This window comes from Macaca thibetana, chromosome X, assembly GCF_024542745.1.
Source record: "Macaca thibetana thibetana isolate TM-01 chromosome X, ASM2454274v1, whole genome shotgun sequence".
Taxonomy (NCBI): domain Eukaryota; kingdom Metazoa; phylum Chordata; class Mammalia; order Primates; family Cercopithecidae; genus Macaca; species Macaca thibetana.
Window position 1 is genome coordinate 147531306 of NC_065598.1, and position 1128866 is coordinate 148660171.

At 50.7% G+C, this 1128866-nt stretch overlaps 33 protein-coding genes, 1 long non-coding RNA gene, 1 other non-coding gene and 6 pseudogenes across 73 annotated transcripts; 22 read left to right on the forward strand and 19 right to left on the reverse strand.

Annotated features, from left to right (window-relative positions):
• Positions 1-447: 447 nt before the first annotated feature.
• LOC126945436 (chondrosarcoma-associated gene 2/3 protein) lies at positions 448-6968 on the reverse strand. Of its 3 annotated transcripts, XM_050775401.1 has the most exons (4): positions 6947-6968; positions 5714-5773; positions 1034-1184; positions 448-827 (listed from the first exon to the last, which is right to left on the reverse strand). In XM_050775401.1, exons 2-4 carry the CDS (start codon positions 5727-5729, stop codon positions 758-760), a joined length of 237 nt encoding a protein of 78 aa, XP_050631358.1. In that variant the 5' UTR covers positions 5730-5773; positions 6947-6968; the 3' UTR covers positions 448-757. The 3 variants fall into 3 exon arrangements, with proteins under 3 accessions (XP_050631358.1, XP_050631357.1, XP_050631356.1); XM_050775400.1 differs by lacking the exons at positions 5714-5773; positions 6947-6968 and having other exon boundaries at positions 1034-1451; XM_050775399.1 differs by lacking the exons at positions 5714-5773; positions 6947-6968 and having other exon boundaries at positions 983-1451.
• Positions 6969-9501: 2533 nt separating this feature from the next.
• On the forward strand, positions 9502-10802 carry LOC126945435 (melanoma-associated antigen 12-like; annotated as a pseudogene).
• Positions 10803-14476: 3674 nt separating this feature from the next.
• On the forward strand, positions 14477-15321 carry LOC126945439 (chondrosarcoma-associated gene 2/3 protein). Of its 2 annotated transcripts, none has more exons than XM_050775402.1 (2): positions 14477-14790; positions 14945-15321. In XM_050775402.1, the coding sequence occupies exons 1-2, from the start codon at positions 14477-14479 to the stop codon at positions 15012-15014; spliced, it is 384 nt and encodes a 127-aa protein (XP_050631359.1). In that variant the 3' UTR covers positions 15015-15321. The 2 variants fall into 2 exon arrangements, with proteins under 2 accessions (XP_050631359.1, XP_050631360.1); XM_050775403.1 differs by having other exon boundaries at positions 14477-14739.
• Positions 15322-21142: 5821 nt separating this feature from the next.
• On the reverse strand, positions 21143-22731 carry LOC126945433 (melanoma-associated antigen 3-like). The gene has a single exon (XM_050775398.1). It carries the CDS (start codon positions 22657-22659, stop codon positions 21715-21717), a length of 945 nt encoding a protein of 314 aa, XP_050631355.1. The 5' UTR covers positions 22660-22731; the 3' UTR covers positions 21143-21714.
• Positions 22732-30403: 7672 nt separating this feature from the next.
• On the forward strand, positions 30404-63517 carry LOC126945438 (chondrosarcoma-associated gene 2/3 protein-like; annotated as a pseudogene).
• Positions 63518-94503: 30986 nt separating this feature from the next.
• On the reverse strand, positions 94504-722931 carry CETN2 (centrin 2). 4 transcript variants are annotated; one of them, XM_050775392.1, is made up of 6 exons: positions 722920-722931; positions 97867-97911; positions 96760-96918; positions 96309-96437; positions 95701-95838; positions 94504-95111 (listed from the first exon to the last, which is right to left on the reverse strand). In XM_050775392.1, the coding sequence occupies exons 2-6, from the start codon at positions 97867-97869 to the stop codon at positions 95022-95024; spliced, it is 519 nt and encodes a 172-aa protein (XP_050631349.1). In that variant the 5' UTR covers positions 97870-97911; positions 722920-722931; the 3' UTR covers positions 94504-95021. The 4 variants fall into 4 exon arrangements, with proteins under 4 accessions (XP_050631349.1, XP_050631352.1, XP_050631351.1 ...); XM_050775395.1 differs by lacking the exon at positions 722920-722931 and adding an exon at positions 649859-649868 and having other exon boundaries at positions 97867-97904; XM_050775394.1 differs by lacking the exon at positions 722920-722931 and adding an exon at positions 649859-649868 and having other exon boundaries at positions 97867-97913.
• On the forward strand, positions 98174-133376 carry NSDHL (NAD(P) dependent steroid dehydrogenase-like). 2 transcript variants are annotated; one of them, XM_050775355.1, is made up of 9 exons: positions 98174-98276; positions 98788-98859; positions 110049-110199; positions 114072-114230; positions 122763-122909; positions 126592-126720; positions 129816-129958; positions 131570-131672; positions 132797-133376. In XM_050775355.1, the coding sequence occupies exons 3-9, from the start codon at positions 110092-110094 to the stop codon at positions 133127-133129; spliced, it is 1122 nt and encodes a 373-aa protein (XP_050631312.1). In that variant the 5' UTR covers positions 98174-98276; positions 98788-98859; positions 110049-110091; the 3' UTR covers positions 133130-133376. The 2 variants fall into 2 exon arrangements, with proteins under 2 accessions (XP_050631312.1, XP_050631313.1); XM_050775356.1 differs by lacking the exon at positions 98788-98859 and adding an exon at positions 102233-102271.
• On the forward strand, positions 162609-235100 carry ZNF185 (zinc finger protein 185 with LIM domain). Of its 4 annotated transcripts, none has more exons than XM_050775325.1 (22): positions 162609-162714; positions 178993-179071; positions 179258-179381; positions 179686-179751; positions 181639-181677; positions 181793-181870; positions 182573-182662; positions 183491-183580; positions 184831-184914; positions 185211-185252; positions 186662-186745; positions 193023-193109; positions 196332-196436; positions 197504-197602; positions 201737-201826; positions 209063-209260; positions 221335-221532; positions 225487-225597; positions 227091-227171; positions 228820-228891; positions 231030-231132; positions 232060-235100. In XM_050775325.1, exons 2-22 carry the CDS (start codon positions 179038-179040, stop codon positions 232156-232158), a joined length of 1974 nt encoding a protein of 657 aa, XP_050631282.1. In that variant the 5' UTR covers positions 162609-162714; positions 178993-179037; the 3' UTR covers positions 232159-235100. The 4 variants fall into 4 exon arrangements, with proteins under 4 accessions (XP_050631282.1, XP_050631284.1, XP_050631285.1 ...); XM_050775327.1 differs by lacking the exon at positions 162609-162714 and adding an exon at positions 187209-187298 and having other exon boundaries at positions 178725-179071; XM_050775328.1 differs by lacking the exon at positions 162609-162714 and adding an exon at positions 187209-187298 and having other exon boundaries at positions 178725-179071; positions 185214-185252.
• On the reverse strand, positions 253831-259142 carry PNMA5 (PNMA family member 5). Of its 2 annotated transcripts, none has more exons than XM_050775345.1 (4): positions 259054-259142; positions 257650-257779; positions 256895-256970; positions 253831-256714 (listed from the first exon to the last, which is right to left on the reverse strand). In XM_050775345.1, exon 4 carries the CDS (start codon positions 256590-256592, stop codon positions 255246-255248), a length of 1347 nt encoding a protein of 448 aa, XP_050631302.1. In that variant the 5' UTR covers positions 256593-256714; positions 256895-256970; positions 257650-257779; positions 259054-259142; the 3' UTR covers positions 253831-255245. The 2 variants fall into 2 exon arrangements, with proteins under 2 accessions (XP_050631302.1, XP_050631301.1); XM_050775344.1 differs by having other exon boundaries at positions 253837-256714; positions 256909-256970.
• On the forward strand, positions 262094-263764 carry LOC126945393 (paraneoplastic antigen Ma6E-like; annotated as a pseudogene).
• Positions 289322-293271, forward strand: PNMA3 (PNMA family member 3). Of its 3 annotated transcripts, none has more exons than XR_007722437.1 (3): positions 289322-289490; positions 289779-291600; positions 292115-293271. XR_007722437.1 is itself a non-coding variant. In XM_050775343.1 (2 exons), the coding sequence occupies exon 2, from the start codon at positions 289885-289887 to the stop codon at positions 291274-291276; it is 1392 nt and encodes a 463-aa protein (XP_050631300.1). In that variant the 5' UTR covers positions 289322-289490; positions 289779-289884; the 3' UTR covers positions 291277-293271. The 3 variants fall into 3 exon arrangements, 1 of the variants encoding a protein (XP_050631300.1); XR_007722438.1 differs by having other exon boundaries at positions 292124-293271; XM_050775343.1 differs by having other exon boundaries at positions 289779-293271.
• LOC126945446 (uncharacterized) lies at positions 304852-735321 on the forward strand. 2 transcript variants are annotated; one of them, XR_007722448.1, is made up of 2 exons: positions 304852-304861; positions 734379-735321. It is a non-coding gene; the product is annotated as an uncharacterized LOC126945446 (long non-coding RNA). The 2 variants fall into 2 exon arrangements; XR_007722449.1 differs by lacking the exon at positions 304852-304861 and adding an exon at positions 457449-457458.
• Positions 305084-306361, forward strand: PNMA6A (PNMA family member 6A). The gene is given in 2 exon segments (XM_050775352.1): positions 305084-305258; positions 305261-306361. Coding segments are annotated over 2 exon segments (1191 nt in total). The 3' UTR covers positions 306277-306361.
• On the reverse strand, positions 349099-354016 carry LOC126945375 (PWWP domain-containing DNA repair factor 3B-like). The gene is made up of 2 exons (XM_050775311.1): positions 353506-354016; positions 349099-351878 (listed from the first exon to the last, which is right to left on the reverse strand). Exons 1-2 carry the CDS (start codon positions 353990-353992, stop codon positions 349207-349209), a joined length of 3159 nt encoding a protein of 1052 aa, XP_050631268.1. The 5' UTR covers positions 353993-354016; the 3' UTR covers positions 349099-349206.
• ZFP92 (ZFP92 zinc finger protein) lies at positions 359254-653860 on the forward strand. 2 transcript variants are annotated; one of them, XM_050775349.1, is made up of 6 exons: positions 359254-359257; positions 638923-639144; positions 645700-645750; positions 646066-646192; positions 647615-647719; positions 648033-653860. In XM_050775349.1, the coding sequence occupies exons 3-6, from the start codon at positions 645718-645720 to the stop codon at positions 649016-649018; spliced, it is 1251 nt and encodes a 416-aa protein (XP_050631306.1). In that variant the 5' UTR covers positions 359254-359257; positions 638923-639144; positions 645700-645717; the 3' UTR covers positions 649019-653860. The 2 variants fall into 2 exon arrangements, with proteins under 2 accessions (XP_050631306.1, XP_050631305.1); XM_050775348.1 differs by lacking the exons at positions 359254-359257; positions 638923-639144 and adding an exon at positions 639344-639455.
• On the reverse strand, positions 401070-405578 carry LOC126945415 (melanoma-associated antigen 4-like; annotated as a pseudogene).
• Positions 448919-450648, reverse strand: LOC126945414 (melanoma-associated antigen 1). The gene is made up of 2 exons (XM_050775370.1): positions 450576-450648; positions 448919-450500 (listed from the first exon to the last, which is right to left on the reverse strand). Exon 2 carries the CDS (start codon positions 450435-450437, stop codon positions 449487-449489), a length of 951 nt encoding a protein of 316 aa, XP_050631327.1. The 5' UTR covers positions 450438-450500; positions 450576-450648; the 3' UTR covers positions 448919-449486.
• On the forward strand, positions 486065-491367 carry LOC126945376 (PWWP domain-containing DNA repair factor 3B-like). Its single transcript, XM_050775312.1, is given in 3 exon segments — positions 486065-486410; positions 486413-486574; positions 488201-491367. Coding segments are annotated over 3 exon segments (3156 nt in total). The 5' UTR covers positions 486065-486088; the 3' UTR covers positions 490873-491367.
• Positions 541370-545473, reverse strand: PNMA6F (PNMA family member 6F). The gene is made up of 2 exons (XM_050775339.1): positions 545181-545473; positions 541370-544410 (listed from the first exon to the last, which is right to left on the reverse strand). Exon 2 carries the CDS (start codon positions 544337-544339, stop codon positions 542624-542626), a length of 1716 nt encoding a protein of 571 aa, XP_050631296.1. The 5' UTR covers positions 544340-544410; positions 545181-545473; the 3' UTR covers positions 541370-542623.
• ZNF275 (zinc finger protein 275) lies at positions 558177-582981 on the forward strand. The gene is made up of 4 exons (XM_050775346.1): positions 558177-558309; positions 560661-560737; positions 575533-575634; positions 576830-582981. Exons 2-4 carry the CDS (start codon positions 560707-560709, stop codon positions 577984-577986), a joined length of 1290 nt encoding a protein of 429 aa, XP_050631303.1. The 5' UTR covers positions 558177-558309; positions 560661-560706; the 3' UTR covers positions 577987-582981.
• LOC126947049 (small nucleolar RNA U13) lies at positions 581571-581674 on the forward strand. The gene has a single exon (XR_007722898.1). It is a non-coding gene; the product is annotated as a small nucleolar RNA U13 (small nucleolar RNA).
• On the reverse strand, positions 624055-628752 carry PNMA6E (PNMA family member 6E). Of its 2 annotated transcripts, XM_050775330.1 has the most exons (3): positions 628624-628752; positions 626110-626330; positions 624055-625251 (listed from the first exon to the last, which is right to left on the reverse strand). In XM_050775330.1, the coding sequence occupies exons 2-3, from the start codon at positions 626257-626259 to the stop codon at positions 624292-624294; spliced, it is 1110 nt and encodes a 369-aa protein (XP_050631287.1). In that variant the 5' UTR covers positions 626260-626330; positions 628624-628752; the 3' UTR covers positions 624055-624291. The 2 variants fall into 2 exon arrangements, with proteins under 2 accessions (XP_050631287.1, XP_050631286.1); XM_050775329.1 differs by having other exon boundaries at positions 624055-626330.
• TREX2 (three prime repair exonuclease 2) lies at positions 672965-676148 on the reverse strand. 2 transcript variants are annotated; one of them, XM_050775384.1, is made up of 2 exons: positions 674183-674537; positions 672965-674001 (listed from the first exon to the last, which is right to left on the reverse strand). In XM_050775384.1, the coding sequence occupies exon 2, from the start codon at positions 673965-673967 to the stop codon at positions 673257-673259; it is 711 nt and encodes a 236-aa protein (XP_050631341.1). In that variant the 5' UTR covers positions 673968-674001; positions 674183-674537; the 3' UTR covers positions 672965-673256. The 2 variants fall into 2 exon arrangements, with proteins under 2 accessions (XP_050631341.1, XP_050631342.1); XM_050775385.1 differs by lacking the exon at positions 674183-674537 and adding an exon at positions 674546-676148 and having other exon boundaries at positions 672993-674001.
• Positions 676243-819322, reverse strand: HAUS7 (HAUS augmin like complex subunit 7). The gene is made up of 11 exons (XM_050775357.1): positions 819317-819322; positions 696675-696822; positions 695384-695499; positions 693017-693084; positions 690665-690726; positions 685240-685331; positions 684600-684758; positions 684371-684470; positions 683649-683873; positions 682677-682791; positions 676243-676485 (listed from the first exon to the last, which is right to left on the reverse strand). Exons 2-11 carry the CDS (start codon positions 696780-696782, stop codon positions 676415-676417), a joined length of 1116 nt encoding a protein of 371 aa, XP_050631314.1. The 5' UTR covers positions 696783-696822; positions 819317-819322; the 3' UTR covers positions 676243-676414.
• On the forward strand, positions 720838-735321 carry BGN (biglycan). The gene is made up of 8 exons (XM_050775359.1): positions 720838-721140; positions 730445-730693; positions 730982-731094; positions 731604-731817; positions 732272-732382; positions 732573-732666; positions 732790-732928; positions 733994-735321. Exons 2-8 carry the CDS (start codon positions 730456-730458, stop codon positions 734189-734191), a joined length of 1107 nt encoding a protein of 368 aa, XP_050631316.1. The 5' UTR covers positions 720838-721140; positions 730445-730455; the 3' UTR covers positions 734192-735321.
• ATP2B3 (ATPase plasma membrane Ca2+ transporting 3) lies at positions 742751-806455 on the forward strand. Of its 3 annotated transcripts, none has more exons than XM_050775302.1 (22): positions 742751-742988; positions 761190-761523; positions 766437-766634; positions 766747-767004; positions 767394-767519; positions 768121-768246; positions 771299-771340; positions 773019-773183; positions 773777-773991; positions 774622-774864; positions 775212-775453; positions 778217-778451; positions 781990-782169; positions 782271-782358; positions 782846-782952; positions 784000-784191; positions 785672-785885; positions 786597-786808; positions 788052-788159; positions 790646-790828; positions 795298-795451; positions 805845-806455. In XM_050775302.1, the coding sequence occupies exons 2-22, from the start codon at positions 761316-761318 to the stop codon at positions 805868-805870; spliced, it is 3522 nt and encodes a 1173-aa protein (XP_050631259.1). In that variant the 5' UTR covers positions 742751-742988; positions 761190-761315; the 3' UTR covers positions 805871-806455. The 3 variants fall into 3 exon arrangements, with proteins under 3 accessions (XP_050631259.1, XP_050631258.1, XP_050631257.1); XM_050775300.1 differs by having other exon boundaries at positions 742757-742988; positions 795298-795384; XM_050775301.1 differs by lacking the exon at positions 795298-795451.
• On the reverse strand, positions 813528-825300 carry CCNQ (cyclin Q). 4 transcript variants are annotated; one of them, XM_050775383.1, is made up of 6 exons: positions 825062-825122; positions 824441-824463; positions 822156-822339; positions 820381-820513; positions 818385-818612; positions 813541-814053 (listed from the first exon to the last, which is right to left on the reverse strand). In XM_050775383.1, the coding sequence occupies exons 3-6, from the start codon at positions 822323-822325 to the stop codon at positions 813964-813966; spliced, it is 621 nt and encodes a 206-aa protein (XP_050631340.1). In that variant the 5' UTR covers positions 822326-822339; positions 824441-824463; positions 825062-825122; the 3' UTR covers positions 813541-813963. The 4 variants fall into 4 exon arrangements, with proteins under 4 accessions (XP_050631338.1, XP_050631337.1, XP_050631340.1 ...); XM_050775381.1 differs by lacking the exon at positions 824441-824463 and having other exon boundaries at positions 813528-813993; positions 825062-825300; XM_050775380.1 differs by lacking the exon at positions 824441-824463 and having other exon boundaries at positions 813528-814053; positions 825062-825300.
• A 5208-nt stretch (positions 825301-830508) lies between these two features.
• On the reverse strand, positions 830509-831156 carry LOC126945935 (keratin, type I cytoskeletal 18-like; annotated as a pseudogene).
• Positions 831157-874592: 43436 nt separating this feature from the next.
• On the forward strand, positions 874593-878217 carry DUSP9 (dual specificity phosphatase 9). Its single transcript, XM_050775379.1, has 3 exons — positions 874593-875183; positions 876143-876598; positions 876867-878217. The coding sequence occupies exons 1-3, from the start codon at positions 874811-874813 to the stop codon at positions 877190-877192; spliced, it is 1155 nt and encodes a 384-aa protein (XP_050631336.1). The 5' UTR covers positions 874593-874810; the 3' UTR covers positions 877193-878217.
• An 8996-nt stretch (positions 878218-887213) lies between these two features.
• LOC126945936 (60S ribosomal protein L18a-like) lies at positions 887214-892527 on the forward strand (annotated as a pseudogene). The gene is made up of 2 exons (XR_007722556.1): positions 887214-887746; positions 892327-892527. The product of XR_007722556.1 is annotated as a 60S ribosomal protein L18a-like (transcript).
• Positions 892528-894840: 2313 nt separating this feature from the next.
• PNCK (pregnancy up-regulated nonubiquitous CaM kinase) lies at positions 894841-899232 on the reverse strand. Its single transcript, XM_050775347.1, is given in 13 exon segments — positions 894841-895237; positions 895522-895666; positions 895813-895900; positions 895988-896066; positions 896148-896260; positions 896355-896430; positions 896619-896742; positions 896951-897089; positions 897197-897271; positions 897640-897771; positions 898060-898129; positions 898984-899128; positions 899131-899232. Coding segments are annotated over 12 exon segments (1281 nt in total). The 3' UTR covers positions 894841-895237; positions 895522-895528.
• Positions 899233-911677: 12445 nt separating this feature from the next.
• On the forward strand, positions 911678-920259 carry SLC6A8 (solute carrier family 6 member 8). The gene is made up of 13 exons (XM_050775331.1): positions 911678-912580; positions 914090-914221; positions 915007-915256; positions 915694-915826; positions 916726-916860; positions 916948-917051; positions 917142-917266; positions 917587-917699; positions 917813-917950; positions 918029-918131; positions 918217-918317; positions 918398-918568; positions 918737-920259. The coding sequence occupies exons 1-13, from the start codon at positions 912319-912321 to the stop codon at positions 918875-918877; spliced, it is 1908 nt and encodes a 635-aa protein (XP_050631288.1). The 5' UTR covers positions 911678-912318; the 3' UTR covers positions 918878-920259.
• Positions 920260-923415: 3156 nt separating this feature from the next.
• Positions 923416-928040, reverse strand: LOC126945937 (basic proline-rich protein-like; the record flags this gene model as incomplete). The annotated part of the gene is made up of 4 exons (XM_050775887.1): positions 923416-923541; positions 923743-924007; positions 924268-924386; positions 926376-928040. Coding segments are annotated over 4 exons (2175 nt in total), but the record flags the coding sequence as incomplete, so codon positions are not given.
• A 1251-nt stretch (positions 928041-929291) lies between these two features.
• On the reverse strand, positions 929292-957324 carry BCAP31 (B cell receptor associated protein 31). Of its 5 annotated transcripts, none has more exons than XM_050775365.1 (8): positions 957231-957324; positions 956029-956164; positions 953271-953371; positions 947019-947166; positions 932585-932720; positions 931562-931685; positions 930642-930742; positions 929292-929601 (listed from the first exon to the last, which is right to left on the reverse strand). In XM_050775365.1, exons 2-8 carry the CDS (start codon positions 956118-956120, stop codon positions 929563-929565), a joined length of 741 nt encoding a protein of 246 aa, XP_050631322.1. In that variant the 5' UTR covers positions 956121-956164; positions 957231-957324; the 3' UTR covers positions 929292-929562. The 5 variants fall into 5 exon arrangements, with proteins under 5 accessions (XP_050631322.1, XP_050631323.1, XP_050631326.1 ...); XM_050775366.1 differs by lacking the exon at positions 957231-957324 and adding an exon at positions 957100-957189; XM_050775369.1 differs by lacking the exon at positions 957231-957324 and adding an exon at positions 956387-956991 and having other exon boundaries at positions 956029-956167.
• Positions 957325-957640: 316 nt separating this feature from the next.
• Positions 957641-977388, forward strand: ABCD1 (ATP binding cassette subfamily D member 1). Its single transcript, XM_050775319.1, has 10 exons — positions 957641-959057; positions 962071-962251; positions 969186-969328; positions 969419-969587; positions 970069-970163; positions 972733-972878; positions 973215-973360; positions 975646-975730; positions 975872-975997; positions 976140-977388. The coding sequence occupies exons 1-10, from the start codon at positions 958158-958160 to the stop codon at positions 976384-976386; spliced, it is 2238 nt and encodes a 745-aa protein (XP_050631276.1). The 5' UTR covers positions 957641-958157; the 3' UTR covers positions 976387-977388.
• A 20857-nt stretch (positions 977389-998245) lies between these two features.
• On the forward strand, positions 998246-1013172 carry PLXNB3 (plexin B3). Of its 4 annotated transcripts, none has more exons than XM_050775292.1 (36): positions 998246-998369; positions 999549-999657; positions 1000940-1001980; positions 1002323-1002502; positions 1002983-1003111; positions 1003197-1003297; positions 1003820-1003952; positions 1004117-1004273; positions 1004363-1004471; positions 1004553-1004667; positions 1004783-1004908; positions 1004990-1005106; positions 1005335-1005428; positions 1005511-1005680; positions 1005916-1006067; positions 1006261-1006366; positions 1006974-1007104; positions 1007359-1007535; positions 1007647-1007842; positions 1007979-1008218; positions 1008305-1008463; positions 1008536-1008687; positions 1008803-1008903; positions 1008977-1009200; positions 1009322-1009500; positions 1009691-1009757; positions 1009983-1010310; positions 1010452-1010555; positions 1010722-1010815; positions 1011051-1011223; positions 1011372-1011532; positions 1011792-1011939; positions 1012102-1012166; positions 1012238-1012313; positions 1012433-1012507; positions 1012768-1013172. In XM_050775292.1, the coding sequence occupies exons 2-36, from the start codon at positions 999613-999615 to the stop codon at positions 1012870-1012872; spliced, it is 5730 nt and encodes a 1909-aa protein (XP_050631249.1). In that variant the 5' UTR covers positions 998246-998369; positions 999549-999612; the 3' UTR covers positions 1012873-1013172. The 4 variants fall into 4 exon arrangements, with proteins under 4 accessions (XP_050631249.1, XP_050631251.1, XP_050631250.1 ...); XM_050775294.1 differs by having other exon boundaries at positions 1012433-1012494; XM_050775293.1 differs by having other exon boundaries at positions 1008542-1008687.
• Positions 1013173-1014726: 1554 nt separating this feature from the next.
• On the forward strand, positions 1014727-1019592 carry SRPK3 (SRSF protein kinase 3). 2 transcript variants are annotated; one of them, XM_050775337.1, is made up of 15 exons: positions 1014727-1015012; positions 1015085-1015215; positions 1015376-1015484; positions 1015614-1015701; positions 1015991-1016078; positions 1016637-1016743; positions 1016818-1016983; positions 1017085-1017110; positions 1017610-1017742; positions 1017832-1018071; positions 1018152-1018252; positions 1018610-1018717; positions 1018794-1018863; positions 1018941-1019033; positions 1019197-1019592. In XM_050775337.1, the coding sequence occupies exons 1-15, from the start codon at positions 1014867-1014869 to the stop codon at positions 1019379-1019381; spliced, it is 1791 nt and encodes a 596-aa protein (XP_050631294.1). In that variant the 5' UTR covers positions 1014727-1014866; the 3' UTR covers positions 1019382-1019592. The 2 variants fall into 2 exon arrangements, with proteins under 2 accessions (XP_050631294.1, XP_050631295.1); XM_050775338.1 differs by having other exon boundaries at positions 1017613-1017742.
• Positions 1019593-1019629: 37 nt separating this feature from the next.
• Positions 1019630-1028892, reverse strand: IDH3G (isocitrate dehydrogenase (NAD(+)) 3 non-catalytic subunit gamma). 2 transcript variants are annotated; one of them, XM_050775351.1, is made up of 13 exons: positions 1028639-1028892; positions 1024936-1024977; positions 1024690-1024701; positions 1024321-1024418; positions 1023837-1023949; positions 1021948-1022008; positions 1021696-1021828; positions 1021338-1021471; positions 1020921-1021023; positions 1020670-1020816; positions 1020231-1020325; positions 1020088-1020148; positions 1019630-1019823 (listed from the first exon to the last, which is right to left on the reverse strand). In XM_050775351.1, exons 1-13 carry the CDS (start codon positions 1028717-1028719, stop codon positions 1019722-1019724), a joined length of 1182 nt encoding a protein of 393 aa, XP_050631308.1. In that variant the 5' UTR covers positions 1028720-1028892; the 3' UTR covers positions 1019630-1019721. The 2 variants fall into 2 exon arrangements, with proteins under 2 accessions (XP_050631308.1, XP_050631307.1); XM_050775350.1 differs by lacking the exons at positions 1020088-1020148; positions 1024690-1024701; positions 1024936-1024977; positions 1028639-1028892 and having other exon boundaries at positions 1024321-1024437.
• A 67-nt stretch (positions 1028893-1028959) lies between these two features.
• On the forward strand, positions 1028960-1032926 carry SSR4 (signal sequence receptor subunit 4). Its single transcript, XM_050775391.1, has 6 exons — positions 1028960-1029148; positions 1030811-1030929; positions 1031894-1031968; positions 1032163-1032252; positions 1032502-1032567; positions 1032763-1032926. The coding sequence occupies exons 1-6, from the start codon at positions 1029082-1029084 to the stop codon at positions 1032865-1032867; spliced, it is 522 nt and encodes a 173-aa protein (XP_050631348.1). The 5' UTR covers positions 1028960-1029081; the 3' UTR covers positions 1032868-1032926.
• A 3675-nt stretch (positions 1032927-1036601) lies between these two features.
• On the reverse strand, positions 1036602-1062019 carry PDZD4 (PDZ domain containing 4). Of its 4 annotated transcripts, none has more exons than XM_050775316.1 (8): positions 1061696-1062019; positions 1042728-1042963; positions 1041650-1041740; positions 1041127-1041225; positions 1040480-1040542; positions 1039913-1040014; positions 1039504-1039614; positions 1036602-1039307 (listed from the first exon to the last, which is right to left on the reverse strand). In XM_050775316.1, exons 1-8 carry the CDS (start codon positions 1061753-1061755, stop codon positions 1037760-1037762), a joined length of 2310 nt encoding a protein of 769 aa, XP_050631273.1. In that variant the 5' UTR covers positions 1061756-1062019; the 3' UTR covers positions 1036602-1037759. The 4 variants fall into 4 exon arrangements, with proteins under 4 accessions (XP_050631273.1, XP_050631272.1, XP_050631274.1 ...); XM_050775315.1 differs by having other exon boundaries at positions 1042710-1042963; XM_050775317.1 differs by lacking the exons at positions 1042728-1042963; positions 1061696-1062019 and adding an exon at positions 1042265-1042649.
• A 32468-nt stretch (positions 1062020-1094487) lies between these two features.
• Positions 1094488-1120150, reverse strand: L1CAM (L1 cell adhesion molecule). Of its 4 annotated transcripts, none has more exons than XM_050775297.1 (28): positions 1120042-1120150; positions 1108732-1108915; positions 1106215-1106229; positions 1105536-1105641; positions 1105096-1105298; positions 1104041-1104163; positions 1103774-1103944; positions 1103372-1103483; positions 1103045-1103229; positions 1102792-1102923; positions 1102510-1102653; positions 1101829-1101940; positions 1101549-1101715; positions 1101290-1101446; positions 1100986-1101110; positions 1100788-1100898; positions 1100344-1100541; positions 1100042-1100112; positions 1099637-1099859; positions 1098706-1098821; positions 1098303-1098504; positions 1098092-1098214; positions 1097825-1097998; positions 1097590-1097709; positions 1097327-1097482; positions 1096881-1097015; positions 1096475-1096547; positions 1094488-1095894 (listed from the first exon to the last, which is right to left on the reverse strand). In XM_050775297.1, exons 2-28 carry the CDS (start codon positions 1108805-1108807, stop codon positions 1095663-1095665), a joined length of 3762 nt encoding a protein of 1253 aa, XP_050631254.1. In that variant the 5' UTR covers positions 1108808-1108915; positions 1120042-1120150; the 3' UTR covers positions 1094488-1095662. The 4 variants fall into 4 exon arrangements, with proteins under 4 accessions (XP_050631254.1, XP_050631255.1, XP_050631256.1 ...); XM_050775298.1 differs by lacking the exon at positions 1120042-1120150 and adding an exon at positions 1113972-1114052; XM_050775299.1 differs by lacking the exon at positions 1106215-1106229 and having other exon boundaries at positions 1120042-1120144.
• Between the last annotated feature and the right edge of the window lie 8716 nt (positions 1120151-1128866).

The window sequence follows — 1128866 nt, forward strand, 5'->3', positions numbered from 1 at the left end:
TTACAAATTGAAAAGAATAGAAATAATAGAAAGCCTCTTCTTAGACCATAATATAATTAAACTCAAAACCAAACACCAAGATATCTGAAAAATGCCCAAACATTGGAAATTTTAAAATATGCTCCCAAATAACCTATGGGTCAAAAAGGGAGTCTCAGGAGAATTCTACAAATGCATTAAGTTGAATGAAAATAAAAATATACATACAAAAAGTGGGATTCAGCTAGAGTGTTTCTTTGAGGGAAATATATAGCATATTTTAAATGTTTATATTAGAAAATAAAATCTAAAATCAATAACCAAAACTATCACCCTAGGAAACTAAAGAAAGAAGAGCAAGTTGAATTGAAAGAAATTGTAGAGGATCCCCCCTCCCTCCCTTCCCACATTCCCACCTCTTCCCCCTTACTCCCTACCCCCACCATTTGAGACACACAGACACACACATCATTTTACAACATGTTCATTTTATTTCCATCACCATGGGGCATACCCTGTGGGGTGTAAAATGTACTCTACACCCTGTTGGCTACTTATTTGGGGTTAGACCTCTGGAGACTTTACAGATAGACTTGAGGTCTCTGGCCTTGCCCAGGAATTACTGGTTGCCCAAGGAGTTGCTGGAGACGGTGGAAGTCTCCATGTCCTTGTGGTCCTGCTGTGGCTCATTTTGATTGAGTTCCTCATTTGGCTGGTCAGAGTGGCTGGATAGTGTTGGCCCACTCCATTCCTCAGGGTTTTTTGAAATGGTGGTCTTTCAGGGAGAGACTTTTGTTCCTGGAACTTCCTTGGCGGGTCCCTTTTCCCTTCCGCGTTGTCTTGGGAACCTGGAAGGACAACAGGGAGATCAAAGAAGGGCACTGGTTTGGGGAAGAGGATGGAGGAGGGGGGAGAACAGAGGCTTCATAGAGAAATGATACAGACTGGGGGTGGGCGTTTTGCCAGGGGAGCACAGGAGTCAGAGCTTGGGTGGGCCGTTCACTTTGATAGGGCTTCTGGGCCGGGGTTGAGAGGATGCTTTCCCCTTCCTCGCCTCTTTGGTGTTGGCGGGTGGTTTTTGGACAATGGGCTGGAGGCTCGTGGTTTCCTGGACATCTTCACCACACCAGCATCTCTCAACAATCTACTCCAGTCCACCTGGTCTCCCCATGCCTCCTCCAGGACAGCGAAGGCAGGCCAGCAGGCTAGAAACTCACACAGCATTTTTATGTTAGTCTTGTGGTAGAATTCCTTTTCCCGGAAAGCTTGATATTTTCTCTTAACACCTTCAACTAATTGGATGAGGCCCATCCACATTATGGAAGTTATACTGCTTTACTTAAAGTCAACTGATTGTAAATGTTGATCACATCTACAAAATACCTTCACAGCAACATGTAGACTGCTGATTGACCACACAGCTGAGCACTATAGCCTAGACAGGTTGACACATAATTCTAGCCATCTTGCACCATACAAAAATATAACTCAAAGTGAACCACAGACTTTAAATGCCAAAATTACATTTTTTTTTTCTAGGACAAAACAAAAAAAAAATTGTGTTACCTGAGGTTATATCTTAGCTCAGGCTGCCATAACATAATGCCATAGACTGAGTAGCTGAAACAGTAGAAATTTTTTTTTTTTTTCACACTTTTGAAGTTTGGAAGTCCCAGATCATAGACTTGCAGGGTTGGCTTCTGGTGATGGCATTATTCCTGGCTTGTAGATGGCCCTTTATCAGTATGTCCGTTCTTGGCCTTTCCTCTGTGCATGTGCAGAGAGAGAGAGAGAGAGAGAGAGAGAGAAAAGTCATGCAGGCACAAAAGTACTTTCTTCTGTCTCTTCTCCCTTCTTATAACCACACCAACTCTATGGGATCAAGGCCCCACCCTTATGACCTTTTTTAATATCAGTTTCTTCCTTAGAAGTGTCATCTCCAAATACAGACACCCTGGGGCTGAAGGCTTCAAAACATGAATTTGGTGGAGGACATAGCATTAGCAAAGAATAGACACGTAGATTAATAAAACAGAATAAAGCTTAGAAACAGACCTGCACACATACAGTCAGGTGATTCACAACAAAGGCAATAATGGTGAACGTACAGGTTTTCCAATAAAAGATGCCTGAACAATTAGACATCTATACACAAATTATAATAACCTGGACATATCCTTACATATTCCACGAAAATTTGCTCAAGATACATCATAGACCTAATGAAAAATCCAAAAACTATACAACCTCTATAAGAAAACATAAGAGAATATCCACATAACTTTGAGTTTGGTGATGAGTTTTTAAATTCAACACCAAAAGCATGATCAGTGAAAGAAAAAATTGCCAAGTTGATTTTATTAAAATAAAAATCTTATGCTCTTCAAAGGACTATGTTAAGAGAATGAAAACAGAAGCCACAGACTAGCAGAAAACATCTGCGGTACACATATGTGGTAAAGAACTTGTCTCTACAGTATGTATGAACTCTTAAAGCTCAACGATGGAAAAAAATGAAAACAGTCAAAGATCTGAACACACATTACACCAAAGAAGATACACACATGGCAAATAAGCATACTAAAAGTACTGAGAGTCCTTTGTCATTAGATAATTGTGTACTAAAATGATATACCACTACACACCTATTAGAATGTCCAAAATCCATAAAAAGCAAAACAAAGAAAACAAAACCAAGACCAATTGCCAGTGAAGATGTGGAGCAACAGAAACTCTCATTCATTGCGGGTGGAGATGCAACATGGTACAGCCACTTTGGAAGACAATTTGGCATTTTCTTAAAAAACTGAACATAGGCTTAGCATAAGATTCAGCAGCCGTACTCAATCAACTTAGCCAATTGATTTGAAAACATGCCTCCATACAAAATTGTATATGAATGTGTACAGTAGCTTATTTCATAATCGCCAAAAATAGAAGCATCCAAAATGTATGTCATTTGGTGAATCGATATATACATATATATGTATATATAAATATAAATATCTAAATATTTATTTAAATATACATACATTTAAATATACACATATAAATTTACATATTTAAATATACACATATAAATTTTAAATTTAAATATACACATATAAATATATTTAAATATACATATATGCAATATATTTAACATATGTACAACAATATATACTATATATGTATATTTAAATATACTATATATGTATATGTAAATATATATGTATATTGCTTTCCTGAGGTGACGATTTTGATTTTGCTGTAGTAATCTGTTGCACACCTCGTTCTGAAAGCTGATGCACTTGAATATTCCACATACCTTTTCCTTTGAATTTTCAAGATCATATATATATATCTATGATACAACCAGACATTGATACTACCACTCCTCAATGAAAAGGAATAAGTTACAAGCCACACAAAGTTATACATGACTCTTCAGTTCATTATGCTACGTGAAAGAAGCCAGTCTAAAAAGGCTACATAGTATAAGATTCTATTTATATGACATTCTGGAAAACGCAAAATTATAAAGATGAAAAAGCTGTCAGTGGTAGCCACGGGGTTTATCTGACAAGCACAAGGGATTTATCAGGGCAGTCAAACTAGTATCCATCATACTGTAAAGGTGGTTGCATGCTTGCTTTGGTCTGAATATTTTTGTTGCCACAAAATTCATGTGCTGAAATACCAAGGTGACGGTAGTAGGTGGAAGGTGGGATATTTGGAGAATGACTAGAGCATGAGAGCAGAGTCCTCATGAATGGGATTAGTGTTTTTATAAAATAGACCCTACAGAGATCCTTTACCCTTTCTTGCATGTGAGGACATAGGGAAAAGGCTGCTGTCTATGAATTAGGGAGCAGGCCTCCACCAGACATGAAATCTGCCAGCACCTTGATCTTGGACTTCCCAACCTGCAGAATGTGAGGAATAATGTTGTGTTGTTTATAAGCCACCCAGTCGACACTATTTTTGTTATGGAAGCCCAAAAGGACTAAGACAATGGCTGTATGCATTTGTCAAAACCCATATATCTTTGCAGCACAAAGAGTGAAGCTTAATGTATGTAAAGTTTAAAAGTAACTTAAGAGGTTGGAGAATCACGTAACAGAGTGTAAAATGTTACATACACACAGAAACCTACCTGTATTATAGATGTATGAAGCAACCAGAGAGAAGCAAGTTGGGGGAAAAGTTATGATATTTGTGTACTCCATCAAAGAAATATATTTTTTATAAAGTTTAAGTCATCCAGATAAGTATGTAAAATAGATGAACATTTCATAATCATTTATTTAACTTTTTAGAGATGAATACTATTGGGTTTTTGTTTCATAAAAAGTCCTTTTATTTTAAAATGCATATTAAGTTATTTAGAGATAAAATGGTATAATGCCTTAGATTTGCTCCATGTTATTCCAGAAGCTGATATGCAGGTAGGTGAGTGTCTAACTGGAACCAGATTTGCTGTGTAGTTAAAGTTGTTCATGCTGGGTATCAAGTATACTGGGTTCATTATATTGGTTTCTGTTATTCTGTATGTGTGAAGGCTTTCCCTAATGAGACATTTTTATCATAAATATGCCATTAAAAGTGAAATCCTCAATGAAACCGACCACTTTGTAGAAATAAAATAAATCAGTAACCAAACTGATCCAAAGAGAAATATAAAACTTTAATTAAGCTATATAAACTGAAACTGTACAATATTCAAAGCTCAAGTCACCCTCAAACATTCCAGGTTAGGCAGTTTTGGATTCCAGTTCTACCAAATGATGAGGGAAAACTAACCACCATCTTACATCAACTCTTCCAGAACATACAAAAGATCGACAATTGTTCAATTCATTCTCCCAGACTAGCCCTCCTGGATTCAAAACCAGATGAAGATCACATCCCTCCCCTGATGGAAAAAGAACACATCAAGTAACCTCCCTCACATAGCAATAAATATCCTATGTAAATTAGTAGCATATTAAAGAAATAAACAGGCTCTGACCAAGGAAATAAAATATGATTTAACATTAGAAAAAACTGTTTCATTGTAATTCCTTACATACAAAATGGAGGAGAAAAAATTTGATTGTGTCAACGGGTACAGAAAAAGCTTTTAAAAGAAATTTAATATGAGTTCATGAAAGAAAAGAAAATATTTAGTTAACCTATACTCAAAGAGAACTTCCGTTTCATAAAATCAACAAAAACATACTTAAATGTGAAATGTTCGAAGAATTATCATTCAAGTCAGGAATGAGAAGTAGATGTAGGCTATTATCTCTACGTTTGAAATCAGGATTGAGACACAAAGAGCTGTAAGTATCAAAATGAGTAAGTGGTATGAATATTGGAAAAACATGTAATGTTTAGTGATAATACCATTATTGATCTTGAAAATTCAAAGGAAAAGGTATGTGGAATATTCAAGTGCATCGGCCGTCAGAACGAGGTGTGCAACAGATTACTACAGCAAAATCAAAATCTTCACCTCACGAAAGCAATAACTAACTATGACAATTAATAGACAATATGCCATTTGCAATAGCAAGAAAGTCCAATAATTACCTGAATAGAAGTCTAATAAAAATGTATAAGATGTTTATACAAGCAGCTATCGAAGTATACTGACATATTCAGGAAAAAAGAGCTCGAAATATATAGAGGAGTATAACATATTCATTCATGGGGAACACAGCAGTGTAAAACTGTAAACTCAGCTTAAATTATTTACAATCTAGTGCCTTACCTGTAGCCACCAACATTACAAGCAAATTTGGGCTGCTGTGCTCTGCTTCCCAAATCAACTCTAGAAATTTATAGAATGGAAACAGAAAGTAAAAAACCAGCATCAGCAACAAAATCTATGCAACAAAACAGGGACAGCCCAGGGTGAGACTGAAGACCTTGTTGAGTTGGTACTTGTGTTTGACACTTGCAGTGCCAGTTGGAGGGGGTTAGTGGCAGGGATGTTGGGGAGGTTTGTAGCCTGCTTAGACGGCAGATGAAAGAATGGGTAGAATAAAAGTTTTAAAATTTCCACTTCACTTCATTGCACAATCTGAGGCAGCCCCTGAAAACACGATGCCAAAAGGCCTAGTGTAATAGCAGGACATCAGGAAAATTGGGTTGGTTAAGGCACTATGGCTCCAGAGTTCTGCTAATAACAACCTGAAATCAACATAGTGGGAGAGGAATTATGTTTAAAAAAAATTCTTTCAACAGGACACAAAGACTGGAATAGAAGTAGAATAGGATATCAGAGTGAATCATGCATACTAAGGGTGGCTATTACTTCATAGAAATAAATACATATATTGCTACCTACATATATACTTGGAAGATATGTAAACCCTATTTCTTCGATTCAGAGAATAAACCATTTAGGACCGAAGGTTTGCCAAGTGTAGCTCTGGCTGGGGAGGAGCCCTCCTGGGAAGGTGTGTGTCTTCTCCCAGAGCTCACTGCAACCGCGGGGGCTGCCGCCCTGCAGGCAGCACCTGGCCTGGGACCCATAGCCATTCTCTACAAGGGGTACAGATGCACAAACGCTCAGAGGTGACAGAAACAGAGCGTCTCCCACCCATCACTTCATCCAACAGCCAGGGGTGAGGAAGAGGACCCTCCTGAGTGAGGACTGAGGATCCACCCTCACCCACATAGTGGGACCACAGAGTCCTTCAGCTCCTCTTGTCAGCCCTGGTAAACACTGGCAATGATGTCACCCCGACCACACCCCTTCCCCCAATGCTACTTTGGGGGGACTCAGAGTCAGAGACTTGGTCTGAGGGGAGCAGATACAATCAGCAGAGGATGGCGGTCTAGGCTCAGCCAGGCATCCAAGTCAGGACCCTGAGGGATGACCAAAGGTCCCTCCCACCCCCAACTCTCCGGAATCCACCAGGATCTACAGCCTCAGGATCCCCATCCCAATCCCTATCCCTACCCCTACCCCTACCCCCAACACCATCTTCATGCTTACCCCCACCCCCATCCAGATCCCCCCCCAGCAAGCCGAATCTGGTTCCACCCCTGCCGTGGACCCAGGGAAGTACCGTTGCCCGGATGTGACGCCACTGACTTGCACATTGGGGGTCAGAGGACAGCGAGATTCTCGCCCTGAGCAACGGCCTGCTATCGGCGGAGGGAAGTAGGCCCAGGCTCGGTGGGGAGGCAAGGTGAGATGCTGAGGGAGGACTGAGGCGGGTCTCACCCCAGACAGAGGGCCCCAAATAGTCCAGCACTGCCTCTGCTGCCAGCCTTGGACCACCCCACATGGGAAGACGTCAAAGGGTGGATCGCCACCACATCACTCCGCCAACCCCCGCCGCTTTAGCGGCAGGGAACTCTGTGGTCAGAGCGTTGTGTGATCAGGGCAGGGCTGGTTAGAAGAGGGCAGGGCTGGTTAGAAGAGGGCAGGGCCCAGGCTCTGCCAGAAATCAAGGTCAGGGCCCCGAGAAGGGACTGAGGGTAACTGCTCCACACCCCCACTACCATTCTGATCCCCCAACACCACCCTCACCCCCATCCCGCATTCCCCATTCCCATCCTCACCCCCACCCCCATCTTGGCAGAATCCGGGCTTTGCCTCTGCTATCAACCCACAGAAGCTCCGGGAATGGCGGCCAGGCACACGGATCCTGAGGTTCACATTTACGGCTAAGGGAGGGAAGGGGCTCGGTATCGTGAGCAAGGCCTTTGGGAAGCAGAGGAAAGGCCCAGGCCCTCCTGGAAGTCAATGGAGTCCTCAGGGGACCCAGCATGCCAGGACAGGGGGCCTACGGTACCCCTGTCTCAAACTGAGGCACCTTTTCATTCAGCCACGGGAATCCTAGTGATGCAGACCCACTTCAGCAGGGGGTTGGGGCCCAGCCCTGCCAAGAGTCAAGGGGAGGAAGAAGAGGGAGGACTGAGGGGAGGTCGCAGTCCAGATCAGTGGGAACCTTGGGCTGGGGGATGCTGGGCACAGTGGCCGAATGTACCCCGTGCTCATTGCACCTTCAGGTGACAGAGTTGAGGGCTGTGGTCTGAGGAGTGGTACTTCAGGTCAGCAGAGGGAGGAATCCCAGGACCTGCCGGCCCCAAGGTGTGCCCCCTTCGTGAGGACTGGGGATACCCCTGGCCCAGAAAGAAGGGACGCCACAGAGTCTGGCTGTCCCTTATTCTTAACTCTAGGGGAGCCCTATCATGCATGACTCTAATTGGCAATCTCATTTGTACCACAGGCAGGAGGTTGGGGAACACTCGGGGACATAAGGTGTTGGTGTAAAGAGGAGCTGTCTGCTCATTTCAGGGGCTTGGGGGTTGAGGAAGGGCAGGGCTCGGCAGGAGTAAAGCTGAGTAACCCATAGGAGGCCATGAGAAGCCTCACCCTAAAACCAAAGAGGTCTGCCCTGGACAACCCACTTGGGGGTGACAGGATGTGGCCCCTCCTCACTTCTGTTTCCAGATCTCAGGGAGGTGAGGACCTTTTCTTCAGAGGATGAGTCAGGTCAACACAGGGGCCCCCATGTAGTCGACAGAAGCGGTGGTCCTGAGATCTGCCAAGCATCCAGGTGAGAAGCCTGCGGGAGGATTGAGGGTACTCCTGGGCCAGAACGCAAACAGGGGCCCCATAGAAATCTGCCCTGCCCCTGCTGTTCCCTCAGAGAGCCTGGGCAGTGGTGTCGGCTGAGGTCTATCCATTATTCTGGGATCTCTGATGTCAGGGAAGGGGAGGCCTTGGTCTGAAGGGGCTGCACTCAGGTCAGTAGAGGGAGGCTCTCAGGCCCTGTGAGGAGTGGAGGTGAAGACCAAGCAGGCTCATCACCCAGGACACATGGACTCCAATGAATTTGGACATCTCTCATTGTGCTTTGCGGGAGGACCTGGTCATGTATGGCCAGATGTTGGTCCCTCATGTCCTTCTGTACCACATCAGGAATGTGAGTTCTTGACATGAGAGTTTCTCAGGCCAGCAAAAGGGCGGGATTAGGCCCTACAAGGAGAAAGGTGAGGGCCCTGAGTGAGCACAGAGGGGACCCTCCACCCTAGTAGAGTGGAGACCTCACAGAGTCTGGCCAACCATCCTGACAATTCTGGAATTCGTGGCTGTACTTGCAGTCTGCACCCTGAAGGCCCATGGATTCCTCTCCCAGGAATCAGGAGCTCCAGGAACAAGGCAGTGAGGACTTGGTCTGAGGCAGTGTCCTGAAGTCACAGAGCAGAGCGGGTGCAGACAGTGCCAACACTGAAGCTTTGCCTAGAATGCACACCAACAGCACCACCCGCCCCAGATCACATGGGGCTCCAGAGCGCCTGGCCTCACCCTCCCTACTCTCAGTGATGCAGCCTCATCATGCACTGGCCAGCTGTACCCTGAGGTGCCCTCTCACTTTCTCCTTCAGGTTCTCAGGTGACAGGCCGACAAGGAGGACTGGAGGTTCTGGGGCAGCACTAAAGGAGAAGATATGTAAGTAAGCCTGTTAGAGCCTCCAAGGTTCAGTTCAGTTCTCAGCTGAGGCCTCTCACACGCTCCATCTCTCCCCAGGCCTGTGGGTCTCCATTGTCCAGCTCCTGCCCACACTCCTGCCTGCTGCCCTGACCAGAGTCATCATGCCTCTGGAGCAGAGGAGTCAGCACTGCAAGCCTGAGGAAGGCCTTGAGGCCCGAGGAGAGGCCCTCGGCTTGGTGGGTGCCCAGGTTCCTGTTACTGAGGAGCAGGAGAGTGCCTCCTCCTCCTCTACTCTAGTGGAAGTCACCCTGGGGGAAGTGTCTGCTGCCGAGTCACCGAGTCCTCCCCCAGAGTCCTCAGGGAGCCTCCACCCTCCCCACTATCATCAACTGTACTCTCTGGAGCCAATCTGATGAGGGCTCCAGCAACCAAGAAGAGGAGGGGCCCAGCACCTTTCCTGACCTGGAGACTGGCTTCCAAGCAGCACTCAGTAGGAAGGTGGCTGAGTTGGTACATTTTCTGCTCCTAAAGTATCGAGCCAGAGAGCAGTTCACAATGGCAGAAATACTGGAGAGTGTCATGAGAAATTGCCAGTACTGACCGGGCACGGTGGCTCATGCCTCTAATCCCAGCACTTTGGGAGGCGGAGGCGGGTGGATCACGAGGTCAGGAGATGAAGACTGTGAAACCCCGTCTCTACTAAAAATACAACACATTAGCCGGGCATGGTGGCGGGAGCCTATAGTCCCAGCTACTCAGGAGACTGAGGCAGGAGAATGGCGTGAACGTGGGAGGCGGGGCTTGCAGTGAGCAGAGATTGCACCACTGCACTCCAGCCTGGGTGACAGAGCAAGACTCCGTCTCAAAAAAAAAAAAAAAAAAAAATTGCCAGTACTTCTTTCCTGTGATCTTCAGCAAAGCCTCCGAGTACTTGCAGCTGGTCTTTGGCATCGAGGTGATGGAAGTGGTCCCCATCAGCCACTTGTACATCCTTGTCACCTGCCTGGGCCTCTCCTACAATGGCCTGCTGGGCGAAAATCAAATCATGCCCACAACAGACCTCCTGATAATCATCCTGGCCACAGTAGCAATAGAGGGAGACGGTGCCCCTGAGGAGAAAGTCTGGGAGGAGCTGAGTGTGTTGGAGCTGTCTGGCAGGAGGGAGGACAGTGTCTTAGCAAATCCCAGTAAGCTGCTCACCCAAGTATTGGTGCAGGAAAATTACCTAGAGTACCGGCAGGTGCCCTTCAGTGATCATGCATGCTACGAGTTCCTGTGGGGTCCAAGGGCCCTCGTTGAAACCAACTATGTGAAAGTCCTGTACCATATGCTAAAGATCACTGGAGAGCCTCGAATTTCCTACCCATCCCTGCATGAATGGGCTTGGAGAGAGGGGGAAGAGTGAGTCTGAACAGGCGTTGCAGCCAGGGCCAGTGGGAGGGGTCTGGGCCAGTGCACCTTCCAGGGCCCCATCCATTAGCTTCCACTGCCTTGTGTGACATGAGGCCCATTCTTCACTCTTTGAAGAGAGCAGTCAGCATTCTCAGTAGTGGGTTTCTGTTCTATTGGTTGACTCGGAGATTTATCTTTGTTTCCTGTTGGAATTGTTCAAATGTTCCTTTTAACGGATGGTTGAATGAACTTCAGCATCCAAGTTTAAGAATGACAGTAGTGGCCAGGCGTGGTGGCTCAAGCCTGTAATCCCAGCACTTTGGGAGGCCGAGACGGGCAGATCATGAGGTCAGGAGATCGAGACCTTCCTGGCTAACACGGTGAAACCCTGTCTCTACTAAAAAAATACAAAAAACTAGCTGGGCGAGGTGGCAGGCACCTGTAGTCCCAGCTACTAGGGAGGCTGAGGCAGGAGAATGGTGTAAACCCGGGAGGCAGAGCTTGCAGTGAGCTGAGATCCGGCCACTGCACTCCAGCCTGGGCGACAGAGCGAGATTCCATCTCAAAAAAAAAAAAAAAAAAAAAAAAAAAAAAAGAATGACAGTAGTCACACATAGTGCTGTTTATATAGTTTAGGAGTAAGAGTCTTGTTTTTTATTCAGATTAGGAAATCCATTCCATTTTGTGAATTGTGACATAATAACAGCGGTGAAATAAGTATTTACTTAGAATTGTGAAAGAATTAGCAATAACATACATTATACAGAGAACTCAAGACATTAAAAGATAGTTAATTCTTGCCTTATACCTCACTCTATTCTGCAAAATTGAAAAAAAAAAACCATGGATACCTGGATTTCCTTGGTTTCTTTGAGAATGTAAGAAAAATTAAATTGGAATAAATAATTCTTCCTGTTCACTGGCTCATTTCTCTCCCATTCACTCAGCATCTGCTCAATGGAAGGCCCCAGGTTAGTAGTGGGGATGCTAAGGTAAGCTAGACTCATGCCTACACATAGGGTCATAGAGTCTAGCAGCTGCAGTCATATAATTAAGGTGGCAAGAAGTCCTGTAAGATGTAGAGGAAATGTAAGAGAGGGGTGAGGGTGTGGGGCTCCAGGTGAGAGTGGTGGAGTGTAAATGCCCTGAGTTGGGGCATCTTTGGCTTTGATAAACTGCAGTTCCTTCTGAAGGAGCTGACTCTAATGAAGCTGGGTGGGTCCAGGGCCAGATTCTCAGAGAGTGAGAGAAAAGCCTGGAATGGAAAGCAACTCTGAGTGGTTTATTTCGGATCGGGGATGAAGAGAGAGGAGTCTCCACCTGGGGCAGGAATGGAAGGTGTCCTGTGCTTTTGTCCCACTGCTATTGAACACAACCCAAGATCTAGGTGAAGGGCATCCATCATCTGCAACGGTTTCCTGAGCAATAAGGCTGAATTTCCGAGCAGGGTGACCCAGAAGCCACTGGCCAGGTGCTTTTCTGCCGAGCAGGGAGAGCCAGAGCTGACTCCATTAAAAAGGCATTCTAACTAGGTTATCTCAAGTGCAATTTGACCAATTGTAAGCATGAGCCAGATTTTAGATGGTAACAAAATGGATATAAATAGTGGTTTGGGTGGGAAAGCAACTGGGAGAGAGGGAAGGAGTTGGTCTTTGACACAGATTCTAGGAGCTTTGAGCTGCACCTGGCTGGGCAAAACTCCTGCACACCCAAATTTTGAAGTACATTCTCTAATAAGAAATACTTAACTGAATTTTATGGGTGAAGCTTCCTTTTTGGGCTAAGTATTCTATGTCCTATTGAGATGTATATTCTCTGATGACTCCTGGAGAACAACGACAACAACAACAAAATCCCAGAGTGTTAGGGCCTGGGGTTTAAAATTATTAGAAATAACAGCCATCCCCATTTGATAAAATACTAATTTACACCAGGCCCGGAGTTTCTGTTGCTCCACATCTTCACTGGCAATTGGTCTTGGTTTGTTTTCTTTGTTTTGCTTTTTATGGATTTTGGATATTCTTTTTTTTTTTTTTTTTTTTTTTTTTTTTTGGAGACAGAGTTTCACTCTTTTTGCCCAGGTTGGAGTGCAATGGCACAATCTCGGCTCATCGCAACCTCCGCCTCCCAGGTTCAAGCAATTCTTCTGCCTCAGCACCCCTAGTAGCTGGGATTATAGGCATGTGCCACCACGCCCAGCTAATTTTTTTGTATTTTTAGTAGAGATGGGGTTTCTCCATATTGGTCAGGCTTGTCTCAAACTCCCAACCTCAGGTGATCCACCCGCCTTGGCCTCCCAAAGTGCTGGGATTACAGGCATGAGCCACCGCGCCCAGTCCGTTTGGACATTCTAATAGGTGTGTAGTGGTATCTTATTTTAGTACACAATTATCTAATGACAAAGGACTCTCAGTACTTTTAGTATGCTTATTTGCCATGTGTGTATCTTCTTTGGTGTAATGTGTGTTCAGATCTTTGACTGTTTTCATTTTTTTCCATCGTTGAGCTTTAAGAGTTCATACATACTGTAGAGACAAGTTCTTTACCACATATGTGTACCGCAGATGTTTTCTGCTAGTCTGTGGCTTCTGTTTTCATTCTCTTAACATAGTCCTTTGAAGAGCATAAGATTTTTATTTTAATAAAATCAACTTGGCAATTTTTTCTTTCACTGATCATGCTTTTGGTGTTGAATTTAAAAACTCATCACCAAACTCAAAGTTATGTGGATATTCTCTTATGTTTTCTTATAGAGGTTGTATAGTTTTTGGATTTTTCATTAGGTCTATGATGTATCTTGAGCAAATTTTCGTGGAATATGTAAGGATATGTCCAGGTTATTATAATTTGTGTATAGATGTCTAATTGTTCAGGCATCTTTTATTGGAAAACCTGTACGTTCACCATTATTGCCTTTGTTGTGAATCACCTGACTGTATGTGTGCAGGTCTGTTTCTAAGCTTTATTCTGTTTTATTAATCTACGTGTCTATTCTTTGCTAATGCTATGTCCTCCACCAAATTCATGTTTTGAAGCCTTCAGCCCCAGGGTGTCTGTATTTGGAGATGACACTTCTAAGGAAGAAACTGATATTAAAAAAGGTCATAAGGGTGGGGCCTTGATCCCATAGAGTTGGTGTGGTTATAAGAAGGGAGAAGAGACAGAAGAAAGTACTTTTGTGCCTGCATGACTTTTCTCTCTCTCTCTCTCTCTCTCTCTCTCTCTGCACATGCACAGAGGAAAGGCCAAGAACGGACATACTGATAAAGGGCCATCTACAAGCCAGGAATAATGCCATCACCAGAAGCCAACCCTGCAAGTCTATGATCTGGGACTTCCAAACTTCAAAAGTGTGAAAAAAAAAAAAATTTCTACTGTTTCAGCTACTCAGTCTATGGCATTATGTTATGGCAGCCTGAGCTAAGATATAACCTCAGGTAACACAATTTTTTTTTTGTTTTGTCCTAGAAAAAAAAAAATGTAATTTTGGCATTTAAAGTCTGTGGTTCACTTTGAGTTATATTTTTGTATGGTGCAAGATGGCTAGAATTATGTGTCAACCTGTCTAGGCTATAGTGCTCAGCTGTGTGGTCAATCAGCAGTCTACATGTTGCTGTGAAGGTATTTTGTAGATGTGATCAACATTTACAATCAGTTGACTTTAAGTAAAGCAGTATAACTTCCATAATGTGGATGGGCCTCATCCAATTAGTTGAAGGTGTTAAGAGAAAATATCAAGCTTTCCGGGAAAAGGAATTCTACCACAAGACTAACATAAAAATGCTGTGTGAGTTTCTAGCCTGCTGGCCTGCCTTCGCTGTCCTGGAGGAGGCATGGGGAGACCAGGTGGACTGGAGTAGATTGTTGAGAGATGCTGGTGTGGTGAAGATGTCCAGGAAACCACGAGCCTCCAGCCCATTGTCCAAAAACCACCCGCCAACACCAAAGAGGCGAGGAAGGGGAAAGCATCCTCTCAACCCCGGCCCAGAAGCCCTATCAAAGTGAACGGCCCACCCAAGCTCTGACTCCTGTGCTCCCCTGGCAAAACGCCCACCCCAGTCTGTATCATTTCTCTATGAAGCCTCTGTTCTCCCCCCTCCTCCATCCTCTTCCCCAAACCAGTGCCCTTCTTTGATCTCCCTGTTGTCCTTCCAGGTTCCCAAGACAACGCGGAAGGGAAAAGGGACCCGCCAAGGAAGTTCCAGGAACAAAAGTCTCTCCCTGAAAGACCACCATTTCAAAAAACCCTGAGGAATGGAGTGGGCCAACACTATCCAGCCACTCTGACCAGCCAAATGAGGAACTCAATCAAAATGAGCCACAGCAGGACCACAAGGACATGGAGACTTCCACCGTCTCCAGCAACTCCTTGGGCAACCAGTAATTCCTGGGCAAGGCCAGAGACCTCAAGTCTATCTGTAAAGTCTCCAGAGGTCTAACCCCAAATAAGTAGCCAACAGGGTGTAGAGTACATTTTACACCCCACAGGGTATGCCCCATGGTGATGGAAATAAAATGAACATGTTGTAAAATGATGTGTGTGTCTGTGTGTCTCAAATGGTGGGGGTAGGGAGTAAGGGGGAAGAGGTGGGAATGTGGGAAGGGAGGGAGGGGGGATCCTCTACAATTTCTTTCAATTCAACTTGCTCTTCTTTCTTTAGTTTCCTAGGGTGATAGTTTTGGTTATTGATTTTAGATTTTATTTTCTAATATAAACATTTAAAATATGCTATATATTTCCCTCAAAGAAACACTCTAGCTGAATCCCACTTTTTGTATGTATATTTTTATTTTCATTCAACTTAATGCATTTGTAGAATTCTCCTGAGACTCCCTTTTTGACCCATAGGTTATTTGGGAGCATATTTTAAAATTTCCAATGTTTGGGCATTTTTCAGATATCTTGGTGTTTGGTTTTGAGTTTAATTATATTATGGTCTAAGAAGAGGCTTTCTATTATTTCTATTCTTTTCAATTTGTAAGCTTTGTTTGATGGCCCAGAGTACCATCTATCTTGGGAAATATTTCATGCACACTTGAGAGGATTGTTTATTCTGCCAATCTTGAATGCAGTGCTTTTCTTACTCTTTTATTTGGTCAGAGTAGTTAATGGTGCTTTTCAGGTCATCTGTATACTTCCTGGTTTTCTGCTTCCTTTTTCTCCTAAATACTGAGAAACAAATCAAACAGTTTTGACAAATATTTAGTCCCATGAAACCACAACCACAGTGAAGGTGCAAAATATATTCATCATCCCCAAAAGTTTCTTCCTGTCTTCTTGCTGTCAAACCACCCCTTCAGTAGAAGTGATCCAAGGTGAGCAGAAGTGAGCATCCACCAACCATGAGCATTTTCCCTATTAACAAAGGCAGGTAGGCACAGAGAGCAGCAGTTGCTTTCACACACAGGCAGCATCCAGGAGGAAAACCAGATCGACAGTGTCAGAAGGAGAGCTTTCTGGCCGGGACACAGGCTATCGCTCCCTTTCTTGCACACTGCCAGTCCCCAAGTCTGGCTCTGCCTTCCTGGCCTCCCTGGCTCAGGTGGGCAATTCACACCACCTCTGCATCTCCCCCACACTCCCTACAGACTGAATTAAGGGACTTGCCACTTTCTTTTGTTTTGTTGACTTGGTGTTTCCTCAGCATATATTCAATAAAAGTTTCTGTAGGAATTAATAAGTGCATGGAATGAATGAAATTACCAGGCATGGGAATTCTTTTATTCAAATTATGGAGTCTGCCTATCCCGGGCCTCCTGCCTGCATGAAGAAACCCACAGTTCCTTCACCTGTGCTCCTTTGGGTTCAGAAATTCCGTGGCAACTACCACAGAGCGGGTCACTGCAGATGCCTTCTCCCTAGGCCCAAACACTGTCATGGAGGTGAGGATGCTCCCAACAGGATGGTGCATGATGCTTCCTCTATTGGACCCCACACATCCCCATCAGTTCCACAAGGAAGGGTGCCAACTCCACTGCCTTGCCATCCAACCCGCTTACGTACACAGCATGGGCCAGCCCACTACAGTAGACACTGTCTGGTGGCAACATAGACCAGTGATCAGAGCCCCAGGACACCTGTTTCCTCGTGTGCCAAGAGATCAGAAGTCTCACGAGTCCATCGGAGACATAGTCACCACCTGCATCTTTTTCATTGCATGTCCACAGTCAGTCCTTCATCTGCAGAGTTGGAGCTGACTAGTCCCAGGGCACTCTTCCTCCAACTTCCTCTCCAGGCAGCCATGCTGCCACCTTACACTCCTCATAAATATTCCTGGCCTGTCTTGGCTGTTGCTCAGTCCAGGCTCTATGGAGGGTCCACAGGGGATAAAACAGCAGCCCGCAGCAGGCATGAAGACAACTCCCTGCCCTGGGACACTGGCAAAAGTGCACACAACCACTGGAGTGGTCGAGAGGGAACTCACCCAGAATGATGCAGGGAGCCAGCCATACTCTTCGTGAGAGAGGGAAGGGGATTCTGAGGGAGGGTTGGGTGTTCAGCACACCGCTGGTGCATTCAGTCAACAGGCCTGTCCATTCAGATCACACGGACCCCTCCAGCTGGTGATTATGATACTAGAATTTTCGAAGCCTATTCCTGTTCATTGTCCTGCCCTCCATCTTCCCTTACCCCTTCTGTCCCTCAGGTTCCTGCCCCCACCGGACTGAACTCTGGATTCAGAGCTCTGAATGACAGCCTGCCTGGGACTCTGTGGACTTCGTTTCATATATGGTCTCTCTCATGGACTCTGGCCTTTGCTCTCCCCTTGTATTCGTTCATTTTCATACTGCTGTAAAGAAATACCTGAGACTGGGTAATTTATAATAAAAAAAAAAAAGAACTTTAATGGACTGACAGTTCTACGTGGCTGGGGAGGCCTCACAATCATGGCAGAAGGCAAAGGAGCAAAGATATGTCTCACATGGCAGCAGGCAAGAGAGCATGTGCAGGGGAATTGCCCTTTGTGAAAACATCAGATTTCCTAAGACTTATTCACTATGGCGAGAACAGCATGGGGGAAACTTACCCCTGTGATTCAGTTACCTCCCACCTTATCCCTCCCATGACACCTGGAGATTATGGGAGCTACAATTCAAGATGAGATTTGGGTGGGGACACAACCAAACCATAACACCGCTGGATCCTCCCTATTACCCTCATGGGCCGAGGGTGTCCTGTCTGCTCTCTTTCCCTGGCTCCTGTTCATTCTGATCAAATCCTTCTCAAAGGATTTGAGAAATGTCGTGTCTCCATTTCAGAATTTTAAATCATGCCTAGAGAAATGTTACTCAGCATGTCACTGTATAAATCCAGCTTCATATGGCTAAGGGATTAAGTTAGTGTGTACTTAACCGAATTAGAGAAAGGAAAGACACAATTTAAAATAACAGCAAGGCAATATTTCTTCACCAAATTTTATTCATAATTTTCACCAACAATTAGAAGATTGATAACACAAAATCTTTCTGTGAGTGTAGGATATTCACGTCTATTCATTTGTGAGAAAATTCATTGGTACAGTATTTTTGGAATACATTTTGACAGTATTTCTAAAGAGTTAAACTATTCACACCATTTCTACATTAACCCAATGCCCATGTTAATATATCTTTCTTATTGGAAAGTATGCATATGTATCCAAAAACGTATGCTTATTTCAGTTCTATTAATCATAGCAACAAACGGGAAAGAATGTATGTGTTTATCAGGAAAAGAAAAGTTTAGTTAACTATGGCACCCACCCACTTTAGAATTCTAGGGGATATTTACAAAAGTGATGTCAGTGGTAGGTACAGTTGGGGGAAGACGTTGCATTCATCTTATTACGTGGGAAAGGCATGTGACATGTCAATATGTACATCACTACTTGTGGGTGTTAGAAACACTATTTATAATTTTCATAAAACATCCATGTCCAAAAAATCCTTGACTGAGCTTTAAAATGCTGTGCATGGAGCTCATCCTCCACACTCTTCTTCATCAAATCACCACCAACTCACCCTTCTCCCTCCCTCTCAACTAACGGAACAACATCACTAACCTCAGAAGTCAGGTCAACAGAGACTGTCTCCATCAGTTCACAGTCCCTCACTTCCTAAAACTCTTACATGTCTTTCCACCTCACCATCTCCCTCACGCCCCCCAGAGACTGAGTTAAGGGCACTGCTGCTTTCTTGTGTTTTGTTGACTTGGTGTTTCCTCAGCATATATTCAATGAAAGTTTTCTGTAGGAATGCGTAAGTGCATGGGATGAATGAAGTTATCAGGCATGGGAATACTTTGATTCAAATTATGGAGTCTGCCCGTCCTGGGCCTCCTGCCTACATGACAAAACCCACAGTTCCTTCACCTGTGCTCATTTGAGTTCACAAATCCCGTGGAAACTACCACGGAGAGGGTCACTGCAGACGTCTTCTCCCCTGGACCAAACACTGTCATGGAAGTGAGGATGCTGCCAACAGGATGCTTCCTGTATTGGACCCCGCATGTCCCCATCAGCTTAACAAGGAAAGCTGCCACCTCCACTGCCTTGCCATACAACTTGCTCACGTTCAGACCTTGGTCCAGCCCTCTCCCCTGACAATGTCTGCTGGCAACATAGGCCAGTGATCACTGCCCTAGGACACCTGTCCCCTTGTGTGTCAAGAGTTCAGAAGCCACAGATGGCTATCTGAGACACAGTCACCACCTGGATCATTTTCAAGGCACGTCCACAGCCAATCCTTCATCTGCAGAGTCTGAGCTGACTAGTCCCTGGGCACTCTTCCTCCCATTTCTCCTCCATGCAGTCCCACTGCCCCTTTCAACTGCATTCCTGACCTGTCTTGGCATTTGGTCATCAGTCAGCAACCCACTCACATAGCCCAGACTCTGTGGAGGGTCCCCAGGGGATAAAACACCAGCCCCGAGCAGGCATGAAGACAGCTCCCACATCTGGGACGCTGGTGAAGGTGCAAAGGACCACTGGAGTGTTCAAGAGAGGCAGCTGGCCCAGAATGATGCAGAGAGTCAGCCAAGCTCTTCCTGAGAGAGGGAAGGGGATTCTGAGGGCAGGAAGGTTGACCAGCACAGCCCTGGTGCATTCAGCCAACAGGCCCGCCCACTCAGATCACAGGGCCCCCTCCAGCTGGTGACGATGGTGCTGGGATTTCCCAAGCCTATTCCTATTCATTGTCCTGTCCTCCCTCCTCCTTCCCCCTTCTCTCCCTCAGGCCCGACTCCACCGTCCTGAACTCTGGATTTAGAGCTCGGAGTGCCAGCCTGCCTGGGGTTCTGTGGACTTGGTTTCTCATGTGGTCTCTCTCATGGACGCCAGCAACGGCTCTCCCCTGGATCCTCCCGGGATCCTCCCTCACGGGCTGAGGGTCTCCTGTCTGCTCTCATTACCTGGCTCCCCTTCAGTCTGACCAAATCCTTCTCAAAGCAGAGAAGAAATGTCCTGTCCACATTTCAGAATTTTAAATCGATTGTGATTTTTATGAGAATTTGAATTGGTACAGCATTTTTGTAATACAATTTTAGAAATATTTTAGATGTTAAACTATGTTCACCCTTTCACTTTAACCCAATGTACGTGTTAATATATCCTTCTTCTCAAAACTTCTAGAATCTGAGTCAAAGACCAACTCCTTCCCTCTCTCCCAGCTGCCTTCCACCCAATCCACTATTTTCATGTATTTTGTTACCATCCAAAATCTAGCCCGTGCTTACAGTTAGTCAATTCGCACTTGAGATTAGCTAGTCAGAATGCCTTTTTAATGGAGTCAGCTCTGGTTCTCCCTGCCTGGCAGAAAAGCACCTGGCCAGTGGCTTCTGGGCCACCCTTCCCGGGAAATTCAGCCTTATTGCTCAGGAAACCCATGCAGATGATGGGTGTCCATCACCTAGATCTTGGGTTGTGTTCAATAGCAGTGGGACAAAAGCACAGGACACCTTCCATTCCTGCCCCAGGTGGAGACTCCTCTCTCTTCATCCCCGATCCGAAATAAACCACTCAGAGTTGCTTTCCATTCCAGGCTTTTCTCTCACTCTCTGAGAATCTGGCCCTGGACCCACCCAGCTTCATTAGAGTCAGCTCCTTCAGAAGGAACTGCAGTTTATCAAAGCCAAAGATGCCCCAGCTCAGGGCATTTACACTCCACCACTCTCACCTGGAGCCCCACACCCTCACCCCTCTCTTACATTTCCTCTACATCTTACAGGACTTCTCGCCACCTTAATTATATGACTGCAGCTCCCAGATTCTACAACCCTATGGGTAGACGTGAGTGTGGCTTACCTTAGCATCTCCACTACTAACCCAGGGCCTTCCACAGAGCAGATGCTGCATGAATGGAAAAGAAATGAGCCAGTGAACAGAAAGAATTATTTATTCAGATTTAATTTCCCTTGCATTCTCAAAGAAGCCAAGGAAATCCAGGTATGCATATTTGTTTGATTTTACAGAATAGACTGAGGTATAAGGCAAGAATTAACTATCTTTTAATGTCTTGAGTTCTTTATCTCTTGTATGTTATTGCTAATTCGCTCACAATTTTAAGCGAATACTTTTTCACTGCTGTAATTATGTCACAATTCACAAAATGGAATGGATTTCCCAATCTGAATAAAAAACAAGACTCTTACTCCTAAACTATATAAACAGCACTATGTGTGACTACTGTCATTCACAAACGTGGATGCTGAAGTTCATTCAACCACCTGTTAAAAGGAACATTTGAGCAATTCCATCAGGAAACAAAGATAAATCTCCAAGTCATCCAATAGAACAGAAACCCAAAACTGAGAATGCTGACTGCTCTCTTCAAAGAGTGAAGAATGGGCCTCATGTCACACAAGGCAGTGGAAACTAACGGATGGGGCCCTGGAACGCGCACTGGCCCAGACCCCTCCCACTGGCCCTGGCTGCAACGTGTGCTCGGACTCACTCTTCCCCCTCTCTCAAAGCCCATTCATGCAGGGGTGGGTAGGAAAAGTGAGGTCCTCCACTGATCTTTAGCATATGGTACAGGACTTTCACATAGCTGGTTTCAAGGAGGGCCCTTGGACCCCACAGGAACTCGTAGCATGCAGGATCACCGCCAGGCACCTGCCGGTACTCCAGGTAGTTTTCCTGCACGAAATCTTGGGTGAGCAGCTTCCTGGGATCCGCGAAGATACTGTGCTCCCTCCCCTCAAACACCTCCAACACACTCAGCTCCTCCCAGATTTTCTCCTCAGGGGCGCAGTCGCCCTCTTTTGCGATTATGGCCAGGACGATTATCAGGAGGCCTGTCTTGGGCATGATCTGATTGTCGCCCAGCAGGCCATCGTAGGAGAGGCCCAGGCAGGTGACAAAGATGTACAAGTGGCCGACTGGGTCCACTTCCATCAGCTCGATGCCAAAGACCAGCTGCAAGGAATCAGATGCTTTGCTGAAGATCACAGGAAAGAAGTACTGGCAATTTCTCATGACACTCTCCAGCATTTCCGCCTTTGTGACTGGCTCCCTGGCTCGATACTTGAGGAGCAGAAAATGAACCAACTCAGCCACCTTCCTACTGAGTGCTGCCTGGAAGCCGGACTCCAGGTCAGGAAAGGTGTTTGGCCCCTCCTCTTCTTGGCTGCTGGAGTCCTCATCAGATTGGCTCCAGAGTGTGTAGTTGTTGGTAGTGGGGAGGGTGGAGGCTCCCTGAGGACTCTGGGGAGGACCCGGTGACTCAGCAGCAAGCACCTCCCCCTGGGTGACTTCCACTACAGTAGAAGAGGAGGAGGCAGTCTCCTGCTCCTCAGTAGCAGGAGCCTGTGCACCCACCAAGCCCAGGGCCTCTCCTCGGGCCTCAAGGCCTTCTTCAGGCTTGTAGTGTTGACTCCTCTGCTCAAGAGGCATGCTGACTCTGGTCAGGGCAGCAGGCGGGAATGTGGGCAGGAGCTGTGCAATGGAAACCCACAGGCCTGGGGAGAGAGGAAATGTGTGAGAGCCCTGAGCCAAGAACTGAACTAACCTTGGAGGCTCCAACAAAGGCTTACTTACAGATCTTCTCCTTCCGTGCTCCTCCAGGGGCCTCTGGTCCTCGTCAGCCTGTCCCCTCAGAACCTTAAGGAGGAAGTGAGAGAGCACCTCAGGTTACAGCTGGCCAGCACATGCTGAGGCTGCAGGACTCAAAGTATTGAGGGTGAGGCCAGACGCTCTGGAGTCCCACGCGTTCTGGGGCTGGTGTGGCCCTTGGTGTGAATTCAAGTCAAACCTTCACTGTTGGCTCTATCTCAGCTCCCTCTATTCTGTGACCTGAGGATACTGCCTCAGACATGTCCTCACTGCTTTGTTCCTGGAGCTCCCGATTCCTGGGAGAAGAATCCACGGGCCCTCAATGTGCAGACAGTAAACCCAGCCATGGATTCCCAGAACTGTCAGGAGGGTTGGCGAGACTCTGTGAGGTCCCCACTCTACTGGGGTGGAGGGTACCCTCTGTGCTCACTCAGGGCCCCCACCTTTCTCCTTATAGGGCCTGATCCCTCCCTTTTGCTGGCCTGAGAATCCCTCATGTCAAGAACTCACATCCCTGATATGGTAGAGATAAACATGAGGGGACCCACATCTGGTCATACATTCCCAGATCCTCCCAGGAAGGACAACGAGAGATGTCCAAATTTATTGAAGTCCATGTGCCCTGGGTGAGGAGACTGCTTGGTCCTCACCTCCACTCGTGGCAGGGTCTGAGAGCCTCCCTCTACTTACCTGAGTGCAGTCCCCTCAGACCAAGGCCTCCCCTTCCCTGACATCAATGATCCTAGGATAACGGAGGGACCTCGGCTGACAGCCCTGCCCGGGTTCTCTGAGGTAACAGCAGGGGCAGGGTAGATTTTTTGGGGCCCACAGTCCACATTCTGTCCCAGGCCCAGGGGTACCCTCAGTCCTCCCTCAGGCTCCCCACCTGGATGCTTGGCAGAGCCTAGTACCACTGCATCTGTCAACCAGATGGGGGCCCCATGGAGGTACACCTCGGGTCCTGCAGATCCTGGGATTCCTCCCTCTGCTGACCTGAAGTCCCACTCTTCAGGCCACAGCCCTCAACCCTCTGTCACTCTGAAGGCGCAATGAGCATGGGGCACATTCGGTCACTGTGCCCAGCATCCCCTAGTCCAAGGTTTCCACTGATCTGGACTCCAAGGTCCCCTCAGTCCTCCCTCTTCTTCCTCCCCTTGACTCCTCACAGGGCTGGGCCCCAACCCCCTGCTGAAGTGGCTCTGCATGCCTAGGATTCCCGTGGCCTAATGAAAAGGTGCCTCAGTTTGAGACAGTGGTACAGAGGGCCTCTTGTCCTGGCATGCTGGGTCCCCTCAGGACTCCACTGTCTTTCAGGAGGGCCTGGGCCCTTTTGCTGCTTCCCAAAGGTCATACTGACAATACCGAACCCCTTCCCTCCCTTAGCCGTAGATGTGAACCTCAGGATTCACGTGCCTGGCCGCCATTCCCGGAGCTTCTGCGAGTTGATACCAGGCGCAAAGCCTGGATTCTGCCAGGATGGGGGTGGAGGTGGGGATGGAAATTGGAAGTGGGGAATAGGGGTGGGGTTGGTGTTGGTGGATGGCGGTGGGGTTGGTGTTGGGGGATGGGAATGGCGGTGGGGGTGGTGGTTAGGTTGCCCTCAGTCGCCTCTTGGGGTCCTGACCTTGATTCCTGGAACAGCCTGGGTCCTGACCTCTTCTAACCAGCCCTGCCCTGGCCACATTAAGCTCTGTCCCCAGAGTTCTCTGTGGTTAAAGCAGTGGGGGTTGGCGGGGTGAGGTGGTGGCGACCCAGCCTTCAGGACGTCTTCCCTTGCGAGTGTTCCAGGCCTGGCAGCAGAGGCAGCGCTGGATTATTTGGGGCCCTCTATCTGGGGTAAGGCGTGCCCCAGTCCTCCCTCAGCGTCTCACCTTGCCTCCTCACCAAGCCTGGGCGTGCTTCCCTCCGCCGACATCAGGCCGTTGCTCAGGGCGAGAATCTCGCGGCCGTCTGACCGCCAATGCGCAGTCAGTGATGTCACATCCGGGCAACCGTACTTCCCTGGGTTCACAGCAGGGGTGGAACTGGATTCGGCCTGGATGGGGATCTGGATGGGGATGGGGGTGAGCACGAAGATGGTGATGGGGGAAGGGGTAGAGATTGGGATGGGGATCCTGAGGCTGTATGTCCTAGTGGGATCAGGGGAGTTGGGGGTGGGAGGAGGCTTCGGCCATCCCTCAGGGGCCTGAAGTTGATGCCTGGCTGAGTCAGGACCGCCATCATCTGCCAATGGTTTCTGCTCCACTCAGACCAAGTCTCTGAGTCCCCCCGAAGTGGCATTGGGGGAAGGGCTGTGTTCGGGGTGACATCATTGCCTGCGTTTACCAGGGCTGACAAGAGGGGCTGAGCTGGATTCTGTGGTCCCTCTATGTGTGTGTGGGGGGGGGGGGGGGGGCGGGGAAGGACCCTCAGTCCTCACTCAGTAGGGTCCTCTTCCTCACCCCTGGCTGTTGGATGAAGTGATGGGCAGGAGATGCTCTGTTTCTGTCACCTCTGAGCATTTGCACAGCTGCACCCCTTGTAAAGAATGGCTGCGGGTCCCAGGTCAGGTGCTCCCTGCAGGGCGGCAGCCCCCGCGGTTGTAGTGACCTCTGGGAGAAGACGCACACCTTCCCACGGGGGCTCCTCCCCAGCCAGAGCTACACTTGGCAAACTTTTGGTACCAAATGATTTATTCCCTGAATCAAAGAAATAGGGTTTACATATCTTACAAGTATATATGTAGGTAGCAATATATATATATACACATATATATATTTATTTATTTCTATGAACTAACACCTACCCTTAGTATGCATAATTCACTCTGATATCCTATTCTATTTCAGTCTTTGTGTTCTGTTGAAATAATTTTTTTTAAAACGTAATTCCTCTCCCACAGTGTTGGTTTCAGGTTGTTGTTAGCAGAACTCTGGAGCCATACTGCCTTAACCAACCCAATTTTCCTGGTGTCCTGCTGTTTCCCGGGGCTCTTGGCATCGTGCTTTCAGGGCTGCCTCAGACTGTGCAATGAAGTGAAGTGGAAATTTAAAAACTTATTCCACCCATTCTGTCATCTGCCGTCTAGGCAGGCTACAAACTTCCCCAACATCCCTACTGCTAACCCCCTCCAACCGACACTGCAAGTGTCAAACACAAGTACCAGCTCAACACAGTCTTCAGTCTCACCGTGGGCTTTCTCTGTTTTGTTACGTAGATTTTGTTGCTGATACTGTTTTTTAACTTTCTGTTTCCATTCTGTAATTTTCCAGGTTTGATTTGGGAAGCAAAACACAGCAGCCCAAATTTGTTGTAATGTTGGCGGCTACAGGTAAGGCACTAAATTGTAAATAATTTAAGCTGAGTTTACATTTTTACACTGTTGTGTTCCCCATTAATGAGTATGTTATATTCCTCTATGTATTCCAGTCTCTTTTTACCTGAATATGTCCGTATACTTTGATAGTTGTCTCTATAAAGACTTATACATTTTCATTAGACTTCTTTTCAGGTAATTCTTGGATTTTGTTGCTATTGCAAGTGGCAAATTGTCTATTAATTGTAGTTAGTTATTGCTTTTGTGAGATGAAGATTTTGATTTTGCAATAGTAATCTGTTGTGCATCTCATTCTGAAGGCCGATGCACTTGAATTTTCCACACACCTTTTCCTTTGAATTTTCAAGTTCAACAATGGTATCACTAAATATTACGTGTTTTTCCAATATTCATACCAGTTACTCATTTTGATACTTATAGCTCTTTGTGTCTCAATCCTGATTTCAAACGTAGAGATAATAGTCTACATCTACTTCTCGTTCCTGACTTGATTGATAATTCTTCGAACGTTTCACATTTAAGTATGTTTGCTGTTGATTTTAGGAAATGGAAGTTCTCTTTGAATATAGGTTAAATACTTTTTTTTTGTTATGATGAACTCATATTAAATTTCTTTTAAAAACTTTTTCTGTACCCGTTGACATAATCAAATTTTTTTCTCCTCCATTTTGTATGTAAGGAATTACAATGAAAGAGGTTTTTTTTTCCTAATGTTAAACCATATGGTATTTCCTTGGGCAGAGCCTGTTTACTCATTTAATATGCTAGTAATTTACGTAGGATATATACTGCTATGTAAGGGAGCTTACTTAATGTGGTTTTTTTTTCCCATAAGGGGTGGGATGTGGTCCTCGTCTGGTTTTTGAATCCAGGAGCGCTAGTCTGGGAGAATGAATTGAACAATTGTCAATATTTTGTGTGTTCTAGAAGAGATGAGATAAGATGTTGGTTAGTTATCCCTGATCATTTGGTAGAATTGGACTTCAATACTGCCTAACTTGGAATGTTTGAGGGTGGCTTGGGCTTTGAATATTGTACAGTTTCAGTTTTTATAGTTTAATTAATGTTTTCTTTTTCTTTTTGGATCAGTTTAGTTACTGATTTATTTTATTTCTACAAAGTGGTCAGTTTCATTTAGGATTTCACTTTCAATGGCTTTTTTTTCTTTTTTTTTTTTTTTGAGACGGAGTCTTGCTCTGTCGCCCAGGCTGGTGTGCAGTGGCGCGATCTTGGCTCACTGCAAGCTCCGTCTCCCAGTTTCACGCCATTCTCCTGCCTCAGCATCCGGAGTATCTGGGACTATAGGCACCGGCCACCATGCCCGGCTAATTTTTTGTATTTTTAGTAGAGATGGGGTTTCACCATGTTAGCCAGGATGGTCTCGATCTCCCTGACCTCATGATACGCCCACCTCAGCCTCGCAAAGTGCTGGGATTACAGACTTGAGCCACTGCGCATGAACAGCTTTAAATACACAGCAAATCTGGTTCCAGTTAGACACTCCCCTACCTGCATATCAGCTTGTGGAATAACATGGAGCAAATCTAAGGCATTAAACCATTTCATCTCTAAATAATTCTATATGCATGTTTAAAAGATAAGGACGTTCTATTAAACAAAATCCCAATAGTTTACATAACTGAAAAATTATATAAATGATTATCAAATGTTCAACTATTTTACACGCTTATCTGGCGGACTTATACTTTATAAAAAATATATTTCTTTGATGGAGTGCCCAAATATGGTAACTTTCCCCCTACTTGCTTCACTGTGGTGGTTTCATACATCTGTAATACAGCTAGGTAGGTTTGTGTGTGTGTGGAACATTCTACATTCTGTCCCATGGTTCTCCAACTTCTTAAGTTACTTTTAAAATTCATGTACATTAAGCTTCACTCTTTGTGCTTTAAAGATCTATAGGTTTTGACAAATGCCTCGTGCCATTGTCTTAGTCCATTTGGGCTTCCATAACAGAAATAGTGTCGACTGGGTGGCTTATAAACAACACAACTTTATTTCTCACATTCTGGAGGTTGGGAAGTCCAAGATCAAGGTGCTGGCAGATTTCATGTCTGGTGGAGACCTGCTCCCTAGTTCATAGACAGCAGCCTTTTCCCTATGTCCTCACATGGAAGAAGGGGCAAGGGATCTCTGTGGGGTGTATTTTATAAAAACATTAATCCCGTTCATGAGGACTCTGCTCTAATGATCGAGTCATTCTCCAAATATCCCACCTTCTACCTACTACCATCACCTTGGTATTTCAGCACATGAATTTTGTGGGAACACAAATACTCAGATGAAAGCAAGCATGCATCCGCCATTACAGTATTACCATACTAGTTTGACTGCCCTGATAAATCCCTTGTGCTTGTCAGACAACCCCTTGGCTACCACTGACAGGTTTTTCATCTTTATAATTTTGCCTTTTCCAGAATGTCATATGAATAGAATCTTATACTATGTAGCCTTTTTAGACTGGTTTCTTTCACCTAACATAATGAACTGAAGAGTCATGTATAACTTTGTGTGGCTTGTAACTTATTCCTTTTCATTGAGGAGTAGTAGTATCATTGTCTGGTTGTGTGTATATATATATATATATCCACCAAACGAAATACATTTTGGATGCTTCTATTTTTGGTGATTATGAAATGAGCTTTTGTATACATTCATATACAACTTTTTATGTAGACTAATTTTTCAAATCAATTGGGTAAATTGATTATGACTGCTGAATCTTATGCTAAGTCTATGTTCAGCTTTTTAAGAAAACGCCAAATTATCTTTCAAAATGACTGTATCGTGTTGCGTTTCGACCAGCAATGAATGAGAGTTTCTGTTGCTCCACACCTTCACTGGCAATTGGTCTTGGTTTTGTTTTCTTTGTTTTGCTTTTTTATGGATTTTGGACATTCTAATAGGTGTGTAGTGGTATCTCATTTTAGTACACAATTATCTAATGAGAAAGGATGCTCAGTACTTTTATTATGCTTATTTGCCATGTGTGTATCTTCTTTTGTGTAGCGTGTGTTCAGATCTTTGACTATTTTCATTTTTTTCTATCATTGCGCTTTAAGAATTTGTGTATGTCGTAGAGACATGTTCTTTACCACATATATGTACCACAGATGTTTTCTGCTAGTCTGTGGCTTCTGCTTTCATTTTCTTAACATTGTCTTTTGAAGAGCACATGATGTTTATTTTAATAAAGTCAACTTGGCAAATTTTTCTTTCATTGATCATGCTTTTGGTGTTGAATTTAAAAACTCACCACTGAACTCAAAGTTATGTGAATTTTCTCCTATGCTTTCTTATAGAGGGTTGTATAGTTTTTGCATTTTGCATTAGGTGTATGATGTATTTTGAGTTAATTTTCGTGGAATATGTAAGGATGTGTCTAGGTTATTATAATTTGTGTATAGATGTCTAATTTTTCAGGCACCTTTTGTTGGAAAAACTGTACTTTCACCATTATTGCCTTTGTTGTGAATCATCTGACTATATGTGGCAGGTCTATTTCTGAGCTCTATTCTGTTTTATTAATCTACATGTCCATTCTTTGCTAATGCTTATGTCCTCCACTAAATTCATATTGTGAAGCCCTCAGTCCCAGGGTGTCTATATTTGGAGATGAGGCCTCTAAGGAAGTAATTAATGTTAAAAGAGGTCATAAGAGAGGGGCGTGGATCCCATAGGATTAGTGTGGTTACTAAGAAGTTAGAAGAGAGAGAAGAAATTACTTTTGTGCCTGCACTAGCTCTCTCTCTCTCTGTTTCTCTTTCTCTCTGCACATGCACAGAGGAAAGGCCAAGAACGGACATATTGAGAAAGGGCCATCTACAAGCCAGGAATAAGGCCATCACCAGAAACTAACCCCACCACTTCTTGATCTGGGACTTCCATACTTTAAAACTGTGGAAAAAATAAATAAATTTCTATTGTTTCAGCTACTCAGTCTATGGCATTTTGTTATGGCAGCCTGAGCTGACTAACACTTAACCTCAGGTAACACAATTTTTTTTTTTGTTTTGTCCTAGAAAAAAAAGTGTAAATTTGATATTTAAAGTCTGTGGTACATTTTGAGTTACATTTTTGTATGGTGTAAGATATGTGCAATGATTAGTATTATGCGTCAACTTGTCTAGGCTATAGTGCTCAGCTGTGTGGTCAAACAGTAGTTTAGATATTGTTGTGAAGGTATTTTGTAGTTGTGATTAACATTTACAATCAGTTGATTTTAAGTAAATCAGTTTAACCTCCATAATGTGGATGGGCCTCATCCAGTTAGTTGAGGGTGTTAGGAGAAAAGACCAAGGTTTCCTGGAAAAGAATTCTACCACAAGACTAACATTAAAATGTTGTGTGAGTTTCTAGCCTGCTGGCCTGCCTCACTGATTTGGGATATACCGGACCTCATAATCGCATGAGATAATTCTTTATGATATCTTTATCTTTCGTTCTTTCTCTCCCTTTTCACATAGATAGATAGGTAGGTAGGTAGATAGATAGACAGACAGATAGATAGAAAGCAATTATGGATTGAAATTCAGGTTTGCATATGGATATCCAATTGATCTCGAGCCAGTTGAATACACTATCATTTCTCTCCTCTAATCTTCATTTGTATCTTTATCAATACTTGGCTTTTATGTATATGCATATACATGTGGATCCATTCCTGGACTTTATTCTCTTCTTTTGTGTGTTTCTAATCTTATGACAATTCCACACTATACTGATTATTGTTACTTTATAAACCTTGAAATGAAGTAGGGAACCCCTCTGTATTTATTGCTTCTCACACAGCTGATAAAGCATGCCTGAGACTGGGAATGTTACAAAGGAAAGATGTTTATTGGACTTGCAGTTCCACGTGGCTGGGTAGGCCTCACAATCATGGCGGAAGGCAAGGAGGCGCAAGTCACATCTTACATGGATGGCGGCAGACAAAGAGAGAGAGAGCTTGTGCAGGGAAACTCCTGTTTTTAAAACCATCAGATCTTTTGAGACTTATTCACTATCACCAGAACAGTATGGGAAAGACCCAACCCCAGGATTCAATTATCTCCCACTGGGTCCCTCCCACAACATGTGGGAATATTGGGAGTTACAAGATGAGATTTGTGTGGGGACACAGAGCCAAACAATATCATTCCACCTGTGGTTCCTCCCAAATTTCACATCTTCACCTTTCAAAACCACTCCTGCCTTCCCAACAGTCCCCCAAAGTCTTAACTCATTTCAGCATTAACACAAAAGCCCACAGTCCAAATCTTGAGAAGTTTTCAAAGGACACTCAGTTGTCTTCAGTTAACAATGTGAAAGGACTGCATTGATATGGTTAAATTCCCAGGACTCTCAGTTCTTTAGGAATGGACTAAATATCTGGTATCATCACTTACAGAATGTCTTGAACTTGGTATAGTTTATGATCAGAAATTAGTTCATATTTTTTATTTTTATCTTTTAATTCAATTTTTTTCATGAGCTTTTTGAAGGCCCTCTGGATATGCACCCTGTATAAAGGGGAAAAATTCTTGTGACTACTAATTTTGACTGAAATTATTGTTGAATTAATTTATACAAAGACAAAAGGTGATACAAGCATTTTTATAACACTTAGTGAACAGATTTGTGAAATAAATGCATTCAAAATCAAACTAAAGCAGAAAAATGAAACATAAAATAAAATAAAATAGTACACAGCAGATTGCTAATTGTGGCGACCTCTGAGGTGCAGGCTGAATTGTGGAGGAACTTTATACAGAGAAGAATTGTGAATTCTCTGTATTTTAGATTTTTTTTTTTTTTTTTGCAACAAGAATATAGGCACTATTTTCTTTTTAATTAAAATATCTAAATAAGCCTAACAGCAAAAATAGTAGCTGTGTACTTGTCAGTTAAAGTAACTGAAGTAACTGTTAGCTGATGCAATAGGCAAACCATGGAATTTGAGTGACTTGACAAAACACAAGTTTATTTTATGTGCACATGAGTCCTGATGTGGTTTGACAGGGCCTCTCCACTCTCCTGTGACCCAGGTATCCAGGCAGCAACTTCCACCTTGGGATTCCACCATCTCAACATGAGGCTGCCATGTTTATTGTCAGATGGAGGGAGAAAGCATGGAAATGGCACACTGGTTCTCAGATGTCTGGATGTGACAAACAATGCTTCTACTCATGTTTCAGTGGTAAGGGGTTGTCACATGACCCTTCCTAACTACAAGTGGACTGTACTGTTCCCATGTATCCAGGAAGGAGAGGAAGATGAGATGTGGATGAGCACTATAGTCTCTCCCATAAACTGTTACATAGTAAGTGCTCAGCAAAAAGGAACTGTTATCATTTGCTATGACAAAAGCCCTCTTCATTGCTGGGAGCAGTTTCTGAGAAAGCCAGATTTTCTTTAAGTTCTCCAACCTTTTTTAAGTGTGTACCGTATGACAGATGCTTTCAAATACAGGATCACATGTAGTTTTCTAAGGATCCTGTAAACCTCAGCCCTTCGTGTGATATAGTAACTTCTTCACTTACTAGTATAGTTAGATATACTAACTATCTTCACTTACTAACACTTTTCTGCACTATCATTTGCGATAATATCTGAAACCTTAGTGGGCTGAGAATTTCTCATTCTTTTAATTCATGGTTGAAGCCTTAACCTGTGGGTCTCTGCTACCCTCCTGTTACCTGAACATCTGTTCAGATGCCATTAGACATATAGAAAGCTGTGTCTTTCCTGTGGGGCAGATCCGCGGACCTGAAGTAGTGCCAAGAAAGTTTTCTTTTTCATTTTTTAATGTTTTGATTTTTTTCATTTTTAATCAGCTAACATGCCTACCAAGGCACCACTTTTTATCTCCTAGGAAAACGTTAGGGTTTTAGGAATTCAGCTTCATTGGATATTTGCCCCACAGTGATTTAGAAAGTCCTTCCTCATCTGTCACTTATGAAGGAGATGTTATGAACTGAACTGTGTCCCTGCTCCCACCAAAATTCATATGTTGAAATCCCAAGACTCAATGTGATGTATCTGTAGATGAGGTATTTGAAAGTAATTAGAGTTAGATTATGTCATTAAGGTGGGACCTTCATGCTGGGATTACTGTTCTTATAAGAGACATCAGAGAGCTTACTTGCATTCTCTCTTTCTGCCATTTGCAGACACACAGAGAAGGTAGTTGTCTACAAGCCAGGAAGAGACCCTCGCCAGGCATCAAACCTGCTAGTATCTTGATCTCAAACTTCCTAGCCTCCAGAAATGTGAGAAACATCGATCTATTCTTTAAGCCACCCAGTGGTACTTTGTTATGGGACTTTGTTATGGCAGCCTGAGCTAATACAAGAGGCCTTGGCTTTTGACCATCTGTGTATGTGCTCTGTGGCCAGTTTCCAATGAGACAGCTTGTTAAAGTCCTACTGTAAATATAGGATGGTTTCAAACACTTTCTCACTTCAGGGTTGTATCCCAGGAACTGATACGTTACAAGCCAAAATCAGACGCTACTCGCCAGCTCATTTGGAAAACATTTTAAGAATGTATTGAAGACATGCAGCAGGATGATCAGATGTCTAAAGGTCGCTATTCAAAGTCAAATGTATTTTTGCTATTAGAGGGGCCCCAGTGTGAGGAACAGGGACAGTCAGGGACTTCTGCAGAAAGTAGAACTGTTCTATGTCAGGAGAAGGGCAGGTGACTCTTGGCTGTTCCACTTAAGTAGGGCACAGCCTTTAAAGGATGCAACCATGAAGAGCTTAGCAGCAAGCTAGATTCCAGAATTGGACAGGCAGGCATATGGGGCAAGACCATTGTGGAAGGGTGCTATAATTCGGGAAATTGCTGGGAATGCACTGAAACGCTGGCACCTGGACAGAGTTGGCTCTCACGGAACCACAGACAATCCCTGAATTCTGTTGGTTCTCCTCGTCATCTTCCTTCTTGTCTTAGTTATTTCATGCTGCTGTAAGAAAATGCTATAGACTGAGGGTCTTACATAACAGACGTTTATTTTCTCCGAGTTCTGGAGGCTGGGAAGCCAAAACTCAGAATGCCAGTATGGTGGGTGTCTGGTGAGGGTTCTCTTCCTGGCTTATAGATGCCTACCTTCTCTGTGAGTCTTCACATGGCAAAGAGAGAAAGGGAGAAAAGTGCAAGCATTTCTTCCTATAAGCAAGATACGGTGTGGATCAGTGTCCCCACCAAATCTCATGCCGAATTGTAATCTGCAGTGTTGGAGGTGGGGCCTGCTGGGAGGTGACTGGATCATGGGGACAGATTTCTCATTAATAGTTTAGTGCCATCACCTTGGTACTGTGCTCATGATAGTGAGTGATTTCTCACGACATATGGTCATATAATAGTGTGTGGCAATGCCCCCCGTCTCTCTTGCTCCTGCTTTCACCAAGTGAAGTGCCTGCTCCTTCTTTGCCTATTGCCATAAGTAAAAGCTCCCTAAGGCCTCTCGAGAAGCAGATACTTCCATGGTTCCTGTACATCCTGCAAACCACAAGCCAATTAAACCTATTTTTTAAAAATAAATTACCCAGTCTCAGGTATTTCTTTATGGCAGTGCAAGAATGATCTAATACAGACATTAATCCAATCGTGAGGGCCTACGCTCTCAGGACCTCATCTAACCCTAATTACCTCCCAAAGGCCCCATCTCCAGGCCATCACACTGGGACTCAGAGCTTCAACATATATATATATATATATATACTTTTTTTTTTTTTTTTGGAGGGGAACACATTTCAGTCCATAGCACTTCTTTAGGTGTACTTTTTGTAGCTTGACCACAGGGTCCTTCATTTGGTTGCCTGAGAGACATGGATTCCTGAGAAGTAAATAGCAAGACAAAAGTCAGCTTCAGTTTGGGACGAGAAGGAATGACATACACTCAGATGAATTCAGACCATGTGTATTTGTTTGCTTTGGCTGTCATAACAAGGTACCACAGACTGGGGGAGCTTAAGCATCAGAAATGTGTTTTCTGAGTCCCAGAGGCTACAAGTTCAATCTCAAGGTGTGGGCAGAGTTGAGTTGTCCTGAGGCCTCTCTCCTTGACTTGTAGATGGCCATTCTCTTCCTGTGTCTTCACATGGTCTTTCCTCTGTGTGTGTCTGTGTCCTAATGTCCTCTTCTTGTAAGGACACCAGTCGTATTGGATTGGAGCCCACCCTCATCTAGCAGGGATACAGTCCCAACCCTGTTGCTTATTAGCCATGTAATTATGGGGAAATTATCAAGCTGCATGAGCATCAGGTTCTTCATCTGTGAAGCAGGTTTGATAAAGTCTTATACGACTGTCGGAGTGTGTGCAATGAAAGTAAAGCACTTGGCTCAGGGCCTGGCGTGTATTAGATCATTAATGTTTGGCAGTTATTTGTGTTAGTATTTGGAACTCAGATCCTACCGCAGTTTCCTCTGGAAATTTTGTTGTTGCTGTTGTTATTGTTATCTAGGAAACCTCAGAGTACCTAGCACAATAGTACAGGGAATACCAACTCAGCCCAAAGTGTTGCTTCATAGACAAAACACAGTAGAATTTCCCTCCTAGATGATCTATTATTATTATTATTATTATTATTATTATTATTTTTTTTTTTTGAGACGGAGTCTAGCTCTGTCGCCCAGACTGGAGTGCAGTGGCGCGATCTCGGCTCACTGCAAGCTCCGCCTCCTGGGTTCACGCCATTCTCCTGCCTCAGCCTCCGGAGTAGCTGGGACTACAGGCGCCCGCCACCACGCCCGGCTAATTTCTTTTTGTATTTTTAGTAGAGACTGGGTTTCACCGTGTTAGCCAGGATGGTCTCGATCTCCTGACCTCGTGATCCGCCCGCCTCGGCCTCCCAAAGTGCTGGGATTACAGGCTTGAGCCACCGCGCCCGGCCCTAGATGATCTATTATTTAATTTGTGTGCGGAGGAGTCTTCTTCAGCTGGATGCAGCTCAATGTTTCCTGACTTTGAGGACAGGACCAACTCTTTTCCTCGCTCTCAGCTGCTTTTCCACCTCAACCACTATTTTCATTCATATAATCACCACCCAAAATCTAGCCCATGCTTAGGAATGGCCAAATGACACTTGAGACAACCTAATTAGAATGCCATTTGAATAGAGTCAGCTCCGGCTCTCCCACTAAGGCAGAAGAAGAGTACCTTGCCAGTGGCTTCTGGGCCTCCCTTCCTGAGAGATTCACCCTTACCTCCCAGGAAACCCTTGCAGATGATGAATATCCATCACCTAGCTCTCGGGCTGTATTCAACCGCGCTGGCATAAGAGCACAGGATGCCTTCCACTCCTGCCCCAGGTGGAAACTCGTCTATGTTCATTCACCGACCATAATGAACTGCCCAGAGCAGTTTTCCATTCCAGGCTTTTCTCTCACTGTTTGAGAATCTGGCCCTGGGCCCACCCAGCTTCATTAGAATCAGCGTCCTCAGAAGGAACTGCAGTTTCCCAAAGCCTGAAAGGCCCTCGCCCAGGGCATTTACACTCCACCACTCTCACCAGGGCACCACACATTCTGCCCTCTCTTACTTTTCCTCTAGGTCTTAGAGGACATCTCACCAACTTAATTTTATGACTATAGCTCCTAGATTCTACCACCCTTCGGGTAGGGGTGGGTCTGACTTATTCCAGTATCTCCACTAACATAGGGCCTTCCAAAGAGCAGATGTTCAGTGAATGTTTGAGAAAGAATGAGCCAGTGACCAGGACTTCCATTTAAGATATAATTTCTCCTACATCCTTGAATAAGCCAAGAAAATCCAGGTACACATATATGGTTTAATTTTATAGAACAACACATGAATAAAAAGCTGAGAATTAACTGTCTTTTCCTTTTATTTTTATTTTTTAGAGTAAAGTGAGAGCAAGTTTATTAAGAAAGTAAAGAAATAAAAGAATGGCTGCTGCTGGTTGTCCTTTTTTTTTTTTTTTTTTTTTTTTGAGACTGAGTCTCACTCTGTCGCCCAGGCTGGATTGCAGTGGCGTGATCTCGGCTCACTGAAAGCTCTGCCTCCCTGGTTCACACCATTCTCCTGCCCCATTCTCCCAAGTCGCTGGACTACAGGTGCTTGCCACCCCGCCCGGCAAATTTTTTGTATTTTTAGTAGAGACGGGGTTTCACTGTGTTAGCCAGGATGGTCTCAATCTCCTGACCTTTGGCCTCCCAAAGTGCTGGGATTACAGGCTGAGCCATGGTGTCCGGCTGGTTGCCCATTTTTATGGTTATTTCTTGATTATTTGCTAAACAAGGGGTGGATTATTCATAAGTTTTTCAGGAAAAAAGTGGGCAATTCTTGGAACTGAGGGCTCCTCCTTTTTTTCAGCCATATAGGGTAACTTCCACACGTTGCCATGGCATCTGTAAACTGTCATGGTGCCGGTGGGAGTGTCTTTTAGCATGCTAATGCATATAATGAGCAGTGAGGATGACCAGAGGTCACTCTCATTACCATCTTGGCTTTGGTGGGTTTGGGCTGGCTTCTTTACTGCAACCCGTTTTATCAGCAAGGTCTGTATGACTTATATCTTGTGCTGACATACTGTCTCATCCTGTGACTAAGAATGCCTTACCTCCTGGGAATGTAGCCCAGTAGGTCTCAGCCCTATTTTACCCAGACCCTATTCAAGATGGAGTTGCTCTGGTTCAGACACCTCTGACATTTCCCTCCTCTCTTTTATCTGAGAACCTTTATTCCTAAAGGTGGTAGAGGGATGAAGATCCATCCTCTGTAACTTCTTCAGGCTGAATATGGGTGATGATATTACCGCCTAATTATGAGAGTCTTTTGAATTCAGGGCAGAGAGGAACTCAGTCAGAAAGCGTCAGTGTGGTGAGGGTCATACACAACTCTGAGTTCTGACAAAAGGCGGTATCTGGAAGATTAATAAGTGTTCAGTTTAAGAAAACATTGAGTAAGCTTATCCTGCACTCCTACACCAAGAGTACAACACCAATGTATTCCACAACAGTAAAGCAAAATAGGTAAAATTATCCCAAGTAAACTAAATAAGAAGGCTTTCCTTGAACTGGGCAACTGTTAGAACCAGGCAGATATGGGGTCATTATCTGATTTCAGTATGTGCCCAGAACTAGAATATTGATCCAGATTTTTACATTACCTATCCCTCTTGTTTCTTCTAAATAGCAGTCAGAGATCACTGATTAGTTCACAGGAATAAGAAAAGTGAGTCTAAATTGCAGGAAAAAACTTGAAAACAACTAATGAAACTAGAATCTAATAACAGGGGTACCATAGTTTTTGCACCATAATGTTTTTTCTCTCTCCAGTCTCCCACTTTTACTAAAGACAAATCGTGGTAAGACTGATTTGTTTTATCATACTTGGCCTGATCATTTGTATAAAGTGCAGCAAGAATAATTATTTTTCACATACGCTCTTTATATTTTTATTTATATTTTGTTTTTTAATAGAGTCAGTCTCCCAATGTTGCCCAGGCTGATCTCGAACTCCTGGCCTCAAGCAATCCTCCTGCCTCGGCCTCCCAAAGTGCTGGGACTGCAGGCATGAGCCACCATGCCCAGTCTCACATAAGCTCTTTTAAAATTGACTTTGATGGTCCTGGCATAGTGGCTCACACCTGTAATCTCAGCACTTTGGGAGGCTGAGGCAGGCGGATCACCTGAGGTCAGGAGTTCAAGACCAGCCAGGCCAACATGTCGAAACTCCATCTCTACTAAATATATATATGTATATATAATTAGCCAGGTGTGGTGGTGGGTGCCTGTAATCCAAGCTACTCGGGAGGCTGAGGCAAGAGAATCGCTTGAACCCAAGTGGTGGAGGTTGCAGTGAGCCAAGATTGACCCCCGTCCCTGCACTCCAGCCTCGGCAACAAGAGCGAAACTCCATCTCAATAAATAAATAAATAAATAAATAAATAAATAAATACAAAATTTAAAAATAAATGGCTTTGATGGAGCTCTCTTCCATAGAAGGAATCTCATAGAAGGAATCTCAGATAAGACCTTTTAAAAGGTATATACCCCTCACCCTTCACTGACCCTGGCTGCATCTCCTGCTGAAACTCTCTCTTCCTCCTCTCTCAAATCCTCTTCATACAGGAATGGGTATGAAGTGAGTTCTCTTCCACTGATCTTGGTCACGTACTCCAAGACTTTCTTCTTGCTGGTTTCAGCATGGGCCCTTGGACCCCACAGGAACTCATAGCATGCAGGATCACTTCTGGGCACCTGCCAGTACTCCAGGTAATTTTCCTGCACCCAATCCTGGGTGAGCAGCTTCCTGGGCTCCCCATAGATGAAGTGCTCCCACCCAGCATACACCTCTATCACATTCAGGGCTTCCCACATAACCTCCTCTGGGGCACAGTTGCCCTCCATGTAGATCACACACAGGACAATTATTAGGAGGTCCGTCTTGGGCTTGCTCAGGTCATCAACCAGCATGCCATCATAGGAGAGGCCCAGGGAGGTGACAAGGACATAGGAATGACCGGGGAGGACCACTCCCTTCACGTCATTGCCAAAGATCAGCTGCATGTACTCGGAGGATTCCTTGAAAATGAAAGGAAAGTAGTCTTTGTAATTTTTGATGACACTACCCACCATTTCTGGCGTTGTGATTGACTCCTTAATTTGAAACTTGTGGAGCAGGACACTAACTAAATCAGACACCTTGTCAGAGTGCTTCTCGGAGCAAGGACTCCATGACACTTGGGTTGGGCAAGGTGATTGGCTCCTTCTTTTCTTGGTTGCTGGAGCCCTCATCAGATTGGTTCCATAGAGTGTTATCGATGGTAGTGGGGGAGGAGGAGGCTCCCTGCATACTCTGGGGAGGACTCAGTGCCCCAGGAGCACACAACTCCAGGGTGCCCATGGTCAGACTAGAGGAAGAAGAAGCAGCCTCCTCCTCCTCAGGCACAGGATCCTGCCCACCCACCAGGCCAGGGGTCTCTCCTTGGGCCTCACGGCCTTCCTCAGGCATGTAGTGCTGACTCCTCTGCCCAAGAGGCATGATGACTCTGGTCAGGGCAGCAGACGGGAGTGTGGGCAGGAGCTGGGTAATGGGGATCCACAGGTCTGGGAAGAGAGGGAGCGTGTGAGAGACCTCAGCTAAGAACCAAACCTTGGAGGCTCTAACAAACGCCTATTTATGGATTTTCTCCTTCAGTGCTCCTCTAGGGCCTCCTTGGGTTCCTGTCCTCCTGGTCAGCCTGTCCCCTGAGAATCTGAAGAGAAGTGAGACAGCTCCTGAGGTTACAGCCAGCCAGCAGAGGCCAAGGCTCCAACACTGATGGTAGGGCCGGTGGGGCTGGGCGCTCTGGAGTCCCATCCATTATGGGTGGGTGGGACCCTTGGTATACATTCAGGGTAAACACCTCAACTTGACTGCTGACACTGCCTGGGTCTCCTCTGCTCTGTGACTTGAGGACACTGACTCAGACTAAAGCCTCACCTCCAAGTTCCTGGAGCTCCTAGAAGAGGAATCAAGGGGTCCTCAGGGTGCAGGCTGCAAGCACTGCCTCAGTCCCCCAGCACTGTCAGGAGGGTGGGCTGGACTCTGTCAGTTCCCCCACTCATTTGCATAGATGGTCCCTTCTATGCTCACCCAGGGCCTTCACATTTCTCCTAGCAGGGCCTGAATCCTGCCCCTTTGCTGGCCTGAGAAAATCTCAGATCAAGAGCTCATATCCCTGATATGGAACAGAAGGGCATGAGGGGACCCACATCTGGCCACACCTGCTCAAGGCTTCACAGCAAGGACAGTAAGAGGTGGCCATATTCAGGTGGGTCCGTATGTCCTGAGATGAGGAACCTGCTTGGTCCACATCTTGATGCCTGCAGATCCCGGGACTCTTCCTGTTGACCTGAGGCCACCACCTTAAGTCAAAGCCCTATCTCCAAGATACACCAGTAAAGGAAGTGAGGGGATTCCATCCACCCACTGTTCCCTGCAGTTTCCCATGCCTGACAGAAAAGGCAGGGCAGGGCTGGGTCATTTGCATTCTCTGTGTGGGGTCCACTTAGTCCTCAGCTTGACTGCTGGCTGAGCCTGGGACCCTCCCTCTGACCTAAATGCAGCCCCTCCAACCAAGGCCTCCCCCTCCCTGAGACCACTGATCCTGGTATAAGAGAGGAGGCCTCAACTGACAGGTCTGACCATGCTCTCTGGGGGAACAACAGGGGCAAGGCAGATTTCTGTGGGGCCTCCATCTGCCTTCTGGTCCAGGGGTACCCTTCATCCTCCCTCAGGTTCCTCACCTAGGGTCTTAGCAGATCCTGGGTCCACTCTGTCTGTCAATCAGATGGGGGTCCCTGTGTTGGCCTGAGTAACCCACTGAGACCAAGGTCCTCACTTCCCTGAGATCCCAAAGCCGAAGTGAGGAGGACTCACATCCCATCAACCTTCCATGGGGTGTTCAGGGCTGACACCAGGGGCTGCCCCCTTTTGTTCTATAGGGTGGAAGTTCCAAAGTCCTCCTGTGGGTTATTCATCTTTACTCCTGCCGGGACCTGCCGGTCCTCAACCCTCAGCCCCGTGAGGTGAGCAGACATCTCCCCTTTACACATCTCCCTGAGGGTTCTCTAACTTCCTGCCCATGGCACAAGTGAGATTGCCACTTAGGGCTACCGTGGATCAGGTCCCCCCAGAGCCAAGAACAAGGACAGCAGACTCTGCGGGGTCTCTTCTTTCTGGGATGGGGGGGTACCTCCAGTCCTCATGAAAGGTGCACACCTTGGGTCCTGCAGATCCTTGGACTCCTCCCTCTGCTGACCTGGTGTGGCTCCCTCTACTGGCCTGTCAGTGTCACTGGGACCAAGGTCCTCACCTCCCTGAGACCTCCCGCCTCCAACCACATGGCAGAAATAAAGGCATGCCACATGCCATCCCTGCCTGGGGCCTCCCAGGGCTGAGAACAGGGGAAGCTGGGCGGCTCTGCAAGTTCCCTTCTTCTTTATGATGTGGAGGTAACTTTCTTATCTTCAGTCCTTACCAAACTTCCTCCCAATCACTCCTGGAAGACCCTGGACTCTACCCTGTGCTGACCAGGTGTGGCTACCTCTGCTGAGCTGAGGACGCCCCTCAGACCAAGGCCCCCACCTCACTGAGACCTGGGAGGTAGAGGTGAGAGGGCACCACACCGTCACCCCTGCGTGGGATTCCCAAAGCTGACAGAAGGTGCAGGTTTCGGGGGGCCTCCACTGTCTGGGTGTCTTCCAGGTATTCAGATTGAATCCCGACAGGGCCCCGCTCTTTCCCTTCTGCTGAACTGTATGCCAAGGCCACCATGTTCCTGATACCCTCAGGGAGAAAGTGGTGGGACAGCATCCCTTCCCCACAGTCCTGCCGAGGCCTCCCAGGACTGACAGTAGGGGCAGGTTTCCTAAGTCTGGGAAGAAAGGTCTTCTGAGTCATCCTTCAGAGCTCTGGAACTCCTCTCTCTGCTGACCTGAGGCCCCACTCTCCAAACCACAGCCCTCTCCTCCCTGACACCCCAAAGGCACAGCGAGTTCAGGCCACATGTGGCCACTGTGCCTGGGACCTCCCAGGGTCGAGGTCCCCACTGATTTGGACTGCAAGTTCCCGTCAGTCCTCCCTCTTCTTCCTGCCCTTGACTCCTGGCAGGCTTGGGCCCCACCCCAGCCTGCTGAGCTGAGTCTTCATCCCTCAGATTCCCAAGGCCAAATGAGGAGGCACCTCAGTCTCAAACAGGGGGAGGGTGGGCCCCCTGTCCTGAGGTCCTGGGTGCCCTCAGGCCTCTCTCAGGTCTCCCTTGTCTCCCAGCAGGGCCCGGGCCCTCCCTCTGCTCCCCACGAGCCGTGCTCATGACATGAAGCCCCTTCCCTCCGTCAGCCCTGGATTCAGATGCCAGGATCCACATGCCTGGCCACCATGCCCGGAAATTCCCAGGGGTGACAGCAAGGACAGAGCCCCGCTCTGTGGAGCCCTCAACCCTCTCTGAGGGTCCTGAATGTGATGGCTGGCAGAGCCTGGCTGCTGCCCTCTCCTAGGCAGCCCTGCCCTGGTCACACCAACCTCTGACTCCAGAGTCCCCTGAGGTTTAAGTGGCAGAGAGCTGGGGGAGGCCCAGCCTGAGAAGTCCGCCCCCGGGGTGGTCCTGGGTTGGCAGCAGTGCTGGTGCTGGATTATTTAGGATCCTCTATCTTGGCTTGCAACGTGGCGTCCCGAGTTCTCCCTCAGCGCCTCACCTTTCCTTCACACAAAGCCTGGGCCCGCTTTCCTCCGCCGCTCTTAGGCCGCCCCTCAAAACCAGGCCCTTGCTTCCCTCTGATCCCTGAGGCGCAAATCAGTGGCGTCACATCCGGGCATCTGGGGCTTTCCTGCGTTGACAGCAGGGGCAAAACCTGATTCTGTCGGGGTGGGAATGGGAATGGGAATGGGAATGGAGGAGGGGTGGGGGCGAGGATGGGGGTGATGATGGGGATAGGGGTGGGGATCCTGAGGCTGTAGGTCCTGGCGGTGACGGTGGGCCTGGCGATGAGGAGGGCCCTCAGTCGTTCCTCAGGGTCCTCACCTTGAAGCCTGGCAGAACCTGGGCCCTACCCTCTCCTAACCACCCCTGCTTTGGTCACACCAAGCTCTGACTCCAGAGTCCCCTGTGGCATAAGCGGCAGGGGTTGGCAGGGTGCCGGGGGGTGACCCAGACTGAGAAGCACGCCCCCAGGTGGTGCAGGGCTGGCAGCAGGGGCGACGCTGAATGATTTGGGGCCCTCTATCTGAGGTGGAGGCGTCCTCAGTCCTCCCTCAGCCTCTCACCTTGCCTCCTCACAGAGCCTGGGTCCACTTCCCTCTGCCGATCTCAAGCCGCCCCTCAGACCGAGACCCTCGCTTCTCTGACCCCTAGGCGTCGCAGCCGGCCACCAAGCCTGGGGCTTCCTCGGGTTGACTGCAGGTGTACCGGATTCTGCTATGAGTGGGGGTGGAAATGGGGGGTGGGGGTCGTGAGGGTGGAGGTGGGGGTCGAGGTCAAGGGGGTGCGGACTCTCAGTCATCCTCAGGGTCCTGACCTTGATGCCTGGCAGAGCCTGGATCCCATCCTGTGCGGATGGTGTCTGCTCCCCTCAGACCAAAGCACTGACTCCAAGTCCCCTGAGGTGGCAGTGGAGGGAGGGATATGGTCGGGGCGACAACATTGCCAGGGTCTTCCAAGGCTGACAGGAGGGGCTGAACTGGATTCTGTGGCCCCTCTATGTGGGGTGAGTGGACCCCCAATCCTCACTCAGGAGGGCCCTCCTCCTGGCTCCTGACTCTTTGATGAAGTGATGGGTGGAGGATGCTCAGTTTCTGTCACCTCTGAGTATTTGCCCAGCTGTACCCCTTGCAGAGAATGGCTGCGGGTCCCAGGCCAGGTGCTCCCTGGGGAGCTGCAGCACCTGTGATTGTAGTGACCTCTGAGAGAAGATAGACACCTTCCCACGGGGGCTCCTCCCCAGCCAGAAGTTGACTTGTCAAACCTTTTGTCCTAAAGGGTTTATTTTTACACTGAAGAGGCTGAGCAGCAGCAAGAGAATTGAGGAGTCCTGCATTTTGAATTTATCTGACATTTCATTATACAGTTTAGTGACTTGCATATTTTAATCCGCATTCATACAGTGAGAAATAAATTTTACATTTCTGCTAATTGTATGTGTACACTATATGTCATATATGTAGACTACGCTTATGTTTAGATACATAAACTCCTATGTATGTATATATGTCTATTATATATGAATTTTATGTATTCACATGTATATATCTTTACAGATAAATGTGTAAATATGTATTACATATACTTATTAAACAATATCTACTCATACTATGTATGATTCACTCACGCTATTCCATTTCTAGTTCATTCTTTATATTCTATTTAAATTATATTTTTGGAAGGCCAGGCCTCACCTACTAAGATGGTTTCAAGTGGGTATTAACAGAACTCTGGAGCCATCGTGTCTCAATCACACCAAGATTCCTGGTGTCCTGATATTACCCCAGGGCTACTGGCATCACATTGTGAGATGCTGCCTCATATTAGGCAATAATAATGGGGGGGGTGGGAGTTTAAAATTTTTTTTCTACCCATTCCGTAGTGTGCTGTCAGCACAGGCTACAGACCTCCCCAACTTCTCTGCCACTACCGCATGCCCCAAACACAAGTACCAGTTCAAGAAAGTCTTAGTCTCCCCAGGGATTTCTCTGTTTTGTTGTTTAGATTTTATTGCTAATACTTTTTTTTTTTTTCTTTTTCCATTGTATAGTTTTTCAGAATTGATTTTGGGAACAGAACACAGCAGCCTGAACTTGATTGTTATTTTGACAGCTACAGGTAAGGCACTAGATCTGTACATAATTTAAGCAGAATTGACATCCTTGCAATATTCTGTTTTCCATCAACGAATATGGGATACTCCTCCATTTACTTGGAAATTTTTTTCCAGAATCTATCAGTAAACTTATACAGTTGCCTCCGTTAATATCTCATATATTTTTGTTAGGCTTCTGTTTAATTTTGGATTTTATTGCTTTTTTGAATGCTATATTTTCTGTTTTATATGTTCTAAGTTGCTTTTGTGTGGCAATCCTCTTGATTTTGCTATAGTGATCTACCATTTGCTGTTTTCTGAATCCTCTTAATTATTTGAATATTCCATGTGTCTTTTCCTTTGAATTTTCTTGATCGATAATCATATTCTCAACAAATACTGTGTTTCTTTTCAATCTTCATACCTCTTTTTCATTTTGATATCCATAGCTCTGACTCTTTTGCATTTTTGTTACCCACTGCAGCTATGGACGGTAGCCATGACAGCATATGTCAGTGACTTGTGCCTGACATGAATGTGAATGCTTCTTCTAACAGTTCGTATTTAAATATGGTTGCTGCCAATTTTAGGAAATGGAAGTTCCTCTTCATCTTAGTTTGCTAAAAGTTGTTAATTTGAAATCGCATAGTATTTCTTTCAGAGGCTTTTTCTGTACTCATCGAAATGACCAAATGTTTTTCCACTGTATCTTGTATGTACATAATTACAATTGAATTTCTTTCTAATGTTAAAAATACTTTTGGCTTGCAGGCAGAACAAGATGGCCAAACAGAAGCCTCCACCAATTGTCCTCCCTGCAGGAAGATCAAATTGAACAACTGTCCACACAAAGAACATTTTAATGAGAATGAAAAATCAGGTGAGTGATCATAGTACCTGGTTTTAACTTCATACCAATGAAAGGGGCACTGAAGAGGGTAGCAAAGACAGTCTTGAATTGCTAACACCACCCCTACCCCATGTCCCAGCAGTGGCTGTGTGGCACAGAAAGAGAATCTCTGTGTTTAAGGGAGAGAGAGGGCAGTGATTGTGGGACTTTGTGTTGGAACTGACTACTGCCCTGTCACAGCAGAAAGCAACACCAGGCATAAATCAGCCAGTACCCACAGAGGGAGCATTTGGACAAGCCCTAACCAGCGGTCAGAACCTGAGTTCCTCAAGCCTCGTCACTGTGGGCTAAAATGGTCCTTGGTGCTAAATGAAAGGCAGTCTAGGCCACAAGGATTACAATTCTTGAGCAAGTCCTGGTGCTGGGCTAAGCTCAGAGCCAGTGGACTTGGGGGGCATGTAACCTAGTGAGACAACAACCGGGGTGGCCAAGCGGGTGCTCGCACCACCTCTCCCCCAGCCGCAGGCAGTACAGCTTGCAGGTACAGGAAACTCAAGAGAGGAGAGGGAAGAGTAAAGAGGACTTTCCCTTGCAACTTGGATACTAGTTCAGCCACAGCAGGATAGGGCACCAGGCAGAGTCCTGAGGACCCCATTCCAGACCCTAGCTAACAGATGACATTTCTAGACACCTCTTGAGCTAGAAGGGAACCCACTGCCTTGAAGCAAAGGAACCAGTCCTGACAGGATTCATCACCCGCTGACTAAATATCCCTTGGGCCTTGAATGGTCAGCAGGGGTACCCAGACAGTATTTGCTATGGACCTTGGGTGACACTCAGAGATGTGCTGGCTTCAGGTGTGACCCAGCAATTTCCCAGCTGTGGTGGCTACAGGGGAGAGACTCTTTCTGCTTGAGAAAAGCAGAGAGAAGAGTAAAGGGGATTTTATATTGCAGCTTAGGTACCATGACCAAGTGGGATTTATCGCAGGGATGCCAGTATGATTCAACATACACAAATCAATCAATGTGATACATCATGTCAACAGAATGAAGGACAAAAACCATATGATCATTTCAATTGATACTGAAAAAGCATTCAATAAAATGTAACATCTTTCATGATAAAATCCCTCAAAAAACTGAGTATAGAAGGAACGTACCTCAATACAATAAAAGCCATATATGACAGATGCACAGCTAGTATCAGACTGAATGGGGAAAAACTGAAAGTTTTTCCTCTAAGCTCTGGAATATGACAAGGATGCCCACTTTCATAATTTTTATTTAACATAGTACTGGAATTCCTAGCTATTGCAGTCAGACAAGAGAAAGAAAGAAAGGGCATCCAAACTGGAAAGGAAGAATTCAAATTATCCTTGTTTGCAGATGATATGTTCTTGTATTTGGAAAAACCTAAAGACTTCTCCAAAAAACTTATTAGAACTGAAAAATATTCAGTAAAGTTGCAGGATGCAAAATCAGCATACAAAAATTAGCATTTTTATATGCCAATGGTGAACAATCTGTAAAACAAATCAAGAAAGCAATCCCATTTACAATCGCTACAAAGAAAATTAAATACCTAGGAATTGCCTTACCTGAAGAAGTGAAAGATCTCTACAATGAAAACTATAAAATATTAGTGGAAGAAACTGAAGAGGACACAAAAATATGGAAAGATATTCCGTGTTCATGGATTGGAAGAATCAATATTATCAAAATATACATACTACCTAAAGCAATCTACAGATTCAACACAGTCCCTATCAAAATACCCATGATATTCTCTGCCAAAATAGAAAAAAAATCCTGAAATTTACATGGCACTGCAAAAGACCCAGAATAGGCAAAGCTATCCTGAGCAAAGACAACAAAACTGGAGGAATCACATTACCTGACTTCAAATTATACTACAGAGCAATAGTAACAAAAACAGCTTGGTACTGCCATAAACACAGACACATAGACCAATGGAAGAGAATAGAGAATCCAGGAACAAATCCATACATCTACAGTGAACTCGTTTTTGACAAAGGTGTCAAGCATATACACTGGGGAAAGGATAATCTCTTCTATAAATGGTGCTGGGATAACTGGATATCCATATGCAGAAGAATGAAACTAGACCCTTATCTCTCACCGCATATAAAAGTCAAATCAAAATGGATTAAAGACTTAAATCTAAGACCTCAAACTTTGAAACTACTAAAAGAAAACATTTGGAAAACTCCCCAGGACATTGGTGTGGGCAATGATTTCTTGAGTAATACCCCACCAGTACAGGCAACCAAAGTAAAAACGGGCAAATGGAATCACATCAAGTTAAAAAGCTTCTGCACATCAAAGGAAACAATCACCAAAGTCAAGGGACAACCCACAGAATGGGAGAAACTATTTGCAAAGTACTCATCTGAGAAGGGATTCGTAACCAGAATATATAAGGAGCTCAAACAACTCTATAAGAAAAAAATCTAACAATTCAATTTAAAAATGGGCTAAAGATCTGAATAGACGTTTCTCCAAAGAAGACATACAAATGTCAAATAAGATATGAAAAGGTGTCCAACATCATTGATCATCGGAGAAATGCAAGTCAAAACTACAGTGACATATTCATCTTACTCCAGTTAAAATGGCTTTTATCCAAAAGACAGGCAGTAACAAATACTGGTGAGGATGTGGAGAAAATGGAACACTTCCACACTGTTGGTGGCCCCACTTCTGGGTATATATACTCAAAAGACAGGAAATCAGTATATCAAAGAGATATCTGCACTCCCATGTTTATTGCTGCACTATTCACAATAGCCAAGATTTGGAAGCAACCTAAATGTCTATCAACAAAAAAATGGATAAAGAAAATGTGGTACATATACACAGTGGAGTACTATTCAACTATAAAAAAGAATGAGATTCTGTCATTTGCATCAATATGGATGGAACTGGAGGTGATTATGTTAAGTGAAATAAGCCAGGCACAGAGTGACAAACACTGCATGTTCTCACTTGTGGGAGCTAAAAATTAACAATTGAATTCATGGAGATAAAGAGTAGAACAATGGTTATCAGAACCTAGGAAGGGTAGTTGTGGGAGGAGAGGGGATGGTTAAAAGGTACAAAAATATAGTTAGACAGAATTAATAAGATCTAGTATTTGATAGCACGACACAGTTTGACTACAGTCGACAATAATTTATTGTACATTTTAAAATAACTAAGAGTATAATTGGATTGTTTGTAACACAAAGAAAAGATAAATGCTTAAGGTGATGGATACCCTATTTATACTGATGTGATTATTACACATTGTACGCCTGTATCAAAATCTCATGTACCCCATAAATATATACACCTACTATGTATCCACAAACATTAAAAATTTGAAAATAATAATATTTCTATTCCTTGGATATAGGCTTCTTGTTTATTTAATCCACTGCTGTGTTGAATATGCAATTATCTATTTGGGGTATTTGCTGCAATATGAGTGAACTTGGCTCAAGTGTTGCATGGGGATTCAGGTGTCATCATCTGGTTTTTTGAATCCAGAAGAGGGAGCCCGGGAGAATGTGTTGAAAAACTGCCTATCCTTTTGGATTCTTTGGAATAGTTGAGATAAGATGGTGATTCGTTTTGCCTGACTATTTGGTAGACCTGGCCTCCAAAACTGCATGTCCTGGAACATTTGAGGGTAGCTTGAGCTTCTAATTGGCTTTCAGTTTATGGATAAACCACAGTTTATCCATTCACCTCTTGAAGGAAATCTTGGTTGGTGATTATGTATAAGCTGCTATATCCATTTGGGTACATGATTTTGTGTATGTGAAGCGAAGTTTTCAATTCACATAGGTAAAACCTGGAAGTATGATTGCAGGGTCTAATGGTAAGTCGACGTTTAACTATATAAGAATTGTCCCAATGGCCTTGTAGAATGACTGTAACATTTTGCTTCCCTACCAGCAATGAATGAGAATTCCACATCCTCCTCCAGAATTTGGTATTTTCAGGTTTTTGGATTTTAGCAATTCTAATAGGTGTGTAGTGGAATCTTGCTGTTGTCTATATCTGCATTTTTATTGAATAATTACGGTAAGCATCTTTTCATATGCTCTTTTTGTGATCTGTGTATCTTCATTGGTGAATTATCTTCAAATCATTAACATATTTTTATTGGATTGCTTGTTTTCATGTTGTTGAGTGTTAAAACTTCCTTATTCAGGATATGAGTCGTTCATCAGAGACAGGATTTACAAGTATTTTCTCCCAATCTGAAGCTGTATTAGTTCATTTTCACACTGCTATAAATAACTACCTAAGACTGGGTAATTTATGAAGAAAGGAGGTTTAATTGACTCACAGTTCCACATGGCTGGGGAAGGCTCAGGAAACTTATAATCATGGTAGAAGGCAAAAGAGAAGTAAGCACCTTCTTAACAAGGCGGCAGGAGAGAGCAAGAGAGAGGGGAAATGTCACACTTTTAAACCATCAGATCTCATGAGAACTCACTATCACAAGAACAGCATGTGGGAAACCGTCAGCAGTTGCAAAGATGATTCAGCGAGGATCCATATACATCACACCCAGTTTCTTGTATTATTAACATCATACATGAATATGATGCATTTGTCACAACTTACAAGCCAATAGTCATCCTCAGTGACTTTTTACTGTTCCGGGATCCCATATAGGATACATTATTTTAGTCATCATGTCTCCTTAGAATTCTCTTGACTGTGATAGTTTCTCAGGCTTTCCTTATTTTTGATGACTTTAACAGTTTTGATGAGTATTGGTCAGGCAATTTGTGGAATGACCCTCAATTGGGATTTGAGTTTTTTTCTCATAATTAAACTGGGGTAATGGTTTGGGGCAGGAAGACCAGAAAGATGAATTGCCATTCTCACCACACTTTATTCTACCACCATGATTTATCACTGTTGATGTTGACTTTGACCACCTGGCTGAGACAGTGTTTGTCAGGCTTTCCCTCTGTAAGGTTATTACTTCCCGCCTTTCCATATTATACTTTTAAAAAGGAAATCATTAGGCGCACGCCACATAACTAGGGAAGGGGTGGCATTGACACGAATGATTTGGAATTTTTCTCAGTGGGAGATTTGTTTATTCTCCCCTATTTATGTATTTATTCACGCATGGATTTACCTCAGATGAACTCATGGTTATTTATTATATGTTTTGGGTTATAATCCAATACCACTTTATTTTGTTGTTCAAATTGTTCCACTTTTGTCCATTGGAAGCTCTTTCAGTTGGCTCTGGTGTTCCTTTCACATACCTCCATCATTATACATGTTTTTTGCTTTGCCTTACTTTCTGTCATGACGAAGTGTTTCAGGCTCATTTGTATATTTCCCGTTCCAGTCATAGAAGAATTCATTTTTCCATGGATTTCCGCTTCCTTTTTATTGGAGAAGAATACTAGAATCCTAGATGTGGGTGCTAAGTATGCTCATTGTTCCTGGGGAGTTGTTGCTCCTAGCTGTCTCATCTGACAGAGTAAGGAAATGTATGTGTGTTTATAAACCTGTACATATACACTTATCTATAAGTGTGTGTGTGTGCAATCCTCTGTATGTATATTAAACTATACAGGAGTTCTTACTGATGTCTCCAACACTACTCCTTTACCACAAGGAGCTTCTAGCCTACTTCCTTTGTTTCTCTGTAAGTATCCACTCCAACAATGAGAGATCTGGCTCCTACCATTCTTCATCTATAAAAGTAGTTGCTCCAGCTGGGCGTGGTAGCTCACACCTGTAATCCCAGCACTTTGGGAGGCCGAGGCGGGCGGATCGCGAGGTCAGGAGATTGAGACCATCCTGGCTAACATGGTAAAACCCTGTCTCCACTGAAAATACAAAAAATTAGCCAGGCATGGTGGCAGGTGCCTGTAGTCCCAGTTACTCGGGAGGCTGAGGCAGGAGAATAGTGTGAACTTCGGAGGCGGAGTTTGCAGTGAGCCGACATCGTGCCGCTGCACTCCAGCCTGAGAGGCAGAGCAAGACTCCATCTCAAAAAAATAAAATAAAATAAAAAATAAAACTAAATAAATAAAGTAGTTGGTCATGGGTAGATATATATACATACGTACGTGTGTGTGTGTGTGTGTGTGTGTGTGTGTGTGTATACAGTAGAACCAGAATTGTTAACCCCCATCCTTATGGGAAACAGACTTATCAACTAGACTGTAGTGCTTTTCATTATAGTGCTTTTTTCATTTTAACACCAAGCATTTAAGATTTGTCCATGTTTTTCTGTTGCTTGATAACTCATTTCTTTTTTTCACAAATAATGTTCTATTATTGTTGGACCACAGTTTGTTTGTCCGTTCACCTATTGAAGAACATCCTGGTTGTTTCCAGTTTTTAGTAATTATGAAATAAGTTGCCATATACACTTGTATGCAAGTTTTTTGTGTGGACGCAAGTATGCAAGCTAGTTGGATGTATACCTAGGAATAGCAAGACTGTGCTCAGCTTTGTTAAAAACAAACAAACAAGCAAACAAAAACCTGACAAACCATCTTTGAAAGTGGCTGTACTAGTTTGCATTCCCAGAAGCAATGAATGACAGTGTCTGTTGCTCCTTAGTGTTGCCAGCAAGTGGTATTGTTAGACATACTAGTAGCTGTGTATCTCATTGTTATTTAATTCACAATTCACTAATGAAGAATGATGTTGACGGTCTTATCTTATGCTTATTTCCCATCTGTATATCTTCTTTGGCGATGTGTCTGTTCAGAGTTTCTGCCCGTTGATTGAGTTTTTATAAATTTGTTTTCTTATTGTTCAGTTTTAAGCCTCCTTTGTAGATTTTGGATACACATCCTCTATCAGATACATGTTTTGCAAACACTTTGTCATAGTCTGTGACTTCTCTTTTCTTTTTCCTAACAATGTCTTTCAAAGAGCATTTGAGGTTTCTTTTTTATTTTTAGAAAGTCTAACTTATCAATTTTGCCTTTCATAGACCATCCTTTTGATGTTGTATCTAAAAAACTTATCACCAAAACCAAAGTCATGTAGATCTTCTCCTGTTTTCTTCAAGAATTTTTATAATATTGCATTTTAAATTTGAGTCTATAGTATACTTTGAGTTTATTTTTTGTGAAAGATATAAAATTTTATCTAGGTTCATTTCTTTGCATATTAAGATCCATTTGTTCAGGTGCCCTTTGTTGAAAAGACTATCATTTCTCTATAGGATTATCTTTGCACCTTTGTCAAAAGATCAGTAAACTATATTTGTATGGATCTATTTCTATTTTGTTTCATTGATGTGTGTCCATTCTTTTGGCAATATCATACTTTGTAGATTGCTGTACCTTTACAGAACAAGTGGTGTACCAAAGCTGACATCAACCATGAGAAATCATATTTCTAGTAGGTTGCTTTTACATGATGTGAAGAGAATGGCATTTTACCTCTGAGATCTTCCCCCTGGAAGTTCATACTCTCATTCTAATTATGACAGAAATATAAGACAAATCCCAGTAGAGGGGCTTTATGCAAAATAGCTGACCAATGCGCCTCAAAACTGTTAAGATCAAAGTCATCAAACACAGGGAAAGTCTAAGATCTGCCACAGCTAAGAGGAGCCTATGGAGGTATGAGTAAATGTGAAACGGTGGTCCTAGATGAAACTCTGGAACAGAAACAAAAATGCATTAGGTAAAAACAAAGGAAATCTGAATAAAGTATGTACTTTGGTTAATAGTAATGTGTTAATATAGGTTCAATAGTTGTAACAGATGTGCCATACCAATGGAAAATGTTAATAAAAGAGGACACTGGATGTGGAGCATAGGGCACTCAATGCTAGGTTTTCTATTTTTCTCTAAATCTAAAGCTACAAGTTTATTAACAATGAAAAAAATGTTAGCAAACTACTTAAAGAATATTTACCAAAAAACTACAGCGAACATCAAAAAGTTGAAAGTACTTTTACTTTGAAATTGTGAAAGACAATGATTCCTGCTATCACCATTTCTATTCAATACTGTAATAGAGGTACTAGCCAGTGCAGTAACACTAAGCAGATGAAATAAAAGGGCTAGAGATAAAAATAAGAAACAAAATTTGCCGAATTAACAGATGATTTTTAGATTGTGTATAAAGAAAATTCAAAATAAGGGTAAATTATTCATTTAATAAAATGTATATAAAAGTTGCAGGACAAATATGATCAATTTACCAAAAAAAGTTTCTGCAGTAACAGTATGAAAATAAGAATAAACAAAATATATCTTGTAAAATGAATCTAAGCAAAGAAAGCTTAAGAACTTCATGGAAATTAAATGAATTAACTAATTAAGGCTTAATATGTAAAATAAATGGATGTGAGTATTCAATATTGTAGACGTGTTAATTACTTCCAGAAGTAATCTACAGATGATTACAATCCCAACTGAAACATTCAAGTCTTTATGTGTGAATGTGTGTGCTTACATACATGTGTGTGTAAAATATTGCAAGATGATTCTGAAATTTAAATTGACATGTGATATAGTTTCTATATGTGTCCCCACCCAAATGTCATTTTGAATTGTAATCTCCATTGTTGGAGGTGGGGCCTGGTGGGAAGTGATTGGATCATGGGGCTGGATTTCTCATGAATGGTTTAGCACCACCCCCTTGGTGCTGTTATCGTGATAGTTAGTGAGTGAGTTCTCACGAGATCTGGTTGTTTAAAAGTGTGTGGCACCTCTCCTGCCTCTCTGTTATTCCTGCTCTGGCCATGTGACGTACCTGCTTCCACTTCACCTTCTGCCATAAGTTTCCTGAGGCCTCCCCAGAAGTTGAGCAGATGCCGGCATCATGTTTCCTGTACAGCCTGCAGAACCGTGAGCCAATTAAGCTTCTTTTCTTTATAAATTATCCAGTCTCAAATATTTCTTTATAGCAGTGTGAGAAAAGATTAACACAACTTGCAATAGGCCAAGCATAGCCAAGATATTCTTGAGATAAAAGAAGATAAGAGGAGTTCCTCCACCAGATAATAAGAACGGCTAGAAAGCTATAGTGATAAAGAATTTGTGGTATGGATACAAGGTGTAACAAATAGAACAATGGAGCAATAGGAATAGAGATTCCTGAAACACACCCACTTAGTACATGGACTTTTGATTTATATATTTAAAAAGAGCAGGAGAGATAGGGCAATAATAAAGCTATAACTTTTAATAAATGACAGTGAAACAACTAAACACCCATGTAGAAAACAAAATGTAACAGGAACCCTCCTTGGAATTACACACAAAAATTAATTCCAGGAGGATTAAAGAACCACTTTTTAAAGGTTTCCTGTGACTTTTTAAAAATACACATAAAATACATGGAATGGTAAAAATGAGCCTTCATATGTTTCTGTCATCTAGAGAGCAAGCTGTATGGGTCAAGGAGGGCATTGATAAGGCTGGAGGGGAAAGGACTGAAAGAGGCTAGGGACATTGGTCAGTACCAGAAGGGATGGAGGTGATACAAGTCAGGGAGGAAGAGGGGAAATGGCAGCTCCTTCTGCCCCTTATCTCTGACATAGATGACCTTCCTACCCTCAGGGGTCTTCATTTTCAAAGAGCTAGACCTGGTGGCTAGACAGGAGAAGGGTTAGGAGAAGGCTACCTGGACCAGTGACTTGTTCATTCCATCTCTCACCACAGCCCCTGCTGATCCCTAGAGTCCTGGAGCTCAGAGAAGTGTGACCTGACAGTGATTCCTGAGACTTCTGACAAGGCTTGTTGGGCTAACACCCTGATCAGGCCCAGGAAGCCTCTATCAACTTAGAGAGGCAGTGCCAGGTTGTCCACATGTGATGGGAGTAAAGTGCTACCTCCCTCCTCATCTGGGTGAGAGCCACTGGTTGGAAGAGGCGTTTGGGGGCTTTGGCCTCTCTCCTTTTTTACTCATTGCAAGATGTCCCCCAGATCCTGTTCCTTGACAGAAAACCCTCGCTGTAGACCTCCACTAGTGGGACTTGGAGTACTTAATGGAGCAAGGCAGGGGAGTCTCTCTCCTTCCTGAGATCAGAGATCAGTGTGAAGAAGACAGGTATCATGGGATAAGCCTGAACTAATTCCACAGTGGGCAGAGGGCCTCCAGGAATGAAGGACTTTCTCCATCAGCACATGAACTACCACGGGTATGGGCAGGATTTTCCTAACAGTGTTTTTTAGCGAGTAGTTATTAATTTTAATAATGTCTAACTTATTCATTTTTTCTTTCATGAGTCATGCTTTCGGTGTTGTGTCTAAGAAGTCATAGCTAAACCCAAGTTCACCTTGATTTTCTTCCACGGATGGGGAGTCACCAGTGATGCTGGTTGGAGGGCCTTTCCTCCAGCATATGAACTACCACTAGTCTGGGGAGTTGGGTCACGGAAGTGTCTTAATGAAGACTCTCCACCATCAAAATGGGATTTGGAGCTTCTGGTTGGAAATGCTTCAGGCTGACAGCCTCTGAATGAGAATGGGGTCACCCAAAATTAGGCCCAGGGTGATGGACTAAGAGGGCCTTATAGGAGGAAGAGCATTATCTTGATCATCTCATCTACCCGTGATCAACACCCACCCAGATCAATGCCTGCACCACCTCTGCTCCATGTACTTTCTTTTAGCTGCCCTCACACTTGACAGAGCCCTCAGCAATATTCAGGAACCTTGAGATTCTAAAAGAGGTAGATTTGTGTTTTGTGAACGAGTTCACTGAAGGTATGAGTCATCTCCAGATTTACTGTGCCCAGGCCCAACTCAGCTGTTGCGGAGTTTACTTTCTTCCTCAGTTTTGGCTTCAGCATCTCAGGTGCAGTTAGCCTATCTTGTAGCCAGAATAGGGTATACAACCTCAAAGGTGAAGGTGGAAAATCTTGGGCATTTCTTTTACAATGATTTCATTTTGCCTCCCCGTGTCAGATCCACAAGGCCAACTTTTCTCAGATCTTTACTGAGAATATTGTGGGGTTCCTGAAGATAAAGCCCATGATGTTTGCCCCTTAAGATTGCAGCCCCAGGTAGTTTATCACTTACATTACCCCACACTCAGCTTTCAGAAATTCATCGAAATCACCATTTAGATGTTCTTACCAGTTTATGGCTCCAGCAGCTTCTGCTACAGGTAAGCAGATCTTACCTGTTCCTCTTTGTATGCACCAGTCGCTCCACATTTTCAGTCAGTGGTTTGCCCTGCAATCTCAGTTCTCTGATGGGCGTAAGAAAAAGTTTTCAGTTTGTCAAGCATTTTCTTGTAAGAATGGGAGTGCCAACTTACAACTGTATATCCTTTTTAGTGGTTGCTTTAGTTATTATATATACCTAGCTTATCTCACTCTACTGTTGTCAACATTTCGCCAGTTCGAGTGAAGTGTAGAAACCTCACCTCCCTTCATATCCTTTTACCCTTCTCCATTTATGATGTGGTTGTCTTAAGTATTTCTTATACATACATTTAAAGACACATTAGACCGTTCTATAATTTTTACTTCAACTGTCAAACATAACTTAGAAAACTCAAAGGAGAGTCTATTGTATTTATCCACATTTTGTTTACCATGTTCTTTCTTCCTTCTCCATGTTCCAATTCCCCATTATCCCTTTTATCATTTCCTTTCTGTTTAGGGAATTTCCTCTAGCCATTCTTCTAGGGTAGATCTCCTGGTGACACAGTCTATTAGTTTTCCTTAATTTGGGAATATCTTGATTTTCCCTTCATTCCTGAAATATATTTTTGCCATATGTAGGGTTGTGTTAACTGTTCTTTTCTTTCAGCTCTTGAGAGATGTTGTGCTTCTTTCTTCTGGGCTTCATGGTTTCTGTTGCAAACCTCACTGCAATTTGAATTATTTTCCCTCTAAAGTGAGATGTCATTTCTCTCTCGCTGCTTTCAAGAATATTTTTTTGTCTTTAATTTTCAGAAGTTTGACTATGACGTATCTTGACTTGGATTTATTCTCCTTGGATTCACTCATCTTCTTGAATTTATAAGTTTATGAGTGTTGCTAAACTTGGACAGCGTTAAGCCATTATTTCTTTGAGTACCTCTTCAGCCCTATTCTCTTTCTCTTCTCTTTCTGGTATTCTAGTGACATGAATGTTCAATCTTTTGTTATGGTCCCTCAGGTCTCTGAGGCTCTGCTCATTTTTATATTGATGTATTTTTTCCCTGTTGTTCAGACTGAGAAATTTCTATTGTTCTATCTTTCAGTTTACTGATTCTTTCCTCCGTCATCTCCATTCTGCTTTTTAGCCCATCCATTAAGTTTTTCATTTCAGTTACTGCTTTTTTCAGTTCTAAAAATGTCAATTGATTTTTCTTTATATATGCTACTTCTTTGCTGAGATATTCTATTTTTTCCAATTGTTTCAGGTGTGTTTATAATTGCATGCTGAAGCATTTTTATAATGGCTGATTTAAAATCTTTGTCAGATAATTCTCAATGTCCATCGTCTTGGTGTTGACATGTATTGACTGTGTGTTTTTATTCAGTTCAAGATCTTCCTGTTTCTGTTATGTGAATGGTTTTTGATTGAGCTGTTGATATTTTGGTTGTTATGTCATATTATTCTGGATCTTATTAAAACCTTGTGCTTTAGCTGGCTTTCTCAGACATCACTCTAGCAAAAAAGATAGGGCACCACTTCATTACTGACATGTGGGAATAGAAGACCAAGTTCCTCACTTGGCCTCCATTAACACCCAAGTGGCAGCCCACTCATTACTACTGGGTTTAGGTGGGAGTTCTGGCCCCATACTAGGGCTCTACTGATACCTCCTTGTCTGAGAGGGGTGGGTGTTTCTCATTACTGTTCCCCATGTGGCCTCCACTGACAACACATGTTGTAGGGATGGTCTCATTGTTCCTGGACACTGGTGAAAGTCCTTACTTTTTACGAGGCCTCCTCTGATGACACCCGAGTCAAGAGAGGAAGGGGCAACTTGTTATCTTTGAGTGGAAGTGTAGGTTCCCTACATGAGCTGTGTAAACAACATGCTGTGGGGAGGGAAATGCTTCATTACTACATGCTGGGAATAAAAGCCCAAGGTCTCTACTCAGTCACCTCTGACACCACTCTAGTGCTGGTGAGGGAGTACTTGGAGCCCTTGGTATAACCTAGTGAGGGTGGCAGTCTAGGCTCCCCTCTTAGCCTTTGCTGGTGTGCATGTGAGTGGGGCCATAGATTTTTTGTATGTGTTGATATTTGGTGAGAGTAGAGCAGTTAGTGTCTAAAAGTTTTCTGTCTAGCTAGGTTACCCTTTGCCTGATTTTATTTTTTGGTTAGAGAGAGGAGGCTTTTGTTGAGGCTACTCCCCTCAACTCCCTGTACCTGTTGGCTTATTTAGCTCCATTTCTGGGATATATAAGGCATAAAGAAAACACAGGGAATCCCAGCATTTTGGGAGGCCGAGGTGGGCAGATCACGAGGTCAGGAGTTTGAGACCAGCCTGGCCAACATGGTGAAACCCCATCCCTACTAAAAATACAAAAATTAGCTGGGCGTAGTAGCGTGCACCTGTAATCTCAGCTACTGGGGAGGCTGAGGCAGAAGAATTGCTTGAACCCGGGAAGGGGAGGTTGCAGTCAGCCAAGACCATGCCACTGCACTCCAACCTGGGTGACAGAGCGAGACTCCGTCTCAAAAAAAAAAAGAAAAGAAAAAGGAAAACACAGGGAACTCACCACTATGTTGTTCCTTGGATTCCAAGGTCCCTAGCCGGTCTCCCTCTTTTCTCTACCATTCAGACCCGTCTTGCTGCTTGTTTTATGTATAACATTCTGGGCATTTAGTTGTGCTTAGCAGGAGAAATAGGAGAAAGGGTGTGTACTCCATCTTCTCAGAAGTGGAAGTTGAATCCCTACAGATAATTTTAAAACAATGAAATTGATAAAAGCCAATCTTGATTTTTATCACCACCATATTCCAGTATGTCCATATAATTTCTGTGATAAAATGCTCTCCCCCCAATCTTTTATCCTTATTTTTTCACAAGTTATTTTTCTTTTCAGGGAATTGTCAACCTAAATATACAGAGAGAGGATCTCTAAAAGAAAATTTGGGAATAGAGCGTTTCATTGGGATTACACGTGCCATAGTAAATGTTGTGTATTCAGAGAGGCAAAGGAAGACAAAGGTTTTAAAAGGAAAAAATAAGGAGACTTACATAAATCCTTTGAAATAATTATCCTTAGGCCAGTCGCGGCAATTCACGCCTGTAATCCCAGCACTTTGGGAGGCCGAGGCGGGCAGATGGCCTGAGCTCAGGAGTTTGAGAACAGCTTTGCCAGCATGGCAAAATCCCATCTCTACAAAAAATACAAAATATTAGCCAGACGTGGTGGTGCACACCTGTGGTCCCAGCTACTTGGGGGCTGAGGTGGGAGGATGGCTTGAGCCCAGGAGGCAGAGGTTGTAGTGAGCTGAGATCGAGCCACTGCACTTCAACCTGGATGACAGAGTGAGAATCCGTCTCAAAAAAAAAAAAAAAAAAAAAAAAAAGGAAATAATTATCATTGACTACAAAGATCAATAACAAAGGTGATGCCAGGCCGAGGTTGGATAAGCAGTTGCTGGGCAGATGCCCTCACAGAAGTATTTTTAGCAGGTTGTAATGGCTTTTGTGTAAGGTTGTAGTTTTTGCAGACTCTTGTTATCAGGTGTTCTTACATGAGAACCCTTCCTTCGTAACTTTTTGCAGCTATATTTGTCAGTGGTTTTTTAACATTAGTGACTCCATTTTGATTCTGACAACTTTCACAGAATGTAATTTCTAAAAATGGTTTTATTGAGATATAGTTGATATACAATAAACTTCCCAAAGTATACAATTTAATACATTTTTTCATATATATACATCAGCAAAACCTCACCACACTACAGATAGTGAACATATCCATCATTCCCAAAAGGTTTTTCCCGTTGTAATTCCTCCCTCTTGCCACTTCTGAATCCCCATTCCCAGGCAACCACTGATCTGTCATGATAGACTATTTTAAATTTTTTAAAAGATTTACATAACTACTTAGAAGTGGGATAGCTCCATCATATGATAGGGGTATTATTAACTTTTTAAGAAACTACCAAACTGTTTTGAAGATGGTTGTATAATTTTACATTCTCACCAGGTATATATGAAAGCTCCAGTGTTTTATATTCTTGCCAACATTTATAAGGACTAAATCTTTTCAATTTTAACCATTCTGATATTTGTGTCATTATCTCATTGTGATTTTGATTATCAGTTTCCTAATGAATAATAATGTTGAGTTTTTATTCATGTGATTATTTTCCAGATTTATCTCTATGTATTTCTTATTTTCTAAAGTTATTTTAAATTGCACTGTTGTGTATTTCAACTTCAAATTGTGCATTGTTAGTTTATACAAACACAATTGATTTTTGTATACTGATCTTTTATTCTGCAACTTGCTAAATTCAGTTATTAATTCTAGAAGCATTTTTTTTAGATTGATAGAACTTTCTACATATATTATCTTGTGGTCTGTGAAAAAGACAATTTTACTTCTCCTTTTCCAATCCGGAGGCCTCTTCCAGTCCAGATGATCCATTGTACTGGCAAGAACCTCAAGTACAATGTTGAACAATTTCTCTCTCTTTACCACAAACTCATCAGTCTTAGGTTATAGTTTCTACATGCAAATCCCCAGCACAACTTCCAACACAGGAATATCTACCTCTTCCTCCCTGTACTGTTAAAACCCAAGCCTTCTTTGGGAGGCTGAGGCAGGCGGATCACGAGGTCAGGAGATTGAGACCATCCTGGCTAACACGGTGAAACCCCGTCTCTACTAAAAATACAAAAAAAAATTAGCCAGGCGTGGTGGCGGGCCCCTGTAGTCCCAGCTACTTGGGAGGACGATGCAGGAGAATGGCGTGAACTTGGGAGGTGGAGCTTGCAGTGAGTCAAGATCGCGCCACTGCACTCTAGTCTGGGCAACAGAGCAAGACTCCATCTCAAAAAAAAAAAAAAAGAAGAAGAAGAAACCCAAGCCTGGGTGCTATACTTAAAGAGATTAACATGACCCCCATATTTGAAACAAGACTAGAATACGTCTGACAGCCTGAAGGCAGTGATTTCAGACTGAAAAACAGAAAATTGAAAAGAGATATGAGTATACTGGGAAAAGGAGGGGAATGGCAAAGTCCACTGGTGGTAACAAAGAAGTAGATGGTCTTCAAGATGCATGAAAGCAATTTGTAGGCAGGAAATGGAATGATTCGCATTTCCACAAAAGACTTAATATAGCTACACTACCATGGAGGGATTTTTAGGTAAGACATAAAAACACTAGGTAATGGTGAAGGGTGGCAGAGGACAGAATGTATTAATACCACTGAATGGGGTGGGCCATGGGAGAAGACTTGGAGGAGACACCCTCTCTCTGCTACGTGACCCACCAGAATTGAAGATGGGGAAATGAACAGGGTGACAGATCAGTTTGGAAGGCTCTTTATGGGTGCTAAAGAAATGCCCCTTAATTCAACCAGAGTATCTAGGCCCTCCAGTATCCTCCTCTGAATAATCAAAGCTCAGGAATGTGTCTTGCCGTTATCCTGGGAGGGGTATATATAGTGAGGCTAGGACGTCTGGAATAGACTGTTGAGAGACGCTGGCATGGTAAAGATGGCCAGGAAACCATGAGTCTCCAGCCCAGTTGCCCAACGACTACCTACCAACACCAAAGAAGAGGAAAAGAGGACGGCCACCTCTCAATCCAGGCCCAGAAGCCCTATCAAGTTGGTCAGCCCACTCAAGCTCCGACTCCTACCCTGTCCTGTCCTGGCATAACCCCCACCCCAGCCTGCACCCCTTCTCATGAAGCTTCTGTTCCCACCCTCTTCCTTCCTCCTCCCCAAAACCATTCCCTTCTGTGATCTCCCTGCTGTCCTTCCAGGTTCCCAAGACAACCTGAAAGGGAAAAGGAACCCTTGGAGGGAGTTCCAGGAAAAAAAAAGCTTCTCCCTAAAAGACCACCGCTTCCAGCAAAGCTGAGGAAGGGAGTGGGCCAACACTATCTAGCCACTGCGACCAACTGAATAAGGAACTCGATAAAATCAGCCACAGCAGGACCAAGTAAGCCAGGAGACCTCCACCATCTCCAGCATTTCCCTGCACAGCCTGTAATTTCAGGGCAAGGCCAGAGACCTCAAATCTATCTGAGAAGTCCCCAAAGGTCTGACCCACTCCCCCCTACCCCCACCGGAGAAATAGGCAACAAGGTCTAGAGTATATTTTGCACCCAACAGGGTGATGAAAATAAAATGAACCTGTTGTAAAATGATGTGTGGGTCTGCATATTCTCAGATGGTGGGGAGGGAGGAAGGAAGGAAGAGGCAGTGGTGTGGAAAGGGAGAGAGGTGGGTATTCTGGGGTTGGGGCCAGACGTACAGTCCACAGTTAGCCAGACATGCAAGATAAGGGTTGCATCAAGGTTGGACACTGAAGACAAATCTCCTTAAGTTTTTTGTTTGTTTGTTTTGTTTTTATTATTATTATTATTATACTTTAAGTTCTAGGGTACATGTGCATAAGGTGCAGGTTTGTTACATATGTATACTTGTTCCATGTTGGTGTGCTGCACCCATCAACTCGTCAGCACCCATCAACTCGTCATTTACATCAGGTATAACTCCCAATGCAATCCCTCCCCCCTCCCCCCCCCGTGATAGGCCCCAGTGTGTGATATTCCCCTTCCCGAGTCCAAGTGATCTCATTGTTCAGTTCCCACCTATGAGTGAGAACATGTGGTGTTTGGTTTTCTGTTCTTGTGATAGTTTGCTACGAATGATGGTTTCCAGCTGCATCCATGTCCCTACAAAGGACACAAACTCATCCTTTTTTATGGCTGCATAGTATTCCGTGGTGTATATGTGCCACATTTTCTTAATCCAGTCTGTCACTGATGGACATTTGGGTTGATTCCAAGTATTTGCTATTGTGAATAGTGCCGCAATAAACATACGTGTGCATGTGTCTTTATAGCAGCATGATTTATAATCCTTTGGGTATATACCCAGTAATGGGATGGCTGGGTCATATGGTACATCTAGTTCTAGATCCTTGAGGAATCGCCATACTGTTTTCCATAATGGTTGAACTAGTTTACAATCCCACCAACAGTGTAAAAGTGTTCCTATTTCTCCACATCCTCTCCAGCACCTGTTGTTTCCTGACTTTTTAATGATCGCCATTCTAACTGGTGTGAGATGGTATCTCATTGTGGTTTTGATTTGCATTTCTCTGATGGCCAGTGATGATGAGCATTTTTTCATGTGTCTGTTGGCTGTATGAATGTCCTCTTTTCAGAAATGTCTGTTCATATCCTTTGCCCACTTTTTGATGGCGTTGTTTGTTTTCTTCTTGTAAATTTGTTTGAGTTCTTTGTAGGTTCTGGATATTAGCCCTTTGTCAGATGAGTAGATTGCAAAAATTTTCTCCCATTCTGTAGGTTGCCTGTTCACTCTGATGGTAGTTTCTTTTGCTGTGCAGAAGCTCTTTAGTTTAATGAGATCCCATTTGTCAATTTTGGCTTTTGCTGCCGTTGCTTTTGGTGTTTTAGACATGAAGTCTTTGCCCATGCCTATGTCCTGAATGGTACTATCTAGGTTTTCTTCTAGGGTTTTTATGTTATTAGGTCTAACATTTAAGTCTCTAATCCATCTTGAATTAATTTTCATATAAGGAGTAAGGAAAGGATCCAGTTTCAGTTTTCTACTTCTGGCTAGCCAATTTTTCCCAGCACCATTTATTAAATAGGGAATCCTTTCCCTATTTCTTGTTTCTCTCAGGATTGTCAAAGATCAGATGGCTGTAGATGTGTGGTATTATTTCTGAGGACTCTGTTCTGTTCCATTGGTCTATATCTCTGTTTTGGTACCAGTATCATGCTGTTCTGGTTACTGTAGCCTTGTAGTATAGTTTGAAGTCAGGTAGCGTGATGCCTCCAGCTTTGTTCTTTTGACTTAGGATTGTCTTGGCAATGCGGGCTCTTTTTTGGTTCCATATGAACTTTAAAGCAGTTTTTTCCAATTCTGTGAAGAAACTCATTGGTAGCTTGATGGGGATGGCATTGAATCTATAAATAACCTTGGGCAGTATGGCCATTTTCACTATATTGATTCTTCCTATCCATGAGCATGGTATGTTCTTCCATTTGTTTGTGTCCTCTTTTATTTCACTGAGCAGTTGTTTGTAGTTCTCCTTGAAGAGGTCCTTTACATCCCTTGTAAGTTGAATTCCTAGGTATTTTATTCTCTTTGAAGAAATTGTGAATGGAAGTTCATTCATGATTTGGTTCTCTGTTTGTCTGTTACTGGTGTATAAGAATGCTTGTGATTTTTGCACATTAATTTTGTATCCTAAGACTTTGCTGAAGTTGCTTATCAGCTTAAGGAGATTTTGGGCTGAGACAATGGGGTTTTCTAAATATACAATCATGTCATCTGCAAACAGGGACAATTTGACATCTTCTTTTCCTAACTGAATACCCTTTATTTCTTTCTCTTGCCTGATTGCCCTAGCCAGAACTTCCAACACTATGCTGAATAGGAGTGGTGAGAGAGGGCATCCCTGTCTTGTGCCAGTTTTCAAAGGGAATTTTTCCAGTTTTTGCCCATTCAGTATGATATTGGCTGTGGGTTTGTCATAAATAGCTCTTATTATTTTGAGGTACGTTCCATCAATACCGAATTTATTGAGCGTTTTTAGCATGAAGGGCTGTTGAATTTTGTCAAAAGCCTTTTCTGCATCTATTGAGATAATCATGTGGTTCTTGTCTTTGGTTCTGTTTATATGCTGGATTATGTTTATTGATTTGCAAATGTTGAACCAGCCTTGCATCCCAGGGATGAAGCCCACTTGATCATGGTGGATAAGCTTTTTGATGTGCTGCTGAATCCGGTTTGCTAGTATTTTATTGAGGATTTTTGCATCGATGTTCATCAGAGATATTGGTCTAAAATTCTCTTTTTTTGTTGTGTCTCTGCCAGGCTTTGGTATCAGGATGATGTTGGCCTCATAGAATGAGTTAGGGAGGATTCCCTCTTTTTCTATTGATTAGAATAGTTTCAGAAGGAATGGTACCAGCTCCTCCTTGTACCTCTGGTAGAATTCAGCTGTGAATCCATCTGGTCCTGGACTTTTTTTGGTTGGTAGGCTATTAATTATTGCCTCAATTTCAGAGCCTGCTATTGGTCTATTCAGGGATTCAACTTCTTCCTGATTTAGTCTTGGAAGAGTGTACGCATCCAGGAAATTATCCATTTCTTCTAGATTTTCTAGTTTATTTGCGTAGAGGTGTTTATAGTATTCCCTGATGGTAGTTTGTATTTCTGTGGGGTCGGTGGTGATATCCCCTTTATCATTTTTTATTGCATCTATTTGATTCTTCTCTCTTTTCTTCTTTATTAATCTTGCTAGTGGTCTGTCAATTTTGTTGATCTTTTCAAAAAACCAACTCCTGGATTCATTGATTTTTTGGAGAGTTTTTTGTGTCTCTATCTCCTTCAGTTCTGCTCTGATCTTAGTTATTTCTTGCCTTCTGCTAGCTTTTGAATCCGTTTGCTCTTGCTTCTCTAGTTCTTTTAATTGTGATGTTAGAATGTCAATTTTAGATCTTTCCAGCTTTCTCTTGTGGGCATTTAGTGCTATAAATTTCCCTCTACACACTGCTTTAAATGTGTCCCAGAGATTCTGGTATGTTGTATCTTTGTTCTCATTGGTTTCAAAGAACATCTTTATTTCTGCCTTCATTTCATTATGTACCCAGTAGTCATTCCGGAGCAGGTTGTTCAGTTTCCATGTAGTTGAGCGGTTTGGATTGAGTTTCTTAGTCCTGAGTTCTAGTTTGATTGCACTGTGGTCTGAGAGACAGTTTGTTATAATTTCTGTTCTTGTACATTTGCTGAGGAGTGCTTTACTTCCAATTATGTGGTCAATTTTGGAATAAGTGCGATGTGGTGCTGAGAAGAATGTATATTCTATTGATTTGGGGTGGAGAGTTCTATAGATGTCTATTAGGTCTGCTTGCTGCAGAGATGAGTTCAATCCTAGATATCCTTGTTAACTTTCTGTCTCGTTGATCTGTCTAATGTTGACAGTGGAGTGTTGAAGTCTCCCATTATTATTGTATGGGAGTCTAAGTCTCTTTGTAAGTCTCTAAGGACTTGCTTTATGAATCTGGGTGCTCCTGTATTGGGTGCATATATATTTAGGATAGTTAGCTCTTCCTGTTGAATTGATCCCTTTACCATTATGTAATGGCCTTCTTTGTCTCTTTTGATCTTTGATGGTTTAAAGTCTGTTTTATCAGAGACTAGCATTGCAACCCCTGCTTTGTTTTTTTTGTTCTCCATTTGCTTGGTAGATCTTCCTCCATCCCTTTATTTTGAGCCTATGTATGTCTCTGCATGTGAGATGGGTCTCCTGAATACAGCAGACTGATGGGTCTTGACTCTTTATCCAGTTTGCCACTCTGTGTCTTTTAATTGGAGCATTTAGTCCATTTACATTTAAGGTTAATATTGTTATGTGTGAACTTGATCCTGCCATTATGATATTAACTGGTTATTTTGCTTGTTAGTTGATGCAGTTTCTTCCTAGCCTCGATGGTCTTTACATTTTGGCATGTTTTTGCAATGGCTGGTACCGGTTGTTCCTTTCCATGTTTAGTGCTTCCTTCAGGGTCTCTTGTAAGGCAGGTCTGGTGGTGACAAAATCTCTAAGCATTTGCTTATCTGTAAAGGATTTTCTTTCCCCTTCACTTATGAAACTTAGTTTGGCTGGATATGAAATTCTGGGTTGAAAATTCTTTTCTTTAAGAATGTTGAATATTGGTCCCCACTCTCTTCTGGCTTGTAGAGTTTCTGCCGAGAGATCTGCTGTTAGTCTGATGGGCTTCCCTTTGTGGGTAACTCGACCTTTCTCTCTGGCTGCCCTTAAGATTTTTTCCTTCATTTCAACTTTGGTGAATCTGGCAATTATGTGTCTTGGAGTTGCTCTTCTCGAGGAGTATCTTTGTGGCGTTCTCTGTATTTCCTGAATTTGAATGTTGGCCTGCCCTACTAGGTTGGGGAAGTTCTCCTGGATGATATCCTGAAGAGTGTTTTCCAACTTGGTTCCATTTTCCCCCTCACTTTCAGGCACCCCAATCAGACGTAGATTTGGTCTTTTTACATAATCCCATACTTCTTGCAGGCTTTGTTCATTTCTTTTTCTTCTTTTTTCTTTTGGTTTCTCTTCTTGCTTCATTTCATTCATTTGATCCTCAATCGCTGATACTCTTTCTTCCAGTTGATCGAGTTGGTTACTGAAGCTTGTGCATTTGTCACGTATTTCTCGTGTCATGGTTTTCATCTCTGTCATTTTGTTTATGACCTTCTCTGCATTAATTACTCTAGCTATCAATTCTTCCACTCTTTTTTCAAGATTTTTAGTTTCTTTGCGCTGGGTACGTAATTCCTCCTTTAGCTCTGAGAAGTTTGATGGACTGAAGCCTTCTTCTCTCAGCTCCTCAAAGTCATTCTCCGTCAAGCTTGGATCTGTTGCTGGCGATGAGCTGCGCTCCTTTGCCGGGGGAGATGTGCTCTTATTTTTTGAATTTCCAGCATTTCTGCCCTGCTTTTTCTCCATCTTTGTGGTTTTATCTGCCTCTGGTCTTTGATGATGGTGACCTGCTGATGGGGTTTTGGTGTAGGTGTCCTTCCTGTTTGATAGTTTTCCTTCTAACAGTCAGGACCCTTGGCTGTAGGTCTGTTGGAGATTGCCTGAGGTCCACTCCAGACCCTGTTTTCCTGGGTATCAGCAGCAGAAGCTGCAGAAGATAGAATATTGCTGAACAGCAAGTGTACCTGTCTGATTCTTACTTTGGAAGCTTCCTCTCAGGGGTGTACTCCACCCTGTGAGGTGTGGGGTGTCAGACTGCCCCTAGTGGGGGATGTCTTCCAGTTAGGCTACTCAGGGGTCAGGGACCCACTTGAGCAGGCAGTCTGTCCGTTCTCAGATCTCAACCTCCGTGTTGGGAGATCCACTGCTCTCTTCAAAGCTGTCAGACAGAGTCGTTTGTGTCTGCAGAGGTTTCTGCTGCTTTTTTTGTTGTTGTTGTTGTTTAGCTGTGCCCTGTCCCCAGAGGTGGAGTCTACAGAGACAGGCAGGTTTCCTTGAGCTGCTGTGAGCTCCACCCAGTTAGAGCTTCCCAGCGGCTTTGTTTACCTACTTAAGCCTCAGCAATGGCGGGCGCCCCTCCCCCAGCCTCGCTGCTGCCTTGCGTTTAGATCGCAGACTGCTGTGCTAGCAATGAGGGAGGCTCCGTGGGCGTGGGACCCTCCCGGCCAGGTGTGGGGTATAATCTCCTGGTGTGCCTGTTTGCTTAAAGTGCAGTATTGAGGTGGGAGTTACCCGATTTTCCAGGTGTTGTGTGTCTCAGTTCCCCTGGCTAGGAAAAGGGATTCCCTTCCCCCTTGCACTTCCCACGTGAGGCGATGCCTCACCCTGCTTCAGCTCTCGCTGGTCGGGCTGCAGCAGCTGACCAGCACCGATTGTCTGGCACTCCCTAGTGAGATGACCCCAGTACCTCAGTTGAAAATGCAGAAATCACCGGTCTTCTGTGTCGCTGGCGCTGGGAGTTGGAGACTGGAGCTGTCCCTATTCGGCCATCTTGCTCCGCCCTCCTTAAGTTTTTATTTATCCGTAATAAATGGCCAATAGCCTAATTTTAGGGTCATATGCTAATTGCATATTTAGTTTTATTGGAAACTCTTAAACTCCTTTTCAGAGTGACTGTATCATTTTACATTCGCTATCAATATATGAGTGATTCAATTTATCCACATCCTTGCCAACATTTGGTATTGTGACTATTTTTTATTGTAGCTGTTATGAGAGATTATAATGATATTTCATTAAGGATTTGCATTTCCCAATGGGCAATGATGTTGAACATCTTTTCATGTGCTTTTCTGCCATCTGTGGATTCTCTGCCTTTTTACAGTGTCTAGAGCTTCTAGTACTATGTTGAATAAGAGTGAAAAGAGCTGAGAGCAATCATCCTTGCCTAATTTTATGGGGGAAGCATTCAGTCTTTCATCTTTAAGTAATGATGTTATCTGTAGGGGTTTTTTTGTACATGCTGCTTACCAACTTGCAGTAATTTCTGACTATTACTAATTTGCTGAGAGTTTTTAAATCATAAATGGATGTTGAATTTTGTCCAATGATTGTTTCTGTCTCAAATTTATATTTTTCAAATTTATTTTTTAATTAAATTTCTATGATTTTTGTTGAGAATTTTTTTGTTTAAGTTCATGGGAGATATTGGTCGTGTGTATTTTTTTGTGTGTGTAGTCTTTGTGTCGGGTATCAGAGTAATAAAGGCTGCATAAAATGATTTAGAAAGTTTTCACTCCTCAGTTTTCTGGGAAGTTTTGTGTGGAATTGTATCATTCATTCGTTAAGCAGGTAGGATTCACCTGTAGAGTCATCGGAGACTGGAGTTTTATCAGTAGAGAGACTTTACGTACTAATTCAACTACTTTAACAGATATGGGGCAGTTCAGACTACCTTCTTGGTACTTTGTGTCTTATAAGGAATTTGCCTATTTATGGTAAGTTGTTGAAATTTTTGGCACAAGCTTGTTCATAATATTCTTTTTTTATTTTTTAAATTAATTTATTTTATTATTATTATTTGTTTGTTTGTTTGTTTTAGAGACAGTCTTGCTCCATCGCCCAGGCTGGAATGCAGTGGCACGAACTTGGCTCACTGCAACCTCCACCTCCCTGGTTCAAGCAGTTCCCCTGCCTCAGCCTCCCGAGTGGGATTACAGGCACACGCCACCATGCCCAGCTAATTTTTTTGTTATTTTGAGTAGAGATGGGGTTTCACCAAATTGACCAGACTGGTCCCAAACCCCTGACCTCAGGCAATCCGCCCACCTTGGCTTCCCAAAGTGTTGGGATTACAGGCATGAGCCACTGCTCCCAGCCAATATTCTCATTATTTTTTAATGGCTCTAGGAACTGTGGTTATGTTGCCTATCTCATTGCTGATGTTGGTAATGTGTGTCTTCTCTCATTTTGTTCTGAGCTGTCTGTTTAGAAATTTGCTGGTTTTATTTATCTTTTCAAGGACCAAGTTTTTAGTATAATTGCTTTCTTCACAGTTTTTCTGTTTGTTTATTACCCTATATTGACTTTAATTTGCTCTTCTTTTTCTAGTTTCATAAGGTTTTCTAAATAAGCACTTAGATGTCCTTCTAAGTACTGCTTTAATGGCATGCCACAGTTTTTGAGATGTTGTATTTTCTTTTTTTAACTTTTAAGTTTGAGGTACATGTGCAGGTTTTTTACGTAGGTAAACTTGTGTCATGGGGGTTTGTTGAACAGATTATTTCATCACTCAGGTATTAAGCCTAGTACCCAATAGTTGTTTTTTCTGCTCCTCTCCGCCCTCCCACTCTCCAGCCTCCAATAGGCCCCAGGGTGTGGTGTTCCTCTCTAGTGCTCATGTATTCTCATCATATAGCTCCCACTTATAAATGAGAACGTGCAGTATTTGGTTTTCTGTTCCTGTGTTAGTTTGCTAAGGATAATGGCTTTCAGCTCCATACATGTCCCTTCAAAGGACATGATCTCCTTCGTTTTATGGCTGCATAATATTCCATGGTGTATATTACCACATTTTCTTTATCCAGTTTCATTTTAATTCAGTTCCAAACGTTTTTAAATTTCCCTTGGGATAAATTATCTTTGATGTATGGATTATTTCGAAGTGTAATTTTAAATATCCAAATAGTTTTGAATTTCCCAAATATCATTATGTTGTTGACATCTAACTTAATTCTGCTACTGAGCAGGAATATGCCTTTATTACCTCAATCCTTTTTATTTACTCAGACTTATTTTATGGCCCAGGACATAGGCTATCTTGGTAAATGTTCTATGTGCACCTTTAAAAAATGTGACATGACCGTGTACATTGATGTTGTTGGATGGAATGTTGTGTAGATGTCGATTATGTTACGAACACAGATAATGCTGTTAAAATCTTCCATATTTTTATTGATGTTTGTGCACTAGTTCTATCGATTATTGAAAGAAAGGTATTGACAGTTCCAAATACAGTTGTGGATTTGTCTATTTCTCCTAAAAATTTTTTGTTTCATTTATTTTGAAGCTCTGTTATTAGGTGCATACACATTTAGAATTAGTATGTCTTCTGGGTAGATTGACTTTTTTGTCATTATGAAATATCTATTTTTAATCCCTGATAATATTCCTTGCTCTGAAATCTATTTTGTCTGATGTTAGTATAGTTAATTCATGTTCCATCATTTAGCATTCTTTTATTTCTAATTTATCTGTTTCTTCATATTTAAAGTAGGGTTTTATAGAAAAATATAATTGAATCATTCTTTTTGTCAAATATGACAATCTTTGCTTTTTAATTGGAGGGTTTAACCTAACCAAAGATTATGTAGTCTCCCTAGGAAAAATCTGCATCCAGTGACTTGTAAGTGGGGGAGTATAAAGACTGGGCCCCTTTGACTCAATTTAAGACAACTCTGAAGGGACATGTCAGCTACAAGGATCCCCATGGGATAGGATGAAGTCTCCATCATGACCGAGTCACAGCTGAATGCTTTCTCTGCCAGTTTTTCCTCCCTACTTCCTTCACTTCCTCACAGATGTTGTTCCTGAAAGCACTTTCCAATAATAGGTTCCTTCATACAAACTTCTTGGGAATCTGACCAAACACAGGCAGTTCTAAAATGGTTAAGCACACACCGGTTAAGCACACACCAGCCCTTTCCCAGAAATTCTACTTCTAAGTATTTTTCTCAAAATAAATGAAGCCATGGGTCTGCAGAAATGTTTGTATAAGATTCTCATAGCAGGGTAATAACAGTCAAACATGAAAACAACCCAAATGTCTGTTAACAGGTAAATGGTTTTAAAAAATTGTGATATATCCATACAATGGAATCCAATAATAAGAATGAATAAAATACTGATTCATGCAACACAATGAATGAATCTCAAAAACATTATGTTGAGGGAAAGAATCCTGACACAACAGAGTGCATACTATATGATTCTAATTATATGCAAAATTAATTTATAATGATGGCAAACAGAATCGAAGGTGCCTTGGATGAGGAAAGATTGAGTATAAAATGAAATGGAGAACTTTCTGGTCATGGAAAAGTTCTACATCTTAATTTTGGTGATGGATACATAAGTATTCACATTTGTCAAATGTGAATATATTGAGCTTATATAACAATGGGCTCAAAATCTGTCAGTAACTATTGAAAATTAAACCTGAATAAAAAGCTTAAAACTCAAGTGACACTAAACAATATTGTTAATAAATGTATTGAAAAGTAGGACAACAAAAGGAAAAAATAAGATGATTATTACAAAATTCCCCCTTTACTGTGGAGAAAGTTGTCCATAATTTACATAGGTAAGCTTCTGCATTGCTGATAATGTTTTATATCTAGACTTGTGTAGTGAATATATGGGTGTTGACTTCATAATCACTGCTAAACTGTATGTATTTGCAGGGTTTTTGTATGTTATACTTCACACTTACAAAAATATTTAAACAAATATATTTAACAAAGGATTAGTACACGAAATATGTAATAAACTCCTATAACTAACAAGAAGATGACAAATAACCTGATAGAAAAAAAAATGGGCAAAGTAAATAAACAGGAGTTTAACAGAAAAAAAAGCACAAATTTATCATAGACATTTTTATTTTACTTATCTTTTGTGTAGGGATGGGGTCTCGCTGTGCTGCCCAGATGGGACCTCAAATTCCTGGGCTCAAGCAGTCCTCCTGTCTCAGCCTCCCAAAGTGCTGGGATTACAGGCATAAACTACCACACCCAGCCAGTAAAGTAATAGGCACTTTTAAACAGCTATATTGAGATATAATTTATGTCTCATATAGGCCATCCATTTAAAATGTATGAGTCAATGGTTTTAGTCATGCATTTAATTACCTCTTACTGTTAGTTGTCCATCACTGCTCATTCTTACTCTCTTTCTCTCTCTCTCTTTCTCTCTCTCTCTCTCACACACACACACATTACACACACCCCACCATACCCCCAGAATGTAGAATACTTGAGGGAAGGGACTTTATCTTCTTCACTTGCTATGTCCTAATATCTAGAATGGTGCTTCAGAATTGTAGGTCCTTAATAAATGTTTGTTAGTTGACTGGAATGAAGGCAGTGGAGATGGAGAAAACTGAATCGATGTGAGGAATACTTAGGACCTGGAAATGGATAGAATGTGGGGACTGATGGACAGAGATGTGTCATGACTTCCAGATTTCCGGTTTGGGCCATTCAGCAGTTGTTGTCAATAACAGAGCCATAGAACGTTGGAGGCAGAACAGATTGGGAGATACAAAATGACTGGAAGTAGAATGACATCTTGTAGTGAAAAGAACATGTATATAGAAAGTAGAAAAACTGAGTCTTAGTCCTGAATTTCCTGTGTAACTTTGATCCGGCTACTGCCTCCTTCTGGACCTGTTTTTCTTTTGTGAGTTGATTGGTTTGGACTAAAAAAACATCCTATGTTTTTGCATCCAGATCTTGGTAAATATTTTAGGACATGTAGAATCTGTCCACAGAGGTATGTTTCACTGAGTCCATACCCCTCAACTGGCTTACAGCTATTATCACAAATCTGTCCGTGGCATCAAATCTTTGCCCAGAGATCTCTGAAATATCTAGAGAGTGATGCACCTGGGCTGACAAACAAGTCGCTCATCTACACTTAGCCCGAAACACAAAGTGTCCTTTCTCGTTTCTGCTCCCACCATTCATTTCTGGGTCCAGGGAAGTCAGGTGAGGGCAGTTCCTCACCACTGCCACTGCCAGCAGTTCCCTGCACAGCAGTGATGATGAGTTCACCAAAGACGTTTTTCTGTGGAAGCTCCTAAAACAACTGGCCCGATCAGAAGCCAGACCTTAAGATGCCAAAGGATTGCTCAGGGGCCTCATGTTATAGCATTATGAGATAGTGACTATAAAATGAATGTGTTAAACATATTTGAAGACATAAAACACAGAATTTTTTTAAAACACAATAAAATAGGCCGGGCACGGTGGCTCACACCTGTAATCCCAGCACTTTGGGAGGTCGAGGAGGGCGGATCACCTGAGGTCGGGAGTTCGAGACCAGCCTGACCAACATGGAGAAACCCTGTCTCCATTAAAAATACAAAAATTCGCTAGGCATCGTGGTACATGCCTGTAATCCCAGCTACTTGGGAGGCTGAGGCAGGAGAATCACTTGAACCTGGGAGGCGGAGGTTGCGGTGAGCCAAGATCACGCCATTGCACTTCAGCCTGGGCAACAAGAGCAAAACTCCGTCTAACAAAAATAAATAAATAAATAAAATAAAATAAGAACCTTCTAGGGACTCCCCACTTTCCTTGGAATAAAGTCCAGACCCCTTTCCATGGCCCATGGGTCCTGCATGGTGGGGACATTGGCCTCCTGTCCAGCCTGGGCTCCTGCCACTCTCCCTGCTTAGCTAAAATCTGAAGCCCAGGGTTCCCTGACCCCCTCAGGCAAAACTTCTTTTTGCTGTACTGGAGTCCCTGTGAATACTGCCTCTCTGCCCTTGAACTTCTGTGGCCTGTGAGGCTCACCCTGTCCAGAGGCCTTGAGCCTGTACAGTTCGATGGTACATTAAGCACATTCACAGTGTTGTGCAACCATCACCACCATCCATCCACAGACTTGTCAAACTAAAACTCTGTCCCCATTAAACACTAACTCCCCATTCTCCCTCCCCCTACCCCCAGGCACTGACCATTCTACTGTCTGTCACTATGGAAATGAGATTGCTAGATCATATGGTAATTCTGTGTTTAATATTTCAAGGACATCCATTCTATATTCCACCATTTTACATTCCCACATATGGTGTATAAGGGTGCACAAGGGTTCCAATTTCTCCACATCCTCACCAACATTTGTTTTCTGTTTTTGTGATACTAGCCATCCCACTGGATGTGAGGTGGTGTCTCACAATAGTTTTGATTTGCATTTCCCTAATTGGTGATATTGAACATCTTTTCATATGCTCATTGGTCATTTGTATATCTTCTTAGAAGAATCATCTATTCAAGTCTTTTGCCCATTTTTAAATCTCGCTTGTTTCTTGTTGTTGTTTGGTTGTAAAACTTCTTTGTGTGTTCTTGATAATAACCCCTTATAAGATGTGCGAATTGCAAGTATTTTCTCCCATTCCATTGATTGCCTTTTAATATTGTTGATTGTTCCTTTGGTGTGCAGAAGTTTTTGATTTTGATGTAGGCCAGCGTGGTGGGTCATGCCTGTAATCCCAGCACTTTGGGAGGCCAAGGAAAGGGAATTACTTCAGCCCAGGAATTCAAGACCAGCCTTGGCAACATAGGGTGACCCTGTTTTTATTTTTAAAAGAATTTTTTAAAATTTTTAGCCAGGAGTGTTGGCACGTGCCAGTAGTCCCAACTACCCAGGAGGCTGAGGCAGGAGGACCACTTGAGCCTAGGAGTTTGAGGCTGCAGTAAGCCATGATTGCACCACTGCACTCCAGCCTACGCAACATAGTGAGACCCCGTTTCCAAAAAAAAAAAAAATTCATGTAGTCTCATTTGTCTATTTGTTCTTTTGTTGCCTGTATTTTTGTCATTGTATCCAAGAAAGCATTGCCACATCCAATGTCATGAAGCTTCTCCCCTCTGTTTTCTTCAGTTTACAGTTTTGGCACTTGTGTTTAGGTCTTTCATCCATTTGAGGTAATTTTAGTATATGGTGTAAAGTGAGGGTCCAATTTCATTCTTTTGCATATGGATAACAAGTTGTCCCAACATCATTTGTTGAGATTCTCCTCAGCTCTTAAAGGAAGAAAGGACAAGGAGCATGGTGACTGAGGGTGACAAGACCTCCTTTTCTCTTGCTGAGTCACTCACTCGACTGAGGACCCTGGGCATGAATTTATTTATTCGTTCATGCATTGGGCAATGTCCAAACCCAGAGTTCACAACCTCCATAAAATTTAGGGAGTCAATGCAATTAGATCGTGGAAGAATACTTTTATTTTTTTATTTTTTTTTTACTAACCTCTAGTTGAAATTACCATCATGGATAACAAATGCAGGCAATCAACCACAGGAAGATTAGCAGTACTTATAACAGTCACTGAGTGAAATCCCTGATATTTTTGTATTACATTAACTGTGGAAGCAGCTCTCTATGCTTTATACTTGTCACTACTTCCAAATTATAGCAGTTATTAGACCTTTCCTCAATTTTATTATTTAACACATTAATGAAGATGCACATATATTTCATGGCATCACAATTGTGGTTTAAAAAAATATTTTGATAACTGTCTTTCAATAAAATTGCTTTCTTTGTATTTCTACCAATTTTATTTCATGAATTCAAAAACATTATTCTGAGAAGGAACACACAAATTTCCCCAGACAACCAAAGAGAAGGTTCCCTGTGCTGGGCACTGAGGACACCGCAGCCCATGATACAGACCTTGGTCACTGGCTTTGGAAAGATCCCAGCCACTGAAGGTGGGAGGGCCCGCAGATATACAGATACAACACAGTCTGGGGATTTCTGTCCCACAGGGCAGTGGGTACTGTGGGACCCCAGCAGACTACACAGTTCCAAATTGACTAGCCATTTCTTGGAGGTTTTTGCGTGAGGAAGGACTGTCCACTCATCAGCCTGGAGGAGTGATCCTGTCCCTGGTGACCTGTTTACCCCTCTTTGTGCAGGTATTGAGATTCAGAGAAACCAGTTCTGCCCCGCTGGCAGCAGAAGATCATCTCCCTTCCCCCGTCTTCTGCTAGCACCAGATATATTCAGCTGTGGGAGCAGAGATGCTTGGTGTGCTCTCGGTAGCTATGGAAATCCCAGGGTTTCCCTAGCAACAGCTCCAGATGGGTCTTGTTGCTAGGGAACGCTGGGATTTCCCAGGCTGCCAGATATGCAAGACAGCTCTAGCCCCAGGGCAGAGGTGCTGGCAGAGATGTGGGTCTGACCCCCAGGAGATGGATGGTCCCCTTTGACTCTGATCCTTTGGGGCACCCAGCCCCATAGCCAAGTGAAAGGATGCTGCACACTGAATGAGGAGATCTTGAGAGGCGGATGAAGAGGGAGTGCTCTGGGTAAGCAAACTGATTAGAAACGTCCAAATGATGCCAGGAAAAGGAAGACAGTAGACTTTGGGAAGCTTGCAACCTTCAAGTCCAGCACTTGGCTGTTTCTAAAGCACTTTTCCTGAGATAGTCACATAGTATACACCTGCTTGGTTTCAAGAGAAGGTCCAAAATTAGAACCAAGGCCAGTCTCAGGAGTGTGCAGTGTAAGCAGTCACACAGATACCCACACTTAGAAGGGCTCTGCATGCTTAAATTAATGCTCTACTGCCACTGACTTGAAATGCTTAATAATGTTTAAACAACCGGGCCCTGAATTTTTATTTTGCACTAGGCCCGACAAATTATATAGCCAGTCCTAGCTAAAACCTTTATTTTATAAGAGAGACAACTGACCCATAGGGAGCAGATGGACTTAGTCTAAGTTCACGTGACTGAAAGTGCACCTCAGGGGCTAAAGCGTTTGCGCTTAGCTGCTTTCAGGCACCAGCGACTAGACTGAAACAGGCCTTCAGTGTGGGAAGGCATTCCTGGGATTCCCATGGCAGAAAGGTAGGGGTAGCCGGAATCACAGCTCCCTCACTTGTTCTAAGAATCCAACTCGGAACTGAAGAAATGAAGGCTTTGGGGAGCTCTCAGGCTCATAGGGAAGCAGACAGCATTAAGAAAATACAATTGGAATAGGAGCTGAGGAGGTGACAGCAGGACAACACCTGTTAGGGGCTAACTGGTGTCCCCCAAAATTCATATGTTGAAGTCCTAACCCCTAGTACCTCAGAATGTGACTGTTTAGACATAGGGCCTTTAAATAGGTAATTAAGATAGAACGAGGCTGTTAGGGTGGTCCCTGATCCAATATGACTGGTGTCCATATAAGAAAAGGAGATTCAAACACAGACTTGTGCAGAGGGAGAACCACGTGAGGACACAGGGAGAAGTGGGCCATCTACAAGCCAAGAACAAAGGCCTCAGAATGAACCAACCCTGCCCATACCTTAGTCTCCAACTTCCAGCCTCCAGATCTGGGAGACAATGCATTTCTATGGTTTAAACCTCCCAGTCTGTGATGCTTTGTCATGGCAGCTGGAGTAGACTAGTGTAATATCCTTCATTCCTCCCACTCCTGTGAAATAAAGCCTATGACTATTTCACAGAGAAGGGGCCCAAGACTTTAAGAGGTTAACTGTCTTGCTCAGGGTCACACAAACTAGTAGGCAGCCATGCCAGGACTTGAACGCAGCTTGATCTGTCCCCAAGCCTGTGTTTTCCACTCCGCCAGCCTAGGGGGAATTGCACCCCAGTTCGCCCAATTCAGAACATCTGAATCCTTTTCCTAGTCATGCCCATCCCTCATGCCCTGTGGGCTCAGGGACTTCCTGGCACAGGTCTCCCAACCCCAGACTCAAAGCTTCCCTGTGGTTTGCATTCTTGTCCTAGGCTAAGAGGACTGCCGTAGCTAGATCCTTTGACAGAAGGACTCTGGAACCATATTAGCATTTACTCTAACTCTAAGGACCAAACAAAAGAGTGAATATGACAAGCCTTTAAAAGTGTCACACACCAGAGTTCCAGGTGCATGGGGTTCATGAACACTTCAGCACTAAGGGAATATTCTTCCTTTACTATTAAAGTGACTACATCAGGACATCACAGATTCTGTTGCCTTTATGTGGAGGAGCAATTCAGCTCTCTCTGTGACTCTCTAATTTCAACCCAGAGGCAGCCAGGTATCTTCCTAAACAAAGAGTTGTCTACCCAGGGACAACCATGTCACTCACCTAAAAAGCAAAAGCAACCGCAGATAGTTAAGGAGATTTTTCTTCTTTCTTCTTTTGTTAAAACAATTTTAGGTTAATGGTGCTTTATTGGGGTATAACGTATATACAATAAATTACCCAGATATTAAGTGTCCAACTTAATGAAAAATTTAACAAATGTACACTCCCGTGGAACCATCATCCTGGTTGCTATGGTAGTTGTATTTTTAAATAGAAATCGCACCTTCTTTAGCCAGGCATGGTGACATGTGACTGTAGTTTGAGCTACTCAGGAGGCTGAGGTGGGAGGATTGCTTGAGCCCAGGAGTTTGAGGCTGCAGTGAGCTAAGGTCACGCCACTGCACTCCAGGCTGGGTGACAGAGCAAGATTCCCATCTTTATTTACAACAAGAAAAAGAAAATCCCATCTCTCTGCTGTGAGGCTTCCGTGCCGTGATGAAGAGAACAAGGGCTGGGGAAGCACAGAGAAGAGTACAAATCCAGCATGGAGGAATCCTGAAAGCATCCCCTCGAGCGTGTGACGGACAGGTAAGTTAGATCTTGCAGAGTAAGGAGTCTGCTGAGAGGAGACAGGGAATAAAGGGACATTGTAGACAAAGGCTTAGGGGTTTCCAACAGCTTAGGAGAAAGTTCAGAGTAAATACAGCAGAAGATGGCTCACGGGGTGCCATCTGGGGTCAGTAATAGATATGATTATATAAAAATGAAACCAAGCTTGCTGTCTGATTTAGAAGCTATTTCTGCTACCAGAACAGTCAGTGCCCGTCTAATGTTCATGTCAGGTTTTATTGCTTGTGGTCAAAGGCTGTTGCACAGTAGACAGAGCAAAGAGCAGAAACAGCATGATTTTTCAGAACAACGTCCATAATAAATATGAATCTCTGCCTTAAATGGGACATTGCAGAGCAAGTTACATAAAGGATTATCTATCTAATAGATCACAGCACTAATTGATCAAAGTACTTAACATCAGCTTAGCACCAACGTTTAAAGTAGTCAGAATCAAAGAGATACTTAAAGTTGAAAAATCTAAATACATGTTTCCCCTCGTTGTCCCCACATGTCATTTTCTCCCTCTTTAAACGCTTGTCTTACTCTATTGCATAGAATTCATCTTTTTAAACTGTTTTAAATCCTTTCTGGAAAAAGGAAAGTAAACAATATACACAGATTACCACATACATAAGTGCATACCTGTCTGTCTCAGAAACGGTCTATCATTTCATGTCAATTTTTAGTACCACCCCTGCCATAAACCAGATTGCCATATGCACTGGAACCTGTTTGAAGGCTATTTCTTCCGTTCCAGTAGTCCATTTATTCATTCCTGGTAGTATACCACACTCTGTACTTACTGTATTTTCTTCCATTTAAACAATCAAACATTCTCAAGTCTTTCCCATTAAAGAAAGAAAATTCTCCCACTGCCACCCCCACATGGCCACTAGCTACCATGCTCACTCTCTTTCCATCCTTTTACAGTCACATTTTTCAAAAAGTCTTTGCATGTGGCCCTCGGTTTCCTCAGCCACTTTTCAATCCTAAGCCACTGCAATCTTATTTCTACTCCCATCACACCACACAAACTGCTCTTGCTAAGGTCACCAATGAGCTTATGTTGCTAAATCCAGAGGGCAAACTCCAGCCTTCACTAGCTTGACCCAGGTGACCACTTCCTCTCCCTTTGCTCCTGTGCCCTTCCATCCTCTTGGGTTTCCTGCAGTCGCTTTCCTTATTTTCCATCCCCGTTCTTTGCCTCTCCTCCTCTTCCCACTTCTTAAAGACGGAAGTTCCTAGGATTTTGCGGCCAGGTTACATTCTCTTAACAGGCTCACCACAGTTTACCTAGGAGCACTCCCCCTCATCTATGGCTTCCAACATTACCTGCAACATGGACCATGCTACATGTTCACCAAACACCATTTCCTCTTCCTGCTTTGCATGCAGCTAGACCATATTTCCTAGAATCCCTTTTGATTACAGGTCACTAGCTTCTGACCAGTGGGATGTGGGAAGAAGAGATGTTTAACACTTGCAGGGCTGGCCACTCAAACCTCACATGTGATCTTCCATGTTCTCGTTTCATTCATTTGGCCCTGTGCCAAAAAAAAAAAAAAAAATGCCAGTAGAGATCTCTGAGTGCCTAGGGGCCCCTGGAAGTACGGGACAAGAGGAAGCTTGGTGTCTAATATCCTGAATAAAACAGAGCCCAACCTCCACCCCAACCCACTCCCACTGACTTTGAACATGAGTGAAAAATAATCCTTTATTGAGTCAGCTCACTGAAATACAGAAATTATTTGATGAGGCAATTAACCTGGCCCAACTAATACACTATCTCTATGCTAATGACAACCAAATATTTGCATTCTGGGCTTGTTCTTCTAATTATGCATCAAATGATTGACAATGCAGCCCAAACTGATGGGATAGATGGGGTTTTTTTTAATAGATTACTAGGAAGTCACAGAGATTCATGCATGCATTCTTTCATTCATCAAATGTTTATCGAGTGCCTACAGGCACTAGACACCGTGCTAGAAACTAAGGTTGCAATGATGAGCAAAGATAAAACCAGTCCATTCACTCACAAAGTTTACTGTGAGCTGGATGACAGCTGATCCTCATGTCTTCTTATATTCCAGCTGTGAGAAACTTCTGTAGCATTTGCTGCTTCATGCAAGCCCGCTACCCATAAAACCGAGGCTTCCCCTCTCTAGATCCTGGAATCCACTGTTCTTCCCTCTGTGGAAGGGTGCAACTGGATGTAATAGTATAACATCCCTTTCTCTTAAGTAAAAAATATATAACACAATCATCATCGATTTAACAATTTGTTGCTAATTCCGTGGCATTAAATACATTTACAATGTTGTGTAACTTTTACCACTATCTATACCCCAGAATTGTCACTATCAATAAAAACTCTATGCCCATTAAACAGTAACTCCTCTTTCCCCTTCACCCCAGCTTCCAGTAACCTCTATTCTACTTTCTGTCTCTAGAATTTGCCTATTCTAGGTACCTCATATAAGTGGAATCACATAATATTTGTCCTCTGTGTCTGGTTTTTATCAGGAAACATAGTTTTTAATAGTACATCCATGTTATAGCATGTATGAGAGCTCCATCCCTTTTCATGGCTGAATAATATTCCATTGTATGGCTAGACCATATCTTGTTTATCCACTCATCTGTTGATGCACTTGGGTTTCTACTTTTGGCTATAATGAATAATGTTGCTATGAACATTGGTGTACAAATATCTTTTCAAGTCCCTGTTTTCAATTCTTTTGAATCTATATCTTGAAGTGTGATTGCTAGATCATAATTCTATGCTTAAACTTCTGAGGAACTGCCACCCTGTTTCCCAAGGTGACTGCACCATTTTACATTCCCATCAGCAATGAATCCGGGTTCCAATTATTCCACATACTTGCCAACACTTGTTATTTTCCTTATTTTTTATTATAGCCATCCTAGTGTGTCCTAGCATGTGTGAAGCTGTATCTAAGAACATTTTTAAGTACAAATGTTATATATGAATACAATTTTGTTCTGACAAATTCAAACCCAGAACAGAATTTAAAAATCTACTTCACTGTAGCCATGTCCAAGCTCCTTCCCCTCTCCAGAGAAAATCACTGTTAAAAATTTGGTATGCATCTTTCCTGACCTTGTTCTTTGCATTTCTGTTCTTTTTTTTTTTTTTTTTTTTTGCATATATGGATTTTTATCTATGGCAGAATTTTTAGATATTTATAAATCAGTTGGAAAAAGGTAAACTATTCAATAAGTGATACTGGAACAAATGAGTCTCCATATGGGGTGAGAAGGAAATTTTGCCACCCACCAAAAAATTAAGATGAAATAGACACTAAACATGGAAAACAAAACTATAAAACTTACAGAGGAAAATATCTTCATTATACCTGGACAAGCACAGATTTCTTTTTTTATTTTATTTTATTTTATTTTTCCATAAGTTATCGGGGTACAGGAGGTATTTGGTTACATGAGTAAGTTCTTTAGTGAAGATTTGTGAGAACCTGGTGCACCCATCACCCAAGCAGTATACACTGCACCATATTTGTTGTCTTTTATCCCTTGACCCTCTCCCACTCATCCCCCCAAGTCCCCAAAGTCCGTTGTATCATTCTGGTTTTTTTGTTTTGTTTTGTTTTGTTTTGCATTTGTATTCTTATGGGTGTGTGAATGCAAGATTATGCATAATGGAAACAGCCATTCTGTCACTGTCAGTTTTCCTCCTTTCCAACTGTTCCACTATTTCTTTTTTTTCTGTTAGAGAAGTTCCACTTCTAAAATTTTGCCCTTAGCTTATACTGCTGGCTATAACGTGGTCTTTGATTTCCAGGAAGAGTATGCTGTTTTGGGTGAAGTCACTACCAGAAGAACTTTAGTGTCTGCCTCATGTAGAATGCATTGCCTAGGTCGTCTCAGGCCTGATCTGAGCTGAACTTCTCCTATCACATATACCAACAACTCCTTATGCTTCTCTCTTTCTCCGAAATTACCTTCTTTTGTCTGGAAAAAAAAAAAAAAAGGAATGAGAAAAATTTTTCACCCCTTCGGAGCAAACAACCATCCAATAGGACGAACGTGGGAAACAGCCAGTGTTTGGTGAGAGATCGCCCTCTGCTGCCTGTGTTAGTCAGGGTTCTCCAGAGCAGCAGCCGATAGGAAAGATAGATACATTTGTAAGGAGTAACATAATACATATAAATATACATATTTAAACATATATATTTAGATTATAAATATAAATCTATGTCTATATTATATATAAATATATACAGGTTGGTTATAAGGAACTAACACTGTTATGGAGACTGGCAAATTTCAAGATCTGCAGGGTGAGTTGGCAGCTGGAGATCCAGGAGAGATGATAATGTAGTTCCAGTCTGAGTTCGAAGGCCTGAGACCCAGGAGAGCTGATGACGTAGTTCCAGTCCAAAGCCCAGCAGGCTCAAGACTCCAGAAAAGCCGATGCTGCAGTTTGAGTCCAAAGGCAGGAAAAAGCCAATGTCCTAGTTTGAAGGCCTTCAGACAGGAGGGATTCTCTCTTACTTGGGGGAGAGTAGGCCTTTTTTTTCTATTCAGGCCTTTAACTACCTGGATGAGGCCCACCCACATAATGGGGGGCAATCTTTACCCAGTCTCCTAACTCAAATGCTAATCTCATCCAAAAACACCCTCACAGACACACTGGGAATGATGTTTGACCAAATGTCTGGGCACTCCGTGGCCCAGTCCAGTTGACACATAAAATTAACCATCACACTAGCCATATGGGCCTTTTAGGGAGCCTGAACCCATAGCAGGAAGCTCTGGTGCATTGAGCAATTATCCTGATGGGCATTATAGGCAGTTAAAATTCTAAGCAAGAAAGATTAAGAAAAAAAAAAAAAAAAGGTGTGTAGGCCAAACTGGAGAGAAAGAGAATGCAGTGGCAATGCTATTCGGGTTTCTTTCCTGCTCAGAACCTTGTGATGACTCCTCATCCCCCAGAGAACATACCCTTACCTTATGGGGTTTATGAGGCCTGACTCACCGCCTGCCTCCTGCTGCCACCACACATGCTTCTTCACTGTTCCTCACTTCTGCCAAGCCTTTTGCTGTTTCATGGCCTTTGCACTTGCTGTTCCATCTGCTTGGGCACTCTTTCCCAGATCCTTACAGGACTTCATGGCAAAGCCTTCCCTGACCACTCTCCCCAAAATAGCACCCCCTCCATCCCTTTCCACCTCCTTACCTCCCTTTATTTGTTTGAGCTTGTTTCCTGTCTTCTTCACTAGAATGTAAATTCCACGAGGCCAGGGACTTTATTTTTTCTCTGCAAGGCCTGGATCAGAATAGGTGCTAAGTATTTGCTGAGTGAGTGGATAAATGAATAAATGCAAAAGATAGAAGGAGGGGACAGATCCAGTGATGGATAAAAAGCACATATGAAATGGTGTGGATCCTAACGAATACTTAATTTGGGAAAAGCTAAAGCTGAAAATGAATTGAGGCTTTAAGAAAATGCTGAAGACAGATAAGTAAAATGCCTTTTAGTGAGTGTAAGGAAGTGTGAGAGCAATTTCTTGGAAGAAAATAAATCCTCTTTTGTTGGCATTTTTCCTTCCAGAAGATTGATCTTCAAGCTAAAGAAAAGTTGGAGGAGAGACAGGAGAGAGACCGGGAAATCCAGACAGCTGGTGAAGTTGCTAGATCCCAGAGGCTCCAAGGAGCGATTGATTGCGGGGGATGTCTAGATAGTGACAGAGAAAGCGTCATAGAGATCTCCAGGCCCCAGAGCAGCAAGGAAGCAGCAGCCTCATGCCCTCAGGCATGGCATAAAAATAACGCTAGAGCTGCCTCACTGAAAAAAATCCAGAAGGGCCAGGAAGCAGGCTGATCTCAGGCAATGTCTGTATGGACAGAGGATCTCTAAACCAGTCCCCACCCCCAAACACGCGCGCGCGCGCACACACACACACACACACACACACACACACACTGCTAGGGCACAATACTATGGGTTTGCATATTTTTCTCCATGCCCCCCAAATGATGTCCAAATCTAGAGCAGTGGGTCTGAATCTTTTTGGGCTCGTGAACTCTTTGAACAAATCCGATGAAAATTGCCACATGTGCATTATTTCCGGGAATTTAAGGAAATTTCAGGAATCCTCCTCCAGGCAATTCATGGACACCTGAAATCCAAGTGCCCCAGGTTAGAAACCCCTGTTCTAAGGGTATACCCCTCAATTGCAGCACTTGGATTAATGATGTAACTCTTTAACCCTAGAGTTGAGGATTGCAGCCAAATTCTGAGTGTATTCATTCAACAAATATGTATTGCATGACTGCCATGTAGCTTATTTAATCTTCACAACTGCCCTTGAAGTAGATTATATTAATACCACCTTCACTCTTGACAGATGAGACAAACGAGGTACTGGGGCTTTGGGTAACTTGCTAGAGATCACTCATTTTGTACTAGTCACTAGTAGGGGCGGAGCCAGTGATGGAACCCCAGAAGTTCAGCTTTAGAGACATTTTACTGCTACCCCACGATGCCTCTTATGAGATTGGCGTCTGTCTTTCGGATAACCCCGTTCACCCTGAAAACATTTCTCTTAGACTACATATAGTAGGTTAGAAGTGAAAATCCCACCACCAACGACACCCGGAGGCTCTGTCACCCTGCCTCTGCTTATTCATCGTTCCCATGGTTTGCTGACTCAGTTTTAATCATTGGTTTACCTTCTGGATCTATTTGTAAGAGGGATTGCACAAATATTTCCCCGCATCCAGCATCTCACAAGGAGATGGCTTTACATGCATGTTCAAGTTCAGTCTCCAAGTTGAGAAGAAAGCTTTCTGATAGCAATGCTGCACACACCCAGGGGCTCATGGATCTCTCAGGAGAGGCCACATCCAGTGTCCATGAAGTCATGAGTTCTGCAGCATAGATTCCAAGTTCAGGTTTTGTTTCATCAACATTACTGTGTGCACTTCTGGTTGAGACACTTAGGGGAACAGAGAAAATTCTTCAGTAAGAGAGAGGATGTATGAGCTTCCTGTGGCTTCAGTTACAAAGTACCCACGGACTGAGGAGTTAAACAACACAAGTGCATGGTCTTGCAGTTCTGGAGGCTAGAAGTCAAAGATCAAAATGTCAGCAGGGTGGGTTCCTTCTGAGGGCTGTGAAGAAAGGATGTGTTCCAGGCCTCTCTCCTTGGCATGAAGATGACTGTCTTTGCCCTGTGTCCCTTCACATCATCTTCCCTCTGCAAGTGTCTGTGTCTGTGTCCAAATTTCTCCTTTTATAGGGAAATAAATACTGGAAATATTTCTATATTTTGCACTATAATACTGGAAATATTTATATATTCCTAGTGTTTATTTGTATATTTATATATTCCCAGTATTTATTCATATATATATATTTCCAGTATTTATTTGTATATTTATTCAATATAAGGAAATACTGGTTGTATTGGATTAAGGCCTACTGTTGTAAACTCACTCTAACTTGATTACCTCCACAAGGACCATACCCCCAGATAAGTTCACCTTCTGACATCCTAGCAGTTAAGACACCAACATATGAATTTTAGGGGTCACAATTCAACTCATAACAAGGGATAATGGTCAGGAAGTAAAAGAGCCACAGAATACTAGACATTTTTAATGAGCTAATAAATCCTTGCTATAGGATCAACAAACTTAGTAAATGAATAAGCCTGATGATGGATGGATGGAGCATTGTACCAGGCACAAAGCCCAGCTATGATGACATCAAAGGCACCCTGCGCTCTTCCATTGAGAAGTGTTCAATGTAGTTAGGGAGTCTCAATGAGCCCACGTAGCAGGTAAGCAATCTTGATCGCTCACACTCAAAAATGCAAATGTATCATTTTGTTCACTTATAACTAGACTTAATAGGGCATCCATTCAAATGACCTGTCATTCCATCAGTGTCCACACCTGGTGGCCTTTTCCAAGGGGTCCACAGCCCCACCAGGATTCTTCCCACTGTGGCATTCTCTCCATCACACTCCAAGGCTAGATGAGACCACAGCCCTCTTGGGGCACTAGGAAGATCCAGTTTAAACCACTGCTGAACTCAAGGTGATTTAGTGGCACTGCCTCAGAACCTCTCTGTCCTGGCACCCCACCTAGTGGCAAGGGACATATCTGCAAGACTGCTGTCTTCCAGAATTCCAGCTGGGAAGCAGTCCTCTATTTGAAAACAAGTTTTCTGGAAGGAGGGAGCTCTGAGGAGGAGTTTCACAAGGAGAAGAACACAGATTTGGGATAAGATGGGGGGACAATATTTCAGTAGGGACAATGAGAGAGACATGAGTATAACATATATATAGCAACTAACTTTATATGAAGGGAAACACACATAGACACTTATTAAGGACACGGTGTCCAAGTCAGGGGAAAAAAGAAAAACAGGCTAATTAATGAACAGCCATCATCAGTGGCAAAGAGGCATCAGGCTCTACGCTAGCTTTTGTTCGCTGTCTTTGTCCTTACTGCACCCTTGTTTTCTAGATGAGCAAACTGAGGCTTGAGAAGGTTGAATCCTTTCCCCCAAAACCACAGCTGCTGGGTTGAAGAGTTGGGATTTGCACCAGGGGTGACTGAATCGAAAGGCTAGGTCTCTTCCCTGAGCAAAATAATGGCATGACAAAGACAGTACTGCAGAATGTCTTGGGAAAAGACAGGACAGGGAAATCAACTAGGAGGACATTTCAGCAATCTGAATTTGAGTTGAGGTGGTGGCTTCAGAAATGAAAAAGGAAGGGGTGGATGGGTGTGAATACTGTAGGGAAAGTCTGGGTGACATAGGAGGCAAAGACAAAAAAGAAAATGAAAATGACATCAATCCTGTAAACCGACACCATCAGAAAGATAAAGGCAAAAGGTGGTGGTTAAGGAGAGGCTTGGAAGACCGGAGGACTGGGAGGCCGCAGGGAAAAGCTGGAAATGAGGGTAACTTTAGCTCCAGATACAGCAAGTGCTGATGGCGATGTTCTTCGAAATGAGTCCAGAAACCCACATAAGAATTTGGGGGGCTGCTGACAGAGATTTGGGTCAGGAAATGGGTCCGACATGTCCCAGCATGGCACAGCTGCAGTTGATGCAGATGCACTACTTTTGCTACAACTGAAGATGTGGCCATTCCAGCAGCTTCCAGCATGTAGGACAATGAACTAAGCAGGTCATGAGACATGGAGTGGAGAAAGGAGCAACCTGCTGTAAGATACTTCTCACTAATGGTGATGGGGGAGCTCAAAAAAGGGTAGCTCCTGCACTGTATTCAAAGGTGTGACAAAAACATAAAATAAAGTTGAGCAGCCCTGGAATACAGTCATCCTTGAAAGCAGGAGTCCCTCGAGGGAAGAGCTGCTCTAAGATCGAGTTTTGAGGTTGGCCCAATGACAGTCAGACATCCTGGCACTTGAGGTTGCATTTGAAAGATCAGCATTCTCAAAAGCCAGATTGAACTTTAAGGAAATTTCTCCCAGTGTATGGTGGGGAGCCACGTGGTCCCTGAGATAACTGGGTCTAACCTAACGGTCTAACTCCTAGACTTCCTAAAGAGGTGGTTAAACAAGAAAAATGGTTAAACGTGTTCTTTCTTCTCTTCCCGGTCATCATAGAACTTAAAAAAATCTGTCCCAGCAGCTGTTCCATGTCTTACAGAGACAGAAACTGAACCACATCCTTTCTTAAATCATTTCGTTATATCAAGCTTGAGCAACAAATTCTACTGTTCACAGTAGTTCAAGAGTAAAGAGTTTCAAACACTTCCTTTCTTAAATCATTTCGTTATATCAAGCTTGAGCAACAAATTCTACTGTTCACAGTAGTTCTAACACTTGGGAGTAAAGAAAAGACGAATCTACTGGACAGTTTTTTTCAAGGCAATTTAGCACAACCCTAAGTTATTAAGGAGGCCCACAAGACCAAACAGTAACTGAGTATTCTCCCTCCCCCTACCCTTCCTCCCCTCCGGCTCTCTGGTCCATCCTTAGGAAACTGGCCTGCATTCCCTCAGACATCCCTCTGGTCCAGCCCCACATGAAGGAACCCCTGCTCCCTCTTCCTCCCCTTTTTCTCCAACTCTGACTGAATTTTTTAGTTCAGCCTCACATGAAGCAATCTCTGGCCTCTCTAGTTCAAAATTCCACCTCCACCCTCGTGCAGCTCTCCAGTCCAACCCCACATGAACTGCTCTCTGCTCTCTCCCGTGCCCTGCCTCCCCCCATTGCACTACTGCTCTCTGCCGCAGTTGCACATGAATGAACTTTTGCCCTCTCTCCAGCCCAATCCCCACATACAACCGACATTTCTCTGGTCCAGCCCCACCTGAACTGCCCTCTGCTTTCACTCCTGCCCCTTCCCCACCACCTCCCTATATTGCTTCATCCTGCGCTGCATGAACTGACCTCAGCCCCTTTACTTCTGATCTTCTCCCCAGTGTCCTTCTGCTCCAGTCCCACATGAACTGACCTCTGTTACCTCTCCATTCCAAACCCACTCCACTCCTCCTACGTCTCTCTGGTCCACCCACAGGGGCTGACCCCTGCTACCTCTGTCTCCCTGCCTGTCCCCTGCAGCTCTGTACGCGACTGGCATTTGAACTCACTTACCCTGCCTCTCCCTCCCTAACAACAAAATGGGAGGCAGGGCCCAGTCTTTTCACTCCTCTCCAATAGTATATGTCTTTATCCAATCATATGCCACCTCCACACCCCTTAAAACTTACCCAGTCACTCTTCCTACGTCTCTCTGGTCCAGCCCTCCATGACATGAACTCAGCTCCATCTCCTTTCCTTCCCCTTCCCCACCATACATCTCTGGTCCAGCCACACATGAACTAAGCTCCATTCCCTCTCCTTTCCCTTGCCCCATACTCCGGCTACCTCTGCAGATACGGCCACACATAAGCTGTCCTCAGTGGCTTTTCCTTTCCCTCTCTGACTCTCTACATCTCTCCAGTGCAGCTGCACAGGAGCTGGCCTCGAATGCCTCTCCCATGCCATCCCATTCAACCTTCTGCATCTCTTGGTACACCCTACATGAACTGACCTCTGCTCCCTCTAAGTGTCCATCGCCACTCCATCCCCCTCCAGTTCCCTGGGCCAGCCCCACATGAACTGTCAACATTTCCCCTCCCTCCCCCACAACTCTATTGTCCACATGAATAAGCCACTAACTCTACAAACCCACCCACCGATACTCCCACGAAAACTCAGTTACATCCTCACATGAACTGATCCCTGCTCTCTCTCACTCCCTTCCCCCTACCCCCTCTCCCCTGCACCTCTCCAGGACACCCCATGGGAAGATCTCTTTTACTTCTCTGTCCCTATCTTCTGCAATTTCCCACCACCTCTTGGTCCAGCCCCACGTGAACTGACCTCAGTTACTTCTCCATCCACATCCTCTCCCGCCTTCAGGACTCTTTTCTGCCTCCAGATGAACTGAGCCCAGCTCCCTCTCCTTCCCCATCTTCCTGATCCCCTTGCAGCTCTCTGGTTCAGCCCCACTGACTCATGCTGCCTCTCTGTCCCCATACCTTCCACTGAACAACTGCACACCTATCTTAGAATGGCTGCCAGGCATAGCTATGGTGAACACCTTATGTTTGTTTTTATCCTCAGGGATAACCTATTACTTGCCACTCTCTGTCCTCTCTCAAGAGATTCCTGAGAGATTTCATTTGTGGGAATATTAAGCAGGAGGAGATAAGAATGTGTCCAGGATAGTCCATTAGCTTAATTTAGCCATTCGACAATGTATACACGTTTCAAATCATATTGTATACCATAAATATATACAATGTCAATTTTAAAACTTTTTGATTAACTTTTTTTTTCCTTATCCCTAAAACTGTTCTTTTTTTTTTTTTTTTTTCCCTAAGTTCCGGGATACATGTGCAGAATGTGCTGGTTGCATAGGTAAATGTGTGCCATGGTGGTTTGCTGCACCTATCAACCCATCACCTAGGTATTAAGCCCCACATGTATTAGCTATTTATCCTGATGCTCTCCCTCCCCCCACCAACCCCTGCTGCCACCGGCAGGCCCCTGTGTGTGTTGTTCCCTTCCCTGTATCTATGTGTTCTCTTTGTTCAGCTCCCACTCATGAGTGAGAACATGCAGTGTTTGGTTTTCTGTTCCTGAGTTTGTTTGCTGAGAATAATGGCTTCCAGCTCCATCCATGTCCCTGCAAAGGACATGATCTCATTTAATTAACTTTTTTTCAAATGAGTGTTTCCAGGGTTACAGTTAACAGTAAAATCGGAGGCAGGGCCCAGTCTTTTCACTCCTTTCTAATATTATGTCTTTTATCCAATCATATGCCTCTTATTAGAAAATCACAATACGACAAAGGTCAAATCCTCTTAGGAAATGCTATCAACAGACTTTGGGGACAGTAATGATAAAAGCTTCATGGACCCACATTTAACAACAAAGCTTATGTGATAACTATAGCAAAGGAATGGGAGTGAGACTGAACACTTCTGAATCCTCTTGTTCTTGAACACCTTCAAGCCAGGTCCTTTCTGTAAGTTTGTATTTCACCTCCAGTGATTCTGAGTAGGCACAACTCTTCTCCCCATCACACAGACATGAAACTCCAGGCACCTAGAGAAGTAGCTTGACCCAAATTGCCCGGCGCGGAAGTGGGTGAGTATGTGTGTGAGAACCCAGTGATGGGGCTAGTCTGGGCTCTTCCCCCAAGTGTTTCTTAAGGAGCAGTCCCTCTGCATGAGACTCCTCTGCGGGATATGGTAAAGTTCATATTCCTGGGCCCCCAAGTCCTACAGGATGTCAGGGTCCAGGCATGAGACCCAGGGCCAGGCTTCTGGCCTCTGTAGCATGCTCCCCAGGTAGGGTTACCAGTGGCAATACAGGATGCTCAGGTAAATTTGCATTTAAGATCAACAATGAATAAACAAAAAATCCAAATGGGATATATTCATACAAAAAAAAAAAAAATACATTGTTGATCTGAAATACAAATTTACCTAGGCTTTCTTTTTATTAGCTAAATCAGTGCAACCCTATCCCCAGGGGACTAGCCTACCCCCAGAAGTTTGAAAATCTGTTTTCTCTGTCTCCACGTGAACAAATGAGCATTCCATCATTGTTCATTTTCTATTCTCCCTTACCCCTTCTGTCTCCCCACTCTCAACCTGGGGCAGAGACTTTCATGTCATCTACCAGGATTTCTCTCACAGGTAATCCCGTGCAAGGCCAGGAAGATGGCTGGACAGGGTCCCTCAGCCCAACCCACCTCCAAGAGTCGATGAGACACCATAAGCAAATAAATTCATGAGAGGTTGGCTGAATCCATCCTAGTGTTGGATTAGCCTGGCTCTCCCCATTTTATTCAAGCACAAATTACTAACAAGACTCTTTTCCAGTCTTACACTTTGCCAAAACTATTTTTAGAGCATCATTTAGGCTTAGCTAATATAAAATTTCTGGTAGTTTTACAAACCAGCAGGTTCCCAAGGCAAAAAACAATTCACGCCAGGAAAGTAGCAAAGGATTATTCATTTCTGTCCATAGGCTGGTAAGGAGTTTTGTATCTAACAGGCTGCCTTCAACACAATAGTTGAGAAGAGGAACTCATAAGCAAAGCTAAAGAACTCATCCTTAGAGAACACAAGTTCAAACTGAGAAAGGTTTTATTTTTAAGACAAAACAAATAGCATTAACACACATCCAAATGCCAGTGCAAGACTTCACTGGGTTTTATTAAAGAGAAAACTAAACTCAAGTGTCAAATAAAAACTGGAGCCACTCAAGAATGACTGCTTGTGGTGACACAAGTGTAACATGTGCTTGTCTAAAGTCGTCCTGTGTTTGTGGATATGTGGAAATGCATGATAAGAGGGAAACAATGCAAGGCAAAATGGCAGGTGCTCAAAGCTTTAAGATCTTTTTCTTCATGCTAATGTGCTCTTGTTTTGCTTTTGAGAATTAGGGTAATTCGCAGGTCATTTTACAAAGAACTGTAATATCAAAGAACACTTCCAAACAGCTAAAATAGACTCAAGGTCACTATTAAAGTGATAAAGGGAGGTCAGTGGGGGAAAAGTTTGTATTCTCAAAAGCCAGATTTCACACAATGGCAGGCACTAAATCTAGTTACATGTGCTTGCAGTAGAAAAAGAAGACACTGATCTTAATAGAGGCTGGTCTTTTTCATGATGCGCAGGAACTCTTGCTCACTGACCTCTCCATCTCCATCTCGATCAGCTTCATCAATCATTTCCTATATGACAGTAAAGATTCAGGTTAGATTAATTTATAAACTAATGCCAAAAGGTGACTAAGTAATATGACTTTTTTTAGAGACGGGGTCTCTATGCTGCCCACACTACTCTCAAATTATTGGCCCCAAGCGATCCTCCTGCCTCAGCCTCCTAAAGTACTGGGATTACATGCATGAGCCACTGTGCCTGGCAAGCAATAGACTTTTAATAACACTATGTGAATAGATAATTGTAGTCCACCCAATGCCAGTATGCCACTCCTGATAATAGCTTGGTTCCTGAAAACTTATTTGAAAACCAACTCATACTTTGTCAAACATTATCACCTGGGAGGGAGCTTGAAGATTACCTTGACTAGAGGGATTCCTGGAATGTAAAATAGTAGGCAAAACTGTGCCTATGTGCATTTTTCTGGAAGCAGCGTTCATAGGTTTGTCTGACTATTAAAGGAGAATTAAGTTGTCCACAGAGGGACAAAGTACACTGGCTTTCCTTCAAAGAAGTGCTCACACTAGGGAAAATGTAACAGAAAAGTCACAGAGGGCCCAAAGGTGGGAATCTTAAGTTCCAGTGTGATGCATTACAAACCTGCAGCTCCTCATCAGTCAGGTTCTCACCCAACTCCTTGGCCACGCGTTTCAGATTTTTGAACGAAATCTTTCCAGTTTCATCATCATCAAAGAGCTTGAAAGCTTTCAGGATTTCTTCTTTGGTATCTTTTTCAGACTTACCAAATAGAACATAAAACACATGAGTAGGGGGACACCATGGTTACTCATGTCCTGTAGCCCTGCCACTGCCCGGTCAGGTCACCCTTTCCTTTTTAACAATGTAACTCGAGTCTAGACTTGCAGCAAGTGTCAGGAAGCCCATTTTGGCCTCAGAGAAACACCAGTCAAGCCAGGCACTCCATCCAAGGTGACGTTTGCTCCCTATCCCTATATCTCTCCCTATCCCATATCTATTTCCTAACTGGTTTAGAATTCTGTGGGAAGAGGTATCTGCTTGGAAGTCTTGAGAAAGAAGTACAAGGGCTTGTTTTGGGAGCCCAAGGTAACATGATGGGAGGGCAGGCCTCCTGATGCAGCTGCTACCTGGACTGCTCTGTGGTCACATGACTGTTTTAACAGGCAGATGCCTTGGGCCTCTGCAGATGACTGGGGCGCCATACCATGCAAATTGTCTTAGCTACTCACCATTTTCTGGGTCATCACAGTTAAAAAGTCACCAAAGTTCATTTTTCCTGTCCCTTCTTTGTCAATTTCACTTATCATTTTCTTAATTTCTTCTTTCTTAGGTTCAAAGCCCAGGGCCCTCATTGCCACCTATAATGAAAACAGGATTGTCTCAATAAGCACATCTGAACTAGCAGCAGCAAAAACAACAGTGTTGAGAGCATTAAGCCAGCATCCGATGTGGTCATGTTAATATGATTGGGGAACACTATAACATTGATCTAATTGACATTTGCAATCAATTTTATTTAATAATACTCTAAGTAAAGACAGGAAAACAGAGCACAGTACAACCTCCCCTGTTACTTATTGCAGGGAGAAGAGGGCAAAAGGGGTAGAGAGGTGATAGGGAGATGACAAGGAAGAGGCAGAGGAAAGGAAGGGCAGTACGGCGGGAATGCATAGAGCTTGCCTTAAGTTCTTTAACATCTATGGTGCCAGTTCCATCCGCATCGAAAAGATCAAAAGCTTCCCGGATCTCCTGCTTCTGCTCTTCAGTAAGCTCAGGCTTAGGACTCATTCTTTTTCTCTGGGAACTTGATGCCATGTTTGTCTTCTTAAAGTTGGAGGCCTTCATACGTTATGCAATACACAAGCACAATAATATATCGTACAGTCCATATTTACATAACATAGTTACAGACACCCATATGTAGTTTTAAATAATTTTATAGCAACCAATTCCAAAGCTTTGCTTAACAAGAAAGATAACAGGGTTTACTGGCAAGAACAATGAATCTTTCCATGAACTTCTATCCCTCCCTTTTCTTTACTGTCGTTTCTAGAAGCAGGGAGATCACTTGTTCAGTAAGGATACCTCTTACTGAAAATCATCCCAAAAGAGAGCTAGTCAAGAAAATGACTGCGAATAAGTAGAGATAATCAGCTCTTCCCGAATGTGGGGATCCTGGTTCTGGAAACTGCCTTACAATGCCCACTCCCAGTACTCCGCTTCCCAGTAAGCACTCTGACTTCCCAATTACTTCTAGATTTGGCCAAATATTAGCAAGTTGTTAAGATGTATATTGTGTCAGTATCGAGTAATAAAACTCAATCCATCTGACACCTTCGTGCCTTCTCCAAGAAGCTACAGCATCCCCTGAATGCCCCTATATTTAAATTGTAAAAAACACTTTAATAGAACACAATACACCTTCTCCCAGCTCTGTGTGGAAATTTTGGCAGAATGAGGCGGCCAGGGGGCCAAGGTCTGAGAAAGTCAGGGGCCTGTGAGGGATTCGAGTCTTTTTTGCCCAGGGAGGTTCACCGAGGTGATCAGGGAAGGCCAGGGGAGCCCGAGGGGCGGGTGTGGGCCTGTTGTGGGTGAAGGGGAGGCAGCAGCAAAGCGCAGGCCCAGTAGGTTGGTTAGCGTCTGTACCCTACTCTTCCGGGAAAGAGCTCAAAGAAAGGACTGGTGCGTCAAAGCCGAGAAAGGCGCAGGAGAGGCGGCGTGGCCGAGCTGGGACCTGGGAAGGGCTCAGCCTCTGGGCGTGGGGCGCGACAGAGCGGCAGCACTCACCATAGCCAAAGGAGTTCACGGCCGGTTGTTAGGCAACCGACGTGTACACTGATTCGGCGCCGCTCCCACCGCCCCGCGCGCACAGCCCCGCTCCCCATTGGGCGTCCGCTCGCCGCCGCCGCTCCCTACTGGTGCAGGGCCGAAGAGGGTGGGACTAACCTGGCAAAGCCCAGGCCCAGCGCGGGGAGGGGCACGCTGGGGACAGAGACCTGTCTTTATTGGGCAAGATCAAGCCGTGGGCGCCAATTGGCTGAGCCGACGCCGAGCTGGGCCAATCCTCTTGGTAGAAGAAGCTCGGCTGATTCTCGGCTCACGCGGGAGGGGAGTAAAGGGTGGCGTTCCGGGGCTGGAGTTCGGTGGGTGCAGCCTGCTTGCGAGCTGAGGCCAGCCAGTGGGGCACCTGCGGACGGGTAAGAGTCGTGGCCTTGCCCTTGGAGGCCACCCTGTGTCAGCGACTGGGCGGGGCGGGAGGGTGAGGAGCTGCGGGGCCGCCCGGGTCGGGTGCTTTCTGGGCTGACCTAAGGCTGAGTTAGGGACCGAGTGCATCAGAGCAGCCAGAGACGATTGACCTTGCGTGTTGGAGCAGGGACTGTACTCACGGGGCAACTGAGACCCGGAGAGGGGAAGGGGTCTGCTGAGCGTTGTGGCAGAGGTCGGACGGCTGGGACCTAGGAACTGAATCCAGCCGAGGCTCGCTCTTTGAGGGTGGCCCTTCGAGAGCACCCCCAGACTGACCCAGATGTGTAGGCCCCAGACCAGGTTCCAAGAGAGGATCACTTCAGGTCTTACCTGGCTAAAAACAGCCCAGGACGGTGAACTGGGGGCTTTGGGAACGGACTTTGAAAGGAGTGAAGGGGATGTGAGCAAGCAAGAGGGGCGGGGAGAGGTCATCAAAATATACTCTTTTTGACACCCACACAGTGCAGATAAGGAGGAGCATTCCAGGCCGAGACGCCCTCATCAGCAGAGTCACAGGAGTTTTGGAAGTGAGAGGTATGCTTGGAGAATTAAAAGGGAGCGTGTGCAAGGGCTGTGTGGACTGAGACAGACCTGCAGAAGTGGAGCTGGAGGTCCAGTTTGCCCTCTTTAGCTGTCTACGTGGCTTTTAGCCTTCACCTGATTTTCCTCCAGGCACTGGGGCAGTAATCTAGGGAAGTAGAGGGCAGAAAGTAAGTTTTTCAGGCAGAGAAAGGCCCGAGGCTTATTAGAACCTTTTAAATGGAGCTTCTGCCCTTTGCCCTCTTCAGCAGTGAACAGACTCCTAATTTTTGGGTCATCATCATCCCCCCAAGTAGTACGAGCCAGAGTTCTCATCATGGTCTCCAAAGCTTGGCACGACGTGTCCCCTCCCATCACTCCACAACTCTTCTCTCAGCCCCAGAACACTGGCTTTGTGGTTGAACCTCATGTGCCAGCCACACTACTGCCTCTCATCTTTGTCCCAGTTGTCCTCTCTGTCTGCCTCCTCTTAAGCACCCTATTTAAGTACTGCAGCCCCCAATACAAACAGGCCACTCACCTTGCTCTGCTTTTTTTTCCAATAGTCCTTATCACCTTCTGACCTACTGTATATTTTGCTTGTTTATTTTGCTCTTTGTTGTCCCTCCGCTAGAAGGCAGGCTATCTGAGGGCGGGCATCTTGGTTGTATTCACTACTGGTACTCCAGGACCTGGAACAGAGAGGGGCACATATTAGGTGCTCAGTAAATCTTGGTCAGACAACTGATGAGTAGTTCCCCTGTTTCCCACCTCTCACCTAGCTAGTCCTCCCTGCTCTGCCAGGTTAATCTTCATAGTGAACAGCTCTGGTCACGGCATCTCCCTGCTCTTAAACCTTCAGAGCCTGGACTGTAAAGGGCTCCTTAGCCTGGCCTGTGATCCCTCTGCCCAGTTTTGCCCCTGCTAACCCTTCTAACTTAATGTCCCTCCACATTTTGCTTCCCTGTCCATCAGCCTGCAGATCGGAAGCCTGACAGAGTACAAGGGACAAACACAAGTTCTGTGCAGGCTGTGTGACCTTGGGCAAGTCGCTTAACCTCTCTGAGCCTGTTTCTTATTTGTCGAGTGAGGCCAGTACTGTCTACCTGATGGGATACTTTTGCATCTCAATGGGATGAGGTACTTATATGTAAAGTGGCCTGATGTTGAGCAGGTCTTCAGGCAGTATTACAGTTGACCCCTGAACAACATGGGTTTGAACCTTGTGAGTTCACTTACAGGCAGGTTTTTTCTCATCTCTGCTACCCCTGAGCTGCTAGATCAACTCCTCCTCATCTTCCTTCTCAGCCTACTCAGTGTGAAGACCATGAGGACGGAGACCATGATGACCCGCTTTCACTCAATGAATAGTAAATATATTTTCTCTTCCTTACAATTTCATAGTAACATTTTCTTTTCTCTAGCTTAATTTATTGCTGGAACACAATATGTAATGGAAGTAACGCAGAAAATACTTGTTAATCAGCTATTTACATTATTGGTGAGGCTTCCAGCCAACAGCAAGTTATATTGGTAAAGTTTTAGGTGAGTCAAAAGTTATATGTGGATTTTTTACTTTGGGGCTCAGTGCCCCAACTCCCACATTGTTCAAGGGTCAAATGTAGTTCTCGTCTCTGATTTGCTCTTGTCATTCCCCCTATCCGCCGTGCCTGGAGCCTTAGACTTGTCCAAAATCTCTTCCCCACACTGCAGCCAAGGTGATCTTTCCAATCGCAACACTCACTCCTGCTTCCAACTTCTGGGGGCTCCACCATCTTTCCCCCCTTGTAACTCCCTAGCTTGGCACACAGGCCCCACATGTTCTCAACTTTGCTCCCGATCTTGCTTCACACTTGCTGTGACACAACTTGTCACAGTTATAAAAACATGCTGGCTCTGTGGCTCTGTGCCATTGCTTTGTCCTTCCTACCCCTGGCCATGGAATGTCTTTCAGGACACCATGCCCTCTGTTTTACTCACTCTTCTGGGGCCTTTTGAAGTCAGCTTAGGGATCTCCTAGTTGGGGCAGGCTTCCCTGAGCCAGCAGCCTGCATTGGTGCTCTGGGCTTGCCCTCATCAGAGTGGAAACGCATTTCTGTGACTTTTTGCTTGCTCCTGTCTCCCACCCTAGATGGTGGGCTCCTTGAAGGTCAGCACTGTGTCTTTGTCAGCTTCTGCCTGGTAGTGACTGGCATTTGGTGCCTTGTGAATGAGGAAATCAATGAATGAGGTGACACCTGGGGGTTCTTTTACAAGTTACCGCTCCCACTTTAACCCTGGGGGTTTGTTTGAGCCTCACAGTGGCTCTGAGGTAGGCGAGAAGAATGCTGTTTTACAGATAAGGCCTCAGGGCCAGTGGCAGCATGATAAATCACTCAAACCCATCTTCCATTCCAGACTGCCTGCTGGGCCTCCAGGGGCTCGTGGGGTCCTACAGGGTGCTGAGTGTGAGGATGAGAGCAGAAACAGGTGCTGTGGAAGTGACTCACCTTTCCTGGAGAGGGGGAGGAGGTTTCACAGAGGGTGCAGTTCAACTAGGCCTTGAAGGAAGAGGAGGCAGTCACCGTGGAGAGGAGAGAGAAGGTATTCCATGCAGAGGAGCAGCATAAGCTAAGCTCACAGGCATGCTGATGGGTTTCTGAGAGGTCTACCACAAAATAAAAGCTGGGGACTTTTTTTGTCCTAAAAGTAAATAGAGAAACAAACAACTGGTGGAAACATGGACACCGCAGGTCCATGGAAGGACAAGGTCGAGCTGGGTTGCCCCAGCATAATCAAGGCTAAACTGACACCTGTGAAGAGAAATGACCTCTGAGCTCTTGGCCTCACTAATCCTAATCTGGGTATTTTCTTTCCCATATCACATCTTTGAATTCTGAAAGGGAGGCTTTATTTTTGTTCCTACAGAACTCCTGCTTTGCTGTATTTTCTCTAAGAAATATATCCATAACGAAGGTGTGTGCTGCCTCAGGTGAATCCTTCTCTTTCCATCTGATCTTCTGGCCCAGTCCTGCAGAGGAAGCCAAGCATGAGGCATGAGGTGATGAGAAATAGGGGAATCCTCTTTTATAATCCAAGGCTCAGGCCACCATTTCAGGATTCCAAAGAAAGTTCTAAGAAACATTACTTGGCATTCCTTGGATAGCCAGACTCTACTGAGGTGTTTGGGAGAAGGGCACTTTGCCTGACATTGTCTGTCCGTGGACTGAAGTGATGAGCTCTCAGTGGCCACATTCTAGCTTCCTGCACTGGACCTTGTACAAGTGAGGGGCTCTGACAGCCTTTCCCCTTTATGAAGATGTCACACTTCTTTTTAGAAGGAGGGGACACTCATCTCTGTCTCTAGTTTGAAACAGAATGTTGTCTTGTTCTCTCCTTTTCCCTCCAGGAATCAGTGGTTGGAATGTTCCCCAGCAGGAAGGAGGAGGTTGGGCTAACTTGCTTCTCTCTTCTCGCTTCACCTGAGGTGGCACACACCTTCATTATGGATGTGTTTCTTAGAGAAGATACAGCAAAGCAGTAGTCCTGTAGGAGCAAAAGTAAGGCCTCCCTTTTAAGATGTGATATGGGAAAGAAAATACTCCGATTAGGATTAATGAGGCCAGTGGCTGCAAGGTGACATTTTTTTTTTTTTTTTAATTATTATACTTTAAGTTCTAGGGTACACGTGCACAACGTGCAGATTTGTTACATATGTATACATGTGCCATGTTGGATTGCTGCACCCATCAACTCATCATTTACATTAGGTATTTCTCCTAATGCTATCCTTCCCCCAACCCCCTACCCCCTGACAGGCCCCATGTGTGATGTTCCCTGCCCTGTGTCCAAGTAGTCTTATTGTTCAGTTCCTACCTATGAGTGAGAACATGCGGTGCTTGGTTTTCTGTCCTTGTGATAGTTTGCTGAGAATGATGGTTTCCAGCTTCATCCATATCCCAGCAAAGGACATGAACTCATCCTTTTTTATGGCTGCATAGTATTCCATGGTGTATATGTGCCACATTTTCTTAATCCAGTCTATCATTGATAGACATTTGGGTTGGTTCCAAGTCATTGCTGTTGTGAGTAGTGCCACAATAAACATACGTGTGCATGTGTCTTTATAGTAGCATTATTTATAATCATTTGGTATATATACCCATAATGGGATCACTGGGTCAAATGGTATTTCTAGTTCTGGATCCTTGAGGAAACACCACACTGTCTTCCACAATGGTTGAACTAATTTGCACTGCCACCAACAGTGTAAAAGCATTCCTATTTCTCCACATCCTCTCCAGTATCTGTTGTTTCCTGACTTTTTAATGATCACCATTCTAACTGGTGTGAGATGGTATCTCATTGTGGTTTTGGTTTGCATTTCTCTGATGACCAGTGATGATGAGCATGTTTCATGTGTCTTTTGGCTGTATAAATGTCTTCTTTTGTGACGTGTCTGTTCATATCCTTTGCCCACTTCTTGATGGGGTTGTTTGTGTTTTTCTTGTAAATTTAAGCTCTTTGTAGATTCTGGATATTAGCCCTTTGTCAGATGGGTAGATTGCAAAAATTTTCTCCCATCCTGTAGGTTGCCTGTTCACTCTGATGGTAGTTTGTTTTGATGTGCAGAAGCTCTTTAATTACATCCCATTTGTCTGTTTTGGCTTTTGTTGCCATTGCTTTTGGTGTTTTAGTCATGAAGTCTTTGCCCATGCCTATGTCCTAAATGGTATTGCCTAGGTTTTCTTCTATGGTTTTTATGATTTTAGGTCTAACATTTAAGTATTTAATCCATCTTGAATTAATTTTTGTCTAGGTGTAAGGAAGGGATCCAGTTTCAGCTTTCTACATATGGCTAGCCAGTTTTCCCAGCACTATTTATTAAATAGGGAATCCTTGCCGGGAATCCTTTCCCTATTTCTTGTTTTTGTCAGGTTTGTCAAATATCAGATGGTTGTAGATGTGTGGTGTTATTTCTGAGGCCTCTGTTCTGTTCCATTGGTCTATATATCTGTTTTGGTACCAGTACCAAGCTGTTTTGGTTACTGTAGCCTTTTAGTATAGTTTGAAGTCAAGTAGCATGATGCCTCCAGGTTTGTTCTTTTTGCATAGGATTGTCTTGGCTATGTGGGCTCTTTTTTTGTTCCATATGAACTTTAAAGTAGTTTTTTCCAATTCTGTGAGGAAAGTCATTGGCAGCTTGATGGCGATGGCATTGAATCTATAAATTACCTTGAGCAGTATGGCCATTTTCACGATATTGATTCTTCCTATTCATGAGCATGGAATGTTCTTCCATTTGTTTGTGTCCTCTTTTATTTCATTGAGCAGTGGTTTGTAGTTCTCCTTGAAGAGGTCCTTCACATCCCTTGTAAGTTGGATTCCCAGGTATTTTATTCCCTTTGTAGCAGTTGTGAATGGGAGTTCACTCATAATTTGGTCTCTGTTTGTCTGTTATTGGTGTGTAAGAATGCTTGTGATTTTTGCTCATTGATTTTGTATCCTGAGACTTTGCTGAAGTTGCTGAAGGAGATTTTGGGCTGAAACGATGGGGTTTTCTAAATATACAATCATGTCATCTGCAAACAGTGACAATTTGACTTCCTCTTTTCTTAATTGAATACCCTTTATTTCTTTCTCTTGCCTGATTGCCCTGGCCAGAACTTCCAACACTATGTTGAATAGGAGTGGTGAGAGAGGGCATCCTTGTCTTGTGCCAGTTTTCAAAGGGAATGCTTCCAGTTTTTGCCCATTCAGTATGATATTGGCTGTGGGTTTGTCATAAATAGTTCTTATTATTTTGAGATACGTTCCATCAGTACCTAGTGTATTGAGAGTTTTTAGCATGAAGGGCTGTTGAATTTTGTCAAAGGCCTTTTCTGCATCTATTGAGATAATCATGTGGTTTTTGTTGTTGGTTCTGTTTATGTGATGGATTACATTTATTGATTTGTGTATGTTGAACCAGCCTTGCATGCCAGGGATGAAGCTGACTTGATCATGGTGGATAAGCTTTTTGATGTGCTACTGAATTGGGTTTACCCGTATTTTATTGAGATTTTTTTTTTTTTTTTTTTTTTTTGAGACAGAGTCTCGCTCTGTTGCCCAGGCTGGAGTGCAGTGGCATGATCTCGGCTCACTGCAACCTCCGCCTTCCAGGTTCACGCCATTCTCCTGCCTCAGCCACCCGAGTAGCTGGGACTACAGGCGCCCGCCACCCCGGCTCATTGTTTGTATTTTTTAGTAGAGAGGGGGTTTCACCATGTTAGCCAGAATGGTCTCCATCTCCTGACCTCGTGATCCGCCCGTCTAGGCCTCCCAGAGTGCTCGGATTACAGGCGTGAGCCACTGCGCCCGGCCTTTATTGAGGATTTTCGCATTAGTGTTCATCAGGGATATTGGTCTAAAAATCTCTTTTTTTGTTGTGTCTCTGCCAGGCTTTGGTATCAGGATGATGTTGGCCTCATAAAATGAGTTAGGGAGGATTCCCTCTTTTTCTATTTATTGGAATAGTTTCAGAAGGAATAGTACCAGCTCCTCTTTGTACCTCTGGTAGAATTCGGCTGTGAATCCGTCTGGTCCTGGACTTTTTTTGGTTGGTAGGCTATTAATTATTGCCTCAATTTCAGAGCCTGTTAATGGTCTATTCAGAGATTCAACTTCTTCCTGGTTTAGTCTTGGGAGGATGTATGTGTCTAGGAATTTATCCATTTCTTTTAGATTTTCTAGTTTATTTGCATAGAGGTGTTTATGGTATTCTCTGATGGTAGTTTGTATTTCTGTGAGATCGGTGGTGATATCCCCTTTATCATTTTTTATTGCATCTATTTGATTCTTCTCTCTTTTCTTCTTTATTAGTCTTGCTAGCAGTCTATCAATTTTGTTGATCTTTTCAAAAAACAGCTCCTGGATTCATTGATTTTTTTGAAGGGTTTTTTGTGTCTCTATCTCCTTCAGTTCTGCTCTGATGTTAGTTATTTCTTACCTTCTGCTAGCTTTTGAATTTGTTTGCTTTTGCTTCTCTAGTTCTTTTAATCGTGATGTTAGGGTGTCAATTTTATATCTTTCCTGCTTTCTCTTGTGGGCATTTAGTGCTATAAATTTCCCTCTACACACTGTTTTAAATGTGTCCCAGAGATTCTGGTATGTTGTATCTTTGTTCTCATTGGTTTCAAAGAACATCTTTATTTCTGCCTTCATTTCAATATTTACCCAGTAGTCATTCAGGAGCAGGTTGTTCAGTTCCCATGTAGTTGTGCGATTTTGAGTGAGTTTCTTAATCCTGAGTTCTAATTTGATTGCACTGTGGTCTGAGAGATAGTTTGTTGCGATTTCTATTCTTTTACATTTGCTGAGGAGTGCTTTACTTCCAACTATGTGGTCAATTTTGGAATAAGTGCGATGTGGTGCTGAGAGGAATGTATATTCTGTTGATTTGGGGTGAAGAGTTCTGTAGATGTCTATTAGGTCTGCTTGGTGCAGAGCTGAGTTCAATTCCTGGATATCCTTGTTAACTTTCTGTCTCATTGATCTGTCTAATGTTGACAGTGGGGTGTTAAAGTCTCCCATTATTATTGTGTGGAGTGTAAGTCTCTTTGTAGGTCTCTAAGGACTTGCTTAAGGATCTGGGTGCTCCTGTATTGGGGTTTTACCATGTTGGCCAGGCTGGTCTCGAACTCCTGACCTCAAGTGTTCCACCTGCCTCAGCCTCCCAAAGTGCTGGGATTACATGCGTGATCCACCACACCCAGCCTGTTGAACATCTTTTCATGTGCTTTTTGGCCATCTTTAAAGTAGATCTTCTTTGGAGAAATGTCTATTCAGTCAGAGGTATTCTCAATGTACATTGTAACCTGAGCGTATATCACATGGTGAATTTAGGTGAGTAGGCAGCAGGCGGGGGTTGCCTATGAGATCTGACTCATTTGTAAGGCTAGCTCTGGGTACTCCAACCCATAAAGACAGCTAAACTGTCACCAAAATTCTTATCTGACTCATAGTATTTACAAACTTTAAAATAATTGGTATATAATTTGAGACAAAGGAGATTTTGTTTTGACAAGAGGCTGGTTTGCAAAGAATTGTGTGATTGTTTCAGCAGTACAGCTCCGTTGGGGCGAGACATGTTTCTTCTTTCACCTCCTACATCCTCCTCTAGCAAATGAGGAGAGGAATAGGCTCTAAGGCTTCTTGCTTTTGTTAGTCGTACAAGGGGACCTGTGGAATTGGCAGCTCTGCTGTTTGGATTTCGGGACTGCAAAGGATACTTCTATGGTTTGCTGGGGCTGCTGTAACAGATGACCACAAACTGTGTGACTTAGAAGAACAGAAATGTGTCTCTCACAGTTCTGGGGGCCAGAAGTCCAAAATCAAGGTGTTGACAAGGTCATGTTCCCTCCGAAGGATCAATGGGAGACTCGTTCTTCATTTTTTCCAGCTTCTGGTGGCTCCAGGTGTTCCTTGGCTTGTAGCCACATCCCTCTAACCTCTGCCTGCATCTTCACATGGCCTCCTCCTCTTCTCCCTGCCTTTCCCCTCTGTATGTCTCTTGTAAAAACACTTGTCATTGGATTTAGGGCCCACCAGGCCTCCAAGGACCTCTGTTGGCCCATTCTTTTCCTACTTTTCATACAAAACTTAAGGCTACAGGAGCAGTTAAACTTACTCTTTGGTTCAAGAAGAACTGAATGAAGTGTTTGGTGTTAGTCATCGTGCTATTCATTGAATGAGGCCAAAGAGGAAATAATTCTTTCCACCCAAGTTTGCTTGCAAGTCCCAATCTGTCTTATTCTTTCTTTACACCCCTGCCCCATGCTGCCGCTGTACACATACTTTACAAAACAAGTCCTTGGTTGTTGATTTGTTAGCCAGCATCTAGTTGTTGCAGCAACCCCAGGAGTTAGCCTTTAGGCAGGACCTGGGAGCCATTTCCAGGGCAGACAGGACAGCCCCTGCCTGCCCAAACTTATACCACATGGCAGCAGATTAGATAGAGGAGGACTAAAGTGGTGGAGAGAGTCCAAAGGCAGCCCAAGAGGAGGCATGGGCAGGGAGACTCCTGCACAGGAAGCCGTGTTACAATGATGATAAAATAAGCTGCCTTGAATGGTGCGTTGACAGGTATTTGACACAATCCTCATAATGACCTTAGAGGCCATTTACTTTACAGATGAGGAAAGGCAGACTCAGTTCTTTTAAATAACTCCCCCGAGGGCTACCTGCTGGTAAGGAATAGTAGCTGGGATTTGAACCCAGGCAGCAAGCCGACTCTGGGTTCATTCATTTATTGCCAGCTGCACTGAGGAGTGGCATGATTTGTGATTTTCTCAGGCGTAGAGGGTGAGCAGAGGCTTACAAAAGCAGAACTCCACAGGGGTGGGCTTATTTAGCCTGGCTGGCCTAGTTAGCCTGTCATGCGCTGCTGTCATTGCCCCAGGCACACACCCCTCAGACCCTCTGCCAGCAGAGGTCAATAAGGCCTTGGTGGGGTCCAGGCCAGATGTGGGCAGTCTCCTTGCCCCTGTAGATGCCATGTGCCTTTTCATTTGCTCACATTTCCCTGAATATCTGGGGAATCTGGATAAGAAGCCAGCAGTGGGCATTCGTGATTGTATCATCACAAAATAATAGTCATTTGCCCCACTGAAGCCCCTGCACCTTAGATGGGATATGCGTGTATGCAGTAGAGAGCAGTATGGGAGCTCTGGTGGGTGTGCCCACACACGGTAGTCTCATGACCCCCGGCCGACATGTGAGTGCCCACTTTGTGCTGGGCACTATGCTTCATGCGCAAGTTACAGCAGTGGGCAAGGCTTTGGTGCAAGGTGCCAAAATCCTCGTTCTCTAGCTGCTTTGGTCCAGATACACATTGAGTCCCAGTGAGTTGAATATCAGCCACATGTCTTTCAAATGAACAGTTGACAGGGCCCCTACCAATGTGAAGGGGATCACGGGATAAAGGGAGGGACAAGGCAGGCACAGAGCTACAGATTGACTTCAGTGCATTCTAAAACTGGCCATGACGAGTCAAGTTTTGAAATACAGTTTCTTGATAACTTTCATTATGAGTTCAGAAAAATGTTCCCCCAAAATGGCCCCTCCAGACATTGAGGGTCCTGCATCCATTTCAAGGCCATTTTGGCCTTCTACATGCCCGTAAAATCAGTCCCCACTGGGACACATGATCATGCCCATTCATTAAAAGTGGCGAGGAGTGTAAAATTCGAGGTGTGGGGTTGGATTGGAGCAATCACAGCAGGTGGAACCCCAGCGCTGCCTGCCTGCCACCTCCTCACTGAAGTGTTCTGTGAATCTAGCTTTTCATGAGCAAAGTTAGACTCTTGTCTTGTCGTGGGTTCTGCCATCTCCAGATGTTAGGGGATCCATGACTAAGTAAATTGGCAACTACCAAGAAAACATAGACACAAGACCAAATACATCGTAGTCAAGTGGCATCTTTGTGTTTGCAGTTCAGTATCATGGGTGACTAAGGAGAGGAGCACCTTAAGGGCTGTCACTAAAGCCATACTCCTCTGTTTGGTAACATTGTTGGACTTTGTTGCTACCGTCTCCCTGCTGTGAACTGCTGGGTGCCCACCATACTCTGAGCATTTCCCAAGGGTTTCTGATGGCCCTAGATACTCTTAAGTTCCTCCACACATCGTCGGGGTAGCTTTAACTTAGCCAAGCAGGAGAACTCCGTCTCCTATTGCACTCCACTCATCCCCTGTCCCAGCATCCCATATCCTGAGCTCCTAGACATAAGCCCTTGCGCCCATTTCATTGATGGGAAAACTGAGCTGCAGCAAAGGGAAGTGACTGGAGCACATCCATACAGTTCACGATAGGCCCAGACCAGGACTCCCTAGGTGTGGGCACTGCCACACCCTAACGAGCACCACAGGAGAAATTGAGGCTGACTGAAGCATGGGAGAGCCATGGAAAAAGCTACAATGCCCAAGACATTTTTTATGTTGTAACTGATAAGTGAGCTGATTTAACTGGCCTCCTGTGCTGCCTCTAATCCAACAGTATGGTGAGTCGTGGGCCCAGTCATGCCTACATCCCAGAAACATTAGCCTGGTGTCTCATCGAACAGCTGTAGCTATGGTTCAGCTATTTGTAAAAACATTAACGGGGGATGGCATCTGCCCAAAACACTAACAGCTAAAGATGTTTTGACTTAGGCAACATTAATGTCTATCTCTAACTATGTCTTTAAGAAAAGAAAGGTTGATTACAAACAGGACCATATTTTGCTTCGAAATGGAACCAGCAGTTAGCGAGCCAATGAGAGACCAAGTCGCACGGACTCATTTGACAGAGGACACTCCCAAAGCGAGTGCTGACATAGAAAAGGTTAACCAGAATCAGGTAAGGAGAAAGTGGACTTGTACATGCCAACAGGCTGATACTGTTTACCTGTGGGTGAAAAATTGTATTTGTACATGTATTAATCAATGTTGGGTATTTTTTAATATAAGATATATAGCTTTATTTAAGATGTGTCAGTTACTTATTGCTGTGTAACAATATCAGAGCACAATGGTTTAAAAGAACAACCATTTCTTTGCTTATGACTGTGGTTTGGGCTGAGGCCCCCTGGAGTGTTCTTGCGTGGTCTCCCATGGGCTCTTGCATGTAGTTGCAGTCACATGGGGACCCCTTGAAGCATATGTTGTTCCCAGGCAGCCTTGCTCACACCTCTGGTAGTAACTGGTGGCTGTCAACTGGGCACCTTACTGGCCTCCAGTAGACCAGGCTGGGCTTCCTAGTGGAATGGCAGCAGCTCTCCTGGGGGGCGACAGCAGTATTTCTTAGGCCTAAGATTTAGTGTCCCAAGTCTCAGAGAGGACTTGAAGGAATTGTTGAGCCTGGTCGTTGTCAGGCTTCCTGGAGATTCTTCCCATAAGTCTGCAAAGGTTTGCTTTGATTGATTCTTAATCAGTGTTGCACTTCAAAAATGTGGCTGGGCACGGTGTCTCACACCTGTAATCCCAGCACTTTGGGAGGCCGAGACAGGTGGATCACCGGAGGTCAGGAATTTGAGACCAGCCAGGCCAACATGGTGAAACCCCATCTCTACTAAAAATACAAAAAATTAGCCAGATATGGTTTCAGACACCTGTAATCCCAGCTACTTAGGAGACAGACAGGAGAATCGCTTGAACCGGGAGGTGGAGGTTGCAGTGAGCCAAGATCACACCATTGCACTCCAGCCTGGGTGACAGAGTGAGACTGTCTCAAAAAAAAAAAAAAAAAAAAAAAAAAAAAAAAAACAACGTAATTACACCAAGACAAAATGTGTTTATATCGAATGTTAATAGGTTCAAGATCCCTAAGAGGTTATCATTGGCCATCAAATCACCTGTTTTTGGTGTAGAACTCAGAGTGAAGCCTCCTCTGGGCCTCTGTGGTTGAAGCCACTTGCCATCTGCAGTTCCTCATTTATGTGGGTTTTATTACTACTTGGCAGCCAGCAAGCAAATGTGGATTCCAATGGTTATAGCAAACTGCCATTTTCAGCTAGTTTCAAATTTTTGTGTCCTTCGAAATAACATTTTTTTTTCTCTCATTGGTGGACTGATTTTATAAGAAGTAAAAGTTCTAAATTTAAACTACTAAAATAAAAAGAACACATTTGTCTTAACTTACATATACATTCTGCATAAGACCTCTCTGAGAAAACGGTCCCACTGCTGACAACAAAGCAAAACAAGAAGAGTTGGAAAAACCCAATGCCCTAGACTATTCTGTTATCTCAAGATTCTATTGCAATTAGATTAGTTTGCCTAAATGGTTTTGTTTCTTTTTTTTTCTTTTTCTTTTTTTTTTTTTTTTTTTTTGAGATGGAGTCTGGCTCTGTTGCCCAGGCTGGAGTGCAGTAGCGTGATCTCAGCTCACTGCAGCCTCTGCCTCCCGGGTTCAAGCAATTCTCCCTCCTCAGCGTCCTGAGTATCTGGGACTATAGGCGCCTACCACCACACCTGGCTAATTTTTTGTATTTTCAGTAGAGACGGGGTTTCACCATGTTGGCCAGGCTGGTCTCAAACCCCTGACCTCAGGTGATCCACCTACCTCGGCCTCCCAAAGTATTGGGATTACAGGCATGAGCCACTGTGCTCAGCCCCTATTCTTAGCACTGTCTCCAAGAGGTTGATCTTATAACTCACCTCAGTAACCCATTATGGAGTCTTGCTGTTTCCAGTCTTGAGTCTTACACTTAATTGTTAGTACATGTTCATTCTTGTCCACTGTGGCAGTGAGAAGTAAAAACTGGTCATGAAAAGTTTCATGTGATCTCCTCTAATCACATAGCATTACAGGTGTGATTAAAGACATCAGCCCATCACACATTTGACTTCCCTGGGGTAAAGGCCGGTTTGATTCCCATCACTACAAGGGTCTCCACAGAACAGCCATTAGCCCACTCATCCCAAACGTTATTGATAGAACATTTCAATATCATAAAATAATCCATGTCACATTGTCCAAGAGTAGCATAGTGATTAGTCACAATTAAAATCGTGAAATGAAATCGCACTAGACATAACAGCAAGGTTATTTGTTTTTGAAAAGATTAGCAACCTTTTGAAACACCTGTAACTAGAGATGCCAAATGAAATAAACAAGGCAGTCTGAAATCCTTCAGGATGCTTCCGACTGTCTTTGGGCTCAGCCAGACTTTTAGTAAACTGCAGAAACCCAGGTTGGGAAACAGGCAGCTCAGAATTATTCTAAATAGCTACAGTTTGCCTGTACAGCTGACTTGCAAGGAGGGAAGAAGAAAGGGATTGTTAGAAAAGGGATTGATGTGAGTTTTGTATTTAATTTGCCTATGACTTGAGGAAATATACATCTCAGTCAAGGTGCAACTCATGTAACCTGGTATGATTACATGTGTTTAGGAATAATCAGAATAAAACCTAGAAAAAAACAGGTTGGGAAGTTAGTTTTGGGTGGTAGAAGAATGGTGAGGCCGATTTTGTTAGTAGATTGCACATGGACAAATGGAGGTAAAGTACAGTGCCAGCTCCAGGTGGGCCTGGTGGAATCCGGTATGAGTGCCATTTCAGATGAGACACCCCAACTGGGAGAGAGGTGGATCTGGAGAGGATGTCTGGCCCTGGCATCCCTTGAGTCTCTGTCATAGCTCAGTTGTGTTGATGTTTAAGAAATAAGTAAGGAGATTTGTTTGTTTTTTAAATCTAGAACATAATTTCTTTAAGATCTTTCATTTCTACAAACCCAAGTTGGATTTACTGTATATGAGCTAAGGAAATCAGAGGTTGTCATCTTAAAGAGGCCCAGATACAGTTTTAGAAAGACCCTAGGGAGGAGGGATATCACAGGTCCTCCTTACAGACACCCGTAGCCAGCTTGTCTGGTGTGCAGCAGCCATAGTTTGGCATTGACATCCTGGAGTGAGGGTATTTAAGTGCCTGCATGTGCTACTCTGTCCTTTCATTATGCCCAGTCACCAGAGTTGGAATTACCCAAGGAATCGTGCATGTTGTGGAGGCTGAGACATAAACACCACGGCTCTCCCCATTTCTTCAACTTCCTTGCAGTTCGGAGGAGGGAAAGCAGAGTCCTGGGCTCATCCATCCTCACTGCAGCCCCACCAGGAGATCCCATCAAGGCGGTCTTAGATTTCTAGGCTGAGGCAAGAAGGGGTTGGGCAATGAGCCCAGAGCCACACAGCCCAGCCCTGTTGTGGCCAAAGAGGAAAAGGGACTGACTTTGTCCTGTGAGAATGGAGACTGCTTTCTTCTTTCTGATGTTTTCAGTGCAAGCTATCTGCTGCCAAATGGCTGCCTTTTTGTTTTGTTTTGTTTTTGTCCTTAGAGAAGCGCCCAGGCATCAGCTATCGGGAACAAGAAGGTATCACTGTTTTTTGGGGGGGTTTCTTTTTTCTTTGGTATTTTTTAGATTGTCCAGTTTTGGTCATAGGTGGTTTGATTTCCTTTCACTAAATACAAAGCATGGATCTTGTCATCAAACCCAACCAAAGTCAATCTCAGTGTCATTTGCTGTCTCTCTTCCCTCCTTACTGATCCCAGGAGAGAAGGTTGCACTAGTGATGGAACACCAGGATGATATAAAGCTTCCATGTTGGCTCAGGAAGAGTCCAAACAAACAAGTATATCTGCCATTGCAGTGGCTCATGATATGTAAGTCTGGACTCTGTATAGCTTCCAGTTCTCACTACGCTGGTCTTCCCCACCTTTCCTCTCTTTCAACAGGCCAAGAAATGCACAGTGATCGGGGGCTCTGGATTCCTGGGGCAGCACATGGTGGAGCAGTTGCTGGCGAGAGGATATGCTGTCAATGTATTTGATATCCAGCAAGGGTTTGATAATCCCCAGGTGCAATTCTTTCTGGGTGACCTCTGCAGCCGGCAGGTACTGGACCATGCAGCCTTGCTGATTTCCCACAAGCCCACGAAGGGAAACCACGATACTTCCCTTGCTCAGAGGCCAGCCAATTTGTTTGAAAAACAGTTGTTTCATTGTGAACATTTTCAAAGTTATAGGAAAGTACACCACATTCTTACTACTTAGAATGAATAACCATCGTCTCTATCACAGCTACTCAGCTCTCTCCTGGTAGCACAAAAGCAGCTATGGTCAGCACTTAAGTGAACAAATAGATGTGGCTCTGTGCCACGGAAACTTGACTTCAGAAGCCATCCATGGGCTGTATTGTTCCAACTGCAAAACAAGTGTGAGTGCTGGGCCACAGGGTCTTGATTCTTTTAATTGAGATATAATTCATGTACCACAAATTTCACATTTTAAAAGTGTGCAATTCAGTGATTTTTAGTACATCCACAAAGCTGTGCAACCGTCTCCCACGATCTAACTCCAGAATATTTTTATTACCCCAAAATGAAATCTTGTAGCCATTCCCTCTCTTACCCTCCCAACCCCTGGCAGCCACTCATCTGCTTCCCATCTCTATGGATTGGCCTCTTCTGGACATTTCATATAAACGGAATCATGTAATATTTGTACTTTTGTGCGTAACTTTTTTCACTTTGCATAATGTTTTCAAGCTTCATCCATGTTGTACAGGTATGAATATCTTGAATTTTATTAGATGGTGCCAAATGGCTCAACAAAGCTGCTATGTCAATTTTACCTCCACATCCACAGGGTGGCAGAAGCCCCATTGCTCCACATCCTTGCCAACACTGGGCATAACTGACTTTTTGGTGTTGCCATTCTGAGAAGTATGAAGTGGTGCTTCACTGATGTTCAGAGTCACATGTCCTCCCTGACCAAGTAACCAGCCACTCTGCCACTGGGTGATCGGCTTTCAGGCTTCCTCCTGTGTGAAATGTTTGTCTGTGTCATTTGCCCCTTTGTCTTTGGGGTTACCTTTTCATCCCTGTTGATCTAGTGGGGATGCCAATCCTGTGCCCATTGTACTTATTATGGATGGCTTCCCTCAGCCTGTCACCGGGTCCTTATTCTTGGATTTGGTGTCATTCGCCATATGGTTTTTGATGATGAAATATTAAGGCCATTGCTTCCACTGCAAAGTTATGGTTGTTTTCTCTCCCATGCTGCTCATACCTCCAGGCCTGGAGATGGGGTAGATATCTTCCATGCTCATCATTGCTGCCTCCGAACCATTCTCCCTCATGCTGCTCTAAGCCTCTCCAGCTTTGAAGAGGATACCCTCAGACTATGCAAACCCCGACACCCTTCCTTCCTTATGGTGGCCACCCACAGCCACCTGCTCCCCTTCCCGTGACTCCACTTCATTTCTCAGTGGTTTCAGTTCCTTTTTGGCATTATTATTGGTGAATTCAGTGTTCGTGTAGATGACCCTACCAGTGCCCTCGCCTCCCCCATCCTTGGCCTCCTCTCACCCAGTGATGTTGCCCTCCACTCCCCTGTAATCACCAGTAAGCATGTCCTCTCCTTCATCTCAGTTGCAGGCATTCTACTCTGTCGTTCTACTCCAGCTCCTCTCTGTCAAGCTCATGCCCTCTAGTGCCTCAGCTGTCCCGATTCCTTAACCCCACGCAGACATCCAGCCATGCCTACTATGGCTCAGCCTATTCGTGCCTCACTGCCTTTAGTTCCCTGGTCCACTTGTTCACTTGCATAGTCTTCACCCTCTTCCCCTTTCTCTTTTGGTTGTATGTATCCATAAAGTTTCTCCAGAGAAACAACCAGCAGGGGGGTGTGTGGAGAAGGGCAGGGAGAGAGATGGGTGGGTGAGGGAGAAAGCGAGATTGAGATTTAATTCACGGAATTGGTTTACATGATTGTGGGGGCTGACTGGGCAAGTCTGAAATTTGTAGGGCAGACCCGAAAGTCAGGCAGGAATTAACGCTGTGGTCCCACACTAGAGTTTCTTCTTACAGAAACCTCAGTTTCACTTTTAAGGTCTTTGAACTGAGTGTATACTGCCTGTCCAGAGTATCAAGGGTAATCTCCTTAATTAAAGTCAGCTGGTTGTAGATGTCAACCACAGCTACAAAATACCTCTATAGAAACACCTACACTCGTGTTTAATGGAGTCACCGGGGACTAGAGCCTGGCCCAGGTGGCAAATAAATGCGGCCACCACAGTGTACTTCACATTGTAACCCCCACCCTGGTTAAATCTTGCCTTGTGCATGGCCATGGGCCTCAAGCAGACCCTTGGTACCACCGAGCACCACCATCTCCACAAACCTGCCCACATCCATGTCTCCACTCAGCCTCCCCTGCTGTTCCCGAAGATGCCTCATCCCCACCAAAACACCCATCCTGGTGCCAGCCAGAAGCCACCTCCTCTTCCCTACCCAGTCACTGCCTCCAGGGACCTTGAGGCAGCTGTATCCGGTAGTTGAATCTCAGACCTCCTCTGACTTGACCCTTTAGCAGCATCTGATGCTTTCTTTGCTTGCCTTCTAAGACGCCACCTCACTCATTTCTCCTCCTGCCTCACTGGTTGTCTGCTGATCACTGTCATTTCTAAACTTTGCAGGCTCCAGGACTTACTCTCTTTTCTTCTCCAAGTTTAGACGGTGTCCCAGTGACTCCATCCCATCTCATGGATTAATTACTGTCTAGAAGCTGATGGGCTCCCTGCTTGTTATCTCCAACCCCTAGCTCTCTCAGGTGTGTGTGTATGTGTGTATGTATATGTGTGTGTATATATGTGTATATATGTATATATGTATGTGTATATATGTGTATATGTGTGTGTATGTGTGTGTGTATATGTATACATATGTGTGTATATATGTATGTGTATATATGTGTATATATGTGTGTGTATATATGTGTGTATATGTGTGTGTATATATGTATATATATGTATGTATGTATGTGTATATATGTATATATGTGTGTGTATATGTGTGTGTGTGTGTGTGTGTATTTCTCTAGCTGCCTGCTGGACATCCCTGCTTGGATACCTCATGGACACTTCAAGCTTGCTACATCCAAAATTAAGCTCCTGGTTGCCTGATGCAAGCCTCTCCCCTACCACAGCAAAACTACTTCTGCTAAGTCTTCTCCATCTCCATAAATGGCCTACTCTGCTTTTCTAGTTCCATCAACCAAAAAGCTTAGATTCATCCCTGCCTGATTCCTTTCTCTCTCATGCCCTTCATCCCATCCATCAGGAAATCTTGTTGACTCCACTCAGCATAGATCCCCAATCCAGCAACTTCTCACCCCTTCCGTTGCTGCCACCCTGGTGCAAGCCACCATCACTCTCTCACCTAGATGTTAGAGGGACTCTTAATGGATAAATCAGATCACACCACCCTCTGTACAAAAGCCTCCAGTGGCGTCCAGTCCTGTGTCTAGCAAACAAAGGCCTCTGTAATCACCCATGAGGCCCTGCACCACACGTCCCTACTACCTGTCCGGCCCACTTTCTCCCACACCCGCCTCATGCTCTGCCCCAGGCACACTGGCCACCAGCCAAGTTTCTGCCTCAGGACCTTTGCACTTGGTGTCCTTTCTGTCAGGAATGCGCTTCCTGAACCACAGAACTTGCTCCCTAACTTCCTGTAAATCTCCAACCACCCTGTGCTAAGGAACAAGCCCCCGCTGGTCTCCCTTACTGTACTCTAGTTTCTGCATAACACCTGCCAGTACGGACATCCTCTAGATTTACTTGTTTATTTGCTTATTTGTCCTGATGAAAACATGATTGACCATGAGCGGATACAGAGCAGAGGAGATCTCTGAAATGTGTCCTCTCTACCATAGAATGTAAGCTCCATGAAAGCAGGAATTTTGTTTTTTGATCACTGCTTTGTCCCCTCAAAGGAGATGAGAATCCTTAGCAAGCTTTAACTTCTCTCCAAAAGGCTCCCCAGCTGCCATGCTGTTGTTGCTAGTATATTATTTCCAGCTTTCCTTGCGTACACATTTCAAGGGAGACCCTCCAGCATGCCATGTTGTTCTACACTCAGCTGCTCAACTGCCAGCATGGAGAAGGGGCAAGTTGCATTTAACCAGGGTTGGAGCTTGCTAGACAAATTTAATAAAGGGAGAGGGGAACGAGGCAAAGGTGGTACAGGTGGAGCATGAAATCTAAGCTAAGTCGAAGGTGGATGTGATGTGGGTGAAAGACATGGGAGGAAAGGACTTATTTTATTTTATTTTTATTTTTTTAGACAGAGTCTTGCTCTGTTACCCAGACTGCGGCACAATTTAAGCTCACTGTAACCTCCGCCTCCCAGGTTCAAGCGATTCTCCTGCCTCAGCCTCCTTAATAGCTGGGATTACAGGTGCCCAACACTACGCCCAGCTAATTTTTGTATTTTTAGTAAAGACCCCTTTTTTTTTTTTTTTTTTTTTTTTTTTTTTGAGACGGAGTCTCGCTCTGTCGCCCAGGCTAGAGTGCAGTGGCTCAATCTTGGCTCACTGCAAACTCTGCCTCCTGGGTTCAAGAAATTCTGCCTCAGCCTCCCAAATAGCTGAGATTACAGGCCCCCGCCACCACTCACGGCTAATTTTTATATTCTTAGTAGAGACAGGGTTTCACCATGTTGGCCAGGCTGGTCTTGAACTCCTCATATCAGGTGATCTGCCCGCCTTGGCCTCCCAAAGTGCTGGGATTACAGGCGTGAGCCACCATTGCCACCATGCCCGGCTCGTAACACTTTTTAAAGTCACCCCAGTCTTGTGCATCTTCTGTTGCTGACAGGAAGTCTACTCTCAAGCTGGTCGTTGTTCCTTTGTAGGTTGTCTGGCTTTCCCTCTCATGGCTTTTAGGATTTTATTTTTTATCATTTATTGTCTATAGAGAATATATCAGGGCCTGAGTTTTAGTTTTGATTTCAAATCTTACTCAACACCTGGTAGGCCTTTGCAGTCTGAAGATGAATGTCTTTCCTCATTTCTGGAAAATTCTTCAAAGATTAACTGTACCCCTCTTCTCTCTTTTCTCTCTTTCTGGAAGCCGTGCTGGACATATGGTGGTCTTTCATTGTATTATCTGTCTCTTATCCTCTCTTTCTTGCATTCCTTCTCTTTCTCTTTTTGTATTATTTCATTGGAGATTTCCTCCTCTCCTCATCTGCTCATGGCCAATCATGTTTCACCTGTATTCCCCCTCAGATTATGTTGAAGTCAATCCTAGACATCATATCATTTTATCTGTAAATATTTCAGTATTTGTCCCTAAAAGATAAGGATTATTTTTTAAAACATTGACAGTAGTTCCTTAGTATCTAGCCAGTATTCAGATATCCCTGAATGTCTTATAAATGTTTTTATATTATTGTTTTTCCAAATAAGGAACCAAGCAAGGTCAGTACTATGGATTTGATTGAAATATATAGCTCTCTTTTAATTTACAATTCCCTTCATCTTTTTAAACTTCAGTCTATTTATTGAATAACTGATGTTTAGTAGAAACCATGTTTATGGTGCTGTAGTATTTCCCACAGTCTGGGTTTTGCTGATTACATCCCCATTGCATTTAACATGCCCTTCTGTCCTCCAGTATTTTCTGTATACTGGTAGATCTGGGATGGCGCTGTCCATTAAGGCAGCCATTAGCCACATGCAACTGCTGGGCACTTAAAATGTGGCGAGTCAGAATTGAGAGGCACTGTAAGTGTAAAGTCCACACCAGATTTCAAAAACCATGTACAGAAAAAAGGAATGTAACTATCTCATTAAAGTTAATTTCACCTTTTTCTTTTTACTTACTCCAAACTTTAAAGTCACTGTGACTTTTATTATGTTTCTACTGGGCTAAAGATTTGATCGGACTCTGGTTCAGTTTTTCCCTCTGGGGTATTATTACTTCTGATACTCCAATAGTAATAAGCATGCCTGGTGCTCAGATTTGGGTTTCTGTATACCATTTCCCATAAAAGGAACTAGGGCTTCTTGGGAAAATTTCTCATTCTAGGACCCTAGGGCAAGGGCAGTACAAAATGAGTCTGGGACATTTTCTTAGCACAAAATGAATGAGGACATGTCAAGAAGATATAAGTGCCAACTTGAAGGGCTTCCACTGGCCAAATTTGGGACATTTTGAGCGTTTGAGCCTCACAAAACATAACAGTAGTGGATGACAATGCATTTTGATTTCAAAAAGAATCCATGGGCCGGGTGCAGGGCTCACGCCTGCAGTCCCAGCACTTTGGGAGGCCGAGGCGGGCAGATCACCTGAGGTCAGAAGTTCGAGACCAGCCTGGCCAACACGGTGAAACCCCATCTCTACTAAAATACAAAAAAACCGGGCGTGGTGGCATACGCCTGTAATCCCACCTACTTGTGAGACTGAGGCAGGAGAATTGCTTGAGCCTGGGAGGCGGAGGTTGCAGTGAGCCTAGGTCGTGCCAGTGCACTCCAGTCTTGCCGACAGAGCAAGACAATGTCTCAAAAAAAATAAAATAAAAAAGAATCCATGGGTCTATAGAAATACTGAAAAGAACAATTGGGATCAGGGAGAAGGGGAAGCTCTACAGAGGAATGCCAACTAATAACTATAAAGGCCATGAATTAAAAGGCTGGACGGCTAGACTTAGAATGTCACCTTTTTTTTTTTTTTTTTTGAGACTGAGTCTCACTCTGTCACCCAGGCTGGAGTGCAGTGGCAAGATCTCAGCTCACTGCAAGCTCCGCCTCCCGGGTTTACGCCATTCTCCTGCCTCAGCCTCCTGAGTAGCTGGGACTACAGGCACCCACCACCATGCCCGGCTAGTTTTTTTTGTTTTTTTGTTTTTTTGGGTTTTTTTGTATTTTTTTTAGTAGAGACGGGGTTTCACCGTGTTAGCCAGGATGGTCTCGATCTCCTGACCTCGTGATCCGCCCGTCTCGGCCTCCCAAAGTGCTGGGATTACAGGCTTGAGCCACCGCGCCCGGCCAGAATGTCACCATTTTATACTCAGTATATTGATTATTGTTCCAGGCAGAGACTATCAATAAATAATGAGGTTAATTGGTAGAATTAACATGCTGCAGATTACTTATCAATGCAAGGGAAAAGGTACCTTTTCGATGGCTGGAATCTGTCAGCCATCGTCATCACCACATGCTCCAACTTAATATCACCAAGAGTGGGACAAACTTCCACCTCCTGAGGTAATTCCCTGAGAAGGACACACCACCTCTGATGTGGTATTCTTACCAAAACCATTAAACCTGAATCTAATCTTGAGGAAACAGACTAATCCAAACTGAAGGACAGTCTATAAAATAACCAACCCGAACCCTTGAAAAATGGCAGCATTAAAATAAGACAGAAAAGATGGGAATTTGTTTCAGATTAAAAGAGATGGAAGAGACATGAGGACTAAATACTACATGTCATGCACAATTGGATCCTGGACCCCAAAAGGCTATAAAAGAGATTGTTGGGACAATTGGGGGAATTTGAATACAGACTAATTATTGGATAAGAATATCATATCATGTTAAGTTTCTTGAGTGTGATCATTGTTTTATGGTTATTTAGGAGAATGCTTTTGTTCTTAGGAGACACCTGGTGAAGCGTTTAGAGGCAGCATGATGCCTGCAACTTACTTGACTCATTTCAAGAAAAATACATGATTGTGTGTATGTAGAGAGAGGGAATTGTGGCAAAATATTAATTGGCACATGTCATAATTGTCTTTTGGTGACAGGCATGAATCATACTTAGATCCTATTAATTAAGGTTTGACAAAATGGTGACATGCTATTAGTCTTCATTTAGTAGCTCTAATCTTTATACCTTATGCAGAATAAATATTTGGTTCTTTCCCTTTATTTACCAGTTTCAGAAAGAATTTTTATTCTTACTTGTGGTCAAGCTGTCCATTTTTTGCCCAGTGGGAACCTCTTCAGGTTGGCACTTGAGTGCTTTGAACATGACCCCAGTAGTATTAGCTAGCTGGCATCCTCACTCTCTGGCACAAGGTGTGCCTGGTTCATCTTGTGTATTTCCTGTCCCAGATCTGCAATCAGCCATTTCTCTCAGGAGCTCTTGTTCCTTTTAGCAGTAAATCAAACAGACCTGTTTTAAAAATCCCTTTCAGGTTGCCGTATCGTGTCTAGTTTCACAGGAAGGAATATGCCTGTTTGTTGGCTATTTACTGTCTTTAATGGTGTGGAACTTTTTCATATGATTCATAATTTCTATCTGAGTTCACCTTCCTGGGGAGTTTTACCCACTAGGTGCCTGCCCTGAACCACCCAAAAGGGTGTTGCCTCTGTGTGGATCCCACAGGCTTCTCATGCCCCAAACCCCTTTTGATTGGGGTCTAGTTAGTAGGGAGAAGGTGATTAAAGGGACAACTTGGTTTCCATCCCATGTACTTCAGTATCATTGATTCTTTTATGAGAATGTATTTCCATATTGATTATAGAATTATGAGACAAGGAACCTACAAGCCACAGGTTGGAGAGTGAAAACGTGGGAATGCCATTGATCTGTCCAAGCAGGAATGATTATTTTGTCTTTGTTTGCTTTTCCAGGATCTGTACCCAGCTCTGAAAGGTGTAAACACAGTTTTCCACTGTGCATCACCCCCAGCATCCAGTAACAACAAGGAACTCTTTTATAGAGTGAATTACTTTGGCACCAAGAATGTCATTGAAACTTGCAAAGAGGCTGGGGTTCAGGTAAGGGGAAAACGAGTGAGTGCTGTCAGGAGCGTGTGATAGCCCTTTCTAAGGGTGTAAGGTCGTAGTTATTGCAGTCTCCCTGGGCCTAGGCTGGGTTGCTTCTTCAAGTGTTGGGAAGATCTTAGAAATTACCTTGGAGTCACTGGGGATCATGAAGGTCTGCTTGCCAAGGCCGATTTGAGATGTAATATTCTAACTGCACACAAATAGAACATCTGAGGACCTCAAGGCTATTAGCCTTCAGTTAAAGAGCTGCAGAACTTAGACATTGCTTATATTTTTATTGTGATAAAATATATATCACATACAATTTACCATCCTAACCATTTTTAAGTGCAGAGTTCAATGGCATTAAGCATACTCAAAATGTTGTACAGCCATTACCACCATCCATCTCTAAACCTTTTTGTTCTTCCCTAATAAAAACTCTATACCCATTAAACAGCAACTCCCCAATCTCCCTTCCCCACCCAGCCCCTGGCAACCACCCTTCTACTTTCTGTCTCTGTGGGTTTGACAACTATAGGGACCTCACAGAAGTGGACTCATAGTATTTGTCCTTTTGTGTCTGGCTTATTTCACCGAGCATGATGTCCTCAGGGGTCATCCATGTTGTAGCATGTGTTGGAATGTCCTTCCTTTTTAAGGCAGAATAATATTTCATTGTATGGATGGACCACATTTTGTTTATTCATTCAGCCATCAATGGACGTCTGTGTTGTCTTCACCTTTTGGCAATTGTAAACATTAGTGCTGTGATCACAAGTGTACAAATATCTGTTCAAGTCCCTGTTTTCAATTCTTTTGAGCATATACCCAGAAGTAGGGTTGCTAGATCATATACTAGTTCTATGTTTAACCTTTTGAGGAACCACCACATTGTTTTCCAGACCTTACTTATATTTTAAAAGAAAAGCAAACTGTGTTTACCCTTAGCCAATGAAATCTGTTATAACTCAGGCCTGAGGGGATACAAATTTCTACCCATTGAAGCTTGCTGCATTGTTACCAATCCTGGTTCTTAGAATTGTCTTTATAGGACTCCAGCCACTGGCTAAAAGAGTTCCCTGTCAGCTCAGCATCCTGTCCCTCACAGGGACGCATGCCACAGGTACTGCATAAATTAAGAGAAAAGATTGAAGCAAGCCAGGGGGTTCCTCTCCCAGCAACCTCTCCTGGCACTGTTGGCTGGTCCCCAGCATCCCCAGCATCCTCAACCAGCCCAGCAGGGTTGGAGCTCTTCTGGGCTTGAACCCTGGAAAAGATCAGTTATAACTGACCCCTAGCAGTTGACAAGATGCTTTGCCCTGCTGCAGTTATCACCTAATTAGCTCCTCCGTAGGTAACCAGGGGCTAAAGGATGTCTCTTTGCCAGTAAATGGGAGAGGTGGGGTCAAAGCGGGTTCTCCAAGTCCCAGACTCTGTACTCTGTCATGCTGATGTAACTGGAGCCCTGGGAGGGGCCCTGCTGCTCTTTGTTAAATGGAAGGTTCCTGGCATACAAAAAGATTTGCGCCCCAGGTGTGGCAGCTCACACATGTAATCTCAGCGCTTTGGGAGGCCAAGGCAGGAAGATCACTTGAGCGCAGGAGTTCAAGACCAGCCTGAGCAACATAGCAATGCCCCACCTCTCCAAAAAATTTTAAAAGCCAGGTGTGGTGGTATGCACCTGTAGCCTCAACTGTTTCGGGACGCTGAGGCAGGAGGATCACTTGAGCCCAGGATTTTCAGGCTGCAGTGAGCTATGATCCCAACACTACACCCCAGCCTAGGCAACAGAGCAAGACCTTGTCTCTTAAAAATAAATAAATAAAATAAACAGGATTTGAGAATAAAACAGCACCTCTCCACTCACCACAGTATTTAAGTAACAACATTACTGGTGTGTGTAATGTGTGCCCATCCTCGTTGCCATTGCTCTCCTCTTTTAGCCATGGGTAGCAATTCTGAATTTGGATTTATTTCCATTTGCTCCATGTGTAACCAATATAAGGTATTGGATTGCATGTTATAAGATTTTATAAAATGATATCTTATTGAACAGATCCTCCTGCAACTTGCTTTTTTCTCCAATGTTATGTTTTTCTTTATTCATCTTGGCATATGTAACTGGTTCATTTACTGAAGGGGCAGAGTGGCTTAGTATGTAAGAGTGCAGAAAGCGATTGCTGTGTTGTACTGAAGGAACATTTTCCAACACTGAGATCAAAAGATTATTTAATGTACTTTTTTCTCAAAGGTTTTAAGTGTTGCTTTCCACATTTAAGTCTTTAATCCACCAGGAATTTATGTTTGCATATGGTGTGAGATAGAGATCTAACTTTTTTCCATGTGTATAACCAGTTCAGTGCCATTTATTGCATAATCCGTCTTTCTGCATTGCTGCACACCATCTGCAGCATGTCTTAGGTGTTTGTGTCTTACATGGGCCTGTTCCCAGGCTCTCCCCTCTGCCCCATTGATCTCCCTGTCTGCCCATGCAGAGAGGCTCTGCCTTTTTAGGATAAGTCTCAGTGTACGGTAGATAAATCACCCCCCAACCAATTTCTTCAAACTTTACTTGGCTATTCTGAGCCCTTTGTTCTTCTACATATATTTGGCTTAACCAGTTCCTTGCTAAAGCCAGCTGAGACTGCTATTGTAATTGCATTGAACTTGTAGGTAATTTTGGAGAGAATTGACATCTTTCCCATATCGAGTGTTGCTGTCCATAAATATGGGATATTTTTCTGTTTATCTTGCTCTTTAATGTCTTCAATAGAGTTTTATACTTTACTTTGTAAAGATTTTGCATATCTCGTTAAATTTATTTGTATGTACTTCATTTTTTGTTATTTAATAACTTTATATTACATTTCCAATTACTGCTAATATATAAGACTAGTTAATTTTTGTATATTGATTTTTAATTCAGCAACTTTGCCGAACTCTAATATTTTCTACATATTTGCCTGTTTTCTGTGTAGATTTTTCTCTCATCTGCAAGTGATGGAAGTTCAGTTTCTTTTCAAATCATTATAAATTCTTGTTTATCTTACTCTACCACTCTGGCTAGAGCTTCCCATACAATGTTGAATAAGAGTGGGAACGATATGATTCATGCTAATGGTGTCCGGTGTTGGATGAACTGTTCTTAACCAGCAGGCTGGATGCTGGGGACCCACATAAGAGAGCATCTTCCTTTAGAATAGCATTTCTTAAGAGGTCGTGTGGTGTGTGTATTCCTATGTGTGTTCACATGGCCAGGTCACTATCGGAATAGCCAGTGATCTTTTTCAAAGAGACATCTTCCTAGAAGTCTGCGGGCTGCCCTTCACTTACAGAGAATCACTGTCAGTCATAGTGAGGTACCATGAATGAAAGTCTGTTCTCTCTCTCAGGTGTGATGGGATAGAAAAAAAATGTGTTATCCCTTGTTTTGGAACCAAGATCTCTTGATTCTTGGTTAGAATGTAATACCATAGTGTGTCTGGAATCCACATAGCTGCAGAAGATGGTGATCTTTGGATTATTTTAAGAAGGCCTGAAAAGCAAAGGCATTGCAGCAAATAATTTCTGCAGTGCCTCGAATGCAAGGGCAGCGAAGGGATGCCCCTTGATTCTCTTTCATACAGGATCATCGCACTGTTTGAATCATGATAATTTGTGACTTTTATTTTTTCTAACCTTCCTCTGTCAGAAACTCATTTTAACCAGCAGTGCCAGTGTCATCTTTGAGGGCGTCGATATCAAGAATGGAACTGAAGACCTTCCCTATGCCATGAAACCCATTGACTACTACACAGAGACTAAGATCTTACAGGAGAAGGTATGTACCTTGGAACTGGTTGAGTGAGCAGACTGAAGGGTTTAGAATCCTAAGAAAAATGTTTATGAACTTATGAAGTTCATATTCTGAGGCCTACGTACCTGACTTGAGATGTAAAATTTATGGATGAAATTAAATTTAAAAATACTGTGAGAGGCCGGGCATCGTGGCTCAAGCCTATAATCCCAGCACTTTGAGAGGCTGAGGTGGGCGGATCACCTGAGGTCAGGAGTTCGAGACCAGCCTGGCCAACATGGCAAAACCCCATCTCTACTATAAATACAAAAATTAGCCCAGCATGGTGGCAGGCGCCTGTAATCCCAGCCACGTGGGAGGCTGAGGTATGAGAATCGCTTGAACCTGGGAGGCAGAGGTTGCAGTGAGCCGAAATTGTGCCATTGCACTCTAGCCTGGGGGATAGAGAGAGACTCTTGTCTCCAAAAAAAAAAAAAAAAAAAAAACTATGAGAACAGAAAACACTGTGTTCTGAGTGTTTTCCAGGAGTATTTTCCTTGTTTAAAGGTCACAGTTATCCCATCATCACCAGATTACAGATGAGGACTGTGGTGCACAGAGAGACTCAGAACCTTTCTAAAGCTGTGCAGCTAGGAGGTGGCTGACTCCAGGCAGTCTGTCTCCAGAGCCTGCACTCCACCCTCAATGCCATGGGAGCTTCCTCCCTTGCTATGGGAATGTACAGCAGTTGCAAGTGTGCAGACAGGAATCAGGCTGGAGGCACCTTCCTAGTGGCACTCTCGCCCCCTCCCTGACTTAGAAAAACAAACAACGGAAGGATCTTGCTTTATTTTAAGGAAAAGTACTTTTCCACTTGGCAAAACAGCTTCATCAAAGGGCACCTGATTTTAGTGTGGTTGGATTCAGCCGCAGTCGTTACCAAGCCTTCAGGCTGCCGGGGCTGTGGGGCCCCTGACAACTGCTAGCTACAGATGGGGATTGTCACCCTGAGGCCATCCTAAGCTGCAGATTACAGATGAGGACTGTGGTGCACAGAGAGACTGGGATAGCTCACCTTAACTGGGTAGCTGTGAGTATACCCCTCCCAGGTGTGTGTGCAGTGTATCACATCCACTGAGGATTTCTTTCAAAGCCAGTACATACGGAACTGGAGCTGAACACTGACCTGGCTACCTGAGAGCCAGCTGCCTCCCGGCTGTTTGCTGTATATATATATATATTTTTTTTTTGAGATGGAGTCTCACTCTGTCGCCCAGGCTGGGGTGCAGTGGCATGATCTTGGCTCACTGCAACCTCCACCTCCCAGGTTCAAGCAATTCTTCTGCCTCAGCCTCCCGAGGAGCCGGGATTACAGGCATGTGCCACCACGCTCAGCTAATTTTTGTATTTTTAGTAGAGACAGGGTTTCACCATGTTGGTCAAATGGTCTCGAACTCCTGACCTCATGATCTGCCCACCTTGGCCTCTCAAAGTGCTGGGATTACAGGCATGAGCCACTGTGCCCAGCCTGTTTGCTGTTGCTTCAGCTCAGAAAGTCCTGGCAGAACTGGTCCACAGGGAGACACAAGGGCCACCCAGACCAGGGGTGGAGGCTTGACCTTTGGCAAGCCACAGTCCTGGCTCCAGACTATGCTCTCTCGCTCCTTGGAGCACCCATGTGCTCGAACTTGGCCCGAGGAGTACTAAAGCCTCCCTGCGCCTTGCAGGCAGTTTCAGTCACCATGGAGACCCTGTGCATTCTCAACCCAACATGCCGGATACTGACTGCCACCAGAGCTGAGCCCACCTAGGCTCAAGAGCTTCAAATGATGGCCTTGGCCCAGACCTTCAGTGTCTCGCTTATATCAACTTTGGAGTTCTCAACTGGAAATAAGCAAAGCCTTCAGATGACTCTAGCAGTAACTCACCTGGAGCCTCCTTTCCGCCAAGGTTGACACGCACTGTTGGCTTTATAGCCTTCCTGCTGATCATAAACCCAATGTGATGGGGAGCTAGGACTCCTCCACCTCTCCTCCCTTTAGTAGTAGAGATGAGCCTTGGTGGAGGCCATTTGAGGGCTTATTTAGTCATTTCCTCCATCACTGTGGAGACCAGAGGCCTGGCGGGAAGAGGAGGGCCAGCTCTGGGAATCTGTTGAAACGAGGCAGCTTTTCCATTGTTGAGTAGCTTAAGATCACTGGGGCCAAAACATAGACCAGCACTTTGCTACCATAGAGTAGAAATTTGAGGTGACATGACAGCAGGAACCATACTTACCAAGCATACAGACATGCACTGAAACAACTGACGTAGGCCATCTTATGTAATTCGCATGCAGCCCCATCAGGGTAGGTACCTTTATGATCACCACTTTTACCCGCAATAAAACAAATCCTTCGGGAAGTTTTGTTACTTTTGAGGCAAAACCCATTTCTCTGTACTTTAGGCTCTTGAGTTCTAGTTTGTCCATGAAGTCACACAGAAGACACCCTTTCCTCACAGTGGCAACAGGAGCACTGGCTCCGGACCAGGCACTGCTCTGAGGACTTTACATGTCTCGGCCTCCTTTGCCCCCCAGCTGCTGGCCTGTTTCTCTCCAGGCATGGTCTTCAGACCCTTCACCTTCTCTGACCTTCTTCTGGGCCCACTTGGGTTTCTCAGAGCCCTCCCCTCGGAGGTGGTACTCAGAATTGCCCGGAACAGACCTGGCCTGGTGGAAACGTGGGCGGCACGTGCAGTTCAAGGCACTGGAGGCTCATGGCTAACTTGTTCGCCAGAACCTTCAGATCTTTTCCACAAACTGCTGCCGAGGCATGTCTTCTGGCAGTGTTGATGGATTTTAGCCTTTGAACCCAAACCGGGGCCTTCTGATTTGATCTTACCGGTTTTTGCCCGGCTGTCTGCCCTGCATTTTCAGATTTTGGTGTGAGGGTGGGTGGGGTGGAGAGGTAGCCCAGAATTATACCGGCCACTGATGTAGGGTGTCAGCTCAAGGCAGACCACTGCTCGGTGGCCACATGCCAGCAGAGTGTGTCATCTGTCTGTCCCTCACGAGTGGTGCTTCTCACCCGGTGAGGCACTCTCTTGGCTTGAGCCTAGGAATTTGCAGTGAATGTGCTCCTTCTCCCACTGTCCTTCAGGCAGTCCTGGGCGCCAACGACCCTGAGAAGAATTTCTTAACCACAGCCATCCGCCCTCATGGCATTTTCGGCCCAAGGGACCCACAGTTGGTACCCACCCTAATCGAGACAGCCAGAAACGGCAAGATGAAGTTCGTGATTGGGTGAGTCAGCCCACAGCGGCTCTTCCCTAGTCCTTCCTGGTCCGTGCTCGCGTTCAGAGAGCACTTGGCAGGAGCCAAGTGGCATTGTAGCTCTTTTCTTATGTGACTGTCTTGGTCCATGCAGGCTGCTGTAACAAAATACCTAATACTGGGTAACAAACAACAGACAGGTTGAAGGCTGGGAAGTCCAAGATCAAGGCGTTCCCAGATTGGGTGTCCGGTGAGGCCCTGTTCCTCATGAGTGGCACCTTTTCACCATGTCATCACATGGTGGGAGGGGAAACAGGCTCCCTTGGGCCTCTTTTATGGGAACACTAATCCCATTCCTGAGGGCAGAGCCCCCATGACCTAATCACCCCCTAAAGGTCCCTCTTCACAGTACCATTGCATTGGAGATGAAGTTTCAACATATGAATGAATATTGCGGGGATACAAAGATTCAGGCCATAGCAGTGACCTTGTCTTCTGTCCTCTGTATTCATTTCTTGTAGTTGCCATAACAACTTGCCACAAAGTGAGTGCTTAAAACAACAAATGGATTCTGTCACAGTTTGGGAGGCCAGAAGTCCACAGTTAAGATGTTGGCAGGGCTAGTGCCTTCTGGAGGTTCACAGGGAGCATCTGTTCCAGGCCTCTGCCCTAGCTTCTGCTGGCTTCTGGCCATCCTTAGAATTCTGTACTTGGAGAGGCATCACTCCTGCCTCTGCCTCCCTTTCACATGGCTGTCTTCCTTGCTTTCTGTGTCCAAATTTCCTTCTTATAAGGACATCATTCCCTGGATTTAAAGCCCACCCTACTCCAGTATGAGCTCAGCTTAACTAATTGCATCTGCCGAGCCCTTATTTCCAAATAAGGTCACATTCACAAGGTCCAAGTGGACAGAAGCTTTGAGAGGATACTGTTCAATCCAATGTACCCTCTCAGGTAGGCTGGGAAGGTATTTGTGACCCTGTCTGGAAATTGAAGAAACCGAGGCTCAGAGGGGAAACAATGGGCCCAGGGTCAAGGGCCAGGGCTTGACTCTCCTTGCATCTCGGAAGGCAGGTGGGGGGGCATTACATTTCTCCTTGGGGAAAGCGTAGGTGGAGGGGCCTCCACAGGGGACAACAGTGTGGCTCTCTCCCGAGTAGGCCTTCTCTTCCTTCATTTCCTCCTTCTCTCCTCTCTTTCCTCCTTTTTCCCTCTGCCTTGCCTTCCTGTTTCTCACTCAGCCTCACTGCTACCCTGACTTGTCACCTTGAAGGATTACAAGGAGACTGGTCAGTAAATGGGAGACCAGAGCAAGGCGTTGGCCCCATGTCTCCTGGGAAGGGGCTGAAAAACTGCGACCCAAATCGGGACAGGAGAGACAGCACCAGTGTTGGCCATGCTGGAATGGGTGGGCAGGTCCCCCAGCTTTCAGATTCCACTAACCCTGAAGACCCGGGAGTCCTGGCCCAGTGTACATCTTTAACCAGTACAGGCATCCATGAGTGCCTGGACTGGCCTTGCCAAGTGAGGTGGCAGCCATTCTGCAGGTCACAGTCTCTCAAATGCTGAGACTTGGGAGCAGCCCTGGCCTTCGTGCAGGGGCTCCCAGTACGTATTCCATCATCCCTTGTGCACCTGCAGAAATGGGAAGAACTTGGTGGACTTCACCTTTGTGGAGAACGTGGTCCATGGACACATCCTGGCTGCAGAGCAACTCTCCCGAGACTTGACACTGGGTGGGAAGGTAAGGCCTGCCACACCCATCTCTGCACGGGTGCCTTTCTGTGGGTTTCTTCTCCTTGCCACTGGATTTGCTGGCAAGTTGCTCCTGTGATCCTGTATTGTGGAGGATCTGTATTAGGACCCCCTGTGCCAAGGTCAAGCCCCTCTGATAGAGCATGTGGTGTCACTGCAGCATCACATCACTTGGGCAGCCAAAATTGGGGAGCTGATGAGCTGGGATTGTACAGACATTCAGGACACAGTCCTCTGTGGCTCCCTGACCTGGCTGCCCACCTGTTGGCATGGCTCCTCGTGGCAGGAGCCCATGTAGATTGGGCAGGGTGCTTGCTCCTCACCCTTTCTCCCACTCATTCCTCAGGTCTCTCCCTCCCTTGCTCTTTGGTCCTCTTTTATTCTCCTGAACCTCTACCGTTTTCCCACTGATAACTTTCAAAGAAGTTGGGAGTAGGGTGGGTGTGGCTTTTTTTTTTTTTTTTTTTTTTTTTTTTTTTTTGAGACAATCTCACTCTATCACCCAGGTTGGAGTGCAGTGGCGCGATCTCAGCTCACTGCAACCTTCGCCTTACTGATTCAAGCGATTCTCGTGCCTGAGCCTCCTGAGTAGCTGGGACTACAGGCCTGCGCCACCATGCTCAGCTAACTTTTTGTACTTTTAGTGGAGATGGGGTTTCACCATGTTGGCCAGGCTGGTCTCAAACTCCTGACCTCAGCTGATCTGCCCGCCTCTGCCTCCCAAAGTGCTGGGATTACAGGCGTGAGCCACCATGCCTGGCCCGGGTGTGGCTTTTGATTTAAAACAAGCACAACTCCGTCAAGAAATGTAATATGAGCAATTCATTGCATCCAAAGATATGTAGATGAGTTTTATGATGATTAACACTTATCGAATTAACAAATGTGCCTTTCCAAGTGCAATCTATGCTTCACTTAAAATCCTGGCTCATAGATAAAACTTTCATCATCTGCCCTTTCTACGCCTTAGCAGTTGTGCAGTTGAGGGCAGGCCACATGGAACGCTGCAGCAGTTAGGCAGTGAGGATGCAATCTGCATGGGCTTAATAGATGCCTCAACTTTGGGCAGGTGGGGGTGGTGTTTCTAACTTCTTGTTCTTGTTCTCCCGCCAGGCATTTCACATCACCAATGATGAGCCCATCCCTTTCTGGACATTCCTGTCTCGCATCCTGACAGGCCTCAATTATGAGGCCCCCAAGTATCACATCCCGTACTGGGTGGCCTACTACCTGGCCCTCCTGCTGTCCCTGCTGGTGATGGTGGTCAGTCCTGTCATCCAACTGCAGCCCACCTTCACACCCATGCGGGTCGCACTGGCTGGCACATTCCACTACTACAGCTGTGAGAGGGCCAAGAAGGCCATGGGCTACCAGCCACTAGTGACCATGGATGATGCTGTGGAGAGGACCGTGCAGAGCTTTCGCCACCTGCGGAGGGTCAAGTGAGGGACACTGGAGGCTGGGCTCTCTCGACACATTCCCCAGCCAGTCACTCCTTCCCCTGTGGAGTGAAGAAATAACATCCTTCGAATGAGTTTGCTCTGAGCCTGTGACTCCTCCTGCTAGGCAGAGAGCGCACCCTACTACTTCCATGACAACGAAGGCAGTAAAAACAGATATTTCTTCCTTCATGGAATTGGATTTGGATTTCTTGAAGCAGGCAGCTTCATATTATACTGATTTGCTCTCTGTCTTTTTGTGTCTCTCTATATACCCCTCCCTTGCCCCCTCTTCTGGGTTATACATTTCATTCCAGTGTCCTTATACATAATCAAGGAAGCTGTAGGAAGCTACAACGCATTTGTTAGTTGTGATGCAGACCAATACTAGAGTGAAGCCTCTAGACTTTGTGCAAGATACTGCATCTTCAAAATATCCTGGAAGAAAAGCAGAAGTTGTTAATACACAGGTGAGACTTTACATGTACATTTCATACTAACAGTAAGCTTAGAGCAAAAGCTGAAAGCTGAAATGACTAATTCAGTCTCTGTTGCTTGTTCAACTCCTTACATGCTTCCACATTCTCTTTCAGGTACATTGCTGTGCCTGCCTGCATTGTTTTTTGTTGTTGTCGTTGTAGAGACAGTCTGAGTGTGTCTCTGTTGCCCAGCCCAGAGTGCACTGGCTAATCACAGGCCCAGTCATAGAGCACTGCAGCCTTGAACTCTTGGGCTCAAGCAGTCCTCCCACCTCAGCCTCCTGAGAGCAAATGTGCGCCACCACACCAGGCTTGCACTGTTTTCACAAAACATTTATCAACAGAGTTCTGTTGTTTTTAGAGGCAAGGCAGTGATCCAGCCCAGTGGCACGCTGTTTGATCTGTTCAGCTCCTCTCCTAATGTGGGACACTGGGCTGGGTGATAGTAAGCCCGGGAAAAGGGGCTGCTTGCCTGCAGCTCACCCTCAGAGCCCTTCAGGCCTGTTTCCAAAGGGCGTAGCACAGAGGATAATTCCTCTGAATGAGGAGACACTGTGCTGCCCTCTGCTGATGGAACAGGGGGATAGAAACATAAATAAGACAGCCTTTGCCCCTAAGGCACTTAGAATCATGGACTTAATATATGTTCACAAGCCGCTATAATGCCAGGCAGGACATGATACACACACTTAAGACGCGGTGGTACACATTCAGCTTCTGTTGGGGAGATGATGCCTTGAGTCGGACCCTGAAGAATGGATAAGCAATCAAACTTACTGTTGGAGTTGGCATTTCAGGCTAAAGATGTCAGAGTGTCACAGTCAGTGGCATGTCATAGTTTAATTAGCAGCACGTTGTGTTTCTTAGTGGTCCATGAGATATAATGGTGTCTTAGATTCAGTGAAGGACAGACATGCCAGCCTGGTTTGGGGTGGGAAGCCAGCCAGACTGATGGTGCAAAGCTGAAGGGGATGTACTTTTATCTCCTAGGCAGTGGGGGCCAAGAATCCAGGAAACCATCATGGCTCTTACGTGGAGCCTTCAGACAAGAGGCAACAAAGGCCCATGCAATGATGGAGTTGGGCGGGGGCAGTAGCGTCGGGGGTAGAAATGAAGCCTTACAAGAAATGGCCTGGAAGGAGTCTGAGCTCAGCACCTGATTTCCTGTGGGGAGTGAGAGGGAGGGAGGAGGCCACTCAGGCTGGAATGAAGCTGCAGAGCAGCTCTAAGCTGGTAGGAGGATGGTGTCGGGCCCGGAGTGGGTGAGGCCAGCAGACCTTGCTGATGAGCACCAAGGGCCAAATTGCCCTCGGCTTCGACCTAACCACTTGCTCAGGAAAATGCTAGCTGCCATCTAGACCAAAGATGTCCCTCATGGAACCTCTTCTCTGCCCTCTCTGTTCACTCATTCAGACCACACATATTCGTTGGGCCCTGCCCTGCCCTGCCCTGCCCTGCCCTGCAGTGGTGAATAAAACACGCAGCCCACAGACCAATATATTACTCAAAACTGCTACAGGTTCCAAAAAAGAAAAGTGCAGGGTGCTATGAGAGCGACATAGGGCTGCAAGCAAGCCTAGCCGAGGTGGCGCTCACGGCAGAACAGTTGGAGAAGCAGTGTCTGCTCAGATCCGAACGATGAGGCTGTGCACAGAGACCCTGAGCCCCCCGCTGGCCAGGCTACCGCCCTCCCCACCGCTCCTTGTATTTCCCTGCATTCCTGACCCAGACCTATCTCGACCCACCCGTTTGGAGAAAGTCTAACCACCAGGAAACCACAATCTCAGTACCCCCTGAGAGCTTGTTAAAAACCATCAGGCCCCACCCCGGACCTACTGAACTGAGACCCTGGGCTTGGGCCAGCACTCTCTTCGTAAGCCCTGCAGATGGTTTCTGACCAGTGAAGGAGCCTTCCTACAGGTCACTGAGTCCAGCTAGAACCTCCCCTTGGCCGCAGCAAGACTAAACTTGCCCTACTCACAGGCCCAGGGCCTGGGGGCCACCCCCCCCCATTTCTTTCCTGAAAGCTGATGGCTTTGCAGCACACTGCCCTAAGATGGCATCCTGGAGTGTGGACCCAGGCCTGTGCCTGTCCCTCATGTCACATCCCATCTGGAGAATTGGGGCCAAGGGAAGGCAATTCTCTCCCAGACTGGAGACAGCTAAAAGCCCTATTGCCAAGTGCTGCGTGTCCTTTGGGATGATCTCATTCAGTCCCTCTTCCTTCCCTTCCCTATCAACACTGACCTAGTTCAGCACCTGACCCCATCTGCTCCTAGGTCAGGTGTCCTGGGACAACCGACCTGATCTGTCTGCTTACTCTCGCCCCTCCTCCCATCCAGCTGCTATGTGTACACCCAGGATGTCCTGTCTCTCCTCTGCTAAAAACACTAAAGCGGGGCCCGATTATCTCCCAGCCCACGTTTCCAGCTCCTTCCACTGGGCTTCACACCTGCTGTGTTGTAGCCAAATGGAATCATGGTTTCCTGTTCACACCCTGTCATGCATCCCCTGCTCAGGCTGTCATGACTGCATGCTGTGTCCTCCCCCCACTGTGTCCCAGGTCCAGAATGGCCCACTCCCTTCCCCTAAAAAGCCGAACCTAATCCTCCCAATTGGAAACCACCTATTTTCTCTGGATTCCCAGCCCTGGGGCTCCTGACCTGTGCCTAATTTTGTGTTTCCTATTTGTGCTTTTTCCCGCCCCCACCAGGCCAGGAGTTCTTAAGGACAGAGGCAACCACTGTCCCCACAGCATAGTGGGTGCTCAGGAAACCTCCCTGTCTTGTAATCCTGGAGTCACAGTGCAACAAAAGAAAATGGTCCCAGGAATGGGGAAAGGCACAGCCCATGAGACTGGGTTGAAGCAGAGAGAGGTTGCCAACCTGACGTTCGGATGGGGACTTGGGAAGTCTGTGAACTCCATAAATTCAATGCAGCCTTTGGATTGTGTGTGTGTGTGTGTGTGTGTGTAGGTGTGTGTGTGTTGGCATGAGAGGGCACATGGCTTTCATCAGCTTCTGAAAGAGGACCGTGGCCTAATAAAAACTAGTGAGTGGAGGGGGACCAGTAGCTGTCGGGGAAGGGGCCAGCAGAGACATGCCAAGGGCAGAGTGGGGCTCCCAGGCCTCATCATCACGCCGTCTGTGTGTGTGACTGACTGTTCCATCATGGGGTCCGTGGCTTCAAAACAGGGAAGCACTGGAATCCACGAGGAGGAGGGCTCGCCAGACAGGACGGCAATGGTTGAGGCCTCTGGCCCCAGCCCTCTGGGCTGTGGTGCCCATTGCCCCTGGAAGATTCCTAGCTTTCTGGATGAGACAGCCCTTGCTGGTAGAAAGCTCTACCTTCTGCTGAACTGAAACACTATTGGATGTGACTTCACTTGTCCTCCCTCATCTCCTCCCTCACCAAACCCCAGCAAATGCAGCTTACACAGGTGCTGTTCCCTCCAGTATCCCGCAGTTCCTCAGCGGCACCATCCTCTGCTTGGCTTACCTGCCTCAGGGCACCTGCTCCTGCCGGGCCAGCCACTCTTCAAACTCCATCTCCAACATCATTTATTCTTTGCAGTTGTCCCCCACAGGTCTTTCTGGCTTCATACAATGGCTGGCCTACATCTCCATCAAAGCACTTCCTCTGTCACAGGGCAACCATCTGCTTAGCTGCCCAGATAGAACTCTACAAACTGTTTTGCTCCTCAAGGACTTTTGATTCGTTACCTGTTCCAGGGAAGTAAGGGTGCCCAGTTCGTGTGCCAAGACTCCAAGGGCATTGACAGGAGAAAGCCACCAACTCATTGGCCAGCTGGGGGAGCCCCAGAGAAAAGAGGCCATGGCCAAGGGCACTCAAGGGCAGTTAGCAGAGCCAGGGCTGGACCACTAGCTCGTGATCCCCTAGGCCAGCACACCCCAGGTCACCCATTCAGATCCAGGGAGCCTAATGCCACATAGGTGCCCGTGCGGGAAGGAGGCAGTCAGGATATGGGCTCCAACCTGAGGTTCTCTTAACATGAAGGGCTGAAAAAGCACAAATGGATCATTAGGAACTGTAAGAAAGAAGATATGTTGGCAGACACTAGAACCTTCCATTCCAGTATGTACCTATTTTCACCAGCACTGCCTAGTCATTGATCGTGGAAGGCTCCAAAGGATGGTGGACCCAAAGTCAAGACTCTGCCAGCTCTGCCTCTTACCGGCCCTAGGAGGTTTGTTCATATTAACTCATTCGGCCCAGAGAATTTCCCAGAGAACTTTCTAGAGTGACTGGGGTAGGGGAGAAAAGGAGGGAAGAGGATGGAGGCCTCTCACCTTCTTTTGTCCTGTATCACAGCCTGGCTCCCAGCAACACTTTTGGGATGCCTCTTGGAGCAGGTACTGGGAGACATGCACACCACTGGCGTTGTTCTCCATGGTGGGCAGGGGGAACATCAATTCAAAAACTTTTAACTGGGCATCTGCTGTTTCCAAAGGGATGCAGAAGTGACCAAGATAGAGCCCTTGCCCTCAAAGAGCTCACAGTCCCATAGAAGAAATGAAATGCAGACATTAATAACCCAAGCGCTCCTTCCTTTAAGAGCGGAGGTCAGCAAACTATGAACTCAGGCTCCAATCTCACTTGCCACCTGCTTTTGTAAATACAGTTTCGCTGTCACACAATCACATCCATTTATTTATGTATTGTCTAAGACTGCCTTTTCACTACAATAGCAGAGTTGAGTAGTTATGACAGAGGCCATTTGACCTACAAAGCCAGTCAAAATATTGACTATCTTGCCCTTCATAGAAAAGGTTTTGTGATGGAAGAATGAGGTCAGAGAAAAAAAGAAGAAAAGGAAAGGTTTGTCAACCCCTGCTTAAGAGTGACTGAGAGGCCATGAGCACATGATGCTCAGCATCACTAATAATTAAGGACGTGCAAGTCAGTACCACAGTGCAACATCACCTCGCCCCATTAGGATGGCTACTATCAAAACAAAAAAACAGGCCGGGCACAGTGGCTCATGCCTATAATCCCAGCACTTTGGGAGGCTGAGATGGGCATATCACTTGAGATCAGAAGTTCGAGACCAGCCTGGCCAACGTGGTGAAACCCTGTCTCTACTAAAACTACAAAAAAATTAGCCGGGCATGGTGACAGGTGCTTGTAATCCCAGCTACTCGGGAGGCTGAGGCAGGAGAATTGCTTGAACCTGGGAGGCAGAGGTTGCAGTCAGCCAAGATCACACCACTGCATTACAGCCTGGGTGATAGAGCTTGGACTTGATCAATCCCTGGAGGGTGACAGGGTGATATTTGTGTTTGGATGGTGGGGAGAGTGCAGGGAGAGGGACCAGAGGTGGGGCACCAGTGGGGAACTACCTCTAGTCCAGGGGAGAGACGATAAGAGTGTGTCTGTCCTGAGGAACTGGCAGTGGGGCTATGGTGCAGACATAATGGAGAGATGCTTCTGTGCAAGAATGAACCATCCATGGTGATTGATTGGATGTGGGGCTAAGGGAGGGGAGGGGAAAAAGAGAATTAGGAGACTGAAGCTTAGAAGAATTGGTGGCCAACCATGCCTTCTGCTGAGCTAGGGACCCAGGAGAGGGCGAGATCTGGGCAGCAGCAAGGAAGAAGCCGAATTCCATTCTGGCCATAATGAGTTGAATGAACCTTGGCAGTTTCCAGGTAGAAAAGTCTAGAAAGCAAGAGATAGTTGCTTCAGACATCTTGGCTTATTGCTGCTACCGAAAGCCACAGGAAAAGCAGGAGGATGAAAAAATGGTACCCTGAGACTTAAGAAGTGAACCAAATAACCCAGGTGTCAAGGAAAGCTAGGGAGGAGGGATCAAGCTTGAAAGGATGGTCAGCAGCGTGGGTGGTGCTGGGAAGTTAAAAGAGGCTGAAGACTGAACAAGGAAATGTCTCTGAAATCTAACACTGAACACCCACTTTATAATTGGCCTTGTGCTGGGGATAAGAGCCACCGTGGTAGACAGTCTATCCAAGAGCCTTTCCAGAGCTCCTGATCTAGCTAAGGGAAAGAACCACAATTGATTCCAGCTGAGCTAAGTGGCCCCAGGGAAGCTGGAGCACAGACTATTTGGCAGTACACTTGTGCCCAGCATGGATTTTCATACCCTGCTCATGGACTTGTGTCCTTCATCCTCCCTTCCATATTCTTCCTTGATGGTGCTCTTCTCAACTGTAGATTTTCTTAGACCTTTCAGGGGCCCATCCAGCTTCTGACCCAGACAGTGCTAGCCAGGCTGTGGGCACTCTAGGTTTGTTGAGTGGTTTTGACGGGAGGAGATTAGAGGAAAAGCCAAAGATGAATGCTGAGCAAAATGACAGGAGCAGGGTTGTGGGAAGGAGAGTGCCTCCTCAGTCAGCCAACGCCTTCCCAGGTGGTCAAGCACTTTCTCCTTGGATCCTCAACAAGCCTGTTGAGTCCAGCAGGGTCTCCCATTATCCCCATTTTGTATAGGGAAGCCCAAAGCTTCAGACAGGGAAAGGGGCTTTCTGAAGATGCACAGTGAGTTAGGGACAGCATCCTTTTCCTCAATGGCCTTCTACTCTCTTGGGATAATGTTGAGTGGCCTGAACTCCTTGCCTATTCACTGGCTGGGAACACTGGATGTATTCCTTTCCTATGACTGCTGTGTCAGATTACCACCAGTTGAGTGGCTTAAAACAACGCAAATGTATTATCTTACAGTTCTGGGGGCCAGAAGCCCAAAATCAGCTTCACTGGGCTAAAGTCCAGGAGTTGGAAGCTCTGAGGCTTCTGGAGGCTCTGAGGGAGGAGTTCCATTTTCTTTCCTCTTTTGAGCTTCCAGTGGCTACTTGTTTTCCTTAGCTTGTGGCCCCTTCTTCCATCTTTGAAGCACATTACTCTAATCTCTGCTTCTATGGTCACATTTCCTGCTCTTCTGTAGTAAAATCTCCCTCTGACTTTCTCTTATGAGGACACTTGTGATTACACTTAGGGCCCACCCAGACAACCCGGGATAATCTCCCCATTTAAAGATCTTTAAATTGATTGCATTTGCAAAGTCGCATTTGCCATATAAGGTAAGAAGAGTAACAGGTCTCAGGGGACCTTCATGTGGCCATGAAGCTGGCTAAGAGAGGCAAAGCCCTTGGGTAAAGTGCCGCCTCACAAAAGACCTTGCTTGGCTTCAATAGGCTGAGGACCTTGAGCAAACTCTGCTAGATCCCTACAGCCCTGTCTGCCAGAACTATCCAGATCACTCACTGGGCTGGTTTGGCACCAGCCAATGATTGTGAAAACTGTACAGAAGTCACCAATAGGATGGTGCCAACTTAGTGCTAGAAAATGTGGGAGGATCGGCAGGGCAGGTTCAAAAAGGCCCAAGAATCCAGCGGCCCAGGTGAGCAAGTGCCTGTACCAGCACTGCCTCCAGGCTCGGGACTGGGGCTTCCGATCCTGGGTCTGGACTTCAGGTCCTGCAGGGGAGGGACTCAGACTTACACATCCTCTTTGTACCTTGTTTGCTGCTGGGATTAGAATTTAGGGGAGTGAAGTTCAGGGACTAATCTAAGGCCTCCCAGCCAAAGGTCATCTAGCCACAGCCCAAACAAAGGGGCTTCTGACATGGTCCTAGGTGGTACTGAGACCAAGCCTGCAGAGACTGGACCCTGTGAGAGAGGCAAGGCAAGGCCCCAGGGCACTGCAGGCTGTTCAGGTGAGGGCATCTCATGCCACCGTGGAACCAGGAGCTCCCAAGGTCCCCGTTCTGTTAGCAGTGTCTGATTGTTGAGTGTCTAATTGCTCACTTCTCCAAAGCCAGCTCTGGCTCAGAACCCTGGGTGCTGAGACACTGCCTTTGGTGAGCATGAGCTGCTCAGGAGCTTTAGAGGGACTCCTGCTGAACTAGGGGGCCTCTCTCTGCAATGCCTTCTGCCCTGTCTGCCTGCCTGACTCCCACATGTATCTCTATGGGCTAGTAGCCTGGTCGAGTGAGGCTCCCCTCTGTGCCTGTCCAGCTTGGCACCAGCTAATGATTGTGTCCAGGAGCTCTGGACCTACCTCTTTCTAGACCAAGGAGTCCTCAAAGGCAGGGCCTGCTGGGAGCCTCCCTGTGACCCCTGCAGTACCAGCACAGGCATTCGTGCCATGAGTTGACTAGAACTGAAGAGAAGGGAGAAGCTTCCTGGGGGTGAGCAAGAGGAGGCCTGAGAGCCCAGGAATAATGGGAAAATAGTAATGGCCCAGGGCTAAAGGAATCCTCCAGAATCCGAGTTCTGTGGATCCAGGTTGGCCTGGGACTGCCTGAGGATGGGGCAGGCCCTGCCCAGAGGTCTCTTGGAGCCAGCCTCCAGCACCTCCTCAGCCTGACCTTCCTCCTTCAGTGTTTAGACCTGAGAGAGCAGGCTACGGGTCACGTAGGTCAGCCCTGGATTGCTTACACAAGTGGGCCAAGACTCCAAGAGGGGTTGAGATTTGGCCAAGGTCTTTGAAGAAGGAATGCCCATTCTTGAAAGAAGAGCTATTACAACGTCTGTCTCCTTCTAGAGTCTTCTTTCCAGCTCTTCCTAGAAAAGCATGGCCCTCTTAGTCATTCTCAGGCTCCTGTGCTGAGAACAGGAGTGAGGAAGGGAAGCTCACAAGAATGAAGCACCCACTGGCCACTGGAGATCAGATGGGCACTATTATATATGTTGGATAGTATTCCTCCAAAAAATATGTTGAAGTCCCAACACCCAGTGCCTGTGAATGTGACCTTATTGGGAATGAGAATCTTTGTAGATATAATCAAGTTAATATGAGATCATTAGAGTGGGCACTAATCCAACATGATGGTGTCCTCATAAGGAGAGACAGAGACACAGACACATGTGGGAAGACAGTCACGTGGAGATGGAGGCAGAGACTGGAGTGATGCAGCCACAAGCCAAGAACACCTGGGGCTACCAGAAGCTGGAGGAGACAAGGATCCTCCTCTAGAGGCTCCTGAAGGAGCATGGCCCTAATGATACCTTATTCTTAGACTACCGGCCCCAGAACTGGGAGATAATTCATTTCTGTTGTTTCCAGCCCCCCAATTTGTGGTACTTTGTTCCAGCTACCCTAGCAAACTCATACAGACACTTTCACAAATGTCTCACAACAGCCTCGCAGCCAGGCAGAGGTGGCAGCATCAGCCCCGTCTTCTCATTCTAATGTCAGCTTCTTGCATTACCTCTCCAGGCTTGCCACCACCCCAACTGTGAATAAACAGTGCTCCTCATCTTCAAAGCCCTTTGGAAATACTAATTAACTCTCGGCTAATTAGATGAAAGAACGTGAAGCTCTAATGACATCATCTCCATTCTGTGCCCAGATCTAGCCACAGGCGAAATCTGGGACTGCTGGGCTATAAGCCTTGTCTTGTGGAAACATGTTGTGCCCACGAAACATGGCCGGGGATGGCTTTCCACTCACTTTAGCTCCATGGGCTTCAGAAAACAGCCAGCTGTGGGCATACTTGGCCAATCAAGCATGCATAACACAAACGGTTTCTGTGATTAAGAGTTTGTGTGGGTGTGTGTGCGCGTGTGTGTGAATCACATACCTTTGCACTCTGCACATCACCGAGATTGTCTTATTGGCCGTTCTAAACAGAAGCTTACAAAAACATGTGTACTTTCAAATATTCCTCAGAATGCCACCCTGTGATCCTGAGGGCCTGTGTACCCCCTGCCTTGTAGAACCAAGAAGAATCCCTCTGCGTCCAGGGCCCCAGGGGGTGAGCATCAGTTTTTCTGGGCAAGTAGCTGCGTGCGAGGCCTGGAGGCAGGAGTCTGCAAGTCAGAGGCCGTCTGAGCCAGGAGCCAGAGCTGAGAGAGATTCTGACCAAGGCCAGAGGGCATGAGGAGGAGGCGCAGGGCTGGGGCTGTCCCCACCACAGCAGGGTCTTTGGTGGACAGACAGTAGGCATGCTGCAGTGGACAGAGGCAGGAGACGAGGGTTAGAATCCTGCCTTTGACTGTGCCACTCATTCACCTGGACGACAGTGACAGGCCCATTCCAGGTCTCCCTGACTCCATGCGGTCTCTCCATCCTCTACCCTATGGCCAGAAGCACCATCCATGCACCAGGCAGATCTGCTCCTGGCACTGAACACTAAAATCCTCACCCGTGTGTCCCAGGGGATGGACTTGAACATGACGGGTACTACAATGACCGTCTTTGTTCAATAACAAAGAAAGAAAGAAAGGCCATTCCTGCTCAGTTATCTTTCAATCCTTCAGATCCTGAAAAAAAAATCAAAAAACTAGAAAAAAAAAAAAAAAACCAAAAACCTCAGAGTTCCATGCTCTTAAGGTTTTTGACTTTGTATTGAAGCATGATATACACTTTAAAAAGTGCATGTCATACGTAAGTGTACGGCTTGATGACTGCTCACAAGGAGAACATATCCATGTCAAAGAACCCAGACCGAGAAACAAGATGGCCACTACCCTGACATCTAGCAGCAGAAATTAGTTTCACCCGTTTTTCTGTTTTATTTAAATGAAATTGGCCGGGCGCAGTGGCTCATGCCTGTAATCCCAGCACTTTGGGAGGCCGAGGAGGGTGGATCACCTGAGGTCAGGAGTTCAAGACCAGCCTGGCCAACATGGCGAAACCCTGTCTCTACTAAAAATACAAAAATTAGCTGGGTGTGGTGGTGTGTGCCTGTAATCCCAGCTACTTGGGAGGTCAAGGCACAAGAATCACTTGAGCTTGGGAGGCGGAGGTTGCAGTGAGCAGAGATCACGCCACTGCACTCCAACCTGGGCGCGACAGAGCGAAACTCTGTCTCAAAAAATAAAAATAAAAAATAAAAACAAGAAATCACTCTATACGTGCTCTTAGGTGTTTGGCTTTCTTCTCTCAACATTATGTTTGTGAACTGCATCCATTTGTTTCTACACTCATTGTCATTGCTATAGAGCATTACATTGTGTGAAGATAGCACAAATTACTTGTTCCTTCTACCTTAATGGGCATTAGGGTTGCTTTTGGCTATAACAAATAGTTCTGCTCTGGGTATTTCTTGGGTATATGTCTTAAAAAACATCCGTAGGCTGTTGAGTGGGAACCTGAAAGTGGGATTACAAAGTCAGAAAGTATGTGTGTATTTGGCTTCAGTGGGTAAGCTGAGTTTCCCAAGTGGTTGTACCAATGTACCCTCCCCACCAGTAAAATATGAGTATTCTAGTTGCCAACAGTTAATATTTTCTGTCTTCTTAATTTTATTTCATTATTTATTTTTTTATTTGTTTTTAGAGACAGGGTCTCACTCTGTTGCTCATGCTGCAGTGCAGTGGTGTGATCTCAGGTCACTGCAGCCTCCCACTCTTGGGCTCAAGTGATTCTCCCACCTTAGCCTCCCGAGTAGCTGGGACAACAGGCGTGCATCACCGTGCCCGGCTACTTTTTTATTTTCTAGTTTTTTGTAGAGAAGAGGGTCTCACTCTGTTTCCCAGGCTGTTCTCAAACTCCTGAGCTCAAGCAATGCTCCCACCTCGGCCTCCCAAAATGCTGGGATTACAGGTGAGCACCACTGTGCTCAACCTGGAGTTGTTTATTTGTTTGATGTATTCTGGATGAGGGTTTTGTTGAAGATGTGTATTGTGAAGATCTGCCACATGCTGAGTATCCTTTCACTTTCTTAACAGTGTGTTTCGATGAACATAAGTTTCTCACTTTAATATGGTTCAATTTGTCACATATTTGGTCACACTCAGCACTTTTTGTGTCACACTTAAGAAATCTTCGGCTGTTGCAAGTTCACAAAGACACTCTCCTATGTTTTTCTTGTAAAAGCTTTATTGTTTTACCTTTCACATTTAGGTTTGCAGTTTGTCTGGAACTGATCTTTTTAAATGATGTGTAGTAAGGATTCATAGACATTTTTTTTTTCCCATATGGGTACCCAATTAACCCAGCACTTTTTGTTGAAAGGCCAATCCTATTCCCACTGCCCTGCCCTGTGGTGCTAGTGTATCTTTAGCTTCTCAAACACTTGCTAACTCCCTGATTTGGTGTTGGAAGTGTTAATGGGTTAAAACAGTTCAGACCCCAGTTATCAATCGAACACTTATCTAGGTGTTGTTGTGAAGGTGTTTTGCAGATGCGATTAAAGTCCTTCATAATTGACTCTAAGTATGGAGATTGTCCTAGATCATCTGTGCAAGCCTCAACCAATCAGTTGGAAGGATTTAAGAGCAGAGCTGAGACTGCCCTGAAGAAGAAGAAATTCTGTCTGTGGATTGCAGTTTGGGCCCACATCCAAGAGTTCCTGCATGCCCTTCCTGATGACCTGCCTTATGGATTTTGGACCTCCCCAGTCAGCCCCCACCACCACATAAGCCAATTCCTTGCATAGATATCTTAATATGTATCTCCTACTGGTTTTCTTTCTCTGGTGGAACCCTGACTGATACATGCCTCCATCTCCCAAACAAGACCCAAATGGTTTTAATAGTAAATTCACTAGCCATTCACCACAGACTAGGCAAAGAGGGAACCCTGATTAATGGGAATGGAATGGAAGAGGAAAATGAGTCTAATCTCAGTCATGAACATAGATTTAAAAAAAGAAAAACAAAAAACTCTACAAAATCTTAGCCAAGTGGCCGTATTCAAAAGATCTTATGCCATGACCAAGTTCATGTTGGTATACACTGCAATTGCAAACCAAGTCTTGCCAGGCCAACTCATCTTAATGGAAATGAAGAAATTCAGTTGAGAACGGTGGCAGACCAACAGTCAAACTTTTGAATGAAATGCACTTTAATTCAATGTCCTCATCCTTGAATGTCTTCATATCTTTACTATCCTTGGTACTTTCATGCCCCAGGACCCAAAGCTGAGAAACCAGCTTGAGGAAGTATCCTGGGCCCACAACTGATTTGGTTCCACCCCTACGTCTCTTTCCTAAAACTCCCTGTCTCGCTGTGTCCACCTCACTCAGAAGCAGTAGTCCTCAATCCTTGGAGCACACCTGAGTCTGCAGGGATACCTGTTAAAAATGTGAACTGTCTCCTGGGGCAGGTTAGTTGACCCAGTGGACTCACGTCTCTGAAAGGTTCCAGCTGACTTGCATTGGTGTCCAGGCTCACCCACTTTCCAGCTGTGTGGCTTTGGGCAAATGACCTCCCTGCTCTGAGGCTCAGCATCCTCCTGTGAACCACATAGCCTCCCTAGCCCAAAGGGGAGGGAAGAGTCACAGCTCCTTTGCCCACCAGGCAGGGTGCCGCATGGTGGTAAGGGCAGTAGCCAGTGGGGAGCAAGGGAAGATATCCTTTGGGCAGCCTGGGTCCAGGAAACACAGCTCTGCCTTGCTCAGCCCCAGGAGGAGCCGCACTTCTGTCAGGCTCTCAGCAGGGTCAACAGGAGCCGCCAGGCTAAGTTTACATCCTCCTGAAAGAAAGACAGCCATGGGGCATTTCCTGCTGGGGACTGGTGAATTCCTTGCTCTCCTTGCAAGCAGCCAAACATTCAAAGTGAGGCTGCCAAGTTCAAGTCATCCTCTGATCCTTCTAGAAATATCCTACTAAAAGCCAATCACATGTTTTCTTTCAAATGTGTCATTTTGCACAGATGTTTAAACTCTGGCATAAGCAGCAGGTTGCATCAGCCTCTCTTATATCTAAGGCCTGCAGGATCCCAATAATTTAATGTTGACCAAAGGAAGAAAGCCTCCTTACAAAGTGGCAGAAAGAAGAGGATCTCGAGAGGGTTTTCTCAGGACACCTACTAACAGAAGCACTGTGCATCATGCCCAGCATGTAGTAAGCCCTCAATAAATATTAGCTGTATTATTAGTATTGTTAGCACAGCTCCCATGAACAGTCCCTGATGCCGCATGTAAGTGGCTAATTGAGCAATTTGAACTCAGTGGGGTAATAATCTTGGAAGTTAAGAGTCCGGGCTCTAGAGTAAGACAGCCTAGGTCCAAATCCCAGCTCCACCACTCACTAGCCCTTCCATGCCTCAGTCTCCTCATCTGTAAAATGGGGATAATAATAGTATTTATGTCATAGGGCTGTAGCAAGGATGGAATGAGATGTTTTCAGTAGAGTGCTTGGGACAGCACCTGACATAAAAAGCATTAAGTCAACATGGACCCTCAAAACACCCCCTTCAGCTGAACTTTGTCAAATCAGCCTTGCCCATCTATTAACAGAATCTTGAGCAAGTTTCGGAAGTTACTGGTGTCTTGCAGTTGTTAAAACTCAGACCAGATTAAAATGCCAATCTCAGACTCAGTTTCATTCTTCCCTACCCAATGCAGTGCAGCTTCCCTGAGCCCCTGGCTGCTCTGAGACCCTCCTGCCACCCTACCCTGTTTGGGAAAATGAAAGGACACGCGCCGGGCGTGGTGGCTCACGCCTGTAATCCCGGCACTTTGGGAGGCTGAGGCGGGCGGATCACGAGGTCAGGAGTTCGAGACCAGACTGGCCAACATGGTAAAACCCCATCTCTACTAAAAATACAAAAATTAGCTGAGTGTGGTGGCACGTGCCTGTAATCCCAGCTACTCAGGAGGCTGAGGCAGGAGAACTGCTTGAACCGGGACCCGGGAGGCGGAGGTGGCAGTGAGCCGAAATCACGCCATTGCACTCCAGCCTGGGCAACAAGAGTGAAACTCTGTCTCAAAAAAAAAAAAAAAAAAAAAAAAAAGACACTGGCTGTCTCATGGGAAAGGGGGAGGAGTGGGGGAAATATGTGAGCGCTTTTGAAGGCTCTTTGAGACTCGAGTAGGTTTCTGCTCCTTGCCTCAGAGGCATCTTAACAAAGGTGACTCCTGACACCTTCCTGTAGGCTCCTTTCACGTGGGGGATCTCTTTGAGGGGAGCTAGTTGAAGCTCCTTCCTGGCCTTCTCTGATCATCCAACACACACTCAACCATTCCCATACTGTCTAGGTGATATCACGCTCTCCCGTGGCCTCAAGGGGCCATCACTAGCTGCCTCTGCCCCCACGAGCTTGGCCTCTACCCTGGACGGTTCCTCTGAGCCCCCGCCCTGTGATGTCCTAGTGTCAGCTCATCTTATCCACTTGGTTGCCACACAGGCCCCACAGCCTCACTGTCTCCCAAGTGAAAATCAGATCTCTACCCTATTCCCTTCCCCCAACTGTTGCCAGTGGAGTCTCTAATTCCTGAATAAAAGATTTGTGCAAGTAACTAAGACCAGCAGGCCCCTCTGTCTCTCCTTCCCAGCCCAGGCTCCCATTGGGCAAAGCTCATTCCTCGCTATTATGCATACCAAACACCTGTCCTTCAATTTGGGGCTGGGGCAAACAGTTTAACTCTCCAGTCTTAGGAGGAGAGGTCTCCCTTGTCGAAGATGGGAGTGGAGGCCAGGGAACAGGGAGATGAATGTATATCCCAGCTACGTAGGAACATTTCTGCTGGTGCAGGAAACCTACATCAAAGTGGCCACAAGATGAGCTAATAGAAGATGGATAAACATGAGTCCATATTTACTGCACTTTATGTAGAATCTTGACCGTGTAGGGAGGGAAGGGCCTGCCTGTGCCATTCTCCTGCTCCCACCCCTTTTTCCCAAGCTGAGCAGGAGCCCCCTTGGGTCTTGGGATTGACTTTATAGCATTTGAGATTCTTATCTCTTCCTTCTATTCTTTTGAAGTACATGATGACACTCTCTCCTTCCTCTGCCTTTTCCTCTGGGGAAATATAAGAAAGGAATAAAGACTTAAATTTGTCTGGAAAAAAACTGAGTCCAACTTTTACAAGTAGAGAATAAACTACAAACAACTTCAATCTGATGGTCGACTTTCACTGACAAGGCATTTCCTCCTTTCCTCTCCATCTCCATCTCTCCCTCCTTCCCTCTTTTTCTAAACATCTAGCAGCCTCCTTAACTGCCCTGTAGGCATAGCCCTGGCTAATACCTGTGACTGGAGGAGCTCTCAGCCACCTAAGGTAGACATCATTCCACCATGCCAGGATGCAAGCTGTAGGCGAGGCCTGAAGCTCAACAGATCTTGGAATCCCCCTCTAAATGGGTATGGTCTCTGCAGAATTCATGCTCCCCTTCTAGTCTATTCTTCTGAGGACCATCTCTTTCTATTTTTCCCTCAACACCCTCTGCCCCTCCACTGACTCCCTCTCCCATCACTGCTACTCCTCCATCCTCTGGCTACCAGTTTTTGCCTCAGTACTAGACGGCTTTTTACCAGACTGAACTCCTCAGGGTCCAGGCCTGGCTCAAAGCAGGTGCTCAAGACACAAGTATGGGCCACTGGAAGCCCTGTATCATGGAGAGGGAGCAGGGAGTAGGGCTTCAGGAAGCGTCTGCAGGAGTGACGTCATGCAATCCACTACGATTCTGATATTTTAAAACAAATAATATGTATGACTTTTTAAAATGTCATGTAAAAACATGATTTAACCTGTCTTTAAAATATACCAGGTATTTACCAGGTTCGTACTTGTGAACAAATATTGTCTTCATCCAAACGTTAAGAATGGCTAAATGCCATCATGTTCCTTCCTCCAAAGCTACCCTCTTGGAAAAGACAAACTTGTCCAAAGAGGCTGCCTTAGCCTAGAACCCAAAGGACTTTGTCACCTCCATAATTTAGAGACACAGCACGAACAAGCTTTGCCTGCCACCTCACACCCCCGCCACGAGCCTGGCATACTGGGCCATTGCAGATTGGATGGCAATACCGGGAGACATCTAGGTGTGACTGTCTACCTTGAGTTTAGAAATAGGGGCATTTGCAAAATGGCATCTCTTGCTTCTTTCTGTTCTGGAAATGATCATCTTCTGTTCCCTCCAATGCTGACTGAGCATTTGGTGCGTGCCAGCCCCTATATCTGTTACCTAAGACTCAGGGAGGAATATAAGCTGGTTTCTGCCTTCTAGAGCTCATGGGCTGTCAGGTAGACAGAGGAAAACCCAGTCACCACCACATGACGTGCTCATGAAGGGACTGAGTCATGTGTGTTGGCTTGGCAGTCCCTGGTAGCTCAGAAGGGCTACCATGAGGAGGAAGCATTTTCTTCTGGTGGTCTCTGAGAAACAACCTCTCTACACTGTCACCAAGTATAGCAACACCTGCCCGTGTCCCTTCACCTGAGTGAAGTCTTTGTTTGTTTTAGATAATATTAATTCTTTCTCAGTTCAGAGTGGCCCCTGATTCTGCCATACAAGTGTGCAGTAGATAAGTTCACGTTCAGGGTCGCTAAGCCTTTCTGATTTTGCAGTCTTTATTTCCTTCTATCTCTCACCTTTACAGACTTAAAAGTGCTCCACTGGAAACATAGGTTGTTTGTTATCGGAGTTTTTTGGCCTCTGACACCCCTTTGGCTCCTTAGTTGTGCTCCTCAATTTTCTCTGGGCCTTCTGGGGGGCTGGCTTCTCCTTCCCACATGCTTTACAGGAGTGACACATTGCTCTTGGCTCAAGGCACCACCCAGAAGCAGAAGGAACTCTCTCCTGGGCAGCACAGTAACTGGCACGGACTCAACAGCTTGGAAGCTCCCCAGCCAGAGGAGGTCTGGCACAGATTGAACGGGCTTGTTGGGAAGTACTTGGGGGCCTCAGAATGGCTGAGTGGGGTGGGCCCACAGCAGCAGGGGCTGGCAGGGCTGGCTTGAGTGTTAAGAATAACTCTTTTCTGTTGTTGTTTTTACTAGTGCTTTTTTATTACGAAAGTAATACACTGCCATAAAAATTCAAAGAGTACAGAAAGGAATAAAGAGAAAACTCAAAGCATCTTCCCACTCAGCCCACACAAACCCACTTCCTAGAGGCAGCAGCTATGACCAGTTTCATGTGAAACCTTTAAGATAATTTTATGCATATGCAAATGTAACAAATATAAGAATGCATTTTTTGCAAATTGCTTTTCTTTTCTTTTCTTTTTTTTTTTGAGACGGAGTCTCGCTTTGTCGCCCAGGCTGGAGTGCAGTGGCACCATCTCGGCTCACTGCAAGCTCCGCCTCCCGGGTTCACGCCATTCTCCTGCCTCAGCCTCCGAGTAGCTGGGACTACAGGTGAGCACCACCACACCCAGCTAATTTTTTGTATTTTTAGTAGAGACGGGGTTTCACCGTGCTAGCCAGGATGGTCTCGATCTCCTGACCTCGTGATCCGCCCGCCTCGGCCTCCCAAAGTGCTGGGATTACAGGCGTGAGCCACCATGCCCTGCACAAATTGCTTTTCTTTAAAGGAAAAAAAGATATGCCCATTTTTTAAAAAGTCAAACACTACAGAAAACACAAAATAAAACACAAAAAATAAAAACAAGGAAAAGACAACTCTCAAAATCCATGTCTTAGAAGATAGCAAGTGTTGACACTCTGGAAGTGTTTCTCAAAGCCTTTGGGCAATTTGACAGAAGTGAAATCACACTACGCTGCCTTGTAAATTGCTTTGATGCAAACTGCTATTTCCCTCTTTCATTCAACAATATATTATTGGCATTTTTCATGCCCCTAACTAGAGATCTAAAATCATCACCTTGATTGATCACATAGTATCCTGTTATTACTTTGGAATGGATCTTCTGATAGAAACTTACCTTGTAATGAGTTTTTAAAAATATCATGAATAATGTTGCAATGAGCATACATGTACTTAGTTATCTCCCCCTGATGCAGTTACTAGCTGAGGATAAATGCCTAGATGCTAGGGTACTGGCAATACAACCCCAAACCACAGTGAGCTGATACTTTCTATCCACTGCATTGAGAAAATAGAACACATCTGACAACACCAAGTGTTGGCAAGGATATGTAGCACTGGGAATTGTTTAGGCAGGAAAGTCAGTGTTCTGTTGTCAGATTGAACGTGAACATACCCTGTGACCCAGCAATTCTGCCCCAGGATATATTATGTAGATGGTTCATGACTTAACAATGGCCAGACTTACGATTTTTCCACTCTACTGTGATGTGAAAGCGATACACATTCAGTAGAAACCAAACTTGGAGTCACATACAACTATTCTGTTTTTCACTTTCAGTGTAGTATTCAATAAGTTACATGAGTTATTCAACACTTTATTATAACATAGGTTTCGTGTTAAATGATTTTGCCCAACTGTAGGCTAATGTAAGCATTCTGAGCACATTTAAGGTAGGCCGGACAAAGCTATGATGTTTGGTAGGTTAAGTGTATTAAATGCATTTTCTACTTAGGGTATTCTGAACTTATGATGGAGTTACATCCCTATAAACTCACTCCACATCTGGCAATGTTAAATGCTGCTAACATGTCCAGTAAAATTCAAAGTGAAAACTGCTCATTGGATTTAGTAACATAGAGGGTGTTGATGACCTTGACAAGAGCCATTTCTGTGTAGTGATGGGAGTGAAAGAGAAGGGAGGAAGGGGACTCTGAGAAAGTGTAGAGAATTCTCTGAAGCATTGTTGCTGTAAGGGGAAGAAGGGAAATGAATGGACAGTAGCTAGAAAGGAGTATGGGGTCAAGAGAAAGGTTTTTTAAAATGGTGGGAAGAATTCCAGCTTGTGTACATGCTGAGCAGAATGATCCGGTCAAGAGGGAATAATTGATGGTGCAGGAGAAAGGGAGAAATGTTAGCAAGATGTTCCTGAGTAGGCGGCAAATGGGATTTAGGGCACAAGCAGAAAACTTGACCTTTCATCTGCTTCAGGACACATCGTTCTCTTGTACCAGGATGGGGCAGAATGTATAGATAATGGTGCTGTGGAGGTAGGGGATAAAGATGTTTATATGCATCTCGTTTAATATAATATACATATATACTAATTTTCTATGTCAGATAATAAAAAGAATTTTTAAATGTTAGCATTGTTGAGTCCAAGGGATACCTCATCATTCATTTTGTGACATATTTTTAGATCACCACCCAGAAGGTTGCCCTGACTTATCCTCCCACTCTTAGAGCCCCTGGGGCACGAGAGTGCCCATTTTCCCACACCCCAGGTAACCCAAGGTTTTGCAGATTTGTTTTAAGTTTTACATACCTGAGGCAGGGGTGGAAACAGTTGACTTTCTTTGCATTTCCTTCATATGCTAATTGGTGACCCGCAAACCTTCTTTTGTGATTATCTGTTCCCTTTCTTGGTCCTTTGCTGATTTTCCTACTGGGTTGCTTTAAAAGGAGTCCTTTTTTATTTTCAGAAGATTAAGCCTTTCGCTGTCATATGCAGTTCAAATAACTCTTCCTCATTTGTCATTTGTCTAATGACAGTTATGGTGGGTTTTGCCATACAGAAGTTTTTAATTTCTCCATCTTTTATGGTTTCTGGTTTTCATGACATACTTAGAAAGGCCGTCCCCACCCCAGGATTCTTTCTCATACTTCTATGGTTTCATTTTTTTTACATTAAATTTCTGAGCCATCTGGAGTTTATTGTGGTGTGGAGAGCGAGGTAGGAAATCTAGCTTGTTTTTCCAAATGGCCAGTTATTCCAACATCATCTCTTGAAGGATACACTTTTAATCCACTGATTCAAAATGCCACCTTGATCACACACTACATTTGAAACTACCCTCTAGCCCTCCCTTTATTAATTTGGCAGCTGCTTCCTGTGTGCCTACTCAGGCATCATACCAGCATAAGGTGTGTTTCCTACATCCAGGAGGAAGGGAGAGGAGACATAGGAGACAGCGACCCTGCAGGGTAATAGGTGCTAGGGCGGAATGAGGTGGAAGTGACACTTAGCTGGGTCTTGGTGGTTAGGGATGACTTCTTGTAAAGGAATGACCTCTAAGCAGACATGAGTATAGTAGCAGTTAACCAGCGCGAGTGACCTCAGTCAGCACTAAGTTCTAGAGACAGAATGGAAGCCTATGTGGGGAATCAGCAGGAAGTCCAGTATGGCTTCTATATGACAGGAGCTTGGAGCGTGAAGAGGCTTGAGCCATAGCAGGTACCAGACTTGGATGGCAGAGGGAATGAGGAGTCTCAGATGGTGCCCCTGTTTCTAGCCTGCACCGCTGGACATACAGTCACCCAAGCAGGGCACAGGGGAAGATGGCTCTGGCTGCTTTGCAGAAAGTAGATGCAGGAGTCAAGAGAGGAAGCCAGGAGACTGGGGAGGAGGTGATCAGGGACACTAGTGTGTCCCAGGATAGTGGCAGTGGAAGTGGATGTGTTTTGGAGTGCAATCAGGACTTGCTGCTGGATTGGACATGGGAGATGAGGGAAAGAAGAATATCAGTTAAACACCTGGGCCTTGGGAGGTGCCTTTGATGATGAAGAAAACTGAGGGAGGAGAAGTTTGGTAGGTGAAGGATGGTGGAACAAGAGTTTGTTTTGAACATGTTTCATTCGGATTGACTCAGACATTCATGTGGTGATTTCAAGTAACAAAAGTAGCAATAGTAAACATTCATTGAGCACCACCATGTAACAAACTCTATTCCAAGCACTTTATGCGCGCCATCCCATGTCATCTCACAACAACTTATGAAGGCAGATGCTGGCACTCTCATCTCTATTGTACAGGTAAGAAATGGAAACTCAGAGAGGGCAAGTAACTTGCCCAAGGTCACACAGCTATTAATTGGCACAGCTGGGATTTTCACGCAGTCCAGTTCCAGAGTCTGTGCTCATAGCCTCCATGCCTCCAGATAAGTGGGGTGTCAGGGAAGCCAAGAGAAGCAAGTTTTCCCAGAAGGGGAAGGTGGAGTGATCAACTGTGACCACGGGGTAAGTGAAGGCAGAAATGTGAACACTGGGTTTAGCAACATGGAGATGAATGGTGACAAGAATGATGTGAAGGGAGTGGCAGGGTTGAAGTCCTGATCTGGGTGAGTTTATGAGCGAATGGGAGGAGAAGTAGAGACAGTGAGTCTAGACAACTCTTTTGAGGAGTTTTGCTCAATAGCAAAGTGGAGAGATGGGGCAGTAACTGGAGGCGGGTGTGTGGTCAGGTGAGATTCTTTTTCTTTCTTTTCTTTTATGTTGATGGGAAAGCTCCAAATGAAATGGACATTTTTATAATGTAGAAGAGAAAGGGATAATTATAAAGAGGGAAGAACCTATGAAGGGGAGAAAGAGTGGAATACATAAGTTTATATTGGCACCATTCTGCACAGTGTGTGACCTCTGCCAGCACGGTTCTTTGCCTTGGGATAGGCATGAAGAACATAGACATTTAGCTTTGTTCAGATTTGATGCCATTATCATCAGGTGGAGGTGATAAAGAGACAGTAGGGTGAGAAGATTAGGATGTTCATAAGACAGTGGTTGAGGTGAAGTGATGGGCCATTAACTGTAAGCTGGATAGGGAGAGAAATGAAGAGAGGAAAGGACTAATGGATGGAAAGAAAGTGGAGCAGCCAACAGTTGGGAGCTTGAAAGATAGTTGTCACAGAAGTGGTTGAACAAGCCTGCTGGAAAGAGAGGAGGTTGGGGCAAGAAGTTGGAAAACCTGCATTCTCGATTCTGGAGGTAGCAACAGTAGGCAGGCTGCACCTGTGGGAAGAGGTGGCTGTGGTAGAGCTGACAGGGTCTTTGGAGATGCCTGGGGAGCCTGAGGGTTGGGGATAGCTAAGCCACAAGCGTGGATGCTCAAGTCACACTCTTACTACCCCACCTCACTGCTCTCACCCTCACCCTCCTAGTCACTTTCTCACATCCAGGGCAAAGACCTGCCTGAATGTCAGGTGGGGGATGGTGTTGCCAGTTGGCCTGAGCCTCAAAGGAGGGGAGGATTTCGTCCAACAGCAAACCGGTCTATTCTGAGGTAGCTGGGGTGTGGGAGAAGGAAGAGCCTCCTCTGGATTGGGCTGCAGGGAGGGTGCCTCGCTTCAGTTAAGGAGGAAATGGATAGCTCCCTCCAAGAAGGGCAGCATACGGGGCGGTGCTATCCTAGAACTTTCTGTGGTGATGGACGTGTTCACTATCTGTGCTGTCCAACACAGTAGCCACTGGCCACATGGGGTTATTGAGTACTTGGAATGTGGCCAGTGTGACTGAGGAACAGAATTTCCTATTTTATTCCTTTATAATTCACTGAAATTTAAATAGCCACATGTGGCCAGTAGCACCTGTAGTAACCAGTGGATTTCTAGAGATATGTGCTAGTTACAGAGCTGCAGTCTCCAAGGCCTGGGATAGGACAGGTGGGGGAAGAAGGAGAGGAGGAACAGATGGCACAATGCCAGGAAGGCTAGAGTTATTTGGTAGAGTTCAAGGTCTCCAAGTACAGGTTACTTGGGCCAAGTGCAATCAACAGGAGCCAAATGCATCCCCCAGCCAGGCTGGTCCAATCCTTTTTGACGAGAGCCAGCCCTTTCCCCTATGCTGAAAAAATTAGAGTTTTCACCAAGTGAGGCTTTGGCCAGCAGCAATGTGGGCAGAAGAAGGAGAAAAGCAGCAACTCTGACTCCAAAGCTCAAAGGTCATGGACCACAGTCCTGCTCAGTTGAACAAAAGGGCACCCTCTCAACTGTTCTCCCCTCTAATCTCTCAAAGGCTGCTCTCCATGAGGAAATCAAGGCAGCAAAGCACCCAGGGAAGTTTCTGGGAAAAACTAATAAGAGGTGAAACCCAGTAACCTTCCCTCTCCTGTGTGAAGAGGACTTGGATTTGCAATGGCGTTTTAGGGATCCACTGCATTTCCCCTTCCCAGGAGGGCATTTCCCAAGCCAAGGGCAGTACCCAAACGAAAGGAACAAGGCTGGGCATGGTGGCTCATGCCTGTAATCCCAGCACTTTGGGGGACCAAGTCAGATGAATTGATTGAGACCAGGAGTTCAAGATCAGCCTTGGCAAGATGGTGAAACCCCATCTCTACAAAAAATTAGCCAGGCATGATGGTGCGTGCCTGTAGTCCCAGCTACTAGGCAGGCTGAGGTGGGAGGATTGCTTGAGCCCAGGATGTTGAGGCTGCAGTGTGCCTTAATTGTGCCACTGCACTCCAGCCCGGGTGACAGATTGAAAAAAAAAAAACAAAGAAAGACAGAAAGAAACAAATCCACAACTCTCGGAGCCAGACATTCCCTCTGGTTGCTGTGGTTTCCGCGCCCTCAACCACTGGTTTAGCCAGGCCAGGCTTAGCAGGGCCCCAGAGTTGGAGCTCCCTCCCTCGCAGGACAGATGCAGCTGCTCAAAAGTTTGCGTTCACCTGCAGCCTGCATCTCTCTGCCAGACCTCCCAGCCTGGGGCCCCAGAGAGGTCTGGGGGATGCTCACAGACCCCAACACTGACTCTGACCTTCCCATTTCTTGAGCATGTGGCAGCTTCCACACCTTTCCTCTTCCAGGCCCATACTCACAATTCCCACTGAGCATCAGCCCTGCCAGAGGATCCTAGGAGCCTGGGCTGCTTCTGGGGCAGCAGCAGGGCCTCTGGGGGGCGGGGTTGGGCCCAGCTGGGGGTGGGGAGTGGGGGGTGGGCAGGGAGCTCCCAGCTGAGGCCAGACAGCCTCCAGAGTCTCCAGGCTGAGGACCGCGGGGGCCCTCAGCACGGCCCCTTGCCGGCAGTGGCTGAGCTGAGCTTCCGGGGATGAGGGGGCGCTGGGCAGGGAGCCCACTGTCTCCTTCTCATGGCTTCCCTTCCTCCTTATCCCAGGAGCCTCCCTGCCGGCCAACTGTACTAAAACTCCGGAAAACCATGGCGGGGAGGTTTTCCAATTAGAACATTCTTTTTCCGATCTGTGGATGATTCTTAAAGCAGCAAAAAGCCATTCTTCAGGGCATGCGGGGATTATCTGCCAGCGAGGCCTTGGCTCCACTCGCGCACTCGTGCTCAGGAGGCCTGGCCTGGGGCTGCTTCAGAGCCAGAGACAAAAGGCAGAGCCTGTGTTGTGGGGCATCAGGTCACACAGACCAAGACTGATGGCTGAGTGTTTCTTGGGCTCATTCGAAGCAGTAGATTCAAATGGCAGTGGGGATCCAGGCTACAGGAGTGGCAGATGTCAGACCACCTCTCTCCTTCCTTTGTGACAAGGCCACTGCTCCCAATGAGGCCACTGTTCACACAGCAAACAATTCCCGGGCACGGCTGCCATCCCTTGGAGTAGAACTGGGCTGCCTCCTCTCCCAGAATGGAAGCCACAACAGGCCAGGGCAGGGTCTGACTGGTCTCTGGCCAGGGTTGGGGTGGCAGTACAGTAGGGCAAGTAAGAATGTGTGTGTATTCCAGAGAGGGGGACCACAACTCTTTAGCTTGGAGTGCAGTCTGAGAACTGGGGGAGAGGGGCAGCCACTCCATATGCTGAGAGGCTGGACCAGCAGGAGAGCTGATTACAAACACAAGGGGCCTGGCCTCACAGGTTCGGGACTCAAAGGACCCATCCTACCTGCAGCCACACCTGGAGACCCCTGCTTCCAGGGCATCCACCCTGCTTGGAGTCGGCAGAGTCACCTAGCAAGTGTAAACCGGTTGAAGAGCTTAGGAGGATGAGGTGGCAGGGCGGGCCCCGGGAAGGAGGGGATTAGGGCCCAAGCAGGAGCCCAGCCCTCCCCACGCATGAACCTGAGCACCCCAGCTTCTCTCCAGCTGGCCAGGGGCTCCTTCCAGAGCAACTGGAACCCCAGGTTCTAAGCCCAGCTCTGCCTCAGACTAGCTGTGTAATCCTGGCAACATCCTGTCTCTGTGGGCCTCTGTTTCCCCATTTGTACAACTGAAGGGTTGAGGTTGGTTGCCGGTCTTCAGTCCCCTCTAGTTGAGGACACTGCGTGGGTCAGCTTTGGGGCCTGACAGCTTTCAGGGCCCAACCCCTCTTTCCCCCGTCTAGCCAGGTAACTCTTTTTGTTTTCTGTGTTTTTTGTAGAGATGGGGTCTTGACATACTGCCCAGGCTGGTCCTGAACTCCTGAGTTCAAGTGGTCCTCTCTCCTTAGCCTCCCAAAATGCTGACATTACAGGCATGAACCACTGTGCCCAGCTCCTAGCCTGGGAACTCTGGGGCTAGATCACCTTGCTTGAGTTCTGTTCCCAGCCCTGGAGATCAGAATAGGGCCTTGCCTGGAGGTTAGGAGTGCTGCTGGCCAGTTCTTTCCCAGCAGACACCTGTCCTGCTACTCCTCTCATTGTTTAGATGCAGCCTCCCAGAGAAGCTGCCTCCACTGCCTGCTTGTGAGCTGTGGCTTCCCCAGTACAGGGCTCACCACCTGCCACTCCCTGCCTCTAACTTTCAGCCTCTTGCCTGCCCAGAGAGCCCAGCCTGGCCTCACCCTCAAGCCCCCCACCTCCCACTTAGTGCCTTGCTGAGGGCCTGCTTGTTGGTGGGAAGAGACTGTCCCATCCCCTGGAGGTGGCACTGCTGCCTAAGCTGGAGGGACTTCAGGAGAACTCTGCCAGAGCCAGGGAGTGGGAGCTGGCCTGTCTTGGAGCAGGAGATGGGTGGTAAGGTGCAAGAGGAGATGTGAATAGGAAAGGATAGGGCCAAGCTCAGGTCAGGTAGGGACAGAGCCCAGCCTGGAGGCAGCCAGCAGCCACCACAGCCTTGGCCTAGAACTTGAGGGAGGTCTAAGGGAAGGTTCATGAAGAAGGTAATGTTACAGCTGAGAGTAAGTGGAGGCCACCTGGTGTCCCTGGGGAGGAAATGTCATTCCAAACAAAGGGAGTATCTCGTGCAGAGTCCTGGTGGTATTTGAGCACTTGGTCTATCTGGGTACATGTCATTTGGGCATGTCTGGTGCTTGAGGAGGCTGAAGAAGCCAGCAGGCGCCTGAAGCCTGGCTGAGGTGACTAGAGGTGCCCTGGCAGGCGTGGAAGTGGAAGACTGTTGGGGCAGTGGACAGGTGGGCAGGGCAGGGCAGGGCAGTTACCATTCGAGTCAAACCCGTTTGCAGGCAAGATCAGCTGCAGGGCCTGGCAGCCTGGCAGGGAGGGAGGGGTTCAGGGAAGGCTGATCTTTTTGGCTGGAGCAGTCATGACAGATCTGGCCTGGGCAGAGACTGAGTCACCTGGGACATGGGAAGAGCTTGAGGCCCTGGGGCGGCCCAGCCTGGGGCAGTCCTCACTTGTTGGCCGTGCCCTTGGACACCACGTTTGCTCATGCTCTCCAGCTGGGCCCCCCACCCCTGACTCAGGGCTCTGGAGTGAGTTTGCCTTTTCCCTCTTCCTTGCCCTACATCTCACCCATCACGATGTCTTCTACCTTCTACCCTTTCAAGCGAGGGGCTCTTGAAGAGGACTGGGGCCCAGGCAAAGAGTATGACACGGCCTAAGTCATACAGTGAACATGTTTAGGAGGTAAGATGCCAAGCCAAATCCATGGCCACCAGTAGCCACAGTGGAGGAGGGGAGATGTTAGTTGCTGGTCACCAGACAGGGGCATACAATATTGGAAGCAGAAAAATGCTTGTTGGCAAGAGACAGACATGAACAGAAGTGACTTTATATACAACCCCCCAAGCACACACAGGGTCGCCTTCTCCCTATCTGATGAACCCCAAGAAGAAAAGGATGAGGACAGCTTCCACAGCCTCACTCACCCCTCCATCACTTCCTTCTGCAAATTCTTCAGATGCCCTGTGCTGGTCTCCGTGACCCAGTGATGAATCAGAAGGGGCCCTGCCCTCCCAGAGCTCAGGATCTAGAACAATAGAGGGAGACAGCCACTATGCTGGATTGATGTCATCTGAGGGAACTAAGGGGTGCACAGAAGGAAGTGATCAGCTTGACTGGGTGGCAGGCAGGGGAGGCTTTCCGGACACTGGGTGGAGGCTTGAAGAGTGACTAAGAGCTCACTAGCCCAACAGAGATGAAGAGCATTCTAGGGAGTCCAAGGAGCAGAAGCAAACACCCCAAGGTGAAGGCCATGTGATGTATTCAGAAGACAATGGACAAAGGCCAGCGTGGCTGTAATGTATCGAACAAAGGGAAGAGTGGCTGGACCCGCAGGGATAGGTCATCTCAGGCTTTTACCCTGAGAGCAGTGGGAAGCCATGGAGGAGTTGCAAGCAGCAGAGCACCTGATCATACAGACACATGTGAACTTTTAACCTGACCTCTGTGTAGAGACTGAGGGGAAGGAAGGCAAGACCAGAGGCAGGGGGACACCAGCAAGGAGGCTGGCCTTCAGGGCCAGGTCTGGACTAGGGTGGTGGCAGCAGACACAGGGAGAAGTGGGTGGACTGGAGGGCCATGGAAACATTACATTGGCAGGCCCTGATGAAGGAGAAGCAGCTGGTCCATTCTTTCGAACCTATCATCCTGGTAAGCCAACTCCTGGCCAAGTCCATGCCATTTCTTGGGCTGGCTTAATTATCTCCCTATCTAGGAGGCCGCAGGGTGAGGGGTCTTTCCTCCATGCTCTCTCCATCCCAGCCCCAGCCCAGGGCCTTGCACACAATAAGCACTCGGTGAGCAACAACGCGTGACGCAGGTACATCAAACCGCATTGGCTCTGGGAGTCTGGCTGTATCTCCAGCCAGATGTCGTCCAGTCTGGGAGATAGCCCCGTTTGCTGTGCCTTGTGAGCCCCGGGTCCCTTCCGCGGTGAGCGGCTCCCTCACTCTTCTCCTCCTTTCCTGCCTGCAGGACTTCCTGGATGATCTCAGCCGCCAGCCCCCCGCCCCCTCCTCGCCCCTGTCTGGGATCTCCATCTGTAAAATGGATCTAGGAACAGTAGTTCTCGACTGAATTAACCCGACAGCATCTGTGGAAGTCGTTGGCCCTGTGCCGGGGCCAGATCGCGCAACTAAGAGCGGGGGCCCTTCACGTGGCGGAGGCTTCCCGGCCTGGGGCCAAGGGCCGGGAGGAATTTGCCTGGAAGTTTTCCATCACGGCAGAGCCTTCTGGAGCTCGCCCCGTGCTCGGCGAGGGGAGCCCCAGACTTGATTTCTCCAGCAGCCCCGCGAGGCGGGGCCGAGAAGGGGCGGGCGGGCGGGCGGAGGACGCTGGCGGGAGAATGTGCGGAATGTGCCAGGCGTCTCTACCTACCCCAGGAGGGGCAGAGGAAGGGGCCGGCCGAGGGGAGGGGCGAGGGGCGAGGCTCCGGGCCGCCGGAGAAAACCTGTTTGTTCCCCTGCGGGCGGAGCCCAGTCCGCGCCTCCTCGCCTCCCCGCGCGCTCCCCGCTGTGCCCCGCGCCCCGCGCCCCGCGCCTGCCTCCCCGGCCCAGCCCGGCCGGGCGCTGTCCACCCGAGAGAGCCCGCGCCCCGCGACCGCCCGACCCTCCACCCACCCACGAACCGGGCACCTGTGCCAGGTAGGGCTGTCGAGTCGCCATCGGACGCGGCCCTGCGGGGAGGCAGTGGGGGGCACCCAGTCCGTGCGCAGCTAGGGACAAGTCAGGGCCTCAGTTTCCCCATCCATAACCCTTACCGGCTCCAAGCATCTCTCTTCGGGTTTCCCCCCGGGAGTCAGTGGATTTCTGGTTTTCGCTGTGAGTGAAAAGACTGACAGAGGAGGCCAGCGTCCCCTACTGAGGCAAGTGTCCTCCTCGCCGGCCTGATCCCTCTGTCTTGCCCTTTAGGAAAGACACGGTTTGATTGCTAGTAAATGGCGAGGGGCCAGGATGCTCTGAGAGTTGACTGCAGGTCTTTAAGAATCAGGGAATCTCATATCCCTCCGTCCCCCTGTGTCCATTTTATAGATGAGGAAACTGAGACCCAGAGGCTGGCTCGCCCAGAGGATCCCCTCGATCGCCCTGGGGCCTGTGATGGGCATGTGCTGGGTACAGGGCAATCTTGGGGAGGGCCATGCGGATGGTGGCTGCTCACACTCAGACAGAAGGCGCCGAATCAGGTGTCACTGGGTGTTATCGACTGGATCGGCAGTGCACCAGCTCTGTGACTGGATTGTTTTGATGGGGGCAGGGGGAGCCAAGAGTCTGTCCTCTTTGGAAAGGCGGAGGGATACCTCGCCTTACAAAAAGGCTGAAAGCTCAGGTGCTCCTGCCTGATCTGCCACTTCTGAGCTGGGGACACCTGGGTACTCTATCGGTTTAAGGGGGTGACACGTCAAGCTACCTCCCACCCAGGGCTGCTGGGGACTCAGATAAGGTAGGTGGTGGCTGTGTTTGGGCTTTGAGACAGCTGAGGCATGGCAGGAGTTGTGTTCTTGCTGAGCCACCCGCACGGAGCCTTGACATCGTGGAAGGCTGTGCAGCATCATCTCAGGACTCAAAGCTGTGAGCCCCGAGAGAGAACCTCTCACACCCTGTCCAGCAGTGCTTGAGGCCTCAGTACCTGGACTAAGTCCTGCCTTGGTCTCATGGCTCTTCAGACTTCTGGTTGTCGTATCCAGCTGGGGACGGGAGACAGGGGCGCACAGGTGGATAGGCCTGAACAGAGCTGCAGAGGTAGGCTGTGGGAGGTCCTGCTTTGCCAGGGCCTCCGCTCCTCATCTGAAAAACAAGGGGCAGTTCAGAGGCCAGCAAGTGGCCAGGACACAGATGCACAGACGAGGGGCCAACCTTCTGGCAGGTCTTGGTGCCTTCCCCTCATCACTCCCAGGCCACTTCAGGAAGGGAAGGAACAGATCCCTCTCACCTGCCCCTCCTTCCAGCAATTCCCAGCCCCTGGCTGGCCGCTGTACATTCAGCCGTGTGGAGCTGGCGGAAGGCACTCAGTGCAGGGCCAGGCACGTGGCAGGTGCTCAAGATCTGTTCATTTCCATCCTCTGGACACTCATGAGTCAAGCAACAGAGGTGGCCCAGGACCACTTAGGGTGTTGCAGCTCTGAGTAGCATGAAAATATTAGGGGCTCCTCAGTCCTGGAGCAACGAGGCACCCCTGGCTGGGAAGATCAGGGAAGGCTTCCTGGAGGAGAAGGGCTTGGAAGCAGGAGGAGGAGCTCAACTGCCACCAGGTCAAGGCCCGCACGTCCTTTGGAGCTGCTCAAGTCTAACCTCCCCCTTACTCCTGGAAGATCATAAACCACTTCTTGCTGAGCTCCTGCATATGGGGGCCCACAGAGAAATCAGCTCCATGCCTTGCCCAGAGGAGTGACAGAGAGGCCATCTGTCAGTAAGAAATTGCCATCTGAATGCAAATGGCAGCAGTGATTGTCCACCTCACTTCCCGCTCAGCTCGAGTCCAGACTCCAGAAAAAGCCTTTCCCACATAAGGGCAGTGATGCCAGGGGCAGCCAGCGCCTCAGCTCAACCTCCCTTAGCCTGACTTGTGCTCCTTGTCTTCCTGCCCAGTGTCCCCAAGGCCTCCTGAGATCTGGCAGAGCAGGGACTCTGGGTCCCCAGCACTGGGTCTGGGACCTGGCCATGATAGGCATCGGCACCTGTTCCCTGAACTGTCTTCCGTTGCATGCCAAGCAAACTCCCCTAATTCTGGCTCAGTGCATTCTGGAAGCCGGAAGCCTGCCTTCCTCCTTCCCCACTCGAGCCTCCACAGGTGACTGACCCTTTTGGTGTGGGTTTTGCTTCAAGCCACAACTCATAAGGTGCCAGGTCACATGTAACACAAGCTTTGCTTCGGTTGGTGAGCCCTGAGGCTGCCCCCACTGCCAGTCCCTAGCAGCATGGGACAGGACCAGTGCCAGAGAGGAGAGCTGCCTTCCAGTGCTCTGGAGCCCTGAGCGGCAACCCCTTGCAGTCCGGGCCTTTGGGCTCTCATGTTTAGGGTCAGTCCAGGGGCTTTGCCTTCGTTACCGCTGTGCCTATAGTGAACCGAATGATGCCAAGACAAGGGCAGTGCCATCAGGGACTGGTCCCTGAGAGATGCTCGGGAGAGGTTGCCATCATTGCTTCCAAAGACCCGGGCGGGGCGGGAGTTGAACTGTCCCACACCTGGTCAGGTGTGTGGTAGGGGAGGGTGGCATCTTTATAGCCTAGTGGTTAAGGGAATGGCTCAGAGGTCAGACTGGGTTCAAACCCCAGCTCAGCCACCGTCCAGTTGTGCAAAGTTGGGCCCTTCATGCAACCCCTTGAGGCCTCTGTTTTCTCACCAGTACAGAAGGGCGGCTAAAGCCAGGAGTACCTGCTGCACTGGGTGCCTGGCTCAGAGGTGGTGCTCTGTCACGGAAGGTAGCTGAGCCAGGACTATGGTGCCCTCCTTCAGGGCTGTGGTGGCAAGGAGTGAGGTGGGACTAGGTGGAGAGAGAGATGCTGCCTGGGATGTGGGCTCCTACCTGAGGAAAACAGTTTAGAAATTACTGCTGATGATGCAAACAGTATCTACCCACATTTCAAATGACTCACTAAAGAACACTTAATTCTTAGGGTGATTTCTCATGCTTACTAAAGTCTGACTCGCTTTCTTTTTTGTTTTCACTTTTTTTGTTGTTGTTAGAGCTGGGGTCTCGCCTTGTCACCCAGGCTGGTATACAGTGGCTAGTCACAGGCACGATCATAGCACACCGCAGCCTCCAACTCTTGGGCTCAAGCGATCCTCGTGCCTCAGCCTCCCGAGTAGCTGGCACTACAGGCGAGTGCCACCATGCCAGCACTGTTGTTACTTTTTATCTTTAAGTTTTTTATTTATTTTTTACCTTGAATTGATTTAAAACTCATAGAAAAGTTGTAAGAATCGTGCAGAGAACTCCTGAAGCCTTATCTGAATTCCCACTGTTAACATTTTGCCACATTTCTCATTAGTTTACTTCACTTGTAGCCTTTGGACGGGTCAGAGGGTGGGCAGGACTGATGTCAGTTCATTTTTCCAGTTCCCTTTTCCAAAGGGAAACTGAGGCACAGAGAGGGACTTGCTCAAGTGCCATTGATTAGAAACTGAGCCAGATTAACTTCTCTCAGGGACACACATTGATGCATTTGGCAGGTATTTTCTTGATCACTTTCTGTGTTGGGCGCTGGGGCACAGAAATGACTGAGAACTGACAGCAAAGTGGGAGGCACAGGCCTGGGTGGAGAAGAGATTGGAAAAGGAGAAGACAAGAGGCCCTGTGGGTATCATTCTCAATGTCGGAGGTGGAATGCAGGAAGGAATCTGCAGCTTGAGCGCGTGTCCCAGGGAATTTGACTGACTGCCGAAGGGTCTTAGAGGCCACTTTCAGAAACACTGTCTAGGCTTTTCCTGTTGGGAGTGTGCTCATTTCTCATCTCAAAAGGAAGCTGGGAACTGGGAGGTGCCTGCCTGGAGCGGGGAGGTGGGTCCCGGCCAGCCAAGAGAGCAATTCCTCACCCACTCATTAATGCCCGCTGAGCCATCCCTCTTCCCGCAGAGCTGCCCTTGCGGCTGCTGCTGCTGAGATGGCCACAGAGCTCTGAAGCCACCCCCTGGGTCAGAGAGGAGTCATAGCCTCTGGGGCCAGTGGGCAAGCTCTAGGCTGCTGGTGGTTGCTGACGGTGGTCCCTGGCCTTGGCCCCATCTGTGGGCCCAGCTCGGGCACCCAGTCCGGGCCCTTTGGTGTAGTCCCTGTGATCTTTGGCTCAGCACGCCACTTTCTGATGACTAGGTCAGTTTCCCAGAGAGCTTGATGTGGCAAAGAGTTGCTATGAAGAGAGCAAGCACAAGGATTTTAATCACAAGAACCGGCATCCCTGGTGAAAATGCTTACATCAGGCACTGCCTGCTTTAAACTGAAAAAAAAAAAAAAAAAAAAAAAAAAAAAAAAAAAAAAAACAACAACAACAACAAAAAAAACCCAAAACCCAAAACCAGGACTTGCTTTACCACTTGTGCCAGCGATCCCTTACTCATGCTTTCATTCCTCCGGGCCTGAGCCTAGGCACCTCCTTGGGAAATGCAGTGCTCTGGCTACACCCCGCTAGGCCGATTCCCCCCAGCACCCAGCCTGGTGGTTAGCGCTCTGAAAATGCTTGTTGCATACACGGCAATGTGATCTTGGGCAAGTGCGTCCTTCTCTCTGGACTTCCTTATTCTTATCCAAAAATAAGGGCAGTGTTAGAGGTAAGGGTGGAGTTGAGGGGACTCTGGGTCTAGAGTGGGCAGGAAGATGAGAAAGAGGGTTGTTGGAGGGGAGAAGGAGGATGGGGAGTCAGAGCTTCGGGGAAGGTAGGGAGGCAGCGGGCTCGTTCTGTTCCTTTTGCTCCTCACTAGTGATCACCTGCATCTAGGACAGAAGGAATTAGCTTTGGCTGATGTTAGTCAAGGGCAAGTAGGAGTGACTTCCTGTCACTGGCCCTGCTCTGGCAAAGACTGAATGGATGGCAGCAATGGTGTGTGTGTAAGGGGGATGTTCCTAGGGGAAAGCGAAAGAGGGTAAAAGAAAGTGACCAGGTGCAGTGGCTCATGCCTGTAATCCTAGCACTTTGGGAGGCTGAGGCGGGTGGATCACTTGAGGTCACGAGTTAGAGACCAGCCTGGCCAACATGGTGAAACCCTGTCTCTATCAAAAATACAAAAATTAGCCGGGTGTGGTAGCAGGCATCTGTAATCCCAGATACTAGGGAGGCTGAGGCAGGAGAATTGCTTGAACCTGGGAGGTGGAGGTTGCAGTGAGCCGAGACTATGCCACTGCACTCCAGCCTGGGTGACAGAGAGAGACTCCGTCTCAAAAAAAATAAAAAAAAAAAAAAAAAAAAAGAAAGAAAGGGAGTAGAGGGGAGAGAGGTGCTGTGGAGGTGGAAGTGTGGGCTCCATGACCTCTGAGCCTCCTCTGATCCCACTGGCTGCCTTGTCTGCAAATGGGACTAGCATCTCTGCATGACTGGGATTGGCTTAAGACCACACTGGTTCCCTGGCTGCAGAGACAACTGCAGGACGAGGGGTGCAGAAGCAGCCAGGGCCCTGCAAGAGGGTCCCTGCCTAGTCCTCTGTTCTCCGCAGAGACATCTCAGAGGGCCCTTGAAGCCAAGCCAGCCCTGAAATGGCCCAGTTCCCTGAACAGTCACTTGTATCTGGCTCACTGAGAACTAGAAAATGGGTGCATGGAAGCCAGGAGGAATCCCGAGGCCCCAAAGAGTGGTGGGTGGCCGGGGCTGCCTTCTCCCCTCCTCCTCACCCCCAGCTCCCCACCACCTTGGGAAGGAGCTGGCCTGACTTAGATGTCTGCCTCCCAGGGCCCCTCCAGCGCAGACGCCAAAAAGTCTAGCTGCTGGGGTGTTAGGGGTGGGATGGGGAGAGGTGAAATTCCAGACTTTCATGCAGAAGTCATTTACCTGTAAAGCACATTTACAAATACCACCCCCCATGCGTTCTTTTTCCATATTATATTTTTCCCTCTGCAACCCAAGTCTTTTTCAGCTCTTTTTTCTCCACTTGCTGCTCCTTTTTCCTGCCACCCTGTTGGCCTCCAGGCGAGAGCCCCTGGGACTGGAGCATCCCAGGCAGATCGTGCATTCTGGCTCTGGCAAGAGAGGCCCAGCCTAGGCCTCCCTGGAGCTGCACGCTGAGCAGCAGACTAGGAGGCTCAGACGGGATCCAGCTGCTCAGCCCTGCCCATGATCCCTAAATCACCTTTGAAGGGCCCCACCCCCCTGGATCTCAGCAACTCCTGGAACAGCAGCTACAGACGCTGCAGCGGTGCCTGTGGTGGTGCCTGCTTCATCCCCTTCCCAGAGGAAAGCAGGAAAGCAACCTGTCTGCTGACTGTTGCCTTGCCAGCTGCTGAGACTCCAGTGCAGGAGGCCGGGAATCAGAATGTCCTGATTCACCAGACCTGGCCACAGGAGGCTGCTTCATCAAATGTAACGTTTCATCATTCCAACCCTTTTGGTCCAGAAAATCAGCACCCGCACCAGCTTAAATCAGCCTGGGTCCAAACTGAGTCAGCCAAGTGCGTGCCTTGAGAAAGGACGGGGTGAGGGCATCTGAGCGGGGGTGGAGGTCGTGCTTCCTGACTTTATCATTCCTCAGCCCCCTCACACTCCTTGCCGTGACTGGCACTTGGAGCGTGCAGGCTTGTCCCTGCACTTCCCAAGGCAGCTTCCAGGAGGAGTCTGTGCCACAGCCAAGGCTCTCCCCACCGTGCTAGCCTTTGACCTCAGCCCCCTCCCCGGGAAGTATCATTGCTTGGGGGCCTGTGGCCTTGGTGATGACCCGAGGGGCTGCACTGAAGCCTACACCTTCCTCACACTACCAGGTGCAGGGGCCAGGGAGCATTTTGAGAATGGGGCTTCCTTAAGCCCATTCCACATCCCGTGGGCACAACAGAGTATTCTCTTTTACCTCAGAGTTTAGAAGTGAAGGTCAGGAAGGGTGAGTGATGTGTCCAGTGACTAAAACCCAGGCCCTTGGACTCCTTGTCAATACTCCTTCCTTCGCTCCAGAGTTGGAAGAGCCAGCATGGGTGTGTGGCTTTGTGGCCTTGACCAAGCCCTCCACAGCTCTGACGGCACCACTGTGCCCGTCTCATGACATGACAGATGATAAGGCATGGCTGGCTCTGCGCTGAGGCCTTCTGAATATGTTGTGCCCCGACTACCCTCTCAGCATCTGTTTCTTCTGCCCCATCTGGCTCAGGGCTGCAGTCTGGCCACAGAGAGGGAAGCTCTCTAAGGAAGGAGAATGGGCTAGGAGAAGCCATCTGCTGCCCCTTGTTTAGCAGGCTGCATTCTCCAGCAAGCCAGCTCTGACTATCTCAGTGGTGCCCTTCTCCTGGTCACCCAGACTGCTCTGTTCCTGGGGCAGCTCATGACACTGCGAGGGGTTTGTGAAGGGTCTTTCATGGGAGGGCCCTTACTCTGAGCTCACAGACATTTGCTTGAAAGACAGCAAAAGAGGACCTAAGACATGGGGACTTTTCTTTGAATCCTTTTCCTGACACTAGGGCCGCTGGAGGCTCTTTGCCCAAAGGGAACATTTACAGTGAGAAATGGACAGGAGCCTCGACACCCCCACCCTATGCAGAATTCGACCTCCACCCCTATTTTACCAAGGCATGTCCTCCAGCAAATGAAGCTGTCAGACAGGTTCAGGGAAGGGGGGCGGTCACAGCCTGGGAGGGAGCTGCCTCCTTCTCACCCTTGGTGCTGTGGTGGTGGTCCCCAGGTTGAGTTGGACCAGAATGGAGAGGTGGAGGGACTCTGGCCAGGGGAGCTACCTAGGCTGGCTGGGCTCTGGGACTTGGGCAGCTGGGAGCCTTGGGTTTGTAAAGCCCAACTCTGGCTCTTATAGGAGGACTGGGGGAAAGGTGTAAGAGCTGGGGTCACCCTTACACATGTGTTTCTCCATGGTTTGGTCATTGCCACCCTTTTCGAATGGTGGGGAGCCAAGACACCATAAGGGGAGGAAGGATTTGCCCAGGGTGGCAAAGCTGGGATGAGTCTCCTTCCCAGAGACCAGCCATCTTCTCTGAGGGTCCCAGCAGGGATCAGCCCTGGCAGGTATCTAAGCTAAGGGATCAGCACTGTCTGGGTCCACCCATCTCTAGGAACAAGTTCTTGGGAGACAAGGGACTTATCCCTCTACCACTTACCTCATGACCGGATAGGAGTACTTACATTTCTGCTATGGGGGCAAGCCTAAGTGCTGGTCCCCAGCTATATTCTGGGCCTCTGCCTCCATTAAAGCTCCTTGTCCCAGAGCCACATGAAAGTGCTTGCAGACAGAGCTTTCCTAAAACATAGCCGAGGTTTCCTAAAACACAGCAATCAGCCTCTGCAGTGGGCAGCCCAAGTCTTGATGGCTTCATCCACTTATACTTGACAGATCCATATTTGGTCCCTGTACTTGAGGGGCAGCACTCCGGGCTGTGCCCCCTTTCTTGTCCCGCCCAGGTGTTTCCTTATGCTGACTCCTGACCCACCCCAAAGGGGTCCACACAGATCTCAGCTGTGAGTGATCTCTGTGAGCCTAGCTGAGGTTGGCACGTGTGGGGTGGCAGAGCTGGATGTCTGCTCAGCTCCTGGGTGCAAAGCATCCCAATTTACCTTTGGGAACGAAGCCCTTCTGCTTGCACCTCTGCCTGTGGCACACTTGCTCCTGTTTGTGCACGGCACCCGGTGCCCAGCACACATGAACTGAGACAAGCCCTGACACCCGTGCCCTCTGGCTGCATCTCCTCCATGCGCCGCAGCAATATTCAATGCTCCGGGAAGGGAAGGCTGAAGGCGTTTTGCTCCTTTGCCCTCCCAGTTTGCTTAGGAGGCCCCTGCCTGGCATCCTACTTCCCTTCTGCACAATTTGGGAGCCATCCTAATCCCCTGCAAGCCAGATTCTCTGGGGAGCCAGGCAGCGGGGAAGTTCTACAAAACTTTCTCTGAGTTAGTCCTCTCATCTTGAAGGCTGAGCACGTCCTGTGGTGTGACAGGGAGCCTTTTCTCCTGCCGCTCCCGTCTGTGTCCATCTCCTCATGCTCCAGCACCTGCGTCATTGCCTGCTGCCGCCCCCACTCCTCCAGCGCACGGGAATCTGCATACATTAGCCCCCTGCGTCAGCTCCCCTCTCACTCCACTCACTGATGACACCAGGCTTGCTGTGGTTGGAATAACAGGCTCCCTTCAGCCACCTCATTGGCTCCTCGCTCCTATCCATCCAATCAGGGCCGGGGGCCCCTTCCTTTGAGGTTGCTGGGCAGCCTTCAGAGGCTGCAGTAGCAGGGAGAAAGGTGGGGCAGGAACATGCCCATGGGCATTTGGAGGCCATCTGAATTCAGGGAAGACCTGTCCCCATCTCCCCCACCCTACTCTGCCACGGACACTTCCCCTGATTGCCATCTCTCAGCCCACTTGGCCTGAGACAGGAAGAGGGAGAAAGAAGGGGATGAGAGGTGGGCTGGGACATCTGCCTGCTGTCTGAGGTGGCCCGGCTTGTGCAAGAGGAGTTGGACTTGGCCCTGAACTGCCCTAACAGTCTAGTGTTGTCTGAGTACAGGGCTTTGCTCAGAGTCAGCACAGAGAGGGGTACTGTGGAGTGTGGCCACATCTAGTGGGGCTCCAGGGGTGCACCACGAGGGACAGTCCATGCAGAAGGTATCAGATAAGCCAGCCATTCCTTTGGTGGCCCAGGCCAGGTCCTAAGCAGGATGATATGGAGATTTCCAAAAAAACCAGAAGTCTTCTCCCAATCAAGGTAGAAATGAGAGCCATGGTACTGAAAAGACCTAGAGTGGCTGTCCAGACCAGAAATGTGCCCACACAGGCCATCAAGACAGCCGCGTGATGGCATGAGAAATTCAGAGAGGCACATGCTTTAGCTTGGGGTGTCCCGTCAGGAAGAGACCCAGTGAGCAGGCCCACAGATGCCACCTTCCAGATGAGGAGACCTAGACTTGGAGAGTGGGATGTCACAGTCATGTGAGGCCACTTAGGGAAGAGGAGCAGAGATGTAAGCACAGGCCACAGCTCATGGGGACAGTGTTTGCTTTCGGGCTGTGTGGCCTCTCTGGGTGTCAGGGCTAATGGACTTTGAAAGAAGCCTGAGTTCCCAGAGGAAAAGAAATACTGGAAGACTTGGGCAGGTAGCAGGCCCCTGGTGCCACTTTCAAAGGTGGCTAAGGAAAGAACATTTGCTCTCCATCTTCATGGCAGGGTAAATGGGAAGGTGCAGGGACCCCAGTTACAGCGGTTTCTTTTTCTTCAGGAACTTTTTCTGAATGTTTCTCAGACACAAGCCCAGAGGCATGAGAAAGCTTGACATACTGAACTCAGATGGAGAGTGTAGGGCTGTGGGAGTGAGTGGGCTGCTCCATGGGGTCGTGGAGTCACATGTGGCAGGCCTCTGTGGCTACATCAGGCCGAGCAGCATAGGCAGGCACGGCGCGGCTGGCCTGAGTCTGAAGAGTCTCCTCCCTCCAGCAGGTGAGCATTGCTGCATGTGCCCAGTGGTTTGGAGGAAGCCATAGAGGCGACTGGTGGTGGGTGTGCCCCAGGAGCCCTCGAGGCCATCGTGCGTGGGCTTACCTGGGCCACTGCGTGGCTGGGGCTCAGAGCCCTGGGAGCGTGGCCAGGGCCAGACACGGGCCCACTCCTGGCTGACTGTGCTGAAGGTGAAGCAGGAGCATTGGCACAGTTCTTGTGCACGAGCTGCACATGGTGCTGCTGGCCTTCGAGGACCTGATCCCAGGAGTGTGTGTGCAGGGTGCCCGCCTGACACAGGTGTCGTGCTCCAGCAAGGGAAGCCAGTGCTGTTATTGCTTCCCAGAGGAAGGCATGGTTCTCATCCCAGAGCAGAGCCCAGGCCACCGTCCCAGTGGCCAGGTCTTCCGGCCGCTTTGCTGGTACCTGGGTGCAGCCCTGGGGAGGGCAGGAGTCTTGCACACAGGCTCTGGAGGCTTCACTGGCTCCCCAAATGGAGTTCACATCCACTAGTGACTGTCCCAAGAGAGTGGAGAGCTGAGGGTGGCCCTGGGGCAGCAGCCATGGTGGCCAGAGGGTTTATCTGCCAAGTCTCTCTGGTGGGCGCTCTCTCCCTGGGCAGACTGGGTCTGTCCCCCCACCCCCTGCTGCCACCCACATGAGAGCAGACATAGGCATCCCACGTCCACACCTGAGCCATAACCAGTTCCTGTGCCCAGCTCTTCAGACCTTCTGGACGTGAGCCTCATGAGCAGGGAGTTGTCCTTGCCCCCTGGAGTACTCTGCTGTCTGTGCAGGTCCCTCTGGCTGACTTGCCATGGGCTGGGGAGCCAGGGCAGGATTGCGTGGGGTGGGAGAGGAGCCATCAGCGGGCCTCATGCGCCCTCCTGTCCTGTCATCTCTCCCCTGGGCCCCATACATGTGTGAACGGAGAAGCTGGCCTCCTGCTTCCAGGGGTGCCACCGCCACTGCCACTGTCACTGCTGCAACCTCTGCCTGGCATCCGGCCCGAAACACCCCTGCCTGCTCTCTGCTTCCTTCTCCACCCCAGCTTGCGGGAAAAGAGGAGACCCCGGGAAGAGGCCGAGGCTGCAGCACCACATGGCCCAAAGCGGTGCACAGCACAGCTGGGCCCCAGAGACTGACGGCCTCTTGCTACTGTGGGGATTTCCTCCTCAGAGTGAACAGGCAAGAGAAGTCCCTGCATCCGTTCACTCTCCTCACCTCCCATCCTTCCTGGGCACTGCCCGCCTGGCATCAACTCTTTTTTTTTTTGAGATGGAGTCTCTGCTGCCCAGGCTGGAGCGTAGTGATGCGATCTCAGCTCACTGCAACCTCCGCCTCCCAGGTTCAAGTGATTCTCCTACCTCAGCCTCCTGAGTAGCTGGGATTATAGGCACGTGCCACCATGCCTGGTTAATTTTTGTATTTTTAGTAGAGATGAGGTTTCCCCATGTTGGCTGGGCTGGTCTTGAACTCCTGATCTCAGGTGATCCACCCACCTTGGCCTCCCACAATGCTGGGATTACAGGCGTGAGCCACCACGTCCAGCCCTGGCATCAACTCTTGAGACCAATCCCTTGGCTGCCCAAGCATACCCCACTCCCACTTCATTTGGGTAAACCACTGTTGGTCTCATCTTTAGTACACAGAAGATACATGTTCATGACAGGAAAATTAGAAATATACGAAAGAGCAAAATATTTTGGTGTATATCTTTGCAAATTTTTCCCCTGTACATTTTTATGTAAATATAATTTGAGTTAGATGACACCATCATACACATCCTGCTTTACAGGCTGCTTTTCACTGAGTGATGCATAGAAGCTGTACACAGTACAGGTTTACAAAGCATGTTAAATACTACATGTCTCAGTATGATTTGTAATAACTGCATAGTATTTACTTGAATGGATAGACTATAATATGTTTAACTATGACTGATGGGCATGTAGATTATTGCCACATTTTCACCATCATACTCAACACTGTGATGACACCTGTCTCATATACCTCTTTGTTGTACTCGTGCAATTTCTTCCTCAGGCTACTTGGCGGTGGGGGGAATTGCTGGACCAGCGGGCCTGCCCTTAAGCCTTTTTTTGATACATACAGAAACTCAACCTGTCGAAAGATTCCTGCTTTCCCTTCCCACAAGAGCCACCAGGAAGCCACTTCTGGAGGGGTCCACATTCCATCCTCCAAGGCTGCTTACATCTGTAGCAAGGGTCTTCCTGGCTGTCACTGAGTGCAGGGCCACTCTGCCCTGCTGTCTGTGAAGGGCTGGACAAGGGGAGGGGGCGGTGGGTCTGGGAGGAGACCTAGGTCCCAGCAGGGGTCGGTGGCTTCAGGCAGTCACTCCCTGGTGGGGTGTGCTGGGCTGTCACAGGGTGCCTGGGCCTGATCCTTGTTGAGGATGGGGGAGGAGCAGGGCTTGTCTGGGAAGACTTGGGTCTGCAGGTCTGTGCCTGGCTGTTGGAGTTAGGGGAGGGGAGCGCCCAGTAGGAGCAGGGCTGGCCTCGACATGCTGGGCCCTGAGGGAGAAGCAGGGCTTAGGCTGGCAGGAGTTGGAAGGGCATTTCAGCTGGGTGGACCAGCATGAGCCAAGGCACAGGCATTCACCTGGCAGGGCTACCTTCCAGGGACTCCAAGGCACATGGTCTGCTTGGAGCACAGTTTCGGCATTGGGGGGGAAAGAGGCTGACTCAGGGGACTGTTGATTTTGCTCCCAGTCTGAGAAACAGTGGGGAACCATCCGGTGCTGACTGGGAATTGAAGGCTGGTGTGGGCCAAGTGGGATTAGAGACCAATGAGTGTTGCCTGGAAGAGGCGCAGATAAAGGCAGCAGGCCAGGGACCAGGGAGGAGGTCACAAGGGATTGTGGCCTAGACCAGGGCAAATTGGAGGGAGAAGCCAGCTCAGCAGATGGGATGTATATTCCAAACTCATTTGGAGTATAACACATTTGGGGTGCCCACCCCACCCCACCCCATCCCATCCCATCCCATCCATCCCATTCCATCCATCCCATTCATCCCATCCCATCCATCCCATCCCATCCCATTCATCCCATCCCATCCATCCCATTCCATCCATCCCATCCCATCCCATTCATCCCATCCCGTCCATCCCATTCCATCCATCCCATTCATCCCATTCCATCCCATCCCATCCACCCCATCCATCGCATCCCATTCTACCCATCCCATCCCATCCATCCCATCCCATCCCATCCCATCCATCCCATTCCACCCCATCCCATCCATCCCATCCCATCCCTCCCATCCCATCCCATCCCACCACATCCCATCCCATCCCATCCATCCCATTCCATCCCATTCCATCCCATCCCTCCCATCCCATCCCACCACATCCCATCCCATCCCATCCCATCCATTCCATCCCATCCCATCCCCTCCCAACCATCCCATCCCATCCCATCCATCCCATCTATCCCATCCAACACATCCCATCCCATCCCACTGCCTGACACTCATCACTTTGAAGACTCCTTGTCCCAAAGAACTGCCTTACACTTCATCGTATGGAAAGACTCTACTTTGGCAGAGATTTTTCTAACTCTTTCATATTTATTGTCTCATCAAAAAGGAAATTTCACTTGTGAGACTCAGCCAGGTGTGAGGGAAAGGAGCCCATGAAGAAGCACCAGCCCAGGTCTTTGCCTGGCAATAAACCTGGAGTCTTCTGAATGGAGTCTCAGCTATAAAGACGGGACTGAAGGCAGCATGGCACCCTCTGCAGGGGACCGATGGTGTTCCCACCCAGCCCTGTCCTCGCTTGCCATGGGACCCTTTGCCTCTGTCATTCTGCATGTGCAATAGTGTCTGTCTTGACTTTGGAAGTGGCTTATTTGGTCCTGATTTGTCAGGAAACTTCTAGGCAATGTGGCCATCAGGTTTGACAAGGGGTAACTGATGAGTCCTTGTGCCTAGTACTGGGCCTGGGATGGAGTCCACTCCCCAAACTGTGGATGACTGTCACCTGCTTGCCACATTCATATGTGGAAGCTGGTGGCTGCAGTCCCTGAGGCCTTAGAAGGGAGTATGTCTTTGAGGTGCCCGGCGCAAAATAAGTCATACTAGCTGGTACAGCCTAGCAAGGTTAGAAGGAACCTAAAGACGAAAGACTAGGAGGTCCTCCTGCACGTGAAAAGCTGAGGCCCAGATGAAATGAGGAACTCTCCCAAGGTCTGTAGTCAGTCAGTGGCACCCAGAGACTCTGCCCATGTGCCCTGCCCATGGGGCCACTCCACAGATTGCTGGGATGGGGACAGTTGGGCCTGTATGGCCCTAGGATCACCTGTGGAGTGAGCTCCACTCAACAGAAGTCTAACGTGGCAGCTTTGGTTCGGGGCTGGGCACGTGGGGCTCCCATTTGCAGTGATGAGGTGCCATTCCTGGCACACAGCAGGCTCGGGCTGTCTGGGCTGCTCATTCAGTGCAGTTTATGGAAGAGCCGGCTCCTGCTGATGTGGCGAATTTGGTTTGCTCTCGTCCCCCTGCCCTGCCCATTCGACTGTTCCCCTGACCTCTACAGAAACACGTCCAGGCCCTGCCAGCTGGCAGCAATGCTGAGCTGGTCAGACCCTAGCCCTGGAGGGGCCCAGGGGATGGAAGACCCTGGAGAGAAAGGCTCTTCTGCTTTGTGACTATGCCAGCACAGCCAGGGCCCTACTTCCTGTCATGCCCACAAGCCTGAGTCCCCAGTCTCTCTTTTGAGGCTCAAGGGGTCAGCTGTGGCCACTCAGGGCTCCCAGCCTGGAGAGCCAGCTTCATCACCCTGGACCCTCCTCCGGAGCAAATGGCCCTTGAGACCACCACAGCTAACCCTTCATGGGCATGAGAGGGCAGCACTTGGCTCAAGGGCAGAGAGGCTGAAGGCAGTGTGGCACATTCTGGGCAGCATGAGCAGCATCGGGCTCAGGGGGCAGAGCAGGGCGAGAATACACAGAGGAAGAAGAAGCAGAGCTCGAGGCAGCTGTGGGCGAGGGGCGTAAGGAAGCCCTTACCACAATGCCACACTCGCCTGGTCCCTGAGGGCCACTAGGATTTGGCAGTGGGGCCCTGGGCTTCCCCACTGAAGGTGGAGCTAACCCCTGAAGGAAACAGGGCTGCACACCCCAGACCATTCTTGTGCTGTTTGAGGACCACCCCACCGCGCCTCTCCTAGCAGATGACTTGAGAGCTACTGTTGCTTGGCTCCTGTTCAGGTGGTGCCAGGTACTTATAGGAACGTTGGTGCATTCCATCCTCACAGCAGTCCTGAAAGGTAGAATTTTTTTTTAACTATCATTTTACAAATGATGAAACTGAGGCAGCTCAGAGAGGTTAGCTGAGCTGCCCAAGGTCTGTCAGAAAACTCCTAAGGGGTGAGAGGCAAGGTCCAACCCCAAAGCAGCTGGTCCCCTTGCCCCTCCCTCCCAACAGGCCATCTGCCTGCCCTGAAGCTGTTCGGCTTTAGATGCACTCTGTCCCACCCTCTTGAGTCCACCGGTGCCAGCTGTCTCCCCGACACTCCCCAGCCTGAGCCAGGCCGTTAGCACTCTGTAGGAGGGCTCATGTTCTCCTGTTATCAGTGATCGCTTTGAACAGACAGTCCCTGGCAGCCCCTGAGCTCCACATTCTCTACATGAGCAGCCCTGGGCAGGCAGGTGGGTGTGCTGCTGGGCAGCAGCAGGTACAGTGAGTGCTTGCCCCTGGCTTCTGCCCATCCTTAGCACTCCACCAATGCTTGCCACCCCCAATGTGCAGAGGGCAGTCTGGATGATCTTGGTGTACCAGGACACATATGGTCACCTGCAAGACACTACAAATGAATGAAGTGACAGCATTTGCTTGCCTTTATCCCCAGAAGCCCTGCTGAATCAACTGAGAAGAGACCTGCGGAGCAATCACCATGAGTATCTCAGCTCTTGGAGGCAGCACCAAAGGTGAGGCCTGGGCTCCCTGGTGTCCCGGGCTCTGCTTGGGGCTGTTTTCTTCCAAGCCTGCCCCTACAGGCCGCAAGCACTGTCCCAGCAGCAAAGGGAGAGCAGCATACTGGGAGGACTGGAACGGAGGCCGAGGGTCCTGGGGCTGCGTTCCTCTTTTGAGGCTGTTGGCTTTTCCTACCACAGGGAAGCCTCTGCCATCAGGTGAGGAGGAGCGCAATAACGTCCTCAAGCAGATGAAAGTGCGAACCACGCTGAAGGGGGACAAGAGCTGGATCACCAAGCAGGATGAATCGGAGGGTCGCACCATGTAAGGCAAGGAGGCCGGGAGGGACCGCAGCAACGTGGGGGCGTGCAATCCGTGGGGGCCTGACCATACCTGGGGATGCAAAGGGGCTTCCACCGTTCAGAGCTCCACCAGGCCATGTAGAGGGCAGAGCATGGGAAAGGCTATCCAGCAATGTCACAGGGTGGGAGGGCCCCTGGTTGCCTGGGAAGGAGAATATGAGGCACAAATGGCAAGACTAGCTGGGCAGCCTCTAGGATGGAGGCCACAGGGTGGCAGGTGGCAGGGAGTCTTGGAGCCACTCTTTCAGGATGCCTCTTTCCCCCAGAGAGCTGCCCTCAGGTCGGAGTCGTGCCACATCCTTTTCATCAGCTGGGGAAGTTCCGAAGCCCAGGTAAGAGGTGGTACTCAGGTGGCTGGTGGGTCAGCCCCAGGGACTCTCCTAAGGCTTGGGGTCAGCCCTCAACAGGGAGGGGTGGGCAGTCCACAGGGGACAGGGATGCAGCCCCAGCCAAGGGTCTGCAATGAGTAATTTGAAATCTGCAGGAAGGGGAGTGTAGGAGTCACTTGGTCCAGGCCCTTGGCCTTGCTGTGTGGCTGTGGGGCAGCTGACTTCCCTGCTGGGCCTCCAAGGCTCCAGCTGTTAACTGGGATTGAAGTCGTCTTTAAGAAGACGATTATTCTGACCTCCCACCCATTCCCTGCAGGGAGTGAGACTGCCTCTGAGATGCTTTGGGCAGCTTCCAGAGTCACAGTGACTCACTCCTGCAGGTCGCCCTGACTGCTTGAGTGTACTTGGGACTTGGCATGCCTGTAGAGAGGCATGAGTTTGCTCTGACTGTCTCCCAAGTTTATCGTGACATATTTTGTCAGCTGACCAAGGAGAACTGGCTTCTGCCTCTTTTGTCTCTTTTGGGGACTTTTCCATAACAGTGTTCAGAGGGGCTCTGAAGCGTAGGCACACCCTGCTGGCATCAGGAGGAACTGCTCCTGACAGAGAAAGGGAACTGAAATTCAGGCTTGCTTCTTGCTCCAAACAGCTGACAGGTGGCTTCTCAGGGGGTGGTGGAGGCAGTGGCAGCCTCTGGAAGGGAGGGCCTCAAGTTTACAGCCGGCACACAGGGCTGCCTTTAGTAACTACGGTCTCTCTGTCACCCCTCGATGACTCGGCTCCCACTACCTGCCAGGTCCCATGCTGGGCACAGAGGATGCAGTAGTGGCCAAGACAAAGGCCCTGTCTTCGGGAAACTGACATCCCAGCAGGGGGCTCAGGCAGGACCCTAATAAACAGTTGAATACAAGAGCGAGAACCCCCACGTGTGCCTGCAACATGGCCACCTCTGGGAGGCTGTCTCCTGTTAGGGATGGAGATTGTGGGGATGGAGACTACTGGGGCTCTGTTGCCCTTGACCCAAACCCTGATGCTCCAGCCCAAATCCCATCCATTGCAGGACAGAAGGGTCTACCCTGACCCCTTGACTCCTCCCCTAACTCTGAGGAGGACTCTTTGCAGGGACCCTTAACTCCTGCCCGAGGCCAGAACTTACAGGCCGACCACACCCGGCTGTCAGCTCCCTGCCTGCTCACCTTAGCTGCCCCCTGAGTTATCTGAGCCCCCTCAGTTGCTGCCAAGCAGAAGGTCTCAAACACCTGGAGCCTAATGTTTCCCAGCCACTGAACAAGCCCTGGCCATGCCCTCTCCTCTCAAACTTCCACCAAGACTTGGGGTGTGGGCATGCAAGGAGCTGGAGCAAAGAGGGCCCTGAGGGACAGGAAGGGAGACAACTGGCTTTGGTTGGCTGCTGCCTGGGCTCTCACCCTCAGGTCCTCATGCACCTTCCTGGTGGAGGCTGTTGAGGGAGATCAGGTCAGGCCCCGGGCTGAGGGGAAGCCTCTGGCTCTGACTGGGGAGCCTCCAGCCTGCACTGGTTCAGCCCCAAGCACAGAGGATGGGATGGCTGTTAGCTGAGAGGAGCGCTCCCTCAGCGCAGCACTGGGGCCCGGCTGGCCAAGGAGAAGCTGGACTTTGGAGAGGCCATCAACCTGCCATGAGGAGTCACCTTGGGCTGTTTTCCTGGGGGAGCATGAAGGAAACAGGCAGAGTGGAGCAGGCACCTGACTGGGGGCACAGGGGGCTGGCACCCCTCGTTTCTGCTGTACTGGGACACCTGGAGCACTTGCCAGCCAACCTTATTTGCTATAGTTAAGGGCAGGATAAAGTAGGATGACCTGAGCCCTCCAGCAAACCTCGCTTCACTCCACCCCTCTTTCCCTTTGGCAGGCCTCCGAGCACAAGGGCTCCGACTGGCTACATCATCCGGTAAGTGACCGCAGGACTCTGCCGGCTTTCCTGTGCCCACTCGTACCACCCCTTGACTTCTTACCCCTCCAGCCCCTCCAGGGAGCTCACCAGCATCTCCTGGGCTCTCTTTTAGGGGAGTGTTCACCAAGCCCATAGACAGCTCTTCCCAGCCCCAGCAGCAGTTCCCCAAGGCCAACGGGACTCCAAAAAGGTATGTCCATGGGGTGTTGGCCAGTCGGCCAGTGGGGAGGTGTGAGGGCCTGGTCTGGGCTCGTGGCAGAGAGAGCGCTCTGCCTGTCAGGAGTGTGGGGCCTTGGAGGTGCCAGTTCTCATCCTGTGTAGGGCAGGATCCTGGAGAGCAGGTGGGGTGGCCAGAGGAGATGGGTTGGGGTGGGACTGGCAGTCCCAACTGGATGTGTGGGTCTCTGGGAGGTCCTGGGCCACTAACAGTGTCCTTGTCCTGGGGTCAGTCCTGGCTACTGGGACAGAGAGGTGCAGGAGTTTGGGAGGGGCTGGGTGTAGAGTCCCCCTAGCCTGGCAGTGGGCACCCTTGACTTGACTTGCTGATGGCATTGAGAAGGCTGAAGTTGCATGTAATTCAAGCACCTTGGCATCAGACATTGCCTGGGGCTCCATCAGACTGGAAAGGCCAAAGGGATCAGGAAACAGGAAGCAAAGACATAGGCAAGAGCCCTCTGGGCTGTTCCCTGAAGCTCGGTGGGATTCGCCTATGCAGCAGGGGCTGCCCTGTTCTGAGCAGCACAGTTCTGGGTGTCTGTCAGGGCCAAAAGCAGAGAGGAAAGGCTCCCAGGCAGTTCCTGGCCCACCTATCACGTGTCCACTGGGCTGTATGGCCAAATCTGGAGGCAGGACGGAGCCTGCAGGTAGATACATGGAACATTCTCCTCTCTAGTGCTGCCAGTCTGGTGAGAACAGCTAACACTGGTCCTCCCCGCCCCTCCTCCTCTGGCTACAAGATGACCACTGAGGATTACAAGAAGCTGTGAGTATGCAACACCAGGCTCACCGTGGTTCCCTCCTCCAAGGAACAAGTCCAAACTCTGGGTCCGCTGAAGGCAGCTGGCTACTTGCCTCCGAGCGCAGCCCGGGAAGTCCCGCCTGCCTGACACTCCCTGCCAGTTGCAGCTGTGGCCTGGAGCCACCAGAGGGTAACAAGTCCCAGAAAACTGGATGGCAGTGCACATTGCACGTCTAATCTGAGGCAGAGGAGGGACTGCAGGAAGCTTGTAGGAGGGGCCCCACGGATCTGGGGAAAGGATCATGGGTCGTGAGGCTGCTGCTGGCTGGTTGTGCTTCCTGGGCTTGGCCCTGCACCCTGCCGAGCCTCAGGTGCTCTGCCTGGCTGCGCTGGGCTGGGGGCCTGGGGATCCTCAGGGTGCTGCTGTCAGTCTGAGCATCGTGTGCCTAAATCTGAGCTGCTTCTTGGATAGAAACCTTTGGGGTTCCCCTTCGTGCTCCCCTTGGGGTCCCTTTCAAAGCCCCCCACCCCCCACTGTATGCTCAGGGAGGGGGGTTCTCTGGACAGAGGTGTGAATTGTGCCTCTAGTTCCCAGGGGACCACATCTTTCTGTTGTTTGTCCCTTGCCTCCACCATCCAGGGATGGGGAGCATCTGGGTAACCTTTCTAGGGAAGGAGAGAGGCTCAAACAGGGAGGGAGGGGAGAGCTGGCTCTCAAGGAGGAACAAGTGGCGTGAACTAAGGCCCAAAGGCAGAGATGCTGACTTGCCTTGTCACTGTTGTTGAAAGCCAGGAAGCCAAGCTGCTGAGGGTGGCAGCCTATGACAGAAAAGTGCCTCTCCCCTCTCTTAGGGCACCCTACAATGTCAGGCGCAGCTCTACATCAGGGGACACCGAGGAGGAGGAGGAGGTGCCTTTCTCCTCAGATGAACAGAAGCGGAGGTAACGGAATGGTGCCTTTTGGGCATCCCAGGGGGCAGGGCAGGAGCCTGAGTCTTCGAAGACTGCTGGAATGAATTGAACTGGTTGGGGTGACAAAATGCACAACACGTAGGCCATCAGCGGTAGCCCATGGAGCATGAGAATAGGGGTCATTCTTTGAGTGCCAGAACCACCCACTCAGTGTTGGGCCAGCTGAGGGGCCCTTGAGAACCTTCTGTGGGGTAGAACCTACGTACTGTGCGTCCAGGGAAAAACCTCATTTGGAGGCTCTTCAGGGCTCTAAATCGGTTTGTTAGAAAGGGCCCTGAGACAGTTGGACAAAAATATTCAAGGAGAAGCCAGTACCCTCTATCTGCATGATCTGCATGCCTTGGGGGCAGGGGTTGACTCCACAGTTCTGAATGCCCCTGGACCCCAAACTGAGCCCCAAGCACGCGCAGCAGTGGGAGTGTGCCCCATGCTGCTGAAATTCTACCCCAGTCTCTGCACCAAGTTGCCCTCATCCACGCAGGCCAGCAAAGTTCCATGGACCCTTGCCCCTCCTCAGTCCTTTGTCCATGGGGACTGACCACACACCACCCAGTACTGGTGAACTGCGACAGGGTTTTTTAAGCACCTTTTGTATGCCTTCGGCTTGGGGCCTGTACAGCAGTTGGGCCCTGAGGAAATAAAGCCCTCCCCTCTCTGGGCTCAGCCAGCCACCAGTTCCGTATCTGCTGACCCATCTGTGGCACAGGAATCACAGCAAAGCCCCACTGCCAAAGGCCCTGGCAGACTGGCTATCCTCAGGGGATAGTTCACAGTGGCAGGGGCCCCCAGGCCTGGGTGGAGCAAGGAAAAGAGCCAGAAGCTAAGAGTGGCCTAGCATTGAATGCCAGCTCTGCCACCTGCTAGGTGAGTGCTCTTGGGCAAATAATGAAAGCTTCTTGGACTCAGTTTCCTCATCTGTAAATTGCAGAGGATACTAGCACCTACTTTCCTGGATTGAGAAGAGCAATAAACCAATGCGAGGACATTGGCATCTGGCGCAGAGCCGGGCACATGCCACACACTTGATAAACGTGGGCTGCCCTTCCTTCAGTTTCTACATTTCCTTTGAATAGTCCTTGGAGCAGGTGCAAATCTGGTTTCTCCCATACCTTGCCTCCCTGGGCTGGCCCTAAGTCATCCCGAGTCCATCCCAGGCTAGGCTGGCAGAGCATGTCCAGCTTGGCACCCATCAGATGCTCCCCCACCCCGTGTCACCCCAGGTCAGAGGCTGCAAGCAGTGTTCTGAGGAGAACAGCTCCCCGGGAGCACTCCTACGTCCTGTCGGCAGTCAAGAAGAGCACTGGGTGAGTTGCCACCAACTGGCTCCAGGCTCTAGGACAGCTCTCCTCTCCTCAGAGCTCCAGCCTTCTCTGGCTGATGAAAGGGTGGGTGGAGAGATCACTCCCAAGGGCCTTCCTAGCTGAGCCTTCTCAGATTCTCAGATGTACTTTCTAGAAAATGGAGAGGTCTGGCAGTTACCACCAGGGAAGGTGAAGTGCCGGGAATGGGAGAGGACCCAGGACCCCCTGGGGTAAAGCAGTCTTGATGTCACCTGCCCACGGGCTCTGCCCAAAGCTTTGCCTTTCTCTTTCGTTTCAAGCAGTCCTACCCAGGAGACACAGGCGCCGTTTATTGCGAAGAGGTAAGTGTCATCAAGGGACATCCTGGAAGCCTGTTACTGGCCACAGGAAGGCCTTCCGTCAGCTGGGGTGTAATGTGGGAGCTGTGTAGAGGGGATGTGGATGTGGGGGCTACTGTCCCTGAGCAGGGGAAGTTGTGAGGGGCTGGGGGCTTCTGTCTGGAGGCTGTGGTAGCATATGTGGTAGCATATGTGGTCAAGCTCTTCCATTTGCCAATGGCTAATGGGGCTGGGTCCCTGACCCAAGATGGAGCATTTCCAAGGCCCTCTGGGAGTTGTTCCCGTGCCCCTGTTGCTTGCCTCTTGCCTTGCCTTCTGCTGTCACGCAGGATCAAAACCTGGGCCATCAGGAGAACTTCCCCTGGGAGGTGACTGTGACATTGGAGATGGGCCCTAAAGGGTGAACAGGGCTTAATAGGGAATGATCAGAACGTCAGGACACTCCAGCTGACTGAGGGAGGGGTGTCACCATTAGTTGAGACAGGGCACCTTCTGGAGGAGGAAAATATTCAGGGGAAAGCAGGAAAGAAAATTCTGGAAAGTTGAATTTGAGGGACTTCCAGTTGAGTGGACAGGGAAGGCCTCTCTCCATGCTGAGGTGGCTAGCTGGGGACTGAAAACCCAAGAGAAGACAGCATGCCAATTGCCCCAGGCAGAGGGCCCCATGGTGCCCAGGCCCGGGGTGGGACTAGCTTGCTGTGTTGGAAGACCGGAAGGTTGGCAGGAATACAGAGAGCAGGGATGGGGTCAGCACAAAGGAAGTGACAGAGAATGGCGGGGGGTCTTCCTGGTTCCATTTGGTTCCTGTGGTTTCTGTAACGCAGTACCACAAACTGAGCAGCTTAAAAAACCAGAAAAGACTTATCTCCCGGTTCTGGAGACCAGAAGTCCAGATCAAGGTGTTAGCAGGGTGGGTTCCTTCTGGAGGCTCTGAGGGAGAAACCGTCCCAGGCCACTCTCCTGGCTTCTGGTGGTGGTTGGCGATCCTTGGCGTTCCTTGGCTTGTACCTGCATCACTCCAGTCTGTGCCTCTGTCTTCACATGGCCTTCTCTTCCCTGTGTGTCTGTGTCCAGATTTCCCTCTTCTTACAAGGACAGCGGTCATTGGATTTAGGACCCATCCTATTCCAGTATGACCTCATCTTACCTGATTACATCTGCAAACACCCTATTTCCAAATAAGGTTACAGTCACAGGTTCCAGGGGACACGAATTTTGGGGGGACACTATTCAAGCCAGTATGCTGTCCTTATCCTGAGCTGGAATCACTGAACCCCCAGCCTGGGCCACCTCTTGGCCGTGATCCTGAAGGGTTGGGCCAGTTAGACACCACTGGAAGCATGTCCTTCAAGGCCTGCAAGCTCCAGGGCAGCCAAGAAGACCACGAGCACCATTTCTCTTCTTGCTCAAAGGGTGGAGGTGGTGGAAGAGGACGGGCCTTCTGAGAAGAGCCAGGACCCATCTGCTCTGGCAAGATCCACTCCCGGCCCAAACAGGTAATCCATTGCGCTCATCTCTGCCTAGGGCTGGTGGCTGCTACACCTGCCACTCAGTCACTAAGGAACCTCAGTCAGGGCACCTCCATGCTGGGCTTAGAGATCAGTGTCTCTATGTGCCCAGTGACAAGATGGGACAAAGAAATCAGTAAGGGCCCATCTGGCTGGATGTCCCAGGGCTGAAAGGAGCAAAACAGTCCAGCCTCCCGGGAGAGAGCACCTGGCTCTGGTCTGTTGAGTATGTATCTGTGTCACCTTAACCCTTGCACCACTGAGCCTGGTGGCAACTTGAACACCCCAAGAAAAAGTACCATCCTTGGGGTTTGAGAGGGCCAGCCACCATGGCAGTAGCCTGCCATTGTCAGACTTGCTCCTTGCACTCCAATAAGTTAGCCATATTCAGCATGCCCAGGGAGGAGGCTCTGACATCTCCAGAGCCTATCACAGCCACCTTCTTTGCCAGTGCGGATGAAGGCAGGACCAAAGCGTCTCAGGCAATTTGGATCGGGTGCCTGCCGAGTATGCCTAGCCCCGGTGGGAGCCAGGAGCTCAGGTGGGTGCCGAGAGCTGACTCTGGCTTGTGAGTGGGTGTGATGGCTTCCCGCCAGCCTGGCTGGCTGGTTCTGCCAGCTGGAGAGGGTGTGGCAGTGGGATGACGGGGCAAGGACAGGCTGAGTGCTGGTGATCTCACTCCAGGAAGGGCCGTGATTTGTCCTGATTTCTGATCCCTGAGAATCTGGGCAGATAATGGTGCTCTCTTGTCTGTGGACAACTAATACCTTCCTGTACTTTGTGCAGAATGGTGCTACCAGTCCTGTAGGGAGAGCCACCACTGTTGTCGCTGCTGTTTAAAGTGCCTGCTGGATTGAGACCTTTGCTCAAATCTAGGTCTCCTAAGAGCTGCATCTCTGTAGCACCCTTGGAAGACCCCTGCATCCAGAAGGGGAGAGGGCCTGTCCCTACAGGTCACTTCCCAGGCCCCCAAGGGCTGTTCAGGCTCTCCTAATACCATAGCAATCCCCCAATTTGAGCTCCACAGCCATTTATAGACAGGTGACCAATGTCCTCAGGGTTACTTCCTCGGTGCTGCGAGGGAGACAGAAACACTGACAGAGGGAGCCAGGAGCACGAGGCCAGGTCTCTCCATGGCCCCAGGCAGCAGACTGCCAGGGTGCTCCTCCTTTTCACTCTCTCCGTCTCTTGATTTTCTCAGTTGTCTGACTCTCCCCATAAGAACTTTGGTCCATAAGAACCTTAGAAAATGTGGAAAAGAAGATTTGAGATTTCTTTACAAGGCAATATCTAGGGCAGAGGTCCCCAGTCTTTTTGGCACCAGGGATTGGTTTCGTGAAAGACAATTTTTCCACGGGACGGGGCAGGGGATGGTTTCAGGATGAAACTGTTCCACCTCAGAATCCACCTTCATCATCATCAGGCATTGGATTCTCATAAGGAGTGCACAATCTAGATCTCTCACATGTGTAGTTCACAATACGGTTCGTGCTCTTATGAGAATCTGCTGATCTGACAGCAGGCAGAGCTAAGGCAGTAATGATCGCTAGCTTACCTCCTACTGTGCAGCCTGGTTCCCAGCAGGCCACGGACTGGTACTGGTCCTCAGGCCGGGGTTGGGGACCCCTGATCTACAGAACTTGGCAATTGAGGGATATGGGGGCAAAGGCTGCCACAGCAAAGTATTATACCACACACTGGGGGGCTTAAACCACAGAAATTTATCATCTCCCACTTCTGGAGGCTAGAAGTCTGAGATCAAGGTGATGGCAAGATTGGTTCCTCTTGAGTCTCTCTCCTTGACTGGTAGACTCCATCTTCTCCCTGGGTCCTTATGTGCTCATCCCTGTCTGTGTATGCCTGCATCCTAATTACTTCTCGTTTTTTGAGACAGAGTCTCACTCTGTCGCCCAGGCTGGAGTGCAGTGGCACAGTCACCACTCACTGCAGCCTCGACCTCCCAGGCTCAAGAGATCCTCCAACCTTAGCCTCCTGAGTAGCTGGGGCTATAGGCACATGCCACCATAACCAGCTAGTTTTTTTTTTGTTGTTGTTTTTTTAAAATTTTTTTATTTTTTGTAGAGACAGGGTTTCACCATGTTGCCCAGACTGGTCTGGAACTCTAGGACTCAAATCATCCTGTCTTGGCCTCCCAAAGTGCTGGGATTGCAGGCATGAGCCACCGCGCCCAGACCCTAATCACTTCTTTTAAGGACATTGGTCCAATTGGATTAGGGCCCACCCACTTCTTTAAAGGCCCCGTCTCCAAATGCAGTAACATTCTGAGGTCCTGGGGGTTAAGACCTCAACATATGAATTTTGGGTGACACAAGTCAGCCCATAACAGTATACAGTTCTCGTTTCTCCTTATTTCTCTGTTAAAGAAAGGCAATAAATGGATTCAGGTGCCTTTTTGTTTGCTTGTTTTGTTTGTTTTTGAGATGGAGTCTCGCTCTGTCGCCCAGGCTCAAGTACAGTGGCGTGATCTCTGCTCACTGCAACCTCCGCCTCCCGGGTTCAAGCGATTCTTCTGCCTCAGCCTCCTGAGTAGCTGGGACTACAGGTGTATGCCACCATGCCTGGCTAATTTTTGCATTTTTAGTAGAGACGGGGTTTCACCATATTGGCCAGGCTAGTCTCAAACTCCTGACCTCGTGATCTGCCTGCCTTGGCCTCCCAAAGTGCTGGGATTACAGGTGTGAGCCACCACGCTCGGCCTCAGGTGCCTGTTAGAAGACAATATAGGAGGCTGGGCATGGTGGCTCATGCCTGTAATCCCAGCACTTTGGGAGGCCAAGGCAGGAGGATGGCTTGAAGCCAGGAGTTTGAGACTAGCCTAGGTAGCCTAGCAAGACCCCATCTCTACCAAAAAAAAAAAAAATTACAAATTAGTTGGGAGCATTGATGTATACCTGTAGTCCCAGCTACTTGGGAGGCTGAGGTGGGAGGACTGCCTGAGCCCAGGAGTTTGAGGCTGCAATGAGCTGTGACTGCACCCTTACATTCTAGCCTGGGTGACAGAGCAAGACCCTGTCTGTAAAACAAGAAGAAAAAAAGAGAGATAATGGAGGAGAATTAGACTGTGCTGTATTATAGATTTAAGAGGCACTTTGACATTTATTCCAAAAAATTCCTTTGGATGTTTAATACTCATTATATGGTTGTCATTGCAAGGTGGCTTTTTAAGTTTGCTCAGGCTGCCATAACAAATAAAGGCTAGAGATTCAGGGTCCGGAGCAAGCTCCCAACAGGAGGCTCAGCTTGATGCTTCTGATAGTTCTTTCCTCCAATTCTGGTCTCTCAATATTTGGAGCTCACCCAGGCAGCTTCCAGGAAAGCTGCTGGCTGATCCTGACCCTGGAGGGCCGTCTTCTCTGACCCTACCCCATTAGGTGCTGCACTGGACCAGGCAGCCATCATCAGTACTCCCAGGCCCAGCTCCTATCTGCCTGGTGTCTGAGAAGCCCAGCCCGTGAGGAGCAATGACTCAACCAAACTCAGGGTCCTGCAGCATCTCAGAAAAGGCTGGTTTGTGGCAGAGTGGAAGAGGAGAATGTCACAGCCTTGTCCCAGGCACAGACCCATCGAGGCTATCCTCTCCCCACTCCCTGCCCTGCCCTGCCCTGTCTCCCTTAACTACAGTGCAAAGGTCAGCTCCTCATAACTCTTGCCCCCCTTGCAACCTGCACCCAGTTTAGGGACCCTCTCTTGGAGCACCCCTTCTCGACACCCCCAGACCTGGCTGCTTTACCCGCAGCTCTGGTCAAGCTTGCCTCACCTGACCAGCGCAGGGCCTCCTGGGTCCTGGTCCTAGGCTCTGCCCAGCATGCTGCCTGGCAGAGCGTCTGGGGAGCAGGGAGTAGGAGCACAGCTTCTGGCACGGGACAAAACCCTGGCTTTGCATCGAACTGACTGTGTGACCTTGAACAAATCCCTTCATCTCTCCGTGCGTCAGTTTTCCCGTGGGTAAAATAGGGAGAGCAGTAATAGCTACTTCCCAAGGCTGTCTCAAATACTAAATGAGATAATGCACCTGAAGTACTTACCACAGTGCCTGGGTGCTGGTATCCTCTGGGGCGTGCTCTGGGGCGTGCTGAACTGCAGGACCCTTATTCAAATACAGGAAGAGATCAATATCTCCACCTGCCGGCATTTGAGGGAAATGCGGCCAAAGGCAGTGAAAACGTAGTATCCCTCCGCCCCACATCCCCGCCTCCTCACTCTTTGGCAGGATGAGTCACACACTGTTTGGCACAGGCCACAGTTGCTCACATTCCCACAGGTGGCTGTGATCCGTTTTGGGCCTCAGGCTTCAGCAGATGCCTGCCTCTCTTCCTTGAGTGCCTTCCAAGGGTGTGCAGCCTTCCAGCATGGTCCTGGACTTCAGATTGGACTAGAGGTGTCTGTGGTTGGGAGTCTGGGGAGGTGGTGGGGTAGCGAGTTGCAGGGGAGGAGAGACCCCTGTATTAGTTTACTGGAGCTGCTGTAACAAGGTACTAGAAACCGAGTGGCTTAAAACCACAGGCGTTTATCCTCTCACAATTCTGGAAAGGCCATGTTTCCTCCAAAGGCTCTGGGGCAAAATCTGTTCCATGCCTCTCTCTTACCTTTTGTTGCCCGCAATCCTTGGTGTTTCCTGGCTTGCGCCCACCTCACTCCCATCTCGGCCTCTGTCTTCGCACAGCCATCTTCCCTCTGTGTCTGTCCAAATTCCCCTAGTCTGACACCAGTCACTGGAGCAGGCTGGGGTGACACTTTGTTCCCATTTCCTCTCTGACAGAGCCAGAAACGCCAGTGAGAAAATATGTTGTGCTTACCTGTGACATCCCGGTTCCCTGGCACCACCTGCTTTAAATGAGGCAGCCAGGGGTTTTATACTGTCATCATAAATGACATCATCCTCAATAACGATCTCATCATCGTTATCACGAGAGGAGATGGGGAGAAGTCAGAGCTGTCTGTGTGTGTAGGGCCCCTCCTGGCTTTCCTGATGGGAGAGGCCTTGTCCTTGGTAGCCCTTCCATTTCCATCTGGTCACTTTGAGCGCTCCAGGCCCTGACCAGGGTGGAAGTGGAGGGACAGAGATGAGCAGCCCACTGACCCAGTCCTCCATGGCTCATTTCTCACTTTCACCGTGGCCACTCCAAACCCTACCCCTCCTGGGACCCCTGACTGGCTTCTTTAAAGTTCCAGTCTGATCCTATAAACCCCCCACTCCACTTCAAGCCCATCCTGCATCTTCCCTTTGCCATACCAGATCTAGTCTGTACATTCAGGACCTCTGCCAGCCTCTACCTCCTCCTCTTCCCCTGATCTCGCTTCAGCTGGCCTGGGTCAGGCTATGCCTCCATAAAGCTTGTCCACTGCTCCCATGGCGAAACCTGTTCTGGGCCCTACAGCATAGCAAGGTCAGTTTCCATGCCTCTCTGCCCCCGTCTGACTTTGCTGGGCCCAGAGCTTCACCAGGGCAGGCCTGGGACTCAAGCTTGTCTGCACTTCCAGTGCCCAGGGACAGTCAAAGGCAGGAGTGACTGCAATGTGGCTTGGAATTAGGCTTTGCTCCATGGACCTGAGGAGGTCTAGTTTGGGGTGAAGGGTCCACCCCCACAAAGCCTGAGAGCTCTATATTCTCTCTGGCCCTGGCCACACCATGGCCAAACCTGCTGGGCGTCATGCCTTGCAGTACAGCCAGAGAATGCATCAGATTTGGAGGGATGTGTGTCTGGGGTGGCCTGTGGTCACCTGGGGGAGGGCTCTGAGCATGGCTGGCAAGAGGAAAGCTCAAAGGGGCCCTTTGTCCTCACCCCTGAGTCTGCGACATCCCCTCCCACTGTTTTTCATTCCAAATTTGGTCTGTGGGTTTTCTCAGTCTCTCATACCCCTCAGTCCCTACCAGCCCATGAATGCGGAATTACCCCTGGCCTCACAAACGGCCACTTTGGATGCCCTGGTGGGGCCACAGGCTGGGGCTGCCCCTGCAAATGGTTGGTAGAAACACGGGTTGGGAGGTTTCATTTCTACGAAGAAGGGCCCTTCCTGTGCCTGAGGGAGGGTTGGGCTCACGTCAGGGGTGGGAGACTGGGGAAGTGGCCTAAGGTCAGTGGCCCGAGCTCAGCTGCAGCACCCACAAGGCTCAAGGCCAAGGAGGAGATGACAGCAAAACAAAAGGGGGCAGTGGGTCTGGGCGGCCCACCGCACTCACCAGCCCGAGAAGGGGGAGACTTTTCTCACCTGCAACCCACTGGGTCTCTCCTTTGGCCCGCAGCTCAAGAGGTGAGGAAATTGTCCGCCTGCAGATCCTGACACCCAGGGCAGGACTCCGCCTGGTGGCCCCAGACCTGGAAGGCATGAGGTATGGGGGTCCTGCTGCTGTCCTGGCTCCCTGCACATCATTCTAGAGATGGAGGTAGCCGCCTCAGGATGCAAATGATGAGGCCTAGGGTTGGCTCTGCCACTGTAGGGCCAACAGGTTGATGGGAGGCATGGTCGACCTGGGTTCTCTGCCCCATCTCATTCTTTCACTCACAAAACCCTTATGGAGCAAGCACTTGGTCTGTGTAAGGACACAGGCCCGACCCTGGGACACAGTAGTGAACAGGACACCCTGGCTGGAATTGTCATCTGCCTGACGGGGGAGGCAGATGCCGATGTGAGCATGAACGAGGTCAGCCAGAGATGCTGTGTGCCAGGAGCCCCTGGGAAGTGAGAGCTCAACCCTGCCAATCCCTGAAGATGGGACCAGTCAGCCGTGCTGGGGATGTTGGTGGGGGTGGGAGGAGGATTGGGTCTAAGGAGCTCGTAAAGGCCACTGAGGACATTGCCCTGCCTGTGTGAGAGGGCCACTGGGAATAGAGTGGGGTCATTCTATCCCCTCCCACTGGTTTTCATTCCAAATTTGGTCTGTGGGTTTTCTCAGTCTCTCATACCCCTCAGTCCCTACCAGCTCATGAATGCAGAATTACTCCTGGCCTCACAAATGGCCACTTTGGATGCCCTGGTGGGGCCACAGGCTGGGGCTGCCCCTGCAAATGGTTGGTAGAAACACGGGTTGGGAGGTTTCATTTCTACCCAGAAGGGCCCTTGCTGTGGTCAGAGTCCACAGCTCTCTAGGCCACTAGGCTCTGTGCTGGGGAGGGGTGGGTCAAGGAGGCCACAACCAGCAGGGAGCACGAGGGGCTCAGCCCCTGCCCTGGGGTGGAGGACAGACAGCCAGGTGACATGCAGGCAGGATTCAGGGGCTGGGGTGGAGGCTAGGAGAGATCCAAGCAGGGAGACTGGGCCCCTTACCTTGTGAAGGCCAGAGACTGGGGAGAGAAGCGGGAGTGTACACTGAAGGTCATCCCTTCATCCCTGGGGTGGCAGGAACTTTGAGCAGAGGCCTCTCAACAGTGTCGTGGGTGGGAGTGCTTGAGGAGAGCTTCCCGGAGGAAGTGACACCCAAGATGAGTCCTGAGCGATCTCTAAGTCCCTTTACTCTCCTCCTTGGCTCCTCCCACTTTTAATTCTGCCCCCAAGGCACCAAGTCCTGCCCATTTTATTTTAGAGATGTTTCCATCCCTATTGCTCTGCCCCTGGCTCAGGCCTCCACTGCCACTCACCCAGTTGTCTGCAGCCGTTTCCTACTATCCCATCCCTGGACTCCCTTCCACATCTACCTGGGTGATGTTTTCAAAGGGCAGAAGTAGTTATGCCAGCTCTCTGCACAAAGCCCTGCAAAGCCCCTCCCACTATGCTCTGCAGCCTGAACTCAGTACCTGGCCCCACCTGCAGGCTCCTCCCTCCCTGGGCCTTTCTCTCTGCAGGCTGGAGGCTCTGCCTGAGATGCCCTTTCCCCTCTTCATTTTTCTGTTCCACCTGAAATGTCCTCTTTTCTGGGTCACCTCGTTCTCCTGAGTTTCTTTCCCAGGCAGCATCTGAGGGGCTTGTTGATTCTGCATGGCAGCATCCATTCTGCATGGATGTAGATACAATCACTATGCTCATTTTACAGATTAAGAAACTGAGACCCTGAATGGTTAAGTAACTTGCTCAAGGTCACATGGTCCAGAGCACGCAGATCCGCCCAGCCTGCCCTACTCCCACCTTCCACCTTCTGCACCATAGCTCATTGTACTAGTCGGGGCAGGGAGCAGGGGGACGGAGAGGGGTGATTGAAAGAGTTGGCATTTGCTGAGTGAACTCATTTGATGAGTATATTCGTAGGCATTGAAGTCAAAATTTCCAGGAGGGAGGTATTTGAAGGTTTGTGATTGAGGTTTGAGAGAGTGATCAGGGCTCAAGAGCTTTCCACGTTATATGCAGACAGAATAGAGCTGAAATCATAAGCGTAAACTAGCTTCACATGGGGCTCGTGGCGAGCCAGCGAAAGCTGGGCACTGACCTCACTATGCAAGTGGCAGCCACCTGGCCAGCCCTCCTGGGGACAGCTGGGTGAGGGCAGTCACTTCTCACCATGTTGAGAGTGAGCCTCCTGAGGGCCAGTTGGGAGGTAGTGGGTGTGCAGGCCAGTACAGAGGAGAGGCGGGAACAAGTGGAGATCACTGCTTCAAGGGTGGCAGTTGACGCTTTGGGAGGGGAGGAGACAGCCCAGCAGGTGGTGGAGCACGTGAAGGGGAGGAGAAAAAGGCAGACACCCGGAAGGTGTGTGGCCAGGGAGGTAGGCAGGTCGTGTTGACAGGGTCAAGGGAGGAGGGGTGGCGAGAAGGCTGGAGTGGCCCACTGGGTCAGCAGTACTGAATGGTGGTTTGAAATAATGATGGGACTGTCTCTCCTGGAGTTGACAACATGGGGCTCCCTGATGACCTGAAGGAGAACAGAAGGGGGCTTAAATTAGGAGACTAGGATCAGTCTTACACCATAAAGGGATATAGTCCAGAACTCTGAAGTCAGACTGCCTGGATTCGAATCTGAGCTACTCCTCTTATTACCTGTGAAATTTGGGGCAAATCACATGGGCTTTGTGTGCCTCTGTTTGCTCATCTGAAAGATGGGCATGGGTGATAACAGTGCCCATATCCTGGGGTTGATTTGCAGAGTTAATGTATATAAAGTCATGAGAACAGGCTCAAATGCTCAATCAACAGTAGCTATTGCCAGGCGCAGTGGCTCACGCCTGTAATCCCAGCACGGTAGCTATAAGACAATAACAACGACAACAACAACAAAAACAAACCCAAAACACAGTAGCTATTACTAATGAAGTTTTGAGAATTGGCCAATCTGTCAATCAGCAGGGTTTGTTTGTTTGTGGTTTTGTTTTTTAACAAACGTTTCAGGTTCAACCTCCCAAGTAGCTGGGGCCACAGGCACACACCACCACTCCTGACTTTCAAAAATATCTTTGTGGAGATGGAGTCTAGCTATGTTTCTCAGGCTGGTCTTGAACTCCTTGGCTCAAGTGATCCTCTTGCCTCGGCCTCTGAAAATGCTGGGTTATAGGCGTGAGCCATTGCACCTAGCCCAGTAGCAGGTTTTAAGCTCCGTGGAGACAGCTGGCATTTGAGGATGAGGTAACAGCCCACACCTGAGTGTGAATGGCTGCTGCATCGTTAACTTCCATTTATTTCCTCCATAGGTCTTCCCCAGGCCACAAAGACAAGGAGGCCCCCTGCTCCAGAGAGCTCCAGAGGGACTTGGCTGGCGAGGAGGCTTTCAGGGGCCCCAACACAGACGCTGCAAGGTAGCTCAGTGCAGGAAGCAGACACTTCATTCCCAGAACATGGAGCCCACATACACCCAGCTGAAGGACTTCCATGGCCTCTGGTGCAATGTCAATGGATGCAGCTGGGGCCAGGATGGTCCTGTTCCCGCTGCTCCCCCGGTGCCTAGGGTAGTGCAGGTCTTTAATGAATATCTGTTGAAAGAAAGAATGAACAAATGAATGAGGCCTGGAGTGGGGTAGGCCCCTGCCATGATTCCTCAGGGAGCCAGTTGGAGAGCAGGACCAAACTCCAGGGCAGGCTATCCCCAGCTCCTGGCCTGTGCTGGGTTCCTTCCATTCCCCTGAAGATTCCACACTCACTATGCTTTTACTGCAGGACAAAGCAGCCCTGCCAATGGCCAGGGCAAAGCAAGGCCACCAAGCTGGCAGTCTGGGAGAGTCAGTGACCAAAGTATGTAGCTGAGACTTTCAGGATGACCTGTGGACTACGGGAGACATTGTGGCAAGGGGTCAGGGGTCCAGGATGGGAAGTTGGAGCCATAGTGGTGGATGATGAGTCCAGATGGGATGATTGTCCCCAGTCGCTCTACAGCCAGCCCACTGACCTGTCTTCCAAGCCAGACCAGTGCCAAATGTGTCTGGTGAGCAGTGGCTGCAGGCTGGGCATTTCCTCAGTGAGAACCTGGTAGCCAGTTACAGCTAAGAACCCACACACCCGTCTTCTCAGTGTGGATCCCTGGAGCCTCTAGCTGGGACCCTGAGCCCTGGGAATGAGGAAAGGAATCCCTCTATAGCTTATTACCAGCCCCACGTCTTGCCCCTTGCTCTGTTGGCAATAAGCCCCCACAATGAACTGACCTCCTCCTCACTTTCCACCTTGCTCCCAACCAACTCATCAGGTTTGGAAAAAATACAGAAATGCTTCCTGTTAGAGTTAACTTGGGCTTGGCTCAGCTCTGGTCAGAGCAGCACAGAGTAGCAGCTAAAGGCCTGTGCTTCTGGACTTGAGGCCCACTCTCATGGCATCTGGGTTGGATGAGATCAAAACACAACCAGAGTCAGCAAATACTCACTTCTCATAACAGGTCAAGTGAACAGTTGAGTGATGGCAACGTGGGATCCGGAGCCACGGGCTCCTGGCCTGAAGGCTTGGCTGCAGTAGACATTGGCTCTGAGAGAGGAAGGTAAGCTGCCCGGGGGAGGCAGGTTCTCTCATGCTCCTGGTGACAGAACAGGGTCAAGCTGCCAGGCTGCTTGGACTGCTGGGGGTGGGGCACTGGTCACTTCCTATGACTCCTGTCTATTGCTTCTCCCACACGCCCACCTTCCACCACATCCTGTGTCCTTGGGCTTTCCACTTCTTGGAATCTTGTTCATTTTTTCTGACCCCTGCCACTGGCCCTCAAGCTCCTCCAGAGTAGGCACTAGGCCCACTCACAGCTGGAGGCCCAGCCCCCACATGGTGCTGGTCCTGGGCTGGTCAAATGAACGTGTGGGGAATACATGAAGGGACAAACTAATGAGTGAATGACTGAATGATGGAAGAGTCGGCACCTTCTTACTTTTCGGTTAAGCTCTGAGGACCAGCTAGGAGGCCCTTTGCTCCTGCTTTCTCCCTTCTCTCCTTTTCCTGCCCCACCCCTACCCCGGTCAGCTCTGCTGTGAGGTTCAGGGAGAGGAAAAGCAGTAGCCTTGGAAAGACCAGTGTGTCCAGCTGGGCTCTGGCTTCTTGGACCTGGATCAAGTCAGGGGCCACTTTCTCAGGTGATTTGGGGAGTGGCAAGGTCCCACTTGTCCCTAAGTGGTTCCAAACCAAGCCTGAATCATCCTTGGGGCAAAGGCTAGGTATGCAGATGATGGCATAAATAGTTTAGCTCCAAATTATGCTGGAGCCCTTCTTCAGAGCAGATAGCTAGGGAAGAGTGGCAAAGCCAGTGTCTGCAAAGAGCTACAACCGCAAGATATCATCTGCCTCCTGCATCCTACTGTAGTCTGGCCAAGGAGGGAATCCTGTAGGGAAGGCCCTGCTGATGCTTTCCTACTTCCCTCAGCATACCCAGGGCCCCTTTCCCTCACTAACTTCAATAGTTTGCAATTCATGCCTGGAACCAGAGCCTGACTTCTAAATCCAGGCCCACAAGTCAACACAGGAAGGGGACAGCAGGTCCTGGCCTCTGAAACCACTGTCTCTGAGCAGGTCCAAGGAGAGGCCACCAGAGACTCTGTTCTTTGAGCTGCCACTAATGGGGAGGACTCCGCTAGAGCCCTGTCCACGCAGCCTGCATCTTTTTGCCATCTGCAGAGGTGTTGGAGGGATCTTTCTAAAAATAAGCTAGATCACATTTCTCCCCTGCTAAAACCTTCTAGTGGCTCTCCATTTTCCTTAGAATGAAGTCCCAACCCTTTCCCATGACCCACTGGATCCTGCATGGCAGAACCTTTGGCCTTCTATCTAGTTGGGGCTCCCGCTACTCTCCCCATGGTAGTGCAGCTTGACTGGCTCTGCTGATGGCTGTCGCGAAGAAACTTCTGGTCTACTGTGATTGGGTGGCTCTTGTCTCCTCCGTGTCGCCCCGCCTGCTTATACACCCTCATAACACGAAGGCTGTGCTGTCCTCTGTTTCTTTAAAGCGAAACCAGGCCTCAAAGTTACTTGTAAAGTCATCTGAAGAATCTTCTAGATTTTCACAAATTTTAACCCAGTCTTTTACAGTTGTCTTACCTATATAGTCGTCCCTAGGTATCTGTGGGGGATTGGTTCCAGAACCTCACTCATATACCAAAATCCATGCATGTTCAAGTCCCTGATATAAAATGGTGTAGCATTTGCATGTAACCTATGTACATCCTCCTGTACCCTTTAAAGCATCTCTAGATTATTGTAATACCTCATACAATGTAAGTGGTATATAAATAGTTGTTATACTGTATTGTTTAGGGAATGATGACAGAAAAAAGCCTGCACATGGTCAGTATGGATGCAACCATTCTATTTTAATTATTTTTTCCAAGTCCCTCCCCTCCCCTCCCCTCCCCCCTTCTCTCCCTCCCTCCCTCCCTCCCCTCCTCTCCTGTCTTCCTCTTTTAGACAGGGCCTTGCTCTGTCACCCAGGCTGGAGTGCAGTGGTGTGATCACAGTTCACAGCAGCCTCAACCTCTGGGGCTCAAGGGATCCTCTCACATCAGCCTCCCGGGTAGCTGGGACTATAGGTGTGTACCACCGCACCTGGCTAATTTTTGTATTTTTGGTAGATATAAGGTTTTACCATGTTGCCCAGGCTGGTTTGGAACTCCTGGGCTCAAGCAGTCCACCCACCTCAGCCCCACAAAGTGCTGGGATAACAGGCATGAGACACGGTACCTGGTCCCAAATATTTTCAATCTGAACTTGGTTGAATCCACAGATGTGGAACCCACAACATAGAGGGCTGACCACACACTTAGTTTGACCATGATTTTCAACAAACTCCTTTATTGTTTTTCCAAAGGCAAGGTTGTTTCTCATGGAAACAACCACTCTCCTTTTCCATTCATTTTCATGGATTTACTTAATCGTTGAACTTAGTGATTCTTCCCCATTAGAGGCAGCTCAAATAACTAAGTTACTGCCCCAGGGGCCTTTCCTTGGACCTGCTCAGAGACACTGGTTTCAGAGGCCAGGACCTGCTGTCCCCTTCTTGTGCAAATACAACTGGCATAAAGAGGTTTGGGACCAAACAAGAGCACCCCTTAGTGAGTGTGCTGGTTAGTGGAGAGCACAGACTTGTATAGGCAGTGATTGTTCAGCATGCCGTGAGCATCAGTCTGCCTGGCTTACGGAGACACAGAGAATGTGACTCAACCCTGTGAAGGGTGGGTAAGACATTCGCCACAAAATCCATATTGAGTGGGTGAATACAGGTGGACTGGGAAGGAGCACTGCTTCTACAAACAGCCACAGGGCCCAGTAGTAACAGGAACACATTAGCACATGTTATGGCCCAGGTATTATTCAAAGTACTTGGCATCTATGAACTCATTTACTTTTCTCAGAATACTTACGAGACAGACATGATTGGCATCCCTATTTCATTGATGGTAAAATTGAGGCCCAGAAAGAAAGGTCAGGTAACATGCCCAATGTCACACAGCTGGGTGACAGCAAAGCCATGATTTGCTTGCTAAACTTGGCTGTAGTCCCTACAGCAGAGGTTCTCTGAGCCCTCCTAGCAGGATCTCTTCCTAGGCTCTGCCTTCCAATGCCCTCCTCTCTGCCACCTCAGCTTGGGTCCATGTAGGTTGGTGCTGGGCTCTCTGGGTGGGCATGGTCACTTTGCTGTGGGTGTGAGGAGCATTTGGCAAGTGCTAGTAAGGAACAATCTTTCTTGACTCCCACAAACCCTAAGGAGGTGTAGGTCAGGTAAGGATACGTCATGCTCAGGGTCAGGTTCCAGCCGCAGCTCAGGGCTGAGGGGAATGGTTGGACATGGGGCAGGGAGCTGGAAGAACACTCGAGAGATAGCGGGTAAATGAGACATGACTTTACTCAGCAGCAGCTCTCTTACACAGCTTTCTCAAACTAGCTTTCAAATCATTAGCAGCTTACTCTCATACTGTCTGCCCTGTCTTGGCTGCTTAGTCCGATGGCCCCCACGCACAGCTGCGTGGCCAGCTCTCCCTTGCCTTCAGGGTCAGCCGCTTAATTCTTTCTCTCCCTGGGCATGGGCAAACCAAGCTGTGTCCTGGTTCCCCTCTGTCCATCTGCAAAGACAGACAGCTCTTGCGCTGTCTCTTTCTCTGGGTTCCCACGCACCCGCCATGTCAAGCCATGATGAGCTGAGCCAAGCCCCAAGAGACATGTTCCCTGTACACAGCGTCAACAGGGCAGTTATACCTTTTACAGACAATAGTGGTTTAGAGCCAAGTATGAACTTACACAAACAGGTTATATAAGAAGTGGAGGTGTGCACTTGTGCACCAGACTCACTGAGTCATGCAGGCCTGGATATCCCCCTCTGCCTATTCCTTGACCAAAGCACATCCATGTACCTTACAGGATACTAGAACCCAAAACCAGGAGGGGACTTCCCCAGGGAACCCAAATTGGTCAGGGGCAGTGCTTGCTCTTGAACTCAGGTGCTAAGGCCATGTCCAAAGCTGACACGAGGTTGTCACACACAGTGGCATCGGTGCCACACTAATGCCAAGACTGAGACACCAGCCTTTACTGGAAGATACAGTTTCCCCCTTTCTGGTGAGAAGGCAGCCTGGAGGGAGAAGACCTGGGACCCAGCCTTCTTTGGCCTGAGATCTCAGCGGGCCTGTGTTTCCTTCCTCAGCTCCAGTGCCACTTCAGTCTCTGATGTCCCTGCTGATAGGAAGAGCGACAGCACAGCAGCCCGGGAGGATGCAAAGGCAGACCCAAAGAGGTAAGGTATGAGGAGACAGTGCTGAACGAGAGACGCAGCTTGGGCTGTGTGTCCATTGGCCTTTGGCTAGGAAGGCCAGCAAGGTTTGTGAGCTGGCCTGAGGCACATAGCAAGGGCAGAAGCCCCAACGGGAACCCTCTGGCTTCTGGAGCCAGGGAGCTTTCTACTAAACTCTGTTGCCTTGGCCAGGAAGTACACCATACTCAGAAAGGGTCTTTCAGTCAACAACCACTCTGACAGCACCTGCCTTTTGCTGGAGGCTGGAGCACACAGACAAATCAGAAACACCGCTGCCTTCCAGGAGCTCCCAGGCCGGGGGTGGGCAAAGCCTGGTTCAGATTAGAGCAATACATCAGCGCTAGAGGAGGGGAAGGGGGCTTCATGGGAAGGTGGCCTTTGAATGGAATGTTGACAGGTGAGGAGGAGTCTTTCAAGCAGAGGGAACAGGATACGTAAAGGGCCCAAGAAAACCTGGTGTTTCCTGGGCACTGTATGTTGCTGGGTGTGGTCAGCGATGAGTGTCCTTGTCAGGGAGTGCTGGAAGAGGAGGCTCAGTGAACTAGGTAGGGCTTGATTGGCCTCTTGTACTGTTATATTGGAGCCTACTGTGTGCACAGCCCTCTACTCACAGCGTCTCATATGGTTCTCCTCACAGTCTCTCAAAGGTTTATGCCTAATTACAACAAAATCCAAAAGCCTGGAGCCTAGGTCTCTGTGCCTCCTGAGAAGGATAGTGCTCTAAATAAAACAGCCGCAGCTGAGATAGAGTGATGACGGTGAGGAGGGTACGACTTAGGTGGGTGGAAAAGGCAACTCAGGCGAGCTCCTCTAAAGATGAGAAGGAGCCAACTCTAGAAAGAATACGGTGAAGAGAGCTGTAGATAAGGAACCACAAACCAAATAACCCTGAGATGGGAACATGCTTAACATGTTCCAAAGGACAGAGTGGCTGGAGCTTGGCCAGTGAGGAGGGCCATAGATGGAGCAGGGCCTTGGTAAGCCATGATTAAGAGATTGGATCTTGTTTCAAGTTTTAAGCCAAAGGGGAGTCTGATGTGATTTAGGTGTTTAAAAGGTGAATGCATGTTTGCATTTTCATACCACATTGCTGTTGCTTTTTTACTTAAACCAAGATGCTGGGGGCTGGGGTGGGCAATGGATATCTAAGGTATGAGGCCTTAATATATTTCTTTTCTCATTCAAATTGCACTGACAATTAACAATCAGAGTGAAAACAATAGCTGACACCAATACTGTGCTGTGCCAGGTGCCTTACAGCCTTGCCAGCAACCCTGTGAGATGGGTAAGGTGGGAAACTGAAGCACAGAAAGATTACGTGACTTAGCCAAGGCCTTACAAGTGGCAGAGCTGAGTTCCAAGGGAAGAGGCTCTAAGAAAATCCTCAGGAGAAACTACGAAAAATTAGTTTATGAAATCTTGTCTTTGGAGCCTAGTCTCAAGACCCAGAATCAGTAACTTACAGCTGGTTAACATGGTTAACATGCTGTGTAATCTCACCTTAGTTCTCCCCAAACGTGGAAAAGGATAAGGCTTCTTATGCAACCTGACAGAGGAGAAAATTGAGGGACTCACTCCTGTGATGAACACACCTAGGAACAGAGCCCAGATCCAGCTAACTCTAGAGCCAGGCTCACACTACTTTCCTCTGATGTTTAAATGTCTGCAAAATCAGAGGTTTTTTTTTTTTTTTTTTTGAGACGGAGTTTCCGTGTGATCTCGGCTCACTGCAACCTCTGCCTCCCGGGTTCAAACGATTCTCCTGCCTCAGCCTCCTGAGTAGCTGGGATTACAGGCTCATGCCACCACGCCCAGCTAATTTTTATATTTTTACTAGGGATGGGGTTTCACTATGTTGGCCAGGCTGGTCTCAAACTCCTGACATCAAGCAATCCACCCATCTTGGCCTCCCAAATTGCTGGGATTACGGGCGTGAGCCACTATGCCTGGCCAGTACAGACTTTCTTGATTACAGTGTTTCACAACTCTGGCTGTATTTGAGAATCACCTAGGAAGTACTGAAACACACTGTTGATGAAAAAGGCCGTACTCTGTAACATATTTGAAGAAATTCTGAGCCAAATGTTAGGACTATGACCCGTGACACAGCCTCAGGAGATCCTGAGAGGATGTGCCCAGGATGGTTCAGTTACAGCTTGGTTTTATATGTTCTAGGGAGACATAAGACATCAATCAGTATATGTGAGGTATACATTAGTTAGGTCCAGAAAGGCCGGATACCTCAAAGCTGGGAGTGTGGTGGGGGTGGGGGTGAGGGTGGGGTTCCAGGTCATAGGTGGATTCAGAGATTTTCTGATTGGCAATTGGCTGAAAGACTTGTTATTCTCTAAAGACCTGCAATCAATAGAAAGGAGTGCCTGGGTTAAGATAAGGGGTTGTGGAGACCAAAGTTCTTATATAGATGAAGTCTCATAAGTGGCCGCCCTTAGAAGCAATAGATGACCAATGTTTTTATTCAGACCTTTAAAAGGTGCTAGACTCTCAGCTAAACTCTTCAGATCAGAAAAAGCCCTGGAAAGGGAAGAAGATTCTCTACAGAATGTAAATTTCCCCCAGGAGAGACAGCTTTGCAGGGTTATTTCAAAATATGTCAAAAAATATATTTTGGTGTAAAATACTTCAATTTCTTTCATTACCTGCTCTTTGTCATGTGATGCTATACTAGAGTCAGGTTGGAATTTGGCATATTATTGCTTCAAAGAGTCTGTTTTGTCAGTCTGAATATCTCTCTCAATGTTAATACTGGTCAGTTGGGTGTGAATTCCAAATGGAGAATATATTGAGGCATGTCCGACCTTCCCCTTTCTCATCATGACCTGAACTAGTTTTTCACGTTGTGTCCCCTTGGCCGAGAGAAGTGTCCATTCATTCGGCTGGGGAGCTTAGAATTTTATTTTTGGTTTACAACACAACAAAAACTTTCCGAAGTCCCAGGTAGAGATTTGTATTTTATTTTTCTGGGGCGGGTCTCCATCATCTGTGTCTTTTTCAAAGCTCCCCAGTTTATTCTCTTTCCAGGCTAGGTTGAGAACCATTGTTCTCAGGTAGTGGTTCTGAACCAGGGGCATCTCCCAAACCTTCCAGCCTGCTACGATACAATGTCTGGAGCCATTTTTGGTTGTAAAAACTGGGAGTGGGAGATACTACTGGCTTCTTAAATGCAGAGATCTGGGATGCTACTAAATACCCTACAGTGAACAGGATAGGACCCACCCCACACCCCCCAGCACACACCATAGAATTATGGGGTTCAAAATGGCAATAGTGCTAAGGTTGACAAATCCTGCTCTAGAGCTTTGACGAGCTATTTGGGAAGACAGAAGGGGCGGAAAAGAAAAACGGATGGAAGAGAACCGCAGCACTCGCCTTACCGGGAGTCTGGGTAGCAGGGATTGCGCCTGTGCGAATGCGCACTAGCCACCAGCGTACGCGACGCGTGCGCGCCTGTGCACCTCGGCTAGCACCCGCCCGTAGTGAGTACGCCTGCGCACGCCGCCATTTCTTGAAGCCCCGAACTCGGTCGCAGTGCCCGCCGGGAAAATGCGAGTGTCCACAAAGTGAAATGGCCGCCTGGGGCGAGCTCGACCTCGGCGGGGATTCTCCTGAGGCCATGCCCGCGCCGGCCGCCAGAGGTCGCCCGAGGATCACGAATGGGCCCGAGGCGCTGGCTGCCCCTTCCCCCGCATAAGGTCTGAAGCCGCGGCCAGAGTGGCCTTGGGGTGACCGCGCGTGGACCGTCCCCGGCGGGAGGAAGCGCGGTCCCGCGAGGGACCGAACGGGGCCGCTGCGACTTGAGCTTGTTCCGCGGGGAGCCCTGGCGGCCATGGCCTCCGGTACACCGGACATGGGTCGTCAGGGCTGCCCAGGGGGAGGGGATGTGGACCCTCCAACCACGCTGGGCCCTTGGGCTGACCGGGGCTGGTCTGTGGGGCTCAGTGAGGAGGGACTTTATTCCTAGGAGTTTGATGAGGGAGCGCCTTGGGGGTGGTGTCGTCCTGACATCCTGCAGGGCAGTGGAGCCTTACTTTCCCTAGGTTACAACACAATTTTAACTGTCCCAAACTGTGGGGACTCTGCCCTATTCCACCTTGGGCCGTTCCATCACACTACAGGGAGAGGCGGTATAGTATAGTGGTTGAGAGCCTGAACTCTGGTGCTTTGGGTTCCAATCCAAGCTCTGTCACTTACAAGCTCCGTGACCTTGGGCATGTTACTCATCTCCTCTGTGCCTCAGGTTCTTCACGTGTAGAATAGTAGTAATCATACCTCCTACCATATAGGGTTGTTGAAACGGCCAAATCGGTTTGTATATGCAAAGCGTGTAGGACATTTAAACCTGCAAGCTAAGTGAAGCAGCACCAGAGGAATATCTCCTGCTCTCAGAGGTGTTCAGGGATACTCGGAAGGCTGACTTTACCAGCTTTATTGGCTTGATTTCATTTGACATGACACGATATCTCATCTCCTTCCTACTAAACTTTTGTCATCAAATTTTACATATAGAACATGCTGTTTTCTTCATTATGTTGCAAGCATGGGCTTCTCAAGTTTATATTTTTTCTTCATGAGGATCAGGTGAAGTTTAGGCCCCACATTTCCTCACCACTGGCAACCGTTGTTGGCCAGTGGAGGAGTCTAGTGGAGGTAGTACAAGAGTGGAAGTGTCATCTGGGTGCAGTGGCTCACGCCCACCTGTAATCCTATACTTTGAGAGGCCGAGGCAGGAAGACCACTTGAGTTCTGGGGATTGAGACCAGCGTGGGCAACGTAGTGAGACCTCATCTCTACAAATTTTTTATATATATATATGTGTGTGTGTATATGATATCTATCCATATATGTATATCATATATGATATCTATATATGTATATGATATATATGATATATATCTTATATATGTATATCATATACATATGTTTTTGAAACAGTGTTTCTCTTCTGTCACCCCAGACTGGAGTGCAATGGGGTGATCTCGGCTTACTGCAACCTCTGCCTCCTGTGCTCCAGTGATTCTCCTGCCTTAACCTCCCAAGTAGCTGGTACTACAGGCACATACCACTGCACCTGGCTTATTTTTGTATTTTTTTGTAGAGATGGGTTTTTGCCATGTTGCCTAGGCTGGTCTCAAACTCTGACCTCAACTGATCCACCCACTTCTGCCTCCCAAAGTACTGAGATTATAGGCGTGAACCACTACGCCGGGACTACAATTTTTTTTTTTTTTTTTTTTTTTTAAAGAATGGAAGTGTGTAGAGTATGGTTGTGTCAGGAATTGACAATGGCTGTACTAGGCTACTGGATCTTTGGTCCAATTACATTCAGAAGGAAAGGCTTCAGAGAAATCAATCCCAAATCCAAAGTCCCATTGGTCACCATCCCCTGTGTTACCTTGCCTATCTCTAACCACTTGACTTCCAGGCAGTTCATGAGGGACTCAGACAGGATAGCTGGGAAGTAATTCCCCTGGATGCTACATTGTCCAGCAGAGCTTCCTGTGAGTGTTTGCCTAAGATTTCCTTTTTATGACCCACATAGGTCATACCTACTAAAATCACAGTGGCCCTGCCACAGGCCTAGGAACAAAGAAGCCTTGTTCATCCATTTGTCCCTGTGTCACAGTAGAGCCCAAGTTTCTCTTTGTGGAGAATTCTGGCTCTATCCACAAACTTGGTGAGGGCAACCTCTACTAGTGTATTTCTGCAGAGGACATGGGACAGGATGGGACTCTGATTGAATCCATAGTAAAGCTAAGTCAGGGCTACCACAGTAGGGATACAAGCTCTTCAGGCCTTGTATGTTTGTCTTTGACTCAAGCAAGCATGTCACTGACAGAGATTGAGCGGGTGTGTCAGGGCACCCTGCTGGCAACCCTGGGACTGGTGTTACCTGTGCAGACAGACCACTTTTGGATCTGCATAGCGGGCCCTAAGGGTGGAAGCAGCACAGAGAAGCACAGGCCCAGTGGGATGGTTTCCCACAGTTACTGTGTGGCGTCATACTCACTTGCCTGCAGTTCTGCCTGGTGCAGCTGGAGGTGGCAATTAGCTTGTTGTCCCTGCTGGAGAATTTTAGTCTCCCCCACCTCCACCTGAGGCTGAAGAATCATATTGCTTTCAGAGCATACTTTCCAAAAAGTGTGGCCTCTGTTGGCCTTGTTATTCCAGCTTGAAGGCAGGAAGCCTGCCTAGACAAAGTTAACTCCTATATACAAAGAGTCCCAGGGTAGTTTGTAGTGTGTTCTTGTCTCGGGGTAGCCCCCACTAGCTATTGAAGGCAGGCTGGTGATGTTGGGAAGGTTATATTCAGAGTGAGCTAGGATTGAGGTGATGGTGAAGTCGATTTTCATTCTGAAATGCTGGGCTCACTCTCTTAGTAGCCCAACTTGGTGTTTGCACCTGGCCTAGTAGACTCTGGAAGCAGTACCTTGCATCTCAAGGTGGGGCTGGTGATGGGAGGGGTGTGGAAATGGAGGATCAGCTAGCAGCCCCTTTCCCATGGTGCCCAGACTGGAGGGTACAGTGCAAGCATGGGGTGAGGCCAGAGAAGACCCCTGAAGAGCTTGATGCCTGAGACATCTGGGGGAAGCCCCATCCTTCTTGCTGGATTCAGGGGTGGCAAAAGCCAAAAATTGGAGGGCTGGGTGCAGTGGCACATGCCTGTAATCCCTACACTTTGGGAGGCCAAGGCAGGAAGATCGCTTGAGATCAGCCTGGGCAACATGGCGAAACCCCGTCTCTACAGAAAAAAAAATAGAAAAATTAGCCGGGCCTGGTAGTGTGGACCTGTAGTCTCTGCTACTTGGGAGGCTGAGACGGGAGGATGACTCGAGCCCAGGAGGCAGAGGTTGCAGTGAGCCGAGATGGCGCCGCTGCACTCCAGCCTGGGCAACAGAGTGAGATCCTGCCTCCAAACAACAATAACAAAAACATCGGAGGCTTCAGCTTTGGCTTTGGCTTCGGCTTCATCTATTACACAGGGACGCCTTTTCAGTGGGAAGGGAGCAGCGGTGCTGGGCTCCTACCAAGGAGACTGTCTGCTCCCTGGACTTGGGGCTGTGCCTGGCTCCTTTCTGCCCCCACTCTCAGGGATATGAGTGCCTCCAAGTCCACAGGAGGTGACAGCCAGCTTGCGTGCTGGGACTGAGGCAGGGTTAGTTTCAGAGCACTTTTTTCATAAGGGTGCTTATTCTTCCTCAGGGCCTTGGCGGATTATGAGGGGAAGAATGTGGCCACCAAGGTCAGAGAGGCCTGGCAGGAGAGGCCTGGAGCCCCAGGAGGTGGCCAAGGAGACCCAGCTGTACCCACTCAGCAACCTGCAGATCCCAGCACCCCAGAGCGGCAGAACAGCCCCAGCGGATCTGAGCAACTTGTCAGACGAGAGAGCTGTGGCAGCAGGTAAGGGCTGAGCTGCAGTGGACTCTGCCTCTAGAGCCCATGTTTTTGTTGGGGTCTGCGACCCAGGTAGGAACCACTTGCCCACACCCTGTGCCAATACCCAACACATTGCACACCCAGGTGCCTGTTCTGTGAGTGGGTCATGGTAGTGATTCCCTGGTCCTAGAGCAGTGTCATCAGGCTTCTTGTGGCTCAAGGGGCCGGGAGGGGACTGCGATAGGAGGATGTGTCTGTCCCCAGGTGTGAGAAGCCCTGGCTAATTCCCAATGCATGGGGCAGGAAGGAAGGCTGTGTCTCAGAGTACAGGTGCTCTACAGGTGGGGGTCCTGGGCAGAGTGAGGGCAATTTGTGTGGTGTGCATAAAATGCCATTGTCAGAGAAGGACAGAGTGTGAAAGAGCAAAAAAGAAAGAGGGTACAAGTGCAAAAGAGTGACGGAGTGAAGCAGAGAGAGAGAGAGGCCAGAGGGAGAGAAAGGGAGCATGGGTAAGCAGGCATGAGAGAGTGACACAGGATGTGACTGGCCATGTGTTGATGTGTGCCAGCGTGCATGAGCAAGAGGACAAGCATGCCTGTTACTGGAGCTGACCACGTGGCATTGGTATGAGAATTTCAAGTCAGGCTCTCTTGAAGGCATCTCGCCTGCCAGCACAAACACTGCATGTCCATGCAGCTCTGGACACGTCAATAGACCAGTGATTCCAGGGGTGCAAAGTGAACAGTTTCTTAAACAAGACAGAAATGTAGAAGGAGAGAGCTAAGACTCATATTGCCCCAAGAGAGGAGCTGGTGGAGTCCAGCAGGGTATTTGCTGTGGGGAGCAGGTGGGGCCTGGGGCTCCTTTTGCAGGGATGAAAGAAACACAGTTATCTGCCTTCTTTGTTCTGGGGCTTCGTGTACCACAGAGGTTCCATAATTATTAATAGTTAGATAGGGAGGTTATTTTTAGGGCCTGGCTCAACTGTTAGATAACAAGTTTTACCTTCTAAGAATATCTAGCCCATCTTTGACTCCTTGGCCCCAGGCCCTGGAAAGGCCCAGTCCAAAAACAGAGTGAACAACCTTGGACTTCCTGTCACATCGTGTGGCTTCTGGAACTAGTCAGTGTTCCATGCAGTGAAGGGATATAAAAAGTGAGGCTTGTGGATGAAGGAGGAGGTGAGTGGTTCTGGGCTTTGTTTTTGTTTTGCAGGGGGAGTGTCAGGAAGGGCTTTCTTTACAGGGAGACTGATGTTGGAGCTGGGTCTGGAAGGCTGAGGGAGATTTTGCCAGATGGATGTGCTTGGGAAGGCATTCCAAGTAGAGGCTCACAAAGTGTATAGGGAACATCCAGTCAGTAGCCATCACAAAGGAGGGTTAATCCAGCCTGGCTTGGCAGGAAGCACTGAGTAGGGGCTGGGCAGGCACCTGCTCCTAGGCTGAGGAGTGTGACCCACGTCCTGAGGGCCCTGGGAGCCACTGATGGTTTTCCTGCAGGAGAGTGCCACAGCCAGACTTGAGTCCAAAAAAGATCCCTCCATTGCCCTGTGGAGGACCAGGCCAGGGGAGTATATGACAAGACAAGGCAAGAGGCCTTATTGGAGACTGTTTGTTTACACCAGGGCTGAGGTGATAAGGCTGCAAGTATTTTTGACTTATTAAAGGTAAAAGTGGGCTTGGCGTGGTGGCTCATGCCTGTAATCCCAGCACTTTGGGAGGCCGAGGTGGCAGTATTGCTTGAGCCCAGGAGTTTGAGACTAGCCTGGGCAACATAGTGAGACCCCGTTTCTACAAAAAATTTAAGAACATTAGCCAGGTGTGGTGGCACATGCCTGTAGTATCAGCTACTTGGGAGGCTGAGGTGGGAGGATTGTTTGAGCCTGGGATGTCAAGGATACAGGGAGCCATGTTCCTGCCACTGCACTCCAGCCTGGGTAACAAAACAAGATCCTGTCTCCAAAATAAAAATTAAAAAAATAAAGTAACAGTGAGGGAAAAGCCAAGGTTGCTTCCCAGATTTCAGGGCTAGGCAACTAGATGGGTGGTGACAGGAACTAGCTGGGGGTAAGGAGTTTGGGGGCAGGCCTGCTGAGAGATGCAGAGAGATGATAAGGTCATTGGGCCATGCCGAATGAGAAGTGCCTGTAGGGGGCTCCAGCCAATGATGTCCAGTAGATTACTGAGTAAACAAATCTGGAGTTGAGCAAAGATCTGACCTGGGGCTAGAGAGCTGGGAGTTGTCAGCTCATAGGAAGTCGCTGAAGGGAATGGATGAGGTTGCCTGGAGAATGCCTTTGGAAGGCAGTGTGTACAAAGCATGTATTCTCGACTTTTCTCTGCAAGCTTCCAGGGCCACTTGTCCAGCTAGGCCCTTGGCTGGGTGGGTAAGTCCACGTGGTTCACGGGTGCTGAGGGAGCCTTCTTTTTGGGGTGTACATCTAAAGCCACCTGCTTCATCAGCTGACATTTATCTCCATTTTCTGCTCTTCTTTTGTCTCAAAAAGAAAAAGAGGGGATATTGATTATTGATCCCCTAAAACCCTAGCTGAATATATAAAATGAAAAGAAGTAACAATATGAGAGAAGCAAAGGCAGATGGACCATAATTTTGAAAAGTAATACCGAAAGGTCTTAAGGAGGAAGAGGAGCTACAGAGAGGTATTGAGAAGGACAATTTTGAATAAATGGAAGAATTAGGAAAGACGACCGTCATGGAAACCAAGCCATGCTGAGCTAACTTTCCAGTGCGCTGTATATCCTGAAGTAGGCCCATCAGATCTGGCTATGTAGAACTCATGACTACCTTGAGGGGAGTAGGTTGGGGCAGTGGGAAAGGCTGTAGTTGGATTATAATGGATTGAGGAGGGAGCGGAGGATAAGCAGGTGCAGTTGGTGGGGTACACATTCTGAAACTGGCCATGACGTGATGGATGTGGGAGGGGTGAGCAGATAACTACAGCTACAAGATAATGGGGAAGGTTTCCTATAGGTGAAAGCAACGTGTGCCTGTTAGGTAAAGGCTAGGCAGAGGGTGCCTACATGACCAGTACCCAGTAAAATCCTTGGACTCTGAGTCTCTAATGAATTGCCCTGGTTGACAGCATTTCACACTTGTTGTCACAACGCACTGCTGAGGGGAACTGAGTGAATCCTGTGTGACCCACTGGAAGAGGACTCTGGAAGCTTGTGCCCGGGTTTCCTCAGAAATTTGCCTTGTGTGCTTTTCCCTTTGCTGATTTTGCTTTGTATCTTTTCACTATAATAAACCATAGCCTTGAGTGTGATGATGTGCTGTGTCCTGTGAGTTCTTCTTGTGAATCACCAAACCCAGGGATGGTCTTGGGGACCCCTGACGCAGATGGGCAGGATCAGAACTTTATGCCATAACAAGGACTTTAGATTTTCTTTCAAGGGCAAAGAGGAGTCAGGAAGGTTTGAAGCAGGGGAATGATACGGCGAGAGTATTGCTTTGCAGTGGGCTCTCCAGTGGCAGTGAGAAGAGTGGACTGAAGTGGGCAGAGTGGAGCAGGGAGAAGAGGAAGTGCTTATAGAATCCTCCCTGTAAGAAATGATAGGGCCTGGACTAGGGGACTAGCTGTGGAGATGGAGACAGACAGAACTGTAAAACAAGTAGAATAGATCCCAAATTGGATGACAGGTAAGACTTGGGAGAGAGTGAAGGAGAGGGAGTGACAATTTAGAAAGCCGCATTTCTGGTCGAGTGACTGAGTGGAGTATGTGACCCCTCCTGGCTTAGGTGGTGGCCAAAGTATCTCTAACCTGCCACTATACTGCCTGCAGCTGACTGAGCAAATGCCTGGTCCATGGAGATCCCAAGCTGACAAGGGCACCTGAGGCAAGCCTCTGGCTTTCAGGTGGAGGCTCTGCCTAGGCTGGCCTGGCCGGATTGCCCTGGCACACTGTGCTGTTTTGCTGAGGCAGACAGCAGCACTCTGCAAGTGCTCTTCTCCTCTTCCTCTTAGTGGTCTAAATCCTGTAGCATGCTGGGGTGCGACTGTAGACAAATACCCTTTGCGGGCCACCTGGGTTCTCTATTTGCAGTCTTTGGGTCTGGTCACTGGCATGGCATCTCAGTAGGCTAGGTTCATCAGGAAGGGTCAACTATGTCATGGCACCTCATGGGAAGCATTTAGAGTCAGTGGGCCAGGGGCTTAAGGGCTGCTTACTGCTAATAGTTCTAAGTAGCAAGCATTCCCTCAGTCCTAGTCTGGGCACACGCCAGGAAGAAAGCCACTAGATGCACTCTCCTAGTGGATAACTAGCCTGGGGTTCCAAGAAGGGCAGAGACAGGCAGAGTGAGAGCCTTCAGAGATGTAGGCAACGATAGTAGTAGAACTTCCAGGGAGAGTAGATGGAAAAATGGAAAAAAATCCTTGTCATTATTTTTAAATGTCTGAATTGACCAGATTAGAATCTTTGAGAGTCTAGACACTAGGGAATTCTCATGGGTGGGCCAGTTATCTCCTCCCTCACATGGGGGGAGAGTAGATAGGACCCAGCATGAGAGGACCAGAGGGCAGTCAGTGCTAAGGGTAATACCTTAGGCCATGGGAGATTGAGTTTTTCTTCAGTTTGCAAGTTTTCACTTTAATATTCCACTGTTTCCATCATTTCAGATGACTGGGGATGATAAGGACAATGTAATTTGGGGGATAAAGGAAGAACTCATTTTATATCTTGGGTGCCTTTACTGGGGAAATGGATTCCTTAGTCATTTGAAAGAAGTGGTAGAATTCCACATGTGGGGAATACTTGTTCTAACAAAAGCTTAATAACATTAGTGGCAATGATCCTTTTATATAAGGGAAAGCTTCAAGCCAGTGAGAAAAACATAAATAAACTAGTAAGAACATATTTATAACCATGAGATTTGGATGTAGAATAAAATCAAATTGGCAGTTAAGGAAAGGTCCTAAACATCTGTATATTAACAATATTTCATCAGTGGGCAATGTGAATTTCCCATGGAAACCACTGGCCTAGAATACACTGGATACAAATCAGAGAAGCAAAATTGCAACCAAGTTAATATTTTAAAAAATAATTGAAATGATGACTGATAACCTTGTATTGTTCTTATCTAATATAAGGCAAAGCAGCACTGGGGCTTTGATAGAGAACAATATCTCATGTGCACTGAGGACACTGAAAACCTGCTAGGAATTCTATGGAATTTCTAAAATATTTATATTAAGGACATTTTACCCATTATAGACTAATTTAGGGAAGGTTCTGCATTTTTTTTTTGATTTGACAATGCTGCCAATGCAATTTATACAATATTAAATAAGACTAATTAATTTTTGCACCTTTCTTGTTACAAGGTGAAAGAGTTAATCCTTTGAGATTTTCCAGAAGGTCCCTGGCAAATCCCAAAGTCAGTTTTAGGTATGAAATATATTTAAGGTTTGATTGTGGGAAGGCAAATGTTAAGAGTTGTCAGGGGTTCTTAAACATTGGATTGAATAGCATTATGGGTTAGTGAGAAATACTACTTGGTTAGCTAGTGAATCAGAGTTATACAAATTTTAAAGTAAACATATGAGGTAACATGATTGTAAAGAATCTTCAGTTCCTTTAAAATTGAAAAGACTTTCAAAAAATAAGGACATAATAAAGTCAACATACAGATAGGGCATTACAGTATTTTGATAAGACATAAAATCTTTGCCCCTTAGGCAGATTACTCAGAAGAAAAACAGACCATTTATAACTTTTTATTAGGGACAGACCAATGATCAAGATTTTTTTTTTTTTTTTTTTGAGATGGAGTCTTGCTCTGTTGCCCAGGCGGGAGTGGCGCGATCACCATGTGGGCCAGGCTGGTCTTGAACTCCTGACCTCAGGTGAACTGACTCAGCCTCCCAAAGTGCTGGGATTACAGGCGTGAGCCACTGCACCTAGCCTAAGAAAATTTTGTTATTTTAACAGAGAAACCAATATTTTAATTTTATACAATTACAATATTTGATATTCTTTTTTGAAAATCTTATAAATACACTGAATAAATATTAGTTTTAGCCATGACAAATAAAATTCCTTTTCTGTGAACATTTTCTAATTTTAAAGATATGTGTTTACATTTTGTCTCATACATTTTTAAATTATTTGTCATTTTAATTTAGGACAAAGCTATTTTCTTTTTCCTTAGGAAAAGCATATTTGCATACCTTACATACAAAGTTGTTTCCCTTTGCCATTTCTGTCATTATTACTTTTAGTAGTCATATATATATATATATATATATATATATATATATATATATATACTTTATTTGCTTATTATAATTTTAACCATTAATAACTTCTCTTTTACAGAGCAAACAGGAGGTAGGTAATTTTGAAATATCATATACCAGCATTTTGTAGCAGACTAGTAAAGCTTATGAATATACATCTCATAACTTTTTATAGTTATATACTTTATACTACCATTTTGCAGTGTGGACAAATGAACACATTTAACAGATCCAAATATAGTCACACTGTACCATAAAAAAAAAAAAAGCAAAAAGTATATAAACCTAAAATTAGGTCTAGTGACTAAGTATTTTATCTTCTTTATAAATGATATTTAATGAATTTAGTTAACTTAATTCAGCATCAGTCTAAGGTTTTAAGTTGCCAAAAAGATTTTAGAAACTGTCTTTAAGCTTACATATTATAAAACATAATTACTGCTGAGATAAAGTTTGCCAGAATAATGACTCAGTTTGGTTAAAAGCAAATTTAAATTTTTATAATCTTAAACATGTAGTAGATATAATACTAGCTTATTCAACATGTAAACCTGTTTAAGTTTAGGAGGAATATACCCAAGTAGAGTAAAAATATATGCTTGTATTCTGTTGTATTATAGGTAATGCTCATGACTCAGACACACAGCTGTCTATTAAACTAACAATATCAAACTAGTCTTGTTTGCCAAAAGTTTACGTAAATTCTGTGAACTTGAATTTTAAAAGCATTTGGGTTAGTTTTTATAAGAATACTTTTTTTGTTGTTTACATTGAAAGTATTAGAAGTTGGTTCTTTAATTTATGAGAGTTTTATAATGATTTAATTTATATAAGTACTTATTTATCTCTAAGTCAATTAGAATAGAGGATAAGGGATTTTGTAAATTAACTTGGTAGTGCCATCTGGAGGTACTGAAATATTACACATATACAAGATACATGTATACTAAACATACAGACAGACACAAATAGAGATCTAATGGCGAGCCCTCAATGGGGGCAGGGGACCTGAAGCTCTACTGGCTCTAGGCAGTTGAGAGGCCTGAGTGGGAAGGGGAAAGCCTGTGGAAGGGTAGATAGGGGTATGTAGGAGGTAGAGGCGTGGAAGGGGACAGATGAAAAGATTCAGGGAGCTGAAGGGAAGGTCTAAAGTGGTGAAAAGAAGGGAGGAGGGATGTGGTAGGAAGATGGGAAGGGAGAATCTTAGATGAGCAGGTTTGGGGAGACCCCAGGTTCCCCAGTAAGGTCACTGAAGTTCCAAATTACCCTTCATGATTACCTTTTTTTTTTTTTTTTTTTGCCGGTTTTGGAAATACTGGACAGAATGAGTGCCATAGGGGCAGAGCATGTAGTCTGCAAGGGAGGAGGAGGAAGAGGAGGAAGGGCACCCAGTAGATTGAGAGTTACCTGTGGGAAGAGGCAGATCAAATAGAGAAAGGAGCCAGGCTGGACAGTCTCATTAGAAAGTTCTGCATACAGTCCTCATCTGGGAGCCAAAGTTTCTCTTCAGTCCTTACTGAGGAGCGGAAGGGCTTTCCTTATGCAATCTCTAGACAAGGTGTCAAGGGAAACAATGAGGCCTCACAAAAGAGCCAGGAATTTCCCACTCGAGAGTCAGGGAGTAAATCTCCACTCAAAAGGAACCAAGAAAACTTCTATCCAGGACAATTCTGGCTAAAATTGAAAAGAACCAGGAAGAGTCCTGCTCAACAGAATCAGGGGTTAAAGCCCCACTCAAAAAGAGCTAGGAAGACTTCTGTCTGGGAAGATTCTTGCTCAAACAGAAAAGAACTGGGAAGAGGTCATTTAACAGAATCAAAGTAACTGAATCACAGAACCGTAAAAAGTGTCCAATAAAAACAAATACTGACTCCGGGCAGGGTGCAATAGCTCACACCTGTAATCCCAGCACTCGAGAAGCTGAGGGAGGAAGATTGCTTGAGCCCAAGAGTTAGAGACCAGCCTGGGTAACATAGTGAGACCCCTGTATCTATAAAAATTTTAAAAATTAGCCAGGCATGGTGGTGTGTGCCTGTAGTCCCAGCTACCTGGGAGGCTGAAGTGGTGGAGGATTGCTTGAGCCCAGGAGTTTGAGGCTGCAGTGAACTATTCTTGCACCACTGCACTCCAGCCTGGGTGACAGAGTGAGACCCTGTGTCAAAAACAAAAAACAAATATGGATTTAGATAAAGAGAGGCTTTTATTTTATTTTATTTTTGAGACAAGTCTCGCTGTGTCACCCAGGCTGGAATGTAGGTGCCATCTCAGCTCACTGCAACCACCACCACCTGGGCTCAAGCAATTCTCCCACCTCAGCCTCCTGAATGGTTGGAATTACAGGCATGCGCCACCATGCCCAGCTAATTTTTGAATTTTTAATAGAGATAGAGTTTCACCATGTTGCCCAGGCTGGTCTTGAACTCCTGACCCCAAGTGATTCACCCATCTTGGCCTCCCAGAGTGCTGGGATTACACACGTGAGCCACTGTGCCCGGCCAATAATTTGTTTAAAAAGACCACTGCAATAGGGATGATGCTGCAATCTTAGGACTTGCAAACATCACAAAATAATACAGAAAAAGGAGGGAGGGAGTAGTAAGTAGAGCTAGAAGCTCAGCTACTTTCAAGGGCCAGTGGGCAAGCAAAGGGGAACCTATTTGGCATGATTTGACCAGAAATGTGTTTCCCTGCAGTCAGCCGATTCCCAGGAGAAGCTGCTAAGTGGGGCATGTTCTGCAGTTTAGCACTTACCTAGCCAGGAGCAAGCAAAGTTCAGACCCTGTGGGGAGGAGAGAAGACTGCCTAACATTCTGTCAAGGCAAAGGAGAGGGTAAAAAGCAGACAACTGTGAACACTTGATCATCCTTCAGGCAATAATCCATTCTGGGTTTCTGGCTTAAGACTCTTGAGAAACAAGGGGAAACAGCTGGTAGGAGCAGCAGGCTCACCTATATGTAGTTCCATGAGGTAGCCTTATGGACTTCTGCCACCTTCTAAAACTCAGCATGTCCCAAACCATCTTTATCAACACAGCGTCTCACCAAAAACAACCAAATAAAACAAATTAACTAATGTACTAATTCTGCATCTCCCCCTGTGTTCCTCATCTCAAAAAACTGTTATCACCTCCTTGACTCAGACTCTCAACCAGGGAGATAGAAGAAATGTTTGGGGGCATGTTAAATGTGATACCTATGAGACATGTAAGAGGTGAGGTGCAGGAGGCAGGTACATGGTGATAAAAGAAAAACTTCAGCCAAATTAAATTTAAAGGAGTTTCATTGAGCAATGAACTATTTGTGAATTGGGCAGCCCCCAGAACCACAGTAGATTCACGGAGACTCCAGCGCAGCTGCATGGTAGAAGAAGATTGATGATAGATTAAAAAAAAGGTGGCGGGGGGCGGGGGGCGGGGGGGAATGACGTACAGAAATTGGAAGTGAGGTACAGAATGGCTGGATTGGTTACAGCTTGGGCGTATGCTTTATTTGAACACAGTTTGAACACTCAGCAGTGTATGAATGGTTGAAGTATGGCCGCTGGGATTGGCCAAGACTTAGCTATTGTTACGCATGCATACTCCTAAATTACGTTTTCAATTTTATCTCCCTATTAAGCTAGGTTACTTTTCATCCACAAGGACTCAAATATGGAAGTACGGAGTCCTTCTCAGGTCATATTTAGTTTGCTTTAACAATGGACAAATGGGACTGGAACTTTGGGGTGAGGTCTGGACTGAAAATAGGTATTTGAGAGTCTTCCATACGTCAGTGCAACTGAAGCCAGGGGGATGGGTGATATTGTTGTAGGGGCATGCATAAAGTGAGAAGAGAAGACATATAGGAGCAGCACCCCATATTAAGAAGTAAGATAGAACAGGAGGAGCTTGTGAAAGAGATGAGTGAGCAGTGGCCAGTGAGGTAGGAAACCAACCAGTGTGCTGCTGTGGAAGAAAAATGTAAAAGGGAGAGTCACCAACTCTGCCAGTTAACTGGACTTAGCTGCAAGAATGTCTAGAGTAGTGTGATCTGCACAGTGATCCTGTGATTAAAGCATCCTAACCCCCCCCAACAATTTGTTACCACCTTAGACAAGTACAGAAATTGAGAATATTTATATTTTTGTAGCACTTTGACATTGCCAGGACATGTAAGCTTGTGATCAGTAGACTTTCTGGTTGAACAGGGTAGAGAGACCAGTTCAGGTGTTGTGGTGAGTCCCATGGTGTCGGGGGCTGCACCTTAAGACCGCATGTCAGTCCCAGACAGAGGGGAAAGGGAGGTCATTCAGTGCAGATAGTCTGAGAAGCAATTAATAGGTTCCATGGAATGTTGATGGTAAGAAGGGAAGGAAAAGGTGACAAGAGTGAGTGTAGACAGCTCTTTCTAAGGAGTTTGGCTGCTGGAAGGGGAAGAGAAGCAGCTGGGGTTAGGTGGGGGGAACTAAGTTTAGAGATGCTAAAAGTGTAGCAGGGGTCATGTGATCAGGTTGAGCTGCAGCACAATGAAATTCCATTTTGACTACCATTTATTAGTTGCAATTGGACTCTTACCTCAACTTTCTCATCTGTAAAAAAAGGGATGGCCGGGCGCGGTGGCTCATGCCTGTAATCCCAGCACTTTGGGAGGTCCAGGCAGGCGAATTGCCTGAGCTCAGGAGTTCACGACCAACCTAGCCAACAAGGTGAAGCCCTGTCTCTACTGAAATACAAAGAATTAGCGGGGCGTGGAAGCGGGTGCCTGTAGTCCTAGTCCCAACTACTCGGGAGGCTGAGGCAGGAGAATCGCCTGAACCCGGGAGGTGGAGGTTGCAGTGAGCCGAGATCACACCACTGCACTCCAGCCTGGGCGACAGGGGAAACTCCATCTCAAAAACAAAACAAAACAAAAAAAAGATGAAAATGCGATTGCTTTCTAATAATACTTATGACTACTTCACAATAAAGAAGACAAGAAGGTTCCAGCTGTGAAAACTACGCGGTCACAACAATAAGTGAGCGGGAGCACGCACGCGCGCTGAGATTGTACGTGCACAGGCTGGGGTGCGGTCGGCGTGAGTACGCCTGCGCGTGCCGCCATTTCCTGCAGCCGCAGACTCGGCCCGCGGTGCCCGCCGGGAAATGAGATGATCAACAAAGAAAATGGTAGTTTTGGGCAAGATCGACCTTGGAGAGGCTTTTTCTGCATCAGTCCCGGATCCTGCCGCCAGATGGCGCTAGAGGATCACAAATGGGTCTAGGGTCGTCATAACGGCCCCAACTGAGAAATTTTGGATTCTTCTGGCCCTTCCTCCTTTTGTGGGGTCAACAGCGGATTTGGGAATCTGGGGACCAACACGTGCCCACTCCCCTACTCTTGCCCCTACCGAGCCCTCCAGGGTAGCTTGGGGGACAAGCCCCTCCCTAGATTGCCGGGTTCTTGATGAGCCTGGCCAGCGCACAGGTCTTGAGCACCATAGTCAGGGAAGAAGGCTGAACGGCTTAGGTCTTCCTAGAGAGGCCAGAGGCAGGAAAGAACTGGAGAAAGGAGAGATGGCAGTGGGAGGACGGGGACAGGAATACCAGTGTGTTTCCAACCAGAAGACTGTGTCTTTTAATACCTCATTGAAGTCATCAGGTGACTTTGCCCTTGTCAGAAAGGAGCAGCACTGCTGGGGTCTTACTGAGGAGGAGACTGCCTGCTGCTTGGAGTGGCGGTTGTGCCTCCTTCCTGTCTGCCCTACCCTTGGGGAGATGAGTCCCTCCAAGTCCACGAGACATGACAGCCAGCCTACCTACCATTGGAGAACAATGTCTAGTCTCGGGCAATCACTTCATAAGGGTCTTATTCTTCCTCAGCGTGTTGGCTGATTCTGAGGGGAAGAATGTGGCCACCAAGGTCGGAGAGGCCTGGCAGGACAGGCCTAGAGCCCCAAGAGGTGACCAAGGAGACCCAGCTGTACCCACTCAGCAACCTGCAGATCCCAGCACCCCAGAGCAGCAGAACAGCACCAGCGGATCTGAGCAGTTTGTTGGACGAGAGAGCTGTGCCAGCAGGTAAGAGCCGAACTGCACTGGGACCTTACCTGCTAGAGCCAGTGTTTTTGTCCAGGGCAGCAACCCAGGACAAACCCCTACACACTAGGCATGCCTGTTACCCTCTGCAGGCGAGTGTGGTTAGGAGCCAGAGGGAAGCAGAGAAACCAGCATGTCAGGGGTAGATATTCATGGATTTCAGCTTGGAGCCATAGCATCGAATCTGTTAGACTAAGTCTGGCACAGAGAGGATGCACAGAGAACCATGTTGTCTGGCAGCCAGTTCAAACCTGGAAACCTGGGTCAGGGGAGGGATATAGGTTACTTTTTCCATTAACGGAGATAGAAGCTCTCTGAGCAAGGTGTGCCATGGTGTGGATGGGATTCACTGCCAGAAATAACAGCTGTACCAGTTGGATGAGCTCTTCCACTGCCATCAGCACTGGGATGGCCATGGATTTGGGCAGTAATGTAGCTCCACAGTGCTGACTCAGGGTTGCTCATTGGTTGCAAGAAGTTGGCAGCAGTAGCCTGAGGAAACAGGGGCTCTGAATTTTCTGAGAGAGATCAATAACCAAGGAACAGCCAGGTACTAGAGAACAGACAGACTAGACGCTTGTGCTTTTCTGTGAGCAGCTCAGGTCTCCCAAAGTGGTAGTTTCCTGGCTTCTGGCCTTCGTAGAGCAGTGTGGTCCACTCCAAATTATGACGTTTGTGGTAGCTGTAAGAACTTTCGCAATTTTGAAGTCCTAGGTGACTTGTAGCATATTTTTTCACATTTGAAAATAATTGAGTTTTGAAAATGTTTTTACAGGCGATCTAGTATCAGATTTTATACATCCTGAAACATTCTGTCAATTCCCATTTCCAAAAATCCGTGGAAAGCTGGAGTTGTTGGACTGGAAACAGTGTGGTCTCAGGAAGGGCTTCACAGCCATTGCAACATGGGCAGGGCCTAGAGGGCAGGAGAGAATGCCATGATTTGATGACATTTTACCCAATCCTGCCAGGTGAACTTCATCTTCTTCTCTATGACAGAATTTTCTGGCTCTCACATCCAGCTTTGGTCACTAGGAACCCACCTGTTGGCTCTTGCACTGGCAGGACATGTGGTAGAGGCTTCCAGTCTGAGGCAGGACTGGCTGCATTCTCAAGATGTCCTTATTTCTGGTGTTTTGTGGCTATTGTCCTGTCCACTTAACTGATTTTGACCAACTGCCTTGCTGTGACCTCTGTCCTCTCTCTGTCTCTCAGTTCCAGGTCATTCCCTTGACCAGCTTCCAGTCTTTCCTAATCTTATCCCTGCCAATGAAGTATTTTGGCTCTGCCTTCACTCTCCTGCCATGATCCGTCGCTTTGATAGGGTGGCTTCGGGAACAGGGTAAGGAGAGGGCTGTGCTAGCTTCATCTTGCCGAGGAACTCAGTAAAGAAAATGTTTGCTGACCTCGCATTCCTCAGCTTGGCTCTGGTCTCTCAAACCTAATACATGGGATGCATACCAGCAGTCAGCCCCAATTTCCCTCTGGTCCTTTTCTGTGTGAGTCCTTCCTTTATCACTGCCTGGAGCTGCAGTTGATGATGGTGAAAGAAGGTGTACATGTCTGTTGAGAGCTCCCTTTGTTCCCCAGATATTTTTTTCCCAAAGTGGCCATGAGTTCAGGAATAATCAGGAGCCATGGGCCGCCAGCTAGAGATGCTGCATACTAAGAGCCTCCCATGAGCAGCCATGTACACAGTGAACACGATGGCTAAGGCCCCATGCAGCCGCTCTCAGAGAGCACACGGTCTGCTAAGGAATAAGCACGATCGTAATAATCGTTAGCACCCGCTGTGTGCTGACAATGTGCAGGCACTGTTCTCCCTGCCTTATGTGGACTCACTCATTTAATTCTCACACCAACTCTAGGAAGGAGGTGCTTTTATTATGGAGAAACTGAGGCAGATGGAGGTTAAGTAATTTGCCGGCAGTTTTGCAGCCAGGAAGTGGCCTAACGGAGATTAGAATCCAGAGAGAGCTTAGAGCCTATACTGTTCATCGCTATGGCATCCATACTGCCCCTCCGTTTGTTATAAGCCCAGAAAGGAAAGAAACCAGGTGCTCTGATGAAGAGGGGTTAGGGCAGGGTGTGGTAGCAAGGATGGTTAGGGAAAGCTTTTCTATCGAGGAGGAGACAGTTCAGCTGAGACCTGAAACATCTGGAGGAGCCTGCCTTCCAAAGAACCTGGGGAGAGGCATCGTGTACAAAGAAGATAGAGAGGAGGGCCTGAACGATGAGCCCTGTGCTTGGAGGGTACAGGGTGAGGTGAGCGAGGGACAGGAGCTGGGCCCTGTAGTGTCTTGTAGGTGAGGGAGAGGAGGCTATTGGGAGGGCTCCTATTGCTCACGTTGCAGTCCTGGGGGGATGCCCAGGGGATTTTTTTTTTTTTTTAAAGAGGTGATGTTTCACTGTGTTACCCAGGTTGTTTTTGAACTCCTAGCCTCAAGTGATCTTCCTGCCTCAGCTTCCCTAGTAGCTCCAGGGAATTTCTGTTTTACCTTGCCCCTTCAGTTCTGCTGTCCCCTTCAGTATTCTGCTGACATGGATCACAGGATACCAGACACCTGGTAGTTGTTCAGTCAGTAGGAGGTCTTCCTTCCTTTCTCTTAGAATCGATCCTTTTCTCACTCTTCGGCTCTGCATTTTATCCCCCATGTGTCTTTTCAGATTTTTGTGGGGCATCCTCTCCTATCTGGTCCACCTCCTCCAGTCTCTATGGTATATTTCTTTGTCATAGGGTGAAGCAGGAACAGGCACAGGATGATTGGGTACACTGGGGTGAGGTAGGAGGGAAGGCCCTCAGGAAGGGCTTCCCAGAGGAGGAGGTGATGTTGTCTGCAAAGGCATATGAGAGCTTGGCAAGTCCCGGGGAACTGCAGGCTGGTCTGTATGGCTTGAGCTTGGGTGGCAAGTGATAGTTTGAGACTATGAGGCGAAAGAGCTAGGCAGATGCTAGATCATGATTGTTCTTCCCTTTGCCTACTCTTCAACTAGTTGTAATCTTGGGCATTACATTCTCTGGCAAGGGGACAATACCCCATAGCCTGGGCCAGATGCAGGCAGCCATATCTGGAGTATGATCTGAGCCGCAGCATGTTGGAGAAAACCAGAATCAGCCCAGGGCAGTGTGCACCCATAGTGCTGGCCTCAGGCCATTGGAGGGTGGGCAGACTTAAGTTGGAAGGTGCAAACAAGTGGTCAGTGGTGCTGCCCAACACCATGCCCTGAACTGCAGTAGACAGCTATGGCAGCTTTGGTAATGAGGCTCATAGCCTGGAGGCAGGCAGAGTGAGAGCCAGTATGGGCTTGGCCAGAGAAAAGCTCTTTTGGGCTGCTGAGGAGGTTGGATTCCAGGCCAAGGGCCGCATCTGGCAGCTGAAGTGTGGAGGTTCAGAAAAACTTCCACACCGGTCAGTCTCCCGCCTCTGCTGGGAATGAGGTGCATCTGACTTTCCTCCTCAATGATGCCTACTTTCATTTGGTCCTCTGCCCCTTGGCCTTGTGTTCTCTAGAGAGTTCCCTGCAGGGTGGCAAAAGGAGCTGATCCTAGTAAGGGACTGTCCCATCCAGTGAGGAGGTGAGCTGGGCTGTGTCTTCCCCTTCTGCGCCCTCCTGACTGTCACATCCCTGGGAGCCCCATGATTCTACTCTAACTGAGTGAGTCACAGAGGCCAAGGCCCTTGGCTGCAGTCAGGAGTTCTGCGTGGACACTGGAAGATTGGGGTCTTGCTACCAACTCACAATGTGACCTGGGACACGTCTCAACTTGCCTAGCCTGGGTTTGCTTGTCTGTAAAGTGAGGAGAAGTTCCATTTGTTGGTCTCGGAGGAACCTTCAAGAGCAGTGCTCAAGGGTTAGGCTCAGAAAAGTCTGTTTGACCCTGGAAGGTGTTAGCTCTCAGGTTGACATGCCCACCCCTCCCTTTATTTCTTTCAGGGTGAGGAGCCCCTCGAGCTGCATGGTCACCGTTACTGTCACTGCCACTTCTGAGCAGCCTCACATTTATATTCCAGCCCCCACAAGTGAATTGGACTCCAGCTCTGCCACGTAAGAAGGGCTATCTAGCAACCTGGGAGATGTTCCTCTGCCACTTCCTCCTTGGCAGTAAAGGACTTGGCTTTTGTTCCATGTTGCTTCCCCTTTAGTGCCTTCCCCAATTTCCAGCAGGCCGTTAGCCAAGGGGCCACACAGGACAGTGTTAGTCCCGTAATATAAACTCACATCTACAGGCCTAGACGTTCCCACACCTCCTTTTTCCTATCTCTGTAAGAGGCTGCAGTGGTACTTCCTAGTGTGCTAGTGGATGTGGCTCTGCCATCCATGATTCCTTGCTGATGTCCCTGTGGAACATGCCCGGGAAGCCAGCTCAAGTCTGTGAAGGCCAGGCGTGTGAGGAATACCTGAGGCTGGGTAATTTATAAAGAAAAGAGGTTTAATTGGCTCACAGGTTGGCAGGCTGCACAAGCGTGGCACCAACAACTGCTTGGCTTCTGGTGAAGGCCTCAGGAAGCTTATAATCATGGTGGAAGCTGAAGTGGGAGCAGGACCATCACATGGCACGAGCAGGAACAAGAGTGAGGAAGGGGAGGGCCCGGACTTTGAAACAACCAGATCTTGTGTCAACTAACTGAATGAGAACTCACTTTTCACTAAGGGGATGGTGCCAGCTGTTCATACGGGATCCCCCATGATCCCGTCACCTCCCTCCAAGCCCCATCTTCAACACTGGGAATCACATTTCAACATGAGGTTTGTCTGTCTCTCTCACATGCCCACTGCTTCACCGGCATTCCTGGCCACCTGTCAGGGTGCAGGAAGGGATGTCACTGCAGGAAGGCTGCTCAGTGAGGTGTGTGTGTTGGGGGTGGGAGGGGGGCATATCCAAGGGGGCCTCTGCAGACATCAGGTCAGCAAGCTGGAGTGTGCAGCATGGAAATGGGGGCAAATTTGGGGCCATGCTGAGCCCAGCATGATGCAGACCTTGTTTCCAGTCATGCAGACACCAGTCCAGGATGAGGCAACCTCTAGGCCTCTGGACCCTAGGAGTGAGAATGGAGAAGTTAGATGTGAGGTGGAAATTGCGCAGTAGCTGAGTACCTTCTGAGAGGTGCTGAGTGGTAAAGACTGACAGTGTAGGATTAAAGCTTGGAGGATATCTTGGTTGTGGGTAGAGGGGAAAGATGACACAGCCCTAAAGTAGGAGTGGAAAGCCCACAGGACTGAAGTGTAGAAGTATAGAAGCCTGGGGAGAAGATGGGGGCACCGAGGTCTGCATGGAGGAAGACAGCACATTGTTATTGGTTGCAGGAAGCCCCTTTCTGGGGCCCTCAGTCCAAACACAACAAGAGATGCTCATGGCCTGGGATTGTAACCCGAGTCCACAGCAGTGCCAGTGCCTTTATCCTGGGCCTTCCCATAAGCTGTTTCACTTCCTTCAAACCAGGCTGGGTCTCCCCAGCCCTGAACCACTCCTGTGGACCAGGCCTGGTTCCCTGGAATCTTCTGGTGTACCTCTGACTTCTGCTATGCTCCTTCTACAGCAAAGGGATTCTCTTCGTGAAGGAGTACGTGAATGCTAGTGAAGTGTCTTCTGGGAAGCCAGTATCTGCACGCTATAGCAGGTAAGAGCAGGTCCCAAACCCTTCCATGTCGGCCTTCCCCTGCCGGCTCCCATATTCTCATCCCTGCATTTCCGGTTCCTTGTCCAGGGCTTGGCTCAGAGTAGCTTCTGGGTAATTGTTGAGTGGATGAGTGATGTAGTAGCTCTGTGATGGGATTGATGCATTTTCAGGCGTTCTACTTAACTGGGCACCTTTGGGTTCTCCCTTCTGGTGAATTCATCCTGTACACCATTTTCACTGCCATTTTGTTCTGCTTGTCTTTGTTATTTTATTTTGTAGAATGCTGAGAGCACCCCTCTTGACAGAGCTGGCAGAGCCCTGGGGACAAACTAGCCCATCCTATTTCCTTTCAGATTGCAGAGCTCTTCTCTTCTGCCCCCATGTTCTTTTCTGTCATGCCAGGCTGCCTCACTTGAACACACATGTGACTGCAGTTCCTGATACATGTGTGACTTTGCTTTTTAATTTTAATTAATTAATTAATTAATTATAATTAATTTTTTTGAGATGGAGTCTTGCTCTGTTGCCCAGGCTGGAGTGCAGTGGCACCATCTCAGCTCACTGCAACCTCTGCCTCCTGGGTTCAAGTAATTCTCCTGTCTCAGCCTCCCTAGTAGCTGGGATTACAGGCACCCACCACAATGCCCAGCCAATTTTTGTATTTTAGTAGAGATGGGGTTTCACTGTGTTGGCCAGGCTGGTCTTGAATTCCTGACCTCAAGCAATCCATCTGCTGCGGCCTCCCCTTTTCATTGATCATCTTTTCATTTTCTTGCTTCGTGATGCCATGTGGAGGGGGTACTTCCATGTCACCTCAGTGTATTGCTGCCTACCACACTGAGATGAAGTCCCTTGGAATGTTTCTTATGACATGTCATCCCACTGGAGGATTTTAGTAACAGAGAGGAGCATCCTGGCCTTATTTCAGGATTGGGCCTCTGGGGCTTCTGGACTGGCTTTCATTGGTGCTATGGAATGATGAGCATGGCTGTGGGGGTCAAGTTCAAGCCCCAGCTCAGGCCCCCCTGTTAGGATCATTTTGGACAAGATGTTCAACCTCTCTGAGCTTTGGTTTCACCATCTGTAGGCCCTTAGGGTGGTTTTTCTCAACAGCTTATTGAGTTATAATTCACCTTTTAAAGTGTACAGTCCTGAGGTTTTGGTACATTCACAGAGTTATGCAAACATCACTATCCAATTCTAGAATACCTTTGTCACCCCGAAAAGAAACCCCAAACCCATCTGCACCCCCTAATTCTGCCCCATAACTCAAGTATAGGTATTATACCAGAATGATCCCTTCTTTTTTCTCATTCCCAGTATCTGATTTCTACTGAGTGGGCTCCTGGTGACTGTCACATTATATTATAGGCAGGGAGGAAAGCTCTGCTCTTTTCCCACTGGTCAGTGGGGTTCTCTTGGCGTATACAACCTCAGGAATCCTAGCCACCCAGCCCCGATCATCTCCCTCATTGTGAAAGGTCTCCTTTGCCCCCCCTATAGAAGGGCCCTATGGCACCAAGTGATAGATGACGACTGGCATCGTAGTTATGTCTCAGCTTGTGGCCAAAGGTTAATTAGAAAATGAACTATGATAGTGATTTGGCTCTCATCTCTGCCCTCCTCTCCCCCATCACACTCCCTGCAGTGTCAGCAGCATTGAGGACTCATTCGCCATGGAGAAGAAGCCTCCATGCGGCAGCACTCCATACTCTGAGAGGTACGTTGACTTTCTTAGCATGGAGCTTGCACTTCTACAGAGGAGAAACAGGGAAGGGAGAGTTCCTGCTGAGCCTGTTTGCTTTTATCTTCTGCTTTGCAGCCTCCAATCCATTTGCAGAAAGGCGAAGGACACTACCGAAGGGTGGTGCTTCCCTTTTTGGGATATCACACTTATGACAACTAAAGCCTTTGAATTGAGCTGAGACTAGAGGGTAGATACCAACGGTGACTGAGATGGGAAGTGGTGGTGTCTGACAGCCCAGAGGACTCATGTCAGCAGGAGGGGCCCTTCAGATTAGAACCTAATCAATCACTTAATTAACTTACAAATCTGGCCAGAAGTAAAAATAAAATAACTACAAAAGAGAGGAGTGGGCAGAGAAGGAGGAAAAATGGGCTGCTGGCATCAAGAAACCAGAAAGACACACAGAGCTAAGAATGCACAGTGCTATGGAGCCACGAAATTGAAAGCAGGGACAGAAAACACCTCGTTCAGCAGTTTTGAAAGCTGTCACTAGATGATGGCACAGTCACCAGACCACCTTAATGACAAAGAAATCTTGTGTTAAAATTCTTGGATTGAGGAGAAGAGAGTCTCAGAGATTGAGTTCACTCAGGCTGCTATGAAGAAAATAGATCTGGTAGAATAAGTAGCCTTCAGTCCACAGTGAGCGAATATGGCAGACCCAGGACTAAACTCCAGGGCCCTGACTCCTCCCAGGTTAGGGATGTTTCTACTCTGCCATCTGGCTTCTCATTGATAGGCAGATCTAAATTCCTGTGGATGACATTCAGAGGCGAAAGCTAAATTGGGGAGGAAAAGGAAGGAAGTAAGAGAGTTAAGATAAAAAGAATCCTACCGGGCCCCAAGGGCAAACATACAGGAGCAGGCAAGCATATGGGGCCAGGGAATCTCCTCCCCTATAACGGAAGAAGCAGCTGGTTCTGAGTAGCTACAGATTACTTGGTGAGACACATCAGCAGATGAAGTCTTAGCAGAGAAGGACGGGTTGGTCAGAAACCTGAGAGTTAACCACCTACATAGGGGCAAATGGAATGAGGCTTCCACTTCTAATGGAGTGACAAATCAGATACTCTAGGGACCCCCCCTTTCCATTGCACAACTACTAAATCCAGAATCAGACATTACTGATCCATCGCTAGGCTTGGAGGAAGGAAGGGGACTCTCTAGGGACAATCTCAGTCACTTGCACACATGCATATGCACAGACACACATGCACACACACAAAGAACAGCTGTGAGCTGGTGCTACTGGTGGTGAAAGAAGCAGGAGGAGCAGGGCTGCACTGAGGGCAAGGGTTGCCAGCAGCACTGCTGTCCAGAGTTAACCCTGGGCCAGCAGCAGGATGGTGGGCCACACTCAAGCTGCCCGTGGCACTTCTGGGTCCTCCGACAGAGCTAACGTGGATCTAGATTGGTAATGTCTCCCCGCCCCTGGGCTCCTGTCAGAAGCAGACCCAAATCTCTGGAAGAAAGTACCCTGAATTTTGGCCTGTGGCATCAGATCAAGCAGTCACTTTCAGAAAGTCCAGTCTGAGGAAGAAAAGCAGAGGTGACTCTCAGAAACAGGCATCCTGGAACTGGAAAGATGCTCAACCCTGGAGTCAGTGTCTAGAACTTGAGCACTGGATCTGAGTAGGCTGTATAGACAGAGCACGGAGAGTGGATCCAGGAGTATAGGCGGGGGCAGGGCTCAGCTGGCCCAGGCATGAAGAGAAGGGCCATCAAGACAGGGGGCCAGGCAGGGCACACAATGACATGTCTCCTGTAGCAGAAGGCATTGGTCTTCCTGCTCTAGAAGGTAGCAGGCCCCAGTGGATATTCTAAGCAGAAGGTCGGGGGAGGCAAACTGTCTGGAATAAGCGTCACGTCAGGACACCTACAGGAGACATTGTCATTGTGAGCTGGAAAAAGATGCCTGACTAGTTTTTAGAAATAATGCAGAGGTCTACAGCAGGCTGAGAACTGATCTGCACACCACAGAAAACGATGGCAGCCTGGAGATCCTGACAGCAAACCTGGGCCTGGCTGCACCAAACCAGAAGGTCTGGCTGTGTCACATCAGAGGTCTGTACACCAGCCTGACCACCGGGTTGTTGTTCTTCATCTCACAGGACAACTGGAGGGATCTGTACTTACTGCAACCATGAGATCCGAGACTGTCCAAAGATTACCCTAGAACATCTTGGCATCTGCTGCCATGAATATTGCTTTAAGGTAAGAAAGAGGTGGAAGACACCTTGAGCTAGGCAGTAACGTCCTGATCATGTGCTGCTAAGGACGTTTTGTAGAGTGCAAGAGTGTTACAGGTTCAGAGAATGCAGAGAAGGCTTGATCTCCATATACAATTGCAGATAGTCGCAGAGGCTTTGCACACCTGGGAGCTGAATGAGCTTCCAAGTCTAAGAGAGTAGATGAATGTTGGTGATTCCGCATACTTAGTACTGTAGGGGAGACAAAAGTGGTCTTTTCAGGAAAGACTATTCCTGGCAGAGGGCCAGCAAGTGCAAAGGCCCTGGGGCAGAAGCACTAGAGTGTTCTAGCTTTCATGGGAGAATGGCATGAGTGACAGGGTGGCTAGATCATGTAGGCCTTGGCGGGCACAGAGTTTGAATTTTATTCTGAATGCCATTGGGGTCCCCATTCTCTATGATGTATGGTACTTTGTAACCCCAGGTTGTTGGTTCCAGTCCATTTAGGGGGGTCACCTCTAGGTGCACTGAAAAAAACAACCCTCTCCTTTGCCTTGACAGAATGTTAGGCAGTCTTCTCTCCTCCCCACAGGGCCTGAACTTTGCTTGCTCCTGGCTAAGTAAGTGCTAAAATGCAGAACATGCCCCACTTCGCAGCTTCTCCTGGGAATCGGCTGACTGCAGGGAAACACATTTCTGGTCAAATCATGCCAAATAGGTTCCCCTTTGCTTGCCCACTGGCCCTTGAAAGTAGCTGAGCTTCTAGCTCTACTTACTACTCCCTCCCTCCTTTTTCTGTATTATTTTGTGATGTTTGCAAGTCCTGAGGTCCAGGATGTGCCATAGGCTCACAGCATCTGCTCACCCACCTTGTTCAGGCATCTCCTTCCCACTTCACTCATTCCTCTTGCTTTGCTTTGTGTGTTGACCTCCAGCTTGCTTTTTCTTTCAGTGTGGGATTTGCAGTAAACCGATGGGCGATCTCCTGGATCAGATCTTCATTCACCGTGACACCATTCACTGTGGGAAATGCTATGAGAAGCTCTTCTAGGTGGGTGCTGGCACTGCAAAGGACAAGTGGCCAAGAGACTCATTAAGGAGTAGAGATGTGCCCCAGTCTCTCCTGGAGTCAGCTTCAGACACAGCTATCTTTCTTGGCTCTCCCTTATGTTTGGGGGCCCTATGTCTTCATGTCCCTCTGCCTTGTGATATTTTGAGATCTTAGGTGGCATGGACAAAGGCCCTCTATGAGGACACTTCCAAATCACACCTTCCATCCAGCACCTGAGCCAAGCCCTCTAGCTGCCCTGGGATGCTCGCTGGGCCGCTGTTGTTAGCCCCATTTTGCAACAAGGAAATAAAGATGTAGAAAGGGAGGGGACCTGGAGAAACCAAGGTAGAATCAGGACCTCACCCCAGGTCTTTGGATTCTTGTCCAGGGCTCTCAGTTCACTGTTGCTTGCATAGCTTCAGATCAGTACTGCATAGCCACGGTGCTCAGTGAAGCAAGCCTCTGGGTCACATTATGAGAACTGCCTGAAGACGTGTGTTTGCATGCTCATAGCCAGTGGAATTTATCACAGTGTCTGAGCACAGAGCAGAATATATCCCTTGAAGGCAGTCGGGATCAATAGCAAACAGGCTTTCCACTAGCTCCATGCTGATGGTCTTCTCTCCAGAAGACACCTTGAGCTAGGTGGTAACTCCTGATCACTGGAGCAGTCACCCACCCTGAGGGCCTCTGGCTGATGTGTTTCTAGTCTCATGGCTACTTCTGTTTTCTTTTAGCCCCCCCCCCCGATCCCTGGGCTGATCAGAAGCTGATGACTCTGGACAAGTTTGGCTGTCCCCAGTTTTGCCCCAAGTTGCTGTCTCCCCTTCCCTCACCTCCTCCCACCCTGTTTGATTTCTTCATGCTTTTGCCCTTCTTAAGTTGAAGTTGCATACATCCAATATCGTATCTTAATGATGCTATGGTAATTGCTTGTGTGTATAGCTTCTCATAGCTTAGAAAGCACTTTACATCCATGATCTCATTTCAGGCTCAACCAAACAGGATCAAACAAGAATTCCATCTTGGCTTCCCTAAGACAGATTAGCTTTCTAATGAGTTTAGGGTGGGTGGAAGTGTAGGGTTCAGTGTGTCCTGACTCCCTTGAGGCTTATGATGGGCCAAGTTGAAGACTGTTGATGATCCCTGATGGGTAAATTGCAGACATTGAATGCTAGGGATTGGTATAGGCTAGTGTTTAGCCTGTCTATTTGCCATATCTATTTTTTTTAAAATTTCCATACACTTGTAAAAGTAGATAGTTGCTTTTGATTGACTTATATAGCAGTTTTTCATTTTGTCTTCCACCTACCTTTCACTATATTTGAGTGTTCCCTTACAGGTATGTTGGCATGTGTTGGAAAATTTACACAATTAGGTTTAAATTCAGTAGGATATGATTTTAGGATGCTACTGATCAAAGTGATATCTGTGTCTGTTGGAATCTTGATAGTTGATTAATTTGCCCTCAATTCTGCTCCCTGAACTTTACACATAAATCTTCCCAAGTGGGTGTTAGGGTGTGTAGATCCCAGCAGGATTAAGGAGGGGGAAAAGCAACTAACATTTCTTGAGCCTGTACCGCATACCAGGCACTGTCACAAAGTGATGGCATTAATCCCCATGATAATCCTGTGAAGGCGATATTCTCATCCCATCTTAGAGATGAGGATATTGGAACTCGGAGAGGTGGCCATTGCATTGTGCAGAACTCTACAGAGCCTGTGTCCTTCCCAGAGCAGCAGCCACAAAAGCAAGCATTGATTTTGTGCTCAGTGTGTGCCAAGCACTGTGCAGAGGGTACATCGTTCCTGCCAGGTTAACACCCTCCCTTCAGGCCTCCTGAAGACATAGGCTTGCAAAGAGCAGAAGGTGTGAAATCATACTCTTCCTCTGGGCATCCTGGATCCCTGAATTATCCCCACCTCTCAAGAAGTACTTCAAGGGTCAAGCTGCCCCTTTCCCTCCCCTCCATCCATGAAAATGCCTCCAAACTGAGATGCTTTCAGCTGAGAACAGATTTGACTCATAGACATTACCAAAGAGGAGCTTGTGAATCCAGGAAAAGCTCCAGGGGGCTAGCTTATCTGAGCAGAGAGCTTTCAGTGACCCATTTTCCTGTCTAGACTCTGCCTCAAGCTAGTGGCAACTGCTGGGGCCCCAGGTACTTGGGACATGGAAACTCGTTGGATGGCTGGGCAGATGCAAGCCTGTTCATGCAGTCAGCCAACCCTCTGCTCAGGTTCAGCTGGACTCTGCCATCTGTGGGCCCAGCATCACTCTGTAAGTTCCTTGAAAGGAAGAACAGCCTTAGAGTATTTCTGATATAAAATGAGGGCCTGTTCTCTTGATTTAATTATAAAATGTCTACGTCTTTCTCCAGTTTCTAAGCCTTATGCACATTGGCTTGTGGACTTGTTCTTCCTGCCAAATGATCAGAGAGGAACATTCCATTTATTTGTATCAGATTTCCTCTGGAGGGCGTGTACCCACACTAAATAGCAACTGCTCTTCCTCAACTGTAGTCCCCAACATCAGACTTGGCACGTGGTGGACACTAACACACAGTTACTAAATGAATGAGTGAAGGGAAGAAAAGTCACCCCGTTGGTGAGAGGTGCTATCCCTGAGTCTCAGTGCAGGCCCAGTGGATGAAAGGCAAGATAAAGAGGCCCAAGATAGGCTGGCTTCCCCCATTCAAGGTATAGTCTGCCTTTAAGGGAGTTTTAGAACCAACATGCAAGATATGCAAAGAAATCTTGCAAGAGCATTATTGACTTAGACCCAAAACAGCCTCTCTCATGTCTAAAAAGGCACAGCATTTTGCAAATCTGAGGAAGAGGGATGGTTGCATTACATTTTTGCTTCTTTTTAATTGCTTAGTGTTTCTAATCATACTTAATCCGTATTAATGTGCACAATTATAATAAATGGTAAGATATTACATGTGTCAAAGTTTTCTTTTTAAGTGTAATAACTTGGTGTATTCAGCTGTGTGATTTCTTTATTCCTATTTCCTGAAGCCATTCTCTGTACAAAAGTAAACAAGTACTTAATAGCAAGATCTGTACACTAGGCATGCGCAGGAACTGTGGAATTCTAGACTCATGAAATCTTAATGAAGAATATTGTATTGTGGCGGGGGCAGGGGGGCGTCTATCCTCCTCATCGTTACCACTGCAGACAGCCAGCCACCTAGTTGTTAGTGCCCACTTCCAGTGACCAGGAGCTCAGTTCCTTACAAACCCCTGCTGTCTGTGGACAGCCTTGGTTTTAGGAGATGCATTCTTCAGTTGAGTTAAAGTCCATTTCTGTATGTCACCCGCTGGTGGTCTTTAATCCCTCTGCTAGATGCCAGCCCTTAAAATAGATGAAAATGCTTCTCAGATTCTGTCTTGGTCAACTCTTCTCACATTTAAACACCCCTGGTCCCTCCAACTCTTCCTTGACAGTAATTCTGAATACACATCTCTCAAAGGTCCTCCTCAAAGGTGACCCCAACACACACTCCAACTCATTCCTCTAGATGTGTGCCAATATAATCTGCATGCGATCCAAGTCTTGATTCAACCCAGGGACAGGAAAGGGTGATCAGGAAGCCCAAAGATAGACATAATACCGAGAACTCCTACCACTGAGTAGGGGCCTTGGGGCCATTGGACTAGTGTTCCTCTAGCTATTTTCTCACCCCAACCTTCGCCTTTATCTTGTTACAATGGGAAGGAAGGAAGAGCTTTTACTAATTCAAAAGACAAGGACTGCAACAGTAGCTCCTAACTAGGTATTTGTAGGACTCTTAATTGGTGACAGTGTGTGACACAAAGACCTAAAGGAAAAATAGGGAGTGTCATTGTGAAACAGCAAGTCGATCCTAGTGTTGTGCCTCCTCTGTTACCACGACTCCTCCTTCCTGTCCCGAGTTTGTATCTGTGATGGTCCCCTGCCCATGCATCTCTATGTCCTCTAGGGACTGCTCCTTGCTTATGGTTGTGTTCAGCCTGTGAATTTTTCTCCCCAGAACGTATTCCTCTTGTGAAACTTCTGTGCACAGTATCCTCTGCCTGTGAAGGTCCCAAACCTGCCTCTGAATGCCTTCTTCCCACTGTCCTCTGCCTCCTAATGTCTTGTGCTCCTAGCTCCTTGCACAGTGCATTCTACCTGCAGATGCCTTCTGCTCTCTGATCTCTGCTGAGTTCGTTCGTCACCTAGGGCTCAGCCAGTGAGGCCTATCTGCACAAGGGCTTTTGCCTTTAACTGCCCTTGCCATAGTGTGCTTTGCTTCGTTAGTCTTACTTAAGGTCTGTTGATTTTGTTGTTTCTAAAGAACCACATTGACTTTTTAAAAAAATCATTTTATTGATACTTTTAGATTATTTTCTACTCTCTGTTTCATTAATGTTGCCTTTAATCTTTGTCATTTCTTCCCTTCTACTTGGTTTGGATTTACTTTGCTCTTCTTTTTCTAGTTCCTTTAAGGTATAAAGTTAGGTTGTTGATTTGAGATCCTTCTTTCTTTCATTTTTTTTTTTTGGAGACAGGGTAAGACCCTGTTCCCAGGCTGGTGTGCGGTGGCACAATCATGGCTCACTGCAGCCTTGACCTCCTGGGCACAGGCAATCCTGCCACTTAAGCCTCCTGAGTAGCTGGGACTACAGGCACGTGCCACCATGCCTGGCTAATTTTTTCCTTTGAATTTTTTTAGAGGTGGAGTTTGGCCATGTTGCCCAGGCCAGTCTACAACTCCAGGACTCAAGCAATCTTCCCATCTTGACCTCCCAAAGTGCTAGGATTACAGGTGTGAGCCACCATGCCCGGCCAAGATCTTTCTTCTTGAATGTATGCATTTATAGCTAGAAATTGTTCTCTGAGCACTTCTCTAGCTACATGTTGTGTTTTCCTTTTCATTCATCTCAAAGGTTTTCTAATTCCCCTTATCACTTCTTATTTGATCCACTGGTTATTTTGGAGTTTGTTGTTTAATGTGGGTTCCCCAGATTTCCTTCAGTTATCAGTTTCTAATTTCATTCCATTATGGTAGGTTAACACACTTTGCATAACTTCAACATTTTAAAATTTGTGGAGGCTTGTTTTATAGCCTAGTGTTTTGCTGTGAATGTGTTCTTCATGGGGTTCTTCCTGCACAGCTGTGGTCACTGCCTGTGACTACTCTGCACTCTGCCCTCTGCCTTCACAGCCTCTCTGAATCATGCACCCTGCTTGAGAATTGCCTCTCCCTCTCTCTGAAAGCCTGCTGCACATTGCTTTTCATTTCTGAGGCCCACCGTACACTGTGCTCCACATCGTGCAAGCTGTCCAGTTGTGAGCTTGGTGTGACGTGGCATGCATAATGCTTGGCTGCCAGATCACCTCCTTCTCATGTCCTCTGCCTGAAGTGCCCTTGGCAGATCCCTCTGCTTCAGTATCTCCTCCCACAAATGTCTTCTGCCCATTGATGCCTTCTTCTGTTCAGCACCTTGATGTGCCAGTTGGTCACTTAATCACGCAACAAGCATTGATTGGATATCTACCTGTGTGCCAGACGTGGGAGCCCCAGTAAAGTAGACTCAGTTTGTATTTCTGTGGAGCTCACAGTGTAAGAGGACAGAAGAGTAAACCAAACATCCCACAACAAAATACTGTTGTGATAAGTGCTCTGAGCAAAACATACAGGGTATATTTTGGAGACAGGGTCAAGGCCCTCACTGCAGCCTTGACCTATAAGCTATAATATAGTGACCTACTCTGGGCTGCTTGGTTATTGGGGGAACCCACCCCCAATATTTCAACATAGGTTCTTTCTATTTTCCGTAAGTGTCGGCCAGCTGAGAAATAAAGAGAAAGAGTACAAAGAGAGGAATTTTACAGCTGGGCTTCTGGGGGTGACATGAGGTGGGCACTGTGATGCCCACCTGAGCCACAAAACCAGCAAGTTTTTATTAAGAATTTCAAAAAAGGAGGGGGTGTATGAACAGGGAGTAGGTCACATGCTTTAAGGGGCAAAAAACAGAGCAAAGATCACATGCTTCTGAGCAAACAGGGCAAGGACAAAATCAGAATTCCTGATAAGGGTCTGTGTTCAGCAGTGCATGTATTGTCTTGATAAACATCTTAACAGAAAACAGGGTTCGAGAGCAGAGAACTGGTCTGACCTCAAATTTACCAGGGCTGGGGTTTCCCAATCCTAGTAAGCCTGAGGGTACTGCAGGAGACCAGGGTGTATTTCAGTCCTTATCTCAACTGCATAAGACAGACACTCCCAGAGCGGCAGTTTATAGACCTCCCCCCAGGAATGCATTCCTTTCCCAGGGTCTTAATTATTAATATTCCTTGCTAGGAAAAGAATTTAGCAATATCTTCCCTACTTGCACGTCCATTTATAGGCTCTCTGCAAGAAGAAAAATATGGCTCTATTCTGCCCGACCTCGCAGGCAGTCAGACCTTATGGTTGTCTTCCCGTGTTCCCTAAAAATCACTGTTGTTCTGTTCTTTTTCAAGATGCACTGATTTCATATTGTTCAAACACACATGTTTTACAATCAGTTTGTACAGTTAACACAATAGTGGTCCTGAGGTGATGTACATTCTCAGCTTACAAAGATAACAGGATTAAGAGATTAAAGTAAAGACAGGCATAAGAAATTATAAAAGTATTAATTTTGGGAGCTGATAAATGTCCATATTAAAATGAAATCTTCACAATTTATGTTCCTCTGCTGCGACTCCAGCCGGTCCCTCTGTTCAGGGTCCCTGACTTCCCATAACATCTCTCCCTTTCTTTTTGAAGATAACAAGATTAAGAGATTAAAGTAAAGACAGGATTAAGAAATTATAGAAATATTAATTTTGGGAACTGATAAATGTCCATATTAAAATGAAATCTTCACAATTTATGTTCCTCTGCTGTGGCTCCAGCCAGTCCCTCCATTCAGGGTCCCTGACTTCCTGCAACACTTGGTCAGGGAAGCTTTTTTGCATTTTTGGTTTTAGAGACAGACTCTTACTCTGTTACCCAGTCTGGAGAGCAGTGGCATGATCGTAGCTCACTACAACCTCAAACTCCTGGGCTCAAGGCTCAACCACCGGAGTTGCTGAGACTACAGATGCACATGCCACCACATCTAACAGAGAAGCTTTTCACAAGGACATGATATTTGGCTTTAGTATGAGTTTGCTATACAAAAGGAGGCTATCTTTCAGCCCCTCTTTAATGTTCCCCTACACTCAGCTCCACCCCTCAAGGCTACTCGCTCTCCTTGTATGGTGTGTCAAGCCTTCTGTGGGGCACTGGGGATACATCAGTGAGCAAGACAGACAATCTGTGAATTTGTGGAGTGACCATCTCATGGGGAGAAAGACAAAGCAACAATCCTATTTCAGTAGCAATAGCTAAAGGAGCACAGAGGTGTGTCACCTGGATTTCTGGGGCTAAAGATGGTATTCTGGGGGAGGTGACCTCTGAACTGAAACTTGAAGGATGAGGAAGAATCATTCGTTCATTCATTCATTCATTTAATAATTTAAATATTTCCTGAGCACCCACTGTGGGCCACACACTATAGTAGGCACTGAGGACACACCAGTGACAAATCAGACAAGGACCCTGTCCTTCTGGTCAATGATGGGAGGCAGGTGCTAAATAAACATGAAAGCCTTTACTCTCTTCATTTTCTTTTGAACCCATTTCTTTCAGGCTCTCACCTCCACCATGGTACTAAAAATGCTGGTGCTAAGGTCCCCAATGACCTCCACATTGCTAGACCCTATGCACACTTCTCAGGCCTCATCAACTGAGCAGCAGCATTTGGTCCAGTGGGCATGTATTAGTTTGTTCTCACACTGCTATAAAGAAATACCCGAGACTGGGTAATTTATAAAGGAAAGAGGTTTAATTGACTCACAGTTCCACGTGGCTGGGGAGGCCTCAGGAAACTTACAATCATGGCAGAAGGCAATGGGGATGCAGGCACCTTCTTCACAAGGCTGCAGGAGAGAGAAGTGCAAGCAGGGGAAATGCCAACGCTTATAAAGCCATCAGATCTCTGAGAGCTCACTATCACGAGAACAGCATGGAGGGAACTGCCCCCATTATCCAGTCACCTCCCTCCCTCAACATGTGGGGATTATGGGTCCTTCCCTTGACATGTGGGGATTATAATTCGAGATTAGAATTGGATGGGGACCATATCAGGTCTATTCCCTTTGCTAGGCCTCTCAGTCCATTCTGCCTTTCCTTCCACCTCACTGGTCACTCCTTTTCTATCTCCATTACTGGTTGTTTCTCATCACCCCATTCTCTCAACTTTGGAGTACTCCAAGACTTTGTTCTTGGACCCCTTCGCTTTTCTATCTGCACTCACTGCGTTGTACCACTGGGGTCCAGGCTTCAACATAGTATACACTGCCTCCTTCTGGAATTGCAGCTGCTCCAGCCCATGTCATCTTCCTGAACTTCAGACTTGTGTTTCAACTTTCCACAGCTCATTTCCACCTGGGGGGTCTAATCGTCATCTCATACTCAACCATGGAAGCCATGCTCTATGCATTGCCATCCACAGCTCCATAAATGACAGTCCCATTCTTCAGCTTGCATAGGCCAAAACCTACACATCACCTACTGCTCTCCCACTGCAGCCCATCAGCCTAGCCTGTTAACTCTCCCTGCCAAAGAGATCCAGAGGCAAACCATTTCTCCCCACCTTCACCATAAACACATTGCCCCCTAATCCTCCATGTGGATAATTGCAGTAACCTAAGCAATCATCTTTCCTTCCTTCCCACCCTGAAGTGTACTCCAGCACGACTGCAAGAGTGAAGAGTTTGAAACTTCAATCAGATCATCTCCCTCTTCTGCTCCATACCTTCCCCAGACCTTGTTTTACTTGGACTAAAAGCCTGAGTCCTCAAGGTGGCTGGCCAAGCAGGTGCTGCTTAATCCAGCCCCCACCACCTTTCCTCCTTACACCATTCCAGGCATTCTCTGGCCTTGAACTGTGTGCTGGTTGTCTCTTCTGCCCGGAATGCTCGTCTCCCAGATGCCCACGTGGCCATCTCCCTTGCGTCCTTCACATCTCTGCTCAGCTGCTACCTTCTCCCTGATACCTTCATGGATCATCCAATTTAAAATTCTGTGCACACCTCTAACACTCCTTATATCTGCTTCCTTGCTTTTTCTCTGTAGCACTTATCACAATCTAACATACTATATATTTTCTACTTATTTTATTGTTTGTATTTCCTTACTTAAATGAAATTTCCATGAGACATTTTTGTTCTTTTGCTCCACTGCTGAATTCCCAGTGCCTATAATAGTGCCCTGTACATAGTAAGTGCTCAGTAAATGTTGACTAAATGAATGCATAAAATAGATGATTTCAGACAAGTTCTGTAAAATTATAAAGCAGAACGAGCTAGAGCTCTGGTCTCCACATGCTAAATATGGTCTCCACATCCCACGTTAGGTTACTTGTGTTTAAATAGAAATCAACTAAAATACATTTTATAAATCCAGTTCCTCAGTCACAATAGATCCATTTCAAGTGCCTAGTAACCACACATGGCTAGAGACTACCCTATTGGGCAGCACAGTCCTAGAATATCCCATTCCCGCAAGTTTTCCAGATCGAGGGACCAATAAAGGCAGAGGCCCTGAGATGATTTAAGAGTCAGGTGTGTTTGAGGGACTAGCCAGTGGGGCTAGAGGGTGGTAAACACACAGAAGAGTGGAGGCCAGATCATGTAGGGTTTGTAGGCAGTGGTTAGGAGTTTGAGTTTTAGTCTAAGTGATATGGGAAGCCATCCATGGCTTCTGAGCAAATAAATGATGTCATTTGATTTCTGATTTTTAAAAATCACTATGAGTTATATTTGGAGAATGGACTATAGAGGAGCAAGAGGAGAGAGAGAGGAGGCTATTATACTGCAAGTATCAGTGACGGTGGCCTGGGCAATGATGGCAGTGGTAGAGATAGAGAGAAGTGGATGGAGTTTACATGTATTTGGAAGTAGAACTGCAGTACTTGCTGATAATGGAATATGAATCTATGAGGGAAAGAGAAGAAGACAAACTGAGTCTAGGTTTGGAATCAGAGCGTCTGGGTAGATGGTGATGCCAGTATCTTGGGTGAGCTTATGAGCAGTTTGGCACTGATTGAATGGTGCAGCTTGGGAGCCAGAGTTTTGTGTTAGGAAAGTTGGTATTGAGATGTTCTGTTGCCCAAGTGGAGATGTGGGTTAGGCACTTTGACATATAAGTCTAGAGCTTAAGAGGGAACTGGGCTTAGAAGCAGCCTGTCAATGAAAGCATGGACAGGCTGAGATCACCAAGGAAGTGATGTAGATAGCAAGAGAAGAGGACCCAGGGCACTGAGTCCTGGAGAGAATCCAGCAGAGAAGGAAGAACCAGAAAACTCAATTAGGAGAGGCCAGTGAAGTAGGAGGAAACCCAAAGCATGTGGTATCCCAGGAGCCAAGGGAAAAAGTGCTTCATGAAGGAAGAATAGTCACCTGGGTCAAATTCTACTGAGATGTTGGTGTAAGTAAGATGAGGACAGAGAATTGGATTCATCAAGATTCAGGTTGTTCGGTCACTTTGTTAAGAGTCCTTTCAGTAGCAGAATGGGTGAAACCAGTGTTACAGAGAATTAAGGAGAGCATGGGAGCTGAGAAAGTGTGCATGGTAGGCATAGACAAGTCTTCTGAGAAGCTTTCCCATGTAGTGGAACAGAAGAACAGAGTGAGAGGTAGAGGGATGTGCTAGTTAATTGCATGTGTCAACTTGACTGGGCTAAGGGATGCTCAGATAGCTGGTAAAAACATTATTTCTGGGTGTGTCTGTGAGGGTGTGTGCAGGAGAGATTAGCATTTCTATCAGTACAATGAATAAAGATCACCCTCACCAATGTAGGAAGGCATCATCCAATTGTTTGAGGGGCCAAATAGAACAAAAATATGGAGGAAGAGCAAATTCTCTCTCTCTCTCTCTCTCTCTCTCTCTCTCTAGCTCGCTCTCTCATTCTCTCTCTTTCTCTCTCTTCTTGAGCTGAAACATCTACCTTCTCTTGTCCTCAGACATCAGAGCTCCTGGATCTGAGGCTTTCAGACTCCAAGATGTACACCAATGGGCCCCACTCCCCACTCCTTCAGCTTTAGATTAGAAGTAACACCATCAACTTCCCTGGATCTCAGGCCTTTGAACTTGGACTGAATTATACCACCATCTTTCTCTATTCTACAGCTTGCAGATGGCATGTCATAGAATTTGTTGGCCTCCATAATCATGTGTGCCAATTCCCAAAATAATATATCTATCATCTCCTACTGGTTTTGCTTTTCTGGAGTACTCTGATTAATGCAAATGGGAATTTGGAGGATTTGTGTCTGTCCATGTCATAGGTAAACAAGGAGAGCATTCCTGAGCCCTAACTAAGTCTTACGGGGAAGGGGTATTGTGTTAGTTTCCCAGGCCTGTCATAACAAAGTACTACAAACCGAAAGGCTTAAACAACAGAAATTGATTCTCTCACAGTTTTCGATGCCGGGAGTCCAAGACCAAGGTGTCGGCAGGCTTGGTTCTTTCTGAGGGCTGTGAGGGAAGAATCTGTTCCAGGCCTCTCTTTTTTGCTTGTAGATGGCAATCTTCTTCCTGCTTCACTTCACATTATCTTCCTTGTTTGTCTGTGTGTCCAAATTTCTTCTTCTTGTAGGAACACCTGTCATATTGGATTGGGGCCCACCATAATGCCTTCATTTAACTTTAATTACCTTTTTAAAGACTCTATCTCTAAATAAGGCCACATTCTGAGGTGCTGGAGTTAGGACTTCAACATATGGATTTTGGGTAAAATAAAATTCAGCCCACCCATAACAGTGTTTTTGTTGTTTTGTTTGTTTGTTGGCAATAAGTCATTTTCTGGAACACTAAAGGATGGGGGGATTTTGTAACCATTGCTGTTTTCAAGGATTACAGGGCTTGAGTAAAGTTCAACATTGTCAGCAGGCATCTGGGGCCAGGAGCAGGGCAGCCAGAGGTGCTGGAGGCCAAAGTGCTCAGGGGACTGACTACTGTGTGCAGGGACTACAGGCCTGGGAGGCAGGCTCCACTCTGGGCTCCCTGAGGAGGGGATAGGGTCTGGAGGAATATGGTAGCCTTGAGAGTGGCTGCCTCCAAATGCCAGCTGTCTTTGGGTAGGGAAAAGCTCAAAGGGCAGAGTGTAATCCCAGGCCTAGAGCCAGCCAAGCCCCTGGGGCCCATGGCTCAGGGGACCACAGCAGCAAGGGACCAGGGTCTGCCCTGCAGGCCCAGGGAAGCAGCCAGCAGGTGCCTCTGCTTTGGCCTTTGCACAACCCACTGTGGGTGAAGGAGTCGGGGCCTGAGTGGTGGTCCCGTTTGAACAGGCAAAGAGAAAGGGGAGAGAGAAAAGGTCACATTCGGCTCTTTCCAAATTATCTTGACCAGTGGGAGAGGACTTGTTCCCTGACAAAACTGAGGGTCGGGCTGCTATTTCTTGCGGTCCAATAATGAGATGCAGATGAACTGGGGAGGAAGAGAGTTTTTATTTCTGTAACTGGTTACAGAGAGAAAGCCTGGAAAATATTGCCAGACCAACTCAAAATTACAAAGTTTTCCAGAGCTTCTATCCCTTCTAAGCTATATGTCTACATGTAAGTGTGCACTCATCTAAAAAGACATAAGTGATTCACTTCTTTTCATCTATAGGTAAGATTTGAGTCCTGAAGACCTCCCTCTGGAGCCTCAGTAAATTGACTTAATCTAAATGGGTCCAGGTGCTGGGGTGATGACCCTTATCTGATCTCCTGCTAAATCATGGAGGTTTGGGGAGTTCCTTTAATCTCCAATAAAGCTTGTTTGTGGAGGCCTGGTGAGTTTCTTCAGACCTTCAATAAAACGTGTTTAATCCTAAACGGGTCCTGTGAAGAATTCTTTCATCATTTTGTCATGTTTCAAGGCCCAGGAAAGGCCTAGGCAAAACTCTTGGTGGGCTTTTGTTACATTCAAGCCTTTATATAAGGGTGTTGGCTCTTTCAGCTTTTAATATTTAATTTCACCACTTGGTTAGTGCTGAAACAGTTGTTGTGGAGGCCTGTGTTAGTGATACCCGACCTGCCACAGACTGAGGGCTGGGAAAAAGGCAGCCCCCAGGGGTCTCACTCTTCTGTGCCAGGCCCCACTCCTGTGTCTGGCAGCCAGAGGGCCCATTCCCAGAGCCCACCTAGGGCCAGACTGCCCAGGGCATGGCCTTCTTCCTGGCATCCTGCCATGGGAGGGGCCAGGAAAGTGACTGCTCTGTGGCATCTTCATCTTCAGAAAAATGAAGATGCCACACGGCTCACTAAGAGGAGGTGATCCCAGGCCAGGAACAGGTGGAGGCCGGGAGTCCAGAAAGGCCACAGAGAGTGCTGCAGCCTGCAGGAGAAGCAGCAGGGGGTCCCAGCCGTGTTCCTAGGTTAGCCTTGTCATTCCCAATCAACTGCAATGGGACATAGACTTACGAGGCAGTGAATCGACAGGTTCTCAGATGAGCCTAAAATTAAATACAAAACATGCTGGCCCTCCACAGACCCCGGGTGCCTATCCACAGAAGGAGAGGGCACAGGCCTGAGGATGGCACCCCTGTCAGCCTTCTCTGCTCAGGGGCAGACCTGAGGATAGGACCCCTGTTAGTTCATTCCGCTCAGGTGAAAGGCCCGAGGATGGCACGTCTCTCAATCCACTGTGCTGAGGAAACAGACCTGAAGACAGGGCTTAACTCAGTCCCCACTGCTAAGGGAAAGAGCTAAGGCCACAACTCTCCCAGTCTTCTCTGATCAAAGCTGATGAGGGAGCAGGAGTTTTCTCAGTCCTCTCTGCTCGGGGGACAGACCTTAGGACATGACCTCACTCAGTACTCTCTACTCAGGAGCAATTCATAAAGGGACACCTCTCCACATACATGTCACTCAGCAAACAGGAGAACAGGAACTCTGGGTCCTCTCAGCTCAGGTGACAGGCCTGAGGATGGGACTCCTGTTGGGCCATCTTCTAAGGGGATAGATAAGAGAACAGGACCTCTCTCAGTCCCATCAACTCAGGGGACAGGCCTGAGGGTGGGACCCCCCCTCGGCCCATCTTCTAAGAGGATAGATATGAGGACAGGACCTCTCTAGGTCCCCTCAGCCCAGGGGACAAGCCTGAGCATGGGATTCCTGTCAGTCCATCTTCTAAGGGGATAGAGGGGTTGATATGAGGACAGGACCTCTCTCGGTCCAGTCAGATCAGGAGACAAGCCTGAGGATGGGACCCCTGTCGGTCCATCTTCTGACGGGATAAATATGAGGATAGGAACGCTCGCAGTCCCCTCAGCTCAGGGGACAGGCCTGAGGATGGGATCCCTGTTGGTTCACCTTTTAAGGGGATAGATATGAGGACAGGACCTCTCTCTGTCCTCTCTGCTCAAGGGAGAGATCTGAGGATGGGACCCCTTCCGTTCCATCTTCTAAGGGGATAGATATGAGGAGAGGAATCCTCTCAGTCCCCTCAGCTCAGGGGCCAGGCCTGAGGATGGGACCCCTGTCGGTCCATCTTCTAAGGGGATAGATATGAGGACAGGACGTCACTGAGTCCTCTCTGCTATAGGCAGAGACCTGAGGATGGGACCACTGTCGGTCCATCTCCTGAAGGGATAGATATGAGGACAGGACCTCTTTTGTGCCCCTCAGCTCAGGGGACAGGCCTGAGGATGGGACCCCTGACGGTCCATCTTCCAAGGTGATAGATATAAAGACAGGACCTCTCGATCCCGTCAGCTCAGGTGACAGGCCTGAGGGTGTGACCAATATCGCTCCATCTTGTAAGCGATTAGATATGAGGACAGGACCTCTCTTGGTCCCCCAGCTCAGGGTACGGGCCTGAGGATGGGACCCCTGTCGATTCATATTCTAAGGGGATAGATGTGAGGACAGAACTCTCTGTCCCCTCAGCTCAGGGGACAGGTCTGAGGATGGGACCCCTGTCGGTTCATATTCTAAGGGGATAGATATGAGGACAGGACCTCTCTCAATCCTCTCTGCTCCATACACAGACCTGAGTTTGGGACCCCAGTCAGTCCAACTTCTGAGGGGATAGATATGAGGACAGGAACTCTTGTCAGACCCTCAGCTCAGGGGACAGGTCTGAGGATAGGACCCCTGTCAGTCCATCTTCTAAGGTGATAGATATGAGAACAGGACCTCTCTCATCCCCTCAGCTCAGGGGACAGGTGTGAGGATGGGACCCCTGTCGGTCCATTTTCCTAGGGGATAGATATGAGGACAGGGTGTCTCTCAGTCCTCTCTGCTCCAGGCACAGACCTGAGGATGGGACCCCTATCGGTCCATCTCCTGAGGGGATAGCTATGAGGACAGGACCGAGTCTCTCCATCCCCTGAGCTCAGGGGACAGGGCTGAGGATGGGACCCCTGTCGGTCCATCTCCTAGGGGATAGATATGAGGACAGGATCTCTCTCCGTCTCCCCTCAGCTCAGGGGACAAATCTGAGGATGGAGTCCCAGTCCGTCCGTCTTCTAAGGGCATAGATATGAAAACAGTACCTCTCTGAGTCCCCTCAGCAGAGGGGATAGGCCTGAGGACAGGTCCCCTGTCCGTCCATCTTTTAAGGGGACTGATATGAGGACAGGACATCTCTCAGTTCTCTCTGCTCAGGGGACAGGTCTGAGGATGGAACCCCTGTCAGTCCATCTTCTAAGGGGATAGATATGAGGACAGGAACTCTCAGTCCCCTCACCTCAGGGGATTGCCCTAAGGATGGCACTCCTGTCGGTCCATCTTCTAAGCAGATAGATACGAGGTCAGGACCTCTTTCGGTCCTCTCAGCTCAGTGGACAGAACTGAGGATGGGACTTTTGCAGTTTATCTTCTAAGGGGATAGATATGAGGACAGGAACTGTCCCGGGCCCCTCAGCTCATGGGACAGGCCAGAGGATGGGACCCCTGACGGTCTATTTCCAAGGTGATACATATAAAGACAGGACCTCTGTGGGTCCCCTCAGCTCAGGGGACAGGGCTGAGGGTGGGACCCCTGTCGGTTCATATTCTAAGGGGATAGGTATGAGGACAGGAACTCTCTCAGTCCCCTCCGCTCAGGGGACAGGCCTGAGGGTGGGACCCCTGTCGGTCCATCTTCTAAGGGGATCGATGTGAGGACAAGACCTCTCTCAGTCCTCTCTGCTCAAGGGACAGGCCTGAGGATGCGACCCGAGTCGTTTTATCTTCTAAGAGGATTGATGTGAGGTCCAGACCCCTCTCTGTCCTCTCTGCTCAAGGGACCGACCTGAGGATGGGACCCCTGTGGTTCCATCTTCTAAAGGGATAGATATGAGGACAGGGCATCTCTGAGTCCCGTCTGCTCTAGGCACAGGCCTGAGGATGGGACCCCTGTCGGTCCATCTACTAGGGGGATAGATGTGAGGACAGGACGTCTCTCAGTCCTCTCAGCTCAGGGGACAGGACTGACGATGGAAGCCCTGTCGGTTTATCTTTTAAGGGGATATATATGAGGACCGAACCTCTCTCGGTCTCCTCAGCTCAGGGGACAGGCCTGAGGGTGGGACCCTTGTCGGTCCATCTTCTAAGGTTATAGATATGAGGATAAGACCTCTCTCGGTCCCCTCAGCTTAGAGGACAAGTCTGAGGATGGGACCTGTGTGCGCCCATCCTCCAAGAAGATAGATATGAGGAGAGGACCTTTCTCTGTCCCCTCAGCTCAGGGGACAGGCCTGAGGATGGGACCCTTGTCGGTCCATCTTCTAAGGGGATAGATATGAGGGCCGGACCTCTCCCAGTCCCCTCAGCTCAGGGGACAGGCCTGAGGATGGGACCCTTGTCGGTCCATCTTCTAAGGGGATAGATATGAGGGCCGGACCTCTCCCAGTCCCCTCAGCTCAGGGGACAGGCCTGAGTATGGGACCCCTGTCGGTCCATCTTCTAAGGGGATAGATATGAGGGCCGGACCTCTCCCAGTCCCCTCAGCTCAGGGGACAGGCCTGAGGATGGGACCCTTGTCGGTCCATCTTCTAAGGGGATAGATATGAGGGCCGGACCTCTCCCAGTCCCCTCAGCTCAGGGGACAGGCCTGAGGATGGGACCCCTGTTGGTCCATCTGCTGAGCTGATAGATGTGAGGACAGGACGTTTCTTCATCCCCTCAGCTCAGGGGACAGGCCTGAGGATGGGACCCCTGTCGGTCCATCTTTTAAGGGGATACATATGAGGACAGGACGTCTGTCAGTCCTCTCTGCTCTAGACACGGACCTGAGTTTGGGACCTCTGTCGGTCCATCTTCTGAGGGGATAGATATGAGGGGAGGAACTCTCTCAGCCCCCTCAGCTCAGGGGACAGGCCTGAGGATGGGACCCTTGTCGGTCCATCTTCTAAGGGGATAGATATGAGGGCCGGACCTCTCCCAGTCCCCTCAGCTCAGGGGACAGGCCTGAGGATGGGACCCCTGTTGGTCCATCTGCTGAGCTGATAGATGTGAGGACAGGACGTTTCTTCATCCCCTCAGCTCAGGGGACAGGCCTGAGGATGGGACCCCTGTCGGTCCATCTTTTAAGGGGATACATATGAGGACGGGACGTCTGTCAGTCCTCTCTGCTCTAGACACGGACCTGAGTTTGGGACCTCTGTCGGTCCATCTTCTGAGGGGATAGATATGAGGAGAGGAACTCTCTCAGCCCCCTCAGCTCAGGGGACAGGCCTGAGGATGGGACCCCTGTCGGTCCATCTTCTAAGGGGATCGATGTGAGGACAGGACCTCTCTCAGTCCTCTCAGCGTAGGGGGTAGGCCTTAGGATGGGTCCCCTGTCCCTCCATTTCCTAAGTAGATAGACTTGAGGACAGGATGTCTCTCAGTCCTCTCTGCTCAAGGGACGGATCTGAGGATGGGAACCCTGTCGGTCCATCTTCTGAGGGGATAGATATGAGGACAGGAACTCTCTCAGTCCCCTTAGCTCAGGGGACAGGCCTGAAGATACGACCCCTGTCGGTCCATCTTCTTAGGGGACAGATATGAGGACAGGACCTCTCTGAATCCTCTCTGCTCAAAGGACAGGCCTGAGGACAGGACCCCTCTAAGTCCTCTTTGCTCTGGGATAGACACGTGAATGGGATCTTTGTCAGTCGACTGTGCTCAGAAGACAGGCCGCAGCACAGGACCTCTCTCTGCCCACTAAGCCTCACATGCCTGAAGACAGCATCTCTCTCAGTCTTCTCTGCCCGGGGACACCGGAGGACGATACCTCTCCCACTGCTTTCTACTCAGGGTCAGGCCTGAGGACAGGACCACTCTCCGTCTTCTCTGCTAAGGGGACAGACCTTAGGATGGGATCCCTCTCTGACCTCTTACACAGAGGATGGGCCTGTGGACAGGACCTCTCTTACGACTCTCCGCCCAGGGATGGGTCTGAGGACAGGAGTCCTCTCAGTCGTCCTGCTCAGGGGCTGCCTGAGGATGAGACCTCTGTCAGTTCTGTTTGCTCAGGGGACAAAATAGAAGATGGGACCTCTCTCAGTCCTCTCTGCTCAGAAAGAAACCTGAGGATTGTACTCTGTCGGACATTTCTGCTCATGGACAGGGCTGATGATAGGATCTCTCTCAGTTGTTCTGCACAGGGGACACCTGAGTATGGGACCTCTTTCAGTCCTCTTTGCTCATGGAACAGGCCTGAAAATGAGACCTCTGTCATTTCTCTATGATCAGGGACAGAGTTGAGGACAGCACCTTTCACAGTTCCCCCTGCTCAGGTTTCAGAGAGAGGCCTCTCTGCTCAGGAGACCCAACTCAGTCCTCTCTTGTTAAGGAACAGGTCTTATGATGGCACCCATCTCAGTTAATTTTCTCAGAGGTATACCTGTAGACAGGACCGCTCTCACTCCTCTCTGCTCGGGGGACAGACCTGAGGACAAGACCTCTCTCAGACCACTTTGATCAGGGACAGGCCTGGTGACGGGACCTCTCTCAGTCCTCCCTGCTCAGGGGACAGGCCTTAGGATGGGACCCCACTCAGTCTTGTCTATTCTGGGACAGTCCTGAGGACGGGACTTCTCTGAGTCCTTTCTGCTCAGCCTCAACCCCCATGATTGGGCTCTGATCCCGCTCCCTCATCCACTGCTCAAGCCGTCTGTGAGCCCAGGAGGTTGCTGCTTATTGGATGGGCTTGGTCAGCCCCTGGGCACCCGGGAAGGCACCTCGATGGACCTTTCTGTCCCCAGGCCACACATGCCCCGTGCCCCCACCCCCCAGGGACACTTGGTGAGGACTGTGCAGTGAAGCACAATGCATGGTAGGAGCTCTGCAAGCCGGCACACACCAAGGGCCTGGCCAGGATGAAAGGGACAGGGGGCCCCGTGGTGGGGCCCGTCCTTCAGGCCCAACAAAGTCTCCTGGCTCCAGGCTGGTGGGGAAGCAACTGGTTCCTCCCGGTACCGCCTTCCAGACTCCCTGGCTAGATCCCTTCCAGGTTTCACAACCCAGCTATCCAGCATGTGTGCTCACACGCTCACTGACACAGTCGCGCACACGTTCAGTGACACGCTCACGTTCCAGACACACTCACATGCGTGCACACATTGAGTGACAAACACGCATTGAATGACACATACATGCCTGCTCATCGACACACCCACATTTGCAGTCAGCACACTCACGCACAATGACTCACAAACACACACACACTGACACGCATTGACACACTCACAGTGTCACACACATGCAGCGACATGCATGCTCACCTTCAATGGCACAGCCTCATTCCCCCACACACTCCCACTCACACATGCTTAGTGATGCAGTCACATGCTGTCACTTGGATTCACACACACACTCACTTTCTCAGAAACTCATGCACATGCTCACACTGACACACACACGCACATGCGCAAACACACCCGCTCAGACACTCACGGCACACACAGGTCCACTCTGAACAGGGAAAACCAAGGAGCCCTGACAGGCTCTGGCAAGGTCAGCCAAGCTCTTCGCCCTCTCTTCTTGTCCTGTCCCTGAAATCTGGAGGGGCCCTTGGAAAGTGAGCAGTTGACTTGGCCCTGCTGAGACACAAGGGACAGACATGCTGGGGTTGTGCCCAGCCTGAAGAAGGCAGGGACAGCAGAGCACAGTGGGGGCCACAGGCATGCCCGCAGGGCACCCCGATGCGACACACTACAAGGGTCCCTGAGACACTGGTTAGGCACCTTCAGGCCGAGGAGGCTGCAGACCCAGCCCCAGGGACCTGCTGCCCCTGCCCCTCCCCGACAGCCCCGCAAAACTACCCCCCGCCCACGCCTGCACTCGCCTGTGTATGCCTAGTGTCTCCCAGGGCCCCTGCCGCCCTGCAGCCCTGCTGACTGCAGCTCTGCTCAAGCAGGCAGGTCGCCTAGATCCAGGGTTCCTCAGCCCAGGCAGGCAGCCACCCATTCCCAGCACTGGCTCCCAGGCTGCTTTGGGGCACCCTGGCTATCATCTGAGCCAAGGGGATGGTCGGAGGCTCTGTGCTCCAGAACAGCTGGAGGAAGCGTGTGGGCACAGACTGAGTGAGCTCTGGGAGACCCTCGCCAGGTCCAAGTCACTGATCCCGTCCCCTCCCCGCACTTGTGCAGGGAGGGGCCTATCAGTTGTCCCAGTCCTGTTGCCCACAGACTCTGGGTTAGTTAAATGGCTGATCGAGGACTACCCTCAATTTGTGGCGAGCTCCCTGGCCTGTTGGGAGAGAGAGCCAGTCCCAGGAGGGCTCAGGAGGGCGGGTTCCAGGATCCTCAGGCCCCCACTGAGGACTGCCCCTCCGGCCAGTGCTCAAGGAGGGGTGTTCGGATTAGCAGCGCTGTCCACCCTGAGGGAGCCCTCCTCAGGCAGCATCCAGGGCTCAGAGGGCCTCGGGGACGCAGGACAGAAAGGGGTCACTCCCCAGGGCCATCTGGACTTGCAGCTCATGGCCCACTGCCTGCTCCCAGGACACAGGAGTAGAGGCCCCCCCAGCACACTGGGAAGAGAGCAGAACAGGACCCAGGATGAAGTGCAGCTCCCCCCGCCCTTCCTCTCCCCCTCCCCGACACATAAGCACTTGGGATCCCTGTCTGACCAACACTCTGTCCCTTGGCCATCACACACACACACTATCCCCAAACATCCCTCAGTGGTTAGGCCAAGGCTGGCCACCTGCGGGCTGATCTGGGAGGGTGGGCACACAGCAGCCCCTGCACCACCCCCTGAGTCCTGCACACAGCTCTTCACAGGGCCTCTGACTGCCTGTCCAGGCCCTCCTGGGGTTCTTCTCTGACCTTGGTTTCTGCCCTCGGTTGCACACATGGCCTCTCTGACCCTTCTGGAAGCCTTGAGCCACACCCCTACAGTGCTGCCAGGAATCAGGGGCCTGGAACCCACCTGCTGCCCCTTGCCCAGCCTTCAATGTCCAACCCACTTATTCCTGAGGGCACCTGGAGTGCCTTTAGTACCCAACCAGTCACTGCTCATGACCACCAGCATCCTGTCGCCAGGCTCCATGCAGCCCAAGGCACACCACAGGTCCTCATGGACACACACCCCAATGTCAGCCTGGCCACTGTGGCCTCGTCCCCAGCAGACCACCCCCCACCCCAGTTTCATACAGAAGAGGCAAGACACTGCTGGAACACTGAACAAAATTTATTGAAGAGAAACATGAACTGAAACCGCTGAAGAGAAGGGAATTGTAACACAGACAGACACTGCAAACAACCACTGCAAGTCACAAGTCCCAGGCCCCTCCCTCACCGTGGCTCCCCCTACCACATCCCTCCTTCCACAGGGCCCCAGGATCCACCTCTTGCCAGGATTGTGGGCTCTGGCAATGTGTACTCACTTCAGGTAACCCCCTCCTGAGCCCACCCGCTGGGGCAGGGCCCTGTCTTATAGACTGCACAGGACAGTCACAGGATGCTGGAAAACATAGCAGGGAACACCCCACCAAGTTGAGGAAACTGAGTCACGAGTAACAACAGGGGTGGAACGCCAAAGCACAAAGCTTCCTGGGGAGCCTCAGGCAGCCCTGCTCCGTCCTGTGTCTGGTTCGTCCTCCTGCAGTCAAGGTCACGGTCACAAGGTGAGCGTCTGCCATGCCTCCTTCCCACTGTCTCCTGGAACTGCGCTGGGGTACTCTGGAAAGGAGCTGCTCAGATACAAACACAAACATCCCCAAGAGAACAAGCAGCTGCTGGCCGAGATCTACACCGGCAAAGCAGAGGTGGAGTTCTTGACACGGAACAGCAGTGAGCAGAGCCTGGGCCTGGTGATGACGCAAACCAAAAACAACTACCCACCCCCAACAAGTCCTCTCTTCTCACACTTCTTCCTCCTCCTTCCCCTCTTCCTCCTTCTCCTCCCCCTCTTCCTCCTCCTTTTCCTCCTGCCCCTCCTTATTCTCCTATTCCTCCTCCTGATCATCCTCTTCTTAATTCTCCTCCTCTTTCTCTTCCTCACTGGTGCAGGGGGTCATGAATGCTGCCTTCCTGGGGCTCCCCTCATGCAGTGTAAATGATCCTAAAGACGGGCTGGACCCTGCAGCCTCCCCTGCCGGGCTTCACTTCTTCCCCACAGCTCTTCCTCAGCAGCCCTGGCTCCTTCTGGCAGAGGCAGGCCCCAGGCAGGCTCCTCCAGGTCCCACATGGCCTGGGTGCCAGTGGGCATTCTCAGCTCAAAGTTCACAGGGTGGATATTTGGGGGTGTCCAGATGACCAGGCCAGAGCCCCCAGCCACACCGTCTTCAGCCCCTGCTTTGTTGGGGTCCCCATCTGAAGCCCAGCCACCCCCTGTGCTAAGTGTAGCTGTTCCCTGCTTGTGTCTCCTATACCTGTTAGGGGCCATGGGCCTGGCCCCCACTGAACCAGATGCTATTTGGTCTAGGTTGGTGAAGTCCCTTCCAGCTGGTGGAAAGTAAAGGGGCTTGATCTTGACCTGGCTTCCCTGTCCCTCTGCCCCAATCAAGTTCCCTGTTAGTGTAAGCTGCCCTTTGTTCAAATGTCCCTGCTGCCTGCCAGGGGAAGGAGTGCTTGGGTCTTCTGAGCCTATGTTTCCCAGGGCTTGGGATGGCTCATGGCCCCAGCCCCTGCCTCGTTTCCCGACTCCTCTCCTGCAGCCTGTGGCCCCTCCCTGCCTGGAGTCTGGTTTTCAGCCTTGGGATACATGGCCTGGCCATAGTCTTCTTCCCTAGTGCTTTCACTGCACGACAGCCGCCTGCGTTTCACTGATGGGGGTAAGCCTCCCTGTACAGTCTGGGTGCTGCTGTCGCTCAAAGACCTTGCCTGCACGGTGGCCTGAGGTGCAGACACACTGGCTTCTGCTCTTGCCTGTCTACCAGAGGCCCCCCGGCCTCTCCCTGATGGCTTCTCCTTATTCTTCATCACTGCCTCAGTGTTCTCCCACTCTTCTTCATCTCGAATAAGCTTCATTAACTCCAGAAAATTGGGAGGACACCCTCGCTGATCCAAGAGCTCCAGCTTGCCTCTGAGGGCGGGGGTCATGGAGACCCGAGCTAAGAGATGTTTCAGACGAATCAGGTCTGCGCTGCGCACTGACAAGGGGCTCTTCTGCACTGCCTTCCGCAGCAGGGGCTCTAAGCGCAGCAGGAAAGTGGAGACTTTCTCTCCAATCTTCGGAAAGGTCTGCAGAAACTTAAACTGAGAGGCTCTGAAGTCCTCTTTATCCCCAAAGATCTGCTTTAAGGCGTCAAGGCACTGCTCCACAGTTATGGAGTCATTGTTGGCCTGGAGCACCCGCATGATTGACAGAGCAGGCCCTCGTAAGCTCTCCAGCAAACGCCGTCTCTTCTCCATCTCAGACACTTGCCATATGGGCATTATCTCAGTGACCTGCTCTAGCCAGTCTTCAAAGGTCTCTTCACCTGGGCTAGGGGAAGCAGTTCCCGAAAACACTTTCAGTTTCCGGTACCACATACTTTCTTTCAGAGGCTCTAAAGGTGGGGGTCTAACTTGGGGTACGACCTCTGCATCCAGGCTCTCGGCAGGGAGGCTGCAACATCCCAGGGCTCTGGCCACATCTGTCATACTTCGGCCCTCATCTTTCAGGAAGTAGTTCAGTCTAATGAGAAACTCGTCATCTGGGTTACGGGGTTTTACCACCACTTCCCAGGAGCCCCCCTTTCCTGGTATGTGACTAGGCAGAGTAGTGTAATCGACAGTGTCAGCCAATTCAATGAAGACTGCCTTGGCGTTGTCTTCCCTCCTGAACATTCTCCCTAGCACCCTGTATGCGCGCAGGGGCTGTAAGCCTGCCTGCACAGTGTCCTGAATTTCCACCTCACTACACTCCACAGGGATGCCTATGATCAGCAGGGCCTTTCTGGGGTCCATGTCCATCCCCTTGCACCAATCCTCTAGCAGTGTCAATGCCATTGCTCCCACTTTCTATGGACTGATCTAATACTAGGGCAGCAATCAGCTTAGTTTGACAGCACTCAAATAACTCTGAGCCACTGCCACGTAGGAAGGTAGAAGTGGTCCCAGGTTTCCACAGCCTGCAAAGCAAATGGGATGAGAGCATTGTTAATGCCTACCCCAACCTATACCCCCAAGCACCCCTCCTCTGCCCCCACCCCCGAGCAGGGATGGAGTCCCTTCTTCCCAGGGTTCCCCAAGTTATTTTGGGGAGGGTAGAGGGTGGAGGTTCTCCCCAGGCAAAGATCTCCTCATCTCACCACTCCCTGCTGACCTCCTCCTGCTGTGGGTTCCTCCTCGAAGTCCAGAGGACTCTGCTGTGTGTGCTTCGGGTATCTGTAGTGAAAAGGCCAAAGTCAGGAGGCAGGGCCTGACATCTGGGGACACTGACAAGCTCTCCAGGCAGAAGAGGGCAGGAGACGGCCTCACTGCTCACTCAGGGCTATGTGGGCTCAGGTCACCCAGCACCCTCCTTGCTGGAGTGAAGGCTGGCAGCAGGAGAGGTAGAATGGTCCTCTTTCTCAGGAATGCCTGACAGATGAGAAAGATGGCCGAGCTCTGCGCAATGCAATGAGAGTGGTGGGTGTGGAGATTGTGTGACAAGCTGCAGTGTTGCCATGGATACAGAGAATACCATGGACCATGGGTTGCTATTGCAGGGGAGTGTCATGTGGTAAGGCTAAGGTCCTTGAGAAGCAACAGGTGATGTCATTGGCCTCCAACCAATAAAGCTTCCCAGCAAAAAGGAGGGTGGGAGAGGGAAGGCGAGGCAGGCTTGAGGAGTGAGTGCTGAAAGGACAGGAGCTCATGGTTTCAATTGTGTGGAAGCTGAAATCAGGTAGAAAAGGGACCCTGATGAGGTCCCCACTGCCAGACTGCAGGAAACCAACAACTCTTGCCCTAGAGATGGCCCTACCCTGCAGAGTCTGTGAACGCTGGCAGGCAGTCCCCTCTCCACACTCTTTGCCGGGGTTCCAGAGACCCTCCCAACAGGGCCCACCTCACAGCTGCTCACCTTTCTGGGTTGGCCCTGCTGGCAGCGCAGATGCTGCAATAACACAGTCACTTCAGAGTCGCTCTGCTCTTCAACTCTATCCAATTAGGCAGTTCCTGACTCAGGCGTGATGGTTCCTGCTTCCCTGGATCTGTCCAAGGCAAAGCACAGGTATTTTGCTGTGATTCTGTCCCACACACATGTCCCTGCTCAGGCCATACCAATTCAGATTCTGCATAGGTGTCCACTAGGACCCTGGTGCAGGGGTAGAAGAAACTGCTCAACTGGCAGAGGGAAGAGGAGGGGGGAAAGGGGGGAGGGGTGGGGGGGGAAGGAGGAGTGGGGGGAAGAATGGCGAGAGGGGTGGGAGGTGAGGAGGGAGGTGGGGGGCGGGGGGGCTGCTGCTAGGGCAGAAGGGATCCTAAGGTAAGGTTGCGGCCCCACCCCCACTGCAAACTTCATTCCCTCCCAAGCCCCACCCCTGCAGCCATGTTGCACCCCTTCCTAAGCCCCACCTCAAAACTTGCACGCCTGCTGCCAAACTCCGCCTACAACTAAGTTGCACCTCTACCCCAAGCCTAGACCCCACCAAGTCCAACTCCTTCCACCACCCAAGTCTAACTCCCGCCTCAAGCCTTGCCCTCACCCACAGTCCAACTCCTACCCCAAGCCCTGCCCCCTCACCAAGTCCAACTCCTACCTCCATGCAAGTCTAACTGATGTCCCCAAACCCCCACCTCCATTTCCCTGTTCCCCCAATCCCCACCCTGTTATTTACATACACCCACACCACCGACACCAGTGGAAGCAGGCAGAATCTAGGAGGGGAAGGTTCGAAGCCACTTTCCCTCAAGGGCAAGGGCCAAGAGCTACTGTCCTGACTGCAGTGTCTCCGGGCAGGGTCGAGGGTGGAATACGTCTCCCTGAAGTTTTTTTTTCTTTTTTTTTTTTTTGAAACGGAGTCTCACTCTGTCACCCAGGCTGGAGTGCAGTAGGGTATGATCTCAGCTCACTGCAACCTCCGCCTCCTGGGTTCAAGCGATTCTCCGACCTCAGCCTCCTGAGTAGCCGGGATTACAGGCGTATGCCACCATGCCCGGCTACTTTTTGTATTTTTAGTAGAGACCGGGTTTCCCCATGTTGGCCAGGCTGGTCTCCAACTCCTGACCTCAGGTGATTCACCCGCCTTGGCCTCCCAAAGTGCTGGGATTACAGGTGTGAGCCACCGCGCCTGGCCAGGTCTCCCTGAAGTTCTGCCTGGAAATGGCAGGGATTCCTCGGGGTGCTGTGTGTGATCTAGTGGGATCCCGCCTCCATGGAAACCTATGGCCACAAGCCCCTAGACCCCGTTGAAAATAGCAAGGATTATTGGGGGGATCCCCCGTAATCTGAGTTGCTGTCTAAGCCCGGGGTCCAGCTCCGTACCTGCCGGAGGTGCCTCCAAGCCGGTGTTCCCGCGCAGCGCGACCACCACACGTCTATGGCGGCTGCCGCCTCCGTGCCGACTGCGCCACGAGGCTCTGGCGGGAAGAGGTTGTCTGGAGACGACACCACTCCCCCAGCGGAATTGCACACGGCCCGCTCACGGTTGCGCACTGGTGACATAAACTCTCCTACTTCCCACAAGGTGGTTCCTCACCCCGCCCCCCCGTGCCAGCCTGAGCCAGCCTGCACCTTTGAGGACAGAGAATGCAAGCCCAGCTGGGAGCCACTTACATTGCAGAATAGCTCCCAGTCCTGTTGTTTATTGGCTGGACGATGGTGGCAGCCAGGCTTGCCACGTGCCATTTGGCCCAGCAGCCATTGTGGCTGTTCCCCATTGGAGGGGAGCTGTGGCGTCCCAAGCCTGTGGTGAAGGGCCGGGTGCAAAACACCCCGTGCAACGTATAGGCCACGTGAGCGCACTTGCTACCTGAAAGTCATAGCCCCCGTTTTTTACTGGACTGTGTTCTAGGGGAGGAGGGCAAAAAATACAGCTAATGCCTGCATTTCACAAGGGCATTAGTTTTTTTCACTGCTCACTGAGAGCCAGTGACTGAAAATATTCCATTCTCCCATTATTCTCCTGATTTCACGACCAAATATTACGCACTAGTACCCAAGCTGCTTCCTGTCGTTTCCCAAAGCAGGTTTCTTCCACAGAGGGAAGATCCTGGGGCCTGCAGTGGCCCGAAAGTGCTGTTCCAGAAAAGGGTGTGGGTGCGGCACAGGTAGCATACTTCAAGGTGCACATAAATCCCCTGGTAATCTTAAAAAAATGCAGGTTCTGAGTAAGGAGATCTGAGGCAGGGCTGGTTCCGCTGAAAGCTGGGTTACTTGCTGCATATCCCTGCCCAGGCTATGTGGAGCAAGGGTCTGAAGCCTATGATTACATTTCAGGGCCAGAAGTTATGGACCTTTAATGACAGAATATATTTGTTTTTCTTTCTTTGTGATTAAAAAAAAAAACAAAACAAAAACAGGCTTTTCTGGTAATGTTTTAATAAATATGTTAAAAGCAGACAACATTTTAAATTGATGGTCACTAAGCAAGATATTTGCAGATGTCACCTTCTTCAGCCAGGTGTGGTGGCTCACACCTGTTATCCCAGCACTTTGGGAGGCCAAGGTGGGCAGATCACTTGAGATCAGTCTGGCCAACATGGTGAAACCCCGTCTCTACTAAAAATCCAAAAATTAGCTGGGTGTGGTGGTGCAGGCCTGTAATCCCAGCTACTCAGGAGGCTGAGGCACGAGAATCGCTTGTACCTGGGAGGCAGAGGTTGCAGTGAACCCAGATTGCACCACTGCACTCCAGCCTGGGCAACAAAGCGAGATCCTGTCTTTTTTTTTTTTTTTTTCTTCTGAGAAGGAGTCTTACTCCTTCTCCAGCCCAGGCTGAAGTGCAGTGGTGCAATCTTGGCTCACTGCAAGCTCCGCCTCCTGGGTTCACGCCATTCTCCTGCCTCAGCCTCCCGAGTAACTGGGACTACAGGCGCCTGCCACCACGCCCAGCTAATTTTTTGTATTTTTTAGTAGAGATGGGGTTTCACCGTGTTACCCAGGATGATCTCAATCTCCTGATCTTGTGATCCGCCCACCTCTGGCCTCCCAAAGTGCTGGGATTACAGGTGTGAGCCACTGCGCCCGGCCGATATCCTGTCTAAAAAAAAAAAAAAAAAAAAAAAAAACCATTGAGAGCCCATTAAATCAATCTCCTTCATGTGACAAGAAAATAGTGCTGGAAGCCATTGCTGCTTAGCTGCCTGGTATCACAACATCACAGAAGGTGATGCCTCGGAAAGAGGTTCTGCCTCAGTCACCTCTGAGCTACTGAGGCCTGTGAATGTAGTGATTTGGGGGACACAGTCTGGAGTCCTAGTACCTGGCTGTCCGCCAACTCCCAGCTTCCAGACCCTGCCCCTAAGCATGAGCTTTCTCTCTGCCAGTTTCCAACCCCCTTTTTCTCTCAACACTTCCACTAGGCCATTTTGACGGTAGAGGGTCAATGGTTGGGCCTGTTGCCCCCAGAGGCTCAAGCCTTGGCACATCAAGCCCTTACCATGCAGGTCCCGTTCCCAGGGCAACATGGATGCCTCCCCCTGTCTAGCTATTTGCCTCCCCCGGAGACTCTGAGATTTTTCTCCTTCATCTATCTGAGGCTTCTGGGAGAAGTTGGAAGCCCATGTGCCCTTAATACAGCCGACCTGAGATATCCCTGCCCTGTGCAGCCCCAGCTGCACTGCTGAGGCGTGATCTTCCACCTTCCCGTTCCAGGGCCTCGAGGTGGTCTCTGGAGTGGGCTCCACAGCCTGAAGGTGGCATTTGCCCATGGCTGGTTGCAGTGTCTGCAGACAGAGAGCAGGCACCAGCGGGACCCCAGAGTGGCCGAGGGCGCCCTGGGGAGGAGCAAGATTGCTGTGCCCCCAGGCAGTAGGTGCGAGAGGGGGTCCTGGTCTGGAACCTGAGGAGAGGGGAGGAGGGTCTCCTTGCTGCAGGAGTCTGGGTGGGGTGAGCTCCTGGCTGCAGGGTGCCTCTGGCTACAGAAGGGGACTATGGTAGAGACAGGGGCTCTGACTGTGGGGGAAGGGGACTCCTGGCTGCTGACACAGGAGGCGTGGGAGGGGGTTGTCAGGTTGCAGGGATGATGGGAGGGGGCTCCTGGTCAAGTGCTGGGAAAGAGGAGGTGGGCACATCCAGCTGCAGGGTTCCATATGATGGTTGGAGTGGCTCCAGCTGTAAGTTCTGCCATCAGGGGCTGTACACCAAGGGAAAGAGACGCTTCCTGCTGTGGAGGTGGGGGATGCAGTGAAGGGCTCTGAGCTGCAGCAGTAGGGGTGGGGGAGCATGGGCTGTGACACTGGGCAGGGAAGATGCTTCAGGCCCTGCATTTGGGAGTGGCTGGTCTCTGGCTGTGCGGTGGGGGTGGGCTGACTGGCAGCAACATCCCTCTCTCCCCTTTGCACTCACAGGCTGCGTCAGAGACTGCAACAGTCAGCACACATTCCTGTCTGATCAGGCTCCCTCCCTCAAGTCCTCTGCGATGGCTCTGGCGATGCTTCGGGACTGGTGCAGGAGGATGGGTGCGAACGCAGAGCGCTCCCTGCTCATCCTGGATATCCCTGACGACTGTGAGGAACATGAGTTCCAGGAGGCCATGCGGGCTGCCCTGTCGCCCCTGGGCAGGTATCGAGTGCTCACCAAGCACTTCAGAAAGGAGCTCGGGGCCAGGGCAGCCTTGGTGGAGTTCGCTGAGGGTTTAAACCGAAGCTTGATTCCCTGTTGAATACCAGGCAAAGAAGGACACTGGAACATGATCTCCCTGCCCCAGGCCCCTGATGCTGATTTCAGGATATATCCAGTTTCCCTGCACAGCCCCAGGGGCAAGCAGTGGCCAAAGGTGCAGGTGAAGCAGGAGGTGCAGGTGAGGAAGATGAGGCAGGTGATGGAGGAGCTGCAGGTACAGCAGGAGCCATAGGTGAGGCAGGAGCTGTGGGTAAGGGTGAGGTAGAAGCCACAGGTGAGGCAGGAGGTGCAAGTGAGGCCGGAGGTGCAGGTGAGGGAGGAGCTGGAGATGAGTTGAGAGTTGCAGAAGAGGCAAGAGAGTCAGATGAGGGAGCCGCAGGTGATACAGGAACTGCAGGTGAGGCAGGAGCTGTGGGTGAGGCAGGAGGGACAAATGTAACAAGAACCTGGGTCCAGCCTTGGCGCTGCACCCTGCAGGCTGTGCTGGAAAACAGGGCCTACCAGGAACTAAGACCCTTTTCCAAGAGGGAGCAGCCAGGCTGCGAGGAAGAGTCCTTTGAGAGCTGGGTGGAGCACGCCAAGGATATGCTGCAGCTGTGGTACCATGTGTCGGAAAGGGAGAGGAAGAGGTGGCTGCTGGAGAGCTTGAGTGGCCTGGTCCCGGACGTCGTGAGCGGCCTCCTGGAGGAAGATCCCAACGTGGCGGTGCTGGACTGCCTGGCGGTGGCGCTGGAGCAGGTATTTAGGAACCGGGTCACTCGAATGACTTCCAGGCTGAAGTTCCTGACCTGCCCGCAGGGGCCCTTTGCCTTCCTGGTACACCTGGAAGGCCTGCTGCAGATGGCCCTGGAGAAGGCGGCCGTCCGCCCGGCCCTGGCCAATCACCTGCGACTGCGGTAGGTGCTGCCTCAGGCCTGCCCTAGGGAGGCCCTCCAGAATACCCTGAGGGGGATGCAGCTGGAGAGGAGGCCACCCAGCTTCCTGGGGCTGCTCCAGCTCATCCAGGAGATGGAGGTGTGGGTGGCCTCCCCAGTGAGGAGCCAGCAGGGTGTGGCCTGGCCAGTGGCTGCAGCAGAGAGTGAAGACCCAGTTGCCGCCCAGGCAGCTCCTGCCCATGGAGATGCTGCCCAGGCCTCCTCAGCCCAGGGGGATGCCAGCCAGGCTGATCCTGGGGTAGAAGATGCTGCTGAGACTGCTCCTGCCACCAAAAAGGCTGTCAGGGGCACCCCTGCCACTGGGGAAGGTGAAAATGCCCCTGCAGAGCTCAAAGGAGCCAGAGGGCCTTGTCCAGGCAGGAGGCCAGGAGGCTGAGGAGCCCCCCAAAGGGAGGCTTATGTTCATCCTGGAGGAGTTGGAAAATGAGGACAGGGCCAGGGAGGTGGGCCAGCGCAAATCCTCCCCAGGCAAATAGGCTCAGAGGGCCCCAGGGCCTCCTCTCCTCTCAGGCTGCAGCATCCTGGAGGCAGAGGGGAGGCCAGGCCAGGGCTGGTCCCTCATCCCACATCAGGATTGGGGCCCCCCACCTCCCTCCAAAGGGCCCAGGCCACCACCATCAGCCCTTCCCGGTGACCCAGATGACCACGTTGATACCAAATGGGGTTGGGGGAGGTGCCCTTCCTTTGCACCCAGTGCTGCACCCAGCGCTGCACCCAGCCCCAGCCCCAAACTCTGCCGTCTCCAGGGTTCTGGCCTGGAGGGAGCCCTGAGTGGCCAGCTGCGGCCTGGGTGGGGGCACCTGAAGATGTCTGTCCCCCACCCCTTGTCCTGGGTTGGGAGAGACAGGGGCAAAGAGGTCCTCTCAAGGGTGCCAACTGCCTGGGTCTCCCAAGAGGGTCACCCCACTTGCCGTCCCCAGGGCAGGCTGCCCCCTGTTCTGGGAAGCCCACCCTCACCTGTGTAGGCCCCGCAGTGACCCAGCAGACGCCCACCCACTGCTAGCTGTCGTTCCTCTGCAAAGTTGTGTGTTGTGCACCCACCTGGGCAACCGCCTCTAGGTCCGGGGCATGTGCTGTGAGCTTCCTGCGAGCCCAGGTTCTGCTCACTGCTGCCTGTCCTGCATCTTAAACACCACCTCTGCTTTCCTGGTGTAGATTGAGGCCAGTGGCTGCTTGTTCTCATGGAGCTGTGTGTGTTCTTCTCTGAGCAGCTCCTCCCCAGAGGCCCTCAGCACAGACCCAGGAGATGGTGGGAAGGAGGCACCTGGGCACGGCGGATGCTCACCCTGTGACCACGATGGTGACCATGACTGTGGGAGGAAGAGCCGGACCCGGGATGGAGTGGGGCTGCCCTGCCTGAGACTTCCAGGAGAGCTTCATGCTTTGGTGTTCCACCCCTGTTACTCATGACTGTTTCCTCGACCTGGTGGGCTGTTCCCTGCTGTGTTTACTGGTGTCCTGTGACTGTCTGTGATGGCCATAGGGCAGGGCCCTGCCCCAGCAGATGGGCTCGGGAGGGGGTTCCCTGAAGCCAGTGGACACTGCCAGAGTCCACCGTCCTGGCAAGAGGTGGACCCTGGGGCCCTTGGGAAGGAGGGAGGTGGCAGCGGGGTCAGCAGCAGGAGGGAGGTAGACGAGGCACCTTGCCAGGAACCCCAGGAGGAGGGATCCCAGGACCTGTGTCCTGTGGTTGCTGTTTGCAGTTTCTCTCTGTGTTGTGGCTCCCTTCTCTTCAATGATTTCAGTACATGTTTCTCTTCAATAAATTTCATTTCATGTTCCAGCCCGCCTCGCCTCTGCTGTGGGTAACTAGTGGAAAAGGTCTCTTTGGGATAAAATCGGAGCTAGGGGACAACAGTGGCCTGGAATTCCGACCCTATTGTGGTCACTGGGATACGGTCAGGGCATAGTAGGCCAGCGACTGTAGAGAATGACCTAACTGTAGTTAGGTCATTTTTTAATTGTTCCTCAGTTTCTCATGTTTATCCTGTGTGTGGACTACAGTGCTAGAGCTTTCACCATCTCTTTGGAAAGACAGAAGAGATGGATAAGGAAAAGGAGCAGAGCAGAGCGGCACCCCTCGCCTTCCCCAGGGTCTGGGTAGCGGGCGCGGGACGTGTCGCCTGTCCAAATGTGCAACCGCCACCAGTGTACGCGACGTGTGTGCACCTGTGCACCTTGGCGAGCGCGCAGCCGTCATGAGTGCGCCTGGGCGCGCCGCCATTTCCTGCAGCCTCAACAGCACGGTCGTATGTTTCTGGTTGTCATTTTATTCTTTTTGAGAAACGGTCTCGCTCTGTTGCCCAGGGTGGAGTGTAGTGGCGCTATCATAGCTCACTGCAACATAGACCTTCTGGGCTCAAGCGATTCTCCCGCCTCAGCCTCCCGAGTAGCTGGGACCACAGGCGTGCACCACCATACCCGGAACCAAAGTCACAGTCAGTCGCAGTGCCCGCTGGGAAAATGCGACCGTCCACAAAGCGAAACGGCCCTTCAGGGCGAGTTCGGCCTCCGTAGATTCTCCTGAGGCCACGCCTGCGCCGGCCGCCAGAAGGCGCCCGAGGATCACGAATGGGTCCAAGGAGCGGGCGGCCCCTTCCCATGCTCAAGGTCTGCTGCCGCGGTCAGAGTGGCCTTGGGGTGACCGCACGTGGACCGTCGCCGGCAGAAGGGAGCGCGGTCCCGCGGGGGCTGAACGGGGCCCCTGCGGTCTGAGCTTGTTTCGCAAGGAGCCCTGGTGGCCATGGCCTCTGGGACACCAGACACGGGTCGTCAGGGCTGTCGCCGGGAAGGGGGTGTGGACGTGCAGACAGGGAAGGCAGCCGGACCCTCCAACCATGCTGGGCCCTCGGGCTGACTGTGGCTGGTCTGTGGGGCTCAGTGAGGAGGGACTTTGTTCCCTAGAAGTTTGATGAGGGAGCGCCATGGGGGTGGCGTCATCCTGACATCCTGCAGGGCAGTGGAGCCTTACTTTCCCTAGCCCCAGAGATCATGAAGCCTCTCTTTGTTTAAAGGTAGAAACCAAGGACAAGAGATTGGTGGGAATTGCTCTGGTTACAAAATTGCAGAACCAGACTTCTTAATTCTGGGACCTGTGCTGCTTTCATTACAGTCTACCGCTTCCAGTTTGTGATGTTCTCCTTCTGTCAACAGTTAGCAAACCTGCTGGCTGTGTCGCTCTGGCAGTGAGTCCAAAGGTGAAGGATTGAGGGGGAGCTGATGCATTTTGATACTCAAAATGTCTCCTAAACTGTCAGGTATGGTATACCATCTCCTGCCTCCTTGATGCTTGTGATAGCACCCCAAACACTCAGTATATTTGTACATCTAACATTCTTACTCCTGCCTGGACAGGCCCTCAGTATCATTCAACGAAAGCTCAATTATTGCACAGGGAGTGACAGCACAGTCGTGACTTTCTTGTTGTCATTTTTTTTTTTTTTTTTTTTTGACACAGTCTTGCTCTGTTGTCCAGTCTGGTCTATGTCCACAGTATCTTCCTGGTCTGCTTATACTAAGTCAAGCAATTTCTGTGCTGGCATGGGTTCCAAGCACCTGAGAAAGCCCAATGTCATCTCTCTTTTCACAGTGGTTCTCTTTTGGCTATACTTTATATTCCTTCTAGCATAACCTCTTCCTGACTGAAGGCCAGGCAGAGCACAGGCCACTTTAAGGTTTAACTTTCAAGTAACTAAGAGCCTCCCTTTCCCAGAGCAGCAGCAGTGCTTGGAGAAGCACCTGCCTCAGCTTTTATTCTCCCTAGAAACTGACCTTTCCTTTTCCCATTGTAACCTACCTCTGAGCAAGCTGGTAAAAAACCTGCATGCCCCCTTCTTTGCTGCATGAAGGAAATTCAAACCATGCAAGTTCCTGTCTCCATGTGGGAATTCTCATCTTGGCCCCCCACTTCTAACTTCAGTGAAAACCTAGGCCGTTCTCCTTCCTTTGCTTCCAGAAGCCATTTTGGAATTGCTGGAGATGACTGCTTCCCTCTCCTGAAAACTCTCAATTATATATGTAGTGAAACTTTTCTTGTCCTCTTGGCGTGTATGTGGTGTCATCAGTCTTAACATCCTAGCTGATTTTTGAGTGGGGATCTATCTGCCTCTGAAGGTGACCTTAAAAACAATTTTGCAGGAGGCATAATGGAGATTAGAGCCACTTTAAAGACCTCTAAGATGTATTAACAGGTATGGTGGTCCCCATCATATCTCCATTTAATCCACCAGTTCTGTCCCCTGTGGAAATTGGATGAATTCTGGAGAATGAGTGTACACTACCTCATGCTTCATCAAGTAGTAATCCCAGTTGCAGACGCTCTGTACCAGACACAGTATCATTGCTCAAATAGATTTATAAAGCCTTAGGTGCATAGTATGTGGCCATAGGTTTGATGAAGGCATTCCTTTCCATTTCAACCAATCAAGGAAAGAGGATAAGAAGCTGCTGTGGTTTGAATGGTTGTCCCCTCCTAAACCTATTGTTGGGTGAAATTGAGGACCGGAGAGACCAATATGGAGAACAGGAGGATTGTTTATTTTAGGTACACACCAGCTTAGTGGATTTGTATTCAAGAAGCTGAGCATTAAACAAAGACAGAGCGGGGTTTTTATAAGTGGATTTACAGAAGTAAAATAAAAGTAGCTAATTATATGATAGGTTATATAATTTACAGCATAGCTTAACTTGTGGCCTTGCATAGCCAGTGGCCTTATAGCTGCATTGAAAGAAAAATAAGAACTGGCTAAATACAGATATTTATAAAACATAGTTATGCTTAAGAAGCCAGGGAAAGGAATAACAGTAAAGGAATTTGTGTCTCTCTCTTTTTTTTTTTCCTTTAACCTTGTTTTGGAGGGGAGGGGTGTCTGGAACCCATTCCTTTGGCCTTGGCTTCTTAAATAGCATTATCTTATAACTGTCCTTGAAGTGAGCTTGCTAGGCAGAGCAAAAACTTGTTTTTTTTCTTTTTAACCCTTGCCTTGCCTGCTACTTTTTTTTGAGTGAATGAATACATATTTATTTTTAAATTTCTGCCTCACTATGTTGAAATTTAATCCCCAGTGTGACAGTATTGAGAGGTGTGGCTTTAAGCCGTGATTGGGTCATGAGGGCCTTGCCCTCATGAGTAGATTAATCCAATCATTGATTAATGGGTTAATGGACTAATGGGTTATCATGGGAGTGATACTAGTGGCTTTACAGGAAGAAGAAGAGAGAGAGACCTGAGCAAACGCAGCCGTATCACCATGTGATGTGTTGTGGCACCTCAGGACTCTTCAGAGAGTCCCCACCATCAAGAAGGCCCTCACCAGATGCTGCCCCTTTACCTTGGACTTCTCAGCCTCCATAACTGTAAGACCTGTTTTATTTCTTTCTAATTAATTACCCAGTTTCAGGTGTTCGATTATAAGCAATGGAAAATGGACTGACAGAAGCATTTCACGATCACGTAGACAAACAAAAATCTTTGTTTACAATTTGTCTCAAGACCATGTTAACTCTTCTGCCCTGTGTTACACTATCCTCTATCATAATATAGTCCAAAGAGATGTGGGTCATCTAGACAGTGCATAGAATGAAACATGGATCTGTTACACTGACATCATCATTCTGATTGGACAGGACAAGTAAGAGGCAGCCTACACACTGGGAGGCCTTGGTAAGACACGTGCACTCCAGAGGGTGGACAATAACCCCTATGGGGATTCAGAGATCTGCTACATCAGTGAAGTTTTTAGGGGTCCAGTGGTCGGAGGCATGCCAGGATGTCCCCTCCAAAGGAAAAGACAAATTACTGCCTCTTGAATCCCCCATCATAAAGAAAGTAGTACACCTGGTAGACCTCTTTGGGTTTGGGGGAGAAAACATTCCACCCATAAGATAACTTCTGAGGTAGACACACTGGAGGACACAGAAGGCTGGGAGATTTAAGAGAGGCAGGGAGCAGGAAAGTGATCTGCAGCAGGTCCCGGCTGCAGTGCAAGCAACTCTTGAACCATCTCATCTGACAGACCCTGCAGTGTCAGAGGTGTCAGTGGTAAGAAAGGAGGCAGGGTAGGGTTTAAGACCAGTCCCCATGGGAGGATCGCCACACAGGCCCCTAGGGTTCTGGAGCAGGGCCATGCCACCCGCATCAGAGAATCATACACCTTTTTAGAAAACAGCTTCTGGTGTGCTTCTGGGCCCTGGCAGAGACAATGCTTGACCGTGGGACACCAAGTGACTGTGTGTCACTTGTAAGCTGAAATTTCCCCTTACAAGCTGGGTCTGTCAGACCATCGGGCGAAAGTCAGATGACCCTCCAGCAATCCATTGCACGATGGAAATAGTTCATCTAGTCAGGAACAGAAGTGTGAGTGAGCTACGGAAGCAGCAGCCAAGACACTTGCGTGACCCATCACAGTTATATCAGTGCCCCTCCCTTAGCTCACACCTATGGCTGTGTGATCTCACGTGGCTAGATGAAGGAGGAGGAAAAGGCCTGAATATTGCTTATGAATGGCTTGGCTCAGTCTCTGGCCAATGGACAGCAGCTATATTCCAGCCACACCCACCTAGGGACGGCCCTGAAAGACAGTGGGGAGGGAAGATCTTCCTGGTGGGTGGAACTTTAAGGTGTGCACCTTGTCATCCACTTTGTGTGGGAGAAGTGGCCCACGGTAAATCTGTGCAGTGGCCAATGGGCTAGCCAAAGGACTAAAAAGGAAAGGACTGGAAAACTGGAGACAAGGAGGGCTAGGGTAGAGACATATGGATAAACATATGGGAGTGAGCATGAAGGAAAAGTTTACATCACATACGAGTACCCACCAGAAAGCATCAACAGTGGAAGAGGAGCTGAACAGTCAAGTGCACAAAATGATGCAGCAAGTTGGACATTAGCCACACTTCACCATCAGCCAGTCCAGAACTGACACAATGGGCACATAAACAAATGGGCCACAGTGTGAGAGATGGAGACTGCTCGCAGGCCCAGAAGCATGGAATCCTACTTAACAAGGCCTTTATTGCTGCTACTGGCTCTGAAGGTCCAGTCTTCCAGCGAAAGAGACCAATGTTGAGACCCCAATATGGCACCATTTCTCCATGTTGGGTCCATTATCTCTTAGAAGAGACATCCGTTCTTTCTTACAAGGACAGAAACCTATTCTGAGTATGGGTTTTCCTTTCCTCCTGGCAGAATTTCAGCCAACATCACTATCCAGGGGCTTTCAGAGTGCATGACCTGCAGACCTGGAATCCCACACAAGAGGGTATCCTACCAAGGGACACACTTCAGAATGAAGGAGGTATGTGTGTGAGCCCATGAGCATAGGATAGTCTGGTATCACACTGCCACCCAGAAGCTGCTAGCTTGATAGAGTGTTGGAATGGCCTTCTGGAGGTGTAGCTGAAGCACATGCTTAGAGGCAACACCCTACAACGATGAGGCGCCATCCTGCAGGATGCAGTATATGCACTGACTCAGAGATGTCCATGTGGCACTGTGTCCCCAGTAGGAAGAATACATGGGTCTGGAAGCCATAGGGTGGAGGCCAAAGTGGCCTCACTTTCCATCTTTCCCAATGACCTACTCAGGGGCCAACACTGTGCTTCCCGTCTCCTCAATTCTAGGCTCTGCAGGGTAGAGGTTCTGGTTCTTGGCACTCTTATCAGGAAATACAGCCTGGGTTCCAGTTGTACTTATAGCCACCACTGCTGCCTGGCATTTTAGGGTTCCTTGATTACAGACACCAGCAAGCAGGAAGAATCATCATGGTGGTGGGAGTAATAGATAATTATCAAGGAAGAGGCAAGACTACTGTTATTATATAATAGAAGCAGAGAGGAATATGCTCGGGACTCAGATATCTTCTCTAGTGACTTTTGGTACTCCCTTGCCTCATTGGCTGTAAGTGATTAAGTACAGTGTGAGTGGTCTAAGAAGGGTGTGGATACAAGGGACTCAGACCACTCAGGGATGAAAGAAGCTGCCAAAACTGCAAAGGTTATAGTTGAGGGTGAGGGAATCCTAGAATGGATAGTGGAAGAGGGTAATCATGAACACCTGTTGCAGTTGCAGGACCAACTGCACTGATGGGGCTTGTACTTTGTCCTGCCAACTTTTCTCTCCTTCTTCTTGTTCTTCTTTTTTTTTTTTTGAGACAGAGTCTCGCTCTGTCACCCAGGCTGGAGTGCAGTGGTGCGATCTCTGCTCACTGGAAGCTCTGCCTGTCGGGTTCACACCATTCTCCTGCCTCAGCCTCCCAAGTAGCTGGGACTGCAGGCCCGCCACCACACCCAGCTATTTTTTTTTTTTTTGTATTTTTAGTGGAGACGGGATTTCACCTGTTAGCCAGGATGGTCTCGATCTTCTGACCTCGTGATCCGCCTGCCTCGGCCTCCCAAAGTGCTGGGATTACAGGCTTGAGCCACCACGCTCGGCCCCCAACTTCTATCTTCTAAGTTTGCCTTCAGAAAGAGTGGCCCACAGGAGCCAAGAAGGAACTGCTTCCCAAGCAACTATGGAGTAGTGGATCTGTGTGGCACAAAGGATGGCCTGTGGCAGCTATGGAAGTGCACTGCTTGGATGTCACTTTAAGAGAGGGCCTGTTATAAGGAGTGCAGTTAGTCAACAGCATCCAGGTAGAATGTCTTCAGGTTCCAAGGCAGCATTTGAGGTGAGACCATGCTAGTTCCAGGCAGCTCCCTATCAGAGGCTTAGTACAGCAGAGTACTAGGATCATTTTTGCTCAGTGTGGGGCTTCTCTATGGGCCATCTTTGCATCAGAGCTCCCCGTTGGGCTGGCCATGACTTTTTGAAAGCTGCACCGCTGTCTGAGACTCTTCCTTCCAATCCTTCCTTCTCCCTCTCTTTCCACTTGTGTTAGACCTGCCCTGTGGTCTGAAGGTTCTTCCTGCCTCTTTCTGTGTCATCTCCCCTTTATCTTCTGTGATAATTTTTTTTTGCACTTCTAACTCCATCTTGACTTCCTGGAGGACCTGAACTGATGCATTTGATTTGGTTTTAGAGATAGCACCTCCTTATCCTCCCTCCTGGGGAGGGTAGGAGAAAAGCCAAAGCACTCTTTGCTCCTACAAATTTCGTTTAAAAATAACCTCTGACATGTTTAATCTCTTCAGTAGCCTTGATGGGATGGTGTTTGCTGAATGGGCTTTGCCATCATTTAATAAATTCAGGGAGTTTGTTGAAGGAATTTGAGGGCTGATCAAAGAAAAAGATATGACCACAAGGGACAGTAACACAACAAGCTTTATTGGGTGGCACTGGGACAGGGTTGCATAAGAGGGAAAGTCCTCATAGCACAGGACTATCCAGAGGTTTATGGATGGGCTAAGAGGCCACCACCTGGAAGGGAAGGAAGGCATAGGGACTCACAGGGCAGAGAAGGAACAAAGAGGGAGCTTATGTGTCTGGGTGAGGTCAGTCAGTACCACGTTGGAGAGTCTCTGCATATGCAAAGCAGGCAGGCTTTAAATGGCTAAAAAGCTGCTTATTTGGGATGTTTTAAAAATAATCAGGCTGGGTGTGGTGGCTCATGCCTGTAATTCCAGCATTCTGGGAGGCTGAGGCATGCGGATTGCCTGAGCTTGGGAGTTTGAGACCACCCCGGGCAACATGGTGAAACCCCATCTCTACTAAAATACAAAAAAATTAGCTGGTCACGGTGGTGTGTGCCTGTAATCCCAGCTACTTGGGAGACTGAGGCAGTAGAATCGCTTGAGCCCAGGAGGTGGAGGTTGAAGTGAGCCAAGACCGTGCCACTGCACTCCAGCTTGGGCAACATAGTGAGACTTCGTCTCAAATAATAATCATAATAATCAGACGTGTAAAAATATGAGTTGGGCACCAGTGAGCTTTTCAGGTAACAGGTCTCAGTCTACAGTGAAGAAATAAACAACATAGGGGCCAATACACAGAGGCCATCTTTAGTTCATTTATATAACAAACAATGTGTGATGTTTCCATTGAGAATGTAGATCGTACAGGGACTTAGCACCTCCTGTCCTCAGATTTGGGCTAAAGTTCTGTGAAAATAGGCCACATTTCATTTACCATCCTGTTATACATGCAATACCCAGCAACTATGCCCTGCTGTGTCTTGTGGCAGATGCTAGGGACACAATGGTCTAGGGTTCCTGCTGTCGCAGAGCTTCGAAGTGCTGAAAGAATTGCACAAATGCATATGTGATCACTGGGTTAAGTGCTAAGGAAGGCAAGCAGTACAAGAGTGCTATAAGAATGTGTTAAAGAGTGACCTCAGAAGAGGGTGCGGGTGCCAGAGGAAGCATCTTTGATGAAGGGACATGAATGCTGGGACATGGAGGATAAGTAGGATTTAGCCAAGCAAAGAGTAGAGGTAGGGGTGGAACCATGCTCAGGCAACAGAGACAGAATATGCAGTGGGCTTTGAAGCTTCCTCTACCTAAGCTACCTGCTCCCAGTCAGTCACACCCTAGGCTTTGTCATCTCCTAAAATTGTCCCATCTTGAGAATCAGTGACTCAAGTATGCTACTTTCTGACCACAGACTCCCTACTGTGATCCTTTTTCAACCTCTTTGGGGCCTTCAGATGTTGACTCCTCTGTTTCTTCCAACCTATCAGCCCTCTTCTTTCCCTCCTAGTTTCTTTTTGTTTAAAGAGCTTTACTCAGACATAATTCACACACATGTATTTAAAGTGTAAAATCTGATCAATGTTGGTATAAGCATACACCTGTGAACTCATCACCACAGTCAAGATTAGTGAGTGTATTCATCACTCCCAGAAAGTTCCTCATTCCCCTCTGTAATCTCTCCTTCCCTGTATCCTAAAACGTTGCTAAACTCTAAACTCCCTTACTAGTTCTAATAGATCTTTTGGGTAGATTCTATCAGATTTCCCACACAGAAAATGTTACCTGCAAACAAAGACAGTTGTACTTCTTCCTTTATGATATGAATACTTTTGTTTATTTTGCTTGCCCTATTTTCAAAAGGCTTTCTTCTTGGCTCCATAGCTTCTTACTACATACAACTTCATAATTCAATATTGGTCTTGCGTGGCAAGCCGGCAGTGTGACAGACACAGTCTTCCATCTCTCACTTCTCATTGGAATCTCAGCTCCTTAGGTCACCAAGTTTGTCTCTCCAGCCCTGTGAGACTGTGGAAATCTCTACTGGGTGTTTGACCCCCAGCTGTGGCCATCTAAGTAAAGCCTCAATTCTCAGCCTCCTTCCCTGCACCTGGAAGTGTCTGCAGCACCACCTCATCCTTTCATGGTTCTCTTCTTTCCTGCATGTTGGCCCCTCAATATTCATTTTAATAGGTCTCCAGTGCCTTTAAACTGATCCTTTTGTCATGTTTCATCGGACTTTTCTTCTTGTTCTCTATAGGAGCATTTGTCTGCCAAAAGCTACTCTTTTATACCCATAAGCAGAAGTCAAATCAATAAAATTGTTACTCCTTAAATGTTCTCAAACATTTCTACTTCTCTTTATCTCTTCCACCACCATCCTAGTCCAAATCACTCCTCTGTGTTAGTGCAACGACCTCCTTCATTGCTCTCCTTTCATCCACTCTTACCTCCCACCTAGGCATTCCCCATATAGCAGTCAGAATTCTTTTTTAAAAAACAGGTAAGATTATATCACTTCCCTGCTCAAAACCCTTAAATTGTTTTCGATAGTTTTCTTAGCACAAAATGAAAAATAAACATTATTAACAACAATAAATGGTACTTGCTGAACTGTGGTTATGCTCAATGTGCATCAGTAATGCAAATGGCCTTTCCTGTGACTCCTCTCGTTAATACAGAGAAATAAGCAGACATTCATCAAGTTCAACTTAATTGGTCAAGGACACAGATAGGGGCAGTAAAGGCAGAATTTCGAGCCAGGACTCTTCAGCTCAAGAGCATGTCTTTGAAGCAGAGTCCTGAATGGAAAAATGACTCCTTTTCTATGTTCTCATCTTGGTATCAGTTAGGGCTGTCCAGAGAAACAGAATCAATAGGAGAGATAGATGTATCTCCTGTTGAGGCAGAGAGAGGCAGAGAGAGACAGAGAGAGAGAGAGAGAGAGATTAAGGAACTGGCTCACATGATTGTGAGTTGGGGGCTGGCAAGTCTGAAATCTGTAGGGTAGGGCAGCAGGCTTGAGACCCAGGGAAGAGTTAATGTTGCAGCTTGAGTCCAAAGGCTGTCTGAACACAGAATTCCTTTCTCTTCAAGGGACCTCGGTCTTTTCTCTTAAGGCCTCCAACTGACCAGATGAGACCCATCCACATTGTGGAAGAGGACAATCTGCTTTACTCAAAGTCTGTTGATTTAAATGTTAATAATATCTTAAAAAATAGCATCACAGCCACATCTAGATACTTTGACCAAGCAACTGGGAACTGTAGCCTAGCCAAGTTGACACAAAACCAGCCATTATACTTCCTGACTGTATTTTCATGGTAAAGAATTCAAACAACAGGGAGATATATAGAAGAAATACTGAAAGTCACATTTCCACCCCATCCCTTTCGTTCCCCAGAGGTGAACACTGTGAATTCCTCAGTCAGCATCCTTCCAGAACTCTGCCTATTCCTTTAACACTCATACATGTAAATATATTCATATAATTTGGTTTTATTTTACTTAAATGAGATTGTCCTGTAAGTGCTGTCTAGTGTCTTGTTTTTTTGTCTCAAATGGTAACTCATGGAAATCATTCTGTGTTAGTTCATCCATATTTATCTTGTTTCTTCAGTTGGACAAACAAAACATTCATTCAATGTTTACAAAATTAAATCAAGTAAAAATAAAAAATTCTCTTTGATCACTTCCTAAACCTCACTGTCCTTCTCAGCAGTAAGTGGTTTAAAAAAATATATTACTTTTTTGAGACAGGGTCTCACTCTGTTGCCCAGGCGGGAGTGCAGTGATGTGGTCACAGCTTACTGCAGCCTCAAACTCCCAGGCGCAAGTGATCCTCCCACTTCAATTTCCCAAGTAACTGGGGGCACAGGCACATGCCACCACATCCAGCTAATTTTTCATTTCTTGTAGAGATGGGATCTTTCCATTTTGCCCAGGTTGGTCTTGAACTCCTGGGCTCAAGCCATCCTCCTATCTAAGGCTCCCAAATTGCTGAGATTACCAGCATGAGCCACCACACCTGGCCAGTGAGTACTTTGATAAGTTTGGTGTCAATCTATCTAATTAGACACAATATTACACAAAGAGGTGAAGATGGCAGGGTGGTCTCTGTATTTCCTTCATGTTCTCTTTTCCTCTCTGTTCTCACCCCTGTATAACTTGTATCAAGAATGTCATGCTATAACAGTGAACTTATGTGATATGATCTGTATTAATAAGAGAGAAGCTTGTTTGTCTTTCAAGTGTGCCACTATGAGGCATTTGAAAAATCTGAGCCTATTCCTATAGAGGGCTGTTAGCAACAGACAGCTGTAAAATTCAACCTTTTCATCCAGGCTGGAGCCAGGAACTATCAGTTCTTAGGTTGGGGAGACATATAAGGGTCAAAAAGAATTTTTCAACCAGAAAGCCAAGACTGACTGTGTTTTATTGTGAAAGTTTCTTAGATAAGTATCTGCAGGAACTTTCCAAAGGAAGCGATCAGGGGAAGGGAGGCTGTGGAGAGGACTCTGTAAACTGGTAGGATCCACTGCTACCCTAGGGGTGGGGGTGGGCATCATGGGTTGGACCAGAGCCAGGGCACAAATTGGGACCTGTGGTAGGTTGAATAATGGCCCCCCAAGGATAGCAGGTCCAAATTCCTGGAATCTGTATGTATTACCTTATTTGGGAAAAGGGTCTTTACAATGTGATTAAGCTAAAGATCTTGAGATGGGGAGATTATCCTGGATTATCTCGGTGGGCTCTAAATCCAATCACACTTGTCCTTATAAGGAGGTAAAGGCAGATTGTCTGCACACACACCCACATACAGGAGGAGGTGATATGATGAGGGAAGACAGACAGGTTTGAAAATGCTGGCCTTAAGACCAAGGAATACAGGCAGTCACTAGATATTGAAAGAGCTAGGAATGGATCCTCCCCTGGAGCCTCCAGAGAAAGTGGGGCCCTGATGACATCTTGTTTCAGCCCAGTGATACTGATTTTAGACTTCCAACCTCCAGAACTGTGAGAGAATAAAATTCTGTTGTTTTAAGCCACACAGTGTGTAATAATTTGTTAAAGCATCCACAGGAAACTCATATAGGACCTAATCGAATTCTTCAGGTGTTAGCTGCATACACGTAGTTCCCCCAGCTCCTTCCTCCCAGAGCCTGTGGATGGAAGCATGGAGATTTTGATATTCGGGGGTATTTCTGTTACTGAGGAATGGAAAGAGAACATGAGGAGGAAGCTGAGTGCCTGGATCAATGTTTACTCCCCCTGTGAGTGGTTTGTGAGCTAGGCAAAAGAGGGGCAACAGAGAATACAGTTTACATGGCCCTCACCTTTTAGGGAGCACTCTAGGGGGAAAGCTCAGCCAGAGGTCCATGATCCCAGGAACAATATTAAGAAACTCTTAATTAATGGCACTCTAGCTGAATCTTAGAGTTGGAGTGCATCTGCCTTCACAGTAGTGCAAGAGAAATCCAGGGGAGGTGGGGTGGCTGTGTATGGCAAGATGCTGGATAAATGGAGGCAGAGACTGGCTGGGGACCCAGACATCCTAGATCACCCTGAAGGCCACCTGGGGCTATGTATATAGCTCAGGGGAGGAGGAGAAGGCAGGCAGAGAAGTATTTGTTGCTATTTGTCCTTTGTTTAATTTTTGTTTATCATTAATCTCATAAATGTGAAAGCAGCCAATTAATAACAATAACAATAAAAGACAAATGGCCAAGATTCATCTGAATGCATATTCTATGCATTTAACAAAGTAATTTTGAGGTAGGAGATCAGCAGGACTTGTTTTCTGAGCACTGGTCATGACCCCACTGATAAAAACAAGATCTGGTCAAAATATGTTATAGTAAAGAAACCGGTCATAACAGATAAAACCAAAGTGGGGATGAAAGGGACCTCTGGTTGCCCCCACTGCTCATTACAGGCTAATTATCATACATTTGCATGCTAAAAGACACTCCCACCAGTGCCATGGCAGTTTACAAATGCCATGACAATGCCTGGAAGTTACCTTATATGGTTTAAAAGGGGAGGAACTCTTGGTTCCACCCCTTTTCTAGAAAATTCATGAATCACTTATGCCTTATTTAGAACATAATTAAGGAGTAGCTATAAATATAACTAGCCAGCAATCCACGAGGGCTACTGTGCTTATGGGGTAGCCCTGCTCTGTCTATGGAGCAACCATTTTCCTGTACTTTGTTGCTCTGATAAACTTGTTTTGCTTTCACTTTACTCTGTTGGCTTTCTTTTGAATTTGTTCATGCATGAAGCCAAGAACCCTCCTGGGCTGAGCCCCTATTTGGAGATTTGCCCACATCAACTTCCCACAAACCTTCAAACATTGGCCCTATCAGCCAAACACTTCCAAATATTTAATGAAAATTACCTGCCTATCATATGAGACACTCTTTAGTGTTTCAAACACCTTCAAAAGCAGACCAAGGTGGCATCTCAGGTGTGGTGGTGATCTCACAGGTGGCAGCAGAGGGGAGGTTTAACCTGTCAGGCTCACAGTGGCCTGGGCCTAGACCCCAGGGCATGTGCCCATGCTAGGATCTCCCACCAGCAGTGGATGGCCCTCAAGATAGCTTAGTGCCTAGATTTGCAGTTGGTGGAGTCGGGGTATGGGGAGGAGGGCTCAGAGTGTTGGGCATGCTGCTGTTCCTTTTGCAGCCCCCAAGCCTGGATGGTTCCGGAACCGCTCTCCCCAGAGAATGCTAAGAAACAGAAAGGGCTTCCCAGATTTATGCTAAGAGTATGTGTGCATGGAACATATATAGTCCAACTGTCGTCAGATCGCAGCCCGTCCTGATGTCCCAATCAGAGTTTAAGTGGGTTCAGCCAAGTTACAACGTTCTGCAATACGTTTTTACCTGCTGGAGAACACAGAAGGAAGACAAGGAAGTAGAAACGAGCATGTGTAGTCCACTAAAGCAGTGTGTGTCTGGGACTGTGTGGAGGAAGGGTGCTGTCCCCGGGGCCCCCTCATGGGAAGGGGAAAAAGTGGCTTCCTTTTTCCTCTGTAATCTCTTTTGGGAAATTCTGTTAGTGCTCTTTTCCTCATGTTCGTTTCCACTTCTTTGTCTTTTGGCATTTTCTGGGAGAGTTCCTCGATCCTTAACTTTCAGATCTGTAATTTAGTTAACTGTCATCAGCCCTCCTATTGAACTTTTTCTTATTTTGGGCAATGCAGTTTAAGAATTTCAAGAATTCCCATTACTTAATTTTGAAACCAGCTTCTAGTATTTTACAGGTTTACATAAGTAGATCTGACCCTAGTCTGTTGTTAGGGTTTAACAAAGATGCTGCTTCCAAAAGACTCTCTGATCTGAGCATTGGCTTGCTGTCCACCTAGAAGAGACTCCGTGATTTGACATTGGATCCCATGCAGGGATAAGGCACTGAAGCTGCCACTGCAGAGGATTGGCAGCTAATAGTGCTGGTGCATTTAATATTTCAGCTCTTTATTCCACCCAGGAACCAGAAGCTCTCTGGCTGGTTCCCTAGTGACTTCGTGGACCCAAGCGTATACAACCATGGAATCCTGGCACATAACTTGCAAAGTTACTATAAACAAACATGCTGAAAGTATAGCCTTTTGGAGGTCAACTAGATTCCTCACATTTCCAAACCCTGCATTTCAGGAAATATTGTAGTTTTGGCAAAGGCCACCCACACCCACACCCTGGTGAATTCCTGAACCACCATTTAGTCACCCAGGAAAATGCTCCTTATGCTTCCAATCACCCCTTAGCCCCACCCTCACGTCACTGGGACTGAAGTTTTACATATAATTATTGTAAACTATTAGGGGAAGGATGCTTTAGATTCCTGTTATGGACTATTGGTTACGAAAGATATTTTCATTTTCTTTAAGGGATATTGATTTAACCCATTTATGCCTGAGGTTGCAATTTTTTGAATTTTTACAATCAGACCTTGGTGATGACCTTGAGCAGTAGGATATAAATAACTCCCACATGCTTAGAGTTCCAATAATGGAACACTAGGCATAAATTGGTAATTTTAAGCTAGCACTGAAGTATGGAGTTTAGGTTTTGTGAATCATTCCTTTATAGGAGCAAGGAAACCTTGTATACTGAAAATGGTGCTGGTGCAATCAAGAGGTTGTATGCTGGGATGACTAAACTCCCTGGGTGTGTTTCTTTCTCCAGCCCCCTTAGTTGCTAACAACCACTGTTGATATTAGACGTGAAAGACAGGGCCAGGCATGATGGCTCATACCTGTAATCCCAGCACTTTGGGAGGCCAAGGTAGTTAGATTGCTTGAGCCCAGAATTTGAGACGAGCCTGGGCAAGATGGTGAAACCCCATCTCTATAAAAAATACAAAAAAATTAGCTGGGCTGGTGGCACACACCTATAGTCCTAGCTACTCAGGAGGCTGAGGTGGGAGGATTGCCTGAGCTCAGGAGGACAAGGCTACAGTGAGCCATGATCACACCACTGTACTCCAGCCTGGGCAACACAGCAAAACCATGTCTCAACAAAAAAAACAAAAAAACAAACAAACAAACAAAAAAAAACAAAGTGAAAGACAGGAAGGTTTAGAATGGAGATGCTAAGCTCCCAAAGGTCATTTGGTGAGAAAACTATACTGGGTCCATGAATTTGTACTCTCTGACACCTGACATCTATAAAGTGAGAAATGGAAGGCCTTCCCCAGTGACTGATAAGAAACCTGGTATTTCTGAAATTTCCAAAAGTACTACACCAGAGAACCAAAAACAAAAAGTCAGGTACCAGCTGCTAACACATCACCACCACCCTGCCCACCCTGCCCACATGCACACATACATAAGATCATTGCATAGGGCTGGGACTCATGACAATACCATGTGGCATGGACAGAACTTCATGTCTCCATGAGTTGACTGGGGTTTCCAATATAGCGATTACCTATATAAACTGATGGCCAATATGAAGATAACCTAGCTGGTCATAATCGAAGCCTAACTCTATTGATTTCAAGGGGGCAGCCTCTGACATTTTGCCTCCACAGACCAATCCTACTTTGCCATCCTAAAGGCAACACTCTGAAGCCTACACCATGTCTGTGTCTCCTGTGTCTTCCCCAGAAGTGTCAAATTCAACCACATTAATGGAGACCCTCCTGTTATCATGCAGTCTACAGTGGCATTATGGTGACCCCGACTGGCCAAGTCAAGTAAATGTGTCAGCCACAAATGAGGAAAAGCTCACCTTCCCCCAGGACAAAAACCAAGGGGGCTCCAATATCCAAAAGCTTACCATATAAAAAGGTAACCCTACAAATTGTATGAAATGCAATGGCACATGAGTATTATACAACATTTCTAGTTTGTGATTTTCAAGAGGGCCCAAATATCTAATAAATAAAGCCATGTCCTCTTCTGCCATGTTTCTCTTCCATGAAATTGCCCACTTTCTTCCTACTTAGAAGCAAGAAAGTTCCATTGCTCACTCTTATCTTCCACTTATTTCTCCTTGTGATTGTTTATAATTTTCAACAGTACTTCCACTTAAGGCACCATTCCATTCCAGGCTCCAGTTACCAGCACTGGAATATTACAGGTTATGTGCTCCTCCTCAATGTCTCCAGGAAATGTCAGAGGTCTTCATGGCAGCCTCTCCCATCACAGGCCCAGAGGCCTAGAAGGAAAAAAATGGTTTTGTGGGCCAGGCCCAGGGAACCATTGCTGTTTTGTGCAGTCTCAGGATTTGGTGCCCTGCGTCACAGCCATGGCTAAAAGGGGCCAATGTAGAGCTCAGGCCATTGCTTCAGAGGGTGCAAGCCTCAAGCCTTGAAGGCTTACACATGGTGTTGCACCTGCGGGTGAGAGAAGTCAATAACTGAGGTTTGCGACACTTCACCTAGATTTCAGGAGATGTTATGGAAACTCCTGGATGTCCAGGAAGAAGTTTTCTGCAGGGGTGGGGCCCTCATGGAGAATCTCTGCTCAGGCAGTGTGGAAAGGAAATGTGGGGTTGGGCAGGAAACCCAACACAGAGTTCCCACTGGGGCACAGCCTAGTGGAGCTGTGAGAAGAGGGCCACCATCCTCCAGACCCCAGAATGGTAGATCCAATGACAGCTTGCACCATGGCACCAGGAAAAGCCACAGATACTCAACACCAGCCTGTGAAAGCAGCTGGGAAGGGGGCTGTACCCTGCAAAGTCACAGGGGCAGAGCTGCCCAAGGCCATGGGAGCCCACTTCTTGCATCAGTGTGACCTGGATGTGAGACATGGAGGTAAAGGAGATCATATTGGAACTTTAAGGTTTAATGACTGCCCTATTAGATTTTTGGACTTGCGTGGGGCCTGTAGACCCTTTGTTTTGGCCAGTTTCTCCCATTTTGAGCAGGTGTGTTTTCCTAATGCCTATATCCCCATTGTATCTAGGAAGTAACTAAATTGCTTTTGATTTTATAGGCTCATAGGCGAAAGAGACTTGCCTTGTCTCAGATGAGACTTTGAACTTGGACTTTTGGGTTAATGCTGGAATGAGTTAAGACTTTGGGGGACTGTTGGAAGGGCATGATTGTGTTTTGAAATGTGAGGACATGACATTTGGGGTACTAGGGGTGGAATAATATGGTTTGGCTCTGTGTCCTCACTCACATCTCATATTGAATTGTAATAATCCCCACATGTCAAGGGTGGGACTAGGTGGCAATAACTGAATCATGGGGGCAGTTTCCCCCATACTGTTCTTGTGATAGTAAGTTCTCATGAGATCTGATGGTTTTGTAAGGGGCTTCCCCCTTCACTTGGCTCTCATTCTCTCTCCTGCCACTGTATGAAGAAGGATGTGTTTGCTTCCCCTTCCACCATGATTGTAACTTTCCTGAGGCCTCCCCAGCCATACAAAACTGTGAGTCAATTAAACTTCCTTTCTTTATAACTTCTCCAGTCTCGGGTATTTCTTCATAGAAGTGTGAGAACAGACTAATACAGAATCCTAATTAAACTATGGACTTTGAGTGACAATGCTATGTCCGTGTATTTTCATCAGTTGTAACAAATGTACCACTCTGGTGCAGGATGTCAGTAGTGGCAGGGGTTGTGTGTTGGGAATGTAGAGGAGGTACATGGGAACTCTCTACCTTCTGTTCAGTGTTGCTGGTAACCTAAAACAGCTCTAAGGCTTTTAAATTTAAAATGCTGCAAAATGATGACTCTGACTTTTTAATATTGGGATAATTTTCTAATTATCACTTGATTGTTCCCAGAAATTTAACTTTGACTGACTAAAAATTCATTTTAGTCCAAATGTTTTATAATTCTGTAAAGTAACAAAGGTGTGTTTTTTTTCCTGAATGGGAGAAAAGATAACACCAAAGTGCCATGGCCCTATTGTCTCATAAGGCATAAATCAGTTTTGAATTTAACTTAGCAATTTACCTCATCATTTCTTTCCCCCAAAACTATAAGTCCTTCAAATATTTTCAAACCAGCTCTTCATTCTGCTCCTCCATCACTAATGAGTTAAATAAAACTTTGACCCATAATCACTATCTGTTTGTGTGGGAATTTTATGATTAAAAAGAACTGGTAATTGTAACTTTACATCATCCTACGATCAAGGACGGCTTGTTCCTGTGGCGCCCTGGCCTTCTGTTGGTCAGGAAAAATGTAAAAGTTCTTATTTAGAGCACAATGAGGCAAATGAAAAGGGAACAGATAGTGACCAATTGTTACTTAAATTTAACCTGTAAAAGAAATATTCTTCTTTTTTTTTTCCCCAAGCCAAACTGTATCCAGCTTTATTAAAGATACTTTCCAGAAACAATCGTGGTATTTCAGGCAGGACATGGGCAGACAATCATGCACAGCATAAAACATTTCAAATTCCCTACTTCAATGGACTACCAAAAATCAGAAAGCCACTATAAAACCCAATGAAGACTTCATCTGATGCTCTGAACAGGGAAAGTTTAGAGTGAAGGTTGACATTTCCCATTTAGCATGTTGTTTAACAGCCTTTTATGAGTTGACCCTGACTTTCAGGAAGTGAAATGAAAATGGCAGAATTTATCTGATGATCCACAATCTAGAAACAGAACCACTGCTCTTTTGAGGGGCACTATCTCAGTGGCATCACTGGAAAGTCCAGATTGCCTGACACACTGGTAACCAATTATTTGGGTTCAGGTCCCAACAGGTGTCTGGGTTTAAGCGAGTTAAGTCTATGATGAAAGGTGGAAAGGGAGAAGAGGACATAAAAACAATTTGTTTTTCCATACCAAGGCTTTTGTGCCAAGGTGGCCATGTGTGTCAAAGTCAGGGAATCCCTCCTCTTGGGAACCAATAGGAAGTCTCTGAAACCTAGAAGGGAAAGGTGTTTTCCCCACATCAATCCAGCTTCATAGACATCCTATTAGTGACCTATGCCCCTTTCCTCCCAAAAAACAATGAAGTGCTCTGTGTAGTAACAACATAGCTTTAAAAAAGTAAAACAAAATTCTGAATTTTTATAAAACTCGATAAAAAATAGTATTTCAAACTCTTCAGTCACCAGAAGTACACAGTTATCAAAAATGCAGACACTTCACATGGCATCTCCAGGGCCTTCAGCTTTCTGTGCCTGGTCTGTTTTGTCATCTCCATTTTCTGCAGAGTTATTCCCCTCCTTGCCAGCACCAGCATTTACCCTTTTCCCTATGGGTACTTTCACTCACTTCTTTGCAGGGGCCTCTTTAGGCTTGGGCTCTGGCTTTGGAGAAGCAGGTTTAGCAGACAACCTCTCGGATCTTTTCTGTGGTTTGTCCTTCATGTTGGATTTATCTCCTTTAGCATCCCCTTCAGCCTTTCTCTTGGGGATGGTGGCAACAGCGGTGGGATATAGGCTCTCGGGGAGGGATGCAGTGGTGCACAGGCTTTTGCCACTGAGGGGAGTTGTTCTTGTCTCTTTACTTCCAGATTTTTTTTTTTTTTTAATCTTATAAGTCATTCCTTTGCTCTCTTCTGGCTCTCATGTATCCTCGTTATTATTAAATAGTTATGCCATCTATTCCAGATTCCATTTCAGAAACCTTTCAGCATTTTACCATTAGAAGATTTGCAGTTTAATCTTTTTATTAGTTTTCTAGAGTTACTGTACCAAGGTACCACACTAGGTACTAAAACAATTTAGTACCTAAATTTCTAAAGCAATAGAAATGGAATGTCTCACATTTCTGGAGGCCAGAAGACCATCAAAGTATTGTCAATATTGGCTCCTTCTGGGACTGGTGAGGGAGAATCTGCTCAGGGACCTTTCTCATAGCTTCTGGGGCTTTACTGCCAATCTTTGGCATGCATTTGTTTGTGGAAGCATCACCCCAGTCTCTGCCTTCATCTTCACATTGTGTTCTCCCTGAGCATCTTCATGTTTCTGTGTTCAAATTTCCTTGTTATAAGGACATTTGTCACATTGGATTAGGGGCTCACACTACTCCAGCATGATTTCATATTAACTATGTACACCTACAATGACGCTATTTTCAAATAAGGTCACATTCTGAGGTCCCAAGGATTAGGACTTCACCATACGAATTGAGGTGGGGGGGAGACATAATTCAACCCCTAACAGTCTTAAATTTGGAGGAGTAATTTCTGTCCATCTGTGTATTTTCCCAGAGAAATTTCTTAAAGTCCAAATAAAAAATTTAATTGATCCAATAATGACGATTCAGAGGAGCTATTGTTATCTGAGCTTTTATAAGAATTAGCATACTTTGGGCTGCAAGTACCAAAAGTGTGACTCAATGCCAGCCATATGAATGAACCATCTTGGGTGCCCAGCCTTGTTGAGTCTTTAGATTATTCGATTCTCAAACTCATCTCTCACTGCAACCACATGAGAGATCCCATGAGTGAACTGCCCAGCTAAACCTTCTCTCAATTTCTGACTTACAAAATTGTGAGCAGAATAAAATGGTTGTTTTAAGCCAGTATGTTTTGGGTAACTGGTTGTGCAGGAATAGTAACTTAACGGGAAGAAATGTCCAAAGTAAATAAATAACTCCTATGAAAGAATTAAGAGAAGCACCTCAATTGAGAATTGAGAAAAAATAGGAATTTCAAGAGGAATAAAAAATGCCCCCCCAACCAACGTATTAAATCTAATTTATAATCATAGAAATTCTACATAAAAGCATAACAACAATTGACATTCCTCAGGATTAACAACATTTAAGTCACACAAAATGAAATGTTAGTGATGATATAGAGCTTGATGGAAACATAAATTTGTACAGCAACCCAGAAGAAAATTTGGCAATGTCTCTGAATATTAAAGATAGTCTTTGATTCAGCAATGCCATGGCTAGGTACATAACGTAGAGGAACTCTCCAAGAATATTTAAAGCAGCATTGTTTCTGAGAGTAAAAATGGGAAACAACTTAAATATCTGTCAATAGGAAAACTGATAAATTTTGGTACACACACATAATGGAATACTATACAGAAGTGAAAATTGAGGAATAAAATTTGCTTATATCAAAATGGTGATACAAACAATAATTCGTTAATACAGTGATGAATATGAATAGTATGATATCATTTCTACCAAGTGTAAAAGAGACAAAAACAATTGTTTAGGGATATAGTCATTTGCAGAAAAAGCACAAAAAAATGCACGTGGAGGACAAGAGTGGGAGACAACAGGGAAGGAATCTGCAGGTGCTTACCTCACTGGCAGTGTTTTATGTCTTCATCCAATTACTACCTTCAGGAGTACTGGATGTACTTTTTAAGTAAGTTTTGTGTATGTTAAATATTGCAGAATGTATTTTATAAAGTATTTAATTGCCAGAAGCTCTTTTAAAAATTCCCAGGTCTGTTTCAGACTCAGCAGATCAGATTGCAGAGGTGGTGCCCATAAATCTGCCCCCTTTTGTGAGCCTGATAGTCACTACTGGTCTAAGCTGGGCAAGGTCACCCCAGTGGAGGTTGCTTCCTTCATGCTCTATTATATCTTTCACTTTACAAGTAATAATGTTTATCCATCAGTTCCCCAACTTTGGTGCTGCTGTGTTATCTACCATGCAAGGAGATGGGGAAGCAAAAGTAATTAAGACATTTCCACTGGTTTCAAGGGCAAAGGTTAACTCCAATATAAAGGAGTTCTAAAACTTTTCAAATTGGACATATTCACATTATCATCTTGATACCAGTGTTTCCAAATCCTTTTTTCCCAATGCCCAGAACATCCACAGATCACTGCATCTGTCTGGGAACTTCACAGGCTTCTTTCTGGAGACATTCCAGACACGCCCCTCCGCCTTGGCACTAATACTTGGCATCTCCCCTTGACATCTCAAGCTTTGTCATTTACTCACTGTGTGACCTTGGGCCAGTAGTGTCCCTTCTCTGAACCTCTGTTTCCACCCCTGCAAGTTGGGCAGACGAAGGTTCAGTTTGAAACTGGTTGAGCCCTTGGAGTGACAAAGCAAGGGACTGTGAATGGACAAAAATGAGAGAAATAAATTCTAACAGGCACAAAGCAACCAGGGGAGAAATAATCCCAACTCTACTCAAAGATTGATGGGCACCAATTTAGAATCCAGTCTCAATTTTACCTTCAATACGGTGTGTGACCTTGAAAATGTCTCTTAATCTCTCTGAGCCTCATGAGGCAAATCAGGATAATGTTAATACCTGTCTCAGAGTTCTGGTGAGGAGTAAATGAAATAACTCCTGTAAAGATATTTTAGGAATTCTGTCTGACCAGGGAAAAGCCCCTGGGGCCATTTCTTCTTGGTCCCTGACAAGTGCCAGGCTGACAAGCAGAACACTGACCAACTCAGGGTGGTACAGGAAGTCTGGACAGTTTTGTGCCCCACTCACTGCAAGGTGGCCTCCCAGACTTGGCTGGATGGGTGAACCTGGCCTGAAAACCAACCACAAGCCCCTCTGTGTGTTTGGAAAGGAGCTGAAGCTGTGTGAACAGGAGTTGAGCATGCGGCTGGCAGAGCAGGCAGGACCCACAGAACATCTGGGCCCACTGCCTGAGGGGCAGTCACTCCCTTCTTCATTTGGCTGCTGCCCTGGGATCAAACAGATACAATAGAACCCATGGCGCACGGCTGCCAAGGAAGGGCAGGCCCAAGGGATTGGGCTCCAAGCCCTGGAAGTGGTTTCCCAAGTCACTAGATTTGCAGCACGTAAAACCGGAAAGGCCCCGGTAAACCTGTCCACTAGCACCTGGGCAGCGAAGCGCTTTGGCTGGAGGGCTGCAGGTCCCAGCAGTGGGACGGACAGCAGGGAGATGGTAGACCCTCCTTGGGGTGGTGTGCGTGAGCTGCGTGAGTGCCTGGGGCATCTCCTGCACGGATGGCACCGGCACCAGGTGCCCCTGGCCTCGCCTGGCCTCTCCAGCCAGAGGACCAGTCCTGGACGGGGAGGGGGAGGACAAGAGCAGGTGAACAGACCCCAGAACCCGGCTCCCTGACCCTGGCCATAATGCAGAGCTGCCTGGCGCACCGCAAACCACTCCCTGGCCCTCTGGTGGGCATGCCGGGGGGCAGACCCCTCGCCCTGCTGGCACCTCCGTGGCACGTGCGGGAGGGGCAGGAGCCCGGACCAGGAACCGCTGTGGTGAGAGCCAAAGGCACTGGGACTGGCCGCCACAGACCTTTGGACACCGCAGTGGGGGTGGGGGTGGGCGGGCGCTTGTGTGCCCGGGGGCCCCCGTGGCGGGGGGGGCTAGGGGAGAGGAGCAGGTGACGTCACCCGGAGACCTGGGGCCCCTAGGGGCGGTGGCGAGAGCCCGGCCTCGTGACCCGTCCGCGCCAATGGCCCTGCGGTCTCCCGGACGACGCGGAGGGGTCCGCGCTGCATCGCCGCCGCGCCCCCGCCCCGAGTCCGCACTGCAGAGAGCCGCGGCGAGCAGGCGCCGGCGCACTGGCCCACGTGCTGCGCGAGCGAGGGAGAGCCACAGTCTGAGCGAACGCCCGCGCTGGGAGCCAGGGGCGCCCGACACCCCGCCCGGCCCAGCGCCTTCGCCGCCGCCGCTGCCGCGCATAGCCCCCGGAGAGCCCTGTGGGGACCCCGACCAGAAGGGACCTTGCCTCGGGAGAAGGTATCAGACCCACCTGGGGAGGGAGAAGCTGGGCCCCGGGAGACTCCGCCGCCCCTCGCCTGTCTGCCCGAACACAACTGAAGCAGCCTGCAGGAGAGGGGTCCAGGGTCCTGGGGCTGCGCGGGGACGGGGCTGAGGCCCGCAGAGACCCCACGGGTGGGGGGGTGGCTGGGCAGGGGCGGGGCCTGGCTGCAGAGGCGCCGCTAGGGGAGGAGGGCGGCTGGGGGTGGGGGTGGGCGTGCGGAGAGGTGGGCATTAACCTCGCTCTCGCCCTGCTCCTATTTACAGGCTGTGGAGACCTGGGCCTTCTGCGATCACCCTAGGAATTGATCCAGATATGTGCCTCCTGCCCTGATCACTCCCCCTAAATTAGTATCCGCAGAGATTCGAGGACATGCCATTGACCCTGTTACAGGATTGGTGTCGGGGGGAGCACCTGAACACCCAGAGGTGCATGCTCATCCTGGGGATCCCCGAGGACTGTGGAGAGGATGAGTTTGAGGAGACACTGCAGGAGGCTTGCAGGCACCTGGGCAGATACAGGGTGATTGGCAGGATGTTTAGGAGGGAGGAGAACGCCCAGGCGATTCTACTGGAGCTGGCACAAGATATCGACTATGCTTTGCTCCCAAGGGAAATACCAGGAAAGGGGGGGCCCTGGGAAGTGATTGTAAAACCCCGTAATTCAGATGGGGAATTTCTCGACAGATTGAACCGCTTCTTAGAGGAGGAGAGGCGGACCGTGGCAGATATGAACCGAGTCCTCGGGTCGGACACCAATTGTTCGGCTCCAAGAGTGACTATATCACCAGAGTTCTGGACCTGGGCCCAGACTCTGGGGGCAGCAGTGCAGCCTCTGCTAGAACAAATGTTGTACCGAGAACTAAGAGTGTTTTCTGGGAACACCATATCCATCCCAGGTGCACTGGCCTTTGATGCCTGGCTTGAGCACACCACTGAGATGCTACAGATGTGGCAGGTGCCCGAGGGGGAAAAGAGGCGGAGGCTGATGGAATGCTTACGCGGCCCTGCTCTCCAGGTGGTCAGTGGGCTCCGGGCCAGCAATGCTTCCATAACTGTGGAGGAGTGCCTGGCTGCCTTGCAGCAGGTGTTCGGACCTGTGGAGAGCCATAAAATTGCCCAGGTGAAGTTGTGTAAGGCCTATCAGGAGGCAGGAGAGAAAGTATCTAGCTTTGTGTTACGTTTGGAACCTCTGCTCCAAAGAGCTGTAGAAAACAATGTGGTATCACGTAGAAACGTGAATCAGACTCGCCTGAAACGAGTCTTAAGTGGGGCCACCCTTCCTGACAAACTCCGAGACAAGCTTAAGTTGATGAAACAGCGAAGGAAGCCTCCTGGTTTCCTGGCCCTGGTGAAGCTCCTGCGTGAGGAGGAGGAATGGGAGGCCACTTTAGGTCCAGATAGGGAGAGCCTGGAGGGGCTGGAAGTAGCCCCAAGGCCACCTGCCAGGATCACTGGGGTTGGGGCAGTACCTCTCCCTGCCTCTGGCAACAGTTTTGATGTGAGGCCTTCCCAGGGCTACCGGCGCCGGAGGGGCAGAGGCCAACACCGAAGGGGTGGTGTGGCAAGGGCTGGCTCTCGAGGTTCAAGGAAACGGAAACGCCACACATTCTGCTATAGCTGTGGGGAAGACGGCCACATCAGGGTACAGTGCATCAACCCTTCCAACCTGCTCTTGGTGAAGCAGAAGAAACAGGCTGCAATTGAGTCGGGAAACGGGAACTGGGCTTGGGACAAGAGCCATCCCAAGTCCAAGGCCAAGTAGGCTCGGGAGAACAGGTCCACATTTCCTACCACAGGCCAAGGAGACAAAAGAGATATTGGAAGGAGGGTAAAGAGAAGCCCAGACAAACAGCAGATGAGTTGAGTGGGGCAGAGGGACAGGGCAGCCAGACCAAGGCCAAGCCTTCTCACTCTCTGCCAGCTGGAAGGGACTTCAACAACCAAGACCAACTGGCAACAGGCTCAGTGGGGGTCAGGTCTGGGTCCCGGAAGAGGTGCTGGAGAGGAAAGCAGGCAGCCACTGCATCCAGCACATGGGATGCCTGGGCCTCAGATGGGGACCCCAACGAAGCAGAAGCTGAAGAAGGTATGGCTGGGGGTTCTGTCCTGCTCATCCAGCCACCCCTAAATACCCACCCTGTGGACTTTGAGCTGAACATGCCCACTGGCCCCAGGCCACGTGGGACCTGGAGGACCCTACTTGGGGCCTGCCCCTGCCAGAAGGTGCCAGGGCTGGAGAGGAAGAGCTGGGGGGCAGAAGTAAAGCCTTGTAGGGGAGGCCACAGGGTCCATCCTGTCTTCAGGATCATCTACACTGCACTAGGGGAGCCCCAGGAAGGCAGCACCCTGGAGGCCCTGTGCCAGTGAGGACAGGAGATCCTAAGGCCCTGGGAGCCCAGTGCCAGCCAGAGATCGTGCAGGCAAGGAGACCAAAGATTGATGAGAAGATCCCCAACAGGGGTACTGGGTACCCGGCAGGCCATTGCCCTCACAGCTGGCTTGGACCAGGGTGGCTGTGAAGGGAAGTCTTTGTTGCAAAGGAGGAGGAGGAAAAGGGAGGACTTGGTGGGGTTTTGCTTCTTCTGCTTGTTTCTGCACAGGGCCACCAGACTCCTGGAGAGATCAGGCAAGGAGAACCTGTGGCTGCCATGGCCAAAGCAACTCAACAGATGCCGATGCCAAGGCCAGTGCCAACCCTGCCACCTCGGGGAATCCAGCCTGGAGGCAGCCCCTAAGCAGCCAGCCGTGGCCTGGGTGGAGGCACCTGAAGACGTCTATCCCAAACTCCTCCGATCCTGAGCTGGGAGATGACGGGGGAAAGAGGCCCTCTCAAGGGTGCCAGCTGCCTGGGTCTCCCAAGAGGGATCCCCCAACTCGCTGTTCCCGGGACAGGCTGCCCCCATTCCAGGAAGCTCACCCTCACCTGTGTAGGCCCCGTAGTGACCCACACATCCAGCAGACGCCCACCCACCACTAGCCGTTGTTCCTGCGCAAAGTAGTGTGCTGTGCGCCCACCCAGGCGGCCGCCTCTGGGCCCAGGGCACATGCTGTGAGCTTCCTGTGAGCCCAGGCTCTGCTCGCTGCTGTCCCGCACCACCTCTGCTTTCCCTGTGTAGATCTAGGCCAGTGACTGCTTGTTCTCGTGGAGCTGTGTGTGTTCTTCTCTGAGCAGCTCCTCCCCGGAGGCCCCCAGCACAGTCCCAGGAGATGGCGGGAAGGAGGTGTCAGGGTACGGCGGACATTCACCCCGTGAGCACGATGGTGACTGTGACTGTGAGAGGAAGAACTGGACCCAGGACGGAGTGGGGCTGCCCTGCCTGAGGTTCCCGAGGAGCTTTGTGCTTTGGTATTCCACCCCTGTTGTTACTTGTGACTTAGTTTCCTCGACCTGCTGGGGTGTTCCCTGCTGTTTTCCAGTGTCCTGTGACTGTCCTGTGAGGGCCACAGGGCAGGGCCCTGCCCCAGCAGATGGGCTTGGGAGGGGCTCCCTAAAGCCAGTGGACACTGTCAGAGTCCACCGTCCAGGCAAGAGGCAGACCCTGGGGCCCTCAGGAAGGAGGGAGGTGGCAGCGGGGGCTGCAGTGGGAGTAGGGGCAGATGAGGCATCTTGCTGGGAACCCCAGGAGGAGGGGGCCCGGGACCTGTTTGGGACCTGTGTCCTGTGGTGACCGTTTGCAGTTTCTCTCTGTGTTGTGATTCCCTTCTCTTCAATGTTTCAGTACATGTTTCTCTTCAATAAATTTCATTCAGTGTTCCAGCCGGCCTCGCCTCTGCTGTGGGAAACTGGGGATGAGGTTGGCTGGGGATGGGGTTGGGGTGGAGTGAGGGCCACATGGCTTTGTTAACACTGGTGTATAATTGGGGCTCAGTCTACAAATCATTGTAGAATGGCCTATCTGCACATGTTGGTCATGAGCTAGGGTTTGCAGCCCACGGACCCAGGCAAAGAAACCCAGCTGAGCAGGCTGGATAGTCCCAGTAGACAGGACACTGGTAGGCCCAGGCAGTGGCTGGTTGGGTCCTCAGTGCACTGGTTGAGCTTCTCAGAAATGAATAACACATTTAAGGAAGGGTGAGGGACAGCAGGCTGAACCAGTGGCCCCAGGATCCCTTGTATCACTATTGGGGGCTCAGGGCTTCCACACCTGGAGCATCAAAACCAGGCCCATCTCTATGAGTGTGTGTGAGATGGTGAATATGTGTGAGTATGTGTACTAGTGATTGTGTGAGAGTGAGTGTAGAAGAGTGAGTTTGTGTGTGTCATGTGTCAGCGAATGTGTGAATATGTGAGTGAGTGTGTGAGATGGTGTGTGAATATGTTAATGTGTGTGTTTTTGAGTGTGAGTATGCATCAGTTTTTGTGTGTGAGTGAATGTGTGTCAGTGCTCAATGTATGTTTATGTGTTTAGTGTGTATGTGTGTTAGTAAAAGTATGTGAGAGTGAGATGGTGTGCGAATGTATGATAGTGAATGTGTGGGTGACTGCTGAGTGTGTATATCAATGAATATCTGTTTCAGAGTGTGTTAATGTTTATGAGTTTGTGTGTATGCGTGAACGCGTGGAATGGGTGAGTGTACATGTGAGGATGTGTGTTAGTGTGTATGAGAGTTTATGAGAGGGTGTGTGAATTTTTGTGTGAGTGCAAGTGTTGGGTGATTGATTTTTTTTTTATTTTATTTAAAGGCTCAAGAGAGTTGGAAAGAAGGCAGAGAGAGGTAGAAGTTGCTTTGCCACAAAACAGCAGTGAGACTTTTGTTGCCTCTAGGCTGACGGGCCCCAGAGCTGGGCCTACTATCTAATCATCCATTTCTGACCCCTGGTACATTCCTATTTTTAAGGTTCGCATGGCTTCCTGGCCTTTTGGCTAAGATCAAGTGCAGTATTTTTAAGGTCCCTAATCTTAAAATAGATATGTGTTACGGTTATTCCGTAATTAAAGCTGATAGAAACATCCTCGTATGAATCTCTGTGGACTTTTGTTTTCCTTTCTCCTGAGTAAAGACCTAGGAATGGAATGGCTGGGCCATAGTGTAGTGGTATATTTAACTTTATAAGAAACTTCACACAGATTTCCAAAGCTGTTGTGATAATTTATATTCTAATGAGCAGTGTTCGTTTCTTAGGGTACTCCAAAAAATCTTGTATTGCCAGCTTTAAACTTTTAGCCATTCTGTTGGGTGACTCATTGTGGTATCTCACTGAGGCATTAGTTTGCATTTCTGTGATGACTAATAAAATTGAGCACTTTTTTGTGTGCTTATTAGCTATCTGTCTTCCTTAGTGAAGTGCCTATTCAAGTCCCGTGCCTAGTTTTTACCTGGCTTTATTATTATTTTTTTATTAGAGTTGTGCAAGTTGTTAAAATACTCTGGATAGAAGTACTTTGATATATGTGCTGGGGGCACTTTTTTTTTTTTTTTTTTTTTTTTTTTTTTTTTTTTTTTTTTGAGACGGAGTCTCGCTCTGTCGCCCAGGCTGGAGTGCAGTGGCTGGATCTCAGCTCACTGCAAGCTCCGCCTCCCGGGTTCACGCCATTCTCCTGCCTCAGCCTCCCAAGTAGCTGGGACCACAGGCACCCGCCACCTCGCCCGGCTAGTTTTTTTTTTTTTTTTTTTGTAGTTTTAGTAGAGACGGGGTTTCACTGTGTTCGCCAGGATGGTCTCGATCTCCTGACCTCATGATCCACCCGTCTCGGCCTCCCAAAGTGCTGGGATTACAGGCTTGAGCCACCGCGCCTGGCCTCTTATGCATATTCTTAATGGTGTCTGTTCATAAGCAGATGGGTTTAATTATAATGAAGTCCATTGCATCATTTGTTTCTTTTTGCAATGACCACTTCCTGGGTCCTGCCTAGATATCTTTCATTGGCCCACATTTGCAAACATATTGATCTATGTTTTCCTCTAGAACCTCTGCAGTTGTAGCTTTTGCATTTAAGTCTTAGAATGTACCTATATTAGCTGGGTGCAGTGGCTCACACCTGTAATCCCATCACTTTGGGAGGCCAAGGCAGGAGGATTGCCTGAGCCTAGGAGTTTGAGACTGCTTTAGTCTCAAAAAACAAACACACAAAAACAAACAAACAAACAAAAAACCCCCCAAAATTAGCTGAGTGTGGTGGTGCATGCCTATTATCCCAGCTACTAGGGAGGCTGAGGTGGGAGGATCTCTTGAGCCCAGGAGATTGAGCCTGTGCTCTAGCCTGGGCGAAAGAGCCAGCTCCTGTCTCAAAAAAAAAAAGTACCCAAATTAGTTTTTGGTGTGGGGTCAAGATGCATTTGAAAAGACTTTCCTTTTGACATTGATTTTATTTATAGTGTTGGTCAAAATATGTTTGACTTTGTACCTGTGGGTCTATCACAGGGCTCCTCTCTTCTACATGTTTCACTTCTAAAGTTTCCATTTGATTCTCCATTATAGGTGTCATTTTTCTGTTGAGATCCTTCCTTAATCATTTCTTCATTATTTTCATGTTTCTCTTTCAATTCTGGAACAATACATTTACTTCTAATAGCTGTCTTTAAGTTCTCATCTGCTCATCCCATTGTCCTTGCCATTTCTGGGCCTACTGAAACATTTTCTACTTTGTGTGGATCACATTTTTCTCCTTCCCATGTCTAGAAGTTTTCGTGTAAAAGCTGGATATTTTAGGTTAGGATGTAAAATACCTTGGTCTTGTTGTTTCCATTAATTCTGTGTTGAGTTGTTCCAGGCAGTTTGTTTACTTACAGACAAGCATAAGCCTTTGAAGCCTTGTCTTTAAACTTTTTAAATGTGGGTTCTCATTCTACCATAGACTTGCTCCTGAGGTGTGGCATTTCTGGGCTCTGTACTGAATGCCCAGCTATTTCAGTGTGGTCTCTCCACTGTGGCTGATGGGAAATTGAACATCTCTGAATACTGTGTGAGCTTTGACAATTGTCCAGCTCACAGTTTTAGAGGTGTTCTGTGCTCAACCTTGTGGTGTCTCTATCTGAGCAGAGCTTAGTATGCAGCCAAAGACTCAGTGGGAACTTTGTGAGGTGCTCTGGAGCTCTTTCTTTGCTCATTTCCCTTCTCTTCTGTACAGTGACTGCAATTCTAGAAACCCCAGTAGCATTCAATTTCACAACTCAGTAAGAATGACACATGCTGTTTGGATTCTTCCTTTGCTTTGCCATAGACTGTAAAGTGCATCTAAGCCAATATCTGGGATGATCTTTGACCCTACATAATTTGTTTCCCTTCTCTCAAAACTTGCAGTCCCGGTGAGCTCCCCACAGCCAAGGCACTCACTCTTTGGTGAATGGGGTTGAATGATCAGTAGATATTAGGAGGCTGAAGTGAAAGTTACTGTGGCTGGGTCCCAGGGTGATGGATGGAGAGGCAAGGAGAAGACAATAGCTCCATAGGGAGGTCAGACAGGGCCACGAAGGGTCTGTAGTGCTAAGTACTTTGCTAACGACTGTGGACTTCTGCCCTAGGAGTGCAGAAAGGCACCTGGGTCTTCAGGGAATGACCACTGCCCTGAGATTTGTGAAGGATAGGAATGACCTGCTCCTGTCTGTGAACTAGAAAAGTCAGCAAGGAAGCAGTGTTAGGGATAGCTTGGAGGGGGCATTTGTATACACCAGAGGTGGCTACAGAGGTTGAGGTGTTGGCTAAATCCAGGGACTACTGAGTGCTCTCATGTGCTGAGGTTGGAGAGACACCAGAGTCAGGAGACAAGGAGATTTCTGTTGGACAGGGTCTCTTTCCAGTCTTGAGCCACACTTCCCCATGGGAAACTAGAGTTTTGACTGATCATCAAAAAGTCCCTAGAGGTAGCTCTTGTCAGCTAGCACTACTCACCTTCTTCCCGTCCCTCCATCCAAAACTCCAGGCCATTGGGTCACATTATGTCACAAGAGGGAGGGCTTGGGATCTTCCAGAGGCCACGTGCTGCTGGCTGCCTTCTCTCCTCTGAGCTGACACCCTTAAAAGCCTTATTTCTACCAGAAAGTGTGGTATGTCCTCAAGGAGGCACTCAGTTGCCAGCTCAGTGTGATGGTTAATACTGTCAACTTGATAGGATTGAAGGATACGAAGTATTGTTCCTGGGTGTGTCTGTGAAGGTGTTGCCAAAGGAGGTTAACATTTGAGTTAGTGGGCTGGGAAAGGCAGACCCACCCTTAAACTGGGTGGGCACAATCTAATCAGCTGCCATCGAGTTTAGAATATAAGCAGCCAGAAAAAAGTGAAAAGAGACACTGACCTAGCGCCCCAGGCTGCATCTTTCTCCCATGTTGGATGCTTCCTGCCCTCGAATATTGGACTCCAAGTTCTTCATTTTTGAGACTCAGACAGGCTCTCTTTGCTCCTCAAGCTTACAGACAGCCTATCGTGGGACCTTGTGATCGTGTAACTTAATATTTAATAAACTCCTATATGTGTGTGTATGTGTGTGTGTATACATATATCCCATTAGTTCTATCCCTTTAGAGAACATTGATATGCTCAGCTCTAACAGACCTTCACAGCGTAGGCCCATGTTTCAAGCAGGCAACTTGCTTGCTGTGAGCTATGACTGTTGCTCAAACAAGTATCCTATTGGATTGCTCCTAAAGTCTTACCTACAGGGAAAATTTATTGTGGCATCCCCCAGGGAACTTGATCACTGCCCAGTCCTCACAAACTCATGATTTGAGAAACTCATAGGCATCTTTTTCTGTGGCTAACTAGACCAAAGAGGAAACTACCTTCCACAGAACCAACCAAAGGACGCAGATGAATGGTCTAACCTTCACAGAGCAATTTGGAAGCAGGCAACAGAAAAATACAGCACAGAACACTTATGGGGCAAACTTCAGCCAAACCGTGATATTTCCTTGGCAACCATGGTTCCAAAATTCACTCTGATATGTGATATGAGACACCGTTCAACCCACAGAGCACCTGGGAAGCCAGGACCCCGGAGTCCCCCAGGAGAGGACAGGGACACGAGTCCCTGGAACCAGGGTGCAGCCATCTGCAGGCATCTCTCCTGGAAACCGTGGCCCTGCCCATGAATGGTGGTTCACTGCTGAGTCACCATCCAAACTCCAAAGTCAAAGTGAGGAGGCCTGGCAGGCTAAAGGGCAGAACGAGCAGGAGCAGGGGTCTCTGACAGAAATCCCTGGACTCCTGGCGGAAAGGGCCAGTCATGCCCAGATGACGCTGCCTCCTCGGGAGGAGAGTGAGTGTGCCCCATGGGTTGGGAGAGCCAGTGGCACACACGGGAAGGAAGGGAGCTGGAAGGCAGCTGTGGGAGGAAAGATGCTGATGGCATCTAGCTGCAGGCAAGCTCACTGGGAGCAAGCACAGGGCTGAACTTACTATGAAGGCCGTTTCAATCCCGAACCTAGGCAGAGAGGACTGACCACCAATGCAGTTGTGTCCCAAGCCCCATGGCACCACCCAGCCCACTGCCACCCGACTCCACCCCCAACACCCCACCCATACTCCTCCAGAGGGACTTCAACGAGTTGAAGACTGTGCCACAGGCAGACAGCTGTGTCAAGGACCAACGGAGAACAAGCTCACACTTATTCAGCCCAGCAGGACCCTGAGTCTGGGAAGCATGGCGTGCCACATCGGGCTGTCCCTCAGAAAACCCTGCTAGCTGGGAAGGAGCCACCTGCACCTGTGAGGCTGCAGAGGGCAGGCTAGGGGCAGGGCAGGTTGTGTGTGCGTGCGCGTGCGTGCGTGTGTGTGCATGCGTGTGTGTGTGTGTGTGTGTGTGTATGTGCTTCGGTGTGTGTGGGGTGGGGCACAGCCAGACAAAAGCTGAGGAAGTACTGCTCCTCCTGCCCCAGGTGGGGGCAGCCAGTCAGGGAACAGCAGGGTCATATGGCAGGAGGCAGGTGCTAGCCTGGCCGCCCAAGGGCCTGTTGTGGGCTCTGGGCAGGGCAGAGAGCCGTTGGGAGCAGAATCAAAGAGGGCATTGGGGAAAGGACGCTTCTGAGCAGTCAGAGCCCGCCGCGGCCGGTGGGAGAGCTGGCCCAAAGCCACAGATTGGGAAGCTTTGGCCCTGCCTGAGATAGGACAGTAGAGAGGAGCCCCAGGCTGTCCCTGGAGGACACAGGAGGGCTTCCGCTGGTTGTGCAGAGTCTGGGCTCTCGGACATTGTGGTGCACAGCAAAGAAGCCCTTTCTGGTTCGGGAGCAGACAATGCTCCCACTCAACCTGTGGAGGTTCTGAGGGACATGTCCGAGGTCAGCCAGCTGGGAGGCAGCCAGGTGGGGAGAAACACACAAGGAGACCTCCTCTGCATCCAGGTCTGTGTTGGAGGCACTCAGCAAGGCTGGCTGTCCTTGGGACTTGGTTCTCAAGAGCCAGTACTACAGCAGGTGCTCTATGGAGGCGTCTGGCCACCAAGCAACCCAGAGCCTTCTATGAATCTTGATTGCAGCATCTCCAATCAAGTGCCACCTCACAGTGCAGTGCTTGTGAGTGCAGTGCGTGTTTATCCCTTCAGGTGTCCAACATCTGCTGGGCATGCTGGCTCTGTGCAGTGCCTGCTGCTGGCAATCAGGGGGACCAAGCAAAAAAGATGGAAGACTCTGGGAGCCAAACCAAGCAGGGGCCACCTGTACAATTCCTTTACTTTTACCAGGGAGTCCGCCTGAGCCCCCACCAGACGCTGAACCTACTGGTGCCTTGATCATGGGCTTCCCAGCCTCTGGAATTGGGAACAAGAAATTTCTATTCTTTGTAAGTTTCCCAGTCTCCAGTGCCTTGACTTTGAGCTTCCCAGCCGCCAGAATTGGGAGCAATACATTTCTGTTCTTTGTAAGTTACCCAGTCTCAGGTATCTTGCTACAGCAGTACAAATGGGCTAGACACACCGGCAAGTCCACCTCACCTTCTGGGGCTCTAGCTTGCCATCTGGGGAGGGAGCCCCTGATGCCCAAAAGCAAAGACTCAGACCAGCATTTCTCACGTGCCGACACATACTGATGCTGCCAATAAGAATATGAGAATATAAATGGAGGGCATGTGATTTGTGTGTCCCAGCAGAGGGGGCCTATGGGAGGAGGGGACAGTTCAGCTGAGACATGGAGGAGGAGGAGGGGGGGAGGGAGAGGAGGAGGAGGGTGAGGAGGAAGAGGAAGAGCAGGAGGAAGCTGCTGCCACAGAAGGTTCTTGGGGCCGATGGCTCACACAGAGGAAGGAGGGATGGCAAAGGCCGAAGGTGGGAACAAGCCCTGTGCTGCGGGGTCAGCTGAACAGGCCAGATTGGCAGGAGTGTGGTGAGAGGAGCTGGGGGCATGGCGACACGGGGTGGATTTTGGGGAGGGAAGGAGAGCATCAGAGGAAGCCAGATCCCCAGGAGCAGCGTGGGGGTGCTCTTGACCAGGATGGGGGCTTTGAGATTACTCTAAGGAGATGGGGTGCCACAGGGAGGAGCAGGGTCTGGTGGTGTTGCAAAAAGATCACCCTGGCTGCTGAGGGGGTGTTGGTGGAGCAGGGAGGACGCAGAGTGGAGGCAGGAAGAACAGGAGACAGGGAGGACCAAGGACCACGGAGATGAGAAGGGTAGCAGTCTTGGACCACAGTCAACAAAATCCAATAATGGGTTAGATTTGGGAGTGAGGAACAAAGGAGAGGGGAGTGAATCCTGGCTGCTTTGTTTGAGTCACCAGGTAGAAGGCAGAGCCCTTTGCACAGAGGGGGAAGCCTGGGGACAGTGGAGGTGAAGGGGACGAAGCCCTCCGGTTTGAACATCTGAGCTCTGAAATGTCCTCGGGGCATCCACGTGGGCAGATGGATGAGTACGTGTGGAGCTTGGAAGACAGGTCACGTCCAGAGACAGAGCATTCATCGGAGGTTGAGGCTAGAAGCCCACCCCCACCACGCTTAGACCCAGCAAAGTAGGAGGAGGAGGAGGAAGGTCCAAAGGCAGAGAGGCAGGTAGAGAGGGAGGAGGTCAGCCCAAAAGTGGAGTGGGGGAGGGGAAGAAGTTGAGAAAGGAAATGGTTTTGAGAAGGAAGGAGAGTCAACTGTGTTGAGAGGTGGAGACAATGGGGACAGAGGACTGACAAAAGATAGTTGAGGTGTCACAGCCCAGCCTTGGCCGGGGTTAGCGGGGGGCAATGGGCGTCCTGGAGCGTCCTGGACTTGGAGTCAGCAGGTGCAGAAGGAAGGAGAGTGGGAAGAGACAAGGCCGAAAATAGAGGAAATTAGTTGAGAGCCGGCCTGTGGGCCAACTGGGCCAGCTGGAGACACCAGACCCACAGATGTTCCCAGGGCGGGGGCTCGCCGGGGGGGTTCAGTGCTCTCTCTGAAGAAGGACTCCAGAAAAGTCACAGCTGAAAACAAGAGAGAGGACAATGTCTGGTGTAAGCCGTGACAAGTCTAACACTGAAGGTTCAATAGACAGACACTCTCACAGCAGAGGTAAAGAGCAGCAGTTTGCCTGAATGAGAACAAGCAGTCTTGGCCCTCAAGGGGGAGAAGCGTTGGGGCGGGGGGACCGGCGGCGGGGGCCTGGGAGGACTGGACACACGAGGCCAACCGGGGAGGCTGGTTTGTGGCAGAAGACATGCGTTTCTTCGCTGACCTCACGTTTACTACCTGGGAGGTAGAAAAGCCTGGGGAGCAAGACCATGCCAACCTAAGTACCACACAGAGAGGGAGCCTCCCTATAAGAAAATGGTATCTATTCAGAAATAGGCGTTGCAGTGGGGACGCGTGCGCCCTAGTGAACTATGTGCATATTCAGGCAGGGAAAAGGAAGACAAAGGTTTTTCAGGAAAAGTGAAGAGGATTACATAATTGTTTTGAGATAATGATCTTTGGCTACAAGGATGAATAACAAGGGTAGCATTGGTCAGGGACTTGGACAGGAAGTTGCTGGGCAGGTGTCCTCGCAGAAGCATTATTTGTGTCAGGTTGCAACAGCCTTTGTGCCAATTTGTGGGTTTTGCAGTCTTCTGTGATGGCTTTTGTTATCAGGCATTCGTGCATGGGAACCCTGCCTCCATGGCCCTCCACAGCTCTATTTGTCAGGTTTTTGGATTTTTGTTTGCTTGAACAACAAGTGACTCCATCTTGATTCTGAAACGTTTCACAACCATACGGGCGAGCCAAAGTCTAATTGTGAGGCCCACTCCAATGCGACCTGCTTCTGGGCAACGTGATAGACTGGCCATGGCTTATATCACAAAAGGAGAAAGGCTTCGATCTTGACGCTGGGAACTTTCTCCTGGAAACGGGCTGATGACGCCTGTCACCTGTAAGATGAGGAGGAAAGGAGCAAAGGAGATTCACAGAAGAGGAACCGGGAACGGCCAGTGAGAGACCTCGTCACCGATCGGGGAAACGCAAGGCACACAGCGATGAGGTGGTGTCTCTCCCTGTGGGATGGGCAAGTGAGCGAGGCTGGACAAGACCAAAGGCTGCTCGGGCTGTGGGAACCCAGGACCGCTCCCACGCTGCCAGTGGGAGGAAACATGGGTTCGGCCACGCACCGGAGGTCACAGATGAGCCATGCTTGGTCGTGGCGTTGATGGGCACAGCCCAAGTCCCAGCAGAGCCACTGCCGGCTGTGCACCCCAGAGCCTTTCTCGCTGACGGTGGTGGCTCAGACAGGCATGCGGGATGCCACGGGCAGCAGTGTCTGCAACAGCCAAACAGTGGGAAGGACCCGAATGTCCATCCATAGGGTCACAGACAAACACTCTGGGCTGTGATTCAGCTTGGGTGAGCTGGAAGCTTGGGGGAAACCTTGGCCAGCAAGTTGCCAAACAGGAGGCCAGGCAAGGAAAGAGAAGGGGATGAGGGAATGACACCCAGAGGTGTGACCCCGTGGGAACCTGTTTGCCACCTGTCTGGTGGAGATGCTGTTCACATGGCCCCAGACTCCTGTGATGGGTCAGGTGCATGGTCGTCAGATCCACAGGCACAGAATCTCTGCTTTGAGCCAGGCTGCTCTGCCCTGGTGCAGCGTCTAGCCCCGGCAGCAGAGGACTGGTGAAAAACCTATGGAAGGCTGACTCAGGCCTGACAGACGGAGGTCTCCAGGGAGGTACCGCACCCATGCTGCCCTCAGGGCCAAGAGAGGCCATCAGGCTGGTGAGGGCACTGGGGGCAGGGGACAAATTGAGTAGTCCACTCCCCGCAGACTACCTTTCCAGACACACATTCGGGCAGAGACCCAGACTTGGGACTTGAGGCTGCAAAACGGACAAGGCCCGGGCATACTTGGGTGCTGGGTCACCCTCCCCGGTGCTGGCTCCTGGCACCAGGGCCGCAAAGTGCTTTGGCTGGAGGGCTGTGGGTCCCTGGAGCGGGATGGGCAGCGGGGAGATGGCAGACCCTCCGTGGGTGGTGTGCGTGAGCCGCGTGAGCGCCTGGGGCATCTCCTCACGGAATGGCACCCGCACCAGGTGCCCCTGGCGTCGCCTGGCTTCGCCAGCCAGAGGACCAGTCCTGGACGGGCAGGGGGAGGACAAGAGCCGGTGAACAGGCCCCAGAACCCAGATCCCTGACCCTGGCCAGAACGCAGGGCTGCCTGGCCCACCTCAGATAACTCCCTGGCCCTCTGGTGGGCACGCCGGGGTGCAGCCTCCTGGCCCCGCTGGCGCCTCTGGGGCACGCGCGGGAGGGGCAGAGGCCTGAACCAGGAACAGCTGTTGTGAGAGCCAAAGGCGCGGGGACCTGCGGCCCACCGACCTTTGGACACCCCGGTGGGGGTGGGGGGTGGGCTGGCGCCTGTGTTCCCGGGACCCGTGGCGCAAGGGGAGTGGGGGCGGGGCTAGGGGACAGGAGCAGGTGACGTCACCTGGGGTCCCGGGGCGCTCGAGACGGCGGCGAGAGCCAGGCCACGTGACCCGCCCGCGCCAACCGCCCTGCGCTCTCCCGGGCCGGCGACGCGGAAGGGTCCGCGCTGCACCGCCGCCGCGCCCCCTCCCGGTCACCGCACTGCAGAGAGCGGCTGCGAGCAGGCGCCGGCGCACTGGCCCACGTGCCGAGCGAGCGAGGAAGAGGCACAGTCAGAGCGAACGCCCGCGCGGGGAGCCAGGGGCGCCAGACCCCGCCGCCGAGGCAGCGGCGCGCAGCCCCCCGACGCGCCCTGTGGGGACCCCGACCAGGAGGGACCCTGCCCCGGGAAAAGGTATCAGACCCACCAGGGGAGGGGGACGCTGGGTCCCGGGAGAGACTCCACCGCCCCTCACCTGTCCGCCCTAACAGAACTGAAGCAGCCTGCCGGGAAGGGGTCTGGGGTCCGGGGTTCGGGGGCGGCGCGGGGATGAGGCCAAGACCTGCAGGGACCCGCCCCCCCCCGGGGTGGGCGGGGCCTGGCTGCAGAGGCGCGGCCAGGGGAGGAGGGTGGCTGGGGATGGGGGTGGGGGTGGACGTGGACGTGGGCGTCGGGAGGGGTGGGCATTAACCTCGCTCTCGGCCGCTCGCATTCACAGGCTGTGGAGACCCGGGCTGTTCTCCCTGAGTCCTAGGCTCCCACCTCAATTCATTCCCCCACACCCCCGCCGCCCCGTGCCTCCCTGGTCCGTGCTGGGAACCCTATCCTGCCCCTCGTATCAGCCCGGCACTGGCCAGAATTGCGGGCATGGCGGTGAAGATGCTGCAGGACTGGTGCAGGTGGATGGGGGTCAACGCTCGCAGTGGTCTGCTCATCCTGGGCATCCCGGAGGACTGTGATGATACCGAATTCCAAGAGTCCCTCGAGGCTGCCCTGTGGCCTATGGGACACTTTACGGTGCTAGGCAAAGTGTTTCGAGAGGAGCCACCGCGGCCCTGGTCGAGCTCAACTGGGAAGTCAACTATGCTTTGGTCCCCAGGGAAGTCCCCGGCACGGGAGGCCCGTGGAACGTGGTCTTTGTGCCCTGTTGCTCAGGCGAGAAGTTTCTCGGTCTCGGTCGTGTGTTCCACTTCCCAGAGCAACAGGGGCAGATGGTGGAGAGCCTGGCCGGCGCCCGGGGCGTGGGGCTGCGCAGGGTGTGCTGGCTCCGATCCATCGGTCAGGTGGTCCAGCCCTGGGTGGAGACCGTGAGGTACCAGAGCCTGGGCGTGTTTTCCGGGAGGGACCAGCCAGCCCCAGGGGAGGAGTGCTTTGAGGTCTAGCTAGACCACACCACCGATATGCTGCATGTGTGGCAGGGGTTCTCGGAAAGGGAGAGGAGGAGGAGGCTGCTGGAAGGCTTGCGTGGGACCGCCCTGCAGCTCGTGCACGCTCTCCTGGCGGAGAACCCCGCCAGGACGGCGCAGGACTGTCTGGCGGCCCTGGTCCAGGTGTTTGGAGACAGTGAGTCCCAGGTGACCATCCTGGTGAAGTGTCTGACCGCTCAGCAGCAGTCAGGCGAGCGTCTCTCGGCTTTCGTGTTGCGGCTGGAAGTCCTGCTGCAGAAGGCCATGGAGAAGGAGGCCCTGGCCAGAGCATCTGCCAACCGCGTGCACCTGAGGCAGATGCTCACCAGGGCCCACCTTACTGAGCCTCTGGATGAAGCATTGAGGAACCTGAGAATGGCCGGTAGGTCTCCAAGTTTCCTGGAGATGCTGGGGCTCGTTCGGGAGTCTGAGGCATGGGAGGCCAGTCTAGCCAGGAGCGTGAGAGCCCAGGCACAGGAAGCAGCCGGTGCCTGGGCTGATGCCCAGGCTATTGCCAGAGCCCACACTAAAGTAGAGGCGGTCCCAGGAGGTCCTGGCTGGGGGCCAGAGGGCCTCGTCCAGGCAGGGGGCCAGGAGGCTGAGGAGCTCCTCCCTGAGGGGCTCAAGCTGGTCCTGGAGGAATGTGATAACTAGGTTGGGGCAGGGAAGGCAGCCCAGCGTGAGTCCTCCCTGGGCAAATAGGCTCCGAGGACTCCTGGGCCTCCTCCTCTCAGGCAGCCTCGAGGGACTCTTGGAATTCGGCATCATCACAGTCCTCCGGGATGCCCAGGATGAGCAGACCACTGCGAGCGTTGACCCCCATCCACCTGCACCAGTCCTGCAGCATCTTCACCGCCATGCCCGCAATTCTGGCCAGTGCCGGGCTGATACGAGGGGCAGGATAGGGTTCCCAGCACGGACCAGGGAGGCACGGGGCGGCGGGGGGGTGTGGGGGAATGAATTGAGGTGGGAGCCTAGGACTCAGGGAGAACAGCCCGGGTCTCCACAGCCTGTGAATGCGAGCGGCCGAGAGCGAGGTTAATGCCCACCCCTCCCGACGCCCACGTCCACGTCCACCCCCACCCCCATCCCCAGCCACCCTCCTCCCCTGGCCGCGCCTCTGCAGCCAGGCCCCGCCCACCCCGGGGGGGGGGGCGGGTCCCTGCAGGTCTTGGCCTCATCCCCGCGCCGCCCCCGAACCCCGGACCCCAGACCCCTTCCCGGCAGGCTGCTTCAGTTCTGTTAGGGCGGACAGGTGAGGGGCGGTGGAGTCTCTCCCGGGACCCAGCGTCCCCCTCCCCTGGTGGGTCTGATACCTTTTCCCGGGGCAGGGTCCCTCCTGGTCGGGGTCCCCACAGGGCGCGTCGGGGGGCTGCGCGCCGCTGCCTCGGCGGCGGGGTCTGGCGCCCCTGGCTCCCCGCGCGGGCGTTCGCTCTGACTGTGCCTCTTCCTCGCTCGCTCGGCACGTGGGCCAGTGCGCCGGCGCCTGCTCGCAGCCGCTCTCTGCAGTGCGGTGACCGGGAGGGGGCGCGGCGGCGGTGCAGCGCGGACCCTTCCGCGTCGCCGGCCCGGGAGAGCGCAGGGCGGTTGGCGCGGGCGGGTCACGTGGCCTGGCTCTCGCCGCCGTCTCGAGCGCCCCGGGACCCCAGGTGACGTCACCTGCTCCTGTCCCCTAGCCCCGCCCCCACTCCCCTTGCGCCACGGGTCCCGGGAACACAGGCGCCAGCCCACCCCCCACCCCCACCGGGGTGTCCAAAGGTCGGTGGGCCGCAGGTCCCCGCGCCTTTGGCTCTCACAACAGCTGTTCCTGGTTCAGGCCTCTGCCCCTCCCGCGCGTGCCCCAGAGGCGCCAGCGGGGCCAGGAGGCTGCACCCCGGCGTGCCCACCAGAGGGCCAGGGAGTTATCTGAGGTGGGCCAGGCAGCCCTGCGTTCTGGCCAGGGTCAGGGATCTGGGTTCTGGGGCCTGTTCACCGGCTCTTGTCCTCCCCCTGCCCGTCCAGGACTGGTCCTCTGGCTGGCGAAGCCAGGCGACGCCAGGGGCACCTGGTGCGGGTGCCATTCCGTGAGGAGATGCCCCAGGCGCTCACGCGGCTCACGCACACCACCCACGGAGGGTCTGCCATCTCCCCGCTGCCCATCCCGCTCCAGGGACCCACAGCCCTCCAGCCAAAGCACTTTGCGGCCCTGGTGCCAGGAGCCAGCACCGGGGAGGGTGACCCAGCACCCAAGTATGCCCGGGCCTTGTCCGTTTTGCAGCCTCAAGTCCCAAGTCTGGGTCTCTGCCCGAATGTGTGTCTGGAAAGGTAGTCTGCGGGGAGTGGACTACTCAATTTGTCCCCTGCCCCCAGTGCCCTCACCAGCCTGATGGCCTCTCTTGGCCCTGAGGGCAGCATGGGTGCGGTACCTCCCTGGAGACCTCCGTCTGTCAGGCCTGAGTCAGCCTTCCATAGGTTTTTCACCAGTCCTCTGCTGCCGGGGGCTAGACGCTGCACCAGGGCAGAGCAGCCTGGCTCAAAGCAGAGATTCTGTGCCTGTGGATCTGACGACCATGCACCTGACCCATCACAGGAGTCTGGGGCCATGTGAACAGCATCTCCACCAGACAGGTGGCAAACAGGTTCCCACGGGGTCACACCTCTGGGTGTCATTCCCTCATCCCCTTCTCTTTCCTTGCCTGGCCTCCTGTTTGGCAACTTGCTGGCCAAGGTTTCCCCCAAGCTTCCAGCTCACCCAAGCTGAATCACAGCCCAGAGTGTTTGTCTGTGACCCTATGGATGGACATTCGGGTCCTTCCCACTGTTTGGCTGTTGCAGACACTGCTGCCCGTGGCATCCCGCATGCCTGTCTGAGCCACCACCGTCAGCGAGAAAGGCTCTGGGGTGCACAGCCGGCAGTGGCTCTGCTGGGACTTGGGCTGTGCCCATCAACGCCACGACCAAGCATGGCTCATCTGTGACCTCCGGTGCGTGGCCGAACCCATGTTTCCTCCCACTGGCAGCGTGGGAGCGGTCCTGGGTTCCCACAGCCCGAGCAGCCTTTGGTCTTGTCCAGCCTCGCTCACTTGCCCATCCCACAGGGAGAGACACCACCTCATCGCTGTGTGCCTTGCGTTTCCCCGATCGGTGACGAGGTCTCTCACTGGCCGTTCCCGGTTCCTCTTCTGTGAATCTCCTTTGCTCCTTTCCTCCTCATCTTACAGGTGACAGGCGTCATCAGCCCGTTTCCAGGAGAAAGTTCCCAGCGTCAAGATCGAAGCCTTTCTCCTTTTGTGATATAAGCCATGGCCAGTCTATCACGTTGCCCAGAAGCAGGTCGCATTGGAGTGGGCCTCACAATTAGACTTTGGCTCGCCCGTATGGTTGTGAAACGTTTCAGAATCAAGATGGAGTCACTTGTTGTTCAAGCAAACAAAAATCCAAAAACCTGACAAATAGAGCTGTGGAGGGCCATGGAGGCAGGGTTCCCATGCACGAATGCCTGATAACAAAAGCCATCACAGAAGACTGCAAAACCCACAAATTGGCACAAAGGCTGTTGCAACCTGACACAAATAATGCTTCTGCGAGGACACCTGCCCAGCAACTTCCTGTCCAAGTCCCTGACCAATGCTACCCTTGTTATTCATCCTTGTAGCCAAAGATCATTATCTCAAAACAATTATGTAATCCTCTTCACTTTTCCTGAAAAACCTTTGTCTTCCTTTTCCCTGCCTGAATATGCACATAGTTCACTAGGGCGCACGCGTCCCCACTGCAACGCCTATTTCTGAATAGATACCATTTTCTTATAGGGAGGCTCCCTCTCTGTGTGGTACTTAGGTTGGCATGGTCTTGCTCCCCAGGCTTTTCTACCTCCCAGGTAGTAAACGTGAGGTCAGCGAAGAAACGCATGTCTTCTGCCACAAACCAGCCTCCCCGGTTGGCCTCGTGTGTCCAGTCCTCCCAGGCCCCCGCCGCCGGTCCCCCCGCCCCAACGCTTCTCCCCCTTGAGGGCCAAGACTGCTTGTTCTCATTCAGGCAAACTGCTGCTCTTTACCTCTGCTGTGAGAGTGTCTGTCTATTGAACCTTCAGTGTTAGACTTGTCACGGCTTACACCAGACATTGTCCTCTCTCTTGTTTTCAGCTGTGACTTTTCTGGAGTCCTTCTTCAGAGAGAGCACTGAACCCCCCGGCGAGCCCCCGCCCTGGGAACATCTGTGGGTCTGGTGTCTCCAGCTGGCCCAGTTGGCCCACAGGCCGGCTCTCAACTAATTTCCTCTATTTTCGGCCTTGTCTCTTCCCACTCTCCTTCCTTCTGCACCTGCTGACTCCAAGTCCAGGACGCTCCAGGACGCCCATTGCCCCCCGCTAACCCCGGCCAAGGCTGGGCTGTGACACCTCAACTATCTTTTGTCAGTCCTCTGTCCCCATTGTCTCCACCTCTCAACACAGTTGACTCTCCTTCCTTCTCAAAACCATTTCCTTTCTCAACTTCTTCCCCTCCCCCACTCCACTTTTGGGCTGACCTCCTCCCTCTCTACCTGCCTCTCTGCCTTTGGACCTTCCTCCTCCTCCTCCTACTTTGCTGGGTCTAAGCGTGGTGGGGGTGGGCTTCTAGCCTCAACCTCCGATGAATGCTCTGTCTCTGGACGTGACCTGTCTTCCAAGCTCCACACGTACTCATCCATCTGCCCACGTGGATGCCCCGAGGACATTTCAGAGCTCAGATGTTCAAACCGGAGGGCTTCGTCCCCTTCACCTCCACTGTCCCCAGGCTTCCCCCTCTGTGCAAAGGGCTCTGCCTTCTACCTGGTGACTCAAACAAAGCAGCCAGGATTCACTCCCCTCTCCTTTGTTCCTCACTCCCAAATCTAACCCATTATTGGATTTTGTTGACTGTGGTCCAAGACTGCTACCCTTCTCATCTCCGTGGTCCTTGGTCCTCCCTGTCTCCTGTTCTTCCTGCCTCCACTCTGCGTCCTCCCTGCTCCACCAACACCCCCTCAGCAGCCAGGGTGATCTTTTTGCAACACCACCAGACCCTGCTCCTCCCTGTGGCACCCCATCTCCTTAGAGTAATCTCAAAGCCCCCATCCTGGTCAAGAGCACCCCCACGCTGCTCCTGGGGATCTGGCTTCCTCTGATGCTCTCCTTCCCTCCCCAAAATCCACCCCGTGTCGCCATGCCCCCAGCTCCTCTCACCACACTCCTGCCAATCTGGCCTGTTCAGCTGACCCCGCAGCACAGGGCTTGTTCCCACCTTCGGCCTTTGCCATCCCTCCTTCCTCTGTGTGAGCCATCGGCCCCAAGAACCTTCTGTGGCAGCAGCTTCCTCCTGCTCTTCCTCTTCCTCCTCACCCTCCTCCTCCTCTCCCTCCCCCTCCTCCTCCTCCATGTCTCAGCTGAACTGTCCCCTCCTCCCATAGGCCCCCTCTGCTGGGACACACAAATCACATGCCCTCCATTTATATTCTCATATTCTTATTGGCAGCATCAGTATGTGTCGGCACGTGAGAAATGCTGGTCTGAGTCTTTGCTTTTGGGCATCAGGGGCTCCCTCCCCAGATGGCAAGCTAGAGCCCCAGAAGGTGAGGTGGACTTGCCGGTGTGTCTAGCCCATTTGTACTGCTGTAGCAAGATACCTGAGACTGGGTAACTTACAAAGAACAGAAATGTATTGCTCCCAATTCTGGCGGCTGGGAAGCTCAAAGTCAAGGCACTGGAGACTGGGAAACTTACAAAGAATAGAAATTTCTTGTTCCCAATTCCAGAGGCTGGGAAGCCCATGATCAAGGCACCAGTAGGTTCAGCGTCTGGTGGGGGCTCAGGCGGACTCCCTGGTAAAAGTAAAGGAATTGTACAGGTGGCCCCTGCTTGGTTTGGCTCCCAGAGTCTTCCATCTTTTTTGCTTGGTCCCCCTGATTGCCAGCAGCAGGCACTGCACAGAGCCAGCATGCCCAGCAGATGTTGGACACCTGAAGGGATAAACACGCACTGCACTCACAAGCACTGCACTGTGAGGTGGCACTTGATTGGAGATGCTGCAATCAAGATTCATAGAAGGCTCTGGGTTGCTTGGTGGCCAGACGCCTCCATAGAGCACCTGCTGTAGTACTGGCTCTTGAGAACCAAGTCCCAAGGACAGCCAGCCTTGCTGAGTGCCTCCAACACAGACCTGGATGCAGAGGAGGTCTCCTTGTGTGTTTCTCCCCACCTGGCTGCCTCCCAGCTGGCTGACCTCGGACATGTCCCTCAGAACCTCCACAGGTTGAGTGGGAGCATTGTCTGCTCCCGAACCAGAAAGGGCTTCTTTGCTGTGCACCACAATGTCCGAGAGCCCAGACTCTGCACAACCAGCGGAAGCCCTCCTGTGTCCTCCAGGGACAGCCTGGGGCTCCTCTCTACTGTCCTATCTCAGGCAGGGCCAAAGCTTCCCAATCTGTGGCTTTGGGCCAGCTCCCCACCGGCCGCGGCGGGCTCTGACTGCTCAGAAGCGTCCTTTCCCCAATGCCCTCTTTGATTCTGCTCCCAACGGCTCTCTGCCCTGCCCAGAGCCCACAACAGGCCCTTGGGCGGCCAGGCTAGCACCTGCCTCCTGCCATATGACCCTGCTGTTCCCTGACTGGCTGCCCCCACCTGGGGCAGGAGGAGCAGTACTTCCTCAGCTTTTGTCTGGCTGTGCCCCACCCCACACACACCGAAGCACATACACACACACACACACACACACACGCATGCACACACACGCACGCACGCGCACGCACACACAACCTGCCCTGCCCCTAGCCTGCCCTCTGCAGCCTCACAGGTGCAGGTGGCTCCTTCCCAGCTAGCAGGGTTTTCTGAGGGACAGCCCGATGTGGCACGCCATGCTTCCCAGACTCAGGGTCCTGCTGGGCTGAATAAGTGTGAGCTTGTTCTCCGTTGGTCCTTGACACAGCTGTCTGCCTGTGGCACAGTCTTCAACTCGTTGAAGTCCCTCTGGAGGAGCGTGGGTTGGGGAGAAGAAGGTGTTGGTTGCTTTGGGGATGTCAGGCTGCCGCACTGTGTTGTACTGGGCAGCGTCCCTCTTGGGGGCTGCATTGTCCAATAGAAACATTATGCGAGACGTTTATGTGTTTTCAAAATCTTCTAGTAGCCTTATTTAGAAGAATTTTGCCTTATTTAAAAGAAACTAGTGAAATTAATTTTAACGATGTGTTCTATTTAGCTCAACATATCCAAAATGTTACCATTTCAATGACTGACTAGTATAATAAGTTACCGATTCGATAGCTTACCTTCTTTTTTTGCAATAACTCATCGCTCATGGTTTCTTTCTCCTCTCCCAGCACTGCCTTTCCAGTGTTCGCCATTCCATAAAAGGATGATCCAGAAGAAGAGGGAAGGCTGATGGACTGACAGTCTGTTCAGCGGTGAGCTGGGGTTTGTTTTTCCTCCTGAAGGACTCCGTCAACTCTTTTGGGAATGCACTGTCCTCCCCTGCCCTGGAGTGTCTGCTGAGCTATTATAGTTTCTCCCCAGGAGCTTAAGCCTCAAGTCTCTCACTTCTGTCAATTGCCCATCTCAGAGGAAGGTGGGCACAATAGAATGTCTGACTGAAATTTTCTCCTTTCCACCTGCCATTTGATCATTCATCACACCTTTGAGACCTGCTCTGTGCTTGAGAATTTTCTACTATGCTAAGTGTGAGACCCAGCCCAGGCCATCAGGGAGCTTAGGGTCTTTTCAGGCAGGGGGTGTGGGACAAGCCATGAGCATAAAATGATGAAATGACAATAAACTGCAAAATTAACTGCCCATATCAGAAGTTTAAACAGGAAGTGATATCAGGGACAAAAGAAGGAGAAATGCATGCTGCATTTGGACACTTGGAAGTGAGAGGCAGCGGCTTTCCAGGCTAGAGGAGAGCAAAGGCTTAGGGACAGAAATGAGCACAGCCTTTTCAGGGACTAGTGAGAGACAGGCTAGGGTCAAAGGTGTGTTGGGGCAAAGGTCCAGGTTTCATGCACACAGTGAACCTAGGTGTCATCTACACCCTTTGAAAAAAAATGTTTGTATTTTGGTAAAATACACATAACATAAAGTGTACCGTCTTAACTCTTTTTAAGTGTACAGTCCAATAGCATCAGCACATTCACAGTGTTGTGCAGCCATCATCACCATCCATCCATAGAACTTGTTCATCTCCCCAAACTGCAACACTGTCCTCATTCAATACCAACTCCCCAACTTCTTCCCCAGACCCTGGCACCCACAAGTCTACTCTCTGTCTCTATGGATTTGACCACTCTAGAGACCTCCTGTGAGTGGAATCCTATGCTATTTGTCCTTTTGTGTCTGGCTTCTTTCACTGAGTACAATGTCCTCAAAGTTGGTGTCCACATCCTTGGCTATCAATATCACTGGACAATAGTGTAGGCATTGGGAAGTGGGGAAAATTTGCAGGTGAAGGTTGCTCTGTCATAGTGGTAATTTAGGGTAAGACTATAGGGTGTGTGGAGGAGGGAAGATCCAAAGTGACCCTATGTTTCGTTTTTACTTGGAAGGCTAGCATAATAATGGTCCCCATGTGACTGAAGTGAGAAACCATTAGCTGGCCTTAGAAAGCCCATTATTATTGGAATAATCCATTATTTAGCACATTGGAAAGGTTTCAAAGACTGAATTAGCTGAACCATGCCAATATGTAAAAGCAAAAAGACAAAAAGCCCCCACTTTTTTCTGGCCAGTTAGCGCAGGTGGTTACTCCTGGATTCCTGGAGGGTTTTCCGTTGTCCAGTAATGGGCTGCAGCCTGCTCAGGCCTGTACAGAGACCCCAAGGAAACAGTTGGTTTTCTCTGTGGTGCCAGCTACTTGTTTTCAGCAGATATCAGGAAAACAGGCTGGAGAGAGTTTCATCTTTTACTGTTGTTTTAGTCACAATAAAGAAAGCATTTAGTTCCAGAGATTTTAGGTAAGTTTTCAAAATAAGAAATTCAGGCAAATTTTCAAAGTAGCAAACTTAAAAAAATTATATTGTATATAAGATCTACAAGCCTAATAATGTCACTGTAAGGAGGTCTTTTCAAAACCAGGCAAGTGGATTTAGAACAGAAAATAAATGAGTAGGTTTCAGGTTTCCTTCATCTTCATTGCTTGTGTTTGGAGGAATGAACTGGTGCAAGGACTTAAGAGGCCCTGACGTCTGAATAAGACAGATTACTAGTTTACATCATTGATGCTCATTTGTTAAGCATGGCTTACACACCTAAAACACAGAAATTGAGAGAGATGTAGTGTAAAGGAATCAGTTCTTTCACAGATATTAGAACAAATGGAGTTAAGTTGCATTTTATGGACTAGAGAGGATACACCTCCTTAGTTTTTAATATCCCTATGTATAAAATTGTGTTTTCAATTGCATTTGTAATACAACAAGAAAATTCAGCTGTGTAATGTAAACATGTTGGCCAGTATTAACCTCACAGCACTAGCCTTAGTCTTTTCTTCTTGGGGACTGGTTTGTTCACTTTTACTTATTGGCCTTTGGGGACACAGGGACTGAGAGCTCCTCTGTTTGCTTGTGGGGAACGGGGCTTGCTGAACCCGGGACTACTTGTCTGCTCCTGTAGAAATGACTGGAACTCCGGAGTGCAGCTCTGAAAAAGTGAGCTCCTCTAGAAGCTCCCAAGGCTCTAGCACCTGTGGTGTGTTCTCAGGTACCAACCACACAGGTGGCAATTCCAGATACCAAGTATGATCAGATCATCTCTTGTCTAGGAGATGTCTGACTTCCATGAATTTGCCTATACTCCTAGGGCCAGCCTGTTCTGGGCCTTGACTCCCTTTTTATAGGCAGCAATCTTGGTTGTCTGTCTGGAGCACAAGCCTGCCACTCATTCCATCCTTTGTGATGTGGTTCAGGCCATCTGCTAGCTCAGAGCCCCTGTCCCCTGCCTCTGAATCCCACTGCTTACTCAGGACTCTTCTCTTCTGTGAGGGTGTCTGTGGTCAATCCAGTCTACTTTGTTCTTTCACTTGAATACTTGTCCTGAAAATGGACTCTTAAGTCCTTGATATCATTTGGCATGTCATTGCTTGTTGTCCTTTTCCTTCTTTCCTTCCTTCCTTTCTTTCTTTCTTTCTTTCTTTCTTTCTTTCTTTCTTTCTTTCTTTCTTTCTTTCTTTCTTTCTTTCTTTCTTTCTTTCTTTCTTTCTTTCTTTCTTTCTTTCTTTCTTTCTTTTTTTTTGAGGTGGAGTTTCACTTGCCTGGGCTGGAGTGTAATGGCGCAATCTCAGCTCACTGCAACCTCTGCCTCCTGAGTTCAAGCAATGACTCCCTGCCTCAGCTTCCCAAGTAGCTGGGATTACAGGCACCCATCATCACGCCTGGCTAATCTTTGTATTTTTAATAGAGACAGGGTTTCACCATGTTGGCCAGGCTGGTCTTGAACTCTTGACTTCAGGTGATCCACCCGTCTCAGCCTCCCAAAGTGCTGGAATTACAGGCGTGAGGCACTGCGCCTGCCCTGTCCTTTTTAATTATTAAAAAATATGTTTCAACAACACTAACAACTCATAGAAGAAAAACAAATTGTTCATAACCCGATTACTTAACATGGGTGATTTCAACTTTGTGTATTTCCTTCTAGTTTTTGTCCATTTGGATATCTATTTTTGTCATCATAGTCTCTTTTTTTTCATGTATACGTATAATTTTGAGTTTCTAGATGTTTTAAATCCCTGAGAAGACAGTGGGGGCATTTTTAGGACTGGATGGTAATTGCCTTTGAACTTGCAGGGTTTTAAAGATGAGTGCAAACACATTGGAGACATAAAAGAGCATAATATATTCAGGGAACAGTGAAAAGGACAGTTTTCCTAGAGCATAGGGTCTACAGGATCAAGAGTGGGAGGCAATGAGGCCAGACAAGTAGACTGAGAAAGGTCTAGAATGCCACTTGAAGGAATTTGACTTCATCCTAGGTGTGCCTACAGAGATTGTTCGACAGAAACCTGCCGTGCCTAGGTTTGCATTTCAGAAGGGTCACCCTGGTAGTAATGTAGACAATGGAATGGTAGAATGTGAGACTGGAGGTTGCAGGAAGACCAGTCACAAGGCAGTGGCAGTAATCCAATAGAAAGCTAGATGAAACCCAGGGCAGTTGGGATAGTTCCCCTTGGAGCAGTGGAAGTGAAGGGTACTGAATCCCTTCTGCAAGGACTGCTGGTGCCATGGACCAAAGATATGAAGCATCCTATCCAAGTCTCACCCTCCTTAAGGGAAAACCTCTTCTATCAAGCCACTCTCATTCACCCAGAATCACCATCTCTCCACCCCACTTCTCTCCCTTCATTCTTGCTCCACCATATGGCCTATATCATAAAATTAGCCAGTTGACTTTGTACTCAGGGCTTTCCTGCTCAAATTGTTTTTATCGTTCACCGGACAAACATGTCTCAGGCAGGTGGAGAGCTGGGGTTGGAGAGGAATGGGGTTGGAGTACTCAGAATACACTTAGGGCTAGGGTTGGAGTATTCAGCATACACCTAGGACTGGGGCTGAAGCACTCATTGTACACCTAGGGCTGTGGCTGGAGTATACTCAGTGTACACCTAGGGCTGGGGTGGGAGCACTCAGTGTACACCCCAGGACTGTGGCTGGAGCACTCAGTGTACACCTAGGGCTGTGATTGGAACACTCATCGTGCACCTAGGGCTGCAGTTGGAGCACTCAGTATATACCTAAGGCTGGGGTTGGAGCATTCGGTATAGACCCAGGGCTGGGGTTGGAGCATTGAGTGTACACCCAGGACTGGGGTTATAGCACTAATTGTGCACCTAGGGCCGCGGTTGGAGCACTCAGTGTACACCCAAGGCTGGGATTGGTGCACTGAATGTAAACCTAGGGCTGGGGCTGGAGTACTCAGTGTACACCCAGGGCTTGGGTTAGAGCACTCATTGTGCACCTAGGGCTGTGGTTGGAACATTCAGTGTACACCTAAGGTTGTAGTTGGAGTACTCATTGTACACCTAGGTTTGGGTTTGGAGCACTCATGTATACAACTGGGGCTGGGGTGGAGTACTCATGTGCACCTAAGACTGTGGTTGGAGCACTCAGTGTACAACTAGGGATGGGGTTAGAGCACTCAGTATACATCCAGGGGCAAATCAAGCTAGGGTTTTTTTTGTTTTGTTTTGTTTTGGTTTTGTTTTTGTTTTTGCCTCTGAAAGAATTTACCATGTCCCTATGCTAGCACACAGGGGATCACTGGAATCTGCCTTAACTCTTTTCTTCCTAATGAAATGACTTTCTCCTCAGGAGCAGAGATGTGTCTACTCCTTTGTATGGCTCCCACAGAGTGAAGCACTCAGCCTGGCACACACTAGGTGCTCAGTTGGCATTGAACTGGTGCAGAGGGGCCCTTGAATACTTTTGGACCACCTCCTGTCTATCTTCACCTCTTCCTACAGCGCTGCCAACTCCAGCCCTCCCTGAAGAGGCTCAGAGTAAGTAGGAATGGTTTGGGTCTGTAAGGAGTCTGTGATATTTATAGCTGTACCCTTAGACTTCTGTCAGGAGAGGGTTGTACCTGGGCCCTGCTCAAAAGGCTATAGGGAGGAATGGGATGCTTGTGAGGTACAGGCCCCTGATCTTCCTGGTTAAGGACAGCATTCCTTCCCACAGACCCTCCGAGCTGGGGCTATAGAGCCAGGGGTCAGATTTCCATTTCCTTGGCAGCCAAAATCAGATTATTTATGTTTCTCTTTCTGGTCGAAAGCCCAGTGCCAAATGGAATTGTTGATAAACTTACTTAAGTTGCTGTGGAGGATTTGGTCTCCCAGTCCTCTGATCTTCTAGGCCAGGGGTGCTCCTATAAGGATCCATCCGAGATGACCCAAGATTCTGTTTCTTTCCAAGAGGGTAAATCCAGTTGTTCCTTGCAGCTGACATTTTCCCAGACCCTGCTGCCATGCTCATCCCTATCCCTTCTTCCAGCCTTTCTTGGAAATCACATTCAGCCCTGTGGAGATAGTCTTGGAACATTCTGGGCTCTCCTAGAATAACCTTTACCCTTGCATACCAAGTGACTGGAGTGGAACTCCAGGAAACCACTGTGTCCCAGCACAAAGAGCTAAATCTCCATTTCCCCCACCCCAAACCAGAGATCCCAATTTCCAAACCAGAGATGATACCCCAGTTAGAGTCAGCAGAAGAACCGTGAATGCTGGAAAGATAAGTGCTGTGAGGCTTCTGTCCAGGTGAGTGACTGAAGGCCCGGTAAATCAACACCTTTCTAGTCAGTGAAGGAGTGCATGGGCTTTTTCAAGTTCTGCTGGTGAGAGTGGTATTCTATTTACATTGTATTGCTCATACCTGACCCATTCATAAAAGAGTGAAAATTGTCCATTTGGGGACCCTAGATAGAATTAGAGTTTGAAATTCCAGTTCTTACAAGAAAAAAATGAACATTTTAAGGATTGTAAATGTTGCATGGGCTTTTTGTTGGCCTTTGGTACTTATCCACATTCACCATTTATCATGACGAGATGCTCTCCATTGCATTCTCCTTCAGAGGACGTTGACGTTTACATTCCAGTTCAAGTATAGCATGTTTAATGGTGGCACTCCAAAGAAAGGAGTGAGAAGAGGGTGACAAAGAAAACTATTTGTGTATCTAGTGTTTTTTAAGACATTCATTCACTGATTTAACAAACGGATTTTTTTTTACCCAATAAGATTCGCTTTATTACAAAGATAATATATGCTCATTTCAGAAATTAAAAAAAAAATTACAGAGACACAAAGAAAACACAAAAGTCCTGAAATCCCACCACCCAGGGACAATCACTATCAATGTTTGAATGAGCATTCTTCCAAGACTGGCTCCGCACCATCATGTGTGGAGATGTGGAAACACTATTGTGTGTGCTGTGGTCCTCTGCCTGTTATTTTGTCCTCAATCACGTGTCATGGACATCTTTTCCATGTCACTTAATAATATATAGGTATAGACAAATATCCATTTTCTTTAGTGATTGTGTAGTATTCTGCTGCATCAACATATCATAATCTATTTAACCTGTCCACTATTGATAGCTATTTAGATTGTTTCCAGATTTTCATTATTCTAAATAACCCTGCAATGAACGACCTTATACTACATATTTGTAAACTTGGAAATAATGTCTCTTGTTGATGGGATTTGTTTTAATCATAAAGTATCTAGTGTTCATTTTAGAAAAGAAGAAAGAAGCAAATAAAATCACCTGTTAGAGAAGAGTAACTGATATTTTGATGTATTCCCTTCCAGTACTTCTTTATGCACATATATAAGTATATATGTATGTATAGTTATATATATAACTATAAAGAAAAGATCATGCCATGTACTTGTATATAATTTTGTATATTAATTTTTATTTAATTTCATATCATAACTGTTTTCACATGTCATTAAAAATTCTTCAAAATCATGATCTACAGTGACTGTGGACTCATCTAGATGTATAATTTATTTAATCATTTTCTATTGTCAGACTTTTTAATTTCCCCCTTTCACAGTGACTATCCACACTGCTATGAACATCTTTCTACTTACATCTCTCTGCACAACTCTGTTTTATCGTTCTAGAATAAATCCCAGAATAGGAATTTTCAAGGTGCTTGATCCAATATCACAAATTGCTCACCAAAAAGTTTTTTCCAGTTCATACTTTTACAGCAGAGCATTAGAATATATATCTCACCATACCTTACCAGCATGTACTGTGTTTTTAATCTCTGCCAATTAGAAAGGGGGAAAACTGATTTTTTATTTCTAAAAAGTTGAAAAAAAAAAACCCTTTTTCCAAGTGTTTATTGTCTATTTATTTATTTATTTTTTTCCTTCCTAGACTCCCTTTTTAATGACATGAGACCTACAGGATCATTGGCCCTTAACTTGGACATCTAGACTCACCAACTCCCTATAGTTTCCTCTCTAAAGCATACCCTTCTATTTGCACTTGGAAGCTATCTTAGCTGAGGCAACTAGAACAAATTACCGTAGACTAAGTGGCTTAAAGAAAAAAAAAAAAAAGATTTATTTCTCATACTTCTGGAGGCTGGGAAGTCCAAGATAAGATGCCAGGAGATCCGGCGTCTGGTGAGGGCCCACTTTCTGGCTGTCTTCTTGCTAGGGCATTAATCACATTCATGAGGGCTCCACTTTCCTGCCCTGATAATCTCCCAGAGGCCACACCTCCTAATACTATCACATTGGGGGATAGCATTTTAACATATGAATTGGGAGGACACAAATATTCACTCCATAGCAGGAGCTTATCCTTACTTCCCCCTCAGACTCTTACCCCCCAAATTATTCTGCCTTCTCCTGTTTTTGTCACCTCTTCTTCTTGAAGTTATGCCTGCTTTGCCTCCCATCAGAATCAGGACTGTATGTTTGGTGCTCTTTCTTCTTCTGATTAATAGGACTATGTCTCCTTATTTTAAGGAATTCTCCAAATGTGTACTCAGCATCTGATCCACTCCCTGAAAGAGATCCCAAATGACCAGCCCTCAACTTTGTTCTCTTGTGCCTCTCCACCGAGTTGGATGAATGCAGGCTTTTTTTTTTTCTTTTTTTTAAAAAAAAGGGGAATGTGGGTGAATGATCAAGGCAGGTGTCCCTGCAGAGATCAGACACCAAGGGACGACTGTCTTCCCAAATCTGTGACTGACGTCGGGGTTTTTGAGTTCACAGGTAAAATGTGTCTCCTTTGTCTCTACTAGAGAGGAAAAAGAACTGGAATTGGAAGGACAGGGAGATTGAAGGGTAGCAAGAGAGGCTGGAGAAGAGAGTGAAGAGACCGCTTAGCCAATTTGAAATTGGTGAGATGTTCCTTGGGCTTGTCTGAGGCCCGGAGGTCGTAGGTGGATCTCCTCATGGAGTGAGGGCAAGGACAGGGGACCAGGCTCCTGAAGGAGTCCTGCTGTTCTGGGTTTTTCGGCACCAAATGTTACACATGTCCATGTGAAGAGACCACCAAACAGGCTTTGTGTGAACAATTAGGCTGTTTATTCATTTGGGTACAAGTGGGTTGAGTTCGAGAAAGGAGTCAGCAAAGGAAGATGGAAGAGGGGCAGTCTCATAGGACTTGGGTAGGCAGTGAAAAATTACAGTTAAAGGTGTTTATCTATTGTTAGCAGGGGAGGGGGTCACAAGGTGCTTGGTGGGGAGCTCCTGAGATTCATTGTCCAGGGGAGGAATGTCACAAGGTCGATTGATTAGTTAGGATGGGGCAGGAACAAATCACAATGGTGGACTGTCATCTATTAAGGCAGGAACTGGTTGTTTCACTTGTTTTGTTGTTCTTCAGTTGCTCCAGGCCATCAGGGTGTATACATGCAGGTCACAGGGGTTACGATGGCTTAGCTTGGGCTCAGAGGCCTGACAATATAGATGAGGCTTAAGGTATGCTTCATCCTTAGGTAAATTTCTCTCCAGGTATGAGCCTGTGAAATCAAGCAAATTATGTACTTCCAAAATACAATGGTAGGACTGGCATAGGATAAACATTCTCATCCCAAAAGGGAGAAATAGGAGAGAAGAAAGGAGTAATAGGCCACAAGCAAGTCCAAAACCCAACAGGAGAAACAACCATAAATCTTAAGGCTTGAAAATAATATTCTTTGATTCCATGTCCCACTTTCCAGACACACTGATGTAGGGGTGGGGTCTCCAAGGCCTTGAGCAGCCTTGTTCCCATGACTTTGCTGGGCGCAGAGCATGTTTCAGCTCTCATGTATTGAAGTTGCATGCCTATGGTTTTCCTCGGCCGGAGTTGCACTCTGGTGGCTCTACAGTTCTGAGATCTCAGGGGTGACCCCACTTCCACAACTCCACTAAGCTTTGCCTTAGTGGGGGCTCTCTATGGTGCTTCCATGCATTTGGCTGGCCCCTGCCTGAGCCCCAAGGCTGTTTGAGACATTCTATGGAATCTAGGTGGAGGATATCATGCCTCCACAGCTCTTACGCTGTGTGTGCCTGCGGAGTCATTTCCATGTCGACACTGTCAGGACTCACTCATTACTTGCCCCCTCTAGAGTGATGGCCTGAGTCATACATGGACATGCTTCAGCCACAGCAGGGGTGGCTTAGGTGAACCACACTGGAATTTGGGGAGCAGAGACCTGAGGCACCTCTGGACAGTGAGCCCTGAGGTTCCACAGGAGCCCAGGGCCCCTCGCTTTAAACCATTCTGCCCTCAATTGAGGCCCTGGTACTCTAGGCCTGTGATTGGAGGGGCAGCTTTGAAAATCTCCGAAATGCCTTTCCAGTCATTCTCCCATTGTCATGATGAATAGTACCTGGATTCCTTCCATCCATACTAATCTCCTTCTCAATGGTTGCTTGGCCACACCCTAGAGTATGTAGTGGAAAGTCAACACCTCATTGTAACACTATGTCTATGGCACTGCACACCGGGGACCTAAGAAGGAGTAGGCTAAAGCACACGACCTTAAGGACTATCCAGACCAGAGCTGTGTTCTTCAGACTTCTGTAGGACCTAGGGTTACATGGAGGTAACACAGTGCCACAGTTGTTTGACTCAAATTGTATATAGATGCTGCTGTTTACCAGCATCTCAGGAAGCAGAATTTCAGTGACAACCAGTGTAAAAAGGAAGGGCAAAGGGTAGATAAATAAGGTTTTTGTAAACCAAATTCCTGTGTGGGATGACAGCTAATGCTGTATTAGGGACGAAAGCTGTAGACCTAGCGAGAGGCATTGTGTGCCAGCATTAACACAGGTACAAAGAGAAAATGAACTTTTGAATGACCTGCATCTAATAATTGGTTGGAGTTATTGCTGAAGTGACAGAAGATGGTTACTTTCTTCTTTGTGTGCTTCTGTGGGGTTTGAACATGTTTTTAACAATCCTGCATTACTCTGGTAGTCAGGAAAATTTTATGAGATCGGGTGTAGGCTGAAGAGAGATTGGTCCAGGTAAGGACAGGGAAGGAGTCTTGTGGGAGGGATGTCAATGGGGAAGTAGAGGAGGAGCTTGGCTTAGGTTATCTTAACTTGACCCCATCTATGGACCTGACTTGTAGGGGTGTTCCTCTTCTTTCCTTTCTGGTGTTGAGGGTTGGTTGTTTGGTAACTGTGCAAGGGGCTTTTGGTTTCCCTGTCACCATTGCCATGTCAAACCCTCCCATTGGTCTATACCAGGCCCCATGGCCTCCTTTTCTGTACTCCTCGCCTGGACAATGAGTGGTCACACAGCCAGGGTCTGTTCTGTCAGCAAAACACACCCTAGGCCTACATTAGTCCTGGGGAGGGGACTTAGACATCACACAGGACCATCCTGACATCTTTCTGGGGTGGGAGGTGGGCCAACTTAGTTGCTGCAGTTTTAGAAGGTGTCGTTTCTTTAGTACCCTTAAAGAACCTTCCCAAGTGGACACGATTTCCCTCCTCATGTCCCCGTGTTCAATTCTGGTGTATCACATGCCAGGGACAGGGTGTTTCCTTCAAGCTTTTCTCCACATCCACCCCATTCAATGGTTGACTCTCTTCCTTCCCACACTTCACAATCACATAGTGTTTCTGCATCTTATCTACAATGCCTGGTAGGTCCCATGGATGTATTTATGTCTGTGGAGAAGTGAATCACCCACTTACAGCCTACAAATTTCTCTTATGTGTCTTGAAAAACTCACTCTTAGACACTACCTGGGATCTTTTTCATCCCACCTGCTTTTCCCAGGGTCCATATAGCTCTCCTGAGTTTCCTGTTTTCCCATCTCCAACCATTGCCTTCTTGTTCTGTGCCCCCCCTGGCATCTTGTCCTTTGTAGAGCACTACCTACATCAGAAGCTGGTCAACTCTTTAGGATGATACCTAGCACAGTGTCTGTCACATAGTAGGCACTCAGTAGAGTTTTGTGAAATAAATGGATAGGATGAAGGATAGCTTGCTTTCAGAGGTCTACAGGAGTGACAGAGCATGGGGGCTTCTGGGGACAGCTGTAGAAGAGTGTGGTTCCAAATCACAAAGAACTAAGGAGACTATATTCAAGATTTGGGACTTGTGTCCCATAGGCAGTATAGATTTTTGGAAGGCTTTGAAGCAGTTGTGTGTCAACAAGATTTGCTTTTCTGAAGGCTCAGTGGTCGGGTGGAAGATAGGATTGGCGTGGGAGAAGGTAAATTCTGGGAGGCTCCTTGGGGCAATTACAAGAATCTACACTGACTTGTCTGTGTTTCTTCCAGTTCACAAACATGGGATGCTGGTATGGTTTGGCTGTGTCCCCACCCAAATCTCATCTTAAATTGTAGCTTCCATTTAAGTGTTGTGTTCCATTTATGTGCTGTGGGAGGAATCTGGTTGGGAGATAATTGAATCATGGGGGCAGATTTCCCCATTGTGTTCTCGTGGTAGTGAATAAGTCTCATGAGATCTGATGGTTTTATGTGCATCTTTCATTCTCTCTTGCTTGCCACCATGTAAGATATGCCTTTCGCCTTCTGCTATGATTGTGAGGCCTCCCCACCTATGTGGAACTATGAGTCCATTAAATCTCTTCTTTATAAATTACCCAGTCTCAGGTATGTCTGTATCAACAGTGTGAAAATAGATGAAGACAGTAAATTGGTACCGGTAAAGTGGGGTGCTGCTGTAAAGATAACCAAAAATGTGAAAGTGACTTTGGAACTGGGTAACAGGCAGAGGCTGGAACAGTTTGGAGAGCTCAGAAGAAGACAGGGAAATGTGGGAAAGTTGGGAACTTCCTAGAGACTTGTTGAATGGTTTTGACCAAAATGCTGATAATGATATGGACAATGAAATACGGGCTGAGGTGGTCTCAGATGAAGATGAGGAACTTGTTGGGAACTGGAGTAAAGGTAACTCTTGCTATATCTTAGCAAAGAGACTGGTGGCATTTTGCCCTACCCAAGAGAGGTATAGAACTTTGGACTTGAGGTAGATGATTTAGGGTATCTGCTGAAAGAAATTTCTAAGCAGCAAAGCATTCAATGGGTGACTTGGGTGCTGTTAAAAGCATTCAGCTTTAAAAGGGAAACACAGCAAAGCATTCAATGGGTGACTTGGGTGCTGTTAAAAGCATTCAGCTTTAAAAGGGAAACACAGCATAGAAGTTTGGAAAATTTGCAGCCTGATGATGCAATAGGAAAGAAAAACACATTTTCTGAGGAGAAATTCAAGCTGGCTGCAGAAATTTGCATAAGTAACAAGAAGCCAAATGTTAACCCCCAAGACAAGGGGGAATATGCCTCCAGTGCATGTCAGAGGTCGTCATGGCAGCCCCTCACTTCACTAGAGACAGTGAGGATGACAGGATGTGGTTGGCAGTGCAAAGGAAAAAGTTACAGATGACTCTACTGTTTCTAGCTTGGCACTTGGGTTGGAAGGTGCCACAAACAGAGACAGGGAGTATGGGAGAAACCACACGGTGGGGGGATGAGTTGATTTTCATCCTGTTGGTGTTGAATTGTCCTGGGGCTACTCAGGGAGTCTTTGGAACCATGAAACTGGAGCCCTCTTCTATGATCTTCTGAGTATCAGTTTCTTGGCTATTCTATTTCTCTTTTTCCATGTTGCCACATGCCGCCTGCACCTGTCGTGATTCATGAAAGAGGGTCATCTCTCTCAAGATAGAACTACAGGCCAGGCACACTGGCTCATGCCTGTAATCCCAGCACTTTGGAAGGCCGAGGCAGGTGAATGATTTGAGGTCAGGGGTTAAGTGGCCCAGGGAGGCAAAGTACAATCTTGAAGAATCTCTCAGTAACTGGTTCCCTGGGCCACTTAACCTTTCTAAGTCTCTCTCTCTCTCTTTTGATTTGTAAAACAGGAACAATAATACTTACCTTATAGGTAAGTGACATGCAGGCAGGTACTTAAAGTGAAGCAGTATATGAAACCTTCTAAGATATGAGGAAGCAAGAAATGACACTCGTGGCTAACAGCTGTTCACTAGAATTGTGTCTGTATGTGTGTGTGCACATGGTTAAAACAGTAAATCATGTGTTATGCATATTTCACTACAATTAAAAAAAAAAAAAAGTCAAGGGAGTCAGTCACAAAGGTTCACATATTATAGGAAGCCATTTCTATGAAATGCCCAGAGAGGGAAATCCATAGAGACAGAAAGTGGATTCGTGGTTTCCAGGGGCTGGGTGGAGGAGTAAATGGGGCGTGACTGCTAATGGGAAGAGGAGTCTTTCTGAGGATGATGAAATTCTTTTTGGAACCGGGTAGAGATGGTGGTTGTACAACATTACAAATGTCCTTAATGACACCGAGCTGTACACTTTAGAGTGGTTAAAATAGTAAATTTAATGTTATGTCTATTTTACCACAGTGAAAGCAACCCCCACCCCTGCAGTGTGGTGCCGATGTGCATCTGCAGGCAGGTGGTGTTTTCGTTCCCCGTTGCTGCCGTAACAAATAATCACAAGCCCGCCTGCTTCAAGCAACACAGATCTATCGTCTTGTAGTTCTGGAGGTCAGAAGTCCAAAATGGGAAGTTCTAGGGTAAGAATCCTTTTCCTTGCCTTTCCTGTCATCTTGAGGCTGCCTGAATTCCTTGGCTCATGGCTCCTTCCGTCTTCAAAGCCAGCAATGTCCGGTTGAGTCCTTGTCTGGCGGCATCATTCTGACACTGACTCTTCTTCCTACCTCTCCCTCACTTAAGGACCCTTTTTCTTCAAGTGTAAGGACCTGGCCAATCCAGGATAATCTCCTCACCCATCTCACATCTGCCAGATCGCTATTGTCATGCAAGGTAACATATGTGTAGCTTCCAGGGGTTAGGCCACGAACATCTTTGGGGGCTGTTGCTGTGCCAGCACAGGCGGTAATGAGCTGAGTCTTGTACACCCTGCTCAAGGGCTGGGTCCTGCAGATGAGGTGAGGAGATACTTCTGGCATCCTTATGGCTCCCTGTTTGATTCTGGGGGCCCCTAGGCAAAGGCCAGGCTCTGCTAATCTGGGTCAAGAGCTCTTGTCTCTGCTCTCCCTGACTTCTGTGCTCACTGGCCCTGCAGGGGCAAGGAAAAGGATTCTTCCCCTAGAACTTCCCATTTTGGACTTCTGACCTCCAGAACTGTAAGGCAGGGCAGGGACATCAGAGACTTCAGAACCAGGAGGTGCCCACGAGGACACTAATCATGCAAAGACTTCCAGGCAGTCAGCTCTTCGTCCCCATCACATTCTTTCTAGCCGAGGGAAATCCTCCAGATGCAACAAGTGTGGCAAAGCCTCCTGCCGCCACTCGGGCTGGACTCCAAGGCAGAGGGCAACGCCCGAGAAGCACAGCCATGCACAAGCTGAGGCAGGACCAGTGTCATGGCTGAATGGTGCCCTCCATTCCCCTCCCCTAAAAAACAAACAAACCACACATGGCCTCATCCTCACCTTCCAATCTTGCAAATGTGACCTTATTTGGGAAAGGGGTCTTTGCAGAGATCATGAAGTTGAGCATTTTGAGAGGAGATGATCCTACATTACCCGCGTGGGCCTTAAATCCAATCACAAATGTCCTTATAGGAAACAAACAGAGGAGAAACGCAGACATGGAGACCCAGGGGAGAAAGCCACATGAAGAAGGAGGTGGAGATTAGGGCCGGGAGGCCACAGGCCAAGGGACACCTGGGGCCACTGGAAGCTGGGAGAGACGAGGAAGGATCACCCCCTGGAGCCTCCCCAGGGAGCATGGCCCTGCAGACAGCTTGGTTTCAGGCTTCTGGCCTCCAGAACTGGGAGAGAATAACTTTCTGTGGAGTGATTACAGTCGACTGGTTTGTGGTGCTTTCTTATGGCAGCCGTGGGAAGCACACAGAGGCAAATGTATTTAGAGGGGTATCCCCTGCTGCAAGCCTCCTGGGGGCAGGGGCCATGCCACTCTCCTTCTTGAACTCTGCTGGCCACATCGTGCTCACTCAGGAAACGGGCGCTGAGTCTACTGCTGCTTGAGGCAGAGCTTACGGATTTGTAATGGCTTCTGTGTGGTGGCAAGCCAAGTGACATCTGTCGATAGGCCCTTGCAGTTCCTCAGACGCCATCCTTCCTCCCCGCACTCCCACCCTCGCCCAATCTAACCGCAGGCCTGGTTAGTACTAAGTCTCTCTCACACTTGCATGATGGTTGCCCTTTCTTCCTCCCCGGGAGGAAGGAGATGGCCTAGCTCCTCCTTTCCGAGCTCATCATATCTCAATGATGCTGCCTGCCACAAAACATCCCCCCAACCCAGCCAAACTCCTCCTGTCTACCTGCACCTCTTACCTCTGCTCACCAGGGAGCCCCTCCAAGGGGCCGCCTTTGCTTCCATCTCCCGCTCTGGGCTGGCAGACACTGGCACTCCTAAGGCTCTTTTGGCATCCCCAGAGGACCCAACAGACACCTCCTCCCCCAAAGAAGTGCACACTTAGATATGTCTAAATCACACACGTCACTGCTGTAATATGGTACTTACTATCCTATGAAACATCCACAAAGTAGACACTCAGAAAGTGATATTGGAATAAGGGATGTTCTATGGCCCTTCTTCTCCTGCCCCCCACCCATGCATCGCCCAGCATTCCTTTCTGTGGACCACTGACCTTGGAGTTTGAACACAGAACGAGCAAGTGGCCTTTGGAGTTGAGGGTGGGATGTGGCCTGTTGAGAAGAGCAGGGCCAAGGAAGGACGGAAGCCCGAGAGACACTGGCAGGGGGTGGAGAAAGGGCTCCTCTCTGCCTGGCACCTCATTCACTCACTTATCTGTTCATTCATTCTCCGGGCCCAGCCCCGCCTGTGGGCCTATGGTGCCAACTCCAGAGCATGTATCCTGTCCTCTGAGCTGTTGTTAATGACCTAGATTTATCCTCCCCTGGGGAGCTCTCTTCCTCTGGTGTAAGCATTATTTTTTAGTATTTTTTCAGTGCCTGGCACTGTGCTAGGCACTAGGGATCCATATACGGCTAAAGCATCGCCCTTGCCCCCGGGGGAGGCTCTCGAGGGAAACAGGCACTGCACAGGCCATTGCCCTGGAGCACAGAGGTGCGGTACTCAGCGCCTTGTGGGATTTAAGAAAAGGATCCCTGTAGGATGCAGAACTCATTGTCTCCCTTGCACCCCAATTAAAGAAGGAAGGAAAGGAAGCTGTGCTCTTCCTTCTACATTCCATGGCTTACCATGGCCATCCATACAGTGACCCAGCTGGACAAGCCAAAAACCTGGCCTGCTCCTGGACCGCACCCTCTCCCCACCACATAGCTCCACTCAGAAATGCTTCTTGGCCCGCCCCAACTTCCACACCCTGGTCCTGGCCACAAGCTGGTCTCTTTGGGGCCATTTCAGTCCCTTTCCAGTCTCTCCACCACCCTGTAGCCAGAATGAGCTTCATAAATAACATGGACCTATGACCAGGTCACTTCCTTGCTGAAAACACCTCCGTGTCAGCCCTCCATTGCATTTAGGATCAAGTCCCTGTGTTATACAGGTGTAGTTAGCCACGAGTGGGCCAGGCGAGGGTTCTTCCCCCTACCCACTGGAAATGTCGGGTGATGGTGCAGCAGTTATCGCATCGCCTCTCTAAAAGTGGTGCCGGCGTCAGGGAGAGGCCAGTTCCCGACGGTCCGCACCTGTTAACATTAAAGTGTTGATTAAAGGCAGGCCCCAAGGGAGAAGCAACATTCTGGGCACGCACGTTAAGAGACAAAAATGCCGAAGTATTTTATGATCTTCCAGATACACTCCGCTGGAAAAAGGGAAAAAGCCTGAGGTAGGCATGCGCACAAATCCCTAAACACACTGGGTGGGCGCAGTTCTCAAGGGTAAGGAGGACACTGTGCATGCAGAAAGCCCACCCTAAGGGAAGAATCATGGGAAAGACATGAGCCTATAAAGTCCCAGGGTCACGGGGAAAGGTCCTTTTTTCTCTGTCTCTTTGACCTTCAGGTGCCCACTTGGATCTCTTCCAAGGGTTCTTTCCTCTCTTTCCTGTTCTAAAACCTTTTTAATAAACTTACACTCCTGCTCTGGAACTCACCTTGGTCCCCTTTTCTGCCTTATACCCCTCAGTTGAATGCTGTCTTCTGAGGAGGCAAGAATTGCAATTGCTGCAGACGCGTACAGATTCGCCACCAGTAACTCGGGGCAACTTGGATCTCTGCCACCGCTAACACCTGTTCCTTCAGAGATTTAGAAAGTCTCTTCTGTAACAGAAAGGTACAAAGCCAAGCCAAACCTTGTGAGTGGCAAAGCGAACCACCATCAGTGATGTCGTTTGGATCTGTGTCCCCTCCCAAATCTCATATTGAATTATCATCTGCAATACTGGAGGTGGGGCCTGGTGGGAGGTGATTGGATCCTGGGCGTGGATTTTCCATGAATGGTTTAACACCATCCCACCTGGTGCTGTCCTCGTGATAGCGAGGAGCTCTTGTGAGATCGGGCTGTTTTAAAGTGTGTGGCACCTCACACTCTCTCTCTTGCTCCCGCTCTGGCCAGGTGATGTGCCTGCTCCCCCTTTGCCTTCTGCCATGATTGCAAGTTTCCTGAGGCCTCCCCAGAAGCAGAGTAGATGCCAACACCACGCTTCCTGTACAGCCTGTGGAATGGTGAGCCAATCAAACCTCTTTTCTCTATAAATTACCCAGTCTCAGGTATTTCTTTATAGCAATGTGAGGACAGACTAATACAATCAGCAAAGTCAAAGGACAAATGCCACACTGGGGATATCTCCAACTCCTATCTCAATATGCAATGAACTCTTACAGAGAAAAGGATGAACCACCCAGTGGGAACAATGGGTAAAGGATGTGAACAGACCGTTAACAAGAAAGGAAATGAAAGAGGCTCTTGAACCCATGAACAGATGCACATCCCCAGACATGCACATCAAAAGACGCTGAGATAATCACTTTTTGTTTGTGGGTTTGTTTGTTTTTACTGATTTAATGGGCTAAATTCTAAATGTCAGATTACACAGTGTTGGTGAGCCCGATGGGACATAGATGCCCCCACTGGTTGTTGGCAGGAGTAGACATTGGCACAACTCCCACGGAGGGCAGTTTGGCAAGACCCATTAAAGATTCAGATGCACAGAACCTTTGATCCCTCCACTGTGTGGGAGGAATATCGAGCCGACAGATAAGCCCTCTCATAGACGAAAGAAATATGTTTAAGATCTTCTTCAGTGCAGCATAGCTAGTGATAGCATAAGACTGGGAAAGTTCCAAGTGTCCAGCCCGGGGAGACTAGTTAAATGACCAAAGGGAGAGTGATATTATCTCAGGACAGGCAACAGTGATGGGAAATGCAGACGCCACTGTCCAGGAATCAAGTTGCCATGATCCTTCATCTCTGCGTTGTGCCTGTGGGGCAGCTTTTGGGCCACAGCGGCCGAGTTGAGGTCGCAAAGCTGAAAATATTGACCCCCTGGCCCTTCCTGGAAAATGTTCGCCATCCCCCGCCTTCCACTGGCTCTGCTCCGTTCTGTCTGGAAGTGCTTGTCCCTGCCTGGTATTCCCTGCCCACCCCTGTCCTCGGCCTGGGTAACTCCTACTCGTAGTGCCTTTCTCGCTTAAATGGTTCCCACGGGACGCCGTCCCTGCCCACTCAGTAGGGGCAGGCGCCCTTGCTGTTGCCTCCCGTAGTCCCGTGGCTTCCCCCGTCTGGGATCTTAGCATGCATCCCACTGACTTCCAGTTGCTGCTTTCGGGACACCCTCTGGGGGGCTGTCGTCGTTTGTGGCACACATTGACTGGGGGTGTTTTGTAATCCTGGCTCCCAGCCCTCTTATTGGCATAGCGTGGGTGCTCCCAAAGTGCTTCTTGAATGAATGAATGTGTCTCTGTGCTCACATTACATAGGCTTTCAGCTAGATAAACACCAGAACTCCACGTTGTGGCCGATTAGAGTAACTCAGTTTACGTTCCTGCTTCATCATAGACTGGAAAAGAAATAGCAAATGCTCCTGCTTGTGTACACTCCAATTATTCTTCCCATCTAGCATGAGCCAATTCCTAGGACAAATATGGTTTTGGACTCCACGTGCGTGTGTGTATTTTCACTCAGCACCAAGCGCCGTGTTGGGGGAAGGGGGATTTATTAACGCTGCAGCCAGTGGGAGAGCAGAGAGGAGTCCCCACAGGCCCACGCAGCAGCGGTGATCCCTGCTGGGGAGACTAGACTGGGTGTGCGAGTTGGGGCTGCCAACAGAGCCAGTGTGCTTGCAGGTTTCAAATCCACACGCTGGGGCCGTGAGCCGGGCCAGGTCAGGTCAGATCGCTCAGCTGAGCATTCTGGGTACGCTGGAAGAAAATACTTGCTTTTCCGTGATTGCCGAGGAATGGATGTGCTCAAGTAACTTCTAGCGGGTCAGTGAGGTGACTATTTCCGGAGGCCTCTCTCGCCTCTCTCGGTTCCTCCCTGTGGTTGCAGGAGGCTGGCTGCGGGCCACTGGTGGAGCCGGCCCTGGATACCGAGAGTCTCGCCTCCGGGATGGGCTGTGGGCCACAGACATTGGCGTCTGGCGACTCTCTCTGGTGGCCAGCGTCTTCAGGTTCTCAAATCCCGGTGGTGGAAGTCCCTCGTTCTGACTGTGCCGTGGAGTGTCAGTGTGCCGAAACTAAAATGCTTGGCCAGCTTTTCTTTTCCTTTCTACAATTTTAATTGTGGTAAAATACACATCACACAAAATATTCCACTTTAAAATACCACTTTAACCGTTTTGAAGTGGATAGCTAGGAGGCATTCAGCACAGTCACGGTGTTGTGCAGCCATCACCACCGTCTGTCACCGGAGACCTTTGTCCTCCCAAACTAAAGCCCTGTCCCCGTTCAGCACCAACTGCCCGCACTCCTCAGCCCAAGGCAACCACCATTCTACTTCCTGTCTCTACGAATTTGACTACTCTAAGGGCCTCATGGAAGTGGAATCTCACAGTATTTGTCTTTTTGTATCTGGCCGACTTCACTTGGCATAATGTCCTCAAGGGTCATCCATCTTGTAGCTCGGCTCAGAATTTCCTCCCTTTCGAAGGCTGAATCGTATTCTGTGGCACGCGTGGACCGCGTCTGCATATCCATCCATGGATGGGCGCTTGGGCTGCTTTCACCTTTTGGCTGCTGTGGATAGTGCTGCTATCAGCCAGGTGCGGTGGCTCACGCCTCTCATCCCAGCACCTTGGGAGGCTGAGGTGGGAGGATCCCTTGAGCCCAGGAGTTCGAGACCAGCCTGGGCAACATACTGAGACGTCCTCTCTACAAAAAACAAAAAGGGTAGCTGGGTGTGGTGACGCATGCTTGTAGTCCCAGCTACTTGAGAGGCTGAGGCAGGAGGATCGCCTGAGCCCAGGAGGTGGAGGCTGCAGTGAGCCAGGACCACACCACTGCACTTGGGCCTGGGCAACAGAGTGAGAGCTTGTCTCAAATAATAATAATAAAAATAATTAATGCTGTCAGTATGGATGTTCAAATACCCCATTGACTCTGCTTTCAATTTTGGGGGGTATTACCCAGAAGTGGGGTTGCTGGGTAATTTTATGTTTCATTTTTTGAAGAACCATCACAATATTTGCTTGCTTCAAAAAAAAAAACAAAAAAAAAAACCAAAAACCAAAAAACAAACCAAATCTCTCCCCAACTTTGAAATAGAAAATAAAATTATTTTACTAGACAAAGTCATTGATTGTTTTGCTCCGATTCTTCCCCAGGTCCTAGTACAATGACGAAGTATCATCATGGAAATAACATAGAGCTTACCTTCGGAAGTCAGGCGCCAGCTGGGACCACAGATGGGGCCAGGGTGCCTGTGACTGCCCGGCCAGAGAAGGCACCCTTCTGGGGGTCTTGTGCATACATGTCTGTTTCCACGGAAGGGCCCTTGCCCCCTTCCGGTTCTCAAAGGGGTTCATGATCCCCAAGGCTGAGGACGTGCTGGGCTAAGGGACGCCTCCGTCAGGCCCGGGCTTGGGGTCCCTCTCATCTGCCCCAAGGCCTGGCCTTGTGTCAGAGCCACAGCTGCTCAACTCTCAGGGCCCGACATCCTGATAAGCTTCTCACATCTCAGCCCCTCAGTGACCCTGGGTGTGCAGTCACCACTGTTTGAACATGACAGACTTCATTCATTTATTTGCCAGCCACTCCTTGAGCCCCTGCACAATATGTGTATATGTGTGTGTGTGTGTGTGGGCGGGGGGTGGGATTTGGTGAGGATTCCCTTTTTCCCTCAACATGACCCATGTTCCAGGAAAAGGAAATGCATTGTTTGGGAATTAGACTGGATTTCTAATATGGGAGGCAATAATTATAGCCCTGCACGGCTGATGTAGTGACTGCAATCAACAACTGTTTGGAGGCTGTTGTGAGTGTAATTGTGCAACCCCCCTACACACACACACACACCCCCTCCCCTGCAAAAAATATGCTGAAGTCCTAATCCCCAGGATCTCAGAATGTGGCCTTATTTGGAAATAGGGTCACTGCCAGTGTAACTAATTAAGACGAAGCCGTTAGGATGGGCCCCGATCCAATATGACTGGTGTCCTGAGAAAAAGTGGACATTTGGACACAGACACAGAAAGAGGGACGATGATGCGAAGAGACACAGGGAGAAGATGGCCACCTACCAGCCAAGGAGAGAGGCCTGGGGCACATACCGCCCTCACATTCCCCCGGAAGGAATCCACCCTGCCATCATCTGGACCTCAGGCTTCCGGCGTCCACAACGGCGAGACCATCTGTTTCTGTGGGGTCCCCCAGTTTTTGGTACTTTGTTATGGCAGCCCCGGGAAGCCTGTATAGGAGCTTACGGAGCAAGATGTGTCTGTACTGCGAGGTGCTGAGAAGTCCAGCTAAGAATTCTTTCCCCACCCAGGGAGTAGCGAGCAATTCACTGGGGATGTAAGATGGACATAAAGGAAATTAAATCACATTATCAAAGGTAAGTTGTGATATGAGAGGTAAGTCCACAAGGCAGTATATAATAATAATCATCATAATGACAATACCACACATCTAGGGAAAATAGAGGAATGTTTCCCATTGATACCCAGCGCTTTATTCTAATGTAATCTCCACTTACCTTGATTAGAATACTCTCAGCACTTGATCCAGGCTGGTAATGTGGAAGACCCTGTGCCGGGTGCCAGGGAGAGGCCAGGACCATGGATTTGGTTCTGCCCTCAGAATCCCCTGATACATCTTGAGATAAGTAGAAGATCAATAATCACTTCTCTGAACAGACTCTGTATTAGTTTTCTGTCACTGCTGTCACAAATTGCCACAGATAGAGTGTCTTAAGATGACACCAACGTAAAATCTTAGAGTTCTTGAGGCCGGAGTCCCGCATGGGTCTCACTGGGCCACCATCAAGTTCTGGGCAGGGCTGCGTTCCTTCTGGAGGCCCTGGAGGAGACTCTGTTCCTTGCCTTTCCCAGTTTCTAGATTCCTGCTGTAGTCCTTGGCCCATGGCCTCGTCATTCCAACCTGTGCTTTTGTGGTCACATATCTGCCTCTGAGCTTTCTGCCTCCCTCTTCACCATTTGAGGACCCTCGTGATGACTCTGGGCCCACCTGGATGCTCCAGGAGAAGCACCATCTCGAGATCTTTAATTTAATCACACCTGCAAAGCCTCTTTTGCTACATCAGGTAACAGGCATCGGACATAGACACTTTTGAGGGTGGGTGGGGAACATTATTCTACCGACCACCCCTACGACACTTTCGGGACCCTGAATGATCTTTGTGTTTCTTGAAGGAAACGATGGGAAACTCGCCATACTCTCACGGATCACACGATTTCAGTCCACCTTTGGGCGGCAGCATCAAGGATGGCTTTTGGGCAAAGGTGGTGGTTTTCCAGTTGAAATGAAGTGAAACCCAGCATTCGACCTTTACATCAGTCATGTCAGGAAGTGGAGGATTGCCCTGGTCACGTACCAAACTCGACCCCATAGGCTAACGTTAAGGCTGAAGACAAGAAAAGGGCATGGAGCAGTGCTGAGGCGATCGGTTAGGCTGCTGCCTCGCTGGAAGGAAAGATGATTGTGGACCGATGCTTTGTGAAAAAAAAATAGTTTCAAGCTTGGGATCACTTTGCACCTACAAACAAGTGCAAACTTTTCATGTAACTTATTCTGACAGGTCCCGGAGGTGGGGTGGGTCCTGTCCATGCTCCTCATTGCAGGCTCCAGATGGTTCTCCCTTCCTCCTCCCCGAAATGAAAACACAAAGCCCAGTTTTGAAAGTCTTCCCACGGCATCGGCCACTCCCAGTGATGTTAATGTTGAGTAACGAAGCCTGGGTTACTCGCCATGGTTTCTTGATGATCTTAGCTCCTGCTTGCTATCTCTGTGCTACTCCTATTCTAATTCCTGGTGATTTCGACACACACACATGTACACACACACACACAGACACACATGCACACACACACACACACACATGCACACAGACACACACATGCACACAGACTCAGAGACAGACAGACACACACACATGCACACAGACACACGCATGCACACACACAGACACACACACAGTGTGTGGAATTTCAGGGACAATCTGGATGCCATGGAGGCTGACTGCTGCTGATTTGATCATTATTTCTAGACCTCTTCAGGGTTCAGTGCTGGGAATTATACACAGACACACACCCATGCACGCGTGCACATTAAAGATAAAATGTCTCCTAATCTACAGAGATGATAATTCCAACAATGTTCAAGACTACAGGGTGAGTTTATCTATTTTACATATGCTTATATATGCATCAGAATACAACATACTCATTTGTGGTACCCCACACTATACACAAAGCATTCTCAGAACAACAAAATGTAAGACCTGAAACTCTAAAACTCTTAGGAGAAAACATAGGGTAAATGCTTCAGGACTTTGCTCTGGGTAAAGATTTTATGAATGAAAACACAAAAGCACAGGCCACCAAAGCAAAAATAAACAATTGGGAGCGTATCAAACTAAAAAGCTTCTGCACAGCAAAGGAAATAATCAACAGAATGAAGAGACAACCCACAAAATGGGAGAAAATATTTGTAAACTACTCATCTGACAGGGGATTCATATCCAGACTATATGAATAACGCAAATATTTCAACAGCGAAAAACAACAACAAAACAACAAAACAATCTGATTTAACAACAGGCGAATGATCTGAACATACATTTCTCAAAAGAAGACACACAGATGGCCCACAAATATATGGAAAAATGCCCAGCGTCACTAATCATCAGGGAAATGTGAATCAAAACCACATGGTGATATCTCATCCCGGCTAAAATGGCTTGTATCAAAAAGACAGGCAATAACAGACGCTGGCGAGGATGTTGAGAAAGGGGAACCTTGGTACACTGTTGGTGGAATGTAAATTAGTATGGCTGCTATGGAGAACAGTACGGAGGTTCCTCAAAAAACCAAAAACTAAAAATAGAATGACCAGCAATCCCGCCACTGAGTATATATCCAAAGGAATGGAAATCAATATATTGAAGAGATATCTGCACTCCCATGTTGGTTGCAGCACCGTTCCCAATAGCCAAGGTCAGATGAAGGGCTGAAGAAAATGTGGTACTTACACACAATGGAGTACTATCCCACCATGAAAAGAAAGAGATCCTATCATCTGTGGCAACTTGTCAACAGACCTGGAGGACACTATGTTACGTGAAATAAGCCGGGAGCAGAAAGAATACACCCCACATGTGCTCACTCATTTGTGGAAGCTAAAAAAGTTGATGTCCTAGAAGTAAAGAGTAGAACAGAGAGTACTAGGGGCTGGGAAGGGTAGAGGGAAGTGGGAGATAGGGAGACATTCGTTAAAGAATACAAAATTATAGCCAGATAGGATGAAAAAGTTCTAGTGCTCTACAGGACTGTAGGATGACTGTAGTCAACAGTGATGGAGAGTTTCAAATAGTTAGAAGGAGGACATGGAATGTTCCCAACACAAAGAAATGATACATGCTTGAGATGACCGGTATGCTAATGACCCTGATCTAATCACTACTATAAGTTATATGTATTGAAACATCACTCTGTGCCCCATAATAATGTTCAATTATGATGCGTCAATTTAAAAAAGTAACAAAACCAGCCTTTCACGAATGTGATTACAGAGGAGAGATTGAAAAAAAAAAAATGAAAAAGGTGCATCTGTTCTTTCCCTATCCCCTTTCATTGTCCAGCTGCACTGTATGGAGCCTGGCTGAGGTATGGATCGCCGCTAAAGTTTCCCCTCGCCCCCTTGTGGCCTTCGGTCCTCTTTAATCCTGCGTGGAAACACGTATTTCATACTCACCGCCAGCTTTCACTGATGCCCCTCCAGTCATTTTGCTCTAGTAGATTCCTAAGAATGGAGTCATTGCAGCACTGTTCTTCAAGTTTTTGCATGTCGGTGAGAACTTGCGGAACTTACACTTTGAAGGTCAGCTTGGTTGGGTACAAAATCCTTTGCTCAGATTTTTTTCTTTATTATCTTACATTTTCTTCTAGCAGAAGGCTTTCTGATGACCACTTTGAGGATAATCTAACTTTCTTTCTATTATACACATATTCTCTGTGGCTGACTGTCCAGAGACATTTTTTTCTTTAAATTTCAATCATTGTGCGAGAACATGTTTTGGTTTTGCTTGTTCTGGGCTGGTTTCCCCACGTACATGGTGTGCTCCTTCAATTTGGGGTTTCATCCTTTTTTTTTCCCAGGAAGGTGTTTTTATTTATTCATTCATTTATTTTGAATTACACACTTTAGCCCTTCCTCTTTTCCGTTGCTTTGGTTTTTATCTTTGGGGACTCCTATCACATGCATGCTAGATTTACGTTGCCTGCCTTGTGTATTTGTCCTTTTCTCTCAAATCTTCTTCATCTCTTTATTCATTCATCTTTTTATTTAAACATATGACCTTCTTTTCTTTTTCTATTTATCTTAGGGCATTATATGCCATAGGTATTCATTCTTGGGGGCCTTTTATGAAAGGGTCTTAATGTGTGAACATTTAGAGAATCTTTTATTTATAATTCTTTCCCAGGCCTTTTCAAATTTACCATGCTTTCCCGAGCCTATCGCCTCATTTCTGAGTTGCTTTTTAACATTCTGATTTACGTTTCTCTTTCATGTGTTGAATCATTTTCTTAAGGTCCTTAGCTTGCTTTACAATAAAGGATTACAGTTTCACCTGTTCTGTGCACGTCTTTCTGGGATGCTTTTTTCACCTGGAGGGATGTTATTCCGCTCCTTATTCTCTTCTTTCTTTTAGTAACTTTGTACGGGATTTGTCTTTGATCCTCTTGTCAACTGGTTTTCCCATGAGATTCGTCCTTCTGCACTTGTGGAAGGGTGGGAGAGGCTAGGTTTTCTGATTTCACGTATGAAGGGCACTCTCTTCTGGTGACTGTGAGAACTGTGAGCATCTGTCTGCTTACTTTCTATTATACGTTCTCCGTTTGCTCTCCCTCTCCACTGTGATTTGGACTTTCTCTTTTCTTTGCCCCTATTGTGCCTGTCTTGCTTTACTCGTCTTCTATTCCCAGAACTTTCTGCTCAGTGGGGCCTTTGTTCTGGAGGGAAGATTTGAGAGTTAATTGGGTCCAGTCTGTTTCAGCCCCTTTAGACCTTCAGGGTGATGGTGAGCCCTCCCTTGCATCTCCTCTGGGAGACTGTGGGCTCCCGGATAGTGTGGGCATTGGCCCCTACCTCTCTGTGTGCCCAGTGGCTGGCACCGGGGCTGACCCCACCCTGAGATGTCTGTGAAGACACTGGCCCACCAGCCCCGCTCACCACGTGCCTGTCTCCTGGGGCAAGGGCTCGTTCAAGCCTGGGGCCCCTCCTTGGTAACAAAGGAGAGAAGCAGGCCTCCCCCACCTCTCCGAGGTCTCCTTGACCCCCCGCCCCCCGAACCCCTGAGCAGGTTTATCCAAGAGCCCTGGGAGGCCTTTTGTCACCAGGCCTGCTGGGGGCCCAAGTCACCATGGGGCCCACCTGCAGGCAGGGGAGTGTGGCACTTGCTTCTCCTTCCCGCCCTCTCTCTCCCTCTCTGCCCCCAGGCCCTTCTGACCTCTGCAGCTTCACGTTGCAGCCCCCACTGCCTCCCAGCATTCCCCTCCCCTTCAGAAGCCACTTCAGCCCCCACCCGCCTCCCAGCATTCCCCTCCCCTTCAGAAGCCACTTGGGCTGCTCTAGCCTTTAGCGGGCCTCTGTGCTGCAGCTGGGCCAGGGGATTGGCCTGCCTGCCTCCGTTGACAGACCGCCCCCCACCACCTCGGGAGGGAGGCAGAGGGTGGGGTGGAAGAGAGAAGCTCTCACCCCTCTCGCACAGCCACATGGCCAGGCTGCTTCCCTGTCCCTGTGCCTGAGGCCTTTCCCCCAGCATTGTAGCTCCTCCTCCCTGGGGCGGCCGGATGCTCACCTCTCATTGCAGCTGGGCTGCCTCTGCCTTGTGCGTGCAGCCCTAGGGCAGCTGACACCTGCTGAGGAGCGCCCTCCCGCCCTCCCGTGGTGGGATGGGCCCCCGGGCCTGTGGGGAGGCCCTCTGCCAGGGTTCTGCTGCTGGAGAAGGTGGGCACGGGGCCTCACAGTGTGAGACCCCCCCACCCTGGCCCTGGGGCCCCCACTCCGGCTGGTCTCCCTGTGAGTCAGACCCGGGGATGCAGAAACACGAAAGAACACGCCTGTTTCAGCCCACCGCCCCCAGGGCGGGAGCCTGCAGGCGGTGGAGGGAGCGCTTCAGGCCCAGCCTTCTTGTGTGCCCCGCCGTCTCAACCCCGGGGGCAGCTCCCGGTTTTGCAGGGCCTCACAGCAGTTCTGGACGTGGCTCTGGAGCACTGTGACTGCACCCCTGGAATTTCCCAGAACGTTTTCCCATGAGTCCTCAGGAAGGCTTCGAAGAGGGTGATGCACTTGAAAGACAGAAGAGGGATGCTCCATTGATTGACAGTCCCTCTGTCCCTCTTATTGGTCAGGGCTCAGCCCCCGCCCCTAATCTGTCTTAGCCTTGCTTCTTCCCCAAGGGCAGTTCTGGGCTTTGCCTGGGCAGGACTACAGTACTAGTCCTTCCTTCAGGGCGTGGTCCTCATTGCCGAGGGGTGACCTGCTTGGTGTCCCGCCAGATGTCTGTCTTTGATGTGGGGTCCAGGCACTGTCTGCACCCAGGCTGGCCTGGGCCTCCAGGCCCTCTGCCCGGCTCTTGCCTGGTGCATGTGCAGCCCTGCCTTGGGCCGGGGACTCATGGGCCCCCTGACCCTGCACAAGTCCCTCCTCAAGTGCCCCACCCCGGCCAGCAGAGTCCAGACACTGCAGCTGCTCTGGACTCTGCTCTGCTTCTCAGGCAGCGGGTCGCAGTGATCTTGGGACCCACGCGGCAGCTTCCCTTCTCTGACGGCTGCCGTTCTGGCTGCCAGTTCTCTAGTGGGGAAACTGTCTCTTTCTCTCTGGTCCTGGCTTCTGGTGCTAGTGCGGTGGGGGCAGAAGTCCAGTTCTCTTGTGAGTCACACCCAATTGGCCAAAGGCGTGTCCGTGTCTTCTCTTTCAAGAGAAGTGTTCCACAATACTTTGGCTTTTCTGGGGACACATTTGGATTTCCTTTTTCACTCCGGTTACTCTCGTGTAGGGACTGGCTTTTGTCCGTGTTCCCCTTTAAAGTGTTGTGGTGACCAGAGATGCAGCACTGTAGGTGTGGCCCGACTAGAGTCAAAGAGAGTGGAAAACAATACTGTCTTCCTCTTTGTTTATGGCTTGCACTTCTGGTCACACAGCCTCAGAAAATGTGATGTCCCAGAAGCCAGGTGGAGACAGCTTGAAAAAGCAGGCGTGCTCAATTACATCGAATGTTAATGAAGGGTTTGAGAGCAGAGGACGATGTTGGATTCAGCGAGAGAAAAGTCACTGGGGATTTTGGCCAGAGCCACGATAGTGCAAGGTACGTATAGAAGCTGTAATACAAGTGGTATGTGTAGAAGAAGCCGTAAGACAAGTGAGCTCAAGAGGAATCTGGAGGGGAGGAGGTGCAGACAGGGAGGGAGAGGGAAAAGCCCTCCCAAAGAGCAATTCTGTGCAAGGGGAGAGGGGAAAATGGCGGGAGTGGGACGTGGGAGCACGAGAGGCTCCTGCTCTTTGGAGGTGCGTGATATTAGTGCATACTGGGAAGATCAACTGAGGTGACGGGGAGAAGAAAGTGCTGGGCTAGAAGAGGGGACACCATGAGAATCGGTGGAGCAGGAGAGTGAACTGACCAGGAAAATGGAGTAGGATTACTGGGTGGCTCTAAGGAGCAACGTGAGAGGAGCGGTGACGCAGTTAAAAGGAAACCAGTTGGCAGGGTTGCGCTGGGGTCTGGCGGCGTGAGTGTGACGTGAGGAGAGTGGCGTGAGGAGTGATCATAATGCCTTCCGGGATGGAGACAAGGAGAAGGTGGGAGATGTAGTAGTAGGGCTAAGTGATTGCTGGGGAATCGAGTGAGTGTGTAGGACAGATAAAAGGGGTGGTCAGAGGGTGGGATCCTTGGCATCAGGTGTTGCTGGTAGGAAGCAGAGGATGTGACAGTGGCTGAGGTCGCATGGCTGAAAAGACTCTAGGAGTTGAGAAATGCAAAGGATGGAGAGAGCAGGGAGTTCAATGAGGATTCCAGAGGCCTGAGGAGCCAAGACAGAAAGGGTGGTGAAGACCAGGCATGGGAGATGACAGGGAGGTGTGCGGGTGACTGACTATAGTGGGGCAGGAGTCCTGTGTCTTCAGGTCCCGGCAGGTGTCGGCAGGTGCTCCGAGGCAGGTGTGGGGCTTGGAAGCTGGGAGGCACCCATTCCACAGGGTATGGGCAGGGCATGAGTCATGCGGGGAGAGGAATTGCCCTCTGCCCAAGAGGCTGTATTATAGCAACATTACATCTTCCAATCCATGGACACAGTACGGCTTTCCATTTGTTTAGGTCTTTTACTTCTTTCAATAGTGTTTTGTGGTTTTCAGTGTACACCTCCTTGGCTAAATTTATTCCTGAGTATTTTATTCTCTTTAAGGTTATGGTAAATAGAAGTGTTTTCTTAATTTCCTATTCAAATTGTTTATAATGTGTGGAAATGCAAATGGATCTTGCATGTTGATCTGGTATCCTATAACTTTGCTGACTTTGTCATTAGCTCTGATGACTTTTTTTGGTGGATTCTTTAGGAGTTTCTATATATAAGATCATGCCATCTATGAGTCTGGGTCACTCTATTTCTTCTTTTCCAAGTTGGATGTCGTTTGTTTCTTTTTCTTTTCTTTTTTTCTTTTTTTTTTCCTAATTGCTTTGGCTACAACTTCAAGTAAAATGTTGACTAGAAGTGGTGAAAGTGAACATCTTGTCTTGGTCATGATCTTAGGGAGAAAGCTTTTATTCTTTCACCATCAGGTGTGATGTTAGCTGTGGATTTTTCATGAATGACCCTTTTCATGTTTAGGAAATTCTCTTCTTAGTTTTCTGAGTGTCCTTATCATGAAACAGTGTTTGATTTTCTCAGATGCTTTTTCCGCATCATTTGAGATAATCACATGGTTTGTTTCCTTCATTTTATTAATGTGGTGTATTACATTGTCTAATTTTCATGTTGGACCACCCTCACACAAATCTCACTTGCAATAAATCTCACTTGGTCATGGTGCATAACCGTGTGACTATGCTGCCAAATTCTGTTTGCTACTAGTTTTGTTTTTGTTTTTTTTTTTCTCTTTAGAGATTGTGTTTAACTCTGTCACCCAGGCTGGACTGCACTGGTACCATCATAGCTTACTGCAGTCTTAAACTCCTGGGCTCAAGAGATCCCCCTGCCTCAGCCTCTTGTATTTGCTAGCGTTTTTTAATTTTTTTTGAGGATTTTTAAACTTTGTTTTCATAAGGATTATTGTTTGTAGTTTTCTTATGGTGTCTCTGTCTTCCTTTGGTGTCATGGTAATGCTGGCCTCATAGAATGAGTTGGGAAGACTCCCCTCTTCTTCTATTTTTTGGGAGAGTTTGAGAAGGAGTTATGTTAATTCTTCTTTAAAGGTGTGGTACAGTTTACTGGTGAAGCCATTTGGTGCTGGGCTTTTATTTGTTCCGAGATTTTTGGTAACAAAACCAATCTCTTTAGTTGTTGTAGGTCTATAGAGAATTTCTATTTCTTTACGAGCCAGTTTGCTAGTTATGTGCTTCTAATAATTTGCTTATTTCCTCTAGATTCATTCTTAATGTAAAATTGTTCATGATATACTCTTAGAGTCTTTTTGGTAATCCCTGTAAGGTAAGTAGTAATGTCCTTGCTTTCATTTCTGATTTAGAAATTTGGGTCTTCTCTTTGTTTTTACTATAGAAGCGGTATCCCGTCTATGTTCCTATATTGTAAAGAGGGAGCAGCTTAGTAGGCTCCCATAGGTACCTTTCTATGTAATGTTGCTTGAACCAACATGAAGATGATGCAACATGCAAAGTACATCATTGGCAACTAGGTCCTGAGGGAAACAAACTTGGGATGGATCCAAAGAACTATTGGATCCCCGGTTAGAAGAACTTTAGACAGAACTGCATTATTTACCTTGGTAAATAACTACAGGTTCTCTGGGAGAATGTGTGGCTGAGTGTTTCTGACCTCCACTTCCATCAGTGGGCTCTGGGCCCATGAACTGACAGATCTGGACCTTTGGTGGGGGACCACCGTTTTCCACTGCAGCTGCTAACATCAGCCTTCTGCTTGCCAGCTCATGTTTGTCTTTTAATAAAAATCAAGTCATAGGCCAGTCAGCTGTCCCTACATCCAGACCCTGAGATACTACAGTCTGTGACGTTGCCACAGGTCCCTGTCCGTCAAATGAGCCTGACCCCACCCTGATTGTGCTGCCCAGTACGGCAATGGTGCCCACCTGAGCCCTGATAATTTTGTGTCACCGTCTGGACCCCGCCATTTGAGAATCCTCTCATTGTCTGCCAGTTCCATGGCGGCGTCGCTTGCTTCCAACCATTGTTTTGAGAGGAGAGTCAAAGCAGAGCTTCTCAAAGATGCTGGGGCCACCCCACACTAGCAGATTCCTCAAAGGGAACAACGTTCACAGGTAGGGCCTCTGGTCTCAAATAATGAATCAGATCTAATACTGCTCTCCCCTCAACCCTCTCACCAATTGGTCAATAATCTGCCAAGGCAGTTCCCATAACTCCACATAATTTACCGCAGGCTGTTGTTGTCCAAACGTGAAGCAGCCAGCCCAGCAGGATCTGAGGCCAGCCCCAGGACGGGGAACCCCACCTTGTAGCTTCGTGCTCCCATGTAAATACACTCTCCCCTCTATTGAACTGTATTCTGTCCGCTGTCTTGCTGGTCCCGCATGCTCAAAATCCATTCCCAGCTATGCTGTCTCAGGTCATGCCAGGGCATCCTAGCCAGCTTCTGCAGGTTATCTGAATATGAGGTATTTCCCACCCAAACAGAAACCGCATTTCTCTTCTGTGCTGTGATCTTTCCTATTCATACTTTGCACTTGTCATAATGATGAAAGTTAGTGGGAGGAGTGTTAGGTAAGACAAGCAATTTTTTTTTTTTTTTCTTAGAGACTGGGTATTGCTCTGTCTCCCAGGCTGGAGTGCAAGGGTGCCATCATACCTCACTGCAGCCTCGACCTCCGGAACTCAAGCAATCCTCCCACCTCAGGCTCCCGAGTAGATGGGACTATAGGCATGTACCACCACACCCAGCTAGCTTTTAAATATTTATTACTGTAGAGACAGAGTCTCACTATGTTGCCCAGACTGGTCTCCAACTCCTAGACTCAAGCGATACTCCTGCTTCAGCCTCTCAATGCACTGGAATTACAGGCTTGAACAAGGCAACATCTTTTACGGCAGCTCCCTTGGACGAGGTCTTTACAGAGCCTCCATGGATAAGGGGATTGCTCCCTAATTAGAAAGGGTTAGGTGGTTGATAATGCCAGGGTGAGGGTTCAGGAGATTCTAGGTATTCAAAATTCTCATGGTCATCACACTTACAAATCTGAGGGTTCCCCTCTTTCCCCATCAGTTGCTTACTTGGATATAGAGACCTATGAATGTGGTGTGAGCCGTCTCTGTGTGTGCAGCTCTGCCAAGCAACAGTTAAGATCAGGGCCTGATGTGCAGCAGTCTGCCTTCTGACTGGAGAGGAGGAGGTCACCTTAACCTAGCGGGTCAGGGTGGGTGACAGGCTGGGCTCTGTCATCGGACACACAGGCACCTGTGATGGAGATCCAGCTCAGGGCAATCATGGAGGGGCCGCAGCATCTGCTCAGGCTGGAAAGGATCTCAGAGTCTACACATCCCTCAACCCACCCACAGGCCCCGGATGCCTTTTAGTGACCCTGATTCAAGGAGGAGGAGAATAGATGCATGTCCGAGGCGTGTCTGCCTCTCTTCAATAGATGCTCCAAGTGTCAGTGACATCCAAGAGAGACCTGGTCCCCTCCCATCACCCCAAGCCAACAGACACCTATGATCTCACATAGTTGGGTGAACCTGGGGCTCTGCTCTCAAAAACAGTCAGTTGGCCCATGACGTTGGTGAGTATTTCTCACTGACAGGAGGAAGCAGTGCATGCTTGTTACCTTAGAGATTAGGTTGTCACCTGAGTCACCACATTTCCATCTGTTTCTATGGCACCTGAAGTCCGTCTTCAGAGCAGAGCCTCCAACCACACCTCACTTGCTCTCCCGACCTAACATGAGGTCAGGAATGAATGAACGGGGTAGTAAAGCAATGTTAGAACCTACAGATAAACATGGCTCCACGAGAAAGCTGAACTCGGGTGATATGTAGGACTCGGAGACACAGTGTTGTGGAGTAACTAAAGTGTGTTGTCTCGGTGGGTGAGGTCCACACAGAGCACGGAGGTGGTCTGTTTCCAAATAATTGCCAGGGCCATGAGGATGTCACATGGACTGTCCAGGCAGTGTGTCCAGGAGTCTTGGTCACACTCAGGCAGAGTGTAGAGAGGGTTCCATTGGGCCTGATGTATACACCACTTGGAAGGCTCTCTTCTAAAATTTTGTCAGAATTTCCAAGCTATTATTGCTCTGGAAGTGTGTTTATATATTTCCTAGACACTCCACCTATGGAGTTGGACAATCTCAAGCATGACACAGCCGTAGCTCAAGGTGAGAGACACAATGGTTTTAAGGTGACTCCAAACAGCTCCTCTGCCAATGTTGCCCAAACACATGGCCATGTGAACACATAACATGGTCTCATGAGCACAGGTGACTTCCTCTAAGAACGAAAAGAGGACTCGGGTTCATGTTAAGGCCTTCACGTTTATTTTAACATCAAGTTTGAACAACAAACTGGCTTTTCCATAACATTTATCCTCAAAAACCATCTTGTTTCAAGTTAGCCTAGCAACCTGTGGCCTTCACAACTTAGGTCTGAACTGCATCTGTTTAATATTATTCTGCCAAGGGCCGGTCCCGCTTAGCAGAATGAAGGCTGCCTCTGAGACCCATTTTTCCAACTCCCAGCCCTGGCGCCTCTCCTTCTCTAGCAGCCCGGAATGGCTTACCGGCCCGCGTCTAGATTGTTGGGACCTGTTGGAGCTAGCCCGTGAATAAGTCAGAAGATGAAATTTGCTGGCTTTGAGACAAATGGCCAAGTCTTGGGGGATGCTGGATCCAGAACAAGGAGCTGGCTTTCCTCCAATTTATGGGCAGGTAGATGGGCTCCTAAGCAGTCGGGCCAGTCACATAGGTGGAGAGTAGCCAGCCTGAGAACGAGATGTCTGTAACTGCCCTCCACAGGGGACCGACAGCTAGAGGGAGAAGATCCATCACTGCCAGTTATGAAGACAGCTGGAAGCCTGTTCTAGGACACGGTTCAGCCGTTGAAAGAGGGTGTGGAATTTCAGGGAAATGCAGAGCGACAATCTTACATGAGGCTGACAAGACGCTCACTGCACACTGAGATTTCACTCATGCACATCTGGACTATGTGCAAGCCATTCGGTAACTTCATGTTTGGCCTGCAGCTTGATTTTTGAAGACATATCGGAAGGTCGTGTTAACATAGGAGAAAATGTCTCTCTCATGGGATTCAACTCTGGGGGCTACTTCTCAAAAAATAAACAAGCGTAGCAGGGAAAAGGCAGGAATTATCTGAAAAAGGAATCCGACAGTTTCTATCCACGTGTCGCCAAAAGAATGAAAAGTCTCACCGATGTTTCCATAAAAATACACGTTAGGCTTTAAAAATTATTGTTGTTTAAAAGCTGATACCAGTGGCTTTTTGTGTAAAAGAATATAGGTCCTGAATGAAAGTACCAAGTCCAGTCAAAAGACATGTTGTGGAAATCAATGTTCTTGTCCTTCAAACCTATCAGGACAACTACACATCCAAAGACGTTGAGGGAAATGCAAGGGTTTGCATCGTTTAAGAAAATAGCGCTTCACGAGTTTGCGATGAAGACATGGTGATGAATGTGCCACCACCAGACGCGAGAGATGGGCCCCAGATGAATTGTGCACATTCCCAAAGTCTCGAATATCCAGAACATACTTACACGCGTTGGGGAAGGGAGGAGGCTTTCTCATTAATTCTAGAAAGGAGGCGGCTCCCTGCAAAGGTATGGGTGCAGGGGGAGAGCTAATTAGCTTTACGGGTGGTTGCTGGTTCCCTTCTTGCCTTCTTTAAGATATTTCTGTCAAACAGCTCTTTCTCCCGGTAATGCACAGGTGGCCCTCGCAGGTACTTCTCCTCTGCTGCCTTGTAATCCAGCCCATCAAGTGCGGCGATGGCACAAATCATGGCTTCCGGGAGAAGAACTTCCAGAACAAAACTGACTTTGTCATCCCTTATCAGAGTCAGCATGGTCTTGTCAACTTGCTTGTAGATTTCTTGCAAATGCTTGGCCACGACTTCCAACTGATCGTCATCCTCCAGGTATGTTTCAACGCAGAGCACATCCCTGTGTGGGGTCAGAAACGCGGTCAGCCACCTGGACTGCTTCCTGCCTTGCAAGATGTCCAGAAGGTGGGGGTCGGCCCCCTTTCTCATCACGATGAAGTCCACCAGCTTCTGGTTGTCTCGGTCCCGAGCGGCCCTCATCCGGTCTGGGAGGATTTTCTTGCAAGGCCTCTTCCCGCCCAGGGAGGTCTCCTCCTCCCAGTCTTCCAGGTCTCCATAATTCACCTTTGGAAAGTCAACCTGCAGGTCTCCCTCTTGGATGGCTCTCCTGATTGGGTAGCTGACGTCTGCGGCGTAATAGTCCAGGAAAGAGCCCCGGAAAGAACCCCGGACCAGTCCTTCTCTGTAGTGGGAAATCAGTGAGAAGCACCAGTTGACACTTTGCTTGTAGGTCTTCTGGGCTCTCTTGAGCAGCGTCTCTTTCTCCTTACAATCCAGGTGCTTCAGCCTTCGAAGAGGAACTTGAATGCCCCGCTTTCCATGGTGCAGGTTGGCCTCAAGCAGGAGCACCCTTGCAGTCTTGTCTGTGTTGCTGACACTCTTGACCACTGCTGGCCAAAACGGATGATCTTGAAATTTGAACCAGACCATCGTTCCCCTTTCAATGGGACATGGCTCCTGTGGAAAAGCAAGGCTGGCGGGCTGCCCATCCTGTTTACCGCCAGCCCTTTGAACCATGGTGATGGGATTAGCAAGCTTAGCGTCAGCAGGGGTCTGAGGTCCTTGAGGTCGCCTCTGAAAATCTGTACCCGGAGGTTTCCTTTTTCTATTGGCAAGCCAGAGTGAAGAAGGCAGCCTGTGCTGATGGGACCCAGAGGATGTGGCCATGCCTGCCCAGCCTGGCTTCCAGGCACCCTCTCCTGGGTCCTGAACGTACCCCGAGAAGGGAGAACATTCTGGGGAAGCAATCAGGGTTTTCTTTGGGCGGCTATCCCTTGTCTCTTCCTTCAGAGCAGGGGGCGCAGGGCTGGTGAGACCTGGCGGCCGAGATGCACCCTCCTCCGTTACTGTGGGAGGCAGGGACATAAGAGTTGAGGCCTTTGCCCTTTTCTTGCCCTTTTTCTCACAACCATGCCACGAAAGTGTCAGGGAATCCTGGCAGGCTTGGGAGCTTTGCAACACCTGTGCTTGCATTCTACCTGGAGTAGGAGCAATGGCCATGAGCACCCGTGACCTGTCCCTGCCCAGGGCACCTGGAGTCAGATCAATGGCCATGCACGCTGGTGAGCTGTCACTGTGCAGGATGCCTGGAGTAGGATCGATGGCCATATGTGCCTGTGACCTGTCACCGTGCAGGGTGCCTGGAGTAGGAGCAATGGCCTTGCATTTCCGTGACCTGTCAGACCTGCCACCGCGCAGGGCAGCTGAAGTGGGAGCAATGGCCTTGCGTTTCCGTGACTTATCATCGCGCAGGACACCTGGAGGAGGACCAATAGCCGTTTGCACCTGGGAGCCGTCACCATGCAGGGCTCCTGGAGGAGAAGCAATGGCCGTGTGTACTGGTGACCCGTCACCATGCAGGGCGCCTGGAGAAGGAGCAGAGGCCCTGCATGCTGGCGACCTGTCAATGTACAGGGTGCCTGGAGTAGGAGCAATGGCCCTGCATGCTGGTGACCTGTCAACGCGCAGGGTGTCTGGAGTAGGAGCAATGGCCTTGCATTTCCGTGACCTGTCGGACCTGTGTCGGCGCAGGGCACCTGGAGTAGGAGCAGTGGCCTTGCATTTCCGTGATCTCTCAGACCCGCTACGGTGCAGGGCACCTGGAGTAGAAGCAATGGCCTTGTGTTTCCATGACCTGTCACCTCGCAGGGAACCTGCAGATGGGGCAATGGCCGTGCATGCTGTTGAGCTGTCACTGCGCATGGTGCCTGGAGTAGGAGCAATGGCCATGTGCGCCTGAGAGCCGTCCCCGTTCAGGGCACCTGGAGTAGAAGCAACGGCCGTGTGCACTGGTGACCTGTCACCATGCAGGGCGCCTGGAGAAGGAATAATGGACGTGCGCGCTGGTGAGCTCTTACCGTCCAGGGCGCCTGGAGTAGGAGCAATGGCTCTGCATGCTGGTGTCTTGTCAACGTGCAGGGTGTCGGGAGTAGGAGCAATGGCGTTGCGTTTCCTGTCATCTTGCAGGGCCCCTGGAGTAGGGGCAACGGCCGCGTGTGACGGCGGACTATCACTGCACATAGTGCCTGGAGTAGGAGTAATGGCCATGCGTGCTTGAGAGCCATCGTGGCCGTGCAGGGCGTCTGGAGTAGGGGCAATCCCTGTGCGTTCTCCCGAGCTGTCACCATGCAGGGTGCCTGAAGAAGGAGCAATGGTCGGGCATGCTGGTGAGCTGTCACCGTGCAGGGCACCTGGAGTAGGAGCAATGGCCATATAAGTCCGTGACCTGTCACCGTGCAGGGCCCCTGGAGTAGGAGCAATAGCCCTGCGTTTCCGTGACCTGCCACCACGCAGGGCCCCGGGAGTAATAGCGATGGCCCTGCGCTTCCTTGATTTGCCACCGAGCAGGGTGCCTGGAGTAGGTGCAAGGCCCATACCCACCCGTGACCTGTCCCTGCCCAGTGAACACGGAGTAGGGGCAATGCTCCTGCATGCCCGGGGCCTTTCACTGCACAAGGTGCCTGGAGCGGGGGCAGTGGCCCTGCTCACCCCTGACCTGTCACCGGGCAGGGCTCCTGGAGTAGGACCAGTGGCCGTGCGTTTTTGCGACCTGTCACCGCACAGCGTGCCTAGAGTAGGAGCAATGGCCCTGCACGCCGGTGACCTGTCACTGTGCAGGGCACCTGCAGGAGGGGCAACGCCTGTGCCCACCCGGGACCCAACCCCGAACAGTGTGGATGGACTAGGTGCAATGGCCCCGCCTGCCCGTGACCTGTCCCCGCGCAGGTCACCTGCAGTAGGGGCAATGCCCATGCCCACCTGTGACTCATCTCCACACAGTGCACATTGAGTAGGGCCAATGGCCCTGCGCGCCCGGGACCTTTCCCTGCACAAAGTGCCCGGAGTAGGGGCAATGGCCCTGCTCGCCCCTGACCTGTCAGTGCGTAGAGCTCCGGGAGTAGGACCAGCGGCTGTGAGTTCTTGTGACCTGTCACAGCACAGGGCGCCTGGAGTAGGAGCAACGGGCCTGCACGCCAGTGACCTGTCACCACGCAGGGCATCTGCAATAGGGGCAATGCCTGTGCCCACCCGTGACCCTATCTTGCACAATGCACATGTAGTAGGGGCAATGGCCCTGGCCCTGCGTGCTCGTGAACTGTCACCGCACAAAGCACCTGGGGTATGGGCAAGGCTGGTGTACGCCCGTGAATTTTCACCACGCAGGGTGCATGGAGTAGGAGCAATGGACGTGCGTGACCTTTCACCACGTAGGGCACCTGGAGTAGGGGCAACGCCCATGCCCACCCGTGACCTGTCCCAGCACAGTGTGCATGGAGTAGGGGCAATGGCCCTGCATGCCCATGACCTGTAACCTCACAGGGCACCTGGAGTAGGGACAATGGCCCTGCGCACCCATGACGTGTAACCTCGCAGGGCACATGGAGTAGGGGCAATGCTCTTTGGCATCCGTCACCTGACACCACGCAGGGCGCCTGGAGTAGGGGCAATGGCTCTGCGTTCCTGTGACCTGCCACCACGCCTGGCACCTAAAGTAGGGGCAATGGCCCTGCTCACCTGTGACCTGTCCCCGCACAGAGAGCCTGGTTTAGGGGCAGTGGCCCTGTGCACCCGTGACCTGTCACTGCACAGGCAGCCTGGGGTAGGGGCAATGGCCCTGTGCGCCCAAGACCCGTAACCTCGCAGGGCATTTGGAGTAGGGGCAATGGCCCTGTGTGTCCGTGACCTGCCACCCGCGCATGGCTCCTGGAGTAGGGACAATGGCCCTGGGAGCCCCTGACCTGTCCCCGCGCAGGGCGCCTGGAGTAGGGGCAATGGCTGTGGGCTCCTGTGACCTCTCATCCCGCAGAGCATGCTTACTCTCTGAAGGGATCGTCGGTGATCTTGGGTTTTCCCTCTTCCCAAGACTCCTCCTTAAGTCGCCTTTGCATCTCCAGTCATCTTCATGAGGGACGGAACTGGCTGGTTTTTCGGGCACCTTCTGAGAAAGCTGAGAGGGCGTGGTGTTCTCTAGTTCATGTGGTTTCCTTCCTCCACCCAGATTTGTTCTCTCGTTCAGAATCTCCAGGGCCACCTGAAGGGTTCCTCTGTACCCCATCTTCTCTCTGAGTGGGGCACTGAGCTTCGTCTGTGCCGCTGCAGAGGCGGCAATGTCTTCCATTTCAGACTTACTTGGGGTCTTCACGTCTGTGCTTTTCACCTTGATTTTTTCATCTACGGCGAGGATTTGAACTTCTAGAGAAATCGCCTTTTGGGGCTTCGTTTTTGGTGAAGTCCCACGTGTACACAAAACCTTTGCTGGCCATAGGCGGCCTTTCCAAGAGCATAGGACGTACTCAGAGTCCATGATGAGCTGAGTCGTGTGTGAACAGGTAGCTGAAGGAGGTCGAGGGGTCTGCTTGTCACACCCTCTGCTACTGCAGGTCACTCCTAAACCAAGCTGCTCTGCAGAGCATCCTTTGCCTTCGGACTGCAAAGGATGTGCAGTGTGGGTGGGCTGGGTTCCTCCTCCTGAATCTCCCTGAGGCACTTGAACTCGTGTTTCCAGTGGACAATACTGCAGTATGCTGCAACGTGGTAAAGGGAGAACGGAAATGTATCAGAAAAGCATCCTTTTGTGAAACGCGAAGCACCCTGCTCAGTGAGGTTGATAAAATAAGGAAGCATGACAAGCGAGTCTTAGACCGGAGGGATCGACAGATGGTAAGTATTTGGGATCATACAGAAGGTCCCCAGGAGCTTTATTACACACCAAACCCAAGGCCTTGTGCTAATTTTAACAATTCCATATTGAGGAACACCTGCATGGGGAGGTGGGTGTCCTGGCAGGGACCCCACGTTTCTTATTAAGTATTCTGAGCCTTTGGGCTCCTTGGGCAGAAACCTGGGGAAACGCTTCATGTTTTTATTTCTAGGGTGCTAGTATGGACCTGTGCTTCCCAGGAAGCCCGAGGAGGTCTCCCACATGCAGATGCTGGGTGTTGGCACCATATCATGTGCAAGAACACAAACATGTAACCCAGAGCTGCGTGGAGCTCATCCTGGTGATTACTGGCTACCATCGGTCGTGAAGATCACTGCAGGCAGCGGTCACTGGCTGCCATCTGCACCTCTCTACCATGGCTTTAAACTTTTGCCTCCCGACACCATCCGTGACTCTTATCCTGAAAACAAGTGTCTGTACAACTACGGGCAAGGAAAATTCCACCGTGAAATGTCGGCATGAAGTGAATGCAAGCGAATGTTTAGTAAATGGGGAAATCTTACCCAGTGTCACATGGATCGCGGCAGGTTTGGTTCTGTGAGCTGGATCTCTTGCTGCTCACACTGCAAGCACTGGTGTGCAGACCCTTCAACCCGACTCCGTGCCCCTGAAGTGCGCTGTTCTTCTGGCGACCCAGTGGCACCACGTGCAGATGCTCAGGACCTATGCACTCCTAATGTCAATCTGGAAACCCAAATACAGATAGGAAACTAAGCCAATCAAGTGATTTATCCTGTTCCCCTCCTCAACTCTCGAGTGCATGCCCTTTTCAGAAAGAACTGACATCTTCATCTCAGGCATCATGTGGATGTCATCTTTGTTTTCTTCCTTCATTTGCATCTCCAAAAATTTCCCTGTTACGCCACTTAGTGTATGCTAGTCTTTTTCTGTTTCAGAACCTTGGGAACTACTGCTTTCCTGACAGCATCCCCCTAAGACACATGGATTCCATATCAGCAGTCTTTCTCTCTCTCTCTCTCTCTCTCTCTCTCTCTCTCTCTCTGCCTCTCTCTGTCTCTCTCTCTGTCTCTGTGAAATGAAATGTACTCAATGAGATTGATAAAATGAGGAAACATGACAGGTGACTCTTGTCATTTTACTGTGTTTTTCTGATTCTCAAATAACATGAAATGGGTTAGCATGGAATATGAAATGTGTAGACAGACATATGAAAGGACACCACGTCACAGAAGCTCAGTCCACATGACAATGTGCCTGCTTCCAAGGCATGGCCGATGCATCCATGTGCACACACACAACTGGAGCTCCTAACTTAAGAGCATAACTGGACACATTGTCTTGTGAATGCTCATGTTCCTACCTCATTTGTGTGAACGTCTGTACCGTGAGGCTTCCCTGATAGTTCCAAACTTTATTTAATGAAATGTCCCATATTATAGAAATGTGCACTGAAGATGCAACTCTTTTGTCAGTCCTTCACTTCCCACCTTCCACATCGAAATACTCTGCTAGCCTGTTGTTGTTTTCTATAGCCATTGTACAATATTTGGTACCGTGCAATATTGGGTATCATGGCTCATTTACATATTTTAGCTCATGCATTGTGGACTTCAATTACAGGTTTCATGGGCCAAAAATTATTTCCTTAACAAATGCATGTGTGTGTGTCTTTGTTCACGGGCACTGGTAGATGTAATATGACATGTGTAATGATGATGAGATATACATGCTTTAGGGAAAAGTTGCACAAAACCTTTCTTAGATGAGGGTATGTGAACGTACGGGTTTAATGCCCTCTTCTTTAGATAACTCAGAGTACTGGGCTGTCAAGCACAGGTGTCACCTGTGGACCCAGAACAAAAGTGAGAAGGAATCACCAATGACCCTGGCACTTCAATCTCCCCTTAACTGAAACTGCCAGCCCATGTCACAAAACAGGTGTGACTGGGCACCCTCAAGCCCAAGTCAATGCCTACCACATCCCCAAATGCAGTCTCTCCTCTCTTCCTCTCTCTCTCTGTCTCCACACACACACATAAGCACACACACACACACACAAGCACACACACACACACACACGTTGGAAACTCAAGGAGCCTGGCATTGATGCATAGAATCCATGCTCACTGCCTCTACACATTCCTGTAAATGTTTCTGCTTCCAGTACAAATGCTGTTTTCTTCCTCGTTTAGTTCCTTATTTTAAACATAGACAGGAAAACATCTAAAGGGATGTCTAAAATTTCTAAATAGAAAATATTGTAAGCATCACCCATCCAATCACCCAGAAATGCTTATATGAGTCCACACACTCCAGAATTTTTGTCCTGTTGATATACGTATATTTCTTTTCTTTTCTTTTCTTTTTATTTATTTTTATTTATTATTATTATTATTTTTCTTTTGAGATGCAGTCTCATTCTGTCTCCCAGGCTGGAGTGCAGTAGCGCGAGCTTGGCTCACTGCAAGCTCCACCTCCCAGGTTCAAGCCATTCTCCTGCCTCAGCCTCCCGAGTACCTGGGACTACAGGCGCCCGCCACCATGCCTGGCTAATTTTTTGTATTTTTAGTAGAGGGGGGATTTCAACATGTTAGTTAGAAATAGAGCAAGATAGCTAGATAGGTCTACATCTATCTCTGTCTAGGTTTACCTTTATCTGTCTATATTGCAGATCCAGCTAGATCATGATATGCAAATATTGATCTACTTCCGCATACCAGGATCCACGAGATACAAATGGAACATTCACTAAGCCCAACTCATTTTTGTGAATGAACCCAAGTTCTCAGAGTATTGAATGAGTAGGACAATGTGTTTAATATTTTATTTCAAAATGAAATCAAACTCTGCCTGCACAATACGACTAAGCAGATGAAAATAAAAGGAAAATGGGATAAATAGTAAGTCTACAATCTATAGCATCATAGTCCATTTTAGGTCCCTAAATAAATTATCAGTAGAGTATTTTCCAGTTTTGGTGTATAACTTTTGTTCTATTCCATTTGCTCTTTAGTTGAGGGATGAAAGAATTGGAAGACCATGAGCTTTTATTTCTGCCATCGACAGCCATGATTTGGGGGACAATCGTTTTGGAAGCCCTCTGTTAATTCCTTTCTCAAGTGAGGGCTTCATTTACTTTTTAGGAACAAGTAAAAGAACACAGTTCCCAGCAGCTCTTCTCAAAGTGGGGTCCCTTTCCTGACGTGGTCCCCCTCCCACTGAGAAGCAGGCATCCTCCCTCCAGCACCCCTCCCTAGCATTACCAGAGCTTTGTGGAGCTCCTGTCGGCTGCTAGGTGTGTGACTTTAGACCCTCCCCAAAACGGGTATTTCCTTCAAACGATGAGCTGGCGGCATCCTTTATTACAATAAAGGCACCGTGTATTAAATGGTTTCTCTAAAGGAAGTGCATTCTTGTGTATTCCTACACCTTCCCTTTGCGCAGGTGAATTGCACATCAACTTTCAACCTATCTTTAGAGACAGGTCTCACGCTTCCCTAGGGTTTGCAGTGCACTTGTAGCACCATTGGGTGAGAATTGGTATCAGTCCAGTTTTCCTGTTATTCTGTTCACTAATTGCAAGCATGAATAGAGAATGCAGTTAGTGAACAATTGCACCGCTCTCCGACCTGGAGAGCAGAGCCTTTTGGTAGACAATAGGAACACAATGGTCCGCCCTGGTGAAGGAGCCTGTGTTTTTCGCTTCTGTCATGGAGAAGGGGCCCTCACTGATTTTCACTCAATTCACCTCCTTGTAGTTAGCAGAGCGAGACCAGGAACTTTGCCTTTTACAGAACATGGGTCTCAAGGGTCAGCCACCCAGAATGAGCATAGCATGAGTCCCGGCTTGCTCAAAGTGACGGGAGGCCTTCCAGTACTAGCCATCCTAGCTCGTCATTTGCCGGCATCAAATTTCCCTCTCCTAATGTATGCGTCCTAAGTTCTTACAACGAGGAGGCGAGTAAATTTCCATCCTGACGGGGACCTGCGACATTCCTTTAAGGTCAGAAATCCTTGGGGATCTCTGCTTTAAAGGACTGACTCTGGTGACAATGCTCTGGCTCAACACGTGTCACCTCAGGACAGTGAGTCAGGTCTAAGGATGACGCGCTACTCAATCCCCTCAGCCCCGGTTCCTCAGGAGTTGCCAACCTCCATTATGAACAGGAGGGATGAGAGCCCTGAGTAGTCAACTCAATGCCACACCCCACACACACCCTCACACACACACACACACACACATCCTCACACACACATCACACACACACACACCCTCACCCACACACACACATCCTCACACACACACATCCTCACACACAAACACGCGCACACACTTGCACACATACCCACACACATCCTCACACACACACATCCACACACACACACACATCCACACACACACACCCAAACACACACACGTCCTCACACACACACACACGCACACACATACACACGTATCCACACACATCCTCACAAACACACATCCACACACCCTCACACACTGTCACACACACACAGACATCCTCACACACACACCCTCCCCTCCCCCCCCGCCCTCCCCACTGTCACATCGATAGCAGACACCTACTAGTCTTGACGTTCCTACAGCTATTCCAGCTGTCCGCTCTGTAAATATCCTTGTGATATGTGTCTGCCGCCGGGAAAGAAACGTTTACCTTGGTTGTCATAGAAACCAGAGTGTCGTCCGGATGTTCTCCTGGATGACGACTTGCTACGGCGAGCAGGAAACGCCAATACACCCCCGAGGCTCAGGGTCGATCTGGAGCTCACTCAGTCACATCCCGCCTCATCTCACGCGGGAACCAAGAAAGGATTCGCAACATGGCTGGGAATTCTCCTTGGCCTAGGCGCTGGGGGCAGGGGGGGAGGTGTCACAGAACGGGTCGTGGAGGGAGGCAAGTGAAGGCGTCACAGGTTTTGTTCTCTCTTGAGGCACAGGGACGCAGGATCCAGGTCCGGCGAGGGGCCACCTTTCCCACCGCCAGAACACAGGAGGCCAGGTACTTTTGTGTGCCTGTAGCTTAGCTCACACCCAGAACATGCGGTATTCGGTTTTCCATTCCTGACTTAGCTCACTTAGGGTAATGGCCTGCAGTTGCATCCAAGTTGCCGCAAAAGACACGATTTTGTTCTCTCTTTTTTTTTAATGCCTGACTAGTATTTCACGGTGTATAAACACATTTTCTTCCTCCACTCATCGGTCGATGGGCACTTAGGTGGATGCCACATGTTGGCGATTGTGAATTGTGCTGCGATAAACATGCATGTGCAGCTGCCTTTTTCACATAATGACTTCATTTCCGTTGAGCAGATACCCAGTCGTGGGGATTGCTGGATCGTATGGTGTATCGACTATTAGTTCTGTTGTCCATAGGGGTCGGACTTATTTACATTCCCACCAGCAGCATAAAAGCATTCTTTTTCACCAACACTTGCACCAACATCTATTGTTTATTGACTTTTTAATCACGGCCATTCTGGCTGGGGTAAGGTGCTGTCTCACCCTGGTGTTCATTGGTGTTTCCTTGATGATGAGCAATGTTGAACATTTTTTCAAAAATGTCTTGGCCATTTGTATACCTTCTTTTGAGAAATGTCTGTTCACGTCATTTGCCCACGTTTTAATGGGATTGTTTGTTCTTTCTCCTTGCTGATTTTGTAGAGTTCCTTGTAGATTCTGCATATTAGTTCTTTGTAGCAAGCACATTTTGCAAATATTTTCTTCCATTCTTCAGGTTGCCTTGTTACTCTATTGATCATTTCTTGGCATATTTCTTTCGATACTTGTTTTGTTTTCAAAAGCCGACTTCTTTTCATGGACCACATTTGTATGTAAACATGAATGAACTGGAGATTATTTTTAAACGAAAATTTCTTTTTAATGGTCGCTTAGATTTTCTCGGAATACTTGAACATGTATTGCCTGGGTCTAAGAATTGTTATTTTTATTTATTTATTTTTTTTGAGACGGAGTCTCGCTCTGTCGCCCAGGCTGGAGTGCAGTGGCCTGATCTCAGCTCACTGCAAGCTCCGCCTCCCGGGTTTACGCCATTCTCCTGCCTCAGCCTCCCGAGTAGCTGGGACTACAGGCGCCCGCCACCTTGCCTGGCTAGTTTTTTGTATTTTTTAGTAGAGACGGGGTTTCACCGTGTTAGCCAGGATGGTCTCGATCTCCTGACCTCGTGATCCACCCGTCTCGGCCTCCCAAAGTGCTGGGATTACAGGCGTGAGCCACCGTGCCTGGCATGAATTGTTATTTTTAAAAGAAATATTTCTTGAAGTGAAACTCAGAAAACATAAAATTAGCTTTTTAAGCATACCATTTGGTGGCATAAAGTATATTCACAGTTTTGTAAAATCATCACCTCTGTCTATTTACACAACATTTGCATCAGTCCCAGGGGAAACCCTGTACCCATTAGGCAGTCACTACTGATTCCCACCTCCCTCCATTCCTGGCAGCCACTCATCCGCTTTGTTATCAGATGACATGATAACTGCCTGATTTCTAAGTATTGCTAATCCTTAACATTTGCCTCTTCTGGACATTCCGTATAAATGGAATCATAGGGTACGTGAACTTTTGTGTCTGGCTTATTTCACGTAACACGGTTTCCAAGTTCATCCATGTTGTACCATGTATCAGAGCGTCATTCTTTCTTCTAGCTATGGAATATCCCATTAGGTGGATCCATCATGTTGTGTTCATCCATTTATCTGTCGGTGGTAATGTGGGATGCTCCTGTTGGGCTGTCGTCAATGGTGCTGTTATGAACATTCAGACACGTGTATTTGCTTGAATGTCCGTTTTAAATTTTTCGGCATGTATCTAGGAGTGGAATGATGGTGTCATATGTTAATTACTTTCAACCTTTTGAGGAACCACCAAACTGTTTTTCATAGTAGCCACACCATTTTACATTCCCACCAGCAGTGTATAAGGCTTGCAGTTTCTCCACATCTTAACAACAACAATTTTTGTCTTCCTTTTAAAACTAAACATCCTGGGGGGTGGTTAGCTGGTAGGATGGTGGTTTGATTTGCATTTCCCTAAGAGTAATGATGTCGAGCCTATGTTCTCTGTCCCTATACCCTTGCACATGCCTGGATCCTATTTTGGGTATTGCATGGGCCATCTTTTCCATCCTCGTTCATCTGTTATACGCCTACCCATATCTCATCTCAGTATCCATCAGCAATATCTAATCTGCTGAGCACTTCTCTAAAACCAGACTCTCACCTTGATTTCTTTGAGACTATGAATGAAATAACAAAGCGTGATATTTAGGCTGTCAAATTGTCTTGACAAAGTTCTGCACCACGGGCTCCTAAAACAGTGAGAAAATGTTTTGTCGCGAGTCTAGGTAATTAGAAGGAGTAAATTGGCAGTGATCAAGGTGGAGAAGTATTAGCAATGTGCTGTTCTTAGAATTAGCACCCAGATGAGTTAGGAAACATTGATGTATCTATGGTATATAGACATCTATGGATTACTTCGTGGAGCACGTAGTGAAATCTCCAAATATTTTCAGACTAGTTTATGCCTTTTCCAGTAGTAACATGCCATTGTGACAGAGATCAAACTGAGTCAATGTTTAGCATGAATAAGTGAAATGAGAGATATTTTTTAGTAAAGTTACCATAGGAAACCACATTTTATTATATGATCTCACGAAGGGTCAGTAGTACAGCAAGGGCTCTGGTGGCCATTGCCCATTGTTCCTCACCGAACGCATTGGTGGCTTTCTGTGAGGCAGTGAAATGCTGATGGTCACAAGCAAGTGAATTCAAAGGGAATGGCACACGGTAGCCTTACCTTTAACCTGTTACTTGTACAGGCAGTGGGAAAGCACGATCAGAGTGAATACAATCTTGAAGACTTTGTTTGCTAAATGTAGATGAAAGAAAGAAAATGCGTGATTAAAAACAGAAAGAAACTTGCAGAGCTGGTAGCAAACAAAGACAGGTACCAAAGTTAAATACAACTTTAGAAGATGTAAAGACAATCTATAGCTATATCTATCTGAGTCTATAGTTATGTCTTTCTCTATACCTACACCTTTATCTACCTAGAGAGAGAAAAGGCTGAAAGGAAATAATACCCCGGATTTTGGATGGAATATTATATCTGATTGATGGAATTATGTGTCTCTTTTTAATTCAATGAGGCAGATAAAGCAGTAGCTAATTGAATCAAAAACGCAGGGATAGTGTGTCTATATACATAATAGGTACGCAGACAGCTAGATAGGTAGGCAGGAAAATAGATAACTGGATAGATAGGCATAGAGATAGATAGACGGATAGACAGAAAGATAGATGGATAGATAGATAGATACATAGATAGATACTCAGACATATTGCACAGGAGAAACAGAACTACTGGCATACTTTGTTTGACTGTGCTTTATTGCACTTTGCAGATACAGCTTGTTTTGGAAGGTTCCTAATACCCTGCTTTGAACAATCTGTGGGCACGATTTTTCACAGCATGTGCTCACCTCGTGTGTCTGTGTCACATTTTGGTAATTCTTACAGTATCTCAAATTTTCACTAGGATTATATCTGTTATGTTGATCTGTGATCAGTGATCTTTGATGTTGGTATTGTAATCACATTGCGAAGCACCCTAGAAGAAGCAAACTTAACCAACCAACATTGTGTGTGTTTTGACTGCTCCCCACTGACTGGCCTTTCCCCATCTCTCTCAGTCTGCTCTGGTCTCCCTACTCGCTGTGACACGACAGTATTGAAATTAGGCCAAATAATAATCCTGCGATGGCCTCTAATGGTCTGAGTGAAAGGAGGAGTTGCAGACCTCTCACTTTAAATCAAAAGTGAAAAATTATTAAGCTCAGTGAGGAAGGCATGTCGCGAGCTGAGATAGGCCCCAAACTAGGCCTCCTGCATCAAACACTTAGCCAGGTGGTGAAAGAAATGAAAAGTGCTACTCCAGCAAGCACATGAATGATAAGGAAGCAAAACAGCTTTTCTGCTGATATGCAGAGAGTTTTAGTGGCTAGACCGTCAAACCAACCACCACATGCCCTTACGCCAAGGCCTAATCCAGAGCACAGCCCTAACTTTCCTCAGTTCTCTGAGGCTGAGAGAGATGAGGAAGATGAAAAACAAACAAACAAACAAACAAAAAAAAAAACGTGAGTAGCTGGCAGATGTTGGTTCGTGGGGTGTAAGGAAAGAGGCCATCTCCATCACATAAAAGTGCAAGGTGGAGAATAAAATACTGATGGAGGCACTGCAGAAAGTTCTCCAGAAGATCTAGCTGAGATCATGGGTGAAGATGACTATGCTCACAACAGAATTTCCTTCTAGGATGAAACAGCCTTCTATTGGAAGAAGATACCATCTAGGACTTCATAGATAGAGAGAAGTCAATGCCTGGCTTCAAACTTTCAAAGGACAGGCTGACTCTTTTGTTAGGCCGCTAATGCAGCTGGTGACAGTAAGTTGAAGCCAATGCTCATTTACCAGTCCTGGCAACACCCACCTCCATCCCTTCCCAGGCTTTCCCTTCTTCCTCCTTCCCCACCATCTGAGAAGGCACAGACACACACATCATTTTACAACGGGTTCATTTTATTTTCATCACCATAAGGTGTGCCCTGTGCAGCGTAGAATGTACTCTAAACCCTGTCAGCTATATATATATTTGGTGTTAGACTTCTGGAGACCTCTCAGATAGATCTAGGTCTCTGAACTTGCCCTGAAATTACTGGCTGTCCAGGGAGGCTCTGGAAATGGTAGAGGTCTCCTTGCTTTCCTGGTCCTGCTGTGGCCTATTTTGATTGAGTTCCTCATTCAGCTGGTCAGAATGGCTGGAGAGTGTTGGCCCTCTCCCTTCCTCAGGTTTTCTTGAAGCGATGGTCTTTTGGGGGTGACTTTTTTCCTGGAACTCCTTCAAAGGGTCCCTTTTCCCTTCCGGGTTGTCTTGGGAATCTGCAAGTACAACAAGGAGATCACAGAAGGGCATTGGTTTTGGGGAAGAGGGTGGGGGAGGGCTGGGAACAGGGGTTTCATGAGAAGGGTGCAGGCTGGGGTGGGGGTTATGCCAGGAGAAGACAGGGTAGGTTTCTCAGGAGGGAAGAGTCAAGGGGAAAGGTCAAGGGGAAGAATCGAAAATAAGAGGAGCTTGGGTGGGCCGCTCACTTTGATAGGGCTTCTGGACCTCGGATGAGAGGGGGCTTTCCTCTTCCTCTCCTCTTTGGTGTTGGTGGGTGGTTGTTCTTCAACAATTGAGCAGGAGGCTCATGGTTTCCTGGCCATCTCCCCCCCTCCTTTTTTTTTTTTTTTTTTTTTTGAGATGAAGTCTCGCTCTGTCGTTCAGGCTGGTGCAGAGGCGTGATCACTCACTGCAACCTCCACCTCCCGGCTTCAAGCAATTCTCCTGCCTCAGCCTCCAGAGTAGCTGGGATTACAGGTGCATTCCATCATGTCTGGTTAATTTTTGCATTTTTAGTAGAGACAGGGTTTTACTGTGTTGGCCAGGCTGGTTTCAAACTCCTGACCTCATGATCCACCAGCCTCGGCCTCTCAAAGTGCTGGGATTACAGGCATGAGCCACCATGCCTGGACTTCCTGGCCATCTTCACCATACCAGCATCTCTCAAGGGTCTACTCCAGGCCACCTGGCCTCCCTATATATGTCCCTCCCAGGACAACGGTTGGCATGACTCCTGAGCTTTGATTGGTCAGCAAGCCACTGCCCAGCCAATGGTTTCCCTGGGGGAAGAGGCTTATACATCATATATCACCATGAGGACATTGTCAATGGGGGTGGGGCATCTGATGAGGAAGCCAGGATGCTCTGTTTGAGAAAGGAAGATCTTAGTTAGCACTTCAAAAGACAGTTCTGAAAATGACATGTCACCCCTCTTAATTTCCCCATCTTCTCTTCTGGCAGATCACAACGCGGGGGAAGATGTTACCTGCACTTTTCCCAGGGACACCCCATTCAGTGGTACTATTCTCTCCCACCTTCCACCATTACCCAGCTTTTGTATGTTCCACCTAAAATCCCTTCATGCTAACCTGGAAGTATTTAAGACTATATGAAGATGTCAATAATCCGTCTTTCCTACAAATTCCTCTGATGCACCTTGAAGAGCATTCACTTCTGGGTTGCTACCAGACAACCTTTCCATGTCACTTCCTTTTCTCAGTGTCCACATATTGTCCCTCAATTTTTAATTCTCATGCTTTAAAGCACTGGTTTCAGATCAGCAAATTTACTTGCTTAGCTGGTTATCTGTATCAGATTGAGTTCAGAGAAATCAAAAGTATAGTTTGTGTGTGTGTGAAATTATATATCATAAAGGTCTGTTTATCATCATATAGTATTTACTTATGAATAACAATGTGTATGGTATGGTTTTCTCTAAGGAATTGGCTCAAACATTGTGGGTGGTGGCAGAAAGCTAAAATATGTAAGTCAGGTGGGCAGGCTGGAAACTAAGGAAGGAGTTGATGTTGCAGTCTTGAATTTCAAATATATATATAGCAGGCCAGTAGGACAGAAATGGAAATGGCTGTTGAACATTGATTCTTGAGATAGAAATGTACAGATTAGTTTGGCATACAAGAAGATATATAGACCATATAGAACAGAATGGATACCCTAGAAATAAACACAGTCATATACCATTGACTAATTTCCAACAAGCTCCCAAAGAAGACACAACATGAAAGGGTTGTGTCTTCAATAAATGGTGTTGGCAAAACTGGATATCCACATACAACAGAATGAAACTGGACCCTGTCTTACACCATGTACAAAAACCCCTTCAAAATGAATAAAGGATCTAAATGTGAGCCCTGAAACCATAAAACCCCTTGAAGGAAACAGGGAAAATCTCCTTGATTTTGGCCTTGGCAATGATGTTCTTGGATATCACAACAAAAGCTCAGGCAACAAAAGCAAAATAAACAAATGAGAGTATGTTGAATAAAAGCTTCTGCACAGTCAAAGAAACAATCAACAAAATGAAAAGGCAGGCTATAGATTGTGGGAAACCATTTGCAAAACATATATCTAATAACAAGTGAATATCCAAAATACACGAGAAACTCACACAACGCAAGAGCAAAAACCCAAAACGTCGGATTAACAAATAGGCGAAGGACCTAGAATATTTCATAAACTTAGATGATAAAACAGCAGCAGGGTTTGAGTGGGTTGATGCTGATTTTGAAAGAAGTGCTACTCTGCATAAAACACTATCAAGAAGCATCACATGCTACAGAGACATCTTTCATGAAAGGATGAGTCAATTGATGTGGCCATCTCCATTGTTGTTTTATTATAAGAAATTGCCATAGCCAACCTAGCCTTCAGGACCACCACCTGATAAGTCAGCAGCCAACAACACAAAGGCAAAACCCTCCACCAGCAAAAAGATTATTATACACTGTAGGCTCAGATGGTTATCAGCATTTTTTAGCAATAATGTATTTTTAACATCCGTACATTTTAAAAAATGCTATTGCACACTTAATAGACTATATTATAATGTGAACATAACTTTTATATGCACAGGAAATCAAAAAAATTATTATGGTTTCCTTTGCTGAGATATTTATTTATGAGATATTTATTAAGTTGGTCTGGAACCAAATCCATAACATCTCCAAGGTATCTAGTAGGTAGATATGTAGACAGATAGACAGATAGATAGGGTTAACAGTATCAAATAAAAATTACTGATTCCAACTTGAGAAAATACTAGCATTTCTGTTTTTTAACTTCACCTAGTTATTCTAATTGTCTCCAGTTATGTCTAGGTAGTTACTTGTGTTTTCTATGACTCCCTCTCTATCTCCCTCCCTTTCTTTCCTTTCTGTTCTACAAGGTCTCACTTTGTTGTCCAGACTGGAGTTCAGTGGGGTGATCATAGCTCGCTGCAGCCTCAAACTCCTGGGCTCTGATCCCCCGATCTGGACCTCCCCAAATTCTGGGATTATAGGCGTGCACCATCGCACACAGCCAATATGTGTTTTCTATTTTCGTTTTGCTCCTATTTTTCCCGTTCGTGTCTACTTGTCTCTGGTTAACTAGGTTTCGAAGCAGTAACACTTATCCGTAGTACTACTTCAACAAAAAATCAGAATTAATGTTGAAAAGAACGTAATTTTCAGCTTTGTGGCTCCAACTAGTCATTTAGTTATATTCATTTATCTATATTAAATCTTAATTTAGTAAAAATAGATCTCAATTGCACTAAGTCAACATTGAAAAAAGATACAAGAATTAAGATTAGAGAAGAAAATCTGTTTCTTTCCACAGACTAAATATAACATGTTTTTAAATTATGTCTAGTAAATAGGTATCTAGGTACCACAGATTATGTTTGTCACTATCACATTACTTCATGCTAGTGTTGAAACCAATATGATTTTCACTACCTCCTTTGCAGTAGTTAACTCTGACTCACTAGGTACTGAGGTACCTTTAATTACATATTGTAATAACACAACATTTCTCCAAGAGATAAAAATTTAGAGTTAGGAAAAATAGTTTGAAACTCTTATTCATCATGTTGTCCTCATCATCTCTAGTTATGTCTAGCAAACGTGTTACCTTAGCAGCAGCTAATATTTGTAGTACTTATTTTCTAAAATACATAAAATGTTAGATTTTAGAAGATTATGTTTTTCAGACTCCTGACATAAAATATTCATTCTGGTTACTGCTACTTTTTCCACATAACTAGCAACTACCACTCTCTATCTAACTCATGCTTCACATACAAAAAGTAAACATATGCTGACTTAGAATTACTCATTTTTCACTTCCCAGTATCAATTATTTCTCTTTATGTTTCTAGTTATCTGAAGTAAAATTGTTACCTAGGCACCTATACTTACGTATACTTATCTCTCTTACTAATTCATTAATCCTACAAGAGATAAGAATTTTGAATTAAGAAGGATGACTTTTCATCATTCTAGCCTCAAATACTTATTATGGGTATCTCTTATTTCTAGTTATATAATTCGCTATGTACCATTACCCATCTATAAAACTACCTCATTCTTCATACAAGAAATGAGAAATTTGAGTTGTGAAGAAATTGATTTTCAGCTTCCTGACTCTGACTAGTTATTCTAATTTTATCTAGGTATTTTAATTTAAATCTTACCTAGGTAATGCTAGTTATCAATAGTACTAACTTAATATTTCTAGAAGATGTAAGAATATAGAGTGGACCAGGATATGTTTTATTTTTTACTTCCTTTGTTCCACCCATTTTCCAAGTAATCACAGTGGTGTCTATTCAAATAGTTACCTAGGACCCCTAAATATCCAGCATATTAGACTACTATTTCAGCAGGAAGTAAAAAGTAGTTTTGAAAAGAATGCGATTTTCCACTCACTGGCTTCACCTAGCTATCTCTAGTTAACTATTCACTAGGGCAAAGTGGATGTATACAGAGTAAGAAGTCATGTTTTTAACAGGACGTAGGAATTTTGAGTGAGGAAGAATGGTTATTGTTAACTATAATCACATGCTGTATGTTAGATCTCCGGAACTTACTCATCTTAAGTAACTGAAACTTTGTTTCCCTTGTGTGTAGTTCACAGTACTCTATTGTGTGCGTACATTAAATTTGCTAGGATGGTAGACCTTAAGTGTTCTCACCACAAAATAAAGCAGGAGAAAAGAAAATGGTAACTATGTGAGATGATGAATATGTTAATCAGCTTGATCGTGGTGATCATTTCACAACGCATATGTCCATCAAAACATCAAATTGTACAACTGAAATAAATATGATTATTCTCTGTCAATACACATACATCAATAAGGTCTTTGCCTCCTGTAGTTTTATGTTCTCTTGTGAGGCGCTTACATGTTAAGGCCTGCAAGTCTTCTTGGAGATTTGACCCCTTAATCATTACAAATGCCTTATTTATCTATAATAACTTTCCTTGCTTTGAAGTCTGCTCTGTCTGAAATTAAAAGAGCTACTCCTTTCTTTCTATTACTGTCTGCACGGAATATATTTCTCCATTCATTTACTTGTAATCTGTATGTGTCTTTAACGTTATTTCTTGTAGACAAAATATAGTTGGATTTTGTTTTTTGATCATGTCTGACAATCTGTATTTAATTGGTATATTTAGTCCATTGATATTCAAAGTGATTATTGATATAGCTGGATAAACCTGAACCATATTTGTGACTGTTTTCTATTAGTTGCCCTTGATCTTTGTTCCTAGTTTTGTGTCCCACTATTAATGTGTCTTTTGGGATTTTAAGTGAGCATTTTGTGTGATTCTATTTTCTCTCCTTTCTTAGCATATCGGTTATATTTATTTGTTAGATTTTTTAGTGATTTCCCAAGAGATTACACTCCACACTTACAATGAATTCAAGTTCACTTTCATATAACTGTATACCACTTCCTGGGTTGTGTGAGTACCTTATAATAAACAAATCCAATTTCCTCCTTCCTGTCTTTTGCATCATTGCTGTCATTCACTTCACTTATATACAAGCGTATATATACAAACATAAATGCATGTATAATTGATACATTATTATTTTGAACAAATTGTTTTCTCTTAGTTCAGTTAAGAAAAAGAAACATAAATATTTCTGCTTTACCATACTCTATTCGTTCTTTGATGGTATTCCTATCTTTATGTAGGTCTGAGCTTCAGACCTATGTATTTCTCCTCTCTAAAGAACTTCTTAGCCAAGTTCAGTGTTACATGCGTGTAGCCCTAGCTTCTTGGGAGGGTGAGGTGGGAAGAATCGCTTAAGCCCTAGAGTTCGAGGCCAGCCTGGGCAATGTAGTGAAACTCCATCTCTAAAAAATAGAAAAAGGAACTTCTTCTAACATGTTTCAAAGCTGGGGACCATCAGCAAATTCCCTTAATTTTTGTTTGTCTGAGAAAGTCTTTGGTTCTCCTTCCCATTTGAAGGATAATTGCACAGGGTATAGAAATCTATATTGGAGTATTAGTCTGTTCTCGCACTGCTATAAAGAAACACCCGAGACTGAGTAATTTATAAAGAAAAGAAGTTTAATTGGATCTTGGTTCTGCAGGCCATACTGGAAGCATGGTGGCATCTGCTTGGCTTCTGGGGAGGCCTTAGGAAACTTACAATCATGACAGAAGATGAAGAGAGACCCACTACTTCACATGGCCAAAGCAGGAGGAAGAGAGAGAGTAAGGCGGGGAGGGGTCGGTGCTATACATTATTAAACAAGGAGATCTCGCAAGGACTCACTCACTATCATGAGGACAGCACCCAGGAGATGATGCCAAACCATTTATGAGAACCACTCCTATGATTCAATCACCTCCTACTAGGCACCCCCTCCAACGCTGTATATTACAATTTGACATAAGATTTGGGAGGGGACATAGATCCAAACCATATCAGTTAGGGATTTTTTCTCTCAACACTTGAAATATTTCACCCCATTCTCTTCTCACTTATATGGCTTCTGAGAAGTAGTTGCAGGTAATTCTTGTCTTTCTTCCACCATATGTAAGGTGTTTTCCATGATCTTATTTTAGGATCCTTTCTTTATGTTTAATTCTCTGTAGTTTGACTATCATGGGCCTAGGTGTAGCTTTTGTCTTTTTTCAATTTTTAGCATTTATCCTGCTTGGTGTTTTCTAAGCATCCTGGATTTGTAGTTTGGTGACTGAGATTAATTTGGGACATTCTAAATTACTATATTTCGAAAATTTCTTCTAATTATTTCTCCGATTCTTCACCTCCTTGAATTTCCATTACGCATAGTTACACCTTTGTAGTTGTCCTATACTCTGTAGCTAGAGTGTTTTCATTTTTTTCGGTCTTTGTGTTCCATTTGTTTTTCAGTTTTTGAAGTTTATATTGATATATCTTCACGCTCAGAGATTCTTTCCTCAGCTACACCTATTCAACTAATAAACCCATGAAAGGCACTTCAATTTCTGCTACAGTGCTTATAATTTATAGCAATTCTTTTTTATTGTTTCTTAGAATTTGTGTAAGCAGACATCGAGGGTCTCCAGGGATTGCGTGAATTTGACCAACCTGAGCAATTAGCCTGCTTTAGAGTCCTGCCCTGCAGCTTGCTTCTTCCCAATCCCAGTGAGGAATGCAGTCACCTACATGGTTAAAACCAACTCCTGATAGATCCTAGGAATCTATAGATGATCCTGAGTAAACTTTCCTCATTACCATGCTAAAGTCGCTTCCCTGAGAGGAGCTATCATTTCAATACCGTGACATGCCACCTATGTGCAGGGAGGATGAATCACTGTGTCTGTGGAACGGGGACCCTACCTCTGCATGTGATGACACACTCTCTTAACTCTCCATTGCCCAATAAAACTCTCCTGTCACTTTCCCTCAGGGAGACACTGCTTTGAAGAATGCTCCCAGTGTTCTCCTTACTTGAGCCAAATGATAAAACTCCTATTGATCAAAACCTGCATTCTGTGGAGAGTTGTTTGTTAAATGTCAGGTAAAAGTACCCCAGTATTTTGGGGGTAACTTTCCCAGCTCTGGATGTACATGGTCCATCTGCTGTTGGATGCTTTCTATTTTAAAGCCCCTAGCATTTCTACTAGAGCCCTTAGCATTTTAATCATACTTGTTTTCAATTTCCAATCTGATGATTCCCTCATCCCTGCCATGTCTGGTTCTGCTGCTTGCTCCGTCTCTTCATACTGCCTCTGCCTTTCAGTATGCCTTGTAATGTTTTCCTGATAGCCCGACATGGTGTACCAGGTAAAAGTGATTAATGCACACAGGCCTTCAGTGATGTGATGGTGAAGTGTGGAGGGAAGGTACGTGTTGTATAGGGACATGAGTACGTCTCAGGCTTTTATTGAGTCTATGCCCTTTCACTATGAACTTCACAAATGTGTGCCAATTTTTTTTCATCCAGTGCAGGTGGAAAAGGATTGCTAGAGTGAGTGGAGGTGTTTATTTCCCTTCTTACCTGCAAGGCTAGAGTAGACTGGAGTTGGGTGCTTCCCTTCCCCCAGGTTGTGTCGGCTCTGTTTATACTACAGCAGGTTAGGGATAACTTAGTTTCTCCCGAGGGAGACTTTTTAAGAGAACCGAGCGCTCTGATATATTTCAAAATGGTTCCTTTCCTCCTCCCCATGATGGAAGTATGAGACTTTTCTCTGATGTTTGCTGTGGGTACCTGATTGAGCAGATAAAGGTAAATCTCAACATATTGTTTGGTCCCGTATGAGTTGTTCCCCTGGACTTTGTAATACTCAGAGTTGTCCACACTGAGGCCTCAGCTGTCAATTACAGGCCAGGTTTTCCCGGCCCTGCAAAGCTTTCAGTGGTGGTGTCCACTCCTGATCCCTGCTCAGGTAAGACAGGATTCCCTGTATTTGCCTGTCTATGTCTTCTAGAGGGCGGTAGATTGCACTATGTCCTTCCCTCTTTTTGGGATCAAAGACAAGTTGTTGATTTTTCTGTCTCTTCATCTTTTCCTTGTTGTTAGGACACAGTGGGGATTTCCAAGCTCCTTACGTGTGGAACTGGAAACAGTAAGCTTACAAATGCTTTTCCCTCACTTCAATGAGGAAGAGATATATACTAGCAAATATCTCCCACATTTTACTCCAGGACATTTTTACTTACGTGAAATGATAGATTGCCATTATTCGTTATAAAATGAGCAATCAAGTAAATTAAAATGTGACAACTTCTACACTAAATTAGTGTATCAATTTAGTTTTTAAGTATAAACTGAATCCTGATGATATTCTATTTTATTTCCCCTAAGGTAACAATGTCTGGCCTCATTTATCCTGTAAACATGCTTCAACAATAATAAACACCTAACTTCATAAACAGAAAGGATTCTGTATAATTCAATAAAGAGCTGTATGCTTTTTAACATTTGAGAATATGAATTGTGCTATCTCTCTTCTAAGTTGTTATATGAAAAAAATCCCTAATACATAGGTTTTACTGTAACATTTTCCTCTTGCATTAATTATATTTGTAAGTAGGGAAGGCCATCTTCATTTTAATTGTTCTTTTTTTCCAAAAGTAATGAATCGTTTTTGTTTATTTTGAGACAGAGTCTTGCTCTGTTACACAGGCTGTAGTGCAGTGGCGTGATCAGGGCTCATTGTAGCCTAGACCACCTGGGCTCAAGTAATTCTCCCAACTCAACTAGCCTAGTAACTGGGACCATAGCCATGCACCACCATGGCCGGCTAATTTTGTTCCTTTTAATTTGCAGAGAGGAAGTCTCGCTATGTTGCCCAGGCTGGTCTCAAACTCTTGGGCTCAAGCTAATCTCCTGCTTCCACATCCCAAATTGCAGGGATTACAAGTGTCAGCCCCCACACCCAGGCCATTTTATTAAACATTTTGTGTTAAGAGATTTTACTGGGTCTCTAGTGAGGAGAAATTATAAGGATAACAAAAACCTCACTTTACATCAATTATAGCTTTGTTGTATATAATTAAGCTTTAACGAACTGTGTAATACTATTTATGTTATTCTCATTTTAGTTTTTTCTTTAGCTCTTATTTTGGAGTCAGCCAGTACATGTACAGGTTTGTTACAAAGGTATATTGTGTGATGCTGAGGTTTGGGGTACAATTGAAATCATCACCCAGATAGTGAGACTAGCACCCAAAAGTAGATTTTCAACCCTTTCCCCAACTTCCCTCTCCTATCTTGTAGCCCCAGTGCCTATTGGTCCCATTTTTGTGTCCATGTGTACATAATGTTTAGCTTCCACTTTTAAGTGAGAACATGCAGTATGTGGTATTCTCTTTTGCAATTGCACTTATGATAATGTCTGCCAACTATATCCATGTTGTTGCAAAGGACATGATTTTATTTCTTTATGACTGGGAAGTAATCCATGGTGTATATATACACCACATTTTATTTATCCAATTCACTGTTGATGGGCACCTAAGTTGATTCCATGTCTTTGAACAGTGCCGTGATGCACATATTAGTACTGGTGTCTTTAGGGTAGAACGATTTATTTTCCTTTGGGTATATACCCATTAATGGGATTGTTGGGTCCAATAGTAGTTCTATTTTTAGTTCTTTGAGACATCTCCAACCTGCTTTTCACTGTGGCTTCCCTCATTGCCATTCCCACCATCAGTGTATAAGCATTCCCTTTTCTCTGATGCCCTGCCAATATCCGTTATTTTTTGACTCTTTAATAATAATCATTCTGACTTGTGTGAGATTTTATCTCATTGTGGTTTTGACTTGCATTTCTCTAATGCTTAGTGATGCTGAGCATTTTTTCATGTTTGTTGTCTGCAAGTATGTTTTCTTTTGAGAAGTGTCCATTCATGTCTTTGGCTCCGTTTTTTATGGTGTTACTTGTTTCATGCTCGTTGATTTGTTTGTTCTCCTTCTAGATCCTGGATATTAGATCTTTGTTGAATGCAAAGTTTGCAAATATTTTCACCTCTTCTGTAGGTTGTCTATTTACTCTCTTGATAGTTCCTTTGCTGTGCAGAGGCTCTTTAGTTTAATTAGATTCCACTTGATTATTCTTGTTTTTGTTGTAATTGATTTTTCTGACTTTATCCTGAAATCTTTGGCAATGCTCATGTCCATAGTGGTATTTCCTAGATTTTCCCTAAGTTTCCTAGATTTCCCTATAAAATCCTAGGGATTTTATAGTTTTAAGTTTTACATTTAAGTCTTTAACTCATCTTGAGTTGATTTTTTTATATAGTGAAAGAAAGGGGCCCAGTTTCAGTCTTCTGCATATGGCTAGCCAGTTATGCCAGCATGATTTATTGAATAGAAAGGCCTTTCCTCATTGCTTGTTTTTGTTGACTTTGCTGAAGATCAGATGGTTGTAGATGTGTGGCTTTATTTCTGGGTTCTCTGTCCTGTTCTACTGGTCTGTGTGTCTGTACCATAGTGTTTTGGTTAATGTAGCCTTGTAGTAGAATTTGAAGTCAGGCAGTGTGATGTCTCCAGTTTTATTCTTTTTGTTTCAGATTGCTTGGAATATTTGGGCTCTTTTTGAGGTCCGTATGAATTTCACAAATTTTTTTTTTGAATTCTATATAAAATGATGATTGTTTGTTGGGAAGGCATTGAATCTGTGTATTGCTTTGGGCAGTGTGGTCGTTTTGATGGCATTGATTCTTCTACTCTATGAGCATGAAATATTTTTCCATTTGTTTGTGTGATCTATGATTTCTTTCAGCAGTGTTTTGTAATTCTTCCTGTAGAGATCTTGCACTTCCTTGGTTAGATATATTGTTAAGTATCTTTTTGTGACTATTGTAAATGGGATTGCATTCTTCATTTGGTTTTCATCTTGAGTGTCATTGGTGTCTCGAAACGTTACTGATGTTTACACCTTGATTTTGTGTCCTGTAATTTTGCTGACATCATTTATCAGTTCTAGGAGCATTTTGATAGAGTCATTAGGGTTTTCTACATATAGAATCATATTGACAGCAATAAGAGATTGTTTGACTTCTTCTTTTCCTATCTGGATGCCGTTTCTTTCTTTCTCTTGCTTGATGGCTCTAACCAGGACTTCCAGTACTATGTTGACTAGGAGAGGTTAGAGTGACCATCCTTGTCTTGTTCTTGTTCTTAAGTAGAATGCTTCCAGCTTTTTCCCATTCGGTATTGATGCTGGCTGTGAGTTTGTCATATACATATCTTACTAGTTTAAGGTGTGCTTCCTTGAAACCTTGTTTGTTGAGGGTTTGTTATCATGAAGGGGTGCTGTATTTTATCAAAAGCTTTTTCTGTGTCCATTGGGATTATCATATAGTGTTTGCTTTTATGGTGGTAAATCACACTTAATGATTTGCATGTGTTAAACCAATCTTGCATCCCAAGAATAGAACCTAACTTGATGGTGAATTAACTTTTTCATGTACTATCGGGGGAGCTAGCCCCCAATATTTCAAAGTAAGTTCTTTCTATTTTCCCTAAGTGTCAGCCGGTCTGAGAAATAAAGAGAAAGAGTACAAAGAGAGGAATTTTACAGCTGGGCCTCTGGGGGTAACATCACATATTGGTAGGTCTGTGATGTCCCCTGGACCACAAACCCAGCAAGTTTTTATTAGGAATTTCTAAATGGGAGGGGGTGTATGAACAGAGAGTAGGTCACAAAGTTCACATGCTTCTGAGGCCAATAAAGATCACAAGGCAAAGGGCAAAGCAAGATCACAAGGCAAGGGCAAAATTAGAATTACTGATGAGGGTCTATGTTCGGCTGTGCATGTATTGTCTTGATAAACATCTTAAACAACAGAAAGCAGGGTTTGAGAGCAGAGAACCAATCTGACCTCAGTTTCACCAGGTGAGCCTGAGGGTACTGCAGGAGACCAGACGTACTTCAGTCCTTATCTCAACTGCATAAGACAGACACTCCCAGAGCGGCCATTTGTAGACCTCCCCCCAGGAATGCATTCCTTCCCCAGGGTATTCCTTGCTGGAAAAAGAATTCAGCAATATCTCTCTTACTTGCACGTCCATTTATAGGCTCTCTGCAAAAAGAAAAATATGGCTCTATTCCACCCGACCCCGCAGGCAGTCAGACCTTATGATTATCTTCCCTTGTTCCTTGAAAATCGCTGTTATTCTGTTCTTTTTCAAGTTGCACTGATTTCTTTTTGTTCAAACATACGTTTTAAAATCAGTTTGTACAACAGTGGTCCTGAGGTGACATACATTCTCAGCTTACGAAGATACCGGGATTAAGAGATTAAAGTAAAGACAGGTATAAGAAATTGTAAGAGTATTATTAGGGAAGTGACAAATGTCCGTGAAATCTTCACAATTTATGTTCAGAGATTGCAGCAAAGACAGGCATAAGAAAGTGTAAAAGTACTAATTTTGGGAACTGTAAAACTACTAATTTTGGGAACTGATAAATGTCTATGAAATCTTCACAATTTATATTCTTCTGCCATGGTTCCAGCTGGTCCCTCCGTTTGTGGTCCCTGACTTCCCGCAACATCTCTCCCTTTCTTTTTATATAAATGTGCCATGGAGATGAAGTCTTGTTCATTCTCTCGATTCTTTGACTGGTCTGGCATCAAAGTTAAGAACCAAAGTTTTACACCAAAGTTAAAAACAGGCCAATTAAACAGAGAAGCATAATTCCAAAATTTACTACAGTGGAGCCCCTAATAGAAAGTCATGGGGTTTAGTCCAGAAAGGAGCCCCTTAATCTAAGTCATAGGGTTTAGTCCAGAAAGACTTTCTGCCACCTGATCTAATGCCTCAGCTCCAGGCACAATGGATAAATGAGCTTGAGAGACTTCAAAAATGTGTTTCTTTAATTTAGTTATGTACCAGGATAAATTATCTTCCCTACCCAGAAGTTGTCCTTTGACCGTTTCCCATGAATGATCAGTCTCGTTATAGGAATATAGTGTGATATAGAAATCAGAAGTATTCCAGTTGCACTGCATTTGCATGCAATGTTTGAGACTTACTACCTGATCTCCAAACCAAATAACAGACTGTCTTAAATCATTAATTTGATTAGCCAATTTTTGATCAATGCCTTGTTGAGAATTCCACATTTGGGTGGAATTGGCTTGCCAATCATTAGCAAAATGAGCCATTTGAATAGATTGATGTAATGCCATTCCAGCAGTGGTGGCCAGTGCAGTGACTGTAATTAGGCCCATGATCATAGCAATTAAAGTGAAAACAAATCTCTTAGATCTTTTGAGAATTCGCTTGAACACTTCATCAATTAAATGTACTGAGGGGGAGGATTCCCAAGGTCTGGGCAATGTTACCAGTATCCAGATTCCTTCTTTAACTCAGACCAACATTACACTTTCTGGAGTCAAAATGGGAGTTAATACAAACGTATAAATGACAATTAATGCATTGAACAGTTTGATTATTTGTCCAAATTTTGATATTTCCCACTAACAGCATGTAAAGAGGCTTAACACAACTCTGTATGTGAATGGTCAGGTTGGAGGTAAACAAAGCAGAATGTCTGAATCAACGTTGATACTGAGGGAGGGGAGCGGTGGTGGCCATGCCTGATGTTCTCTGCCATAAAGAAGCAATCCGGGGTGCCCAGGGATGTCAAAGAGGTAAAGGGGCATACCAGGGTTGAGAAGAATTATTATAATGCCAATTGGAGTCCCATAAAGGAGGATTGTCATCAGAAAGAGGAAAAGGGTCGAAAGGGGATTTATCATGGGGTTCAGAATCACGGACACGATGGGCGGTAGCGGGGACAACAGACAGAAAAGTTTCCCCTTCCCATACTCGCATGGCAATAGCCAATTTCCAAAGTTCTGGGTGTTCTGGGCTCAGAATGGGGAGTATCATACGAGGCCTCGGGAGGAGGGTAATGCCCTTATCTTCCCATTTTAAGGGAAAGAATGAGCTGAACCTCCTACACAAAGTAGAACGATGATTCTCGTCTTTTATTTATTAAGAAATAAAATAAGTAGCCTCCAGGCATTCCCTTCCCCCAGAGGAGCAATTGTTTTTTTAAATAACCCTTTAATGTCCAGTCTATTACTAAACCATATGGGTCATTTTTTAATACTACTACATGTGAATTAACACAATCTTCCCAAATTAAAGTTTCAGATGGGCCCTCCATTTGGAGTCCCTGACTTCCCACAACAATGTGCTGCTGGATTCAGTTTGCCATATTTTGTTGAGGTTTTTTGTGTGTATGTTCATCCAGGATATTGGTCAGTAGGTTTCTTTTTTCTTTGTCTTTGCTGTATTTTGGTATCATGATGATGCTTGCTTCACAGAATATTAGGGCAGAGAACCCCCTTCTTAACTTTTTGGGATAATTTCGGTAGAATTCGCATCATTTCTTCTTTGTACATCTGGTCGAATTCAAGTGGAAGTCTATCTGGTCCAGGGCTTTTTTCTGGTGCGTAGATTTTTTAAATTACTACTTCAGTTTTGGAACTCATTGTAAGTCTGTTTGGTGTTTCAATTTCTTCCTTGTTCAATCTAGGGAGGTTGTGTTTGTTCAGGAATTTTATTATTTCCTTTAGATTTTCTACTGTTTGTGCACAGAAGTGTTCATAATAGTCTCTGAGAATCTTTTGTATTTCTGTGTGATTGGCTATAATGCCATCTTTGTTATTTCTCATGTGTTCATCTTGTCATTCCCCGTTTGATTCAGTTCTTCATTCAACCTGTGAGGAAGGCTGCAGAGTGCTGACCCTCTAGCTTTCTTAACATTTCTCATAGGGGCAGAAGATTTTCCAGACTGTTTTTTTCGTGAACTCCCATGAAATGTTCTTTTAACCCTCACGGTTGTCTTGATCACCTGATGAAGAACATTGGTTCAGAGGAGAGGGATGGAAGAATGGCTGGAAAAAGGGGCTTTATAAGAAGGGGTGTGGAGTGAGTGGTGGGGTTCCAAGTTAGGACATAGAAGTCTTGTGAAAAGGAAGTCAATGGGGAAGAAGAGGAGCAGCCCAGGTAGAGTGACTTTGACAGTGTCTCTGGATTGGAGTAGACATGGGGTCTTCATTTAATTCCTTTTTTTCTTTTTTGCAACATCTGGCCCCACAAATTCATGTCTTTCTCACGTTCATCATGTATTCATTACATCTCTTCTACCCCCAATGTCTTTACTCATTCCAGAATTGTTTCTAGAGTAAAAAATCTGATATTTCATCTAAATACCCTCTAAATCAGCTATTGAAGTGCCTCAAGGTGTGATTCATCCTGAGGGAATTTGCTGTCTTTTGTGAATTTGTGAAAACATGTTATTTGCTTCAAAATTACAATGGCATAATAGACATAGGACAGACATTGCCCATGTAAAAGAAAGATATAGACAAGAAGAAAGGGGTCACAGGTTTGGAGCAAGTTGAAATCCAATGGAGTAAATCACATTAGACATGAAGGCTCAGGAATAATCCTTTTTGGATCCATGCTTTACCTTCTAGGCCCACTGAGGCAGAGGTCCACCTTGATGTACACACTGGGGAGGCAGCCCAGCCTTCACAGCATTCCAGGACAGGGGTTGAGCCATCATGACTCCTGGCAGCCCCAGTGTCCCAATTTCACATGCTCTTACCCATGTAGTGGCTCTAAGTGTGAGCTCCATGGATCTCCAGGGCTGCGATACCAAATATGTGGCTCTTCTGGGACTCCCCACTTTTTAAAATCTTGGTCATGTTCCCAAGGCTCTGAAGGGTGCAGTCCAAGCCTCACAGGGCCCAATGGAGGTGCACCTGGGCCTTATAAGGAGCTAGACTCCAATGTAGGGGATTCACATCCTGTGATGTGAGACAGAGACGAGTGGGGTTTCTGAGATCCCACAGGCAAAAATGGCATCACCTTTGAATTCTTCCATGGTCCTGGCCTATGGCACTTAGCTTCTGATGAGATCACTGGTGGATATTCATCTCCTTATCAAGTAGTCCATGGCCACACCCTTAGTGCTCTCTTCAAAACAGGCCTTCTCATTCTTTTTTATGTGAAATGGTTGAGAATTTTCCAAGCCTTTAAGTGCTGATTCCATCTTGGTTAACAATTCTATCTTTAAATCATTTCTCTCTTATTGCATTTTGCTACTAGTAGTCAGAAAAACTGGGCCACATCTTCCGCACTTTGCTTAGAAATTTAGTCAGCCAAATATTCAATATCATCACTCAGAAATTCTACCTTCCACACAATACTGGGGCACGAACACATTTAGCCATGTCTTCAGCCACTTTATAACAAGAATGGACTTTTCTACAGTTTCTTTCTTTTTTATTATTATACTTCAAGTTCTAGGGTACATGTGCACAACGTGCAGGTTTGTTACATATGTATACATGTGCCATGTTGGTGTGCTGCACCCATTAACTCGTCATTTACATTAGGTATATCTCCTAATGCTATCCCTTCCCCTCCCCACAATAAGCCCCGATGTGTGATGTTCCCCATTTCTACAGTTTCTAATAACATGCTCCCATTTTCCATAGGAGACCTCATCAGATGGCCTTAATCATGCACATTTTTAACAAAAGGATGAGTTATTCTCTAAGTGGATTAAGGATTTCTCTACATCTTTCACATTTTATTTCTGACCCCTGACCAAAATCGCCTTTAGCATTTCCTTCATTACAACTTCCCTAGTAGTCTTTTCCTAGTATGCACCTCAGAACTCTTGCAGCCTGAACCAATGAATCAATTCCAAAGCAGCCTACACATTTTATACGCTTCTTAAATATGGAGGTACAACAGCACAGTACCTCCACTTCATGGTACCAATTTCTTGTCTTATTGTGTTTATGCTCCCCTAACGCAATACCATAGACTGTATATCGTATTTATATTTCCCATAGTTCTGGAAGTCAGGAGTCCAAGAACAAGAACCTTGTTGGTGTCTTGTCACGTACCACTCCCTGGTTGACAGACAGCTGTGTTTGTCATGTGGCCAAACTTGTTGGAAGTCCCAAGGCAGCACTCTACTATGTCTCTCATAAGGGCAGTAAGTGCATTAATGAGGGCTCTCCCTTCATGATCTAAGACAACCTAAAACAACTCCCTCCAAAATACTCTCACATTGGTTATGATGTCAATAAATGGATTTTGAGATGTAAGCATTTAGTCTATAGTAGATAGTCAACAGTGTTGTTAAATAGAACATAAAAGCACAATCTATTGATAAAAAGGATGCAGCTGGGCGTGTTGGAAGCACACAGGGCATGGGAGGGAGCCTGGGTCCCGCCTCCAGGGGGATAGCCATACCTCCCAAAGGGGCAGGGGTGGCTGCAAGGATCCCTGGGGCGAGGTTTTAGGCCATGGCACTTACTTGGCCTCCATCCCTCAGGGTAGGGTCCCTGGCTGCTTCCCACATCACTCCCAGGTCCTTGTGTACTACCCCAGAATAAGGAGCTGGAAGACTGTAGGGAAAAGGGTCTGGGAGAGCCACCCTCCAGCCCACAGCAGCCATGGGCTGTACCTTAGTTGGAGGGCGTGGCTGCAAGAGGCCTGGCGCCATACTGCCCCACCTCCCTCATGCCTGCTGAGCCGGCCAATCAAGGAGGTGCCTATGCAGCCAAGCCAGCTACTCTAGCAAGGATGAAGACACAGGTCCTCAGAGGAGCATGGCCGTGCAGGGGTTCTGGAGGTCCTGTGATGGAACAAGGTCAGGGATCCCTCAGGTGAGGTACCAGCAGGTGGGAAGGAGGGGAGCATGAGGTCTGAGGTCCTCTGGGGACAAGGGTGTGGAGCTCGGGGAAGGATGGGACACTTGTTCACAGGGAGTCCCCCGGGCATCCACGCTGGCAAGTGGGTGGTGCCCACAACTGACTGTCCAGGACAGGTTCACACTGGTTCATTCCCATGGACATGGCTGAGGAGGTCCTGTGTCACTCCAACCCCTCCAGACCAGCAGAGAGTTGCTTGGGGACCCAAGGCCAGGGCCAAACTTTGTACCAAGGTGGCAGTGAGAATTCAGCAGTGGGCCAGGAGTTTAGGTGTGCAAGCTCTGCAGTCAGACTCGGGGACAAGGTGTACAGGACATGACGGGACAGGTGGGGACGCTGACGTCTTCTGTCTTGTCCCCTCCTCCTGCTTCAACAGGAGGCTCAGGGGATGCCAGCCCCACTCTTCTTGAACCTCAAAACCTTCCCCAGTGGTTCACATTTCACGTGTCCCATTTCCTTAATGTGTCCCAGGATTTTTCTCTACTGTTCCAGGATAGCCAGCCATGGTGTCCATGAGCAGGAAGTCCATTGGGAGGGCTGGGAAGGCCCTGGTGGAAACTCAGCTAATGGCAGCGCAGGAAAAGGAGCATGAAGGTAAAAACAGTCGAATGGGACCCAGAAGCGGGTGCATGCCCAAAGGGTGGTCAGTCTCATCTCTTTGCACGGGGGTTACATGGGCAGCCGGTGGCTCCTGCCACCTGTTGTTTCTTTGGAGTCCACCTTGCGTGTACTACGGTGCCCTAGGTTTTTGAAGCAAGTTCAAGGGATTTAGGTTTCCCATGGGAGGCTCCCGCCCCATAGCAGAGTTACATATGCTCTTAAAGCAGCTTTTCTAGATGGGTGCATTCCTAAATTTCAAAGGGTCTGATCCGCAGTGCATGGTTTTCTGGGACTTGAACACAGAAAGACATGCAAAAATTTCTCTGTAAAATGGTCAGGGGGCAGGGGTTTTCATGTACATGTCTGCTTTAAAACTTTAATTGGCCAAGAGCCTAAAAAATTCCACAATAGAACACGTCTCTATGAAAAACATCCACTTTCTCTAAAACTGTTTGCCTTTTTTTTATTTTTCAAATAAGGGGATGTCGTAAATACAAATATAGAAAAGATGCTCATTTGTTCCAAATGGGCCAGTAGTTAGCTCTAGATTTTATGTGTGATTACGTTTAAATGGTAAGGTTGTTAAAACTGATGAAAGAACTTCAGATGAAATGGGGGAAATGTCTTAATCATCTTTTCATATACAAGTAATTCCTTTATGAGGAAATGGCAAAGAAATCATGCAACAAAATGGCTTAGAGTTTGGACTGGGACGAGAAAATAATGGGCTTCACTCCAGGACCTGATCGCTGGCCTGATGAGAAATTGTGAGCAAAGAGCCCGGGCTGTTTTCCAGGGATATTGAATGTCCTGAAATTATACCTCCATAATTTGAGGCTCTTTTAACAGTCTCATAAGGTTGATTATTTCTAAATGAACTTTGAGCAATTTGTTTGTGCTCAAAGCTTGCTTCCGTAGAAAGAAAATTTTTGTTTTTGTTTTTGTTTTTGTTTGGATAAAAGTGTTTCCAATTCATTTGCTTGCCCGAGTGAGACAACCTACCTGAAAGCAGCCGAATATAATGCTGATTTGGTCAAGGATCAGTGAATTCCTTGGTTGGGATCATGCTTAGGGAAATTAAAGCTTTTTTCTTTTAGGCAAGTAGTTGTTGGAAAGTCACTCCATGTTGCAGGTTTCAGTTGAAGGGAACATAACACTTCAATCCTAAAGCCTTAATCATCTAATCACAATATAAAGCTTTTAAAGAATCATCCACTCTTTGGAAGGTACCACTGGGACTACAATGAAGGCATAAGCTCATTTTTTAGCTATCATGTACCCTGTATCAATCTATTGAGGCATGATTAGAGGTCACTGGCGATTCAGCCAGATTCCCACATTAAACTCACTTCTGAATTTCATAACAAAATGAAAGAAAACGGACCCCTCTTCAGTTCACTGGATATTGTCTGAATTGATCATTGTGGACTGAACTCTGAACACAAAATGACAACTCTTTTGAGGAGGTTCTTTCCTGTGAAAGTCAATTATTTGTCACCGAGTTGTCCAGTGCTTTTCAGCTTCATGGAGAATAAATTCCATTTGCTGTAAGAGTTTTTTTTCTTTACTTGTAATTTTGCCATATTGAAGAATAAATGGAAGGACGCAGAAAAGGAGACCTGGCAAGCCATAGCATCTGTAATTCGGCTCAATTTCAAATTAGGCCAAAGCAGGGTTTAGATCATTATGTTTTTCTCAATGTTTTGCAGAGGAACATTAATAAGCATTTCAAAGCATGTTTTGTTTTCAGAATAACTGAGGAATTGTACTCATCTATTCTCTCTTTGTTCTTATTTTACAAGGGAGAAAACCTATCCCCGGAGAACCACCTCATGTCACCAGCTATTTGGGGTTCAGAAGCAAAAATTGGCCAATTACATGAGTACATGATCCATTATCCTTCTTTGACAAATTAGGGTCTGAGGATAGATGAATTTGAAGTTAATAATCCTGAACCCCAACTGAACTCCTCCAACTGCAACCCTATCCCTGAGGCTTTCTGATACACCACATTTTGCAGTAGAACAATTGAACACCCAGCATTGTCTCATACTTGTTTGTAATCATTTTCCACCCCCAAGTTTTTGGTATTTAGATCAGTGTTGATCTAGCCACACACAGCATTCTCTAGTATATTAGTTTTCAAGAGATTTTTGTTTAACAGAGGGCATACCTGGCTAGCTACAGAGCCAGGTAGTGGTTTGAAGGAGGAATTTCCCAACCAGAATGTGGACAGGTAGCATAGAGGAGAGGCCAAAGCATGAATTGTAAAGGCAAGACTAACTGGGTTTGAGTCACACCTCTTCTGTTTACTACTGGAGACTTTCCCTTGTAGGTAATGAAAGTACCCACTTTGTAAGTTTTTCATGGGGATCAAATGGGTTAATATCTATCAACCCTTTAGAACAGAACTTGATACAATCATTGTGTGTGTGCTTATAAAATTCAGTGACTCTTGGCCTGGCACAATGACTCATGCCTGTAATCTCTGCAATTTAGGAGTCTGATGCAGGAGGATGGCTTGAGGCCAGGATTTCAAGACCAACGTGGGCAACATAGTGAGACTCCTCTCTACAAAAAAAAAAAAAAAAAAAATTAATTAGCCAGGTGTGGTGGTGTAATGCCAGCTACACAGGAGGCTGAGCAGGGAGGATTGTTTGGGCTCAGGAGTTCAAGGCTGCGGTGAGCTATGATTGCCCCACTGCACCCAGCCTGGGAGACAGAGTGAGACCTCATCTCAAAAAAGTAAATAAAAATTCAGTGACTCCAAAAGCAGTCTGTAACTCCTTTATTCTGAAAGTTTTGGTGGGGAAGCTCATACTTGCCGTGTGTATATCTGTGCATGTGTGTGTTTCTGTGTGTATCTGTGCATGTGTGTGTTTCTGTGTGTATCTGTGCGCGCGTGTGTGTGTATGTGTGTTTGTTTTGTTTAGTGATGGCATTTTACTCTGTTTCTCAGGTTGGCTGCAATAAATAGTTGTCTTTAAATTGAGTAGATATCGGTATGGAATCAACACACTTTGGAAATGATCATTTTGTAAATCTAAAGATCTACAGAAATAGCTTGCCTGACTGCGGCTCCTACTCAAACTAAATATGCCTTTTAAGCTGTTCTTTCATTTGTTGCAACTGCAGGGGTCTGTTGTATTTCCTTCTGCTCTTTCACTTTGGAAAGTGCATTTGGGAAATCCCATCTAAAGGTGGTGACGTTGAGGTCCTGGAAGATGACAAGGTCCTCTTGTCAAAAGTCATCAGTTTTGTCCAGGGTTCTGAGAGGATTGGGCTGGGCAGGGGTGTAAGCGATTTTTAATTCCCTGAAGTGGATTAAAAATGTCCTCAGATTCTTTGCAGGTCTTTCACGCACAGGTAGAGTCTATTTCTCCATCCTTTCACTTCTGGGATCGTTTGCTTTGACACGTAGAATGGGTCTTTGCAAACTTTCTAATCAGCATCTCCAGAGCCTTTGCAACTTCCACCCTGGTACAATCACTGTATGTGTGTTTATTAAATTATGTGACTCTTTGCCATGCATGGTGGTGGCTTATGCTTGTAATGCCAGCACTTTAGTAGGATGAGGCAGTAGGATTGCTTGAGGCTGGGAGTTCAAGACAAGCCTGGGCAATATAGTGAGATCTGTCTCTACAACAAGTTTTATTTATTTATTTATTTATTTATTTATTTATTTATTTATTTTGAGACGGAGTCTCGCTCTGTCGCCCAGGCTGGAGTGCAGTGGCACCTTCTCGGCTTACTGCAAGCTCTGCCTCCCGGGTTCATGCCATTCTCCTGCCTCAACCTCCCGAGTAGCTGGGACTACAGGTGCCCGCCACCATGCCTGGCTAATTTTTTTTGTATTTTTAGTAGAGACGGGGTTTCACCATGTTAACCAGGATGGTCTTGATCTCCTGACCTCGTAATCTGCCCACCTTAGCCTCCCAAAGTGTTGGGATTACAGGCGTGAGCCATGGCGCCCAGCCCTACAAGTTTTAAAAACTAGCCAGGAGCGGTGGCACACACCTGTAATCCCACTACATGGGAGCCTGAAGAGGGAGGATTGCTTGAGCCCAGGATTTCAAGGGCACAGTGAGGTATGATGGCACCACTGCACCCAGCCTGGGAAGCAGAGTGAGACCCAATCTCAAAAAAAAAAAAAAAAAAAAAAAGTGACTCCAGAAGCAGGCTGTACTGCCTTTACTCCGAAAGTTTTGGTTGGGATAGCTCATACTGCGTGTGTGTGTGTGTGTGTGCGCGTGCGCTTGTATCTCTCTCTGTGTGTGTATCTGTGTGTGTGTGTCGTGTTTGTGTGCGTGTATGTGTGCATACCGGTGTGTATCTGTGTGAGTGTGTGTATATGTATATTATGTCCTACAGACATCAACTTTTGCTGTTATATCTTAAAGAAAAGCAAAGGGGAATTATTTTTCTGATTTCTGAAATTTAAAATAAAAGTCACTTCCATTGAAAATAAAAGCTCATCTGGTGATCATTATTTATTATACCAAATACTACAGATTATTTATTATGTTCTTGACACTATTTGGTAAAATTGGCAGATATTAACACATCTAATTATCAAGCTAATTCTATGAGGTAGGTGGTATTGATAGCATTTAATGATGGGAAAGTTTAATGTGCCATCGTTAACTCCTCTTTACATCGGTATAGAAATACATATATACATAGCAGTCTATATCCCATTGCTGGTTAATTGGGAATTAATGACATGATATGAGGGGAACCATTAAAGATATTAACTTCTGCAGTTATAAACAGTTGTGTTTTTAAATTTTTTTTTCAAACAGGATCTCGCTCTGTCACTCAGGCTGGAGTTCAGTGTCATGATCATAGCTCATTGCAGTCTTGACCTCCTGGGCTCAAGGGATCCTCCTGCCTCAGCCTCCTGAGTAGCTGGGACTACAGGCAGGGGCCACCGCACCTGGCTAATTTTTTAAAAAGTTTGTAGAGTTGGGGTTTTGCTACGTTGCCCAGGCTGGTCTTGATTTCCTGGGCTCAAGCGATCCTCCTGCTACAGCCTCCCCAAGTGCTGGGTTTACAGGCTTGAGCTACAGTGCCTGGTGGCAATTATCTATTTTTTAAGCGCACACTTCACTTTTGTAGTTTGGAGGAAAAAAAAGTCTAATAAACATTTTTTAGATTATGTGATTTGAGATCAAGAAAAGAAAACAAGTAATACTTAAATTCAAGTAATACTTAAATTCATGTAAGAGTTACAAAGAGACATTGGAAGCTCAGTTTTATGTATTCTTTTCATTATGATCATAATGTTCACCAGGCAGTCCACTTCTCTGCTGCCAGGAAATTGGTGAATCTATCCAGTCTCACAGATGCAAGGTGATCTTATAACCTGTCTTACTCTGAATCCTTAGAATGGTGAATTTTCAAACTGATAATTATACATATATCCTCCAACATCAGTAATCAAAGTGAAACATACTTTATGTTTGGAAAAGGAAACTAAAGACTATTTGCTCCAGTGAATACCCTCTAGCTAAGTTTATAGTTTGACATCAGCTGAGTTGACATTCACTAAATTATATAAATAAGATTTTGTGTTTTAAGAAAATGAAATGCTGCTGTCATGTAGCTTGACCTGTATTTAGTAGCATAGGAGCCCATATTGGGTGACATGCCATCAAGAATAAATGGAGAAAGCAGCTGTCATTTAATAGGTACACAATAAGGCAATCCAATATTCAGTGAGAATTTCCTATATTTCAGGCACCTCACATATATGATGAGATGATTCAGGATGAAAACAGCAACAGCAGCAACACCACATTATCTTTGATTGATTCTTTCACCCCAACTGGCTCGGTCATAGCCAACTTCAGAGAATGCAATGACTGGTTCTTGTACCGTAAAGGCTCAAGAGTTTAAAAAAAAAAAAAAAGCTCAGTGGTCCGTAGACTGCAGTTTTTTAAGGGAGCATTGTCAAAATCTGTTCCTGGAGGAAAAATGCATTCTTGGATAAGACAGTAGACAATGTTTTGGATAGAAAATTAAAAATTGTAGATGTGCTTGCCGTCAGTCTACACCCGTGGAGGGTCAGGTTTCAGTAGCCCAGGTTATGGTCATTGTTCCCAAAGGGGCAGAGATGGCTGGAACGAGCCTAGATGCAAGGTCCTAAGCCACAGCCACATGGCCTCCACCCTTCAGTGCAGGGTCACTGGCTGCTCCCCATTACACTCCCAGGTCCTTCTGTCCTTCCCCGGGATGAGGAGTTGGAGGACTGTAGGGGTGAAGGTCCAGGAGAGCCACCCTCCAGTCCACAGCAGCCATGGGCCATCCCTCAGGGGTAGGTGTGCCTGGAGGGGGCGTGGCTCCACATGACCCCATCTCCTGCATGCGCACTGAGCCGGCCAATCAGCTACGTGCACGCACAGCCAGGCCAGCTGCTCTCGCGAGGACCAAGGATCCAGGCCCTCAGAGAAGCCTTGCGGTGATGGGTCCTGGAGGTCCTGTGAGAGGTTGAGCTCTGGGATCCCTCAGGTGAGGCACCAGCTGGAGGGAAGACAGGGACAGAGGGGTCAGAGGTCCTCAGGGGACGAGGGTGTGGAGTTGGGTGGCCCAGGCTGACTTGTGAAGAAAGAACCGTGGCATTGCAAAGGGTCTGGGTCAGGGTGAGGCCCCTGAGGGCAGGCTGGGGTGGGCCAGGGCCAGGAGCTTGAGAGGGTCGAGTGGTCCCCAAGAATGGAGAACATCAAAGGGGCCTTTGTCGATGTGTGGAGGCTCAGGGGATAGTCTGCTTGTGTCCCTCCTACCAGGCTGCCTGTTAGGACTGGACACTTCATCACCACGGGTCCCCTGGGCGTCCACACTGGCGAGTGGACAGAGTCGGCACCTGACTGTTCAACACAGGTGCAGACAGGTTTATTTTCATAGAGATGGCTGGGGATGTCCTGTGTCACTCCCAAGGCTCTCTTGACGAAGACAAGGTCGCTTGGGGACTCAGGAGAGGGGCCGAGTTTCAAGCTTTGTCCCAAGGGCACGGCAAGAATTCAGCAGAGGGCCAGAAGTTCAGGTGTGTGGAGCAAGTGTGAGCTCTACAGGCAGCCCCGGGAACGGGGTGGGCAGGACACAATGACATGGAGGAGAAAACTGGCAACTTCTTTCTCGTCCCCTCCTGCTTCAACAGGAGACTCAGCCACGCCAGCCCCACTCTTCTTGTACCGGAGAAATTCCCCACCATGACTCTCATTTAACACGCTCAGTTTACTTAGTGTGCTTTTGCGCTCACAAGGTTCAGAAATCGTCTCTACCATCTCAGGAAGGCCAGCTATGGAGTCTGCGAGCAGGAAGTGCATCACGAAGGCCAACATGGCCCGGGTGGAGGTTCAGCTTATGGCAGCCCAGGAAATAGAGCATGGATGTAAAAACAGACCCAAGGGTCCGGGAACCAGGTGCCCACTCAAGGGGACGGTCTGTTGGGTCCTATTAAATGGAGGGCAAATGAGTTGCCCCCAGCCCACAGCTCAAGTTGTTTATTTGGAGTCCACCTTGAATGCCTTAAGATGCTCTAGGTTTCTAAAGCAGGTTCAAGGGCTTTAAGTTTCCCATGGGAGGCTCCCCTCTTAGCACAGTTACACACACTCTTAGAGCAGCTCTTCTCAAAAGGTGCAGTCCTGAGGTCCAAAGGTTTGGATCTCCAATGCATCATTTATGAGGACTTGAACCCCAAGGGGCTTGCAAAAATGCCCCCGTAAAATGGACAGAGTCCAAGTGACTCTGTGTGTAGCTCTGCTTTAAACCGTTAATTGGCAGAGGGCCTTAAAAATCCACAAATAGTACATTTCTCCCTGCAAAATTTCCACAATAGCATCCTTCCTCTAAAAAGATTTGTCTTTTTTATTTATTTGTTTGATTTTACTTTGTTTTGGCTCTCTGCTTTGCCATTCTATTTTTTTTGTTTTAACTTTTATTTTAATTTCTGTGTACATATGCAGGATGTGCAGGTTGGCTTTTTTTATTTTAATGCAGAAAAAGATCCAGTAACTGATGAGCATGGGCAAAGAAAGCCTTTCACAGAAACAGATGAAGAAGATGTGGGGTAATATGTTTAAAGCATTTTTGCCTGTCAGATAAGCTATTTTACAAAAAGTCAGCTTTGGCTCATGTACTGACCGTTTTATGCTGAATATTTGGCCTGAGATATTTCTTCTTAAACAAACCTGGTATTTTGTGCAGCATTATGTTAAAATTTTGATGTACTTATTTTACAGGAATGGTGTATAGAAGATGTTACAAGTAATTGGAGGTATGTTTTAGGAGCTATTTGTAGTTTAAGAAAATTGGCTTTGACCACACAACTGTTAGAGCAGGTTATGTGAATTAGTGGACTACAAGACTGTGTTCAATGCTTTGTCCTCATCATAGGATTTAACAGAGGTATTTAATGTAATTTGCTTGAGAAACGTCCTTACCTACCTTTTCATTGTTGATAAGGATGTAAGAATGCTCGTAGTAATGGTGAGGCAGGAGGGATCATTTTTGTTTTGTACACATGGAAATATAACGGATTGTGGGACATTAGAGGACATCAGATGAGAATTAGCTCGATTCTTCTTTGTGTACACAGATGAAGTGATACCTCAGTTTTTAATATCAGAGTTCTTCATGTTCTTAATTTAGCAATTCTGTTTTCATTGCTTTCTGATTTTGTTTTCTTTGGAGCACCAGTCAAAATGGAACTCTCTAAAATGGTTCTTTTTCACTATTATTCCATTAATAAACTGTGTAGTGGAAAACTAAAGACAACTTTTCTACAAAGTGAGAAACATGTAATTGGATCTAGAAGCTCATGAATTTTATATTGCCATGTGAAATAATCCTTGCACTGACTACGTTATAGGACCATATTCTTTAAAAAGTCTCAGTAAATTTCTGTCAAGACTGTAGAGACAATGCTCTTATTTTTAAAAAGTCTGATTTAATTTTTGACTCTTCTATAGAGATAATTCACACAGGCAGTATATGTGACAAGCTTTGCTGTGCATGTTGGTGACCAAATGTTGGTTTTGTGAGCGGCCTAATAAATTGAGTATTGTAGATGGATACTATATGTAAAAATATTCATATTATGATGCAGTTCTTTTATGGTTGCTGAAAACTAGCAATTAATGGTAGATGTCTGATGTGAAACCATGTGTAGGAAAGGATTTGTAGTATTACAATTTTCTGAAACACAACACTATAGATTAAAATATCATATAAAAATCTCCAAGAAAATATTTCAAAAGTGTCCTTGAATGTATTTATTTATCTACTTAAATTTTTAAACCCACGGACATTGCTACTTTTAGTAAAATACAGTTAAAAGCACCAGTCATTAGGTTGCTTAAAGGTAATTTTCTTATTTTATATTATTTCTACACTTTTGATGGTCTTATTAAATAAATTCCTTTTTTTTTTTTTTTTTTTTTTTTTTTTGAGACGGAGTCTCGCTGGGTCGCCCAAGCTGGAGTGCAGTGGCACCATCTCAGCTCACTGCAACCTCCGCCTCCCGGGTTCACACTATTCTCCTGCCTCAACCTCCTGAGTAGCTGGGACTACAGGCACCTGTCACCAAGCCCAGCTGAATTTTTTTGTATTTTTAGTAGAGATGGGTTTTCACTGTGTTATCCAGGATGGTGTTGAACTCCTGACCTCGTGATCCGCCTGCCTCGGCCTCCCAAAGTGCTGGTATTACAGGTGTGAGCCACCACGCCCGGCCTAAATAAATTACTTTTGTGTGTTTTATGTAATGGACTGTGACAATATTTCATATAAACATGTCATATGAATTATAGGACAATTTATAAATTTAAAAGATTGTGTTTGTAACCGTTTATGCACATTTAAAAAATAGAAACTATTTTCATTATTAGCCTTTTTTCCCATCCATTAATTAAAAGTGATCTTCAGTTATACCATGTAGAATTGTAGTACCAATATCTGAATGTTTCCACAGAAATTAAGTGAGCAAATCTTGCTTTTTGAAATGATGCTTGCATTATAAATTTTTAATGTTCTTTAATGTTGCGAAACATCATATCCCATATTGTTTTGAATATATGTGAAGAAACTACTTTTCAACATTACCTTTTAATTAATTTTCATTTACTATCTCACTGACATTAAACAGGCTCTTCTTGCAAAGAGAAAAAAAGTTTGAAATGAATACAAATGCCTCTATCAAAAAAATCGAACATGTTTGGAAAACACACGGAGAGCAAAGGTATGGCTGTTGGCTTTTTTGAACCATGATATTTGTATCATTGCTTTGTATTCGTTGCTGCAAATAATTTCAGACAACCACTATCTTATAATTATTGGAGTTTCCAGTGGACAATATATTTTACTTGATTTTTCTCCAAGCAGGTAAGTTTCTTTAATTTTATAACCTCAGTGTGACAGAATTGAAATCTATTACCTAGAAGCCAAAGAAGATGATGTCTTTTTGCCATTCATATAAGAGTAGAGTCTTCTTGTAAAATTAATTTATATTCATTTCTAGACATATGCTAGCTGAATACATGGTAAATGTCTTTGATGTTTTGTCTTCTAATCCTTAACAGTATTCAATGACATAGAAAGGGATAATCTTATGTTTTAAATAAGATATATAGTTTAGTTTAATATTTTTTCACTATTTCTTTTACAAAATTATTGTTGTGCCAAAGTGTAGAAGTAGTTAAGTGAAATATTCCTTTTGGGAAATCTTATGGGATGAATGGCTATGATATCATCATTGAATCTACTTAGCAGAACCCCTATGTTATTCCACAAGAGGAAATAAAAAGTAAACTCCTTTAGTGAAAATGGATGTTTCTGGGAAATTTATAGCATAGTCCATCTTCCATTGGTTTTAGGAGATAAAGAATGTGAGATAGCTTCTCTAGTAGTCAGAAGAAATACTTTTAGAATGAGAGAAACTCACTTCATCCTTTCCCAGTGAGAAGTTTTCAGCTGCTATTATGTCCTTCTTATTTTGTACTATGAATTCTATGAAATCAGTTTTGTCTTGCTTTTGATTAACTTTTCATCTCCTTATGAAGTATGACCATGTTCCTTATTATGTGTTGCAGGCAGAAACTTCATTATGAATATTTTAAGCAGTTCTGGAAGTTGTTTCAAGGCTGGAACACAGACATGAAGAAGACTCAGAAACTAGAAGAAAAACTACCTGTTGGTATCAGGATTAACTTGATAATTAATCCATTGTATCAATGCCTCAAGTAGTAAGAGTTCATGCTGAAGTTCAAAGCAAAGAAGGTAGAGAACGTGAGCCCAGAGAGGGTTCCTGTTAATGGACTAGAGGAATATCATTGCCAAGCAGTATTAGAGGTCCCACTGAGGTTGGTGTCATGGTGATTTTGAAGTTAAAGTGAGCCCAGTTGGCATATTTGTGCAAGAGCAGAGTAGAGTTGGAATTTCCTCCGCTGGGGTGTATCAGAGCACTGTGAGGAGGGAGCAGTGGGGAGGAAATATACCCAAGGATGGAGTTATGATGACTGGCTATGGAATTTAGGCTGGCACTGAGGAAAGTGAGCACATAGGGGTGTGGTGCTGAGCCGCGAAAAGTGTTCCATTTCATGGGTGTTAGGTCTTTATAGACCACTGAGCTGTATACTAAAGTGAGTTTCCTACAAGGGTAGGGAGATAGTGGTTGTATGTTGGAAAGATGCAGAAACAGCCAAGTGCAGTGGTCAAGGACCTGGACTCTGGAACCACACTGCTTGGGATACAACTCCAGTTTGACCCTGGCTAGCTCTGAAACCATGGGCAACTTATCTCTGTGCCCCAGTTTTCTTATCTTTGAAAGGGACATAGTAAGAGTAAGAGTACCTACCTCAGAGTTGTTTTGAGGATTAAAGAGTTCTTAAATGAGTTTATTAAAAATTTTCATGATCCTGTCTGACCTATGGTTCCCATTTATCATTGCTATCAATAACATTATGTAGATGTTGCAGTTACTGGGAAGGAATGAGAAAATCTAGGGGATGACTATGTGAGTGGCAAGTAAGAGAGGGGAGAATGCTGCTGTTGGGTATTAGGTCAAGGAGCAGAAGAGCAGAAAGGCCAGCATTATTGGAAGGTTAATTTCTGTGCATAGTGAAATGATTGAGATGTAATACAAGTTTAAAATATTAGTAAGAAATAATATTTCTTACTTAATTTCTGTTAGGTAGGCTTGTTGTATAGATACTACCTATCTGTGGTAAACAAATTTTAGGAAGGGTCATCTGGAAATTTGAAATCAAGAATTAGGACATACGTGCTGAATATTTATGAGAAAGAAAATTCTTTACTTAGTGACTGAAGAAAAGGATTACTGTACTGTTTTGGCATATGAATAGTGAAAATAATTATTTAACATTGGTCATAGATGTTGTTAAACAGAAAAGGTTAAGAAGTATTGATTTGAAGAGGATTCCTTTAAAAGTGTAGAATTATGTTTTGTAAATATTAAAATTTATCCAATTTTTGTCACTTTTTTGTTTTACATTTCTAGAAGATACTTCAAGAGCAACTAAAAGCTTATCTACATGCTAGGCTTGTCCAGAGAGAGAAATTGAAAAAAATTAAACTGTTACATGAGCAATTTGAAAAAGTCTGTTAAATTTGGTAACATAATACACTCTTATAAAATACAATGCATACATAAAAATAGAAGACAGGTTGCTTGCTTCCCAGTTTATGGAAAAAATGTTTTGGTTTAATTATCATTTCCATTTTGAATTTATTGTTCCAGATTTACCGTAAGTGGTAAATGTATTTGTATTTTTAGGATTCATTAACGGTTCTGTGGGAATTATTTAGAATAGGAAAATGTAAATTGGATAATTCATTTAGAAATAGACATATTGTGTGTAAAATTGATCATGTACTAACATTTTATGTTCACCAATCAGCTTTTAAGAGATCAGCGATAAATCTAGAGTGGAAAGCAGAAAGTCCCTAAATCCTTTCTAGATGTCTTTTCCTTGTCTTGTTTCAACAGTTTTAGCTCAATAGGAAGTAGGCAAGTGTAACTATTGAGTATCTCTTTTATTTTCTGCTGTAACATATGAGTGTTTTATGGCAAATTTGCTTTCAAAATTATTAGTGATTAGTGATGGTTTTACATGATAATGTTTTAAATGTTTAAGTTCAGGGGTACAAGTGCAGTTTTTTGACATAGTTAAACTTGTATCATGGGGGTTCCTTGTAGAGATTATTTCATTACCTGGATAACAATTTGTAATCATAAGAGATGGTTCAGATGTATAACAGAATGGGAAAGTCAGCAGATTATTAACACTTTGTGCATTGATAATTATCTGCTGTTGTATTTCACATGAGTGAATTTTCATCTGACAATGACCTCTTCTTCATGTAGATACATGTTTTTTAGGAGCCAATGAAATTCTTTTTTTTTTTTTTTTGAGGGAAGTATTCTTTTTAATAGTCTTGTGAAAATACATGTTCATGTGTCACTCTTCCAAACTAACTTAGATGATTTAAATAAACTGGTAAAAGAGTTTGAACACACAATTTTTAAGCCACTTAAGAAATATATATTTACAAGACAAGACAGTTATTTCAATAGAACTCACAAGTACAGAATATATTGCTATAATGTTCCCACAAAACATTTATTCATTGGTGTGAACATTTGAATAGAAAAGTTATATTCTTAATGTTATTGCTACATGTTACCAGGGTTGGAGCTTTGGTATTATCTTTGACTATTCCAAGTCCATTATGCTTCCCATGCAGTTATCATTAGGCCCTGCAATTTTTACCTCTGCTGTGGTCCTTTAATTTCCTTCTTTAAATTCCCACTGCTGCTGCCCTAGTTCACATCATCTTTCCTTGCTTGTACTATTAAACTCAGCTGAGTTCTCTTTTCTCCTCTGAGCCATCCTTTGTAGATTGGCAATATTATCTTCCTAAAACCTAGCCCTTCCCTCCTCCCAACCTGTGATGTCCACTTCTAAATTCTTAGTCAGAGACACTCCCCTTTACATGACCCCCTTTTAGGCTTGTTTTGCTCCATTCTGTCTTTCCTGGTTGATAGCCTTCTCTGAAGGAACTCACCATTACCTCCAGGCTTTGCTCATGCTCTTCCCTCACAATGTTTTTAAATCTTTTTAAGAACTGATTGAAATATGATTCTTTTGGCAACTATGCCAGCATTTAATCTCCATTTTTGCCTACATGCCTGAGTGAGTTGCATGTCCATACCAATTATAAATTTTTGTATTATTTTATTTGTGCCTTTGCTCATGTCACAGGAATATGAAAGAGAGTGTGTATTCATGTTTTACTTCTTTCTCAGTACTTAACATACAACATTTTAGGTAGTGGGAACTATTTAACTGTTTGTTGAATGAATAGTATATATTTCAAAAGTAAGTTTTCTCTAATTTGATGAGTTTGTATCAGAGACCATTTTATCCCATCAGTGGAAATCATGTTACCTGAATTATGAGTGACAATAAATGGGTCACTACTTGGTGAAAAAAATATATAATATTTCATGATATAGGGCTGCCAGTCTTTTTTTGTCGTGACTCCATCTTGTCTTTAACTGTTCCTCATTTTTTCAAGCAAAGTACATGACTGTTGTACCTGCTAAATAATATTTCTCTCAAATCTGGCATTAAAAATTTTAAATGTGCGTGGTGGCGCATGCCTGTAGTCCCTACTACTGGGGAGGCTGAGGCTGCCGAATGGCTTGAACCCAGGAGGCAGAGGTTGCAGTGAGCCAAGATTGTACCACTGCACTCCAGCCTGGTGATAGAGTGAGGCTCGGTCTCAAAAAAAAAAAAAAAAAAAAAAAAAAGTGGGTATTTCAAGTTCCATGTATTTATTACAATTTTAAATGTGGAAAAAATAAGTTAAATGCTGTTTCCTTTGAAATTTAAATTGCTATGTTTAAAACGTGAGATGAAAAGTGGTGGTTTATCTGTGAACTATACTTTTTGTTTTGGAGTATCAAGAATGTGGAGAATCATGAAAGGCTTCTTTTTGATGAACAAAGTGAACTTCAAAAAGAAATAGCAGCTGGGTGCGGTGGCTCAGCCTGTAATCCCAACACTTTGGGAGGCTGAAGTGGGCGGATCACGAGGTCAAGATATCGAGACCATCCTGGCCAACATGGTGAAACCCCGTCTCTACTAAAAATACAAAAATTAGTTTGGCGTGGTGGTACATGCCTGTAATCCCAGCTACTCGGGAGGCTGAAGCCAGAGAATCGCTTGAACTTGGGAGACAGAGGTTGTAGTGAGCTGAGATCGTGGCATTGCACTCTAGCCTGGGCGACAGAGAAAGAATCCGTCTCAAAAAAAGATAAAAAAAGAAAAAAAAAATGGCCATGTTCTAAAAAAAAAATGTGTTGGAAACTGTAAGTAGTGAATATTTAATCTTAACAACTAAGGACTGATGTAAGCACTAGAATGTTTTATTTGCAGAAATGTGTATAATCATTATCTAAATTTCCTTGTTTGAAACAGGAGTAGCAAGAGTTGGCACTTATTTTATTGCATCTTCAACCTCTGTTACTCTGATGACTGAAGAAAGAACTTGAACCTGTGTTATATGTGCTGAGACATTCCAAAGGGATTTGTGTATGAAGCAAAGGTGTTTGGGATTTGGTAGTTATTTTACAGATCTCAGGGAACCAACATATAAGGCAAAACTTTATTAGATGGTAAAAGAGTATTAAAAGGGCGAATTTTATTGTATGTAAATTATACTTCAGTGAACTTGACTTTTAAAAGAAAGAAATAAAACAATGAAGTTGAAGAATGCGCTTTGGAGACTAGCAATTCAGAAGTTTTTGGTGACGCTGGCAAAAAATTGTTTAATTAGAAACCAGATTGTAATGGGTTGAGGAATAAATCCAAGTTTAGGAAGCTTGAAGGTGGCACAAAAGAGGGAAAGGTAAGATCTGTTAAAGATGGTTTATTGTTTGTTAGTTTATTGTGGTTGTTATTATTGTTTCTTTAGATGAGAACAGCTAAAGCATGTTGGGGAGGCAATAGGAAAATTGAAAATACAGAAGGAAGGAGTAACTGATACAATAAGATCCTCTTGGAGATCATCAGTGCTAGACAGGAGGATCTCTGAGATGTTACTGGTGGATTCGTTGACAGAGGTGGAGTGATGGGAAATGCCATTTGATGTCCTCTGTTTTCTCTGTGTAAAAGGAGGCAAGGTTAATAGCAGACAGCGATGGTTAACAAGTTAAATAGGGTGATAAATGAAACTGGGAAATGAAGGAGGAAAATGACCAGGAGCAAATTTAAACATTTTGAAGTAATTCTGAAATCCCAACTCAAGCTGGAAACCATAATTCTGGAGAGACACCAAACCGTATAGTTTTGTGATTTTTCTCCAGCGTTGCTCAGCAGCCTGGGACTGAGAACACACATGATTGGGTTCATCTGGGCTCAAAAGATAGGTAGATGTAACTGAGGGAATTGATGAAGCTGGTGGATATCTCTAAAGTTCACCATGGACATCCAGACTGGTAGAGAAGAAACTGGAAATTACTAGTCTGGGAGAAAAGAGAAAAAAAAAAAAAAAGAAAACCAAAAAGTCATGGTGAGAAGATGGAATACTTGTTTTCTGGAGCCGTATGTGTCCCCATAAGGAGCCCTGCCCCTACCATACAACTCTTTTGCCATAGCTTTCAGGGATACCATAGAAAGTAGATTGAATACATTCGAGGGCATAGACTGGATTCAGAAACATAGCCTGGTGGTCAGTGCTTCATTCTGAACTTGCCACTAATTTAAAGCAGCTGTCATTACCACTATTATCACAGAATGCTAATCCTTAGGCAAGGAATGTTACTTGTGCATTCAAGAGTAGAATGGGAACTTCCCATGGGCAATGACAATAGATTTGGCAAGAGGTAAATCATTTCACTTTTTGCCTCAGATTCCAAAAGTGTATTGATGTTTCCCTCAAGGCATGCCCATTTACTTCTGTTATCTTATCAATTTAATTCTGTTAGAGAGTCTACAGAGGTGGCACCCTTCTTTTGGCTCTCACTCTTCCTTTCTGCATTTTCTCTTTCCTTGCTTCCTCCTACCTTTAGGTATTAAATGTTGTCATATGTCTCAGCAACCTTCCCCCACCAAGTGACCAAATAAAGTATTCCTATAAGCTTAGTATTAGATATTTTTTGTGTGCCCAAGACTAGTCTAAGAAGTTGGTGCTTAGTTAGAAAACACTTTTAGGTACTTTGCAGATAACACTGTACAGCTAATCCCTCATGCACTATACATTCAGTTGAACCTGGGTGTGTCTCTCGTATTCATAAGAACCCTGTCTCCATATGTCAGCCTAGTAAAGTAACCAACCATGTTATTCACTGTGAGATACCATGTTCCAGTTATCCTTTAGTTGCTTGAGTGCTGAGATGAACATAATACACAAGGTCTAGTAGTTCCTAAACCCTATGAGAACTCCTAAGCTCCTTCTCTTGATGCTGTCTATATATATAAGTTCAAAAAATAGTCTTGGGGGAATTTCAATAAACAACTCCAAATAAGTCCTTTTTTCTTTGCAAATATAAATCCTTGTAAAATTCCATTTTTTTTCCTGTTTGTTTCCTATTCCTGATTCTATTATAGCTCTAGCAATATTAAACACCAGCTGGTTTGGAGATTAATATAATCAGACATACTATGGCTTTTTTGTTTGCTTTTTGGAAGACAGAGTCTCATTCTGTTGCCCAGGCTGGAGTGCAGTGGTGTGATCTCGGCTCACTGTAACCTCTACCTCCTGGGTTCCAGCTCTCTTCCAACAAGAGTGAAGAACGGGCCTCATGGCACACGAAGCAGAGGAAGCTGCTGAACAGGGCCCTGGAAGATGCACTGGCCCAGCCCCGCTCCCACTGCCCTGGCTGCGACTGATGCTCAGACTCCCTCTTCCTCCTCTCTCAAAGCTGCTTCATGCAGGGATGGGTAGGAAATGCAAACTCTTGCATTGACCCTGACCACATGCTCCAGGACTTTCATATAGCTGGTTTCAGTGAGGGCCCTTGGGCCCCACAGGAACTCGTAGCGTGCCGGATCACTGCTGGGCACCTGTCGGTACTCCAGTTAGTTTTCTTGCACCAAATATTGGGTGAGCAGCTTCCAGGGCTCCCCATAGACATTGTGCTCCCTCCCATCATACACCTCCATCACACTCAGCTCCTCCCAGACTTCCTCCTCAGATGCGCAGTCGCCCTCCATTGCGATCATGCCCAGGACGATTATCAGGAGGCCTGTCTTGGGAAAGATCTGATTATCACCCAGCAGGCCATTGCAGGAGAAGCCCAAGCAGGTGATAAGGACATAGGAGTGGCCGGTGGGGTCCACTTCCTTCATATCAATGCCAAAGATCAATTTCAGGGACTCGGAGGTTTTGCAGAAGATCACAGGAAAGTAGCATTTGTAATTTTGGATGACACTCTCCAGAATTTCTGCCTTTGTGACCGGCTTCTTGGCTTTATACTTGAGGAGCAGAAAATGAACCAACCCAGCCACCTTGTTAGTGAATGCTGCTCGGACCACGGACTCCGGGTCAGGAGAGGTGCTTGGCCCTTCCTCTTCTTGGCCGCTGCAGCCCTCATCAGATTGCCTCCAGAGAGTGTAGCTGATGGTAGTGGGGAAGGCGGAGGCTTCCTGAGGACTCTGGGGAGGACCTGTTGACCCAGCAGTAGGCACCTCCCACAGTGTGCCCAGGACCAGAGCAGAGGAGGAGGCAGCCTCCTGCTCCTCAGCAGCAGAAGCCTGTGCACCCACCAGGCACGGGGCCTCCTCTGCGGTCTCAAGGCCTTCCACAGGCTTGCATTGCTGACTCTTCTTTGCAACAGACATGATGACTCTGGTCAGGGCAGCAGGCAGGAGTGTGGGCAGGAGTTGGACAATGGAGACCCATAGTCCTGGGGAAAGAGGGAGCATGTGAGAGGCCTCAGCTGAGAACTGAACCTTGGAGACTCTAACAAAGGCCTACTTACAGATCTTCTCCTTGGTGCTCCTCTGTGGCCTCCAGGGAATCCTGTCCTCCGGGTTGGCCTGTTCCCTTAGAACCTGAAGGAAGAATTGAGAGGGCACCTCAGGGTACAGCTGGCCAGCAGAGGTCGATTCTTCAGGACTGACCACAGTAGAGAGGTGAGGCCAGACTCTCTGGAGTCCCATGTGTCCCATGGCAGGTGGGGCCCTTAATGTGCATTCAGGGCAAACATTAGCCACTGGCACCGCCTGTGCATCCTCTGCTCTGTGACATGAGGACACTGTCTCAGACCAAGGCCTCACTGCCTGGTTCCTGGAGCTCCTTGAAGAGGAATCCATGGGCCCTCAGGGTGCAGACTGCAAGCACAGCCCTGGGCCCTCAGTGCTATCAGGAGGGTGGACTGGACTCTGTGACGTCCCCACTCTCATGGAGTGGATTGTCCCCTCTGTACTCACGCAGGGCCCTCACCTTTTTCCTGGCAGGGCCTGAATTCCACCCTTTTGCTGCTCCAAGAAATGCAGATCAGGTGCTCACGTCCCTGATAAGGAACAGGACAGGAGGGGACCCACGTCTGGCCACACGTGCCTAGGTCCTCGGGGAAGGACAGCAAGAAATAACAAAATTCAGTGGAATTAATGTGTTCTGGGTGAGGCGCCTGTTTGGTCCTCACCTTGACTCCTGGCAGGGCCTGGGATGCTCCCGCTACTGACCTGAGTGCAGCCCCTCAGACGAAGGCCTTTCCCTCCCTGACATCAGTGATCCCAGAATAAGTGAGTGACCTCAGGAGACAGCCCTGCCCATGCTCTGTGGGGTGACAGTAGGGGCAGGGAGGATTTCTCTGCTGTCCCTGTCAGCGTTCTGGCGCACACGTACCCTTGGTGGATCCTGGGATTTCTCTTTCGACCAGATGGGGTCCCCTATGTTTGCCTGAGTCACCCTCTGAGAATAAAGTCCTCACCTCCCTGAGATCTGGAAACAGGAGTGAGACACAGCCACATCCTGACACCCCACGTGAGGGATCCAGGGCTGACTCCTTTGGTTCTGGGGTGAGGGTTCTGATGGCCTACTGTGGGTTACTCATCTTTCCTCCTACCAGGGCCTGCGCTCCCTCATCCCCCAATTCCTTGAGATAAGTAGACATCACTCCATTACCCCAAGACCCCATCTCCCAGAGGGCTCCTCAACTTCCTGCCTATGGTACAAGTGAGACTGGAACATATGGCCATCCATGATCTGGTTCTCCCAGAGCTATAACAGGGGACAGCCAGACTCTGTGGAGTCCCTTCTTTCTGAGCCGGGGGTATCCCCAGTCCTCATGAAGCGTGCACACCTTGGGCCTTGAAGATCCTGGGACTCCTCCCTCTCTTGACCTGAGGCCCCACTTCTCATAAGGAAAGAGACCACTACTACATCTGCTGTCCTCCTCCCTCCACCTTGCCTAGTTCACAAACAAGCAGAAAGAGAGAAAGCAAAAAGTTAGAAAGAAACAAAAGTAAGATAAATAGCCAGACAACCTTGGCACCACTACCCGGCCCTAGGAGTTAAAAAAAAGTAATAATAATAACTCAACCCCTGACCTAAACTACTTGTGTTATCTGTAAATTCCAGACACTGTATGAAAAAAAGCACTGTAAAACTTTTTGTTCTGTTAGCTGATGCATGTAGCCCCCACTCACGTTTCCCATGCTTGCTCGATTTATCACCACCCTTTCACGTGGACCCCTTAAAGTTGTAAGCCTTTAAAAAGGCCAAGTATTTATTTTCGGGGAGCTCGGCTCTTAAGACTCGAGTCTGCCGACGCTCCCGGCCGAAAAAAAAACCTCTTCCTTCTTTAATCTGGTGTCTGAGGAGTTTTGTCTGCCACTCGTCCTGCTACACTCAGACCACAGCTCTGTCCTCTGTCACCTCAAAGGTGCAGGAAGGGCCACTTGTGGCCACCATCCCTGGACCTCCCAGGGTGGAGATCCCCACTGATCTGGATTCCAAGGTCACCTGAGTCCTCCCTCCTCTCCTCCTCGTGATCCTGACAGGTCCCACCTCTATGCTGATCTGAGTCCCCATCACTCTAATTCTTGAGGCAGAAGGAGGCAGCCTCAGTCTCAGATGGGGGTGAGGTGGATCTCCTGTCCTAGGGTGCTGGGTTCCCTGAAGCCTCCCTCATTTCCAAGAAGGGGCCTCCCTCTGCTCCCCTGAGGTCCTGTTCAAGCCCCTTCCCTTCCAAAGCCCCTTCCCTCTATCAGCCCCGAATAGGGACGTCAAGATCGCTATGCCTGGCCGCCATTCCCAGGGCTTCCATGGGTTGACAGCAGGGATTCTGACAAGATGTGGTTGTGGGTAGCGGGTGGGGATGGGAATGTGAGTGGCGTGGGAGTGGAGACGAGGATACAGGTGGGGGTGAGGGAGCCTCAGTTCCCTCTCAGGGTCCTGATGTTGATGCCGGGTGGATGCCTGGACCTTGATGCCTGGACCCTGCCCTCTCCTGACCAGCCCTGCCCTCGTCACATAAGCTCCGACTCCAGATTCTCCTGTGGGTTAAACGGTAGTGGGGACAGTGGTGGCCAGAGTCCCCTGCAGGTTAAGCTTAGAAGTCTGCTCCATCTTGGTGCTCCAGGGCTGGCAGCAGAGGTGGTACTGGATCATTTTGGGGCCATCTACCTGGAGTGGAGGCCTCCTAAGGCTTTCTACAGCTTCTGACCTTGTCTCCTACCAGAGCTTCAGACCACTCCCCTCAGCCGATCGCAAGCCACCCCTCAGAACCATTAGATGAACCTGACTTCTCTCAGATCTGTGAGGTGCAAGTCAGTGGTGTCACATCGGGCCATCCAGGGCTTCCCTGGGTTGAGAGCAGGGGCAAGAATGAGGGAGCGGATGGGAGTGGGGCGCATGAGAGAGATGAGGGTGGGGCTGGGGGGAATGAGAGTGGGGTGGCAGAAGGGTTGGAGCTGGTGCTGGGGGTGGAGGGTTGTGGTCAGGTGACGGAGTGGGGGTAGGGGATGCGGGTGGAGGTGTGGCTGAGAAGATGGGGGTTGGGTGGGGAATGGGAATGTGAATGGGGTAGGAATGGGGATTGGAGTGCAGTCTTGGGGGCCCACAGCCCTCCCTCTGGGTCCTGACCTTGATGCCTGGCAGAGCCTGTGCCCTGCCTCTCCTAACCAGTCCTGCCCCGGTCACAACAACCTCTGACTCCAGAGCCTGGGGAGAAGAACCTGGTGTCTCTCAAGGCTTATGGAGCAGGGGTCTGGGGGCAGCCCAGGCTGAGACGTCTTCCCTCGGGTGGTCCAGGGCTGGCAGCAAGGGTGGCGCTAGAATATTCTGGGCTCTCTATCTGGGGTGGCGGGGTCCTCAGTCCTCCCTCAGCCTCTCACCTTGCCTCCTCACAGCGCCTGGACCCGGTTCCCTCGGCCGAACTCACGCAGTCCCTGAGACTGGGAACCTCACTTCTCTCTGCTCCCCAATGCACAAGTCAGTGGCGTCACATCCGGGCACCCGGATGTTCCCAGGCGGGAACCGGATCCTGCCTGGGTGGGGGTGGGAGTGGGCGTGGGGGTGGGGGTTGGCGTGGGCGTGGGGGTGGGGGTGGGGGGGGGTGGCGGTGGCGGTGAGCGTGGAAAGGCAGGGCAGATGGGAATCAGGGTGGAGGGATGGGGTGGGGGATGTGGGATGGGGTGGGAATGGCAATGAAGTGGGGGATGGGTCACGGGAGTGGGCATTGGAGTGGGGGTTGGGTCACGGGAGTGGGGTCTTGGGGACCCTCAGCCCTCCTTGAGAATCCTGAGCGTGATGTCTGGCAGAGCCTGGATGCTGCCCTCTCCTAAGCAGCCCTTCCCTGGTCACATGAGCTGACTCCAGAGTCCCCAGTGGCTTAAGCAGCAGGGGGCTGGGGGTGGCGCAGCCTAAGAAGTCCACCACCAGGTGGTCCAGGGCTGGCAGGAGGGGCGGCGCTGGATTATTTGGGGCCCTCTATCTGGGGTAAGTGGGTCCTCAGTCCTCCTTCAGCGTGTCACCTTGCCTTCTTACAGAGCCTGAGCCCGCTTCCCTCCACCGATCTCAAGCCACCCCTGAGACCGAGAACCTCGCTTCTCTCTAACCACTAATGTCCAAGTCAGTGGCGTCACATCCGGGCACCTGGGCTTCCCTGGGTTGAGAGCAGGGGCAGAACTGGATTCTGCCTGGATTGGGATGGGGGTGAGTGTGAAGATGTTTGTGTGAGCGGGGTAAAGGGAGGGATTGGGGATGGTAGGGGAGGGATGCCAGTGGGGACACTGGGGCTTAGGTCGTGATGGTGGTGGTGGTGGAGTTGGGCGTGGGTTGGGGGACCCTCAGTTACCCCTCAGAGTCCTGACCTTGATGCCTGGCTGAACCTGGACCCCCATCCTCTGCCGACTGTGTCTGCTCCTCTCCCACCAAGTCCCCGACCCCAATCCCATGAGGTGGCTGTTGAAGGAGGAGTATGGTTGGGGTGACAACATTGTCAGGATCTTCCAGGGCTGACAGGAAGGGCTGAACTGGATTCTGTGGCCCCTCTATGTCAGGAGAGTGGACCCTCAGTCCCCACTCAGAAGGGTCCTGCTGCTGGCTCCTGGCTCTTTGATGAAGTGATGGGCGGGAGATGCTCTGTTTATGTCACCTCTAGGCATTTGCACAACAGCACCCGTTGCAAAGAATGGCTGTGGGTCGCAGGCCAGGTGCTCCCTGCAGGGCGGCTGCTCCAGTGATTGTGACCTCTGGGAGAAGACGCACACCCTCCCACGGGGGCTCCTCTCCAGTCAGAGCTACACTTGGCAAACCTTTTGTCCTTAAATGAATGTTTTATGGTTGGGCACAGTGGCTCACGCCTGTAATCCCAGCACTTTGGGAGGCCGACATGAGCAGATCACCTGAGGTCAGGGGTTCGAGACCAGCCTGGCCAACATGGTTGTAACCCAATCCCCACAGAAAATACAAAAATTAGCCAGATGTGGTGGCGTACGCCTATAATTCCAGCTACTCGGGAGGCTGAGGCACGAGAATCGCTTGAACCCGAGAGGCAGAGGTTGCAGTGAGCCGAGACTGTGCTATCGCACTTCACCATGGGCCTCACGACAGAGTGAGACTCTCTCAAAAAAAAAAAAGGAAAAAAATATGTTTTATGTATCTTCCAAGGATATATGTAGGTAGCTATATATATGAGAATGCGTACCCTTAGTTTGCATGATTCACTGATACCCTATTCTACTTCTTTTCCATTCTTATGTTCTGTTGACACATTTTTTTAACGCAATTCCTCTCCCACTATGCTGGTTTCAGGTTGTTATTAGCAGAACTCTGGAGCCATAGTGTCTTAACCAGCCCCATTTTCCTGGTGTCCTGCTATCACCCTAGGGCTACTAGCTCATGTTTTCAGGTGCTGCCTCAGATTGTACAATGGTGTGAAGTGAAAATTTTAAAACTTGCATTCTAACCATTCTGTCATCTGCTATCTAGACAGGCTATAGACCTCCTCAACATCCCTGCCGCCAACTCCAGCTGACACTGCAAGTGTCAAACACAAGTACCAGCTCAACACAGTATTCACTCTCACCCAGGGCTTTCTCTGTTTCCTTTCTTAGATTTTGTTGCTGATACTGTGTCTTTCTCTTTCTTTTTCCCTTCTATCATTTCCCAGGGTTGATTTGAGAAACAGAGAACAACAGCCCAAGTTTAATTGCAATGTTGGCAGCTACAGGTAAGATACTAAATTATAAGTAATTGAAGTACAATTAATTTCAAACTCCTTTTACTTGAATCTGTCAGTATACTGTGATAGTTGCCTCTATAAAGACATTCTGCATTTTGCTAGGCTTCTTTTCAGGTAATTCTTGGATTTTGATGCTACTGAAAATTGCATATTGTCTATTAATTGTTCTAGTTACTCATTGCTTTCATCTGGCAAAGATTTTGATTTTGTTATAGTAATCTGTTACACACCTCGTTCTGAAGGCCCGTTCACCTGAATCTTCCACATGTCTATTTCTTTGAGTTTTCAAGACCTATAATGGTATTATCACTAAACATTATAGATGTTTCCAGTATCCATACTCTTTATTTTGATATTTATAGCTCTGACTTTATGTCTCAGTGCAGATTTAAGACTTAGAGGTTATAGCCTACATCTACTTCTTCCGAGTTGAATAAGTGTTCGAAAGTTTCGCATTGATGTATGTTTGCTGTTGATTTTAGAAAATGGAAGTTCTCTTTCAATATAGGTTAACTAAATATTTTTACCTTGAACTTATACTGAATTTCCTTTAAAAGCTTTTCCTATTCTCCATTTTGTATGCAAGATTAAACTGAAACAAGTTTCTTTTTTGTAAGGTTAAATCTTATTTCCTTTCCTTAGGCCGAGTCTGCCTGTTCATTTAATATGCCACCAATTTAGATAAGATGTGTGCTGTTATATAAGTAAGGTTGCTTGATGTGTTTTTTTCATCAGGGTGGGAGTGGTCCTCATCTGGTTTTTGTATCCAGAAGGGCTAGTTGGGGATAACGAATTGAACCATTGTCTATATTTTGTATGCCTTGGAAGAGTTGAGATAAAATAGTGGTTACTTTTCCCTGGTCATTTGGTAGAATTGGCCTCCAAAACTGCCTAATCTGAGAGATTTGAGGGTGGCTTGATTTGTGAATATTGTACAGTTTCAGTTTGTATCGTTTCATTAAAATTTTATTTTTCTTTTTGGACTGATTTCATCATTTATTTGTTTTAATTCTGCAAAGTGTTCAGTTTCACTTAGGATTTCACTTTTAGCGGCATGATATTTATGATGAAAACGTTTTATTACAGAGCACTTCAAACGCCTTGAACAATGGAATAATATAATGAACCCAGAACATCTGACACTCAGCATCAACCACCTTCAAGACATGGCACATCTGGTTCCAGTTCGACGCTCACCTACTTGCATCTCAGCTGCTGGAATAATGTGGAGCAAATCTAAGACGTCATTCCATTTCATCTCTAAATACCTCAATATGTTTTCCTAAAAGTTAAGGACTTTATATTAGCCAAAATCCCAATACAGTTTTTATTTCTAAAAAACTTAAATAAATGATTATCAAAAGTTCAACTAGTTTACACTCTTATGTGGCAGACTTATATTCATAAAAATGTGTTTCTTTGAATGAGTATGCCAATATAGTATTATATAGTCATTTTGTTTTGTTATAACCCTTAAGTCTTCTGTTGTCTGTAGGTCCCCTCCACAGGAACTCAGGACCTGTTTTCTTGCTATGGCTTTCTTGTCGTTGGAAAGAAATGGGTCTTGTGTTCTTTCTAGTTATCCATACATAGTCTGGATTTTGCTGAATACAACACTATGATATCCTTTATCATATTCTTCAGCCCTTCATTTCTAGGGCTACAAGATGTTCCTGGCTCATCTTGTTTATGCTCTGCCACATTTCTAAAATAAGCCATTTCTCCAGAGGTCAGGTTCCTTCTATCAGGAAATGGTTCTAAAAATCTACATCTGGGAGGCCCGTGTGCTCATTGCTACTGGGTAGCTTTTAGTGATAGGCTTCTCTACTGACAGAACAATTAAATATATGTGTATATATCATGGATGTACAAATATCTATTAATTTGATATATACAAACATTTGACTCTATACTAAATTGAACGTAATTTTATACTGAGGTCTCCAACTCTAATCCATTGCCACAAGGATCACTCTAGCTTCTTCTCCTTGTTTGTACATAGCCTACCAAGTCATCAATGAGAAACCTGGCTCCTATCATCCACCATCCATTTAATTAATGGTTCAGTGCCAGTATGCATCTATAGCAGATTCGGATTTGGTAACCCATACCCTTGTGCCTCCATGGGAAAAAAAATTGTACGTGTAGCTCCTTTGGTATTTAGTCTTACAAACTAGACTTCACTCATTTTCAACATTATTAGGTCACTAACTTTTCCCCCTCTTGCTCCACTGAGGTAATTTCATACATTTATAATACTGCTAGGTGTGTGTGTGTGTGTGTGTGTGTAATATTCTGCATTCTGTCCTGTGATGTTCCAACTTCTTAAGGTAGTTTTAACATTTGCACATATTAAGTTTCACTTTTCATGCTGTAAAGATCTATGGGTTTTGAAAAATGCCTTGTGCCCTTGCCTTGGTCCATTTGGACTACCATAACAAAAAATGCAAGAGACTGGATGGCATATTAACAACAGAATTATATTTCTCACAGTTCTGGGGGCTGGGAAGTCCAAGATGAAGTTCAAAATTTGCTGGCAAATTTTGTGTCTGGTAGGGACCCACTTCCCAGTTCCTAGTCAGCTCTCTTTTCCCTCTGTCCTCACATGGAAGAAGGGGCAAAGGAGCTTTGTGGGGTTTATTTAATAAAGGCACTAATCCTATTCATGAGGGCTCAGCTCCCGTACTTTAATCAGCCCCCAAATACCCCACCTCCTACCTAATCCCATCACCTTGGTGTTAGGATTTCAACATATGAATTTTCTGGAAACACAAACATTCAGACCAAGGCAATCTTGTATCCACTATCACAGTATCATCCATAGTAGTTTCACTGCCCTAATAAATTCCTTGTGCTTCTTCTATAGCCTGCTACCTGGGAAGGACATAATGACAAAGCTCCAAACCAACCTTTGATTGTCTGAACTTGCCTGCCCATTATCAGCCTCACTAGCCCCTGATACCAAAAGCCCAAAGGTAATAAAACCTTCCCTTCTAAAACACATTCTACAGAGGTATGGGATACTTCCACTCCAGGACATTCATTGCTCACAGATCCTATAAAAATCCACTTTAAAAATCTCAACTCCTTCCCTAGGAAGCCCCAATATCATTTATAGCCCAAAGCTCAGATAGGCTCAAATAGGCTTACAGCCCCTGATAGAGAAATTTGTCGCCACGGGGTTAATTTGTCCCTGTAACTCACCATGTAACACGCCCATTTTCAGGACATGAAGAAATGGAAAGATAGATTGACAGGATTAATATTGTCAACATGACAATGCTCCCCAAAGTGATTTGCAGATTCATGCAACCCCTATACAAATACCAATGGCTTTCTTCACATAAATCAGAAAAAAATTATAATTTTCATATGAAACCATAAAATACCTCGAGTAGCCAAAACAATCCTGAGCAAAAAGCAAGAAGCTGGAGGCATCACATTACCTGAAGTCAAAATTTACTACAAAGCTATAGTAAACCAAGCAACATGGTGCTGGTATTAAAACAGACACACAGACAAATGGAACAGAATACAGAACCCAGATATAAAGCCACATGTTTACAACCAACTCAACTTCAACAAAGACACCAAGAACTTACGACAGTGAAAAGAGAGACATTTCAATAAATAGTGCTAGGTAAGCTGGATAACTATAAGCATAAGAATGAAACTAGATTCCTATCTCTCACCACACACAAAAATCAAATCAAAAATGGGTTGAAGACTTGAATCTATGACCTGAAACTGAAACCATCAGAAGAAAACATTGAGGGAAATGCTCTGGGACACTGGTCTGTGCAAAGATTTCTTGACTAAGACCTCAAAAGTGCAGGAACCAAAGCAAAATAAAGCATTTGAATTACATTAAGTTAAAAAGCCTCTACATAGCAAAGGAAATTATCAACCAAGTGAAGAGACAACTCACAGAATGGGAGAAAATATTTGTGAACTCTCCATCTGACAAGGGATTAATAACCAGAGTACATAAGGAGCTCAAAAAACTTAGCAACAGTCTGATTTATAAATGGACAAATAATCTGAAGAGACATTTCTCAAAAGAAGACATACAAATGGCCAGCAGGCACATGAAAAAATACTCATCACGAATTGTCAGAAAAATACAAATCAAAACCACAATGCAATATCATCTCATCCCAGTTAAAATGGCTTTTATCCAAAAGACACCCATGAACAGATGCCTGCAGGGAGGTGGAGAAAGGGGAACCTTTGTACACCGTTGGTGGGAATGGAAATTACTACAGCCACTGTGGAGAACAGTATGTAGTTCCTCAAAAACCTAAAAATAGAACTATTACATGATCCGAGAATTCTACTGCGGGGGAAAGAGACAGAGACAGAGAGACAGCAATAAAGAGATAGGAAAGGAAGGAAGGAAGGAAGGAAGGAAGGAAGGAAGGAAGGAAGGAAGGAAGGAAGGAAGAAAAAAAGGAAGGAAGGAAGGAAGGAAGGAAGGAGGGAGGGAGGGAGGGAGGGAGGGAAGGCGGGAAGGAAGGAAGGAGGGAAGGAAGGAAGGAAAGGAAGGAGGGACAGAGAGAAAGTGAAGGAAGAAAGGAAAAAAGAAGGAAAGAAGGAAAGAGAGAAAGAAAGACAAAAGAAAGAAAGAGAAAAAGAAAGAAAGAGAAGAAAGAAAAGAAGGAAAGATGAAAGAAAGAAGAAAAGAAGAAATGATGAAAGAAAGAAAGAATGAAAAAGAAAGAAAGAAAGAAAGAAAGAAAGAAAGAAAGAAAGAAAGAAAGAAAGAAAGAAAGAAAGAAAGAAAAGAAAGAATTTAATCCTTAGATATAGCTGAGAACTTTACTGCTGGTATAATTTTAACCTAGACCATTTCACTAACTTCCGGATAAAAATGTCTCTAACCTTGCCTTTTTTGTCCTATAAAAATTACAATGTGATATAAAAATATACAAAACCTAAAAAAAAAACCAAAAAAAACTTTTACAAAAAAAAAAAAGAAAGAAAGAAAGAAAGAGAAATCTCTACATCAAAGCAATATAATTGCATGCTCATGTGTATGGCAGCACAAGTCACAATAGCCAAAATACGGATTTAGCCTCAGAGCTCATCAATGAATGAATAGCTAAGGAAAATGTGGTATATGTACACAATGGAATATCATCCAGCCATAACAAGAATCAAATGTTGTCATTTGCAGTGACATGGACGGAACTGGAGGCCATTATATTAAAGGAAATAAGCCAGGCATAGAAAGACAAATATTGCATGTTTTCACTCATATATGGGAGCTAAAAAGGTGGTTCTCATGAAGATAGCAAGTATACTGATGGTTACCAGAGGCCAGAAGGGGAAGTGGGGAAGGAAGGGAAAATAAAAGAATATAAATGTGTTTATTACCACTGAACTGCACACTTACACATGGTAAAGAGGGTACATTATATATGTATATTTTACCTCAATAAGAATAAATTTTAAAAATAAAAATCACTTTCTTCTCAGCACTTACTGCTTCGTTATTGTTGGAATAATGAATTAGTACTACAGGTAAGTCATGTACCTAAGTAAGTAGTAAAATAGAGACAACAAGAATAGTTAAGTGTAGAACATAGGGAACCTATTCTGGTTGAATAGAATTTTGTTACTGTTGAATTAATACATAGGTTTGACTTAACTGGGCTTTCCCATGAAACTCATTACATAGAAAGAGCAAACAATCATTACAATACTAAGTGAAGCCTGATCCTGAAAATCATGTTCTTTGCAACTCTTAATAGTTGGTTTTAGTTGGCAGAAGAATTTAGAAAAGGCTGGGTGTGGTGGCTCCTGCCTGCAATCTAAGCACTTTGGGAGGCCAAGGCAGACGGATCACGAGGTCAGGAGATCGAGATCATCCTGGCCAACATTGTGAAACCCCATCAGTACTAAAAATATAAACATTAGCTAGGTGTGGTGGCACGCACCTGTAGTCCCAGCTACTCTGGAGGCTGAGACAGGAGAATCACTTGAACCCGGGAGGCGGGGGTTGCAGTGAGCCGAGATGGTGCCACACAGATCGTCTTTAGCCCCGCATCCATGTTGCACAGGACACAGAACTGTTCTTTAAAAAACACTCTGGAATGGATAAATGACAGGAGCGGCTCAACGAGATGGCTAGGTACCAGAGAGAAGGCCTTCCACTGCTTTGAACACTAAGCTAAGCTCTAGAATAACTGAAGCTGCAGCCTATTGGACATGGGCATGTGTCAGGCAGCGTGTGACATGCCCCCCATGCAAGACCTCATTTCTCCCTCACAATACCCCTATGGATTAATCGGGACTCCCGAGAGACACCACCAATAGGATATCAGTAGAGATAGCTAGACAAGAGGGGACGTATTCTGGGACCTGGAGGATGAAAAGTCTCAGGACAGGCTCTCAGCAAGCTGGGACCCCTGGGATTCCAGGAGTGTGACTCGGTCCACATCCAAAAGTCTCAGAACCAGGGAAGTGCATGGTGTAACTCTCTGAGCTGGCAGTTCTGATATCCAAGGGCAGGAAGAGTCCCAGCTCCAGGAGACAAAGGGAGGAACGTGCATTTCCTCTGCCCTGTTTCTTCTATCTGGGCCCTCAGAGAATTGGATAGGGCCTGTCTCTAGGGAAGGCATCTTCCCCACTCCAGCCACCAACTCACACCACTCTTCCCGGGAATACCTGTGCAGGTTCACCCAGGAACAATGCTTTATCAATTCCCTATGTGTTCCTTAAAGCAGTCACGTTGACACCTGAAATTAACCTTTACAACCTGTAAAATGGGAAATATGCCCACTGGACAAATGAGACAGACAGTTTGGGTAGCTTTCTTATAGTACTTATAGATTATAGACCCAGGATGAAAACTCAAGTCTGCAAAGATTAAATTCCAAACTCCACCCTCTTAAGGACTGCTGCTCAGTGCTGTAGAAGCAGCACTGTATTAGACACTGTACAAAGATGGAAAAGACATTCAAGACACATTCCTGCTTTAGGAACCACATACTAGCTTGCATTCATGACAGGAATCATATTTCTGTGACTCTACTATAGACCCCAGAACCAAGTGTGAATTGTCACACTTTAGGTGTACATAAGCTCTACAGAAATCCTAACTAAGGGCAACACAGTTGTAGGCTCCATTCACATAGGGAAGTTTTTATGGAAATTCAGCTTTTAGCCAATTCCTGAAAGAAAATATTTTAATGGCAGAAAAATGTTCTGCTCCAGAGTAAATAGTGGAAGGGCTTTTTGGGGAAAGAGGCCCTGGGCACAGGCCCAAGGAAGTGGGAAAAAGAGACTTACAGAATGAAAACAGAATTGAGGACCCTTCAGGGAGAGTAGTAAGGAAAAGTGCTAGACTAGTAAGCTGATAGGTAATTTTGAATCTTAACTAGGCTGAGAAATTGGATACAACCCAAAATTAGATGAGTCACTGCAGTAAAAAAATGGGAAAGAGCAGAGTAAAAGAAAATAAAAACTTGTTAATAATGAATTAAATTATTCATTCACCAAACATTGATTGGGCACCTACCATGGTCCAGGCAGTGGGCCAGATGCTAATCAAAAAATAATAATAACTGTCATGACTACGCAATGCCTATGAGGCGTCCTTAGAATGGTGCTGGAAGATAGATGGGGCTATCTTATTCCATCCTGATTTTACAAAAGATGACCCTGAGGACCAGCCAGGCTAAGTAACCTGTTCCAGATGACCTAGTACTTGACCAGAAGCTTGTCTGACTCCAAAGGCCACACATTCTCTGACACACCATGCAGCCAGAAAAGGGCAGTGAAGTACTAAGGTTTTCTAAGGTGTTGAGTATATGAAATAAGATATAATTAGGAGTATTTAAAAAATTGTGGTGAAACACATATGACATGACATATACACTCCTAACAATAGTTTAGGTGTATAGTACAGTATTATTAACTATATGCCCATTGCTCTACAGTGGATCCTTAGACCTTTCTGTGATGGTTAATATTGTCAGCTTGATTGGATTGAAGGATGCGAAGTATGGTTCCTGGATGTGTCTGTGAGGGTGCTGACAAAGGAGATTAACATTTGAGGCAGTGGACTGGGAGAGGCAGACCCACCCTCAATGTGGGTGGAGCAACATCTAATCAACTGCCAGCATGGCTAGAGTAAAGCAGGCAGAAGAAGTTGGGAGAAGCTGACTGGCTAAGTCTTCTGGCCTCCATCTTTCTCCTGTGCTGGATGCTTCCTCCAACATCAGACTCTAAGTTCTTCAACTTTGGACTCTTGGACTTACACCAATGGATTGCCAGGACCTCTCAGGCTGAAGACTGCATTGTGGCCTTCTCTAGTTTTGAGGTTTGGGGACTTGGACTGGCTTCCTTGTTCCTCAGTTTGCAGACAGTCTATCATGGGACCTCACCTTGGGATCACGTGAGTCAATACTCCTTCATGTATGCATCTATCCTATTAGTTCTGTCCCTCTAGAGAACCCTGACTGAGACTCTTTCTCATCCTGTATGACTGAACCTGACTGAGACTCTTTCTCATCTTGTACGACTGAAGCTCCATGCCCATTGAGCCTCAATTACCCAGTTTCCCCTCCACCGTCCCCTAGCAATCACCAACCTACTTTCCAGGTCTGTGAGTCTGTTTTGGATATTTCACAAAAGTAGAATTAGGCAACATTTGTCCTTCTGTAACTGGCTTGTTTCACTTAAGCATAATGTTCTCAGGTCCATCTATCCTGTAGGAGTGATTTCTGATGTACTACAAATTGAGAGTGTCTTGAAACTTGTCAAAAATGCACAAAGGTGGAGAGACGACTGTAGTGATAACCATGTTTTCATCGTGCAGCTCCAACCACTAGAAAAGGCAGCTAATTTCGTGTCACATATTACTCTCTCCAAATCTGACCTGTCCTCTGCCCCACTCAGTTATTTTAAAGCAAATCCTACTTTACTTTGTAAGTGAACTAACTTGGATGTGTTTAAGAATTTGCCTCAAGTCAGACGGTTTTGATTATTCATGTTGTCCTGATGACAACAGTCATCCGAGATTGTGTAACAATTATTCAAGCCTTACAGAAGCACATAGAGAGTAACAGTTTCTGTCACCTCAGTGATGGTCTGTATTAGAAATGTGATATATGGCACCGGAAAGCTCTTTCCTGGCCTGTCCATGTGCTAGTGTTGACCTCGTAGTGGTGTGAGTGTATGTTGCACTCTAGCGCTGTACACTTAACAGTATAGCCAGACAGTGATATCATCATGGAACTGAAGGTGGAGATGCACGAAGCCTGTAGATAAGTCTGCATCTTCTGTGCTTCATATAGCATCAGCTATCCTCCCCATTCAGAAATGTGATTGACAAACCCCTTATCTACTGATTGCCCTATTTCTTTAGACCGGATGTAGTTGAAATTCTTGTTCCTCAACAATCGCCTTTGTGAAGTCTTCATTTTGAGGAGCAACAATGTTGGATTATAGGGTAAATTTGAGTGCTCAAATTTATATTTAATTTAAGCACCACTGAAAGATTCAAAAGAACAATATGCACTACTGATTTTATTAAAAAGTATCTAGTTTGTATTTAAAGTGAATTCCATCTCTTGATTTTTTTCTTCATATTACATTATTCATTTTATTATAATCGTTAATACAATATTATCCATCTTGTTGTCCCATATATTATGGCATTTCCCCCATATGTGAATATATTACTACATAGAAGGAAATGACTCCATATTCCTAACACATCATTAGATACATGAGATGATCCCTTTACAGGCAAAAACATATCTCCTCTATTAAATATTAAATGGAAGGGAACCATATAATGTTCCACACTTGAATCTTGTAGCTCCAAACTCAGACAGAAATGTTGCTAATTTGCACATTTTATATGGTACTGAAGACTCACACATTAAGGAGTGTTTTTATTGTAGGCCACTGTCATCAAATCAACTTTGCATAAGAAAATTTATGAAAATGCAAACCATTCTGTCCTCACAACTTCAGTCCACCACAAGGTGAATGGAGTCACACCTGCATGCTCATAGTTCATCACCAGAAACTACAAAGCTACTAGAAGAAAACTGTGGGGAAATACTTGAGGACACTGGTCTGGGCAAAGATTTTTTGAGTAAGCCATCCAAAGCACAGGCAGCAAAAGCAAAGTAGACAAATGGAGTCACATGAAGCTCAAAAGCTTCTGCACGGTAAAAGAAACAATCAACAAAGAGACAATCTAAAGAACCAAAGAAAATATTTGCAAACTATACATCTAACTAGAGACTAATAACCAGAATATATAATGAATTCAAACAACTCAATAGGAAAACAATAGTCAGAATAATCTGGTCGTAAAATGGGCAAAAGATCAGAATAGACATTTCTCAAAAGAAGACATACAAATGAGCAACAGGTATATGAAAAAATGTTCAACATCATCCATCATCAGGGAAATTCAAATAAAACCACAATATCATCTCAAAATAGCTCTTATTAAAACGATTGAAGATAACAGACACTGATGAGGATGGAGAAAAGGGAAGAGCTCTTACACTATTGATGGGAACATAAAGTACTACAGCCATCATGGAAATAGACGTTCCTCGATAAACTAAAACTAGAAGTATCATATGGACCAGCAACCCCACTGTTGCATATATATCTCAGAGAAAGGAAATAAGTATGTCAAAGATGTATCTACACTCCTATGTTTATCATAGCACCATTCACAATAGCCAAATAATTAAATTGACCTGTTGTTGTGGGAAGTCAGGGACACCGAATGGAGGGACCAGTTGGAGCCGCAGCAGAGGAACATAAATTGTGAATATTTCATTTTAACATGGACATTTATTGCTTCCCTAATAATACCTTTATAATTTCTTACACCTGTCTTTACTTCAATCTCTGAACATAAATTGTGAAGATTTCATTTTAATATGGACATTTATCAGTTCCCAAAATTGATACTTTTATAATTACTTATGCCTGTCTTACTTTAATCTCTTAATCCTGCTATCTTCGTAAGCTGAGGATCTACGTCACCTCTGGACCACTGTGATGATTGCATTAACTGTACAAATTGATTGTAAAACACGTGTGCCTGAACAATATGAAATCAGTGCTCCTTGAAAAAGAACAGAGTAACAGCGATTTTCAGGGAACAAGTGAAGACAACCATAAGGTCTGACTGCCTGTGGGGTCGGGCAGAATACAGCCATATTTTTCTTCCTGCAGAGAGCCTATAAACGGACGTGCAAGTAGGGAAGCTATCGCTAAATTCTTTTCCTAGCAAGGAATATTAATAATTAAGACCCTGGGAAAACAATGCATTCCTGGGAGAGGTCTACAAACGACCACTCTGAGAGTGTCTTATGCAGTTGAGATAAGGACTGAAATACGCCCTGGTCTCCTGCAGTACCCTCAGGCTTACTAGGATTGGGAAAACCCCCTCTGGTAAATTTGAGGTCAGACAGGTTCTCTGCTCCCAAACCCTATTTTCTGTTGTTTAAGATATTTATCAACACAATATGTGCACAGCTGAACATAGACCCTTATCAGTAGTTCTGTTTTGTCCTTGTCCTGTTTCCTCAAAAGCATGCGATCTTTGTTCTCCTTTTTGCCCTTTGAAGAATGTGATCTTGTTACCTACTCCCTGTTCTTGCATCCCCTCCCCTTTTGAAAACCTTACTAAAACTTGCTGGCTTTAAGGCTCAGGTGGGCATCACAGTCCTAACGATATGTGTCACTCCCGGAGGCCCAGCTGTAAAATTCCTCTCTTTGTACTCTTTATTTCTCAGCCAGCTGACATATATGGAAAATAGAAAGAACCTATGTTGAAATATTGGGGGTGGGTTTCCCCAATAACTTGTGATCATCAACAGATGAATGGATAAAAGAAATGCACTGTATATCACAATGGAATATTATTCAGCCATAACAAGAATGACATCCTGTCATTTGCAGCAACATGAATGCAACTGGAAAACACTATGTTTAGCAAAATAAGCCGGGCACAGGAAGACACATGTCACATGTTCTCACTCATATGTCAGAGCTAAAAAAACTGATCTTATAGAGGTAGTGAATAGAATGGTGGTTACCAGAGGCTGAAAAGGATAGCAGGAAAGACAGGGAGGAAGGAACATTGGACAACTGATACAAACATACAGTTAGACAGAGGAAATGAGTCCTAGTCTTCCATAGCACAGTAGATGACTATAGTTAACCAGAATTATCACATATTTGAAAATACCTAGAAGATTTGCAATGTTCTCAACATGTAGAAGTGATAAAAGTTTAAGGTGATAAATATCCCAACTACCCCGATTGGATCTTTACACAGTGTATTCATGTATCAAAATGTCACACTTACCCCATATGTATTTACAATGATTATATAGCAGTAAAAAATCATGACGATATCAGTAATTAAAGCTAACATTTATCTGACATGTACAATCTGTCTAAGCTTTTCACCATCATTGTTTCCTCTGACACTCACAGTAACCCCATGACACAGATACCATCATCACTGTCAGTTTTACAAATAAGAATAAGAAGAAGTGATTCCAGTGTGCTTTGGTTGAGTGCTTTGGTTGAGCAGCACTGAGAGAGCCCCGATTCACCTGGATAAGAATGTAATGCACTGCCTGGTTTAATTTTGCACCTCAGAGCTTTTGTACTGTGAGTGCAATAAATCTGGTGTGTGCACAGAAATCAGGGCAGAGTTAAGGTCCTCCTAAGGAGTGAGTCAAGTATTTTTTGATTTGGCCAGATCAGCTTTCTTTAGATAGCTGCACAAAAATGCTAACCTGCCAATCTCAGATGGAATTTTAACTAACATCAGGGAGATGAGATGGCCACTTCCCTCAGGGTCTTCCTTCAGTAAGAAGACCCCTCTCCAACAGGCAGAGGCAACAGACTGCATTTAGTCTGGATTTCAGTTGCTGAAGGAAAGGATTTGCCACTGGTTTGTTGGCACACTTTCTTGGGAGCTACCTTTGCACATTACCTCTAAATTTTGTTCTGTGAATCATTATTATAAAGACATACTTAGTTCTTTGTGATTGTACATTTCAATAATTCAGTTGTTAAGTGAGACAATCTTAGGAGACATAATGTTCTTGATGTCAGCCATTCTTCAAAAGAGATGTTTGTTATGGAACAAAAGAAACTATGTGCTTCAATCTATCCACTAGATTATAAAAGGGCTAACTGCAATTTTCAGGAATACGTATTTAGTAAAAGGCATTTGACTTACCATTTCTGGGAGAGAAGTAAATTTTTACATTTGTTTTATTGTGACTTGTTTCTGATATTCTGACTTAAAATTTCATGGTCACAAAAAAGTATAAATTAGATGTTCTCTTTATGAAAAATAAAGTAGTGGCTATACACAGGTGATGTGAGAAAAATAGTCACTAAAAAGTGGTAACCAAGAGTGAATACTGAAGTAATCTACGGACTTTGGGTGACAATGATGTGTCAATGTAAGTTCATGACGGGTAACAAAGGTACCACTCTGGTGGGGGATACTGACAGTGGGGAATGCCATTGTGGGAGGACAGGGGAAAATCGGAATCCTCAGGACTTTTAGATCAACTTGTTGTAAACTGAAAATTATTCTAAAAACTAAAGTCATATATATGTATGAGTGTGCGTGTGCATGCACGTGCGTGTCTATTTACAAACACACACATGTATATATGTATATATACACATTATACACAAACATACACACATCCCTAATAACTTTTCAGGGCAAAAACTTCTTCCTTTCAGAACATCGGCCAAAGTGACTTCAAGTATGCAGTTACTCATCTGAGGTAGCAAGGGGTGGCATAAATATCAACCATTCCATCATTAAGTACACTGTGTCCTAACTCTTGTCCTTCCACTATAGAATAAATATTTTCATAGCTCAGTATGAATATCAGAAGTCTCACAAGGACCTCTGGAGTGCTTATTTTGCCTCTGTGACTACTGGAAAAGTTCTCAAATAATGATCTTCTTAGAAATTTGATGTAGTACTTATATGTCAATACATGCTTTGAATAAAAGAAAAATCATTTACCAAAATGCACTTTAGGAATTAAATGACCCTCATAATGTTCAATATTGGGTCATGACAGAGGACTCATTTTTCCTGTATAAGTGATATAAAACTAAATATATATATATAGAGAGAGTGTGTGTGTGTAAATGCATGTCTATTTACACACACACACGTAAATATACACATTATACATACACATACACACACCCCTAATAACTTTTCAGGGCAAAAACTGCAACTTTAGGAATTAAATGCCCCTCATAATGTAGAAAAACAGAATCTGTACGAACTTGGTTTTTTAAAACTTGGGAAACCTTGAAAAGAAAAGTTGTATAGCGAGGCCAATTAAAATGAAACTCACAAAGAAAAATCAGAGGAAGTGGCTCCTCTCCTCCCAATGGGAGTATGGGGTTTTGAATGATTCATGAACACAATTTCAGAAACTCTGCAAAAGAATACGTTTAACTGACTTATTCCAAAATTATTCTGAATTTTGTACTTACTACATAAAATGTTTACAAATAAAGATTTTGAAATTGTGCATTGCAAAAAGAAAGGTAGACAAATTCATGATTCAAGTTTTCAGATGCATGTATACCTAAACTTGCACATACTCCATGAATATTTAACTTGAAAAACAAAGCACTCTACATAATTTATCTTGCCACAGATGAGAAATACTTGTAATCATAAGTAATTAAGTATACATATATATGTTAATAAAATACTTTTGATCAATGCTCAGAGGAGGTATCATTGAATGGTGAACCAAAATAAATTAAATAGCATTTTGATGTCTTTGTGGAAATGACATATCCATAAACCAATGGCTCAGCACTGATAAACATATATCTTGTTCAGTTGTCTTAATCATTTATAGTAAAGTTTTTCAGGAACACAGACTTTAACTTACTTTAGTAATTTTGATAAGGCTACAGAGTATTCTTAAATCATACTTTTATTGGAATGGGCTGTTTAATCTAATGAGTAAATACAAAAGAATGCACAGATAATATAGTCTTCTTTTATTGTTGTCCCTAAAAGAGAAAAATATACCCTTCCATGCCCGTGCTTTCCACATTTTGGGACTGATACAGACCCACAGAGGCCACACCTCAGAGTATATTATCTTTAATGCTATAACTTAATTGACCATTATATAACTGTACAGTTGCTGCTACTCACATAATTGTGTTTAGGGTTCATTCCACAGCAACGAGGTTTTGCACTTAACAAACCAACTAATGATAAATGAGGTATACCGATTTGTATAAGAATTATCAAAACACTGTCAGTGTGGTTTAGTGTAGCTGGAGTTATGCTTGTATCGTATAACATGGGTTCAAGTTATTTCTTCAGTCATCAGAATAACAGAGGTTGAAGAGACAACTGAGTAAGTGCCAACTCTTGCTGCAGTTGTTTCAAAAAAAAATTTAAAGAATTGTGGTACACATTCCTACAAATAAAATATTCCAGTGCTTACATCAATCTTGAGTTTTTCAGATTAAATCTGCACTACTTACAGTCTCCAACACAATTTTATTTTAGAACACAGTGATTTATTTTTTAAGTTGACTTTCTTCACCAAAAAGACTTCCTTCATAATACTCTTCCAAATCCTCGATGCTCTAAAACAAAAAGCCTAGTTCACTGACAGGCCACCACTTTACATTTCACGTTTTAAACAGGGTAAATTAAATGTCAAAAGGAAATAGCTTGTAATAAAGGATGCTGGTTATTTACTTCAAATTTAAAAACTGTAATCAATACATGGAGCTCCAAATGCCCACTTGAGCTTTTTAATGCCAGATTTCAGTGAAATATTATTACAGCAGGTCCAACAGGCATGTACTTTGCCTGAAAAAAAAATGGGTTGATGGCCATCTCAGGGTCGAAGCAGAGCAAAGACAGAAAAAGACTGGCAGTCTTATGTCATGAAACACCACATTTTTTCACGAATCAGTGATCCATTTATTATCACTAATAGTCCACATAACATGGTTTCCATTGAACGGATAAAATGGTCTGTGATATGACTTCATCAAGGTAGAGAAAACATAACTGTATTTGAAATATATCCTATTCACTCAACAAATAGTTCAACAGTTCCTACTCCCTAAAATGTTGTATCTCTTCCATATTCCTGTGGCATGAGCAAATGCACGAATAAAAAAAAAAAGTAATACAAAAATTGTGTAACTGCCATGGAAGGGCAACTCACTAGGACATGTAGCCAAAAATAGGGGCTGATAGTGAAGGATGGCTCAGAAGAAAAGAGAGAACTCAGATAACAGTTTAATAGTACAAGCAAGGAAGAATGAGGTCTTGAACTAGGGCAGCTGCAGTGGGAATTTAAAGAAAGAAATTAAAGAACCATTGCAGAGGTAAAACTTGCAGAGCCTCACGACAACTGCATGGGAAAGATAATGGACTGGTAAGAGCCCAAGATGATACCAAAGTTCCTACCCTAAGTGGTAACATGTAGCATAAGCATTGACAGGAAAGCTTTTCTAGTCTCATGTTCATATCAATTAATAAATGGTTTCCGGGAAACATTATAGCAACATGTTCTTTGCTTGTGACTTCTATTTAAATAACAGCTTCGTGTATAGACAATCCTCAAGTTGCTTGAAAATTTTATTATTAAACTCTTTTCCCAGTTTATTTAACACATCTAAGTTAGTACAGAAGAGTGACTTACGATGTGTATTTTCACAAAGTTATTAAAAAGAATACCTCTCAAAAAAGAATTCCATGGTTTCCTAAATAATATACATCTAGAGGAAGAAGAGGTCATTGTCCTATGACAACTTGCTAACGTGCTATACGACAGCAGATAATTCTCAATGCATAAAATGTTAATTATCTGCTGGCTTTCCCATTCTGTTATACATGTGAACCATCACTTTTGATTGTCATGTAAAACCATTACTAGTCAGTAATAATTTTGAGAGTAAATATGCCATAAAACACTCCTATATTACAGCAGGAAATAAAAGAGATACTCAGTAGTTACACTTGCCTACGTCCTGTTTAACTAAAACTGTTGAAACAAGACAAGCACAAAAGACACCCAGAAAGGATTTATGGACTTCCTGCTTTCCATTATAGATTTGTCGCTGATCTCCTAAAAACTGAAAATAAAATCTTAATTAATGTGTTAATAAAGTGTCGATTTTATGCACAAGATGAATATTTCTAGGTAAAATTTCCAATTTACCTTTCTTTCCCTGTTCTCAATAGGTCCCACAAAACTATATATGAATCCTAAAAATACATTTACCAATTATGTTAAATCCAGAACAATAGATTCAAAGTGAAAATGGTAAGTAATTTAAAATGTATAACCAAGTTTGTCAAATATCAGATGGCTGTACATGTGTGGTATTATTTCTGAGGACTCTGTTCTGTTCCATTGGTCTATATCTCTGTTTTGGTACCAGTACCATGCTGTTTTGGTTACTGTAGCCTTGTAGTATAGTTTGAAGTCAGGTAGTGTGATGCCTCCAGCTTTGTTCTTTTGACTTAGGATTGTCTTGGAGATGCGGGCTCTTTTTTGGTTCCATATGAACTTTAAAGCAGTTTTTTCCAATTCTGTGAAGAAACTCATTGGTAGCTTGATGGGGATGGCATTGAATCTATAAATAACCTTGGGCAGTATGGCCATTTTCACGATATTGATTCTTCCTATCCATGAGCATGGTATGTTCTTCCATTTGTTTGTGTCCTCTTTTATTTCACTGAGCAGTGGTTTGTAGTTCTCCTTGAAGAGGTCCTTTACATCCCTTGTAAGTTGGATTCCTAGGTATTTTATTCTCTTTGAAGCAATTGTGAATGGAAGTTCATTCCTGATTTGGCTCTCTGTTTGTCTGTTACTGGTGTATAAGAATGCTTGTGATTTTTGCACATCAATTTTGTATCCTGAGACTTTGCTGAAGTTGCTTATCAGCTTAAGGAGATTTTGGGCTGAGACAATGGGGTTTTCTAAATATACAATCATGTCATCTGCAAACAGGGACAATTTGACTTTTTCTTTTCCTAACTGAATACCCTTGATTTCTTTCTCTTGCCTGATTGCCCTAGCCAGAACTTCCAACACTATGTTGAATAGGAGTGGTGAGAGAGGGCATCCCTGTCTTGTGCCAGTTTTCAAAGGGAATTTTTCCAGTTTTTGCCCATTCAGTATGATAAACAAGAAATGGGGAAAGGATTCCCTATTTAATAAATGGTGCTGGGAAAACTGGCTAGCCATAAGTAGAAAGCTCAAACTGGATCCTTTCCTTACTCCTTATACGAAAATTAATTCAAGATGGATTAGAGACTTAAATGTTAGACCTAATACCATAAAAACCCTAGAGGAAAACCTAGGTAGTACCATTCAGGACATAGGCATGGGCAAAGACTTCATGTCTAAAACACCAAAAGCAACGGCAGCAAAAGCCAAAATTGACAAATGGGATCTAATTAAACTAAAAAGCTTCTGCACAGCAAAAGAAACTACTATCAGAGTGAACAGGCAACCTACAGAATGGGAGAAAATTTTTGCAATCTACTCATCTGACAAAGGGCTAATATCCAGAACCTACAAAGAGCTCAAACAAATTTACAAGAAAAAAACAAACAACCCCATCAAAAAGTGGGCAAAGGATATGAACAGACATTTCTCAAAAGAAGACATTCATACAGCCAACAGACACATGAAAAAATGTTCAGCATCACTGGCCATCAGAGAAATGCAAATCAAAACCACAATGAGATACCATCTCACACCAGTTAGAATGGCAATCATTAAAAGGTCAGGAAACAACAGGTGCTGGAGAGGATGTGGAGAAATAGGAACACTTTTACACTGTTGGTGGGATTGTAAACTAGTTCAACCATTATGGAAAACAGTATGGCGATTCCTCAAGGATCTAGAACTACATGTACCATATGACCCAGCCATCCCATTACTGGGGATATACCCAAAGGATTATAAATCATGCTGCTATAAAGACACATGCACACGTATGTTCATTGCGGCACTATTCACAATAGCAAAGACTTGAAATCAACCCAAATGTCCATCAGTGACAGACTGGATTAAGAAAATGTGGCACATATACACCATGGAATACTATGCAGCCATAAAAAAGGATGAGTTTGTGTCCTTTGTAGGGACATGGATGCAGCTGGAAACCATCATTCTTAGCAAACTATCACAAGAACAGAAAACCAAACACCGCATGTTCTCACTCATAGGTGGGAACTGAACAATGAGATCACTTGGACTCGGGAAGGGGGACATCACACACCGGGGCCTATTATGGGGAGGGGGGAGGAGGGAGGGATTGCATAGGATTTATACCTGATGTAAATGACGAGTTGATGGGGGCAGCACAGCAACATGGCACAAGTATACATATGTAACAAACGTGCACGTTATGCACATGTACCCTAGAACTTAAAGTATAATTTAAAAAAAAAAGAAAAAAAAAACAAACGTATAACCAAAATATCTTTCCATGCATTCAGAAACAAGCAGATTGTCTTCTATTTTTATGCACGCTTTGTATTTCATAAGAATGCATTGTATAACCAAATGGAACAGACCTTCATGAATTGCTCATGAAGAGATTAATTGCTTAATCCCTTTCAGTTGCTGTCTGCTAATGACTCTCTCTTGTTGCCATCTCTTTTGTTGCTCTCTAAATATTTTCTAGAAGCACAAAACAAAAAAGTGAAAAAAAATGGGTAAATGTCAATACTTACAAAACATAATTCTGCATTAGCTGTAAAAGAATACTCTTTAAAATCAATACTTCTGAATATTTTCTTTTTGGCAACTTTTATGACCAATTTTAAACAGTTATGTTCACCACTCATATGCTAAAACAATATAATAACTTTTTTTATCAGTCATTGAGTAAAGCATTTCCTTTCTTATACATATTCAACACGTATGTCCTAATTCTTGATTTCAGATGAAGAGTAATTGATGACCCTGCCTGTAATTTTTTTTACCAAGGATAGGTAAGATCTATACAGAAACATTCTTTCTTACTAAGATTTTAAACATTTATAAAATCTTGGTCATTTCAATACGCACATAGATGAACCTCCCAATAACGCTGGCCTTTCTACACTTTGACCTAATCTCCAATAACAGTGTTCTCCTCTCTTCTATGTGGCACTCACTCACACAGTCATCCCCTAGATTTTGTCATTCCCAATGACTACAACATCTACATAACATTAATAATAGCAATGATAAAGAGCAACCATCAGTCAGATTGCATCCCAAAGATGTTAAATAAACCCATTGCATAGGAATGCTTTATTCCTAAAAACAACTCTGAGGTAGGTACTCTTACCATGTCTCCTTTTATAGATAAGGAAACTGAGACACAGAGATAAATAATTTGCCCATGGTTTCCGAGCCAGCAATGGTCAAACTGGAGTTGGATCCCAAGCGGGGTGGTTCCAGAGTCCTGGTCCTTGACCACTGCACTCAGCTGTTCCTCTGTCTTCCCAACATACAGCCACTACCTCCCTGCAATTGGAGGTCACTTACTTCATTAGTACAGCTCAGGAGTCTATCCGGACCTGACATCCATTGAATGGAGCCCTTTTCACTGCCCAACAACCCACCCCCATATGCTTGGGTAACTCAGTCTGAAATTCCACAACCAGTCATCATAACCCCATCCCCGCGTCTACGCCCTGCCCAACTATCCCTCTATCAACGTGCTCAGCTACAACCCAACCCAGAAAATTCCAACCCTACAGCCGCTCTTGCACAAATACACCAACTGGGCTCACTTTAACGTCTTAATCACTATGATGCTGACCCCATTTGGGCCCCTAATGCTGCATGGCAATTATATTTCCCTCGTCCACTAGTCCACTAATGGGACCCCTCTCTGGGCTCATGCTCTCTTCCTTCTTTGCTGGATTTCTGCATGAACTATTACCACCTGAGACATTGGTACAATAGGTTAATCATAAAGCTAAGCCTGATACCAACAATTTGTTTTTCTTCTCCCTCAGTCTTCTGCATGTGTGTGTTGTATTCTTGAAGAAAATTCAGCAACTGCAGAGAAAATCTACAATTACATTTCTGCCTGTAACACATAATAAGTAACACGCTCATACTTCATAGAAAGATGAAAAATCAACTGTATTGAAGCCAAAACTTATTTGACATAATTTATACTACAAATAGAACAACCTGGGTGATGAACTAAGAAGGGAGTAATAGCAACTGAAATCCTCTCATTGGGAAAAGGGGAAATGAGTTACTCTCACTCTGAAAGGATTTCTTCCTGACTATTAGATCAGCTATCTTACATTCCTTAAGTACTGAAAACAAAGGAGGGTTTACTGCACTAGAAATTTCCCGGAAACGTTCATTTTCTCTAAGAGCAGTTTACTTTTCATTTCCTCTTACTGACTAACGTGGGGGTTCCCATAAGGAAATTCAAGAATATCATGGCCACTCATCCCATAAAATTTCCCAAAAGAAGTATTTCATAGAACTGTTTCTCCACTCTGACACAACAATGATTTTGTAAAAGAAATAGTGAAAACAATTTAACTAAAATAGGTAACTTATTTAAAACATAAGATTATCCCTTTCTACATAATGGAATACCATTAAGGATCTAAAACTAAACGTTGAAGACATTTACCTTACTTTTAGTTAGCATATTTCTAGAAATGGATAAAAATTAATTTTACAAGAAGAGTATTGCTGTCTGGAAGGAAAAAAGAGGTCATCTTCATTGGCTTCTAGGTAATATCTCATAATTCTGTTAAACTGAGGTTATAAAACTAAAGAAACTTACCCGCTTAGGGAAGAATCAAGTAAAATACGTTGTTCACTGGAGACGCCAGTAAGTACAGGACACTGAAATGATCTGCACCGACAAATACAAAAAAATGATATAAATGTTATTATGCAAAAAAAAACAAAAACAGCAATTATACCTTTTCAGTTGTTATGTTTTCAAAATATGTTCCATTCTGTTCTTGGTGTTGCTGCAAGCTTTTGTATACGTTTCAACCCTTTTTCTCTTTGCAGAAAGACCCCGTTTCATGTCACCTAGATAGTAAATGAAAATGCATTAAAAGTTAATGTTGAAAAGTAGTTCCTTGGAATATATTCAAATCAATATGCGACATGATGGTTCAGTGATATTAGAAGGACATTTGAATTGTAAAATGCAAGAATCATTTCAAAAAGCAAGATTTACCCACTTATTTCCTGTAAAATCTTTCAGGTATTAATATTAGTATTCCAATTTTAAGTGGTAAAACTGCAAATCACTCTTAATTGACAGATGATGAAAAAAGGCAAATAATTAAAAGCTTCTATTTTTAAAATGTACAGAAACACAGAATTACAAACACAGAATTTAATTTCTACATTTAGAAAATGTCCTACAATTCAAAGGACATGTTTCCATGAAGTACTGTCATGACTCATTATGTAAAGCACACAAAAGTATCTTATTTAACAAGACCATCAAAAGGGTAGAAATAATACACAATAAGAAAAGTATTTTTAAGCACTCTAGTGATTAACGCTATTAACTGTATTGTAATAAAAGAATGTCCATGGGTATAAAAATTTAAGTTTAAGTAGACAAATAAATACATTCTCGAACACTTTTGAAATACTTTCTTGGAGCTTCTTATGTGACATTTTTATCCAGTGCCGTGTCTCAGAAAACTGTAATACTGCAAGGAATGCTTTCCTAAACCTGGTTTCACATCAGAGATCTACTATCAATTGCTGTTAATGGTTTTCAGCAATCATAAAAGATCTGCACCACACTACAAATATTTTTACATACAGTACCCATCTATAATACTCAACTTATTAGGCAGCTCACAAAACCAGCACTTTGTTACCACCTAGCAGAGCAAAGTTTTCCAAATATACTGCTTGTATGAATTATCTCTATAGAAGAGAAAAAAAAAAGCAAAACATTTTAAAAATAAGAGTATTGTCTCCATAGTCTCTACAGAAATGTTCTCAAACGTTTTTGGAAATATGGTCCTATAATAGTCAGTGCAACCAGCCTTTCACGTGGCAATATACACTTTATGAGTTTTTGGGTCCAATTACATGTTTCTCACTGGTAGAAAAGTTGTATTTACTTTTCTACTACACAGTTTATTAGTGCAATAATAGTAGAAAATACTCATTTTACAGAATTCAATTTTCTCTGGTACTTTAAAGCAAACAAAATCAGAAAGCTATGACAATAGAATAGCTAAATTAGGAATATGAAAAACTCATATGTAAAACTCTGAGTACCCAGATGGACACGAAGAGGGGGACAACAGACACTTGGGCCTACTTGAGGTGGAGGGTAGGAGGAGGGTGAGGATCAAAAAAACCGCCCACCAGGTACTATGCTTGTAACCTGGGTGACAAAATAATCTGTATGCCAAACCCCTGTGACACACAATTTGTCTGTATCACAGATCTGCGCATGTACTCCCAAACCTAAAATAAAACCTGAAAAAAAGACCACAGATATGTGACTTAATCTGGGTACACTGAAAGGAATGAATAGAGCTGTTCCTCATCCATCTTTACTCTGAAGTCATCAAATTTCTCCTCTATTTTCTAATAAAGATTTTGAGGTATTATTTTGAATTTTTAACTCTGTGTTTATCTACACTGACTTTTTGTTCCTCATGTCAGGTAGAGATCCAATTCTGCTTTCCTTTTTCACATGGAAATTAAGTTGTCTCGTCCTCATTGGTTGAATACTGTACAGTTTTCCCATTATCAGCTTATTTACTAAAAAGTCCTTGTCCCTGCTAATTTGAAATGCTACCTTTTTCATACTCTCAATTTACACATATTATTGAGTCTACTTATCACTTTCTAGTATGTTGCCTTGGACTGTCTGTCCATTCTGATGCCAGTGAATCCACAGTGTTTTAATGACAGAAGCTCGGCTGTATACTGTATTGTGTTTTAGGCCACTTATTCCTCATAGCTCTTCCTTTTCCGTCATTTTGTAGCTATACTTGCCTTTTTAACTAGGCATTATAATATCATCTTGTTCTCCCCAGGGCAGAAGAGGAATTGTAATAAACTTAAAACTCACTTAGGGAGAAGTAACATCTTGATGATGTTATAATGTCCTCACACGGAACAAGGGATTTCTACCCACTAGTCCAACTCTACTTTTGTGTCTTTGTAAAAGGCATTTTACACTGTTTTGAATATGTCTTAATTTTATGCCTATTTTTTAAAACCGCTTTTGTTGCTCTTGTAAATGAAGTTTGTTTTGTTTTTAACTTTTGTCTTCTAACTGATTATATTTTTGTGTCTGTGGAGGCAGTTGATTTTTGTGTGTCAATTTTATATACTGAAAACTTTCTGATTTTTTTAATGTTTTAGTTAGTTTTGCCCCTGATTCTCTAGTATATTATGACATCATCTTCAACTAGAGATAATTTTAGCTCTTTTCCAATTCTTTTGCTTGTAATTTCTTTGTCTCGCTCATTGCATACGTGACAACCTTCAGAACAATGGTAGGTAATAATGGACACATTAAACATTTCTGCCAGCTTCTTTACTAGAATGCCTCAGGATTTCTCCATTATTTAGCATTCAATTTTGATTATAATTTTTTCAAATTTTACCATTTTTTAGTATCTGTGAAGATAGTTGTACAATATTTTCCTTATGCCTATTAAATAGCAAAGTTTTAAAATTGCTAATATTCCACCTTGTATTCCTAGAATAAATCCTACTCGGCCATGGTGTACCATTTTCTCATTGTGATTTTTGAATCTGTTTGGTAATATTTTATTTAGGATTGCCACATTAATGTTCAGAAGCGACATTGGCCAATCTGTGATGCTGCTGCCATTATCAGCTTTAGGGAATATTGTTCTACTTCCTCCTAAAAAAGAAGTCCAGTGTTTACCTTCATTTTCAAGTCTTCAAAGCAATTTATAAGTGCTGCAATTATTTGGCCCTAAAGGTTTGGAGAAAGTCCCTGTGAAGGAATCGGTGCCTGATAGTCTCCTATGGGTTACTTCCTTCACAATGCTATTTCCTTTGTAGAAATTGTCTTTTAACCTTTTGGGCGCTATTGGTGTCAATAAAGTGTATTTTGACAAGAAATTACATTGTTCATAGAGCGTTACAAATGTATCCGCATAGAGATGTGTAAAGACGTCCCTTTGGTTTTTACAAATTTCCTCTTTATTATAATTTACAGGCACACCTCAAAGATACTGTGGTGTTCAGCTCCAGACCATCATAATAAAGCAAGTAACACGGATTTTTTGGTGTTTCTTGGATATAAAAGTTTGTTTACACTATACTATAGCCTATTAAGTGTGCAAAAGCACTATGTCTAAATTTATATACCTTAATTTAAAAATATTGAAGTATTAAAAATGCTAAATATCACCTGAGCCGTCAGTAAGACATACTCTTTTAGCTGGTGGAGAGTCTTGCCTCGATGTTCATGGCTGCTGACTGATTAGAGTGGTGGTTGCTAAGGATTGGGGTAGCTGTGGCAATTTTTGAAAATAAGACAACAATGAAGTTTGATGCATAGAGAGACTCTTCTTTTCATGAAAGATGTATTAATAGCATATGATGCTGTTTCATAGCATTTTACCCACCCATAGTAGAACTTCTTTCAAAGTTGGAGCCGAACCTTTTAAACCCTGCCACGGCTTTTTAAGCTAAGGTCACGTAATATTCTAAATCCTGTGTTGTCATTTCAACTACACTGCTGCATCATCTCTAGGAGTAGATTCCATTTTGAGACACACTTTCTTTGTTCGTTCATAAGACGCAACTCCTCGTCCATTTAAGTTTGATCATGAAATCGCAGCAAATCAGTTCCTTCTTCAGGATCCATTACTCTTTCTGGTTCTCGTACTGTGTCCATCACATCTGCAATTATTTCCCTCACTGACATCTTGAACCCCTCAAAGTCATTCATAAGGATTGGAATCAATTTCTTCCCTTTAATGTTGATATTTTGACCTCCTCGCATGAATCACCAATGTTCTTAGTGGCATCCAGAAAGGTGAATCATTTCCAGAAAGTTTTCAATTTCTTTTTCTCAAATCCATCAGAGGAGTCACCACCTGTAGCAACTGTAGCCTTATCAAGTGTGTTTGTTAAATAGGAAGACTTAAAGTTAAAATTACTACTTGATCCATGGGCTGCAGGGTGAAGGTTTCATGCATGTTAGCAGACATAAAAATAAAAAAATCTCCTTGTACATCTTCATCACAGCCTTTGAGTGACCAGACACAGTGTCAATGAGTGGTAATATTTTGAAAGGAATCTTTTTTTCTGAGCCATAGGTCTCAAGAGTGGGCTTAAAATCTTTAGTAAGCCATGATGTAAGCAGATGTGCTGTCGTCCAGGCTTTGTTGTTTCATTTCTAGAGCACAGGCAGAGTAACTTTAGCATCATTCTTACAGGCTCTAGGATATACAGAGTGGTACATAAGCATTGGCTTCAACTTACAGTCATCAGCTACATTAGCCCCTAACAAGAGAGTCAGCCTGTCCTTTGAACCTTGGAACCAGGCATTGACTTCTCCTCTCTAACTATGAAAGTCCAAATGGTATCTTCTTCCAATAGAAGTCTCTTTCATCTAGAAGGAAAATCTGTTGTGAAAGTAGCCACCTTCACCCATGATCTCAGATAGCTCTTCTGGAGAACTTGTTGCAGCGCCTCCATCAGCACTTGATGCTCCACCTTGCGCTTTTATATGATGGAGATGGCTTCTTTCCTTACACCTCATGAGCCAATATCTGCCAGCTTCTCATGTTTTTTGTTTGTTTGTTTGTTTGTTTCTGCAGCTTCCTTATCTCTCTCAGCCTCAGAGAACAGAGGAGAGTTAGGACTGTGCTCTGGATGAGGCCTTGGCTTAAGGACATGTGGCAGCTGGTTTGATGGTCTATCCACTAAAACTCTCTCCATATGAGCACTAAAGCTGTTTTGCTTCCTTATCATTCATGTATTTGCTGGATAGCACTTTTCATTTCCTTCACATTGTTACTGATGGTTTCACGCAGGAAGCCTATCTCAGCTGTCGACGTGCCTTCCTTACTAATCTTAACAATTTCTACCTTTTGATTTAAAGTGAGTGATGTGCAACTCTTCCTTTCCCTTGAACATTCCGAGGCCATTGTAGGGTTGGGAATTGGCCTAGTTTCAATACTCTTGTGTCTCAGGGAGTAGGGAGGCCAGAGGAGAGCGAGAGACATGGAAAAAGGCCAGTCATTGGAGCAGTCAAAACACACATGTTGATTGATTAAGTTTCAATATTATAGGGTGCATTTTGTGGTTTCCCAATGTGATTACAATAGCAACATCAAAGATCACTGATCACGGATCATCGTAACAGATATAATCCAAGCGAACATTTGAGATGTTGTGAGAATTACCAAAATGTGACCCAGAGACACGAAGTGAGCACATGCTGTGAAAAATGGTGCCCACAGATTGCTCAATGCAGCGTCAAAAACAAGCTGTATCTGCCAAGTGCAATAAAGTAAAGCACAATCAAATGAGATATTCCGGTAGTTCTATTTCTGCTGTGCAGTACATCTGGCTATCTGTCTGTCTGTCTATCTATCTATCTACCTACCTACCTACCTACCCATCTACCTAACTACCTGTCTGTCTACCTATCACATATAGAAACACCATCTCTATGACTTTGATTCAGTTAGCTGCTACTTCATCTGCTTCAATGTTTTAAAAAGAACATCCTGACTTCATTACTTGATCTCATCTTTCTGTTTACTCCCTCAATGTCTGCTGTTTATATTAATGTTATTTCTTTCTTTGTGCTTTCTTTTGCTTTATTAAGCCAAAAACAATAATTTTATTTCTAAATTTTATATCTAGTCCTTGAGTTAGAAATTTCCCTCATTCATTGTCATGGGTATGAGTATTCAAAGCTGCCCATATTTCTCTCATCACTTCTTTAAATATGTCTCATAGATTTAGATCTGTAGGGTTTATTGTAATTTATCAGAAATTATATAATTTCATCTCATATCTCCACTGGCATCCAATATTCTTTTAACAGATGATAAGAGTTCTAGTCTAGTGGGCAGAGATTTTTTTATAGCTTTTAGTCGTAGTATACTATGACGATGGCATGTCATTTGTGATTTCTTTATTTCGTGGAACTTACTGATGTTTTCTTAGTGACCTCACATGTGATCAGCTTTTGTAAATCTTCCTTGTATATTTGAGAAGATGTATTTTCTGGTGTCATGTTGTAGTTTTAATACATATACATTAGTTCTACATTTTCAAAAATGTTTACAATGTTACACTGGGCTGGTTGTGGTGGCTGACACCTGTAGTCCCAGCACTTTGGGAAGCCGAGGTGGGAAGATCGCTTGCACACAGGGGAGCAAGACCAGACTGGATAACAAAGTGAAACCCCGTTTCTAAGAAAAGAAAAAACAGCCAAGCATGGTTGTATGTGCTGGTAGACTCAGCTACTTGGGAGGCTGAGACAGCAGGATCGCATGAGCCTGGGCAGTCAAGCTGTAATGAGCTATAAGCGTACCCCACTCCACTGCAGCTGGGACAACAGAGGGAGACTCAATCTCAAAAACAAAAACAAACAAACAAATCTCATGTACCCTCTAAATATATATGCCAGCTATGTACCCACAAAGATTAAAAACTGAAATTAAAAACAATTTACAAATTTCACTGCCGGGCGTGGTGGCTCACGCCTGTGATCCCAGCACTTTGGGAGGCCGAGGTGGGTGGATCACGAGGTCAGGAGATAGAGACCATCCTGGCTAACACGTTGAAACTCCATCTCTACTGAAAAGTAGAAAAAAATAGCTAGGCATGGTGGCGGGCTCCTGTGGTCCCAGCTACTCAGGAGGCTGAGGCAGGAGAATGGCGTGAACCCGGGAGGTGGAGGTTGCAGTAAGCCGAGATTGCACCACTGCTGTTATTTCTTTTTGGCTATTTAACTGGTTGTGGCAAATTGTGTTTTCAGGAGCTGGCCACAGCACCATCTTCTCACCTCTTTCCATGTGACCTTGACATTGCTTTTATCAAGGAGTGGAGCCCACATGTCCTTCTCTTGAACTGAGGCAGCATCTGAAACTTCTCAGACTGAAAGAGGACCACATAAGTGATGATTTGTGTCTGAAGAGACTAGGTCATAAAAAATGCTATGAAATCCCACCTTCCAGCTTACTTAGCCCTGTGATCCCACTGGACTTCTACTCCATCTGGACTGCTACTCCATTGTCCTTTTCCGTGTTCCTCTATCCATGAGAATTTCCTGTCTTCTCAGATTCAAAGTCCAACATTTCTGTCAGTCACCTCCCAAAAATTTCTTGTGCATTCACTGTATTTGTCAGGAAAAATCTTATTGTTAGAAAAAAAAAAAAAACTTTTGCATTGCTGGCCCCTGTCCCTGTGCCTGTGGAAAAAATTACTTAACATGGCCAGTTTTTACCATCTTGACTGTGTTTGTTTTCCAGCCTCAATTAGGCCCTCAAAATGGTCCCCAAGTGTCCCGTTTCCACCCGGTCAACTCATTCTCCCAACTGTGATTTATTTTTTCTGCTGCCTTTTCTGCTATAATCACCCTTCAAGTCTGCTACCTCCATTCCCAATGTCTTGTTACACTCACCCTTTGACCCTCTCCCTGTTTTTCTGACAATTCAAATGGAAACCCCTGAAACTTCGCCATCAAACCTACAAGCTACCTGCATCTGTGCCCAATCTATTAGAGGAGCAGAGACGTCCCTGCCCCTGTGTTCTACATGTTCCATGGCCTCCTGTCTTCCAGGAACCTCATGCTATCCATTAGTTTATCCATTATCTTTCTCTTTCCTCTATCTTCAGTATGTCTTTCTTTTTGCATCTTTCTTATTTCCATTGGCACGTACTTGAATCTCCTTCAACTTGAAAACACCCGGGCATTATTCACAACCAGTGTAATTCCCACCACTCTCTTACTCTTTGTGGCAGAGTTTCCAAAGGATTATCTCTACTTGGTGCCTCTATTGCCTCACCTCTCACATTTTCTGTAACCCACTAGAAACCAATGTGGGCCCACACATCTCTTCAACAAAAACTCTCCCTCAAAAGTCACTGGTGACCTCCATGCCACTACAGCTAATGGACATTCTCTGGCCCTCATCTCAGTTGATTCTCAGCTTCAGTCAACACTGTACAGCACTCTCCTCTTTTTCTCTTTCCCCTGCTTTTGTCTTCCTTTGTCTTCCATAACAATACATTCTCCTGTTATTCTCTTCATTTTGGCCACCTCTCAATATCTTTACCAGCAGCACCTTCTCCACGGGGCCCTTTCAAGATGGAATTCCAAGGGATTTGGTTTTACTCAATTCTCTTCCAGGTTTATACTCTCTCTCTAAACATTTTTATATAAGTTCAGATATAATATATAAGTTCAGATTTCATGGCCCTATTCAGGCCTACCAAATGAACTCTGTGGGAGGGAACATGAAATCTGCATTGGAAATGTTATCCAGGTTGTTCTCATATGCCCGCACACTATTTGTCAGGGACTGCCTGGTTGACATTAACAGTGGCAGCTCAACACCTCCATCTGGTGACTTTCTGACACCATCATCTTCTTTTTGCAAATACAGTCCATGGAGGTTAGTAAAATGTCAAAAGTGAGAAAGCAATAAAGAACAGAAAATATGGAGTATCTGCTCCATGAATAATTCAGATTGAATTATGTCATTTTATGACATATCTAGCAGCAAAGTAGAACTTGTCTATCTTAACATTTTGAGAGTAAATCCAGTGGACACCTTTCCATTCTCATCTAAGGGCAGGAAAACAAAGGTATTGGATGACTCTCCCTCCACAGATCATTACACCAAGTTTCTGGCTTCTAACAATGGTGCCAAGGGCATTAATGGATTTGTATAAAGTTAGTCTTCCAGAGGTTAGCTAATAAAAAGCCCTGTACTTTCCACTAATACAATAGTATGGGCTTTGATTCTCATTTCTCTGATGATCAGTGATGTGAAGCATTTTTTAAATATAACTGTCCATCATTTCTATGTCTTCTTTGGGGAAATGTCTATTCAGAATTTTTGCTCACTTTTTAAAGGAGTTATTTTTCTCCTGTTGTTTGTGTTCCTAATGCATTCTGGATATTAGTCTCCTGTCAGATGAATAGTTTGCAAATATCTTCTCCCATTCAACAGGTTGTTTCGTTACTCTGTTGATTATGTCTTTTGCTGTGCAGAATCTTTTCAGTTGAATGCACTGCCTGTCTATTTTTGGTTGCTTTTGTTGCCTGTGCTTTTGAAGTCTTGTTCAGGAATTCTTTGCCTAGACCAATGTCCAAGAGATTTTCCTCTAGGTTTTCTTCTAGTATTTATATTTTCAGGTCTCAAATGTAGGTCTTTATTCTATTTTCAGTTGATTTTCACATACAGGGAGAGATAGGTGTCTGGTTTCACTAATCATCAGAGAAATGTAAATCAAAACCTCAATGAAATATCATCTTACTCCCGTCAGAAAGGCTGTTATTTCAAAAGAAAAAAATAACAGATGTTGACAAGTTTGTGCAGAAAAGGGAACTCTTATACCATGTTGGTGGAAATGTAAACTACTACAGCCACCACGGAAAACAGTATGGAGATTTCTAAAAAAAAAAAAAAAAAAAAAAAAAAAAAAAAAAAAAAATTGAAAATTGTGCTACCATTTGATGAGGCTATCCCACTACTGGGTATCTACCTAAAGGAAAATAAATAGATATTTCAACAAATACCTGCACTTGCATGTTTACTACAGCACTATTCACAATAGCAAAGATGTGGAATCAACTTAAGTGCCCATCAATGAATAAATGTTATTTTTCCACAAAAAAAGAATGGAATCTTGTCATTTGCAGCAACATGTATGGAACTAGAGGTCATTACCTTCAGGGAAATAATCCAGGCACAAAAAGACAAATATCACATGTCCTCACTTATATGTGGGAGCTAAAAATTCTAGTTGCATGGCAGTAGAGAGTTGAGAGGTGGAGAACAGAGATTAAGAAGAGTGAGCAGGAGGGGGAAGGACAAAGAGAAATGGGTCGAAGGGAACAAACCTGCAGTAAGATAGAAGCAATGAATTCAGTGTTTGATAGCAGAGTAGGGTGACGGTCCTGCACGAAAAAGTATTGTACTCAGGTGATGGACACTCTAATTACCCTGACTTATTCACTACACATTATATACATGTAACAGTGAATTAGTGCTATAGGTAAGTCATGTACCTAAGTAAGCAGTAAAATAGAGAAAACAAGGATACTAAGTGGAATACAAAAAATAGGGAACCTATTCTTGTCAAATATAATTTTGTCGTTGTTGTATTAATAAGTTCTACTTAACTGGGTCTTCCCATGAAACTTGTTACATAGAAATAGCTACCAATCATTACATTACCAAGTGAAGCCTGATCCTGAAAATCACGTTCTTTGTAACTCTCATTTAGTAGTTTTAGTGGGTACAAGAACTTAGAACTTCAAAGGATAGGTGCTGAGTGTTATACAGGAAAAAAGTTATAGAGGATAAATATAGATAACTTGAATCTCTGTGTGATGCCAAGATAAGGAAAATCTTTCTTTATCGTTCTATTATTTTTTGTTGGGATAATAAATTACCACGGACATCTGGCAGTAAACATGTATTTAGTAACCTAAAGACATCGATTAGTTATGGTGAAAACCGCAATAACTTTTGCACCAACTTAATAAAAATAACCAGACCAAGTAATTGATCTCAGGAAGCTAAAGATAATGGGCTTATGACAGGGAGTTGAATAACCATTTTTCTCATTGCCAAATCCCAACCTAGTGTTAGAAATATTACCTCAAACAATAGATATCTCTTTTACCCAGGTGAGTAATTAGGTAGAGATAACTAGATGAAGCCAGTACCTGGAATAAACATATTCTCCTCAATACTACTTCTTATGTCTTAGTGAAATAATTCCAGACCCTCAGTCGTACCTAGGTAAATAATTGAATAAACAATTCACAATTACCTGGAAAACTGGTTGAACATACGAAGTTGAGTAACCATCTTTGTCAACTCTGTGTTCTTATCATTTTTAAGATTGTTGACTAGGTGCCATGAATATGGTAAGTAAAGTTACATTGGTAAGAGTTAAACATGGAATCCTCCATAAAACTAGAATAGCTGTTTGAAGGTAGAAAGTATAAAATTGCATTCTTTTCAACATTTCTGAGTTCTTGTTGGGATAATGAGTTAGTTCTGTCAATGGGCAGTAGTACCTAGGTTATTACATAACAAGAAATAAGGAGAGATAATTAGAATAAATATTTGATGGCAGGGTGGTTAAAAAACACTATTTTCAATTAGAAATACTTATTTCTTGTAGGATTAATGAGTTAGAATTAGGTGGTACTGAATGTTGTGGATTTCATTTCTGGGGAGAATGCATACTCAACCAATGGATTTCTGGGTCATATGGTAGATCTATTTTTATTTTCTGAGGAACTGTTATGCTGTTTTTCATAACACTGTGCCAATTACATTCCTGTCAGTGGTGTGGAAGGGTTCCCTTTCCTGCATGCCCTAAAAAGGTTCCATTTTCTACACACCTACCTATCCTTCTATGGGTGTTGGTTAAACTGTGCTGCATTGTACAATGGTATACTGCTCGGCAACAAAAAGAAGAAGAAGAAGAACATACTAATACACACAACTTGGATCAAACTCTAGGTTTTGCTGACAAGCGTTTTCATAATAAAATAGCAAGGAAATACTCATGATTAGTATAGTTCTCATTTCTATCACTGGTCACAATATGGTGGCTGGGTTTTATAAGCATCATCTTCTGCTACACATTCTGTACACCTTTAGCCCTCAGCAAGCACCTCGGCTGGTCGCAGTTCTGTACCTGGTGGGGAAACACAAACCTTCATTCCTGAAGGGTCTAGGCCATTCACAGTCCTTCCTGGATTGGGTTGTGGTAATTTCTCATTTAGTTTAATCACAGGGTACAGTAATACTAAGAGACATCCTAAGGCATCCCCTGTTTTCCAGACATATTCTTCCTTACCTCCATTGTGGAGTCATCCTCCAATGTCCCCCCTGTAGTCGGCATCAATGACTGCATCCAACACCCTTACTCCCTTCTTACCCTCTTGACTCAGAGGCACCAGAAGCCTAAAGTGGCTGGGTGTCAGTCTTAATTTCTAGTTCCATGAAATCACTGTTGTGTCTCCTGGTGGCAACATTCCTTCCTCTAGAACTAAGACCTCTAACCAGCAGAGCATAAAGTTGTTGTGGAAACAGGAAGCAAAACATTTATTAGTGAGCCTCTGGGGGTGATGGTGAATGTTGCCAGTCCAATTTCCAACCCTGGATTCCTGGACCTGTGAATCCTGGCTATGATAGAGACATATGTTGAATGCTGATTCAGAGCATATACAACCTTCAAGAGGACCTTGCTCCAGCTTTGTAAAGTATTATCAACTAGCTGGGGCAGTCCCTGTGACTTCAAAATGTCATTTCACTGTTATTTTATTATAAGTGTGTGTGTGTGTGTGTATGTGTGTGTGTGTGTGTGTGTGTCTGATGTTAAGCAAAGATCTTTGTTTCCTTTCCTCTCATATTTCCTTATCAGGTAACGTAAGATGCAGTGACTTTACATCAGTATTTAAGTATTATTAATTTTACATGATACTATGTTTATGTTATGGGATATCAGCTGAAAAAAACACCATTTAGGGATTTTACCTCCTCTCCTGAGAAGAGGATTGGTATTGGTTGTAGGTAGGATAGTTGTATCATGTTAGACAGAATTATGATGTTGGTATGGTCTTTGTTTGATGACTAACTATGGTTTAAGAAGCTGCATATGGGTGCCAAGGTGACAAGGGGTAGAGTTGTGATGATGAATTGTATGTGTGAACTTGGGTAGGCTGAGGCAGCAGGGATTCCCCACATGTTTGGCACCAGGAACCTGTTTCCTGGAAGACAATTTTTCCAAGGACTGGGAGTGGAGTGAGTAGGGGGGTGGGTGGGTGCGGGGAAATGGTATCAGAATGAAGCTGTTCCACGTCAGATCATCAGGCATTAGTTAGATTCTCATAAGGAGTGAGGAACCTGGTTCCCTGGCATGCACAGTTCACAATAGAGTTCATAATCCTGTGAGAATCTAATGGCGCTGCTGATTCGACAGAAAGCGAAGCTCAGGCAGCAATGCTCCCTTGCCTGCTGCTCACCTCCTCCTGTGTGCTGGTTCTTAATAGTACTCGTCCATGGCCCATGGGTTGGGAAGCCCTGGGCTAAGGGATGCCCAGATAGCTGACAAAACATTATTTCTGGTGTGGCTGAGAGGGTATTTCTGGATGAGATTAGCATTCCAATCAGTACACTTGAGTAAAGAAAATTGCCCTCACCAATGTAGGCAGGCCTCATCCAATCCATTAAGGACCAAGACAGTACTAAAAGGTGGAGGAAGGGTGAACTGGTTCTATTTCTGAGCTGCAATATCCATCTTCACCTGCTCTCAGACATTGGAACTCCTGGTTCTCGTGCCTTCAGGCTCCAGGACTTACACCGGTGGCTCCTTTCCTACTCCCTATTATATAGGTTATGTTTTATATAAAAACATAACGTATTGGTCCTATTTCTCTGGAGAACCCTGACTAATACAAGCATGTGGGCCACAATCTACACGACAGTCCATTTAATCTAAACCTGGGGCCTCAAACCACCCTCACTGATGCAGCCAAACCTAATGTCCTGCCCTGGCCCCCATCCAAATTGACAGACCCATTTTCCTACTGCTCACACGAAGGCTCCACCTGGACAGGCACAGCACCTCCCCATCCACATACTGCACACGGACCTCGTCCTCCACACTCTTCCTCGTCAAATCCACCAACTCTTCCTCCTTCACCTTCACTCTCAACTAAGGGAACAACTTCACCTAGTCCGCAGCCTCAGGATTCAGATCAATAGAGATTCCCTCCATCAGTTCACAGTCCCTCACTTCCTAAAACACTCACATGGCTTTCCATCTCACCCTCTGCCCCCACCCTGACAGACTGAACTAAGAACATTGCCACTTTCTTTTCTTTTGATGACTTGGTGTTTCCTCACCATATGTTCAATAAATGGATGAATAAATGGATGAATGGAGTGAGTGAGTGAGTGAGTGAGTGAGTGAGTGAGTGAATGAATGAAATGACCAGGGATGGTAATTCACTGATTCAAATCTTGGAGTCTGCCCCATCTGGGCCTCCTGCCTCCATAAGGAAATTCACAGTACCCTCACCTGTGCTCACTTGAGTTCACAGTTCCCGTGGAAACTTCTACTGAGAGGGCTACTGCAGACGCCTCCTCACCAGGCCTAAATACTGTCATGGAGGTGAGGATGCTCCCTGCATTGAACCCTGCACATCCCCATCGGTTTAACAAGGAAAGGTGCCATCTCCACTGGGTTTCCATCCAACCTGCCTATGTCCACACCTTGGGCCAGCCCTCTATCCCAGCCAGTGTCTGAGAGCAACATAGGCCAGCGATCACAGTGCTGGGACACCTGCTCCCTTGTGTGCCAAGAGCTCAGAAGCCACAGGAGTCCATCTGAGGCAGGGTCACCACCTGAATCATTTTCAACTCATGTCCACACCCAGTCCTTCATCTGCAGAGTCTCGACTGATTAGTCCCAGGGCACTCTTCCTCCAATTTCCCCTCCAAGCGGCCACATGCCCCCTTCAACTGCTCAGTGGCATTCCTGGCCCATCTCGGCACTTGGTCATCAGTCAGCAACCCACTCACATGGCCCAGCCTCTATGAAGGGTCCCCAGGGGATAAAACTCCAGCCCCCAGCAGGCATGAAGACAGCTTCCAGCCATGGTATGCTGGCGAAGGTGCACAGGACTACTGGAGAGGTCAGGAGAGGGAGCTCGCCCAGGATGATGCAGGGAGTCAGCCAAGCTCTTGCTGAGAGAGGGAAGGGGATTCTGCGGCACGGTGGTGTGTCCAGCATGCCACTGGTGCATTCAGCCAACAGGCCTGCCCATTCGGATCACACGAGCCCCTCCAGCTGGTAGTGATGGTGCCTGGATTTCCCAAGCCTATTTCTGTTCATTGTCCTGTCCTCCCTCCTCCCTTCCCCCTTGTCTTCCTCAGGCCCCTGCCCCCACCGGGCTGAACTCGATTCAGAGCTGTGAATGCCAGCCTGTCTGGGGCTCTATGGACTTGGTTTCACATGTGGTCTCTCTCATGGACGCTGGCCATTGCTCTCCCCTGGATCCTCCCAGTGCCCCTCACGGGCTGAGGGTTTCCTGTCTGCTGTCCTTTCCTGGCACCTGTTCAGTCTGCCACCTTTTTCACTTTAACCCGATGTCCATGTTATACATCTTTCTTATAAAAAAACATTCATGCTTGCCCAAAGATTTACACTCAAAGCTGTTGATCTTATTCTAGTCATCATATAGCAAATGAGAAACAACTTATGTGTCTTTCAGGAAAAAAAATAGTTTAATTAATTATGGTGTATGCCTACTTTAGAATTATAGAATGTAATTTGAAAAGTGAGATAGATCTATATATGTATTGTTTAGAAAGATCCCGTATCCATTTTATAAACTGACAAAGGCTAGTTGCAGTTCAATATGTACATCACTGTTCTTGCATGTGAAATAAAAATGATATATTACTATACTTTATCTGTCCGTGAAAAGCCTGTAGTCAGCTGGAAAATAACACACAAGACTGATCGTTGTGGTGACCTCTGAGGAGGGGGTTAAACTGTGGAGGAACTTTGTAGAGAGGAAATGTGCGTATTATCTACTTTTCTATAATTTTTGCCCTAAGAATATACACAGTACTACCTTTTAGTAGAAATATTTATACCTAACAACAGAAGGAGTAGCTGTGGCAGTATAAGAAACTACTAGTTAATGCAACAGACAAGTCCTGAAACGTGAATAGCTTGACACAACCCAAGTGTATTATATGTGCACCTAAGTTCTGATGCAGTTTGGCAGGGGCTCCTCACTCTCACATGACCCAGGGATCCAGGCTGCTTCCACCTTATGATTCCATCATGTCAAAATGAAGCCACCTTGTTTACCATTGAAAGGAGGAAGAAAGTGTGGAAATGGCGCACTGGCTCTCACATGCCGGGATGTGACAAACACACCTCTGTTCGTGTTTCAGTGTCAAGGAAAGGTCATGTGACCCTTCCTAACTGCAAGTGGGCCGTACTGTTCCCATGTGTACAGAAAGGGGAAGAAGACAAGATGTGGGTGAGCATTATAGTCTCCCCCATAAACTATTACTTAGTAGCTGCACAATGAAAAGCCAAGGCAGGTGGATCACTTGAGGTTAGGAGTTCGAGACCAGCCTGGTCAACATGGCGAAACCCCATCTCTACTAAAATACAAAAATTAGCTGGGCATGATGGTGGGTGCCTGTAATCCCAGGTACTCGGGAGGCTGAGGCAGGAGAATTGCTAGAACACAGGAGGCGGAGTTGCAGTGAGCTGAGATCACACCACTGCACTCCAACCGAGGCAACAGAGCGAGAATCCCTCATAAATAAATAAAGCAATTATGATTATTTGGTAGTATTTGGCATTACACTACCCTTCTCATTTCTCAGAGGAGTTTCTGAAAAGGCCACATTTGACTTGAAGTTCTCCACCTTGTTTCCAGTGCGTAATATGTGACCGATGCTTTCAAATATAGGATTACAACGAACTGTCCAAGAATCTTGAAAGTCTCAGCAGGAAGGCTTCCCTTTGCATGACCCTTTGAATCCTGAGTAGACTACAATTATTTTCTCCATTTGATTCCAGGTCAAAATCTTAACCTGTGAGTTTCTGCTACCCTCCACATGCCTGAGCTCCTGTCAGGTGCCTCTAGGTACACTGAAAGCCAGTATTTTCCTGGGAGGCAGTTAAACAGAGAAGCAGCAGTAGAAAGCTGCTTAATTATTCATTTTCCATCAGAGCGGAAATGTCTTCAAGCAATCATTTTTCACTTCCTGGGGGACTCCAAGGATCTAGGAATTCAGTAAGTAGGTGTTTGTTCTGCTAATTTCCAAAGCTTCCCCTCATCTAACACTCATGAGGTAGCTTTGGTTTTAAAGCATTCATCTGTGTATGTGCTCAGAGGTAAACTCCAAATAAGACACCCTGTTAAAGTCCAACTTCAAGTATCAAGGTGGTTCCAAAACCTTCTAATTTCAGGGCAACATCCCAAGAACCCTTAGGTAATATGGCAAATCAGACTCTACTCAGCACATTCATAAAGCACTTGGAGAGTGTACTGAAGATAAGCAGAGTGGTACCCAGGTGTGTAAACATCACTATCCCATGGGAATTCAAAAGGGGTGTTGATATCACATGGCTTCCTGGGTGAGAGATGGGACATCCAGAGGACTTCTACAAGGAAAAGGAATGCGCCATCAGGAGGTGAGCAGGTGATTCTGGCTGTTCTGTGGGGACCAGTGACAAGCTGGTCAGCAAGCCAGGTTCCAGAGTGAGAAAGGACACATGGAAGTGACCAGGGGAAACTCACTGCAATTCGGGAAAGTACTGGAACTGGACAGAAATGCCCATGCCTTGGCAGAATCAACTCTCAAGGAACCCAGTGCACACCAGCCTCAAATGATGTTTGATTCTCACTGTCACCTTCCCCTGGTCTGTTTTTAGTACGTTGGCCTCGGGGTCTTTCTTTTTGTCACCAGAGACATATGGCACAGTGTTGAGAAGAGAAAGGAAGTAGTACTCAGGAGGTGGGCCACAGGCTGGGAGGAGTGGGAACAGCATGGGCTCTACAGGAATTCAGATCAGGGATCGGGCTCCAGCCCTGTCCCTTACTAGGCACGTGATCCTGGGAAATACCCAAGCCCTGCGTGCCTCTGGTTCTACATCTGTGTAGTAGGTGTGATTAGACCCTTCCGCTAGGACTGTTGGAGTGTGTGCATGCAAGTGAAGCAGCTGGTTCAGGGCCTGGAGTAAATTACAAGTTTAATGGATAGCAGGTGGCTGTTATTTCTAATATTATTTGAGCCCAGACCCTACCACTCTGGGATTTTGTTGTTGTTCTCCAGGACTTATCAGAGAATATACAACTTAATAGGACATGGAATAACTAACCAAAAAGGGAAGTTTCATTCCTAAAATTCAGTAAGTATTGCCTCTTAGAGAATGTACTTCAAAATTTGGGTGTGCGACTTCCCCTAGGCGGATACAGCTCAAAGATCGTAGAATTTGAGTCAAAAACCAACTCCTTTACTCTCTCCCACATACCTTTCCATCCAAACCACTATTTTCATTCGTCAACACACGAAATCTTGCTTACAACTGGCCAAATTGCACGTGAGATAACCTCATTAGAATGCCTTTTTAAGAGTCAGCTCTGGTCCTCCCAGCCAGGTAGAAAAGTGCCTGGCCAGTGGCTTCTGGATCTCCATTCCGGGGAGATTCACGCTTCTCTCTCAGGAAACGCTTTCGGACGATGGGTGTCCATCACCTAGCTCTTGCGCTGTGTTCAGAAGCAATGGGGAAAAAAAAAGCGCAGAACACTTTCCAATCCTGCCTAGGTGGAGACTCCTCTGTTTATCCACCGTCCAAAAGAAACTCCTCAGAGCAGCTTTCCAACTCAGGCTTTTCTCTCACCGTCTGAGAATCTGGCCCTGGATCCACCCAGGATCCTTACAATCAGCTCCCGCAGAAGGAACTGCAGTTTCCCAAAGCCCAAAATGCCCCAGCTCAGGACATTTATACTCTACCACTCTCACCTGGAGCCCCACACCCTCACCCTCTCTTACTTTTCCTCTACATCTTCAGAGGACATCTTGCCACCTTGATTGCGTGACTGCAGCTCTTAGACTCTACAACCCTATGGGTAGGCATGAGTCTGGCTTACCTTAGCATCTCCACTACTAACTCAGGGCCTTCCAAAAAGCAGCTGCTCAGTGCATGGAGAAGAAAGGAGCCAGTGAACAGGAAGAATTCTTTATTCAGATTTAATTTCTCCTACATTCTCAAAGCAGCCAAGGAAATCCAGGTATGCATATATCTTTAAAAATGTTACAGAATAGACTGAGGTATAAGGCAAGAATTGACTATCTCTTAATTTCTTTAGTTCTTTATCTCATCTATTTTACTGCTCATTTTTCACATTTCTAAGTAAATACTTATTCCACTGCTGTTATTATCCCAATTCACAAAATAGAATGGATTTCCCAATCTGAATGAAACACAAGACTCTTACTACTCAACTATATACACGGCACTATGTGTGACTACTGTCATTCATAAACTTGGATGCTGAAGTTCATTCAACCATTCCTTAAAAGGAACACTTGAACAATTCCAAAAGAGAACAAAGATAAATCTCCAAGTCATCCAATAGAACAGAAACCTACTACTGAGAATGCTGACTGCTCTCTTCAAACAGAGTGAAGAATGGGCCTCACATCACACGAGGCAGGGAAAGCTGCTGGACACGGTCCTTGAAGGTGCACTAGCCCAGCCCCCCTCCCACTGGCCTTGGCTGCAACTCATGCTCAGACTCCCTCTTCATCCTCTCTCAAAGCTGCTCCCTCCTGTCTCAAAGCTGCTTCACGCAGGGATGGGAAGAAAAAGCGAACTCTTGCACTGACCTTGATCACATACTCAAGGACTTTCACATAGCTGGTTTCAGCGAGGGCCCTTGGACCCCACAGGAACTCATAGCGTGCAGGATCACTGTAGGGCACCTGCCGGTACTCCAGGTACTTTTCCTGCACCAAATCTTGGGTGAGCAGCTTCCTGGGCTCCCCGTAGGCACTGTGCTCCCTCCCATCATACACCTCCATCACATTCAGCTCTTCCCAGATTTCCTCCTCAGGAGCACGGCCGCCCTCCATTGCAATCATAACCAGGATGATTATCAGGAAGCCTGTCTTGGGCATGATCTGATTATCACCCAGCAGGCCGTCATAGGAGAGCCCCAGGCAGGTGACAAGGACATAGGAGTGGCCGGTGGAGTCTGCTTCCTTCACGTCAATGCCAAAGACCAGTTGCAAGGACTCAGAGGCTTTGCCGAAGATCACAGGAAAGCAGTGCTTGTAATTTTTGATGACTCTCTCCAGCATTTCTGCCTTTGTGACCGGCTCCCTGGCTCGATACTTGAGGAGCAGAAAACGAACCAAATCAGCCACCTTCTTAGTGAGTACTGCTCGGAACAAGGACTCCAGGACACGCGAGGTGCTTGGCCCCTCTTCTTCATGGCTGCTGGAACTCTCATTGGGTTGCCTCCAGCGAGGGAAGTTGATGGTAGTGGGAAAGGCGGAGGCTCCCTGAGGAGTCTGGGGGGGATCTGTTGACCCAGCAGTAGGCACCTCCTCCAGGGTGCCCAGGACCAGAGGAGAGGAGGAGGAGGCGGCAGCCTGCACACACACCAGCCCCAGGGCCTCTTGTTGGGCCTCAAGGGCTTCCTCAGGCTTGTAGTGCAGACTCCTCTGCTCAAGAGACATGATGACTCTGGTCAGGGCAGCAGGCAGGAGTGTACAGGAGCTGGGCAATGAAGACCCACGGGCCTGGAGAGAGAGGGAGTGTGTGAGAGGCCTCAGCTGAGAACTGAACCTTGGAGACTCTAACAAAGGCCTACTTACAGATCTTCTCCTTGGTGCTCCTCTGTGGCCTCCAGGGAATCCTGTCCTCCAGGTTGGCCTGTCCCCTGAAAACCTGAAGGAGGAAGTGAGAGGGCACTCAGGGTACAGCCGGCCAGCAGAGGTCGATTCTACAGGACTGACGGTAGGGAGGTGAGGCCAGACTCTGTGGAGTTCCATGTGTCCTGCGGCAGGCGGGGCCCTTGGTGTGCATTCAGGGCAAACGTTGACTGCTGGCACAGCCTGTGCGTCCTCTGCTCTGTGATCTGAGGACACTGTCTCAAACCAAGGCCTCACTGCCTGGTTCTTGGAGCTCCTGGAAGAGGAATCCACGGGCCCTCAGGGTGCAGACTGCAAGCACAGCCCTGGGCCCTCAGTGCTATTAGGAGGGTGGGCTGGACTCTGTGACATCCCCACTCTCATGCGGTGGATGATCCCCTCTGTTCTCACGCAGGGCCCTTGCATTTTTCCTGGCAGGACCTGGATCCCACCCTTTTGCTGGTCTGAGAAATCCAAATAAAGAGCTCACATCCATGATAAGGAACAGAAAGACAGGAGGGGACCCACATCTGGCCACTCGGTCCTAGGTCCTCGGGGAAGGACAGCAAGAGATATCAAAATTCATTGGAATTAATGTGTCCTGGGTGAGGCGCCTGTTTGGTCCTCACCTTGACTCCTGGCAGGGCCTGGGACTCTCCCTCTACTGACCTGAGTGAAGCCTTCTCAGATCAAGGCCTCCCCCTCCCTGACATCAATGATCCCAAGATAAGAGAGGGACCTTGGCAGAAGATCCAGCCCATGCTCTCTGGGGTGACAGCAGGGGCAGAGCTGATTTCTGTGCGGTCTCTGTCAGTGTTCTGGCCCTGGGGTATCCTCAATCCTCCCTCATGTTCCTCACCCAAATGCATGGCAGATCGTAGGACTGCTCTGTCTTTAGACCAGATGGGGGTCCCTATGTTGACCCGAGTCACCCTCTGAGAACAAGGTCCTCACCTCCCTGAGATCTGGAAACAGGAGTAAGAAGATGCCACACCCTGGGTGAAGTGTCCAGGGCTGACCCCTTTGGTTCTGGGGTGAGGATTCCAATAGCCTTGTCTGGCTCACTCATCTTTATTCCTGCCAAAGCCTGTGCTTCCTCAACCCCCAATTCCCTGAGATGGGTAGACATCCCCCCTTTACCCCAAGACCCCATCTCCTTGCGGGCTCCCCAACTTCCTGCCTGTGGTACAAGTGAGACTAGAACATACGGCCATCCCTGATCTGGTCCCCCTAGAGCTACAAAAAAGAAACAGCCATACTCTGTGGAGCCAGGGATATCCCCAGTCCTTGTGAAGGGGGCACATCTTGGGTTATATGGATCCTGGAACTCCTTCCTCTGTTGACCTGAGGCCCCACTTCTCAGACCACAGCTGTGTCCTGTCACCTCAAAAGATGCAGGAAATAAGGGCCATATGTGGCCACCGTGCCCTGGACCTCTCAGGGCCGAGGTCCACACTGATTTGGATTCCAAGGTCCCCTGAGTCTTCCCTCCTCTTCCTCCTTGTGATCCTGGCAGGGCTGGGTCCCACCCCTATGCTAATATAAGTCCCCATCATTCTGATTCTTGAGGCCAAAAGTGGCAGCCTCAGTCTCAGACAGGGTTGCGGTGTCCTGGGGTGCTGGGTCCCCTGAGGCCTCCCTCATCTCCCGGTAGGGTCCTTCCTCTGCTCCCCTGAGGCCCTGTTCAAGCCCCTTCCCTCCATCAGCTTCGGATGGGGACATCAAGATCGAATGCCTAGTCGCCATTCCCAGGGCTTCCGTGGGTTGACTGCAGGGATTCTGCCAAGATGAGGTTGGGGTTGGGGGGTGGGTATGGGAATGTGAGTGGGGTGGCGGTGCAGATGAGGAGACAGGTGTGGGTGGGAAACCCTCAGTTCCCTCTCAGGGTCCTGACCTTAATGCCGGGAGGATGCCTGGACCTTGATGCCTGGACCCTGCCCTCTCCTGACCAACACTGCCCCGGTCACATAAGCTCTGATGACAGAGTTCCCTCTGGGTGAACTGGCAGTGGGGCAGGGGGTGGCCCAGCTGAGATGTTTGCCCTGGCTGGGTGGTCCAGGGTTGGCAGCAGGGGTGGTGTTGGATCATTTTGGGAGCCGTCTACCTGGGGTGGAGGCCTCCTCAGTCCTCCCTCAGCATCTCACCTTGCCTCCTCCCAGAGCCTAAAACCACTCCCCTCGGTGGATCTCAAGCCACCCCTCAGAACCATTAGATGAACCTGACTTCTCTCAGATCTGTGAGGTGCAAGTCAGTGGTGTCACATCGGGCCATCCAGGGCTTCCCTGGGTTGAGAGCAGGGGCAAGAATGAGGGAGTGGATGGGAGTGGGGCACATGAGAGAGATGAGGGTGGGGCTGGGGGGAATGAGAGTGGGGTGGCAGAAGGGTTGGAGCTGGTGCTGGGGGTGGAGGGTTGTGGTCAGGTGACGGAGTGGGGGTAGGGGATGCGGGTGGAGGTGTGGCTGAGAAGATGGGGGTTGGGTGGGGAATGGGAATGTGAATGGGGTAGGAATGGGGATTGGAGTGCAGTCTTGGGGGCCCACAGCCCTCCCTCTGGGTCCTGACCTTGATGCCTGGCAGAGCCTGTGCCCTGCCTCTCCTAACCAGTCCTGCCCCGGTCACAACAACCTCTGACTCCAGAGCCTGGGGAGAAGAACCTGGTGTCTCTCAAGGCTTATGGAGCAAGGGTCTGGGGGCAGCCCAGGCTGAGACGTCTTCCCTCGGGTGGTCCAGGGCTGGCAGCAAGGGTGGCGCTAGAATATTCTGGGCTCTCTATCTGGGGTGGCGGGGTCCTCAGTCCTCCCTCAGCCTCTCACCTTGCCTCCTCACAGCGCCTGGACCCGGTTCCCTCGGCCGAACTCACGCAGTCCCTGAGACTGGGAACCTCGCTTCTCTCTGCTCCCCAATGCGCAAGTCAGTGGCGTCACATCCGGGCACCCGGATGTTCCCAGGCGGGAACCGGATCCCGCCTGGGTGGGGGTGGGAGTGGCCGTGGGGGTGGGAGTGGCCGTGGGGGTGGGGGTTGGCGTGGGCGTGGGGGTGGGGGTGGCGGTGGCGGTGAGCGTGGAAAGGCAGGGCAGATGGGAATCAGGGTGGAGGGATGGGGTGGGGGATGTGGGATGGGGTGGGAATGGCAATGAAGTGGGGGATGGGTCACGGGAGTGGGCATTGGAGTGGGGGTTGGGTCACGGGAGTGGGGTCTTGGGGACCCTCAGCCCTCCTTGAGAATCCTGAGCGTGATGTCTGGCAGAGCCTGGATGCTGCCCTCTCCTAAGCAGCCCTTCCCTGGTCACATGAGCTCTGACTCCAGAGTCCCCAGTGGCTTAAGCAGCAGGGGGCTGGGGGTGGCGCAGCCTAAGAAGTCCACCACCAGGTGGTCCAGGGCTGGCAGGAGGGGCGGCGCTGGATTATTTGGGGCCCTCTATCTGGGGTAAGTGGGTCCTCAGTCCTCCCTCAGCGTGTCACCTTGCCTTCTTACAGAGCCTGAGCCCGCTTCCCTCCACCGATCTCAAGCCACCCCTGAGACCGAGAACCTCGCTTCTCTCTAACCACTAATGTCCAAGTCAGTGGCGTCACATCCGGGCACCTGGGCTTCCCTGGGTTGAGAGCAGGGGCAGAACCGGATTCTGCCTGGATTGGGATGGGGGTGAGTGTGAAAATGTTTGGATGGGTGGGGTAAAGGGAGGCATTGGGGGTGGTAGGGGAGGGATGCCAGTGGTGCCTCGGGGCTTAAGTCATGATGGTGGTGGTGGTGGTGGTGGGCGTGGGTTGGGGGACTCTCAGTTACCCCTCAGGGTCCTGACTTTGATGCCTGGCAGAGTCTGGACCCCCATCTTCTGCCAATTGTGTCTGCTCCTCTCCCACCAAGTCTCTGGCCCCCAATCCCATGAGGTGGCAGTGGGAGGAGGGGTGTGATCGGGTCGTGGTGACATTGCCAGGGTTTTCCAGGGCTGACAGGAGGGCTGAGCTGGATTCTGTGGCCTATCTACGTCGGGAGAGTGGACCCTCAGTCCCCACTCAGGAGGGCCCTCCTCCTGGCTCCTGGCACTTTGATGAAGTGGTGGTTGGGAGATGCTGTTTCTGCCACCTCTGAGCATTTGCCCAGCTGCACCTATTGCAGAGAATGGCTGCGGGTCCCAGGCCAGGTGCTCCCTGCAGAGTGGCAGCTCCCGCGATTGTAGTGACCTCTGAGAGAAGACGCACACCTTCCCACGGGGGCTCCTCCCCAGTCAGAGCTACACTTGGCAAACCTTTTGTCCTCAAAGTAATATGTTTTACGGCCGGGCACGGTGGCTCACGCCTGTAATCCCAACACTTTGGGAGGCTGAGGCGGGCAGATCACTTGAGGTCAGGGGTTCAAGACCAGCCTGGCCAACATGATGAAACCCCATCTCTACACAAAATACAAAAATTAGCCGGGTGTGGTAGTGCTCAGGAGGCTGAGGTGTGAGAATCGCTTGCACCTGGAGGCGGAGTTTGCAGTAAACCGAGATTGTGCCATTGCACTCTAGCGTGGGCCTCACGACAGAGTGACACTCTGTCTCAAAAAATTTTAAAAAATGAAAAAGAAATACACTTCATGTATCTTCCAAGGAGATATATATATATTTCTAGGAAAGAATACCTACCAGTAGTATGCATGATTCACTCTTATATCCTATTGTACTTCTTTTCCATTCTTTAAGTTCTGTTGAAACAACTTTTTTTGAAACACAATTTCTCACCCACTATGTTGGTGTCTGGTTGTTATTAGCGGAACTCTTGATCCATACTGTCTTATAAAAGCCCTGTTTTGTTTAGTTTTGTTTTTTTGTTTTGTTTTGTTTTGTTTTTTGTTTTGTTTTGTTTTGAGACAGAGTCTCACTCTGTCGCCCAGGCTGGAGTGTAGTGGCGCGATCTTGGCTCACTGCAAGCTCCGCCTCTTGGGTTCACGCCATTCTCCGGCCTCAGCTCCCGAGTAGCTGGGACTACAGGCATCTGCCACCACGTCCGGCTAATTTTTTTGTATTTTTAGTAGAGACAGGGTTTCACCGTGTTACCCAGGATGGTCTCGATCGCCTGACCTCGTGATGTGCCCACCCCTGCCTCCCAAAGTGCTGGGATTACAGGAGTGAGCCACCATGCCCGGCCAACCAGCCCTGTTTAACCGGTGTCCTGCTGTTGCCCTAGGGCTACTAGCATCATGTTTTGAGGAGCTGCCTCAGATTGTGTAATGAAGTGAAGTGGAAATTGGAAAACTTTCATTCTAAAGTTTTGTTAACTGCAGTCTAGGCAGGCTACAGACCTCCCCAATATCCCTGCTGCCAATCCCCCTCCAACCGAGACTGCAAGTGTCAAACACAATTACCAGTTCAACAGTCTTCAGCATTACCCAGGGCTTTCTCTATTTTGTTGCTTAGATTTTGTTGCTGATATTGTGTCTTTCTCCTTCTTTTTCCCTTCTATAATTTTCCAGGGTTGATTTGTGAAGCAGAGAACAGCAGCCCAAGTTTGATTGTCATGTTGGCAGCTACAGGTAAGACATAACTTGTATATAATTGAAGGAAAATTGACATTTTTACAGTGTTCTCTTTCTCATCAATGAATATGTTATGCTCCTCTATAATATGTATGTGTATATGTGTGTGTGTGTATATATATATATGCATAAATATGTCTCGGTTGGAGGGGGGTTGGCAGCAGGGATATTGGGGAGTTCTGTAGCCTGCCTGGACTGCAGTTGATAAAATGGTTAGAACTCACATACATATGTGTAGAAAGATAGATAGATGATAGATAGATAGATAGATAGATAGATAGATAGATAGATAGATGGCATCTCGCTCTGTCTACCTGGCTGGAGTGCAGTGACACTATCTTGGCTCACTCCGCATCCCAAGTTCCAGCGATTCTCCTTCCTTAACCTACCAAGTAGCTGGGATTACAGGTACACGGCACCACACCCAGTTAATTTTTGTATTTTTAGTAGAGATGGAGTTTCACCATGTTGGCCAAGTGTGTCTGGAACTCCTGACCTCAAGTGATCTGCCCGCCTTAGCCTCCCAAAGTACTGGGATTATAGGCGTGAGCCACCGTGCCCAGCCTCCTGTATTAATTTCAAACTCCTTTTACTTGAATCTGTCAGTTTACTGTGATAGTTGCCTCTATAAGGACCTTCTACATTTTTGCTAGGCTTCTTTTCAGGTAATTCTTGGATTTTGATGCTATTGAAAAAGGCATATTGTCTATTGAGTGTTCTAGTTACTGATTGCTTTCATCTGGCAAAGATTTTGATCTTGCTATTGTAATCTGTTGTACACCTCATTCGGAAAGCCCATTCACTTGACTCTTCCACATGCCTACTCCTTTGAATTTTCAAGACTGATAATGTTGTTATCGCTAAACATCATATATTTTTTCCAATATTCATGTTCCTTATTTATGTTGATATTTATAGCTCTGACTTTGTGTCTCAATACTGATTTAAAAGCTGGAGATAATACCCTACATCTAATTATTTTCCCTCTCTTTAATAATAAGTCTTCGAACATTTAGCATTTATGCATATTTGCTGTTGATTTTAGTAAATGGAAATTCTCTTTCAAAAGAAGTTAACTAAATATGTTTACCTTGAACTCATATTGAATTTCCTTTAAAAGCTTTTCCTATGCCCAGTGACATGAGCACATATCTTTTTCTTCTCCATTTTGTATGTAAGGAATTACAATGAAATACGTTTCTTTTTTGTAATCTTGAACCATATTTTCTTTCCTTGGGCAGAGCCTGTTCATTTAATATGCTAATTTACGTAGGATATGCAGTGTTATGTATGAGAGCTTCCTTCGTGTGTTTCTTTCCATGGGGATGGGGGTGGTCCTCATCTGGTTTTTGTATCCAGGAGGGCTAGTCTGGGAGATGGAATTGAACAATAGTCTATATTTTGTGTGCCTTGGAAGAGTTGAGATAAGATGGTAGGTAGTTTTTCCTGATCATTTTGTTCAATCAGCCTCCAAGACCGCCTAGACTGGAACATTTGAGGGTGGCTTGAGCTGTGAATACTGTACTGTATCAGTTTGTATAGTTTAATTTTTCCTTTTATTTTTGGACCAATTTGGAAATTTATTTATTTTATTTCTGCAAAGTGTTCAGTTTCACATAGGATTTCACTTTAAATGGTGTGAAATTTGCGATAAAACCTTTCCATTAGGAAGCACCTCAAAAACCTTGAATAATAGAATAACATAATGAACTCAGAACACCTGGTACTCAGCATCAACAACCTTCAATACATGGCACATCTGGTTCCAGTTCGATGCTCACCTACTTGCATCTCAGCTGCCGGAATAATGTGGAGCAAATCTAAGACGTCATTCCATTTCATCTCTAAATACCTCAATATGTTTTCCTGGAAGTTAAGGACTTCATATTAACTAAAATCCCAAAACAGTTTTCATTTCTAAAAAAATTAAATGATTATCAGATGTTCAACTGATTTACACACTTATCTGGCAGACTTAAACTTTATAAAAATATGTTTATTTGAATGAGAGCCCAAACATGGTATTATACAGTGATGTTTTTGTCATTATAACCCTTAACTTTTCCGTCATCTGTAGGTCCCCTCCACTGGACCTGTTTCCCTGCCATTGTTTTGTTGTTGTTGGAAAGAAACAGATCCTGCGTTCTCTTCAGTTTTCCATAGTCTGGGTTTTGCTGAATGCAACACTGTGATATCCTTTATCATATTCCTCAGCCCTTCATTTCTAGGGTTACAAGATGCTCCTGGTTCATCTTGTTTATGCCCTGCCCCAGTGCTAAACTAAGCCATTTCTCCAATGGTCTGGTTCACTTCATTGGGAAACGGTTCTAGGAATCGACATCTGGGTTCTAGGTGTGCTCCTTTCTACCGGGTAGTTTTTAGTCATAGGCTTCTCTGCTGAGAACAATGAAATATATACTTGTATATATCACGTATATACACATCTGTTAAATTTATATATGTAAACATTTGCCTCTATATTAAATTAAATACGATTTTAAACTGAGATCTTCAACTCTAATCCATTACCACAAGGATCATTCTAGCTTCCTCTCCTTGTTTATCTATAGTCTACCCCTCCATCCATAAGAAACCTGTCTCCCATCGTCCACCATCCATTTAGTTAATAGTTTAATACCAGCATGCATCTATAGCAGATTCGGATTTGGTAACCCATAACGTGCCTCCGTGAGAGAAAAAAAAAAAAAAGCAAAAAAAACTTGTATCGGTTAGAGTGCAGTACTTCTGTGTAGCTCCTTTGGCCTTTAGTCTTACAGATTCCACTCATTTTCAACTTTATTAAGACAGTAATAATGACCTCATAATTCCCCCCACTTGCTTCACTGAGGTAATTTCATACATTTATCTAGGTTTGTGTGTGTGTGTGCATGCGCGCAACATTCTGCATTCTGTCCTACAATTTTTCCAACCTCTTAAGTTATTTTTTAAATTTGCACACGTTAAGCTTTACTTTTTGTGCTGTAAGCATCTATGGGTTTTGAAAAATGTCTGGTGCCCTTGTCTCTGTCCATTTGGGCTGCCCTAACAAAAATACCATAGACTGGGTGGCATATAAATGACAGAATTTTATTTCTCATGCTTCTGGCGGCTGGGAAGTCCAAGATCAGGTTCAACATTTGCTGACAAATTTTGTGTCTGGCAGGAACCTGCTTCACAGTTCATAGACAACTTTCTTTCCTGTGTCCTCACATGGAAGAAGGGGCAAGGGATCTCTGTGGGGTCTGTTTAATAAAGACACTAATGCTATTCATGATGGCTCTGCTGTCATGATTTAATCAGCCCCCAAATACCCCACCTCCTACGTATTACCATCACCTTGGTGTTAGGATTTCAACATATGAATTTTCTGGAAAGACAAACATTCAGACCTAGGCAACCCTGTATCCACCATTGCAGTATCATGCATGGTAGTTTCACTGCACTAATAAGTAGCTTGTGCTTCTCCTATACCCCCTTGGCTCCCACTGATAGGTTTATGATATCTGTAATTTTGCCTTTTCCAGAATGTCATATAAATGAAATCTTACGCTATCTAAGCTTTTCAGACTATATTCTTTCATATAGCAATATGAGCATAAGACTCACCCATGTCTTTGTGTGGCTTGTAACGTATCCTTTTATTGACTAATAGTATCTCATTGTATGGTTATGTCATGTTTTGTTATCCATTCACCTAATGCAATTTATCTTGGATGTGTCTATTTTTAGTGATTATAAAATAAGCTGTTGTATACATTCATACACAAGTTTTTATGTAGAAATAAGTTTTAAAATCAGCTAGATAAAATGCCTAGGAGTATGATTGCTGAATCTTATGATAAGACTATGTTTAGTTTTTTAAAGGAAATGCCAAATTATCTTCCAAAGTCATTTTGCATTTCTACCAGCAATGAATGAAAGTTTCTGTTGCTCCACATTTTCACTAGCAATTAGTCTTGTATTTTTTTTTTGGTGGGGGGTGGATTTCAGATATTCTAGAAGATATATAGTGGTGTCTCATTTTAGCACACAATTCTCTAATGACAAAGGACATTCAGCACTTTCAATCTGTTTATTTGCCATCTGTGTATCTTCTTTGGTGAAACATCTGTTCAGATCTTTTGACTATTTTCAGTTATTTTTCTATTGTTGAGTTTTAAGAATCCATGTATATATAGAGACATGTTCTTTGTCAGAAATGTGTACTACAGATGTTTACTCTTAGTCTGTAGCTTTTGTTTTCATTCTGTTTACAGTGTCTTTTGAAGAGTATAAGACTTTTATTTTAATACACTCTAATTTGGCAATTTTTTCTTTCATTGATCATGATTTTGTTGTTGAATTTAAAAACACATCACCAAACTCAAACTTATGTAGCTATTCTCTTATGTTTTCTTAGAGAAGCTATATAGTTTTTGCATTTTGCATTATCTCTATGATGTATCTTTGGTTAATTTTTGTGAAATACCTAAGGATTTGTGTATGATGTTATAATTATCATTATTATTGTTTATGTATAGATGTCTAATTATTCAAGCTCCATTTGTTAAAAAAACTATACTTTCACCATTATTGCCTTTGTTGTAAATCACCTGACTATATATATGTAGGTCTATTTCCTAGCTCTATTCTGATTTATTAATCTATGTATCTATTCTTTGTTAATGCTTATGTCCTCCACCACATTCATATTTTGAAGCCCTGTTTCCAAGGGTATCCATATTTGGAGATTAGGCCTCTAAGGATTTAATTAATTTTAAAAGAGATCATAAGGGTGGCCCCTTGATCTCATAGGATTAGTGAGCTTATAAGAATGGACACAAGAAAGCATTCTTGTGCCTACATGAGCACTCCCTACCCCATCTCCATGCACATGCACAGAGGAAAGGCCAATAAAGGACATAATTAACAGAGGGCATCTACAAGCCAGGAGTAAACCCATTGCCAGTAAATGACCACACCAGTCCTTGACCTGGAATTTCTAGCCTCCAGAACTGTTAAAAAAATTTCTGTTGTTTCACCTACTGACTCGATGGCATTTTGTTATGGCAGCCAAAGCTGACTAAGGCATAGCCCCAGATAACAGAATATTTCTTCTGTTTTCTCCTAGAAATAAAATGATGTTGACGTTTAGGTCTATGGTTCATATTGAGTTACACTTTTTTATTGTGTATATCTTTTTTTAAATTTTACTTTAAGTTCTGGAATACATGTGCTGAAAGTGCAGGTTTGTTACATAGATATACATGTGCCATGGTGATTTGCTCCACCTATCAACCTGTCATCTAGGTTTTAAGCTCTGCATATATTAGGTATTTTTCCTAATGTTCTCCTCCCCTATCCCCCAACCCCACAACAGGTTCCAGTGTATAATGTTCCCCTCCTTGTGTCCATGTGTTCTCACTGAGTTACATTTTTATATGGTGCAAGATATGTTTGGTGGTTAGCTTTATGTGTCAACTTGTCTAGGCTATAGTACTCAGTTGTGTGGTCAAACACTAGTCTAGATGTTACTGTAAAGGTATTTTGTAGATATGATCGACATTTGCAATCAGTTAAATTTAAGTAAAGCAGTTTACCCTCCGTAATGTTGGTGGGCCTCATCCAACTAGTTGAACATCTTAAGAGAAAAAAAACAATTATTCCTGGAAAAGGTATTCTAACACAAGACTGTTATATAAAAATGCTGTGTGAATTTCTAGCCTGCTGGTCTACCTTACAGATTTTTAACGTACCAGACCTCATAATCCCATGAGATAATTCCGTATGTATCTTTCTCTGTTCTGTCTCTCCCTTTTTAGATAGGTATATAAATAGATAAAGTATGTATTGAAATTTGGGTTTGCATATAGATATTGCATTAGTCTGTTCTCACACTGCTATGAAGAAATATCCAAGACTGGGTAATTTAACAGAAAACAGGCTTAATTGACTCACAGTTCCACATTGCTGGGGAGGCATCAGGAAACTTACAATCATGGCGGAAGGCAAAAGAGAAGCAGGCACCTTCTTCACAGGGCAGCAGGATGGAGTGAGTGCAAGCAAGGGAAATGCAAGATGCATATAAAACCATCAGATCTTGTGACACTCACCCATTATCGTGAGAATAACATGGAGCAAACTGTCCCTGTGATCCAATTACCTCCACCTTGTCCTGCCCTTGACCTGTGTAGATTATGGGGATTAAAATTCAAGGTGAGATTTGGGATAGGAGACACAATTGAACACCGGACACCTCTTGCAGATGCTATTACATGAAAAGTGATATTAAGCATTTATTGAATGTTTAGGTAAATATTAGAAAAATTCAGCAAACAAAATATTTTACTGCTTAAATCAGTCTTCAGTTTTACCAATTTCCTTCGTAAGTTTTGTTTACAACACGGCCATTTCTTTTTTTTTTTTTCCTTTTTGTTTTTTTGAGACGGAGTTTCACTCTTGTTGCCCAGGCTGGAGTGCAATGACACAATCTCAGCTCACTGCAACCTCCATCTCCCAGGCTCAAGCAATTCTCTTGCCTCAGCCTCCCTAGCAGCTGGGATTACAGGTGCCTGCCACCAGATCCAGCTAATTTTTTGTATTTTAGTAGAGACGGGGTTTCACCATGTCCTTCTTTGCCCTCCTGCCCCGTCACTACTTGTCACTGATGATCCTTCTGTCTCACTACAGAGACAGAAGTAACCCACAGGATACATTCAGTGTCTGAGCACCACATCTTCCACCCACCTTTGTCCATCAGTGCTCACATATTCAATCTTCTCTCCTGTTTAAATGTATGAACTACTATTCCTTCCTGAAGTCAACTTGCTCCCCTGTCCACTAGAGCCCACTTCTTCTCAAGAACATCATTCAGGACTTTCCCCTCCTCTTTCCAACGTTTCCAAGGTTTCCCTCTATATTGTTCCTATCAGCATACAACATGCCAGTCCTTCTGTAATCACTAAGAAAACCACAAAAACTTCTAGCTACTACTTTTTGCCTCAGGTTACTACCCCAGTTCTTTCTTCCCAATTATCTCTTGTCCTTTCCAATCAGTCCTTTGCACCCACCATTCCACCAAACCACTCTTACTAAGGATATCAAAGGGCCTCCATATGCCAAGTCGCCCTCCTTCGGCCTATCAGCAGCATGTGATGAGCTGGTCCTCTCTCCTTCTAAAAGGTCTTCTTTACTGTGTTTCAACTGGTTTTCTTTTACTTATTTGTTCACTCATTCTTAGGCTTCATTACTGATGCCTCAATTCTGCGGGAGCTCAAAGTACTGAAGGAACCTGGAATCAGTCCTTAGACTTCCCTTTTATGTTTACAGTCATTCCCTAGGTGATCTCTCCTAGTCTCCTTGATTAAACGCAATCTGTGTGATATTAATTCCCGCTCTGGTGTCCTCAGCTCCTACCACTCTCCTGAATATGAGGCTCATATATCCAGGATATATTGCTTATCCCTACTTGACATCTGCCCTCAGGTGCTTCATATGCACTTCAAATTTAACATTTCCAAAACCGAGCTGATCAACCAACACTCATAATTTCTTTATATGAATAATCCCTTTGCTTTTGGATAAGAAGTGTGTGATCATGGCACAATCAAGGCATGGATGAAAACAGAAGGCTAGTAAATGTAAGACGGAAGCTATCTTTTTTTTTTTTTTTTTTTTTGAGACGGAGTCTCGCTCTGCCGCCCAGGCTGGAGTGCAGTGGCCGGATCTCAGCTCACTGCAAGCTCCGACTCCCGGGTTCACGCCATTCTCCTGCCTCAGCCTCCTGAGTAGCTGGGACTACAGGCGCCCGCCACCGCACCCGGCTAGTTTTTTGTATTTTTTAGTAGAGACGGGGTTTCACCGTGTTAGCCAGGATGGTCTCGATCTCCTGACCTCGTGATCCGCCCATCTCGGCCTCCCAAAGTGCTGGGATTACAGGCTTGAGCCACCGCGCCCGGCCTGACGGAAGCTATCTTAACATACCTTAGCTAATATAAATTAAGGAAGATTTATTGTATTACAAATTTTCCAGAAAAAAAATGCATTTTTCTCTGCAAGTGCTTTAGTTTTAATTTTCTCTTTTTGAGTAGTATATAGGTTGAGATATGACGAATAGACTTAATTTGGGTATTATACCCCTTTATCATCTACGATTTCCAAACAGGAATATTTCATTTTCCTCACTTTCTCACAATAAGAATTCTGTGTATATGTGTGTGTGTGTGTGTGTATACATATACAGTGAACCCAATTCAGTGAAACTTACAAGTTATTTACAATATAACTTTAGTCTTTATGTAATTAAATACAAATAACTATTACAAGACTAAATGTTTAAGACTTGTAACTTTAATTCAGCAAGCACATTCATGGAATGAATACAAATTTCTTCATGATAAGCAAAATCGACTGTAATTTAAAGAGAAAACAGGCCATGTTTAGTGAACTCGAGGATACACATCTCATTTCATTATGATGTGACATCATAGCACTTAAATTATTTAAATTAATTATTAATTAATTCTTAATTAAGGAATTATTTCTTTAGAGAAAAATCCAGCTAAATATATTTTTTAATTAGGCTTCCAGCACATGGACTATCATAGCACTTTTCCAAAGTAGTTTGTAGCCATGAATGCTAAGCAATGAAACAAAGCATCTGGCTCCAACACACCAACAATCTTACTATTGTTCTTCCTGGGTTTGCCAAGCAGGTTCAATTTCCTGCTGAATGATTTTCATGGAAGCATTGATATTCATTTTGAAACCTTTTCTCATTGCTTTAGGAATGTTTTTAAAGTGCCCTATATGGAAAATACTCATTAAAATTTTGTTTAAAATTATTTTGTTCCCACATATTCAAGTCCATAAAGGTAACGTTGGTTCAACAGTATTAAAAAGACACCTAGCATGAACAAATGGGCATCATTTCAAAACGAAAGATTATTTGCCTCATTTGCGTTGTGAAAACTTACAGTGACAGATACCTCAATATGGAAAACATTGTTTTGAAGATGTAATAACGAGTTACAGAGCAAAAGTGTCTGTTTTCTAAAACTTGTAAAAAGGGTCTCAAGGAGAGCCTCTAATTTTTTATGAGAAAACTTTTTTGAAAAATAATTTTTAATAAATTAATAAAATGTACTCTAGCTCAAGGATATGTTTAGATAGACCATGGTTAGAACACATTATATTAACCAACTACAATTATTCCATTTTCAAAGCACCCAAAAGGAATAAAAATAAATAAATGATAAACTAAGAATGGTGTTTTTAAAATTTAGCCTGGGAGGCTTTTAAATAAATTTGACTAAAAAAACAACCACAGATAGTTTAAGGAAATTAATATTTATTCAAGAACACTTTCTGGGTAATTGCATGCAGGTTTTCATATATCATTTCTCCCCAAATTGCTGCAGATTGTAAGTTTGCAAAATTGTAAAATTTACAATCTGTAGAATTATAAACTTTTTAAATATTTCAAGCAATTCTTTACTAACCATATCATTGATTCTATGTTATGGACCTACCATCAGTAGTTATTTTCCAGTGTTCCAGAGGAGCTGTATTACTATACAAATATTTTATAAATCCAGTTTACCATCTATAACAACCAATTAATAAGACAGCTCACACATCAAGCACATTTTCACCACAAAATAGAACAAAGCTTTCAACATGTATCTGATCACATGTATGATCCAAATAGGGGAGACAAAACTTGAATATGACACGGTTAAGAGTTTGTCCTTTTCCATAGTTAATTTAACTGATAGCTGAGGTTTCCATTTAAAACTTACATGTTCTTGGTTGTGATCACACACATCTCTCACATGCCAGCAAAGTTGTGGGAGTTCTCCACTACAGAGATTATTAATGTAAACATAACAATAAGAGGCTATTTTAGAGGCATCAATTTGCACTGTCCACCCCAAAAAAGAAATGGGAAAGTCTTATCAACTAACTAGAATGAGAAAATAGCAATGAATATGAAAAACAGATATATCACTTACTATCTGACACAATGTGGAATATATATTATTTTGTAAATTATTTTCTAATATTCCACAGTGAATAAAGTAAAAGCATTACTCTGCCTAACCATTGTGTGTACCATCCACTTCACATCAACACCTTAAAAGGGTAGGGAAGGAAATCTGTGGAGCTGAATCACACTCAATCCTTATGTGGCATCCTGGATAGGAGAACAAAGCATTAAATAACACTAATGCATCCCCCTCATCAGCATTTCTTGCTATAAAAGATATATGGCTCAAAACAATATTCTTGAATTACAAATATCTCCCAAACACCTACAAAGCTTTCCCACATATTTTGAAATTCATTCCTGTGAAGAAATTACATTAATTTTTTTTCACTAGATGTAAATAAGATACTAGGCTTGTATTGTAGGGCATGCCTGATGCCCAGTGTTTTAAACACGAAATGTGCCACGAGTCAAAGTTGATTTTTCGGAACTTACTTTATTAGGAGGCACAATTACATTAAACACATTACCGCATGTCTTCCTCACCTGTTTCTGCAAAACGACTGCTTTAGGGATGGCTATTCATTCCTGAATTCTGTGCTGCATTGAAAATTTTAAAAGGCAAACATTTTTAGAGGAAGGAAGCTATTGTGGACATTTTTTTCCACACAGAAATGTACAATTTGTGGATTTTTATGGCTCTTTGTCAACTAAAGCTTTAAAGCAGACCTATACATGGAATCCGTTGAGCCCTGACCATTTTACAGAGACGTTTTTGCAAGCCTTCCAGGATTGAAGTCATAGTTAACCATGCACTGCGGATCAGACCCCTTGGACGTCACGGACTGCACACATCCAGAAGAGCAGCTCTAAGGGCATCTGTAACTCTGCCGTGGGGCAGGAGCCTCCCATGGGAAACCTAAAGCCCTTGAAACTGCTTTAGAAACCCAGGGCTTCTTAGCATATGCAAAGTGGGCACCAAAGTAACGAGGGTGCCACGGATTGCCCATGTGCTCCCCACGACCCGGTGCACGAAGATAAGACAGACCGTCCCCTTGGGCAGGCACCTGTTTCCTTGACCCTTCATTCCGTTTTTACGTCCATGCCCCGTTTCCTGGGCTACCATAAACTGAGTTTACACCAGGGCCTTGTCAGCTTCCTGATGCACTTCCCGTCCGTACACTCCATGGCTGGCTCTCCTGGGAGGCTAGAGACAACTCTTGAACCTTGTGAGTGCAAAGACACACTAAGGAACTCAGGTGTGTTAAATGAGAGCCACCGGGGAGGTTCATAGGTTGAAGAAGAGTGAGGCTGGCATGCTCCATGTCTACTGGTGAAGCAGGAAAGGACAAGGAAGAAGATGCCAGCGTCTCCACCTGTCCCGTTGTGTCCCATCCAGCCCTTCCCTGGGGCTGCCTGCAGAACTCACACCTGCTCCGCACACATGAACTCCAGGCCCTCTGCTGAATTCTTGCCGTGCCCTTGGGACAGAGCTTGCCCCTGCCCCGGGTCCCCAAGTGACCCCGTGTTGGTTGGGAGAGCTGAAGGGTGACACAGGACCTCCCCAGCTATCTGCACGGGAATGAACCTGTGTGCACCCGTCCTGGACAGTCAGGTCCGGACACTGACCTCTCACCTGCCTGGACGCCCAGCGGACCGCAGGTGACCAAGTGTCTCATCCAGATGGGTGGCCGAGCAGGAGGGACCTCCAGGACCTGGCACCTCAATGCTCCTCTGAGGGCCTGCGTCCTTGGTCCTCCCAAGAACAGCTGGCCCGACTGTGGGTGCACTTTGCTGATTGGCTGGCTCAGCGCATATGGGCGGTAGGCCCATGTGGAGCCATGCCCCCTCCAGGCACGCCTACCCCTGAGGGATGACCCAGCAGGAGAGCTGCTGTGGACTGGAGGGTGGTTCTCCTGGACCTCCACCCCTACAGTCCTCCAGCTCCTCATCCTGGGGAAGGACAGAAGGACCTGTGAGTGGAGTGGGGAGCAGCTACTGACCCTGTCCTGAGGGGTGGAGGCAATGTGGCTGTGGCCTAGGACCTTGCACCTGGACTCCTTCCAGCCACCCTTCCCCTTTGAGAGGAATGGCCATCACCCTGGAAGTAGGGCCCAGGCTCCCTCCCTTGCCCTGTGTGTTTCCAACACGCCCAGCTGCATCCCAGGCATTTCTGCTGTGGGTCTCGTGCACCTACCACATCACAAGACCTGCTTCCTTATGTCTGTAGGATTCTGCCCCTTCCTCCTTAGCTCACCGTTGAGTCATTTAGGGTGCCTATGGGGTAGCAGGTACTGTCCTGACCTCATTTCCCCTGTTGCATCAGGTACCCGTGTGGGGCCACTCCACCCTACATGCGTCCATTTCCTGTCCATTCACCTCTGGGCAGGGCTGTTGTGAAAGAGGGCTGCTCTGACTTTGATTAAATGTTGTGGTCACCTGTAGACATGCTGCTTTTATTTCCCCTATTTCATCACCTGCCTCTGTGGGGCTAATCTACAAAATATCCGCTTAGTTTTCTGTCTATGGACATGTCAGTTCTTTCCAGCGTCAATCCATTCTAAGCAAGGATGCTATGAAGAGTGAGATATCTGGCATACATGCCAAAGATTTACACGGTATAAGAGAGTGGAATTCCTGCAGGAAATATTCCCCAGTGCTCAGTTGTTTCCAAGAGACATCCTTCCACCAGAAGAGTATGTTCCCACTGTTACACAGATGCACTGGTGGAATAGGCCTTTTGCTTAATGTTGCCATTCTACTGGGTGTAAAATGACATTGATTTGGGATCTTGCATTTCTCCAGTTACTAATAAGACTGAGTTCTTTTTCTCAGCTGTTTGCATATCCTTTTACAGTACAATATCCATGTTGGTGAATTAACCATTTTTCACTTTAATAAGATGTTTTTCTTTCAGTTCTTATATATTGTGAGACTAAGCTTTGTAACTGTGTTTTCCTGTGCCTTTTATAATAAATTTATCTTTTCTCTGAAGTCATAAAAAATTCTACTCTATTTTCTAATAAAGATTGTGAGATTTAATTTTGCATGTTCTTTTTAACCTTTAAGTTCAGAGGTATATGTGCAGGTTTGTTATAGAGGTAAACTTGTGTCATGGGGGTTTGTTGTACAGATTATTTCATTACCCACTTACTAAGCTTAGTACCCATTCGTTTTGTTTTTTTTTGTTTGTTTGTTTTCCTGACTTACCTACAATTGATTTTTGTGCCTGATGTCAGGCAGAGAACCAATTCTCCAATTCTATCAATTCTATATTCCTTCCCGTATAGAAATTCAGTTTTCTTGTCCTCATTAGGTGAATAGCATAGACTTTCCCCATTATCAGCTTATTTACTACAAAGTCCCTCTTTATCCCTGCTGTTTTGAAATGCTACCTTTATCATACTCCCAATGTGCAAATATTACTGGGTCTTCTTATCACTTTCTAGAATGTTGCCTTGGTCTGTCTCTCTATTCACATGCCAGTGAATATCACAGTGTTTTAGTTATAGAGGCTGGGTGTATACTGTAATATATTTTAGGCCAGGTTTCCCACATAGCTCTACCTTTTCCGTGTAGCTATTCTTGCCTTTTAAAATGGGCATTATAATATCTTCCTGTTCTCTCCAGGAAAAAGGGAATGGTGCTGGTATTTTTATGGAATCGTATTAAAGTTACAAACTCACTTAGGGAGAACTAACATCTTGATGATGCTGTAATGTCCTAACACTGAACAAGCGATTTCTACCCACTTGCCCAAGCCTGCTTTTGTGTCTTTTTAAAAAGCACCTTATAGTGTTTTGACTATGTCTTAATTTTATGCCTAAATATTTTTATCATTTTTGTTGCTTTTGTAAATGAAGATTGTTTTGTTTTTAATTGTATCCTCTATTTGGTTATGTTTTGGTGGGTGTGGAGCCTTTTGATCCGAGCAGTAGCTGTTAAGAGTAGGCTTTGGTTTGGAGAAAGTGCCTATGAAACAATATGTGCCTGGTGGTCTCATATGGGGGATTTCCTTCATAAGGCTATTTCCTCTGTACAAATGTTCTTTTATCCTTTTGGGCGCTATTGGGGTCAATTATACAGTAAGTGTATTTTCACAAGAAATTACATAGTTCATATAGTTTTACAAGGTTATCGGCATAGAGATGTGTAAAGAAGCCCCTCTAATTTTTAAAAATTTCCTCTTTATTATTATTTACAGGCATACCTCAAAGATATTATGGGTTTAGTTCCACACCATCACAATAAAGCAAGTAACATAGATTTTTTGGTGTTTCTTGCATGTAAAAGTTAAGTTTACAGTATATTATAGCTTATTAAATGTTCAATAGTACTATGTCAAAAAATGCATGCATATCTTAAGTTAAAAAGAGTTTGTTATAACAAATGCTAAATATCACCTGAGCCATCAGTGAGTCATACACTTTTAGCTCGTGTGAAGTGTTGCCTCAATGTTCATGGCTGCTGAATGATCAGTAGGGTGGTTGGTGAAAGTTGGGGTGGCTGTGGCAATTTCTTAAAATTAGACATCAATGAAGTTTGACACATAGATTGACTCTTCTTTTCATGAAACCTGTCTTCATAGCATATGATGCTGTTTTATAGCATTTTACCCACCCATAGTTGAATATCTTTCCAAGTTGAAATGAATCCTCTTAAACCCTGCCACTGCTGTATCAACGGAGTTTATGCAATACTCTAAATCCTGTACTGTCATTTCAATTACTACTACGTTCATAGCAGCTTCTCCAGGAATGGATTCCATTCCGTTTCAAGAAATCTCTTGCTTTGTTCGTCCACAAGAAGGAACACCGTGTCCCTCCCAGTTTGATCATGAGATTGCAGTGATTCAGTTCCTTCTTCAGGCTCCACTACTCTTTCTGGTTCTCTAGCTATTTCCATCACATCTGCAGGTACTTCCCCCACTGACATCATGAATCCCTCAAAGTGATTTGTAAGGGTTGGAATCAACTTCATCCTTTAATGTTGATATTATGACCTCCTCCCATGAATCACAAATGTTCTTATTGGCATCCAGAAAGGTGAATCATTTCCAGAAGGTTTACAATTTCCTTTTTTCAGATCCATCAGAGGAATCACTATCTATAGCAGCTACAGCATCATGGAATCTGTTTGCTAAATAGGAAGACTTGAAAGTCAAAATTACTTCTTGACCTATGGGCTGCAGAGTGAAGTTTTCATGCATGTTAGCAGGCATAAAAATAAAAAAAAAAAAAACCTTCTTGTACATCTTCATGACAGCTCTTGAGTGACCAGACACACTGTGAATGAGTGGTAATATTTGGAAGGGAATCTTTTTATTTTTGAGCAGTAGGTCTCAAGAGTGGGCTTAAAATCTTCAGTAAGCCACAATGTAAACAGGTGCGCTGTCATCCAGGCTTTGTTGTTTCAGTTCTAGATCACAGGCAGAGTAGCTTTAGCATCATTCTTACAGGCCCCAGGATTTTCAGAGTGATAAATGAGCATTGGCTTCAACTTACAGTCACCAGCTGCATTAGCCCCCTATCAAGAGAGTCATTTGAAGCCAGGCATTGACTTCTTTTCTCTATCTATGAAGTCCTAGATGGTATCTTCTTCCAATAGAAGGCTGTTTCACTCTAGAAGGAAAATCTGTTGTGAGCATAGTCACCTTCACCCATGATCTCAGCTAGATCTTCTGGAGAACTTTCTGCAGTGCCTCCATCAGCATTTTATTCTCCACCTTGCACTTTTATGTGATGGAGATGGCCTCTTTCCTTACACCCCATGAACCAACATCTGCTAGCTGCTCAGGTTTTTTTGTTTGCTTGTTTGTTTGTTTTCTGCAGCTACCTCATCTCTCTCAGCCTCAGAGAAGAGATGAAAGATAGGGCTGTGCTCTGGATTAGACCTTGGCTTAAGGGCAGGTAGTGGCTGCTTTGATGGTCTTGCCATTAAAGCTCTCTGCATATCAGCACTAAAGCCATTTTGCTTCCTTATCATTCATGTGTTTGCTGGAGTAGCACTTTTCATTTCTTTCACCACCTGGCTAAGACTTTGGCACAGGAGGCCTAGTTTGCGGCCTGTCTCAGCTTGCAACGTGCCTTCCTCACTGAGCTTAATAATTTCTCACTTTTGATTTAAAGTGAGAGGTCTGCAACTTCTCCTTTCACTCGAACCTTTAGAGGCCATCGCAGGATTATTATTTGGCCTAATTTCAATACTGTCGTGTCACAGCGAGTAGGGAGACCAGAGCAGACTGAGAGAGATGGGGAAAGGCCAGTCAGTGGGGAGCAGTCAAAACACACACAATGTTGGTTGGTTAAGTTTGCTTCTTCTAGGGTGCTTCGCAATGTGATTACAATACCAACATCAAAGATCACTGATCACAGATCAACATAACAGATATAATCCTAGTGAAAATTTGAGATATTGTAAGAATTACCAAAATGTGACACAGAGACACAAGGTGAGCACATGCTGTGAAAAACGGTGCCCACAGATTATTCAAATCAGGATCATTAGGAGCCTTCAAAAACAAGCCGTATAGGCAATGTGCAGTAAAGCACAATGAAACAGGGTATGCTGGTATTTCTGTTTCTTCTGTGCAAACATCTATTTATCATCTCTCTCTCTCTCTCTCTCTCTCTCTCTCCCTCTCTCTCTCTCTCCCCCTGTCTATCCAGTTATCTATCTACCTACCTACCTATCTACCTGTCTGTGTACCTATTATATATATAGACACACTATCTCTGAATCTTTGATTCAATTAGCTACTGCTTCATCTGCCTCATTGATTTAAAAAGACACCTTTCATTATTTTGTCTTCTATTTCTGTTTCTCCCTCATTAATGTCTGCTTTATATATTAACATTATTACTTATTTGTGCTTTCTTTTAACTTTGTTTTATGTCTAGCCCTCAAGTTAGAAATGTCACTGATTCATTTTTATACTCCCATTGTCATGGTTATGAGTATTCAAAGCGGTCTACTTTTCTCTGATCACCTCTTTAAATATATCTCATAAATTCAAATCTGTAGGGTTTATTATAATTTATCAGAAATTAAATAATTTCTCCTCATATATCAGCTAGCACCTAATATTTCTTTAACAGATGATTTTTATGCGTTCTGGGGCATGTGGACTTTTTTACAGCTTTGAGTTGTATTTTACTACTATCACAGCAGTAGTTTGTGATATCTCTATTTCGTGGAACTTACTAATGTTTTCTTTGTGACCTCATATATGATCAATTCTTGTAAATGTTTGTACACTTGAGAAAGTGCATTTTCTAGTATCATGTTGTAGTTTCAATACATGTATATTAGTTCTACCTTTTCAAACATGTTTAAAGTGTTACGGTGGGCTGTGTGCAGTGGCTCACTCTTGTAGTCCCAGCGCTTTGGGAGGCTGAGGTGGAAGGATCACTTAAGCCCAGGAGCTCAAGACCAGACTGAGTACCACAGAGAGATCCTGTTTCTACCCAAAATAAGAAGATTAGCTAGGCATGATGGCATGTCCTGGTAGTCCCAGTGACTCAGGAGGCTGAGACAGGAGGATCATGTGAGTCTGGGAAATCAAGGCTTCAGTGAGCTGTGAACCCACAGTGGTAGTAAAACTGGGAAATCAGAGCCAGGGTGCTGTCTCAAACAGAAACAAACAAATCTCATGTACCCCATAAATATATACACCTACTATGTACACAGAAAAATTTTAAAGTTAAAATTTAAAATTTTTTTAAGTTACAGTGTTATTCCTTTTTAACCATTTAACTGGTTGTGGCAAATTGCATTTTCTGAAGATGGCCACAGTACCACCTTCTTTCCATAAGCTCTTCTTTCTATGTGACCTGGGGCCCTGCTCCTATCAAGAACTGTAGCCTATATGTCCTTCTCTTCCACTGAGGCAGGATATGAAGCTGCTGAGTGTGAGAGAGGACCACACAAGTGAGGATTTGTATCTGTGGAGACTAGGGCACAAAAATGCCATGAAACTCCGCCTTGCTCCTTTGGGACACTTGATCTGGGAACCCACCCATTATGCTTTGAGGAAGCTCAAGCAGCCTGTGGAGAAACCCATGGAGAGCATCAGAGGCCTCCAGCCTCAGCTGAGTTTCCAGCAAATAACCAGCTGCAGCTTGCCAGCCATGAGAGCAAGCCATCTTGAACGTGGATCCTCCAGTCTCAACTTAAGCAACACTAAGTCGCATCCTTGGGTCACAGATGACTCACCTCCATTAAGCCCCCCCCAAAACTACATGATGATTTTTATTTTCAGCCACAGAGGAAATCCTCGCCTTTAACCAGAGCTCTATTTCTCCCAAGTCCCCTTGGGAGAGCTTCATGACAGCTGCCAGCTTTCTCCCAGTATCTCTTACTTGTTCACTACCCACTCCATTTCTCTACATTTCCTCCTGTTACCTGACTCTTCTGTTTTGGGTCTCTCTATCTCTGTCTTATAGGATCATCACTTTCTCTCTCTTGTCTGCTCTACTCACCCTTCAATTTTGCTACTTCCACTCACAACTCCCTGTCACACACACCAATTGACTTCCTGTTTTTGTGACGGAACAATTCAGATGAAAACCCCTAAAACATCTGCCATCAAACCTACAAACTACCTGCATCTGTGCCCTGTCTGTCCCCCTGTTAGAAGAGGAGAGATGTCCCTGCCCCAGTGTTATAAGTTCCATGGCCTCCTATCTTCCAGGAACCTCATGCTATCCATTAGTTTATCCATTATCTTTCCCCTCCCTCTATCTTCTGTGTGTCTTTCTCTTTCCATCCTTCTTATTCCCGTTTGCGCATACTCGAATCTCCTTCAACTTGAAAATTCCTGAGCCTTATGCACAACCAATGTAGTTCCCACCACTCTCTTACTCTATGTGTCAAAGTTTCCAAAGGATTATCTCTGCTTGGTGTCTCTATTGCCTCACCTCTCGCGTTTTCTGTAACCCACCAGAAACCAACATGGGTCCACACATCTCTCCTAAAAGGACTCTCCCTCAAAAGTCACTATTGACCTCCATGTGACTAGATCTGATGGACATTCTCTGGCCCTCATCTCAGTTGATTCTCAGCTTCAGTCAACACTGTCGAGCACTCTCCTCTTTTTCTCTTTCCACTCCTTTTGTCTTCCTTTGTCTTCCATAACACCACCATCTACTGTTATTCTCTTCATTTTGGCCACGTCTCAATATCTTTACTAGCAGCACCTTCTCCACGGGGCCCTTTCAAGATGGAATTTCCAGGGATTTGGTGTTACTCAATTCTCTTCCAGTCATATACTATTTCTCTATACATGTTTATATATGGCCATAACTACCATTACCATTGAAATCAAAGTTTCTCAAAGTGTGGCTTGTGGACCAGCCTGTATCAGGATCACAGGGAAAGGGAATTGGGAAAATTTGGATTTCATGGTCCTATTCAGGCCTACCAAATGAACTCTGTGGGAGGAATCTGAAATCTGCATTAGTAATAAGTTATCCAGGTTGTTCTCATACCCACACACTGTGTCAGGAACTGCCTGGCTGACGTTAATAATGGCAGCTCAACACCTCCATCTGGTGGCTTTTGGACACCCTTGTCTTCTTTTTGCAAATACAGTCCATGGAGATTAGGAAACTATTGAAAATGTGAAAAATGAGAAAGAAATTTAAAAAACAGGATATGAATGGAGTCTCTACTCCATGGATATTCAAGATTGAATTACATCATTTTACGACATCTCTAGCACAAAGTAGAACTTGCCTATATAACAGTTTTGAGAGCAAATCAAACGGACACATTTCCATTCTCATCTAAGGGCAGGAAAACACAGGTACTGGATTATTCCCCCTCTACAGATCATTACACCAAGTTTATGACTTCTAACAATGCTGCATTTAACGAATTTGTAAAGTTAGTCTTTCAGAAGTTAGCTAATAAAGAGCCCTCTGATTTCCACTAATACAATAATATGGGTTTTGATCCCCATTTCTCCAATGATTACTGATGTGAATCACATTTTCATGCACCTGTGGGACATTTGTATGTCTTCTTTTGGGAAATGTCAATTCAGATCCTTGGCCGACTTTTTTAGGGGATTATTTTTCTCCTGTCGAGAAGTTTGAGTTCCTTGTATGTTCTGGATATTAGCCACCTGTCGGATGATTAGTTTGCAAATATCTTCTCCCATTCAACAGGTTGTTTCTGTACTCTGCTGATTGTGTCTTTTGCTGTGCAAAAGCTTTTCAGTTGTATGCACTATATTTGTCTATATTTGGTTGTCTTTGTTGCCTGTGTTTTCAAAGTCTTAGGAATTCTTTGCCTAGACTGGTGCCCAAGAGAGTTTTCCCTAGGTTTTCTTCTAGTATTTCTATATCTTCGGGTCTTTTATGTAACTCTTTATTCTATTTTGAGTTGATTTTTGTATATGGTGAGAGACACGGGTCTAATTTCGCTAATCACCACAGAAATGCAAACGAAAACCACAATGACATATCATCTCTTCCCATACAGAATGGCCACTATTTAAAAAACAAAAAAATAACAGAGGTTGGCAAGAATGTGGAGCAAAGGGAATTCTTACAACCTGTTGGTGGGAGTGTAAACTACTACAGCCGCCATGGAAAGCAGTATGGCGATTTCTCAACAAAACTGAAAACAGAAGTACCATTCAATGCAGCAATCCCACGACTGGGTATCTACCAAAAGGAAAAGAAATCAATGTATCAAAAACTACCTGCTCTTGCATGTTTACTATAGCACTACTCACAATAGCAAAGATGTGGAATCAACTTTAGTGTCCATCAACATCAACAGATGAATGGTTTTTTTAACAAGATGGTATATATATGTATACATATACGTGTGTGTATTTGTGTGTGTGTGTGTAACACAATTATTCCTACAAAAAGGAATGAAATCATGTTATTTGCAGCAGCATAGATGGAAGTAGAGGTCATTATTGTCAGCGAAATAACACAGGCATAAAAAGACAAATATAACATGTCCTCACTTATATGTGGAAGCTAAAACATTTGATCGCATGGAGGTAGAGAATGGAGAGATAGAGAACAGAGACTGGGAAGAGAGATTCAGCAGGAGAAGGATGCAGAGAAGTGCGTTGAAGGGAAAAAACCTACAGTGAGATAGAAGCAATCAATTCCATGTTTGAGAGCAGAGTAGAGTGACGGTCCTTCACAAAACTGTATTGTACTCAGGTGATGGACACCCCAAATATCCTGACTTCATCACTACACATTGTATACATGTAACAAAATTTCACAGGTACCCATAAATTTGTATACAAAATACAAAAATTAAAATTAATAACAAATAAATAAATATTATAATATGAGGCTCTCTAAGGTAACTTAAATTCAACTTTCAAGTCTTTGGTCTAGTTATAAAAATAATACATCTTCAATGTAAAATGTTATAAAAACAATTTATAAAAGAAATTAAATTCACACATATTTCCATCAATCAGATATAATATTCCATTTAAAATCAAGGGTATTATTTATTTCAACCTTTTCTCTCTCTAGATAGATAAAGGTGTAGGTATAGAGAAAGACATAACTATAGACTCAGATAGATATAGCTATAGATTGTCTTTACATCTTCTAAAGTTGTATTTAACTTTGGTACCTGTCTTTGTTTGCTACCAGCTCTGCAAGTTTCTTTCTGTTTTTAATCACGCATTTTCTTTCTTTCATCTACATTTAGCAAACAAAGTCTTCAAGATTGTATTCACTCTGATCGTGCTTTCCCACTGCCTGTACAAGTAACAGGTTAAAGGTAAGGCTACCGTGTGCCATTCCCTTTGAATTCACTTGCTTGTGACCATCAGCATTTCACTGCCTCACAGAAAGCCACCAATGCGTTCGGTGAGGAACAATGGGCAATGGCCACCAGAGCCCTTGCTGTACTACTGACCCTTCGTGAGATCATATAATAAAATGTGGTTTCCTATGGTAACTTTACTAAAAAATATCTCTCATTTCACTTATTCATGCTAAACATTGACTCAGTTTGATCTCTGTCACAATGGCATGTTACTACTGGAAAAGGCATAAACTAGTCTGAAAATATTTGGAGATTTCACTACGTGCTCCACGAAGTAATCCATAGATGTCTATATACCATAGATACATCAATGTTTCCTAACTCATCTGGGTGCTAATTCTAAGAACAGCACATTGCTAATACTTCTCCACCTTGATCACTGCCAATTTACTCCTTCTAATTACCTAGACTCGCGACAAAACATTTTCTCACTGTTTTAGGAGCCCGTGGTGCAGAACTTTGTCAAGACAATTTGACAGCCTAAATATCACGCTTTGTTATATTTCATTCATAGTCTCAAAGAAATCAAGGTGAGAGTCTGGTTTTAGAGAAGTGCTCAGCAGATTAGATATTGCTGATGGATACTGAGATGAGATATGGGTAGGAGTATAACAGATGAACGAGGATGGAAAAGATGGCCCATGCAATACCCAAAATAGGATCCAGGCATGTGCAAGGGTATAGGGACAGAGAACATAGGCTCGACATCATTACTCTTAGGGAAATGCAAATCAAACCACCATCCTACCAGCTAACCACCCCCCAGGATGTTTAGTTTTAAAAGGAAGACAAAAATTGTTGTTGTTAAGATGTGGAGAAACTGCAAGCCTTATACACTGCTGGTGGGAATGTAAAATGGTGTGGCTACTATGAAAAACAGTTTGGTGGTTCCTCAAAAGGTTGAAAGTAATTAACATATGACACCATCATTCCACTCCTAGATACATGCCGAAAAATTTAAAACGGACATTCAAGCAAATACACGTGTCTGAATGTTCATAACAGCACCATTGACGACAGCCCAACAGGAGCATCCCACATTACCACCGACAGATAAATGGATGAACACAACATGATGGATCCACCTAATGGGATATTCCATAGCTAGAAGAAAGAATGACGCTCTGATACATGGTACAACATGGATGAACTTGGAAACCGTGTTACGTGAAATAAGCCAGACACAAAAGTTCACGTACCCTATGATTCCATTTATACGGAATGTCCAGAAGAGGCAAATGTTAAGGATTAGCAATACTTAGAAATCAGGCAGTTATCATGTCATCTGATAACAAAGCGGATGAGTGGCTGCCAGGAATGGAGGGAGGTGGGAATCAGTAGTGACTGCCTAATGGGTACAGGGTTTCCCCTGGGACTGATGCAAATGTTGTGTAAATAGACAGAGGTGATGATTTTACAAAACTGTGAATATACTTTATGCCACCAAATGGTATGCTTAAAAAGCTAATTTTATGTTTTCTGAGTTTCACTTCAAGAAATATTTCTTTTAAAAATAACAATTCATGCCGGGCACGGTGGCTCACGCCTGTAATCCCAGCACTTTGGGAGGCCGAGACGGGTGGATCACGAGGTCAGGAGATTGAGACCATCCTGGCTAACACGGTGAAACCCCGTCTCTACTAAAAAATACAAAAAACTAGCCAGGCAAGGTGGCGGGCGCCTGTAGTCCCAGCTACTCGGGAGGCTGAGGCAGGAGAATGGCGTAAACCCGGGAGGCGGAGCTTGCAGTGAGCTGAGATCAGGCCACTGCACTCCAGCCTGGGCGACAGAGCGAGACTCCGTCTCAAAAAAAATAAATAAATAAAAATAAAAATAACAATTCTTAGACCCAGGCAATACATGTTCAAGTATTCCGAGAAAATCTAAGCGACCATTAAAAAGAAATTTTCGTTTAAAAATAATCTCCAGTTCATTCATGTTTACATACAAATGTGGTCCATGAAAAGAAGTCGGCTTTTGAAAACAAAACAAGTATCGAAAGAAATATGCCAAGAAATGATCAATAGAGTAACAAGGCAACCTGAAGAATGGAAGAAAATATTTGCAAAATGTGCTTGCTACAAAGAACTAATATGCAGAATCTACAAGGAACTCTACAAAATCAGCAAGGAGAAAGAACAAACAATCCCATTAAAACGTGGGCAAATGACGTGAACAGACATTTCTCAAAAGAAGGTATACAAATGGCCAAGACATTTTTGAAAAAATGTTCAACATTGCTCATCATCAAGGAAACACCAATGAACACCAGGGTGAGACAGCACCTTACCCCAGCCAGAATGGCCGTGATTAAAAAGTCAATAAACAATAGATGTTGGTGCAAGTGTTGGTGAAAAAGAATGCTTTTATGCTGCTGGTGGGAATGTAAATAAGTCCGACCCCTATGGACAACAGAACTAATAGTCGATACACCATACGATCCAGCAATCCCCACGACTGGGTATCTGCTCAACGGAAATGAAGTCATTATGTGAAAAAGGCAGCTGCACATGCATGTTTATCGCAGCACAATTCACAATCGCCAACATGTGGCATCCACCTAAGTGCCCATCGACCGATGAGTGGAGGAAGAAAATGTGTTTATACACCGTGAAATACTAGTCAGGCATTAAAAAAAAAGAGAGAACAAAATCGTGTCTTTTGCGGCAACTTGGATGCAACTGCAGGCCATTACCCTAAGTGAGCTAAGTCAGGAATGGAAAACCGAATACCGCATGTTCTGGGTGTGAGCTAAGCTACAGGCACACAAAAGTACCTGGCCTCCTGTGTTCTGGCGGTGGGAAAGGTGGCCCCTCGCCGGACCTGGATCCTGCGTCCCTGTGCCTCAAGAGAGAACAAAACCTGTGACGCCTTCACTTGCCTCCCTCCACGACCCGTTCTGTGACACCTCCCCTGCCCCCAGCGCCTAGGCCAAGGAGAATTCCCAGCCATGTTGCGAATCCTTTCTTGGTTCCCGCGTGAGATGAGGCGGGATGTGACTGAGTGAGCTCCAGATCGACCCTGAGCCTCGGGGGTGTATTGGCGTTTCCTGCTCGCCGTAGCAAGTCGTCATCCAGGAGAACATCCGGACGACACTCTGGTTTCTATGACAACCAAGGTAAACGTTTCTTTCCCGGCGGCAGACACATATCACAAGGATATTTACAGAGCGGACAGCTGGAATAGCTGTAGGAACGTCAAGACTAGTAGGTGTCTGCTATCGATGTGACAGTGGGGAGGGCGGGGGGGGAGGGGAGGGTGTGTGTGTGAGGATGTCTGTGTGTGTGTGACAGTGTGTGAGGGTGTGTGGATGTGTGTTTGTGAGGATGTGTGTGGATACGTGTGTATGTGTGTGCGTGTGTGTGTGTGTGAGGACGTGTGTGTGTTTGGGTGTGTGTGTGTGGATGTGTGTGTGTGTGTGGATGTGTGTGTGTGAGGATGTGTGTGGGTATGTGTGCAAGTGTGTGCGCGTGTTTGTGTGTGAGGATGTGTGTGTGTGAGGATGTGTGTGTGTGGGTGAGGGTGTGTGTGTGTGATGTGTGTGTGAGGATGTGTGTGTGTGTGTGTGAGGGTGTGTGTGGGTGTGGCATTGAGTTGACTACTCAGGGCTCTCATCCCTCCTGTTCATAATGGAGGTTGGCAACTCCTGAGGAACCGGGGCTGAGGGGATTGAGTAGCGCGTCATCCTTAGACCTGACTCACTGTCCTGAGGTGACACGTGTTGAGCCAGAGCATTGTCACCAGAGTCAGTCCTTTAAAGCAGAGATCCCCAAGGATTTCTGACCTTAAAGGAATGTCGCAGGTCCCCGTCAGGATGGAAATTTACTCGCCTCCTCGTTGTAAGAACTTAGGACGCATACATTAGGAGAGGGAAATTTGATGCCGGCAAATGACGAGCTAGGATGGCTAGTACTGGAAGGCCTCCCGTCACTTTGAGCAAGCCGGGACTCATGCTATGCTCATTCTGGGTGGCTGACCCTTGAGACCCATGTTCTGTAAAAGGCAAAGTTCCTGGTCTCGCTCTGCTAACTACAAGGAGGTGAATTGAGTGAAAATCAGTGAGGGCCCCTTCTCCATGACAGAAGCGAAAAACACAGGCTCCTTCACCAGGGCGGACCATTGTGTTCCTATTGTCTACCAAAAGGCTCTGCTCTCCAGGTCGGAGAGCGGTGCAATTGTTCACTAACTGCATTCTCTATTCATGCTTGCAATTAGTGAACAGAATAACAGGAAAACTGGACTGATACCAATTCTCACCCAATGGTGCTACAAGTGCACTGCAAACCCTAGGGAAGCGTGAGACCTGTCTCTAAAGATAGGTTGAAAGTTGATGTGCAATTCACCTGCGCAAAGGGAAGGTGTAGGAATACACAAGAATGCACTTCCTTTAGAGAAACCATTTAATACACGGTGCCTTTATTGTAATAAAGGATGCCGCCAGCTCATCGTTTGAAGGAAATACCCGTTTTGGGGAGGGTCTAAAGTCACACACCTAGCAGCCGACAGGAGCTCCACAAAGCTCTGGTAATGCTAGGGAGGGGTGCTGGAGGGAGGATGCCTGCTTCTCAGTGGGAGGGGGACCACGTCAGGAAAGGGACCCCACTTTGAGAAGAGCTGCTGGGAACTGTGTTCTTTTACTTGTTCCTAAAAAGTAAATGAAGCCCTCACTTGAGAAAGGAATTAACAGAGGGCTTCCAAAACGATTGTCCCCCAAATCATGGCTGTCGATGGCAGAAATAAAAGCTCATGGTCTTCCAATTCTTTCATCCCTCAACTAAAGAGCAAATGGAATAGAACAAAAGTTATACACCAAAACTGGAAAATACTCTACTGATAATTTATTTAGGGACCTAAAATGGACTATGATGCTATAGATTGTAGACTTACTATTTATCCCATTTTCCTTTTATTTTCATCTGCTTAGTCGTATTGTGCAGGCAGAGTTTGATTTCATTTTGAAATAAAATATTAAACACATTGTCCTACTCATTCAATACTCTGAGAACTTGGGTTCATTCACAAAAATGAGTTGGGCTTAGTGAATGTTCCATTTGTATCTCGTGGATCCTGGTATGCGGAAGTAGATCAATATTTGCATATCATGATCTAGCTGGATCTGCAATATAGACAGATAAAGGTAAACCTAGACAGAGATAGATGTAGACCTATCTAGCTATCTTGCTCTATTTCTAACTAACATGTTGAAATCCCCCCTCTACTAAAAATACAAAAAATTAGCCAGGCATGGTGGCGGGCGCCTGTAGTCCCAGGTACTCGGGAGGCTGAGGCAGGAGAATGGCTTGAACCTGGGAGGTGGAGCTTGCAGTGAGCCAAGCTCGCGCTACTGCACTCCAGCCTGGGAGACAGAATGAGACTGCATCTCAAAAGAAAAATAATAATAATAATAATAAATAAAAATAAATAAAAAGAAAAGAAAAGAAAAGAAATATACGTATATCAACAGGACAAAAATTCTGGAGTGTGTGGACTCATATAAGCATTTCTGGGTGATTGGATGGGTGATGCTTACAATATTTTCTATTTAGAAATTTTAGACATCCCTTTAGATGTTTTCCTGTCTATGTTTAAAATAAGGAACTAAACGAGGAAGAAAACAGCATTTGTACTGGAAGCAGAAACATTTACAGGAATGTGTAGAGGCAGTGAGCATGGATTCTATGCATCAATGCCAGGCTCCTTGAGTTTCCAACGTGTGTGTGTGTGTGTGTGCTTGTGTGTGTGTGTGTGTGCTTATGTGTGTGTGTGGAGACAGAGAGAGAGAGGAAGAGAGGAGAGACTGCATTTGGGGATGTGGTAGGCATTGACTTGGGCTTGAGGGTGCCCAGTCACACCTGTTTTGTGACATGGGCTGGCAGTTTCAGTTAAGGGGAGATTGAAGTGCCAGGGTCATTGGTGATTCCTTCTCACTTTTGTTCTGGGTCCACAGGTGACACCTGTGCTTGACAGCCCAGTACTCTGAGTTATCTAAAGAAGAGGGCATTAAACCCGTACGTTCACATACCCTCATCTAAGAAAGGTTTTGTGCAACTTTTCCCTAAAGCATGTATATCTCATCATCATTACACATGTCATATTACATCTACCAGTGCCCGTGAACAAAGACACACACACATGCATTTGTTAAGGAAATAATTTTTGGCCCATGAAACCTGTAATTTGAAGTCCACAATGCATGAGCTAAAATATGTAAATGAGCCATGATACCCAATATTGCACGGTACCAAATATTGTACAATGGCTATAGAAAACAACAACAGGCTAGCAGAGTATTTCGATGTGGAAGGTGGGAAGTGAAGGACTGACAAAAGAGTTGCATCTTCAGTGCACATTTCTATAATATGGGACATTTCATTAAATAAAGTTTGGAACTATCAGGGAAGCCTCACGGTACAGACGTTCACACAAATGAGGTAGGAACATGAGCATTCACAAGACAATGTGTCCAGTTATGCTCTTAAGTTAGGAGCTCCAGTTGTGTGTGTGTGCACATGGATGCATCGGCCATGCCTTGGAAGCAGGCACATTGTCATGTGGACTGAGCTTCTGTGACGTGGTGTCCTTTCATATGTCTGTCTACACATTTCATATTCCATGCTAACCCATTTCATGTTATTTGAGAATCAGAAAAACACAGTAAAATGACAAGAGTCACCTGTCATGTTTCCTCATTTTATCAATCTCATTGAGTACATTTCATTTCACAGAGACAGAGAGAGAGACAGAGAGAGGCAGAGAGAGAGAGAGAGAGAGAGAGAGAGAGAGAGAGAGAGAGAGAAAGACTGCTGATATGGAATCCATGTGTCTTAGGGGGATGCTGTCAGGAAAGCAGTAGTTCCCAAGGTTCTGAAACAGAAAAAGACTAGCATACACTAAGTGGCGTAACAGGGAAATTTTTGGAGATGCAAATGAAGGAAGAAAACAAAGATGACATCCACATGATGCCTGAGATGAAGATGTCAGTTCTTTCTGAAAAGGGCATGCACTCGAGAGTTGAGGAGGGGAACAGGATAAATCACTTGATTGGCTTAGTTTCCTATCTGTATTTGGGTTTCCAGATTGACATTAGGAGTGCATAGGTCCTGAGCATCTGCACGTGGTGCCACTGGGTCGCCAGAAGAACAGCGCACTTCAGGGGCACGGAGTCGGGTTGAAGGGTCTGCACACCAGTGCTTGCAGTGTGAGCAGCAAGAGATCCAGCTCACAGAACCAAACCTGCCGCGATCCATGTGACACTGGGTAAGATTTCCCCATTTACTAAACATTCGCTTGCATTCACTTCATGCCGACATTTCACGGTGGAATTTTCCTTGCCCGTAGTTGTACAGACACTTGTTTTCAGGATAAGAGTCACGGATGGTGTCGGGAGGCAAAAGTTTAAAGCCATGGTAGAGAGGTGCAGATGGCAGCCAGTGACCGCTGCCTGCAGTGATCTTCACGACCGATGGTAGCCAGTAATCACCAGGATGAGCTCCACGCAGCTCTGGGTTACATGTTTGTGTTCTTGCACATGATATGGTGCCAACACCCAGCATCTGCATGTGGGAGACCTCCTCGGGCTTCCTGGGAAGCACAGGTCCATACTAGCACCCTAGAAATAAAAACATGAAGCGTTTCCCCAGGTTTCTGCCCAAGGAGCCCAAAGGCTCAGAATACTTAATAAGAAACGTGGGGTCCCTGCCAGGACACCCACCTCCCCATGCAGGTGTTCCTCAATATGGAATTGTTAAAATTAGCACAAGGCCTTGGGTTTGGTGTGTAATAAAGCTCCTGGGGACCTTCTGTATGATCCCAAATACTTACCATCTGTCGATCCCTCCGGTCTAAGACTCGCTTGTCATGCTTCCTTATTTTATCAACCTCACTGAGCAGGGTGCTTCGCGTTTCACAAAAGGATGCTTTTCTGATACATTTCCGTTCTCCCTTTACCACGTTGCAGCATACTGCAGTATTGTCCACTGGAAACACGAGTTCAAGTGCCTCAGGGAGATTCAGGAGGAGGAACCCAGCCCACCCACACTGCACATCCTTTGCAGTCCGAAGGCAAAGGATGCTCTGCAGAGCAGCTTGGTTTAGGAGTGACCTGCAGTAGCAGAGGGTGTGACAAGCAGACCCCTCGACCTCCTTCAGCTACCTGTTCACACACGACTCAGCTCATCATGGACTCTGAGTACGTCCTATGCTCTTGGAAAGGCCGCCTATGGCCAGCAAAGGTTTTGTGTACACGTGGGACTTCACCAAAAACGAAGCCCCAAAAGGCGATTTCTCTAGAAGTTCAAATCCTCGCCGTAGATGAAAAAATCAAGGTGAAAAGCACAGACGTGAAGACCCCAAGTAAGTCTGAAATGGAAGACATTGCCGCCTCTGCAGCGGCACAGACGAAGCTCAGTGCCCCACTCAGAGAGAAGATGGGGTACAGAGGAACCCTTCAGGTGGCCCTGGAGATTCTGAACGAGAGAACAAATCTGGGTGGAGGAAGGAAACACATGAACTAGAGAACACCACGCCCTCTCAGCTTTCTCAGAAGGTGCCCGAAAAACCAGCCAGTTCCGTCCCTCATGAAGATGACTGGAGATGCAAAGGCGACTTAAGGAGGAGTCTTGGGAAGAGGGAAAACCCAAGATCACCGACGATCCCTTCAGAGAGTAAGCATGCTCTGCGGGATGAGAGGTCACAGGAGCCCACAGCCATTGCCCCTACTCCAGGCGCCCTGCGCGGGGACAGGTCAGGGGCTCCCAGGGCCATTGTCCCTACTCCAGGAGCCATGCGCGGTGGCAGGTCACGGACACACAGGGCCATTGCCCCTACTCCAAATGCCCTGCGAGGTTACGGGTCTTGGGCGCACAGGGCCATTGCCCCTACCCCAGGCTGCCTGTGCAGTGACAGGTCACGGGTGCACAGGGCCACTGCCCCTAAACCAGGCTCTCTGTGCGGGGACAGGTCACAGGTGAGCAGGGCCATTGCCCCTACTTTAGGTGCCAGGCGTGGTGGCAGGTCACAGGAACGCAGAGCCATTGCCCCTACTCCAGGCGCCCTGCGTGGTGTCAGGTGACGGATGCCAAAGAGCATTGCCCCTACTCCATGTGCCCTGCGAGGTTACACGTCATGGGTGCGCAGGGCCATTGTCCCTACTCCAGGTGCCCTGTGAGGTTACAGGTCATGGGCATGCAGGGCCATTGCCCCTACTCCATGCACACTGTGCTGGGACAGGTCACGGGTGGGCATGGGCGTTGCCCCTACTCCAGGTGCCCTACGTGGTGAAAGGTCACGCACGTCCATTGCTCCTACTCCATGCACCCTGCGTGGTGAAAATTCACGGGCGTACACCAGCCTTGCCCATACCCCAGGTGCTTTGTGCGGTGACAGTTCACGAGCACGCAGGGCCAGGGCCATTGCCCCTACTACATGTGCATTGTGCAAGATAGGGTCACGGGTGGGCACAGGCATTGCCCCTATTGCAGATGCCCTGCGTGGTGACAGGTCACTGGCGTGCAGGCCCGTTGCTCCTACTCCAGGCGCCCTGTGCTGTGACAGGTCACAAGAACTCACAGCCGCTGGTCCTACTCCCGGAGCTCTACGCACTGACAGGTCAGGGGCGAGCAGGGCCATTGCCCCTACTCCGGGCACTTTGTGCAGGGAAAGGTCCCGGGCGCGCAGGGCCATTGGCCCTACTCAATGTGCACTGTGTGGAGATGAGTCACAGGTGGGCATGGGCATTGCCCCTACTGCAGGTGACCTGCGCGGGGACAGGTCACGGGCAGGCGGGGCCATTGCACCTAGTCCATCCACACTGTTCGGGGTTGGGTCCCGGGTGGGCACAGGCGTTGCCCCTCCTGCAGGTGCCCTGCACAGTGACAGGTCACCGGCGTGCAGGGCCATTGCTCCTACTCTAGGCACGCTGTGCGGTGACAGGTCGCAAAAACGCACGGCCACTGGTCCTACTCCAGGAGCCCTGCCCGGTGACAGGTCAGGGGTGAGCAGGGCCACTGCCCCCGCTCCAGGCACCTTGTGCAGTGAAAGGCCCCGGGCATGCAGGAGCATTGCCCCTACTCCGTGTTCACTGGGCAGGGACAGGTCACGGGTGGGTATGGGCCTTGCACCTACTCCAGGCACCCTGCTCGGTGGCAAATCAAGGAAGCGCAGGGCCATCGCTATTACTCCCGGGGCCCTGCGTGGTGGCAGGTCACGGAAACGCAGGGCTATTGCTCCTACTCCAGGGGCCCTGCACGGTGACAGGTCACGGACTTATATGGCCATTGCTCCTACTCCAGGTGCCCTGCACGGTGACAGCTCACCAGCATGCCCGACCATTGCTCCTTCTTCAGGCACCCTGCATGGTGACAGCTCGGGAGAACGCACAGGGATTGCCCCTACTCCAGACGCCCTGCACGGCCACGATGGCTCTCAAGCACGCATGGCCATTACTCCTACTCCAGGCACTATGTGCAGTGATAGTCCGCCGTCACACGCGGCCGTTGCCCCTACTCCAGGGGCCCTGCAAGATGACAGGAAACGCAACGCCATTGCTCCTACTCCCGACACCCTGCACGTTGACAAGACACCAGCATGCAGAGCCATTGCTCCTACTCCAGGCGCCCTGGACGGTAAGAGCTCACCAGCGCGCACGTCCATTATTCCTTCTCCAGGCGCCCTGCATGGTGACAGGTCACCAGTGCACACGGCCGTTGCTTCTACTCCAGGTGCCCTGAACGGGGACGGCTCTCAGGCGCACATGGCCATTGCTCCTACTCCAGGCACCATGCGCAGTGACAGCTCAACAGCATGCACGGCCATTGCCCCATCTGCAGGTTCCCTGCGAGGTGACAGGTCATGGAAACACAAGGCCATTGCTTCTACTCCAGGTGCCCTGCACCGTAGCGGGTCTGAGAGATCACGGAAATGCAAGGCCACTGCTCCTACTCCAGGTGCCCTGCGCCGACACAGGTCCGACAGGTCACGGAAATGCAAGGCCATTGCTCCTACTCCAGACACCCTGCGCGTTGACAGGTCACCAGCATGCAGGGCCATTGCTCCTACTCCAGGCACCCTGTACATTGACAGGTCGCCAGCATGCAGGGCCTCTGCTCCTTCTCCAGGCGCCCTGCATGGTGACGGGTCACCAGTACACACGGCCATTGCTTCTCCTCCAGGAGCCCTGCATGGTGACGGCTCCCAGGTGCAAACGGCTATTGGTCCTCCTCCAGGTGTCCTGCGCGATGATAAGTCACGGAAACGCAAGGCCATTGCTCCCACTTCAGCTGCCCTGCGCGGTGGCAGGTCTGACAGGTCACGGAAATGCAAGGCCATTGCTCCTACTCCAGGCACCCTGCACGGTGACAGGTCACAGGCACATATGGCCATCGATCCTACTCCAGGCATCCTGCACAGTGACAGCTCACCAGCGTGCATGGCCATTGATCTGACTCCAGGTGCCCTGGGCAGGGACAGGTCACGGGTGCTCATGGCCATTGCTCCTACTCCAGGTAGAATGCAAGCACAGGTGTTGCAAAGCTCCCAAGCCTGCCAGGATTCCCTGACACTTTCGTGGCATGGTTGTGAGAAAAAGGGCAAGAAAAGGGCAAAGGCCTCAACTCTTATGTCCCTGCCTCCCACAGTAACGGAGGAGGGTGCATCTCGGCCGCCAGGTCTCACCAGCCCTGCGCCCCCTGCTCTGAAGGAAGAGACAAGGGATAGCCGCCCAAAGAAAACCCTGATTGCTTCCCCAGAATGTTCTCCCTTCTCGGGGTACGTTCAGGACCCAGGAGAGGGTGCCTGGAAGCCAGGCTGGGCAGGCATGGCCACATCCTCTGGGTCCCATCAGCACAGGCTGCCTTCTTCACTCTGGCTTGCCAATAGAAAAAGGAAACCTCCGGGTACAGATTTTCAGAGGCGACCTCAAGGACCTCAGACCCCTGCTGACGCTAAGCTTGCTAATCCCATCACCATGGTTCAAAGGGCTGGCGGTAAACAGGATGGGCAGCCCGCCAGCCTTGCTTTTCCACAGGAGCCATGTCCCATTGAAAGGGGAACGATGGTCTGGTTCAAATTTCAAGATCATCCGTTTTGGCCAGCAGTGGTCAAGAGTGTCAGCAACACAGACAAGACTGCAAGGGTGCTCCTGCTTGAGGCCAACCTGCACCGTGGAAAGCGGGGCATTCAAGTTCCTCTTCGAAGGCTGAAGCACCTGGATTGTAAGGAGAAAGAGACGCTGCTCAAGAGAGCCCAGAAGACCTACAAGCAAAGTGTCAACTGGTGCTTCTCACTGATTTCCCACTACAGAGAAGGACTGGTCCGGGGTTCTTTCCGGGGCTCTTTCCTGGACTATTACGCCGCAGACGTCAGCTACCCAATCAGGAGAGCCATCCAAGAGGGAGACCTGCAGGTTGACTTTCCAAAGGTGAATTATGGAGACCTGGAAGACTGGGAGGAGGAGACCTCCCTGGGCGGGAAGAGGCCTTGCAAGAAAATCCTCCCAGACCGGATGAGGGCCGCTCGGGACCGAGACAACCAGAAGCTGGTGGACTTCATCGTGATGAGAAAGGGGGCCGACCCCCACCTTCTGGACATCTTGCAAGGCAGGAAGCAGTCCAGGTGGCTGACCGCGTTTCTGACCCCACACAGGGATGTGCTCTGCGTTGAAACATACCTGGAGGATGACGATCAGTTGGAAGTCGTGGCCAAGCATTTGCAAGAAATCTACAAGCAAGTTGACAAGACCATGCTGACTCTGATAAGGGATGACAAAGTCAGTTTTGTTCTGGAAGTTCTTCTCCCGGAAGCCATGATTTGTGCCATCGCCGCACTTGATGGGCTGGATTACAAGGCAGCAGAGGAGAAGTACCTGCGAGGGCCACCTGTGCATTACCGGGAGAAAGAGCTGTTTGACAGAAATATCTTAAAGAAGGCAAGAAGGGAACCAGCAACCACCCGTAAAGCTAATTAGCTCTCCCCCTGCACCCATACCTTTGCAGGGAGCCGCCTCCTTTCTAGAATTAATGAGAAAGCCTCCTCCCTTCCCCAACGCGTGTAAGTATGTTCTGGATATTCGAGACTTTGGGAATGTGCACAATTCATCTGGGGCCCATCTCTCGCGTCTGGTGGTGGCACATTCATCACCATGTCTTCATCGCAAACTCGTGAAGCGCTATTTTCTTAAACGATTGCAAACCCTTGCATTTCCCTCAACGTCTTTGGATGTGTAGTTGTCCTGATAGGTTTGAAGGACAAGAACATTGATTTCCACAACATGTCTTTTGACTGGACTTGGTACTTTCATTCAGGACCTATATTCTTTTACACAAAAAGCCACTGGTATCAGCTTTTAAACAACAATAATTTTTAAAGCCTAACGTGTATTTTTATGGAAACATCGGTGAGACTTTTCATTCTTTTGGCGACACGTGGATAGAAACTGTCGGATTCCTTTTTCAGATAATTCCTGCCTTTTCCCTGCTACGCTTGTTTATTTTTTGAGAAGAAGCCCCCAGAGTTGAATCCCATGAGAGAGACATTTTCTCCTATGTTAACACGACCTTCCGATATGTCTTCAAAAATCAAGCTGCAGGCCAAACATGAAGTTACCGAATGGCTTGCACATAGTCCAGATGTGCATGAGTGAAATCTCAGTGTGCAGTGAGCGTCTTGTCAGCCTCATGTAAGATTGTCGCTCTGCATTTCCCTGAAATTCCACACCCTCTTTCAACGGCTGAACCGTGTCCTAGAACAGGCTTCCAGCTGTCTTCATAACTGGCAGTGATGGATCTTCTCCCTCTAGCTGTCGGTCCCCTGTGGAGGGCAGTTACAGACATCTCGTTCTCAGGCTGGCTACTCTCCACCTATGTGACTGGCCCGACTGCTTAGGAGCCCATCTACCTGCCCATAAATTGGAGGAAAGCCAGCTCCTTGTTCTGGATCCAGCATCCCCCAAGACTTGGCCATTTGTCTCAAAGCCAGCAAATTTCATCTTCTGACTTATTCACGGGCTAGCTCCAACAGGTCCCAACAATCTAGACGCGGGCCGGTAAGCCATTCCGGGCTGCTAGAGAAGGAGAGGCGCCAGGGCTGGGAGTTGGAAAAATGGGTCTCAGAGGCAGCCTTCATTCTGCTAAGCGGGACCGGCCCTTGGCAGAATAATATTAAACAGATGCAGTTCAGACCTAAGTTGTGAAGGCCACAGGTTGCTAGGCTAACTTGAAACAAGATGGTTTTTGAGGATAAATGTTATGGAAAAGCCAGTTTGTTGTTCAAACTTGATGTTAAAATAAACGTGAAGGCCTTAACATGAACCCGAGTCCTCTTTTCGTTCTTAGAGGAAGTCACCTGTGCTCATGAGACCATGTTATGTGTTCACATGGCCATGTGTTTGGGCAACATTGGCAGAGGAGCTGTTTGGAGTCACCTTAAAACCATTGTGTCTCTCACCTTGAGCTACGGCTGTGTCATGCTTGAGATTGTCCAACTCCATAGGTGGAGTGTCTAGGAATATATATAAACACACTTCCAGAGCAATAATAGCTTGGAAATTCTGACAAAATTTTAGAAGAGAGCCTTCCAAGTGGTGTATACATCAGGCCCAATGGAACCCTCTCTACACTCTGCCTGAGTGTGACCAAGACTCCTGGACACACTGCCTGGACAGTCCATGTGACATCCTCATGGCCCTGGCAATTATTTGGAAACAGACCACCTCCGTGCTCTGTGTGGACCTCACCCACCGAGACAACACACTTTAGTTACTCTACAACACTGTGTCTCCGAGTCCTACATATCACCCGAGTTCAGCTTTCTCGTGGAGCCATGTTTATCTGTAGGTTCTAACATTGCTTTACTACCCCGTTCATTCATTCCTGACCTCATGTTAGGTCGGGAGAGCAAGTGAGGTGTGGTTGGAGGCTCTGCTCTGAAGACGGACTTCAGGTGCCATAGAAACAGATGGAAATGTGGTGACTCAGGTGACAACCTAATCTCTAAGGTAACAAGCATGCACTGCTTCCTCCTGTCAGTGAGAAATACTCACCAACGTCATGGGCCAACTGACTGTTTTTGAGAGCAGAGCCCCAGGTTCACCCAACTATGTGAGATCATAGGTGTCTGTTGGCTTGGGGTGATGGGAGGGGACCAGGTCTCTCTTGGATGTCACTGACACTTGGAGCATCTATTGAAGAGAGGCAGACACGCCTCGGACATGCATCTATTCTCCTCCTCCTTGAATCAGGGTCACTAAAAGGCATCCGGGGCCTGTGGGTGGGTTGAGGGATGTGTAGACTCTGAGATCCTTTCCAGCCTGAGCAGATGCTGCGGCCCCTCCATGATTGCCCTGAGCTGGATCTCCATCACAGGTGCCTGTGTGTCCGATGACAGAGCCCAGCCTGTCACCCACCCTGACCCGCTAGGTTAAGGTGACCTCCTCCTCTCCAGTCAGAAGGCAGACTGCTGCACATCAGGCCCTGATCTTAACTGTTGCTTGGCAGAGCTGCACACACAGAGACGGCTCACACCACATTCATAGGTCTCTATATCCAAGTAAGCAACTGATGGGGAAAGAGGGGAACCCTCAGATTTGTAAGTGTGATGACCATGAGAATTTTGAATACCTAGAATCTCCTGAACCCTCACCCTGGCATTATCAACCACCTAACCCTTTCTAATTAGGGAGCAATCCCCTTATCCATGGAGGCTCTGTAAAGACCTCGTCCAAGGGAGCTGCCGTAAAAGATGTTGCCTTGTTCAAGCCTGTAATTCCAGTGCATTGAGAGGCTGAAGCAGGAGTATCGCTTGAGTCTAGGAGTTGGAGACCAGTCTGGGCAACATAGTGAGACTCTGTCTCTACAGTAATAAATATTTAAAAGCTAGCTGGGTGTGGTGGTACATGCCTATAGTCCCATCTACTCGGGAGCCTGAGGTGGGAGGATTGCTTGAGTTCCGGAGGTCGAGGCTGCAGTGAGGTATGATGGCACCCTTGCACTCCAGCCTGGGAGACAGAGCAATACCCAGTCTCTAAGAAAAAAAAAAAAAAATTGCTTGTCTTACCTAACACTCCTCCCACTAACTTTCATCATTATGACAAGTGCAAAGTATGAATAGGAAAGATCACAGCACAGAAGAGAAATGCGGTTTCTGTTTGGGTGGGAAATACCTCATATTCAGATAACCTGCAGAAGCTGGCTAGGATGCCCTGGCATGACCTGAGACAGCATAGCTGGGAATGGATTTTGAGCATGCGGGACCAGCAAGACAGCGGACAGAATACAGTTCAATAGAGGGGAGAGTGTATTTACATGGGAGCACGAAGCTACAAGGTGGGGTTCCCCGTCCTGGGGCTGGCCTCAGATCCTGCTGGGCTGGCTGCTTCACGTTTGGACAACAACAGCCTGCGGTAAATTATGTGGAGTTATGGGAACTGCCTTGGCAGATTATTGACCAATTGGTGAGAGGGTTGAGGGGAGAGCAGTATTAGATCTGATTCATTATTTGAGACCAGAGGCCCTACCTGTGAACGTTGTTCCCTTTGAGGAATCTGCTAGTGTGGGGTGGCCCCAGCATCTTTGAGAAGCTCTGCTTTGACTCTCCTCTCAAAACAATGGTTGGAAGCAAGCGACGCCGCCATGGAACTGGCAGACAATGAGAGGATTCTCAAATGGCGGGGTCCAGACGGTGACACAAAATTATCAGGGCTCAGGTGGGCACCATTGCCGTACTGGGCAGCACAATCAGGGTGGGGTCAGGCTCATTTGACGGACAGGGACCTGTGGCAACGTCACAGACTGTAGTATCTCAGGGTCTGGATGTAGGGACAGCTGACTGGCCTATGACTTGATTTTTATTAAAAGACAAACATGAGCTGGCAAGCAGAAGGCTGATGTTAGCAGCTGCAGTGGAAAACGGTGGTCCCCCACCAAAGGTCCAGATCTGTCAGTTCATGGGCCCAGAGCCCACTGATGGAAGTGGAGGTCAGAAACACTCAGCCACACATTCTCCCAGAGAACCTGTAGTTATTTACCAAGGTAAATAATGCAGTTCTGTCTAAAGTTCTTCTAACCGGGGATCCAATAGTTCTTTGGATCCATCCCAAGTTTGTTTCCCTCAGGACCTAGTTGCCAATGATGTACTTTGCATGTTGCATCATCTTCATGTTGGTTCAAGCAACATTACATAGAAAGGTACCTATGGGAGCCTACTAAGCTGCTCCCTCTTTACAATATAGGAACATAGACGGGATACCGCTTCTATAGTAAAAACAAAGAGAAGACCCAAATTTCTAAATCAGAAATGAAAGCAAGGACATTACTACTTACCTTACAGGGATTACCAAAAAGACTCTAAGAGTATATCATGAACAATTTTACATTAAGAATGAATCTAGAGGAAATAAGCAAATTATTAGAAGCACATAACTAGCAAACTGGCTCGTAAAGAAATAGAAATTCTCTATAGACCTACAACAACTAAAGAGATTGGTTTTGTTACCAAAAATCTCGGAACAAATAAAAGCCCAGCACCAAATGGCTTCACCAGTAAACTGTACCACACCTTTAAAGAAGAATTAACATAACTCCTTCTCAAACTCTCCCAAAAAATAGAAGAAGAGGGGAGTCTTCCCAACTCATTCTATGAGGCCAGCATTACCATGACACCAAAGGAAGACAGAGACACCATAAGAAAACTACAAACAATAATCCTTATGAAAACAAAGTTTAAAAATCCTCAAAAAAAATTAAAAAACGCTAGCAAATACAAGAGGCTGAGGCAGGGGGATCTCTTGAGCCCAGGAGTTTAAGACTGCAGTAAGCTATGATGGTACCAGTGCAGTCCAGCCTGGGTGACAGAGTTAAACACAATCTCTAAAGAGAAAAAAAAAAACAAAAACAAAACTAGTAGCAAACAGAATTTGGCAGCATAGTCACACGGTTATGCACCATGACCAAGTGAGATTTATTGCAAGTGAGATTTGTGTGAGGGTGGTCCAACATGAAAATTAGACAATGTAATACACCACATTAATAAAATGAAGGAAACAAACCATGTGATTATCTCAAATGATGCGGAAAAAGCATCTGAGAAAATCAAACACTGTTTCATGATAAGGACACTCAGAAAACTAAGAAGAGAATTTCCTAAACATGAAAAGGGTCATTCATGAAAAATCCACAGCTAACATCACACCTGATGGTGAAAGAATAAAAGCTTTCTCCCTAAGATCATGACCAAGACAAGATGTTCACTTTCACCACTTCTAGTCAACATTTTACTTGAAGTTGTAGCCAAAGCAATTAGGAAAAAAAAAAGAAAAAAGAAAAGAAAAAGAAACAAACGACATCCAACTTGGAAAAGAAGAAATAGAGTGACCCAGACTCATAGATGGCATGATCTTATATATAGAAACTCCTAAAGAATCCACCAAAAAAAGTCATCAGAGCTAATGACAAAGTCAGCAAAGTTATAGGATACCAGATCAACATGCAAGATCCATTTGCATTTCCACACATTATAAACAATTTGAATAGGAAATTAAGAAAACACTTCTATTTACCATAACCTTAAAGAGAATAAAATACTCAGGAATAAATTTAGCCAAGGAGGTGTACACTGAAAACCACAAAACACTATTGAAAGAAGTAAAAGACCTAAACAAATGGAAAGCCGTACTGTGTCCATGGATTGGAAGATGTAATGTTGCTATAATACAGCCTCTTGGGCAGAGGGCAATTCCTCTCCCCGCATGACTCATGCCCTGCCCATACCCTGTGGAATGGGTGCCTCCCAGCTTCCAAGCCCCACACCTGCCTCGGAGCACCTGCCGACACCTGCCGGGACCTGAAGACACAGGACTCCTGCCCCACTATAGTCAGTCACCCGCACACCTCCCTGTCATCTCCCATGCCTGGTCTTCACCACCCTTTCTGTCTTGGCTCCTCAGGCCTCTGGAATCCTCATTGAACTCCCTGCTCTCTCCATCCTTTGCATTTCTCAACTCCTAGAGTCTTTTCAGCCATGCGACCTCAGCCACTGTCACATCCTCTGCTTCCTACCAGCAACACCTGATGCCAAGGATCCCACCCTCTGACCACCCCTTTTATCTGTCCTACACACTCACTCGATTCCCCAGCAATCACTTAGCCCTACTACTACATCTCCCACCTTCTCCTTGTCTCCATCCCGGAAGGCATTATGATCACTCCTCACGCCACTCTCCTCACGTCACACTCACGCCGCCAGACCCCAGCGCAACCCTGCCAACTGGTTTCCTTTTAACTGCGTCACCGCTCCTCTCACGTTGCTCCTTAGAGCCACCCAGTAATCCTACTCCATTTTCCTGGTCAGTTCACTCTCCCGCTCCACCGATTCTCATGGTGTCCCCTCTTCTAGCCCAGCACTTTCTTCTCCCCGTCACCTCAGTTGATCTTCCCAGTATGCACTAATATCACGCACCTCCAAAGAGCAGGAGCCTCTCGTGCTCCCACGTCCCACTCCCGCCATTTTCCCCTCTCCCCTTGCACAGAATTGCTCTTTGGGAGGGCTTTTCCCTCTCCCTCCCTGTCTGCACCTCCTCCCCTCCAGATTCCTCTTGAGCTCACTTGTCTTACGGCTTCTTCTACACATACCACTTGTATTACAGCTTCTATACGTACCTTGCACTATCGTGGCTCTGGCCAAAATCCCCAGTGACTTTTCTCTCGCTGAATCCAACATCGTCCTCTGCTCTCAAACCCTTCATTAACATTCGATGTAATTGAGCACGCCTGCTTTTTCAAGCTGTCTCCACCTGGCTTCTGGGACATCACATTTTCTGAGGCTGTGTGACCAGAAGTGCAAGCCATAAACAAAGAGGAAGACAGTATTGTTTTCCACTCTCTTTGACTCTAGTCGGGCCACACCTACAGTGCTGCATCTCTGGTCACCACAACACTTTAAAGGGGAACACGGACAAAAGCCAGTCCCTACACGAGAGTAACCGGAGTGAAAAAGGAAATCCAAATGTGTCCCCAGAAAAGCCAAAGTATTGTGGAACACTTCTCTTGAAAGAGAAGACACGGACACGCCTTTGGCCAATTGGGTGTGACTCACAAGAGAACTGGACTTCTGCCCCCACCGCACTAGCACCAGAAGCCAGGACCAGAGAGAAAGAGACAGTTTCCCCACTAGAGAACTGGCAGCCAGAACGGCAGCCGTCAGAGAAGGGAAGCTGCCGCGTGGGTCCCAAGATCACTGCGACCCGCTGCCTGAGAAGCAGAGCAGAGTCCAGAGCAGCTGCAGTGTCTGGACTCTGCTGGCCGGGGTGGGGCACTTGAGGAGGGACTTGTGCAGGGTCAGGGGGCCCATGAGTCCCCGGCCCAAGGCAGGGCTGCACATGCACCAGGCAAGAGCCGGGCAGAGGGCCTGGAGGCCCAGGCCAGCCTGGGTGCAGACAGTGCCTGGACCCCACATCAAAGACAGACATCTGGCGGGACACCAAGCAGGTCACCCCTCGGCAATGAGGACCACGCCCTGAAGGAAGGACTAGTACTGTAGTCCTGCCCAGGCAAAGCCCAGAACTGCCCTTGGGGAAGAAGCAAGGCTAAGACAGATTAGGGGCGGGGGCTGAGCCCTGACCAATAAGAGGGACAGAGGGACTGTCAATCAATGGAGCATCCCTCTTCTGTCTTTCAAGTGCATCACCCTCTTCGAAGCCTTCCTGAGGACTCATGGGAAAACGTTCTGGGAAATTCCAGGGGTGCAGTCACAGTGCTCCAGAGCCACGTCCAGAACTGCTGTGAGGCCCTGCAAAACCGGGAGCTGCCCCCGGGGTTGAGACGGCGGGGCACACAAGAAGGCTGGGCCTGAAGCGCTCCCTCCACCGCCTGCAGGCTCCCGCCCTGGGGGCGGTGGGCTGAAACAGGCGTGTTCTTTCGTGTTTCTGCATCCCCGGGTCTGACTCACAGGGAGACCAGCCGGAGTGGGGGCCCCAGGGCCAGGGTGGGGGGGTCTCACACTGTGAGGCCCCGTGCCCACCTTCTCCAGCAGCAGAACCCTGGCAGAGGGCCTCCCCACAGGCCCGGGGGCCCATCCCACCACGGGAGGGCGGGAGGGCGCTCCTCAGCAGGTGTCAGCTGCCCTAGGGCTGCACGCACAAGGCAGAGGCAGCCCAGCTGCAATGAGAGGTGAGCATCCGGCCGCCCCAGGGAGGAGCTACAATGCTGGGGGAAAGGCCTCAGGCACAGGGACAGGGAAGCAGCCTGGCCATGTGGCTGTGCGAGAGGGGTGAGAGCTTCTCTCTTCCACCCCACCCTCTGCCTCCCTCCCGAGGTGGTGGGGGGCGGTCTGTCAACGGAGGCAGGCAGGCCAATCCCCTGGCCCAGCTGCAGCACAGAGGCCCGCTAAAGGCTAGAGCAGCCCAAGTGGCTTCTGAAGGGGAGGGGAATGCTGGGAGGCGGGTGGGGGCTGAAGTGGCTTCTGAAGGGGAGGGGAATGCTGGGAGGCAGTGGGGGCTGCAACGTGAAGCTGCAGAGGTCAGAAGGGCCTGGGGGCAGAGAGGGGGAGAGAGAGGGCGGGAAGGAGAAGCAAGTGCCACACTCCCCTGCCTGCAGGTGGGCCCCATGGTGACTTGGGCCCCCAGCAGGCCTGGTGACAAAAGGCCTCCCAGGGCTCTTGGATAAACCTGCTCAGGGGTTCGGGGGGCGGGGGGTCAAGGAGACCTCGGAGAGGTGGGGGAGGCCTGCTTCTCTCCTTTGTTACCAAGGAGGGGCCCCAGGCTTGAACGAGCCCTTGCCCCAGGAGACAGGCACGTGGTGAGCGGGGCTGGTGGGCCAGTGTCTTCACAGACATCTCAGGGTGGGGTCAGCCCCGGTGCCAGCCACTGGGCACACAGAGAGGTAGGGGCCAATGCCCACACTATCCGGGAGCCCACAGTCTCCCAGAGGAGATGCAAGGGAGGGCTCACCATCACCCTGAAGGTCTAAAGGGGCTGAAACAGACTGGACCCAATTAACTCTCAAATCTTCCCTCCAGAACAAAGGCCCCACTGAGCAGAAAGTTCTGGGAATAGAAGACGAGTAAAGCAAGACAGGCACAATAGGGGCAAAGAAAAGAGAAAGTCCAAATCACAGTGGAGAGGGAGAGCAAACGGAGAACGTATAATAGAAAGTAAGCAGACAGATGCTCACAGTTCTCACAGTCACCAGAAGAGAGTGCCCTTCATACGTGAAATCAGAAAACCTAGCCTCTCCCACCCTTCCACAAGTGCAGAAGGACGAATCTCATGGGAAAACCAGTTGACAAGAGGATCAAAGACAAATCCCGTACAAAGTTACTAAAAGAAAGAAGAGAATAAGGAGCGGAATAACATCCCTCCAGGTGAAAAAAAGCATCCCAGAAAGACGTGCACAGAACAGGTGAAACTGTAATCCTTTATTGTAAAGCAAGCTAAGGACCTTAAGAAAATGATTCAACACATGAAAGAGAAACGTAAATCAGAATGTTAAAAAGCAACTCAGAAATGAGGCGATAGGCTCGGGAAAGCATGGTAAATTTGAAAAGGCCTGGGAAAGAATTATAAATAAAAGATTCTCTAAATGTTCACACATTAAGACCCTTTCATAAAAGGCCCCCAAGAATGAATACCTATGGCATATAATGCCCTAAGATAAATAGAAAAAGAAAAGAAGGTCATATGTTTAAATAAAAAGATGAATGAATAAAGAGATGAAGAAGATTTGAGAGAAAAGGACAAATACACAAGGCAGGCAACGTAAATCTAGCATGCATGTGATAGGAGTCCCCAAAGATAAAAACCAAAGCAACGGAAAAGAGGAAGGGCTAAAGTGTGTAATTCAAAATAAATGAATGAATAAATAAAAACACCTTCCTGGGAAAAAAAAAAAGGATGAAACCCCAAATTGAAGGAGCACACCATGTACGTGGGGAAACCAGCCCAGAACAAGCAAAACCAAAACATGTTCTCGCACAATGATTGAAATTTAAAGAAAAAAATGTCTCTGGACAGTCAGCCACAGAGAATATGTGTATAATAGAAAGAAAGTTAGATTATCCTCAAAGTGGTCATCAGAAAGCCTTCTGCTAGAAGAAAATGTAAGATAATAAAGAAAAAAATCTGAGCAAAGGATTTTGTACCCAACCAAGCTGACCTTCAAAGTGTAAGTTCCGCAAGTTCTCACCGACATGCAAAAACTTGAAGAACAGTGCTGCAATGACTCCATTCTTAGGAATCTACTAGAGCAAAATGACTGGAGGGGCATCAGTGAAAGCTGGCGGTGAGTATGAAATACGTGTTTCCACGCAGGATTAAAGAGGACCGAAGGCCACAAGGGGGCGAGGGGAAACTTTAGCGGCGATCCATACCTCAGCCAGGCTCCATACAGTGCAGCTGGACAATGAAAGGGGATAGGGAAAGAACAGATGCACCTTTTTCATTTTTTTTTTTTCAATCTCTCCTCTGTAATCACATTCGTGAAAGGCTGGTTTTGTTACTTTTTTAAATTGACGCATCATAATTGAACATTATTATGGGGCACAGAGTGATGTTTCAATACATATAACTTATAGTAGTGATTAGATCAGGGTCATTAGCATACCGGTCATCTCAAGCATGTATCATTTCTTTGTGTTGGGAACATTCCATGTCCTCCTTCTAACTATTTGAAACTCTCCATCACTGTTGACTACAGTCATCCTACAGTCCTGTAGAGCACTAGAACTTTTTCATCCTATCTGGCTATAATTTTGTATTCTTTAACGAATGTCTCCCTATCTCCCACTTCCCTCTACCCTTCCCAGCCCCTAGTACTCTCTGTTCTACTCTTTACTTCTAGGACATCAACTTTTTTAGCTTCCACAAATGAGTGAGCACATGTGGGGTGTATTCTTTCTGCTCCCGGCTTATTTCACGTAACATAGTGTCCTCCAGGTCTGTTGACAAGTTGCCACAGATGATAGGATCTCTTTCTTTTCATGGTGGGATAGTACTCCATTGTGTGTAAGTACCACATTTTCTTCAGCCCTTCATCTGACCTTGGCTATTGGGAACGGTGCTGCAACCAACATGGGAGTGCAGATATCTCTTCAATATATTGATTTCCATTCCTTTGGATATATACTCAGTGGCGGGATTGCTGGTCATTCTATTTTTAGTTTTTGGTTTTTTGAGGAACCTCCGTACTGTTCTCCATAGCAGCCATACTAATTTACATTCCACCAACAGTGTACCAAGGTTCCCCTTTCTCAACATCCTCGCCAGCGTCTGTTATTGCCTGTCTTTTTGATACAAGCCATTTTAGCCGGGATGAGATATCACCATGTGGTTTTGATTCACATTTCCCTGATGATTAGTGACGCTGGGCATTTTTCCATATATTTGTGGGCCATCTGTGTGTCTTCTTTTGAGAAATGTATGTTCAGATCATTCGCCTGTTGTTAAATCAGATTGTTTTGTTGTTTTGTTGTTGTTTTTCGCTGTTGAAATATTTGCGTTATTCATATAGTCTGGATATGAATCCCCTGTCAGATGAGTAGTTTACAAATATTTTCTCCCATTTTGTGGGTTGTCTCTTCATTCTGTTGATTATTTCCTTTGCTGTGCAGAAGCTTTTTAGTTTGATACGCTCCCAATTGTTTATTTTTGCTTTGGTGGCCTGTGCTTTTGTGTTTTCATTCATAAAATCTTTACCCAGAGCAAAGTCCTGAAGCATTTACCCTATGTTTTCTCCTAAGAGTTTTAGAGTTTCAGGTCTTACATTTTGTTGTTCTGAGAATGCTTTGTGTATAGTGTGGGGTACCGCAAATGAGTATGTTGTATTCTGATGCATATATAAGCATATGTAAAATAGATAAACTCACCCTGTAGTCTTGAACATTGTTGGAATTATCATCTCTGTAGATTAGGAGACATTTTATCTTTAATGTGCACGCGTGCATGGGTGTGTGTCTGTGTATAATTCCCAGCACTGAACCCTGAAGAGGTCTAGAAATAATGATCAAATCAGCAGCAGTCAGCCTCCATGGCATCCAGATTGTCCCTGAAATTCCACACACTGTGTGTGTGTCTGTGTGTGTGCATGCGTGTGTCTGTGTGCATGTGTGTGTGTCTGTCTGTCTCTGAGTCTGTGTGCATGTGTGTGTCTGTGTGCATGTGTGTGTGTGTGTGTGTGCATGTGTGTCTGTGTGTGTGTGTGTACATGTGTGTGTGTCGAAATCACCAGGAATTAGAATAGGAGTAGCACAGAGATAGCAAGCAGGAGCTAAGATCATCAAGAAACCATGGCGAGTAACCCAGGCTTCGTTACTCAACATTAACATCACTGGGAGTGGCCGATGCCGTGGGAAGACTTTCAAAACTGGGCTTTGTGTTTTCATTTCGGGGAGGAGGAAGGGAGAACCATCTGGAGCCTGCAATGAGGAGCATGGACAGGACCCACCCCACCTCCGGGACCTGTCAGAATAAGTTACATGAAAAGTTTGCACTTGTTTGTAGGTGCAAAGTGATCCCAAGCTTGAAACTATTTTTTTTTCACAAAGCATCGGTCCACAATCATCTTTCCTTCCAGCGAGGCAGCAGCCTAACCGATCGCCTCAGCACTGCTCCATGCCCTTTTCTTGTCTTCAGCCTTAACGTTAGCCTATGGGGTCGAGTTTGGTACGTGACCAGGGCAATCCTCCACTTCCTGACATGACTGATGTAAAGGTCGAATGCTGGGTTTCACTTCATTTCAACTGGAAAACCACCACCTTTGCCCAAAAGCCATCCTTGATGCTGCCGCCCAAAGGTGGACTGAAATCGTGTGATCCGTGAGAGTATGGCGAGTTTCCCATCGTTTCCTTCAAGAAACACAAAGATCATTCAGGGTCCCGAAAGTGTCGTAGGGGTGGTCGGTAGAATAATGTTCCCCACCCACCCTCAAAAGTGTCTATGTCCGATGCCTGTTACCTGATGTAGCAAAAGAGGCTTTGCAGGTGTGATTAAATTAAAGATCTCGAGATGGTGCTTCTCCTGGAGCATCCAGGTGGGCCCAGAGTCATCACGAGGGTCCTCAAATGGTGAAGAGGGAGGCAGAAAGCTCAGAGGCAGATATGTGACCACAAAAGCACAGGTTGGAATGACGAGGCCATGGGCCAAGGACTACAGCAGGAATCTAGAAACTGGGAAAGGCAAGGAACAGAGTCTCCTCCAGGGCCTCCAGAAGGAACGCAGCCCTGCCCAGAACTTGATGGTGGCCCAGTGAGACCCATGCGGGACTCCGGCCTCAAGAACTCTAAGATTTTACGTTGGTGTCATCTTAAGACACTCTATCTGTGGCAATTTGTGACAGCAGTGACAGAAAACTAATACAGAGTCTGTTCAGAGAAGTGATTATTGATCTTCTACTTATCTCAAGATGTATCAGGGGATTCTGAGGGCAGAACCAAATCCATGGTCCTGGCCTCTCCCTGGCACCCGGCACAGGGTCTTCCACATTACCAGCCTGGATCAAGTGCTGAGAGTATTCTAATCAAGGTAAGTGGAGATTACATTAGAATAAAGCGCTGGGTATCAATGGGAAACATTCCTCTATTTTCCCTAGATGTGTGGTATTGTCATTATGATGATTATTATTATATACTGCCTTGTGGACTTACCTCTCATATCACAACTTACCTTTGATAATGTGATTTAATTTCCTTTATGTCCATCTTACATCCCCAGTGAATTGCTCGCTACTCCCTGGGTGGGGAAAGAATTCTTAGCTGGACTTCTCAGCACCTCGCAGTACAGACACATCTTGCTCCGTAAGCTCCTATACAGGCTTCCCGGGGCTGCCATAACAAAGTACCAAAAACTGGGGGACCCCACAGAAACAGATGGTCTCGCCGTTGTGGACGCCGGAAGCCTGAGGTCCAGATGATGGCAGGGTGGATTCCTTCCGGGGGAATGTGAGGGCGGTATGTGCCCCAGGCCTCTCTCCTTGGCTGGTAGGTGGCCATCTTCTCCCTGTGTCTCTTCGCATCATCGTCCCTCTTTCTGTGTCTGTGTCCAAATGTCCACTTTTTCTCAGGACACCAGTCATATTGGATCGGGGCCCATCCTAACGGCTTCGTCTTAATTAGTTACACTGGCAGTGACCCTATTTCCAAATAAGGCCACATTCTGAGATCCTGGGGATTAGGACTTCAGCATATTTTTTGCAGGGGAGGGTGTGTGTGTGTGTAGGGGGGTTGCACAATTACACTCACAACAGCCTCCAAACAGTTGTTGATTGCAGTCACTACATCAGCCGTGCAGGGCTATAATTATTGCCTCCCATATTAGAAATCCAGTCTAATTCCCAAACAATGCATTTCCTTTTCCTGGAACATGGGTCATGTTGAGGGAAAAAGGGAATCCTCACCAAATCCCACCCCCCGCCCACACACACACACACACATATACACATATTGTGCAGGGGCTCAAGGAGTGGCTGGCAAATAAATGAATGAAGTCTGTCATGTTCAAACAGTGGTGACTGCACACCCAGGGTCACTGAGGGGCTGAGATGTGAGAAGCTTATCAGGATGTCGGGCCCTGAGAGTTGAGCAGCTGTGGCTCTGACACAAGGCCAGGCCTTGGGGCAGATGAGAGGGACCCCAAGCCCGGGCCTGACGGAGGCGTCCCTTAGCCCAGCACGTCCTCAGCCTTGGGGATCATGAACCCCTTTGAGAACCGGAAGGGGGCAAGGGCCCTTCCGTGGAAACAGACATGTATGCACAAGACCCCCAGAAGGGTGCCTTCTCTGGCCGGGCAGTCACAGGCACCCTGGCCCCATCTGTGGTCCCAGCTGGCGCCTGACTTCCGAAGGTAAGCTCTATGTTATTTCCATGATGATACTTCGTCATTGTACTAGGACCTGGGGAAGAATCGGAGCAAAACAATCAATGACTTTGTCTAGTAAAATAATTTTATTTTCTATTTCAAAGTTGGGGAGAGATTTGGTTTGTTTTTTGGTTTTTGGTTTTTTTTTTTTTTTTTTTTTTTTGAAGCAAGCAAATATTGTGATGGTTCTTCAAAAAATGAAACATAAAATTACCCAGCAACCCCACTTCTGGGTAATACCCCCCAAAATTGAAAGCAGAGTCAATGGGGTATTTGAACATCCATACTGACAGCATTAATTATTTTTATTATTATTATTTGAGACAAGCTCTCACTCTGTTGCCCAGGCCCAAGTGCAGTGGTGTGGTCCTGGCTCACTGCAGCCTCCACCTCCTGGGCTCAGGCGATCCTCCTGCCTCAGCCTCTCAAGTAGCTGGGACTACAAGCATGCGTCACCACACCCAGCTACCCTTTTTGTTTTTTGTAGAGAGGACGTCTCAGTATGTTGCCCAGGCTGGTCTCGAACTCCTGGGCTCAAGGGATCCTCCCACCTCAGCCTCCCAAGGTGCTGGGATGAGAGGCGTGAGCCACCGCACCTGGCTGATAGCAGCACTATCCACAGCAGCCAAAAGGTGAAAGCAGCCCAAGCGCCCATCCATGGATGGATATGCAGACGCGGTCCACGCGTGCCACAGAATACGATTCAGCCTTCGAAAGGGAGGAAATTCTGAGCCGAGCTACAAGATGGATGACCCTTGAGGACATTATGCCAAGTGAAGTCGGCCAGATACAAAAAGACAAATACTGTGAGATTCCACTTCCATGAGGCCCTTAGAGTAGTCAAATTCGTAGAGACAGGAAGTAGAATGGTGGTTGCCTTGGGCTGAGGAGTGCGGGCAGTTGGTGCTGAACGGGGACAGGGCTTTAGTTTGGGAGGACAAAGGTCTCCGGTGACAGACGGTGGTGATGGCTGCACAACACCGTGACTGTGCTGAATGCCTCCTAGCTATCCACTTCAAAACGGTTAAAGTGGTATTTTAAAGTGGAATATTTTGTGTGATGTGTATTTTACCACAATTAAAATTGTAGAAAGGAAAAGAAAAGCTGGCCAAGCATTTTAGTTTCGGCACACTGACACTCCACGGCACAGTCAGAACGAGGGACTTCCACCACCGGGATTTGAGAACCTGAAGACGCTGGCCACCAGAGAGAGTCGCCAGACGCCAATGTCTGTGGCCCACAGCCCATCCCGGAGGCGAGACTCTCGGTATCCAGGGCCGGCTCCACCAGTGGCCCGCAGCCAGCCTCCTGCAACCACAGGGAGGAACCGAGAGAGGCGAGAGGGCCTCCGGAAATAGTCACCTCACTGACCCGCTAGAAGTTACTTGAGCACATCCATTCCTCGGCAATCACGGAAAAGCAAGTATTTTCTTCCAGCGTACCCAGAATGCTCAGCTGAGCGATCTGACCTGACCTGGCCCGGCTCACGGCCCCAGCGTGTGGATTTGAAACCTGCAAGCACACTGGCTCTGTTGGCAGCCCCAACTCGCACACCCAGTCTAGTCTCCCCAGCAGGGATCACCGCTGCTGCGTGGGCCTGTGGGGACTCCTCTCTGCTCTCCCACTGGCTGCAGCGTTAATAAATCCCCCTTCCCCCAACACGGCGCTTGGTGCTGAGTGAAAATACACACACGCACGTGGAGTCCAAAACCATATTTGTCCTAGGAATTGGCTCATGCTAGATGGGAAGAATAATTGGAGTGTACACAAGCAGGAGCATTTGCTATTTCTTTTCCAGTCTATGATGAAGCAGGAACGTAAACTGAGTTACTCTAATCGGCCACAACGTGGAGTTCTGGTGTTTATCTAGCTGAAAGCCTATGTAATGTGAGCACAGAGACACATTCATTCATTCAAGAAGCACTTTGGGAGCACCCACGCTATGCCAATAAGAGGGCTGGGAGCCAGGATTACAAAACACCCCCAGTCAATGTGTGCCACAAACGACGACAGCCCCCCAGAGGGTGTCCCGAAAGCAGCAACTGGAAGTCAGTGGGATGCATGCTAAGATCCCAGACGGGGGAAGCCACGGGACTACGGGAGGCAACAGCAAGGGCGCCTGCCCCTACTGAGTGGGCAGGGACGGCGTCCCGTGGGAACCATTTAAGCGAGAAAGGCACTACGAGTAGGAGTTACCCAGGCCGAGGACAGGGGTGGGCAGGGAATACCAGGCAGGGACAAGCACTTCCAGACAGAACGGAGCAGAGCCAGTGGAAGGCGGGGGATGGCGAACATTTTCCAGGAAGGGCCAGGGGGTCAATATTTTCAGCTTTGCGACCTCAACTCGGCCGCTGTGGCCCAAAAGCTGCCCCACAGGCACAACGCAGAGATGAAGGATCATGGCAACTTGATTCCTGGACAGTGGCGTCTGCATTTCCCATCACTGTTGCTTGTCCTGAGATAATATCACTCTCCCTTTGGTCATTTAACTAGTCTCCCCGGGCTGGACACTTGGAACTTTCCCAGTCTTATGCTATCACTAGCTATGCTGCACTGAAGAAGATCTTAAACATATTTCTTTCGTCTATGAGAGGGCTTATCTGTCGGCTCGATATTCCTCCCACACAGTGGAGGGATCAAAGGTTCTGTGCATCTGAATCTTTAATGGGTCTTGCCAAACTGCCCTCCGTGGGAGTTGTGCCAATGTCTACTCCTGCCAACAACCAGTGGGGGCATCTATGTCCCATCGGGCTCACCAACACTGTGTAATCTGACATTTAGAATTTAGCCCATTAAATCAGTAAAAACAAACAAACCCACAAACAAAAAGTGATTATCTCAGCGTCTTTTGATGTGCATGTCTGGGGATGTGCATCTGTTCATGGGTTCAAGAGCCTCTTTCATTTCCTTTCTTGTTAACGGTCTGTTCACATCCTTTACCCATTGTTCCCACTGGGTGGTTCATCCTTTTCTCTGTAAGAGTTCATTGCATATTGAGATAGGAGTTGGAGATATCCCCAGTGTGGCATTTGTCCTTTGACTTTGCTGATTGTATTAGTCTGTCCTCACATTGCTATAAAGAAATACCTGAGACTGGGTAATTTATAGAGAAAAGAGGTTTGATTGGCTCACCATTCCACAGGCTGTACAGGAAGCGTGGTGTTGGCATCTACTCTGCTTCTGGGGAGGCCTCAGGAAACTTGCAATCATGGCAGAAGGCAAAGGGGGAGCAGGCACATCACCTGGCCAGAGCGGGAGCAAGAGAGAGAGTGTGAGGTGCCACACACTTTAAAACAGCCCGATCTCACAAGAGCTCCTCGCTATCACGAGGACAGCACCAGGTGGGATGGTGTTAAACCATTCATGGAAAATCCACGCCCAGGATCCAATCACCTCCCACCAGGCCCCACCTCCAGTATTGCAGATGATAATTCAATATGAGATTTGGGAGGGGACACAGATCCAAACGACATCACTGATGGTGGTTCGCTTTGCCACTCACAAGGTTTGGCTTGGCTTTGTACCTTTCTGTTACAGAAGAGACTTTCTAAATCTCTGAAGGAACAGGTGTTAGCGGTGGCAGAGATCCAAGTTGCCCCGAGTTACTGGTGGCGAATCTGTACGCGTCTGCAGCAATTGCAATTCTTGCCTCCTCAGAAGACAGCATTCAACTGAGGGGTATAAGGCAGAAAAGGGGACCAAGGTGAGTTCCAGAGCAGGAGTGTAAGTTTATTAAAAAGGTTTTAGAACAGGAAAGAGAGGAAAGAACCCTTGGAAGAGATCCAAGTGGGCACCTGAAGGTCAAAGAGACAGAGAAAAAAGGACCTTTCCCCGTGACCCTGGGACTTTATAGGCTCATGTCTTTCCCATGATTCTTCCCTTAGGGTGGGCTTTCTGCATGCACAGTGTCCTCCTTACCCTTGAGAACTGCGCCCACCCAGTGTGTTTAGGGATTTGTGCGCATGCCTACCTCAGGCTTTTTCCCTTTTTCCAGCGGAGTGTATCTGGAAGATCATAAAATACTTCGGCATTTTTGTCTCTTAACGTGCGTGCCCAGAATGTTGCTTCTCCCTTGGGGCCTGCCTTTAATCAACACTTTAATGTTAACAGGTGCGGACCGTCGGGAACTGGCCTCTCCCTGACGCCGGCACCACTTTTAGAGAGGCGATGCGATAACTGCTGCACCATCACCCGACATTTCCAGTGGGTAGGGGGAAGAACCCTCGCCTGGCCCACTCGTGGCTAACTACACCTGTATAACACAGGGACTTGATCCTAAATGCAATGGAGGGCTGACACGGAGGTGTTTTCAGCAAGGAAGTGACCTGGTCATAGGTCCATGTTATTTATGAAGCTCATTCTGGCTACAGGGTGGTGGAGAGACTGGAAAGGGACTGAAATGGCCCCAAAGAGACCAGCTTGTGGCCAGGACCAGGGTGTGGAAGTTGGGGCGGGCCAAGAAGCATTTCTGAGTGGAGCTATGTGGTGGGGAGAGGGTGCGGTCCAGGAGCAGGCCAGGTTTTTGGCTTGTCCAGCTGGGTCACTGTATGGATGGCCATGGTAAGCCATGGAATGTAGAAGGAAGAGCACAGCTTCCTTTCCTTCCTTCTTTAATTGGGGTGCAAGGGAGACAATGAGTTCTGCATCCTACAGGGATCCTTTTCTTAAATCCCACAAGGCGCTGAGTACCGCACCTCTGTGCTCCAGGGCAATGGCCTGTGCAGTGCCTGTTTCCCTCGAGAGCCTCCCCCGGGGGCAAGGGCGATGCTTTAGCCGTATATGGATCCCTAGTGCCTAGCACAGTGCCAGGCACTGAAAAAATACTAAAAAATAATGCTTACACCAGAGGAAGAGAGCTCCCCAGGGGAGGATAAATCTAGGTCATTAACAACAGCTCAGAGGACAGGATACATGCTCTGGAGTTGGCACCATAGGCCCACAGGCGGGGCTGGGCCCGGAGAATGAATGAACAGATAAGTGAGTGAATGAGGTGCCAGGCAGAGAGGAGCCCTTTCTCCACCCCCTGCCAGTGTCTCTCGGGCTTCCGTCCTTCCTTGGCCCTGCTCTTCTCAACAGGCCACATCCCACCCTCAACTCCAAAGGCCACTTGCTCGTTCTGTGTTCAAACTCCAAGGTCAGTGGTCCACAGAAAGGAATGCTGGGCGATGCATGGGTGGGGGGCAGGAGAAGAAGGGCCATAGAACATCCCTTATTCCAATATCACTTTCTGAGTGTCTACTTTGTGGATGTTTCATAGGATAGTAAGTACCATATTACAGCAGTGACGTGTGTGATTTAGACATATCTAAGTGTGCACTTCTTTGGGGGAGGAGGTGTCTGTTGGGTCCTCTGGGGATGCCAAAAGAGCCTTAGGAGTGCCAGTGTCTGCCAGCCCAGAGCGGGAGATGGAAGCAAAGGCGGCCCCTTGGAGGGGCTCCCTGGTGAGCAGAGGTAAGAGGTGCAGGTAGACAGGAGGAGTTTGGCTGGGTTGGGGGGATGTTTTGTGGCAGGCAGCATCATTGAGATATGATGAGCTCGGAAAGGAGGAGCTAGGCCATCTCCTTCCTCCCGGGGAGGAAGAAAGGGCAACCATCATGCAAGTGTGAGAGAGACTTAGTACTAACCAGGCCTGCGGTTAGATTGGGCGAGGGTGGGAGTGCGGGGAGGAAGGATGGCGTCTGAGGAACTGCAAGGGCCTATCGACAGATGTCACTTGGCTTGCCACCACACAGAAGCCATTACAAATCCGTAAGCTCTGCCTCAAGCAGCAGTAGACTCAGCGCCCGTTTCCTGAGTGAGCACGATGTGGCCAGCAGAGTTCAAGAAGGAGAGTGGCATGGCCCCTGCCCCCAGGAGGCTTGCAGCAGGGGATACCCCTCTAAATACATTTGCCTCTGTGTGCTTCCCACGGCTGCCATAAGAAAGCACCACAAACCAGTCGACTGTAATCACTCCACAGAAAGTTATTCTCTCCCAGTTCTGGAGGCCAGAAGCCTGAAACCAAGCTGTCTGCAGGGCCATGCTCCCTGGGGAGGCTCCAGGGGGTGATCCTTCCTCGTCTCTCCCAGCTTCCAGTGGCCCCAGGTGTCCCTTGGCCTGTGGCCTCCCGGCCCTAATCTCCACCTCCTTCTTCATGTGGCTTTCTCCCCTGGGTCTCCATGTCTGCGTTTCTCCTCTGTTTGTTTCCTATAAGGACATTTGTGATTGGATTTAAGGCCCACGCGGGTAATGTAGGATCATCTCCTCTCAAAATGCTCAACTTCATGATCTCTGCAAAGACCCCTTTCCCAAATAAGGTCACATTTGCAAGATTGGAAGGTGAGGATGAGGCCATGTGTGGTTTGTTTGTTTTTTAGGGGAGGGGAATGGAGGGCACCATTCAGCCATGACACTGGTCCTGCCTCAGCTTGTGCATGGCTGTGCTTCTCGGGCGTTGCCCTCTGCCTTGGAGTCCAGCCCGAGTGGCGGCAGGAGGCTTTGCCACACTTGTTGCATCTGGAGGATTTCCCTCGGCTAGAAAGAATGTGATGGGGACGAAGAGCTGACTGCCTGGAAGTCTTTGCATGATTAGTGTCCTCGTGGGCACCTCCTGGTTCTGAAGTCTCTGATGTCCCTGCCCTGCCTTACAGTTCTGGAGGTCAGAAGTCCAAAATGGGAAGTTCTAGGGGAAGAATCCTTTTCCTTGCCCCTGCAGGGCCAGTGAGCACAGAAGTCAGGGAGAGCAGAGACAAGAGCTCTTGACCCAGATTAGCAGAGCCTGGCCTTTGCCTAGGGGCCCCCAGAATCAAACAGGGAGCCATAAGGATGCCAGAAGTATCTCCTCACCTCATCTGCAGGACCCAGCCCTTGAGCAGGGTGTACAAGACTCAGCTCATTACCGCCTGTGCTGGCACAGCAACAGCCCCCAAAGATGTTCGTGGCCTAACCCCTGGAAGCTACACATATGTTACCTTGCATGACAATAGCGATCTGGCAGATGTGAGATGGGTGAGGAGATTATCCTGGATTGGCCAGGTCCTTACACTTGAAGAAAAAGGGTCCTTAAGTGAGGGAGAGGTAGGAAGAAGAGTCAGTGTCAGAATGATGCCGCCAGACAAGGACTCAACCGGACATTGCTGGCTTTGAAGATGGAAGGAGCCATGAGCCAAGGAATTCAGGCAGCCTCAAGATGACAGGAAAGGCAAGGAAAAGGATTCTTACCCTAGAACTTCCCATTTTGGACTTCTGACCTCCAGAACTACAAGACGATAGATCTGTGTTGCTTGAAGCAGGCGGGCTTGTGATTATTTGTTACGGCAGCAACGGGGAACGAAAACACCACCTGCCTGCAGATGCACATCGGCACCACACTGCAGGGGTGGGGGTTGCTTTCACTGTGGTAAAATAGACATAACATTAAATTTACTATTTTAACCACTCTAAAGTGTACAGCTCGGTGTCATTAAGGACATTTGTAATGTTGTACAACCACCATCTCTACCCGGTTCCAAAAAGAATTTCATCATCCTCAGAAAGACTCCTCTTCCCATTAGCAGTCACGCCCCATTTACTCCTCCACCCAGCCCCTGGAAACCACGAATCCACTTTCTGTCTCTATGGATTTCCCTCTCTGGGCATTTCATAGAAATGGCTTCCTATAATATGTGAACCTTTGTGACTGACTCTCTTGACTTTTTTTTTTTTTAATTGTAGTGAAATATGCATAACACATGATTTACTGTTTTAACCATGTTTAATTGTAGAGTTCAGTGGCACTAAGTACATTTACATTGTTGTGCCACCATCACCACCATCCATCATCAGAGACCTTCATCCTTCCAAACTGAAATGATGTCCCCCCATTAAACACTAGCTCCCTTTCTGTCCCTCCCCTGAGTCTCTGGCACTCACTATTCTACTTTTTGTCTCCATGAATTTGACTGCTCTAGACCCTCATATAAGTGTAATCATAGAGTATGTTACCCTCTGTGACTAGCATGTTTTGCTCAGCATAACGTCTTCAAAGTTCATCCATGTTGAAGCATGTGTCAGAATCTCCTTCCTTTGCAGAGCTGAATACTATTCCATTGTGTGGATATGCCACAATTCATTTATCCATTCATCTGTCAATGGACAACCTCATGTTTTACAACCCCAGTGCCTGCATGTTTATAAATTTAATGCAAATTTATCAAGTGGGTAAAGTGCTGCCCATTCTGTATCTGTACAGTTGTCATTCTAGACTATAAATGCATCACTGCACTTGTCCCATAAAGTAAAGCTAGGTATTAACTGCCCCTCCAAGCCTTGTGACAACTACAGATTTCATGAGCTTGAGCATCTTAATCAAACTTCACGCTTGAACAGAAGACCTGGATGCACAGGACTGCTCAATATAATGGAAACTTCAAACTGCAGTTTGTTACACATGGAACATTGTTTAGTTATTCCAAGGTAGGAACCTGGCTGTGACTATCAGAGACCAAAGATGTTTAATCTGGAATTGTAAGGAGATTCTGACAGTTGAAGACATATTCCAAAAAGAAACACGCACACACACACACACACACACACAGGCAAAACTCTAGTGAATGTGTTAGCCACAAGTGTCATTTCCTGCTTCCTCATATCTTAGAAGGTTTCATATACTGCTTTACTTTAAGTACCTGCCTGCATGTCACTTTCCTATAAGGTAAGTATCATTGTTCCTGTTTTACAAATCGAGAGAGAGAGAGAGAGAGAGAGAGAGACGTAGAAAGGTTAAGTGGCCCAGGGAACCAGCTCCTGAGAGATTCTGCCAGATTGCACTTTGCCACTCACTGCCCCAAGCTTTCTCCAAATGGGGTCCCAGTTCAACTCTGTTTCTGACGAAATGAAATCTCGGCCAGGCACGGTGGCTCACGCCTGTAATCCCAGCACTTTGGGAGTCCGAGGCGGGTGGATTACCTGAGGTCAGGAGTTTGAGACCAGCCTGGTCAACATGGTGAAACCCCATCTCTACTAAAAATACAAAAATTAGCCGGGTGTGGTAGCACACGCCTGTAATCCCAGCTGCTCAGGAGGCTGAGGCAGGAGAATTGCTTGAGCCTGGGAGATGGAGGTTGCAGTGAGCCGAGATCGTGTCACTGCACTCCAGCCTGGCCGACAGAGCGAGACTCTGTCTAAAAAAAAAAAGAAAAAAGAAAGAATAAAAAAAGAAAAAGAAATAAATGAAGTATCTGGACATAGGGCCTAGGTCTGTGCATTTTAACCAAGCATCCTTGCATAACTCCATTTTACCACACTTACTTCCTCAAGTACAACCTACAGACCTTCTACATAGAAAACAGGTGTAGTCTTCCACAAGCTAAATGCATCAGATCCTCCTTGGAGCTTCAAAAATTTTCAGATGTATAGGCACAAAACCTGAGATTCCATTCCAATCCCACCTGGGATTATACCTGTAATCCCAGCACTTTGGGAGGCCGAGGCGGGCAGATCACCTAAGGTTGGAGGTTCGAGACCAGCCTGACCGACATGGAGAAACCCTGTCTCTACCAAAAAATGCAAAATTAGCCAAACGTGGTGGCACATGCCTGTAATCCCAGCTACTCGGGAGGCTGAGGCAGGAGAATCGCTTGAACCCAGGAGGCAGAGGTTGTGGTGAGCCAAGATCACACCACTGCACTTCAGTCTGGGCAACAAGAGCAAAACTCTATCTCAAAAAAAAAAAAAAGAAAGAAAAAGAAAGAAAAACAGAAAGAAGTACATACATTCTGGGATGGGGTCCAGGCACTGATACAAGTTTAAAACCCCACCCACATGTTCCTATGCAGTTAGGGCTGAGAACCACTGCACCAAAAAACCCATGTTTCTCCTGTTGGTGGGAATGTAAATTAGTGTAGCCATTATGGAAAACAGTATGGGAGTATGGGGCTCTCTAAAAAACAAACAAACAAACAAACAAACAAAAACAAAAACTACAAGTAGAACTACCATCCAGCACAGCAATATCACTACTGGGTATATATCCAAAATAAGGAAATCAGTAGATCAAAGAAATATCTATGCTTCCATATTTATTGCAGCATTATTCACAATGGCCAAGATATGGGATCAACCTATGTGTCCTACTGCTGGTCCTATGTATAGGACTCACATGAGTCCTACATATAGGTCTCAGCCTACCCACCGAGACCTGACAAGGAAAATAGGCAAGAAAAAATATGAAAGCACAATTCATAGAAGAGTAATCTAAGAAGAGTAATCTACCAATTAATGCTTCAAACAATATCCAGACTCACCAGTCATCAAACACAAATTCAAATTAAAATGATATGTCACTTTTCACCTATCAAATTAGTGAAAGTTGTACAAAAGCAATAAGGAACGCTGGACAAGGCACATTCAGAAGGAACTCTCACTCAGACACTGCCCATCGAGTGTAATTTGGTAAAGGTTTTGTAGAAAGCAATCTGTCCATATTGAATGAGACCCTCAAAATGCTTTAATACTTTGAGCCGATAAAGGAACAGTTAGTATCTATCCTAAAACAAACCAGAGACTGAAAATAAGGGTTTAAATGTAAAAATGGTCACTGCAACATCATTGAAAACAGTTGAAACAGGTGAAAAGCCAAAATGATCAACAAGGAACTGACTGGTTATGTACATCAGAGAACTACAGTACAATGTGAAGAATTATTATTTAGATATGAAAAAAGAATTTTTAAGGAATTTTAATTGTCATAAAAAAATGATTCAGTGGAAAAAAGCAAAACTGAATATACAGTATGGTCCTAAGTATGTTTAAAGATACACACTCGCCCTGCTAAAAAAAATGACTGAAAGGAAAGAATACACTAATGACATTAGAGTTAGGTTTCAAGACAATAAATAACTTCTGGTTTTCCATGATAAGCATGAATGGCTTACATAACCAGCAAACAATAAAGATACAGCCGGTTTTGGTAAATACTTTTTGTTTCCTTGTCTATGTTTATGTTTGGTGGTTGCCTAAGGGTCTTCTTGGTCATGCTCCAAACAAGTATGGCTGACTTTATGTGCATTACTTCATACCAGGCCATGCCGCCTGCTCCCTCCTCAAGCATGAGCTTCTCCGGGGAGAGACTGGTTATTGTATCCATTTACAAGGGGGAAAACTGAGGCTTAGAGGAGTGAAAAAATGTACCCAAAGATCATATGTCTAGGAAGTACCAGAGATGAGCCTCTTCACCAAGCCTAGCTCTGCCCTCAGCCTTGTTTACTCACTGTCTCTCTCCCTTTCTCTCTTCTCTCTCTCTCTCTCTCTCTCTTTCAGTTGCATCACTCTAACCAGATGCAAATCCACTTAACTTTGGAGAAATCACATAAACAAGAAGGATAAGATCCAGAGGGAACACTCCAGCCTGCTGAGACTTCCACTGTCCCAACAACCCTAAAGGTTATAGAGATATCCTTGAGACCATTTTTAAAGTGTGAGTCACATTGCAGGGATAGAATGCTGAAGCCATCATACTCAACAATAGGTGACAGAAGAAACAACACAAGGAGAGAGGAAATGGGAAAGGCGGCACGCCCTGCTTCATCCCAAATCACCCCTATCCTCACCTCCAGGGAAGAGAAAGGGGTACAAAACAAAGGAGATGATTGATGGGGCTCCCTACCCAAGCTAAGCTGTTCTCACTTCCACATCCCTGTTTGTCTCTTCTCCCTCCCCTGGCCAGGCATGTCTATACATGTCTCCAAAACTCAAGAATCCACTGGATTTCTCCTTGCACCAGGCCTAACATCACTTACAGTTGGAAGCTGTTGATCCTGGTCCTGCGAATGAAGAGACACACTGTAGTTCTATCTTGAGAGAGATGGCCCTCTTTCGTGAATCACAACAGGCACAGACAGCATGTGGCAACATGGGAAAAGAGAAAATAGAATAGCCAAGAAACTGATATTCAGAAGATCATAGAAGAGGGCTCTAATTCCATGGTTCCAAAGACTCCCTGAATAGCCCCAGGACAATTCAACACCAACATGATGAAAACCAACTCATCCCCCCACCATGTGGTTTCTCCCATAGTCCCTGTCTCTGTTTGTGGCACCTTCCAACCCAAGTGCCAAGCTAGAAACAGTAGAGTCATCTGTAACATTTTCCTTTGCACTGCCAACCACATCTTATCATCCTCACTGTCTCCAGCCCCAGGATATGGCTCCATCCCTTGAGGTTTCCCGACCTGCAGCCCACACTCCCCTCAATTACCCAGCTCAAGTGTGCCTCCTGCTTCCTGCAAGACCTACGGAAAGAAAATCACAATACATCCAATCTTATATCCTGCCTTTTTTCTATTTAACATATTTTGAACAATATTCCAAGTTAAAAAATAGTTTTAAATGTCATGTTAATGGTTGCATGACATTTCATTGAATGGATAATTTATTTAGCCATTCTCCTATTGTTGGATGTTGGTTTGCGTTTGATATTTTACGGTTAAAATGGTACTGTGATGAAAAAAAAAAACACACACAGCACAGAAAAGTTCTCCAGGTTAAAGAGATAGGAACTAAAGAAACACATAGCATAAGGTAATGGGCAAGTCAGTAGTCATGGGATCCAGCAAAAAATTAAAGGAAATTTCTGTGGGCCTAAAAGGCATCTATTCACATCAGGAAGCCAGGAGCACACCTGGAGGCCAATGCAACTAGACCACCCTCGTTGGTAGTGTCTTATGGTATGATAAGGGGGGCTGGAGAATAAACCCTTTGTATGCCTATTTACCACAACTCCCTCCCAACACCCAGGACAGGGACCTGCTATTGTTGCCCATAATAAAGGCCAGAGTCTCCCTTCTCTCTCCTGCTTCAGGAGGAGGCACTGCCATATCTTGAGGCAAGAACAATGATAAAATCTGCAACACCCTATTGTTCTTAGACAGTGGAGCCTCATTCCAGCATCACCCTAATACCAAAACCAGATAAAGACACAACACAAAAGGTAACTGCAGGCCAATATCCCTGATGAACAGAGGTGCAAAAATCCTCAAAAAAATGCAGGCAAACCAAATCCAACAAAAAGATTATTCACCACGATGAAGTGAGATTTAGCCCAGAGATACAAGGATGTTTCAACATAACAAATCAGTAAATGTGATAGAACACATCAACAGAATAAAGGACAAAAACTAAATGATCATCTCAATATACACAGAAAAAGCATTAGATAAAATTCAACAGACCTGCATGACAAAAACTCTCAACAAATGAGATATAAAAGGAACATACCTCAACACAATAAAGGTCATACATAACAAACCAACCCACAACATCATATTGAATGGGGAAATTTAAAAAGCTTTTCCTCTAGGAACTGGAACAAGACAAGAATGCCTACTACTCTCAACACTCTTATTCAACATAGTACTGGAATTACTAGCCAGAACAATTAGGCAAGAGAAATAAATACACAGCATCCAAATTGGAAAGCGGAAAGTCAAATTGTCCCTCTTTGCTGATAACATGCTCATACACACACACACACACACACACACACACACGTATATATAAAGATTTCACAAAAATACTCTTAGAGCTGAAAAATGAATTCAGTAAAGTTGCAGGATACAAAATCAACATACAAAAATTAGTAGCATTTCTACACACCAACAAAAAACTAGCTGAAAAATAAATCAACAAAGCAATCTCATTGACAATCGCTACTAAAACAATCAACTACTTAGGAATAAATTTAACCAAAGAGGTGAAAGATTTCTACAAGAAAAACTGTAAAATACTGGTGAAAGAAATTGAGGAGGACAGCAAAGATAAAAGGTATCTGTATTAGCCCATTTTCATGCTGCTAATAAAGACATACCTGAGACTGGATAATTTATAAAGAAAAAGAAGTTTAATGGACTCACAGTTCCACGTGGCTGGGGAGGCCTCACGATGATGATGAAAGGTGAAAGGCATGTCTTACATGGCCGCAGGCAAGAGAGAATGAGAGAACCAATAAAAGGGGTTTCTGTTTATAAAACCATCGGATTTCGTGAGACTTATTCACTACCAGGAGAACAGAATGGGGGAAACTGTCCCTATGACTCAATTATCTCCCACTGGGTCCCTCCCAGAACACATGGGAATTATGGGAGCCACAATTCAAGATGAGATTTGGGTGGGGACACAGCCAGACCATATCAGCATCTCATGTTCATGGACCATAAGAATTAAATACTGTTAAAATGACCATACTACCCAAAGTGATCTACAGATTCCGTGTAATCTCTATCAAAATACCAATGACATTCTTCACGGAAGTAGAAAAGGCAATCCTAAGATTAGTATGGAACCAGAAAAGACCCCTAATAGCCAAAGCAATCCCAAGCAAAAAGAAAAAAGCTGGAGGCACTACACTACCATATTACAAAATATACTACAAAGCTATGTGCTATTGTTTGGATATGGTTTGTTTACCTCTCCAAATCACATTTTAAAATTTAATCCCCAGTGTGGCAGTGTTAGTAGGTGGGAAGTAGTGGGAGGTGTTTTGGTCATAAGGGTAGATCCCTCATGAATGACTGGCTGCCACCCTCGTCTTCACAGTGAAGACTTCATAGTGAGTGAGTTCATGCTCTATTATTTCCCATAAGAACTGCTTATTAAAAAGAGCCTGGCACCTCCTTCTCCCCTCTCTTGCTTGCCTCCTCTCACCATGTGATCTCTGTACATGCCAGCTCCCCTTCCCCTTCTGCCATGATTGAAAACAGCTTGAGGCCCTCACTTGACATTGATGCCAGTGTCATGCTTCTTATACAGCCTGCAGAACCTTAAGCCAAATAAACCTCTTTTCTGTATAAGTTACCCAACCTCAGGTATTCCTTCATAGCAACACAAAGGAAATAAGGCACTGTAAGAACCAAAATAGCATGATACTGGCATAAAAACAGATAAATAGACCAATGAAACAGAGTAGAGCACCCAGAAATAGATCCACGTATGTACAGCCAACTGATTTTTTTAAAAGCACCAAGAACATTCATTGGGGAAAGGACAGTCTCTTCAATAAATGGTGCCAGAAAAACCAGAGATCCATATGCAAAAGAAAGAAACCAGATCCTTATCTCTCAACTTATACAAAAACCAACTCAAAATGGATTAAAGACTTAAATCTAAGACCCAAAACTATAAAACACTACTAGAAGAAAACATAGGGGAAACACTTCGGGACATTGATCTGGGAAAAGAATTTATTAATAAGACCTCAAAAGCATAGAAAACAAAAGCAAAAGTAGACAAATAGGATTATATCAAAATAAAAAGCTTCAACACAGAAAAGGAAACAATCAACAGAGTGAAAAGACAACCTACAGAATGGAAGAAAATGTGTGCATACTATTCATCTGACAGAGGACTAATATCCAGAATATACAGGAACTCAACAGCAAAAACGCAAATAATCTGATTTAAAAATGAGTAAAAAAATCTTAATAGACATTTCTCAAAAAAAAACAGAAATAATCAACAAATGTACAAAAAAAAATGCTCAACATCACTAATCAGCAGGGGCATGCAAATCAAAACCACAATGAGATATTGTCTCACCCCAGTTAGAATGGCTATATTGTCAAAAAGACAAAAAATAACCACCCCAGTTAGAATGGCTATATTGTCAAAAAGACAAAAAATAACAAATGCTGATAAAGATGCAGAGAAACCAGAACTTTTATACACTATTGGTGGGAATGCAAACTAGTGCAGCCACTATGGATAACGGTATGGAGGTTTCTCAAAAAAACTACAAATAAAACTACCACATGATCTGGCAATCCCATTACTGAGTATATGAAAAACTACAAATAAAACTACCACGTAATCCAGCAATCCCATTACTGGGTTTATACCCCAAAGAAAGGAAATTAGTATATCAAGAGATATCTGCACCTCCATGTTTAGTGCAGCAGTATTCACAACACCCAAGATATAGAATCAACCTAGATGTCCAATAGCAGATAAATGGATAAAGAAAATGTGTTATCTATACACAATGGAATATTACTCAACCATAAAAAAGAAAGAATTCTGTCATTCATGGCAACATGATGAGCCTGGGGGACATTATGTTAAGTGAAATAATCCAGGAACAGAAAGTTAAATAATACATGCTCTCATTCATATATGGAAGCTAAACAAGTTGATCTCAAAGAAGTAGAGAGTAGAATAGTGGTTACTAGAGGCTGGGACAGGTGGAAGGGAGAGAGAGTAGGAAAGGATTGGTTAAAGGATACAAAATGACAGCTAGATAGGAGGAATGAGTTCTAGTGTTCTATAGCACTGTAGGGTGACTACAGTCAACAATAATTTATTACATAGAAGAGAGGATTTGGAATGTTCCCAACACAAACAAATGATAAATGTTGACATGAATAATATGTGAATTACCCTGATTAGATCACTATACATCGTAAGTCTTGAAACTCACTATGTGCCTCATAAATCTGTACAATTATTGTGTGTCTATTTAAATTTTTTTAATTAAAAACAAATAGTGGGTGGAGACTCATGCAAAGTTTCAAATTGGTGGAAACACATTGTCCAGAAGTGGCTGAGGCATGTCCAGCACAGACAAGAAAGGCAGGAAGGCAGGTCGGAGGCTCAGACTCTCCAGGCTGAGTTTGTGAAAGAGTTAGAATAAGATCTGTCTTCATGATGCTTTTGAAGCTACTTGGTTTTAATTCTACGATTCAATGAGAGATGTAAGAAATTAGATTTGATGTAAGGAGAGACTTGGCATCCGTCCCACCCTTGTGATTAAGTAGTCCAAGTGGAAACTTTCCATGATATTCCAGTAGCTCTCCCAGGATGGGCCCTCCCAAGTGGCATGAGGAAATATGTCCTCGGTTTTAGGGCAAAAATTGGTGATTCCTAGCTTTTTATGATTGAAGACCCTTCTGGAAATCTGGTGTATTTTTGATGGCTGCTTTTGTGCCACAAGGGCAGAGTTAAGTAATTGTGACAGAAAATCTGTGCTATCTTCTCTTTCAGGAAAAGCATGCAGACCCCTGGTGTGAATGGCTGTTTTTCGTGTCTTACAAGGTAGTGAGGTGATTTTAAATGTTCGAAAGAACTGTGTGTGCTGCCTCAGTATCTTAACCCATCCATCTATCCACTCTGAAGATGGCTACTAGCTGGTTGGCCCAAGGTGTTTCTAACCCATGGAGCCAGTGTGGGAGGCAGGGAGCAGGGAATCTTTTGTGGTTCTTTTCTGTATTCACTGGAGAATGGTGAACAGGCTTTTACAGACCTAAATAAGCTGTAGAGTTTTTGGTGTTGACTATAAATAAAAATCAGGGAAATGATAAAAGAGCCAGTTAAGATATCTTGTCTTCTAACAAAACTGAGAAAATGGGTTATTTGTCCACCATGTGTGACCTTAAGTAAGGAACCACTCTCTTTGGGTATCGGTTTCCTTGCAAGTAGAATGAGGGGCACTAGGGAGATGCCCAAGATTCCCCTCCAACTGAAAGGCACTCAAAGAGCCTGTGATTCTCCCCAGTAGGTGCCCAGTTGGCAAAGTAAGTACAAAGGAGCAAAGCTGGGATTTGAATCCAGGTTCATGTGCTCCAAAGCTCTGCCCCATGGATTCACAAACTGGGGGCAAGTTTAAGAACCACAGAGCCAGACTGAAGCCAAGAGACAAGTGGATCACATACATTTTTGGGGGCTTCAACTGGCTCTTGCTGTAGTTAGCTCCTGCCCCAGGGCCTTTGCATTTACTGTCCCTCTGTGCTAGACCATGCCTCTCTCAATATCTCCACAGCTGTCCACACCTCCTACAGCTCTCTGATCAAATACCACATTCGCAGGGACCTTCCCTGACTATCTTTTACAAAGTAAAATAGCAACCCCCTCCCCATGTTCCCCAGCCCCTTACTCTGCTATACAATCAGTTCACAGCACATCTCCCGACCTGGCATGTTTAGTGTAAATTTCCCTGTTAACTCTTTTGTTGTCTGCTTCCTTCCATTAGAATGTCAGCTCCAAGAGGCAAATCTGTTTTGTTCACTACCATATCCCCACAGCCTCCGCCAGTGTCAGGCATGGAGATGGAGCCCAATCCTTTTTGGGGAACGGATGTGAAGCATAATGGTGAGCAGGATGGCTCATGGCACTGAGACCGTGTGCTAATCCCTGTGTTGCTACTCAGAATGCCCTGCCAGAAGGAAGCTAGTGATGAAAAGCCATGCATTTTTCATATGTGAAGAGAAGGCAAGAAGTTCCCAGATACCAGCCTCCATGCTGCTTTTAAAGCCCTCTGTCTCCAGGGATGACAGCCTCCTGCCCTCTTTGGAAGCTATTGAGTTACCATCCAGCTACCTAATTGTCCATAAAGAGGAAGTCCTTCACTCTCCTGAGACACATGCATGTGAGGACTGGGGAACCAATGCATGAATGCAGGTGACTACTACCACCTCCAGAGCCCTTCTGACATGATCACCCAATTCAAGCATGTACAGAGGACATTCGTCAATTCAAATGTCCACTGGAGAAAAACCTATGGCCTCCTAGCCAGTGACTTCCTCAGAACATTAACCCACCCAAGGCTTCCCACACTTTAAAAACAAATGAATGAACAAACACCATGAAATGCTCCTTCCCTTCATCCTGCATCCATCTAGCAACTGCCCCACCTCCCTTACCCTTTAGAGCCAAACTTCTAAGAAAAGAGTCTGCACTGGTCCTGGCCTGTGCCGTTTCCTCACTGCCTATTTCTGTCTCTCTCCTGGGACCAGCACTCACCCCCACCACTTCCCAGAATGGCTTTTGCACTGAGGTTTCAACCATCGCCCATTTGCCTGTGATTCTCAAATCTTTCCCTTAGTCTCAAACTCTCTCTTTACCTCTCATCCTACATTTCCAGCTGTCTAGAAGGCATTTCCTTTGGGATACCTCCTGACCACTGAACATGCTTAAAACTGACCTCATTAGTTCCCTGTAAGCTCTCCAGCTTGCCTGAATTCTCGACACCAGGGGATGGTAACCTCACCTCCAAAGCTCCTCTGGCTAGCACTGCTGAAATCTCACTCTTTCGCTTACTCTTTAGCCTCAGTTTCCTCATCCTTAAAACAGGGATAATAACTCAGAACCTGAAGGGTGGTTTACAAGGGGTATAAATAATTGAGGTAGGTGCCTGGTACCCCTTTGGTAGTCCACAGATTTTAGCCATTATTACCCTTGACTCCTTCCTCTCCCTCATGTCTGCCACCCAATCCTGAACAAGTCCTGGCAATCCCACCTCCTAAATAGGACTAGAACACAACCATTTGTCTCCAGGCCCACTACCCTGGAACACAGGCAAGTCACTGTAGGTTCTTGCAATCGCCCCGAGGAACACCCCAGAATCCACCCTCTCCCATGCCAATCCTATCTTCCACCCGACCACCACACTGAGCTTTCAGAAAAGCAAACCTTGTTGACATAGAACTGCTTCGAAGCTTTCCAAACATCTGCAGTGCCTATGGGACACAAGTCTAAAATCTTGAATGTAGTCTCCATAGTTCTTTGTGATTTGACACAGCAATCCTCCAAAGCTATCCCCAGAAGCTTTCATGCTCTGTCACTCCTGTGAACCTCTGAAAATGAGCTACCCCTCATCCTATCCATTCATTTCACAAAGCTCTACTGAGCACTTACTATGTGACAGACACTGTGCCAAGTGCCATCTTAAAGAGTTTACCATCTGCTGGTATAGGCAGCGCTCTGCAAAAGACAGGATGCCAGGGGGGCACAGAACAAGAGGTCATGGGTACATCTTCAGCAGAGAGCCAAAAAAAGAGAGGATGACAGGAACAAGCAGACACGGCCAACTGGGACATCCTTGACATTTCTCTCTTGTCGTAGCCTTGTGAAGTCATCCTTGAATGTCAAGTTAATCATTTGTTTCTCTTGACTCCCACAGGCCAGTTGAACAGCCCTCTCCAGGTTTTCACATCCGCCTCCCCACTAGCTGGTGGGCTCTTTGGGAGAAGCCATCATGTTTTGCCAGAAGTGGAGACTAGGACTTGAGGGTGCTCAGAGAATGGACAAAAAGAAGTTGGTTCTACCTTTACATGCATGCACCATACATGTGTGTACAAGTCTGCCTGGGGGAGCCTTCCAGACTGCCCACACTAGGCCAGGTGTGGGAGATCTGGAAGGCTCCCCAGGTAGATTAATGCGCCCCCATTGTCCTTAGAAGCTCTGAATTTCACAGTCTCAGTTGTCAATCACATTCTGTGGTTATTGGAGTAATGTGTCTCACTGCCACTAGCCTGCAGGCTGCATGAGGCAAAGGACTGTGTGGGCCACACTCTGCAGTGTCTGGCACACAGGAGTGCTCAATAAGAAATCCTTGCTGGTAATTGAAAGTGAACAGGCGGCATCATCTCTTTGTTTTATATCTCCCACAGTGCCAAGCACCACAATAAGCCCTCAGTAACTAGATATTCGTGGAGTTGGACTTATTAAATCACATATATTCCCAAATGACTCCACTGCAAATCATCTCAACAAGTCAGATCTACAAAGGAAAGCGATGGTGATGCACCACATGTGAGGAGAAAGTGGATTTGAATTCCTAGTCCCACCAGAGAGCAGCTGTGTGGCCTTGGCAAGTCACCCAGCCTGTCCATCTCTGTTTCTTCACCTGAAGAAATGATCCTACTGGATTCCAGTGAGGTGTCTGTGAAATAACCAACACAGAATGTTTAATACATGTGTCATGATCACTCAGCGTCTGCTTCAGTTATTGTAATTACAATGAGTGTAGTCATGGAATTCAGTCTCCTCCTGGCCCATGTCACCAGGGCCCATCCTTGTTTCCAAGCCACTTTATTGGCTAACTTCTCCCCTCTTCCCCCACATAGTCAGTAGCAATGAGTTCACCATCCAATGGCCCTTTCATCTGAGTTCCTCCTCATCCACCTACTCATTCACAGCCTGGGACGTTCAGCCTAGGTGCTAAACCCCACACATTCACACCAGGTGTCCTGAGCAGCTAGTTATTGAGAATGGCTTCTAGTTATTGGGCCACTACGCACAACACTTACAGATTTTTCATTCCAAAGGATTGGGATACAGTGGAAAACTAAAATTACGCTCAAAGTTATACTGAAAACCTTGGAGTCCTGGTCAATTCCAGAGCTGCCTGGATCTTTCAACAGCCTTAATCTTGCGTGGTTCCCTATCCCTGATCCCGGAATGGCAGTATTGCCACCCCAGTTTCAGACTTGTTTCTCAGTATTATCCTGGCCATGTGACTAAAATGCAGACTCCAAGGCCCCACCCTAAGACTGATTCCGAGAATGGGACCGAAGCCCAAGCATTTGCATTTCCCTAGGCTCCCTGAGGTCCCAGATGCTGGGGAGGGGCTACTGCGTGGAAGTCCAGGCCTGCGGTGCATCTGAGCAGAGCCTAGGTGCCTGCAGGGTGCAGGGTACAGGGTGCTCACTGTGCCTGTGGAACACCTGTAACTGTGCTGCTCGGTGGCTCCAGGCCCCTGCCTTCTGGCCTTTGCCTATGTGAACACAGGCTCCTGCACCTGCAGATCCCTGCCAGCGACGCCCCAACCACCCTGCCCCCTCACAGGAGCTGGCGGGACTCCATGAAGTGCAGCCCAGCCTTTGCGTCCCAGGGCAGGGTCCAAGCAGGCAGGAGTCAGGCTGACTGTGGGTCATGTCCCCTCAGGGAAAACTGCACTGCTGATTCCCACTCCACCTTTGCACAGCACAGAGTGTGGAGATGCACAGAGTGATGCTGGGGACACCCGGGAGAGCAATCCCAGCAGCAATGGAAAGGACAGACAGGAGTGGCCACTGAGGTGCAGGAGAGACTGTCTCTTGTAATCTCACTTGCTTGCTCCACCCAGAGAGCGCATTTTATGATTCCCATTCTGCAGATGAGGAAACTGAGGCCGGAAGATGGGGAGGGAGTGGTGCCGGATGGCGACAAGGGGCAGGCTGCAGAGGACTCCCGAGTCTGACAGTGCTCATGGAGGCAGCCGTGGGCGGGCCCTGAGGGCTGTGTGAGACTGAGTGCTGCCTACACACTACCCCATTGATGTTACCTGCACACCCAGTGAATATCTTTATTATGGTCATTTTATAGGTGATGAAACTGAGGTTCCAAAAGGTTAAAACCATTGCTCAGAGTCACAAGGGTACTGAGTGGTAGAACTGGGCCTAGAATTCAGCCAGCGCCACAAACCTCTGTGGCCCCAGGTCTCCACCTCATCTCCCATCATTCCGCCCAGCACCAGCCCAGCAGTTCTCCAAATCCCGGAGATTCTGTCCTGCCTGCATGCTTTGGGGCACACCCTTTGCCCTGTCTGGAATGTCCCCCTCCCCGACCTCCCTTGGGAAATTCTCCAGATATGCTCACAGTACATGGGTTTCTCTGTGACTTGTCCTCCTCCCACTGCAACAATCCACCCTAACATTCTATTTGCTACTCCAGTAGCAATGATCTCAGTTTACTGTGCATACTTTGTTTTGTCTTTATCTGTATCCCATGCTGGGTTCTTACTTTTCCAGGGAAAGTGACCTTGTCCTACTTATCTTTTTATGCCCAGCAAGCACAGGCTTACAGAAATGCTTGCTAAAGACTGCTCTGTATTGCCTAATTTGCAGGGCCCTCCACAGCCCTGGCCTAACCACTGTTCCATCATTATTTCTGGGCATTCTGTTGACTCACCCATGCTACTCCTGATTGCTTCACATGCAGTAACAGCATCACACAGGACAGGTGCAGCAAGGAGCACCCATGGACATGAAAGGCATGGTTAATGCTAACAGCGACCAGGGTCAGGGTAAGATACATGTCCTAAGGACCCAAGAAGTATAGGCTAACACTGCAGTTCTCACATCTGGGTCCAGGGACCCCAGAGGGTCCCCCAGACCCTTTCAGGCAGGGCTTTACAAGATCAAATCTCTTTTCATAATGACACAAAGATATTTTTGCCTTGGTTCTTTTCTTCTTGCCTGAGAATACCGTGGAGTTTTCCAGAGGTTACCTGAGTGTGATGCCAAGGTGCGTGGAAGTCAGAAGCAGATGAAAATTCAGCTGTCTAGCATGTTATTGGTGTTAATGTGCAATGCTTTTACTACAGTCATCTTTCAATAAGTGAAATTTTTATTTTTACTTTTAAATTTTAATACAGCAAAATTTATACTGTGTGTATAGATAAGAGATAGAATCTCCACATAAACAAACATTCTTTGGGGTCTTAAATAAACTGTAAGAGTGCAAAGGGCGCTGAGACCCAAAGGTTTGAAAGCTGCTGGTATTAAAGAACTAGTCAATTAATCTTGCTTCATTTGATGCTCCAAAATGGAATGCAGTAAAAAAAAAAAAAAAAAAAAAAAAAAAAAAACACCTTTCATGGCATATTAGGTTGGGGACAGGGTCTTTATCTTTAAAGACAACTTTGTTTTGTTTCTTCTGTGATGATGGTGCAGGTACCACAGAACGCAAACTTAGGAAAGCAAGTGTGGAAGATTTTTGTAATCTATGTGAAACATCAGGTATTTACATTAACAACTTTTATGCCATGATTTTTAAGATCTCTCTTCTTTGTTTTTATGCTAGAGGGTCATATTGATGCAGCACAAATAAGGAATTGTGGGTTCAGCTTGAAAACTGCCTGAGATCAAGAATCGGAGTGTAAGAGTGTGCTCCGGCTGCTGTGACAAAGACCCTACAGGTTGGGAGGCTGAACTGACAGAAATAGATGCCTCATCATTCCAAAGGCTGCAAGTCAGAAATCAGGATATGGGCAGGGCCACCCTCCCTCTGAAGGCTCTATGGAAAAATCTGTTCCAGGCCCCTCTCCTAACTTCCAAGTACTGCCTTGGCTCATGGCACCAGAACTCCAAGCTTCACCCTGGCATTCTGTGTATATGTATGCACATCTTTCCAAATTTCCTCTTCTTAGAAGGACACCAGTCATATCAGATTAGGGCCAATCCTAATGCCCTCATTCTAACTTGATTACTTCTGTAAAGACCCTATCTCACATTCTGAGGTGCTGGGAGATTAGGGCTTCAACATACCTTTTTTTGCGGTGGGTGAAGGGCAGGAGGGGAAACAATTCAACCCATAAGACTGGGCAGTGCCACAAATTTGAGAAATTATAAAGGAAAATGGTGTGGGATAAAATTATGGGGCTGAAATCAAGGAAGCAAATAGCATATTTTGGTCCATGGTAATAAGGAACTAGAGAAGGTTTCCAGGGCAAAACCTTACAAGACCTTGTTGTGTTGTGTTTTGTCACCATACACATGAGACTGTTACTCGGGGAACTGGGTTTTATGCTGTGAAAGTCCTTGCTGGGCCTCACGGAGGCGGGGAAAGTTGTGTTGGGCTAAGGGAGGGGGGTTACTTTCTTTAAAACAGCCCTGCTCAGACAATGCAGGTGGGGAGAATGATCTGGACCTACAAGTTTTAGAATCAATTCCAAGACTCTTGCACCAAAAGCCCAAAGGAGGATAGAATGTACAGGGAATGAGAAAAAAGAAAAGTAGAGTTCTCCAGAACTTTAACATCTTCTACGACTACAGACCTCACCGCCATTTAAAACTGTTAGCTTGCAGTGATGAGAAATGTTGCTAGGAATCAAGTGAGTCTGGTTAGTAAATTTAGGGAACGAAATCTTGTAAAGAAAGACAAAGTGGGGAAGAAAACACTGCCAGATTTTGCACTGTTGCAACCATGGTAATGACTTGAGCCAGGAACATAGGCGGAATCTGACCAAAGGGAGCCCAGCACCCACCATTCCTCATGGCCTTGATGAGAAAGGCCATGGTCATCAAAAAGAGCTGCACTTAAAGGGGGAGTGCCATGCTGTCTACCTAATCCAGCTTCACATAACGAATTACTACAAATTTTGAAGCTTAAACCAACATGCAGTTATTATCACACAATTGCCCTGGGTCAGGGGTCCAGGCCTAACTTAACTGGGTCTCTGCTCACAAGGCTGCAATTAGAGTGTTGGCTAGCTGGGATGTTATCTGGAGGCTTTGAAGGAGAATTTGATTCCAGGCTCACTAAAGTTGCTGGCAGAATTCATTTGCTTGAGGTGGTAGGGCCGTGGTCCCCATTTTGTTGCCAGCTGCCTCCTGAATTGTTCTCAGCTCCTAGAGGCCACTCTCCAGTCTGTGCATGTGCTTCCCCCACACTCTCAAAACTAGCAATAATCTTTTGAGTTCTTCTGATGCATTGAATCTCTCTGATTTCCCCTTCTGCCCTCCTCAAGGAGAAAGCTCTGCTTCTAAAGGCTCATGTGCATCCTAAACCAGACATAGCGGAGAACACAACATAATCTCTCCATTTTAGGGACAACTGATTAGTAACCTAATTACATCTGCAAAGTCCCTTTTGCCATGTGACCTTACAGATTCATGGGTGTGACACAAGGAGGTCATGGTAGCCCTGTGTCTCTGGGGAGGCAATCTTTGGAGACTAGTTTTCATCCACCAGAGGATTACTTTCTGGTCTATTCTCAAAACCTCTCGACCCCTCCAAACTGCTTTTAAGCCACAGTTGACTTGTCATCACAGTGGTTCCCTTAGCAATGGCGGGAGCTGGCCACCTCTCTCCCGATACAAACCACACTTGAGTATTTTTCCACAGAATGTGCTTCTTTCCATGGCATATTCCAAGACAGCTCCCTACCTATTAGGAAAAACCCTTCACCATAGGCCCCCGCTTGCTTCTCCAGCCTCACGCCTCACTACTGCCCTGTTCCTGGCATTCACTCCCGGCCTCCTCCACGTGCATCCTGCTGCTGGCATTGGCGACACCTCCTTCCCCAGCCCTCCACCCTTTAACAGTGACTTGGCCTTTAAGACCAAGCTCAGAAAGCATCTCCTCCAAGGACTGCTGTGGAGTCCCCCAGACTGAGTTCTGTGCTTCCAAGTGGCTCTCAGTCTCATTCAATGCACATGTCCCCACCCCAAACCAAACACACGCAGCCCAAGTGCCATGTGCCTGTCCCAGCAAAGGATCTCCAAACTCTGCAGGTAAAGCCAGCAGCAATGCACAGAAAGTCCTAAGGAGGCGCCTAGCAAGTATCAAGAGGTCAGCCAGCATCACTTGTGTTTTAGCTGTCACTGTCTATGGACCAAAGGACTAGAATAGCATGTGCCAGCCCAGGGGACACTGAAGAGACGCCCTGACAAGTCCCTGCCTGGGAACAGACTGGAGCAGAAGACTGACCCCCAGCTCTGGGAGCCCCACCCTAAGGAGCACAGGCTCCTATGGGCCCTGGGGACATTGTAGACACTGAGTAGAAAGAAGCTGAGTGCTCCCAACCGTCTCAGTTCCCCAAGCGGATGGAGGCAGTCACTGAGAACATATGGCCCATGTCCTTCTGGTCTCTTTCTCAGAGTCTTTAAAAAGACATTGACATTGGTTTGGGATTTTTGTTTTTCTGATTACAGAAGCAGCATGTGTTGACCACCAAGAGAGCACTGATCGCTGTTCACTGCAGGCCCTGTGTCCTCTGGCCATGTTTTCAAGGGCTGTCACCATTAACCACATACCACCTGTCCTCTGGTTGTTTCCATGACACAAGCTGTGAGTTCTGTCAGCCTGGGCTGGAATCCCAACACATCAACTGATGAGCTGTGTCACTGTAGGCAACTTCCTGAACCTTCCTGTGCTCAGTGTCCTCATTTGGAGAAGAGCGGCCATGACACTGCCCACCTCCCCTCCTCTGACAGCTTGAGGAGTCAATGCAGGCTCTCAGCCTGGTGCCTGACCCTAGGTAGTTCTCTGAGGGAGAGGCTCACTATTCTCCCAGGCTCCAAACCCTTCAGCACCTCGGGGTGGATGATTGGTGTGTGGGGAGGGCCATTATGACCAGGTTTCTGCTGTCCCTGATTTGGCCAGATGGAATCATGGCTGTCAAATGACCATGGGGGACTGAAAGCAAGGTATGGGAGTGCCACAGAAGGCAAGACCACAGGCAATGTCATAGAAAGTGCAGCATGGTAGGCATGCAGTGTGGCCACACTATGCAGAACCCAGGTGTGTGCGCTAGGACGCCTGGATCTGGGGCTCAGGGAAAAGTTCAGGGCCCAGTCTCCAGCAGTACAATGTGCCCTGGAACAGGGTCACAGGTCCCCAGGGTACTCACTGGTGATTGGGCTGACTGTCAGCCCTGCTGGAGAGAAATCCACCCACCCCTATTGCCAGGACAGGAAACTGATCTGCTTGGGGGCTGCTCTTCTCTCTTTGTGATAGGTGCTGTGGCTCACAATGAGGTTCTGGGGATAGAAGGACCTGGGGCTTTCCAGGAGAAGAATGGGAGCCATGAGTTTGAGCACAAGCAGGCACGTGGAGCCAGGAGCAGGGCAGCTGGAGGTACTGGAGGCCAAAACACTCAGGGGACTGACTGCTGTGTACAGGGACTGCAGGCCTGGGAGGCAGGCCCTGCTCTGGGCTCCCTGAGGAAGGGGTAGGATCTGAAGGAAGATGGTAGCCTTGAGAGAGTCTGCCCCCTAAATGCCGGGGTCTGTGAGTGGGGAAAAGCTCAGATGGCAGAGTGTAAGTCCAGGCCCAGAACCAGCTGAGCCTCTGGGGCCCATGGCTCAGGGGACCACAGCAGCAGGGGAACAGGGTCTGCCATTCAGGCCCAGGGAAGCACCCGACAGGCACCTGGGCTTTGGCCTTTGCGCAACCCACTGTGGGTGAAGGAGTCGGGGTCTGGATGGTGGCCCCGCTTGCACAGGCAAAGAGAAAGGTGAGACAGAGGGAAAAGGTCACATTCAGCTCTTTCCAAATTATCTTACTCCAGGGAAGAGGACCGAGGACTGGGAAAAGGGTGGCCCCCAGGGGTTTCACTCTTCTGTGCCAGGTCCTGTTCTTGTGTCTGGCAGCCAGAGGGCCCATTCCCAGAGCCCACCTAGGGCCAGACTGCCCAGGGCATGGCCTTCTTCCTGGCATCCTGCCATGGGAGGGGCCAGGAAAGTGACTGCTCTGTGGCATCTTCATCTTCAGAAAAATGAAGATGCCACACGGCTCACTAAGAGGAGGTGATCCCAGGCCAGGAACAGGTGGAGGCCGGGAGTCCAGAAAGGCCACAGAGAGTGCTGCAGCCTGCAGGAGAAGCAGCAGGGGGTCCCAGCCGTGTTCCTAGGTTAGCCTTGTCATTCCCAATCAACTGCAATGGGACATAGACTTACGAGGCAGTGAATCGACAGGTTCTCAGATGAGCCTAAAATTAAATACAAAACATGCTGGCCCTCCACAGACCCCGGGTGCCTATCCACAGAAGGAGAGGGCACAGGCCTGAGGATGGCACCCCTGTCAGCCTTCTCTGCTCAGGGGCAGACCTGAGGATAGGACCCCTGTTAGTTCATTCCACTCAGGTGAAAGGCCCGAGGATGGCACGTCTCTCAATCCACTGTGCTGAGGAAACAGACCTGAAGACAGGGCTTAACTCAGTCCCCACTGCTAAGGGAAAGAGCTAAGGCCACAACTCTCCCAGTCTTCTCTGATCAAAGCTGATGAGGGAGCAGGAGTTTTCTCAGTCCTCTCTGCTCGGGGGACAGACCTTAGGACATGACCTCACTCAGTACTCTCTACTCAGGAGCAATTCATAAAGGGACACCTCTCCACATACATGACACTCAGCAAACAGGAGAACAGGAACTCTGGGTCCTCTCAGCTCAGGTGACAGGCCTGAGGATGGGACTCCTGTTGGGCCATCTTCTAAGGGGATAGATAAGAGAACAGGACCTCTCTCAGTCCCATCAACTCAGGGGACAGGCCTGAGGGTGGGACCCCCCCTCGGCCCATCTTCTAAGAGGATAGATATGAGGACAGGACCTCTCTAGGTCCCCTCAGCCCAGGGGACAAGCCTGAGCATGGGATTCCTGTCAGTCCATCTTCTAAGGGGATAGAGGGGTTGATATGAGGACAGGACCTCTCTCGGTCCAGTCAGATCAGGAGACAAGCCTGAGGATGGGACCCCTGTCGGTCCATCTTCTGACGGGATAAATATGAGGATAGGAACGCTCGCAGTCCCCTCAGCTCAGGGGACAGGCCTGAGGATGGGATCCCTGTTGGTTCACCTTTTAAGGGGATAGATATGAGGACAGGACCTCTCTCTGTCCTCTCTGCTCAAGGGAGAGATCTGAGGATGGGACCCCTTCCGTTCCATCTTCTAAGGGGATAGATATGAGGAGAGGAATCCTCTCAGTCCCCTCAGCTCAGGGGCCAGGCCTGAGGATGGGACCCCTGTCGGTCCATCTTCTAAGGGGATAGATATGAGGACAGGACGTCACTGAGTCCTCTCTGCTATAGGCAGAGACCTGAGGATGGGACCACTGTCGGTCCATCTCCTGAAGGGATAGATATGAGGACAGGACCTCTTTTGTGCCCCTCAGCTCAGGGGACAGGCCTGAGGATGGGACCCCTGACGGTCCATCTTCCAAGGTGATAGATATAAAGACAGGACCTCTCGATCCCGTCAGCTCAGGTAACAGGCCTGAGGGTGTGACCAATATCGCTCCATCTTGTAAGCGATTAGATATGAGGACAGGACCTCTCTTGGTCCCCCAGCTCAGGGTACGGGCCTGAGGATGGGACCCCTGTCGATTCATATTCTAAGGGGATAGATGTGAGGACAGAACTCTCTGTCCCCTCAGCTCAGGGGACAGGTCTGAGGATGGGACCCCTGTCGGTTCATATTCTAAGGGGATAGATATGAGGACAGGACCTCTCTCAATCCTCTCTGCTCCATACACAGACCTGAGTTTGGGACCCCAGTCAGTCCAACTTCTGAGGGGATAGATATGAGGACAGGAACTCTTGTCAGACCCTCAGCTCAGGGGACAGGTCTGAGGATAGGACCCCTGTCAGTCCATCTTCTAAGGTGATAGATATGAGAACAGGACCTCTCTCATCCCCTCAGCTCAGGGGACAGGTGTGAGGATGGGACCCCTGTCGGTCCATTTTCCTAGGGGATAGATATGAGGACAGGGTGTCTCTCAGTCCTCTCTGCTCCAGGCACAGACCTGAGGATGGGACCCCTATCGGTCCATCTCCTGAGGGGATAGCTATGAGGACAGGACCGAGTCTCTCCATCCCCTGAGCTCAGGGGACAGGGCTGAGGATGGGACCCCTGTCGGTCCATCTCCTAGGGGATAGATATGAGGACAGGATCTCTCTCCGTCTCCCTCAGCTCAGGGGACAAATCTGAGGATGGAGTCCCAGTCCGTCCGTCTTCTAAGGGCATAGATATGAAAACAGTACCTCTCTGAGTCCCCTCAGCAGAGGGGATAGGCCTGAGGACAGGTCCCCTGTCCGTCCATCTTTTAAGGGGACTGATATGAGGACAGGACATCTCTCAGTTCTCTCTGCTCAGGGGACAGGTCTGAGGATGGAACCCCTGTCAGTCCATCTTCTAAGGGGATAGATATGAGGACAGGAACTCTCAGTCCCCTCACCTCAGGGGATTGCCCTAAGGATGGCACTCCTGTCGGTCCATCTTCTAAGCAGATAGATACGAGGTCAGGACCTCTTTCGGTCCTCTCAGCTCAGTGGACAGAACTGAGGATGGGACTTTTGCAGTTTATCTTCTAAGGGGATAGATATGAGGACAGGAACTGTCCCGGGCCCCTCAGCTCATGGGACAGGCCAGAGGATGGGACCCCTGACGGTCTATTTCCAAGGTGATACATATAAAGACAGGACCTCTGTGGGTCCCCTCAGCTCAGGGGACAGGGCTGAGGGTGGGACCCCTGTCGGTTCATATTCTAAGGGGATAGGTATGAGGACAGGAACTCTCTCAGTCCCCTCCGCTCAGGGGACAGGCCTGAGGGTGGGACCCCTGTCGGTCCATCTTCTAAGGGGATCGATGTGAGGACAAGACCTCTCTCAGTCCTCTCTGCTCAAGGGACAGGCCTGAGGATGCGACCCGAGTCGTTTTATCTTCTAAGAGGATTGATGTGAGGTCCAGACCCCTCTCTGTCCTCTCTGCTCAAGGGACCGACCTGAGGATGGGACCCCTGTGGTTCCATCTTCTAAAGGGATAGATATGAGGACAGGGCATCTCTGAGTCCCGTCTGCTCTAGGCACAGGCCTGAGGATGGGACCCCTGTCGGTCCATCTACTAGGGGGATAGATGTGAGGACAGGGCGTCTGTCAGTCCTCTCAGCTCAGGGGACAGGACTGACGATGGAAGCCCTGTCGGTTTATCTTTTAAGGGGATATATATGAGGACCGAACCTCTCTCGGTCTCCTCAGCTCAGGGGACAGGCCTGAGGGTGGGACCCTTGTCGGTCCATCTTCTAAGGTTATAGATATGAGGATAAGACCTCTCTCGGTCCCCTCAGCTTAGAGGACAAGTCTGAGGATGGGACCTGTGTGCGCCCATCCTCCAAGAAGATAGATATGAGGAGAGGACCTTTCTCTGTCCCCTCAGCTCAGGGGACAGGCCTGAGGATGGGACCCTTGTCGGTCCATCTTCTAAGGGGATAGATATGAGGGCCAGACCTCTCCCAGTGCCCTCAGCTCAGGGGACAGGCCTGAGGATGGGACCCTTGTCGGTCCATCTTCTAAGGGGATATCTATGATGATAGTACCTCTCTGGGTCCCCTCAGCTCAGGGAGAGGCCTGAGGTTGGGATCCCTGTTGGTCCATCTTCTAAGGGGATAGATATGAGGGCCGGACCTCTCCCAGTCCCCTCAGCTCAGGGGACAGGCCTGAGGATGGGACCCCTGTTGGTCCATCTGCTGAGCTGATAGATGTGAGGACAGGACGTTTCTTCATCCCCTCAGCTCAGGGGACAGGCCTGAGGATGGGACCCCTGTCGGTCCATCTTTTAAGGGGATACATATGAGGACAGGACGTCTGTCAGTCCTCTCTGCTCTAGACACGGACCTGAGTTTGGGACCTCTGTCGGTCCATCTTCTGAGGGGATAGATATGAGGGGAGGAACTCTCTCAGCCCCCTCAGCTCAGGGGACAGGCCTGAGGATGGGACCCTTGTCGGTCCATCTTCTAAGGGGATAGATATGAGGGCCGGACCTCTCCCAGTCCCCTCAGCTCAGGGGACAGGCCTGAGGATGGGACCCCTGTTGGTCCATCTGCTGAGCTGATAGATGTGAGGACAGGACGTTTCTTCATCCCCTCAGCTCAGGGGACAGGCCTGAGGATGGGACCCCTGTCGGTCCATCTTTTAAGGGGATACATATGAGGACGGGACGTCTGTCAGTCCTCTCTGCTCTAGACACGGACCTGAGTTTGGGACCTCTGTCGGTCCATCTTCTGAGGGGATAGATATGAGGAGAGGAACTCTCTCAGCCCCCTCAGCTCAGGGGACAGGCCTGAGGATGGGACCCCTGTCGGTCCATCTTCTAAGGGGATCGATGTGAGGACAGGACCTCTCTCAGTCCTCTCAGCGTAGGGGGTAGGCCTTAGGATGGGTCCCCTGTCCCTCCATTTCCTAAGTAGATAGACTTGAGGACAGGATGTCTCTCAGTCCTCTCTGCTCAAGGGACGGATCTGAGGATGGGAACCCTGTCGGTCCATCTTCTGAGGGGATAGATATGAGGACAGGAACTCTCTCAGTCCCCTTAGCTCAGGGGACAGGCCTGAAGATACGACCCCTGTCGGTCCATCTTCTTAGGGGACAGATATGAGGACAGGACCTCTCTGAATCCTCTCTGCTCAAAGGACAGGCCTGAGGACAGGACCCCTCTAAGTCCTCTTTGCTCTGGGATAGACACGTGAATGGGATCTTTGTCAGTCGACTGTGCTCAGAAGACAGGCCGCAGCACAGGACCTCTCTCTGCCCACTAAGCCTCACATGCCTGAAGACAGCATCTCTCTCAGTCTTCTCTGCCCGGGGACACCGGAGGACGATACCTCTCCCACTGCTTTCTACTCAGGGTCAGGCCTGAGGACAGGACCACTCTCCGTCTTCTCTGCTAAGGGGACAGACCTTAGGATGGGATCCCTCTCTGACCTCTTACACAGAGGATAGGCCTGTGGACAGGACCTCTCTTACGACTCTCCACCCAGGGATGGGTCTGAGGACAGGAGTCCTCTCAGTCGTCCTGCTCAGGGGCTGCCTGAGGATGAGACCTCTGTCAGTTCTGTTTGCTCAGGGGACAAACTAGAAGATGGGACCTCTCTCAGTCCTCTCTGCTCAGAAAGAAACCTGAGGATTGTACTCTGTCGGACATTTCTGCTCATGGACAGGGCTGATGATAGGATCTCTCTCAGTTGTTCTGCACAGGGGACACCTGAGTATGGGACCTCTTTCAGTCCTCTTTGCTCATGGAACAGGCCTGAAAATGAGACCTCTGTCATTTCTCTATGATCAGGGACAGAGTTGAGGACAGCACCTTTCACAGTTCCCCCTGCTCAGGTTTCAGAGAGAGGCCTCTCTGCTCAGGAGACCCAACTCAGTCCTCTCTTGTTAAGGAACAGGTCTTATGATGGCACCCATCTCAGTTAATTTTCTCAGAGGTATACCTGTAGACAGGACCGCTCTCACTCCTCTCTGCTCGGGGGACAGACCTGAGGACAAGACCTCTCTCAGACCACTTTGATCAGGGACAGGCCTGGTGACGGGACCTCTCTCAGTCCTCCCTGCTCAGGGGACAGGCCTTAGGATGGGACCCCACTCAGTCTTGTCTATTCTGGGACAGTCCTGAGGACGGGACTTCTCTGAGTCCTTTCTGCTCAGCCTCAACCCCCATGATTGGGCTCTGATCCCGCTCCCTCATCCACTGCTCAAGCCGTCTGTGAGCCCAGGAGGTTGCTGCTTATTGGATGGGCTTGGTCAGCCCCTGGGCACCCGGGAAGGCACCTCGATGGACCTTTCTGTCCCCAGGCCACACATGCCCCGTGCCCCCACCCCCCAGGGACACTTGGTGAGGACTGTGCAGTGAAGCACAATGCATGGTAGGAGCTCTGCAAGCCGGCACACACCAAGGGCCTGGCCAGGATGAAAGGGACAGGGGGCCCCGTGGTGGGGCCCGTCCTTCAGGCCCAACAAAGTCTCCTGGCTCCAGGCTGGTGGGGAAGCAACTGGTTCCTCCCGGTACCGCCTTCCAGACTCCCTGGCTAGATCCCTTCCAGGTTTCACAACCCAGCTATCCAGCATGTGTGCTCACACGCTCACTGACACAGTCGCGCACACGTTCAGTGACACACTCACGTTCCAGACACATTCACATGCGCGCACACATTGAGTGACAAACACGCATTGAATGACACATACATGCCTGCTCATCGACACACCCACATTTGCAGTCAGCACACTCACGCACAATGACTCACAAACACACACACACTGACACGCATTGACACACTCACAGTGTCACACACATGCAGCGACATGCATGCTCACCTTCAATGGCACAGCCTCATTCCCCCACACACTCCCACTCACACATGCTTAGTGATGCAGTCACATGCTGTCACTTGGATTCACACACACTCACTTTCTCAGAAACTCATGCACATGCTCACACTGACACACACACGCACATGCGCAAACACACCCGCTCAGACACTCACGGCACACACAGGTCCACTCTGAACAGGGAAAACCAAGGAGCCCTGACAGGCTCTGGCAAGGTCAGCCAAGCTCTTCGCCCTCTCTTCTTGTCCTGTCCCTGAAATCTGGAGGGGCCCTTGGAAAGTGAGCAGTTGACTTGGCCCTGCTGAGACACAAGGGACAGACATGCTGGGGTTGTGCCCAGCCTGAAGAAGGCAGGGACAGCAGAGCACAGTGGGGGCCACAGGCATGCCCGCAGGGCACCCCGATGCGACACACTACAAGGGTCCCTGAGACACTGGTTAGGCACCTTCAGGCCGAGGAGGCTGCAGACCCAGCCCCAGGGACCTGCTGCCCCTGCCCCTCCCCGACAGCCCCGCAAAACTACCCCCCGCCCACGCCTGCACTCGCCTGTGTATGCCTAGTGTCTCCCAGGGCCCCTGCCGCCCTGCAGCCCTGCTGACTGCAGCTCTGCTCAAGCAGACAGGTCGCCTAGATCCAGGGTTCCTCAGCCCAGGCGGGCAGCCACCCATTCCCAGCACTGGCTCCCAGGCTGCTTTGGGGCACCCTGGCTATCATCTGAGCCAAGGGGATGGTCGGAGGCTCTGTGCTCCAGAACAGCTGGAGGAAGCGTGTGGGCACAGACTGAGTGAGCTCTGGGAGACCCTCGCCAGGTCCAAGTCACTGATCCCGTCCCCTCCCCGCACTTGTGCAGGGAGGGGCCTATCAGTTGTCCCAGTCCTGTTGCCCACAGACTCTGGGTTAGTTAAATGGCTGATCGAGGACTACCCTCAATTTGTGGCGAGCTCCCTGGCCTGTTGGGAGAGAGAGCCAGTCCCAGGAGGGCTCAGGAGGGCGGGTTCCAGGATCCTCAGGCCCCCACTGAGGACTGCCCCTCCGGCCAGTGCTCAAGGAGGATTGCTGCCCTGGGGACTCAATCAGCCACTGCCCATGAAAACCAGAATCCTGTCGCCAGGCTTCATGCAGCCCAAAGAACCACACAGGCCCTCAGGGACCCTGCTCTGCCCACACACCAGTGTCAGCCTGGCCACTGTGGCCCTCACCCCACCCAACTCCATCCCCCGCAAACCTCACCTCCAGTTTCCCACAGCAGAGGTGAGGCCGGCTGGAACACTGAATGAAGTTTATTGAAGAGAAACATGTACTGAAACCATTGAAGAGAAGGGAACCACAACACAGAGAGAAACTGCAAATGGCCACCACAGGACGCAGGTCCCACACAGGTCCCAGGCCCCCTCCTCCTGGGGTTCCTGGCAAGGCGCCTCATCTACCCGCCCTCCTGCTGCCGACCCTGCTGCCACGTCCCTCCTTCCTGAAGGCCCCAGGGTCCGCCTCTTGCCAGGACAGTGGACTCTGGCAGAGTCCACCGGCTTCAGGGAGCCCCCTCCCAAGCCCATCCGCTGGGGCAGGGCCCTGTCCTATGGCCCTCACAGGACACCAAAAACACAGCAGGGAACACCCCCACCCCCGAGTCAAAGAAACTGAGTCACGAGTAACAACAGGAGTAGAATGCCAAAGCACAAAGCTCCCCGGGGAGCCTCAGGCAGGGCAAGTCTGCTCTGTCCCAGGTCCGGTTCTTCCTCACACAGTCATGGTCACCATCATGGTCACAGTCACCATCGTGGTCATGCTCACCATAGCAGTCACAGGACGAGCATCCACCATGCCCTGGCACCTCCTTCCACCATCTCCCAGGACTGTGCTGGGGGCCTCCGGGGAGGAACTGCTCAGAGAAGAACACACACTGCTCCATGAGAACGAGCAGCCCCTGGCCTAGGTCTACACTGGGAAAGCAGAGGTGGTGCTCATGATGTGGGACAGACAGCAGCGAGCAGAGCCTGGGCTCGCAGGAAGCTCACAGCATGTGCCCCGGGCCCAGAGGCGGCTGCACCGATGTGCGCACAGCACACTACTTTGTGTAGGAACAACGGCTAGCGGTGGGTGAGTGGGTGTCTGCTGGACGTGTGGGTCACTATGGGGCCTACACAGGTGAGGGTGGGCTTCCAGGAACAGGGGGCAGCCTGCCCCAGGGATGGCAAGTGGGGGCCACGTCTTGGGAAATGCAGGCAGGTGGCACCCTTGAGGGAGCCTCTTTCCCGTGTCTCTCCCAACACAGGACAACGGGTGGGGGCAGACATCTTCAGGCTGGCTGCTCAGGGCTCCCTCCAGGCCAGCTCCCCATTTGGTATCAAACGTGGTCATCTGGGTCACTGGGAAGGACTGGTGATGGTGGCCAGGGCCCCTTGGGGGAGGTGGGAGGCACAGCTCCAAACGTGGGGTGAGGGACCGGCCTTGGCCTGGCCTCCATCTGCCTCCAGGGTGCTGCTGCCTGGGAGGAGAGGAGCCCTCGGGGCCCTCAGAGCCTATTTGCCCGGGGGGGACTTGGGCTTGCCCACCTCCCCAGCCCCGTCCTCATCCTCATTTTCTGACTCCTCTAAGATGGGCTTGAGCCCCTCCTGGGGAGGCTCCTCAGCCTCCTGGCCTCCGACCAGGACAAGGCCCTCTGGCTCCCAGCTGGGACCTCCTGGGGCCATGTCGACTCCACTGCCCATCCGGGCTGGGAGGCCCCCAGGGGCGTCGGGGGGCCTTGCCTGACTTAGGCCTTCAAGGCATGCAGGGGCATTTTCAACTTCCCCAGTGGCAGGGGCGCCCCTGGCAGCCTCTTTGGTGGCAGAAGCAGCCTCAGCAGCATCTTCCACTCTGGGATCAGCCTCGCTGGCGTTCCCCTGGGTTGGGGATGCCTGGGCGGCGTCTCCACCGGCAGGGGACGCCTGGATGGCAGCTGGGTCTTCACTCTCCACTGGGGCTGCTGGCCAGGCCGCACACTGCTGGCTCCTCGCTGGGGAGGCCGCCAACGCCTCCATGTCCCGGATGAGCCGCAGCAGCCTCAGGAAGCCGGGTGGCCTCCTCTCCAGCTGCATCCTCCTCAGGGTATCCTGAAGCGCCTCGCTGGGGTGGGCCCGAGACAGCACCTGCCGCAGTCGCAGGTAGTTGGCCATGGCTGGGTGGACAGCCCCCTTCTCCACGGCCTTCTGCAGCAGGCCTTCCAGGCGCACCACGAAGGCAAACAGCCCCTCCTGGGGCCCTTGTGTGCAGGTCAGGAACTTCATCCGCGAGGTCATCCACGTGTCCCGGCTCCTAAACACCTGCCCCAGCGCCCTCAGGCAGTCCTGCGCAGAGAAGTCGGGCTCTTCCTCCAGGAGGCCGCTCACGATATCCAGGGCCAGGCCATCCAAGCTATCCAGCAGCCGCCTCCTTCTCTCCCTTTCCGACGCATGGCACCACAGCTGCAGCATATCCTTGGCGTCCTCCAACCAGCTCTCAAAGGATTCTTCCACGAAGCCTGGCTGCTCCCTCCCGGAAAAGGGTCTCAGTTCCCGGTAGGCCATCGTTTTCATCAGAGGCCGCAGGGTCTGGCTCCATGACTGGGTCCAGGCCTCTACCTCACCTGCACCTACTGCCTCACCTACAGCTCCTGCCTCATCTTCACCTCCTTCCTCACCTGCACCTCCTTCACCTGCACCTTCTGCCTCACCTGCACCTCCTTCCTCACCTGCACCTCCTTCCTCACCTGCACCTCCTGCCTCACCTGCACCTCCTGCCTCACCTGCACCTCCTGCCTTATCTGCACCTCCTGCCTCTCCTGCAGATCTTTCCTCATTCACACCTCCTGCCTCATTGACAGATCCTGCCTCACCTGCAGCTCCCGCCTCACCTGCGCCTCTGGCCACTGCTTGCCCCTGGGGCTGTGCAGGGAAACTGGGCATATCCTGAAACTCAGCATCAGGAACCTGGGGCAGGGAGATCACTTTCCAGGGTCCCCCTTTGCCTGCTATTTGGCGAGGAATCAAGCTTCGGTTTAAACCCTCAGTGAACTCCACCAAGGCTGCCCTGGCCCCGAGCTCCTTTCTGAATACCTTGATGAGCACTCGGTACCTGCCCAGGGGCGACAGGGCAGCCTGCACGGCCTCCTGGAACTCATGTTCCTCACAGTCGTCAGGGATATCCAGGATGAGCAGGGAGCGCTCTGCGTTCGCACCCATCCTCCTGCACCAGTCCCGAAGCATCGCCAGAGCCATCGCAGAGGACTTGAGGGAGGGAGCCTGATCAGACAGGAATGTGTGCTGACTGTTGCAGTCTCTGACGCAGCCTGTGAGTGCAAAGGGGAGAGAGGGATGTTGCTGCCAATCAACCCACCCCCACTACAGGCCTTTGCCCTCCCCTCCCAAGCACTGCAGCAGCCAGGGATCCACTCCCTCCCACTGCTGCAGCCCATGCACCCCCGAAGCCCTCCCCCAGTTGGTGACACTTAATCCCTTGGCACACACCCACAACCTCTATTGGGAGACCCCCTTTTGCCTGAGCTGATGTCCCCTTATCACACCACAACGAGTGCACCTCCCCCTCCCGCCATCATCTGTAACATTGCAGCCAGGAGTCCTCCCCTATCCAAGCCCCTGCAACAGGTAGCTCTCCCCCCACCCAGAGTCCCTGCGGCCAGGAGTCCTCCCCTACACAGATCTTCGCAGCCTGGAGTCCTTCCTTACCCAAACTGCGGAAGGGAAGCAGAGAGACCTCCCCCACTCTCTTTCCCAGCTCCAAACCAGGAGCCCTCTCCCTCTTTTGATCTTCCGTGTAACCTGGCAACCCCCTCCGCGTCCCCCACACCTGCAGCCAGAAGTCCCCTTCCTCCCCCCACAGCCAGAGCCCCCCTCTCTCCCATCGTCCCCTGCACCCCTGTAGCAGGAGCCCCCCTCCCGCCCCACCAGACTGCTGCAGCCAGGAGCCCCCTCCTCCTCTCTCTGCGGGTGCTGGGCCGGACCAGGACCCTCTCTCGCGACCACTGCCTGCTGAGGCAGCGATCTGGCCCCTGCCCAGAGCACCCACGGTCACTCTGGGGTCCCGCCAGCGCCTGCTCACTTTCTCCGATTCTGCGGACGCTGCGACACCCGCGGAAAAATGCCGCCTTCAAGCTGTGGAGCCCACTCTGGAGGCCGCCTAAGAGGCCCTGGAGCAGGAGGGTGCAAGATCTCGCTTCAGTCACGCGGCCGCGCTGCGCAGCGCAGGGGTCTCCCAGGCCCGATGTGCTAAGACCACAGGGCTTCCCGCTTCTCCCAGAAGCCCCAGGTAGATGAGGAAGAAAAATTTCGTAGTCTCTGTGGAAGACAAGTGGCTAGACAGGAGGAGACATCTGTGTTGCCCTGGCAACAGGACCTGCATGGTAAGGGCTTAATGTTCCAAGGCTTGGAGCCTCTGGGAGCAACAGACCCACCGATTGGCCCTCTACCATCAAAATGACCTCCATCAGTAACTGTGGCAAATTGCTGGGATGGGGTGGACTAGAAGTCACGAGCAGGAGATCCTAAGACCAGGTCCCCAGGGTATTCACAGCCTGCCCTGCTCGGGCCTGGAATCCCTACAACATAGATCGATTGCTGGCTGTGTTCCTCATCACAGCTCTTTACCGCCTGGAGGCTGGCCTTCAACCACCTGGGCAGCCATTGCATAGGAAAGCGTGTAGGCTTTCGATCAGACAGATGCAGCCTCACCTAACAGCTGGGTGGCCTATATCTGTCAGTGAACATGTATGCCCATCATCTAGAAATGGGCAATAAAACACTTTCCTTTTTATACATTGCTGGCTATGAGTTTCTAATAAATAGTTTGGCTACACTGTTCATGAGGGATATTTTTCTGTAATTTTCTGGTTTTATATCATCTTTTTATCAGGATTTAGGTTTGTACTGGTCCCATAAACTGAGCTAAGAATTGTTCCCTGCTCCTCTATTTTCTGAAACTGTTGTGTAAAATTGGCAATTTTTGTTCCATAAATATTTGCTAGAGTTCACCCATGAAATCATCTGGGCCTGGATTTTTGTTTTATTTTTAGAAATGTTTTCTGTTAATAAATATATTTACGAAGTATAGGGCTATTCGTTTTTTCTATTCAATCCATTGGAAGTTTTGGTAAATTGCTTTGTTTCCAATGCACGGGTCAATTTTATCTAAGTTGTCAAAATTATTGTCATAAAGTTAATATTCCCTCACTATTCTTTTAATGCCTATATGACCTCTAATGATACCCCTCTTTCTTGGCTGATATTAATGATTCTTTTCTTTTTTCTTGATTAGCCTTCCTAAGGGCTATACATTTTGTTGCTCTTTTAAAATATGTATGATTTGCTTACTTTTATTTTGTTTTCTATTTTGTTGATTTCTGCTCTTGTATCTCTATTATCTCCTTCCTTCTACTTATTCGAGATTTACTTTGCTATTCCTTTTCTAGTCTCTTTAGGTGGAATGTTTTGTATATTTACTGATTTATATTAAATGTTAAATATATTTTATATATTTACTGATTTCCTGTCTAGTGGTTATATCAATTGCTGAGGCAGGGATGATGAAATCTCCAACTACAATTGTGGAAATGCCTAGTTGTTCCTTTGTACTGTCAATTTTTGTTTCATATGTTTTGAGGCTCTGTTATTGGGTGCAAACATATTTATGAGTTCTATGTGTTTCTGATTAATTGAACTTTACATAATTATTACCTCTATCTGAGGCAATACTCTTTGGAACTCCACTTTGTCTGCTATTAACATAGCAATTCCCACTTTCTTATGCTTGCCCCTTGCATGGTATATAATTTACAACCTCTTACTATCAACCCATCTGAGTCTCTATATTAAAATTGCATCTCTTGGAGACAGCAAAAGTCTTGCTCTTTTATTCATTCTGACAGTCTCTGCCTTTTAATTGGAGTGTTTAGCCCATTTACATTGAATGTTATGTTTGATATGTTTGGATTTAGGTCTATCCTTTTACTATTTGCTCCATCTGATTTTGATCCCATGTTCCCCATTTCCTGCCCAGATTAATCAAATATATTTTATAATTCACTTTTAATGTATCTATTATCTTCTTAGCTATACCTCTTTGCATTTTTGTAGTGCTCACTCTAGAGATTACGATGTATATCTTTAACTTTTTACTGTCTACTTAGAGTTAATATTGTACATAAATGTAAGAAACTCTCCATCATATAGATTCACTTCCATTCCACCTCATCCTTTATGCTATAGTTGCCAAGCCCTAGTATATACTATTAAACTGTTTACTTTAAAGTCATATTATTACAAAGAAATTAAGAGCAAATAACTATTCATTAATATTTACCCACACATTTACCATTTCCTGTGTTCTTCATTTCTACCCAAAGATCAAAGATTTCCTCTAGTTTCATTTTTCTTCAGATTGAAAGACTTCCTTTAATATTTCTTTTAGTGCAGTTCTGTTGATGAATTTTCTTAGCTTTCATGTATCTCAAAAGATATTTATTTCACCTTCATTCTTGAATTTGTTCTATTTCCCTAGATATAGAGTTCTGGATTGGAAGATTTTTTTTTTTTCTTTCACTGTTTTAGAGATGTTGCTCCACTGTCTTCTGGCTTCCATTGTTTCTGATGAGAATTAAGTTCTTAATATGCTCCCATATGTAGTGTTTCATTTTCCTCTGACTACTTTCTTACCCTTCTTTGTTTTCAGTAGCTTGACTACAACGTACCTAGATGTTGCTTTCCTTTGTAGTTATCCTCTTTGTGGTTCATCGAGTTTCATTAAATTTGTAAATAATGGATTTCCCAAGAAAAATGATACTAGAGGAATTTTTCAGCCATTATTTATTCAGATAGCTTTCCTTCCCCATTTTCTCTATCCCATCCTGGCACTCAAAATACACATTTGAACTTTATCTATTGTCCTACAGACCACTGAGTTTCCATTCCTTTTTATTGTTGTTCCTCTTGGTTTATCCGAATAGATCATCTCTATTGATCTAGCTTCAAGTTCATGATTTTTCTGTCATCTGCAATCTGTTATTAAAACAATCCATTGAATTTTTCACTTTATGTTTTTCAGTTCTGGAATTACAGTTGGTTTTTTTTCTCTTTTTTAAATTTTTATTTTAGGTTTAGGGGTACATGTGAAGGTTCGTTGCCTAGATAAACACATGTCATATGGGTTTATTGTACATATTATTACATCACCCAGGTATTAAGCTCGTACCCAATAGTTATCTTTTCTGTTCCCCTCCCTCCACCCACCCTCCATCCTCAACTAGACCCCAGCATCTGTTGTTTCCTCCTTTGTGTTCGTAAGTTATTATCATTTAGCTCCCACTTGCAAGTGAGAACATGCAGTATTTGGCTTTCTGTTCCTGTGTCAGTTCGCTAAGGATGATAGCCTCCAGCTTCATCCATGTTCCTGCAAAAGACATACTCTTGTTCTTTTTGTGGCTGCATAATATTCTATCATGTATATGTAGCATATATCCTTTATCCAGTCTGTCATTGATAGGCATTTAGGTTGATTCCATATCTTTGCTATTATGAATAGTGCTGCAGCAAACATTCATGTGCATGTGTCTTTATGGAAGAATGCTTTATATTCCTCTGGGTATATACCCAGTAATGAGATTGCTGGGTTGAATGGTAGTTTTGCTTTTAGCTCTTTGAGGAATGACCATACTGTTTTCCACAATGGTAGAACTAATTTACACTGTCACCAACAGTGTATAAGGGTTTCCTTTTCTCCACAACCTCGCCAGCATCTGTTATTTTTTTACTTTTTAATAATAGCCATTCTGACTGATGTGAGATGACATTTCGTTGTGGTTTTCATTTCCATTTCTCTAATGATCAGTGATATTGAGCTTTTTTTCCATATGCTTTTTGGCCACATGTATGTCTTCTTTTGAGAAGTATCTGTTCATGTCTTTTGCGCACTTTTTAATGGGGTTGTTTGTTTTTCTCTTGTAAGTTTATTTAATTTCCCTGTAGATTCTGGATATTAGACCTTTGTCACGTGCATAGTTTGCAAATATTTTCTCCCATTCTGTAGGTTATCTGTTTACTCTGTTGATAGTTTCTTTTGCTGTGCAGAAGCTCTTAAGTTTAATTAGATCCCACTTGTCAATTTTTGTTTTTGTTTTGATTGCTTTTGGTGTCTTTGTCATGAAATCTTTGTCTGTTTCTATGTCCAGGATGGTAATTGCCTAAGTTGTCTTCCAGGGTTTTTATAGTATGGGGTTTTAGATTTAAGTCTTTAATTCATATTGAATTGATTTTTGCATACAGTGTAAACCATGGGTCCAGCTTCAATCTTCTGCATATGGCTAGCCAGTTATCCTAGCACCATTTACTGAATAGGGAGTCTTTTCACCATTGTTTGTTTTTGTCAGTTTTGTCAAAGATCAGATGGTCGTAGGTGTGCAGCCTTATTTCTGGGCTCTCTATTCTGTTCTATTTGTCTATGTGCCTGTTTTTGTACCTCTACCATGCTGTTTTAGTCACTGTAGCCTTGTAGCATAGTTTGAAGTCAGGTAATGTGATCCATCCAGCTTTGTTCTTTTTGCTTAGGATTGTCTTGGCCATTCATACTCTATTTTAGTTCCATATAAATTTTAAAATAATTCTAGTTCTCTGCAGAATGTCGATAGTTTGATAGGAATAGTATTGAATCTGTAAATTGCTTTGGGCAGTATAGCCATTTTAATGATATTGATTCTTCCTATCCATGAGCATGGAATGTTTTTCCATTTGTTTGTGTCTTCTCTAATTTATTTAACCAGGTTTTGTAATTCTCATTGTAGAGCTCTTTCACCTTCCTGGTTAGCTGTATTCCTAGGTATTTTATATTTTTGTGGCAATTATGAATGGGATTGCCTTTCTGATTTGGCCCTCAGTTTGGTTGTTGTTGGTGTATAGGAATGCTACTGATCTTTGTGTATTGATTTTGTATCCTGCAACTTTGCTGAAGTTTATTATCAGCTGAAGGAGCTTTGGGGCCAAGACTATGGGGTTTTCTAGATATAGAATCATGCTGTCTGCAAACAGAGATAGGGTGACTTTCTCTCTTCCTATTTGGATGCCCTTTATTTCTTTCTATCGCCTGATTGCTCTGGCTAGGACTTCCAACACTACATTGAACACAAGTGGTGAGAAAGTGTATCCTTGTCTTGTGCTGGTTTTCAAGGTGGAATGCTTCCAGCTTTTGCCCATTCAGTATAATGTTGGCTGTGGTTATTATTTTGAGTTATGTTCCTTCAATATCTAGTTTATTGAGAGTTTTTAACATGAAGTGATGTCAAATTTTATCAAAAGTCTTTTCTGCATTTATTGAGATAATCACGTGGTTTTTGTCTTTAGTTCTGTTTATGTGATGAATCACATTTTTTGGTTTTCATATGTTGAACCAAACTTGCATCCTAGGGATGAAGCCTACTTGATCATGGTGGATTAGATTTTTGATGTGCTGCTGGATTTGGTTTGCAAGTATTCTGTTGAGGATTTTTGCATTGATGTTCATCAGGGATACTGGCTTGATGTTTTCTTTTTTTGTTGTGTCTCTGCCAGATTTTGGTATCAGGATTATGCTGGCCTCATAGAATGAGTTGGGGAGAAGTCCCTCATCCTCGATTTTTGGAATAATTTCTATAGGAATGGTAACAGATTGTCTTTGTACATCTGGTACAATTTGTCTGTGAATCTATCAGGTCCTAGGCCTTTTTTGGTTGGTAGGCTATTTATTACTGATTCAATCTCAGAGCTTGTTATTGATCTGTTCAGGGAATCAGTTTCTTCCTGGCTCAGTTTTGGGTGGATGTATGGGTCCAGAAATTTATCCATCTCTTCTAGGTTTTCTAATTTGTGTGCATAAAGGTCTTTGTAGTAGTTTCTGATGGTTGTTCTTATTTTTGTGGGGTCAGTAGTAACATTCCCTTAATCATTTCTAATTGTGTTTGTTTCTTCTCCTCCTCCTCCTCCTCCTCCTCCTCCTCCTCCTCTTCTTCTTCTTCTTCCTCTTCCTCTTCCTCTTCCTCTTCTTCTTTTTTTTTAATTTTTTGACGGAGTCTCGCTCTGTCACCCAGCCTGGAGTGCAGCCGCGCGATCTCCGCTCACTGCAAGCTCCGCCTCCCGGGTTCACGACATTCTCCTGCCTCAGCCTCCCGAGTAGCTGGGACTACAGGCGCCCGCCACCACGCCCGGCTAATTTTTTTTTTTTTTTTTTTTTTTGTATTTTTAGTAAAGACGGGGTTTCACCATGTTAGCCAGAATGGTCTCCATCTCCTGACCTCGTGATCCACCCGCCTCGGCCTCCCAAAGTGCTGGGATTACAGGCCTGAGCGACCGCGCCTGGCCTTTTCTTCTTAATTCATGTAGCTGGTGGCCTATTTTATTAATGTTTTCAAAAAACCAACTCCTGGAATTTCAAGCCTGTGGGTTTAATCTTGTGAGGTGCTGTGGAAGTGGGGCCTGCGTGCTGTTGCTGCTCAGACCCCTGGATTCAGCCTCTTTCCTGGGGGTAGGTACAGGAGTCTAGCCTTCCACTTTGCCGAAGCTGCAGCTACTTTTGCCAGAAAGCCCAAGTATCTAAGGCTCCAGGTTCTCCTCACATGCCTGAGCGGCTGCTCTGCCAAGACTCCACGTGACTCTGTCAGACTGAAAACTGAAGGCCCTGGTGGAGTGGGTTCACAAGGAGATCTGCTGACCCAAGGGTTGCAAAGATCTGTGGGAAAAGCATGGTTTCCTAGGTTCGCTCATTCACTCACCACTCTCCTGGGTAGGGGAGGATCCCCTCGCTCCGTGTTGCTCCCAGGTGGGCCATTGTTCTATCTTGCTTTTTTTCGTTCTCTGTGGGTAAAGTTGTTTCCTTGATTAATCCCAATGTAAGTACCTGGATGTTTCAGTTGAAGGTGATGTATTTACTCGCCCCTTCTGTTCCTCTCTGTGAGAGCCACACACATTACCTGCTTCTAGTCAGCCATCTTGGCCACTCCCCCAATTGGTTCTTTTCAATAGTTTCTTTTTCTATACTAAAATTTCCTATTTAAAAATTCATTGTTATCCCCTTGGGCCATGCTTGTATATATTTTACATTTTTACACTTTTACCTTTTACATTTTACACATAACATTTACATTTCTACACTACACAATTGGCTTTGTGTAAATCACAGTAAACACAACAGCCAAAGTGATAAGTAGGGTTGGTGTATATAATTCATTCATTAATTTATTCATAGATCTACCCATTCAACAAGCATTTACAGTGTACCTACTGTGTCAGACATTATTTTAAGTCCTAGAAATTTAGAGACAAATTAGAAATAGTCCCTGTTCTTAAGGAGCTGCCAGAATGGTAAGAAGAGACAGGCATGTAAACAAATTTAGTAACACAACTTACTGGGGGTAGTGATAGGGTATGTACAGAGTACAGGGGGATACCAAGTGGGAAGGTCATACCTGGAAAGGGTCAGGAAAGTCCTCACAGGGAAGGTGTACCTTGCATTAGGATAGAGGAGGAAAGATAGAGGTACATATCAGAAACATAGCAAACAATCATCAAATGGCTTGAAGAACATTAGGGAGAGGTGTCCAGTGAGCAGGTGGACATTGAGATTTGGAAAGCAGAAGTTGGTCCCAGAGAGCCAAACCTGATGGCATTTAGCCTTAAGGTGGTTGTGTGAAGCTGGGTGTATTAGTCTGTTTTCATGCTGCTGATAAAGACATACCAGAGACTAGGTAATTTATAAAGAAAAGGAAGTTTGAGGGACTCACAGTTCCACGTGGCTGGGGGGCCTCACACTCATGGCAGGGGGTGAAAGGCACATCTTACATAGCAGCAGGCAAGAAAGAAAATGAGAATCGAGCAAAAGGGGAAACCCCTTATAAAAACATCAGATCTCATGGGACTTATTCAGTACCATGAGAACAGTATGGGGAAAACTGCCTCCATGATTTAATTATCTCCCACTAGGTCTCTCCCACAACATGTGAGAATTATGGAGCTACAATTCAAGATGAGATCTGGGTGGGGACACAGCCAAATCATATCACTGGGTGAGGGGCTGATATCCCCAGATGGCACCACAGGTATCCTAAGAGGATGTGGGTAAAACAGAGTTGTTCTGAGCCTTAGTCAGTGAAGGAGATCAGAAAAGAATTTGTTGGAACTGAGGGCCAGAAGCCAAGCCTGAGACATTCATAACAAGTTTTACCTTTATACTTTAAGGACGCAGACTCTGGACTCAGACAGAGCAAAGTTCTAAGGCCAGCCATGTGGCATTGAACAAATTACTTAAACTCTGTTTGGCTCAATAACCAATTTCCATAACCATGAAACAGAAGTAATAACAGTGTCTGCCTCAGGACTGTTGTAAGAATTAGATGAGATAATATTTATAAAACAATGTCTGGCACATAGCAAACAATCATCAAATAATAGCCTTTGTTATCAATTTATTGTTTTAATGGATATGAAAAACTAGATAATTAATTTTAACCCCTTAATCACTAGATTGTAACACAGATGCATTCATTTATTTGAGAAATATTTATGAAGCATCTACTATGTGCCAGGCATGTTTTTTTTTTTTGGTACTATCAGGGAGAAATCAATATCTATGGTCTTAAGACCTTAACCTGGTGTTAAGATCTCAAAGGATCTATGAATCAGATGGCGAAAAATGAATCCTTATTTTTACTAAACTAACTAAACTTTAGTGTTTCCTTCAATTATGAATGTAGGCAACAAACTACAACAGTATCGGCAGTACATGTGACTTTGTCACCAACAGAAATAAATATTTTCATATCACATTACAGTTATTGCCAATAGCTAGACACATTCGCTGGAAATAACATTTCAACAATTTATGATATTGGTAAAGAACTTTTAAGTACTGCTATTTTATGCATTAATGAAGAAGCACATATATCAATATAAAAATCATTATGAGCATGCTTTATGTTCTTGACTATTGTCAGCCCAGGGTGAGTTTCCCTTGGATGCTTTTTCCCTTGAGTACCAGAACAATTCTTGTTTCTTCTAGTAATCTAGCATTATATCCTGGACACTGTCCATAATGAGTTCTAGTAGATTTGGCTTCTTAGTTTCTGTTATATTTCTCCAGAGATGGGTCATTGTTTGTCATTGTTGTGGTGGTGGTGGTGGTGGTGGTGGTGACGGTGGTTTGTTGTCTTAGTAGACAACTAACCTAGCTAAACTCACACTAAGTCTCCCCTGTATTGGGTACCAACTGCAATCTCCAGACTCCGTTTCCACGGTATTGGGCATCAGCTGAAACCTCTGCTCAGTTCTTTTCTTGGACTCTGCCCTGTGCATGCATAGCTCCAGGGTCAACCAGAGATTTGGGCAGAGTGTACAGGCCAAACATGGAGCTTGTCCATACGGTGCTTCTCTGCTCCCAGATATTGCCCCTCCTGCTTTCCCTCTGCCATTGGCCACCCTAAAATCTGCTCTCTGGGTCTCTGAGTTTTAGCCACCCAGCACAGCATTCTCTGTGGCCCACACTCACATGCAGACAAGCAAGAAACTCACCTTTGCAGAGAGGAACAAGGTTACAAACCTCACCGCAGTGCTCAGCAGTTCGGGCTCCCCTGTTGCTCCCACCAATGACTGGGCAGACATTGCAGACGCTGCCAAGAGAACCACAGCTACCAGTGCTTCTCAAGGAATGGGTGGCATGACGCCTGCCACCAGCAGCCCAGCCTGAGTGAAATCTGTGGGGACCCTGCTTCTTCCCACCTCGGGCCTCAGACTCAATGGGTAGTGGGTTCATGTGATTGGTGGAGCCTGAGTTAGGTGCCCAAGCTGTAGCTACAAGGGAAGCTGGGAGAGTGAATACTAACCATCTTCGGGATCTACAGTGGGAGGCAAATTCTACTTCGTGGGATGGGGCAATGCCCCAAACAAAGAATGGTTAATATAAAAATGATTGTCATTGTCTACTTTATATGGTATTAAATGGACAGAAGAAAGAAGAGAAACACAGGTTAAGAAACAAAACACACAGATTACCAATATCAGGAATCAGGGTGGCGTTATCACTGTAGATAATAATAGAACATCATGTACAACTTTATATTAATAAATTTGGCAACTTACATGAAATGGGCAAATTTCTTGAAAGATACAAATAGCAAAGCTCAGTCAAAAAGAAATAGATACAGGCATACCTTCGAGATAGTATGCCTTCTGTTCCAGACCAGGACAATAAAGCAAATATCACAATAAGCCAGTTACCCAAATTTTTTGGTTTCCCAGTGCATACAAAACTATAGCCTATTAAGTGTACAATAGTATTATGTCTGAAAAAAATGTACTCATCTTAATTTTAAAATATTTTATTGCTAAAAATGCTAATGATCATCTCAGAGTTTGGTGTGTGCTGAGGGCCTTCTTACCATGTCCTCATATGGTGGAAGGCAGACACAAAACAGCAAGTTAACCAGATGCTGCACGAAGCCTCTTTCATAAGGGCCTTAATTCCGTTCTGAGGTAGTAGCCCTCTGGCCTAATCACCTTTTAATAGATCTAGGTCTCTCTCTCTTCTCCCTTCTGTCCATTTAATACTACATAAAGTAGACAATGACAGTGCCTCACCTCTTAATAATATCACATTGGCAACACCTGAATTTTGGAAGGGATACATTCAAACTATACCATCCAGTCTCAGGTATTTTGTCGTGGCAGTGCAAATTAAGACAATTTCCAAATATTTTGTTGAGTGAAAGGAACCAAACACAAAAGAAGACTTATTATAATATTTTATTATATAAAACTCTAGAAAATACCTTATAGTGACAGAAAGCAGATAATTGGTTGCCTAGGGACAGGAGAGGAGAAGAGAAAGGGATAGTCATGGGCATGAGGAAATTTTGAAGGTGATGGAAATCCTTATTGCCTTGATTGTGGTGATGGTTTCATACGTTTGTGTGTGTGTATGTGTGTGAAAGCTTATCAAGTTGTTTAGCTGAAACATGACAAACTCACAGTTTACTGTCTGTCAAATATATCTCAGTATAAACAGACAACCTACAGAATGGGAGAAAATCATCTGACAAAGGTCTAATATCCAGAATATAACCCTATCAAAAAATGGGCAAAAGATGTGAACAGACACTTCTCAAAAGAAGACATACAAGTGGCCAACAAACATATGAAAAAAATGCTGTCATCACTAATCATCAGAGAAATGCAAATCGAAACCACAATGGGACAGTGTCTCACTCCAGTGAGAATGGCCATTATTTAAAAGTCAAAAAATAACAGATGCTGGAGAGACTGTGGAGAAAAGGGGATGTTTATACACTGCTGATGGGAATGTAAATTATTTCAGCCACTGTGGAAAGCAGTTTGGAGATTTCTCAAAGTACTTAAAACAGAGCTACCATTTGACCCAGCAATCCCAGTACTGGGTATATACCCAAAGGAAAATAAATCATTTTTTCACCAAGACACATGTACCTGTATGGTCATCACAGCACTATTCACAATAGCAAAGACGTGGAATCAACCTAGGTGATCATCAATGGTGGACTGGATAAAGAAAATGTGGTAGGTATTCACCACAGAATACTATGCAGCCACAAAAAAAGGAATTAAATCATGTCCTTTGCAGCAACATGGATGCAGCTAGAGGATGTTATCCTAAGTGAATTAATGCAGGAACATAAAACCAAATGCCACACATTCTCATTTATAAGTGGGAGCTAAACATTGGGTACTTGTGGACATAAAGATGGGAACAACAGACAATGGGAACTACAAGAGGGGTCAGGGAGGGAGGGGTCAAGGGTTTAAAAAGTAACTATTGGGTACTATGTTCAGTACTTGGATGACAGAATCATTTGTACCCCAAACCTCAACATCACACACTATACCGAGGCAACAAACCTGCACATGTACCCCCTAAATCTAAAACATAAAATTTCTCAGGAACTAAATGTCTGTGTATATATATATATATATATACACATACACACACACATATATACACACATTGCACATAATGAGCTAGCTTCTTGTTTTGTCTCTACACACACACACACACACACACACACACATATATATATATATATATATATATATATATATACACTGCACATAACATTGGGCAAACTACTTGAACAGACACTTTACAAAGAAAGATATAGAAATGGCCAGTGAGCACATAAAAGCATACTCAACATAATTAGTCATCAGGGAGATGATAATTGAAATAACAATGAGATATCACTTCCCACCCTCTCAGATGGCTAAAAATAAAGGCTGACAACCTCAAATGTTGATGAGGATGTGAAAGAAAAGGATCTCTCATACATTTCTGGTGGGAATGTAAATTGCACAACCACTTTGGAATACATTCTGGCAGTTTCTTATAAAACATAAAACTATCCTATGATGTAGCAATTCATCTCTTAGGTATTTGCCCAAGAAAAATGAAAGCATATGTCCACACAAAGATGTGTACATGAATATTCATAGTAGCTTTATTTATGATCACCCAAACTGGAAACAGCCCAGATCATAACCTGGTGAATAAACAAACCAACTCTGATATATCCAAACAACAGCATACTACTCAGCGACAGCACATTCAACAACATAGATAAATCTTAAAAACATCACTTTGAAAGAAAGAATCCAGACACACAATAGTACAGACGATCTGATTCCATTCATACAGAATAGTGGCTTTCCTGGTCTATCGCCCTCAGTTCCCGACCCTTCACTCCCCCCACCACCATCTTGAAGACGCCCAAAGGGGAGAGGTCTCTTCCATTCCTTCGTTCCCTCCTTCGTCTGCTGGTCGATTTGTTTGCTCGTTCATTCATTCATTCTCACGCTCATTCCACTCCTCCCCACCTCCCCACAAGCGTTCAGCCCGCGCGCTCAGCTCCCCCGCAGGCTGATCAGATTTGCCTGCCCAGTCCGCCCCGCCCCAAACCCCGCCCTTTTCCCGCCCCGCCCCCTTTCCTGGCCAATCGGGGCCGAGACTGGGGCCGGGGCGGGGCCTCGCTCCCTCAGAACCCCGGGCGGCGCTCACGGCTCCGGAAACGCGCCGCGGGGCTGTTAGCTCTGCCGGGCACTGGCGGCTCCGTGGCGCTTCCTGCCACGCCAGGCCTGCCTGGGCCGCGCCAGCGCTGCTCCACCGAGGGCCGCGCGTCGGCCGCCGCCGGGCCTGGGTGAGTGTGCGGGCCGCGGGAGGATGTGCGGGGGCGCTGGAGGGGCCGCAGGGCGGAGGTGATCGTGGCGGCGGCAGGAGGACCTGAGGGCCCGAGTGAGCGTGCAGGGCCGCGAGAGGATGTGCAGGAGGCGCAGGACCGTGTGCGGGGCTGGAGCGAGTGTGCGGGCCGCAGAAGAGTGCACGGTGCAGGGAGGGGGCGTCTCTGGGCTGTTGGAGAGCTGCTCGGCCTTGGGCTGGCCAGAGCTGGGAACGGGTCCCGGATGACGAGTACGAAGAGGCCCGAAGGCCTTCCCGAGGCAGGCGGGGGGCGGCGGTCCCGGGTGGGAATTGCTAAAGTGCGGAGGCCTGCTCTGCTCTTTGGGGGAAGCTAGGAGTGGGAACCGCTCAGGGGCAGAAAGAGAGGACCCCCGCCCCTAACGCCTAGGAGCCCGATCTGGAGGGGGCGTTGTAGGGGTGGGGATTAAAGGACTTTTCCCTGGTCTAGGGGAGGGGCTGAGCCGCAGTCTGAGCGCTGGGAGGGTGGGCTAGGTGGGAACAATTCCAGCTGGGGAGTCCCTCCTTTCCTTTTGAGTGGGTTGGGTGGGGGTTAAGCCTCAGCTTGGTGGGGAGGATGGGGGCAGGTAGGTAGCCTAGAGAGAGAACTGTGGGGAGGGAGGGGAAAGGGGGCCGTGAGCTGAGCTCAAGGCCCTCTGTCTAAACCAGTCTTTTTCTCTCCCCTACTGGGGGCTGCCATCTCCCACTCCAGTGCCCCTGCCCCCTTAAACTCCTTTGCTGGCTCCTCCAGTCTATATTTGGGTGATTAATTACATGTCTTTTCCACAACCCCCCCCGCCCCCACTCGCCTGCCGCCCAAAGTCCATGGTCCCTTTCAAACAACCCCCACCCCCATTCCTGGCCCTCTTCCCAGAGGTCCCACCCTGCCACCCTGTTCCAACTGAAGCCCTCCAGCCAGCCTTGGCCTAGCTGGGCCCGCGGCCCCCCTCCAGTCTCCTTGGTCAATGAAACATTTCCTCTTCAACCTCAGCCCGACATTTTTCCTTTACAAGAGAATTTCAGATAGGATTGCGGGAACAGCACCTCCCCTAGGTACTAATGCTGCCTCAGCCCTTCCCCACCCCCACGGTCCCCCCACCCCACAACATTGGACCTTCAAGTAGAAACCACTTGCACAGTGTCTGACCCAGTTCAGTATATCCCCCTAGTAACATTTGTGGGAGATGTACTACTGAACTGGGCCAGACACTGTGAGTTTTATATATAGAACCCTATTGAGTAGTGATTTTCAGCCTTCTGTCTGTGAGGGACCCCTTGGAAATCTACTAGAACGTGTGAATTCTCTTCTAACCATCAGCACAGACTCGGAGATAGTGGGCTCCCATTTCACAAGGCTCCTGGGCAGGAATCCTGTCAATGACAGAGATTCTGAGAGTTGGAGAATCTGGGAACCTCCAGATTCTAGACAGGCCCAGTGTTAAGGAGGTGCAGCTCTGCATCATAATCTCCTGGGGTGCTTGTTAAAAAATGCAGATCCCTTGGTCTCTCCCAAACCAGCTACACTCCCATATGAGTTGTTAGTGAACTCCAAACCAACTTTCTCACCCGATGATCCAGCCCTTACCCAAACCTGCCTGGGCTCCTTGGATGGCCCTGGGCTCCTTGCAATTTGCATAGCATCCCACCCCACCCCCAGTTTCAAATCCTTTGTATCCAGGCAGTGTTACCTAAAGGCAGCTATACTTACAATTTATTTCGATTTTTAGTAAGATGCCATGAATATTCTTGGGGAAATGGGAACACAAAACTTTCCTCAATTAAGTACAACAAACACTACAAAATCCCCTTCTGGTCTACCTTCTGGCTTTTTATAGAAAAGAAATAAGATAGAAACCTAAACAGAAAGAGACAGGTGCCCAGGCAAAGTGAGAGAGGAAACAGATGCCTTCCCACCCACACATACGGAAAAAGGCACACACAGACACAAATACCCCAAGAGAGACAGACTTTCCTGGTGAGACACCCTCTCTTTAGACCCTTCAGGATTCTGCTACTTAGAGTAGCAGCCTGTTTGCTGCTTTGGGACGGGACAGGGTGGGCCCACGTGGGGCCTTCACTTCTGCCTCCTGGCCTGTCAGGTGGAAAGAACATGAAGCCCAGGCCCAGCGTGGCCCTGGGCTTGGCTCAAGGGTTGCATCCTGACCTGGCTAGGGTGGATCCAGATTGTGGTGGTGTACATTCAGTTGAACCCTGTATCTGGCCCAGTTCAGTACATCCCCCAAAATGTGGGGGCCAGGTTGCTGGGAGGCGCACATGGGTCTGCCTCTGTTCACCTGAATTATTGCAATCCAACAGGTGGGACCTTACCTGCCAGGCTGATCTGTTGGAGTAGTTCTGAGCCATGATGAGTCATCCGTGTGTGTCTCTTTTGGGTAAGTCTCGGTGTTTATGCGTGGTGTCTGCTGGCCTCGACGCTGGGCATGCTATCAGAAGACCCTATAGGTGTGGTTACAACATGGTGAGGAGTATCGTTTTGGTTCCAGAAGCACTTATATTTTCATCTATGCCAGTGTTGCTGAACTGTCTTTGCCCAGAGACAGTTCTCTCAATCCAAGCAACACAACTCACGGGAGAAAAGATATTCAGGAAAGAGAATTTGGAATCTAATCTCCCTTTTGGGTGGGAGAGGGAGCAGAAGCCATCCATCTGAATTGGATCTCTTGTGAGTGGAAACCTTTGAAGACACCCTTTGGGGTACATTTGCTCTGGCCTAGAACTGAACAGAACACAAGCCACCTGTTGTCTTCTGGGTAAACTCAAGCTTTAGGGCCTGAGGACATTCTGCTCCAGGTCTTTATTTAGATGCTTCAGAGAGTTCAGGTGTTTCTGGCACCCCTTGGAAGCTTCTGGAACCTTCCAGATGAGGCTTATTTGGGTGGCCTCGCTGCCTTTCCCCTGCCCATGGAAGGACAGCGCCCCTGTTAGAGAATGTTGCTTGGCTATTTGTGTGATAAAATCAGTTGAATGCTGGTCTTTAGGCTCAGAAGCTACTGTTAGCCAGTAGCCAAACATTCAGCAGTGAGGCAGGAGTGTCTTTAATCCAAAGACAACCAGGAAACATCTCATTATTACTACATTTTGTGACGTGGGTTGTTTTTTGTCTCTGTTGAGTTCAACTCTTCATTTCTGTTCTTCCACATCGAAGTGGAATGATTATTTTGAGTCTCTTAGTGTTTTCTGCTTCCATGCGGTAAATTTGATTTAAATAAGTTGGTTAAAATTTACATTGCGATCTAAAGCACGTGAGCAGGAAGATTTGTTCGCTCACGTGAGCTCTCGTGTTTTAGAAAGCATAATTTTTCAAATTATCAGGCAGTAGGTTGACATTGACATCATTATTTTCCATTTATTCTAGCAGATGTTTGTTAAACAGCTGCAGTGTAATGGTGCTTGCCTAGGTCCAGTGTGCAATTCACAGCTGACCTTGACAGGGCCTTTGCTTTCTGGGAGTTTATAGTCTTTAGACTATCTTCAGATCCCATTGAAAGAAGGAGAATAATACCACTTATATTAAGGGTTGGAAATGTATTTTCCCACAGTATTTCTTTGAGCGTTCATATTTCCCAGTTGTATGTAGGAGTGCACCCTACGAGATTGAGGACATGCTTTTGTGCTGTGAGTGAAAGTGCCTTACTTCAAGGTCAGCATTACCCTGTGTGTCCATCGGGTGTGCGTTACAATGATTTTCATGTTCTGTCTGGAATTCCTTCGACCTTGATTCCCCAAGATCCACTGTCAGAAGGCAGTGGACACCTGCATTTGTCACTTTTTTCACAGCATCCAGCTTCTTTTCCTGATTAGTTCCACCATTTTAAAATAGAACAGTTGTGCAACATAGATCCTAAATGATCCGATTATCACTAGGATTGATGATAATTTTATTTTGATCTGCAGTAGGGATTAATGTGTTATCTTTTTTTTAATGACCTTCCTTTGCTTCTCATGAAGCTCTTTTACCTGATATACTTGATTGATTAATTATGCAAAGTTTCATTTCCTTTTGTGGAAGCAGGGCCCACTTCTTTCCTCCCATTTTTATGAGTACCTTTTAAATGATCTCCATGTCGAGGGGCTCTGTCACTGTGGGTGGTGATCACGCAGCCACTGAGAGCTAAAGTGCTCTCAGGCTGAGTCCCCTGGGTGAGCTGCTACAGGAAGGGGCACTCCTGTTGCTGCACAGGAAAGGATTATTAACAATTCATTTGGGAGTTGTGGCTCCAGGATTTCAACAGTTAATCATGCCAATTAAGTAAAAACACTTCAGTAGGATTTGCCCTATTAAATGGAACACTTCGGGAGGATTCACTCGATTAAACGTGGGTGGCTCGGGAGGACTCTGTGTGTGTGTGTGTGTGTGTGTGTGTGTGTGTGTGTGTGTGTGTAAGAGACAGAGACGGAGAAAGAGAGAGAGGAATGACATGTCTCATTGTGCAATGAGGGCATGTTAGCAGGATGGTTTAAAGGCAGCACCCAAACACCCATATATGCCATTAGGCCTAGATGACACTAAGCCTCACCCCCAGTCTGTCTTCTGGCTGTGGCGTGGTGTTATAGGTTGAATATTATTTCGCTCTTCTCTGGTGTGGTTCGAAAAGTCTCAAATCTTGGGAGATGGATATTAAGCAAGTTAACCTCCTGGAGCCCTGGTTTCCTTCTCTATGAATGGAGGCGGTAATAACCACAGGATGTGATAAGTGAATTACAGGAAGGGAGATGCATGGCTCCAAACACGTGCAGTGCATGCTCCGGTAATGGAAGTGTGCTTCATTTAACATGCCACTCCCCACACACATTGATTCAGTCACCCCGCAATTTATCATGTGCCCACTCAGGGCCAGGAGCTGCTGCAGACACTGGGGATTCAGGAGTGACCAAGAATGAGAAAGCACCCCTGCGCTGTTGGAGCTCCATTTCTCCTGGGGACTGTCAGTTAGAAACAAGCAATTTTATTGGATAGTTTTTAGTTAGCAAAAATGTTCCGAGTAGACTATGACGGACACTAGAGAGTGAAGGCATTCTAAGGAGGTGACATTAGAGTTGAAGCCTGATGTGGGCCAGGTGCAGTGGTTCACACCTGTAGTCTCAGCATTTGGAGGCTGAGGTGGGATGATGGCTTGAGTCCAGAAGTTCGAGACTGGTCTAGGCAGCATAGTGAGACTCCATCTCTACAATTATTTTTTTTTTAATTTAAAAATTTAGCTGGGGGTGGTGGCACACAGCTGTAGTCCCAGCTACTCAGGAGGCTGAGGCAGGAGGATCACTTGAGCTTGGGAGGTCGAGGCTACAGTGAGCTGTGATGGCACCACTACATTCCAACCTGGGTGACAGAGTGAGACCCTGTCTCAGAAAAATAAAAATAGAGTTGAGGCCCGAATTCTCAGAAGGAGCCATCCATGAGAAGCCCATGGTACTCTCAGCAGTTTCAGAGGCCTTGAAGGCCACAGTCTTGGCCTATCTAGGATTGAATGAAGGCCAGTGTGTCTGGATGTCACTGCGATGTGGCAGGGCAAGATATGGGATTGGGGGGCTGGGGCAGAGCCTTGTCAGAGGGCTAAGTTCTTAGGTCTCTGGCCTGAAGTCAGCGAGAAGAGGTTTCTAACAGATCCTCTTTCTCAGAAGGTATATCCACAATATCCCCCTCTCCATTCCATTTGGCAGCCAAATGTCAATGTCAATTGGAAGTGAATTTTTTTTAATGAATTGTGTAAGTAATTTATGACCAGTTCATTTTGTACTGGAAGCCAAAGTCAAATCAGGCATTGAATGTATACCAGAGGAATCCAGCGGACCAGCAGGGCCCTGCCCACGTGACAGTGGGACAGAGAGGGTATGGCTGCTGAGCACCTGGGGATGAACATGAACTCACACTGGGGAAGCCTCTGTGCCAGACAGCCAGTTAAAGATGGGAATGGGGCTTCCTTGGATTCTGGGACTAGATGAGGCCTTCTGCCCGCACTTCTTAGGTGCTGATAGCTTGCAAGGAGGAGCCCAGGAAGTCACAACCCCATGGGCCTGTCTCTAGGCTTTCTGGTCATTGCCCTTCGTGGACCGCCCACAGATTCCTGCCAGCCCTTCTCCCCTGCACTTGCCCTACTGTGTGGGGATCCCAGGAAATGCTGGATTTTTTACCCAAGCGAAGGGCCACTCCCCATTGACTCCTTGGCCTCAGCCCTTGGCTTCTCACATGCTGAGCATCTTTCTTACTCAAAGTCTTTTAAAACCAAAATATTTTACAATTGTTATGCTTTTCTGATGCCAACAAAATTCAGCTTGGTTACTAAAAATTCTCACATTACAGAAAAAGAAAGCAGATCTTTCTAGACCTTGACTCTCCCCAACTCCAACCCCATGTGGTCACATACACATTAGAGATGTGCTTATTCTAGCTACAAGTCACTCTCACTTCTTTCCTTTTTTCTCCTGAAATGCAAATATATACCTAGCCATCTCCTCCCCTTCCCTTACCCTCTTTGGGTTTTCAAGGGAGAGTAACTATCTATGCCTGTATCGTCTATGAAGGATTCACATTTTTGTCATCTGCAGCATATCATCCTACGTTGGCACCTGTTGGTTTTATATTGAAACCCTCCAGCTTTCTTCCTGCTGAGTTCTAGGGCTCTTTGGTAGTGTCTCCAGAGCTCTTAGCCACATTTGTCATTCATTCTTTCCCCCACTTTTTTATGACATTGGGATTTTCTAGACTCTTTGTGTTGGTTCTAGTATCCTGTTTTCCATTTTCCATCCATTTACTTTTAACCTATCCGTGCCTTTATATTTAAAGTTTCTTGTAGACAGTATGTCTTGTTTTTATTACAGCCTGACAATCTGCCTTTTGATCGGAGTATTTAGTCAATTTACACTTACCTTAACTATCCACGTCGTTGGGTTTAAGTTTGCCATCTTGCTATTTGTTTTTATTTGCCCCTTCCATTCTTTTTTCATCTCTTTTTCTTTACCCTTCTTCCTTCAGATTATTTTTAGTATATATTTGATCTCTGCTGTTGGCTTATTAGCATGTATCAGAGTCTTGGAGGACTTGCCAGAACACACAATCATATGTTTCACTTCTGATGTTATAAAACCCGACACTACCTTTTTATTATTTTTGCTTTGAATGATTGAATGTTTTTTGAAACATTTAAAAGTGAGATTGGTAAAAGCATTGTATATTTCCCCACATATTTACGTTCCTGGTGTTCTTCATGCCTTTGTGTAGATCCATCTTTCCACCTACTATCATTTTCTTTCAACCTGAAAGATTTCCTTTAGTATTTCCTATAGTAGAGATCTGCCGGTGATGAATTCTCTCAGCTTTTGTCTGAAAACAAACTTTATTTTGCCTTCATTTTGGGAGGAAATTTTCCTTGAATATAGAATTCTAAGTTGACAGTTTTGTTTTTCTTTTAGCACTTTAAAAATGTCATGCACTGGTTTTCTGACTTGTACATTCTCTGATAAGAAGTTAGTAATTACTCTTTGTTCCTCTCCACGCAGCAACATCATTTCTTTCCTCTGGCTATTTGAAGACTTTCTCTTTATCACTGGTTTTTCAGCAGTCTGATTATTATGGGTCTTTTAAAGTCTTGCTAGGGGTTCACTGACTTTCTTGCATGTGTGAGCTTATAGTTTTCATCAAATTTGGAAAACTGTCCTGCCATTATTTCTTCAACTGTGTTTTTTATCCCTCCCCTACTTTTCCTCACCTTCTCAGGTTCCAGTTATGTAGGTGTTAGACCATTTTCTCTTACCCCAGGTCATTGAGATGCTGTTTGTTTTTAAAAACTCTTTTTTCTCTCTGAGCTTCTTTTGAGATCATTTGTATTGCTATGTCATCAAGTTGTCTATTTTTTTTTTTATACTTTAAGTTCTAGGGTACATGTGCACAACGCGCAGGTTTGTTACATATGTATACATGTGCCATGTTGGTGTGCTGCACCCATTAACTCGTCATTTACATTAGGTATATCTCCTAATGCTATCCCTCCCCCCACATCACGACAGGTCCCAGTGTGTGATGTTCCCCTTCCCGTGTCCAAATGTTCTCATTGTTCAATTCCCACCTATGAGTGAGGACATGCGGTGTTTGGTTTTTTGTCCTTGCGATAGTTTGTTGAGAATGATGTTTTCCAGCTTCATCCATGTCCCTACAAAGGACATGAACTCATCCTTTTTTACAGCTGCATAGTATTCCATGGTGTATATGTGCCACATTTTCTTAATCCAGTCTGTCATTGATGGACATTTGGGTTGGTTCCAAGTCTTTGCTATTGTGAATAGTGCCACAATAAACATACATGTGCATGTGTCTTTATAGCAGCATGATTTATAATCCTTTGGGTATATCCCCAGTAATGGGATGGCTGGGTCAAATGGTATTTCTAGTTCTAGATCCTTGAGGAATCGCCACATTGTCTTCCACAATGGTTGAACTAGCTTACAGTCCCACCAACAGTGTAAAAGTGTTCCTATTTCTCCACATCCTCTCCAGTACCTGTTGTTTCCTGACTTTTTAATGATCGCCATTCTAACTGGTATGAGATGGTATCTCATTGTGATTTTGATTTCCATTTCTCTGATGGCCAGTGATGATGAGCATTTTATCTTGTGTCTGTTGGCTGTATAAATGTCTTCTTTTGAGAAGTGTCTGTTCATATCCTTCACCCACTTTTTGATGGGGTTGTTTGTTTTTTTCTTGTAAGTTTGTTTGAGTTCTTTGTAGATTCTAGATATTAGCCCTTTGTCAGATGAGTAGATTGCAAAAATTTTCTCCCATTCTGTAGGTTGCCTGTTCACTCTGATGGTAGTTTCTTTTGCTGTGCAGAAGCTCTTTAGTTTAATTAGATCCCATTTGTCACTTTTGTCTTTCGTTGCCATTGCTTTTGGTGTTTTAGACATGAAGTCCTTGCCCATGCCTATGTCCTGAATGGTATTGCCTAGGTTTTTTTCTAGGGTTTTTATGTTTTTAGGTCTAACATTTAAGTCTATAATCCATCTTGAATTAATTTTTGTATAAGATGTAAGGAAGGGATCCAGTTTCAGCTTTCTACATATGGCTAGCCAGTTTTCCCAGCACCATTTATTAAATAGGGAATCCTTTCCCCATTTCTTGTTTTTGTCAGGTTTGCCAAAGATCAGATGTGTGGTATTATTTCTGAGGGTTCTATTCTGTTCCATTGGTCTATATCTCTGTTTTGATACCAGTACTATGCTGTTTTGGTTACTGTAGCCTTGTAGTATAGTTTGAAGTCAGGTAGCGTGATGCCTCCAGCTTTGTTCTTTTGGCTTAGGATTGTCTTGGCAATGCAGGTTCTTTTTTGGTTCCATATGAACTTTAAACTAGTTTTTTCCAATTCTGTGAAGAAAGTCATTGGTAGCTTGATGGGTATGGCATTGAATCTATAAATTACCTTGGGCAGTATGGCCATTTTCACAATATTGATTCTTCCTATCCATGAACATGGAATGTTCTTCCATCTGTTTGTGTCCTCTTTTATTTCGTTGAGCAGTGGTTTGTAGTTCTCCTTGAAGAGGTCCTTCACATCCCTTGTAAGTTGGATTCCTAGGTGTTTTATTCTCTTTGAAGCAATTGTGAATGGGAGTTCACTCATAATTTGGCTCTCTGTTTGTCTGTTATTGGTGTATAAGAATGCTTGTGATTTTTGCACATTGATTTTGTATCCTGAGACTTTGCTGAAGTTGCTTATGAGCTTAAGGAGACTTTGGGCTGAGACAATGGGGTTTTCTAAATATACAATCATGTCATCTGCAAACAGGGACAATTTGACTTCCTCTTTTCCTAATTGAATACCCTTTATTTCTTTCTCCTGCCTAATTGCCCTGGCCAGAACTTCCAACACTATGTTGAATAGGAGTGGTGAGAGAGGGCATCCCTGTCTTGTGCCAGTTTTCAAAGGGAATGCTTCCAGTTTTTGCCCATTCAGTATGATATTGACTGTGGGTTTGTCATAAATAGCTCTTGTTATTTTGAGATATGTCCCATCGATACCTAATATATTGAGAGTTTTTAGCATGAAGGGCTGTTGAATTTTGTCAAAGGCCTTTTCTGCATCTATTGAGATAATCATGTGGTTTTTGTCTTTGATTCTGTTTATATGCTGGATTACATTTATTGATTTGCATATGTTGAACCAACCTTGCATCCCAGGGATGAAGCCCACTTGATCATGGTGGATAAGCTTTTTGATGTGCTGCTGGATTTGGGTTCCCAGTATTTTATTGAGGATTTTTGCATCGATGTTCATCAGGGATATTGGTCTAAAATTCTCTTTTTTTGTTGTGTCTCTGCCAGGCTTTGGTATCAGTATGATGCTGGCCTCATAAAATGAGTTAGGGAGGATTCCCTCTTTTTCTTTTTCTTTTTTTTTTTTTTTTTTTTTTTTTTTTTTTTGACATGGAGTCTCGCTCAGTCACCCAGGCTGGAGTGCAGCAGCGCGATCTTGGCTCACTGCAAGCTCCGCCTCCCAGGTTCACGCCATTCTCCTGCCTCAGCCTCCCAAGTAGCTGGGACTACAGTCGCCTGCCGCCACACCTGGCTAATTTTTTGCATTTTTAGTAGAGACAGGGTTTCACCATGTTAGCCAGGATGGTCTCGATCTCCTGACCTCATGATCCGCCCGCCTTGGCCTCTCAAAGTGCTGAGATTACAGGCGTCAGCCACCGTGCCCGGCCGATTCCCTCTTTTTCTATTGATTGAAATAGTTTCAGAAGGAATGGTACCAGCTCCTCCTTGTACCTCTGGTAGAATTTGGCTGTGAATCCGTCTGGTCCTGGACTTTTTTTGGTTGGTAGACTATTAATTTTTGCCTCAATTTCAGAGCCTGTTATTGGTCTATTCAGGGATTCAGCTTCTTCCTGGTTTAGTCAGGAGGGTGTATGTGTCTAGGAATTTATCCATTTCTTTTAGATTTTCTAGTTTATTTGCATAGAGGTGTTTATAGTATTCTCTGACGGTAGTTTGTATTTCTGTGGGGTCGGTGGTGATATCCCATTTATCATTTGTTATTGAATCTATTTGATTCTTCTCTCTTTTCTTCTTTATTAGTCTTGCCATTGCTGAGGCTTGAGTAGGTAAACAAAGCGGCCTGGAATCTCGAAACTGGTGGAGCCCACCACAGCTCAAGGAGGCCTGCCTGCCTCTGTAGACTCTACCTCTGGAGGCAGGGCATAATCAAACAAAAGGCAGCAGAAACCTCTGCAGACTTAAATGTCCCTGTCTGACAGCTTTGAAGAGAGTAGTGGTTCTCCCAGCATGGAGTTTGAGATCTGAGAATGGACAGACTGCCTCCTCAAGTGGGTCCCTGACACCCAAGTAGCCTAACTGGGAGGCACCCCCCAGTAGGGGCAGACTGACACCCCACACAGCCAGATACCCTTCTGAGATGAAGCTTCCAAAGGAACGATCAGGCAGCAACATTTGCTGTTCAGCAATATTCGCTGTTCTGCAGCCTCCACTGCTGATACCCAGGCAAACAGGGTCTGGAGTGGACCTCCAACAAACTCCAACAGACCTGCAGTGGAGGGTCCTGACTGTTAGAAGGAAAACTAACAAGCAGAAAGGACATCCACACCAAAACCCCATCTGTATGTCACCGTCATCAAAGACCAAAGGTAGATAAAACCACAAAGATGGGGAAAAAACAGAGCCGAAAAGCTGAAAATTCTAAAAATCAGAGCACCTCTCCCCCTCCAAAGGATTGCAGTTCCTTGCCAGCATGGAACAAAGCTGGGCAGAGAATGACTTTGACAAGTAGAGAGAAGGCTTCAGACGATCAAACTTCTCCGAGCTAAAGGAGGAAGTTCGAACCCATCACAAAGAAGCTAAAAACCTTGAAAAAAGATTAGATGAATGGCTAACTAGAATAACCAGTGTAGAGAAGTCCTTCAATTACCTGATAGAGCTGAAAACCATGGCACAAGAACTATGTGACGAATGCACAAGCTTCAGTAGCCAATTCAATCAACTGGAAGAAAGGGTATCAGTGATTGAAGATCAAATGAATGAAATGAAGTGAGAAGAGAAGTTTAGAGAAAAAGGAGTAAAAAGAAACAAACAAAGCCTCCAGGAAATATGGGACTATGTGAAAAGACCAAATTTACATCTGATTGGTGTACCTGAAAGTGACGGGGAAAATGGAACCAAGTTGGAAAACACTCTGCAAGATATTAACCAGGAGAACTTCCCCAACTTAGCAAGGCAGGCCAACATTCAAATTCAGGAAATACAGAGAACGCCACAAAGATACTCCTCGAGAAGAGCAACTCCAAGACACATAATTGCCAGATTCACCAAAGTTGAAATGAAGGAAAAAATGTTAAGGGCAGCCAGAGAGAAAGGTTGGGTTACCCACAAAGGGAAGCCCATCAGACTAACAGCAGATCTCTCAGCAGAAACTCTACAAGCCAGAAGAGAGTGGGGGGCCAATATTCAACATTCTTAAAGAAAAGAAGTTTCAACCCAGAATTTCATATCCAGCCAAATTAAGCTTCATAAGTGAAGGAGAAATAAAATCCTTTACAGACAAGCAAATGCTGAGAGATTTTGTCACCACCAGGCCTGCCCTACAAGAGCTCCTGAAGGAAGCACTAAACATGGAAAGGAACAACTGGTACCAGCCGCTGCAAAAACATGCCAAAATGTAAAGACCATCGAGGCTAGGAAGAAACTGCATCAACTAATGAGCAAAATAACCAGCTAACATCATAATGACAGGCTCAAATTCACACATAACAATATTAACCTTAAATGTAAATGGGCTAAATGCTCCAATTAAAAGACACAGACTGGCAAATTGGATAAAGAGTCAAGACCCATCAGTGTGCTGTATTCAGGAGACCCATCTTACATGCAGAGACACATAGGCTCAAAATAAAGGGATGGAGGAAGATCTACCAAGCAAATGGAAAACAAAAAACACAGGGGTTGTGATCCTAGTCTCTGATAAAACAGACTTTAAACCAACAAAGATCAAAAGAGACAAGGCCATTACATAATGGTAAGGGGATCAATTCAACAAGAAGAGCTAGCTATCCTAAATATATATGCATCTAATACAGGAACACCCAGATCCATAAAGCGAGTCCTTAGAGACCTACAAAGAGACTTAGACTCCCACACAATAATAATGGGAGACTTTAACACCCCACTGTCAACATTAGACAGATCGACAAGACAGAAAGTTAAAAAGGATATCTAGGAATTGAACTCAGCTCTGCACCAAGCAGACCTAATAGACATCTACAGAACTCTCCACCCCAAATCAACAGAATATACATTCTTCTCAGCACCACATCACACTTATTCCAAAATTGACCACATAGTTAGAAGTAAAGCACTCCTCAGCAAATGTACAAGAACAGAAATTATAACAAACTGTCTCTCAGACCACAGTGCAGTCAAACTAGAACTCAGGATTAAGAAACTCACTCAAAACCACTCAACTACATGGAAACTGAACAACCTGCTCCTGAATGACTACTGGGTACATAACGAAATGAAGGCAGAAATAAAGATGTTCTTTGAAACCAAGGAGAACAAAGACACAACATACCAGAATCTCTGGGACACATTTAAAGCAGTGTGTAGAGGGAAATTTATAGTACTAAATGCCCACAAGAGAAAGCAGGAAAGATCTAAAATTGACACCCTAACATCACAGTTAAAAGAACTAGAGAAGCAAGAGCAAACTCATTCAAAAGCTAGCAGAAGGCAAGAAATAACTAAGATCAGGGCAGAACTGAAGGAGATAGAGACACAAAAAACCCTTCAAAAAATCAATGAATCCAGGAGCTGGTTTTTTGAAAAGATCAAGTTCTCTAATTTTTTTGTGTGATATCTAATCTGCTGTTAATCACATCCAGTAAACTTTTCACTTTAAATATTATAGTTCTCACCTCCAGAAGTTCTATTTGGTTCTTTTTATATCTTCTATTTCTCTCACTGTATTCCTGTTTTTCTTTTAATGCTTGTACATCATTAAACTGGCTGTTATCCTTGTCTGTGAGTCGTCACTGGTCATTTCTGTGTGTTTCTATAAACTGATTATTCTCCCTGCCCTGGCCACATTTCTGTGCTTTTTGGCATTTCAGTGACTTCTGATTGGATGTTGGGTATTATAAAGATTATATTGTTGAGTGTCTGGATTTGGGGTGGTAGTTATTTGTGGATCAGTTTGATCCCTTTGAGGCCTATTTTTAAGCTTTCTTTGAGACAGGTCTTGTGTAGCTTTGGCTCTAGGAATACATCAGCCCTACTACTAAGGCCTCTGGATTCTCTACTGTGTGTCCCAGGTAATCACAGAGGACTCTATACTGGTTGGTCAGACCTTGAATGTCTCTCTACCTTTGTGTGTCCTGAGAATTGTTCAGCTTACAGCTTCCTGATCACCCTTTTCCTGGGCTTTTGGAGTTTCGCTCTATGCATGCATGGCCTAGTAGTCAGGAAAGACTCAAAGGGAAGCTTATACATATTTTTTGAAGCTCTTTTTACTGCATAACTAACTCCTTTCTGGAACTCTGCTCTGCAACTTCCAGCTGCCTCAGCTGCTCTGAATGCTGGTCTGTGTCTCCTCAACTTGGCAAAGCCACTAAGCTCTGTTTGGTTTTCGCCCACCCCAACACACAGTCTCAATCTGGAAATTGCCTCCAGGCAGACAGCTGAGGCAATGATAGGGCTCCCCTTATCTGTTTCTTTTCTCTTGGGGATCGTGATTCTGTACTTCCTGCTGTCCAGTGTCTGAAAACTTGTTTCACATATATTTTCTCCATTTTTTTCTACTTATTTATGGCAGGATGTGAAATCTGTTCCTTGTTACTCCATCGCAGCCAAACGTGGAAGTTTCTGTCCATTCTTTTTAATTAACATCTTTAATTTTATATAAGAGTCTTTCTGGAGTAGCTAGATTTTGTGGGTCTTGAGCCAGTGTAAAAAGCCTTCCTTTTTACTGAATTATGAATTAAATTGAACTGTCATCACAACAGGAACTGTGTAGCTGTTTCTTCGAACTCACTGATGTGAGAGGCCTGTGATGCATGGATATCGGTGGTAGGATCTTTCACATAATTTGCAATTTGGAAGGAGAAGAAAATCTGTAGAAATCATTCAGCTCTTTTGTTTAACAATTTAGTGTTTGAAGATCTTTTCTTTGAGGCTTATTTTTCCAGCTGTTTTGTTCCACTTCTCATTTGGTTGAATGCATTAGAGAACTGCTGTCATGTGTACCTGTCTCGCTGTCACCAGGCTCCTTGTGTCAGTGGGCTATGGCTTTTAAGGGCCTCACTGCTGGTCTAGAAGCCCCCATTCCTGCTGTCTTCCCTCCGGCATCCTGATCCAGTTTTTTTGTTGCCTCTACAAAGTTGGAAAGGGTCTCTCATTTCCTGGTTATTTCTTCTGATGATCTTGGTGTGCCTCCTTCCTGTGCAGCGTCAGCATGGACTTCTAGGCTTGCCAGTCTTCCTGCCCTTGGATCTCTGTCTAGGTCTGTCTTCACCTGGCTGTGCCTGGGCTGGCATCTGCTGGTCTTGTCTTGGCTCCCTCTGGCCTGCCTCTGTTCATTCTTTGCCAGGCCCGGTTCAAGGTGTGTTTTCTCACACATCTCCATGCCCTGGCTTGTCATTCAGCCAACATGTGAGAGAAGACTCAACAAGATCAGAAACCAAGGAAGAGGAAATCACCAGTCTCTTCACAGGGGATCCAGGGACAGGGCTGTCATCACTCATGGCCTTTTTCACTTTCTTTAGTTCCACCTAATCCCCAAGGTCTTACTCTCCCCAGGATGGAGCACCAGGAAACCAGGTCTTGGCAGTCCCTCTTGAGATGCCGGAGGCTGAGGTGAGCTGTGCTTCCCTCTGCCTTGCTTGGGATTCTCTCACCACTCCCTGAATCTGGCCTCAGCCTCTGTCTCTTGCCCCAGCATGACACACGGCAGAGTATGAACCCCAGCTGCTGCCTTCCTGCCCTCCCACTGCTTCTCTTCTAGAGGCTGCCAAGGATTGGATATCCACTGGGCTTGAAGTCCCAATCATCCAGGTGGGGAAGCTGAGTTTCCATCCAGGAAAGTGATTGAACGGAGGTCCCTTGGAAAGATGAGACGCCAGGGCCATGGCCCAGGGATCCTAGTGCTTGATCAGGTTCTCTTTTCAGGACTTCTTGGAGCTGTGGTTAGGCCTCCATGTTAACAAGAGACACCCACTCCAGACCCTCGCCTCTTGTCCCTGGCATTACTGGCACTGCCCCTGCCTCATTCTAAAATAGATGGAAAGACTGATTAGCCCTGGGAATTCTTTCAGGATTTGGTGACATTTGACGATGTGGCATGGTACCTCACCACAGGGGAGTGGTTTAAGCTGGACCCTGAACAGAGGGTGCTGGCATATTATAGGAACGTGACCTATGTGGGTAAGGATGTCCCAGCCCTTCCTCAAATTCACCACCTGCTTGGAGTGGGGCAGGGGGCACATGGCTACCCCCACAGAAGCTCACCTTCTCCCTGGATTGTGGGGAAACACAATGGGTCTGCCACATCTGATATGTCAGAGTAGTATGCGTTCCCCCAACTCCTCTTGGCATGGAAAGAACCCCTCTCAGTCTTTTATTGGGAAAGAAATTAGAACACTGCCACTGTAATGTAGAATACTCTTTTCATTTTAATGCACAAATTATGCAAATTGCATGACCATTTGGTTTGAGTTTATTTGTGAGAGAATGGTTGACGTGATCAAGATCTTGTTCACCCATTAGGGGTCTGCATGTGTGCAGTGGGGAGGAGGTTTTAGGAGGAGAGACTGTTGGGAGTCAGATTTGGGAGTTGTGGAAGTCCACATGTCTGGGAAGAGCATGAAGTTAAATGTGTGAGCACTGAGGGGGTGGACAGGCAGAAGGCAGGGTGAGGATCACCTCCTCAGGGTGGCCACTTGATCCTCCACAGAGCCTCCCCCAGGTGGGCCCAGAGCCTGCCTTCCTCAAGCTCCTGGAAGGAGCCTGACCTTGGGAAACACCTTTGAACTGAATGAATGACTTGCCTAAGGTTAAGGCCAGCCTGGTCTTTGAAGATGGAAGGGGGTTCCCCTTCAAAGGCCTTGCCTATGTTCCTCCACTATTCTCATGTCATCTTTGGCTGTCGCCGTAACCAATCTCCTTTCCCATGAGCAGGCGTTCCTGTTTTGAATCCTGCCTTGGTCCCTCACCTGGCACAAGGACAAGTGATGTTGGTATCAGACCCATCGCCCAACACTGATCCAGCTAAGTACTCTGGTGAGTGAAAAAGAAATGTGAGGAAACTGGGGGAGGCCCAACTGAGCTGGGGTTTGGGTTAGGGTTGGAGGGCCCAGCCGAGCTGTTAGGCTTCAGGTTAGGGTTGGGGGTCCCAGCTGAGCTCTTGGGCTTGAGGTTAGGGTTTGGGGACCCTGCTGAGCTCTTGGGCTTGAGGTTAGGGTTGAAACAGATGAGCTCTCAGGGGTTTGGGTTAGGGTTGGGGAGCCCAGATGAGCTCCTGGGGTTGAAGTTAGGGTTGAGAAGATCAGCTGTCCTCTTGGAGGTTTTGAATTAGAGTTGAGGAGTTCCAACTGAGTTCTTGGGGTTCGGGTTAGGGTTGAGGGGCCCAGCTGAGCTCTTGGAGTTGAGGTTAGGGTTAGGGGATCCAGCTGAACTTTTGAGGTTGAGGTTAGGAGTAGAGGGGCCCATTTGAGCTCCTGGGGTTGAGGTTAGGGTTGAGAGGATCAGCTTGGCTCTCTGGGCATTCGGGTTAAAGTTAGGATCCCAGCTGAGCTCTTGGGGTTGAGGTTAAGTTTGGGAACCCTGCTGAGTTCTTGGGGTTAAAGTTAGGGTTGGGGGGCCCACCTGAGCTCTTGACAGTGAGGTTAGGGTTGAGAGGATCAGCAGGGCCCTTTGGAGATTCAGGTTATATTTGGGGATCCCAGCTGAGCTCTTGGAGTTGAAGTTAGGGTTGGGGGTCCCAGCTGAGCTTTTGGAGTTCTAGTTAGGGTTTGGGGCCCCAGCTGAGCTCTTGACGGTGAGGTTAGGTTGAGGATCAGCAGGGCCCTTTGGAGATTCAGGTTATGTTTGGGGATCCCAGCTGAACTCCTGGGGTTGAGGTTAGGGTTGGGGGCCCAGCTGAGCTCTTGGGGTATAGGTTAGGTTTGAGAGGATTAACTGGGCTCTTGGGGTGCTTGGGTTAGGGTTAGGGGGCCCAGCTGAGCCTCTGGGGACGTGTGTGGCTGCTCTCCAGTCACAGAAGGGGTGACCTCCTCAGCACCACTGTGGTAGAGAGTGTCCAGAATGGAATGAGGCCCCTCTGCCCCTGGCTTCTGCAGTCCTTGCTTCTGGTGGCTTCCGGGCCCAGGCCCCATGCTCAGTGGCTGTCTCAGAAAGAAAAAGATTCTTGACAAAGGAGAGGCCCTTCCCTCCGTCCTCCTCTGCAGACTACACCGCCTTGTGTTTATCGTTTCAGAAAACACCTCTGCGACCCGACACCAGACGATGGGGGAAGACGCCCAGCCACAGGAGATGGCGTCCACAAGCTCCCCAAGGGCCAGTGGCCCCAGTCCTGAATTCAGACAGCATGGGGACTCTGACAGGAAGAGAGGGAGCCCACAGAATCTGCCCATAGAACATCATTTTGCTTGTAAAGAGTGTGGGGACACCTTTCGGCTTAAAGTCCTGCTTGTCCAGCACCAGAGAGTCCACAGTGAGGAGAAGGGCTGGGAATGTGGCGATTGCGGGAAGGTCTTCAGGGGGGTGGCGGAGTTTAATGAGCACAGGAAAAGCCATGTAGCTGCGGAACCCCGGCCCGGCCCCAGTAGGGCCCTGGAGAATGCCGCGGAGAAGAGGGAGCAGACGGAGAGGGAGGGAAAGCCCTTCGAGTGCGAGGAGTGTGGAAAACGGTTTAAGAAGAATGCAGGCCTCAGTCAACATCTGAGGGTCCACAGCAGAGAGAAGCCCTTTGATTGCGAGGAGTGCGGGCGGTCCTTCAAAGTCAACACCCACCTCTTCCGACATCAGAAACTTCACACTTCGGAAAAGCCTTTCGCCTGCAAGGCATGTAGCAGGGATTTCCTGGATCGCCAGGAGCTTCTCAAGCACCAGCGCATGCACACTGGCCACCTGCCCTTCGACTGCGACGACTGCGGCAAGTCCTTCCGAGGGGTCAACGGGCTGGCTGAGCACCAGCGCATCCACAGTGGGGCCAAGCCATACGGGTGTCCCCACTGTGGCAAGCTCTTCCGAAGGAGCTCGGAGCTCACCAAGCACCGGCGGATCCACACGGGTGAGAAGCCCTACGCCTGCGGCCAGTGCGGCAAGGCCTTCCGCCAGAGCTCCAGCCTCCTGGAGCACGCACGCATCCACAGTGGCGAGCGGCCCTACGCGTGTGGCGAGTGCGGCAAGGCCTTCCGCGGTCCCTCCGACCTCATCAAGCACCGGCGCATCCACAGCGGACTGAAACCCTATGAGTGCGACAAGTGCGGCAAGGCCTTCCGCCGGAGCTCCGGCCTCAGTCGCCACCGGCGGATCCACAGCGGGGCGCGGCGCTGTGAATGCAGCCAGTGTGGCCGTGTCTTCAAGAGGCGCTCGGCGCTACAGAAGCATCAGCCGACCCACCACGAGTAGAAATGCCCTGCGGTCCCGCGGGACAGGGACGGAATCCCCAGAGGGGATGGCAGAGTCAAAGGAGATGAACAGTTTTGTAGCGCTTATATATTTTGTCTTCCAAAAGGTTGAGACCGATTTATACTGCCACCAGCAATTTATAAGTGTTACGTTATGCCCATCGAGAGTAGCTTGTACCATTTAACTTAGTTTGCCTAGTTTAACTGGTAGGAAGTACCATCGAGGTACACATGCCTTGAATCCAAGAATGAGAGAGGACAAATCTGGATGTGGGGTAGGGAGGGGCTTAGAGGTCATCAAGTCCAAGCTCCCCCCGCCCCAGAAAAATACACAGAGCTATTCCACGGTGGCGTCCTTATAATACGATCCCAACCTTCCTGAAGAGAACGTTGCCCTCATGATTTTTGGCCTACTTGAATTTATAAATTTTTAGGGATGTAAATAGAACACTCAAATGTCTTAAAATATTTAATTTATTAATTTAGTTATACATACATACTGTAAATCACATATTATATAAAATAATATATTAATTTAGAAAATGCCCCATTTTTGCCATCCTCCCTTTCACGAAATCATTTTACTCTGACTCCTCACGGTCTTCACCGACATGGGAGCCCTGTTTGAGTCATCAGACAGTTTCAAGATACACCCAGTCACTTCCATCTGAACTCTGCACGGTAGCTCAGTGACAATCCCTTCATGAGGCTCTCATTAGAAATTTTCTCCCAAGCCACAAGACCATATTTGCAGAACATAAGGACTATTTCTCTTGTCATTTTTTAATCTGTCCTGTGACTCTACAATATAACCACTTAAGGTGGTACTTTTTCAAACAACCTTTAAACGTCTTTTCTTTTAAAGCACCCAAAATGTCGTTGTGAGGCCAAACGCCTAGTAACAGTTACTGAATCTGGGTTAAATGTCTGTATCTTTTTTTCTTAAACCATTTCAATTTGGTGTCCCCTATACATGTCCAAAACTAGCATCGATTGGGGTTGTTTTGAACTAATGGGTCTTGTCCTCAAGCAGCACTATTTTGTTCAAAACAAAATAGTTGAGAGCATGCCCCTAAGAAGAGATACATCTCAAGGACTCCAGTGTAGGGTGACGCCTCCTTTTGGAAACAAGAGCCTCTCCTGGTATCAGGCCTAGATGGTACTTCTCCAACCTTCCGTTTCTAGCTCTGTAAAACGGGGGTGATCACAGCACCTACCTCCGAAGGTTATCACGAGGACTGCCATCGTGCCTGCAGAGTGCCAGGACCACCAGCCTGGCACGGAGGTACACACTCAGTGAAGGCCATCTGCTGTCATTGTCATTGTCATAGTTATTGCCATTATTCTGTGGCTTGTCAGTACCAGAACTGGGGATAGACCCCAGGCCTCCTGACCACCAGTCTCATCTTCTTTCTCTTATGCAATGACTTAAATGCTGTTTCTGTTGCATGCAAATTGTTTGTTCATCTCCTTTGACTAGTTATCAAGTTACCTTCCGATATATTGACTTTACGTGGCAGTTCTTTCTATATTGATGGTGATGTTCTCTTTTCCAGTTTTATTGCTTTGCTCTTTGTGGCAGTTTTATTACATTTTTGTTGTGAAAGCTTTTAATTTTTACATATCCAAGCATTCATTTTTTGTCCACTCTGTCATAACTTTCATTGCTTCTGTAGCTAGATATGATGACATTTTCTCCAGAATTTTAATTACAAACAAAAAGCTGCAACCCCTGCCCATCGGAAGGTGAGTACACCAGGTGGGCAGGCTGGATGGAAATGGGCCAGAGAAGCAGGCTCTTTCCTCATCCGAGATGCAGACTCCGTGTCTATCTGTGGGCACCACTTGACTATCCAACCTGGCCACTGCAGCACACTGGAGATGCTCCCATCATAGGTTAGCCAGAACTCTGTGACTGTTCATCAATATAGACCCCGCCAGCAGCAGCAGGGCTTGGCCTCACCTAGATCAATGGGGTGGTCCAAACTTGATCTGGGAGCAAGCAGCCCAGCCATCCTTTGAGCTCCTGGGAGCTTTGGCAGTGCTCGGAGTGGATTCAGTGACTGAACAGCAGATTCACCCACGAGACATCTCCTTGGACACAAGAAGACTCGCCTGGACCACATCCTCCTTTCAGCCAGTGACTCTAGAACTAGAAAGAGATTGGTTCATAGGCTTCTGCTTTGGGCAGCTAGGGGAAAATTCACCCATGTGTTCTGGCATCACTTCCTGCAGCCACACCTAAGCGAGGGCAACAGAGCAGAGGCTTGGAGAGGAACCCTGCCCCTCCGATGGCTTGCGTGTTATGTGGCTGGAAGCTGGCAGCACTGCCCTGGGCTATGACTTGCAACAGTCATGACCAGGAGGAGCACTAAAGCAAAGGTTTGGAGGGCAGTGGAACCCTTCTGACAGTCTGTGTGGCATACAAGTAGAAGCTGGTCCTCCTGGGTCCGAGCTGCCATTTCTAGCGGGCTCCCCCAAGAGGAACAGCAGCAAGGTCTGCCGAGGAACCTGCCCTTCCAGTGGTCCACAGAAGCCACAGATAGAAGCCAGCCCCACCAGGGCTGTGGTGTGACTTCCCAGCAGCTGTGGCTGGGGACAGGGACACTAGGAGGGCCTGGCAAGAAAGTGTGCCCTTGTGGGCCCACCAAGGCTGAGGCAGAGCTTCCTAGCAGACACAACTTGGAAGGGCTTCTCAGGCTCCCATCCTGGGAAGCAAGGTCCTACAATGACCTCTGTGACCTTGGCCAGAAGGTCCTCTCAAATGGACCCAGGCCACCACAGTGGCATTATACGACATCTCCACCCTGACCCCTAGGCTGGAGAGGAGCCAAAAACACTTGTTACATAGTGATTCCTTTTGCCCTGTGGGCCTCAGTTCTTGGAGTAGTTGTGAATCTGTGTCTGAAATCACTACTTTCTTCTCGGATCCGTTTTCTCTTTTCGAGTTGTTAGGATGTGTTTTGTACAGCTGTCATTTGATAAAGAAGGTTGACCTCGACCAGGGCAAGTCTGGCACCTTTACCTAGAAGTACTCTGCCATGTCTTGCCCGTTCGTTCATCGTTTGTTGCATTTCATGAGGGATCCCATTGAAGTAGATCCCTTTTATGAAGGCATCCCATTGAATGCAGCATTAACTCAGAACGTAGCATAAAGTTGTCACTGCTCCCAACTGGGACGTGGCATCTTGGCATCCCTTCCTGTCCTCCTTGACTCTTTCCCATCTTCGGTTCAATAATTTTCTCTCAAACAAATGCTCTTTTAGAGTTAACACTAAAGATCTGGTCTTTGCTGTCAAGGTTGACGGAACAGCTATTCGTAGTGTTTGCGGTAAAACCCGTGTTCTCTTTCAACGCAGTCTGTGGCTTTAACGTGTGTCATTTAATTTCGCCGAGTTCATTTCTCGCCTCTGGTAACTTGGGGTGGATTTCCTTGGGCTCTCTAGGTGTACTACTATGTCAGATGCAAAATATCACCCAGCTTCCTGTCACATATCCTTGTCTGTGCATTCATGCATCTACCTCGTTCCAGTTTTCTTTCTACTCTCATGTATTCCTATTGCGAGGGAATGTGTTCTTTTCCTGATCCTTTTCTAGTTCATACACGTGACAATTGGGTTTTCATGCACATGTGTGAGATGTGCCTCCTTCAAACCTTGTTACTATGTTGGCACATTACCCGCCTGACATGGATAAAGAAAAAAAAAAAAGAAATATGTTCTTTTCCTACCATTTGAAAAAAGAAATCCTCCATTACTTTTATTAGAGTTTTGAATACTTGTGAAAATTTTCAAAAGGAACTAATTGTTTACCATTTCTGCTGCTTATTACAATGAGTGTGTCACCCCACTCTTGCATTTCCAGAATGGTCCCCACCCGATTGCAGCAGGCATCTTTCTCCAGTGGTGTTGCATTCCATGTGCTTGATTTTGTGCTAGAACTGGCACAGCGCCTGCCCTACCTGCAGCCCTGGGTTGTGGCCCTGTTGCATACCATGTGATTTGCCACCCCCCTTCTAGGCCACATTAATTCAGCCAGAACTGAACACCTGACCCAAGGGCAGCAGGCAATCTTCAGAGCATAGAGCTGGCAGAACACGACGGACCATGGACACCACCAGGCCTTCCAGATCGGCAATGCAAACAAGGAAACAGAACCTTCTAGGCATCAGAAGGTGTGGGGGGCAGCACAGTACTCAGAGGAGTGAGGAGTGTGGCACCTGCTGGGAGGAAGGCCTGGCCATGGTATGTTCTTGGATTTCTGGCAGCAGCCCTCATTGGTCCACGTGTGTCCCCACTACAGACTCCTTGACTTGAGTCAGCTTGAGTGGGTCTCTACTGTTTTCTATTGCATTTTGCCACTTGACTGCTTTCCGGCCAAGTCGCACCTGACTGCGTGAACACCTGTTTAAATGTGTGTTCTCTGTTCTCTAAGATGGGTGAAAGTTGATGCCTTCTAGTCTCAGTGAATTTAACCTGTGATTTTATGTCTAGGTATTGTTCCTTTACTGAACCCACCACGTGCAGGCCATAAAATGAGTGAAGTCACAGCTCACCCTGTTCTCTAATTTTTGAAGTGTTTCACGATTTCCAGCATGTCCATCAGAGGGGGGGATTGCTAACTTCTCTTACTAATGTGCTTGCATTCTGTGGTTCTCATTGCATCACTTTGGGTGTTTACTTTGCAAAGCAGAAACTGTCTCTTTAAACTTGGCCCTCAGTGTCATTTGCGTATCTCTGTATTTTTCTGTTGGGTTGGCACTCTTTTCTCATTCCCCCCATCTCATTACCTTGTCTGTTTTCTGGCACTCACTATAATCAGCCTTGCACTAGAGCTGTTTGTGGACTTGGCTTCACCCCCTCCTCCTCAGCCCTCCCCCACCCGTTTAATTGTGAGCTCTTAGAAGACAGGGGTGGCGTTTCGTGTCTGATCCCCTACCAAATCTAGCACAGTGCCTTGCATCAAGTAGATTTCAATAAATATATGTTAAATGGCATTGGTCTTCCTTGACGTCTTTTGTCACAGCTTCGTTTGCCACTTCCCTTGCTCCTTTCTCCATGCCATAGGGTTCTATACTTGTCCTTGCACTTGGAAACTGCCGCCTCCTAGGGTCCAGGTGCTGTTGTGGCCCCTGCTGGGAATGGTTATTCCAGTGCTTGCTGGGCACTTGGAGGGAAGAGGAAGCACCCTGATGGGGAAGCTGGTTTGCCTGGAGCTCTGAGCTCTCCCTCGGCAGAAAGGGGTCTTTCATTCAGCCTCCCCTCACTGCAGTGAGGGCTCCCCAAGTTGTAATTCCAGGTGGGAGCAGAAGACAAGGCCAGATCCTCAGCTCCTCCCTCAGGGACTGGGAATGGGATTAACATGGCTTTGGGACTTGAGAATCATCCCACCTCTCTAGGCTGCATAGGGGTGGGAGCAGGAGTTCATTCCTCTTGGTGGCCTGTGGCTGGCCCTCTGCCTGGTGACCACTGCCTCAGAGAAGTCGGGGGCAGGAGCAGGCCCCAGTTTCCTGACCCTTCTAAATGCCAATGGCTCAGCTGTGGAGCCAGCAGCCCAATTGCAGAAGGACATCCCATCCCTTGGGCTCCGGGGTGCACATCCCGATGGGAGCCAACAGGAGGAGACAACATGACTCTCTCCACTGCCCCAGTCTCCCTGGCTTCTGGCAGGGGCCCATGCTCATCACCACTGTCAGTTCTTCTACCCCAGGTGCAGCTCTGGGTGGGTGGAGCGATACTGCCCCCCCTTGAGGGTTGCTTCCTACTTGGCAAGGCAGCCACCTCCCAGTGCGTCTACCCCTAGCCAGTGCCTGCCCTGGTGTGGCCCAGCCCTCACCACTTGCAAGTCACTTAGTTGCTGGAAAAGCATCATTATGGCACTTGTTACTGAGAATTCCACCTGTTTGTTTTTTCTTAAAACGTGTGCAAGCTGTTCTGGCAAGCCTCAGATGTGCATGGGTCCATTTGCACAGCTGACACTGCACCCAAGGCAGGAGGGGACAGCATGGGGTTTCCTCTGGGGGTCCTATGGGCCCCTAGTAGGCCAATCGCACCTGACTGCGTGAACACCTGTTTAAATGTGTGTTCTGTGTTCTCTAAGATGGGTGGATTGAGAATATTATCTCAATCCTAGTAGAGGATTGAGAATATTATCTCCTGCCCCTCTCCTAGTGCCCCTGCCTGCCTGAGCACTGTAGCTCTTCCAACACCACCCTCTGTAGAACAAACAAGAAGGCATCTGAGGAAATGGGATGTGCCTTTTAGCTCTCCTCCCTGGTGGAACATTAAAAAATCCAAGATTATTGGAAAGATCACGTGCTACACCCTAGAAGTCTCTTGCTGGCCTGAGAGTTCACAGTCCCCAGCCCCTAATCTCTGGGCCAGTGTCTGCAGCCCCGATTCCTCTAGCCCAGATTCCCCATCACAGCCCTCAGCCCCAGCCTACCTCTCATTGCAGAAAGGACAGGCCAGCAGGTAGAAATGGGGGCTTCTGCTTTCATGCCCACTGCATTTTAGCTTCCCCTCCCCAACACTCTCCCAGCCTATTTTCCTGAAGCTTCCAGAGCTGTGTCTTTGTCCACCCTCATTAGTCTCCAGTAGACGTGATGCACCTTCTGGGCTAAAATGCATTTCATTCAAAAGCTCACTGCACAATAAAAAAACATGGCCTCAAATTTTTTTCGGGCAAGATGTGTCAGAAAAACTCTATGCTCTGTCATCCCTTTTCTGACCTTTATTCAACAAGTATTTATTGAGCACCTGCTCTGTGCTGGGCCCCAGAGATGTAAAAGCAAGTGACAAGGTCCCTGCCCTCAAGGACAGAGTGCCAGAGAGAAAAACAGACATGCAGCCAAAATGTCACCACAAGTGGGGCCTATGTAAATGTTCACCAAGCTGTGCTCCTAGGTAGGATTTGTGCACTTGAGTGGAGGTGGGTTACACAACAACTACCAAGCCAAATGCATATACAACATTAGTGGATAAATCCCCCCACTCCCTCCTCAGATGCTATGGGATTTTATTAATACATTACTCTCTGGCACCTCTCCATCCCTGCCCCAGCCCTGCTCCATCAGCCTCACTGGCATCCCTGCCTCTTTGCCTTGCCTTGCCTTTCTGGGCCCAATCCATGTTCCACTCTGCACCTGTCGACCTCTGGGGAAGAAAGGCAGCTCCAGTGGGGTGGTCCTCACCCAAGCCCAGCAGGCCCCACCGTGCTACAGAGAGTTATTTACTGAAAGGTCAGCCTGTCACCTCAGCACTTTCAAAGGTGGGTGGGGCCGGCACCTCAGGGTGCTGTGAGCTGGCTGGTCTACGTCACTCCCGGGATACTGTACTGCTAGTTCTCTGTCCATCCCAGTCCTCTGCCATATCTTCTCCAACAAGCCAGCTTCTCCCACAAGTTTAAGTCTGTTCATCCCTTTCTTCCCTATTGCAAATTCTGCAGTCCTGAGGTGTTTCCTCTGGGCCTCTACAGTCCAAGGACTTCTGGCACCACCACCCCTTATTGAGCTGTTTGTCATTGGTGTCTACAGGTGTCTCCCTTCCCCACAGAAGTCTCCTTCACCTTTGAACACCCTCCTGCTGGATGCCACAGAGGCCCAGACAGAGAGGGTACTAACTACACCCTGCCCCCAACCGGGAAGAGGCCCCTCCCTCCTCCCTGGGCTCCCTGTGCTGCCAGACCCTGACCCCATAGCCTGGGAGGGGTTGCACCCCCAGACTGGGAGCCCCCTAGTGGGGCACATCTTCCTGACCTCACTGGACACTGGGGCCCTGGATGAAGATGTCTTTGGAATTCATGAGAGAAATTGGTTCTCCCACCCAGGGCCATGTCCTTGGGGATGGGACAGGTGGGACAGAATGTAGCCTCAGCCTGGGCCTCACCTCATCTCCTGCACCCCCAGATGGAAGTGGTGGAGATGATGGATCAGATTGTCCACTGGGTGTGGAAGGACTCATCAGGACTGGGCTGGCCCCAGCTCCATGGGTCCCCAGCCACAGAGCCCATGGCATTACCCATGATGCTGCTGAACCTGGCAGAGCAGCTCAGGGAGGCAGACAAGGAACTGGCGGGCAAATATGCAGAGCTGGGGAACTGGTGCACTTGGAGGATTCTGCAGCACATGCAGGTGGGGGGGCCTGGGGACCTGGGCAACAGGGGGCCCTCTACTCTCCAACTCCCCAGGGTGTCCTCAGGCTTTACACACCTGGAGAGAGAGACATGGGGAGGTCCCCACCTGAGGAAGGTGGAGGGCTGGAGGGCTGGAGGGAGGGTGCAGAGCCTTAGGCAAGGCCTGACAGCAGGAGACCCTCCAGATCCAAGTCCCTCCCAGGCCTCTGGGTGGCCACTGCACAAAGGTGCTGACCTCCGGGTTGGAGGTGGCAGGTGGGTGGCAGGTGCCTGGAGAATGGGGATGGATGAAGCCTCCACCATGGCTCAGAAGGTCCCCAAGGCCAGGAGCTGCCAAATGGGAGGGGCCAAATGGTGGAGGATGGGTGCGTTGCCCCTGAACCTCAAGAAGCCTCAGGGCACCAAGCCCACTTTGGAAGGGCAACAAATGCCAATGACCAAAGCCAAAGCCCAAATTTCACCATTGGGGAATGAACTTCCAAGATTCAATAGTAATTCTGAAATTTATCTCTGGTATGGTTTGGCTGTGTCCCCACCCAAATCTCATCTTGAATTCCCACATATTGTGGGAGGGACCCAGTGAGAGGTAATTATCCAATTACCATGGGAGCAGGTCTTTCCCATGCTGTTCTCAGGATAGTGAATAAGTCTCACAAGATCTGATGGTTTTTAAAAGGCACATTTCCCTGCACAAGCTCTTTTCTCTTGTTTGCTGCCATGTGAGATGTGCCTTTCACCTTCTGCCATGATTGTGAGGCCTCCCCAGCCACGTGGAACTGTAAGTCCATTAAACCTCCTTCTTTTGTAAATCACCCAGTCTTGGGAATGTCTTTATCAGCAGCATGAAAACAGACTAAAACAGTAAATTGGCACCAGTAGAGGGGGGTACTGCTGAAAAGATACCCGAAAATGTGTGTGGAGGAAAAGTTAAATGTTAAATTTGAACTCAATTGAACATGGACACAAACAATGGTCACCAAGTCCTGGAACAGGTTGTGTGAGCCCCTTGAGACGTTCATCCACTGCTGTTTCAGAGAAATCTCCATTTCAATCTATTCCTATACATTGAAAAACGATAGACAATTGCAAAAACAAGTTGACCTTTTTATATTCCTTGAGCCCAGTCGTGAAGGGCCCTCTTGACTGGGCCTCATGCCAAACAACTCGTTACAAAAAGAGCTAGGGTCCCAGACTGCACCAAACCTTCATGAGACCTCTCCTATTCTGTGCCGCAGATGAGTGGCCAACTCTGGAGCCCAGGCTGTTGCTTCCCAGTCTGATGGTGAATCCTCCATGGTCTGGTGAGTGAAGTGTCTGACTCTGGAGCCCAGGCTGTTGCTTCTGACTCTGGAGCCCAGACTGTTGCTTCCCAGTCTGGTGGTGAATCCTCCATAATCTGGTGAGTGTAAATATATATATATATTCCCTTCTCCCCTTCCCATTGCAATTTGCTTATTGTATCAATCTGTTTATTATATCATTTGCTTATTATTATATCATTTGCTTATTATATCTGCCTTGCCATTTACATGGGATAAAGTTTGTTTACCCTTAAAAGTATTGTGTGTGTGTCTTTTTTCTCCCCTCATGCATTTCCTGCACAGAACAATGTGGAAGTGACTGGAACTGGGTAACAGGCAGAGGTTGGATTCCAAATTTTGAAGGACTCAGAAGAAGACAGGAAAATGTGGGAAAGTTTGAAACTCCCTAGAGACTTGTTGAATTTCTTTGATCAAAATGCTGGTAATTATATGGACAATGAAATCCAGACTGAGGTGGTCTCAGATGGAGATGAGGAGCTTGTTGGAAACTGGAGCAAAGGTGACTCTTGTTATGTTTTAGCAAAGAGACTGGCAGCATTTTCCCATGCCCTAGAGATTTGTGGAACTTTGAATTTGAGAGAGATTATTTAGGGTATCTGGTGGAAGAAATTTCTAAGCAGCAAAGCATTCAAGATATGACTTGGGTGCTTTTAAAGGCATTCAGTTTTAAAAGGGAAACAGAGCATAAAAGTTAGAAAAATTTGCAGCCTATCAATGTGATAGAAAAGAAAATTCCCTTTTCTGAGGAGAAATTCAAGCCGGCTGCAGAAATTTGCATAAGTAAGAGTAAGTCAAATGTTAATCACCAAGACAATGGGGAAAATTCTTCTAGGGTGTTTCAGAGACCTTTGTGGCAGCCCTTCCCATCACAGGCCTGGAGGGCTAGGAGGAAAAAATAGTTTTGTGGGCCAGGCCCTGGGTCCCTCTGCTGTGTGCATCCTGGGGACTTGGTGCCCTGTGCCCCAACCACTCCAGCTGTGACTAAAAGGGGCCAAAGTACAGCTTGGGCTATTGCTTCAGAGGGTGGAAGCCCCAAGCCCTGAGAGCTTCCACGTGGTGTTGAGCCTGCAAGTGCACAGAAGTCAAGAATTGAGGTTTGGGGCCAGGCATGGTGGCTCACACCTGTAATCCCAACACTTTGGAAGGCTAAGGTGGGCAGATCACTTGAGGTCAGGAGTTCAAGACCAACCTGGCCAACATGGAGAAACCCTGTTTCTACTAAAACTATAAAAATTAGCTGGACGTGGTGGTGCACGCTTGTAATCCCAGTTACTCAGGAGGCTGAGGTTGGAGAATCACTTGAACCCAGAAGGTGGAGGTTACAATGAGCCAAGATAATGTCACTGCACTCCAGGCTGGGTGACAGAGCAAGACACTATCTAAAAAAAAAAAAAAAGTTGAGGTTTGGGAACCTCCACCTAGATTTCAGAGGATGTATGGAAATGCCTGGATACCCAGACGGAAGTTTGCTGCATGGGTGGGGCCCTCATGGAGAACTCTGCTAGGCAGTATGGAAGGGAAATGTGGGGTCAGAGCCCCCATACAGAGTCTCTACTGGGGCACCACCTAGTGGAGCTGTGAGAAGAGGGCCACCATCCTCCAGACCCCAGAATGGTAGATCCACTGATGGCTTGCACTGTGCACCTGGAAAAGCTGCAGACACTCAACACCAGCCTGTGAAAGTAGCCAGGAGAGAAACTGTATCCTGCAAAGCCACAGGAGTGGAGCTGCCCAAGTCCGTGGGAGCCCACCTCTTGCATCAGCATGACCTGGACATGAGACATGGAGTCAAAGGAGATCATTTTGGAGTTTTAAGATTTGACTGCCCTGCTGGATTTCAGGCTTGCATGGGGCCTGTAGCCCCTTTGTTTGGGCCAATTTCTTTCATTTGGAACAGCTGTATTTACTTAATGTCTGTACCCCTATTGTATCTAGCAAGTAACTAATTTGCTTTTGATTTTACAGGCTTATAAGTGGAAGGCAATTGCCTTGTCTCAAATGAGACTTTGGCCTGTGGACTTTTGAGTTAATGCTGAAATGAGTTAAGACTTTGGAGGACTGTTGGGAAGGCATGATTTTTTTTGAAATGTGAGGGCATGAGATTTGGGAGGTGACAGGGCAGAATGCTATGGTTTGGCTGTGTCCCCACCCAAATCTCATCTTGAATTCCCACATGTTGTGGCAGGGCCTCAGCAGGAGGTAATTATTCAATTACCATAGGGGCAGGTCTTTCCTGTGCTGTTCTCATGATAGTGAATAAGTCTCACAAGATCTGATAGTTTTTAAAGGGACGTTTCCCTGCACAAGCTCTCTTCTCTTGTCTGCTGCCATGTGAGACATGCCTTTCACCTTGCACCATGGTTGTGAGGCCTCCCTACCCAGGTGGAACTATAAGTCCATTAAACCTCCTCCCTTTGTAAATTGCCCTTGGGTATGTCTTTATCAGCAGCGTGAAAACAGAGTATTAAAATCTCCAAACCTAACTGTTACTATAATGCAATGATCCATCTTCATCCTCACTTTCAGAGCTGGCCCTCTGGTGCCCAAAGCAGATTCCTGGGGTCCCTGTATTGGGCTCTTAGCCACTTCCTGCTGGCCACAGGATGACACCTGATGCTCCTGGAGCAGCCAACTGGATTCCAGAAGAAAGGCTTCAGTGACATGTTTTCCAGAAGGAACCTGGCTCCTAGGATTAACAGTTGGGTCAAATCTCAAAAATTCTTTGCCCTTAACTACAGAAAACTGCCAGCATCTATAGCGGTCATAGTCACAAGATTTCCTTTAACTTTTCAGCAAGTGTTTTCCTAAAGCATTCTGTAAAGTCTGGCTTGAAGTTTGTGTAGTTGAGATAAAAATGTGTTTGACTGCACTCCAGCCTGAGAGACAGAGTGACATACTGTCTCAAAAATAAATAAGTAAATAAATAAATAAGTAAGTTTTTTAAAACGTGTTTGAGAACCACATTTTTCTCCAGTGCTTTATTTTTTTCTTTATATTTTTATATTCTTTATTTTGGGGGGATTAGAGACAATTTATCAAAGACACAATTGTACACAGCTTTGGAGTTTTTCCTCCTGGAGGTTCTCCTTTTTTTTCTTGCAAGATGAGAATTCCCCATGGTGCTCTTTCTGAAGACACTTATGACTTAAATGGAGTCAAACAAGTAAAAACTAAATTCCATTCTTAAAGTTCCTTTATTCAATGCTACAAACGCTGGTGTGCCAAATCATCAAGTGAGATTTTTTATTCTGTTCTGTGTTGTTATTAAAAATGTATGAACAGGTCAGGCACAGGAGCTCGCTCCTATAACACTAACACTTTGGGAGGCTGAGGTGGGCAGATCAGTTGAGCGCAGAAGTTTGAGACCAGCCTGGGCAACATGACAAAACCCCATCTCTACCAAAAATACAAAAAAAAAAAAAAATAGCTGGGTGTGATGGCACGCACCCATAGTCCCAGCTACTCAGGAGGCTGAGGTGGGAGGATCTCTTGAGCCTGAGAGGTAGAGGTTGCAGTGAGCTGTGATTGCACCACTGCACTCCATCCCGAGTGATAGAGTGAGACTGTGTCTCGAAAAAAAAAAATGAATATTGTCTATTTTATATTCATTTTTAATTACACAAACAAAACGTGAACATAATCTCATTTTAAAATATTAAACAAATATGAATAAAATAAAAACCCCGTTTAGTCACTATCTGGCCCCTCCCAGTCACACTCCCCTTTCTGAAAAGATCTGTCCTGATGTTTTTCTGCCTATTTACCTGCATATATGTACACACACAATAGACAGTTTATCATGCCATCTGCTTGTCATGCAACTTACTTTCTTCACATAACTAAGCATGGGAGAATGTTGGGAGAGTGTTGTTAACTACAGCTCAGTATTTCATAGCATGAGCATAGTGAGGTTTATTTGACCCTTCCCCTTCTTGGTAAACATTCAGGTATTTTCCAGGGTTTTGCTAATAGAAACAATGCTGAAAGAGCCTTGCTCAGAGCTCTTGTGCACAGGTGTGAGCTGTACAACAGATGCTGAGTTAGGTAGAGTGACACTAGATTGCTTCAACAAAGAGACCTGCAATAAAGCAGTAGCTTAGAGAAAATTGAGGATCATTTCTCATGGAAGTCTGAGCCATGTAGTCCTGGTTGATGGGGCAGCTCTGCTCCACACAGTCACTCAGAAACCCCAGCTCCTCACGTTGCCTTTTTCCTCTCTTCTCTAGGACAGCACTTCTCAAACTCTATGGTGAAAGGCCAGTTTATGTCATTCAATTGTAGAGTGAAATTTTTTTAACTTACAATAAAGATGCCATGGTGATATTCTGTTACTATAAAAGCCTTAATATCTGTACTAACCCAATGTAAACTAAAAATAAAGTCCTAAGCCCCCAGCTGACTGAACAAACCCCCTCTTGGCCAGGGAGACATTAGAAAACCTTAAAACTGAGTTCACAGCCATGATGAGACAGGAGGTCAGACATGCCTCATTGTACTCCCTCCCTTTTGGAGATTAAGCACAACAACTAACCTGCATTGGTGTTAAAATAGAGATCATAAGACTGACAGAACAGACTCTTGATGACAATTAGATGTGAAATTATAAACACGACCTAAGGCCATGCCATGCAAGGGTTAAGTCCCACACCCCTACACTTACAGAATGAACTGTGCTCTCACTGCCACAAGCTTTTTCTTTTTCTCTAGCAGCTAAACAAGCACTGGCCTTGAAATAAGCAAGATTATAAATAATTGCCGCTCAGCCAGCTTCAGACATGGACTAACTGAACCCCTGTTCCACCAGACGTAACTACAGCTTTGATGGGACAAGAGATTGATTTCAGTAAGTTTCTCCTGATAAGACCAGCAGCCACATGCTGATTCTTGCCAGTTTACAGAGATTTCATGCTTGAGTGACTTCATGTCCTGAAAAGACCTTTGGATGTATAAGACCTAACTGTAATACATTTAAATGTTAAGTCTCCACCCCAAAGTGAACATGGGTCATATGTTACATGCATGTTTGTTCAGTATACGTGTGTCAGGACCCCCTTTATGAATATTCATAGCTATTCCTGTAACCTGTTGAATATGTATGTTTAGCTAACCTGTCCAGCACTAAGATCCTAGCCCAACCCCTCCTCCTTCGAAGTGCCTGTCTCTTGTCTTGACCAGAGGCACACTTCCCAGCCTGTGGGATGACCACCTTGCAAGCTGTAACCCTTAAAAAGAAGTAAAGTCTCCTTTCTCCTTTCCAAATTTATAGATTTGTTTAAAAGTTAACGCTGGTCATGGACCCACCACTAACAAACAATTTGTGGGTGCACAGTGGTTCAGGGACCCTGCTATAGCAGCTCCACTTGAGGAGGAGCTCAAGTGGGGAGTGGGCACCACACTCACCCCAAGGGATGCTGGGATAATCTTGTCTAGCTGAGCAGCCTAGCACCCAGGAATAATAGCCCTTGGGCCAGGGAGACAATGAGCAGTCTTGCCCAGAGATCTCCAGAAGTGGCATTTGCTGGGTTCAAAGGGTACAGGCATTTTAAAAGTAGATTCTGGCAGCTTTCCCTCCAAAAAAGCCTGTACCAAGTGGCAAGAGTTCCCATGTCCCCCCACCCTAGCCAAAACAAATGGGCAAAAATGGCAGATACTTCCTTATCATTTGCACTTCCCTGATTACTAGTGCTGTCAGGTTGAACATCTTTTTACTATTACAGACCATTCAATGGCCTCTTCTGTAAACTGCTCTTTCATACTCTTTGCTGATTTCCCTATGGACATGCAGTTCTTTTTATATGCTTGATAGTAACCCTTTGTCTGTTATGTATGTTGTAGATGCTTCTTCCACTGTGTTTTGTGCTTTTTTGTTTGTTTTTGTTTTGTTTTGTTTTGTTTTGTTTTGTTTTTGAGATGGACTCTCACTCTGTCGCCCAGGCTTGAGTACAGTGGTGCGATCTTGGCTCACTGCAAGCTCCGCCTCCTGAGTTCACACCATTCTCCTGCCTCAGCCTCCCGAGTAGCTAGGACTACAGGTGCCCACCACCACACCCGGCTAATTTTTTTTATTTTTAGTAGAGACGGGATTTCACCGTGTTAGCCAGGATGGTCTCGATCTCCTGACCTCGTGATCCACCCACCTCGGCCTCCCAAAGTGTTGGGATTACAGGCGTGAGCCACCATGCCCGGCCCCACAGTCGTATTTTTAACTTAGTTAATGGCACGTTTATTGTCCTACAGAAGTTATATTTTTCACAGTTATGTCCTCAAATGTATCAGGCTTTTCTTTTATGGTGTGTGCATTTTGTGCCTTACTTAATAACATCTTCTTTATCCTCTAGTCTTGTTTTTATAAATTTGCTTGTATACTTTTCTTTTTACAGTTTTGTTTTTTATGTTTAAACTTTTTATTATTCACTCAGGAATATGTCTTTTCCATGATATATAGTTAGGATCTATTATTTTGTTTTCCTTACATGAATAGCCAATTGTCCCAACACCATCCTTCCCCTGATTATTTGAAATGCCAAGTTCATCACATAGAAAGTAAGCTCCATGCTTCCATGAGGGCAGAGGCTTTGTTTTCCTCACCCCTAAAATAATGTCTGGCACATGATGATTTGTCAACTGAATGGATGGATGAATGAATTCTAAGTAGCCAAATTTTCATGGGTGTGTTTCTGGAATTTCTGTTGTGCTATCAATTAATATGTTGATTCTTGCTTCAATACTCTACTGTTTTAACTATTGCTTTATAAGTTTTGATATCTAGTAGTTTCTTTCTTTTAAGATTGTTTGCCAATCTTGTACATTTCTCTTCCAAATTGATTTAAGATTTGCCTCCCAGGTTCTATTGAAATCCTTTGGGGATTATTATTGGGATTGCATTAAAGTTATAGATTACTTTCAGAAGAACACACGTCTTTCAAAGTTGAGTCTTTCTATCCAAGAACATGATATATCTTATCATTTATTCAGACTACTTTTATGTCCTGTAGTGAGTTTTTATATTTTTCTTTATATCAGTCTTATGCATTTTTATGCCTTTTAAGTTCAAATGATTTTATAGTTTGTGTTGCTCTGAGGATTACGAGGTTTTCAAAAATAGTATATTGGTTAATTGGTCATTGCTGGAAAGGTAGAGCTTGTGAAAACATCTCATATGAACATTAAAGATTTGTCAGGTCCTTCTTTTAGATTCTTTAGAAAATGAGCACAACATATCTGAATAATTATAGTCTTTTCTCGTCCAACATTTATACTCTGTATTTATTTCTTGTCTTGCATTGATCAGGCTGAGTCCATTACAGAAAGTTGGCAAGGATGCTGAGAATAGATGCTGAATTTTATCAAATGTTTTTCCTACATCAGTTGAGATAATATATTATGTTTCCCCTTTAACCAGTAATGAAGTGAATTACATTAATAACTGTTAATATTGATTTATCTTTGCATTCTTGGAGGGAACCTGTACTTTGACATGATAAAGGATCCTTGTAATGCCCTCATGGATATGAGGTGTCTTTGTGTTTTTGTTCAGGAGGAAAATTGATCTACACAGTGCTTTTACTGTGCAATCTTATTCCAATTTTGGTATCAGAGTTATAGTAGCCTCGTAAAATGGGTTTGGATGCTTTCCATCTTTTCCAATGCAGAGAAGGGTTTGTACAATATGAGAATTACCTATTTCAATTCAGATTTAGCAGAATTTAACCATATAACCACCTGGGCCTGATGCAATATTGAAGCATAAATCTTTGACTATCTTTACATTTCTTCTATGGATATTGGTTTATTCTGATTTTCTACTTCTTGACCAATTATTATAATTTGTATTTTTCTAGAAAATTTTCTATTTTATCTGTATTTTCTAATTTATTCACATAAAACTATATATAGTATTCTTTTTGTGTGTGTGAGACAGAGTCTTGCTCTGTCGCCCACGCTGGAGTGCAGTAGCACAATCTCGGCTCACTGCAACCTCCGCCTCCTGGGTTCAAGTGATTCTTCTGTCTCAGCCTCTTGAGTAGCTGGGATTACAGGCATGTGCCACCATGCCTGGCTAATTTTTGTATTTTTAGTAGAGATGGGGTTTCTCCATGTTGCCCAGGCTGGTCTCTAACTCCTGACCTTAGGTGATCCGCCCGCCTCAGCCTCTGCTGCGCCCGGCCTATACATAGTATTCTCTTACATGTTTTAGAAAAACAGACTCTGCATCTGAAGTTTACACCCTGTCCTGTTTCTTATTATATTTATTTGTTTTTTCACCTTCTTTTCTCCTGACCAATATCTCCATGAATTTGTGCATTTTTAAATATTGATATTTTCAACTATTCTGGGCTTTTTGCAATTTATTTTATTAATCATTATTTTCAGTATTGGGGGCTTTCCTTTAGTTACTAATGTCTTATTTTAGTGCTTTGTATTCAATAAATATGGTTTCTGCCTTTGAACTTGAGATTTTCTTTGCGACCAAATATATAGTCAGTCTTGAATACTGTTTCATATACATTTGAGAAGAAAATCTGTGTTATCTGATTGTCAGATGCAGTTATGCACACTGTGCACCTCTTAGGTCAAGCTCCTAACTTGCGTTATTCAGAGCTTCTGTATTATTATTTATTTTGTTGTTTCCTTGGTCTATCAGTTCCTGAGAGAAGTATAGCAAATCTCTTTCACTCTGACTATGAACTTGTCAATTTTTTCTGAACTTCTATCAGGTTTTTGTTTCACATATTATGAAACTATATTGGGCACTAACCCTTTAAGCTTGTGTCTTTTACGTATAGGAATAGTCATATTTGTCCCTGAGAAAGCTTTTTGCTTTGAGCTCCATTTTACATGATAGTAGTATTGTTCTACTTGCTTTCTCTCTGTTAGTATTTTCCTGGCCTTTTTAAAATCCATTTATTTTGACCCTTCTCATTATTTGTTTTGTAAAAAGTTTGTTGGGAGTAGTAGTGTTGCAAGTTTCAAATCTACATTTCCCATTCTCCTTTGCAGATAGGGGTGGCCAGTAAAATGAGAGTGGAAGTCATTGGGTGGAGCTTCTGGAAAGTTCCTGACAGTGGGCTGAATTACCAGGAGCTGCCCCATTTGGTCCCCACACTTTCTCTTTCTCCTAACCTAGAACACATATTTAATGGCTGGAGCTTCAGCAGCTGTGTTGGTGCGTATGGAAAAAAAAAAAAAAAAAAAAAGCCAAGAAAATAGTAAAGGTCTCTCTTGACATCCTTGAGCAACTAACCAAAGCCAGCAACTGCCTACTTCCATACATCTCCATACATGGAAAAAATAAACTCTTTTGTGTTTAAATCCCCATTGCTGGTTGTCTGTTACTCCATTGAATACAGTTCCTAATTAATACATTGCCTGTGGAGGCAACCAGTATTCCCCGGTTTTTGTTTATTCTTCTAGAGATGTTCTTTTTACTGTCATCATTTAAGTATATTTTTCAACTTTTTATAATGGGCAATTTCAAACATACACAATAAATAGCAAATGGTATAATGAACCTCCACATACCCACCACCCAACTTCAACAATTATCCATTGACATTCTATGCATGTGCATGCACACACACACACACACACACACACACACATTCCTGTTTTATACAAATGCTAGCATACTACTCACGCTGTGCTTTACTTTTCTTTCTTAAATTAACATTGTGTGTTGGAGATGGTTTATATCAGCACCTAATTTCTTCATTCTCTTTAATGTTCATCTAGTATTCTTTTATCTTTTCACAAAAATATATCTGCAGAATCAATTCCTGCATGTGCAATTGCTGGGTCCCAAAATGTAATTTTGATAGATGTTGCCAAATTACCCCCACAGAAGTCATACCAGGTCCAACTCCCATAAGCAACATAGGACAGTGCCTATTTGCCCACACTCTTGCTAACATTGGGTGCTATCAAACTTTTCTACTTTTGCCAGTCTGATAAATGAAAGCAGGTGGTTTTGATTTGGATTTCTCTTATTTGGAAGTCATTTGTATTTCTCTCCCATTAACCATATTCCTAGTTTATGCCTGTTTTGCTATTGTGTTGTTGCCATTTTTCTTACTATTTTGTAGGAGCTATTAAATAATAGGAAAATTAGCCTTCTTGTCTCCAACAGGAATTGCAAATAATTTTCCCGGTTTAACATTTGCCCTGGACTTTGCTGGCAGGAAGTTTTGTATTGAAGTAACTTTTTGTTTTTATCTGCCGAATTAATCAAACTTCTCTGTTTTGGCTTCTGTCATAACTTTAAAAGGCCTTCTCTCTTCCAACATATTTTAAATGTCCCATATTTTCTTCCAATATTTTTATAGTTTTTTTTTTATCTTTAAATCTGATCCATCCAGAATTTAGTTGGTTGCTTATGAGGTGGGATTCAACTTCACATTTTTCCCAGATGGCCACCTACTTGTCCCTACACCATTGATTGAATAACCCATCTTTCTCCAAGAAACTGAAATAACATTTCTATCATATTCTAAATCCTCGTTTGTATTTAGATGTATTTTAGACTTTCTGTTTTTTCTATTGTTCTGTCTTCTATTCATACATTAGTACTACATTGTTCTTTTAAATTACTCTCAATTTATGTTTTAATATAATAAGCATTATATTAAATATTACATCATACATATTATAAGTATTATATTAAACATTACATCACACATGTGTTATAAGTATTATATTAAATATTTCATCAAACATATATTATTATGTTATAAGTATTACATGAAATACTACATCAAACATATAAGTATTATATTAAATATTACATCAAACATGTTATAATAAATATTATATTAAATATTACATCAAACATATTACATCGAACATACTTATTATGTTATAATAAGTATTATATTGATAGAACTAGTGCCCCTCTCATTAGTCTTCCTTTTCGGAATACTTCTGGCTAATTTTACTCCTTTAGTTTTCTACACCAATGTTAGAATCATCTTGATGAATTCCAAAATTTTCTGTGGTTGTGTGTTTGGAATCATCTTTAATTTAGAGACTGATGTAGGGAAATTTTGCTTCTTTATGAAGTTGACTTTTTCTATCTGAGAACATAATAGGCCATTCCATTCATTCAAGCCTTTTTTGACGGCCCTGAGGAACATTTTAAAATTTCTTTACATAGATCTTGCACATTCCTTGTTAAATTTATTTCAAGGTATTTTATTGTTTTTATTAAATGGCATCTTTTATTATATATATATATTTTTTTTTTTTTTTTTTTTTTTTGAGACGGAGTCTCGCTCTGTCGCCCAGGCTGGAGTGCAGTGGCCAGATCTCAGCTCACTGCAAGCTCCGCCTCCCAGGTTTACGCCATTCTCCTGCCTCAGCCTCCCGAGTAGCTGGGACTACAGGCGCCCGCCACCTCGCCCGGCTAGTTTTTTGTATTTTTTAGTAGAGACGGGGTTTCACTGGGTTAGCCAGGATGGTCTCAATCTGCTGACCTCGTGATCCGCCCGTCTCAGCCTCCCAAAGTGCTGGGATTACAGGCTTGAGCCACCGCGCCCGGCCTCTTTTATTATATATTCTAACTTGTTTGTCTCAATGATTTTGTACCCATAGGACTTACTGAATTCTCCTTACTCTTTGTAACTTTTTTTTTTAATTTGTTTTTGTTGTTGTTTGTTTTGAGACGGAGTCTTGCTCTGTCGCCCAGGCTGGAGTGCAGTGGCGCGATCTTGGCTCACTGCAAGCTCCGCCTCCCTGGTTCATGCCATTCTCCTGCCTCAGCCTCCCGAGTAGCTGGGATTACAGGTGCGTGCCACCATGCCTGGCTAATTTTTTTGTATTTTTAGTAGAGACGGGGTTTCACTGTGTTAGCCAGGATGCTCTCAATCTCCTGACCTCGTGATCCCCCCACCTCAGCCTCCCAAAGTGCTGGGGTTACAGGCGTGAGCCACTGCACCCGGCCCTACTCTTTGTAACTTTTTTTAGTAGATTCCCTTAGATTTTTCCCAGTGCAGAGACATATATATAATATATAATCTGCAAATAATCATTGTTTGAATTCTGCTTTCTAATGTTCCAACTTTTCAGATTGTGAAATACAGCCTAGATACAGAGGACTGTATAAATCATATATATTTTACATGCATTTTCTGCACTTTAAAACTCTACAGTTATAAAGTGAACATATTCAGCTAACCCCCCGGACCCCAGATCAAGGGCTAGACCCTTGGCCTCCACCCCAGCCCAGAGTGTGTCCCTTGCAATCGTCTTCTTATTAAATTTTTCGTAAACTTTTCCTTGCTTTGCATCAGAGTTTTGCCACTGAAGCACACATCCATCCATAAATCATATGATTCCACTTTGCTATTTTTGAACTTTACATAAATGCAACTGTAATGTATGCTTTTTGTGTGTCTTGCTTCTTTCATGCATCACTGTGTCTTTAAAATCCATCCTTACTGTAGCATACGTAGAGTGTATTCCTGTGCATCCCGGTAGAGTATTCCATTGTACAACGTTACCATGATGTATTTATCCATCCCACACCTGCTGAGTATTTGGTTTATTTTCAGCCACCAAATGCTGTGATGAACCATTGTACAATTTTCCTGTGGCTGCTGCAACAAAGTACCACAAAGTGGTCAACTTACAATAACAAAAATGGATTCTCCAACAGTTCTGGAAGCCGGAAATCCAAGACCAAGGCATTAGCAGAGCCACACTTCCCCTGAGGGTTTGAGGAGAGACTCTCTTTCTTGCTTATTCCTCCAGCTTCTGGTACTCCAGGCTTGAGGCCACATCACTCCACTTTCTACTTCTATTTTCACACAGCCTCTCTCAAATGGCCTCGTGCCTTTCTCTTATAAGGACACTTCTCACTGTGTTTAGGGCCCACATGGATAACCAAGGATGATGTACTCTCAAGATTCTTAACTTAATTACATCCACAGAGACCCTTTTCCCAAATAAGATCCCATTCATGGTGCCTACGGGTTAGGGCGTGGACATATATCATTTTTGTTGTGGAGTGGGAGGCATCGTTCAACGTATTGCAACCGTCTACACTTGCTTTCTGGCGCCTACCTACACAAGTGTCTCCAGAGTTTGTATACTTAGCAGTGGAACTGCTGGGTCATAGGGGAAGTGTGTCTTCAATATTACTACGGGATGCCAACCCTTTTCCCAACGCACACCCCCACCAGCATTGTGGGAAGTTTCCATTGCTGCACAGCTTCACAAACTTACAATTGTGATACTTTTCAGTTTCTGCCAATCAGGTGGGTGTGTAATGGTATCTCCCGCTAACATTAACTTACAGTTCTGAAATGACAAGTGAGGTCGGGCACTTTTCGTATGTTGTGAAGAATTGTCTGTTCAAGAGTTTGGCCCATTTTTCTATTGTATTCTATGTATTTTTCTTATTTTTTGTTCCTGCTATCTTCTAGTTATGAGAACTTAGTTACATCTTTGTTTCCCTTCTGTTCTCCAAATCTCCCATCAGAATCTCTCATGTTGCCCATCTCATCAAAACCTATAGAAAAGGGAATTCTAGAAAACATAGTTCAGGCTAGCCAAGGTGACACATGACAAAGCCACCTCAATCCATTTCTTGAACTCTCCTCAAATTACTCAGTCTGCATGTGACATTCGTTTCCTGTCAGACAGCTGACTGTTACAGATGTGTGGTATGTTTTATCATTCAATAAAATATTTTTTAATTCCCATGTTACTGTCCTTGCGCCCTGGGTGATTTCAATGTGCATTTCTTCTTTTCTAAACACCTGGGGATTTTTCTAGTTGTATACGGTGGTCTTCTTCCTCTCTGCAGTGAGGGAGATGTGCACCATCTCAGAGAAAGTATGTTAGAAAAAAAACCTATTAGATTTGGACTTTTGTGGGGTATTTTGAGGAGGGTCTGAGGAAGCTGGGGTTTGCTCTAAGCACTATCAGAGAGTGAGAACAAGTCTATGATTGGGTATCTTAGTAAATCTTTTCTCTGGGGAGGGCAGGCTAGAACAAAGTTAAAGTTGTAATTTGTAAAGAAGCAGCAGTCACCCATACTAGCCAAGCAAGAGGAGGACGTTTGGTATTTTGTGGGTTGCACGTTAACCTTGTTTTTATCTGCACTTAGACAAAATGATGAAGTGGCCTTGCTTTGTCTCATTTTCTCATGGTCTCCAAGTAACCTTGTCTGAGGTTGGTATTCTGCGAGATTGTTTATGTCCAATAGGAGAACAGCATGGCCTCGCTGCGAGGGCCAGGCCAGCTTCCAAATGTCAGGGTCTGCTGTTTATTTTCCCTTTCTCTTGGGTTTCTAGCTTAATGACACTGTGGTCAGAGATCACGCTCTGAATGATTTTAACCGTTTGAAACATGGTAAGATTTGCTTTAAGTTCCAGTTTGTGGTTGGTTTTTATTAATATTCCATGTGTGCCCAAGAGAATGTGCAGTCTGCAGTTGGGTGTGATGTTCCACATATGCTCATTAGGTTAAGCTGCCAGTTCCTGTTCAAAACCATATTCTAACTTGTATTTTGTTTGCTTGATCTACCAATTACTGACAAAGGTGTGTTAAAGTCTTCCAACACTGCATATGAATTAGTCTTGAAAAAAAAAAAAAAAGAACTCACATCTGATTAACCTTCTGGATCCAACTACCAATACAGGAAATACAGAGTTTACTACCCTACAGGGCTGCAGCCATTAGTATCCAGACTGAGGGGAATGCCACAGTACGAATAACACTGTTTTATTCAACAAATACATTGCAAGGGGAAAACAAGAGACAGAGGAACAACCTGTAGATTAAAAGACACTTAAAACCAGGACAGGCACAGTGGCTCACTCCTGTAATCCCAGCACTTTGGGAGACCAAGACAGGAGAATCAATTGAGCCCAGGAATTCGAGACCAGCCTGGGCAACATAGCGAGATTCCATCTCTAAAACAAAAAAAAAAATTAATTAGCCAGGTGTGGTGGCACACGCCTGTGGTCCCAGCTACTCAGGAGGCTGAGGTGGGAGGATGGCTTGAGCCTGGGAGATGAAGGCTACAGTGAGCCTGGATGACAGCCTGGGCAACAGAGCAAGACTCTGTCAAAAAAAAAAAAATGTAAAACCATCATCAGTCAATGGATGAACCTCAGATGACTTCTTATCCAAACAAACTATAAAGGAAATATGTGACAATGGAGAGCTTGAATACTGACTGGCTATTTGACAATAATTAAAAATTATCACTAATTCTTAGCGTGATCATGGCATTATAGGATGTCTGGACTTTGCCTCAAAATACTTCAGGAAATTCTGGGAAGATGGCAGTGGCATAGCTCTCTAATCTCCCCATATCCTCACATAAAACAGAACCGGTGGCAGAATCAAAACTCCAAAGACAACATTTACAACAGTGCAAAGTGGAAAGGTCTTCCTAATGAGCTCCAAAATACAAGTGGGTGGGTGCAAACCACCAAGAGCCACAAAATCCACAGAGCAGCCTGAGTGTAGGGTTCTGTTTTATGTGAGGATTTGGAGAGATTAAAGATTCATGCCACTGCCATCTTCCCAGAATTTCCTGAATTATTTTGAAGCAAAGTCCAGACATCCTATGATTTGTCTCATAGATTGTAAGTGTGGACCTATAAAACATACTCTATTAACATAATCACAATGCCATGATCATACTAAGCCCAGGGAATAAAAGGACAGGTGACTGACTTGAGAACAGGGGACCCCAAAGTAGTCAACAGGTGCTCATTGGAAAACCAGGCAGGCCAATTTGAGAACAGCAGCTCAGTCTGGGAGGGGTTTTGCCGAAGGCAATGGCAAGTGAACAAAGGGGGCCCTTAGTAAAGTCTGGCCTCTGTGAGTACCTGAAACCTGCCAGACAGGGCTCCCTTCTAGGACAGAGCCCCACACTGGGAGAAACTGCCAGAGAGAAGCTGAAATCAAGGAAAACACAGAGAGTGGAGCCAAAAGAAAGAGGAGATCTAGCTCAAGGTCAGCCAGAGGAATTGAGCCAGAAGTTTCAGAAGGCACATCACCACATTTTTGATCATCAAAAGAAAACCATGAAAGAAAGAAGGAGATGGATGAAGTTAGAAAAATTATCCTGAACCATGCCTCCTTCTAAAAGTTAAAGAAAAATAATTTCACATGAAAACTATCATGGTAAAATGCCATACCTTTTCTTATAATGAAAGCTGTTTGGGAAAAAAAAAAAAAAAAAGCTGTACTGTAAGGAAAAAAGCAAATAAAGAACAGATTCCTATCTATCTGCAAAGAACAGATTCCTATCTATCTGAAAAGAACAGATTCCTATCTGGAAAGACAGCAAGCACACCAGAAAGCTATGTCCTCAAAACAAATCCAAACTAGAATTATGATTTCCCAAACAAGCAGAAAGAAATTAAGAAAGTAATGCAAGACATGAAAGAAAAACATATATCAGAATTAGCAAAACTCGGAAATTAGGTGATGGGACTCAGGAAAGAATTAGAAACAAGATTTTTAAATGTTAAAAAGGAAAACTAAATTGGAAGAAACACAAAAACACAACAGATAATGGATTAAGGGACATAAAAGGTGAAAGCAAGGACTTTTTTTAGCACAAGAAATAATGAAGAAATAGATTAAAAGGATTTGAGACAAAGTGACAAATATCGAAGTGACCTTATGGGTAATCAAGTTAAAATGAAATCATCAGAGTAGACCATAATCCAATATGAGTCATGTCCTTATAAGAACATAACAAGGAAATTGGGGCACAGATGATACACCCAGAGGGAAGATGATGTGAAGAGGCACAGGGAGAAGATGGCCATCTACGAGCCAAGGAGAGAGGCTTGGAACACATCCTGCTTTCATAGCCCCTGGAAGGAACCCACCTTGCCAATAACCTGGATCCATTTCAGTTGTTGAAGCTCCCAAGTCTGTGGTACTTTGTTATGGCAACTGGAACAAATCCATCCACTCCCAAATCTGAGTGAATCCCAATTTTCAGCTCTGTCCACTCTGGTGTTTCACTCATCTATTAAGATTTTATTTCAATGAGCATTTTTACTTTCTAAGATTTCACCTTAGCATTTCTTATCTGCCTGTCTTTGTTCCGTGACCTCCCAATTTTCTTCTATGGGTGCTAGTCCTCCTTTCTTTCTTTGGAATTTCCCAGGACTCTCTTTCAGGGCACAGGACTTCTGGTGTGTTTTATGCTTGCAGTCTGAGAGTCTGTCCTCATGAGGGAGAGATCTTCCACAGTGGTCCTGAGCATGCCTGGGTGGTGTGGTGGTCCCCTGCTTATCTGCAGTTTCACTCTCTACAGTTTCAGTTACCCGTGGCCAACCTCAGCCCAAAAATATTAAGTGGAAACTTCCAGAAATAAATAATTCATTTTAAATTGAATGAACAATTCAATTAAATAAACCATTTAAAATGGCACCCCCTTCTGAGTAGCATGATGAAATCTCAAGCCCTCTCCATCCTACCCGGAGCGTGAGTCCTCCCTTTTACCCAGCCATAATTTCTGCAGCTTCAAAAACTAGCACAAATTTCTTATTCCTTCTTCACATTTTCATGGATGGAAGATTTGTTCTTACTGCAGCTCTTAGCAACCTCAACATGTATTTTAGGGCAATTGTTAAGAAAAGAAGGGTAACTTGAACACAAGCACCGTGATACGGGGAGAGTCATTCTGAGAACCAAGGTGGCTACTAAGTGGCTAATTGGCAGGGAGGCATTGACAGTGTGGAGCCACTGTACAAAGGGAAGATTCACATGCTGGACAGGACGGAACAAGACTTTATCATGCTACTCAGAGTGGTGCACAATTTAAAACTTTTAATTATTTCTGGAATTTTCCATTTAATATATTTGGACCACAAGTCACTGAAACCACAGAAAGTAAAACAGAGGAGGAGAAGAGACTACTGTCTTTGGGAAAAGGGTCTTTGCAGTTATAATTAAGGTAGGGATGTCAAAATTAGGTCATTCTAGATTAGCGTGAGCCCTAATTCAATGACAAGGGGCCTTGTAAGTGACAGAAGAGGAGAAAGACATACAACAGAGGCTAGAGTGAGACAGCCATCAAGCTCAGGATGCCTGGAGCTTTCTGGAGCTGGGAGAGGCAGGAAGGAGCCTTCCTTAGCGCCTCTGGGGGGAGTGTGGCCCTGAGACACCTGATTTTGAACTTCTGGCCTTTACGACTGGGAGAGGATCCACTTCCTCTGTTGTGAGCCACCCAGTTTATGATGCTTTGTTCTGGCAGCCACAGGACACTAAAGCCCATAGTGTAGCAGGCAGAGTGGGATGTCTACTTGCCAGAGAGGCCCAACACGGTGAGAACTTTGGGTAGGGAGAAAGGCTGATACTATGAGGAAGGCTGCCTGCAAAAGGTATAATCAAGCCAGATCCTGAAGGAAATAAAGGCTTTGATCAAAGAAGCATGAGCAAACGCTGAGATAGGCAAGGATGGCATGTGTCCAAGGCACATATGTGTGTCACACTGGTGGCTTCTGTGAACACAAAGGAGGGGGCAGGTGAGGCTGTGGAGGAGCTGGGCCAGCTCTGCCACCCCTGGAAAGCATAGCCCTCTGGAAGCTTGAACTGTTCCCCAGGGTGGCTTTAAGCCCAAGAGGGCAGGTGTGGTTGCAGCGTCCAGGGCTCTCAGTGGCTGCAGGCAGAGGGGTTTGGAGACACGGGCCTGCCAGGCAAGCTGGGAGAAGGCAGTTGGGGTGGTCCAGAGAAGAGAGGGCCAACCCAGTCAGGAGACCTGTGGCAAAGTTGAGTCAGCCAGGTGGCTGGAGAGGAGGTGGGAAAGAGATCTTCAGGCCTGAGCCACCTGGTCTGGGGTGTGCACACAGCCCTTTGGAGACCAAGGAGGGGCCTTGATTTCATATTGAGTGTAATTGAATTGTTTATAACTCAAACGATAAATGCTTGAGGGGATGGTTACCCCATTCTCCACGATGTGCTTATTTCACATTGCATGCTTGTATCAACACATCTCATGTACCCCATAAATATTCATACCTACTATGCATGTACCCACAAAAATTGTTTTAATTATGAAGGAAGTGTCCATGAGCTGAGGAATTCGGCTGTAGGTGCTGGAGAAGGTGTGAACTGGAGAAGGTGTGAATTGGAGAAGGTGTGAACAGGATTCTCCCCTGGAGCCTCCTAAGAGGGTGTGGTCCTGCTGGCATCTTGACTGTGACCCAGTGAAACTGATTTGGGAGTTCTGCTCCCACCATAGCCCTCTGTATGAGCTTAGGGCCCTTCACTGCACAGACTTCTTCTCACGGCCTGGGAGGGGTCCCAGAGATTTTGTATTTGTAATTTTATATTCTTTTCCTTAAAGAAGGCCCTCCAAATTCATAAACTTTAGGCTCCATAAACTGTGGATCCACCCCTACCCTGCCTAAACCACCCACCAGCAAATGGAATGAGACCCCCCACAGGAGGCTTCCGGTGGTAGGCAGAATTCTAAGATAGCCCCCAATTCCCCATCCCCTGGGTCACAAGTCCCATGTGACACCCCAGGTGGTGAATCTGAGGGAACATCACCCCTATGATCAGGTTATGGTACATGGCACAGGTGACTTTAAGAAAGGGAAGCTCTCTTCAGTAGGCCTGACCTAATCACATGAGCCCTGGAAATCTGGGTCTAGAGGCCAGAGACAGGGAAGTTGGAGAGTCCAGGTGTGAAAGGGGTTCAATGAGACAGCAGCTTTTCTGCTGGCTTTGAAGATGGGGAAGCCCAGAGTGGCCCCTGTTGACAGCCAGCAAGGAACAGGACCTCAGTCCGATAGCCACAAGGAGCTGAATTTGGCCAACAACCTTCATGAATTTGGAAGTGGGTTATTCCCCAGAGCCTCCAGATAGGAGTGCAGCCTGTGAGACCCTGAGCCTCAGACCCAGCCACTTCACTCCCAGAGCTTCTGACCCACAGAAAGGAGCATTGGAGACAGCTGCTAAGTTTGCAGCAATCTGTCCCACAGCAATGCCTAACTAATCCCCTTACACTGTCAATTCAGCTCCTGGCTGGAGGGCTGAGCACGTGGCCCCAAGATAGGGGCCCTGCCAGCAAGGGAGACACAAGGTGGAGTAAGCAGCTATCCCAAATGCAGATGGGACCGCTGCAGATTATAGTGCAAATGTCCCTTCCTCCAGGGACCCTTCTCTGCCCTCTCTCCTCCTAGATGACATTAGAACTCCTTTTCTGCTCTCAGAACACCTGGCACTTGCCTATACATCACTGTCACCATTTGTAATTATCACGTAACTGGAAAGTTACTTTTTAATGTCTAGACCACTGTATACACAAGGGCAGGAGGCTGGCGGATCTTGGCTCACTGCTGTACCCCAGCACCCAGCATAGTGCCTGCCCTGGCACACAGTGGGGGCTCAGTGAATGGGGGTGGGGGATGGGCGCATTCGCTCTCATCCTCTGCCTCTAGGGCCTCAGTTGTGGTTTCATGGAGCAGACACATTGAAGGCAGGGGAACAAGGGGTGGCGGGAAGTGCTGAAGGGGCGGTTGAGGGGCAGTCCTAGAGTCCACGTGGTGAAGAAAGGAGGCCTGGAAGAGGTTGGGGCCAAGGTGGGTGGGAATAGGGGCCATTGCTCTCTCCCATCAAGGTCACAGGGATGTAGAGGAAGGAGGAAGAGGCTTCCATTGACAGAGGGTGCTTGGGAGTGAGAGGTCCGGGGGCAGGTCCAGGGTGCACCCATGAGAGCGGGGGACCAAGGGGGATAAACAACAGCAGGGACACTCCAGACAGGCATGACTAGATGGGGCAGGCCTAAAGGGGAGGAGCGCAGTGCCAGACGTGACATCACAGGGAAGAGGGGGTGCTGGCCCCTTCACCTTCCCACTGTGGTACGTGGGGCCATGGCCTTGGACACATGTCAGCCTCACCCAAGGCAGGCGGTGGAGGAGAAGGCAGACGCAAGGGCCAAGGTCAGGGGCACAGTGGGAGGCCTGGGGGAGGAGGAGAGCCCAGGCAAGAATGCAGGGCCAGGAGGGAGTAGTGGGGAGAAGACTGCTGAGTGCCCACCGCTAAGGGTCGGGAGGTGAGGTGGAGGGACCACTGGGTTCACCTGGAGGCCTGCTCAGGGGAGTCTGGGTGCAGAGGGTTGGGTCTATGGGGAGTTTTCCAGCTCCTTGGCCAAACTCTGAGTCTGTGCCCCGAGCTCCTAACCCAGGACTGGCCCAAGTGGGTGCTCCACGCATGGTTGTGTCATTAACACCTACTGCACGGAGGCAGAGGCTAAGGGCTGGGGTGCCTCGAGAACCCTCATGGACCTCATGGCCTCAAGAGAGAAAGAGATGGGCATCATGCCAGGAAAGAAGTGGGGCCTGAAGTAATCTTGCTGGTGACAGGAGCTCTGAGGACAGCAGGGATCTGTCACAAACTCCAACACGTCAGAGCCACTCATGACACCAATGTGAACCTCCGTTTCCTAACATGTCCAACCATTTCAATCCTGCCTGCTGCACGAGGCCATGACCCATGTGCCCCTCTTCTGTAGAATGCTCTCTTGCCTCGCTCAGGTTTCAGATTCAGGGTCACCTACTCAGAGCCCCTTCCTTGAGCCCAGCCCCCAGTCATCTTTGTCCTGCTGGGTCACTTCACAGCACTTCTCCCAGTCTGTTCTTTTTTGATGGCCACCTCCGTGCGTCCTCTGGGCTCTCTGGAGCCACACCCACCCAGTTTATCAGTGTGCCCCAGGACCCAGCCCTCGAGGAATCAGCAAAGGGAATGGCTTGTAAAGAGGAAATGAAGTGAGGTGAGGAAAAGTGCCCAGCACTGCATCTGCTACAAAGCGCTTCTGGCATTTCCTTGGACCATGAGATGCAAACAGATTGTAAGTTTAGGAAAGTTGGTAACCAAAGCAGTCGAGCTGAGAGGATTTCCTGGCAGGCGGGCTGTAATCCCTGGCCCGCATGGCCACGGAAGCTGCCTGCAGCCCTTCTTGGGCAGCCGTGCACAGACAGGCGGCCGTGGCCTGTCACAGGACTCTGAGTTAGAGCATGTTTCTGTCTGCCAAGCTGTCACCCAGGATAGCTGTCCTTGTTAGCACTAGCCATCCTCCCAGTTCTCTACCTCGAGGCCTCGGGGCTCTGTAATAGAAGCCACCAAAGCAGGTGGAAGAGAGGTCAGCTGGGCTTCAAGGGCCCCCTGAGGGTGGCCTTCAGGCCAGAAGGTGAGACAGAGGTGGCCTGTGAGGGCACCAGGTGCCCAATGGGGATGTGCAGCGGGCTATTTGATTCTTTTGACAAAATCTGTCACTAGCTCCTCTGGACATCAGCAGAAGGTGAGGGTGACCTCCCCAGGTGATCTCAGCCTCCTTTCTGGCTGGATACTGGTGACATGAATACAATGCAGCCACTCTCACTCTTTCTCTGTCCCCTGGGCCCTCCAGAGACCCATCACCTGCCATGTTTCGGAGGGGCACTTAAAACTGACTTTTAAGGCCTCAGGCAGGCACCAAAGGCCTTTTCTCCTGGGGAGCAACAGCAGGGTTGGAGGAGTCCCAGGGGAGACAGTTCAGATATTCACCTTCATGAAGACCTCACCCCACAGGCTGGAGGGCCCCAGTTCCTACTTCTCTCCTTCAGCCCAAGCCAGAGGCCTTGGGGACTCAGACCCACAGACCGCATAATGGCCCCAAGCCCAAGCTTACCAAAATAGAGGAGGCCCTGCTACCTCTCTCTGATTTCAGGGGGCCAGAGAAGAGAGGTGTGAGAGCTAGGGGATCACCAACAATTGATCTTGGGCTGAGAAATTAGGAAAAAGATCAAATCCTAAATGACAAGATTTTCTTCTAGAACCACCATTCGCCTGTCTTGGTCCACAGTGAGCTCAGATGGACTAGGAGCATCGCAGGGCTTGTTTACATAGGGAAATGTTCCTGGCGTGGATTTGTGGACTGAGCTAAACTCCTGAAGCCAGGGCAGGTGGAAAGGCTTCCATCATGTGCAGGTTTGCTTACCAGTGGCGCCATGTGCCTGGCTGGCTCTGGCTGGCCAGTTACATATGTTGAACTACCAGGGGCTCTGTGTCTTTTAAGGACATGATTCCAGATTCCACTGGAGTCAAACCTATTTCGTGGTGCAGAGTCGCTGGGCAACTAGCAATCTGCATGTGGTTTTCATTGCAAATCTCATCTCCCATGTCAGATGAGCAGTCTGCTGTTGCCGTGGTGAATCGGTATTATGCTGTGACCTTGATTCTGGGCAGAAATGTACGTTGCCTTGACCATGATTATACAAAATACGTTGTCTAGGAAACAGCACAGTTCCGAGAACAGGAAGGGCTAGATAATTCTTGGCTTTGACTGGAAGCCACACAGTGTTACCTTGTACCCAGCGGGGTCTCAGCTTTCCTTGGGGGCCCCTCTGCTGTCTGTGTGTGTCACACAGACAGAGAGGCAGGACAGAGCCAGGGACAGACAGAAAGGGGGAAACATTGGAAATTCACAGGCTAGGGTGAGCCTCTGCAGTTACTGCGTGAGAGCTGCTGGGGAGGGGGCCAGGCTTCTGGCTTCTTGCCCAGTCTCTGTCACCCAATGCAGTTCCAGGGCTGGGGAGGTGTGGCACTGTGGGAGGGCATCACCCACCTCTGGGAAATGTTGGTTGCCTACAGAGCATGGCCTGGCTCCATCTATGGGAAGTTCTGCAAATACATGCACCCCACACCCCACACACACACCACGCATGAACACACATGCCACACATAAATACACACACACCACACACATCATGCACACCCTACACATGAACACACAAACACCCCACACACACCACACATGAACACACACACCACACACCACACATGAACACACACACCACACATCACACACACCACACACGAACACATAAACACATACACTACACATGAACATACACACACCATATACACCACACACCACACACATGAACACATAAACACATACACCACATATGAACACATACACCATACACACACCACACATGAACACACACACCACACATAAACACACACACATCACACACATATCACACATGAACGTGCACACCACACACACACACAAGAACACACACACTACATACACTCCCTACATGAACACACCACATACCTCACACACCCTGCATAAACACACACACACCACAAACACCCCCCATGCTCCTACATGAACACACACACACCACATGTGAACACACACACAAGCCCCACACACGAGCACACACCACACATGAACACACACACCACACACACCACATATGAACACACACACCACACTTGAACAAACACACCTCACATGAAAATACAACTCACACAACCCACACACATCACACGTGAACACAAACACACCACACACGAACACACATACCACACCCCACACACCAAACACACCACACACAAGACATATGAAGACACACTGCATGCATGAACACACACACAGAGCACACACCCTACACATGAACACACACACCCCACAACCCACAACCCCCACACAGTCCACACAACACACACACCACACATACACCACACACACTCCAAATGAACACACACACCACACACAACCCCCACTTGAACATACCACACACACCACACCCATGAAAACACACCCCACACAACCCACACACACCACACATGAACACAAACACCACACACACCACACATGAACACATACACAATGCACACCCTACACATGAACAAACACATTACACAACCCCCACCCATGAACACACATACCCCACACCACACAAACAATACATACACCACACATACCCCACATGAACACACAATAGCACATGAGCACACACACACCAAATACACCCCATGTGAATACATACACCACACACATCCCACACACACACCCACATGAACACACACATGAACACACATCACACATGAACATACACATCACACATGAACACACACCACATACACATCACAGATGAACACAAACACACCACATACAACACATGAACACACACACCACACACCACACACTCACCACATGAACACACACATCACACATGAACACACACATCACACATGAACACACACCACATACACATCACAGATGAACACAAACACACCACATGCAACACATGAACACACGCACCACACACCACACACCCCATATGAACACACACAACACACAAAACACTACACATGAACACACACATGACACACACCCACAATAACACACACACTACACACACTCCCCACATGAATGCACACACACCACATACCTCACACACCCCACATGAACACACACACCACACAGACCACACACACCACACAAGAACACACACAGCACACACCACACACATCTCACACATGAACACACACACCACACACTTCACATGAACGCACACCACACACATCAACACACACCACATATGAACACACACATCACACACCATACATGAACACACACCACACACACCACACATGAACACACACAACATACCACATGGACCACACACATGAACACACATCCCACATAAACACACCACACATGAACACACACACACCACACACCACACACGAACACATACACACTACATACACCCCCCACATGAACACACACACCCCACATATGAACACATATACCATATACCTCACATACCCCACAAGAACACAAACACCACAAACACCCTCCACATAGTCCCACATGAACACACACACCCTACACATCAACACACCACACACACCACACGTGAACACACACACCCCACATGCCACACACGAACACACGCCACACACACACCACACACCACACACAGTTCCCCGCATGAACACGCACACACCACACACACCACACTTGAACACACACACCACATACACCACACATGAAAACACACCCCACACAACCCACACCACACATGAACACAAATACACCACACATGAACACACACTTCACACAGACCACACACACCCAACACACGCCACACATTAAGACACACACTCTGCACATGAACACACATATCACACAACCCCCATACATGAACACACACACCCCACACTACACAAACCCCACATACCCCACACCACACACCAAATACACCCCACATGAACACATACACTACACACACCCGACACACTCCCCCACATGAACACACACAACACACATGAAAAACATCCCACACAACCAACACACACCACACACACACAACAGATGAACACAAACACACCACACATGAACACACACATCACACCCCACACACACCACACAGACCACACACACCCCACACACACCACACGTGAACACACACATTACACAACCCCCACACATGAAAACTCACATGCCCCACACCCTGCAACCCCCACACAGCCCACACCACACACACACACCACACACCCCACATACACCACACACCCCACGTGAACACACAAACCACACATGAACACATGCACGCCACACACACCCCACATGAACACACAAACCACACACCTCACACACCCCCACATGAACACACACCACACACATGTGAACACATACACCACACGTGAACACACAGATCACACACACACCACACATGAACACACACACCACACACCACATATAAACACACACTACACATGAACAAACACACCACAACCACACCCACACTACACATGAACAAATACACCACAACCACACCCACACATGACTGCATACACCACATGCTAACCCAGACAGCACACACATGAACACACACACACCACACAAAACCCCCCACATGAATACACACACACCACACACACCACACACATGCACACATGCACACATGCACCCCATGCCAGGGACAGACTGACCGGAGACTAGCATCTGGAGCCTGGAGTCTATTTCTCTCCCCTTATAAGGCATTCATTCCCTCAACACTCTCCCAGCATGGTGACGGAAGTGAGGGACCGAACCCAGAGGAGGAGGCTGTCAAGGTGGGGCCTGCGCCCTGGCAGAAACTGCCCACGGAGGGGAAAGGTGATGCTGTACCTGGTTGACTTCCAGTCCAATGTCTTGCTCAACCCCCCCCCACCATGGGTTCTTCCATGCCTGCAGCCCAGGTTGAACACCTCAGCATCATCCAGAAACCCCCACCCCACCGGGCACCTCGCTCATTACTCATGAACTCCTGCTATCTGGGCCCCTCAGCAGCCCCCAACCCATCCACCACTCCTCTCCACACTGCCTGCCATCTCCTAAGACCAGGCCCCCAGCCCCACTCACTTGCACACAGGAGGAGCACAACAAATACTCCTTGAATCAATAACTGAGAAGCAGAGAGAGACCACCATGAGCCAACTAGCAAGGAGAGCAGGAGAGGGAGGGCAGGCTTGCTAGGGAAGGCCAAGCACCACAGAAAAGTCCAGGGTGACATTGTGTCCACCCCACATCGCAGCACCTAGAATGCCACCATGAACATCACCCCAGACCCAGGACTGTGAAAGACGGGCTGATGAAGGAACTGGTGGGTGGCAGAACAATTTCCCCAAAATGGGATCATCCAATGTGTTCAGTGAAAGAAGCCAGACACAAAAGGCCGCATATTGTGATTCTATTTCTATGATATGTCCAGAAGAGACCAATCCACAGAGATGGAAACAAATAAGTCGTTGTCAAGGGCTGGGGCTGGGAGGATTGGGGAGTGATTGCCGATGTGGACAGGGTCTCCTTTAGGGTGACAGAAATGTTCTGGGAGTAGATAGTAGTGATGGTTGCACAACTTTGTGAACATATTAAATACCACTGAATTGTACACTTGAAAAAGATGAATTTTGTGGTATGTAAATAATGCATCTCAACAAAAATGGGATCATTATATGTCTATACATTGTGTTTAATCAAAAGTAGCATACTCGTCTTATTTGTTAACACTGAGGGTCTGGTGTGGTAGCTCACATCTGTAATCCCAGCACCTAGGGAGGCAGAGGCAGGAGGATAACTTGAGCCAAGGAGTTTGAGACCAGCTGGGCAACATAGTGAGACCCTTGTCTCTACAAAAAATACAAAAATGAGCTGAGCATGGTGGCACGCACCTGTAGATCCAGCTACTCAGCAGGCTGAGGTGGGAGGATCGCTTGAGCCCAGGAGGTCAAGCCTGCAGTGAGCCATGGTTGCACCACTGCACTCCAGCCTGGGCAACAGAGTGAGACCTCAGCTCAAAAAATTTTAAAAAGAAAACAAACTGAAATAAAGCTGAAAGGATTGTTGAACTTGTAATAAATGTTTCTTCACAAGTATTAGTTCCCAAAAAATCCCACTAAAGGAATAAAACTATGAAAAATGCTGAACTATTTGAAATATTCTGTTTATAATAATTGTATGTTCTGGCCGGGCACAGTGGCTCATGCCTGCAATCCCAGCACTTTAGAAGGCCAAGGCGGGTGGATCATGAAGTCAGGAGATCGAGACCATCCTGGCTAACACAGTAAAACCCCATCTCTACTAAAAATACCAAAAAATTAGCTGGGCATGCTGGCACGCACCTGTAGTCGCAGCTACTCAGGAGGCTGAGGCAGAAGAATAGCTTGAATCCGGGAGGCGGAGGTAGCAGTGAGCCGAGATTGCGCCACTGCACTCCAGTCTACACGACAGAGCAAGACTCTGTCTCAAAAAATAATAGTAATAATAATAATTGCATGTTTTAACACAGTGCCTTGCTGTAACAGATGAAGAAATCTCTCCTCAGCCTCAGTCCTTCACCTGGGATCTTTGTTAATTTTCTAATGTCAAGGTTTCTCGCCTTTAAGTTCTATAGGAGGCACCAATGCATAATTCCATAGTTGTTTAATATTCGATCTGTATATAAATGGATTCAATGTTCGCAATTGTTCCTGCATTTCTGAGTTCTTTTTTTATTACATCTTTTAATTGGCTCAATTTTATTGTCCAGTAGTAATTTTTCATTTTGCTTTTAGACTTAAAGGCCAAGTTGAATAGCTATAACATTATTGAAGCAAACTGAAGTTTGTAAACTTCAGACAAAGTTCGAAGTTGGTAAACCTTGCCCCACTGTCTTCTGGCATTAAGAACTGATCTGGAGAAGTCTAAAGCCAACATGACTCTTTCTAAGTCTGTTTTATTCGGTTTATTTGTGCTGTTTTTCAGGAATATCATGCTATGTATGCAGTGTCTATTTTTCTATCTTCCATAGTCTCTCTTCCGCTTTGTATCATGTGACTTCTTCAAGTCTTGCCACGAAGTCCCCGGATGACCAGTATGTCTGTGGTTTAGTTTCCTGAAATTGTCATTGCTTTGCATGGGATTTTCGTCCTGGTAATATTTTTATTCTTTTCGTCCATTTTTTTCCCTGAGCTCTGCGACCTTCATTTTGTTTCCTTCTGTTTTCTTATCTTTTCTCTGAACCCTGTATCTCTCCATTAAGCTGTGTCTTTTGTTCTGAGAGTCATGTTTTCGGGACTTTCCCTGAGTCTATGGAGCATTTTTTGTCTGGGGGCTTTCTGTGTTTTTTTGTAATTCCCCCTTGTAGTTTTCATCTGCTCTTAGCTCTCCCTTCCACCTATTGTTTTTGCCGTTGTTGCTGTTGCCATCATATGTGTAAAACCTGCGTTGGTTTGCAAAGGCACTGGATTTCACCAGCATCTTCCCATCATCTCCCTCGTCCGCATCATCTGACCAGGATGTTCTGCCACACCAGTGGCCTGTGGCCTTCAATTTCATTAATCTAGCCAGAGATTTGTTTTCAAGTGTTCTATTACTTTGGGGACAGTGACCCTTAGCTTGGGGGTGATCTGATTTCTGCCTCAGTTCTGAGGAGGCATTGCTGGCTCGGCTCGGCTTGTTCTCTACTCCCTGTCCAGACTTAGCAATGTGAGGCTGGGACTCTGGCTAATTTGTGGTCTGAGGTTGTAGCAGTTTTCGATGGTATTTTTCTCTTTGAAGTTGTATTTGAAGCAAGGCCAGCCCATCATTTTTCTGTATAACTAAAAAAGAAAAGTGCTAAGACCATGAAGGAATGTTGTTTCTTTAGTCTGTATCTTTTGCAAGCAGATAACATCATAGGCCATGCCTATATATAATATACAGTGCTCAGCTCCATCTGTTCCCAGGCCATATCAGTCACTGGGAGGCAAACTGCCAGGAGCTCTGGACTGGGGAGGGGGCATCTGTAACTCCTGCTTGAAGGCTACTCCAGGCCAGAAAGACCCAGCCTATCTTAGCTGGGCAAGATGAGGCTTCTCAGGCAACTCTGGACTGTTTCTTAAACTGTGACCTGGGACGTTGGATCAAGGACCTTCAATCCACTTGGGAAGACATTAAAGAGGATGTGGCCTGGAGTCACTCCTGAAAGGCCAAGGCAGTGAGGCCCGCGGGCAAGGAGAGCAGGTGCCCTGACTGCAAGCAGCTCTCAGGAGTCCCAGGAGGACAGAGCAGAGCAGGGAAGGTGAGGAGTCCCAGGCTCGGGGAGGGGGCCAGGCCGGGGCAGGCCAGGGCAGGAGGGCCCTGCAGGCAGAGTAGTTGAAGGTGCTCTGGGAACAAACTTGACTCCAGCCCAGGCCTGTGGTGTGCTGGCTAAGGTTTAATCCCAAGCAGAACTCCCACCTGAGTGATGCAGTGATGTGTTGTGGGATCACAGTCATCGCAGAGCCGAGGTGGAGCACCTCAAATCTCCACAACCAGGGACCAGCAGGAGTCACCCCATGCTGGAAGAAGTGAAAAGCAGGGGTGTGGTGGGGGCAGTAGATGAAGGCGGCAGAGGGTCTGCAATGGCTCCCGGCCTACCACGACCTTCTAGGTGTTTAAAGGAAAAACAGCTTTGGCTTCATTTCTCCTTTCCACATCTCAAGCAAATTTCTCCTAGCCCAACCCTAACCTGGGACCATTAAGAACAGGTATTCTGAGAAGACTCGCACCAGTGCAGCCCAGGGGATGCCACACAATTAACCCTTGCTGGCCCCTCTGTATGTGCAGCCAGGGACATCAGCCTTCTTCAGAGGTTCCCCAAGCCTCCACACCCTGCTTTGCTGGGCATGCCACCTGCACCACTCAGCCGAACCTAATGCCACACCCCCCCACCCAAAGAGGATCCAGAGTTCCTGGGAAGCCACTGAGCAGGGAGCGGCCCATACCCAGGCCATTGGGAGCAAAGCCAGCAAGACAGCTGTGCACTTACACAGCGATTCTGGGGCGTGTCCTGCCTGGGAGCAGGGCTTTGGTGGCTTCTCCAGCCCCAAACCTTCAAAAGACATGGAGACATGGGCTTTGGGTCCTACAAGGTGCCCAGTGAGATGACAGGAGGCTGCCAGGCTCAGCCACGGCTCACCAAGTGCTTCCTTCCTGGCCACTATGAGCCCTGAGCCCTGAGCTCTGAGCCCCTGCTCACCCAGAAATCTTTGGCTCCCTGGGTAGATGGCTACCAGGAGGATCTCTGTAGCCCTTCTCCAGTGAACTTGTACCCCGAAGCCCAGGGTGGCCTCTCAGTAACACTCAGGCTCCCACACCAAACCCCTCTGAAGGAGCTGCTCAAGGCCAGTTCCCAAGTTCCCCAAGGAGCAGGCACTGAGTCATTCACCAAGCACCCTCTCCACAGCGGGATCCCAATGCCCCTCTGCTGCATACCATCTCCCCCTCCACAGACGGGAGCCGGGCTGGCACCAGGATGGGCATGGGGCTGGGAGGGTACCCCAGTAGAGTGTACTGGGCTTCCAGGGAGGCTGTCCACTGTGCTGCAAGGTGCTTTACCCTCTCCGAGTTGTGGTCCTCGGCCTGCATCAGCTCTGGGACCTTACACTCTTGGTGGACAGGGTGGGTGGGTGGGGTGCAAGGTCTGCAGGTGGGTGCAGGAAGGGGTCAGGCCAACATGGATTTGGACCTCAAGTCCAGACAGAGGGCACAGCATGGAGACTGAGAAGGAAATGTGAATGGTGTCATCGAGGCCTGTGGAGAAATCTCTCACCTTGTCCCTCAAAGTTTCTGGTGTTTTACTCATGTCCCAGAAGCTTCAGGCAGGGGCAGCAGGGTGGGGAATTGGTGACAGAGCACTCCCCAGCAGCCAGCCTGCTGTGCCCCCTAGTTGGCTGAGCTTAGCAAGGGAGGCATGCTGCCCTGGGCTGGAGGTGGCCCTCATGCCCTTGCTGTGGTTGGTGGGCGAGAGGGAAGCCACAGAAGTCTCCAGCTCCAGTCAGAGAAGATGAGACCAGCTGAGAGAAAAGCCACCCTGCCCAAAACACACCGCACACCACGCACACCACGCACACTCACATGGCACAGCCACTCCTACAACCCCACCCCCACCACCGAAGCATTGCCAGATGCCAGACGCCCCCTTCCCGTGGACTGGTGCCACCTAGCTGGCAGCAGTGTCTGTGGGAAGGGCCCAACTGTAACTGGGGCTGGGAAGGCTTCTCCAGCAGGGCTTACACTGGACTGGGGGCTCCCCAAGGCCCTCACCTTCAGCTCCGAGAGCTTTCCCCAGACCTGCCCACCCAACGGGCCTCAGCACCGGCACTCTGCCTCCGCCAGGTCACAGGTGGGCAGCAGCTCTGCAGTCCATGGTGGCCATGGAGTGTCTATGGCCCTTCCAGGGCAGTGGCAGAGGAAAGTGGGAGGGAGCCAGAGGCGTTGAGTTGCTTTCTTTCCTCTGAAAGGGCGAACTCAGGCACAGGTGGAACCCCAAACCTGAAAATGGAGAACTCACCATTGGCTGTGTTGCTACATGCAGGCCAGCCCCAGACTTACTCACTGGCTGACCACTCTCTGGGATTCATGGAGCTCGATGGCCCCAGTTGGGATGTGTGAAGAGCTTCTTCATTTGAAGAAGGTTGGGGGCTTGGTCACGTGGGACTGCCCAGGAGGGGCTGCAAATGTCAGGGTGAGTGTGCTCAGATAGGGTCAGCCCGAGCCGGTAGAGTCACTTTCACAAACTCCCCGAGGAACCGCTGCCCCCCACCCCTGTCTGGCTATGCCCAACACAGGGATGAGCAAGACACACCCCTGCCCTCCAGCTGCTCCCACCTAGGGGACACTTTGAGCTGGTGCTGAGGATTTAGTAGAGTTGAGGGAGGGCAGCTGCCTCGAAAGGACCACATGGCAGCCAAGAGAGCGGGCAGCATGTGCCAGTCAGTGACCAGCTTGCACCGGGACAGCCTGTGGCTCTCTCAGGCACAGTGAGGACTACTTGTCTGGTTCCCGGGGGCTTATGGAAAGGGCAGGAGACCAGGAGCCGGGTTTGGAATGCTGGAATTCCCCCAGGGCTTCCAAAACCAGAGCATAGGCCAAGAGCAAGGACAGGCCAGCCAGCATGCTGCTGCCACCACCTGGGTCCAGGCCTCCAGCCACCCCTGTCCAGGCACCTCAGGTTCAGATTCAGAGACCCAGGACAAGGCATTTGATTAGCCAAGCCCAAGTCACATGCCCACCCCCTGGCTGGGCCCAAGCAGAAAGAAAAGAGCTGGTCCCTGTGCCTTCAATGGTGTGACAGGGCCCTACTTTCCACCAAAATTGGAAACAGTGAGGGATTCTCCCAAAATCCCTAAGAGAACTAAGAGGAAGGGCCGCTGCATTCTGGGTAGCCAACAACAGCGGGTCCAGAAGAACTGCCAGGCCTAGGGCACTATCCCAAGCTTGGTCTGGAGAGGGCTGGAGAACCAGGCTAGGAGGCTTTGCAGAGAGGAATGAGGTTCCAAACCCCACGAGTGCTGGGCAGGGGAGGGCTCCCCTGTGGTTCCCACCCATGACTGAGTGGGCACAGACACTGTGGGAATCAGGGTGCTGCCACGAGAACCATGGTCATATAATTAGGATATTTTGTCCCCGCCCAAATCTCATGTGGAATTGTAATCCCCAGTGTTGGAGGTGGGGCCTGGTGGGAGGTGCTTGGGTCATGGGAGCAGATCCCTCATGAATGGCTTGGACTATCCCCTTGCTGATGAGTGAGCTTTCGCTCTGAATTCACAAGATCTGGTCAATTAAAAGTGTGTGGCACCTCCTCCCCAGCTCACTCTCTCGTGCACTCTGTGTGTGTGTGTGTGTGTGTGTCTGGCATGCTCGCTCGCTCACTCCTGCTTTCACCATGTGAAGCACCTGCTCCCTCTCCCCCTCCCTGCTCCCTCTCCCACTCTGAGTAAAAGCTTCCTGAGGCCTCCCCAGAAGTAGATGCTTGTACCATGCCTCGTGTACAGCCTGCATTTAAACCTCTTTTCTTTACAAATTACCCAGTCTCAGGTATTTCCTTATGGCCATGCAAGAGTGGCCTAATGCAGCCACCACTGATCCATGGAATGTGTGGCCCCTGCTTCTTCCCACCTTGGGCCTCAGACTCAGTGGGCAGTGGGTGCATCTGATTGGCAGAGCCCAGGTCATGCACCAAAGCCCTCGCTGCAGGAGAAGCTGGGAGAATACAGACTTGGCATTTTCTGCTCCTCGTGAGAGGCCTAAATCGGCCAACAGCATCCTGCTGCCCTGAGAATTAAAGCTGACTCCTCCCCATCCCCACAGGGCCCCAAATAATCTTTTCCTCTGCACCCTATTTCCTCAATTTTCAGCACAAAAATGCCAAGCTCCAGCCCTTCTGGGAACCAGGGTATGTGTCATGCCCTTGACCTTGTTAAAAAGAAATGTAATTAGACCAATAGGCTGAGACAGCTCCCATGCCCTGGATTCCTACACAAGCAAACTTAAGCCCAATGTAAAGCAAAACACAAGTTTGGCCAAGGAGAAACTGGCATCTAACCTCTAACTAGGGACCTCCCACGGTATCACACCCAAATGAGGCAAACGCCTCACTGCAGCCGATCCAGGAACTCCTTTCTCTGCCTCCACATTCCTCCTCCCACTCTTTACACGGCTGCAGCACAGCTCTCTGAACTCCCCATCACCAATACTGCTTGATCCTTGAACACTTTCATGCTCAAATAAACTTTATTAAATGTATTTCGTCTAAAGTTTTTCTTTGAACAGACTGCCAGTCTTTGCCCACTCGCAGCCTCCAGCTCTCAGCCTGAATGTCACCGCTTCGGAGAGCACCCAGGCTCCTGCAGGTCCCCCCTTCATTCTGTACCTCCCTTGCCTCTCCTCTTCCTGGATAGCGCATCTCCCGTCTTAGGTGGAGGTCGGATGAATGTTCACACCCATCCTCCCACTGGGCTCTAGAGATTTGAAGTTGTTCGTTATTGTTCCATGGTGACATTTTCAAGTTTTAGGATATCTCAAGTTTTCAATCATTTGGGGGTTTTAGGAAGCCCCTGTAACGCTAATACTGGCTTTCTCATTGTGAGTGCTATTGAGCTTGTGGGCAGGACTGATCTTTCTTGTATGGCCTCAGAAACACGTGACCCACGTTCAGAAGTCCTGAACCCTAAGGACAGAATGCCAGTGGCACCTTCCTCCGAGTCGAGTAAACAACCAGCATCATCCCCACACATTTTTAAAAGCTGCAGGGAACAGGACAACACCAATTTAAGGATTAATGAAACCCCAAAACTTGACAATTGACCTATAAAATATAGGAAAAGTCCTTGTCATGCCCTCTCATGCCGGTCAAAGTGCTCTCACTTAGCTCTTTTTGGAGATGTCCCCCAGGGGTGCTGGGCAGGAATATTTTTCCTCTCCTCCATCACCCCATCCCCAGCCAATCCCCCTCCCCTAGTTTCCCACAGCAGACGCGAGACCAGCTGGAACATGGAATGAAATTTATTGAAGAGAAACGTATAGTGAAACTATCGAAGAGAAGGAAACCACAATACAGAGAGAAACTGCAAACGGCCACCACAGGCCACAGGTCCTGGGCCCCCTCCTCCTGGGGTTCCTGGCAAGATGCCTCATCTGCTTCCCCTCCCGCTGCTGCCCCTGCCGCCACCTCCCTCCTTCCTGAGGGCCCCAGGGTCTGCCTTTTGCCAGGACAGTGGACTCTGGCAGTGTCCACTGGCTTCAGGGAGCCCCCTCCTGAACCCATCCCTATGGCCCTCACAGAACAGTCACAGAACACTGGGAAACACCAGGGAACACCTCACCAGGCTGAGGAAACTGAGTCACAAGTAACAACAGGGTTGGAACGCCAAAGCATAGTCCCTATGGAGCCTCACGCAGCCCCACTCTGCCCCAGGTCTGGTTCTTCTTCCCGCAGTCACGGTCACCATCACGGTCATGGGGTGAGCGTCCACCGTGCCCTGGCGCCTCCTTCCCGCCATCTCCTGGGACTGCGCTGGGGGCCTCCGGGGAGAAGCTGCTCAGAGAACACACACAGCTCCACAAGAACAAGCAGTCCCTGGCCTAGATCTATGCCGGGAAAGCAGAGGTGGTGCTCATGATGCGGGACAGCAGCGAGCAGAGCCGGGCTCGCAGGAAGCTCACAGCACGTGCCCCAGGCCCAGAGGCGGCCGCCTGCATGGGCGCACAGTACACGACATTTCGCAGGAGTGATGGCTAGCAGTGGGTGGGCGTCTGCTGGGCGTGTGGGTCACACAGGGCCTACACAGGTGACGGTGAGCTTCCCGGAACAGGGGGCAGCCTGCCCCAGGGATGGCAAGTGGGTGGACCCCTCTTGAACGACCCAGGCAGCTGGCACCATTGAGAGGGCCTCTTTTCCCCTGTCTCTCCCAACTCAGGGCCTGGGCTGGGCGCAGACATCTTCAGGTGCTCCCACCCAGGCCACAACTGGCCACTCAGGGCTCCCTCCAAGCCAGTTCCCTGTGGCAGCAGGGTTTGGGGCTGGGGCTGGGTGTGCTGGGTGCAAGGGAGGGAGGGAGGGGCGCCTCTCCCTACCCCATTTTGTATCAAACCTGGTCATCTGGGTCACGGGGAAGGAATGGGGGTGGAGGCCAGAGCCCCTTGCGGGAAGTGGGGGACCCTTACTCCTGATGTGGGGTGAGAGACTGGCCCTGGCCTGGCCTCCGTCTGCCTCCAAGGCACTACTGCCTGAGAGGAGAGGAGGCCCCAGGGCCCTAGAAGCCTATTTGCCCTGGGAGGACTTGGGCTGGCCCGCATCCCCAGCCCCGTCCTCATTCTCGTTTTCGGGGTCCTCCAAGATGGTCTGGAGCCCTTCCAGTGGGGGATTTCTGGCTTCCTGGCCTCTCACCTGGATGAGGCCCTCTGGACCCCAGCTAGGACCTCCTGGGAACACCCAGGCAGCACTGCTCATCCGGGCTGGGGAGGAGCTCCAGGGGACCTCGATGGGCCTTGCCTGACCTAGGCCTTCGAGGTCTGCAGGGGCACTTTCATCTTCCCCAGCGGCAGGGGCTCCCTTTGCAGCCTCTTTGGTGGCAGAAGCGGCCTCGGCAGCATCTTCCACTCCAGGATCAGACTCGCTGGCGTCCCCCTGGGCCGGGGAGGCCTGGGCAGCAGCTGGGTCTTCACTCTCCACTGGGACCGCTGGCCAGGCCACACCCTGCTGGCTCCTCGCTGGGGAAGCCGCCCACGCCTCCATCTCCCGGATGAGCCGGAGCAGCCCCAGGAAACCAGGTGGCCTCCTCTCCAGCTGCATCCCCCTCAGGGTATCCTGGAGTGCCTCGCTTAGGCGGGCCCGAGACAGCACCTGCCGCAATCGCAGGTAGTTGGCCAAGGCTGGGTGGACGGCCCCCTTCTCCACAGCCCTCTGCAGCAGGCCTTCCAGGCGCACCACGAAGGCAAACAGCCCCTCCTGGGGCCCCTGCGTGCAGGTCAGGAACTTCAGCCTCGAAGTCATTCGAGTGTCCTGGTTCCTAAATACCTGCCCCAGCGCTGCCAGGCAGTCCAGCGCGGACAAGTTGGGATCTTCCTCCAGGAGGCCGCTCACGACATCCAGGGCCGGGCCGCCCAAGCTCTCCAGCAGCCACCTCTTCCTCTCCCTTTCCGACGCATGGTACCACAGCTGCAGCATATCCTTGGCGTGCTCCACCCAGCTCTCAAAGGACTCTTCCTCGCAGCCTGGCTGCTCCCTCCCTGAAAAGGGTCTCAGTTCCCGGTAGGCCCTGTTTTCCAGCACAGCCTGCAGGGTGCAGCGCCAAGGCTGGACCCAGGCTTTTGTCCCTCCTGCCTCACCCACAGCTCCTGCCTCACCTGCAGTTCCTGTATCACCTGCGGCTCCCTCATCTGACTCTCTTGCCTCTTCTACAACTCTCAACTCATCTCCAGCTCCTCCCTCACCTGCACCTCCTGCCTCACCTGCACCTCCTCCCTCACCTGCTGCTCCTCCCTCACCTGCTGCTCCTCCCTCACCTGCTGCTCCTCCCTCACCTGCGCCTCCTGCCTCACCTGCTGCTCCTCCCTCACCTGCGCCTCCTGCCTCACCTGCTGCTCCTCCCGCACCTGCGCCTCCTGCCTCACCTGCTGCTCCTCCCGCACCTGCGCCTCCTGCCTCACCTGCTGCTCCTGCCTCACCTGTGCCTCCTGCCTCACCTGCTGCTCCTCCCTTACCTGCGCCTCCTGCCTCACCTGCTGCTCCTCCCTCACCTGCGCCTCCTGCCTCACCTGCTGCTCCTGCCTCACCTGCGCCTCCTGCCTCACCTGCTGCTCCTCCCTCACCTGCTGCTCCTCCCTCACCTGCGCCTCCTGCCTCACCTGTGCCTCCTACCTCACCTGCAGCTTTTGCCACTGCTTGCCCCTGGGGCTGTGCAGGGAAACTGGGCATATCCTGAAACTCAACATCAGGTACTTGGGGCAGGAAGATCACTTTCCAGGGCCCCCCATTGCCTGGTATTTGATGGGGAATGAAGCTTCGGTTTAAATACTCAGTGAACTCCACCAAGGCTGCCCTGGCCCCGAGCTCCTTTCTGAAGTGCTTGGTGAGCACTCGATACCTGCCCAGGGGCGACAGGGCAGCCTGCACGGCCTCCTGGAACTCATGTTCCTCACAGTCGTCAGGGATATCCAGGATGAGCAGGGAGCGCTCTGCGTTTGCACCCATCCACCTGCACCAGTCCCGAAGCATCGCCAGAGCCATCGCAGAGGACTTGAGGGAGGGAGCCTGATCAGACAGGAATGTGTGCTGACTGTTGCAGTCTCTGATGCAGCCTGTGAGTACAAAGAGAGAAGCTTGTTTGTGCCAAACATTCACTCCCACCACTCATCTGCCCCTACATGTGTGGGGGTGGGGGAGCAGGGCTGGAGCTCGTCTGCCTCCTTGTTTTGTCGCTTTGATTTTAGTGAAATTTCGATGGCAAATTAAATTTATTTGCAAGATACAGGGCTAGTCACATTTTCTATGTTACCTGGTGCCAAGCTTATCTATCCTGGTGGGAAGCTTATCTAAGTTTTCAAAACTTTTGATAAAAACCTGTTCACAATATTCCCTCATTATCTTTTTAATGTCTATAAGATCTGTAGTAATATCCTGTCCTTCATTCCTGACATTGATTAGTGTTCATTCTCTCTTGTGTGTGTTGTGTGTGTTGTTTTTTGTTTGTTTGTTTGTTTGTTTGTTTGTTTTTTGAGGCAGAGTCTCATTCTGTCACCCAGGCTGGAGTGCAGCAGCTCGATCTAGGTTCAGTGCAGCCTCGACCTCCTGAGCTCAAACGATCCTCCCACCTCAGCCTCCTGAGTAGCTGGGACTACGGGCACACACTAACACACCTGGCTAATATTTTGTATTTTTTGTAGAGAAGGGGTCTCACTATGTCGCCTAGGCTGGTCTTGAACTTCTGGGTTCAGGCAATCCTCCCGCCTCAGCCTCCCAAAGTGCTGAGATTACAGGCATAAACCACTGTGCCCAGTCGTCTCTCATCTTAATTAGTCTTGCTAGGGTTCATTAATTTTGGTACTCTAAAAAGCCGGGATTTACTGATTGTCCTTTTTATCTCTGTTATTTCTTTATTTGACTCATTCTGTGTTTATTTTTGTTCTTTTTCGAGCTTCTTTAAATGGACTGTTCGGCCATTGATTTTATGTTCTATTTTTCTGTTATAAGCACTGAAAGCAAGAAATTTTCCTCTGACCACTTCCTTCCAAATGGCTAGTAATTTGGGTAAGTTGAATGTTTTGTGCAGTTCGAAATATCTTGTAAGTTCCTTGGTGATTTCATCTTTGACCCATGGATTTCAAAATATTTAGATATATGTTATTGTTATTAATTTCAAATAAAATTCCACTGTGATCAGAGAACTTATGAAAACGTGTGATCCTTTTCAGTTTCTGAAGATTTTTAAATGGCTCGACATATGGTCTATCTAAGTGAATGTACAATTTGCCCTTGTAATGAATCCGTATTTTCTACAGAGGCCAAGGTCTGCCCCCTCCAACCACTGCAACTCCTGTCGCCATTCTCCACGGAAGAGGCGACCTGAAGCCTTTCCAATTCCACCTGTAGGGGGCCAAGCTCCTCACGGCACTGCCACATCCGACAGCCTCCAGGGGGCGCTCACCGTCGCCTGTGCCACTGGCCGCCAGGCAGCCTCCGGCTCCGCACCCCGTGCACTCTCAGGCATTGGCCCTCCTTCCAGCCCATCCCCCACCGCGCACCGGGGACAGTCCCTTCTTGCCTCCAACGTGCCCTTCCACACCGGGCGCCCCCTACGCCCAGCTGGCAGCAATCCGCTCTAGCCCCGGGCAGCAGGGCGTCCCACGTGCTTAGACATGAGCCTCCCTCAGAGGCTTCCCCACAGTGGGGGACCCGACAATCCCGCCCCACACCCCCAAGTCGGGAGCCCCCATAGCCCACAGAGGCAGGGCGCCCTCCGCTCTGGTCGGCCCTCCACCAGGCTTAGGAATCACCTCTGCCCTCACCCACCCACCCCTGGGACCTGACCACGGCACCAGCCATGGGCCCTCCCATCTCGCGCCTCAGACTCAGGCTGGGCCACCCTCCATCGCCGCCGCCCCACACTGGGAGCCCGCCAGCCTGCTCTCCCACGTGGCGCCCTGCGGCCCCCTCGCCCTCCCACCCCAGGGAGCCCCCTACTGACCCCAGCCCCACAGCCGGAAGCCCTCGATGCCCCCTAACCCCAGCACTGGGCGAGTCGCCCTCCCTCTTGCCTCCTCTATCCCGAGTGCTCCGTGACCATCTCCGCCCAGGGACCTCCGCCCAGGGTCCTCCTCTGGCCACCCCACACTGGGGAACCCCTCCCCTCAGCCCTCCTTCCAACCGCCCTCCCGAGGGGGCCTTCCTTGGCGAGAAGCCCATGGTGACACCCACACTGCGCCTAAATCGGGCCAGGCGGGACCACGGCCCCCCCAGCTCCACAGCCGGCTCCTCACGGCCTGCCACACCGCCCACTCCCACCCCCACCCCAGGAACCTCCTGGCCCGCCATCCTGGGCTCCGGCAACACCTCCCGGGCCTGGGTCCTGGCAAACCCCCGCGGTCTACTCACTTTCTCAAACTCTGGGCAATTCCGGGTCTCTCAGTGGGAAGTCAGATGTCTGGGTCTCTCCGAAGGGTCTGAAGAGATCACCTCAGCTCCTCAGTGTGGAAGCGTATGGTTCTCTGAGGCACTTGGCGCCAACGGCCACCCGGGCTCCCAGAAATCCCTGGTTCTCCCAGAAGCCACAGGGAGTTCCGAAAGAAAGTTCCAGGCCAGTGTCGCTATGCAATGCAAATGATTGGACAGGGAGAGCACCAGAGAGGAGCACGTGGGAATGCACTGTTGTTACCATGGCGACTACACGTGAATCAAAAGGTGGAAAGGCTCGAAGCCCAGAAGCGGCAGGCACACCATTGACCCTCCGCCAATGGAAAGGCCTGCCCACGAGGATCAGGGGAGTACATTTGCAAAGCGAAAGTTCATTGCGGTAAATCGGTCCAGTTTTCTCCACTGTTTGCTTTCCAATGTGGTTGGTAATGTCATAAAGAGATACTATGTTTTGTTTTGGTTTTTTGTTTTTGGGGTTTTTGTTTTGTTTTGTTTTTGTTTTTGTTTGTTAGACTGAGTCTTGCTCTGTCGCCAGGCTGGATATTTTATTTTTTATTTACTTTTTAGACTGAGTCTCGCTTTGTTGCCAGGCTGCAGTGGTGCAATTTCGGCTCACTGCAACCTCCGCCTCCCAGGTTCAAGTGATTCTCCTGACTCAGCCTCCCGAGTAGCTGGGACTACAGGTGCGTGCCACCACGCCCAGCTAATTTTGATATTTTCAGTAGAGACGGGGTTTCACCATGTTGACCAGGATGGTCTCGATCTCTTGACCTGGTGATCCGCCCACCTCGGCCTCCCAAAGTGCTGGGATGACAGGCCCTATGTTTTTATTGATCCCTTTTCTAGTAGTAACAATGACTGGGGCAGGAGTATTAAAATCTCCAATTATAGTTGTGAAGATGCCATTCTCTCTTTATTCTGTCAACTTTTGTTTTATATATTTTGAAGCTCTGAAGCTCTGTTATTGGGTGCAAACATATGTATGAATTCGATGTGTTCCTGATTAATCGATCCTTGTATCATTATTACCTTTTATTTTACCTTTTCAGCAATAACATTTTGCATTGTTTTCCAGTGGTTGCTCTAGGGATTCCTGTATATATCCTTTACTTTTCACTCTCTACTTACAGTTTACATTGTACCACATCACCTAAATTTAAGACCATTTTCGTTATATAGATTACTCCCCCCTGCACCCCATCCTTTATGCTATAGTTGTCATATATGTGATATCTACACGTTATAAACCCTACAATACATTATTTATAATTTTATCTTAAACCATCATGTGTATCATAAAGAACTTATAAAGATAAAATAAATATTCCTTAATATTTACCCACATAATTTGTTATTCATTTCTAACCAAAGATCGAGATTTCCCTCTTTTCCTTAAGATCAAAAGACTTTCTGTAGCATTTATTTTAATGCAAGTCTGTTGATGAATTCTCTTAGCTTTCATGTGTCTCAAAGCATCCTTATTTCACCTTCATTCTTGAGGAGTATTTTCCCTGGATATAGATACAGAGTTCTGAGTTGAAAGGATTGTTTGTTTGTTTGTTTTTTCTCTCACCACTTTAAAGATCCTGTTCCATTTTCTCCTGGTTTCCATTACTTCTAATGAGAATTTGGTAGAACTTGTGAATGTTCTCTTCTTTTTCGAGTTGCATTTTACTGTTTTCACAATTCACTCATTACTCTTTGTTTTCAGTACTTTGACTGCAATGTGTCTACATGTGTTTTTTCTTTGTATTTATCCTCCTTGGAATTCACTGAGCTCCTTGAATCTGTAAATTATGTCTATCTCCAAATTTTGGAAATTTCAGTCATTATTTCTTCAAGTAGTTTTTCTTCCCCATTCTCTCCCTTCTCTCCTAGGAGGCCATATACACATTCATTAGACCTCTATATATTGTCCCACAGCTCACTGAGGTGCCCTTTTCATTTTTTGAAAACTTTTTTTTCCTCTTGGTTTTTCAGAAAGGATTATTTCTATATATCTGTAAGTTTGCAACTCACCTGTCATCTACAATGTTATTAAGATCATCCAATGGAGATTTTACTTCCGATGTTGTTTTTCAGTTTAGAACTCACACTTAGTTCTTTACTTACGCTTACAGCTTACACAGTCCTTGATTTATGATGGTTTGACTTATGATTTTTCAACTTTACACTGGCTTTACTGGGACATCACCCCATCCTAAGTCAAGGAGCACCTGGGTTTATTGCGCTATTAAATGCATTTTCAAATTACCATATTTTGACTTACTGCTGGTTTGTCAGGACTTAACCACAGTAAGTCAAGGAACATCTATAGTTTCTGTTTATCTTCTGAAATGTCCTATTTAAAAAAATCATAATCAGTGAGCAGTGAGATGGGTTTTAAAAAAATTGTTAGGTGGCTGGGCATGGTGGCTCACACCTGTAATCCCAGCGTTTTGGGAGGCTGAAGGGGGCAGATCGCTTGAGGTCAAGAGTTTGAGACCAGCCTGGGCAGCATGGAGAAACTCCATCTCTACAAAAAATACAAAAATTGGCTGGGTGTGGTGGCACATGCCTGTAATCCCAGCTACCTGGGAGGCTGAGATGGGAGGATTGCTTGAGCCTGAGAGGTGGAGGTTGCAGTGAGCCATGATCATACCACTGCACTCCAGCCTGGGTAACAGAGCAAAACTCTGCCTCAAAATAGATAAATATATAAATAAATAAATAAATAAATAAATAAATAAATAAATAAAGTGTTAGGAGCATGCTTTATTTTATTTTATTTTATTTTTTTACACAGCATCACTCTGTTGCCCAGGCTGGCGTGCAATTGTGTGATTATGGCTCACTGCAACCTCCACCTCCCAGGCTCAAACAATCCTCCTACCTCAGCCTCTCAGGTAGCTGGGACTACAGGTGCATGTCACAATGCCCAGCTACATTTTTTGTATGTTTTGTAGAGACAGAGTTTCACCATGTTGCCCAGGCTGGCCTCAAACTCCTAGGCTCAAGCAAACCACCCACCTCAGCCTTCCAAAGTGCTGGGATTACAGGCAGAAGTGTGTTTTATCTCCTTAAGAATATTTTTTTTAAATATTGTGAATTACTGGGGTCACCTCAGGGGTTGGATTCTCTTGAATGCTTTTTTCCTTGAGTATCAGGACAATTCTTGTTTCTTTTAGTAATCTAGCATTATATCCTGGACACTGTCCATAATGAGTTCTAGTAGCTTTGGCTTCTTGGCTTCTATTATATTTCTCCAAAGACAGATCATTGTTTGTTATTGTTGCTGCTGTTGTTGTTGTGGTGGTGGTGGTGGTGGTGACAATGATTTGTTGTCTTAGTAGACAACTAACCTAGCTAAACTCACACTAAGTCTCCCCTGTATTGGGTACCAACTGCAATCTCCAGACTCCGTTTCCACAGTATTGGGCATCAGCCGAAACCTCTGCTCAGTTCTTTTCTCAGACTCTGCCTCGTGTATTAATAGCTCTGGGGTCAGCCAGAGATTTGGGCAGAGTGTACAGGCCAAACACAGGGCTCCTCCACATGGTGCTTCTCTGCTCCCAGGTGATACCCCTCCTGCTTTCCCTCTCCCGTGGCCACCCCAAAGCCTGCTCTCTGGGTCTCTGAGTTTTGGTCACCCAGCACGGCGTCCTCTGTGGCCCATGCTCACATGCAAGAAACTCACCTAGTGCCGGTCCCTTCTTCCAGGTGTTAACCCCCTATGGTTTCTGCCTCTACTGCTTAGTCCCTCATGCCATCAGAAGGTTTTGTTGTTAGTATTTCATCCTGGTTTCATAGGTGTCATCTGTGGGAGGGTTGATCTGATAGGAGTGACTCCACCATTGCTGAAGGCAGAAACTGACTTAAGTTTTAACAAGATCCCTGGGGCCAACACTACGGCAAGTTTTAACAAGATGTCCTGGATGACAGTTTCACTGTCGCCTTCTGAGTGACCCTAAGCCAGAACCTCCCAGCTAAGCCACCAGGAGTAATTTGTTATGTAGTGACAGATAACTGAGACTCTACCCCCCACTTTCCTTCAAGTGTTGTTGCCTGTCCAACCCATCCTCTCATTCATGGGACCTGATGCAGTTATCATAGGTGACTAAAAAGAGGATTTGAAGAATACGTCCACAAACTCTGTGATACTCCCCTTTCAAGAGGTGTAGCTGGATCCCTCTCCCCTTGAGTGGAGTCTAGACTTAGTAACAAATAGAGTTCAGCAGAATCCGTGGGCTGTAACTGGCAAGCATGGCTTTTCAGAGAAGGCAGCGTGTGTCTTGGGTGCTCTCTCTTCACCTTCTTGCACTTGTTTCCCCTTTCTCCTTTCCTCCCCCGCTTTCCTCCCTCCCTCTCCTTTTCCCCACCCCTCACTCTGTCTCCCCACACACACACAGATCCCCCTGCCTCTCTCACTCGCTCTCTCTCCCTCATCCCCCAAAATAGATCACTGTTTTGCAGGAAGCCCTGCTATGAGCAGCCCTGCGGAGAGGCCCACGTGCTGAGGAACTGAGCTACTTGCCAATAGCCACGTAGCCACGTGAGTAAGCCTGGAAGTGGATCCCTCAGCCCCAGTTAAGTCTCAGAGGCTGCTGTCCTGGATGACAGTTTCACTGTCGCCTCGTGAGTGACCCTAAGCCAGAACCCCTCAGCTAAGCCATCGGGAGTAATTTGTTATGTAACGATAGATAACTAAGACTCTAATATCCCCTTAATGCCCAGCAGTCTACAGCGTCACGGTGAGATTTCCTCCAAGCCTACTCTTCTGAGCAGCATTGTCTTAGTAAATGGCACCAAAAGTCACCCAGGGAGGCATTGTCGGGTGGATCATCAATCCCACAAGTAATATGAAGCCTCTAAATATTCACAACCATGAGCAGACACCAATCTTAGAGGAAAGATGAAGTAACAAGAGTCAAAAAAGGACTCTGCAGAGAGCTGCTCAAGTTCTGAGAAGCAAACCAAGGGCCAGTGGCATCCTGAGCCTGGGGAGGGGAGCATTTAAAGCAGCGGGAGATCCGACAGCATCAATGGAGAGCTAGTCCCTCAGGGTTCTTAGTTGCACACAACAGGAACAGACTGGCTGATGGAAGCCCAGGGGAAACCAGCTAGAGGGTATACCACAGGCGTACCTTGGGCCTCACACTCAGTGGGTAGCGGGTGCATCTGATTGGTAGAGCCTGGGTTAGGTGCCCATGCCATAGCTACAAGGGAAGCTGGGAAAGCCCAGACATTTTTCACTCCTCTTTTGGGAGGGAAGCTCCCCATCAGGTGAGAGAATTGCATGTGCAAAGGTCCTGGAGCTGGAAGGGGCATGGAGAGTACTGGGCTGAAAGGTTGGTGTGACTGCAGGGATGGGGATGCCACGCACCGATGCTGCGGAGGCCAGACGGTGCAGGCCTCATGGACCTTGGAGGGGTTTCATCTTCATCCTGAAAAAGCTGAGAACTCACTGACAGATGTGAAGTCAGTGCTGCACATGCATGCACAGACATGTATTTGTGTGAGTGACACAAGCTCATTGCATTTTACAGAGTTATCTCTGGTTTCTTTGTGGAGAAATTATGTGGGGAGCCGAGTGGATACAGTAAGACTAGCAAAGGGTGGCTGGAGTTGTCCTGTGAGAGATGACTAGCCTAGATGACAGCAAGGGCAGTGTCATGGAGCAGATATAGAGGGTCCATTTAACAGATCTAAACCATGCAGAGAACTAACCAGACACCATGAATGACGGGAAGTGGAGGGTGGGCAAGGGATGTATCCCCACCTTCTAGCCTTTGACATGGGCTTGTTCCACTCACCGCAGCTGGGGACTTGGTAAGAGCACTAGCCCTGGCACGAGATCACAAGCTCAGTTTTGGATGTGTGCATTGGCGCATCCAAGTGCAAATACCAAAAAAGCAGGTGCATCCAGGTGGGGGCATGCCAGGCACTGAGGCTGGGGAGGCCAGCCAAGAGGCCAGGCACAGTCACGCTCCAGCTCAGCCTCCAGGCCAGTAGATGGCTAAGCCTCCTCCTATGCCAGGATGTCTTGGCAAGGCTGGGTGACTCTTCAGCTCCTTACCTTTGGTGACCCTCCTGGCTTTGGTCCCTATCACCTGAAGGAATGTCTGGAGACTAGACGCTGCTGGCTGCCCTCCCAGCAGCCATTCCCCCTCTTTTTTCCTCAGTGGACTCCCGCTTGTTGTAGAGTCGGGGTCTCACTCTGCCGCCCAGGCTGGAGTGCAGTGGGGCCATAATAGCTCACTGCAGCCTCAAACTCCTGGGTTCCCGCAATTCTCCCACTTCAGCTTCCCAAGTAGCTTGGACTACAGGTGCATGCCACTGTGCCCAGCTAAAATTGTCTTATGTTTTATAGAGATGGGGTCTCACCATGTTGCCCAGGCTGGTCTCAAATTCCTGGTCTCAAACAGTCCTCCTGCCTCAGCCTCCCAAAGTGATGAGATTACAGGCATGAACCACCATGCCGGCTAGAACCCCCTTTTTGTTCCAGCCTCCGTCCCTCCCTCATCACTAGCCACATGGCTCAGGGCATGGTGACTCCCATCCCCAAATCAACAGGTGGCCCTGATTGGTTCAAATGCAGCTGCATATGTGTTCCTGGGGCAACTGTTAGTGATCCGAGCAGTCCATGGCCCAAATGGCCCAGTCAGACCAAAGGGAAGGTTTTAGATTTTATCCACAGAGGAGGGGCCTCTCTTTCCTTGAGCAGGAACAAGGAAGTATGTGATCCCAGCGGACACTGACAAACATTCTCTAGCACACAGGCAGCAGCCTGAAGCCAGAGCCAAGACTTGAGGTTGAAAAGAGGCTGGGGCCTGGGTGACAGCTCAGGACAGTGAAGCCACTAGAGGGGGCACGATAAGGATAGCTGTAGCCACACTGGGAGGGATAGTTGAGAAACAGTTATGATCAGACTGGGAGTGTCAGTGAAGGGAGAGGGAGGCCGTCCTGGGAGGGACAGTGAGAATGGTAGTGGCCACACTAAAGAGGTTCAGCAGAGGGCCAGTGGTGGCTCCCCTCTGGGACATTCAGGGACTGGAGCCACAGCTGCAGCCATGGGAGAAGCTGCCACACCAGCAGTGGACGGCCACCTCCTGGGGCATGTGCCCAGCTAAGCTGCAGGCCCTCAGGCTTCTGAAGGCCAAGATGGCCTGCTCTGAGGCCTGGGCATTGCTCCCTCCTGGCACCCAGGCCTGACACTTTTGCCCCTACCCGCCTCACCCTGAGGGTCCCATGAAGCCTCAAGGGTCCCAGGGTTGGACAAACTGCCCCATATGACACAAGGCATTCTCCACGCCATGAGCCACGCAGTACTCCAACCCTTCTGCAGGGTCAAGGAGCAGCCTGCGTGACCTGAGGCATTGCCGCGTGCATTCCATCCCCTGCTTTCCCCAGAGCCACTGTCTCCTGGGACTGCAGCCTGGACATCCCCTCCTCCACTCACTAGCTACACCCCATCTACAGCACTTTTCTGGCAGGGGGCGGGGGCAGGAGTTGCACAAAAACAGTTCATCCAGTCCAGACACACATCCTGTCCCTACAGGAGCTCACAGTCGCTATCACCCTCAATGGATATCTGAGGCTGGCAGCATATTCCCAAGGCTCTGCATGCAGCCTAAGACCACCTCCCTCCAAGGGCACGCCAGCAGAGCAGTCAGCCACAGCCCAGCTGACCCCTGGGAGAGGTGCCGCCCTGACCCCTGCCCTGCTGTGAAGGTGGCTTACAGTCCCCTTTGGTCTGACCTTCCCCCACTTGCTCGCTCACTTCCCACAGACAGCTTGGCTTCACCCTGGGCCTCCCTGCTGGGCCCCTGGGCACCTTCTGTGGCTTGGGAGACCTGCTGCCAACTTGCCCCCAGGAGGGGGCTGCCTGTGGCCTGGTGGGGGCCCATAGCACAGTGGGCAGCACCACAGCTGTGGGAAAGCGCCCACTCTCCTGTGCCCCGGCTACCTCAACTGCCTGTCCTGGGCCAGCGTGGGACGAGGGGAGAACAGGAGACCAGAGCTGGGGAGCAGCCAGGCCAGCCAGACTGGGAGAGGGCTGGGGTGGTGGGAACCCAGGGAGGAGAGGAGATCTCCCCACTTCCAGACCCCAACTCTTCCTCCCCAGGTGCTGAATCCGGGTTTGCTGCCCGGGAGGTCCTGCCCCTACCTAAAGCAGGGATGGACATACCTCTCTCAGGAGGCCCCAGGCCTCAGAGCCACAATAAGGGGAGGGGAGAGGAGGAGAGAGGGCCATGTGAGGACCGCCAGCAGGGCCAGTGTGCCCTGTCATCCTCTGTAGGCTGGGCGTGTGTTTGCAATTCTTTACAGTAAAAAACTGAAAACATGCTGGAAGGGAGATTGATCTCCCAACAGGATCACGGACTTGTCAAGGCCCCCTTCACTTGCTCTAGGCGTCGTGCTCTTCAGCTGACCGCAGTGCCGCCTCCACCACCAATGTGTCCGCACACGCAGTGCAGGCAATGGTGCACACGGCGGCCCCTGCTCCCCCATTTCTAGGCTTGTGTGGGACCCGCAGCCCAGTGTACATGCCCCTTTCTCTTGCAATGGAAGTGGGGTGCACTCCCAAGGGCCCCCTTCCCCTCCCCAAGGCACACACTCCCCAGCCTCCATGGAGGTTGGCCATTCACGCTCTCTGGAAATGAGCCAAGGACAACAGGAGCTGCCTTCCCAAGGTTGCCCCAGTCCCCACCAGGTTACTGGACAATGTGGGTGCAAAGATCCCCCTGCCGCCCGCCTCCACAGCCCAGGAAGACTCTGGACTCAGCTGATTCCCTCGTGTCGGAGTGGCCTGGGCTGCTGAGGCAAATGACCACAAACAGTGTGGCTTCAGCCAATAGGAATTGACTCTCCCAGTTCTGGAGGCCAGAATTGGGCGCTTCCTCCGGTGGCTCTGGGGGAGGATCCTCCCACCTCTTCTAGCTTCTGGGGGCCCCGGGCACTCCCCACCTTTGCCTCCACGTGGCCTTCTCTGTCTCTCTGTCTCCTGTCTCTTCTAAGGAAACTGTCCTTGGATTTGGGTCCCCCTGGATCCTCTAGGTTGCTCTCATCTCCACATCCTCAGTTTAATGACATCTGCAGACACCCTTTTTTTTTTTGCATATAAGGCCCTATTCACAGGGCCCGGGTGTTAAGATATGGACATATCTTTCAGGGGGCACCAACCAGTCACCCCACAACATCTCAACAGCCCCGGCCCCAGCCTGCACAGCCAGAGCCCCGGTGAAGGGACAAGCTTGGGCACCAGGACACACAGCCGAGGCCCACCGGGAGCTTCCCTGCCCTGCTGTGGGAAAGGGGCTCCGAAGCTGTCCCTGCACTGGGCCCCCTGGGGGCCCTGCTCCCTGCAACCGGGGATTTCCTGAGCAGCGTCCTGGCCCTTCCTCTATGCCCCGGATGGACAGCTTTTGTTCTGGGAGTACAGGCCTGCAGAGCGCTCCTTGCTGCGGGCTAAGTGCTCCTGGCCAGGGCCCAGGGTCTCTGAAGAAAAACCTCTGAGCTCTGGTTCAGAGGCCAAGGGGGCTCCCACCTCGTGCTTGGTTCCCAGTGGCCGGGGCTGGGATATGTGATGTGGCTGATTTTTCCCTATTGCTTTTCTTTTACGGTCTTTTTCATACACTTCACTATTTGTTAAGGATCTCACAATTGTCAACAGAGCAATGGCCCAACCAGCCTTGGATTTCAATCCCGGCTGTACCACGTGGAGCATGACCCGTTGGAAAAGGATGCGATCGGGGGTAACCTGACGGAAAGCCAGATGCACCCAAAAGGTCTTGGCTTCTTGCACTTCCCTCACCTCCCTTTTCCCCTCCTCGTGTCTCCACACCATCCTCCGAGTCACCTTTCACCTCTTCCCCACTTTCTGATCCTTGCCATCCTGGGTCACCAGGGATGCTCCTTTACTGAATGACCGTGGCCGGGCCACTTGGTGCTAGCTGCCCTGCAGAGGTCCCGGGGATCCCAGCGAGATGAATAACTGAATGAATGGACGTAATAATGCCCAGGGGTCTAGCCCATTAGGAGGTGTTCTGTCAACGCGGGTCTCTCCCCTGTCCCCTTCAGGAACCGCGGTGCGCTGACCACTTCGACCCCAGCCTTCGGAGTAGCCCAGACAGAAAGCGGAAGTGCCTCGGGGCGCGTGGGGAGCGAGGCCAGACGCCCCTGCGGGGCTGGCGCGGGGCGGGCCGCCATCCCGCCGCGCCGCGCATGCTCCATGCCCCCCACCCTCCCCCCCGCGCCCCGTTCCCACGCTGCCGCCGCCCCGGCCCCGCCCGCTCCCTGCACCGGACGGAGACTCCCCTTCAGGACGCTCCTCGCGAGCGGTACCCAGAGGCGAGGTCGAGACACGCCTGGGAGCCCCCATCCCCGCCCCCGTTTCCTGGGGACGCGGCCTCCGAGGGCTTCTCGGAGGAGGTGGCGGCCTTGGCCTCGGGCTGCCGGGGGCGGGAAGGGAGGCCGACTCCCAAGGCCGCCCGCCGAGCCCAGGTAGGAGGGCCGAGCTGGGCCGCAGGGGTGCGGGTAAGCGGATAAGGGGCCCGTCTCGGCAGGGTGCAGGTGGCGAGGGGGACGAGGGAGCGGCGGCGGCGGCGACAGGCAGGGACGCCCTGGGAGGCGGGCTAGCACTGAGCAGCCGGACCAGCCCTCGGGGCCGCCCCGTACCAGGGGCGCCAGGGGAGAAGAGCCATCCAGGGCTGGGCGCTGGGAGCCGCGGCCCGTGTTTGTCAATTTCTCTCCTGATTGGTTTCCAGCCACTGGTCCCGAGGCTGGCTAAAGAGCATCCCGTCCTGATCCACCTGGTGAGTTTGGATTTTGCACCTCTGGGTGTGAGAGTGCTGGGCAGACTGGTATTGTGAGGTTGTGGCACTGCTGCCCAGGCACCGGCCCTGAGGGTCTCCGGATGGGGGCAGGATGCCCAAAATTGTGCTCCACGGGGTATCAGGTGGGGGCTGGTGCCTCGCGGTGGCGCAGGGTGTTGACCAGGTGACTGGCATGCCACGGAAAAGCATAAGCTTAGCCAAACCGAGGAGGAAGCGAAGGGCCTATGGAAGGTGGTGGGCAAGGGTGAGAGAAGGAGCCAGTCGAGCTGGGCAGAAAGCAGCGCCCAGCGCTTCCCTGCAGGGCTAGTTGCGACTGATTCAATCCCACAGATACCTCCTGAGCAAGCATTTGAGATCTGCCAGGGACACGGCAGTAGTAAGCCCTGCCCTGTGGTTCTCATTCTAGTGGCTGAGCGCAGACAATAAGCAGAAAATGTTTTCCATTAGTAATTACAGAGTCTGTTAAAAGGCAGTAAGAGCTGGGGAAGGGAGGTCTGGTTGCCAGTTTAGGTGGTGTGGTTAGAATAAGTCTCATTTCAAAGGCAACATTTCTACCAAAACTCGAAGGTGGTGAAAGAGCGAGGCATGTGGTTATGGTTTGGGAAGAGCATTCTAGGCACAGGGAATCCACTGTGCAAAGGCCCTGAGGCAGGAGTGGCCTGGCTCAAGGGAGCAAGAGTGTGGCAGGAGCGGAGGGAGGTGCAGAGGTGGGAGGAGGGTTGGGCAAGGTCAGGAAGGGCTGTGTGAGTTTACTCTGAGTGACACGGGCATCCCAGGGATAACTGTGAGCAGAGCAGGACAGGACCCGACCCGCCTCTTAGAAGGATCCCTTAGCAGCGTGGGTGGCCCCCTTTTGGCTAGGTTAGCCTCTGCCCCCAGAGGGCAAGGCCTGCCCAGCTGCAAGGAAGCTCCTCAGAGGACTTTTTCAGGCTAGGCTGCATGGAGGGCCCTGGTCGACCCATGCAGCACCCAGGCCAGGCCTTGGCTCTGGGTTTCTCCAGTTTCCTTCTCCAGCCGTTCTGCCAGGTGGGCAGCAGGTAACTAGGGCCTCAGGCCAAGGAAAGCTGGTGGGGCTGAGAAAAGCAAGATCTCCCAGGATGGAAGAAACCCAACCAAAGTGGCCATGCCTGTCCCTTGTTGTGGATGAAAAAGCCCCAATTCCTGCTCCCACTGAGTGGGACTGCTGAATGCTTTTCTGAATGTTGTTTGTCTGTGTGGGTTCCTTTTTCTTTTTCTGGGAATATCTCCCCATCTAGTGGTCGTCTTAAGGCATCCTGCTGGAGCCAGCTGTCCCCTTGGTTGACCAGGCTTCCTTGCCAGCAGTGGCCCTGCACTCATCCCCTTCCCGGCCCTCCCCGCGTGGAGCACCCTGCATACTCAGTTCCACCCATAGGCTAAGGTCCACAAGCAGGGGTCTCAGGTCCGAGGCCCCTCACAGAGGTGGAGCAGCCATGGAGGGACTGGCAGTGGCACGGGTCACCCAGGTTGATGGGCCTTCCTGGCTTCTTACCTGAGGTGCCGAGGTCTGGTGGATTCTCACCTACGTGCCCAATGCTGCGCCTCGGGGGAGCCTTGGCTTTGGAGCCCAGGATTATCCTTCTGCTTGGCTTCTGCTCTGCTGGTCCCCAAAGGTCACAGGGTCTTTCTGGTCCAGCTGGAAGAAGCTGCTCTCTAGTTCCACCACGCGCCTTCCAGGTGCTTCTGTCCTCAGACGCGCAGAGCAGTGCCCGCCTGGGTGTTACTTAAGTTCTATGGGCGCAGGGTTTGTCGTGTCTTTCTTTCCAGGAGTTGAAATTGTAGATGATTTTCGGGAACTAGCTCTCAAGGATAGGCACTGCTCTGCGTGATGGCTTGGTGTGACCAGCACCTCTGCTGGGTCTTCCGATGCTGCACTTGAGTGCGGGTCTCTGTCTCTGGGCGGACTCCCGCCGATGGGGTGTTCACTCAGGGGGTCACCACTCAACAGTGCTGTGCTCCCTTGGGGCTCAGACCCGCCTCAGTACATCTTGGGGTGGAGGGACTAGAGATAACTCCTCCCCCTTTCAACTTGTCCAAAACGGGTAGTGAACTTTCAGTACTGTTATGGTAGGGAAAAAAATGAGCTTATGTTGCTTTTCAAAACAATAATTTTATACTAGTCTGAATGCACTGGCAAATTATCAGTAGTACCTCCCCCCGCACCTTTAGTTTTACAGGACTCCCAGTGACTGACAGTGTGTTATAATGAAATGAGGTGTTGCCCGCGGACATTAGAATGATTTTACCTTACAGGAACATTTCTATTTCCTCCTTTTTGATTGAGGTGAGATTCACACAACATAAAAATTAATTTTTTGAGACAGAGTCTCACTCTGTCGCCCAGGCTGGAGTGCAGTGGTGCAATCACAGCTCGCTACAGCTTCAACCTTCCCAGTTCAAGCCATCACCCCACCTCAGCCTCCCAAGTATCTGGGACTACAGACACATGCCACCACGCCAAGCTAATTTTATGTATTTTTTGTAGAGATGGGGTCTCACTATGTTGGCCAGGCTGGTCTCCAACTCCTGAGCTCAAGTGATTCACCCACCTCAGCCTCTCAAAGTGCTGGGATTACAGGTGTGAGCCACCACGCCTGGCCAAATTAACCATTTTAAAGAGAACAATTCAGAGGCCATTTAGTACATTCACCATGTTGTGCAGTCACCACCTCTATCTAGCTCCAGAACATTCTCATCGCTCCATAAGAAAACCTCTAGACCCATTAGCAGTCACTCCCCATCCCCCCAGACACTGGCACCCACCAATCTGCCTTCTGACACGATGGATTTACCAGATCTGGACAAACATGTTTTATGAGAGTTAAAGTTTCTTTGGATGGCAGGACCCTGGGATAGATGAAAGGCTCAGCTTTTTGTTCTGTATAGCTCTGAACGAGAGAAGGCTGCCAGGCAGGGCCACACAGGGGTTAGACCCGGAGAAGGGAAACAGCAGCTGGGGCTGGAGGGGCCAGCAGAGGCGGGTGGCTAGGTTTCTCGGGCTTCCTTTGGATTGATTGAGTTGCATAAGTTTTCAGGCTCCAGGGCATAGGGGCTGTCCCTATTTGTCTGGTGCCTTGGCCCCAGAGTGTGGGGGCTCAATGAGGCAGGGGCCATTTGGATGTGTGTTTGGTGGCCCCAGAGAAAGGGAAATTGTAGAAAAGTGGTGGGAGTGGGGACTTAGCAAACTGCCCTCGAAGGGCATAGAGATGAGAGGTTTTAGCCACTATTTCAAAACTAGGTCAAGACGGCTCTTGGGAAATGTGATGCTACATCACAAAATGGAATCATACAATATGTGACCTTTCAAGTCTCCATCTGGCTTCTTTCACTGAGTAGTGTCCTCAGGGTTCATCCACATGGTAGCATGTGTCAGAATTTCCTTTCTTTCTATGGCCAAATACTCTTCCATTTTATATATATAGACTCATGGTGTTGGTCCATCCATCCATCAATGGACATTTGGGCTGCTTCCACCTTTTGGCTGTAGTGATTAATGCTGCTGTGAACACGGGTGCACAAAGGTTTGTGTGAACCACCTCTTTTCAATTCTTTGGGGGTATATACCCAGAAGTGGAATTGCTGGGTCATGTGGTAACTACGTTTAACTCACTGACAAGCCACCAGTCTGTTTTCCATAGTTCTTTTTTTCTTCTTCTTTTTAATCACCATCTTGCCTTTTTTGTGTCAGCTTTTTTCTCTTTCTCTTTGTGAAAGGTTTTAAAGTAAGTTGCATGTCATTCCCTCCCCCAAATGCTTCAATATTCATTTCTTTAAAAGGGACATTTTCTTCCATGACCCAGTGACACTATCCATCCAACATAAGAACAGTAATGATCCCCTACTGTCTTCCGAGGGCCACCCCATAGTCACCCCCTCCCAGTGATCCCTAATGCCTTTGACGACTCTCTCATTTACGCCAGCATCTAATTGACGACCCCTCTTGCACTTGGGTGCTGGGCCCCTTAAATCTCTTTTCATCTGGAACAGCCTCTCTCCCCAGTCTCTTTTCTCCCCCCATGACACTGATTTGCAGAGGATACTGGACCCGTTGCTCTATGGAACAGCCCACTTTCTGGGTCAGGCAGGTTGCTTCAAATCCAGTCATACTGCTTTGGTAGGCTACCTTCCTACTGCATCCTGGCAGCAGGACTGTTCCACCCTATGTCCCACTGCTAGGTTAGATTACTCTCTTGCAGCCCTCAAATAATCACAGGATGGCATTTTAATATGTGATACCCCTTTCTCAGTCTTTAACCTAATGGTTTAGCATCCATTCCACCCTCAGGGATTCAGAACATCAGCTTATGTATCTTGGACCAATGTTGGCTGGCAGGTCATCATGGATGATAAGGGACTTTGGAGCAATTTAAATGCCAGGTGAATACTATAGCTGTCCTTCTCTATGCTCCTGGGACCCTGTCCCCTCTCCCTCTCTCCTGTGGTGGTGTTGGCACAAACAAACTGTTGTAGTCGCCCATTGGAACATCAATAAAAGCTTGGAGACCAACAAAATGGAAATCCCAGGCAGAGAAGCAGAGAAACCAGGAAGTAGCTGGTGGGGGTGTGTGCTGAGAAAGGAACAATCTTTTACCCCCCTGTCCTAGTCCTCCTGTGTTGCTGTAAAGGAATACCAGAGGCTGGGTAATTTATAAAGAGAAAAGGTTTCTTTAGCTCAGGATTTTGCTGGCTGGAAAGTTCAAGACCGGGCATCTGCATCTAGTGAGAGCCTCAAGCTACTTCCACTCAGGGTGGGAGTCGAAGGGGAGCTGGTGGCACACGTGCAGAGATCACGTGGCCAGAGGGGACGCAAGATGAGGGGAGGGGCCAGGCTCTTTTTAACAACCAGCTCTCACAGAGCAGGACTCACTCACCCCTGAGGGAGGGCATTAATCTGTTCATGAGGGACTCACCCCCATGACCCAAACAACTCCTATGAGGCCCCACCTCCAACATTGGGATCAAATTGCAACGTGACGTTTGGAGGCTCAGATATCCAACCCACAGCACTGACTGTCATCTGGCATTGAGAACTGATATGGAGAAGTCCTGAGGCCAAGATGAATTTTGTCCACTTTGTCAATTTCATGTTCCCTACTCTTAGCCTGAAACTCAACTTCCTGCTGTACCCCCAGGGTCCCACATGGTGTCATCCTCTGCGCCTGTTCCCTAATTTTCAGCACCATGAATGCCAAATGCAGGACCATCTGAGGGCCAGGGTATGTGCTGTGTCATTGGCTGGCTACTCTCTTTGCGACTCTCAGCCTCCAGCTCTCCGCCTGAATGTCACCCCTTCAGAGAGCACCCCCACTACCGTAGGTCCCCCTTGATTCTGCACTGCCCTCACCTCTCTTCTCTTCCTTGAAAGCAAGTCTCATGTCACAAGGGGAGGTGATACATGTGCATCTGGAGTTTCCTTAAGAATCCCAACCTGGGGGAAGAGGATTGGCAGTGGAGCTTCTAGGAATGGCTGGAAAGTTGGGGTCGGGGGCACTGGCCACATGGGGAGACAGCTAGGAAAAGCAGCAAAAGAAGAAAGGAAAGAAGGAATGGGCTCCCTTGAAAGCCTGGTCAGGCAAGTGCCAGTATGGGAAGTGGGCATGGCAGCTCAGTTGCAGAAAGTGTCCTGGGTTTGAATGGTGCCCCCTAAAAAGACATATTGAAGTCTCAACTCCTAGTATCTGTGACTGTGACCTCATTTGGAAAGGGAGTCTTTGCAGCTGTAATCAAGGTAAGATGAGGTCATACTGTAGGAGCAGGGTGGTCCCTAATCCAGTGACTGGCATTCTCAACAGACCAGGGAAATTTGGACACAGACACACACACAGAGAGGATGGCTGCACGAAGACAGAGGCCGAGAAGGATTGCTGGCAACCACCAGAAGCTAAAAGAGGCAAGGAAGGGGCTTCAGTGGAGCGGGGGCCTCCCAGCACCTGGATCTTGGACTTCTGACCTCCAGAACCAGGAGAGAAAAATGTGTGTTGCTTGAAGGCCCCAATTTGTAGTACATGTTATGGCCGCCCCAGGAAGCCATACAGAAGGTCTGATGGTCAGGTGCCCTTGGTGAAGCTGCAGGAGTGAGAATACCACAGGTGGCTGCTGTGCTTCTTATTTCACAAGAAAAACTAAGCAGGGTCTTGAAGCAGGTCACAGATTGGCTGCTCCAGGCTGGCCTGGGCTCACAGGGGGCTCTTTGCATTTCCCTTAGCTCCTCTGTGCCCTGGGGATGGCGGCCATTCTTCTGACCACGAGACCCAAGGTGAGTGGTGGCCCCTCTCCCTGGCCTCTCCCCTTGGCAGCCCCTGTCTGCTGCCTTCTCATGCCCGGGCCTGTCCAACTGGGCTGAGCTTAGGCTGCCCTTAGCATCGTTCTCATTTCCTGAGGCCCACAATCTGGGCTTCCTGCCTCTGTCGGCTGTGCTGCCTGTTTTTCTGTCTTACAACTCGTGCAACCCAAGCCTTTCTACCTGCTGAGCCTTCCAGTGCTCCCCCAACCCCACATTTTGTTTCTGTCAGCTCCTTCAGGGACCCAGGGGGTTGAATTCCCCTGTGGCCACAAGAATGCCTTCTTTTAGGTGCCAGTATCTTTTGAGGACGTGTCCGTGTACTTCACAAAGACAGAATGGAAGCTTCTGGACCTCAGACAAAAGGTCCTCTACAAGCGGGTGATGCTGGAGAACTATAGCCATTTGGTGTCACTGGGTAAGTGATCCCCCCACGACATACACACACCCAGTCCCACCTACTCTGTCTCTGGGCTCAATTTATTTCTGAGTTTCCTGTTTGTTGGTTGCTATGAGCCCAAGAATAAATGCATTTCTCCATCAGGCCAGTAATACCAGTAATCCATTGCAGGCTAGCCGCCATCTCAGTAAGATGCTTTTTAGCTAAGTGGTCTGTAAATGTTTTAGGTAAATGCTTTGGCCTGTAAGTTTCAGTATCAGACTTATCTTGTATATAAAGTTATGAATCGACTAAATGTTTTTCTACTCAAAAGAGAGATGCAAATTCTGCTGGAATATTTATGTGCACTCTTTTAGACTTAATTTGTTTCTATGACGGCTGCATTTTGCATCCATTCCACTTTATAAAATTTAGCAACATCTTTTCCTTCCATTGACCAGGGAGGTCCCACATAAGGACAAAGTGTAGACTTGGATGTCAAGCCTTGAGAAGTCCCTGGAGGAGCTGGGGCAGCTTGGAGCACGCTGCTCTCCCCCTTCCATGCCAGTGTACCCCCACTGCCAGAAGGGGCAGCAATTTTGCCAATTAAAAGGCAAAAGCAGGATTCACAGGCTAGACAGATGGGGGCCGGAGCACTCAGGAATGTTTTCCGGTGGGGCGCAGAACCTCTGAGGGTGCCAGTGACTTGCCCCTGCCTTGCGCAGCTGATGAGAGATGCATGCATGAGACAGAGTGGGACTGGGCCTCTGGTCTTTCTCCCAGTGTGCCCAGCAAGGTTGGCTGCTGCAGCTTAGCTCAGACACTCCACTTCCCAGTGGAAATGGAAACACTCCATTTCCCGTTGCCGCTGGAGGGAAAATCCAGAGGGGCTTCAACATTGAACCCTACTGCCTTTGGGGTTGTGGGGGCTGACTCCGCAGATTTTTGCCTCTATAATCTAGCCCCATAGAGGCAAAGCAGCTTCATCCCCTGGATTCCTTCTGACCCTCACCAGGCAGACCTGGGGTTCCAGGGAGGGGTCTGGGATCCTCAGTGGAGTTGGATTATGAAACAGGGCACTTCAGCTTTCGGAGCACATGGCTGTTGGCCTCCCAATACTCCCTGGGGCTTGCAAGCCCTTCTTCTGTCCCTCAGGGTCCCCACACACATTCCCGAGTTCTCATGAGCTTCCCAGCCTCCCTGCAGGCCAGGTGACAAACACAGTTGCCCTCATGGCTCAAATCACCAGCTACTGAAGATCTCCATGCCCACCTGGCCCTGGACGCGCAGGAGCCCTTGCCCTCCTAGAGGGACTCGGCCCTTTCTCTGGGCCTTCCCAGTAGTGCTCTTTAGAGAGTTCTTTATTCTCTGTTACCTGAAGATACTGAGAATGCCCTGAGTTCAGGAGCGATCCTGTCCTTAGCCATAGTGGTCCTGACCTGCTTCATATTCCACGCCCAGGATTTTCCTTCTCCAAGCCTCACCTGATCTCCCAATTGGAGCGAGGGGAAGGACCCTGGGTAGCAGACATCCCCAGAACCTGGACCACTGCAGGATTGCACATAGGTGAGTGAGAGGTGCTCAACCAGCCCCCCGTCGGGGGGAAAAGAAATAGCAGTGGCAAAGGGGGCAGGGGAAGCTACGCTGCCGCTTTGGGTGGGAAATCCTCTTTGGAGGCAGGTGTCAATCTCCAGGTGTCACAGCAGCCCTGCTGTCTCCAGCCCATCCTCCCTCCCCTTCATCTCTCCTGTCTGCCTGTGTGATTACTTTATGTTCTCTGGTCACCTTGTTCCATCCTCCTATGTCCTCACCTCCTGCTCATTCATCTCTCTCATGCCTTGGCATGAGGGTGACACTGCCTGGTGCACTGTCTTTCCAGGTGACAGAACACAGAGCAAGACTTCGACTTCAACGCAGAAGCATTCTGGACGACAACTCCCCGGGGTAGATTCACAAGGTAGCAAGGACGGGCAGGCGGCGAGGTCGTCTGTGCTCCAGAGAGGTTCCCAGGGCTTGGGGCCAAGCTCGGCCGCGGGGTCGCAGGGCCCCAAAGGCGCAGAGAAGCGGTACCTGTGCCAGCAGTGCGGGAAGGCCTTCAGCCGCAGCTCCAACCTCATCAAGCACCGTATCATCCACAGTGGCGAGAAACCTTACGCGTGCCGTGAGTGCGGCAAGCTGTTCCGCCGCAGCTTCGCGCTGCTGGAGCACCAGCGCATCCACAGCGGCGAGAAGCCCTACGCCTGCCCCGAGTGCAGCAAGACGTTCACGCGCAGCTCCAACCTCATCAAGCACCAGGTCATCCACAGCGGCGAGCGGCCCTTCGCCTGCGGCGACTGCGGCAAACTGTTCCGCCGCAGCTTCGCGCTCCTGGAGCACGCGCGCGTGCACAGCGGTGAGCGGCCCTACGCGTGCCCCGAGTGTGGCAAGGCCTTCAGCCGCAGCTCCAACCTCATAGAGCACCAGCGCACGCACCGCGGCGAGAAGCCCTACGCCTGCGGCCAGTGCGCCAAGGCCTTCAAGGGTGTCTCGCAGCTGATCCACCACCAGCGCAGCCACAGCGGCGAGCGCCCTTTCGCGTGCCGCGAGTGTGGCAAGGCCTTCCGTGGTCGTTCGGGCCTCAGCCAGCACCGGCGCGTGCACAGCGGTGAGAAGCCCTACGAGTGCAGCGACTGCGGCAAGGCCTTCGGCCGGCGCGCCAACCTATTCAAGCACCAGGCAGTGCACGGCGCCAGGCGCCCGGCGAAGGCGGAGACCGCGCGGCGGAGAGCGGGCCCTGGGAGCACTGGCCCTGGCAGCGCGCTGGCGGCCAGCAGCCCCCCGCCGCCGAGCGCGGCCGCCAGGCCTTCCAGGCCCAGTCGCCGCTGACTCCCCACGGGGCCGGTCTGCGTGGGGGGCCTTCCAGGGGACGTCGAGGCTCAGCCCCCTTCAGATGGGAAGACTGCCCTCCCAGGGCCTCGATTTCGGCCACAGCCCTGACCTCTTTGGTCATCAGAAGACCGCAGGCAGAGCCTCACCCTGAAGTTGAGAAACGCAGGAAGGACTCAAAACCGAGGACTGCCGCCTGCCCTGGCTCCTCCATTAACGGCAGTGCGGGCTGGGAATGGAGGCCCTCTACTCCCTCCTGAGTCCTGGGCCTTGCAGCTGAGGCATAGAGACGGCACCTGGGCCACTCGTCCCTGAGCCACAGGTACTATTGTGTGTGTACAGGCGTGTGTGGAGGGGATGCGCGAACCATCCCTCGGATTTGCATCAGAATCGCCTGCTGCGGGTAGCGGGGAGGCCGCGTGAGGCCAGTGAGGCCAGCCAGCCAGGGGCACGCTGGCTTTGAGTTACAGAGGAGTGGTTCATTTCCTCCCTGGGGGTCGTTCCCCTCGTCCTAAGAGTTGTTAGTGTTCCCAGGTAGAAGATACTGAAAGCACTTTAATCCTTTAAGCGCTTATATTGCAGGTGGAGGAGGCGCTAAAGTTAGCACAGAGGCAAGAGACTCCCTAAATGTGGGTACAGGATGGGGGGCTGTGCCGGAAAACTCCCGCCTTGTCTGGGTGCCCCCAGCTGCTTCTGGAAGGAGGAGCAGCGCCCAGGCCCCATCATCCCTGAGCACCTGTGGTTCTGGGAATGGCTAGCCCAGGCCCTGCAGAGAGGATAAGACCCTTCAGGTCACTCACAATTGGACATTTGTAGCTAGCCACCCTGCTGACTTTGGTTCCCCCCCTGCCCGCCCACTACCTTCTTCCCCCCAGACCCCACCAGCAAAGGCCACCCTGGCCTCTCTGTCCCCTGTCCCCCTGCCCCTCCCCACCACCAGTGCCTAAAGCTTCACACTTACCTGCTCCTCCCCATCAGGCAGCCTCTCTTGTGGCTGGTGACGATTAGGAGGAAAGCCAGACGGGTTAGGAATCTGCACTTAGGCAAAAGAGCAAGCCCAGGAACAAATCTTTCATCAAATGTCTTTTGCGTGACATTTTGTAGAATATTGGACATTCCGTTGCTTTGAATGTTTTTGTATTCAGGGGTAATGTACATTGAAAATAGAGATTTTGCCATATCGGAGTATCAGGGAATCACTCCCTAAATAAGAGTTCCCCCAGCCCTCTGAGAAGACCTCAGGCAGGAGAAAGGGGGCCACTCCAGGCCTGCCCCCCAAACCAATGAGAGTGGTGGCAAGCCTGACCCCTCTTCTCCCTACAATGATGCAGTCCACTCCTCTTCCCCTTAGCCCTGCAGAAACAGGGTAGACCCTTCAAATGGCACTTTACTGAAAGCCAAGGGCAATTCTCAAGGAAAAGGCTAGGGGCTGGCAGAGGCAGCTGCTGGCAGGCCTTATCCTAGTCCCCCAGCACTGTCCCCAGAGCTGGGTTCACGAGCTCTGCCCCTTGGTGCTCTCAGCCCAGCGTCCTGGTCAGCGGCCAACTCCTTCCAGCCCTGTCCCCTCCCAGGGGAGAGGGGGTTTGTCATTCACAAGGCCTGAGGGCAGGTGGGTGGTAGGTGTGGTGGAGGTGGAGGAGGTTCAAAGACAGCTGGCTCCTATCAGGATAGTGTGGGAAGACCGAACATACAGGATTCCCTCGGAGAATACTGCTTGGAGTGCCAATCACTAGGACAACTCCAGAAATGTTATACACACACACACACACACACACACACACACACAGGTTATATATATATATATTTTTTTGAAAACTAGAGTTCTTGTAAGTTGCACTTATACCGTAGCGTCCTTCAGCAGGTCCCTGTCCCCTGTCCTGTGATTGTGTTCTTGTCTGCAAGCCTGTCTCATAAGCCCACAAGTGTGTGTCATGCCTGTCCCCGTGTCCTTGATGCCAGGCCCAGTGCTGGTAATCAGTAAGCATGAGTGAAATGGGTCTTGCAGTCCTAACACCTCAGACTCAGGCTTGGGACCATCGTCGGCTCCAGCCTTGCCTTGAGGCAATCCGAAGCATCTACGACTTTGGATTTTCCAGAAAAAGAAGTATTAGGAATGGTGTATTTGAGGTCCCTGATGAGGCCATTGGGAAGTCTGGGTTTTTCTGCTGTGCAGACAGTCTTTGCAAGGGCTGGCATGGGTCCAGGAACGCAATCCTCATGCAGAGTAGGTGCCCGTGGCAGGAGGTCATGCAATTGGGCTCGAGTCTTGCTTCATTCAACTGAACCAGGAAAGAAACAGATCCACGCACTCGGATACCCATTTCCGTCATTCTAGGAGGTAAATGATTTCGTTCCTACAAGCCAGACAGTAGCCAGCTTTCACTAAAGAAGAGTCGACTCCTTAGTATCTTGTCATGCTGTTGGTTCTGATGCATAAGCAAACTCTGTTTTTAATGGAAGCTCCTTTTTTTTTTTCCACCTCAGGACCTATGCCCAAGACTGACTAGATATAGGCAGGACAAGGTACAGGAGTTTTCAACAGAAAGTGGAGTTGCCAGGAGATATGCTGGGCACTTGCACTGTGACTTTGGAGTGCCCGGAAAAGCTCCAGGGTCCCCAGTGCTTACTTAGATAAATGGCATTTAAAATAGTGCAGCCTTTTATCATTGCTTGGTCTAATTTAGCTCTTCTTAATGACATTCTTACTGAAAGGTGGTCATTGCTATCATTTTCTTTTGGGTGTGGCAGTTAGGTATGCCACGTGAACTGAACGGGTTTCACATGGAATTAAAGTCAGAATGTCCGAAAAGGACATTTGTGTTTTTCCTTCAATGGTGCCTTGAAATTGGGCTCCCTCCCTCTTGCTGTGTGGGGAACTGGGAGGGTAGCCCATGCTTGCTTTGTGATGGACAGCTAGAATGTAAAAGCTTAAACTATGGGGAAAGTCTTGCCTGTTTTCCAAGGCTTCCTCCACCCCGCCACCCAAGAACTTTCCTGGATGCCAACCTGGGTCCCCTTTGCCTTTGGGCTTTTTGCCCTTTGAAACTGTGAATGCTTCAAGAGCCACATAAATGCTCTGGCAGTGTCTCCATGTAACTAGTAACTTGTCCTGGCTGGATTCGTTGTGAAATGGAATTGTTCTCATTTACTTTGGTTGCAAATAAGGAAGGTCTATGAGCATTGGCTTGGAAATGAGCCCTCTAGTGTAGAGGGGCTATTCTGAGGGTTTAAACTATATGGGAAGACGTTGGGTTCAAGGTTATAGGAAAGGCTGTAAGCCTGGGATTGTGGGAAATGGCCAGAGCCAGGCCTTGGGTGTTCCTTGGGGGGTCCCTGTGAAGGTGAGACAGAAAGGCCTTGTGGGTGAACTGCCTCGGGTCAGCCCAGGAGTGCAGGCTTCTCTGACTGGTACCACAGGCAGCCACCCGAGGCCACTCAGACACCATGACTCTGAGACCAGAGGGAAGGGAGGCTGGACCTGATCCCCTGTGTTCCCCAGCAAAGTGCCACATTAGTCTCCTGAGAACACAGCTGTGTGTTCTTTCCAGTCGTTTCTGTTTCCAGACTTCAGGCAACATGACAGCTCCCACACTTGCCAGTGTAGTTGCAAGGGCAGCTCTGGAGACAGGAAGTGGAGGTAGAGGGAAAGGAAGGGAGTCCTTGGCTGGGAAGTACTTGGGTTGGGACAGGCAGGGAAGAAAGGAAAGTATGAGGTGTGTTCAGGGAAGCTTAGAAGGGCAGAGAGGTTTTGGTAGGACATGTATGAGCTAAAAGGTCAGTTAGAACCAGAGTGTGGTGAGTCTGGGATGCCATATACAAAAGTCTGGGCTCTAACAGGCTCCTGATGAGAAGCAATTTTCCAAAACATGAAAGAATTATTCTAAGAATGACAAAGGGAAGTTAATGTAAATTGTGACTACCACAGGGTTTGAATTTACACACTGACCACCACAGATTTTATAACTGTAGTCGTCCGGATGGTTGTGATGCCCATGAGGTGTTGGGCTGGGGGCATGATGAGGCTGAGGCAGCATGAGAGGGGACTGCTTTGACACAAGGGCCCCAGCCACGTGTCTCAGGGGCTCCCACTTGCCATGGGACTTGCAGCTGGTTCCATCTGATGCCAACCCCAGTGCACCTGTCACTGTCTTCACAAAACGGGGGTCCTCCAGGAGTTCTGGACAGCTGCTCTGCAGATTCTTATACACCTTTAATTGAAGTCCTTGGACTTTTGAGAGGAGCGCAGTGCCCTCCTTTTGTGTTCAGGAAGGCCAAACTAGATCCTTCTCCACTACCGGGGAATATTCATGTGGGAAATGGAGGCCTGCTGCAGACCTGAAGGTCAGTGATTGTTTAATCTTTCTTTGACAGCATTATGAAGGTATAATGGGTATATAAGAAACTGCACGTCTTTAAAGTGTACAGTTGGAGGGTTTTGGGCATGTGTGTACACCCATGAAACCTCCCCCATTAATCGAGACAGTGAATTGATCCACCACTCCCAAAAGTGGCCTTGCGCCCCCAGCAACCCCTCTTTCCTGCTCCTCACTGTCCCCCATCCGAACTGCCACTGCTTGGCTTGCTGTCACTATAGATTAATTTCCATTTTCTAGAATTCCATAGAAATGGACTCATACAGTGTACGTCTGGCCTCTTTCACTCAGCACAATTATTTTTTCATCAGATGTTTTTGTGCATGTCAATACTTAATATTTTCATTGTTGGTAGGATCCCATTGTATGGGTGGACCACAATACCTGTTGAATGCCTGTTGATGGACATTTGGGTTGTTACCAGGTTTTGGCCATGACAAATAAAGCTACTGTGAACATTTGTGTACCAGTTTCTGCGTGGACATATGTTTTCATTTCTCTTGGATATATGGCTAGGAGTGGAATTGCTGGGTCATGTGGTAACTCTGTGTTTAACTGTGGGAGGAACTGCCAAGCTTTTCCACAGCAGCTGCACCATTTTATGTTCCCACCAGCAGTGTACAAGGGTTTCAATTTCTCCATATCCTCACCAACTGATGAAGTTTTGATCAGTGACCCCGCCCAAATCTCATGTTGAATTGTAATCTCCAATGTTGAAGGTGGGGCCTGGTGGGAGGTTACTGGATCATGGGGGCAGGGTTCTCAACAATAGTTTAGTACCATCCTCTTGGTGTTGTCCTCATGACAGTGATTGAGTTCTCACGAGAGATGGTCCTTTAAAGATGTGTGGCACCTCCCCCTTCTCTCTCTTGCTTCTGGTCTAGCAGCATGATGTGCCTGCTCCTGCTTTGCATTCCACCATGAGTAAAAGCCCTGAGGCTTCCCCAGAAGCAGATGCTACCATGCTTCCTGTACAGCCTGAAAAACTGTGAGCCAATTAAACCTCTTTTCTTTATAAATTACCCAATCTCAGGTATTTCTTCATAACAACGCAAGGACGGACTAACACTTGTTACTGTCTTTTCATTATAGCCATCCCAGTGGGTGTGGTGTGGTATTTCATTGTGATTTTGATTTGCATTTCCCTGATAACTAATGATGTTGAGCATCTTTTCATGTGCCCACTGGCCATTCATATGTCTTCTTTGAGGAAGTATTTGTTCAAGTCTTTTGCCCATTTTTAAAAGAGAATGTTTGTCTTCTTATTAAGTTGTAAGAGCTGTAGACACAAGTCCTTTGTCAGATACGTATTTTGCAATATTTTTCTTCCAAACTCTGGCTTGCCTTTCCATTTGCATAACAGTGCATTTTAAAGAGCAGAATTTGCATTATGTTGATGGAGTCTAAGGTATGGACTTTTAAATTTTATAGTTTATGCTTTTTGTGTCATACTTAAGAAATCTTTGCAAAACTCAAGTCACTAAGACTTTATCCAGTGTCTTCTTATAAAAACATAGACCTATTTCCTTATAGAAGTTGTATAATCTTAACTCTTACATTTAGGTCTATGATCCATTTTATGTATGGTGTGAGGCAAATTCACAACTCACTTTTTTATATATGGATACCCAGTTTTTCTAGCACCATTTGTTGAAAAAATTATCTTTTCTCCAGTTGAGCTACCTTAGCCCCTTTGTGGAAAATCAGTTGGCCACATGTGTGTGAGTCTGTTTCTGGACTCTTCATGGTACCTCATCAGTCAGCACTATGGACTGAATGTTTGTGTCCCCTGAAAATTCATATGTGAAAGCCCTGATCCCCAGTGGGATGGTGTATTAATCCATTTTCACGCTGCTAATAAAGACATATCGAGACTGGGTAATTTATAAAGAAAAAGAAGTTTAATTGACTCTCAGGGCCATGCAGTGAGGGAGGCTTCACAATCATGGTGGGAGGCAAGGAGGAGCAAAGTCACATCTTACATGGTGGCAAGGAAGAGAGAACTTGTGCAGGGGAACTGCCCATTATAAAACCATCAGATCTTGTGAGACTTACTATCACGAGAACAGCATAGGAAAGGCCCGCCCCCATGATTCAATTACCTCCCACTGGGACCCTCATATGACACATGGAAATTGTGGGAGCCACAATTCAAGATGAAATTTGGGTGGGAACACAGCCAAACCATATCACATGGCATTAGGAGGTGGGGCCTTTGGGAGCTGATTAGGTTTAGATGAGGTCATGAGGGTGGGACCCTCATGATGGGATTGGTTCCCAACAACAAGAGGAAGAGACACTAGGGCTTCCTTTATCCACTGTGTGTGAGGATACAGCAAGAAGGCAGCTGTGTCCAAGCCAAAGAGAACTATTACCAAGAACCAAATCTGCTGGCACCTTGTCCTTAGACTTTTAGCCTCCAGAACTGTGAGAAATAAATGTCTGTTGTTTAAGCCACCCAGTCTGTGGTATTTTGCTATAGCAGCCCAAGCAAATTGAGACAATGTCTATCTTGATGCCAATGCCACACTCTCTTGACTACTGTAGCTTTGTAACATGTCTTGAAATCACGTACTGTGAGTTCTCCAATGCTGTTCTTCATTTTCAAAGTTGTTTTGTCTATTCAAAATTTGTCACACTTTCACATGAGTTTTAGAATACCCTGCCAATTTCTATGGGGGGAAAAAGCCTACTGGGGTTTTGATTGGATTGCATTGAATCTATAAACCATTTGAGGGAGGATCAATATCTTTAACAATATTGAGCCTTTCAATCTGTGAACATGGTGTATCTCTCCATGTTGGGAGCCGCCTTTAATTTCTCTCAACAATGGGTTGTACTTTCAATGTCTAGACCTTGGATATGGGTTGCTAGAGAACCTACTAGAGTGGATTAAATAATTAGTAGATCCCTACATATGGTTATTGAGTTTATGGGTATTGTTTCAACCATTCCTAGTAACCCTGCATTCTCATTTAGTCATTCATTTATCTAACAGATATATAGACTGAACAGTTAACTGTGTGCTGCGATATGAGGATGAGGATGACAGAATTAGGTGTATTTGTTTGTTCCTATGATGTTTTTGTTTAGCCCAGCCCATATTTGACTGCAGCCTCAGCCATAATATAAGACAGAGCTATTTTTTTGTTTCTTTGTCTGTTTGTTTCTTTGTTTGTTTTGGAGACAGAGTCTCGCTCTATCCCTCAGGCTGGAGTGCAGTCACGCGATCTTGGCTCACTGCAACCTCCACCTCCTGGGTTTGAGCGATTGTCATGCCTCAGTCTCCTGAGTAGCTGGGATTACAGGTGCCTGCCACCACATCCAGCTAATTTTTGTAATTTTAGTAGAGACGAGGTTTTGCCATGTTGGCCAGGCTGGTCTCAAACTCCTGGCCTCAGGTGATCTGCCCACCTTAGCCTCCCAGAGTGCTGGGATTAAAGACATGAGCCACCACGCCTGGCCACAGTTTTGTTTTGTTTTGTTGTGTTGTGTTTTTGTGTTTTTGTGGGTTTTTTTGACAGAGTCTGGCTTTGTCGCCAGGCTGGAGTGCAGTGATGCGATCTTGGCTCACTACAACCTCCACCTCCCAGGTTCAAGCAATTCTCCTGCCTCAGCCTCCCGAGTAGCTGGGATTACAGGCACACATCGCCATGCCCAGCTAATTTTTGTATTATTTTTTTTTTTTAGTAGAGATAGGGTTTCACCACGTTAGCCAGAATGGTCTTGATCTCCTGACCTCGTGATCCACCTGCCTCGGCCTCCCAAAGTGCTGGGATTACAGGCGTGAGCCACTGTGCCCGGCCCAGAGTTGTGTTTTATATTATGTGTGTCTGTGTGTCCAAGATGTTTTAGCTGTGTCCAATTTTTTTTTTTTTTTTTTTGAAATAGAGTCTTGCTCTGTTACCTAGACTGGAGTGCAGTGGTTCAGTCATGGCTCACTGCAGTCTTGCCCTCCTCCTGGCCTCAAGCGATCCTCCTGCCTCTACCTTCACCTCCTAAATAGCTGGGACTACAGGCATGTGCCACCACACCTGGCTAATTTTTTTTTTTTTTTTTTTTTTAGATGAGTCTCACTCTGTCGCCCAGGCTGGAGTCCAGTGGCACGATCTTGGCTCATTGCAACCTCCACCTCCTGGGTTCAAGCAAGTCTCCTGCCTCAGCCTCCCATGTAGCTGGGACTACAGGTGCCTGCCACCACACCTGGCTAATTTTGTATTTTTAGTAGAGACGGAATTTCACCATGTTGATCAGCTGGTCTCAAACTCCCGACCTCATGTGATCCGCCCACCTCAGCTTCCCAAAGTTCTGGGATTACAGGCATGAGCCACCTTGCCCGGCCACCTGGCTAATTTTTTAATTATTTTTTGTAGAGATAGGGGTCTCATTATGTTGCCCAGGCTCCAAGAATTTTTAAGTACCATTTTCTGGAAAAGGCTTCTGACAGAACCTCACCAAGAACCAGATCTGCTGGCACGTTGACATTAGACTTTTAGCCTCCAGAGCTGTGAGAGCTCAAATCAAATCAAAATAAGAAAGTAAGAATTAATTTTTTTTTCATTTTTTTCAATGAAAATATTCCTCATCTACTATATAATGTATTTTCCTTCCATATTCTAGCTGGTTACATGAGAACAAGGTAAGAGGAGGTAGAGAATGACAAAGGAGGAAAGAGGAGAGCACAGGTGAGGAGAAGGAGAGCAGCTTGACTGCAGTGACTGAACACTCAGACCACAGGGTCTCCTCTGGTTATGGAAATGGGATGGAGGAAGAAATAAACACAGCATATCAGTTAGGAAAGTGGCCACAAGTAGTAGAAAACCTGACTATGGTGGATTAAATAATTAGAAGCTTTGTTTTCTCACCTAAGGACTCTGGGGTAGCTTTCTGGCATCGGTTCAGCAGCAGAGCTTTTGGCAGTACCCAGCATCTTTCTGATTTGCTTGACTTTGCTGTGTGATCACAAAATGGCTGCTGAAGCTGCAGCCATCACATATGCATTAGACAGAAGGAGGAAGAGGCAGAGACAGACACTCTGTCCCCTTTTATCAAGGAAGCAGCAATTTTCCCAGAAACTAGCCTGGCAGACTTCCACTTAGATCTCAGGAGCCAGAACTAGATCATGTGGCCACCCCTAACCTCAAGAGAGGCTGAGAAAGTTGGGGATGGGATGGATTTTCATGACCTATCACCTGGGGCTGAGCCCACTGATGTCTTGAACAAAGTTGGGGTCTTATCCCCAGAGAAAAAGGTTAGGATGCAGATTGGGTGGTGTTATAAGTCAAATTGTATCCCCCAAAAAAGTAGGTTGAAGTCCTAACCCCCAATACCTCAGAATGTGACCATATTTGGAAATAGGGTCATTGTTGATGTAAATATTTAAAATAAGGTCATACCAGAGTAGGGTGCACCCCTAATCCAATATGGCTGCTGTCCTTACAAAGAGAGGAGAATGCCATGCAAAGGAACAGATACACAGGGAGAAGACCATGTGAAGACAGAGACAGGGATAGGAGTGATGAGGCCAGGAGCCAAGGAACACCCGGGGCCACCAGAAGATGGAAGAGGCAGAAGGACCCTCCCCTAGAGCCTCTGGAGGGAGCTCAGCCCTGCCCACACCTAGGTATCAACCTGAGGGCCCTCAGCTCTTTATACCTGAACCCTGGAAGGCTGGGGGTGAGGGGGAGGAGGCCAGCCTTGCTCAAGCCCCTCCCACTGGTCGGCATCCTGATTACCATTTACAGATGTGGAAACTGAGGCTTAAAGATGGGAAGGAATTGTCTGGAGACTCACCACTAGCAAGCAGCGACAGATTCGTGCCCAAGTTCCGGGACTCCAGCATTACTGCTCACTCCAGTCAACCAGGGAGAGCAGCTGTGTGAACTCTGCCCCCAAACTAGAGGGAGTCCAGTCTCCAGTCGCCTTTACCATTTTCCTAACTTTACCCATTTGGAGAGATGATGCCCATAAGTTGGCCATAACCAAAGATAAAAATCATTTGATTTTCTGGAAAAGATTGTACAAAAGGAAAGAAGCCAAAGGTTAAATCCTGCCTTGAAATTGGGAAAGCGTTTGGTCATCCCCCTCCCCGCCCCTGCACCATCTAGGTTCTCAGCTGGTGAGACTCTCAGGAGCGCTGGGGTTGTGGGCCTTGGAGCCCTGCCACCTGTACTTTCTTCCATCCCTTACCCACCATTGGTCACTCCGGATGCCATGCACCTTCGTTTCCTTTCTGTAAGACCGAGGGGGCCAGGTGTGGTGGCTCACGTCTGTAATCCCAGCACTTTGGGAGACTGAGGCAGGCGAATTGCCTGAGGTCAGGAGTTCAAGACCAGCCTGGCCAACATGACGAAACCCCGTCTGTACTAAAAATGCAAAAATTAGCCGGGTATGGTGGTGCATGCCTGTAGTCCCAGCTACTTGGGAAGCTGAGGCAGGAGAATCGCTTGAACCCAGGAGACAGAGGTTTCAGTGAGCCAAGATCACGCTACTGCACTCCAGCCTGGGCAGCAGAGTGAGACTCCATCTCAAAAAAAAAAAAAAAAAAAAAAAAGGTGGAGGGGACCCACAGTTCCCCACTGTGATGAAGATGAAAAAAGCCTCCATCCATCCTCTCATTCAGCAAATCCACGCTGGGGTACTGCTCCATGCCAGCCCCTGGGCTGGTGCTGGGGAGCAGTGAGCAAGACCAAGTCCTGCCCTCACAGAGCTGGCCTTTTTCCTAATGAAGGGACACACACCAAGAGGAAGGAGAGAAAGTGTGGCTGGAGGGCTGCCTTCTGCGTGGGTAGAAGCGAGGCAGTGGTCAGACAGGGTCTCTCTTGGGGCAGGGGACACTCGAGCAGAGACCCAGTTGAGGTGGATGTTAGAAGCAACGCAGTCCAGGTGGAGACACAGCCAATGCAAGGGCCTTGAGGCAGTGGGTTCGTTTCCTGTGTTGATTTCCTGCCGTAACAAAGTGCCACAAACTGGGCCAGACGGGGTGACTCACGCCTGTAATCCCAGAACTTTGGGAGGCCAAGGCTGGAGGATCACTTGAGGTCAGGAGTTTGAGACCAGCCTGGCCAACATGGCAAAAACCCCTCTCTACTAAAAATACAAAAATTAGCCGGGCATGGTGGTGCGTGCCTGTAAGTCCCAGCTACTCAGGAGGCTGAGGCAGGACAATCCCTTGAACCCAGGAGGCAGAGGTTGCAGTGAGCCAAGATCGCGCCATTGCACTCCAGCTTGGGCAACAGAGCAAGATTCCGTCCAAAAAAAAAAGAAAGAAAAGAAAGGAGAGAGGGAGAGAGAGAGGAAGGAAGTTGGGAAGGGAGGGACGGGGGAGGGAAGGAAGGAAGGGAGGGAAGGAGGGAGGGAGGGAGGGAGGGAGGGAGGGAGGGAGGGAGGGGAGAGAGAGACAGGAACCACAAACCAGGTGGCTTAAAACACCAGAAATTTACTCTCTTATTGTTGTAGAGCCAGAAGACCCCTCCCTTGCCTTTTCCAGCTGCTGGTGGCCCCAGACTTCCCTGGGTTTTGGCTGCATCGCCATAACCCCGGGCTCAGTCTTCAAGTGGCCTTGTCCTCCCACTGTGTGCCTCCACTCTGTGTCTCTCCTAAGGACACTTGTCAATGGATTTAGGGCACACCCGGGTAATCCAGGATGACCCTGTCTCAAGATCTTTAATGTAATTACATCTGCAAGACCCTTTCTCCAAATAAGGTCCCACTAACAGGGGGCAGAGATTAGGACATGAACACATCTTTTGGGGGCTGCCTTCAACCCAGCACAGGCAGGAACAGGCTAGGTGTGTTTGAGGCCTGTGTGGCTGGAGCTCAGTGGGCCTCCCAGGAGCAGTGGGGAGGGATGAGGGTGGCAGGGCCAGGGACAGTCATATAGGGCTCAGAGGGCATGACAAGAAGTGCAAGGGCTCAGACACAACAGGACCTGTCACCGTAGCTGACATGCACTGTACATGTGCTATGTACCGGGCCCTGGGCATGACCCACCCTCCCAGGATCACTGTATTGTTTCCATTTTACAGATGAGGAAACTGAGGCCAGGTTGTGAGGTCATTTCTGCCAGTCACAGAGTTGGGGGTGAGGCCTGGCACCCAGGCTGTCACCACTAGCTGAGGCCCCCTCCCGACGGCTTGGGTCCCTTTCAGCCCTGGACCTTGAGGGAGGGGACCACAAATGCTGAGTCCTCCTCTCCACCCCAGGGGACCTGGGAAAAGCCAAGGGTTCTTTTGCAGAGCTTCCGGTTCCCCGGTTCCGCGGCAGGAGAGGGAATGCTGCACATGCGTGATTTCCAGGTTGGAAGGATACTTTGTAAACCTTTTCAATACAGCTCCCGCTAGGCTTAGGGCCCAGGGAGGTGTGTCTGCAGGGCCCCCGGACACATCTCTTTGAAATGCAAACATAAAGCTAGCACCCCTAGCTCCCTGCCTTCCTGGGAGCTTAGCCTAGGTCCCGGCTCCAAGCCCTAACTGCCAAGAGAAAGTTTTCATTTTCCTTTGGATACAGGCAACTCACTAGCACAGAATGGCCACACTGTTGACCAGGTGCACTCACGATGGATGAGAACATGCAGCAGGGCATCTTGAGATGGCATCTGCCTGACTAGATCAAAGGGTAGCTGACATGCACTGTGCAAAGGATGAGGTTTCCTTCTCGGCCTGTGATGCCCATTGCAGCTGAGCTCACCTTTGCCTTCTTTCCCCCATTGTGGAGAGGGCTCTCCAGGCTGGCAGGACCTCCAGTCTTCCCAGTACATGCAGGGATGGAGCGCCCAGGGTCCAGAGGTGGGAGGTGCTGAGCGGAGGCCATGGAACCCCGGGCCCGGGGTGAGGATCGGCATCCAGCTACCTGGAATGAGCTGGGCCTGTGGAGGTACCTGGGTAACTGACAACCCAGGAGGCTGGGGCTTCCGCTGGGACTGTGGCGACTGTCACATCCCACGCCACTTAAGGGGTTGCCGCTGCTTCTACAAATCCAGCTAGAAACAAGAAGATGGAAATTGGGAGGATGCTGGCCAGCAAACAAGAAGTGAGGAGCAGGGGCAGAGGACAGACAGGTCAGCCCTTGACTGAAGAAGGCCTCCCAGAGGAGGTAAAAGCCCATCTCCACCTCAGGAGAGCTAGCTGAGCTCCACTCCAGACCAGATTGTCAGGGAACTGGGCTTTGCCTGGCAAACATTCCCAAACTCCCAGGACAACAGGAGCATCTCAGAAGCTTCCAAACAGAAAGAACCAGCAATAGCAGAAACGGATCAGAGTGGACCAGCTTCCCTGTGCAACTCTGGCAGCCCGCAGATCCTCATCCCGGCCAAACACCACTCACCCAGCAGGGAAGGAAAGTAAGAATCCTTGTGACCAAGCAGGTTAGCTTCAAAATGCATTTTGAAACTTCTTTCCTTTCTTGCTTTCAGCCTTAACATACTTTGAAACTCCTTGTTTCCCTCCCTTTCCACCAGACACTCCCTTGCACTGCTCACTTACCTAATTTTGTGCTTGCTTAGTAGTGCCAGGGGGCTAATCTTGAGAAAAACCGAGCATGGAAATCCAGCTGTGAAATTCCAGGTGGTCAGTCTACAACCTGGCCATTGTAGAGATGATGCTAGCCCGTGCTCCCGGTGGACCATGACTCAAGATAGCCAAGGAAACAAGGCACACAGACCTTGTGCCCAGTGCCCCACCTGCATGTCTCCCATTCCAGGCTCCCTTTTACCCCTCTCACCCGCATAAAGCTTGAGATGGTTCCTTTGAGGCTTGAGCCTGGCCAGCCTGGCCATTCTCCCACCTGCTAGCACTCAAGTAAAAGCTGCTTTCAGCCAGAAGTGGTGGCTCACGCCTGTAATCACAGGACTTTGGGAGGCCAAGGTGGGTGGGTCACTTGAGGTCAGGAGTTTGAGGCCAGCCTATCCAACATGGCAAAACCCTGTCTCTACAAAAAATACAAAAATTAGCCAGGCATGGTAGCGCGTGCCTATAATCCCAGCTACTCAGGAGGCTGAGGAAGGAGAATTGCCTGAACCCAGGAGGCGGAGGTTGCAGTGAGCCAAGATTGTGCTACTGCACTCCAGCCTGGATGACAGAACAAGATTCTGAAAAAAAAAAAAAAAAAAAAAAAAAAAAAGCTGCTTTCACCACACTTTGCTTCTTGTATTCTGGTCTCCAAACAGCAAGCGGCCAGACTTGAGTCGGTTACATTCTGCAAACATCTGCTCACTGCAAAGTTGCAAGACCAAACAACCCCTGCAACAGAGCAGAGGCCTCAGAGAGGAAGAGGTGGTGGGCAGCCACCCTTGCAAAGTGTGCAGTTGAAATGAGTGACGACAGAGGAGCTGGCTGGGCTGTCTGTAAGTATCAAGTATAGATTCGTGGGTGTTACGCACAAAGAAAATTCCAGAGAACAAAGACCAGACCATGCAATAGTGACTGGGAAGGTTTATGCATCAACCTGGCCAGTCTACAGTACCCAGTTTTGGTCAAACACCAGTCTAGATGTGGCTGTGAGGGTGTTTTTAAATAAAATTAGCATCTAAATGAGAAGAGTGAGTACAGCAGATTGTTCTCCATGCTGTGGGTGGGCTTCATCCAATCAGTTGAAGGACTAAAGAGAAAATGACTGAGGTCACCCAAAGAGGAAGGAATTCTGCCTCCAACTCAAGCCTTTGGACTCAAACTAAACTCTTTCCTGAGTCTCCAGTGACTTGCCAACCTCTATGTCACGTGAGCTGATTCCTTAAAATCTCTCTCTCTCTCTCTCTACACACACACACACACACACACACACACACGCACACGCACACGATATGATATATATTATATACGTGGCATGGATAGAATGTGTATTTTTGGTGTGGTTTTTTGGATTTTTTTTTTTTTTTTTTTTTTTTTGAGACCGAGTCTTGCTCTGTCGCCCAGGCTCACCACCACACCTGGCCAATTTTTGTTATGTTTAGTAAAGACAGGGTTTCACCATGTTGACCAGGCTGGTCTCGAACTCCTAGCCTCAAGTGATCTGCCTGCCTCAGCCTCCCAAAGTGCTGGGATTACAGGCATGAGCCACAGTGCCTGGCTATAATATGTATCATGTATTCATCAGTATATATGTGTCATGTGTATATGTATGTTAGAGCTCTAATACAGTCATAATGCAGTAAGCACAAACACACAGCAACTAAATGCATAAAGAAAAATGACTAGACATGAAGGAAGACTTCAAGAAAATGCAATTACAATGGAATGTTCTAATATATTGTCATTAAATCAGACAGATACAGTCAACAAAAAAACAAGTAAAAATGTAAAGGAAATTGAATAGTACAATTGTCAACCAGATTTTAGAGATATATAGAAAAGCTGTTTCAGAGTCTGTAACATTTTTTACAATTATTTATGTATTCAGCCTCTGTTATCCATTGAATTGTGTCTGCCTCCCTCCTCCCCCTAAAAAAAAAATATATTACAGCCCAAACCCCCGGTACCTCAGAATGGAACCTTATTTGGGGATCTTCACAGAGGTAATCAAGTTAAAATGAGGTCATTAGGGTGGGCTGTAATCCAATATGACTGTGTCATTATAAAAAGAAGAAATGTGGACACAGCGCCTTCTATGCAGGGAGAAAGAGGGCTGTGTGAAGATGAAGGCAGAGATTGGGGAGAGGCTGCCACAAATCAAGGAACACCAAAGATGGCCAGCAAAGTCCTGGAAGCTAGGGAAAGACCTGGAATAGATTCTCCCTCACAGCCCCCAGGAGGAACCCTGCCCTGCCAACACCTCGATCTCTGACTTCTGGCCTCCAGAACTGAGAAACAGTCCATTTCTGCTGTTGAAGCCCCCTAGCTTAGGGAACTTTGTTATGGCATCCCTAGAGAACTCAAGCAGCCCCCAAACTACCTTAATTCGAAAAGGTGATATTTTAAGCAACACATCCTCAGATTATTATCCAATAGAACTAAAATACACAATAAAACATGATTGGCTGGGTGTGGTAGCTCATGCCTGTAATCCCAGCCCTTTGGGAGGCCGAGGAGGGTTGATCACTTGAGCTCAGGAATTCAAGACCAGAGGGCAACATGGCAAAACCCCATCTCTACAATAAATAACAAAAATCGGCAGGCTGTGGTGGCGCATGCCTGTAGTCCCAGCTACTTGGGAGGCTGAGGTGGAAAGATCCTTTGAGCCCGGGAGGCAGAAGTTGCAGTGAGCCCAGATCGCAACAGTGCACTCCAGCCTGGGTGACAATGAGACCCTGTCTCAAAAAAAAAAAAAAAAAAAAAACACCATGAAATCATAATTACTCAGAAATTAAGATAAACTGCACTATATAAGCATGAAATCAAGAAGGGAATGGAAAGCAAAATTACAGTCTATCCCTAAAGCAAAGCAAAGAAGAATGTTTAATAGCAAACCTATAGGACACGGTAAAATCTGCATTTAGCGATAATAAAGTGTCAAGGTTATTGACAGATACAATTTCAACACCAAATACATCACTGGCCATAATGTTTAGGGTACAGATTGAATACACACTTTAATTTGAAATACCCAAATCACTCAAAAGATACTAATACATCAAAGTTTTAAAAGATTCGGCTGGGCGCGGTGGCTCATGCCTGTAATCCCAGCACTTTGGGAGGCCAAGGTGGGTGGATCACCTGAGGTCAGGTCGAGACCAGCCTGGCTAACATGGCAAAACCCTGTCTCTACTAAAACTACAAAAATTAGCTGGGCATGGTGGCATGCACCTGTAATCCCAGCTACTCGAGAGGCTGAGGCAAGAGAATCGCTTGAACCCAGGAGGCAGAGGTTGCAGTGAGTCAAGATTGTGCCATTGCATTCCAGCCTGGGTGACCAGAGGAAAACTCCATCTCAGAAAAAAAAAAAAAAAAAGATTGGACACTTCTCTTTAAACATATAATTACCTTTAAAAACTATCTATCTGTAGCTTTGGAATACGAAAGTATGAAATTGTATTCACCCAGCCAATGCTATGCCCACATATACTGCTGCTCCCTATTGAAATAGGAATGTAGTCAGTGGGTGGTATTTGTAATTTTAAAAGTTCTACACATGGAAAACAATTTGGCTCTCCTAACAGGCATAGAAAGCAGCTCTCTTCCTCACCACGCAGAGATCTGCCAGGCTGATGGACAACTGGATACCCCCAGAGGATATATTTTGAATGACCTTATCCAGTGACCCATGGGTGTCATTTAACACATGAGGCTCCCTGGAGCAGGAACTGACATGCCTGCTTCCAGAGCTTTTCAGCCCTGAACGTGCACTCCAAAAGCATAAAAGTGGCACTAGCGCCATTGTAAGAGCTCCCTCATGTGTCAGCCAATGCAAATTCAGACCATCATATCCTTTTAGAAAACCTATGGAGAAACTGCGTTTCTCTTACAAGTTAGTTCCCATATCAAAAAGAATGCCACAGGGTGTGTCTGTAAAGTAAGAAACCCACACTCACTGCCAGCTGCCGTCACCTCAGTTTCTCATTCTTCCTCGGCATCTTCTTCATCGTCTTCCTCTTCAGCCTCCGGATACTCCTCTCCCCAGCCTCCCTCAGCCTGGTCTTCCATTTCTGCCTCTTCGGTGATGGGCCAGGTAAATGAAGCTCCTGAGTATCAATATCTGTACACTCTTGACTTTCTGAAATCTTAAAGAAATTATCAGAAACTGTATTAAATTTATTTTTGAAAAGTTTTCAAAACTTCATGAAACCTTAACTTTTCTATCATGGAAGATATTGCTGATATCAATAATAACACACCAATTTTACTCCAAAAACCCAAAAGATATACTGGATAAATTGTAAAGATTAAAAAAGAAGTCCATGCACAAAATATATACACAGACACACATATGCTGTCTTCCTCAGTATTTTGATTGAAATGCCGTGCTGTAAATGGATTCATGTCTATGCTACAACTTAAAATAATTTATGTTCAGCATGATACCAAGTATAAAAGGCAATTAAAGGACATGATTTTGATTCCAAAAAATAATCTACATTTAGAAGGAAATTGCAGCCTTTGAGTGCCTTAGTTGTTCAAGAAGGAAGATGGCAAAGGTTGGTTTTTATCTCAGGAAATTTTAAAAAAAGAATGAAAACTAAACCAAAAGAAAATAGCCAAATGGAATTAATAAAGAAAAAACTAATATGAATGAAGCAGAAAATTAAAAATGGAGGAAAACATGAGTCAAAATCTATTTTTTTATTTGAAAAAGACCAATGAAATGTATAAATCTCTTACAATCCTTGTTGAGTACCAAGAAAACTATACATGATGAGGAAATGAGAGAGGAGACATCACTACAGAGACTGAACAAATGAAAAGAATTATGTCAATCCACTTAAAACCCTAGAGGGAACTGACTATGAGGACTCCTAAACCACCAAGGTGTTTATGATTTTTTAAAAGCATCACCTAGTGAGATCCCACTTATGCCAAATCATAAGTGAATGTGTGGGAGTGTCATGTATGTGTCACAGGAGTGTGTGTGGTACAACTGTAAATGTGTGTGTGTGCATGTATAGATTGTGGGGGTGGGGGCATGTGATGTGTGGGGGGGTGTATGTGTATGTGGTGGGGGGAGTGGGGACTTGCATGTGTACCCCCAAAATTCATGTTAAAACTGAATAACCAAGGTGACAGTAGTAGGAGATGGGGCATTTAGAAGGTGAGTAGGTCACGAGGGCTGCACCACCATGAATGAGATTAGTGCCCTTACAGGAGACCCTGTGAGCCAGCTTGTCCTTTCCACAATTTGAGAAACCAGCCCTCGCCAGACTCTGAACCTGCTGGTGCCTTGATCAAGGCCTTCCCAGACTCCAGAACTGTGAGCAATAACTGTTTGTTGTTTATAAGCCACCCAGTCTAAAGTATTTTTGTTATAGCAGCCCATAGGGACTAAGACAAAATGCAAGTAACACTTCCCAGGTCCTTGTCCCAGCTGAATCCCTTAGAAGAGGTTGATGCTCAAGAGACATTAAATGGCAAATACAAGTCTAGAATGGATTGACAGTGTGTACAAGTGTGTGTGCGAGTGTCTGAGTGTATGTGCAAGTGTATGTACATGCGTGTGGTGTGTGCAACTGTGTGCAGGTGTGTGAGTGTGCTAGTGTGTGTGTGTGGGTGTACGAATGTGTGCAAGTATGTGTGCAGGTGTGTGCATGTGTGTGTGCACAAGTGTTTGGGGGGGTGTATGTGCTCAGGTGTGTGAGTGCTTGAGTGTGGTTGTGAGTGTATGGGTGTGTGGACAAGTGTGTGGGTGTGTGCAAGAGTGAGTGTGTGTGGGTGTGTGTGTGCACGCACGTGTGCACACGTGGTAATGTGTGTGTGCAAGTGTGCAGATGTATACGAGTGTGTTCACAGGTGTGTGCGAGTGTGTGCAGGTGTGTGCACACGTGTGTGCGCAGGTGTGTGCGTGTATGTATGTGTGAGGGTGTGTGTGCAAGTGTGTCTGCATGCGGGCAAGTGTGTGAGTGTGCACGTCTGTGAGTGGGAGGTGTGTTCACAAGCTGAGCTGCAGGAAAGCAGTGTCCCCACAATGCTGATACTGTTTCTGGAGGTCCCCTACATGAAACCTCTGCAGCTGACACTCATCAATGCTGCTTGAATTCTTTGCAACAGGCAGGGGGCGGATATCATTTACAAGAAATGCAGACATCCTGCTGTGTTCCCGTGGCACTCCCCAACCTTCTGCTGCGGCTTTCAATGTGCTCCTCACATTGTCTTCTGCACAAAGACAAGCTGGAAATGCTATGGCCTTTGATTTTAGTATTCATCCCTCTCCATAGTGAACTCCATTTTCAATAGGCTTATGTCACATGTCCCCCAGGCACACTTCTGTGATCACCACTGTCTCCCCACTGGCAGACACCCCTGGTGGCCTCATGTGGCTCATCAGTCAGTGACGCAGCTTGACGAGGGGCAGGCAGCTGGCCAGGGGCGAGCTGGAGCAGTGGAGTCGGTTCACTGTTGGCTCCGCAGCATCACCGTGAGTCCCATGAAAATGAGCTCGCACATTGGGAGCTCACTTCTCCCTGCTGAGTAGTATTCCGTGGTGTGGATGCACTGCGGCTTGTCCAACCACTCACCTGATGGACATTTGGGCTGTTTCCTGTTTGGGGCTATTATGAAAAAGCTGCTGTGAACATTGGAGTATGAGTCTTTGTATGGTTACATCAACCCCTTTGTCTTGAGTAAATATCTAGGAGTGGAATTGTTGGCTGATGTGGTAGGTGCATGTTTAACGTTTTCAGACACTGCCGAAGTGTCTTCCCAAGTGGCTGCCCCATTTTCCCTTCCCACCAGAAACGCACAGGTACCCCCGGTGCTCCACATCTCCTCCGTGTTAAACCAACACTTGGTGTGGTCAGTAGTTTTTGTTTTACCCATTCTAATAGATGTTAAACGTCCAGGAATTTTGAGAGCTAAACAAACAATATCATTATTAAAAGTTAAATTATGTAAACTGACAAATTATATGAAAAACAAAGGAGATACTCAAAACTCACATCTTCATGATTCGAGCATGCTTTACTGTTGCTGTGTGTTGACATCTGTCAGATGTGTGTGGTGGAAATCCTGGAATCTCTTCCCAAGGTCACCTTCAGTGACTTCATGTTGGTAGCTCAAGACTGGCCAAGTGGAAGTATTACACCACAGAGCTCGGCATGCCACGGCATGCCAGGGCTTGATGTATTACTGCTTTGTTGATTGCCTAGACTTTAGAAAGCGATGAGAAAAATGCTAACATTGCAGATTAAACTGAAGAACGCTGGGTCTGTGGTCATTACATTATAAATAGAAAACAAAAAGAAAAAGAAACATTTCTGGTATTTGAAAACTATCATCCAATTAAGCAAAGAAGTTGTTCATCTTAGCTGCTTCAAGTTTATCTTATTAAAATAAATGAAAACATCAGCCAACATATATGTGGGAACCACCCCTGTCCATCCGTTGCAATCAAGTACTGGATACAGATACAAGAACTCAGTAAAAGTCAATGGAGGTATTTTGTGAGTATCGATTGGCCATGTGGAATTTACAGTGAAGAGTATATTGTATATTTTGTTGCATTTTTTATATATTGTGGATTTTATTATTTGTAAATTGTGTGTTCATGTATATGTATGCATGTGCCTGTGTGTATATAGAGAAAGAGACAGGGGAGGAAGGGAGAGAGATCCATGCCTACATACATACGTGTACATTTCCTTTCCTGGAAAGCTGGTTGTTAACCATTTATAAGCACATTGCTGCTTTGAGGCAGCAGAGAGGCAGGTCACAGCCTGTCTGTGAAGCATGGTATGCAAGACGCCTGGCCTAGCCAATCCCAACATGGACTTGGGGAGGGCACCTGAGGCCAGGCCACCGTGAGGCCAGGGGAGCCCAGAGTGATGAGAGAGAGGCACCTCAGCTCAAGACAGGTGAGAGGGCCCAAAACCAGAGATCCCTCCACAGAGGCAGCAGCAGCCAAAATCAGGCTGTCATCTGCCTGCCTGTCCCATCCCGGGATTGAGACTCTTCTAGCATGCCCAATGAGAAGGGCCCCACCTGGTGTCACCTACCTAGCAAGTCAGTGGCAAGACTGGGCTTTTTCTCTTGTTTTTTGATCTGGAGGGGGGTCTCACTGTCGCCCAGGCTGGAGTGCAGTGGTGCCATCATGGCTCACTGCAGCCTCACCTTCCCAGGCTCAAGTGATCCACTGGCCCTCGACCTCCTGAGTAGCTGGGACTACAGATGTGTGCCTCCACTCCTAATTTTTCTTTTTAATTTTTGTAGAGATAGGTTCTTGCTATGTTGCCCAGGTCAGTCTCAAACTCCTGGGCTCAAGCAATCCGCCTGCCTTGGCCTCCCAAAGTGCTGGGATTATAGGCGTGAGCCACCGTGCCCAACAGGCCAGGGTTTTAAGGGTACCACCTGCTGGATTCGGCTGCACAGCTGGAGCCTGGCCAGTCAGATAAACAGAAGCAGGCCCTGTCTGGGCACCAGCAAATCTGGGAGCTCAGTGTCCCCTACTCCAGCTTCTGTACGGCCAGCCCAGGCCTTGTGACACTCTCCCAGGTGGATGCTCTCCTCGGGAAGCTTGGCTGTGACAAGATCTTCTGGTTACAAACCACATTCCCAAACTAGCCCCTGTGGGGCTTCCCCAGACTGTGCCCCTCCCCTTCCCCTTGGCCAGGCCCATGGCTCGCCCTCCCTCCACCAAAGCCCTCCACGCTCTGCTTCTGCCTGCCTTGCCATCACTCTCCTCTCTCTTGTTTGGCCCATTCTCCATGCAGCAACCTGATGTGGTTTGGACGTTCATCACCTCCAAGTCTCAGGTTGAAATGCAACCCCCAATGTTGGAGGTGGGGCCTTGGTGGGAGGCGTTTGGGTCATGGGGTTGGATCCCTTATGAATGGCTTGGTGCTGTCCTCACCTCCGGAAGGAGTTGAATTCTCACTGTGAGTTCACCTCCTCTGCCTCTCTCTTGCTCCCCCTTTGCCTTCTGCCATAAGTGGAAGCTTCCTGAGGCCCCACCAGTAACAGATGCCGGTGCTGCTGAGCCAAAACAAACCCGCTGTCTTTGTAAATGACCCCGCCTCAAGTATTTCTTCACAGCAACTCGCGAACGGCTCAGCACGTGGCCCAAGCAGCATATGGCAGAATCCTACACCAGACTTTGCCCCTCTCCTGCTCATGACCCTCCACGGTTCCCCGCTGCCCTCAGGGTCAGGCCCGGCCCGGGCCACAAGGAAGGTCTGAGGTGGTCACTGCCTGTGCTCTGGCCTCACCATCCTACCACCGTGCACGCTGCAGTGGCTCCAGTCATTCTGACCTACTTAGGGCTTCCCGGATTGTCCAGCTGGCTGGAGGCTCAGGCTTTGCTCGTGTGAGTCACTCTCAGGTGTGGCCACCCCACCCCTTCTTACCTGACCCGGCGTTGGTGACAGGTCTCTCCCCACCCATGAGGCCTCTCGCAAGACTGGGAGTGCCTCAGGGTGGGGCCCCTGAAGTAGGTTAGCAGGGAACCCAAAGTGCAGTGTGGTGGGCAGAAGCTGCCCTCCCACCGAGCGGCCTCCTGGCCCTAGGGGGACATGGGGTGCAAGATAGGCTCCCTTCCAGTGTCACCCTCACAGCACCAGCCACCCCACCTCTGCTCCATGCACCCTCAGAGCCCTCAGCATATATATGTGCATGCCCGCATGTGGGGGCACCTCCCTTTTCCCCAGCACCCTGTTTCTTAACACTTCACCCTGTTACCACTTCACAGAGCAGGGACAGACACTCCAGGTCCCACGGCGGGTGAGCACTGCAGCTGAGCTTTGTGCCCAGGCAGGTGGCCGGCTCTGTGGGCTTAAGTCCCTACTCATGGCTTCTTTGGGCCTCTGGGATGACAATGCAGCCCACAGCCGCACTCAGCCCACAGCCGCAACCCATCAGCCCTCACACCAACCCAAGAGCTTGACATCTCCCCACCCAGCCACCCGCGGACCTCACCGCGGGAAGAGGCCATAGGGAGGCAGCCCTGGAGGTCTTGTGCTGGCCCCTAGCATGGCTCACCGCCTGGCCCTGCTCAGCAGTGGGTCAAGGGAGTCCAGCCCCTAGTATCTGGCCAGTGAGTCAGAGGGTGAGTAGTTGGCAATGTTTATTGGGAAACAGCAAACTCTGCTGGGCATACAGGCTGGCTGGGAGAGCAAGGCCCTGGAAGCGGGGACTGGAGAGGAATCCAGGGCTCTGTGGCTGGTCAGGCAGCCAGGGAAGGCCTGGCAGGTGCATGGACCTGAGGCTGCCCAGATATGAGGAGCCGGGGTTGGTAGAGGCCGGCTGAACGGTGGAGACTGGCGCTGCCTGTGGCACAGGAGGTGGCCCTGGTGCTCAGGACTCCAGGCTGGGGTCATCGGGCGGCAAGTACATGGGCTCGATGTGGGCCCACCCGCGGGCCTGCTCATCTGCCCAGGCGAGCAGCTCTGCGGCGCGGTGCAGGAAGATCAGGAGCAGAGTGTGCACATCGCCCTCCGCTGAGTGGGCCGCGCTTGGCTCTGCCTGGAAGTAGCGGTGGAAGAGGCTGCCAAGGCTGTAACCCTGGCGGCCTCGGGCCCGGGTGCCGTGGCTGTGGGCGCGGTCGAGGCCCCGCAGGGCCGGCAGTGTGTCCAGGCAGACAGTGTCCCGAGGTAGGCGGGCACCCAGGCGCCGCAGCTCGGCACACAGCAGGGGGAAATCATAATCAAAGCCATTGTGGGCCACAAGGCAGATGGGCCCTGCCTGGCGGCTCAGGAACGCCTGTAGCATCCGCACCACGGCACCATCAAAGCCAGCCTTCCGGCACCGCGCCAGGCCCTCGCTGCTCAGGCCAGTGATCTCGCTGGCCTTGGCGGTGAAGGGGCGCTCTGGGCACATGCACAGCGTGAGCTTGTCCAGGACCCGGGGCAGTACTGGGGCACCAGATTCGTCGCGCTCCAGGTTCTCCAGGGAGGAGCGGTGGACAGCAAAGAGGGACAGTTCAGCAATCTCAGGATCCATGCTGGGGAGCCCAGTAGCTTCCAGGTCCAGGAAGACAAAGGTCTCAGCCCGGGGTGTCTCTGACATGGTGATGTTCCCACGGGGATAGCCAGGCCTCAAACTGCCCGAGCGAGAGGCACAAACTCTGAGGACTGGAGAGAGGGGTTCGCCCAGGCCCTGCTGTGTACCACCCTCCCCCTAGCCAAAGCTCTGACCCTTCTGGGGCTCACTTCCTGCCACCCCCAACCACAGCGCCTGTGACCTTTGGCTCTGGGAGCATCAGCCCCACTCCTGCCACCTACCGAACAGAAAAGGCAGGCCTCCAAGCGCTCTACTGCCTGCCTCCAGCCACAGTCCCCAGCAGGGATTGGGAGAGGCAGAGGCAGCTCAGGGACCACGCCTCGGCGGGGTCCAGCCCCTTCACCGGAATGCCTTGGCTGGGAACCTGGGGCATAGCATGCTGGGTCTCAAGCCCTGGAACCAGCTGCGGGAAAGCAGGCAAGCAGCCACCCAAAAGAGCCCATGCAGTGCGCTCAGCTCCCCCTGGGCTCGACCTCCCCGGCCTTGTCCCTGGCACACAGGTGCTGGCCCCGAGCTGGCCTCTGCCTGCTTGCCCCCAGGTTCCTGGGGCGACTGTCCTTGCCAACCCCACCGCACCAGCTTACCTGGGGCGGGCACTGACCGGCTTCCTGGGCTTCTGGGCACCTGTCGCCACATAGGCTGCTCCAGGCGGCCTTTAATCAGCGGCCGCGGCCCGCCCCCAGCTGCCTGTTGGCCAACAATGAGGCCTGGGGCCGCAGGACCTGCGCAGCCGGCTCGCTCTCCGCCCCCTCGCTAGCTCACAGCCACTGGGACACACGCCCTGTGTTTACAGATTAGGAAGCAGGCCCCGGGACGCACGCAGACTCCAGGAGCTCTTCACAGGCACAGGGAGGAAGCCAGAGCGGTGCAGAAGGCAGTAACCTCCACCCAGCCAGGCTGTGGCTGCCAGGCCTCACAGGCCTGGGGCCAATGCCTCCCCCATGCTGGGGCCAGTCACACAAAGGCAGCAGGTCCTCTCTGCCAGGCCTCAGTCTCCCGTCACTGGAGATCAGGTGCTGCTCATGGGGATGAAGCAAGCTCTGGAGTGTGAACAAGGTGCCCACACATGCCGTGCTCAGCCTCCAAAGGGGAATGGGGTGCTCCCCCAAAACCTAGGGATGGGGCAGCCTCGGGGCTGCCCACGCACCGCCCACCCCAGCTCACACAGCTTGCCGGCTCATTTCCCACTGCGAAGGGGAGATGCTGCTTTAAGGACGTCGCTTCATCATGTCTACTGTGCACCTAACAGCACTGCTGGGGAAGGGAGATGAGCCTGGCCTGGGAGCTGTGCAGCTGAGTTAATGCTTCCCCCACCAGAGACAAGCAATGTTAGGGGATGGGCCGGGAGCACCGGGACTACAGGAGGAGTGAAGCCCAGTCCTGCAGACCCCAGTCTCGGGGACCCACCCTGCCCACCCCACTCCAGGCAAAAGGCACCAGGTCCTTCCCGGTCCTGGGAGGAGTGGTGCCCTGAAGACCTCATTCTGGAGCAAACCCTCGGTGGTGGGTGCACTGCAGGGCCAGCCCCCTGCTGGGGGCACAGAGAGGTGACCAAGAGGAGTCCCTTGGCCTGTAAATCAGGTGGTGCACCTGGACCGTGGTGACCACAGGCCTGCCTGGCCTCCCACCTCTCACAGCGGTGGCTGGGGGATGCCTCAGGCGACTGGGATGGAGGGGTCTGGCACCTGGCTCCTTCTGGCCTCCTTGTCTTGTGTGCCCACGGGGTCCTTGGGGAAGCAAAGGAGATGGTACCAGGAGGGAGCAGGGTGGGGCGGGCAGCAGCAGGTGCAACAATGGCCCCAAAGAGGCAGAGGCCCCACTAGTTGTGCCTGTTCTAGTGCTCGCAGGGAGGGAGGCAGCTGTGACAGGCACACTGCTCAGGGAGATACTGGGTCACCCTGGGAAACCCAGACAGCATCTTCCTGGACAACCAGTCAGGCTGAATTCCCCAGCCCAGAGCTGAGTGCCCAGCCAGGGAGGAGCAGGAAACAGGTACCCCGCGTGGGATCCAGGAGCACTCAAGGAGGGCGGCTGAGGGGTACGTCTCACACAGGACCCTGAGGCCAGCCAGGGGAAGCAGCAGTCGGGTCTCTGCTTGCAAGTGGCTGGCAACAGCAGGAAGGAGTGAAGCCACAGGAAGAGGACACAGCCCGGGCCCGCCAAGACGACAGGAAGGCCTCGGCCAGCCTGCCCAGACCTGGGCCACCTGAGCAGCTCAGGATGGGGGGGAAGGAGAGAGACGTGGAGCTGCGGAAGCAGAAAGCAGGCTGGAGGAGGCTGCTTAGAAACCGAGGCTTTCTTTGTGTCCAAATCAAACCACCCATCTTGTCTCTCTGTCCCCAAAGGGGCCAAAGGTCCCTGCCTAGAGCACAACGTGGGGCTGCAACGGCTTCTGCTGCCACAATCATCCATCCTCGGCCAACTCGATCTTGGGAGAGGGCTTCCTGCCCCCACTATCCTGTGCTTTCGCGTGGGCCATCACTGAAGACTTTGTATTTCTCCATTAGTTCATTCATCTTGGTAGCTGCAGAGGAAAGAAACCAACAGGAAAGCGAGCCTGGCGCAAGAGGCGAGGTGCCTCCTGCCCGCCGCCCAAGGCACATGTCCTCAGCTGATCCTCCTTGAGCCCCAGCTACCACCAGCACGGCAGGGAAGGGACAGGCACTGCCGAACTGGGAGCTGCTCAAGCTCTGTGGGGGCCAGGCCAGCAGCTTGGGAGCCCTGGGCTGGGTCACACCAACCGCAGCACAGTTCCGAGACCCAGGCCAGGGTCTGCTGACCCAGCTGTGCCCCCGCCTACCTGCCCCCTGCCCCCAGAGTCCCAGGGGCAGCATATGGCACACAGTGAGGAGGCAGGGACTGTCCTGACTTCAGTGGCACATTCCGTATTAACCAGATGGATAACTGCACACACAACAAACCCAATCACAGACAGCCCCAAGGCCTTGGCTGCCCAGCCGGGTGGCGGGCGTGGTGACTACACCGCACCTTATCTGCCATAACCACATCTGCCTCTCAGTCACCAACCCTAGACCATGGCCATCATCCCCCTCCCCCAGCAGACAGAGGACGACAACACAGCCCCTCACCTGCCCTGCCTGTCCGCTCCCCATCCGTGGCCCCACTGTCAGCTATACTTTGCCTTTTACATGTTGAGGTCATTAGCATTGACATTAGGTGCTGTGAACCCTGAATTTGTCATCCTCTGCCCATCCCGAGGGTGACTCTGAAGCTCAAGAATCATGGGGTGTGCCTCGGGGTGACACTGAGCTGGGGAATGTGCTCAGCCCGCCCGGAATTGCCTCAGGACCCTCTCCACTAGCCATCAGCTTCCAGTGGCGTCCCAGCTAAGGGGCTTCCTGCCGCAATGCGCACTGCTCTAGACTGTTTTCCTAGGCTCCAGACTGTGTCCCTCGTGTGGCATCTGCCCTTATCAAATCGTCTAGACCTCCATCCCAGCCTTCCTGCTCTGCCCTCACTCTTGGTGCAGAGCTTGGCAGGGTCCAGAGCCCAAGGCCGGGTGTGCAGGGCCCTCAGTGCTTGTAAGGCATCCTGGCTGCTCCTGAGGCCACAGGTTGTCTCTCCCGAAGCTTTGGCCCCAGCCCTTGGCCCCTGTACTCCAGATGACAGGAGGTGGGTCCCACCCGCCCTGTGCTCAGCACCTGCACTCACCTGGCTTGTTCTGTGTGCCCGCCTCCTCCGGAGCCCTGCCCTCCATCTCCCCTGCCCCCTTTCCTGGAGACCCTGTGCCTGGCTGGGGCCTGCACGACGCTGATCTTTGTGCTGGTTTTTCTGCCTCTTCTCTCTTCTTAGAGATCCCAGCCTCATTTCGTTTCTAGTCTCCTTGTGGCTGGGTTTTCACAGCTGTCCAGGCACGTCTGGAAGTCGCACTAAGTGTATTCAACAGTGTCGGAAAGTCCTTTGGGTCAGATTTCCTGCTCATCCAGGGCTTTTTTTTTTTTTTTTTTTTTTTTTTTGAGGCGGAGTCTCGCTCTGTCGCCCAGGCTGGAGTGCAGTGGCCGGATCTCAGCTCACTGCAAGCTCTGCCTCCCGGGTTCCCGCCATTCTCCTGCCTCAGCCTCCCGCGTAGCTGGGACTACAGGCGCCGCCACCACGCCCGGCTAATTTTTTGTATTTTTAGTAGAGACGGGGTTTCACTGTGTTAGCCAGGATGGTCTCGATCTCCTGACCTCGTGATCCGCCCGTCTCGGCCTCCCAAAGTGCTGGGATTACAGGCTTGAGCCACCGCGCCCGGCCATCCAGGGCTTTCTTCTCTCCTGCATGGGGCTGCTTTTCGAGCCGCCGCGGCTGGGGAGAGGATCTGGGTAGCTGCCGCTCCCCCGGTCCGCTGTGGTGGAGCCATGGCCTGTGGGGTATCTCTCCGGAGGACAGTTTGGAGGAGTTCCACAGAGGTGAGGCAGGGGTCAGCTCTTGCCCCCTGGACCCTCAGAGGCTGCGAAAAGGTAGGCTTCACCCGGGCTGCCGCCAGCCACATCAGCCACATCAGCCACATCAAGAGCCAAGCTAGGAGCCGCTCAGGCTCTGTGGGGGCCAGGCCAGCGGCTTGGGAGCTGGTTTGCTTATTCATTTCCATCATTTTCTTCACAGAAGAACAGGCTAGGGTCTCGCCGGGGGCCACTACCCCATGCAGGTGGCCCTCTCCAGACCTGCTTCACCTGTGCCCTCTGCTTCCATCTGCTCGCCACTGCCCCATCCCCGGCACCCCGCTGCCCCTTGGGCTGTCCTCTCGGCTGCCGCCTTCCTCGCCCGCTGAGCCCGTCACCACTTCCAGGGTCGGTGGCATCTCTCCATTGTTGGTACCCTCAACTCTCTTGCCCCATTCTTGCACTGACAGTATTGCTTCGGTTTCCAAATACATTGATGTTTTCATGGCAGTGAGGTTTCAGGAAGCCTGGGGGGCGACTCCTGGTGGGTGATGCTGACTCACAGTGCCAAGGCCCTCCCAACTCACAACAGGCCACGCCCCCCGGCAAGAGCCCAGAAGTCACACCGGCTGCTCCTCACTTCATAGGTGGTGCCACACCTCCAACAGAGCCTGGCTGCGGGCATGCAGATTGCTGGGACGGGAAACAGCACAGAAACACAGGCCTTCCACAATGGGAGGAGGGCCACTGAGACCAGGGCCCTCAAGGGGTCAGATGGGAAACGGGACAAGTAAAGAACCGTCCCGAGTGGCCTTTGGCGTGGATTTGATGCCGACCCTTTCTCTGGTGTGTCCAGACACTGAGAATTCATCTCAAACCAAATCAGGATGCTGAACTGATGAGAGCTGAGTTGAGAACCCCAAGAGAGGCCAATGCCCGCCCTGGGCCTGCTCCCCTGGCGTCTCTCCAGACCCCCGAAGTGGATGGGGCTCGAGGGTGAACAGACACTTCCCTGTACACAACGCACTGCCCAGTTCACACAGCCTGGACGCAAAGGGTGCCCTTCTGGTAAGAACAGACACTACACTTGATCTTAGCCAAGAAGCGATAAAGGGCTTTTCTGAAAGGCAAGACCTGCCACCAGTCCTATGGTGCCACAGTCACAGGTGAGATGGCACACTGTTAAGAATACCAATTATCATTATAAGAATGATGGCATAGATTATAAGCAGTTTACTAACAGCAATTATAAAAACTGGGGAGAGAGTCATAGTGACAGTGGTGATTAGGATAAACGCTATAATAAATTTTAAAGTGGAGGGTTCTGTTGCAGTTCAGTCGGCAAGAAGAGACTCCTCAGGGCCTGGTATACACGGGGCAGATATGTGCCAAGGCCAAGAGCAGTGAGAAGCCTGGCTCTCCAAGGAGACAGCTGGCTGGAGGGCTCATTCAAAGACAGTCTCCAAAACGAGGGCTCAGAGGCTATGGACTTTAAACCACTACTTGGGGGTGCAACAGTGGAAAACATTTACAGCAAATGCTTTAGCTGCTGCTGCCTGAGGCAGTGCATAATAGCCGGGGCAAACAAGAGACTAAACAAGAAGCTCAGAAGGAGGGCCTGAAGAATCAGAGGTCCACAAAGGCTCTGCAAAGCTCTGGCACAGTCCTGGGAATCTGAAAGACCATGTGTGTGTGCCGGGCTGTGAAAATCCCAGAGAGAGAGACCTGAGAAAGCCCTGAGCTCTCACCTCTGGCTGACCTTGAGGTTCTGAGCAAGACGTGAAGGAGAAACAGCTGTCAACTGCCTGGCTGAGTGTTGTTGAAAAACATGAATGACACATCTACAAAGCTCAAAAAGCTCCCAATGTAATAAATTCACAGTGATTCACACGAAGACACATTATAATCAAAGTGTCCAAAGCCAGGGACCAACAGAATTTTGAAAAGAAAGTGAAGAGACTCATCATATACCAGCTGGCTTTACATCAGAAGCTTTGGCAGCCAGAGGACACTGAAATGACACATTCAAAGTACAAAAGAATTCTATATTCAGCAAAACTATCCTTCAAAGATGAAGGAGAAATGAAGACATTCCCAGATAAAAAATGAGGGAGTTCATCACTAGTGAGCCTTCCCTACAGGAAATACTAAAGGTAGGCCTCCAGGCTGACATGAAAGGACACTAGACAGTAACACAAATTCACATGAGGAAATAAAGAACTCCAATAAAGGTAACAACATTGATAAATATGAAAATGTGCACAAATGTACACATTTAATACAGCTTCATTCTAATGAGCAAAGTTTTTGTATACAATTGAAATTAGTTTGGTAATATACTGTTTTCAGTTAGGATGCTAAATGCAATTCTAAGGGTAACCGCTTAAAAATAACTTTCAAAAAAAGTGTTAAAGAAACAACAAGGGAATTAAAATGGTATACCCAAAAATACCTAACACTAACATATTTTGCTTTAATAGGAAAAAGTTTTTGTATACTACTGAAATTAATTTGGTACTAGACTGTTTTCAGTTAGGATGCTAACTGTAATTCTAAAGGCAACCACTTAAAAAATAACTTTAAAAAACACAGTTAAAGAGGCTGGGCGCGGTGGCTCATGCCTATAATCCCAGTACTTTGGGAGGCCAACACAGATGGATCACCTGAGGTCAGCAGTTTGAGACCAGCCTGGCCAACATGGCAAAACCCCATCTCTACTTAAAAATACAAAAATTAGTCAGGCGTGGTGGTGGGTGCCTGTAATCCCAGCTACTCGGGAGGCTGAGGCGGAATCACTTCAACCCAGGAGGTGGAGGTTGCAGTAAGCTGAGATTGCACCACTGCACTCCAGCCTGGGTGACTGAGTGAGACTCCATCTCCAAAAAAAAAAGAAAGAAAAAGAAAAAGAAAAATATGTTCACACAAAGACTTACAATGTACATAGCCAAAAAGTAGAAACCCACGTCTACAAACTACAACAAAATGTAGTATATCCAGACAATCAAATATTATTCAACCATAAAAAGGAATGAACTACGTGGATAACCTTTACAAAACTTTATGCTCAGTGAAAGACACCAGACACAAAGGCCACGCATTGTTATTCCATTTATAGGAAATGTCCAGCACAGGCAAACCCATAGAGACAGACAGCATTTCTATGGCAGTGGTTGCCAGGAGTTGAGGCTAGGGAGGGATGGGGATTGGCTGCTAATCATGTGGGGTTTCTTCTGGGGGTGATAAAAATGTTCTGGACTCAGATGGTGATGAGAGGATGGTTACACAACTCTGTGAATATCCTAAAGACCATGAAATTGTACACTTTTAAAAGGGCAGATTTTATGTTATATGAATTTGAATTCAGTAGATCTGTTATTTAAAAAATAAATTAGAAGAGGTAGAAAACTGGCTTTACCTTCTTTCTTTGAGTTTATTTTGCTGTTTATTTTATTTTCTAGCCCCCTGAAATGTGGTATTAGTGCAGGGATAGCAAAAAAAAAAAAAAAAAAAGGAATGAACAGAACAGAGGAGAACCCAGAAACCCACACATAACGTATGGATACTTAATAATTCACAAGAGTGATGGTATTGTAGATCAATGAGAGAAAGAGTGATTTCCAGTCAATGGTGCTGCAACAAATGTGTATCCATATAGGATACAAGGAAACTAGACCCCCACACCTCACTCCATATGCAAAAATCAACTCTGGGAAGATGGCCCTCATTATAAGCATTTTCCCATTTTCCTTAACTTTTTTTTTTTTTTTTTTTTAAAGACAGGGTTTGTCACCCAGGCTGGAGCACAGTGGCGTGATCTCGGCTCACTGCAACTTCCCTCCCGTGGGCTCAAGTGACCCTCCCACCTCAGCCTCCCACATAGCTGAGACTGCAGGTGCATGCCACCATGCCCAGCTAGTTTCTGTAATTTAGTAGAAACGCAGTTTTGCCATGTTGCCCAGGCTGATCTCAAACTCCTAGGCTCAAAGTGGTCCATCCTCCTCCGCTTCCCAAAGTGCTGGGATTACAGGCATGAGCCACCACGCCTGGCCCAAGTAACATTTTTAATTGCCAAATACTATTCCATTCAGGCATTTGCTATCATTTGCTTCACATTTTCTATTACTGGGTTACCTCAATTTTCTAAGATGAGTGTTTTCACTTGATAATCCACTGAAAGCATTTTTTCAAGTGAAGGAAAACATGCATTAGAAAATGAAAAACAAAAGAAGGGGCCGGTCCCCAAATGCTCCTCCAGGGTTAGTGGAGCACAGAAAAGGGAGCCCACGCATGGGGCAGCCCCAGGCAGAGGACCAGGAGGGTGGCCACATACCTAGACTCATGACGGAGCTGCTGCCGCCCCAGCAGATCTGCTCGCCTTGCTGCTTCTTCACCGTCTCCACGGTTTTCGCAGAGGTGTCAGCAACTGCCACGACCACTTGCAGCAGCTGGCGGGGAGGGAGGGAGCAAGCCAGCAACCGGGCACTAAATGCCACTAGTCTCACCTAGCGATGGCATCTCCTGCTTCCCACCCCCGTTCACAACGATCAGGTGGCACTCACCCAAAAGACAGTCAAGGGTAAGGGCCAGAACTCCCAGCGGGAAAGTCACCAATCAGAGTTCTCAGACCTGAGTCCCCTCTTCCTGACCCAGCGGGGATGCCACACTATCATGTCACTCTAGCAACCCTCGATGCCTAGGGACATGCCAGCCAGCACTGCATGTCCTCCCAGCCCCAGCAACTGGCAAGGTGGGAAAATAAATGTCCCAAGAAAAATGGACAGGAGAGGCCTTTGGCCTCACCATCCCTGATCGAGGAGTCTCACAGGACCAGCCAGTTACAGGTTGGAAGGCTTGGAGCCTCTCGGTTAAAAAAACAAAATAAACATCACGGAATCCTTGAGCCAAGGGCAGAGTTGCGCATATAACAACTGTAGTCATCATAACTAAAGCCGGCCTTTTAGGTTGGCCTCTGGGGATCTCACATGTGGAACAACAAAACAAGCAAACATTGATGAGCCTGCTTCCTCCCGTCCTGTCTGAGCAGTCTCATGGGCAGACAGGCAGGCGCTGAGATGGGCAGGTCCACAGACCAGAAGTAGCACCTGCCCCAGCCCACTGAGGGGCCCAGAGCCCTGCCACGCCACTGGCCCACAGGGAGCCCAGCCCAGCTCAGCCCCTCCCAGCCCCTGGTCCCGCCCTGTGGTCCCTTGTCAGGGACTACTGAGGCCCCTGAGCCCAAGCAGGATAAGCTCTGAGTGAACAGGGGAGGGGGCAGTTAGAGGGGAGGGAAGGGGACCCTTACTTGGCTGTAGGAAGTCAGATTCTGGTGCGTGGCCTGGATGATGGGGCCGCACGGGTGAAGGTCAGGGCCTGGGCGCTGGCAGCACTCGCCCAGCTCATCGTCATAGACTTGGAGGAAAGCCAAGATTAGCTGGTGGAAGTCGGAGGTGACCAGACGCAGCTTCTGGTCTAGGGTGCTCAGGTCGGCTGCGCCCGCAGCGGCCCCTTGCTTGTGTTGTGCAAAGTACTGCAAAGCCAGAGGCAGAGTCCCTCGAGGCTGCCCTGCCTGCCAGCCAGGCTGCCACCAGCCCTCACCTCAGACACTGCACAATCAGGGCGAGGAAGAAAGCTTCCAGAAACAGGGAGACAGGGAAGCTGTACCGAGCAACTCAAGCCAGGGCAAGACCTTCTGGCTCCCAGCCTCAGCCCCGTCACTCACTCTCCCGTGGGCCCCAGTCTCCTCCACAATCAAACAGAGGCCAGGTCAAGGGCTGCCAGGAGGACCACGTGCGGCAAGGCACATGGCAATGTGCTCAGGCATGGGCACCGCCCAATACCTGAGGCTGATCCCTTCCCCCAGCCACGGCACCCACCTCTCACCTCCCCATGGACTGAGCACCACAGTATTCTAGAACATGTCAGGCCCAGTGCACAAGCAACCTCACTTAAGCCTCACATGCTGAAGGAGGTCACAAAGCAGGGCCTTGCCTCCAAGCTCCCCCTCCCAGGAGCTAGCACCCTTACCTCCGTTCTAAGCGCATGCAACTTGGCGGCGCTCTCCTGCAGCTGCCTGGCCAGCTCCGCCAGCTTCTCCTCCTCCTCGGACTTGGCAGAGGCACTGGCCCTGCAGGAAGAGAAAGGGGACACCTGCAACTCACCACTGCCAGGGTTGTCTGCAGTAACAGAACCAAGCAGCCTGGGGCTGGGATAGCAGGGCCAGGGTGCTGCTGCCAAGGCCTCCAGGAGCACATACCACTGCCAGTCATCACTCTGCTTGTTGAGGAGGGACTGCATGTCCAGGGGCCATGGGTCGCACTCTGGATTCAGGAGCATCTGCAGGTGGGGGCTGGAGAAGAGCTCCCCCAGCAAGGCCTTGTTCTTCTCCCTGGTGTCCTCGAAGTGCTCCATCAGGCTGCAAAGGCAGCCCCCAGGGCCACACCGTCACAGGCCAGAGCACTGGCCCAGCAGGCCCTCAGCCCCACAGGGAAGGCCCCAGAGGCACATCGGGGCTAGGCACAGAGGCCAGGACCAGCCCCACCGCGCGGAATCCTGCCCCACCTGTCTGCCCTGGCTCCTCCATTTTTGTCCGCCTACCCACCCACCCATGGGGCACCCTAGGTGCTCACCCTCCTCTGTGCCTGGCCCGTCTGCTCTGAGTCCCACATCCCACCTTCACTCACCCCCAGGGCCTTGGGCAGCAGCCAGCACCCTTGGGACACAGACGCCCCTTGCCCGTACGCTGCCTGGCCCGACTGGCCAGCCAGATTCCCAAGGGGGGTGTCCCACCTCAGCCAGGATCAGAAGGGGAGTGACACCCCAGCCCCTAAAAGCTCTAGAACTAGGACCAAGAGAAGCCCGTGAATACTGCCCACCTGGGCCATCCACACCTTTACCTCGAGCAACTGGAGCACCCAACGGTCAGGTTCCGGATGGCATCAAGCAACTGGTCCATGAAATGCAGCTGCTTCTGGGCGCAGGCACAGCCCTGGGCACGGAGGGCCACAGGCATTCAGTGGCTCCCCCTAAGCCAGGCCAATACCAGCTGTCCCCAGTGCCCCTGCCCCCACATGCCACCCCTGCCAGGAGCCAGTGGAAAGGAGGGGTCTGGTCCATCAACGACTCTGTGCCTGCCCGGCAATGTCTGGGACTAGCGAGTGCTCCCTGCCTTGGGCTGTAATGATGCTGGGACCACATGCCGGAATGGGCTAAGCACTGCGGAAACCTATGAGAGCGTGTGTCTGTCGTGCAGCTGACAGCATGGCTTGCTGGGTGGGCGGGCAGCACACAGCAGGGTCTGCTGTGACAGAACACAGCCCACAGGGACACCTCCAGGACAAGGCCTGTTCTCCTCCAAAGATTGCCGTCCCCGCTGGGAACAGATGAAGCTGACAGGATGGGGCTGAGCGGTGGCCTGCTTTCCAGCCAGGGGACTGGCGTTCCAGGCCGGAAGGCCCAGGTTCCAGGAGCAGCAGCTCCTGAGGGGCTGACTTAGTGCCCCACTCGCCGGAAAGGTGAGTGAGATGCCCATGGGAGCCACCCGGCCAGGAGCTCAAGGCTTCCAGAAGCACAGCTTTCTCCTCCTTCCAGAAAAGGGAAGAGGTTCGCTGAGGACTTCCAGGACCTGAGAGGCTATGCCTGCTCCAGAAAGCCCCCATCCAGACCCACTTCTTGAGCTCTGAACTTCCTAACCACGTCAAAAGGGTCAACTCCATGGGGTATGAAATGCCACCGGGAGTGCCTCAGCCCTTTTACTGTGGCCTGTGCCTTCAGTGCCAACTTGTCATGCAAATGCTCCTTGGGGGGCTTGGTGAAGCTGCCAGAGCGGCTGGCTGAGCCAGTCCGTTCTGGTGCATTCCTCAGAACAGTGTATGGCAGGCGGGGGCAATGATAAGGTAAAATTGGCAACACTGTCAATAGCATAGAGACTGGGCATCACCATGACATCCAACTGAGGCAGATTCAGGAGCACAGGTGCGAGAAGCTCAGGGCACCCAGGACAGGGGTGATAGCACTGGGAGGGCTCACTGCCTGCATAGTGGTGCTGGCCACAATCATGTGCTCCAAGGTGATCTGGGGGCAGCGGGCTGCCACGTCCCCACAGCACTGACCTGGCCTATCTAGATGCTACACAGCAATGGAATCATACACAACCAAGCATGAGGCTGGCGAGGATCACGTGTGTCCTAGTGCAGATCAACAGTTGATTTCCTTTTTATTGCTAGTTAGTTTATACATTCACTAGTTGATGGACATCTGGGCTCTTTCCACTTTCGGGCCATTAAGAATAACACTTCTATGGACGCTCAGGTATAGGATTTTGTGTGCATGTGTATTTTCACTTCTCCTGGGTGGACAGCTGGGACTGGAACTGCTGGGCCACGGGGTAACTGTGTTGCCATCTTTCAGGAACTGACAGACTTTTCCGCAGCAGCTGCACCACTTTATATTCCTATAGCAATGCAGGAGGGTTCCAATCTCTCCTCATCCTGGTCAGCACTGGGATTTTCCTTTTATTTCTTAAGCAACAGGGTCTTGCTCTGTTGCTCAGGCTGGAGTGCAATGGCACCATCATAGCTCACTGAAGCCTTGAACTCCTAGGCTCTCCGTGATCCTCCCGCCTCAGCTTCCCAAGTAGCTGGGACTACAGGGGTGTGCCATCACACCTAGCTAATTTTTTACTTTCTGTAGAGACGGGGTCTTACGATGTTGTCCGGGCTGGTCTTAAACTCCTGAGCTCAAGTGATCCTCCTGCCTCGGCCTCCCAAAGTGCTGGGATTACAGGCATGAGCCACCAGGCCCGGCCTCCTTTCCTTTTTTGATTCTAGCCATCCTAGTGTGTGTATAGTGGCATCTCATGATGGTTTTGCTTTGTGTTGCTCTAATGGCCAGTGATGCTGGCCATGTTTGCATCTGCTTCTTGGCCATTTGTTCATCTTCTTTGGAGAAATGTCTATTCAGACACTTTGTCCAGTTTTGAACTGGGTTTTCTGTCTTTCTTATTGAGTTGTAAGGGTTGCTAAAAGATTTGGGATACAAGTCCCTCATCAGTCATGTGATTTACAACTATTTTCCCCCATTCTGTAGGTTTTTCTGTCTCTTCACTTTCTTCATGGTGTCCTTTGGTGGACCAAAGTGTTTCATTTTAATTAAGTCCAATTGATCTGCTTTTTCTTTTGTCACTTATGTTTTTAGTGTCAAATTGATGACTTCATAAAACATCATTATGAACACCTGGATTTGGGCGTATACGGAGTGTGCCTGTCTACTGCAACCCCTATGCTTAGGAGGCTCCCACTGGCCCCTCTCTGACTATTGCTAGTTGGCTCCTGAGTTCCTCGGACATGACCCAAGTCTTGGGTGACTGCTGCTCTCTGTGTTTCCGCCTGTGTTACAGCCGGGATGTCATCGTTCTAGGCATTTTCAGGGCATAGATAAGGAAATACATACATGTTCCTTAAGGTAAGAATATATTAAGAGGATGGGCACAGTGGCTCACGCCTGTCATCCCAGCACTTTGGGAGGCTAACGCGGGAGGATCGCCTGAGCCCAGGAGTTCGAGACCAGCTTGGGCAACATGGCAAGACCCTGTCTCTACAAAAATTTTAAAAATTAGCGGAGTGTGGTGGTGTATGCCTGTGACCCCAGCTACTCAAGAGGGCTGAAGTGGGAGGATCGCTTGAAGCCTGGGGGCTCATGCAGATATTCCCAATTAAAACTCAGGACTACAAGGGTTGACCCTACCTAATGATCTTAAATCTGTATCTCCTTTCTCCCTCCTTCAACTCCCAGGTCTCAATAATGGCAACAGAATTCTCCAATTCCTTTGTTTATCCATAACAAGGAATGCAATCCTGCTACGTGCTGCTGCAACATGGACAAACCTTGAAAACCTTGTGCTCAGTGAGGAAGCCAGGCACCAAAGGCCACATATTCCAGCACTCCACTCCAATGACATACAGACAGATGGTAACTCAGTGGCTGCCACGGCCTGTGGGGAATGGGGAGTGGCTACTCAGTGGTTCAGGGTCTTTTCGGGGTGATGAAAATGTGGAACTGGATACAGGTGGTGGTCATACAACATTGTGAATGTACTAAAGACCACTAAATTGTATGCTATAACACAGCTTAAAAATTGAGGACGAAGTTTCAGTTTGGGAAGATGAACAAGTTCTGCGGCTGGATGATGGTGATGGCTGCACAGCACCGTAAATGTGCTTATGCTCCTGGACCGCACACTTAAAAATAGTGAACGTGGTACAATTGAGGTGATGTGGATTTTACCATAATTTTTTAAATTAAAAAAAAAAAAAAAAAAAAAGAAGCGAGCTCCCACAGGGCCTGTTAGGAAATTGTTTTTCATGGCTGACATGGTAGATTTTATGTAAAGTGCATTTTGCCACAATGCCAATGTGGAAATATAAAGCAAGCACAGCGCTCCCGTGGCTGGGCAGAAAGCACGGGGCAGGTGCTGGCACGCTCTGAGAAGCGAATGGCAGCACGTGGGTCAGGGAGGAACACCAGGATTCTGAGTTCTCCTGCAGACTGGCAGGGGGCTGGCCATGCCACCACCGTCACGGAAGTGGGTGGTTTATGTCCGGAGAACAGAAAAAGGGAGCCCCAGGGAACTAGAAAGTATTGAAGAGACAGTGGAGAGGAAACAGCTCAAGAAAGTGACCCCACAAATCTATAATGCCTGGCCTCAGGCCCACCTGTGCATGAGTGGCTCTGATCTTGATGAGCCCAGCAAAGACTCCCAGGTTGACCACTGGGTGGCGCACACACAGGGGGGACCCGAAGAGCCATGCAAAGGCTGCAGAAACAGAGCTGATGCTGGAAGGAACCGCAGGCAAGAGGCGGGAGGCAGCTGAACTTGCTGCTTAAACCTAAGCAGGTCAAGTGCCTGCTAAAGCACAAATATTTATACAAATATAAATTATGTGGAGAATACATTCTCCCAGAGCCAAAATAATAGGTAAAATGTCCAGAGAACTACTTGGCACGTGAAGAACCACGGACTCTCAACCACAGGAGAGAAGACTCACTGGATATGGACTTTGGGTGACAATGTGTCCATGCTGGTTCATGGACTGTGACAAAGGAGCCACCGTGTGCAGGGTGTCCATGGCGGGAGAGGCTGTGTATGTGTGGGGCAGGGGGCCTGTGGGGACTCTCTGTGCTTTCTGCTTAAATTTGCTGTGAACCTAAAACTACCCTAAAATATTAAGTCTATTAACTAAAAAAAAAAAGAAAAAAAGACTTCACTGGACAAGTGATCCAATTAATAAGTGGGCAAAGGACATGAATATGGAAATGTTTCCAAAGTGTATACAGAAATGGCCAACAAGCTCACAAAAAGACACTCCATATCATCGGTCATGGGGAAATGCAAATCAAAACCGTAATGAGATACCACCCCACACCGAGCAGGGTGGCTAGAATCAACAAGACGGATGCCAGCGAGTGCCCGTGAGGATGAGGAGAAACTGGAGCTCTCCCGCACTGCTGCTGGAAAAGGAAGATGGTGCCGCCACACTGGAAAACAGTTTGGTGGCTCCTCAAAAAGTTAAGCACAGAGTGATCCTGTGACACAGCAATTCCACTCCTAGCTATACACCCAAGAGGACTGAAAACACGTGTTCAAACAGCCAATGTGCATCTCACATGTATTCATTGACATCTTATGCAGTGTGCCACTGCATAAGTGACCACCTTGGGCACGTGTTTTCAGGACCTCCTGGGACTATGTCATAGGCCATTGGTCACGTGAATAAATCCCTTCAGACATTAAAAAAAAGAAAACCTGTTCAGTCAAAAAACACATGCAAGAATGTTCATAGTAGCGTTACTCATAATCATCGAGTGAAAACAACTATTTCAAAATTTAGAAACAATAAGGTGGGTACTGGGGTTTCTTTGACCTACCGCGGGGTAGATGAGGGACCTCGGGAGAAACTCTCAGGCCACAAGGGCTTGGGAGCTAGGCGCCGGGATGAATGAAGAATGAAGTCATCAACCAAGGACAGGACACTCTCCATCCCACTGGTCATCAGAAGCCAGAGATCTGCCCCTACCTGCACAGCTGCCCTCTCCCCTGTGCCCCAAGGACAACCAGGGTCTACCCAAGAGAATTCCAGCAGTTCTGGCCCCAGGGATGCCTAGAGAAGCAGCCTGCCCGAGCACTCAGCCAGCCCCAGGGCCTGAGGAACTTCAAAGGCACTAGGGGAGGAAAATTCTCCCACGTCAGCCGGCACCACGAGGTTCCCTGCCCAGGGCAGAAAGTGTGCGTGTCATCTGCAGAGCAGACAGGGGCCCCCTTACCTTGAGGAGTTCCTGGTCATCTGGCGCACACAGCATCAGCTCATGGCCCAGCTTCGTCATTTCTGTTGAAACACAAAGAGCCCATCACGGCAGGCACCTGCCCAGACAGCAGCGAACAGCAGACACCCGGGAAGCCCAGTACCTACAGGCCAGACTCAGTACAGGAGACCAGTGTGGGCCAGGAGGCAGGTGGAAGGCACCCAGGTGCCGGCGCTGCCTCTTGCTGAGTGGCCCCACCCCTCTCTGGGCATCAGCTTCCTTGTCTGAAAATCAGGAGTTGTACCCAATGCTCTCCCAGGTATGGGGTCACTCACTCTGGCTTTGAGCAGAAGCCAGCAGCTGCCTGAGGAGTGGACAGGGGTCAGGGAACCTCTATAGTACACTGTGTGCCACCCTCTCCAAGACCTCACAAGGCCAAAGCAAATGGAATCACTGCTCCCATCGGGCCATGTCCTAAAGGACCTTCGTGCCATCATCTGCTATCACACTGCCGGCAGCCCTGCGGGTGGCAGGCCTTGTTGCATTTCATGCATGGGGAATCTGGTGCCGTGCACACTGCAGATCGTCCAGCCACATCTGCCAGGATGCCCAGGGCATTTTCTGAGTAACTTGGAGCCATAAAGCCTGGGGCTGATGCCAGACCTGTCCCTCCACCTAGCCCTGGAGGGTCTGTTGCAGGAAGTAAGCAGAGTCTCTGTGGGGAAGCACTCAGTAACCCCAGGACCACCACACAAATGCCAACTGCACGCCTAGGCAAGCCTGTTCCACCACCGCCCTTAACCCCACATCCTCAAGTCCTCCCTGACCCCTCTCTTCCTCTCAGCGAGTCCAGCCAACCCTATAAATCCAGGATCTGGCCAGCGCTGCCTCCTGCATTCCCCTCCAAACTTTCACCTGGACCACTCGCTGCAAGAGCCCCGCGCCGTTCTCCCTGCCTCTTCCCCGGGCGCCCTATTCCCAGCACAGTGGGCCAGGGGTCTCGTTACAGCCAACAGCAGAACTCGGCCTTCCTTGACCCACACGGCCTGGCCTGATTTGGCCCGTCCCCTCCCAACCTCACTCCTTGCCCTCCCCTGCACTCCAGCCACACCAGCCTCCTTGTTGTGCCTCCAAGCTGCCAGGCACAGCCCACCTGGGGCCCTGTGCACATGCTCTTCCTCTCCACACATGCCACGCTGGCTTCCGCCCCTCCTGCCGTCTTATGTCAACAGCACCACCCTTCCCCCAAGCCCTGCAGGATCCCTCAGCCCTCAGCTGGCTGTTTCCAGTGCTTCTCGCTGGCGGATGCGTGGACAATTCTCCTACCCTCTCACACCTGTCTCTCCCTGCTAGCATGCAAGCGCCACGAGGGCAGTGGAACTCACTGCTGTACCCCAGGACCAGAAATAGTACCTCGCATGTGGTGGGTGCTCCTTAACCATTTGTCGGATGAATTCCTGAACTATCCTCACGCCCTACTGGTCCTGGTCTCTCCCACCTGCACTCTGACAAGTCTGACATTCAGTGTATTCCCGTGAGGTAGGCAAGACTGGGTTTCATCCCCACTTGACAGGAGAGAAAACAGGCTGGGAGTGGCGGTGTCAGGGCTAAGGCTGGGCTAGGTCGCACATGTGTTGGTGTGGGTCAGAGAATCTGGACTGTACCAGACATGGCAGCTCCGGGGAGAAGGGCAGTGCCTCTGTGTGGCCCAGGTCTGCCCACTGGCTGCTCTAAAACACCTCATTCTTCTGGCCCACCTCAGTACAGGGAGAACTGGCCCCAGATAACTCATGTGGCAATGCCAGCTGGGGCAGCGATCAGGACTCCAGGGTCCAGTTTATCTACCCTGGAGTGGCCAGAATAGACATAGGCCCATGAAAAATTTGATCTTTGACATTCCAGCAACTTCTAGAGAGATCACCATGAAGGTGAAAAGTTAGCCACCAACTTGGGGACTACAATTTTGCTCACCTTTATCTAACGTTCATTACCAGGTTAAGTACAGTTTCTACCAAGAAATGATGGAAAACAGGTTATAAGACAAGCCCCGCTGGAGAGCAACAGGCGCCCCTAGAAATGCCACCTGTAGAGAGCGTGTCACACACCACTGACACAGGAAGACGGAACCACTGCTGGCATCGGCAAGAATCTCTGTCTCTGGCCACCAGCGCTGCAGGGACTGATGTGCTCTAGGTCCCTGAGAGAGGAGTTCTCCCACCTGCCATGCCTAGGAAAGGGTGGGGTTCAAGAAGGCTCTAGCAACATCCACACCACGTGCACCACCTAAAAGAAAACGTCGGTCCAATGGAACATGCACCATAACTCAATAAGGAGGCTGTGAACAAGCTCAGAATAGACCAAGATTCCACCTACCTTGGATCTTCACCTCTGTTGGGACCCCTTTCAGTGAGCTGAACCTGTCCTGCAGTGAGGGCCAGACCCTGCAGGGAAATAGCAGAGCTGGTCAGGCCGGAGACAGCCAGAAAATCCCCCTGGGCCTTCTGCACGCGCTGGAGAAAGTGAATTCCTGTGTATGTGCTCAATGCCACGGAACAGCTCACTTTAAAATGGTTACTTCTGTGTCACATGGATTTCATTTCCATGAATTATTAGGGAAAGAATATTCCAGGAAGTTTACCTCGGAAATGTGATTCTGGATACTGAAATGAAAATTCTTCTCAAGACAAAAAAAAAAAAAAAAAGATGGCTGCAGCAGAGGCAGAGAGGGAAGCCGCCAGCACTCGGGGCCCTTTCTTGAAATGGCGGCGCGGGTAGGTTTTGAGGGCTGGCCCCGGGCTCCTGGCACCCTCCCCAGCCTCACTTGGGTCAGCATCAACTGCTCCAGGGTGGAGCACCTGGCCCTCTGCAGAAAAGGCTTGTGAGGCCTGCTTTCAGCCATGTGCGGACTCCTGCTGCGAGTCTGTGGTCACAATCGAGGCTCATCACCTTGGGCACAGTGAAGGCCTGGCCTTGACTGCAGCACACAGGGGCCGCTCAGAAGCATGACACCTTAAAAGCCATCTAGTGGGCAAAACCAGATCCACACGCACAGCGCACGGAAGGTAGGAAGTCCCAGAACACCCAGACACGCGCCGCAGGTGACACACAGTTCAGCCCTCCTCTGGGTCTCCTCCTTCACGGGGGCACAGCCCAAGCACTGCAACCCCAGCCCCAAGCCCCAAGCCTCAAGCCCAGTATGACACTGAGGCCCAGAAACATCCCTCCGGCCACTGGGGCCACAGGCTCTTACCAGGGAGCCCCAGGCGCCTGCCGCCACAGCAGCCTTTCATAACGAAGGAGGCGCTTTCCACCAGGCTGCCGGAGTCTGGCTACACCTCACCACTGCCATCACTCTAGGAGCCTGCTGACTTGTGTGGTGGGAAAGGGCTGGTGGCTGTTCCCTGGAGAGGCCACACTTGCCCCAAGACTGCAACAGAGATCGAGCTGGGCTTGGCTGCCTCCACAGCACCACTCGCCTCTGTGACTTATTAAGATAACCGCGGGTTCTGTGCAAGTGGGGTTGGGGAAGGAAGGTGGAGGCCAGCAGGCTGGGCTCTGACAGCGGGATTGCCAGAAACGTCTCTGAGCACAAGGCTCAAAGAAGAGGGCACTCACCCAGCACTGTGCAAGGCCAGGCACAGTAAACCTTGAACACACTCAAAATCCACACTGCAGAAGCCCAAGTAGCCAGACTCAGTAAAGGCTATCATTCAAGTCACCGCACCATCACAGCAGGGGGCAGAGCAGGAACAGAAAGTGCGGGAGGCCTTGGAAGCCCCAAGGAAACCCACAGGGCCTTGACCTCCACAATCCAGGGGGCTCCATGAGCTCTGCCCCAACCCACACCAAGGACCAACACTAGGTGCAGCTTCCAGGTTCTACTGAAAGGATATGAAAAGGCGGCCCTAAATGGGACTGACAGGGTACAGTCACATACAAAGAAAGGCAATGGGAAATTCACAGGAAAACTCCCATCCATCCGCTTCTCTTGTAGGACTCTCAAAACACCTAAGGAATTCTTGCCAGCCCGAAATCAGAGAACGTCATCGTATGCTCCCTGGCGGCTTTTTCAAAGGATTCGGTTTCTGGTACTTACAGAAGTACTACAGGTTGAATACCCCTAATCTGAAAATCTGAAATGCTCCAAAATCCTCAACTTTTTGATCGCTGATATGATGCTAAAGGAGATGCTCATTGGAGCATTTGAGATTTCGGATTTTCAGATTAGGGACGCTCAACCAGTATAATGCAAATATTCCAAAATCCGAAGAAATCGAAATCTGAAACACTTGCGACCCCCAGACATTTTGGATATGGGACATTCAACCTGTAGAAGCACCTGAGGGGCATGGCTTTGGCCTCCTACCCGTCCCTCTCTGGCCAGCAGGTGACCGCAGTTCCCCCGAGTGCCTCCAGCTTCCACCCGAGTCAGGCAAATTTGCGCCCCCTCCCACAAAAGCCTCCCCCTGGGAGCTCGCTCAAGACCCTCACACTCCACCCAGCCATCTCCAGTCCTGCCTCACCTCCCAGCCTCCCAGGTTCCCAGGCCAGGGGCTGGTCCCTCCAGGGCCAGCAGTGGCTGCCAGACAAGCCGTCTGCCACTCAGAGGTCCAGGCTAGCAGGTGGAGCCCTCTGGGAAGACAGCTACTCACAGTAACCACAAACCCCATCTTCCCCAGGTGGGGCTGGGTGGCGCCCACGCACACCCCAGGTGGGAAGAGGAAGAAACCGATGCATTACCGGGTACACATCCACTCTAGGATCTCCAAGCGGTACTTTGAGGGGCTGCACAGCAGTTCCTGAATTGTCTTTGGCTCTGTGATATACAGACCCTCAAGGAAGGGGCAGTTTAGGTCCTAAGCAAGGAAAAGGAAAGCAATATTCACTGAAGGTCCCAGTGTACATCATTTTATTTTATTTATTTATTTACTTTTTTGAGACGGAGTCTCACTCTGTCACCCAGGCTGGATGGAGTGCTGTGGCATGATCTCGGCTCACTGCAGCCTCCACCTCCTGGGTTCCAGTGATTCTCCTGCCTCAGCCCCCAGAGTAGCTGGGGGATTACAAGCACGTGCCACCATGCCTGGACAATTTTTGTATTTTTAATAGAGACGGGGTTTCACCATGTTGGCCAGGCTGGTGTCAAACTCCTGACCTCAGGTAATCTGCCCACTTCAGCCTCCCAAAGTGGTGGGATTACAGGCGCGGGCCACCGCGCCCAGCCCTCAGTGTACATCTGCAAGCTCCCATGACCCTTTCCTTTACCCGTGTCCTGCCATTTTGCCAAGAGTTCAAGTTCCCCCATTCTTAACCCCACATCTCCCGCGGCATGCAGACCCCACCTCTTTCAAGTACTCCCACTCTGGGCTCTTGTGGCAGCAGGACCTAGGAGCAACGCCTGAGGCTAAGACTTAAGAGAGGGTCCTAGGTTTCGGGACTGAGGGAGAGGGGAGAGGAAGAGGGGCCACTGAGCCAGTCGTGGACAGGATGGGGGAGTGGCTGGGGGGAGGAGCGAGCGGGCCGAGGGGACCTGGGACAGCTCCCTGACCTCGTGGGCCAGTTTTCCTCACTGTTGCAGTGAGGGCTCTGTCCTGTGGGGCTGTAGAGGGCTTCTGGAAGCTATCACCCCCGGCATCTGACAGCAAGCCCTAGTCTCGCTGACTTGACAGAGTGGCACGAGGCTCTGCCCATCTGTCCCCCGAGACTCCGCAAGATCCCTAAGGCCAGGCCTGCGTCCTCTGTGTCTGCACTTGCTCCGAGCGCCCAGCCCGGGTACTGCAGTTCCACAGGCGGTGCTGGCCCCAACTACCAGGCACAGGCCGTGGAGACAGCAAGAGCGAAGGCCTGGGGCACCCCAAAGAGCAAAGATGAATCATCCACAAGCACCCCCTGTTGCGGGGGAACAGGGCGCAGCCGGAACTGGCGACGGTGGCCGCGTGGCGCAGCGGACTTCCGCAGCAAGCCCGCCCGGGCCTCGGGCAGGGCCCTCCCCGGTCCCCTGCCCTGGAGTGGCTTTCTGGGCCAGCGGCACCTTCAACTTCCCGAACACCTCCACAGCCGCCCTGAACACGCTGCTGTCGCCCTCGTCCTCTGAGTAGTCGTCGCCGCCGCGGCCGAAGCCAGCGTCCTTCCCCGCCATGTTTCGCGCTCCGAGCCGCGCCCCGCCTACGCCCTGGTCTCACTGGCCGGCACGACCGCCAATCAAGTTCCAGTGTTCTTCCCGCCCACCCGCCTGCGCCCACCCGCTACCCCACCGACACTTCCCATTGGGCGGCGGCTCCGCCGGCGCGGGCCCCGGGCTCCCACCCTCGCCCCAGCACCACCCAGGGGCAGGACCACAGGGAAGCGGGCGGGGCGGACATCGGGAAGCGGGCGGGGCGGACACCGGGAAGGGGGCGGGGCGAACGGGCCAAGCTGGCTCTCGGTCGCTGGCCTTGCTGGCGTCGCCCCTGCTGCCGGCCGGGAGTGATGACGCGTCGAAGCGAGGCTCTTCCAGGAGGGGGCGCTCCTCCCTTTATCGGGTTCTCCTGGGCCACCACTAAGGGGGACTCTGGTTCCCAGGAGGACCAAGGGGAGCCTTGGGTGCAGAATGGAACTGGGACTGAAGTGTTCCTCTCCCAGCACGGGGCTCTGTCTTCTCTTCACCATGCTCACGCTATAGTTAGAGGGAAATTTCTTGTCACTCACCAGCTATGGGCCTTTGAACCACTTACCTAACCTCTCTGTGCCTCTTTGCCCTCACCTAATGGAGCTAATGAGAGCACTTTCCCCAATGGGTTGCTAATGAGGATGGCAGGCGGTAATAATTCCTATGGAATCCCTGGGAAAGTGCCCGGCGCATGCAAAGCACTATTACAATATATGCTGGGCCCCGCTCCCCTCACGGCTCCTGGGGTTATCTGTGGCTCCTTCCTATCCTGTCTACTTAACAAATTTTTCTGCATCCCTCAGGCCCCTCAGACTCAATGTGTCTGCAATGAAATATGTGAATCCCTCCTCCCCCAAACCTGCAAAGCCCCCAGCTCACTGAATGCCCCTTACCCTGGGACCTGCTGATTGGACAAGGCAGGAAGGAGTTGGAGGGTGGCTTATGCCCAGTAGCCAGGAGACAGCAGCAGGCAGCTGCCGCCCGTCTGTCCCTCCTCCGTGCCCTGCCCTGCCATCTCCTGGAGGGTGGGATCAGGGGGCAAGTCTAGAGTCAGGGAGACCCAGGGACCTGCTGGGAGCCAACTGCAGTCATCCAAGTGACAGGAGGAGACTTCGCTCTGTCCTGGGAGGAGGGAGCAGGCAGAAGTCCGGGAGGTCACAGGAAGGGACCTCAGCCTGGGAGGCCCCGACACAGGTCCAGCGAAGTGCCTCAAGGTCGCTCTCTTCCCTTCCACGTGGCTGCTGCCTCAGGCCCTTCTGGAAGCTGAGGGCTGTCAGGGCCTTTGGGATATTTTTTTTTTAAACTTTTTTTTCCCCTCTTTTTTGTTTTTGTTTTTCTTTCTTTCTTTTTAGAAAATTTCATTTCAATCACAGCCCCAGCTCAGACATTCAAATTCTTGTGGGTTTTTCTGTGGATCTTTCCTAGGACTGGGGAATTTGGAGAAAGAAACCACGGCAGTGTGGCAGCCTCCCCCAACCCTCCCCATATCCTCTGCTCCTGAGGACTGGGAAGAAACCAGCTCCTGTGTACTCTGGAACAAAATCTCCCTCCTCCACCCAGCTCCATGGAACCAGTGTGCTAAACAGGCCTCCCCAACCTCAGCAGTTCAGTCTACGGGACCCCAAGGAACTGGCAGGGCCTTGAGAGGCGAAGACCATCTTGAGAGGTTATGGAGACCATCCCCCTGCATGGAGAGCCTGTTGGCCAGCCCTCAGTCCATGGAGATGGTCACTGAAGACTCAGCAGCAGGCTGCAGCTTCCCTGCCCACACCACCCCACCACCAGCCACCCACCGCCCGCCACCGGAATCATAGCACCTCCCAGGCATCTTCCTCTGGAAAAGCTGGAGGCTGGGGAGGGAACAGAGAGGCTGCTGGGCCTCTCAGGAATGGGGAAAGAAGGGGCCCAGAGGTAGAAGCTTCTAGAAATGTAGACTCAAGCTCAATGCAAGAAAGCACTCCTCCCAGAAAGCACTGTCTGAACACCAGGTGGCTGCCAGGAGAGGGAGGGAGCTCCCGGTCCTAGGAGGTCTCCAAGCCCAGGGAGGTGGGTGGGCAGGTATGTGGAGGGTTGAGTCCTACCATGGGGGAGGGAGGGGACACATCTCTAAGGGGCATTCCAGCCCACAGACCCCGGGTTCTGTGAGGGAGGCCTGGGTGGGTCAGGGGGCAAAAATGTGGCTGAAGGACCCATTGACCTGGAGGAAGGATGTTGGGGGAAAGCTGTGGATGTGGCAGGGAAACTGGGGAGTCCTGGTCATGGAGGAAAGTTGGCCATGCGTCCCAGCAGGGCCTCAGCTGTGTCAGTGCTTGGAAAACAGGTTGGAAAATGAGACCGGTTGACAGGCACTGGCCCCGCTGTGCCAGAGATGGGCTGGCAGATGCTGGTGGCATTTGAGGCCTCTCAGTTTGTGTGGTGGGCCCAGAGATGTATGGCCAAGCAGTTGAGCTCACCAAGCGGGCAGCCTCCCTGACCTGTGGAGGGTATTGAAAAGTCCTCAGAGCATCTGGGCCCTGCTCTTCATGTGACTTTTAGGGCAGACCCCAGGGTGCAGCGGGAATCAACCAGGCCCCCCAACCCATCCCCCAAAGACACCACGAATCAAAAGAAGCCAAAGTCCAAGGACTTCCCTCTCTGCAGAGGCAGGTCTGCTTCTGGCAGGGGCCGGAGTTAGACCTGAGGGGGAACCACCCCACCTGGAGGCGCCTAGGTCCTGGAATGCTGTCGGAGCTAAAGCCCTAGAAGGCCTTGCTCTACGGGGCCACTTTGACTCCTGGTCCTGAACCAGGGAACCTGGGGAGGAGCCTTTGAGGGACTGAAGTGTCCTCCATCACCTAAGGAACTAAAGTTCCTTAGTAAGGGTGGAGAGTACCAAAGGCAAGCTGTTGAAGACAAGGCAAGTGTGTGTGTGTGTGTGTGTGTGTGTGTGTGCGCGCGCGTGTGTGCATGTGAGATGTTCTGGGGGAGAGTTCGGGTCTAAGATGAGAAACTGATCACACCCATGGGAGAAGAAAGTGGCGGGCCCTGGCATTGGGTTTGAGAGAGAAATGTGACAGAGTAATGAGGTCAGGCTCAGGACGGTCTGAGTGTGAGGCTCTCCGCAGGCAAGGCAAAGCCAGGGGGCTGCCTCTACCTCCCCTCCTCTCCCTCCCCCTCCTGTTCTCCTCTCCTTCTTCCTTCTCCTCATCTCTTCCCTCTCTTCCTGGGACCTCTCTGCTGCTAAGCTGCCAGGCTGAGCTGTTGGTCACCCATCCACCCCGCATCCTGGCATGCAGGCTCAGTACCCAGGCCTTGCAGGCAGCCCACGCCATCTGCGCCAACCAGGAGCCCACCAGAAACCCAGCCCTATCCTCGCAGATGGGGGAAGAGGTGGAGAACATGAAAGCAGGGGTGGGGGTCTTGCAAATGAGACAAGGAAGTGGCTGTAAGCTTGGGGGAGTCCCGCGGCTTGTGGCCCTAGCTCTGCAGGGACCACACTGTCAACCTGGGAGCTGCCTGAAGACTCGACTCTAGAACGTTCTCCTCCTAGGCCTCTGTGTTCATCTTTGGAGTCTACTGGCATATGAGAATGGAGAGGCTACCTTGGGACCTTGGCTTCCTCTTCCTGTCACTTCTAGTACCTATGCTGGGCCTCCTGCTTTAGAGCCCCACCTTCACCTCCTGCAGTTGAGGGGCCTCATCTGCCCCGTCCTGCCCCCAGGCCACTAGCTCCTCCAAGAGCACATCCGGCAGCCAGCGCAGTCGGCATGGTACCACCATCGCCATCACCATCGCCTCCTGTGGGCCTAGAGGTGCTACCATCACCTGCCCCGCCCTGTCCCCCAGGCCACAGGCTCCTGCAAGAGGGCAGGGCCTGCGACCCAGGGCGACTCTTGCTTTGAGGCCAGAGGCAGTTGTAGGGGGTGTGGACAGAGTCTGGCTGGCAGGGAGGCAGTGACCCAGCGGTCCATCTTTGTCCTCCTGCCCCGGGCCCCAAAAATGGGAGGGATGGTCTGGGGCCCTGGGGACCTTTGGGTTTCCCGCTTCTGCCCTCGCACTGCCTGTTTGCAGTGGATGCACTGGGCCAGGCGAGGACGGGGGTGGGGGCGAGGGGGTGGGCGAGCGGCTGCGCGTGCACGCGGCTCGCGGGAGGTGGCGGGCGGGGGCGCGCGCAGCTGCACGTGCGCGGGGCGCAGCCGCCCAGGCGGCGGCAAAGGAAACGGCGGCGGGCGGGATCGCCCCCTCCGCGGGGAGATGCTCGGGTCTAGACGGCTTGGCAAGGCCGGCGGGGCTGAGTCACATGCGTCTGGAGCGGGAGGCGAGGGCGCCAGGACAGGAACACGAACATGCCCGCTCGGAGGGCCGGCCGGGGGAGGGGGCGCCCGCCTCGCCTTCTTGTCTTGCCCGAGCTCCCCGACCGGGCCTGAGCTCCAGCTTCTGCCCAACCTCGGTTCCCTGCCAAGATCCTCGAAGCCCACCCGAGGGGGCGGGGCAGGGCCGCTTTCACAGGGAGTCCAGCGAAGCCACGATATGGGCGGGAATGAACTCGAATTTCACACGGGCAAGGAGGGTGGGAAACTACTCTGCCCCCATCCCGACCACGACCCTGCTCCCTATGGGCCGGTCCCTGCTGCGTGCCACCCTCTGCAGTCCCCCTCCACTGGCACCCTCTACACCATCCGCAGCCAACCTTGTCCCATTTGGGGTCCTGTGTTCCCCTTCCCTGCTTTTTTTCTCCGCCCCCACCCCCTAGCAGGCTCTCTAGCGCAGGATCGCCAGGTCTCAAGCATTTAGTGCTCACCAAAGCATCTGCAAGAAAAGTCATTTAATTGGGACCAGATCCTCTGAGGTTTCAGTGGCATTAAAATAAGATGGGTTTCCTCCAGGGAAGAGTAGCGGGCAACAGGAAGAGGGCATGGAAAGTGGGACTTTTTTCTTCTCCAAGCTTTAAGGGGGAAAGGCCCCCTATTGTTACTGACATGTAAGATAGCTGCGGGAGCATGTCCCCAGAGAATCCCACCCATGTGCCACACACTGCTGTTGTTTTTATTCAGACAACATGTGGAAAGCTCAAGAATGGGCCTGTTCCCTTTCTCTGGGGGTCACCCCAAGGCTGTGTCTCTGGTTGCCCTGGGCCCTGGGAAAAGGACAGGCACGTGGTAGGTGCTCCTGTAGAGAGCAGGAGAGCAGGCACAGCCCCCAGACCTTGACCCTGAGGCCCACATGCTCCTGACCCCACCCACTCCTCCTTGAAACCCAGCCTCTACCCTGGGCCAGCCACTATCACCTGACCCCTGGCGGGCTCAGCTGATGCTCGCTGGCTCCCACCTCCTACCCTTATGTCCCCAGTACATCTGTTCGTGCTCCACCCCACAGCCTGAGGGGGCCGGGTCCTGTGACTCCTCTGCTTAGCAGTCCAAGGTGGCTCCCTGATTCTTTCAAGGACAAAGGCAAGCCGGCCCACCCCGACAGACACCCTCCCACGGCTCACTCAGCCTGCGCCACCACATTGCTGTCATTGCCAATGCTCAAATTGGGCCCAACCCTTTCCCACCTGGGGCCTTTGCACTGGCCATCCCTCTTTTTCAGAGGGCTCTTTCAGCAGCTTTTTGCATGGCCATGGCCTCTTCACTCACGCCTCTGCCCAAATGTCACTTTCTCACAGTCCTCACCTGATTCCCTGTCAGTGAGCAAAGAATCCACTCTCCAATCCTCGTTGATGACAGCCTTGAGGGACAAACACCATTGCTTTGGCATCCTCCAGGCTACCAATCTGAGTCCCACCTTGCAGAGGGTATGTGTGTGCATGAGTGTGTGCATGTGTGTGAAGAGTGGGCTACATGGAAGGGAAGGGGAAGGAGGAAAAGGGACAGGACTTCCTTCCTTGACCTTAGAATCCTAGGATTGTACAACTAGAAGCGACCTTGATCATGTAATCCAGCTTCTCTAGGCCCCTTCTGGCTCTCAGATTCTAGAACTGTCTAAGGAGCCTGTTTCCACCATACTGAGATGAGTAGACTGGGGCACTGAGGAGGGAAACTTGTTCCTGACGTCACATGGCCAGTCCGTCCATGGCAGAACTGGGAGCCCAAAGCTCTTTCCAGCAACCCTCAGGCTGCATCCCTGGTTCCTGGAAAATCCCAACAGCCCTCCCACCCTCTGCTCCAGACACCGGGCTCAGGATTACTGTTGGCTTGGGGCCTGCCTGTCTCAGCACAAGTCCATCAGTGAGCTCTTGGGCGGGGGGAGGGCAAGGCAGAAACTTGCTGGGAGCCTCTGGCTCTGCTGAGCCCCTGAGGCTGGCTCTGCTCCTTCAAGGTCCGCACAATGGCCGGGTGCCCTGGGACTGGACTGAGTGGGTGGCAGGAGTACCACTCCCCAGAGGCCCACTCGGGTCAGCCACCAGGCTCCCAACCAGGAAGAAGGGCAGGGAGGCTAGGCCTCCACAGGAGCTGGGAACCAAGAGGACCCCAGGCCTCACCCCTTCCTGCCTAGGTGGGTAGGAGCAGAGTCCCTCCCTCCTCCGGGCTGGCTGTGCCAGAGAAACCTGGGAGCAGGCTTTCCCCCACCCCCAGCCCAGCTAATGGGAACCAGATGGCAGGATGTTTAGTCAGCGCCTGGGGAGCAGCGCAAACAGGGGAAATGGGTAGGGGGCCAGGATTCCAGAATCCATCCCCAGGCGGGGGGAGGGGAGGAGCCGGGGTTCTCATCACTGTCCAGTGTCCAGACCCCAGGTGCTAGGCTCACCTCGGGCAGGGACCTACCCTGTTTCTCAGGCGATGCCTGGACCAGGAGGCAGGAGGCCTGGTCTCTGGTGTCGACTTGGGTGAGCCCCATTCCTTCTCTGTTCCTTCTCTGTAAAATGGGGGGTCGATTGTACTCTCTCTTGCAGGATCCTGGGGCAAGTTTCACTTAGTCTCAGCGGCATATGTCAAGTCTGCCGTGTCCCAGTGTTACCCTGTCCCAGCTTCGGCAGCTGCCCCCAGGCAGAACACTGGCCCACCACCATCCTATGTCACCCACAGGATGCACAAGGAGATGGTGGCCTCATCCCTGACTCCAGAGGCATTTGCTGACTCCCCAGATGGTCCCTGTCTCTGGTCTGTACGTGGCAGGGTCCAAATTCAGGTCAGAAACCAGAGCCCTGGACGGCGGAGGTGCCCTGGATATGGCAGAGGACCCCGTGTGGCTCCTACGGGACTGTTAGCTGTTGTGGCAGCTCCTCGAGGAGCCCAGTGAAGACCCAGTTGCCAGGCCTCCTCCCCACCTTGACCGGCCCTGCACCCCTCTGGGTCTCACACTTTGCCCCATTGCCCCAGGATGGAGACTCCTGCCTGATGGCCTTTGCAGGCCCCTGCCCCTCCTCCACTGCTTCCCTTCTCCCCTCCACCCAAGCCTTGCCCACAATTAACTCATTTCTTAAGATCGCTTCCAAACCTAAGTCAACTCTGGACAGGGCTGTAGGAAAAGCTTCCTCAACCCTGGCCCTGAAGAGCTGAGCCGGCGGTGAGATCAGTCCTTTTTGCCAGCCCCCGCCTGCCTGCTCCCCCCAACCCTGGCTCCCACAGCAGAACCCGGGGATGCGGCTGCAGGGACACCCCGGTTGGAGCAGGGACTTCTGGCAGCCCTCTGAGGGTGGTGGGCTCTGGGAACTGGGGCTAGACATCCACTTATTTGCCCCTTACTCCACCACACGCCCCTTTGGCCCCACCCAGCAGTCCCCTCATCGAGCCCAGCCCATTTTCCACCTCATGCTATCCTGACCCCCAGGTGCCCCTCCGACCAAGAGAACGCGTGCAGCTTAGGCACATCAGAGACCCCAGACCGTTGGCCAAGAAGTCTAGGGGGGACCTGTGACATGGCTTCACCCAGGCAGTGCCTAGAACACCCATGCTCCTATGTATGGGGTCAGGACAGCCACAGAACATCCGGTCTGCCCCCTACCCCATTTTACAGAGGAGAAAGTAGAGACGTGGAGGGCAAGCAGAGGAACCAGGAGCCAGCCCAGCCCGAGGCACACCCATGCCCAAGCAGCGCTGGGGTCTCGGGCGCGGGAGGTGTACCCTCGCCGCCTGTGCTGTGCCCGAAAATTCCATTTCCTCTGGAACCCGGAGGCCTCCACACTGCTGCCCACGGCAGAAGCCCATGGCCTTGGCACCCACCCCCTCTCCTTTGGCAGCCATGGATGCAGGGCCCAGCAGCCTGCGGTGGCCGACCGGCTCTGTGGCGGTCCTCTCAGGCCTGCCACGTGTGAGACAGAAGCCCCATTCATGGAGGCCACTGGGCCAGAGCCAGCGGAGAATCAATGCAGGCCTCACAGCAAAAGGGCAGGACCGCCCGGTCTGAGGAAAGGGCGATCTGTCTTTCTCTTCAGGTGGGAGCAGTGCACGTTGTAGGGAGTTGGGGGCAAGGTCTGGGGAGGTGTTTGTTCGACAGAAGGGGGGCCTTCCCAGGGAAGGGCTGAGGTGGGTAGGGAAGGCTCCAAGTGCTGCAGCCAGGGCCAGGAGCTCAGGGAGAAAGACCAACTTATGCTGTCCGCCATCGTCCTACCGTGGCCGCCACCGTGCCTCTCCCAGCTCTCCTTCCCTCCATGGCAGCCAAGAGGAGTGTGCTGCTCCCCATCCTGGCACTGTGAGTGGGGTGCTTCTCAGGAGGGACCCCACCAACCCCCATGGGCTTGGCCACCCTGCAGCTGCTGCTCAGCCCACCAGGGGCCCCCAACGGTGAGTCGCTGGCACCAGCAGGAAGAAGACTGCCGCAGGCTGCCCACCTCAGGCCCACTTTGGGTACTCAGGCGGGGCTGCAAAGGGCCCAGGGCCCCATGGCCCTGAGAGAGCCCCCCTTGGAGGGCGAGGGGTGCGTGCAGACTCTAGGGGTGAGGGAGGGAAGAGGCCTCCCTGGGAGCAGGCGCTACAGTGAGGCCGAAAGCGGGTCGGGGTGTGCTCGGGAGCAGTTGCTCTGGCTGCCCCAATGCCTCCTGAGACAGGAAGAATCTCGGGAGGCTGGAAGTATAGGGCTTGGGGGTGAAGTGGGGTCACTGGCAGAGAGGGGCTCGAGGGGTCCAAGGACATGGGCTATGAGTGTGGCCTTTGTCTTATAGGCCAGTGGTTGTAGCCACACTTGGTGGCCCTACCCCAGGCTTGAGGGTAGGGCAGGAGGGGCCAGGTGGGTGGGTCTGGCCCGCACCTCTGTAGACAGAGCAGTGCCCCCCATGGTCGGCCCTGGTTGAGGAGGAGCTGCTCCGTAGAGGAGGGAAGGCATTGGGGTTATCACCACTTCTCTAAAGTGGCTCCTCTAAAGGGGCCAGGTGGCCCCTGGGCTTGCCTAATCCCCAACAAAGCCCCTGTAGCAGACACTGGGGCTTTCACCTCTAAAAGCAAACTGTGCCAGGTAGCAGGAACCCCTTCATCTCCCCAGAAACTGTCCCCGGGAAGCACATGTGAGGTCCCTGCTCACCAACGGGTATGGGGCAAAGGGGATGCTGGGGCAATGCCCTACCCCCCCCCATTCTTGGGACACACTGGGGAAGTGAGGGGAGGTGGGACCCAAGGTCCCTTGAGCAGCCCAAGGCTTTCTACTCAGGGCTGCTGAAGCTCCTCTGGGCCCAACCACCAGTCCAACCCCTGGGCCCAACCTATAGGCCCAACCCCCTAGCCCTAATGGGCCTCTAGCGCCCCCGCAGTGAGAAGCTGTGTAAGTTCTGAGAGGCAGTCTGGGTGACTGGCCCCAAAGTCTCCTGGCCTGCTGCTGATGGTGGGGACACCCTGTTCTCTCACCAGTGCTCCTCAGGAGGGAAGGGAAAGGCGGGGTGAGGCCTGATTAAAGAGGAAGGGCGATGGGCTGGCTAGCAGCTGACAGCCCCTTGGGGAAAGGAGACAAGGCCCCCAGCCCACAATGGCTCCTTCCGCAGGTCAGCTGCAGCCCATCCCTGGCATTGGCCGCCCAGACAAGCCTGAGGCTGGGCAGCTGGACCAGACGCGGTCTCAGCCCACCCCGAAGCAGGGAGCTCAAGGAACCCCCACCAAGTCTCCCTCCGCTTGCTGGAAAGCACCCCCCAGGCCAGGGCTGGCCCTGAGGAAGGAGTCACCCCCAGTGACCTCGGAGCAGGAGCAGGGTCAGAACAAGGGCCTGGTCACTGAGTGGGCTCAGCCCCAGGCCACAGCTGCCAGGAGGGCTGGGGCAGGGAAGCCCCGGCCCTTGAAGCTCAGGCCCTGGCAGGCCGGCAGGGACCCTCAAGCTCAAGAGGGAGCAGTGGTCACCGAGGAGGACCTAGGCCAGAAGGCAGGAGGCCGGGAAGACAAGGGAAGGGGCTTGAAACCCAGGAGGCCCCCCAAAGGTGAGAACTGGCAAGGACAAGGGGCCCTCAGGTGGTGCCTGGGGCCTGCTGGGACTGACAAGACCACGCATGAGTTTGGCCACCCAGACACTGCCCCATTCCCAGTGTTTCCAAGCCAAGTGCCCTCGAGTGCGGGGTGGGAGGGAAGCCCTCCAAAGTCACGTCCCCTCCCCAGGCTCAGAGCCCCATTTGGGCCTTTGCCCTTGGTGCTGAGGGGAGGGGTCCCAGCAGCCTGTCGCTCCAGCCCAGGCTGGCTGAGTAACTGGCAGGCCCTGGGAGCCCTGGGCAAACCCCTGTTCCTCAGTAGGCCCCTGTTGCTTGTGACCCAACAGGAGCTGTCTCTCTTCCTCCAGGGACCTCCCATCAACCTGGGCCAAGGATCCGGCGCCCACAGAAGGACCACAGCTGAGGCTGGGATGGCAGCGGCAGCACCTCCAAGACCCTGGGCCGTGGGTGGAAAAGACCAGGAAGCACACACGGGCACAGGCACAGGCGCGCGAACCTGGGCACCACCCAGCAGGCCATGCCCTCTCTGCCGGCCTCGTGCCTCCTGGCCCAGGCAGTCATCGCCTGTGGCAACGTCAAGATGAAGCATGTCCCTGCCCTGACCGACCCTGGTCTGACCACACTCTACCTGGCAGGTGGGTGGCCTCCTCCCCCCGCACCCACCCCTATGGCAGGGGTAAGAAGGCCGACACCTGGGCTCCCACCCTGGCTCTCCCGAGCAGCCCCGTCTGGTGGGGGAGGTACAGAGTGGCAGCGGGCAGGGGGCAGAGAATATGGCTGCCCCATGTGCGCACAGAGAATGAAATTGCCAAGATCCCAGCCCACACGTTCCTGGGGCTGCCCAACCTGGAGTGGCTGGATCTCAGCAAGAACAAGCTGGACCCCCGAGGCCTGCACCCCCATGCCTTCAAGCTATGTTGCGGCCCATTCACCTGCTCCTGGGGGGCCTGGGCTGGGGTTGGGGCTGGCAGGTCCCAGACGACCCACGGCATCCATTCCCTGCAGGGTGGAGCTGCTTGGGGGTAAGGCCTGGAGGAGGCATGGCAGAGAGCACCCAGCATGGTGGGCTTCCGCAATTTGGTGTGACATGTTCCATCGCTGGGAGTAGGGGGAGCAGCACAGGCCCGCAGGCCCTGTATAGGAGCAAACAGAAACCCTCCCAGACAGGCCTGGATTCAGTGGGAACTAGGAAGCCATGATGCCACCAACAGAGTGCCCTTGGTCAGGATGGGCCCAAAGCCATGCCCAGGAAGGCCTGTACCCCAACCAGCAGGCCCCCAACCCCAGCCCACCTGTTCCCCATGGCCCCCCCAAAATCTGATGCGGCTGAAGCGGCTGAACCTGGATGGGAACTCGCTGACCACAGTCCCGGCCCTACCTGCCTCCCTGCAGGAGCTCAAACAACAACAACCTCCTGCAGGGCCTGCAACGCAGCAGCTTCCGTGGTGCGGGCAAGTTCCAGGGGCAGGGACCCAGGGAGCCAGGCCTGGGCAGGTACCCGCCCCCCAGGACAGGGGCTGGCAAGGAGTGAGTCTGCCCTCTGGGAGGTACACTCGGGAGAGTGCCCAGGGCAGCCTGGCTGGAACACAGAGGAGACTGCCAGCCTGGGTAAGGGGCCCTGGCCTCTAGGGGCAGGCAGGGGTTCTGGAGCTACCGGGAGGAGCTCTGCGATGGCTCACCGCACCCTTCTGCCCACCTGCAGGGCTCAGCCAGCTGCTGACACTGGAGGTGGAAGGGAACCAGCTGCGTGACAGGGACGTCTCCCCCCTGGCCTTCCAGCCCCTCTGCAGCCTGCTCTATCTGAGACTGGACTGGAACCGGCTGCGGACCATCCCACGCGGCCTGCTGGCCTCCCTGCAGGTGAGCTGGAGCTCCCAGGATGGGGAGGCAACATTGTTAACAGTCAAACAACCCTGCCTCGGCTTCTGCTGAGGGGGCTTGGAGCAGCCAATGGGGCATCTGTGCGCTAAAAGTCACGAGGCTTCAGGCCTCTCCTCAACTTGACCTAACCTTCCAGAAGTCCACAGTGAGACCTCCTGGATGACTCTGCATCCTCTGGGGTCTCTGAGTAAGGCCCATACCCTGTTTCTGGACCATACAGTCCCCTGAAAATCCACCCCCTGCCATGGGCCTAAGAGTGGCAGAGACTGGCACCTGAGTTGCATGGACATGGCTGGGTGGAAGGGGGCATTGCTGGCAGAGAATGGGGACAGCCAGAGTTGGAGCCTGACCAGGTGGCCAACAACTGGCAGATGGGCCCCTCACCCCGACTCCTGACCCCTGACCCTAGGAGCTACACCTGAGCACAAACCTTATCCGGGAGGTGACAGAGGGCGCACTGAGCCATATCCACAGCCTCAGCGTGCTAGTGCTTAGCCACAACTGGCTTCAGGAGCACCAGCTCGCGCCCCGAGCCTGGATCCATCTCCCGTGAGTGGCAGCCCCAGAGCTTCGCCCCAATGGGCATTTAGAGGCCGAGAGCAAGGATGGCCCAGAGCAGCCCCGAGAAGCAGGTGGGGAAGGCAGAGAGGGCAATGCTGAGACGCGGAGCTCCAGAGAGGGCCAGGAGGCAGGGGCTCCAGGGGAGGACTTGTTCCTTGGGCCTGGTCTTCGGTGAGTCACTGGGGTCACCTCCCTCCCTGCTTAGGTTAGCCTGGGCCCTCAGTCACCACAGACTCTTCCAAGATGTTGCTTGCAAGCTTGCAAGGCCTTCCTTCTGTCCCTCCCACCCAGCAGAATCCCCCTTGCCCTCCCGTGCCTAGGCCTGCCCTGCTGGCCCCCAGGAAGCTCACCTGAGAGGTGCCACGGGCCTGGATGGAGGGCAGCAGTGGTGGGGAGAGCTGGCCCGACAATGGGTGCAGTTAGGAGGCGACAGGGGCAGGAAGCAGCACGGAAGGGCTGGGGGCACAGGAATGTGGGGAAGAGAAGTGCGTGCATGTCCTGGGGCTGCCATCACTGAGCGCCACAAACTGCATGACTTCAAACAACAGAAATAAACTCTGTCAGTTGCGGAGGCCAGAAGTCTGCAATTTAGATGTTAAGGGACCATGCTCCCTCCGGAGGCCTAGGATGGGATCCTTCCTGCCTCTCCCAGCTTCAGAGGGCTCCAGGTGTTCCTGGGCTTGTGGCTGGACGTGGCCATCTCCCCTGCGTGTCTCCCTTTGTCTCGTCTTCTCTCTTCTGTCTCTCAAAAGCACACCTGTCATGGGAGCGGGGCCCACCCAGGGAACCCAGATGAGCTCAACTCGACATCCTCCCCTGCAATCCTTACATCTGAAGATAAGGCCACATTCACAAATTCTGGTGGACATAGGTTCTGGGGGCCACTCTTCACCTCATTCCAAGAAAAGTCAAGGGCAATTCCCTGGATCTGGTTGGGACAGCTAGGTGGGGATGCTGGCACACAGGCCACTCACGGCGACCAGATGTTGCAAGGCTGTGGAAGTCAGGCTAGGGAGTCAGGACACAGTCCTGGGAACAGCGGGGTGGGCTGGGGGAGACCGGGTGACAGGCGAGAGGCTCAGGAGGGCCGGATGACCCCCAAAGCAGGGTGGGGCCGCAGTGGGGAGGGAGGCGGGGGTCGACAGACAGTCTGACCCGCCATTCCAGGGACCAGAGCCTCCCGCCCTGCATCCTCGCGTTCCAGGAAAAAGTTACCAGGACGTTTGGGTTTAATTATTCCTTTTTCCTCTCCCCCGCTTGCCAAGGGGGCAAAGGAAAGCAGACAGCAGCCTGGGAGGGGCTGCCCGGCCACTATTCCACTCCCGCCGCGGGGCCTGGGCAGGGGGCTGGCGGCCAGTCAAGCCCCAGCTGCCTCAGCCCCGGCCTCTCCTGGACTGTGGAGCCGCCCGTCTCTTCTCTGGCTGGTGGAAAGGGAGGGAACTGAGAGGCACAGGAGCAGCCCAAAAGGTTGACCCCAGCCACAGGGGCTGAGGGTGTTGCCAAGAGAAGCCTTCCCTGTTCCCTCTCTCCATATTCTTATCCCTCTCTCCATTCCAGAAGCCTCACCACCCTCTGCCCTTGCACACCTGCATGGCCACAGGGACCAGGGCTTCCTGCTGATGGGGTCAGGGCCTCAAGGAGTCAGGTGTCCACCATGGAACGACCGGGGGCTCCCAGCTGAAGGTGGCAACCTGAACTCCACTATAGGACAGCGAGGACTGTGTGACCTCCCAGGGTCCCCCAGCCCTAACCCTTGTGGAGCCTGATTTTTTTTCTCCCTACTCATCTAGCTTCTACACATCTGAGGATAAGACTGGGAGAGGCAGGATGAGGGCAAGAGAGTGGGAGGGACAGAGGAGAGGGCTTCAAGGCTGAGAACCGGCAGGGGCACAGAGTTCCCCCGCCCCATTTTTCCCCTAGATTTTAGGCGTCACCCTCTGAGCTCTGTCAGGTGTCAGGATTAGGAGACAGGAGACCCTGAGATAACACCTGAAGGGAAGGAAGTGAGGGGGAGGACGGTCCCTCGGTTTCCACAATGACGGCAGGCATCGCTAGCCCTGCAGGGAGCAAGGAAGGCCCCCACCCAGATCCTCTAATCCCTAGGTCTTGGGGGACAGAGGAGGACATAAACCCACACAGGGCCTGGCCTGACTCACACAGGAGTTGCGAGAGTCCCAGCTGTTGAGAGTTCAGGTTGCGGCTGCCATCTCAGAGTGAATCCCACGCTCGTCTTGGGAGTTTGGGGCTGCAGCCCCTGGAGCTCCCCTCTGGGAGTTGCCAGCTGTCAGCTCCCTCTGCCCCTGTGTGCCCCGCCCCACAGGAAGCTGGAGACCTGTCCTACAACCGTCTGGTGCACATGCCCTCCTTCCTGCCACGGGGCCTGAGGCGCCTGATGCTGCACCACAACCACATCGAGCGCATCCCTGGCTAAGTGTTCGCGCACATGAAGCCAGGCCTAGAGTTCCTGCACCTGCCCCACAAGAGGCTGCAGGCTGACGGTATCCAGTGTGTCCTTCCTGGGCCTGCACGCCTCACTGGCAGAGCTGCTCCTGGATCATAACCAGCTGCAGACCATCCCACACGGCCTCCTGGGCCTCAAGGGACTGCAGGTGCTGGGCCTGAGTCACAACAGGATCAGGTAGGGCCCCCCTCCCCGTCCCCACACCTGCAGCCGTCCCCACCCCCGCACTCCTGCCAGCACACAGAGGAAGAGGTACCCTGAGGCCAGGAGGCCCTGCCTTCCGGCTGGGCTAGGACAGGCTGGCCTTTGGGCTCCTTACCCGCAGGCCGTAGAGGCCAAAGGCAGGAGTCGGGGCTCATCCACCCTCCCCCAATCCAGCCATCCACCCGTCTTGGTTGCCATGATGGAGGCTGTGCCCAGTGGCTGGCAGGCCTGGAAAGCCAAGGGCAGCTGGCAGCCAGATGCTGGCAGGGCTCCAGCCCGGAGTGACAAGGGCTGGGGCTGGGGACCTGGCACTGAGCCTCGAGTTGGGAGGGGGCCAGGAGGCCACAGTGGTCTCTGAAGCCCGCCATCACTCCTCCACAGTTCTGATTCTGTGGTTTGGTCTTACTGCTTCTCTTAGAGCAGGGGTCTCTGTCTTTTCTTGAATGATGCCTACCCCTTCTTTCCGGGGTCTTCTCTCCCCTGCTGTGCCCTACCCCTCCCTTGCAGACAAGTGCCCTTGAATTCCATCTGTGACATGCACGTGGCCCAGGACTCCAACCTCATCTCCATACACCTGGAGAACAACCTCACTGACCAGCGCCGCATCCCACCCACTGCCTTCTCCTGCATCCGAGCCTATCACAGCGTGGTCCTCCAGCCCCAGCGGGGGGAGGAGGAGGGCTCCTAGTCCTGCCTGCTGCCTTCCTCCAGCACACACTCTGATTCTCGAGGGGGTAGAGGGGCAGGCCGAGCTGTGCTTAGCCATTGCACCCCTGAGAGAAAGGTCTAGAAGACCCAACTGCTTCCAGTGCACCCACTCCACATTGACTGGTGAGGCCCCTTCACTTAGCAAGTGGCCCAGGGGCGAAAGGTGGCACTGGTTTGTACTTGAACATAATAAATGCAGCTTGGGCAGGCTCACCAGCCAGCCTCCCTCCCTCCAGGAGCTACACTGCATATCCTGGCTCTCCCATGTCCATGCAGTTCCTGGACCGCACCTAAGACTGTCAGCAAAGGGATTCAGAGGGCTTGGGTCCCATGGCTTCTCTGGGAGCCTCCCCACCCCCACCCTGCCTCACCAGGGTCCTGAAGTCCTTGCTTGGCCTCAGGCCATCAAGGGGCCAGTCTCCCCACCTTGCTTGGGGCAGCATCTGCCCCCGATCCCTCTCATCCAAGAAGTATCCCTGTCCTGGGCCTAGACCCAAAGAGGTGGGCTTGACTGGCAGAGCAGGAGGGTGTGGAGGTTCAGGGCACCTGCTATTGGTCCTAGAGCCACCCACACCTGCACTGAGGCCTGAGGCAGGGGCTGGTGAGCACTGCACAGTGGCACCTCTCGGGAAGCCGCTTTGCCTCTCCCTTGACACCTCCCCCCCATTCCTGGTCCCAGAACCCTCATCCCTGCCCCCAACATGCACACCCACCTGCAAGATAGGTCCCCAGGGACCCACCCCCAGCTCACAGATGAGTAACTTGCCCAGGGATGTATGTCTGGCTCGCTGTGAGACCAGGCTGTGCCCCATCTGACTTGGTGCCAGGGAAGGGTGGGGAGTGAACACGTGGTCTGTGCAAAGCCAAGCCCCGCCCTGAGCACTGGGCAGGGACCACCCCTGGCCAGTTTCCGACTGTCTGCCTGAGCAAGGCCAGCCCTCCATGCTGACCTCCCCATGTGCCAGGAGTCCCTGGGAAGTGACAACAGCCCTGCCGAGCCCTGAAGACAGACTGGCCAGATATGCCGGTGGAGACACTGGGTCTGTGGAGCCCTCGAAGGCCACTGAGGCCATTGCCCCATTGGCCTGCCTGAGTGAGGGGGTCCCTGGGAACCGGATGGGGTTCCTGGGGCAGCCTCCACAGCTATCTAGGCCACCAAGCCCTGTGTCAGGAAGGGATAGGGACAAGGGGTCACAACCAGCAGGGAGCACGACAGCCACTGCCCTGAGGTGGGGCTCACAGAGACAGCCAGGCGACAGGCATGGAGGATGCTGCAGGAGAGGGCCCAGCAGAGACATAGCCCAGCTGCAAGGAGCGCATGGCTGTGTCCCTGTCCTCTGTCCCTCTAACTTGTGAGCCTCCGGCATGCCTCTCCGGCCCTCGCTATCCCACCCCATCACCTCAGCACCCCCATCTCGATCTGGGCACGACCTTCCTATTCCCTGGCCTTCCTCCACCCTGGCGGGGCCGCCCCTCTCCTTCTCCTCTGCCTCCGGGCTGCTGGATGTGGGTGGAGCAGAGGAGGAAGGGCACAGGGTGTCCGCTGCAAGGACCTTGCCCCGCCATCAGATCTGCCTAGGACCAGGGCCTGGGAACTGATTCTCGCCTTGCTCCCATTCCGTGGCTGATTCCCCCTACCCCTGCCCCCACCCCTGAGTTCTCAGTGGAGAAAGCGCCAGACTGTGGCGGGGGCGGGAGAGGCCTGGGAAGCTGTGGGCTGTTTGCTTTGGACTCATCCCGGCATTCTTTCTCCTCCAGCTGGCCCCGCAGATATGGCACTTCCTGTTTGGGCTGGGTCAGAGGTCAGCAGACCTCGAGGCGCTGGCCCCACTCTCCCAGCTCTCATGACCCTTCCTCCCCGCCTGGCCACCCCAGTCCCTGCGCCTCTTGCTCAGGTCACCCTGCAGCCCCCACCTTCTCACAGTCCCGGAGGTCAGGCCTGAGAGGCACAGGAAGTGCAGGCTGGGTGAGCCCCCCAACATCTCCTGCCCGCTTCCCACTACTGCCCAACAGATGAGGCAAGTGGGGAGGAGAAGGGGAGGGGCCCCTCAGCTGCAAGAAGGCAGGGGCCGGACGGGCCACCGACAGGTGGTTAATTCCACTTCTCAGAGCCTGGGTGGGAGCTAATCCTCCTATGACCTTCCCGACTGGTGAGGCAGGGGACTCGCATTCGGGAAATGTACCTGCAGGCTCTTGGGGTCATCACCTGGCCAAGGGAGAAGCTGGGCTGCAGCCGACCCTACAGGCCCAGCCAGGCCTCAGCCAACCTGCACTCCGAGATGGGGCAAAGGGACTGGGCCTTTATTTCCCCCTCATGACTGGGACAAGGGTGCTGTTTTCAGCCCAGGGGATCCCCCAGAGGGCCAGGAGCTCAGGGCTGGGGGCTTCACTCCCTGGGGCTGTGGGAAGGCTGGTCAGAATCTAGTTGCCACCGGAAGGGAATTTCTAGACAGAGCCCCAACCCAAGAGCAAGGGCAGCCCAGCCGTGGCCCTACACCTGCCCCTCCTTCAGCACGGGCCACCCTCCAACAACCACTCACTCCCACCTTCGCTGTGGTTACTGTGCTCCTCTTCGGGGTAGCTGCTGGCTCCATCTGAGGGTACAGCAGTGGGAGCAGCCCAATCGGTGACCCCAAAGTGCTGGGCATCTGAGGGGACATTGCAGTGACAACTGCAGCAGTGATGGCAACAGGGTAGGTGTGACTGGGGTCAGAAGGGAGGCGCTCATCAGTCCTCAGATGGCGATGGGGATGCTGAGGTGATGGGGTGGGACTGAGGGTAAGGACAGTGGGGACAGCTCACAATTCAGAGGGGTGGAGAATGGGGGCGGGGAGCCATGCCCTGCCTGGGCCTGGGCCTGTGTCTCCGGCCTGAGACCTGGGTGGGACCTTGCACCTCTGCACCGCCTCTGCCAGCTGCAGTCCCAGAAAACTGCCCATCAGCCTCCAAATTCTTCTCCAACTGCCCCTCACTGGCCCCCCACGGACCCGCATCTCGCCTTCTCCACATTCTGTTCTGAGCCTTCCCTCCGGTCTAACACAAGCATCTCACCTACTGTGCCACCGTCCACCCCCTACCCCCATAATAGCTGCCACCATGGCCACACGGGGAGATGCTAAGCTGTCTGGCCCTCAGGCCAAGTGCTATCCCACCCCATCTTCTGAGCATCTGGGCCAAAGATTGCTCCAAGCTGAAGTCAGGGTTCAGGACCCGGCCCAGCCCCTCCCCACTCCCGCCAGAGCCTCCCGGTGCTGCTCCTGGGCTTTGGCCTCCCTGAGGGAAGACCACAGGGGTCCTAGAGTGCCCCTGGCCTCTGGCTCCCAGGCTTCGGCTTCCAAGGCAACCCATCTTCCATCCTCTGGCCACGCCCCAGACTATGCCTCTCTAAAGATAGCTAGACCCAGGCTGGGCCTCCCCGGAGCCCCCATGCAGGCCCTGAAATTACAGCCCTGGTGGCCCAGAGGGGAGAGATGCTGTGTGATTATGTCCTCAGGGGAAGGTCAAAAAAAGCTCCTGGCATGGAGAGTGCCAGCTTTCACCAGCCACACCTCCACCATCCAGCACTGGGAAGCTTCCATATAGTGGAGGCTCCGCTCACTCAGCACCAGCTCGGCTGATCCGGGGCAAGTTGACACAAGCCTCCTCCATGACTGCCCCGCCCTCTGAACCCAGAGGGCCCCGCTGAGCGTCCGCTTCATGTCACTTCGAGGCTGCAGGTCATCCAGAGACCCTTGAGTGGTGGTGGGGCTGCCCACTGGTGTCTGCCCCCGAGGGTGCCAACACTGGGAACCGACGAAGCCCGCAGGCTGGGAGTGAGGCCCACTCAAGGCCATAAACTTGGGGCCGCTCTGGGCAGGGTCACTTGCTCAAGAGGTAACCTCGATGTGTGAGTGACAGGTCTCTGGATGGGAATTTGTCCTGGAGGCTGAGGCTCTGCAAGAGCTACTCCCCAGTGACTGAGAGGCGGCCTCAGGGCACTGTCTCCTCCTCTAGAAGCTCTCTCTGCCCCCCAGTCTTGTATGGGTGCATAGCACTTGTCACCTCCTCACCTCCTTGCTTCTTGAGGGTCTTGCTAATGGTCCAGGGGATGGGAATGCTGCCCGTCTGCCTCGCCCACTGCAGCTCTCTATCCCAGCTCTCTCGGCTCTCCCTCTGTCTCTCTGTCCCATTCCCAAGACAGGCATGGGCCCTTCTGTTCACACCATCAGGTTGGAAGGGCGGGGGAGTTCATGTCCAGGCAGAAGGATTCGAGAAGCAGCCACCCACAGAGAAGAGGGCCCGCTGGACACACTTGGGGAGCAGGGCAGACCCTGGAGAATCACGAAACAAGCAGCCCACCTCTGTAGGGGGCCCTGCATAAGAGACCGCCTCCCAGGCTCCTAGGCTCTGCCCTCTAGGACTCACACCATCCGCCAGCATTTCATGCCCAAATGGGACCAGAGGGCTCACAGCCTGCCCTCTGGGCACCCCCACCCCGCTTCTCTCCTGGGCCTCCCTGCTGTAGCTTTGAAGACAGGACACAAACAGCTGCGAGCCAGCTGTGGGGGACAGGCTGCAGCTGACTGCAGGTCCTCTTCCCACACTGGCCAAGGAGATGGCAGTTGGCTCAGATCCCTTCGCCCTGCCTCCCCTCCTCCCAGCCCCCTTCCTCCATGGCCCTCTCCCTCCCTCAGACATGCCCTTGTCCCATCCTTCCATCCCGTAGCTGCCGCCCCACCTGCTACCTTCCAGCACCTGTCCTGGGCTCTGCCCTGGGCAGGCTGGGGTGGCAGCTGCCTGATGAGGGCTAGACGAGAGTTAGGCTCAGAGCAGGGAGACCACAGTATGGCCTGGGGCCCCTTGCAGGGGCAACTGCCAGAGCAAGACAGCTTTCCCTGGAAGCCTGAGCAGGCTGCCCAGGGCTGCCCTCCCCACGCAGCTGAGGGGGGCGGGCTCCTTGTCAGGTGGAGAGAACTGAGCTCTCAGCTCCATCCAGCAGGAGAAGGGGTCTCCCGGGCTGAGATGCAAGGCAAAGCTGGTGCCAGCAGGACCTTCCGGCCCTCTACAGCCTTTTGGGGGAAGCATCCCAGCTAGGGCCTAGGGGGCCTGTGCAGTGGCATCCCAGGGTCACATACAGGCCATGCTGGAAGGGGCCAGGTTCTACTTCCCCCACCTCCTGTGCCCTGTCTGCCGCTGGTTCCTGGGGAGCTAAGACAGCTGTGTGTCTGCCTCCTCCCCAGGTGCCCTGGGGGCCTCAGGAAATGCCTGCTCTTCCTTCCTGCCTTGTGCCCCCGGTGCCTGCCCTCCCCCTGCTTCCCCCTGCCTCCCCCTGCCTCCTCCCAGCCCTGAGAGGCCAGAAGGGCAGAAGGCTGCCCGACTGCCCACTCTGCTCGCCAGCAAGGAAGCGCTGTTCCTAGAGCACTTCAGCTGGGATCAAAGTTGCTTCTGCGCTGCAGAGAGAGCCCAGGCCTGAGGAGGGGGGAGTGGGAGGGGGAGCAGAAGGGGGAGGCCCTAAGACTGAGATACTGCCTGGCTGGTCTGGGAGTGGCCCCCAAATTAGAGGCCCAGGCCGAGTGACTCAGTGGGCCCTGGGCCGGGCATGCAGTTATGGCTTATTGCAGACTGCAAACCACAGACACAAAACCTTCCAGGCACAAGGACCGTATTTATATGAGTATTGCCCCCAGAAGCAGCCCCCAACTTCAGGTAAGAGCTGCAAGATGCATGCATTATGTGTCTCCCCCAAGCAGGGTGTCGCCTCATCGCCACTTCCAAGCCCCCTCCAGGAATATGCCTGGCTGAAACCTGAGGGTGAGGTTGGTGCAGGGCTGTGTCTCCCCACACCCCCCACACGTGTGCTCTTCCTTCCACCGGCAACATCCCTCTTCCCTACGGGTCTGCTGCAGGGCACCTCCTCCAGGTAGCCCTCCTGAGCCTCTGGCACTGTGCATGGCCCTACGCCCCCAAGGTATTCAGAGCTGTTTCACCCCCAATGGGTCTCCTAGAGGCTGAGGCCCTGAGTGACAGCTCCTGGGTTCTCAGTCCTCAAGCAGTGCAGGAAGGGACTGGGTACCAGCACCTTGGGCAGCAGGCATGCCTTGAGTGGATTTCTCCATTGTTCTGAAACGGATTGACTGAGAGTGACTGTGCTTACCACACGATTTGCTCATTAAGCATGTACAAGGCAAGGGTTTTTATTTGGTCTGTTCACAGAACTGTGCAACCATCACTCAGTGGATTGTAGAACATTTTCATTATCTCAAAAAAGAAAACCCATACCTTTAGCTATCATCCCCTAGCACCCACTGCCCACAAATCCGCTTTTTGTCCCCACAGATGAGCCTTTTGTGGACATTTCAAATGAATGGAACCAAAGGTTCTGCGGCCTTTTGCGACTGGCTGCTGTCACTGAGCGGAATGTTTCCAAATGCTTCTCTCTCCACCCAGACTGCTAGTCAGGCTTCGCTGCCTGTCCCGCTTTCTACCGACATATTTCTCCATGAATGAGTTGGCAGTGGGGGAGGGAAAGAGGGCGGGACAAAGATGAGACCAGGCCGCTGTGAGTGAGTTGGACGCTGAGGCTGGGCAAAAGGTAAAACACACAAACCTGCCGGAAACCAAGCCAGCCCCTTTGTCTGGAAAGGGCGTACGTTGTCTCCAATCTCCTCATTCCAACCACGAAATCAAGAGGCAACCAGGGTTACCAGCCTGGCCCCTGGTTTTCCACGTCTCTCTTCTCCCTGGCCCAGCCTAGAAGCTTCTTGCAGGCAGGTACCACAGTTTGGTCAAGGTGCCATGTGTCCCAGGTCCTGGCCAGGCCCTGAGCTGCCGCTGGTGAACAGGAAGAGGTTCTGGGCCCTGCCATGCCCCCAGGTAGAGCTCTCCTGGGAGCATCCTCCCTGGCCTGGGACCTCCCAGACCCCAACCCCCAGCTGAGTAATGGCACTGCCAGGGGGGTGAAGACCCTCAGCCCTCGACATTGTCCTCTTTTCATTGGATGCCGCCTCTCTCTAGCCACCCCTCTCTCCCTCTCGACCCCTTCGAGCTTTTTCTCTCAATATGCAATTTTCTCTTTGGGTCTTCTGCACTCCTGGCCCCTAGTTCTATTGGAGATCTTAGTTTCTCGCTCCATCTAAACCCTTACCCTTCGGTCTCAGGAGTTGCTCTTGCTGAGGGAAGAAGGGGACACTATGGGACAAGGGAGCAGTGTCGTACTAAGGACCTGGGCTCTAGACACTGGAGGAGCTAGACTCATTTGGGCCCTCAGGAAGTGGCCGAGACTTGGTGGGGTAACCTGGTTACCCCCATAAGTGACCGGCACAGGGTTGAGCCCAGAGGAAGTGGCCACCCACAGAGTGGTTCTCTGTGGGGACCTGCAGAGATTAAGCAAGAAGACTGACTCGCTGGATCCTTCGTCTCTGAATCAGCTCACGGCAGGCAAGCTAGGGAGCCCCTTGCCCCATCCTGCCACCACCAGACGGATTGGGCCCTGTTTTTAAGGGAAGAAAGCCTGGGGTGGAAGGGAGGGTACAGGGGCCAGGAGCCTACATGAAGTCATTCCAGAAATCCACAACAGCTACCTCTCTGATCCTGGAGAAACCACCTCCTTGCTTAGGCCCAAGCAGGTTCCCAGCAGGCTCAGGACCAAATTCCAGGGGCCACTCACGGGCCTAGCAGCCCAAGGCCGCCTCCCCCTCGTCTTTCTTCCATCTCGCTTTCCTCTACCTGGCGAGATGCCAGCCAGCACCTCAGTGTCCCCATCTGGGCAGTGGAAAGTTTGACTCTCTGGGTCCTTGTTTGAGTGAGTGTGAGTGTGTCCGTTCCTTTGCTGTCTGCCCCAGGCGGGGGAAGGAGGATGGGGAGGTGGTGGGGGCGAGGGGGCGAGGGGGCGGGGGCTCAGCTAGTCCAGCCGTCTACAAGAAAATTGCTCCCTTTGAAGCTGCCAGGGGGGCCGGGAAGCCTGCCCCCTCCTGCCCGCCCGCCCTCTCCGCCCCACCAGCCCCCTCCCTTTTTTCCTCCCTCCCCGCCCTCTCCCCGCTGTCCCCTCCCCGTCGGCCCGCCTGCCCAGCCTTTAGCCTCCCTCCCGCCGCCTCTGTCTCCCTCTCTCCACAAACTGCCCAGGAGTGAGTAGCTGCTTTCGGTCCACCGGACAGACCGGACAGACAGACGTGCGGACGGCCCACCACCCCAGCCCGCCAACTAGCCAGCCTGAGCCTGGTGCCTCCCCTCTCCAGGTAGGGCTCCTGAGCCAGGCCCACTCCTGCCCTGCGCTGTCCGCACTGTCGCCTTGCTGGCCTCAAGCTGCCCCCTCAGCAACCCAGAGATGCCTCTGGCTCTGCTGCCTCCGCTATCCCAAGCCCTGGTCCTGCTGTCCCCAGTGCCCCGAGGGTGTCCACAGATTTCCCCAGTGCTCTCTGTAGGCTGCTGATCCATGCCCCTTCATCGCCACCCTGCGGTCCCCTTGGTCCCTGTCAGGCTTCTGCCTCGTCTCACCACCTTCCAGGCACCTTTCCCTCACCCCTTCCTCTCCCTCTCCCTTCTGACCTTGCTCTGCTTCATCCAGCTCTTGTCTCTCTGCCTCCCACTTGGGGTCCGTCTTCTTGGCTGCCACCCTAGAGCGTGGCTGGGTGACTGGCACCCCAGCTTTGCCAACGGCCATGTTTCATCATTGCAAGTCCCAGGCGCATGCTCCACTCCCTCAGCCTTGCTCTGCCCAGGCGCCTCCTTGCTCCAGGGCTTGGCACCTGGCCCGGGTTGGGTCGGGTCAGGGAGGACTGCCCAGCACCCACTGAGCTCAGCACCCAGGAGCAGTCCTCCGCTGCACTGCCTGAGGCCAGTCCTTAGCATGGGCTGAGAGACTTGGTTTCCCAGGCCTGCCCCAGGCACCCTGCCCAGATATTCCTTACTCACCCCCAGGTTAATGCCCTGCCTGTACTTCCTCTGTGAGAAGTATGGGTCCTGGGAGCCCTGGCTGCAAGGGCCCTGACTGGGGCTGCCTGGGTGGCTCAGCCCTGTCTGTTTTCCAGGACCCCCTTGGACTGGGACTCAGAATGGATGGGGAAGGGAAGGAGAGAAAATCAGGCAACTGTGCCATATTCCCCAGGGCGGACCTGGCTTGGGGTCCCAGAGGGGCCTGCCAAGGGACCCAGGAGAGAGAGTGCTCTGGAAGGTCCAGGGAGGGGAGCGCCCCCTCACTGCCCCATGGGCGGGGCTGGGTGCCTGAGCGCCTGCTGAGCAGAGCAGGGGACCGAGGGACCTGCAGGGCACAGGACACATCAGTCTCCAGTGGTCTGTCTTGGTAGGCAGGTCTCTCTTCTGCTGTCCTGGCCGCCAGACTGCTCAGGTCCCATCCTCAGGGGCTCCTGTTTCTGTGCTCTCGCCCCTCCCTGTCCTGCCAGCTCTCTGCCCTATAGCAACTAATTGGAACTGAGACAAGCTGGAGATGCTCAGCACCCCCGCCCCCGTGCCAGAAAGGCTCCCGGGGACCAGCGCCCAGGGGTGCAGGTGAGCACCTCCTGGTGACACCCAGCTGCCTGTGCCAGCCGCACCCCAGGAGAGCTGGTATATGAGCAGGGGTGTCTTGCTGCGGAACATGTCCATGTATGGCCACTATGGGCCAGCATAGTGAGCCTTTGAGGGCAAGCCCATGTGGGTGTATTGAAAGGAAGATGCGGGGCAGCCTCCAAGCCACCAGGGCTGGGTGGTGGGAGCAGGTTGTGAGCCAGGGAGCGCAGAGGGCTCCGCATAGATGGGGAGTCTGGGAAAGGAAGGGGAGTGTTTCCGAGGCAAGAATGAGTTTCCTGTCTTTAGCAACATTCCAGAGTCACTCAGACAAAGCTCTAGCGTGTCCCTTCCAGTGACAGCGCCAAGTCCCCAGAGGAGGGGTTTGTAATGAGTTCACACTTGACAGTTAGCACTCAGAGCCTTCAGCAAGGGCTTCTGAGTCCTTGCCACCCTGTGTAGAGGTGGGATGGGGACCTCCCGCTCTGTCGTCTCCCGTGCTTCCCGGGCCCACCCCCAACCATCTTCGGCCCACAGAATCCCCAGCACACGCCCCACCCACAGGCCTAGCCCCAGCCCTGGGGTCCCTGGCGCCCCGCCTGCCAGGGCCCCTCCCCTGCCTTGCTCACCCCCCAACACCCCTGATTGTTGGAAAGGTCTTCCCATGCCCACCACGACCTCCTCCCACTCATCTGTGGGTGGGAGAGCTTGGTCCCTGCCCCACGTTGCTCCCCTAGCGTCCAGGCCCACCACCAAGCCCCCGACAGGCATGGGAACCGCACTGGTGGGTGGGGACACACCAGCAGGGGGTCTTGCTCACACCGAGGGGCTGGGGGTGATGGTGGCTTTCCCAGGGCACTCTGCCTTGGGCTGCAGGCCGCTGGGTGGGCACCGGCTCCCTCAGAAGGCAGCCCAACCTGGGATCCTGCCGGCCGGGGCCTGGGGCGGTCGGTGCCCCAGCACCTATCCTCTTCTGCTCAGATGCTGGGCTGGGAGAGCAGGGGCCACAGCTCGGCCACTCAGAGCCCTTTCTGCAAGTCTTAGAGGGACCAGTTCAGGGGGGCGTGCAGAGGGACTGCGCTGTGGGGAGGGCGCGTGGCTCGGTCCTCCTGGCCTGAGGCCAGCCTGGCCTAAGTGGCCTCCAGGACCCATGGCCTTCCAGAAAGAACCAGCTTCCCAGGGTTCCCTGGGGAAGGCCTGGGGCCACCTCTTCTGGAGGGGTGGGAGCTGTGCTTCATTCCCCCTTCCCCAGGTCCCCTTCCAGGCCGGAAGGTCCCCTCCCCGACCTGGAGCCCACAGCCAGAAGTCCCTTCTGGGACTCTAGACTCCTGGAAACCACCCCAGCTGCCTCCTCTGCCGTTTGCCTTCTTCTCCCGCCCCATCATGGCTCTGGGTCAGAACAGCCTCTGGGGCTCTGGGGTGTCTATGGAGGGGCCGCCAGCCTTGGCTCTTCCAAGGACTGCAGAACCCTCCCCCTCCCAGCTTCCCACCTGCGCAGCTCGGATCCCAGCCAGCCTGAGGCAGGTCCCGGCTCCCTGGCAGGCCTGGTGAAGCTGCTGCCCATTCCCATGGGGCTCACTTCTGAGGCTTAGGGGCCTGGGGCTCTAGCCAGCCTTCTCGCATGGAACTCTCCCGGTCCACTGCATCTTAAGCCTGAGCTCCACTTAAACACTGGCCTGAGATGAGCTGGAAGACCAGGGACCCAACAGACTCCGTGGGCCTCTTGAACTTGCCTCTGCTGGGCATCCCAGTCCTGTTTGGTCCCTGAGGTGTTCAAATGGGCCAAGGGGAGCATAGTGGGCAGACGTGGGTGGCCACAAGATTAGAAGGCAGCCCTGTCCATGGAGACAGGGGAAGTCTGGGAAGCCAGTGCGACTTTTATCCTCTGGAAGTCTGAGTCCCTGCTTGGCCTTGACTGCCATCCCATGGGTCTTGGAGGCTGCCCTCATGCAAGGATACACACACCCATGGGAGCCCAGCAGCCCTAGGAGCCTGAGGCTAAGCAGCCTGTGGGCCGCACTGGCTGGCTGAAGGAGGCTAATCCCAGCCCAACCTGAGCCCCTGGCAGAAAGCGGGTTGCGGCAGGGAGGGGCTGCAGGAAACCCTCCTCTCCCCTCCTGGCCTTGGTGGGCCTGTACCAGGGAGGGAGGGAGGCAGGGCCCCAGGGTCTGGGGAGCAGGCCGGGAGCATCTTCCCTGGGGCCCTGAAGTGCTCGCCTGGGGAGAAGATGGCTTTTCCAGGAGACGCCCCTGCAGACGGAGGCAGAGGTGAGAGGCTGGGGCTGCCCTGCTGGCTGTGTTGGGGCTGAGGAGGGCCTTCTGGATCTGTGGGCCTTGGGGAGCTACTGACGGTGGCATCCAGAGAGAAGGGCCATGCTTCCAGGGGAGCTCCCTGCACAGCCCCGAAAGTGTGAGGCCTGCCAGCTTTGGGGCCTGTGGCATTGTCTGCAGTGGGCAAGGACACAGATGGACAGACAGACAGTGTGTGCAGTACCAGCTCTGCTGTTTCCTCACTGTGTGGCCTTGGGCAAGAGTTTGGGGCCAACTCCCTGAGCCTCAGTTTACCCCTTCATCAAGTCTTAAGAGTATCGCTTCCTTCTTATAGTCAACGGGGGACGGCAGGGGGCTAAGTAAAGAAATCGCATGAGTCCCCTGCTCTGCCTCTGAGAGATGACAGCATCCTCCCTTTCCCTTGGAGACTCTAGCAGGAGGCCCAGAATCTCTTCGGGGAGTGGGGGGAGGGGGGCGGGCAGCAGTAGTCCGCATGCAGAGGACCAGGAGCACACAACAGGAAGGGCTGGGTCCTGCACTCCGCCGACTGTGGGGACAGGCTGGACCTCGACATGGGCACCACAGGTTGCAAAGGGCTGGCACAGAGATGTGGGAAGTGGCTGGGCGCATCAAGGGAGAACTCCACCCTTGTCCCCACCCTGCCAGAAAACCTCTGGAAAGGATTTGAGCAGCAGATGAGCCGGGGTTTCCCAGCCCCTCCACACGTGGCTGCGAGGCGAGCAGACACCCAAGCGTGGCTGCCTGAAGGGCATGCTGGGGCAATGGCAGGGGCTTGGAATGTGGCTGGGGTGCACAAGGTCCACCCCTCCCCACTCCAGCCCCCAGCCCCTCAGGCAGCCATTCCCACAGATGAACGCACACAGCAGGCTTTGGCAAGGCCATGGAGGTTACACATCCCCTCTCTGGTTGATGCCCAAGTGCAGGCTGGAGCCATCAGTGGGGAGGGACTGGTGGACTGGGGCCTGGGAGAGTGGTGGGGGCAGGCCAGGTGTCAGTCGGGGCACAAGCAACTGGCTGCTGATTGAAACTGGGCCCAAAAGGCTTTGGCGGCCAGAGGGGAGGGAGGAAGGGCACAGTCCCGGGGACCCTGCAGGGCTGCGTGCAAGATGGCACGTGTGTCAGAGTTCAGGTCGGGTTGCTCAGGGGGGCAGACGCCCAGAGCTGAGGCTGCGGAGACAGCGTCCGGCGTCTGCCACTTGGCAGCTGTGAGCCACACCGTCTGCAGGCGAGCTCCCAGGGCCCGCCAGACCTCAAGCCCTGCTCCCGCCGCCCTTGGCCTGGCCTGAATGCCTGGCACGGACCCTCCATGCTCTCAGAGGCTGCCAACGCATCTTGTTTGGCCGTGACCTCGAGCAATCCAGTGCAGAGGACTGCGCTGGCTTTCAGAGGGGCAGACAAGGAGGGCCCTATTGGGGTGGTGGCGGAGGCTCCAGGAAGCCCAGCCTCCTCCCTCACTCACACCTGCGGTCGCCCAACCTGGGGCTCATGCCATTGCCGCTCCCGTCCTTTGCTCTAAAGAGGTGGCATCCAGGGAGCTCAGGGCACACTTTGATGGGGCTTGAAACCCTCCCTGAAGTCCCTGAGGACACATCCAGGGCGGCCAATGAAGGGAAACTGAGGCCCAGAGGCCTCAGTTGTGGTGGTGGAGAGTTGAGTACTGGAGGGACTTGCTGTGGGTCTCTCAGGATCTGACTATGGGGTATTCCTGCTTCCTGGGCTGGGGGCCTCACCTGCCTTACCTCTGTGTGGATATATGTGTATGTATGTATGCATGCATACACATGTATATGTGAATGTGTATGCATGTGTGTATAGATGTGTGCATGTATGTGTTTACATATGTGTATGTGTATATGGGTGTATGTGTGCATGTGTGTACGTGTGCATGTATGCATGTGTGTACGTGTGTATAAGTGTGTATGTGTGCATATGTGTATGTGTGCATGTGTGTGTACATGTGCATGTATGTGTATAGGTGTGTGCATGAGTGTATGTGTATGTGTGCATCTGTGTATGTGTGTTTATATGTGTATACATATGTGTATGTGAATGTGTATACATGGGTATGCATGTGTGTGTCTAGGTTTGTGCATGTATATGTGTGTGTACATGTGTGTATAGGAGTGTGCATGTGGATGTGTGCCTGTATGTGGATGTGTGTGGATGTGTGTACATGTGTGTTTTGTGTAGGTGTGTGCATGTGTGTGTGCACATGTGTGTGTGTATACGAGTGTGTATGTGTATGTGTGCATCTGTGTGTGTGTGTGTGTGTATGTATGTACGTGTGTGTGCATATTCTGGCAGGAGGGAGGGGCTCGGTGTGAGGTGGTGGGGAGAAGGCAGGGGCCAGGCTTTGGGAGAACAGCTGAGCCCATCCATCTCCAGAACCTCCAAACTGCCACCCCCAGTCTCAGGCATTCAGGCTCTCACAGGCCCAGAGACATGGCTGGAGCCCCTGTGGCTGAGGAGCACAGCTGAGAGCTCAGGGCCTAGAAGCGCCAAAGCTGAGTTCCAAGTCAGGCTGAGTGATTTGGGGGAAGTGAGAGCCTCTCTCTCAGCCTTAGCTTTTGTGTCCATAAAATGGGAATATTCATCGTGCCAGCTCCAGGGGATCCTTCCCCCCAGGCTCCCCTGGCTCCCTCTGGCTTTATGGGCCCCTTGCTGCCTCCTGTGGGCTCAGACACAGAGCCTGTCCCTTCCTCGGGAGAGGTCTCAGTTTTGTGCCAGTTCTTTGAGGGGAAATGAGGGATGTGCCGGGAAGCCTGCCCGGCCCCCACTCCTCCAGCCTGCCCACTGCTTGGGCACAGCCATGAGCCATAGAAAACCAGCCAAACCTTGTCCTTCTGCCTCTGTCACGGGGCCCGAGTGTATGGGCCTCCCAGCACTCAACCTCCCTCCCCGCTCCGAGGGAACCTCTTCCCCTTGCCCCTTTTTCAGTCTCTTGGAGACCCCCCAGACATCCTACTATATCAGGCAGCCTGCCTTCAGAGTCCTTGTTGCCCCACAGCTGGTCCCGGGAACCCACCTGAGACCCCGATGACCAGTCTTGCCGTGACTGACTGCCCTGCGCCTGTGCCCCCTCCCCTGGTGGAGGGCCCGATTACCTAACAGGAGTGCCTGCAGGGAAGTCCCAGCTGCTGGGGAGACCCCTGGCCCCGGGGCAGGAGTCCCTGTAGAGCCCTCCTCCAGGCCAATGCGTGGGTCCTGGGGGCTCCAAGCTGGCCATGGTCAGATGGTCCTCTGTCCCCTCAGCCTTCCCCAGCCCCTCCCCACAGCCTCCCCTAGGCCCAGCCAGACCACCCCAACCCCACCTGTCCAGGTGGACTGCCCACCCTGGAGCTTTCCAGGGCTCTGGTGGGGCGTTCCAGCCCTGACTCACTCTCCCTGGGAGGTAGCGGCTTTGGCAGGGGCATCGGTAGGGAGGGGCAGGGCAGTCTCCTCCCTCCCCCACTCCATCTTGCTCTCCTGCTTCCATCCTGCCCTTCCTGTTCTCTCCCACTGCTGCTGCTGCTGCTGCTGCTCCTCCTCCTCCTCCTCCTCCTGCCCCCGGGTGTCCAGTGGCACTGGGAGAGGGTCCCGCAGTGGCAGCAGGCATCAGAGGCCCTGCCCTGCCCTGTCCCGGAGGAAGGGAAACGCCATCCAGGTAGGTGAGTGTTGAGCCTTCTCCCTACTTGGGGGCCAAGACCCTCCGGGGGGTTCCCCTAGGTCCTGCCAGGCCGGCCTGGGGCTGGCAGGCCCTGGGTTGCAATTGTGGGGTCTCAAGGCTCAAAAGAATGAGGGAGACTGGGTGCTGCCCCAGCAGGGGCCTCCTGGTGACCCCAGGGGTCAGCATAAAGTCCAGCTCCACATGAGGGGGAAGCTGAGCTAAGCCTTGGGCTCTGACTCCTACTTTGCAGTATGGCCCGGGGCCTATGGGCTCAAGAGGGCTCTGGGGCCAGTTGCAGAAAGGCCACACCACTGGCCTGGCAGCTGCTATAGCCACAGCCTCACCACAGGCCCCTCTGTCCACGGGTGTGGGAGGGGGCATGGGCGGCTTCTAGAGGGGATGCCAGTGCAGAGGGGACGCATGCCAGCAGATGCTCCCTGGAGCGCCCGAGGAGCTGCAAGGGGACGACAGGACAGGCCTCCATCCCAACCCTCTCCTGGGACTGATGGAACTGGAGGCACAGTGCTTGTGCTCAGACCCAACCTGGCCCCGAAGTGGCCTCAGGCCCCCGGTCCGCTGGCAGCAAGGACCCCAAAGCAGCAGCCCCCAGCAGCCAACCCAGCCCCCAGGTCAACTGGGGAAGCATCGGGCAGGGCGGGGCTGCTCAGAGGGTGCTGGCCTAGGGGGCAGAGCCCCCACCTCCCCACGGCCTCCTTAGACCCCTGCAACCAGCAGCTGGGCTTAGGGGGCTCACCTGGCCCTGCTGGAGCCCCAGACTGCCCCTCCCCAGCTAGGACTGGCCCTAAGTGAGGGTCTCCTGGGCGTGCGACTGCTTCAGGTCTACCAGAGGCCCTTGCTGCCCAGCTGGGCTCCCCGTCTCCAGATGCACCGAGGGCCACCCCAGGCTGGGTGGCGAGCAGGGCAGGCATGTTTATTCCCACTTAACAGATGGGGAAGGTGAGGCTGGGGTGAGACCTGGACCTTTGCCAGGCAGTCAGGGTGGATGGAGTGGTAGGAGAGGCAGGGCTCCAGCCTCTTCTTGTAGGGCACATTCCCGGCTGCCTCTGGACGGGAGACCGTGTCTGATGAGGAGGAAGGAGGCAAGCAGAGGTGGGTGCTGGTGGCAGGCTCAGGCAGGGCTGCTTCCCCTCCACTCCCACCCGCCGCCTCGGCTTGGGGGGCCTCAGGCAAGCCTGACCCTGCCCTGCCACCCTGGCGGCAGCCTGCTCCCCTGGGGGGCCTCTCTGAGCTGCCGAGGCTGTGGGCAGGAAGGAAGGGTAGGAGCACATCTAGGAGCTCCAGGGCTGTTTGAGCCAAGGCAGTGTGTGTGTGTGGGGCAGGGGGGCTGGGGCGAGTGGTCCAGAGGAGGAAGCCAAGGCCCAGGGGCAGTGTTGGGGGTGTCATGGCCTCCACCTCTGGGGTCTCCACTCAGTGCTGCCTCAGCCAACCTTGCTCATGGCCTCAAAGGACACCCCCTCTTTCTCCACTCTGCCTCCCTGCCTTGGCCTTAGAGGGTCTCTGAGAAACGTGGGCAGGGTGGAAGGGGGGCTGAGGAGGTAGGAAGCAACTCAGAGTTGCCAAACTCAACTAACTTCATCCACGCTGCCCTGAGCCCAGAACTCAAAGGAAGGATTGGCCCGGGTAGGAGGCCATAGTGGCGTCCCAAAAAGTGAATTCTTCAAAGCCCTTGAGGGCCAATGGTTAAGATTCTTCCTCCACCTCCTCCACGCAGCCTCACGGATGCCCCTGCCCTAAAGCAGGCTTCTGGCAGACTCAGAGGCGTGGGGGCCTGCAGACTTGCTAATGAGGAGACATTTCATCGCCTGATTAAGCCAAGTCCTGTCCGGGATGGGGAGGGGGGTAGTGGAAGGGGTGAGGGGAGTGGAGTGGAAGGGGCTCCCTCCTTGCCAGCAGCATCCACTCCCTTCCTGCCTGGAGCCCTCTGCCCACACTCCGCCCTCTCCGCCTCCCGCCCCAGGGTCTGGCCGTCCCTGGTGAGGGATGGGAACGCAGTGCCACTGCACTCACGGAACACTAGCCCCTGGCATGGGGAAGATGGGCGGGTACTGGTGCTGAGGATCCCCCTGCCTCTTCCCCCAGGCCCATCCGCCATGTGGCCCCTGTGGCTCCTCGCGTCTCTGCTGGCCCTGAGCCAGGCCCTGCCCTTTGAGCAGAGGGGCTTCTGGGACTTCACCCTGGACGATGGGCCGTTCATGATGAATGATGAGGAAGCTTCGGGCGCCGACACCTCGGGCGTCCTGGACCCGGACTCTGTCACACCCACCTACAGCGCCATGTGTCCTTTTGGCTGCCACTGCCACCTGCGGGTGGTTCAGTGCTCCGATCTGGGTTTGTCCCTGAGTGATGGGGAGTGGGGCATGCAAGGAGGCACAGGTGCAGCTTGAGAGCCCCTTCTGAGGGAGGCACATGCCGGTCCTGTGGGCTGGTGGCGAGCATGATGTGAGTGTAGGAGGGGTCCAGCCATCTGGCTGTGAGCTGTGCAGTCTGCACCCACTTGTGGTGGCATCCCCGTGTGCCCGTCGGTGTCGCGTGCGTGTGTCCCTGGGCCTCCCTGCGGTGGGGCTAGTCGGCTGGATGGCTCCAAGTTCATGTTGCTGGTGGTCGTGGGGCCCCTAGGTCTGAAGTCTGTGCCCAAAGAGATCTCGCCTGATACCACACTGCTGGACCTGCAGAACAACGACATCTCTGAGCTCCGCAAGGATGATTTCAAGGGTCTCCAACACCTCTATGTAAGGAGCTGGGAGGAACCAGCAGGCCTACAGCAGGGGGCAGGGGTCCGGGTGGGTGCATGTGCATGGACATGTGGGTATGAGAGGAGCTCGGGGACCCGTGGGCTTCAGGGTGAAGCCTGGAGCCAGCCGTGATGGGAGCTCCCGGGCTTGCAGCTCACCCATGTGGGTTTGAGCAACCGCAGCTGCAGGACTGGATCACTCAGCTCGGCTCCCTTCGTGACTGAAAACGTTTCATCACATCCATTCCTCCCAGCAACAGAGGAGAACGGATTTCATTGTAGCCAGTGTGTGTGTGAGGAAACTGAGGCTTGGAGCGGCAAGGCAGTGGTGGCACTGCTGAGGCTCAGGGCTGGGCCTGGGTGCTGCCTCCTGCCCCGCACTCTGCTCACAAGCACGGACTGACCTCCTCGAGGCCCAGTGGACTGGGGAGGCACAGGAAGGCAGGAGGGAGGGGCGGGTGGGGCAGGGAGTCCGAGCCTTCAGCTCCTCCTTCCGCCCTGCTTCAGGCCCTCGTCCTGGTGAACAACAAGATCTCCAAGATCCACGAGAAGGCCTTCAGCCCCCTACGGAAGCTGCAGAAGCTCTACATCTCCAAGAACCACCTGGTGGAGATCCCGCCCAACCTGCCCAGCTCCCTGGTGGAGCTCCGCATCCACGACAACCGCATCCGCAAGGTGCCCAAGGGAGTGTTCAGTGGGCTCCGGAACATGAACTGCATCGGTGAGCTGAAAGCCTCCCAGAACATTCCAGAGCCTTGTCTTGGGGCATGGGGAAGGGAGACCAAGGGACACCTTTAGAGGCTCGGTTCAAGAAACAGTATGGTGAGAACAGTCAAAAGATAATCCATGAATTTCTTGGCAAATCCTCTATGCAGGCGATCACCGTGGCTAAAGAGAAGACTGGGCCACAGGGGCCGGGTGGCTTCTGGGAGCCCTGTCTGCATGTCTGGCACTCCTCCCTTTCGTCTTGCTGCCCCTGGGGAGCTAGCAGCCCTAGGACTAGCAGTCCTGAACAGCTAGGAGTTTACAATTAGCCCGGTAAATTAGCAGAACTGCTTTCAGGAGATGGGAGCAGCCGGCAGTTAGCAGGGCTCACCACACTAGCCCGGAAATGACAGGACCCAGGGCTGTGCAGGGACCACCAGGCTCCCAGGCTAATGAGGTCTCTCACCTAGAGATGGGCGGGAACCCACTGGAGAACAGTGGCTTTGAACCTGGAGCCTTCGATGGCCTGAAGCTCAACTACCTGCGCATCTCAGAGGCCAAGTTGACTGGCATCCCCAAAGGTAGGAAGTCCACTCTTCCTGCGCGCCTGCCTACCTCACCCCCAACGGCACAGATGGCCAGGGTGGGGGCTCTGGATAGGCCCGGTCGACTCAGGGAAAGGCTCAACAGTCCCCTCCCGCCACCTGGGGCAGAGCTAGGGCCCCTGCCCTCAGCACCTGCATTCTCCCCTGTGCCCTCTTCTCCTGGCAGACCTCCCTGAGACCCTGAATGAACTCCACTTGGACCACAACAAAATCCAGGCTATCGAACTGGAGGACCTGCTCCGCTACTCCAAGCTGTACAGGTGAGGCCAGCCCGGCACTGCCCGAGGGTGATGCCAGAGTCCCTCAGTGCTGTGTGGCCCCTCGCGCCCAGCCCACCATCCTTCTCTCCAGCCTTTGAGTCCCTGTCATTCTCCCACTCACAGGCTGGGCCTGGGCCACAACCAGATCCGGATGATCGAGAACGGGAGCCTGAGCTTCCTGCCAACCCTCCGGGAGCTCCACTTGGACAACAACAAGCTGGCCAGGGTGCCCTCGGGGCTCCCAGACCTCAAGCTCCTCCAGGTGAGAGCTGGGCGTGCATAGCCAGGTTCCCTAAGGCTGGGCTGGGGGAAGCGTGCATGTCCCCAAGCAGTCCCTCAGCCCCTTGGCCTTCCTTCCCGGCCAACTCTGGGCATCTGCAAGGGAGCGGTCTTGATGCTCCCAGCTGGTGCTGAGGAGGCAGGGAGCAGGGGCTCCATGGTAGATACAGAGCAAGGCAGCCCGGTAGATCTTGGACCTGAGGGTCTCCAGGTGGGTCGGACACCAGAAAGATGTGGCAGAGTCCAGGGAGTCAAGAAACTGTGGGTGTGGGGGTGTACTGATCCGTGCCAAGACAGCGACAGCCCAGGACAGGAAGTAGGCTGAAGAGGGGGAGCACGGTCTTGCCTGGGATTCTGTCGGGAGCTTCCATCACCCGCCTGGCCCCCAACCAAATGGGTGGTGATCTTGGTCTTGCCCAGCCCTGCTCCATCCACAAGTGTTTGGAGCACCCCCATCCGCACCAGCTGTGAGCCAGCACCACGCAGGCCATGCCCATGATGGGCTGAGAGCGCCCTCTAGTGGCCATTGTCATGTTCACTAGCACTGGGCTCCCAGCCCAACCCAGCAGGCGCCTTGCCTGCCCTCCTCTGCTCCTCTCCAAGACAGCAAGACAGTGGCTCCAGAGAGTTGGAGGGGCTGCTAGAGGGCGAGCTCCTCTGATGACTGGAAGAAAGAGGGGGGCACCCCAAGGGCTCTTTCTCCTCTCATGCCCCATGGAGTGTGAGGGTGCTCCCCCGAGGGTCAGGCCGCCCTTCCTTCACCTCACACCACCAAACACACCTCTACCCCAGCCCCACCCCCACATGTCCTCAACCTGCCCCACCTGAGACCCTCATCCTGGTCCCTGGTCACATCCAGTGCCTTAATCCTGGCTGACACCCACACAAAGAACACGCCCATGCCTTGGTTTGCTCCTCTCAACAACAGGGAGCCTCTGGTGTGGCCCTTGAAGTAGGGTGCAGAGGTAACAGCAAAATGCCTCCTGGGGGCAGTGGGCTTGGCATGGAGGGAGGGAGGCCTGCAGTGACGCAGCCCGTCTACCTTCAGGTGGTCTATCTACACTCCAACAACATCACCAAAGTGGGTGTCAACGACTTCTGTCCCGTGGGCTTCGGGGTGAAGCGGGCCTACTACAACGGCATCAGCCTCTTCAACAACCCCGTGCCCTACTGGGAGGTGCAGCCGGCCACTTTCCGCTGTGTCACTGACCGCCTGGCCATCCAGTTTGGCAACTACAAAAAGTAGAGGCAGCTGCAGCCACCGCGGGGCCTCGGTGGGGGTCTCTGGGGAACACAGCCAGACATCCTGATGGGGAGGCAGAGCCAGGAAGCTAAGCCAGGACCCAGCTGCGTCCAACCCAGCCCCCCACCTCAGGTCCCCGACCCCAGCTCGCCGCCCCATCACAGCCTCTCCCTGGCTCCCAAGGGTGCAGGTGGGCGCAAGGTCTAGCCCCTATCACATGCTCCCTCCGCCTCAGAGCTGCCCCTGCTCTCCCACCACAGCCACCCAGAGGCACCCCATGAAGCTTTTTTCTCATTCACTCCCAAACTCAAGTGTCCAAGGCTCCAGTCCTAGGAGAATAGTTCCTGGGTCAGCAGCCAGGAGGTGCTCCATAAGAATGGGGACAGTGAACTCTGCCAGGGCTGCTGCACCTGTCCAGACACGCATGTTCTGTTCCTCCTCCTCATGCATTTCCAGCCTTTCAACTCTCCCCACTGCCGCAGCTCCCCTCAGCCCCCTTGCAAGTTCATGGCCTGTCCTTCCCAGCCCCCCTGCTCCACTGGCCCTTCGACCAGTCCTCCCTTCTGTTCTTCCCCCTTCCTTCTCCTCTCTCTCTCTCTCTCTCTCTCTCTGTGTGTGTGTGTGTGTATGTGTGTGTGTCTTGTGCTTCCTCAGACCTTTCTCGCTTCTGAGCTTAGTGGCCTGTCCCCTCCATCTCTCCAAACCTGGCTTTGCCTGTCCCTTTCTCTCCACACCCTCTGGCCTTCTGCCTTGAGCTGGGTCTGCTTTCTGTCTGTCCGGCCTGCACCCAGCCCCTGCCCACGAAACCCCAGGGACAGCGGCCTCCTCAGCCTGCCCTGCTCAGGCCTTGCCCCCAAACCTGTACAGTCCCAGAGGAGGCTGGAAGTTGGAGGCCCAGCATCCTGCCCAGATGACACCATCAAGGAGGGAAGCCTTAGGCCTGTCAGGCCCTGGCCCTTCTGCCCCAAAGAGAGGAGAGGCCCCACATTCCGCCAGAGTCCCAGACACCGGTTTTCATGGAACCCCCTCACCGCCACTGGCGGCTAGGTCTCCCCTTTCCTTCTGGTTCAGCGCAAGGAGGGGCTGCTTCTGAGGTCGGTGGCTGTCTTTCCATTAAAGAAACACTGTGCAACACGGCTCCGTGCACTGCTCCTGTGGCGGCCTGGCCTCTCCATGCCCCTCCTGGCCCTTGGGCTCCTCGCCCTCAGAAGAGGGGCCCCGTCATCCTCAGATCTGGGCTAGCCCCTTTCCCCTCCCTCCTAGACACTCATGGTCCCAGCTGTCCTGAGACGGGGCTCCAGAATCCAAACAGGCCTGAATGGCACCTGCCCTCTCAGCGTGGAGCGTTTGCCAAGAGCACACCGACTGCAGGCACCGGGCTAGAGCCTGGAAATCTAAGCGGGACCCGGCCTGCCCAGCTCCATGGAGTCTAGGGTTCACAACGAGGCACCACCAACACCCAAGGGGACACAGGAGGGACGGGGCCCCATGGAGCCAGGGCAGGGTGCTGTGTGCACCCACTTGCATTGGCCTGGCCTTGGCTCCCCAGCCAGCCCCCTAGCAAGTCACACTGTGTGCCAGGAGAGCCGAGCTCGGGCTGCAAGGCATTGGCACCGGCTCCAGAGAGGATCCAGGTCAGCTGCATGCTGGGGACACAAGTCGTCCCGGAGAGGACAGCTTGGAGGGGGACAGTCTCCAGAGCAACACTACCACCTGTGACCTTCCTTCGGCCCTGCACGAAGAGCCTCAGAGCAGGTGGCGGAACCTGGGGCTTCCCTGGGCAGCTCCAGGCTCCCAACAGCAATAGAGTGGGCAGGGCCCGCGTGAGTCATAGCCTGGCACTGTGTGTTGGCTTCTCGCACATAACTGTGTCTTTAAGCCTGGACTGGCACTGGGGCACTGGCGTTCCCAGGTTTCTCCTTCCTGGGATAGGAGGTGCCACGCAGTGTGGTGGCCCAGTGATAGAATGTCACCATCAGCATCATAGCACTATTCTGGGCCATGTGCTCCACGGCCTGGCAATGTCTGCTGAGTTGGGCAGGCGTGGTGCAAGGGAACTGGCCAGAGGCCAGGAGTCAAGGCTTCGGGCAAGTCCCCTCACTGGCTGGGAGGAGGGGCAGCCAGCGCCGCGGCCTGGCAGAGATGGAAAGATGGGGCTTCCGCCCATTCATCTGTGAGTGAGTCTTGGGGCACTGGCTCCGTGTTCAGTGGGTCCAACACAGCCCCCGTGAATCTCTGTCCACTCTTCCTGCCTCCCTCCCATCCCTCCTGTGCCTCCTTTCCTCTCTGTCTCCCTCTCATTTCATACATCTTTATCACACCCGTCCTCTGCATGTCCCAGCTCGGGGATGCAGTGTGGGTGGAGGACAAGCTAGCAGGACGAGTGTGATATAGGTGGTCAGTGCAGAGGAAGGCATCCTGCGGGCTGCGTGCTTAGTCCACACAGCAGGGGGTGCCCTGCAGGCAGCACACACTCTGCCCGGACGGGGTGCCAAGTCCCCCAGGCAGGAGCCCAGAGCTGGACAGGGTCACAGCCTGCAAGGGCTTCTGGGCCATGGTGGAAGGTGAGCTTCATCCTCAAAGCAGTTGGTCCTGACCACAGTGTGAAGATGAATCGCGTAGCCTCACTCCACCGTCAAGTGTGGTAAAAACTGTTAAATAATACTAGCCAAGGTGAGACTGATTTGGGCTTAAAAAGAAAATGGCTGGGCGTGGTGGCTCACGGCTGTCATCTCAGCACTTTGGGAGGCCAAGGTAGGAAGACTGCTTGAGGCCAGGAGTCCAAGACCAGCCTGGGCAACATAGTGAGACTCCGTCTCTAAGAAACAAAAAACTAAAAAATTAGCTAGGCATTGGGGCACACGCCGGTGATCCCAGCTACTCAGGGGACTGAGGTGGGAGGATCACTTGTGCTGGGAAGGTTCTCCCTGCAAGCTGCCAATCCCCTACATTTATTTGCAAGTGGCTTGGAAAGTAGGACTATGCTCAGGGCCCCAGCTGTGGCACAGGAAGGCCCAGAGTGGACAACAGGTGGGCTGCAGGTTCCAGCCCATCTTTGCTTGAGTAAGATCCCCTGAACTTAGGGACAGATTGGGTGTAATGTGAGAACGGGGTTGGTTGTGATGCTCCCTGGCCTGGAGAGGGGAAGAGGGCCCTGAGGACCCCCGACTGAGGGCCAGAAGCATCCCGGAGCTGTTGGAAGGCAGCAGGCGTGGGCTTACACACATATGCACGCACACGCACAAACACACGTGCACACGCACACAAATGCATACACAAACACGCACGCACACATGCACACTTGAACACACAAACACAAGCACACAGAAACACAAACATGCCACACAAACACATGTGCATACAAACACGCACAGCCATGAAGGTCACAAAGCCACTTCCTTGGGGCCGTTTCCCAGCATTTGCTGCAGGTCAGGTGCCTTCTGGGCACAGCAGGGCCCAGCGGGAGCCTAAGCCGAATCCACTGCTAGGGTTTAGACGAGTCTGGGCTTGCCAAAGGGACGGCGAGCCAGACCTTGGCAGGCTGGGCCCACAATGCAGGCAGGACCCCTGAGGGACACGACCCCTCCTTGGAGGGCTGCAGGGGCAGGTGGCAGGCCTGGGAGCCAAGTCAGAGGGGCTGCCCTGAGGAGCTGGCAGTGGCCTGGTCTCCAGGCTCTGCTCCCACAGACTCCAGCTCTAGTCTCAGGAGGCAGGGACCACAGGAAGAGGCCAAGCCCCTGCCTGCCACTCTGGACAGCCAGGGCAGGGCAACATCGCCAGCAGAGAGACCTTGTCTCCCTCAGCTTCTGGGAGGGCACAGCCTCTTTGGTGCCCTGGAGAACCCTGGGCAGCCTGGGTGCTGAAAGGCCCTGATGCCTGCTGCACAGGGGCAGCCAGGGCCCAGGCAAGAGGTCCCAGGGGACTATGCTGGAGCTGCACTGGCAGGAGTCATGCCCAAAGAACCATCTGTCTCTCTTACACACACACTGACACACTCACACGGTCACACTCACACACACAAGGGACACACACACAAACTCACACAGACTCACACACACACCCACACACACTCACACACACTCACACACTCTCACACAATCACACTGACACACACTCACAAACTCACACACACACTCACGCACTCACACCCACACACACTCTCACACATTGTCAATCACACACTCACAAACTCACACTCACACACACTTGCACACACACAGTCACACACACTCACACTCTCACACTCTCACACACACTAACACACACACACACACACTCTGCATTGCCAGTCAGAGCTTTCCAGAACCACCAGGCGTGGATGTACTCAAGCCAAGCAGCCCAAGAAGCCTGTGTTGTGCTGTGGGCAGGGCTCTGCCAAGCTGGAGCTCCTCAGTGGCCCAGCTGGGACTTGGATGAGTGGCCCGAGGCCACTGTCATGAATAACCACAAACCGGGTGGCTCACCACAGAGGACATAGACCCTCTCCCAGTCCTGGAGGCCAGAAGTCCGAAATCCAGGTGCCTCAGGGCCACACTCCCCCGAGAAGCTCTAGGGAAGGCTTCTTCCTGCCTCTCCCAGCTCCGGAAGGCTCCAAGTGTCCTGGGCTTGTGGCCACCTCACTCCACTTTGCCACTGCAATCACATGGCTTCTTGTGGGGGGGTGGCTGTGAGTGTGTGTGCATGAGTGTGCATATGTGTGTGCATATGTGTGTGCGTGCGTGTGAGCATGTTTGTGTGTATGTTTGTGTGTGTGACTGTATGTGTGGGGTGTCTGCATGTGTGTTTATGTGTGCAATGTGTGTGTATGTGTTTCTGTGTCTGTATGTGTGTCTTGTGTATGCATGTGTATGAGTGTGTGCATATGTGTGTGTCTGTGTGTGACTGTGTGTGTATGTGTATTTTTGGGGGGTGTGGGTGCATATGTGTGCATGTGTGTGTATGTGTGTGTTTCTGTTTGTGTATGTGTGTCTCTGTGCATGGGTGTGGGTGGGAGCATGTGTGTGCGTGTATGAGAGTGTGTGTGTGTAATCTCCCCCTTATAAGGACACTTGTCACTGCATGCAGGGCTTGCCTGGATAACCCAGGATAACCCCACATCTCAAGATTCTTCACTTGATCACATCAGCAAAGACCCTATTTGTGAATAAGGTTGCATTCCAGTTCCAGGGGTTGGGACAAGGACACCTCCGTGGGGGCATTTTTAGCCTGCCCCTGGGCTGCAAGTGGATGTGGGCTTGGTCCCTGAGGACTTGGGGAAGGCGCTGGGACCTCAGCCAGGGAGACAGTGGGCATGAGAAGACGGGATGGGGGGCCCGGGCCCAGCCAAAGGGGCCCTCACTTCAGAGCTGGCCAAGGCGTTGCTGTCCCAACAGTGGCAGGAGGGACCTGCTCAAGGAGGCGGCATGGCCTAGAGGCCCGGGAGAGAAGGGGCCTGGTGACCAGGCCAAGGAGCCAAGAGAGAAAGCAGTTGTGGGAGGGGAGCAGGGACTGAAGGGGATGGAGGCAGATGGAGAGAGGGAGGGGTGAGAGTGGGGATGAGGCAGCCAGGAGGGGCGGTGGGGGCAGCTGCTGAGAGCGGGGTGTTCTCTGTGGCTTTTGTTTCCCAGGCAATCATCAGCAATGTGGAAGAGTGTGGTGGGGACAGAGGCCTGGTGCACCCTAAGGAGGCAGGTCCAGGGCATGGTGGGGCAGGCTGGCTTGGGACCTGGGAGGGAGCTGGAAAGCAGAGTGGTCTGGGCCTCCCTGGGTTTGGCTCCCTAAGTACTCCCAGTGCAGAGGACAGGACTTGCTGTGTGGGAGAACTTTCTAGTAAAGCTCCCACCTCTTTACTGATGGAGGACCCAAGAGGGGCTGGCCAGTGAGCAAGGATCACCAGTGACACTGGCAGCATTTGCCTGGCACTCAGGTGTCCTCATTCCCAGGCCTGGGCCCTCAGGGCTCTGGGCTGGGAACCAACAGACACAAACCACAGAGAAAGGACCATCACCTTACCTGGCCATTAGCTGTTTAGGGTCCACAGTTTGCTGAGGACTGGGGACTTCCATGAAACTTTGTTCCTTGGCCATCTGACCTTGGCCCCAGTGGGCTCATCACAAAGGTATGCACCATGGCCAACTCTTGACTGGATTAGCCATGAGCAGTGCCCTGGGGGCCCAGGGACAGAGGCAAAGTGGTGGGGCAGGTAACCCCTGCCTCAGATTTTCTCCCCCAGACTTGCTTCTTCCCCTGCCCACACATGTCTGCTAAGAGGTGTTTGTCTTCAGCCAGGACCCACTCCTTGCCCAAGGGATGCTCCTGCTGGGGGCCACCAAAGGAGGCCGGCTCAGCAGACTGCCTCTGCCTTTGCTCACTCCAGAGCAGGGCCCTGGGGCCTGGGATGGAAAGACATGACCCCAGGGAGCCCGCCACAGTGTGGGAGGCCAAGAAGGAACACGGCCTGAATGTGCTGGAGAAGGGAGGCCACGGGCCCTCAGGAGGCACTCCTGTGCCCACAGCTCCTCTGCCCTCCTGTGGTGCCTGGGGGCATGGGGGGCAGCTGGCCTCCCGGCCGGGGGCCAAAATCCAGTTTACAACCTGCTCGGGGTGGGATCCAGTGTCCTCTGGGCCTCCACTTCCCCATCTGGAATGTGGGGTAGTAAGAGGAGCGACTCCAAGATGGCAGGGCTCTCGAGAAATGGCCAGAACTTAGCTCACGATAAATTTCCAGCATGATTGGGGCTTGCTTTAGTCTTGATTTTTCCCATTTGGGGCAATGGGAAGTCACAGACTGTGTGTGTGACGGGGGGATGTCCCCATGGCAGCTCTGGGCCCTGAGGAGCACATGCCCCAGGCTCAGGAAAAGCTGCCTCAGAGTTGGCGTGGAAGGGGACTGCATGAGTGTGGAAACGAATATGTGTGAGAGTGTGAGTGTGGGTGCAAACCGAGTGGGGAGTGTGTGTGTGAGTGTGACTGTGAGTAACTGTGTGTGTGTGCATGTATGTGCCCGTGTGCTCACTGGATGAGTGTGTGAGTTGTGTAGGTGTGAGAGCATGTAACTATGCATGAATCATTGTGTAACTGTGTGGGCCACTGAGCTGGTGTGGGTGAGGGTGTGTGAGTGAGCACATATGACTGTGAGGATGTGTGTGCGTGAGATTGTGTGTGCATGAGTGTGTGTGTGTTTGTGTAGGTAGGTGAGCGAGCATGAGTTCGTGCATATGAGCAGGTGTGAGTATGTGTGCATGCATGTGAGTGGGTGTGAGTAAGCATGTGTGAGCGCACATGTGAGCAGGTGTCTGAGTGTGTGTGTGCGCGAACCTCAGCCCACACTGAGAGGTGCCAGGGGCTTGGCCCTGGCTCTGGGATGCCAAATCTCGCTGGCTTTCCACAGAACCAGCTGCTTCCTGTGGAAGGGAGGAGCAGTCTGTGGGGTTTGTGACAGTTCCCTGGTGGCAGGGGCAGCAGAACCTTCCTGTCCTTTTGGTCCCTAGCACAGTGGTGCCTCCTCAAAGAGGCCTTCCCTGAGCCGCCAGCAGCCTCTTTCATGGCTCCCCATCAATGGGGTTCCATAACCCTGACCTCAGCGGCATGAGCACATTTGCCATCTGCCGGCCACTCCCTGCTTTGTGGTCCCTGCTGTGTCCCCGGTGTTCAGCTCTGGTCTGGCACACAGCATGTCCAGGGCCCTCTTTGTCCAAGGCAAGAAAGAATTCAAGGCTGCATCCAGGCCTCTTGCACCTGCCTCAGGCTCCCGCCCAGAGCCTCTACCTGTGCCCCAGTGAGCATTCTCTGCTCGCTGCTCAGAATGCTGGCAAAGGCCGGCCCTGGGGTCAGAGGCCTCCACTGCCCTTGGAGCTGGGGAGCCTGGGGGTCCACCGGCAGGCATGGGGGTCTCTGTCCGGGTAGGTGGGAACGCATGCTTGTGGGCTTGGACAGGTGTCTGCACTGGGGTTTGTCTGTGAGTCTGTCTCCACTCACACCGGGGATGTATGTACCCCTGCGTGTCTGTCTCTGGTGCCCACCTGTGTGCAGTCTCTGTGTTCTGCCTAACCGTGTTCCCGTGATAAGCAACGGTGAGTATCTCTGGTAAGCGCGGCTTCTTCTGGGTAGACGCATTTGGACATCTGTACTCTCAACAGGTAGTGTGAGTTTGCAGGAGATCACCAATGCCTTGGAACCCACCGAGGCAAGACCCAAGGACCCCACGCTACACATCAGCCACCTGGCTCTGTGCCCCATTTTACTGTTGGGGAGAAGCACCTAGAGGGCAGGGGTCTGGAGAGGTAGTGGCAGCCTGGTGCCCCAGCCGCAAGCTCAGGGTGCTCTCTCTGCACTCACAGGTGCCATGGTCCCCCAGTTTCCATCCCCACCCACCCCCACTCGGCCAGTGCCCTTTGGGGGCAATGCCAGGCCTGGAAGGGCGGGCACCCCCGCGCGTCCTGGGAACAGAAGGGCACGCACCGGGTGCGTAGCACCAGAGCCCCGAGGCCCCTGCGCCGCGCACCGCCCCCCGCGCCCGCTCCCTCCTCCCTCCCTTCTCCTCACCAAGCTCCCTCCCCCTCCCCCCTCCCTCCCTCCGCGCTCAGAGCTGCGGTTGGAGCCGAGAGCGCCGCGTCGCCCGCCGCCGGTGCAGAGCGTGGGGAGCACTCGGCCGGCCGCAGCCCTCGCCAGCCGCGGAGGGTCGCGTCCCGCGCCTCTGGCCAGGCCGCCCCGTGCCCGGGCCTTTCCGTCCTTGGAGCAGATCGTTGCCCGCCTGGCGCCCGCCTGCAGTGACAGCGCCCGCCGGAGCCGAGGCCGCGGCGGCGGCCGTGCCCATGCCCGGGTAAGTGGTGCTCGGGGCGCGCGGGCGCCGCCGGGGTGGGCGCGGGCGCGGCGCGGGCACAGACGCGGGCGGGGATGGGAGGATGACCCGGCAGGTGGTGCGGCGGCAGGTAGAGGGACCCGGGTCCCCGCCCGAGGCACCTGAGCCCCTTGCCGGGCCTGCGTGTCCTTGCGGCACCGCGGCCGCGCGTCACCCCGGGGCCCCAGGCCGGCGGGCAGCGCCCCGCACCCTGCACCCTGCGCCCCGCGTCGCGCGCGCACGCGCATCCGTGTCTGAGGAACAAGGCCTTTGGGGGCTGCGGGCCGGGGCTCAGGGTGGGCACAGCCGGGGGCGCGGGATCTGGGCCGGGAGCCCGCCGATGCGCACGCACCTTCCCAGAGCCTCGGGCACCCCCTCCCCCCCCGCGCCCTCACACTGTATCATCCTTCCCCTCTCGCGTTCCCACACCGTTCCCCGCACGCCCACGCGGCTGCCCAGCAGACCCCACCGTGGTCATGGGTAGTGCCCATGAGGAGCCGCCCCCGGGGCCGCACTTAGGTAACTTCTCCATCCCTCCAGGAACGGCTGTCTCCCCCTCCTCGCCTCTGTGACCTTGGCCAGCTTTTCCTGTGGCCGCCTCCGTTTTCTCACGGGTGAAAGCTCTGGCTTTAAGATTCTGGAATTTGGAATAGCAGGTGCCGCATCTCTCAGAGCCTGAGACGATGGGCTTCTCTCTCTATGACCTGGTGTCCTTCTTTCTGCTGGCCCTTCTGGGGGTTGGTGGCTCAGCCAGCCGGCTGAGGAGAGGTGGGAGGCAGGGCAGGGGCATGGCGCACGGGCAGGTCAGAGCTGGAGGGAGTCTTGGAGAGCCCCCGGGGTGACGGCTCCATGAGGGTTTAGGAGAAACTGTGGAAATGCTCCTTGGCTCACTCAAGGGGCAGGGAAGGGACCAGAATTCTTCAACTAGATGCTTGCCATTTTCTGGCGAGGCCATATAACTTTCAAAGATGAAGCCCCGAGGCTTCCGACCCCAAGGGAGTCCCTACCTGCTAAAGGATCAAGTCCAGCCTGTCCCCAGCTGGCCCCCATCGTGAATTCCGCTGGCACCCTAAAAGTCAGCAACTTCCCCTGGCTGACTTGGGCGCCAGTCTGGCAGGCACCCCCTGCACTTCCTCCCCTCCTTTGCCCACTAGGCTCTGTGCCCTCGCCCCTGCCATCACCCCTTACCAGTCAGTGACCATCTTAAGGCAGGGACTGGCTCTTCATTTGCACAGGCCTGGCACAGAGTGGGCACCTGGTTTCTGCATGGCATATTCATGACCTTGACCTCACTGAATCTGCAAACTCACTGAACAGGAGAGGAAAGGCCTGGACTTTTGTCCCCATTTTTCAGATGGGATCATTGAGGCCCCCAAGAGAAGGGACTCAGCCCTGAATTGAGGCCACTTCCTTCATGAGCAGATGGCTGGGGACATTCCTATGGACCTGGTGGAGCAGGGAGGCAGGGAGAGGTTATCATAATAATCAAAGGCCAGCCCCACTTCCTGAGCCCCATCTGAGTCTCACATCAACCACACGAGTGAATGGCTGTTTTCATCCCCAACCCCCACCCCCCGCCGCCTCTTTTCACAGATGAAGAAACCAAAGCCATGTGGCTCATGAAAGGGGAGCTGGGATTCCGAGGAGAGGGCTGGGGATGCCTGGGCCCCTATGGGGCACAGCTGAGACCCAGCAGAGGGTCCCAGGGTGAGGTCAGCCCTCAAGTCTGCGCCATTGGAAGGGGCTGGGAACTTGTGGTCCCGGGCCATTGATTGTCTCTGCTGCAGGCCCCAAGGCAGGGGGGGGGCCAAGGACACAGCCAGTCTCCATCAGCTCCACCTGGGCCATGCCCAGCACGGCCAGGTGGTTTGAGTGCAGGGGCAGGCTCTCACACAGCAGGGGGCAACAGACAGATGGATGTGGGGCGGGTGTGGGAGGGGGCTTGCACAGAGCCAGAAGGAGAGCCAGTCCCTTGAGGAAGGAAGCCCCTAAGGCTAAGAGCATGCCAGGGGACAGCCACAATGCCAGGTGATGGAGATGCCCCAATCGGCCCCCGAGGGGCAAGGAAGGGGCCAGAGGAGGCTCATGTGGGCGCCTAGGGCTTCAGCGACAGCAGCCCCATACCTGATGGTCTTTGTGACCTTGGCCAAGTCCCTTCTCCATTCCAGATCCAGGGAGGGTGGGGGTGGGCCTGGGCGAGCTGGAGCTTCAGAGGTTGAATCATTCACTAGCGGGAGAAGCCAAGCCTGTGAGTCAGTGAGTGCTCTCCATCCCAGAACGTCTGCTCCCAGCCCAGGGATGCAGCCATGGAGTGCCGGGGTCAGCTGTGGAGGACCCTCTGAGAATGTCTTGTGGAAAGGGGCGCCTTGCCTGCCCAGTAGACAGGACAAGGGTGCCCCAGAGCCCCAGGGGCTTCTGAGAGCTGAGTACCCTCTGGGCCTCTTGCAGCCAGCAAAGCCAGGCAGAGCTTCCTCTGGCCTTTGCACCTCCTCCCCCACCTCACAGAGCAAGTCATCAGCACATATGAACTCCCTTCTGATTTTAAATTGATGGCTTGTGTATTTCACCAATGGCCACTGTCTCCATCAGTGGTCAGTAGCACATCAAGTAATGTCAACAATGATAATAGTTATAATGGCAGTCACTTTATGTCAGGCACTGAGTGCTGTACAGACATTTCCTTGCCCACTTAATTGAAACAACAAATTATTGCAAGTGCTGTTATCCCCATTTTGCATTGAAGCTGAGACCCAGAGAGGCTAGGTAACTTGCCCAAGGTCACACAGCCGGTAGGTAGCAAATCCAGGGCTCAAATGCAGTCCATCAGGCTCCGGAGTCTGGTCTGTGCTTGCAGTCATTAGTTCCTATATCTCCAGAAGTGTGTGCAGAAGTCAGCAGAATAGAGTGTGGTTTGTGTGAACTCACTGTCTCGGGTACTCCCAGCCCTGTGGGCTGAAGTCAAGGATTCTTGGGAAGACCTTGCAGCTCAGAAGCTGAGCCACCTGCACCTCTGCCCCATGTACCCACTGAGAGAAATGAACAGCAGGTGGATTTATATCAATCTCCAGCAACTCAGAGACCCGTGTGCTTTGCATTCATGGCCCCTTCAGGGCACCCCGAAGCACTGGTAGTGCACATAAATGGCAGCTGATAGATGGGGACCTGTGCCATGGCACTGAAGGCAAACGCTTCCATCTAAGCAAGTGCGAGCCTCACCAGTGCCATCTCTGAGATAGGCCGAGGCACTGGGCTCTCGCTGTGACTTTGCAGCAAGCTCCCCAGCAACGCCCCGGGCTGGGTATGCCAGGCAGAGACCTGGAGCATGCACAGGGCTCCTCCCTTCCCCGCCCTGGCTAAGCTGGCAGAAGCCAGGCCAAGCAGCGCGTAGCTGGAAAGCCCTCCCCTGCCTGGGCTCCTTCTGTTGGGTGGGTGGTGCTGGCAGTGGGCCTGGAAGCCTGTGGAGAAGGATCCGAGCCACGCATCACCGGGGCAGAGGGAAGCAGGCTCTCAAATGCAGGGGAATTCGGGCATCCTGGACTGCCCAAGGTTGGGAAGAGGACAAGTCCAAGGTCACATAGCTGAGTAGGTGGCAGAACTTGAATCAGAGCAACAGGGCAAGGGTGGAAATGCCAATGGTTGGGGAATCTTGGAACTGGCAGGAGTCTTTTAGCGCACAAGGAGGTTTTCGGAGTCTTCGTTCCAAATCACAGTTGTGCAAAGCGGGTATGTCCATGTCCTTGGAGAACACCTTATTTAAAGGGGTCCTGAGCCACCCTCTCATGTTCTGTAGGTGGGTCTCTCAGTAAGTGAGCAACCATTTTATTCCAATGAGAAGTTCTGCCCTGAGGCCACAGGCTCTAGCACTTTCTCCAGCTGCACTGTTCAAGCAGCAATTTTATTAGAATGCACTTCCTCAGGTGCACCAGCCACACTTCAAGGGCTCAGGAGCCACCTAAGGCTGGTGGCTACTGTCACAGACAGTGCAGAGAGAGAACAGTTCCATCACCCCCGAATGTTCTGTCACACAGAGTTGCTTTACAGGAAGTGGAAACCGGAGTCCTCACACGGACCCTGAAGCCACCTCTCACACCCACTCCCTGGTGGCACAAGGCCACTAATGCAGCAGCTTCGCTCCCCCAGAGAACCATCCTGAAGAGAAGCCCCAGAGAGGACTGACTGCTCACAGATATTTGGAGAGGTGTTCTGTGATGGGCCAGGTTCCAGTCTGAGAGCTTGACAGGTAGGGACAGAAAGTGCCAGGCTGGGCTTGAGCAGGTCGTTCCTCAGAATGGATGAGTGCATACCATTGTCAGAATGGCGCCAGCTATGCCAAGGGCCACATCTTATTGATGTGATGGGCATGAGGGACACTGCCCTGGTTCATTGTGTGCCAGGCTCTGTGTTTGCTTCAGGGGTGACGACAGAAAGCAAGAAGCAAACGCAATGCCCTTCCTGCCCTCCTGGAGCCTTTGCGCTTTGCTATGTGTTCACCAAAGTAAGTGCAAACATGGCTGGGACCAGGAGAATGGACTGAGGCCACGAGGCCAGCCAGTATCTCCTAGGGCTGGGGTCTACAACCTGAGTCCCTGCCCATCCTGCCCTGACTCCGCCTCCTCAGCAGCCACACGTGGCTGGTGGCTACCATATGGGCCAGTGCAGAGACTCTGGGAGGTTCTGTCACACAGAGCTGCTTTAGAGCAAATAGAGACCCAAGTCCTCACACAGACCTAGACACCCCCAGCCAAGCCCACTGCCCCATAGCTCCTTGGAAGGGAGTGGCCAAGCATGTACTCTCCAGGGGCTGCACAGATACCTGGACAAACGCAGACCAGGGAGGAGGGAAAAGGCCTCTGTCCCAGAAGCTCACCGTGCCATGGGGGATGCCCAGACCTCGCCTCATGCTGACTTCAGTGGCCCTAGCACACCCAGCATGGGGCAGAAACCAGATCCGGCCACCACCTGGTCCTTATTGGGCCCCGCCATATGCCCAGCGTGCCGCATGTGTTCAGGAAACAGCAGGGAGGAGTCGTGGCTTGTTTTTATTTAAATTGATTTCTTCCTATTTAAAAACAATACTCGTAACATGCTCTCTATAGGAAACGTATAAAACATAGAGAAGTCAAAGATGTAGTAAAGCCATCCTATCACGCAAATGCAAATCCAACTTCTCCATTTGATTCATTTCACATTGCTGTCATTATACCATGGGCTCAATTGTGTAATCTGTTTTTTACTTCACATAAGCATTTTCTTTATTAATATAATCCCTTCCTAAATGAATGGTTTTTTCAGAATGGTTATAGTTTAATTCTTTAAAGATGATAAAAGCAGTAAATGCTTATTGCAAAAATAAAGAATGATCTTGAACCGTGCAAACAAGAAATTTGATCATTCAACAGTTATTTACCAAGCACCCAGGATGTATCAGGCGGCCTTCAGTAATTACAATTTTTAATGGCTGAGTAATATTCTCCCAAGAGATTGTAATTCGCTTAATTATTCGGCTATTTTTGGAAACCCAGGCAGTCAGATTTATTTTGCTCTTATACGTGAGCTCTGCTGAGGAGTCTCTGTCCTGAGGAGAGGACCCAGACAGAGGTATCTTCTGCCAAATTGTTCTCCAAAAGGGCTTTTTCATCGCACTGGATGGTCTCGCTCACTGCAACCTTGCCAGCATTAGATATTTTAATCAAACGAGTTGTCATAAGTATCTAGGTCAAAAATATGTACTTTAGTTTATATGTCTTGAATTGCTGGTGAGGGGGAACATTTTTCCTCATATTTATAAGTTGTCTTTTCCTTGTGAATTATCTGTTCCTCCCGTCATTTTTTTTTTTTTTCCTGAGACAGTCTCACTCTGTTACCCAGGCTGGAGCGCAGTGGGGTGATCTCGGCTCACTGCAACCTCCACCTGCAGAGTTCGAGTCATTCTCCTGTCTCAGCCTCCTGAGTAGCTGGGATTACAGGTGCCCACCACCACACCTGGCTAATTTTTGTATTTTTAATAGACACAGGGTTTTATCATGTTGGTCAAGCTGGTCTCAAACTCCTCACCTCAGGTGATCCGCCAACCTCGGCCTCCCAAAGTGCTGGAATGAAAGGCTCTTATTGAAGTCTTAGTGTTTCTTCTGTGGGCTTGAATAAACTGTATGCATGAAAAAACAGTGACAATTTAACAGATTTGTTGCCAATACTTTTTAACACCTTTGTTCTTTGCCTTTTTTTTTCATGCAAAAGGTAAACATTTTGCTGCTCACAATTATTTGTGATTTTTTCCATTGCTTCTAGGCTTAGAAAATCCTTTTAGGAAATTTGAGAGCTGTTCATTTCTGAGTTTTCCATGTGTCTTCGTGTGTGTGTGTGTGTGTGTGTGTGTGTATGTGTATTGGGGTGGTGTAGCTGCATTTTTAAGATATTTAGCTCTTTAATTGAGGGATTGGCAAAGCTTTTTCTGCAAAAGGCCAGATGGTAAATAGGTTTCCAGTTTGCAGGCTACATAGTCTCTGTCCCGACTACTCAACTCTGCATGGTAGCCTGCAAGTAGCCACAGACCATGCAAAATGAGTGGGCGAGGCTGTGTCCCAATAAAACTTTATTCACAAGAACACTGGGCTGCCAGATTTGGCACTTAAGCTGTAATTTGCCAAACCTGTTGAATCCAAAGGAGATGTGTCTTAGGTAATAGTTTGAGGTGAGGTTCTAAGGTGCATCCTTTGCAGATTGCTAACCAGTTGTCCCCACCTCTGGCAGCAAATCGGTTGTTCCCTGGCTCATTTGGATGCACTGACACTGGTCTGCAGTCAGACCTGGTGCTGGCTGCCTGTCCTGACCCATTAGCCCATCTGTGTACTGCTGTGCCGGTGATGTGCTTTTGCCTCTTGTGCCTGGTATTGTTTAATACCTGCCCTGCCAGCTCCTCCTCAGCAATCCTAAAGCTTGCTTCTCCGTCCGGTGGACTTTAGAACCACTTTGTCAAGTCCCCCTTCCTCCCTCCCCGCCAAGATAAAGCACTGGATGATACATTCTCTGGACATCCTCAGAGTTCTGAAGCCGCAGATGAGTCCGGTGCCCATGGGGTAGGGTGGCGGCTAGCTCTGTGCAGATGCTGCGGGTTTGACTCTCTGCAGACAGCAGGCGGGTGTGGGCAGGAGAGCGCCATCCTGAGTGAAGGCCCCCAGCTGAGGACAGCCAGACGGCCCTGGGAATGCCAGAGCCTCCTGACTGAGAAACACGAAAAGAAAGCTGGCAGCACAAGAGAGCGCGGGAGATTGGGAAGCCACTGTGGGCTGGCAGAAGATGACCTCAGATGACAGGACTTTGGCCTTTCTGCTGATCTTTTGGAAATCACTGTCCTTACACTCAGAATTTCCTGCACTCCGGCATTTCAAATCAAACCCTGAACTGAGTTAAGGCACATGAAGTGGCCGGTTTGAAACTGAACCTACATTCCCACAGATTGTGGGCCAGGGGTGTGATGGTGGCACAGGGCATGACCAAGTTGGGAGGGGCCCTTTCTCTAGATTGGACCAGCCCTGTGCTAACTGCTTGGCTCCCTCAGAGAGCAGCAGGGGCAGAAGAGTGTGTCCAGCCCCAATTCCCGGGCAGAGCAATGGCTCAGCAGGCACAAGGGTTCATTCCACCCCCGCTCCATGTTCCTCAGCTCCATTTCTCCTGGAAGCATCCAGGACCAGACACTGCCACATCTTGGCTTGGAGCCACAGGCCCAGGAGAGATGGGCTCAGGAGTAGCTGGTCCTGGCTCCTCTGGCTCCTGGGGTCTCCGGGTGCTCTCCTGTAGTCAGAGGGCGGCTGCCAGCTAATGATCCCATGCCTGGTGCAGGAGAAGAGGGAGGGCTGTGGACAGGCAGGGCATGTCTCCCACCTAGTCTCGTCTCTCCCTCCTGGTCTGTGGTTCATCTGCCCGCAACACTGTGACCAGCAGCTAGGCTTGGAAATCTCTGTCCTGGGGAGTGGAGCAAGAATTCCCCCTTGTGACCCATCCATGGGGCCAGAGGGTAAGAAAGGGGTGGCCTGGGGGCCACTGCTCCAGACCCCTGCCCTGGTAGCCCTTAGGGAGGCACTCGTGGCTGTGTCTGTAGGTGGGATGGGGTGGGTCAGGGCTCCCAGCCCACTGCCTGGCCCTCTGCGCCCCATCCACCCTTCCCCAAAGGAGGAAGCTGGGCTATAGCACAATTGTGGGGGGGGCCTGAGATGGAGATGGGCAGGGTTGGGGTCTCCCAACCTAGGGAGGAGGGGAGGGGGTGAGCACGCAGAGCAGAAATCCACCCCTCCAGGTCCTATCCCCAGCCCAGCTGTGCTCTCCCGGTGCCTTCCCAGTGGGGAGAGCAGGCATCTGTCCATGAGCACAGAGGGGGCGGGAGGAATGGTGCTGATGACAGATGACGATAAGAGGGCCAGGAACTGGAGGAGCAGCTGGTGGTAGGAGAGTGGGGGGACCTGATGGGCTGTGAGGCGCGCTGAGAGAGACTCAGAGCCCTGCATTGGTGTTGGGTCCTGGCCTGAGAGGGGCCCTCTGCCTCTGCACTCCCTTCAGGCGCTCCTGGAGCGCTGCAGGAGCTTTGTGGTGCTTCCTCTGGGCTTTGTTGGAAAAGCTTTGGGCTCATTTGCCGAGTTCCTCGGTCAGAAATAGTGTCTTAGGCAATTCAAAAATGAACCAGCAATGCTCAGTTCATGCGATTCAGACAGCAGCCAAGCCCTTGATGACCTTCAGGTCCTGCTGTCACAGCCTTGGCTGCAGCTTCTGAGGTACCCTCTCTCTGGGCACCCTCGCCACTGGCTCTTCCTCCATCACCACATTTGGCAGCAGCATCCTGAGCCCTCAGCCGGGGAGAGTGGCACGGATACTTTGGTGTGCTTGTTCCTTGGGTTTGTGTCACAGAAGGGCAGGCTTGACTCCCATCTTCAGTTGGAGCCCCCGTTTGGAAGTCTGCCTTCCAGATCCTTTTATTGGCCTCTGACCTTGACACCAATGCATCCCCCAGCCTGTCCTCCCAAGGACTTTGGCCTGCTTCCAGAAACCAGGGCGCCCCCTCTACTGCCCCTGCCAGAATTCCTAATGGGGCCCCATGGGACTCGTTCCCTGGGAGGACACGTGTATGTGTCCTGGTAGCTCCTTATTTAGTCACTGCCTGTCCGAGCTGGAAGGACTTAGCCCAGGGCCCACAGCCCCATGGCCTCCAGCTGCCTGTAATTTCCTTAATTACCTATTTAGGCCTTGATGGCTTCCGGTCCTCAGAGCTGGCTCCGAGATTGGAAGCGGGATGGGACGGGCACCGAGGTACCACAGCAGAGCTAGGGCGACTTGGGGCACCTCCCCTCCCATCCACATGTTCTCTGGCTATGAAGGGCTGGGAGGACAGGGTCCCAGCTTCCTACTGAACCCCAAACACGAGGTCTCCGTCCCTTTGCAGGCTAGAGTCTTCCACACTGGCCACAGCCACAGCATTTCTAGGTGCCCATGCCGTCTGTGCCTTCGGGGCTGCTGGGCAGGCCCGGGTTGGCAGAAGGGGCGTGGGGAGCGCGTGGGGGCAGGGTAGTGGCTGGCCAGGCTCACGCTGCAATGCAGCTCGCACACCCGCTGTAATTGGCTAATTAGTGTCATTATGCTTCCTGCTCCCTCACTCTCTCCTTCTGCAGCTCTTGCCTTCTCTGGCAGGAAACAAATGACTGTCCCCCAACCCTCAGTGTAGACTTCTGGCCTCAATCACAAAGGGGTTTCCAACCTCCCTGCGGGATCCAGGGACACCCAGCATTGTGAGGGCTGCCTGTGTGGGAGACAGGAGCACTGCGGGAGTCCAGGCAAGCTTGGGGAAGCATCCAGAGAGGCACATGGGTTCAGCCCCCGGCCGAACGGAATGTTCTGGCTTCACCGGTGGAGCTTGGTCCTGACCTGTGAACTGTGGGGTCCAGCTGGAGTCCAGCTGAGGACTTCAGGACAAGCCTTGGGAGGGGCACGTGTGGCGGGAGGGGCTGACTCAGCAAAGAGCATTGCCCTGCTGGGCTTCCTGGTGACCTCATGGGCTTGAAGGAACCTCCGGGGAAAATGGGCCCAGTACACTGGAAACCAGCCTTAGGGTGTGTGGGTAGGTGGAGCCCTGCCTTCTCACCAACCCAGCGAAAAGGAACGAGGACCATTTCGCAGATTAAAAAGTGAAGGCCCAGAGAGCTTGAGTGACCAAAGCCAGCACCTGCAGTCTGGAACCCTGAGGTTTACGGGGACAGATTTCCTGCCCAGTCACTTTGTTGAACTCTTTTAATTGGTTCTAATCACTTGCTCGTTGCTTTTCTTGGGTTTTCAGGGCAGTAACTTGGCAGAGGAGCAATGTAGAATCCTCTGGAGCTAGACCACTTGAGGTCATGTTGGCCTCTGCTCCTGGCTTGCCGTGTGACCTTGAGTAAGCTCTCTAACCACTCTGTGCCTGAGCCGCATATGCCTTTTGGTGGGGATGGCCACCCCATGCTATAGAGGCTTCTGGCAGAGTGATAGTCATTCTGCCTCTCGTCCGTGGCTCTATCCTCTCCCTTCTGCCTTAGCTAGAACTTTTAGGACAATATCACCCCCCAGCGAGTTCAGGGGAAAGTGGGGATTTGGTAGGTCTCGGAGACCTCAGGGAGGCCTCCTGGCTCTCCCAGAACCAGGCTGGATTTGGGTTAGGAGTGAAGATTTACTCAGGCTATGGGCTTGGCCTATGTAACAGAGACCCAGCCTAACAGTGGCTTCAGCGTGACACCTACTTAGCCCTCAGGAATCTGAGCTCCTTTGATTGTGTCATACATGGATTCCATGTGCAAGATGGCAACAGATAGATAGCTGCGGCAGTACCAGCATTCCAGCCGGCAGGAAGGAGGGGAAGGACAGAGGAGAGCACGTTCCTTCTCTTTAAGGACATGGCCCTTGAAGTCATCCCTGTCACTTTTGCTCATACCCAATTGGCCGGGACACAGTCAGATGGTCATGGTTAGCTGCAAGGGAGTTGGGGGAATGTAATCATTAGCTGAATGACGAGACACTTAGCTGAAAATTAAAACATGACCCAGGAAGGGGGAGAGTAGCTAGCAAGTTTCTGCCACACACCTCTGGAGATTAATTAACACCTCCTCAAGACACATTTGAGAAATGGAAGGTACCCATCTTGAGGCCAGGCTTTCCCCAGGCTGACCTTTCCCCTGACCAGCCCTTCTGGGGATGTACCTCTGAAGAATTGTAGCAAAAAGAGGGGACCATTTGTGAGCAAGAGGGCAGGAGCAGTGGCAATGGCCTCTCTCCACTGATCTGGTCCTGTGCCACCAAATAGGGCACCCACCTGGCTGGGCAGGACATGGGTGGTGTTAGAAGTCACAGAGGCTGTAGGGTGGGGTAGGATGTGTGGGGAAGGGTCTGCTTGGGTTTCCATATCCAGTAGGGGGGTTTCCTGGAAGTTAAAATCCATACAAGCGAACTGCTGGCTGATTGGGCTGGTCAAGGCAGTGAAACTCCTGCAATCACAGTGTGTGGCTTGGGCAGCACGGGAGGCCATTCAGGCCCAGTGTCCACCACCCTGGACACAGGGCGAAGTGGCTGGTGGGGGCTGCTTGCGTGTTCTATTGTGGTGATATAGACATCACATAAAATGTACCACGTTCACCATTTTTAAGTGTGCGGCCCAGGGGCAGAAGCACATTCACGGTGCTGTGCAGCCATCACCACCATCCAGCCGTGGAACTTGTTCATCTTCCTAAACTGAAGCTCTGGCCCCGTTCAACCCCAACTCCCCACCCCCCAGCCCCTGGCACCCACCCTTCCACTGTCCATCCCCTTGGATTTCACAGCTCTCCTATGAGGCGCCCACAGGAGTGGAATCGTATAGTGTTGGCCTCTCTGTGACTGGCTCCTTCTACTGAGTCCAACGTCCTCAAGGGTCAGCCATTTTGAAGCCCGTCTCAGAATGGCCTTACTTTTTAAGGCTGAGTCCTATTCTACAACCTGGATGGCCACATTGTGTTTATCCAGCTGCCTGTCCACGGACATTGCGTTGCATCCACCTTTTGGCTATTGTGAGTAATGTTGCTATGAACTTGAGTGGACAAATATGTTTGTGTCCCTGCTTTCAATTCTTTGGGGCCCACCCCAGCAGTGGGGTGGGTGGGCCCTATGGGAATTCTACTGCTTTCCACAGTGGCTGCACCAAATCTTCCATTCTCTGGTGGTACTTGTTTGAATGAGAGAATTCTGGGCCAGCCCTGGAGCCTCTGAAGGCAGGCAAATGTGTGGTCTCAAGCTTGGCTAGACACACAGATCCCCCAGGGGTTGGGGTGCTTTATATCGTTCTGGTCCTCCCACTTCTGAATGGGAAGCTCTGGACCCAAGACTCTGTATTTGTGAAGTTCCCTGAGTGGTGAGCGGTGCCCACCCAGGTCTGGCATGGGCTGCTGTAGATTAGACTAGAGCGTTGGGCCACCTAGGGGCCAAGAGTGCTGCAGAAGTGCATCCACCCAAAGGCGCAGGCTGAATCGGGCCACCTCCTGGGCTCCTGCCACCTCCAGGGTGTTTCTCTGGGTTCCAGAATCCTCCTTGGCTGGGCCCTTGTTAACAAGGACTTCCAATGCCTGTGTCTTTCTGTGGCACCCAGCGCCGGACAGGCGGTTGCTTCGGCTTTGCACACAACTGCCAGTGGTTCCCCAAGGTGGCCCCTCCAGGGCTGCCCTGCAGGGCAGAGCTTCAGGCAGGTGGGTGCATGCAGGAGTGGGGAGGGGGCACCATGGTGACAGTTATTGTTTTTGCCCAGAGCTGTTCCAGGCATGAGAACCACTTGGCATGTGCACAGATTGTACCAGGAACAGGGGGAGGAAGGAACGGAGCACTGGGGGCCAGTAGGGGGTGGGGGGAAGCCTGTCCCTTTAAATCTGTTTTCTCGGGTTTTATTTCCTTCTCTTTTCCCATCCTCCTCCCTCCACCAGCACAAGTGGAACCGTGAGGGCCCAGGAGCTGCAGCGAAGGTGCCTCTGAAATATTAATGAGGCTGTTCCCTGCCTCAGCTCCTTTCCTCACCCCTCCCTGGCTGCATGCAGGTCTTGTCCTTGGAACCCTCGTTTCCCCTCCCAGGTGGTCACCAAGGTGCGTCAAGCAGAGGGGAGGGGCAGGGGCATGCAGGAAGGAGAGGGCCTGGAGCAAGGGCAGGAAGATGTGAGGAATCAGGGATAAAAGGGCCTCCCAGGTGCACACCGGCCACCAGCATCTCGACCTGCCTAGGATCATGCCAGGCCCAGGAGAGGGCAGGGTGGCTGCCAGACTGGATGCCCTCCTTCCGTGCCCTCTCCCCACCTGCTCCCCAGCTGGTCCAGGAGCCCACCCTGGGCCCGATCAGTGAGGCCTGGGCCACGCCTCTCGCTGTTGCCTTGGCTTGCTCTTCCTCCCTGGGTTCTGCTGGGCCTGGCCTGTGTTCTAGGAGCCTAGAGGTGGAGAGAGATGGGGGACTATTGTTTTAAGGAATCCCCGTAGTGGGTCATGACGCTGAGTGATGGGCCCTTCTGAAAGGCAGGCCCTTGCTTGGTGGGTCTGTACTGGAGGGCGCAGGTGATAGTTAGTCTGCCTCCAGGAGGGCCCACAGTGGAGGGCATGTGCCCAGGTAGGCCCCAGGCCTCCATCTCCTGCCCTTTGCCCCTGAGTTCTGCTTCCTTCTTGCTTCGGGGCCACAGCATCCTGGGCCTGGCTCTGGCATCCAGATGGTCTGAACCCCCAGGGGCCACATGTTCTCATCACTGAGGGTCCGGTGACTACGGAGTGACTCGGGAGCTGGGACTTCCTAGCAGTACATGCCCCACCATCGCTGTGGGGATATATGTCCACACAGACCCCAGAAACTGAAGGGGTGCTCGGCTGGGGTGCAGTGGGGCTGTTTTCAGGAAAGAGAACAGGGTGAATCCCAATGTGTGCATCACCTGAGATCTGGAGGACGGTGGTGGGATCTCGCCCTCCATCTGTCCTCTCCTCCATAAAGGCGGAGCAGGTGGCCAAGTGGAGTGCAGCCTGGGCCTGCTGGGGAGGCTTTGAGAGATGCCATCAGAGTGCCCCAGCAAGGGCGGCCGTGACCCACCTCAAGTCACATGGAAGGCAGACCAGGGCAAGAGCAGGAGCCTTCCTGAGCCTCAGTTTCCCCCTCTGTAAGGCGGGGAGAGTTCTCCTGGTCTTTGTAGGGTGTTTCCAAGGGTGCAATGAAAGAAACATGTCTGTCAAGAGCTGGCATGCAGATGTGGGCTCAAAACTCAGTGTATGCCATGGGGTTCTGAGAGGGGCCCCATGGGAGCGGGGGTGCCCCCTACTTAGACAGTGCCGGGCCTTCTGGAGGATGCTGGGCTGTCCGGGGTCTGGAGGAAGTCCATGGGGGATTAAGCTGGAGGTGCTGGGAGAGCCCCCAAAGCCAGGGAGGGACAACACAGGGGAAAGAGGACCCCTGGGTCTCTGGTTGGGTGGGTTTGAGTCACTGGGTGGGGAGCAGGCACTCTGTTTGAGCCTAGTGGGGAGGCAAGGGTGTCTGGGCCCTGCTGGAGGGAAGAGTCCAGAAGGTGGCTGAATAATGGGCCTGGACTTGGGCCATCCCCTCCAGCAGCCCCTGGAGGAAGCAGCCAGGGACCCCCCTGGCTGTCTCCCACCACGAGGCCAGCCAGTCTGTGCGGGGATGGTGCAAATGCCAGAAGGTGCGAGGCCCCCTCTGTGGAGGTTCTCATTTCAATTAAGCCAGTTAAGGTCAGAAAGATGAAAGAGCACAGAAATGGTATGTTCCCTGCCCTTTTGGTGCCTACAGACCGTTCTCGGCAGCCAGCCCAGGCAGGAAACTCTGTCAGGCCTGCAGAACTGATAGGCCTAGTCACTTCAGTTCTTGGCCATTTCGGCGATGACTGCTGTCTTTATTGGGACTCAGGGAGGCCATCACCCAGGCTTATATAGAACTCAGGAAAGCAGAGTATATGCCATTTGGTCTCTACAGCAGCCAACAGTCACTCTAAACGGGACTTACTTTAACTGATGGATCCTGTCTGCCCTATAGCCTATTGCATTCATGAAGACGATGAGGGTTAGCAGAGCACCCTGACCCCACCCTGTCCTCCAGGATGGAGACTCCGCCTCCCAGGACTCCAAGCTCCTCCTCTGTGGGCCAGGCCCCCATTCACTCATTCCTCCAGGCCCCCGGCCACATGCGGGACTGACCACGTGGTAGACTTCCTGCCGACTCCATACCACGTGTCTCAAAGAGCTTAGGACCTAGCTCGTGGGAGACATGCTCACAGATCATTGCAATGCCAAGCAGAGTGAAATAGGAACGGGTCGTGGGATTATAGACTCAGGCGCAATCAGTTTTGGCTGGGGAACTGGCAGAGACTCCTGGAGAATGTTCCACTTGAATTGTGACTAAGAGGATTCATCGGAGGTCAGCAGGTGGAGCGGGAACAGAGGGCGTGCGGTCAGGGCTCAGAGCTGGCAGGGCTGTGCGGCTGGGGCGGGAGTGGGGCTGGGAGGTGCTCAGAAGGAATCTGGCCTTTTGCTTGATGAGGATGGGAGACTGAAACAGGGGCCCACTGGAGCGATGGTGCCTGAACCAGGAAAAGGGGTGACTCACAGCAGGGTCGTCACGAGTTGCTGGACTGGAGGGAGACCTATGAGGTGGTCCACAGGACATGGAGCTTGCTTGTTGAGGGATGGGGATCCTGCAGTGGGGAGGGCCAGCAGGGCCAGCCGAGGAGAAGGAACTTGGCCCCAGGACCATGGCAGAGGGGAGGACTGCCTCCTTGCCCACTGCCCTCCCCATGAGTCACTGCGGGTCCACTCAGACACAGCCATGGCTGCACCAGTCAGGAGCAGCTGTAGGACCTGCTATGGTTCTGTCTGGGCCACTGCTGTGGCATCAGGGGCAGGGACCGGGTTGGGGAAGACAGAGCTGGCCTTGGGTATGCCCTGGTCAGAGGAGGAAGGATGAGCACGTGCCAGGGGAGGGCCACCAGTCCTCAGTGACCGTGCCACGGGGAACCCCTGCTCTAAGGAACAAGCATTTCTGTCATGGCTGTGTGCCACCCAAGAGCCTACCACACAAGCCATTCACTCTGTCACCCGCTGGGGGCGCAGAGCCTGAACCTGACAGTGGCACCAAGTTGCTACATGGTGGGATTGTTAAGGCACGAGGTGACTGGAGCTCAGGGAGTCAAGGAGAAGGCGCCCTGGCAGGTGCATCGTCCCAAGCAAAGGTCCTGGGGTGGGGAGGGGAGGCTGTCTCGAGAAGATGAGGAGTCCAGGTGACAGCCGAAAGCTGCCATTGCTGCCTTGAGGGGTCAGAAGCGGGACACCCAGCTGTCCTCTGGCTCTGCCACTTCCCCAAGCCAGCCTCAGTTTCCCACGTCACAAAAGCAAGGGCAATTCATCCACACGGCACCTCCAGAAGGAGCCCGCCCCACCTGGGACAGCTTCGCTTGCTGTCCTGGCCCCTCTCCTCGGCTCTCACTCCTTCCAGTCTTTTTCCCCCAGGCCTGTCCCCAGGCGCCTTGCCTCACCTTTGCCCCAGCTGCAACTCTGCAGCTCTTGGCCCTTGGGCCTGCCGTTTTCCCTGTCCCAGCTAGAGAGGGACGGGGTTAGTTGAGACTTGTTGAGCACCTGTCCCAGCACATCAAGCCATTGCCAGGCATGTAGTAGCTGCTCGGTAAATACGTGTCAGGTGACCCACTGCAAGACAGGGCAGGGAGAGGTGGGGAGAGAGGATGGCACAGGCACATGGCCATCATTTTGTCCCCACATCTCCAGAAGTGAAGGCTGCTTCATGTGCAAAGTGTCGTGAGAGTAAACACGCAGGTGTGCATGCTTTTTAAACGTGGGTCACTGTGGATGGACGTTTCATGAAGTATCCACCAGGGCCTCTCCTGAAAATAAGGCCATGGACTTGGCCATGTCTGCTTTGGCTGCCTGAGGGCTTTCTCCCCTTTCTTCAGGGCTCTGGGCCACTAGTTTTCAACAGATGCTTCTGAGCCAGGAGCTTCCCCAGAGACGAGGGGTCAGGGCCCTGCTGAGCCGCCAGGAGGGCTCTTGGCTGAAGTCAAGGCCAGGCCATGTACACTGAGGCCATTTCAGTTCCATGAGGATGTGGCAGGCTTAGCTCGGGCTGGGAAGAAGCAGAGAGAGAGGAGCTGCAGTGGGCCCCGCCAAACACTGTAATGGCTGCAGGAGGGGCAGCCTGGGCACCAGCGGATCCTTGGATCCTTGCCCCGGGGCCAAGGAGAGGGATGACAACTTTGCAATGCTTGGCAGAGGGGGAAGGCAGTGTGGCCAGGGCCATGGCCTTGATGCTTTCAGTGTGGGGAGACCTTAGCCCCTTACTTTGTCACCTGGAGGGAAGAATGACGTGGAGGGGAGTGGGTGGCACCATGCTGTGGGCCGGGACATTGGCAGACTCGCCAGCGACCTGTGGCTGCTTTGGCTTTCTCCGGTGTGCCCGCTCCTCCTCTCCTCCTCAGCCACTCCCTTTATCCCCTCCCTCTTCTCCCTCCCTCCATCCCCCTTTCCCTCCCTCTCTTTGCCCTTCCCTCTTGTCCCTCTCTCCCCTCCCCTGTCTCCCACCCTTCCTCCAGCCCTCTTCCTTTTCTCACCCCTGGCCCCCCAGGTAATCTCAGGGCCACAGAAACCGTGAGCCACTAAGGCCACACCAGAAGACCACCAGGGACTCACAGCATGCCCGCTGCACAGGGCGCATCTTAACTAGGCAAGAGCAGGGAGTGAACCGGAGTGGACAAGCCCAGGACTGGTGGTGGGGCACGGGCAAGACCAGCCACTGATCAGTCCCAGCACACTGCCCTCACTTCAGCGTGGGTTCCCAAATGAATTTGGGGGGCAGTGAGAGCCTCTGCCTCCAGCTATAGCTAGTGTTAGCCACTGCAGGGCCCCGGCAGGAGGCATCGACACTTCCCCTTCCCCACCTGGGCAAGCCCTCCAGTTTCTGGATACCCGTGGTGGGCAAGACCCCGGAGTGATCTGGCTTGTGGGGCCTGGCAGAGCATGAGGGCCACTGGCCCAGCCTGGGAGGTGATTTTTGCACTTCGAGGGTCATGGCACAGACTGAGTGAAGATTTGCAGAGAATATTCTGGAAGATGGGATCTCAGTTGTGTCTCAACCACTCCCCTGGCTTCTTCTCGCCTCTGTCTCCCCAGGTGTCCACGCTTAGCAGCTTTCTCACCACTGCCAAACCTTGCCTGGGCACTGGGACCGTAGGTGGCCGCCTGTCCCCAGCTGTGGCTGAGCCAAGATTGCACTTGTGAGAAGGCCTGACAGGCAGCATGGGCGACATGGCCAATAGTTCCATCGAGTTCCACCCCAAGCCCCAGCAGCAGCGGGATGCCCCCCACGCTGGAGGCTTTGGGTGCACGCTGGCAGAGCTGCGTGCCCTCATGGAGCTGCGAGGGGCCGAGGCACTGCAGAAGATCGAGGAGGCCTACGGGGATGTCAGCGGGCTCTGCCGGAGGTTGAAGACCTCACCCACAGAGGGTAAGTCCCTCTCGGGCTGCGTGCCACCCGGCCCTGCTCCCAGCCTTCAGAGGAGCATCCTGAAGGTGTCATTACCCCCAGGGCTGGCCAGGGTCAAGGGCCACCTGTGCCCCTCCTCTCAGCCATTTCCCTTGAGGAGGAGATGCCCTGGGTAACCTGGGTCCTCAAGGGGGTGTGACCTGACCCCCTCGTCCCCGCACCTCCATAATCAGGAGTTCTCTGCTCTATAGAGTGAGGTTGGGGAGGAGGAGATGGGTACCTCATGGGATGCACACACAGGCGGAATGGGCCCCAAACAGAAATCCTTCCAAGGAACAGGGCAGGGTGGGGAGGAGGAAGACAGCCCCATCTCTATATTTGGAGATTTCCGGTGTGCTCAACCCTGTGTTCAGTTAAGGGAGATCATAACAGAAGGAAGGGGTGCAGGGTGCAAGCCTTCGGAGTTGCGGGTGATCAGGGCCACTCCTGGGAAGAGAGAGGATGGCCTGGGGATGGCACAGAGCCATTTGGCTCTGGCGGGAAGGGGTGGCTGAAGCTGGGGCACGGGAGGCCCAGAGTGCTGATCAGAGGTGGCACTGACTGGCCACAGGCTGTCCCAAAGAGGCACCAGCCCAGGGCAGTGTCGGTCTCACTGCTGAGGGAGGCTCTAGAAAGCCCGGTGAGCACTGTCTAGAAAGATCTGGGGTGGAGGCCTGACTGTCCCCGTGGGAGGCAATGCTCCACCCGGCCTTGTGAGGCCTGCCCAGCCCTGGTTGCTGGGGTCTGCCATGAAGCGGGGACCCCCAGGAGCCAGGCCCAGCCCCAGATTCTAGGAGCCACAGCGTTCTCTGGCCCTGCATGCCTGGCAGGGCTGCTGGGGCTATCCCAGCCTAGTGCCAGGCCTGTGTCCCAGCCAGTGCGGGCTGATTTGATCTGCCACCCGTCTGGGCAACGCCTGGGCCCAACCATCTCCTCTGCTCCCAGCCGCGAGGCTCCTTGGCACCTCCAGCCTCCCACTCTGCCCTCACCCTCAACCCAGAGACTGTTCTCCTGTGGCTCCGGCCTCGGCCCCATCTGTCTGCAGGTGGCACTCAGGCTGCAGGGAGGAGTGGAGATGGAGGATGGGGGCTGCGGGCCAGGTCAGGAACTCTGGGGTCTACCTGGGTCTCCCTAGCTTTGTTCCCTGGAGCTGATGCGCCTATGACATCCTGCCTCGCCGCCGCACACACCCTCGCAGTGCAGCTGCTGCTGGGGCCGATGTCTTTGGCTCCACTCCCGAGCATCTCTTGCCTTCCCTCCTCCTTGCCCAGCCCCCGAGGAGGCTGGGTGGAGGGCCATTTATCCACAAGGGCTCTGGCCTCTCCCAGATCAAAGGAAGCAGATGGGCCTCAGCTGTCTGCTCTTCCCCCTGTCTGCCAGGCCTTGTTAAATATTTAAAATGTCAAGGCTCCTGGGAACCTGCCCGATTCTGCCATGGAGCTCAGGAGTTCTTGCGTGCCTGTGGAGGCAGGGCACGGAGAAGGGCAGGCACACAGGTGGGTGGCTTGGCCTCTGACGGGCTTCCAAGCACCTGGGTCCCCAAGGCCACAGTGCAGGGAGCCGGCCAGGCCTGGATCTGCTGCCCACAGAACGAGCAGCAGAGGACCGGCCCCTCCCCTCTTCAACCCTCAAGGTCCTCGGGCTTGAGCTGTCAGTGCCAGGAGCGGGTGACTCTCTCCCCGCATCCCCTAGCCCAGCCGTGCACCCAGACCTGGTGCTCAGACCCGCCCGCCCCTCAGTCCTCCTCAGACACAAGGGCCTGAGCCACGGGGGCAGCTGGCTTCATTGTGCCCCAAGCCCCATGCCAATCCCCTGACAAGGTGGGCAGACTTGGGGCTGCCCAGGAGGCAGGCACTCCCCCGTGGGGCAGGTGTTTTATGGCGCATGGTGCCTTGCGGGAAGGGAATTTTATCTTCTGGTGGCACACTCGTCAATCCACTGCCCTCCCTGCCTTGGGAGCACTCCAAGAGGATTCCAGAACCCATCCTGGAAACCGCGCTGCTGTTGTCAGGAAACCTGGGTCTCAGGCTGAACTCAGAGTTGGGTTCGCCCGGGAACCTGGCCCCACCCGGTCCCCCTCTGGGCTCCACAGGCAGTACTGGAAAGGAGGGGCGGATTAGCTGGGAGCCGACACGATATGCTCCTAATCCAATTCCGATGGCATCTGGCCTCTGCTCCAGTCAGGCAGCCCATCTGTGTCCATGCCAACTGGCCAGCCCTGCCCCCATGCCCTGGACCTGGACTGCCCTCGGGCCTGCTGGGGAAGCATGTGTTCCTCTTCCCTGTCAATGGGTGCTGTGGTGGGGCAGCCATCAGGACCCCGAGCCCACAGGAAGGCTAAGGCCACAGGGCCAGGCCAAGGGCAGCTGCCTGTGTAGGCCAAGGAGAAACGAGCAAGGCTGCAGCTGCAAGGGCAGATCAAGGCCAAGGGAGAGGCTGATTAGGGTGAGGGAGTTCCTGGGGAATGGGCCAGGGGTCCCGTCTGCTCTCAGGGACAAATTGGGCATGTGAGGTGAGGCAGGCAGGAGGTAGACTTGCATGGAGGCTCCAGGCTAAGGGCAGTGGAGACCCCAGGTGTTTGGGGAGCCTCCTCTGTCCCTCTCCCACCCCAGAAGCCCCGCGATTAGTATGTGCTTGCTCTCAAGTCACTTGGGGGGTCTTGTACTCCCTAGTACTGTCTCCACCTGGCTTAGCTCCTGTAATTCCAGGAGATAGTCCCAGTCCGGAGCGAGATGCACACCCCTCAGTTGGGTCCCTGGTCCCCAGCCCCCTCCCCACCACCCAGGAAATGAGGTCGTGAGTTACCCCCAGGCTCCCGATTGGGGCAGGCTCAGGCCTCAGCAAGAGGCCTTTGGCTCCTGAAGAAACCTGATCCACGGGGAGAGAGGCAGGGACAGCTGCGGCTCTTCTGGGTGGGGAGGATGCCATGTGGCCATCACCCAGCTGGGGCGAATGAGCTGTGGCTTTGCAGGCGACAGCTTCTGTTCCACTGCGGCCAGGGCTACCCCTACCCCTATCCCTCCTCAGAAGCCCCAAGGTTAGCATGTGCCTGTTCTCCAGTCATCTGGGGAGTCTTGTGTGCCTTCCCAGACCCACTGTGAGTGCCCCATGGGCTGGGGCTGGGCTCTCTGGTCATCCGGTCCCTGCAGCAGATGGCAGGCGTAAGCCCAGCTGCCCAGGGCTGGGAGCTGCAAGCTGCTTTCTGTCCACTAGGTGTCAGTGTGGGTCTGGTCATGGCTGCCACAGCACTGGGCGCCGGGTGAGCCCCCGGGAGGGCTCCTCCGCATCAGCGGGGGCTGAGAATCCTGGGGCCAAGGGTGAGGCCAGAGGATGGTGTCATGCCACATGCCTACCCTGGTAGAAAGTGGTTGAGTGGGTGTCCAGGCCTGGATGCCAGTCACACATGTAAGTTTCCTGTACCTTCAGGCCAAGGAAGACTGAGAAGTGAGCATCCTCAAGGATGACAAGTGACAGAATTGGATAGGGACAAGTGGCTCTGATTGTGAAGGCAAAGTCCATTTGGGGCTTCTGAGTGGCTCTGGGTGTCATTCAAGTCGCCATGTAGACGAGCTGTGAGCCCTGGCTGAGGGCTCAAAGTTGGCGCTGGAGCTACATTAGAACCAAGGTGGCTGGGTCCTGAGGGCCCTGTGCTCGCCGGGTCCTGTCGGGCAGCGTAGGTTCTGTCCTGACCTGGGCCACAGGCCAGAGCTCTGACTCATGGTTACAGGGCCCTCTCCACCTCCAGCCTCAGTCGCCTTGTCTGCGCCCTGCAGAGAGCAGCTGATGAGCAGCCCAGGGTGGGCAGTGTCTCCCTGACCCCTGCGAGGCCATGCAGCCCAGAAAAGGCTTGAAGACTTCCCAGTCTCCTCCCTCAGCACCGTGACTCCGGTTTGGCTTCTCCCTGCCTGTTCCCCACCGGGAACCCACTCCCATGCCTCTCTTTCCTCACGCGACACCATTCTTCCTCTTTGGGTCTCTGGACCCAAGAACTTGCATCTCCCACTAACTCTCATGCTCCCTCCCCACTGCTTCTTCCCTGAGAAACTTCTGGAAAGTAGGCCTCCATTCCCTGTCGCCAGCAGTCGCAGGCACCCTGGAGACTCCCGATCCCTTGTCACTGGCCATGCTCATGCCCCAGTCCCTCGGGCCCTGCCCACCCTCTTTGCAGGCTGTTCCTATCCTCACATGTTGGGGTGTGTGACACTGCCAGTCTTTGGGACCGGCTGGCCCTATCTTACAGAGCTGGGGAGCGGGGTGTTGGTGACAAGCCTGCTCAGGGAATTCATAGGCTAGGAGCAAGAGAGGTGTTTCCTGACAGGCACAGAGCCTTGGCCTAGTCTTTGGCATCTGGTGCCATCCCTGCCTCCCCTGATTGGTGGCCCTCCCCATGTCTCCACTAAAGTGCCCTGGACACTTGCTCTCCTCCCCAGGGGACGGTTGGCTGTTCTCTTCTGTCCTGTCTCCTAGCAACCCTTGGCTGTACCTGGCAATACCCTACTGGGTCCCCTCTGTGCCCCCTTGTTGGGTCCTGTCCCCTGCCTTCCGTGCCCCCTCAGCGGTAGTATGGAGGTGGCCAGGATAGCACAGGGACCTGGGACCTGCTGGAGTCCGGGAGCCTCCTGGCCTGTTTTGCCATCTGTGTGTCAGGAGGAGGATGGCTAGGGACTCCCCGTGACAGCAGCCAGAGGGCCGCGTGCTCACTCCCACGTGCACACCCCCAGCGGTCTGCAGAAAGGCTCCTGTCTAGAGGGAGAGCCAGGCGCTGGCCAGACGGCCCCAGAGGGCTGCTGCCACCCAAGGAGCAGTCAAGCAGGGCCACGTAGGAGGCCTGGGACACACAAGGCCGGCCCGTCCCATCCCATCCTCTCCTTCTGTGCTTCCCGGGCACCACGCAGGCCTGGCGGACAACACCAATGACCTGGAGAAGCGCAGGCAGATCTACGGGCAGAACTTCATCCCCCCCAAACAACCCAAGACCTTCCTGCAGCTGGTGTGGGAGGCCCTGCAGGACGTGACCCTCATCATCCTGGAGGTGGCTGCCATCGTCTCTCTGGGCCTCTCGTTCTATGCGCCGCCGGGAGAGGAGAGTGAAGGTAAAGCCCGGGGGCCTGGGCTGGAAGGAGGGGGAGGAATGGGGCTTGAGATGAGAGAGGGTCACAGGATGGTGATGTCTCCTCCACTGCTTCCCTTTTGTCCTTGGCACAGCCTGCGGGAATGTGTCAGGAGGCACAGAAGATGAGGGTGAGGCCGAGGCTGGCTGGATAGAGGGGGCTGCCATCCTGCTGTCTGTCATCTGTGTGGTGCTGGTCACAGCCTTCAATGACTGGAGCAAGGAGAAGCAGTTTCGAGGCCTGCAGAGCCGAATTGAGCAGGAGCAGAAGTTCACGGTCATCCGGAACGGGCAGCTCCTCCAGGTCCCCGTGGCTGCGCTGGTGGTGGGGGACATTGCCCAGGTCAAGTACGGTGAGTGCCCTGGTCTTCACCTACCCTGTCAAGGAAGCTCGGCTTCTGCTTCTGGGGAGGGTGGGCCAGAGGAGACCCCCAGCACAGGTTCTCCCCGGCGGCATGGGTGCCGTCACCTGCAGGAGGCCGGAGGTGGGGGAGGTGGGGGGAGCACCGGGCAGGGCAGAGTGGGAGAGTTTCAGACACAGCAGGCCCCCCAGGAATCAGCTGTCCCCACAGCCTCTGTGGAGGGCTTCCCCCCTACAAAGGATGCAAATGTCCTCGTTCCCCAGAAGGAGGAGGGCTCCCAAGTCCCTTTCCCAGGCGGCCCACGGCACCTGACGGGACCTCCCCTGGGGCAGCTGGGAGGAGGTGGTGGGGAGAAAGGCCTCTGCTTCCCGGTGTTCTAGGCGACTTGCTGCCAGCCGACGGCGTGCTCATCCAGGCCAATGACCTCAAGATCGACGAGAGCTCCCTGACGGGCGAGTCTGACCATGTGCGCAAGTCAGCTGACAAAGATCCCATGCTGCTCTCAGGTGAGGGCCACCCTCCTGGCCAGCATGGCACCAAGGGGCGTCAGCAGCCATGTAGCCCAGCAGGCAGCCTGGACAGGATAATGTCCACCAGGGCCTTCCAGCATAACCATCAGGTTGGGACTCTGAGGACTCCGTCCACCATGAGGCCTGATCGTGGCAGCTCCAGCCACAGGGCGAGGCAGTTGGCTCTCCAGGCCCAGGAGAGTGCTTTGTGTCCTGAATGGGAAGCCCCAAGCAGAGAGGCTTCCGGGGGTCAGCACAGCACTGTGCTTCTCCCAAATCCAGCCCCTCGACAATATCCAGTGGGGCTAGTGTTCCCTTTCTGGAAGGTTTCAACGTAGCCCAGTGTTTATCCCAGTTGGAAACGTAGTGTGAAACGGGACAGGAAGGCTGGAGGCCCTAAGTGGGCCCTGTGGGCCTCGGGGTCCCCTCCAAGCCAGGGAGGAGGCTTCAGCCTAGTTTTAAGGTGGACACAGCCTCTAGCGGCCTGGACGCCGCGTCCCTGCTTCTGGGAGACCCTGGGAGACAAGTTGTGGGCACTGAATATGTCTCCCACTGGGTGGTGCAAATTCCTGTCTCAGTCTCTGTGTTGCTGTTCCAGGCACTCATGTCATGGAAGGTTCTGGAAGAATGGTGGTGACCGCCGTTGGTGTGAACTCACAGACAGGCATCATCTTCACGCTGCTTGGAGCTGGTGGAGAGGAGGAAGAGAAGAAAGATAAGAAAGGTAGCGCAGCAGTGCCGCCAGTCCCTGGCGCTGGTGGGAGCTCCTTCCATGCAGCCCATTCTCTCTTTGCGGGCTGGTGCCACTGGGGGCTCAGGGAGAGCCAGCCCAAGTGGGTGGGAGGCCGGGCCCTCTCTTTTGATTCTCCTTGGAGACTTCTCTTCTGAGGATTTTCCCCCTAAGGGCCGGCAGGCCAAGAGCCCCTCCAGTGCTGTGGACAGGGAGCTTCCCTGAGACCACCATCCCCAAAGGCTTCGGGATCCCATACTTACCTAGGCAGGAATGGGGTCAGAGGGACAGGGGCCACGAGGCAGCCAGGGAAGTGGGGGTCAGAGGTCAGAGGAGGCTGGGACAGGTGAGGGCAGGGCAGCCCACCTGTGGGTGGTGGCCCTGCCCTGGAGCTTACAAAGCTAGGCAAGCCTGAGCCAGGAGGGCCCATTCCTTGCCGTGTGGCTGGAGCTGTCACCATCAGGCCCTGCAGTGGGTAGAGTCCTCAGACCCTCTAACCTGGGGACTATTCAGAGAGGCCCTGATGGACAAGATCAAATTGCTGTCACAGCTCCTTCTGACTGGGCGGCCTTGGTCTGGCCTGGGCTTGCCTTCTGGCCACTCCTGCAGCGAAACCACAGTAGGGAGCTGCACCCACATGGGAAAGCTCTGTTTCCTGCCAGGGACCTCCAGCCAGGGCCCTGGGGCCAGTGCGCGGGGCGTGGGGACGTGGGGCAGGCAGTCAGGGCCCTGGGGAAAAGTCAGCCCTGACCCCAGGAGGCAGCAAGGGAGTACCTGGATGACCCTCTGTGGCCTGGAAGCTTCCACGAGCCCTGCCTTCTGGCAGCCTGGGCCTGTGTCTCCCTGTACCGGCTCTTCTTTGTGGCACCAAGTCCTGTAGGGCTCAGTGCAGTGTCACCCCAGTGAGTGCCCTGGGGGTGCACAGGCAAATGGGCGGCCCTGAGCCTCATCTGGGCTGGGCTGGAGTCCCTAGGCCTCTGTCCTGGGAAGCCCAGCTGCCCCTGCCTGGGCTGCCTCCTCATGCCTTGCACACATTGCCCTCTCCCATCGTCCACAGGAACCCACGCTCCTCTGGAGTCTCCAGCCACCCTTCCCAGGCTGCTCACCTTCTCTGTACCTTAAATGAGAAGTAAATTAAGGGTCTTAAATGAGACCCTCTGTACCTCCCTAACTGTTCCAGGCCTCTCCTTTTTTTTTTTTTTTTTTTTGAAATTGACAAGACTACTTAGCCCCTCCCAGGCCCCACCTGCCCCTCCTCTCCAGCACCCTCAGGCTGTGTTACTTAGGAGTCAGAGCTAGAGGGCTTCCTGGAGGAAGGGAAACCTGAGGGGTCCCTGGAGGGAGAGCAGCAGCTGACCAGTTGGGGAAAGGGTAGCAGCAAGACCAGGGGGCTCCCTGCTCACCCTCCCCGTCTCTCCCGCCCCATCCCCATTGTTTGGTGCAGCCTGCCCAGTACATGCCTAGGATACTTGCCTTCTACCTGCACCCAACCCCCTATTTCTTGTCTCTTGACCTTGACTCCTAAGCACCTTTCTCCAAGTGTGCTTCCCCTCCTCACCTTCCCCCCACTCCTGCCTCTTCTGGCAGGGCCCAGCCCTCCTCTTCCAGCAATACTCATCCCAAGCCTCCCCCTGCCTCCCTCCTCCAGAGGCCTCCCAGGGCTTGTGTGCAGGCTGGGTCTGGAATCCATGCTTCCTTCAGGCCCCCACGGCCCCAAGGCTCTGCTGTCTCCCCTGCTGTGCTGTGCAGTCATCACACTGCCATCTTGTGTCCATGGGGGTCTCCCCTCCCTGCAAGAAGGCCCTCTATGCCCACAGGAACCCTGGGCAAAGAAGGCCTGATCAATGCCCCACCCCTGGCTGAGGGAGAAGCGGTGCTCTCCCTGCTGCCTGGGGACCCCAGATCCCAACCCCAACTGCCTGGGAGCCACCTGGCACCATCTGTGTCCCTGGATGTCCAGTGACATGAGCCATTGGATGGGTGACTGGCCACAAGCCCCTCCTGCCCTAGTTGGTTGGATTCCAGAGCTAGGGCTGGTGCAGATGGGGTCCCCCAGGAAGTTCCTCTAACTGCAGCTCTCAGAAGGGGTGGCTGTGCCACCACCTGAGCCCCTGGATAGGGCCACTTGGGGCCAGCCTGGCCTTCCAGGGCTGCTGGGTGCTAGTGCTCAGGCTGGCACTCCTGTGCAGTAGCCCTGGGTTGACCAATGAATGACCTAAAAGCACCCGGCAGAGTCCTAGAGTCTCATTCCTTTGTCCCTTTAAAACACACTGGGGCCAGGTGCAGTGGCTCATGCCTATAATCCCAACACTTTGAGAGGTCAAGGCGGGTGAATCACTTGAGGTCAGGAGTTCGAGACCAGCCTGGCCAACATGGCAAAACCCCATCTCTATTAAAAATACAGAAATTAGCTGGACGTGGTGGTGTATGCTTGTAGTCCCAGCTACTTGGGAGGCTGAGGCAGGAGGATCACTTAAACCTGGGAGGTGGAGGTTGCAGTGCTCACACACACACACGCACACACACACACACACACTGAGCTAACTGCTAGACGTGACTGCAGGGAAAACCGATCCCTAGGCAAGGGGAGCTGGGTGCTGTCTGCCTGGCTTCCAGGGGTTAGGGGCCATCTAAGTGAACCCCTTGAGCTGGTTTGCAAGGAGCAGACATCCTGACCTGGGGAGGTTCCAGCTTCCAGGAACCTCCCACTGCCAGCTATGTGTGACCCAGGGCCTTTCCAAGGCTGGCTTTAGGGGTTCACTGTAGGGCTGAGCTTAAAGCCCAAGGGGGAGCCCTGGGCAGAGGTCTGGCTCAGGAATGCCAGTGTTCATGGTGACCGTGTGCTGGGAAGTGGTGACGGGGTGAGCCTGGAGAGGACGGGGCATGAAGAAAGTGCTGCGGTGGGCAGTGCTTAGGGTCACCAGCAATCAGGCCCCTCCTCCCCAACCCCTCTGCCACGCGGCCCCCAGGCTGTGCTGTGCATGTGCATGTATGTGCCACACGGTGTCCTCAAGCCTTCGTGTCTGTCATCCCTCTTCCATTGTAGGCAAGCAGCAGGATGGGGCCATGGAGAGTAGCCAGACCAAAGGTAACGGGCGCCGCTGCTTGGGTACCACTAGCTTGGAGCCCTGGGGGTGGGGCTGGTGGAGGGCACAGTGTGGGGGGAGGGTCACCTGCCTCAATGGCAAGAGCAGCACTTGGAGACCAGGTGAGTGGGCTGCACAGTCCCGTCCCAGTGCAGAGGGAGGAGAGAGCACACCCCTGGGGCTGCACAGGGCATCCTGGCCACAGACACTGCTGGCAGCTCAGCCCAGCCACCTAGAGGAGACCTTAGCCCAGCATGAGTGGGCGCCCCGAGTCCACTCTGGCCAGATGAGAAAACTGAGGCCCAGAAGGGCTGACTCGCCTGAAGTTCTGGGTCCCAGTCAGTGTTTCCCAGGCCAGCTTCCTTTCAGCCAAGCCTGTGGACCTGGGAGACAGAGTGGTCCTCTGAGGGCCAGAGGCCCGGCTCTCCTCTCAGCCCCAGACGCCTGGCAGGTGCCGACACCCTAGGGCCAGCGTGTGCCTGGCTGTGAGACGCAGGAAGCAAGAGACAGGGTGGGGGGAGGGGGGAGGAGGCTGGCCGTGGCCCATGGAGGAGAGGAGATATGGGCCAATGCAGCAGCCAGCTCTAGGTGCTGGGAGGCCATGGGGGACAAGGCAGGTCCTGACCCTCAGGAAGGTCACGGGCAGAGATGACCCAGGCAACGCCCAGTATGGAGCTGGGTTTGGGAGGGCACTGGGGGACAGCCCAATGGCTGGAGCCCTGGGTTGAGGAGGTGGCAGCAGGTGGGGCACAAAGCTAGAGGGGACCAGCTGCGTGGGGCAATTGTGTCCTGACGCTACTCGGAAGAGGAGCCATGGCAAATGGCCTCGGGCTGGCAGGTGAGGAGGAGCAGGAGGAGGCAGAGGTGATGGCGGTAGTGCCAAGAGCCCCAGTGGATCGGGGACCAGAGTAGTGAGGGAGAAAGACGAGTCTGCTCTCCCCAGGTCGCTGCGTCGGTCCCTGGGCACAAGAGGGAGGTGGGGTGGCCAGGATTACTCTGGGCTGTGGAGTGGGTGCGACCAGAGCTTGGCAGGGAGGGAGATGAGGAAGTCACAGAAGCAGAGGAGTGGGTAGAGGAGGGAGCCAGAGTGGGGGGCACACCCCCACCATGTCGAGGGCAGCAAGGATGAGGAGCACAGGGCCCACCAGAGAAGAAGGGAGAGGAGCCGTCTGCTCCAGGGGAGAGACAGGGAGGGTGCTGGAGGGACAGATGGAGCCTGAACAGACGCAGGGCTGGCTGGTGGGAGGACAGTGCATGGGGCTCCTGGGCCTCCCTAAGGGAGGTAGGAGGGGGCTCGGACAGCAGTAGGCAGATGAGTCAGCTCAGGGTTCTGGAACATTCCTTGGGCCACAGGCCTCTGCTCTCAGGTATTATTTGGGGCATTCCAGGACTGGTCATCCTGTCTGTGTGCCCAAATTCCTTGTGCTGTGTCTGTCCTCCCTTCTCCCGAGAGAACCATCTCTGTCCCACCTAGAACAGTGCTGGAGCCACCCCACCCACCCCAAGAGGGCTTGAGCTTAGGAGGCGAGAGATGGGAAGTTGATAGACTTGAAATAGGAGAGCTCCACTGAATCCCATCTCCTCTCTATGGTGTGGCATGTCTTACCCCACAAAAGCCCCTTGTAACCCCTTCTCCCCAGCCAGGCACTGACCTTGGCCATGGGGTTCCTCTGTGTGCAGCTAAGAAGCAGGATGGCGCAGTGGCCATGGAGATGCAGCCCCTGAAGAGCGCGGAGGGTGGGGAGATGGAGGAGCGGGAGAAGAAGAAAGCCAACGCACCCAAGAAGGAGAAGTCTGTCCTTCAGGGAAAGCTCACAAAGCTAGCGGTGCAGATCGGGAAAGCAGGTAGGGACAGCAGGAGGTGGCGGGCCCAGGCCATCGACTGGGCGTGGAGGACACTGGGCTCCTGGAGATGAGCCCAGGCTGTGCAGAGCAAGTGGGAAGGAATGTGGCAGGTGAAGTGTGGGCCAGGCAGCCAGGGGCACAGGCCAGGGCCGGCAGTGGCCATCGGGGTCTGGTGCAGCCCTTCCCTAGCGAGCATTAATCCCAAACCCTCAACGAACACCCCAGGTCACACACTGAGCCACTGCCCATGAGGTGCCCCTACCCAAGGCTCATAAAGCAGCTGGGGGCATGCAGGGCTGGTACCCCAACTTCTCGGGGGCAGTGCAGGATAGACTCTTGCTAGCCCTCCCCACAAAGTCCACTCCCCAACCCCAGCAGGACTCCAGAAGAGGCCACGCAGAACCCCCTTGCAAACAGGCACCAGCTCACTTGCTGAGCCAAGCCCGCGCTGTTTATCCTGAAACGCAATGCAAATCTACAAGGCCTTCACAAATGCCTCCAAGACCATGCCCATACCTCTTCTTCTCTCTTCCTGTCCCCCTCCTTCCCTCACCCGTGGCAACCCCTTTCCTCTCCTCCCTCCTCTGTGGCAGGGCTGGTGATGTCCGCCATCACCGTCATCATCCTGGTCCTCTACTTTGTGATCGAGACGTTTGTTTTGGAAGGCCGGACATGGCTGGCAGAGTGCACACCGGTCTATGTGCAATACTTCGTGAAGTTCTTCATCATTGGTGTCACTGTGCTGGTCGTGGCTGTCCCAGAGGGCCTGCCACTTGCAGTCACCATCTCCTTAGCTTACTCTGTCAAGGTAATCATAAAACTTACAGTTGATACTGTTTACAGACTAGGAAACTGGGGTAAGAAGTCATTGGGCGCCTTGGCAGCAGTATAAACTGGAGGACATTTAGGATGGCTCAAGGGAGGAGAGGAGGTGCCGAGCAGGGACCCAGGGGGCAGCTTTGCTGATCTGTCAGCTCAAGTCCCTGGGCATGAAATGCGCCAGAAAGCAGGCAGGCAGTGGAATACCCAGGGGTCAGCATCTGCACAATGTGGGCAGTAGGACGGAGGGGCCGGGAGGCAGTGGGGAGGCAGGGAATCAGCAGAGGGCCTGGGACACTGGGAGGCAGTGGGAGGAGTGGAGGGAGCCAGGAGTGGGGTGGTGGGGTGGGAGAGCTGCAGGTCTGGTGGGTGGGTAACTGAGAGGGGGCTCGGGCAGGGAAGGTCCCAGGTGCTCATCCCACCCCCACCGTTGCATGAGGTTTCTGATGCCTTATAGCCTTGCTATTGGCTCAGGGCTGACCGAGGTCCCCAGTGTTCTTAGTGCCACACGTGGAGCTAACTGAGCAGAACAGAGTCGTGCGGTGTTTGTGTTGACATCTCTCACTCCCCCACCCCAACAAGCACCTGGGCCAAATGCCCATACCCTTGCCCTTTGCAGAAAATGATGAAAGACAACAACCTGGTGCGCCACCTGGATGCCTGCGAGACCATGGGCAATGCCACAGCCATCTGCTCTGACAAGACGGGCACACTTACCACCAACCGTATGACCGTGGTCCAGTCCTACCTAGGGGACACCCACTACAAAGAGATTCCGGCCCCCAGCGCCCTGACCCCTAAGATCCTCGACCTCCTGGTCCATGCCATCTCCATCAACAGTGCCTATACCACCAAAATACTAGTGAGCTGGGGCAGAAGCGGGCGGGCAGGGCTGGGGGTGGGAGCAGCGGAGGGACCTGGCCAGGTGCCAGGTGAGCTGTTGCAAGGTGCTCATTAGGCCCCCCCTTGAGAACTTTGGCCCAGAGCCACAGTGGTCTCTGGGGTGCTGCTTACCCTCCTGCCCATCCCTGGCCTCACAGGTGGCTCTGGCTGGGAAACTGCCTGTAGCTAAGGCAGACCTTCCCCTGCTCCCCGCCTCCCACACCCTAACAATATGGTGACCACAAGGGGACAGAGCTGGGGCTCCAGGGGCAGCATGGAGGGTGGTCACAGGCCCCCAGTGCCATGCTAGCCCTCCTCATCTTGCAGCCTCCTGAGAAGGAAGGCGCCCTCCCACGCCAGGTGGGCAATAAGACGGAGTGCGCCCTGCTGGGCTTCGTCTTGGACCTGAAGCGAGACTTCCAGCCCGTGCGCGAGCAGATCCCGGAAGACAAGCTTTACAAAGTATACACCTTCAACTCGGTCCGCAAGTCCATGAGCACAGTCATCCGCATGCCCGACGGTGGCTTCCGCCTCTTCAGCAAGGGGGCCTCAGAGATCCTGCTGAAAAAGTGAGTGAGCAGCAGGGAGGTGCCGGGGTATGTGCAGAGTTTCTGATGCTATTGTTGTGGTAAAAGAGGCCAAACATAAAATTCACCATTTCAACCACTTTACAGTGTCCAGTTGAATGGCATTAAGCACATTCATAATATCATGCAACCGTCACCACTAACCAGTTCCAAAACACCTCCATCACCCTGGAAAGAAACCCCAGACCCATGAGCAGCCCTCCCCACTCCACTCCCCAGACCTGGCACCCACTCATGTGCTTCCCGTCTGGATGGATTTCCCTGTCTGGACATTTCCTATCAAGGGACTCATACAGTGTGTGGCCTTTTGTGTCTGGTTTCTTTCCTTAGTGTAAAGTTTTTCAGTTTCACCCAGGTATTAGACCTTCCTTTTTTGTTTTGTTTTGTTTTGTTTTGTTTTGTTTTGTTGCTCAAGCCATCCTCTTACCTCAGTGTTCCGAGTAGCTGAGATTACATGTGCATGCCACCACGCCCAGCTAATTTTTAAATTGTTTGTAGAGCTGGGGTCTCATCATGTTGCCCAGGGTGGTCTTGAAGTCTTGGGCTCAAGCGATCCACCCATCCCGTCCTCCCTAAGTGCTAGGATTACAGGAATGAGCCACTGCGCCCAGCCCAAACTTCCATTCTTTCTAAGGCTGAGTAATATCCCATTGTATGGTAAAGCACATTTTGTTGGTCCATTCATTCATTCATCTGTGTACCAGTATGTGAGTCGTTTCCACCTTTTGGCTGTCGCGAGTCACGCTGCTGTGAACATTCATGTACAAGTTTTTGTTTGAACCCATGTTTTCAATTCTTTTGCGTGGACATCTAGGAGAGAAATGACTGGCTCGTGGTGTCCACCAAACTGTTTTCCACAGGGGCAGCAGCATTTCACATTCCCACCAGTGACATAGGAGGGTTCCACCTTCTCCCCATCTTCAACAGCACTTATTTTCTGGTGTGTCAGTGCTGATGGGGGGGCCATCCTTGTGGGTATGAGGCAATATCTCCTGGTGGTTTTGATCTCTTTTGATGTGCTGAGTGGCCATTTGCCTGTCTTCCTTGGGAAAATGTCTGTCCCAGCCCTTGGCTTGGTGCTGAGTTGGGTTGTTCGTCCTTTTATTGGTGGGCTATAATGTTCTTTATGTATTCCAGATCCTAGATCCTTATCAGCTATGCGATTTCTACACATTCTGTCCCATTCTGTGGCCTGTCTTCACTCTCTTGATAGTGTCCTTAGATGCACAAATGTTTTAAATTGTGATGACGTCCAGTTGATCTATTTTCTTGTTGTTGCTTAGAGATGATGAAAATTTTCTTAGAGATGATGCAAATTTTCTGGAATTGGAGACTGGTGATGGTTGTGCAACTCTGTGACTATACTAAAAACCATTGAATTATCTACTTTAAATGGGTGGACTGTGTGGTGCGTGAATTATATCCCAATAAAGCTATTAGAACAAAGTGAGGGAGAGCGCACAGCGTCACCTCCAAGTGCTCTGGCTTCCCCACTCCCACTCAGCCTTCCCGCACTCCACACCCTTGGCCTTGGCGTCTCTGTCCCCCACCCACCTGGCTCCTCATGACTGCCATCCCAGGGCCCTCAGGGCAGGGTCCTCTGCAGAACGCCCAGGGCTCCCCAAAGGCCCAGGCCCAGCCCTCCTTCCTGCATTCAGTGGACTGGACCACCAAGTGCACCCTGCCTGACCTCCCCACCCACAGCGCTCTCCCGAGAACTCTGCCAGGCGCAGCGTTCACCGCCAGGGCCAGGACCACCTCCTCCCTGGAGCCATCCCTGCTGGTGTGGGGGCCTCAGCCCTCTTTCTGTGCTGCTTTTTTGGTGGGCACTGGGGGACACTGAGGCACTGAGGATAAAAGGCCCAGCCCAGCTTCACTCTGCTGGCTGTGCATACATGAGCAAGTTACTCCCCCTACTCCCATGCCTCAGCTTCCCCGGCAGCATGGAGATCACAGAATACTTATCTCTGGGGAGGGGTGTGAGGACTCTGTGGGTGATTCCACATCCGTAGGAGGCCCTCCGTCTGCACAGCTTCTGTTATGATAATTTCCTTCATCACCAGCCTCCTGTTGAGTGGCAGCACCTGGCACTCACAGCCCCACTGGCTTCTTCCACCACGCCCACCTCTGTGGCCCTCAGCTCCTTTGCTCCCTCCTCTCCCCACCTGAATCCTCCTAGTCCTGTCCCTTTTGAGAAACTCCTGGAGTCATGAGTGCTCTACTGAGGCTGTGGCTGCCTGAATGTGGTTATAGCGATTGTCCACAGACTTCAGTTTTTGCCCATGTTCCACCCCCTTGTCCCATGAAGTCTCTGGTGGAGCTGCCATGAGCCGCATACTCCTGCCTCCCTCTCTCCTGGTCTCTCAGCCTGCAGCAGTGCATGAGTGTCCTGGTGCCTTCAAGCAACAGAAATGGATTCTCCCCCAGTTCTGGAGGCCAGAAGTCCAAATCAGGGCCTGGGCAGGGCTGAAGCCCCTCCAAAACATCTCAGGCAGGACACATCCTGCCTCCTCCAGCTTCTGGTGGTGGCCGCCAGTCCTTGTGTTCCTCGGCTTGCAGCTGCCCCTCTCTAATCTCTGCCTGTTGTCACACAGCGTTCTCCCTGTGTGTCTGTGTTCTCACACGGGGCTCTCCTCTCTGATAAGGACCCCAGTCCTTGGCTAAGCCGCCAATCCAGTGTTACCAGAGCTGTTTCCTGTTGTTCTCTCCCCACCTCCACCTCATCTCTGCCCACCCCCTGCCTAGGTGCACCAACATCTTAAACAGCAATGGCGAACTCCGAGGCTTTCGGCCTCGGGACCGGGACGACATGGTGAGGAAGATCATTGAGCCGATGGCTTGCGATGGCCTCCGCACCATCTGCATCGCCTACCGGGACTTCTCTGCAGGCCAGGAGCCCGACTGGGACAACGAGAACGAGGTCGTGGGTGACCTCACCTGCATAGCTGTCGTGGGCATTGAGGACCCCGTGCGGCCCGAGGTAGTCCCTGCCTTCTCTGTGAGCTGCCCTGGTAACTGTGCCCTCTGCCCGAGCTTGTCCAGACTGGTAGGGGTGGCCTTCCTTCACACATAGTTGCTGCGGTCCCTCCGTAGTACACTTGAGCCCTGTCCTGGGTGCTCTCGCCCTGGCACCCGCACAAAGGCTCTGTCTTGCCTGCTGGAAGGCCTCTCCTGCTTGGCCTATGGGCCCAGCTCAGGCTCCACCTTCTACCAGGTGAGAAGGTGGCAGTGGCAGAGAGACCGTCGACATTTGGGATCTGATCTGCCCAGGACTGATGGACTGGAGGTGGTGCTGAAGCCTGAGGGGACACAGGTTTGGGGGACAGGGTGGGCGTTTATTGCTTGAGAGTTTGGCTGGGGCTACTCAACAGTCAGGACGTCCCGTGGGGAGCTCATAGCAAAGGTCCTGGTGGGAGAGGGAGCCCAGAAGCATATCTCCATATGGACGATGCCACCAGGGGAGTCCAGACGAGGGAGACCTTGAGGTCTGTGTGGCAGATGGCACAGCCTTGACGCTGGGAAGTCACTTTGTTGTTGAAAGATCCCAGAGCCTGGAGGGATCCAGGCCTGGAGGATGGCCAGCCCCGGAGGGAGAGTGTAAGGTGTGGGGTACCCCTCTGTCTCCCCAGGGCCTCTGCATGGCACCCACCTCTGTCAGAAGCAGGGCCACTTTGATCCTGCCTATCACCCTGAGAACTTGTATTTGTAGGAGCCACCCTGGGGGTGCAGGTGTAACCCGGGAGGAGAAGCTTCTGGGCTCTCCTTTGGGAGACAGGTATGCATGTATTGGATCACGTAGCAAAGACACTTGATTCAAAGACAGTGCATCTAAACACCAGCCATGGGGTCATGTCAACAGAGCAGCCCTGCGCCCCGAGGAGAACATGGTCACTACGCCTGGAGAGGGAGCACCTCAAACCTGCCCTGGGAGAAAATGGGTGGTAGCGGAGGACAGGGGAGAGAAGTCCAGCGAGGGCAATGGGCCCCACGATGGTGGGCAGTGGCGTGAGTCCCGGACCCCGCTGAGCCTGGGAGAGCAGAAGGAGAGGGTGCTGGTGAGGTGAAGCAAGGCCACACTTGGGGACAGGCTTAGAGGCCTTTCCCTTCAGGAGCCATCGAGTCCCTCTGTTGGACCAGGGAGCAACTGAAGCACGGAGCGGAGGAAGGAATCTTGCCAGAGGGTCCTGGGGAAGAGGGCCAGCTCCTTCTCAGCTTTCGAGTGGCTGAGAGAGAGTCCAAGTGGTAGACCACAGTGACAGGGCCAGGCTGTGGAGGCTGGGCAGACCCCCACAAAGACTGGCCAGCCTGGTGGTGGCTGAGGACACACAGAGGGCCCAGTGAAGCCCTGGTTGCCAACGACAGGCAGTAGGCACAAGGGCCTCACTGAAACCTGCCAGGGTGCTTGGAGATGTGGCACGGCTGCAGCCAGAGGAGGGCCCGCAGGGCTGGGCCCTGGGGGGGCCACAGGAAGCCTGTGGCAGGGGTGGTATTGATGCTGGAGCTGGGCCAGCGGGGGGCACTGGCAACTTCTCCAGACACCTGGCTGGCTGCTGCGCTGTGGGGCCTTGGGGAGAAGGCAGGGAGCAGGGCTGAGCAGGCGAGGAAGGACAGCCTGGCCTGGCCCTTTGGGGCCCTTTGGGGGTTTCTTCCTTTGGGGAAGAAACCGGGCTACACACACTGGGCCTGAGGAGGCGGGAGGCCTGGGTTCGCAACTGCTGGTTTTCAGGCTCGTCACGGCCACTTGGTGGCAGCAGAGGGTGGCTTCCAGACGTTTCAGGGCCAGGCATTCACTGGCTCAGAGGAGAATTGTCTTTCTGTGGCTCATGATCTTGTTATCCAGCACCCCAAGATCCTCAGAGAGTAGAAAGTGTCCCCGAGGCTGACAGCGAGGCCACTTGGTGGTATTCGCTGCAGGGACCATTGGATCACTCTGCCACAGCCTGAAGCGGGGCCCCAGCTGTCTCCCTGGCAAAGGTCACAGCCCCCCTGCCCATGGCCTCAGGGGCTGCCAGCATGCAGGGACTCCCAGGTCAATGTCCTCCCCTGGCCTCTCCCGGCTGCCCCGCCCCTGGCTCCTGCTCTTGCGTGTCTACTCCACCCACCCCAGGCTCCCTAGGCTTCTGCACTCACCCGACAGTGCTCACAAGCCCCACTGCCTAGGCTTGACCTCCTCATTCAGGTTCCCAAACTCTGAACCTGGCTCCTCTTCTCCTCTCCCCTTGCCCCTCCACCTCAGTGGCATCAGCTGCCTGACCCTGTCTCTCTGTCTCTGAGCCTGAAGAGCAACTCCCTGTCCCCCCACCACTGGGACAATGCCACCACCTCCCGGCCGGTCTCCTGGCTTCCCGCTCTCAACCCTGTGCAGTGCTTTCCACTCAGCACTGGGGAACCTCTTTCTCTTTCTCCAGAATCTAATATGATGCAGGTAGCCCCCAACTTTTAACAAATTTTTAACTTGGTGCAAAGGCGATGCGCATTCAGCAGAAACTTTACTTCGAGTCCCATACAACCATTCTGTTTTTCCCTTTCAGTGCAATGTTCAGTGAGTTACATGAGATAATCAGCACTGTATTCCACAGTAGGCTTTGTGTTCAATGCTTTTGCCCAACTGTAGGCTAATGTAAGTGTTCTGAGCACGTGTAAGGTGAGCTGAGCTAAGCCATCTCTGACTTATGGTATTTTCAGCTTATCATGGGTTTATCGGGACCTAACCCCATTGTAAATTGAGGAGCATCTGTGTTTGAAAAAGGAAATGTGCACTACACAACCAAAGCTATGTTCTGCTTCCCCTGGAGAGGAGAGAGATATGTTGTCCTGCAAAACTACACTAGGAAAAAGATTAACTCCTGAGAAAAATGTCTTAGGTTTTATATTGTTTTAAAATATCATAATAAGCTACAGAGGCAAGTGAGAGAGGAGTCCAGGTGCCCACCCTAGCCGTGGTGGACCCTCTGGCTACCTGGGAGCCCTCAAGGTGGCTGAGGGTGCGAGGCCCCCTCCTCCTTCTTCTTTAGAGCTATGTCCCCTGCCAGCCTGTCTGTAACCCAGGCTGACCCTGGCTCAGCAGCCCCGTGTCTGTTTTCCAGCTGGAAAATGAGGTTGACAGAGCTGGGTGATTTCTATGGTCACCCAGGTGACCTTTCCAGACGTGAGTCTGATGGTGCCCCTGAACAGCGTAAAGCTTCCAGTGACTTTTCCCTGCCATGCTTCTGCCATCAGGGCCTGGATCTGTGTCGTCACTGGTCCCCAGGGCCTGGCACTCCCAGGGCCTGACACAGTGAAGGAGGCAAGCGCCTGCTCATTGCGGCTTGGCTGGGGCGGGACAGCCCTGCCACCCTCTGGGCCTCCTCTGGGCCCATGCCTCCACAGGGGCCCTGCATGGGGACCCATGGTTTGGCTTTACTGTCATCTCTGCTGGACTTTGGGCTGGCCGCAGATCTGATGGAGGAAGGGGTACTGCTTCAACCCAAAATACGTCTTGCCTCGATGACCCCACCCACCTCTCTTATCTCTTCTAGGTCCCTGAAGCTATCCGAAAATGCCAGCGTGCTGGCATCACAGTCCGCATGGTGACTGGAGACAACATCAACACGGCCCGGGCCATCGCAGCCAAATGTGGCATCATCCAGCCCGGGGAGGACTTCCTGTGCCTGGAAGGGAAGGAGTTCAACCGACGGATCCGCAACGAGAAAGGCGAGGTAGCACCCAGCTGTCTGCCACCCCAGACCCTCCTCTCCTCCCCCCAGCCCCCTGTGTGCCCGCCCTAGCTCTGCAGCGTCCTTGTGCTTCCCCTCCCCAGATAGAACAGGAGCGGCTGGACAAGGTGTGGCCCAAGCTGAGGGTGCTGGCCCGGTCATCTCCCACCGACAAGCACACGCTGGTCAAAGGTAGCCGAGGTCCCACACCCCTTTCCTGGGGTGGCCAACCTGAGGTTGTCTGCTTCCTGACACCAAAAGCCAGGTTCCCAAACAGGTCCCCAGGGCCTGCCTAGGAAGCTGGGTCCATTTGTCCCATTAGCCCAGAGCAGCAGGGCAGGGGCCCATGAGGGAACTGGGGTTCGGGGAGGGCCAGTGACTCACTCCAGGTCACACAGCGAGTCTCTAGAAGCAGTGGGTCTAGAGCCAGGGACCCAGGGTCGTGTCCCCAGGCCCTAAGCAGATCCCTACCCTCCCACCCTGTCACTCAGTGAGACTTGCTTACTTATTTGGGGGTAGGAGATGATCCAGGTGACAGGGAGCACAGAAGACTGGGACAGTCAGGACGGGGCAATCCTGAAGGGTTTTCACAGCCAACCTACCCCCATAGCTCCCTGGGCTACACAGGGTTGTGGTGACAGATGGCCCCAGCCCTGCCCTGCCCTGATTTGTCTTGCAGGGATTATCGACAGCACCACTGGCGAGCAGCGGCAGGTGGTGGCTGTGACAGGGGATGGCACCAACGATGGGCCGGCCCTCAAGAAGGCGGACGTAGGCTTCGCCATGGTAAGCCACCTGGTGCCAGCCCAACTCACCATGGCAGATGGGGCCAGCGTCTGTCCCATGGACATTAGCTTTGTACCAGGAAGTGGGAGCCAGTGTTGGGGCAGGTTACAGAGTGCCTGAAGGTTCTTTCTCTCACATCCTGGCCACTTGGGCCGGCGTGGGCTTGGCCAGTCAGGGGACATGTGGTTAAAGGCATCTGCTGTGATGCCCAAGGTGACAGTGGGCCCCAGACATACTGTGGAGAAGAAGGGGAATGGGGGGCAGGGGCTCATCACTGATGGCATTGCCCACCCCCAGTCCTCTCTAAATGGACTGTCATCCCCAGATGAGGTAAGCAGAGTCCCCAGATGTGCTCTTCCTCTGCACTTCCTTCCTGTTGCTCACCCACTGAGTAGGGTGGCCCTGCAGACACCACCCGCATGGCAGGTTGCAGCCCCTCAGTGGCCCCACAGCCACTGAAAACAGCCGCTGAAGGCAGCAACCTGGCGAGCGCCTCTCCCTGCCCTACCGAAAAGGAGTGCCACCCGGGGAACCCAGCCCAGTCCTTCCCAGCACCTGTAGCCCAGAAGGGAGCTCCAGCCCAAGCTTCAAGAGGTGGCAGCTGTCACAGGGCCAGGCTTGGGGCAGAGGAGAGGGCTGAGCAGCTTGGCACAGCTGCAGCTGCGCCTGCATGGGCAAAGACCCACCCGCCCAGGGTGTCCTCATGTAGGACTTCCCACGGCTCCTTAGCCAGCAAGCGTCTCTGGAGTGCTAAGAACAGACCACACTGCTTGGTGGCCACGTGGTGGCAGCTGGGCTTTATGTGTTTATGAGCAAAGCCCCCCTCACTGTGACATGCGACAACTTACTGTTCATAGTACTAGAATGTGTTGCATAAAAACAACAACAACAACAAAAACAATGCTGTTCTTGGCTTTGGGGGGCGGGGTGGGATGTTATTCAGAAGGGGAGGGCAGGGAGTCAGCCCAGGTAGGCCAGGTGATCGGGGGGTCTGGGGAAGGGGCCCCCACAAACACTCTGTGTGTGTGAGTGTGTGTCACCCTGCAGGGCATCGCAGGGACCGACGTGGCCAAAGAGGCCTCCGACATCATCCTGACCGATGACAACTTCACCAGCATCGTCAAGGCCGTCATGTGGGGCCGTAACGTCTATGACAGCATCTCCAAGTTCCTGCAGTTTCAACTGACGGTCAATGTGGTGGCCGTGATCGTGGCCTTCACAGGCGCCTGCATTACTCAGGTGGGTACTGGGGGCTGCCACGCCCCCACTGTAGGACACCTGGGCTCAGGCCTGAGGGCCAGATTGTGAGAGTGAGGGTTTTGTTTTCTTTGCTGCAGATTATTTTAGTTGACATCAAATTCACATGCCAAAAATTCACCATTTTCAAGTATACAATTCAGCACTCAAATTTTGAGAACATTCACCATGTTGTGCAACCATCGGCTCTATCTAGTTCCAGAAGACTGTCATCATCTTAAAAAGAAACCCTGTGCTCTTGAGCAGTCATCTCCCCATTTCTCCCCCAAACATCCCAGCCCCCAGCAACCACTCATGGGCTTCCTGGGTCTATGGATTTGCCTGTTCCGAACGTTTAATTCCTGTGGGATCAAATCATATGTGGCCTCTTGTGTCTGGCATCTCGCTTAGCACCGCGTTTTCAGGCTCACACACACAGAGGGCAGGACCTTCTGCCTTTTCATGGCTTCATAACACTCCATGGCACAGATTTCCACATTATGTACGTCTGTCCTGATGGACACATGGCTTGTTCCCAGTTTTTGGCTCCTGTGAATGGTGCTGCCAGGAGCATCTGTGTATGAGTTTCTGCATGGGCTGTGCATCCCATGGGAACCCTTTCTCAATAGTCCCATTTTCCCCATTGGTGAGTGTCCAGATGTTCTTCGCCCCCCGCCCTTAGAAAGAGGGGGGCAAATAAATACCTATTTGTTGCTGACAGGGATTTAAATTGCCTGCTGATCAACTTCGTCTTTTCAAAAAAATTTTTTTAATTGAGATAAAAATCACCTAACAAACTTCACCAGAACCATTTGAACCTTATGAAAGTACCTAACTCAGAGGTTTATATTCCTCCATAATGTCGAGCAACCATTGCCACTGTCTATTCCCAGAACACTCTCATCACCACCCCAAAAGGACACCCAAACCCCGTGAGCAGTCACTCTCTACTCCCTGAACCCCAGCCCCTGGCACCCACTCATCTGCTTTCTCTCTCTATGGATTTGTCAGTTCTGGAAGTTTCCTATGAATGGAATCAGACAGTACGTGGCCTTGTGTGTCTGGCTTCTGTGAGGCTGATTTTTAACCAACAACTCAGAGGAGCTGAGAAGGAAGGTCCAGTTCAGAGTTTCTGCCTCCTCCTGCCCCTGAGGTGCAGGAGACAAGGAGAGCAGCCCTCACTCTGTTGCCCCCAGTGGCAGACCCCATCGTCGGGCTGTTTTGTGGTCTGGGGTTTTTCACCTCCTGCGAGGGATTTGGAGCACACCTGCTGCCAGGTGAGAGAAGGGAGGCGGGCACATGACAGCCCAAAGAAAACGCCCTGCTATCGTAAAGGCAATGTAGGGATGGAGATGTCTGTTTTCATGGGCATGAAATCCTGGTGATGTGGACCCCATGAGGAGCCCCCAGGAGCTACTGTGTTTCCACCCCCAACCTTCCCGGGCAGGCGGCCCATGGAAAGGTGACTGCCTCCTCTCCGTAGGACTCTCCTCTCAAAGCCGTGCAGATGTTATGGGTGAACTTGATCATGGACACGTTTGCCTCTCTGGCCCTGGCGACGGAGCCACCCACGGAGTCGCTGCTGCTGCGGAAGCCGTACGGCCGTGACAAGCCCCTCATCTCCCGCACCATGATGAAGAACATTCTGGGCCATGCCGTGTACCAGCTCGCCATCATCTTCACCCTACTGTTTGTCGGTAGGCTGGCCAGGGGCACACGGGAGGCCTTCGGGACACTGTCGCCACCACCTCGGGCTCAGATTCTGTCTGGTGTGTCTCCACTTGTGTCTCCGGGCCCAGTACGGGGTGAGACGCTGCAGTTCTTGACTGGACGGCACACAGGGGAAGGAGCAGATGGGCCAGGCTAGCAACCCTGCAGCCAGGCCTGCTGGTAGCCTATAGCTCTTTCTCAGCCTCTCCTCCCAGGCCCCTGAGCAGCTGAGAAACAGTTCATGTCTTAACATCCTGCCGACGGCTGTGTAGAGTAGGCAGCCTCTACCCAGCCTCAGAGTGGCCACGGTAACCCTAGGAACAGAACAGCCCACATTTACCCTGTGAAGATTGCTCCTGCGGAGTGACTGGGGTGTCGCGCTGGAAGCTGTGAGGGAGGGGGGGCTTGCAAGCGAGAGGAAGAGAAGGAGGGCATCTGAGGATAGCCAGCATTAAGAACATCCCTTCTTAACCTCTTCCTTCCTGCCCTCAGGCTCAGGGTCTGGCCCCTGGCCCAGTGGGGTCTCAGGACTCTGGTTGGTTGAGCCTGGGGTAGGTGTGGCTGCCTTGGGCCTTGGCTGTGAGCTGGAAGTGGCCGTCCCCTGAGACAAGGGACCTATCTCGGGAGCTACACATGGCAGTCTCGATCCTGAGTCATGCACTGAGGTGACTGCCTGAGTGGGGAATGTTGCTTTCCAGGGGAGCTCTTCTTTGACATCGACAGCGGGAGGAACGCGCCCTTGCACTCGCCACCCTCAGAGCACTACACCATCATCTTCAACACCTTCGTCATGATGCAGCTCTTCAACGAGATCAATGCCCGCAAGATCCATGGCGAGAGGAACGTGTTCGACGGCATCTTCAGCAACCCCATCTTCTGCACCATCGTTTTGGGCACTTTCGGGATTCAGGTAGGAGGGGCGGCTCTACTCTTGGCATCTGCCACTTGCAAAAGGTGGAGGTGGTGGGCTTCAAGGCCTCATGTCCATCCCTAGTACTGGCCTCCCCACCTCCACTCCCAGAAGGAGCCCCACCCCACCTGGCTTTCTTGTAGCCCCCTGTCCTCTCTGCATGTCGGAGCGGGCCTTCATCTTCCAAACATTGCTGGCCTTGCCCTGGGTTAGCGCGCTGGCTTCCAGAAGGGTTTCGTGAGCCTTCATCAGAACTAAGTTTTCTCACAGATGCTGAAAGGAGTCCTCCCTGGCTCCCTCTAGGTCTGCCGTTCCCATTTCTAGCACTTAATTCCTTGGCATGAGGCTGCCATAGCTCCAGAAGTTTCTTTTGGAGATGCCCTCTGTGCCCAATGTTGACACACTAACCTCTGCTTAACACAGTGCTGTGGACAGGCTGGTCAGCCCCACTGTCTAGGAGGGGCTAAGTGTTCTAAAATATAGTGTATTTGTAGAAGAAATGAGCTATAGTAAGTCCAACAGGTCAGGAGACAGTTGCTATTGAAAGACAGTTTATGACTCACAGATCCCAAGAGGAGAGCACATGCCACACCATAGGAGCCCACATGGGACAGTACCAAGCAGGAGGCAGGGTGTGAGAGCTGTGGACAAGAGCCTTTGCTGTGGTTCCCTCGGGGAGGAGCGGGTGAGGCAGGGCTGGTAGGCTCAGGACTGGCTAGGTTGCATCATTGAAGCAGTTCTAGGGCATAGGGGTGCTCCCTGGCTGTCTGGTACCTGGTCTTGGGTAATGAGCACAAGGGGATAGTGGCCCGGACTGTGACAGTCCAACAGAGGACAGGGTCAGTTTACATTTGGAAAGCTCGCCTCTGGGAATTGAATGCCTCCTGAGGAGGCAGGAGGCCAAGGCAAGGTGACCCCAGCAGGTTCTAGGGTCCTCCAGAATGAGGCGTATCCAGTGTGCTCACAGTGTGGGTGTCACAGCCTGTCTTGCTGAAAATAGGAGCATGGTCAGTGGAGCTGGGCCCGATTCCGAGGCTGGAGTCAGTAGGTGCCTGGCACCCAGGGGCGGTGGAGGCCATGTGCTGCTCTGTCATGGCACCCCCGGCCTTGTGGTTCTCTCGCAGGGAGCAGCCTATGCACCTGGGCGAACCGACCAGGGTGGCTGGGCCTTCAAGGGGCTGGAGAACAAGGGTGGCTCAGGAGCCGCAGCTGGACCTGCCTCTCTCCCACTTGCCCTTTGCAGATTGTCATTGTCCAGTTCGGCGGGAAGCCCTTCAGCTGCTCCCCACTATCCACGGAACAGTGGCTCTGGTGCCTGTTTGTTGGTGTTGGGGAGCTGGTCTGGGGACAGGTGAGTGACAGCCCTGCCCCTCATTCCAGACTGCCCTGCAGACAGCTTCTGTGATGGGCCCACTTGCCCTAACCCTGCTTCAGAGTCTTGGGGTCCACACCCCAGGAAGCACACTGCGGGCTCAGGCCTGTGACACATCAGGACCCAGGGACAGGCCACAAGGGAAGGTGTCAGCAAAATAATGCAAAGGAACATGGCTGGGATATGACAGGGCCCAGGAAAACTGCCCACAGCTCCCCTTTCTATGATAAGAGCCAAAAATTGCCCCTTCAAAATGGGTAGGTAGTTTGGGAAATCCCCACATATTTTAAATCAATCAAACGGCACCCTCATCAATAATCCATGGGGTGAAAGGAAAGTCTCCAGAGAAATTAGGAAATATTTTGACCTGATGGAAAGGACAGAGAGCCCCACATCGAGTTCTGTGGGCTGCAGCTGAAGCTGCACACCGGGAAGTGTCTAGGACCCCACAATTAGATCAGGAAGAAACAGCCTGGGTATTCGGGATCCGCTGATCTCTGTCTTCATCCGCTCCGACTGCCATAGCAAAATATCATAGACTGGGAGGCTTAGACAACAGACACTTACTTTCTCAGAGTCCCGGAGGCTGGACATCCGAGGCCAAGGAGCCAGCGGGGCCAGTTCCTTGGTGAGGGCTCCTTCCTGGCTTGCAGACAGCCGCCTCCCCACTCTGTGCTCACATGGTAGACAGAGGGAGCAAGGTCTCTAGTGTCTCCTCTCCTAGGAGCATTAATCCAGTAGGATCAGGGCCCCACCTTGGTGACCTCATTTAACCTTGATCACTTCCTTACTCCAAATCCAGCCACGCTGGGCACTAGGACTTCAACACATGAACTGGAGAGCATAGTTCAGTCCATAGCATTCTGGCTTTGTTTCTTTTTTTTTCTTCTTTTTTTTTTTTTTTTTTTTTTTTTGAGATAGGGTCTTGTTCTGTTGCCCAGGGTGGAGTGCAGTGGTATGATCACAGCGCACTGTAGCTTTGAACTCCCAGGCTCAAGTGATCCTCCTACCTCAGCCTCCCAAGCAGCTGGGACCACAGGCACATGTCACCACACCAGGTTAATTTTTGTATTTTTTGTAAAGATGTGTTTTGCCATGTTGGCCAGGCTGGTCTTGAACTCCTGACCTCAAGTGATCTGCCCCAGCATTAGTGTCCTCGGGGACAGCCCACCCAGTTCCTCTGTTTCATGTTCAGAATTCTCAGAATTCTCCTTTCCCTCTGCTACTGCACCTCACCTCCCAATCACGCTTGAACCTGGTTGCTCCATGGAGTCCCTTCACTTCCCAAAACCTGGACTCTAACCACAGCCCAGAGGGGTGCCAGGCCCTCTTCTTGCTCTTCAAGCTCCCAGGCCACTGGTCTTCTGGTCCCCCCGCCAGGAACGTGGTGCCAGCCTGTAGCTTGGCCTCTCAGGGCTACTGGGTTGCCCTTTTCATTTTTAACCTTGTTCAGTTACAAAGATAAAACATGTTCAAGTGAAAAACGAATAGAAGGGAATCTCTGTGAACCAGTCCTCAAGTCCCCTCCTGGCCACATTCGACAAAGACACTGGCATAGACACACAAGACAGACGAGACATCTTGTTCTAGAACTCCAGATGCCCATCATCCCCTTCTGTGGCTTCCCCTGCGTCCTTCTATACTGTTCCCCCAACTTCCCAGTGGCCTGCAATACGCAAAGCCATGCCCTCTCTTCACTCCTGCCAGGCTCCTTATCCGGTCACCCTTTCCAGCTGTCACCCTCCTTGTCACGTCCCACCCTCCCTAGCCCCCAATGCACAGGTCTTCTCTAGGCTGGTCTTCCCCCAGGAGATGCCCTCTCCAGGAGAGACTAGGCCAGAGCTCCAGCTGTCCTCTCCCAGGGGAGCTGCGCAAACAGCACCTGTGTCTCCCAGCAACGGTGTGGAGCGACATGCAGGGAGTATTGTCAACCAGGGCAGCTCACCCGGGCCCCAGTGTCCAGAGCTTTTCTTGGGGTGGTTCGCAGAGCCATGCCGTGGTCACATGGCTGACCTCCGTCTCCAGCCCTCTGGAGGTCCAGCTGTTAGTGTAGACTATGGGGCACGGTCCCGAGCCCCCAGCCCCGGTGAGCCATGCTGCTGTCAGGCAGGATGTTCCAGGGGCTTAGCGATCCCTCCCAGGAGCCCTTGCTGCACAGTGCTCCACTCGGGCCACTCCCCGGGCCCTTTGGCTATATGGAACTCCATGGAGGAGGGGCAGGCCCAGAGCTCCACATACTCCTGATAATGCATCTCAGCCCCCCGAGGGAACACTCCACCGGTTCTCCAGGGGCTGCCAGTTCCCGGGGGGCTGCTCTAGCTTTACCCCCTTTGCTTAGTCACACACACAAAAAAATGACATCCTTTGGAGGAAGGAGGCCGGCGTCTCCCTCTGGAGGGGGACTTTATGCCAGGCAGATGTTGCTCAGCCCGGCTCTCACGGCCACTTCCGTGTGGCTCTCCCAGGTCATTGCCACCATCCCCACCAGTCAGCTCAAGTGCCTGAAGGAAGCTGGGCATGGGCCCGGGAAGGACGAGATGACCGACGAGGAGCTGGCCGAAGGCGAGGAAGAGATCGACCACGCCGAGCGGGAGCTCCGCAGGGGCCAGATCCTCTGGTTCCGGGGCCTGAACCGGATTCAGACGCAGGTAAGCCCCGCCTCGCTGTCGCCCTGGCACTTCCACCCCAAGAGGGTAGAGGCAAGCTGGCCATCAGCAGCCGAGAGCTGGCCGTCTGCACCCAACACCCACAGGGAAACCCTCTGGTCTTGCTGCCAAGGTCACAAAAATAGCTGCCAGTGTCCCCTTTGCCATTCCGGGGTGTGTCCGCTGATGGCTGTGGCACTGAGGTTGCCTCTCCCTGACACCTCCTTCAGAGCCCAGGCATCCCCCATAGCTAAAGGTGTGTGTGGGTGACTAATGGCTCTCTCAGAGGCACAGGCCAGCACTGTCTTCATCACTGCTGGGGCTCCCTTTACTTGGCGGGAACGGCCCCAGTTCATAGGCAAGTGACATTCTCGGGAAGACAGGCCCATTTCAAACAGCCACCAGTGAGCTCAAGGTTCACTGGATGACACCGTAAATGCGATGGGGAGACTTCATTTGGGAAGTGGACTCTGGCCACCGAGTTGGTCCTTTCTGCTCATCCAAATCACCAAGGGTTAGGGCTGGCCAAGACCAAGGGCGTCAGCTGTGTTCCTCTCTGAAGTCAGATAGCCACCACTGCCACCAGTATCAGGCGCTTGCCAGAGCTACCCTGCTCCCTTGTTCCCATCTCCTCCCGGCCAACATTTTTGCCAGAATGCTCCAGACTCGCTGTGTCTCCACACCCCTCCCTGGAACTCTCTTGTGATCCCACTACAGCCTGGCCTCTGCCCACCACTCCCCAGAAACGGCGCTCGCCTAGGTCTACAAGGCTCCCTTCCGGCTCCTGGGGTCGGGCTATCCCTGCATCGTTCCTGCCTGCTGTGGGCACTGCCTGGAGACTTGCTGTCCTCACCCGCCTGGCACCCCCACCTCCTGCTCAGCCCTCGCCCCACCCTGCTGTGGCCCTTGAGTGCTGAAAATCCTGGCCCGGGAGGAAGAAAGAGCCCATGGGGACCCCACCTGCTTCCTGGCCCCTCTCCCACTGCAGCCCCTGCAGCCTCTCCTTCATGGCCTGCCCCTCCCCCAGCAGCCTCCAGAGGGCCACCCAGCATGCTTCACACTCCACCTCCTTCTGCAAGGCCTGGGCCACCGTCTCTCAGGTCACAGCCATCACTCCCTGCCCCTCCAGGCCCTGTCCAGGATCCCCAGTTGCAATGCCCCTGACATGGAGCGACTGATTCTCCTCCCTGAGGTCCTGCCAGAGTAAGGACACCACTGCACACTTGGCTGCGGAGCCAGGGCCTGCCTAAGCCACCAGCCCCAGCTCAAGCTGAAATAGGCGGGGACTGAGGCCACACCCCTTCCCAGGGTCTGTCACACATCACCAAGGGCTTGTCCCAAGGAATCATCCATGCAATTTGCACAAAGCTGTTCTCGGTGCCCTGGGTCCTGTATTCCCTCCCAGTGATCTCAAGGGCCTAGTCTCAAGGGACCCAGCCTCAGGGCAGCCCCACTCCCCGGGCCTCAGCCTCCTTTGCTTGCCTTGGCTCAGTTCAGCCCCTCCAACGCCGCCCTCTGCAGTGGGACTGGTGGAGCCTCTCTCCATTGTCCTAAGGATGAAGTCCACGCTCCTGACCATGACCTTTAAGCCTCTGCCTCTTGGTGTCACCCCAACCTTCCTGCACCCTTGCACCCCCGGCTGCCTTTCCAATCATGCCCTCTGCCCGCCTGTGCCACTGCACCTCCCCAACTCCCGCTGCATCCCCTGAGGCCCTCATGCTTACGAAGCCCTCTCCGACTCCTCTCACTCACACGGGCTCCTTGCAAAACTTTCCAGAGCTACAGAGTCCCCAGAGACCACGATCATGCAAGGTTAGGTCAAGGGGCACCAAAGAACTCCACATTTAAAGAGCCCCCAAGGAGTCCAAGGGGCCTCTCCAACTGAGAACTGGGAGATGAGGCTGGCATCCTAGGCACCCAACACAGCGTAGCCTGGGAAGGGTGTCTTAGGTCTGGACTCCGAACACTGTTACCTATGGCCTGGCCTGGTCAGAACACAGAGAGCCCCGGTGAGGAAGGGGAGCAGGCTTTGTCGCCAGATGGCCTGTGTCTCCCCTCCCGTGTGCAGGGGCTAATGCCTCAAGCACAATGCCTGGACAGGCCAGGGGTGCAGCACAGATAGTCTCTTCTCAATCCCTGCAATATATTTCTGTGCTAAATCTTAAACACATCAAATGTTAGAAGCAGCACTCACATCTGCCCCAGTGCCCTGCTAGAGGCCCAACTGTGCCTTCTACGAGACCATGCCTATGAGCCCCCCAGCTGCCCCCAGATGGGCTGTTGTGCTACAGAGCCCAGAGCCCAGAGCTGCCCAAGCCTGGGGTTGGGGGTGAGGACAGCAGGACCTTGCCCTTCGGCGGCCCACTTCACTCCTGCCGCTGCAGCCAAAGGCAACGTTAGCTTTTCCAGCAGCTGAGACAACAGCCCTGCCCTGACCTGAAGCATCAGTGGTGTCAGTGGTACACTGACCACCTGTGTGTCTCCCGTCCTCTGTACGTGGGGGCCACTGCAGCCTGGCTAGTAGAAGCGGGTCCCATCGGTTAGAGTCTTAGAGTTCCAGGCTGTTTCAATTGTCAGTGCTCACAGACACACGGGCTGGTGAGTCCCCTGCTTTACCTATGAGGAAACAGGGCGCACTCCTTCCCCTCGGCACAGCCGATCTGACTCTTTCGTGGGTTCCTGACCCCCATGGTTTTTCGTTTTGACTTTGTCACATCCAACTCACCATGTTTCTCAGGAATGCTGAACCAGTCGGTTCTTTTAGCCAGCTATGTAAGAGCATCTGCTCTCTTTGATTCGAAATACCTGCTTGAAAAATGGAGGTAAAGCTTGGGAGAAGCCCGTCAGGTTGTGCGTATGCCCCAAGCCAAGAAAAACATTTCCTAGGCAGCTGGCCCCAGGTTTCTGTGTTTTGGGAACCACAAAAATCGCTCCCCAGATTTTGGAGGCCGGCACATGCTTTTCTGTTGCTAAGTGAAGGGATTTTGTAACCTGCTCGCACCATGGTTCCATACTAACATATCAACGCACCGGATGGACAGGGTGTCATTCCAGAATAAAAGAGTCCTTCAAACCCAGAGCATGTAGCTTTTTGAAGCGCTCATGACTCGGTCTGTCTTTTTTGCATCCCATAATAACCCAAAAAGAAGCTTCATTAGCGACTGGGCCTTGCTCCTGGCTCAGCTCTTGGGCTTCCAGGTATGGGGTGGTGGCGACTGTGGTATTGTCACTGATGGGGCTCTCCCACTGGGACACCGTCTGTAGCCAGGCCAGACCAATGCAAATCCGAGGCAGGAAAGGCATCTTTCCTACCCCTCATCACTTTTGCCGCAGCAAGAGTCCTCTCCTGAATCTAGACAGGAGATCCCCCTGCAAGCCACCACGACGCCATCACATCAACCATCCTCCTTCCGTGCGCTGATATACTCAATATGCGTTCCTCACGGTCGCAGCCAGTGCCACGAGGTACCCCTTGTGACAAGCGAGTGAGTGGGATGTGCTGGGCAGAAGGGGACTAGGCAGGCTGAGAAGGAGGAGTCCTTTCCACAGCGTGTCAAGGGTTGAACTGGCGTACATCCTCATTTTGGCTGGTGCAGGGGGAGTCTGAACACTCAAGCTGCCTTCTTCCATGAAGCCCTGGCCCGTGTCAAGACACCCAGGTGAACCTGGTGGCCACCACATAGCACTGCAGGGCTCGGGCTGGAGCAGGTAGCTTTGGGCTCCAGATACGCACACTGGCTTTGCTCTTCACATCATCTCCAGCAAGATGGACATGAGTCCCCATGCCAGCCAACGGCAGGTCAGGAAATCCAAAGACACTGGGTCAAGGCCCTCCTGCAGGCCTCAGTTTCCCCAGCCTCGCTTCCCCTTCAACTTGTAGGAAGCTGTAAGAGTGGGGACAAAGCGAAGCCATGGCTGCCAGTCGGTGGGAGAATCCCCTCCTTCGCTAGGTCTATTCTTCTGCTGAGGTTTCGAGGGGGCGCCCCCCGCCCAGTCACTCGGATGAGCCACAGAAGCTGGCGGAGATGGGCAGGCAGACACAGCATGGGGCACAAGTCCTCCGGGTTTAGAGGAAGCAGGGCGGATTCTAATAGGAGCCTGTCATGTCCCTCAGGTGTGTTGGGGAGGGAAAAAAAAGGTTGAGAACTATGAAGTACTTCCTGACAAGTGGCTTGCAAGGGGCATTTCTGACATGTTTGCAGTGTGCCCTGACTTGTGACCCCCTTCCCTTCCCAATCTCATGACCACTAACCATCTGCTCAGCAAACCCTCTCTTGGTGGGTGGCACAGAGGCTGGCATCAGTCAGGGCCCTGTCCAAACATTGCCAGCTCCCAGTGAGCAGGGTGACCTGGTGAGGCTTTGCTGTCACCCTATGTGCCCAGTGGTGGCCCCTATCCTTGCCCAGCCCTCCCCTCCGCGATAGCCTGGACAACAGTGCAAGCCAAACTTTATCTCATTTTCTCTCCCACAGATGGAGGTAGTGAGTACCTTCAAGAGAAGCGGTTCAGTTCAGGGTGCTGTGCGCCGGCGGTCTTCGGTCCTCAGCCAGCTTCATGACGTAACCAATCTTTCTACCCCTACTCACGCAATTCTCTCTGCTGCCAATCCCACCAGTGCTGCTGGGAGTGAGTCTTGACTTCCCTTTTCTCTCATAAATGGCATCTCTGGGGAAGAATAAGCCTCCCCAGCTCGGCCTTCTCTCTTTTCCAGTCTTGCATTCCGCTCACCGTGGCTTTTCTGTTCTTTACTGCCCTGTCCAGTCCTTCCCGCCCAGACGGTGTCTCTCGAAAGCCATATTCTTTTATGAAACGTATTCAACCCATGGCACTTCCGGACCTCCCGTTCTTTGCTTTGTTTGGTTTTTGGGTTTATGTTTAGTGCTCCTTGTGCCATTGGTTCTCTTTTCTTGAACTTGTCTGCCTTTGCCGATGGTTCTTCATGAACTTGGGCCACTTCTGGGGGTGTCTGGTGTCAGGCTGGGGCCTTGCTCAGTGTTTAGTGGTGCAACGTCAGGGCAGCGCGCGGGCTCAGGGCCGCCTTTCCGGGGCTGGAGGGGTGGTGGGTGCCTTTCCCACACTGTTTGCCGCAGAAGAATCCAGCCAGCGTACCCAGGAACTGGAGCGGCGCTTCCAGCATCCTCCTTAAAGTGGTTTCCTAAGGATGCTGCTGTCGCCTGTCCCCAGGTGGGCTCAGTGCTGGCCAGTCACTACTGCACAGGTGGCGCCTGCCCTGTAGGCCTTGCCCCAAGCCACTGGGTGTTAGAGGTGTCCCCAGAACTGGCGCTCAGAGGCCGGGTATGTGGCCAGGTGTTCCTGAAGCGCCTTCACTCTTTCCAAACGAGCCTCAGGATCAGGCCTTAACCTGATCCTTAACCCACACTCTCTCCCCTCCTTCCTCTGAGAAGCTGAGAGAAACCACTTTTCTTCAAGATGTTGCCACAAAAAGTTCCTACCATGTTGGTCACAGTTTAAAGAGAACTCAGGGGCTATCCTAAGGAGGTAGAAACTTCCATAATTGCTCACATCTTTTTACAAAGACAAAGGGAAAGCCACTCTATTGCTGACCCCACCACCCCGATGGGAGAGAATGAAGGGAACCCAGTGGCTCCAGCCAGGCAGCCTGCTTTCTCCAACAAACTCAAGAGAGTTTATACACCAAATAGTAAACCTTCACGCGTGGGCCCAGAGCCCTTGTCAGGATGGTTCTGTGCTACCTCTTTCCTTTCCTTCTAGCAAGCCCCCGAAGCGCTCCCCTCTGCCAACATGAACACGCCACTCCCCTGCAGATGGGAGTCCTTAACCATGCCTTTTTCCATCACAGACTCTTCCAGCTTGATTTCTTTTCTTTTCCTGTCTTTTTTTTTTTTTTTAGGAACTGGTGAGAGGTCCCTGGTGGGGGTCACCCCTCCTCTTGAATAAGCTGTCGTTTTGGGCCACTCTGTCCTTTAAGGAAGGGAGGAGGGCCATCCTGTCCCCCTTGGGAACAGAGCACGTGTGCTCACACACACACACACACACACACACACTCACACACTTCTTCTCCAAACCACAGGCCACGCACACCTCCAGCTTGCTCCACGCTCATCATGGTGCCACCTACCCTGGTCACAAATATTGGCCAACACTGTGGCGGTTGGGCTGAAAAGCAGCCGGCGCCTCCAGTGCCCTAGACGTGGGCCCAGAGGGGCCTCGCCGTCACTCCACCCAGAGAGGCCGACAGGAGGCTCTGCCAAGTCAGTTAAGGCCAAAAATGGTTCGTGGCCTCCCAGCACCTTCCTTCCTGGGAGCTGAGGGGCAACAAGGGGCATGGCTGTGCCTCAGCCTCCCTCCCCCTTGACTTCCTCCGTATGTCTCTTTGCCATCTCTCTCTGTGCTTCCTGTCTGTCTGTCCATCTGCCCATTTGTTGAGTTAAGGGGAAGGCAGCCACCACGGCCCCGCTCCATGCGTTCCTCAAGCCTTCTCCACAGCTCTGGCCTCATCCCACCCCAGGACCAGCTCCTTGTCCCTCTCCAGGTCCAGCCCAGCCTCAGTGGGGCCTGCTGTCTCTTCTCCCTCTGGATTCCTCCTACTTCCTCCCTGGGGCGGCCTCTTGCTCCTCTCTTCCTTGGCTCCTAGCACTTCTTTCCTGCCTTCATTCCGTGGCCATCTGTCCCCCTCCTCCCCACCTCCGGAGCCTGGCAGTGCCGGGTAAGTAGAGTGGGAGAGACGCCACCCCTCCTGCTGTTCACGAGCTATTCCATGGGGGCCCTAAGTGGCGGATAGCCAGAAGGAGAGCAGCTGTCCCTTGCACACTATGTGCTCCAGCAGAAGGTGGGTGGCAGGGCCCTCTGAAGAGGCCCATCCCAGCTGAACATCAGCATCCCAGAAAGGACTCTGCCGTGGAGGAAGATGCTGGCTGGGGACCTGGCAACACCAAGGACGTGCCCACTTCTGGAAGCCACCCGCCAGAACCACCTCCTGCCATCATCACAGTGCAGCACATTGGTTTAGAACTCAAAACCCAACCCCCACTCCACGCTTCAAGGACCCCAAGCAATCACCAAGCCCAGCACCCTCATCCTAGAGATCAGGGCAAGGAGGTTGTCCCCAAGGGCCAGGACCTGCCCTGGGTCCCATAAGCAGCCAGGCCTGGCAGAGCGGGGACTAGCACCAGTGCCCACCCTCTACTTGGAACTTTCTGGTGGATGAGAGATGCTCCGAAAGCTGCGACGGAGCTCCCCTAGACAAGAGGGCTGCCCCAACTAGGCCTGCAGGGGCGTCAAGTCACATGGTTTCCTAAGGCAAACCCACAGTTTCCCATCCTCTTTGCCTGCTCCAAGCCAGGCTGCCTTTCAGCCCACCAGGAGTCTGGGGCTTTTCTGGGCAATGGAGCTGCCTTCGTCCCAAGCCTTTACCAATGAGGACCTCAGGCCCTCCAGGGAGAAGGGCCAGGGGTTGGTACCATGACATCCCCTCACCCTGTGCCCCTGGGGCCAATGCAGGAAGTAGCAAGGGGGTGACTAGGAGGGGTCTAGAGATTTGGGATCGCTGGGGCTCAGTGCTCACACACTTGAGCCCTCCCCACCCTGTCTAACCTCCCATGCCTTTGCTGCTTCTGGACTCAGGAGTCCCAACACAGGCCCCGTCCCTCCTCTGCATGCATTGTCAGACTGTACCAGCCACAACTTCTGATCCCCAGCTCCAGGCAGCCTCCACTGCCCCTCCCCTGCCCAGTCTGGTGACTACCCCACACCATGCCTCAACTACACACCCACACACCGAGGCCACAGTATCACTATCTCTATTGGGTATCCATATTCTGGAGAGCTGGCCAGGGATAGCTGGTTCAGTTACTCAGGTCTACCAAGGGTAGCAGGCCCAGGGGGCTACGTGTCTGCCCCTAGGAGGGACAGGAGGGTGCACGATCATTTGGAAAGTCCCCCCGAAGCCACTCGAGAGGACTTTTATGTCTGTTTTCCACTGGGACACACAGACACACCCCAGCCACGCATCCAAAGTCTATCCTTCCGGCAGCGCCAACACCAGGCCTGTGTGAGATGTTTACTATTGGAGTCGTTCCTGAGATGCCACCTGACCTGGCCCAGCAAAGGGCAGGGGTTGGGCAGCAGGCCATGAGTCTGGTCCCCTGTGGCCACCGGGGGTCCCTCAGGGCCATTTAGTTCTGGTTAATCATTAGCTGGAAACAGATCACAGCAGTTGCTTGGTTTTATTGGCTTTGGCAACATGAAAACCGTTTGGCCAAAGGGGCCGAACCGGGCCACATGAGTCCCAGGCTTTCCCTGGACGCTCCTTTCCAGGGCCCAGGGCGACATGCTCACCACACTCACAGCCCCATGGTGGAAGGAGTCTTGTTTTCTGGAGTTTGCATTTTCAGAAAGGTCATGTGCTTTGGGCCAAGCCTCCCTACCTGGTTTCTGGGAACGGTGTATTGGCATTTTTTTCTCAGATCTTTGACAGTCTGCACCCTGCCTCCATGCTGGAAGCAGTAGCAGCCCTCCCCCAAGAGCCCTGCCCTGCCCTAGGCTTTCCTGGAACCCTGGGCCCTACCACAGGGGAATGCCCTTCCAGGCAATTCCTAAAGTGGACACCAGAACGCAGCCTAGGGCAGCCCAGAACCCCTGGTCCAAGGCCCTCCCCATCAGGCACTCCGAGTGTGGACTCCTAAGCTGGGAGCCAGGGCCAGAGACCTCCCAAGTCTAATTGGAGGTCCCGCACCTGGATTCAGCCAGTACGGAGGCAAGGGCTCAGCTGGGCCCTCCTCCTGGGTCCTCTTTAGTCTGAGCACCCAACAGGCCTGGGACTCGCCGCGCCCAGGTCAGTTGAGCAGCTCAGTGCTGATGTCAGGAGCACAGGCCTCGGCTCACACGGTCCTGGGCATGAGTGTGTACACAAGGTGGGAGGCAATTTTCATGAAACTTGCCAGCTGAAAGCAGTTCTGGCTTGCCAACACACACAGAACCATGTCTGTCATTTCCGTTCTTTGGTTCGATTCCTTGGGGAAAGAGCCAGCTGTGGAGTTTGCATTTTCATTTTTCCTAATTCAAGCATGTCACATCCCCATGGGGGAGAAAGGGGCCTTCCCCTTGTCCTTCCCCCACACAGGGAAGTGAGACCGAAGTCATCTTCTCCTCAGTGTTCAGGCTATCTGAGCTTGGCTTCTCATTGCCTGAGTTGACTGATGGTTCATATTGCCACAGGCTCTTGAGGACACCTTTGTCGCTTTGAAAGCAGGGTTGTTTTGGGCCTGGAAACCCTAAAGTTCTTGGCGAGAAGTTCCCCATGGGTCTCCCTGGCTGCTGTGTTCAGAATCTGCTCTAAATTCAAAGCTCAGATGCCTGGGGAGCTGACAGGTTCCTGCCTCCAATGGAAGGTTCTGGACCGGTGGTTGGTGCTGAGCAGTGGATAGGCAGGGAGGAAATCGACCAGAAGCATCGGAGCTCTGTGAACCGTAGTGACTGAGACTGAGCAGAGAGCACGGAGCCCCCCGGGCCAGCTGATGCCCAGCACAGAGGCAGCAGGATAGGGCTTGTTTCTGCTTGAGGAATTAGAAGGAAGAGTGAGAAGGTATCAGGCACAGCTTCTGTCATTTCCGTTGTCACTGCGGGTCAGGAGCCTTTGCTTTGATTGTTCTCTTTTCCTTTCCTTTTTCTACTCTTCTTGGTCCTTCGCTTGTCTCCCTGCTTCTGCGGCCCTTCTCCACCCTCATCCTCCTCCCCAGCCCTGCACTGCAAACTCCAGCACTTGAAGGCTAAGCAGGGGCATGTCTCCCCATGTCCCCATGCACATGGCGGGCACCTCCACTCCAGCTGGCTGGCAGTGGCATCGCAAATGGCACTCCATACCTGCACCCCTTCTGCTTTGGCTCAGTGTGGCCAGGGATGGGCCTTGTCAGTCTGCAGAGTCACCGGCCCTGTGTAAGGCTCAGAACTGCTCATCCACGCAGGTCAGGAGCCCAGGCCAAGCCCACAGCACCCAGCGTGTCTCCTCTGGGCAGCTGGTAACAAACTGCCAGGGACAGCCTCTCTAAGGATGCGTACTTGAGCTAAGTTCAGAGGAAAGAGAAAGGCCAGCCAGGCAGCAGAAAGGGCAGGGGTCATGGCTCCGGGGAGCCCCTGCGTGGGGCGTTCAGAAACAGCTCCAGCCAGCTGGGCATTGCAAAGTGGGCAAAGAGCCATGGTGATGGCCGAAGCCAGCACAGGAGACTGATGCCAGGCCGTGTGGGCCCCAGACATTCAGCCTCGTCCACTGAGCCCCTGCTGGGTGCAGTGAGCCAGACAGACAGACCCCTGCCCCAGGGAGATACCTTCCAGTGAAAGGCGGATGGAGGGGGCACTTGAAGGAAGGAGCAGAAGTGGGCACCGTGCTGCTGGGGGAGACAAGAGTGAGGGGAGCCTTCCCGGTGTGGGGTGTGGCCGGAGCAAAGGCCCCCAGGTGGGATGTGCTGGAGGCTGAGGGGTAAAAGAGGGCAGAGTGAGAGAGACCGGGGCAGGCTCTGAGGGCCACAGCCAGTGGAGGGCTTGCAGCCGGGGAGACCAAGACACGCTCTGGTTTTTGGGCTGCCATGCTAAGGGCATGGAGGGGTGGGGACGAAGGGCAGGGTCTGGATGGCGTTTGAAGGGAGCCACGGGGCTGGGGCCAGGGGGTTGGGCCTGCTAAGTTTGAGACCCAGCTTAGACGCTTAAGTCTGGAGCCGGAGCCGGAGCCGAGAGGCTGTTAGCCGGCAGATGGAATGGAAGGCCGAGGACCAGAAGAGAGTACCTAGACCCAGAGGAAAGGCCCTCGGGTGTCAGGGATGGAAGAGGAGGAGGGGCTGGAGCAGTGTCGGACAGCGCTGGGGGACTATGAGGAGTAAAGGACTGTGGCCTCTCAGGGTCATCAGCCACGATGGGGAACAGAGAAGTGTGGCAGAGGGAGACAGCAGGAGGACACAAGGAGGTGGGCACACATAGTGGGGAGCCACCTCGCTTCCCCCGGATGAGATGGGGAACCCCCAGCCCAACCTGACCCTCCTAGGGGCATCTCTCCCTGAAGAATGCTTTCTTTTCCTTTCTTTTTAAATTGTCCTACAGTGAAACGGGCTTTTTGGGGTACAGTTCAATGAATTTCCACACAGTCAGGACGCGGGCCAGTTCCATTGCCTACTGGAAGGTTTGGAGCCAGATGGGGGACCAAGAGTCTGACTCGGCAGCCAGAGAGAGCTCAGAAACTCCACCTGGAGAAGGGACAGGAAGGATAGAGGGCTTTGCTGGTGGGGGTTGCGGTCCCAAGGGGACCCCAGGACCCCAGGCAGGACATAGCAGCAGCAATGGAGGTGGGGAGAGGCTCAGATGTGGAAGATGCTTTTGAGTTAGGGTAGGGCCCACAGGACATGCGGATGTCTGGTGCATAGGGTCAGGGCGTCAAAGCGCCTCTGAGGTTTGGCCAGAGCCCTGCACTGGGAAGGCTGCTGGTGGGCAGAGTTCAGCTGGAGCGCTGATAAGAGTCCTCCCTGGGCCTCCTGCAATTTGAGAGGTCCCTTAGGCGTCGAAGGGGGGACACCTGGGAGGCAGCCAGGGCAGAAGTCTGGCAGTCCAGGAAAAGGTGGACGTGGTGCAGCTGGTATCTGCAGTATTAACAGTGACCTGATGGTCTATAAACAGCATTGACAGCCTTGGGGGCCATGAGATTCCTTTGGGAGTAGTAGAGGGGGGCACGTCCTGGGTTGGGAGTAGAGCAGGAGGTGGTGCAGGAGCCTGAAATGAGGACAGAGTGAACCCAGGCTGGTGGAAGGAGGGCATCCTCGAGCACCCAGGTAGGAGTGCAGCCCTCTGGGATGGGCCTCTCTTAGAAATGTTTGCTGCTTTCCATTGAATCAATCTCCCGGGAATTGACTGCATCCTTCAGTGTTGGGTGGGCTGAAAACACCCTACCCTAAGACCAACACCAAAACATTGTTTAATGGCCCAGGATTAGAATGCAGGGAAAATAGAGCCTGGAGAAAGCTGACTCACTGTCAGCTGTAACAGACTCACCAGGACTCCAGCCAAGCTTAGCACCCCCGAACAGCAGAATGTTGAGGGGCAGCCCTTCCATCCTGCAGTGGTTCACTCAGTCACTTGTGCATTCCCCAAGTGTCTGCTGAGCAGCTGCTCTGGGCCAGGCTCTGGTGTTAAGCCACAGACAAGGCAGATGCCATCCGGGAGGGGCACGCTGGAGCAGCTCGTGGGACTGGAGTAGCAGTAGCAGCAGAAGCCCAGCCTGGAAGGAAGGACTGGTTCCATGGCCTGGCTGCCCTTTGTGGAGGTCTTTGGAGTTGAGCCAGGTGCTGTGAGACCTGTGCATAGGTTTGAGCAGGGGCCTGGCCTGATCACACACCCCAGGTCTGAATGAGGCCACCAGCTCAGTGAGGAGAAGGGTGTGGCCAAGGTCACCTGGTGTACTGCCAGCAATCTCACCCCACACAGCCCTGGGGTCAAGGCCTGCAGCATTGTGTCCTTTTTGTGACTTGACGGGCATGGGCAACAGCTGGAGTAGGCGATGTCCCAGGCAGCTTCCATACCACAATCCTGTACCAGAAAAGGCCTAAATAATGAGGCAACATCTGCATTGGCTACAAAAGGTGAATTCTGTTTCTTTTCATTAAAAATGTCAAATTATTCTCAATTTCTGTGTTACCCCTAATTCAGAAACCAGTCTGGAGATAAAGGCCTGAGTGAGAATAGCTGACCATCTGCCGTCTGGCAGATGTGACTTTCCCGAATCCAGAGAAAATCCTAACCAGATTTCAGATAGGGTGCTAGAAAATTCCAATGTGGAGCTTTTTGGCTCACTTTTATTATTATTATTATTTTAAATAGGAACAGGGAGTATCACTCTGTTCCCCAGGTTGGTCTCGAACACCTGGTCTCAAGCGATCAGCCCACCTCAGCCTCCCAAAGTGCTGGAATTACAGCCGTGGACCACCAAACCTGGCCCTGGCTCACTTCTTGCACTGGAGAGGTGATGAGGTTGGCATCATTTCAACTGTTCAGGAGCACTGTGCTTTGCCTAGCTGAGCCCCTGCAGGGCTGAAGGAAAGTCACTGAAAAAAGGTGATTCATTGTCTAAACTAGGGGGCGGCTAACTTTTCCTATACAGAGCCAGAGAGGAAATATTTTTAGCTTTCCAGGCCTGGTCCCTGCTGCCGTGACACAACTGTGCCCTTAAACCAGTAAAACTTTATTAACCAAAACTAGCAGAGAGCTGGGGTTAGCCCTTGAGTAAGCCCTGACACCTTGTCTAAATCCAGAAAACCAAATCCTAAATAGAACCTTGGCCCCGGAAATGCTTCAGAACTCCTAATGTGTCCACTTGCTCACATAGGGAGGGGTGGACAGGTGTTGGAAGAACCCCAGGGTCTGCCTGGAAGCTCAGCGCTCTGTCTGCTGCCCCCTATAGGGACGGCAGTACAAGGTGGGCCAGCTACCACTGGCGGCTGTGCTGACGCTGGCCTGTGCGAGGCCAGGCAGAAGTCTCCCCATCAACTCCTGGCTTCTAGAAGCAGGAAGGAGCCCAGGCTGAGGGGCCAGGGAGCAAAGAGAGGCAGCAAGGACTTGAGTGCGTGAGGCAAGGTGGAGAAGCCAGAGGAGGGAAGAGCTCATTCTTGGAGCAGTGCCCTGCCGGAGGGTCAGGGGGCTTCAGAGGTGCCATGAGCTCAGTTGGGGGCAGAGGGCCACTGTGCTGGGGGAGTCTGGGGCACAGCGGGAGCTCTTTCCTGCAGGGAGTTCTGCTGATCTGAGGTCTGCTAACTCCTGTGGGGAGGGACCGCCAGGGAACAACACAGAGCGAAGCCCGGGGGGGCGGTGGAGACGCAAGTTTCGGAATGTCTGACTGGAAGATGGAGGAGGAGACGGGAGAGAGGACGGGGGAGTGAGGCCAGAGGAGCAGGGGCACCAGATTGAACCAGACCCAGTCGGACTCGGGGGCTATGAGGAGGCCACAGGGGCATCTGAGCAGAGACAGGCTTTAGTGGGTGCAAATCAAGAGTGTGGCCATTTTCGTCTCAAATACCTCCAGCTGGGGACTGCTGGGCTCTCTGGCCTGGAGCTCTGAGTACAGGCCTGGGCCACAGTTCCTGGTTATAGCCAGATGGGCCCCAGCACGGTGGCCAGGGTGGAGAGATATGGACAGAGAGGAGGAGGGACAGAGCCAAGCCAGAGCTCTGGGGCACGCAGGGACAGAAGAGAGGGCAGTGGAGGAGACGGGGCCAGAGCAGCTGGTGAGGTGGAAGAGGGCCAGGCAGGGGCAATGTCAGGAAGCCATGAGAAGTTTCCAGAAAGAGGGATGATCATCTGTGTTGGGTGCCCTGAAGGATCAAATAAGACGAAGATGCAGAAGTGGACAGCGCAGTTAGCTGCAGGGGGACTCTGGGCATGGCAGGTCCCGGCTCCAGCCATGGGAGCTGGGGGATGGAGGGAGACCCATGCGAGAAAGACCGGCAGTGCCCATAGGCTGGGAACTTGCTTATACCAGCAGGTACTTCCGACTTTCTGGTAAGATAGAGAAGAGAGCCCACTCACCAGCATTCTCTCCTTTTCAAATCGTCTTTCTTTTCTACCAAATTGGAATTCAGATTGGGCAGAGACCCCGGAGGTCACCGAAGCCAGTCGTCCCCCCGGGACAGGGAATTGGGAGGTCGCAGCCACGAGCCTAGTGCAGCACTCTCGAGTTCCAGAATACCTGCCCAGCTCAGCCTAGAGAAAGACACTGCCATCTTTTCCTGCATGCAGATCGGTTGACGAGACCAAGGCCCACACCTGAAAACCCTTTCCAAAGGCAGGCAGAGCCACCCCATTCCGTAGCAGCCCTCCAACAAATGGGTGGACATTTCTCATGCCATGACCCCCAGCCATTGATGTGGGTGGAACTTACCAGCACCAGCTGGCCACTGACTGTCTCCTTCCTTCTTTCCTACCTTCCTTCCACCTTTCCTTTCCTTTCCCTTCCTTTTCTCCCTCCCTGCTCCCACGTCGGGCCCTGTCCCTCCATCTCCCACTCCAGATCCGGGTGGTGAAAGCGTTCCGTAGCTCACTCTATGAAGGCCTGGAGAAACCAGAATCCAAGACCTCCATTCACAACTTCATGGCCACGCCCGAGTTTCTGATCAATGACTACACCCACAACATCCCGCTCATCGACGACACGGACGTGGACGAGAACGAGGAGCGCCTCCGGGCCCCCCAGCCCCCATCCCCCAACCAGAACAACAACGCCATAGACAGCGGCATCTACCTGACCACGCATGTCACCAAGTCAGCTACCTCTTCAGTGTTTTCCTCCAGTCCCGGGAGCCCGCTCCACAGTGTGGAGACATCCCTCTAACAAGAACTTGTCTCAGCACATGCGCACACGCACACTCGGACTCACACGAAGTCACATGCACACATGCACGCACACACACATATAGGGACCTGCACACCTGCAAAACGGGAGAACAACTAAGGTGGCTGAAGACCTTTCTGGCAGGGCATTTGCAAGAAGCCAAATCCATTCAACAAGGGTGCAGCCTGCCACAGGCTCCTCATCCGGACTGAGGAAGACGAGGACGGGGAGGAGGAAAAGGAGGAAGAGGAGGACAAAAAGGGGGAGGAGAAGGTTCTTCGTCCAAAGGAGGAAGGAGAAGAAGTAGAAAGTGTGAAGAGCTGAGTTCCCCACCTTTTTTTCTATTGATGCTTCTTTTTTAACGAACTACAGTTTCACCGCGTGTTTGCTTTTGGGCTGTGCAGTGGGCAGGGGGCTGCTTTGGGTTTATTGGGAGCTTTTGTTGCACCCATGAAGGAGCAATCAGGTCAGCATATTCATGCAAAAAAAAAAAAAAAAAAAAAAAGTTGAGTGCTCTGCAGGGCTGTGAAGGGTGCCACCTGAGGGAGCCGCCTGCAAGCAGCCCTGCAGCCACAAAGCAATCCGCCCCCAGCAAAAACTAGGCACATCTGCAGTGTGCATGTGTGTGCATGTGTGCACATATATGTGTGTGGATCTGTACACATGCACATATATATGGCCAGAAGCATATTTCAATAAGGAACTATCTACTGGCATGATATTTGCATTCCTCTTTTCAGGCATTTTCATTTGGAAATTTCATTATTGAATGTAGCAAGGTTTTTTTTTTTTTTGCTGTTGTTGTTTTTTGTTTTGTTTTATTTTGTTTTGTTTTGTTTTCGGGGAACTAGACTGCAAGAATAGCTTTCTGGTCAATCCATTTTTGTCCCTCATCTCCCTGCCCCCACCCTTCGTTCCTGCCCTCTGCCTGGTCCTATTGAGATTCCCAAGAAGGCGGAGAGGGGACGCTCCAGGTCTGGAGCAGGTATAAGTGGAGCATTTGTACTGAGACCCCTGCCAGAGAGGAGAAAACCCTTTCAATTGAAATTTTAATCTAAAAGGAAAAAAACAAAATATTGATGAGAAGGAGTCCTCCAGTTAGTGAAACGGGAGTTTCGTTTTCAGCTTTCTTTGGTTTCTGCTGCAATTCCACATCCTTCATCCTGGCCACGCCCCCAACTTCAAGAGCATGAAGCACTCTTGGAGTTGTGGGTCCTGCCCAGAGTCCAGGGAGCAGCCCCAGCTGAGGACAGGTCCGAGGGGGCGGGGGCAGGGCCAAGAGTTCTAAAGAAGCCAATGGAGGGAGAGGGAGCATCAGAAGCCCGGAGGAGCTGGCGGTGGGAGAATGATGGCAGGGAGGCAGCCACAGTTCAGACCCTGTCCCCTCAGCACCTGGATGGACTCCCACTGTTTGCTTTGGCAAATGCCGAGGAGTCCTCAGTAGACCACCTCAATGTCTGCTGTGACACCAGAGATGCCATCACCAAAGCACTCTTCCCACCCTAGTCTTTGTGTCCAGAGGCCAAGCTTAAGCCATGAAGGCATGGATTTGTGGCTGAGCACCAGGTACTGAGGGGAGCCTGTCCTGGCAGTGTGGGCACCTGGTGGCCAAGCCTCAGTTTCCTCCAAATGAGCAGAGGGGATAAAGAGGGGCCTGACTTTTGCCACCCTCCTGAGGAAGCCCCTAGGTCCACACAGTGATGCCATGGGGGACCCTTGCCTTCTGCACTTGCAGGTGTCACGTTTTGCAGGGAGGTGGTTGGGCCTGGGGCTCAGCGCTGGGAGACAGTTGGGACCTGAGGGACAGAGGATCGGAATGGAAGCCACCAATGTGGACTGGCACCCTCGGGAGGCTTGTCACACCTCCACTGGCATCCACACAAACCAAACAGGAGCAGGCACCATCCCCACTATTACCATTAATGCCATGTCACCCCTCAGCAGGAGTAGTCAAATCTCGGGCAAAAGAATTTTGGCTAGAAAAGAAAATCCCACTTTAAAATGCCAGCTGCAGATAACTCAAAGCCATCCCTTTTTTCTAAAGGGCACATTGAGAATGTTACCCATTTGTAAACTGTTCCCTGATGTCCTTGTTTAGACGATAATAAGAAAAAGGGCAACTCCATTTGTTGAGGGTCTTTGTGTTCTTCAACGAGAAATCAAATTTGAGACATTGACATTGCGGAAGATGAGCTGCGTGCTGCTGCAATCACCGGCTTCTTCTCACTCTGTCGTAGACACACCGATAGGACCAATGGCCAATAGATATTAAAAGCAAACCCTCACTGCTGCTGTATAAAGTTGCCTCATGTAAATGTCGATCGTTTAGTCCCTAGGTCACCTTTGTGCTGTGGTGTGCAGTTCAGAAACGGGGCACCGTGACCTGGAATGTTTTGCTCTTATTTTTGCAGTCTTCAGGCGGGGGGCCCTGTCTCACTGGGAAGCCCCTCTTTATAAAGCATTATATTACCTGAATGGCTTGGTCAACTGTGTTCAGTTCCTAAATATGTTTTACATTTTTATCTGCCTGTTACAAAGATGAACAAAAAAAACAATGAGAAAGATCACAGATGCATAATAATTTAAAGTCTGTAGTTGAATTTCCTAACTTAAAGAATAGACCAAAATTTCTGTGTATAAAAAAAATGAAAGGCTCCTTACATCCTGGTCTGGATAATGTGTGTGATTTATTATTTGGTGAATTAACGTGCGGAACAAAACAAAGGTGCCTTCATGCCGCTTTAACAGAGCTGGAGAAGCCACGGGCAGGAGGGGGTTTCCCCTGGGTGTGCAGCAGCCTGACCGGATGTGTAAGCACAAGAGGAACTAATGCTGGGATGTCAGGCCCTGTGGGGAGGGGCTCCAGCTGCTGCAGGAGCCATGGCTGCCTTGACTTGAAAGGGCCTGTAGTACATGGCCCAGTGGCTCAGGCCTGTAATCCCAGCGCTTTGGGAAGCCGAGGCAGGAGGATCCCTTGGGCCCAGGAATTTGAGGCTCCCTGACACACATGCACACTCCTCACTTCTTTTATTGTGGTAAAACACAGATCACAAGCACATTCACGGTGCTGTGCAGCCATCACCACCATCCAGCCGCGGAACTTGTTCATCTTCCCAAACTGAAGCTCTGGCCCCGTTCAACCCCAACTCCCCACCCCCCAGCCCCTGGCACCCACCCTTCTACTTTCTGTCTCTATGGATTTGACCACTCTAGGCCCCTCATACCCTCATAGAAGTGGAATCCTACAGTATTTGCCCTTCTGTGACTAGCATGATGTCCTCAAGGGTCACCCATGTTGAAGCATGTGTCAGAATTTCCTTTTTAAGGGGAATCATACTCCATTGTCTGGATATGCTGCATTTTGTTTATGCCATCAGCCATCCATGGACATTTAGGTTGCTTCCACATTTCAGCTCCTGTGGATCATGCTGCAGTGAACATGGGCATGCAAACTGCCCTTCCAGACCCTGCCTTCCATTCCTTTGGGCCTATACCCAGCAGTGGAATTACTGGATCCTATCGGGACTGTAGGTTGAACCTTTTGAGAAACCGCCATTTTCCATTCTCATCAGCAGTGCAGCAGGGTTCCAATCACAGACGCCTTTGCTAATCCAAAGCCACAGGAAGAAAGCCCGCCATTTCACTCATTCTCTTAATCCACATGCTGCATCCCTAAACACTCCATGGTCCCACTCCTGCTGGAGCCCGGAAGAGCCAGGACTTGCCAGTGACCACCCTGGCGATGGCGCTAAGACCACACTCCCCTCACTTCATTGGATTTCTCTTTCCCTTTTCGACTTGGCGAAGACGCATTTTCCAGGAAGGCTGCCAAGAGAGGAGAAAAATGGCTTCAAAGTCATTCAAAGCGTCAGAGTCCATGCTTCTAAAACCAGCGAAAAGACCAATAGGGCCAGGCGCAGTGGCTCACGCCTGTAATCCTAGGATTTTGAGAGGCTAAGGCGGGGGATCACTTGAGGTCAGGAGCTCGAGACCAGCCTGGCCAAAATGATGAAACCCTCTCTCTACTAAAAATACAAAAATTAGCCTGGCATGGTGGTGCACGCCTGTAATCCCAGCTACTTGGGAGGCTGAGGCAGAAGAATCGCTTGAACCCAAGAGGTGGAGGTTGCAGTGAGCTGAGATCATGCCACTGCACTCCAGCCTGAGTGACAGAGTGAGATTCTGTCTCAAAAAAAAAAAGAAAGAAAGAAAGAAAGAAGAAAAGAAAAAAGAAAAGAAAAGAAGACAAATTGAAAACAGCAGGCAGAAGAATCGCACCATGCCCTTGCTGCATTGGTGTCCAAGTGCATCCTGAACCATAAGGATGAGTAAGTCCAGATTGAGCCAAAGTCCACACCAAGACAGCTGGCCCTTCATGAAGAGATATCATGCTACCCTAAAAGAATCGCAAATTTGTGTCTGTGAATCCCCTGTCCACAAGCTTCTGCTTCAGACATGACACAGGTGCCACGGGGGAAAATTGGTACTCAGTGAAACAGCTGGGTCCTGGGAGTAAAGGCTTGTGCAGGGGTTTCGGGGAGGCCCGTGTGTGAGTGGCCCGTGGCTGCTCACAACAACAGAAACTTCTCTCACAGTTCTGAAGGCCAAAAGTCCAAAATCAAGGCATGGGCAGGCCATGCTCCCTCTGAAGGCTCCAGGGCAGAATCTGTTCCAGGACCTCCTCTTAGCTTTGGGCATTGCCAGCCGTCCTCGGAATTCCTTGGCTTGTAGATGCTTCACCCCAACCTCTGCCTCTGTTGTAGTGTGGCTTTTCTCCCGTGTCTGTCTCTCCTCCTTTTTTCTTATGGCTTTTTTTTCTCACCCACAGCACAGTTCAATGCATGTGGGAGGCTGTGTTAGGCTCCAGAAGAAATATAGGCACGGAGGCTGTTTCCGGCTTGCAATTCTGTCACCTCCAAGTCCTTTCTTTCTGGAAGTTCAGATAAGAAAATAGATGGTGTTTACACCTTTGCCCTTAAGTGCTTACAGTGACACCTATACAGTCCCCTGGACTTCCAGAGATGAACATGAAGCACATGATCCTATCTAGAATTGGTGGACACTAACTTTCCCCAACACAATGACTGCCTGTTATTTCAAGCAACTACTATGTTCTTTATTGGTTTTACATTTTAACATACCAGGCCAGGCATAGTGGCTCACACCTGTAATCCCAGCACTTTAGGAGGCCAAGGTTAGAGGATCACTAGAGTCCAGGAGTTTGAGACCAGCCTGGGCAACATAGCAGGGCCTCATCTCTACCAAAAGTAAAAATAAAATTTAAAAAATAGCCAGGCATGGTGGTGCACACCTATAGTCCCAGCTACTCAGGAGGCTGAGGTGGGAGGATCGAATGAGCCCAGGAGGTCAAGGCTGTAGTGAGTCATGATTGCAAAAGAAAAGAAAAGAAAAGAAAGAAGAGGGGAGGGAGAGAAGGAGAAAGGAAGAAAGGGAGGGAGGGAGGGAAGGAAGGAAGGAGAAAAGAAAAAAGAAGAGAAAAAAGAAAAAAGAAAGGAAAAGAAAAGAAAAGAAAAAAGAAAAGAGAGGTGGATCAATTAGCCCAAGATACACGGGTGACGGAACCAGCCTTCACAGCCAAGCGGTCTAACTCCAGAACCCACTCTTTCGTTTGTTGGAATGTTAAAAATATACTGAATGCTAAAATGTTTTTCCTTTTCTTTTCCGGTCTCGAACTGCTGGGCTCAAGCCATCCTCCTGCCTCAGCCTCCCAAAGTGCTGGGAATACAGGCATGAGCCATTGTGCCTAGCGTAATTTTTTTTTTTTTTTTTTTAAATAGACGAGGTCTTCATATGTTGCCCAAGCTGGTCTTGAACTCCTGGGTTCAAATGATCCTCCCGCTTCCACTTCCCGAAGTGCTGGGATGACAGGCCTGAGCCACCATCCCCTGCCTATTTTTAAAATGTTTGAGGAATCTCCATACCGTTTTCCACAGTGGCTATACTATATCCCCCCAGCAGTGTGTGAATGTTCCTTTTTCTCCACATCCTCACCAAAGCTTGTTTTCTTTAGTTTGATAGTAGCCATTCTAATTGGAGTAAGGTGGTATCCTCAATATGGTTTTGATTTGCATTTCCCTGATTACTGACGTTGAGCAATTTCTTCATATACCTGTTGGGCATTTGTATGTCTTCTTTGGAGAAATGTCTATTTGGGTCTATTGCCCATTTTTAAATTGGGTTGTTATTCTGTTGTCTAAATTCCTTATATAGTCTGGTTATTAACCCCTTGTCAGACGGAGAGTTTGTGAATATTTTCTCCCTTTTTTTAAAAAAAAAAAAGATACAGTCTCCCTCTGTCGCCCAGGCTGGAGTGCAGCGGCGTGATCTCGGCTCACTGCAACCTCCACCTCCCAACTTCAAGCAATTCTCCTGCCTCAGTTTCCCAAGTAGCTGAGATTACAGGCATCCACCACCACGTCTGGCTAATTTTTGTTATTTTTAGTAAAGACAGGGTTTTGCCATGTTGGCCAGGCTGGTCTACGACCTCCCGACCTCAGGTGATCACCCACCTCGGCCTCCCAAAAGGCTGGGATTGCAGGCATGAGCCACCACACCCAGGCATCAGGGTCATTTTTACCATAATTCTTCTGAGCCCTGGCCACCTTCTCTTCCCCTGAGCACTTTTCACTACCATGCTACACATTCTCATTCTGTTTCCCATCTCTCCCTCCACATAAGCAAGGAGTTTCACCAGGTTGCCAGAGCGTAGGCAAGGACTGGGCACACAGTAGCTGCTTAAAAATGTGGTTCTTTGACTGAGTAGTCTTAAAAAGCTTACACCAGGTAAAGCAGGAGCCCACATTTAGGAGAAGTTAATCATCAAAACCCACAGGGGAGTTCTACAAAATGAAGGGCAGGTCAGCCGGGGCAAGCCTGCCCACCAGGGAGGCCTGTGACATCTGCTCAGATACTTCACCCTGAGGACACCGAACATAGTCGCTCTGTAAAGTCAAGCAAGACTCTGCCCTGACCTGCATCACCCCTGCCCCCACACCTGCAGGAGCCGGAGCCCACCCTCCTGTGTAAACCTACCAGTCCCCCAGCCCTATGCCACGTGCTGAACGTATGTCTAGCCTGTAAGGGGACCCAGAGAGCATCTCCTGGACTCCTTCTTACCCACTGGCTTTTGAGCAGGGAGTCACTGAAAAACGCATTACTTTTAGTTACTTTTGATCAGGTCTCACTTTTCTGAATGCAAGTGATCCTCCCTAACCCCAGGCCTGCCGCCTGGTGGCTGTGTGGGACACTCTACCTGAGGGCACTCCGAGGGAAGCAGTCTCTGGCGGCCCCGCACACCCCCATGTGCAGCATGCGCTGCAGAGCAAAGCCAAGGGTCCCTACTGACTTGCATCACCTTTTATTACACAAAATAGATTTCAGCCATGTTGCACATTCATTCTCGCCATGAATCTGGCTTTAAAAAATCCCTAGGGATTCAGTCTCATCGATTTCATGGTTTTCCTTTCATTGATGTCACGCCTCTGTTGTAGTCAGAGTCCTCTCAAAGGACAAAAGCAGATGTGGCTGCCTTGGGTCAGCTCACACAGTGCACTCCCGGCCTGCCCACTGGAGGTGCGGCTCCCATCATCGTCTGGACCGCAACTGCTAGGGACTGTTAAAGCAGCAGCATGCCATCGCCTTCTCCAGTCCTTTTCCAGCAGCAAACCAGTCCTCCCAGCCGGTCCTCTGGGGACCAGCCGTCATGGCGACGTGGTGGCAATGTCCCCAGGCAGCCAACCATCCTGGGCTTCTCTTTGGGCAGGCCTGGGCCAGGGCCTTAGGGGATCTCTGTGTCCATGGTATAAATCTGAATGAGATCAGACACAATATTATCAATGATTGGCTTGGTAAGGTCGTCACTAAACACCTAGAAAGAAGAAGGAAAACAGGTTCCAGTTAGACTCCCTCTGTGTTAAATAAGGCACCTGTCACTAAGCACAGAATCACATTTCATGGGCAGGGGAGGGGCACAGGGACTTGGCTATCCAAGAAGATGGTAGCTCTCCTGCAAAGCCAGTTCAGTTCCAGCCTGTTGAGGCCAATGAAACGCTTCACAAAGCCGAGGACATTCCAGGTGGAACAGGCCTTGGTGATCCTCTGACCCAGACAGGAGGGGACCTGTCTGAGGTCATGCAGGGAATTGGTAACACAGCTGGGTCCAGAGCACAGGCTCCTGCCTCCTGCCTGGGACTCCTTCAGGTCTAGGGTCTCTGGGGACACCGGCAAGAGGACAGGGTGGCAGTCCCTGTGCAGCCACAGGCAGACTAAGTACCCGGACCCCATGCCCACCGTAACCCAGCCCCTGGGGAGCATGTGGACCCACTCCACAGCCCGGACCACCACATGCAGGAGCACTCGCAAGACGGCAAAGGACATCCTCAGGGCCCATGGCAGGAGGGTTGCAGCCCAGGGCCATGCCACAGGGTGGGGTCTACACCCTGTACCTTCCAAAAGCAGGTCTGGCCTCTGCCCAGCTCCTGGAGAATAACCTCTAGGCCCCTAGAAAATCCCGCCCCGTGTGAGCGTCTTGGTTTACTGGACTGCCAGGCAGTCTGTGTTAACCACATCATTTACGGTGAGGGCCTTGGGCCACAGAGTCCCAGCTAGACCTCTGGTGGCTGCAGCCCAAGTAACCAGGGTTGGCCATGCAGGCGCTCCGTGCCTATGCGATCCACCCCCTGCGGAAACCCTGGCCGCCACGGCTGGGTGAGCTTCCCTAGTTACGACTCCGTGCATGCTGTCCCACACTGTTGCTGAAAGAAACAGGTGCTGTCGGCACAACTCCCCTGGGCGAGGAGCCACTGAAGCTCACGCCTGGTCTCTCCTGGAGCCTGTCCTGTGCACCCTGAGCCTTCGCTCACCGTGACCTGTGTCCTTTCCTTGTAATAAACCGGAACTCAGAGTGTGACAGCTTTTCTGAGTTCTGAGCCCTCCCAGCACAGCACTGAGCCCCAGGGTGCTCTTTGGGATCCCCATTGATAAGGGAAATAGTAAGCAAAGCAGCAAGACCTTGGTTAGATGCTGCGTCTGTAGCCACCCTGTGCCCAAGCTTGCTGCCTGGGGAACCAATGTACCAATAAGATCAAGGCCTTGGGCCAAGTCAAGGCAAGAAGTGGACCTAAGTCCACCCCTGCTGAATGCTCCCAAAGAACCATAGGTTCCTCTGTGGCCTACAACCTGAGGTAGGAGATGGTAACCTGGACACCCTCCAAGTCCTGACTCAGGAAGCATAGCTGTCTTACCCTGGGCTCTGGGTGAAAAACAAATACTTCAGAAATGCACACTTGTTTGCTGGGGTCCGTGACCTGTGTGCTCCTGGAGACCCCAAGCTCAGAAGCAATCATTAAAAAGCATGCAGGGGCTGGGCATGGTGGTTCACGCTTATAATCCCAGCACTTTGGGAGGCCGAGGCGGGTGGATCACTGGAGGTCAGGAGTTCCTTGAACCCCGTCTCTACTAAAAATACAAAAATTAGCCGGGTGTGGTGGCAGGCACTTGTAATCCCAGTTACTTGGGAGACTGAGGCAGGAGAATCACTTGAACCAATGAGGCGGAGGCTGTAGTGAGCCGAGATCTCACCACTGCACTCCAGCCTGGCAACAGAGTGAGACTCTGTCACTTTAAAAAAAAAAAAAAAAAAAAAAAGGCAGGGCCAAAACGTAGAAGCAGCCTGCGTCCATCCGTGGATGAATATGTTAATATCATACAGTCCATGCAGGCCATGAAATATGATTCAGCCATCAAAAGAAAGGACATTCTGAGACAGGGGCTCCAACACTGTGCTCAGTGAAAGGAGCCAGTCACAGAAAGGCACACACTGTGAGGGGCCTCAAAGGAGAGCCATGAACTCTGTAGATGGACAGTGGAAGGGTGGGTGCCAGGGGCTGGGGGGTGGGGAGTTGGGGTTGAACGGGCCAGAGCTTCAGTTTGAGAAGATGAACAAGTTCTGCGGCTGGATGGTGGTGATGGCTGCACAGCACCGTGAATGTGCTTCTGCCCCTGGGCCGCACACTTAAAAATGGTGAACATGGTACAATTTAGGTGATGTGTATGTCATCACAACTAAATATAACAGTCCAGAACAGGTGACAACCCTGGGGCACCTGACAGCCGAAAGGACACAGAGCCAAGTCCTAGGAGGAGACACTGCCGGCCTCTGGGGACTTTGCCTTTCTGTTTATAAGACAAAGAGCAGCAGTGGCTGCAAAGAGGCAGGTTCTCCTTTTGCTAAGGAACAAGGGGATGGAGGGCACTCAGTGTGGCTCTGGACGTGGAAGTTTCAGCAGCATTGTGTGACGACCTGCATCATTTCTGACACCGCCACCATCCCTGCTCATCTGGCAAGTCAGAGTGCAGGCAAGCTCCTCCAGGGAAGCACATCAAGCTGCCATGCCGAGCCCATGGCAGACAAGTGACAGGAGTCGCTATAAGAAGTGGTGGCCGAGGCCGGGCGCGGTGGCTCACGTCTGTAATCCCAGCACTTTGGGAGGCCGAGGCAGGTGGATCACGAGGTCAGGAGTTCGAGACCATCCTGGCTAACATGGTGAAACCCCCTCTCTACTAAAATTACAAAAAAATTAGCCGGGCGTGGTGGTGTGCGCCTGTAGTCCCAGCTACTTGGGAAGCTGAGGCAGGAGAATGGCGTGAACCCGGGAGGCGGAGTGGAGCTTGCAGTGAGCCAAGATTGTGCCACTGCACTCCAGCCTGGGCGACAGAGCGAGACTCCGTCTCAAAAAAAAAAAAAAAAAAAAAGAAGTGGTGGCCAAGAGCACACAAGGAAGAAAGGGTTTCAAAAGCTAGGCTGTGAGCTCCGCAGCACCTGGGTGGGTGAGGCCTCCCAGGGCCCCACTCATCATGAGGGATCAGGCCCTTGCACCCCACCAGCCCATAGGATGCACCTGGATTCCGGAAGCTTCTGGTGCACAGCCCCGAGCTGGGAAGCAAAGGTCAGGTCAAGTTTAGCAACCTTTAAGAAGGGCTGGGTGAACATAAGCTCGCCACCCCACAAAGGGTAACTTCTTCGCAGTCTGAACAACAACTGGGTGAGCTGGGCCGCCAGCAAACAACTTGCTGGTGGAGCTGCTTCCTGGCTGTGCAGGCTCACCTGGGCTCGCGCTCCTCTGGGAGGGGTTAAGCATGGGATGCAGGTGGTACCAGCACACCAGGTGAGGTTTATGAGCAAGCGCAGAAGACAGAGCAGAAAGGAAGAGAGATGCAGGATAGCCAGGCAGCCCAGGGCCAGGGCCACACCCACCAGATGTCCCCAAAAGGTGTCTGCCCTCACCAGAGTCCAACCCTGAGCACAAGGCAGCCATGCTATCTGAAAGTCCCTGGCAGCCTGAGCATGGAGCAATACTGTCTGTCCACACAGATGGCCCTGCACCACCTGCACACTGCCTCGGGGACAGGGTGCTTCCAGCCTGCGACTAGGAACACGGGTGCATGGGTTCAAAGACACATGGGCACCTGCTATAGTGCCAGGGTGGCGCGGGAGACGTGGCGGCATGGGGCAGATGAGCTGCCTGGCCTCAGGCGCTCACAGCTGACTGGGGATACGAGATTAGACAATAAACATGCAAAAATCAGCAAGTGCTGTGGTCATCCGCAAGGCACACGGGCCAGGAAAGAGAGGCAGGGGTGCCTCTATGCAGAACAGCAGCGGCCACCTGGAAAGCTGTCCGCTGGGCAGGCCTACAGAGTTCTACCATCCATCCCTCCAGGATCTACCTACTAATACCTATCAGTCACCCGCCACCCAGCCCATCAGCTCTCTCACCCATCCACCTAGGTGTCTGTCAACTAGCCAGCTAGCTGTCACCTACCTAGTCACCCAGCCCTCTCCATAAAGCACCCCAGATGTTTCTGATGGGAAGCCAGGTTTGGTAACCTGTGACCACACTCAAGTTCCCACTCAATTCAGTAAAAGTGGTTCTCCGCTGGGGCAACCCGCCTCCCGGGACACCGGCGACATCTCAGTGGAGGCTAGCACTCTTGTTCAACATCCAGGATCCCTAAATGGCAACTGTGCTGAGGGAGAGCCTGGCCCAGGCCATCAACAGGGTGCTCTGAAGCTTCCATGCTCCCCAGCAGCCCATATCTTTCTTCATGGATAATTAATAGAAAGAATTTGGTGAGCACTGCAATACAGACTTCCAGAGGGAAAGGGGGCACGTCCGGTATGCCAAGCAGCCACCTCACCTGCCACCATGGCTTCTCAGCCTCGACTTCGGCGGGCACTTCAACTCCGTAGACCTGCAGGGCCAGGTAGAGCACTGCCACGGCGATGTGCTGGGCCTGGAAGCGGAGGCACAGCCCCCCGTGGTAGCTGTCCCGCAGCAGGGCCCAGGCAGTGACGGCAACAGGGGTCCGCTGCCAGCTGTGGCGGTTCAGCCAGTTCTTGAGGGAAACCAGGTAGTGGAGCAGATACTGCAAAGACACATGCATCAGCCTTTGATCCCACCAGCTGCTCTCCTCATGCTGACATAATCGTATCAGCACCTGCACCAACCCTCCAGCGGCTTCCATGTCCCTTAGGAAGAAGCCCCAAGGCCTTCTGCTGGCCCCATCTCCTGCCCCTCCCATCCCGCCTTCCAGCGCACCCTGTCTAGGGCCTTCACACTCATGGAGCTGTGTGCCTGAAACCACCTCACCATATGCACCTGCCCACTCTCATCCTCCAGACCCAGCTCTAGGGAAACCTATGAGGGCCACCCCCACCGCAGTCCCTCTCAACCACAGGGCCCGCTCTGGCCACCATGAAATTCCTCGGGGCCTGGTGCTCCGGAAAGCACCCTCTTCATGGGCAGAACAGAGGGTGCTGCTCCCCATGCATCTGGCCTGCTGCCAAGGGCACATGCTGTCCTCAGCCACAACATCCAAATGACCTCCCAGCCCAGCTGCCAGCTCCTGCTCTCAGAACAGACATTTTGCCGGAACCTCACACAATAAGACAGATGCTGCAAGCTCTCTGGACAGTCTGGAACACACATGTGTGTGTGACCCCAGCACACCATGCAGGAGGGATACATAGGTTACTTTCCGCCCCAGCCTTGACTGGAAGGAGGGGAAGGGGCTGGCAGGCTCCCAGCCACACCAAGCTATCAGTTTCCCATCTGGGCACAGATCACACACCCCCCGAGGTCTGAGTGCTGCTCTTTCCTAAGCCTTGTCGCCTTGACAGCTCCACCCTGCAGCCACCGGGGCATCTCCCACCTTCCCCCAGGATGCTCACCAAGCATTCTGCCCACTAAGACACTACTGTGCAGAAATCCCAGACCAGGGCTTTCCAGATACTAAGGTAGGAGTGTGGAAGGCTGGAGGCAAGATTATAAAGGCAACACGAAGGGCTTGTGCAGCTGGAACTGTCTCTCACCTTGGCTGTGGTGGTAGGTCTATGAACGGAGACGTGATAAAATGGAACAAAAAAAATACACAAAGGAATACAAGTGGAAGTAAGGATGCCAGTGGACTGTGTCAGTGTTGACATCCTGGCTGTGTTCCCCTTGGGGGAGACTGGGCCAAGGGTACATGTCACAACTGTGTGGGAATCTACAATGATCTCAGTAAGAGTTTTGATGAAAAAGAATGAAACTCCTAGCCCAGAGCCCCAAACCACAACTCCTCCATCTCTGTCTCCAGCCAGCCTTCTGAGCTGCCCGTGCGTGGGGCTGCGGTGCCCAGAGCATCGTGTGCCAGTCGCCTTAGCGTTTCGCTTTTCCCTTTTGCTGCTGTTTGAAATGGTTCTTCTGTTGAGACTCACACGTTCCTAGATGGCTTCCTAAGCACAGCGGAGCTGGATGCATGCTCCGAGGCATCACAGCATCTCCTGGGGACGGGGACTCTGGCTGGTCACGAAACCAGCCTGCTTCCCCAAGACCCAGCGTGCATACCATCTATATGGGCCACAGGAGCTGCGACAGCTTCAGCGGGCCACATGGACCTCGCCCACAGGTGAGCAGGCAGAAAGGCAGAAGCTGAATGAGATTTGGCTGAGAAAACCCACAGGAGTGGGACAGGAGAGGCCAGGCAGCCAACCCAGCCACAAACACGGAGCGGGGAGACCCAGTTCCCAGCCGCAGCCCTGCTCTCCTTCTGTGCTGCGCTCTCGAGTATGAGATGGGATGCACTTTTGGGATAAAGAACAAAGACCATGGCTTGAGCCTCCCCAAACAGGCACCAATTCCCTAGCATGTACCTTGTGTGGATGCTGGAAGGAGACCTGGAAGCGCAGAACTCTCAGCATGAGAAGCTCACACTGCACAATGCTGTCCCGGAGCTCCCAGAAGCGGGAGTCCAATTCCAGGGGCTCACCGCTTGGGTTAAAGTACCTGCACAGAGAAATGGCAATGCTTCAGCAGCCAGTGCAGTCTCCCCTGAGCATTGGATGGCTCAAATTGCTTAAGTCACACAATGTCCAGATGCAAACTACATTGTCCATCTGCAGATTAACGTAGGGTCATTTTATTTGTGTTTTTATACAAAAATTCTTCATCTCCACATCTAGTGCACAGAATGAAAACAGTAACCAACAGAGGAAAGAAGCCAGGTCCTAGTTTTAGCCAGATGGGCTGTCTGCTATCATTCAGCAAAATGTCAAGTGCAAAGACTGGCTGTTGGCGATGGCTCCAGAGGAACCGGAAGCTTGAGCATGCCAAGTCGGTTGTGCTTCCTGTTATATTCAGCCTGGCAGTAGGGAATCTTCATCACCTGAGGTGGCAATGCCCAGGGCTCTCACTCTGGGCCCAGGGAACGTATTTTTTTATCTTATTTTTATTTTTTATTTATTTATTTATTTATTTATTTATTTTGAGACGGAGTCTCGCTCTGTCGCCCAGGCTGGAGTGCAGTGGCGCGATCTCGGCTCACTGCAAGCTCCGCCTCCCGAGTTCACGCCATTCTCCTGCCTCAGCCTCCTGAGTAGCTGGGACTACAGGCACCCGCCGCCACGCCCAGCTAATTTTTTGCATTTTTAGTAGAGACCGGGTTTCCCCGTGTTAGCCAGGATGGTCTCGATCTCCTGACCTCGTGATCCACCCGCCTTGGCCTCCCAAAGTGCTGGGATTACAGGCATGAGCCACCGCGCCCGGCCTTATTTTTTATTCTTTGAGACAAGGTCTTGCTCTGTCTTTCAGGCTAGAGTACAGTGGTGTAGTCACAGCTCACTGCAGCCTTGACCTCCTGGGCTCAAGCGATCCTCCTGCCTCAGCCACCCGAGCAACTGGAACCACAGGCATGCACCACCACACCCGGCTAATTTTTGTATTTTTGGTAGAGACAAGGTTTCACCATATTGGCCAGGCTGGTCTTGAACTCCTGGACTCAAGCGATCCACCCGCCTCGGCCTCCCAAAGTGTTGGGATTATAGGCATGAGCCACCATGTCCAGCCATCCAAGAAAGATATTTAAGCCTCTCATGGGAATGAGGTACTCCAAAAAGTGAACATTTCTCAGTTTTATATTTCCCAGACCGTTTTTCCTTCGCCTTGGCGAAGACCCTGCATCCTGCCCCAGGAGGAACACACCTGCTTGGGCCGGCTGTGCCATGCCCATGCCCACACCCACAGCAGGGCGAGGCCCCTAAGCAACTGGGACCCACCACCTGGCTGGGTCTGTACCCTCCTGATGCAGGCAAGCTCTTCTGCATGCAGCCATCCCTGTCTAAGACTTCAACAGAATCTTCTTTGACATGCCTCTCCAAGCTCCCCCTGCTCAAGCCCCACCTCTACCCTCCATCCAGCTTTCCAGGCTCCCCATAATCTGGCCCAGCTTTTCTCTCACAGACCCCACTGGCCTCTGACATCAGGCTCCTTCCCACGTTTGCTGCTAGTGTTTCTGGCCCTGGTTCAAGGCCATCCAGGTACTTCCTTCCAAGCTCCATTGCTGGCACCTGGTGGGCAGGGCCCCGTAGGAGCCTTCCCTACCCTTCCCCCCCACCGCGTGGACACCAGGAGCCCATCCAAATGCCATTACCTGTTGGACACATTGATGATGTCACGAGTCCGCAGGTGCTGCTCTTCCACTTTGCCAGCCAAGTAAATGGAAGACATGGCAATCAGGTAAGGGTCATAGGCATCCAGGTTGGTCTCACAGAAGAACTTATGGTAAATGGTGCAAGCAGTGGCAATGGGAATGGACCGCATCCCTAGCTTGACACCTGCAGAGAGAAAGCAGGCAAGAGAGGACTTCAGTCCAGCGCTGGTTCACTACTCCAGTGAGGGAAGCCACTGGAATGGGCCCTAGCAGGTACAACCCTTCTTGGACAAGGCTAAGAGCTTCCAGCAGAGCCAGTGGCTCCTGCCGGGTCTCTCACTGGGCTCTTAGACTCCAGTGGATGACCCAAGCCCCTAGGGACGGTGTTCAAATGCAAACTTCCCCTTCTGTAGGTCTGCAGCTCTGAGATTCTGCACTTGTGACAAGCCCCAGGTCATGCCCATGTCAGGGGTCTGTAGACCACGCTCTGGGAAACAAGGGTTCCAAGAACTGCTCAGTTAGCAACTGGCATAGCAGCTTCTGCAAAACCCTAGGAAAGGACCATATGCTGTTGTGTGTCTGGGTTCACCTTAGCAAGCCGCTAGCTAGAAGTCACCCAACCCACAGCTACGACGACAGAAGAGAAACGGCCTCGTGGGTACCACAAGTCCTGAAGTCACAGTGAAAGATTATACTGAGCACTGGTTTCATAGTTCACAGGTTAGAAGAGGTGAGCAAAGCAAGCAGCGTGACTGCCAAGAGTAACCACTCGCATTACAGAGAAAAAGCAATGTTTATGGCCACGGCCAGGCACGGGGGAAGGACACCAACACGTTGAAAAGTAGGCTGGGCATGCTGATTTACGCCTGTAATCCCAGCACTTTGGGAGGCTAAAGCAGGAGGATTGCTTGAGCCCAGGAATTTGAGATCGGCCTGGGCAACAGAGTGAGACCCTGTCTCTACAAAAAAAAAAAAAGAAAAGAAAAAAAATTTTAAGGTTAACAAAACTCAAAACACCAGAACACAACTCAGTGGATTCACTTAGGGGTTAAAGCCCATCCCCAGCCCATTCCTGAATGGCTCCTAAGAAAATCACTGCCCTGGTGCACAGAACCAAAACAAATTCACAACAACCAGGGTTCACAAGAGGTTAAATGACATCCACTAGGCCAAAACAGGAAGGTGGAGAACAACCAACAATCAACCATGAAATGACAGCTAGTGTCCTCTGCCTAAGAAGGTAGATCAGTTCCCTAGGGCTACTGCAACTAATCACCACAAATTCAGTCACTTAAACAACACACATTTATACTCTCCTGATCCTGGAGGTCAGAAGTCCAAAACAAGCCTAGAAGGCTAAGATCAACGTCTTAACAGGGCTGGCTCCTTCTGGAGGCTCCATGGGAGAAATCTGTTTCCTTGCCTTTTCTAGCTTCTAGAGGAGGGCTGCATTCCTTGGTTGCTGGCCCCTTCCTCCATCTTCCAAACCTCTAACTCTGCTTCTGTCCTCATGTGGCCTTCTCTGATGGTAACTCCTCCTGCCTTTCCCTTATAAGGATGGTTACATCCAAATAATCTAGGATGATCTCCCATCTTAGGGTCTTTAACCACATCTTCAAAGTCTCTTTTGCTATATAAGATGACATTCACAGGTTCCAGGGATTAGGACAGGGACATCTTTGGGAAATCAATATTTAGCCTCCTACAAAGAACAAAGGTTTATGCAATACATTTTATAAAGAAGTCCCTCAGAAGGTCTAAACTTGTTATATAGAGACAATTCCTACCTGGGACCCCTCATTCCAGGAGATGCCAGATAAGGTTCTGTTACTGACATGACCTTCCAAGCCTTGTTTTACAGAGCAAAGCCCAATTTACATGGACCCTCCGAGCAGATGGTAGCAGATGAGGTGTCACTGCTATCCTTCCCTAATAATAACATTGCAACTCTTCTTGCAAATTACAGTACATTTACATATCACTGGGATGAACAGTCCTGCAGCATTCCTCAGACTCTCTGTCCACCTTGAGTAAAAGTATATCTGCCCAACCCTTCTCCCCCAAGCAGTAAAGGTAGGAAATAACTATCCACCAACTAACAGTATCTCCTATCAAGACACTGTTGATGGGCCGGACAAGGTAGCTCACGCCTGTAATCCCAGCACTTTGGGAGGCCAAGGCGGGTGGATCACCTGAGGCCAGGAGTTCAAGAGCAGCCTGGCCAACATGGTGAAACCCCATCTCTACTAAAACTACAAACATTAGCCGGGCGCGGTGGCACATACCTGTAATTCCAGCTACTCGGAGGCTGAGGAAGGAGAACTGCTTTAGTCCAGGAGATGGAGGTTGCAGTGAGCCGAGATCACGCCACTGCACTCCAACCTGGCCAACAGAGCGAGACTCCGTCTCAAAAACAAAACAAAACAAAATAAAACACTATTGATGGCTGGATGGAAATGCGGAGCCCAACACTATTGTGGATATCCTGGCAGGGTTCGGAACAGGAGCTGCATGCAGCCTACGTCCTCGGAGTGACAGGAAACCCCGGACAGCCTTCTCCAAAAGGCTCCGCGAGACCAAGCGCCAGTGCAGGCCCGCGGGTGCGGCAGAAGGCGTGGCGCACTGCGCAGAGCTGCAGGTGCCCGGGCTGGTCCCCGCCTCGCTGGAGGCCCGACCCGGCCACGTCCTCTCCTAGGGCCTGCACACCGGTTCACGCAATGGGGACACATCGCGGCTCACTGCTCAGCACACCGGGCTCGGCGCAAAGGCGGAGGTCCTCAGCCCCGAGCCGGGCTTCCCGGCCTCTGTAAGGTGAGCACTCCGGAAGCCCGGCCTGGCCAGCCGCGCCCGCTCCGCGAAGCGGGTCCCGGCGCCGCCTGCCCCGGCCTGCCCCTGGCCGCGGTTACCTGCCTCCATGATGAACCTCGCCACTCGGAAGTGCACCCTGGCTTCGGGCGCCGGCTGCCCCTCAGGGCCCCGCGCTGCGGGCCCCCCTCCGCCGCCCTCCGGGGCTTCCATGAGGCCCTGCGGCCCCGGCGGAAGGAGAGGCGGCTCCGGCGCGCAGACGCTGGCAAAGCCGAGAGGGTGCTTGCGGCGGGCACGGCCGCCCCACCCGTCTGCGTCCCGCCCCGCCGCTCCTCCGCCCCGCCCCGCAGGGCCAGCACCCAAGAGTGAGCGCGCGACTGCGCCACAGAGGCTGCCTGGCCGCGCGCGCAGGCGCAGGCGCAGGCGCAGGCGCAGAGGCCGACACCACCGGGCGGCTAGCGAGTGGCGACCCCCTAGACGTCTCGAGCCCCGCCTCTGGGAGACGCAGGCTCCTCCCCGCGGAGCGAGAGTCCGCGGAGCTCCTCTCAGACCCGCGGGAGGTCACCTCCGGTCACTCGAGCCGCAAATCCCCGCGGTCCGAAGAAGGTGTAGCCCCGGGCTGGCGGCCCAACATGGCTTAGGCCAGGAACAGCCGGCAGCGCCCGCCAAGCCCTGGGCTAGAGACGCCTGCGGGAGTTCACGTGGAGGCGCCGGTGTCTGAGGTCTGAGAAGGCAGCGGCCACCGGAAAAGGTGCTAGTGTTTGCAAACCTCGATCCACCGACACCCCAAGGAAATGCTGTGCACAAAATTCCAAGGGGGCCTTTTCCAATAGACGCATGAACGGTGTTTGTGTCTGGATCGTCCAGCCTCCTGGGATCGATTGGGAATCTAGCTTCTGCTTGCCTTTCCAGCGCTACGCACAGTAGGAGCCTAATAAATGTTTGTTGAATACATGTTGAATATCGAACTCATGTATTTACCATCCCATTTTTCATTCGTGCCTTCCACAAGCAGGAAATGGCGCATCAGGCTTTAGGGACATAGAACCCCAAAAGGACTCCCAAGCTAGTGACAGTCACTTGAGCCATTCTGATACATTCAGATCATTGCTACAATTTCAGACAGCTGGCAATATGGAGAGGCAACAGCTACTACTCCCTAAACCCTTCTACCCAGGCGCCTTGATCTCCGGATGATGTGGAAGTCTCCACTTCTTACCCCCACCCCACACACCCAGTCAGACCTGGGTCTCCTTCCTCAGCACCTCCTGCCTCCACCAGGCTCCCCAAGTCCTCTCCATCGCAGCTGGGTTAGTTTCCTGGGGCTACTGTAACAAATGACCACAAATTGGGTTGCTAAAAACACCAGAAGTATATCCTCTCTCAATTCTGGAGGCCAGACACCTGAAATGGAGGTGACACCAGGGCTTTGCTCCCTCAAAGGCTCTGGCAGAGGATCAGTTCTTCCTTGCTCTTCCAGCTTCTACAGCCTGAGTTCTTCCTGGGCTTGTGGCCCCATCACTCCAATCTCTGCCTCCATCTTTACATGGCCTTCTCCCTGTCTTCTCTTCTCTTATAAGCACATCTGTCACTGGATTAGGGCCCACCTAGATAATCCAGGAGGAGCTCATCTTGACATCCTTATCTTCATTACATCTTGCAAAGGTCCTTCTAAATAAGGTTACAGTCACAAGGATTAGGACATGGACACACCTTTTGGGGGCTGCCATTCAGCCCACAATAGCAGCCGCCGGAGCCAGCTTTCTAAACGGCGAGGCTCAACAGGTCCTGCCCTGCCTGACACCCTCCGGGGTCCCTTCACCCTCAGGAGAAAATGTGGGGCCTTGGCCTCACATGCTGGTCCTTGCAGAGTCACCCTGTCAACTGACCGGCCTCAGATCTCACCACTTTGCCTCATGGCAGAGACCTTTGGCAGGTCCCCTAAAGGTTATGGCCTCCCAGCTGAACGTCTCTGCACATATTCTGCCTGGTGAAGGAATTACTGCTGCACTTCCATCACCCAGCTTGCTTTTGTCTATGTGCACAGGTGTGCACGTGTGTGTGCATATGTGTGCGTGTGTGAACTGACTCAGGGTCCCCAGCTCCCGGTGCTGCTGACACCTGCCATACCTTGAACACTGTGTCTGTCCCCAAGCTGTGAGCAGCCCCACCCTCTCCCCAGCCCAAGGCTGAAACCTGGGCAATGCCCAGAGGGCCCACCTTGCCTCAGCCCCGTTGGTGGAGGCCAGGTCCTGTGTTCCTCCAGACAGTGCCCTGGGCTGGACCAGCCACAGCTAGATCTAGAAGGCTCAAGCCCATGTTCCCTAAAGCAGCTATGGGCCTTGGAGAATCAGGCTGCTGCCTCTCAGCTTCCCCCTACCACCACATCTGTGCACACTACACACACACACCCCCCCATACACATGCATCACACATTCCCCCCACATACACACATGCACATATGCGAACACCCCAAATCATACAGTGCTTCCCTCTGGCCCCTGGTGGCCCGCCCATCCTCTAGGCGCAGCTCGAACTCCTCCTTCTGCTCTGGGCCTTATGTGCTGAGAAGAGTCCCAGCTCAGCTAGTAAAAGGTGCCTGGGAATGTGAGCCGAGGGAATGACTCAATGAACATGAAGTTTAAAGCCCTGGGTCACCTCGGCGCAGTGGTTGATAAATGAATAATTCACTAGCCACCAACTGGAGCCAGCAAACCTTTAGGCAGCACCTCCTCTCCCACTGGCAAGCCTGTCCCCATTGTCCCAAATGTGGCATACCCCGTCTCATCTCCCCTGGCTCAGATGGTGAGTTCCTCGAGGGCTGAAGCCTGGTTCGCGACCCCAGGCTTGGCCCTGGGGCTGCCAGTCACCATCAGAAACACGATTCTGTAATATTTGCCAGCGCTTCCTTAGCTAATCCTCACCATGTGCCCATACATTGATTAAATCACAGCCTTTCCCTCACAATAGCACTATTATGGAAAAGAGTGAGTGACTCATTTCAAGGAATAGGACTCGGTCTGAAGATCAAAGGATGAGGCAGAGAAAGAGGGAAGAGGCATTCGGGGTCCAGAAGAGAGGCTGTGCACAGGCAGGGCCATGGGAAAGCCTGGGTGGTCTTCAAAAAGCAGAGGCAATTTCCAAAGCACCTAACCTGCCCAGGTCTTCATCCTGGCAGCCTCATCAAAGTCCAGGCCTACTACTTGTCTTTAGAAACTCCTTACTGCCTGGGAACCTCCTGCCATAGTCACTTATCCACTGTGCCATCCGAGCCAGCTCCCTCTCACCATCGGCAAGATCCACAGCCTCCATCTCTGTTCTCCCTCCCCGCTCCCCACTGCCTACCCACCCTTCATCTTTTTATTGATTGATTGATTGAGACAGAATCTCGCTCTGCCGCCCAAGCTGGAGTGCAGTAGCATGATCTTGGCTCACTGCAACCTCCACCTCCCGGGTTCAAGTGATACTCCTGCCTCAGCCTCCTGAGTAGCTGGCATTACAGGCCACGTGCGCCACCACACCCAGCTAATTTTTTGTATTTTTAGTAGAGACGGGGTTTCACCATGTTGGCCAGGCTGGTCTCGAACTCCTGACCTCAGGTGATTTGGCTACCTCGGCCTCCCAAAGTGCTGAGATTACAGGTGTGAGCCACAAAGCCTGGTCAGATTATGACTTTTTGGTGAATCTACTGCCTGGTATTATTTTCTTTTGCAGAGACTCGAGTAACCAGGAGCTCAATAGAGTAATTGAGCAAGCTCTAAGCACGCACGGGATCTTGGGTGTGACCAAGTTGGACCTAGGGAGAAGTGCTGCCAGTCGGGCATGAGGGCTGGAAAATCTACCCCAGCAATAGATGTGCGGGAGACTAAAACCAGATGAGTGGGTGCCAGGGCCAGGAAGAGATCACAGGGAGTGACTGCTGATGGAGACAGGGGTGACAAGGCTGTTCTGGAATTAGATAGTGGTGACGGTGGCACAACTCTGTGAATACATTAAAAGGCCATTGAATTGTATGCTTTAAATGGGTGAATTTTATGGTACGTGAATTATATCTGAGTAAATCCATTATTTTTTAAAACTACCACATGCAATCGTGCCACTGAGGACAAAATCTTCTTATGGGGAGAAGGGTTTCACACGGAAGAGCTGGGAGACTGGCCAGCAAAGAAAGTCGGAGGGCAGAGCAGCTGGAAGAAGTGGGCAACGTTACGGAGCCAGGAAGCTCTCAGAAGGGCCAAGTGAAGGCAAGGACCTGAGAAACCCAGGGTGTCAGCAGGACAGCCACAGCGAGGGTGGGTGGCCGGGCTGTCCCGGGACTCCTGATAGCCCAGGGACGACTCCTGATAGCAAGGAGGTGGTGCGGCAGGGGACCAGAGTGGGGTGTACCCTCAAAGTCCTGCAACGAGGTCAGCGAGGTCACCTCTGAAACAAGGCTCCACTGCGATGGTTGGAGATGGAGGATCCTCGTTGTGGGGTGCACAGCAGCCAGAGTGGGAGCTGATGGAAAGACCTTGGCCTGAAATCTGTCTCCTAGGCAGCCCCTGAGCCCCTCCTGGGATGAACAGCTGGTTCCCTGGCTCAGGTGGGTGAAGGCTCCTGCAGCAGGAGGCACCTTGTGGAAGCTCCTGTCCCGCAACCCCATGGGGACTCCACTCACAGCCACTGGTCCCACTGTGACCCTCTCGCTGGAGCAAAGCAGGAAAGTCACTGGCAAATGATTTGCAGTTCCATTCTCATACACAGAGAACTCTAGAAGTTTCCACCTGCCCCAAAGAGCAACATTATGCTTTTACTATCCTCCCCCTAGGACACTTCAGCTCTCCGGCTCCATGCCACAGTCTGTCTCCAGGGACCTTGATCTCGCTGTCCCTCACATGTCACACAGGTCCACTCTATCCATGACAACATGCTGACAGGATCTGGGGATCAGGAGCAAGTGGCTGAGGAAGGGAGGGAGGGTAAAGGTCAAGGTATCAGGGAGAGAGGAGTGAGGCCTGTCTATGAGTTACTCAATTGTCATGCATTAATGGGGCCCTAAATGTGTTATTTTCCTAGGGGGTATTTGTACAAAAGCATCAAAGTGAAGATGTATTTGTTTCCCGTTCATGGCCCGCCCCCCCACCACCCCATTTCCTGTGGCTGCCGTAACAAAGTAACACAACAGAAATGCGCTCTCTTGCAGCTCTGGAGGCCAGAAGCCTAAGATCCTGGTGTCTGCAGGACCCTGTTCCCTCCTCTGGAGGCTCTGGGGGAGGCTCCTTCTTGCCTCTCCCAGTTCCTGGGGAATCTGGGTGTCCCTTGGCTTGTGATGACACCGCTCTATTCTCTGTGAATCCACGTGGCCTTCTCCTCTGTGTTTGTGACTTCTTTTCTCTTATAAGGACACCTGTCATTGGATTTAGGGCCCTAATCCAGATGATCTCATCTCGAGATCCTTAACTTAAGCACATCTGCACAGACACTTTTTCCAAATAAGGTTCCATTCACTGAGTTCAGAGGGTTTGTTTGTTTGTTTGTTTGTTTGTTTTTGAGATGGAGTCTCACTCTGTCACTGCATGGTGACCACTCTGGTGGCATCCTCAATCTGCTGAGACCAGTACTTGTCCAGTTCCTCTTGTTTCTTCCAAGCCAGCTTGTCATATTGGGCCCGGATGTCTGCCATGATCTTGGCGAGGTCCTGAGATTTGGGGATCTACCTCCACGGTCAACTCAGAGCTGGCAATCTGGGTTTGTAGGCCTTTTACTTCCTCTTCGTGATTCTTCTTCATGAAGAGCAGCTCCTCCTTGAGGGCCTCGATCTCTGTCTCCAGCTGCAGCCAAGTGACATTGGTGTCATCAATGACCTTGCAAAACCCATGGATGTCGTTCTCCACAGACTGGCGCATGGCCAGCTCTGTCTCATACTTGACTTGACAGCAAGACGGGCACTGTCGATCTGCAGAACAACACGGGTATTTTCCACAGTATTTGCAGAGATCTGAGCCCTCAGGTCCTCCATGGTCTTGAAGTAATAGCTGCAGCCTCTGTCCTGGGGTCCCTTCTTCTCCAGGTGCTTCCGGATTTTGCTCTCCAGCTTCTGGTTCTCAGTCTCCAGGCTCCTCACTCTGCCCAGGTAGGAGGCCAGGCGGTCGTTCAGACTTTGCATGGTCTCCTTCTTGTTCTGAATGCCTCCCATTCCTGTCAGACCCCTGGCCATCCCTGTGGCCAGGCCGCAGACCCCATGCCGCCCTGGAAGCTGGTGGAGCAGGACACGGAGATCCGGGAACCAGAGGCCCCAGCACCTGCATAGATGCTAGCCACACTGCTGACCAGCCAGGCACCATAGCTGGGCACCTGGACAGAGCCCAGGGACTGGTAGTTGGTGGAGAAGGTGGAGCAAGTGGTGAAGCTCACACTGTCCGTGGAGGAGAGCAAGAGGACAGGACTCGAGCTTTGCCGGCAACCAAGATGACAATACTCTCTAAATTGATCTACAAATTCAATGGAATCCTTATCAAAATCCCAGCTGGCTTAAATTAAGAAAGAAAGAAAGAAAAAAAAAAGAAAGAAAGAAAGAAAGAAAGAAAGAAAGAAAGAAAGAAAGAAAGAAAGAAAGAAAGAAAGAAAGAAAGAAAGAAAGAAAGAAAGAATCAGTCCTAGCTGACTTTTGTGCAGAAATTGACAAGCTGACCCTAAAATGTATGTGAAAATGCAAGAAACTCAGAATAGCCAAAACAATCTTGAAAAAGAATGAAGTTACTTTTCCTAATTTTCCAAGACTCACATTTCCTAATTTCAAAACTTACCACAAAGCTACAGGACTCAAGTCTGTGTGGTACTAGCACAAAGATACTCATAGATCAATTGAACAGAATTAAGAATTCAGAAATAAACCCTTACATCTGTGGTCAACTGATTTTTGCCAAGGGTGCCAAGACCAACATCAATGGCAGAGAGAATAGTCTGTTTAACAAAAGGTGTTGGGACAATTAGACATCCACAAGCCAAAGAATGAACTTGGACCCCTAGCTCAGACCATATACAAAAATTAACTCAAAATGGATCATAAATCTAAATGTAAGAGCTAAAACTATAAAACTCTCGGAAGAAAACGCAAGAGTAAATCTTGATGACCTTGGCTTAGGCAATGGTTTCTTAGAAAGGATGTCCAAAGTATCAAACAAGCAAAGCAAAAATAAATTGGAAAGTGAAAAACTGTTGTGCTTCAAAGGGCACCATCAAGAAAGTGAAAAGACAACCCACAAAATAACAGAACCCATTTGCAAATTACATAGTAGCTGATAATTGACTTGTATCTAGATCATATACAGAACCAATGCAACTCAATAACAAAAAGAAATAGCCCGATTAAAATTAGGTAAAGGGATTTTGTTTACCGCTGCTCTGCTCACGTTGCTACTGCGGTTCTGAGGCAGCAGGAAGAGATGCGGCCCCCGGACGTCGTCGAGCTGTCAGAACCGAAGGAAGTAGAGGTGCTGGAGGTGGAGGAGGATTTTGAGCAGTTTCTGCTCCCAGTCATCCATAAGATGCGAGAGGACATCGCGTCGCTGACAAGCACTGGCCAGCATACCTGTGGAAGCAGAGCACGCTGTGGAAGATGGGCAATATGCTCATCCAGATCAAAACCCAGGTGGAAGCTTCAGAGGAGCATCCTCAACCACCTCAACAACCCGGACAACGCAATGGAGGGCAGGGTGGCCAACAGGTGCCAGAAGGCCGAGGAGAAGGCCAAGGAAATGGTGAAGATGGCAGGGATGCTGGTGGAGCTGGCCCGGAGGATAGAGATGAACGAGTTGAGAGCATGGTCGGTGGTTTACAGCCAATGGATTCTGGTCATCTGGTGGAGACTGGCTGACACCCAGGAGAAGCTGAAACCAGAGAGCCTTTGGTTTTCTCTGTTTTCCTCTGTCCACGCTCTGTCCTCACTCACACTCAGTTCTCTGCTATGGTCTGTGGTTGATGAACTCAAAGTGAGTTTTGATTGTTAGCGTTTTTGTCTGGGGAAGTAAGTTTGTTTGGAAAATGCTCTCTCATACAGGAATGAGGACCTAGACCACGCTCTTGCAGCAGTCACATTTGTTCCCAGGCTTTGGTTGTTATTTCTAGATGTTTGAGGTGCTTTGCTCTTTCTTGTGTGATCTGATAGCTCCATGGAACTTTGGGTCTGTGTGTGACACATGAGCCTCACAGTTGGAGTTCTCCAGCTCTGGAGGGGCTGAAGGAGCCGCAATAATTCTAGAAGATGACTCCATACAGCAACTACTGAAGAAAGGACCAGACTTCAACTGGGAATGTGGATGGGCTGACCTGGCTTGGACCCATGAATCTGGAGAAGAGCTGGAGAATGGAGAGTATTATCTGTATTTGAGGACTTTAATTTCTGTGTGAGACCAAAGGAGGAGATATATATTTTGTTCAAAATTTAAATTTTATGTGGTACACTATCTGATATAACCTGTCTGGTGAGTTTGTTTGGACAACCTAATTCAGCTTTATCTGACATGGAACCTAAAATAGAGGATGAGATCTTGATATTCTGTACAACTTGATGTAATACCCTGATGCATTTCAGGGACTTAGCATAAAATGAAAGAGATTTGCAAAGACCCTTGAGGAGCTGGGGGATGAGAGTGTGGAATTGTGCATTGGACCCTAAACTGGAGTGGAAGAGGCATCTTCAAGGTTCATACATTGTCCAGCTATAAGTTCATTTGAGTAGCAGACCTGATAAATATTTGGGGTCAAAACCCTACCATGTTTTTTTTAAACTTACCGTATTAATCAAAGTATCCATTTGCTTGAAAAGAAAAAAAATTGGGCAAATGATCTAAACGGACATTTCTCAAAAGACTATGTACAATGTGCCATGAGCACATGAAAAAATGGTCAACATCACTAGTCATTAGTGATGCAGATCACTAGAAAACGCAAATCAAAACTAGAATGAGGCCAGGTGCAGTGGCTCATGCCTATAATCCCAGAACTTTGGGAGGCTGAGGCAGGTGGATCACCTTAGGTCAGGCATTCAACATCAGCCTGACCAACATGGTGAAACCCCAGGTCTCCTAAAAATACAAAAATTAGCTGGACATGGTGGTAGGTGCCTGTAATCCTAGCTATTCAGGAGGCTGAAGCAGGAGACTCGCTTGAACCCAGGAGGCAGAGGTTGCAGTGAGCTGAGATCGTGCCACTGCGCTCCAGCCTGGGCGACAGAGTGAGAGTCTGTCTCAAAAAAGAAAAAAAAAAAAAGAAAAAAAAAAACTCGAATAAGATACAATTCACACCTGTTAGGATGACTAATAAAATTAAAATGGAAAATAACAAGTGTCTGTTTGGAGAGGATATGGAGAAATCAGAACCCTCATACATTGCTAGTAAGATGTTCAATGGTTATAGCCATTTGGGAAACTAGTCTGGCAGTTCCTCCAAAGGTTAAACATAGAGTAACCATGTGACCTAGCAATTCCACTCCTAGCTGTACAGCCAAGAGAAGTGAAAGTATATGCCCACACCAGATAATTTGCACGAATGTTCATAGCAGATTTATTCGTAATAGCCAAAAAGCAGAAACAACTCAAATGTCCATCAATAGATGAATAAACAAAATGTGGCATATCCAGGCAATGAACATTATTCAGCCCCCAAAAGCAATGAAACACTGGTCCATGCTGCAGTGTTGGTGAACCTTGGAAACATTATGCCAAGCCAAAGAAGCCAGACACAAAAGGCCACAAAATTATATGAGTCCATTTCTATGCCAGATTGGAACAGGCAAATCCATAGAAAGGAAGACAAATGGTTGCCAGGACTTAGGGGGAGAGGAGAATGAGGAGTTAGTGCTTAGGTGATACAGGGCTCCTGGTGGGGGTGATAAAAACGTTCTGGAATGAGATCGTGGTGATGGTTACTTAACTCTATGAATATTTTTTAAAGTACTGCATTGTACACTTTAAAATTTTTTGTAAAGGCAGAGTTTGCCATGTTGTCCAGGCTGGTCTCGAACTCCTGGACTCAAGTGATCCACCCATCATGGCCTCTCAAAGTGCTGGGATTACAGGCATGAGGCACCATGCCTGGCATGTATACTTTAAATCGGGAAACAGGGTGAAGGGTACATGGGACCTCCCTGCACTGTCTTTAGAACTTCCTGTGAATCTATCATAACTCAAAATAAAGACAAGCCAACAAAAAAAGGTGTCAGATGAACTGGGCTCATTCAGGTGTTGGCAGAATTCAGTTCCCTGGAGCTAGGCCCTCCTTTCACTTTCCAGCCATCAATGATGCCAAGAGCTCTTCCCATCATCTCTGCATCTTTCTGACTTCGGCTTCTGGCCTCGGCCAGTGAAGCTCTGCTTGTATGAGCTCTTCTCCCTATGTTAAGGTCAACCGATGAGTAGCCCGAATCACATCTGCAAAGTCCCTTTGGCCATGTAATGTAACATACTCACGGGAGTGACACGGGAATGAAGGTCATGGGGGCCGAAATTCTGCCTACCAGAAGTTGCTTATTTCAAAGCTATTTGGGATGGAGAATCCCCAGGATCAGTGAGGAGGTGGATGTTGGGGAGGAGGAAGAGGAGATATCAAGGAGCTTTCCCAAGTTTGGGCCAACCGGGTGGGTGAAGGTGCCAGTCTCCGAGATGAGGGACGGGTGTGGGAAGAAGACGCGCTCCATTGTGACACGTGGAGTTTGAGGGGCCTATGTCTTCCTGGGGATTGTCCCCTAGGGGAAAGGTCTGGACAGCCATAAGAGGGACTGAGGTCACCCAGGACGAGGGTGGCGGGTGAAAAGGAGCTGCCGGGGCAGCGGGCCGCCGTGAGCCCCTCCTGGGATCTTCCACCCCAAGCTCAGCCTGCGATTCTCTCCCTGGACCCCTTCTCCTTCCTCTCCAAAGCCCTCCCTGGAAGGAGCCCCGCATGCTGATCACAGCTGCCGCTAGGGGGCAGAGCCGTCTACATCAAAAGCCACCCTGCTCCAGCGTGCGCGTGCGGGGAGATGCGCCAGCCCGTGTGCACGCACGGCGGGGCCTCGCTTGACGCTGAGTCCCGCGAGCTAGGCTCGCCACCCCCACCCCATCCCCCTGCTGCTGGGAGCCCCAGGCAGTCCCCGGACAAGGGGTTCCAAAAGGTCCCCTCTGTTGGGGACTGGGAAGCAGGCCCTGCCCCAGTGCCCCCCAAAGCGCCCGCCCTCCCCTGGTGTGGCTGGAGAGGGGTCTGATCCGGTGGGGCTGAGCCCGGAACTGGGTCTCCTCCTCCGGGCCCGGGGTTGGGGCTGGGGGCGGTTACTGCCCCTCCCCACCTCAGCCCCGCACCCTCCACGCCGTGTCTCCGGCATCGAAATTCACAGCAAAATACACAACTAGTGAAGAACTGGGCTCGGGTCCCAGAAATAGGCTGCCCTTTCCAGAGGGTGACGGGAATATCCTCCCTGCTTCCCGTTGCCATGGTTTCCGCTCAACCACCAGGCAGCCTGTTGCGCGGCAGCCATTTGCCGCGACGGGATGCTGCTGCCGCTGGTGTGCAGCAGGCCGCCACGCGAGGAAGGGGACAGACTGCCCCGGAGACCCGCCCGCCACGGAGAAAAGGCCACGGATCTAAAGACATCGGAGGGCGGCTACGTGGGCCGGATGGACAAATGTTAGCGTCAGCACCTGTCTGCAGGGGCGCCCTTGGCCTGGGCGCTGGACCTAGGCCATCAGGACTGAAGAGCCTTCTTCTCTTCTGGCCAGAGAAAGAGCAAGGGGTGGCTTCCTGGCAGGTTCGGAGCTGGCACAGCACAACAGAGCCTAGAAAATCACTAGCAGGGCTGAGCTCAGGGTTCCACAGCTGCAGGCTTCCTGTTGGACCCAGTCTGCTCAAGGACTCCCTCACAGCCCAGTGCTTTCTGTTCACCCCAGGGTGCTCCCCGCCCAACCTCCTAGCCTCAGTGAGTGGGAAATGTCTGTGCTGCCCACTTGTCCTCAAATGCCTGTCCTTGCTCAGCTGCTCCCTGCTCTGCCCCATCTGGAGGGGACAGGGTGAGGAGGCGCCCTGGAGGCCTGACCCCAGCTTGGGCAACACAGCCTAGTGGGGTGATCACACCTGGGCCTGCAGCCCCTCCAGCACTTCCTGGGGCTGTGCCGGCCATTCCAGACCATTCCTGTTGGTGGAACTCATGACAGGGCTTGTTTACGCCAGTCACTGTGTTCTGGCACCTCCCCCACCCCGATCATTAACTTTTCTGGTCCTTTTCAGTTATTAAAATTCAGCCCAGACTCACATCCCATGGGCCTCCCCTCCCCATCCTTGGGGCTGGAATGGACTGGAATGGAGAGGAGGTGGCCTGACCTCCCTTCCCTCCCTTCCCACCCTCCACCCCCTCAGGCCGAGGCAGGCAGAACTTGTGCCAAGGTGAGGGGGTGAGAGGGGCCCCATCTTTGCCTGGACTTTTTGATGCCTGCCAATGGGATCGCCCTTTTCCGAGGGCGGACTCAGCCCCCTGGTTGCTAAGGCTAAAGACCCTTTGGGATTGGGAAGCCCTGTCCTCTCTGGGCCCCACCAGTGCCTACGGGACCCCCTCAGACCTCTGGCTCCCACACCTTGTGCCCCCGGAGCAGAAGGCAGCTAGGGTAAGAGTGCCTTCAGTCCTGCCAGGTTCAGCAAATGTCCTGCCTTCAGAAACCTCGGCGGGCAGACAGGCAGGTGCCTGCTCAGGAATACGGCATGCCCCCCATCCCCAGGGGGACATACCCAGCTCTCCCCACAGCCTCCGGGGACTGCGGGCTGTGTCCACAGCACTGGCAGGGCCTTATTTTCTCCCAACATTTTGGCATTTTATGGTTTAAAAACAAAGCATTCCCCTAAGGGCAGCCTGTTTCCGCACCGGGCTTCTGTGGGAGTGAGTGAGGCTGCTCTCCTGAGGGAAGTGTGATTCTTGCCGGGGTCAGAGGCCAAGACGAGCCAGGAGGGCACTTACCCCTTTGGGACATCTTGCCCTTGTCCTTTCTGTTTTCTCTACTCAGGCCTCTCCCCTGAGCTGAGGAAACCAAGAGAATTCTTGTCCTTTTGGATAAAGACCTTTTCCTAAGATTATTTTTTCCTAGAAATAAGCATACCTTATTAAGATATTTTGGACTGGCTGGGCGCAGTGGCTCACGCCTCTAATCCCAGCACTCTGGGAGGCCAAGGCGGGGTGATCTCGAGGTCAGGAGTTCGAGAGCAGCCTGGCCAACATGGTGAAACCCCAACTCTACCAAAAATACAAAAAACTAGCCGGGCGCAGTTGGGCATGCCTGTAATCCTAGCTACTCAGGAGGCTGAGGCAGGAGAATTGATTGAACCCGGGAGGTGGAGGTTGCAGTGAGCTGAGATCGTGCCACTGCACTCCAGCCTGGGTGACAGAGCGAGACTTCGTCTAAGGAAAAAAGAAAAAACAAAACATATTTTGGACTGATTTTGTGTGTCCTGATGCAGTTTTTCTTTGTGCATTAGACATAGTTAAACACACAGTGCAGCCAAGTGCAGGGCCACACTGCCTCGCTGCTCTCTTCCCTCACAGAGCCGGGCACGACAGCTGCGGGCACAGGGAGCAATTGCCTGGAGCCAGAGGGGGCAACACCAGCCCAAGGGCAAATGGGCAACCCTGTGCGAAAGGCTTCGGTAGCTAGACCATCTACTTTAGAAGAAAGGTGAAGAAAAAGCCCCCAGGAGAGGAAGCAGCCCCTAACCCAACTGACAAGCAATCCTTTCGCAGAGACAGAAGGGCCTTCAGTGAATTGGTTTCAAAGTGTTTGATTTCTTAAAATCAGAACAATTGATCATTAGAGAACTGATTAAGCTACAGCCGCTGTTGAATAAAAGGTAAAAATAAACTCCTTCATTTGAATTCCAAATTCAGGCTTGGAGGTGACCTAGCCATGAGGCAAACTGGCTGTGGGTGGACAGGGCTGCACACAGAGCCGGTGGGTGGACGTCACCTGAAGTCTTCTCTCCTCCCAAAGTGTGGGTGCTGGGACCCCAAGGGCGCAGTGTGAATTTTCCAGCACTTAACACCAGGATAGCCCAGGTATAGAGGCTGCTGAGGGGCTGATGCAGGTTCTCCAAGGGCCACTGCTGTGCCCAGAATGAGCCACTAGTTCCGGATCAGGAGGAGCAGGGGCCGGGGGGGGGTCCCAAAGGAGAGACTGGTTCAGGGTCAGCTGCAGTTTACCAACGGGTGCAGAGGTACTTTGACATTTTAGCCACAGGCACAGCCCTACCAGTGAGTACCAGCTGTTGTGACCGGAGATGGCAGGGGTCAGAGCCAGTCCTGGGACCCAATTTCTCCCCTCGTCCGTTACCTGGAGGGGTCACCAGGGCCTAATGAAGACTTTTGAGGTTTGTTAGCCACGAAAGAATTACGGTGCCTCTCCATATGGAATTCAGCAGAACTCTCACCTTTTAAAATGGTCTAGTAGACACTGAGTAGACACAAAAGGACATTTACAAAATATGTGTAAGTGTAAAAAACAATACAGCGAACTTCTGTGTACTCACCACCAGCTTAGAAGAAAGGTAACGTTCCCTTTGAAGGACCTTGAGTGACCCTTCTCTTCGCCCCATGTCCCCCACCCCCACTTCAGAGGTGACCACCTTCTTGAATTTTACATTTACCACTCGTGTGTTTCTTTACAGTTTCACCACCTTTGCATCCCCAAACGATATATTTTTTAGTTTTGCCTGTTTTGAATTTTATATAAATGGATTCATACTGTCTGTATTATTCTATAACCTGCCTTTCCACTGAATGTGGTATTCACGAGACTAAGAGCCATAATCCATTTTTCCCGCAAGCATTCTGTTCTGTCGTGGGATTAAACTACAACTGATCTCTGTATCACCTGCTTGGTGGATGGGGGAATTGTTTCCACTTTTTGGGCTGTTACCAGAGTCCTGATGCCCAGCACAAGTTTCACTAGTGGGTATATCCAGGGGAAAATCCATGGGCCACCAGAAATGTACACTTGCAACTTTGCTGGGCAATGACAAATTGTTTCCTCAAGTGGTTGTACCGATCCATACGCCCCCCCTGTAGCGTACAAGCTTTCTAGCGGTTTCACAGCCTTGCCAACACTTGATGTTGTCAGACCTTATTTTCCATATGGATAACCAGCATAATTTATTGAACATCTCCTTCCCTCACTGGCCAGCAATGCCAACTTTGTCATACATTAAGGTTTTTGTTTTTGTTGTTGTTTGTTTGTTTGTTTTGAGACAGGGTGTCACTCTGTCACCCAAGCTAGAGTGCAGTGGTGTGATCTCAGTTCACCACAGCCTCGACCTCCCGGGCTCAGGTGATCCTCCCACCTTAGTCCCCCGAGTAGCTGGGACTACAGGCGCCCACCACCATGCTCCGCCAATTTTTTGTAAGTTTTGTAGACACAGGGTCTCACCGTGTGTTGCCCAGGCTAGTCTCAAGCTCCTGGGCTCAAGTGATCCTCCTGCCTCAGCCTCGCAAAGTTCTGGGATTTCAGGCATGAGCCACTGTGCCTGGCCCGCACTATCTTAAATATGGCACCTTTATAATAATTTTTAGAATCTGCTGAGGCAACTCCACCCACCCCCTCCTTCTCTATGAGTGTCTTAGCTATGCCATTTGTTCTTCCATATAGATGTAAGAACCACCTTGTCAAGCTCCATTTACAAATGGCATTTAGATTACAATTACGTTCAATCTAAAACTTAAATTGGGAAGAACTGGCATGCTCAAAACCTTGATTTTTCAGAAAATCCTGGATATCCAAGGTAATGGCAGCCCCGTAAATCTGGAACTCTCAACAGAGCTTCCAAACCAAAATCATTTTTAAAAAGCAAGCACAAATAAAACTACCCAAAACTCATGTCCTCAGCATAATCAGAAGACAAAGAGCATTTGAACTTCAAAGTACCTAAAACAGATCAAGTCACAAGGATGGGGAAATAGATCCTCACAGGAAATACAAACGGAAACAAGTGAAGCAAACCATATATCAAACAACAACACAATCACCTTGAAAGAGAAAAAAACTCAGCAAGCAGCCTGAACGCGGTATGGGACTCTATGTCCTCAAGGGAAAGACAAAAAGGACTCTAGACAAACCTGGAAATCTACATAGTAGTTTTCTTCTTTGCAGAGACAAGAGTTGATGATTCTGAAACTACTTTCCAAGCATTCTAGGACTGAGCAAACACATAAATATATTGTGGATAATGGGAGCCAACTTTCTCAGCAAGAGGGAAAGAATTTACCAACCAAGAAGTAGGAGGAAGACTAAAATGGACCTGGTGCTGTTGGGTTGAAATTGGATGGGTCAGTATGAACTCATGGTAGATAGATACATAGACAAATGTGGGACTGTATATACATATATATACATATATGTATCTGCATATATGTATGTATTCTCTATGTGTGTGTAATTTCCCAGTAAGCTTCTAAGTGCCATTATCCACTCAAAATGAATCAGGGATCCTAGGAGAAATGGCTGATTCCAGAAAAGGAGACCAGGGAAAGTCAAGATGAGCCTAGAATACCCTGTTCTTCCAGAAAGTAAGAAACCCCCAAGTCCACACTGATAAAAAGAAATAAGTATAGTTGTACACTGAATAATGACATTTTGGTCAAAAACAAACTGCACATATGACAGTGGTCCCACAAGATTATTATACTGCATTTTTTTTGAGATGGGGTCTCGCTCTGTTGCCCAGACTGGAGTACAGTGGCATGACCTCAGCTCACTGCAGCCTAGACCTCCCAGGCTCCACCAATCCTCCCACATCAGCCTCCCTAGTGGCTGGCACCTGCCACCACGCCTGGCTATTTTTTAAACTTTTTTGTAGAGATGGAGTCTCATTATGTTGGTCAGGCTGTTCTTGAACCTCTAGGATCAAGTGATCCTCCCGCCTCAGCCTCCCAAAGTGCTGAGGCTACAGGTGTGAGCCACTATGCCCAGCCTATAATACTGCATTTTGACTGGACCTTTTCTAGGTTTAGATACACAGATACTTACCACTGTGTTACAGTTGCCTACATTATCGTGCTGTACAGGAGCAGCACGATAGCCCAGGAGCAATAGGCCATACCATATAGCCTGGGAGTACAGTAAGCTACACCATCTAGGTTTGCGTATGTGCACTCTAGGATGCTCGAACAATGATGTAATCGCCTAACAACACTCTTCTCAGAACATAGCCCCATCATCAAGCAACACATGATGTAAAGGGGGAGAAGAGAAGCTCTTTCTCACAGAACAAAGCCAAATAATAAATGAAGAAGGAATGATGGAAATAGGAAATCGCCATTTGGCAACTATTGTAGTAATGAGTTTCAAGCAAAAAATAATCAATGAATGAAAAAACTCGTGGGAACTGGACAGCAGAGACACCTGGAAGATGCCACCTCAACCACATGATCAAAGTGATCATCATCAGCAATGGGACAAGGGGACTGGCATCATGGCCTCCTGATGCCATACACAGAGAGGGACGCAGCACTTCTGAGCTATTGCCATGGAAAGTGCAAAACCTGGATGGAATCATGAAGAAACATCAGCCAAGCCCCAACACACAGAAGTGCTGCAAAATCACTGGCCCATTTGCTCCTGAAAACTGTCAAAAGCCACAAAGAACAAAGAGCTGGTCCAGACTTAAGGAGACTAAAGGGCTAGGTCAACTGCATAGAACGTGTGATCACAGGTGCTCCTTTTCTGGAAAGAACTTTATAGAAAAGATATTATTGGCACAATTAACAAACTCTAAGGTCTGTAGATTATAGTATTTTTTTTTTTTGAGACAGAATCTTGCTCTGTCACCCAGGCTGGAGTGCAGTGGCATGATCACAGCTCACTGCAGTGACAACCTCCCAGGCTCAAGCAACCCTCCCACCTCAGCCTCCCCAGTAGCTGGGACCACAGGTGCACAACTACATGCCTGGCTGAATTTTTTTAACTTTTTGTAGAGATGGGGTCTCACGTATTACCCAGGGTGGAGTGCAGTGGCACGATCATGGCTCACTGCAGCTTCCACCTCCTGGGCTCGTGATCCTCCCGCCTCAGTCTCCACAGTAGCTGGGACCACAGGCATGCACCACCACACCTGGCTAAATTTTCTTGTATTTTTTTTGTAGAAATGGGGTTTCACCATTTGCCCAGGCTGGTCTTGAGCTCCTGGGCTCAGGGATCTGCCCACCTTGGCCTCCCAAAGTCTAGGATTGCAGGTATGAGCCACCGTGCCTGGGAAACACTTGTTGGTGTCCGTCCTTTTGAATAGAGCCATCTTAGTGTGAAGTGGTATCTCATGTGGCTTTGATTTGCATTTCTCTAACGACTGGTGATGTTGAACATCTTTTCATGTGCTCATTCGCCTCTCCTATATCTTATTTGGAGAAATATCTATTCAAATCTTTCACTCACTTTAAAAATTGGGTCATTTGTCTTTTTATTGTGGGGTTTTGTGAGGTTCTTGATATATTCTAGATACAAGTCCCTTATCTGATATATAATTTGCAAATTTTCTATCTCATTCTGCAAGTTTTCTTTTAACTTTCTTTTTAGTAATATTTGCAGTGCAGAACTATTCAATTTTGATGAAGCCCAATTTATCTATTTTATCTTTTGTCACTTGGACTTTGGGTATCACGTTTAAGAAATTATTGCCTGATCTGAGGTCATGAAGATTTACACCTACGTTTTCTTCTAAGAGTTTCATAGTTTTGGGGCTCGCATTTGAGTCTTTAATACATTTTGAGTGAGTGTTTCTGTATGGTGTGAGGTTGGAGTTCAGCTTCATTCTTTGGCATGTAGACATTTAGTTTCCCTAGCACCATTTATTAAAGAGATGATTTTTTCTCCCATTGAATGGTCTTGGTGCGCCTGGCAAAAATCAATTGACCATTGATGTGTGGGTTTATTTCTGGCCTCTCAATTCTACTCCATTGATCTGTGAGCCTTTTCTTATGTCAATACCATGCAGTCTTGATTCCCGTAGGTTGTCCTAAAGTTTGTATTTGATAATTCCACTATGGGTCTACTTCTGCTGCTTCCATTCATATTGCCTTCACTCTTCATATGCCTAGTTATTTTTATTGTTTGCTGAACATTTCAATTGCAGACATTTTTATAGTGATAGCTTAAGGACTAGGGCGATGTCACCTTCCTGCAGAGAAGATGCCACTTGACTGTCCCAGCTTCTGAGGATGCCAGCAATCTAAGATTAGTTGCCCTAATCCAGTTTCTGGTATTGAGAGGCTAAAAAGCTAGCTAAAGTACTAGGAGACTCTTTCTATTGCTGGATCACCTTTACTCCTAGGGAACAGCCCTATAGGGTCCCCACCAAAATGAGAGAGATGCACCAGGGTGCTCCATGAGCAGGTCCTGGTTCCTGTGCCTGTCCTGCTAGCCCCAGGAGCCATCAAAAGCCCTGGACAGTTCGTACTCCCCTCGTTCTCAATCTCCAATCACGCTCAGGGTGTGAGCAGCTGCAAACACTGGCCTTGCCTCCCTAGCATCCTGCCCTGGAAGTTCTTCATCCTCTTTTTGCTCTATGATGCCTTCAAGCAGATGACTTTCATATTTTTCCAGTTTTTTTAATTGCCCTCAGTAGGAGGGAGGCACCAATTCACTAATTTATCATGATCACAAGTGGAAGTCCTTCACTGAATTCTTAAATTCAATTACCTTATTTTCCACTTTTAAAAGTATAATTTGGTCCATTTTCAAATGTCCTTGGTTGTTTCATAGAACACTGCCTTTTTGATATTTTCAACCCCCTCTTCGATTTCTCTCAATGTATTAAACACGCTGACGTTATGCTCTGTAGCTGATGATCCCAGCTTTGGCTGTGGGAGCTGTGCTCTGCTGGCACTTACCCATGGAGTGGTTTCCTTTTTTACTCGTGTGTTTGGATTTTTTGACTGGATATTTTTCCTTCTCAGATCTCACAGTGGGAATGCCTTGAGACCTGGTTGAAGGTGGTTCCCTCCAGAGAGGATTTGCATTGCCTTCTGACAGTTTTCCGGGGCACTCTAACCCAGAACCTTTTTTTTTTTTGAGACAGGGTCTCACTCTGTCACCTAGGCTGGAATGCAATGTTGCGATCATGGCTCATTGCGACCTCCAACTCCTGAGCTCAAGCGATCCTCCTGCCTCAGTCTCCTGAGTAGCTGGGACCACAGATGCCACTATACCCAGCTATTTTTTTTTTTTTTTTGTAGAGATGGGGGTCTGTCTATAGGCTGGTCTCGAACTCCTGAGCTCTAGTGAGCCTCCCATCTTGGCCTCCCAAAGTGGAGGGATTACAGGCATGAGCCACCACACCTTGCCCAGAAGTATTTAAACTAAATTCTCAGTTTGAGGAGTTTATGGCCTATCTGGGTGTTGTAAATTCCAGCTGCAAAGCCACGTGGTGCTGGCTTGTGAGTACAAATACTCAAGAGGAGGTATTTTCCCCTCCCCCTCACGCCAGGCTTGGAAATGAGCAATTCTCCTTGAGGCCTGGTGATGAAGAGGTAGTGGTCGATATTTCCAGTTCATCCTGACGATGATGATAACACCTTTTATGGTCCCACCTTCATGCAGATGGTGGTAAGGGGGGTGGTTCCTTTTAGACTTCTCATTTTGCAAGTCTTGGGCCTTGTCTTCTGTCCCCACAATCCATGAGGCCATGAAAACTGAAGCCCAAAGTCACCAGGGTCTGCAAATGCCCAAGGGTGACAGTTAGCCTCACTGTTCTGGTTGCCTCTAGGAGTTCCTGCTTTGACTTAATTTTTGGACTCTGCGAATTCCTTACTTCTTTGCCATATCACTGGTGCATTAAAAAAAAATGATTTTAAGGCCAGGCACGGTGGCTCATGCCTATAATCCCAGCACTTTTGGAGGCCGAGGCAGGAGGATCACTTGAACCCAGGAGTTCGAGACCAGCCTAGGCAACAGAGTGAGACCCCCGTCTCTATAAAACAATTAGCCAGGCGTGGTGGCACCTGTAGTCTCAGCTACTCGGAAGGCTGAGGTGGGAGAATGGCTTGAGCCCAGGAGGTCAAGGCTGCAGTGAGGCAAGATCATGCCACTGCACTCCACTCTGAGCAACGGAGCCAGACTCTGTCTCAAAAAACAGAGAGATGATTTTAAAATATTTTCTTTTCTTTAGCATATTTAGTTGTTTTCATCAGAAGGGTCATGCAGAGCACCTAGTTTATAATTGTAATGAAAACAGAAATCAGTTTTTACCTTTTGAAATGTCACAAAACTGACATGCATGCTCACATCAAAACAACTTCTTTCTTGGTTTTCTCATTGCGAAAAGCTGGATACATTCACCAAAGATAAATCTCTCTCTCTCTCTCTCGGTTTCATAGATATTTTTGCAATAATAATTACACATTTACTTATTACGTGTGTCATTAAATGACTGTCCCCCCACTTGATAATAACAAGACCACATCTGTTTGGTTCTCTCTTCTATCAGTTAGGATGAGATTCGGGTACACAGATGACAAACCATATATATATATATATGCATATGAATGGGGGAGAGGGAGGAAGGGAAGGAGTCCTACAGACCTAACAAGAATAGGTGATTATTTGTAATAGCAAAGTACTGGAAACGACGCCACCATCCATCAGCTGGGCTTGTTTGAACAAGCTGGGGCTGACCTGCGTGTTGGAATACTATGCAGCTAGAGTCAGCATGCTGCCCGGGGCGCCCCCAGCATACCAAGATACACCCAACAGTGAAGCACACAACAATATGCCATTTTTTTGTATAAAAATGTGGGGATATGAATGCACATACGTTGTTTAATGAAAAATGTTTTCCATAATATAAAAAATCGGAAAGAAAGATCACTGCCATCCCTAAGAATCAAAACAAACAGAAATAGATGAACCAAACAATATAAAAGTTGGCGGCATAATCATATGTAGAAGTATTTCAAGTGTCTTGAAAACACAGTATTTTGGTTGACTGGACGCGGTGGCTCACACCTGTACTCCCAGCACTTTGGGAGGCCGAGGCGGGCAGATCACCTGAGGTCAGGAGTTCAAAACCAACCTGACCAACATGGTGAAACCCCATCTCTACTAAAAATACAAAAACTAGCTGGGCGTGGTGGTGCACGCCTGTAATCCCATTTACTCAGGACACTGAGACAGGAAAATTGCCTGAACCTGGGAGGCAGAAGTTGCAGTGAACCAAGATTGCACCACTGCACTCTAGCCTGGGCGACAGAGCAAGACTCTGTCTCAGAAAAAAAAAGAAAAAAGAAAGAAAAGAAAAGAAAAGACGGAAAAAGCAGTATTTGTATTGTCCACACCTGGCGGGATACATGTGGTTTTTTTGAAACACGGTCTTGCTTTGTCACCCAGCCTGGAATGCAGTGGTATGATTACAGCTCACTGTAGCCTTGACCTCCTGGGCTCAAGTGACCCTCTTACCTCAGCCTTCTGAGTAGCTGGGACTACAGGTGCACACCACCACACCCAGCTAATTTTTTTAAAATGTTTATAGAGATGGGGGTCTCACTCTGTTGCCCAGGCTGGTCTTGAACTCCCGGGCTCAAGTGATCCTTCTGCCTTGGCCTCCCAAAGTGCGAAGATTACAGGCATGAGCCACTGTGCCCTGCCCCTAATGGGATAAGGATGAAAAAAATTGCAAAGAAATCTGAAATGGTATTCAGTAATGCCTAAGCGTGGTCTCTCTGAATACATTTCCCCCTAAAAGGACCTGGGGTTCCTTGGAGTGATGTGTATATGCAGGTCTGGAGTGGAGAGTGGAGAAGATGAGACCAGGACATCCTGCTGGGACTGCAGCAAGGGACATGGAAGCCCCCTCCAAGGCACCCCCACTGGCCAACAGCACCAAGAGGAGGAAGGATGGCCATGGAATAAAGCATGTGACATATGCCAGAGTCAGAATAGGGATTCTTTGTTTTCTTTTGTTTTGTTGTGTTGTGTTGTGTTTTGTTTTGTTTCGTTTTTTGACAAAGTCTTATTCTGTCACCCAGGCTGGAGTACAGTGGTGTGATCTCGGCTCACTGCAACCTCCACCTCCCAGGTTCAAGCAATTCTCCTGCCTCAGCCTCCCAAGTAGCTGGGACTATAGGCGTGCACCACCATGCCTGGCTAATTTTTTTTGTATTTTTAATGGAGACGGGGTTTCACCACGTTGGTCAGGCTGGTCTCGAACTCCTGACCTCAAATGATCTGCCCGCCTCAGCCTCCCAAAGTGCTGGGATCACAGGCATGAGCCACCGCACCCAGCCCAGAGTCAGAATATTCTTAACAATGGGTCACCTGCAGAAATTGTTGGGGACTGGCCTGTGACTCTGAAGGGTGATGTATAGAAAGAACACTCACATGGCTATCTGGCTTTTCCTGCCTCGCCTGTTTTTTTTTTTTTTTTTGTGTGTGTGTGTGTGTGTTTTTATTATACTTTAAGTTCTAGGGTACGTGTGCACCACATGCAGGTTTGTTACATATGTATACATGTGCCGTGTTGGTGTGCTGCACCCATTAACTCGTCATTTACATTAGGTATATCTCCTAATGCTATCCCTCCCCCCTACTCCCTCCCCACAATAGGACCTGGTGTGTGATGCTCCCCTTCCTGTGTCCAAGTGATCTCATTGTTCAATTCCCACCTATGAGTGAGAACATGTGGTATTTGGTTTTCTGTTCTTGTGATAGTTTGCTGAGAATGATGGTTTCCAGCTGCATCCATGTCCCTACAAAGGACACGAACTCATCCTTTTTTATGGCTGCATAGTATTCCACCTCACCTGTTTTTTATGGTGACCAGTCAATGAAGGAAAGCTCTTCTGTTACAGAATTCCAACTAGGAAATGCCGGAATAATTATAGAATCGAAAAATCACCATTTTCAACCCTAAATAATGGATCTAGGTGCTAAAAACACTGGGCAAAGGGATACTAGAGAATTCTATAAAGGCCAGATCAGGCTGACACCACTTGAATCTCCTGATCAGTCTTACCATCGTCAAGAGGTACATGAAAAGGGGCTCAGCATCACCAGCCATTAGGGAGACGCAAATCAAAACCACCGTGCAGTGCCATCACACACCTATCCCATGGCTGAACTAAACCACAGCAGATGTCGGAGTGGGTGTGGAGAAACCAGCGCTCACCCATTGCTGGTGGATATGACAAACCGGGCAGCCACTCGGGAAAACAGTTGGCAGTTTCTTACAAAAACACTCATCTATAAAGGGGTAGCACAGGGGGTTTTGTGGTGAGGAAACCGTTCTGTAATTTGATTGCACTGAGTGTTACATGAATGTACACAGTGATGAAGTTGCATAGAGATGTACATACACGAGTGCACGCACACAGGAGACACCTGAGCATGGACATCACGTCCGGGTTCCGGTTGTGCCTCGGGTGTTCAAGTAGCCAATGTCAGAGGGACCTGTGGGGAGGGGCCGCAGTTTCCCAGGCACTTCTCACCGAAGTCCTCGTGAATCTAACGGTTTAAAAAGAACAAGTTAAAAAATATTCCAGCAGAAAAAAAGAAAAGTATAAATGAAAAATATGGGCAAACTATTGATGCCAGTTGATGGATCCACAGGGTTTCATGAACTCTCTCTTTGTTTATGTTTGAACTTTTCCATGATAAACCATTTTCTTAAGAGTCACCACTAAACAAGTGTCTGTTGAATAAGTGAAGCATTCGTGAATAACTGCAGTCCAACTCTGTCCTTCCAGAGATAATGCGAGCAAGATCCCGCAAGGGGAGATGACTACTCAAGGTCACGCGGAACAGTCAAGGCTACTGAGATCCCGTCTAGCTCTTTCTTAATGTGTGTTTTTAACTTTATACAAGCAGTACATTATTTTTAAAGGAAAAGTGACCATAAACTGAGGGCTGCAACATAGGAGGGGGGAAGGGCAGAGGGAGACCCAGGATGCCAGCTTTGCCCAGGGGCAGGGGCAAGGCAGACAGCCTGGGGAGGTTAGAGGCTCTGCTGTGAAAGGGTTTCTGCAAGATGAAATCACTCGAACGCCGGCTGTGTTTGGACATCTTGAGAGAACATTTCCACACATGGATGGGGTCTAGGGTTGAGTTCGTGATACATGCAAACAGCAAACCCAAAGGACAATGATTAACTCCTGGGAAAACAAAATGCAGCTTGCATGGCCCCACCATGAGCGGCATTTATGTGGCCGCATAATTTCCAAGCATGGGGATAGGAAGGGGTAGAACAGCAAAGGTTTGGGGGATGGGGCTCATGGAAGCCTTCGAGGAGGCCCCCAAGACGTGGGCGGACCCTTGTCTTGGCACACTCCTGCCCCCACATCCTTCGGGCCCCAGCGCTCCCCGACACCACTGGACCCGCCGCCCCCACCACTCTGCTTCCTGCCAGCCTTCCAGATGGCCTGTCCTTGCCCCTGTGTTTGCTGTCTCCTGAGGTCAGCCCCTCTGCAAAGACACTGGCCTCTCCCCTCTGGCTAGGTTAGGTCAAGGACTTGGCCTCTCCAACGCCCACTCCTCTCATTCACAAACAGGGGCACCCTAGGCATCAACCTGTACCCGAGCTCAGCCACAGACACATCCGGGCCCCCAGAAGGGCCCTCAGCTCTCCAGAGCCAGAGCAGGCAAGGGTGACAGAGCGTGTGGCTTTGGTGGCTGGGCCAGGAGGAGGGAGGGGCCCCCACTGCAGGGCTTAGCCCTGTCACACTTCAGCAGAGAGCAGCTGCCCTGTCAGCATCCACGTGCTGCTGTCCTCAGAAATGGGGTGCCTGTCGGGGTGTGCTGGTCCTCAAAAGGTGTGTCCACGTTCTGGAGCCTGTGAGTGGGACCCTGTTAGGAAAGAGGGTATCTGCAGATGTGATGACAGTCAGGCTCTCGAGATAAGCTCAGTCTACATGATGGGGGGCAGGGGGTGCCAAATCTCATGACAGGCATCCTTCTGAGACACAGGAGAGACAGAGAGGAGAAGGCCATGTGGAGATGGAGGTGGAAATTGGGGTGATGCAGCCATGAGCCAAGGAAGCCTGGAGCCCCCAGGAGCTGGAAGAAGCAGGAAGGATCCCCCCGGAGACTCGGCCCTGCGCACGCCTAGATCTCACACTTCTGGCTTCCGGAGCGTGAGGGAATCGATTGCTGCTGTTTGAAGCCCCAGGGCCCATGGTCATTTCTTATGGCAACCATGGGACACTCGTTCGGTGAGAAAAAGCCCCTTGAAGCACATGAGTGGTGGGTGCCACGGATCAAGGGCCGCCAACAAGTCAAGCCCCAGGGCCACTGGCTGGGCAGACTGGACCCCACAGAACCAAGCCACATGGAACACCCCCTGTCCTGAAGAACAGGTCCCTGTCACAACTGGCTCAGGAGGAACTCACCGACTGCGAACACCAGGCCGGGCTGGGCCACTGAGAGGAAAGCTGGGGACACAGCCAAGGTTGGGGAGGGACAGGCAGACTGGAGCCCCCTCCAGCTACACCCTCTTGCTCACAGGACCGCACCTCCTAGCCAGACTTCTGGAAAGCCTGGTCCCACTTGACAGTCACCCGCCCCAACCAGGTGTCACTCCCTTCTCCCTCACCCCCTTTAGACAGTTCCCTCTGTCTCCCATGACCCTCCTCCAGGGCCTGGTGCTTCAGCTCCATGACCTCTGGCTTCAAGTAAGGGGGAGGGGCAGGAGGGACTGGGATGGCCCAGAAGCCTGTTCTCAGAGGCTGGCACCGTGAGCAGGAGAAACAAAGGGCAAAGCCAGGAGACACCAAATGTAGGTTAACTGCAAGGAAGGAGGGAAGGGAAGGCCATGATGGAGACGTGGAGCCTGCAGACCATAGGCCAGAGGTTCCGTTGTGCAGACCCACCCCACTGAAGGCTGCAGGCTGGCCAGAACCCCAACGCCTCACAGGCCTAGGGAGCCCGGGCTCACCATGAAGCCCAGTAGCCACGGTTTCTGGGCCCCAGGGAGGTCTCATGGCTGCACAGGCACTGCCACCCAGGACCCCCCAGGTGCCACAGGACAAGAGATTGGTGAGTCAGGAACCTGCCACAGCCATGCTCATGCTGAGGGGCTCAGAGGATGCCTGGGCCCAGGTGCACCCTGGCTTGGAATAAGCTGACCTTCATTCAGGTAACCTTCCGGCTCCCCAGCTAGGTTGTCAAAGTCATGGGGACAGCCATTTGGTCGAGTCCACTCTTCTATCACCAGCACAGGTGCTTCAATATGTGTTGAATGAATGAATGAATATATGAACAGGTCCAGTATTTCCTGCAGGGAGCAGAGAGTGGTCTGGGCAGCCTCTGAAATGAACGACTGTTGCTGTGGCATGACTGCTGTACCCTCCCCTCTTTGAAGGGTAGATGGGGTACCTGGGGGAAAGAGCCTTCCACTCACTGCCCTGGAGCCATATCTCTTCCTCATGGTCGATCTTCTCACGCCACCCCTCCGGGCAATGGCCCAGAAGCCACTTGCAAAGCGGCCACTGCCCGGCAGGTCAAAAGTCCAGGGAGTGAGACAGCCCCTGGCAGAGCCAAGGGAGGAGAAAGAGCTGGAGTGTGAAGGTGGGTGAGGAGGGGCTGGGGAGGAAGAGTGGGGGTCTGGGAGTGGGGAGATCCCCTCTCCTCCCTGGGTCCTCGCCACCCCCTCCCAGTCTGGCTGGCCTGGCTGCTCCCCAGCTCCGGTCTCCCATTCTCCTCTTGTCCCAGGCTGGTCCACGAGGGGCAGGCGAGGTATCCGGGGCACAGGGGAGCAGGCGCTGTCCCACAGCTGTGGTCCTGCCCGCTGTGCTGGGGGCACCTGCCAGGCCAGAGGCAGCTCCCTCCTGGGGACAGGTCAGCAGCAGGTCCCCAGAGGCCCAGCAGGGAGGTCCAGGGTGAAGCCAAGGTGTCCATGGGAGGCAAGAGAGTCCCCCAGAGGACTGAGCCAGTGGGAGAAGACCAGGCCAAAGGGGGCTGTGGGCCACCTTCACGGCAGGGCAGGGGCCAAGGCGGCACCTCGCCCCAGGGCTAACTGTGGAGCTACATGGTCTGAAGGAGGTAGAAGGAGAGTGGGGGCGGCCCTCCTCTGCCTTGGGCTGGCTCAGCTGACCCAGCTGGCTGCGGGATCCTGGGGGCAGAGGCCTTTCCCACATGTGCATCTAGTTGAAAAAGGAGGTTCAATGAGTTGAAGCGTCCTGATCTGGAGGACAGAGACCTTAGGAATCTGCATTTACCAGATGCCAGTGTCCCCTTCATATACTGAGGGCTCAGCGCTCCCATGTCCCAGCCTTGCCCACCCAGCCCTGGCTGCTGGGAGCTGAGCATGAGTTAGGAGCCCCCTCAGCCCCTGAGAAACCAGAGCTCAGGGATTTCTTTTCTTCAGAGACCCTGGGCCCTGGCCAGGAGCACTTAGCCCGCAGCAAGGATCCCTCAGCAGGCCTGTGCTCCCAGGACGAAAGCTGTCCATCCCGGGCTTAGGGGAAGGGTGGAGACACTGCTCAGGGAACCTCCGGCTGCAGGGAGCAGGGCCCCCAGGGGGCCTAGTGCAGGGACAGCTCCGGAGCCCCTTTTCCTGAGCAGAGGCAGGGAGGTGCCCAGTGGCCTTCGGCTGTGTGGCCTGGTGCCCAAGCTTGTCCCTTCACCAGGGCGCTGTGGCTGGGGCCTGGGCTGTTGACACGTTGTGGGGTGACTGGTTGGTGCCCCCACCGAAAGATACATCCACATCTTAACACCCGGGCCCTGTGATCAGGGCCTTATATGCAAAAAAAGGGTGTCTGCAGATGTCATTAAATTGAGGATGTGGAGATGAGAGCAACCTAGAGGATCCAGAGGGCCCCAAATCCAAGGACAGTTTCCTTAGAAGAGACAGGAGACAGAGAGACAGAGAAGACCACGTGGAGGCAAAGGTGGGGAGTGCCCGGGGCCCCCAGAAGCTGGAAGAGGCGGGAGGATCCTCCCCCAGAGCCACCGGAGGAAGCGCCCAATTCTGGATTCCGGCCTCCAAGACTGGGAGAGTCAATTCCTGTTGGCTGAAGCCACACGGTTTGTGGTCATTTGCTGCGGCAGCCCAGGCCACTCCGACACGAGGGAATGGGCTGAGTCCAGAGTCTTCCTGGGCCGTGGAGGCGGGGGGGTGGGGGGACCTTTGCACCTGCATCGTCCAGTAACCTGATGGGGGCTGGGGCGACCTTGGGAAGGCAGCTCCTGTTGTCCTTGGCTCATTTCCAGAGAGCGTGAGCGGCCAACCTGCATGGAGGCTGGGGAGTGAGCCCCTTAGGCCGGGGGCCCCTGGGAGTGCACCCCACTTCCACTGCAGGAGGAAGAGTCATGTGCACTGGGCTGTGGGTCCCACACAAGCCTAGAAATAGGGGAGCAGGGGCTGCCGTGTGCACCATTGTTGGCACTGCGTGTGTGGACACATTGGTGGTGGAGGCGGCACTGCGGTCAGCTGAAGAGCACGACGCCTAGAGCAAGTGAAGACGACCTTGACAAGTCCGTGATCCTGTCAGGAGATCAATCTCCCTTCCAGCATGTTTTCAGTTTTTTACTGTAAAGAATTGCAAACACACGCCCAACCTCCAGAGGATGACAGGGCACACCGGCCCCGCCGGCGGTCCTCACACGGCCCTCTCTCCTCTCCACTCCCCTTACTGTGGCCCCGAGGCCTGGGGCCTCCTGAGGGAGGCATCTCCATCTGCCTTAAGTAGGGACAGGGCCTCCCAGGCAGCAAACCCGGATTCAAAACCTGGACGCTTGTCTACACCAGCCAGGGCTGGAGGTTGGCCCTCTCAGCCTGGGGACTCACAGGGGTGCCCCAAACTCCAAGAATCAGCCCCCTAGACCTCCACTGGGTCGGGTCAAAGTCAGTATGGGTGGGAGGTATTCGCAAGATCGCCATGCAGGAAGTAGGGTCCCGGAGAGAGGACAGGCCCAGACAGCCATCGCCGCAGGCATCTGCCCACATGGAAAGCAAGGCGGTAAGCAGAGGCGATGGAATGTGTGTCAACACCGTGCAAAGGGCCAATGTGGCCGGGGCTGGGGCAGAGAGGGCGGCAGCCGGGGGCCTCAAGGGGCGGGCAAGAGGCCCGGGAGGCTGGGACTGCCAGGAAGTAAGCCAGCTGCTCAGCCTGGGGCGCCCTCCCCGAGGCCTGCCTGCTCCCTACCAGCCAGACTTCTAGCCAAGCTCCAGACCCAGGAACCCAGCTGCCCACCTAGCATCTCATGGGGGTGGCCTTGCACACCACGCACCTCCACCCAAGTGTATATGCCAAGCACTTGAGCAATTTCTAATGCCAGGCTCCCCTGCCCCACCACATCTATAGTGGCTCCAGCTGCGGTTGCCTCTTCTCTTCACACCCCTCCCGGGAGCACACACGCGGGCATGCAGGCTGTTCCGAGGGATTCTGGAAGGCTCTGGTCCTTTCTCCTTCAGCAACCCCCTAAGGGGCTGGGTGAGGGGTGAGCAGCCAACACACATACATGCATACACACACACACACACACACACACACACACACAGGTCTCTGCATTTCATGTACATGTGAAAATCGTTTGCTCCCCAATGCAGGTAACATGGGAGGCTGGGCCCTGCAGCTCTGAGGCTCTCTACACAAACAGATCCTGAGACAGGACAGCCTCAAGGGGCCTGTCAGCCTGTGGCCAAGTCAGACAGTCGCGTCCTGTTTGCCCTGGGAGGTGACTGGTCCAGAGGTGGGCCTCCCCGTGAGGACTCAACTGGTAGGGCCAGCAACGGGCACTGAATGCTTGTAGGCCCAGTTGTGGGCCAGGGGACCTCCCTCCCTCCCCCAGCAGGCTCCTCTCACTCACACTCTGGAAGGTACAGAGGGCCAGGAGCAGGGGGGAGGGGCAAGGGAAGGGATTAGTCCCAGGCAGCCAGCTAAAGAGGGGTCCAGGAGCAAGGCGGCACTGAGGGGCGCCTCCAAGGGCCAGCAGCATCAGGCTGACAAGGAAGCATACGTGGGCACACATTCGGAACACGCGGGAGTGCCTGCCTGTGTGCCTGCAGGCAGGAGTGTGCAGGAGGCCATGTGAGAGCCTGGGGAGGGCTGCGCCAGTGAACAAGGCAGGCTTGTGTGTGTGTGTGTGCGCGCGCGCGTGTGTCTATCTGCCTACCTGTGCATGTCTGTGTCTGTGTACACACGTGAGTGCATTTGTGCATGACCCAGGGGAGCAAGTGCGCTCTGCCTCAGGGACTCCAGGAGCCGAGCTGGCATTCAGGAAGCATCTTTAGGCTCTTGAACAAAAGGGCAGCCTCTGCTGTCTCCCTCCCCGCAGCTCCCTCTTCTGATGCGGCAGCCGTGTGGCACATCCAGGCTCTTCGGCTTTCAGTCTCATTTTTATCCTGAATATCTACACACTTGCGTGCACACGCACGTGAGCACACGCACAGACGCCCTGTGGTACAGTACACTCCAGGAATACTATGGACCCTCTTTCTTTCTTTCTTTTGAGATGAAGTCTTGCTGTTGTCGCCCAGGCTGGAGTGCAATGACGCGATCTCGGCTCACTGCAACCTCCGCCTCCCAGGTTCAATCAATTATCCTGACTCAGCCTCCTGCGTAGCTGGGATCACAGGCGTGCACCACTACACCTGGCTAATTTTTGTATTTTTAATAGAGACGGGGTTTTACCATGTTGGCCAGGCTTCTCTCGAACTCCTGACCTCAACTGATCCAGCCGCCTCAGCCTCCCAAAGTGCTGGGACTATAGGCAAGAGCCACCGCGCCCAGCCTACGGACCCTCTTTCTAGGTCCCTGAGCAGGGGAAGCATTTCCGTGCCTCCATGCTCTTGCCCATGCTGCGCCCCCAGCCTGCTATGACTTGCTTTCCAGAGCCACCTGGTGAACTCCTACTTTGAGTGGCAGCTCAGTGGCCTGCCTTCTTCCTCTGCAGAACCAGTGGCTTTCCCTGGTCCTGTCTTACCTGTGGGTCTTATGAGCTACTTGTTAAAAGTGGATCACTTGCTCCTGATACCTCAGCCACCATCCCAGTAACTATCCCAGACCTAGATTGTACCCAGAATCCAGCTGAATTGGTTCATCCATTCACTCCACAGGCACGGATTGGGAGCTTACTGCATCATGTTTCTCCCTAAAGATAAGCTCTTAGTTAACATCACCAACCATCAATTACTATACCAGAATACACACTCAGGAAAAACCATAATGTAGACCAGGATTTAAAGAAATGCCATTAACTAAGAAAAAACTAAGGACCTTGTTTCAATATCAGCCATGAGCTGCCACTGCTTGTTAAATATGAGTCTGTGTCAGAGGCAGAATTAACAATTCACCAAACACCTCCTTAAGGAGTTACAAGTTTCTTATCAAAACCTCCAGCCCCATTTGTGCTTCTGTTATATTGGCATTTCCAAATGGAAGAGAATGTTCACTGGTAGCTTTGTCCCTTTTCCATGGTGAGGGGCAGAGGGAGGTGCAGACTGTCCTTCCTCTTCCTCAGTCTGGGCCTAGAATAGCTAAAGAAAGCAAAACTACCTCCTCTGAGTTGAGCCTTTTTTCACTGAGACCCTCTTCTGTCGCCAGGCCTCAAATATCATGAAAACTGTAACTGGTTAAAAAAAAATCACCTGCATAAAAATCTTTAAAATTCATTTTAACAACAAAAGTATTTATGATAAAGGGTCATTCCACCAAGAAAACATAGCAATTTTAAATGCATATACACCAAACAACAGAGCTACAAAATATGTGAAGCAAAAACTAATAAAACTGGAGGGCTAGGTGCAGTGACTCATGCCTGTAACCCCAGCACTTTGGAAGACTGAGGCAGGCAGATTGCTTTGGCTTAGGAGTTCAAGACCAGCCTGGGCAACATGGCAAAACCCCATCTCTACAAAAAAAAAAAAAATATATAAAAACTAGCCGAGTGTGGTGGTGTGTGCCTGTGGTCCCAGCTACTTGGGAGGCTGAAGTGGGAGGATCACCTGGGCCTGGGAGGTTGAAGCTGCAGTGAGCTGTGATTATCCTACTGCACTCCAGCCTGGGCAACAGAACCAGCTCCTGTCTCAACAACAAACAACTCTAACAAAACTGGAAGGGGAAATAGACAAATCCACAATTACGGTTGGAGATTTTAACACACTTCTCTCAAAAATTGACAAAACAACTAGACAGAAAATCAGCAAATTATAAAATAACTCAACATCACCATCTATATTGGGCACATCCCAATATAGATTATATCCCAGGCAAACCTCAATGAATTTAACAGAGCTAAAATCATACAGTGTGTTCTCTGACCACGATAGAATCAAATTCCAAATGAATCACAGAAAAATCTCCAAACACCAGGAAAGTAAGCAACATGCTTCTAAATAACCCATGGGTCCAAGAGGAAGTCTAAAGGAAAAACTTTTTTTAAAATACACCAAAATAGTCAAAAACAAAACTACAAAACAGGAAAATTTGTGGGGTGCAGCTAAAGCAGTGCCCAGGGGGACATTTATAGCACAAAAAGAAAGGCAATTGTTTCTCTCCCTAAAAAGGAATCAATTTCTCAGAGGCAGGTTGGTGCATGGGAGAGGGTTGACTTGAACAATATCTGGAGAGCCCAAAGCTTTCAAAAAACATTACAACTTGAATATATTGGGAAGCTGGAAGATGTTAGAGCACTTACATTTACTTTCCTGGATCCAGACTTCACATTGAAGAGTTGAATTGAACTCTGGGTCTACCTCCACCTGGCTGAATTAGTCTGAACAAGTCATTCAGATGTTCAGAGTCTTCATTTCCTCATCTGTGAAATGCTAAGGCCCTCAACTTCACAGGGATCTTTTCGAGTTAAACGTTAGAGCACTTAAGAAAACTTCCTGAAACTCCCGAAGCATTGCATTCATTTGCTAGAGCTGCTGTCACAAAATCCTGCACATGGTGTGTGTGAAAATTGCACACATTTATTCTCTCCCAGCTCTGCAGGCCAGAAGTTCAAGATCAGGGTTTGGGCAGGGCTGTGGTCCCTCCGAAGGCTGGAGGGAAAGGTCCGTCCCAGGCCTCTCTCGTGGCTTCTGTCAGGTTGTGGCTGATCTTCGGTGTTCTCTGGCTTGTGGATCTCTGCCTCCACAGCAAGTTCTATACTAAACTATACTAAGGCTCTACTAGAAAATGTTAGCCTTGTCTCTATTGGACCCTTTGAGATATATATATATATATATATATATATATATATATACACACACACACACACACACACGCACACATACACACATATATAGCTCAACCTTGGTTGCGTCCTGGCCAGTCGGCCTACGTGGCTGAGAGGCATTCTGTTGTCCCTGTTCCTGTGAAGGTATATATGCACAGCTATGCGTGGACGCAGTGTGGCTGCTCCGGCTCTGGACAGGGCCAGCTTCGTCACTGCCTCCAGCCCCGTCTCATCCAGGGCATCTGCAGCCCTGGGAGCAGCCAGGCTCTCAGCGCACATCTCTGGGCCTGCCCAGGAGGATTCGGGCAGTTGCCGGAGCACCTGGTCCCTCACAGAGGCGCACTCTGCCCAAATCCCTCCTCCCAGATGACGAGCACTCACACAAGACTTCAGTTTCATCAGTAACGAAGGCCTGCAGCTGACTGGTCACAGAATTCGAGGCAGAGGTGTCCCAGGGACCACCATTGTGATGACATGGCAGCTGGCCCTCCTCCTGCCCCTGCCCCCACTTATTCCTCTAGCGCATGCCTAGCCAGTGCCTGGGGGGTAGCCAGCCCGCCTCGGGCCAGGCCAGCTGAGGGAGACTGGGAGGCCTGTGGCCAGCCTGGCCCTGGCAGCCACACTCTTTGCTCTCTGAGATGGCGCACAGCCACCTGGAGCATCATGAAGCCATGAAGGGTGCCCGGGTGCCAGAAGAAGGGAGCAGGGCTAGGCCGGGACTGGGCTGGGAAGGCCGGAGGGGCCTCCGACAGAGGTCAGGGTGCATTTAGAGAAGGGGAATGGCAGAAACAAGGTACAGACAGCAGAAACAGGGACTCAGCGGGCTCCCTGGAGCGGAAATGGGGACAGGTGGGCAGGTGAGGGGCAGCGGGAGAAAAGGCTCAGTGCCCTCAAGTTTTGGGGCACACCAGTGCACAGGAGAAAGGGATTCCACAGCAGGCCCATGAGCCTCACCCAGGAATTCCCAGTCTTTCCAAGATGGGACAAGGCTACAGAAAGAACGGGGGCCACACGGTACACACCAAGATGAGGGTATGGGGAGCACCTGTGCAGGGAGGGGACTGTGGGGTGTGCCTCGAGTGCCACCTATGGGCATGGGCCTCTCTGGGCCCCAGTAACCTAGCCAGGCAGAGAACCGCCCCAGTTCGCCATGCTCCACTCAGAACTCGGTGCCCAGTGCAGTGGCTTGCACCTGCAATCCCAGCACTTTGGGAGGCCCAGGCAGGAGGATCGCTTGAGCCCAGGAGTTCCAGACCAGCCTGGACAACAAAGGAAGACCCTGTCTCTATGAAAAAAAAAAAAAATTTGATTAGCTAGTGAGTGGTACGTACCTGTTATCCCAACTACTTGGAGGGCTGAGGTGGGAGGATCGCTTGAGCCCAGTGGGTTGAGGCTGCAGTGAACTGTGATTGATCCATTGCCTTCCAGCCTGGGTGACAGAGTGAGACCCTGTCTCAAAAATAAATAAATAAATAAATAAATAAATAATAACCCACCAGAAATCTGTGCCCAGGCCCAATGCCAGGCACACTGGTGCACAGAGGCATCTGCAGCGCCCATGCCCTCACCAGCCGGCTGATGCCACAGGGGAGGGAAGCAGGGCACCTGAGGGGCATGCCCAGCACTGTAGGGCCAACGGGAAGGAGGGGAGGACCCTGCACGCAGGGAACATGGTGCCAGGACACCAAGCCAAGAAGCGACCTGCTGAGGGGGGTAAGGACCATGCCCACTGCAGGCCAAGGGGTGCCTGGAGGGAGTGGGGCATCTTGCAAAGGCGGGAGGGCCCCTCTCAGGCCAGGACATGACATTAATGTGGGGTTCCGCATCTCCCTCTCAGCGCACCCCACAGCCCATCAGAGGCCATGCCCAGCTGCTCCTCCAGGCCCCAAGCCTCTCTCATCGTCATCTGTCATCGGCGGCATCCCCCTCCTCCCCGGATTCTGTGCTCATGGACAGATGCCCACTCTCTCCACCGAGAAAGCATTGGGAGAGCATGGCCGGGCTGGGGACAAGACCTGGAGGGGTTGATTTCTGCTTTGCGTGCTCACCCCCTCCCCTACTCCTTTGGGGGGCACCCCAACCCTGCCCATCTCCATCACAGGCACCCCCTCCCATGACTGTGCTATAGCCCGGCTCCCTCCTTCAGTGCAGGGTTGAGGGAGCGCAGGGAGCCAGGCAGTGGCCAGGAGCCCTGACCTACTCCCCACCCACTGCCCCATCCTACCTACAGACACAGCCACACAGGGCCACCAGAGCAGGGATCTCAGGCTCTTTAATTCCTTCCTTCCTGGTGTCTACACACATTGCTACAGCCCCATCCCAGAGCCAGGGCGGGGGCAAAGCCCTGGAGACAGATGCCGCTCCTCCAAATGTCCTGTCTGCTCCGCAGCCAAGGACAGCAGTGGTCCGGGGCAAGTGGGACATAGGCATTCTGTGTTGGGTGGTCCTAGCAAAGGAAAGAAAGGACTTTCACGCCAGCACCAGCGTCAGGGGGAGGCTGGAAAGATGAGTGCCCTGCCAGGCAGATGTGGGGGCAGCAGTACAGCAGGAGGGTGCAGGCACACAGGCACAGATGTGGGCAAATGCACTTTGCACATGTGATGGACATGAAGTGGGGGAACAGAGAGAGGACTGCAGCAGGCTAAACAGCGGCCCCCCAAAATATCTGTCCAACTGGAGCCTCAGCATGTGACCTTCTTTAGAATAAGGCAAGGGAACACGCGACATCCTGCTTCATTCTGGCAACTGCAAGGCACGAGTTGGGGCTGGAATGTGGGCCTGGAGGAAGTGGGGGAGAGGACGCTGGGGAAGGGAGCAGGAGCCAGATGGCTCAGGGCCGTGGAGCTGGACTTTGTCCTTGAGGCCACGAGGGGCCACTGAAGGGGGCTGAGAGGAGGAGTGGCCAGGCATCCGGGCAAGGACACTTCCTCTGGCCTTGATGTGGAGGATGGGTGTGAGGCTGGGGCCGTCATCCAGGCGAGAAGGGACAGGGCCTGGGTCAGGAGAAAATCTGGCAATGTGAGGGGTGATTATGGAGAGAGAGGAATCAAGGGCACCCCTGAGTTTGGGGTGTGGAAGGAAGAACTTTGGGACATCCAGGTGGCAATGGAGCTACAGTCATGGAACCCAGGAGACACGGATGTCACAGTTGTCCCCCAGAAGAGGGACATGAGAAAGAGACTTGGGACAAGTGACCAGAGTCGGGGGAAGAAAACCAGGAGGGGGTGGGTATGAGGAGGGAGGCCTTAGGAGGGGACCCAAGCAAGCAGGGGCAGGTGGAGAAAGAGCCTTAGAGGCCTTGGAGTTTGACAGGAGGCAGATGAGTCCCGTCTGGAAGCCACCACTTCTCAAGGAAGGCAATGCCAGCTGGCCTGGGCTCTGGGGAGACGGGTGGAAGAACGCACAGCACCCACCAGCTGCAGCTCAGGAGAAACCAGACCAAAGGGGGCTCTCAACTTGGAAGCCACAGGGTAGCATGGAACGATTTTGAGATACTCAGGCCTTTTAGGGAGGTCAGGATGGGCAGGCTCAAGGCTGGTGGCCAGGGGATGAGGGCCAGAGGATGGAGGACACGGGGATAGGAGGAGCCCTGGGGGATGGGTGGACTTGGCTAAGGAGAAGACGTTCTGGGCACTACAGACCCCCTTTTCCTGAAGACAACCTCTGGACTCCTCTCCCTTGCGGCCTACAGAGCCTGCCCAGGCAGAGCCGATGTGGCTGTCACTGAGAGAAGAGCCCTGGGCTTGAGTCTGGGACATGTGAGTTTGAGGAGCCTGGAGGTCACCCAAGGGAACCCACCTGGGGGCAGCTGGGCCCAGGAGCCTGGGGCAGAGACCTGGTGTCACAGGCCAGTGTATGAGCACTGGAGTGACGTCAGCCAGGCAGTGGGCTAGGAGGTCCCAACACTCATCCCTCCCTCAAAACAACAATCAATAAATGACACGCCCAGAGAAACAGGACAGCAGTGTGCTGAGGATCACCAGCTCCTGCTCCTACAGGTCTTCGGGCAACATGAGAAGTGTCAAGCGACAGGTAGCACCGACCCAAATTATGAGGACACAAAAGACCCTTCAGAGGCCAAGCAAGGGCCTTCACTGTGGCTCCCTTGGGGCCCTTGAGGTCCTGGCTGGGCTGGGCCGAGAAGAGGGAAGTGAGCATGCATCAGAGACGCCGCCGGCCAGGAGACCCAGCCCAAGAGCTCCCGGGCAGACCTCCCTGCCTTGCCTGTGCTGAGCTCCAAGGAAACATCCAGCATCCACTGTAGGGCAATTCTGACCACAGCCAGCCAGGGAGCAGGGCCGGGAGCAGGCCCATCCTCAGACGCCAAGCAGCCAGCCTCAGCGCCAGCCATCTGTGACACCTCCCTCTGGTTGGGCTCACCACTGCAGCGGGTAGCGCAAGAAAGGCAGCAGCCCTGCAGCTTCTGCTTGGATCCTCTAGAGACGGGATGCTCACCCCTCCAGGAAGCCAGTCTCAAGCTGGCTGCCCTGCCAACCAGGAAGTCTTCCTAGGCTCATGGTCCTAGGGATCCCATCCTCAGCCTCCCCTGCTTTCCCCTTTAGGGCTGAGAAGAACAGGCAGCCATGGTCCTCATGGTTCTGGCCAGCTCTCCAACCATGCGTCCTGAGAGCTGAGCCTTACAGGCTGACAGACTGGACCCTGGGTCACCCTCATGGTCCTAGCCCATGTCAGCCACAGCCGTTCTCCCTGGGGTTCAAGAGGCAGTGAAAAAGGAGTCTCAGGCCCTGTTCCAGGTGGTGACAGCAGTGGCCAGGACTGATGACTAACTTCCGGAGCCCCCTGTGTGCACCCTCCCTTTCTCTGTGTAACATTGACATGGCAGTGGGGATGCAGTGTGCAGTGGTGGAAGGGAGATGGCTGTGGAGATGGTTACCCTGTCGTTGCAAGCAGGGCAGTAAGAAGCCCTGGAAGGGGCTCAGTGACCTGCCACAGCCTCCCACTGGGAAGGCCAGGCTGTGTGCCTGATCCCACACAAGGAGCCTTGGCTGTCCCCTTCCCACCCATGGCATCTCTCAGGCAGAGGCCCACTGGCCCTCTCCACATGGATGCGGTTGATCCCTGGGACGTGGCTGCCACCTTCCTCACCTTCCCCCTCCTCTCCACCTTCTCTCTGCCCAGGAGCTGGTCCCGAGGTGTGAGAAGGTCACGTGGCACCGCATCTGCACTGATCTCCTCTCCGGGGCTCTCGGGACCCAAATCAGCCACTGATGTGGGAAGCAGGTATTGAGGGGTAATCGCTGCTCTCTAAATTGAGACGGGAGAACTCCCCAGAGAGCTGGCAGAAATATCCTGAGCCTTCCTGTGGTGAGGCCCTCAGGCAGGAGAACGAGGAGGGGGCAGCGAGAACCCGAGGAGAGGGGGCGGCAGGGCTAAGAGATGGTGACAGAGGAGAAGGCCCGCACTTGGGCTGGAGTGCCCATGCTCTGGACCACAGCCTTGAACTCCACTGTGGCGGGGGGGGCCCACATTCAAGGGCAGGCCGGGTCCTCTCTGCAATTCGGGAGGCACCCGTGGCTCTCCAGCGCCCTTCTGCAACCAGGAGGGAGTTGCCTCCTTCCTTGCTCTGGCCGGGGGGGTGGCTTGCCAGGTGACTGAGGCCTGGGGTCGCACATCCCCTCCTGCCTGTCCCCCAGCCTATGAGAAAGAGCCACTCAAGGGCAGAGGCAGTTCCCTGCAGAGGGGTGCTCTGGCCATGGGGCCCTGGTTGCTAGTCTATGGACCTGAGTGCATCGCCCGGTCACCGTCCCCCCATTCCATACTTCGGCGTCCTCATCTAGAAGCAAACAAGAAGTGCAGCAAACAGCATGGCTTGTCCTCACGGTCACGGCCCCAGTGGTGGGAGGGAGGAGACCCTCATCTGTCCCTGGAGCTGCTGTTACCATTACCCAAGGGGCCTGCACACAACGTGGAAGCTTCAGGACAGCAGCGCTTCCAAGGGTAGCCCACCCGGAGACCCTGTCCTGGAGGCTACAAGGCTCCATCAGCTGGGACTCCTTGTTTGGAAGGTGACTTGTGGCACCCACAGCTGTGATTCTGGCTCCAGCTGTGCCCCTGATCACTGCAGGGCCTTGGGCAAGTGGCAGTGGTGGGCAGGAGAGGTGCTGGGTGCTCCCAGACGCCAGAGCAGCAAGGGGCTCAGCAGCCTGAGGGTTCGGAAGGGTCTGGGTGCAGGAAGCCAACAGGGCCCACCAGGCTGGGCCTTTCAGTGCTGGGAGGAGATGGGGAGTGGTGGAGGGAGGCAGCCAGACAAGCCAACAGGTGCTGTGACAGAGCGCGCAGGGGCAGAGGCTCCCTAGGAGCGAGATGAGAAAAACCCACAGCCTCCAGGAGCCCCTCTCCACTCCTGCAGACATCTGAGCCAGGGCAAGCGCTCGCCACAAGCCCCTGCCTGGGCCTGGCCATGGCTGCCTGTCTCATGTCTTATCTTGTTACCTGTGATGAGACACCCTGACTGAAGAATCATGTTCCTGGCAGGGGAGCGAGGTGGGGGTGCTGAAATGTGGCCAGAAAGGCAGGTGGGCCTTCCTTCTGAGCCAGGCAGGGCAAAGCGGGGGAGGGGGGATCTGCAGCAGGGGAGCTAGGTAGACTGGGCACACCCTTGGCACCCCCAATCTCCCCAGAAGCATCATTTCACCCTTGGTGGTTCCCCTCTCTCCTGGTTCCCTTAGCCCTGGATGTCCCTGGGCCACGCGGGAAAGTCACCTGCTGCCCTCTCTCCAGCTCTCCCCCTGCACGGGGTCTGGACAGAGGCTCCTTGTCTCCCCTCACTTCCCTTCCCCTGTCCAGCTCAGGGGTGTGGGTAGCTGGTTCTCCTGCTAAAAGGATTATATCATCTGTAATGTATATCCAGACACACGTGCACTGCTGCTTGGGAGGACTAGACAAGGAGAGGGAGCCTATGCAGCTGGCCAGAGGGGGAATGTATTGAGCCTGAACCTGAGCCCTCCCTGAATGGGGGTGTTAATGGCTCACCAGGTCCTGGCCCCCAGAAATCAATCGTTGCACAGGCTGACGCTCTACGTTCTGCCCCCCTCCCTTCCCTCCCACCTACCTCCTGTCCCTCCCTGATACTCACACCCCTGGGCACTCACCTGCCCAATTGACCTGCCTTTGACCTCGTCTGCAAGTGAGATTTCAGAGCCATTTTGTTTCAAATGTCTGGGCATGGCTTCTTTGGGAGCTACTTCAGACAGGTAGGGTGCTTCTGAAGACATGGTAACTGGTAGCGGGATACATCTAGAAGATGCTGGCTGAAGCGCTTCAGATCTGGGAGGGGTGCAGAGGGAGTAGTCGGAGGGTTGGTGCGGGGCGGGGGGATTGCCATGTGAGCAGATGGCTTCAGCCGCAGAAGCCATCTCTGTGGGACCCAATGGTTGCCCAGAAATGAAGTCTTGGATGTGTGTGCACCCTGGCTCCGGGGCCTGCCGATGTGATCCGGGTTCCATGCAGGGACACAGGCAGGGAGGACCCAGCATTCAGAGGCAGCAGCAGCAGGCGCTGAGGTACGCTGAGACAAGCCAACAGCAAGGCAGCCTGGGGACCCTGGGCAGGGCCCTGCGGAGGGCGCTAAGCTTATGGCAGGAACATGCCTGCCCCTGTGCCAGGTGTGAGGCTTTGACGGCCATCACCTTTCCCACGGTCTCTTCCAAAACCTCATTTGCCTGGAGAGTGGCCCGGAATCGGGCCCTGAACAAACTGCCCCTTAACAGATACGGATGCCTTCAGCCAAAGCCCTCCATGTCAGAGGGTGTCAGTCGGACCGGTCGCCGGAGGCACTGCCAGGCTAAAGACCTCTCTACCCCAAGCAAAGCACAGCTCCCTGGCCCCTCCACCTTGCCCTGGGCTGGCGGTTCCTGTGGCTGCTTTCAAGATCTCTGGGGAGCACCTTTGGGATTTGGGAGGGTGTGGGGTCTGACAGGAAACAAGATGGCCGCTTCCCAGTGGCCATCCCCAAAGAAGGGACAGGAAGGACGGCAGTGGCCTTGGGGTTCCGGGTGGAATGGAGGGTGAGGGCTGGGGCGGCCCCATCACCTCACCCTGAGACTCCTGTCAGCAGCAGATGGACCCAGCTGCTTCGGAGTCAGAGGCCCAGCTGTGCCCTCGGTTCTGCGAAGCAAACTTGCACTCACTGAAGTCCCCCTTGGGAGCTTTCTGCATTTTCTTCCCCAGCCCTGGGGACGAGGAGGGAACCACTATTTCCTGAGACCGAGCAGGCCTGTGCCTTGAGAGCTCCCCGGGCATCTCCGGGCAGGCCTGGCCTTTGCATGCTCCTCTTCCGGCAATGGTTGGGTCTCGTTGCCTGGAGAGCAGAGACACCAGGAAGGCTAGAGTGGGAGCTGTGCAGGGGCGAGGGTGGCATTCTTTAATCCAAATGTTTCTTCCCCAGCCTCTCAGCCCTGAGTCACTAAAGCACGGGATGGTGGCGGAGGTGGGGATGTTAACCAACCTTGCTAGAAACTCCTCTGAGTCAGCTCACCCACCAAGACTTTGCTGGTGGTCAGCTGGGCACCCAGGCCATGGGCAAAGCTGTCATCCATCCTCCCCAAACAGGAGGCGCCCTCGGTGGAGGGGGAGTGTGAAAGCCAGCCCCCTGTTTTTAGAGCACAGCTTCTACGGTATATTGATTTATTAGGAAAAGTTCCGTAACTTCAGCACATCTAGCAGTACGGGAACCAGTGGCAGCTGCGTGTGCTTGCCTGTGTGGCGTGGCTAGGGTAGGTGCAAGCTCAAGTCCAAGGCTGTAGGGGAGAGCCCCAGTGCAGTCCCACGAGGCCCAGCATTCAGAGCAGGGAGAGGGTTGCAGGGCCAGAGGCCTCCTCCCAGGAGGGACTGTGCTGCTGCCAAGGCTGAAAAGGTGCAGAGGAGCAGTCGGGGCCCAGAGCAGGGTGGGCAGGCCTGGCTGGCCACAGCAGGACCCTCCCAGCTCCGGTGCCATGGCTTGAAACTGCAGCACAGCTAGGAGGGCCCTTGAAGATCATATGGTCCCACCTCTCTCCCCAAACCTACAGACCAGGAAATGGAGACCCAGATGGGACAAGGACCTGGGCTCCAGAGGCAAAGCGCTGCCCTCGTCTCTTCCAGGGGTAATGACTCAGGGGAATTCAGCGCTGCCGCAGACACAGCCAAGCGGCCAGCGGAGCTGCTGGCATCCCAGCCCTGCCTGGCCGCACCTTATCCTGCGCTCCCTGGGCGGAGAAGACGGCCCTTGATGCTCACAGCCTCCTGCCGAGTCTCAGGCAATCCCCCACTGAAGGCAGGAGGCCAGGCTGGCCTGGAAGCCCCAGGAAGGCCAGGTGCACATCCCCGCGGGCTGCCCTTTGCCTCCCCTCCCCACGCAACCTTCTGCACTCACACTTGCTCAGGCTCTAGGCTTCTGAACTCAGCCAGACCAAGCCACATCCTACTCTGCCACTACACTATTGTGCCACCACCAGGGAGCCACGGCCTCAGTTTCCCTGGCTGTAGCATGGGGACAAACTCCTTAGACTTCCAGAACTGCTGTAAGGATAAAATGAGGTCCTCGATGGCAATGCGTGTGACCTTTGGTACAGAGGAGAAAGCTAACGGGACCTAGTGACAACAGCCTCTCCCTACTCGCTCCCAGCCCCTCCCCCACCCAAACGTCCTGGCTCCACCTCTTCCAGGCACTGAGGCTCAAATGCTATTACTATTAGCCAGAATCTGACACATGAGAATGAGAGGAGACACTGCAGGGGGACCTGGGGTGGGGGGTGGAATTGGCAGCGCTGTCAGCCGGATTTTATACCCTCTCCACTGTGGGAGCAGGAGGTGGCTCTGGGGGACCAAGCTGTGCCCGGTCCTCAATGGGCCCCTTCGCTGGGGTGCCAGTGCAGATTCTGCGCTGTAACTGTCCCCCTAGCCCAGGCCCAGCTTAGTTCAGGGCCCCCAACCCCACTCCCGCGCCCCAAGCTCGGGAGCCCCCACTCAGTAGCGCCACTGGGGACCGGGGAGCGCAGGGCGCGTCGGACAGGACTGGCCTAGAGGGCAGAGGCTTGCAGGTGGGAGGAAGGCGGGCGGGGGCGTGGGAGGTGGAGGGAGACGCCGGGCAGGCTGCGGCCCCTCCCCGCTCCCTCCCTGCGCGCCGCCAGCTACAGTGCCCCTCCTGGGCAGGGGGCGGAGAAGACGGCTACGGGAGGGGAGGAGGCGGCGGCAGAGGCGGAGGAGGCAGCGGCGGCGGAGGCGGGATTTGGAGTTTCCCTCCGCAGCGGCGGCGGCTGCCCCTCCGCTCCAGGCGAGGCCGCCACCCGGGGTTCCGGTGGCGTTAGGCGGCAGCAGTGGCGCTTCCCGCCGCCCGAGCTTCGGAAACTTCCCGGCCGCGACGCAGGGAACCGGCGCGGAGAACCGAGCAGAGCGGAGGTGAGTGGAGCACGCGGCGCCCAGGGGACCCCCACCCCACCCCCACCCCACCCGGCCTGACTGCCCCCGCCCCGACGTGCGCTCCTCCATCCTGCAGCCCCAAAGTCCTGACAACGCACACCCCACGAAGCCGGCGCACGCGTCCCCACGAGACCCATTCGGTGCTGCCGCCGCACACCCCCGCACCCCGCCCGTGCACCTCCCGTGTCCCCTGTCACTTACACCGGCTGCACACTCGCTCGCGTACAAACCTCGCACCACAGACCTGGGTTCCTGTAGTGCACACACTAGCAGCCCCTGCCCCACCACTCACCACTGTCCCCAACTCATGCCAACCCACCGAGACCCTGCCACGCCCCAATACACACCCAGGCGCACACGCACGCTTCCAACACATCTCTGCGATACCTGCACTAACATAGCTCCCCCTACCATGCCCCCACCACCTCGAACTTCCCATCTGCCCATTACAGACACCCCACCCACGTTCCCAGCCCACAGACACTGCAGTCCACCCACCCCGGAGCAAGGTCCCATCAGAAACCCACATCCCAGCGGCTGACACTCCCCACGTCCCAAGCACACACCTCCAGCATCTCCAAGGCGCACTCTCATCCACCCCAGCAAGCGCGCACACCTGCTGGATTCACGCTCTCCAGCACCCTGCCCCGCCCCCATCACAAATAGCCTTCGACACCCCCCAGCACATCTCTGAGTCCCTCCCTTCCTCCCCCCCCAACACCTGGCACGCGGGCTCTAGAGGCTGCAGCATTTGGTGGCATCCCTGCCAGGCACCTCTGGCTCTCCTTCGGCAGCGGCTCAGCAGCCTTGGGCCCCCCAGGTGCCTCCCTAAACAGACCTTGAGACTCCCCAGCGACTGGTTTGGCCTCTTCCCTAAGAGATAAAGAAGGCACTTTGGGGTCCAAGGTAGGGTACTTAGATGTGGAAGCAAGGGGCCCCGGGGAGGGGCGGGGAGGAGGCGGAGAGAGCCCGGCGCTGAAATGGAGGCGGCCCAGGTGGGACCAAAAGGATGCCAGCTGCCCGGCAAGCACGTAGTAGGTGGGTTCCATGGGGGCTGGCGTCCGCGCGCGCTGTCTGGGTGCCTGCCTGCGTGTGTGTTACGGGGAGGGCTGTGTGTGCACGTGTGCTTGTGCGTGTCGGGGTGGGGGAGGAGTGTGTGATCCGCAGAAGGAAAAGCAGGAGCAGCTCCCTCAGGCAACAATTGGTTTCATTCATTCATGCCTTCTTTGTTAACGAGCATTTCTTCCGCGAGCGCCGGGCGCGTGCCAGGCCCTGCACTGGGGGCTGGGGCCAGCTTGGGGCCGGGCACACACCCGTTCCTGCCTTGGAGGAACTCCCAGTCCCGCGAGGAGACCGACCAGGAAAAGCAGAAAGCCATCCCCAGCAGAAAGTGGATTTGATGGAAAAGACACTGGATTTGGCAGGCACGCTGTCGCTGGGACTTGTGCTCTTGGCCATGTGACCCGGCCGCGACAGCCGAAATCCTGTCACTCGGCCCGGCGGGAACGATGCATTTCGTGGGGGAAGGCGGCGCGGCGCCGCTCTCGGGAGGCTCCCGGGACCAGAGGGCGCACGCGGCGCGCGCGAGGCCTGCAGGCGGCGGCGTCCCCTCGGCCTCCAGGGGGCGCTGGCCCGGCCCGGCGGAGGCCCAGGGCGCCCGGCGGGGGGGGCGGGGGCGGGGGCGGCAGGCGCAGCGCCCACCCTGCGGCGAGCAGCGAGCGCGCGGCCTGGCTCCGCCAGCCGGAGGGGGCCAGGCGAGGCCCGGGCGCGCGGCGCGGCCTCCCCCAGCACAGCGCACCCGCGAGCGGCTGTGGGCGGGTCGGAGCCCAGAGCCGGCGCTGCAGGGGGCTTGAGTCGGGGCGGCCCGCCTAGGGTCGCCGGTGAGAGGGGCGTTAGGGGGTTGGCTGCGCTCAGCCCTGCAGTGCGGAGGTGGCAACAGGTTCCCATTTGTCCTGTTGCTGGCGCTGCGGGCGCTGTGGGCCCCAAGCACTGAGCTCTGACTTTGGAAATTGAGCCCCTAGTGGCCTCCTCCCAAATGCTTTCTCCCGGTGGGAGGGCTTGCCAGCAGGACTCCGCAGTTGGGTGCAGGGGAGTCCCTCGCCAGGCGTCAGGAGACGTGGACCCTTGGATCCTAGGCTTCCCCTTCCTTCACCATTGCGGAGGTTGCCTGTCCCCGTCCTCATCCCAGCCCAGCTCTCACCTCCAGGGATCCCTCTCCAGAGAGCGCGTCTGAGCACCTCAGGAGCTCCTTCTCCAGCCAAACTGAGCCCCCACAGCAGGGCGGGCGGGGGAAGTGGCTGTCCAGCTCGCTGCTGGTCATAGCCCTGTGCCACCCCCACTATCCACAACCAGACTGGCACATGGCAGAACCTCCGTGGTGCCTTCAACCCCTGCCCACTCTTAGCTCCCACCCACAGCTGCAGTGGGCCTGGAGGCAGCCCCCAGGCTGGGTGCCGGTGTCCACCTCCGCCACTGTGGAGCTAGGCTGTGAGACAGGAGAAGGTAGAAGACAGAAGACAAAGTCCCTGCCCCAGGAACACACTGAGAAAGGGGGAAAGTGACCACACTAGGGAGCACAGAGGAGGGAGACTACTGGCTCTGAGTTGGGAAGGCTGCCTGGAGGAGAGGGCCTGAAAAATGAGCAGAATCTCAGAATCTGGGCAGGGGGCATGGGAGGGAGGCCTGGGCTGGGGCCCATGCCCACTGGGCAAGAGAAGGAAGGACACAGTCCAGTTGCCCAAGGTCCTTAGATGCAGGAATTAGGACTCATGTTAGATACAGGGACATGGGGGTGTGGCCAGACAGCAGCCCAGTGCCAGGGTCCTGGGAGTCCCCAGTTAGCAGCCCACTGCCCGAAAGGGAGGAAGAGGGGCAAACTGGAAGCCCCTTAGAGGTGACCCACCTAGCTTTCCATCACCTGCCCTCTTACCTAACCATGACCTTAGACATTTTCTCCTCTAACTCCATGGCTCCTGAGAGGAGTCTTTGGACTCATAGTTTGCTTTGCATTTTCCACTCGTTAGAAAAATGTTTTGTGGTGCCCATCTTTGTGTGCATAACTTTGCTTTCTTTTACTTTAGTTCCTTAGATTCCCAAAAGTGGTCAGAGGGTTGGGATTCTTTCCTAGCTCTTGATATTGCCAGATTAATTTCCAAAAGGGCCGTACCAATATATAACCCTGCAACAGTTGAACAGCACGCTGATTTCACAGCAATCTTGCCAGCACTGCGTGTTCTCAAAAATGAGAACATTTCTAACGCGGTAGGTGGGAAGTGTTACCTCCTTGGTCGTTGTTACTTGTTTATTGGAGTTGCTTTCCTTCTACGCCTGAAGTTGAACCTTCCCCCAAATATTTGTTAGGCCACCACATTCCCTCCTTCCTGCAGTATGCAGTGTTTTCAGGTTCTTTGCCCATTTATCTACAGGGGTCTTAACCTTTTGGTTGGGTATGAGCTTTATCTTATCTATTGTACATTTTCCTTCAACACTGTTATTTGCTTTTGTTGGGCTTTAAGCAGAGAAGGGACTTTTAGCCAGATCAGCATTGTGGACACCTCCCCCTGACCCTGGTCTCCTGCCTCAGTGCTCACCACACCTGAGACCTTGTCCAGTGCTCTTGCTGCCTGTGGATCTGTCCCTCCTGTTGTGCCCATAGAGGAAAGGATGGAGGCCGCCAGCCTTGGTTGAGTGGATGGCATTCTGACATTGGGCAGGGCTGGGCAGGGCAGGGTGGAGGGCAGGTCGTTGCAGGCCCAGAGGCAGGGAGACTGTTGTGCAAGACATGACAGTGACCTGGCCTAAAGCTGATGAATTTGAGCCCTTGGCTAGGGCAGGGGACAGGAGAGAGAGGCGTGGATGTGAGAGATATTTAGGTAGAAACTACTTCTCTCCACTTTGATCAGCCGAAGCGGGGTTAAGGGAAGGAGGCAGAGTGGGGAGACAGGGGTGACTCTTAGGATCAGTAATGTGATAAGACCAGAATGCCCCAGTTTAGGGCTGGGAACTCAGGGCTCCTGGATGCTTTTGGCCTGTCCTGTGCGAGTGAAGCAGGCTGGGGTTGGGAGGTATTCAGGAGCTGCTCCTGCCTGCCTTGCCCTGCAGCAGAGCTCTGGGACAAAGTTGCACTAGTTTCTGGTCCTGCTTCCTCCTCCCCTCCGTGATTTCGGTGGCATCCCATGTTTGCCCAAGCTGGTAGCTATGAGCCCATTACAGAGATGCGGCCACTGAGATCCAGGAAGGGGAGAAGATGGTCCAGTATCACCTAGTGAGTTGGGTTGGAGGCAGCTTCCGCGGCAGAGGGGCTGGGCTCTGGTCCCCACCCCTCCCCCTGCCTCCCAGGCCAGGCTGGCGCCGGCCAGGGGAGCCGCAGCTGGTCCCCTGCTGGGCCCCTGACCTGCCCTTGGCCTCTGCCCCGACCCCGTCCCGCCTCGGTGGAAGCCCCAGCTCAGCCGACTCGCAGGTCCCACCCGACTGCTTCGGCTAGCACCCGTTGGCTCACCGGCCCCCCGGGCCCGCCCCCGGAGCCCCGCCCCGGCCCGCCCCTCGGAGTTGTAACTCCACGTCCGAAGGCAGTTTCCAAAGTGGAAGCTGGGTCCGGCTGCCAGGAAGCGGCCAGTGCGCGGGCTGCGCGGGGCTCGGCTTCCACGTGCAAGCCTGTACCGCCGCCCCGCCTTCTCCTGGCGGCCAGGCCTGGGGACTCCCTGCCCCGGGACGGCGCCCCGCGTTCCGCAGTGGCAGTGACCGTGGCCAGAACGTCCACGCGCGGTCGTCCACCTCCGGATTTCGCTCCAGGTCTCTCTCCTTTTGTTCTCTCCTAGGGGTGGGGGAGATGGGGGACCGGGGGCCAGGTCACCTCTGAGAGGACTCGCTGAGGCCCAGAACCTCGGCGCCTCCTCTGTTCTCCTGGCCCACCTGGCCGTGGGGGAGATCTAGGCCTCGAACTGGCACCCCTCACACGCACACCCCCAACCAGAGTCGGAAGCTCGAACTTGGGGAGCATTCGCGAGAAGGCCGAGAGAGGAGCAGAAAGGCGGTATGGAGGGAGGCGGCTGCGGCCTCAGGGATGAGCCTCGAAGGGGCAGTTAGTCGCTCAGCCCTCTTCTCGAGGACCCTTCCCCGGGCCAAGCTGCTGCCTGGGGGTTTTCTTGGGGCGCCTTGTTGGGAGTCCTCACGGTGGGGGACCCTGGGCTCCCGCCTTCAGGACGCAGGGCGAGCTTCAAGTCTGAGCCCCCTCGGCCCTCCGGGAGCTCACACTGTGCCTTCTCTCTCTCCGCAGCGCCCGTGGCCCGGCGTGTAGGGAGCCGATCGCCCATGGAGGGTCTGGGCCGCTCGTGCCTGTGGCTGCGCCGGGAGCTGTCGCCCCCGCGACCGCGGCTCCTGCTCCTGGACTGCCGTAGCCGCGAGCTGTACGAGTCGGCGCGCATCGGTGGGGCGCTGAGCGTGGCACTGCCGGCGCTGCTGCTGCGCCGCCTGCGAAGGGGCAGCCTGTCGGTGCGCGCGCTCCTGCCCGGGCCGCCGCTGCAGCCGCCCCCACCTGCCCCGGTGCTCCTGTACGACCAGGGTGGGGGCCGGCGCCGGCGCGGGGAGGCAGAGGCCGAGGCCGAGGAGTGGGAGGCCGAGTCGGTGCTGGGCACCCTGCTGCAGAAGCTGCGAGAGGAAGGCTACCTGGCCTACTACCTTCAGGGTAGGTGCCGCGGGGCCCTCCTTCCAGGGCGTTTGGGATTCATTTGACCTTAGGCCAGCCCCACTTCTTTTTTTCCAAAGCGAGTTGAGGCCCCCCTCCTCTGATGACCTGCCAGGCTGCTTTGAGAGGAGGGAAGCCTGAGTGTGACCGTGGGCAAGTTCTTTACCCTCGGCAGCCCAGTCTCTGAGCCTGGAAAATGGGGAGAATTGGCCTGACCTGAGCTAGTTCTCAGGATGCTCAAGAGCGAAGTAGAAAGTGTGGGCTCCCCAGGGTCTCGGCAAGGGTATCGCCACCTCTCCCACCTGCTCAGCAAATGAGCAAGGGAGGCAGGGGTCAGACAGCATTGGTGCAATCACGGCTCACTGAAGCCTCCTGGGCTCAAGCGATCCTCCCACCTTAGCCTCCTGAACAGCATATAAAGTGTCAGGTTTCCAGCCCGGGGAAATAGTATCTGTAAATAGAGATGCTGGCTTCTTGAGACTTTAGAACCATTCTGGTGGAATGTCACATTCTCCCCCAAGTTCCCCACATCTTGGGGTCCCACTTCATCCCTGAGGGTCAGGACATGCCCAGGCAGAGAACTTCCTTTTCTTTAACTGATGGCCACAGTCCTCCCTAAGGCTGGCAGTATATCTCAGCTCTGTTGAGCCCTCACACCTGCCTCAGCTTGACCCTAGGGGTGTAAGATCCTCTCCGGTGGTTCAGCGTGAGCCCAGCTTCTTGCAGCCCCAGCAGCTGCAGTGGGCACTTGCTGTCCAGAGCAGTGGCCGAGAGTGCTGAGTGAGGGTGGCTAGGGCTCCACGTGGCACCAGGACACACCAAGCTGCTGGGTTTTGTGTTCCTTTTAGGAACATTTGCAAACCCTCCAAGTTGTCTAGGGTCAGCTCCCCAGCCCCAGACAGAGGTACTTGGCTGCCCAGGAGGCCAGGTCAGCAGGCCCCATGCCCTCTCCCCCACAGGTGGCTTCAGCAGATTCCAGGCCGAGTGCCCTCACCTGTGTGAGACCAGCCTTAGTGGCCGTGCCGGCTCCAGCATGGCCCCGGTGCCCAGTCCGGTGCCTGTAGTGGGGTTGGGCAGTCTGTGCCTGGGCTCCGACTGCTCTGATGCGGAATCCGAGGCTGACCGCGACTCCATGAGCTGTGGCCTGGATTCGGAGGGTGCCACACCCCCGCCAGTGGGGCTGCGGGCATCCTTCCCTGTCCAGATCCTGCCCAACCTCTATCTGGGCAGTGCCCGGGATTCCGCCAACTTGGAGAGCCTGGCCAAACTGGGCATCCGCTACATCCTCAATGTCACCCCCAACCTCCCAAACTTCTTCGAGAAGAATGGCGACTTTCACTACAAGCAGATCCCCATCTCCGACCACTGGAGCCAGAACCTGTCGCAGTTCTTCCCGGAGGCTATTGAGTTCATCGGTGAGTCCGCCCCACCCGCCCTCCCCAAGACCTGCTCTGGCCTCCCCCTTGTGAGCACTCCTCCCAAGCCCAGCTGCCATTCCCAGAGCCAAAAGCCAGGGTGGCACTTCTAGGGGACAGGCAGAGCTAGGGCAGCCCCCAGAGGCCACCAGCGAAAACTCCAGGCCGTGGCCATCTGGCTCAGGGGGCAGGGCGGGGTCTTCGGAAGGCCTCGGCCTCACACACGCTTGCCCTCGGGGTCTCCCGGGCCCTGTCCTGCCCCATCTAGATGAGGCCTTGTCCCAGAACTGCGGGGTGCTCGTCCACTGCCTGGCGGGGGTCAGCCGTTCTGTCACCGTCACTGTGGCCTACCTCATGCAGAAGCTCCACCTCTCTCTCAACGATGCCTATGACCTGGTCAAGAGAAAGAAGTCTAACATCTCCCCCAACTTCAACTTCATGGGGCAGTTGCTGGACTTTGAGCGCAGCCTGCGGCTGGAGGAGCGCCGCTCACAGGAGCAGGGCAGTGGGGGGCAGGCATCCATGGCCTCTGACCCGCCCTCCTTCTTCACCACCCCCACCAGTGATGGCGCCTTCGAGCTGGCCCCCACCTAGGGCCCAGTGGCCGGCGGGCCGGCCCCTGCCCCACCCCCACCCACGGGTGTCCCTGCCCACTCGTGCGGCAAGGGAGGGGAGGGCGGGAGGGCTCGGCCTGAGCAGGGTGCTGGGGGGAGAGCGCAATACCTCACGCGGGCTGGCGTCCTAATCAACGTGCCTACGGCAGGGCTGCTCTGAGCCTGCCTCTTCTGCGACTGTTACTTTTTGCTTTGCGGGATGGGGGTGGGGGTTCCCTCTCCAGGTGGTTGTCCAGGCCCCAGCCCCGGCCCTGGGTGCTCGGCCAGCTCGGCTGGGCCCTGCACCTCCCTGCGCTTCCTCCTTCAGGAAGGGTGTGTCTCACCTTGTTGCCACAGGGACTGGCTCCCAGTCCCTCCCCTGTCCCCATATGGTTGCTTGGGGGAGAGGAGTTTGCCATCACTGGTGTTGTCACCTCCCTGTTTCTCCACCAAGGGCTTGGGCCTCTCGGGGCTGGGGCCTCCCAGGGAATGGGGACCCAGAGGTGCAGTGGCTGCCTGCATCCATGGCCTAGGAGCGACTGGGCAGGTTCCTGGCCACACATCTGGTGGGCTTTTTTTTTTCCCTCTTCCCCCAGATGTCTTGACGGGATCACTGGGGCTCTTTGTGAGTGAGGGTGGTCAAACTGCTGCCGGAGGAGATGGGGTCTCAGAGCGAGAGCTGGGGAGGGGGAGGGGAAGAAGAAGGCCTCACTTTTGCTGCTGCGGGGCCCACACAGCCGCTGCTACTTTGGGGGCTGGGGAAGGGGCCAAGCTGCAGACACACACAGTCATTCATTTCTGTCCACACCCCTGTGGGTGGCGGGTGTGCGTGTGTGTGCGCGCGTGTCGGCACTCACACACACATGCTAGCCCACTGATTCACCCAGCCCAGGGCTGGCAGTCTTTGCGGCACGGGGCCATCTCACCCTGGAGCCTGGAGAGGAGCTATGCTTATTTGTTTTTGTAATCCATATCACAGTTGCTTTCTTTAATTATTCCTTCTGAATAAACAGTTTATTTAAGATACTGAGTAGAGAGGCAAGCTACCTCCTGAGCACCTTGGAGGGTTTGGGGGAAGGTGGGGAAGGAGGCCCTCTTGGTCTCTCTGGACTGCCCATGGTGGAAAGGGGGGTGTGTCGGGCTGGCCAGGGACTCAAGCACCACCCCACTCCCCGCCCCATGTTATCATTTCCCATATTGTGCTTACACTGCCCGCTGGCCCAAGCTCTGAGTTGCACATTCATTCACCTCCATTTGAACCCCTAGTCTGTGCCACACACTGTCGGGGGACTGGGTTGCAGCAGTGAGCTCTGCCTGCTCAGAGCAGACTTTCTAGTGGGGGAAGAAATGATACATGCAACAGTCACAGCACTGCAGTTATGCCATAGATGTCCACTGCCATGGACAGAGCAGAAAAGCGAGGACCCAGCACTCACAAGTGATCCCTGAGACACCGGCCAAGTCAGCCCGGAGCCCTGCCTGGAACCTGAGGGCTGCCACGGCTGGGTGGCATCCTGAGAGTGACAGGGAGGGGTGTGGGCAGACTGGCACATGTGAGTGTTGTGGTTCTCTGGCTGTGGAATTTGGGCTGCAAAGCCCAGGCTGGGGACTAGAAGAACCCCATGGAGAACATGGAGACCAACAGGCCACCTAAAGGGACAGAGGTGAACTGCACCTCTCCTCATCTTGGGACACTGCCAATGCCTTCTCCACACCGTAGCTTCCGGGGTCTATAACCATGCTACACCATGGAGATGTAGCAGAGGGAAAGGGCAACTGGAGGGTGGCGGGGAGCAAGCACAGCCCGAGAAAGCTGCGGAGACTTTGGGAGCAATGTGGCCCAGAACCCACAAGATGTTGGGGGCAATCTAAAGGCATTTGTGTGAATGGCTGAGCTAGTAGGAAAGGAAGAGCAAGGTGATGAGGTGAGAAATGATGCGAATCCTCTGGGCCAGTGGAGTAAGCCACCCTGGGGCTAGCCCAGGAGCCAGGACCCTCCATGGGAACGCAACCCCACCAACACCTTGATTTCAGTCCACTGAAATCTATTTTGGATGGCTGATCTTCTGAAATGGAAGATATGAAATCTGTGTTACTGTAAGCCACCAACTCTGTGGTAATTTATTACAGCAGCCACAGAAAACTACTAGAACAGGTGGTGACCTAGGAAGATACATCCCAAAGAAAGAAGAGGGTGTGTGCTGATCTTGACCTTGGATCTGGGGGGAAGTGGAATAAAAGGAAAATGTTCCCCCTCCCCTGAGAGCTTATAGCCACAAGCTGAACTGTTCTTTTAGAGTGGTCTCAGCATAGAGTAGTGGACACTCCAGAATCTCTCTCGGAGGCACTTAGAAACAATGATTCAGCCAGGCACCGTGGCTCACACCCATAATCCCAGTACTTTGGGAGGCCAAAGCAGGAGGATCACCTGAGGTCAGGAGTTCAATACCAGCCCGGCCAACATGGGGAAACCCTGTCTCTACTGAAAATACAAAAAAAAAAAAAAAAAAACTGAGCTGGGCATGGTGGCACGTACCTGTCCAAGCTACTTGGGAAGTTGAGGCACGAGAATCACTTGAACCCGGGAGGCGGAGGTTACAGTGAGCTGGGACTGCGCCACTGCACTCCAGCCTGGGTAACAGAGTGAGAGAATGATGAGAGAGTGAGAGTGAGGCCCTGTCTCAAAACAAAGAAACAAAACAAAACAAAAACAGTGATCTGGCTGCTGGAGAAGGCTCCTGGATTTGTCTCGAAGCTGTATTTGACTATCTTACATACAGTTTTACTTAGATTGTGACAGCCCAATAAAAAATAGCAGTTTAAAACATTAATAAAATACATTTTTAAAGTTTTTTATTTTAGAAACAAGGTCTCAATATAGAACTTAAATTGGCCAGGTGCAATGCCTCAGCCTCCCAAAGTGCTGAGATTACAGGCATGAGCCACCACACCTGGCCTATTTAAGTTTTAAATGAAATGGTTCAGAAGTCACATTGCTCCAGAGTGACCAGCAGAAGCAAGCACAAATCCTCTGTGGAGGGAGGGATATCCTTTAAACACAGGCCTCAAAGTACTCCTATAGAAAATTCCAAAATACGTAATTTTTTTAAATCCTAAAATGTACAAGGAAACAAGCCACCATGAGTTATAGAAACATTTAACATGTGAATTCAAGTATCAGTCCTGCAAAGATAGCAGCTTTTGAAATCATATGACAAAGGCTATAAGTATAATTAATATGCTTAAAGAAATAAAAGGAAGTATTGAAACTGTAACAAAAAAGCAAGATAATATAAAATGACTAGATACACTTGAAAGAAAACCAAAAAGAGCTCCTAGAAATGAAAAATATGACAATCGAAATTGGACATTTAAAGTTTAAACAGCATATTAAACATAGCTGAAGAAAGAAACAGTGAACTGGAAGATGGATTTAAGGAAATTACCCAGAATGCAGCACAGAGAGACAATAAGATAGACAGGTCACACATATATTTAGTTGGATTTCTAGAAGACAAAAAGGAGAATAGGGAATATAAAATATTTTAATAAACAATGCCTGAGAATTTTCCGAAACTGATGAAAGACACTGTGGAAGAGACTACTAAGTGTCCCCCAGTATCCATTCTCTGCTTCTCCTTTTTAGAAGTAAAATGTCCAAAGGTTAATAGTGTATATGGCTTCACAGCTAGAAACTTTATTTCCCATCCTCCCTTGCAGCTAATTGTGGCCATGTTTTTGCATATTGTCTCCTATTTCCATTACAGCCCTTAGCATTTTAATCATAGTTATTTTAAACTTCTGGTCTGATCGTTCCAACACCCCTGTCATAGCTGAGCCTGCTTCTGGTACTGGCTCTATCTTTTTGAACTGTGTTTTTTGGCCTTTAGCATGCTTTGTCTTTTTCTTTTTTTTTTTTTTTTTTTTTTTTGATCAAAACCTGGACATGTACTGGGTAAAAGGACCTGCTACGAATAGGCCGTATCGATATAGCAGAATGTGGAGGGAGGAAAAGCGTTCAGTCCTGTGATTAGGTTTCTATCTTTGGGCGTGCCTGTGCCTCTGGACTGTGAATTTCACCAGTGCTTCTCAGATTGTGCCCTGCTTAGATGGGCCAGAATGGCTACAAAAGACTGAGTTGGGTATTTTGCTTCCCTCAGTTCAGTTAGGCTCAGGCAAAACCCTAATAGGTTGGGCCTGGTAAGGGTTACTCTTGAGGGCAGGCCTAGTTAAGAACAGAATGCCCTGGGCCTCTTTCAAAATGACCACTTTCCCCTCCCCTTGCCAGAAGTATGATGAGATTTTTCTCCTGAACCAGGAGGTCGAGGCTGCAGTGAGCCATGATTGTGCCAGCAGTATGATCGGTGGAAATGACTTCTTGGAGGCAGGTTGGCAGGGAAGATTTTTTCCATTTAAAAATATATATTCTACTTAAAAATGTTAAGTCTGGTTTCCTAGGGGCTACCCTGTATCTGCCTAGCTTGGTGGTCAGCCAATGATTGGACAGAAGCTGTGCTCAAACATCTCAAGCCAGTAAGGCTTGTGTCCTCTGTAGATGGGTCTGGGTGTGGGTAGGGGAGCTTATTCAATGTTCAGGCTACTTTCAGGTCTTCTGGGCTTTCCTTTCCACCGGGCCCTCTCACATCTTTTATATACACGTGCATAGTCCCAGGGCAGTCCAGGAGAACGTGAGTAGTGTGGGACCCCTCCAGTCTCTGGTCGGCTAGAAATATACTGCCACAAGCACATCCATAGCCTCAGTTGAGTAGAGCTGATCTGTTTGCCCTTCCCAGCCCGCCCACCTCCAAGAAGTCACTTCCACCGATGACACCACTGGGCACAGGTGTTGCCCACCAATCCAAATGAGCGAGCGCCCTTCAAGCCTACGGGGAGAAGCTGCTGGGCTTCATGGCCTTCCCTGCCTTGGCGCAGCCTCCATGCCCAGCAAGCCAGGAGGGATGGGAGCAGCCCTGGGCCAGAATGCCATAGACTCCCGCTGTTCTTACTCAAAATCCAGCCGCTTGGATTATGAGACATCTTCGTTGGCTTCCAGATCAAAAAGCTTGTTTTTGTCAATTTGGTCCAGCTTTATGGTTACTTTCTTGGGGAGGTTGTTTGCTGATATCCACATTTGGCCACAGCTGGAGGTCCTGCCCTTTCTTTTTCTTTTCTTCTCTCTCTCTCTATTTTTTTTTTTTTCAGACAGGGTCTCACTCAGTCAACCCAGGCTGGAGTACAGTGGCAAAATCACAGCTCACAACAGCCTCAACCTCCCGGTTCAAGTGATCCTCCTGCCTCAGTCTCCCAAGTAGTTGGGACCACAGGTTCGCACCACCACGCCCAACTAATTTTTTTTATTTTTTTGTGGAGATGGGGGTCTCACTATGTTGCCTAAACTGGTCTCAAACTCCTGGGCTCAAGTGATCTTCCCCCCTTGGCCTCCCCAAGTGCTGGGATTTCAGGCATGAGCCACCACTGTGCCCAGCCAGTCCTGCCCTTTCAGCCTATTCTTTTAGATGTGTCTCTTACAAACAGCTTGTAGCTGGATTTTTTTTTAATCCTAACTGGATAATTTAATCTATTTATTTTGCTTAATGCTTTTTGGATCTATTTTTAACATATTATGTTATACTTTCTACTTATTCCAATGTTTCCGTTTCTTTTTTTTTTTTTTTGAGACGGAGTCTCGCTCTGTCGCCCAGGCTGGAGTGGAGTGGCCGGATCTCAGCTCACTGCAAGCTCTGCCTCCCGGGTTCATGCCATTCTCCTGCCTCAGCCTCCCGAGTAGCTGGGACTACAGGCGCCCGCCACCACGCCCGGCTAATTTTTTTGCATTTTTAGTAAGAGACAGGGTTTCACCATATTAGTCAGGATAGTCTCGATCTCCTGACTTCATGATCAGCCCGCCTCAGCCTCCCAAAGTGCTGGGATTACAGGCACGAGCCACCAGGCCCGGCCTATTTCCATTTCTTTATTTCCCTTACTTGACCTTTATTTGATTAACTGATATTTTCCTTCATTATCTGCTATTTTCTTCTACTAGTTTGGAAGTAGTACATCCTATTTATATTCTAGTTACTCTAAAAAAGTTAACATGCATATTTGTCTTAACAAAACGTAAAGTCACTCAATATCAATACGGCCATGAGGAAATAAGAGGGTCCAGAATTACTGTCTCACCATAAACAGCTAGAAACTGGGCAAAATATATGAAAATCCATTGTTTTCAGATGGGGGACAGCAATCAGTGAAGGACTGTGGTCCCTGAGAGAAAGGAGACAGACTAGGAGAGCTCTACGTCCCGGCTTTCTGACTCACGTAGAAGAGACATAAAAATGTGGCCCATATGGATTGCTTTAGCCCAGGAGTTCAAGACCACTCTGGAAAGTATGGCAAAACCCCATCTCTACAAAAAACACAAAAAATTAGCCAGGTGTGGTGGTGCACACGTATAGTCCCAGCTACTCGGGAGGCTGCATCAGGAGGATTGCTTATTGCTTGAGCTCAGGAGGTGGAGGTTGTAGTGAGCCGTGATCACACTAGTGCACTCCAGCCTGGGTGACAGAGACTCCATCTCAAAAAAAAAAAAAAAAAGGATCCCATAATGAGAAGAAAAATCCGCCAATGAAAACACACCCAGAGGAGTTTCAGTTTCTGGTCCAACATGTAAGAAGCCCAGAAGTCATCAGTGTCTCCTAACAACAAGTACAAGCGGAACAGACTTAAAACTGAACACATATTTTGATATATGTAATTGGAGGCTCTGAGGAAGAGGAGAAAGAGAAAGGGGCAGAATAAATATTTGAATAAATAATGGCTAAACACCAACGTTTGGTGAAAAGCATTAATCGGATACAAGAAGTTAGATTAAGCCCAAGTAAGATAAACACAAAGAGAGCCACTCATAGACATTTCGTGGTTGAATTATTGAAAGCCAAAGACAGACAATTTTGAAAGTATTATAGCAGAAGAAATAAATGACCCACATAAAAGGGAACCGCAATAAAATTAACATCTGACTTATCATCAGGAACAATGGAGGCCAGAAGGGAGTGGAATGACAAACTGAAAGCATCGAAAAAAAAAATACTATCAACTAAAAAAAAAAAATTTTGTTTTGAGACAGTCTCAGTCTGTCACCCAGGCTGGAGTGCAGTGGTGTGATCTCAGCTCATCGCAGCCTCAACCTCCTGGGCTCAAATGATCTGCCTGCCTCAGCCTCCCAAAGTGCTGAGATTACAGGTGTGAACTACTGCACACAGCCCCCAAATTTTATATCTAGCAAAACTATACTTTAAAAATTGAAGGTTTAGCTGGGTGTGTTGGCTCATGCCTGTAATCTCGACACTTTAGGAGGCCAAGGCAGGCGGATCACCTGAGGTCAACAGTTTGAGACCAACCTGACCAACATGGTGAAACCCCATCTCTACTAAAAATACAATAATTAGCCAGACGTGGTGGCATGCACCTGTAATCCCAGCTACTCGGGACACTGAGGCACAAGAATCGCTTGAACCTGGGAGGCAGAGGTTGCAGTGAGCTGAGATCACGCCACTGCACTCCAGCCTGGGCAACCGAGAGAGACTCCATCTCAAAAAAAAAAAAAAAAAAAAATTGAAGGTTTAAAAAAAGACATTCCCAGATAAACAAAGGCTGACGTAGTTCATTGCTAGCATGCCTCATTACAAGAAATACTCAAGGAAGTCCTTCAGGCTGAAAGGAAATGACACCAGTTAGTAACTGGAATTCAAAGTAAGAAATGGAAAGCAGAAAAAATGGTTAGAAAGTGAGCTAATATAAAAGCCACTCAACATATTTTTATTCATTTACTTTCTTTTAAAAACGTAAGATTGCATTTAAAAAAGGTATTACACTGTATTTCAGGGTTTATAACCTATATAGATGTAATATACATGGCATTACTAGCTCAAAAGAAGTGGGAAAGAATGTAGCCATACTGGGGCAAAGTCTCCATATTTCACCAAAATTAAGTGAGTAGTCACCTGAGGTGGATTGTGATTAGTTAAGACTCATAATGTAATCGCTAGAGAAAACCCTAAGAAAATAACTCAAACTTGGAGTGAATGAATGCCTATTTATGTCTAAATTTCTGCTTCAATGTAATTAAAAATCAACAGAGGAAAATTGGCCAGCGCAGTGGCTCACATCTATAATCCCAGCACTTTGTGAGGCCGAGGTGGGTGGATCACTTGAGGTCAGGAGTTCGAGACCAGCCTGGCCAACATGGGGAAATCCCGTCTCTACTAAAAATACAAAATAAAATTCAAATATAACATATGGACATTTCAATGCTCTATTTTCAATAGTTGATAGGACTACACAGAACATCAGCAAGGATATATAAAATCTGAACAATACTATCAACAAATTTGACCTAACTGATACCTATAGAACACACCATTCAACAATTGCCAAGTACACATTTTTTTCAAGTGCACATGAAACATTCTCCAGGATAGACCATAACCTAGGTCATAAAACAAGTCTCAATATATTTAAAGGAATTTAAATAATATAAAATATGTTCTCTGACCGCAAGAGAATTAAATTATAAATCCAAAAAGATAGAAACCTAGGAAGTCCAAAATACTTGGAAATTATGCAACACTCTTCTAAATAACTGGCAAGTCAAAGAAAAAACAAAGGAAATTAGAAAAGCCTGAAGAGAATGAAAATGAAAACACAACATATCAAAATCTATGGACTGCAGCTAAAGCAGTACTCAGAGGGAAACTTACAGCTTTAAAGGCCTACACCAGCAAAAAAAGAAAGATCTCAAATTAATAACCTTGCATCTACCTTGACAAACTAGAAAAAGAAGAGCATACTAAATCCAAAGCAAGCAGAAGGAAGGAAATAAAGATTAGCACAGAAACTAATGGAATTGAAAACAGGAAAACAATAGAGAAAAATCAATGAAAACAAAAGTCAGCTCTTTGAAAAATCAGCAAAATTGATCTTGGCTAGAGTGACCAAAAAGAAAAGAGAATCAAATTACCAAGATCAAGAAGAGAAAAGGGGGGCCGGGCGCGGTGGCTCACGCCTGTAATCCCAGCACTTTGGGAGGTCGAGGCGGGCGGATCACAAGGTCAGGAGATCGAGACCACGATGAAACCCCGTTTCTACTAAAAATACAAAAAAATTAGCCGGGCGCGGTGGCGGGCGCCTGTAGTCCCAGCTACTCAGGAGGCTGAGGCAGGAGAATGGCGGGAACCCGGCAGGCGGAGCTTGCAGTGAGCCGAGATTGCGCCACTGCACTCCAGCCTGGGCGACAGAGCGAGACTCTGTCTCAAAAAAAAAAAAAAAAAAAAAAAAAAAAAGAAGAGAAAAGGGGGGCATTACTACTGACCTATAGAAATTTAAAGGATTATAAGAGAATGCTTTGATGACTTCATGCCAAAAAAATTGGACAACTCAGATGAAATGGAGAAATTCCTAGAAAGACACATGACCAAAACTGACTTTAAAATAAATTAAAAATCTGAATAGACTTATACCAAGCAAATAAATTGAATTAGTAATTGAAAATATTCCCACAAAGAAAATCCAAGCCCAGATGGCTTCACTGGTGAATTCTATCAAATAACTGAAGAATGATGAACGCCAATCCTTCACAGACTCTTTCAGAAAATAGAGGAGTAGGAACACTTCCTATCTCATCCTATCAACCCAGTATTACCCTCATACCAAGGATATCACAAGGAAACAACTACATCTCAATATGCTTCATGAACTCCTGGATGCAAAAATCTTTAACACAATATTTAAAAACTAAATCTAGCAGCACATAAGGATTAGACACCATCATCAAGTGGGATTTATACCAAGAATACAAGCTTGATTTAACATCTGAAACTCAGTGTAACACACCACATTAACAGAAAAAGGACAAAAACCACATGATCCTCTCAATAGGTGCATAAAAAGATTCGACAGAATCTAACATCCATTCATGACTTGAAACAGTCCTTTGGCGGGTGGCGGCGAGCGCAGAGGACGCCATGAAGGTCCCGAGCGCACTACAAGAGTACAAGGTGGTGGGTCGCTGCCTGCCCACCCCCAAATGCCACACACCGCCTCTCTACCGCATGCGAATCTTTGCGCCTAATCATGTCGTTGCCGAGTCCCCCTTCCGGCACTTCGTATCTCAGTTAAAGATTAAGATTAAGAAGTCTTCAGGGGAGATTGTCTACTGTGGGCAGGTGTTTGAGAAGCGCCCCCTGCGGGTGAAGAACTTCGGCATCTGGCTGCGCTATGACTCCCGGAGCGGCACCCACAACATGTACCGGGAATACCGGGACCTGACCACCGCGGGGCTGTCACCCAGTGCTACTGAGACATGGGCGCCCGGCATGGCGCCCGGGTCCACTCCATCCAGATCATGAAGGTGAGGGAGATCGCAGCCAGCAAGTGCCGCTGGTCGGCCATCAAGCAGTTCCACGACTCCAAGATCAAGTTCCCGCTGCCCCACCGGGTCCTGCGCCGTCAGCACAAATCACGCTTCATCACCAAGAGGCCCAACACCTTCTTCTGGGCGCAGGGGCCTCGCCCGGGTGTGCCCCAAATAAACTCAGGAAAGCCCAGTGAAAAAACAAAACAAAACAAAACAAAACAAAAAACAAAACAAAACAAAACCAAAAAAAACACCTTTCTACAAACTAGGAACAGGAACAGAATGGAAGTTACTCATGACAAAGGGCATCTATGAAAAATCCACAGCTAACATGACACTTAATGATGAAAGACTAAACGTTTTCCCTCTAAGATTAGGAACAAGGAAAGGATTCTTTTACCACTTGTATTTAATGTAGTATTGGAGGTTCTTGGTAGTGCAATAAGCAGGAGAAACAAAAAGAAAAAAGAGAGAAAAGGAAGGGAACAAGGAAATAAGCATCCCAATTAGAAAGGAATAAGTAAAATTCTCTTTACTTGCAGATGACACGTGGTGTGTGTAGAAAATCACAAAGAATCCACACAAATAAAACCTATTAGAACTAATAAAAAGGGCCAGGCATGGTGGCTTATGCCTATAATCCCAGTGCTTTGGGAGGCTGAGGCAGGAGGATTACTTGAGCCCAGGAGTTCAACACCAGCGTGTGCAGCATAGTGAGACTCCATCTCTAAAAATAAAATAAAATAAAGTAAATTAGAACCTAACATGGTGGCCTGCTCCTGTAGTCCCAGCTACTCTGGAGGCTGAGAAGGGAGGATTTGCTTGAGCCCAGGAGTTCAAGACCGCAGTGAGCTGTGATTGCACCACTGCACTCCGGCCTCTAGCCTGGGTGACAGAGCAAGACCCCGGTCCTCCGTCAAAAGAGAGAGACAGAGCGAGAACTAATAAAAAGTTTAGGAAGGCCACAGAATACAAGATCAATATATTTTTAAAAATCAATGGTTATTTCTATACACTTTTAATGAACAATTCAAAAATGAAATTATGAAAACAATTCTGTGTACAAGAGCATACAAAGAATAAAATCCACAAATAAATTTAACAACAAAAGAAGTGCGAAATGTATACACTGAAAACTGTAAAAGATCATTTAAAAAATTAAAGAACAAAATAAGTGGAATGATATTCTGTGTTCATGGATTGGAAAACAATATTGTTTTAACATAGCAACACTCTCTGGCTGGCCACGGTGGCTCACGCCTGTAACCCCAGCACTTTGGGAGGCTGAGACGGGCAAATCACCTGAGGTCAGAAGTTCGAGACCAGCCTGGCCAACATGGTGAAACCTTGTCTCTACTAAAAATACAAAAAAATTAGCCAGCCATGGTGGCAGGCATCTGCAATCCCAGCTACTTGGGAGACTGAGACAGGAGAATCATTTGAACCTGGGAGGCGAAGGTTGCAGTGAGCCAAGATCGTGCCATTGCACTCCAGCCTGGGTGACAACAGTGAAACTCTGTCTCAAAAAAAAAAACAAAACAAAAAACAAACAAACAAAAAAACCCATGTGCCTCAAAAGACACTATCAAAGAGTGAAAAGATAATCCACAGAATGGGAGAAAATATTTACAAATCATATATCTGATAAGGATCTAATATCCAGAATACATAAAGAACCCTTACAGCTCATCAATAAAAAGATAAATTATCCAATTAAAAAATGAACAGAAGTTTTGAATGAACATTTTTCCAAATAAGATATACAAATGACTAATAAGTACATGAAAAGATGCTCAATATCATTGGTCATTAGAGCAATACAAATCAAAACCACAATGAGATACCATTTCACACACACTAGGATGGCTATTTTAAAAATCACGCACAATAACAAGTGTTGACAAGGATGGAGAGAAATTTGAACCACATGCATTGCTGGTGGGAATGTAAAATGGTGCTGTTGCTTTGGAAAATGGCTTGGCATTTCCTTCAAAAGTTAAACATGGAGTTATCATATGGCCCAACAATAGTACTCCTAGGTGTATACTCAAGACAATTGAAAATACACATCCACACAAAAACTTGCACACAATTGTTCATAGCACTATTATTCACAATAGCTAAAAGTGGAAACAACCCAAATGTCCATCAATGATTAATAAAATGTGGTCTATCCATACAGTAAAATATTCTTCAGCTGTAAAAAAGAATGAAGTACTGATCCATGCTACAATATGGATGAACCCTGAAAACATCATAGTAAGGGTAAGCCGTGGACAAAAGTCCACGTATGGTATGATTTCATTAATTTGAAATATTGAAACAAGCAAATCCACAGATAGAAAGTCAATTAGTGGTTGCCAAACACTGGGGGGGGGGTTGTAAATAGGGAGCTACTGCAAATGCATACAAGGTTTCCTTTCGGGGTGATGAAAATGTTCTGGAATTAGATAGTGGTGATGGTGGCAAAACACTGTAAATACACTAAAAACTGCTGAATTGTACATTTTACAGGGTGAATTTTATGGTACGTGAATTGTACCTCAATAAAAAACAAATTTTTAATTTGAACGGAAAAGGATTGAAAAAAATATACCAGTCAAATGTTAACCAAAAAAAGTTATAGTTGCTATGTTAATATCAGACCAAGTAGACTAGAAGGGAAAATCATTGCTAGTATTAATGTATATCACTATATTTTGATCAAATATTCAACTTACCTAAAATACATACCAATTCTAAACTCATATATACTGAATAACATAACTTATAAATACATAAAGCAATAATTGAAAGAACTACAAGGAGAAACTGGCAAAAAGCAGTTGAACCTCTACTCAGGGCATCATGTGAGGAAAGACTTGGCTCCCTGGGGTGAGGGAAACTATGGAAATCTCCATGGGGTGTGAGGGAGGAGCTCTGGAGAGATGGGCATGAGCTTTTGTTTTTTCAAAGACCAGCGTGATAGTAAGCCTGGGCTTTTTCTATTTCTCAAAAGGGGGCAGATAATAGGGTTGAAAAATACTGAAAAATTCTCGTAAAGCAAAAATCAGATCCTGTCACTTGTTCTGTTTAAAACGTCAGTGGCTCCCAGTGCCCTCTTGAGAAAGTTCACTTTCCAGGCTGATCTCTACCCACCTCCTCTCACAACCTCTCTCAACCAGACGGGATTCTTTGTTATTTCTGAAACATTCCATACTTCTTATCTTGCCCACCTTGTGTTGGGCTGGTGATAGGGATCCCTGAATGAAGCTGGGGTGGGGTGGAGAACATGGTCACCACATGCCCAGACAGTGCCTGGCAGGAAGAAACATGTGGCTTATAGTGCCAACTCGGCCACCACCTGGCCAGGGGGCCTGACTTGGTCACTTCATCTCTTCAACAGACCTGCTGCTCTCCTGGGTTCCCTGGCAGCATCCTCAACTCCCTCACAACTCCCCCCCTCCCACTCCCATTGACTCCATGACCAAGCTCCATCCTTCCAGTAGCCCCACATCTCTTGCCTTGTCCTATACATGGTTCAGGCTTGTCTCCCAGCCACCAGCCCTGCCCTGCCCCACTTCCAGGCCGTTGCTCACACCGAACTCCAAAGGGATCTTTGTAGGGCCCAGCTCCCATGCCCCATTTCCACCACTGTGAAAAGACCTCCCTGGTTCCCACTTAACAGGACATAAAATTGAGGCACAGAGGACCTTAAAGGCAACACAAGCCAGGTGGCATGGTGGCTCACAGCTGTAGTCCTAGCTACTCGGGAGGTTGAGAATCACTTGAACCCAGGAGTTCTGGGCTGTAGTGTGCTATGTCCATCAGGTGTCCATACTAAGTTCAGCATCAATATTCTGGGAGCAGAGGACCACTAGGTTGCCTATGGAGGGGTGAACCACCCCAGGTCGGAAACAGCGTAGGTCAAAACTCGTGTGCTGATCAGTAGTAGGATCACACTTGTGAAGTGAATAGCCACTGCACTCCATCCTGGGCAACATAGTGAGACTCCATCTCATAAAAAAAAGTAAAAAATAAAAAAAATTTTTAAAAAAAGGCAACACAAACCATGTGCAAGACCCAAACTCAAATCCAGCGTGGGGTCCCCCAGCCCAGGGTTCTCTTTCCTTCAGACACACAGAGTTTGCATTCACAAAGAGAAGTGGGGAACAAATGCCGCCTTGTTTTCTTCAATTCCCCACACAATTATGTCCCAAGCAAGACCTCGCTTGCATGGATGCAAGCAAGAGGATGCAGTGGGAGAGCGTGGGTTCAAATCTTCACTCTGCCACAAGCTGTGTAACTTTGGCTCACTTAGCCTCTCTATGCCTCAGTTTCTCCATATGTGAAGTGGGGATGATGACCATGATAGCAGCTATCTCACAGGTGAGGTTCAAGTTAATACATAGGAAGCTTTTCAATAAAGAGTCGTTACTAGCTTTTTTTTTTTCTTTTTTTTTTTTTTTTTTTTTTTGTAGAGACAGGTTCTCTCCATCTTACCCAGGCTAGTCTCAAACTCCTGGGCTCGAGGGATCAGTGTTCTTTTTATTACAAGGAATAAACCTTCCAGAACTACTAGATACAATGCTAGACACATATTTGCAAAGAGAAGGGTGAAAAGTAAGTCTACTTTCATACCCCTCAGGCAACTCGAACTCACCACATCCAGAATCAATCTCATCACTCCTCCCCCAAAGTGATGCTCATTGAACTCTTCTTGATGAATGTTCTGCTGCCAGGACCATGACCTACCTGGATCCTCTCGCTTCATTCCCTACCTGCAACCCATCACAAGACCTGTCCACGTGACTCCCAAAGAGCTCCTAGGACCACCTCCGTGTCTCCCTGTCCCTAGGGTGGACCCACAGGTTGAGCTTCCCTTGAAACTCTGCTACCTACAGGTTTGCTTCAAGATGGAGCACGTGACCCACCCCGTGTGACCCAGAACAGCAGAGACAGCTTCCTTTTGTGATGCCCACCAGGGTTCCCCCGACCCTCGATTCTGGTCTGGTTCCAGACACTCCAATTCCCAGCAGCCAGCCCCAGCTCAGCACCTAACCCACACTGGACAAGAATGCTCTCTGGCTAAAAACCCCTTCGATGGCTCCGCACTGCTCCTAGACTACAGCTCCAGCTCCTTCCCCTGCCAGGATTGGTCTGGCCCATTCCTCTTGCTGCCAGCCTCAGCAACGGCCCTGAGCCTGAGAAGCCCTCACAGGGTCCAGCGCAGCTCCCTTGCCATCACTTCACACACACACCACTTTTGCCTTTGGCTAAACCAGTCCTTTCTCTCTCCTTGGCTGCCATCCCACTGCCTAAGGGACCCAAATTGCCTTCCTCATATGGGGTCTTGGAGGGATGAAGGAGGGGTGCCACCTCTGCTTGACCTGGGGGTTCCCCCTCTCACCCCTATCACAGATGGGCAGGACCTCTCCCCCAAGGTTGGACTTCCCCAGGGCAGGATTTGCAGGGTGTGGGGTGGGGGCAGTGGCAAAGAGGAACGGGTTTGAGAGGCTGCCCAGGTGCTGAAGGAACTAGGGGAGGCTAATGGACGTCTAAAGATGGGGCCGTGGCTCCCCCTGCTGACGGGAGGCCATATTGCACCCTGTGTCAAGGCAGCCCAGAGCTGGCTTGAGCTCCAAGCGGAGGCGATCTGGCCAAGTGCCTGGACTAGAAGAGCTGGCTGTTCCTGAGCAAGTGCTGGTTTCTTCTGGAAGGTTGGCTCTGGCACTCCTGCTCACGGCTCCCAGACCCACAAAGATCATTTTTATCATCCCCGTAAAACCACCCCTAAAATAGAGGGCGTCCTCCTGGGGGGCAGGCACCTACTCAGCGCCCAGCACCTGACACAGAGTAGAGGCTCAGTCAACATCTGACCAAAACAAGAGCAAGTAGGTATCATGGGAGTCCAGTGTGAACAACGGAGAAGATGGGAAGGGGGACCCGCAGCAGGGGTGCCCACAGGCAACAAGGCCCCGGGTACGGGTGAGGGCAAGTGGGACAGGTCTTGGAGGTGAGGAGGCCATGGTACTGGCTGACTGAGGTCCCCTGTGCGGCCCAGAGTCTGGAGCGAAGGATGGCCTGGGAGTGGCTGTGGGGATGGAGGAGGAGGCTGCCCACCCACCTCCAGCCTGTTCTCCCTGGTGGAAGCCAGGTCCCCTGGCTCCAACCCTGAACCCCACTCCAGCCTTCACCCACAAGGCCCAGGCCAGCCTTGGTTTGACCCTCACCGCCTCCCTTTGGGGCCCAAAGTTCAACAGGGAGGGTAATCTTCTCTACCATTCTCGCCAGTCAAGCCGTGGGTCATCAGGCTACACTCTGGGGGCTGGCAGGGAGCAAGGGTCTCAGAAGGTAGGGAGGGGTGGCCAGCTTGCCTGGAACTCTGGCTGGGGCCAAGGAGTGGCTCTAGAGGTCTTCCCCTGATGGGCCCAAGAGAAAGGGCTAGAGGGGCCAGCAGAGGTTTGGGACCCAGCAAGGCAGGGCTCTGGAGCCCTGGCCGCTCCAGAATGGAGGTTGGTGGGCCTGGGGCCACTCAGACCAGAGGACAGGCCACGGCTCTTCACTTCAGAAGCCACTGCCAAGCTGCCACTGCTCCCAGAGTCCCAGCTTCCAGCCCAGGTCTACCCCAGCCTGGAACCTGAGGGTTCCAAAGCCCCCCACACAGCAGAGGGGAAGAGGGCCCCGTGTGGCCCTCTCCTGGACAAGGAGCTCCTCTCACCCCCTGACCCTGGGGTTCCCTATTCTTCTGCTTGGCAAGATGGCCTCTGGCCATCAAGAAAGGGAAGGGAGGGAGGGATGGAAGGTGACAGTTCTGGGCTCTGGTCGCCCTCCATGCACCTGTGAGCCCTTCCCAGTCCCAGGCACCTGGCTGAGGCACTCCAGGCCCGGCCCTGCATGGCAGGGGCACTGCAGCCCATCCCTGGGGGTCTGGAGCCACATTCAGCCTCCTGCCAGCGCCCCCTGCTGGCAGCCCAGCAGGCGTGTGCTGCCTCCACTTTGTCCCAGGACCCCAAGGCTGGGCAGTTACACCTCTGGGGTGGCAGAGCTGCCTGGCCACGCTGTCACTTGTTGGTGCTTTGGGGAGAGGGGACAGGAAGTTTTTGGACAGTTGGAAACTTGTCTGCCACGATGAGAGGGAGCAGAGGTTCAGGTGGCAGTGGGTAAAGCCGTGTGGCAGGGTCTCATTGGTTTCCTTCCCACAAGTGACCAGGTCTCCTCCACACTCGCCGCACCCCCAGTTCACCACTGGCCCATTGCTGTATCTTTCTTTATTGGTTTGGGGAAAACTGGAGGGGGCTGGAAGGCCATGACCATGGCACAAGCAGGACCATCCACACTCAGCGAAGCACAGAACAGCCATGCAGGAAAGACAGCCCCTGAGGCCCGCCTGCCAGCACCTCCTCGGCTTTTGGTGGGGTGGGGGGCAGGGGCGGGAGAGGCAACAGGGGAGGGGATCCACTGCCCCCAGGCAGGGCAGAGCCTGGGGACAGACTTGAGGGTGCTCCATTCCAACCCCAGCACCATGCGCCACACCCTCAAATCTCAAACTCCAGCAGAGGCCAGCCCCAGGGGTGAAGGGTTGGGGGAGGGGACCAAAAGCATCCAAGGGAAGGAAATCTGGGGGTCAGTCCACTTGGCCTTGGCATCTGCCTGAGAGCGAGAAGCAGAGGGAAAGGGGGTAGTTAGGAGCCGACCTGCCAGCCCTGTGCCCCCACCCCCACCTCAGTCAAATCCTGGATTTCTTAGAGGCCCTCTCCCCCTTCACTCCCTTGCCCAATCTCGGGCACCCACAGGCCCTCCCTGTCCTTCCACCTCTCCTGGGGCCCTGGCTCCTCCCTCTGCCCTCTGCCCTCAGCCCTCTGGCCTGTGGGGGCCACCCCACTTAGCTCTTGGCCACATGGAGTGCCACCACCCTCTAAGCTCTTCAAACACACCTGGGGATCACCACTTGGGGGGCTGGCCAGTATGGAGGCCTGAGTGGCTGTGGCGGGCCAGGCCCTGCTCAGAGGCCCCCTCGGCCTCTGGGCTCTGCCCCAGCTTCCGGATGTGGCGCAGGAATGAGGTGGCATTGAAGGCTCGCTGCCAGAAGAGAGGGAGATCAGGCCAGGCCTGGGCCAGGCCCCAGCCCCAAGACTGTGAGGGCCACAGTGGCCACTGGGCAGTCACAGTGATCGGGCTACAGCTGGGATGCAGCGGGTGACCACACTGGGTGTCTCCACACTGACCTTCCAGTGCATCCGAGCAAAGTTCTTCTGGATCTGCTCACTGACAGAGCCTAAGATGTCCCTGTCGAAGGCTGTGTCCCCAGAGATCCTGGGGAAAGGCTGAAGGTCGGGGGGGGGCCTCTCTGCAGGTGCAGTCCCCCTGGCCCTGGGGCAGCTCGGCAGGGCTCCCACTCACCAAAGATGCTGCAAGGCCTGTTGGCAGGTGAACCGCTTCTGGGGGTCTCGCTCCAGAAGGTGCCGGATGAAGTCTTTGGCTGGAGCAGGGAGGCTGGGTCAGCCCATCGGGTCCCCACTCCCTTGCATCACCCCCAAGCATGGGCCAGCCTGAAGCTCACCTGATTCTGAGATGTCATCCCAGAAAGGAGAGTCAAACTCATAGCTGGCCCTCAGGATCTGGTTGAAGAGTTCAGGGTCGCTCTCGTCGTAGAAGGGGGGATACCCACACAGCCTGGCACCCACAGATGAATCACCCAGCTGCCCCACCCTCCCCAACCCAGCAGAGGCAGGCAGGCAGGAGACAAGCCTTCCCAGCAGTAACTCACAGGATGTAGGAGATGACGCCCAGTGCCCACACATCTACGGCCTTCCCGTAGGGTTTCTGCTCCAAGAGCTCTGGGGCTGGGGGCCAGAGACAGACAGACGCACGCACAGGCACACACGCAGCCATGCCGCTCAGTGTCGCTGGCTCAGCCTACTCAAGCCCAGGAATGGCCCACACAAAGGCAACGGGCACAACAGCCTTCCCGGCTATCTAGGGTCCCCCAGGCCACCCCACTCCCAGCAAGCCTCAGGGTGCCGTCCCTCACCCACATATCCGGGGGTCCCACAGGCGGTGCCTAGCATGTTGCCAGCCTGGATTTTGGAGAGTCCAAAGTCAGAGACCATGATCTTTGAGTCCTCAAAGGGTGTGGCATACAGGAGGTTTTCGGGCTGTGACACACGGACACCGGGAAAAGGGCCAGGTCAGTCCTGATGCGGTGCCGGTGCTGGGACAGGATGAGGACTACACACTCTCAGGTTCCCCAGAGCCTTGGTGGAGTGGGAGATCAAGAAAGGCCCCAGCCGTGCTCCCGGGAAAACAAAGGCAGGGCCAGGTGGGCAAGTGGGAGGGTGGGGCGCAGAGGCCCCAGCCAGGCACCTTGAGGTCCCGGTGCACGATCCCCAGGCTGTGCAGGTAGGAGACGGCGCCGAGGACCTGACCCACCAGATGGCTGGCATCCTTCTCTGTGTAGGAGCCGCGCTCCATGATGCGATCAAACAGCTCGCCACCCGTCACCCTGGGGGTGCCAGGGGTTTGGCTGACCCAGGCACTCAGCCTGGCCTTCAGCCCCACTCACTGCTCAGCCCCTCCCCGGCTCCCACAGCCTGCCCAGGCCCTCCTCACAGTTCCATGGCCAGGTAGAGGTGGGAAGGGCTCTCGTGGACATCCTCCAGAGCAACAATGTTGGGGTGGCTGATCCTGCAACGGCAAGGAAGCACCTGTGGGCCAACAGAGTCAAGGGGTGCTCTGTCCTGAGGCCCCGGGAAAAGCCTCCTCCCTCTTCTCCTCCTCCCACCTCTGTTCCCCATTCCCTACCACATGCCACCCCTGCCCGGTCCAGGAAGGCGGAGCTCCAGCCTGAGCCCTGGCCTTCCTTCTAAAGCCCATTTGAAAAGCACAGATCAATATCCACTAGCTCCCTGTGGCTGCCACAGGGACGTGCAGGCCCAGAGAGAGCACTGCCCCAGGCTTCCCAAAGGTTGGTGGCCAGGCCTAGACTAGAACCAGGGACTCCTTGCACCCCTCATCGACCTATGCCACATCCCAGGGCCCCGTGAGGTGCGCACCTACGGAGCACTGCGATCTCGTTCTCCACCAGGGCCTCCTTGCCCCGGAGGGCCTTCTTGGGGATGCACTTGAGGGCCACAAGGTGTGCGGAGCCCCGCTCCTGGGCCAGCACCACCTCGGAGAAGGCACCCCTGCCGCAGACACCAGCGGTGGGAGGTGGGAAGGAAGTGGGAAGAGAAAAGAGGCAGGAGGGAGAGAGAGGGGAGCGGGGAGGGCCCCCTGTGAAGAAGATGGGGAGGCCCTACCTGGCCCTGTGCCACCCCCCACGAAACTCAACACATGCCATCTCACAGACTCACTCACATTCACGCACCCTTATATATTCACACACACATCATCTCACACCCACTTGCGTAGTCACACACACATGCCATCTCACACAGGTACACACACACACGATCACACGCGCGCACACTCACGAGCCGAGCCTCTCGCGGATCTCATAGACGCTGCTGATGTCCTCCGTGTGTTTCTTCAGCAGCAGCATGTCTGCAGGGGCAGGGGAGAGGTGATGGGGGTCCCTCCTCCCTCCCCCGCACCGGAGGCGAGGGCAGCTTCCTCCTCCACCCCTGTCAGGCAGGCCTCAGCCGTTGCCGCTGCGCTCGACCCTCCCCTCCCCCGTCCAGGTCCACACCCCCAGACGGACGCCTTGCAGCGAGGCCACCGCAAACGCGCCTCCACATCCCAGGCCTACAGCTGCCATCCCACGCCCCCACACCCTGCACCCCGACAGCGACCAGCGCCTGGATGCTGCCTCTCTGCCTCCACACATCCGGCCGCTTTCCAGAAGGCTCCATGCTCACCCACGCCGGTCCCTCCCCCATCCACACATCCACAGAGCCCACGCCCCCACCCCCGCGTAGACCCGCCACCCATGGCACAGCGCCCACAGGCACCCGCTGCCGAAGCCACCAAGCCGCCCGGGATGCACCTGCGACCCCCGCGCGCAGCCACCTGCCAAGACCGCGGCCACCCACGCGGCCGCAGACGCAGCCCGGCCTTCGGCGCCGCGGAGCAGGGGGACCTGGCAGCCTGGGCCGCACGCGTCCTGAGCTGCGTGGACCGAGCGCGAGCGGGCAGGGGGCGCGCCAGGCGTGACAGGTGTGCTGCGGGCGCGCAGGGCTGTGGCGGCTGTGGGCCAGACCTGGTGCGCCCCCGCCTCGCGCGTCCCCGCGCCCCAAAGCAGGTGCGGACCTGGAGCGGGTGCCGCAGCGTCGTTTAGTGCAGTGGCCGCCTCACCAAGCCCCCCGCCCGCTTCCCGCCGGCCCCGCCCCCTCCGCGCACGCCCCCGCCGGCCGCCCAAGCACGCAGTGGCCAAGCGCGGCCGCGGCGCCGCAGGGCACCTTGTAAGGCAATCGCCGGGCTCCGACTCGGGCGCCGGCCACCACCGCCCGGCCCACTGCTCTCTCGCGCCGCCTCCCGGAGCTGCGGCCCAGCTGGGCCGACCCCAGGACCTTTGCACCACCGGTGGCTGTCTCCCAGAGAGCTCTCTTCGGCCACAGGTCGGCAAGGCTCTCTGCCTTCCAGTCTCTGCTTTCACCGCCTCTCCGAGGACAGGCCGACCAGGCCACTTGCCCGAAAACAGCCTCCATCCCTAGCTCCAGGACCCTGCAGCCCTGCACCACAGCTCTGCCACCCTGGGCTCCCGGCACTCACTGGGCTCCCTCTAGCTCCACCATTAATCCCTCACCCTCACTCTCTTCTCTACCCAGCAGCCAGAGCATTCCTTTTATTGAGATCATGTCACCCTCCCGCAGCTCTCTATGTCAATCCAAGTCAAAGCATGAGTCCTTAGGGGGTGGCCTAATGACTGCTCTGGCCCCTCCCCACCTTTCCCGGCCACTGGCCTCCTGACTGGCCCTAACCCGGACCACATTTGCAGCTGCGTCCCAGCCTTTGCTCCCCTGCCTGGAATGTTCTTCGCTCAGATATCTGCCTGGCTTGGCTCCTCACTCCATCAGATCTCGGCTCAAATGTCCCCTCCTCAAACCGGCCTCCCTGGCTCTGCCTCTCCCAATTCTCCCCGCATACCCCTGCCCTGTCTTTAGAACGTCCAACAGCAAAAATCACCTTCTTCGCCTGGTCTTCCTCACCAAAGCGTCTGCTCCTAGAGAGTGTATCTCCGCGAACCCAGCCAAGACGAGCACAGGAAATAAGTGCGGGTGACTGAATTCAATTCTGCATCCAACAGTTACTGGACGCCCCTCGCTGCCGGCCATCCAGTCCCATGAGGTTCTGGTACCCTCCCCAGGGTCTGTGCTCCACATCCCCGCAGGTCAGCATCACAGGGGTTCCATCAAGTGGCAGGGTCCAATCTTCACAGTGACCCATGGGCCCTGGCATGACACAGAGTCTTCAAGAGAGTCTGCGGGGCAGGAAGAGTTTTTTAAAAATCATTTTGCCAGACCTCAACTCCCATATATACTCTGTAAAAACTGGGAAATCTGAGGAGGCCCCTGGCAGCTCTTGCCCCCTGGCCTTTCCCAGTCACCCTCCCAGGGCACTGCAGAAGTGCCTGGGACCCCGGCACTCAGAAGCGCCAGTCCTACCTGCTCATCTATGTGAACAGGGTTTCCTGGGACCGACATCTAAAACGGAAAAAAAACAGGAATGGAACTGATGCTGAGCCCCTTCTCATGACAGCAGGAAGTGCAATTTGTTCACAGATACCTACAGATAATTCCCCAGAATGTCTAATATGCCAATGGTGCTTTGCTCAAGCCAGAAGAAGCATTAGCAGAGTTCTACAACATGGTCCCGGGTTATAAAAAGAAATAGAAATACACATATTTCTGTGTCCCAGAGAAATATGGTGGCGTGAGTAATAAAAAACTGCCCACGTGGACAGAGAAATATGGCGGCGTGAGTAATAAAAAACTGCCCACGTGGACAGAGAAATATGGCGGCGTGAGTAATAAAAAACTGCCCACGTGGACAGAGATGGCACAAAGAGACCTCTCTGAGGGGCAGCAGATGGAAACTGGAGGCCAGAAGGAAAGCACCCACCTCCAAAGTGGGCCTGGGAAAGAAGAGCCAACGGGCAGGTATTGGTCCACGAGGTGACTCAGATGCCCCTGGCCTCATGTAAAAACTGATGGCACAATTTTTGTTTTAAATCATTGTATCATGGGGTTTTTTGGTTTGTTATTGTTGTTGTTGTTCTTGTCGTTGTTTGAGACAGAGTCTTACTCTGTCGCCTAGCCTGGAGTGCAGTGGTGCAATCTCAGCTCACTACAACCTCTGCCTCCTGGGTTCAAGCAATTCCCCTGTCTCAGCCTCCTGAGTAGGCTGGGACTACACGTGCACGCCACCACGCCCAGCTAATTTTTGTATTTTTAGTAGAGGCAGGGTTTCACCATGCCAGGCTGATCAGGCTGGTCTCGAACTCCTGACCTCAGGTGATCTGCCCGCCTCAGCCTCCCAAAGTGCTGGGACTACAGGTGTGAGCCACCGCACCAGGCCTGTATCATGTGTTTACAAGAGGAATTACACCTTCCGGCCTGGCAAGGTGGCTCATGCTTGTAATCCCAGCACTTTGGGAGGCTGAGGCTGGAGGATCACTTGAGCCCAGGAGTTCCAGCCTAGCCTGGGCAACATAGCAAGACCCCACTTTCTTTTTTTCTTTTTTTGAGATGGAGTGTAGAAAGTAAAAAGTTCCTCTTCAAAGTTTCCCTTCTTATTAAAAAATAAATCATAAGTGTTAGAAATAATAGTTTCTTTTAAAGACTAACTTCCTTCAAGCCTCCTTGCTTTGTGCTAGTAACTCTTTGTTAAGCCCTATCCTATGTAGCTGTTAAACATGCTTACAGGCACGTAGTACATTCTGTGTCCTTGTACTTTAACCAAGATATCTGTGCTGGACGTGCTCACAGGCATGTCCCAGCTCGCAGCCTATGTCCCTTTCCTGTTTGGGAATCTTATTACTTTTCTAAGTCATTTCGTCAGCAACTTCCTCTTTTCCTTTATCCTTCCATTGCTTTTACCTATTTTTAAAAGTTTTAAACTATTAGCCAATCAGGTTTTAGTTTAGATTGTGAGGTCTGGCTCCAGCCAATGGAAACAGGACACAGTAGCAAGGACAAACTGCGTAGGGGATAAAAATTGCTTCCCTCCTTTGTTTGGTGTACTTGCATGGCAAAACTGCTGGCAAGTGTAACCTTTCTGCAGAAAGTTAAAAAATAGCCTTGCTAAGAGAATTAAACTTATGCCAGGTGCGGTGGCTCACGCCTGTAATCCCAGCAGTTTGGGAGGCCGAGGCGGGCAGATCACCTGAGGTCAGGAATTCAAGACCAGCTGGGCCAACATGGTGAAACCCTGTCTCTACTAAAAATACAAAAATTAGCTGGGCATGGTGATGGGTGCCTGTAATCCCAGCTACTCGGGAGGCTGACGCAGGAGAATTGCTTGAACCCAGGAGGCAGAGGTTGCAGTGAGCTGAGATTGTACCACTACACTCCAGCCTGGGCAACAGAATAAGACTGTCTCAGAAAAAAGAAAAGAAAAGAAAAGACCCAACTCAATAAGAAAACAACCCAATTTAAAAATGAGCAAAAGATCTAAACAGATGGCCGGGCGCGGTGGCTCACGCCTGTAATCCCAGCACTTTGGGAGGCCGAGGCAGGTGGATCACGAGGTCAGGAGATTGAGACCATCCTGGTTAACACGGTGAAACCCCAAAAAATTAGCCGGGCGAGGTGGCGGGTGCCTGTAGTCCCAGCTACTTGGGAGGCTGAGGCAGGAGAATAGCGTGAACCCGGGAGGTGGAGCTTGCAGTGAGCCGAGATCGTGCCACTGCACTCCAGTCTGGGCAACAGAGCGAAACTCCGTCTAAAAAAAAAAAAAAAAGATCTGAACAGATGCCTCTGCAAAGAAGAAATGCAAATGGAAAATAAGCATATCAGAAGATGTTTAACATTATACATCATTAGGGAATTGCAAATTAAAACCACAAGGAGATACCGCTGCATACCTACTAGATAGCCAAAACCCCAAACACTGACAACCCTAATGCTGGCAAGGACCTGGAGCAGCAGCAAGAACTCCCATTCATTGCTGGTGAGAATGCGACAAGGTACAGCCACCCTGAAAAACGGTTGGCAGTTCCTTCCGAAGTTAAGTATACTCTTACCATACAATTCAGCAATCATACTCCTTGGTATTTACCCAAATGATTTGAAAACTTATGTCCACACAAAAACCACCACACACATATTTATAGCAGCCTTTTTTTCCCTAAAAGACCAGTGTGATAGCATTAGCAACTTTATTCGTAATTGGCAAAAACTGGAAGCATTTAAGATGTTCCTCAGTAGGTGAACAAATAAAATGTGGTATATCTGGACAATGGAATACTAGTCAGTGATAAAGAGGGAAAAGCTGTGAACCCATGCAAAGAAATAAGTGAATCTTAAATACATATTGCAGAGTAAAAAGCCTGACAAAGCTGCCTACTCTATGAGTCCATTTACCTGACATGACATTCCTGAAAAAGCAAAATAGACGAAAAAAAGACAGAAAACAGATCCACGGTTGCCAGGGGTCTGAGAGAGGGGATCGTGCTTGACTAGGGGCAGCACAGGGATTCTGTAGGGCAGGGAAACTTCTGTATGATGCTGTAATGGTGGACACGTGACACTCTGAATATGTCAAAACCCACAGAACTTTACAGCAGACAGAGGGAACTTAAAATAGGCACCTTTTAAAATAATCTTTTAGAAGGTTGGGAGATCACAAGACGGAATGCAGACTGCGACAAAAGGCAATTAGAAATGTACAAAACAAACAAACAAAAAAGGAACAGAAATGTACAAAACAGCCTTACTGAAGGGGGTCAGGGAGAAAGGGGCTGATCTCAGTCACTCTGGAAATGAGTGGCATCTGTCAGACTAAAAGCAAAAGGAAGCACACATAAGCGCTGTACTCTGATTGATAAGATCACTCCCCACCAGGGTAGGGGTGAATGATTCTGAAACCTCTCCACCTTTATACCGGAATTCAAGAACTATGGCAATGGATGGAAGACGGTGGGAGCCAGGTTTCTCACTTTAATTTGAATTTTTAATTTTATTTTTAGAGACAGGATCTTGCTGTGTAGCCCAGGCTAGAGTGCAGTGGCACAATCATGGCTCGCTGCAGCCTTGACCTCCTAGGCTCAAGAGATCCTCCCAACTCAGCCTCCCGAGTAGCTGGGACCAAAGGCATGCACCACCATGCCTGGCTAATTTTTCATATTTTTGGTAGATTTTGGGTTTCACCATGTTGGCCAGGCTGGTCTTGAACTCCTGACCTCAGATAATTCACCCACCTCGACCTCCCAAAGTGCTGGGATTACAGGCATGAGCCACCGCGCCTGGCCTGGGTTTCTCACTTTTAGAGTGGGAGGTTATAGACAAGCAAGGACAGACAGCTAGAATGACCCAGGTGGTGATGGATTAGAGTTGGAGACATCAGTGTGCACTCGTGTTGAGTTTAATATAGATACTGATGCGCATATGTATCTGTTTATAGATGTTATGTTAGTAACATAACATGAGTTAGTATATATATAAAATGGGTTAGTATATATATGGGTTTATATATATCTCTCTATCTATATGTATATGGGTTAGCATGCATATATATATATATATATATATGTTCTTGCTGTCAGCAGAGAGGGCCTAGAAGCAGCAATACTCCAGGAACAATGGGCACACCTAGAGCCCAGATCTTTGTCTCCAACACCATTCTCTCAAAAATGGCTCCTTAAAGAAAATGGCTGGTTCTAGGACTGGTTCAGGAAATTTAAGGGATGAGCACAGAGCCAGAAAGTAAGGAAGTGCTCACACAGACAGCCACACCCACACCCACACAGGCATGCAGACACACAAGCAGTGATGAAGGGACATCAAAAGGACAAAGGTGGCCGGGTGCGGTAGCTCACTCCTGTAATCTCAGCACTTTGGGAGGCCGAGGAGGGTGGATTATCTGAGGTCAGGAATTCGAGATCAGCCTGGCCAACGTGGTGAAACTGTCTCTACCAAAAAATACAAAAATAAGCTGGGCGTGGTGGCGGGCGCCTATAGTCCCAGCTACTTGGGAGGCTGAACTGGGAGAACCGCTTGAGCCCAGGAGGCGGAGGTTGCAGTGAGCAGAGATCACACCACTGCCCACCAGCCTGGATGACAGAGAACCTATCTCAAAAAAAAAAAAAAAAAAAAAGGACACAGGAGCCAACTGAAAGAGACCCCAATGGTCCAAGATGGAAATTTTGAGCAAGAAAATAAAGAGTTGTGTTAGATTAAAACCAAATATAAGGTACACATGTACGAGTCCATACGGTTATAAATAAATGATTACATAAATAAATGTGGGAGAACAGACGAAATTCCTGTGCAGAACTCCACATCACTTGTGTAGATATTCCCCCTCCAGGAGGTGGCCCCGCTCCCTAACTGGGCCACACGGAGTAGCTTCCTTCCCAAGAGCAAGGTATGGAAAGGGGGAACAATCACTTCCCAGTGGAGAAACCCGACAAACAGGACCCCAGCCGGTTGTTCCAGGTCCACATGGGCCCCGATGAGGCGCCTCATCCCCGTGGTCTTCCTCCTGATCACCCCTGAGGCCCACCTGATCATGGGAAACAGCAAAAGGTTCTCAAGAGAGGTTGTTTTACAACATACTGCCCAGTCCTCCTCGAAGCTGTCAGGGCTACCAAGAACAAGGAGTCTGAGAAACTGTCATAGCCAAGAGGAGCCTCAGGAGACAGGATGACTAAATGCAACATGTGATCCTGACAGAAAAAGGACATTAGGGAAAAGCCAAGAAAACCTGAATAAACTATGGGCTTTAGTTACTAACAATGTTGATTCATTGTTTGCAATAACTGATGTTGATTCATTAATTGCAATAAATGAGCTGTCCTAAGGTAAGAGGCTAATCAGGCGGGAGATGGGGGTGGGCTGTATGGGAATTCTTGATACCTCTTCACAGTTTGTCTATACATCTAAAACTAGTCCAGAAGGCGAGGGTTGAAAAATTACCTATTGGGTACAACGTTCACTATTCAGGTTGTAACCACCTAATGGGTTCATTTTGCCCGCTGCCCAAATAGATAGAGCCGATTTATCAAGACAGGGTAATTACAAAAAGGAAAGTTTTGTTTTTTTGAGACAGAGTCTCGCTTTGTCACCCAGGCTGGAGTACAGTGGCGCGAGCTCAGCTCACTGCAACCTCCGCCTCCCAGGTTCAAATGATTCTCCAGCCCCAGCCTCCTGAGTAGCTGGGACTACAGGCGTGCACCACCGTGTCCGGCTAATTTTTGTATTTTTAGTAGGGACAGGGTTTCACCATGTTGGCAAGGCTGATCTCGAACTCCTGACCTCAGGTGATCTGCCTGCCTCGGCCTCACAAAGTGCTGGGATTACAGGTGTGAGCCACTGCACCTGGCCTGTTTTGTTTTGTTTTGAGGCAGGGTGTTGCTCTCTAAGGCTGGAGTGCAGTGGTACAATCACGGCTCACTGCACCCTTGACCTCTTGAGCTCCTCTTGCCTCAGCCTCCCCAGTAGCTGGGACCACAGGTGCATGTCACCACCCCAGCTAATTTTTAAATTTTTTGTAGAGACAAGGTCTCGCTATGTTGCCCAGGCTGGTCTCGAACCCCTGGGATCAAGTGATCTGTGTCAGGCCTCTGAGCCCAAGCTAAGCCACCATATCCCCTGTGACCTGCACATATACATCCAGATGGCCTGAAGCAACTGAAGATCCATAAAATAAGTGAAAATAGCCTTAACTGATGACATTCCAGCATTGTAATTTGTTTCTGCCCTACCCTAACTGATCAATGTACTTTGTAATCTCCCCTACTCTTGAGAAGGTTCTTTGGAATTCTCCCCACCCTTGAGAATGTACTTTGTGAGATCTGCCAAACATTGCTCCTAACTCCACCGCCTATCCCAAAACCTATAAGCACTAATGATAATCCCATCACCCTTTGCTGACTCTTTTCGGACTCAGCCCACCTGCTCCCAGGTGAAATAAACAGCCTTGTTGCTCACACAGAGCCTGTTTGGTGGTCTCTTCACATGGACGCGTGAGACAACTGCCCACCTGGTCCTCCCAAAATGCTGGGATTATAGGTGTGAGTCACCAGGTCCAGCCCAGAAAGAGTTTAATACACGTAGAGGAGACTGGAGTTTTATTATTACTCAAATCAGCTGCCCTGAAATTTTGAAGGCTATGATTTTTTTTTTTTTTTTGAGACGGAGTCTCGCTCTGTCACCCAGGCTGGAGTGCAGTGGCATGATCTGGGCTCACTGCAACCTCCGCCTCCCCCAGGTTCAAGCGATTCTCCTGCCTCAGCCTCCTGAGTAGCTAGAATTACAGGCTCGTGCCACCACACCTGGTTAATTTTTTTTTGTTTTTTTTGTTTTTGTTTTTGTTTTTTTTTTTAGTAGAGACAGGGCTTCACCATGTTAGCCAGGATGGTCTTGATCTCCTGACCTCATGACCCACCCATGTCAGCCTCCCAAAGTGTTGGGATTACGGGCATGAGCCACCGTGCCCAGCCCTGAAGGCTAGGATTTTTTTTTTTTTTTTTTTTTTTTTGAGACGGAGTGTCACTCTGTTGCCCAGGCTGGAGTGCAGTGGCACAATCTTGGCTCACTGCAATCTCCGCCTCCCGGGTTCAAGCGATTTCTGGCTAACTTTTGTATTTTTAGTAGAGACAGGGGTTTCACCATGTTGGCTAGGCTGCTCTTGAACTCCTGACCTCAAGTGACCTGCCCGCCTCGGCCTCCCAAAGTGCGAGGATTACAGGTGTGAGCCACCGTGCCCAGCCCGAAAGCCAGGATTGTTTTAAAGATAGTTTGGCGGACAGGGGACTAGGGAATGGGTGCCACTGACTGGTTGGGTGGGGGATGATTCTTGTGTGCTGAACTGAGTCTGCTTTTAGATGGGGCCACAGGACTTTGAGTCATAGGTCTCTGTGGTCCGGGTGGAGCCATCTGGTAGTGAGAAATGCAAAAATCTGCAAAGACCTCTCAAAAAGCCTTAGGTTCTACAATAGTGATATTATCTACAGGAGTAATCGGAGAAGTTACAAATCTCTTGACCTCTGAACAATGGCTGGTCATCATTAATGCTTACATGTTAGCAGAATTCAGGCCCCTCTCATCCTCCTAACCTCCTGGTCTTTAATTAGTTTTTCGTCTTGGGAAGGTCTATTATCATTTAAACTATAAACTAAATTTCTCCCAAAGTTAGCTTGGCCCATGCCCAGGAAAGACCAAGAGCAGTTTGGAGGGTAAATGCAGATAGGGTTGGTTAGATCAGATTTCTCACTGGCGTAATTTTGTTACTGTTATAGTTTTTGCAAGGCGGCGGCTTTAGGGTGACGGGTCTGCTGAAAGCTTAGACTTCACCACCACGAAATACATGCATATAACAAAACCACACTTGTACCCCCTCAATCTATAAAACGAATAAAACCAGTCTAATAAAAGTTTATATAAAATGTAAAAAAACCAAAGCCTCCTTTCTGCGGGTCTGTGTAAAGGAGCACAGCTGGTGGGAAGGGCAGGGATGGGGGTTCTGCTGCCCCCCATCCCCTCGCTGCTGCAGGCCCTCTCCCCCAGCCCCATTCTTTCTGTTCTCCGCTTGGCTGCAGCCGCACATCGACCCCCTCCCCAGGAGCTGGAAGTACAAAGCCCTTCCAGGTGGACTCTGGCTCCCTCTTTGTTCCCAGCTTATTCTAATTCCGAAGCTCATTGTGCCCGGCTCGTCTCCAGAAGAGGAGGCGCCCCCACCCTGTCTCCAGCTGCCCGTCCTCCCAGGATAACCAGTCACCCCAGGACCGGGTGGCCCCCCCACCCAGCCCCTCCCTCGTCCGCAGCTGCCCTAGACTTGAGTGGGCGCTGGCTCCGATTCCCAGGCCTCCCCCAACAAACGGGAGCATTCCGGCTAGCCCCCCTCCCCTGCCCTCCCTCCAGCTCCCCCTCTCCCTCCTCCTCAGCTTCTACTCCAACCTCCAGCCCCAGCTGGGGCCTGAAAGGCCGCCCGCTCCCTGGGACACCGTAGGGGGAGGGCGCAGCTCTCCTTGGTCGCCTCTGCCCCAGAGAACAGTTTGCTTCTCACCCAGGAGCCACCATAAGAGCTCTGGGCTGGGCACAGGTCGCAGGGCACCCCCACCCCCTCCTGCACATGCTTGGAACCCCCTTTCGGTGAGTAGAACACAAGGGCTTGGCAAGACAGGCAGAGGCTTGGACAGGGCTGGCGCGGGAGAGCCACCTGGCCCTCAGCTGGGGGCCCGGAGAGCCCACCCTGCCCCTCCCCAGCAGCTGCTGCCCCCAGGCCGAGCCTGACATGCCTTGACAAAGCCTGAGAACGCTTTGAAGCCTTCGGACGTGGGAGAGGACCCAGCCAGGGCTGGAAATCGCTTTGGCTTCGTTCCCCCAACTGCTCAGCAGCTCATGGGAGCAGCCTCAGAAGACCCTGTCACTGGCCGCCCAGGTCAGAGCCTGTGACAGAGACCAGAGCTCTGTCCTGGGTTCCCCGGGAACTCCAGCCTCACCAGCCTGAACTTCATGCACTGCTCAAAGAGGCCCAGCTCGCCCTGGCTGGGCAGGGGCGGCTCCCAGGGTAGCTGACATGGGGAGGATTCCTGAACCTCCCTCAGGAGCCTCCTGGGACAGAGTCCTGGAGGTCAGCAGAGAAAGGGAAGCCCAGGCTGTGGGTCCCGCGTGGAGGGAAAACTCAGGGGGAATGCCCTGAGGCTGGGAGGCCACAGCCCCGTCACACTCCATCTTGTAGTCTTGGAGAAAAATTTAGTTCTACCTCCAGGGCACAGAAAAGCCCAGAGAAGGGATGAGACAAAGGAGGGGCTGCTTAGATTTGTGCTTCAGGAGGGTTCCTCTGGCTGCTCAGAGAATGCGGTTTGGGGTCTGGCCCAGGCCGTGAAGAGTTCAGTCACTACCAGGTCCAGACCAGCTGGAGGCAGGGAGGCGGGGGGCCTGGCCCAGGGGCTGGTAGTGGGTGCACCCCAGGCTGGGCTGGCAGGGGGTGGGGAAGAAGGTGGGTGTGGGAATGGGTGGCTGCCCGGAGAAGAGCCCAGTTCCAGGAGGTCGAGGGAGTCAGGTATGGGGACCCACTGAACCTCCCCTCAGATGTGTGGGCCCCCACTCCGAGGGTCCGTGAAGCAGTGGCAGCCATTCTGGGCAGCCCCTCACCCTTCACTTCTGTCTCCAGTACCCTCCAGCCTGGCCACCTCGCCCTCTGCCTCGGGCACCTCTGATCTCACAGAGGCAGCAGCAGTCGGGGGTGGCAACTTCTCACGATCCTGCCCCTGGCCTCAGAACCCACCAGAGGAGGAACTGCAGCAGTGGGCACTTCCCCAAAGTGCCATCGGCTCTCCTACATCCTTCTCGAGCCTCCATTCTCTCTCCCTTCCACACCCACCCCTTGGACAAGCAAAATCTGAAAGTCTCCCCTGCCCGCGGCTCCCAGAGCTGTCTGGCGGTGGCCTGCACTCTCCCTCAAAGCGGCCCTCCCCCAGGTCACTATCCTCCCTTTGCTGACATCAAGCGCCCACCCCGCACTCCTGCTGGGCTGAGGCCCTCAGAGCCTACTTCACCGGGTCCTCTTCTCAGTTCTCTCAAAGGCCATGGGGTTTGCCTGCAGTCCAGCTGGGTCAGCCCTCTTCCCTCTGTCCTGGGTCCTTGAGTGGCCCCGCTTCTTTAGGCCATCTATGAGTCACTTCTCTAACGCCCCTGTCTCCAGACCAGCTTCAGTCAAAAGCTGGGCCAGAGAAGACCCTAGTGAGAAACTTCAGATGAGCAGTGTGACCCTGCCACCTCAAAGGTACCCACCCACCACCCCCTAGTCTAAGCATAGGTGACACCGCCTGTCTCCCCCAATCACACACACCCCTTGAGGCTCCTCCTCCAAGCCTGGGTGGGGACACTGCCCCTCCCTCACCCAGCAAGCTCAATCTGGCTTGGGCCGGAACTGCTTTTCTTCCTAAAGCTGGCCGGATGGCCTCGGGCTTAGCTTAACGGGATGAGCCATCTGGGGACTGCAGTGTCCACTATCAGATCAGGGAGCTTGAGGTTGAGGGGGGCACACCTTACCTCCCAGGCCAGGACAATGACCCCTTCCTTCCCCACCCCACCCCCAGGCTACTCTTAGCCCTAGAAAATTCTAAACAAGCTGCTCAGCTGGCGGCGGAGAGGCAGCCCAACAAGCTGACTCTTGCTGGGGAGGCCTTGAGGGTCCTGGGAAGAGGAACACGGGGTGGGTGGGGGGCGGGCATCCAGGACCTCAGGGCTGAGGCCCTTGGGGAAGGGTCTGTGCACCCGCCAGGCACCAGGGGGCAGCCTTGCCTCATTCCCGCTCCGGTCCCCTCAAGTCCGAAGCCCCTACCCACTCTCACGCCTGGCAAGGGGTGGGGGCCGCCGGGGTCATTTACCCAAGCCCCTTCTCTGCCTTGGTGACAAAGTCGAGCCTTGCTCATCAGCCAGGCAGGCTCGCCTCTGCCCACTGTGGAGACACAGAGGCCTGTCACCTGGAGAGCTGGTCCCGGCCTCCAGATCCAGGGTAGCCGGGAAGCTTTAGCCCCCATTGGGGGAGCCTTGGACAGAGCTCGAGGAAGGAGGGGATACCAGGAGGAGACGGCTGCAGCCTGCCAGGAGCGGGGAGAAAGGGAGAAAAGGGGAGGCGGAGGGCTGAGGGGGCCCGGGGGACGTCTTCCTAGGGCTGGGAGGGGCCGGCCGGCCGGGAAGCCTGGGCCGCACTGGGGACCGGCGACCCTGGGGCGAGGGGCGGCCCGGGGCCCTGCGGGAGGCGCTGCCGGCCGCCCTAGGTAGCAACCATCCGGCCTCCCGCTGGAGCGGCGTCTCCTCCCCGGGAGGAGGGCAGGGAGGAGGTGGGCGGAGTGTGACGAGGAGGGCGGGAGGGAGGGATGCGGGAGGGGGAGGGGGAGGGAGGCCGGCCGGCCGTGGGGGTGGGGCGATAGTGACATCACCCCGGAGTCGGTTTTTTAAGCGGCGGCCGGCCGGGGACGGGGAAGAGAGGGACAGTCGGAGCGCGGTGGCGAGTTGCTGAGCCCGCCGCGGCCCCGAGAGCGGCTGCAGCCGCCGCCGCCGGGAAGGAGGGGGCGAGGCGCGCCCGAGCCGCCGTCGCTGTCGCCGCCGCCGCCGCCGCCGCCGCCACCGGAGTCGCGGGCAAGCCGGGCAGCCGCTGTGGGCCCCGGCCGGGGCGGGGGGCGCGGGCCGCAGGGCCCTGCTCCGGCCGCCGCTTGCAGACCGCCGGCGCCGATGTCGCCCGCGCCCCGCTAGGGTGAGCCTCTGGTGGGGCGAGGAGCCGCCGCAGCCTCCGCCGCCCGAGCCGCGAGCAGGAGCCTCGGGAGCCGCCGCCGCCGCCGCCCGGCCGGGCCCCGCCGCCGCCCGCGCGCCCCCGGGCCCCCGACACACATGAGATTCTTCAGGCTCACTTTCAAGTGCTTCGTGGACTGCTTCTGACTGCGCCGCCTGCGCCCCACACCCCCCGCCGCCCGCCCGCCGCCCCGTCCCCCGGCCCGGCCGCTCCCCGGCCCCCGGCGGGCCCGCGCCCTCGGGGTCCTCCCCGGTGCCCCCGGCGCCCCCGCCTGACCGCCGCCCCCCGCGAGGTGCCGCGACCCCGGCCCGGCCGTGCGGCCCGCCGGGGCCATGGCGAAGAAGAGCGCCGAGAACGGCATCTATAGCGTGTCCGGCGACGAGAAGAAGGGCCCCCTCATCGCGCCCGGGCCCGACGGGGCCCCGGCCAAGGGCGACGGCACCGCGGGCCTGGGGACACCCGGCGGCCGCCTGGCCGTGCCGCCGCGCGAGACCTGGACACGCCAGATGGACTTCATTATGTCGTGCGTGGGCTTCGCCGTGGGCCTGGGCAACGTGTGGCGCTTCCCCTACCTCTGCTACAAGAACGGCGGAGGTGAGCGCCCCCGCCCGCTGCGGCCCCCTCCCCCAGCAGGCCGCCGGCCCCCAACGCCCGACCCCTCGGGCCGCCGCGGAGAGGTGAAGTCCGGGCAGCGGGTGGCCCCCGGGCACGCGGGGGTCGGGGCCGCCCCTCGTCTGCCGCTGCCACTTGGTGGCCGGGCCGGGCGCCTCCACCCCCCTAGCAGTCATGTGCCTGGCAGGGTGGGGGGAGGGGGCCGGCGATGCCCGCGGGGCTGCCCCCCAGACTCGCGGGCTGGGAGCAGCGATTGGTCGCCGAGGTGGGAAATCAGGCCTGCGCCTTGGGGTCTACGCGAGGTAAGGAGCCCTGGCTGCCCCCGTGGGTCGGGCACACAAGCGGCATATTGTGTGGGCCCCCCACGTGTGCACACATACGAACACACACACACACAATGGGCCACTCTGTCCCTCCCCTGCCCTCCCCACCCCTCGCGGCCCTCCCACCCCTCCCCTCTGGCCCGGGCCTGGAACACTGGGTGCCCGAGCCAGGCTTGGGAAGCCTGCGGCCTGGCCCGCCTGGCGCCGCCACTGGACACACTGCATGCACGTCCCATGCCCGCCCGCCCGGGCCCAGCTTAGCAACAGCGATGGGCACGAGTGTGTCCTATGACTACAAAACAGCACTGGGGTTGCTGGAAGCTGAAGTGACCCGGTGATGGGTGGGAAACAGAGGTCCAGAGCAAAGGCCTTTGCCCAAGGTCAGGAGAAGGATGCTGGGACCTGGAGTCAGGCAAGTTGCAGCCAAGCTCAGCCTCTGAGTAGTGGAGGGAGCCCAGCCAGGGCAAGGGTAGGAGGCCTAGAGAGAAGGGGGCGGTGGCACCCAGCTCTCCCTGCCCTTCTGCCACCCTCACCCCAGCCTGCTGGCCAGGGCCTGTGTCTGGCCTTGCCTATATGCCTATCTCCTGCAGAGCCTGACTCCCTGGGCTTGCTAAGGCTGGCCTGGCCCCTCTTCCCACACCTGTCTCCCTCTGTCCTTGCACATCACCATCCCACCAGCAGGAGACTTCGACCCACCCACCCTCTGCCTTGGACCTCACATTTGCAGGCAGGCATCCAAGTGCAGGACAGTCACGCTCCCTGCCTTTGGACAAGCCCCCCAGGCCTGATCACCCATCCTTGGCGCACATACCCCACTGTGCTGCCTGAAACAGGGAACTGTGGCACTAGGGACAGCCTGCATGTCTGAGCGTGTGTCCTCCATGGCCATCACCCCAAGTGACCATGGGGGTGGAAGCCCTATGGGCCTAGGGCCCCTCTGCCACCCAAGGAATAGGGCTCCAATGGCTCAGGGGCTACTGTAGCCCCTATTCAACACACTCAACCCACCCCCACAAGACTCCACCTGGGGCCTGAGTCAGTGGCCACCCCTACACTGACTCACCCAGTGGGAAGTTGTGATGGGGCCTTTGGAGTCTGGGCTGGCCCGCTGGGCCTGGGCAGCCTGGCTGGGGGCCACCCTGAGTTCACCCTGTCCCTCCACCCCCAGGTGTGTTCCTTATTCCCTACGTCCTGATCGCCCTGGTCGGAGGAATCCCCATTTTCTTCTTGGAGATCTCGCTGGGCCAGTTCATGAAGGCCGGCAGCATCAATGTCTGGAACATCTGTCCCCTGTTCAAAGGTGAGCAGCCCTTGGCCAGCCTCAGGGACTGCCCCCTTTTTCCAGCTGGCTTCCACTTGAGATATCTTTTTCCTGTCCTGAGTACCAGGCCTGGGGCCACGTGATAGCGCCCCAGTCTCAAGGGGGGAGCCTGGAGATGTTCAGGCTGCACAGTGAACTTGGGGAAGCGGGGACTAGAGGGGGCATAGGCAGCTCCACAAGGCAAGGACAGGCCAGGCATAGCCGGGCTGGGGGCAGACCCGCCCAGCACACTTGGCTTTCTAGGTAGGTCCTACTATTACTATCCCCAAGGACGCGGGGGCACAGAGTGGAGCAACATACTGAGGCTGCCCACTGCGGGGGCAACTGTCTCCAACACTACCTTAGGCTACTAGAAACCGCCCCCCCAACCGACCACCACCACCAGCTGCTGTGGACTGGAGGCTACTGGGTGGCTAGGCGGAGGCTTGGACCTCCTGGAACCGCCATGGTGGCAGTGGGACCCGAAGAAAGGGGCCAGGTGTTGTGAGGTTGGAGACTCAACAGCACTTGGTCACATGGGGACGGGGAGAGGGGCTCGCTCTGCCTTGGGTTTGGGGGGCGGCTGGAGGAGAGGAGACAGGCTGGGGAGTCAGCCTAGTGTTGGGGCTCACACAAGGGGGAGTCCAGGGGGGTCAGGAGCACCACACAGAAGGCTCCAGGAGGACAGACCGTGGGAGCATTGCCAGCCCGGGTCGGGAGATAAAGGGGTGGTGGAGGGAGGTGGCCAGGAAAGAATTCACATGGCAAGGACTTCCCGGCCCCAGGCCTGGGCTACGCCTCCATGGTGATCGTCTTCTACTGCAACACCTACTACATCATGGTGCTGGCCTGGGGCTTCTATTACCTGGTCAAGTCCTTCACCACCACGCTGCCCTGGGCCACATGTGGCCACACCTGGAACACTCCCGACTGCGTGGAGATCTTCCGCCATGAAGACTGTGCCAATGCCAGCCTGGCCAACCTCACCTGTGACCAGCTTGCTGACCGCCGGTCCCCTGTCATTGAGTTCTGGGAGTGAGTCCGGCACCTCTGGGCCAAGCCCATCCCATCCCCTAGGTCTCCCTCACATGGCCTGGCTCCAGGGGAATGGCCCTGAGTGGGGGGCCAGGGTGTTGCCTGGCAGTCCAACCTGGACCCTGCCTGCCCTCAGAGAGTCCTGGGGCTAGCCCCAGGGGCTGGGCCAGGTCGGGCCTCGCTCTTGGGTTCGGCAGCCTATCACTGTCCTGGTCACTCCCACCAGATGGGGGAGCTGGGGCTGCATGTGGGGTGGGATGGGAGTGGCCTCCCAATGGCCAGGGGCTCTTGGGCTCCAGGCCCAGCCCAGATGGACAAAGAGGGACCCGCTGAACCCTGGGCTGTAGGAGAGAAAGGAGCCACAACTCCTGGGGGTGGACCCTGTGGCTCCATCCTCTGCTGGCACAGGCCTCAAGGGACCTCCCTCCCTCCCCTAGGAACAAAGTCTTGAGGCTGTCTGGGGGACTGGAGGTGCCAGGGGCCCTCAACTGGGAGGTGACCCTTTGTCTGCTGGCCTGCTGGGTGCTGGTCTACTTCTGTGTCTGGAAGGGGGTCAAATCCACGGGAAAGGTACCACTAGAGGCATGCAGGGGGGAGGGTGTCTCAGCCCTGGGAGCTGGATGTCTGTGCCAGGCACACCTGTGGCAACAGGAGGTGACCAGACAGGGTCTAGCCCTAAGGAAGGGGGAGGTACTGAAAGCCAAGCAACGCTCCCCACCCTCCACATCCAGGGCCCAGCAGGTACTGCCCCTTCCCTGTGCCCATCACCCCCACTGGTGCCCTCCTGCCAGTCTCTGACTCTTGTGACAGTCTGGGTGGACCTGGTCTGACCATCTGTTACCTGCTTGTCTTGCCTTGGGGACCCAGAGCAAAGTCTGGCCACATCCCCTGGGGGCTCCCGGTCAGGCTGGGGAGTCACCTGAACAAAGAAGACAGTGTCTAGAGCTGTGGGACATGGCCAGGTCCCTGGGGGACAAGGTCCCCAGAGCAGCATGTGGGAAGAGGGGGCAGATGGTGTGGCGGCCGCATCTCGCCTGCCTCTGCCTGGCCCAGTTCCACTCTCCACCTGCTCAGCCCCCACCTCTCTGCAGAAGAGGAGGGGACCCGGCCCTGATCCAATACCCCGCTCCCTGTCTGGGCCTCCCACACCTGCACTGCCCACACACACACACAGCCCTCACTCCCCACATGCTCCACGCCTCCTGTCCCCACTGAGGAGAGCTCCCAGAGGCTCACCTGCTCCCGAACGACATGCATCCTGCAGACAAGGTGCCCAGAGAGCTTCCCCCCGCAATTGCCAGGGCTGCCAGGGCCCAGCCTTGCCCCTAGCTTCCTCTGGTGGGAGCCATGGCTCCAAGGAGAATGGGGACCTCTGAACATACCTGTCCGCAAGGGGGACCGGAGGCGCCGGGAGTGGGGGTGTGAGGGAGGTGGTGCCATGGCGCCCACTGAGCAGCCTGGCCCCCCAGATCGTGTACTTCACTGCTACATTCCCCTACGTGGTCCTGGTCGTGCTGCTGGTGCGTGGAGTGCTGCTGCCTGGCGCCCTGGACGGCATCATTTACTATCTGAAGCCTGACTGGTCCAAGCTGGGGTCCCCTCAGGTGAGGTGGAGGTGGGGAGGCTGCAGCAGGGTGCTGTGGGGGAGCCCTACAGGCCCCTCACGCCTGTGCTCACCATACCTCCTCTAGGTGTGGATAGATGCGGGGACCCAGATTTTCTTTTCTTACGCCATTGGCCTGGGGGCCCTCACAGCCCTGGGCAGCTACAACCGCTTCAACAACAACTGCTACAAGTAAGCACCACCGCCCTACTACTGGTGCCCTGCCCTGCCCTGCCCTGCCCAGCAGCCTAACCCATCCACTCTGGCCCCTCCACCCCTCAGGGACGCCATCATCCTGGCTCTCATCAACAGCGGGACCAGCTTCTTTGCTGGCTTTGTGGTCTTCTCCATCCTGGGCTTCATGGCTGCAGAGCAGGGTGTGCACATCTCCAAGGTGGCAGAGTCAGGTAGGGCCCTACCCCCAGCCCCGCCTCCAGAGCAGCAACTGCCACCCAGATGCATGATGTACACGAACACACAATATAAATGCTGAAAAGTGACAAGGATTCAAACGGAACTTGTCAGATTGTGGGCCTGCGGGGGCAGGTCCTGGGATTTGTCAATGTTGACAGAGGGAGAAAGGACCTCCCAGCCCCTGCTGCACGACCCAGGGTTCACAGCTCCTGCGGCAGGAGAGGGCATGGGCACGAGTGTTGCAGGCAGGGCTCAGGGTGCACACAGGGCAGGACGTCAGCTGCAAGGTCTAGAGCCTGCACCTTTCCCACAGGGCCGGGCCTGGCCTTCATCGCCTACCCGCGGGCTGTCACACTGATGCCAGTGGCCCCACTCTGGGCTGCCCTGTTCTTCTTCATGCTGTTGCTGCTTGGTCTCGACAGCCAGGTTTGCATGGAGCTCTGGGACAGGGAGCCAGGAGGGAGGCAGGGTGAGGGCTGCAGGCAAGGAAAGGGGTGGGAGGGTGGTGCGGGGCTCGGCCTGAGCTGCCCTGGCCACAGTTTGTAGGTGTGGAAGGCTTCATCACCGGCCTCCTCGACCTCCTCCCGGCCTCCTACTACTTCCGTTTCCAAAGGGAGATCTCTGTGGCCCTCTGTTGTGCCCTCTGCTTTGTCATCGATCTCTCCATGGTGACTGATGTGAGTGGGGTGGGGGGGTCTGCCTGTGACCTCTGGTGGCCATCCGCCATCCTTCCCTGACTGGGCTCTGTCCCCCAGGGCGGGATGTACGTCTTCCAGCTGTTTGACTACTACTCGGCCAGTGGCACCACCCTGCTCTGGCAGGCATTTTGGGAGTGCGTGGTGGTGGCCTGGGTGTATGGTAGGTCATGGCTGAGGGCTGGGCTGGGGGATGGTGGCAGGGAAGGCAGGTCTCCAGCTCAGCCCTCCCGCCTCTCCTGTCGCAGGAGCGGACCGCTTCATGGACGACATTGCCTGTATGATCGGGTACCGACCTTGCCCCTGGATGAAATGGTGCTGGTCCTTCTTCACCCCGCTGGTCTGCATGGTAAGGGCTAGGGGAGGTGGGGTGGGGGGCGAGGCAGGGCGGGGTGGGGGCCCCATTAACCGCAGCATTCTGGTCCGTAGGGCATCTTCATCTTCAACGTTGTGTACTACGAGCCGCTGGTCTACAACAACACCTACGTGTACCCGTGGTGGGGCGAGGCCATGGGCTGGGCCTTCGCGCTGTCCTCCATGCTGTGTGTGCCGCTGCACCTCCTGGGCTGCCTCCTCAGGGCCAAGGGCACCATGGCCGAGGTAAGGCTCCTGCCTGGCCCACCCTCCCCTCCCCTGCTATGAACATTCAACCCGGCCTGCTTCCTAGCCAGGGAGTGGCCCCAACTAGGGTGGCAGGCAGTGGGAACTGGAGAGAGGCAGAGGAAGTCAGTGACCCTGGGGGCTTCAGCATGTCCTCCTCTCCTGCAGCGCTGGCAGCACCTGACCCAGCCCATCTGGGGCCTCCACCACTTGGAGTACCGAGCTCAGGATGCGGATGTCAGGGGCCTGACCACCCTGACCCCAGTGTCCGAGAGCAGCAAGGTCGTCGTGGTGGAGAGTGTCATGTGACAGCCCAGCTCACATCACCAGCTCACCTCTGGTAGCCATAGCAGCCCCTGCTTCAGCCCCACCCACCCCATCCCTCCAGGGGGCCTGCCTTTCCCTGACACTTTTGGGGTCTGCCTGGAGGAGGAGGGGAGAAAGCACCATGAGTGCTCACTAAAACAACTTTTTCCATTTTTAATAAAACGCCAAAAATATCACAGCCCACCAAAAATAGATGCCTCTCCCCCTCCAGCCCTAGCCAAGCTGGTCCTAGGCCCTGCCTAGTGCCCCACCCCCAACCCACAGTGCTGCACTTCTCCTGCCCCTGCCATGCCCACCCCCTGCCCACCTCTCCAGCCTCTGCTCTGCAGCACACCCTTGGGTGACCCCTCACCCCAGAAGCAGCAGTGGCAGCTTGGGAAATGTGAGGAAGGGAAGGAGGGAGAGATGGGAGGGGGGAGAGAGAGAAGGGAGGCAAGGGAGGGGCAGCAGAACCAAGGCAAATATTTCAGCTGGGCTACACCCCTCTCCCCATCCCTGTTATAGAAGCTTAGAGAGCCAGCCAGCAATGGAACCTTCTGGTTCCTGCGCCAATCGCCACCAATATCAATTGTGTGAGCTTGGGTGCGAGTGCACGCGTGCGTGACTACGTAGAGTATATATAGATCTCTATCTCTTAGCAAAGGTGAATACCAGATGTAAATGGTGCCTCTGGGCAATGGAGGCTTGTATTTTGCACATTTTATAAAAACTTGAGAGAATGAGATTTCTGCTTGTATATTTCTAAAGAGGAAGGAGCCCAAACCATCCTCTCCTTACCACTCCCATCCCTGTGAGCCCCACCTTACCCCTCTGCCCCTAGCCAAGGAGTGTGAATTTATAGATCTAACTTTCATAGGCAAAACAAAAGCTTTGAGCTGTTGCGTGTGTGAGTCTGTTGTGTGGATGTGCGTGTGTAGTCCCCAGCCCCAGACTGGATTGGAAAAGTGCATGGTGGGGGTCTTGGGGCTGTCCCCACGCTGTCCCTTTGCCCACAAGTCTGTGGGGCAAGAGACTGCAGTTCTCCGTCCTGGGTGTCTGGGCTGCTCACCTGGCCTGTTCAGGCTTCCCACCCCATGCCCTGGGCTGGGCATGCCCCCCGGAAGGGACCCCGGACACGGCTCCCACGTCCAGGCTTAAGGTGGATGCACTTCCCGCACCTCCAGTCTTCTGTGTAGCAGCTTTAACCCACGTACGTCTGTCACATCCAGTCCCAAGACGGCTGAGTGACCCAAGAAAAGCTTCCCCGACACCCAGACAGAGGCTGGAGGGCTGGGGCTGGGTGAGGGTGGCGGGCCTGCAGGGACATTCTTACTGTGCTAAAAAGCCACTGCAAACATAGCAATAAAAACATGTCATTTTCCAAAGCAGGCTCCTGCTTCCGCCTCTGCTGCTCTAAGAAGGGGTTGGGGTACAGGAGGTAGGGGGAACCCCCTCCAACTGGAGCTGCTGCAGTGGGCAAGGCTCTGCTCTGGAGGCCTCTGAGGTCGGCACCCTTCTGGAGAATGGGAAGGGAGTAGGGAAGGCAGCAGCCCGGGGAAAGCCTCATCCACCTGGAGCCTGGGCACTTGGGGAGAGCAGGACGAGAGTGAGCTGGAAAGCAGCCACACCCGTGGGGAAGGGTGGGTGTAAAGCCATGGGTGCTGAAATTTTCAAAACGTTGCCCCAAGAATTTGTCACTGAACAGGTGCCTTGTGTCACTTGGGCTGGGCTGGTAGCAGCAGAGAGGATAAGTCTTTGCATCAGGGATCAATTTTGAAGGTGGAGCCAATAGGGGCTGTGCATGACCAGGATGCAGGGCTCAAAGAAGAGTTAAGGACAACAGATTTGGCCTGAGCAAGAGGAAAGATGGAGCTGCCAGGTCCTGCAACGGGGAGGCAAGGAGAGAATGGTCCGGAGTCAGCCTTGGGTGTGTCATGCAGGAAGTGTCATCCAAGCAGAGATGTCTAGTTGGCAGGTGGACACAGAAGTTCCAGAAAGTACTGGAGATGGAACTTTGCAAGTTCTTACCACATAGAGATGACACTGAAAGCCCTGAGCCTGGGGAGCTCCCAGGGACGCCACAAGTCCGCAGACAATGAGAGGGGCAGAGGGGAGATGCAGCAGTGATGGGGGAGGATGCCTGAGAGCTGGTGGGGTCCCTTCACATGTCAGGGAGGAGCAGTGGCTGGCTCCATCTGTCCAGTGCTGCTGCTGCTGGTGAAGGACAGTGACCTGCAGAATGCTCACTGGGTCTGGCAAGGGGGCCTGGCGAGGGTGGCTTGCGTGAGGGGGTGCGTGTGAAAGGCTGGTTGTGCGATTGAGAAAAGGGGTGGCGGCAGCCCAGTGTTATCTGCAGATAAAGGGAGAGACACAATGTAGTTCATCCAGACAAGGAAATATGAGCCGGTCTAGAAAAGGAAGGAACTCCAACACAAGATAACATGGCTGACCTTGGAGGACATCTGTGAAATGAGCCATCATAAAGGGACACTTGCTGTAGGGTTCTGCTCCTGTGAGACAGGGCCTTACATGAGAGGAGGGAGATCCACAGAGACAGAGGGCAAGTGTGGGTACCAGGGGCTGGGGACAGGGTGAGGAGTGTTGAGTGGGGACAGAGTGTCAGTTTGAGAAAATAAATTCTAGAGGTGGATGGAAGTGGTGGCTGCGCAACACAGTGACTGCACTTAATGATGGTGAAAATGGCTCATTACATATACATTGATAACACTATATATATGTATGATATATATGCATTTTACCATGAGAAGAAGAGGCGGAGAGGAATTGGAGACAGTGAGTACAGACAGGTCCTTTGAGGGACGGGACCCCATGCACAAGATGAGCATGTGGCACCCCACCCTGAAAGGGCTGGGCGCCGTGGCGGGGCAGAGCAGGCAAGGCAGTGGGCGGCTCAGGTAGGCACAGAGAGCATCAGGGATTGGAGCCTGTGAAGGGGGAGCAGGTGGCCCCTCAGAGCAAAGTAACAGCTTGAGCTGCTCTGTTTGTGTCCTGTCCAGGACTGCTATCATGCTATGGGAGAACACCCAGAGGCCCTGCTCCTCAGCAGGCAGCACCCCCTATGGAAGGGCTTTACCCCTAAACTTCTGGAGCCAGGGGAGGGACCTGGCTTGGAATACGGCCAAGAAGAGCCTGGGTGAGAAATACATGGACCGGGCAGGGAGCAGAGAAAGGAGTGGCAGTGCAGTCCCACCCTAGCTCAGCTGGGGGCTCTGGAGCCTGTCCTGCGGTCCCCAGGCCCCATCTCTTCAGCACTATTGTTTCCAGTTTTCTTTCTCTTCCTGCGAAGCCTCTCCTCTCACCATGCCTGTACCTTCAAGAACCCTGCCTGCTGGCAGCTCCCAAATCTCCAGCCTGGCCCTCCTTAGCTGCAAAGGTGCTTCCAAACGTCAAGACCTCTCCCCAGGGTGCCCCAGTCCCTCACACAGCCCCTGCCCCCAACCAACTCCAACTGTCCTGCAGCCCACGGTCACCCTCAGGACCCCTTGAGCTCAGGCCAACTGCTTTATATACTGTCAGCCAGGTCTCTCTGCCTGGATGACAATCACCCTCTGCTAATTGTTCTCCACAACTCCAGGCCAAATGCCCTCCAAGTCACCTCATGCACCACAATGACACCAAACACACAGAAAAAAGACACTGAAGAAAGGAAACTTCACAGAGGCGTGTCATTTAAAGTGGGTCCTGAAATAGAGACACCATTTCCTCAGGACTTAGCTCCTGCATCAGGGGTTAGGACACAGAGATCAACAAGCAGCAGGCTTTGCCCTCAAGCAGCTCGCAGTCTAGCGGAAGATGGGTAAGAAAACAGATCAGGACGCCCACGGGTGTAGATGCCCTGGAACAGCAGCTGATCCAGGAAAACGTGAGCCTGCAGGTCGCCCTCCAGTCTAGGCTGGGCAAGCGCCTCAATTTCCATCTCTAAGAGCCTGTGTCCCCTCCCCCCGCCCAGTTATTGTTCCATCACTCCACTAGAAAGGGCACTCCAGAAGCTGGCCTCGTGAAGCTTTCTGTCTGCTGCTGGCCTAGGCAGAACAGCGGAAAAGGCTGTCAGGGCTGGTGAGGGAAGCACCCATTTGGACTTTAGCCTTTCAAAGCTCAGAGAAGGGTGAGCTCAGGGAGGTCCAAGGTAGCAGAGAACATTTCCTGGAAAAGTGGGATCAGCCTTCGGCCTTGGCACAGCAACCAGAGGGCATCGCCCACGTGTCCCCTACTCCTTCAGACACCACCTCTCAGACCGCCTGGAAAAGGGACAGAACTCAGCATGAAGCAGCTGTGCTCTGAGCACAGGGAAGGGTAACAGGATGCTAGAGAAGGGAACCACTGGCGTGGGCCCGGACAGGACAGGCAGAAGTGAGCATGCACAGCAGGCCATCAGCTACCCTGCCAGCATCAACATCCTTCAGGGGTCCCCCACCCCCGGTTCTAGGAGACACACCTCTAACCTGTTCCCCTGACCCTTCCGCCCAGTCCTCATGCAGACACCAGGCATGGCAGAGGCCCTGCAGGGTGGGAGCACTGTGCTACGGGCGGGGGCTGCCTTCCTCATGTGCTACTAGAGAGCAGCACAGTGCAGAGGCCTGGGCACCAGCGCCAGGCAGCAAGCCCCGGTTCTGGCCTGGCTTGCTGTGGGCCTGGAAGACACAGCTCTGAGGGAGCCACGCGAGGGACACCCTGGAGCCAGCACAGCGCTCTGGTGGCAGGCACACACCCAATACGTTCTCAGGGCCGGGGGCCCCAGCCCATTCCCAGCCCCTTTCTGCCTAGCTCTGCCCTGGGCCAGCTCCAGGTCACTGCCAAGGACAAGTCTCCTCTCCCAGCTGGCATTAGTCAGAGGTCATCCTGCAAACCTTCAGGAGGGGGTGGGGCAGGGAGTGACTAGTGGCGTTCTGCCACGTTCTGTCTGTCCCAAATGTGACGAACAGGAACCCAGAGAAGGCAAGCGAGTCCTCTACCCGGAAGCCCCGCCGCTTTACTGAGCCTCCCAAGCTGCCCACACCCAGGGAGGCAGACAGGACACACACTCGGCGGGTGGCCCTGAAGTGAGGCCTGGCCTGGCCCAGGGAGCAGGAGGGCAGACAGGGCAGGGCCTTTGAGAACAGGTGTGAGCCTGGCCTTCAGTGGGGGAAACAGGTTGAAGGGCTGTGGCCGCTTGGGGGCTCCGGGCAGGAGAGGAAGCAGAGCCCTCCCCACAGCCGCAGTCACACAACACACCACGTACACACCATGACAACATTTATTGCCCTCAAGAGAAACTCCAGTCCACCTGCTCCACCCACCCTCCTGCGGGACCAAAGAAAACACCCAGAGGGCAAAACTAAAAGGGCTCAACCCAACAGGAAGTCAGCCCCACCGCAAGCCAGACTACAACTAACTCGTGCCCTCCACGCTCAGGCGTGGAAGCCAGGGCTGCGCCAGGCCTGGCCAGGCCAAGCCAAACAGGATGAGAGCAAATGCATTCTGAACGTGTAGCAATCAGGTCCCCTGTAATGTGCTGGGGGGGGGGGGGGGGGGGGGGGGGGGGGGGGGGGGGGGGGGGGGGGGGGGGGGGGGGGGGGGGGGGGGGGGGGGGGGGGGGGGGGGGGGGGGGGGGGGGGGGGGGGGGGGGGGGGGGGGGGGGGGGGGGGGGGGGGGGGGGGGGGGGGGGGGGGGGGGGGGGGGGGGGGGGGGGGGGGGGGGGGGGGGGGGGGGGGGGGGGGGGGGGGGGGGGGGGGGGGGGGGGGGGGGGGGGGGGGGGGGGGGGGGGGGGGGGGGGGGGGGGGGGGGGGGGGGGGGGGGGGGGGGGGGGGGGGGGGGGGGGGGGGGGGGGGGGGGGGGGGGGGGGGGGGGGGGGGGGGGGGGGGGGGGGGGGGGGGGGGGGGGGGGGGGGGGGGGGGGGGGGGGGGGGGGGGGGGGGGGGGGGGGGGGGGGGGGGGGGGGGGGGGGGGGGGGGGGGGGGGGGGGGGGGGGGGGGGGGGGGGGGGGGGGGGGGGGGGGGGGGGGGGGGGGGGGGGGGGGGGGGGGGGGGGGGGGGGGGGGGGGGGGGGGGGGGGGGGGGGGGGGGGGGGGGGGGGGGGGGGGGGGGGGGGGGGGGGGGGGGGGGGGGGGGGGGGGGGGGGGGGGGGGGGGGGGGGGGGGGGGGGGGGGGGGGGGGGGGGGGGGGGGGGGGGGGGGGGGGGGGGGGGGGGGGGGGGGGGGGGGGGGGGGGGGGGGGGGGGGGGGGGGGGGGGGGGGGGGGGGGGGGGGGGGGGGGGGGGGGGGGGGGGGGGGGGGGGGGGGGGGGGGGGGGGGGGGGGGGGGGGGGGGGGGGGGGGGGGGGGGGGGGGGGGGGGGGGGGGGGGGGGGGGGGGGGGGGGGGGGGGGGGGGGGGGGGGGGGGGGGGGGGGGGGGGGGGGGGGGGGGGGGGGGGGGGGGGGGGGGGGGGGGGGGGGGGGGGGGGGGGGGGGGGGGGGGGGGGGGGGGGGGGGGGGGGGGGGGGGGGGGGGGGGGGGGGGGGGGGGGGGGGGGGGGGGGGGGGGGGGGGGGGGGGGGGGGGGGGGGGGGGGGGGGGGGGGGGGGGGGGGGGGGGGGGGGGGGGGGGGGGGGGGGGGGGGGGGGGGGGGGGGGGGGGGGGGGGGGGGGGGGGGGGGGGGGGGGGGGGGGGGGGGGGGGGGGGGGGGGGGGGGGGGGGGGGGGGGGGGGGGGGGGGGGGGGGGGGGGGGGGGGGGGGGGGGGGGGGGGGGGGGGGGGGGGGGGGGGGGGGGGGGGGGGGGGGGGGGGGGGGGGGGGGGGGGGGGGGGGGGGGGGGGGGGGGGGGGGGGGGGGGGGGGGGGGGGGGGGGGGGGGGGGGGGGGGGGGGGGGGGGGGGGGGGGGGGGGGGGGGGGGGGGGGGGGGGGGGGGGGGGGGGGGGGGGGGGGGGGGGGGGGGGGGGGGGGGGGGGGGGGGGGGGGGGGGGGGGGGGGGGGGGGGGGGGGGGGGGGGGGGGGGGGGGGGGGGGGGGGGGGGGGGGGGGGGGGGGGGGGGGGGGGGGGGGGGGGGGGGGGGGGGGGGGGGGGGGGGGGGGGGGGGGGGGGGGGGGGGGGGGGGGGGGGGGGGGGGGGGGGGGGGGGGGGGGGGGGGGGGGGGGGGGGGGGGGGGGGGGGGGGGGGGGGGGGGGGGGGGGGGGGGGGGGGGGGGGGGGGGGGGGGGGGGGGGGGGGGGGGGGGGGGGGGGGGGGGGGGGGGGGGGGGGGGGGGGGGGGGGGGGGGGGGGGGGGGGGGGGGGGGGGGGGGGGGGGGGGGGGGGGGGGGGGGGGGGGGGGGGGGGGGGGGGGGGGGGGGGGGGGGGGGGGGGGGGGGGGGGGGGGGGGGGGGGGGGGGGGGGGGGGGGGGGGGGGGGGGGGGGGGGGGGGGGGGGGGGGGGGGGGGGGGGGGGGGGGGGGGGGGGGGGGGGGGGGGGGGGGGGGGGGGGGGGGGGGGGGGGGGGGGGGGGGGGGGGGGGGGGGGGGGGGGGGGGGGGGGGGGGGGGGGGGGGGGGGGGGGGGGGGGGGGGGGGGGGGGGGGGGGGGGGGGGGGGGGGGGGGGGGGGGGGGGGGGGGGGGGGGGGGGGGGGGGGGGGGGGGGGGGGGGGGGGGGGGGGGGGGGGGGGGGGGGGGGGGGGGGGGGGGGGGGGGGGGGGGGGGGGGGGGGGGGGGGGGGGGGGGGGGGGGGGGGGGGGGGGGGGGGGGGGGGGGGGGGGGGGGGGGGGGGGGGGGGGGGGGGGGGGGGGGGGGGGGGGGGGGGGGGGGGGGGGGGGGGGGGGGGGGGGGGGGGGGGGGGGGGGGGGGGGGGGGGGGGGGGGGGGGGGGGGGGGGGGGGGGGGGGGGGGGGGGGGGGGGGGGGGGGGGGGGGGGGGGGGGGGGGGGGGGGGGGGGGGGGGGGGGGGGGGGGGGGGGGGGGGGGGGGGGGGGGGGGGGGGGGGGGGGGGGGGGGGGGGGGGGGGGGGGGGGGGGGGGGGGGGGGGGGGGGGGGGGGGGGGGGGGGGGGGGGGGGGGGGGGGGGGGGGGGGGGGGGGGGGGGGGGGGGGGGGGGGGGGGGGGGGGGGGGGGGGGGGGGGGGGGGGGGGGGGGGGGGGGGGGGGGGGGGGGGGGGGGGGGGGGGGGGGGGGGGGGGGGGGGGGGGGGGGGGGGGGGGGGGGGGGGGGGGGGGGGGGGGGGGGGGGGGGGGGGGGGGGGGGGGGGGGGGGGGGGGGGGGGGGGGGGGGGGGGGGGGGGGGGGGGGGGGGGGGGGGGGGGGGGGGGGGGGGGGGGGGGGGGGGGGGGGGGGGGGGGGGGGGGGGGGGGGGGGGGGGGGGGGGGGGGGGGGGGGGGGGGGGGGGGGGGGGGGGGGGGGGGGGGGGGGGGGGGGGGGGGGGGGGGGGGGGGGGGGGGGGGGGGGGGGGGGGGGGGGGGGGGGGGGGGGGGGGGGGGGGGGGGGGGGGGGGGGGGGGGGGGGGGGGGGGGGGGGGGGGGGGGGGGGGGGGGGGGGGGGGGGGGGGGGGGGGGGGGGGGGGGGGGGGGGGGGGGGGGGGGGGGGGGGGGGGGGGGGGGGGGGGGGGGGGGGGGGGGGGGGGGGGGGGGGGGGGGGGGGGGGGGGGGGGGGGGGGGGGGGGGGGGGGGGGGGGGGGGGGGGGGGGGGGGGGGGGGGGGGGGGGGGGGGGGGGGGGGGGGGGGGGGGGGGGGGGGGGGGGGGGGGGGGGGGGGGGGGGGGGGGGGGGGGGGGGGGGGGGGGGGGGGGGGGGGGGGGGGGGGGGGGGGGGGGGGGGGGGGGGGGGGGGGGGGGGGGGGGGGGGGGGGGGGGGGGGGGGGGGGGGGGGGGGGGGGGGGGGGGGGGGGGGGGGGGGGGGGGGGGGGGGGGGGGGGGGGGGGGGGGGGGGGGGGGGGGGGGGGGGGGGGGGGGGGGGGGGGGGGGGGGGGGGGGGGGGGGGGGGGGGGGGGGGGGGGGGGGGGGGGGGGGGGGGGGGGGGGGGGGGGGGGGGGGGGGGGGGGGGGGGGGGGGGGGGGGGGGGGGGGGGGGGGGGGGGGGGGGGGGGGGGGGGGGGGATGATGTGCTGGGAGAGTGTGGAGGGGGGGGGGGGGGGGGGGGGGGGGGGGGGGGGGGGGGGGGGGGGGGGGGGGGGGGGGGGGGGGGGGGGGGGGGGGGGGGGGGGGGGGGGGGGGGGGGGGGGGGGGGGGGGGGGGGGGGGGGGGGGGGGGGGGGGGGGGGGGGGGGGGGGGGGGGGGGGGGGGGGGGGGGGGGGGGGGGGGGGGGGGGGGGGGGGGGGGGGGGGGGGGGGGGGGGGGGGGGGGGGGGGGGGGGGGGGGGGGGGGGGGGGGGGGGGGGGGGGGGGGGGGGGGGGGGGGGGGGGGGGGGGGGGGGGGGGGGGGGGGGGGGGGGGGGGGGGGGGGGGGGGGGGGGGGGGGGGGGGGGGGGGGGGGGGGGGGGGGGGGGGGGGGGGGGGGGGGGGGGGGGGGGGGGGGGGGGGGGGGGGGGGGGGGGGGGGGGGGGGGGGGGGGGGGGGGGGGGGGGGGGGGGGGGGGGGGGGGGGGGGGGGGGGGGGGGGGGGGGGGGGGGGGGGGGGGGGGGGGGGGGGGGGGGGGGGGGGGGGGGGGGGGGGGGGGGGGGGGGGGGGGGGGGGGGGGGGGGGGGGGGGGGGGGGGGGGGGGGGGGGGGGGGGGGGGGGGGGGGGGGGGGGGGGGGGGGGGGGGGGGGGGGGGGGGGGGGGGGGGGGGGGGGGGGGGGGGGGGGGGGGGGGGGGGGGGGGGGGGGGGGGGGGGGGGGGGGGGGGGGGGGGGGGGGGGGGGGGGGGGGGGGGGGGGGGGGGGGGGGGGGGGGGGGGGGGGGGGGGGGGGGGGGGGGGGGGGGGGGGGGGGGGGGGGGGGGGGGGGGGGGGGGGGGGGGGGGGGGGGGGGGGGGGGGGGGGGGGGGGGGGGGGGGGGGGGGGGGGGGGGGGGGGGGGGGGGGGGGGGGGGGGGGGGGGGGGGGGGGGGGGGGGGGGGGGGGGGGGGGGGGGGGGGGGGGGGGGGGGGGGGGGGGGGGGGGGGGGGGGGGGGGGGGGGGGGGGGGGGGGGGGGGGGGGGGGGGGGGGGGGGGGGGGGGGGGGGGGGGGGGGGGGGGGGGGGGGGGGGGGGGGGGGGGGGGGGGGGGGGGGGGGGGGGGGGGGGGGGGGGGGGGGGGGGGGGGGGGGGGGGGGGGGGGGGGGGGGGGGGGGGGGGGGGGGGGGGGGGGGGGGGGGGGGGGGGGGGGGGGGGGGGGGGGGGGGGGGGGGGGGGGGGGGGGGGGGGGGGGGGGGGGGGGGGGGGGGGGGGGGGGGGGGGGGGGGGGGGGGGGGGGGGGGGGGGGGGGGGGGGGGGGGGGGGGGGGGGGGGGGGGGGGGGGGGGGGGGGGGGGGGGGGGGGGGGGGGGGGGGGGGGGGGGGGGGGGGGGGGGGGGGGGGGGGGGGGGGGGGGGGGGGGGGGGGGGGGGGGGGGGGGGGGGGGGGGGGGGGGGGGGGGGGGGGGGGGGGGGGGGGGGGGGGGGGGGGGGGGGGGGGGGGGGGGGGGGGGGGGGGGGGGGGGGGGGGGGGGGGGGGGGGGGGGGGGGGGGGCGGGCCGAGATGACGAGCTATGAGCTGTGGAAGGGAATGGGGGAAGCAGAAGGGCACAAACAGAAGTACTGGAGGAAGAGGCTGGGCTCTCAGGAAGCAGCAGGCACGTGCCAGGTGGAAGCCAGCTGCAGGCAGGGGAGGAAGGAGGCCCTTACTCTTCCTTCTTGTCCATGGGACCATCTACTGCAGCCTGGAAAGGGACAGAAATCCCACAGCAGTAGGTTGGTTGGGTCCACTCCTCCCCTGCCACCTCCAGCCCCATGCCCCAGAGGTCCAGCTCAGTTCTCCTATCTCCTAACAACAGCTGAATTCAATTAAGCAAGGGGCCCCCTCCTCAGCTGTACCCAAAGGCCTGCCAGGGTGGGAGCGTCAGCCCTGGCCCACCCTCTAGGATAGGGAAAGCCCTGGACCTAACGCCAGCCAGGGAGGACTGCCAGTACCTCACTGGGGGCTGAGTCCTGGCTGCAGGGAACAGCAAGGCATCCAGTCCCCTTGAAGACCTGATCAGGCCCTTCCCAACTCTGCACAACTTTGACAGGTGCCCTCGAAGCCCAAGTCCCGTTCGCCAAGCCTGCCCCATACAGAGGGCATGGGTGCCCCCTCTGAGGCTGGACCCTTCCTCCCCATCTGCTGTGGTGCCCAAACTTGGGCCACCAAGCACTGATGCCAGGTGTCCAAAGTTGGGAGTATTTACGTGGCCCTCACTCCCAACGTCAAGACCTCCTGGGCTTCCAGATGCAGCCCGGTGCACCCAAGCTAATCTGAGGACTCGGATCAGGCCTAGGGCAGCAGGCGATGGCAACAACTAGTGCCTGCTGGGGGAGGTGCCTTTTTGACACCTTATGCCCTCACTTGCCCAGGGATGTTTGCCCAACATCACCCCCCCAGTGCTCTAGGAAAGAAGGCCACCAGTGGGTCCTAGAGTTTCACCTGCTTCTCTGTTCTTGACGGGGCCCCAAACCATGGACTGAACCTGAGCACAAAGGTAGGAAGGCTCAGAGCCTAGTGAGCCAGTGCCACTCCTGAGGGCCGCCTCAGCAAGTGCCTACATCTGCTGCCAGGCCACCCTCTCCTGTCCGGTGAAGGGTCCCACTCAGCAGGGCAGAGGTGGCCAGGGGGAGTCGGGGATAGGGCAGCCGGCCCCTCGGCCCCTGGAAGGTTCCCTCCCCACCCGTGGGGCTGCCTCATCCTGCTGTTCTGTCCTGGGCACAGTGACACGGGAGGGCTGACCTGCAGCTTTGCGTGTTCCTCCAGCAGGCGGTCGTACTCCTTGGTGAGGCCCTCAGACTGCTTCCGCATGGCCAGAACCTGGTTTTCAGCTTTCTCTAATTCTTGAAATGATGTAAATGACCAAGAAAACAGAAATGAAAAGACCAGAATTAGGGGGAAAAAAAACAACTGCTACAGACATAAGAAACTGGCCCAAATCCATCTCAAAGGAGGTTATACAGGAGACTACTTCTCAAAGCCCCTCTGCTTTTGCAGGTCCCCAAAGTAGAAGGAAAGGGCTGACAAAAAAGCTAGATAAAGCAAAAGAAATACAGAGGATGTCCCCCAGTCCCTTTCATGGAGGGGAACTCTAGTGGCTCTCTGCAGGGGTAACCTCCAGGGAGGCTGAGAGTGGGAAACAGGGAGCAAGATCCCAGCCTGAAAGCGACACCCAATGACAACCATGTCTTGCAGACAGCAGCAGCAGGCGAGGCCTGTGATGTTGGGGGAAAATGCCCCAGACTTAGTCTATGCGTGGGAGACCAAAGACAGGCAGGCCGCTCGGGAGCCGCCCACTCCCCTCCTGAACGCCACTCACACACTCCCCTCATTCTCAGCCCCCAGGCATGCTAGGGCTACCACGCCACACTGTGGACAGGAAAACCCCAGTGTGCATTGCTCTAGCATGGGGCAATCGAGGCCCACCAGCTGCAGCCTGGTTCCTCCTGAGCCCCATTCAAACCACTTAGCCTCACTGGCCTGAGGGCTAAGCATGACTGCATTGGGGATGGAGGCACAGGGTGCTATTTGTTTGTTTTCAGCCAGCCCTCCAGCGTGCATGCAAGGCTTGTTACTAATAGTTTGGCACAAAATGGGCAGCAGCAGGCAGAGGAGGCTCCTCTGGACTTCCCTCCAGGTAAGGACACAAGGTCGAGCCTCACTTTGCTTAGTGCTGGCCAGCTCATCATTTAGCTTCTGCAGGTCAGCCTTCAGGCTCCTGTTCTCTGTCTCCAACTTCACCTCAGCATTCCCGACATCCAACTTGCCTCCGTCAACAGCAGCTCCCTGGGAAGAGTGCCAAAGGCCAAGGTTACTCAGGAGGGAGGGAGGGAGAGGCTCCAGCCCCATCCTCCCCACCGAGATGCGGTTCCTCAAGCTGCCCTGGCGACTCGCCCCTTCGGAAATGTCAACGCAGAACCGAGCCACCACTTGCTCCCAGCTCCTAGGCAAAGGCCAGGGCGTGGCTGCCAGCCGAGGGAAAGAGAAGCGCCAGCGGGGCCACCTGCTGCAGCTCGCCAGGCACGCCTTGTCTGCCCTGGCCCCTGGCCCTGCCTCCTTCCTGAGCAGCAGGGCTCACCAGCTCCATGGTGCTCACCAACCCCTCCACGGATGATGGTGCCTTCTGCTCCCCACGTGGTGCCGTTCGCTGCCGTAAGGAGCCCGCTGTCTGCCTGGCCAGCTCTATCCCACTTCTGCATCCACATCCCTCCAAGCTTGGCTCGCAGCTCGCCTCCTGACAGGATGTCTAGGACTGGCCAACCACTCTGCCCCCACCTCCTCTCCAGCACTGAGGGATGCCACAGACCCCATGTTCCAGAGGGGGTGCGGCAATCTTGCAGGGAACAAGGGCCTAGCTGAGGGCCTTCAGTTCACACAGAGGGCCTGGCTCACTGAGGGGCCGTTTTTCTCAGGGAAGGGTCTGACTGGAAGCAGTGGATGGAAATGAGAGCAGCAACACCCTCCTCCTCACCCGGACCCTCGTACACAGACACCTCCAGCGGGCATACCCTCCCCATCGAGGACTTCCCCTCTGTGCCTCCACCCAACTCTGGTTTTTCAGGCAGTGGAAGTTTCATACATTTCCCAGCGTGACTGGCTAGCAGTGGCCACTGAGGCCCTACAGAACGTGGCTCCCACGGTGTAACACCAGGGCGCCCCATGGCGGGTCAGGAAGCTGGGCTCACCTTCTTGAGCTGGTCATTCTCCTCCATGTACTTCTTGGCCGCCTCACTAGCACTCTCTGCCTGCTTTTTAAAGGCTTCATTAGAGGCCAGCAGTGTGGCCTGCTGCGAGATGAGAGTCACCAGGCGTCTAAGCAGGCTGCAATTATTTACAAAAAGAAGGGAGAACTGAGAAAAAGAGCATGAAGCGCTGGCAGGAGCACCTCCTGGTCGCTCCCACCCCACACCTGGTTCCAGCCTGGGCCTGCCTTCTTGCCAAGGCAGCCGAGCGAGAAGCCGCCAACCTGGTGCTGGCAGCGGGTGGGAAAAGGTGGGGCTCAGAAGCTGTCCTCTTCCGCTGTGCCCAACGGCCACCCTCAGCTCTGGGAGGGGCTGGAAGCAGGAGCCTGGGGGGTTGGGAAGAGCCTTGCTACAGCATGAGGTCCCAGAACGCAGCACTTTCCAGATCGGGGCCTAAACGTGCCAGACAAGCCACAGCACCACCTTCCTCCCTGCGAGGCCGGGCTTGCCTCGGTAAGGTAACAAGAGAAGCTAATCAATTCGGGCACTTCCAACATGCCGGGCCGCATTCTCACATCTACCTGATGAGGAAGTTACTATCACTGCCCCAACTTATAGACGAGGAAACTGAAGTTTAGCAGAGTAAATCAACATACCCAAGGCCAAAAACCAGAAATGGACATGGCTGGAATTCCAACTTATGTCTGCCTGACTCTGGAACCTGAGCTCAGAACCACTATACTCTCTAAACTAACAAGGAACAGCTCCCAGGTCCCAACGTAAGATAGAACTCTCTACTCTGGCCAGCCTCCATCCCAACCCATCATGCAGGCTGCGCTGGAACACATCTGTTATGTAACAGCACCCCGAATGAGGTCTTCTTGGGCTGGAGGGTGTAGAGGAATCAGGACACAGGCGCACGCTGCCTATCAGAAGCAGCCAGGAGAGACAGGCAAACAGGTGGCAGCTGGAGGCAGATGCTGGTCCCCAAGCAGAGGTTAGAATGGCCACTTCATTTCCCTTGGTTCACCCCTGCCCCGAAATGTTAGCTGGCAGGAAGAGAAGAGGGAAGGACTCGTTCAAACAGTCAAAACAAGGCAGGGGTACCTTTCTCACACACTTCAGAAGGTAAGGGACACACAGGGCATGGGAGAAGGAAGAAACAAATCTGCTTAGTTCAGGGTGCTTCAACAACAGCTTACTCAGAAGAGTCGAAGTGGCCTCCTGCCCCAGCCAGGCCTTCACACTTCACAGCCTCTGCTCATGGCCAGGGGCAGCCCGGAAGGGCTAGAGAAAGTAGAGAGCAGACAAGGTGAGCTACCTCCCTGGCCCAAGCCATGGCTGTCCAGGGCCTCAGCAGAGCCCCTTTCTAGACGTACTCAGCACAGAAAGGACCCACCCGGGCCAGGAGATGCCCCTGAGGTTCCTGGTTTGGGGAGAGGCTCCCAGGGGCCCCTGGCAGCACCAGGAGAGCCAGGCCATTGATTCCTGGCAGAGAAGGAGAGTTTCCAGTGACATGTGCTTTCTAAAATTAGCGGCCCAGGACCTCGTGGCCTAGGGCTCAGGTTTCCCTGCCTCAGCCCCCAGCTGCCCACCAGCCTGCCTCCAACTGGGCTGGAGCCTGAAGGTAGAGGAAGCTACTGAGCACCCTAGGAGCCAGAGAGAAACAACGTGTCTGACTCACATCGGCATGGCCAGAAGTCACTGGGGAGACCTAGAAAGAAAGGCAAGTCTGACTAAGACCCAGCCCCCTGGCAAAGAGCTGCCCAGCCCCAGAGCAGATCCCAGTGATGTAGAAAGAGGAAGAGGACTGCTCCTCCCAGCTGGAATTGAGGGGTGGGGGTCATGCCACCTGGTGGTAGAGACAGGACCAAGCAAGACTGAAGGCTATACTCCCCGCCACCAGGCCAGGCAAGTGGCTGCTGGTGAGTGCCCATAGCTATCACCCCAGTACCCAGGGAGACAGCTAACACGAATGCTTCCGCGGCAGTGCAGGAGAGGCCCAGCTCTTTTCGGACCGTCCCAGGCCTTTCCCGGCTATTGAGAACCAGGGCTTCCAAGATAAGCCAGGGCACACACAATGTGCGGCGCAAAATCCACGCCGTGTCTGCCCGAAAGCCTGGCCCTGCTCAGCCCCAGCCCGGGCCTTCAGTTCCCAGCCTTGAGACAGTCTGGGGCTCCCCTGTGCCAGGTCCCAGTTCCCCTTCCTCTTGCCAACCCTCACAGGCGCTCCCCACCCCCACAGCACCCTGGGCATACTCCTCCCATTGCACCCCCAGCCCGACAGTTCTTTTTCACACCTTCTAGGTCCTCTCTCTTCCTGCTGAACGACCCAGGATCATTCTCCCCACAGGAACCTCGTCTTCAACTGCCTCCTTCCTGGAGTCACCCTGACCAAGTTCCTGGTCTTTTCCTTCACATATATTCCTCAACCTAGGCTGGCCAAGGCCTGCCCTTCCAAGCCAGCAGCAGGGCCACCAGTGGCCTCCTAACCGCCAGTCCAGAGGCCACCCTGAACTCCTTGCTCTGCTGCTAAGTTACCCTCCGAGGTTCCCTCGCAACACCCTCCTCCCACGGTTATTCTGCTCCCTCTGGAGTCTGCACTCTTCAGCTGACACCCTTCCTCCCAGCCACTCTTATCCCTGAAAGGGTTTTCTCTGCAGCCCAGACTCACACCTAACCTCCTGCTAAACGTTGGCTCCTGGATGTCCCCAGAGACATTCCAGACTCAGCTTGTCCAAAACAGGCCTTCCCTTGCCCTGCCTGACCTGACCACCTCATGTAGCCCCTGCTGTAGTGGTGGACAGGCAAACCGCCTTAGACTCGGCCCTCTTGGCCCCTTAGCCCGAGCCACAACCCAGTACTTTCCATGTCAACTGCAAACACGCCCGCCATCATCCCCACTGCCGGCGCCTCTTCTCTATCTGCCGCCATACGGCTTTCCCATCCACCTCCCAGAGCAAGGCAAATCCAACCACGTCAGCCCTCTGCTTAAGCCACCTGCTGTCAGCACGCAGGCCCTCAGTGAGCTCTCCTCCCTCACTAACCACGTGGTCCCCTTGCTCTAGTAACACCTAACCCCTCACCATTCCTGGAACATGCCTGGCTCTGTGTGGCAGTCCTCCAGGCTGGAATGTCCTCTCAACCCAGCTCGATCCTCACCTCCCCGAAGAAACCCTTTCGGATCTCCCACCCCATCAGAGGGATGCCTTCTGGGGGCTCCTGCAGCAGCCCCCTAGGCACCCACATGTAACTACCTCATTTTCTGTTCTCTGCGTGGCTGCCATCCGTTTATATGGCTGCCCCACCAGGCTATGAAAGTCTTTAGGCTGGGCACTGTGCCTCCATCTCTGCACTCCCATACCTGGCACACTGACAAGGGGTCTTCCGCCCACTCCAGCAAGTATAGCTAAAAAAAGGCTGGGCTTCCAGATGACCCGATCTCACTCCCAGAAGAGGAAGTGCTCCCTGACAGGTGAGGGGACAGGTTTGAGGCTGCACGTCAGGCTGGACAGAATCTCCCTGGGCCTAGACTGCACCTGCGTTCACCTGGGAGCCTGGCACCAAGAGGGGCAGAGGCAGACACAGAGCTGCTCAGTCTAGCAACCGAAGAGACAGAAGACAGTGGGAAGGAGCTGTCTCCGACCCGTGCTGATGAGCAAGCCAGGCTCATGGCTGCAGGGGGAAAAACCATTCACTGCCGCGAGCTGAAGGCGTAACCCAGAGCTCCAGCCTCTGCGTCCTCGCACCCTTAGCCCCCACCCAGGGCCCCAGCAATGCAGACCAGGCCCCCTCTGATCACTGGCATTTTTCAGCCTAGGAGCCAACCTTCTAGAACATTTTCCTGCTCCCTCACACTGGGTCACTCAGGAACATTAACGTGTGCTTCTGTCTGTTCCCTTGTAGCTTCCCAGGCGCCCAGGAGAGGGCACGGAACATGGCCTTTACCTTCTGCCTCTACTGGATCTCCCAAGTAGTCTTACTTGGGAGAATCACTGTTCTTAGCTATTCATTTCCGGAAAACAGGCAAGAACCTAAGAGCCAAAGGCATCTCCTACAGATATAGGGTGGTCACCAACAGAATGGCCCAGGGTCCAAGAAAAGACCAGTGAACGAAACTTAACAGAATCCAGATGTGGCCTTGGCAGACACATGGCAGCTCCAAATGCCTCAATGTAACTGGGCTTTCTTGATAGAATGTTCTTGGACACTAAGCAGGGCTATCGTGCTTTTATAAAAGGTTGAGTAAACCAGAGAAGGCAGGAGAAACAGAACCTCTCCACAGACTCTAGAGAAACAGGGCCAACCATATCAAGTAGGGAGAGCCATGACTCATAAGCCCTTTTCGGCAGCCCTGTCTTCCCCCATGAGCAAGGGGAAGAGGACATGGGCTTAATAGGAAATGGGGAGGCCGGGCGCGGTGGCTCACGCCTGTAATCCCAGCACTTTGGGAGGCCGAGATGGGCGGATCATGAGGTCAGGAGATCGAGACCATCCTGGCTAACACGGTGAAACTCCGTCTCTACTAAAAAAATACAAAAAGCTAGGCGGGCGAGGTGGCGGGCGCCTGTAGTCCCAGCTACTCGGGAGGCTGAGGCAGGAGAATGGCGTGAACCCGGGAGGCGGAGCTTGCAGTGAGGGGAGATCCCGCCACTGCACTCCAGCCTGGGCGACAGAGCGAGACTCCATCTCAAAAAAAAAAAAAAAAAAAAAGGAAATGGGGAAAGAGCAAATCCCGACCAAAAGATTCCATGCTATGGCTCCCCCCGCCACCCCCTGGGCCCACCCTGCCGATGGGTTTCAGGTGAGTCAAGTCATTCAACCCCCAGCCCCTGCATACATAGTGTTCACACAAACTCACTCCTCTGCCCCCAGCCAGCAGAAAGCCTGTGTCCCAGCGCCACCTGCTGACTTTCCAGGCCTGTCGCAGGTGGCCAATAGACTGGGTGAACACGCCCCAGCTGTGGAAGAAAAAATGAGGCAGCGCCCAGGCAAGGAACCAAGTCAGGCGACGCCTCAGGAAGGCTTCAGTGAAGGAGAATGACTAACACCAGGGCTTCCAGTGTCCTGAGCGACTCTTACCCACCAGTCTGGAATCAGGAAGACAGGTTACAACTAGGAGAGTCACCTAGAGCAGACCCGAGAAGGCCGCCCCGAAGGGCTGCCCCAAGTCCATTTTGGTACAGCTGCTTGGCCTTCCCTGTAGCCTCCCAGCACACAGATGCTGGAGAAGACGGGAAGAGGAGGGCTAGAGCTGGGGGAAATGGAGGCCGTTTCAAATGAGAACATGCCTTGTGGCAGCTCCAGCCCACAACCCAGAAGGAGCTCGCCTGTCCTGAGGACAGTGCAGCAAGCACAGGGCGAAGGGGCAGGTGTGGGTCTGGCCTGTCCTCCCTTCTTCTTGAGAACAAGCGACATGGACCAGCTGGGTTTCTGGGGTTTTGCTGTGTATCTTTTTTAAAACCAGCTATCTGAGGGGTTTGGGGTAAGCTGGAGGGCAGAGAGCGACCGAGTGAGGTAAGACAACTTAGGCAAAGGTAGTCTGTGATTAGATGACTCAACCTAAAAAAGAAGAAAAAGGAGCTGAGCAAAGAGGCACGGGCAGCTCCATCTGGGCTAACGGCAGCGATGGGATTCTACCCTGGAGGGTAAGGAGGAAACAAAAGATGCGTGTGGATCAAGTTCAGGTCAGCAAAAATCCAGGGGGCTCCCACACAAACAGGGGCCTTCCTGCGCCTGGCTGCTAACCAGCACTTTGGGCCTAACCTTGACCGCCACCGAAGCTGAATAAGGCAGAGAAGGCAGTGCAAGTCCTCTGAATACACAAACCCCAGCCCAGAGGGAGCTGCTGTCCCCAACACACTCCAAGACTCAAGAGGGCCTCTAGCTAGCTGTGCCCCCGAAGCGCAAGGTTGGCAGGAAGAAACAGGAGCGACTGCCAGAGTCTTCCCCAAGCGGAAACCAGTGGCTCATCCAGTGTGGTCCCCTGGAGGTGGCCCCGATGCATCCATCTTCACAAACTGTCATAGCTCCTAAGACCTGAAAAGCTGGGCTTCTCATCTAAAAAGCCTGACAAGTTCGACACAGACACGCATCTAAAGCTGTCGCCATCATCCCAGGACAGCCCATTCAGTCACCAAAGATTTCAGCAGCCCTTCACACGTGCCAGGCCCTTGGCACTGAGCTGAACAGTCTAAAGGGCAAGAGCCCAGGTTTTCCATGATGGGCAACCCTGCCAAGTGCCACGCCTCAAGAGCTGGATGTGCAGGCTGCCCTAAGACCCAAGGACAGCACTATGGGTCAGCCAGGGACATGGTGTGGGCCCCTCGGAACAGGCTCCACAGGGAAGCCTTGGAGATTCATGAAGAGGAGGTGCTGGCTAGGCCGGCACCTGGAGGGGGTGATCCGCACAGAGGCCCCCAAAATGCTAAGAGAATCAAGTCGGGGGAGAGCATGTGTTACGTGAGGCTCTCCCATGAGGCCCACATGACTGCTTCATGGCAGGGGGAGGTCGAAGCAGAGACTGTGGGGGAGCCACGTCCTGGAGGATCCATGTGATAGCAAGCCACTGGAAGCAGGGTACACAGGCCAAAGAGGGGAAGACAGGTGGCAGGGAGCCTGCTTGGTCTATACGGGATGGTGGTGGCCCCACCACAGCAGTGGTCCCAAGGGTTGTGAGAGAGAGGCTTAGGAGGTGACATCTACAGGCTGTTTCATGGGTGGAGTCCAGCTCTGCAGGGTGAAGACTTCTGGAGGTTGGCTACTTGACAATGTGAAAGCGCCTCAGCCTGCTGGGCCGCACACTGAGAAATGGTCACGATGGTTGGGCAGTCACATGGGACAAGAAGAAAGGGCAGAGCAGCCCCAGGCTTCTGGGTCAAGTCACAGGATTTAGATAGTAGTGGCAGAGGCAGGACAAAAGCTCAGAAGGCTTTGGCTAGGAAGCTGGGACTCTCCCACTGCTGTCCCAGGGAGCAGCAGCAGACTATGGGGGGCGAGGAGTACAGGCTTGCTTCTAGGTGTGATGTTTCCTTTCAGGCCAGGCCCCCTTTCCCAATTACAAGGGCTACTCGGGGGTTCTCAGGCTAACCTCCTGTATGTCCTGAGCCCAGTCCCGCTGAAAACTAGTGCCAAGCACAAGGCTTTCTCCGGAATGTGCTCCCCTCCTTGGCCACTAACCTGCTCACATCCTCCTTCTTGATCTTGCTTCCCTCTTCCTTCTGATCCCCGATCTTCTATTGCTCTGCTAGAGGTTGGAGTCCATCCTGCCAGCACATTCCCTTTGCCCTGGCCTCAACATCTCTGCAAAGTCAGCAACGCAAGCTCAACTGCCCGGAAGCACCCTATCCTGCTCATCTGCCAGGCCTCCCCTGCTCAATCCTGCTTTCCCTGTCCCCTCCTTTCCTTGCTGTCCCCAGGTCTGGCCAGAGGTCCCACTCTGCAACCAGCCCTCATGCCTAGCATGGTAGTGTTACCCCATGGGCAGCCAGAGCTCCCTTTCCAGCAGGGGGCTGGGTCCTCGCATTCCGCAAGTCCAGAGCAGAACCAATATCATCTCAGACTCCCAGAGACTGGAAAAGCCTGCTGATTCAACTCCACCTGGGCCCCTCAGGTCTGTCCCCTCCACCCTACTCCTGCTATCACTGCCTCAGTTCAGGTTCCCAGCAAGTCTCACTGACAACCTCCAACTTGGTCTCCCCACCTCAGGCTCTCCTGCTCCACTCCATCCCATACACCCTCGCAAAATATTAATCCACACAGGTGACCGCATCCCAGCAGTACTGGAATACCCACTAGGCAGGCTCTCTACCACTCAGGAAAGTTGCATACAAAGTCTGGAACCCTTTACTCCTAACCGTCTAACCTGCTCGGGTCATGAATACCTGCTCACGTTCAAGAACTGAGCCTCTCAGTGGGACATAAAGAACATGGAAAGAAAGAGGGGTGGGCACGGTGGCTCGCACCTGTACTCCCAGTGCTTTGGGAGGCCGAGGTGGACGGATCACATGAGGCCAGGAGTCGGAGACCAGCCTGGCCAACATGGCGAAACCCTGTCTCTACTAAAAATACAAAAATTAGCCAGGTGTGGCGGCATGTGCCTGTAGTCCCAGCTACTCGGGAGGCTGAGGCACGAGAACTGCTTGAACCCAGGAGGCAGAGGTTGCAGTAAGCCGAGATTGTGCCAATGCACTCCGGCCTCGGCGACAGAGTGAGACTCTGTCTCAAAAAAAAAAAAAGAAAAGAAAAAAAAAAAATCAACAACAACAAAAAAGAGAGAGACAGATAATAGGACTGGCACAGATGCTCCAAAGAGGATCAGGAGGCCGAAAGCAAGCTGACTAGCTGAGGCCACTGTTTATGACGTCAGAAACAGAGCTGCGGGCTCAACGTCCACCAAAGAGGAACTGGGTAGACACTCAAGAACACTCAAAAACGCTGGAGAGGCCAGGCATGGTGGCTCCTGCCCGTAATCCTAGCACTTTGGGAGGATGAGGTGGGAGGATCGCTTGAGCCCAGTAGTTTGAGATCAGCTTGGGCAACAGAGCAAGACTCTGTCTCTAAAACATTAGCAGGACGTGGTGGCACATGCCTGTAGCCTCAGCTACTCGGGAGGCTGAAGCAAAAGGGCAGGGCTGCGGTGAGCCATGATCACACCAATGCACTCCAGCCTGGGTGACAGAGCAAGACCCTGTCTCAAAAAAAAAAAAAATGCTGGAAACAGGTCAGTTGTCCCAGAAAAGCATTCATGATAAACTGAGTAGAACATTCAAGTCACCAAGGGGCATTTAAAGCATGTGGTGCTTTAAAGCCCCGTGGTTAACTTTTTTTAAACACGGAAATGTTTTTTAAAAAGCATGTGGAGGCTGGGTGCGCTGGCTCACGCCTGCAATCCCAGCACTTTGGGAGGCTGAGGCGGGTGGATCACCTGAGGTCAGGAGTTCAAAACCAGTCTGACCAATATGATGAAACCCCATCTCTACTAAAAATGCAAAAATTAGCCGGGCATGGTGGCATGTGCTGCAATCCCAGCTACTCAGGAGGCTGAGGCAGAAGAGTTGCCTGAACCTGGGAGGTGGAGAAGCCGAGATTGCACCACTGCACTCCAGCCTGGGCAACACAGCGAGACTCCGTCTCAAAAAACAAACAAACAACAACAAAAAAAGAACCCGTCTTCTCATCGGCAGGCCTGAGAAGCCCAGGTCCTGCCAAGGTTGCTGGGCTCTGGGCCACACTTAGAATATCAAGGTGCAGCAGAGCAGATGTCAGTTACCCCAGTTCCAATGATTAAGATGGGAAAAAGGAGAAAAGGAACACAGTGTGCAGAAAGCGCAGATGAGAAACCATATGGATGTGGGACACTGGCTGTTTAGTAATAAAAATTGCAGCTGGGCATGGTGGCTCACACTGGTAATCCTAGTACTTTGGGAGGTCAAGGTGGGCAAATCGCTTGAGCCCAGATGTTCAAGGCCAGCCTGGGCAACATGGCAAGACCTCACCTCTACCAAAAAAAAAAGTTAGCCAGGGTTGGTGGTGCACGCCTGTAGTCCCAGCAACTCGGGAGGCTGAGGAGGGTGAAGCTGCAATAAGTCACCTCACTCCAGCCTAAGTGTCACAATGAGACCCCATCACAAAATAAATAAATAAATAAATAAATAAATAAATAAATAAATAAATGGCACAAAAAGGCTGGAGTAAAATAGAAAAAAAAGATTTCAAACCAGGTCACACATCTCTGAGTAGGGAACTGGTTAAACCCCAACAATCCCTTCCAACAACAGAACACTGCGCAATGGCTGAGGATGAGGGAGGTCTATGTGAAGAATGTGGACCAATTGCTAAGATGCGCTGTTGGGTGGTAAGGGCTAGTCAAAACAGTGCAAAAGCAGCCCTGGCACTTGTAAGGAGAAAGTTATCCAAACATGGAAAAATTTACTGAACAGTTCAGAAACACACCAACCATTACCAGCCACTATCTCTGTGGATGGGGCCACAGGGGAGCTCACCTGACACTTCTCTATTATGTAAAGTTATTTTTTTGGGGGGGCGGGGGGGTTTGTTTTACAATGAGCAGGTATAACTTTCTTAACGGAAATATGAAGAGGACAGCTTTGTTTGTTTTGTTTTGTTTGAGATGGGAAGTTTAGTTCTTGTCACCCAGGCTGGAGTACGATGGTGCCATCTTGGCTCACTGCAACCTCCACCTCCCGGGTTCAAGTGATTCTCCTACCTCAGCCTCCAGAGTACCTGGGATTACAGGCGCCCACCACCACACCCGGCTAATTTTTGTATTTTTAGTAGAGACGCGGCTTTACCACGTTGGCCAGGCTGGTCTCAAACTCCTGAGCTCAGGTGATCTGCCCACCTCAGCCTCCCAAAGTGCTGGAATCACAGGCGTGAGCCACCGCGCCCAGCCTGCTTTGTTTTTTAAGTGTTTTCTGCAAGCTGCAAATGGGCTGCGTGGCCGTAAGGCTGGACGAGAGCATCACACAGAAAGCCAAGTTCCTCTAGGGTCACAGCCAACATCTTAGATTTAACTCTTAGACTAGCAAGGAATATATATTTCTGCCAAAATTCCAGAAATGATTAACTAGATCACTTATGGGCAACTGGTGAGCCAAGATGTGGGCAAGATGTGTGTGGCTGCTTGAACCATCTGGTTGAGAAAGTAGTAGAGCCACTCGCTTGTCAGACTTGTTCAACAGTGAATTAGGTGAGGCCTCACATGCGTGTCAAAGGGAATAGTAACAGAAAAGTGAGATAGGCTATAGACACCAGAGAGCAAATCAGGACTGTGAGAGCAGATTGCAAAAGCAGGCCAAAGTGAACTCTGCATTCTAGCCTCCAGGCGTCACTTTGGGAGTATACTGGAGGGTCTCATGAGAACTGCCTTTACCGGAAGCCACGCATTCATGGTAGAAAGGAAAGTACAAGCTGTTCTGCATCCTGATTGTGGTGGTTATTAACTGATGCTCTGCATGTCAAAACACTCACAACTGTATGCCAGAAAGTTAATTTTACTATATGTCAACTTTTTAAAATGTCGACTGTAGAAATTAACCTGGAACATCCTAACTTCACACTAAGGCACACAGAGAGGACTACACTGAGCGTAACACATTCGTCTAGTAGCCTAGCTATCCCAAAGCCACAGGAGGGAGGTGACCATTCCACTGTCCTCTGGCATGGTCAGACAATACCCGTAGTGCCCAACCTGGAGTCGTCCTAGAAACAAGATCATGAAAGCAGAATGGAATCAGGAGAGCAAAGGACTTATTACTAAAAACCAGTCTGTGGGGAACCAGCACTGGCATACCTGCTACCACTATAACAGCTTCTGAGGCAGCAATCTGTTCTCAAAAAGTTGGCCCTTGAATGCAGCCCCCCCCAGATATCACAGAAATGGCAGCAAGCCTGACAGGGCCAGCACCTCCCTCCTAGTAGCTCCAGCCTTCACTCAAGGGTGCTAACAGCTCATTAACTTTCGCAGTAGCTCTGCCACTAACTCAAACTGAGTTGCAGTAAGCTCCAACCCCCAAGTCTTTGAGCTCCTGGGTAGCCCAGTCCTCCCTGCCCTTTATGAACCTACATGCATGCCTATAATAATGCCTCCCCATTGAAAACTCAAGTCTCATTAAAGTTGTTCTGATCAGGAAGCCCATCTAGATAGCTGAGGATGCTGAATGGTCACTAACCTTCTTGCTATTCCTCCTAGCATCCATTTCTCCCTACTTCTGCTCACCATGACAAACATCCTCGTACAGATAAATACTGAGCAAGCCAGATGTAAAGAGTGAGCCCCCTGGCCAGGCGCGGTGGCTCACACCTGTAATCCCAGCACTCTGAGAGGCCGAGGCGGGCAGATCACGAGGTCAGGAGATCAAGACCATCTTGGCTAACACGGTGAAACCCCATCTCTACTAAAAATACAAAAAATTAGCCGGGCGTGGTGGCGGGTGCCTGTAGTCCCAGCTACTTGGGGGGCTGAGGCAGGAGAATGACATGAACCCGGGAGGTGGAGCTTGCAGTGAGCCAAGATGGAGTCACTGCACTCCAGCCTGGGCAACAGAGTGAGACTCCGTCTCAAAAAAAGAGTGAGCCCCCTAAGGCTTCTACGTGGATGTGTTGATGGAGCCAATCCACAAGGCAGCCACTCATGTAGGTTAGGACCACACCTAACTACACTGTTCTGCCGGCACCTTCCCCACACTTTGGCATCTGGTCCTTAAGAACAGACTCAGACTGGCAAGCGTCATGCTAAAAATCCATCTACACTCCATCTATAGAAGGCTGACAGAACTTCTCCAGGAATTCACAGCAGTCACCAATGATCCCACTCTTCTTTTCCGAAAGCATACAAGCTATTCTTTCTAGAGCATGGTTGGAGATTAAAGTCAACCCTCCCCAGGTCAATTCCTCATCTACCTTCTCCCTTTGGAAATTGGGATGTTTGCCAGGCTGCAGTCTGCCAGTATCTCTCCCACTCTGCAAATCCTCAAGCATCGGTGGCAATTTCATCTGCAGATGATCTCAACAGCTTCTGGATATAATCTCATCAAGTCTAAGTGCAAAGTACATCATTTAGGGATGCTACTCTTGCCCACCTGTAATTTCCATTTTCTCATCCCAGTGTTTCCTTTGCCCTTGATCACCTACCCTCCATCTCCTTCCTTACACAGACATATAAAAGGGACTGCCTTCTCCCCACTTCTCCATATCTTTCATGATTCAGAGCTCCCGGCAGGTTTTTACCTTCCCAATACTATTCCTTTTTTTTGAGGCAGAGTCTCGCTCTGTTGCCCAGGCTGGAGTACAGTGGTGCGATATCGGCTCACTGCAACCTCTGCCTCCCGGATTCAAGCAATTCTCCTGCCTCAGCCTCCAGAGTAGCTGGGATTACAGGCACCTACCACCAAGCCTGGCTAATTTTTTTTTTTTTTGTATTTTTAGTAGAGACAGAGTGTCACCATGTTGGCCAGGCTGGTCTCAAACTCCTGGCCTCAGGTGATCTGCCTGCCTCAGCCTCCCAAAGTGCTGGGATTACAGGCGTAAGTTACCATGCCCAGCCCACCCCCTCCCCCATACTATTCTTAAAGCTCTAGATGCTTTTCTGGTAGATGGCCTAGTTTCCTCTCTTTCCCTCCTCACTGTGGTCTTTTTTCCTCATTTTGCTGACTATCATACTCAGAATTCTGGTTTTGAGACTCAGTCTTCCAGAGCTGCTTCCCTTTCAGCCTCAGACCACAAGATAATATTTGTTTGGAACTTCCTGAAAAATCTAGGGTATGTGTCTCATTCCTCCCAGCCTTCTCATTTCCTGACTTTCCTAAGTTTGAAGATAACAAGCTTGTTGATCAAATCTGTGATCAAACCCATCATCTTGAAAAAATGTGTTTGCCTTTTCTACCTCCACCCCTCTTCCCAACTTGGTCGCAGAGAATACAAAATCATCTAAACGACAGACTTTAAGACAAGTCTAGTGCCTGGTAAAGCACGACACACCAGGTGACTAGAGAGCAAGAATCTCTTAGGCATGGAGATTCTTGAGTCTCGCAGCACAAAACCAAGTGGGGAATAACTGTCTGTGAGCCTGAGAATCACTTGGTGCTATTGTCTGAGTGCCCTTCAAACTTCATGTGTTGGAATTTAATCCCCACTGCGGTAGCATTAAGAGGTGGGGCCTTTTGAGAAGTGATTAAGTCATGAGAGCTCCACCCTCAAAGCAAGCACCTTTCCAATGCCTTCATACACCCTTGGTCTGAGCTCCCATCCACCTCTCAGCCAGGCCCTGCGGATCAGAACGGCTGCGTGAAGCAGGAGGCAGCAAACAGGGCCCCAGGCTCAAATAGGCACTTCATAGTTGTCTAGTTTTGCCCAACTAGTTACCCTTGGCCCTGATCAAGGCACTTAGTTTTACCAAAAACATCACCAGAAATACTCTGGCTGCCATGGAACGTAACATGCCCTCATGAGTTTCATGTGGGGAAGGCCCTGAGGTGAGGTGAGGAGAGGCCTAGCCTCTTCGTGTCACTTCTACCTGCTGTCCCTAGGTCAGCACCCCAAACACAAAGAGCCCCCCATTCAATTGCTCCCTTGTGAGTTGGACTCTGAAGGTCCTCTCCCAGAGGAGGGCAAGGCCTTACCCGTTACACCTCACTCTCCATGCAAACAGAGTATGAGACAGTAATCTGTTTGCCTCAGAGTATGTGGTGTGTGAGGGTCTTCTGATATTTCGAGCAGCCTTCTCCTATCCTCCACGCAGCCTCTGGAGGTCAGGAGAAAACTATGTGGCTTCCCTAACACAGACAGGGCTTTGGGGTCCAGGCCACAGGCTGAGGAGGAATCAAAGTCACAGGGGGAGACTGAGCCCACTGAGCTCCGTGTCCCTGGCTAGCCCATGGCTCCTTTCACAGCACCTGCCCCCTCAAACCCCACTCACAAGGACAGCAGCAAGGAAAAGCCAGCAATGTAGAGATTCCTCTGGGCACGGAAAAGCTTCATGTGGAAGTGTTCCATGGCCCCAGGATTGTTCTGGAGGTTCACCTTTTCAGTCACATCATCATACTTCCGAATTTCGCGCACGGCATCTGTGGTGGAGCAGAGAGGAGACAGGCATTTAGCGGACGCTAGGGCAAGATAAGGCCATACCAGGCAGACAGGCGGCATGAAACAGGTCAGATTCACTTCCCTCAAATCGGCCTCCCCAGTTCTTCCCACTTCTACGCACACACACCCCTCATGGGATGCTGTTTGTCAGAAGCTCCCACCCTCAGGCCAGGCGCAGTGGCTCACACCTATAATCTCAGCACTTTGGGAGGCAGAGGCAGGCAGATCACCTGAGGTCAGGAGTCCGAGACAAGCCTGGCCAACATGGCAAAACCCCATCTCTACTAAAAATACAAAAAAAAAAAAAAAATAGCCCAGCATGGTGGTGGGCGCCTGTAATCCCAGCTACTCGGGAGGCTGAGGCAAAAGAATCATTTGAACCCAGGAGGCAGAGGTTGCAGTGAGCCGAGATCACGCCATTGCATTCCAGCCCGGGAGACAACTGCGAAACTCCATCTCAAAAAAAAAAAGGAAGCTCCCATCCTCAGACCCACTCCTTCCTCCAGCTTTTCAACCCCTGGCCCTATTCTACACAGGCCCCCAAGCTTGCTCTGCAGTTCAAGATGCGAACCAAGCCCAAAGAGTTTCTGGAAATGGGGGTGGCTTCCTTTTCCCATGGTGCTCCCAACCACGTCTTGTTCTGCTCATCTCAAGTCGGCCCAGAGGTACCTCCCTGCCATGATAAGCCAGGTTGAACCTGGTGATGGAAATGCCTGCTCAGGGGATCTAAGGTGCTTAAGAGTCAAGACCCAGGCCAGATGTGGTGGTTCACGCCTATAATCCTAACACTTTGGGAGGCCAAGGCAGGAAGACTGCTTGAGGCCAAGAGTTCAAGACCAGCCTGGGCAACACAGGGAGACCATGTCTCTACAAAAAAAAATTTTTTTTTAAATAGCTGGGCATGGTGGTGCACACCTGCAGTCCCAACTACTCAGGAGGCTAAGACAGGAAGATCGCTTAAGCCCAAGAGGTCAAGGCTGCCATGAGTTATGATCACACCATTGCATTCCAGCCTGGGCGACAGAGCGAGACTCTGTCTCAAAAAAAACAAAACAAAACAAGCAAACAAACAAACAAACAAACAGGAGTCAAGACCTGCAGGATGCCAGCTAGCGGTCAAGGGTTTCATTTCAAAGCTTTACAACGGGTTTTATTATTTATAATGTTTTATTCTGGTTACAAAAGGAATTCACACTCATGGAAAGTTCAAACACACCCAAAATGTAGAAGGGGAAAGGATCCCATAACATAATCACCTCCAGCAATATACACAATAAAAATGTGGCCACCTCATCTAAAGTCATTTTTAGTCACATTACCCTATGTTACCTGCTTCGTAATAGACACCCATCTCTGAAATTATCTTAAACACATTTTTGGGGTCCATCTCTCCCAAACTAGACTACAAACTTCATAAGAGCAGAAATCTTTTATACTATATCCCCAGGGCCTGGGATAGTTTTGGGTGCAGAGTGGGCACTGAAATAATTGCTGAGTCAGTGAGCAGCCTCTGCTCCTGAAAGAGCCGCTGTTACACATAGAGCTCCAGTTAAAAACATACTTACATTTGTCTCTAATGTAGAAATTGAGCCACACCAAACCTACTGCTTTTCCTCATGCATCCTGAGACATCGTTTTAAGTCAATACACTAAGATCTACCTAAAGAATGCTCTTAATAACTCCCATATGAGAGAGGCACTGTATGGGTATCAAGGTTTTTTTAGGGTGGGTTACAGGGTATCACTCTGTCACCCAGGCTGGAGTGCAATGGCATGATCCCGGCTCACTGCAACCTCCACCTCTCAGCCTCCCCAGTAGCTGGGACCACAAGTGTGTGCTACCACACTTAGTTAATCTTTTCTTTTTCTATTTTTGGTAGAGACAGGGTTTCGCCAAGTTGCCCAGGCTGGTTTCAAACTCCTGAGCTCAAGCAACTGCCTGGCCTCACGAAGTGTGGGGATTACAGGTGTGAGTCAGGGCACCGGTCTCATGGGGTTCTTAATTTCTGGTTTTAGGTTGCTTGGTTTTTATGTTGATCTTGCATTATAAAAATCTGCCCATCCCTCGGTACCACGAAGCAAGTACTCTCAAACGCTGTTAGCAGGGGTAAAGACAGCACACCTGTATAAAATGCAAAATGTTCATACCCTTGGGTTCAACAATCCACCTCTGAATTTATCCCACAGAAGTATTTGCATAAATTTGCAATGATTCGAGGATGCTTATAAAGAATGAATTATAGCACAACCACATGAGAGAATGCTACATGATCTTTTTTTTTTTTTTTTTTTTTTTTTGAGACAAGAGTCTCGCTCTGTCGCCCAGGCTGGAGTGCAGTGGCCGGATCTCAGCTCACTGCAAGCTCCGCCTCCCGGGTTTATGCCATTCTCCTGCCTCAGCCTCCCGAGTAGCTGGGAATACAGGCGCCCGCCACCTCGCCCAGCTAGTTTTTTGTATTTTTTAATAGAGACGGGGTTTCACCGGGTTAGCCAGGATGGTCTCGATCTCCTGACCTCGTGATCCGCCCGTCTCGGCCTCCCAAAGTGCTGGGATTACAGGTTTGAGCCACTGCGCCTGGCCTACATGATCTTTAAGAACAATAAGATTGCCGGGCGCGGTGGCTCAAGCCTGTAATCCCAGCACTTTGGGAGGCCGAGACGGGGGGATCACAAGGTCAGGAGATCGAGACCATCCTGGCTAACACGGTGAAACCCCGTCTCTACTAAAAAAAAAAATACAAAAAATTAGCCGGGCGTGGTGGCGGGCGCCTGTAGTCCCAGCTACTCGGGAGGCTGAGGCAGGAGAATGGCATAAACCCAGGAGGCGGAGCTTGCAGTGAGCTGAGATGCGGCCACTGCACTCCAGCCCGGGCGACAGAGCGAGACTCTGTCTCAAAAAAAAAAAAAAAAGAAGAATGAGATTGCTATAAAAAGATGTCAGCCAGGCACAGTGGCTCACATCTGTCATCCCAACACTTTGGGAAGCCGAGGTGGGGCAGATCCACTTGAGGCCAGGAGTTCAAGACCACCCTGGCCAACATGGTGAAATCTCGTCTCCACTAAAAATAACAAAAAATTAGCTGGGCATGGCGGCAGGCGCCTGTAATCCGCAGCTACTCGGAAGCTGAGGCAGGAGAATCACTTGAACCTGGGAGGTGGAGGTTGCAGTGAGATAAGATGGCGCCACTGCACTCCAGTCTGGGCGAGAGTGACTCCATCTCAAAAAAAAAAATGTTTAAGGTGCAGTAAGTAGAAAAAGCACAATCCAAAGTATTGGCTGGGCTCTGCTATGGACAGCAGTCTTGTCTCAGAGCTGTGCTGCCTGCTTAGGTGTGGAATGCTCCTCCTGCCATGTCCCAGCAGGAATGTGGAAGGAAACATAAATACTTTGTGAGTATGATCCCACTGCTGTAGACATTTTATTAAAGATGTCAGTATAGAAAACGCCTGTGGAAATGCACAACAAAATATTCATGATGGTTACCTGTGGGACATGGGATTATGGGGAGTTTAACTTTCTTTTTTATTTATTTATTTATTTATTTATTTATTTATTTATTTATTTTTTGAGATGGAGTCTCGCTCTGTTGCCCAGGCTGGAGTGCAGTGGCGCAATCTCGGCTCACTGCAAGCTCCGCTTCCCGGGTTCATGCCATTCTCCTGCCTGTCTCCTGAGTAGCTGGGACTACAGGAGCTCGCCACAGCGCCGGCTAATTTTTTTTTGTATTTTTAGTGGAGAAGGGGTTTCACCGTGTTAGCCAGGATGGTCTCGATCTCCTGACCTTGTGATCCGCCCACCTTGGCCTCCCAAAGTGCTGGGATTACAGGCGTGAGCCACCGTGCCCAGCCAGGAGATTAACTTTCTAAATTCAATTTTTGAGTTTTTAAGATTACCCATTATTTTTGTAATCAGAAAAACAAGATAAACATGTTTCCTTACACTATCACCTGCATCCAGGAATCCCACCATCCTAAGGACCACCTTGGCCAATGACCATGAGTGGGGATGGGAGACTGAGCAACACTAACCCAAGTCCCACAGTAGAACCCGGCCCTTCCTGTCTCGGGTCTCAGCCCAGGTGGGAAGATCCTGCACCCTCAGCAACTCCACCCTCCAGACGGATCTTCTCAACCCTCCCCGCCCCCAGGCAAGGCCACAGCTCTAGCTAGTTATGCCCGTTACCCTTCACTAGTACCTGTGACTAACACTTCTATTTGAAGAAGGCTCTGCAGATCTTTCTAGATTATGCTTAACATGAGAGTAGGAAGTAACCAGCCATCATGGCCATATGTCCCTCTAGAACTTCCAAGCAGTTCCCTGATCCCAAAAAAGAATGAAGGCTTTGTCAACTACTGGATTCCGCAAAGGATCTCTCAGCCCACTCAGCTGCTCTAGGAAAGAAACATACTCTTTCTGGTTTGGGGAAGGGGCAAGGCCCTGAGGGAATCATCCTCAGCGTGGTCCCTCCCTTCCCCAGTTCTTATCCCCACCCCAGACCCAAAAGCCAAAACACACATGCTCAGTTCAAAAACTCAGTAGCCTGGGGACAACACATACATTCCCTACCTACTCCTGGCTTGGAGGCTGCTCAAGGAGAGAACCCTGGTTAGAAAGAGCTACCTCTTGGGGCCTTGCCAAGTATTTCAAGAACACTGAGGTACTCGGGCAGCTGGCACCTACCCTATGTGGTTGGAAGCTGTCAGGTCACACTTGGCCTGTTCAGAGGCAGTCCTGCCTGAACATATCCTATCAGGCTCTGAGACAGCAGGAAGGAGAAATGCCTAATGCTGAAGCTGGTGGGTGAGGCTTTGCACATTCCCCTGAACCACAGCCCCTCACCCGCTCAGCGTTTCTGCTGGGACTCGGTGGGAGGAGTGTTCCACACCTAGGCAGGCACCACAGCTGTGAGACAAAAGAGTGGTGTCCACAGCAGAGCCAAGCCAATATTTTGGAACCCTAACAGGGGAACATATCGATCACTTACCACAGCAAAACAACAAACATCTAACAGTCAGACAAGAGCTTTATTGATTCTTGTCTCCAGATGGTCACCCCACCACCTCATTGCAAAATGTCTGCCTTTCATCTTAACACCACCTGGCCTGGCCTTATCCCTGAGCTTGCTTGCCCTTAGACCAGTTTATCTTTCAAGCACCTGCTGGTATGCACCTCAATGTCAGAGTTTACAGAACTACAGAGCTGGAAGGACCTGGGAAAACCTCAAGTCTAGCCCAGATGCAGAGAGGTCTAGGATTTCTCCCCAAGATATGCTGCCACACATTTCTGTGTCCTCCTCCTCCTACTACAGGGAACAGCAGGACTTCCCAGCTAGGCTCACTGTGTGCTTAGTTGCTCAGTCCCCCATTAAAGGTCCTGCTCCAGGCAACTCTGTTTAAGTGACTGGTGAGCAGCACTACTCAGACCAAGGTCACAGGCCAGTTAGCTTCCCTTAGCTTCAGTTCTAGAGTGACCTAAGGAGCAGCCTCAGAAACCTAAGGCGTCCCTTCTCCCAAGGTCTTGAAAAAAAGCAATGTAAGGTGGCCATCATAAGGCTGCACACAAACTGCTTTGGTATAAGCCCACGCCCACTGCTAGAGATGGAGTTTCGCTCTTGTTGCCCAGGCTGGAGTGCAATGGAGCGATTTAGGCTCACTGCAAACTCTGCCTCCTGGGTTCAAGCGATTCTCCTGCCTGAGTCTCCCAAGTAGCTGGGATTACAGGCTCCCGCCACCATGCCCAAATAATTTTGTATTTTTCGTAGAGATGGGGTTTCACCACGTTGGCCAGCATGATCTTGAACTCCTCATCTCAGGTGATCCACCCACCTCAGCCTCCCAAAGTGCTGGGATTACAGGCATGAGCCACCATGCCCGGCCTAGAGGGGCCTCAAAGTGAAGAACCGACTAGAGGTCAGCAGCATGGGCAAAGGGAGCCTCTTCCTTCCCACAAGAGAAAGACACAGCATTTCATTGGTCTATCTCCCAGCAGCCAAAACTGGATGCTACACATCAAAAGCAGCAAAGGGTTTTGCATCAGAGACCGGGGTCTAGGTCATGTAGCTGCCCTCAGCCACAGCTCACTCACCGATGACCAACAGCACAAGGATGACAATGAGAACCACAAAGAAGGTGTTGCCATAGGACACTACCAACTCCACCAGCCGGGACTTGAAAATCTTCTGCCATCTGTGAAGACGACAAAAAGGACGGGAGCTGAAGAGAAAGCACACACACGGGCTCTAGGGCCCTGAGCAAAATGGAAATCCAGCTTTGCACTCTTCTCCAATGGCCGAATAGCCCACACAAAGTCAGCCTCAGTGGCTTGCAATTCTCTAATTTGATATCCATTCAAGAGTGTTGGAAAAAAGGCCAGGTGCAGTGGCTCACACCTGTAATCACAGCACTTTGGGAGACCAAGGTGGGTGGATCACTTGAGGTCAGGAGTGCAAGACCAACCTGGCCAACATGGCGAAAACCCCGTCTCTACAAATAAAGTACAAAAATTAGCCAGGCATGGTGGTGGGTGCCTGTAATCCCAGCTACTCAGGAGGCTGAAACAGGAGAATCACTTGAACCTGGGAAGCAGAAGTTGCAGTGAGCTGAGATCGCGCCACTGCACTCAAGTCTGGGCGACAGAGCGAGACCCTGTCTCAAAAAAAAAAGGTGCTGGTCCACGTAGAGATCGAAATGTCTAGAAAACTAATCTTTTTTTTATTTTGAGACAGTCTCGCTCTGTCACCCAGGCTAGAGTGCAGTGGCATGATCTCGGCTCACTGCAAGCTCCGCCTCCCGGGTTCACGCCATTCTCCTGCGTCAGCCTCCCGAGTAGCTGGGACTACAGGCGCCCGCCACCACACCCGGCTAATTTTTTGTGTTTTTTATTAGAGACGGGGTTTCACCGTGTTAGCCACAATGGTCTCGATCTCCTGACCTCGTGATCCACCTGCCTCAGCCTCCCAAAGTGCTGGGATTACAGGCGTGAGCCACCGCGCCTGGCCTGGAAAACTAATCTTAAACACGGGTAGTTGGCTGGGAACAGTGGCTCACGTCTGGAAACCCCATCTCTACAAAAAAAAAAATATATATATATATATATACACACACACACACACACACATATATTAAAAATTAGCTGCGCATGGTGGCAGGCGCCTGTAGTCCCAGCTACTCAGGAGGCTGAGGCAGGAGAATCACTTGAACCCAGTAGGTGGAGGTTGCTGTCAGCCGAGACCACACCACTGCACTCCAGCCTGGGTGACAGAGCAAGACTCTGTCTCAAAATTAAAAAAAAAAAAAAAAACAAAGAAACCACAGCAACAAAAAGAAAACACACTGATAGTCTCTGAAAAGGGAAACTTACTTTTCATTGTTCTCCCCTTTGTAATATTCAAAATGTCTGCCCCATACACATGTTATTTCTTTAAACTGTCTTTCCACATGATAAACCTTGGTTTGCCTATATCCCCCCCCACCCTGGGTTATGATGAGATGGACCCTAGACCTCACATCATTTCCCTCCACAAATGCTTTGGGATGCAGCTCTAAGAAGAGACTTCAGAAGTGTTTACATATTGTTCAAACCAACAAGAAGCCCTCATCATCAGGGCTAGAGATGAAAATGCCAATCACGGTAGGCAACAGTATTTGTTTGAATCTGGACCCAGCAAGGTACCGATCTGGCATTTGGTAGATAAATGTCTTAAATCCCTCTTCTTATGGAAGCTCCCCCTTCCCTCCCCTCTTTCATTTGCTTTTCCAATTTGCTTTGTGTAGAAATCAGATTGTCTGTCCTCTAAAGCTTCCCAGATTAAAGCTCCCCGGGGCCCTCTATCTCTGCATGTCTTGTCAACTGTACGAAGGTTTGGTTTTCTGCAAGAATCCTCCTCAGGCAGCGCTGCATACTTTCTGTGGTATCACATCAGGGATAATTTTTCATGAAAAAACAGTTTTTAAAAATACCTGTGGAGGGCCGGGCGCGGTGGCTCAAGCCTGTAATCCCAGCACTTTGGGAGGCCGAGACGGGTGGATCACTAGGTCAGAAGATCGAGACCATCCTGGCTAACACGGTGAAACCCCGTCTCTACTAAAAAATACAAAAAACTAGCTGGGCAAGGTGGCGGGCGCCTGTAGTCCCAGCTACTCAGGAGGCTGAGGCAGGAGAATGGCCCGAACCCGGGAGGCGGAGCTTGCAGTGAGCTGAGATCCGGCCACTGCACTCCAGCCTGGGCGACAGAGCAAGACTCCGTCTCAAAAAAAAAAAAAACCTGTGGAGATTTGGCCTTATTTGTAATATGTGAATTTAAATAGGGACGTGTTCAGGTATTATACATAATTAACAATTAACTTCCAATTCACTTTTAACAGGTCCTCTGTTCATTAAAAGGGAATATGGCTTCATCCTCCACAGGCTGAGTAATGTTCATGCAGCCACTGCGCAATGCCAGTGAGACTAGTTAGGACAAGAGTCACCAAATCAGCAACAACGTGACCCAGTGGTGCAAGTCTTCCGAATCCCACGCTGCCATCCCAAGACCCCGGGGGCCAAGAGTAGGCGGGAGGGCATCATTTCCAGAACTGTAACATGGATCTTCCTGCCTCTCGCGGGCATTCTGAAGACCAGAAGGCAGGGGACACAGGAAAAGGAACTGAGCAAGTCATGACGAAGCAGAACCCTGGAGAGGGTTGGCAATAACAAACACAACCCCTGCCACCCCCACCCCTGACAGGTTCTACCTGTTCCATCGGGTTCCAATTCCAGGGTCCACCAGCTGCACACACCAGTCCCAGGGCTAGGGCACAGGGACCCTCCCGCCTAACTCGCCTGCTTGCTCCACAAGCCATACCTTTTAGGAGAAATGAAGGGAATGCAGAGAAGCAACACAACAAAGACCTCCGCATAGAGGAAGGTGGCAACTGCAGTCCACTGCAGACTCATCCTGCTGCTAGAAGGTTTCCCACAGGGAGATGTGAGCTTGTTTCCTGGCAGGGCACAGAAGGAACAGGATTTGTAAGCGCTGGGCAGCCAAGAACATCCAGTTCAGTTACCCTGCGAGGCTGGGGCCGCCACTCTCCACTCGACCCCCTGCACTTTGCTTCACAGTCTCTGACGCGCTGGCGGAAGCAGGGCTCCACTAGGCAAGGCCGCTTGGCCAGCAGCGTTCACAGGCCCCACAAACTTCCGTTCGCTGGTCAGTTACCCGCCCCCCTCCAGCACGTGTGTCAACACGTCCAGAGCGGCCTCTCCCGACGATCCCTGTCCCAGGGAGCCCGAGATTTCCGACGCCCATTTAACTGAAAGGCGTTCTTCGGGAAGAGCAGTGCCAGAGCGCCAAGAGGAGGACGACTCGGCACCCATTGGACGCTCCCTTCCCCGCCAGGCAGAACTCAGCCGCAGAGGCGGGCGCTCTGTTGGCCCAAATCCCCGCTACCAGGCGGGCCCAAGGCCGCATCTAGTCCAAGCGCTGCCGACGCCCCCGCCTCCCACCGTCCCCACGGCGCCCGCGGAGAGAAATCGGCACCTCCCTCGAGGCTCAAGCGGCCTTCCGCCCGGGGCCGCTTCGCCTCCGGTGGGCTGGAGGCCCGCAAGAGCGACTCCTAGAGAGCAGAATTCGGGACCAAGCGCAAAAGCAGGTCTAGACCAAGCACCTCAAGGCCCCATACGGGGAAAGTTCTAGACGCAGTCTCCTCAGAAGCCAGGGGTCCTTCCAGTAGCCCTCGAGGGCCATAGCGCCCACCCAGAGCGAGAGCCGACTGCGCGCACCGTGGGCCCCGCCGACATGACCCCGGCCTGGCACACCGTCCCCGAGGCCCAGCAAGGCCGCTCCTCCAGGTGGGGCTTCACCGCCCCCCACCCCGCCCCCGAGCCCAGCTTCTAGAGGCACCGCCCGTTTTCCCCTCTCCCCTGCCCCTCACACCCAGGTAGGCTGCGGGCCCCGAGATTCCCCGGCCCCCGGGCCTCCCCGCGCCGCTCGCCTCTCTCCCTCGTCAAGGGGCCAGGGAACCTCGGCGGTCCCGGAGCTCAGCCTGGCGCGCGGAGCCCGCTCACCGAGTTTCCCACAGTCAGCGTGCAGGCCCCGCCGCAGCAGCCGAACTCTCCCACAGCAGCCCCGGCCCCGCCCCTCATCCCGCGGCCGGAAACCGGAAGCGCCCGCCGGGCACCGCCCACTAGCCCTCGCGAGGCCCCGGAGGCTCCGCCCACCGCCGCTTCCCGCCCCGCCCCCGAGCGGAGGGCCGACGCCCCGAGCGCGAGAGGAAGCGGCGCCTGGGGCTCCGGGCGCGCGGGGAGGGGTGGAGCGAGCACGCGGGCGGGGCGGGGCTTTGGCGGGCCTACGAGGGCCGCTTATCTAGTCCGCGAGGCCGTCCCACGTCTCTGTGGTGCGGAGAGGCCCTGCCGAGGGGCGAGAACGGGGTTGGTGGGGGAGGGGCCTCGCCGAGGGGCGAGAACAGGGTGGGGCTCCCGCGCCCGGACTCCGCCCCTCGCCCCTCCTCCGCCTCCTCCTCTTCCCCCGACTCGCCCCTGGGGAGGGGTGGGTGGGGATTCTGGGCCGGTGGCGGAGTCACTGTCGCTTCAGCCAGGCTGCGGAGCGGACGGACGCGCCTGGTGCCCCGGGGAGGGGCGCCACCAGGGGAGGAGGAGGAGGAGAAGAAGGTGGAGAGGAAGAGACGCCCCCTCTGCCCGAAATCCTTCCAGGCCCTGACCTCAGGAGCCAGGGCACTGACAGGACAGGAGAGCCAAGTTTCTCCACTTGGGCTGCCCGAAGAGGCCGCGACCCTGGAGGGCCCTGAGCCCACCGCACCAGGGGCCCCAGCAGCACCCCGGGGGCCTAAAGCGACAGTCTCAAGGGCCATCGCAAGGTTTCCAGTTGCCTAGACAACAGGCCCGGGGTCAGAACAACAACCCTTCCAGCCACCTGCCTCAACTGCTGCCCCAGGCACCAGCCCCAGTCCCTGCGCGCCAGCCAGCCCAGGTGACATGCCGGTGCTCTCCAGGCCCCGGCCCTGGCGGGGGAGCACGCTGAAGCGCACGGCCGTGCTCCTGGCCCTCGCGGCCTATGGAGTCCACAAAGTCTACCCCTTGGTGCGCCAGTGCCTGGCCCCGGCCAGGGGTTCTCAGGCGCCCGCCAGGGAGCCCACGCAGGAGTCCTCCGGGGCCGCGGCGGCCAAGGCCGGCATGAACCGGGTATTCCTGCAGCGGCTTATGTGGCTCCTGCGGCTGCTGTTCCCCCGGGTCCTGTGCCGGGAGACGGGGCTGCTGGCCTTGCACTCGGCCGCCCTGGTGAGCCGCACCTTCCTGTCCGTGTATGTGGCCCGCCTGGACGGAAGGCTGGCCCGCTGCATCGTGCGCAAGGACCCGCGGGCCTTTGGCTGGCAGCTGCTGCAATGGCTCCTCATCGCCCTCCCTGCTACCTTCGTCAACAGTGCCATCCGCTACCTGGAGGGCCAGCTGGCCCTGTCGTTCCGCAGCCGTCTGGTGGCCCACGCCTACCGCCTCTACTTCTCCCAGCAGACCTACTACCGGGTCAGCAACATGGACGGGCGGCTTCGCAACCCTGACCAGTCTCTGACAGAGGACGTGGTCGCCTTTGCGGCCTCTGTGGCCCACCTCTACTCCAACCTGACCAAGCCACTCCTGGACGTGGCCGTGACTTCCTACACCCTGCTTCAGGCGGCCCGCTCCCGTGGGGCCGGCACAGCCTGGCCCTCAGCCATCGCTGGCCTCGTGGTATTCCTCACGGCCAACGTGCTGCGGGCCTTCTCACCCAAGTTTGGGGAGCTGGTGGCAGAGGAGGCGCGGCGGAAGGGGGAGCTGCGCTACATGCACTCGCGTGTGGTGGCCAACTCGGAGGAGATCGCCTTCTATGGGGGCCACGAGGTGGGGCAGGTTGGGACGCTGGGCACGGAGGGAAGCGTGTGGCAGGGAGGCCCAGGGGCAGGCAGCCGTGAGCAGTGGGGACAGTCCAGGGCGGGCTGGGGCTGATGCCAAAGGTGTGGGCAGGCCATGGGAGAGCAGGGCTGGGGTGGGCAGGGCCTTGGGCAGCCGTGGACTCAGGTGCAGCAGTGGAGAGGCAGGAAGGCTGGGTGGGGACTGTCCTGTGCTGGTTGCCTGCACGCTCCTGGCCACTTCTGCTTCCTCTCCTCCTCAAGGAGGTTGTCCCAGCCTTAGAGCTGCGATCCTAGCAGTTTGAGCCTTGAGAGGAGATGCCTGCCATTCGGGAGCGGGGACCAAGGGACGTGACCTGCTGCCTAGCCCCTCCTGGGCCCTTGGGCCCTTTGAAGGCCGGCGTCCAGCAGAGCTGGCTGGCCAAGCAGGCAGGCATTATGGGCATGACTCAGCCCAAGCGAGGTTAATGAGCAGTGCCCAGCGCAGCAGTGGGACTTGGGGTCAAGGCCACCCCCGCCTGAGCCCACAGGCTTGCCCAGCTACCAACTGGCTCAGCTGCCTTCCGGGCCCCCATACCAGAGATGCCGGGTCCGGGCTGCCACTGAGGCGGGACACACTTCCTGCTCCTGGCGTGGCCGCCCTTCCGCCCGGTCTGTCTCCTAGTTCCCTGGTGGGCCGGGGCGGGGCGGGCCAGGCAGGCGCTGGGAAAGGTTACTCCAGGTCAATGCTCCCTTTATCTCGCCTCAGCCCCTCCCCTTCCTCGTGCCTGGGGTTGCAGTTGCCTTGGGCCCTGTTCTCTGCGACTCAGTTTCCGTTCCCCAGTGCTTCTTGGGAGGAGGGGCACAATGGCATCCATCCCCCAAAGGCCTGTGTGTGCTCCCTGGGTCAGGTAGCCTCTTGCCCTGGGACCTTGTCTCACTGTGCACCAGCAGAGAAGCAGGCTTGTCCTCGAACTCCACAGAGAGGGGCATCCCGGGTGTGGGCCAGACTGCAGATTCAGAGAAAAGGCCCCTGGACTTCAGCCACCACTCCAGCTTCCCTCTCCTCTTTACCCGCATGCTGGGCTGCAGGGCCTTGGCAAGCAGCCGCAGCCTTGGGCGAGGCGCTTGGCACATTCCCCGCAGCTACATTGTCAGCCTTGGCTGGCACCCCTGCCAGCTCCCAGCACGAGTCTGGATTGCCGGGGTGCTTGCTTCAGGAATGGGAGATCGGGCTTGCAGGGAGCTGAGCTGTGCAGGCCGACCTGGGTGGCGGGGGCAGAAGAGAGATCACTGGTTCTTTGAAGGCCTTCGTCCAGGCTAACTTCAGGAAGTAGATTACTGGTTCTTTGAAGGACTCCATCCGGGCTAGCTTCAGGAAGTAGCGCGTTGGCCAAGAGGGTTTGTTGGCCAGGGCAGGAGGGCCCGGTGTGCATTCACGGCCTGTTTGCATAGGCCTCGGCTGGAAAGCTGTGTGGGATAGGAAAGCTGTGTGATAGGACCCCTCGGGTGGCATGTGGCCCGTGGCGGTCCCACTGGCTGATGTCCCCGTGGACACTGGCCTAGGCTCAGATCAGGGCAGAAGCAGCTGACTGGCTGGAGGGCACACAGCAGAGTATTCTGTCCTTCCTGGGATTGCCACGAGGAGGCTTATTGAAATACACATGCACATGATCTCTTGCTTGAGAACAAAGTAAAGCTCTCTTGATAAGTCTAAGCATCATTTACAAGAAAGTGGTTCTCCTGGCAGCTCTGCCAGTGTGGTTCAAATTCCCACACTGGTTGCCACCGTCAGGCTGTGTGGACTTGGGCAGGTCACTTTGCCTCCCTGGGCTTCAGTGTTCTGTGTACAATGGGCACGTGAATACACATGCAATGGGACGTGGTGAGAATCAGATGCAGAGACATGAAAGCACTTAGCAAACAGTGCCAAGCTGGGCAGCTGTCATCAGATGGCTATGGGGAGGCAAGGCTGGGGCACGTGCCCCTGAACTGAGCCCAGAAATTCACAACCCCTTGGCTACCTTGCTGGGAGCACTTCCCGACACCTCCCACCTCCCCCACCTGACTGCTGCTGCCACCTCTTCTCTGCAGATGTCCCTTTCCCCACCTGCTGGTGTCCTGACATAGTGGTGGCCAGTGCAAGAAGGGGAACAGAAGGACAGGGGAGGCCTACCCACTGCTGAAGGAGCGAGGTCCAGGCTCAGCAGTGGGGACATCCACTGGGGCGAGTCCTGTAGGGCCCAGCTCAGCAGCACATCCGTGCAAATTTCTCACCAAAAGGAACTGTGGGAAAGTTGAGGGGAGAGGGGGCCTAAATAGGCCAAGACTGTTGAACTGGGTTTTTCAGAACCAAGAGACAGGGTCTCACTGTGCTGTCCAGGCTGGGGTGCAGTGGTGCCATCACTGCAGCTTCAAACTCCAGGGCTCCAGCGATCCTCCCACCTCAGCCTCGCGAGTAGCTGGGACTACACGTGTGTGCCACCACGCCTGGCTAATTTTTTTTTTTTTTTTAAATTATTTTTGGTAGAGACAGCATCTCGCCATATTGGCCAGGCTGGTCTCCAACTCCTGGGCTCAGACAATTAGCCTCTCAAAGTGCTGGGATTGCAGGTGTGAGCTACTGCACTCAGCCCAAGAGACACTGCCTTTTGCTGTCCTGCGCTGCTCTTTGCTTAGTTTAGTGGGGGAAAAATTAGAGCTGATGGATGATCTCTCTGGATCAGGAGGAGGGGCTAGCAGGGAGCCCAAAGAAATGGGCTCAGCAGAGGACAGAAACAAGGTGACTAGAGAGGGAGTGGAGAGGGTACGGCAGCCGCACTGTGACATCAGCCAGTCCCTTATATCCTGTCACACCTTGAGTTTGAGACCTGGCCCCACCCAATCGTAACCTCTGGCTCTCAGCCTTCTGATGGCCACCATGGCACAGCGTGTGTGAGTGGCACTCGAAGACTCTGACCATTGCCCCCATGGGAGCTGCCACTGTGCATGGCCATGAAGCCTGTCTGTTTCTGTCACCCCCTCAGGTGGAGCTGGCGCTGCTACAGCACTCCTACCAGGACCTGGCCTCGCAGATCAACCTCATCCTTCTGGAACGCCTGTGGTATGTCATGCTGGAGCAGTTCCTCATGAAGTATGTGTGGAGCGCCTCAGGCCTGCTCATGGTGGCTGTCCCCATCATCACCGCCACTGGTTACTCAGAGACAGGTGAGACCCAGGGCTCTAAGAGGATCCAGGCCAGGGGCCTGTCCCCCATACCGCTGGGTGCTGGGCTCATGAGGGCCCAGCTCAGCCAGCCCGCCTCCCACTTCTGCTGCCGGGGCTGCCGAGGCCCTGCTGCCACCCTTGATGCTCTCAGAGGTTGGGCTTGCCTTGCCCCTCCTTGTTGCCTTTTGCCCTGAGCTCACCTCACGTCCTTTGGTACCACTCAGCCAAGCCCAGGACTGCAAGTCAAGAACACAACATACCACTTCTCCAGGCACAGATACCCTCACCCACCTGTCCCTGTCCTCAACCCAACTGTGACTTAGAGGTGGGAGGATGTGCGGAGTACCTCGAGTGAGCCCCTTTATCACTCCAGCCTTGGTTTCCTCGCCCTGAAACAGCTCTTGTAGGTTGCAAAGGGGAAAGACCTCCACCCTAAGGCGTTTTAGAGGAGTGGGAAGCCTGTTCTACCTGTTATTTTAGTGATAAGATCAAAGATTTAGGTTTTCTGCATTCCTGTTGATTTTGTTTGTTTGTTTTATTTTCTTTTTGGTTTTTGAAACAGGAGTCTGATGTCGCCCAGGCTGGAGTGCAGTGGCACGACCTTGGCTTACTGCAGCCTTGACCTCCCAGGCTCAAGTGATCCTCCTACTTCAGCCTCCCCAGTAGCTGGGACTACAGGTGCAAGCCACCATACCTGGCTAATTTTCATATTTTTTGTAGAGACAGGGTTTCACCATGTTGCCCAGACTGATCTCGAACTCCTGGTCAGGTGGTCCTCCTGCCTCAGCCTCCCAAAGTGCTGGGATTATAGGCGTGAGCCGCCGCGCCCAGCCTGCATTCCTGTTTTGTTTCTCTACTGGATTGCAACTTCTGCATTTGATTTTTTAGTCCATTAGTGGTTACCCTTTAAAGGATCAACACGTGGCTGGGCACGGTGGCTCACGCCTGTCATCCCAGCACTTTGGGAGGCCGAGGCAGGCAGATCACGAGGTCAGGAGATCGAGACCATCCTGGCTAACACGGTGAAACCCTGTCTCTACTAAAAATACAAAAAAATTAGCTAGGCGCGGTGGTGGGCGCCTGTAGTCCCAGCTACTCCGGAGGCTGAGGCAGGAGAATGGCGTGAACCTGGGGGGCGGAGCTTGCAGTGAGCCAGGATAACGCCACTGCACTCCAGCCTGGGTGACAGAGTGAGACTCCGTCTCAAATAAAAATAAAAGTTAAAAATAAAAGATCAACACGCATACTTGTTAGGTTAATCAATAGCTCCGCCTCCTCCTGGACCTTAGAACACAGAAGACCCCCGTGGGGCATGGCGTCATAGCCCAGCCAAGAGTTGATTTGTACCTAGTTTTTCCTCTTTGCTATCGCCTTATCCACACGTGATAAAACTCGCTCACACGTTTGCTGAGTTCTATGCTCACCATTTCGCTCCTACATCTCAATTTCTCTTCTATGTTCCGTTGTCTTCCTCCAGATAGACATGTTTTTAGTTTTTGTTTGTTTGTTTGTTTTTTAACTCACAACTATACTCAGCACAAACAGTCATCAGTGCTTCTAATTCTTGGTTATTTTATTGTAATTCTTTGTGTTGTTTTGGTTTTTGTTTGTTTGTTTGTTTTTTGTAGAGGCAGGTTCTTGCTATGTTGCCCAGGCTAGTGTGGAACTCCTGGGCTCAAGCGGTCCTCCCATATCGACCTCTCGAAGTGCTGGGATGACAGATGTGAGCCCCTGCACCTGGCCTGTTGTAATTCTTGATTATTTTTGTTGCAAATGTTTCTATTTCACCCTTATTCCGAAGCTAAAGTTGAGTTGCGCAATGGAGTCTAGGTGGACAATTCTTTTCTCTCAGCCCTTTCACAATGTCTTGCTGTCTCCCTGCTTCTTCTGTAGCTGCTGACAAATCTGTAGCTGCTGACAAATTGTCCTCCCTGAGTACCCTGTGTTTTTTCTCTGGGTACTCTGATCATTTTCTTTCTTTTTGGCATTCTGCAGTTTCACTATGACGTGTTTAGATGTCAGTTTTTGTTGATTCTGCTTGAGACTTGTTATATGTCCTTTGAATATTCAGGTTTTTCAATCATTCTGGAAGATTCTCAGCTATTAGCTTTTGAGATATTGTCTGACTCTCATTCTTTTATCCCGTTCTTCTAGAACTGGCAACCAGCGCTGGACTTCTGACTCTCTTCATTGTGTCTTTTGGTTTCTGTTTACTGTTTCCCATCTCACACTGTGCTGAATTCTGGGGATGCCCTCAGGCTTTCTTCCTGCTTGCTCATTTGCCAGTTCACCAGTTTTCTTTTCGGCCATGTCTAATTGGAATTTTGTTCACATTTCAGTGGCTGTTTCTGTAAGTTCTATTTCATTCTATTTCAAATAGAAATTTGAAAATGGATATTTCCTTTTTCAAGTAGAAATGTCAGGCTGTTTCTGTGTCTTATTTGCTCATCTTTTTGACTGCTCCTTTTATGCTGTGTATCATGTTAGTCATACTTACCCCACCGTCTCTATCCGATGGTTTGGTTAGCTTCAGTTCTTGGGAGTCTCATTCACCTGTCTTCTGTCTGCTGGTCCTCACTCAGGGTGGATCATTTCCTTGTGGGTTTTGCAACAGAACTTCTATAGGGATTGATATGACCTCAATGGAGGGTGTAAGTCCGTATTTCTTTCTGTTTTGGCCAAGCACTCCAGGGTAAGCAGGTGGAGGCCGTTAGTTAGTGTGGAGGGGATGGTTCCTGAAATGAGAGGTGGTTTCATTTGAATTCATTTGAACTCCAGGCACGTTGTTACAAATTCTTAGAGGAGGCTTTTTGTTCATTGCTCATAGAGCCCAGGCTAAGCAAAGAAAGCTTCCTGGTCTTTGCCCTGCCTGCCTCTGGGGCTTTCAAAGGATCACCTGGCTGCCTGCTTCTCTTTGCTCCCAGGAGTTTCCCTTGCTTTCCATCAAGCTTGGCTCTGCTTGAAATAGTGTCATAGTTTTTACGCAGTTTGGTGGGAAGAGGGTTTTCAATTTATAAACAGAAGTCTGATTCTCTCCCTGTTTCTGTTTCCACCTCGGGGCTTCCATGCCCTCAGCCGTCTGTGTCGTCCTCTGGGTGACTCACCAAGAGGAAGGATCAGCCTTGATGCCGGCGTGGGTGCCCGACCCAGTCAGCGCACCTAGCCCCAGGCACCGAGGCAGCCCATGAAACAGCACCTGCAGCCGCTTCACTCCATGGCTGCCACTGATTGCATCAGGCTGCTCCCTGCCCTGAAGGCCTAGGACTTTTCTGAGCCTCTGCTGTGCCAGGCTTTGTGGGCTCCTGGCCCTGCTCTGCTGGCCCTCAGAGCCAGCAGCCTTTGAAGGCTGTGAAGCGCTCCCTTTCCCCTGGCTTGATTGGTTCTGTCCTGTGGCCTTCCGTTTTTTGGGGGGGTTTTTTGAGATGGAGTCTCACTCTGTCTCCCAGGCTGGAGTGCAGTGGCACGATCTTGGCTCACTGCAACCTCCGCCTCCTAGGTTCAAGCAATTCTCCTGCCTCAGCCTCCCAAGTAGCTGGGACTACAGGTACACACCACCATGCCTGGCTAATTTTTGTATTTTTAGTAGAGATGGGGTTTCGCCATGTTGGCCAGGCTGGTCTTGAACTCCTGACCTCAAGTGATCCATCTCCCTTGGCCTCCCAAAGTGCTGGGATTATAGGCATGAGCCACTGTGCCTGGTCCTATGGCCTTCTTATTTCCCCAAATGCCAGGCCTGCTCTGTCTTGGGGCCTGTGCCAGGAGCACTCTTTACTCTGCTGCCCTGTGGCACAGCCCACCTATGCAAGGCCCGACCTACCTACCACCACCTTTCCTGTCTCCTTCCCTGCCTCATTGCTCTCCCAAGCACTGAACACCCCGTCAGTGGCGCTTTTCTCTCTCCCTGCCATGGACTGCAAGCCCCGTGGAGGGCAGGGATTTTTGTCTGTTTTGTCCCTGCTATGTCCCCTGCACTGGGTGGCTAGTGAGGGCTCCAGGTGCTTCAAGGAGGTGCAGCGTGCTGGTTGGGGAAGATTTAGATAAGCTTTGCTGGGCTGGCGTGCAAGGCAGGTGGGCTCAGGAGATGGGCAGGGCCTGTGGCTCCCACTCCAGCCCAGAGGCCTTGCTCTGTCCAGCTCCAGGGCCCTGGCCTTAGTCGCCCAAGGCTCCAAGAGAACCTGCAGAGGGCAGCTGGTTCTGTGCCAGGATGCCCTAGGCACAAAGACTTGCAGACCCTTCCCTTTGTCCACAGAGACTGTCCAGCTCTTAGAATACCTGGGGAGGAGGGCTGTGTCCTTAAGAGCACGGTGGGGGCCGGGCGCGGTGGCTCAAGCCTGTAATCCCAGCACTTTGGGAGGCCGAGGCGGGCGGATCACGAGGTCAGGAGATCGAGACCATCCTGGCTAACACAGTGAAACCCCGTCTCTACTAAAAAAAATACAAAAAATTAGCCGGGCGTGGTGGCGGGTGCCCGTAGTCCCAGCTACTCGGGAGGCTGAGGCAGGAGAATGGCGTGAACCCGGGGGGCGGAGCTTGCAGTGAGCCGAGATCGTGCCACTGCACTCCAGCCTGGGGCACAGAGCAAGACTCCGTCTCAAAAAAAAAAAAAAAAAAAAAAAAAAGCACGGTGGGAAGGAAGGTCCAAGGCCTTCAACCTTTAGGATTAATGCCCCCACCCTGCCAGCCCAATCTAGTTCCCTGGTTTCCCAGGCCAGGCCCCTTTCCACCCTGCATGGCCCTGAGCTGACTCTACGTTTCATGTCCTCCCCCAGCCCCCAGCCAATGATCCCTGAGGCTTACCCCTCAGGATCACACACACCCCTGGATAGAGTCCTCGGGTCCTTCACAGGACCTTCCCACCACCTCAGCCACACCCCAGTACCCTCAGAGGCAGCCTTCACCCTTGCTCCCCACCTCTGCTCCTGTGGGGACTCTAAGGATCAAGAAACTGAGAGGGCCATTGACGAGGGTCAAGGGTGCTGCCACGGGGCCCTAGAGTGTGACAGAAAAGCAAGTTAAGACAGGAGCAGCTCCTGGGAGAAACAGACACCAAACAATATGGCTGCTGGCCCAGAGGTCAAAAACCATGGTGTAGAGGTCAGGAAGTGGGACATTAGGCTGGGCGCGGTGGCTCACGCCTGTAATCCCAGCATCTTGGGAGGCCAAGGCGAGCAGATCACCTGAGGTCAGGAGTTTGAGACCAGCCTGGCCAACATGGTGAGACCCCGTCTCTACTAAAAATACAAAAAAATTAGCTGGGCTTGGTGGCAGGCGCCTGTAATCCCAGCTACTTGGGAGGCTGAGGCATAAGAGTCACTTGAACCTGGGAGGCAGAGGTTGCAGTGAGCCAAGATCACACCACTGCACTCCAGCCTGGACAACAGAGCAAGACTCTGTCTCAAAAAAAAAGAAAAGAAAGAAAGAAAAAAAAAAGAAAGTTGGTGTTTCAAAGCCAAACAGCCCTGGGCATTGGATGACAAAGTTCAGATATTCCCCAGGAGGGGCGACATCAGTGGTGCAGGACAGAGGGCAGGTGGAAGGAGCTGGTTGTACCCAGAAACAAAGCGAGATGCCTGCTGGTGCATTTTAAAAATCAATGTTATTGAGATGTAATTAACATACCATACAATTCATCCTTTTCCATGTACAATTTAAATTCATTCACAGAGTTGTGCAGCCATCACCACTAACTCCAGAATGTTTTATTTTTATTTTATCCCCCAAAGAAACCCCAGACCCATGAACAGTCACTCCTCATTCCCTCTCTCCAGCCCCTGGCACCCACTCATCTGCTTCCTGTCTCTGTGGATTTGCCTATCTGGACATGTCCTAGAAATGGAATCATGTGCTCTGTGGCCTTTTGTGACTACCTTCCTTCACTGAGCATCAAGGTTTCAAGATTCGTCCATGTCATAAGATGAATCAGTCCTTCATTCCTTTTCATAGCTGAATAATATTCCATTGTGTACATAGACCACAATTTCTTTATCCATTCATCCATTGATGGACATTTTGGGTTTCTTCATGTTTTGGCTATTGTGAATAACACTGCTGTGAACATCCATGGACAAGTCTCTATGTGCACAGATATTTTCGTTTCTCCTAGGTGTATAGCTAGGAGTGGAATTGCCAGGTCACACAGTAACTGGACAGTTCACTTTTTGAGGAACTGCGAGACCGTTCTCCACAGCGGCTGCCCCATTTTACCTTTCCGCCAGCAGTGTTGGAGGGTTCCACCGTTTCATCCTGGCTAGCACTGGTTGTCATCTCCTTTGTGTTCTAGCCACCTAGTGGGTGGGAGGTGGTATCTCTTGGTGGTTTTGATTTGCATTTCCCTGATGACTAATGACGCTGAGCCACTTTTGATGTGCTGAGTGGCCATTTGTATGTCTTCTTTGGAGAAATGTCTGTTCACGTCCTTTGCCCACGTGTGATCGGGTTATCTCTGCCGTTGGGTTGTGAAAGCTCTTTGTATATTCTGGATACTGCACCCTCATCAGATGTGCGGTTCACCAGTCCAGAGTTTTCTCCCAGTCTGTGGTTGTCTTTTTCACTGTCTCGATGTTGTCCTTTGGTGCACAAAAGTGTTGAGTTGGATGAGGTTTAGTTGATGTGTTTTTCTCTTGTTGCTCATGCTTTTGGTGTCCTAGTGAAGGAACTGTTGCCATATCCAAGGTCGTGAAGCTTTATCCCATTTTCTTCTAAGAGTTTCATAGTTTGGGCTACGCTACACATCACCCTATGATGTGCTCTGGGTTGGTTTGTATGTATGGTGTGAGGAGTCCCTCTCTTGCACATGGAGAGAAAGAGAGAGAGATCTGGTTGCCTTGGCACCATCTGCAGAAGAGCCTGGCCTTTCTCTCCAGCGGCTCATTTTTAACTTTCCACTGTCTCTGCCCCTCCCCGCCCCGCCACCCACCCCTCTGGGGCTTTGCAGATGCAGAGGCCGTGAAGAAGGCAGCCTTGGAAAAGAAGGAGGAGGAGCTGGTGAGCGAGCGCACAGAAGCCTTCACTATTGCCCGCAACCTCCTGACAGCGGCTGCAGATGCCATTGAGCGGATCATGTCGTCGTACAAGGAGGTACCTCTGGCCCAGCCCCACCCTTGCCATCCTTGCCATGCTCCTCTCCCTGCAACTGGCAAGGTCTGAGCCAGGGTCACCCTCCCTCAGGTGACGGAGCTTGCTGGCTACACAGCCCGGGTGCACGAGATGTTCCAGGTGTTTGAAGATGTTCAGCGCTGTCACTTCAAGAGGCCCAGGGAGCTGGAGGATGCTCAGGCGGGGTCTGGGACCATCGGCCGGTCTGGTGTCCGCGTGGAGGGCCCCCTGAAGATCCGAGGTAAGGCTGTCCCCTCCCTATGAGTGACCCCGCCCCTGCTGCTACTGCAGATGCTGACCTGCTGCCCCAGCTCCTCCCATTCCTGCTCCCTCACTCAGGGACCTCTGTGCGCTTCTGGCCCATCCCAGTCCACCCAGGACGGGAGGGCTGCCCAGCAGGGTCTTTGAGGACTTCGGCCTGGTCGAGCTGGGCCCCTGGAGGGTTTCCTGGGGAGAGAAAGTTCCAGTCAGTGTGTCAGCCGCTGGCTGCCGTGGGAGGCAGGTGCTGCAGAAGTGGGTGGCGGCCCAGGGCACCGTACTAGACGCTGAGGGAAGAGTTCAGCTTGTTGGAAAACCTGGCTGTGTTCCCTAGGGGCCCTGGACCACAGGCTGCTGGTGGGGAACCAGCTGGCATGCTGCCGGGGGCACGCAGAACCCCCAGAATGCAGAGGGGTTGCCGCCACTCCTTCCCCTCCCCACCTCCCGCCGTACTCTCTCTGCAGGCCAGGTGGTGGATGTGGAGCAGGGGATCATCTGCGAGAACATCCCCATCATCACGCCCTCAGGAGAGGTGGTGGTGGCCAGCCTCAACATCAGGGTAGGTCCAGCGGGGAGGGCGCCAGCCACGCACATATGCAAGCCTCAGCCCTTGGTTCCCGCCTGTCTGTGCTGGCAACAGCCATTGTCCCCAGATCTACGTGGCAGGTGGGCCAAGGTCAAGGTGAGAGACCAACGTGTCTCTGACTGTTCATCCTGGGGCAACAGAGGCTGATAAGAGAGACCAGTGATACCAGGATTGGCCAAGGTTCACCCCGGCGTTCCTGGCCCTATCATCTGATGCCAGCTCCCCATACTCCTAAGAAAGCCAAGACCCGGGCAGGGGGCTCTGCTTCAAACCTTGCCACTCGACCTCCCTGGGAAGGCCACAGATTACCTGTGTCCCCAGCCAGGGGTTTAGATGGGGCTGGGGAGCAATGGAGTGAGGGGGAGACTGGGGTGGAGGGACAGGTAGAGAAGTGACAAGGAATCACTCATTCATTCATTCATTTAACCAATATGCCCTGAACTCTGAGCTGGGCACCAGAAACCTGAGGTAAATCAGGAGCCCTGCACTCAGGGAGTCCTCACCGTGGAGGGGCACTAAAGTGTTACAAAGGTCTCCAGGTGGACAGCTGTTCAAGGGACAGTGGGGATCACAAGAAGAGTGGTCAAAGTCCCTCGGGGTGGTGGGGGTGGGATGAAGCCTTGCCCAGGAGTCGCTGCGAGCAAGTGGGCAGGCAGCTGACGGTAGAGGCCGTGGGCCTGAGGGGCAGCTCACACAGGACAAAGCAGACAGGAGGGGCATGCCAGGGAGGACGGGCGTGCCAGGGAGGACGGGCGTGCCAGGGAGGAGGGGCGTGCCAGGGAGGAGGGACGCAGTCACTTTGTGGCTGCAGTCACAAAGTGTTACAAACTTTGAGTGGCTTTCCCAGCAGAGATGGCCTCTCTCCCAGCTGGGGAATGGCAGTCCGAGAGGAAGGCGCAGGCGGGGCGGACTCTTGCCGAGTACCGAGAAGGCGCCTCCGCTCAGGGCCTCTGTCCCAGCTTCTGCTCTGCTGACCATCTGCGGGCTTCCTTGGCTTCTGCCACGGCAGGTTGGCCTCAGCCTCTGTCTCCACACAGCACTCTCCCTCTGGGTGTGTCCGTGTCTCCGTCTGCCCTGCCATGACATGGGTCACATTGCATTAGGGCCCACCCTTCTGCAGAATGACCTCATCCAAACCTAATTCGTCACGTCCGCAACGACCCTGTTTCCAAATCAGCTCACACTCCAAGGTAGTGGGGATTAGGGTTCCCACATAGGAATTTCAGAAGACACAGTTCCGTCCATGACACTGCCTGAGGTAAGCTAAAGACTACGCCCTCAAGTCTTCCCAGGAGCCCTGTGTAGCATTGTTGTTACCATGGACTTCACTGACTCCAGGTCCCCGGCCTCCTCCCTGCACACAGCCCTAACCCCAGCCTGGCTGGCATTTTCCTGAAGTAGACGTTTCCTAGCTCCAGTGAGGACCATGGAATCAGTGAATTGAGGAGCCTGGGGTCCATGATGCAGAGCCCAGGGGCCACTGTGGCATCTCTGGGTCATTCTGGCACCTGGGAAGGCAGTGGGTCTGTACTGTCAGTCTAGAGCCATAAAGAAAGTACCTTTTGGGCCGGGTGTGGTGGTTCATGCCTGTCATCCCAGCACTTTGGGAGGCCGAGGTGGGCAGATCGCTTCAGCCCAGGAGTTCAAGACCAGCCTGGGCAACATGGCAAATACCGTCTCTACAAAAATTTTTAAAAATACAAAAATAAGCCAAGTGTGGTGGCCGTGCCTATAGTTCTAGCTACTTGAAAAGCTAAAGTGAGAGGATCTCTTGAGCCCAGTAGGTTGAGCCTGCAGTGAGCCATGATCCCACCACAAGGCCCTGTCTCAAAAAGAAAAGAAAGAAACTGCCTTTTGTCCCCAGTGACTCAGGAGGCCAAGGTGAGAGAATTGCTTGAGTCCAAGAGTTTGAGACCAGCCTGTACAACATAGCAAGACCCCGTCTCTAAAAAAACATTTAAAACTTAGCCAGGCATGGTGGCGTGCATCTGTAGGCCCAGCTACTCAGGAGGCTGAGGTGGGAGGATGACTTGAGCCAAGGAGTTGGAGACAGCAGTGAGCTGCAGGCACTCCAGCCTGGGCGACACTGAGATCTCGTCTCTTGAAAACAAAGTGCCTTTCAGGGCAGTTCCTTAAAGGGGGCTGAGAGTTGACCCTGCACTTGGATTCCTGGTGAAGTGGAAGTTGGATGGGACTGAGGATGGCACTGGCTGTGTTGAAACACACCTACTCGTTCAGCTGTGGCAGAATAGGCCCTTCCTCTTGTGCTGGACCCACGTTCTCTGGGCATGTCAGGGCCTGAGGACAGGGCCAGGTCTTGTCCATTCCTATGTCCTGGGCCAGGCATTTAGCGAGAGCTAAATTTAGCTAGGGCCGTGGATGCTGGATCCCATCCCCCAGGCCCTGCTGTCCTTTATCAACAGATCAAGAATGGCCCGCCTGCTGGCCTCGGGCATTGGGAGCCTCTCAAGGCTGGGCAGGAGGCCATAGGGTACGGGAAGGAGCCTGCGCTCTCTGGCGTCAGTGGCTGTTGCCCCTGCAGGTGGAGGAAGGCATGCATCTGCTCATCACGGGCCCCAACGGCTGCGGCAAGAGCTCCCTGTTCCGGATCCTGGGTGGGCTCTGGCCCACGTACGGCGGTGTGCTCTACAAGCCCCCACCCCAGCGCATGTTCTACATCCCACAGAGGTGAGGAAGCGCATGCGTCTCTCCTGCACCTCTTCCTGCCTGTGCGCTCACGCATGGCTTCCTGCAGAGGCCCAGGAAGTGGTGAAGAGTCAGCACCTCAGGAGAGGACACCGAGGCACTGTCCCCAGAGCCAGAGACAGGCTATGGTTCCTGCTCCCTCCACACCCACCCAATCCACTGCCCTGTTTTGGATCTGTGTGGGGTGTGTGCACAGGCGGCGACGTGAGCGTGTGGGTGCATGTGAGCGTGGCATGTGGACACTGCCTGGGAGGCGCAGAGTATCTTGGGAGAGGCAGGGCCAGCCCTTCCCTCTATGGACACCCAGCTTTCCCACAGGCCCTATATGTCTGTGGGCTCCCTGCGTGACCAGGTGATCTACCCGGACTCAGTGGCGGACATGCGAAGGAAGGGCTACTCAGAGCAGGACCTGGAAGCCATCCTGGACATCGTGCATCTGCACCACATCCTGCAGCGGGAGGGAGGTAGGAGGCCTGGGGCTGGCAGCCGCCTTTTGTCTCACTGTGGCCTCTCCCTTGGCCTCCAGGGAGTGAAGATTATCTCAACATCCAGGAGTCTAAAGTGCCAGGTGCCACAGGGGCGGGACAGAGGGTGCTGCCTCTAAGGCCTGCCTACCAGGGAGGACCAGCACCACACAGATGGCCCCAGGTGGCATGGGTGCTCTAGAGAAGGGGGCACCTAACAGGGATGTGCACCTCATTGGGGGACCCAGGATACTCTCTCCCAGAGAAAAGAGGTCTGAGCTGAGCCCTGCAGAATGCTGAGCGGTTACCCTGTCGGGGAGCCAGGGACAGCAGGGCGGAGTGCGGCCCACAGGCTTGGTGGCGCAAGAGGCTAGCTCACAGAGTCCCCTCCGGACCAGACGGGAGCCTAGGCTTTCCCTGAGCAGGATCAGACGCTCTTGGAAGGACCATGGGGCGGTGGGCAGGGGCAGGCACATGTGTGCAGTGATGGCTACTGTCCGGAGGTTTGTGCAGACGCTTGGAGGGGGCTGGGGCCAGCAGAGTCGGGTGGATTCTGAGATGAGTTCGCGGAAAAGGAGGCCAGACTAAGCTGTTGTCTTGTCCTGGGCTTATCAAGGAATGCTGCTTGTTCACAGTGTCCATCGTGCTGGGAGAGCAGAGGAGGAGTGGGGGGTGCAGCTGCAGGGACATGGTAGGAGTGTTTAGTTCTCTCTTTGAATTCTGATCCTCTGGGTTCAGCTTCCAGCCCCCAGTGCTGGGTGCAAGATTGCCCTGGGCAAGGGCCTCGCCTTGCTGGGGCTCCCCTTCACGGTTCAAGGGCACAGGCACCAAGCCCTGCCTTGGTGGCAACATGAGAAGAAGTGGCTCCTGCAGGAAATGGCTGGGGTGTTGTCACCTGCCTGTGGAGGAAGCGGGGACACAGGTGGCGATGGCAGTGGAGCAGCCCCTGGCGCGGCCCTGCTTCTTGCTCCTGCTGCCCTCAGCCTGGGAGCAGTGGCCCCTCCCGCCTCTGTGGCAGCCTGAATGCCTAGGGCCTGTGGCCGGCCAGCATGAGCCGTTAGGATGGAGTTGAGCTGCGAGGAACAGAACCGGCCTCCCTGCAGTACTGGCTAAGATCGTTTGTGAGTTTATTCTGCTGAGCTGTTAGGTCCCAAGAGAGCCAGGCCACGGTTGCCGGGGCTGGCCCTGCTCTGTGAAGGTCCCAGGGCTCTAGGCTTTTCTACCAGGTCACTCTGCTGTGTGTGGCCTCCATTTCCAAAGTCACCTCATGATACAGGGGGGCTGCTGCAGCCCTCACATCATGTCCCAGGCTGTAGGATGGAGGAAGTAGAAGGGAAGGGGCAAAAGGTATGTGCCTTCTATCTTTTAAGGAAGGTTCCAGAAGCCACCATATTGAATACTTACAGTTACATCTCATTGGCCACAACTTAGTCTCATGCTCACACCTCACCACAAGGCCACCTGGGAAGCGTAATCTCTATTCTGGGTGGCCATACACCCTGTCGCCACTTCCAGTCCTGGGCCGCAGGGGAAGACAGCATGCCCGAGAATACAGGAGGGGCCACTTCTGCCACAGTGCCCCGGCCCAGTGGAGCAGCCAACTCACCTGCTTGTTCAAGCAGCCCACTCGAGCCTTGCCAAAGTGCTGGCACAGGGCAGTGACAGGAGGCCCAACCCCTGTGGGTGGTGACAAGCCCCTGGTCTGGGGAGAGCACTGTGGCAGCTCTGGGGCTCTGTGCCAGGGAATTGTGTGGGTGCCCTGGGGCTGCCATAAACCGCAGGGGTGGGTCGTCTCCTGCATCCAGCAGCCTGAGATCCAGGTGCCAGCAGGGTGGACTCCTTCTGGGTGTCGTGACAGAAGGATGTGTTCCAGGCCTCTGTCCTTGGCTCGCAGATAGCCCACTTCTCCCTGTATATCTTCACCTCATGTTCCCTCTATGCACGTCCTCTGCCCGCATACCCCCTTTTTATGAGGACATAGTCATATTGAATTAGGGTCTACTCTGATGACCTCATCTTAGTGTGATCACCTCCATGAAGGCCCTGTCTCCAAATAAGGTCACACTGAAGTGCTGGGGCTGGGACTCCACCATATCTCTTCTAGGAGAAGGCATGATTCCAGTCCCCACTCCTCCATGATTAATGCCTGGCAGACGGACAAGGACACAGAGGCACAGTGGCCCTGTCGTCACAGCCAGCTCATTCCCACAGCTCCCCCAGCTCCCCGGCCGGCCCCCAGGGCTGGGTGCTGGTGGAACTGAGCCAAGACCCTTGCCCCCGCCCAGGTTGGGAGGCTATGTGTGACTGGAAGGACGTCCTATCGGGTGGCGAGAAGCAAAGAATCGGCATGGCCCGCATGTTCTACCACAGGTGAGCACTCTGGGCTCCCTGGGGTCCCCTGGAAGGGGAAGTAGCAGCCATGGGGAGGCCTGGGCTCAGTGGAGCCTGAGCTGGGCTGAGGTACTGGGCCCTGGAGGGTGCACAGACTCTCCTCTCGGCCCGGACCCCCAGGCCCAAGTACGCCCTCCTGGATGAATGCACCAGTGCCGTGAGCATCGATGTGGAAGGCAAGATCTTCCAGGCAGCCAAGGACGCGGGCATCGCCCTGCTCTCCATCACCCACCGGCCCTCCCTGTGGTAGGTGCCCTCTCTCCCTGTCTGGGGCCGGTGGGAGTGGCAGCCTGAGGGGAGGACGTGGCCTGGTGAGCCCAGCAGCAGCAGGCGGCTCTCATCAGCAGCCCTCATGCCGTGCCCCTGACCCTGTCCCTCTCCTGGCCAGGAAGTACCACACACACTTGCTACAGTTCGACGGGGAGGGTGGCTGGAAGTTCGAGAAGCTGGACTCGGCTGCTCGCCTGAGCCTGACAGAGGAGAAGCAGCGGCTGGAGCAGCAGCTGGCAGGCATTCCCAAGATGCAGCGGCGCCTCCAAGAGCTCTGCCAGATCCTGGGCGAGGCCATGGCCCCAGCACAGGTGCCGGCACCTAGCCCACAAGACCCTGGCGGCCTCCAGGGTGCCTCCACCTGACTCGGCCTTCCCCAGCCCCTGCCCCGCCCCCAAGCTCAGATCATATGAAGGAGCCAGCAGCACCCACCTGCGCATGCGCCCTGCCCCTGCATGCCTGGCCCCTCCTAGAAGACCCTTCCCGCCCTTGGGAAAGTAGATGTGGAGGGTGACGCCCTGCATAACCCCCACCCTGTCCCTCCCACTCCCTGGGGGGGCTGTTCCACAGTGACTGGGCCCTGTCCAGGGTAGTGAGTCTCCTACTTTGCTCCGCGGAGGAAGCTGGGGCACAGGGGCCCAGTGCTGGCCACAGCAGCGCAGCCGGGCCCCAGGAGCCACTCAAGCCACAGCCCCTGGTGCTGCAGGTGGCCTCCCTCCGGAGACTCGAGTCCCCATGATTCCCTCCTCGTCAGTCTCAAAGACCCCATGATCTATCCCCTGAGGGTGGCCAGCCAAGGCTTCTGTCGCATGGGATGCCATAAAAGCCACCCAGTGGGACCCATGGTCACACAGAGCCCCTCACCTGCATCCTCTCCCCCACGAGAGCCCTGAAGAGCCCACGGGAGAGGGACGCACAGCACTGCCTGCCAAGCGAGAATGTAGCCGCAGCCCCCTCGGCCCCTCACCTCTTCTTTCTACAGCCTAATTTATTGGATTCCCTATTCGTAGCCATCTCCATGGCCAATGTGACTACCCTGCCAGCAGCGGGGGTGGCCCAGCCTCTGAGTCCCATGGGGCCCTGGCTCCCACCGGTGCCAAACCCAGCCCCTGTGGCCGTCACCCCGCCAGCCTACACTGCCAGCCGCCACCGGGGCACACGGGCCTCTGCTTGCCAGCCGGGAGTGCGGACACCATGTTCCCAGCTCAGTGCCAAAGAGGGGTCACCAGGGGGAGCTGTCTATAGAGCCAGCGCCTGCCCGAGAGACCCCACCGCCACCGTGTGCCTTTCCCAGGCCCTCAGCCCTCGGGCCGGGCGCCACCCCCAGTCCCCCCAGTAAAAGCCTCCATTGGCAAATGCAGTCCTTCCTCCCTGCCTCGGAGTCTGATGGTGTCTGCTGCGGGTCTCGGGGAGAGATGGAGGAGAGGGAGTGGGTTGCCTGTGGGCGAAAGAGTGAGTTTGGGAAAGGAGTGGGCCTGACCCCCAAGCCCTTCTGCGGGGGAAAGTCACCAGAAGACACGGTCCAGCATGTCCTCCGCCAAGCCTCACACCAATGCTCTTAGGGTTCCCATGACGGTGGCGGGGCAGAACCTGCAACAACATTGCACAGAAATACTGGCTGAGCCCAAATAGGACTAGGGGAGGGGATCATGCTGGTCCCTGTGGGAGGAGCACGAAGGCAAAAGAAGGGATGTCTAAGCTGCCACACAGGGTGCTGCTGGCTCTTCTAGGGAGAAGGGGCCATTTGTGCAGGGACCTGGGGGGAACCAGGAGCACAGCACAGGGTGTTCGTGCTGCATGCAGGGTAAGGGAGGGCTGCGGCCGGCGGGCCTTGGAGGCCACACTACAGAGGCAGGACTTAGCCCAGAGGCCACCGAGGCGCTGTCAGCAACAGGGAAGCAGTGTTGAGTTCTGCAGGCTGCATGTGAGGGTGGCTGGTGGGAATGGGGTACAGCAGCCCACCTGGCCTCAGAGGCACTAGAACTGAGAACAGCTGTACGGCCATACCTTTATGCATGGATGGCCATAGCCTCCCAAAGGTGGGGCAGCCTGAGTGCTCGTCAACAGACAAATGGACAAACAGCCTGTCCATAAGGCGCAGTGCCATTCCTCCATAACATGACAGATAGACCTCGAAGAGTTCATGCTGGGTGAAAGAAGCCAGACACAAACGTCCAGAATAGGCTCATCGGGACAGAAAGCAGACAAATGGGTGTCAAGGGCTGGGGCAGGGGAAGGAAAATGGGGTGGGGGTCCTTTTAAAAAAAAAAAAATATATATATATATATAGTATGTATTTTTTATTTTTTAATGAGACAGGATCTCACCCTGTCACCCAGGCTGGAGTGCAGTGGTGCAGTCATAACTCACTGCAGCCTTGATCTCCCCGGCTCAAGCAATTCTCCTGCCCCAGCCTCCTGAGTAGCTGGAACTACAGGCGTGTGCCACCATACCCTGCTAATTTTGTGATTTCTTTTGTAGGCAGGATCTCACTATGTTGCCCAGGCTGGTCTCAAACTGCTGAGCTCAAGCGATCGTCCTGCCTCAGCCTCCCACAGTGCTGGATTATAGGCATGAGCCACCCCACCCAGCCTCAGATTTCTTTTCATTGTGAAGAAAATGTTCTGGCACTATAGAGCATACTAAATGCCACTGAATTGTGCACTTTAAAGGGATTGATTGTGTATTTTGTGAATATCACCTCAAAAGCAGATAGATGGTAGATGATTGATGGATAAATTGATACATAGATATATACATGTATAGACATGATTGATATAGATGATTGATAGATGATGGATGATTGATGGGTGATAAGTGATAGATAAAAGATAATACATGATAGATACATGGATAGATAGATGAATAGAGAGAGAGAGATGATTTAAAATTTTTTTAGAGATGAGATCTCACTATGTTGCCCAGTCTGGACTCGATGTGCTAGCATCAAGCAGTCCTCCTGCCTCAGCCTCCTGAGTTGCTGGGACTACAGCCACATGCTACTGTGCCTGGTGATAGATAAATGATTGAAAGATAGACATGATAGAGGCATAAATGATAGATAGATGGAGAGACATGATAACAGGTAGATAGGAAGATACATGGGATAGATCAATGATTGATTATATAGATAAATGATATAGATTGATTATTCATTATAGACTGATAGGTGGATAGTTGATTGATAGATGATCGATTGATTGGTTGATTGATTGATGGAGAGAGAGAAGAAAGCATAGCCATTGCAGCCACCCAGACAAGACATGCTGAGGCCTGAAGTTCCAGAAGTTTCGAGCAGTTGGAAGAACTTGACAGGCATGGGGGCAGCTTCTTCAGGGAGTGGAGGGGGCAGCAAGGTGCCACTGGGTTCTGGTTTGGAAGGTTAGGTGAGTGACAGCACCCTTGGTGGACAGAGGCAGCTCCAAAGGAGGGGCAGACCTGGGGAGCAGGTGCAGCCTGAGGGGATGGTGCACAGGCAGTTGGTTCAGAGCTTGGTGCTCCTCAGTGGGACGTGGGTCAGCAGGGAGGCCAGTGGTCGTTGAAGTTTGGATGGAGACAGCCTGGCTGAGGGGAGGGGCATGCTTGGCATCTCATTTAGGGGACAGGAGGTAGACTGTTTACCTGCATTTTGAGATTAGGATTTATTCCTGATCCCAGGAAGTGGCCGATTCAGAGGGCTGGAAGTTGTTCCTCTATTTCTTCTGACGATTGTGTAAGTCGCCCATGCTTGATCATAAACCCCTTTTGTTTATTTTTGACACATAGCTGGAATGGCTCTAATTGCTACAGATAGAAGGAGACACATCTGGCAAAGACCATGCAAAAGGAAGCTAGTGGAGAGAAGCTCATATCGTACAAACTAGGCTCCAGGGCAAAATCATTATTAGGATTAAAAGAGGTTGCAGCATACTGATGAGTATTCATTCCAAAGCATTCACTGGCGGGGGAGGGGTGGGGGAAAATAATAAATACATAAATAAGTAAATTATTTTAAAGGAAGTATTAGCGGCTAGGCGTGGTTGCTCACACCTGTAATCCCAGCATTTTGGGAGGCCAAGGCGGGCAGATCACCTGAGGTCAGGAGATCGAGACCAGCCTGACCAACATGGTGACACCCCATCTCTACTGCAGTACAAAATTAGCCAGGCGTGGTGGCTCATACCTGTTGTCCCAGCTACTTGGGAGGCTGAGGCAGAACTGCTTGAACCTGGGAGGAGAAGGTTGCCATGAGCCAAGATCACGCCATTGCACTCCAGCCTGGGTGACAGGAAAAAAAATAAGCATTAGCCATTCTGATCTTGTGTGCCTGCATAATGATAGAGCCTCAAATGACTACAAAACAAGAAAAGGAAAAATTAATTTAAAAAAAGCACATTCTCCATGCAGGAAATTATACCACCTCTCACTGGAACTGCTGGTCTAAGCAGACTCAATTAGTAAGAATGTAGAAAAATTGGGCCAGGCATAGCGTCTCATGCTTGTAATCCCAACACTTTGGGAGGCGAAGGCAGGCAGATTACTTGAGGTCAGAAGTTCGAGACCAGCTTGGCCAACATGCTGAAACTAAAATAAAAAATATAAAAATGAGCCAGATGTGGTGGCTCGTGCCTGTAATCCCAGCTACTCAGGTGGCTAAGGCAGGAGAATCACTTGAACTTGAGGTTTCAGTGAGCTGAGATCGTGCCCCTGCACTCCAGCCTGGGCAACAGAGTGAGACTCTGTCAAAAAAAAAAAAGAATATGGAAAAGTTGAACAAGCTTAATTTAGTGGACACCCAAAAACTACAGACCACACATTGTTTTTAAGTTCACCTTGGACATTTACTAACACTCACCATATCCTAGGCTGCAAAACAAGACTCAGCAAATAGCAAAAGAACTCACATCACACCAGCCATGTTCTTGATGCAATAGAATAAAGGCATAAATTGGCAACCAAACTAAAACTAAGGGCTCCCCTATGTTTGGAAATTTAAAGATACACTACTGGCCAGACATGGTGCCTCACACCTATAATCCCAGAATTTCGGGAGGCCAAGGCGGGAGGATCGCTTGAGCCCAGGAGTTCAAGACCAGCCTAGGCAACATAGTGAGACCCCCCCATTTCTATAAAAATAAATTAAATTATTTTTTAAATTAAAAAAATTAAAACTAATGCACTGGTCTGAGAAGAATTATAATGAAAATCTAAAAGCATTTAGAACTGAACAATGAAAACTATGTACAAAAGCTTAAGCCATGTAACCCAAGCAGTACTATGAGGAAATTTAAAAAAAATAAAAGAAAAAAAAGAAAAGAAAAAACGTGTGACCAGGCGCGGTGGCTCACGCCTCTAATCCCAGCACCTTGGGAGGCCAAGGTGAGTGGATCACCTGAGGTCAGGAATTCGAGACCATCCTGGTCAACATGATGAAACCCCGTCTCTACTAAAAATACAAAAATTAGCTGGGCGTAGTGGCGGGCACCTGTAATCCCAGCTACCTGGGAGGCTGAGGCAGGAGAATCACTTGAAACTGGAAGGCAGAGGTTGCACTGAGCCAAGATCCTACTGCTGCACTCCAGCCTGGGCGACAAGAGCAAAACTCCATCTCAAAAGAAAAAAAAGTAAAAAATAGAAATAATATTATGAACTACAGAGTGATCTCCCTCCAGGCACCACTGGGAGCTGAAACACCAGGGGCACCTGGGGGCGAAAGACATGAGTGGGAACAACTTCAGCCCTTCCTTCTTCTCCAAACGCCACTAAAAGGAATGCAAAGGGATTGCAGATGTAAAAGGGAAGAGTTCACAGCAGAGAGTGAGAGGAGTGCCTGCCAGGAACATCACAGAAGCTGGAAAACAAGTTGGGGAGTGATAACTGATTCAAGGGATCAGAGTGAACTTGGAAAAAAGTGATGGGAAGCACCAAGGGCACGTGCCCACAGAGGAAAGGCCACGTGAGGCCACCACCCAGAAGAGAGGCCTTGGAAGAAACCCACCCTGCTGGCACCATGATCCTGGGCTTCCAGCCTGCAGGACTGTCAGACCATTACAGTGTTGGACCGACACTGTAAAGAAAGAAGTAGTGATAGCAGGCATGGTTGTCTCGCTCCAGTTCTAAAAGGGGGAAGGATGCCAGGTGCGATGGTCTCCACAAGGCCCTTCCATGTTTCTCTGTGGCACCTGCAGTGCCTGGATGTCAGCACTGGGAGAAACCACCTCCAGATTCATCTGTAAAATCCAAGCATCAGTGAGCTCAACTCTCCCACTTTCTCAGCTCTCTGTTTCCATTGGATTTGGTTGAACTGGGCCAGGGCCAGCATCAGAGGCAAACCCAAAGCTGCTCTCTGCGGACTGACTTCTCCCTTCTCTTATGTGTTTGCCATGTCCGCTAGCCTGTGAGCTTCAGGAGACAAAGGAGCATGTTTCTCCTTCCTGACACCCCCAAAACTTGCACAGCACATGCTATAAAACGCATGAGGGCTCTTTGCATTACAATTTTGAAAAAGAATCATGAACTATGATTTAGCGTCTCTTCCCATCAAACCCCAGGCCCATACAGCAATTGCCTCTACCTGTGACGCACACCTCCTACCTGTCCTCCCCCGAACCTGGCATCCCTGTCCTGCAGACCAGACACAAAACTCACTGCCATCCCTCTTCAACCTGGCTTCCTTTCTGACTTCCCTTCAGGTGCCCCAGGCAGAACCGTGGGGATCATCTGACCCTCTGTCTCTGTCATCCTTCCCTATTCCACTAGCCTGTGTCCTATTGACTCAGTCCCCAAAGTCCCTCTCGCTCCCTACCGGATCCTCAGTGTCTGGTAGCACAGTGCCTGGCGTAGAGCTACATAGCAACCACTAGGTGAATACAAGAATGATGTGATTGAGGGTGTCTGCAGTCTCATATGCTGCCCATGCTCGGTGACGCAGTGAATCATCATCTGTTTGGAACAGTCTAAGTCTCCAGCCAGAAAGGAGGGAGAAAGCACCATATGACCCTGCATGTCTCTTGCCAGTGCTCTGATTTGACGTTATAGAAGAGTAGTCTTTATACCGGGGCACATGCTCCCCTGAGGATTATGAAGCCTGTCCAGGAGGGGCTCGGCATGGATGGTCCCAAGGAGCCAATGTCCCACCTCAGCTTGCACAGGGGCTCTAACCTGACGGTGCCCAGTGCCTTTCCCAGGAACCTGACCCCAGTTGACAAGAGCAGGGTGTTGCACCATGATATGCCGTGGGGTCAAAGGCTACCAGGCACCAGGAAAAGAAGTCATTTGAAATACTGCCTCCTGGCCCGGCGCGGTGGCTCAAGCCTGTAATCCCAGCACTTTGGGAGGCCGAGACGGGGGGATCACGAGGTCAGGAGATCGAGACCATCCTGGCTAACACGATGAAACCCCGTCTCTACTAAAAAATACAAAGTGGCGGGCGCCTGTAGTCCCAGCTACTCAGGAGGCTGAGGCAGGAGAATGGCGGGAACCCGGGAGGCGGAGCTTGCAGTGAGCTGAGATCCGGCCACAGCACTCCAGCCTGGGCGACAGAGCGAGACTCCGTCTCAATTAAAAAAAAAAAAAAAAAAAGAAATACTGCCTCCTTTCACCAACCTGACATCTCCACCTCTGCATTTCAGGAAGAGAAACCCTGTCTCTACTAAAAATACAAAAATTAGCCAGGTGTGGTGGCGTGCACCTGTAATCCCAGCTACTCGGAAAGCTGAGGCAGGAGAATCACTTGAACCCGGGAGGCAGAGGTTGCAGTGAGCTGAGATTGTGCCATTGCACTCCAGCCTGGGTGATAGAGTGAGACTCCATCTCAAAAAAAAAAAGGTGGCTGGGCACGGTGGCTCACGCCTGTAATCCCAGCACTTTGGGAGGCCGAGGCGGGCGGATCACGAGGTCAGGAGATCAAGACCATCCTGGCTAACACGGTGAAACCCGGTCTCTACTAAAAATAAAAAAAATTAGCCGGGCATGGTGGTGGGCACCTGTAGTCCCAGCTACTTGGGAGGCTGAGGCAGGAGAATGGCGTGAACCCGGGAGGCGGAGCTTGCAGTGAGCCGAGATCGCGCCACTGCACTCTAGCCTGGGCAACTGAGTGAGACTCCGCCTCAAAAAAAAAAAAAAAAAAAAAGATATTTTACTGTGGCTTTAATTTGCATCTCCACAGAAAAAAGTAGTGGGAGGCAGCCAGTGGCAGAGGTGGTTTGCACAAGAATCAGAGGCACCAAATAACTCAGAAACAATGTGTGTGTGTGTATGTGATGGGGAGTGCAGAACAAGAAGATTGATTGAAAGTCTCTATAAGAAGCTACTGTCCTTGCACTGGCTATGCAGATTAAAAAAGAAAAAAGAAAACAAAGAAGCTGTTGGGTGCCCACATCTCTGCCCCACTTTGTACAGAAGACTGGAGTCTCACTCTATCTTTTCGAGCAGCTGGGATTACAGGTGCATGCCACCACACCTGGCTAATTTTTGTATTTTTAGTAGAGACAGGGTTTCATCATGTTGGTCAGGTCTCAAACTCCTGACCTCAGGTGATCCAAAGTGCTGGGATTACAGGCATGAGCCACCACGTCTGGCCCACAGTGAGGTATCTTTTTGCATCCACTGATTGGCAGAAATGTAAAGTCTGACAATACCAAGTGTTGGCAGTACTACAGAGCAGCAGGAACTCACACTTCCCTGGGGCAGGCAAACTGGGACAACCACTTTGGAAAACAATGAGCATTATTTAGTATAGTTGAAGATGTGTGCATTTAGAACCTAACAATTTCACTCCTACACACCAGATTGCATGTACAAAATCGCTCACAGCAGCATTGTTTATAATGCTTAAAATAATGTTTAAATGTTTTTTAATAGGCAAAAGCCAGAAGCAACCCAAGTGTCCATTAGCAGAAGAACAGATGAAAGATCTATGTTAGAGTCATACAATGAAACAGTCCCAGTGTCCCAATAGAAATGTCCCGGAGTCAGACCATAGAGGTCTAAAAAAATAAAAAATAAAAAAATGAATAAACTACAGTTGTGTGCATCAACTTGGATGTCTATCACAAATGTCATGTGGAGTAAAAACAGCAGGTTATAGAAAAATATATCCAGTACGATTCCATTTATAAGGAAGTTAAAAAAATAATAATGCTGCAGGACTTGAACAACACTCTAGACCAGGGGTCTCCAACCTCAGGCCACTGACCAGTACTGGTCTGTGGCCCATTAGGAACTGGGCTGCAGAGCAGGAGGTGACTGGTGGGCAAGTGAGCATTCCCACCTAAGCTCCATCTCCTGGCAGATCAGCAGCGGCATGAGATTCTCATAGTAGCATGAGCCGTATCATGAACTGAGAATGTGAAGGATCAAAGTTGTGCCTGATGATCTGAGGTGGAACAGTTTCATCCTGAAACCATACCCCCCAACCCTTCATCCATGGAAAAATTGTCTTCCATGAAACTGGTCCTTGGTGCCAAAAAGATTGGGGACCACTGCTCTAGAGCAAATGGACCTAGCAGACATACACAGAACATTCCATCCAGCAGCAGCAGAATTCACTTTCTTCTCAGCTGCGCATGGGGCAGTCTCCAGGATAGACCATATGTTAGGCCACAAAACAAGTCTTAACAAATTCAAGAAGATCAAATCACATTAAGCATCTTTCCCAACCACAAAAGAGAAATCACTAACAGAAAGCAAACTGGAAAACTCACAGATATGTGGAAATACACAACACCCTCCTGAACAACCGATGGGTCAAAGAAGAAATCAAAAGGGAAACCAAAAAAAAAATCTCTTGAGACAAATGAACGTGGAAACACAACATACAAAATGCAGTGTGCAGCAAAGCAATTCGAAGAGGGAAGTTTAGAGTCTTAAATGCCTCCATTAAGAAATAAGAAAGAAGCTGGGCATAGTGGCTCACACCTATAATCCCAGCACTTTGGAAGGCCAAGGTTGGTGGGTCACTTGAGGCCAGAAGTTCAAGACCAGCCTGAGCAACATGGTGAAAACCCGTCTCTACTAAAAATACAAAAATTAGTGGGCATGGTGGCACATGCCTGTAGTCCCAGCTACTTGGGAGGCTGAGGCACAAGAGTCACTGGAAAAAAAAAAAGAAAAGAAAAGAAAATAGAAGTAAGAAAGATTTCAAACAACCTAACTTTACACATCAAGGAACTAGAAAAGGAAGAACAAAATAAGCCCAAAGTCAGCAGAAAGAAGGAAATAACAAAGATCAAAGCAGAAATACATGAAATAGAGACTAGAAAAATAACAGAGGCCGGGCGCGGTGGCTCAAGCCTGTAATCCCAGCACTTTGGGAGGCCGAGACGGGGGGATCACAAGGTCAGGAGATCGAGACCATCCTGGCTAACACAGTGAAACCCCGTCTCTACTAAAAAAAAATACAAAAAACTAGCCGGGCGAGGTGGCGGGCGCCTGTAGTCCCAGCTACTCCGGAGGCTGAGGCAGGAGAATGGCGTAAACCCGGGAGGCGGAGCTTGCAGTGAGCTGAGATCCGGCCACTGCACTCCAGCCTGGGCGACAGAGCGAGACTCCGTCTCAAAAAAAAAAAAAAACAAAAATAACAGAAAAGATCAATGAAACTAAGAGTTGGGATTTTTTTTTAAAGATAAAATCAATAAACCTCTAGCTAGACCAAGTAAGAAGAGATAAGACTCGAATAAATCAATCAGAAATGAGACATTATAACTGATACCACAGAAATGCAAAGGATCATAAGAAACTATTATGAATAGGCTGGGCGCAGTGGTTCACGCCTGTAATCCCAGCACTTTGGGAGGCCAAGGCAGGTGGATCATGACGTCAGGAGATCAAGACCAGCCTGGCTAACACGGTGAAACCCTGTCTCCACTAAAAATACAAAAAATTAGGTGGGCATGGTGGCACATGCCTGTAATCCCAGCTACTCGGGAGGCTGAGGCAGGAGAATGGCGTGAACCCAGGAGGCAGAACTTGCAGTGAGCCGAGATTATGCCACTGCACTCCAGCCTGGGCAACAGAGTGAGACTCCATCTCCAAAAAAAAAAAAAAAAAAAAAAAAAAAGGAGAGAGAGAGAAAAGAAACTACTATGAATAATTATACTCCAACAAATTGGGTATCCTAGAAGAAATGGATACACTCCTAGACACATCCAACCTACCAAGACTGACTTAACAAGAAATAGAAAATCTGAACAGACCAATAATGAGCAAGGAGATTGGACAAGTAATAAAGAGTCTCTCATCAAAGAAAAGCCCAGGACCTGATGGCTTCATTGATAAATTCTACCAAACATCTAAAGAACTAATACCAATCCTTCTCAAACTTCCAAAACACTAGAGGAGGGAACACTTCCAAACTCATTTTATGAGGTCAGAAAATTCCCTGATATCAAAGCCAGACAAGAACACTAAAAGAAAAAAAGCTACAGGCCAATATCCCTGATTAACACAGGTGCAAAAATCTTCAACAAAATACTAGCAAACCGAATTCAATAGCACATTAAAAGGATCATTCACCGTGAGCAAGTAGAATTTATCCCTGGGATGCAAGGGTGGTTCAATATATGCAAACCAATAAATGTAATGCACCACATTAACAGAATGGAGAATAAAATCATTTCTTGATTGATGCAGAAAAAGCATTTGACAAAATCCAACGTTCTTTCGTAATTTAAAAAAAAAAAATTAGCTCTTGGCCTGGTGCAGTGGCTTACACTTGTAATCTCAGCACTTTGGGATGCCGAGGCAGGAGGATCTCTTGAGCCCAGTTCAGACCAGCCTGGGCAACATAGCAAGACACGTCTACAAAAAAAAAAATTAAAAATTAACCAGGCATGGTGATATGTGCCTGTAGTCCCAGCTACTCTGGAGGCTTGAGCCCTGGAGTTCGAGGCTGCTGTGAGCCAGGATTATATCAGTGCACTCCAGTTTGGGTGACAGAGCAAGACCCTGTCTCAAAAAACAAACAAACACAAATTAGCCAGGTACAATGGTGCATGCCTGTAGTTCTAGCACTCTGGGAGGCCAAGGCAGGAGGATCACTTGGGCCCAGGAGTTCAAGACCAGCCTGGGCAACATAGCGAGGCCCTGTCTCTACAAAAAGAAAAAACAAAATTAAAAAGAAACTCTCAACAAATTAGGTATAGAAGGAATATACCTCAACATCATAAAGGCCATATATGACAAAGCCACAGCTAACATCATACTCAATGGTGAAAAGCTGAAAACTTTTCCTTTAAGATCAGGAGTAAGACAAGGATGCCCACTCTCACCACTTCTACTCAGCATGGTCCTGGAAGGCCTAGCCAGAGCAATGAGGCAAGAAAAAAAAAAATTCAAATTAGGCCAGGCTCAGAGGCTCACACTTGTAATCCCAGCACTTTGGGAGGCCGAGGTGGGCAGATCACCTGAGGTCAGGAGTTCGAGACCAGCCTGGCTAACATAGTGAAACCCTATCTCTACTAAAAATACAATAATTAGCCGGGTGTGGTGGCGCATGCCTGTAATCCCAGCTACTCAAGAGGTTGAGGCAGGAGAATCACTTGAACTTGAGAGGCAGAGGTTGCAGTGAGCCGAGATCACGCTACTGCACTCCAGCCTGGACGACAGAGTGACGCTTCATCTAAAAAAAAAAAAAGAGAGAGAGAGAGATTAAGTTGTCTCTGTTTGCAGATCACATAATCCTGTATGTAGAAAACCCTAAAGACTCCACCAAAAAACTATTAGAATTCAGTCAAGGTGCAGGATACAAAATCAGCATACAAAAATTAATAGCATTTCTTTCTTTCTTTTCTTTTTCTCTTTTTTTTTTTTTTTTTTTTTTGAGACAGAATCTTGCTCTGTCACTCCACCTGGAGTACAGTGGCTAGATCACAGTTCACTGCAGGCTTGACCTCCTGGGCTCCTCCCACCTCAGCTTCCTGAGTAGCTGGGACTACAAATGTGCACCATCACGCCTGGCTAATTACTATTCTTTTTATTATTATTATTATTACTATTATTGAGACAGGGTCTGGTTTGGTTGCCCGGGCTGGTCTTGAATTTCTGGGCTCAAGTGATCCTCCTGCCTTGGCCTCCCAAAGTGCTGGGATTACAGATGTGAGCCATCATGCCCTACCTAGTAGCATTTCTATATGCTAACAATGCACTTTCTAAAAAAGAAATCATCAAAGAAGATTTATTTTGTTATCCAAAAAGGAAATCAACACAACAATCTCATTTACAATAGCTATAAAAAATAAAATACTTAGGAATAAGCTTAACCAAGGAGGTGAAAGACCTATACACTGAAAACTGTAAACCACTGATGAAAGAAACTGAAGAAAACACAAATAAATGGAAAGATATCCTGTGTTCATGGATTGGGATAATTAACATTGTTAAAATGTCTATACTACCCAAAGTGATCTACACATTCAATGTAATCCCTATCAACATTCCCATGAGATTTTTCACAGAAATAGAAAAAGCAATTCTAAAATGTATATGAAACCACAAGTGACCCCAAACAGCCAAAGCAATCTTGAACAAAAAGAACAAAACTGGAAGACTCATGCTATCTGATCTCAAAATATACTACAAAGCTATAATAACCAAAACAGCATGGTGCTGGCATGAAAACAGACACATATACCAATGTAACAGAATAGAGAACCCAGAAATAAATCTATGCATTTACAATTGATTGATCTTTGACAAAGGTGCCAATAACACATGATAGACAAAAGACAGTCTTGTCAACAAATGGTGTTGGGAAAACTGGATATTCACTTGCAGAATAATGAAATTGGACCCTTATCTCACACAATGCACAAAGATCAACTCAAAATGGACTAAAGATTCAAATGTGAGACCCGAAACTAGAAAACTACTAGAAGAAACGTAGGGGGAAAATTTCTTGGCACTGGTCTGGGCAATACGTTTTTCAATGACACCAAAAGCACAGGCAAAAAAACAAAAACAGACAAATGAGTTTGCATCAAACTAAAAAGCTTCTGCACAGCAGAGGAAGCAATCAACAGAGTGAAGAGACAACCTACGGAATGGAAAAACATAGTTGTAAACCATCCATCTGATACAAGATTAATACACAGAACACATAAGGAACTCAAACAACTCAATAGCAAGCAAATGTATTTTCTAACCAAGTTAAAATAACCCAGTTACACCTACTATGTACTCCTAAAAATTAAAAATTGAAAATTGAAAAAATAAACACCAGAAATAAATAACCCAATAAAAATGGGCAAAGGACCTGAACAGGCATTTCTCAAAAGAAGACATACAAATGGCGAATAGGTCTATTTTAAAAAATGCTCAACATCAGCTGGGTGCAGTGGCTCACGCCTGTAATCCTAGCCCTTTGGGAGGCCAAGGTGGGTAGATCACCTGAGGTCAAGAGTTTGGGACCAGCCTGGCCAATATGGTGAAACCCTGTCTCTACTAAAAATACAAAAATTAGCCAGGTGTGGTGGCATGTGCCTGTAATCCCAGCTATTCCAGAGGCTGAGGCAGGAGAATTGCTTGAATCCGGGGGGCAGAGGTTGAGGTGAGCCGAGATCGCACCACTGCACTCCAGCCTGGGTGAAAGAGCAAAACTCCATCTCAAAAAAAAAAAAAAAGAAAGAAAGAAAAAAAATGCTCGACACCACCAATCATCAGGGAAATGCAACTCAAAACCACAATGAGACACCACCTCGCTCAAATTAGAATGACCGTTTTAAAAAACACAAAAGAAGACAAACTTTGGCGAGGGTGTGGAGAAAAGGGAACATTTCCACACTGTTGGTGGGATTGGAAACTAGTACAGCCAGTATGGAAAATGGTATGCATGGTAGTTCCTCAAAATATTTAAAATGAGAATGACCATACAATCCAGCAATCCCATTTCTGGGTATGTATCCAAAGGAAATGAAATCGGTATGTTGAAGCAATATCTACACTTGCGTGTCCATTGCAGCACTACTCACAATCGCCAAGATATGGAATCAAATGAAGTGCCCACCAACAGATGAATGGATAAAGAAAATGTGGTACAGATACACAATGGATCACTATTCAGCCCTTAAAAAGAAGGCAATCCTGGCTGGGCGTGGTGGCTCACGCCTGTAATCCCAGCAGTTTGGGAGGCCGAGGCGGGCAGATCACCTGAGGTCAGGAATTCAAGACCATCCTGGCTAACACGGTGAAACCCCATCTCTACTAAAAATACAAAACATTAGTCGGGCGTGGTAGCAGGCACCTGTAGTCCCAGATACTCGGGAGGCTGAGGCAGGAGAAGGGCGTGAACTCGGGAGGCGGAGCTTACAGTGAGCCACTGCACTCCAGCCTGAGCAACAGAGCAAGACTCTGTCTCAAAAATAAATAAATAAATAATAAAAAGAAGGCAATCCTGCCATTTGCAACATGGAGGAACCCGGAGGACATTACATTAAGTGAAATAAGCCAGGCATAGAAAGACAAATACTGTATGGCCTCGCTCATGCAGAATGTAAAAATGTCAGCCTCATGGAAACAGAGCGGAACAGTGGCCACCAGGACTGGGGTAGGGGAAATGGGGAAATGCTGGCCAAAGGGTACCAAGTTTCAGTTATGCAGGATGGAGACGTTCCAGAGATCTGATGTACAGCATAGTGATTCTAGTTAACACTTTTAAAAAAATAAAACAAAAAAAAATTGCTGCAAAAGTAAATACTTTATTGTTTAAAGCTAATTCATATTTGGGACAAGTATAAAGAAAACCAAGGAAAGGCTAGGACTAACTGTGAAGGGAAAAAGAAGGGTCCATGATGGCTGTCAGTGGGGACAGATGTGCAATAGTTGATCATCATTCTTTATGATTCATCTCAGCAGCATATTCTCTTTCGTGTGTATTAGGTTGAACAAGATGAAGCTGCAATTTTTGTAGGTTAAAAATAAATGAACATTAAGCAACGTCATCTGGTTTTGACCCAAGAAGTTTCTTTTTTTTTTTGAGACGGAGTCTCGCTCTGTCGCCCAGGCTGGAGTGCAGTGGCATGATCTCAGCTCACTGCAAACTCTGCCTCCCGGGTTCACGCCATTCTCCTGCCTCAGCCTCCGGAGTAGCTGGGACTACAGGCGCCCGCCACCACGCCCGGTTAATTTTTGTATTTTTTTTTTAGTAGAGACGGGGTTTCACCATGTTAGCCAGGATGGTCTCGATCTCCTGACCTTGTGATCCGCCCTCCTCGGTCTCCCAAAGTGCTGGGATTACAGGCGTGAGCCACCGCGCCCGGCCAACCCAAGAAGTTTCTTAATAATAAATCAACGAAAAAATAAAACCAAAACACTTTATGCTAATCAACTTGAAAACTTCAACAAAATGGGCATGTTCCAGCCAGGCGCGGTGGCTCACGCTTGTAATCCCAGCACTTTGGAAGGCCGAGGTGGGTGAATCACCTGAGGTCAGGAGTTCGAGACCAGCCTGGCCAACACAGTGAAACTCTGTCTCTACTAAAAGTACAAAAATTAGCTGGGCGTGGTAGCGGGTGCCTGTAATCCCGGCTACTCGAGAGGCTGAGGCAGGAGAATTGCTTGAACCCAGAAGGCAGAGGTTGCAGTGAGCCAAGATCATGCCACTGCACTCCAGCCTGGGCAACAGAGCTAGACTCTGTTTAAAAAAAAAAAAAAAAGGCATGTTCCTAGAAAACTATTGTTTATCAAAACTTGACTCAAAATAGAATGATTCATCCTAAATTCAGGTAGAATCTCAAGGGACTCCAAATAACCAAAACAATTCTGAAAAAGAAGAACAAAGTTCAAGGACTCACACTTCCTGATTTCCAAAATAAAACATATTTCAGTGTGGTCCTGGCAAAAAGGGACAGAATATAATCCAGAGCCCAGAAAGAAACTCTCAAGTATATGGTCAGATGATTTTTGGCAAGGGTATCAAGGCTACAAATTGGGAAAAGGGCAGTCTTTTTAACAAATGGTATAGGGGAAACTTGATATCCACATACAAAAGAATAAAGCTGGAGGCTGGGCATGGTGGCTCACACCTGTGATCCCAGCGCTTTGGGAAGCCAAGGGAGGAGGACTGATTGAGGCTGGGAATTGGAGACCAGCCTGGGCAAAGTAACAAGATCCCATCTCTACCAAAAACATTAAAAATTTGAGACTGAGGCACAAAAATTGCTTGAACCCAGGAGGCAGAGGTTGCAGTGAGCTGAGATCACACCACTGCACTCCAGCTTGGGTGACAAAGTGAGATTTGTCTTTAAAAAAACAAAAAATTAAAAATTAGCTGGGCATGGTGGTGAATACCTGTAGTCCCAGCTACCCAGGAGGCTGAGGCAGGAGAATTCCTTGAGACCAGGAGTTTGAGGTTACAATGATCATGCCACTGCACCCCAGCCTGGGCAATAGCGCAAGACCCTGTCTCACCCTGTCTCAAAAAAAAAAAAAAAAGGCAAATTTTGTGTTATGTATTTTTTCCCCACAATAAAAAAATTACTCAAGAAGAAACAGAAAACCTAAATGGTCCCATAACTATTACAGAAGTTGGATCCATTGTTTAAAATCTATAGAGGGACAGGCAGGAAGCTACAAAAACAAGGAAGGCCAGGCCAGATGCTACAGGTGTGGCTCACACCTGTAATCCCAGCACTTTGTGGGGCCAAGGCAGGCACATCACCTGAGGTCAAGAGTTCAAGACCAGCCTGGCCAACATGGCGAAACACCGTCTCTACTAAAAATACAAAAATTAGCTGGACGTGGTGGTGCACGCTTGCAGTCCCAGCTACTCAGGAGGTTGAGGCAGGAGAATCGCTTGCACCCGGGAGGCAGAGGTTGCAGTGAGCCAAGACTGCACCACTGCACTTCAGCCTGGGCAACAGAGTGAGTCTCTGTCTCAAAACAACAACAACAACAAAAACAAAACAAAACAAAAAACAGAAAACAAAAACCAAAAAACAAAAACCAAAAAAACAAGGAAGGCCTAGCTGGTTTTACAGATGATCTCCAGCAAACATGGAAGTAACTGATCATCTCCATCTTAGACTAACTGTTCCAGTGAACAGCTGAAAAAGGAAATACTGCCTCAACTCACCTTACGATGTCTTGATACCAAAACCAGACGAGGATAATACGAGGCTAAAAACAAAACAAAACAAAACAAAAAAACCCCCAATCCAGAATTGTATATGAAAATAATACATCATGCAAAGTTGAGTTTAGATCAGAAAATACAAGAGTGGTTTAACATTTTAAAATGAATTAATGTAATTTGCCACATTAACAGATTAGAGGAGGAAAACCCTCTGATCATATTAATGCACTCAGAAAATGCATTTTATAAAAATTCAACATATGGAACACTAGGAATGGAAGGGAGCTTTCTAAATCTGATAAACATATCTACCAAACGCTCCCTGCAAACATACTTAGTAATGGAACATTGAGAATGCCTCCTATGCTTTCATTTAAAGGAAGTAAAAGCAAGATAAAGCAAGTCCAGGGAAGTAAAGCAGGAAAAAGAAATCAGCCGGGCACAGTGGCTCATGCCTGTAATCCTAACACTTTGGGAGGCCAAAGCAGGTGGATCAGGAGTTCCAGATCAGCCTGGCCAACATGGTGAAACCCTGTGTCTGGTGAAGATACGAAAATCAGGCCGGGCGTGGTGGCTCATGCCTGTAATCCCAGCACTTTGGGAGGCCAAGGCGGGCGGATCACGAGGTCAGGAGATCGAGACCATCCCGGCTAACACGGTGAAACCCCGTCTCTACTAAAAATGCAAAAAATTAGCCGGGCGTGGCGGCGGGCGCCTGTAGTCCCAGCTACTTGGGAGGCTGAGGCAGGAGAATGGCGTGAACCCGGGAGGCGGAGCTTGCAGTGAGCTGAGATCGTGCCACTGCACTCCAGCCTGGGCAACTGAGGGAGACTCTGTCTCAAAAAAACAAACAAACAAACAAACAAAAACAAACACACAAAAAAACACAAAACAAACAACAACAAAAAAGATACAAAAATTAGCCAGGTGTGGTGGTGGGCGCCTGTAGTCCCAGCTTCTTGGGAGGCTGAGGCAGGACAATTGCTTGAACCAGGGAGGCGGAGGTTGCAGTGAGCCAAGATTGTGCCACTGCACTCCAGCCTGGGGGACAGAGCCACACTCCACCTCAAAAAAAGAAATCAAAGCTAAAAGGACTGGAATAGAAGAAACAAAACAATCATTACTTGCAGATGATAGGATTGTGTACGCAGAAAATAAAAAAGAATCCACAAAGAGAACCCAAAGATAGTTATTAGACTTAATATGAGAGTTTACAAGGTTATTTGATACAAAAATCAGTACATAGAAATTCATTGTTTTCCTATATACCAGCAACACACAGTCTGAATAGGAATTCGAAAGAAGGTAGCCAGGCGCGGTGGCTCACAGGCTCATGGGCCAGTACTTTGGGAGGCTGAGGCGGGAGGACCACTTGAGTCCAGGAGTTTGAGACCAGCCTGGGCAACATAGCGAAACCCTGTCTCTACAAAAAATTACAAAATTAGCTGGGCACTGCAGCGCCTGCCTTTAGTCCCGGGTGTTTGGGAGGCTAAGGTGGGAGGATCGCTTGAACCCAGGAGGCTTCAGTGAGCTGTGATTGTGCCACTGCACTCCAACCTGCACAACAGAGTGAGAGCCCGTCTCAAAAAAAAAAAATCAGATTGGTAAATGCTATGATATTAAAATTAAGACTTTCTGTTTATCACATGACATACAGCAAACTGAGAAGACAAGTAACAGGTAGGCCGAAGACATACACCCCAAGGATTGGTATGGAAAATACAGAACGCCTGCAAAATGTAAGGCCAAGACATGCAAGGGCATTTCACAGAAGAAATGAAAAGCGCTGCAATATGGCTGGTGGCCAGGGAATGCCGACTCAAAGCCCAGCAGGGCACCATTTCACACCCACGGTATGCGCAGAAACTATCAAATCTGCTCACTAGTGTACATGAAGACGTGGAGCAGCAGTGGCAGTGGGAGTGTCCGCTGGGATGCTAGCATGGAGAGCTATGTCTTCAGCCCAGCAAACGCGAAGCCCACGTCCCACTGACCCAACGAGTCCCCTTCCAGCATTGAGAAGCCTGGCACACGGAAAGGAGACGATGCTCCTTCCCATCCCTCGGTGAGGGGACCCAGCCATTGCAGGATACATCCAGCACAACTCCCCTGACATAAGATGTTCCAGTTCCCCAAACCAGCCTCGATCCTTTCTGGTTACACCAGCTTCAGACCAGGGGCTGCCATAGCCACGCCTCTTATCTGCTCAGAAAGCTTAGAAGGTACATTTGCCATCTACACACATATTTATGAAAATGGTGCTGCCTGTGGATGGATTTATTTTCTCTTTCTTTCTTTCTCTTTCTTTCCCTTTCCCTTTCTTTCTTTCTTTCCCTTTCCCTTTCTTTCTTTCCCTTTCTTTCTTTTCCTTTCTTTCCCTCTCTCTCTCTCTTTCTCTCTTTCTTTCTTTCTTGACAGAGTCTTGCACTGTCACCCAGGCTGGAGTGCAATGGCACCATCACGGCTCACTGCAGCCTGCACCTCCCAGGCTCAGGCAATCCTCCCAACTCAGCCTCCCAAGTAGCTGGGACTACAGGCTCACACCACCATGCCTGGCTAATTTTTAAATTTGTATGTAGAGATGGGGGTCTCACTATGTTGCCCATGCTGGTCTAGAACTTCTGGGCCCAAGCGATCCTCCTGCCTTGGGCTCCCAAAGTGCTGGGATTACAGGCAGGAGCCACGGTGCCCAGCCTGATGTATTTTCTTCTGTGGAAAGGAAGGAAAATCCCATCCCTCATGCCAGATTGCAGGCATCGCTGTTGTGCAGGGCCAGCAAGGACATGTGTGTGTGTTGGGGTAGGCATGGGGGGAAGGACAGGGAGAGGGAGAGAGGGCAGGTGGCTCCCCCGAGCCTGCCCTCCTGGAGGTTCTAGATCCCTCCGTGGCCCCGTCAAGGCCGCCCGGCCTTCCTGTTGGGGAGAGACCCCTCGCCAGCTGCTCACTCGATTTTTGGTGGTCCCTTCCCACGGGCCTGCCTGGTTTGCCTCCACGTCCTCAGCGGCCACAGGTGAGAGGCTGTGGATCTTGGGCCCAGTGGTCCAGAGTGTGGCCCATGCCAGAATGCCCGGTTCAAATCCCATCTCCGTGGAGTGCACTCTGAAGAAATGACGTCAGGCCATGGCAAGCCACCCGCCTCTGCGCCCCATTTGTCTCCATGCAGGTTGGAAAGAATGACACAGCTGCTCAGGGAAGCACCCATACGCCGAGCCTGCTGGGCCTTTGAGCTCCAGGGCGAACACCTGGCCCCATACCCCAGCTGCCCCCAGGGCTCCAGTCACCTGAGCCAAGCTTCTCACCCCGCGGCCTCCCCAGCCCCACTGCCATTTCCTCCTCCCTCATGGGCCCCTCAATCTTACCATCCTCCCACTTCTGCCGGCACCTCCATGGACGGCCCTGACACAGGGGGAACAGTGCCCCAGCAGAAAAGCCCCAGGGTCGCCTGGATTCTCCTGCCTTCACCTCCTGCCCTGGGTCCAACACACAGTCTTCAGAATGCTGCCTCCTCAGAGCGCCTCTGGAATGCACCCGCCTCTCCCCATGCCCACAACCACCACTGGACCAGGCCTCCCCACATTCTCTGCCCCAGCACCACCAACTTGCAGTTGCCCATGGCGAGGCAAGTCCAAGTTCTCAAGCCTGACTACAGAGACCCCGCCTGATTTGCTGGCCTCTGCCACACCCTGGAAGCCAGCCGTCGACCAACCTTGTGTTCCAGCTGGTGGGAAACACTGGTTTTTTCTCAACTCCACGTGGGCATGTCACGTGCAGGCCTGGCCTGGGGTAGGCCTCAGCTCCATCTCCTGCCAATGCCGGCCAGTCTTCATGGTTCAAGGTCATGTAACCTGATGGTGAAGTGAAGGGGCCCTGTTGTTGACTCAGTCTTGCCACATACTGTGTGACTTTATTCAAGTTTCCTAACCTCCTGTGCCTCAGTTTCCCAGCCTGTGTTTGTTTCTGAATGGTGCCAGTGCCAAGCCCAAGCCTGGCATCCAGTAGGTGCTTCGTGCCAGGTTATGGAATGCCTGCCCGATAGGAGGGCGCTGCCTTCTCTCACCCGCTCCAGCCAAGTGCCCACAGTCAGTCCTCCATCATGCCAGCTGCGGCCAGCAGAGGGCAGCAGCGCCCTGCCCTGCGCCACTGGGCAAAGGGGCGGGCAGAGAGAGGTTGGGCTGCCTGGCCAGGCTTGTTGGGATGAGTCGGGCTGGGCACGATTGCATTGCGGGGAGGGAGGCTGGGGCTCCGTGAGACGTGCTCCTGGCACTGCCAGCTACTACTTGGCCCTTGCTGGTGGCCCGCCAGGTAGGCAAGAGCTGGGGCAGGCTTGGGCTTGGGGTGCCGGGGCTACCAGGCTTCAGGCCAAGGCAACAGGGTGTGCTTAGGCCAGGGGGAAGCAAGGGTCTCAGGGCCAACTGGCTGGGGTCAGGCAAGAGCTCTCGGGCGCTGGCCCAGCCTGACGACGGCATTAGGTGCCTGAGAGCACAATGTCCCCCAAGGGGTAGCCCTGGGGTTAGGAGGTGGGGAACCGTGTTTCTTCCCCGAAATGGGAAAGCCAGCACCAACCCCGGGCAGAGTACAGGGTAGAGAGGCTGCCCGCCTGGCTCCCCACCCCCACAGCCACCCAACTGGGCCAGCCAGGTGGCAGCAGTCCGGTGTCACCTTGTCCTGGAGCCCACTGCTGCCAGGCTGTGAGGGAGGAAGAGACCCCATCCCCAGTGCACCTGCTCCTGTGCCACTGGCCAGGGTGGCCTGTGAGGGTGACGGGGGGGCTAGCTGCTAGGTGCCCCTCCCTTCCCCACCCCCTGCACGGATGGCGTCTAGGCCAGCAGGATGGTGCTTCAGGGGCTGGGGTGGACAGCCCTGGCCCGTGGACCCTCTGCCTCAGCCCATCTCAACCAGCCTCCTCCCGTGGTCCTGCTTGCTGCCACCATGCTGTACCTGGCACCACTTCACCAGTCCCCAGGGGCAGGGCTGGGCCGGGGGTGTGGGGGAAGATCTTTTGGACAAAGGCAGGCATTGAGGGCCAGGACTGGCACTTCACCCAGGCCCCAAGGCTATCAGCCTTGGCTCTGAAGCCCGCCCCGTGCCCTTCACAGGGACCCAGGGGAGTCAGGGAGGGGCATGCTTAGTGACACAGGGGTTGCAGGGCCAGAGGGGGAGGGCTGGCTGGAGGAAACCCCGGCCCTTTGTCCCCAGATCCCGGGGGTGGCTCCCTGAGGGTGGGAAGTGGCAAGGAGCCCCCTGTCCAGAACAGCCCAGTGGGGGTGGCAGCACCAGCGAGTGGGGCCCCGGCCTGGCCTCTGGACAGAGGGAACATTGTTGTGGTGGAGGCAGGGCTGCCTTGGCCTGGCCACTATTGACAAAGCTGCCAGCTGTGAGGGAGCCCGGTCGCCAGGCCCTGGGCGCCACCCCCACCACCGCCCCTCCTTCCCCAGGCCAGCTCGAATGGGGCTGAGCCTCAACTATCTCCCTCCCACTCAGGACAATGCCCCCCACAGCCATCTCATGCCCATCACCACTGCCCTGGGGCAGCTGAACTGAGCGGATGTGCCACGCCACCCACGGGACCCCTCTGCTGCACCACTTCATGGTAAGTGCCCAGGCCCGGTGTCCCCAAAAATGTTCCTGGGAGGGGCAGGGTAGGGCAGGATGGCTCTGGCCAGGGCCCAGGACATACAGGCTGCAGTCTCCCTCAAGGCAGACACTGCCACAGATAGCCCGGGGTCTGCAGGAAATGTCCGTGCTCTTCCTGCCTGTGGTCCTGAGATAAGGGGCCTCTGGGCCTTCCTCCAGGCGCTGCTCTGCCCTGAGTCCCAGCGGCCCCACTCTTGGTTGGCATGTGACCACACACCCAGGGCAACATCTCTCTGTGGGGGACAGCAGGGGCCACAGCAGGGGCTGCTCTCACCTCTCACCCTCAGCGGCTCAGCCCCGGGTTCCCACCAGGCACACCCAGGAGCCATCTCCAGTCTGGCACCCCTCCCTGCCCCTTCCCTGACCCCTCCCCCGGCCAGATCTCCTGGTCTGCTCTTCTCCCGGGACACTGCCACGCTGAGGCCCCCTGTGCCAGGCCCTGAGAGACCCAAACTGCTGGGGCCCGTGGGGCAGGAGCAGGCCTCCCTGCACCTCTGCAGCCTGTGTTGTCTCTTGGCACCCCTGGCTTCTCCCAGCACCCCTACTGGCTCGCCCCAGTGCTTCCTCACCCCGGAGCTGGGCGCCAGCATGGAGCAGGCCAGCATGGAACTGACCCCTGCTCCTCGCTGACTTGCTCCTTGCTCAGCCCGCGGCTGCCTGGCTCTTTCCCCCAGCTGGGGAGGGTTCCTCCTTGCAGCCGGCCCTGGCTGTCCAGGGCAGGTTTTCTCTCCCTGTCCAGTCCCTTGGTGGCCTCACTCCTCTCACTCCACTTCCATCTCTCTTGTCTGGGTGGTGGGCGCAGGGACGCGTTGTGACACAGCTTCCGCCAGCCTTCCAGCTCCCATGGCCTCCCTCCCTCCCCTGCCCGCTCTGTGACTCAGAGTCCCTCTGTTAGCGCTCTTGCGGCTTTCCAGGACCTGCCCCCCTTCAACAATCTACATGCATATAAAGTAGGAGATAAAAGAATTCTCTCCTTGTGTGCTTGTGCGTGCGTGCGTGCACCCCTCCCTGCCTCTTGCTCCAGCTCTTGGACTCTGTCTTTGTCCCTCCTTCTGTCCTCCTCTCTCTGTGCCCCCTCTGTCTCTTTGTCTCTGCTCACTCTCCCTCGCCCTCCATCTCTCTGCCTCCCCTGCTCCCTGGCCCTGAGCACCCTGGCCTCTCTCCACCCCGCCTTCCACCTTCCTCTGGTCTTCTATCTGCCTTGCACTCCCACTGCCCTGACCTGTGCCCTCTCACAGGCCCCCGTGATGGCTCGCCGGCCTCCCTTCGGCCTCTGCCTCCTCCTGCTGCTGCTGTCCCCACCGCCACTGCCCTTGACAGGGGCCCATCGCTTCTCCGCACCTAACACCACTCTCAACCACTTGGCACTGGTGCCTGGCCGAGGCACACTCTATGTCGGCGCCGTGAACCGCCTCTTCCAGCTCAGCCCTGAGCTGCAGCTCGAGGCCATGGCTGTCACTGGCCCTGTCATCGACAGCCCCGACTGTGTGCCCTTCCGTGACCCGGCTGAGTGCCCACAGGCTCAGCTCACTGACAATGCCAACCAGCTGCTGCTGGTGAGCAGCCGTGCCCAGGAACTGGTGGCCTGTGGGCAGGTGCGGCAGGGTGTGTGTGAGACACGGCGCCTCGGGGATGTGGCCGAGGTGCTGTACCAGGCCGAGGACCCTGGTGACGGGCAGTTTGTGGCTGCCAATACCCCGGGAGTGGCCACAGTGGGGCTGGTGGTGCCCTTGCCCGGCCAGGACCTCCTGCTTGTGGCCAGAGGCCTGGCGGGCAAGCTGTCGGCAGGGGTGCCACCCCTGGCCATCCGCCAGCTGGCAGGGCCTCAGCCCTTCTCCAGCGAGGGCCTGGGCCGCCTCGTGGTAGGCGACTTCTCCGACTACAACAACAGCTACGTGGGGGCCTTTGCCGACACCCGCTCCGCGTACTTTGTGTTCCGCCGCCGTGGGGCCCGGGCCCAGGCTGAGTACCGCTCCTACGTGGCCCGCGTCTGCCTGGGGGACACCAACCTGTACTCCTATGTGGAGGTCCCCCTCGACTGCCAGGGCCAGGGCCTCATCCAGGCCGCCTTCCTTGCCCCGGGCACCTTGCTAGGGGCGTTTGCCGCGGGCCCAGGGGGCACCCAGGCGGCACTCTGCGCCTTCCCCATGGCGGAGCTGGGGGCCAGCATGGAGCAGGCCCGGAGACTTTGCTACACGGCAGGCGGCCGGGGCCCCAGCGGCGCAGAAGAAGCCACCGTGGAGTACGGCGTCACGTCGCGCTGTGTCACCCTGCCCCTTGTGAGTGGCATGCCCTTCCACCCCCACTCCCTCTGTGGATGGCTAGCATCTTTCAGCACTGGGCAGGGGTGCCTGCCCATGGGAAGTGCCAGCCAACCTCTCAGCCAGGGGTCGGCTGAGTCTCCAGGTCTCCTGCCTGCTCTCCACCCGTTTCTTTCCACCTTTCTCCCTCTGGATGCTATGAGCTTGCCAGGTGCCCTGGCCCTTCAGCCCTGATTGCTGGGCCTTGGGATCCTCCCAAGCCAGGGTGCCTGGCTCTCCTCCCGCTGGCACCCTGGGCATGCCCCCTGACTGCCTCTTTGCCCTCTTCCGGGGGCTGAATCTCTGCTCCCTGTCATGTAGGACTCCCCCGAGTCGTACCCCTGCGGCGACGAACACACCCCCAGCCCCATTGCCGGCCGCCAGCCCCTGGAGGCCCAGCCTCTGCTGAAGCTCGGGCAGCCGGTCAGCGCCGTGGCAGCCCTCCAGGCAGACGGGCACATGATAGCCTTCCTAGGGGACACCCAGGGCCAGCTGCACAAGGTGAGGGCCTGGCCTTGCTGTCTGGCTGGGTGTGCCCCTGGCCACAGAGGCTCAGGGAAGCCCCCAGAAACCTCCACCTCTTAGCCCACATCCCACAGTTGGGTTGGGGGGCTTTGCCACACAGTGACGGCTGGTGGTGGCTCACGGTGAAGGTAGCTGGGGTGGCTGGGTGAGGTGGGCAGGGTGTGGTGCCTCCTGGTGACCTTCCTGTCTCCCCATAGGTGCCCTCCCACCTGGCAGAACTGTCCCTGGTACGCAGGGCCTCACCCAGGGTGCCGCTGCTGCCCTGGTATCATGGTTCCCTGGAGAGTGTCCCAGACCTGAGGGTGCTGAGTGGGGGAAGCGATGTGTCCTCCCTCGATGGCCCAGCAGGAAGGGGAGCTGGCTCTAAAAAGGAGCCCCCACTGGGAGGAGGGCGTGTCCCTTGAACGGGCAACCTTTGGCCATCTGGCCCAGCCTTGTCCTTGTCCCCCCACTCAGGTCTTTCTCCACGGCTCCCAGGGCCAGGTTTACCACTCCCAGCAAGTGGGGCCTCCAGGCTCAGCCATCAGCCCAGACCTGCTGCTGGACAGCAGTGACAGTCACCTCTATGTCCTGACTGCTCACCAGGTGAGGGCCGTCCTGGGGCTGAAGGGGCCAGCACACGTGGCCCGAGTCTTGTGTCCATTGCCTCTCTGCTCTGCTGCCCCTCCAGGTGGACCGGATACCTGTGGCGGCCTGTCCCCAGTTCCCTGACTGTGCCAGCTGCCTCCAGGCCCAGGACCCGCTGTGTGGCTGGTGTGTCCTCCAGGGCAGGTGAGCACGGGGCCTGTGCCTAGGCTTGGGCCAATGGGTGGTGTGTGCCAGGAGGCTGCCCCTGGAAGCAGCCCTAGGTGCCTGTTGGAGAGACTTGGGACCACCACGGAGATCACCCATCCTGCCCCATTTCACTGAGCCGTGAATCTGGTTGGCACCCCCCTTTTCCAACACCACCCAGCCTGTGGGCTCCTCATCCCAGCAGCCCCAGCCAGGGTCCAGGACCCCCACATAGCTGCCCTCCAGCCCGTGCTACACCCGGCATTCCCAGGAATCCTTTAAGGCAGCCCTGAGTCACTTTGCGTCCCTCAGCCCAGTCACAGCTCCTTTTTGGCTGGAGCCCATGCCTCGGCCATGAGGCCTGGCCTGCTTGGCCCCTTTCTCTCTGGGCACAATCCCCTTCACACCTCCTGCTCATTGCACCCCACCGCACTCCAGCTGGGCCGGCCTCCCCAGCCCCGTTGTCGGTCATGCTTGGAGTCTAGGACCCCCACGGTGACCTGATAGGCCCCTGCCTGGCAGGTGTACCCGGAAGGGCCAGTGCAGGCGGGCGGGCCAGCCGAACCAGTGGCTGTGGAGCTATGAGGAGGACAGCCACTGCCTGCACATCCAGAGCCTGCTGCCGAGCCACCACCCCCGCCAGGAGCAGGGCCAGGTAAGCCGCCCACCACCACTGGGCCCTCTGGGCAGCCTGACCACTGCCTGGAGCATGAACCTGCTTCCCTTCGTCTCTCTCCCATGGTCTCTGCTGCCGCCCCCAGCAGTGGCCGCCCCCTCTGCTCTGGCTCCATCTCCCTGTTTCTCCCTGCTGCGTCCCAGGTCACTTTGTCTGTCCCCCGGCTGCCCATCCTGGATGCAGATGAATACTTCCATTGTGCGTTCGGGGACTATGACAGCTTGGCTCATGTGGAAGGGCCCTACGTAGCCTGTGTCACCCCTCCCCAAGACCAGGTGCCACTTAACCCTCCAGGCACAGGTGAGTGGCTCATGGGGTAGGGGGCTGGGGTGGAAGCTGGAGGGGGAATGAACCACCTGACCTGTCCTGCCCCCACTGTCCCCTCCCAGAACATGTCACTGTGCCCCTGGCCCTGATGTTCGAAGATGTGGCTGTGGCTGCCACCAACTTCTCCTTTTATGACTGCAGTGCCATCCAGGCCTTGGAGGCAGCTGCCCCGTGAGTCCCTGGGCCTGCCTCTTGGGGTAGAGGTGGTGACCGCAGAGGGCACTCAGCTGAGCAGCTGCCCTTCCCCTCCAGGTGTCGTGCTTGCGTGGGCAGCATCTGGCGGTGTCACTGGTGCCCCCAGAGTAGCCACTGTGTATATGGAGAGCACTGCCCAGAGGGCGAGAGGACCGTCTACAGCACCCAGGAGGTGGGTGGGCCCGACCTTCGGGCAGAGACAGGGCTGTCCCTTCTCCACCTTTCCCAGGCCCGCCCGGCAGTAGGCCCTTTGAGTTCTAAAGGGCTGAAGGCTCTCGTTTTCCCAGGTGGACGTCCAGGTGCGTGGCCCAGGGGCTTGCCCGCAGGTTGAAGGCCTGGCAGGTCCCCACCTGGTGCCTGTGGGCTGGGAGAGCCATTTGGCCCTACGCGTGCGGAATCTTCAGCATTTCCGAGTGAGCCGTCAGGAGGGAAGTGGGCAGGGCAGTGGGGTCTGCCAACAGCATGTCCACATTCCTGACAGCATCCTTCCCCAGGGCTTGCCTGCCTCCTTCCACTGCTGGCTGGAGCTGCCTGGAGAACTTCGGGGGCTGCCGGCCACCCTGGAGGAGACAGCAGGGGACTCGGGCCTCATCCACTGCCAGGCCCACCAGGTGAGAGGCTGCCCTCCAAACCCTCTTGTCCCCAAGCTTCCATAGACTCTCAGGAGTCTGCCATCTTTGTGGAGAGCCTGTTTGGGGCCCACTGCCTCTGTCCCTGGGCCCCAGTGTTGGGGGAGAGGCAGGGAACAATCACATTAATTCTAGGGGGTGGCCCAGAGGAGACAAGAGTCAGAGGTGCCCTGAGTGGGCATCCAGCCTGACCCCACACTCTGCCCACAGTTCTACCCCTCCATGTCCCAGCGGGAGCTCCCAGTGCCCATCTACGTCACCCAGGGCGAGGCCCAGAGGCTGGACAACGCCCATGCTCTTTATGGTGAGCCTGAGGGCAGCCAGGCAGGCGGGGCAGTGTGGGTGGCAGATAGGAGGCACTCAGCACACTGCCTGACCTTCCCTAGTGATCCTGTACGACTGTGCCATGGGCCACCCGGACTGCAGCCACTGCCAAGCGGCCAACAGGAGCCTGGGCTGCCTGTGGTGTGCTGATGGCCAGCCTGCCTGTCGCTATGGGCCCTTGTGCCCGCCGGGGGCTGTGGAGCTGCTGTGTCCTGCACCCAGCATTGATGCGGTGAGCCCCCGCCTCTAGGGTTGAGTGCAGGTCTCCTGCTGGGGCCCCTACAGCCCAGTGGCCCACTTCTCCTGCCCTGCACTGTCCTATCCTCCGTGGTCAGACCAGCCCTACCCCAGGCCCCCAAACCCCAGCAGCTCGGTCTGGCTGGGTTGGTTGGCCGGCTGGGCACCCGGCACTGTAGAGTGGGGTGTGGGTGCGGGGGATCCCATCTGCCATAATTTGCCTGCTGCAGGTGGAGCCCTTGACTGGTCCCCCTGAGGGAGGCTTGGCCCTCACCATCCTGGGCTCCAACCTGGGCCGGGCCTTCGCTGATGTGCAATACGCCGTGAGCGTGGCCAGCCGGCCCTGCAGCCCTGAGCCCTCTCTCTACCGCACCTCAGCCCGGTGAGGCACTTGGAGGGTGAGGATGGGTGGGGAGGCCCTCAGAGATGGCCACCCAGAGATAAGGCAGGCCTGTGGCCAAGAAACCTGGGGCACTGGGTCACGGGAGGGGTGGAGAAGGTGTGCTCAGTAGCAGCTGGTGGGCTGTCCCCTGCGTCCCTGGGCCCTGAGCAGCTCCCAGGCCTCGGCTTTCCAGGATTGTGTGTGTGACATCTCCTGCCCCCAATGGCACCACTGGACCCGTCCAGGTGGCCATTAAGAGCCAGCCACCAGGCATCTCAAGCCAGCACTTCACCTACCAGGTCAGTGGCCTCCCAGGTGTGCAGGGGAGGGTGGGAGGGAGGGCCAGGAAAGGCAGGCGCCTAATGAGGATGTCAAGCTGGGTCTGCGGGGAGCAGGAAGCGCCGCTGCATGTCTAGGAGGGAAGCCACAGCATGTGAGTGGAGGCGGGCAACCAGGCCAGTCTGGGGCACGAAGCTCTCGGGAAGTGTTGCCCTGGGCATTTGGTGGCACCATTTCCCAGGCGGGAAGGCTGGGACAGGAGCAGTGGGGGCAGGGGCAGGTTCTGCTTGACCCATGCAGTGCCCCAAGGAGGCAACTGGACTTCAGAGTTCAGAGCTCCAGGTCTGGGGCTGCAAGCTGTGGTGTGGAGGAGGCTGTCCCAAGGGGGAGAGACTGGCCGTAAGGATAAAAGAGCCCCACTCCTACTCCCCATGTGGCAGGGGTGGGTGGGAGGAAGCTGCCCAGCGTGCAGTGGCCTCTGGAAGGAGGGTGTGGTCCACTTTGGCCCCAGGAGGTGAAGCCCAGAGATGACCTGCGCTTCAGAACCGGAGGACCTTGGGCATGGCCCAAGGGGGTGAAAGGGCCAAGCTGGGCTGCCTTGCCTACCCAGCCCACGCTGTTCCCCAGGACCCTGTCCTGCTGAGCCTGAGTCCTCGCTGGGGTCCCCAGGCAGGGGGCACCCAGCTCACCATCCGAGGTCAGCACCTCCAGACAGGTGGCAACACCAGTGCCTTCGTGGGTGGCCAACCCTGTCCCATGTGAGTCCCAGCCTGCTGCCTGCCGTCGAGTGGTGGGCACTCCCATAGGCCTCAGTGTCCTTTCTACATGGCGGGGGTGGGGGGTGGTTCATTCAGAGAAGTGCTTGCTGTGGCCACCCCCAGTGGTCCCTGCCCTTGTCAAGACAGGCTAAGTAGGGCTTCTCTTATGGGGGCTGGGCCAGGGCTGGGCCAGGGCTAGGGTAGAGGGGTGGTAGTTAGAGCCAAGATGAGATATCCCGCTACCCATCCTGCAGCCTGGAGCCAGTGTGTCCGGAGGCCATTGTGTGCCGCACCAGGCCCCAGGCTGTCCCAGGAGAAGCAGCGGTCCTTGTGGTCTTTGGCCATGCCCAGCGCACACTGCTCACCAGCCCCTTCCGCTACACCGCCAACCCCCGGCTTGTAGCAGCGGAACCCAGTGCCAGCTTCCGGGGGTGAGGGTCAGCCCACAGGCCAGCCTGTGCACCAGGCAGGAGGGAAGGTGGGATGGGGGCTGGGCTGTGCTGCCCACCACCCACCCACACCCGACTGCCATCCTGGCACAGGGGTGGGCGGCTGATCCGTGTCAGGGGCACCGGCCTGGATGTGGTGCAGCGGCCCCTACTGTCTGTGTGGCTGGAGGCTGACACAGAGGCACAGGCTTCCAGGGCCCAGCCCCGGGACCCAGAGCCAAGGAGGAGCTGTGGAGCCCCTGCTGCGGATCCCCAGGCTTGTATCCAGCTTGGTGGGGGATTGCTGCAGGTGAGCCCCTCACCAGCAGGCAACAGGGCTGTCCCTGACCATGCCCATGCCCGGTGGGGAGGGGGAGGGCAAGCTGCCATGCCCCTGGCAGTGCATAGCGGAGCCCAGCTCACTCCACCTGCGGCCGGCCCCACAGTGCTCCACCGTCTGCTCTGTCAACTCGTCCAGCCTCCTCCTGTGCTGGAGCCCTGCTGTGCCAGACAGGGCCCGCCTGCAGCGGGTCTTCTTCACCCTAGACAACGTGCAAGTGGACTTTGCCAGCGCCAGTGGGGGCCAGGGCTTCCTGTACCAGCCCAACCCCCGCCTGGCACCCCTCAGCCACGAGGGGCCTGCCCGCCCCTACCGCCTCAAGCCAGGCCACATCCTGGATGTGGAGGTGAGGGCCATCTCCAACCCTGCCCGCCAGGCTGCTCAGGCCGCCTCTGTGGGGACCAGTGGCTTAGGCTCCCATGTGTGTCCCAGGGTGAGGGCCTCAACCTGGGCATCAGCAAGGAAGAGGTGCGCGTGCACATCGGCCGCAGCGAGTGCCTGGTGAAGACGCTCACGCGCACCCACCTGTACTGCGAGCCGCCTACGCACGCCCCGCAGCCTGCCGATGGCTCTGGCCTGCCACAGTTCGTGGTGAGTCCGCACCCTGGGTGGGCAGGTGGGCCAGGTGCCGCCGGCATGCACTCAGGAGTCTTGCCCACCCAGGTGCAGATGGGTAATGTGCGGCTGGCCCTGGGCCCTGTGCAGTACGAGGCTGAGCCCCCGCTGTCTGCCTTTCCCATGGAGGCCCAGGCAGGCCTGGGCATGGGTGCTGCCGTGCTGATTGCCGCCGTGCTCCTCCTCACCCTCATGTACAGGTGAGACCCGCCCACCCCCAGCACACTTTCCTCCTCGCCATTGGCAAGGGTACCCCAGCAGGCGGCCAGCCTGGCCCTGGCCCTGGCTGATGCTGATGCTGACCCTGGGCTGCAGGCACAAGAGCAAGCAGGCCCTGCGGGACTACCAGAAGGTGCTACTGCAGCTGGAGAGCCTGGAGACCGGCGTGGGGGACCAGTGCCGAAAGGAGTTCACAGGTGGGTGCGGAGGCAGGGGGGACAGGGTGCCCACAGGGCCTGAACTCACACCTCAGCTGCTCCTGGCCTGCAGACCTCATGACGGAGATGACCGACCTCAGCAGCGACCTGGAGGCCAGCGGGATCCCCTTCCTGGACTACCGCACCTACGCCGAGCGCGCCTTCTTCCCTGGCCATGGCGGTTGCCCACTGCAGCCCAAGCCTGAGGGGCCAGGGGAGGACGGCCGCTGCACCACTGTGCACCAGGGCCTCACGCAGCTCTCCAACCTGCTCAACAGCAAGCTCTTCCTCCTCACGGTGAGGGCCTCGTGGCAGGAGTTCCCGGTGGGCAAGGAGGTGGGGCTGGGGAACTGCTGGCCTGAGACAAATGTGGGGGAAGAGTGGGGCTTCCCGGGATGAGCCTCCAACCCTTGCCCAGCTCATCCACACCCTGGAGGAGCAGCCCAGCTTTTCCCAGAGGGATCGCTGCCATGTGGCTTCGCTGCTGTCGCTAGCACTACACGGCAAGCTGGAGTACCTGACTGACATCATGAGGACCCTGCTGGGTGACCTGGCAGCCCATTACGTGCACAGGAACCCCAAGCTCATGCTACGCAGGTTGGCCTTGACCTGGACCCAGTGGCGGGGGTGAGGGCTCGCCACAGACCTGCCCTCATCGCACCCTGGGCGGGCTCTGTCCAGGGGTGCGGGGGGCCAGGAAGCCCCAGAAGGTTGCGGGAAAGAAAGTGAGATGTCCTCAGCAGGGACACAGGCACAAACGCCTGACCCTGTGGCCGGCTCTCCGCAGGACAGAGACCATGGTGGAAAAACTGCTCACCAACTGGCTGTCCATCTGCCTGTACGCCTTCCTGAGGGTGAGGGGCACTGTCCCGGCTGCCCCCAGCCCCGAGTGGCAGACTCCTCCCCTCCCGCCATGTGGGGGCTGCTGCCTGCGCCCTACCTGACCAAGGCCCAGCAAGGGGGGGCTTTGGAAAGGGAAGGACTTTGAACCCTCTCCCGGGCTGGAGGCGAGGCAGAGGCGAGAAGGGCTGCCATCCATCCCCTCACTTGGCTGATGCTGGCTCATCTTGGCAGTGCAGGAGGTGGCCGGTGAGCCACTGTACATGCTCTTCCGGGCCATCCAGTACCAAGTGGACAAAGGCCCCGTGGACGCCGTGACAGGCAAGGCCAAACGGACCCTGAATGATAGCCACCTGCTGCGGGAGGACGTGGAGTTCCAGCCCCTGACACTGATGGTGCTGGTGGGGCCTGGGGCTGGCGGGGCCACATGCAGCAGTGAGGTGCAGCGCGTGCCGGCCCGGGTGCTCGACACAGACACCATCACCCAGGTCAAGGAGAAGGTGTTGGACCAAGTCTACAAGGGCACCCCCTTCTCCCAGAGGCCCTCAGTGCATGCCCTAGACCTTGGTGAGAGAGCCAGCCCTGCCCACCCACCCCAGGGACCCTTCCCTACCCCTCCGGCACCTGGAGACCCTCATCTGTGCCTTACTATGAGCGTGGGGCATGGAGAGCAGGCTGTAGACTATCTGCATCCCTGACCCCCTCCAGAGTGGCGCTCGGGCCTGGCTGGTCACCTCACCCTGTCGGATGAAGACTTGACCTCCGTGACCCAAAACCACTGGAAGAGACTCAACACTTTGCAGCACTACAAGGTGTGAGCAGTGGCAGGGCAAGGCAGGGCAGGGCGGGGCTGGGGCGGGGAGGTCGAGGCAGGGCAGGGCGGGGCTGGGGGCAGGGCAGGATGAGGCAGGGCAGGGTGGGAGCAGTGTAGGCGCCTCACCAGGGGTCAGCACAGCCTCTGCTCCCCATCTCTGCCAGGTCCCAGATGGAGCAACAGTGGGGCTCGTCCCTCAGCTGCACAGCGGCAGCAGCATCTCCCAGAGCCTGGCCCAGAGGTGCCCCTTGGGAGAGAGTGAGTCCCTCCGGGTCGGCCCCGACCTGAGGCCACTGGAGTCCAGGCTGGACAGGCAGAACTCCTGGCCACGCATCTGCCTCAGCTTCATCCCCCACCCCACCGAGATCTTCTGCCCATCTCTCCTTCCTTTCTTCCAGTCCCCACCCTGCCCCACCTTGTCAGGGAAGTGGACTGGGCATCCCAGGCCAGCGGCAGGGGGCATAATCCTGAAGCCAGGCTCCTGTGCCCTCAGACATCCCCACGCTGGAGGATGGCGAGGAGGGTGGGGTGTGCCTCTGGCACCTGGTGAAAGCCACCGAGGAGCCAGAAGGGGCCAAGGTGCGGTGCGGCAGCCTGCGGGAGCGGGAGCCAGCGAGGGCCAAGGCCATTCCGGAAATCTACCTCACCCGTCTGCTGTCCATGAAGGTTGGTGCGGCCCGGGCGGCTGGGCCTGAGAGGAGGCTCAGCCACGGGCCCCCGACCGAGCCAGGAAGTGGGAGGGGCAGAGGCAGCCTGGGCCGTGGATGGCCCCCACACCCTGCCCTCCACATGGCCCTTATCCCCTGCCTCGCAGGGCACGCTGCAGAAGTTTGTGGACGACACCTTCCAGGCCATTCTCAGTGTGAACCGGCCCATCCCCATCGCTGTCAAGTACCTGTTTGACCTTCTGGATGAACTCGCAGAGAAGCACGGCATCGAGGACCCAGGGACCCTGCACATCTGGAAGACTAACAGGTGCCTTTCCTGCTGCCCCACCCCTGCTGTGCACATGGTCCACTGAGTCCCAGAGGGACCACGACATTCCCAGGGTGGATGCACCCACCTGCGGTCTCTGGAACTTACAGGAAGATCTAGGGCCCAGGTCACCTGGGCCACCAGGCCAGCTTCCAGTGGCCCCTGGCCCCAAGTGTGTTGCCAGTAGGCTGGAGCGCATGGGGTGGAGATCACGATGGCGGGCCAGGGCCTCAAGCCCACGCCCGCCCTGCACCCCCAGTCTGCTGCTGCGGTTCTGGGTGAATGCCTTGAAGAACCCACAGCTCATCTTTGATGTGCGGGTGTCGGACAACGTGGACGCCATCCTTGCTGTCATCGCCCAGACCTTTATTGACTCCTGTACCACCTCGGAGCATAAAGTGGGCCGGGTAAGAGCAGTGCCAGCAGCAGCTGGCAGGGGCTTGAGGAGGAAAGTATTATGGGGGAAGCCTGGAGGGCTCTGCGCAGAGCTCTGGGTGGGCGGTGGCAGCGTAATGGTGGCACCTTCACCTCCTAGCTCATGCCTAGCGCCTTCCCTCCCTCTGGAGCAGGATTCCCCAGTGAACAAACTGCTCTATGCCCGGGAGATCCCACGCTACAAGCAAATGGTGGAAAGGTGGGTATCAGAGGCATCGGGGCTGCGGAGAATGGGGGCTGCCCCACCCCTAACTAAGTCTGTTCCTCCAGATACTATGCAGACATTCGCCAGAGCTCTCCGGCGAGCTACCAGGAGATGAACTCTGCCCTGGCTGAGCTCTCCGGGGTGAGGCATGGCCTAGGGGGTGCGCCTGTCCACATGTGGGTGGAAAGACTAGCAGAGGGGGGACTGGGCTTGAGGACCAGGCTGGGACCTCACTGCCCCCCTCCACATGGTGCCCCCAGAGCTACACTTCTGCTCCCCACTGTCTGGAGGCTCTGCAAGAACTCTACAACCACATCCACAGGTACTACGATCAGGTGAGGCCCAGGGCACTCCAGAGGGGAGGCGCAGCGGAGCGGGAGGCCCGTGGACCCTCCCGGCGGAGCAATGGTGCCAGCCCATGCTGGCGGGGCCCAGGCTGGGGAAGGGACTCGGCTTTCATTCAGATTTCCCAGGAAGACCCCAGGCAGCCCCCACTGGATCCCCAGGCTCCTGCAGAGATGGAAGCAGGGTGGGTGGCCCTGGGCCAGCAGGCAGAGGAGCAGGCTCAGACAGGCACCTTCCTCTGCCTGGGCAGATTATCAGTGCCCTGGAGGAGGACCCTGTGGGCCAGAAGCTGCAGCTGGCCTGCCGCCTGCAGCAGGTTGCCGCCCTGGTGGAGAACAAAGTGACTGACCTGTGAGCTCCGGCTCAGACAGCAGCAAGCCGGATCCACCACCACCGCAGTGCCTTATGACCCCGGAACCGAGCCAGCCACTGAGGGGAGCTGGCAGAGCCTGGGGGCGCAGGGTGCACAGCCAGGCGCTGTGCCCAGCAGTGGGCTCCCTGCCTGCCACCTCCCCTGCCAGCCCACCCACCTTCCCCCCACCTGGGATTATTTCTAATTTATAAGGACCCCCCCTTCTTCCCCCTCTCCCCACTATATTTATTTGCCTGCTGGAAAATCACATCTGGAAATAAAATAGAAATATGTCTTTATTTTGAGATGGAGTCTTGCTCTCTCAGGCTGGAGTGCAGTGGCGCGATCTTGGCTTACTGCAACCTCTGTTTCCCGGGTTCAAGCAATTCTCCTGCCTCAGCCCCCCGAGTAGCTGGGATTACAGGCGTGTGCCACCACACCTGACTAATTTTGGTATTTTTAGTAGAGACGGGATTTCCCCATGTTGGTCAGGCTGGTCTCAAAACTCCTGACCTCAGGTGACCTGCCCGCCTCAGCCTCCCAAAATGCTGGGATCACAGGCATTAGCCACCACACCTGGACAGAAATGTCTTTTTACAAAGGGCGCAATCCCCAGCCCCTGCTTTTCCCTGCAGGAGCTGACTCAATGCTCTCCTGACTGAGAGCCCCTCAGCCCCATGGCTATGACCTGCTACCCACAAAGAGAGGCCATCAGGTACCCGGGCTTCACTTTCCCTCCCACTCCCTGACCTCGCTGGCCCCTCCACCAATGCGTGGCCCACCCCTACCACTTCACGGACACTGGTACAGGAACACTGCACCAATATCTTACGACAAGCACCCTCTCTGCCAAGCCCCCCCCCTTCACTGGGACTCCTCTGTCGGGCCCCAGCTGGCCTCTCAGCTCCACTCTCACCCCTCCATTCCCTTGTCCTTCAAGTGGCCAGAGTAACCTTTTGCTGAGCAGAAACTCAGTGACCACTCCCCAACCCCATATCACCCAAGCTCCACATTGAGCCAACAGACCCCAGGCCTCCAGTCCTTGCCCCCAAACCATGCAGCAGTCATGGCCAGCACGTGACAGGCTGGAACGCGTCTTGGCTGCAGGCCTTGCCCCACTGTGCCCTGGGTTACCGTGGATGCTTCTGGGGACCCAATTTCTCCTGGTCTCTCAGTCACCACCATACTCATGGAGAAGTGGCTATGGGCTTGCTTGTCCCCAGCAGCGAGCAGCTTCCTGCTGCCTCCCCCATGTCTGGCTATGGAGCAGCCCATAGCAGGCACCTTGCAAATGGTGGAGAGGAAGAGCAGGTGCTGGGAGCCAGAGTGCCAGGCAGGGTCGCAGGAGCAGGTTCTGGGCTCGCAAGCTCCCAGGCCTTCCCTCAGCAGGCCTGGTGCCTCTGGTAGGGGAAATGAGGGGTCCCCAGAGACGCCACATTCAGAGGGCACTGGGATCCCACTTGTCCTAGGGGCTGATGAAACATAGAAGCAGGAAGTGGCTGGGAGCAGCCAGGGATGGGGGTTCCCATGGGAGAGGAGCACCTCAAGGAGGATGCCCACGGGGGCACAGGTGGTCAGGGCTTGGCCTAAGGACCAGGTTGCCAAGCAGAGCACATCCCCACAGTCGGCACTGGAGAACGGGAACCCAACCTAGGGTACGGGTTGCTTCACCCCCTCGTGGACCTCCCCCTCAGCTGGGGTGCGGAGGCTAAGCCTGGGGGCCCAGTTGTCCCTGGTCCCCAAGCAGTAGCCCCCTCTGCCTCCAGGGTGGGCCTGGAGCAGGAGGGGGGCTCTGCCTGGGGGCCGGGCTCTCTGGGGCCGCCGTCGCGCCGCCCCCTCCTCGCGCCGCATACCTTGCCCACAGCCGAGCAGCTGGGAGGCTATTTATAAAGGCGGGTGAGATCAGCGGCCGGCCGAGGCTATAAATTCACAGGCCGCAGCCAGGCCCCACAGGAGCAGCCACCCGGGGCACCGGAGCTGCGGGCTGCGCAGCCGGGATGAGCGCGAGCACGGGCGGTGTTGGGGACAGCGGCGGCGGCGGCGGCGGCGGCGGCGGCGGCGGCGGCGGCGGCGGCGGCGGCGGCGGCGGCGGCGGCGGCGGCGGCAGCGGCGGCAGCGGCGGCAGCAGCAGCAGCAGCAGCAGGTAGGGCTCGGCTCAGGCACCCAGGGCCCCTGGCGTCTCTCACGCTCACCGCCCACCCACCCCCACCCACAGCTCACAGGCCTCCTGCGGGCCCGAGTCCTCAGGCTCCGAACTAGCCCTGGCCATGCCGGCGCCTCAGATGCTGCAGGGGCTTCTGGGCTCTGACGATGAGGAACAGGAAGACCCCAAGGATTACTGCAAGGGTGAGGCTTGGCCTTGGGCACATGCGGCCTGACGGCCACTACAAGGGACCCAAGGCAGCCCTGGGCCCACATGAGCCAGATGGCCAATGGGGTCGAGGTGTTTGGGGGCCCAGGGGAGAGAGAACCCCCACCACCCCAATCTATCATCTCCCCTTGGCAGGCGGCTACTACCCTGTGAAGATTGGCGACCTGTTCAATGGGCGGTACCACGTGGTGCGCAAACTGGGCTGGGGCCACTTCTCCACTGTCTGGCTCTGCTGGGACATCCAGTGAGTGCCTCCTTCGCCTTCTGGGCCCAGCACTGGCTGGGATCCTGTCCCTGGGTTTGGTTGGGGCCACCCTGATCCCTGCTGTGGGTCCTGCCAGGGCCACAGCCTACAAGGGTCTCGGTATTACAGGCGCAAGCGCTTTGTGGCCCTGAAAGTGGTGAAGAGTGCAGGGCATTACACGGAGACAGCTGTGGATGAGATCAAGCTCCTGAAATGTGTGAGGCACCTCCCTACCCACTCCCAGCTCCCCTGGAGCTGCCTGGGGCCTGGCAATGCGGGTGCAGGGCCTGCTGGGGCTCTGTGGGGCAGGGCGGGGCTCCCCGAGGGGCAGCCTGCAGCTGGCTGTGCCAGAGGGGGAGGATCTGGAGGAACGAGTGAGGGACAGGGGGGGTTGGCGACCTTTCTTCCAGCAGGGCCCAGCTGGAGCAGAAGAGGGATACACTGAAGGGAGCTGTGGGCTTCAGGGCAGGGTGGAACCGTCTGTGGCCCCTTGGCTTTTACTCCAGGTCCGAGACAGCGACCCCAGTGACCCCAAAAGAGAGACCATTGTCCAGCTCATTGATGACTTCAGGATCTCAGGAGTCAATGGAGTCCGTATCCTTTGCAGGAAGAGCAAAGCAGTGTGGCAGCCAAGGGCCGGCAAACGGGGGCCCTCACTGCTAGAGCCTGTCTGCAGATCCACACAATGGGCTTGCATCCCTCCCAGTAAAGCAAGCCTCTGGCATGACCCCACCCCCAGGTAATTGTGTTTACGTGGAGGCAGTAATAAGTTAGCGTTGATGGTCCATGGACATTGCTGTCACCCCCAAACGGCAGTAGCTGCCTCTGTGGTGCTGCCTTCCCTTTGAGGGACTGCCAAGAGGCCCTATGGCATAACTGGCGTGGGAGTGGGCTGGCCCGAGAGGCCTCTGTGCCTGCTTCTCCAGCGCCACCTCTAGGATAACCACAAAATGCACCATCCCAACTGGTATACCTGTTGAGAGCGACAAGGACACTATCGACGACACCAGCATATTGGTGACCAGGACTGCCCCAGGGAGGCCCTGCCTCCCCACCTCCGCATGGCCCAAGCCTGGCTGCTCCCCCAGCTGAGGGTGGGTGGGGCCTGAGCCGCAGCTGGTGTCTACTGTCCGCCCTTCACTCCCGGCCTAGATGTGTGTATGGTGCTGGAGGTGCTGGGCCACCAGCTCCTCAAATGGATCATCAAGTCCAACTACCAGGGCCTGCCCGTGCCCTGCGTGAAGAGCATCGTGAGGCAGGTGAGTGCCACCCACTAGGCTGCCCAGCCTGGCCTGAGGGGGAGTTCGTGGAGGTCAGGTGCAACCCTCCGCAGGTGCTGCATGGCCTGGACTACCTCCATACCAAGTGCAAGATCATCCACACGGACATTAAGCCCGAGAACATCCTGCTATGTGTGGGGGACGCCTACATCAGGCGCCTGGCTGCCGAGGCCACGGAGTGGCAACAGGCAGGGGCGCCGCCCCCTTCCCGCTCCATAGGTACCAAGGGTCCACATGGGGCTGGGTCAGGACCTCTGGGCCTGAACCCTTGCCTGAGTCTCTGTTCCTCCCTGTCTCCTGCTCCCCACCTACACTCCCAGTCAGTACTGCCCCCCAGGAGGTCTTGGTAAGTTGGGGGGCCCCTCTCTCCCATGCCTCCTCTCCCATCCGAGCCAACTGGAGGCCATCTCTGGAGCCACACTGGCTTCACTACCCCCTTCATGCACTCCCACGGTGGTCATCCCGAAAGGCCGGGTGGCTGGGCGGAGGGTGACTCCCGGGATGGCTCAAATGCCCCAAACTGCTCTTGGTGAAAGGATGCTGTCTTCCCCGAGTGGCCACTTCCGGCTGCCTTAGCTTGGGCTGAGAGGGAACAGAGAGCACCCTGAGGCGGGCCAGTCAGGTCCTCCCACTCCTAATGGAGCTGTGGGGAGTGGGGCCACAGGTGGGGAGGCAGGGACAGTGGTGAGGAGCTGGTGCCAAGGGGCGCTGGCACCACATTCTGGTGTCCATGGGAGCCCTGGGGCCCGGAGAGGCCTCTTCCCTGGTGGCCATGCAGGGAAACCTCCACTTCATGCTGACTGGGGCGGGCGACAGGAACCCTGGGGTGACCCTGGCTCTGACAGCAGACCGGTAAGCTGTCCAAAAACAAGAGGAAGAAGATGAGGCGCAAACGGAAACAGCAGAAGCGGCTGCTGGAGGAGCGGCTGCGGGACCTGCAGAGACTGGAGGCCATGGAGGCCACGACCCAGGCTGAGGGTGAGGGGCCACAGGGGGTGCTGGGTCGTGGAGCGCAGCAAAGGCTGCAGGGCATCTGCTCAGCAGCTGCCTCCACCCCGTCTCCCTAGACTCTGGCTTGAGACTAGACGGGGGCAGCGGCTCCACCTCCTCTTCAGGTTGCCACCCCGAGGGCGCCAGAGCAGGTCCCTCTCCAGACTCTTCCTCCCCCGCCCCGGGGGATGGTCGTAGCCTCAGCCCCGGCTCACAGACCTCAGGTTTCTCTGGCTCCCTCTTCTCTCCTGCCTCCTGCTCCATCCTCTCCGGCTCATCCAATCAGCGAGAGACCGGGGGCCTCTTGTCACCTAGCAGTAAGTTGGGTGGCGGGCGGCGGGCAGGCAGGGCTGGCAGGAATCGAACCACTTCAGTCTCCCCGCTCTGCCTTCTCCAGCACCATTCGGTGCCTCGAACCTCCTGGTGAACCCCCTGGAGCCCCAAAATGCAGATAAGATCAAGATCAAGATCGCAGACCTGGGCAACGCCTGCTGGGTGGTACGCGCAAGCCTGGGAGAGCAGAGTGGGGGGCCCTGGTCCAAGGGTGGAGGCACAGGGCCACTCTTGGGGAACCCTGCCCCAGCCTGCAGTGCACATGAACCATTGGCTGGGTGGGCATCGGTCCTGCCCAGTCAACAGCACCGGGGCTGTGGCCAAGGGCAGGGGCCATTAGGAAAGGGTCGGCCTCAGCCTCAGATCACTGGGCCTGTCCCTCTTGGAAGATCTGGGGACCCCGAGGCTCAGAGCAAGCCCCACCGAGCTCCTCGGGTAGGTGGATCGGGGTGGGGTAGGAGTCCGTGGGGGCGGGCCAGCCTTGGCCCTGGCCCCTGTCCCCAGGGCTCCCCTTGCCTCCAGCACAAGCACTTCACAGAGGACATCCAGACTCGGCAGTACCGGGCCGTCGAGGTGCTGATTGGCGCCGAATATGGCCCCCCAGCAGACATCTGGAGCACAGCCTGCATGGTACGCCCACCCGGGCTGCCCTGTGCCCAGGGCCACCAGCCCACTGGCCAGCAGCCTCACTTCCTCCCCCTTCCAGGCCTTCGAGCTGGCCACTGGTGACTACCTGTTCGAGCCACATTCTGGAGAAGACTACAGTCGTGATGAGGGTAAGGGATGAGGGCCCTGGGCTCAGCCGCTCAGCCTCCCGGCCTCCCGGCCCCCAACCTCCTCTTTCTGCCCACAGACCACATAGCCCACATCGTGGAGCTTCTGGGGGACATCCCCCCAGCCTTCGCCCTCTCAGGCCGCTATTCCCGGGAGTTCTTCAACCGGAGAGGTGAGGGCCCGGGCAGGCTCAGGCCATGTGGCTGCAGGGAGGGTGGGACAGGGACCTTGGACTCTGCAACAGAGGGAACACTGGGGTCCCAGTAGCCAGGGCCAAAGCAGAAGGCAGGCCTGGAGACAGGGACAGAGCCTGACGCCCACTGGCCTGCCCACAGGAGAGCTGCGGCACATTCACAATCTCAAGCACTGGGGCCTGTACGAGGTGCTCATGGAAAAGTACGAGTGGCCCCTAGAGCAGGCCACGCAGTTCAGTGCCTTCCTGCTGCCCATGATGGAGTACATCCCCGAAAAGCGGGCCAGTGCCGCTGACTGCCTCCAGCACCCCTGGCTCAACCCCTAGGCCCGGCCACGGCTCCACCTCCAGCTCTCCATGCCTTGAGGGAAAAGCGGCACAGCTCTCACCACCCTTCTGGGCGCCAGCTCCCCACAACCGCAGGGCAGAAGAGACGCTGGAGCCAGGCCCGGCTCTCAGAGCGTGTTCTGCCTGAGACCCCCAGGTGGGCCCTTGGAGAAAGTGTGTGTGTTCCTTTCTTAATAAAGCGTGGACTGAACATCGGTGCCTGGAGTGAGGGAGGCCCACGTCAAGTCTAGGCAGAAGCTGCTTTATTCTGGGCTCTGCCTACCAGGCTGGCTGGGGTGCTGGGGAGGGAAGGGGAATCCAAGGAGGTCCCAGGGCCAGCCTAGGCCTCCACGGCCCGGCCGTTGATGACGCGGATGTGGCGGATAATGTCCTGGATGGCTTCAGATGTTGTGCCCTGGCCCCCGATGTCTGGAGTGTGCATCTGTAGGACACAGGCAGGCTCGGCACACGCCAGGCCCCGCCACTCCCCGCTGTACAGGTGGCCTGGGGCTACCCACTGTCTCCTGTGGCATGCAGGGCTGGGACTGCCACAGGAGGGAAGTGGCACCAGCTAAGAGCCAGAAGGTGGTGCCGGATCCATTATCACCCTCCCCTGGGGACCGCGGTCAGTGCATGAGGTGGGCTACAGGAGGCTGCAGGGGGAGACTGCGTGGGGCAGCAGGGTAGGGTGCAAGGGGAACCTCACATTCTCATTGTCCATGGACGCCAGGACAGCCTTACGGATGGAAGTGGCATAGGAGTGCAGCCTAGAGGACGGGACAGCCAGGCTTCAGTCCCTGGGGCCCGGAGGGCTGGCTAGGGGCTCGCGGGGCACCGGGAGCCACTCACTTGAGGTGGTCCAGCATCATGCAGCTGGCCAGCAAGGTGGCCGTGGGGTTGGCGATGTTCTTATTGGCGATACTCTTGCCGGTGTTCCTCGTAGCCTGGGGAGGCAAGATGAAGGAGAGTGGGTGGAGGGCAGAAGGATGGTGACTCTGCTCCTGTGACGTGTCCAGAAGAGACCACTCCACAGGGACAAAAGCCCATCAGCGGGTGCCAGGGGCTGGGGGAGGGTGTGGGAACAGACAGCTTATGGGGACAGGCTTTCCTCGTGGGGTGGTGAAAACGTTCTGGAATGACATGGTGGTGATGGCAGTACAACCCTGGATATCCAAAAAACTACTAAATCATGCACTTTGAATGGGCGAACCCGATGGGATGAGTGTGCCTCAGTAAGTCTGTGAACTGGAAAAAGGCGGCAGGCTACGGCCCTGCCCCTAGTACTCACCGTTTCAAACACCGCATACACATGGCCATAGTTGGCCCCAGCCACAAGGCCTGGGCCCCCAACCAGTCCTGCGCAGACATTGTTGACAATGTTGCCATAGAGATTGGGCATTACCATGACATCAAACTGCTGGGGTCGGGACACCAGCTGTGGGACAAAGAGGGGGCTGGCTGAGGGGCAGATTCGGGAGCACGGGTGACAGAAGCCCAGGGCACCCAGGGCAGGGGGGATAGCACTGGGCAGGCTAATACCTGCATGGTGGTGTTGTCCACAATCATGTTCTCGAAGGTGATCTGGGGGTAGCGGGCTGCCACCTCCCTGCAGCACTGGAGGAAAAGCCCATCGCCCAGTTTCCTGGTGAGGGGTTAGGAACAGGACACCAGCTTGGCCATCGCAAGTCAGCCGGAGGGATGGGGCATGCAGAGGCCCCAGGAGGCTGGGGTCTGAATCCTAACCTGTCCCTCACCAGCAAAATGGACAGAATCCCACCCCACCTCCCCTAAGTGTGGGCTCTGGCAATGCCTCGAGGGCAACAGGGCACTCGCCTGGGGTGGCCCCTCGGTGGGTAGCTGGGCTTTTGGACCACAAATCCCTGAGAACAGGCCCAAGCAGGCCACTGCAGCTGCTTCTGGACTACTCTCAGAGGGGTCAGGGGACAGGGGGCATACATGATGTTGGCCTTGTGTACAGCCGTCACTTTCTTGCGCCCGCTCTCCTGCGCCAGCTTGAAGGCATACTCGGCAATGCGCAGGGACTTGGCCTTGGTGATGATCTTCAGGCTCTCCACCACTCCCGCCACGCTCTGAGGAGGGGATGGGGAGAAGAGATCCATGTGCTACTGAAGAGCGGCACTGGCCAAACAAGCTGGTGTGACGGGGCCACAGTGGGAAGCACCCCATCTGCGTATTTCTGACTTCTCCCTCGGGCACAGCCCCTGCCCTCTGAGGGTATGCCTGTCCCTGGTTCCTTAAGCTCTCCCCTTAATCTTGACCCCAAGGGGGCTCATCCCGGGCCGCCCATGCACACCTCATGCTCCAGGCTGCTATACTCGCCCTCTGTGTTCTCCCGGACAATGAGGATGTCTATGTCCTTGTGCCGGGTCACCACACCTGGCAGGCTCTTACAGTGAATGACATTGGCATAGAGGTCCAGGCTGGTGCTGGGAGGGGACAGAGAAAGAGGCTGCTAGGCCTGACAGGTTGCTGACTGGAGCCAGACTCCGCTGGCTCACCCCACATTAGCCCCACCAAGCCCCCAGGCCGCACACCCGGATCTCACCGAAGGATGTTGTTTCGAGATTTGTGTGACGGTGGCAGGTTATGGTTGGTTTCAATGTTGCCTGCAAAACACAACACAGGTTTAGCGGCACTGCCCATCCCCACCCCACCTCAGCAGGGCAGCTGAAGTCTGCCAGGGTCAGGAGAAGACTTGGGGAGCAAAAATGCTTCATGGAACACTAGAATGCAACTTCCAGCCTAAGCCCCACAAGGCTACGTGCTCAGGGATCTCGAAGGGTGCCTGGTGGAGCAGGTGCTCCATGAATAACCACTGAGCGGTGGAATGAACAAGTCAATAAATGAATAAAGGCTGGCAACTGGCCAGGCGGCCATGCCATTCCCTGCCCAGGCTCTGGAGCCACAGAAAGTGACGACTCTTTATTAAACAGGGTGGCCGGCCAGGCTGGAGCTAGCAAGGTGGCCTTGGCGGTGTTACTGCCAGGACCCTGCATCAAGGCACCACACTCAGGGGCAGGCAGGGGCTGCCTGGAGAAGGCCACAGATTGGCCGGGCCCTGCCCTACGACCCAGGGCACCTGGAGTAAGGGAAGCAGAGGCTGGTGGCCACTGGAGACAGCAGTCAGAGGGTGCCAAACAGAGGCCGCCTGCTGGTGAGCGCCACCCCGCCCAGATCGCTCCACTCTGAGTGCAGGGGTCCCCTGTGGCTGGCACAAAGGCCCCTCCACTTGACTGCCAGAGCCTGGGGCTCCTCCTGGGTTCATTTTTGCTCACACGCTCCTCACACAGTGCAGGTAATGGGCTGAGTGTGCAAAATGAGCGATGGAAGCAGTTTAGGAACCTCAAGCGAAGCCCCGAGAATCCCTGCCTGGGCTGTGCCATCCACCCCCAGGCTGGCTGCACCCGAAGCGCCAGGCAGAGGGTCAGAACTACATCTCTGTGATACCTGGTTTGTGAAGAAAGATGCTGAGGGTCAAAGCTGACCCCAGCAGAGATGACTGTCTCAAGAGGGAAGGAGGAGTGGGAGGGAGCCTGTCACTGGACAGGCGCACACACAGCTGCTCCCACTAGAATCCCAGCATCATAGCGCAAACAGGCCCGAGGAGGCGTCCACCCAGTCTCCAAGCACAAGGGTCCTCTCTAGTCAGACAAGCCCTGAAATCAGAGCCATGGGACCTCACAAGAGTCAGCTCAGAGGGAGGTAAAAGAAATCATGCGGGCCGGGCATGGTGGCTCACGCCTGTAACCCCAGCACTTTGGGAGGCTGAGGCGGGCGGATCACGAGGTCAGGAGTTCGAGACCAGCCTGGCCAATGTGGTGAAACCCTGTCTCTACTGAAAATACAAAAATCAGCTGGGCGTGGTGGCACACGCCTGTAATCTCAGCTACTCGGGAGGCTGAGGCAGAAGAATTGCTTGAAACTGGAAGGCACAGGCTGCACTGAGCCGAGATCGCACCACTGCACTACATCCTGGGCGACAGAGCGAGACTCCATCTCAGAAAGAAAGCAAGAAAGAAAACAAGTAAGCGGCCGGGCGCAGTGGCTCATGCCTGTAATCCTAGCACTTTGGGAGGCTGAGGCAGGTGGATCACAAGGTCAGGAGATCGAGACCATCCTGGCTAACACGGTGAACCCCTGTCTCTACTGAAAACACACAAAAAATTAGCCGGGTGTGGTGGCGGGCGCCTGTAGTCCCAGCCACTCGGGAGGCTGAGGCAGGAGAATGGTGCCAACCCAGGAGGTGGAGCTTACAGTGAGCCGAGATCGCGCCACTGCACTCCAGCCTGGGAGACAGAGCAAGACTCCGTCTCAAAAAAAAAAAAAAAAAAAAGAAAAGAAAACGAAGGAAGGGAGGGAGGGAGGGAGGGAGGGAGGAAGGAAGGAAGGAATCACACCTAGGGCCCCATCCTGGCCCCTGGCCCTGGAGCTCACCCTTCAGGGCCACACGGTTCCGGCGGATAGCCATGATGGCATTGCGAATGTCCTCTTCATCAGCGTTGGAACTCACGTGCACCTCTTCAAAGTCCACTGGTACACATGCGTGCCTGAGGCAGAGCAGGGTCAGGGAGGCTGGCCCAGGCCCTCCCTGCACCTCCTCCAGGAAGCCTGCCCAGGCTACCACTCTCCTGTTGCTACCTGCCCTGACCTGGCTCTAACTGAGAAGGGACTGGGCCCACTTTCACCAACTGATGGGGACATGCTTGAACTCCACAATGCACACTGTGGCAGGACTGGTGCCACCTTCCCTAAGCCCAGGCCAGCCTGGCGGCATCACAGGCCATGCAACGCAAGGCCTGGGCTTACAGGTAGTCCTGCCATGGCCTCACCGAGTGCTTCTGGGCGCAATGCCCCTCTTGGCACAAAGTCCTCAGGGCCCCCTGCCTGAGGACAAGGCGGGGACCCAGGAGCTCCATACCTGAAGACGGACTTGACATGCAGCATGAGCTCCGGCCCAATGCCATCCCCTGGGATCATGGTCACTGTGTGCCGCCCGCCATACTTAGCCGACGGAGGCTGTGGGAGGCAGAGGGTGAAGGTGGGCCTTCCGGGATCCCACATGCCTCCAGCTCGGCCCCCATGGGCTCCAGCCAGTTCCCTTCTTCCTACTGGCGCTGACCCCACAGGCCACCCCGTCACAAGGTGCCAACTTGGGGCAGCCCCGTCCCAGACAGGGCTGCTCATCCAGGGCTCCTGGGTCAGCAGCAGCCCACCCCCACCTGGAATTTAGTCAACCCCAAAGCAACTAAGAGCCCCCTAAACCTAACAGGCAAAGAAGAATACTCACAATTGTTTGTTGCTAGAAAGGAGGAGAAAGGAAGAAGACATAATCAGCCAAGGTTCCAAGAGCAAAGCTGTGACCAGGAAAGTGGGGCCTTTTCCCGGGGGGATGCTGGCCAGTACAACTCCCAGAAGAGGGGTGGGTAACCCGTGGAGACCGCATCTCAGAGGAAAGGACGCAGGCCGTGCGCACACGCGTACAACTGCGGCCACATGGAGACAGACACATGCATGGGCACGGGCAGGTACTTACTGAAGAGATGCTCCTTGAGGGGACCTCGTGGGCGCCTAGAACCTGGCAGAGAGACCAAACGCCAGAGGTTGGTTTGATGTCCAGCCCAGAAAGCCAAGTTAGAAGGAAAAACGGACCGTCCCCACTGTGCCCTGGCAGGTCCCCTGTCTGTGCGGCATGGCCCACTGCCAGGGGCACAACAGACAATTAGCTCCGAAGCCTCTGTCCCCAGGGCCGACCCGCTGGAGCACCCGGAAAGCAGAAGGCACTCCAGCCTCCTGCCTCCTTTGGCTCTTCAGCAAATTTCTTTTTTTTTTTCTTTTTTTTTTGAGACGGAGTCTCGCTGTGTCGCCCAGGCTGGAGTGCAGTGGCGCAATCTCGGCTCACTGCAAGCTCCGCCTCCCGGCTTCATGCCATTCTCCTGCCTCAGCCTCCCGAGTAGCTGGGACTACAGGCGTCCGCCACCGCACCCGGCTAATTTTTTCTATTTTTAGTAGAGACAGGGTTTCACCATGGTCTCGATCTCCTGACCTTGTGATCCGCCCGCCTCGGCCTCCCAAAGTGCTGGGATTACAGGCGTGAGCCACCGCGCCTGGCAGGAAAATTTCTTAAAAGGCGTGTCCCTGCCCTCCCTCCTCTTTTTTGCTTCTGATTATTTTCTTGGCCAGTTATTCCTGCTCAGCGATGTTTGTAACATGCGAAAAAGGCAAACTAACCCTGGTACAGCAGAGAAATCATTACAAAAAAGCACAGATCCATGACAACAGTCATGTTATCACTTCGCTGAGCACTTTTCCTTATTACAAAAGCAGCATGTGGTTGCTACAGAAAACGCAGAATAGGGAGATAAGAAGGTAGTACCCAGCCTCCAGCCTCCCTGAGACAAGTACTGTTGGCCCCCTGGGAAATGGCCCTTCGGCGTTAGAAATTGAAAACAAATGTGTAGGGACATCCAGCCATTTCCGGAAGGTTGATAACAGAAACCCAACTCTAGGAAGGCCTTCGGAAAAGACGGCTGGATGCCAAATGTCCCCAACGCCCTGCCTGGAAATGCCGAACAGCTTCAGAGCCAAAGCTGCCTAAGCCAAATGTGCCAGGTGCCAAGTGACCTGCTGTCCTGGAAGAAGCCCCACCTAGGAACACACCTGAGATGGTGGCAGAGCCAAGGTCTTCCCTGCCACTTGGGGATGTCCTGCCACTTGACCACCAGACAGGAGCAAACTGTTCCAGCCAATGGCAGAAGCATCACAGCCATTGGCCAAAGAGCCATGCCTTCCTGCTAGAAGTCCAGAAGGCTCGGGTGGAGTCTGACCTCTCCCTGTCTGTGTGTATCTGGCCGGCATTCGCAAGGGGCCCACTTGCCCAAGAGCTGGCAGTGCAGATGTACCACTCATCAGTCCAAGCCAGGGGCTAGGAGAGTGTGACCACAAGGACCAGAGCCCTGAGTGGAGCTCAGCTGATCTGTGTGGCACCTGGATCTGCAACCACAGGCACAGTCGGGACTTTTCTGTCTTCTCTCTAGCGCTTGTCAGCATCTGAAATCATCTTATTTGGGGGCTCTTGTAAGCACGCAGAAGGTGGCTTCGATGGATCTTCCTCCAGGGAGCTCTCCCTGATGCCCTAAGGCTACTGAGCTGGGATCCTAAGGCCCTACTTACCCCCCTCCCTAGGTTGTCACTGCATTGCTCCCTCCTCAACCCCTGAGCCCGAGAGGAGGGGCCAAGTCAGTCTGGTCCAATACTGTCACCCTAGGACCCAGCACAGTACCTGGCCCAGAGCTAGGACATAAGGAACATTTCCTGAGCGAACAAGCACATCAGAAAATGAGGAAAGAACTGGAGACTAGGGAGGCCTCGGTCCAAATCCACCATCCACTCCTCTCGAGATGGCTTCACGGCCTCATTTGAAATTCACAGAATGGAGGTACCTACTTTCCGTGACTGCTGGAAAGATTAGGCGAGAGGAGGTGTGTGAGTTGCTCACAGTAGCTAGTGCTACATAGCACACCTGCCCCTTTACCCCACTGGCACCTCAGGTCAGAGTTCAAGGCTGGTGTCCCTGGGGGGTCACAGGTGGACCCCTGCAGCTCCCAGCAGTAGTTCCTCCTGGGCTTCAGCTGTGGCAGCGAGCCAATCTCCTGAGGGCATGGACCTCCCTCACAGATGGCAACATCACCACCAAGGCTGAACCTCTCCGCCACCCGGTCCCTGTGCCAGGTGTTCCTTTGGACTTTGGCAAAAGACCCAGAGAGCACTCCAGATGGACTTCCCTGACCGTACTGTACAGATGCAGGCACCTTCCTTCAGGAGGTCGCAAAGGCTCTGCCTTGTGCCCCAACTTCCCTGTGAAGCCACCAATCAAAGGAGCCAGGTGTGAGGCAGGATGCAATATGCACACGCCTCCCGCTCTCCCATCACCCTTTCATAGTTCCACAGAAAGAAAGAACATCCACACCCCACATCTTATGCCTGCTGAGGCTTCTCTCTTTGACACATTTCTGTCGGACCATGTGCCAATAGTGGCTGTATGTTCTCCCATGGCGTCCAAATCAGTGGGATCCAAGACCTGAGATTCCTCTGTAAGGGTTCCCATACCCAGGACAATCAGTCTCAGGGCAAGGCACTGCCCAGCTACCCACCGTTCACTGTCCCCTACTCCCACCCCAACGCACACACAAGCACACACACAGGGGAGGTCAAGGAGGAGGCACATGTCTTCACCGAGAGCCTACAGGAGCCCAGTTGCTAGAGCCATCAGAGCCTCTGGAAAGCCACTATATGCTGCCGTCCTTTCAGCAGCAAGGTAGGAGAAGAGAATTTCATTAGGCACAAGCATCTCCCCCAGAGGCCAGAAAGAGAAAACAGCAAGTAGAGGTGTCCCTGGTGAGTGGCAACAAAATCACGGAGTTCTGGAAGGTCAGAGTTGACAGGATCCTTTGAAAACATGAAGTCTCCCCTCTGGGTTCCAAAGGGGAAACTGTAACCCAGAGAGAGGAGAAACTGGCCTAAGGCCACGCACTGGGTCAGTGGGGGAGCATGGCCTAGAGGCCAAACCTCTTACCCATCAGGGCCAGGTGCTGGCTCACAGCTGCTTCAGATGGTTTCCAGCCCACCTAGGACCTAAATTAACCTCTTCTTAAATAAGCGTAAGGAAAAAGGACTCAGACCTGAATACGCAAGACCGCAGACCAAGAAGAGCAGAAGCAAAACCCCCGCAGCCTGAGAAACCCTAGCTCCTTCCCATTCCAGGCGCCTCGGGGGGAAGGCATCTGGGGCTCTAAGACTGTGGGAGGATGGGGTATGACTGGCAAAGTCCGGTTCTTTGCCACCGGGACAAGTGGCAAAGCGGTCAACGAGACGGGAACCCATGGAGAAATTTGAGTCCCGGAACCGGATTCCCGAAGCGGTTTGAGAAAGGCGGGCCGGGATACGTGAGTGACTGCGTCAAAGGGCTCTTTCAAGGACAGTAAGGAGGTGACAGCCGCCGTGGCCCACTCTCCCGGCCCGTCCGGAACCCCCCCCCCCCCGCCACCCGATGCAGACGCCCTGGGGGAGCCGGCCCAGGGCCAACTTCGGCCAATCCCCTCAGTGACAGCGGAGGCGGCCAATCAACCCCGGCGCGCAGCCCTCTCCTAGCCAATCGGACTCCAGACTGCTTCGGGAGCGGCTACCCCACCGCTCCCCTGCGAGCGCTGCCGCGGCCCCGTGGCCCTTTCCCTGCTCACCTCCCAGGGACGGCAGAGAAGGGCTGGCCTGAGCACTGCCTTCGCAGCGCCGCCGGCGACCGTCGCTACCTTCAGCGCCATGACGGAAAGTGAGAGCCTCCGCACGTCCCGTCACGCAGACACCGCTCTCGCGAGAGTTCGACGGGGTGCGAAGTTTCGGGGACCGGCGCGGGCCCGGTACTGCGCACGCGCGCGGTCTCACCGATTCCCACGCCCCCTTCCGGCGCCTAGAGCGCCGCTGCCGCCATGTTGATGGGGGATCGCGACCAGCTGGGCCCCTGTCTCGGGGAGGGGCCACGTCAGTGCTGCCAGAGACGTCACAATGCCGGCCCGGCCCTTCGGTGCACGATTGGCTGCCGCTGTCACTTACGCGTCGCTCTTCCTCGTTTGCCCCTCGTGTTCATGGGAGCTCGTTTTCTTTTCCTCTAGGCAGAGAAGAGGCGATGGCGGCGATGGCATATCTCGGCGCCCTGGCGCTGCTCCTGCTGTCCAGCCTCTCCCGCTGCTCAGGTAGCGGCCCAGTCGGGGCTTCTTTCTGGCGAGCCTCTGACCCACCCCACGTGGTGTTGAGGGGAGGAGGGATGCGGGGGTCTGGCCTTTCGGGGTCCGTCGCTGAGAGTCGGGCCTTCCTCCGAGAGGCAGGCGGCCTTGGGACGCGGGGACCAAAGCACCTCGGGCACGTTTACCGGCAGCCAGGCTTTTCCTTGTCTGCCCATACGAAGAGGAGTCCCGGAGCCTCCACCGTGCGCCCGGCCCCCAGCTCCAGCACGGAACGTGACACATGTCCCCGCTCCCGCTCCCTGCGGGGTCGGACCAGAACGAAGCTCTGTAGTGCTGAGCGATCGCGGTCAAAAACGGGGCTGGAGGAGCCACATAAGCTAGGAAGGGACCTCAGTGAGGAGAGGGAGCAAGAACGGAGCGAGTTAGATGGGGAGCCAGAGGTGCGCAGGACCTTGAGTGCCAGGCCGAAGACTGGCCTTTCCGGAGGGCCCTGCCTTACCCTTACCAGAGTTTTCGGCAGAGCCTACCGGGGGTCCCGTCGATTTGCGTTCATGAGGGTCTGAGGCTCCAGAGTGTGTTTAGGAGGTGGCTGCAGCAGCCAGTCCCGGGCCCGGGGGCCAGGACTGGACACGGGTGGCTTTCTGCACATTCCCTTTTCTGCCGTCCTTCAGGCCAGTAGCCTTGCTGCCTGCAACGTTTTGCCAGCTTAACTGGCCTCCCTGCCCGCACCCTCTTGTCTGCCCCTCAGGAATTCCCTGAGTTATAGCCAGGGACTTATCCAGAGGACAAGCCTGGCCATAAAACCCTTTCGGGGGCTCCCCTGCGCCACAGGAAGCAGGCCCAACTTAGGCAGGACACAGAAAGGCTGGTAGGATCTGGCCCCTGAGAGCGGCCTCCATGCTGTTCCTACGGATCTGCCTCCTCTGGTCCGGACCCAGAGCCTTCTCTGACGTCCTCTGCTGAAGCCGTCATTCTGCTGGAGCATCACATTTGGACAGCTGGTGACTGAGAACGTTCCCATTTTGGGGAGCCTTTGTTTCACACCCTCTGATGTAGGCGGCAGCCTGTCTTTCCTGTGGGCCTCTGTGGTTATGGAGAAGGTTAAGGCAGAGTCCTTTCTCTCACAGCTAACAAGTTGTGCTTCTGGAAGCAGAGCGTCTCCTGATTACTTCCTCAGGAAACGCTGGGGCCAGTCTTGGCCTCCGGGGCAGAGACCCTTTCTCATCTTAAAAGCCCCAGTGCATTGCCTGCCTGCAGCCCCACCCCCGATGCCTCTGCTGAGGATGCCTTCAGTAACTCGTCCAGGCCGTTTGTGGTTCTGAATGGAGGCTGGCCTGGCCCCCTGGCCTCCGTGTCATAGGTCCAAGCGTTGGCATGTATTGTCCAGTGAATCCAGCGCCCACCTGTCCCCAGCACACGCGTTCGCTCTTCCTGCACACCTCCAGAAAGCCGGCCTTGCCCCCTCCAGTCTGCTTTCACAGCCATCCCACCTACCTTGCCACTGCATTTGTGACCGAGCACTTGGATCTGTCTGGATCCCACCTGGAAGGGACAGGAGGATCCCGTGCGTCCTCAGCTGATCCGTGCTGTGAGGCAGGGCCCGGCCATCCTGCCCTCAGACTGGGATACTCGAGCTGGCCTTACCCAAGCATCTCTCCCTCTTCCCTGCAGCTGAGGCCTGCCTGGAGCCCCAGATCACCCCTTCCTACTACACCACTTCTGACGCTGTCATTTCCACCGAGACTGTCTTTATTGTGGAGATCTCCCTGACATGCAAGAACAGGGTCCAGGTGAGACAGTGGGGTTTCAGACAGGAGGGCGGGTGGGGGTGCTCCTCACTGCCGGTTGATGGGGGACCTGTGTCAACAGAGATTCCAACTCTTGGGGTGCTGAAGAGATCAGGGCACGGCGATGCCAGATCCTAGCCAGTGTTGACAGGTCACCTTCCTCACCTGCTTTGTGTGCTGTGCCTACACGAGGTAACACTGGGCTCACAACCTGTGTCCCGAATGAGTATCTGAACCGGGAGAAGGGGCAGCCCACCCTCGTTGCCATTGGCCACTTTGTCTGTGTGGGTGTTTTGTCTTTGTTTTTGTTTTTTGTTTGTTTTGAGACAGGGTCTCACTCTGTTGCCCCGGCTGGAGTGCATTGGCACGATCTTGGCTCATTGCAGCCTCCGCCTCCCGGGTTCAAGAGATTCTCCCCTCAGTCTCCCGAGTAGCTGGGATGACAGGCGCTTACCACCATGCCCAGCTAAGTTTTGTATTTTTTGGTAGAGACAGGATTTCGGGTGTTTTAACTTCAAGATTGAGAAGTCTTGGCCTTGGCCCCTGACCTACGTTCCCAAAAGTCCAAAGAAGGAAATGGGGCCTTTTTTTTGGGTATGGCTCTCTTAGGGTAAAGCACCCCTTGGGCAGCCCACTGGGCATCCCGGACCCCAGCACCTCCCTTGTAGACTCAGGAAAATCACTCGGCCCTTTTGATCATCCCGCCCCTGCTCACAGTCAACAGGGTTCCTATGCGTCCAGTTAGGTCCGACCATGGGGATCTAGCCCTGTGCCTCCGTAGGGAAGACCGATGCAGAGGGCCAGTCACAGGATTGGTGAGTGTTACCTGGAACCTCCTGCCAGGGACACTGCAGCCCCCAACTGGGCCTAGCCTACCCATCTGCAGGCCGTGTGAGCAGCACACAGGGTTCCTCTGCCCACACCCAGAGAAGGCAGAAGGTGACCCTGCCTTTGTCTCCTCACCCAGAACATGGCTCTCTATGCTGACGTCGGTGGAAAACAATTCCCTGTCACCCGAGGCCAGGACGTGGGGCGTTATCAGGTGAGGGGCCAAGGGTTCCCTTGCTAGGGGGCTTCCTGCTCCCGGGTGTGACCTGAAGCCCCAGGGGTGGCCAGTCAACCAGGGCCAGGGGCTGTGGGCTCTGGCTGCTGGAGTGCTGCGGTGTGGGCACTGGTGGGCAGGGTGGCCCTTCCATGTCCACTCTGCCCACACCCTGCTCAACACACCCAACCCAGGTGTCCTGGAGCCTGGACCACAAGAGCGCCCACGCAGGCACCTATGAAGTCAGATTCTTCGACGAGGAGTCCTACAGCCTCCTCAGGAAGGTGAGGGCTCCCGCAGCCCACTGGGCTCCCCTGTCCCTGGGGAGCAGGATGGGCCGGGTTGGGAGGCGCTGGCAGTGAGTCCTGAGCTGGGTGGCCTTTCTGTAATCCTGTCCCCTTCTACTGAGAAGGGTCTCTCGTCCATTTCTCTCCTTTCCTTTTCTGGGGCTCTGGCCAGCGTTCCTATCTCTTTCCCCTCCCCTTCCCACCCCCGCACGCTGGGCACCCCTGACCCTGACACCTCCCTTGCAGGCTCAGAGGAATAACGAGGACATTTCCATCATCCCGCCGCTGTTCACAGTCAGCGTGGACCATCGGGTGAGCGGCCTGGTCCGTCCTCCTTTTTGGGGTGGTTGGGCTGAGTGAAGGTTCTCATCCTCTCCACAGCCCCAGCTCCGCTGCTGGGCCGTGATTGGCCAGCGTGTCTTGGTTCCCCTGGTGGAGGGTGACCAGCGCTGGCTGGTCTGCTTGCCTGTACCCACCTGAGCTGGCTTGTGATCTCCTTTCTTTCAGGGCACTTGGAACGGGCCCTGGGTGTCCACTGAGGTGCTGGCTGCGGCGATTGGTCTTGTGATCTACTACCTGGCCTTCAGCGCAAAGAGCCACATCCAGGCCTGAGGGTGGCACCCCAGCCCTGCCCTTGTTTCCTTCAATAAACATCACAGGACCTGAGGCTGTTGGCTTGCGTTATTGTGCCTTCCCCTGACCGGGAGAGCTGGGGGCCCAGCGTCCCCTTGTCTGCCTGGCCAGCAGAGGCACCAGGCGGGAAAGGGGCAGGCTTTGGTCCAGAACTCCCTTTCCTCCTCCCAGTGAAGCCCTCTGTCTGGTCCCCACAGAACCCTGTGTCCACCTTCCCATGTCTCTCTCCTGGTTCTGGTGAGGGCAGTGGGCTTGGCCACCTCATCCCCAGGTGGCCCCACAGGCTCCATGGGGAGACAGCCAGCCTGGTCTCCATCACGGCTCCTGTGTTGGAAGCCCCGGGCCCAATCTGCACGCAGAGGGGTTTCCCTGCACTGCTCTCAGGCACAGCAAGTTCCCCCACCCTGCCCATGCGGTGTGCAACTGTCTGGGCTCAGCCCCTCCACACTCCACACCCTGACCACACCACCTTGCTTCCAGTGTGCTGTGCCTTCATGGGATATTGGGAAAATACACACCCATGGCCAGGTGTGGTGGCACATACCTGTAATCCCCACACTTTGTGAGGCCGAGGTGGGAGGATCACCTGATGTCAGGAGTCTGAGACCAACCTGGGCAACATGGCGAGACCCTGTCTCTACAGAAAAATTAGCTGCGTGTGGTGGCATGTGCCTGTAGTGCCAGCTACTCGACCTGGAGAGGTCAAGGATGCAGTGAGCCATGATCACACCACTGTGCTCCAGCCCAGATGACAGAATGAGACCTTGTCTCAACAAAACAACAAAAAACCCCACCTGTGAGGGGCACATCAACTTCCTCCTAGAGACCCCTCTCCCAAGAGCACCCGTGCCCTCAGGATACCAGGCAGGCGTCCCGGCCTGACACCACACCTGCAGTTCATCCTGCACCTCTCCCATCAGCCTGTTTTTCAGCTTGGCACATGCTGGCTCCTGACTAGCTAATGGCATTCCTTAGTGGCACTGAGGGCCCGTGAGGCAGTGAGGGTCTTGGGGACCAAAGGGACTGGGTGCAAATCCCAGGTGAGCCCTTCCCAGCTATGGGACCCAAGTCAGTTTGCTCAGCTGCAAGGCAGTGACAGTGCCTACTCCAAGGTGTCAGGGAGTCCACTGGTATCAGCCACCAAACTCCTGATGTCTGGGTCACCCATTGGCTGTTACTGGAGAGAAATGGAAATCTCCAGAGAGGCTGTTTTTGTTGTTTGTTTGTTTTTTTTTTTTTTTTTTTGAGACAGAGTTTCGCTCTTGTTGCCCAGGCTGGAGTGCAGTGGCGCAATCTCAGCTCACTGCAACCTCCACCTCCCGGGTTCAAGTGATTCTCCTGCCCCAGCCTCCCGAGTAGCTGGGAGTACAGGCGCCGCCACCAAGCCCGGCTAATGTTTTGTATTGTTGGTAGAGATGGGGTTTCACCATGTTGGCCAGGCTGGTCTCGAACTCCTGGCCTCAGGTGATCCATCCATCTCGGCCTCCCAAAGTTCTGGGGTTACAGTCATGAGCCACCGTGCCCAGCCAAGGCTGCTCTGGAAAAGGAGGGAAGGCCCAAAACCTGCCTGGGAGGTAGGGGCTCCTCAGTACTTCAGCTCAGTTGCCAGAGAGAGCGGCACTGTGAGGGGCCGGGGGTGTCAGGAGCAGGTGTAGGCTGCCTGTGACCTGGGTCTGTCTGCTAAGCAGAGTCTCAGGTAGGGGGGTCATCTGTACAAGCAGGGAACCCTCTTCCCACCCCCAGGCCTTGGGAAGGGGGTTGGGTGGGGCCAGCTGCGAAGAATGGGCAGGCTCCTAGGAAGAGCTGGGCGCTCACCCCAGGACAATGCAGCAGGAGCGTTGGGGCTGAGGGGCCACACCAACTTTGCCAGCAGATGCAGTTTCCAGATTCCAGAGGAGACCCAGCAGCCTGTGCAGGGCAGGTGGCTGGGGCAGGCCGGGTGCGGCAGGCACCGGTGTGGCTGTTGGGCACCCAGTTGCTCTTTTTAGTTTTGGCTCTGCCACGAAGCCTGATGGCAGTGGGACCTGGACGTGAAGTTGCTATTCCAGGGCATCGGTAGCCAAGTGCTGCCAGCCTTTCTGGCGCCACCTCTCCCTGAACCAGCCAAGGGACTCCAGCCTCCAGGCCCATCTGGGCCCACATCCCATGAACACTGGAGGGCACCCCACCAGAGGAAGAAGGAAGATGCCTTTAGGACCATCCAAGTGAGGCCCCCAGCAGCTAGAGGGAGGCCAAGGGAACAGTTTGACCTCCATCTCCAATCAACTCCGGCCAATGCTCTGTGGCAGGGGCTGGGCCCTTGGAGCCTTATTCCCCCGAGGGGCAGGGTTAGGGAGTTGGTCAAGGGTTGGATGTACCAAGCCCTCATGGGGGTGAGGCCCTGAGGGGTGGGGGAAGCCATTATCTCTAGCCCCTGCCGTCTGCTCCCCTTCCTGCCACCTAGCCAGCAAGCCTCTTCCCCTCTTCCCTGCTGGTGGGGTGTGATATGCCAGGCCTTCCCTCCCGGCGCTGCTATGCAGCAGAGAGGCAGCTGGCACCCTTGTGATCCAGCCTGCCCTGCAGCGGGACTCCAGGCTTCTGGGAACAGGCACTGGGACTTTTCCTTCACAACCTTCTTAGCATCTAATCTGTCACTGACTTGCTGCCCAGATCTCAGTACTTAGAAAAGTTTAAAAGAAAAAAAAATTTTTTTGAGACAGGGGTCTCACTCTGTCGCCCAGGCTGGAGTGCAGTGGCACGATCTCGGCTCACTGCAGCCTGCACCTCTCGGGTTCAAGCGATTCTCCTGCCTCGGCCTCCTGAGTAGCTGGGATTACAGGCACCTGCCACCATGCCCAGCTAATTTTTGTATTTTTAGTAGAGACAGGGTTTCTCCATGTTGGCCAGGCTGGTCTTGAACACCTGACCTCATGTAATCCACCCACCTTGGCCTCCCAAAGTGCTGGGATTACAGGCGTGAGCCACCGCAACTGGCCTATATTGTCTTCTTTCTGGAGAATCTGAATGCCTCCTTGACCACTTCCGCTCCTTCACAGCAGCACTGCCCACTCCAGGGGGTACCACTCTCATGGCAGGCTGTGCCCATGTTGTCTGCGGAGTTGTCTTTGAGGCCCTGACCCTGCCCAGCATTGAGCTCCTGGCACTTGACAGAGCCCGAAGGTTTGCTGAGAGCTCCCAGGATGCAAGGGCCCTGGCAACAACGTGGGTATTCATCTGTCTGGCCGAGACATCCACTGAGTGCCTTCTGCAAACTGAGCACCTTGCTAGGCACTGTGGAATCACCAAATGGGAGGGCAGCTTCCGCCTTCCAGAGTGGATGGCACCAGGCCCTGCTGGGCAGCATAGGACTGGAACCCACTTCTCTGTGGCATGTGCCAGCAGTGGGCCCCACCTACGGTTTGGTCCATGGAGATGACCATAGCCCTTGCCTGGAGGCTAGTCTGAAGTCAGGCTTCTGCCAGCCTTCTGCATCTGGTCACCACCCTGTGACTGTGACACCTCTGAAATGACTCAGGTGACTCTGGTATATCTCCTCCTGGGGTGCCACACAATTGCCCATGGGAGGTCACAGTCACTGCTCCTGACATCCGAGACAAACCGAGGGCTGCAGCATGGCTTTCAGTTGACTCTAACCCTGCCCCCTCTTCCTTCTCCCACCCCAAACTGACAACTCTTTCCCCAGCCCAATAAGAATGAACACAGGGAGGCCACGATTCAACCAAGTACAAAGGCAGCTTGCTTTATTCTCAAGATGCAGGGGGAAGGGGTGGTGCAGCCTGTCTGCCTCCAATCTGGGGCTCTCCAAGCCTGAGGGGCACCCCCAGGCAGCCTAGTTCACACGTGCAAATCCTGAGGAGGCTGGGGGCCTCTCCTTCCCAGTCAGCCCACCACCTTACTGGGGTCCAGGTTGCGGATCGCCACCAAGTCCTCTCCAGGCCGCATGGCCCAAGGTCTTCCACTGCTGCTCACGGGGCTTGGCTTCTAGACCCCTTCTAAGCACCTTCTTCAGTTCATTCAGAAGAGAAGCCCCTGCTCCAGATGGTGTGGGGCGCAGAACGGGCTCTGTGACTTCTTGGTGGACACCCTGCAAGACCCCTCCGTTCCTGCAGTCTTGCTCTCTCTCTCAGTCACTGGGGAAACAGGTGCCCCCCAAAAGCTCCCCGTTCCCACACCTCAGAGTGGAAGCCACCAGAACAGCTGCTTCCCATTCCTCCCACCTTTCCCTCCCCTTCCCTCCCGTCCATCCCCAGCCCTCCCTCCCGGTCTTCCTCCCCAACTCCCTTCCCAGCCATCAGTGGAGGGGGGAGTTCCACCTCTGCCAGGCTGCCTGAAGGAGCTGCCAGCCCCCAGGTCAGGTCCACAAAACAAAACAACTATTGGCAAGCACAGAAAGGGAGAAAAACCACAAAAATCGGGGTGCCTTTGTCTACAAATAACTGCAGCGGGGAGAGGCCGAGCTCAGCAGCGAAGCCGGACACTCTCTTGTGCTCCTTTCAGCTCAACTTCCCTGTCTGCAAGTACACGGGTCGGGTGGAGAGATCACTGGGTGTGTGTGTGCGTGCACGTGCAAGCACACGCAAGAGCATGGGGAATGGGAAATGCACACGCACAGCCGAAGGGGTGCCCATTACAGGTGTGCCCCCAATACTGGCCACTAGCGTGGTCACTTGACTTGGGCAGAAAGAAGAAAAGCGTCCCTTCTCCTCAGGGGCTTCTCTCTGCTAACAAAGCCCTGTGCGCACACCTAGACGGGGAGGTGTGTGCATGCGCACAGCGAGCACGCGCGCGCACACACACAATCTCTATAGGAGAGTGAGGGCCGGGGCCCCAGGGGGCTCCTTGGGCCTGGGCCGTGCACCCGCCCGGGCAGCTCACACAGTAGTGACCGAGAGGAGAGGGTTGTAGACCCGCTTGCCATCAGCCGAGCGTGCGCCATGGGCCAGCATCTCCTGGATGGTGATCCAGTTGTCCAGGATCTTCTTGTTCCGCTTCTTCATGGTTTTGCGGTGGCTCAGGGCAATGATGTTGAGCTCGGGCTTGCTGTCGCCATTCTGCTGCTCCCGCAGGCACTCCAGCCGGCTCTGCATCATGAACTCGCGCCGCTTCCGCTGTTCGCGGGCTCGGATCAGGTGCTGCTTCCGCTCCTCCTTGCTCCAGTAGCGGCCCATCTTCATCTCGCTCACTGCGTCGTCGTCGGTAGTCATACCGCTGCGCTCCTCCCGGATCTTCAGGGCACGGGCTTTCAGCAGCCGATCTCGCACGGGCCGCTTGGCCACATAGCGGGTTCCATCGCTGCGCACCTTCACCTTCCACTCCATGCGCGGTGCTTCAGTGGCCGCGGTCGCCACCCCACCCACCCGAGGGCCACCGGCCAAGCTCAGGGGACCGTGGCCCAGCTCCTCCAGGCCTCGCGTCGGGGCCAGCTGCACGCAGCTGTGGTAGTGCTCGCCCTCCTGGCCCTGGCCGCGGTGGCGCCGCGAGAGGTAAGGGCTGCCTTCGGGGCCCACGCGCTCCAGGGTCAACCCGGTCTTGGGATTGCGGCGGCCGCGCTCCTCCGCATGCTGCCTCCGGCCGGCCTCAGGATCCCGGGAGAGGGACCGGAACTTGGTGGGGCTCCCCGGTGGAGGAGCTGCCTTGGCGGGGGTGGCAACAGGGGGGCCGGGAGGGGTCCGGTTCAAGTTGGAGTTGCCGGCCGCCGCCCGCCGCAGGGGACTCTCAGGCAGGGGTTCCACGAGCAGCGGGGTGCTGCGGCAGCTCTCCCCAGTGTTGTAGGCGCTGGTGCTGTCCTTGTCCGACTTCTCAGGCAGCTCGGAGATGTCAGACAGCTCGTGCTTCTTGGGCTCGCTGGCCGCCAGGTCGTAGAGGCTCTCCTCCTCCAGCAGCCAGGCCTTCATGCAGCGCTCACGCAGCTGCTGCATCTTTTGCGCCCGCAGGATGTTGCGGCACTTGAATTCCAGGTGCCGTAGCTCCTCCTCCAGCATGGCCATCTCGTGGCCCAGGCTCTCGTTGCGGTTGACGTCCAGGGCACTGTTGCCTCCGGAGGCCCGGGGAAAGAGGAGGCCCAGCTGGTTGCCGTTCTCTAGGTGGCACTTGATCTCCAGGAGCTCGCGGTAGCGCTCATACTCCTCATCCGTGAGGCCCGGGACGTCGCCAGCTCCCAGCCCCGCCCCCTCGGCCAGCAGAGAGTCCATGCTGAAATGGAAGTCCCGGCTCTGCAAGGCGTCCCCTTGCAGGCCAAACTTGCGCAGGCTTCCCGGGGTGTTGGTGGAGCTCGGGGGTTCGTCCCCCAGCAGGTCGTGCTCAGAGCTCTCTTCGTTCCGGGTGCTCTCGTCAGTCCGGCCCACCCCGCTGTCCAGCTCCTGGCTGTTGCTCAGGCCTGGGCCTGCGTCGGGAGCCCCTTTCTCCTCTTCGTTTCGGAGCTACAGCAGAAAGGTAAGTACCGCTCAGTTAGGTCCCCATGGACAGGGATGTCACGGGATGTCACAGGAGGATTGAAAGGGCTTCAGACCTGGTTCATTTTCCTGCCAAGCATTGGGAGACCCTGCACAGCCTCAGCGCCTTCCACCCAGTTCTTTCCTTCTTGCCCTCCCCACCAGCGCCCTTCTCCTTCCTCACCTGCTGGGCAGGGGGTGATTTCAGTTTATGAGCACGCAGCTCCCCCTCATTCTCAGAGCCAAAGTCATCCAGGAAGTCATCCCGGTCGCTGTCCTTCCACCGTTTCGCCAGCTGTGGAGACAGGCCCTGGTGTCCCCACAGCTTCAAGGACCTCCCCATATACCCTTCTTGTCTGCTCTGGGCCCCACACTTGGTTTGTTTCAGTGAAGTTCAACAACCTGGGGGGCAGGGTCCCAGCCCACTCAGCCTTCAGAGGCCAGAAGGGGAAACGGGCCCTGAGAGACCCCTGCCCACCCGCCCTCCATCAACTCCAGGTTGTTGGCACATCTGTGCCCTAGTCACGGCCAGCAGCTTCCAAGACAGAAAGCCTGATGTCGTGGCCCTGGGTCGCCCTGCCAGGCACACACACCTGGCTCTCAGGTCGGGCCACCAGCAGGGAGATGTTGGTGTTCTCTTCCTGGCTCAGGATGGCCACCGCCTCTTCCCGGTTCTGGACGTCCACACCGTTAATCTGAGGCAGGCCAGGGTACAATCAACAAGGATGCTAGGGCTGGCCCTAGGGCAGACCCTGGGCGAGTGCAGGGAGCCCAAGCACTCTGGGCTCCGCTGGGCTAGGCTGGGGCTTGAGCTCCGGGAGGATGTAACTAAGTGGAGGGTACCAGGGAGAGGGTGGCCTGGCTCTTGCAAGAACCAATGTGTGCTCAGGACAGCATGGAGTGGAGCAGAGGGAGAGGGGTCTGGAGGTTTCAGAGCAGCAGGGGCCCTGGATGCCAGCAAATCCCATAGGCACACGGGAGCCACTGGGGTGAGTGGGCAGGAGAGAGATGAGACTCAGCCTGGGTTTGGGACATGGCAGGCTGCTGGGCCTCAGGCTTGGCTCTTAGTGGGAGAGAGCTAGGGACTGGCTAAAGAGAGGTAGCTGGGCCGACAGGTGCAGCAGGGCCTTGGGCCAGGCCTGCAGCCTGCCAGTGCTCACCTGGATGATGCGGTCTCCCTCACGGATCCGGCCGTCTTTGGCTGCAATGCTGTTGGGATTTACCTGCAGGACACACACATCTTGGGGACTTGGTGCCTAACATGCCCTTTCAGTAGAAGGGAGCAGGCTCACCTCAGGGGCCTCCAAAGCAAGCTGAAGGCTCTCTGGCTCCCCTTCCAGCCCCGAGTCCCAGAAAGCAGGGGCAGAGGCTGTGGAGTAGTCGCCTCTCCCTGCCCCTGCCCCTGGCACTCCTAGGCTCCTCTGCATGGAAGCCTGTGCTTTTGGTCAGCCCTGGGCATTGGTGGGAAGTAGGACATTGTCCATCTGGAAGGGTGGCTTTAGTGGGATGCTGCTAGTAGGGAGGGGAGCGAGGGGCCATCTGCCCAAGATGGGTTCAGGAGAAGACTAGAAAGCAACCCTGTTGCTCGTTCTCAGGCCCATCTGCTGTCCCACCCGGACACAGGCCTCTTTCTGCAGATGACTGCCTCAGTGGACAGTGGCTGAAGCCGTCGACCATCCTCGCCTCACCACACAGTACCCTAGCTGTGATGCCCTGTCTCTGCTAGCTGGGACCTCACGGGCAGCCTGTGAGCCATGGGCAGGCCACATGGAGGGGCCTCGGGGCTGGGGCATACCCGTCTGCATACCTCTCCGACATAAATGCCCAGGTCCTCCTCGTCGTCCGTGCGGTAGCAAACCATCAGGCCCAGCTTGTCCCGGTGGCTACTTTTATACAGCTCCACTTCCTGCCACGAGGGGTCCGGGAGGAAGCAGAGGTAGAAAGCCCCAGAAATGCGTGAGTGAGGGAGCAGGCAGCACAGCCCAGCCCCTCAACCCGCAGCCCCTCAGCTTCCTCTGGGACCCCTGAGCTCAGTTTCCAGTCCCCGCTTTGAGGGTCTCTCTTACCATCCCACGTGGCGCATGTACTCAGTGGTCTCCCTCCCAGGAAATGCGCGAGGCACACACACAGGCACAGGACACAGAAGACAGACATGCATGGGACGTGGACTCACCAACATGGACGGAACATGTAACCTCACCCGCACCCTCCCTGACTCAGCCAGACACGTGCCGGAAGGGCCACAGGGTCAGGCCTGGGCAGGAAGGCACGCAGGCGTCGGGGCGGCTGCCACAGCTGGCTGCGGGCCCTAGCCTGGCCACCCGGCTCACCTCATACTCCAGCTCGTCCAAGCGGTCTGCCTCCTGCGGGCCGCCCTCCATAAATTCCGCTGGGTCATAATACTCATGGCTGATGGGGGGGCTGCCCAGGAGAAGGTGGGGGTCAGACCGGCTGGCTGTCCTCTCACACCTCAGCCCCAGCTCCCAGGCAGGCCAATCCCAGCGTGCCTGGCACGGAGACCTGCTCTGCTTGTGCTCTCAAGGGTGGGTGGCCCAGCTGCCTCCTGCAGAGCTCCTTCCTGGGCAACATGCAGCCATGCAAAGACCGGGGACACTTCTCGCACCTGAGTGTGCGGCATCCACACGGAGGACCTGCACATGCCTAGCTCGCCCGTCCCGCAGACCAGACTCCTCCAACCACACCAGCTGGCAGGGACTGACTTCTCCAATCTCTAGGTGCCCACCCACCCGCCCAGTACTGGCCCCACTCATGCAACGCCCCCAGGAGTTATCCAGGCCCTGGAGGACTTCTGCAGAGCAGAGGGAGGCCCACCCTACCTCCAGGGGCTGCCTTCCTGGCCCCAAAACTAAGATTGGCTGTTCATGGCCCTGTGGCCTACCTCCCCACAGCCCGAGCTAAGATTAGCAGAATGAGGCAGCGCTCACGCGGTCATGAGCCACCAGGCCTGGATGAAAGGCCCTTCTTCCGGTCAGGCCAAAGAAAGAAGCCGAAGAGATGGAGGAAATTCAGAGCAGGTAGAGGAATGAGACAGACAAGGGATGCAAGAAGATTCAAGGAGTGATGCTTGTGAGGCAGCAGAGGAGAGAGGATGGAGGAGTAGGAGCTGAGGCCCTCAACCCTGGCACTTCCGGCAGCGTCGTCCCGGACAGGAGGGTCCTCCCTCGGCCCTGGGGGTAGATACAACGGGGCACCTTCTGGAGCCCGGCCCAAGGCTAGAGGCCTGGAGGTTTTGGAGCCCTCGGATACCACGGTCAGCTCTGGAGGCCGAGGGGCCTGCTTCCTGCCCAAGAGGGTGGTGTGCAGATGGCCACCCCAGGTGGCCTGCCCTCTCTGGAGGCAGGGCCCGGGGCCCTCCTGAGGGCGACTCACAGCTCAGAGAGGACGTACGGCTCCAGGATGACCATGGGCGGGGTGGGCGGACGCAGCTTGCCCAGCGCCATGATATGCTCGAAGGTGATGTCGGTCTGAGTGCCACTGTCCACCAGCTGCAGGTCATGACAGGAGCTGTCCCCCCGGAGGCGGGGGCTGCGTCTCAGCACCTGGATCACCAGGGGCTCCTTGGAGGAGCGCAGGGCCTGCAGAGTTTGCTCCTGAGACAGCTTGGAGAGCTCCTTCCCGTTCACCTACGGCAGAGACACGCCTCTGTGAGAACCCTCAAGGGCCCACTCCTCCCCTGTGAGGTCAAGGCAGAGGCCCTAGCTGGCAGGACCTGGGCTGACAACCAGCACCCTAATCCACTCAAGCAAGGAATCTGCTCTCTGTCTGCAGCCCTGGCTACCTTTGGTGCCCCCGTTCCCAGGCAAGCCCCACTGCTCAGCCTTCATCCCACTGAAGGCCAGCTGGGGATCGCCAAGTCACACCAAGGGCTGGGGGACCCAGCCTCTGTGCACTGGGTCTGGAGGCTGTGATACCACCCTACAACGTCCTCCAGACTCTGCTTGAGCTCTCCTGGTCTCTCCCCATCCGGACCCGCTTCTTTCTAGGGCAGCACTAAGGCCAGAGCTAGCATGAAGAAGATCCCATTGAGTTCCTTAGCACTGACTGGACCATAACAGCCAACACTCAGTGAGCATCTGTGTTGTGCTCATTCAACATCAAGCAAGAGGATGACCTTGACTCTTCAGATGAGCTGAGTCTCTCAACAAATGTCTACTCACTAGGGAGGGCCAGGGTCAGGTTAGGGGACAAGTAGGAAGATGCCTAAAGATATGGTGTTGTATCCTCACAGCGGCAACTGACTTGCCCAAGAGAAAAGGCTTTGACATACAAGAAACCCCCGGAACTGCAAAGTAGCCTAAAAGAGGTGCCAGGAAAGTGGTCCTTATAAAGCCACCACTGGGCCGGGCACGATGGCTCACGCCTATAATCCCAGCACTTTGGGAGGCTGATCACAACGTCAGGAGATTGAGATCATCCTGACTAAAACGGTGAAACCCCGTCTCTGCTAAAAATACAAAAAAATTAGCCGGGCGTGGTGGTGGACGCCTGTAGTCCCAGCTACTCGGGAGGCTGAGGCAGGAGAATGGCATGAACCCAGGAGGCGGAGCTTGCAGTGAGCGGAGATTGTACCACTGCACCCCAGCTTGCGTGACAGAGCGAGACTCCGTCTCCAAAAAAAAAAAAAAAAAGCCACCACTGTTTTTTGGGCACGTGCCATGTGCTACATTCTGGGAAAGACCCCTGATGTGGGTCCCCCACAAAATCCTAATCCCCAACAACCTTGAGGGAGATGCCATTATTGCAGATGAGGAAACCGCGTCAGCAAGCTCAGCAAGGTGGTGGCGCTGAGTCAAGGTCATGAGCCAGGACAGGCTGCCCGGTGGCCAGAAGGAGGGGTCAGGGAGGAGGCGGCCATCGAGGGCCAGGGCCCAAGGTGGAAGCGGGACCTGAGCAGCTCTGTGGGATGCTGTGGGGGTGAAGGAAGGACGATGGAGGGGAGCAGAAGGAAGCCCATTATGTACAGCGCAGCTGGTGAGGCAAGGAGTGCCCACAAGGTCGAAGGCTGCTTCCGCAGCACCCTGGGACAGTATGCTGCAACCTTCAAGTCCTCCTTGGGGAAGGGAGGCAAGTAGAGAAGGGATGAATGACTAAGGACCAAGAAGGACTGAACAGACTCCACCAGAATTCAGGGCACGTGCCACAGGGCCAGCAAGGGTCAGCAGGAAGCACTTCCAGGAGGAGGCAGCTCTCGAGGCAGGTGTGCAGGGTCTCCTCATGGGCCCAGTGGCTTGTGGAAGGGCTGTTCTGGGCCCGGGGAGGCTACACACTAGCATTGTGCCCAAATGGCTATGCCCCACAGGTGAGCGTGGGGACAGGTAAGGGAGCGCACATGGCCGGCCATGCACGCCTCGGCGGGAGGCAGAGAAGGCTTCTGGAGCAGGGGCAGCTGGCCTCCATCAGGCAAAGGGAGCAGGGCCAAGAAAAGACACGGGGAGGTTGGTTTGCAGTTGGAAGCAAAGCCCCCAGTCAGCACGGAGAGGACTCAGAGTCCACCCAGGGATGGAGCAGGCTGGGAGCTTGTGCCAGATGAGAGGGCAGAAGAGCCCTGGGCGTGGGTAGAGGTGGCTGCGGCTGCACAGAGTCCTCTGCTTTTCCGAGTTGTGCGAATATTAGCAAGTTTACAAGAACTCTCTGTCCTGCATTCTCAGGGCAGCACCTCCCTCCCCGGGTTTCTCACAGAGGTATCAATTCCGACGGCAAAATCTTGTCTTAGTGCCTGCAACACAGTAGAACCACCGCTGTAGGAGTCTTTTCAGGAAGACAGATATCACAGGAGAGCCCAGCTTGTCCTCAGAACCCCTGTGGCCTCAGCAGTGGCTCCTGCGTTACCTTTTTTCGACTTATGTCCTTGTAGATAATCATTGAAGTTTTCTATGTCTCCCTTCTCCCCCAAATTTTTCATATTCTGAAAAGAGCTTGTTGTCAAAATCAGTTTTGTCTGATTGTAAAAGAAACACATGTTCATTTTTTGTTTTTTGGGGCTTTTTTTTTTTTTTGAGATGGAGTCTTGCTGTGTTGCCCAGGCTGAGGTGCAGTGGCACGATCTTGGCTCACTGCAACCTCCACCTCCTGGGCTCAAGCAATTATCCTGTCTCAGCCTCCCAAGTAGCTGGGACTACAGGTGTGTGCCACCACGCCCAGCTATTTTTTTTTTTAGACAGTCTTGCTCAGTCATCCAGGCTGCAGTGCAGTGGCACAATCTTGGCTCACTGCAACCTGTCTCCTGGGTTCAGGTGATTCTCCTGCCTCAGCCTCCCCAATAGCTAGGATTACAGGCACCCACCACCACACCTGGATAATTTTTGTATTTTTAGTAGAGATGGGGTTTCACTATGTTGGCCAGGATGGTCTCGAACTCCTGACCTCAAGTAATCCTCCTGCCTCAGCCTCCCAAAGTGCTGGGATTATAGGCATGAGCCACCGCACCCGGCCATGCGGCCTATTTCCTTCCAGTCTGTTTTCTATTTGTGCCATTTTGCAGCTGCAGGCCCCTTAAGGTCCATCCACACCAGTGGACCATCATGTTCATCATCACATCACTAAGGCTGGCTTTGATTTTTTATTATAAAGAATGTGGCAAAGACACATTTCGGGGTGCATTTTGCACATTTTTCATACTTAAATCTTTGTGTAACCAGTGGTTGTCAAAGTGGATAAAATTTCTTGAGGTGCAATTTCTGGATCAAAGACTATAAAGGAAACAGCTTTCAGCTAAGAAGGTATTTGTTGGAAGACCATAAGAATGTCAGTCGGGACAGGGCACGCTGTGCTTGGTGGAGAGGCTGCAGTGAGAAAGGCAGGATGGAAGAGGGTGGGCGGCAGCAGAGTGTGGGTTCAGGAAGGCTGTAGACAAAGGGACGTGACGGAATGGCCTCAACACTCTCAGCAGCAGTGACTAGAGCCAACTGAAGCTGGGAAATTTGGGAGCCAGTTGTCAAACACAGCCATTATTGATATTGTAACTGTAGAAATGTACAGGTAACTGAATGATATTAACAACAAAGTCAATAAATCCTCGGAACACATCACTGTCTAATTATCTTACTACACTTTTCTGTCATCTGTGCTCTTGGGGTTATTCACATCTGGCGTGGGAGGTGGGAATACTCTGATGGTGTGTGCATTCCCCCCAACTCCAAGCTCAGTGACATCGCAGTGGTGGCTTGAAATCGGCTATAGTGGCAGCATTTACACCAAGGAAATCGGCAAATGCTCCAAATCAGGGCTTTTTGTCTGGGAACATTTACCAGCTTACCACTGCCCTTGAGGAGAAGCCAAAACACAAGCAGAAGGGCTCGGAGCTGTCCTCAGGGTTTCTTCCTGAACTCCCGGGGCAGGACAGCAAGCAGGCAGCGGGATGCTCAGGTGACAGAGATGACAGAGAACGCAGGAATGCCTTTCTCCCTGGAATCATTACCCAGCAGCAGTGTTGCTATGGAAACTGAGGAGCGCTTGCTGGGCGGGCTGGTGGAGGCTGGGATGTCAAGAGGGGGATGGGCGCATGCACAGCCTCAGCACCTCATATCAACAGCAATCAGAGTGATCGCCTGTGACAGCCAGGCAAGTCTTTGGGGGGAAGCCACTGGCTCTTGAAGCCTTCTCTCTCTCTCTCTCTCTCTCTCTCTCTCTCTCTCTCTCTCTTCCTCATCAGGTCATGCTGGACCCCCAAGGAAGAAATGAGCTCCTCTCTGGGGAGGGGCTAAGGGCTGCCAACAAGGTGGGACAATATGGGGCCATGAGCATAGAGGTACAGGGCCAGGCACATGGTAAGGAGCCACATTGTGGCCCTTCTGATAACAGCAGCTCTTCCAGTTCTGCTCAGAGCCCTGCCCCCGCCACCCCCCAACCATCCTGACGTAGCACACTGGTAAAGCCACCCCTGTAATGCCCCAACTTTCAGATTGCCTACTCGACCACTCCAGTCTCTAAAAGGCACAAACACTCAACATGGCCAACCCCAGGCTTGCTTCCCGCCAGACTCTCGCTCCTGCCCCACCTGCAAACATTTCCATACCCTGGGAGCTCGCCCCACCAAGACAGAAGACCTAGTCCAAGCCCTGGCCAAGCAATTCCAATTGGATCAAAGACCTACAGGGACAAAGCAAAACAAGAGAACAATATCTTTACGGTGTGGGATAGAGATGAAATTCTCAATATTTCAAATGGGCAAGCAATAATGGAAGAGATGTAAAACTTCTAGATGACAAAAGACACCCTAAATGCAGTATAAAGGCGGGCTCAGAGAGCCTTACAATGCACGGACCTCATAATGGATTTTCCAGAATATGCAAATAATTCCTACAAAACAAGAAGAAAACACAGACACAAACAACTCAAGAAGAACATGGGCAAAGGATATCAACAGGTGCTCAGGGCAAAGGGGACCCACCAGCAAGCACCTGGAGCCATGAGATAGGAGGAGACGCCCTTCAGAACCGCCACCAGGAGGACCAGGAGGATGTGGGCATGAAGGCCACAGCGGCCAAACACCGGGGACAGCCCAAAGGTCTGCCAGCGGTCAAACAAACAATTCCTGGCATTCTGTATGTGCGGTTAATGGAGGCGCACATGCTTATTCATAGTATGTACTTGGTGGAAAACATGGCAGAGAGGCAAGCAGAGGAAGGGCGTCGGGGACGGGTGGGCACAGTCGGCTTCAATCTGCCTTTAATACCTTCTTCAAGGAAAAACGCTCAGGCCAACAGGGCCCACATCAAGGCTGGGTGCCAGTGCTGGTGCTAAGTAACGCTAGATGATGCCCCATACTTCTCCAGATGCTACAGCAAGTCCAGGAGGCCTCAAGGTACCCAGGCCGGAGCTCAGCCTTTTATGTGTGATTGTCTAATTACCTCCCTTTCGTTAGACTACAAACCCCAAGAGAGCTTCACCCTGAGTTCTACTTCCATCCCAACTCCTGGCAGTTTGCTAAAGACAAAAGTTTAATGTTTCTTGGCTGAATTAAAATTTTATATATTTCCATAATTTATTGAATATATATTAATGACCTGTAATTTATCTGATCTATCTTTTAAAAAACAATAATAAGAAATGGGAGGCCGGGCGCGGTGGCTCAAGCCGGTAATCCCAGCACTTTGGGAGGCCGAGACGGTCAGATCACGAGGTCAGGAGATCGAGACCATCCTAGCTAACATGGTGAAACCTCGTCTCTACTAAAAAATACAAAAAACAAAAAACAAACAAACAAAAAAACAAAACTAGCTGGGCGAGGTGGCGGGCGCCTGTAGTCCCAGCTACTCGGGAGGCTGAGGCAGGAGAATGGCGTGAACCCAGGAGGCGGAGCTTGCAGTGAGCTGAGATCTGGCCACTGCACTCCAGCCTGGGCGACACAGCGAGACTCCGTCTCAAAAAAAAAAAAAAAGAAGAAACAAGGTTTCACCATGTTGCCCAGGCTAGTCTCTAACTCCTAGGCTCAAGCCATCTGCTTAGTCCTCCCAAAGTGTTGGGATTACAGGCATGACCCAGCCCCTGGGTCTGATGTACCCAGACTCTACTAAAAATACAAAAATTGCCCGGCGCGGAGTCTCACGCATGTAATCCCAGCACATTGGGAGGCCAAGGCAGGCAGATTACCTGAGGTCAGGAGTTCGAGACCAGTCTGGCCAACAGAGTGAAACCCCGTCTCAACTGAAAATACAAAAATTAGCCAGGCATGGTGGTGCACGCCTGTAACCTCAGCTACTTGAGAGACTGACGCAGGAGAATCACTTGAACCTGGGAGGTGGAGGCTGCAGTGAGCTGAGATTGCACCACTGAACTCCAGCCTGGGCAACAGAGTGAGACTCCATCCACCCCCCATTCCCCCCCAAAAAAGTCTCCTTCATCAAGTGCAAGCCTCCCTCCTTTGGAACAATCCAGAAGAAATCCACTTTGCTTCTAGTATGTGGAGAGTGGGGATTGTTGACTGAGCTCATTATCACAAAACTCTCACTATTGAATGTTTCCTTCATTGAGAGCAACCTCCCTCCTTTGGAACAATCCAGAAGAAACTCACTTTATCTTGCAACGCTTCGCGTACCTGAAGCCCACTCGAATGCCCCTTGTCCCCCCTCGTCCGGGTTCCCAGTGACTCTCATCTTCTCCAGTGCTCCTGTGCCATCCTGACCACATGCTGGGCATCATGCTTCCCCTAAGCGAGGCCACCCTGTGGCAGTCAACCCTGTTGATTGGGTAGTGAGCTGGCAGCCAAGCAAACCCTCAAAGCCTGTTCACAAAGACCCCTCCTCCATCCCATGCTAGCGCGATAGATTTTGTCGCCATTTCCTTTCAAATAACACTGAGGAGGCAGAGGAGCACAAAGATGAAAATACAAGTCCCTGGTACTCCGCTGCCCCAGGGAGTGCAGCAGCCTGTGAGCACAACAAGGCTCAGCCAGGAGCTTGATGTGCCCTATGGCGACTCTTCAGCATACAGATCTATTTCCTTCCTGATTTGTTGGAGGAGCTCACCTGGGGAGTGAATGTAGACAAGAACAGGAGAGGCCCAAGGAGAGTCCTGGGGCACCCTGACATTGAGCTGGCTGGGGAGAGAGACTAGGAAGTCCCGGGAGGGAAGTTGAGGAGCAGCTCAATGCACTGGGTCGGAGCCCGGGAGAGGAGGGCGGAAAGTGTGACCTCTGGATTTGCTAAAAGGTGGGAGGGGGCCGGGTGGGGAAGCTCGACCTGCATCGACACAGCCTTCTGGAGCTTTTTGCAGAGAAGGAGCAGGGGCAGCTCGGGCAGAGGAGCTCTCGTTTGGGTTTTCAGGGACATCAGAGCGGCGGCTGAGTACCAATGAAAGAGCAATTCGCAAGGCCAGGGAAAATGCTGGCACCACTTTCCCCGCATGAGGGGGACATGCGGGCAGGGGAGGGGGACACAGGGACAGGGGAGGGGGCAACACGGGGCAGGCCAGGCAGGCATCACGCGAAGTCGGCCCCATGGGCAGTCGCTGTGGGGTGACGATCTCCCGCAAGGCAAGGGACTGGCGGGCCTTAGGGGAGGCGCGAAGCGGGGCGCCCAGGGTGGAGAGGGCGGGGCCCCAGGCGCGCTCGCCCCACCCCCTGAGCCCGGAGCCGCAGACAAAGAGCGCGCCGCAACGGCGGGGTGGCGGCGGCCGCGGGAGCAGGGCGGACCACACTCGTCCCTGCGCCGCCACGCTGGTGGCTGGACTAGCAGGACTCCTGCCCGCCGGCCCCGCCACCTCCGTCGGAGGCTGAGCTCTGTTTCCGGGTCCTGCCCCAGGCACCCTCCCGCATCCAGCGGTGGCAGGCCCACAGCCGGGTGGGGCGCGCCGCCCTCTTGCTGATCAGGAATCTCTGGGAAGCGGAGAAGAGAGACCGGAGAGACTAAGAAAACAGTTGTGGCCTGGGAGACTCGCAATCCCGAGTGCTTGTCACACGGCGCCTGCGACCTCTTTCACTCTCACTGGTAACGCGCGGGATGGGAAGTGAAGCCACATCACTTCCAGGGGCCCCCGTGGCTGCCACGTTCGGACTCCCCTTACCCTACAGATGTAGAGTAGGAAACAGGCTGGGGAAGGACAGAGACAGGAAGTTATCCTCTGCCCCGGGCCGAGCTCTGACCTACCTGCTGGCTCTCAGCTCTGCCGTCTGGACTATCCAGGACACCTTGGAAGCAGTTGTGACTGTAGCTTCCGGGCCAAGTCAGGCATCAGGGGGATCTTCCAACGGGGAGAGCATCGGAGGAGAAAGGAGGAGCCGCAAGCTCACTACATTCACCTACTCAGTGGCCCAGCAAAGTCCCCATTCATGTTTCCCCAGCTCGGGATTTTGAAAATTGCCCGCCCACAAGCATGTGGGAACATCTGCAGATTCCCCACACCTGCTCTCCGGGTTTCTACACACACATTTGCAGAAGCATTTGAAAGCAAGATGCCACCAGTCCCATTCTCCGTGGAACCACAACACCCTTGGCACGGAATTCCACACTCATACAATGGGCCAGCCTCACATCTCCCCAACTGTCCCACTAACACCCTTACAGCTTTTTTAAAAAATCTAAGATTTGAGTCTGGGCACAATGGCTCATGCCTGTACATCCCAGCACTTTGGGAGGCCGAGGCGGGCAGATCACAAGGTCAGGAGTTCGAGACCAGCCTGGCAAATTTGGTGAAACCCTGTCTCTACTAAAAATACAAAAATTAGCCAGGTGTGGTGGCTTGCACCTGTAGTCCCAGCTACTCAGGAGGCTGAGGCAGGAGAACCACTTGAATCATGGAGGCGGAGGAGGTTGCAGTGAGCCGAGATTGTGCCACTGCACTCCAGCCTGGGTGACAGAGCAAGACTCCGTCTCAGAGAAAAAAAAAAAAAAAAAAAGGCGGGGCATGGTGGTGCGGTGCAGCCTGTAGTCCCAGCTACTTGGGAGGCTGAGGCAGGAAAATCAATTGAACCCGGGAAGCAGAGGTAGAAGTGAGCTGAGATCACACCATCACACTCCAGCCTGAGCGACACAGAGAGACTCCATCTCAAAAACAAAACAAACAAACAAAAAATCTAGGATTCAATCAAGAAGCACACATACTACATTCGGTTGTTAGGTCTCTAGTTATTATGTCTCCTCTCTAATCTAGAAAATATATATATATATATATATGTATATTTACTTTAATGAGAATGACTTCTTGGAAGAGACCAATCCTTATAGAATGTGCCAGAGTATGAATTTGCCTGATTCATTCCCGCGGTGAGATTCAGGATGAGCATTTTGAAAAGAGCACCTTGCAGGAGAAGCTGTATGTCTCCTCCCCAGCCCCGCATCTGGCGGCTGGCAGGGTCAGGCTGCCCCACTGTTGAGGAGGCTGTTTGATCACATGGCCCAGGTGGCGGCTGCCAGATCTCTCGCCTGTAAAGACGCAGTTTCCCTTCCTGATTCACAGGTAATCTGGGGTAATATTTGGAGACTTTGTGAATATTCTGTCCCCAACAACCTTACATCTAATGATTTTGGCATCCAGTGATGATCTTTGCCTGAATTAATTACTGCACTGGTGGCTGCAAAATGTCTCCACCGATGTGTAAGAATTCTAAAAGGGACAAAGAGGTGACAGGCCCGACAAGTAGCATGGCTGCCCACGCTCCCAACTGTGGCCGCCTGGGCAAGCCACACCACCCCCGGCCATAACTCTGTGTCCGCCCTTTCTGCCTGGGGACAGAAGAGAGAGAAACATGGGAGGGTTTCATCTCAAAGGCCTTTGAGCAGTTAGTAGGGGGAAGGGGCGTCTGGGTGTCCATGAGAGACATGTATACTGGTAGGGGTGCCGGTGACAGGGAAGGAGGGTTAGTTAGCTGCACATGGCAGGGAAGAACAAGTTATGTCCTGTAAAGACCCCACGTAGGCAACAACCCCTGGAAGTTCTGATTTAATAGGTGTGGGGTGAGGCCTCACCCTCTTATTTGTTAAAAAACAAAACAAAACAAAACAAAAACAGCTCACTTCGCCATCCATGTTAGTGTGGTTTGGGGCTACCACGGACGTACTCCCGGTCCCTACCCAAGGCCCTAGCTACCCACAGCCAGTGGGTTCCACATCACCTGGGAGCTTGTGAGAAGTGCAGAATCCCAGGCCCCATGCTGGTGGCTCAGTCAGAAAGTGCACTTTAACAAGGACTTCCGGTGGAGGGTGGCGCTGTACTGACTCAGAGCACACCCTGGAGGAACCAGGACAGACCTCAGGGAAGGCATTCTGCACGAAGCAAGCATCTTTCCTTCCTCTCACTTCCCCTTCTCTCCCCGAATCACAGGGTCTGTTGAAGTCTCATCAATCCACCTGGCCCCCACCTTTCTGGGAGAGTGATGGCCTCTCAGACACCTCTGTAGTCCTGGCTCAGAAGCAGAAAGGAGGCCGGGCGCGGTGGCTCACGCCTGTAATCCCAGCACTTTGGGAGGCCAAGGCAGGCGGATCACTAGAGGTCAGGAGTTTGAGACCAGCCTGGCCAACATGGTGAAACCTTGTCTCTACTAAAAACACAAAAAGTAGCCAGGCGTGGTGGCAGGTGCCTGTAATCCCAGCTACTCGGGAAGCTGAGGCGGAATTGCTTGAACCCAGGAGGCGGAGGCTGCAATGAGCCGAGATCACGACACTGCACTCTAGCCTGGGTGACAGAGCCAGACTCTGTCTCAAAAAAAAAAAAAAAAAAAAAAAAAAAAAGATAGGAAAGAGGAGTGTCCCACACCTTGCACAGGAAAAGCCAACCACTTCCGGAAGCCATTATCAAGATCAACCTTCAGGTACATGTTCACAGCTTTCCAGGCACGTGGCCCAGCAACTAAACTCATCCTCCCACCCACCTCAGGCTAACCTGACTGGCTAAGGGCACAGTTCACATCTAGCAACAATCAAAGCAATGTTCCCTCTGCAGCGTTTCTCATTTCCAATGCTCCAAGCAGCCATGAGGACAGGCAGAATGCACTGAAAGGGAGGACATCTTGTCCAGTCCCAGGCTGCTCAGCCTCGCCTAACTCCTGGGCAAAATGACCATATATGCCTCCGCTTTGTTCCCTGTCCATCTGTTTTCTTTCTTTCTCTCTCTCTCTCCCTCTCTTTCTTTCTTTCTTTTTTTTTTTTTTCCAGACACAGTGTGGCTCCATTGCCCAGGCTGGAGTGCAGTGATGCAATCATGGCTCACAGCAGCCTCCAACTCCTGGGTTCAAGCAGTCCTCCTGCCTCAGACTCCCCAGTAGCTGGGATTAGAGGTGCAAGCTACTACGCCTGAGCAATTTTTTATTTTTGTAGAGATGAGGTCTCAATATGTTGCCCAGGCTGTCCTAACTAATATTATACTATGTCACACTTCTTCAAAACTTGGAGGTCCCTTTCCTGAGAGAAATTCTCAGAATAATACCGGACATTCTTCTGTCACTGGGCATTAACTGTGACATACCCAGATGTAAGGCCTTCTCCATGTAACTTCCTTTTTCATTATTTTTATTTTATTTATTTATTTATTTGAGACAGGGTCTCGCTGCGTCACCCAGGCTGGAGTGAGTGGCTTGATCTTGGCTCATGCAACCTCCACCTGCTGGGTTCAAGCAATTCTCCTGCCTCAGCCTCCCGAGTAGCTGGGACTACAGGCGCATGCCACCATGCCCGGCTAATTTTTTGTATTTTGGTTTTTTTTTTTTTTTTTTTTTTTTTTTTTGAGATGGAGTTTCGAGCCCAGGCTGGAGTGCAATGGCATGATCTCAGCTCACTGCAACCTCTACCTCCTCCCAGGTTCAAGCAATTCTCCTGCCTCAGCCTCCCGAGTAGCTGGGATCACAGGCATGCGCCATCATGCCCGGCTAATTTTGTATTTTTAGTAGAGACGGGGTTTCTCTATGTTGGTCAGGCTGGTCTCGAACTGCTGACCTGAGGTGATCCACCCGCCTCGGCCTCCCAAAGTGCTGGGATTACAGGCATGAGCCACTATGCCCGGTTAATTTTTTGTATTTTTAGTAGAGATGGGGTTTCACCATGCTGGCCAGGCTGGTCTCCAACTCCTGACCTCATGATCCACCCACCTCGGCCTCCCAAAGTGTTGGGATTACATGTGAGCCACGGCGCCCGGCCAATTTGCACTTCTTAATGACCAACTGAATGGCCTGTGGGCAGCAACTCCCCCCTCCACCCAGTGAGATCCCGTGGGACACATCATCTGTTTTCCTTGTCACAATGGCCTTCGGAGGCCTGCACTCTTTTCACTGCCATTTCACAGGTGAGGAAACCAAGTCACTGAGCCAGTGGACCATGCAGCGACTTGCCCCTGGCCACACAACTGGCAGTTGGTGACTGCCTCCATTCCTATCTCTACGCTGCACTGCCTTCTCTGGCAGGGCCCCTGAAGTAGAAGGAAGGAAGGGACGCCTTTCTCCCCGGGATGCGTGCATGTGGCCATGGAGTTCCTGTTCTAAAGCTTTGGTGAGGTTTGTCACTGGGTGGTAACCTGCACATCTTCAGTGTGCAGAGGGCAGGTGTTCATATGTCATACATGAACCTGGGGAACCGTCACCACCGTCAGGACAGTGGCCATTTCTAATCTTCCCCAAAAGTGTCCTCGTGCCCCTCTGCCCATCCCTGCAACCACAAATCTTTTCTCTGGCACTATCGAATTTCATTTCAGCGGACTGGACAGTCCTCAGGAACCCCGAGGTGAGAGGGGAAAGGGCATTCTACAATCTTGGAACAACGATACAGAGCAGGATGACCTGGTCCGGAAGGTGGCAGTCAGAATTCAGTGTCCGGCCCTCTGTTCTTCCACTCCACAAGGACTTTCTCAGAGCCTGCTGCTTCCCCAGGCAGCTTCTGTGGCAGAACCAGCTGACTGAGAGACCAGCTTTCCCTGGAAGGATGGAGGCCAGCGTGGGTATGCTGGCACCATCTGGTGCTGGTGGGGTGGGTAGGCAGACTGCCCGTGTCAGATCCAAATCCCTGCTCACGGGAAGCCCCTGTGCAAGCGGGAGGGAGCCAGAGAAGCCACCTTGCTCGGTGGGTGGGAGAGCAGCTTGGAGGAAGATGTCGCTGAAGAGGGGACACTGGCTGCCACCCTTGCTCCTGCACTCAAGCAGTACTTTCTCCCCCCCACAGTTGCCTACGTGTTGGTGATGGTCTCCCTCTTATTAAAAGGGGAGCCTAGGGCCAGGTGTGGTGGCTCACTCCTATAATCCCAGCACTTTGGGAGGCCGGTACGGGTGGATCACCTGGGGTCGAGAGTTCAAGACCAGCCTGACCAACATGGAGAAACCCCGTCTCTACTAAAAATACAAAATTAGCCAGGCATGGTGGCGCATGCTTGTAATTCCAGCTACTCAGGAAGCTGAGGCAGGAGAATCGCTTGAACCCTGGAGGTGGAGGTTTCAGTGAGCCCAGAACATGCCATTGCACTCCAGCCTGGGCAACAAGAGTGAAACTCTGTCTCAAAAAAAAAAAAAGTGGGGGGGAGACTGGGGGAGGGGGCAAGGCCCTGTCTGCAGTGAATGCCCTGCACCCAGGATGGCTGCCAGCACCATGGGGGCTCACATGTAGGTGCTTTAGGCAAGAATGCCCAGGAGACCACCAGAAGGGCTGGCCAGGTGTCCTTTGGCCTCCCCCGATGTGGACGGAGGGAAGACAGGTGGTCCTGACCCACTCCCCTTGTAAAGCCTGAGTAGGATGGGCGGGAGGCCAGTCCCAAGCACCAGGGATTTATCCCCTGACCATCTCCGGCGTGCCCGGATGCTAGCAAGCACATCATGGTGTCAGAGAGGGAGTGCCAAGGCCGAGAGACAAGTTCAGCAGAGTGTGGACCATGATGAGATATACGACAAGGGGGCCCGGTGGCAGTGGAGGGACATGGGCTGCAGAAAAGGCTCGGGAGCTGAGGACATGTTGCTTCCTGTCTTCCATTCTGGGCAACCGGCCTGCTTCCTTTTCCTAGCTCAACACGCAGTAATCCCCCATTTTCAGGGGAGGTCCCAGATTTTTCCGAACTAGGAGGACATGATTGGAATATAGGAATGGGGCTGAGGTTCCGACATGACACACGAAAGTGCCTGTGACGGCCCACATCCGTGGAATAAAGGAACCATGTGGTCATCTCACTAGCCACAGAAGCAGCACTGCACAATCCAACATCTCTCATGATAGAAACAAATTAGGAATAGAATGGGAACTTCCTTACACTGATAAAGGACAGCTATGAAAAAGCCACAGCTAACTTTATACTCCCTAGTGAAAGACTGGAGGCTTCTTTACCTCTAAGATAAGGAACAAGGAAAAGACACTTCACCGGCACTTCTATTCAACATTGTACTAGAGACTCTAGCCACAGCAAATTAACAAGAAAAAGAAATCGAAGGGTCGGGCACAGTGGCAATCCCAGCACTTTGGGAGGCCGAGGCGGGCAGCATTACTCGAGGCCAGGAATTCGAGACTGGCCTGGCCAACATGGCAAAATCTCGTCTCTACTAAAAATACAAAAATTAGCTGGGCGTGGTAGTGAGTGCCTGTAATCCCAGCTACATGGGAAGCTGAGGCAGGAGAATCACTTGAACCCAGGAGACGGAGGTTGCAGTGAGCCGAGATCACACCACTGCACTCCAGTCTGGGCGATAGAGTGAGACTGTCTCAAAAAAAAAAAAAAAAAAAAAAGAGAAATCGAAGGCATCCAGATTGGGAAGGAAGAAGAAAAACGATTTCTATTTGCCAATGACATGATCCTAATATGCAGATAATCCTGAGGACTCTGCTAAACAAATGATACTTAATAAACAATTTTAGTAAGGTTGCAAGATATAGGATCAATGTATAAAAATCAATTTTTTTTTGAGACAGAGTCCTGCCCCTGTCACCCAGGCTGGAGTGCAGTGGTGCGATCTCAGCTCACTGCAACCTCTGCCTCTGGGGTTCACACGATTCTCTTGGCTCAGTCTCCTAAGTAGCTGGGATTATAGGCACACACCACCATGCCCCATTAAATTTTTTTGTATTTTTAGTAGAGACGGGGTTCCACTATGTTGGCCAGGCTGGTCTTGAACTCCTGACGTCAGGTGAGCCACCCGCCTTGGTCTCCCAAAATGCTGGGATTACAGGCGTGAGCCAACACGCTCGGCCAATCAATTGTATTTCTATACAGCAGCAATGAGAAGGCTGAAAGTGAAATTAAGAAAACAATTCCATTTACGATAGCATCATAAAGAAAATACTCATGAATAAACTTAACAAAAGTGCAAAACATCATTTAAAGAAATTAAAGACCTAAATAAATGGAAAACATACCCCATGCTCATGAACAATAATCCCCAATTGATCCACAAATTTGATGCAATCTGTATCAAAATGCCAGCTGGCTTCTTTCCAGAAATTAACCTGATCCTGAAATTAATATGGAAATTTGAGGGACTTAGAGTAGACAAAACAGTCTTGAAAAAGACATACAAAGTTGGAGGACTCTCATTTCTTTATTTCAAAACTTGCTACAAAACTGCAGTAATGAAAGCAGTGTGGCGCTGGCTTAAGGACAGACATTTTTCTAAAGAAGATACACAAATGGCCAACAAGCACAAGAAAAGATGCTCAACATCATTTAGCTAACAGGAAGTGCAAATCAAAATCACAATGAGATACCACTTCACACCCAGCAGGACAGCCATAACAAAAACCCAGAAAATAACAACTGTTGGCAAGGATACAGAGAAATTGGAACCCTTATATGTTGCTGGTGGGAATGTAAACTTGTTCCAGCCACTGTGGAAAGCAGTTCAATGGCTACAGGCAAATACTCCAAAGAATTAAAAGCAAGGATTCAAACAGATACAAGTAGACCAGGGTGCCGGGGGCGGTGGCTCAAGCCTGTAATCCCAGCACTTTGGGAGGCCGAGACGGGCGGATCACGAGGTCAATAGATGGAGACCATCCTGGCTAACACGGTGAAACCCGTCTCTACTAAAAAATACAAAAAAACTAGCCGGGCGAGGTGGCGGGCGCTTGTAGTCCCAGCTACTCCGGAGGCTGAGGCAGGAGAATGGCGTAAACCCGGGAGGCAGAGCTTGCAGTGAGCTGAGATTCCACACAGCCCAAGGGGGTTGGAAGCACCCCAAATGCCCATCAACTGACGAATGGATAAATATTATGTTGTACATCACAAAATGAAATATTATTTGGAAATAAAAAGAAATTGACTACTGATACATGGATGAACCTTGAAAACATTATGATTAATGAAAGCCAGACACAAAAGGTCAGTTTCTATGAAACGTTTAGAATAAACAAATCCATAGAGACAGGAAGTAGACTGGTGGGTGCCAGGGGCTAGGAAGTTTGTAGGAGAAATGGAGGTGTGACCGCTAATGAGTGCAGGGTTTCTTCTGGGGTGATGTAAATGTTCTGGAATTACTGGTGTGGGTTGCACAACTTTGTGAATATACTAAAAACCAGTGAGTTGTACACTTCGAAAGGGTAAGTTGTACGGTAGGAGAATTATAGCTCAATACAGCTGTAATTTTGGAAGTGCTGTGAGTCATTGGCAGAAAATGGCTTGGAACACAACGCTAGGCTAGAGACTTGGGGGTTCCTAGCCTGGGGGTCCCAGGCCTCTGTGGATTGTATATGGAAGGCGCTGCAGATGCACTTGTGCTTTTTTCTGAAAATCAGACCCATGAAGTGTCTCACCCTGATAAGGTGCAGAGGCCCAAGGGGGTGCAGATGAGGTTATTCAGGGGAGACAGGGAGAAGTGTCGCCTGAAGATGGGGGAGCACCCGTGTTTAAGCTGGCCGGGAGGCAGGCACGGGGTCCCAGAAGCTGACCAGTCTTTTAGAACAAAAGCGCCTTCTCCTCTGAAGAGGCTGGGACCTGTGATGCCTCCACCTCCAGAAGCGCAGTCCCCTGGGACAGCTCATGGCCTGCACTGCTTTCCGTATCCACTTTTTTCAGTCCTCTTGTTTTCTCTCAGCTGTAAAGGATAGTTCTCCTCCTAAAATCCCGGCTCTGATTGGGCCAAGGAGGAATGTAGAAAGTGAAAGTTTGCAGCCAAACTTCCACGGGAGTTTTCAAAGGGAGCCCAGCAGGAAAGCGCACAGAGGGCGCATGCGGTAGTGGCCCTCCTCCTGGCGGGTCTCCTTGGAGAGGGCAAGTCCATTCTATGAGGGAGAGCTTAGGGCGCAGAGCAAGGAGGGCCCAGCCAGGTTCACCTCCCTGAAGGCAGGCCCAGCCCGACCTGCTGAGGCCTTCCCGGAGGGCTGTGGGGAGCCCCAAGGGCTACCGGTGTCTTTCCATGGCTCATTTCAGGCCTGGGGTGCAGCTCGGGTCGCTCTCCCCTATCCACGCGTCCCCACGAGGTTGGCCTTAAATGAAGAGCGACACCAATCCTTCTCCAGGAAAGTCAAGACGGCCCCGGAGGAATCGCTTGGAGAAATCGCTTGCCGTTTGATGGAATAACTCCCGAAAAGGAAGCAGTAGGATGGGATCCAGAGTCCCCGTCAACTAACCATCCCAGCCCCGGAATCCAACACGGATTCCACAGGACGCCCTCTCGGTCGCATTCCTATCCCGCTAGGGGGCTGGCAATGGCCACACAAGGTTTCCAAACAGCGGGAACAAGAGATGAGGAGTGGCAGCCAGGAACTGAGAGGGAAGAAGGCGGAGGACAGCGAACGGGAGAAGCCGAGGACCCCGCGCACCCCCGAAGAAGGGCCGGGGAGAGGGGACCCGGAGTTCCGCCAGGCTGAGGCAAGATTTGCGTCCCCGCCCTGCCCCTCCGCTCCCGCACAAGGTGGCCAGAAGAGCTCGGCTCACAGCGTGAAGTCAGTCCCCGGATTCCTAGGAATTCTTCCCCGCGCCCCGCCCCGCCTCCCCTCACCCCCACAGTCGTCGCCGATCCCTGCACGGGTTCCCCCACGTTCTCCCAAGCCAACACCCTTCTTTGCAAAGCACTTGATTCCTTCCCAGTCCAGACCAATAAACCCGGGAGCTGAATCCAGGCCACTAAACGCATACCTGTCTGAGCCCTGTCTGCTCCTGGGTGCCTTGACATTGACCTCCCGCCACTTAGCCCTAGGGGGTCTCAGCCCACAGCATCCGGGACATTTCTCTAGACAGTTTGCAGGGTGCACACAGAAAGTACACAAATGCGGGGCCGGGGGAGCCTCCGCGCACACAGAGACGGGGCACAGGAACGCACTCACGTAGTCACGCCACGCACAGGCAAGAAGCCCCATTTCGGGCCGCGGGGCTGGGCTCCAGGTCCGAGCTCGGGGCCCCGCGTCTCATTCCCTCCTTGCGGGGCCTTCCTGGTCCACGCCCCCCAAAGCCGGGTCAAGCACTGCCACCCGCAGAGAGCCCAACCCGCTGATCCCGGCGGTGCCCACTCACCCGAGACGCCCAAGGCCCGGGAGCCCAACGTTCGGGCAGGGCCAGGCGGGAGTGGGTGTCCGGGTGGGCACGCAGCCCCCGGCCGGACTTGGACCGCGCCCGGGGACGCCCACGCACTCCTACGCTCCAGGCCCGCCGGGATCGAGATTCGGCGCCCCCCCGCACGGCGGGAGCCTGGCTCCCTCCCCCGCCCTGGGTTCTGCGGGGAGAGCGTGTGCGGGGAACTGCGCTCGTTGCTATGCAACCTCCATCCCGCGCCCGCCGCACCGCGCCTCCCGGGACGGAAGCGCGCCCCACCCGGGCCAACCCCAACTTCCCACCCCACCCGTGGCTGGTTTCCACGGAGCGACAACACTCAACAGCCCCAGGATGGGAGGGTGCGGACGGCACACTACCTTTTCCTCCTCAAGCCCTCCCGCTCTCCCACGCCCGCCGCTCCGCCGCTCCGGGCCTCCCCACTGGCCCGCTCCTTCCCGCGGAGGGCCGCGCCCCCGCCGCAGCGCTGGCAGCCCTACCTGCAGCATCACTTTGTACTGCTCCTCCGGTTTCTGGACCACGCACATATTACATCCCATGGTGCTGGCCGGCGAGAGGAGGCGGAGGGTGGGAACAGGAAGACGCCTTTCACTGGCCCGGGCGCGGGACCTCGGGTCCCGGGCCAGGGCCGGGGGCCATACCCTGGCGCGGGGGGCGGGCCGCCTAGCGGGGGAGGGGGGCACGCCCCCGAGGTGGGGGCAGCGGCTCGCCCCTCAGGTTAACTCTTCGCTGGCCGAGGCCAGGCGCGGGCATGCTCCCTCGCACCCGGCCAGGAGAAAAAGGGCAGCGGGGGATGGGCTGGCGCGCCGGGCGTTGCCAGGCTACGGCCCCCCAGGGAGCGCGGGGTCGCGCCGGGCCGCCAGGGGCAGTCAGGGGCCGTCAGGGGCCGTGGGCCGCGCGCCTCCCCGCCCGCGGGGCCCGCCGCTGCCGCTGCCGCCTCCGGCTCCTGCCCATGGCCGCCAGCCCTGAGAGCCCGGCCCTCGCGCTCGGCGCCGCGGCCCGGCCCGCCCGCGACAGGGGGGCAGCGGCGCGGCGGCGGCGGCCCCCGCCCGCGGCCAGGCCAGCGCCCGCGCTCCCGCCTCGCCCGGCCGCGCTCTCGGCGCTCCTGGCGCCCGCTCTTCGTCCAGCGGCCGCCGGCAGTCTCCAGCTCCTGCCTGGGACGACGGGCACGCGCGCGCGCACACGGCGGCGGGGGAGGGGCGCGGGCACGGGGCGCACGCGCGCCGGGAGGGGCGGGGAGGGGAGCGGGGCCTGCTGCGGGAGGGAGCGGCGGGGGCGCAGGAGCGGGCGCGGGAAGCCGGGGGCGGGCTCTCGACGGAAGCGGGCGGGAGTCCTAGGCACTCCACGACACCCGGCGTCCGGTCCTGAGGGGCAAGCACCCGGCGCGTTGTCTGCGCGATGCCGCTCTGGGAGAGAGGGGTCCTACCAAGAGGAGCAGTCTCCTGGGTTCCCCAGAGAGAGTCCGCGATTTCAGCCCCTCTCCCCGTCCTGGACGCAGCAGCCCTCACGCCTCTGCTTCTTTCTGGGGCTTCTTAAATGACTGCATCCCTCCTTCAACTCAGCCATTCCTTGCTGTCTTTGAAACGGACACCTTTGTTTAAAACAAGAAAGAAAGAGAGAAAGAGAGAAAGGGAGGAAAGAAAGGAAAGAAAAGAGAGAAAGAGAGAGAAAGGATGAGCGAAGCGTGGGGAGGGGGTAGGTCGTGGGGAGAGTGGCCGGAGCAGCCTCGGAGGCCTTGGGACCCGGACCTGCACACAGCACTGGCCAGCGTGGGTCCGCCGCCTACCTGTTCCTCAGCCCCAGCCCTCACCCGGCCCCCGCTTTCACAGCCCTTCCATCTCTTCCTCTTCTCTCCCACCACCTGCCCCCTCTTCTTGGACAAGCCTGGAGGGAGAAGGCCTTTGCCTGGAAAGCAGCAGCGGGTGGAAGGCTGCGTTCCCAGGGGCTGCCCCGGCTGCAGGAGATCACTTGGAGAAATTGGTACATGCTTCATTTCCAGGTTTGGGCAAGTAAGGGAACCCCCAGCCACACGGGGCTGTTTAATTAGAGCCCTTCCTTTTCTCCCTGACTCCTTAGAGGACAAATCAGAAATGGCGGGCCTTCCCAGAATGTGGAGAAGGAAGGCAAGTTTCTTATCCGGGCTTCTCCCGGAAAGCAGAACTTGAGACAAGGGTTGGTGTGCAGGTTGCAACCTGCCCCCCAATGGCTGGCTAGTCTTGAGGAATGGCGTCATATTGAGGGCTCAGCATCGATCGCTGCTGCTGGTGGGGGAACATTGACTAGCGGCAGTGTCTAGATGAGCCGTGGTAAGAGGAAGCCCTTGCCGTTGGGCTTATACAGAGCCTCCAGCCTGCCCACCATAGCCACTGGCATCGTGTGTCCATCGCATCCTGGGGAGAAGCTGGCTGACCTCCACCAGATGGTCCCTTCTGTTCGCCAGCTTCTGGCGCGCCCCCTCCACACTGCGTGCTCCCCAGCGGCATGGGCGCAAGTACGGGGCTCCACACGCTCCCCGAGCACTCCTGTAGGTACCTCTTCGCCAAACCTGTCTCTTCTTCCAATCTTTCTCCACCTGGGTCCCTGACCAGTCAGCCCAGCCATTTTCCACCGCCCAGGGGTCACAGACCCCTTCGTCTCATGCCATTTCTCCCTCTACAAAGTAGGCAACCTAGTGTCTTGCTCCCCGAGAGGATGTCCCCTCACTACTGTCCCTCAGGGCCACCCTGCATAGGGCCTCAGTGTGGCAGCAGGTGTTTTTCCTAGTGGTGACATGAGATGACCAGTCGAGAACCTGGGTCTGAGTCAGTCATGGGAACATCCCACGACCGCTACCCATGAGGCCATAGGTGTGAGCTGAGGAGGCATGCCAGTGTGAAAGAGCCGGGTGACTGGGGTCTGTACTGCCTGGGCCTCAATGTGCTATCTCCACCTCAATACTCAGTTCACAGTGGGTGGCTTGGGTCACACAGGCCCTGGATGCCCCATGGTCAGGCTCTAAGTCTCTCCTAGGTCCCAGTAGCGTGGTCACAGCTATGTTTTATTCAGTGGTGAGTAGCCCTGCCACTGAAGGTGTGGCCCTGCCACAGCCCCTATGGTCCCTGCTGGGATCCTTCCTTTGAGGCTTCCTGATGGCTCCGCACAGCATCCTGGCCTACCATGGACAGATCCCTCCAGCACCTTTAGGTTGGCGGGCTCTCACTGCTGGTGGCAGAGCAGTTGCTCTGCAGCCCAGTCCTTCTGCAGGGTCCTTTCTTGCTCTGGATCCCACTCAAAACAGGTCTCAGCCGGGCGTGGTAGCACGCACCTGTAGTCCCAGCTACTCAGGAGGCTGAGGTGGGAGGATGGCTGGCCCCAGGAATTCAATGTTACAAGGAGCTGTGGTTGCACCACTGCACTCCAGCTGGGGCACAACAAAACAAAAAAAGAACTCGTTTTGCCTGTGCGTCCGAAAGCCCACTCCATTAGACATTCCACCAATTTGGTGATCTACACAGCATCATGCGAGATAAATCCCTTTTCTGGCACCACCATGCTCCCTGGGGCACTTCAGCATTCTTTAACCTGAAGATGGGTACCCAGGTGAGTCTGGCCCAGATTCGTATCTGGATGGGTCCTATCTTACTCTGTGCTGATGAAGTAAGTCCCTGCTCTCCCTCCACATCCCAGAGCTTGGACCCACTGGGGATGCCAGGACACCCCACAGAAGGGCTCCACTCTGACCCACCATAGAGAGCTGCAAAAAGGCCGTGGTGCTCTTAGAAGCAGGACACACAGAGGAGCCCACCCTTCTGACTACAGTTGTCCTTCAGTGTCCACGGGGCATGGGTTCCAGCCTTCCCCCTACTGGGGATACCAAAGTCCATGGATGCCCAAATCCCTGATCTAAAATGGCATACTATTTGCATAGAACCTTTGCTCATCCTCCCTAATGCTTTAAATCTTCTCTAGATTACTTATATTACCAGATGCAATGTCAGTGTTACATAAACAGCTACAGTGTATTGATTTTTTTTTTTTTTTTTTTTTTTTTTTTTTGAGATGGAGTCTCACTCTGTCTCCCAGGCTGGAGTGCAGTGGCGCGATCTCGGCTCACTGCAAGCTCCGCCTCCCAGGTTCACACCATTCGCCACCTCAGCCTCCCTAGTAGCTAGGACCACAGGTGCCTGCCACCACGCCCGGCTAACTTTTTGTATTTTTAGTAGAGACGGGGTTTCACCGTGTTAGCCAGGATGGCATCGATCTCCTGACCTCATGATCCGCCTGCCTTGGCCTCCCAAAGTGCTGGGATTACAGGCATGAGCCACCACATGTGGCCTGATTTGTTTTTTAATTTGTATTATCTTTATTGTTGTATTGTTATTTTTTATTTTTCAAGTGTTTTCCATCCGTGGCCAGTTGAATCCTCAGATGTGAAACCCACAGATATGAAGGCCAACTCTATTTTTTCCACTGGATGCGTGCAATCCCCAGTCCTCAGCTCAGCCCTGTCAGATATGTGAGTGGGGACCCCTGTTTCCCAGGAGTCTCCAAGGACCTTGCCCACTGGCTTTTCCAGAAGGGACTGTCAGGTAGGCCGAAGCTGACCCAGAAACTCTGTCCAGCTCCCTTCTCCTGGGAGCCTTGGCCTAGAGGGACCAGGGTGCCCTTTCCTTACTTGGCCATGAGCTGAGTTTGCTGCTTTGTTTTCTCTCCATGGGTCGTGCTGTTGGCCCTGTATCTAAAGAAGTCATCACCAAACCCAGTGTCACCTAGATGTTCCCATGTTATTCTCTAGGACTCGATAGTTTTGTGTTACATTTGAGTCCATGATCTGTTTTGAGCTAACGTTTGTGAAGGATGGAAGGTCTGTCTCAAATCATTTTTCTCACAGTTTTGGAGGCTGGGAAGCCCAAGATCACAGTGCCAACTGGTTCCATGCCTGGTGAAGGTCTCTTCCATCAATGATGTCTTTTCATGATGTCCTTACATGTTAGAAAAGGGGAGAAAAGGCCGGGCGCGGTGGCTCAAGCCTGTAATCCCAGCACTTTGGGAGGCCGAGGCGGGTGGATCACGAGGTCAGGAGATCGAGACTATCCTGGCTAACACGGTGAAACCCCGTCTCTACTAAAAATACAAAAAACTAGCCGGGCGTGGTGGCGGGCGCCTGTAGTCTCAGCTACTCGGGAGGCTGAGGCGGGAGAATGGCGTGAACCCGAGAGGCGGAGCTTGCAGTGAGCCGAGATCACGCCACTGCACTCCAGCCTGGGAGACACAGCGAGACTCCGTCTCAAAAAAAAAAAAAAAAAAAAAAAAAAAAAAAAAAAAAAAAAAAGAAAAGGGGAGAAAAGCAAGACCGCTCCGTGAAGCCTCTTTTATCAGGGCACTAATCCTGTTCATGAGAGTGGAGCCCTCATGACCGAATCACCTCTTAAAGGGCCTGCCCTGTGATACCATCATCTTGGTAATTAGGTTTCCGCATATGAATTTTGGAAGGCTACATACCTTTAAGCGACAACAGTCTGTGCCTGGGTTCATTTTTCCATGTAGATGTTCAGTTGTTCCAGCACCATTTGCTGGGAAGGCTACCCTTTCTCCATGGAATTGCCTTTGCTCTTTGGTCTATTTCTGCTTTTCTTTCTTTTTTTCTTTCTCTCTCTTTCTTTCTTTTTCTTTCTTTCTTTCTTTCTTTCTTTCTTTCTCTTCCTTCCTTCCTTCCTTTCTTCCTTTCCTCCTTTCCTCCTTTCTTCCTTTCTTCCTTTCTTTTTTTGAGACGGAGTCTGGCTCTGTGGCCCAGGCTGGAGTGCAATGGCACGATCTTGGCTCACTACAACCTCCACCTCCTGGGTTCATGCCATTCTCCTGCCTCAGCCTCCCTTGTTGCGGGGATTACAGGCACCTGCCACCAGACCCAGCTAATTTTTGTATTTTTAGTAGAGATGGGGTTTCACCATGTTGGCCAGGCTGGTCTCAAACTCCAGACCTCAGGTGATCCGCCCACCTCAGCCTCTCAAAGTGCTGGGATTACAGGTGTGAGCCACCTGCACCTGGCCTGCTACATCATTTTTTCAGATGGGCAGGGCCCCGCAGGGCTTCTCATGTTCTCGTATGAACGTGGTATTTTCCTTCTGTCTTTCGTTGTTGCTGTTGCTTCAGATTCACGGAGCCAGATTATCATTATCCATCAACACTTATCCACCCAAGACCCTCTTTCATTTTATTTTCTGTTTAGAAAATAAGCTAAGGCCAGGTGCGGTGGCCAGCACTTTGGGAGGCCAAGGTGGGCGGATCTCCTAAGGTCAGAAGATGGAGACCAGCCTGGTCAACACGGTGAAACCCAGTCTGTAACAAAAATACAAAAAAAAAAAAAAAAAAAAATAGCCAGATGTGGTGGTGTGTGCCTGTGATCCCAGCCACTCGAAAGGCTGAGGCAGGAGAATCACTTGAACCTGGGAGGTGGAGGTTGCAGTGAGCCGAGATTGTGCCACTGCACTCCAGCCTGGGTGGCAGAGACTCCATTTCAAAAAAGTAAGTCAATAAGGCTGGGCGCAGTGGTTCAAGCCTGTAATCCCAGCACTTTGGGAGGCCGAGGTGGGCAGATCATGAAGTCAGGAGTTCAAGACCAGCCTGGCTAACATGGTGAAACCCCTTCTCCATTAAAAATGCAAAAAATGAGCCGGGTGCAGTGGCAGGCACCTGTAATCCCAGCTACTCGGGAGGCTGAGGCAGGAGAATTACTTGAACCCAGGAGGCAGAGGTTGCAGTGAGCCGAGATTATGCCACTGCACTCCAGCCTGGGTGGCAGAAACTCCATCTCAAGAAAATAAATAAATAAGGCCAGGTGCGGTGGCTCATGCCTGTAATCCCAACACTTTGGGAGGCCGAGGCGAGTGGATCACGAGGTCAGCAGTTCAAGATCAGCCTGGCCAACATGATGAAACCCCATCTCCACTAAAAATACAAAAAAATTAGCCTAGGCACAGTGGCAGGCACCTGTAATCCCAGCTACTCGGGAGGCTGAGGCAGGAGAATTGCTTGAACCCAGGAGGCAGAGGTTGCAGTGAGCTGGGATCGCTCCACTGCACTGCAGACTGGGTGACAGAGCAAGATTCCATCTCAGAAAATAAATACAATAAAATAAATACAAATAAAAAATAAACTAATGAATGTCTGTAAGTCCACTGGCCAGCCCAGGAATGGGCCCCACACCAATGCCCTACTGAAATACACCCAGGTGCTCTACTGTCTCCCCAAATCCACCTCCCCACTCCAAGATAACCAGTATCTTGCATTTTGTATTTATTATTCTTCTGCTTTTGAAAATTTTGATAGCAGCTGGGGCAACATAGTGACACCCCGTCTCTACAAAAAATTAGAAAATCAGCCAGGCATGGTGGTGTATTACTGTGGTCCCAGCTACTCGGGAGGCTGAGATGGGAGGATCGCTTAAGCCCAGAAGGTCAAGGCTGCCGTGAGCTATGATCACACCACTGTACTCCAGCCTGGGTGACAAAGTGAGACCCTGTCTGGAAAAAATATATCAAAAAATAAAAAATAGTAAAATAGAATTGTGACCGAACATGTATATAACACAGCACTTGCCATTTTAACCATTTTTCAGTACAAGTCAGTGGTACAACTGACTAGTGTTGTATAAGTAGAGCATTCACACCGTTCAGCCATCACCACTGTTTCTCAAACACTCCCATCACCCCAAACAGAAACTTTGCACCTGTTGAGCAATAGCTCCCCAGTTCCTGCTCCCCCAGCCCCTGGTAACCTGTAGCCGCTTTCTGTCTCTATGAATTTGCCCATTCTAGATATTTTATGTAAGTGGAATCACAGTATTTGTGCTTTTGTGACTGGCTTATGTGGCTTAGCATGTTGTTTTCAGGTTGATGTATCTTGTAACATACATCAGAACTACGTTCCTTTTGATGGCGCAATAGTAATCTGTTGTGGGGGTACACCACATTTTCTTTATCCATTCATTTGTCAATGGGCACTTGGATTGCTTCCCGCTTAGGTTTTTTTTCGGCAGAGGGCAGGGTTTGGCTCTGTTGCTCAGAATGGAATATAGTTGCACCATCTCAGCTCACTGCATCTTCCGCCTTCTGGGCTCAAGCGATCCTCCCTCTGATCCTCCCACCTCAGCCTCCCAAGTGGCTGGGACTACAGCACATGCCACCACACTCAGCTAATAATTTAAAATTTTTTTTGTAGAGACAGGGTCTCACTATATTGCCCAGACTGGCCTCAGACTACTGGGCTCAAACGATCCCTCCACCTCAGCCTCCCAAAGTGCTGGGATTACCAGTGTGAGCCACCACCCTGGGGCCTAGTTTTTTGCGTTTTTTTTTTTCCTAGTTTTTTTTTTTTTAATATAGCTGTATCATATATGCCTAAAATTATATGTTCTTTAGTTGAGCTTATTTTTTCCCCTATTCCCCCAGATTTCTTTGTCATAGTTTAGCTTATTTTTGAACTTTATGCAAAAGTGTCCTATGTATAGTTTTCTGGGACTTGCTTTTTTTCTCTTCAACATTATGTAACTAAGATTTTTTTCCATGATGCTGTCTGTAGCCATAGTTCATTCATTTATACTGATATATAATATTCCGTAATTTATTTACCCATTTTCTTGTTGGAGGGCACTTGGGTTGGATCCAGTTTTCTTGCTACTAAACAGCATTGCAGCCGGGCGCAGTGGCTCACGCCTGTAATCCCAGCAGTTTGGGAGGCTGAAGCGGGCAGATCATCTGAGGTCAGGAGTTCGAGACCACCCTGGTCAACGTGGTGAACTCCCATCTCTACTAAAAATACAAAATTAGACGGTCATAGTGGTACGCGCCTGTAATCCCAGCTACTCAGGAGACTGAGACAGGAGAATCGCTTGAACTGGAGAGGCAGAGGTTGCAGTGAGGTGAGATTGTGCCATTGCACTCCAGCCTGGGCAACAAGAGCGAAACTCCATCTCCAAAAATAAAAATAAATAAACAGCATTGCTGTGAACATTTGCGTACCTGTCTCCTAGTGCAAGGTGGAGAAGTTGCTCTTGTTATGTATGCCCAGGAGTTACTGTAAGATAAGCATGCAACTTTGCATAAGCCCTAATTGTTTTCCAAAGTGCTCCTATCAATTTATACTTCCACTGACAATGTGTACAAGATCCTTTTTGATCTACATCTTTCTCAACTATTTTTTTTTTTTTTAAACAGTCTTGCTCTGTAACCCAGGCTGGAGTGCAGTGGCGCAATCTCGGCTCACTGCAAGCTCCACCTCCCGGGGGCAGCGTATATCTTCTTCAACTCTTGCTATTTGGGGGAATTCCTTCGTTTTTGCCAGACTGATGGGTGCAAAACAGTATCCCACCATAATCTTGCATTTCCCTGATTACCAGCAAGGCTGCTCTTTTCTTCTGTGGTTTCGGGCCATATGTGTTTTCTCTTCTATTTTGCCTGGAGTTGTCTTTTGCACGTTTTATATTTTCTTCTTCCTTTTGCTTATTGATTTGTAGGAATTTTTTACATATTCTAGACACTAGTCCTTTGCCAGCTATGTGTATTCTCTCATTTGTGGCTTGCCTTTTGACTTTCTTTAAGGAGTCTTTCATAAAAAGAAGTTTCTAATTCTAGTGTAATTAAATCCATCTTATCTTACTTTTTTTTTTTTTTTTTTTTTTTTTTTTTTTTGACAGGGTTTCATTGCCCAGGCTGGAGTGCAGTGGCACAAACATGGTTCACTGCAGCTTCGAACTCCTGGGCTAAAGTGATCATCCCACCTCAGCTGCCCATGTAGCTGAGACTACAGGCGCCCACCACCACACCCAGATAATTTTTTAATTTTTTGTACAGATGAAGTCACATCATGTTGTCCAGACTGGTCTCAAACTCCTGGGCTCAAGCAATCTTCCCACCTCCACTTCCCAAAGTGCTGGGATAACAGGCATGAGCCACCGTGCCGGCTACCTTATTTTTTTCTTAAGGATTAATGCTTCTTATATCTGGTTTAAGAAATCCTTTTCTAATCCAAGGTCATAAAGATACTCTTTTACATTTTCTTTAAAAGAATTTTAAAGTTTCCTTTTTGACATTTAAATCCTTAATCCATGTGGAAATTATTTTTGTGTAAGATGTGGAGGGCCTAATTTCATTTTTCCCCATTATAAATCACCTCTATTTCCTTCTCCTTTTGTTAAATAATCCCTCTTTCCTCGCTGATCTGCCTTGCCACCTTGTCATATTATATATGTATTATTCTCTCTTTTTTTTTTTTTTTTTTTTTTTTTTTTTTTGAGACGGAGTCTTGCTCTGTCACCCAGGCTGGAGTGCTGTGGCCGGATCTCAGCTCACTGCAAGCTCCGCCTCCCGGGTTCCCGCCATTCTCCTGCCTCAGCCTCCCGAGTAGCTGGGACTACAGGCGCCCGCCACCTCGCCCGGCTAGTTTTTTGTATTTTTTAGTAGAGACGGGGTTTCACCGTGTTAGTCAGGATGGTCTCGATCTCCTGACCTTGTGATCCGCCCGTCTCGGCCTCCCAAAGTGCTGGGATTACAGGCTTGAGCCACCGCGCCCGGCCTTATTCTCTCTTTTTTTTTGAGACAGGTTCTCACTCTGTCACCCAGGCTAGAGCAGTGGCACGATCACAGCTCACTGCAACCTCAACCTCCCAGGTTCAAGTGATTATCCCACCTCAGCCTCCGGAGTAGCCGGGACCACAGACGCATGCCACCACGTCCGGCGTATTTATTTATTTATTTATTTATTTATTGCAGAGACATGTTGCCCAGGCTATTGTCATATATTAAAGATTCATCTTTCTGGGATCTCTTTAGGGCTCTCTATTTTGTCCCACTGGCTACTTTGTCTACCCTTGAACTAAGGTCAGGCTTTGTTAATTATGATAGTTTTATAATAAGCCTTGTTATTTGCCAGGCAAGCCCTCCTCATTCATCTTCAGGGTTGTCTCAGCTAGTCTTGACCTTTGCTCTACCATATACATTTTAGAATGAACTTTAGTTTCTCAAAACATCCTGTGGGGATTTGGATTAGAGTGGCATTGAATCTGTTCACTCAATTTGGGGAGATTTGACACTATCTTAACAATCACCATTGAATATCGCTCCATTTATTTAGGTCTTTTAAAATGTGTTTAGAATTTCCTGTACATCTTTCTTTTTTCTTTTTATGATTATTTATTATTTCAGAGATAGGGTCTTGCTCTGTCACCCAGGCTGGAGTACAGTGGTGTGATCCTAGCTCACTGCAGCCTCAAACTCCTGGACTCAAGTGATCCTCCTGCATCTACCTCCCAAAATACTGGCATTACAGCCATGAGCCACCATGCCCTGCCCACATCTTTTATTTTACTTATTTCTGAGTATTTTAAATTTTTTGTTGCTATCATAAATGAGGTATTTTTACAGAATACATTTTCTCAATAGTATGGGTTGTGCATAGACATACACTTGGCTTGTGTATATTCAGCATTATGTCCAGTCAGTTTGCTAAACTCTCTTTTCTTTCTAATAATTTGTCTTTATATCCTCTTTGGATTTTTTTTTTTTTTTTTTTTTGGCAGAAGATCACTTCATCTGAAATAATGACAGATGTATTTCCACAGTTCTAATCTTTATGCCTTCCATTTCTTTTCTTACTATACTACCCTGGCTAGAGCCTCTGGAACAAAGCTCAATAAAGGTGGTACAAGTGGACTGGCATGCTTTGTTATTGATTGTTAAGAAAAAACTTATAGGCCAGGCATGGTGGCTCACACCTGTAATTCCAGCACTTTGGGAGGCCGAGGTGGGCGGATCACCAGAGGTCAGGGGTTTGAGACCAGCCTGGCCAACATGGTGAAACCCCGTCTCTACTAAAAATACAAAAATTAGCCGGGCATGGTGGCGGGTGCCTGTCATCCCAGGTACTTGAGAGGCTGAGGCAGGAGAATTGCTTGAACCTGGGAGGCAGAGGTTGCAGTGAGCCGAGATCACGCCACTGCACTCCAGGCTAGGCAACAGAGACTCCATCTCAAAATAAAAAAATAAAAATAAAAATAAATAAAAGAGGCCAGGCATGGTGGCTCACGCCTGTAATCCCAGCACTTTGGGAGGCCAAGGCGGGCGGATCATGAGGTCAGGAGATCCAGACCATCCTGGCTAACACGGTGAAACCCCGTCTCTACCAAAAATACAAAAAGCTGGGCGTGGTGGCGGGCGCCTGTAGTCCCAGCTACTCGGGAGGCTGAGGGAGGAGAATGGCCTGAAACCGGTACGCGGAGCTTGCAGCGAGGGGAGATAGTGCCACTGCACTCCAGCCTGGTCAACAGAGTGAGACTCTGTCTCAAAAAATAAATAAATAAATAAAAGAAAATATTTCTAACATTTCCCTATTAATACAATTATATATGTATTTTATCAAGTCTAGGAAGTTCCTTTTTATTCCCAGCTTATTAAGAGTTTTTGTTATGAATAAGTGTTGAATTTTATCAAATGCTTTTTCTGCACTTAATGAGATGACCAGCGTGTTTCTCCTTTATCCTGCTCCTGTGTTAAAAGACATTTATGGGCCGGGCACAGTGGCTCACATCTGTAATCCCAGCACTTTGGGAAGCCAAGGCGGGCAGATCACAAGGTCAGGAGATCGAGACTATCCTGGCTGACACAGTGAAACCCTGTCTCTACTTAAAATACAAAAAAATTAGCTGGGCCAACGTGTTGGCGGGTGCCTGTAGTCCCAGTTGCTCGGGAGGCTGAGGCAGGAGAATGGCGTGAACCCGGGAGGCAGAGCTTGCAGTGAGCGGAGATCACGCCACTGCACTCCAGCCTGGGTGACAGAGTAAGACTCTGTTAAAAAAAAAAAAAAAAGAGCCGGGCGCGGTGGCTCAAGCCTGTAATCCCAGCACTTTGGGAGGCCGAGGCGGGCGGATCACAAGGTCAGGAGATCGAGACCACAGTGAAACCCCGTCTCTACTAAAAATACAAAAAATTAGCCGGGCGCGGTGGCGGGCGCCTGTAGTCCCAGCTACTCAGGAGGCTGAGGCAGGAGAATGGCGGGAACCTGGGAGGCGGAGCTTGCAGTGAGCCGAGATCGCGCCACTGCACTCCAGCCTGGGCAACAGCGTGAGACTCCATCTCAAAAAAAAAAAAAAAAAAAAAAAAGAAAAAAAGAAAAAAAAAGGCATTTATGGACATTCTAATATTAAATCACCTTGCTTTACTGACATTCACTGAACTTGGTCATTAATGGCTATTTTCCTTTATACACATTTGGATTTGGTTTGGAAAAATTTTTGTTTAGGACTTTTGTCTCTGTGTTCCAGACCAAAATGGACCTACAATCTTCCTATCTTGTTCTGTCTTTGCCTAGTTACTATTAAGGTTTTGTTGGCCTTATAGAATAAATTGGGTAATGGTCCTTCCTTTTCAATTCTCTAGCAGAGTCTGTAGGGCTGCTAGAACTTGTCTGTAAAACCATGTGGGCCGGGTGTTTTATTTGTGGGAAGATTTTTAAACTGCTGCTTCAATCTGTTTTATACTTTTAGGGTTACTAGGGCTTGCTTGCTTTTTTTTTTTTTTTTTTTTTTTAAGACAGAGTCTTGCTCTTTTCGCCCAGGCTGGAGTGCAGTGGCACGATCTCGGCTCACTGCAACCTCCACCTCCTGGGTTCAAGCAATTCTCCCACCTCAGCCTACCAAGGATCTGGGATTACAGGCACCTGCCACCATGCCTGGCTAATTTTTGTATTTTTAGTAGAGACTGGGTTTTGCCATGTTGGCCAGGCTGGTCTCAAACTCCTGACCTCAAGTGATCCACCTGCCTCGGCCTCCCAAAGTGCTGGGATTACAGGTGTGAGCCACCATGCCCAGCCTGCTTTCTTTTTTGTCTGTTTTAGTAAATTTAGTATATTTCTACTTTGTTTCAGGTTTATTGTCATCCATAGTTGATGGTTTATTTTTAGTCATTAAACTGTATATATACATTTTCTGTATTTTCATATAATTCACAATTTTAAAGGCAAAATAAAAAAAAAATAGGTTGGGCGCGGTGGCTCACGCCTGTAATCCTAGCACTTTGGGAGGCTGAGACGGGCAGATCACCTGAGGTCAGGAGTTTCAGACCAGCCTGGCCAACATGGAGAAACCCCGTCTCTACTAAAAGTACAAAAATTAGCCGGGTGTGGTGGTGCTCATCTGTGGTCCCAGCTACTCGGGTGGCTGAAGCACGAGAATCCTTTGAATCGGGAGGCGGAGGCTGCAGAGAGCCGAGATTACACCACTGCACTCCAGCCTTGGTGACAGAGAGAGACTCTGTCTCAAAAAAAAAGTAATTACATTACCTGCTTTAAAGCATACATACAACTCAGTGGTTGTTAGTATACTCACAATGTTGTGACAACATCACTAATAATTCCAGAACATTTTCATCACCCCAAAAAGAAACCCCTTACTTGTTAGCAATCTCCGTTCCCCCCTCCTCTAGCCCCTGGCAACCGTTCATCTCCTTGCTGTCTCTATGGATTTGCCTATTCTGATCTTTCATATGAATGGAATCATACGCTATGTGGCCTTTTGTGTGTAGCTTCTTTCACTCAGCACAACGTTTCCAAGGCTCATCGCGTTGTGGCATGGATCAGTATTTTATTTCTTTTTATGCCTGAATAGTATTTCAAATGATGAGACCAAATCATTGTACTGTTCTTGCAACTTTTCTGTAGGTTTTTAAATTTTCAAAGTAAGAAGTTGAAAAGAAAAAACTTACCTTAAGCAATCATTGGATGAAAGAGGAGAACATACAGAAATGACAAGCTTCGAGAGCATCGTGAAAAGAGGAACACATCTTACTCCAACCTCTACACACAACTCAAGCTTTCCATGAGGGGCAGTTAGAATAGTCAAGATATGCGTGATTAAGGAGGGTAGATCAAAAGTCAACGACAACCAGAAAAATAACGAGAGAAGCCAAAGGGGAAACAAAGGAAAGGAGAAAAGGAGAATAAAGATTAAAACTGGGATGAATAAAATAAAAAACATAAAATAGTAAAAATTGTAAATAAATACAAAAGCTGATTCTTCAACAACAGAAAAAAATTGATAATTTCCTAACAAAATACGACTTTCTGAAAACCCAACAAGAACTAGAAAATTTGAGTCTACAAATTACCATTTTAAAGTAGAGAAGGAAGCCAGGCTCAGTAGCTCACGCCTGTAATCCCAACACTTTGGGAGGCCAAGGTGGGAGGATCACTTGAGTCTAGGAGTTTGAGGCCAGCCTGAGCAACATAGTGAGACTCCCATCCCTACAAAAATAAAAATTAAAAAATTAGCTGAACGTGGTGGCACACACCTGTAGTCCTAGCTGCTCTGGAGGCTGAGGTGAGATGATTGCTTGAGCCCAGGAATTTGAGGCTGCACTGAGCTACGATCATGCCACCGCACTCCAGCTTTGGCAATGGAGGGAGACCCTGTGTCAAATAAAATAAAATAGAGAGGGGATTCTCCATAAAAACGGTACCAACCCTAAGTAGTTTCAAAGCCAAATCCTATATAATCTTTCAAGAGAAAATAATTCTGATATCATTTAAACTATTCCAGTCCACACAAAAACATTTCATAAAGCCAACAATACCTAAACCTAGGTTGATACCCAAACCTCCTAAACAGGGCACAAAAAGAAACATACGAACAACTGTCACTTCTGACTACAAATGCAAAAATTCTGAATAAAAGTTAAGTACATGGATTCCAGTGATATAGCAAAATAATAAGATATTATGTCTGACCAAGACATAATATTCTATTATTATGAATAGCATAGAATTTCAAGTGTACTACAGAAATACAGAGGTGATTCAACATCAGGAAATCTTTCCACAGAATTCATTACTCAGCAAATTAAAGGAGGAAACTCACAGGATCACTAGTTGCTGACCAGGCATTTGATACATTTCGACAGGCGTTCCTTGAAAAAGAAAGAACATCTCTTCTAAAAGGAGACTTTGGGTAGAAACACTTGAAGGTGATAGTGAGAGACAGCATTTCCACTCTTCTGCATAGCAACACGAAAGCAACGGGGTGCGTGGAAACCCCCTGCCAACTCCATTGTTGGCAAAAGGAGGAGTCAGACAGCCTCCTAGCAAGCAAAGCAGAAATCTTTCCCAAGCCCCAGGTTCTGAAGATATTCTCCTGTGGTCTTCTACAGACTTTACTGTTTTCCCTTTTGTTCTTAGATCTACAACACACCTGGAATTGATTTTTTTTTTTTTTTTTTTTTTTTTGGTATGATGTCAGGCAGTGGTCATAATTTGTTTTTTCTTTAAAGACACAAAAAGACTTCCAGACTGAAGATCCTCAAGAAGGATTCCATAGGGTCTTATTACAAGGTCCATTTTGGGTCTTGTTTTTAAGCAATGCCAGGAAGCTGACCAAAGTACTCTCTTCCTTTAAAAGCAACAGTGCATTGAGATGCATCTCCCTTTGAGGGCAGAGGCATTTGCTTACACATATCGGAACTGGGGCGCTTTTACATTGCAAGGGAACCATTGGCAATTCTCCGGTCCCATCACAATTGCCTGCTGGAGAAAATGCACAGTGTGAACCCCTGGGGAGGGGATATTGCCAATTCTATGACTTGCACAACTCACAAATCGAGTCCTTCCTCTCCTTTCACGCCCTCACTGTCTCAGTGCCAGCCATCTGCATCCTTAGGATGAGGCCATGACCCAAAGGGGCTGCTAGGGCGCTAGCCTTCTTCCTTTCTGTCTTTGCAATCCCTCCAATGGGTTGCCTGTGATGCACACCACATTCTGGTTTAATGCTTATTCAGTTATAAATTGTTTTCTTTCTCTTCTACTTTTGTGGAGAGGTTTTCTGGATTGGGAGAAGATTTTGTTTTTAATTACATTTCCCCAACATACTCCATAACAATGGGGAAAGGAGTTGTCCCCTTTCCCCATTGCTATGGAGTATGTTGGGGAAATGTAACTCATCCGACCAGGCACTTTCTCAGGCATCAGTCCCAATCAAGTCATGTTATTATAGCAAGTGTTGTCCTTTCCCCATTGCTATAGAGTATGTTGGGGAAATTTAATTAAAAACAAAAGACAGAAAGGGCCTCACTCTTCTATACAGCTAAGTGGGTCTGTATCCACTACAGTAGGCAAGTTTCACAATTCGGAGCCAGGTGGCAGCTGAAACTGAGAGATGAGGAGAGTTATCTTCCCGGATGATTAATTACATTTCAAAAAGCTGGCTCCCGGATCCCAGAGGAGAGGAAACATTCCTGAGTTGTGAAACTGGCCAGAGCTTCTTTAGCCATTTAAAAGATCTACATACATTTGAAAAGGACTGAGAAAGAAATTCCAAAAGATAAAGGAAAAAGGTGCAGGGAGCCTCTTGCCTTATTTTCAACAGAGAGAATGAAGCCTCTTGTTTTTAATCTGTATTTGCCCTTACAATCTTCTTCCTGTGTTACTATGAAATAATAACATTGCGATATTTAATTAACACCATTGTTGCTTTTACCTTTTTCTGGGCAGGATGCAGATGCCTAAATATCCAGCTAGTCCATAGTAAAATGCAAAACAATGACCACAATTGAAATAGCATCAGTTTTTGAATTCAGTACAATATTTGCTTTGGAGGACAACGTTCAAATATATGACAATATATTTGGTGCAGTTCAATGGTGCAGGGTTCAATCAGATTCTTCGTAAGCAATGTGTAAACATTTCCCTCCATCACACATTAATTGTACTAGCTGTCATGACATCTTCATTGCTTGAGCTTTCAAATAGCTAACCATTTGAACATCGTTTCGTGGCTCCTTACAAAATATTATCCAATCCAAGCTTAAGGAGTAGTTTAACTCTGGAGTCTTATAATTAAAATTTTAATGAAGAGTTTTCCTTGTAAGACCCCCCAGAATTTCTTGAGTTTTCGTCATATATATAAATATATATATATATATATATATATATATATATGTAACTTTTTTTTTTTTGAGAAGGAGTCTTGCTCTGTTGCCCAGGCTGGAGTGCAGTGGCGTGATCTGTGCTCACTGCAACCTCTACCTCCTGGGTTCAAGCGATTCTCCTGCCTCAGCCTCCTGAGTAGCTGGAATGACAGGTGCCTACCACCAGGCCAGGCTGGTCTCAAACTCCTGGCCTCAAGTGATCCACCCACTTCAGCCTCCCAAAGTGCTAGGATTACAAGCGTGAGCCACCACGCCCGGCCCTGTAACATCATATTGACAATAATAACGTAGGCCCTTTGGTAATTGTTCTGTCTTCCTGAAAAGCATTTCTCAATGTGAACTACAAAGATACCTATGGCCATATCTAGGATCAAAGTCTTATTATGAACTTCCAGGGTGTAATGTACACAGCCCTATTTTAATGTACACAGCCCTTTTTTTTTTTGGTTGGTTGGTTGGTTTTGAGACGGAGTTTTGCTCTTGTTGCCCAGGCTGGAGTGCAATGGCATGATCTCAGCTCACAGCAACCTCCGCCTCCTGGGTTCAAGTGATTCTCCTGCCTCAGCCTCCCGAGTAGCTGGGATTATAGGCATGCACCACCACGTCCGGCTAATTTTTGTATTTTTAGTAGAGATGGGGTTTCTCCATGTTGGTCAGGCTGGTTTCGAACTCCCGACCTCAGGTGATCTGCCCACCTCGGCCTCCCAAAGTGCTGGGATTACAGGCATGAGCCACCACACCCGGCCTGCCCTATCTGTTTTCAGTTGAAGATAAACTCATCCTACCGGCACTTTCTCAGGCATCAGTCCCAATCAAGTTATGTTATTATAACAGCCTATTAAGTCTCCCTGGATAACAGACAACCTTTGTTTATCTATCCATACTGGGACTGGAGAGAACTTGCTTTGTACAATTAATGAAGTGACATTACACCTGTCTTCTCAGCCTCTGTCTGTAAATGCCAGCTTTCTATTTGTGTATTGATTAGATGCTATTCTTTTCATCCGTTCCATAGTCATAGTCTCAGTACCTAATTGTTTCCTTAAATATGAATAGACCTGCTAATGATGATATTGTAGAACTGTTTTGTAGCTAATTGCTGCTGGGCTATGAGTGAGGGCCTCCTACAGCTTGATGAGATTATGTCTTCCCAGCATTAAATTATTACAAACAGATCAATTTCAAATGTTAACAAATAACATGTTTGTTAGTAAAAATGTGAGTCTTACAGTAATTCAAATAACCACTACTGTGGATAGAGCAGCCAGTACCAGTTACAGGAAAAGTCCTTTGTGGGAACAACAGTGCAATCCTCCCAAGGGTCCAGCTGCGTTTTTCTTTCCCTCTGATGGCCCTATAGGTGATCAGTAGCATTTGAAAGGGTTCCTCTCAGCACAGTGGCAGCCCAGGCCTTTCCCCTGGAAAAGCTTTGATGCAGAGGAAACCTCCCAGTCAATTGGGATGGTGGACTTCTTTGGAGGGATACCTCCAGATCCTTCTGACTTTTTAAGTCTCATGGTTTCTAAAGAAGAGAAAAGCCCTATTAAGTACTGAGTATGATTATGGGAGGATTCAGTTAAATCAGGCGTAGGAAGGACAGGCACAGTGGCTCATGCCTGTATCCCAGCACTTTGGGAGGCTGAGGCAGGCGGATCACCTGAGGCCAGGAGTTCAAGACCAGCCTAGCCAACATAGCAAAACCCCATCTCTACAAAAAATATAAAAGAAACTATCCAGGCATGGTGGCACATGCCTGTAATCGCAGCTACTTGGGAAGCTAAGGCAGGAGAATCACTTGAATCTGGGAGGCAGAGGTTGCAGTGAGTCGAGATCGTGCCACTGCACTACAGCCTGGGCAACAGAGCAAGATTCTTTCTCAAAAAACAAAAATAAATAAAAACATTTTTTAAAAGTCAGGCACAGGACTTGATCTTGGACCCAAATTAGAGCTAGGTCACGCTTGCTTAAAGGAGTCACTGTAATTTTAAACAAGGCTAGTGGTAAAGTTCCAGTCCATCTTAACATTGTAGGTTGCGGAATCTTAGCCAATGAGTCTTTCAGAGCTGGATTCATTAATTTGTTAATTCATTAATTTTTTTTATTCTACTGGATGACAGTAGGAATAAAATGACTTTTTCTGTCTTATTAAAATGCTCTGATATTCCAAAAGGGAGATTCATATTTATTAAGAGAGCCTTTCCCATTGTTTATACTCCCTGCCTAAGCATCAGCTCCTTTTTTTCTTTCTTCACAGCTGACAACAGATGCCCTAAATGTTTCACCTCAGGTTAGCCCTATTGCAATTTGTCTAGCAAGACCTTATGGCCCTGCCAGATGAGAAATTGCAGTAAAGCCAAAGCATCAGTTTTGCATTGCTCTTTAGTTTCTGAGGCTACTAGTAGCAAGTCATCTACATAGCGAATAATCATAGATCCCCCTGGTGGGAGAAATTCCTCTAAGTGTTTCTGTAAATTACTAGAGAAAATAATGGAAGCATTCAAAACCCTTGAGGAATTCTTTGCCATAAATATCAGACTTTCTCATAAGCAAAAGCAAACAAGAATTTAGATTCATCCGCTAGAGGAATGGAAAGAAAGAAAATGCAGAAAATTGATCAATTACAGAGAAAAACTTTGCAGACAATGGTACCAAAGTCAGAATAGTTGTTGGGGTAAACAGAACAACACACATATTTACTTCAAGATTTTTTTTTTTTTTTTTTTTTTTTTTTTTTTTGAGACGGAGTCTCGCTCTGTCACCCAGGCTGCAGTGCAGTGGCCGGATCTCAGCTCACTGCAAGCTCCGCCTCCCGGGTTCACGCCATTCTCCTGCCTCAGCCTCCCGAGTAGCTGGGACTACAGGCGCCCGCCACCTCGCCCGGCTAGTTTTTTTTTTTTTTTATTTTTTAGTAGAGACGGCGTTTCACTGTGTTAGCCAGGATGGTCTCGATCTCCTGACGTCGTGATCCACCCGTCTCAGCCTCCCAAAGTGCTGGGATTACAGGCTTGAGCCACCGCGCCCGGCCTTTTTTTTTTTTTTTTTTGAGATGGAGTCTTGCTCTGCCGCCCAGATTGGAGGTCAGTGGTACGATCTCGGCTCACTGCAAACTCTGCCCCCCAGGTTTAAGCGATTCTCCTGCCTCAGTATCTCAAGTAGCTGGGATTACAGGCACGTGCCACCACACCCAGCTAATTTTTTGTATGTTTCTTAGAGACAGGGTTTCACCATGTTGGCCAGGCTGGTCTCGAACTCCTGACCTCAGGTGATCTGCCTGCCTTGGCCTCCCAAAGTGCTGGGATTACAGGTGAGCCACCACACGCGGCCTTCTTTAAGATCTTATACAAATAAATTCAGCGGTTGACCATCTTCATCACTTTTACCTCTCTTCTCTTTCAGAAGTGTGAGACTATTTCAAAGTTGGTGGCTTTTTCAATTTATCCCTTGTTTCTCTATTTTTTTTTTGAGACAGAGTCTTGCTCTGTCACCCAAGCTGGAGTGTAGTGGCACGATCTCAGCTCACGGCAGCCTTGACCTCCCAGGCTCAAGAGATCCTCTGACCTCTGCCTCCTGAGTAGCTGGGGCTAGAGGCACGCACCACCATGCCTGGCTAATTTTTCTTTTTTCTTTTTTTTTTAATTTTTTATTTTTTATTTTTGTGGAGACAGGGTCTTGCTATGTTGCCCAGGCTGGTCTCAAACTCCTGGGCTCAAGTGATCCTTCTGCCTTGACCTCCCAAACTGCTAGGATTACAGGTGAGCCCCCACATCTGGCCTCTAATTCTTTTTTTTTTTTTTTTTTTTTTGAGACGGAGTCTCACTCTGTCGCCCAGACTGGAGTGCAGTGGTGCAATCTCGGCTCACTGCAAGCTCCACCTCCCGGACTCACGCCATTCTCCCGCCTCAGCCTCCTGAGTAGCTGGGACCACAGGCACCGCCACCATGCCCGGCCAATTTTTTGTATTTTTAGTAGAGACAGGGTTTCACCGTGTGAGCCAGGATGGTCTCGATCTCCTGACCTCGTAATCCACCCGCCTTGGCCTCCCAAAGTGCTAGGATTACAGGCGTGAGCCACCATGCCCGACTCTCTAATTCTTTTATAACTTATTTCATTCCTTCTAATTGAGCTCCCAACAAAGGAGATCGTTTTACACGCAGCTATGGCTTATCCCTTTGGTAAATTGATTTTATGGGTTCTATAGCTCAAATTAAACCAGCATCTTGATTCTCTAGGGCTCAAAAGATGCCTTGATTTGTGTCAGCTCAGGAAGGGGGCTTTTCCGGCACTGAATATGGTAGGCTTGAAGGTGCATGGCAGGTCTCTCGCCAATAGGTTTACAGAAGAGCCAGGAGAAAGGGGGAGTACTTGCTCCTTAAGCAAAGGCAGAGGGCCCACCTGATGGGAATTGGAGGGAAGGGAACATGTAGAAGGCTGAGCCAAGATACCAACAACCTGTACTGATGGAAAGCAAGAGCTTTCCAAGGCAAATGCAGAATAAGTAGCACCAGTCTCTAGGAGAAAAGGCAAGGACAGATCAGCCTAACAAACAGTGATCGACACACACACACACTTAACCCTAATCCCTTCCCACCACTGCCATTTCCTCAATCTATCTATTTTGAGCCATTTGCAAAGCATCCCCTAGCTGAAGGTTTTGTCCTCTTATGCCCCCACCCCTGATTATCTTGTTCCTGCCATCCTTCATGCCTCAGTCTCTTTGGACAATCCCTCTTCCAATGTCCTTGCTTCTTGCAATGATGACACGTGTCTTGCTTCCTTTCCTTTCTAGGTTGTCCAGAGCAGGAGTTACTCCCTTTTAGTAAACAGACATGAGCAACTAACACAGAAGTTTTTCAGTTTCTTTACTTCTTTGACTTTCTCTAGATTCCCAAATACTGAATAGCTGCTCCTAAGCTTACATGATAGTCAGTCCTGCCATCCTACCACCTTTTCCCTTATTTGAGTTGTTGTTGTTATTTGTTTTGTTTTTTGTTTTGAGACAGAATTTTGCTCTTGTTGCCCAGGGTGGAGTGCAATGGCACCATCTCTGCTCACTGCAACCTCCACCTCCCGGCTTCAAGCAGTTCCCCTGCCTCAGCCTCCCGAATAGCTGGGATTATAGGCCTGCGCCACCATGCCTGGTTAATTTTGTATTTTTAGTAGGGATAGACTTTCACCATGTTGTTCAAGCTGGTCTCGAACTCCTGACCTCAGGTGATCCACCCGCCTCAGCCTCCCAAAGTGCTGGGATTACAGGCGTGAGCCACTGTGCCCAGCCATATTGGCACTTTTTAAGCCTCGTGTTTTTTAATGTCCCATTAACCAAAGCAAATCACATGATCAAGCACAGATCTGAGAGTGTGGAAAAATGGACTCTACCTCTTGCAGGGAGGAGCTGAAAGTTCCATCACAAAAGGGTATGCATCCAGGGATGGCAAGAATTTGAGGCCATTTTTGTGATCTCTCGCAGAGATTGTCCTTGGACATAAAATTCAAGGCTGGCAGTTATTTTTTTTGTTGGCACATCAAATATACCATTGTCTTGTTTTCTGGCTTCTGTAGTTTGTGTTGAGAAGTCGGCTGTCAGTCAAACTGCATAACTATAAAAGTAATCAACCCACCCACCAGCTGCTTTGAATATTTTCTCTTTGTCTTTGCTTTCCCTCAGTTTTACTATGATGTGCCTAGGTGTGGTTTTTTGTTTGTTTGTTTTATCCCGCAATTGGTTCATGTGACTTCTAGAAACTGACTTGATATCTTTTACCAGTTTGGAAATATTTCATCCATTAACTCTTCAAATGTTATCTGTGTCCCATTCTTTCTCACCTTGTTTTTCTGAACTCCAATTAAGCGTATATTAGGTCAAGCATGGTCACTCACGCCTGTAATCCCAGCACTTTGGGAGGCTGAGGCAGGAGGATTCCTTGATCCTAGGAGCTCAAGACCAACCTGGGCAACATAGTGAGACCTCATCTCTACAAAAAAAAAAAATGATCAAAATTAGCTGGGCATGATTGCATGTGCCTGTGGTGCTAGCTACTCAGGAGGCTGAGGCAGGAGGATTGCTTGAGCCCAGGAAGTTGAGGCTGCAGTGAGCAGAGATTGGGCCACTGCCCTCCAGCCTGGGTAACACAGCAAGACCTTGTCTTACACACACACACACACACACACACACACACACACACACACATATATATATTAGACCTTCTTTCTGTATGCCCTATGTCTCTTACCTCCTTTGCCTTGTCTTTTACCATCTTTTTACCTCTCCAAGCTTTAGTCTGGTTATTTTATTCTGACTTATCTTTCAGGTCACTAATTCTGTCTTCAACTCTTGTGTATCCCACCCATTGAGCTGCTAATTTTAACTTGTATATTTTATATTTCTAAATTTTTCATTAGATTCTTTTTGTAGTTTCAAATTATCTGCTAAATTTCTCAATTCTGTCTTTTGTTTCCTTGAATTATTAAATATAATTATTTTAAATTCTGTATCTGATAATGCCATTATTTGGAGTCCTTGTGGCTCTGTTTTTATTATATTACTTTTCCAATTTCATTTTTATTACATTTTCTTTTCTCCTTATGACATTTTTTGTTTGTTTTTAAGACAAGGTCTCACACTGTCACCTAGGCTGGAGTGCAATCATAGCTCACTATAACCTTGAACTACTGGGCTCAAGCAATCCACCTGCCTAGGCCTCCCAAGTGCTGGGATTGCAGGCATGAGCCACCATGCCGGGCCTTGTCCTGGTTATTTTTTATTGAGTGCTGGACATTGTGAATGGAAAACTATAAATCATTTGAGGCCGAGGACAATGTTATCTTCCTCCAGAGAAAATTTACATTTGTTTCTGGCAGGCAGCTGGGGCACTGGAAATCCTGGTCACCTTAATTCAATTTTCAGGGATTGAAAGAGCTCAAATCTTGACTACAGTCCCTTAGGGGACGGGGATGCAGTCCTTTAGAGGGCTATTCTATTTCCCGTTTACACTTATTCCTAGACCTTTGGGTTTCCAACCCAAAGCATGAGGGGCTTACTAGGGCCCTCCTCCTTGGTGAGCCCTGAACTCTGATTTTTGACCCCTTACCTCATAAGTCTACTAACAGTTCTGCTCAGCTTCTTGGGCCCTCAGCTGTCTGCTGGAATTAGCGGATGGCCATAGGGGATAAGCAGCCTTAAATGCTGAGCTCATCTCTCAGCTCATTTCCTTTCTCCCATATCTTGGTCCCATATGCTTCACCACCTATTATCACTTGGATATTTTCAAGCAAATATTTTCCCTATTTTATTGAGTCTGTTTAGTTGCTCCCCGTGGATGTCGTTGTTCAAATTACTTATTTTGTCATTGCCAGACACAGAAGTCATTCAGCACTAGGTTTTAGGCTCTATTTATATTGTTGGGTCTACATATAATCTTGCTTCCAAGTACTGCATAGCACTCCCTAATATTTTATCTGCTTCTTCAGTCACTGCAAATAATGCTGCCATGACCTTTGTCATGCAGGCCATTGCTCTGTCACCCAGATTGGAGTGCAGTAGCATGAACATGGCTCACTGCAGCCTCAACCTTCTGGACTCAATGGATCCTCCTGCCTAAGCCTCTCACGTAGCTGGGATCACAGGCATGAGCTACCACACGCGGCAAATTTTTGTATTTTTTGTAGAGAAAGAGTCTCACCATGCTGCCCAGGCTGGTCTCAAACTCCTAGATTCAAGTAGTTCTCCCACCTCAGCCTCCCAAAGTGCCATGATTACAGGCATGAGCCACCACGCCCAGCCAAGAATTTTTGTGATGTATACCCAAGAGCAGAATTACAGAGAATTACCAGAATTACCCAACCTAGTGTACACTTTATTTGACAGGATACTGACATATTGTTCTCCAGAATGGTTGTGTTGGTCTGTATCTCCACCAGCAGTACATGAGCGCTCTCTAGCCACACATCCCTGCCAGCATTTGCTATTGCCTGCATTTCTAGGTGTGTGCATATTTGTCAATCTAATGGGTATGCAGTGATACTGTTGTTTTGATTTGCATTCCTCTGTTAATCAATGGGCTTGCACATCTTGGGTGTGGCATGTCTGCTGCTGGTGCTGCCAACACTTGGTGGGGCATGTAGAGCTGGGCCTCCGACCTCTGAGGAAGGGGTGTCATCTGGCGGGTTCTGAGAAGGCTGAAATGAGCTGGAACCTGAAACCACTGCTGCTGCTAAGGGCCGATCGAGACTGGCGCTACAGCAACAGGAATAGAAAGCAAGCAGGAAGGAGCAAGACCCTTCTCTCCTTCCCAGCCTTCCAGTCTCCCTCTAGTGTCCCAGTTGGTGGAAACTGACAGCCAGCCACAAGACAAAGAAGGAATGTAGGTTCAGAGTCCCAGCGTCAGCCTCACAAAGCAGAGTATGGCACCTTCCCCACCCCCGTCCCTTTGGCTTCGCAACATGAGTTCGAAGCCTTACATACGTTTGAACTTCCCTCAGCAGTAATGACAACTTTATGTTTCTGCCTAACAAGATGCCAGTCTCTTTCATACAAATATGCTCCTACTCTCTTCTCAAGAGGGGAGACATAAAGTCCCAACAGTCTTTGCAATCATCTCCAAATTAGTCACGCTATTGATGATATTAATTTCTCCTTTAAATAAGTCATAGTACCACTTAACTATTCTGTGACCTAGAGGCTAAGTTGTAAAACTTACCATCAAAACAACTGTTATTGACCAGGTGCGGTGGCGCATGCTTGTAGTCCCAGCTACTCAGGAGGCTGAGGCAGGAGAACCGCTTGAGCCCAGGAGGTGGGGGTTGCAGTGAGCCAAGATTGCACCACTGCACTCCAGCCTGGGCAACAGAGCGAGATTGTCTCAAATTAAAAGAGAGACAGAGGCTGGGCGCAGTGGCTCACGCCTATAATCCCAGCACTTTGGGAGGCCGAGGCGGGTGGATCACGAGGTCAGGAGATCGAGACCATCCTGGCTAGCATGGTGAAACCCTGTCTCTATAAAAATACAAAAAACTAGCCGGGTGAGGTGGCGGGCACCTGTAGTCCCAGCTACTCCGGAGGCTGAGGCAAGAGAATGGCGGGAACCCGGGAGGCGGAGCTTGCAGTGAGCCGAGATCGGGCCACTGCACTCCAGCCTGGGAGGCAGAGCGAGACTCCGTCTCAAAAAAAAAAAAAAGAGAGAGAGAATCAAAATCTGTAAGTACTATTTCGTGTCAGAGAGGAGGAGAGATGGCAGAGCCTTTAGGGAAGACTGTGAAGATGTACTGTTGGCCCTGCCAGGTTAAAAGAAATGTGATCTTTGAAGTGCAAATATGTGAGCTTTTCAACCCTGAGCAATAAAAAAAGTGCTCTGGTGGTCTTTGCAAATTGCTATGGAGTAACACTATTTGACAGGGCAGTAGCAAACTAGATGCAGGGGCTATGATGCTTTGCTTCAGTAAAGTGACTGCATCTGAAACAGCAGCTGCAATCAATTCACTGCGGTCATTCTTGAAGAGCCATCCACCTTCTGCCAAGTGTCAAATAGACAAATAGCACATGAGAGACATCACGACTGCAACCTTCAAGTTCAAGGCACTAATCTCTGCAATTTCCCCCAGAATCGTGACTTTGGGTTCCTTTCTCTCCATTAGGCAAGGGTTGTTCTGACATCTCAATATCATTGAATTTAGGCCACAGTTGAGTTCCAGTTTAAGTCAACCAACCACATAGGCTGTTAAAGTCACTTTCAGCTGCATGGACCAACATTAAATATAGGCCCTCTGGTAAATGTCCCCAGCTCAAGAAATTGTGCCCAATCCAATGTTATATCCATCCCTTTTGGTAGAACTTCCTTAGAATTCACTTATACACATATTCACCCAGGTTTTTGCCAATATTTCTTAACAAAAATCATGTTATTGTTTTGGTGTATAGGTTTTCTTCTTGTGTTTTAGTGTGCACCTGTCCACCTGTGGTGGATTGCACCCTCATTATGCAACAGGCGGTGGTGGTTGTGGTGGGTCCTGAGAGGAGAATGGGTATCCTCTTGCAAGGCACCAGAGGGCTACCAGGTCAGCCCTAAAAATTGTCTTACTCCTTGTACCTGCAGAGCTAACAGTGCTAAATCAAACACAAACTTTAATTGCTTGGGTTACAGAATTGTAACATCAGTTGAATTCCCAGCCTAGTCATGTGTCTCACATGAAATGTCAGGCAGTGGTCGGGAGGAGTGAGACCCTGAAACTTACCACTGCTTTCAAGCACAAGGATGCAAACAAACCAATCTTCAAACCCCATCTTCCAAGATATGATTCTTGACAACACTCCAGCTGCCAATTTTGCTATCACCCAGGATCTGATCAGGAAGTAGAAAGGATGACAGCTCCTCCCCTGGTGCATGTAGTTGAGATTTCAAGTGATCTTCCTGCCTTGGCTTCCTGAGTATCTGGGACTACAGGCACCTGCCACCACACCAGGCTACGTTTTGTATTTTTTGTAGACGGATCTCTTGAATTCCTGGGCTCAAGTGATCCTCCCAGCTCAGCCTCCCAAAGTGCAGGGGCTGCAATGTGAGTCACAGCGCCCAGCCTCCTCTGTTTGAAGAGTTCTAACTCCCTTCATTCCCCAGCCTTAGAGGCTCTGTTAATTTCCTGGAGCTGCCATAGAAAAGCACCACAAACCCAGTGGCTTCGACAGCAGAAATGGATTCTCTCACAGTTCTGCAGGGAAGAAGCCCTAGATCAAGGCTGTGAGAGAGCAGGAGGATCACTTGAGCCTGGGAGTTTGAGGTTGCAGTGAGCCATGACTGTCCCACTGCACTCCACTCTGGGCAACAGAGGGAGATTATGTGGAAAGAAAGAAAGAGAGAGAGAGAGAGAGGAAGGAAAGAAGGAAGGAAGGAAGGAAGGAAGGAAGGAAGGAAGGAAGGACAGGACGGAGGAGAAGGAAATAAGAAAAGGAGAGAGAGAGAAAGAGAAAGGAAGAAAGGAGAGAGAGAAAGGAAGGAAGGAGAGAGAGAAAGAAAAGATAGAGAAAGAAAGAAAAGAAAGGAAAAGAAAGGAAGGAAAGAAGGAAAGAAGAAAGAAAGAAAGAGAAAGAAAGAATGAGAAAAGGAAGTAAGGAGAGAGAAAAGAAAGAAGAAAAGAGAAAGAAAGAAGAAAAAAGAAAGAAAAAAGAAAGAAGAAAGGAAAAAGAAAGAAAGAAGAAAGAAAGAGAAAAGAAAGAGTACGAGAAAAGGAAGTAAGGACAGAGAGGAAGGAAGAAAAGAGAAAGAAAAAAGAAAGAAGAAGAAAGAAAAAAAGGAAGAAGGAAAGGAAGGAAAGAAAAAGAAAGAAAGAAAAAGAAGGAAGGAAGGAAGGAAGGAAGGAAGGAAGGAAGGAAGGAGGGAAGGAAGGAAGGTTAGAGAGAGGCCCACAGAGCTGAAGCTGGGTCTCTGAGGTCTGAGGTGGGGGCATGGCCTAGCTAGTTGTGTAGGAGTGAGCTCAATAGAGGGACTTGTGGGGCTGGGATCCAGACCTCTAAGGAGCAGGTGTCTGGCTGATGCTGGGGTTTCTGAGCTCTGGGGATGGCCTAGTACTCAGATTTTTGAGCATAGGGCACTGGGTGTCTGGTGGTGGTGTCTCAGAGATGGGATGCAATGAAGCTCGTCTTGCAAGTGGTGAGAGATCTGAAAATTGGCTTCAGGCGGTGCCACGGAAATGAAGCGCTTGCTGCAAGGATGAAGAAGCCTTGCTAGATGGTGCGCACAGGGAGAGCAGGTCCCTTCTTCCTCCTTCAGTCTTGTGGTCTCCCTCAAACGCCCCCGGCTAGCAGAGCCTAGGAGGGAGGCTCTGGCAAAGCAGGAACATCACCAAGCAGAGGACAGCAAAGGGGGTGGCACGCCCACTCCACAAGCCAGCACTGCTCCTTCTAGGGCACAGGTCTCAGAGAAAGGACTGCATATGCCCTCTTTATCCATGATGGCTACAACTGGAAACAACCCACACGTCTATCAACGGGGAAATGGGTAAGTGAGTTGCAATGCATACATACAATATGGCTACTAGTCAGCATCACAGAGGGAAGAAGTGACACAGACAGCAACCTGGATGAGTCTCATAGAAATAATGCCAGAAAGAAGCCGGCACAAAGGGCTCCAAAGCATATGGTCCCATTTCCATACCCATCAGGAGCAGGTGAGACCATCTACAGCCATCGATGACAGGACAGGGCTTAGCTCTGCAGCCAGGGATTGGCTGCCTGGAGGCACAAATGCACTCTGTGTGGTGATGCAGATGCTCTTTAGTTTGGACCAAGTTGTGGTTGCATGTGTGAATAGGCAGGTGAAAAAAGCAGGCGTGCACTTGATTTTCTGCACAGTAACCCTCAATAAGGACATGTTTCATAGATTTTTAGGGCAGTGGAGTTACTCTGTATGATACTGTAATGGTGGGCCCATGTCATTATACATTTGTCCAAACCCATAAATGGACAACACCAGAGTGAACCCCTATGTCAGCTATGGGCTTTAGTTTATGGAGCTTCTCACTCGTCGCTCATCAATTGTAACAAATGTACTACACTGATGCGAAATGTTCACCATGGGGAGGTGTGGGGGAAGTGATGGGGTCCGCAGGAACTCCTTACTTTCCGCTCAATTTTTCTGCAAACCTAAAATTTCTCTAAAAAACAAAATGCCGGCTGGGCGCCGTGGCTCAAGCCTATAATCCCAGCACTTTGGGAGGCCGAGACGGGCGGATCACGAGGTCAGGAGATCGAGACCATCCTGGCTAACATGGCGAAATCCCGTCTCTACTGAAAAAATACAAAAAACTAGCCAGGCATGATGGTGGGTGCCTGCAGTCCCAGCTACTCGGGAGGCTGAGGCAGGAGAATGGCGTAAACCCAGGAGGTGGAGCTTGCAGTGAGCTGAGATCTGGCCACTGCACTCCAACCTGGGCAACAGAGCCAGACTCCGTCTCAAAAAAAAAAAAAAAAAAAAAAAAAGCCTTAATTTTTTAAAAACCCAGGGAAGCAGCTCAGGGCCGATGTGGCAGCTCCAGGTCCTCAGGCCCTCAGGCTGCAATTCTTGCTGTTCTGCCATCCTCAACGTGCGACTTCCCTTTGGTGTGACAAGGTAGCTCTCCCCACCATCACAGATCACGTTTGTCTTTCAGCTGTAAGAAGACAGAAAGTGGCTGGCACAAGGCCGGGCACGGTGGCTCATGCCTGTAATCCCAGCAGTTTGGGATGCCGAGGCGAGTGGATTGCCTGAGGTCAGTAGTTCGAGACCAGCCTGGCCAATGTGGCAAAACCCCATCTGTACTAAAAATACAAAAATAAGCTGGGCGTGGTGGCGGGTGCCTGTGATCCCAGCTACTCTGGAGGCTGAAGCAGGAGAATCACTTGAACCCAGGAGGCAGAGGTTGCAGTGAGCGGACATCATGCCACTGCACTCCAGCCTGGGTGACACAGCAAGACTCCATCTCAAAAAAGAAAAAAAAGAAAGAAGAAAGAAAAAAAAAGGAAGAAAGGAAGAAAGAAAGAAAGAGGCTAGCACAGGTTTGCCCTGCAGGTATAGGCACACTCATGCCCCACCATCCTACTGGGTACATAGAGGCTGGGAAATGGGTCTTCAGCTGAGCTGCCACATCCCCAAGCCACAGATCTACTGTTATGGAAGAACAGAAAAACAGATATTGGAGGGCAATAAGCGGACGCCGTTACAGGTGGGGATCAAGGGGGCCAATGAGTGTAGAGGAGTCTTGTGGGGTTTTGCTGTAAACAGGAGCAGTGAAATGGGGCAAGAGCCAGGGGGTGTGCGCAGGCAGGAGCGGGCGCTTCTGGTGATAGAAGCTCCGAGGGCATGTTGGTATGCTGCTGGCCCTGACCCCATAGGGAGGAGAGACAAATTACAGATGCAGAAAACAGGAGGAGAGACAGGGTCCCAGGGGTGGCAGAGACCACTGCACATGGGAGGAGGGGTTCACCTGAGGGGGCTAGGGCTGGGGAGGGGACAGATTTGATGATGGGAACTCAAGGAAAGAAATTCTCGTCAGATGCTCTCAACTTTCTCAGTGAAACATGAAACAAAGTTCTCACCTTGAGAGTGCAGGGCCTGGGGGTTGAGGGGAAGGTGTGAGGCCCTGGAGAACCAGGGAGGAAACTCCAGAATTCCCAAGGAAGGCTGGCTCTGCCTGGGTCCACTCGAGGCTTGTGGTCATAAATCTAAGGTGCTTTGTCCTGGGCTGGGTGTGGTGGCTCACGCCTGTAATTCCAGCACTATTGGGAGGCCGAGGTGGGAGAATTGCTTGAGCCCAGGGGTTTGAAACCAGCCTGAGCAACATAGGGAGACCCCATCTCTACAACAAAAATTTAAAGATTAGCCAGGCGTGGTGGCGTGCTCCAGTGGTCCTAGCTACTTGAGAGGCTGAAGCCAAAGGATTTCTTGAGCCTGGGAAGTTGAGGGCTCACCTGTACCAGCTTGCTTGCTTGCTTGCTTGCTTGCTTTTCTTTCTTTCTTTCTTTCTTTCTTTTCTTTCTTTTTTTTCTTTCTTTCTTTCTTTCTTTCTTTCTTTCTTTCTTTCTTCTTTCTTTTTCTTTCTTTCTCTTTCTTTCTTTCTTTCTTTTTTTTTTTTTCCAGAGTCTTGCTCTGTCACCCAGGCTGGAGTGCAGCAGCACAATTCCGGTCACTACAACCTGATTTTTTTTACCTGCCTATCTACACATGCAACCACGACTCGGACCAAACTAAAGAACATTTGCATCACCACAGAGAATGCCTTTGTGCTTCCAGGCTGCCAATCCCCAGCTACAGAGGTAAGTCCCGTCCTGCCATCTACGGCTGTAGATGGTCTCACCTGCTCCTGATTGCGCCACTGCACTCCAGCCTGGGAGACAGAGTGAGACCCTGTCTCAAAAAATGAATAAATAAGGTGCTTTGTACTGGTTTAGAGGGCTGGGTACCCCAGAGCGAACTATGCCACCAGGACACATCATGTATCTTCCACTGAGCCATAGAGCTGTGTCCCTTGAGACAGGGGAAGAGGCTCCCGCTGCTGGCCACACTCCACTCCCATGTTTGAGCAGTGAAGGGCCCGGCCATGGTGACAGCTAAGATTGGTCTCAGGAGGCCAGCAGAGGCGAGGATCCTGAGTCCTAGCAACAATGTGACAGCAACACCCAAGGGGGCCAATAGCCAGGCCTGGGAGGGTGGGTGGAAGGCCCGGGCTCTGGGAAGGGGCAGGGAAACATCAGGACTGCGTGGCTGGGCCACACCTGGGCCCGCCTGGCAGGTCGCTCCTAGCACCTCCCACAGTGTGACATGGACAGGGGAAGTAAGCGTTCTGCGAAATGACAAAAGGTGCTCTTGATTTTCAGGTTTTATTTGCCTGTTATAATTCTGATATTATGTACATATATATATATACTTTTGTTTTTTGTAGAGGGCTTATCAGTAGACCAAGCACAGGCATACAGGGAGGCTGTGGCTGCTGAACAGGGGCACAGCAGTGCTGGGAGAACCAACCTTTCCTTTTTTTTTGTCTGTTTTTATTTTTCCTGGGATGGGTTCATCAAAGCTAATTGCTATCAATCCTAGAAACCACCTAGGGACTCGGACATCTGCCTACACACTAGTGATGTAAAGGGAAGGACAGGGGTACAAACTTTCAAAGTCACGGTGTATTTACATTCCCAAGGTGGGGGCAGGAGGAGGCTGAGGAAGACAATTGTTCAGACGATGGGAAGTGGGGGAGGGCAGGGCTGCTAAGGGGTCCTGGGAAGTGGGGGTGGCTGGAAGAGGCCGGCCGGTGGGCAGTGGGAGGAGGTGTGCCCGCCCCGCAGCCAGGTAGTGACGGAGGCCACTTGGATGTTGTCTGGTGGGTACCGAAGGCAGCGTGTGTTTGGGGCTCCTGAAAGCCGGCTGTGGAGCGGGCTGGGCGGCGGGAAGAGGTGGTGCTGCCAGAGTGCAATGCTGGCGGCGGGGGTGGGGGGACTCTCTGGGCTCTCCAGATGGCCTCCCTTGCCCCTGCGGCCAGCTTGCCCACCTCCCATCCCAGTTGGAGCAGAGATGGCAAAGAAAAGACAGCAGATGGTGGGGACACCGAGTTTTGTCCCCAGTCCCAGCCAGGCTGGCTGGGGAGTGGCTGGGGGAGGGGGAAGGTGCCAACTCTGGTCCTGAGGAGACCCCACCATGTCTGCCCCCAGTCAGGGAGCAAGAAAGACAGCATTTTCGAGATCCTTTCAGGCCACCCCTACTTCTTCTCCCCCAAACCACAGCCTCTCTGCCCGAATGGGCTGGCAAGGCAGCATCCAAAGGCCCCTGACATGTGGGAGATCTGCCCCCAAGCTGGGGCAAAGCAGCGTGTGCCCAGGAAGGGATGCAGCTGGGTTTTGGCAATAAAGTGGGGACTGGGTGGTAAGAAGGGGATCTGAGGCAGCAAGTTCTCCTCTGCCCCAACTCCAGCCTCCCATGGGCCGGCTGGAGAGGAAGGGGTCTCGATCCCAAGGCCAGGGGCACAGCATCTCCTGTCCTGGATTCCACTATTCTAGGGCCACGGCAGGGTTGATGGGGGAAGTGGCCCCTGAGCTGTCGTTGCCCCCTGCCGCCTCCTTCTCCTTCTTGCCACTATACTGGCCAATGAAGGAGCCATCCTCGTTGAACTGAACATCCACGCTTCCCCCATAATCGGCCAGGCTGTCGTCACTGCCCAGGGGCTTAATGTCCCCATTGAGCGATGGTTGGCTGCTGCCGAAGGCCTTCTCCTCGTTGTCACTGCGGAGGCACAAGGCAGGTGTGAGTGAGAGCACTGCCGAGCCCCTGCAGGAGCCTGGCTGGGGGTGAGGCAGACGCCCGCCTGCCTTCCATTTGCTTAGAATGCGCTCAGGAAGAGCAGCTCCGGCCACCCTGGCAGGCAGGTCTGGGGCTGTCACCTTTGGGCATTCCCCAGATCCTGGGGACTGTGAGGGAGCAAGTGTGCATTCAGCAGGGATTACAGGGCCTGGTTCCTGTCTGGGAAACTGTCCAGGGCCTCCCTTGGGGAGATGGGAGCAGTGAAGTTATCTGTTTGGAGAGAAGGGGCTGGGGTGTATTGGCCTCTCCCTGAAATGAGGAGCTGCCGGGCCTGGGGACTGGGAAGTGAGAGTCCTGTCAGAGCACCGGCAGCCAGGGGACAATGGCACACCAGGCACACATTGTCTTTAGGGAGTCCCTGCTGTTGGCCCCTCCCCACTACCCCTGCCTTACCTCTCCAGGGACCTGAAGTCACCCAGCAGCACAGAGAAGAGAGAGAGGGGGTGAGATGTGAAGGCCAGGGGGGAGCTGAGTGCCAGCACCCGCTCCTGCCCCAGCTCACCTGTACTCGCCAAAGGTCTCATCTTTCATCGGTCGGGCCTCAGAGTCCACCTGGGTGTCCTCCTTATCCTTCACTGGAGACACAGAGGGGGACAGCTTCTTCTCCCACCCCAGCCTGACCCAGGGCTCCAGGCCCCTCTACGCCCTGCACCTGCAGCACTCTGTCTCAACAGCGTCCAGAGGCGACAGGCCTTGAAAGAAACCACTGGTCCCCTGTGGTCCGGCCACCACTTGCCTGTGGCCCCAACCCCGGCCTAGGAGGATGATCCCCCTGCCCGCCCCCACCATGCGCCTGTCGTCTTGTGGGGAGCTCGGGGAATCCAGGAGGCCTTGCAGAAGGGTGGAAGGGGCAAGGTGCTCCTCTCTACCCTCGGCTCCACCCCACTCACATGGGGCTCAGAGGCTACCTGAGTATTTGCCGCCCTTGCTGCGCTTGATGAAGCAGAGGATGAGCAGGACGAGGAGCAGGAGGATGATGGCACTCACAAAGCCGATGAACCAGCCTTCAGTGGCAAAGCCAGCAGGAGGGAGCCTCACGCGGCCTGAGGGTGAGACACCAGCCCCCCGTGCTGCCGCCCAAGCCAGAACCCGACCTGAGGCCCTGAAGTATGCTCTTAAAGTCGGGGCCCTCTGGGGGGCTGAGGAGTGACAGGGACAGGGAGATAGTGAAGAGGGCATCTGCGGGAAGGGTACAAAAGGGGGCTGATTTGGGGACACCCAGATTCTGGGAGGAGAAGCAGACAGGAGCCGTGGAGGGGCCTGGGCAGTAGTGGTCATTCAGGGGACAGAAGGGCATGAATTGTGCAGCCTCCATGCCTCCCTGGCAGGCAATGGCGGGCCCCCGGCGCCTCACCTGTGCCATTGGTCTTCACAGCCATCTGGTGCCGGAACATCCTCTCCTTAAACAAGTGGATCTCATAGTCAGTGTCAGGCTGCAGGTCCCACTGCGTGTAGGAGCTCTGGTTGTAGCTGACATACTGTGGTGAGAGGGAAGCCCCGCCCTTCTCTTCTGCAAAGGCAAGAGGGTAGCAGCGGGGGTGACTTGGAGTGCCAGGCAGCCCTTCTGGCCCAGAGCCCCCTTCCCCACCATGCCCCAGGGCCCCCTTTCACGCTTACCTCCCAAGGCTTTGAACAAGATATGGAACCTAAAGTTGCACTGGCCCTCCTTGGGGACCCAGGAGACGACGCTGTAGTTTTCACCCGCTGTGGCTGAGATGTTGCCAAAATCTGAGATCCCTGGGGGATGCAGGGGCACGAGGAGAGTGTGGCAGCTGCCAGGCAGTCTAAGGCCCTCCCTCCTGGACCCGGCTGGCCAGGGCATCCCTGTTGGCAGGTCATTCCTCCGTCTCACCAGACAAGGCCATAGTGCCTCCCTCCCGTACGATGGCTTCACCAGGGCCCTCTTTGGTGGTGGCCTGAAGCTGGAAGCGGTACCGCAGGTGGGGACTGAGATCGGTCAGGTTGTGTGTCCGAAGTTCAGGGTCCCGAAGGTTGAAAGACAGCTGCCCCTTGCCCCCCTCATCCACTGTGGGGACAGGCAGGGGTTGGCTGTGGCTGCAGCTCTGCCCCCTCCCCGTGGCCCCTCCACCTCCCTTCCCTGCTGGGGCAGTGCACGCACAGGGGTGGTAGGAGAGCACGTAGCCGGTCAGCACACCGTTGTGGCTGAGTGGGGGCTGCCAGCGCAGCAGCAGGCTGGTGTTCGACTGGCACTCCAGGTGCAACGCCTCAGGGTGGCCAGGCACTGCAGGGCACAGAACCGAGTGGCAGGTAGGTCCTCGCCCAGGTCTGGGGAGGAGGGTACGGGATGAGGCGTGGGGTGCAGGACTCACCTCCCTCTGGGGTGCTGAAGGTGAACTCGCTGGCGGGCCCCAATCCCCGCCCATTAAAGGCCTGCACCTCCAGGTGGTAGGAGCTATAGGGCCGCAAGCCACTGAGGATGACACTGGTGGTGTTGGCGGGCACCACCACATGGTCTTTGTGGATATGTCTCTTGCTGTGCTTCCTCTGACTGCCCTCCCTCCAGTACGTCACCTGCACATGTGGACAGGAGACCTTACAGTGGCAGAAGGCACCCAGCAGGGCCCCCAGCGCACGCCCACCACCCTTGATGGGGACCCTCTTCTCAACCCAAGTCTTCCAGGAGAGCGGCTGACAGGTGGCAAAGCCCCCTCACCGTCCTGTCACTTTACCTCAGTGATCACCCTCCCGGGCCCCCACACCTTCAACCCTTACATTGTATCCGCGGAGGTGGCCCTTGACCTGGGCCAGGTCCACCGGCCGCCACTTGACCAGCACGGCACTTGAGTTGAGGATCTCGATGCCTTCCAGCTCAGGGATTGCCTGGGGATCTGGAAACCACCAGTGACTTGGAAAGAGCCACAAGCTCTCACCCTAGCCCTGAGGCCAGGCCCAAGCCCCCAAACACAGAGAAGATGGATTCGGAAGTTTTATGAGGCACAGTTTGAGGAGGAGAGGTGCATTTGCATGGTCTCAAGATCTCCCCCTGGGCTGCTTATTAGTTGCAAAGGTGAAAATCGTAGCTTATACAAAGGAGAAACCATGGCTGGGTGTGGTGGTTCACACCCATATTCCCAGCACTTTGGGAGACAGAGGCAGGTGGAACATTTGAGGTCTGGAGTTAGAGACCAACATGACCAACATGGTGAAACCCCATCTCTACTAAATACGAAAATTAGTTGGGTGTGGTGGCAGGTGCCTGTAATCCCAGCTAATCAGGAGGCTGAGGCAGGAGAATCGCTTGAACTCGGGAGGTGGAGGTTGCAGTGAGCCAAGATCGCTCCCCTGCACTCCAGCCTGGCTGACAGAGCAAGACTCCATCTCAAAAAAAAAAAAAAAAAAAAAAAAAGAAAGTGAAAAAAAAAAGGAGAAACCAGAAAAAACTTGACCGGGTACTTCAAGTTACCATCTGGTCATGTTCCAGATTCAAGGAAATGAAAGAAGCATCATTGGCTGATACAACTGGAATACTGCTGCCAATTATAGAAATGTGAAGTGTGGGGAATTTCATAACGTCGCTCTGGTTATGTAAGAGAATATCCTCACCCTTAGGAAAGGCGCACACCAGCGCGGAGAGGTGTGGACATGGGCTGGGGTGGAAGCAGGCGAGCTCCACCCTGGGCGAAGGAGCCTGCCAGATACTCACAGTCCTCTCCGGAGTAGCCAATGGTGACCTGGGGCTCTGGTCCCTTGCCCTGGCTGTTGACGGCCTGGACTTTGATCTCGTAGGGCACAAAGGTGGACGTGTTGGACACCACCAGGAAGGGGTCGCTGACAATCTGCTCCTGCCAGGGCCCTCGTGTGCCCTGAGGGCGCCACTGCACGCGGTACTGAACCTGGGGGGCGTTCCAGTCCATCCACCGGAGCGGCTGGAGGAGGCCAGCAGAAGAGGAATTGGTTGGCCAAGAACACCAGCATTCTTTGGCCTGCCCCCCAGCGCTGACTGGCATCCCCAGACATCAGCCCCTTCCTTTGCACAGCCAAGGGGGAGCAACAGACACCCAGGTCATGGCCTCATGTCCCACAGGCAGCTTAGCCCAGGGACTCTCACCTTCCATGTGATGACCATATTGGTGGTCTCATTTCCTTCCCCCTTCACATCTACAGGGTTCTTCTCCGGGGCTGGAAAGGAATGTATTAACACATCAATGCTGCAGCCTCTTTTGGAGAACCATGAGGACTGAGGACCAAGGAACAAACGGCTCATTCTGGCACCAAGGGAGTCCAGTCCCCTCGCACTCCCCCTGGAAATTTGGAAGCAGAGGAACTTGGGCACGGCACCTCTCTCAGCCCTCCCTTCACAGCCCGGAGCCCCTTCCGGGTGGCATGGGAGTGGGTGCCAACCTGACTCACCTGCCTCAGGTGTGACCACAGTCTCAGAGACGGGGCTGGGCTCCCCGGGGCCGTATTTGTTGATGGCAGTAACCCTAAAGGTGTAGTGGACATAGGGCGACAGCTTGAGGGTGGTAGAGGTCTGGTTTCCTGGAACCTTGCCCAGACTGTACCATTTTTCAGGCGCCATTTCCTTGTCCTCAAATTCAATGTCATATTCTGCCAAGAAGTGAACCAGCAATGAAGTGATCGGCGTGTGGCTTTGGGGGAAGGGCTGTGGAGGGATTGGGTACAATCTGGGTCCCTGAGTACCCAGGCCAACTGGCATCTCCAGATTCCCATGAGGAACCGTGAGTCTCCCCAAGCCATGTCCCCCCAGGAAGGCTCCAGGAGGAGGGAGGACCCCAGGAGGGGCCAGGGCTGGCAGAGATGATGGTAGGGTAGCACCGAGCTCAAGCCTCTTACTCTCAATGGGGGCATTGTGGTCTTCTGCAGGACTCCAGGACACGCGCACCTGGCTCTGCGTCAGCAGGTGCAGATCGGACAGCACCAGCCGTGGCACTGGCCCGGGGCTGCCTGAGGGTGGGGAGGGTAGGTGCTTGAAAGGGCCCAGCGATGTGAGCCCTGGCCTTCTGGAGTGGAGGCTTCCACCCTAAGACTTACCCACCACCAAGAGCTGTGCCCTACTCTCCACCACATCCAGCTCGGTGCTGGCCACGCAGCTGTAGTTGCCCTGGTCGCTGTAGTCCAGGCTGTGGATGACCAGGCGCCCATCCTCTATGAAGTACCTGTGGAGGAGCCATGTCTGTCCTTCCTGCCATCTGGGCTCTTCTCCCCTCTCATCCCTGCCTCCTGCCTTCTTTCCCCACTCCTGTCAGAGCCTTCCCCCTCAAAGCAAGCATGAGGCCAGAAGGTCTGGACTTCTAGCTTTTCCCACTCTGCCCCCTTTCACTATCACTGTCCTCACTTGTCACTGTCCCCAAGCTCCTGGAGGTCTCGGCCGTCCCCACGCCAGGTGATGCTGGGCTGCAAGGAGGGGTCAAAGGAGGCCTGGCATGTGAAGGTCACCCTCGAACCTTTCTTCTCGATTGCGCTGCGGGGTCCCTGCGTGATCTGAGTTGCATCTGAGGGTAATGCATACGTGAGGAAGTCACTCTGATGTCCTCCAGGGGCCCGGACCCTCCCTCCCAGAGGCACAGCCAGCCATGTGGCAAGGGTAGCCTGACCTTTAACCTTCAAGTTAGCCACAATGGTCACATTGTTTTGGTCATTGGCAGCCAGGCAGAAGTAGCGTCCGGTGTCATTGGCCTGGAGGTCTCGAATGCCCAGGGTCCCGTTGGCATAGGGGAAGAAGCGTTCATCCTGAAGCACTGTTGTCCCATCCTCATCCAGCCTGGAGGGAGCAGGGTGGGCCTGGCTCTGACTGGCTGGCCTGGGGTCCCTGCCCTCCCTGGCTCCCTGGCCACTGAGACAGGACTCTCACCACTACCGGGACAAGACACTCACCACTGAACGCTGGGCACAGGCGCTCCGAAGGCCTTGCAGAGAAGGTAGGCGGTGCTGCCCTGGACGGCCATGTACGTCTGATTGTCCGCAGTCAGGATCTTGGCCGGCAGCTCTAGGGGAGGAACAGTCTCGGGAAACAGGGTGGGACTTGGGGCCACAGCTGGGCCAGGAGCCAGGGACCCTCTGCACGGCTTCCTCAGGCCCCCAAGAGCCCTGCAAGTCTTGCTTCCCTGCTCCCAGCTGAGGCCCCCGCCAGGCTGCGTCTCTCTCTGCCTTCAGACACTGCCCTCTGCCTCAGATGCGCCTCTGGTTGCAGCCACCCAACTTTTACGTTATTCCAGACCTAACTGACAGTCACCTCTCCCCAAAAACCTTCCTGGCCTGGTCCCCAGCCTTCCCTGAGGTTCCAGGAGAGGTGCCACCTGGGCTGGCCTCGGTCACATCCTGTCCGTGGTGAGCCTCCACTCAGTCACAGTGACAAGGCCTTTCCCCTCTTACATCTCCCTCGGCTATCATGAGGCTGAGTGAGATGGGGTGAAGGGTCTCAGCAAGGAGAAAGGCCGGTGCCAGCCTGGTAGGCCGAGGACACGTCAGCTGCCAGCTGAGTCACTCTGGTGGCCTGGCCCAGTGGGCTGCAGGGACAGACTGGGAGTTAGGAGGTAAGGAAGGGAGGGTACTCACGGACAACATAGATGTAGGCATTGGCCAGCAGGAGCCCATGCCGGTTGCGGGCCTCACATTGGGTCACCATTGTGTCACTGGGCTGCGCGTTGCTCAGGATCAGGGCACCACGCTGAATCCGGTACTTCTGGTCCTTGGCTAACTCTGTGCATGCAGCAGGTGTGCCCGTGGGCCCCAGCCCGGCATTGAGCTGAGTTGAGGCCCTTTCTCACCCTCCTTTTCCTCTCCCCACAGCGCCCAGGGCTCACCACACTCCCCACTCCTGCCTGAGGCCCTGCTCACCCTCCATGGGGATCCCGTTGATTCTCCAGGTGACCTCTGGTTGGGGCCTGCCCTGGACTTGACAGTCCAGGCGGGCAGTCTCTCCTGGCCCATATAGATGGCTCTGGGGCTTGTGCAGCCAGTACGGGGCAGCTAGGAAGAAGGGGAGAGCCAACCTGAGCCCGCAGCTGGCAACCAGCTCTTGCCCCAGCAAAGACCCTCCCCTCCCCCATGACAGTGGGCATCATGGGCCACTGTCCTAGGAGGTCCATACCCTCCACGGTGACATAGTAGGCGTGCCGGGCACTGCCCAGTGAGTTCTCGGCCAGGCAGCGGTACTCGCCATCATCCTCCTCGCCCACTTTCAGCAGCTGCAGGGTCTTGTTGTGGTTCTGGTAGGTGACACGGTCGGCTGGCATGGGGCCGCTGGGGCGCAGCCATTTGATGGTGGGCGTGGGACTGCCCAGGAGGCAAAAGGAAGAGAGCAGAAGGGAGAGAGGACAAGGCCACTCACCCCAGCCCCCTACACCCTGCAGTGGTCTGAGCTCCCCGCTAGGGCTGCCCCACCCTGATCTGCCCTGCCTTGGGTGCCCAGACTCACAAGCCCTCGGCGATGCACTCCAGGACCAATGGCTGCCCCTGCAAGGCCACCAGGTGGCTGCTGGAGTTGGTGGGGAAGAGCAGGCGCGGCTTCCTGTCAATCATGCTGTTGGCTGCCAGGAGAAAGTGGGTGGGTGGGCTGCCCACTCTTCCCTCCACCCCAAAATCGCAAGGCTGAGGGACTTAACACTCCAGCCAGCCCCTGGGGCCTCTGTTTCTTCCTCCGTGAAGGAGAGTGTGCTGTCTCTGCTCTCGACGCCTGGGAAGGGGTCTGGGCAGAGTAGAGGTGGGAGCCAAGCTGTTCTTGAGGAAGCCTGGAGTTGTCAGATGGACCTATGTTGGGAAGGGCCATGCCTGAGGGTGAAAGGAGTCAGGGAGAGGGTGCAGAGCCTCTGAGACTCACTGGCCTTGACCCGGAGGTCAATGGGCTCCTTCTGAATGATAGTCCTGGTGCCTGGGAAGTGGGCGTGGCAGATGTAGTCTGAGTGATTGTCCGAGGTGAGCACATTGGCAAAGTAGAGGTTGCCGTTCTGGCCCATCGTCACCCGCTCATCCTGTTTGATGTGCAAGATCTCTGCAGGGGGAAAGGAGGCTGAGGTCATGACCCTGTCCAGGAAGACACCCCCGCTAACACCCCGACCCCATGAGGCAACTGCTCGCCGGCACTCACTGCTGTTCATCCAGTATATCCGGAGAGGCTCTGCACTTGGGGGAGGGTGGCAAGGCAGAACAACTGACTCCCCTTCCTCCACCTCCACGGGCTTCACTGTCTCCTTTGGCCACTTGGGGGCACCTAGAAGGGACAGATGGGCTGACACTCTCCTCTTGGCCCAGATGGTGCTGGGCAGGAGAAGGGAGGCGGGGGCGGGGGGGATGGTGGGCTACCCTGGGGATGGATGAGAAGGCGAGAGGGTCAGGCCAGGAGAAAGTTCACAGAAAAGGAGGCAGACACTCTGGATACCTTCTGGGCTCATGGCAGAGACTGGCACTTAGGGAGGCCAGGGTGAGCAGGAGGCCAGGAGGCCAGGAAGGGTTAACCTTCCATGGTTCTCAACTCTCCCTGCCCACCCCAGGAAAGGACGGGTGGGGGGAGGCTGAGGCTGAGGTGCAGTGATGGGGGAGGGGAGCTGTGGAGGGATGCAGGAGTCACAGACCCTTCCATCATCCTGACACAGAAACCATGGCAACGGTTCCCAAGGTAACCAGAGGGGTGGGGAGGGGAGAGGAGAGCGCTCAGGAGGCAGAAAGCTCAGGGAGGATGGAATGCGAAGGGAAAACCCCAGGGAAAAGGCGACACAGATCAAGACAGAGCCGTGGGGCAAGAGAAACCAAGTCGGAGGTGGAGAGGGAGAGATGGAGAGCCAAGTGGAAAAGCCAGAGAAGAGGGGCCCTGCTAAGGAGTGCGGGTGTGGACAGAGATGACTGCAGCCAGCCAGCCCCTCACCCCCGCCACCTTCCCACCCAGCCATGAGGCAGGCACCAGGAAAGCCTGAGGGAGTGAAGGAGCATGAGATGACTGGAAGCGCAATGGAGACAGAGACAGGGTAAAGAAGGAGAAGACTGCACAAGAAACAAGATGGGCCAGGGGAGAAGCTGGGGTGGAAGGCTGGCAGGGCACCCAGGCCCCTCGCCATGAGACAACCAGCTGAGAGACAGCAGCTTCCAGCCCACACTCCCACACGAGCTCCGGGACCTGCCCTCCCTGGTCCCTGCAGCGCCTCGCACCCTCGGCCATGAGTCGGATCTCATGGGACATGGCGGTGCCCAGCTTATTGCTGGCAAAGCAGCGGTAGATGCCCTGGAACCTCTGCGCAAAGTTGCTGTTGTTGCCTGTGATGGTGAAGGAGCCAGAGTGGGGCGACTGGTACACGGTCACACCCAGCTCTTCCTTGGGTTTGAAGTGGACACCATCCCTCGTCCAGCGGAACCTGTGGGTGGAAAAAGGCCCAGAGGCCTGAGGCCCTGGAACCCAACGGGGGCTGGAACAGGCTGGAGGGGACAGGTGCAAGCAGTCAGGGCCCCCAGGGGATGGACTGGGAGATGGCAAGGACTTGGGCTGATTAGCAAGGTTTGGGGCTTCTGGGCTTAGAAATTAGGCAGTTCAGGGAGGCACAGGCCGGGGTCAGTGGCAGGCAACAGGGGCTGAGACGGCAGAGATCACTCACTGCACTTCAGGCTTGCCACTGGCCTCACACTTGAGGCTGATGTCATCTGTGGGGAAGACAACCAGGCGCCGTGGAGACTGTTCCGTGATGACAGGTGGCTCCATCACTGGAGACAGGGTGGAGAGAGCGGTGGTGAGGGTGCTGCCTGGCTGGTGCCATAGCCTCGGCCCCTGTCCCATCGTGAGGGAAGCAGGGTCCAGAGCCCTTGGAGGCCCCATGGCCACAGGGGGACGAATGGAGGGGAAGAACAAAAGAGGCTTGTGGGACATGAAAAGAGGAAGAAAGAGAAAGGGACACATGCAAAAATGTAAAGAGAGGCAGGGACAGAGGGGACAGCCACGGAAGTTACAAAGAGATGCCTGAAAAAGACAAAAAGCGTATGACAGAAAGAAGCCGGGATAACAAAAGCCAAGACACAGAAACCAAGAAGGACAAACCCCAGACAGGGGAGAAGGGACCAGAGAGAATGGCGGAGAGGAACAGTGAGGGTGACAGAGTACCCAGGCTGGGGCAGAGGCAGAACAAAGCCAGCCCTGCACAGGTGAGAGAAGCACATGGTGCTCAGGAAAGCCAAGCAGGACCCGGGCACTCAGGAGGGCGGGCATGCAGGCTCAGCCAAGGGCCCCCTTACCCCTCTTCTTGGCCTTCTTGGAAACACTCTCACCCCTCCCCAACTTACCATGGTGTCCTTCATCTGAGAAATCCAGGCAGGCAGTGAGGGAGGGAATGGAGAGAAATACTGACAGGCAGCCCCAGAGTGGGGCAGATGGCAGGGGACATAGTAAGCTTCTGCAGTCCCCCGGTGGAGAGGGAATGGCAGTAGAACAGGCCCTGGCAGTAGCAACAAGGGAGCACACGCTGGGCTGGAGCAGTGGCAGGTCAAGCCCAGGGAGATGGGACAGAGAAATGCCCAGGGGGAGGGGCTGCACTGGATAGACACGGGATATGTAGCCCAGAGGCAGCCAGGCCATGCCTCCAGGTCTAGCAGACAGGGAGAGAGAAATTCTTGCCTTTAATAAGGAGCGTCCTTGCAGCCCCCTGGCAGGGCCTGGCAGGGCCTGCAGAACTGACCCCACCTGTTCAGGATGCCTTGGAAGGCACCCTCCCCTGCTCCAGCCTGCTTCCCTCCTAATCCAATTAGCACAGCTGAGTGTTTTCAATTACCAGGGCCCAGCCTTCAGAGCCCTGCTGCCCCCTCCCCCTGAAAACTATCCCAAAGGCCCTGCTGCCTCTGAGTTTCCATAGCCTGCGGGGTTGGCACCAGCCCTCCTCTTCTCCCTCCTTCCTCCCAGTCAGTCACCAAGCTCTCTGGGGCAGAGGCCAGAGCTGCTGCCCCAGCCCCAGGACTCTGCAGAGCACTGGCCAGGGCGGCCTCGAGGAAGGGAGAAGAGGGAGGGAGGGAGCAGCAGGCTGCCTCTGAAAGCTTTGTCTCTGCAGAAGACCTCAGTGTGAAGGTCCAGGGAGGGAGGAGGGGGCTCCCTGGGGACACTGCAGAGGGCCCTGAGCTGGGGAGGGAGATGGTGACAGGGATGACAGGATGCAGAAAGCCAACTAGGTGGAGGAAGCAGGAAAAGAGACAAAGCAGGCTGGAGTGGCTGGGAGGGAGAGATGGAAGATAGGTTCCAACAGGGAGGGCCGGCTGCCTGCCACTGCCCACTGTGCCATATCAGGGTCAAGAACAAGTGCTGGTCAGTGCCCAGGGCAGCCTTGGAGCTGCCATGGCCTTTGGCCTAGTTCTGTTCTCCCCACTCCCATCTTTCTGTAGAGAATGCACAGCTTGCATTCCACTGTACAGTGTTATATTGTGTATCCACCTCTGTGTCCTCTGTGTCTAAAAGCCTCACTGGTATGTGTTTCCACTTGTGTGGCCTCTCAGTGGCTCTGCTCCTTCATCCCTGTACCTGGCTTGTCTTCATGCACCAGTGTGCATGTGCCCATGTGCATCTGTGCCAGGGGAGTCTGCATGGCCCTGGCCCTCCATGTATGTGCCTAAGGGGCCAGCCTCTTTACCTCCTCCAAGCCCTCATTGCCTCCCAATGCCAGGTGCCTCCCCAGCCTCTCTCTCGCAGCCCCTGTCCCACTGCTGGTACAGACAGTCTTCCCAACCCCTATCCGCCAACTAATCTCTCAGTGACACTGGCCTCTTCCTTGTCCAGGTCCAGAGACAAAGGTGTCAAGATGAGGCTGGGAAGGGACTGGAGCCTGGTAGCTCAAGAGACACAAATGCCCTCACATATGATGCCCTGTGACATGCCCCTCACACAGCCTGACAGCTACTTAAAGAGAAGACACCATCACAGTAACACCCCCCACATGCAAGTGTGTACTCGCATTCAGCCCCACTCACACATACACATGACCCACTGCAATCAAATGTCGTGATCACATACCTCCCAACCTCCACAAACCTGGCCAGTAAGTAACAGAGTGACTCACACAGTTACCCATGTAAGGAAGTCAAAATCACATTCACGAATATCTACACTCAGTCAATCACAAGAACACACAGAAATACACAGTGTATCCATGCTTAGTCACAACCCTATGGCCACACTCCCCAACCTGCTTTGCCCCCAACAAATGTTACAACCAGAGACACATGCTCCAGCAGCCCTGCCCCCACCCCCACCAAATAACTACACACGAAAAAGGGTCCAGAAGGCTGCTGAGCTGGGACCAGGATTTTTCAAGCCACCTTTTCCTGTCTCAGTTCAGAGACAGGGTGGCCAAGGGCCCAGGAGGAGAAAGAGAAACGGGGACAAGACTTGAACACAAGCCTTTGCACAAACCAGCTGAGGGCTGGGACAGCCCCATTCTCCTGCTGCCACACCCCTGTAGTGGGGGATGGAAGCGGAGGAGTCGGAGTGGGGCGAGCAGGGATGGGGCGGCTAAGGAGAGCATGGAGGAGGCCGAAGATCTCGTGGCCCTGTGCCGGGTTCGCTGTCCCTGGTGCTGAAATCGCCCCGGCCGGCCGCGCCTGTCCCTGTCCATGGTGCTGACACGCCCCGCACCTTCTACCCTGCCCTTCTCTCCAGGGGTACCCAACGTCCTGGCTATGTCCTGCCCACCCCGTGCCCAGGAAAGGCCAGGGAGAGGAGTCAGAGTGCGGAACAAGGAGAAGGTGAGGAGGCAGAAGATAAAGAGGGGCCCAACATAGCGGCGAGGGGAGGCGCCCAGGTTCCCTTCAGCTACTCACATTCCTCGGGGATCTGGATAAGCAGGCAGGGGCTGCAGAGGAGGAGAGGCCACACATACCGCAGCGCCACGACCATCTTTCCCGGCGGCACCGCGCAGCACAGCCAGCCGGGCTCGGTTCAGGCTCCGGCCGCAGGGGAAGGGGTCTTGTGGTCGGCTTGGGGCGGGAGCTGGGAGTGGGGGCACTGGGAGAGGGGAGAAGGGAAGGGAAGGGTGGGGGAAGAGAGACGAGAGAACGGAAGGACGTTAGTGACTAACATCTGGGTAAGCCCGGGCTCTTGGCCCCGCCCTCAGCCCCGCCCCCAGCTGGCCGGCTTCTCCAGCCGTCCCCTCCCCATCCGCACCCCTCCCCACCTTGGAGGGAGAAATCTAGAAGAGATAGCCCGGGCTGGGCCTCCAGGTTGCCTTTTATTCCCTCTCTACTCTCTGTCTGCACCTTTCCTGCCAGCTGCCTACCCAGCACCAACTTGTTGCCCCATCAGCTCTCCTGTGCATGGCACAGGCCACTGTGTGCACACCATCCCCGTATGTGTCTGCATGTGCCTGTGAGCAGGTGTCCGTGGGCATGTGTGTGGTTGTAGATCTGCATGCAGGGAGTGAGCTGAATGTGAGCTGGTATTTCTGTGGCGTGTATTCTCTGGGAGGGGTTGCACTCATGAGTGGGTGTGTTAGTATGTGTGCCTGAGGGAATCAACACACAAGTCTGCTAGCTACGTGTGTCTTTATGTATCTGTGGAGATGAATCCATGTATCTATTATCTCTGTGTGCACATATATGTAAAGAAGAACTCTTCTTGCAGTCACGTTGCTATAGCTTTCAGAGCCAACTGATGCCTGGGTGCTGTACAGCCCTAAAAAGCTAATGGGGGGCTTGGAAAATGGGATAGAGAAGGGAGGAAAGGGGCCCAAGATGGCTGCATTTCACAAAATAGTTTCAAGAAAATGAAGAAAGAATGGAGAAAGGACCAGGCACGGTGGCTCATGCCTGTAATCCTCGTACTTTGGGAGGCTGAGGCAGGTGGACCACTTGAGGGTGGGAGTTTAAGACCAGCCTGGCCAACATGGTGGAACCCTGTCTCTACTAAAAATAAAAAAAAAAAAAAAAAAAAAAAAGCAAAGAAAAAAAAATTAGCTGTAGTGGTGGATGCCTGTAATGCCAGCTACTTGGGAGGCTGAGGCACAGGAGTCACTTGAGCCTGACAGGCAGAGGTTGCAGTGAGCCAAGACTGTGCCACTGCACTCCAGCCTGGGTGATGGAGTGAGACTCTGTCTAAAAATAAAAATAAAAATAAGGCCGGGCGCGGTGGCTCAAGCCTGTAATCCCAGCACTTTGGGAGGCCGAGACGGGCGGATTACGAGGTCAGGAGATCGAGACCATCCTGGCTAATATGGTGAAACCCCGTCTCTACTAAAAAATACAAAAAACTAGCCGGGCGAGGTGGTGGGCGCCTGTAGTCCCAGCTACTCGGGAGGCTGAGGCAGGAGAATGGCATAAACCCGGGAGGCGGAGCTTGCAGTGAGCTGAGATCCGGCCACTGCACTCCAGCCTGGGCGACAAAGCGAGACTCCATCTCAAAAAAAAAAAAAAATAAAAAATAAAAAAAATAAATAAATAAATAAAAATAAAATAAAAATAAAAGGCCGGGCGCAGTGGCTCATGCCTGTAATCCCAGCAATTTGGGAGGCCGAGGTGGGTGGATCACCTGAAGTCAGGAGTTCAAAACCAGCCAGGCCAACATGGTGAAACCCTGTCTCTAGTAAAAATACAAAATTAGGGCCGGGCACGGTGGCTCAAGCCTGTAATCCCAGCACTTTGGGAGGCTGAGGCAGGCGGATCTTGAGGTCAGCAGTTTGAGACCAGCCTGGCCAACATGGTGAAATCCCATCTCTACTAAAAATACAAAAAAATTGGCCAGGCATGGCAGCGCATGCCTATAATCCTAGCTACTCAGGAGGCTGAGGCAGGAGAATCATTTGAACCCAGGAGACGGAGGTTGTGGTGAGTAGAGATTGTGCCATTGCACTCCAGCCTGGTCAACAGAGCAAGACTCTGTCTCAAAAAGAAAAAGTTAGCCTGGTGTGGTGGTGCATTCCTGTAATCCCAGCTACTCGGGAGGTTGAGGCAGGAGAATCTCCTGAATCCAGGAGGCTGAAGTTGCAGTGAGCCAAGATCACGCCATTGCACTCCAGCCTGGGCAACAAGAGAGAAATTCCATGGAAGGAAGGAAGGAAGGAAGGAAGGAAGGAAGGAAGGAAGGAAGAAAGAAAGAAAGAAAGAAAGAAAAGAAAGAAAGAAAGAAAGAAAGAAAGAAAGAAAGAAGGAAGGAAGGAAGGAAGGAAGGAAGGAAGGAAGGAAGGAAGGAAGGAAGGAAGGAAGGAAGGAAGGAAGGGAGGGAGGGAGGGAGGGAGGGAGGGAGGGAGGGAGGGAGGGAGGAGGAAGGAAGGAAGGAAGGAAGGAAGGAAGGAAGGAAGGAAGGAAGGAAGGAAGGAAGGGAGGAAGGAAGAGGGAATGGGGAAGGAAGCCTTCCCTCGAGAATTGGTGTGGGAGATGAGAGCAAGGAGGAAAACAGCCCCCCTGCTGTTCCTCAGCCCCCTTGGGGGCAAGAGAGGCCACTGAGGCCTCCTCCCTTCCAGATGCTCCAGGTTAGGGTCAGGACAGGGGTCAGGACAAGCTCTGGGACATTTTTTTTTTTTTTTTTTTTGAGATGGAGTCTTGCTGTGTCGCCCAGGCTGGAGTGCAGTGGCCGGATCTCAGCTCACTGCAAGCTCCGCCTCCCGGGTTTACGCCATTCTCCTGCCTCAGCCTCCCGAGTAGCTGGGACTACAGGCGCCCGCCACCACGCCCGGCTAATTTTTTGTATTTTTTTAGTAGAGATGGGGTTTCACCGTGTTAGCCAGGATGGTCTCAATCTCCTGACCTTGTGATCCGCCCGTCTCGGCCTCCCAAAGTGCTGGGATTACAGGCTTGAGCCACCGCGCCCGTCCAGGACATTTTCTGTGAGAGTGTTTCTGACACTTCTTGTGTGTCTCAAAGTCCCAACTTCTAGGTCTTTGTCTGAGTCTTCAGAGCTCAACTGCTGCATGTGTCCACCCCAAACCCAAGCCACACCAACCATGTCCACATCCACCTACAAGTAAGTGGACCCAAAGACTAAGGGTCTGAAAGAGGGAGCTCCTCTGACAATGACAAGAAGAGGAAACAGACTCCCAAGTGGCCAGACCACTTCAATTACAAACAGGAAGTGGTTAAAGTGCAGGTGAGGCAAGAAAAGGTGTTGTTAGGTGACAGAGCTTGGAGGCTGAAGTCCCAGACTGGACGCTTTCATTTAATCCATACTGCACATCCTCCCTCTGCCCAGCCAGGACCTTATCAAAGCGGGTACCGAGTCTCAGCAGGAACACCGAAAGGATGGTAGAGAAGTCAGCCATGCTGTGCTAAGGCTCTGGGCCTTGTCAGTTTTGTGTAACAGAGTCACCCAAGAAGAGCTGTGAATGCAGCAGATCCTGTGGGGACTCTGGGCAGGAGCTTGCTGCAGAGGGTGGTGGAGAAGCAGCAGGGTGGGTCAGCATGCATGGCCTGGAGGCCAAGAGATGACTTGGAGGGTAAGAAGTGTGATTCCCGACCTGCAAGAGCTGGACCAGGGCCCAGAAGGGAGGAGCAACAGTGGATCTGTTCCACCCCAGCCTCTCCCCACAAAGCCAGTGGATCAGGGGAGGCCCCAGGCAGCACTGGCCTCAACTTCAAGGCCTGTAGGAGCAGTAGGAGACTCAGATCAGAGAGCAGATGATCAAACAGCAGCCTTGGGAGCTCTGAGCATTGGTCTTAGGAGGGGGAGGGGAGGAAACTGGAGCAAGGAGAAGCTCAAAGAAGGGCCCTCCTGCATATCAGAGGCTTGGGTGCTCTGGAGGTTGATGATTTCTGCCACGCAAGTTCCTCTATTTGTCCTCCAAATCTAGAATCCTGGAATGGTGTGTGGCATGTACACTCAGGGGAAATACAATATCCCCAAACCCCTGGTCCCCACTCCCTGCCCCATCCCGGCGCTATCCTATCTTCCCACAGGCTCATATCCAACTTCTTTTTTGGTGTCCCAGTATTTTCCACCCAGCTTTCCACCACCCTGGGCACTTGGAGACAGGCAGGAAGCAGCCAGAAGGTTGCGAGGCATAACAGCTGGGAGGGGGCGCTCCCTCTTCCCCTCCCACTGCTGCTGGGTCTCTGATCTCTCACCGTTCCTCAGGCAATTACAGAGCAAGCGGCTAGGGTTGTCAGCTCAGCAGGCCTTCTACCCCCCACCAGCACCACCAAGGGCAAAGGAGCGGGGAGGGGGTGTGTTCCACAGATGGAGCCAAGGCCTGGTCTGCCAAGGGTGACAGACAGAGTGAGAAGAGGCAGGAGGGAGCAGGAGACAAAGACAGATGTAGGAAGACAGCGCTAACCACGATGGAGACGGTTAGGGAGGTGGGGAAATTCAGAAACGGAGACCCAGGCAGCAGGGAAAGGGAGAGAAGAGGAAACCGGAGCACAAAGGGTGAGAGGCAGCCGCAGAGAGCGCTGCTGAGAAATGGCAGAAAGAGCGAGAAGAGTGAGGGGTGGGGGTGGGCGTGTGCACGTGCGCGTGCGCACAGGCCGCCTGCACAGCATCCTTGTCCCTAGGGGCTGTGCCAGGCAAGGGGCGGGGAGGAAGGAAGATGGTCCTGGGTCAGTGGAGGGGCTTCCAAGTGTGGACGTCATGCTGGCCTGGGAGCAGGGTAGAGACAGACAGAGGGTGGAGAAGCTGTGAGCTGGGGCCGGAAGAGCCTACAAAGCCCCACGCAACAGAGCATCAAGGCCCTGCCCACTTGTGGCACTGGGCAAGGGACGGCTGTGAGACAGGATGAATGGTGCACTGCTGGCTGACCCATGCCATGCCAGGGAACAGGTGGTGGGTTTCCTGCTGTGGGTAGGGATGGGAGAGGGAAAAGCACCCAGAAGATCCAATATTGCTGCTGGCTGGGAGTAAGTGGCCACCTGGCTGGAGGAGACACACATGTGTTAGGCCAACAGTGATCATGTCTGACCATGCACTGAGTGGACAGTAGCCGCTGTGCTGGGGCAGTTGAAGGTGGGACCGTTCCTGAGTAAGTCCGGTCCCAAACCCATCCTCCCTGGTGGGAAAGGACCAGGGAGGCAAGGGTCAGGCCCAGCAGCCTACAGGGAGGGGTTCAGCCCCAGAAGAACCTCGCCCCACCCCACCCTACCTGGCCTCCCACTATGACCGCAGGTCCCTCAGGGAGTCCTCTGTCCTCTGCTCCGAAATGCCTGCTTCGGTCTGACAGGAAGCAGCTTGCCAGGGAGGGACCTGGGAGGTCGTGGAGCCTGGCTAGACCTGGGGTAGCTGCCTCCTCTCTGAAAACACACACACACACACACACACACACACACCATCACCACCACCACCACCACCACACACCTTGGGAAGGGAACCTCCAGCGGTGCCCTGCACATGTGCCCTGCACACCTGCCTGTCAGTTCTCAGGTTCTGCCTGGAGTTCCTCTCAAAGGAGAAGCAACAAGAGGGCCCTTCAACAGCACAGCAGAGACTCCCCAGCTTCTCCTGCCCTTGTCTTCTGGGGACATGGTGCGTGGTGACCCAATGGGCCAGAGTGGGGGTGGGGCTGGGGGCTCAGCACAGGGCACATGACAGGGTCAGAGTGTGGTGCTAGGCCCATATGCTTGCAGGCCTGGGAGCCTGGGGGTCTTTTGTGCCTGTTGGTGTGTATATGATGGTGTGGGTGTCACTTACACCCCTTGCACTGTGTCCCTTTAAGGCTCCCGCTGGCCCTCCCCCTGAGGCTGTGGCTGGCAGGTTTCTATGGTGATGCAGCCCAAGTCCCTCGGTAGCAGAGGTGGGGGAGCCAGAGGTGGGGAAGCCAAGGAAAGCCTTGTTATGTGTTACGTAGACAGCACATAAAGGGGGCTGCTCCAGGGAGCCCCCACAGGTACCTGGGGGCCCAGAAGTCCTTTATGACTGCTACTTAGTCCCTGCATTCCCCACCTCACCCCTCCCTAAGGGGGTACCCCCCAGAGAGTGAGCCTTCAGCCCCCTCATCTCGCCTGAGGCTTTAGTCTCCAAGGCAACTACAGCTCACCTGTCATGGACCATTCTCCTTAAAAGATGGGGAGAAGAGACAGAGGTTTACCCTTTGTGGGGGTGCAGGGAGGATGATCTTGACTACTGGGAAAGGGAGGGAGGAGCCCCACTCCATCCCCGCAATCACATCCCTCTGTGGTCTGTTCTATTAAATCAACCCTCGGCGTGGACTTACCACATACCAGAAAGTCTCATGAGCACTTCCAAGCACATCCACTCATCTCCTCCCCAGATTTGCCCCAGGGAGGGAGGTGCTATCATCATCCCCATTTTACAGATGAGAAACGGAGGCTCAGAAAACTGGAAACTGTGTCCAAGATCACAGAGCTGGCACTGGCTCTCAGCAGGGGTGGGGTTCTAGAGGGCATGGTGGCTCCCCAAGTTGCCTCTCAGAGGCTCTGGCATCCTAATATGTGTGCCTGCTAGGCTTCCCAGGGGACCAGTGGCCTGAGCAAGGATGGCCTCCAAGCCATCCTGCCCCACGGGGAGGGCTTATTTGCCAGGCAGATGGCAGGCAAATGTGGGGGGCAGGGAGTGACATCTTGGGATGGAGGCCATGCGGAAGAAGGATGTGATCAACATCACGTCTCAGCACAGAGCTGAAGCCTGACACTAAACAAACCCCCAAGTCCCCCACCCAGGTACTCAGTCCAAGAGAAGGCCAACTCCTTTCCCTTTTGGATTTGGGGACAGGCTGGTTTCTTGGTCCCCTCTTCTGCTGTCTGAAATGTGGACTTTTTCTGATACCTTTCTTGCAACCAGAGGCTCCAGAACCCCTCCCAGAGAGGCCTGTCTCCAATCAGCACTTAGGGACAGCAGTAGACCCATTCTTGTGTCAAAGGGGATACTGATGCCCAGCAGGTGGCAAGGCTTCAGCCTCCCAGACCCCTAGAAGGCCAGAGAAATGCGGTGGCAGCAAAAATAGGGCTCCTCTCGGGCCCCGGGCCTCCTCAGTGAGCTAGGATAACCCTAGTACTAGAGGGGACTTCAGGGGTCAGGCCAGAAGGAACAGAGTGCATCCAGTTCCTGGGGCTGTGGCCTGAAAAGCAGAGCAGGGAGGGAGTCGAGCCTGAGGCAGGGAGAGGCCCTGGCCCACATCAGTCCTGGAACACCTAGCCTGTGTTGGTTTGAGGGGGCGGGGTGGAGGTGCCTGGAAACAGCTCAGACACTGCCAGGCCCCATCGGCCCCCTCCAGGGGCCCCACTCCCAAAGGGTTAAAGGGCAGAGGGGGACACAGGAAGCCCGGGGGCGGACAATGGAGCCTCTGTGATCCCCAGGGCTTGGGCATTCCTAAGTCATGAACACAGACGCAGATGGCTGGGGGAGAGGGCCACAGGGAACACCCCTCCACTGAAGCACGGCCTGGGTTGGCCAGAGGCTCTGTCCCCATATCATGCAGCGCTGCTTCCAACCACTGCAGCCGCCACCCTCAGCCCCACCCCTTCCCAGCACAGGCCCTGTTGGGGCATCTGAGGAGACCCACGTGGCCACATGACAATATCTGTGTGCATGCTGGCTCATGAACACACACATACATGCAGCCAAATATATGACCCCACCCAGACAAACAGGAATACTGGAAGTTACACACACACAAATACACAAACACACGCAGAGACACAAACCCCACACATGCAGATAGGAAGACTGCCTGGCTGGAGGGCTGGGGGCGGAGGGGCTCCCGGGACTCAGTCTCTTTCCTTCAAGCTCCACTCTCAGACTCACACTGGGATGGACGGGCTCAGAAGTCCTCCTTGGCCAAGTGCATGGAGCCCAGGACGCTGCCACCCTCCTGCCCCACCCAACCCCTGGCCCTCGCAGCTGCCCCTGCTGGGCATAAGGGCCAGTTAGATGAGCAGGAGCTGCTGACTGGCGGTGGCTGGGCACTCCCTCTGCAGCTTTCCAACCTGGGAAGAACACGGGGGCCTGGGGAGGGGGCCACTGGACAAAGAAAAGCTTCTAGAAAGAACAGCGACCAGACCCTTCCCGGCTCCTCCCTCTATTTCCAGCCACAGCCTTCAGGAAGCCACAAAGACCCTGTTGATATCTGGGGAAGAAGCAGGCTGGGCAGGCTACCTCCCCCAGTGCTTGTCTGGCTGGTATTCACCAGGCACCCCCCATCCAGCCTTCCACTCAGACAAGGCCCCCATGGGGGGTCTGGGCCCAACCCTAAGGCATAGAGTCCAGCAGAGGGGTGCTGAGTGGCTGCTGGACAGGGCACAACCTCAGGGCCTTCAAGGGTGAGGCAGGGGCAGCTAGGGGGGACAGGGAGAGGAGAAGAGTGGTGGAAGACAGACAAAAGGGTAAGCAGAGAGATGGAGCAGAGCCCCGACAGGAAGGGGGAAGAGGGGAGGGAGGGCCAGGCAGGCAGAGGCAGAGGGAGGAGACAGGGAGTGGTGTACCCCATCCCTGGCAGCAGCAGACTTCTTCCTAGAAGGAGGGGGAAGGTGATGGCCCTGGGGGTGGGGCGCAGGGAGACGTGGGAGGCTTCAGAGGAGAGAGCTGCGGGGCGGGGGAAGCAGGAGAGGGAGGTGTCCGGGATGGGCCAGATCAGAGCAAGTAAGAGTGACTGTGAGGGCAGGGATGCTGCAGGCCCATTCCAGATGGCCCCACCCAGGGACCCAACCCCAGCCCATCGTGAGGGCAGAGGACAGGGCAATGAGCACCCTGCTGGGGACCCTAGAGGGGCATCCAGACCCCCTGCGTCCCCCACTGTCTGAACCACGGGGGATGGGGGGCACGGCCCCCACTCATGCCCACAGAGGGAGGCCTGGCAGACCAGGGGCTTGGCTGGAATCCCCATCCTTGCAGACCTCCTCACAGGACCCCACCGCTACCCCGTGTTCTCCCGTGAACGTGCCCTCCTGGAGCCTGGGCCACTCTGCAAGGCCACATCACCCTCACATCCAGAAAAGCACCCAGTTGCAGCCATTTCAAGCTTTGAAAGGGATCTTGGTGATCAAGGAACCTACCCCCATGGGAAAGGGACGGACTGTCCCAAGTCCTTGGGCTGGGGGCTGGCCAGTATGGCACACAGGCCTGTCTCCTCGACCCTCACGGGCCAGTCCTGGCCAGGTGCATGCCAAGGAAGGCGCCAGCTGTAGGTCCAGTGGTGGAAAGGGCTCAGAACTGGGAGAGGCCGATTGGGGGCACAACCTGGGCACCCTGCTCACTGTAGCAGCCTTCAGGCCAGGCCCTTCCTCACTCTCTGCCTCCCTTTTCCCTTCAGATAATCATCAAGAAAAAAAGAAAACAAGTGACACCCCACGAAGACAGGGACAATGCTGGTCCAGTGTGTCACTGGCTCTTCCATGGGCAGCCCAGAGCCTGGCCCAAAGGAGCACTGGCAGTGAGCAGCTGCCCAGTACATGACTGCCCATCGCTGGGATGCTTAGCACCCGGGTAGGGAAGCTCTTCACTGGCTGCAGGGCAGGGGACCCCGCCACCTTGAAGCGCTGATTGTCCTCCTGATGCTCAGCAGGGGGCTGGCAGCTGGGAAGGGGAGGGGGAGGAGCCTTTTAGGAGTGCGGTGTAGCAAACCAGGGAGGCTGGGGCGTGCTGAACGTGTTTCCCTCTTGGTGATCAGATCACCAGCGATTCTTAATTTCTTTTGTTCTTTTCTGTATATTTCAAGTGTCCTACAATAAGATGTATTATTTTCGGGATCATACACACACAAACATCAATAAATATGGAGAGAGACTCAGTTGCAGCAGAGAGAAATGACCAGGAGCCAGGGAGGTGGGAAGGTCCCAGGCCCAACCCTGCCCCGAACTTCCCATGTGGCCAAGACAGCTAAGTCCTCAAAGGCTCTGGGGCCCACAGGTGTGCACATGCGGGGCTGCATGGGAGCTGTGCCAGGGAAGAGGCCGGGCTGGGCCAAGTCCCACCACCTGCAGCAAGGAGCCGATGGGAGGGGAGAGGCCCCCGACTCAGAAAGATGACACTGGGCAGCAGCCCCCGGGGAAAGAAGGGAGGACTGCAGTGATTTATGTCAGGGCCACGTGAGTCAGCAGAGATGGCACTGGGCTGCCCCGATGCCCCTGCCTTCAGGGTGGGGTTAATAAGGGCAGGATAGGGGGTGCCAGGCCCCACTCCTTCTGGGGAAGAGGCAGATGGCTCTAGGCCTGCCTTCCTGAGACGGGCAGTGATAGGTGGGGGGTCCAGATACCCTGTTGGGGGCAATGGATTGTAGTACGTGTTCTTTGCAATCCCTGCCAACCAAGAGGCCCCAAAAGTCTGTCTTGGAAAGGAAGGAATAGGAATCGCTGACCCCTCCCATAACCGCACAGAGATGGGAAGATGTGGCAGTGGGCAAAAGACCTGCAATGCGCAGGAACCGTCTGAGCCAGTGAGGCCCACCCTCCTCACCCCGACCTGATGGACCCTACCTGATGGACACCCATGTACGGGAGGCGCAGCAGTGTGTGCCCGAACCGACCTCACCCACTGCAGCCCTGACTGGCCACAGAGCCTGTGGAAACAGGCTCCAGAGGTGCCCTGCGCCTCCAGGGAGGAGCCCCTGGCTCTGCGGCAGGTTTTCAGGTGAGCCCGGAGGAGCCCAGGCTGGGATTTGGAAAGAAGAAGGAGGAGAACAAAGCCCCCCCAACCTTGGGGCGGAGGGGCAGGCAGCGCCCAGTCCCGTTCACTCCCTTCCCCCCTTTGCAGGGGCGGCTTATTCCAATCTCCCCCTCACCACGCTGTCAGCCGGGGTTTTCAACCAAACTGGGCTCTCAGCTGGGGATGAGGGGGCAGCCACGCCCAGGGCCACACCCCACAGCGGCCGGTGAGGGAGCGCTCAGCCCGATCTGGCTTCTTTTCTCAGACACGCATACGCGCACGGGGACCCGCCAACTTCAGCCCCCGCCTGCCCACACAGACCCTACCTGACGCCCCCCGCCCTGTTCTCTCGCCCAGGCCAGCATATGGGGCGCCGCCCAGGTACCCTTCACCTGTCGGGCTCGGGCACCCGGCCTCCCTCCCCCGCCCCGCTCCCGCCCGCGGTGCCTGGAGCCGGACGCCCTGCATGGGTGGGGCTCCGTCAGCAACGCCGGTTACCGCGGGCCGGACCGGGCCGGGCGGCGCTCCCTGGTCCGTGCACCCCGGGCAGAGTGGGGTGGGAGACGCCGGGGATCACAGCCGCGGCCCGGGCGCACGGGGAAGCCAGCCCGCCTTACCTGCGCTGTGGCCACCGCTGGGGCTGCCGCCCAGCCTCCGCGCACGCCGGCCTCGGACCCGCCGACCGAGCGCGTCTGTGATGCCGATGCTGCGGCAGCAGCGGCGGTGGCGGGGCGGGGCGGGCGTGCGCGCAGGGGCGGGGGAGGGGAGCGCCGGGGAGGAGAGGGAGGGAGGAGTGAGATCACCTCCCCGACCGCCCGCCCCGCCCCGCCCCGCCGCACCCTAGCCCCTGGTTCCAGCCGAGCGCGACTCGGGCTGGGGGCCCCCGGGCAGCCCACTCAGGGAGCTCATTGGGATCCCAGTCGACGAGTCCCGCCAGACCCCCTCCCCAGCAGACCAGGAGTCTCCGGCCGGAGAGTGTTCCCAGCCCCAGCGCAAGGGAGCCCGCTGTGAAGGCTCGGAACGGGAATCGCGGGGCGAGAATGCTCCCAGAGACCTGGGGCCGGGCGGTGGAGAGAGGAGTCCGACAAGGAAGGGGATTCTCCCCCAGTCTCGGCCCGGCCCTCGACGGCGCAGGCCAGCGATGGGCATCGCACGTAACGCCCCCTCCCCCCGACACACACACACATACCCAGGGCAGGACTCCCGGGACCTCTCCCGAATGCCCCCCCCCCCCCCCCCCCCCCCGATCCTGAGCTCCCAGTTCGGGTCCTAATGGGAGGGGTGCGGGGGCTTCGATCTCCAGCGTGTTGGGGAGGCGCCGCGGAGGGCGGGCTCCTGCGCACCCCAGAGCCCAGGCGGGCGGCAGGGTAGGAGGCGAGTCCAGGGGCGACAGGGTCTCGGAGACGGTATCCCTCGAACTGCCACCCCCAACTCCCAGATTTTCCTCCAGCTCTCCGGTGTCTTATTTCTTTGTCCTCGGGATTGGCCTCATTCGACCTTTCCCGCCGACCCCACTCTCTCCCACTCTCCCCCGCAGCCCTGCACAGGATCGAGAAGGAAGGAGCTCCTCCCCAGCGCCCCCTCCTAGGCTCAAGGCCATGACCTCACAGGCGAGGAAGCAAAATGGAGGGGTAGGAATTCCGGAGCTGGCGAGCTGGCTGCAGCCGCAGGGCTAGGAAGGCCTAGAGCCCTGATGGCAGATTACAGCTCTGGTGGCCAAGATATTTTTATGGGCATGCCTGTTGCCCAGTGAAGCATTCCAGGGGCCCTCAACTCAGTCTCACAAGATTCCCCAAGTGGTGTGGGGCCCTGGAGGGCCCACATGGGGGCAGCCCTGGCATCCTGGCTTGGATGCCCCACCCCCATAGTGCCAGCTTCAGTTCCCCTGGAATGGGAAGCTTGCGGTGACCCACCTGTGCTCAGATGCCATGTTTGCCCAGTCTTTAGGAGGGAAATGGACAAGACTAGGCACCTGAGTGAAGGTGGACAGCTAGGGAGACTGCTCCCAGAGTGGAGGCACCTGCAGGGCATCTTCAGGTGACAGCAGAGGAAACTGAGCCTGCCTGGGTCACGAGGCCAGCGGGCCCATGAGCTGGACGAAGAGGGTGTGTTTTCCATGAGGCACTGAGCTGTGGTCAGCTTCCTGCCTTTGCTGATCTGAACTCTGATAGGCCTCTCTCCTCTCCAGCTGCTGCCTCCACTCACTCCCTATGTTCCCAGCCTTTTCTCCAAGCCCCAACTTCTGCAAATCCTTTACCTAATCTAGGGTTTGATGCCCATCAGGATGATGACTTTGACAGGGGTGAAGTAAGCAGAGAATAGAGCCCGTTTATATGCTACTGCTAATATGTAGTGATGGGTCCATTTATTATAACAAAAAATTCATTACTAGGACTACACGACATCACATTTCCTGAGCAGAGCCATGGACCTGCCATCATTACGTTTCCTGCACATTTAAATTGCACACCAACCTGGGGAGGTCTGTTGAAGCATTCGCCCCACGTTACAGATGAGAAAACCAAAGCCCACAGAGCTCAAGGGCTGGGTCCAGCAGGCACAGTTAGGAAGGTCTCTTTATCTCCACTGGCTCATTGCATCCACACACACACCTCCCCCAGATGACAGTGCTGTTATTATCCTCACTCTACCAGTGAGGTACCCAAGGTCCAGAGAGGGGCAGTCATGCAACCAGGAAATAATTGGCACTATCAGTGCCCCCATTTCACAGATGAGGAAACCAAGGTCCAGAGAGGTCAAATGACCCACCCAAGATCGCCCAGAAGGTAAATGGCAGAACTGGGACTTGAATTCCCTTCTGCTTGACCACAATGTCCATTCTCACTTCCGTGTAATGAGGTGGAGGAGCCAATGGGAGCAAAAGCAAGAGTGACAGAAGACCAAGGGCAGGGTAAGTCCCAGGAGAAGCAGGAGGGACTGGCCCTGAACAAGAGGCAAGCCACCCCTCCACTGCCATGTGCTTGCTGTGACGGTTAGGGAGACACCAAGCAGACAGATGGCTGCCTCTTTCCCTTCAACGTCAAGTGCTTCTCACAGCCCTGCTCCCTGTGACCCACCCCTCACAGACACAGTGGACTGGACAAGGGAAGCCCCAGACTGACCCTGTGATGAGCATGTGGAAGTCGCAGAAGCCACAGCCAACAGTGGGGCAGGAAGGAAGGGCCAGCAGGCAGGCAAGCTGGGTTCAGCCAGACATGTCTTTCTCTGTTCTCCTTTCAATCTTTCTGTGCCTTCATATCTCAGGTGTGGCGCTTGGAAACAGCACATAGTTGGGTTTTGGTTTCGTTTGACTCTAACAATTCTTGTCTTTTTAAAAATCAGCTTTGAGACCAGCCTGGGCAGCAACATAGTGAGATCCCATCTCTTAAAAAAAAAATAGAAAAGTTAGTCAGGCATGGTGGTGCGTGCCTATAGTCTCAACTACTCAGGAGGCTGAGGTGGGAGGATCCCTGGAGCCCAAGAGGTTGAGGCTGCAGTGAGCCATGATCACGCCACTACACTCCAGCCTGGGCGACAGAGTGAAACCCTGTCTAAAAAAAAAAAAAAAAAAAAAAAAAAAAATCAATTTTATTGGAGTATAGTTTACATACAGTAAAATTCATCCTTTTGAGGTTTACAGTTCAATGAGTTTTGGTGAATGTTGTGTAACCATCACCAAAACCATGCTCTAGAACATCTCATCACCTCTCCAAATTCCCACATGCCCTTTGCAGCCAACCACTCCCTCCACCCCCTGCCCTTGGCCACCTCTGATTTGATTTCTGTCTTTTCTAAACTTTATTATAAATTGAATCATGCGGTATGTATTCTTTTGTCTGGCTTCTTTCACGCAGCATACGTTTTGAGCTTCATCCGTGTTGGTGTGTGTGTTTGTGTGTGTGTGTGTGTGTGAGAGAGAGAGAAAGAGAGAGAGAGAGCGAGAGAGAGCAGTGCATTTCCTTTTGATTGCCGAATAGTATTCCATTGTTTGGCTGGATCGGGGTTTGTTCAGCCATTCACCCGCTGAAGGACACTTGGGTGGTTTCCTGCTTTGTGTCATTATGATGGAGTGGCTCTAAACATTTATGTGCAGGCTTGTGTGTAAACGCGCATCTTCATTTCTCTAAGGTAACTGCTTAGGAGTGGATTGTTCGGTCAAGTGGTAGATTGACGTTGAACCTGCCTTTGTCTTTGGACTGTGCAGGTCAGCTGGTCGCACAGTGATGACTGCTGTTATCTCTGGATGTAGTCATGCCAGCTGAGTGTTTGCTTTCTATTTGTCCTGCTTTCCCCATTTCTCTCCCCCACCTCCACTTCATTATTGTTTTATTAGTGTTGTTATTACTTTGAGACAAGGTCTTGCTCTGTTGCCTAGGCTGGAGTGCAGGGGTGTGACCAGGGCTCACTGCAACCTTGACCTCCTGGGCTCAAGTGATCCTCCCACCACAGCCTCCCAAGTACTGGGACAACAGATGTGCCACCACCATACCTGACTAATTTTTTTTTCTTTTTTTGGTAGAAGTGAGGTCTCACTATGTTGCCCAGACTGGTCTTGAACTCCTGGGCTCAAGTGGTGATCCACCTACCTTGGCCTCACAAAAGTGCTGGGATTACAGGAGTGAGCCACTGCACCCGGCCTCACCCCCACTTTGTATCAGTGAAGGTGTGTCCAGAGTTGGTTCCTTCCAGTGGGTTCTTGGTCTGGCTGACTTCAAGAATGAAGCTGCGGACCTTCGCAGTGAGTGTTACAGTTCTTAAAGGTGGCACAGACCCAAAGTGTGAGCAGCAGCAAGATTTATTGTGAAGAGTGAAAGAACAAAGCTTCCACGGCATGGAAGGGGACCCAAGCGGGTTGCCCCTGCTGGTAGAGGGAAGGTGGGGTAGCCAGCTTTTATTCCCTTATTTTTCACCTCCCACATCCTGCTGATTGGTCCATTTTACAGAGTGCTGATTGGTGCATTTACAATCCTCTAGCTAGACACAGAGTGCTGATTGGTGCATTTTTACAGACTGCTGATTGGTGTGTTTACAATCCTCTAGCTAGATAGAAAAGTTCTCCAAGTCCCCACTCAACCCAGGAAGTCTAGCTGGCTTCACCTCTCAAAGGTTCAGGATAGGAAGCAGAAATTCCTCCTGTGATCATGAACAGAAAGGAATTCTGTAGAAGTGATCAGATGCGTACTTGACCATTGGATGGGTCAAAAGAGTGGACTCTGGGCTGGGTGTCAGTAACACCAGTGCAGACCTGGCTCCCCAAGGAAGCTGCTACCTCTGCCACCATCCACAAGGTGGGGGATTGGGAGGCGGCCAGTGTAACCTTTGAGTTCAAAAAGATACCACCAAAGTCATGACCTGAGTATCAGCAAGCTGGGACCTGGAAGCCATTGCCACAAGTGCCCCTCAACAACCAAGGAGTGGAGGTTAGACCCCAGAAATTCCTTGATGTCTAGCAGAAACGTAGCCCCACACAGCAGAAGGGTGACTTCTCTTCCTTCGGTCATCCAAACTTCATGTGAGCACACCAGATTGGCAAAACTAAATTTGCTTCCCAAAGCCCAGCTGCTCTGGAGTCTGGGACATTTCCAGCCTCTGCCATGCAGAGCCCACGAGGTGGGAGTGAGTGCCCAGAGCTGTCAACACACCCAGGGAGACGCTCTGCTCTTGGTCATCTTTTAGATGGACTGGATTTGTTTTCTTATTCTATTTTCCCCTCTGTTTGTTTAGAAGTGTTCTATGAAATTTTTAGTAGTTCCTCTACCTATTTTAACATGTATTCTTAACAAAGTCTAAAGTTAACCAATACCTCTGCTCTGTTGGTTTTAATGTAGGTGCATAAATTATTTGATACTCCTGCCTTCAAGAGGTAGTGCCTAATTCTCCTCCTCTTGAGTATAGGCTGGACTCGGTGGCTCACTTTTTTTTTTTTTTTTTTTTCTTTTTGAGATGGAGTTTTGCTGTTGTTGCCCAGGCTGGAGTGCAATGGTGTGATCCCGGCTCACCACAATCTCCACCTCCTGGGTTCAAGCAATTCTCTTGCCTCAGCCTCCCAAGTATCTGGGATTACAGGCATGCGCCACACCACGCCTGGCTAATTTTTGTATTTTTAGTAGCGACAGAGTTTAACTATGTTGGTCAGTCTGGTCTCGAAATCCTGACCTCAAGTGATCCACCCACCTTGGCCTCCCAAAGTGCTGGGATTACAGGTGTGTGAGCTACCACGCTGGGCTTCTTTTTTTTTTTTTTTTTTTTTTTTGAGAAGGCGTCTCAGTCTGTTGCCCAGTCTGTTGCCCAGGCTGGTGGCTCACTGCGACCTCCAACCCCTGGGTTCAAGCGATTCTTCTGCTTCAGCCCCCCAAGTAGCTGGGATTACAAGCGCCCACCAGCACATCCAGCTAATTTTTGTATTTTTAGTAGATACAGGGTTCCATCATGTTGGCCAGGCTGGTCTCGAACTCCTGACCTCAGGTGATCCGCCCATCTCAGCCTCCCAAAGTGCTGGAATTTCAGGCTTGAGCCACTGTGCCCGGCCTCACTTCTTTTTTAAATTTTATTTTAGAAGTTGGGGTCCTGCTCTGTCACTCAGGCTGGAGTGCTGTGGCATGATCATAGCTCACTGCAGCCTCGAACTCCTGGGCTCAAGTCATCCTCCCATCTCAGCCTTCTGAGGAGCTGGGACCACAAGCACACACCACCACACCTGGCTCATCACTTCTGAGGAATAAAATAAAGCAGAAGCAATGGCTGCAGCTGTGGGGACTAGGTCACACAGGCACTGCTGCTTCCTCCTTGTTCTCTCTCTCTCTCTCAGATTGGTCTGTTGGGTGAAGCCAGGTGCCACATCGTGAGGACACTCAACAGCCCTATGGAGGAGCTCATGTGGAGAGAAACAAAGGTCTTCCGCCAACAACCATGAGTGTGCCACTTTGAAAAGGATCCTCCAGCCCCAGCCAAGCCTTTGCATGACTGCAGTCATGGCCAGAATCGCACTGCAGCCTCACAAGAGCCTTTGAGCTAGAACCATCCAGCTAAGCCACTCCTGAATCCTGACTCACAGAGATTATGATATAATAAATGGTTACTGTCATAGGCCGGGCGCGGTGGCTCAAGCCTGTAATCCCAGCACTTTGGGAGGCCGAGATGGGCGGATCACGAGGTCAGGAGATCGAGACCATCCTGGCTAACACAGTGAAACCCCGTCTCTACCAAAAAATACAAAAAACTAGCCGGGCGAGGTGGCGGGTGCCTGTAGTCCCAGCTACTCGGGAGGCTGAGGCAGGAGAATGGCGTAAATCCGGGAGGCGGAGCTTGTAGTGAGCTGAGATCCGGCCACTGCACTCCAGCCTGGGCGACAGAGTGAGACTCCGTCTCAAAAAATAAATAAATAAATAAATAAATAAATAAAAATTAAAAAATAAATGGTTACTGTCATTTTGAACCACTGCCTTTGGGAGTGATTTGGTTTGCAGCCGCAGATCACTTATACATCTTCCCTCCTCCTACACAATGCACTGCCTGGGATAACATACTAGCCACATGAGGTGGACCCTATTCTCATGTAGGAACGAGGAAGGCAGTAACCTCAGATATGTGGACAGGAACCCAGGCAGAGTCAGCCGTCTGAGCTTTGGGAAGCCTGGTTTTCAGTAGCTCTAGGGACCAGCTTATCTTACCCACACTCCCACACCCCCACCTTCCCACCCCTGAGCTACTGTTATGGTGCTGCAGTCCCCACGGTGCCTGTCACTACCCACCAGCTGCTGTCCCCTCTCCTCTGTGTCCATCTTTTCTTCATCTCTTTGCTTCTCCTGGCATTATCCTGCTTTGTGACAAATACCCATGGCTTTTTCTGCACATGTCTTTTGGCTTTTAATCTCACTGAAGTTTCAATTCCAAGAGAGAGAAATTTATGGGCCCAAATACTCATTATTCTCATTTTGGCAGAGCCTTCATGCCAGGTAACTTCGTAGGCAACTAACCAGCCTATGGACTAGCTAGTCTTGGCCAGGTGCGGGCTCCTGGTCCAGGCAGCTGAGGCCAAGGTTGGTTCAAGCTGTGTGATATGCAGTATGGCCATCTGTTATGGACTGAATGTTTATGTGCCCCCAAAATTCGTACGTTGAAGTCCTAACCCCCAGATGGAGCAGATAAAGAAGAACAGAGAGGCTGGACGTGATGGCTCATGCCTGTAATCCCAGCACTTTGGGAGACCAAGGTGGGCAGATAACCTGAGTCCAGGAGTTCGAGACTAGCTTGGGCCACATGGTGAAACCCTATCTGTACAAAAAATACAAAATATTAGCCAGGCATAGTGACACACACCTGTAGTCTGTTACTTGGGAGGCTGAGATGGGAGGATCACTTGAGCCTTGGTGGAGGAGGCTGTAGTGAGCCGAGATTGCACCACCGCACTCCAGCCTGGGTGATAGAGTAAGACCCTGCCTCAAAAAAAAGAAAGAGAGAGAGAGAGAGAGGAAAAAAAAAAGAATGAATGAATGAATGATGAGAGAGAAAGAAAGAAAGAAAGAAAGAAAGAAAGAAAGAAAGAAAGAAAGAGAGAGAAAGAAAGAAAGAAGAAAGAAGAGGAAAAAAAGAGAAAGTAAAAGAACACAAGAAAAGCACTCTTCCCTCCCTTCCACCACTGCCCCTACCATGTGAGGACACAGTGAGAAGGTGGCTGTCTCCAAACCAGGAAGACAGCCCTCACCAGAAGTGGACCCTGCCAGACCTTGATCTGGGACTTCCAGCCTCCAGAATTGTGAGAAGATAAATTTCCATTGTTTAAGCCACCCAGTCTGTGGTATTTTGTGATGACAGCTGGAGCTGACTAAGACACCACCAATGTGTAAGTCACTGGCTAGTGGTGCTGCTGCAGCAGGAAGTATGTCTTGGTGGGCATCTTGCTCAGCCTCTCCTATCTAACCACACTGAAGTCATGCATTCCCTTGCCTTTACTTTATACTAGGCCCACGAAGCCCCGTGCTTTGAACAGAATTGCTTATTTGCCTTCACCACTCCTCCTCACAGCCTGGAGGTGATCATGTTACTGTGTAGACTGGTATCCCTAGGGGCTTATGGGCTCCAAACAAGCTGCCCATGAATATCACAATCCTGCCACACGCCCTTAGCCAGCCCTGCTTCCCCTTCCACTCAGTGCACCTTCTAGACTTTCTCCACATACTGTTGATTTGAAAATGAAAGTCACTGGCCGGCGTGGTGGCTCCTGCCTGTAATCCCAGCACCTTGGGAGGCCAAGGCGGGCGGGTCACTTGAGGTCAGGAGTTTGAGACCAGCCTGTCCAACAAGGTGAAACCCTGTCTCTACTAAAAGTTAAAAAAAAAATAGCCAGGCATGATGGGGCACCTGTAATCCCAGCTACTTGGGAGACTGAGGCAGGAGAATCAGTTGAACCCAGGAGGCGGAGGTCGCAGTGAGCCGAGATCCT

What these genes read in the sequence shown, in the direction of transcription:
- PNMA3 (XM_050775343.1), top strand. Translation starts at nt 289,885, where the DNA reads ATGCCATTGACCCTGTTACAGGATTGGTGTCGGGGGGAGCACCTGAAC.
- TREX2 (XM_050775384.1), bottom strand. Translation starts at nt 673,967, where the DNA reads ATGTCAGAGACACCCCGGGCTGAGACCTTTGTCTTCCTGGACCTGGAA.
- SSR4 (XM_050775391.1), top strand. Translation starts at nt 1,029,082, where the DNA reads ATGGCGGCGATGGCATATCTCGGCGCCCTGGCGCTGCTCCTGCTGTCC. An exon ending in CATGCAAGAACAGGGTCCAG is followed by an intron (nt 1,030,930 to 1,031,893) that starts GTGAGACAGTGG and finishes CTCCTCACCCAG; the next exon opens with AACATGGCTCTCTATGCTGA. An exon ending in CCTACAGCCTCCTCAGGAAG is followed by an intron (nt 1,032,253 to 1,032,501) that starts GTGAGGGCTCCC and finishes CCTCCCTTGCAG; the next exon opens with GCTCAGAGGAATAACGAGGA.
- BGN (XM_050775359.1), top strand. Translation starts at nt 730,456, where the DNA reads ATGTGGCCCCTGTGGCTCCTCGCGTCTCTGCTGGCCCTGAGCCAGGCC. An exon ending in GGTTCAGTGCTCCGATCTGG is followed by an intron (nt 730,694 to 730,981) that starts GTTTGTCCCTGA and finishes TGGGGCCCCTAG; the next exon opens with GTCTGAAGTCTGTGCCCAAA. An exon ending in AGGGTCTCCAACACCTCTAT is followed by an intron (nt 731,095 to 731,603) that starts GTAAGGAGCTGG and finishes GCCCTGCTTCAG; the next exon opens with GCCCTCGTCCTGGTGAACAA.
- PNMA5 (XM_050775345.1), bottom strand. Translation starts at nt 256,592, where the DNA reads ATGGCATTGACACTGCTAGAGGATTGGTGCAAGGGGATGGACATGGAC.
- PLXNB3 (XM_050775292.1), top strand. Translation starts at nt 999,613, where the DNA reads ATGTGCCACGCCACCCACGGGACCCCTCTGCTGCACCACTTCATG. An exon ending in TCCACTGCCAGGCCCACCAG is followed by an intron (nt 1,005,107 to 1,005,334) that starts GTGAGAGGCTGC and finishes CTCTGCCCACAG; the next exon opens with TTCTACCCCTCCATGTCCCA. An exon ending in CTGCACCCAGCATTGATGCG is followed by an intron (nt 1,005,681 to 1,005,915) that starts GTGAGCCCCCGC and finishes TGCCTGCTGCAG; the next exon opens with GTGGAGCCCTTGACTGGTCC.
- PDZD4 (XM_050775315.1), bottom strand. Translation starts at nt 1,061,755, where the DNA reads ATGGGATGTAATATGTGCGTGGTCCAGAAACCGGAGGAGCAGTACAAA. An exon ending in TGGACGAGCTGGAGTATGAG is followed by an intron (nt 1,041,226 to 1,041,649) that starts GTGAGCCGGGTG and finishes CCCTCGTGGCAG; the next exon opens with GAAGTGGAGCTGTATAAAAG. An exon ending in TGGGCATTTATGTCGGAGAG is followed by an intron (nt 1,040,543 to 1,041,126) that starts GTATGCAGACGG and finishes TGTGTCCTGCAG; the next exon opens with GTAAATCCCAACAGCATTGC.
- LOC126945439 (XM_050775402.1), top strand. Translation starts at nt 14,477, where the DNA reads ATGTGGATGGGCCTCATCCAATTAGTTGAAGGTGTTAAGAGAAAATAT. An exon ending in GGCCCAGAAGCCCTATCAAA is followed by an intron (nt 14,791 to 14,944) that starts GTGAACGGCCCA and finishes TTGTCCTTCCAG; the next exon opens with GTTCCCAAGACAACGCGGAA.
- ZFP92 (XM_050775349.1), top strand. Translation starts at nt 645,718, where the DNA reads ATGGCGGCCATTCTTCTGACCACGAGACCCAAG. An exon ending in TAGCCATTTGGTGTCACTGG is followed by an intron (nt 646,193 to 647,614) that starts GTAAGTGATCCC and finishes TTCCACGCCCAG; the next exon opens with GATTTTCCTTCTCCAAGCCT. An exon ending in CACTGCAGGATTGCACATAG is followed by an intron (nt 647,720 to 648,032) that starts GTGAGTGAGAGG and finishes CTGTCTTTCCAG; the next exon opens with GTGACAGAACACAGAGCAAG.
- ZNF275 (XM_050775346.1), top strand. Translation starts at nt 560,707, where the DNA reads ATGATGAGTCATCCGTGTGTGTCTCTTTTGG. An exon ending in TCCGTGTGTGTCTCTTTTGG is followed by an intron (nt 560,738 to 575,532) that starts GTAAGTCTCGGT and finishes TCCCATGAGCAG; the next exon opens with GCGTTCCTGTTTTGAATCCT. An exon ending in TGATCCAGCTAAGTACTCTG is followed by an intron (nt 575,635 to 576,829) that starts GTGAGTGAAAAA and finishes TTATCGTTTCAG; the next exon opens with AAAACACCTCTGCGACCCGA.
- PNMA6F (XM_050775339.1), bottom strand. Translation starts at nt 544,339, where the DNA reads ATGGCTCTGGCGATGCTTCGGGACTGGTGCAGGAGGATGGGTGCGAAC.
- LOC126945436 (XM_050775399.1), bottom strand. Translation starts at nt 1,296, where the DNA reads ATGTGGATGGGCCTCATCCAATTAGTTGAAGGTGTTAAGAGAAAATAT. An exon ending in GGCCCAGAAGCCCTATCAAA is followed by an intron (nt 828 to 982) that starts GTGAACGGCCCA and finishes TTGTCCTTCCAG; the next exon opens with GTTCCCAAGACAACGCGGAA.
- HAUS7 (XM_050775357.1), bottom strand. Translation starts at nt 696,782, where the DNA reads ATGGCGGGGAAGGACGCTGGCTTCGGCCGCGGCGGCGACGACTACTCA. An exon ending in CTAGAGTGGATGTGTACCCG is followed by an intron (nt 693,085 to 695,383) that starts GTAATGCATCGG and finishes ATTTCCCTGCAG; the next exon opens with GGTCTGGCCCTCACTGCAGG. An exon ending in ATCTGACTTCCTACAGCCAA is followed by an intron (nt 682,792 to 683,648) that starts GTAAGGGTCCCC and finishes CCTCCCCGCCAG; the next exon opens with CTGCTGCAAGTGGTCGTGGC.
- DUSP9 (XM_050775379.1), top strand. Translation starts at nt 874,811, where the DNA reads ATGGAGGGTCTGGGCCGCTCGTGCCTGTGGCTGCGCCGGGAGCTGTCG. An exon ending in CCTGGCCTACTACCTTCAGG is followed by an intron (nt 875,184 to 876,142) that starts GTAGGTGCCGCG and finishes TCTCCCCCACAG; the next exon opens with GTGGCTTCAGCAGATTCCAG. An exon ending in GGAGGCTATTGAGTTCATCG is followed by an intron (nt 876,599 to 876,866) that starts GTGAGTCCGCCC and finishes TGCCCCATCTAG; the next exon opens with ATGAGGCCTTGTCCCAGAAC.
- LOC126945414 (XM_050775370.1), bottom strand. Translation starts at nt 450,437, where the DNA reads ATGTCTCTTGAGCAGAGGAGTCTGCACTACAAGCCTGAGGAAGCCCTT.
- IDH3G (XM_050775351.1), bottom strand. Translation starts at nt 1,028,719, where the DNA reads ATGGCGCTGAAGGTAGCGACGGTCGCCGGCGGCGCTGCGAAGGCAGTG. An exon ending in GTACACAAGGCCAACATCAT is followed by an intron (nt 1,021,024 to 1,021,337) that starts GTATGCCCCCTG and finishes ACCCCTCACCAG; the next exon opens with GAAACTGGGCGATGGGCTTT. An exon ending in TGGACAACACCACCATGCAG is followed by an intron (nt 1,020,817 to 1,020,920) that starts GTATTAGCCTGC and finishes TTTGTCCCACAG; the next exon opens with CTGGTGTCCCGACCCCAGCA.
- SRPK3 (XM_050775337.1), top strand. Translation starts at nt 1,014,867, where the DNA reads ATGAGCGCGAGCACGGGCGGTGTTGGGGACAGCGGCGGCGGCGGCGGC. An exon ending in TGGCTCTGCTGGGACATCCA is followed by an intron (nt 1,015,485 to 1,015,613) that starts GTGAGTGCCTCC and finishes TCGGTATTACAG; the next exon opens with GCGCAAGCGCTTTGTGGCCC. An exon ending in AGATCAAGCTCCTGAAATGT is followed by an intron (nt 1,015,702 to 1,015,990) that starts GTGAGGCACCTC and finishes CTTTTACTCCAG; the next exon opens with GTCCGAGACAGCGACCCCAG.
- BCAP31 (XM_050775369.1), bottom strand. Translation starts at nt 956,540, where the DNA reads ATGGGTGCCGAGTCGTCCTCCTCTTGGCGCTCTGGCACTGCTCTTCCC. An exon ending in GACACACGTGCTGGAGGGGG is followed by an intron (nt 956,168 to 956,386) that starts GCGGGTAACTGA and finishes TCTGTGCCCTGC; the next exon opens with CAGGAAACAAGCTCACATCT. An exon ending in AGGAACACGCAAAGCTGCAG is followed by an intron (nt 929,602 to 930,641) that starts GTCAGCCCTCCC and finishes GTCCCTTTCCAG; the next exon opens with GCTGCAGTAGATGGTCCCAT.
- LOC126945433 (XM_050775398.1), bottom strand. Translation starts at nt 22,659, where the DNA reads ATGCCTCTTGAGCAGAGGAGTCAACACTACAAGCCTGAAGAAGGCCTT.
- NSDHL (XM_050775355.1), top strand. Translation starts at nt 110,092, where the DNA reads ATGGAACCAGCAGTTAGCGAGCCAATGAGAGACCAAGTCGCACGGACT. An exon ending in AAGATGAAGTTCGTGATTGG is followed by an intron (nt 129,959 to 131,569) that starts GTGAGTCAGCCC and finishes GTGCACCTGCAG; the next exon opens with AAATGGGAAGAACTTGGTGG. An exon ending in ACTTGACACTGGGTGGGAAG is followed by an intron (nt 131,673 to 132,796) that starts GTAAGGCCTGCC and finishes TTCTCCCGCCAG; the next exon opens with GCATTTCACATCACCAATGA.
- LOC126945375 (XM_050775311.1), bottom strand. Translation starts at nt 353,992, where the DNA reads ATGGACTCTGAGTACGTCCTATGCTCTTGGAAAGGCCGCCTATGGCCA. An exon ending in ACCGACGATCCCTTCAGAGA is followed by an intron (nt 351,879 to 353,505) that starts GTAAGCATGCTC and finishes CTCCTACTCCAG; the next exon opens with GTGCCCTGCACGGTGACAGC.
- ATP2B3 (XM_050775300.1), top strand. Translation starts at nt 761,316, where the DNA reads ATGGGCGACATGGCCAATAGTTCCATCGAGTTCCACCCCAAGCCCCAG. An exon ending in GCCGGGAGAGGAGAGTGAAG is followed by an intron (nt 766,635 to 766,746) that starts GTAAAGCCCGGG and finishes TCCTTGGCACAG; the next exon opens with CCTGCGGGAATGTGTCAGGA. An exon ending in CAAGCACACGCTGGTCAAAG is followed by an intron (nt 782,359 to 782,845) that starts GTAGCCGAGGTC and finishes TTTGTCTTGCAG; the next exon opens with GGATTATCGACAGCACCACT.
- ABCD1 (XM_050775319.1), top strand. Translation starts at nt 958,158, where the DNA reads ATGCCGGTGCTCTCCAGGCCCCGGCCCTGGCGGGGGAGCACGCTGAAG. An exon ending in CACTGGTTACTCAGAGACAG is followed by an intron (nt 962,252 to 969,185) that starts GTGAGACCCAGG and finishes GGGGCTTTGCAG; the next exon opens with ATGCAGAGGCCGTGAAGAAG. An exon ending in ACCCACCGGCCCTCCCTGTG is followed by an intron (nt 975,998 to 976,139) that starts GTAGGTGCCCTC and finishes TCTCCTGGCCAG; the next exon opens with GAAGTACCACACACACTTGC.
- PNMA6E (XM_050775329.1), bottom strand. Translation starts at nt 626,259, where the DNA reads ATGGCTCTGGCGATGCTTCGGGACTGGTGCAGGTGGATGGGTGCAAAC.
- CETN2 (XM_050775392.1), bottom strand. An exon ending in TAGATGTTAAAGAACTTAAG is followed by an intron (nt 96,438 to 96,759) that starts GCAAGCTCTATG and finishes TTTTCATTATAG; the next exon opens with GTGGCAATGAGGGCCCTGGG. An exon ending in CTGTGATGACCCAGAAAATG is followed by an intron (nt 95,839 to 96,308) that starts GTGAGTAGCTAA and finishes CTATTTGGTAAG; the next exon opens with TCTGAAAAAGATACCAAAGA.
- L1CAM (XM_050775296.1), bottom strand. Translation starts at nt 1,106,506, where the DNA reads ATGGCCTGGCTGCCTCTGGGCTACATATCCCGTGTCTATCCAGTGCAG. An exon ending in GATATACTGGATGAACAGCA is followed by an intron (nt 1,103,945 to 1,104,040) that starts GTGAGTGCCGGC and finishes TTCCCCCTGCAG; the next exon opens with AGATCTTGCACATCAAACAG. An exon ending in CAAGGGCGGCAAATACTCAG is followed by an intron (nt 1,096,548 to 1,096,880) that starts GTAGCCTCTGAG and finishes CTGTGTCTCCAG; the next exon opens with TGAAGGATAAGGAGGACACC.
- ZNF185 (XM_050775327.1), top strand. Translation starts at nt 179,038, where the DNA reads ATGAGTATCTCAGCTCTTGGAGGCAGCACCAAAG. An exon ending in CCGACTGGCTACATCATCCG is followed by an intron (nt 181,678 to 181,792) that starts GTAAGTGACCGC and finishes GCTCTCTTTTAG; the next exon opens with GGGAGTGTTCACCAAGCCCA. An exon ending in CGAGAGAGCTGTGGCAGCAG is followed by an intron (nt 209,261 to 221,334) that starts GTAAGGGCTGAG and finishes ATTCTTCCTCAG; the next exon opens with CGTGTTGGCTGATTCTGAGG.
- SLC6A8 (XM_050775331.1), top strand. Translation starts at nt 912,319, where the DNA reads ATGGCGAAGAAGAGCGCCGAGAACGGCATCTATAGCGTGTCCGGCGAC. An exon ending in TGCTTGGTCTCGACAGCCAG is followed by an intron (nt 917,700 to 917,812) that starts GTTTGCATGGAG and finishes CCCTGGCCACAG; the next exon opens with TTTGTAGGTGTGGAAGGCTT. An exon ending in CCAAGGGCACCATGGCCGAG is followed by an intron (nt 918,569 to 918,736) that starts GTAAGGCTCCTG and finishes CCTCTCCTGCAG; the next exon opens with CGCTGGCAGCACCTGACCCA.
- CCNQ (XM_050775380.1), bottom strand. Translation starts at nt 825,173, where the DNA reads ATGGAAGCCCCGGAGGGCGGCGGAGGGGGGCCCGCAGCGCGGGGCCCT. An exon ending in GAGGTTCATCATGGAGGCAG is followed by an intron (nt 822,340 to 825,061) that starts GTAACCGCGGCC and finishes TTCTCTCTGCAG; the next exon opens with GTGTCAAGCTAGGGATGCGG. An exon ending in ATCATCAATGTGTCCAACAG is followed by an intron (nt 820,514 to 822,155) that starts GTAATGGCATTT and finishes TTCTCTGTGCAG; the next exon opens with GTACTTTAACCCAAGCGGTG.